At 42.9% G+C, this 1,153,433-nt stretch overlaps 5 protein-coding genes, 2 non-coding genes and 1 pseudogene across 8 annotated transcripts in view; 5 read left to right on the top strand and 3 right to left on the bottom strand.

Moving 5' to 3' along the window:
* Positions 1-132,936, top strand: part of LOC121487539 (S-adenosyl-L-methionine-dependent tRNA 4-demethylwyosine synthase TYW1) — a 203,563-nt gene extending 70,627 nt beyond the window's left edge. The window contains exons 10-16 of the mRNA XM_041749378.1: positions 7,598-7,716; positions 25,345-25,454; positions 36,194-36,371; positions 52,464-52,599; positions 102,611-102,721; positions 111,180-111,347; positions 131,796-132,936. Coding sequence (XP_041605312.1) covers positions 7,598-7,716; positions 25,345-25,454; positions 36,194-36,371; positions 52,464-52,599; positions 102,611-102,721; positions 111,180-111,347; positions 131,796-132,017 — 1,044 coding nt within the window. The 3' untranslated portion in view covers positions 132,018-132,936. The remainder of the gene's footprint in view (positions 1-7,597; positions 7,717-25,344; positions 25,455-36,193; positions 36,372-52,463; positions 52,600-102,610; positions 102,722-111,179; positions 111,348-131,795) is intronic.
* LOC121488443 lies at positions 72,273-72,379 on the bottom strand. The gene has a single exon (XR_005987072.1). It is a non-coding gene; the product is annotated as a U6 spliceosomal RNA (small nuclear RNA).
* On the top strand, positions 98,411-98,517 carry LOC121488440. Its single transcript, XR_005987069.1, has one exon. It is a non-coding gene; the product is annotated as a U6 spliceosomal RNA (small nuclear RNA).
* A 53,810-nt stretch (positions 132,937-186,746) lies between the features above and the next one.
* Positions 186,747-187,216, top strand: LOC121487051 (annotated as a pseudogene).
* Positions 187,217-224,308: 37,092 nt separating this feature from the next.
* CALN1 (calneuron 1) lies at positions 224,309-746,149 on the top strand. Of its 2 annotated transcripts, XM_041750714.1 has the most exons (7): positions 224,309-224,420; positions 258,077-258,266; positions 374,970-375,094; positions 497,658-497,801; positions 558,887-558,999; positions 726,354-726,510; positions 738,856-746,149. In XM_041750714.1, exons 2-7 carry the CDS (start codon positions 258,148-258,150, stop codon positions 738,981-738,983), a joined length of 786 nt encoding a protein of 261 aa, XP_041606648.1. In that variant the 5' UTR covers positions 224,309-224,420; positions 258,077-258,147; the 3' UTR covers positions 738,984-746,149. The 2 variants fall into 2 exon arrangements, with proteins under 2 accessions (XP_041606648.1, XP_041606647.1); XM_041750713.1 differs by lacking the exons at positions 224,309-224,420; positions 258,077-258,266 and adding an exon at positions 331,821-332,141.
* LOC121488266 (nucleoside diphosphate kinase A-like) lies at positions 487,505-487,969 on the top strand. Its single transcript, XM_041750715.1, has one exon. It carries the CDS (start codon positions 487,514-487,516, stop codon positions 487,967-487,969), a length of 456 nt encoding a protein of 151 aa, XP_041606649.1. The 5' UTR covers positions 487,505-487,513.
* A 57,983-nt stretch (positions 746,150-804,132) lies between the features above and the next one.
* GALNT17 (polypeptide N-acetylgalactosaminyltransferase 17) overlaps positions 804,133-1,153,433 on the bottom strand; it is a 433,146-nt gene continuing 83,845 nt past the window's right edge. Inside the window, exons 2-11 of the mRNA XM_041750030.1 lie at positions 1,084,431-1,084,614; positions 1,042,336-1,042,502; positions 1,018,977-1,019,151; positions 1,013,634-1,013,831; positions 915,486-915,603; positions 841,341-841,526; positions 838,781-838,918; positions 832,083-832,178; positions 806,474-806,641; positions 804,133-805,719 (exon numbers count right to left, since the gene is read on the bottom strand). Coding sequence (XP_041605964.1) covers positions 805,591-805,719; positions 806,474-806,641; positions 832,083-832,178; positions 838,781-838,918; positions 841,341-841,526; positions 915,486-915,603; positions 1,013,634-1,013,831; positions 1,018,977-1,019,151; positions 1,042,336-1,042,502; positions 1,084,431-1,084,614 — 1,559 coding nt within the window. The 3' untranslated portion in view covers positions 804,133-805,590. The remainder of the gene's footprint in view (positions 805,720-806,473; positions 806,642-832,082; positions 832,179-838,780; positions 838,919-841,340; positions 841,527-915,485; positions 915,604-1,013,633; positions 1,013,832-1,018,976; positions 1,019,152-1,042,335; positions 1,042,503-1,084,430; positions 1,084,615-1,153,433) is intronic.
* LOC121487913 (uracil-DNA glycosylase) lies at positions 934,270-936,214 on the bottom strand. Its single transcript, XM_041750031.1, has one exon. The coding sequence runs from the start codon at positions 936,169-936,171 to the stop codon at positions 935,230-935,232; it is 942 nt and encodes a 313-aa protein (XP_041605965.1). The 5' UTR covers positions 936,172-936,214; the 3' UTR covers positions 934,270-935,229.

Raw genomic sequence — 1,153,433 nt, forward strand, 5'->3', positions numbered from 1 at the left:
AAAGAAATATCTAGGTCAGGGGTCAGTAGATTTTTTTCTTAAAGGGCTAGTGACTTTTTAACATTTTGTGGGTCATATGATCTATGTTGCAGCTTCTCAACTCTCCCAATGGGGCACAGAAGCAGCCATAGACGATAAGTAAACAAATGGGTGATGGTATTCCAGCAAAAGTTTGCTTATAGAAACAGGCAGCAGACTGGTTTTGTCCCATTGACTTCTGCATTGAATTCTCCATCCTCTGTCAAAAATTGGGGTCTGACATTTTACCCACTTGCAAGTTAGCAGGTTAGCTGGCCACAGCATCATGGATGTTGGCAGAAGTCACGGACAGTTTATTATAATAGCTGTAACCAGAATATCATTATTTAGTCTGGTTCCTGAGCCCCCAGCACCCATGAAGTAGCTCGAGAAGGGCCAGGTAATGTCTGCATATATTTTACAGAAGAGGAACCCCAAGTTTAGGGAATATGAAGCTTCTATAGTTGACACTAATCCTGCCTGACCTTTGCTATAGAGTGACATATCCTTATTATACTGGACAGTAAATACATATTATTTGCTCCAGAGAGAGACACTATATCTTCTAAGGCTATTTACTATACAAACCTTTTTGAAAATATAGTCTAGAATAAAGGCAGCCAGCGCTGCTTGTATGACATTCAGAGAGAAAGAGAGGGAGACTGACTCATGGGGATTGTTCTCCCAACAACCTACCTCCATTCTTCCCCCTGCACTCCCATCCCCAAATTGGTGTGCACAGAGCCTGCCTGGTGATGGTGTCTTGAATTTATTCAGTGTGGCTCTGCTGGGTTGCCGTTGTATTTTCTCAGGCTCTCATTTGCTCTGAGGCCAATAATTTATGGATTCATTAATCTGAGAGTATCTGTAATTCCCCCCCCCCCCAGATTTATAAAATGGATTTAATTCTTTTCTTTTTTTTTCCATGGATTTAATTCTAAGTGTGTATTACTCTCAGGTCTTTTCCTTTTCCACTCTACTTATTTACTAATTTTCAGATGTGAGAGTACTTTTTTTCAAAATGTATTGTCTGAGGATTTGTGTTTTGGACAAGGGGGCATAAACTCCTTTCTCCCTGTTCCTTCCTGCTGTGTACAACTTTGAACCCTGGAAAACATAAGAGGCACCAAATGAGAACTTTGAAAAGTGGTAAGAGGAAGGCTGACTAGTTTGGGGCCCCAGGAGTGGAGGAGCAATAGGACAACAGGATGTTTTACATCTCCCCATCTAAAGAAAGGCAACTCAGACCCCATGTTTCCTAATCCTTAATCTAGCAACAGAAAACCACCTGAGAGGGTTCATTGCTTCCTAGTATGGAATGAGAGTCCCTCCAACAGAATTAGGCAAGCCCAGTACCACTGCCAAGGGGATCAGTTAGGTGCCCCACTAACTGTAAGCATCTAGGACAAGTGGTCTCCTTCCCTGCTGGACCTGAAGTTCCCCTCTCCTGTCAGGAGATATCAGGATGGCCAGGTGAAAGTGGGAAGAGAAAGATCCCTTCCCACCATCTACTTTAACAGTAAGTGACCTGACTTGTGAAATGCTCTCCATCCGTGCTGGGCCTGAGTCTTCCTTTCCCACTGAGAGACACCATATTGGCTGAGTGGCACTGGCAAGAGGGATCAATGGGGAAGTAGTCCAACTGGGGAAGACTCTTTGTCCCTGTGGCCTGCCTTGTCTCACTCAATTACTGGGGCTGTCAGGGGCAATTAGCTAGAGGCACTTTGCCACACAAGCAGCCCAGATATTCTCCTCATCCACTGAGAAACCCTCAGAGAGAAACCCCTTCTACTTCCTCATATGGTAACAACAGAGACCAGTGGGATCCCAAGCAAAATTACATTGCAAAGGTTCTGAAAATTAAATTGCTGTTGAAACCACAGCACACAAAAATGGTCCCGGACCTGCATGCTCAGCCCAAACAAAGTGATTGCCTGCTAGAATAGGAGAATTAAATAGGATCTAGAGTCCCCTAACATAGTAGACAGAATGTCTAGGATGCAATAAAAATCACCTGTCATACCAAGAACCAAGAAAATCACAACTTGAACAAGAAAAGATAATGAGCTGATAACACCAGTGAATCAGATGATGGAATAATCTGACAAGGATTTTGAAGCAGCTGTCGTAAAAATGCTTCAGCAATCAGTTACAGATTCTCTCGAAACAGATGAAAAAATAAAAAAGTCTCAAGAAATGGAAGTTATAAAAAGAACCAAGAGGGGATTATAAAATTGAAAAATATAGCAACAGAAAAAAACAAAACAAAACCTCAACCAAATGGGCTCAATAGTAGAGCGGAGATGATAGAGGGTAGAGTCAATGGCCTTACCACATCAGTAGTATGATCTGTAAACAGGATAGCCCAATAAAATTCACTTGGTCTGAACAACAGAGAGGATACCCCAAACAGGATAAAACCAAAGAAATCCATACCAAGACACCTTAAAATTAATGATCAGAAAAGTAAGAAAAAAAAATCTTGAAAGATGCTAGAGATAAATGATGTATTAACATTAATTTGACATCAGATTTCTCATCTGAAATCTTGGAGGCTAGAGGGAAGTGGTACACATTTTTCAAATGCTGAAAGAAAATACCTGACGACCATTAATTCTGTGTATGGCAAGACTGCCCTTCCAGAATGAAGATTAAATAAAGACATGCATGAACAAGAACAAGGAATTTGTTGTTGGCTGATCTGCCCTTAAAAAATGGCTAAAGGCGGGATCCCTGAGTGGCGCAGCGGTTTGGCGCCTGCCTTTGGCCCAGGGTGCGATCCTGGAGACCCGGGATCGAATCCCACGTCGGGCTCCCGGTGCATGGAGCCTGCTTCTCCCTCTGCCTATGTCTCTGCCTCTCTCTCTCTCTCTGTGACTATCATAAATAAATAAAAAAAATTAAAAAAAATGGCTAAAGGAAATTCTTCTAACTTAATGAAATGATAAAAGGGAGATTATTAGAGCACAGGAAAGTCAGAATAATGGAAAGATCAGACATTTTCCTCATGATTCTTATTAATCATATTTGATGATTGAAACAAAAATTAAAATACCATGTAATATTCAGGGCAATGATATTTGAAAGAGGAAAAGTTAAAAGGATTTAAATGGAAGTGATGTTTCCACACTTAACGTCAAGTATAAAATAATATCAGCAGACTATGAGTCATGTATATATGTAAGCATACATATATATATACACACATTATATACATAAGTCCTGTATATGTGGAAGATTCAGAAAAACCACTATAAAAACTAAACAAAGAGCTACTAACACCTATGGTGAACGTTTACAAAGGGATAACTAGGGAAAAAACCCAACAAGATAAGATGGAATACCAAAAATGTTTTAAGTAACCTGCAGGAAATAAAAAAAAAAAAAAGTAATGGATATGAGAATGGGAGGAAACAAGCAGAAAACAAATAATAAAATAGCAGACCTGAGGACTAATGTATTAGTGATTGCTTCAAATGTAAATATTCTAAATATACCAAACAAATGATAGCTAATCGGCAGAATGGGTAAAAAAAATAGGACTTCAAAATATGATGTTGATAAGAAATTTACTTCAAATTCAGTGACATAGGTGGGTTGAGTAAAATGACAGAAAGATGCATACCATGACAACAATAATCCAAAAGGTAGGATTGCCCATGTCAATATCAGATTAAGAAGGTCTCAGAGCAAAGAAACGTACTTAGAGACAGAGAATGACATTTCATAGTGATGAAAGGATAATCCACACTAAATGAGTATACACCAAACATTGGAGGCTCAAAAATGACATAGTTAAATGGAGAAATCTTAAAAAAATAAAAACTCACAATTATAGTTGGGGACTTTTTTTTTTGACTTTTTTTTTTTTTTTAAAAGTGTACGTGCGAGCTGGGGAGGGGCAGAAGGCCAAGAAGAGAATCTCAAGCAGAGTTTCTGCTGAAAGCAGAGCCCTAAGATCTTATGACTCTAAGATCATGACCTAAGCTGAAACCAAGAGTTGGATGCTTGGCCACCCAGGCACCTCTTTAGTTGGGGACTTTGAAACTCTCTTTTACCTACTTGACTGAAAATCATGAGACTATAGAAAATCTGAGCAACACAGTTAACTAATAGGATCTAGTTGACAAATAGAGAACTTACCACCCAGCAACAGCAGAATACATGTGTTTTCAAGTGCCTATGGAACATTGACCAAGACAGACCAGATCCTAGACCATAGAATAAAGCTCAGTGAATTTACAGGAATTGAAATCCTACTGTTGTTCTCTGACCATAATGGAATCAAACTAGAAACTAATAATGAAAACAAAAGGAAAATCTCTATATAGAAATTAAACAACGCATTTCTAAATAAGCCCTGGGTCAAAGAAGTCTCAGGAAATGAAAAAAATACATACAACTGAATGACAATAAAAATAAAACAAACTGTATATGGGATGTAGCTCAGTGCTCAGAGAGAATTTTTTTTCAAGATTTTACTTATTCATGGGAGACACAGAGAGGAGAGGCAGGCTCCCTGCAGGGAGCCTGATGTGGGACTTGATCACAGGACCCTGTGATCACACCTGAGTCAAAGGCAGACGCTCAATCACTAAGCCACTCAGGTGTCCCTCAGAGGGAAATTTAAAGCAATAAATGCTTATGTTAGAAATGAGGAAAGATAACAAACCAGAAATCAATGAAAATTTAGGTGAGTGTAAATGTAAATGAAAGTCTAAATGTAAATCTAAGTAAATGTTGATGGATTGAAAGACATAATATGGTAAATTGTTAGTTTTCCCCAAATTGATCTGTAGATTTAATGCAGTTACTACTAAAATACTAGTAAGGTTTTTGTAGAAATAGACAAGCTTATTCTGAAATTTATAAGGAATGGCCCTAGCCTTAAAATAGCTTAAATAATATTTAGGGAGAATAAAATGGGAGGAGTCATATACTCTGATACTATAGCTTACTCTAATGCTATAGTAATCAAGACAGCATGGTACTGGTGGAGAGATGGATCAGACCCATAGACCAGTAGAACAGAATAGAGGTCCTAGAAAAAAGCACACAAACATGCCTACCTGATTTTTTTTTTTTTTTACAAAGGTGCAAAAGCAATTCCTTGGAGGACGGGTAACCTTGCCAACAAATGGTGCTGGGGTAATTAGACATCCAGCGGTAGAATATCACTGCTACCACCCACTACCATCATCACCACCATCACCACCACCACCACCAGACTGCACACACTGGAAGTACATTCACACATACAAACACAAAGATTTTTTTTTTTAACTTCACATCTTACATAAAAATTAACTGAAAATCGATCATGAACTAAAGTGAACTAAAGTAAAACTATAAAACTTTCAGGAAAAAAAGCTTTTAAAAGAGAAACATGTCATCCCTCTTCTCCCATCCCTCTCCCTTCTTTTAGCCCTTCAGTATTCAGTTTGGACAGCACATCTCTGGGAAGTTCTCACTGGTCCTGCAAGGCTGGCTGGGTCAGTCACCTATCTCATGGGCTCCCGTAACACCATGGTGGACATTTGTCTTTTCTCTGCTTGCCCAGCATCTGAGCCTTTTTGTGTTTGGGGGAATTCTCTGTTAAATTAGCTTCCTTTAGCACAAGGGTCCACTGCCTGCTACAGAAGCTGAGGAAGAGAGATACTGTTTCTTGGAACCATGTGCTGGCAGCATGGGTATAACAGTATCATTTAGGATGGTTATTGTCTTTGCCCAAGACTTTGAGTATGGAGTGAGTGATGGAAGGACCTGGGACCTGGAGACCTCATTCTTGAGCTCATGGTGGCAGCATCTCCTTTCCAGGAGTGGTGCTGGCGATGGTATCCAGAGTGGTGGCATCTACAGTAGATGGCTTCTGAGAGATTGAGGGGTGGTCCTGCTGCCAGCCTTCCTTCATTCCTGCCTTTCTAAAGATTCTGTGAGCTGTGGAGTCCTTTCAATAAATCCTTTTTCTGTTTAGTCAGAGTCAGTTTCTGTTGCTTGCAAAAGAATCTTTCTTAATTGATTCAAACACCCTATCATAATAGTATTGCACATTTTGCCTGTTTACTTGCAATTTCCTCATACTAGATCATGGTTGGGGGCTCTGTCTTATTCATCATTGTACATTCGGCACACAGTGTGCTTGAGGTATATTACCTTCTCAGTAAACAATGAGATTTTCGGGTTCAACTTTGTTTTTCTATTGCCATGATATTTAGTGGCATTTAGTGAGCTTTTATTTTTTGTTTTTAGTGCGGTTTGCAAGATTTGAATGTTTTATTTGCCTTGTGGATATCTTATTGGGAACTTGGGAGAGAATTTGTAGTTCCCTTGAAGAATATTTTTTCTTCTTATTTTTCTTAACGCAAATATCAAGTGAGATGGACAGGGGAATCCTTTTTATCAGGACAAAAAATAAGACTTTGTGATCAACCAACATAGTAATCAAGCTGGTAAATTTTTTGTAATTTTCCTTTATTATGGATAGCAAAATGTTAGCACACTAAGATATCTTACACACACACACACACACACACACACACACACACAGGCTCCTTGTATCTCCTTGTTTGTTCCTGTTGTTAATCCCCTCATATTTCAGTTGCAGCTGAGATGAGTCAACATGTCAGTTATCTTGGATGACTTTGTTTTGCCCCTCCAGTGGGGAATGCCTTTGAATGTATCTCCTTCTTAGTGCCCTTCCCCTTTCCTCCACTAATATGAGCCAAGTCACCATAACCTTATTTGCCTCCCCTCCCCTCCCCTCCCCCAGATTTCACTTTTACTGAAATCAAGCCTATCTTGCAGAGTTTCTAGATGAATCTTTCAGATGAGATCTCGAAAAGCTTGGTACTGTTTTATGATTCCAACCCTAAGTTGATCTGTACTATTTCTTCAAATTATTTGTTCTTACTACACTCAGCATGGGTAAAACACTCACATATTAAATAGTGTCCTTTTTGGGAAAAATCTGTTTCTTACACTCATGCTGCTTGTCCCATCAGCAAGTCTCAGTATGTTCAAGTTCTGCCATTCAGTTGACATAGAATATGTTCCAGAACACATTCTCTTACCCTTTCTTATTCAAAACAGACATACCCTGTCGATTGAGGGCTGCTCCCCTCTTCCAGGAGCTTGTCTAATCTATCCCTATCTATCCCTATTCCCTACTCTAATCTAATAGTATTATATATTATTGTACTGATATTATTTGAGGCAGTTAAATGGATTTGAAACTAAAAGCAAAAAAATAAAAAATAAAAAAATAAAAAAAAAGCAAAAAAAAAAAGCAAAAAAAAAAAATGAAACTAAAAGCATCAGTGGTCTTCTCTATAGAGCTTTCAGAGTTAATGAATCATAGGTTTATTTTATTTCATTGGATTTTAGAAGACTTAAAGCACCATCAAAACCCAAAGCTGTATCAAAACACTATAATGTTAATTTTCTGTATCATGGAGATATCAGTAGGGGCATTTATGATTATGAAATGCAGATATTTTTTCTTAAAAATGATGCCTTGGTGTTTTGTTTTCTTGCCTTGAGGATTTTATTCAGATTATTATTTGTTTTTTTACTTTCACAGTCAATGCTCCGAGGGAGAGGAGGTTGTTATAAACATACGTTCTATGGCATTGAAAGCCATCGTTGCATGGAAACTACCCCAAGCTTGGCTTGTGCAAATAAATGTGTCTTCTGTTGGCGGTAAGTAAAAATGAATGGCTGTGGTAACCAAATATGTAACCATCTATTATAATCAATTTCTGTTCAGCCTTGCACTCAAATTTATCTAAAGCTCTGCTATTTCTGTAATTAATTCCCCCTTTCATTCCTAATATATTTATGTATTTGGTTGTATTTACTCCACTGATTTTATCAGGGGTTTGCCAATTTTTTGTCTTTTGAAGACATAGATTTTAGTTTCATGAATCCTCTGCATTATATCTTTGCTTCTTTGTTCAATAATCTACTACTATTTTTTTCCCTCTGTTTTTCTTCAACTTAAATTAGACTGTTAACTCTTTACTATTTGGTCTTCTGTAAGTCTTTAATCAGAAATTTTCATCTGAGTAATTCTTTAGCTACATTCCATAGATTTTGAATAATTTTTTTTTAATTATTTTTTTTGTTTGAATATAGTTGACATACATGGTAGTTTCAGCTGTGCAACATAGTGATTCAACAAATTTATGCCTTATGCTGTGCTCACTACAAGTGTAGCTTTCATCTATTACCATACAATGCTACTATAATACACTTACTGTATTCCCTATTATGAACCTTTTATTCTTGTGATGACTTATTCTTTCTGTAAATGGAAGCCAGGGTCTCTCACTCCCCTTCACTCATATTGCCCATTTCCATCCCTCTCCCCTTCTGGTAACCATCAATTCTCTGTATTTATAGTGCTGATTCTTTTTGTTTGTTTCTTTGTTTATTCATTTGTTTTTAGATTACAAAATAAGTGAAATCACATGTATTTGTCTGTCTTTGCCTTATTTCATGTAGCATAACACCCTCTAGGTTCATCTGAGTTGTTGCATATGGCAATGTCTCATTCTTTTATGGCTGAGTAATATTCCATTGTCCTTATGTACCTCATCTTCTTGATCCATTCACCTATTAGTGGACACTTGGGCTGCTTCCATATCATGGTTATTGTAAATAATGCTGCAATAAACAAGGGTACATACATTTTTTTGTTTTCTTTGGGTAAATACCCAGTAGTGGAATTATTGGATCATATGGTAATTCTATTTATAATTTTTTGAGTAGCCTCCGTACTGTTTTCCACAGTGGCTGTACCAATTTATATTCCCATTAACTGTGCACAAGTGGTTCTTTTTCTCCATATCCTTGACCACACTTGTTATTTCTTGTCTTTAGTTTTAACTATTCTGACAGGTATTAGGTGATATCTCATTGTGGTTTTCATTTGCATTTCCTTGATGATTGGTGGTTTTGAACATCTTTTCATGTGTCTATTGGTCGTCTTTATGTCTTCTTTTGAAAAATGTCTATTCAAGTCCTTTGCCCATTTTAAGTCAGATTATTTGCTTTCTAGTGTTGAGTTATGAGGTCTTTATATATTTTGAGTATTAACTCCTTATGAGACATACCAGTCTTTTAGTGTTTTCTTTGAGTCCTTTGACAGTTACTTTTTAACTTCCCCTTTAGCTCCTTGGCTCATTCTTTGCCTGATGAATTCTCTCTGATTTTGTCTTTTGCTTTCTTTTATTGCTCTATGTTATAATGGCAGGAGAAGTAAAGCATCTTTGTGACTTCATTAAATATCTGTAGTTTGACACCTTTATATTCTTTGTTTTGTTTTTTTCAGAGAGAGAACTCAGTTGAGGAGCAGGTATGGGGTGTCGGGGAGGGGCAGAGGGAGAGGGAGAGAGAGAATCTTAAGCAGGCTCCATACTTAGTGCAGACTGGATGCAAAGCTTGGTCTCACAACCCTGAGATCTTGACTTGAGCCAAAATCAGGAGTTGGATGGTTAACCGACTGAGCTGCCCAGGTGCCTCAAACACCTTCATATTCTCATATCTCTGGCCCTAGTGTCCCTTCTGAGTTTTCATCCTCTGTTTGCAATTGCCTGTTGGATATATTCTCTCAGATGATCCACAGGTACTTTAAGCCCAGTTTGTCCACAGTGGGATTTACTATGCTCTCTGTGAACCATTTTTTCCTAATTTGGTAATGGCACCTTTAGCAATCCAGTGACTCAGGCTGAAAAGCTCTTCTTTATCTAACTCACTGTATCGATTTGTATGCCTAATTCCATTTTAGATTCTCAGTATTTCACCCTTCAGCAACCAAAATGATTTAATACTTGGCCATATCTTAATGCTATATCTTAATTTATCCATCATATTGGTACAAGAGCTAGAATTCTTTTTTTAATGGTTTTTTAATCATTGATCATAAAAGCAATTCATGCTTGTTATAGAAAAAGAAACACCAAAACGTATAAAGAGAAACAACTATCTGTAATTCCAGAATCTAGGCAAAGCATTGTTAATGCTTTGGAGTATATGCTTTCTTTTCTTTTTTTTCCCATAGTCTTCTTAGTTTTTTTTCAAAAACATGGTTGAAATCACTCTCTACTTTCTGTTTTTTATCTTACTCTATCATTAAAACCTTATAAGCATAAAATTTTGTTTTGAAATAATTCTGGATATATAAAAGTTACAAAGATAGTAGAGTTTCTGTATACTTTTCACCTAACTTCCCCTAATGTTTTTTTTTTTTTTTGAAGATTTTACTTATTTATTAGAGTCAGAGAGAGAGAGAGAGAGAGAGGCAGAGACACAGGCAGAGGAGAAGTAGGCTTCCCACAGGGAGCCCGATACAGACTCAGTCCCCATACAGGGATCACGCCCAGAGCCAAAGGCAGACGCTCAACCACAGAGCCACCCAGGTGTCCCTTTCCCTAATGTTTTTTTTTTTTTTAAAGATTTTATTTATTTATTCATGATAGAGAGAGAGGGAGAGAGAGAGAGAGAGAGAGAGGTGCAGAGACACAGGCAGAGGGAGAAGCAGCCTCCATGCCGGGAACCTGACACGGGACTCGATCCCGGGACTCCAGGATCACACCCTGGGCCAAAGGCAGGTGCTGAACCGCTGAGCCACCCAGGGATCCCCATCCCTTTCCCTAATGTTAAGTAAGACTTTACTTAACTATGGAACAATTATTAACACAATTATCAGAAATTATTGAAAAGAAATTAACATTGATGCAGTGCTATTAATTAAACTGGAAACTATTTGAATTTCATCAGTTTTCCCACTAATATCCTTTTTTTTTCAGGATGCAGGTATGGCTCCCATATCCCATTTAGTTGTTACATCTCTTTAGTTTTCTCTAGTCTGCCATAGTTCTTCAGTCCTTATTTTTCATGACCTTGACATCTTTGAAGAGTACTCATCAAATATTTTGTCTAATGCTTTCTCATGGTTAGAGTAAAGTTACGGATTTTGGGAAGACTACCATAGAAGTGAGGTGACCTTCCCAGCAGGTCCTATGAGGCAATACATGACATCAGTATATCCAGTTGCTGGTGGTGTTAATCTTACTGTTTGATTTTTTTTTTGTATGCAAATAAAGGAATCAATTTTAATTTCCTTTTTTTAAATAAATTTATTTTTTATTGGTGTTCAATTTACCAACATACAGAATAACACCCAGTGCTCATCCCGTCAAGTGCCCCCCTCAGTGCCCATCACCCATTCACCCCCACCCCCTACCCTCCTCCCCTTCCACCACCCCTAGTTCGTTTCCCAGAGTTAGGAGTCTTTATGTTTTGTCTCCCTTTCTGATATTTCCCACACATTTCTTCTCCCTTCCCTTATATTCCCTTTCACTATTATTTACATTCCCCAAATGAATGAGAACATATACTGTTTGTCCTTCTCCGATTGACTTACTTCACTCAGCATAATACCCTCCAGTTCTATCCACATTGAAGCAAATGGTGGGTATTTGTCATTTCTAATGGCTGAGGAATATTCCATTGTATACATGAACCACATCTTCTTTATCCATTCATCTTTCGATGGACACCGAGGCTCCTTCCACAGTTTGGCTATTGTGGACATTGCTGCTAGAAACATCGGGGTGCAGGTGTCCCGGCGTTTCATTGCATCTGAATCTTTGGGGTAAATCCCCAACAGTGCAATTGCTGTCTTACCGTTTGATTAAGGTAATGTCTGCCAGGCTTTCAAGTGTAAAGTTACACCTTAACATTTTTTTCCCTTTGTAATTAATCAGTATTTTGGGAAGATGCTTCCAGTCTATGCAAATATGCTGTTTCTCTTTAAGCATTTGCCCACTCAATTTTTCATTCATTGGTGAATTTTGCCTGCATCAAATTACTACTTTGTTGTTCCACTGATTTTTTTTTTTTTACAATTAATAATTGGAATTCTTTTGTAAGGAAAAATAATTTGTCTTCATTTTAAATTTATTATTATATTGATTTGGGCTCAAGAATATTTATTCCTGGGCAGCCCCCGTGGCTCAGTGGTTTAGCGCCGCCTGCAGCCCAGGGTGTGATCCTGGAGACCCCGGATTGAGTCCCACATCAGGCTTCCTGCATGGAGCCTGCTTCTCCTTCTGCCTGTGTCTCTGCCCCTCTCTCCTCTCTGTGTATTTCATGAATAAATAAATAAATAAATAAATAAAATCTTAAAAAAAAAGAATATTTATTCCTTTGGTTCTAATCCAATACAATTATTATTTACTTTATTGCTCATATTTTTCTAGCTTTAGCCATTTGGAGCTCTGTTGGGTTGGCTTCTGTGTCTTTTCTTTCATTTGAAACACTTGTGAATTATCTGACTCCAGAAGAGGTTCTGGTTCATCTGTGTTTTCTCTGCCTAGCTTTGGAGTCAACCACTTTCTAAGGAACTTTTGTTCTTCTTATTGAAGAATGATATTTAGGTTCCAAAATTTGGATGTTTGAAATGCTCGTTTCTACTGGGGTGTTAGTGCTTCCAGGCCCTCTCAGCAGATAGAAGTAGAAAATATATGTATATCTGTCTGTATATTAAAATACAAAACCATGAGTTTTTACTGATATTTTCAATTACTGTCAGCATCATAAAGCTCATTCTATTATTCCTTTTGTGCTTATTTATAACCTTTTTCTTGTACAGTAAGAAGCCCAGTCTGGCCCTCATCATCTACAACATAGTAACTTCAACCCTAATTATATGTATTTGGAAAGGACTGTAGAGTTGCAAACTGATGCCTTTGTTAGAATTAAATTTATCTTAGGATGGACTATTCTGGTTTTGGCATCAGGATAATGCTAATCTCCTAGAATTAATTAGGAAGTGTTCTCTTTTTTAATGTTTTGGAAAAGTGTGGGAAGAATTGGTGTTGATTCTTTAAATGATTAGAGGAATTCACCAGGGAAACCTGTTTTTGGGCTTTCCTTTGTAGCAAGGTTTTTGATTACTGATTCAATTACTTATAAGTTAGTTAAGACTTTCCATTTCTACTTGAGTCAGTTTTGGGAATTTGTATGTTTCTAGGAATTTGTTCATTTCATCTAGTTTATCTAATTTGTTAGCATACAGTTGATAGTATTTTCATAATCCTTTATTTCTGTAAGATTGGTAGTAATGTATTATGTTTCATTTCTGAGTTTATTAATTTGAGTTTTCTTTTTTTTTTTTCTTAATCTACATAAAGGTTTGTCAGTGTTGTTGATTTTTGCAAGAACCAACTTTTGGGTTCATTGATTTTTCTCTAATGTTTTTCTATTCTCAAGTTTCAGTTCTTTCTATTCTGATCTTTATTATATCCTTTTTGTTGCCTTAAGCATAGTTTGCTTCTCTTTTTCTTCTATTTTATGGTGTATAGTTAGGTTATTGATTTTTTTTAAAAATGTGTTTACGGCTATAAATTTCTTCCTGAGCACTGTTTTAGCTACATTCCATTCATCTCTAAATATTTTGTGGTTTCTCTGTATTTTCTTCTTTGATCTACTACTGGTTGTTTAGAAGTGTTGTTTATTTTCCACATATTGGTTAGTTTTTCAGTTTTCTTTCTGTTCTTCATTTCTGCTTTTATTCCGTTTTGTTTGAAGAAAATATTTTGTGTAATTTAAATCTTTTAAAATTTATTGACACTTGTTTTCTGGCCTGACATAGGGTACATCCTAGAAAATGTTCTATACACATTTGGAAAAAATGTATATATTGATGTTTTTGGGGTGTATTGTTTTGTATATGTAATAGGTATTATTGGTTTACCATATTGTTCAAATGCATTATTTCTTTATTGTTCTTCTACCTAATTGTTCTGTTATTTAAAAGGTGGTTTTTGAATTTTATAATTATTAATGTAGGACTATATTTTTCTCCTTAGCTTATAGCTTTTTGCTTCATATATTTTGGCACTGTTACTAAGTGTGTATATGCTTGTAATTGTTAACCTCTTGATGGATTGACCTGTTTATATATTGTTTTTGTCTTTTCTAACGGTTTTTCACTTAAAGTCTTATTTTGTGTTACATATTAGTAAGGTACCTCAGCTCTCTATTGGTTACTATTTGTATTAAATATCATTTTTCTTCCTTTCTTCTTTTTGTGTCTTTGGATCTAAAGTGAATCTCTTGTAGGCAGCATATTGTTGGATTTTTTAAAAAATCCATTCTGCCAATCTCTGGCTTTTAATTTAGATAATTTAATCCCTTCACATTTTGTTCTTTGTTTCTATAAGCTTTACATCTTTTATGTTGCACACTTTTTTACTGCCTTCTTTTGTGTTTGTTTTTTTGTTGTGTACAATTTGACTCCATTATTGTTTCCCTTTCTGTACATCTTTTGTTATTTTCTTAGTGGTTATTCCTCTGAGGATTAAAATTAACCTCTTAAATTTACAACATCCTATATTTAATTTTCTTTTTTTAAAAAATTTTATTTATTTATTCATGAGAGACACACAGAGAGAGAGACAGAGACATAGGCAGAGGGAGAAGCAGGCTCCACGCAGGAAGCCTGATGTGGGACATGATCCTGGGACTCGGGGATCATGCCCTGAGCCAAAGGCAGACACTCAACCACTGAGCCACCCAGGCATCCCTACATTTAATTTTCCTAATTTGTGGTAATTAAGTTCTGTGAAGTTGCATGCGGGCTGCATTAGCAAATACTAAACTGTGGCTTTTAGGGGGAAATAAAGGATTAGGTCCTTGCAATCCTCTTGTCACAAGGTATTTGCCATCTGATCAGAACATAACTTTGTTTTTATGTGTGTTCCTGTGTAAAGGTGCCTTAATTTATATATACTGTTGATTCATTAACATTGAACTTATGGAACAGCATTATAATTCATGCTGGAATGAGGCTTATCTGACACACATATTTTCCCTGCAAGGCACATCAGTCTTGTGCTTAAGAGCACTACACAGCAGTTTTAGCCCCAGTGCTTGGGAACTATTTTAAATAGCAATATCACTAACAAAAAAGCACAAAATGCAAAAAACGGGACATTAAATTGACCACTGAAAGAATACTTATTTTCAGTATGAGAGCTTAAACAAGAAGGCAAAGAGAACATTGTCTTGTTTGACTTCATTTGGGAATGTGTGTATTGGACGGCTCAAATTTTTTTGCTGCTCTGAATGCGAATGACAGATAGTAATGTTAAGTATTGATTTTGGGATTACAGATAAATTTTAGCAGTAGGTAATTTTACAGATATGGAATCAGCAAATAATGAGGATTGACTTCATTTTGAACAAATACCACCTTTGGTTCCACAGTATTCAAAAACTTTGCTCATACAAAACTTCATTCCATCTCCTTTGTGGTGGTGTCACAAATTGCAACTTTATGCATTGTTGCACTCATTAATATAGATTTATGATTTTTGTTCTGTACATTTGTCTTTTAAGTTGTATAGGAAAAAAAGGTGCTAGAATCCAAAAAGTTGAGTAATGCAGACTTTTTTTGTATTTGCCTATGTAATAACCTTTATGTGGTTCTGTATTTCTTTGGTGTGAATCTACCTAGTTGTCCTTTCATTTCTGCTTAAAGGACTTCCTTTAGCATTTCTTGTAGTGCGGATCTACTAGTGATGAACTCCTTCAGCTTTGCTTCATCTGGAAATGTCTTAATATTACCTTCAGTTTTGAAGAATAGTTTTGCCAGATATGGAATTCTTGGTTGACATTGTTTTTCCTTTTAGCGTTGTATGCTGTCCCATTGCCTCTTGGTTTCTGCTGAGAAGCTGGCTGTTAATCTTACTGAGGATCCCTTGTATGTGATGAATATCTTCTCTTGCTTCCTTCAAGATTCTCGAATCTCTGGTCTTTCAGCGGTTTAATTATAATGTGTCTTGGTATGGATCTCTTTGAATTTATTCTGCTTGAGTGTATTGAGCTAGTTGGATGTGTAAATTCATGTTTTATCTAGTTTGGGAAGTTTTCAACCATTATTTATTTATGTATTCTTTCTGCCCCTCTCTCCCCCTTTCCTTCTGGGACTTCCATTAAATGTATATTGGTATTCTTGATACTGTCGCACAGGTCCAAAAGGGTATGTGCTCTTCACACTTTTTCTTTTCTTGCTCCTCAGACTGAATGATTGACATATCTTCAAGTTTACTGATTCTTCTCAAAGCCTGCTCAATCTGCTGTTGCAACCCTCTGCTGAACTTTTCATTTCAGTTAGTATACTTTTTAGTTCTAGAACTTGTTTCTGGTTTCTTTTTATCATTTATATCTCATAATTGATATTCTGTATTTGTTGACGCATTTTTCCTGGTTTCCTTCAGGTCTTTGAGAATGTTTAAGGCAGTTACTTAGTATTTTTCTAGTAAGTGTGATGTTTGTGTTTCTTCATGGACAGTTTTCATTAATTTCTCCTATGAATGGGCCATGCTTTTCTTGTTTCTTCATATGCTTTGGAATGTTTTATTGAAAACTGCACATTTTGGATATTATGATGTGCTAACTCTGAAAAACAGATTCTTCCCATTTTTTTTTTTGTTTGTTTTTGTTGCTTGCTCTGAGTTCTAGTTGTTTGTTTGCTCAGTGAGTTTTCTAGACCATTTTTGTAGAGACTATTTCTGTTTTGTGCATTATCTGTGAAGCCTGTGTTTAAGTGGCCAGGGAATGTGTTGACAGAGATTTCCTTGAGCACAAGGAGCCAAAGGAAAAAAGAGGAATAAAAGCCCTCCCTTAGTCTTTGCAGATTGACTCTTTGTTTAGGCATTCCTTCAAAGCTTGGCCAGGATAATGACAACTCTGCCTTTGCTTTTACTTCCTATTTGTGCTGAGCCTGAAAATCAGTTGTAGGTGAAAGTTTAGTGTCTTCTCAGGGTTTTCTTAGCATTCATTCTGTCCTGGGCATGCTTTAGGCTTTTTTTTTTTTATTCCCTGGTGTAATGTGAGTGCTTTCAGTGCTTTGACTCATTCAGAACTCTGTCTCCCAGTGTTTCTTTACAGGCATTCAGCTAACTGTTGTTTTCTTGAACTGTAATTCTTTGCAGCAGTCAGCAGCAGATTGTTTATTTATCTGTTGCAATCTGTGAGGAATTGCTTATTAAAAAACTTTGGTTACAGAGTTTCTTGAATATAGATAAATAGTATAATGAACCTTTGTGTACATTTTATTAACACAAAGCCAGTCATGTTCCATTTATCTACCCCAGTCCTCACTATTTTTATGCAGATCCAGCCAGCGATGATAGTGTTCTGTCTGTACACATACTTCAGTTGACAGGTGATATAAAAAATAAGACCTTTAAAAAATATATAGCCATTATACCATCATCTCATATTGAATTCTCATCATCTCCTCTTAAAGGGAATACACGTATTCCCTTTTCTGGTTATTCAGGGATATAGTTTAAAAAAAAAAAAACCTGAAAAGTAAGTCTTTGGACATCTTGTTAAATCAGTGGTTCTCAACTGAGGCAAAATTGCTGTTTTTCACTCTGTGGGTAAACCTTGGTCGTTTGACAATGTCTGGAAGCATTTTTAATTGTTAAAACTGAGGGAGGTGTTTCTGGCATCTAGTGGGCAGAGGTCAGCAATGCTTTTAAAACTATGTAATGCTCAAGACAAGCCTGTATAACAAAGAATTATCCAGTCCAAAGTGTCAGTTGTGCTGAGGCTAAGTTCTTTGTTCGGTAGTCCATAGGAGCTTTTTCAGTCAAATGGACTGAGGCAATGTGATGGCATTGAAATCAAATGATACAGTACATCTCCTTTTGAGTGATAGAGTATGTGCTTATGAAACTTAAAATATCATAGGATGAAAATTTACCAAACAAAACTGTATGAATATGTAGACTGCAATATTTGGATCATATAATACTTATAGGAGAAAGAATCAAGTGTTTTGTGCCATAGTTCTCATTGCATCACATTTTACAATCTCTTCTAATCTTTCACTAAGATTCTTGATATAAATAGTAGAGTGTGTATGTGTTGGTTTTTTTTTCTTTTTTGGAAGGTCAAGGTTAAAGGGAAGTAACAGGATTTAGTGGGTAATTTACCTGTATCACCTGTTTATAGACAATAATACCATCCTTTAGTTTCTGAGGTGATAAAATTACCCATTTTTTTTATTTTTATTGTTCTGAAGATTTGTTTATTTCAGACAGAGAGAGAATGAGCAGGAGAGGTAGAGGGAGAGGGAGAGAGAATCTCAAGCAGACTCTGCATGACCTGAGCCAAACTTAAGAGTCAGACGCTTAACTGACTGAACCACCCAATTTTTAAAAAAGCAAGCGGTATACTTAATAAATTCATTAATGAGATTTATTTATTTATTTTTAAAGAGTTTATTTACTAATGAGAGACCTAGAAAGGGAGGCAGAGACACAGGCAGAGGGAGAAGCAAGCTCCCTGTGGGGAGCCCAATGTGGGACTCAATCCCAGGACCCTGGGATCATGAGCCAAAGGCAGACGCTCAGCCACTGAACCACTCAGGCATCCCATTAATGAGATTTTAGATGAAAGTAAATGGAGAGGTTTCACTTGCTGTGGCTTCTGATAAAGACGTACTAATACACTCACTTTAAGATTAGAATTCACCATCTGTTTCTATTTTATTTTATTTTAATTTTTTTAAAGGTTTTATTTATTCATGAGAGACACAGAGAGAGAGGCAGAGACATAGGCAGAGGGAGAAGCAGGCTCCACGCAGGGAGCCCGATGTGGGACTCAATCCCAGGACCCTGGGATCACGCCCTGAGCCAAAGGCTCAACCGCTGAGCCACTCAGGCATCCCTCTGTTTCAATTTTAAATAATTTAATACACATGTTAGAAAAGGCCTAGAAAAAATGGGGTTAAATGCTTGTGCGAATGCTTTATTTATCTTTATTTTATTTTACAGATTCTTAAAAATAGCCTTTGAGCCTATTTCCTAACTGTAAAATAAAACAGTAATATCTTCCTTACAGGGTTGCTCTGAGGCTTAATTGCTTGGGCGAGATGGTGCATGTGAAAGTGCTTTAGACTGCAGATGTGAGTTTTCCCAAATGAGTTTATCTAACTTTATTTGGATAATATGGGTAGCAGATGGTTATAGATAGATAAAATATTATTATTCTGTTAATTTTCAGAAGGAGTTATTGAGTGCTAAGTATATAGATAGCCCAGTTTGTCTCCTATTTTCTGTTTATGTAAGTGAAAATTTTATACTTTGAAATTTCAAATTAAGATCATAGGTCTTTTGAACAAATAACCTGATTACAAAAATGGACAAAGGATTTGAACAGAGTTCTCCAGAGAAGATATACAAATTCCAATAAACACATGAAAAGGTAATAATATTCCCAATTTGGGAATAAATGAAATATTCATGAACTAATGGGTGGATAAACAAAATGTGTCCACCCAATGGAATGGAATATTATTCGGAAATGAAAGGAATGAAATAGTGATACATAGTACAACATTGATGAACCTTGAAAATATGATGCTAAGTGGAAGAAGCTAGTCACAAAAAAACGAATAGAATGATCATATTGCTATAAAATGTCTTGAATAGAGAAACCTGTAGAGACAGGAAGTAGATCAGTGGTTGCTTAAGGCCGGGGTGGAAGTGTGGATTGAAGAGGAGCAGGATTTCTTTTTGGGAGTGACAAAAATATTCTAACTTTGATTTATATTAATGGATACACAACTCTGTGAATATACTTCAAAGCTATTGGAATGTTATGGTATGTGATTATATTTCAATAAAGCTGATAAAAAAGTTTTGCTTAAGTAGTAAAGACATTTAAAAATATATTTTAAGTGTATTTCAAAAGGTCTCCCTTGCATATAATGAAAATTCAAAATATATAATAGGTTATACTGTGAAAATTGCCCTTTTTTGTTCTTGTCTTCAGTCACTTAGGTTTTCAGAGATATTCTACATGTGTGTGAATAGATTTGTGTGTCTTTGTATATACACACACAAGTGGCAGGATGCTTTATGGTATTCTTCATCTTGCTTTTTTTTGCTCCTACTTTGTAGAGATCTTTTCATATCAGAGTGCATATAGATTTAGAACCAAATTTTAATCCACTAAATTGAATCATTGTTTGGAAAGCAGGGAAGAAATATGTTTAAAGGGTCTTTGTCTTTAAAGTAATTACTAATATGTGTATTTTCCATTAAAAAATTCTTCATTCTCTGTCTATAGTAGGATTGTAATATAATTTTGCTCCAAAGTAATATGTTACTATTATTATTGCTGTGGTAAGAACGCCTTACATGAGATCTGCTCTCTTAACAAAATTTTAAGTGTACAAATACGGTAGTGTTCATTATAATGTTGTCTAGCAGCTCTCTAGAACTTCTCTAGAACTTACATAACTGAAACTTTATATTTGTTAAATAGCAATTCCCCATTTCTCCCTCCTCTTGCGCCTGGCAACTTAACCATTCTATTTTCTGCCTTTGTGTGTTTGACTGTTTTATAAACCCCATATAAGTGGTATCATGCAGTATTTATTCTTCTATGGCTAGCTTATTTCATTTTAGCATATGTCCCTCAGGTTAATCTATATGGCAATATTTCCTTTTTTTAAGACTGAATAATATGCCATTTTATTTATATACTGCATTTTCCTTATTCACACACACATCTTGGCTAATAATACCATAATAAACATAAGAGTGGATATACCTCTTTGAAATTCTGTTTTTAATTCTTTTGGAAAAATACACAGAAGTAGGATTGCTATATCATATGGTATTCTCTTTTTAATTATTTTTAAAAAACTTCCAGACTGCTTTGCAGAGTGGCTACACCATTTTGCATTTCTTTTTTTTTTTTTTCCATTTTGCATTTCTAATAGTACATAAGAGTTCTAATTTCTTCATATGCTTGCCAACATATTATTTTATTTTGTTAATTTTCTGATAATGGCCATAGGTATAAGGTAATATCTTACCGTGATTCTGCTTTGCATTTCCCTGATGATTAGTGAGGTTGAGCATCTTTTGATATACTTGTTGGTTATTTGTTTGTCTTCTTTGGAGAATGTCCTTTGCCCATTTTAAAATTGAGTTATTATTATTATTATTATTATTATTATTATTATTTGCTATTGAGTTAATGAGGTTCTATATGTATTTTAGATTTTAACCTCTTATCTGACATATAGTTTGTAAATATTTTTGCTCATTTCATAGATTACCTTTTTACTTTGTTGTTTTTTTATTTTTTAATCTTTTGATCTGGAATGCTTTATAGTTTGTTCTAAGGCAAATGAACTTAAACTATTCCCCTAAATTTTTTGATGTATTCTTTTTGTTCTGGTAGAAGATAAGTAGCAAATAAACAAATTTAAAAAGCAAAATCTTAAAGAAATGGTGATTGGGTAGTGTAGTGTAGTGTGTGGCAATATTATCAATCAAATACAATTGAGATTGGTAAAAGTTTTATCTAAAGTTATGTGTCTACAATCAAAAAAGGAGAGAGGGAATAAACAGTATTAACTAATGAAAGAATATAATAATTATAGATGCCTCCAAGAGGTAATCTCTTAATTAATTTAATAAAGATTTGTTAATTTATTAATTAATGAATATTTGAAAAGTTGGAAAACCTCAAAATCCTTGTAAATTTATTTATTTAAAAAACATATGGAGTTTATTCAGATTTCATGTTTTAAATGCACTCATTTGTGTGGTGGCTGTATGTGTGTAGTTCTGTCTGCACATTTTATCATTTGTTTAGAATTGCGGATCTATCACCACACCTTTTCCATCACGGAAAGGTTCCTTCTTGTTAGCACTTGATAGCCACACCTACTCCTTTGCCCTCCCTGTTCCTAATCCCTGGAAATCACTAGCTTATTCCCAGTTTCTAAATTCCTTGCAAATTTAGATCTTTTTTCCTTTTTAAAAAGATTTTATTTATTCATGAAAGAGAGAAAGGCAGAGACATAGGCAGAGGGAGAAGCAGGCTCCCTATGGGGAACCCCAATGCGGGACTCCATCCCAGAACCCCAGGATCATGACCTGAGCCATAGGCAGACGCTCAACCACTGAGCCACCCAGGTGCCCCTAAATTTAGATTTTCAAAAATAATTCAAGAAGAATGTCATTGTGAGTAGTTTTGTAATCACTATAGTAATGGAATCAGTAGTTACAAGCCAGTGTTAGAAACTAGGGATCCCTGGGTGGCTCAGTGCTTAAGCATCTGCCTTTCGGCTCAGGGCGTGACCCTGGAGTCCCACATCGGGCTCCCTGCAGGGAGCCTGCTTCTCCCTCTGCCTGTGTCTCTGCCTCTCTCTGTGTCTCTCTCATGAATAAATAAATAAGACCTTAAAAAAAAAAAAAAAGAAAGCAGACCCAAATAGTTTTATAAGTAAGTTCTAGCAAGCATTCAAGGAAGAGGAATTCTCCAGAAAGCAAAGAACAAGGGAATACTTGTAAACTAATTTTAAGAAACTAGTGTAACCTTGATATCAACCCCAGAGAAGTACAGCATGAAAAACAAATTGTAGTGCACTTTTGCTCAGTAGCATGGGTGTCTCTCAGTAGCATGGGTGTAAAATCCTAAACAATACATTAAAATACAGAGTCTAGGGTTGCCTAAATGGCTCAGTCAGGTAAGCATCTGACTCTTGATTTGGCTCAGGGTGGTGAGATTGAGCCCTGGGTGGGACTCTGTGCTGAGGTGGAGCCTGCTTAAAATTCTGCCTCTCCTTCTCCCTCTGCCACACTACCTACTACCCTCTTCCGCCCCCCTGGTGTGTGTGTGTGTGTGTGTGTGTGTGTGTGTGTGTGTGTGTGTATGTGTTTTTAAGATTTATTTATTTATTGGGGGTGGGGTGGGAGGAGCATAGGGAGAGAATCCCCAAGTAGAGCACAGAGCCTGACATAGGACTTAATCTCACAATGCTGAGTCATGACCTGAGCCAAAAGCAAGAGTAGGACACTTAACTGACAGAACCACTCAGGCATCCCATTTTTTTGTGGGGGGTCTTGTGTGTTAACCTGATAATATCTTTTAGCTTATGTGTTTAAGCCATTTATATTGAAAGTATGGTTTGATTAAAATCTACATCTTGCTGTTTTCTCTGTGGTTTTATTTTTCTGCTTGCTCTCATGTTAATTATTTTAAATGATTTTATTTTATGCTCGGTCTCAGCTTATTCTTTACATATCTTTAAAATATTTTAGAGATTCTCCTAGGGTTTACAGTATACATCTTTCAACCAGAATCTACCTTCAGATAATACATCACTTCATGTATAATATATGTATTTTATGACAGTATATTTCTTATTCCCTTTTACCATTTTTGGGTATTGTTGGCATAAGTTTTAAGTTGGAAATGCACAGTACATCATTAAGCTTTTTCACTTATGCTGTCAGTTATTTTTAAAGAAATTAAAGGTAAAGGCAAGTATTATTACCCCGTTATCCCCCTTTCCAGTGCTCATTATTTCTTTGTATAGATTCAGGTTTCTGTCTATATTTCTTTAGAATGAGCAATTCCCTTTAACTATCTTGTAATGTAAGTTTGCTGAGAAGGAAATCTCAGATTTTGTCTGCAAAAGCCTTTATTTTCCATTTCTGACAGATACTTACACTGGGTATAGAATTTTTGTCAATGAGTTTTGTTTTAAGCATACTTCTCAGGTGTGATTATAGTTTCAGCTGGCTTGTTTTCTAATGAGTTGTCAGATGTAATTTTTAATCTTTGTTCTCATATAATGTGTCTTTTTTTTCTCTAACTTAAAGATTTTCTCATTTTCTTTAGTTTTCATCATTTGGATAAGATTTTTAGGTTGTTTTTCATTTTTAAAATGTCCTGGTGGTTCTCTTAGCTTCTTGGATCTGTGGTGGTTTTTCATTACCTGTGAAAAATTGTTAGCTATCATTTTTCTACTATTTCATCTGCTTTGTTATCTCTGCTTTCCTTCTGAGATTCCAAGTATGTGTATTTTGGGCCTATTCCTGTTGTCCTACAGCTCGTGGATGCTGTGTCCTTTTTTTTCAGTTAAAAAATAAAACTCTTTGTTTTAGTTGGCTTTTTTGCATTGATCGCCAAGTTTTTTTACTCTCCTCAGCTGTTACTAGTTACTGCTGAACCTGTCAAAAGCCTGTTTTTTCATATTTAGCATTTCTCTTTGATTGTATATTATAATTTCTGTCTCTCTGCTGAGTTTACCCATCTGATCTTGCATACTACCCATCTTTTCTGTTGGGGCTTTTAATATACTAATCACTGTTTTTAGGCGCACCTTAGGGGATACCTCAGTCAGTTAAGCCTCTTCAGCTCAGGTCATGATCCTGGGGTCCTGGAATGGAGCCAGACGTTGGGCTCCCTGTTCAGTGGGGAGTCTGCTTCTTTCTCTCTCAAATAAATAAAATAAAATCTTTTAAAGATATCATTGTTTTTAAAATTCTCTGTCGAATACTTTCAAAACTTGTATCAAAAGAGTTTGGTTCAGGTGATTGCTTTGTCTTTTGGAAATTTTTTTTGTTTTTTGTTTTGGTTTTTATATGCCTCATTTTTTTTGTTGTTTAAAGTCAGACTTATTTTTTTTTTTGTGTGTGTGTTTGGAAATCAGTACACCTTTCTGCTTGGCCTTTCTTTTTGGAGTTCAGGTTAATCGAGTTAGGAGTTGTGCTTGAGTTGAGATTTGTTGTTTCTTTTTTTTTTTTTTTTTTAATTTTTATTTATTTATGATAGTCACACAAAGAGAGAGAGAGAGGCAGAGACACAGGCAGAAGGAGAAGCAGGCTCCATGCACCGGGAGCCCGATGTGGGATTCGATCCCGGGTTTCCAGGATTGCGCCCTGGGCCAAAGGCAGGTGCTAAACCGCTGCGCCACCCAGGGATCCCAGATTTGTTGTTTCTTTACTTACCTTCAGTGTACACTGACTTAAAATTCCATGAGAAGATACCTTAAGTGTAGCGCTGGGGCTGGTTTGACAAGGGTTATTTTCTCAATGCCTCATCCTTCCTAGGCTTTAGATATTCCTACTGTGCTGCCTCTCAGGGAGGGTCAATTACTGTGATTTTGCAATTCTTCCAGAAATATTCTATTAGTCATTAACGGATGCTTGTTAGCCTAGTAGTGGGTGACTGGAAGAAAGAGTTGCATATTTCCATTGTTCTAATTAAACCCCAAGCTTAGCCAAGCACTTCTCCATATAACCTTCTCTGCTAGATATCATGAGTTAAACTGGAAAATACTACTATAAATAAGCTCTTAGGGAAACCAACCCTGATTTTATGACTTTATGGTTTTACTACTATGATTTTATAATCTTACTACTACTGCATAGTAGTTAACTAGCTGAGAGATGTTACTATAGAGAGTCTAGAAATTTTACCTCTTGTTCTCAGACACCACACCAATCCGGTGGGCACCGAATGGCGGTGGAAGATGGACCAGCCTGAAATGATCTTAAAGGAAGCCATTGAAAACCATCAGAACATGATTAAGCAGTTTAAAGGTATTTATCTACCCTCTAAAAAGGAATGCTAATTAGCATGAATTAAATTGGCAGAAGAATTGCCCCTTTGACAGGATTTTGTCCCTACTGGCAAATTTTCATATAGGGAAGTGAAAACTTTGTAGAAATATTGTATACATTTTGGTCTTTTTAGTTTTTATTGACAACTATTGTATTCCACATGATGGAAGAACTAAATAAACTTAATTCACACCAAGCAGGTCTTTGGTTCTCAATAGACACTGGCTGGGTGTCCCATGAATATAATTGAGTTCTAACACTATCTGGAGGTAGTGCCAGACCCCACAGGTCCTGTAAGACTGCCCACATCAGACCCCAGTTTCAAGTCTAGGCTGTTACCTGTGCTTCTGACTGTTTATAAATTGGAGGTTCTCACTACCTCCTGTTCGGATTTGAGTAATTTATTAGGGTGGCTCACAGAACTCAGGGAAACATCTGTTTACATTTACCAGTTTACTATAAAGGGTATTACAGAGGATTCAGTGGATGGCCAGGTGAAGAGGTAACTTAGAGCAAAGTCTGCAAGCACAGGAGCTTCTGTCCCAGTGGCCCTGGAGTGCATCACCTTCCTGGCACATGGAGGGACTCACCAACCTAGAAGCTCATCAACTCTTGTTCAAGAGTTTTTATAAAGCCCAATATGTACTCCCTCCTTCCTCTCCCAGGAGGTCCATGGGTATGGTTGAAAAATTCCAACCCTCTAATCACTTGGTTTCTCTGGTGACCAGCCCCATCCTGAGGCTGCTTAGGGCCCTTAATCACCTCATTAGCTCAGGTGTGTTCAACAGGGGTTCCTTATGAATGACCAAAGACACGGCTTTCACTCTGGAGATCCCAAGGATTTTAGGAGCTTTGTGCCAGGAACGAGGGCCAAAGATGAAATATTACTTATTATACTTCAGTCTTTATTACTTTTCTCGATTTCTTATGAGAAATCGAGAAAAGTAATGCAAGTAATGATTAATCAATAGTAATTTATTAAGGATATTCAGTCAATAATTACACCTTTATTTTATTCTTTATAATTTTCTAAGGACGTGGACCTGTGCCTATTCATGTGTATCTCTGTATATGCTAACTTATTTTTGTATATCTGCAAAGATGCTAATATTTAAATTTGTAGATTTGTATCTAGTCTCAAGCACTTTTTTTTTGACAAATTACTTTTTCTCGTATGGATAAAGCAGTGTCTCTTATCAGTGTTTGGAAAATTCAGTGAAACTGGTAAAGAACTAAGTTTCAAGATCTGGTATCTGACTAGCAACACTCATTATTGATTTAGTTAATATTGATTATTGATCTTCAAACAAATCATATGCCTTCTTAAAAAATTTCAAAGCAGAGTCTTGTTTTCTCTTGGATAACGTATTGGTCAGAGTTCTCCAGAGAAACAGTCAACAGGATGGTGTGTGTAAGAAATTGAGAGAGAGCGATTGATTTGGGGAGCCAGCTCACGTGATTGTAATCAGTATAGGCATCTCAAATGGCTTGTTTTCAGGTTCCCATGGGGTAAGAGAAGAGTTTTAAAAAATATCTGTTGTGTTGTTGTAGGGGGAAGCTAGATAAAGGATTGCAGAGAGAAAGAACAGCACATTTGTGGACAAGTGAATCCTGAGTAAGGGCTAAAATGCCTGGGGAGGGGGGAATGACACCCCCCCGCCCCCCATTCAGCAAGGACTGTCTACTTCATTCTTCAAAAAGCTTTCTTTCATAGGGGGATCTCTGGGTGGCTTAGCGGTTTAGCGCCTGCCTTTGGCCCAGGGCGCGATCCTGGAGTCCTGGGATCGAATCCCACGTTGGGCTCCCTACACGGAGCCTGCTTCTCCCTCTGCCTGTGTCTCTGCCTCTCTCTCTCTCTGTCTATCATAAATAAATAAATAAATAAATAAATAAATAAATAATCTTTAAAAAAAAAAAGCTTTCCTAGCCTATTGATTTTGACCTAGTAATTCCCCAAAGCGTTCTTTTTTCACATCCTCATTACTTGACAGTGTTACCACCATGTCAGTAAAACATTGTTTACTGTTTATTGTTGATTCATTTAATCAACAATAAATTTTCTATAAAGGTTTTCAAGTCGGAACTGGTTTTTAGTTGGAACATTTGTACACTGACACTCTTCAAGGTGCCAGAGCAATTTTTCTTTAAAGTAGTAGTAGAAAATGGGCTTATGAAGAGCCAATGGGGCAAAGCTACCGTCCGTGGGATTATGACTGAAGGCCTCTAAGTCAGAATCCCGCCCAGGCAATGATAGGGCAGCGCTGCGGAGCCTCGGTTGGCTTCAGGCTTCGGATAGCCGGTCCCCCGCCGTCCCGCTGGCGGGCCACTGCGCGCGTCCTGTGTGCCCCGCGTGGGGACCGGGGTCCGGTGCCGAGAGCCCCTCGTCCGGGGAAAGGGGGCCGCCCCCTCGCCCGTCACGCAACGCACGTTCATGGGGAACCTGGTGCTAAACCATTCCTAGACGACCTGCGTAGCAGAGGTCGGGGTTTGGTGCGTAGCAGAGCAGCTCCCTCGCTGCGATCTATTGAAAGTCAGCCCTCGACGCAAGGGTTTGTTTAAAAAAAAAAAAAAAAATAAAGAAAATGGGCTTATATTTGAAGGAGTGGTGGGTTGACAGGCTGGCATATGGGCATAAAGGAGCTCTCATATTTTATGTTTTCATGAAGAGTGAGCACTCTTTATTTTCAGGTTTTGGATCATGGTAATAACTATTTGTTAATTTTTTTTTAAAATTTCATAAATTTCATTCCAAGCTTAAATAAGGCATTACTTTTTTGAAAAATCTGTCTTACTGCTGTAATAATTATAGTAAACCTAGCTATGATATTGTAGTATTAAAAGAGAAAAAACCCTAATTATTAAAGGATGAAATACATAATTTGGAAGAATACAGAGCTCTTCTAGAAAACTGGTGGTAGCCTGCAGCCCTCAATAAACATATTGTTTTCTTTTTAAAAATATCATAACAGGCAAAATTATGGAATTTTAGTATTTCAGAATATTGGTTATGTTTTCTGTCTTCTTGACTCTCAGCAGAAAGTAAACCATTCAAATGTATGACTGTTTATTTTATTGTAGACATTCGTCAGGCAGTGAGATTTTGTAACTTCCCTTAGGCTTTATCAATGGTTATAGCCTAAAGTTTTCTTTCTTTCTTTTTTTTTTTTTTTTTTAAGATTTTATTCATTTATTCATGACAGAGAGGGAGAGAAAGAGAAAGAGAGGCAGAGACACAGGCAGAGGGAGAAGCGGACTCCATGCAGGGAGCCCGACGTGGGACTCCATCCCAGGACTCCAGGATCGCGCCCTGGGCCAAAGGCAGGCGCCAAACCGGGTCTCCAGGATCATACCCCAGACTGAAGGCGATACTAAACCGCTGGGCCCCCGGGGCTGCCCAGCCTAAAGTTTTCTTTTTTTATAAACCAGAATTCCTCCTGCAGTCAGTGAAATCTCTATGTTCTAGCTTTTGTTCATTCCTCGAGGATAGAGTTTAAATAAAACAAGTCCTTTTCCTTTCTGAATGGTGAGCCTCAGAGTGAAGATGGTGAGGCTAACTCCTGCTACCTCTTCTGAACTGCATATCCTCACCTGGCTGCAGTCCTAAAACGGATCCTACATGTGGACTCTATAAAGATGCAGATACATAACTCTAGATTTTATTTCAGCCACTGGTGGAGTCTCTCTTCTCTCTCTTCTCCAGATCTGAACTCCTCTGTAGAGACTGGTCTGGAGAGGTGGTTTATATCATGGGATGTAGTTATTCACTCACGGAGACCCTGCTGGAAATCCCCCCTTTCTCCCACAGCAGTAGTAGAGTTTCCCTATTACCCTGTGCCCCCAGTGGCTTGAGAAAAGCAAAACAAAATTAAAAACCAAAGGAATGGGGTATTACCATTTTTCTTAGTTAGAATTTGGGTTACATTTTCCTTAGGAAAAAAAAATGAGTTTGATTAGTGATATTGAAATAGATATATTAGTACTGTAGTTTAAGTATATTGCAGATTAATTTGGTCTTCAGGGGTTTGAGTGGTAACTTAATCTTCATTTTAACAGCATTATATCTGTGGAAATACAAATTTCAGGTTTAAACAAATGCTTTCGGAACATTACAGGCGGTTTTCAAAGAATCTAAGCTATTTCCTTCTTAGTTGGTTATATTCTGGATATCCTGACTTCATCCCCTCTTTAGAGGTTCAATCTTAACTTATTAATAATTTCCCTTATTATGGTTTGGAGTATTTTGTTTTTTAGTGTGCTTTTCTACACCATGATGAATACCTGCTCTCTCTCATGGGTCTGGTTTAGTCATTTTATGATTTTATTTTTGTAGAGGAGGAGACTTGCTGTGGGGCTTTTTGCTTCTTCCCTCTAAACTTCAAGGTTTAGCTAAAAGGCCAGCCTTGAACAGATTTTGAAGATATTTTGATTGTTTTTTTAATGCTTCCCTTTTGTGCTTCTGTTCTCAATTCTGAGGGCAATTATTGTTCTTCAGTTACTTAATTGAATCATTAAAATATCTTTCTCCTCATGACCTTTATTGGCTTTCCCTTTATACACATGCAGAATTAACTTTCTGTTGATTACAAGTGGGTCAGAATTTCAGTGCAGCTCAGCATCTGTTCAAAATGCTGCCTGTCCCCTTCTAGATAACTACACCAGGGAGAAATCGTTCCAGAGATTGGGGTGGAGGCTTCCTTAGGTCAATTCCTATCAGTTCAGCAATCAAGGGAGTGAACTCTGTTTGTCAGGAACATCTTCATTGCTGAAGTTGCAAAGATGAAAAGACATTATTTGTGCTAGATTTTTTTTTAATCTATAGTTTAAGTTAGATGTGAAGTAATGCAAAAAAATAAGTTTCCTACGGATGGTTTTCACAAACAAGGCATGCTAAAGTACATGTCCAAAAGAAACATGGGGGCAGTGAGGAAGAAAGCCCCACCTGCTAATTGTTTTCTGAAGGTTATTTATGAGAAACTTCCCAGTGGAAGTGACCATGTCAAAGATCTATTTGACGTTCAACCAGGAGGGTTCTTAGCAAGATCTTTTTTTTTTTTTTTTTCTTAGCAAGATCTTTAGCGAGGGACTATATTGTTATGAAAAGAAGGAGGGGAATATTTTATGTCTCATTTTATGTCTGACCCACACTTCAGAAATAGGCAAGAATGCCCTTATGCTGGGCAATATATCAAGTTTATTTTTGTGGTACTTGGATTTATTGCTATAACAGAGGATGACACTTCTGGCGTGTCAAGTTTCTGCTTTGGCATCTTTGAGTGAGATAAAGTATGCTTCGTAGTAATCTGATGACTGTAGTGATTGTCCAGGATCAGGAAGCTATTCAGGATAAGGGAAATGTCAGGAATTTACTTAAGGGGAAAAAAAATCAGAATAACAAAGCAGAAGTGAAGAGGGTAAGGTTTAGGGAAATATGGGAATAGAGAGAGAGCGCCTCTGTGTGTGTGAGAGAGAGACAGACAGACACTCCCCATGTGGAAAATATCTCTGTAGATTTGTTACTGAAATGTAGTGTTTGCTGTTCTCTGGACTATCTTCCTGCTCCAGAGCTGCTATTAGAAATTTAGAGGATGTCTTATTTCCTGAACTATCTCCTTGAGGACAGTGAAGGAAGGCCTTGTTTTAGGAAAGGTCACTATTATAATAGCCTCTGGCAGTGAGCATGAAATAGAAATGTGTTATGAAGGACAGAACCATGATTTTACATATTCCTGTCAACACCTTACTTTTGAGAAAATTAGGACAATTTTTAAATCCTAGAATCATGACTCTTTAAGGATTTTTACCATGGGACTTTTTTTGTCTGGATTTTTGTTTTTGTCATTGTCTAAATAGATAGGTTGAGATTTTTAGTTCAGGCTCTCAGAGAGAATGACAGCTGATCCTTTGCTTTTACATCTTCCTCCTTCCCTGGCTGCTTCTTGGGTGTCCTCCCATGACCTCTCTTTCTTTCCCTAGACTTGAGTCCCCTAGCTCCCAGTTCACTCCATGAGTGCCCTAGCTCCCAGTTCACTTCTCCATCTACACTCACTGCCCTGGCAGTCCAACTCAGGCCCAGAACGGAAGTACTATCCATTTGCCAAAATGTTTATTTCCTCCCGGTCTATTCTTGCAGAATCCAAACTTGAACATTGGACACTCATTCACACATATATAAGAGATATCAAACTTTACCATTCTAAAATTGAGCACAGGCTATTCCTTCCCTGTAAGACCTGTGACCCTCAAAAGTTTTGTTTGTCTAAGTTGGTGGCAGCTCTGTTGCTCTGGCCAAAAGCTTTGTAGAAATCATTAATTACCGGGACGCCTGGGTGGCTCAGTGGTTGAGCGTCTGCCTTTGGTTCAGGGCATGATCCCGGTCCCGGGATCCAGTCCCACATCGGGCTCCCTCATCATGGAGCCTGCTTCTGCCTCTGCCTGTGTCTCTGCCTCTCTCTTTGTGTCTCTTCTGAATAAATAAATTGAAAGAAATCTTTAAAGAAATCATTAATTACCTTTCTCTCTCTCTCTTATCTTACATCCAATCCATTAGAAAATCCTATTGATTTTATCTTCAAGATAGATCTCTTCCTGCAACCTCCACTGTCACCACTGCAGTGGAAGCCAACATCATTTCTTGCTTGGATTATACAATAGCCTCTTGCCAGTGTAACCTCTTTGCCCCTATAGTCTCAGTTTAGCATCCAATCTGATCCAAACATTTAGAACGAAATTTAGATTATGCCACCTTTCCAGTGGAAGTGGAAAAACCTTGCTGTGGCTACCCATGTTTCTCAGATTCCGGACATGTCAGTGTGCTCCTGCCTTAGGGCCTTTTCTCTGCCGTCTGCTGCCTAGATTCCTTGGGCTACCACCCGCATCTTCTTCAAGTCAGATCATAGCTTTGTAGCGAGCTTCTCCTGACTGCCCTTTTTTCCAGGCAGCCTGCCTCCTCCTCTTCTTTGGATCCCTAATCTATACCCTACTCTACGTTTTCTGTTCCGTATGCTTATCACCTTCTAAGATACGCATATCCTGTGTGGTAGCCAGTAGCCTCGTGTGGGCTTTTATATTTTGAATAATGAAAATTAAAAAAAAAATTTGGTTTGTCATCAAAGTAACCACACTTTTAAGTGTTCAAGAGTCACACGTGGCTGGTGGCTACTGTATTAGATTGCACAGAGAACATTTGCATCATCTCAGAACATTTTACTGGACTACACTGGTATAGAATTTACAGATTTATTATGTTTGATGTTCTCTGTTTCATAAGAATATAAACACAAAGGCAGAGGTTTTTCTCTAAATAGATAAATTATTTGTAAAGTTATTCACTGTAGAAAAGTTGTCTAGAGGATGCCTGAGTGGCTTAGTTGGCTAAGCATCTGCCTTTGGCTCAGGTCATGATCCCAGGGTCCTGGGATTGAGTTCCCCGTTGGGTTCCCTGCTCAGTGGGGAGCCTGCTTCTTCCTTTCCCTCTGCCATTCCCCCAACTTCTGCTCTCTGGCTCTCTCTCTCTGTCAAATAAATAAAATCTTAAAAAAAAGCTGCCTAGAGCACTATTTGGCACATAGTAAGTGATCTATAAATATATGCTGAATTGAGTGGAATTATTTTATTTTTGAAATAATTAAAAGATTGAATTTTTGTTTCAATTCACAAAATAAATATTATTCAAATAAAAATATTTGCAGCTAACATTTTTGGAATGCTTTTGTGCTAGGCCTGGCACTGCCCTAGGTATTTATTTCATTGAATTTTTATAAAAGCTGTGTATGGGGGCACCTGCGTGGCTCAGTCAGTTGAGCATGTTCTTGATTTCAGCTCAGGTCATGATCTCAGCCTCATGAGATTGAGCGCCATGTTGGGCTCTCTGCTCAGCATGGAATCTGCTTAAGATTTTCTCTCTCCCCTCCCCTTTCCCTTCCCCTGCTTGCACTCTCTTCCCTCAATAAATACATTCTTAAGAAAAAAAAAAGCCGCGTGTGTGTGTGTGTGTGTGTGTGTGTGTGTGTGTGTGTAAAATCCCCATCTGTAGATTAGAGAATGGGCATAGAGAGGTTGAGTGGCTTGACCAAGAAACACAAACCAACTTAGTGGTATAGTCAGAATTTAGACCTGCTACACATGACTTCCAGTGCTTAGGGCCTAGCCAATGCTCAATTATTCTACTTTCTGAGTTTCAGGTTAATTTTGCAGTTCAGGTTAAATCTGCCCTTCTCATATGCTCATTGCGAGGGGGGGGGGAGTGCGGTTAAATTTAATGACATTTTTTATAAAAAGGAAATGAACATGGAAGACTCCTAACTCTGGGAAATGAACTAGGGGTGGTAGAAGGGGAGGAGGGCCGGGGGTGGGGGTGACTGGGTGGCAGGCACTGAGGGGGGGGCACTTGACAGGATGAGCACTGGGTGTTATTCTGTATGTTGGCAAATTGAACACCAATAAAAAATAAATTTATTATTAAAAATAAAAAGGAAATGCTTTCTGCTGAGTTGTTTTGGCAATGTACAGTGAGTTAGGGATCAAGGTTTTTAAAAAACTTGATTCACTTAAGATCGTAGGTTTCAGTCACCTAAAAAAAATCACTCATTTAAAAATACTAATGTGAATTACATTCTCAGAATTGCAATTAGATAGCAATCGTAGCAGGTATCATCTGTCACATTTAGATTGTTCTGGTTTTAGTCTGTATTGTGTTAGTTTGATCTTTTGGATATTTAGTTGCAGTTGCTTGTTTCCACATAAAGTGTGTGTGCATGCTCAGCTGCACATGTATAAAATAAAATCACTTTCTGGTAAATAAGGTACAAATGAGCAGTGAAATTTGACTTTATTTTCTCTGGGTTTGTTATATAGTTAAGGTGATACCGACTGGGATTTAATCATTTTAAGAAACCAGGATAATAGCAGTGATAAATTTTAAACAAATGTTTTTTGTGCGCTAAGCATTCTGCTAAAGCCTTTTACATGCATTATCTTATTTAATGCCAACAAAAATTCTTTGAGGTAGGGACTTTTCACGGTTCAGGAAATTATGTTTCCAGGGTGGCTAAGTGAGAGGGAATATTAACATCCTTCCTCCCACCTCCAGTCTTCACAAGGAATCTGTGAAGAGACTATATGCTTTGAAAAGAACTTAGAGTTAGTTGATAGAAATGCCAGAAATAAAGAAGATATATTTTTATTTCCCTTTTTATACTCTTTCCAAGTCTTCCAAATTCTGTCTTAGATTGAGGGACTGTCATGAGTGCCTTGTACATTTGAATTGAGAGCAGTTCTCAACCCACTCTGCACACTGAAAACGAATGGGAAGTGTTTTAAAAAAATGCCTGAGTCCCGTCCCCAGAGGTTTTTGACTTAATTGGTTTGGGATACCACTTGGATATTGGGATTTTTAAAAGTGCTTTGGGTAGTTCCAAGGTCTGGTGAGGGTCAAGAACCTGTGGTGTGTGCCGGTGGTCCCCAAACTTGTTGGTACATTGGAACCACCTGGGGAGCTTCTGAAACTACTGATTCCTGTGCTTCTCCCCCAGGATTGTGGTTTAATTGGTCTGTGCTGGGGCCTGGAATTTGGAAGAGTTAAGATTTCCCAGGTGATTCCAATGTGCAAACATATTTGGAGACTTCTGATTTATGCAGTGATGTTCCACCTCGGCTGCACGTTAGTGTCACTTGAGTTTTAGAAGGTCCCATCATCCTGGTTTACACTCACTTAAGTAGAATCTTTGGCATTGGACCTAGTTTTCGACACTTAGGTGATTCCAACGTGCAGCCAGTGGTGATAAATTCAGGTTTCTTTTTGTTTCTTATATGGTTTTGAACCAACTCCATTTAGTTTCACAATTCAGAATCCTTGTGGAATGAAGGAGATAAGAAGAGGCTTTTCCTTATACTGAGTTCAGCCTCTTCCCCTCATATTTTTATTGTGGTAAAAAAATGTATAACACAATATTTACCAGTGCAGCCATTTTTAAGGTGTATGATCAGTGTCATTACTGATCAGTGTCACTGATCAGTGTCATTACTGAATGTACTAAGGTACATTCTTAATATTGTGCAACTGTCACCACTACCCATTTTCAGAACTTTGTCATCATCCTAACAGAAGTTCTGTACCCAAGAAAAAACAAATCTTGTTTCTCCCTCTTCCCAGCCTCTGGTAGCTTTCTATTTTCTTTCTGTTTGAATTAGCCAATTCTAGGTACCTCAAATAAGGGAATTCATACATTTGTCCCTATGTGTTGGGCTCTTTTCACTTAGCATAGATTCATCCATTTGTCACCTGATAGCATCACATTCCTTTTACAAAGCTAAATAATATTCCTTTGCCCATTTATACTAAATTTTGTTTATCCACTTATCTGTAGTAAACATTTGAGTTCGTTTTCTTAAACCAACATGAAAGAATACAGAACTAAGCAAATTATGGAAAGTAATATATTCTGCATTCCAGATAATTAGCTAACAAAATTTGGTTTGCCTGCTTATATTCATGTAATTTAATTAGTATTAAAACCAAGGATGAGATTGCAAATTTTTCTGATTTACTAATTCTAGCTTTTTCCTCTTCCTGGCCGTGGTTTTGTATTATTTGAATGGTATAAAAAATGAATTTGCCATCTATAACTAAAGAACCATTAAGAAAAATTAAAAACTTTTAAGAAAAATAAAAGTTTTTCCCATGACTTACTGAGCTTGTTCCTTTTCACTGTGTTCCCCAGGAGTACCAGGTGTCAAAGAAGAACGTTTTGAAGAAGCAATGATGGTAAAGCACTGTGCGTTGTCCCTTGTGGGAGAACCCATCATGTACCCAGAAATCAATAGGTTTTTGAAACTACTCCATGAGTGTAAAATCTCTAGTTTCCTGGTCACAAATGCACAATTCCCTGTGGAAATCAGGTGAGCCATCCAGCTTATTAAGATACTCTACTTGGATCTATGTTTGACCGAAAAGTAAAACAGGCATTAATGTATTAAAAAAGGGCTTATCAGTTACTCACTACATACACATGTTGGCTTTTTGGGGCAAGAGATGGGCCTATTCTTTTTTTTTTTTTTAAATGATTTTATTTATTCATGCATGAGAGACAGAGGGAGAAGCAGGCTCCCTGCAGGACTTAATGCAGGACTCCATCCTGGAACCTGGGATCACCTCCCAAGCCAAAGCAGATGCTCAACCACTGAGCCACCCAGGTGTCCTGAGATGGCCTACTTTTAAAAATGCATTCTATTAGGAAGATAACATTAGTAAAAAGAATAGAGGCACAAATTAATTGCTGGGAGAATTCAAAAGAGAATGCAGTTTTTTTCCAGAAGGGGAGAAACAGGGTAAAACTTCTCAGCAAAGTCACCATTTAATTGGAATCTTAAAGGTTGGAAAGTATAGTTTTTAATAAGAACCTCCTGAGAAAGGTTGGAAGTTAGGGTATTTGTGATACTGTTATGTAAATATAGTTCATCTGGACCACAGAGTGTATGAAAGAGACTGGCAGCTGGAAACCTAAGTTGAAAAGGTAGGGGGTAGATTGTAGAGAATTTCAAGTGCTATTCTTTGGAAAGATCTTGCTTCCTGCAGAGAATTCTGCTAGCATGGTGTAAAACGGGAGAACCAAAAGCAGGCAACTCGCTAGGAGAGGGTTCATTTAGGTAAGAGTAATAAAGATGAAAGTAAGACAGAGAGAGTGAAGAGTCCTAAAAAAAGACATTATTGAGACATAATAGATCAGCTTGGCAAACTGTATGGCTCTTGAGAGTCCAGCATAGAAGAGGACCAGTTAATGACTAGAAGGTTTCCAGCCTGTTGATTGCTAGGATTATGGGGCTCTGGAGCTGTAGAGGATCACATAAGGAAGGAACAGGTTTAACAGGTATGATGAGTTGGTTTGGGTGACTTAGACGGGGAGCTTTCCAGATGGAGATGACCATCTTCTGGGGCCCGGAAATGATACATTTTTGTATTATACTTGAACTATGCACATATTATAACACCAAAAACATTAAATTTTACTTATTTACCTGTGCTTTCCCCATTAGACAGAGTTGCTTGAGACTGGTGACCCCTGTTTGTTTATCTTCATGTCACTAGTGTAGTACCTGTAAGTTCTCAGGAAATGGCTAGTGAAATACTGGGGAAATTTGCACATAGGAATAAAAGACAATGATCTTTTAAAATTCAAAGTTGTTTTGTAAATACCAACCAATAAAATATAACATGAAAAAAGAGAAATTCTTAAATATAAAAAGACACCAATAGAGTGATGTCAGAATCACAGTGGCCTGCCTCATTCCATTTTTTTCTCTTGCCTTCTGTTTACAACTAATCAGACATCCATTACAAAACAAAGCAAAAAAAGCACCTTTGTACAGCACATCAGGACATCTAAGAGATTCATTTGTGTGTGTACCCAAAAGAGAGTGGATTGTATGTTGGAGGAGGCCATGGAGTAAGGGGAATGGCAGCAGAGGCTGCTGGGACAGGTCTGATAGGGAGCCAGCACCACCCTTCTGGCAGAGGAGGTGGAGGGTGAAGGCACCTGCTACAGAGCCAGAGGAGAACCTGTTGCTTTCTCTCAGAAACCACAGTGACTGGGGAAGGAAAGGGAAAGGAAGAAGGCAGGCATGGAACTGAAGGAAAGTATTTCCTGCTATCTGCCCCAGGGGATATTTGTAAAAGGATTGCCCACAGAGCTCTGGGAACCCCCCACTTGAGGATCCTACTACCTGGTCATGGGCCATACCCAAAGTCCCAGGTGCTAAGCACATACCACCTTCCACTGTGGTGCCACCCCGTCTCCCCCCTTTTAAATGCACAGCTTTCAGCAGTGGGGAGTCCGCTCTGGTAAGAAAAACCAAAAACTTGTGCTGCAGCACCACCTTCTGGAAGAGAAAAGGAAGGCTTCCAATTACCGACCTGTTAAAACTATTGGAATCAAAGTAAACAAGACTTTTACATAACAAAGAAAGGTATTTGCTGCTCCAGATACTGTGGCAGAGGCACTTTTTATGAAACCAACCATGAAAAATCATGGTAATATGGTATCACAAAAGGAAAATGCAGCTTGTTTTGAGCTGTACCCCCAAACACAAAATACTGCAATCTGATACATAATTCAAACTAGCTATTATGATGAAATTCAACAAGCTACAAGAAAACTTATAAAGGCAATATAATGATCTTGGGAATAAAATTAATGAATAGAAGGAGTACTTTACCAAAGAGATTGAACTTCTAAAGAATTCTAAAGAAGAACCAGACTCTGGAGCTGAAAAACTCAATACGTGAAATGAAGAATGCATTTACAAAGCATTGAAAATAGAGCAGATCAGATGAAAGAGAGAATTAACAAGCCGGAAGATAGGAATCTAGAAATGGTTCAGGTGGAAGAGGAGAGAGAACTAAGATTTTAGGAAAGTAGAGAAACCCTATGAGAACCATCAGATTCCATTAGGAGAGTCAACATTAGGTGATTGGGTTTACCAGAGGGACAAGAGAGAGAAGGAAGTGGAGCATATTAAAGAAATGATAACTGAGAACTTCGCAAACTTGGGGAAGGAACTGGACAGACAAGTCCACAAAGGTAATAAAACACTTACCTCATTGTAAAAAGACTTTGTTTAAGACACACTATATCTAAACTGTCGAAAGTAAATGGTAAAGAATTTTAAAAGCAGCTGGGGGTGGGGGGAGATAATAACCTACAAAGGAACCTGCATTAGGCTATCAGCAGATTTCTCAGCAGAAACTCTACAACTTGGGAAAAGTAGAATGACTTTTTCAAAATATTAAAAGATGAAAACTGCCTCTCAATATCTGGCAAAGTTATCCTTCAGATATGACGGAAGGATAAAGGCTTTCCCAGGCATACCAAAACAGAGAGTACTTTACCACCACAAGATCTACCTTACAAGATATGTTGCAAAGAGCTCTTCAAGCTGAAATGGGAAGATGAAAGTACACAAAACTCTTATTAAGGTGGTAAATGGACAATCAGAATTAGAACACTGTAACTCTCTTTTAGAATAGTATATTAAATTCTTAATTATAGTATAAAGGTTAAAGGAAAAGCTTTAAAAATAATTATAGCTACTACAACTTGGTAGCAAAATCACAGCATGAAAAGATAATTGTGACATCAAAAATACTGAAGAATAAAAAGGGTGGAATCTTTATGGGCAGATCACAATAAATTGCTATCAGCAGAAAAAAATGACTACTTTAGAAGATGTTTTTTGTAATCCTCCTGGTAACCACTAAGCAAATATGTAGAGCATAGACATGAAACATAAAGAAGAGGGGAAACTGAGCAAATCACTATGGAAAACCACCAACTTACAAAGGTAGAAACAGAAGGAAAAATAAACAGTGGGAAGGCAAAAGATAAAATGGCAGTAGTAAATCCTACATGTCAAGAATCACCTGAAATTTAAATGGATTGAACCCACCAATCACAGGGCACAGAGTGGCTGAATGTATAAAAAACAAAGCATAAAACTCAACCAAATGCTGCATACAGGAGACTTATTTCAGCTCTAAGGACACCTACAGACTCAAAGTAAAAGGATGGAAGATGTACTCCATGCAGGTGGGAGTCAAAGGTGAGCAATAACTATATCAGACAAAATAGACTCCAAGTCAAAAAGGATAACAAGAGACAAGGAGGTCATTATGAAATGATAAATGAATCCATACATCAAGAAGATAGAACATTTGTGAATATATACAGATCCAATACCAAGCACTGAAATCTATTAAGCAAATACTAAGAGCTCGTGAGGTATAAGTTGATAGATAATAGAATAATAGTAAAAGACCTAAATATCCCACTGGAAGCAATAGATAGATAGGAAATCAATAGGGAAACTTTAGAATTGAACCACATTTTAGAACAAATGGACTTAACAGACATACAGAACATTCCAAAATAAATAAGGAACTCAGTCAATTTAGCAACAAAAAAATAATCTGATTAGAATATGGGCAGATTAACTAAATAGGCATTTTTGCAAAGAGGACATCAAAATGGCCAACAGGTAGGTACACGAAAAGATGCTCACATCACTCATCATCAGGGAGATGCAAATCAAAACCACAATGAGATACCACCGCTCACCTGTTATAATGGCTGTCATTGAGAAGACAAGAGACAAAAGATGTGGCGAGGATGTAGTAAAAAGGGAACCTTTATACGTTGTTGGTAGAAATTTAAATCAGTTCAGCCACCATGGAAAATAATATGGAGTTTCTAAAATAATTAAAAATAGATCTACCATATGATCCAGCAACTCCACCTCTGGATATATACCCAGAGGAAATGACAATAGGATTTTGAGGAGATGTATGTACTTCTATGTTTATTACAGCATTATTCACAATGGCCAAGATATGGGATCAACCCAGATGCCTATCAACAGATGAATGGAAAAAAAATGTAGTGCATATACATAATGAAATATTATTCATCCATGAGAAAGCAGGATAGCCTGCCATTTGCAACAGATTGGATGGACCTTGAGCAAGTATGGTATGCAAGTCAGAGAAAGTCAAGTACTATATGATTTAACTTATATGTAGAATCTAAAAAAGTTAAATCTGTTTTTTTTTTTTTAAAGTAAAACAGTGGTTACCAGGGAATGATGTAGGGTGTAAGATTGGTGGTGGTGTTTAAGGGTACAAATTTGTAACGAGTAGTAAATATGCTGTAGAGACCTAAAAAGTATAATGAATATATACTTTTTATGTACTATAATTATGTAATGTGATGTTACATTGGCAATCACATTACACTGTATAAATGTAACATACTGTACACTTTATTTTTTTTTAAATATTTTATTTATTTATTCATGAGAGACACACAGAGAGAGGCAGAACACAGGCAGAGGGAGAAGCTGGCTCCATGTAGGGAGCCTGACGTGGGACTTGATCCCAGGACTCCAGGATCACGCCCTGGGCCGAAGGTGGCGCTAAACTGCTGAGCCATCCAAGCTGCCACATACTGTATACTTTAAACTTACACAGTGTTATGATGTCCAGTTTATTCAGTAAAAAAGACACTATTTTTGTAAAAAAGAATGATCATACACACAGAGGCATGCGCAAAGTCAGTTTAAAATTTATCATCATAGGAAATCAGTGGGTTGGTTAAAATTATTTATTACTGGGCAATAATTAGAAAACCAGTGACATTGTCACAAGGTTAGCTAAAATATTACTTTTTTGAAGTTGTATAAAAGGGTAAAGTTAAAAGGGAAAGGTTTTTAAAATGTCAGTGTTGGGATTTCTGGGTGGTGCAGCGGTTTGGCGCCTGCCTTTGGCCCAGGGCGTGATCCTGGAGACCCGGGATCGAATCCCACGTCGGGCTCCCGGTGCATGGAGCCTGCTTCTCCCTCTGCCTATGTCTCTGCCTCTCTCTCTCTCTCTCTCTCTGTGGGACTATCATAAATAAATAAAAAAAATTAAAAAAAAAGTCAGTGTCTAAATTTTGCTTAGGATTGCCATTCTTTTTAAAAAGCTTTTGTTACATTTAAAACCCTTGGGTTTTCAGATGGCTCATGAGGGAGAAGTTGGGATAGAGAGGTATTGGGATTTATATATACACAACATATACAAAAACAGAGTCCATCCCAAATTTGGGGCATATACATGTAAAACGAATTAAATCTGCCAGAAGTGGGATGTAGGTGATTCTCAGCAAAATGATAACCAGAGAAAATGATTCATTGTTTGCTCATGCACAGTATTCCTTGTGAATGCCATCAGGGACTGAAGAAAATTACAGAGTGGTAAACAAGCTACGTACTTGAAAGTGTCCAGCCAAATGCCTGGCACACAGGGAACATTCAGGAAATGTTCTTGGGTCTCTTTTCCTACTCTTGCTGGTGAGCCTCCTCTTGTCAGCAGGGGGGATCATGATACAACACAAAGTCCATATTGGTCTTGACTGCCATCACTGAACAGATGGGATACAAAGGCATTGATTAAGCTGGCCTTTTAGTGTAGGCACTGGTAAATTGGGAGTGAGGCAAAGAGGAAGAAGTGAGTGGCGGGGGCAGGGATTAGGAAATTAGCAAATTTCTTTGATGTTGAACACAACAGTTTAAAAAATGAAAAGGAACACCCTAGGAGGAATACTCAAGAGAAAGTGCTCAGAAAAGGGAAGTTGCTTTTTTGGATTTCTAAAGCATTCGTTAAGCTCCAATATCAAGGGTGCTATGGTTCAGGGGAGTGCATCTCTTCTTTAGTTATGTCCTCATCTGGGCAAAGGAGAGAATATGTGGGAAGTTGCCATTTTAGATTTGGACATCAAAGAGTTGTCATGTCTTGGTTATGTGTTGAAATACCTATCTAGACAGAGGAAAAACCCTGAAGCTAAGGTCGTCAGTTTATTTCTAGGATCTGAGAAGAATTTCTGATAATTGATACCCTAACAGAGATGGATTGAAGTACGTAATGCATAGGTGTACCTTTCTTTAAGGCAGAGCAGTCCTCCTGGCATGGTAACAATATATGTGTCCAAGTGTTAGGGCTCCTAAATATAAGGTGACTTTCTTAACCCCCACATTTCCTCAAAGAATGATGTCAGTAGCTTAGAAAAAAATTAGAAGAGCACTGAGAGGGGATCCCTGGGTGGCTCAGCGGTTTAGTGCCTGCCTTTGGCCCAGGGCGCGATCTGCGTGATCCTGGAGTCCCGGGATCGAGTCCCATGTCAGGCTCCTGGCATGGAGCCTGCTTCTCCCTCCTCCTGTGTCTCTGCCTCTCTCTCTCTCTCTCTCTCTCTCTCTCATAAATAAATAATTAAATCTTAAAAAAAAAAAAAAAGAAGAGCACTGAGATTTGACATACCGGATACTAAGATGTGTTATAAACTATGAGTTTGAAATACTCCAGACTGCAGAGTAGCGAAACATAATAGTCCTGAGGTACCCCTACTTTTAAACTAATACTTTTCTGACTTGAGGCCTCTTTGAGTGTAGCTAAGGGTTTTCTCGCTTTAACCCATGTGGCCCAAGAGAAAAATGGAAAGAGAACTACTTCCTCTGAGTACAGATGATACTGTTTTATTTCTGTGAATTTAGAGAAATTCAAATACCAGTTATCTCTGGTGTCTTAGTTTCTTTCAGAAAAACAAGCAGTAGATTACGAATATAGCACAGAGGCCATGAATTTTGAAATTACCCCTAACTTTTATAGTGTTTATTCTGTACAGCAAGTTTACTCATTCAGTTGAGCTATCAGGTGACTATCTTGCAACTGTTTTATCTTTGAGTATGCACTAGGAAGTAATAATGTACTCTGGGTGATTGGGAGTGTACTAAATTGTTTGCTTTTAGTTAAAAAAAATTTTCCCCCTAAGTTTCTGTAGTACACCCATTCTGTGGTATCTTCTAAGGAGATCCTGGACTTTGTCAGTTGGCCTTCCCTTGGCCTTCCCTTGACCCACAAGCAAGTGTATATCCTTTCAGGTACTTTAACTTTTCCTTAAGAGAATTTCAGTCTCCCCTCTAGCTCCAAGTATGTGGCTCTTTGCTGACAGTTCTCCCCCTAAGGGGAGTTTTTACAGTGAGTGATCCTAGAGGATCAAGGAGAATAGAAGCTGACACCTTGGGCAAATGAGAAAGCTATCAGACTCTGTGCAGCTTGATGATTTTGTCAGCATAGGGCTAATACAGGCGACCAGAATATGTAAGACACTTAGCATTAATAATACTAATAGGACTGGTAGTGATTGGACCATAAGAGCCTTTTCTCTTGAGGAAAGGCCCTCTGAATTCCATCATAACCAGTGGCATTTTATAGTGGCATTGTGGCACACATAGCACTGAGATATTGCAGCATCTTATCAGTTATCTTTTCTTGTAATCACTCATCTTAAAATGAGTCACTCAAACTAACAGCCATTTATTGAGCTCATAATTCTCGGTCAGCTGGGAGATCTTTTGATCTTGTCTGGCTTGGCTGGTCTCAGTGTTGTGTCATGTGTCAGTTGGCAGATCTGCTGGGCTCGTTGGTTTAGATGCCATGACTGGGACATCTGGGGCCTCTATTCATGTCGCTTCTTTTTTCCAGTAAGCTAGTCTGAACTTCATCACATGGTGGCACGACTTCTGAGAGCAGCAAGAGAGGACAAGCTTCAATGCAAAAGCATCTTTTGAACCTTTGCTTGTGTCATACTTTCTCACTTCCATTGTCCGAAGCAAGTCCCAGCTGAGAGGGCACTTCCAGCTTCAGGGCAAGGAGACGTGGATATAGGGAGAGGAGGAGTTTATGGCCATGTATGTAGTCCACTATATGGGCACAGTGGGCTTTAGTTTTTAAGGAGGATGACCTTGAACCACTGAGACTCACTCTTTTTTAGGAACTCAGTTGAAAAAACAATTATAATTTTATGGGTTGGCTGGAGGGCCATTAAGACCAAAGGTTTTCAGATTGGCAGCTGATCAGAAGTAGGTTTATTTGTCCTGTACCATGTTTCAAAGCTGTTTTGTTTGGTTGGTTTTTGAGCCAAGGGTTAATATCCAGAGATTTTGTATAAAATCTGAACTTTTGGAAAAGACAATCTGGCAAAAATTGTCAAAAGCCAAGTATAAAGTGCTGTCTTTATAATACCAGAACACTTCAGTCTTCTCTGGTTTTATTACTATACTCTGACACCAGATGCATGGGTTTTTCCACACTAAGCAGTTCTCCGGTTCTCTGTGGGAGCCACCTGGTGTCCTATGATTCAGTTCAGTTATGACACTACCTGAAGTTAGTGCAGACCAGACAGCGTAAGGGCTCAGTCTCACAAGACGGCCCCCCTTCAGATACCGGTGGCAGTTCCAGATTGCACCTGCACTTCTGACCAACCAGCTGTGCCCTACTCAAGTTCAGTAATATGCTATAATATCTCGCAGCAAGTCAGGGAAAACAATTTACTTACTATTATTGGTTTATTATAAAGGATACAACTCAGGAATAGCCAAATGGAAGAGATGTATTGGCCAAGGTATGGGGGAAGGGATGCCACACTTCCATACCATCTCTAGGCACACTATCCTCCCAGTACCTCCGTGTGTTCACCAACCTGGAAGCCTTCAGAACTCCATCATTTAGAGGGTTTATGGAGTTACCATTACATAGGCAGGATTGATTCAGTCTTTGTCAGTTGGTGATTAGCTCAATCTCTAGCCTGTCTCCCCTCCCTAGAGGTTGAGGGGTGGGGTCTGAAAGTTGGTTCTTCTGGCAACCAGCCCCTATCCTAAAGCTATCTAGGGGCCCATTGGGAATCATTTCAGTAGTAAAGTAAATCTTTATATTTGAAGGGGGCTATTAGGATAACAAAAGATGCTTCTCTGGAACTTCTGTCACTCAGGAAATGCCAAGGGTTTTAGGAACTTTATGTGAAGAACTAGACATAAGTAAATATATCTTATTATACAATAGCATAGCAAGTAATATTTATCTTTTCAATGAAGCCTGTCATTTTCAGCCTGCCAGACTATTTCCCATTTCGTTGTCTCCTTCACTAGGAGTGTCACCTGCCACTGGTCAGAGGAGTTGTGATGTTCATTCTCTCATAGCAGAGGACTTTCTGTCACCATTTCTAACAATTGTGAAACAGTGAAAGGTTCCACATGGTCTAAGGAAAATGGAAGCATATCGCTTTGAATAAGGAAAGAATATTCTTGCGTGTTTCATTTGCAGTCTGTGTTTTGATGTCCAGAGAACTTTTTCCTTTAAAAGTGGCTTTGCCCCGGGACCCCTGGGTGGCTCAGCAGTTGAGCGTTTGCCTTTGACTCAGGGTGTGATCCTGGATTCCCCAGATCAAGTCCTGCATTCAGGCTCCTTGCATGGAGCCTGCTTCTCCTCTCTGCCTGTGTCTCTGCCTCTCTCTCTGTGTCTCTCATGAATAAATATAATCTTAAAAAAAAAAAGTGGCTTTGCCCTTATAGACATGTGAGTTTAGGATCCTTGTTCTAATTCTGTACAGTCTGTGTTTGCATTCAGCCCTGCAATTAGAAAGGTCCATCACACCATTGTTCTGCTAGAGCACACCATGTTATTCCTTTTTATAAATTACCCTGTGCTGTGAGGCCAGTGACCGACAATAAGACACCTTATTTAAAAGCAGACCTCTGAAAATCATCATATTGTAAGGTAATGAAGTTGTTGAGAGTGGTGTTCTGCAATACTAAATCATTTCTTCTCTCTGAGGACTCGAGGAGAACTAACTGGTTTGTCCCAACTTTGTGGACATTTGAAACCTATGATCATGTCACCCTCTTTATGAGTGTTTTAGGGTTTAGAGGCTCTTTGGAAACTTTGTGTAGCTCTTTGTAGACTGTTACACTCTTAGTATCTTCATCTTGAGTAGTCCCCCTTTACTTTTATCATTTTCTTATCTGTTTTGTTATTTTTAAATTTGCATTTTCAATCTTATTTTTTTTTCTTTTTGGTAAATATTGCTGATGCACAGCTTTCTGTGTGCCAGCAGCTGATCATAAGAAAACAGAACTATGTTCCATATTTAACTGTGGCACGATTCGCACTTAACTTCCCAGGCCTCCCCACCTCCACCAAATTTGTTCCTTTGTTCATTACTTTTGAGCACCTTCTTCTGAAGCTATGTGTGAACTTCATTCTCTTCGTTTTGCTTCTTCTATCAGTATTTCTGTTTTGTTTGCTCTGTGTTATGTTTTCCTTAGTTTTTGCTAAGACATTTACCATATGTATTAGAGAATCTCTATAAATTGGATAGCTCTTCACATATTAGATGATTAGTAAATGTTTGAAGAAATGCATGAGTTTTTTTTTTTAATTTAAAGATTTTATTTATTTATTCATGAGAGACACACAGAGAGAGAGGCAGAGACCCAGGCAGAGGGAGAAGCAGGCTCCACACAGGGAGCCCGATGCGGGACTCGATCCTGGGTCCCCAGGATCACACCCTGGGCTGAAGTTGATGGCGCTAAACCGCTGAGCCACCTGGGTTGCCCAAATGCATGGGTTTTCATAAAAATAGTTTACTTGTATTTGTTAGTTCAAAATGGTTACAGAAAACAGCTTACAATGAAATGAAGATTATAAATATCACCTGATCCTTTTAATAGAAGCTTCCCCCGCCCCAGCCTGGTTTGTTTATTGTAAACCTGTTAAGTTTAAAATATAGTCTTCTTCTGTGTCTATGAAGTGATGTAATACTTTTCAGAAATATGCAGGTCTAGAGGCACCCGGGTGGCTCAGTGGGTTAAGCATCTTCCATCAGCTCAGGTCATGATCTCAGGGTCCTGGGATTGAGCCCCCCATCCAGTTCCCTGCCCAGTGGGGAGCCTGCTTCTCCCTCTCCCTCTGCCCCATCCCTCTGCTCATGCTCGCTCTCTCTCAAATAAATTAATTAATTAAAAAATCTGTAAGTCCAGATAGGCAAAAAAAAAAAAAAAAAAAAAAAGAGGAAATACAGTGAGGTGGTAAGAGCTAGGCCCTGGTCTAGAAGAGATCTGGTTTGAATCCTAAGTCTCTTGCTCTCTTAGTGACACTGGGAAGAGAACTTCTCAGGGCCTAGTTTCCTTACCTGTGAACTGATTTAAAGTAATGACTATCTTATAATGACATTGTGAGTATATGAGATAATACATGAAAATGCGTAGAAGTTTCACTTTTGGAAAGGTACGCTAAGTAATGGTCAAAGTATACTTCAAGACAAGCATCATTACTTGAGATAAGATGGACATTTCTTAATACAATTTTAAACCCATTGGGAACATAAAACAACATAACAATTTAAAACTTGTAAACACTCAATAACATAATCTCAACATTGAAAGAACTATGAGGTTTTTAACATACTTCTCTCAAACTGATAGAACAAGCAATTAAAATCAATAAGAGTAGTGAAGATTTGAATGACTAAATCAGATTTAGCCTATGTTACAGAAATAGAGCATTGGAGCTAGAAACTTTGGAATATAATTTTTTTTTTTAAGAACATTGAACTCGCACAATAATTACCAAATGGCCATATGCTGGGCATTATAGCAAATTTCAACAAAGTATTGAAATCATATAGAGCATGGTATCTGAACATACTGGAATTAAGCTATAAATCAACACAAAAAAGATTACTAGAATATTCCAGTATGTTTGTTAAAATTTTTGTTTGTTTGTTTGTTAAAATTTAAGCAGTGTACTTCTAATTCATTTATGTATTAAAGAGGAAATCACAATGGGCGCAGAAAATTTGTGATGGATAATGATGGAAATAAAAACAAAACTTATGTGATGGATGTCAGCAGGAATAACAGAGTACAGACCTTCAAAACCTGCTCCTCTATAAAAACAATGAGTATACTAGCAAAAATTGTCAGAATCCACTTTTTCTTAACCAAAGGTACACAACAATCTGGGGAGCATTTATTCTTAAAAAAATGGTTGCATCTCAATAGAAACAGTAAGCTTTGTGATATGTTAATATGCCTATGTCATGTCCTAAGCTTCATGGTGTCTTAGTATATCCTATTCCATTCCAACTTCCCCAGTTCTGCAGTAGCCTTAAACCCAATAACTTACAGTCATAGTAAAAACTAACCCTGGCAACCAGGGGAGGAGGCAAAACAGAGTTGGAACTCTCTTTTGAGTCCCTTTTCCAGAAAATTGTCCTCATGTGGGTTATGTGGCAGTTCCCTGGAACCCTTCACACACAGGGGTTGTCTTTATTTGAGATGACTCACGTTTTGTCCAGTGAAAAAGCTTTTTCCTGGGGTGTTTCTTGTAAACAGTTATCAGCAATCATTTAACCTCACAGCTGCCTGAGGCTGCAATAATGGTTGGGGCAAACAAGACGCTGACTAAAGAAATTAAGCAGAAAAGCTGGGGAATGAGATATTCATAGGGAACTTTGGAAAGCTCCAGTGTATTCCTGGGAAGCTAGAAGCTAGCCCAAGGGGCAGGGCTGTGGCATGCTAGGGAAGACTTGACAGGTTTTATGCTTTCATCCCTGCCTCATGTTGATGTCTTGAGTAAGCAGACAGTGAAAACTGAGGCAGAGGTCTACTGCATTCTTTCCCTTAAAAGTTGGGTTAGCTCAAGTCAACAATATCAAGTAAAAAGTAGCTTTAAGTATCTGCCTGTATGGCTGGATAAAAAGAAAAATATGGTTCCTGCCCTTCAAGGTCTTACACTCAAGGATTGATAAGACTGATATTGATAGATAACAAAAAGCATATAAGCCACTTTGATAGTGAATTTTATGATATGTGAATTATATTTCAACTTTTAAAGTTGAAATTAGGCATTGAAGGCATGCCCCAACATACATACAGAACCTTCAGCAAACACCAGGAGCCTTAGATTGGTAGGTCTCATTTTACCTTCCAAGCCAATGGCCTGCTAATCTCTATAGTATATGTGTTGCTGAAGCGAGCACATGCTAATCTCTATAGAAAGGCAAAAAGGAAGAGCGATTTTTACATTCAGTTGTCAGTGCATTTGTATATATGATCATTCTTAACTCAGAGATTTAAAATGAACAGGACGAAGGATTGTCACTATTATTTGAGCAAGATTCATTGGGCATTTCACTGAGGATTGAGTTGAGGATTGTATTTCCTTTTTATTTCATTGTCCTTTTTAATTGTTCTCAGCAGCAATGTGAGATTCTCAGACACCAATCACTATCATGATGTTAAGGTTATAATATTCTCTTGCTTTTTGGGGAACTGAAATGATGCTATCTCTGTATGGAATGGAGACAGATAAATGACCATGCTGAGAACCTCAGTGCTTGTGCTGGGAATAGAGGCCGATAATAGGCAGACATAAGATCCTTGAGGCTCAGAAAATTTCTCCAAGGTACTTGTAATGTTTTAAGTTCCTTAGGAATAAGCTCCCTGATTCCTAGGGACTTTTCTTTCCTTTTCTTCATCCTTGGTAAGAGATGTATAAACTTTCTTTTTTTTTAAATTTTTATTTATTTATGATAGTCACACACACAGAGAGAGAGAGGGAGGCAGAGACACAGGCAGAGGGAGAAGCAGGCTCCATGCACTGGGAGCCCGACGCGGGACTCGATCCCAGGCCTCCAGGATCGCGCCCTGGGCCAAAGGCAGGCGCCAAACCGCTGCGCCACCCAGGGATCCCAAGAGATGTATAAACTTTCTTGATTATAGCGTCTCAGACATTTGGTACTGACTAAAATTTCTTATTGGTACCATTAGTGTCCAGGTCTTCCTTTTTTGCAAATGATAGAGGTTTATGAAATAACTATGGAATTTACTGTTCATAATCTTAAATAGTTCTGAAGGCATAGTGAAAAGGTCAAACCAGTTCCCATCTTGCATTAGGCAACTTTATGACAAGGCCCTGTAAGTATCAGATAACGATAGCCAGCAGCATCCATTAAGACAATCTCTTTTTAAATTTATTTTTTGTAAAACATAAAGTCCAGTTAAGGTAGCATAGCTTGTCTATTATTAAGGAGGCTCCCAGCAAAAGGGATGATGAGACAGAATGGTGCCATTAACCGTGTGCTCCTGTTTTTCATTTTCAGTTAATTGATGTCCTTTGGTCAGTAGTGACACAGGATTAAACTTGTAAAGATTCCCTTTGTATGCAGCGTTGGAGAGGGATTAAAGCAATGAGCCTGCCAGTATTTTAATCACTTCTTTCTTAACTTTGGTCAGAGCTTCTCCACTTTTAATAACTTTGGGTTTAGACTCTTCTGATTTTTCCATATGTCACTAAGCCAGATCATTATAAGCATTTGTTTGGCCTGCATTCTTTCCCTTAAAAGTTGGGTTAGCTCAAGTCAACAATATCAAGTAAAAAGTAGCTTTAAGTATCTGCCTGTATGGCTGGATAAAAAGAAAAATATGGTTCCTGCCCTTCAAGGTCTTACACTCAAGGATTGATAAGACTGATATTGATAGATAACAAAAAGCATATAAGCCACTTTGATAGTGAATTTTATGATATGTGAATTATATTTCAACTTTTAAAAGTACATAGACTTTGAAGCAAAAAATGCATACATAACATTCTAGGGGTGAATACAAATTCTGGAATAGTTACAGAAAGTTAGTAGTGGGAGAATTTGGTCAAAGGATTATTAAAGGGACATTTCTAGTTGTAAATTTATTGAAGAAGATGAATTGTGAGACCCATTTGAAGAGAGAACAGGGAGGTTTTGAAAAGGGTACTATCTGAGCTTCAAGTATACTAGCAAGTAGTGTGTTGGATAAGAATGACTTCAGTGAAAAGAGTCTGTGAATTTGAAAGAAGTGGAGAATGAACGGTATTCATGGAAACTGATCAAGAAGGCAAAAATAATCTGCAGCATATATTTTTCTTGGGGGTTGTGCTCCTTTGTAAGGGCTTGGTTGCTCTTTTAGCTCTGCATTGTTTAAAGGTCCCTGACTAGGTCATTTTTTTTTTGCTCATGCAAAGCTGTACTCTAAACCCACTCTGGCTCTCTGAGGCATAGGTGAAATGTTGATGTGGTTTTGTGCCTTCCAGAGAAGGTTTGAGCTCTTTGGGTTGTTTCTTGTTCCTTAGAAAACTTCTATCAGTGAATTGATGATGGGAGATGGCCTGTCAGCACAGACCCCACGTGTTTGTGACATTTCAGCTCTGTGAGGCTTGAATGGCAGAGTTCACGGGGAAACTAAAGTCAGAGACCTCTTCTAATTGCTTGGGGCTGATGGTGCCTGACCTGAAGCTAGATCTCATTTTGTTTGCTTTTCACTAAAAGCTAGTGTTTGAAGAGGGACCAGTTTTAAGTAATTGAATGTTTTCAGTTTATTAAGGAAGGTATCAGTCCTGGTTAGAAATAATCAACTGACAGCCCATCCTGTTACCTTATGAAAGCCATTACTTCAGCCCTTTGGGAGAGGTAGAAGACTGCAGACCCTGTGAAATGTTTAATTACCACATCTATTATAGACTGTAAATTTCACATCATGAAAAGCCTGACATTGGCATAATTTTTTCCCTATTTTTTTTTTTTTTTAATTATGAAGGAACCTCAAACCAGTTACCCAGCTATATGTCAGTGTGGATGCTAGCACCAAAGATAGCCTGAAGAAAATCGACCGCCCACTCTTCAAGGATTTCTGGCAGAGATTCCTCAACAGCTTAAAAGCCTTGGCAGCAAAGGTAAGAATTATGACATCTTTAAAAGAGAGAAAAAAAAGAAGTGGAGAGAGGTGGGTTTTTTCCTTTTCTTTTTAAAATAATAATAATAATAAAAAAATGAATAAAACCTTCAACCTTTATTTTAGACTTCCATTTTCATTATTCAATAAATATTTATTGAATTCCTGTTAAGTTGTAGTGCTCTGCCTTATATGTGTAATTTGCCCTTTGTGTATTTAGGGAGAGAAATACACACTCCTGAAGTTAATTAATAAAACATGGCAAAGTGGCAGTTCATACCAACTCTAGAAGAAGTGCCAGCAAATAGTTTATGTTTAAATATGAGGTGAATTTTCTTGAATCTCTAAGACCAAATTTCCTACCCAGTGAGGAACTCAGCTTCACAATGTCTAGATTTCATCTTTTTCTGCCAACATTTGCTCTTTCTGGTGTCTTCTCTTACATCGTACTCATTTTCCTATTCTTCTAGACCTCACGTACCTCTGATTCTTCTTTCCCATTAACCCTGTATCTCAGTAGTTGGTATTTTTTGTTAGTTCTGCCTCCCTTCTTTTTCTGTAGCAATTTCCCTTTCCCATTCTCTTTACTTTTGCCCTGCAGTTCTTCACGCTGTACCCAAACATGACAGATAATGAGAATCACTACAGGAGCTTCAAAAATTACAATTTCCTATTCCTAGTGGGATTTGAGAATCTGCATTTTAAACATTCCAAGTGACTTTTGACATGCAGGCCACATCTGGGACTCACTCACCATCCCAGAAAACCTCCCTCCCTCTCCTTTGCTCACACTTTGCCATTCCTAATTCATCACTGACTGGCGCCAGGAAGGCAATACTTCCCTGCTTTTGTTGGCATTTCTGCAGATGTGCCCACCACTTTTTCTAAGTCTTTGGTTACCTCCGCAGAGCCTAATTTGTCCTTTCTTTCCATTTCTTTAACTTGGAGAAGTTCTGGTGTGACCTTCAAGGCTCGGCTTCATTATTACTTCAATTTTGAAGCCTTTTCCAGTGGCAGACTGCTGTTCCTGTCTCCCTTCTTCAGTCTTTAGAGATAACATACATAGTTTCTTCTGGGTTTTTTGTTTGTTTGTTTATTTGATCTTAGATTCTGTCTCCTCAACTGGATTGCTTACTTGTGTCTGAATTCCACACAAAGTCTAGCACAGCACATTTAATGATATTTGGAAGTGTTTCTTAAAAGAACGAATGGGTGGAAACTCAACAGAGCTCTGTAGTGGTAAGATGTACATATACATTTTCTTGATTGTTCAGATAACTCAAACTCCACCTTCCCCTATTTTATGGTTGAGAAGTTAAATCAGTACTTTTTTTTTGGCTGTTTGGCGATTAGCATTGATTATTTAGGTAATGCACAATAGGCATTTGGTTTCTGATATGTCTTGGATAATTTATAAATTTGGAAGCTTGGTGCTTCTTTGGTTCCTAAAATCTCCTTTTCTCTGGACTTCACCCTTAGCTATATCACCTTTACTTGTTGCTGAGACAGGAGATACATGGCTTATAGGTCAGAATGCATGAGATAGAAAGCAAGCAGCAGGGGCTGGCATTACCAGACATATCTGAGACTGTTACCTAAGCTATATTCTAGTCTACATAGTCAGGTGTGGAAGATGAGAAGTGGGCATTAGTAAAATAGCTTAATAACTTCTTTTCTTTTCTTTTGGCCAAAATTTTCCACAAAATGCATTCTTATCTGAAGGTTACAGGCCTTTACATGTCCAATTCAATATTAAGTACTTTGGGTTGACTCATTGAGAGTAATGCTATAACTTGAAGTTCTGCAGTATTTTCTAACCTGTGAGCTTTTTACATATAACATCATTATCATGTCCACGTAACTCTGGTTGGAAAAGTTTCCTTGGGCTATTAAAACTATCTGCTGGCAGATGGGGCACCTGGATAACTCAGTCGGTTAAGCATCCGTGACTCTGGATTTTGGCTCAGGTCCTGATCTCATGGGTTGTGAGTTTGAGCCCTGCATTAGGCTCTGTGCTGGATGTGGGGCCTACTTAAAAAAAATGTTAGGGGCCCCTGGGTGGCTTAGTCACTTAAGTGTCTGCCTTCAGCTCAGGTGATGATCTCAGGGTCCTGCATTCGAGCCCCACATTGGGCTGCCTGCTAAGCTGGGAATCTGGTTCTCTCTCTTCTGCTCTCCTTTTTTGTGCTCTCATTCTCTCTCTGTCAAATAAATTAAAAAAAAAAAAATCTTTGGGATCCCTGGGTGGTTCAGGGGTTTAGCACCTGCCTTTGGCCCAGGGCATGATCCTGGAGTCCCGGAACCGAGTCCCCATCAGGCTCCCTGCATGGAGCCTGCTTCTCCCTCTGCCTGTGTCTCTGCCTCTCTCTCTCTCTCTGTGTGTGTCTCTCGTGAATAAATTAATAAAATCTTTTAAAAAAAATCTTAAAAAAAAAGTTAAACTATCTGCTGGCAGATTAGGGCAACTGCTTTCTAAGCATTTTGTAGTAATTAGAGTTCGTGTTTCTTATTGTATTGTTTACGTTGACGTTTAAGAAAGAAGATCTGTGGCAGGAAGCTACTCTTAAAAGTTCTCTCTCTTTTTTTTTTTTTTAATTTTATTTATTTATTCATGAGAGACACAGGCAGAGACACAGGGAGAGGGAGAAGCAGGCTCCATGCTGGGAGCCTGATGTGGGACTTGATCCTGGGACTCTAGGATCGCGCCCTAGGTGGAAGGCAGGTGGTATACTGACCGCTGAGCTACCCAAGGATCCCAAAAGTTTTCTTTTTTTAAAAAAATTTTTATTTATTTATGATAGTCACAGAGAGAGAGAGAGAGAGAGAGAGAGGCAGAGACACAGGCAGAGGGAGGAGAAGCAGGCTCCATGCACCGGGAGCCCGACGTGGGATTCGATCCCGGGTCTCCAGGATCGCGCCCTGGGCCAAAGGCAGGCGCCAAACCGCTGCGCCACCCAGGGATTCCCCCAAAAGTTTTCTTAAATTAACTCTAGCTGCATTATTTTCTTCTGAACATCTTATATTATTGATACAGTAGATAACTTTAAGAAAGGTCTGCTTTGGTTTAACACTCAAAAATAAAACACTGATGTAACTATACTTACTAGCTAGGGTCAAACAAATTATTTCTGTAATCTGGTATTGTTGAGTTTTTAAATAAAAATGACTTTTCAGATATTTCAACTAGAACATCTCTACTTCTATACTGTGGTCTTTTGTACTTGTTTCAGCTTTTAGTGCTTTAAGTACTTTTTTGTTACTTGTTTTAGGCTTACCGAGGAAAGGCATTAGAAGAGAAAGAATTTCTTGAACTTTATAAACAGAAATTTTTTGTCCCAAGATTTTCAGACTATTTATGAGCTAGTGTAACCCAAAGTAGAAGAAGGTAGGAGGATATTGTTTTTGTTTTTGTTTTACTCTTGGCAAGTATAGTGTTTACGCTCCCAGATCTTTATCCTTTGTCAGAATGTTCCATTTAAAATGTGGGGGAGAAATATATTAGTACTTGAGTATGTGGTGTTAAGAAGCAATTCTATCAAGATAACACAGCCAAAAATTTGTTAGTTTCAATATCTGTCCACAATAGCTACTTGTCAAACAGTCCTTTTTTGAAAAAAGAAATCCATCTTGTACAAGACAGCACTGCCTACCTTTGGCAGTAGCCTTTTATCAGCAATGTGACCAGATGTGTTTCTGCCAGCATGTTACAACACCAGCTTGTAGATCCAATAGTATAAGCGATATATTAATATTCTTGAAACCTCATGTTTGAAAAGAAAGACAAAAATAGTTTTCTGTGTTACACTTTCTTGGATATCGCATGTAAACATTAGCACTCTTTCTACAGATGTGAGCATGCTCTTACCTGATGTTATTGGAGTTAATGTTGTTTCATTGTTAAGGAGGGCTTATTGTATGTTAATGAGATAGCTTTGTACTGAATATTTAGATAAACCAGTGGCCCACAATTTGCAGATTAAAAAAGCATTTAATATTTGACTTCCTTATCTCTGATCATAAAAACATTATGTGTTCACTATGGAACTTTGAGGGAAGTAAAGAGAAATATAAAGAGGCAAGGAAAGAAATTGCCTCAAGACAACTACTGCTAATGTTTAAAGTATTTCTGTTTAATCCTTTTTGGGGGGTGCATTTTTACATACAGCATTCAATTTTATGTGTTGCTTTTTGTTGTTAAAATCAGGTCATAGTATGTTTCCATGCTGCTGATATTTATTCATGTTAAGGACAGCTTAGTCTTTCATCTCAGTGTGAGATAATAGAAAATATTTATGTATTGGCTCCCATACCCAGTTCTGGGCACAGAACTCCTGGGACATTTGTAATTTTCTAAGTGGTAAGAACAGAAGGAGCATCTGTTGTTCTAGTATTTTGTCTTTGACCCCATACTTAACATAGGGCTCCTAAAACCCTTGTAGGTTCCTGAGTAGTAAGACCATGAAGACCCTCGTTGTTCTAATGAGGTGACTCTGGGTGGACTCCTAGGTGACTCCTAGACTGGGGCTGGTCATCAGAAAGACCAAGCTGGTCCCACTCCTGTGTTCCCCCCCACTTCCTAGAGAGGGGCTGGAAGTGGGAGTAAATAATTGATAATACCTATGTGAGGAAGCCTCCATAAAAATCCCAGCAGAAGGTTTGGGGAGCTTCCTGGTTGATGAACATATTCATACCGCAAGAGTAACTTACCCCCATCCGCGGGGACAGAGGCTCCTGGGCTGAGGCCCTCCCAGACCTTATCCTGTCTCTTTGTGTGTCATTGTTTCTGTATCCATTAGTAAACTAGTAAATGTAAGTAAGGTTCCCTGAGTTCTGTAAGCTGCTCTAGCAAATTAACCGAATCTGAGGGAGGAAAGTCATAGGGACCTCTGATATATATATGGTCAGAAGCATAGGTGACAATTTAGATTTGTCATTGACATCTAAAGTGTGCTGCAGTGACAGAAATGAATTAAATTATAAAACACCCCTCTAGTGTCACAGAGAATTGCTTGGTGGGGGAAAGACCTTCACACGTTTGGTGACCAGAAGTGTTCTGTCTGAATTCCTAGTAAGGGAGACACAGGAGAGAACACATTTTTTTCCTAGTCACTAAGTTTCCTGATTTGGGACCCGTACGGGGTGTCTGCAAGAATGTGTTGTGTTCTGGCACACTTGTTTAATTGTGGGGGTCCAATAGTAGTCAGGTTCCTGTCTTTTTATAAAAAATTTTTTTAGAGAGAGAGCCTGTAAGCAGGGGGAAGGGACTGAGGGAAAGGGAGAAAGAATCTTAAGCAGACTCCCTGGAGCCCTGCCCAGGGCTTGATTTCCTGATCCTGAGAAAATCATGACCTGAGGAAATCATCTCAGATCATGACCTGAGCTGAAATCAAGAGTCTGCCATTTAACCAGTTGAGACCCCAAGTATCCCCAGATTCCTGTCTTTATCACACTTGAGAGGGAGCCCTGGTGCCTCTGCTGCTCTTTTTTTTTTTTTTTTTTTTTTTTTAATTTTTTTTTCCTCTGCTGCTCTTGAGTTGCCATGTACACATTTTGTCATTTTTAAGCATTTCTAGCTAGGTGCAGCCAGAGATGGCATATCATGTTTAATTGGTAGCATTGTTATTTCGTAAAGGAGAAAGAGAAAATGATTGTGTCTTACAATCTAGAGTATCTTAGATGAAATGAAATAGCGTATCTTCCTCTTTCCCTCCTTTTTGTGATAAGTGAGCTTCCCTTCCATTGTTCTGACTCATTCTCCTGCTTACTGACCTGATTTCTTTACTTTACTTTTTTTTGTATATATATTTAAATTGTAATTTGATTTGCCAACATATAGCATGACACCCAGTGCTCATCCTGTCAAGTGCCCACCTCAGTGCTCGTCACCCAGTCACCCCAACCCCCCGCTTACCTCCCTTTCCACCACCCCTTGTTCATTTCCCAGAGTTAGGGGTGTCTCATGTTCTGTCTCCCTCACTGATACTTCCCACTCATTTTCTCTCCTTTCCCCTTTATTCCTTTTCACTATTTTTTATATTCCCCAAATGAATGAGACCATATAATGTTTGTCCTTCCCCAATTGACTTACTTCACTCAGCATAATATCCTCCAGTTCCATCCATGTTGAAGCAAATGGTGGGTATTTGTTGTTTTAATGGTTGAGTAATATTCCATTGTATATATATACCACATCTTTATCCATTCATCTTTCGATGGACATCAAGGCTCCTTCCACAGTTTGGCTGTTGTGGACATCACTGCTATAAACATTGGGGTGCAGGTGTCTCTGCATTTCACTGCATCAGTATCTTTGGGGTAAATCCCCAGCAGTGCCATTGCTGGGTCATAGGGCAGTTCTATTTTTAACTCTTTGAGGAACCTCCACACAGTTTTCCAGAGTGGCTGCACCAGTTCACATTCCAACCAGCAGTGCAAGAGGGTTCCTCTTTCTCCACATCCTCTCCAACATTTGTGGTTTCCTGTCTTGTTAATTCTCACTGGTGTAAGGTGGTATCTCATTGTGGTTTTGATTTGTATTTCCCTGATGGCAAGTGATGCAGAGCATTTTCTCATGTGCATGTTGGCCATGTCTATGTCTTCCTCTGTGAGATTTCTCGTCATGTCTTTTGCCCATTTCATGATTGGATTGTTTGTTTCTTTGCTGTTGAGTTGAATAAGTTCTTTATAAATCTTGGAAACTAGCCCTTTATCTGATAGGTCATTTGCAAATATCTTCTCCCATTCAGTAGGTTGTCTTTTAGTTTTGTTGACTGTTTCTTTTGCTGTGCAGAAGCTTTTTATCTTGATTAAGACCCAATAATACATTTTTGCTTTTGTTTCCCTTGCCTTCATAGATGTGTCTTGCAAGAAGTTGCTGTGGCCAAGTTCAAAAAGGGTGTTGCCTGTGTTCTCCTCTAGGATTTTGATGGATTCTTGTCTCACATCTAGATCTTTCATCCATTTAGAGTTTATCTTTGTGTCTGTGTAAGAGAATGGTCTAGTTTCATTCCTCTGCACGTGGCTGTCCAATTTTTCCAGCACCATTTATTGAAGAGACTGTCCTTTTTCCAGTGGATAGTCTTTTCTGCTTTGTTGAATATTAGTTGACCATAGAGTTGAGGGCCCATTTCTGGATTCTCTATTCTGTTCCATTGATCAGTGTGTCTGTTTTTTTTGCCAGTACCACACTGTCTTGATGATCACAGCTTTGTAGTACAACCTGAAATCTGGCATTGTGATGGCCCCGGCTCTGGTTTTCTTTTTTAATATTCCCCTGGCTATTCGGGGTCTTTTCTGATTGCACACAAATCTTAAGAGGATTTGTTCCAACTCTCTGAAGAAAGTCCATGGTATTTTGATAGGGATTGCATTAAATGTGTAAATTGCCCTGGGTAGCATTGACATTTTCACAGTTAATTTTTCCAATCCATGAGCATGTAATATTTTTCCATCTCTTTGTGTTTTCCTCAATTTCTTTCAGAAGTGTTCTGTAGTTTTTAGGGTATAGATCCTTTACCTCTTTGGTTAGGTTTATTTCTAGGTATCTTCTGCTTTTGGGTGCAATTGTAAATGAGGTTGACTCCTTAATTTCTCTTTCTTCAGTCTCATTGTTAGTGTATAGAAATGCCACTGATTTCTGGGCATTGATTTTGTATCCTGCCACACTGCCAAATTGCTGTATGAGTTCTAGCAATCTTGGGGTGGAGTCTTTTGGGTTTTCTATGTACAGTATCATGTCATCTGCAAAGAGGGAGAGTTTGACTTCCTATTTGCCAATTTGAATGCCTTTTATTTCATTTTGTTGCCTGATTGCTGAGGCTAGGACTTCTAGTACTATGTTGAATAGCAGTGGTGAGAGTGGACATCCTTGTCGTGTTTCTGATCTTAGGGGAAAGGCTCCCAGTGTTTCCCTTTGAGAATGATATTTGCTGTAGGCTTTATTTATTTATTTTGTTTTCGTTTTTGTTTTTACTGTGAGCTTTTCGTAGATGTCTTTTTAAGATGCTGAGGAATCTTCCCTCTATCCCTACACTCTGAATTTTGATCAGGCATGGATGCTGTATTTTGTCAAATGCTTTCTCTGCATTTATTGAGAGGATCAAATGCTTCTTGTTTTTTCTCTTGTTGATATGATCTATCATGTTGATAGCTATCATGTTGAAACAGCCTTGCATCCCGGGGGTAAATCCCACTTTGTCATGGTGAATAATCTTCTTAATGTACTGATGGAGTTCCATGTGCACTTGAGAAGAACGTGTATTCAGTTGTGTTTGTATGTAAAGTTCTGTAAATATCTGAAATCCATCTGGTCCAGTGTATCATTTAAAGCTCTTGTTTCTTTGGTGACGTTCTGCTTAGAGGATCTGTTTTACTGAGAGCACTATGGTGAAGGCTACTACTAGTGTGTTATTATCTAAGTGTATCTTTACTTTGGTTATTAATTGATTGATATACTTGGCAGCTCCCATATTTAGGGGCATAAAGATTCATTGTTAGGTATTCTTGTCGGATAGATCCTTTAAGTATAATATAGTATCCCTCTTCATCTCTTACTGTAGTCTTTGGGATAAACTTTAATTTATCTGATATGAGGATTGCTACCCCTGCTTTCTTTTGAGGACCATTTGAATGGTAAATGGTTCTCCAACCTTTCATTTTCAGGCTGTCGGTGTCCTTAGGTCTCAAATGAGTCTCTTGTAGACAGCAAATAGATGGGTCTTGCTCTTTTATCCAGCCTGAAACCCTGCGCCTTTTGATGGGGTCATTAAGCCCATTCACGTTCAGAGTTACTATTGAAAGATATGAATTTAGTGTCCTCATAATACCTATTCAGTCCCTGTTTTTGTGGATTATTTCTTTGGGCTTCCTCTTTTATAGAGTCTCCCTTAATAATTCTTGCAGAGCTGGTTTGGTGGTCACATATTCTTTGAGTTTCTGCCTGTCTTGGAAGCTCTTTATCTCTCCTCCTATTCTGAATGAGAGCCTTGCTGGATAAAGTATTCTTGGCTGCATGTTTTTCTCACTTAGGACCCTTTCTGGCCTGCCAGGTCTCTGTGGAGAGGTGTGCTGTTAATCTAATATTTCTCCCCATGTAAGTTAGGGATCTCTTGTCTCTTGTTGCTTTAAGGATTTTCTCTTTATCTTTGGAATTTGCAAGTTTCACTATTAAATGTTGAGGTGTTGAACAGTTTTTATTGATTTTGGTGGGGGGGAACTCTCGTGGATCTGAATGCCTGTTTCCCTCCCCAAGTTAGGGAAATTCTCAGCTGTGATTTGTTCAAATATGCTTTCCGGTCCTCTGTCCCTTTTGGCACCCTCTGCAACCCCAATTAAAGTAGATTTTTTTCCTTCTAAGGCTGTCATTTATTTCTTTTTACCTTTCCTCATTGTCTGTTATTTCTTTTTCTCTTTTTTCCTTACCTTCCTTCCTTGCCATCAGCTTGTCTTCTATGTCGTTCACACTGTCTTCTACCTCATTAACCCTTGTCATTAGGACCTCCAGTTTGGATTACATCTCATTTAATTGATTTTTAGTTTCGACCTGATTAGATCTAAATTCTGCGCAGTCATGAAGTCTCTTGAGTACTTTGTTTTTTTTTTTTCCAGAGCCACCAGTAGCTTTATAATTGTGCTTCTGAATTGGCTTTCTGACATTGAATTGTCATCCAAATTCTGTAACTCTGTGGCAGAGAGTACTGTTTCTGATTCTTTCTTTTGTGGTGAGTTCTTCTTTCTAGTCATTTTGCTCAGTGCAGAGTGGCTAAAAACGAGTTGTACTAGTTAGAAGCGCAAACTCTTCTCTCTGTAGTGTTCCAGCTGTTCTTTCTTTAAATCTCAGGTTTAATTTGTAGGTTTTCAGGATGATTTGAAAGTTATCTAGGTAGGTTGGTGAGGACAGGTGACTTGGGGACCCTGCTCCTCCGCCATCTTGCCCCACCACCTCTGACCTGTTTTCTTTACTTCTGCCTTCCGTCACTGATGCCAAAGTCTACCCTTAGCCTTAGTCCATCTGACTGCGATCTAGATCTGTTTATTATCATCTTTTTTTTTGAGCTTTATCTTGTTCTTTACCTTCCATCTAATCTGTGAGCCCTCTCCATGGGCACGGGCCTCCTGGGATGTTGATTCTGTCCAGTGGCTTCAGGGCCGCTTTACCCTCTTCTGCTTGACTGAAAGGATGTCCTAGTTTTAGCCACTTTTGAAACCAGACCAAGACTGCTGATCTTGAGCTCTCCAGAGTCAGTGACTACAGGCTGACCAGTTTCCTCCAGGGCCAGGAAGTTTTGTAGCAAATAGGTTTTCTCCAGACTTCTACCTAAGCTTGTTTTAGGGAACAATTTACGTGTTGCATCTTAGGTTCATCTTGAGGCATCAGGTAAACAGGTCAGGTAGATGATTGCTTAGATGGCTTGGGGACTCAGCAGTATGAACAGATAGGTGTGACAGTCATCTCTGCAGTGGTAGGTTGCTGTCAGAAGTAGTGAAGGAGGGATCCCTGGGTGGCGCAGTGGTTTGGCGCCTGCCTTTGGCCCAGGGCGCAATCCTAGAGACCCGGGATCGAATCCCACGTCAGGCTCCCGGTGCATGGAGCCTGCTTCTCCCTCTGCCTGTGTCTCTGCCTCTCTCTCTATCTCTCTGTGACTATCATAAATAAATAAAAATTAAAAAAAAAAAAAAAAGAATTAGTGAAGGGGACAGAATTGCCCAAGAAGGGTATAGAGAGGACCAAAGAAGGAGGCTTAGGGGGCACAAATTTTGACGCTTTCAAAATGAGGAGCATAAAACAACAACAACAACAAAAAATGAGCATAGAAAGAGTGAGTCTGGGAATAATTTGATAAAGGTTCAATTCCATGCAAGTATGGTATGTTCTGTACAATTCAAAGAAATAGTTTCCAGAAAGATAGAAGGGGAAGGTTAAGGTATGAGGATAAAGAAATTTGCTTTCTCAGTTGGTCTCTAACAACGGTATCAAAAAGAAGTAAAGTACAATATTTTATGTAGAAGCCACTGTGCAGTGGGTTGGATGGGAAAAATGAAATGGAAAGAGTGAACAGTAGATACTAATGTAATAAATACTAACCTTTTGAACCAAAAGCAACAATATTATTTAATGAAAAAATGAGAGATATTCCTTTTTATCAGTTAATTGTATAAGCATCTGCTAAAAACCAATTTGAAAATAAGTATTACTATACTGAAGAAAATAAGATGACTTCTATGCCACCAGAATTCAAAAATAAAAAACATTACTGCTGTAATGCTGTGTGTCTTCCAGAGTTTTAGTTCACATGTGTATGTATATGTGTGTGTATTTTACTTACAAGATGAAATCATACCATACATATTTTTACAACTGTACTTCTTATTTATAATACCATTATTTAAAATATTTATTTAAAATATCAACTTCTGTCATCATAGATTAATTTTGCCTATCTTATGGATATAACAGTTTAATTTTGCCTTTGGCAGCCTTCCCTGACTCCCTTCTTCCTCTTCCCTGGTTTATATCCCCCACAGCCTAAATCCAACAGTTAGGAACTTGAAAGGTGCTTGAGAGAAGGCACAGTGTCTTTCATGTCTTTTTGCCTACCATGGTATTCCCAGCTCCCATCACAGTGTGACACACAATTGCCACACAATCAGAATGGATTGATCCATTCCCCTTTTGATGTGTATTTAATTGTTTCCCAGTGATTTGTCTTGGCATGATAGTTCTGAGCTTGGGATTCTGAAACAAGACTAGGTTTGAATCCTATCTCTTACCACTTCTTGGCTGTGCAATATTGGACATGGGGCTCAGTTTTCTCATCTGTAAAATGGGGTTAATAACAGTCCTTACCTCATAAGGTCTGATAGAGACATCCAAAGACATCATGGAGTGCTTGTGTTTAAACTTTAAAATATAATGCCCTCTATCACCAATCTTGTGTTTATGATTGATTTTTAAAATCATTTTAAAAGATATGATGGTAAATACTCATGTAACTACCATGTAGTTTAAGAAATAAAATATAAATTCAGTTATAGTCCCTGTGAATTTCTTTCCTATTATATTTTCTTTCCTTTCCTCTGTTTCAGAGGTAATCAATATCTATTTTGTGTTTATCATTCCATGCTATTTTTATACTTCACTCTATATTTATAACTCCATAAACAGCTGTTTTCCATTTTTTAAAACGGTATGTAGTAGTATCATCCTATAAAAATCATTGTGCAACTTGTCCTTTTTTTTCTGACCATTTAAAAAATAAAGTTTACCATTTTACATGTACAGTTCAGTGACATTATATACATGCACATTGTTGTGTAACCACCACCACCACCACCATCCATCTCCAGAATGTTATCTTCCCAAACTGAAACTATACACCCATTAAACAGTAACTTCTATCCTTCCCCCGCAATTTTGTTGGTTTAATATTATATTTGTGAGATTTACTTGTGTTGCTGCCTTCTGCTTTTGAGATATTGTGACTGTGGCAGTACATCCTGTAAATATCTCACAGTGCATCAGTCATTCTCCTGGGGATGGACATTGAGGGTTTTCTGAAGTTTTCAACTCTGCCGTGAACATTATTGAAACTGTCGCGTATACCTGTGCAGGAATAGTTTCTTTAGGGCCCATACCTAGTAGTGAAAGCTAGCTGGATTGTAAAATATACACATCTTCAACTAGATTTTTTTTTCCCCAAAGTACTCAGAGTGGCTATGCTTCAGAGGCCAGTGTAGGAGACTTTCCATTTTCTGTCCTCACAAGCAGGTGATATTGTCAAATTTTAAATTTTCCAGGCTGATGGATGTGACTTGGTATCTGTTTGTGGTTTTATTTGCATTTCTCTAATTTGTGGGGTGAGCATCTTCTCATTTTGGGGGCCATTTCCTTAGTCACCTTCACATACCTTATTTTTCCACTGGTTGTGTGTGTGTGTGTGTGATTGATTGATTGATTGATTAATTAATTAATTAATTTTAGGATTATTTCTTTCAGTAACGGTCTTTCCCTAACATTGGTAGGATTTGTTTTCTCACTTCCTTCAAGACTCCATTCAAATATCACCTCATCAGAGAGTTATTCACTGGCTGTCCTGCGGAAGAGTTTCCCTCCTTGGGAGCATTCCTGTCCCTCTTCCCTGCTAATTTTTCACATAGCAGAGGTCACTACCCGACTTGTGTGTTATTGTCTATCTCTTCTTAGCAATTTGAACGCGAGCTTGTGAGAGCAGGGATGTTGTCTCGTTCACTGCTGTATCCTCAGTGACTCCAGTTGTACTTTACCTGTAGTACATGTTTAATAAACATTTATAGAATGAATATAAGAACACATGTTTGCTGGTATTCTGGTTCCCAGAAATGATTACCCCTACCTTGGTCTTTGTAGAATAAATACATGCTAAAGGATAATAAAAGGACTCCATTCATCCAGCTGTGAGAGCCTCAGCAGGGTGAGTGCATCTAGTTTGTCAGAGAGTCTGGGGAAAAGCACAGAAGATTTCTGCTGGGCCAGAAATCTCTCAACTCAAGTTCACAAATATGCAGGTAACCACTCATAATTCTGCCGGTCTCCCCTCTGCCTGCAACAGCTGGACAGAAACTCCTCCGAACCAACTGGAATGGAGACACACACGTCCTATGTCCATGTTTCCTTTTTACTTGGGATATATTTACATACCATGAAATACTCCCTTCCAGAGTGTGATCAGTGATTTTTAGTATGTTCATGATGCTGTGCAGCTCATCACTACTGTGTCATTTCTGTATATTTGTATCACCCCTGCCAAGTTTCTTTTTATGTTTCTTTTTTTATGTTTCTTTTAAATGTTAAAACATCTTTTTAAAAAGCTTTTATGGTTTGTGCTTTGGTCTCTAAGTACCTCTATTTCTCTGTAGAGTGAGTGGTGCCTTCCAGGTCTGCTGCTCCTTGGGGTTTGCCCAGCAAACCCACGCAGGCTCGATCTAGCACACACCCAGCAGTTCCCAGGGTGTTCATCCCAGTCAGCCTCACTGGTGAGACTGGAGGCTAGGTTCAGAATTAAGGTATATGTAAGGCAGACATTGGATCTTACAGAGAGCATTATTACTGCAAATTTTTATGTTTAATAATAAAGCTTCAAAAGCTAACATTTATTAAATGATGGCTTACTAGGTTTTAGTTCTACAGGAACTAACATATTTTAGTGAGTGGAAAAGTTGCAAGTTTTCCTGTTTTCTTAGAGGTGTTTTTGGTTGAGAATTGGTTGGTTCAAGTGACCTCCTTCATCTACCAGTTTTAGAAAGAAAGGTGCTACAACTAAAGATGAATGAAGTCCTCAGAATTCCTCCTCTCTTGCAATTCACCCCTTTATTGTTATTTGTTTCTAAGACTAAGACTTTTTCTTCATCCCTTGCTAAGTGTGATGGCCCTACCTAACAGAGAATGGTAAAGTGCTCTTTGCTGTTTCTACTGGGTAGAAACATAAGAGGAATCTGGCTTGGTAGAGTAGAATACTTCAACACCACGTTGCCAGTTGACACAGAGCCCCTGGGAGGCATTACTCCTTAACTTGGTCTGCAGAGCGGAACACTGCAGCTTCCCCATTGGATAGATTTGTATGTCTAGAGGTGGGCACTGAGACCCAGGCATAAAACTAGAAATCTCTAAGGTGACCTGTAGGAGGAATCCGTGAAGCACCCCTTGCATCAGGCATCCTGCCTGGAGGGCCTGTCTCTTCATCACTGTGGTGTTTTTTAGTAAGCGCTTCCCCAGAGAGGCATCACAACCACTGTTGAAAACGACCTTATCTTAGCAGCAGTGTCCCATGCTCCCACCCCATGCCCCTCTTCAGGGCACTGAGATACATGTGGACGGGGAAACCTGGGAGATGGCTATTCATCTGGAATCAGCCTTGTGTTCTTGTTAAATAGTTGAAGTGGCTTTTGAGAAAGCCTCTGGGCAGCTAGTTTACTGAGGCTGAGGGCTTGCTTTGCGGACGCTGCACTGCACAAACAAGAGCAGAGAACTCCACCTCAGCCGGGATGGCTTCTGTATGGATACTCTGTGCTGTGGAGCCTTGGCTTTCCTGGGGCTTGATTTCTAGAACATGTGTAGTTATTTCTAAACACAAAAGGGTGACAAAGTCCTACGTGACCTTCTAGGTCAGGGCATCACCATTTACTTGTCAGTACTCTTCTGTTTTTATTCTGCGGGCCTCCTGGTTTGCATTGCCTTAGACCAGCTAAAGACCTGCCAAAGACCCTCCCTTGTATGAATCCTAGGAAATGTAGTGTTTGGCATCTATATGGTGCCAAACAGGGAATGTGGGGTACTGAATTGGTGACCCCCCTGGCCAATTCAAGGACATAACAGTGGTTTCTGGAAATGTGTGGGTACTCCTGGTGGATCATCCTATATTCATTCACATGCATCACTTTGGTAGACTTTCTAAAGAAAGTCCTGGTGTCTAGCCACTGAATATCAGTTGAAAGTGAAAAAGAAAATTTGACAAGGATAGGGTCAGCTGCTAGTATACAGTTGTCCTTACCCAGACTCAAAAGCCCTGAGAGGACATAAATGGGGACGCCAGCAATCTTGCACCTGGCAGTGCTCTTCAGGTGGTCCAGTGCTGCATCACATGTTCAGGGTGGAGGAGGGCAGGAGAGGTTATGAGTTGGGTAATTGGATGCTAATGTTATAGTGATGCTTTGTTATTAAGATTCAACCCTGATTCTCAACACTCATGGACTAGCAAGATGATGGAGTGGAATAGATGCCTGCATGGCCTTTTGCAGTCTTTTGATGGAGCTTGTGCCCCAGAGCCACGCTATCTGTGTTTTTAAATACTGGCTCCACCTCTGAAAGCTTTGTGATCTTAGGCAGCATCCTTGTGCTTCAATTCTTTTATCTGTAACGTGGGGACAATAGGGCACCCAACTCATCAGGTTATTGTGAGATTGGAGGAGTTATTATAGAAATTGTTTAGTGTAAGTCTTAATAGCTGATAACATACTTATAACTCTCTAAAAGGTTTAATGGAAATTTATAATCTATATTTCATTTTGGGGATTTTATATATCCTGAGTTTTAAAAATATATATTCTTTTAAATAAAAATTACTCAGTAAAAAGACCAACTTAAATTTATATCTATTTTGGATGTGTACATTTTAAAACATTTCAAGTGTACATGGTCTCTCTGTTTTGAATATTTAGACTAGAAATAACCTTTTTTAAAAAAAAAAAACAAAAACCACAACTCTTGTAACTCTATAGAGGTAGGAGAAGTTCAGTTTAGGAGATTCTGAAAAGTTTTGATACAAACATCTTCAGCACATAAACTTCTTTGTTGCTTTACTTCATGTGTATTATCTGTGGATCCTTTTTATCAGGAGTTTTAAAATGGAACAAATATTTGTAACACTTGAAGCAAGTTTATTTAGACAAATACATACATATATTTATATGCATAAATGTGCTTATATTTTTGTGGTATCTCCATGTTTATTTATATATATATATATGTACATGTATATATGTATTTTGCAGTATCTCCCAATAAAAAATAGAAGTCTCGAAACATGAGAAACTGTAATGATCACCATATGAAAAAGTTCTGTTTTTCTCCTAAGGGTTATTTTCTTTGTGAATCATTACATTCCTTCGTAACCTATTAACATAAGAGGGAAAAGATTCCTTGTCTTTTGCCTTTAGAACTTATACTAGTTAAACCTCTTACTTCTTTCCTTGAATTTTTCCATTATATGATGTTGTGTTTTGGTATGGGAATAGTTTTGAAAAAAAGATTTCTAAATCCAAGTTTAAAATAAAGTGAATAAAATACCAAACTATTTTAAACTTAATGAAAATGCTACTACCAATCATTAAGTAAAAGAGTAATAAATCCAATAGAGAAATAAGCCAAAGATACAAACCCTTAATGGAAAATGAAATACAAATGGCCCATAAATATAGATAAAAATGTCAGTGAGGAAACAAGTGCTCTCATACATCTCTGGTGAGAATATAAATTGGTACAACCTCATCTTTGAAGGATGCTTTTATACTGTCTATTAAAATAAAAAATGCATGTGCCCTTTGAGTGAGTGGATTATATCTGGTAATTTACCCTGAGACATAGTTACATCCACATGATTAAAATATATGCAAGATTATTCATTATGACATTATTTATAATAGCAAAAGATTGAAAGCAAACTAAGTATCCATCAGCAGAGAATCAGTTAAGTAAAATATGGTACAGCCTTCTGTATACAAGAAGTCTGACTTCTTTTTGACCTGAATGTCTGAAGTTGGAGGGAGATCTTTGGCTTTTTCCACTTTGTACCTTTTCAGAGTTTTCTTATTGTAGAAAGGATAACCATCAGAAACTGCCCCGAGAAGATAATTTTTCTAGAAAAAAGAATCATAAATACCTTTTTGTATTCCTCCTCTTTCTAGTATTAACAGTCACTACTGAAGCTTGACCAAAGTAGAGAAGATGTTGTAGAAGCTAAAACACCCCCAGCAGAGAGCAGAAATACGGTGGTAAACCAGATGATAGCAGGTTACAGAAAGTAGGACATGTTAATTGTCTCATGTACGAACATTGTCATCTTAAGCACTTTTTCAACATTACATATATTTGTTTTTCCTAAATATTCTAACCAACACTTAAAATAATTGCCAAGACTTACACTCGTGACTGGTCATCTTAAACAGGTTATTTGATTACCATTCGGGACAAGTTTACTGAGAAACAAAGGCTTTTCTTTCAAATTCCATCTCCAGTTATTGTTACTGCCTTTTTGTTTTTTTGCCCTTTTAAGGCTTTCAGGCAGTGATTGTTTCTGCAGTTAGTATTTAGTCAGAGTATTTGGTGGAACTCCATGGGGGCATCTTTCCAGTCTTCAGAAAGTGAGCATAGGGGAGATGTTGGATTCCACCATGGCATATACCAGCTTTGTGACTTTGTCTAAATGACTGGACCTCTGGAAAGCCTTTGCTTCCTCATCAGTTAAGTGGAGTTAAGAGGAGTTCCTCACATGCTGGACTGCGTTTAGGGATTAAGTGACATAACACATGTGAAACTCTTAGTACAGTGCTTGGCACATGAGCTCCATAATGTTAATGCATGAGCTCCATAATGTTAATGCTATTCTTAATGAAATTAGTTCAGACTTATATAGTGATCATTTGCCTCTTAGAATAATTTTTGGTTACAAATGATTGTCAGCATTTTAGAGACTTTTTTACTGTACTCATTTCAGCCAACTCTTACTTTGAGTTTATTACGTTTTAAGTCCTGTGCTAGACCCAGGGATATAATTGGATATGGTCCGGTGCCCTAGAGGAATTGCAGTCTTCTGGGGACAGACAGACAATTTCAGCAGGTGGTGACAAGTGCTGGGAGGATGTACAAGGAGTGCAGGAACATAAGGAGTCACAGGGATCCATGCTTCCTGTAGACAGGAAGTGAGCCTCAGACTTAAGCATCAGTTGTTACTGAAGGCAGAATCTGTAAAGGCCACAGAATGGTCCGGAGTTAAAGTAGGCTTCCTTCCAACCTAGGTCTCCCAGCTTCTCAGTGCTCCTTGGGTGCCCCCACTGCTTACTAAGGTACATTCCCAGTGGGAAAGAAGAGCAGATTGGAGATATATAAAACCTGTGTGGCTTGTTAGCAGGTTCAGTTCTGCAGGAATCCCAGAGCAAGGAGGTGGGTGAGGTGAGGAGTGGAATGACAAGAGATAAAACTAGTGTTAGGAAGGAAGTTCTTTAACTGTGGCTGAAACAACAACAACACAAAAACAAATCTATACTAATTCAAAAAATGGAAAATGGTCTTAGAGATCTCTCCGTCCACACATTTATAGTGCCTAGCACACCCAGTTTTAAAAAAATTGTTAAAATCTGTGGTTCTAAAAATACTCTTAGTCATTTGAAGGTGAAAAAAGCATTTTTAAAATGTTTCTTCCAATTAGATACTTTTTTGACTTAAAATTATGTTGAACAAAAACACAGTAGTTGTATAACTATGGGGTTGTGGGTGATATTTTAACAAGTTTTCTAGTTTTCATTAAAAATAAAATCAATGGGATGCCTGGGTGGCTCAGTGGTTGGTTGTCTGCCTTCGGCTCAGGGTGTGATCCCGGAGTTCTGGGATCCAGCCCCACATCAGGCTCCCTGCATAGAGCCTGCTTCTCCCTCTGCCTGTTTCTCTGCTTCTCTCTCTCTCTCTCTCTCTCTCTCTCTCTGTCTCATGAATAAATAAATAAAATATTTAAAAAATCTATGATAACATTAGAACAATTTATATTTTATCTTTGAAGTTTGCTATAATTTATATAGGTCATTAATGTGGCAGTGGATAATTCAGTAGAAATTTCTAGAACTTGATGGTCTAAATAACCAAACACACAGAGTAGTACCTGTTTTGGACAGAGGACTTTCAGGGCCAAAGCTGTTTTCCATTTGAGAAAGTGTCTTTTTTACATGAAGCCTGATGTATATTAAGGTCAGCCCTGAGTAGATTGTGGCTTGAATGATGGTGAATAGTAGTGACACACTGCAGCTCAAAAAATAATAAATGGTTTTAAAGATCTGGCTAGCCACAAGTTAATAGAATATTATCTACCCTTTGACCTTCAATTCATATCATCAGATTATCCGAAGGATATGGGAAGAGACATTTTTTAAAAAAAAAATACGGAATGCTTCACAAATTTGCATGTCATCCTTGCACGGGGGCCATGCCGATCTTCTCTGTATTGTTCCAATTTTAGTATATGTGCTGCTGAAGTGAGCACAAGAGATACCTTTTCAAATATAGGCACACCATACAGATTGTCTCCCTGCAGGGTATGAGTTTCTCAGTACAACACCTTTTTGTTTTTAATACCCAGACTTCATAGAGCATGGGAGTCTTTCACTACAGTTTTTTAACTGATATTTACAAGGGCAAAATTTATATTTTTTCAAAACATAATGCAGCTTTTAAAACAAAATGATAATGCAAGGAAAGTCCTGAATGACATTCCAGATACAGTAGGTAGATCATCAGAGTCAGGAGTAGGTGATTTGAACAACTCACCAAATGGTTGCTGAGGGGGATTGGCTTCTGGAGGGTGCCATCATTGTGGGAGGCCACTTTGCTTTACTGCACACAGTTGCTGTTAACCTTGTTTGTTTTTACTTAAGTCAGGAAGTAGTGTTTAAACATTATAACAGACTGATACAATAGTTATCAAGGCATTTTACCTTGTTTTAATTTCATTATAAGAAGTCTGAAGGTTTTGAGTTGATGTGTAGCATTTTAATTTTTCTCACTTAAAATAATGGGAAATATGCTTCATTTTGCATTTTTATTGTGATAAGATTCAGGAACAGATTACTGCTATTAGCTGGGAGATGCTTGTATTACTATTGTTTCCTGATATTTAATTAACCAATGATATGATTAAAAAATTTTTTTTTCATTTATTTATTTGAGAGGGAGGGGAAGAGTGAGCAGGAGAGAGAGTAGCATCAGTGTGGGGAGAGGCAGAGGGAAAGGGACAAGTGGACTCTGCTGAGCACGGAGCCTGACGTAGGAATCGATCCCAGTACACCAGGATCATGACCTGAGCTAAAGGAAGACACTTAACTGACTGAACCACCCAGGCACCCCCATGGTATGATGGTTCTTGAGGTGTATTGGGTGTGTTTTCTATGACCTCTGTTATTTTTTTTAAGGTTTTACTTAAATTCCAGTTAAGATAGAGTGTTGTTACATTAATTTCAGGTGTATAATCTAGTGATTCAGCACTCTTAAGTACAACAGCCAGTGGTCATCATGAGGAGTGCACTCCTTAATCCCCATCACTTATTTCACCCCTCTCCCCACCGTGTCCCCTCTGGTAACCATCAGTTTGTTCTGTATAGTTAAGAATCTGTTTCTTGGTTTGTCCTGTAGCCACTTTTCTAGATGTCTTTCATCTTTCTGCTGCCCACTATATTTTAAATTGAAAAATTTAAATTTAAAATTTGAATTTATTTTTGAAATTCATGATATTTAAGGAGGCACTACTTATATGCCCTTTTATTATCTTTGTGGTTCTTACTTAGGCATAAATTTGAGTTTTGGGGTAAATAATAATAATCATAATGCATGTATAACTTCTTATCTCCTTTGCAATATTAATGTTTTTTAGTCCTATGATATAATGTTGCTCTTTTATTTACTGGTAATGATGGATTGCCTTCTTTAATATTTATCAGTTTTCCTTTGTATTTTTATTTCATAAAAATTTATTAATTTTCATTTAAATTTATTTTTAATTTATTTTATTTCATAAAAATTTATTAATTTTCATTTAATTTATTCATTAAAATTTATTATACTAGACCGTAAGCCAATTTTTAAAAGATCTAGACTGCAAAAACTGCATTCATTCACTCATTCATTCAACAGATATTATTAAATGCTTAATATTTAGTCACGATTTTTCTAGCCACTGAGAATCAGTGAATAAAGAACATAAGATCCCTGTTCTTTGGTGGTGGAGATGAAATAAAGATATACCATTTGTAGGCCACTGAACACAATGTGGCAGGACCAAGAAAAGTTTAAAAAAACAAAGCCCAACTATTTGGTGATACAAAAGAGTAACTTTCAATTTTTATTAGGTAAAAGGAAATCAGAACTATAATTACAAATGTTTGTAAAATAGTGTGAATTCGAATACTGTATCAATATCCAGAATTGAACCAAAGGTCATTGTATCCCTCGGGATTCAGAGTAGCTGCGTATAAGAGATCTGCAAAGAGCGAGTGGTTATCAAGTTAGAAATGCTTTTTTTTTTTTTCTAATGTCAACAGAAGCCTCAAAATAGGTGAACCAAACACTAATATGGTATCTGTGAATTAGGAGAAAATATGTATGTTGGTCTCTGTTCCTGGGTCCTGGCACAGAGCTCCTAGAACCTTTGTAATTTCCTAAGTGGTAAGAGTATTGGAGCATCTTTTGTTCTAGTATTTGATTTTTGACCCCAGGGCCTGACACAGCTCCAAAATCCCTTGGAATTTCCTGGTGATATATATCAGTGTCTTTTTCTAATGAGGTTGCCTTTCAGTGGCTTCTAGATGGGGGCTGGTCACCAGAAGACCAAGCTTGGAATCTTCAGCCCCATATGTCCTTCTCTTCAGAAGGAAGGAGGGCTGAATATGGAGTCCGTGATCTCTCATGCCTATGTGAGGAAGCTTGCAAGAACTCCAGGGTTCAAGGAGCTTCTGGGTTACTCAACACACGGAGGTGCTAGGAGAGTACATGGCTAGAGAGGAAATAGTGGCTCCTTGCCGCTTCTCACACACTTTGTACTACACATCTCTTCTACCTAGATGTTCTTCTGTATCCTTTATCATATCCTTTCATAATAAGCTGACATACAGTAAGTAAACTGTTATCTTGAGTTATGTGAGCTGCTATAGCAAATTAATCAAACCTTAAGGAGGTTATGGGAATTACCATTTTATAGCTGATCAGTCAGAAGCACTTGGACTTGAAATTGACATCTGAGGTGGGACAGTTCTGTGGGACTGAGCCCTTAACCTTTGGGATCTGGCTTTGTCTCCAGGTAGATAGGGTCAGAATTGAGATAAATTGTAGGACACCCAGCTGGTGTCACATAATAGCTTTGTATGGGAAAAATTCTCCCACATGGGGTTGGAATGTTATGAATGTGGTATTAGTATGATAGTAAAGGAGAAATAGAGTTTTACTCAGTGGCTTCATAGTATCATCAGAGACCCAGGTTCCTGGCTTTCTCCTCTGACATTCAGCATAGGACTTCCATGCTGAAGTTTATTACTTCATGGTCCAAAATGCTTGCTAGAGCACCAGTCATCATATTGGCATTCCAGCCTTCATTTTGAGCAGGCAGTATAAGGACGGATACAAGAAGGGCACATCTTCTTTTTAAGATGATTTGTAGAACTCTTCCATTTACGTCTTATTGGCCAAAATTTGGTCCCTTAGCACATCCTGCTAAGGGAAGCTGGGAAGTATCATCTTTTAGCTGAGCGTACTGTTGTCCCTAAATAGTTCAGGCATTCTGCTTGATAAGGAAGAGGGGGAGAGTATTAGCAGATGACTAGCAATCTGCATCTGTGGACTAAGTATGAAATATAAATGTTAGACACATGACAGCAAAATAAGTTTATTGAGAGGAAGAAAATATTCAAGATAAAAGAAGTCAATTAATTTGGAGTTTTGAAAAGCCCCTGATGTTTACATATGGAAGATTTTTGATGACCATTACCAAAGTAATCTCAGTGGTTTGGTGGAGATGGAAGGCAGGTTGCATAATGTTTGTAAGGATAGAAAAAATTGGTATCTTGGGAGGAGAAGGGAGACAAAGTTTTGGGATTCATTTGGGGTGAAGTGTGTTTCTTGCTTGATTTGAAGTGGAAGAGGCCTGAAGATGAACATGTAGGAAGAGGGGAAGATGTAGAGATACTTGATCTTTATATATCCCAAATAGAGGTAGGTTTTATTTCAAATTTCTAGATTAATGGTTTCATTGGTGCCTTAGGATTCTTGCATTATTGTATGTGTTAAGACAAATAATATTCATCATACTCATCAGCACATTGTTTTTAGTAAGATTTTTTTCAAAAAAATTAGTGATAGTCCTGGTTATCACATTGGCCTTAAGGTCACTTAACAATGCTTATTTAAGAGGTAGAATTATTTGTCCTAGTGTGCATAAATCATGGATTTTTCACCTGACAGATGGTTGGGGAGGGACATAGCAAGGGCACCCAAGAAGTATTTGAAAAAATTACCGTCACATTCAATTTGTTTTTACTGATATTTACTTTGGATTTTCAGAGTGTATTAAGGGAATATTTACTTGTTAATCAAAAGTGATTTGAGGTTAGAAATGATTGAGATGCATTGCCACAAATGGGTATCTGGGAGCCATCAGCCCTCCATCACTAAGAGGCCAGTGGGCATTCTTTCGTGCCACTTTGTAGACTTCATCCTTTCTAATTTCTTTCAAATGGAATAATTTAAAGCCATTCACCTCAAGGCTCATTTGAAAAATTTTAGCTTAGGTGTTGCCACTTCAAAGATTAGAGTTGAACCTTTTTATGAGAGTCGTTGTGTTTGATTTATGAAAAGAGGAGGAAAGGGAAATTAAAAGAATGGTCAGAAGCTAATTTCTTCTGCTTATTGAAACCAGAAAGAAGGAAGCACTTTATCAAACTGACATTTGAAGACCTTTATTAGTGCATTTGGGAAATGAAGATAGTGGAGACTCTGAGTTCGGTTTGATTTACGGCACTGGGAAGATAACCTGCTCCTGTAATGTGGTCCATAAGAAGCCAGTACATGTGGCAGAAGTTCATTTGCCACCTTCAGAGCAGTAACAAAAATGATGCCATTAGTTCCTTCCTAGTTTGAGATATTGGCTTGAAATAAATACCATACATATTCAGTCATTTGCACCTTCACTTCATCCAGCCACACGGTGGGGAAAAAAGGTGTTTTGCCTGTAACAAGCTAGAAATGTTACAAACCACATAAATAGAATTTGAGCAACCGTTAGAGTTTATTAGCTTCATCTCCACCAGTTTTAAGAATCTTACTGATGAGACAGCTTGGGAGCCTGGCATTGCATCTCAAGATGTCTGGAGACACCAACCTGGTACAGAAAATAAAAATAAAAGGTAGAGCAGTGGAGGTTTTTGGATGATAGGGACAAAAGAACTTTCACTGCATGAAGCCTCATTCTGCATTAGCATAAAGAGCATTTCTGTGTTCTCCTGTGCCCGGCTCAGGATGGAAAATTATCCTCTTTTGACTTTATGTACTTCGAAAATGCCTGGTAGACATTGATGACCCTGGAGAATCCCTCAGTTGTGGGTGCATTTGTGTATTTATAACTCATTACCGTGAAAGTGCATGTCTCTTTTTCCCAGGGGTAAGGCAGTGATCATTTTGAGATTCCCGGTTGCCAGTTTCTGGGGATGTTGGCATGCAGGGGCTGAGGACAAGGATGGAGTAGAGAAGTACACCAACTACCTCCTGCCGTCTTTTTAGATGGTTCCACTTAGAGGAATTGCATTTTGAATGCGTCAATTCTTTGCTGAAAGTAAAGATTATATCCTAAAAAAAATCCATTAGAAAGAGTCACATTTGAAGAATTTAGCATTTAAAGCAAAATTTAGATTGAAGTTGGGAATTATAGTGAATCAGTGAAAAAGCCCTTATAAATACTATGTTCATAGGGAATATTAATAACATTTTATAAATCTTTAATTAGTAATGGGTACTGTTCAGTTAATTTCTACTTCTCTGTTCTTGGCTTGCTTTATTATTTTCAGACTCCCCTACAGTAAACCACATGATAATTGCAAATTTGTTTTGTTCTGTGTTTATACATAGTAAATAAAGCCTTTGCTTTTTTTCTGCCTGTTTGACCCATGGCTAAATTGTTGACTTCAGGTTTCACTGTGGCTCAAGAAACCCAGAGAATAGGGTACTTGAAATGAAAAGCCTGGGGATAAATTTTATCTAATCCATTTAGTTTGTCGTATTTTAAAATGTTCTCCTTAACACAGAGTTAGCTTCCTATGTGACACCTATGGTAACTTTATCCCAGACCTCACCAGAATCTATAGAAATTAGAAATTTCTGTCTCCTAATAGGTTCTAAAGTATATTTTAAAGCCTGGATTTGTTTTGTTCTTTTGTCCCTATCATCCAAAAACCTCCACTGCTCTATTTTTTATTTTCTGTCCTTTTTTCTCTTACTAATAGACCTAGGTCTCTCTTTTTTGGTAACATCTCCCTTAGTAGTGATTCAGAAAATACTGTACAGGACAGCCCTGGTGGCTCAGCGGTTTAGTGCCGCCTTCAGCCCAGGGCCTGATCTGGAGACCCGGGATCAAGTCCCATGTCAGGCTACCCACAGGGAGCCTGCTTCTCCCTCTGCCTGTATCTCTGCTTCTCTGTGTGTCTCTCATGAATAAATAAATAAAATCTTAAAAAAAAAAAAAGAAATTACTGTATATTCTCATTTAAGTGTTCGCAGTTAAGGAAAATATGAATCTACAGGTGGTAGAATTTTATAGACTAAGCACTGGTGATCAAGGAGGATTACTGTGTCTAGAGGTAGCATCTGAAAGCAGTTATTTCCCAGCCAGCATAGTAGAGACTGGTGTGAGGATGGGAAGCTACAGCCCAGGGCTCAACTCTGATTTGCTCCTGCTTTTGTAATAAAGTTTTACTGGAACACAGCCATGCTGCTTGTTTACACACTGTCTGTGGCTGCTTTCCTGTTAGAATGGCAGAGCAGAGTAGTTGCCACAGAGACCATTTAGTTCCCAAAGCCTAACACAGAACAAATTTGCGACCTCTGGATTGGACTCACCATTCAGGTGCAGGGGCCTTGGTGGCTCGCTGCCAAGTCTGCAACTGCCGTTCTTGGTCCTCCTGAAATCCTGATAGGGATTCACTTGACACTACTTGCTTCCTGAAACTCTTTCCTCCCTGGGTGTCTTAGAGCATTTCAGTCTTCTCAGTTTCTTCATTGTTCCTTGCCACCTTCTGCCCCTTTAGGCTTCTCCTTGCCCCCTGTTATTGGACGTATTTCCCAAGCTTCAGTCTTTTTTAAAAAATATTTATTTATTCATTCATGAGTGACAGAGAGAGAGAGAGACAGAGACACAGGCTGAGGGAGAAGCAGGCTCCATGCAGGGAGCCTGACATGGGACTTGATCCTGGGTCTCCAGGATCACGCCTTAGGCTGAAGGCAGGCGCTAAACCACTGAGTCATCCAGGCTGCCCCCAAGCTTCAGTCTTTGTCTCTAGTGATCTTGGTCAAGCACATCCTTCTGTGCTCCCCACACCCCATTCTCAAACCCGTTCCCACTTCTGAGTTCAGTTTCCTAACTAAATGTGCCTCCCAGACATACCTAGCTCCTGAGAATCTGGGTGGGCAAAACCCATCTCATCTGTGTTTTCAAGCCTGCTTTCCTCCTTGTCTCTCCTCTTCCTGTTAAGATGGCTGTTCTGCAATTACTCTTCACCAGAGAGGTCATTTTGACTCCCTAATTTACACTTACCATAGTTGAGATTAGCATCTTAGTTTCTTGGGTTTCCCCCATAACTACCAAAGCAATATGTGTGTAATTTATGACCTTTAGTCTTTTTTTCTTAAAGATTTTATTTATTTATTCAAGAGAAACACATACACAGAGAGGCACAGACATAGGCAGAGGGATAAGCAGGCTCCCTGTGGGGAGCCCAATGTAGGACTTGATCCCAGGACCCTGGGATCACGACCTGAGCCAAAGGCAGACACTAAACCACTGAGCCACCCAGGTGCCCCTCTTCTAGAAGTTTTATAGGTTTGCATTCTGTAGATTTGCATTTAGGGTTTTGTTTGTTTTGTTTTGTTTTGTTTTTTGGGGGGGTTTGTATGAAAGGTATAAAGTTTGCATCTAAATTAATTAATTAATTAATTTATTCACTCACTCACTCTCTCACTCTCTCACTCTCTCACTCAGTGTGGATGTCCAAATATCCTAGCACCATTTTGTTGAAAAGACTGTATTTTCTCAATTGAATTGCCTTTGTTTCTTTGCTAAAGATCAGTTGACTCTGTTTGTCTGGGTTCATTTCTCAGCTATTCTGATGGATCGATGTGTCTTTTTTCACCAATGTTATACTATCTTATTTACTATAGCTTTACAGTAAATATTGAAAATGGATCATGTGAGTTCTCCAGCTTTGTTGTTCTTTAGAATTGTGTAGGTTGTTGTCTTTTATTGTTCCATTTAAACCTACATTGAGTTTGTCAGTATCTGTGAAGTAGTTTGCTGAAGTTATGATTAAAATTGTGTTGAATCTGTAGATCAACTTGGGAAGAAGTGACATCTTAACAATATTCAGTCCTCTAGTTCATGAACACAGAATATTTCTCCTTTTATTTAGATTTTCTTTGATTTCTTTAATCAGATTTTCATAGTTTTCTACACATAGATCTTGTATATAGTTTTGTTAGATTTATATATATCACATATTTTTGGGGCTATTGTAAATTTTTTTTAAAATTTCAAATTCTAGTTGTTCATTGCTGGTATATAGGAAAGCAGTTGAGTTGTACATTAATCCTGTATACTGTGATCTTGCTGTTCTCAATAGTTTTTTTGAGATATTCTACATAGACCGTCATGTCATCTACAAATAAAAAGTTTTATTTCTTCCTTTCCAATTTATATACCTTATATTTCTTTTTCTTGTCTTATTGTACTAGTTGGGTCTGTTACCCTGTTGAATAGGAGAGGCCAGAGGGGGCATCCTTGGCTTACTCCCAGTCTTAGGGGGAAAGTGTCCTATTTCTTACAATTAAGTGTTGTATTAGCTGTGGGTTCTTTGTAGATATTCTTTATTGCTTGGAGGAAATTCCCCTTTATTCCTAGTTTGCTGAACATTATAGAATGATACATGTTGGCTTTTGTCAAATACTTCACTGCATTAATTTATATGATCACATGATTTTTCTACCCTAGCCTGTTATTGTGTGATGTTGAGTGTTTTGAATACTACACCAGCCTTGGATACCTGAAGTAAATCCCAAGTGGTCAGCATGTATATAATTATTTTATACATTGTTGGATTCAATTTGGTAATGTTTTCTTTTTAAATTTATGTTCATGAGAGATATTGACCTCAATTTTCCTTTTTAAATGCCTTTATCTGGTTTTGATATTAGGGTAATGGTGGCCTTAGAATTCTATGAAAAGTGGTGCCTCTGCTTCTGTTTTCTAGAAGAGATTATGGTGGATTGATATCATTTCTGTCTTAAATGTTTGGCAGAATCCATCTGGGCTTGCTGCTTTCTTTTTTGGAAGGTTATTAATTATTCATTCAATTTCTTTAATATATATAGCCCTAATCATGATTTCCTCTTATGTGCATTTGGTCTTCAAGAAGTTTGTCCATTTCATCCATGTTATCAAATTTGTTTGCATAGAGGTATTTATTCCTTTATTATTATTTTATTGTCCATGGGATCAATAGTAATGATCCCACTTATAATTTTTGATCTTGGTAAGTTATGTTTTCTCTCTTTTTTTTCTTGGCTAACCTAAGTAAAGGCTTATCAATTTTAATTGATTTTCTTTTTTTCTTCAGAGAACTGTGTTTTGGTTTTGTTGGTTTTTCTTTATTGGTTTTCCTTTTTCACTGTCATTGATTTCTGCCCTAACTTTTATTCTTTCTTCTACTTGGTCTAGGCTTAAATTGCTCATTATTCTCTACTTTACTAAAGTGAAGGCTTAGGTTATTGATTTTTTTTCACTTAGGACCATGTCATTCATGACCTTTGTATAAATATTCGATTACACTGCATTTAATTGCTGCATACCTGTTCATCAAGTGGATTTGCCGTTAGTTTTTTTTTTTTTAACCTATCTACTATTAAATACCAGTGTGAAAACCTATGTACATCTTTGCTCGTATTTCTGATTACTTAGAATAAATTATAGAAGAGAAATTCCTGGGGTAAGAAATTATAATTATAAAGGTTTTAAATAGATATTGCCAAATTTGCCTTGTAGTAAGTTTGTATTACATGGTCTTGTCATCTTTACACATTTTTTGTACCAACTTCAGATATTAATATTCCATCATTACTCAGCTTTATAAAGCAATAAAGTTGTTTCATTTTATGTGCGTTCTGATCTTAATGTTAATTTTCTTTTTGTTGAATTGTAACATGTATCACTAAAGTACACAAGTCCTAATTAAGAATACAGCTTGATGAATCTTTAAATAAAATTGATCCACGTGTAATACCCTAAAGATCTCTTTCATGTCTCTTCCTCACTAGTACACACATACGTGTGTGTGTGCATATCTAGCTGTTTAAGTATGGTATGAAACAGGGATTCTTTTCCTGTGTGTCGATAAGGGATTGAAGCAGCATCCATTGTTTGAATAATTCATTCTCTGCCCCATGATTTGTGATGGCTGCCTGTTATAATCACATTTTCATATATTCATGGATATTTCTAAGCTTTCCACGTGTTATATCGATTTTTCTTTCTTGTCACATTGCCACATGGTTACTATAGCTTTATACGACTTGATATTTAGCACCAAAGACCCCTCCTCCTTCCTCAAAATTGTTTTTCTTCAAAATTGTCTTGCTGATTCTTGGCACCTTAATACATTTTCATATTTATTTTAGAACCAGTTTGCCAGTGTTCATACACACAACCACATACACACACAACTTTGGGATTACTGATTGAAATTGCATTGAATTTATAGTTTAATTTGAGAAAGTTGCCATCCTTATGAAGTTACATCCTCCTCTGTTTATTACTTATTTTAAAGTTGCTTGTTTTATCACTTTATTATTCTTCTACTGGAATTTTTCTTTTTTTAAATATTTTATTTATTCATGAGAGACACACAGAGAGAGAGAGAGAGAGAGAGAGAGAGAGAGAGAGAGAGAGGCAAAGACACAGGTAGAGGGAGAAGCAGGATCCATGCAGGGATCCTGACGTGGAACTTGATCCCAGGTCTCCAGGATCATGCCCTGGGCTGAAGGTGGCGGTAAACCACTGAGCCACCCAGGCTGCCCTGGAATTTTTTTTTTTTTTTTTTAATTTTATGATAGTCACACACAGAGAGAGAGAGAGAGAGGCAGAGACATAGGTAGAGGAAGAAGCAGGCTCCGTGCACCGGGAGCCCGACGTGGGATTCAATCCGGGGTCTCCAGGATCGCGCCCTGGGCCAAAGGCAGGCATTAAACTGCTGCGCCACCCAGGGATCCTTGGAATTTGTTTTCTAATTGTAAACTCTGGTTGGCTGTCTTTGGAGAATGTCAAATTTCCACACATCTTTTGAAATTGTTTGCAGGTTCTTCTTGAGTAGGAGGTTATTTTTGCTCACACGGGTGCTCTAATAGGCTGCTAGGTCCAATTACTGGTCACAAGGCTGTTTCGTTATATTTTTTCAACTAGCTTTATCTACTTTTCATTTTTCATTTCATATATAAGGCAGTGGGGATGGGGTGGCTCAACAGATGATGTATCCTTTTGACCATATGTCCATTATACATACTATTTGGTAAATAATGTGAATTAGGTAAGTAAGGATTTTGGATGAAAGGCTTAATTTTTGGCATTTTAGTTATTTGTATAGCAGATGCCATCTACCCTTCTTTCAGGCTCATCTTGCTGTTATTCCAGATTCACTTTCTTATGAGTCAGATATGAGCTAGAGTACTGTATACACAGGCACATCTTGTCACTGTTAAGCTTTCCAGGGAGGAAATTTTATAGGTTTACTTCATGGACTTAGTCACCTTCTAATGAGTCATCCCCCCCCCCCCCCCCCCGCCAAGTTTAGGCATAAGGAGGGTAGTTGGTGGGTTAAAACAATCTGAACATTTATAAAATGTTTGCCTTTGGACAGTTAATTCCCCAGGAAGAGAGCCTTTAATATATAACATTTGGGACTTAATTAATTGTTACAAGTAATATTTCTGGAGAAATAGATCTATAGGATTTATTGAATTTAGGGATGTATGCTTTCTGACTTTTCCATATTCCCTTCAGATTTACTTTCTCTCAGTAGTTTTGTGAGATGTGCTGTGGCTATATTGAGATAGCCTCCTCATATCATCTGTATATTTGGATTCAGGTGTTTCTGTTTGTGTCTGCTTCAGGATGATGGATAGACCTTGCCTGTGGGAACATTGCCAGAGATTTTACTTTTTTGTCAATATCCACAGACATCTGAATTGATGTTGTTGCTTTGGTGATTGGAGTCTGTGTATGCACTCTGGTGTAGGCGGTAACATGATCTTCTCCTTATTGAGTTTTATGACATTGTTTATCTGACTTGTATTTACTCTTCTGTAAATAGGCTACCTCTCTTGTTCCCCTTGTGGCAGTGGCTTTAGACTTCTCAGTATAGATGTTCTCTCACATGGAAAGTAGAGAGAGTGGCCCTAAGATTTTGTGCTTATCTCCTTCTTCCTCTAGAAAACTTACCATTTATTCTTTCATTTATTTTTGTCTTTATTCTTTATATTTCTCTCCCTTATTCATCTTTTTTTTCTTAAAAAAATATTTATTTATTCCTGAGAAACACAGAGAGGAGAGAGAGAGAGACAGAGACAGAAGCAGGCTCCATGCAGGGAGCCCGACACGGGACTCTATCCTGGTCTCCAGTACCATGCCCTGGGCCGAAGGTGGCGCTAAACCGCTGAGCCACCTGGGCTGCCCTCTCTTATTCATCTTTTAAAAAGTTATTATTCTCATTCCTTTTCCTTGTATTCCCATGTTGTAAACTTCTGTATTAGTGGTTCTCAGAGCACAGGTCATTTTTTTCAGACAGTGAAAACTCCTGTTAAAATTCCACTGGAGGGATCCCTGGGTGGCGCAGCGGTTTGGCGCCTGCCTTTGGCCCAGGGTGCGATCCTGGAGACCCGGGATCGAATCCCACATCGGGCTCCCGGTGCATGGAGCCTGCTTCTCCCTCCGCCTGTGTCTCTGCCTCTCTCTCTCTCTGTGGCTATCATTAAAAAAAAATAAATAAATAAATAAAAAAAAATAAAATTCCACTGGAGTCACCTCATCCACTTTCTTCCAGTCTCCAAAGGATGGAGAAACACTACTCCATATTTCTCTTAGGCTTTTTAAAAATTAATTAATTAATTAATTAATTAATTAATTTTTCTCTTAGGCTTTTCTGAAGTGTAAATATTGCTGCCTTTTTTTTGTTTAATCCTCTAATGGGAATATTCCCCCCCTGCTTTTGGGTATTTATTTATAATCTGTCCTTGTCTCATTCAGCTGCCAGTGCTCTTAGCCTACTTTGTCCTTTGCATTTGCACTTCTTTCTCTTCTTGTGGCTCCTCAAGAGACGAACCCCTTTGCCCGTATGTCTGTTATATGCATTATAATATGTGGTTGCGTGTGTGTGTGTGTGTGTGTGGTCTATTCTGCATCTATACATGGATCACATACCTTCCTCCTACTCCTTCACATAGGTAACATTTCCTGCATATTAACCATGTTGCCAAGAGAATGTCAAGCCCTTCTTGACATTCAGAAATTTCAAAAAAAGAAATTTTTTGCTGTGTAAGTAACTTGTAGAGGCACATGACTCTTCAAACTCCAGGCACACTCTGTGTCATATTTGTTTATATGCATGGTCTTCTGGGGCTTTGCTGAACCTAAGGCAAATATCCTTTTTTATATCCTTTACTCAGTTTCTGGTTTCTGGGCAGGAGAATTTAGTTTAAGCCATCTGCTATAATGGATAATTGAGATCAGGGATATCAAGAGACTGTTAAGCTGATTCAGTCTCAAGAGTTCATACTACTAAAAAATGTGTGTGTATACATGTTTTCTGATCCCAAAACCTTTGTTATATTTCCTTCCAAGCCTTATTTGTGTCATTAATAATACCATATATATACAGTTTTGTTTTTAGCCTTTTAAAAATTCAGCATTATTACATAAACAATTACCCCTCATCATTAAACATTCTCTTAAAACCAGTTCTTCTCAATAGGAACAAGTACAAAACACACATGCCCCTCCCCATTTCCTACCCCATTCTGAAAATAACATTTCCATTGAGCTCTTTCCTTTTGTTAGGAGAGTTTCTCAGCTATGTTAGGATTCATATCCACTGCTCTGAAATAATCAACTTTAGTGTTAAATAGCTATGTCATAAATCATCTTGTGCTTTCTTGAGATTGAAGCTCTTGAGAGTTAATAATACCTCATTATTATAAATAAAGCCAGAATGAATATTCTTATTCATCAGTATTTGTCCACAGTTTTTATCATTTCAAGGCAAAATTTTTAGAAGTACAATTATTGGGTCAACAGATTTGAGTATTTTTCAGGTTCTTTAATCATGTTGCCATGTTACTTTCCAAAATGTTTTTACTGAATTCTGCTTTTACCATCAGTGAGTGAGTACGCCTGTCTTGATAAACTCTAGGCTGCACTTGGATATTGCTATTTTAAAAAAATCTTTGCCAATTTGATAACCCAAAATGGTACCTCATTACTGCTTCAATTTGCATTTCTTTGATTACTAGTAACTCAGTACCATATTTTAGGAGACCATTTTATCTTGTTTTGACATAGCTTCAACTCGAGTTCATCTTGAATTGCAACTGTCAAGATAAATCGTTGAAATTAAGAGCTGTAGTCCTGGGATATAATAACCTCATCCAGAATATGTAGCACTGAAAGCTGCCTAATTAGAAACAGCAGAATTCTGTGTAACTCACAGTTATATATATTTTAAACTTTTTATTATAGATTTTTAAAACACACAGGAAAAAAGAGAATAATAGAATGAATTCCTCTATGACCGTGATCTTCACTTTGACAACTATTGGCACTCTTCATTTCTTGTTTCATCTGTCTCTTCTCTGTTTTGAGGGTGGAGAAGGCATTGGAATATTTCAAGTCAAATAAATATGTCACTTTATTCATGAATACGTGTGTATATAACATAGAAGGGCTTTAAAAAAATGAATGACTTTTCCCAGCATTTTGCATGTATTTTATCTCTTAAAGGATTTATTACTAGAGTATATCATATGTACAGAAAAGTGCACAGAGCTCAAGCGGACAGCTTGGTGAATTACTACAAAATGATCACACCTCTATATTCAGCAGCAAGCTTAAAAAATACAATATTAAAAGCACCTTCAGAGTCACCTTTTTATACCATTCATCTTCCCTCCTGGTCATAAGCCCCTCTTCTGTCTAAAACTAATCACCATTTGACTTCTAATACTGTAAGACAGTTTACTCTGGTTTTGAGCTTTATAGAAATGGAATCATATGGTACAGAACTGACCCTTGAACAATGCTGGGGTTGGGGTGCTGACCCCTTGTGCAGTTGAAAATCTTTATATAACTTTTGCCCCCCCAAAACGAGCTACTAATAGCTTGCTGTTGACCAAAAGCCTTACCCATTACATAGTTAATTAACACATATTTTGGGCAGCCCCGATAGCCCAGGGATTTGGCGCCGCCTTCAGCTCAGGGTGTGATCCTGGAGACCTGGGACCCACATCAGGCTCCCTGCATGGAGCCTGCTTCTCCCTCTGCCTGTGTCTCTGCCTCTCTCTCTTTCTGTCTGTCATGATTAAATAAATAAAATCTCTTAAAAAAAACTAACACATATTTTGTATATGTAGTATGTACTGTATTCTTACAATAAAGTAAGTAAGAGAAAGACAAATGCTATCAAAGTCATAAGAAAGAGAAAATACATGTCTAGTACTTACTGTAAGAAATTCAGTAAGTCGATGTATGCAGTTCACATGCATGCTGCTCAAGGGTCAGCTGTATTTTGCTTTATGTTATTAGTTTTGTCCGTGTTGTATATAGCTGTAGTCCATTCATTTTCATTTTTCTATTTCATTATATAAATATGCTATAGTTCATCTATTTTACTGTTGAAGAATAGTCATTTGTTCCAGTTTTTGGCTATCCCAAATCATCCTACAAGTAGTATTCCTGTACATGTCTTTTGGTGTATGTATTTGTTCTTTAATGTTGGCTGTATATCTAGGAATGGAATTCCTGGATCATTCGATATGCATGCATTCATATTTAGTAGTTAATGCCAAATAATTTCTAAAGTAATATATGAATTTGCACTCCTAACACAGCGTGTATCAGTTGTTTTTCTTCCTTGCCACCAGTTTCTTTTGTCAGTTTTTGTGGTGGGTTGTGAAATAATATTTTCTTGTAGATTTAATTTGAATTTCTCTTCATTGGTCATTGGGATACCCTCTTTTGAGAAGGATACTTTCTTCAAAGTTAGTGTTCTCTGTCATTAAATCAGAAAAAGCATTCTTATTCAAAGCTATACAGGGACATTCATGGCTTTTGTCAATATTCATTCTGCATTTATCTTTTTTCTTATTGGTTTGTAGAAGTTATTTACATATTATAGGTATGAGTAAATGTCTTTTCTCACTCTATAGTTTATCTCTTTCTTTTTCATATCTTTTGACAAGGAGAAGTTGCTAATTTTAATGTAGTCCAGCTTAATCATGCTTGCTTTTCTGTTGAGTGTGGTTTTAAAGCATTTAAGAAAATCACGAAGAGATTCTTATTTTCTAAATATTTTGTTGTTTTTCTTTCACATTTAAGTCCATAATCCGTTAAAATTTTTTTTTAATTGTGCATGCTTTTAACCCCCTACATGGACATCCATTTCACCCAACACTGTTTATTTAAAATATCTTCTTTTACTACCTTGTTCTATAGTGTCAGTTTTTATAATAAATCATATATCCATACTTGTTACTCATTTCTTTTTTGTTGAGATAAAATTGATCATTGACATGTGACATTTTGTAAGTTTAAGGTGTGTTCATTTGATACATTTATATAATGCAATATGATATATAATCTAATATTTCCATCACATCCAATAATTATCTTTTTTTATGGTGAGAACGTTTAATCTCTTAGCAACTTTGGTATAAGATATAGAATATTGTTAACTATAATCACAATGCTGTGCATTAGATCTCCAGGACTTTATTCATCTTATGCAAGTTCGTACCCTTTGACCAATATCTCTCCAACTCCCCAATGCCCTGGCACTCGTAACCACCATTCTACTCTGTTTCCGTGACTTCAACTACTGTAAATTCCACATATAAATGATATCATACTGTTGACTGTTAAACATCATAGGGGTTCAGGGCACAAAGCCCCTGTGCAGTAGAAAATCTGCATATTAACTTTTGACTCCCCTGACACATATTTTGAATATTCTATGTATTATACTATGTTCTTATAATAAAGTAAACTAGAGAAAAGAAAATGTTACTGAAAACATCAAGAAAGAGAAAATAGATTTATAGTACTGTATGTATATATTTACTGAAAATCTCTATATAAGTAGACTCACATAGTTCAAACCCATGTTGTCCAAGGGTCAGCTATATTTGTATTTCTTTCTTTGATTTACCTCACTTGTTATAATAATGCCTTTGATGCCCATGTTTATCCACTTTGTCTCAAATGGGAGTATTTTCTTCTTTCTCTTGGCTGAGTAATATTCCAACGTAATATTCCACTACATGTTCATTGACTATTTATCTGTTGATAGTCACTTAGATTGTTTCCATATATTGGCTATTTTGAATATCCTGTTTTCATTTCCTTTGGTATATACCCAGAAATAGAGTTGCTGGATCATATGCTAGTTCTACTTTTTATTTTTTGAGAGTCCTTCATACTGCTCACCATAGTGACTGTACCAATTTACATTCCCACTCACAGTTCCCCAAACCCAAAATGGGTTCCCTTTTTTCTACATCCTTGTTAACACTTGTTTTCTTTTGTTGTCTTAAGGATAGCTAGTCTAATATGTGTGAGCAAATATCTCATTGTGGTTTTGATTTACATTTCCCTGATGAAAAGTGACATTGAGCGTCTTTTCATGTACCTGTTGGCCATTTGGATGTCTTCTTTGGGAAAATGTCTATTCAGTTCCTCTGCCCAATTTTTTTTTTAAAGATTTTATTTATTCATGAGAGACAGAGAGAGGCAGAGACACAGGCAGAGGGAGAAGCAGGCTCCCCACAAGGAGCCCAATGTGGGACTTGACTCCATCCGGGACTCTAGGATCATGCCCTGAGCCAAAGGCAGATGCTCAACCGCTGAGCTACCCAGGTATCCTACCTCTGCCCAATTTTAAAATCAGACAGTTTCTGGGTTTTTTGTTTTCGTTTTTTGGGGCTTCTTTTTTTTTTTTGTTTATTGAATTGTAGTTCTTTAGATATTTTAGCCCTTAATCGGAAAATCATTTGTAAGTATTTTCTCTCATTCTGTAGGATGACTTTTCATTTTGTTGAAGATTAGTTTGATGTAGTCTCATTTGTCTGTTTTTGCTTTTGCTCCTTGTACTTTTGGTGTTATATCCAAAAAGTCATTGCTAAGATTAGTGTCAGAGAACTTTTTCCCTGTGTTATTTTCTAGAAATTTTATGGTTTCAGTTCATATAGAAGTCTTTAGTCCACTTCAAGTTAATTTTTGATGAAAGGGCGAATGATGAAAGATAGGGCTCCATTTTCAGTGCTCTGTATGTGATTATGCAGTTTTCTCAGCATTTATTGAAGAGACTATCTTTTCTCCATTGAGTATTCTCAATGGTCAAATATTGGTTCCCTGGTCAAGGATTAGTTCACTGTATATACCGAAGTTTATTTTCAACTCTGTGTTCCACTGGTTTATGTGTCTGTCTTTGTGTCAGTGCCATGCTGGTTTGATTACAATAGCTTTGCAGTAAACTTTGAAAGCAGGATATGTGTGCTCCTGCTTTGTTCATTTTTCTCAGGATTGCTTTGGCTGGCCCTTGAGGGTCTCTTATGGTTTCATATAAATTTTCAGATTGTTTTTCCTAGTTTGGTGAAAAATCCCATTGGAATTCTGATAGGGATTGCATTGAATCTATAGGTAGCTTTGGGTATTACAGACATTTTAACAGTATTGATTTTTCTGATAGCTCACCATATTTTATAGGTATTTCCTTTTTTTCTTTCCTGTATTTAGATTGGCATTCACATTCTGACTTCCTAAGATACTTATGGATATTCAGTCTTATTTTTTAAAATTGAGATATAATTCATACAGCATAAATTTACCTTTTTAAAGTGTATGAATTCACTGGCTTTTAGCTTATTCACAAAATTGTGCAACTGTTAGCATTGTCTCATTCCAGACCATTTTAATAGTGTCTGGCTTTTTTCAGTTAGCATAATTGTTTTCAAGATCCATTCATGTAATTGCTTGAATTAGAACCTCATTCTTTGTTTTTCTAGCTAAATAATACTCCAGTGTATGGATACACGCTACATTTTGTTCATCCATTCTTCAGCTGATGGACATTGGTTGTTTCTACCTTTTGGCTCTTAAGAATAACAAGCTGTGGGACGCCTGGGTGGCTCTGTGGCTGAGTGTGTCTGCCTTTGGCTCAGGGCATGATCCGGGAGTCCTGGGATGGAGTCCTGCATCGGGTTCCTTGCATGGAGCCTGCTTCTCTGTCTATGTCTCTGCCTCTTTCTCTGTGTCTCTCATGAGTAAATAAATAAAGTATTTTTTAAAAAGAGAGAATAACAAGCTGTGAATATTCATGTTCAAGTTTTAGTGTGAACCTATGTTTCTAATTCTTTCAGGTGTATCTGCCTAGGAATGGAAATGTTAGGTCATATGGTAGTTGAGTGTTTAACTTTTTGAGGAACCACCAGACTGAAGCACAAAAATTTTTCATTTTGATGAATTTCAACTTATTTTTTTTTCATTTGTTGCTTGTGCTTTTGGTGTCATATCTAATGGCCTAATCCAAAACTTGTCCTCATGTTTTTTTTTTTTCAAAGAGTTTCATTGTCTTAGCTCTTACATATAGATCTTTGGTCCATTTTGAGTTAATTTGCATGTATAGTATGAAGTAGGAGTTCCACTTCATATATTTGCATGTGAATATTCAGTTATCTCAGGACTATTTGTTGAAGAAACTATTTTTCCTCCATTGAATGGATTTGACATGCTTGTCATATCAGTTGACTATATACATGTGGGTTCACTTCTGGACTCAATTCTATTCCATTGATCCATAGATCTGTTCTTATGCCAGTATCATACAATCTTGGTTAGTGTAGCTTTGTGTAAGTCTTGAAATCAGAAAATGTGAGTTCCACAAATTTGTTCTTTTTCAAAGTTATTTTGGCTCTCTGGGTCCATATGCATTTCTGTATGCATCTTGAAAATCAGCTTTCCTCTCCTCTCTGAAAAATGGGCAGCTGGAATTTTGACAGAGATTTTTTATTTTTTATTGAGCTGAAATTCAAATAACATAAAGTTAACCATTTTGAAATGGAGAATGCACTGGCATTTAGTACCTTCATGATGTTATTTAATTACTGCCTCTACCTAGTTCCTAACCATTTTCATCATTCCTAAATAAACTCTTGTATACAGTGAGTAGGTACTCTCCATCCTCCCTACCCAGTTGCTGACAACCACAAATCTGCTTTCTCTTTCTAAGGATACACCTGTTCTGGATATTTCATAAAGTGAATTCATGCAGTATGTTACTTTTTCATTCCTGGGATAAATACCACTTAGTTATGCTGTGTAATATTTTAATAGCTATTGGATTTGGTTTGATAGGATTTCATTGAGGATTTCTGCATTTATATTCATAAGGGATACTGGATATTTTCTTGTGATATCTTTGGTTTGGTTCAAAGGTAATGGCTGGCCTCAGGGAAGGAATTTAAAAGTGTTCCCTTTTCTTCTGTTAATGGGAAGAGTTTGAGAATTATTCTTGAAATGTTTGACAGAGTTCACCAGTGAAACCATCTGTTTCTGGACTTTTTTTTGGTTGGGAGTTTTTTTTTTTTTTTTTATTACGGATTCAATCTCTTTACTCGTTATAGGTTTGTTCAGATTTTCCATTTTTCTGTGACTCCTTTTTGGCAATTTGTGTGTTTCTAGGAATTTGTCCATTTAATTTAGGTTATATCTAATTTGTTGGCATACACTTGTTCACAGTATTCTCTTATACTCCTTTATATTTCTTTATGCAAGGTTGGCAGTATTGTCTCCACTTTCATTTCTGATTTTAGATGTGTCTTCTCTCTCTTTTTTAGTCTGGTTACAGGTTTGTCAGTTGGGTTAATATTTTCATAGAACCAACTTGGATATTCTTTCTTCTCCAGTGTTTTCTCCATTCTCCCTTTTACTTCTGTTCTGTTCTCATCTTTATTATTTTTTTCTCTTTTCCCTTTTGGCTTAACTACTCTTCTACATTGAGATGTGAACTTAGGTTAATGTTTTGAGATATTTTTTTTTATGTAGGTGTTTACAGCTATTAATTTTTCTCCAAGCAATGCCTTTTCAGTTTTCCATAATTTCTGATATGTTATGGTCTTATTTTTATTTATTGCAAAGTATTTTCCCTTTTTGTTTTTTCTCTGACCTATTGGTGTTGTGTAGTGAAAAATTAACTTTACCTAAAATGTGTATGGCTTTTGCCTTTGGATACTGAGAGATGATCTCTTGATTTTTCAGAATGCCCTCCCTGATAGGAATATCTTTGTTTGCCTAGGGACTTTGGCCACTGGTCTAAAGATACAATTTATGGTGGAGGCTTTGGAACCTTATTAGTTTCATTATTAATTAATTCCATTATTAGTTCTAATCTCCAGGGGAACTAATAACTAAAAGTATGACCCTGAACCTCTAGGAGGGCCTGGAAACCCAAGTTTAGCCATGTGGGCCATATGTGATGGAGCTCCAAATTAAAACTCTGGACACCAAAGGCTCGTGTGGGATTTCCTGGTTTGGCAATACTCCTGATGAGAAATTAGCTGTTAATCTTATTGAAGATACCTTGTATGTACCTGTTGTTTAGAGTGTGTGTGTGTGTGTGTGTGTGTGTTTATAATTGTTATAGCTTAATGAGTTAACCATTTTATCAATATATAAGGACCTTTTTTGGCTCTTGTAACAATATTTTACTTAAAATCTATTTAGTCTGATGTTAGTAGAGCCACCCCAGCTCTCTTTTGGTTACCATTTGCATGGAATGCAATTTTTCCATCCTTTCACTTATCTGTGTCTTTGGACCTAAAGTGAATCTCTCTTGCAGACAGCATAGAAGTGGTTAAGTTTTAAAGAAAAATCCATTCTGTCTTTTAATGGGTTAATTTAATCAACTTTAAAGTGATGTATTGATGAAGACTTGTATGATTTTTATTTCTTTTCTATATGTCTTACATATTTTTTGTTTCTCGTTTCCTCCAGTGCTGCCCTTTTTTTATTTGATTGATTTTTTCCAGTGTACTTTTTGATTCTCTCTTCATTTTGTTTGTATATTTGTTTAGTTATTTTCTTAATAGTTATTATGGGGTTTCAACTACTAAGACAATTAATTAATTTTTAAAAAGATTTTATTTATTTATTCATAAGAGACACAGAGAGAGGCAGAGACACAGGCAGAGAGAGAAGCAGGCTCCCCACAGGGAGCCTGAATCGGGACTCGATCCCAGGACCCCAGGATCATGCCCTGGGCCAAAGGCAGATGCTCAACTGCTGAGCCACCCAGGCAGCCCAAGACTTTTGCTTTAGAACAGTCTAGTTTGAATTCCTGCGAGGTTAACTTTAGTTACATACAAAAACTAATCCTACAAAACTCCATCTTCCTCCTTTTATATTAATTTCACAAATTACATCTTTATACACTGCATGCCTGTTAATATAAATCTGTAGATCTGTAGTTAAACTGCTTTGTGTAGATGTCTTTCAAATCACCTAGGAAACAAAAATAGGAAACTCAAAAATGAGTAATATTGGCTTTTATATTTATTAATGTATTTATTAACTCCTTTATTGGAGTTCTTTATTTCTTCTTTTGGTTTCAAGTTACTGTCTGGTATCATTTCCTGTTCTTCTAAAAGTCTCCCTTTTCTGTTTCTCCAAGGGCAGGTCTGCTCTTAGTGAACTCCCTCAGCTTTTCTTCATTTGGGAATGGCTTAGTTTTTCCTTTATCTTTGAAGGATAGTTTTGACAGGTATTATATTCCTGGTTGACAGTTTTTTTTCCCCCCTCAGCAGTTTAAATGTCATCCCACTGCCTCCTAACTACTATGGTTGTTGATGAGAAATATGAGAAATTGGTTCTTAATCTCATCAAGGATCTCATATCTGATAAAACACTTCTTTCTTGTGGCTTTCAATTCTTTTTGTCTTTTGACAGTTTCATTATAATGTGTCTTAGTATGGGTTTCTGAATTTATCCTTTTTGGAGTTTTTTGAGCTTCTTAGATATGTAGATTTATGTTTTTCATTAATTTTTTGAAGTTTTTTGCCATCCTGTTTTCAAATATTCTTTTTGCCTTTTTTTTTTTTCCCTGAGATTTGTAATGTGTATGTTAGTACACTTCGTGGTGTTTTACAGATCTCTAAGAAGAAACATAAATAATAAACCTATAACCCTTCTCTTTCTTTTTGGGAAATAACATTATTAGTGGCTTGATGTGTTTTCTTTAGTGATTTCCTGTTGAATCAGATTTTTTTTTTTTTTTTTTTGAATCAGATTTTCTTCACTGAGTCTTATAACTTTTTCTTTACCCTCTTTCCTTGATCTGCATCTTCAGTTGTTCATTAAGGTTGAAATTGATTGGCTTCTTAATTTATTTTTTTTTTAAGATTTTATTTATTTGTTAGAGAGAGAGAGCACATGGCAGGGAAGAGCAGAAGGAGAGGGAGAAGCAGACTCCCTACTGAGAAGGGAATCTGATGTGGGGCTGATCCCAGGACTCTCGGATCATGACCTAAGCTGAAGACAGACACTTAACCAACTGAGCCACCAAGGTGCTCTTACTTAATTTTTTTAAGAGTAATTCTACAATAGTTTTCCTGCTTATCTTTGAATGTAAAGAATGTTTCATTTGGTTGCATCATGAGTTATATCTTCGAATTTATTTTCTCATTCTTTATTTAATTTATCAGATTGACACTTTTTTTTTTGTCTCTCACAAATAGTATAAAACTTCTTTAAAGCCATTTCAATAATAGGTGTGGTTTCTAAGGAGTTTGATAGATTGCCCAGTTTCTAGTAGAGGTATTAAATGTTCATTTCTTTTTAGCAACAGTAGTCATTGGTGAGGAATTGTTTTAATTTTGAGGAGATATTTTTGGTCTTTTTTTGTTTTGTTTTTGTTTTGGCTTTAAATCATTCAGAATTAACTTTTTTTTTTTTTTTTTAAAGATTTTATTTACTCAGAGAGAGAGAGAGCGAGAGGGAGAGAGAGAGGCAGAGACACAGGCAGAGGGAGAAGCAGGCTCCGTGCAGGGAGCCTGACATGGGACTCGATTCCGGGTCCCCAGGATCACGCCCTGGACCGAAGGCAGTACTAAACTGCTGAGCCATCTGGGCTGCCCCAGAATTGACTTTTTAACAAGCATGCTATTTGTTCAATACTCACTTTGGTTTTTGTAAATTGAGGAGATAGTGCAAAAAACAGCAGTGGTGGAGTCTTATCTCTACTAGTTTCTTGGCTCCTCTCCTCTTTTGGTATTACTACTGTTGCTAATTTTCTCTGATTCTGGTTTTATTTAGCAGAATAGAATGTAAATTATACAACAGACAGCACTTTGTTTGCTTTGTTCATTGCTGTATCTCCAGCGCCTTATGCCTGGTGTAGAGAGGGACCCAGTGACTGTTGGTTGGGTAACCAGTGGATCTGTGGAGCTGCTACTGGTGGTGCTGGCGATAGTGGCTAAAATTTATTGCTACCCGTATTTGTGCCAGACCATGTTCTAAGACCTTTGTTTTAGTTCTTTTTACGACAGTACTACAAGATGCTGACGCTATTACTGTCCCCATTAAATAAATTAAATCCCCAGTAAATAACACTGATGTTATTTAAGCAGAGGCACAGAGGGCCCACCTGGATTCACACATCTGGCACCAGAGCCAGAACATAATTGTCACTCTGTGGTTCTTTGTTCATCTTACACATTTTCCTCCTTTCTCCCATCCTTCTGACTGCTCAGGCCTTTTGACTTAATCCTTTTCTCCCTCAGTTCTCTTTGATAAGCACTGAACATTTACCTTTGCTAGTTTGACCTCAGTTTTTAGTCCATGTATTTTCAGTTCATGTATTGCTTCCCCTAAGAAACAATGTAAGTTAAAACCCAAATTTGAAATCTGTCACAAAGATCTGGTCTAAATTTTAGAGGTGAACATCTAGGTCTCTTGCTAGAGACCAGCCACATTAGATATGATAGTACTTGCAAATATCTCCCCTTCCCCCCCGATATTACTGTGTCACTGTGCACCACCGGTGCAGGTCAGGGGCATCTTAGATTCTCAGAATCAACAGAAAATACATGAAATTATAACATGCCAACTTTTTGACATTTTTGACAAATCACATTGTGACATTTTACAAATAACACTGTCCACAAACAACAGGTAGCTAAGCTGTTTGCCCCAATTAAATACCTTCATCCTCTTTTTTGTATTCCATGGTATCACACTATATCTGTTCCTACTAGATAACATACCACATTCTGAAAATTCTGTAGTAATAGCCATTCCAGAGCCTATGCAAATTAAAAGTACTAAGTCCCCAAACTGAAAAAACAAAAGTTCAATTCAAATTAAATGAATACAATCTAGCTCACACTCTTCTTTCTTTTCTTTTCTTTTCTTTTCCTTTTCTTTTCTTTTCCTTTTCTTTTCTTTTTTCTTTTCTTTTTTTTAACAAAAAGAAGGATAAAATAACAGTGTTAAGTATTTCCTTTGTAAAGGAAATTCTAGCTTTCACCTTTCAAGCAACATCTGCACCCAGTTTTTGTTTTAATCTAATCTAACTAGAGTCTAACACCCTTTTGTTCTTCTAGAGACCTTAGGAACTGCTTTAACTAATTTTAAACAGACTTTAAATGAAGTATCTGAAATGATTCCATTGAGTAAGCTCCCCACAGACACAGCTAAAACTCAGATGTGAAGCTGATAATTTGAAATAAACTAATGAAGTCCAGTGGTATTCCTTTTCCGGTAGCCCCTAATGCTTCTCTTTGTCTGTAGCAATTTGATTATAAGTATGCTATAGATAAAAAGGTATGAAAATTAGTTACTTTGCTGATGAAAAGATACAAAGAAAGTAAAAAGGAAAACCATAAAGTGTATGAAAAGATTTCCAAGATGTTTATAATAGCCCTCATCTAGCCAGAATATATAAAAATTTAGAAAAATATATCAGTGCTCCCTTTGGCAGCACATATACTAAAGTTAAAACAATACAGAGAAGATTAGCATGGCTCCTGCTCAAGGATGACATGCAAATTCATGAAGTGTTCCATATTTAAAAAAAAATATCAGTAGGGAAAAGACAGCCCAATAGAGAAATATTTAAAACACTTGAACAAGTACTTCATAAAAGCCCACATCCAAATGACCAGAAACATAATCAACTTATTTAGTAATCAGGCCAATACAAAATAAAACAATGCAAGGCTGGCAAATTTTAAACACTAACAACACCAAGTGTTGTTGAAGAAGAGAAATAACTGGAACTGAGACACTGCAGGTGGAAGTAAGGTGGAATGATTCTGGAAGCCGGGTTGGCAGCACCTGCTAGAATTGCAGGAATACACATCCAGTGACCCAGCATTTCTGCTTTCAGATGCTCCACGAAAAATACGTGCTCTTGTGCATCTCAGGAGTTAAGTAAATAACACTGATGGCAACATTATTTTGTAAGAGACCCAAACCGGGGGAAAACAAAGATACAACTTTCACTAGTAGTATATTCATATGATGAAGTACAAAATGGCAATGAATTTGTCTGTACAGCTATGTCCAACAGTATGGATAATCTCATAAAATGTCAAATTCTGTGAAAAAAGCCAGACCTAAAAGAGTATATGTCATAATAGCATTTCAAACAGTTTCCTAAAATTGGCAGAATTAAACGCCAGTGTCAAAAAAGTATAACAGCATTGTTTCATAACAGCTGAAAATGGAAATGATCCAAATGTCTATCAGTAGGGGAATAGTTGAATAAATTGTTATATATGCAAATAATGGAATACTGGATAACAATGAAAATGAGCAAATGTGAACATCCAGTGACATGGATGAATTTTATAAATATGTTGAATGACAGAAGCAAAATACAAAAGGATAATGGTTCCATTTACATAAATTTCAAACATAGGCATAAATCTAAAACTGTAATGTGAGAGTCAGGATATTAGGTGTCTTTGGGACAAAGGGAATGGATAGTGGCCAAGTAATGGGTGTTTTCTTTATGCTAGTAACCCTTTTAGCTACACATACATGTTTTATATACATTTCTCTTTGTGTGTTTCATTTCACAATTTAAAAAGGTTTAGCAGAGTGAGAGAGAGCCATACTACTTGGGTTCATATCCCAGCCTTGCTACTTTCCAGCTATGTAACTTTGAGTAATTTATTCAATAGCTCTAGGCCTCAATTTCGTAACTGTAATGTGAAGATAATAATCAAACCTATTTTGTAAGATTTGTTGTAAAGATTAGACAAATATTGGAGTCTTCGCTATGATATTAAGCACTTACAACAACAGCTGGCATGTGGTAAGTGCTGAGTAATTGCTAATTCCTGCTAGTGTTACTGTTGGTATCGTTGCCAGTTTTTTTGTTCCAAGGAATTTTAAACTCCCACTGGAGTTAACATTATAAATCTGTCCTGGCTCTCCATGTAGGTAAGTTTTTGTTTAGGTCTCAGAAAAGTTTATTTTCTTCACTATCCATGTTATTTCACAAACTAATCACTAGGTATTTTAAAAATGTATTTTATAATTTAAGTAGAATTTTCCTGGCCTTGCATTTCATAATTAGTTGTTGATGGCATCTAGTAACTAATACTGTTTAGGACTTCCTGCTGTCAGTCTGGGTTCTAAGTTCTACGTGAATTCATGCTTTTTATCCTGTGTAGGACCCTCATTTTACACAGGGTAGAAACTATGAACAGTGGCGCCTGGGTGGCTCAGTCATTAAGGTCATTACCTTTGGCTCAGGTCATGATCCTGGGGTCCTGGGATCGAGTCCTATGTCGGGCTGTCTGCTAAGCAGGGAGTTAGCTTCTCCCTCTCTCTCTCTGGTCTCTCTTTCTCTCTCTCAAGTAAATAAATAAAATCTTTTAAAGAAAAAAAAGGAAAGAACCTGAGAACAGAGGGGTAAAGGTAGCTAAGTATGTGGTCTGGGATTCAGTCTGGCCCCAGCATCCAGTTTTCTCCACTAATCTATGCTAGGAAAGCTGTTCCTTTTTGTACTTTAATTTAGTAACTGCCCATCTTCCTTAACATTTTTTAGTTGACTTTTTAAGGTTTCCAAGAAGCCAGTTATATCATTTGCAAGTAATTATTTTTTGTATAGTATCCAATAATTGTTGTTCCCTTGCCTTATTGCTTTGATTTTAACTTTCAGGGGAAGTATTGATAAAAATAACAGAGTGGACATTCTGTTAGTATGACTAAATGAGAATGCCTGTATTTTTTAAATGACTGAGAATGACATTGACTATTAACTGGAGAGTATTCTCTGTATGTTAAAGATGTGTTTTAATTATTTAGTTTGGTAACTAAAATGGCCTTTGATTTGTTTACTCAGTTTTGTTTTAAAATTAAGGATGGCTTTTAAGTTATATCAAATATCTTAGTGTAGCTCTGAAGATGACCATATGAATTTTTTTGTGTGTGTTGAACCATGTGATGAATCTTAGAGTTTTTTTTAAGATTTTGCATTCCTAGAATTTTTTTAAAAGATTTTGTTTATTTTAGAGAGAGAGTATGAGCCGGGGAAGGAGCAGAGGGAGAAGGAGAGAGAGAATCTCCAGTAGACTCTTCGCTAAGCACAGGGCCTGGCTTGGCTCCATCTCACAACCCTGAGATCGTGACCTAAGCCGAAATCAAGAGTTGGACATTCAACCAACTAAGCCACCTAAACATCCCACATTCCTAGAACTTTTAACATAGTGCTAAATCTTATTTGCTAAAATTTCTGTGACATTTTGTGTATATAAGTACAAATGAGAGTGGTCTGCAGTTCTCTACCATTTTTGTTAGGTGAATTCTAGATATGTAAGAGGAATCTGGAAGATTTCTGTCTTTTCATGCATTATATACTATATTTTAAAATAATTTATGGTATGGCTAGTTTTCTGGTATGGCTGCCTCCATTAGTTTTTTTCATTAAAGATCTCAAGTGTTTCTTCTTTTTTACTAATTACAGAAATCTTCAAACTTAGACAAAAGTAGAAAGATTGATATTTTGTTCATTTCTCACCACTTTTTTTCTCAAGTATCTTGAACCTTGCTACTTAAAGCATGCTTTGAGTTTTAGCAGCATGGATATTGCCTGGGAACGTGCTGCAGATGGATGTGTAATCATGCACACATAAGCACGTACTTCATACCACCTTTGCCATACACTATTGGTTATAGGGTAGTCATAGATCCTGCCCCCACCCCCACTCTTGCTTTAGGTTTTATTTTTTAAATTTTTAAAAATTTTTTGCTTTAGGTTTTAAAATGTTGTTAGTAATGTTCTGAGATGTTGAAATAAGCCTTCAAACATTTAAAAATGTGTCTTTGGGTCCTAGAAGGGAGCTACAAAGAAAGTCAAAGGGAAGGGCTGGGGGAAGTGGGGAACAGGGGTGGAACTTCTCCAGATGAATGGACCATAGTTGCATCACTGGCTTTTTGCCTGTAGCTCATTTTATTTTGACCTTCTGTGTGATATAAAGAGGTCTGTGTACTGTACCAACTTCCCAGACTTCCTTATATCTGCTAATTTCTCTGGAATTGTATTTTCTAATAAATGACATTTAAGGGAAAAAAAAAGTCAAAGGGCATAAACTTTTTAAAGCCTTTGATTTGATGTCTATTGTCTAATTGCTTTTCAGAAAAGCAGAAGCTCCTTGGGTAAATGGTAAATAGGTGACAACACTGACAATTCATAAATGTGCTTTTCTACCAACAAGTGATCATTAATGGTGAGAAAGTAGGAAAGAAGACAAGTAATTAGAAATTCTTATCCTAAACACTTGAGTGATTGGTACCTGAAAGCCTGTAGGTTATTTGAATTAATTTTCAACAGTCTTAAACTATTTGGTCAATTTACTGTTCCTTACTAAATCTAACTCAAGTGTGTAGTTGTCAAGAAACATTTGGGTATCTAAAACTATGTTAGAGATTATAAGAAAAGATGTATGTCAGTATCTGTGCCTTTAAAAGTCTTATGGGAATATTATTATATTAGTATACATTTTTTCATCTTTCTACAAAATATAACTTCAGTTTATAAAAGTTCATGCTGAATTTCATCTTACCTGGATTCTTACTGTGGAAATTTGAAAACCTTCCTAGGTGTGACTTTCTACCAAGATAAAAACAGAGTTGGCTTTTCCTTTGTTTTAGCAACAGCGTACCGTGTACAGACTGACTCTAGTGAAAGCATGGAATGTGGATGAACTCCAGGCCTACGCTGAGCTGGTGTCCCTGGGGAATCCTGACTTCATCGAAGTGAAGGTAAGCTCCTGCCGGCTGCGTCATCACATTTCCGGTGGTGCTTTGTTGGCCACAGTGAAATTAGCATCTTTTAAAATTCTACAGGGGGTCCTACATGTTTTATTTATACATTCAGAAATATGAATCAAGAACCTGGCAGTTCTAGGCATTGGGGATCATAACAGTAAAGACTAAGTGTTTGCTCTTATAAAGCTCATATTTATGGAGAGGTAGACCGTCAATACAAAATCAGTAATTAAAAACTACATTGTAATATTAGTATGCTAAGAAATAGTGTTGTAGTGAGGAATTGGTTGGCTTTAAAATAAACTTTTATTGGGGAGAATTTCAAACATAAGCAGAAGTAGAGAAACTGGTCTAATGACCCTCCATCGCCCAGTCATCACCCAGCTTTGAAAATTACCAACTCAGGACCAGTCTTATTTCAGCTCTACCCATACCCATTTTCTCTGCCTTACCCTGTTATTTTGAAGCAAAACCCCACATTATTTGACTCATCCATAACTGTTTAGGATATGTCTCTAAAAGGTATACAGTCACTTTAAACACTTAACCTGAATACCGCTCTCACAACTGAACAGTTTTAACAATAGTCATTCAAGTATCGGAAATAGGCTTTAAACTTGACCAATTATTTCGTCTTATTTAAACGGTATTTGTGAATCTGGATCCAGATAAGGGACATTGACTGTAATTGGCTTGTTGCTCTCGTAAATTTCCTTTAAACTGTTAGTTCCTTTTCCATTTGTTCTCTCTCCTCTGCCTCACCTCCCACATCAGTAATATTGTTGAAGAACATGGGTCATTTATGATGGCTACTTCCAGTTCCCTATATCTATATTCCGATTTTTCTGTAGTTTGGTAGTTAGAACAAGAGAATCCTGATCAGGTGTGTGTGTGTGTGTGTGTGTGTGTGTGTGTGTGTGCATGTGTGTGCGTGCGCGTGTGCACATGCGAGTGTGTGTGCGTGTTTGCATTTCAAGATTATTTGATTAGTGGTATGTAATGTAATGTCTGGTTGTCTCTGGCCTGTTTTTGCCAGTGTTTCTTTGGGATGGATTCCTGTGAGTGGTTTGGTTTGTCAAATGGCAGATACTGTTTTGCTAGATTTTGTAATTGGCTGTTTTAGATTTCATAAGCAGGAAGGCTTTTCTGAGGAGATAACTTTTTATTTTTTACAACTGATTCCTAAATAGTAAGAAGCAACACAGTACACAAAGGCTTGGGGTTAGAGCCTTCGGGGCAGATGGCTCAGGTAGTGTTCAGAGGTCCCATGTGATCTCAGTGGGGCAGCAGAAGTTGGCAGAGACACAAGATGAATCACAGAGGTGGGATGGGGCCAAGTTTTGTTAGAACTTTCAAGCAAGAAAAGAACTAGATTTTATACTAAGTTTAATGGTAAGCTTTTTAAATAGTAGATGTACTGGGCAAGTTTTAAGCTGGGGAGTAATGTGATCTCATTTATGATTTTAAAAGATCACGCCACTGCTGCCATGAATGGATTATAGAGGGTCAGAATAGGAATAGGTAGACTAGTTCTAAAGTAAGAGATGTGTTGGCTTGGGGAAGGTCATTGGCAATATAGTTGGAAAGTAGTGGGTACACTTGGGATAAATTTTTAAAGTAGAACCGATAGACCTTGATGAGATGCAAGGAGTGAAAGAACAAGCGGAATCAAGAATATCACCTGGGTTTTTGGCTTAAGCAATTGTATGGCTGTGGAACAGTTTCCTGAGGTGGAAAAGACCAGTGGAAGAGGGTGACAAATTTGGGGAGTAATTTCACAAGTTCTATTTTGGTCTCAATCATTGGAGAGATCATTTCAATATCCGAAGACAGGTTCAAATAGGCCATAGGTTATATAAGCCTGGAGATCTGGTGATAAGACAGGGCTGTCTGTTAATAATTTGGAAATCACCAGCATGCCATGGTAGTTAAAGCCGTGGAGTGTTAGGAGGCATGTGGTTTTTTGGACACCTAAGAATCCACAAAATGAGAAAAGGTGACTGGAAAATTCATCCAGTCTCCAATAGCTCCACTCGTCAATGTGTATGTGTATGAAGTGTTTGTACTCTGTCATTTCAGAGGATGTTTCAGTTTCACAACTGTCCTTAGTAAGTCCTGCCTTCCATGGTACTGTACCCTGAAGGGGTGGGGAGGTGGGAAGAGATGAAGTGTTGTTGTCTGAGTGTGCAGCATTTACATCTGTAGTCAGGTCAAAGACACTCTTTTATTTTGAAATTGCTCTTAATTTTAAAAGGCTACTCTTGGCAAGAGCTCTAATGATGCAAAGATGCAAACTGCATCTGCAGTGTATGTGTCAGCTTAAGAAAACCTTGCCAGCATCAGGGATTAATGGTGTTTTAATTTATGACTTAGCTATTAAAGAATGCTGCCTCCAATGATGCTGCAATAAAACTTCTATTGTAAAGCAAGTTGGCCAGACCACACAGTCACCTTTTTTCTCCCTCCCTCCCCTCTTTCCTTCCTTCCTTGTTTACAGAAAAGAATCAACCAGTATTATTTTTAAAAGAAAGATGTCTACTTTATAAGTAGTGTCATTCTCTGATTGGTATTTTTTAGTTTGACAAACTATTAATGTAACTCAGAAATAAAGCCTTTTGTCTATAACTGAGATGTTACAATAACATAGTTTCTTTCAAATGAGATTTCCACTTTACTATTTTACTCCTGCATTCAACAGATATTTTTCATCTCTCTCCATGTACCAGGCTTCATCAAAGCACCAGAGATACAAAATTTTATATAGATACATTGTTGGGGAAATGGATGGTCTTACTGAACAAGGCCAAGTCTACGAAGTAAAATGAGCAACTTGGAGAGATCTTATTTAAAAATTCTTGGAGATTTATGTAATCTAACCTATGTTATGTAAATGATTGCATATAACAGATAATAGTTGTATCAAGAGGAAAGCTTGGTAGAGATCAGCTCATTTCTTACCGAAGGCCTAAGGGAGAAATGGCCTGCATTATGTGTTCCTGTGCCATTGAGGGCTGGATAACATACTTTGTTAAATTCAGCTCTTATTTGTCTATCAGATTAATGAAGTATCTTCTTATAAACTGAAGTAGCAAAAGGGATGTTTGCAGAACATAGTATACTTAGGAAACAGAACAAGTTCTAGGATAATATTTATTATTTGTTTACATTTTTAACCATATACATTTGGATATATTTATGTAAGAAAAGTATGGAAGGACATATATCATACTGTTCACAGTGTTGTATTTAGAAGAAAGGCTGAGAAAGGCTTAGTGATTTTATTTTTCACGTCTTTATGTTCTGCAAATTTTTACAGTGAGCATGGATTACTTTTGTAATCCCAGTGATTGAAATGAAATCAGTAAAGGAAAAGGCAGGCTTTTCTATTTAATAGAGTTCAACAGTTTAACATCTGAAAAGGCACTTTAATTGTTGTCTTATTAATTAAAGTGAAAAATTTTCTAAAATGGAGGTGTTGTAAAATTAATAGTAACAAACCCTCTCCGAAAAACATTTGATGAGAGCTAGCAATATGGTGGTCTAAGTAACCTTAGATTCCTCCAAAAGCAAACACTTAGAAGTAACTGTGCTATAATAAACATAACTTTTGAGAGCAGAGCCATCTGTCAGGTCTATAAGGGAGTTCCTTTGGGGCTCGAAAAATAAGAGACCACCCTGGTGGTAGAAATGGGGCTTGGATTTAAAGCAGAAAATCCTATGCCCTTTCACTTTCAATGGAAGCACAAATTAGGACTAAATTCACCCAGTGACACAGATGGTACTTTGAAGTTTGTCTTTCACCCATGCTCTTGATTTAAAAAAAGAGTCTCCCAGGGCCTGACCCTCACAAGGGCTTGGCATTAAAATTTTAATAGTACTACTTCAGGGTCACATAAATGCCCTGAAGATGTGAACTTGATAATACAAATAGACCCTGGGCTAGTGACAGGCCTGGGACTCTCTGCAGAAGCACACACAATACTGTTCATGTCTTTTGTATTGGCATTTGGGAGTGTGCGAGCATGCCTGTTTGCACACACAGGGGTCTCTTCTGGTTGGCACATACTGGAGTTTCTTGGGGGATGGGGAGGAGCACAGCTTTGATATATTTCTAAAAGTACGAATTTAGCCTGGGACAGGTTACTGATTCTCTTTGAATGTAAATGTCCTCAATATTAATATTAGAATAATAGTATCACTGTAATAGGTTTGAGAATTCAGTGAGATAATATATGCCTTGATTCAGTAAATGTTTAGATCACTTTTCTTTAAAAACATTTATTTAAACTGAATCAATAGAAGCTATTTATTATATTGATTCCCTCTTTTCTTTTATTGCTAGTCTAATAAAACATTTTTCTGTTTATTCCCTGTAAATGAACATATATTTTAGCTTCATTAGACTTAAATAGGCCTTTATTTGCTAGCCCAAGAATCTTAGTGATCATTATTTGCTTGCTTGTGTGTGAAAATGTGTCTCATGTTATAAACATCTGCCGTATCGAGAAATTTTCATAGCACAATCCATTTGTAAATGAAATACTGTCTTTATAGTCTCTGCCTTGCATTGCATCTTGAGAATAGTTAAGTGCTCAGTAATTATTTGTTGTGAGATGATTTAAACCACTTTTACACTGTTGGCACTGAACTGTCTACAGTCTGTGGAGTAGTGCAATCCTTGCAAGTGCATTTTGTAAAACAAATGTCTTAACCTGACCTCCCTCCCTTTCTCTGTACAAAGGTAACATTAATGGTAAGATTACCAGTTATTCATGTAGCAGTCCCTAACTGCAGTTCATCAGTTGCTTCATAGTCAATTGTTAAAGAGTAGAAAAATCCTGAATAATATGAATGAAATTTTATATTAGATCAGAAGAGGGTTCTGGAGTTTACTGTCCTATAGAAAAAAGAATATATGATTTGATCTTCAAGTCATTCGGCATTGATTTGTTGGGGGTACAGACGGGAACAAGGTGCAGCCCTTCCCTCTACAAGCTCAAAATTTAGACAGAATTATTCCAATTATCTGGTAAAAGATAATTTACCATCTCTATCATGATGAGATTGGGATCAGATGGAGTAGGGGTTGCTGAATAGAGATCAATATGGTGAGAAGTTCAGCTGGGTAAAGGCTGGATGCTGAGCGGGGCAGTCCTGTAGGAAGGCCTTGTGCCATGCTGAGAAGCTTGGGCTAGTTTTCTGTGGGAAGAGCTATTGAAGCACTTTCAGGATAAAGGAGTGACGTGTTATGGGCATATTGTGCAGAAAGTCATGAAGACATTTTTCATCAGACTATAGGAGACAAAAACAGTATCCGGAGTCTTTTGACAGTTTCATTAGAATATCAGATAGTCCGGCAGCCCAGGTGGCTCAGTGGATTAGCGCCACCTTCGGCCCGGGGCCTGATCCTGGAGTCCCGGGATTGAGTCCCATATCCGACTCCCTGCATGGAGCCTGCTTCTCCTTCTGCCTGTGTCCCTGCCTCTTTCTCTCTCTGTGTGTCTCTCATGAATAGATAAATAAATTTTAAAGAAAAAAAAAAAAGAATATCAGATAGTCAATTGCCAAGATACTGTTCCTCCCAAAGACCTTGGATCCCCAGATAAACTTATCCATGCAGCTAGTAAAAGACCTTATCGCCTCCATATCCTACAGTAGAGTGATCCTATATGAAAGGCACCAGTATAATGGTGTGGGTTATGCTTTTCACTACAAACGCAGAGATGCATAAGCCATCCTGTTCTTCAGGAATTTTCTTTGGATCTGCTTGTCACTCCTCAACCTATAGATTCTGAAATGAGTGCTTTTCAATTGGCTACATTTTACCCATCTGCTTTCTTGAGTTCATTCTTTTTTTCAAAATCATGAGGGGAAAAAGTTGGTGCTGGTGATAGATGGGGCGGGAGAAGGGTAGTGGTAGGATGAGAAGGTGGCAGACACCTGTGATATCATAGAAAATGAAGCATTTTTAGACAATTTAGGTAAAGTGTGATCAGGAATAAAGTCCGGACAAGCCTGGAATACAGGATGAAGTGAAGTAGCCAGAGCAGAGAAGAGGGTACCAATGGAGGGGGGTTGTCAGAAGCCTGACTGAGGGAGGGCTCAGGCTTCCCAGAGGTGACTCCACAGACTAATTCACTGGGACCCATTGTTGCCCAGAGCATTTCTGTCACAGAGAACACTGGGGCTCTGTGGTTGGCTTTGAAAGGTCCTTGCACTGCCTACCCCAAAAGATTTTGTCTGGCTAAAATGAGAACTTCCATGTGAAGGAATTTGGGTAACTATGAAGTATCATACAAATGTATGGGAAAGTGTCATGTGAAGGCGAAATAATATAACAGTGGTATTCATTCTCTCATTGCCTTTCCAAACCAAGTCTGTGCCTAACATTCATGATTTATTGTTGCTGAATAGGAAATAATAAAATATCTTCCAAAGCCCTTGTCATAAATGTAAGATCTCATCTAAAACTTCTGTTTCAGGGAACTTTTTTTTTTTTTTTTTTAATTTTTTTTTTATTATCTATCTATGATAGTCACACAGAGAGAGAGAGAGAGGCAGAGACACAGGCAGAGGGAGAAGCAGGCTCCATGCACCGGGAGCCCGACGCGGGACTCGATCCCGGGTCTCCAGGATCGCGCCCTGGGCCAAAGGCAGGCGCCAAACCGCTGCGCCACCCAGGGATCCCTCAGGGAACTTTTTAAATATGAAAAGTAAATTCCTTTGAATTAGCTACTATGTACATGCTTGTTCATAAATTCACATATTATCAGCAGTATTTAAATTGAAATAAAGCTCATTTTTTATGACTAATTTGACCTACCAACAAATCATTTTTGTGATTTGGGAAAATTTAGCAAAACTTTCCAGCCATACCTAAAGATTTTTAAAACTGTTATATTATTTGCTTTTTTAAATTCACCTAAATCTCAATCTCAGTTTAATGAATCCTGTAAATCATTGGGCTGTTAGAGAAGATGTTCTTGTTTATTACAACTAAGCTGAGTCTCCTCTAGTTTATGTTCAGCAAAGGTCATCTCGGTTTAGCATACCAGTAATCTTTTTGAACAGCCATCTGGTGTAGAGTGTTTTACAGAGCTCATGTGAGTCTTCAGCCGATTCCCGGCTCCACCATCTGCAGGGTCAGGGTCACTCTACAGTGCTCCTCTATGGTATTTTCATAAAGTGGCATCCTCCCCCCTCCAGTCTGTGTGTGTGTGTGTGTGTGTGTGTGTGTACACGCACATCCATACTCATGTATATGTGAGAGAGTGTGAGTGGATGTCTTTTTATTTCAGTTATTCCCTCCTTAGTAGCAGCATATCTAGAATATTCAAAACACTTGTCAAGAAAGTTTGATCCTGGAGTATGTATGTATGTATGTATTTAAAATATTTTATTTACTTATTCATTCATGAGACACAGAGAGAGAGAGAGGCAGAGACACAGGCAGAGGGAGAAGCAAGCTCCATGCAGGGAGCCCAACGCAGGACTCGATCCCGGGACTCCAGGATCACGCCCCAGGCTAAAGCGGCGCTAAACCACTGAGCCACCAGGGCTGCCCGATCCTGGAGTATTGAGAGTCTACAAAGTTAAAATACCCCTTATTTTTTTTTTTTTTTTTAAATACCCCTTATTAATAGAACGTTTATCATTATGTAATTTACTAAATAGATCTTAATTATGAAACTTTGGGGTCTTATAAACTTGAGCTGTCAGAGTTCAAAAGCCTTAGAAGCCACATTACCTTACCACCTTTGCACAGGTCAGGCATTTCTGTAGAGGTAAGGCATGCACGTACGTGTAAGTGTGTGAAAGAGTTGTATGTATAGCCACAAATGTATTTCCTATTTGCCACAAAACTATGTTTATATGTATCTATTTACAAAATGTATTACAAAGTGATCTTCTTAAAGAATAATTTCAAAGGGATCCCTAGCTGGCCCTTTACAATGAATCTTTTTGAACCTTATCAAACCTAAACTGTACTAGAAAATGGGAGCTCATCTTCTTTTCCCAGGGAGTAAATTGTTCACTGAATTTTTGTGGGTGTTATGCCTCCATTATTGGTCTAGGAGATTATAATTCCTTGAGAATTAACCTATTATATAGTGCACAAAAGAATCAGAATTAAAAGATACATTATTGGTTCAGATACATTGCTGTGCCCAGACAGCATAGATTGTGAGTGCATGAAGCAGGGTACCCAAGCACCTGCAGTCCCAGGGTGGGGAGGGCATTGAGCTCCTACCTGTTTGTGTGTGAGCTCCTAAACAGACTTTATCATCTCTAATTCACTATTACTTCCTCACTTTTGCATTGGATTGTATTGGATTTGGTGGGGTGGGGTGGGCTGAATTATCTCTAGAAGCCTTTCTGGCTCTGAAACTCTTGCCCCATGACATTTAAATAGGTCTGTAATTATCTCTAACTGTTGGTAATGCTTCCCCAGGGTGTCACCTACTGTGGAGAAAGTTCAGCAAGCAGTCTCACCATGGCCAACGTGCCCTGGCATGAGGAGGTGATACATTTTGTCCGTGAGTTGGTGGTTCTGATCCCCGATTATGAAATTGCTTGTGAACATGAACATTCCAACTGTCTCCTGATAGCTCACAAACGGGTAAGAAGAGCTCAACTATGCGTTCTTCTTTCTACTCCTTTCTTCTCCTTCTTTTTAGTTTCCCCTCCCTTTATTATAGTCGGTATCTGCTTGTTTGCTACCTTTCCTGAAACAGATTTAAGAAAGCCCTCAAGGGGCATCTGGGTGGCTCAGTTGGTTAAGTGTCTGTCTCTGATTTCTGCTCAGGTCATGGTCTCAGGATCCTGAGATCCAGCCCCGCATAGGGCTGTGGGCTCAGTAGGGAGTTAGCCTGAGATTCTCTTTCCCTCAATTCCTACCACCTGCTCTCACACATGTGCATGCATGAGCTTCTCTCTCAAATAAATATATCAATCTTTATTTAAAAAAAAAAAAAAAAAAACAACAACAGAAGAAAGCCCTCAGTTCTGTCCAATGGGCTCATAAATTCTTTGCTGTGTGATGTTGTTTTGTTCTTAGACTTCACCTAGCTACTTGAAGTGATATCTGGTGTATAACTGGTGCATGCTCAAAAATGAAAGCAAAAAACACCTTTGTCATAGCCTCTAGTCCTTTCTCAGAATGACAAGAGAAAGCTGAAATAGTAAACAACCGCCATATGACTTTCAGAAGAAACACTGAGGTATTTATCAAATTATAGATCACTTTGAATCTCAGCATTTGGAGAAGTTTTTCTGGAGTTTTGATTTCTATCTTTCCCTTTTAGCACTTTTATTAGAACAAGTACCTAAATCTAGTGAATTTCTTACGTAAAGAATCTCTGGCTAAAGAAAAATTAGTTCTTGGTAGAGGTAGGCCTTTAAAATAAAAAGAAAAAACTGCTAATCAGAAGGCCAGTGTGTGTTAGCATAGCTACCACAATATGTCCTTACTGAAGCCTTTACACAGAAATAATGTGGTATCTGGGATTTGATTCAAAATAATGTGAGGTGAGAGGCAGCCCAGGTGGCTCAGCAGTTTAGCACCACCTTTAGCCCAGGGCCTGATCCTGGAGCCCCAGGATCGAGTCCCACGTCAGGCCCCCTGCATGGCTGGCTCCTGCTTCTCCCTCTGCCCACGTCTCTGCCTCTCTCTTTTTCTCTGCGTCTCTCATGAATAAATAAATAAAATGTTTAAAAAAAATAACATGAGGTGAAATTACATGGGTGTGTGGGTAGTAATGTGGAGAACAAAGGCAAAAGAAATATAGAAAAAAACCTAAACTTCCTTACAACTTAGAGCCCATTGACAAGTATTTTGGGACAGGCTTCAGGAGCTCAGCTGCCTCAGTGTGAGTACTTTGCTAGAGGCAAAAGTACCCTTAGCTTGACATTAGCCTGACCTCCAGGATCCTGTAAGTCTTTTTTAACATCGAAAATCCCTTTGGAATCTTCCTTTTTCTTTGCCCGCTCCTGCAGCCCCCACAAAGATATGTTAGCAATCATCCTCCAAACATATGGCCGGCCCCCTAGTATATATCTGAAGAGTCACATGACTAGGGTTTTACCAGACAGTAGCAAATGACCTTATCCTAACAGCACCTAGCCCCTCAAGGTCCTGGAAACCTTGCTTCCAAGTTCCTTAGAGACTTCCGCTCTCCCTAACCCCCTCCCAGCTTGAAAGTGTATAACCAGTCACTCCTCGCAACTCCCAGTGCAGCTCTTTCTGCCCACAGGTCCCATCACCGTGCTTTAATAAAATCATGCTTTTTGCACTGAAAACACCTGAAGAATTCTCTCTTGCATTGGTTCCTGGCCCCCAACATTTCACATCAGATAGGATGACCATCATTGAGACTAGATGATGGCACAGAGGTTTGTTAGACTACTCTACCGGTTTTCTGTTCGAGTTCTCCATTAACAAATGCTTTTAAAAAATGTATAAAAGGGCACATATTGTATGATTCTATTTGCATGAAATGCCCAAACCAGATAAATCTGTAGAGACAGAATAGGTTATTGGTGGCCAGAGACTATGGGAAGAACAGGCTGGGAAGTGACCACTAACAGGTACAGAATTTCTGTTGGTGGTGATGAAAATATTGTAGAATTATAGAGTGGTGTTGGTTGCCCATCTTTGTGACTACCAAAAGTCACTGAATTGTACACTTTAAAAGGCTGAATTTTATGGCATGTGAATTATATTGCAGTAAAGATAAATTAAGGGACACCTGGGTGGTTCAGCTGTTAAGCGTCTGCCTTCGGCTCAGAGCGTGATCCTGGAGTTCCAGGATAAAGTCCCACATCGGACTCCTTGCATGGAGCCTGCTTCTCTCTCTGCCTATGTCTCTACTCTTTCTCGGTGTCATAAATAAATAAATAAATAAATAAATAAATAAATAAATAAATAAATAAATCTTTTTTAAAAAAAGATAAATTAATACCAAAAAGTTAATAAAAGTCAAGAATAGAGTACCTCTTCTTTTTACACAAGTGAAGTCATGCTTAATTTGAGCATGAAAGAACCTTTTATCCTCCCCAAAAACCTTAAATGACTTCCTGAACAGCTTCTCAAGTTAGCGACATTTAATAATACGAGATTCACTCAATTAAAATTTCACATCCTTTAGTTTCAACAAACACCAGGTTAAAAGGCTCTTATGCTTTGGTTGCAGTGAGATTGTATGTAGCTGACCTATGGTCTGCCAGACTCAAATATTTAGACAGAAGAATATGTTCTGGGACACCAAGGAACAAAGAAAGAGGCCACCTGGTATTTGAAATGTTAATTAAATAGCTACAAAGCTAATTAACTTATAAAGCAAATCTTAAAAATTAAAGCCAAAAAACTCGAATTTCATTTTCTAGTTTCTCATTCACTGTTACCTGAGGTAAGGTAGTGCCTTTAAAAAAAATTGAAGACAGAGGCAGTACTCTGAAAATAATCCCGACCAGGCAGTAAAGTTCTCTCTTCCTCCAGAGACTGTTCCTTACATCATAGCCAAAGAAATCTTTCTGGAATATAGATCTCTGCTGCTCAGATGCTTCAGTGATCTCTCATTGCTTTTAACATAAAAATCAAAATCCTAATGTGACCCCAGGGCCCAACATGATTAGTCTGTCTGCCTCTCTAGCTTCTTCTTAAAGTGCTCTTTCCTCTCTTTCTGCACTTTCTTTTTTTTTTTTTTTTTTAAGATTTTATTTATTTATTCATGAAAGACACAGAGAAAGAGAGGCAGAGACACAGGCAGAGGGAGAAGCAGGCTCCCTGCAGGGAGGCCGAAGTGGGACTCGATCCCGGGACTCCAGGATCACGCCCTAGGCCGAAGGCAGGCGCTAAACCACTGAGCCACCCAGGGATTCCCTCTTTCTGCACTTTCTTTATTTTCTCAGCCACAATAGGTCTTACTTTTCCTTTAATTAGATTGGGAATTATGTACTCTTTTCATTTAGTGGTTGCACTAGGATAAGAATGGCTGTATGCATCCTTGACTAATCAAAGTCTCATATTAAAGAATATTTTTATGATCTAACTGCAATGCAAGGACCTGAGAACACCTTATCCACCTCCATTTCCCTTTCCCAACTCACATGCTGTTACTGTTGTGTACATTAATTATAAATATGTAATGAGAATGTTACTAACTGCCTTAGGTAGTCAGGATTCATTTAGATTTACCTGCATCTTTAACACTATTTTGCTCTCTGTTCCTTTCTGCATTTTTGACCCTCCATATGGAGTTGTTTTCCTTCTGCTCAGAAAACACTTTTTAAAATTTACTTTAATGGGAGTCCGCTGATGGAAAATTCTGTTCTTGTTTGTCTGGAAATGTATTTTGGCTGGGGATAAAATTTGAAGTTAACATTTGTTGCCTTTCAACATAATAAAGCTATTCTCTTGTCTTTTCAATTCCATTGATAAAAGGTCAGCTATTGGTTTGTTGCTCCTTTTCAGATAATCTACCGTTTTCACCCTTCTGGCTGCTTTTTTGGTTCTGCCCATATGCACAGGGAGTTCTCAGAAGGGGCCAAATAACTGAAATTCAGTGTGATAAATGCAATAATAGACATGACTACAAGCTACAAGCCAGCATGAGGAGAGAGTCTGAGATTAACCCTCATTATCTGATGTAAAAATAGTCCCTGCCTTCAGGAGTATCTAACAGAAAAAAAGACAACTATCAAAACAAATAAATGCCCCAAAGTTTTATCAAAGCAATGATGGGAGAATAGAATAGAGCCCAAAGGGGGGTGTACTTGAGCCTATATGGTACTGTCAGGAGAGGCTTCATAGAGGAGTTGCTGTTTGATTGGATGTCCAATGACAGCCCAGTTAGGAAGGACATTTAAGCAGAAAACAGTACAAGGAAAAGTCCTTGGAGAAGTGCAGAGGCCGAGCCTGTTGGGAGAATGACGAGTAGTTTGGTGTGTTCAGAGGTCAGAAAGAGGGTTGAAGGGAAAGGAAAGGGAGTGATTGGTCAGGGGCAAAAGCATTGATGGTGCGGAATGGCATCCTAATTGTGCATTTTTCTGTATAGCATGGGCAGGCACTGGAGAGTTTAAGTAGGGGAGTGACACAGTCAGATGTGAGTTTCAGGAAAATTTCTCTAGCAACATTATAGGGGATGAATTGCAAGGCTGTAAGACAGAGAGGCCAGTTAAAAACTGGTGTAATAGTCCAACAGTCTGAGGGTAAAGTGATGAGGGTCTGAAGCAAAGGGTATGAAGGGAGACAGGAGAGTGATAGACTTGGTCAGATATTTTTTTTATATAAATTTATTTTTTATTGGTGTTCAATTTGCCAACATATAGAATAACACCCAGTGCTCATCCTATCAAGTGCCCACCTCAGTGCCCGTCACCCAGTCACCGCCCCCCCCCCGTTTGTTTCCCAGAATTAGGAGTCTTTCATGTTCTGTCTCCCTTTCTGATATTTCCCACTCATTTTTCTCCTTTCCCCTTTATTCCCTTTCACTATTTTTTATATTCCCCAAATGAATGAGACCATATAATGTTTGTCCTTCTCCGATTGACTTATTTCACTCAGCATAATACCCTCCAGTTCCATCCACGTTGAAGCAAATGGTGGGTATTTGTCGTTTCTAATGGCTGAGTAATATTCCATTGTATACATAAAGCACATCTTCTTTATCCATTCATCTTTCGATGGACACCAAGGCTCCTTCCACAGTTGACTTCGTCAGATATTAAATGCAGGCTATTCTCTTTCATCCTAGGTGAGTTGTGGAGTGGTGTCACCTCATCACTCCCAAGTAGATGGAGAAATTCAGGATCTCCCCTCAGCATCCTCTGATACCACTCTGACTGGGAAGGGAGGACCACCTTCTTGCTCTTCCAGTGACAGTGTGGGATGGATGTGGGGGGCCTCATTGCCCCTAGGCAGTGGTGAGAATCTTGGCTCTCTGCTAAGCTTCTTCTGTCCCGACTCTAGTGTGGGTGGGGAGAGCACCCTGCTATGGCCAGGTAGAGGTCAACACTCCTAGCAGGGTCTCTCCTGAGACCACAGAGGGGGATTGACATGGTAGGATCCTCCACTCCACCTTTCTAAAGTTTTCTGTCTTGCTAGCTAGGCTACCCTTTTCCTAGTCCTTTGGCTAAGAAAATCAGATTTTTCATAGGGCTTTAAGGTTTCTTGTTTGTTTAGTTAGTTGGTTTTGGTTTTTTTGTTTTTGTTTTTGTTTGGGGGGGGGGTTGTTTGTTTGTGCTTATTGGTGTTTCTGGATTGCAGGCTTCAATGAGGCTCCTGGGCCCAGCACCCAGTGTAGGATATAAAAGCCAAAAATAAAACCCAGGAAATGTACCATTATTGTTGCTCCTCAGGTCCCAAGATCCCTAGCAGTCTACCTTCTTATACCCACTCTTTAAAGTCTTCTTCTGTTTGTTTTATATGTAACATCCAGGAATATTAGCTATATGGTAGGAGAAATAGGAGGAGTGCGTATCCTTCATCTTGTCCAGGACCGAGAAGTCTGTGACCACAGTTTTGACATGTATAGTTTTTGGTTTAGTATCTCTACAGGGAACAGTAATGCCAGTCCAACTTGGCACACTGTTTATTAGTAGATTATTTAGTAGATTATTTCCATGTAAACTGATTTTATTTATGTTAGAAGTGTCCCCCAGGATGGTTACAAGACTGTCCCTGCAGTGTTACTGGAAAGATTTTCCTGAAACTTACATGGAAACATCCTTGCCTGATCCTAATCAGAGCCTATCGGATCCCATTTAATTTAATAAGTAGGCCAACAGTTTACAAATGGATGTCTTTTTAAGGGTACTAAAAACAGAGATATAGCCAAAAACCAAACAAAGAAACAGAAAAAGACCAAACAAAACCTAAAGACTAGAAGAATCCATTAAAAAAAAAATCAGTTCATAAATAAGAGTGGGCATTGACTGTTTAACAACTTCATTGTTTAGTGAGCTGCTCATTGTTAAATCCAGTTGTTTTCCTGTTCACTATTTCCTCTCTCTTTTTCTGCAGCAGGAATCTGATGCTGATCCATGCTTTTTAGAAGTCTCTCCTATCTATTGTACTGGACTTCTCTGATTTTAGTAAAGTTGGCTAGCAGAAATACAAACATTGCCTCATTGCCATAAAGTACAGCACTGAAAAACCCTCCATTGTGACATTTCATTATCGACTTCAAAAATTTTAAATTCTCTGATCTAGGATACCATGTAGCCCAAAATGTAAGGTGAATTTTTTAAAAGAAAAAAAAATTCTAGAGAAATTTCAGGCATTGGTTGAATATTTACATTTAGATGACCTTTACAGATTCTGCCTTAAATTTGTAAGATTTTTCACAACATGAAACAGCCTCTGGAGAATCCATTATAATCTGTATTACCCTCCGTACCCAGAATACCCTGTGGTCATTTGCAGTACAGTGATCTTGTTATTGCCATAGGTTTTATCACATGCAAAGCACTCTTAATTGTTATTGGGGTATTTTTTTTTTTATTTTTTTTATTTTTTTAAATTTTTATTTATTTATGATAGTCATACAGAGAGAGAGAGAGGGCAGAGACACAGGCAGAGGGAGAAACGGGCTCCATGCACTGGGAGCCCGACGTGGGATTCGATCCCGGGTCTCCAGGATCGCGCCCTGGGCCAAAGGCAGGCGCCAAACCGCTGCGCCACCCAGGGATTATTGGGGTATTTTTTTAATGAACGATTTTTTTTTCACAACAGTTTTGTTATTTAGAAGTGATGTGTAGACTCTAGATAAAGGAGTTTCTGTTCCTGATAAGAAGGAGTTTCTTTAGTGGATAGAAGGTTCAGTGAGTTTCTTTGACTTTGAACAAAGGAAGGATAAAACAGCCTTAAGTAAGTCAGCATATTTTAGTTCCAAGGTTGTGCTAGAGGGACAAAGAGTTAAGTACAGTTACCCACAGGAGACTGTCTACACGAGGAGAGTTGTCTGTGTGCTGTGGAAGGAAGGGCGGAATACAGTCACCCTTCTGCTGCTGTGCTTTCCATTAGCAGCTCAAATGGAACCTTTTTTGAGGTTGTATTCTAGGGTTTAAAGTTCTAATCCTGCTATCCATGTATATTGGAACTGAACAATTAAGTAAATAGATGGCTGATATTAGGCGCTAGGTTTCTCACTGTTGGAGAGGAAATTCACAAATAAGCAAAAGGGAAGACTAGAGTGAGTCATGTTGGCAATGGATTAGAGTCTGAGACATTAGTATGTTTAGCTTAATATAGACACAAACAGATACATGTAGAAATATTTACAGCCTATGTGTATATACAAGGCTAGAATATTAACACAATTTATTTGCTCTGTAACTCCTTTTTAGAGGGCTTAAAGGAAACAACACCCTGGGGCACCTGGGTGGCTCAGTGGTTGAGCGTCTGCCTTCAGTTCAGGTCATGATCCTGGGGTCCTGGGATCGAGTGGCAGAGGGAGAAGCAGGCTCCATGCAGGGAGCCCTATGTGGGACTCGATCTTGGGACTCCAGGATCACACCCTGAGCCAAAGGCAGGCACTAAACTGCCGAGCCACCCAGAGATCCCTGGATTTTTGTTACATACTTTTTATGCAATTATTGATATGATCATATTTTTCTTCTTTAGCCTATTGATGTGATGTGTTACATTAATTGATTTTCAAATGTTGAACCGGCCTTGCTGTACCTGGAATAAATTCCATTTGGTCATGGTGTTTAGTTTTTTAATACATTGTTGGATTTGAATTGCTAATATTTCATTGATTTTTACATATATGTTCATGACAGTTACTGTTTTGAATTTTCCTTTCTTTATAATGTCTTAATCTTGTTTTGGTATTAGGGCAATGCTGCTCTCATAGACTAAGTTAAGAAGTGTTTTCTTCGCTTCTGTTTCCTGGAATAGATAGTGAGAATTGGTGTTCTTTCTGAAATATTTGGTAGAATTCACCAGTGAACCTGTCTGAAATAGAATGTTGTCAAGCCACTGTTTGTATCCACCTCTCAGCCTTTCTGACCAGCTCCTTTCTTTTTCCTTCCTTTCTTTTCTCTTGGCTTCTTTTGCTTCTTCATTTTTCATATCACCTGGTATGACTGCAGTAGCCCCAACTTAACTCAAACATCTACCACTTGGTTCAGTATCAAGTGCCAAATTCTCAAGAAAAGACACATCTAGATATAAGATCATATCATCTGCAAACAGATAATTTTACTTCTTCCTTCCTTATTTGGATGCCTCTTACTTCTTTTTCTTGCCTAATTGCTCTGGCTAGACCTTCCAGTAGTATGATAAATAGAAGTGATTAAGTGAGCATCTTTGTCTTGTTAACTGATCTAAGAGGAAAAGCTTTTTCAGTCTTTCACCATTGAGTATGATGTTTATAGTGGGTTTTTAGATATCGCTTTTATTATGTCAAGATATTTTCTTTCTATTCCTAGTTTGTTGAGTATTTTTATGATCAAAGGATGTTAAAATTTGTCAAATGCTTTTTCTGCATGAGTTGAGATAACCACATGTTTTTTTCCCCTTTCATTCTGTTAATGTGATGTACTTCATTGATTTTCCTATGTTGAACTATCTTTGCATTCCAATAGTAAGTCTCACTTGGTTTGGTGTATAATCCTTTTAATATGCTTCTGAATTTACTTTGATATATATTGTTGAGGATTTTTGCATCAGCGTTCATAAGGGATAATTGGCATCTCTCTCTCTCTCTCTTTCTCTCTCTCTCTCTCTCTTTTGGTAGTATCTTTGGCTTTAGTAGGTAAGCTTCATAAGGCTGAGTAAGAAAGTATTCCCTCCTCTTCAGTTTTTGGAAAAGTTTGGGAAAGATTGGTATTAGTTCTTATTTTAAAGTTTAATAGAGGGGACCCTGGTTGGCACAGTGGTTGAGCGTCTGTCTAGCTCAGAGCATGATCCTGTGGTCCTGGGATTGAGTCCCGCATTGGCCTCCCTGCAGAGAGCTTGCTTCTCCCTCTGCCTATGTCTCTGTCTCTTTCTCTGTGTCTCTTATGAATAAATAAATAAAATCTGTAAAAAAAAAAAAAGTTTAATAGAATGCAACAGTGAAGCCATCAAGTCCAGGGCTTTTTTTTTATTGGGAGATTTTTGGTTACTGATTAGATCTCCTTTCTAATTATTGGTCTGTTTATGTTTTCTGTATCTTTGTGATTTAGTCTTGGTAGGTTTCATGTTTCTAAGAATTTGTCCATTCCATATAGATTATCCAGTTTGTTGGTATACATTCATAATAATCTTTCCTAATCCTTTTTATTTCTATAGAATCAGTAGTAATGTCCCTACTTTCATTTCTGATTTTAGTAATTTGAGTCTTTTCTCTTTCTTTCTTAGGCCAGAGTTTTGTTAATTTTGTTGATCTCTTTGAAGAACCAGCTTTTGGTTTCAGTGCTCCCCCCCCCCCCCCCATTTTCCTATTCTTTATTTCATCTCTGCACTAACCAGTATTTCTATCCTTCTGCCAGCTTTTGGTTTAGTTTCTTCTTTTTTTCTCATTCATTAGGTTGTAAAGTTAGGTATTTGAGATATTACTCCTTTTTTAAAGTAAACATTTATAGCTATAAATTTCCCTTTTAGTACTGCTTTTGCTATGTCCCGTAAGTTTTGGTATGTTATCTTTTCCTTTTCACTTAGTCTCTTAAATATTTGCTAATTTCCCTTATGATTTCTTCTTTGATCCACTGGTTGTTTAAGAGTGTATCGTTTAAGCATCACAGATTTGTGCATTTTTTAGTTTTCTTTCTGTTACTGATGTTTAACTGTATCTCATTATGGTTAGAGAAGATGCTTTATATGATGTCTCTCTTAAACTCTATTTAGATTTTTTGTGGCCTAACATATGATCTCTCCTGGAAAATGTCCCATGAAAACTTGAGAATATGTATTTTTTGTTGTTCGACAGAATGTTCCATTAGTTCTGGCTGATTTACTATGTTTTCCAAGTCCTTTGTTCACGTACTTCTGTCTGGCTGTTTTATCTATTATTGAGAATGGGCTAGTGAACTCTCCAATTCTTATTGTAGAGCTATTTCTCCCTTCAATTCAGGCAATATCTGCTTTATATATTTTGATAATCTATTGCCTACCTTATCTCCCACAGGCTGCATGCAGGCTGTCCCAAGAACAGTTCACAGTTGCCTGCAGTGGGGATGGGCCATGGGAGGTGGGTAGCTACTGCCATCCAGCATGAAATGGACTGAAATCAACTGCCCTTGATGGTCCAAACCTTTCCTTGAAAGTTACAAGCCTTCACTAGACTCCAGAGTTCCAAAATAGTTACATCAGACTGATTCTGCCAGTATAACTTTTGTCTGGGTTGGAGAAGGATTCCTTTTTTTCTGTTTAAAGATTTTAAGTAATCTCTACACCCAATGTGGGGCTCAAACTCACAACCCTGAGATCAAGATCAGCCTCTACCAACTGAGCCTGCTGGGTGCTGCCTAGGTGGGAAGAGGATGCCTGATGCTTCTTCCTACTCCATTATCTTCTCAGAATCTTGTACTCCTCTATTTTGAAATTTGTACTTATAGTTTAACTCTATAAAGTTTAACCACCGTTGCTGTCCTCCTTCAGCACAATACAAGAACTTCCTAGTACTCTTCTATGCAATTAATGCGTGTTTTGATGGATTCATATAAATCCCACTGTCTTGGTTCCCCTTTGCTTCTTACATCCCGGTTGAGTATGCCGGATGCAATTTCCTTCTCACTAGCGTAGTAAACTTAGTCTTTTTCCCCCCTTGAATGTCTTTATTTCACTTTCTTGAATAATCATTTATCAGAGTAGATAATTCTACATCAAAGTGTTTCCTCCTGTCATTCTGCAGATATTATTCTGTTGTCTTCCAGCATAGTCTTCTAGAATCTTTCATCATTGATGAGCTGTCTGGTGTTATTCCTTAGTTTGGTGTCTCCTGATAAACTCAATAGCCAATAACATTTGTTAAGTTCATTTTGATAATGCTATTCATGGATTAATTCATTTGATTCTTACAAAAATCCTGTGAGTCATAAATATTTTTTTTCCCATAGGCTAATAGAGCATAAGCACAATTAGATTCAGTCCCAGGTGTTTCAAAATACAAATGACATGATGACACTATATTGTCTCGCAAGTGCTACAGAGCAGTCAGACAAGATAGGGAAATAGAGGTAGATGTCCATTGAGAACAGTGCAGATCCCCACCCAGCTCACCAAGAAGCAATCTCATGGATCTCCTTCAGGGTCAACTCTGAGAAAATTTTTGCCACCTTTGAGGCCTTATACATAATTCAGTGTTGCTCAAAGATGCCTCCCTCTTGGACATACAAATTTGCAATCTGTAAAAGGAGGGAAGGAAGAGCTATCACTTCCCCGAGCCCTCCTTTCTTGGAGTAGAAAGGGAATTGTGTGGCACCATTTAGGTCTTGTGCAGTGTTCTCCTAACAAAAACTACTGACAGAATATTTTACCTTCTGTGATACATGTAGAAGTCGTGCTTATCAGAGGACTGATTGCTCTCAGTAATTACTTTCAGAAAAATGTCAGAGAAAATTGACATTTTGGTGACATTGCTGAGAGGACTTTATGCCAACAAAATTGTAGATAAAGATTGAAATTCCAGAAATTGAATTTCCAGATGTAAAAACTTTTTAATTGCACTTGGATATATCTAGATTCAGTTACGTTGTTGTAGTTTTGCTTCTCAAAGTGGTTCCTCGGAAGAAGGAAACAACTATGCTCGGTGCTCTGCTCAGTGCTCCACTGTTGTAGGCAGTCAGGTGCATTTTGAAGTCTGTGTGATCTTTGCCTCCTCTTACCCAAAGAACAAACAATGCAGTTGTAGTTAGGAGCAAAATCCATAAATCTAGGAGACTCCAGTACTACCACATCACTCGTTTTTTTGTGTTCCAAACTGCCCTGGGATTTTCTCTACTTCTTCCCAGTTCACATGTACTTCTGCATTATGAGAAGGCTGGCAGTCCCTCCTCAATCCTCTGACCAGTGGATGGTTGGTTTGTCAGTGTTACTGTATGTTTGGTGGACCAAACTTAGGAAATAACTGACGCTAAAATCATAACTTCTTAAGAGTGTGAAAATTCAAATGAAATGTATGAGTCCTTTTTTTGGGGGGGGGGGGGGGGTTAGTGTTCTTTTTTATTTTTGTATTATTCTATGTTGTCCATTGTATGTGGACTTTGAGTTCTGGTGTAATTTTACCCAAAGAAAGGGCTGATCTTTGCCCTCAGCTTCTAGGAGGTGATTTCCAAGCTCTTGGAATGTCCTGCCTGTGAAGAGTGTCTTTGTTTATCTGGGGGCCTTGGGTCACACTTGATTGTTACACTAAGCATGTGATTTGGGGTAGGTACTTGACCTTCAGAGGAGCTGGAAACTAAAGTCAGCCACTCCACAATTAACTATGTCTAGGTGACCAAGTCCCTGTTATAACTCTGGACATTGGGGTGCCTGGGTGGCTTAGTCAGTTAAGTGTCCGATTCTTGATTTTGGCTCAGGTCATGATCTCAGGGTTATGAGATCGAACCCTGTGTAGGGCTCCACTCTGGGTATGGAGCCTGCTTAAGATTCTCTCTCTCTCCTGCTCTGTCCCTTCACACTTCCCTTGAAAAAACAAAAGCAAAAAAACAAGCCTGGACATCAAGGCTCAAGTGAGCTTCCTACATTGGCAGCACTCCATGCCTCTTCTTGGTGAGATTAGCTCTGACCACTACTCCAGTGAAAGAGGACGGCTGGAAACTTCATGCATGGAACCTCTCCTAGAGTCAGTCCCATGTGGGTCTTCCCTTGGCTGATTTTAATCTGTGTCCTTCTGCTGTAATAAGCCATACTATGCATAACAGTGCTCAGTGAATTCTGTGGGTCCTTTTAGTGAATTGTCAAGCTGAAAGTGGTCTTGGGAACCCCTAAATTTACAATTGACAATTGATGACAGAAGTTAGGGTGGTCTTGGGGGACAACTTTGTAGTTATCTATCTGTTTTCAAATCCCAGATTCACCATTTCTCATTTTTCTTATCTAAAAAATAATGATACTCTGTTTTACAGGGTTATTGTGATGGCTAAATAAAGTAACAAATATGAAGCAACTAGGATAGTGCCTTGCCTATAACAGGCTTTTAATAAAGGGTCTTCCAAGACTAAAGGTGCTGATAATTTGACTTTTCAATAAAGAAAATACTACCGTATCACGTGGAGGAATATTTCCACAAAGTATCTCCAATGGTGACTTTAATAAATAGCTCTTAATCTGCTCTTTTTAACTCATATGGAGGATTTCCTCATTTTTTAATTCTTGGGTGTATAAAAATACGATGCCTTTGAATGATTAGAACTTTTCCAGTAGCTACATAGCATTTATAATTTAAAAGCTGGAATAACTTGAGATGCCTGGGTGGCTCAGCAATTGAGCGTCTACCTTTGGCTCACGGTGTGACCCTGGGGTCGTGGAATCGAGTCCCGCATCGGGCTCCCTCTGAGGAGCCTGCTTCTCCATCTGCCTGTGTCTCTGCCTCTCTCTGTGTCTCATGAATAAATAAATAAAAATCTTTAAAGAAAAAAAAGCTGGAATAACTTTAGCCCAGCATAGTTGAGGCATGAGATTGACAGGCTGAATGGTAAGAATTTTTGTTTGTGACATTTTGAGTTTGAAGTAGCTGTGGATATAGACTTGTCTATATGGAAGATACTGTTGAAACTAATAGGAAGTCAGTTATTCATCTACAAAAAAAAAGCAGTGCTCACCTATACTGCCTAAACTATTAGGAACCTGTTAAGATCATGGGAGGAATATTTCTCACTGTGGCAGTTTTATTTTTTTAATTATTATTTTGCCAGACAGGATGAAAGCTGTATAAGCAAAACAGAACCAATCAAAAGCAGAGCAGGCTGACTTTAGAGGTCTGCATATAAACCTTTTGTTCCCCTTGCATTTGCTTTGGAACAGTGTCTGTTGTGCTGTGGTAGAGAAATAATTAATAGACAGCATTCTTCTCCTCCATGTGCTCATTGTTTAGACTTTATGCTGAGGAAAGTTGAAGGACACTGAGAATTTGGAGCATACAAATTATTTTCGGTGACTTTTAGATCAGTTAAACAAAGGGAATTACCTTGAAAATATCATACTTAAATAAATTCAGGGGTGAAAAAATCTTTTTGCACTCCAAGATACTTGAAATACACCATGGTTCTTATTAGTTCTGTCATTTTTCTGGTTTGACAGCTAACTGTGTGATAGTGTAATGACCACAGGCTCTTGAACACCCACAAATTTGAATCTTGGCTCTCCCATTTACAAGAGGATAGGACCTTTGTCATATTTGTTACTTAGCTTTTTTTGGACTTTTGCCCTTGTTTTAAAGATGAGAATCCAACCACATGAGTTTTGTTTAAGTGGATTAGACAAGCCAGAGAACCAAACATAATGCCTAGTGCATAATAGGATGCTTCATAAATATTGGTCACTGCCATTGTCATGCAAATCTTTCCTCCACCCTGTTTGTTGGCTTGGGTTGTTAATAATATGCTCTTCCCTTGCTTTGAGAGATTGGTCATTACTATTTTAAATTTTGTTTTTTAGTTTTATCAGAATTCTACCTAGATAGTTTAAAAAGTGAAAGTTTATTATAAAAATCAGCAATTCCTTATATTTTCCTCAAACATACCTGCTTTTCTTCCTCAAGCAACAACCACTTTCAGCTTTATGTAACTGGTATTTGTCATTACATCTCTAAATAACATGCTTAATATTTCACTTCATGAAATTTTTCCCAAATTATTGCATTGAGGATTTCCTCATTTCTATTTTTTTCTCCTTTCTTTCAAAAACTAGTCTTACTTTAATAAAATTGGGTCTCTTGATCTAATCCTTTAGTTTTTTATTTTTATTTTTTCAGTACCCTCTCTCCTGTTTTCTATCATTTTTACTCTACATTCTAGGAAATTCTCTTAAGTTTTTTTTTCTTAACTGTGAATCTTTCGTCTTATTCCTATAGTTTTAAAACCTAAGATTCTCTTCATTCCTTGAGTGTCTTCTTTTTATAGGGTAAAATTTTTTTATGGATTCAGATTATCTCATTTTTCTGATAGTTGTTTTAGTTTAGTTGTTTGGGTTTTTGTTTTGTTTTGTTTGCTGTTTTCTCCTTGCCTATGCTTTGTTTACTCTGTTACTCTTTTCCTTTGGTTTATTTTTAGTTCTCTTATTAGAAGTTTTCTTTAGATGGTCACTAGTTGCTCATATCTAAATGGGAGACTAAAAAATATATTGAAGGTCCCTAAGTGAGTGGACTGGGCTTAATTTTATCTTAAAGAAATCTAGCAGAATCATTTCCTTAGGAAAACTCAAACTACTTTTCATTCAGTGCTCTTGGACCGGCCAGAAGGTCTCCTGTTTTTCCCCAGGCTGCATGACCATCAGCGATCAGGAAACGGGCAGGGAATAGGGCTGTCCTGAACTCTCATTTTTGGTATGATAGCCCTGTTCTCAGCTCTACTTGCTACCCCATAATCCATGGATTTTTCTCTCTATTGTCTTATGAGAATAAACCTCCTGTCTTCTACTGGGGTGGGGGCTGGGTAGATTGGGCAGCTGCTCAGCTGTGTTTATGTACAGGATGTGGAGGGAACTTGGGATTCTAACCATTATACATAGAATATAAATCTATCTTTGTTTTTTGTTTGTTTGTTTGTTCGTTTTTGTTTTTTTTTTCTGTGGTGTGGGGAGTTGGTGCTTCTACTCCCACTTCCAGAAGTGTCTGGGCCTTTGGGGAATTCTGAGGCAAAAATTGGGTCAAATCTTGAATTTTTCTATTGTTTTTTTAAAAAATATTTTATTTATTCATGAGAGACACACAGAGAGAGGCAAAGACTTAGGCAGAGGGAGAAGCAGGCTCCCTGCCGTGAGCCTGATGTGGGACTCGATCCCAGGACTCCGGGATCATGACCTGAGCCGAAGGCAGATGCTCAACCACTGAGGTACCCAGGTGCCCTGAATCTTGGATTTTTCTATTTGCTAGCTTAAGATGCAGTTCTCTTGGGTCTGCTAAGCCCGTTATTGCTCATCTTTCATCTTTCCATCTTCTAAAACTTTGATGGTGTTTTCTCCTGATCTCTTTGCTTTCATAGGTAATAGATCTTTTAGGTATGCCTTTAGTGTCGCTTTAGTGGGATATCCAGAAGCAAAAGTACATGCATGTGTTTAATCTGCTGTCTTTAATAAAATCTTTTTAAACATCAAAATAATAAAGAATTAATTTGTCATTATTCTTTTCAACGAAATTTTTCCTCTGTGAAAAAGAGAAAATGATGAGAATAAGACCCTTCATGCTGTAGTTCTGGACAACCGGAACACTGGCTTATCTACCCAACAAGGCCACAGATCCTTAGCAGCCTGGCTTTATTTAGCTAGGGCTATACCTTATTGCACTTGTAGTGTGTTTTTGAGATCGTCTGTGACCTTTTGAGTCTCTTTGTAATTCTGCAGAGATTTCCCTCTTTCCTTACTGTTGGATCTGAGGAATTCTTGAACTAGGGTAACCTCAAATTTTGTGATTTGGGCTTTTGTTCTTCTGTTTATGTATCTGTGTCTTTCAGCAGTATTTTTCTGCCAGTCATATCAGATTTTGCCCTTTTAACTTCTGCCTTTTTGCATGAACAGTTTGACTTTGAGTTATTATTTAGTATTCTCAGATTGTCTTGAGGGGGCATGCTCAGGTTCATTTTTGTCTTAGGAGTCTGATGGCTTAGTGTTAATTTAAGAGTAACCCACTGGTCTAGACTGAATGTTTATGTCCCTTCAGAATTCACATGTTGAAGACCTAGCATTTGAGACAAGGCCTCTAAGGAAATAATTAAGGTTAAGTGAAGGTCATAAAATGAGGCCCTGATGTGATAGGATTGGTGTCCTTGTAAGATGAGATACCTCCACACACACTGAGAAAGGAACCTTGAAGCCAGAGTGAGAAGGTGGCCATCTACTGGAAGCTTCTTCTTTGACTTCTAGTCTCCAGAACTGTAGGAAAGTTAACATCCACCGTTTAAGCCATCCAGTCTGTGGTATTTTGTTATGGTAGCCCACATAGCTAATACACCTGTCATGTGTTACATCTGCTTGGGCTTCTAGTTTATTTTCTTAGATGTTGGCAATCAGAGTTGTCAGTTGTCAGATGTTAGCTTACCCTTGTCATATTTGTGCAACTGACTTCCTCTATTTTAAGCCAGAGTTAGGATTCTGTAGTCAGAGGAGACCAGATCTAACTGCATTAGGGATTAGGGAACCTAGCAGCCTGCAGCAGGTGACTTTTTTTTTTTTTTTTTATGAGATCATTGCCTATAGTTTTGTGAAAGTTGTGTTTCCAGAGGATGTGTGCATGTTTGTGTGTACTAGACTAAGAAAATATGTTTCTTATTTTAAGTTGTAGTGGAAAAAGATTTTAAGTCTGTTGGTCTAGTTTAAGCTAATCCTTTAGTCCCTGTTAGAATACCCATGACAAGTGATGATGGTTGGAGTTTGAGGGAAAAGGAAGACCTAGAGATCTAAACCCCAAAGGGAGAGGCATAGGGAAGAGGATAATTCAGTTATCTGCTTCACCCAGCAAGTGAAGCAGAGCACCCCTGGGAGGATTTTTCTAGTGGGACCAAACTCCTGGAGGGCTTGGGAGTGATTTATCACATCTTTCTCTGCACTCCCAAAGTGCCTTGTGCCTACCCTCCCTCACTGCACACCCCAGGTTATATTACCATTATTTCTTCAATGTCTGTGACTAAGCCAAGTCCATAGTTAGCACTCCATAACTGGTATAGGTAGGAATAAAAGGTAGCCATCATTATTGGCTTTATTTTACTGTCATACACGGTAATGACATGTAACTCCTGCATTAGCTAGAGTATTACCCCAATTCCAGTAAGGTGTGAGTATTGCACCTCCTCTAGTGAATACACTGTGAAAACAGCACATTGAAGCCAATAGTAGCAAAAGCCCATTCTCTGTCTCAAGATGTCAGTAGAACAGGTGGAAATGTTCTTCATCGTGTGGCCCTCTAGCTTTGTTAAGAGGTGAGGAGAAAGAGGCTAGGCCTTTGTGTGTCCTAAGTGCCAGCATAACTTATAAGTCAGATATATTTGCAAAGCCAGCAGTTGATATGGGGTAGAATGGGCTAAGGAGGTAACTACAGAAACAATTCTAATATGTCGTGGGCCAAGTTCAGGATAGTGAGGTCATGTGGCAGGTGAACTGTCATCATCTAGAGGGATTCAGGAAGACTTTCCAGAGCAAAGGGGGTTTATGAGGGAACCTGAGGCATGAGTAGGTGTAAATCAGACAGAAGGAGTAGGATAGGAATCACACGAGAGGGGGTTTACCTCAAGAAGAGCCTGCAGATGGAGGTTTGATATTTATACTGTCCGTTCTCCATAATGGGGCTCTATTCTATTGTAGGCATAGTGAGCTCAGAATCTCAGTCTACAGAAGGTAGAAGCAGCCAAAACTGGCATCAAAATCCATCAGCAGGAGGACCATCACAGAGTCTCAGTAGTGAGGACCTGTGTTAAGGTGGTTTCAAGATAATAGAAATACTGCTAAGGAGGAATCCACAGGGCCTGATGTTTTTTGGATAGGAGGAGCCAGGGAGGGGTCGGGGCACTTTTGATTCTGGACTTCTGAGGCTCAGTATCCAGGGATGACTGATGGTTTTCATGGTAGTAAAGAATATTTGAGAGCAGTCTGTCTTGGGAGGGAAAATGATGGGGAGATAGAGATTTTGTATATTGGGTTGTAGAGTTCATAGAAGCCCTTGGGGCACCATTTCAAAGAATAGTCTTATTAGAAGAAAATTTCTCATGATTCATAGATAGACTAAACTTTTCCATTTATTTGGTTTTTTTTCCCCCAATAGAAACCTCTTAGCTGTTGGGTAAAAAAATCACATGTAACTGAAATTTAGCATATTTTAATATTCTGAATCCAGGAAGCTATACATTTTCAGTATTTCGGGTAGAACATGAAATTGTTACTTCACTTGGTTTGTAATCAGGGCTTTTTATAAGACAGCAGCTTAACCGAACGATTTGTCTGTTCATAAATCAGGTATCTATGTGTTATATATTTACACAAATGAGTTCCAAATAGATGCTTTGAGTCAAAAAGCCTTCACAGTTCAATTAGTAATACCTTCAGAGCTTCATCAACTTATTTTGTTTTCTTCATTCCTGGTCATTATTATGCAATGACTTTTGAGAAGCAATTTTCTTAAGAGGACAAATTGGATTATTCCCCTTTAGTCAATTGAAATTCTTAACAAGGCTTTCCACTAATGAGGTACTGTATCCATGTTAGGTTAAACAGGCCAGTTTGAGCCATTTAGTTAGCATTTCAGAATTAGGAGTCATTGATTAAAGCTTCACTAATAACTCAAGGAAAGTTTAATAATAAAATGAATTCTAGGGGATCCCTGGGTGGCTCAGTGGTTTGGCGCCTGCCTTTGGCCCAGGGCACAATCCTGGAGTCCCGGGATCAAGTCCCACGTCAGGCTCCTGGCATGGAGCTTGCTTCTCCCTCCTCCTGTGTCTCTGCCTCTCTCTCTCTCTCTCTCTCAGTCTATCATAAATAAATAAATCTTTAAAAAAATAAATAAAATGAATTCTACTAGGTGCTGCTAACACAACCAAGAAAATTCATACCAAATAAAAAGTGGCAACAACAGGAATTAGAATTAGCTAGTCAATTAACACATGATAATGCCAAAAAATTTTAATTAACCTTCCTTCAGTGATACTGCTGAAGATGAGCTTGACTTGCAATTCCAGGATGAGTTCTTTATTCAGCAGTTGGGTCTTCCACGTCCAGCATGGCAGCAGTCCTAGGGGAAAAGAACCCCCCCCTCCCGCCCTTCGACTGTCGTTCATTCTGCTTTCATATGGAACTATATCTGAAGCATGAAAGAACTTACTTTAACTTGATAGGGAGAAAGTAAATCAGGCTTATTTTTGAATTTTGAAAATATTTATTATTTTATTTTTAATGGATGATTTTTACTTCTGACATGACTGCACTGTTTCTTTCCAGTTTAAGATTGGTAGAGAATGGTGGACATGGATCGATTATAACCGCTTCCAAGAGCTCGTGCAGGGATATGAAGATAGTGGTGGATCAGCAACTTTCAGCGCAGAGGATTATATGGCGAAAACTCCTCACTGGGCATTATTTGGTGCCAGTGAAAGAGGTTTTGATCCCAAGGACACACGATATCAGAGAAAGAACAAATCAAAGGATATTTCTGGATGTTGAGATTATCTGACTGCAGGTTACTGAAGGACAAGAACTGATGGCCCCAGGAGGTTCTCACCCTCCACGGTGATTTTTCTCAAGGACACATTACACAATTATATTTCATGTAGAGGAGATTGTAAGGCTGCACATGGGGACACGAGTCACGTCCCAGGGTTGGGACTCAGCCCCACCATTTCTTTCCACAGCTCAGTCCCTCTCTTGATTGGACTTCTTAGAGGACATTAGTCATTAGAATGGAGCTGATCTGAGTTATAATTTGTCAGACTCGCTAAGATGCTATTCCAGGGGGTGTTGTAAGGAATGAATATGGGTTTCTCTTCCCCCTCCGGGGCTGTTGGCCTCTGGATTGTTCCACCCCAAGGTAAGTGTATCTGCTCCCTCCAGGACCTCCATCTCTTCCTTATATCTTAAGATAACACTTCCCAGGAGTCACTCAAGTTGTCATAATTCTTGATTATTTTTCAATACCATATAGATTACATTAAATTTTTGCTTAGTGCCAGCCCTTTATGAAATTGAATTGTTCTAAATGTACTACTAGATCTCATTCCATTCTCATACAAATTGCCATAGAAGGTATGTGGGGGCTGTATTAATTAATGTCAGAACTCTTCTGTAGGAGGAATGGCCCTGTGATGCCATAGAGTAATTAGTGTCAGACAGACTTTGAAACTCAGTGCAGTTTGCTTTTGGTTTAAAAAGTCAGTGTTTAAGCTCCTAACCTACCCACAGAGCAGGTCCCTACTTTCTTTTCCTTTGTGTAGCCCGAGCTACTTTACACAATCTGTTCTTTTAGGGTTCAAGTTTTTTCTGATTGAAAACATCATTAAATGCTCAATAGGTTTAAAAATATCATAGTTATTTTTTAAAATTCCTATATCCTAAAAATTTAATTAATAAAATCTTTTGTAAAGAGTAAAATTTTCTTTTGAGTGTTTATTTTAAAGATGTTTCTAGTCCTGTGGTTCGAAGCCCTATCAGATAGACCTCCTCCTTATGTAACAGCTATTTTATAAACCCTCTATTTTCTGCTGAAGTAAAATTCCTAGATAATATAACCTGCCTACTTGCTCAGTTGATAACTAGGCTCTGTATTTATTTCTAAGTGATAGAGTCAGAACCCTTCTCTATTGTGACATGGGAGGGGAAGGTGGCAAAGTATCACAGAAATCATCTTCAAACTTCTATTTGGTCTCTTGTTCTGGTGACTTAGGAGACAGACAAGAGACAGGAGTGGTGCAAGCCAGTGAGGCAAGATCACATTGAAACCTGGATGAGTTAGTATTCATTGAACAGAGATGCAAAAACACCCTAAAGTGGAATGAAGGTAAAAAAGCAAGAGCTTATGCCAAGGGTGGGAGGCTGGAGGCAGAACATGCAGGGCTTTGGACGATTGTCAACCTCTTTTTTAACCACAGTAAGGACTTTAGTGAACCCACTTTCCCTGTAAAACAAAGAAAATATAGGCAAAGTGACTAAAAATCAGTGGATTTTAGAATTTTGACACTTAACCAAATCTTCACAATGAATTGAAAATCAACTTTAAGAGATAAATCAATAAAATTAATTGTCAACTTCTCATCACAAACTGTGAAGGCGGGGTACTGGTTGGTTCAGTGGTTAAGTGTCTGTCTGCCTTTGGCTCGGGTCATGATCCTGGAGTCCTGGAATCAAGTCCCCACATCAGACTTCCGGCAGGGAGCCTGCTTCTCCCTCTGCCTGTGTCTCTCTGTGTCTCTCATGAATGAATAAAATCTTTAAAAGAGAAGGAAAGAAACCGCGGAGGCCAAAGTACAGTGGGGTGGTTTATCTTCAGAGGGCTGAAAGAAAAGACTTTCAACCAACAATTCTTTGTCTAAATCCTCTTTCAAAAATAAAGAAGAAATTAAGACATTTTCAGGAAAACAAAAAGTGAGAGAATTCACCTGCAAACCTGCCCCACAAGGACTACTGAAGGGGATCCTTCAGGCTCTGATGAAAAGCACGCTAGGCACTAACTCAAAACCACGTGAGGAAGTAAAGAGCAGTAGTAAAAGCAACTACATAGGTTTTATAAAAGACAGTATAAACGTATTTTGGTAACTCCTATTACAAAAGACAACGGCCTAAAGCAATAATTACAGAACTACATTGATGCACATGTAAAGTTGTAATTTATAGGACAGTAATAGGTCAAAGGGGTATGGAGGGAACACAGGCATATTGGAGCAACTATTGACTACCTACTAGAGAAATTAGGTTAGTATGAAATCAAAGTAGACTGTTTCAAGTTAAGACGCTGATTGTAATCCCAAGAGCAGCCACTATGAGAATAAATTTTTTAATTATGGTAAAAGAATATCATTCTGTCCCCAATTCCTATAAGTGGGCTTTTTCCCCACACCAAGCACATCTCCCACACCAGCTGGGTCTTCTACAATTCAATTAAATCTTGACACTGTCTATCCAGAGATAATGTGAGATTACCACAGGTTAAGGGCTCAGTCTCACAAGGCTGCCCCCCAGGGGCAGCTTTCAGATGCCAGTAGCCAACCTGGGTCATCACCTGGGCTGACCCTCGGCTATAAATTAGAGGTTCTCACAACTATCTCCTTGGGTTTGATTAATTTGGTAGAGCAGCTCACAGAACTCAGAGAAACGTTTTACTAGATTACTGGTTTATTGTAAAAGGATGTAACTCAGGAACTTCCAGATGGAAGAGGAGATGCATAGGGCAAGATCTGGGGAATAGGTGCAGAGCTTCATTTCATGCCTTCTCTGAGCACTCCACTTTACCAGTAGTAGCTTTACCATTAGCTCCATGCATTTACCAACTCTGAAGCTCTCTGAACCCTGACCTTTTGAGTTTTTACAGAGGCTTTATTACGTAGGTATGGTTGATTTAATCATTGGTCATTGGCAATGAACTCAATCTCTAGTCCCTCTCCCCTCCCTAGAGGTTCTGGGGGCTAGACTAAAAGTTCCAATCCTCTAATCACCAGGTTGGTTCCCCTGGCTTCGAACCTCTGTCCTTAGGTTGCCTAAGGGTTTTCCAAAAGTCACTTCATTAACCTAACAAAAGAGATCTTTTCTGCTCTCAGCATTTAGGAAAAAATCCAAGGATTTTAGAGCTCTGTGCCAGGAACAAGGACAAAGACCAAGTAAATATTTATTATAAATCACAATATCACAAACAGCAAGGGAATTTAAAAGGTACCCTAGAGAGTATCTATTTAACACCAGAAAAAGACAGCAAGAGGAATAGAACAACAAAGAGCTAAGACATTCAAAAACAAATAGCAAAAATGTCAGGCATACATTCTACCTATGGGTGAGTATATTATGTAAATGGATTAAATACCCCCATTGGTTGGCAAAATAGATTTATTTATTTATTTTTTAAAGATTTATTTATTCATGAGAGACACAGACTGAGAGAGAGAGAGGCAGAGACATAGGCAGAGGGAGAAGCAGGCTCCTCACAGGGAGCCTGATGTGGGACTCCATCCTGGATCCCAGGATCATGACCTGAGCTGAAGGCAGGCGCCCAACTGCTGAGTCACCCAGGCGTCCTGGCAAAATGGATTTAAATAAAAATCCAGGGATCCCTGGGTGGCGCAGCGGTTTGGCGCCTGCCTTTGGCCCAGGGCGCGATCCTGGAGACCCGGGATCGAATCCCACGTCGGGCTCCCAGTGCATGGAGCCTGCTTATTCCTCTGCCTATGTCTCTGCCTCTCTCTCTCTCTCTCTCTGTGTGACTATCATAAATAAAAAAATTGAAAATAAATAAATAAATAAATAAATATCCAGTTATATATTCTCTGTAAGAAACTCTCTTTAGAGTCAAAGACTGAAAAGGATTTATCATGGAAGCAATAACCAAAAGAGAGCTGGAGTGGCTATACTAGTATCAAAAAACTAGACGTTTAAGGTAAAAAAAAATGTTACTGGGGATGAAAAAGGACATCTTATAATGCTAAATTATAGTTGAGTTATAATTTTATCTTACTAGAAAGATGTAATGATTGTAACATATACGTACCTAACAACAGAGCCCCAAAATATGTGAAGCAAAACCAGACGATTAAAGGGAGTCACAATTCAATAATAACTGAAGACTTAGATGACCACTTTGAATAGTGGGTGGAAGAACTGCATAGAAGATCAACAAGGGGACACAGGAGATCTGAGCAATACTGTAAACCAGTTACACCTATTGGGCCTCTGGAGAGCACTCCACCCAACAACACGTCATTCTTGAAGGCACAGGAAACATTTCCAGTACAGACCATTTGTTAGATCATAGAACAAGATTCAATAAATCTAAAAGGGTTGATATTACACAAATTATGTTCTATGACTAGTGGAATGAAATTAGAAATCAACAGAAGAAAATTTGGGAAATTCGCAAATATGTAGAAATTAACCAAAATCCTAAAGAAGAAATCACAGGGGATATTAGAAAAGACTGAGATAATTGAAAAAACGATCTACCAAAGCCCACTGAATGTTGCTAATAGTGCACTTAGAGGGAAGTGTACTATACATTTACATTTTAAAATGTAAAATATACATTTTTAATGCCTATATTAAAAAGAAAATATATTTTGGGGCACCTGGGTAGCTCAGTTGAGCATCTGACTCTTGATTTTGGCTCAGGTCATGATCTCAGGATCTTGAGATCAAGCCCTGCATCAGTCTCTGTGCTCAGCAGAGAGTCTGCTTGAGTTTCTCTCACTCCCTCTATCCCTACCTCTTACCTGGGCTCACACTCTCTCTCTAAAATAATAATAATTAAAAAAAAAAAGAAGATGATATATCTCAAATCCATAACATAACCTTCCATCTTAAGAAACTAGAAAAAAGAACAAACACAAAGCAAGCAAAAGGAAGAAAAAAATGTTAGAGTAGAAATAATGAAATAAAGGAAAACAAAAGAAAAATTAAAACAAAGTTCTTTAAAAAATGGAAGTAAAAAAAAAAGGAAGTCAATTAACTTTTAGCTAGACTAACCCCCCAAAAGACTGCAAATAACTAAAATCAGCTCTAAATGCACAGCCCGTGAATATACTAGATAATATATTATTATTATACTTAATGTATTATTTAGTATATACTGTGGAGTCGGGACAAACTCATTCTTTTGAGTGTGGATGGCATACAATGTTAGTTTCAGATGTACAACATAGTGCTTCAAGATCTCTATATGCTACACGCTATGCTGTGCTCACTGCAAGTATGGCCGCCACCTCCACATACAGCACTATTACAACACCATTGACTGTATTCCCTGCTCTGTCCCTTTTATTCTGGTGACATTCATTCCATAACCAGAAGCCTGTATCTCTCACTCCCTTCCCTCTGGCAACCAACAGTTTGTTCTCCGTATTTATAGGTCCGCATGCTTTTTATTTGTTTATTCATTTGTTTTTTTCCACATATGAGTGAAATCGTATGGCATTTGTCTTTGATTTATTTCACTTAGCATAATACCCTCTAGGTCTTTCCATATTGTTGCAATGGCAAGATCCCACCCTTTTTAATGGCTGTGCACTATTCCATTGCAGCTATCTACCTATCTGTTTTTCCATCTCACATCTTTATCCATTCTTCTATTGATGGACACTTGGGTTGTTTCCATTATCTTGGCTATTGTAATAATACTGCAATAAACATAGAGGTTTATATATCTTTTCAAATTAGTGTTTTCATTTTCTTTGGGTAAATACTCAGTATTTACTATACATTTTACATGGGTGAATTTTTTGGTATATGAAATGTATCTCGATGGAGCTGTTTAAAGAAAAAAGAAGCAAAGAGCAAACCCTGAATCTTTATTAAAACCAATATATAGCATAAGAGAAGCGTCATAAATCAATGGGAATTTAGGAGAAAAAAATAATTTAATTCTGCTCCTTATACCATATACTAGGAAGACTTAAATGAATCAAAAAGATCCAAAGAAACTTTAGGTGAAAAAGGCCTTTCTTGACCAGGGGCTCCCAAACTTTCTCAGCAGAGAGTCACCTGGAGGGCTTGTTAACAAAACATAGATTCTGGGTCCCGCCACACAGTTTCTGATGCTGTAGGTACATGGTGGAGAACAGTGTGTTTTCTAACAGATTTGTGATCATACAAACAGTAAGAGCATACACTTTCAGAACAACTTGTAGATAGAAAAGCAATGTAAGAACTCATAAAAGAAAGTCAAAACCTTTACAGAATATATTCAAATATTTAATAATATGGAACATCACATAAACTAAAAAGACAAATTGGGGAAAATAGTTTGCATGAAATATGATTGACCAATGCTTATTCTAAAATCTCATCTTTTCATTTACAGAAGACTAGGTAAATAAGTAAGGGCTATAGAACATAAAGTTTCATCAATGAGGAACTAGAGCTACCTACAATGAACAGCTGTTCACTTTCAGCAGAGAAATGCTAATTTTTTATCAACTTAGCAAAATTTCTATATTGTATTAAGGTACAATACAGGTGTTGCAAAAGCAGTTCGGCAAAGTATCCCAAGAGCCTTTATTTTTGAAAAACTGATTTAAAGAGAAAAATAGTTTTATGTTTAAAGATATCTGTTGTAGCATTTTATAATAGCAAAACCCAGGAAACCTAAATGTAAGCTATGCTAGGCATTTAGTATTTCTTGAACGAACAGCGAAGTTGTATTATACCATATTGTCTAGGTAATTCATTTTTCCAACAGATTTTTTTTCTTTTTTACAAATGTTTATTAAACACTGATTGTGTTCTTGTGTTCTGGCCAAGGATTCATTAGTAAGTAAAAGAAAAAGGGGACATCATTCTTAACCGTTATGATGCTGACATTCACCAAAGACAAAGATTCGCACAATCAATGTTAGTCATCAAACCCACGTGGTAAGTGTGCTACAGAGAGGTGGTCTCGATGTGCGTGTGTCAATGGAGAGATTTCTTAGTAGGGAGAGGGGTGCCCGGAGTGTGCTGGGTCCTCCACGAGTCCCCATTCCAGAAGCGGGGTCAGGGAAGAACGCTGCAGGTAGGGAACCGAACGGCAGCAGAGGCTAGGTCGCAGAGGGTCACTGCACATCTGGGTAACCGTAGGATGGCCACAGTGCCTGCACGGTGCTGCGGAAGAAGTGGGAAAGGGCCAGGACACTCAGGGAAACATAATGGGTGATGACTCAGGGAGATGTAGGCCAGGCCAGGCCCTAAGAGCAATTATGCAAAGGAACAAATGATTAAATTTGCATTTTAATAAGCACTCTTGCTTGCGGGGTTGCAAAATGGCTTGGAGAGACCTACAGGGAGATGAGTTGGTAGGTGTTCCCTGGGTGGTGGCAATTGTGCAGTGCCCTATGTGCTGACCCTGGTGGTGGGGATGGAGGGCAGTGGATAGATTGGAAAAAGACCTCAGAAGGTAACACGGATTTAGCCACTAGTTGGTTAGTTTGGGGTGAGGGGGTGGGGAGGAGGGAAGAAATGTCGAGGACGACTCCTGAGTTTCTGGTGTGAGGACAGGATGGATGATGGTGTCATTCTCCAGGCTGCTTAACCCTGGCAGAGGGCCAGGGTCATTTGTGGACATGTAGGCTTGACTTCTCTTCAAAAAAAAAAAAATCACAGGCCCAAGATGGCACTACTTGGGCGAGGTCAAGTCACCAAACCACAGGCTGAATCCTCAACCTAACTGTAGTCTCAACCTCCCCCAGAAATGTGAAGTCTTCACCTCTCCATCCGGAACTTTCTGGTGAGCACCAAGGTGGCTGTCTCCAGGGCCTTCTCTATCCTCCAAAGGAAGATGACATAACCTGCATATAAGAAGCCCCTGGCACTTCCCCCGCCAAGAGAAGGTGATCCTGCCTGAAACAATCCTTTCTCTTGATTTGCTTATGCATCTCTTGCCCCACCCTCCTTTCTATAAAAACCTTCCTGTTCTGCACAGTTCCCCAGAGCTCCGTCTGTCTGCTAGGTGGGGTGCCGCCGGATTCACGGAGCCTTTGACAAGGCCCAGGAGATCTTCAGATTTACTCAGTTGAATTTTGTTTCTAGACCCTTCCCAGGGGATGGTGGAGGCAGTGGTGAGGCACACGGGTCTGGTGCGGAGGAGAAACGTGCCAATCGTCATTTTCAATTATACTCACACAGACCTCAGATCACCCAAGGAGGTAGAATGAAATGATGCTCGTGAAAGTCCAGCAGGTGGTGGTGGGACAAAGGAGGAAGGGTCAGTGCACTGGGGAGTTGGGACAAACCAGCAGGTGCAGTTGCAGAAACCCAGGAGGAGCGTGACTCAGGAAGACACTGATCAACTGTGGAGAGGCCTGTGGGGAGTGACCCAAGACACAGGACAGAAGGATCTTGGGACGGGGGTCACCCATGTCTGGCCAGCACTCCACCCAGGTGGAAGGCTCTGGAGGACTTTTAGTGACAAGAAGTTTATGATCTAATGCTAAGTCTGAAAGACAGAATACAAAATCCTGGTCATCTTAATTATGTAAAAAGCATATGAAGCCGCATACGACTGAATTTGTATTGTTTCAAGAGAATAATACAATAAAATGTATGAGAAAATGTATTTTCTTCTTTTTGTAGAGTAGGCCTCAAAGTTTTTCCTTAAATAAGATCCTGAAATTGAAACCCTCTTATAGTTGGAATTAAATGTATATTCAAAACACATTTTGTTAGCGGAAAGATTATTTATTTAATCTTTTTTTTTGTTCTTTCAGTGTGCTGGGTTGTTTTTCTCACATTTTATTGAAATACAGATTGATGAGCTCTTCCTGGGGCACTATTGATTAAATACAAGTTGGCAGTGACTAATCTTGCTGGCTATTGGCTTGCTTGGCACTTTTTGTCTTTTGCCATTTCTTTTCATTTAAGGTAATAAAGCACAATACTTTCATGCCTAGGTTTTGAAGAGGTTTGGTACAATGTTGTAAATCCACTGCAGTTTCTGGATTAAGAAAATCTTCTCGGGGTCCCTGGGTGGCGCAGCGGTTTGGCGCCCGCCTTTGGCCCAGGGCGCGATCCTGGAGACCCGGGATCGAATCCCACGTCGGGCTCCCGGTGCATGGAGCCTGCTTCTGTCTCTGCCTGTGTCTCTGCCTCTCTCTCTCTGTGTGTGACTATCATAAATAAATAAAAAAATTTAAAAAAATATTAAAAAAAAAATCTTCTCATTTGGAAGGAGCCCTAGTGCATTAGGTTTCTCCTCAAGGATTTCAGGAATCCTGGCCTCCAGGTGAGAGAAAAAGAAAAACCCCTGGTGGCCTCAGACCTCAATAGAAGGAAGGTCTGCAGCGGCTGTGAGGGAAACTCCCTTCTGGGTGGGAAAAGGCGATCTGAACAGGCCATCATTCTCCGGCCCAGGTAATGCCGGCGCCTTTCTCCTAGTGCCCGGAGCTGATGAGATCCGTACTGTGGTACGGGCTAGGGAGAAGCTGGGTAAGCCAAGCTGGTCTGTGGAGAAGCATGTTCTTTTCAACAGCTGGGCCGCCGCCTCCGCCCCCGTCCACGGAGGAGCCTGCGCCCTCGCCGGGCCTCGGAGCGTGGAGGGGGGGGGGGTGGACCTGGACGCGGGGCCCGGCTCAGGAGGGGTCAGGAAGCCCCGGCCTCACCAGCGGAGGGGCCCGCCCGGAGCCAGCCTGCCGAGCCGGGCCGGGCCCACGGGGGGGGGGGGGGGTCTGGACCGTGCACAGGCCGCCTGCGCCCCGTGCTGAGGCCGTCCGGGCGCCCCTGGGCCTCGCGCGGCTCCGGCTGGGCGTCCTGCGCCCACTGGGAGCTGCTGGTTGCGGCCCCTGCGCCCCCCGCCCGAGCTGGGGCTGCAGGCGGAGGCTGGGCAGGCCCCCGGCGGCGGTGTAGCCCCGCGTTGGCGCGGGTGCCGGCGGCGCCCCCCACCGGGAGCGACGGTGCCTGGCGGAGCGCCCTTCCCCGAGGCCGCGGGCACCGCCTGGCTCTGTGCTGCCCCCCCAGCTCCGAGCCCGCCTCCCCGCCGCCAGGGCGAGCGTCCGAGAATGCGCGTCCCTTCCTCCGAGCCTCCCTCCGAGCCTCCCTCCGAGCCTCCCTCCGAGCCTCCCTCCGAGCCTCCCTCCGAGCCTCCCTCCGAGCCTCCCTCCGAACCTTCCTCCGAGCCTTCCTCCGAGCCTCCCTCCGAGCCTTCCTCCGAGCCTCCCTCCGAGCCTCCCTCCGAGCCTCCCTCCGAGCCTCCCTCCGAGCCTCCCTCCGAGCCTTCCTCCGAGCCTCCCTCCGAGCCTCCCTCCGAGCCTTCCTCCGAACCTCCCTCCGAGCCTCCCTCCGAGCCTCCCTCCGAGCCTCCCTCCGAGCCTCCCTCCGAGCCTTCCTCCGAGCCTTCCTCCGAGCCTTCCTCCGAGCCTCCCTCCGAGCCTCCCTCCGAGCCTCCCTCCGAACCTTCCACCGAACCTTCCTCCGAACCTTCCTCCGAGCCTTCCTCCGAGCCTTCCTCCGAGCCTTCCTCCGAGCCTCCCTCCGAGCCTCCCTCCGAGCCTCCCTCCGAACCTTCCACCGAACCTTCCTCCGAACCTTCCTCCGAGCCTTCCTCCGAGCCTTCCTCCGAGCCTTCCTCCGAGCCTTCCTCCGAACCTTCCACCGAACCTTACTCCGAACCTTCCACCGAACCTTCCTCCGAGCCTTCCTCCGAACCTTACTCCGAACCTTCCACCGAACCTCCCTCCGAGCCTTCCTCCGAGCCTTCCTCCGAACCTCCCTCCGAGCCTCCCTCCGAGCCTCCCTCCGAGCCTCCCTCCGAACCTTCCTCCGAACCTTCCTCCGAACCTTCCTCCGAACCTTCCTCCGAGCCTTCCTCCGAGCCTTCCTCCGAGCCTCCCTCCGAGCCTCCCTCCGAGCCTCCCTCCGAACCTTCCACCGAGCCTTCCTCCGAGCCTTCCTCCGAACCTTCCTCCGAGCCTTCCTCCGAGCCTTCCTCCGAGCCTTCCTCCGAGCCTTCCTCCGAGCCTTCCTCCGAACCTTCCTCCGAGCCTTCCTCCGAGCCTTCCTCCGAGCCTTCCTCCGAACCTTCCACCGAACCTTCCTCCGAGCCTTCCTCCGAGCCTCCCTCCGAGCCTCCCTCCGAGCCTCCCTCCGAACCTTCCTCCGAACCTTCCTCCGAGCCTTCCACCGAGCCTTCCTCCGAACCTTCCACCGAACCTTCCTCCGAGCCTCCCTCCGAGCCTCCCTCCGAGCCTCCCTCCGAACCTTCCTCCGAGCCTTCCTCCGAACCTTCCTCCGAACCTTCCACCGAACCTTACTCCGAACCTTCCACCGAACCTTCCTCCGAGCCTTCCTCCGAACCTTCCTCCGAACCTTCCACCGAACCTTACTCCGAACCTTCCACCGAACCTTACTCCGAACCTTCCACCGAACCTTACTCCGAGCCTTCCTCCGAACCTTCCACCGAACCTTACTCTGAACCTTCCACCGAGCCTTCCTCCGAGCCTTCCTCCGAGCCTTCCTCCGAGCCTTCCTCCGAACCTTCCACCGAACCTTCCTCCGAGCCTTCCTCCGAGCCTCCCTCCGAGCCTCCCTTCGAACCTTCCTCCGAACCTTCCTCCGAGCCTTCCACCGAGCCTCCCTCCGAGCCTCCCTCCGAACCTTCCTCCGAGCCTTCCTCCGAGCCTCCTCCGAGCCCTCCCTCGAGCCTCCCTCCGAACCTTCCTCCGAACCTTCCTCGAGCCTCCCTCGAGCCTCCCTCCCGACCTTCCTCCGAACCTCCCTCCGAACCTTCCTCCGAACCTTCCACCGAACCTTCCTCCGAGCCTCCCTCCGAGCCTCCCTCCGAACCTTCCTCCGAACCTTCCTCCGAGCCTTCCACCGAGCCTCCCTCCGAGCCTCCCTCCGAACCTTCCTCCGACCTTCCTCCGAGCCTTCCTCCGAGCCTCCCTCCCCCGAACCTTCCTCCGAGCCTTCCTCCGAGCCTCCCTCCGAACCTTCCTCCGAACCTTCCTCCGAGCCTTCCTCCGAGCCTCCCCTCCGAGCCTCCCTCCGAACCTTCCTCCGAACCTTCCACCGAACCTTCCTCCGAGCCTCCCTCCGAGCCTTCCTCCGAACCTTACTCCGAGCCTCCCTCCGAACCTTCCTCCGAACCTTCCTCCGAGCCTTCCTCCGAACCTCCCTCCGAACCTTCCTCCGAACCTTCCACCGAACCTTCCTCCGAGCCTCCTCCGAGCCTCCCTCCGAACCTTCCTCCGAACCTTCCTCCGAGCCTTCCACCGAGCCTCCCTCCGAGCCTCCCTCCGAACCTTCCTCCGAGCCTTCCTCCGAACCTTCCTCCGAACCTTCCACCGAACCTTCCTCCGAGCCTCCCTCCGAGCCTCCCTCCGAACCTCCCTCCGAACCTTCCTCCGAGCCTTCCACCGAGCCTCCCTCCGAGCCTCCCTCCGAACCTTCCTCCGAGCCTTCCTCCGAACCTTCCTCCGAGCCTTCCTCCGAGCCTTCGGCTTCCTCCGAGCCTTCCTCGAACCTCCCTCCGAACCTTCCTCGAACCTTCCTCGAGCCTTCCTCCGAGCCTTCCTCCGAGCCTCCCTCCGAGCCTCCCTCCGAACCTTCCTCCGAACCTTCCTCCGAGCCTTCCACCGACCTCCCTCCGAGCCTCCTCCGAACTCCTCCGACCTCCCTCCGAGCCTCCTCCGAACCTTCCTCCGAGCCTTCCTCCGAGCCTTCCTCCGAGCCTTCCTCCGAGCCTTCCTCCGAGACCTTCCTCCGAGCCTTCCTCCGAACCTTTCCTCCGAGCCTCCTCCGAACCTTCCTCCGAGCCTCCTCCGACCTTCCTCCGAGCCTTCCTCCGAGCCTTCCTCCGAGCCTTCCTCCGAGCCTTCCTCCGAACCTTCCTCCGAGCCTTCCTCCGAGCCTTCCTCCGAGCCTTCCTCCGAGCCTTCCTCCGAACCTCCCTCCGAACCTCCCTCCGAACCTCCCTCCGAACCTTCCTCCGAACCTTCCTCCGAGCCTTCCACCGAACTTCCCACCGAACCTCCCCGGCTCCTTCAAGGCTCGGCAAGGCCCAAGCCCGCGCCCTGGCTCCGCCCTGGGCACACCGGGCTCGGGGTCCCGGGGCGGCTTCTGGAAGCGTCTCTGCCGCTCCTTCCGCCTGTGCTTCCCACCCGGCCTCCAGCCCCCACCGGCGCCTGCTCAGTGTGTACGCGCCGCGCTCGAGGGTGTCATCTGTGATCACCCGATCCAGGCCGCTCCCCTGCTTGCCCGCCGCAGAGGCCGTTTGCTCGATGGTTTCCCCCGTAGGCGACCAAGCGCACAGCTCCTCGGCGTGTCTGCACGATGCCGAGCGCTCGAGTGGGCCGCGGGCTGAGCCGTCGGGGGCACAGCAGCCTCCCTCCCCCCCGGCCCCCCCACCCCGTCTTCAGGCTCAGAGCTCGGCCCACGGTGCCTCCCAGGGAGCCCAGCCCTGGAGCTCTGACCTCTGGGTCTGTGTTCAAGCCGCACAACATTTTCATTCACTCTGTACTTGAAATGTTGGAAACAAACCATGGACGATAGTTTAATGATTTTTAAGTTTGAGGTGGTTTTGTCTTTTCATTTTTAGAAACGAGCGCTGGTTGGGTAAAGACTAGTTTATTATTATTATTTTTTTAATTTTTATTTATTTATGATAGTCACAGAGAGAGAGAGAGAGGCAGAGACACAGGCAGAGGGAGAAGCAGGCTCCATGCACCGGGAGCCCGACGTGGGATTCGATCCCGGGTCTCCAGGATCGCGCCCTGGGCCAAAGGCAGGCGGCAAACCCCTGCGCCACCCAGGGATCCGGAAAAGACTAGTTTAGACTGTAGAGCCCAGAAGTGCCGTCATGGGCGTGGAGGCATGTATCCGTATGCTCCCTGTGACCAGGAACACAATTACCCATGAAAAGTGGTTTTAAACCATACATATTCTTACTGTCTCATGTGAACAATCTGGAAGTGGCAGTTCTCCTGTTCTGTAAAGATGAAGACTCAGGGCCGTCTGGGTGGCTCTGTCATTGAGCATCCAACTTTGGTTTTGGCTCCAGTCATTACCTTAGGGTTGTGAGATGGTGCCCTGTGTCCAGCTCCCTACTCAGCAGGGAGGCTGCTCGAGAGTCTCTCTCCCTCTTTCTCTGCCCCTCCCCTCACTCCACTCCCATACTCTCACTTTCTCTAAAAATAAGTGAATAAATAAATAAAATCCTTTAAAAAAAAGATGCAGACACACTCCAATGTTTCCACTGCATCGTTCTGAACTTGTTGGATTTCGTCTTCAGGCTGTTTGCTCCATGGTGTCAAGATGGCTGCCATAGCTCCCAGCATCACACGCTCAGTCATGTTCAAAGACAGGAAGGAAAGGGACTAGGAAGAGAGCTTTCTTCTTTCAAGTTGCTCTATAAATCAAGGAGGGAAAAAAAAACTCCCTCTGAGACTTCTCTCCAAGTCTTATTAACCATAAATGGGTCATCTGGCAAACCCCAGTTACCAAAGAAGCTCCCCTGGGGGCTGCCGGAGCCCACCACGGGTCACAAAGCTGCCTCCACCTTCTTGCTCCCTTGGGAGTGCTCACACCTTCCCCGTGCTCCGGGTGCATGGCCCAAGCGAGCCTGTGACCTTGCAGGCACGTGGGTCAGGCCGCAGAGGTGCCGGCAAACTCAGCAATCGCATCACCACAAGAGTATCCTGTGATCAGGGAAGTCTCCGCTCTGCTCCACATTTTCTTCTCCTGAACAAAATGCCCTTCTGAGCTCTACCCCACGGATCCGCCCATGAGCCAAATCTAGCCTGTGACCTATTTCTGTACAGCTGCAAGCTAAGGATGGTTTTTATGTTTTTAAATGGTTGGGGGGGAAAAGGCCCCAGAAGACTATTTCATGACATGTGAAAATGATATGAAATTCAAATTTCTGTGTCCGTAAGTAAGGATTTATTGGACCTCGCAACACCTAACCCCTCGCATATTGTCTGTGGCTGCTTTTCACGGGATGAACCGTTGTGACAGAGACCATATGGCCCTTCAGTGCCTAAATTATTTACCATTACAGAAAAAGTTTGCAGAGCCTGCTCTGCCCTGGCGGTTCAGCTTTCTGGAGACTTCTGCTCCACCCACATCTCCCAGAGGAAGGAACCTTTATTGTGCTGCTGGTACACGGGGCTTGGAGTTCACAAGAGGCATAGAGCAGGCTCACTCTCGCTCACCTCCCTCGGCACTGACATTTCGGCATCCGAGGGGACATGGGTCGCCTGGGCTTCTGCGACCTTCGAAGGACGGCACGGGTCGGCGGACGTTCAGAGGCCGAGGCCCACCCGAGGCCTTGGGCTGCCGTTTCTTCTGCAGAAGCCCCTGCCTGCGCCCTGGCCGAGGGGGCGCCTGTCTGGCTTCATAAAGAAAAGCCCTAATGCTCCCCTCTCCTGGGCCAGCCGTTGTTGGGATTCTTGCTGCTGCGAGGAGTCAGGAAACTATCTGGGACCTTGAAGCAAGATGTCTTTGGGGCCGCCACGGCAACCTCCCACCAGCTTCTCCCCGGGAACCCCAAATTGCCAGAAGATGGGCTGCCATTGGCCACGGTCTCAGTTGGCGTGACCGTGAGGCAGGGTTACCCCCGCTTCCGTCCCGAATGCTGCCACCTGCCGCCACCACCGGCTCTTAGGTCTGGCTGACCCAAGAGGCAGAGGGGGAGCTGTCAGCTGGGTCCCCGGGGAGCGCCTCAACGCCTGCGGCGGGCTCACGTGGTGGGGGAGGCGGCGAAGGTCCGCGGTGTGCCCTGGCCGCAAGGAGCAACCCAGCATCCTCTCACGTGGCAGGTCGCGTGGACCAGGTGCTCTGCAGTTGCTTCAGTGGCTTCACAGTGTCAGAGAGATTCCAGCCACCCTTCCTTTCCCTGGCCTCACAGTGGGGTGGCCGTAGCGCCAGGCGTGACAGCCATGGTCAAAGGCAGGAAGGCCTGGGCAGCAAGGGCTCTCACTTGCCTGGCTCTTGCCTTTGCTCGGCAGGGAAGGCTCCAGATGCTCGTCCTCCGACGTCTCCTTGGCTAGGGCCCCTGTGAACAGGCTTGCGTGGGCCGGCAGGCGGGTCGTGCTGCCCTGCTGGCTGCCTGCTTGGATGCACGGAGGAGAAGGGACACCCGAGCGCGTCGTGGAGCGGCGACAGGAGAGCCCCTTCCATTCCTTCCTGGCCGAGCCTCGCCCGCTAGAAGGTGCGGTGGAGGAGCAGGGCGCACGGGGTGGGCGGTGGCAGTGCGGCTCAGCCTTAGGGCCTGATGCGCACCTCACATCCCCACAGGGGCCGGGGAGGCCACCCGGTGGGCCAGAGAGCTGGGAACCCCGAGTAACTCCTTGGGAGGCCAGAGTGGCAAGGCCACCCGTGGGCCTACACTCAGATTGCCGGGTGCTGAGCAGTCAGCAGGCCTGGGCGGCGGCGGGAAGGTTCCCCACCCTTCCTCCCTCCCCTTTGCATCACCCAAGTAGGAAATGCTGAGCACCCCCTCTCCCCGCCTCACCCCCCCTCCACATCTGGCTGGTGGAGGTGGCTAGTGTCGCCCACCTGCAAGGCTGCCGCTGGGCCAAGCAGCCCACCAGTTTCCAGAGCAGGCGTCTCCCCGCGCCCCTGCCAGTGTCCTCTCCTCCCGGCACCCCCCCTCACCCCCCCATCCCCGACACCTCCTCTGGTGGGCCCTCCTTGCAGGACGTGGGCCTGGTCAGGAGTCGGCTGTTTGCCCGAGCGGTTGGCGCCTGTAGGGCTTCAGGGCCGCCCTGGGTGGCCCCGGCGCTCTCAGGCCGCAGCTCCCCGCGCTCTGTTCTCTCTTCTGTGGTTTCTTAAATAGTGCTTTTGTTATGAAAAATCAAACCCAGTGTCCAACGAATGGTTTGCGTTCCTCAAACTCTAAAATAGTTTAACCAGGAGTACTTTTCTCCCATCAATTATTTGAAGGAAGATTAGCTTGAATAATATCTCAGCTGGAAGGGATTTCACTGAAACTACAGTGACTTGACAGCCTCCACCCGCTCCGGGAGCGCATAAGACGCGTAGGGGTGCCATGGGCTCCTGCGCTTTACAGGACACTGTTTATGGTGAGGACACTGGTGCCTGGAGCTCCTTCCTTGGCCTGTCCCAGGGAGTGATGAGGGGCCTCTGCTCTGCCCAGAGGGGACTGCTGGAGGAGACATTCCAACCTGGCTTCTCTGGGACCGCTTGGCCACAGGTCTGTCTGGGTCTGTCTGCAACTGATGCGTCAAGTGCAAAACAGCAAAACATTAAGGAGAGCCCTACCGGGCTCTTGTTTTAAAAGCCTATTATTTTAATTTCCAAAGCTTTTACAGGGAATGGGCAGCAAATAGAGCAATGGCAACGCACTGTCTGCCTTCTAATTATGACAATTCATGACTCAGAATCTCAAATTGGGTATTTCTTTGGCCACTCTTCCCAGCATCCCCTCTGAAAGTGTCGGCCTGAGGAGGGGATGCCGATGGGGGGGGATGCTGATGTGATGCATCGGATTACAGGCCTTGCTGGGGGGAGTAGTAATGGTGTCTACAGCAGGGCAGGGGCGGGGCGAAGAACTAAAACATATTTCATTAAAAAGCAAGAGAAATCCCATCAACCCTCATCCCTGCACACTCATCGGACTGTGTTCTGTTTACTGAACATCATGAGTGTTTATTTCGTTTTATTGGAAAAAAAGAAAAGACCCCAACGGCATTACCTCACACAAACACATCTAAAAAGAAAATCAAGTTTATGTGTATGATGCTTGTCGACCTTATCTCAAGGAGGCCCACTTCCTGGCCTGATGGGATCCTGACCCATTTCTTGGGGCACCCAGGGCAGGCCAGCCCCCTCTCCCGGGGGTGCCGTGTTCCCCACCACCCTCCCTCTGTTGAAAAAAAGCTGTCAAAGAGATGCTCCATTTCAGGAGCCCGGATCCCACCCCTCCCTGTTTCAGGTTTTCCTCAAATACCAGCTGGACACTGTTCTCTAAAAGTGAATTTGGTCGCTTCCCTTCTGGTGGCAAAGGCGAGGTGAAGAAGCCCGCTGTGTCACCTCCAGTTACCCTCCTGCTGAGTCTGCTCCAGCCTGGCCTCACTCGCGGCCGCGCCTGCCAGGCTCAGCGTGGTCCCCGGGGACACCCACGCGCCCGCATCCCTCCTGCAGGTTGACCCTCTGACCTCCCCTGGCCTGGCCTGGCCTGGGCCCCCGTCCACCTGCTCCTCCGGCCCGCTCGGAGGCTCTGGCCTTCTCTCTCCGTCTCCCCCCCTCCCCGCCGTGGCCTCAGTGGACACCCTGACCCCCCGCCCCCCGGCTCGCTCATCCTGCTTTCTCCTCTGAAGCACAGGCCTGTTTATCCAGCTCCTCAGATGCCCACTGGCTCCTCCCCCGCGGCCAGTCTGCTCTTGAAGGCTTCCCGAGGGGTCTCCGCCCAGCCCGTGACTCAGGACCCGGTCACATCCTCGGTGGCTGCGGTGTCCCTCACAACTACGGCCACTGCCTGTGGTCAGGCCCTTCGCTCTCCATGTTCTCTCCTGCTCCAAGTCTCCCCACTGCCCTCCTGCCTCTGGGCCAGGGGTCTCCACACTTGTGTTGATCGTGCGTCCCTATTAGAAACAATTGTAGCAGGCACTCCCGGGACACGTATGTGAACTTACACACTGTATGCACAAACCATTTGTTAGCAAACTATACAACACTCACAAAAACGGACTATTTATTTATTTATTTATTTATTTATGAGAGACACACAGAGAGAGGCAGAGACACAGGCAGAGGGAGAGCAGACTCCCTGCAGGGAGCCCGACGTGGGACTCGATCCCGGGTCTCCAGGATCATGCCCTGGGCCTAGGGCAGATGCTCAACCACCCAGGTATCCCCAAACGGACGTTTTAAAGGATGCAATACTGGGCAGCTTGGGTGGCTCAACGGTTTGGCGCCTGCCTTCAGCCCAAGGCGTGATCCTGGAGACCTGGGATCAAGTCCCACATCGGGCTCCCTGCATGGAGCCTACTTCTCCCTCTGCCTGTCTCTCTCTCTCTCTCTCTCTCTCTGTGTGTGTGTGTGTGTCTCATGAATAAATAAATAAAATCTCTTTTTAAAAAAAAAAAAAAAAGGATGTAATACAAAGTAGATAAGAATGCAAGTTCTAGTATTTTCTCTGGAAGTGTAGGAATTCTCAGCCTACCTGGAGTCCTCTGGTCCAGGCTCTGGCTGCCCCAAGACCTGCCCTCTGTGACATATGCTGGGGCTGTTGCAATTAATTACCCCAAACCCAGTAGCTTAAAGTAACACACGCTTATCTTCCCACAGTTCTAAAGGTCAGAAATCTGAAGTGGCTCCAGGAGGCCAGAACAGGGGTGGCAGCAGGGCCAAGCTCCTTCTAGAAGCAGGAAGGAAGAACTTGTTTGTATTCCAGTTTCTAGAGCTGCAGCCCTGAGCTCACAGCCCCTTCCTCCATCTTCAAAACCAGCAGTGCAGGGGCTTTGGATCTCTATCTGCGTCCTGCTCATGATGTCGTGGGGGCCCAGACGACCCAGGACCATCTCCCCATCTTAAGATCCTAAACCTAATCACACCTGCTAAGCCCTCTGGCCAAGGAAGGGAACATTCACAGGCTCCAAGGATTAGGACATAGATATTTTGGGGTCCACACTGAGCTTCTTAACCCTCCCTGCAGCCTGGTGAGCTTCTTTTTCTCTGGCCTTCCACTGCCAACCATCAGCAGGCGTACAAGGCCCTTTACAGCCTGGCTCTAGGCACCTTTTAAACCACATCTCCCACTGTGACTTCTTCCTCCGTCACCACCCCCTAACACACAGGGCCCAGCCCCCATGACTATACTTGATGTTCTAGCCATACCACCTGCTTGGAGTCCTGCCAACAAGGCCCTGCATGTACAGGTGTTCAGGTTTCACACTGAATAAGTTGAAAGAGATTTACCTTAGGGACGTATACTAATTTATATAGGACAGAGGCCTTCCCAACAAAGCTTCCCTCCCATACAAACCTTCACAAGTACTTAGGAGAGCTCACAATCAAATCCCTGACTTTTTAAACTGTATAACAGCAGTGGCTTTCCTAGTTTTGTGCATATGCGTTGCATGGCTAGTGGCAGCCCTGCCTCAAATGCAGAGCAGTTTTATCCTTGCCTTTGCACTCTGCTCCTTTCACCTTGAGCACTCTCTCACCTCTCCCCTTTTCTCGTCACCTTTCAGGGCAAGGCCGGGAGATAGGGCACCTCAGAGGCCCTGGCACCACCACCAGAGGGGCCTGCCCCTTTGTGCATACTTCTAGTATCGTCCTTGCACGCGGGCTTGAACTTTATTGGTTTAAACCGAGCGGGGCACTTGGTGGGATGAGCACTGGATGTTATGCTATATGTAGGCAAATTGAACTCCAATAAAACAAAACAAAACGAACACAAAAACAAAAACAAAAACAAAAACAAATAAACCAGAGGTGAGCCCCAAGCAGGGACTGTGCCCTAAGCACCTTCCTCTTACCAGTGCCCCTTGCAAAGCCGTAGAACTCTCTGCCGGAGAAACGACCAAAGGACTGTAGGAATTCTTTCTTTTGGCAAGCTCACAAAGAACAGATTTCTAACTGCCCTAATTGTCTTGCCTTCCCTCCTATTCAACCAGTTCTCAGAGCCTTAATATCTCAGGAATACTTTTTAATGGACTCATTTATAAAATCATTCTCTTTTTTAATAAGTCAAGGGTAACTCGTCACGTCCATTATTAATGCCCTCTTTCAAAATGTCTTCGTGGCACTTCTTTTGATTCTGAAAGGCCCTAACTGGTTTTCTGAGTTTGAACAGGACCAATTTGTCCTTTTAAATTATACCAATCTGCAATGAGAACATTCTAAATGAGTCATAATATCTATATTGCAGTTTTCTTCGAAATATTTTATTTTAAAGACTTTATTTATTTATTCATAAGAGACACACAGAGAGAGGCAGAGACACAGGCAGAGGGAGAAGCAGGCTCCATGCAGGGAGCCTGATGTGGGACTTGATCCCAGGACCCTGGAATCACGCCCTGAGCTGAAGGCAGATTCTCAACCACTGAGCCACCCAGGTGTCTCTCTTCAAAATATTTTAGTATCTGTGGTATTTCTGTCCTGATGTGGTGTCGACAGACCGGGGTCCCCTTATTTTCTGCGGCGTGGCTCCCTGGGGTCTGCAGTACTCTAGGTCATGTATCCTCCTCACATTCACCTCCTCTCCCCAGGCTCATCCTTTCAGCTCCCTCCCCGGGGCAGCCCCTGTTGGGAGGAGCAGACTTCCATCCAGTCCACTGGCTTCCACTTTGGCTCTTGGGCTGACTTTGGCCAACGGTGTGTGAGGCAACAGGACATACAGCCTATCCCAGCAGACACTGTGGGAATGAGTGTTTCTATTAGCTCTTTTCCTTCCCCTGCTTGGCCAAAAGAGTGGCCTATCCCAGACAAGGGCAGCCCCTTTGGCTTGTCTCCCTGGAATGATGAAGGCACTTGGACCAGAGCCACAGCCAAGTCAACATACACCATGAATAAGACACAAAGGCATGTGCTTCGCGGCTCCTGTAGTTTGGGGATTGCTCATTCCTGCAGCATAACGTGGCAAAAGCTGACTAAACACGTGCCTAACGTCATGCCAAGTAGGAGGAGATTCTTGTGTTTGAAAACCCTGCGGAGGTTTCCTTACTAGTCCTGGGGATCATGGACCACCTGCTAGCTTTCTAAAAGAGGTCGCCTTGAAGAAGACTCACGACACCTCCAAAATCCCATTTCCTGTTGGATCATGTCACCATCCCCAGCTTTGGTGTCCTTTCCTTCTGTTACCAGAGAAACACACATTCTGGGACAGGAGCTGGAATAACCTCATAAGGCACAGGGGAAGAATTTCCACTTCCTTCTCTGGCCTCAAAACTTCTCCTTATCTTCTGTAGCTCTATTGCCTACGGTGAAGATGAGGGTAAAATTTCTAAGACATAAGAGAGTGAGACCAGGTGGCCTGCTTATTTACGAGGAAACATCGCCAGGCCTGCCGCTTGCTGGAGGCGAAGGGGAAAAAAAAGTCACTCAGAGAAGGTTCGATTGCAAGGAGGTTGCACCCATGTGGGGCTCCCCCAAATCCACACATGGTAGCAGCTTCTGGATGGCCCTTTGTTGGACATGTGACTTGATGGGGGCTCTGCCCTGCGTGTTACTAGGATCGCTCACATCACAGAAGCAGTAGCCTCAGATGCTCTGATGGATCATGTGTATTTTGAGGTTGTTGAATCTAAACCAGGACGAACTGCTTATATCTCCATCAGGAGGGATCTGGTAAGTGCATCCTTTCCTTCTTGCGCAGGAGCCTTGGCTTCCTTGGAGATTTGTATCACCAAAGAGATATACCTGGATTTTTTAAAGGAGAACTTTCAACCCTGGGCTTCGGAAAGAAATGCCCTGCTGACCGTCCATGCTCACACCTGACTCAGAACAGAACCAGGGCTCATGGGAGCAATGCCTCGTGCTGGGGCCTGTTCCGGAGACCTTGGCTGTGAGGTGCCCCAGGAAGAGCCCAGCATCGCAGGTTTGCAGGGCAGGTGTCCAGGCAAGGTCCTGAAGGGAAAAGGAGCCAAGAGGAGATTATTGATGAAGACGAACTAGCTCTTGAAATTATGGGAACTGACATATCCCATCATCTGCTGTGTGCAAACCGGGGACGCGGGATTGCTGGTGGTGGAATTCAGTCTGAGTCTGAAGGCCTGAGAACCAAGGGGGCTGATGGTGTGACTCCCAGTCCAGGGCCGCAAGATAAAAGAGAGCCCGGCTCAACAGCGAGGCAGAAGAAAAGGGGGAGGGTGCATTCTTCCCTCCTCCACCTTTCGTTCTGTTCAGGGTGTCCAGGACTGGGTGGGGAGGGCCCCTTCTTTACTCAGTCCGCAGATTCAAATGCTCATCTTATCCAGAGACACCCTTACAGACGCACCCCGAAGTACTTAACTGGATCCCCCGAGACCAGTCAGGTTGACACGTAAAATTAGCCATCCCTGGAGGGAAGCCTGAAGCAGATACAAGGCTGGCCCCAAGGGGTGGCCCTGCGAGGGATGCCAGGAGCCCAGGGGCAGGGGGACCTGGCTGCGATCCCATCTGTGGAGGCCCTCTGCAGCCGGCAGTGCGCAGCCCCCAACAGTGTGGTCTCGGGGGCCCCCGGACCTGCCTGGAGTGCTGCCAGCACAGAAAGCAAGGCAGACTTCCTCTCCTTCCGGTAGCCCCAGCTCCCAGGTGTAGCATCCGCCACCCCTCCCAGGCCCGGGCAGCAGCTCTCCCTGCCCACGGTGCTCCCTGCTCCCTGTGCTTTAATAAAACCACCTTTTTGCACAAAGGCATCTCGAGAATTCTTTCTGGGTTGTCGGCTCTGGACCTCACCTACGTGCAAAACTACATCGCCCTGTGACTTGTGAGCCCCGGGGCCCCCACAGCTGTCCCCGGAATGCTGGGAGGCAGGAGCTCCACTGGACCCATCCAGTCCGCCTCCCCTGCTGCCTGCCCTGGTGTCACAGGTCTTTGTGGGCTGTGTGGGGTGCCCCCTCCCGGGCCTCCAGACACACCAGGGAGCCTGCAAGCCCCGCAGCAGCCCCCGACCCTGGCAACTCCACCTGGCAGTTGTGCTCTCCCCGGCTAGTAGGACGTTCATTTCCTTTCAGGTACAAATGGAAATTAGATAGAATAAAATGCCCTAGAATTATTTGATGTTTTTCTAATTTGATTCCCAGCAGCCTTCCGATCATCTCCTCACTGCCATGGAACAAAATGGGAGAACGTTGGTGGGGGATTTGGTCTTTGTCCTCTTAGGCCGCCAAAACCAAGCGCCCCCTTAAGAGAGAATCTTTCTTATTCTCTCACAAATAAATTTTTTTTATTATTTATTTATGATAGTCATATACATAGAGAGAGGCAGAGACAAGGCAGAGATAAAGGCAGAGGGAGAAGCAGGCTCCATGCACCGGGAGCCCGACATGGGAGTTGATCCCGGGTCTCCAGGATCGCGCCCTGAGCCAAAGGCAGGCGCCAAACCGCTGCGCCACCCAGGGATCCCTCTCACAAATAGATGGATTCCATAAACTCACTGAAAAGCATCGAGTTATTTCTGCAGGAATACTAAGAGATTTTTGTTCCTGTGGATGATCAGTTTCTGTCCGTTTCCTTGGGCCTTTTCCCTGCAGGGAGATGCTGCAGGGAGGTAGCTCGAGCTCCGGCCGTCCTGGGATGGGCAGTGGGTTCCAATTTATGAGGCCGAGCGAATGTTCCTGTGTCCCTTCCATGCGGAGCAGGGGGCGCCGTGGGCATCGGATCGCTGGCTTACCGGGCTCTGTCCCAGCTGGAGCAGAGCCCCTGCTGGACCTCCGCCTGGCTTTGGGGTAGCGACGCCTCCCACGTGCTCCGCAGGCTCCCAGTCCAAGGGAGCGGCAGGGCCACCTCTCCCGGAATAGCTTGACCAACTCGGCGGGAGGGCAGTGCCATGGGAGTTGTTTGCAGGTGAGGTACTCAGTGAATTGAATATTTGAAGTGGAGGGGTGTGTGTGTGAGAGACAGACAGACAGACAGACCGAGACAGAGAGACAGAGATAGAAACAGAGAGAGCTAGAGAGAGAGGGAAAGGGAATAAGAGAGAGAGAGGGAGAGGGAGAGGGATTCCCAGTGTAAATGCAATATTGACCTGTCAGGTAGCCACAGCACAAAAAACACATGTGGATTTTAGGTAGAAAATTGTTGAATTTGGAAGTTCTCTATATATTCTGGATGCAACTACTTTGCAAATATACGCTCTGTGAAAAATTTCTTTTAGTCTGTGGAATATTTTTCCTTTTTTTTTTTTTTTTAAGATTTTATTTATTTTTCATGAGAGATGCAGAAAGAAAGGCAGAGACACAGGCAGAAGGAGAAGTAGTCTCCCTGTGGGGAGCCCGATGTGGGACTGGACCCCAGGACCCTGAGATCATGCCCTGAGCCTATGCTCAACCACTGAGCCACCCAGGGGTCCCATATTTTTTTTTCTTTCTCTTTCTTTCTTTCTTTCTTTCTTTCTTTCTTTCTTTCTTTCTTTCTTTCTTTCTTTCTTTCTTTCTTCTTTCTTTCTTTCTTTCTTTCTTTTCTTTCTTCTTTCTTTCTTTCTTTCTTTCTTTTCTTTCTTCTTTCTTTCTTTCTTTCTTTCTCTTTCTTTCTTTCTTTCTTTCTTTCTTTCTTTCTTCTTTCTTTTTCTTTCTTTCTTTCTTCTTTCTTTCTTCTTTTTTGTTAAGTGTCTTCTGAAGAGCAGAGGTTTATTTTCATAATGTAACTTATGGTTCAGCTTTTGGAATGTATTTACAAAATCTCTGCCTAATGTTAGGTCACCAAGAATTTTCTCTTGCTTTCTCCAAGAAGTTTCATAGATGTAGATTTTGTGGTCAGGTCTCCAATCCATTTTGAATTATTTTTTGCACATGGGGCAATGTATGGATGAAAGTTGTTCCCTTCCTCTCTCTTTCGTCTGTCTCTTTTTCTGTCCTTTCACATGTAGCTATCTAGTAGTTCCAGCACCGTTTGTTGAAAAGATTATGTTTTCTTTGAATTAGTTTTCATCTTTTTAAAAAATTAGTCGTCCATATATATGTAGGTCTATTTCTGGACTCATTTCAGTTCCATCGATCTATTTGTGTCTGTCTTTCCTCCAATATCACAATATTTTGGTTACTGCATCTTAATAACAAGTTTTGAAATTGAGATGTGTTAATCCTCCAACTTTCTTTTTCAATATTGTTTTGGCTATTCACGGCCCTTTGCAATTCCACAATGCATTTGAGAATTGGCTTTTCCATTTCTGCAGAAAAGGCTGCTGGAATTCCCATAGGGATTGTACTGAATCTGTAGATCAGTTTGGGGAGAGTTGACCTATTCATGGCATTGAGTCTTTTGACCCATAAACAAGATATGTGTCATATCTTCTATAATTTCTTTCAGCAATGCTTTGTGGTTTTCAGTGGACAGATCTTTCACACATTTTTTCCACATTTTCCCTTAGTTCATATTTATTTACTTATTTTTAAGATATAATTTTTTTTTAAAAATTTTTATTTATTTATGATAGTCACAGAGAGACAGAGAGAGAGGCAGAGACATAGGCAGAGGGAGAAGCAGGCTCCATGCACCGGGAGCCCGACGTGGGATTCGATCCCGGGTCTCCAGGATCGCGCCCTGGGCCAAAGGCAGGCGCCAAACCGCTGCGCCACCCAGGGATCCCTATTTTTAAGATATAATTGACATAACATTATATTAGTTTCAAGTGTCCAACATAATGATTTGATATTTGTGTATGTTGGGAAATGATCACCACAATAATTTTAGCAAATACCCTCTACCATACATAGTTACAAAATTTTTGGGTGTGATTTGAACTTTTAAGATCTATTCTTGGAGCAACTTTCAAATATGTAATACAGTATTAATTACAGTCACCATGCTATATTTTTGCATACTACACCTCCTTCTGCTATATATATCTTCATGATTTGTTTATTTTATTATTGGAAGTTCATATCCTTTGATCCAGTTCACTCATTTTGCCCACTTCCTATCCTCTGTCTCTGGCAACAACCAATCTGTTCTCTGTATCTATGAGCTTTGGTTTTTTGTTTGTGTTTTTACTGTGTGTGCATATGTGTTTTAGTTTTCCACATAGAAGCGAGATTTTATGGTATTTTTCTTTCTCATCTGACTTATTTCACTTAACATAATGCCCTCAAGGTCATTTTATGTTGTCAAAAATGGAAAGAGTTTCTTTTTTCTCATGGATGAATAATAATCCATTACATATGTAAATATGTTATCCATTAATCTATATCCATTTTTATATCCATTCACCAGTCTACAGGTACTTAGATTGTTTCCATGTCTTAGTTATTGTAAATAATTATGTAATGAACATGTGGGTGCAGATCTCTTCAAGATTGTGGTTTCAGTTCCTTCAGATATATACCCAGAAGTGGAATCATTGGATCATATGTGTTCTATTTTTCTTTCTTTCTTTCTTTCTTTCTTTCTTTCTTTCTTTCTTTCTTTCTTTCTTTCTTTCTCTTTCTTTCTTTCTTTTTTTTAAGAAACCTCAATACTATTTTCTATAGTGGCCACACCATTTACATTCCCACCAACAGCACAGAATATTCCCTTTACTCCACAATCTTATCAGCACTAGTAGTAACAAGTAACTACTTGTCTTCAATGACAGCCATCCTAACACATGTGAGGTGACATCTCATTATGGTTTTGATTTGCATTTCCCTGATGATGAGTAGCATTGAGCATCTTCATGCACCTGTTTGCCATCTGTATGTCTTACTTGGAATAAGTTTTTTCCAATTCTCTATTTTCTTCACGTTTCTTAATAGTTTTTTTTTTTAATCAGCATTGTAAATTTTTCAGCTATAATTTCTTCAAATATTTAACATTTTTTCTGTCCTGTCCTCCACTTTGGGCACTATAATTACATGTATTATTAGTCACTTGAATTTGTTCCATAACTTACTGAAGCTCTGTTCATTTAAAAGAAAATTTTTTTTTCTCTGTGTGTTTCATTTTGGATAATTTCTCTTGCTGAGTCTTCAAGGTATATTCTGTTATTCTACTATATTTAATCTGCCATAATGCATCCACTGCATTTTTCATCTTAGACATTATAGTTTTCATATCTAGGATTAAAAAATATATCCCATATCTCTACTTGACTTTTTGAACTTCTATAATACAATTATAATGACAGTTTTAATGTCCCTGTCTGATAATTCTAACATCTTTGTCAGTTCTGGGTCATTTTCTTTTTCATTTAAAAAAATCTGCTTCTTTTTTTTCTAAATTGAAATATAATCAACATGAAATATTATATTAGTTTGCATCATTTTTAATTGATTAGCTTTTCTCATCCTTATGGGTCCCATTTTCCTACGTCTTTTTGTTATCTTTGTTTTGTAATTTTTGATTGGATGCAAGACATCATACATTTTACCTAATTGAGTGCTGGATATTTTTATATTTCTGTATTTTTTACTTTTGTTCTGCTATGCAGTTAAGTAACTTGGAAATGGTTTGATTCTTTAGGGTCTTGCTTTTAAGATTTGTTAAGTGGAACCAGAGCAGTGTTCAGGGTAATAATTCCCACTATTGAGGCAAGACCTCCTTGAATTCCCTGCCTAATGCCCTCTAAATGATGGATTTTTTCCATTCTGACTAGCATGAAAAGGCATCATTCCTGTGCCTTTGTAAGCACCAGACACAGCAGTTCACTCTGATCCTTTTGGATGGTTATTTCCTTGGCTTTAGGTAGTTTTGCTCACACTAATGAGCTTATTAATATTTGATTGAATTCTCTGGGAGAACCTTCTGTGGATCTCTGAGGCTCTCTTCCTGTGTATCTCTCTCCTCTCCTGTCCTGTACTCTGTTCTGCAAACTATGTCTTCATCTCACTACACTCTCAACTTGATGTCTCTTTAAAGCTGCACAATTAGAAAAGTATTAAGTGCAACACACACTTCACATAATCAGAGGCCAGGATAAAATAACCATATGACCTGATAGAATCTTGGGTTTGATCACATCCTACCAGCTCAAGATATGTGTTGGGCCTAATAGGCATCAGCACCTGCCCTGACATGATCAAGAGGCTGGGGATTAGCCTTTGCTGCTGCCAGTGGCAGGATTTACTATGTGAGAGTTCACAGTGTAAGAAGCACTTTCTTTACTGCATTATCAGAAGGTTGAGGTCTAAGCCATATGGTTGAATGGGTTTGATTGCCTTAAGCACTGAGTTGTAGTCAGTTTCTGTGCAGCTTTGTCAGAGGGTGACTTCTTCTTTGCAAGGGTATCCTGCAGGGGATCAGTCTTGGAAATATTAATTTTTAAATTAAATTTAAAAATTTAAATTAAAAAACAACAAAATAAAACCAAATTTGTGCAAAATACACATTAGAGTGAAGTGGTTAAGAAGTAGTACAACTATTAGTTGACATCATATGAGTCAGAGTTGATAGTTGATATGCCTGCAAAAAAAAATAAAAATAAAAATAAAAATAAAAAGGTTGAGTTAAAAGAAATAAGAAATATAATGTCTAGGAAAAAGGAGGTGACATTTGCTCCACTCTGGCAGCCTGCTAAGGGGGCAAGAACCTTGATAATACTACTATTGACCTACTTGCCAAATCCAAAAGCCTTTTCCTTTACACTTTTTGATTTAATAGATAATTAACTATCTATAATTTAAAGCTGCTTTTGGCTGGATATGCTATAGCTTGCATCTGAATACATCTTCATTAATGCAACCTTCACAAGGAAAATTAATTTCTCTCCACTATGGGCAAATATGTTTTTTCTTCCTAGAATGTGATCTCATAGGACTAGACTCATTGCCTGACACATAGTATGGAGTATAAGTATATACTGAATAGTACATGAAAAATGAAACTCTCTACACATATAACTAACATTGCCCATTTTCCTCCATTTATGCATAATAGGATAATATGAACAAAATGATTCTCAGAGTCTAATGTGTATTAGGCTTCTTGGTGTATACTAAAAGCCCAGATTCTCAGGTTTCACTGCCCAGAGATTAACTTTTGGTAGACCTAGGGTGGGGTTCTGGAGTGTTTTGAACCAGCATCCTAGAATATTCTAATGTTGATGATCCACAGGCTACTTTGAGAAACACTGATACAGAGAACCAAGGACTGCTAAAATATATACATGAGGATTTCCCCAAATTTTGAATATAAATTCTGGAGTCTCTGATCAAATTTTCTGTAAAGGCTCTTTATGTGTTTTTTTAAAAAAAGATTTTATTTATTTATTCATAGAGACACAGCTAGAGAGAGAGGCAGAGACACAGGGAGAGGGAGAAGCAGGCTCCATGCAGGGAGCCCGATGTGGGACTCCATCCCGGGGTCTCCAGGATCACGCCCTGGGCTGCAGGCAGCGCTAAACCGCTGCACCACTGGGGCTGCCCTCTTTATGTGTTTTTAAGTGATGTGGAGCAAAATTGTTTTTCCAGGATATTGTAAAGATTTCGACCAGCCCAGCCCAGTCCCATTCTTGGGACAGCAGCTGTCCCTCAGATGGCCCTCTGAAGTCTTGCTCTTTTTCATGGCTCAGAACTTTCTTTCTGGCATTCCCTAGGTCTCTTTAACACTACATATTCTCTTTCCTACCAAACAGGGTTCATCTGCTAGGCTTGGCTTGAATTTTTGCTCCAAGTCTGTACACAAGAGAGAGGGAGAGAAGAAATATAGGAGAGAGAGAAAAATTATCAAACACAGATGGCCCTTTAAGTCTTTTTCTTTAGAGAATTAATACAGTTCTTCTGGATTGATCTCCTAAGAACTTTTGAAAACATTTCCTTTGGTTCAAAAGAAAATCTATGCACTTAATCATTTGCACAGCAGGAAGGCTCCCAACAGAAAAGAACACTGAGACCAAAAATGATATTAGAACAGGAGAAACATGTTTTCAGTCCCATAAGCCACATGGAAGTTATGCAGAAATCAGGACTTTTAAAAAGGAAATAGGTTTTAAAAAATCATATTTATTGCAGAATATTTAGATAAAATGGAAAGACACAAAAATTACAACAAATGTTATTATTTAGAATTCAATAACCCAGCTATAACTGTGCTTAGAGTTTCTAGGCTTATAAAAACATACAGTTTTTTCTTAGAGAGAGAGAGAGCATGTACATGCAAGCAGGGGAAGGGCCAGAGGGAGAGGGGAAGAGAGGATCCTAAGCAGGCTCCATACTGTATGTGGAGCTCCACGTGGGGTTCGATTTCACAACTCTGAGATGATGACCTGAGCCAAAATCAAGAGTCAGACGCTTAACCAACTGAGCCACTCAGGTACCCCCAAACATATACTTTTTAACTCTTAAAGAATTGGAATGATAAATTTGTTTTCCACTTAAATTTATTATGAACACTAGTTGCATGCAATCAAATATTCTTCAAAAACCTGATTGTAATAACTGCTTTATATATATTTATGTTTATATTATATGTAATACATAAATAGCATTCATCTTTTTTGAATTGTCTGTGCATGTTCTTTGCTTATTTTTTATTAGTGGATTATATTTTACATATTTTACATATTGACTTTAAGAACCAATTCATTTTGAAGGCTATTGACCTTTTGTTTCCTTAGAAATCTAGTCCAGTGTATGATGATGACATGGGGGAAAAATGGGTGAGGGGAACTCTTTGGATTATCTTTGTAACTTTTCTGCAAATCTAAAATTATTACAAAATAAAAGTTTATTAAAAACAAAAAAACCCCAATATTTCAACTTTTTAAAAATTTCTACTTCTTTTCATTATTTTAGACTTAGGAAGTTTTTGCTCACATAGAGACCATGAATATATTCATCCATATTTTCCTTTAATGTTTTCATGGTTTGAAATTTAGAATTTTATTTCACTCTTGGGGCACCTAGGTGGCTCAGTTGGTTAAGCATCCAACTCTTGGTTTTGGCTCAGATCATGACTGCAGGGTAGGGACTGGGCCCCCGTTGGTCTCCACACTCAGCACAGAGTCTGCTGGAGTTTCTCTCTCCCTCTCCTTCCCCCGGCTCTCTCCCAGCTCACACATTCTCTCTCTCTGTCTCATATAAATAAATAAATAAATAAATAAATAAATAAATAAATAGATAGATAGATAGATAAATAAATATTTTAAAAAATAATTTTGACTCTTTTGTCTATGTAGTTTATTTTAGTGTTATGTAATAAATCAAGATCTAATTTGATATTTTCTCATATATTTAACTGCTTTTTCTAAAAGCATTCATGTCATAATTGTCCCTTACCATTGAGTTGAAATAGTTCCTTTATGATATATAAAATTTGTATGTATCTGACTTCTAGACTTTTGCTACTGGTCAGGAGGGAGTAGCAGGAATTGGATTTATCCACTCACTTGAAACAGCCAAAAATTTGGCAAAATATCAACAAAATATATGCAATAATAACTCTCAAGACAGTGGATGCAAGGCAATGAAGAGTGGTGATCCCTGAAGGACAAGAAACAATGAAATAAATGCTATGCTTGCCTGAAATAAATGCTATGCTTGCCCCAGCTTGCAGTCTAAGGTGACTTTCCAGGCCATGGTGCATGGAGGGGGAACCCATAGAGAGCCCAACAGTCTCCCTAACCTGATGATGTAGGGCTGGATGTCCAAGGAGACCAAGATGTGCAGAGTTTTCAGGGCAGAGTAATGGAGAGAAGAAAGCTGAATGGATAGAGAATGCTAGAGATTGGCAGAGGGCACTCAGGCTTTACCTGAGTTCTGATCAATGTGTGCATATGAGGAACCACCTTACATTAGGAAAGAATGCTCTGAAAATTTAGCGAGAACAAACTTCAGTTCAGACAGGACCAGGAATGATTTCTGTTCCCAAAAATGCATTGGATAGAATGATAAGAAGAGTTTTGCCTCAGGGATGAGGAAAACAGAATAAAGAACATGTGAGATAAATAGAAAACAAGCAGCAAAATGAATTAAACTCTATTATATCATTAATAATAGTAAATATAAACAGTATAAACACCGATTTAAGTAAAAGTCACGTACAAACACCCTTTTAGTTAAAAGGCAGGATGGTCAGATTGCACAAAAAATCATGACCTACCTAAATGGTGTTTTCAAGAGACCAACTTTAAATATAAAGACACAAATAGGTTAAAAGTAAAAAGAGGGAAAGAAACAGTTCATGCCAACTCCAATTAAAAGAAAAACAGAATAACTATATTGATATCAAATAAATAGATCTCAGAGCAAAGAATATTACCAAAGATAAAAAGGCCATTTCATAATGATTAAGAGCTCAATGAATAAGGACACAATCCCAAACACCATGCACTAGAAAAGAGAGCTTTGAAATTTATGAAGCAAAAACTAATAGCAATGCAGGCAGAAAAAGCTATAACCACAATTATAGTTGGATATTTCAACAATCCTCTCAATAACTGATAGATGAGTAGACAGAAAGTCAGTAAGAATGTATAAGGAGTTAAAAAACGCTATCAACCAACTTGATTTAACTGATATTTATAGAATACTCTACCCAACAACAGGTAGAGAAGAAAAAACTTTCTCCTACCCTCTTAGATTCTGTGGCTGGCCTAAGAATTAAACCAACATAAGAAAGATTAACAGGAAAAAAAGTACACAGATTTGGTTACTGTTTTTTCATGTAGATAGGAGTCTTTGATGGAAAATAAAGACATGAAGAAGCTGTTAGGCCTCAAAGCTTATATACCTTTCTACACAAAGAGTGATAAATTGGCAAGGGGCTTGGGCCAGGGGCAAAACTTGTGGGCAAGTGACCAGGAAATAGATGGAAAACTGGCAGAAACTAAGGGTTATTTTAGTAAACTTACTTGTACAGGTCTCTGGTGATAAGAATACTCTACTGGGGTGCCTGAGTGGCTCAGTCGGTTCAGCATCTGCCTTCAGTTCAGGTCGTAATCCCAGGACCTGAGGGAGCCTGCTTTTCTGTCTGCCTCTGACTCACTCTGTCTCTCATGAATAAAGAAATGAAGCCTTAAGAAAAAAAAAATACTCTTCTCTTCATTGTACAGAGAGGCACCATTCTCATGGGAAATGTTATGACCTGCTTTTATGTAAAAAGGAGAATGTCAGAGAGCCCTTGTCATCTGCTGTTTCTCAAGTGACTTTGGCTCAAAATAATCCATATTTCAGAGTGGCATATTTGGAGATGGCGCCTTCTGAACTCTTGCAATAAGAAAATATACGTTATTTTCTGGATAAACCATATCCTGGACCAGAAGTTTTGATAAATTAAAAAAGATACAAGTCCCACAAAGTAGAGTATCTGATTATAATGGAATTAAATTAGAAATGATTTACAGAAAAATATCTAGAAAACCCCAAATATTTGGAAACTAAATATCATGCTTCTGAATAACCCATGGGTCAAAGAAGAAATCAGAAGATAAATTGGGATTTTTGAACTTACATTTGAACTGAATTTTGAACTTGCATTTGAACTGAATTAAAATGAAAATAAAACATATCAACATTTCACATTCTAAGCAGAGCTTAGAATAAAATTTATGATAATACATGTTATTTCTTCCTTAGAAAGGAAGAAATATCTCAATCCAATTTCATAAAGTTCCACATCAAGATACTGGAAAAAGAAAACCCAAATCAAGCAGGAGGAAGAAAATAATAAAGATATGAGTAGAAATCAATAAAATTGTAAAGAAATGGAAAAAAATCAATGAAACTAATAACATGTTTTCTGAAAAGATGAATAAAATGAACAAACTTTTAGCAAGACTAACAAAGCTAAAAAGAGAAAAGACACAAATGCCAAATATTATAAATGAAAGTGGGGACATCATTACATACCCTAAATAAACTTTAAAAATTAGAAGGAAATACAACCAAAATCTCTACATATATAAATTTTATTGATAAATGGACCAATTATTTAAAAAACTACAAACTACTAAAACTTCTTCAAGATGAAATAGATACATTAAATAGTTCTATAGTTATTAAAAACATTGAATTTGTAGTTCAAAACTTTCCCAAAAATAAATCCTCAGCTATGTTAGTTTGCTAGGGCCACCATAGACCTGGTGGTTTAAACAACAGAAATTCATTTTCCTAAGATTCTGGATGATAGAGATCTAAGATCAAAATGTCAGCAGATTTGGTTTCTTCTGAAGCCTATCACCTTGACTTGCTGGGAGTTGTCTCCTCCCTCTGTATTAATACAGTCTTCCCTCTGTGTATATGTCTGTGTCTTAATCCCTTTTTGTAAGGATACTAATCATATTGGTTTAGGCCCACTCTAATGAGTTCATTTTAACTTAATTATCTCTTTAAATATCCTATTCAAAATAAAATCACATTATGAGATACTGGGGGTTAGGACTTCAACATTTAAACCTTTAGGGGACACAGCCCATAGCACCAGTCCAGATGATTTCGGTTGTGAATTATACCAAACATTTATTTTATTTTATTTTATTTTATTTATTTTTTTTTTTTATACCAAACATTTAAAGACAAAACACCAATTCCACACACTTTTTTCTAGGAAATAGAAATACTTCCCAACTAATTTTATAAGGCCAGGATTATCATAGTACAAAAATCAGATAAGACAGTACAAAGAAAACAAACAAACACAGAGCAATATCCCTCGTAAACATAGACATAAAATACAAACCAAATATTAATGAATCAGCTTCAGCCATATATAAGAACAGTACACCACCACCAAGTGGGCTTTATTCTAGAAATGAAAACCTACTTAAGCATTCAAAAATGAATAAAAAAACCCAAAAAACAAAAAACAAAAATAACAAAAACAAAAACAAAAAAAACAAAAAAGAAAAAGAAAAACAAAACAAAATAAAACAAAACAAAAAAACAAAAACAAACAAAAAACAAAAAACAAAAACAAAAACGAATCAAGCTAATCCATTATTTTAACAGTTCATGGAAGAAAAACCACATGATTATATCAATTGGTATAGAAAAAGCATTTAACTAAATTCAACACCCATTCATGAAAAATCTCAGCAAACTAGAAATAGAAGGCAACTATCTTTTTCAGCTTGATAAAGGGCATCTATAAAAAACCCACAGGTAAATATTATACTTCATTATTATTATTATTTTTTTTTTTTATTTATTTATTTTTTTTACTTCATTATTTTTTGAGAGGGAGTGTAAGTGGGCATGGGGAGGGGCAGAGGGAGGAGGAGGGAGAATCTTTTTCTTTTTTTAAAAGATTTTATTCATTTATTTGAGAGAGAGAGCACAAGTGCAGAGGGGGAGGAAGCACTGAGTGAGAGGGACAACCAGACTCAGTGCTGAGCTCCACCCCAGGACCCTGGGATCATGACCTGAGCTGCAATCAAGAGTTGGATGCTTAACTGACTGAGCCACTCAGGCATCCCATCATAATGCATATTGAAAAAATAAATACTTTCCCTCTGAAATTGAGTAGAAGGCAAGAATATCTACTCTTACTACTCTTATTCAATATACTGAAAATATTAGGCGGTACACTGGCTCAGGCAAGAAAAAGGGTAAAAAAAAAAAAAACCCAAAATAAAAAACAACAACAAAAGAAAACATATAGAAAGGAAGAAATAAAACTGTCCACAAAATTATTAATGCAGAAAATCCCAAGAAATCTACAACAAAATGGCTAGAACTTATAATTGAACTTAGCAAGTTTACAGAATACAAGGCAAACATATAAAAAATAGTTGTATGCCTATATATTAGCAATAAACAATTGAAAACCAAAATTTAAAATAATACCATATGCAATAGCTCCCCCAAATAAATTCTTAAAAAAACATGTGCAACATCTGGATGCTGAAAAATACAAAATAGTGATGAAGAAAATCAAAAAAGAAGAGAAATTTAAATGAAGTGACATATCATGTTCATGAATTGGAAGATGCAACATAGTAAACATGTCGGTTGTCCCCACATTACTCTATAGTACATATAATAAGGAATCACTCAAAGATGCCTGGCCATAGTTGCTTGCTCACTTCTAAACCTTTGGCATTTCAGGGCGCCTGAGTGGCTCAGTGGCTGAGCATCTGCTTTTAGCTTAGGTTGTGGTTCCAGGGTGCTGGGATCAAGTGCTGCATCAGGCTCCCTATAGGGAGCCTGCTTCTCCCTCTGCTGTGTCTCTGCCTCTCTCTGTGTGTCTCTCATGGATAAATAAATAAAATCTTAAAAAACAAAACAAAACCAACCGTTGGCATTTCCCAAGTGTCTTTGTTATTTTTGGTGGTCTCTTCAGTTTGTGCTAATAAGGTTATTCATGGTAGACTCCTTGGAACATGTGATATTGGCCCAATATCCAGAAAGTAGGTTGGGGGAGAGGGCTAGATTTTAAAGGAATAGCATGAGAGAGTTTGGAGTGATAGAACTGTTCTGTATCCTGATTGTGGTGGTGATTACACAAATATATACAAATCATAAAATTCACATAACTAAACATGGAAAAAGGAAAAAAAAGCATCTTAGTGCATAGAAAACTGTTAAAATCCAAACAAGGCCTATAGTTTAGTTGATACTGTTGTGTCAATGCCAGTATCCTGGCTTTGATCATTGTATTAAGGTTATGTAAGATGTTAACATCAGGGCAAGCTGAGTGAAGCCTCCACAAGAACTGTCTACTATTTTAGTAATTTTGACGTAAATCTAAAATTATTTCAACATTAAAAAAAATGCAGTTGCATCCTCAGCTCCCCACCCCTATCTGATTTATGGCCCACAACTTCTACCCCACCCCCACCCCAGACCTGCAGACAACCAGAGGTTTACTACCTGAGAAGTGTGTTGTGGTGGATGGGGGACACTAGTTCAACAAAGGCAGGTGAACTGTACTGAAATAAAATGAATATTTATATTCTGAATGCAGAGACCCATCTCAAGCTTTCTTCTCTTGCTAATATTACTAATAATGTCCCAATATTACAGGCAACCTTCTGCTAAAGATCCTGAGCAGACTTAAGACCCTGATATCAGGGTACCTCTGCTGAATTGGCCCAGTCAGACCCAGTCAGGCAGGAGGGTATCTCTAATGAACAGACCTAGTCAGGCTTCCATGCTTGGCTGCAGCCTTGGGGTTCCCAGGTTCTAGTCAGCTTCTTAGCCCCCAACTTCTAAACATGAGTAGAACACCAAGACCCATTTAATGGCTAAGGAAATGTTCTCATATGAAAAATGATAATACAAACAAACATCCAGTGAGCACCTCAGAGGGAACAAAGACAATTCAGGAAAAAGAAAACTTTAAAAAGAACAATCATTAATAATCTCAGAGAAGTAAGAGAGCATAATACATTCATTAAGCAGGAATAGAACAGGTTGCTATTTAAACAAAAAAGAACACTCAGAACAAAAAGGAACGTTTAGAAATCAAAAGCAAAATAGAAGTCAAGACAAACTCAATAGAATGTTTGGAAGATAAAATTAAGAAACCTTCCATAAAGTAGAGCAAAAGGAGTTTGAAAATAAGAGAGGAAAGATAAGAAAATTCAAGGATTACTTGAAGAAGTCCAACATCCCAATAATGGAACTTCTAGAGGTGGAGAACAGAGAAAAAGAAGGGTGGATATAATGAAAGAAACAGTTCCAGAAAATTTCCCAGAACTGAAGATACAAATGCAAAGAGGCCCATTCCATGGTCATTTGTTTATTCATCTATCAGCAGTTGCTTACCGAGCACCTGCTCTATGGCCCGCATTGGTCTAGCTTTGGGAACACAACAGTGAAGAGACAGACCAAAGTCCTCGCCCTCACCGGGCACAGACTAATCAAGCAGACAAAACCCAACAAGATAAAGAAAGAGGGAGGAAATGGAGCTATAAAACGGCAAGGAGAGGACTGGAATTATAGATGGCATGGCTGGGGGAAAACATCTCACTATGAAATTTCAGAACATTGAAGGTAAAAATAAGATTCTAGAGGTTTTTGGAGGAAAAAAATGGCTATGAATTTCTCCATGTAAAACTGGTTATTGGAAGATAATGGAACAACGCCTTTGAAAAGGGAAAATGTCTTATACAACACAGAGCATGAAGTCCAGTGTAAACCATGGACTGTAGTTAATACTAATGTACCAGTATTTTTTTTTTTAATTTTCATTTATTTATGATAGTCACAGAGAGAGAGAGAGAGAGAGAGGCAGAGACACAGGCAGAGGGAGAAGCAGGCTCCATGCACCGGGAGCCCGACGTGGGATTCGATCCTGGGTCTCCAGGATCGCGCCCTGGGCCAAAGGCAGGCGCTAAACCGCTGCGCCACCCAGGGATCCCTAATGTACCAGTATTAACTCATCAATTGTAACAAACGTACCACAGTAATGCAAGATGTTAATAATATGAGAAATTTTGTGTGTAGGGAGTAGGGGGAGGTGGGAACTCTATAGTTTCCATTCATTTTTTTTTGTAAACTTAAAATTTCTCTAATAAATAAAGTCTATTAATAAAAAGAAGTAAAATGAAAAAAAATCAAGAAATGCGTTAACTGCAGGGGAAACAGAATTTGCTTCTAAGAGGAAAAAGATTCATAACATATGACAGGGAGTATCTGTGTGAATGGAATGGCGTTACCCTCAAGTCTGACAGAAGCACATTGTGATCTTGGGGGATGGGTGGGCTGTGGGCAGCCACGGGGGGGTTTGGGGCATGATGGAGAGCAAATCCTAGTCTTCCGCAGTGGAAAGTCCATAAAAATATGGGAAGCTGAGAAGCCAAGAAGAAGCCACGTGTCAACCAATTGAAGATTGGGGTAGGGTGACCCTTGCAGAACTATGTGACTTTTTAAAGAGTATACATAACACTTTTTAGTAAAAAACCAAACTTTAAATACAATTCAACATCCAAAATACATTCAACCTCAACACTGTTAAATACCTCCCCCCCCCCCCCAGTTTTTTGTTAGGTTTATTTCAGATGTTTTCTTGTTATCATTTTGAATAGATTCTCTTTACCCTCTATTTTTTTTCTAAATGAAAAATTATTAATTTTAGAAGTTCTTCCTCCCTTACTGAATTCTCTTAACTTTCAGTTTGTTTTTTATTTGTTTTTTTTAGGTGTTTGATAACATGTGCTAATACTTACTCCTACTGACAATATGTGATAATTTTACAATTGCTATGCGTTTGTGTCTGTGTAAATACCTTTGCATCAGGCAGGATGTCCACAACACTATAAAATAGTAATCCTGTTTGCCACATCCTGGTATGATTCTTGATTTTATGGAAATGCCCCAGTCAAAAGTGTTCTATGCTGTAAATTGGCTGTTTAAGATATAAAATCTTTAATATGCTCACGGAGAATGCTTTTAATTCTGCTTATTGTGTTTATCAAGAATAAGTATTAAATAACATAGGTCTTTTGAGGCTTCTTTTTTATGTTTATTATTTTTCTCTTTTAGTAATCTTCTACACTGAACATGGGGCTCAACAGCATAACCCTGAGATCTAATTACACCCTCTTCCAACTGAACCAGCCAGGTGCCCCTTGAGGCCTCTTTTGAAAATGTGGTATGATTTTTGTGACATTTCATAATAGTCAACTGTCTCGCATTCTTGGGATAAACTCTAGGTGGCCATGATTTACTGTGTTGTTAGATTTAGTTTGCCACTATTTTTATTCTGCATTTGTTATTGAGTTTTGGGTAGCATTTTCCTTCTTTCTGCTTCTCCCTCCCAACACCCCCACCCCAGATTTGGTATCAGGGTTCTGTTTTTTTTTTTCCTTGTTTTTTTTTTAGATCAGGCTAAACCCACATTTGCCTTTCCTGTCACCTAATTCCCTTTGAAACAGTCATATTGAAGGACAGGGAGATATGTATGTTGAGTGTGGACTTAGAGGTGGAGAGAAACCTGACCAGAGATGTTGAGAAACTTCTAGAGGATTCTGGAGCCTTGGTCCAAGAGATGCTAAAATAGGGAGTCCTTCTTCTCATTGGGATCTCAATCCTTCTTCTCATTGGGATCTCAAGCCTCAAACCCAGAGTGAAGGATGGCAAAACAAGGGGGAGAGATACAGCCTCCTCCTGTGGTGGTGTAGCTGCACCACAGTTGACCAGTCCCCTGACCCACTCCTCTTGCATGTCAATTGCAATAGCTTGCCTACAGATTTCATCTGCCCATGACTTCACTCACTGTCAGATCCACCATCTGTTTAGGTAGTGTTAACCAAATGATGATGCAATGCTTTCTTAAGACTTAGAATTCTTATTTTTATACCTACACAAAAATTTTTAAAAGAAATTTCAGAAATAGATTTTTAAATTCTACCTCTCACACATACATGAAAAGAAAAATATAAATGAGACAATTCAATAAGATATGGATTCTCAAACTTGAGCCTGCATAAGTATCAGTTGGAAGGTTTGTTAAAATACAGATTTCTGGGCTCTACCCTCAGAGTTTCTGACTTGGGACATTTGATTCAATGGAGCTCAAAAATTTGCATTGTTATAAGGTAAAATTCCCAGCAAAGCTGATGCTGTTGTTTCAAGAGCCACACTTTGAGAACCACTGGATTAAGTTATGACTAACACTTCATCATATTGAGAGTCCCCTCTTCTGAGTCACTTTTTAGCTAGAAGTTATTACTGTGAATGATTTTTCCACAGTTTTGGGAAACATTAAGAGTGTAGGTGATGCAGCATTTTAAACAAGAATTCATAAAAGAATAAGGGCCATTGGTGCTGGCTCTTTGGCTTTGCAATTATATAGACTCTGTCTACTTAAAAAAATAGCTTTATTGAAATGTAATTTACATAATATAAAACCCATCAATTTCAAGTGTATAATTAAATGATGTTTAGTATATTTGCAGAATTATGCAACCATTGCCACAATCTAATTTTAGAACATTCCCATCACCCCGAAAGAAATATCATGCTTATTTACATCTATTCCCCATTCTCACAGTTGTAGGCAACCACTGATTTATTTTGTCTTTATTGATTTGTCTTTTCTGACATTCAGTATAAATGGAGTTAAACAATATGTATTCTTTATATGTTTGGATTTTTTTCACTGAGCATAATGTGTTTTTGTGTTTGTTTTTAGCGAGAGAGAACTTGAGTGGAGGAGAGGGAGAGAGAGAGAGAGAGAATCTCAAGCAGGTTCCACACCCAACATGGAGCCTAACTTGGGGTTCAATCTCATGACCCTGAGGTCATGACTTGGGCTGAAATCAAGAGTTAGGCATTTAACCAACTGAGCTGCCCAAGCACCCCTGGGTATAACATTTTTGAGGTTCATTCACATTGTAACATGCATCAGTACTTTGTTGCCTTTTATTACTGAATAGTATTTCATTATGGGAACATGCCATATTTTGTTTATCCATTCACCAGATGAGAGACATTTGGGTTTTTCCCACTTTTTGACAATATAATGATAGAATACTGCTATGAACATTCAAGTACAAATCTGTGTAGACTTTCTCATTTCTCTTTGACATACACTTAGGGGTGGAACTACTGGGTTAAATGGTAACTCTATGTTTAGCATTTTGAGGAACCACCAGACTGTTTGCAAGGTTGTTGTACCATTTTATATTCTCACTAGCAGTTTATGAGGGTTCTGATTTCTCCACATCCAAGTCAATAGTTCTTTTCAGTCCTTTTGATTATAGTCATCCCAATGGGTATGAAGTAATATCTCATTGTGGTTGTGATTTGCATTTCCCTGATAACTAATGACATCAAGTATCTTTTGGGATGCTTATTGGCCATTTTTCCATTTCTTTGGGGAAAGGAGAGATCCCTTGCCCATTTTGAATTGAATTGTTTATCTTTTTATTATTGCGCTGTAAAAGTTCTCAAAATATTCTGAAAACAAGAGTGCCTGGGTGGCTCAGTTGGTTAAGTATCTGACTTTTAGGCTCATCTCAGGTCTTGATCTCAGGGTTGTAAGTTCAAGCCTTGTGTTGGACTCCATGCTGGGCATGGAACCTATTTAAAAAAAATTCTGGACACAGAGGCTTAAGATGGCAGAGTAGGAGGGCCCTATCCTCACCTCATCCCAGAGACACAACTAGATAGCACTCACATCAATGTAAGTAACCCAGAAAGTGATCTGAACAAGCTCCACAACAAAAGGTAGAGAAGAGGCCCTATTGAAATAGGTAGGAAGGGCAAAGACACAGTTTAGGAGCAACATGGGCCATGGCCATCCATGATGGGGAGAGAGCTGGTACGTGGAGAAGGACAAAAAATAGAGCATCACACCAGGGACCCCACACAGGGAAGGTGAATCCCCATAAAATTTGACTTTGAAAACAAGAGGGGCCAAATCTCATGAGTTCTTATAACCAGCAGGACATTTAAAAGTTAAATTGAAAGCCTGAAATTTAAAAAATCATCAGGTTTGGCTCTGGGTGAGGCAGGAGGGCAAGAAGAAGGTTAATCCCCCTCCTTAAAGAGACAGCAGGAAAATAGCAGGTGGAGATACAGCATGGAAGCAGCAGTTTGAAAAACACCAGGAGAAGACAGAAGGGGGAGTTATTTACTCATCTCAGAGTGTATATTGAAGAGGCAGGATCACAGAGAGACCCCTCTAGGAACAAAGTAGCTGCTGGGCACCATTTCCTTCCCTTGCCCCCCAGTATAAATACATGGGCACTTGGAGAAATGAACATGGCGCCAGCACTCACTACCTAATTTGCTTACACCAAGCTCTGCCTCCCTGTGCTTCAGAAATCCACCCTTTTTGGACATGCTTACCTCAGTCTGGGCGCTGCGGGGCCCCTCCACCAGAAGATCAGCACAAACCTCACCAATACCTCATCTCCTGACCTGCACCTTTTGCAGAATCTCAGTTCCAATGGCAGCAGTGATGGGTCTCACTTTGTAAGCAGATCAGTGCACAGCTTGTTAAAATGTGTCCTCTCAACTGGGGACCAAACACTGCCCGCAACAGGCAAAGAGAGCCTCTGCAGATGACAGGACTGAAGGAAATAGTGCTCAGAACTCAACAGCAGGGCATACACAACACAGGTAGGAGACAATCCCTGAACCACCGGGTCCTGGGGAGCAGGGAACACTGCATGTTAGGGCATTACAGGACCTTTTCTTCATAAAGCCATTATTTTCCAGAGGAGGGGACATAGCTGATGTTCCTAACACACAGAAACAGACATAGAATGTTTGACAAAATGAGGAGACAGAGGAATATGTCCTGAGCAGGACACAGCAAGAGACCTAAATGAAATGAATATAAATAATATACCAGGTAGAGAATTTAAAGTAGTGATCTTAAAGATACTCACTGAACTTGAGGAAATAGTGGAGTACATCAGTGTATCTCTTAATACAGAGATAAGGAATAAGATAACAGAGATCAAAGGCCTCAATAAATGATATGAGAAGTATGTTGGATGGAATGAATAGCAGGCTGGAAGAAGCAGAGGAACAGATTAATGACTTAGAAGCCAGAGTAGTGGAAAGTAATGAAGCTGAACAAAAGAGAGAAAAAGAATTATGCAAAATGGGAATACACTTAGGGAAATCATTGACTCCATTAAATGTAGTAATGTTCATATTATAGGAGTTCCAGAAGAAAAGGAAGAGGAAAATAGGGGCAGATAATTTATTTGAAGAAATAATAGCTGAAAACTTTCCTAATCTGAGAAAGGAAACAGATATTGAGATCCAGGAGGCAAAGAGAATCTCCAACAAAATGAACAAAAGCATATCCACACCAAGACACAGTGTAATTAAAGGGACAAAATATAGTGATAAAGAAAAAGCATTAAAAGCAGTAATACAAGGGGTACCTGCATGACTTGGCTGAGTGCTGGCTCTTGATTTCAGCTCAAGTCATGATCTTGAGGTCGTGGGATTGAGCCCTATGTCAGGCTTTATGCTGAGTACAGAGTCTGCTTGGGATTCTCTCTCTCTCCCTCTCCCTCTGCCTCCCTCTTCTCTCTCTAAATTTTTTTAAATCAGCAAGACAAAGGAAGACAGTTACATACAAAGCAATCCCATAAGGATATCACTAGATTTTTCAGCAGAAACTTTCCAACCCAGAAAAGAGTGGCCTGAGATATTCAAAGGGCTGAATAGGAAAAATCTACAGCCAAGAGTACACTACCCAGCAAGGCTATCATTCAGAAGAGAAGGAAACATAAAGAGTTTCCAGGACAAACAAAAGTTAAAGGAATTCATGACCACTAAACCAGCCCTGCAAGAAATATTAAAGGGGACTTTTTGAATGGAAAGGAGAAACCAAAAATGAAAGTATAAAGGTAGAAAACACAAAAGCAGTAAAAATGTATATTTCTGTAAAAAATCAGTCAAAGCACTCACAAAAGTAAAAGGATATAAAATATGACACCATTTACCAAAACATGGAGAGGAGTAAAGAATGGGTTCAAAAAAAAAAAAAAAAAAGAATGGGTTCAAACTTAAACAACCATCAACTTAATATAGACTGCTATAGGGCGCCTTGGGGGCTCAGTCAGTTGTGTCTAACTCTTGATTTTGGCTCAGGTCATGATCTCAGGATTGTGAGATCAAGCCTCACATCAGGCTCCATGCTCAGTGCAGGGTCTGCTTGAGATCCTCTCCCTCTGTCCCTCCTCCAGCTCTTTCTCCTCTCTCTCTCAAATAAGTAAATAAAAGAAATCTTTAAAAAATACAGACTGTTATATGCAGAAGGTGTTATATATCAAACTTAATGGTAACCACAAATCAAAACCCACTAATGAACATGCAAAGAATACAGAGAAAGAAATCCACATATATCACTAACAAAATCAGCAAACCTGCAGATTGAAAGTGAAGGGATGGAAGGATGCTTTGGATGATTCAGTGGTTGAGCATCTGCCTTTGGCTCAGGTCGTGATCCCAGGGTCCTGGGATCAAGTCCCACATCAGGCTCCCCACAAGGAGCCTGCTTCTCCCTTTGCCTGTGTCTCTGGCTCTCTCTCTGTGTCTCTCATGAATAAATAAATAAAATCTTTTTTAAAAAGTGAGAGGGAGGAGAAACAGGTATCATACAGATGTCCAAAGAAATCCAGAGTAGCAGTACTTATATCAGACAAAATAGACTTTAACACAAAGACTAACAAGAGACAAAGAAGATCACTATATAATTAATAATAAAGGGGGTAATCCAACAAGAAGATTTAACATTTGTAAATATTTATGCACCCAACATAGGAGTAACCAAATGACACACTGGAACAGACGGCTTTAACAGATACATACAGAACATTCCATGCAAAAAACAGCAGAATACACATTCTTTTTAAGTGCACATGGAACATTCTCTGGAATAGATAACATATTAGCCCACAAAACAAGCCTCACCAGATTCAAGAATATTGAAATCATACCATGCATTTTTTCTGACCACAATGCTATGAAACCAGAAGTGAACCACAAGAAAAAAATCTGGGAAGACCATAGGTTAAATAACATGCTAATAAACAATGAATGGGTCAATCAGGAAATAAAAGGAGAAGTACAAAATACATGGAAACAAATGGAAATGAAAACACAATCCAAAACCTTTGGGATGCAGCATAAGTGATTCTAAGAGGGAAGTTTATAGCAATACAGACCTACTTTAAGAATCAAGAAAAAAATCTCAAACAACCTAACCTTACACCTTAAAGGAGCAAAGAACAAATAAAACCTAAAATCAGCAGAAGGAAGAAAATAATAAAGATTAGAGCAGAAATACATTATAGAAACTAAAATAACAATAGAATAGATCAGTGAAAACAGAAACTTGTTCTTTGAAAAAAAATCAATAAAATTGATAAGCCTCCAGCCATATTTATCAAGAAAAAAGAGAAAGGACTCAAATAAATAAAATAACAAATTAGAGAGGAGAAGTAACACCTTGCACCACAGAAACACAAACTATTATGAGAGAATACTATGAAAAATTATATACCAACAAGTTGGGTAACCTAGAAAAAATGGACAAAATCCAAACTACCAAAGATGAAACAGGAAGAAATAGAAATTTTAGACAGACTGATTACCTACAATGAAATTGAATCAGTAATCAGAAAACTCCCAACATAAAGTCCAGGAGCAGATAGCTTCCAAGGAGAATACTAATATCTAAGGAAGAGTTCATACTTATTCTTCCCAAACTTCTCCAAAAGATAAAAAAAAAAGGGACCAAAAACTTTCAAGTTCATTCTATGATACCAGCATTAACCTGATACAAAAATCAGGGAAAGACTCCACTAAAAGAGAGAACTACACACCAATATCCCTGATGAACATGGATGCAAAAATCCTCAACAAAATACTAGCAAACTGACTCCAACAATACATTAAAAAATCATTCACCACGATCAAGTGGGATTTATTCTTGTGTTGCAGTACTCACAAATCAATCAACATGACATCACATCAATAAGAGAAAGGATATGGACCATATGATCATTTCGATAGATGCAGAAAAAACATTTCACGATGTATAACAGCCATTCATGATAAGAACCCTCAACAAAGTAGGTTTATAGGGAACGTACCTCAACATAATAAAGGCCATCTATAAAAAACCTACAGCTAACATCATCCTTAATGGGGAAAAACTGAGGTCAGGAACAAGACTTTTACCACTTCCACTCAACATAAAACTGGAAGTCCCTAGCCACAGCAATCTCACAACAAAAAGAAAGAAAAGTCATCCAAATCAGTAAGGAAGAAGTAGAAATTTCACTATTTGCAGATGACATGGTACTCTAAATGGGAAACCTGAAAGACCACCAGAAAATACTAAAACTGATATGCAAATTCAGTAAAGTCGCAGGATACAAAATTAATGCACAGAAATCTGTTACATTTTTATACAGCAATAATGAAGCAGCAGAAGAAGAAATTAAGAAAACAATACCACTTGAAATTGCACTAAAAATTATAAGATACCTAGGAATAAACCTAACCAAGGAAGACCTGTCCTCTGAAAACTGTAAAACACTGATGAAAGAAATTGAAGACGACACAAAAAAATAGAAAAACTTTTCATGCTAATGGACTGGAAGAACAAGTATTGTTAAAATATCTAAACTACTCAAACCAATCTACACATTTAATGCAAATCTTTATCAAAATACCACCAGCATTTTCACAGGGCTAGAACAAACAATCCTAAAATTCGTATGAAACCATACAGCCCCTGAAGAGCCAGAGCAACCCTGAAAAAGAAACCCAAAGCTGGAGGCACCACAATTCTGGACTTCAAGTTATATTACAGAGTTGTGGTAATCAAAACAGTATGGTACTTGCACAAAAACAGACACATAAATCAATGGAACAGAATAGAACACCCAGAAATAAACCTACAACTATATGGTCAATTAATTTTTGACAAAGGGAAAATAATATCCAAAAGATAGCCTCTTCAACAGATGATGTTGGGAAAACTGGACAGCAACATGGAAAAGAAAGACAGTGGATCACGTTTTTTACACTATACACAAAAATGAACTCAAAATGAATTAAAGACCTAAATGTGAGCCCTGAAACTGTAAAAATCTTAGAAGAGAACACAGGCAGAAGCTTCTTTGACATAGGCCATAGCAACTTCTTTCTAGATATAGCTCCTGAAGCAAGGGAGCAGAAATAAAATATTGGGACTGTATCAAAATAAAAAGCTGTTGAACAGTGAAGGAAATAATTTAACAAGATATTTACAAATGATATATCTGATGAAGGGCTAGTTTCTAAAATATGTAAAGAACTTATAAAACTCAACACCCCAAAAGCCAAATAATGCAATTAAAAAGTGGGCAGAAGGGCAGCCCCGGTGGCGCAGCGGTTAAGCGCCGCCTGCAGCCCAGGGCGTGATCCTGGAGACCCTGGAGTCCCGCGTCGGGCTCTCTGTATGATGCCTGCTTCTCCCTCTGCCTCTCTCTCTCTCTCTCTCTCTCTCTCTCTGTGTGTGTGTGTGTGTGTGTCTATGAATCAATAAATAAAATCTTTAAAAAAAAAAGTGGGCATAAGACATGAACAGACATTTCTCCAAAGAAGACATACAGATGAAAACACATGAAAAGCTGTTCAGCATCACTTACCATCAGGGAAATGCAAGTCAAAACCACAATGAGATACCACCTCACAACCTGTCAGAATGGCTAAAATCAACAACACAAGAAACAACATGCATTGGTGAGGATGTGGAGAATGGGGAACCCTCTTGCACTGTTGGTGGGAATGTGAACTGGTGCAGCCACTCTGGAAAACTGTGTGGAGGTTCCTCAAAGAGTTAAAAATCGAACTACCTTATGATTCGGTAATGACACTATTGAGTATTTGCCCGCAGAATACAAAAACACTAATTCAAAGGGATACATGCACTCCTGTGTCTACTGCAGCACTACTTACAAGAGCCAAAACATGGAAGAAGCCTGTCTATCGATCGCTGAATGGATAAAGAAGATGCTGTATATATGCACAATGGAATGTTACTCAGTTATAAAAAAGAATGAGGTCTTGCCATTTGCAATGACACGATGGAGCTAGAGAGTATAATGCTAAGTGAAATAAGTCAGTTATAGAAAGAAAATACCATGTGGTTTCACTCATATGTGGAATTAAATTAAAAATTAAATACAATTATTAAAATTAAATAAAAATTTTATTTATTTGAGAGAGAGAGTGCAAGTGGGAGGAGGGCGAGAGACAGAGGGAGAGGGAGAAGCAGACTCTCCACTGAGTGGGGAGCCCCATGCAGGGCCCATCCCAGGACCCTGGGATCATGACCTGAACCGAAGGCAGATGCTTAACTCACTGAGCCACCCAGGCACCCCAACTAAGAAACAAATGAGTGAAGGAAAAAGAGAGAGAGAGAGAGAGAGAGACAGAGAGACAGAGAGACAGAGAGAGAGAGAAACCGAGAAGCAGAGTCTTAATTGTAGAGAACACACTCTGATTGGTTACCAGAGGGGAGGTGGGTGGGGGGGGAGGGGTCAAATAGGTGATGAGGATTAAAGGGAGCACTTAATGATGATGAGCACCAAGTGATGTGAAGAATTGTTGAACCACTATATTGTACACTGAACCTAATGTAACACGGTATGTTAACTACACCAGAATGAAAATTAAAAACTTAATAATAAATATTCTGGACACAAGTCCCTAATCACTATATGATTTGCAAACATTCTCTGCCATTCCATGGGTTGTTCCTTTACCTTACTGATGGTAGCAGTTGTAGCATAAAAGTTTTTGATTTTGATGAAAGCCAATTTATCTATTTTTTTATTTAGTTATTTATGCTTTTGGTGTCAAACCAAAGAAAACATTGCCTAACTCAAGATCATGGAGATTTTCTCCTATATCTTCTAAGAATTTTAGAGTTTTAGCTCTTATGTTCAGATCTTTGATTCATTTAATTTTTGTATAGAGTTTTAGGAAGGGTTCCAAAATTATCTTTTTTAATGTGATACAAAATTTTCCTAGTGCCATTCATCGAAAAAAAAACTATTCTTTTTTCATTGAATTTTCTTGGCATCTTTGTTGAAAATCAATTGGCTATAAATGTAGAGATTTTAAGGTAGTGGGGTGTATCTCAATCCTCTTCCATTCATCTATCTGTCTCTTCTTAAACCAGTGACACTTACTGGCAAAACTTATGATGCTAACATTGTAATAAGTTTTTAAATCAGGAGATATAGTTCCTCCAACTGTTCTTTTTAAAGATTGTTTTGTCTATTCTGGGTCTTCTGGAATTTTCATATGAATTTTAAGATCAGCTTGTCAATTTCTGCAAAAAATCCAGTTGAGTCAGCCCACTTTTTATTCTTGCTTGAGAATGTTGTTAAGCATCTCTGATTCATCTGATCCACTCCCATTTTCCTCAGCCCTTTGCTTTCTATGGCTTGTGCTGTCAGGTTTTTCTTATAAGCTTTTGACACTTGTTTTGGAAGTATTGACACAGGCACTTTCAATATCTGGGTGTGTTTTGGGAAGGGCAACCATGCACTCTGTACCACTGGCCAGGACAGATTGTGAGTCTTCAACAGAAGACATACATTGATTTGAGAGAAGTTAAAAGTTAGTACATAAAAAAAAAAAACTAACAGTGTAATAAAAAACCATACACCTTATGGGTATGTGTTGAACTTTAACCCTGATAAACAGTTGTACAGGCAATTTAAAATGGAATAAATATGCATATGTTGAAGTTGTGTGCAAATTTTAAAGCTTTTACAATAAGTCTGTGTGATCAAATTAGCCTGGAGTCACAGTCCCGGTGTGAAACTCTTCTTATGGAGCCCTCTCAGAGGGCCCAGCAAGCCTGTCTGAGCCACATGCAAGGACTTAAAGTGAGAAGTGTGGGTTATTCCTTTGTCCACATTTCCAGAGTCATGGGGGAAAGGTAGGCTGGAGATATAAACCAACCAACATCAGAAGAAGTAAGATCAGCTTTCCTTATCAAGCAACACAGTCCCTTTTTCATAAATGAGAGTGACTATTAAGGATATCCAAATATAAGACAAGGATCAAGATGGAACAAGAAAACCCAGAAGAAATAGGTAATTTGGTAAAAAGTGAAATCATGTAATTCTAATGAATATCATAAGAGAGACCAGATATTACACAGAATAAGAACTTAAAACTAGAATAGCCAGCAAGGAATGAAAGAATAAATAACATAAGGTATATTTTAGATATAAAGAAGCAATTCAGGAAAGTCCAATATGTTTCAACAGAATGTTAAGTATTCTACAAAGATAAAAGAGAAATCTAGAGTAAATTTGCCTTTAAATTTTTTCCTAATTATTTGTATGAAGTATAACAATGATACCAAAACTGGATAAAGACAATACAAATTTAAAAAATTATAGGCCTAAATCACTTATGAATACTTATTTGAATGCTCTCTATAAAATATTAGCAAAAATGATTCAACACTACATTAAGAAAAAGATATACCATGGCCAAGCAGGATTTATTTCAGGAGTGCAAGGTTGGTTCAATATTTAAAAATTCATGGCATTGATACACCACACTAAGAAATGTAAATGAAAAGTATCATATAATTATCTCCATATATGTTGAAAAGACCTTCAACAAATTAAACAGGCTCTCCTGATAAAAAGACTCAAGAAAAAGTTCATTTTTGCCCCAGTGATTTGAGATTTCACCTTTATTATACACTGACATTCTGCATGTGCTTATATCTATTTCTGGATATTCTATTCTAGTCCACTAACCTGTTTTTCTATTCATGTACCTTAATATTTGATAGGGCTAGTGACCTCTCATAGTTGTTATTTTGTGGTGGTTTCCTGGATATTATTGAATGCTTATTTTTTCATATGAAGTTTATTATTTTTTGCTGATATTTTCTTTGTTACACAATATGACCTATTCTTGTGAATATTCCTTGTGTGCTTGAGAAAATGGATTTTCTATTATCAGCGTTAAAGTTCAACCCATACCCATAAGGTGTATGGTTTTTTACTACACTGTTAGTTTTTTTTATGTACTAACTTATTTTTGTCCATGTATCCAATACCACTGAGCAGGTGAGATTTATCCAAGGGATACTTCAGTCCTGATGACTTTGGGGCTTTGTCTTTGGTCCCATTAGTGACAGATTTTGATTGGTTCATGTTGCATTTTGTAGAACCTCACCTATGTATACTTTTCATGCAGCTACCTGCTGTCCTTGCAAATTTTCTTAGATTATCAGTAAGTATGATGCTTGGCTTCTCTTTCCTCTCACTCTCCCATAATTTTATTTTTTCTGGAAAAAATTCATGGTGATCCTGAGTAATGGTTTAAAACTATTCTTTTAAAATCATTTTCTGGTATTAGGTCCCCTGGATCTGGAAAAGATGAACTATCTTGGGATGTGCCTGGGACAGTGTAGTGCTGAGGATTCTGAGTATGGTCACGAGAGGACAGTGGGAGAGTATCTCAGAGGTTTTGGGTATAATGGTAGCCTATAAAATGTTGGACAAATCCTAGAGGAGTTTGATAGATGTGAGATTAACTTCATACCAGCCCCTTTCTGCTTCTTTTTCTCTAGGTTTGCCTTAGCATATCTGGCTCCTAGGGAGACCTCTAAAAGGCAATGATAGGATGGGAGTGAGCTCCAACATGGCTATTTGAATGGAATTTCATCCCAATCTACAGACCCTCTAAAATCCCTCCACTCAGTAATCAGCAGAGACTGGCAACTCGTGATAAAAAGACGGATTTTTCTTAATCCCCTAGAGGACAAAAGATAGGCTCTCTTCCCTATTCTCAGTTCCCAATTGCTACCCCTTTATAACCTATTTTCTTCTCCAAGGTCTTTTTACTTGAATCTCCATATTGAGGTGGCCTTAGGGTGAAGGTCTCCCCCCCCACTTTCCTTTCAAGACCTGAGAGCCACGAGGCCAGCCCCTGCACACTCAATGTGTGTGTAGAAAGAGACGGTGGGACAGGGGAGTGCTGTGAGCTGTTCTAGAAGGGATTAGGAAATTGATTCACGGACAGAGGCAAAGCAATCTGAACTACCAAGTGAAGACCTATATTATGGAAGTAAATTATGCTGTTAACCTTGAAACAGGGAGCCTAGATGACATCAATTTTTACAAAGGCTGTGTTTTGATCCACTTCAAAGAACTTACTGGAGTTAGTCTTGTAAGTTTCACAATCCATCAGCCAACTGAGCTTGCGAAATGATACTTCATCATGAAAATAGACTCATCACAGAGAGAGTAAGAAGAATCAAAGATAAATGAGATGTATGTCCCACCATGTCAAGGAGATCGATTAGTTTGCTGTCACAAGTTTTACCTTTGTGTTGTGGAGTTTCAGTCTGTGCCTGAATGGAACACCCAGGGAGTTCATCTTGATGTGGGGCCTACCCACCTGGGACTTGGGGACATGTATGAGGTATGAGGACACTCTAATGGAGACAAGGATGTAGCAGGACAATAGACAGCTTGCCTTGTGTTTCTCTCCCCCATTTCTCCTTTCTCCCCTTTATTCACCTGTCTCTTCTCTTCATACTCCTTTATCCCCTCTATGGGTGACTGGATTTGTTTCTAGAACTCTTGGAAAAAGAAGCAGTAATAAAAAAGATGAAACACTTCTTTTTTTTCTGTGAAATTCTCTGTGGGTCATTAATAAACCAATGCGTTTCTGTCTTGACTGACAGCCCAGATCAAGTACTTGCATTTCCAGCACATCCTCAGCTCTGGCCATAGCCTTCAGAGATTCTCACAGCAAATGGTGGCTGAGGTGATGTGTGAAGGAAAGATGTGGCAGGATTTGCATTTGGGTACTGTAAAGGAGAGCATGACTCTTTCATTTAATAGATTGAGAAACAGAGTCAGAGAAGGTTACTGGTACAAGATTAGTCAGTTTTCAGGAAAAGTCATGATAGAAACAAAATTTAGGAATCTGGAAAGAAGAATGAATGGAAAGGAATTTGGAAAATTAATTGGGGGTGGAAATGAAACTCAAGCTTGCAGAAGGGAAGGGCTAAATGCAACGTAGAGATGCTTGTCTGAACTCTGGAAGGTCATGAATGTCTCTGGAAGTGGAATTCAGCTTGGGTTCAAAATAGGAAGATTGGTGGAAAGTCTACAAGAAGATTGGATCTCCATATTCCCTCCCAGACCCTCCAGCTTTGGTGACTGCTCACCTTTGCAGAACATTGAAGTGTTACTCTTTGGAGGTTGATCTAAATTGAATCAGGGCTCAGGGACACTGAGGGCCAGGGCTGCGATGAAAACAGGGGGTTAAGCACAAATGAATGCACTGAATGGTGCTGGTGTCTCAGTCCCTGCCCTCCATTTGCCACCTAGGATAAACTCATAGTCATGATTATATAATTATATACAATGATTGACAGAGGTAAATAATAAGCAAGTGAAATAATAAGACAATCGTTATCAACTCTCTAGTAGGAAAATGTTGTATAGAGAGAAATTGTTTTTATAGTACACCACTCCGCCATGAATAATATTTATATAAACACTGAATATTGATTTAACCAAAAATTATGACTATATAAGAATGTGAAATCTTCATCTCCCATATTAGGAAGTCTATAGTTAATACCTAAAACTGAAAAACCAAGAAATAGTAGTGTACATTTACCATTCTATAATGTGAATGTAAACACATGTACACATTCAACTACAAAATGGCAAAAGCATTTACTGTGTAGAGTAAGAATCAGGGATGGGAGATTTATTTCAAATTTTTGAATGTATATCTTTTCATGAAGATGGTGTCAAAGGTAATGAAGGAAATCCCTGTCCCTCCCAAAGCTGAAGCCAAAGCAAAGGCTTTGAAGGCCAAGAAAGTCATGCTGAAAGGCTTCCACAATCATAAAGAAAAGAAGATTCATACATCACCTATGTTCTTAGAGTCCAAGATATTGCATCTCCAAAGGCAGCCCAAATATCCTCAAAAGAGCACCCCCAGAGGAAACAAGCTTGACCTCTGTGCCATTATCAAGTTCCTTCTAACTACTGAGTCAACTATGAAGAAAGTAGAAGACAACAACACACTTGTGTTCTTTGTAGATGTCAAGGCCAAAAAGCACCAGCGTAACAGACTATGAAAAAGCCATATGACATTGACATGGCCAAGGTCAATGCCCTAATCAGGCTGGATGGAGAAAAGAAGGTATATGTTGGACTGGCTCCTTACTATGATGCTTTGGATGTTGCTGACAAAGTTGGAATCATTTAAACTGAGTCCAGTTGGATAGATACTAATTATAAAATTTTTCACCATAAAAATATTTTTGAATGTATATAATCATAGTTAACAGAGATATGATTAACTGCATTATAGTTATATATAACATATTAAATATAATACATGTGTATAAGTATGCATGGACATATATATTATATATGTAGTAGGTGGAGAGGATGTCACAGTTTGAAAGATATGTCAAAGTGCTTGGGTGTTTGAGAAATGACACCTTGTATTTTTAGATTTCAATTATAAAATGTTGTGAAGATTCCAAAGCCCATCACTTCTACCATCACTGTATTTATATGATATAATTCCACCCCACCCTCAGCAATTCAGCAATGAGAATATAATATTCTGACCTCCCCTTCCCAGGTCTTTTTCAGGAAACAGCAGGGAAATACATTTCAGGAATTTATGAGCATGTAATTCAAATAAATGTTGAGGCGCTAAATACTGACAAAGAAACAGTAGTCAGCAATTAAAAAGTATTTCGATGTTTACTAACATCATTTAAAAATATTGTAATATATATATTATATAGATCAATAACCCATGGCACAATTCCTAGGATGTTCTTTTCTCTCTGCTGCAGTTCCTTGGTGCCTCTGACTACTTGAAAGTCACCCATTCTTGAAACCCTTAATTCTTCACTCCTTTCCCCAACTAATCTCTGAGCATTTTACCTCTCCAATTCTGGTGTCCTTCTACTGATTCTCCTGGTTTTATATCACCAAAGCTCTTCTTGTAAGATGAAGGCAGAGAGGAAAGACTAAAATTGTCTTCAGCAGGTAAAAAAGAAGAGAGAAGTCCTGATTTATTTTAATATAATATATTTAATATAATGTAATATTCATTTATTAATGAATTTTGTTCTCATCACAAATGTAAAAAATTATTTTAAACTAAATTTCTCATCATGATAAATAAATGAAACGGTAATTTAGGTATTATTCTTTTGAATGTTTTCATATGAACATTCTTATAAATTATTCATGTAAACATTTATTTTGGAAAAATGGTTTAAGACAAATTAAGTCATACATAGTGACTCTGAAATGGAAATAACTGGAAATCTTTAACAGAAAGTTTTTAAATATAGAAATAAATAGAGAATAAATAATAACACCAGTGCCTCACCACTCGGAATTAATAGATACTAATAGGTTTTCATGTTTGCTTTAAGCACATTAAAAAAATTTTTTTTTAAGATTTTATTTATTTATTCATGAGAGAGAGAGAGAGAGAGAGAGAGAGAGAGAGAGAGAGAGAAGAGAGAGAGGCAGAGACACAGGCAGAGGGAGATGCAGGCTCCACGCTGGGAGCCCGATGCGGGACTCGATACGGAGACCCCAGGATTGCGCCCTGGGCCAAAGGCAGGCGCTAAACCGCTGAGCCACCCAGGGATCCCCACATTTTTTTAATTTTAAGAAACAAGATGTTACATGTTGAATAAATAAAATTAAATAAAAATAAATACATAGATAAACAAGGACCAGTGGTCATAGGGTTTGGAGAAGTTATATAACCAGGGCAGGAGAGAGTTGGAAGGGAGGGAAGAAGTGTTCTCTGAGTGGCTCCATGAAGTCTACAAAAGAGAAGTACAAAAAGTTATAGCTGGGAACTTATAGCAAAAATTATAATTAATTGTGAACTGTTAAAAAACATTTCCTTATAGAAACAATTATCCTTGTGTATTTGCCTACCTATAAACCATTTTCAGTATTCCTCATTCCTTTTTGTAGATTCAAATTTCCAGTAGTGTTATTTCTCTTCAGCTTAAAGAACTTTTTCTAACACTTTTTTTGTAATACAGGTCTACTGACAATGAATGATCTCAACTTTAATTTATCCGAAGATATCTTCATTTGCTTTCATTTTTGAAAAATAGTTTTACTGGGTATAGGCTTCTAAGTGGACAGTTTTTTCTTTCCACGTATCAAAGATGTTATTTCATTGTCTCCTGGGCTCCATTTATTGGGTGAAAAGACAGGTGTTTGTATTATTGCTCCCCTCTATTTAATTTGTCCTGTCTGCCTGGCTGCTTTATATTTAACCTTAATTTTTATCTATGATGTGGCTAGGTGTAAGTTGTTTTGTTTGTTTGGTTCTTTTTGGGGCTTGTTAAGCTTCTTACACATAATGTTTGATGTTTAAATTTGGAAGAATTTTGGCTACTATTTCTTTTAAATATTTTTTATTCCCTGCTCTCTTTTCTTCTTCTGACACTCCAATTACACATACATCAGGTTGTTTGATTTTTTTTTAAAGATTTATTATTCATGAGAGAGAGAGAGAGAGGCAGAGACACAGGCAGAGGGAGAAGCAGGCTCCATGCAGGAAGCCTGAGGCGGGACTCCATCCTGGGTCTCCAGGATCACACCCCGGACTAGGCTACCCAGGTTGTTTGATATTATCACACTATTTGGTATTATTAATATTGAGGTTCTATTTATGTCTCTTTTTTATCTTTTTTTATTATCTCTCTTTTTAAATACTCTCTCTGATTCATTTTTTGAGTAATTTCTACTTGTTTGTCTTTAAATCAATAACCTTATTCTTTTTCCTCTCTCCAATTCTCTCTTGATCTCATGATACGAATTTTATACATTTATACATTAAACATTACATTTATATCTTTCAGTCCTAAGGTTTCTACTTGGTACTTTTTTAGAGTTTCCATATCTTTTCTGAGATTCTTCATCTCTTCACTTCCTATATACACTTTTCTGGTAAAATTCTTTAAACATATTTATCAGTTATTTTAAAGTCTTTCCTCCTGAATCCTAAATGTGGATCTTTTTTATTGACTGCTTTTTTTTCTCTTGACTTGCCATCATATTTTCCTATTTCTTCACATGTATAATAGTTTTTTCATTGTACAGGCATGCTTTGTTTTATTGAGCTTTGCTTTATTGCACTTTGCAGATGCTGCATTTTTAAAAATAAAGTGAAGGTTTGTGGCAACCTTGCACGAAGCAAGTCTATTGACACCATTTTTCCAACCGCATTTTCTCACTTCTCACTTCATGTCTCTGCATCACATTTTGGTAATTTTCACAATATTTCAAACTTTTTCATAATTATTATATTTGTTATGGTGGTCTGTGATCAGTAGTTTTGACTCGCTGAAAGCTCAGATGATTAGCATTTTAACAATAAATATTTTTAAATTTTATGTACTTTTTTTAGACATAATGCTTTTGCACACTTAATAGACTTTAGAATAATGTAAACATAACTGGTATATGCACTGGGAAGTCAAGAATTCATTAGACTCACTTTATTATGATATTAGCTTTAAATGGTCTGGGACCAGGCCTGCAATATTTGTGAGGTACGTCTGTTTAGTGACACATTGTAGAGAATCTAGATTCTGTTATCCTTTTCTGAATAATGTTGAGTTTTGTTTTAGGAGTTCTAGCAGATCTGCTGGCAGGTCACCTGGATTTTGCAGAGGCTTGGCTTTGGGCTCTGTTAGGGTGGGTTCATTTTAATTTTGCTCTTAGTCCTGGGATGTGCTTCTTAATCCTAGGGCATGACTCTTTTAGAGTCTTTTTGAGAAGCCTAAAGTGTTTACCACACTCCTCTAATTTGGGGACATTTGAACCCTAACGTCTGTCTTTCTACTGAAATTCCTGCTCAGCATTTTCTACATTCCAGCTATTCTTTTCCTCTGGTCTCAATGTAGTTTTCCCCTGTTGCATATACACTTTCAAAGTCAGCAAGGATCTGAGGGGGTATTTACATAGATATTTTATGGTTCCCTTCTTCCCACCCCCCCACCTCTCAGTTGGAAACTTCTCTCCAGCTCCAAACTCTCATCTTTGACTCTTCAGCCTAGAAACACTGTTCCTTTTTGCTTGAATTCCAGTTCTTATTTTTCAGGCAGATTGGGCAGGGCATTCAGGAGAAAAGCCTGTTAAATGTGAATCTCACAAAGCTTACTTCTATTCTTCTTATCCTCCTAACTTCTTGTAGGCTTATACCCTCCTAACTTCTGCATGTTTTTGGTTACAGTTGTTTGAATATTTTGTTCATAATTTATAATTGTTATGAGAAGGTGGGTTTTGTCTGATACAAGATACTCTGCCATTATTAGAGCTAGAAGAAAAAAGAATTAAGAAATTAAGTAGTGAGTCTACTATCATTACTTCTATCCTACATACTGGAGGTCCTAAAAAGTATAACAAAACAAGAGAAAACAAAAGGTACTTGAACTGGAAAGGAAGAAACAGAACTTGAATTATTTGAAGGTGATTTGAAAATTGAAAATCTATAGAAAAAACTTGAATTATAATAAGAGCTAAGAAAGGATGCCAGAAACCTGTTGCTTTTTACATATTAGTTTCAGGTCTCTTAAATTATATTTTAAGAATAATAAAGATTTGTCTCATTTTCAGGACAAATTTACCATCCTAAGTCTTGTTCTCATTTATCTGGTATCTTGAAGTAACTAGAGTTATGTTATCTCTTATTTATTATCTCTACCAGAAGAGCTTTGACTAAAAGAGAAGAAATTTCTGAGACTGGGTATAGAGAAAACAAGGGACTCCTTGCTAATGGGATATGGCATGTGCCTGCAGAATTGACCAAGGAAGCTAAACCACAATGAGCTCTTTGGAGGCAAAGACTGTATCAAATCTTGTTCACTGCAGTATTCCCAGCAGCTAGCACAATGGGTCTGGAGCAGAATAGATCTCAGTCAATGTTTACTGGAGGAACATGGTTGTTATTTTTAAATATTTGCATCAGGCATGGAGGAGGAAGTGACTCAATTTGCAAAGGAGCTCTCAGAGGGTCAGTATCATCTGAGGAGAGAGTGGTCAAAATTGGAGGGTCTGGAACTCTTGCACACAAGGCAGAGGTTAGATGAACACTTGGCAGAGGTTTAAAGAGGTGATTCAAACAACAGCTAGGAATTTGGATTTTGACCTTCAGGATGGTAAATGGAAGAAAAACTGAAGAGTAATGCAGTACCTAGCCTCCAGGATGGCAGTCAATGATTCCTGCCTCCTGGTATTCCTGTCCTTGTGTAGGTCCCCTCCACATTCAATTGGGGCTGGTTGTGTGACCCATACATTATGTGCAGGTCATGGCAGATGACTGCTAAGACTAAGTCATAGAAAGCCTTGCAGCTTACAGCTGGGTGTCTTGCATTCTTCACTCTGGGATAAGTCAGCCCTCATGTGCTAAGGACTCTCAAACAGTCCTGTGAGCTTGCTAACTATGTGAGTGGGTCACTTGGGGAGCAGATTATCCAGCCCCAGTCAAACCTTCAGATGATGCCAGGCCCAGCAGACATCTGACAACAACCCCACAAGACACTCTGATCCAGAAACATTCAACTGAGCCACTCCTGAATTCCTGACTCATGGAAATTATGAGAGATAAGAAGTTACTATCATTATTTGCAGCCAGTTGGTTTTAGGATGGTTTGCTACACCTAATCTGTGAGATTTGGGACTATGCAATCTCATTCTTTGCTGTAATAATTGATGCAATTTTTTTTTTAAATTTTTTTTAATTTTTATTTATTTATGATAGTCACAGAGAGAGAGAGAGAGGCAGAGACACAAGCGGAGGGAGAAGCAGGCTCCATGCACCGGGAGCCTGATGTGGGATTCGATCCCGGGTCTCCAGGATCGCGCCCTGGGCCAAAGGCAGGCGCCAAACCGCTGCGCCACCCAGGGATCCCAGCAATTTTTATTCTTTATTTATTTTATCATTTATTTACTTATTTATTTTTTATAATTGTATAATTAACATACAGTGTTATATTTGTTTCAGGTGTACAATACAGTAATTCAGCAATTATATATATTACTCAGTGCTCATCTTGGTATGTGTGATCTTCCTCTCCTTTATCTATTTCACTCATACCTCCACCTACCTTCCTCTGGCAACCACCAGTTTAGTCTCTGTATTTAAGACAGCCACTGAAAACAGTATGGAGTATCCTCAAAATAAAATAAAATAAAATAAAATAAAATAAAATAAAATTACCATATGATCTAGTAATTCCACTACTAGGATTTACCCAAAGAAAGCCAAAACACTAATTCAAAAATATATATGTACACCTATGTTTATTGCAGCATTATTTACAACAATTAGGACACAGCATAAATCCAAGTATCCATCCACAGATGAGTGAATAAAGAAGATGTGGTATATACATAATGGAATATTACTCAGACACAAAAAAGGAGATTTTTCCATTTGCAATGACATGGATGGAACTAGAGGGTATTTTGATAAGTAAAATAAGTCACACAGAGAAAGACAAATACTACATGATTTCACTCATATGTGGAATTTTAAAAACAAAACGAAGAAAAATAAGAAAAAGAACCAGAAAAACAGACTCTTAAATACAGAGAACAATCTATGCTATATTTACATTTTAGCACTTGTCTTTGGATTGCCTTTGACGTGGCATAAGAGACAAGTGCTCTGAACATTGTCTAGGTCCAGTGACTCTGAAGTTGGGGAGGTTGTGTTGAGCAGGAGTCCCAGCATGTGAGTGATAGAACTTCTCTAAGAAGGAGTTCTGAAAGACAAGAATCATTGCCCTGTGTTTGTATTCCCACCAGAACAGTGGCTGACACAGTGTTGGTAACCTTTAAATGTCCTTTGAATAGTGAACAAATAAAGGTGAGAAATGGATTCTCATCCATTTCAGAAATGGATTCTCTGGCCCTCTGGTGTCTCGTCACATTCTTGTGATTTTTAATTTTCCTGGCATACTCCTCAGCAGAGGGCAGTGTAGTGCATCCCTGAGATGCATGAAAATTCATCTGTTGAGATAGAGAAGCTTCCCAAGTTTTGTGGCTCTGTTATTTTGGGGGTAATTGCTTCTTGCAATAAGCCCTAGATTTATATATGACCAGAAAACTACAACCACAAAACATAGGCTAACATTTCTGAAGCTGATGTATCCAGTGGCTGTTGACAGAGACATACAAATTGATTTACCTCGTCTTGGTAATAATACAATGCTACTTACATTAGCTCACTAAAAGTTTGGATAAGCAGAATTTATTTTCATTCTAGTTTCAATAGTAACCGAAATGTTTGAGGATAGTCCACCAGGCACTGTAAGATCTAGAAAAGATAGTGCAAAAATATAAAAGAAGAATTAATCTACATCATGGATGTACCTTGAGAACATGATTGCTAAGTGAAAGAGGCCAATCACAAAAGACGGCATGTTATAGGATTCCATTTCTATGTAATATCCAAGTAGGCAAATTTATAGAGACAGAAAATAGATTAGTGGTTGCCCGGGGCTGGGGGAAATGGGGGCAATGAAGGATTACATCTAAGGGATAGGGAGTCTGTTTGGTGGTGGTGATAAAAATACTCTAAAATTGGGTTGAGATGATGATTGCAAAACTCTGAATATACTAAAAACTATTGAATTGCATGCTTTAAATGGGTGAATTGTATGGCACATGGATTATATCTCAAAGCTATAAAAGAGAATGAATAATGTTCAACTAAATTTTTACAATCATCTTGTTATGCTCCAGGTTTAGTCTCCATCTGTGATGGAGATGACTTTCCAAGGATTGCCCATACATCCTGGATGGCATGTGCCAGCAGGGATCCATGTAGAAACATGACTCTTCTGATGCTTGGCAGCTAGTCTGTTTTCTGATCATTGCTATGGTGAGATGAGAGTCCGTGTTCTTATTCTGGTCACCAGTCCCACTGCTAGAGCCATGGAGGCTGACCTGGGGCTGGCATGTGCCGTTGCCCTGCTGGCTTTAACGAGGAGTCTAAAAGAGTTTATGGCCATGAGAAACAGCAACTCCAGGACAATGCAGGCGGCAAGGCTTTGCTTCCAGTTCTCACTCAACTTATATCCAAGAGGCGTGTTCTCCCAATTTGTGTAGCAGCTCCCATAGTAAGCACTTCCAAGAAGGTGGTACTCTCTGGAGGCAGTAATCTCAGCAATTGGGGGAAAAGCAAAACCCATCGTTAGAAGAAGCATCACCAGCTGAGAATTAGGAGGTTTGGCTTCTAGTTCTGGCTCTGTAGTTGAATTGACCAAGATCACTCCCTGAATCCTCTCTGACCTTGGGTATATCAGTAAATTGAACTTCATATGGGAATCAAAGCTTAGAACTGTCAGGTTATCCTTGGTTCTAAATTCCATTAGTTATTGCTTTACACTCTTGGGAAAATGTGCAGTTCAACTGTTGAACACTAACAGAAAAGGTAAATCTTTACTTGTCTCTCTCCTGTCTGATATCTCTGCTTTTTGCAACAGTAATAATGTGAAAATCAGTGGTCACCATGCCTACTGCCCAGTCTAGGTGCCTGACCATTTGCACCTGCCAAGAGGGGTGAGGCTGGGAGCATGATGAGGCACTGGAGAAGCTGCCTTTGACAGCTTGAGCTTATTTTTGGGGGGCTTTAGGGTTTGCCCCATATCTTAGTTAAGGGGAAAATTCTACCCATTATGTGATATTTGCAGAAAGGAAATGTAACTTCTAAGCATCTTAAATGGCATACTGCCTGAAAGAATATCTCGATGTGTTCTACTTGCACAAAAATGATACTTGGTGTTCCTTCAGGGCCTCTGGTCACTTTTCAAGAAGAAAACAGTGCAGCCGTCTTTGGTGGCCTCCCTTCCTTCTCTAGTTCCCAGGATCCCAGTCCGTCCTCACTGCAGCTAAGTCTGCAGAGAGCAGAGGCTCCCCTGGCAGAAGGAGGCATTGTTTACACTCAGCAGACCTGAAGACCCTTGTGAGGAGCCACACTGAATAAGCCTGGATAGAAAGAACTGTTGTCAGGCTGCCAGACTGTGATTCAGCATATGTAATATATATTCATTGTACAAAATGTGGATGATACAAAAAATAGAGAGAAAAAGTTACCCATAGCCTTACCACTTAAAAGCCACATTAGTCAATAGTTTCCAATTTTTGAACATTATTTTAAGCACTAAACATTCTGCTGTGTAGCATACATTATGTAATGTAATTTTCACAATCATTCTTTGATATATGTGCTATTACTTCCTAGTGCAGAGAAAGAAACCATTTCAGAGAAGTTAGGCAACATGCCCAAGGCAGCACAGCCGGTAAGTGGCAGAGCTGAGATTAAAATCCAAGTCTAATTGACTCCAGAGTCATTGTACTATGTAATCTTCCCTCTTAACATTTTGTACTATTTCCTGTCAGTTTTTTTCTTCATTGTTTTTGTTTTGTTCTATCTTTGCATAATTGCAGTCATACTGTGTTTTCTAGAGGTCTCCTACCTGCCAGACTTCCAAGCCCTCAGGCCCTTTGGGTATTAGATCTATGCAAAAATTCACACTATAGACAAGCTCATTTCTTGGACTCCAGTGCTCTACCAATATGGAAGGTCTTTCTTTATTTGGCAGAGAGAAGTCATGATCTCTTTTTCAATCTTTCTTCAGTCCCTAATCTCCTGAAGCTTTACTTGCAATCCTTTGCCTAAAAAAGCAAAGACTCAGAACAGAATTATCTGTATCTGGGATAATCTCCACTGGGCTGTCCAGAGAGTCCTGGCTAGGAGCCAGGAGGCCTGGCTGCATGTGAGTTCCCAGGCATGTGTGGGCTCCCTCATACCTGAGGTGTATATCAAAGACATAGGATTGCATATCTCAGCAGCCCTGGAATGGGGGTGCTGAGGAAGGGTCTGTGTGGGGACCCTGCAGGGAATGCAGCCAGACCATATATGAGGGACCCAGTTAGGGGCTGCAGGTTGGGGCTGCAGCATGGATCTTCCCCTGGGTAGGGCACCTCCCCACTAACCCTTTCCTTCCATCCTCATTGACTCCTAGAGCACACTCTAACCCTCATCCCTTCCCCTCTGTCTTTTTGTTCTTTCCAGTTTTCAGGAACATCAAATAAAGGCTCATTCAAGTGGCTCCCTTGAGGCAAACAGCCAAGAAGCAACATTTAGTTCTGCAGGTGAGCCAGCTTGATGGGTTTCAGCCACTTTAATAGAGAGAGACTCTTCCTCGAGATTCACTGTCCTTGGCCTGATCCCTCACACTTCATAGGACATCAAGCTTAAGCGGTGAGAAAAATCTTATAAAGAAAATGTGAACAAAAATAGAGAGCTCCAAACTCTACTTTCCTATATCTGCTAAGAATATTTACAGATCCGATTGTCAGAAATCAGAGCCCCAGGAGAGCTATGACCATAGGTACTCAGCAAGTGTGTCTTGAATTGAAGTGAGAGAAGCTATGATGATTCTTTTTGATAAGGGGAGAATGATTTTTCTTTTTTTCTGAATGTTTCCAAAAAGGGGCCGCCCTCTGATCTTTATCCTGAAGGAGGAGTATTGGGGTAGAGACCTCCACGCCCACTTCCACCATTTACTTGGTTCTTCACTTGGGCAGGTAGTGGTTGATGTACTTACAGAACCCAACAGTCTTGATTCAGATCATCAGGAGCTGAGCCACTGTACTTCAGAAGCAAAAAAGTGTTCTATCATACCTGTGTAGACCATCTGCCTCAATTTCCAGCTCCCATGAGTAAACGCACCTGGGTCAGAACAGTGGCTAATTTTGAGAAGTAACTGGGTATGTGAGGCAGGCCTGTGGCCCTCCATGAAACTTGGCAAAGTAAGAAGAGACCCACCAGGAATCTGGTCCAAGGCACGGGTACAACAGAGTTTAGCAGAAAGCTCTATTCTAAAAAAAAGAAAAGAAAAGAAAAAAAGCAAGCAAGTAAGCAAGCAAGCAAGCTCTATTCTTTGAGATCACTAGGTACTATCTGGACCATTAATAAGAATAATTCTTTGGTATCCACTTGGCCACCCTTGTGTACATTTTCTTAACTGGAATGTTGGAGAAAAGAGGGAATGATCCTTAAGGCCTATAATCACGAACAATTTCCAAATTACTTGCCATTGAATTCAGGCTCCAACTGCCCTTCACACTGATCTCTACTGTCTCACCCCTCAAGAGAAGGATTTTCTTTCCTGGTCTCAAAGCCCAGAAGAAGCTTCTTCTCCATCTTTGTCATATATGTCAAACCTTTATAACTTCGTATTTTGATCCTCTCCTGGGACCTACTCATCTTTTCGTTTTTCATACTATTCTTTTCAGCTTGTCTACCCCTGCAGGTATTTGTCCATTCCTGACCCACATCAAAGAGCAAATAGAAACACATCCACGTCTATGATGATTATACTTAAGTGTGATACATACATATTGTTTAATGTGTACATGTGTACCACACTACCATGAATGTCCCTGGATTTTGAGCCCTTTAAATATTTTTTATAGAAGCAAAATAAGTTTTGCTCCAGATGTATTTTATAACTTTGTAATTAAAGTAGGTTTAAAATAACTAAATTTGGTGTTTTATAAGAAAATCTACCAGCATAGTACATAGTAGGAAATCAATGAATATTTGTTATGAATGGATGAATGAAGGAAGGACAAGAAGGAAAAATAAATGGTGGTAATAAAAATGTAAAAACATTAAACTGTATTTTTTAAAAATAACTTTTTTTGGATCTCTATATACAATAAAGAAACAGCATAAATAAATATTATCATAGCTTAAAAAAAGGTATAATACAGATGATTTACAGATTTACACATGTTATAACTATAGTATCTTTGTTGAGAATTACATTTGCATTGCTATGATATCTACATTTGGTCCACTAACAATTAAATTTTAAATTAAGCAAAATGACTATGAATCAAATTAGCTTATGCACAATGTATATGTAGATAGCACCACTTAAATTTTCTTTAAATCCTTATTTTTAAATGAGATTTATGTAGAGATTTGAAAAATATTTTAACTAAAATAGTGAAAAATTTCAAAATAAATTCTATGATGATTCATGATCATAACTATTAATGTACATAAAATATGGTGACATGGGTAAGAGAGGCTGTCTTGCAGGTCTATGCCTGTCTTGCAGGTCAAGTGTAAGAGATCATCCTTTTCTCTCTTACTCAAGACACTATAGGACTTTCACTTCTGGTCAAGGTGGAGTAACAGGGATCAGATTTACTATCCAGACATAAACAAACTAAAAACAGATAAACTACATAAAAACATTTCAAAACACTGGACATCAGACAAAAAATGACAGTTATTCCTGAGAGATGAAAAAAATGAGGTGAGCATTACAATTACCGAGCTTACTCCTTTGAGAGAGTACCAAGATAGTGCTGCAGGAAGAGGAAAGCCAAGCAGAGCCTGACAGATTTCCTCAGTTGAGAAGAGATAGTTGACAGTCTCAGGGGATGAAAGAGGCTAGAAGTCAAAGGACTGAGTACCAGGGAAAAGAAGCCATACAGAGGAAGCCTGCAATCTGCAGAGGGCAGCCCCTAAGTATTGAACTGAATACTGATTAGTACTTGCATGTGACAAAATTACTCAAGACTAGTAAAAGAACCATCTGAAAGGATGAGAGGTAACCATGTTTGACACACAGGCTGGGAATAGCGTTTACTTACCCCCACTGGCCAGAATAGAAAAACTCATGATTCGTATGACAATGGGTAGAGTACACAAAGGATTTTTTTTCAGTAAAATAATTAATTCTAATTACTGCTCTGGACCCACCTAACAAGTCTTAAAGTACAGACCCAAATATGTAAAACTGTTACCAAATAGCTGTGTCTTAGGGAAAAAAAACTTAAGAATATTTATAACAATTTAAAAACAGCCATCACCCAACAAGGTAAAATTCACAATGTCTGGTATCTAATAAAAATTACCAGGCATGCAAAGAAGCTGGAAAATATGGCCCATAATGAGCAGAAAAATAAAAAATCAAAACCAACACAGAGTTGACAAAAATGTTAGAATCAGCAGATAGGATAATGAAGCAATTATTGTGAATGGTATTCCATATGTTCACAAGGTTAAGTGGAGACATTGGAGATGCATTAAAAAAAAACAAAAACAAACAAACAAAAAACCCCAAAAACTCTAAATCAAATTTCTGGAAATAAACCCCACAATATCTTGGATAAAGAATACACTGGATGAAATTAATGGCAAATTGACATTTCAAGATAAAAGTGACTTTTTAGTGACTTGAAGTCATAGCAGTAGAAATTGTCCAAAATAAATCAGAGAGAAAAGAGAGAAAAGAGCAGAGCATCAGTGAGTTGTTGGGACAACTTTAAGAAGCCTATTAACATGTTAACAATAACTGAGTCCATGACAAAGGAGTTCAGATTCCTTCACAAAGCAGAAACATATCTCAAAAATAATGGCTGAAAATCTCTCAATTTGATAAAAACTACGAACTGCCAGATGCAAGAAGCACAAGACATCCAGCAAAAACAAAAACAAAAAATACCACCAAGATATATCATAAACAGACTTCTCAAAACCAGTGATAAAGAGAAAAATCTTAAAAGCAGCCAGAATAAAAAGACATGTTATATATAAAAGAACAAGATAAAGATGACAATGGATTTCTTGTTAGGAGCAAAGCAGGTGAGAGGACGATGGAATAACATCTCTAAAATACTAAAGGAATAAAAAACAATCAAAAAAAATAATTTCACACTAGAAGCAAAGTATCTTTCAAAAATGAAAGCAATAGAAAGAATTATTTGGATATAGAAAATGGAAAGAATTAATGCCCAGAAAACTCCCAATGCATGAAATGTTTAAGTAATTCTTTCAGGCAGATGTAAAATGGTACTGGATGGAAATATAAATCTACACAAAGAAATGAAGAACACTAGAAATGCAATTACTGAAGTATGTATGTAATATTTTTTGTTATTTAAATTTATTTAAAATATGTTGACTGTTTAAACAAAAATGTTAATAATGGAGTACTGGCTTTATAATGTGGGAAATTAAAGCATATGACAGCAATAGCACAAAGGTTGGGAGTAGAGAAATGGAAAAATACTTCTATAATATTCTTAAATTTTATGTGAAGTGACATAGTATCACTTGAAGGTAGATTGTAATAAATTAAAAATATATTCTATAAACCTTCAAGCAACTACTAAAATAACAAGACAAAGCCAACAAAAGGGATAAAATGGAATTACACAAAAATTGTTCACTCAACACACGAGAAGATAGGAAAAAAGGGGGAAAGTGACTAAAGAACGAATAGAACAAATAAAAAACAAATACCAAGAAGACAGACTTAATCTAACCATAATGGTAATCATACTAAATATAAATGGTCTAAACATTACAAAAAAAAAAAAAGGCAGAGAAACTGGAGTGGTTATAGTGATATCAGGCAAAATGGATATCAGAGCAAAGAATATTACCAGTGATTTAAAAATTGTGGATTTCATAATAGTAAGCAGATTGCTCTGTCAAGAGAACATAATGATTCTGAGTATTTATGCTCCTGATAACAAAGTTTCAAAATATCTGGAGCAAAGACTGATAGACCTGCAAATAGACAAACCCACAATTATAATGGAAAGTTTTAATACCCATTTATCACTATTTGAAAAAACAGTTAGACAGAAAGTCAGTAGAAATAAGATTTAAAGAAAAGATTTAAACAACACTGTCAGCCAGATTGATATATATGACATTTATAGAACATATAAAGTGTCAATAAATTTCAAATGATTTCTCAATAGAAATATGTTCTATGACTGCAATGGAACTAAATTAGAAATCAGATTAAATTCTAAATCAATAACAGAAAGAGCTCTTAAAAATCTCCAAATATCTAGAAACCAAATAGCACATTTTAATCTTTTTAATTTCTTATGTTTTTTATTTTGTTATATTTTAAGATTTATTTATATATTTATTTGAGAGAGAGAGAGAGAGAGAGGGAGAGAATGGACACGAGGGGAGGGACAGAAGCAGAGGGAGAAGATGAAGCAAACTCCTCACCCCGATGTGGGGCTCAATCCCATGATTCAATGTGGAAATCAAGAGTTTGACACTAAATTTAGTGACTGAGCTGTCCAGGCACCCTGAAGTTATTATTTTAATTTCAGTTAGTTAACATACAATATAATACTATTTTCAAGTGTACATTATAGTGATTCAATACTTCTATACAACACCTGGTGCTCATCACAAGTGCCCTCCTTAACCCCCATCACCTATTTCACCCAATCTCCCACCCCCTTCCCTCTAGTAAGCATTAGATTGTTCTCTATAGGTAAGAGTCTATTTCTTGCTTTGCCCACACCCTCTTATTTTTACTCTTCGTTTTGTTTCTTAAATTCCACTTACAAGTGAAATCATATGGCATTTGTCTTTCTCTGACTTATTTTGCTTAGAATCAAATAATAGGGTTTTAAATGAGCCATGAGTCAAAGAAGAAATAAAAAAATGAAATTAGAGAGCATTTTGAGTGGAATGACAATGAAATACAACATGTTAAAATTTGTGGGATGCTACTCAAGCAGTACTTATAGGAATACGTGTAACACTTGTATTACAGTAGAAGAAAAGTCTTAAATCAGTAACCCCAGCTTCTATCTTTAGACCATAGACCATAGAAAATAAAGAGCAAAATTAACCCAAAGCAACTTAAAAGAAAATAATAAGATCAGATTAAATAAATCAATAAAATAAAGCCCAGAAAATAGAGGAACCTGGATGGCTAAGTCAGTTAAATATCTGCCTTCAGCTCAGGTCATGATCCCAGAGTCCTGAGATTAAGCACTGCATAGGGCTTGCTGTTCAGCAGGGAGTACTCTCCCTCTGCTGTTCCCCCTGCTTGTGCTCTCTGGTTCTCTCTCTGTTAAATGAATAAATAAATAAATAAATAAAATCTTAAAAAAAAAACTACCAGAAAACAATAGAGAATATTAATGAAATAAAAATTTAGTTCTTTAATAAGGTCAATAAATAAAATTGACAGATCTAGCTCAACCAGTCAGGAGTAAAACAAAGAATGCATACATTGTCAATATCAAGAATGAGAGAGTTAACAAAACTAGAGATTCTGCATACAGTAAATGGATGTTAGGAAATATTATTAATAGCATTTTCCCCAACATATTTGACAATATAAATGAAACACAAATTCCTTGAAAGATACAAACTATCTTAGCCTCCTAAAAAGAAATAATCTGAAAAACCCTATGTCTAGTGGAGAAATTGAATTTGCAGATTCAAACATTCACATAAATAATTTTCTGGTTCTAAACCGCTTTATTGGTGAATTCTACTAACATTTTTTTTAAAGATTTTGTTTATTTTTTCATGAGAGACACAGAGGCAGAGACATATGGAGAGGGAGAAACATGCTCCTTGTGGGGAGCCTGATGCAGGACTTGATTTCAGAACCCTGGGATCAAGATCTGAGCCAAAGGCAGACGCTCAACCACTGAGCCACCCAGGTGCCCCTCTACTAAACATTTAAGGACGAAATAATACCAATCCCATATAAATTCTCCTGGATAGTTGAAAGGGAGGAACTATGTCCTAACACATTACCCTGATATTGTTTTAAAACAATCCCATATAAACTAAACAATCCCATATGTACTAAACATTTAAGGACGAAATAATACCAATCCCATATAAATTCTTCTGGATAGTTGAAAGGGAGGAACTATGTCCTAACACATTACCCTGATATTGTTTAAAAGCAACAACACCAATAAAACAACAACACGCTTCAGTCCAATATTTCTTGTGAATATAAATGCAAAAATTCTAAACAATTTTTTGTCAAATCAAATCTAACAATATACAAAAAGGATAAGCAAATGGAAATTTTCCCAAGAATGAAGGTTAGGTTTAATGATTAAAAATCAACCAATGTAAGTCAATCTTAATAGATACAGTAAAAGGTTTCACAAAATTTAACATCCATTCCTGAAAGATAACTTCAGAAAACTGGGAATGGAAGGTAGCATCTTTGATCTGAAAAGGACATTCTATGTTGGAGGTTTGGAGCACAATATGGTAATGAAATGAAATAAAAGGCATCCATATTGGAGAAAAAAAGTTAGAAAACTAATATTACACTAATTATAAAACAACAGTAATTAAGACAGTTGTGTTATTGGCAAAATAGTAGACAAAAGATCAATGAATAGAATGGAAAGTCCAGAAATACACCTGCACATATATAGACAATTATTTTTCACCAAATGTGCAAAGTCAATTCGGTGAAGAAAGGCTAGTCTAGTCCATTCAATAAATCGTGCCATAACAATTGAATATCCATATGCAAAAAAGGGACTTAAATTCATACCCTATGTTATACAGAAAATTAATTCAAAATGAATCAAAGACCTAAATATAGAACTTAAATTATAACATTTCTAGAAGAAAACATATGAGAAAATGTTGTGACCTATATTAAGCAAAAGTTTCTTTTTTTATAGCTTATTGAGATATAATTTATGCACAAAAAACTGCACATGTTTAATATATACAGCTTGATGAGTTTGAACATATGTATTACACCCATGGCACCATCATCATCATTAAAGAAACATACTCATGTCCTCGAAAAATTTCCTTGTATCCTTTTGCTTGTCTTTGGGGGTTGTGTGGTAAGAACACTTAACTTGAATTTTTTTTTTTTAAGTCACAACACTGCCTTAACTGTAGGTGCTGTGTTGCAAAGAAGATTTCTAGAACTTATTCATCTCATATAACTGTTACTTTACCCATAAATCCCCATTTCTCCCTCATTTTATTCCCCAGCAGCCACCAAAGTATGCTCTGCTTCTATAAGTTTGACTATTTCAGGTACCTCATGTAAGTGGAATCAAATGTCTATCAATAGAAAATTGGATAAAGAAACTGTGATATACACATACAATGGAATATCATTCAATCTTAAAAAAGAAGGAAATTCTACTGTTTGCAACAACACGGGTGGATCTGGAAGACATGCTAAATAAAATAAGACACAATGCTAAGTGAAAATGATTTTTCATAGAGGCAAAAATGTATTAAATACCAAAAGCATGATCCATACAAATACAAATTGATAGAGTTCATCAAAATTTTATTTTTAGTTCATAAAAATTTTAAAAATTCATATGTCTGTAAGATATTGGGGGCACCTGGTGGCTCAGTGGTTGAGACTCTGCGTTTGGCTCAGTTTGTGATCTCAGGTTTCTGGGATCGAGTTCCACATCAGGATCCCCGCAGGGAGCCTACTTCTCCCCCTGTCTGTGTCTCTGCCTCCCTCTGTGTGTCTCTCATTAATAAATAAAATCTTAAAAAAAAAGACATTGTTAAGAGAATGAAAAGATAAGGCACAGAAATGTATTTGTGGGAGAAAATGTTTGCAAAGCATATATGTTATACAAGTTTTGTATTCAGAATATATAAAGAACTTTCAAAATTCAATAAAAGGAAACAAACAACCCATTAAAATGGGTAAAATACATGAGCACATACTTCAACAAGATTCATATGGATGGCAAATAAGCTCATGAATGAGATCATACCTTAGTCTTTGGGGGAAAGCAAACTAAAACTATAATACACATCCCATAATTTATTTTAACCAGATTATTTGCAAATGTTGATTTTATTTTTGTTACCCAATTATTTTTGATACACTCATAATTCATCCCCGCATACCAGGATGTCAGGACACTACCCCGATCTGGGGGAGTCAGTGGTGGGGCAGTATTTAAAAACAGGCAGGCAGATACTCTTACTAGGTTTTGAAGTGTTAGGGGCTTCCTCTGGGCTTCCTACTGTCAATGAGGTAAAGCTTGCTCAAAATGGCTGGGCTATTTATGGCTTGTACTGATTACAGCTGTGCCAGTTATGCTCTCATTCATTCAACCATCCATTCATTCATTTATCACTTGCCTATTGTCTTCCAGGCAATGTGCTAGGCCTTGAGGATATAAAGATGAATACTACATGATCCCTGCCTTAACAGAGCTTAGAAATTAATGAATAAGGTTAAGAATGTAAGAAGAACGTTATGTGAATTCAACTGTAATAGGGAGATTGCATAGAGGAGACTTTGGAGAAGAAGGGCACATTGTCCTGGGAGAAACCAGTAGACACAGAGATGACCCTTGGCAAGGTGATAAAAAAGAGGAGCAGGTAATGATCTCTCAGAATATCAGTTAGGTCTCTTCTAACTCTCCTGTGAACTGGTTGCTACACATGTCTCTTCCCTAACTCCCATCCCCAACTTGTTCTTTGCTTCTTTTGATACATTTCTGTCCTTCAGGTCTCAGTTCAATGGATCCTTTCTCTTCCATGGTATCAGGACTGCACTTTTTCTTTGTAGCACTTATTCCAGTGGTAATTGTACACTTCTGCACACACTTCTTTAGTTGCTTTCTGTCTACAATGGAACATAACCTCCTACAGACAACTGTTTCTATTTGCTAACTTTCTCCACTTCTAGCACCTAGTTATGGCTTTTGGCACGTGGTAAGTGTTCAGCACCTTTGGGTACAATGAATGAATGAATGTATAGTTTGCAGGGAAGCTGGAAAAGCAGCTCTGAATGATACAGGTTGGTAGCTTTTGAAGGCTGAGGGGGTGGGTTGTGATAAAAGCCTCCAGGATGTTGACAGGCTCAGGCTGAGATGTGCTGTGAGCATGTCCAGGAGAGTTCTACTATCTCAAGGGACCTGAGGGATCTCATTCAAGAGGTGCCTCACACCAGTACACTTTGTCCAAGGGCCGGGCTTTGCCAGCCAAGGTCTCTCCAGAATTCCCAGGAGTTCTCCACCACACCTGTAGTAGATGCTCTTCTTTCATAGCCTTTGTATTTTTTTTTTTTTTTGTAGGAGCCAGGCTTGTTCAGTTTTCATATAATCTTGGGCATTCTGTGCAGGGGTATGTGACACAAAACTCATTTCCTCAGGGAATTCATGAAGATTGTGAGCAGTGTGGAAAGCAAAGCATTCTAGAGTAGAGGAATAAGATAGTTATGTACCTGAAAGATCTGTGTTTGAGTGTTGCCTCAACCACTTTCCAGCTGTGTGATATTTATTTAGAAAATGGGACAAAGCTATCTTTGTTCAATCTTTTGATGAAAAGGTTTAAATTACATAAGGTCAACAAAATAAATGATTTAGAATGAATACTGGCATATGTTAAGAACCCAGTAATTGGTGATGTCAGAATTACCACTATAGATGCTGTAGTGGGAGGATTTGATCCCCCAGGTTTGAGAGAGTCCAGAAAGGGTACCTGGAGAAAGTACCTTCTGAAGTATGTCATGACATAAGCACAGGAGAAATCCAGATTAAAAAGTAGGGGAAGAGGGTTTCAGGTTGAGGGAATGAAGCTCAGGCAAAGTCAAGGATGGAAGAGGCTGGTGTGTTCAGGGGTCTGCGTGGAGCAGACTACATGGGTGTCATTGTGGGATTTTGAACACTGCAGGTCTGTGTTTGAAGACTTTTATTTCCTTGTGAGCCTAGCTTTCCCAGGTCCTGGGGAGATCTTTACAACCATACACAGAGTTAAGAAAAACATCTAAATCTTGGAAATAAGGCAAAGAAAGAACAACATCTTCTTTCAATGTCACACAGGGGCATTGTTGAACAGGCCCCAAAGCATTATTTAATTATAGGGGAATGTACCTTTGTTTGACTCACTATTCGTCATTGATTAAAAGCCCAGACATTGTGGAGTTACATGTTAACTCGATGATTTTTTATTCTGGTAGAGATTCAATTGATTTCTGTCTGGCAGAAAAGATAACTCCGAATGTCTTACTGCACTATCAGGACATTAACCAGTTTTGTACCTAACCTAACAACTTTATTCTAACATGCTTTTTTCAAAAACCTATCAATACCCAGTTCCTCAAATGCTTTTTGAATCAGGTTTGCCTAACCCTCTGATTCTCTCATCAATAAGTTGAATAAATCTTTGATGTGTGTTCGTTCTATATTTGCATGAAAACTGTGTTATTAACATTTGACCCCAGTGTTTCAGCCAAAAATCTCTATGATGGAGGGAGTGATAAAACTGGAAAGCCTGGAATCATTTTTTCAGTTTTAGCCTTGGGATACTAAGCTGAAAGGAGATTAAGGAGTACCTTTAAATGGTGGGAAAAATGAAAGATTAGTAGGGAGTATTGCCAGTCATGTGGGTATCTGAGGAGCTTGGCAGCTTTGGTCAGTGGGCTGATTCAGCTAAACATAGGTGCATGAGTTTGCTTGGGGCCAGTATGGACCCTGGCCCAGCAGATGGGACCGATGGGAGAGTTCCCTGTAGCAAGTAAGACCAAAGTCAGACCATTAGCAGCATCTCTCCCCGTATGTTGCCAGATGTAAATCTGCTGAAGGTCGGACTTGAGCCAACAGCTGGCCAACATTCAGGGATATAGGCAGCAGGTTCTGCCCCTTTTTGGGAGGGTTATTGAGGGTTTTCAGGATACAGGGGCCTACATTCCAATGAAAAACTGGAAAGAAGGCAAAAAGTCCATCTTTCAGATCTGACCAGTGTGTTGGGGGCAGGTAAGAGTAGGAAGACTGCAGTTTAGCAGCATGTGGGGTCCTGGGGCTTAATTCCAATTATTCCAGATATTGTGCCTGAGATGAATAGAATGAATAAAATGAGACATTGTCCCATTTATCCACTCATCCATTCAACAAGGATGGAGAGCCTAGTAAATGCCAAGCTCGGGTGGCAGGTGGGAAGGCTTTTGTGACTATGGTTGATAGGGCCAGCGAAGGCAGCACTGTCATGTCTTGTTTTGCCTTTCTATTGGCTCATTTCTCTTGCCTTCACTGTGGTAGGATTGGGAGAATAACAGTATTCTGTTTACCAAGACTAAATAGGATCTCATTCTGACATCCCAAGTGGTAGACACTGTCATTCTTGTTAACACCCAGCTCTTTTGACCACTCAGCTTGTGTTGGGAGAATTCCCCACATGATGTGTCAGTGCCTGCCCAACATAAAGCTTGGGAACAAGTTTTCCTGGACATGTTCACAGCTGGAGGCAGGCAGGGGACTGAGCCTTTGCTAGTCACATACTCCCTGGACAAACTGCAGTTTGGAAACAAGTGACCTACAGAGGCAGGGGATCATATGGGCTCCACTTTGGCAAAGGTGATGCAGAGCCACTCAACCTTCAGAAAAAGTACAGGCCTAGCCCAGTGATGAGGGGGCATGTTACCTTGGGGAGGCTGGGGGATAAGCACCTGCTGATTGCTTGGGGTCCCTCTGCAGCACTTGGCTCAAACCAGTCACCCTGCAGTCCTGAAGGTTTCCAGGCTCTTAATGGGCTCCCTCTCCAAAAAAAAGTCCAATTAGACACATCTATCTCTACTTAGGGATTTATCTGAACATCTAGAGATGTTTCATACAAAGGAAATTCTGAGGAGGATTAACCCTATAAGCTCTGTTTTGCATGTTTCTTTATTCAACATATAGGATGATTAATGATATTGGATCCCTTTCATCAGGGAGAGAACAGTGAGTGGTTATCACTGAAATATCCTCACTCTGGATATGAATTTGCCTTCTCTGCTCACTAAGCTTCTGGTAACATTATTTGTGGACTTACAGAAAGATTTACTCACTATTATGGAATTTCACATAACACTTTTTACAAATTAATCAAGAGGCTCATTTACAGAAAAGGAAGTAAGGACATTTAAAAAACTAATGTCTTGGGGCACGTGGGTAGCTCAGTGGTTGAGTGTCTGCCTTCGGCTCAGGGCGTGATCCTGGGGTCCTGGGATCAACTCCTGCATCAGGCTCTCTGCAAGGAGCCTGCTACTCCCTCTGCCTGTGTCTCTGCCTCTCTCTGTGTGTCTCTCATGAATAAATAATAAAAAATAATAAATAAAAAATCTATCCTCATTGCACACCCTTCCAGAGTAGGTATATAAAATCAGATCTTGCAGTAGTCAGGATATGCCATGTTTCCACAGTCATTTCCCAATTCATGTTGTGCTATTTACTGAGCAGAATTTCTGGGCCAAATGCTTTACGTGCATTATGGTACATATGCAGTTCTCATAACAGCCCATTTTCCACATGAAAAAACCAAGGCCCAGAAAGGATAAATTGCTCAACACTACATAACTAGTACTTCAGAGTTGGGCTTGAGACCCACTCATGACCTTATTCTTTTCACTACATTATGTTCCTCCTTTTTATGAGGAACTAAAGGGGGGATTTTATTTGTTTGTCTATTTATTCATTGAAGTATACTTGACATACAATATTACATTAATTTCCAGTGGACAGCACAGTGATTTAACAAGTCTATACGATATACGATGTTTACCACAGGTGTAGCTATCATCTGTGATGATGTAACGCTATTACAATATCATTGAGTATATTCCCTATGTTGTACCTTTCATCCCTGTGAATTATTCATTCCATATTTGAAAGCCTGTGCCTCCCACTCCCCTTCACCCATTTTTCCCATCCTCCCACTGAAGGGGAAAGTTTTTTACACCGTTTGTCATGGCTCTCCCTCTTTTCCATCTCTACTTTCACCGTGACTTCAGAATTAGAGCCATAATCCACAGCTTCAAAGGATATTTGAGAGTAAGGTGTTGCTTATGAGGTATCCAGTTAGGAAAAGGGATACTGATTCGTGTCACCTCCTCTTTACTGAGCTCAGACAAGACTAAGGAGAAAGTTTTTATAGCTTATTATAAAGCTATAGCAATCAAAACAGTGTGGTTTTGGCACAGGATAGATAGCTATAGCAATGGAATAGAATTGAGGATCCAGAAATAAATTCATACATTTATGGCCAATGTATTTTGGAAAAGATGTCAAGATCATTCAATGGAGAAAAATAGTCTTTTTAACAAATGGTGCTGGGAAAACTGGAAATTTACTTGAAAAATAATGAAGCTGGACCTCTGCCTGACACCATACACAAAAACTAACTCAAAATGGATCAAAGACTTGAATATAAGAACTAAAACCAGAGGCACTTGGATGGTGCAGTCAGTTAAGTGTCTGACTCTTGGTTTCAGCTCAGGTCATGATCTCAGACATGAGATTGAACCCCATGTTGGACTTCTTACTCAGCATGGAGTCTGCTTAAGACTCTTTCTCCTTCTCCTCTTCCTCATTGTGTGCTCTCTCTCTCTCTCAAATAAATAAATACATCTTTTAAAAAAAGAATTAAAACCACAAGACTCAAAGAAGAAAACATAGGGGCAAATATCTATGATCTCAGATTTGGCAATGAATTTTTAGATGTGACATAAAAAGTACAAGCAACAAAAGAAAAGCACAGATAAATTGTACTTCATCAAAATTTAAAACTTTTTTACATTAAGAGCATTATTCAGCCATAAAAATAATGAAATCTTGCGACTTGCAACATAGGTGAGGCTACAGAGTATATTGCTAAGTGAAATAAGTCAGAGAAAGAAAAATACCATATGATTTCCACATGTAGAATTTAAGAAACAAGTGAGTAAAGGGGAAAAAATAAGAGAGAGAAAGAGGAACCTAAACAAGAAATAAAATCTTAACCATATAGAAAAAACTGATGGTAACCAGAGGGGAGGAGGATTGGAGGTAAAGGATGAAAAAGGTGATGGGGATTAGAGAGTACTCTGATCTTGATGAGCACTGGGTGGTGTATAGAACTGCATCCCCGGGGATCCCTCGGTGGCGCAGTGGTTTGGCGCCTGCCTTTGGCCCAGGGCGTGATCCTGGAGACCCGGGATCGAATCCCACGTCGGGCTCCCGGTGCATGGAGCCTGCTTCTCCCTCTGCCTGTGTCTCTGCCTCTCTCTCTCTCTCTGTGACTATCATAAAAAAAAAAAAAAAAAAAAAAAAAAAAAAAAAAAAAAAAAAGAACTGCATTCCCGAAACTAGTATAATATTGTATGTTAACTATCCTGGAATAGATAAAAGACTTAATTTAAAAATGTGCTCTGCATCCTCAAAAAAAGAGCATTATTAAGTAAATGAAAAGACAATCTACAGAATGGGAGAAAGTATTTGCAAATCATATGTCTGATCAGGGTTTTATATCTAGAATATATAAAGAATTCTTACAGTTCAACAAGATGACAACCTAATTTAAAAATGGGCAAAAAAGGCAAAAAAAATGGGCAAAAGATCCAAATAGACATTTCTCCAAAGAAGATAAATAAATGGCCAACATACATGAAAAGATGCTCAACTCATTAGTCATTAAAGAAATGCAAGTCAAAAGCCCAATGAGATAGCATTTCACAACTGTAAAAATGGCTATTAAGGAAAAAAAAAAAAAGATGTTTTGGAGAGAATGGGCAGAAATTGGAACTCTATAAATTGCTAGTAGGAATATAAAATGGTTCGACCGCTGTGAAAAACATGATAAACGTGTGTTTAAGTTAAACATATGATTGCCACATGACCCAGCAATTCCACTCTTAGATCCATATCCTAAACTATTGAAAACAAACATTTACAGCAGCACTGTTTACAAGAGCCAAAAGGTAGATACAACTCAAATGTGCATCAACAGGGGATAAATAAATTGTGGTGTATATATACAATGGAATATTATTTGATAATAAAAAGGAATGAAGTCTAATACATGCAACAATGTGAATGAACCTAGAAAACATTATGGTAAGAGAGAGACCGGACACAAAATGTCACATACTGTATGATAACATTTAAATGAAATATCCAGAATAGATAAATCCATAGATATGAAGCACAAATTGTGGTTGTCAGGTGCTGGGGGTAGAAGGGGGATGGAATAGGTATAGGGTTTCCTTTTATGGCAATGAAAGTATTTTGCAACCAGATAGAGGTGATGATTGCACCTGTATGTATTAAATGCCATTGAATTGTTTACTTTAAAATGATTAGTTTTATGTTTTGTGACTTTCACCTCAATAAAAATTACATTTTAAAAAAAGCCTAAAGCAAGAAAACAGTTTCATAGCAAAGGATTCAAGCCAGAGTGTGTTGCTGGGTAGGGGTCAGAGCTCAAATTTAAGCAGCAAGATGAAGCTAAATAGGGCCATATCCAGAGGACTATAAGGGGGGCATGTACCCCTACCAGCCTTGGTGTGGCTCTGCAGTGGACCTCGAGGTGGCAGTCGGCCTGCTGCTTCTACAGCTCCTTGGGAGTTAATTTGATCCTCTGGAGTTTTTACAAGGCTCTCTCCAGCTCCTCCTCCACCTGCCTGCCTCGCCAGAGAGGCCTGGCTGGGCTCCAGGATGCTCACAGCACACTTCTCCCTCTTGCAGTCTGGGGAGGCAGCCTAGCCAGTGTCTGGCGCGACTACAGTGGGCTCCAAGGGGCCAGGCTGGGCTGGCTCTGGGGTGAGGCTCCCCGGCTGTGTGGACACTGCAAATCCATCTTCTCATCCCAGCTAACAGCTTTGGGACCACTTTGGCAGCTCCAGGGAAAGGATTTGGGACCGCCTCCAGGGACATAGGTAAGCAAGAAGGTCTGTGAGGGGTAGGGACACAAAAGGGGGAATAAACAGCCTCTGACACATCCAAGATGTGTGTGACTCCACACTGGTCTCCTTATTTTAGACCCACAGGAAGGCTTGCAGCTGTTCTCCAAGTGTGGGGGTGGGGTGGGTATTTTAGGGACATGCTTCTGTTTAACTTCTACTTGATCTTCAGAGCTCAACATAGATACCACTTTCTCCAGAAAGCCTTCCTAAGCCCTAAGGTGCCCTTTCTCTACGTCCTCAAAGCATGTTGGCACTTATATGTAGCACTTTCTATACTATATTGTAGATGCCTAATGACCTCTCAGTTACCCCACATATTAGACTGTGGACTCCCTTGTGGCTGAGTGCCCTCCTCCAAGTGTCCCCTTACCTTCCTGTCAATGACCCTAGAGGTATCCTAGGTGCCTGCTGTTGACCTGGGGAAGGAGGGATAATATTTTCTTTTACTTTGCCAGGCAAGTACCTGTTCACATGTGCATACACATGTACAACACACGTATGACCTCAAGGAAAGTTCAGTGTGTTCTTCAATACAGTTCCTTGTGATAGAATCTAAACTATACAGAACTGGAATGGTAATGGGTTGAAGGGTGTGGGCATTGTGGCCTTAAACTAATTAGCTCAAACTCCTGCATCATACCAAGAACAGGCCCTCCCTGCCCAGACCTTCAGGGTGTTGGCCCCCACATGGAGGTCTCCCCGGTTGACCAGATCTCTCACTTAGACCTGCTTTTTATGTTCATTCTGCTTCATTTTGGTTTCTTCCTTTCCTGGGCTGGGATATTCCCTTGGTTGGGGTGTCCCAGCTCCTCATTATATTAAAGTCTCCATTCATTTTGCTGATGCTCAGAATGAGGGAGAGGCTTGGAGCCTAGAAGTCAGAGGAGAGAAGGGAGGGGACCCTTCTCTGGGTAGGAAGCTTGCTTTTTTTTTTTTCTTCTTTTCCTCTATGATCTTCCCAAACTACTTTAAACAACAAATCACTTATACTGCAAGTGTTAATCTCCTGCCCACAGACCTCAATGATCTACATACAAGATTCATGTCTTACTGCTAGCATAATTTTTGGACTTTATTATGCTGGAAGAGTGTCTGTCTCTTTCCCGACCTTGACTGTGACACTACAAAACCCTCTTCTATTGGTTTGGCCTTGGAGAGATCTGTTTTCAATTCCCACTTCTCATTTCCCCTAGCTGCAGTAATTAGGGGTGAGGGTGAGTGGAATATGTTAATCTTGGTATAAATAGGCACAAGCCAGGTCTTAAAACTCAAATTTGGGGTTAGGGGTGTTCAGGACACTAGCAAATGCAGGAGGTCACTGCAATAGCCTTGCAGAGGGACCAGTAAGACATAGCCCCTAGGCTCAAAATCACATAGTCCAGTGTGTTTGGGGGAGCAGAAAGGTGTCTGGGAACTTAGAGTGTAAGTCTGGGTGGGAAGTGTATGCTGCTTTGAGGGCACAGAGGATGGGAGCCTAACCTTGTGCATGACAGAAGACTTCCTGGGTGAGGTGATGTCTGATTTCAGCCACAAAGACCAAATGAAAGTTACCCAGGAGCATGTCCATCAGCACCCTGATTCCCCAAATTCTCTCTTCTTTCTCAAGCTATGGGAAGAACAGAGAGAGGCATCTGAGATCCTCTCTGTGGTCCAGGATATTTGAGTTTAGTAGCTTGGACTCTGAAGCACTAGCCGGACTGAGAGTACCTGTGGATATTCTGCTGGGTGTCTGGGCAGATATGGAGACATCAAGAAGCACTGGGAGTTCTCAGAAAGCCTTAGGGGTTGACATATGTGGTACCACTCCTGGTTTCTGTCCAGAAGATTTTCAAGGATGGGTTCCAGTTTGGGATGTAGGACACTGGTGGTTTCCGTCTTTAGCCTTTGCTATGTGATGGCATCTATTTCAAGAACTAGAATTTAGGAATCCAAGGGGATTCATAAGCCAACCTAGCAGTGCCTATTCTTCCTGTGGCTGAAAAAGGGAGCTGGAGATATTGCTCTAAATTTACTTGAGTGGTTTACTTCCCAAAGCTGGCATTGTTCAGGGTACACTATTACCTGGGGGCAGTTTCAATGAGAGAGTCTTGAATGGGTTTGTTCAATGAATAATCTCAGATGGGCTTAGAAAAGCTAAGAGAAGTTTAGCTGCGGAGGTTGGCCACACGAAACAGAGGGCGAGAGGGAAAAGCTAGGAATATGCGGATTAGCATGAATGAGTGAGCTAGCAGTGCGGTGCCCTTCAGGTGGATATGCCTAAGATTGCTGCTTGGCCACCATTGCAAGATGAATTCAAGGAAAGAATTCTACGCACCTCCTCCTCTCCCTCTGCCCTCTCTTCCTTCTCACGTTATTATTATTACTGAGGAGTCTGTGGTCCAGGTGGGCCGGGGGATGATAATATACAAAATAGGAACTGATTTTCTTTTTTTGTAAAGTAGTATTAGTCCTACCTAGCCCTGGCTTTTAGCTGTGCTTCTGAATCCAGCTATATACAGGACCAATAAAGAGATACTTACTTACCTCTGGCTATAGGAAAACCCAACAGAACTTCACATCACTGGTTTTCTGTACTTTGGGTTATTCACACTTCCAGTGTCTCACCCTTCCCTACCCTTCAGGGTGGAAGGGAGACCATATGAACATTTACTCCGTCTGCACAAGCTATGATGAGATGGTGGGAGCTGGGGGACCAGTAAGCTGTAACCAGTAGCTAGAGATGGACCCAGTAAGAGATGAAATCAGTCCTACTCTCAACCAATTCCAATTCTGCCATCACAAATGCCTCCATGTTTTTCCTTTAGGGTTGTGGTGATCTTCCTCCCCTCTTTCTGAGCTGTCCTTGGATTCTTGGAGCTTTCCAAGTCCCTGGAAGAGATGGTGATTGGCTCCATGATGGTCTTTACCTTTTAAAACGTGCAAGTTCTCTAACCTGAGAAGGAAATGAGGGGGGTTGATCTTGGCCTGTAAGGACAACCTGCCCACGTTGAACCCCTGTACCCCAGCCTCTGCCCTAGCGGGGTCCTTCAGGAGAGGCTCAGAGCCCAGTCACCTTAGTGTATAAAGATGCAGGTGGTGGGAGGGAAGCTTTTGCCAGGATCTTTTTGGCAATGAATGGAAATAAAACGGCAGTGACCCCTAGATGACAGCATTTGGGGAAACTACCTCTCTGTGCTTTCTTTCAATGATGAGCATGTATAATCGTGTAGAAGTTGCATAGAAATTAACAAGGACACTAGCCAGGGAAAACATAAATCCAGTCCAACCTCATTGTGGACTATAATTGGCCTGGATGGAGTGAACCACGTAGGATCTTTTGGTTGGTTGGGGGAAGGGAGTGGGTGCTTTGGGTATCCTGGCAGCTCCCATTTCATCTCCTGCTCAAGCCTCCTTGCAAGACTCCCAGTTCTTGGCCAGAAAGGACCCTGGTTGCAGGGCTGGCTGGTGGCTGTTCACACACCCCTGACAAGGCTGCCCTTTGTCCAAACCCCACTGTTTGTAGCCTTCTCTCCACAGTAGGTTTTCTGTGTTTGAATCTAGAACACTGGGACTGTGGACATCACTCGGCTTTGCTTCTTCTGGCCTCAGCTTATGCCTGCATAAGCTGGCATATATACATATGGCCTGTATATACAGGCCTGTCTGACTGGTTTGTCTTCTTATAAGCCAATGGTATATATGCTTATAAGCATATATACATATGGCCTGTATATACAGGCCTGTCTGACTGGTTTGTCTTCTTATAAGCCAATGGTTTTTATTGTTGAGTTTGGCATCTCCCTTGGGTATTAGATAAGGAGAGGAAGTTGGGCCTTTGAGTGTCAGTAGATGGCCTTGACAAGTGACAGTAAGGAAATGACACTGCCGCTCACAAAATGTATTTTCCAGAGCACCCTGCTGGGGCTGCTGTACTCCGAGAGGCTCAGATGGCACGGCCAGCTGTGCTGGTACCCAAGGTCAGGTGAATGGAGCAAGGCTATCCATCAAGCTGTTTGTGAGCTGCTTGTTACCTCCAGGAAATTCACCCAGGGATGGCTCCCTGCTTCCCCAGGCTGCTGCATTAGCCAGTGAGTAGCTGGAGGACCCAATGTCTACCCCAGCTGCACCTCTGTGTCAGGACTTAGAGGGGTCTCCTATGGCCCAGAGCTCCCTGGGCCCTGGGAACAGATTTCACTAATGACACTTATCCTTTAGTCCAGTTCTTGCTTTGAATCCGTCAGGCTCTCTCCTAAGGTATTCCGTGGCACAGGAGTGCCACCCTCTCAGCCTAGGAAGTGGAATAGAGAGAAGGGAGGAGGAAGGCAAGAAGAACTGGGGAGAACGGAATCTGAGATGGTTGGAGAGAATGAATCAGGGAGCACCTGTTTGTTCTAGCCATTTTTGCTATTTGAGAACCCTCTGAACACTTGAACTTTAGGGCTATGGAGCAAAACCCAGACTCACGGGTGATTCAGGGAGGCAAAGCTCTGTGCCCTGCCAGCAGGGCGGAGAGGGGCGTGGAGCAACACCTGAACTGAATCCACACCAGCCAGGTCAATGTGACTATGGGGGCTGCCAGAGGACAGGGCCTAAGAGCTGATCAAGAAGTTTCATCTGGTATCGGGGGGAGACCTCTACCGACACCTTACACTTATGCAATTGAGCCCATGTGTTCACAAAAATCTCATGAGGCAGTAGGTGTGGGGATTTTCATTTCTACCTTAACACCCTCGGAATGGGGTAGACATCTTTTTTATCTGTAAAACTGTGCTGTGACTTTGATGCTTTTGTAAGCGGTAACTCCAAATCTCTGTGCACATATATTCTATATTCCTGGAAATGAATACCTTTTGTTCAAATTGGGACCTATGTCTTTCCTATGATTTAACAGATTGTGGGCAAGACTAGAGAAGTGGTTGCCTCCAGGAAACCTTTTGTTCTTGCATTTGGGTTGTGTAGCCTGATTCTGTGGGCAGGGTCACAATGAGACAACTCTAGACAATTTGACTAATGTGAGAAAAATAATAAAATTAAAAAACGTGTATTTTTCTAACAAATAAGACAACTATTTACTTATTGCTCAGACTTTCCCTTGATAATAGGTCAGATGCTTACCAGATGCCCCAACCGTTGACATTTTTATTGGAACTTCGCAGGTGTGAGTTTTACACATTTTGCATTTTTCACCAAGGAGTTAAGCTCACTTAGCTTGTTAATGTGGAAGTATATCCTCCAGTTCATTTGAACCAGAATTTTTTTTTTATTGGAGTTCAATTTGCCAACATATAGAATTTCAATTTGCCAACATATAGCATTGAACCAGAATTTGTTGTGGGAGCACTCTGTACCAGGCACTAAGGATGTGAGGGCAAAGAATACCTGTTCACTAAGGCAGCAAGGGAGGACATTCGAAGCTGAAGGAACAGCATGTGCCAAGGCCCAGAGATGTGTAAAGATGGCCTCTTATGGGAGTTGCAAGTGCTTTTATGTGTCTGTAGCTGACAGGAATTAGAAGGGGATCTGGAAGGAGATGACAAAAGGTACATTGAGGCCAGCAGCTTATAAAAGACTTTTAATTTTTTAATTTATTTATTTGTTGAGAGGGAGAGGGAGAGAGAGAGAGAATCTCAAGCAGACTCCCCACTGAGTGCAAAGCCTGACTTGGGGCTCGATCTTATCACCCCGAGATCATGACCTAAGCGGAAAGTAAGAGTCAGATGCTCACACGACTGAGCCACCCAGGTGCCCTTACTAAGGACCTTTAAGGTAGATTAAGGAGTTTGATTTTATCCCAAGCACCATGGGGAACAAATGTTTCGTAGTAAGCTTGATTCCATTGTGCTCCTACTGTAAACCCTTGTTCAATTTTCCTTCATTGCTCACTTGTGTCAGAGAACAGATTCCTTAGATATCCCATACTGACGAAGAATCTTTTATAAAGGTGCCTCCCTCACTATGTCACAATCCAGCCTAGCCCTGTGGGAGCTTCCTGTCTCCCTGACCATGAAGTCCCAAGCCTCATGAGTGCCTCCTGCTTACCTCTCCATCTGACCATGAACCAGTCTTACTTCATGAGCAACATTGAACTGGTTTTCTTCCATTCCCTGGCCTTGCCTGGTGCCCAGGGGAACAATTTCTCCCCCATCACATCATCAATACCTACTTAGTTTCCAGGTCCTAGTTTCACCACCAGCCTCAGGAACCTTCTCCAATTCCCCAGAGTAAGTTAGTCCTTTGATGACAACTGGTGGTAGCACTGTGCATGTCTTCTTATTTGCCCTCATTCTCCTTTACGATTGTTTGGTATTTGTCTTTCTGCAACCTCTTAAGCACCCTGAGGGCTGGGCTTTATCTCTGATGCCTAGCAGGACACTAGACAGTATTTATGGATAGGTGGAGGTGGGGGCATTCATTTAGATACATCTTGTAGGAGACCAGATGAGAGAGCAAATGGCTTCCATGAAGCCAGTGGCAGTGGGACAGAGAGGGGGATGGTTTGTGAATGGCCAGATCTCTAGGCTAGTTCACACTGGATCGGACTTGACGTGGATCCTGGAAGAGTAGAAAGAGGTAGAGATGATGTCAGGGAATGCAAAGGCATTTGCTCCCTTGCCTCACACTCTTATCCCTGTCCCCTGTAGAAGAGGGGATAATTTTGCTGTCTGTGATTTTTGCCTTTTTGCCTTTATTACTCTTATGAGAGACTTCCCAAAGGAAGAAGGCTTAATAATCACTGGTCTGAGCCTGGGAACTGCATTAGTGAGCAGTTCTGGTCCCTGTGCTCAGAAAGGCCATGCCACACATGGTCACTCTGTTGCTTTTCTTGTCTTTTTGCAGACAGCCTGCCTGGATAGGACGTTGCTTAGAGCAGGCCTTGCTAGCCCCTCGGGGCTGCTTCTTTCTGCCACCAAGATTTGCTCTCAGGCCTCATCAACATGTGTTCAGTGTGGAGGAGAAGACACCAGATCCTCCCTTGGTCCAAACTAGGACACCTTGTCCGAGCTCTGCCTAGGGCTCTTTTGTTCTCAGTGGGCTGTTCACAGACCCCCAAGAAGATGAAATGAGAGATGAATTAAGATCCTTCAATTCCCTAAAAGTCCACACTGTCCAAGTTCCAAAATATTAGCGAAACATACTACCATTTACCTAACACACCTAACACAGCTAAATAATAAGCGGAATAGAATGTGTGAATTACCCAGAGTCCTTCCCTGCTGGGCTGGTGTTTAATTCCGTTTTCTCGCTGTTGACTTCCTAAGTTGGCCTTAAGATTCTTTTGCTTTGACTTCAGTAGATCTAAAATTAGACCAGGAATATTTTTTCTTTCTGATATGCAAAGATTTGGTGTCATAAGTGACAAATATGTAATATAAGGATGTGCCAATGGGCTCCAACCTGCAGAGGGGTCTTAATATTTTACTCTTTCTTGTAATTTCTTTCAATTCATGAGTGTTAACATTTATATTCTCAAATGCATCATAAGGGCTAGGATGTTCAGATTATGACTTGCTCATGACTATCAAAATGCTCAAATTGGAGATCTCCAAGGAAAATTCTTGTCCAGCAAGGAAAACAAAACCACACTAGATGTTTCAAACAGATGGCATTCAATACACAGGACTAGTTGCGCAGGAATTGGAAAGCTGAAATAACCCCAAGAATTAGTAATTGAAAGAACAGCTACCATCCCTGGGACTGAGGGAATGAGAGAGAAAAGTGGTCTCACTGGACTAGAAGAGCCCCAAGGTGGCTGGTGCTGAGACCCCTGAGGGAGGCGTCAACCCAGCAGGACTGCCATGGCTGAGGAGACCCAGGGTGGGGGTGGTGTGGCACAGCTGGTGGTCTGACCATTGAGCGACATGGCTACTGGCACCCCTCTGAGGTGGGCAAGGCTGGTCTTAGCCATTCCGAAGGGAAGTGGGGATAGGGATCATCCCTCTGTGGTTTTCTCTTCCCTGGCCTCCCCATCTTCCTGGAGTCCTTCTTTGAGCCAACAAGAAAGCCAGTGAGTAGGGGGTGCCTGGGAAGAGTGGTCTGGAGCACTCAGCACCAGCATCACAGAGGGTCCATGGGTGGCCAAAGCTGAGTGGCTGCAGGGAACAGCCAGATTCACAGAAGCAGATCTGCAGACAGGCCAGTTTTGAGGCTCCACAAAGTTATTCCTACCTCATACAGGGACTGGGCCTCCTGGTCGTATTCTGATAAGCTTATCTTGCAGAGGTCTGCTAAAGTCAAGCTCCTGCAGGAGGCATGACAAGTGTGGGCATTCCCATCTGTCAGTCACTGGAGAAGAGGCAGGTCATCATTTGGGCCAGAGGGATGCTAATGGCAGAGCTTACTTAGATAGGAGGGAGCTTCTGCTTCTCTCTGAGTCGTAGTCTCTTCAGTTGGACTTTGAGAGGTCAGGATCATCTTGAGGGCAGATGCTGCCCAGCATTCCTGGTGGTGGATGCTGCCGATGACCTGCCCTCTCCTCCTCAGCTGGGGGCCTCCCCACAGAGCTGAGGGAGCCTTCATGTCTGCCAGGGGACCTAGCTTTCTGTTAAATCTCCAGGTTCACAGCTCTTTGTTCTGAGGAGCTGTGGAGAGTGCTGAGGGAAGATTTGAACTGTGGCATTTGGGGCCTGGAGTCCTGTGAGGCCATCATGGTGGTGATGTGGGCTGAGTACTCTAAGACAACTGCGAGCCAGGGGGTGTTGAGGCCGCTGCCCCTCCCTGCACGTCAGCCCCTCCCCCTACACGAACATTCTCTTTGTTGTCAGTCTGAAAACTGGGGGCTTGATTTTATTACTGAAAACCAGAAAAGAGACCCCAAGGATGTGAGGAATTTCTGGCTGGAATGAATAGACCTTGGAATCCCCCATTCACCTTCAGACATTTCCTTGTCAAGTGGTCCACTGTGCCAGCCTCCTCCGGCCCAGAGGCCACCTCCTTGGGGACACCCATGAGGTGCCAGGGGGCTCTGGGGTGGTGAGGTTGTGGGAACACTATTGGTGCCAGGCTCATATCTCCCACCTCCACCCCCAGCCCTGATCTGACCGGTCCCCTTGCCCAGTGTCTTTAAAAGGCGAGAGAAGATGCCATATGCAAGTCTCCCAGGAAGACGGAGGACCAGACATCACATTGAACAGATGTCTGGATGGCTGACAGCAGAGTCTTTGCTGACAAGGGTTTTATTGCCGGTGGGCATGAGGACTCTGGGCACCTCAGGGTGAGAGGAAAGGCCAGGGTAGGGGTAAAGTGGGCACAGAGATTTTTGTGGAGAGAGACTGTACTGTCCAGTGATTTTGCCCAAGGCTCGGCTGGAATAGACAGTGGCACCTCTTTCTGACCTTTGCCAGCCTGAGCAGGCTGCGTGCAGGCTCTATCCTCAGAGCAGCGCCTGTGATCTAGGAGAGAGTATCCAACCCGCTCCATCTCTCACTGACGCCGGGGCCCTTAGAGATGATTCTGCACAGTGTTTCTCAAGATTTTTTAGCGCATGCCCTCTGCAGTGTGCTGTCCCCGTCAGCCAAGATGTGGTCAAGCTCGGTGTTTGGTTAATGGAATATGTTTTCTAAAAGTGCCTGTGTCCCCCTCTCTGTTAAGGGTGTTGCTGGCTTAGTTCGACACTGACATTTTACAAATGAGAAAATCCAAGCCCAGGAGGGGAAGGGGTCACCCATGTGCTCAGAGCAGAGGCGGAAGGGGTCTGAGGTTCACCCCCTTTCTAAAGCCCGGTGCCCCCTGGGATGCCCGTCGGCACTCACACTCTGAGGCAGAACACTGAGACTGGTGAGCCTCATTGGCCGGATTTATTTGTATGCCTACTAGGAGAAAGTGGCACTAAAATATAAAATAGCACATAAGGTACTACTGTATCGGCTAAAGAGGCATCACCGGAAAGTCAAGTCTATGAATGCCACACATATGACAGACCAGGATGGGCATGAGACGCTGAGGTCCTAGTCAAGCCAAGGCTTCACAGATAGACTGGCAGGAACAAGTAGAAAGAGGCTGTGGGGACAGAGGCTCCCTGGGGGTGACCGTCTTGAATTGAAACTGTCCCTGACTCAAGCCCTGCTCTAGGAAAGGCAGCCAGGGAGCCAGGCAACTCTGCACATGGGTTTGCTCTTGCCCTCCTACCTCCACCACCTTATCCCGGTCTCCCCTCCTGGTCGTGCTCTGGAGAAATAGTCACAACTATTTCTCTTGGTGTATGGGTAAGACATCTGGCTGGCCACAGGCCCTGTGCCTCTGCATCTGGATGTCTAGAAGGGGGGCCATGTGTGTGCACGGTCAGGTATGCATGTACGTGGGCAGGCATGTGTGCATGGGCAGCTGTGCGTGTGCATGGGCAGGCATGTGTGTACATTAGCAGACGCACGCGTGTGTGTTTCTCCAGGTGCTGTCCGCCCAGCTCCACGTCTGGGGAGGGTGGCCGTAGTGCCACCTGCACCCAGGGACCCCAACCCTCCTCCTTGGTCCGGGAGGCTGCACCTGAGATGCTGGCGCTCCATCAGGCGGGCCGTGCCCAGGTCCACAGCCCTGCGGTTTTGATCTCAAACCGTAGCCCGAGCCCCCCGGGGCAGGAGCCGCGCCTTCCCCCCCTCGGCTGGTCCCTCGCTGGAAGGACAGGTCCGCAGGAAGCCTCCCAGCAGCCGGAGCAGTGGCTGGAGCAGCAGCAGCCGCAGCAGGAAGAGCACCACCAGCACCCTCCAAATTGGGACTCTAGCCCTTTAAATCTGCTCAGTTACCAAAAAAGAAGAGGCATCAGACCCTGTTAATTAAAGCTCGCCCTGGTCCATCATTCTGAGGAGCTGCAGTGCTCTGCTCCTTCCCGGTGGCTTAGAGATTCTCCTAAACTCCCAGCCATGGATCTTGGAGAATTTCCCCCGAGATCAGCAGGAGGTATGATCCTTGTCGATGGCACTCTGGGGCTTGTGTGGCTCTAGATCAATGATACCACTGACTGCATGGACACTGCCTGGCCCCCTGTCTTCCCCTCTTCCCCTCTGCCTCCTCTCCAATTTCCCAGTTTGTGTTTAGTTGAGACAAATCAAGTTTTCATACGGTTTGGAGGACGGGGAGGGGGTGAGGGGGGCGGTCCGGAGGTAGCTCCCAGCGTGTTTGTTTTGGCCCTGGCTTCACCTGGCTGCCAACGTGGTTCAGAGGAGCCGGGGGAGCCGGGGAACATGATTCTTGGAGCCCGGGCTCCTGCAGCACCATTTCCTCCTTGCTGGGTCCCCTCCCGCAGGGTGTCATTAAAAGGGCATAAGCCTGGGTTCACTCGCCTCTTAAATCAGTGACCTGCCGCTCGCTCGGGTGGCCTGGAGGGGCCGTGCCGCTGCTCCCCTGTGTTGTTATTGGAGAACTCGGTGCATCCAACTTTCCGCAAACCGTCCCGGCAGGAGAGCAGCGCTGGCACATGTTCCCCCCCCCTGCCCACCCCCCGCCCTCCCCCTGCCCCCCTACCTCCCCAGGCTAGGCGGCTAGACGGGAATGCAATGCTGCTTGTAGGATTTGAGGAATTCCTAATCTCTAGCCCTGTGCCTTTTGAGGAAACTCACTTCTAGCTGAGCCTAAGGTTCTGTTGCAGAGTTGTTTTTATTCAGGAACCTGCTCGGGGCTGGCAGAGAGGGGGAGGAGATTTATCTTCTTTACATTGCATTTTGTAAATTGTACTCGGGCCCAAAGAACATCTATCTGCAAATCCTTCATTGATTTGTTTTCGCCCCCACATCTTCCTTCTGGGTGAAATGTTCTTGAGTCATACCCGAAGGAGAGGTTTCCTTTCAATCAGCTTGACACCACTTCACAGATGTCCCTGAAAGCCAGGCCCAAGCAGAGGGAGCCATTTTCACTGTCCTGAGTTAGAGTCCCGAGGAGCCCGGAGCCCCGTCCGCCTGTGTCGGGGGGCTGCCAGGGGCTTCCACCTGCCCCCACACGGGAAAAGTAGCTCAGGAGGGGAAAAGCACTTTTACTGATTTTTTTCCAGGGGCTTTAAAACACGCTGGATGATTAGTATCACTTCTCAAGTCTTGAGGGGGGTCTGCGCCAAAACACAGCTCCTGGGACTGAGGATTTTCCCCAAAAGTTATGGCCTACAAGTCCTGAAACATTTACATGAACAGTAGTTATGGTGGGTGTAGCTAAACCCGTCCCAGCCCTCCAGCAGGGGGTGGGAACTTCCTCGGGGTACCTGTCGGGTAGGTCAGGATACCTGCCTCCCAGACAACGTGGGTGCAGAGTGATTCCTATTCTTGGAACAATAAAACTCTGAGCCGTGGCAGAAACGCTCTGGTTAGGAGAGGCTATTCAAAGCCTCCAAATGAAGCATTTGATGGAATTCCTAATTGCTGTGCCCGGCAGTGGATCTGTGTAATAATTTGAAGATTCGAAGGGAGGTGCCCAGGGAGAGACGTTTCTTGCAAACAAAAACCCACTGTGGAGGCAGGATGATGGAGGCCCGGTGAAGAAAAGAGGCCCAGGGGAGGTGGCATTGCAGGCTTGGTGTCCGCTTGCAGGCTTTGCTTTTGGCTGGGGCATGGATGGCTTCACTGAGGGTCAGGCTGTCACCCGGAGCTGGGACATAGGTAAGGCTGTGGCCACTGAGACAGGGCTACTGCCCTGAGCTCACAGAGTGTCCAACATGGGAGGTCCTCATACAGCCATGGGTAGGTACCTCTTCTTGCTCTCCTCCCTCTGCCCTCTTAGGGCCTGAACACCACAGGCCCTCTGCCTCTCCAGGCACAGTTGCTTCAGTCAACACTCTTCCTGGGCCACTTCCTAGAGGAAGCCAAGGGAACCCAGGCTTCACAAAATCCCCCAGGGCAGGGAGAGGCCTGGGACAGACGTCACCACTGTGTCCTTGGACGGGTTGGGGCCCATTAGCAATAAGTAAATAAATAGGCTGTTCCTTTGTGTCAATTTTTCTTTTCAACTTCGGTGTGTGTGTGTGTGTGTGTGTGTGTGTTGTATTTTAATTTACTGGATGGCTGCTGGCTTTCAAAAAGCTGTAAATGAGTCCCAGCGGAGTTTGTTTGGACATGGCAACTTTGTGCAGTGGATGTTCTTGGAATGGCCTCAGAGGGTGTTCACATCACCAGGAAGGTGGAGCGGAAGGTCATGGCCTTGGGGGCACGGCAGATCAGCTCGGGCATCTCAACGCCACCACTTACCAAAGCATGGCCCTGGCTGGCTGTGTGATTTCAGTGGGTCTTAGTTTCTTCAATCTGTGATATAGTAGAGTCAGCAGGATTAAACGGAATCACCTAAGCGAAGTCTGTGTACGCAGCCAGGACAAAATAAATCTTTCCTCTTGTCTTTTGATGAAAACATCTGCCTCTAATTAAGAAAAGCTTGACACGAAGGATAAAACCACTTAAGTAACTCCAGGGGCTCCTTTACTAACTGTGGGGCCGAGCCTTTTCCGAGGGCAGGGACCACCCCTCCGGAGTCATGACTCTTCTCCCAGCAGCACTGAAACAACCTAAAAGTTCATTTATGAATACATGATGGTATGCAGACACAAGCTTCACCATAGGTGATTTCTAATGACCAAGTGAAGTCCCTTCTCACTCAGCCTACTTAAGAGATGCAGCTAAGCCAGACAGATCAAAGAACCCCGTGACAGTAATAAATTTGGACTAAAATGTATCCTTTTCTGGGGATATTTGAGTTGTAATGTCCAAAAAATATCTCGTATATGAGGACCGCAGCCGGTGCCCGTGGACTCCAGAAGTGTCCTTGAAACCATTATGATTGCTAAGGGGAAGTCAAGGTGACTTCTGCCTCCCTTGTGATATGCTATACTCCCTCTTCGTACTTTGAAGATGAGGCTCAAGGGGCAAACAGCTCTGGGTGGAAAGAGGCACTCACCCTGTCACTCTGGTGTGTAGAACAAGTCAGTCAATACAGCAATCAATTGGTCAGTCAGTCCAGCTGCATGTGGACACTTAGTACTATTGTGGAGAGTCATTGATTGAATAAATAGTTATCAAAGGTAACAGTAATAGCAATGATAATAATTATGCCACTACCACCACCACCTAACAGAGGGTCTCCTTGACTAGGAGCTGTGGGTACCAACCTCAGAGCGACAGGCACCTCTGCTCTCAAGCACAGAACAGAATGGTACACAAAGGATGTCAGTGTAGACTGGAACAGGCTAGGAGAGGCAAGAGCACAGTGCACGGTGGGGGCTCAGGGGTGGGGCCTACCCTAACTTGACTGACTCCCAAGATGAGTCCCCAAAGAGGTGGTTTTGGAAGAGTGTTCTTGGGAGAGGAGGCCAGCAGTGGATGAGACACTGTAGGGGGTGATGGGTAATTCCCCTGGGCTGTGTTCTGGAGAATGTGAGAGAGGAGGCAGGAGAGGTGGGCAGGGGGCCAGATCCCGAAGGGCCTCAGGTGCCCACAAACAAGAGGACTTTACTCTGAGGGAGATAAGAATCACTGAGGGGTTTTAAGCAAGAGAATCACTTGGGAAAATTAAATTCAACGAATGTTAATGAACACTAGTCGTATACCAAACTGTATTTCTAGGAAGCAGTGAACAACCTAGACAGAAACTTGGTTCTTGTAATTTTCATCCAATGGGGAAGACGAAAAGTGAGGACAGAAAGGTGAATTGTAAATCGCAAATAGCATGTTAGGGGGAGAGGGAAAGCAGAGAAGGAGGGTAGGATGCAGGGATAGCAATAGGGCCTGGGTGGATGCAATCCTAGGAGGAGGGAGGGAGAAGGTGGCCCTGGAACAAGGTGGACACTTGGAGGCGTCATAAGAGCTTTGGCTTTTACTCTGAGGGAGATAGAAGTTAGCACTGGGCTCTGAGTTGAGGGGAAACCTCTAAAAATGATCCTTCTAATTACCTTGCTGAGAAGAGGTGGTAGGTGGGCTGGGGCAGAAGCAGGAAGACTAGCAAAGAGAATACAAAATCCCAGTGATTGGGGATGGTGTTGGACAAGGTTGTAACAGTGGAGATGTGAAAAGTGCTAGGATTCTGGACTTTCTCTCTCTCTCTCTTTTTGAGGATGGAGGCAATGGGATTTGTGGATGGATCGGATAGTTGTTTTAGAGAAAGATGAGTCAAGGATGACTCAAGCTTCGTTGGCCTGCCATGGGGATGACAGTGGGTGGAGGAGGTTTGGGAGAAGATCAGGGGTTCGGTGTTTCTCCTGTTAACTTTGAGGCGTCTGTTGAGCATCCCAGCAGAGATGTTGAGTGGGCAGTCCTGAGTTCACAGCAGAGATCTGGGCCGGATACAGCCTTGGGAGCCATCGGAGGACAGATGGTATTTCAAACTATCTCAGATGAAATCATCAGGAGACAGATTATGATGGAGAGGACTGAATTTTGAGGCATTACAACTATTTACAAGTTGCACAGAGAAAGGAGGAGAAACAAATCAAGGATAATGAAGAAGAGGTTCCACTTCTATTCAAGACAATTCACCCCCTTCCTATGTTCTATCTCCTTTCCTCTCCCGGGAGCAAGATTCATAGATCACCCTCTTCACTGTCAACACATCCTTTTCTCCTGGCTTCTTCCCACCCCCCTGGAGATCTGCTCAGCTCTCTCTCTTCTTACAAAGAACCCTTCTTTTTTTTTTTTTTTTTTTTTTTTTTTTTCAAAGAACCCTTCTTGAACCTTAAGTCCTCCACCAGCTTCTACCTGATTTCTCTCTCTCTCTTTTAACAGATAAACTTTTCTTTCTCTCTTTCAACATTAATTGAATAGCTACTATATGCTCAGCATACAGACAAAAAATAGACTCTATCCTACTAGAAAGACTTTGTACTTCATCTACTTCCATAAAGCATTGTGGATGTGTACATGGAGTGAAATCTATACTATATAATCATAAACTAAGGATACAAATTTTGTACCAAGGAAAATATAATTTAGAGTAGAAGAGCAAGACTGGAAAAAGAATAGAATGCGCACATAAGGTCAAAATGTTGTATACGAACGTAATTGAGCAACTAATCTGATCAGAGTTTCCTGGTGAGGAAGGGGAAATTAGAATTCTTTAAAAACTTTACTAAAATATAATATATATCCGAGAAGTTCTCATACCATAATTATACGGCTCCATACACTTTTACACCCTGAATGCCTTACCTAACCAGCAACCAGATCAAGAAATAAGGCATTATTCACACTCGAAATCTGCTACTGTCATTGTCATCAGATCCAGCCAGTGCTCTGCCGGGACTGACAATACTGATTTGCCTATTTCAAACATTTTGAGGACTACTTTTTGAGTTTCATTGTTTATGAGGTCATATGCTAGGTCCGCAAGGAAAGTGAGAGCTTTCTGGCCCTTAATTCTAAAAGAATATTTTTGTCTGGAGTTTCATTCAAGGGACACTGAAAAAATTAGGTAGACTACACCTTGTCTATTTCCGTAACATATTTTGGGTAGCATTTGCAAAACTGTGCATAGGTAGTGAACTGTCAAATTATAAACTCAGGCTACCGAAGGGTGAAGGTGGCAGTTAATTATTTATTCATTTAAAAGATTTATTTATTTATTTATTTATCCATGATACACACACACACACACACACACACACAGAGGCAGAGACACAGGCAGAGGGAGAAGCAGGCTCCATGCTGGGAGCCCGACGTGGGACTCGATCCTGGGACTCCAGGATTGCGCCCTGGGCCGACAGCAGGTGCCAAACTGCTGAGCCACCCAGGGATCCCCGGTGGCAGTTATTTAGCGTCATTGAAGCCTGAAAAGGGACAGTCAGAAGGTAAAACCTAGAGAGGGCAGGGTGTTAAATGCCAGAGAGATCAAGCAACATAGGGGTCGGGGAATGACCCTTAGATTTGGAAAGTAGGAGGCGGCCTGCACAGTTTCCTGCAATGATGGAGGTCACAGATGGAATTGGAGCTTCGAAGTGATGGTTTGAGTGGAGGCAGCTCTTCCAAGATCGATCGTCATGGCACAGAGAGAGATGGTGGCAGGCCAAGGAGCCTGCCACATCTAAGGAAGGATTTGGTATGTTCCCCAGTAGAACAGGAGAGGCTTAATCATGTTAGTCAAGGGATAGAGGAGACAGATAAAGGGGAGAGAAAAGAAAATTAAAGAAGCAGAGACCTGGACCAGTTCTCATACTGTGCACATGCAGTCACACACACACTCAGCTTGGTTTTTCCCTGTCTTTAACTTTTTCTGGTCATGGACTCCTTTCCTCCCCACTGCTGTCCATGTTAAAGCTAAGATGGCCCTTAGGAACCACCCCCCCTCCACAGGGATTGGGGGTTTCTAGGATGTGGTCCACTTGGTCTCTTCCTAAAGAGAAGGCCATTGTGGGGTCTCTGCTGGACCTTGTTTCAGCCACCCATCAGGTCCAGCCTGTGTCCCTAGTTCTCAGGTGAGGCTCCTGAGGCCTCCTGTCTTCCTGGCCAGGTAGAGACAGCAGAGGCAGAGCTAACGCCCTGATCTCGCTCCTTCTGCTTGATCAGAGGGTCAACAGGCATTTCCAGAGCTCTCCCTCTCCATCTGTCAAACCTGAGTGTTTCTCACATTTCCGCCACCTGGAGGGTTTGCTAAGACACAGATGCCCTGGGCCCACCCTCAGAATTTCAGAGTCAGTGGGACTGAGGTGCGGCTAAGAATGTGCATCTCTAACCACTTCCCAGGTGCTGCAGAGGCTGCTGCTCCATGGCCAGGGAGGCAGAGAGGGCAGGGGAGGCTGGAGGGGCAGCGGGAGGAAGGAGAGGAGGAGGAGGAAGGAAGGAGGAAAGCTAGAGCCGGCTCCCGGGAGCTGCTCCTCGGGGCTGGTCTCACTGGCCTCAGGTCAGGCTTGAATGAGCCGGGGGTGGCCAGGCGCCAGCTGGGGAAGACGAGGCCTGCCACCTTCCAGCCACCAAGGGGATCCAAGGAGTGCAGCGGGGCAGGCAGGCAGAGCTGTGCTGCCGTTCAACTGTGAGCTAGTACTCCCCGGCCCTTCCCTGCCCCTGGGCGGGAGGGGGCCTGGGCCGCAGCCTGGGACTGCGCTTCCCTCCAGGTCGGCGCTCCCGGGGCGCCCAGGGAGGGCGGGGAGCCCAGCTGGGGGTGACCCAAGGGTTTTCTTCCGCATATTCCACGATCTTGGTGCTCAGAGCATATGTCAAGTGAATTCTGCGTTTCTGGCAGGTTATTACGCCCTGAATCAGTGTGGTGAAATAAAAACTATAATAAAGCTGTACCCGACTCTTAAATTGTTAAAATTTATTATAAAATGTGCATAGTTATTAACTGATTTTCGCCCGTGTGCATTTGCCTGCGCCCGAAGCCAAAGAGATGAAAAGCGACTCTGCCACGGGGAGGCCCGAGTTGGCTCCCGGAATGCCCGGAGGCCCCGCGGCAGCAGACTCCAGACTCCGGTTCCCGGAACGGCCCGGCCCGGCCTCTCGGCCTCTCGGCGGCTCCGGGCTGCGCGCGCCCCAGGAGCCCGGGGCGGGCGGCAGGTGCGCAGGGGCCTCGGTCCGGCCTTCCCGCCGCGGCTGCCCTGCGCCCGCGCCCCGACGCTGCCCTCGGGGAGCGGGCGCCGATGCGGGTCGCGCCCCTGGGAGCCCCGCGGGCCGCGGTGGGGGGTGGGGGCGGGGCGGGGCTCCCAGCGCGCGTTTTGAACCCGGCCCCAGGTGCCGCCTGGACCCGGGCCTCCAGCCCCTGAGCCCTGCCCGCCAGCCCACAGCGCCGCCCCCGTCGGTTCCAGCCCCTCCTGCCGCCCCAGGGTCAGCCGCACCGCAGATTCTCCTGAAGCCGCAACCCCCCTGCCCAGAACGGTTTTCTTGCGTCTGGGCCACCATCCTGAGTGTTGCCCTCCGGGGGCTCATCCATCTGCTGGTGGGCAGGGGGCTCCCCCCAGAGGGCTCAGGGACCCGCCCGGGGTGCCAGGGGGCGCCCTGATCTCGGAGCGGGGGGGGGGGGCTCCCAGCCTGGCATCTGTGCGGAGCCAGGCTGGGGTGGGAGAGCTCTCGGGTTTACGTTCCCTCCAGGAGGGATGTTCCTCGGGACTGTCTCTATGTCCCCCCTGTGCACGTGGCCTAGCTGCTACCCAAGCCTCCCGGTTCGGTTCGGCATCGCATCGCGGACTAAGGAGCCCGCTGGGGGGTTGAGCTGCTTTCTGGGGCGTGGCCTGCTCTTGTGGAGACACCTGTTAGCTAACCCAGTTCTCTGACCCTGGGACACCAAGGCTGCCATCCAGGGGGGGAGTTGTGGGCAGCGCCACCTATATCTTGAAGACAACTGGATGCTTCTGATTGCTTTCTCCCTTCCGGGCAGTGACTTGGAGGAAAATGAAACCGTACCAGCAGAAACTGAAGACACTTAAGCTCCAGTGAGACTCTCCCAAGCCCTGAGTCCTCCCTTTCCTTCCCTCTGCCTCACCAAAGTCATAGGATAGTCCAAGGTGGGGCAGAGATAGGGAGAGTAATAAATGCTTGGGTTCAAATATTCGGGTTTGGGTGAGAGATGGGTTTCCTCCTCTCCCACCTCCCCTTGGCACAGTTGTGCCATCATACCCCAGAAGATAGCAAGACTACAAGAATCTGTAATGAAGTGAAATCTAGTTAGTTCATCAGCATCATCTCTTTGGCCAGGCAGTGATTTCCTAGTTTTAAAAGATGGTGAAATTGCCGATATGAGAGCTGGTGCCTGCTAACGTAGATCATAAAGTGGTCAATTTAAGAGAGCCATGGTGCACACTGGAGAAATCCTCCATTTAGGATCCATTTATGTGTTCTCCGCCTAGTTCCGGAAAGGACGCAAGGCAGTTTGCAAAGATGCATATCCAATTGCGAGACATAATCAAATGACAAATAAATGGACAAAGAAAATAAGACAAAAGAAAAACAAGACTGGGAAAGTAAGGCTCGAGCCAGGAGTGAGGTTAGGACACAAAATTCATGACATCAGACCCTGTGCATTTGCTGGAGGTGGAACTCTGGGGCAGCTCTGCACTTTCTCTCAGCCAACATCAGGTCTCTTATTGCAGACCCAGCATCCCTGCGATAAAAGCAAAACCAACTGTTCAGGAGAAGCACAGCTGTTCGTGTTACTGGAGGTAGAGAGAAATGTTTCCCGCAGGTCCCCCCAAACAGGCCATGGTGTAATGCAAGAAGCAGTGTCCTGAACCACTTGACAGTCCATATGGCCAGGAATTTTGCAATATTCCTCTGGGAAGGGGTGGTGGATAGTTAGGGAGATAGAGCTGCCCCCAAACACTCTCTGAAGCTCTGACTCAATCTTAATCAGAGTTTCGATTATCTATGATAGGCTGCTTTTCCTTCAAGCCGTTCTCCATGATTGATTCCATGCTGTAATGTGAGAGGCTGCTAGAGTGTTTAAGGCCTGCGTGTGTGCGTGTGTGTGTGTGTGTGTGTGTGTGTGTGAGCATGCCCGGTGTTTGTATACCCCAGACTGTCAGCTTTGTTCCTTTCATTTTTCATTTTGGGGTTCCTCATCATATTTACTTGAAGAAAGCCCCCCCCCAGCTCATAATAGCTCAAAAATTAGAGTTTAGAAAAATAGATGAACTTAACGAGCAGTGGTTCTCCCAACAGTGTGAGCACTAGAGCAGTGAATTTTGAGGTAATTCTCCTTGACAAGTACGCGGAGGGCAGCTGCCCTGGACTGCTGGTTGGGTACAACTCCATATGCTTTAACAGTTGGTAGAGCTGGAGGAGGTACTGAAATCCTCTTATGAAGACTGAGGAGGTGACCAGGACACCCTCCTGAACAGAACGCTATGCAGGATGCAGCTCCTTCCAGACCAGTTCCTTAGAATTGGCATCTCTTCTCATTAGTTGCTATCTGACTGGCGTCTATTTTGATGGGTCAGTGTCTGCACCTCGTGGGTAATTACAAATTTTGAATATCACCCTGCCTGAGAGTAGGGCTGGGGAACTTTTCAGGGAGAATTTGGGGTCTCCTCTAGAGTCCAATCCAAGGATCTAACACCTTTCTGACCATGACAGAAAAAAGTTTGATACAGAAAAAAAAAAAAAAAGTAGACATCTGCTTCAGTAATTAGCCTCCCCAATAAACATCGATGATATTTAACCTGGGACATCATAATTTCCTCTGATATAAACTAGCCACAAATTAAGCACCCAGGTCCCGGAGCAAGCTAACTTTACATACGTATTCTTAACTCCAAGGCAGTTAAGTGATGAAGAATGTTTTCTGAAAAATGATGACACTGGGTTTCAGAATAGCTGATCTACATGCTTTCTTTTTGGCAGTAATTAGAGGTTAGAGCCTCTTGTCTATAACAGCCACTACTAACCCATGACCGTAAAACTGTGCTCTCTGTTCAAAAGAGAATAATGATTGATCTCTGTCGGTGTTCAGTTCATCCAGGAGGGGCCCCCAGTAATAAAGATAGAAAATAAAGAGGAAAATATACAATTCTGTTTTATACCATGTTCATAGTTTTGGGGAGTTTTCTATGCACCATTTGTCATTCTAAAAGCTGGGGACAGAGCAAGGAACAGAACCGAGTAGGTTCCTGCTCTTATAGAGCTCACATTCTAGTGGTGACATACAGATAATAAAAATTTAGCGAATATTTTCTATTATGTGACTTTGAGCTCATTCCAAAATCTGAATCCACTTGGTGCCCATCAATTGCCTTTCGCTGTTGGGTAAGGATCACGTTTTCCTGACTGTGTGTACATCCAGTAATTTTGAATTGTGCCCTGGACTTTGTAAGTGACATGTGGTAGAGACTCTGGATTCTGTTATGTTCATCTGAAGAGCATTTATTTGTTTGTCGGTGTGTTTGTTTTAGCTGGACAGTGGCTGAAGTGTCCATTCAATTCTCGGAGGCTTAGCTGGGCTGCTTGAGTGTGCCCTGGCTGTGTAGATTTTTGGGGTTGGCCAGAGGTTTGGCAGCGATACTCACAAGATTTGGGGTTCTACTTCTGTGATTCTCTCCTTTCTGGTGCATCTCTCATCCCTTCTAGTGATGCCCTGAACTCTGTCTTCTGATTCCTCAGCAGTAAGACTTCCATGTCTAGCCTCACAGGGCACTGATGGGGGGCTGCCCTTGGGTGAAAGCCATAAAAATGGGAAGTTGCTCAGTGCCTTTCGATCTTTCAAACATCAACTCCCCTTCAGTTTCTTCCTGCTTTGAGTCACCCTCAGTGCCTTTTGAACATTGTCTTTTATGTATTGCCCAGACTTTATGACTGTGATTTGTTATGACTGTATTTAGGACAGAGAGATGGTTTGAAATAAGCTACGTTGTGATTATTAGAAGCAGAACTCCCAAACTTAGCAAATAAATAGATAGGTAGGTAGGTAGGTAGATAAGACCATTTCAGATGGTGATACGTGCTATGACGGCAAAAAATAGAGTCTGGAGTGTATATGTGGAGGCGGTACTTCAGGCGGTACTTCCCCTGAGTGACTGGGAGAGCCTCTTAGGAGGTGACATTGAACCGAGACCTGGATGATAAGGGGAAGCCAGGCGCTCGTGGATCTAGGTGTGAGCCCTCCAGAGGGAGCATCAGGTATACAAATGCTGACATAAGAAGAGGCAGCAGGGGTGAGTGGGCAGTCGGAGAGGTGGATCACAGAGGGCCTCATGGACCACACTAAAGCAATGGCACTTTATTCTACATGTGATGAGAAATCACTGAAGAATTTGAAGCAAGGTATGATGTATCTAGTTTTTGCTTTCCAAAGTTCACCCTGGCTCTGCAGAGAACAGGCAGGTATGGAAAAAGATTGCTTGGTCACCTAGGTAGGGGAGGACAAAGGTTGGGGCAGGAGTGGAAGCCCAGGGCAGCACCCTGCCTTGAGGGATGGGCCCCAGCACTGTAGAGGCAGATGAGCCTGTTAGTGGGGGGTCAGTGCTGCCTATAGCTGGTCACTGTCCCCAAAATAAAGACATAGATGAGGTTGACAGAATGGCTCCTAAGAGACTATTCCTCAGTGGAGACATTCAGCCCAGTGGCCACAGCCCCATCTGTCTCTCTGTGGGGTCGGGCCTAGAGGATCTCCCCGACACAAGTGTCTTCTTAAAATCCCACAAAACAAGGTTTCTAGGTCTGAAATTCAACACATGAGGCAGAGATGAGTGTTGGTCTCTCTCTGCTGCGTTTCCTGGGAGTTGGCCAGTCTTGGGGGCTCCTACTCAGGGGCACAAGCTGGGTCCCTCCTGCCAGCTGGCAGGAAGGCACATATTTAGATGCATGTATTGTCCAGAGCAGCTGGATTATAAACTGTGAGGCCTTCTAGAATACCTGGGGGTGATGTGGGCCCTTTCCAAAGGGTGCCTGTATCCCCCTCTAGGGAGGTAATAATTGCCACCCTGTCCCAGGGGCAGGGTCTCAGGGGTCTCCTGGGGTGAGGTTATCTGGAGACCCAAGCCTTCAAGGACACAGAGAAGGAAGGAGACTCCTCCTTTGACATGTGTGGTTGGCCTGGCACTTTCTGCCCTGGGGCCAGGCTTTCCCTGTGGCTCCTCAGAAAATTGAAGTTTGAGGTTGAAAGAGAACTAAGAGAGAATAAAGAGAAAAGGAAACAAAATAGACGCACAAATTCTGAATAAACATTTGGTAAAAATCAAGATGAGGTGATAAAAATCAGATGACATCAATAAGATGAGTGTCCAAGAGAAAGCCAAGCCAACGGAGCAAGAGGTAAAAAACAGAAAGGTAAAGAAAGAGGAAGAAGATGGTAGAAATTCACACGAAGAGCAAGCATTAAAAATGTAAATGATAAATGTGTATTGAAATTGAGTCTCACCAGAAAGGAATGTTTCGAGAAGTCAGTGGAAAGCACAATGCCAGGCAATGCTTGGCACCAGAGGCTTCTTGGGGCTGACAGTCCCCTTTAGAGAGGGAACCTGGTAGGGCAGAGGAAGGGAGAGGTGGGTCTGTAACCAGCTAGGGTCCCTCTTGAAAGGGTGGAGTCCAACGGCAGCCTGGACCCCTTCCCTTCAGGCTCTTAGACAGCCAGGCCGTTGTGGTCTCTCACCCTCGTAAGTCTGGCTTCAGGACAGCTCCCCAAACTAGCACCTGCTCTGCGAAGGCTGCGGGCTGCAGGGAAGTGAGGCAACAAGGACCCGCCAGGGTTCCTGTGTCCAGCAATCTGGGGGGAATAGAGCAGCCTGTCTCCTTCTGAAGCACTATGGTCTTTGCTGGGTGTTAAGAGGTAAGTCTCTTACCCCCAGGGGCCAGGTGCTCAGGTGGGTGCCAGCTTCTCCCTGCCTCTGCATCCCTCCCCCATAGCATCCAGGGGTAAAGGAGCCCCGAAAATTCAGGTGGCCATATGCAGCGAATGAAGCCTCTCAGGCAGCATCTACCAAATGAAAAGTGACACCTGTTTGGGGTTGCAAGAGGGCGTGCAGCCTGGGGGCTGTAGGGTGAGACCGGGTACTTATTTCATCCTGGCCTGGAGCAAAGCCCACTTGGAGTGTTAAGTCACGTCTGCAACTTATGTGTGTCTGGCTGCATCTTGCCTTATTTTCCCAAGCTTCCTTCTGGTTATATCTTCATACAATGCTTGGCTTAGGGTTAGGATCACAGCGAGCACCTGACCTGCATGCAGATTGCTGGGATGTCCCCAGGGCCAGGGTGGGGAGGAAATACCTGGGACACCTGTATTCCTGCAGCCATGAGCCAGAGCACCACCCAAACCCGGCATCTGAGGGTTACCCTAGAAGACAGAGACACGAGCCCTGACCTAAAAATGGCCAGCAGGGGGCACCTGGATGGCTCAGCGGTTGAGCATCTGCCTTCAGCTCAGGGCATGATCCTGGGGTCCTGGGATGGAGTTCTCCATGGGACTTCTGGCAGGAAGCCTGCTTGTCCCTCTGCCTGTGTCTCTGCCTCTCTCTGTGTCTCTCATGAGTGAATGAATGAATGAATAAATAAATAAATAATCTTTAAAAAAATGTCCAGCTGATGCCCTGCCCGCAGGTACCACTGGGCATCAGTGAGGGAAGAGCAGGTGTTCCTAGGGATCTTCCTTTCTTCCGTGCTTCTCAGTGGATTGAGGTCTGGCCAACCACGAAGCAAAGTTACCATCGAGGATGTAAAGAGTTCAAACCAGTGGAGGCCCAGCGAGATGGGGTTGACCACAAGGGTTGTCCCCTCGGACAACCTGTCCTCTCTGGAGCTCTGGGAGCCCTAGTGGAGCCGGGAGAGGGGCCTTCTGAAGCCTTCTGGAGCACCTCTGTGCAGAAGCGCGGGGAGTGGTGGATGTGCAGGGCAGGTCCCGGGCCAGGGTCCCCTGTGGTGACCGTGGGGACTGCCATCCTCCAGAGCTGGAGGGCGGGGAGCAGGGAGTGGAGCTCTCCCAAAGATAAGGAATGGGGAGGAACAAGCAAGGGCATGAGAGCTCCGGGGGAACTTGAGGATGTGGGAGGGTGGGGCTTAGAGCACAGGGCACACCGTGACCGAGCCTGAAGCCCGTGTGTCCCAGGGCAGCCAGGGTTACCCCAGACCTCTCGGTGAGTCCCCACAACCATCACTAATGAACACAAAGAGCGAGCGGACTCCTCTCCACTCTCCAAGCCTCTGCCAACACTGCCACCAAGAATAATAAGCACTTAGAAACTAATTATACATCTGGACAAATCTGTCTCAGTCTGCTGGGTTGAACATAATCATATTAAAATATAATGAACACATTCAAATACACATGGCCTGATGGGGTGGTCATGAGGAGCCGGTCCGGCAAGGGCGCTGGCCGCCGCCAGAGAGGGATCACGGCTGCCTGGTGGGGTCGGAGCCCCCTCGGGCCCCTAATTGATTTCCTGTCACTTTGGGTTAGGTCCTCAATCTGCTGCCTCCCACCCTGATGTGGGCCTGTCCTCACAAACTGCTGGAGGTTCTGTATGCCGATTGTGTTGGCTTCTCTTCAATCTTTGTCTCCTTCGGATTGGAGAGATGAAATAGGGGTTGCAGGATGCTTTCGGGATGTTGGTGGCCACAGCCTTCAACCGTCTGCGCAGCCAAAGTCCACTGAGCAGAGGGCCTGGCTGATCCCACAGGGGGCTGGGGGAGGCCTCCCCCACGTCCTCTCTCGGATGCTGGGTGGAGGCCGTCAAACAGCACTGGTGTTTCCCAAACCCTGGGCTCCTGATCCTCATCTGGACCTTCCTCAGCTGTCCTTACAGAGCACATCTCCAGGTCCGCAGCTTGGGTGAGGACTCAGGCCTCCCCTGGGAATCCCCAAGCACCTGGGCCTCCTCTGACAGCTGACCTGACACCTGTAGTGTGTTTGGGCCCAACATGCCCTGGATCAAGGCTTTGGGCTCAGCATCCTGTGCCTTCTTGCTGCTGTCCTATGGCCCAGTCTGGTGCAGTCCTCAGCTGGGTGCAACACCTCAGGTGGAGATTGGTAGAGTGGAGGGGCCCAAGCAGGCATGGCGATCCGCTTCTGAAAGAGCATCCCTGTAGGGCAAAGGCAAATGGAGTCTGGGGCTGGGGCTGTCTGTTTTTATGCTGCCTCTGGATGGGAGGTCCTGGACCCTGTGGAGTAGGTCAGAGACTGAGGGGAGGAAGCCACAAGGGAGAGCCTCACTGCACCTCCCACCTAGGTTCCTGAAGTGAGGCCAGTGAACCAAGTCTGCCCCACAGCCACGCGCAGGCCCCTGCCTCCTCCCCGGGGTCCCATCGTCTCAGCCACTGGCCTGGCTTCCAGAACTGTCCCGAGAGGCTCTCTCAAATAAGACTGTGAAATAGTGGTTCACAGGCCACAGCTAGCCCACAAAGAGTTTTGCCACTGCTCTCCTTGTGTTGTTGTGTGTGTTGTTGTTTTAAAACTCTGATGTAGTTGCCAGCATTTAAAAATGAGCTGGTTTATTATTTTCACAACCCGGATTTCCAGTGCTTCTTTAAACACTACAGTATCTGGCCATCCTGGGATATATCCCCTCGTGACAACAGTCAATTGGTGACAAGCTGTGGCTATCCCCTTTGGACAAGGAGAGTCATTGCATCATAGCCTCCTGCCACCTCCTTGCTAGACATTTGGCTTTTTTGCCTCCTTTTGCAATTGCCCAGTCCCTGGAGGCACCGAGTCCCCATGCCCTGCCATCTTATAAGGAGCCGTACTGATGCATCAGCAGTGGATCCCACACTAGTATGAATTAGATTAGCCAAGAGAAGGATGCATACCTTGTCAGCTCTGGCTACATAATGCAATACCATGGACTGGGGAGGCGTTGACAAAAAACATTTATTTTCTCACAGTTCTGGAGACTGGAAGTCTGAGGTCAGGGTCCCAGCATGGTTAGGCTCTGGTGAGAGCTTTTACCCTGATGTGCAGATAGCCACCATCTCACTGTGCCCTCACATGGAGGACAGAGAGAGAAAAAAGAGCAAGAGAAGGAAATGGAAAGAGGGTGGTTGGTTGTTTTTTCTTCTTATAAAGCTACCGTCCTATAGGACTAGGGCTCAACACTTACGACTTCATTTAACTGTAATTGCTTCTTTAAAGAGTATTCCAAATACACTCATGTTGGGAGTGAGAGCTGCAGCCTATGAATTTGGAGGGGACACAGTTCGGTCCACAGCACACCTGGATTTCAGGATGTACATCTGGAGGCAAGAAGACAGCCATCGGGAAGAACAATGAAATGAGCATTGGGGGAGGATAGTGTCTCAGGCCGTCCAGTCATGTCACAAAAATGGGAACAAATACTTGAGAAAGGGAGAGATTTGGCAACTGTGAAGGCTGGGCACATGGGGACACAGAACGAGCAGTCTCTGGGCCATAGCTCCTGCCTCTCAGCAGTCCCGGGACAGAGACTTTAAGGAAAATTCAGGCCATCCTTTCACAAACATTTGCTTGGCCTCTCCGCATCAGCAGTTCACGCCGGACATTTCCAAACCCTGCTCTGCTGCAGTGTTTCTTGGAAGTTCTCTACTCCTGTACAGGGGTGAGGGTGAGAATGGTGGTGCGGTGGGGTCAGGGGAGGTGCTGTGAGGTCCTTGTACACCCCTCACAAGAGCTCCTGGTCTTGCATCAGGAGGGTGTCTGGCCTACGAAAGAAGCTGTGTGACCTTTGGAAGTTACTCAGCCTCTCTGTTTCAGTCTCCCCCATTGTGAACTGGGAAGTGGCTGGTTTAGTCTCTTTTGCAGGTTGTTGTTTTGATTTCAGCGCATATATTTAAGGCCTAATTAAGGACCCGGCCCTGTGTGGGCACACAACACGAGTGATCTGGTCCCAGTCCCACCACAGGCCACCTGGAGCTCCTGCTGAACTTCCTGCTCCTGCGCCCTTCCAGTCTGACCCCAGCATGGGAATCAGCCTCCTGCCCCACTGCTCCCCATCTGGGGACGGAGAAGATGGGACATTAGCTGAGAATTCCTTTATTAGCTGCCTAAGGCTAATCGGCCTCAGGAGTATTTTCTTTTTAACTAGGGACAGCCTCAGAGGCAGTGGGGACCTTATGGAAGCAGAAGGAAAGGGAACTGCGTGTGCGCACAGGCCCGTGCGGGGGGCAGAGGGCGGCCAGCAGCGGGAAGGCAGGCACTAAGGTCTGGCCTGCTGAGGCCGCGCTGGTCCGCTGGCGGGCGGGGCACCAGCCTCTCGGCCTTCGGGCCGTGCTCGGGGGCCACGGCCAGACGCAGGTGGTTCAGTGTGGTCCTGACAGGAAAGCCAGGCCTGGGGCTGCGGCCTCCATGATCTGGGAGCTTCTTTTTAGGGGTGGGGAGAAGGATCCTCCAGGGAGCACTGGGAGCACTTGGGGTTTCTCTGTCTTGTGGTTGACCGGCTCTGGAAACGTTTTCTGAGGCTGAGGACAAAGGACTATGACCAAGGCCCGGGGCTTGATTCAGAGTGTGAGGGTGCTTTTGTTTGTTTGTTTTAGGTTGTTTTTAAATTCCAGTTAGTTGGGACGTCTGGAATTGTCTGGGTGGCTCAGTGGTTGAGCGTCTGCCTTTGGCACAGAGTGTGATCCCGGGGTCCTGGGATCGAGCCCCACATTGGGCTCCCCACAGGGAGCCTGCTTCTCCCTCTGCCTGTGTCTCTGCCTCTCTCTCTATGTCTCTCATGAATAAATAAATAAAATCTTAAAGAATTTCCAGTTAGTTAACACACAGTGTCATATTAGTTTCAGGTGTACAATATAGTGATTCAACAATTCTACATGCTACACGTTACTCAGTGCTCATCATAAGTGTACTCTTTTCTTTTTTAAGAGAAAGAGTGTGTGTGTGTGCAGTGAGGAGGGGCAGGGGGAGAGGGAGAGTGTCTTAAGCAGACTCCCCACTGAGCATGGAGCCTGACATGGGGCTCAGTCTCACAGCCCTGAGATCACGACTTGAGCTGAAATCAAGAGTCAGACAATAATGAACTGAACCACTCAGGCCCTCCTGAGAAGTGTCCTCTTAATCCCCATCACCTATTTCACCCCTCCCTCCATCCACCCCCCTCTGGTGACCATCAGTTTGTTCTCTGTAGTTAAGAGTCTATTTCTTGTTTTTTTTTTTTCTCTCTCTCTCTTTTTCCCCCATGTTCACCTGTTTTGTTTCTTAAATCCTAAATATGTGTGAAATCATATGGTATTTGTCTTTCTCTGGCTGATTCAATGTCGTATGTTTTTCCCAAAACACATTCCATGGGGAAGGATGGGGGGACAGGGGTTGGGGTCGGCTCTTCCAATGGCTGTCCCTGGATAGGCGGAAACCAGAGGGCACGCAGGCTCCTCTGTGCTACAGAGGACAGCTGGGGCCCCAGCGGGCCCGGGTGGGGTCCAAGTGGCAGTCAGCAGTCTGGGCTCATGTCTGAGTAACTTTCATTTTCTGGGGAAGAGTCTCAGCCAGGAGACTGTGTGTCCTGGGGGCAGTGCTTCCCCCAGGAAGAGAGCCTGGTGAGGAGGCAGTGAACCAGGCTCACACCAGGGTTCATAACTGAATCCTGGCCCCCAAACGAAGGTAGCATTCCTGACATGTTTGTGACACATGGTAGGGAGCCATGTTTGCCAACCATGCTTGGACCATGGCACATGTGTGAGTGACATTTGTGTGGCATGCTAGGTAAAGAGAGGCTGCGAGTGGTCAGAGGGGCCTGTCAGGAGGCTCCGGTGGGTCCCCAAGGGCTGGGCAGGAGGGTCACTGGCTGGGCACACCTGCAGCATCTTTGCAGAAAGTTAGTGGGCCCTCGTGGGGAGCTCATGAGAGGAGCCGTGTTGGGGAACACAGTGTGCACAGTCCTACTTCTGTCACCTACCAGCCCTGTGCCTTGTGCCTCAGTTTCTTTATCTCCAAAATGGGCATAATATTAATATTAATACCTGCATCATAGGGTTGTTATCAGGATCAAATGAGTAAATTCAAGTAAAGTGCCTGAAAGTATGCTCCATATGGAGTATTTGATCTGTGTCAACTACTACTAGGTATTTCATCCGATTGAAGATGTCAATGATTGTAAAAGTCACCCTGATTTCCAGACATGTTAAAACAAAAATAGAGTCTTGGAACTCATTAAATGTGGTATTATTTGGTGTGCAGTGAGGAGGGGCAGAGGGAGAGTTGATTAAGAGGGAATCAGAACAAAGGGAAGCCAGGTCCTGCCACCTGTGCCAACACAGCTCATAGGATGTCATCTGACTTACAGGATCGTCATACCATGTTCTTGGGTCAGAGGCTGGATGTGGGTCCAGGATGGCAGGGACTGGGTGAGATTAATGGTGGGGGCAGTCGAGGTCCCAGCAGAGCTAACTGGGTCCTGCAGGCTGGGGCTGGTGAACCCACTGGGACTTTTGAAGACCAAACTGAGGCAGCAGGTATCCCCTCCTTTCTTGCTAATGTTCCATACAGGACTCCCTGCTTATGCTAATATCCCTGTGCTACGAGGTAAGGCTAATGTTACAGGTCTCTTAAATTTGCTTACTATTATTAGTAACAACTTCGTCGTTACTTTACAAAATCCGGACATACCCCTGCATAGAGACGCTACACTTAAGCACAATTCCTTTAACAAGGTCATGGACCAAAGGAGTGTCTGTAATTATGGAAATTCTAGCCATTGTGATGGCTTATGTGAGAGAGACCATTCTGAGCAAAGGCAGTTATTTGGAATGCCTCATAGCACATCCTGTTGACTTAATAGCATCCAACATTCATTCAACAAACATTTACTGCGGTATCTACTAATGCCAAGCCCTGAGCATATTTGCAGGGACAAACCTAGCTACCACATCAATGAACATAGCAAGGGCGGCTGAAACTGTCTTAGGCCATCTTACTCAGCCAAGGAAAGCTAAGAGAAGGTCTGTGTCCTATCCCCTCACTTCTAACTTGGTTTCCCTATCTCCATATGTACTTATCTCAGCAAACGCTAGTGAGTGTCAACCCCTCTTTTTTTTTATTTTTTTAAATTTATTTTATTTTTTTATTTTTATTTTTTTTGAGTGTCAACCCCTCTTAAATGGAAAACTGACCATATGTGTCCAGACCATACTTTTCCCTTTAATTTACACACAAGATATGATGTCAAGATCCATACTCATCACATCTTGTTTCCTACCATTTGGAAAACTTATTATTATGGGAAATTTCAAATATACACAAAAATGGAGACTAGAGTAATGGAACTAGATGTATTAAAACACAAACTTTGATAATGATTGATATTTTTCAATCTTACTTTTATTCTTCCTTATACGATGTATAATTTCACATGTAAATACTTCATCATATATCGTTAGCAGATAAAGATGCTTTTTATTTAATGTAACTCAAATACTATTATCACTGTCAACAGAATTAACAGTAATCCTTCAATAGCATCCCCATGTTCTATTTTCCCTGTTGCCTCAGTTATGTAGTTTATTCAAATCAAGATTCAAATAAGGTCAATATGTCACAATTGACTGATAGTTCTTTTAAGTATCTTTATTTTTTATTTTTATTTATTTTTCAAATATAAGTTCAATTAGCCAACATATAGTACATCATTAGTTTCAGATGTCGTTTTCAATAATTCATCTTTTAATCCATAATAGTTGCTCTCCTTTGATTTCCATACCATTGATTTGTTGTATAGTACCATTTATATGCCATATAATTTGTCCTGTAGGACTTGCCACATTTTGGTTTTGTCTTGCTCTATCCCCATGTATTATTTCTTTATGCTCTTATGACCCTATCTTTATATCTCAGGGCTTGATTAGATGCATATTCTGTTCTTTATATGAAGAACACTTTTAGGTCATGCTGCGTGCATCCTGCATGCATCCTATTGCTCACATCGGAAGGCACTTAATATCTGGTTATCCTAAAAAAAAAAAAAAAAAAAAAAAAAAAAAAATATTTGGTTATCCTACTTTGTTGATGTGAAGATTGAGATTTATCAGCCTGACTCATCCATGACCAAGTTCCCTATCAATATTACACCTAATGATTTTAGTAGTCATTGATGATCATTACCTAGATCTATTATTTCATTATACGTAATGCAATGGTGATAGTCTATGATTCCTTCTTAATTTATTACTTGTGATTTCTCTCTAAAGATTTTTGCCTCATCCATAGTCTATATAGAAAAGACAGGGCAAATTGCTTGATTATTTCCTTTCATTTATCATTTTTTAAAATAAGAAGCAGTTGGTGCCTTGGCAGTAACATTCATATCAGTTTTCAGAATAATGGATTGTCCTTATCTGGTGATTGGACATGTCTTCAAGTTGTCTCCTCTATCACATGACATCATTGGGAGCTTGCCTGTTTCCAGACCCGACCAGAAGTCCCAGACTGACTTACATTTCCTCCCATGGAGCTGACTCCGTAAAGCTGGCCATGGTATTGAGAGTGCTGGTGGTGCTCATTGCTACTGAGATTTATTACTGTGAAACCTTTTCATAGTGGCTGCACCAGTTCACATTCCCACCAACAGCGTAAGAGGGTTCCCTTTTCTCCGCATCCTCTCCAACATTTGTGGCTTCCTGCCTTGTTAATTTTCCCCATTCTCACTGGTGTGAGGTGGTATCTCATTGTGGTTTGGATTTGTATTTCCCTGATGGCAAGTGATGCAGAGCATTTTCTCATGTGCTTGTTGGCCACGTCTATGTCTTCCTCTGTGAGATTTCTCTTCATGTCTTTTGCCCATTTCATGATTGGATTGTTTGTTTCTTTGATGTTGAGTTTAATAAGTTCTTTATAGATCTTGGAAACTAGCCCTTTATCTGATAGGTCATTTGCAAATACCTTCTCCCATTCTGTAGGTTGTCTTTGAGTTTTGTTGACTGTATCCTTTGCTGTGCAAAAGCTTCTTATCTTGATGAAGCCCCAGTAGTTCATTTTTGCTTTTGTTTCTTTTGCCTTTGTGGATGTATCTTGCAAGAAGTTACTGTGGCCACGTTCAAAAAGGGTGTTGCCTGTATTCTCCTCTAGGATTTTGATGGAATCTTGTCTCACATTTAGATCTTTCATCCATTTTGAGTTTATCTTTGTGTATGGTGCAAGAGAGTGGTCTAGTTTCATTCTTCTGCATGTGGATGTCCAATTTTCCCAGCACCATCTATTGAAGAGACTGTCTTTCTTCCAATGGATAGTCTTTCCTCCTTTATCGAATATTAGTTGACATAAAGTTGAGGGCCCACTTCTGGGTTCTCTATTCTGTTCCATTGATCTATGTGTCTGTTTTTGTGCCAGTACCACACTGTCTTGATGACCACAGCTTTGTAGTACAACCTGAAATCTGGCATTGTGATGCCCCCAGATATGGTTTTCTTTTTTAAAATTCCCCTGGCTATTCGGGGTCTTTTCTGATTCCACACAAATCTTAAAATAATTTGTTCTAACTCTCTGAAGAAAGTCCATGGTATTTTGATAGGGATTGCATTAAACGTATAAATTGCCCTGGGTAACATTGACATTTTCACAATATTAATTCTGCCAATCCATGAGCATGGAATATTTTTCCATCTCTTTGTGTCTTCCTCAATTTCTTTCAGAAGTGTTCTATAGTTTTCAGGGTATAGATCCTTTACCTCTTTGGTTAGGTTTATTCCTAGGTATCTTATGCTTTTGGGTGCAATTGTAAATGGGATTGACTCCTTAATTTCTCTTTCTTCAGTCTCATTGTTAGTGTATAGAAATGCCACTGATTCTGGGCATTGATTTTGTATCCTGCCACGCTACCAAATTGCTGTATGAGTTCTAGCAATCTTGGGGTGGAGGCTTTTGGGTTTTCTATGTAGAGTATCATGTCATCGGCGAAGAGGGAGAGTTTGACTTCTTCTTTGCCAATTTGAATGCCTTTAATGTCTTTTTGTTGTCTGATTGCTGAGGCGAGGACTTCCAGTACTATGTTGAATAACAGTGGTGAGAGTGGACATCCCTGTCTTGTTCCTGATCTTAGGGGAAAGGCTCCCAGTGCTTCCCCATTGAGAATGATATTTGCTGTGGGCTTTTCGTAGATGGCTTTTAAGATGTCGAGGAATGTTCCCTCTATCCCTACACTCTGAAGAGTTTTGATCAGGAATAGATGCTGTATTTTGTCAAATGCTTTCTCTGCATCTAATGAGAGGATCATATGGTTCTTGGTTTTTCTCTTGCTGATATGATGAATCACATTGTTTTACGAGTGTTGAACCAGCCTTGTGTCCCAGGGATAAATCCTCCTTGGTCATGGTGAATAATTTTCTTAATGTACTGTTGGATCTGATTGGCTAGTATCTTGTTGAGAATTTTTGCATCCATGTTCATCAGGGATATTGGTCTGTAATTCTCCTTTTTGGTGGGGTCTTTGTCTGGTTTTGGAATTAAGGTGATGCTGGCCTCATAGAACGAATTTGGAAGTACTCCATCTCTTTCTATCTTTCCAAACAGCTTTAGTAGAATAGGTATGATTTCTTCTTTAAACGTTTGATAGAATTCCCCTGGGAAGCCATCTGGCCCTGGACTCTTGTGTCTTGGGAGGTTTTTGGTGACTGCTTCAATTTCCTCTCTGGTTATTGGCCTGTTCAGGTTTTCTATTTCTTCCTGTTCCAGTTTTGGTAGTTTGTGGCTTTCCAGGAATGAGTCCATTTCTTCTAGATTTCCTAATTTATTGGCGTACAGCTGTTCATAATATGTTTTTAAGATAGTTTGTATTTCCTTGGTGTTGGTAGTGATCTCTCCTTTCTCATTCATGATTTTATTAATTTGAGTCTTCTCTCTCTTCTTTTTAATAAGGCTGGCTAATGGTTTATCTATCTTATTAATTCTTTCAAAGAACCAACTCCTGGTTCTGTTGATCTGTTCCACAGTTCTTCTGGTCTCGATTTTGTTGAGTTCTGCTCGAATTTTAATTAACTCTCTTCTGCTGGGTGTAGGATCTATCTGCTGTTTTTTCTCTAGCTCCTTTATGTGTAAGGTTAGCTTTTGTATTTGAGTTCTTTCCAGTTTTTGAATGGATGCTTGTATTGTGATGTGTTTCCCCGTTAGGACTGCTTTTGCTGCATCCCAAAGATTTTGAATGGTTGTATCTTCATTCTCATTAGTTTCCTTGAATCTTTTTAATTCTTCCTTAATTTCCTGGTTGACCCTTTTATCTTTTAGCAGGATGGTCCTTAACCTCCACATGTTTGAGGTCCTTCCAAACTTCTTGTTGTGATTTAGTTCTAATTTCAAGGCATTATGGTCTGAGAATATGCAGGGGACGATCCCAATCTTTTGGTATCGGTTCAGACCTGATTTGTGACCCAGTATGTGGTCGATTCTGGAGAAAGTTCCATGTGCACTTGAGAAGAATGTGTATTCAGTTGAGTTTGGATGTAAAGTTCTGTAGATATCTGTTAAATCCATCTGGTCCAGTGTATCATTTAAAGTTCTCGTTTCTTTGGAGATGTTGTGCTTAGAAGACCTATTGAGGGTGGAAAGAGCTAGATTGAAGTCACCAAGTATAAGTGTATTATTATCTAAGTATTTCTTCACTTTTGTTATTAGTTAGTTTAAATATTTGGCAGCCCCCACATTCGGGGCATATATATTGAGGATTGCTAAGTCCTCTTGTTGGATAGATCCTTTAAGTATGAGATAGTGTCCCTCTTCATCTCTCACCACAGTCTTCGGGGTAAATTTTAGTTTATCTGATATAAGGATGGCAACCCCTGCTTTCTTTTGAGGACCATTTGAATGGTAAATGGTTCTCCAACCTTTTATTTTTAGGTTGTAGGTGTCCTTCTGCCTAAAATGAGTCTCTTGTAGACAGCAAATAGATGGGTTCTGCTTTTTTATCCAGTCTGAAACCCTGCGCCTTTTGATGGGGTCATTAAGCCCGTTCACGTTCAGAGTTACTATTGACAGATACGAGTTTAGTGTCATCATGATATCTATTCAGTCCTTGTTTTTGTGGATTGTTCCACTGAACTTCTTCTTAAAGGGGAATTTTAAGAGGTTCCTCAAAAAGCTAAAAATAGACCTGCCCTACGTCCCAGCAATTGCACTGTTGGGGATTTACCCCAAAGATTCAGATGCAATGAAATGCCGGGACACCTGCACCCCGATGTTTCTAGCAGCAATGTCCACAATAGCCAAACTGTGGAAGGAGCCTTGGTGTCCATTGAAAGATGAATGGATAAAGAAGATGTGGTCTGTGTATACAATGGAATATTACTCAGCCATTAGAAACGACAAATACCCACCATTTGCATCAACGTGGATGGAACTGGAGGGTATTATGCTGAGTGAAGTAAGTCAATCAGAGAAGGACAACAGTGTATGTTCTCATTCATTTGGGGAATATAAATAATAGTGAAAGGGAATATAAGGGAAGGGAGAAGAAATGTTGGGAAATATCAGGAAGGGAGACAGAACATAAAGACTCCTAACTCTGGGAAACGAACTAGGGGTGGTGGAAGGGGAGGAGGGCGGGGGGTGGGGGTGAATGGGTGACGGGCACTGAGGGGGGCACTTGACGGGATGAGCACTGGGTGTTATTCTGTATGTTGGTAAATTGAACACCAATAAAAAATTAATTTATTAAAAAAAAAAAAAAGAAACCTTTTCAGCAACAGGCCTGGGACATGCATATTCTTGAAAGAAAAATAAATCCTGAATTCATACTATTATTCTTATGCAAATTAAATTTTAGGGTTTCTATTTCACTTTAAAATTTTACATTTATATCTCTTTTTTCCAATACAGAAAATCCTGGTTCCTAATGACATTAACTTATTTACGATTTCTTGGTGGTTCTTTTCATTCTAAGGCTCTGTCTCTCGGAATGTGCAAAATATTATGTTTTCAATGATTTGTTTTTGTTCGTTTTTTAAATGTTTAAATTTTATTAATTTTAATTAATTAATTAATTTTAAAATTGGAGTTCAGTTTGCCAACCGTTTGTTTCTTTTTTTAAAGTAGGTTCCACACCCGGTGTTGAGCCCCTTGTGGGGCTTAAACTTAGGACCTTGAACTCAAGACTCTGAGATCAAGAGTCAGATGCTTAGCTGACTAAGCCACCCACATCCCCCTGTTTTAAATAATTTGAAAAACCCCTCTTCTCTTTAAAGTTAAGCCATCAACCTGAAATACAGTTGTGTCCCCATGTAGTTTAATTTTTAGGAATTGCTTTACTTTTCCTTTTGATATAATTTTTAAATATGTGAAACATCTAATTTATTTATTTTTGCCACTGTAAATAGCCTCTGGCTATTATTTATTTCTTCTAACTCAGTATTATTGTTTCTATAAAGGAAGTCTAATAAGTTCTAAATGTTAGCATTACATCCTGCCAGTTTTCTAAATTATCTTATTATTGGTAATAGGCTTTTCATGGGTTCTTTTTGGGTTTCCAGATATGTAATTATATCACCTCTAAGAAGAGATGGTTTTATTTTGTTTCTTCCTTTCCAATCTTATGCCTCTAATTGCTTGTCCAATCATGTTGGTTAATGCCTACAGTATAGTATTAATAGTAGCAGAGACAATAACAATATAATGAATAGTGGTGGTGATAGAGACTTTATCGTGATTTTAGCCATTAAGTCTCTGATGTTTCCTCAAACATATTTTTGTTTCCTCAAAAATAAGAGGCTGAATGCTGACTTTTGAACCAATGTGGATGTATATGTATTTATGTTAAGGAAAGGTCCATCTTCCTATTATACTGTGGTTTTCAACTTTCAGTTTAATTGCTCAGAGTCATTTATAGTTCTTGGTTTTCATTTTGAGGAACGAGGGTTTAGGATATTTTGCTCATGTGACTCTGAACCAGGACATGAAAGGGCATCAGGACTCTTGGGAAGTAGCATTTGCAGAATTATACTCAGGTGCTTTTGAGGAACTAGTGCTAGTTATCAGGCTTGGGTTAGAATCTTGGCTTTCTTTGCCCAAATGAAAGTTATTTTCATGTATCCAAATGATTTTGGACAGAAATAAGAAGAAAATGAATTTTCACTTTTACAGTATATATAAGGGAGCATTTAGCACATGCTTTTGTGCTCTTCAGGAACTCACTGGGCATTTCCTACATGCAAACCAGCAGTTTATTTTTTATCTTCTATTTGTGATTTTGAATACTCCTTGGTATTAAAATATTTTAATTGATGATGAATAATCACTTCTGCAGGAGGATGGTCTCGGAGTCCATAAACACAAGCACAATGGTCAGAATTTGTTGCTCATCAACACTTTGAGCAGTGTTTTCTTCTTTGACAACATCTCCCCTATAGAAGGAGCTCCAGTGCTCACATGATCCAGTAAATGCTACACTTAGCTTTGGGGCTGGCTGGATCTCTCACTATACCTCTGACTTCTTGCTCTCAGCAAGTTCTAGCTCACTAAATACCACATGGCATGACCTGCTCCACTTAATGTTTTGTCCAAAGGTACCTTTCAAACAGAATTATATTAAAGGGAACACTTGTGTACTGTTAGTGAGATTGTAAACTGTTACAACAACTATAGAAAACATGGATGTTCCTCAAACAATTAAAAATAGAGTTTTCATAAGAGCCAGTAATTCCACTTCTGGGTATATATTCAAAAGGAATAAAGTCACTATCAAAGAGCTATCTGTACTCTTGTGTTCATTGCAGCATTATTTGTAGTAGCCAAGATATGGAAACAACCTAAGTGTCCATCAATAGGTGAATCAATAAAGAAAATGTGACATCTATATTAATCACATATAACTCTATGTATAATCTATCTCTCATACACACACACATACATTCACACATTGGTATATTAATCAGCCATAAAAGAAGGAAATCCTACCGTTTACTACAACATGTATGAATCTGGAGGATATTATGCTAAGTGAAATAAACCAGGGCACCTGGTGGCTCAGTCAGTTAAGCATCCAACTCTTGGTTTTGGCTAAGGTCATGACCTTAGGGTTGTGGGATGGATGTCCAAGTTGGGCTCCCCACTCAGCATGGAGTCTGCTTGGGTTTCTCTCTCCCTTTCCCTTTGCCCCTCCCTGCCCCTGTGCACACAAGAACTCTCTTTCTCTATCTCTAAAATTAATAAATACATAATACATACATACATACATAAATCACTCTTAAAATTTTTAAAACTTTTTTTTAAGAAAAAGAAATAAAAAGAAATAAGCCAGGCAGAGAATGGCAAATAATGCATGACCTCACTTATATGTATGTGGAATCTAAAAAAAAAGAAGTTGAGCTCATGGTAACAGATAATAGAATGGTGGTTATTAGAGGCTTGGGGTTGGTCAGAGGATACAATGTTTTAGTTATAAGATGACTACATTCTGGAAACCTAGTGCACAGCAAGATGAATATAATTAATAATAATGTATTACTGTTATACATACATTATTATTTATATATGTATATATTATTATGTATACACATATTATATATGTATTATATAGAATACATTATTATTAAATACCTGAAATGTGCTAAAAAATAGTAAGTGAAAGGCATGATGAACAAAAAGCCAGAATTGTATTCCGTTGTAAAAAAGAACATTTTATTTGTGGATCAATTCGATGACACACGTGTGGAGGGTTTTGAGAGGAAAGACCCACATGCAAAACCCTTGTCAAACATTACAGAGCATGCAGTTATGATTATAATGTGTCTGTCAACAACTGTAAAATGTAACAGGGGCTACAAGACATAAAAGACTCTAAGTTGATGTCCGACATGGTCAGAATGTGGGAACATTCTTGGTGAACATTTGAAGTGTATCTTAGTCTAAATTATCAGCCTGGGAAGTATTTGGGGTTCTTAGAAACTAAATAGAACCATTTACCTCATACTTATGAATTATTTATGCCAAAAAGTGCAGGCTTGTACACTCTAATCATAAACATTAGATTTTCAGCCATACCTTACTCCCACAGTTATTGTAATTTTAGATACTCCAAAAGGGATGAAAATCCATGAAAGACTGAGTTTGCCTGTCACTCATGTACCCAAATAGATACTCAGACACATAGATGCTGGAATGACAAGGTTGCCCAGTTCATGCAGACTGCAGCCCTATTTCTCCCTTCCTCAGAGGCAGTCACAGGGATCCATTATGTTCTTAAATGGTGGAACTGAAGGGAAGAATCAAAACCTCCCCTCCCAGTTTTAGGACAAACTGACTCTTTGAACTGAAGGAGCAAGGGCAGCCTCCTTCTTTGCCTGTATCTGTGGTGCATTCACTTCTGAACCACTCCCACCCCCATCCCACTGTGGGTTCAGCCCAACACCCATCTGAACAGAGTGGGTGTTCAGGCACTGCCTGTTAGGTGCAAAAGGAAGGAATTAATAATGACAGCTAGCATATGTAGTACTTACTCTGTGCCAAGCATTTTACAATAATCCTAAAAAGTAGGTGCTATCATTATGAGGTTTATTCTGCAGATAAGGGAAGTGAAGCAGAGAGAGGTTAAGAAACTTGTCCACAGTAACACAGCCCATAAGTGGCAAAGCCAGGATTTGAACTGCATGATCTGATTCAATTAGCCATGGTTTTTTTTTTTAAGATTTTATTTATTTATTTATTTATTTATTTATTTATTTATTTATTTATTCATGAGAGACACAGAGAGAGGCAGAGACACAGGCAGAGGGAGAAGCAGGCTCCCTGCAAGGAGCCCCATGCAGACTCGATCCCAGGACCTCGGGATCATGACCTGAGCCAAAGGCAGACACTTAACCACTGAGTCACCTAGGTGCCCCCCGGTTAGTCATGTCTTTAAGCACATCACTACTCCCAATCTCTGCATATTATGATTTGGTAAAAGAGATTGTGCAGATGGAGCTCTTGAGTGACCAGAGTGCCTCACAGTGATTGGCCAGTGCTCAAGGAACATTTTAGGGGTTAAAGGAAGTGGTTGGGTCATTTGTCAGCATGAAAAGCTGAAGAAGACACTAATGTGGGTTCAGGAATTAGCCTAAAGCTCTAACTTCAAAACTTGGGCTGAAAAGCCAGCTCCTGGCTGACTTCCTAGATGATAATGAAGACAAGTGGCAAATGGGCATGAAGGAGACATGCTGCAAGTTAATTGCCCTTAGGAGTCTCATTAGGTAAGCAGTTAATTTGGGAACAAAGAGTTATTTTCAGTAGGTATTTACTGTGGGTCCCAAGGTGCATAAGGCCACTGGGACTTGAGAGGTGCATGTACCATGGCTCCCATCTTTGAGAAGCTCCTAGTGAAATGGCAAGATGCAGGTCCATCTTCTGTGCAGATGCCAACTTAGAGTGCCTCATTAGTTGGCCATGGGCTGTCAGTCCCAGCTGGTGGAGGGTCGCTGGGTGTCCCCCGTTGTGTGTCAGGCCAGCTATGACGTAGGGGTGCATTCTGGTGAGATGGCTTCTCCTTGGAAGAGCCAAGTCACTTTCTGGCTGAGGGAGCAGCGCCTGGCTTTGTGTTTCCCTGGCACATCGTGAGTGCCGCAGTGAAGGGCACCAGAGGCCAGCTGGGCAGCAGGAGCAGCCCTTCCTGATGGGGAGCTGCCACCTCCAGTGCTGAGTGCTCCTGCTGTGCTAGGAGCAAGTTCCAAGTAATTAAGTGGATTGGGTTCTAATGCCCTTGTGACCATCAGCGTGGACATCCTTCTCTGCGAGCTCCTGGCAGATCCTATTGCTGTCTTGGCAGCCGGACTAGCGCTGGAGGGTGCCCCTGGTGTCCACTCTGCCTGGAGGGGACTGATGAGGGAGGGGACCCAACACATTCAGAAGTTCTTGTATATGGGGAGCTGATTACTCTCCTTCAAAATTGGTGTTTGCTGCTAATCACAGCTTTTATGGTTAGACCCTTCATGGCAACTAAAAGCCTATCTGGAAATAAAATGTCACTTTTCTTTTGCATTTCTACTGTAAAGACACAGGAAACTTGTTTTTCCTTTTAAACTTAACATAATATCTGGAGATGACTAAGAGTACAGATTTGTGTGTGCAGCATATGTGGGTAAGCAAGTACTCTAGTGTGTGTGAACATGACTTGTGTGTGTATGTGTGTGAGGATGCCTATGGGTGCTCATGTTGACAGGGACAGTGTGTGCAGCTGTGTGGCTGTGGGATGAGTTCTCCTTGTGCAAATGTTTGAGGATAGGGGCCAAATGTGGGTCTGAGATCACACATAGGCTGTGAGTGAAGACCGGTCTGTGAGCGTGTGTATAACAGTATGTGTGTGCATCTGTGTGTGTGTGTGTGTGAGTGTGTGTGTATAGATGTATGCCTGGAGACAAGTGGTGTTGTGAGGACTATGTCTGAAGAAAGTGGTGTTGCATGGATGTATCTCATCTATTTTGTTCAGTGAGACAAGGCTTCTGGCTTTGGGGAGTTTTCTCTTTATAGGGTGATTTGTGGCCCCAACCTTTGGGAATTTCCAGCTCAATCACATGAAATAGAGCTCCAGTTTGAGAGGAGGGTCCAAGTCACATGCCACAACCCTCAGAGAACCAAAGATCTTGTAGTCAGGATCACCCTGAGACTATCTGGCCCAGCCCTGACCTAGATTATAGAGGTTTCTGGTCAAGGTGGAAGTTACAAGCACACAATCAATTTAAAACTGTCATTCATCATTCTAGGAACTGACATACCTTATGCATAGGGCCGAGCCTGTCTCATTTGAGCTGGGATGGGGCTGACATTCAGTGCCTACCATGCAACAGATTTACAACCATAGTTTACAACAGTGATAACATTTGTACACACCTCTTCAAGGCTTTGTGTTTCCTAAAGGCATTTTCTGAGCCTTATCTCTTATGGGCTGGCTTCTGCAGGGGAATTCCCAGACACCTCTCATCAGAATCAGAAGACTGGTTGTAGAGCAGCGAGCTTTTCCCCCGGAGACCATGTGCAGGGGCCAAGAGTGAGGAATGGAGCCTCATCTGTCTGCTGTCAGGAGAGGTCACTATCTGCTACAATGTGTGGACATTCCAATAGACCAGCTCTCTCAGCAAGGACTCGATGCAGGGGGACAGGGCTTGTTTGGTTCATCACCAAGATTCTTCCAGTTGAATTATCTGTACTTCCCATCTCTCTCTCTCTCTCTCTCTCTCTCTCTCTCTCTCTCTCTCTCTCTCTTTTTAAGGTTTTATTTATTTATTCATAGACACAGAGAGAGAGAGAGGCAGAGACACAGGCAGAGGGAGAAGCAGGCTTCATGCAGGGAGCCTGACATAGGACACGATCCCGGGTCTCCAGGATCACACCCCAGGCTGCAGGCGGCGCCAAACTGCTGCGCCACTGGGGCTGCCCCTGTACTTCCCATCTCTTGAGACTCTTTGCTTTATTTTCCTTTTAACTTCAATATGGAACCAAAGAGAACCAACATTGATTAAATGTCAGTTCAATATGTGTTTATTGCACACCAATTATTTTAAGGTTGTCTTTGCATGGGACCATGGGACACAATGTGCATCTGAATTACTCCTGGCCTAGGGCTTTTCTCGATGCAATAGTGCCAGGAAAGAGGGGCAGAGGTTGTGGACAACAGCAAAAGCAGGCACAAATAAGGGCTGCGGCCCTAACCTGAGCCCGGTTGTAAAGGACAAGAAGGGGTTAACCAGGTGTTGGAGAAAGAAGAGAGATGATGACATTAAGGGAACCCAGAGGCTCCGTACACGTGGGAAGCAAGTCTGATGGAGTCTGGTAAAGGGATACTAATCTTGACTGCTCTTTGTTTTGCCCAAGGAAGATAGGATGACGCTGCGCTGGGTTGTGCACAGCGTCACCAGGCTTCGGGGGCTTGGCAAGAGTTCTCTCCCTAAGACGACTATTACTAACTCTGGCCCCACTTTGTTTCTGTGGCTCTGATGTCAACAGCAAGGCAACAAATTATGCTGGCAAGGTGCTGGGCTTTCTTGCAAGTTGCAATCATGTTGGCTCCTCTAGAGCTCTCTCCACACAGCTCAGGCTACCGCAAAGCCCACGGGAGGGTGAACGGAAAAGTACCTGTAAATATTAAGGTTGGTTCCAAAGACACATTATTGGTTTGCTGTGTAATACCCTCTGGTGCCACTGAGGCCTGATTAATAACTAAACATCTGTCACAACTGTAATTGTTTTCCTTGTGCCACGACTGTGCTTCTACCATTGTCCTGTTCAAACACAGAAGGGAGGGTGTAAATTATTTAGGCAACTGACTTTGGGTAAATAACGAACCAGTGCTGTGCAGGCAGTAAGTTTCTGTCAACTCCTTGCAGAGTGTGTGTCTCCGCCGACGTTCCCTTGATGTGCTCACAAATCTCTCTGAGAACATCGCTCTGGACCTCCAATGCGGCTGCCGGAGCAACCTGGAGAGGGAAAGCCTGAGAATGAGGCAAGGGGGTGCAGAGGAGCCCCCGGAGGGGGAGAGGAGCCGCCGAGGAGCCAGGCCCCCGACTTCCCCACTTGGCAAGTCATCTCCCCCCAAACCCCCCGGAGAAAGCGCTTTCTCAAGTGTTTGCTCAGGACTTGATTGTTTTCAGCCCTCAGGTAGGGGGGGGTGCGGGGGCTGGGAGCCTTTGCTGCCGAGTGTCAGAGTGTGGGGGGGAGAGGAGGCCCCAGGGACAGGCCACCTGGGAGGGGTCCTGTGAGGACGGGTGTGCCAGCCGGGTACAGAGACTTTACTGTCCCTCTTGAGCCTGACAGGTTTCCACTGACTGTATCTGAGGATGGGCGGATAGGGCAAGGGGATGGGTTTGAAAACTGACCTTATCAGGGACTGATTAGGGGTGCTTGTTAGGAAAAGCAGCCACAGATGTCACTTACAAGGTGGGTACCATGTGGCAGCGCGGGAGCAGAGCTTGGCAGAGATGATCTCAATGAGTCCTCACGGTAGCTCTGGAGGAGTACTATTAACCCGGCTTTTACAGAAGAAAAATAAGACAGATATTCAACATCTTGCTCCAGGTGGCATAGACAAAGGTAACCCGGGACTCCTACCCAAGTCTCTGTGAATCCAAAACTTATATTTGTAACTACTGGCCTCCCTGGCTCTCCTCACTAACAGGTGAGGACATCAGTTCAAGGGGAGGGGTTTTATGCGCTCCAAGCCACAGGCTTCCTGCTGTTCAATTCTGCTCTCTTTCTTTTCCTTGGAGACATTCCGAGATGTAAAAACTCAAGACGAATTTCATCTCTGGGTGGTTTTGCAAGGAGGGAAGAAATCTTGATCTATGTGATGCTGGTGTCGATGAGTTGGTCTGTGGTGAGTCATATAATCAGATATGTTCTGAAATGGTCCCCCTAAGGCTGTTTGGAATGGGCTCTCCAGCCCTCTCTGCCACCAGCTGCCAGGAGTGACCGAAAGTGTCTGTGGTGGGGGCCAGGAGTTTATGGTTGGGCCACAGGGGATAAAAATGAAGTGGGAATGTTTCTGGTGACTACAGCTGGTTTTCAGTAATTTCTCTTGGGGCCTGGGGACTAGACTACAGGGCTTAGTGCAGAATGCTAGAAGGTGCTAACCAGAACCTTCTCCAACACAGCTCATTGTTTGGGAAATCAAAGCTTGGAGCTGACAAGACCCCTGGCCAGGGGCATGATATGCCGAAGGGCAGGTTTAGAGTGAGGCTCTGCTCAGGGGGGTTGGCCATGGGTGGGACGACGATCTGGGCTGGGCCTTCCCATTCCAGCTCACCCCTTCCAGGAGAGGAGCCCCAAGAGCAGGAATGGACCAGTCCAAGGGTGAATTTTCTGATTGGCCTTTGCTCAGACTGGTATAAGTGATAGAAGGTGCTTGCCCTGAGAAAATGGGGGGTATGTTGGGGGAAAGAGGTCAGGACTGGGCAGAGAAACATTTCTGCATGTCCTGCGTGGGAGTATATGGCAAATGTGACTGATGCTACAGAGAGGGAAAGACAATTGTCTACCCTACTGGATATGAAGATGCCATATAGAAAACAAAGAAGTCTGATGGAGTCAGAAATACCCTTTTTGCTCAACATATTCCCACATTAAAATATATTTCCTCATATCTTCCTGTGGCTTTGGGATATAGAATTTTTTTGGCCAAAAGTGTGATGGGCACGCATTAGACATTTGAGTTTCACCTGTCTCAAGGGGCAGCAGTAGCCCACGTGGAATGAACCTGCTTCTTCCATGCCATCAGCTTCTCCTTTGAGGTTGGCATAAATTCTTTTTGGACCCCAGGCTGAGTGGTTCTGTGGCACCAGGATTATTCCCAACACACATTCACACCCATGCCTACCACAAACATGCATTTGCTTACTCCTTCCTTGGGGATACACCCACATTTCTCAAAGATTTCCTTGTGCAGTGGGCAGAGCGAGACAGCTAAAAAGAAAGATGAGATGGGGCCTTGGGAGTGGATTCCATTGTCAAGGCCTCAGCACAAGGGTCAGGCATGGAGGGGAAGGGAACACAGCCCACCAGGAACATGTTCCCACATCAGTCCCCAGCAGCAATGACTTGCAGAGTACGTTGTCTCCCTGTTCTTTGTTCCTTAGCTAGGAACCTCTTTCAGAAAGAGTATTGGGACTATAGCCTATAGAGTATTAAGGGCCTCCTCAGACCCTGAAGCATGCTGCACGTGGCCCACATGGTTAGGGTTGATACGGGCAGAGTAGGCAAAATCATAAAGTAGGGAGGCATCTCCTTGATGTGTCCCATCTACCTGTCCCAGGTCATTCTCACACTTCCTGGTACCATTTTGGTTGCAAGTAACAAGAAGCAGGCAGAGATACCCTAAACGAAAAGAGGAATGTGTTTGGAAGACTCAGGCAGGGGTTGGGGGTAGGAAGGTTGCCTCATAGAATCCAAGGCCTCAGAGGTGGCTGGAATGAGGGCCTAGGGAGATATAGAAAACCCAAGAAAGCTGCTTCTCTCTGCCTGTCTGCGTTTCTCCAGTTTCTCACGTGAAAATTATTCTTGTCAGATAGCTGCCAATTTGGTAGCCAGCCTCGACTGAGAGTCAGTATTGTCTCAATTCCAAATTCCATAGGAATAGGCTCGTTGCTGTCCACTCCTGATCAAATCAACAGTGTCCAGGGGAGGAAAGTCAGAGGGTATGAACATGGCTGCTTCCACTATAAATACATGGATGGAGGCGCAAGACAATGACCAGAGAAGTAGGTACCTTGTTAACCTAGTTCCTTGAGGTATTGGTTTTTATACCCTATTCTTGAAGTTGGCTGGCTGTCCATTAAGTGCTACTAAGGTGCATGGTATTAATGCTCTAATCTGGAGCACTTAAAAGCAGGTGGTCTGCAGAGGAGAGAAGTATCACTGATGGAACAAAAGCAGTGAGGTAGATAAAGCTGGCTGGGGGCACTAAGTGCAGTGTGAAGAGAGACCCTATGCAGAAGGCAGGGACTGCAAAAGTAGGGTAACCCCCTATGCCTCAGTCTTCCTCTTAAATCTCCTCCTGAGATTTACTAAAGAATTAGACTATCTATTCCTGTCTTTGCCAAGACGTGGGTAGGCTTTCTCTTGATATACCTGAAGGAGATGACCTAGAGATAGGGACCTCCTTCACTGCCACTTCATTTCTTGGAGTCGTGCAAGGGTACACAGCATGAAGACCTGACTTGGCTCTAGCCAAGATACTTACTCCTCAGCCTGGAAGTCTGAGGGGATGTTCTTCCCCCTTTGTCCAGACTATAGGATCTGGGTCTTTGGGCCAGGTCTAGAGCTGACTCATGGATTGTCAGGCAGTCCAGAAGGCCAGCTGGAAGAGAATCCCTAGGAAGTAAAGAGATGCCCAGGTGGCTTCAACAAAGGGCAGCTAAGTAAACAGTCCTACCATTGTCGTGCTGCCCCAACCCAGTCTGAAGGAAGCTTTTCTAATATGGGGAGAAATGGACGTGCACTCTTGATATATAATCTAAAAATAGCCCATGTTCCAAACAAAGTGTTTTTAGTATTTTGAAATGAAAACGTGTAGACAAAGCAAAGATTCAGAATGCATGACTCATTAAATTGCTGACTCTGAAAGCAATGGAAATTCAAAGGGATTTTTTTTCTTCCTCCCACCCCTGCTTTGAATAGCTTATGATAAGAGTCTCTACATAAACAGGACCCATAAACTCCTCCATGACTTAAGGTCCTGCACAGTGAGAGGCAGAAGGAACTCAGCCTCTATTGCCTGGTTACTAAGTTGGCCTCCCTAGCTGAGCTGGAATCAACCAGAGCCACCCTGTCCCTAAGCCTACCCATTCTCATTTACCTCTTCATCCTCTCTGCCCTGTTTCATAACAGGTATTCAGAGAATTCCTTGGCCCCTCTGTGGACACTGCTTTTCCCTCCCCCTGGGTTCCAGGTTCTGCTAGACCTCAACAGCACTCAACTCATCAGCCCTAACAAGGATGCTTCATCACTGAGCAGTAGCTCTAGGGGAGTCTTAGGGAAGAGTGCACATCGTATGATACCCTAGCAGGATGCAGCCGTGGGCAGCTCCATTAACTCACTGGATGGTTTTGGGCTCATTGTTGGGATGGGAGGGGTTTGGCCTCATCAGTGGGGTTCAGTTTTTTTTTTCTCACAAAGACCTTTCTAAAATAATTCTTATGGGGAATCTCAGTGCTTAAAATGGAGAAGAGGACCCATTCTCATTGGAGCAAGGTGTGTATGTGTGCACAATTGGGGGAATGGGGAGGTCCTCCCCAAACAAACCCTTAGAGCTCACCTCCAATCTCTCCTAATTGCCATCACCTTCTTTACTTCTGATTGTCACCATGCTTCTTGAATACCTCAGAAGATTGTTAGCAGCTTGTTGAGTCTTATATCTGTCCAGAGTGCTAGTGTCCTATGAGGAAACTAAGATGACCCTTGATTACCAGCCAACATTTTCACCTCATGTTGCCTCAACTTCAACTCCAGTGGCTTTCTCCCCTCTCAGCCTTCACTACCATGGCCTCAGCTATCATCTTATCACCTTCTAGAATACCTTACCTCTGAGAGCTCACACAGAGTACTCTTCTCTTTGACAACCTACGTTACAGCAGTTTACTATTACTGTTCTTACTTCAGGATGTGGAGCACTCTGAGAGGAAATCCTACATGGATACTGGGCATGGAAAGGCAACCTTACACACGACCTTCAACCCCAGAGGGTCCTTGTGTGGCTCACGCGTTCTTCTAGTGGTCAGGTCCCCTCCCCATTCTCTACCATTCTCTACCAGGGTTTCAACTCCTATCCATTCTTCTGCAAACAACGCCACTTCCTCCTTCACAAATAAAGTTTCCAGGAAGAAGCTTCTTCAACCACCTGCCTACTCTTTTGTCACCTTTTCTGCGTTCATGTTCATTTTTCTTCCCCCTGCCCATCATAGTGGAAGAGGGGTCCCTCTATCAGTCCAAGGACCACCTGCCACATATGGGTGGACATCTATTCCTTTCCACCCTCTCTCAGGGACCTTATTCCATCAATTTTACCTCCTGTATTATTCTTCAATGTCTTTCTTCTTCCCCTAATCATAAACATTTATTCTTTTGTCTTTTAAAAAAGATATAATTATCCTCAAACTTCTTGAAAAAATTGCCTACACTTGTCCTCATTCTCCATCTTTCTTTTCCTTCTCATCCCTCACTCACTGTGATCTGGCCTCTCTCCCTGTAAGTCCTGATCATATTCTGGCCAGAAGAAAGGATAGTGTTAGAGCAGAAGGAGCAATGCCAAGATGTGGGCTAGTTCAAAATTTAGCTCATCAAAATTTGTCAGGGGAGTTTACGAACTCTATGTTTGTGAGCTCTGCCTACTAAATCAAGAACTGTTCAAATAGAACCCAGAAATCTGCTGCCCTCAATTTGCTTTTCTCTGAGATGATCACTGACAGTCATGCCAGGTCTCCAGAGGCCCCTGTTGGGAGGGTCTCTGCTACCATGTTGCCACATCAGTAAGAATACTTTGCTCTCCCTTGTTTAGCTGGCCAAATCTTTTCTCCTCTCTTCTCTCCAGATGCAGCCATCCAGTTGGGATATTGGATTATCTTAGCTGAGAAATGTACAATCACTCATTCTCCAGGAGATTGTCTGACTCTATCTTGGGACCCTTTTTCATCCAGGATCTATTTATTTACTTCTGATGATTCTTCTAATGCAACATGTAACAAATAGATGATCCTCTGAACATCAGTGTAAATAAATATTCCTCTACAAGTGCCTCATCATAAGTAAAATTCAGATGATGATCCATGGTTTATCTACCTCTTGGAGAATATCCATGTATAGTAAAATATTAGAGATGCCCTACAGCAAAGAGAATGGTTTATCTTTGTTTAAGTCAGCTTTTCTAAACACAGTTTAAGCCTGAAACACTAGGTGTGAGTGTGTGTGTGTGTGTGTGTGTGTGTAAAATCACATACTACATGTTTATTTCCTCTCTCTAGGATATGCCAGGTTCTCACATACCCTAGGCCCAGTGAAGGTTCACACCCATAGTCATTCAGACACCGTAAATTGGTGCTCCAGGCTCTGTGCTGTGTGCTAGGCATAAGAGGAATAATATTTTTCCTCATGCAGCTCATAGGCTCATGGAAAAGATGGATTAATGCTCATCATAGAGTTTATGTGTTCAGATAAATTCATGCACAGGGCGTACCTGGGAACATGCCACACACACGCACATGTACACACACACACACACACATGCACACACACACAGGTAGTGATGCAGCTCCAGGGTGTGACATTCACCTCCAAAACAAGAATACGATGTACAATATCATAGAATAAATGAATATATATCCATCCAAATATGCAGTTATTAGTAGTTACATTGCTCCTCTAGTATTTTTTTCACTAAACAATTTATCGCCAACATCCTTTTCTCTTGCTCTGTGATTTATTTAACCACTGCCCTATTGATGGCTGTTTAGGCTGCTCTATTTCTGCTCCCACCAGCAGTGCTGCAATGAGCATCTTTGTATATTTATCCTTATGAACCAGTGCAAGTATATCTAAATATAAATTTTCTAGAAGTGAAATTTCTGGGTCAGAAAGTATACACACTCTTTCTTTTGCTGGATTTGCCAAATGCTCTCCAGAATTATTGTACCAATTTGCCTAATAGAAGGGCCTCAGGGGACAGGGGGCACCGGAGTAGAGAGGATGGCAGCCATAGAGGAGAAAGGCTTAAAGGTGATAATTAATGGAGTAGTGTCCCTTAGACAGTGAGCAGACATAACGTCAAGAGCCCAGTCTCCATGAAGAAAATGTTCAATGTCCACGAAGTGGCCGTTCTGGATGGCACAGAAAATATTATAAATGATCTTAGCTAAGAAGTTTTGATTACTCTTTCACCTAGGTGGAGATTCTCTATGAAATTATCATTTCACCAAGGATCCATTCACTTTCTGTGTGATTCTTCTAATAAAACAGGCCAGAAAATCAATGATTAACATTAGCAGGAATAAGCATCCTCTAAAGGCACTCCATACTCAATAAGCCAATTAGCCCCTAGGATTTTGGTTTCTTTGGAAGGACTTTGGGCATTAGGAGTCTGTATGACCGTCCTGCTGGCCTTTCATAGGGGATGCAGCAGTGGGCCACACATACCGGCATCATGGGATAAACAAGGCACACATGTCCATTCCTCCTGTTGGCCAGTAATTTAAGACAATTCAGTACTAAAACAAAAGTAGATCTGTTAGGGTATGGAATGCTAGTTTTTAAGACAAAAATATTCAAAACACTTTCTTGCTTGCAGGGGGCTGTTTTGGACACTGACCCCATAATTCTCCATCATCAGAAGCCCTTTTAGGAGGTATTTAGGGGCACTTGGGTGCCTCAGTGAGTGAGGCATCTGCCTTTGGCTCAGGTCATGATCCCAGGGTCGTGGGATGGAGCTCCTCATCAGGCTCCCTAGTCAGCTGGAAGTCTGCTTCTACCTCTCCCTCTGCCCCTCACCCTGCTTGTGCTCTCTCTCTCTCTCAAATAAATAAGTAAATAAATATTTTTGTCAAAAAGGAAATATTTAGACCAAATTCATCCACCCTACTCCTAGTGTTTGTGTCACATTCTTATTTGAGCATTTTCTCCTATTGAGAAAGTGGGGCAGAGAAGGGGAGGGACAGGGGAGTGCATGCCTTAATAGTCTTGCTGCCAGCAGAAGAGTGTATAATAACAGAACTTTGCCTCTGGATCAAGGCAGCCTTGCCCATCACAGAGTCCAAAGGGAACTGAACGCTGAGCAGCCCCTCAGGCCTGTCCCATCGCTTGCCTCTCCTCCAGCCTTTCCCACTGGAGCCAACTCCAGCTCTCCACTTGTGGTCCACACACAGCCACTGTTGTAGCCTCTTCCCCTTGGACCTTTTATCTCTCCTTAGTCTGGCTACTATTGCTTTGTAATAAATCCCCCCAAACTCGGAGGGGTCATAAGCCAAAAAATATCTTATGTTCATGGAGTCTGTGGGTCAGGAGTTCAGTGGGGATGGCTCATCCCTACTCCGTGATGTCTATGCTTCAGTTGGAAAGACTTGGATGGCTGGGGCCTGGAATCATTTGGTTATTCTTCATATGTTTGCTGCCTGGGCTGAGAAGGCTAAAGGAGGATTGGTTCAGCTGGGAGCATATGACTCCTCCATGCTACTGTGCTTCTCATAGCCTGGCATCTGGGTTTGAAGACAAGCATCTAGGGACAAGCCTTCTAGGAGGACCTGCTTGGCCTTTTATTACTTTGCCATGTAAAAATCCCTCCTGGCATATTTTAGCGGTCAAAACGGTCCAAACCCTCTTAGATTCAGGAAGTGGAGGCATAGACAGCACATATCAGTGGGAGGAGGCTCAAAGAATTCAGGGACCATGTAGTAAAGCTACCACAGTTTTCCTTCGTGGATCTTGGATCCTTCTGCCACCCACCCCCAGGGATGCACCTCTGCTTCTAGGGAACACAGAAGAACTGGATGCTGGGTGAGTTAAGATAAGGGGCATTCCCAGTGATCTGAGAATCCTGTGCATAATTCTGAACATTGTTTTGTTTTATTTTAAGATTTTATTTATTTATTCATGAGAGACACAGAAAGAGAGGCAGAGACACAGGCAGAGGGAGAAGTAGGCTCCATGCAGGAAGCCTGATGGGGGCCTCTATCCTGAATCCCAGGATCACACCCCGGGCCGGAGGCAGACACTCAACCTCTGAGCCACCCAGGTGCCCCTGAACATTATTTTAGAAGAGTGTTTGTCTCTTTAAGTTATCCCAACCTGGTTTGTGCCATATGAGCAGAGACAGTAACCAAGACAGGTTTTCAGGCAAAGTAGTAAACCAGCGCATTCCAGGAGAGAGAGTAGTGGGGGCTCCCGACCTGCCCTCCACGACTCTAGGGGGTGCTTGAAGTGTATAATTAATTTGTCCCTGTTCACACAGACCTTTGATGAAATGCACTTAAGGGAAAGCTGTAACTGGTTCCACTGTGCTGCAGTTAGTCAAATGTCTGCCTTACTCCCCTTCCAGGGCAATCTTCTCATATTGTACTTGGGGGAAATAGGTGGCCTTCAGGTCTGTTCCTGAGTCAAGCCACCCTGCAACTGATTCTTGTTACTTGCTCCCATCCACCAGCTGACACCATCCCAGCCAGCCCTGTGCAGCTTCACTTGCGGTTCACTCCTGGGACTCTTGGGACAACCAGAGGAGTCACCACCATCCTTTGGGCCAGGGGTGGTGATGCTAGAGGGTGGTTTCCTTCACGTACCCTCTCTCAAATCCCCGCAACTCCACCAACACACAGCAGATGGATATCAATCACAGGTTTTACTGAAGGCTTGGGAGTAACCAGAGAATTTCAATTTAGGGGGAAAATTGCAGTATACAAATAAATCTTCTTAGAATCCCCCCAAAATAAAAAAAATATTGTAAAGGGTCTTTTTTTATGTATGGATACCTTTGGCAGCCTGGTGGAACCTGTGAGTTATGTTTTTAAATGCAGGAGGTAGAATAATTGAGGCAACAACAGAGGAAATCAATTATATTTAAGTACACTATCAAAATACTAAAACAAAACAAATGTGTGATATAATAATACATGTTGTTGATGCATTAAATAATAAGATCTAGCAGTGTGAGTAACAACTATCATAATTTTGAAGTATCGCAGTGGTGAGTGTAAACAACATTATGGAATGGTCACAACTGTAACCTTGTAGGAAAATGAGTGGCAAAGTCACAGTATCGCTAATTCCACTGCACCTTATGGCTTGTGCCTATAGTTGGAGAAAATGCTGGATTCCATTTAGAGGATAATGAAACTAAAGATAAATTATTTCCCATCCAAATCCGTGGACCCTTTGAATTCTATCATCAGAGCCCCCAGGGTGAGAGCCCCCCAGGCTCCCTGTCTGGTGGGTTTCTTAGCCGTGTTGCCAGGCCTCAGGGGGCAGTCCTACCCTCTCATTTCTCAGAGCTACTGCTTCTTTCTTCAGCCCTTCCCAGGGAAGATCTCCATCTCTGTTTAGAAATCCCAACCTTGGGGCACCTGAGTGGCTCAGTTGGTTAAACATCTGCCTCTTGATTTTGGTTCAAGTCATGATCTCAAGGTTGTGAGATCTATCCCCATGTTGGGCTCCACTCTTGATGTGGAGCCTGCTTCAGATTCTCTCTCTGCCCCGCCCCCACCTCTCTCTTTCTCTCCCTCTTAAAATCAAACAAAACCTAACCTCTACTACAGGATGAATCTCCCTCTGATTTCCTCCCCCCCCATAGGGACAATCTATAGAACTCAATGCACCCAGGCAATAGCTAGTAGGAATAATATTTTGGCAAATATTACACTGATGCATGTTAACATTAAGGCTGAACCCAGGTCAAAAGACCTCATCCCAGGGCTTGATGACAGACATTTGGCTTTCTAAGAAGGCATGAGGCTTCAAAGCCAAGCTTCATGGACAGAAAATTTGTACATTCAAAGGCTACAGGAGAGACTCAGATCTTTTGATTCTTCTCCTGGTGTAAAAAAGATACCTCTGACCACTTTTCAGGCTTAACAGTAAGGAAAGGGAGAAGGAACATATGACACCGGAGAGGTAAAGGAAACTTCTCTCCCTTTTCTGGTCACGAGTTGGAGGGAAAAAAGGATGAATGATAAGAAGGTAAGAGAATTAAGGAAGGCTATTCTGCTTCTCTTTCTCTCTCTAAGCACCAGGGTACAGAGGCTCCTGACTTACCCCTCCATGGGGTCTCTGGGAGCCCACCAGACAGGGCACCTGCCCGAAGATGCTGCCGTTGGTCTGAATGTGTGGAGAAGGCAACAAGGTAGCTCTCCCGAGCCTCACTCAGTAGCTGTGGGGCAGAGACACTAAAGGAGAGGCTAACTAGTTTGCCCAAGGTGAATGCCAAGGTGTCCCCAGAACAGAGGCTGTGTGCAGATCCCTGAGTCACATCTGGTTGGAGGGTAAAGCATAGACTCAGGGATGTGCAGCCATGTAGAACTGAAAGGTAGCCAAACAGTAAGGGCAGAGCCCAGGACTCCTGAAAGAGCTGCATAAACTTGAAGGAGCCCCACGCTGCCAGTTCTAAGCTTCAGCTTTGGAGGCCAGTAGGATGCCTGTGTGACAAGACACATCACCTGGGGAGACAATATGAGAGGCTGAGCATTTTTTAAAATAAACTTTGTTATTTGGAACACGTTCAGATTTACAGAAAAATTGAGAAGATAATACAGAGTCCCCATATATCTAACACTCAGTTGTTTCTACTGTCATTTCACCATGAGGATGGTATGTTACATTTACTGTATCAATATTGACACACCACTGTTAACCAAGGTCCATATGTTATTCAGATTTCCTTAGATTTCATCTAATGTCCTTTTTCTGTTCCAGGACCTCATCCAGGATGTGACATTACATTTAGTTGTCACGTCTCCTTAGGATCCTGTTGCTTGCTACAGTTTCTCAGACTCTTCTTATTTTTGATGACCTTGACAATTTTGAGAGGTATTGATCAGGTATTTTGAATATCCCTCCACTGGGATTTGCCTAATGCTTTTCCTATGATTGGACCGGGGTTTTATAGGTTTTGAGGAGGAAGCCCATGGAGGTAAAGTGCCATCTTTATAACATCATGCAAAAGATACATACAATAAACATGACTTATCACAGTCCATGTTGACCTTGACCACCCGGCTAATGGGTTTGTCATGATTCTCCACTGTAAAGTTGCTAATTTTCCCTCTTTCCACACTGTACTCATAAAAATTTTTTTATTATTGAAGTATAGTTGACTTACAATGTTAATATTAGTTTCAGGTATATGACAGTGGTTTGACAATTTTGTACATCACACAACACTCACCAAAATTAATTATAGTTACCATCTGTCACTATATAACATTATCACAAAATTATTAACTATATTCTTCATGCTGTACATTCCCATGACTTATTTCTTTTACAACTGGAAGTTTGTACTTCTTAATCCTTGTCACTTATTTTGCCCATCCCCCACCCATCTACTCTCTGGCAACCACCACTTTCTTCTCTGAGGTTATGAGTCTGTTTCTGGTTTTTGATTGTTCTTCTGCTTTGTTTTTTAGATTCTTCATATAAGTGAAATTACATGGTATTTGTCTCTCTCTGTATGACTTACTTCACTTAGCATAATACCCTTTAGGTCCACCCATGTTGTCACAAATGGTAAGATCTCATTCTTTTTTATGGCTGAGTAATATTTCACTGTGTATATAAATATGTGTGTGGATGTGTGTATCACATTTTTATCCATTCATCTGATGATGGATATTTAGGTTTTTTCCATATCTTAGCTTTTGTAAATAATGCTGCAATAAACATAAGAGTGCATAGGTCTTTTTGAATTCATGTTTTCATTTTCTTTGCATAAATACCCAATAGTGGAATTACTGGATTATAGAATGTATGTTTTGGAAGAAGCAGAAAGTGTGTATAACAGACTACACATAAGAAATGAGAGTTCGGCTCCATCTCTATGAGGGCGGGGTATCTATATAAGTTATCTGGAATTCTGTAGAAGAGATTTTGTATTTGTTCAACAGTGTTTACATACATATCAACTCATGGATATCTATTTTACATTTTGGGTAAAAATTCAATACAACTCTGTTGTTGTTAAGATTTTATTTATTTATTCATGAGAGAGGCAGAGACACAGGCAGAGGGAGAAGCAGGCTTCCCACAAGGAGCCCTATATGGGACTCAATCCCGGGACTCCAGGATCACGCCCTGGGTCGAAGGCAGATGCTCAACACTGAGCCACCCAGGCATCCCCAATACAACTTTGTTTTGTTGATCAAATGGGTCTCAGCCTTGGCCATTGGGAACTCCTGGTTTCTGTGTTTTGAGCACTTCCTTACTTTCTGGCACTATGAGATATTCTCCAGGCTCCTCTTGCATATTTCAAGCCCCAGCATGCTGGCCTGGTTTCTTCTGTTAGAGAATAATATTAGAAACCAGCATCTGAGCCCTCCATATGTTTTTTGCTAGTGAGGTATTGTTGCTTCTAAGCCCTCTCAGTGGACAGGGCAAGGAATATACGTGTGGCATTAACCTATGTATCTATCTGTATTTCTCTGTGTAACCATCTGTGTCCATATTAAGCTAAACAGGGGTTACTCTGATGTCTTCCACTCTAATCCATTATCACAAGCATCATTCTAGCTGCCTGTCCTTACTTACCTGTAAATTCCCACTTCAACAGTGAGAAAGCCAGCTCCTACCATCCACCATCCTTTTACTCAATTGCTTAATTGCAGCACACATTCATAGTTGTATCAGAAGTGCTAACACGTACACCTGTGGGAAACATCAAAGACAATGCTTTTATGTGCAATTCCATTTCCTTTAGTCGTACAGATTCCACTCATTTCCAAAGTTACCTATGTCAGCATGCCCCCCATCTCTTCAGTGAGGTTGTTTCATATATTTGAATACAGATTGATTTGTCACATTCTGCATTCCATCCTGAGATTCTGCTGACCTTCTGAATTATTTTTTTAAATTTGCATACATTAAGGTTCACTCTTCAGGCTGCAGTTCAGTGGATTTTGGCAAATGCATACTGTTGTATAACCACGATTACAGTATCGTGTGGGATAGTTTTGCTGCCCTATAAAAACATCTCATGTTCACCTATTCAGCCTTCCTCTTTTATCCCCAAACACCTGGCCACCAATCTTTTTATGTCTCTATAGTTTTACCTTTCACAGAATGTCACTTAATTGGAACTCTACAGTATGCAAACTTTTTCAGACTGGCTCCTTTCATTTACACATATACACTTAAGATCTGTCTCTTTCTGTGGTTTGATACCTCATTTCTTTTTATGAATAATATTGCACTTTATAAATGCTCCACAGTTTGCTTATGTATTCACCCATTGAAGAACATCTTGGTTGCATTCAATTTTTGGTGACTATGAATAAAGGTGCTATAGATTTATAAATGCTGTAAATCTATATAACTATATGTAGATTTATTAAAAAAATGTAATGCCATAAATCTACTTGCAGATTTTTGTATGGGCATAAGGATTCGATTGGTTGGGTAAATACCAAGGAGCACAATTGCTGGAGAGCATGAGAGGACTATGTTCAGCTTTGTAAGAAACTCCCAAACTGTCTTCCAAAGTGGGTGTACCATTCCTGCATTCCCACCAGCAAGGAAGAAAGTCCTTGTTGCTTCACATCTTTGCTAGTAGTTGATATTCTCCTTTTTGTTTTTGGTGTGTAGTGGTGTCTCATCATTGTTGTAAATTTCACTTCCTGATGACATATGATGTGGAGCATGCTTGTTTGCCATCTGCATGTTTTCTTTGGTGAAGTGTCCAAATCTTTTCTTTGCTTTTTTTTTTTCATTGAGTTACTTGTTTCTTTATTGTTAAATTTTAAGATTTCTTTGTATATTTTGGCTATAAGTACTTTGGCAGATATGTATTTCTTCAAATATTTTCTCTCAATCTGGGTTTGTAGTTTCATTCTCTTGATAATACCCTTTGCAGAGCATAATATTTTAATCTTTTTTAAAAGATTTTATTTATTCATGAGAGACACACAGAGAGAGGCAGAGACACAGGCAGAGGGAGAAGCAGGCTCCATGCAGGGAGCCCAACGTGGGACTCGATTCCGGGACTCCAGGATCATGCCCTGGGCTGAAGGTGGCGCTAAGGCACTGAGCCATCCGGGCTGCCCTATTTTAATCTTAATAAAGTCCAACTTACCATTTTTTTCTCTCATGGATCATGCTTTTGGTGTTTTATCTAAAAATTCATTACCAAACATAAGGCCACCTAGATTTCTCCTGTATTTTATTCTAGAAATTCTGTAGTTTTCTGTCTTACACTTAGGTCTATAACCTATTTTGAATTAATTTTTATGAACCTGTGTGTAGGTTCAGTTTTTTTTTTTTGCATTCAGATGTCCAAATATGCCAGCACCGTGTGTCAGAGTCAACATAGGTTTCCTGTGGTTTCCTGGTCTCTTAAGAGTGGGTCTTGGAGAGAATATGGATGCATGCACACATTTGCAAGTACTCACTTACCTCCCAGTGATAAGCAGTAATTCCCAGAGATAGTTCAGCATAGGTCCATATAAAAGAAGAAAACTATTTTATGAAAGGCAATATAACCTGCAAAATGTTTCTTGCTCATCATAGGAGAAAGCATTTTTCTTCCTTCTTTCGCTAAGTCCTACTCAGGGATGCAGTTGCGTACAAGAAATGGGTATGGTTGTGACAATAATATGACAACAGAGCCAACTGCTTACTTTCACTGTGGATTGGAAATAAGCTGTGAAATCATCACTTTTCCCCCTTGACTGGGCAGGAGCCAATTTTTGGAAAGGGCTTTTTTCTTCTTCAGTGTACAGACTCACCCCCCAGCCTTTCCCAGAACAGCCCCTGGGAGGTGAGAATAAAGTCACGTGCTTGCAGTTACACAGGGACCTTTCATGCCAGCTGCTGGGGACATAAGACGGTATCACATTGGTCCTGCTCTCCACGGTTCACATTCTAACCCAAAATAGACTTGAGTTACAAACGCAGTTATTAACAGTCACCAAGCAGTATTTTTCTGACTGCCTACCACTCAGTCTTTAGGAATGTAAGCTTTCCAAAGTCTTCCAGGCATTTCTTACATGTCTGTGTGCACAGGTTCTGTTGACTCTTGACTCACAGTTGTCATTTTTCTCCTTTCGTCTGTCATCTTTTGTCATCAAGGTATCACCTCCTCTCCCTGAACCTCTGCTGCCTGACAAGAAAGTAATTGCTGACCCTCGTGTATGTGGCCAGTGCTGGCACACAGCTGGACAAGGCCCATGGCTGATCAGCAACACATACGGTTGTGATTCATTTTAGAGTCTTTTCAAAAAGCTTGGGTTTTTTGTTTTGTTTTGTGCTATGTTTTGCCTTTACCTTTCAGTGATTCCCACCCTCTCCATCATCCTTGAAATTTCAAAAAAATTTTCCAGCGCATATTTTACACGTGAGTCTCTTTTTATTAATTTTGTCAGGACAATGTGATCCACTTTGATCTTTATACTTATTCTTTAAACAATTTAGAAAATTTTTTCTTTATTTTTATTATCCCCTCTTTTCTATAGCTTGGGTTCATTCTTAGGCAACACATGTAATTCTTAGGTTGCATCTCTATTTCTTTGCCCTACATACCTACTACACTTTCTTTTTTAACATGTTTAACCTTCATCTTTTCCTTCCGCATTTCAGGATTTTCTAATTTTTCTCCCATGTCAAACCTTTGATTTATTTTTCAGTGAAACATCTATTCTTCTTTGCTTCTAATGAGTGTTTTTATTCTGCTGCCAGATATTTCCTTCCTTTCCCCATTTATATCTCTGCCTTTGCCTTAGTTTGTTCTCTCCCTGTCCAAAGACCACAAGGCTAATACCTTCCTTACCCTTTATCATGACCCCAAGGACATGATTTCTAAAATTTACTTCTGTTTCCTAAGATGACATTTTCAAGAATAGGCTCTTTTCTTGAGCCTTTTGGATAATATTTCCCTTCCCACATGTTACAATGTTGTCTGATAGGTCCACGTTTGGCTTGTTCATTCTTATTGAAGCTTGGCACTTACCAATTTGTGGAATTTAACTAGTACTCATTTGATCTGGGGCTCTGGGGCCTTGCGTGGGATGTTCTATTTTTCTGATTGTTGGACTTCCTGTCTTTTAAAGAATTCACAAAATTAACAGAAATGTGCATTGCTTCTAACTCTCCATCTTTAGTGCTTTTCATATATTGTATTTCAATAACATATATTCTATTTATAATACCTTTAAATATTGAAATAGATAAATATGGAGAGAGATATATAATTATAGTTATGCATCTACATATTTATATCTATCACCCATCTATCCATGTAAACTTTGAGGAACTGTCAGCTGGTGTCTCCCTTAGGAGGTTTCTGTCCACGTGAACCGTGCGGTCTGGGCACGGAAGAGAGACACGACAAAATAACTGACAAATGGTGATGCGCTGCAATCTGCTCTCTGGAAGAGAGGTGCGGGGCGTCGAGCATTTGTCACAGGGACGCCTGGGAGCACTGAGAACTCCCAAAGAAGTAGTGCTCCACTGGGTTTTTTTCTTCTTTTTTTTTTTTTCTGGAGAACTTTTTATTGTTTAAAAATCATAATTGAAGCTTCAAAAAACATACAACCCAACCCATGTCCCAATTCCAGTCCCCAGCTCTCTGGAGAGCACAGGGCTCTCCCCTCCCATCCTGCTGCCCGTATCAGTAGCCAGGACCCTGCCCTGGGGAGGCCACCTGCCCACCTCCTGCCCACCGTGTGCTGTCACCGGCTGGGGAGGGGTCCTGGGGTGAAGGTGGGGGTGGCTGGCTCCCTGCACCCTTCACCCCCTGCACATGCGCAGTCTGTGAGACATGTACAGGAGAGGGGCCGGTTCCCTGGGCAGGGGACCCTGAGGGGGGAGATAAAGAGCCAGTCCCCACTCACCCCCCGCCCCCAGTCCCTGGTTCAAGGGAAGCTGTCGTCATCATCCTCTGCCATCTCCTTGGCAAACTCCAAATCTTGCTGCTCTCGCTCACGCCGTTCCTCTGCAGACTCCAAGTCCTTGTTGTACGATTTGGGAGGAAACCTCATGGCCTTGACAGACATGTTGTGGATATCTAGGCAGAAGGAGATGCGCTGGTGGAAGGCCAGCTGGGGCTCACGGGTAGAATAGATATCAATCATCTCCTTGGACTGGACGTAGCCCTTCTCATGGTTGGTGCTGGCCTCAATGACGCCATCCCGGATGGCCTTGGCAACAATGAACTCTGCGTCTTCTGGGCTATCCAGCTGCAGTTTCTGGGCAATATCGGCCAGGGAGATTCGGGAATAGGAGAGTCATACTTTGATGCTAGGACTTGGTCACCACCTCTCAGGTGCATGAAAATATTTTCTGAGGTTGCCAGCATAGTGTGTTATGCTCTCCCTCATTTGTTCAGCTCTTCTTTCTGCTTCAATTCTCTATAAGTCTTACTATGCAAGTAACTAAGTATACCTCTTGGCATATGGTATAGAAGGAAAAATATTGTAAATAGGACATTTGTTATTGAAATGTAATGTATGAAAATGATTGTATATATATATAATTATAAATAGATAAAAACTTTAACTGTAGCCATTTCTCTATGGAGTGCTAAAAACATTACTGAAATAAATGAGAAATGTGATGGTAGCTAATTTAGATTTCTACACATACCTTATATAACTGATAAAATATTGATTGGTCCTGAGATCCTGGTAATAAGAGTGCCTTCAAATTGTATGAGGAACACTTTTGGTTGGTAGCGTCCTATTTCGGTTGGATACTTTATTTATTTATTTATTTTTATTTTTTATTTTTTTAAAGATTTATTTATTTATTTATGACAGACATAGAGAGAGAGAGGCAGAGACACAGGAGGAGGGAGAAGCAGGCTCCATGCTTGGAGCCTGACGTGGGACTCGATTCCGGGACTCCAGAATCGAGCCCTGGGCCAAAGGCAGGTGCTAAACCGCTGAGCCACCCAGGGATTTCCCTCGGTTAGATACATTAATGAGTGTGTTTGAACAAGTTGCAAGGTGAAACTTGGTCTGTATCATTAATACCATGATCAGAGAAAAAAATCTGATAATTACCTAGAGTTGGCAGTCATAACTCTGAAACAACATGATGAATGGAGTAGTGCTATTTACCAAGTGGAGTAATTTCACCGGTGTAACTGTTGTATTAAATGAGATAATTCATAAAGAGCATTTAGACCTGTGCCTAGCACATGGTATGCATCTCATAACTATTGGCTAGCACCATGGTCATTAATGGGATGTACCTTATCTAAGGTTTAAACTCTTCAATATATCCTTTAAAATCTGCCTTATTATCAGAGAAAATAAGAATAAACTATATTCTTTAAGGTAGACTTTGTTGTAGTAATCTAAAATCTTATGGCTTAATAAATAAAGTTATGTGTCACTCCCATGAAGGCTGATACAAATGGAAACATGCTCCCGGATCTGGGAGCTATACCATGGGGAGTAGAGGGCCTCCAGAGTCACATAGCAAGGGAGGAGAAAAAGAGGAGACACACCAGCTTTTAATTGCTTTTATCTGGAAGTGGTATATATCATTTTATCACACATTTCATTGGCTAGAACTAGTCATCTGGCACCAGTTCAGGTGCAAGAGAAAATGTGAAATAGATCATGAGTCCTAGTAGAGTCTATTACATACCAGAAAGTAGAAAATTCTAGTTTTTAAATATATTTTCAATAAGACCTCAAAACAATTTCATGTAAATTATTCATATTTTTTAGGGAGGTATTATATCTAGCCAACTATATGGGGACAGCAAAACTCACAAATTAGTACTAATTCAAAAGGAAAAAATGTTATAATGTCCCATTCAGCACATATAAGAAATTCCTTATTTTGAAAAAAGAGAGGTATTTCTAAAACAGAAATGTAAGTCCCCAAATTCCCACTAAACATTGACCAATATTGAAAGAAAATCATTTTGAAGAGGAACCAAATTATTAGCTTTCTCAGCTTTTCTTCAGTCTAGAACTGGCTTTCCTGGAGTCAGAAGTAGATAGTAGATCTGAATCAAAACCTGTCCAACATTCTCTGAAATTGCTTGTGCTGTTCAAATACAAGAGGTGAACATATTTAATTTAAAAATGGGGTTTCAAGAGACTTCTGCTTCTGGTCAAGAAACAATAACAGGAATTGGATTTACCCTCCCACCTGAAACAATAATAACAATAGAAACTGGAAAAAACACAAAATATGGTTTTCATAGCAGTACAGTATAAAATGAATGGGAAAACCTGAGAAACAGAAAACAAAGTGAGCCCTACAATTGCCCCAACATACTGCCTGAGGAGTTTCTAGGCCTCTACTCAGGGAGGAGGAATTCAGCAGAGCTTCAAAGTGCAAGCAGTGAAGACTGATAGGACTTCAAGGAGAAATAGACATATCCAAAATTATAGTTGCAGATTTTACACAAAGTTGTCATGAATAACACTACCATTCAACTTGACATAATTAGAATTTGTGGAATATTCCTTCCAATAACAGCAGAATGTACATTCTTTTTATGTGACTATGGAACATCTATCAAAAATAGACCATATTATGAGCTATAAATAAGTAACCTGAAAGAATTCAAGTCACACAAGATATGTTCATGAATTATAATGAGATTAAATTAGAAATCGGACAGGCAGATAGTTTGAAAAAACCCCAAATATTTGGGAAATAAACAATGTACTTCTACCTATGTAACCTATGGGTCAAAGAACTCAAAAGATAAGTTGGAAAGTATATTGAACTGAATGAAAATATAAATGCATCATATGAAAATGTATGGGATTTAGGTAAAGTAGTATTTGAAGGAAAACTTACACCACTAAAATCCATATTGGAAAAGAAGAAAGGCCTCAAACCAGTAATCTAACCTTCCACTTTAAGAAATTAGAAAAAGAAGAGAAAGTAAATCCAAAGCAAGGTAGGAAAGAATAAAGATCAGAAAAAATCAATACAATAGAAAAACAATAGATAAAACCAATGAAACCAAAAGGTAGTTCTTTGAGAAGATCAGTAGAGTTAATAAACCTCTAGCTAGATTGATCAAGAAAAAAAAGATGAGGTCACAAATTACCAATATGAAGAATGAGAGAGATAACATCATTACAGATTTTACAGATTAAAAGAATAAAAATAGAATATTTTGAATGACTTCATACCAGTAAATTTGACAGTGTAGATGAGATGGACTCAAAAGACACAAACTACCAAGCCTGCATAGTGCCATCTCAGTCAAAAAAATATTTGTGGTTAAAAATCTTCCCACAAAACAAACAAAACTCCAGAGCCAAGTGACATCATTGGTGAATTCTACTGAACAAATTTACTAAAGAAATAAACTTCTACATAAACTTCTACAAAAAACTGCAAGGCAGACAATATTTCCCAACTCAGCCAGTATTATCCTGATTTTTAAAAAGCAGACAAAAACATTACAAGAAAACTACAAGGCAATATCCTTTATGACCATAGATGCAAAAATTCTTTACAAAATGTTGGCAAATCAAATCCAACATTATATGTAAAAAATAATACATCATAACCAAGTGGGGCAGCTTATGTCAAAGATATAAGGTTGGTTTGACATTCTATATATGTTGCTGAAGTGAGCACTTGGTTTGACATTCTAAAATTAAATAACATAATCCACTATAACAGACTAAAAGAAAAAATCATATAATCATATCAATAGATGCAGAGAAAGCATTTGACAAAACCCAACATATATTTCTGATTTTTTTTTAAAAGACTTCCAGCAAATTGGGAATAGAAGGGAACATCCTCAACCTGACAAAGAGCCTCTACAAAAAACTTATAGCTACCATCCCCATAATGGTAAAAGACTGAATGCTTGCTTTACCCCTAAGATCAGGAACAAGAAAACTATACCCATTTTCTCCACTTCTATCTAACATTGTACTAAGGTTCTAGCCTGTGTAATTAGAAAAATAAATAAAAGGTATCCAGGTTGAAAAGGAAAAAGTAAACCTTACTTTATTTACAGAAAACATGGTTATTGTATTAATTTGTATTGCTGTATTATAAATTACTACAAATTTAGTGGTTTAAAATATCTATCTATTTATTGTCTCACAGTTTTTGTAGGTCAAGAATCCAGTTAGGTCTAGCTGGGTTCTCCTTTCAGTGTCCTAAAAAGCTAAAATCAAAATGTTCAGAGACTACATTCTAATATACAACCTTGACTAGGGAAGGATCTGCTTCCAAGCTCCTTTAAGTTGTTGGCAAAATTAATTTCCTTGAAGCTATAGAATTCATGGCAGAGAGAGATAGGGAAATGGGAGAGAGAGAGCAGTAGGAGGACAAAGAGAGGGAGAGGGGTGGGAGGGCAGAGAGAGGGGAAGAGAGAGACTTTACTACTGAGTCTCTGACCTATAGATCTTTTAAAGGGATACACTTACTTAATTCAGGCCAGGGATAATCTCCCTTTTGGTTAACCTAGAAGTCAGTTTATTCCATATTTTCATTACTTTTGCAACTTTGAAATTTAAATGTATCCCTTCACCTTTGCCATAGTCTATTCTTTAGAAGCAAGTCACAGTTCTGCCTCTGCTCAGGGGAAATGATTACACAAATGCATGGATACTGGAAAGAGGAAATTCTATGTCATCTTAGAATTTCGCCTACCACACTCACCTATAGAGAAAATCTAACGGCATTGTCAAAAGAAAATTAAGAGTTTTACTTAATATGAATATTTTGTTGAGCAACCTCCACACAGTTTTCCAGAGTGGCTGCACCAGTTCACATTCCCACCAACAGTGTAAGAGGGTCCCCTTTTCTCCGCATCCTCTCCAACATTTGTGGCTTCCTGCCTTGTTAATTTTCCCCATTCTCACTGCTGTGAGGTGGTATCTCATTGTGGGTTTGATTTGTATTTCCCTGATGGCAAGCGATGCGGAGCATTTTCTCATGTGCATGTTGGCCATGTCCATGTCTTCCTCTGTGAGATTTCTCTTCATGTCTTTTGCCCATTTCATGATTGGATTGTTTGTTTCTTTGGTGTTGAGTTTGGTAAGTTCTTTATAGATCTTGGAAACTAGCCCTTTATCTGATAGGTCATTTGCAAATATCTTCTCCCATTCTGTAGGTTGTCTTTTAGTTTTGTTGACTGTATCCTTTGCTGTGCAGAAGCTTCTTATCTTGATGAAGTCCCAATAGTTCATTTTGCTTTTGTTTCTTTTGCCTTCGTGGATGTATCTTGCACTAAGTTACTGTGGCCACGTTCAAAAAGGGTGTTGCCTGTGTTCTCCTCTAGGATTTGATGGACTCTTGTCTCACATTTAGATCTCTCATCCATTTTGAGTTTATCTTTGTGTATGGTGAAAGAGAGTGGTCTAGTTTCATTCTTCTGCATGTGGATGTCCAATTTTCCCAGCACCATCTATTGAAGAGACTGTCTTTCTTCCAGTGGATAGTCTTTCCTCCTTTGTCGAGTATTAGTTGACCATAAAGTTGAGGGTCCACTTCTGGATTCTCTATTCTGTTCCATTGATCTATGTGTCTGTTTTTGTGCCAGTACCACGCTGTCTTGATGATCACAGCTTTGTAGTACAACCTGAAATCTGGCATTGTGATGCCCCCGGCTCTGGTTTTCTTTTTAAATATTTTTTTAAAATTAATTTTTATTGGTGTTCAATTTATCAACATACAGAAAAACACCCAGTGCTCATCCCGTCAAGTGTCTGCCTCAGTGCCCGTCACCTGGCTATTTGGGGTCTTTTCTGATTCCACACAAATCTTAAAATAATTTGTTCCAACTCTCTGGAGAAAGTCCATGGTATTTTGATAGGGATTGCATTAAACGTGTAAATTGCCCTGAGCAAGAAACAAACTGCAGACAGGGAGACTTCAAAATCAAGAGGCAAGAAACTCGGTTCTGTGCACTTGCAGCTCAGTTTATAAAACATGATGAGGAAGTACATTGTTTTGGAAGTTACTAAAATTTCTTTTCAGAGCAATAGCACTACTTAAGCTTACTTCTTAGTAGGTGATTGGCTAGGAAGCTAAAGGTCACTCTGACATGAAGAAAGTTTAAGTTTTAAGATCAGAGTCCGCATTTGGGGAAAATCAAAGCAGTATATGAGGAATAGTGGAAGTGGATATTCTTGCCTGGTTCCTGATTTTAGGGGGAAAGCCTTGAGTCTTTCACCATCAAGTATGCTAGTCTTAGCTTTTTTGTAGACGCCTCTTATCAGGTTGAGGACGGTTTCTTAAATTCCTAGTTTGTTAAGAGTTTTTTAAAATATGGGTGTAGGTTGAATTTTGTCACTTTTTTCCCCTGCATTTATATATGAGATCATTTGGGCTATTAATATGGTGGATTACACTGATTGGTTTTCAAATATTAAAGGCAAACTTGCCTCCCTGAAATAAACAGCACTTGGTTATGTTGCATTGTCCTTTCTGTTTCGCTGGATTTGATTTGCTGATTTTTTTTTTTTAAAGGAATTTTGCATCTACATGCATGAGGGGTATTGGTCTGTAGTTTTCTTTCATTGTATTTTCTTTGTCTAATCTTGTTACCAGGATACTGCTGGCCTCCAAAAATGAGTTGGATAGTTTTTTCTTCTCTTGTGTTTTCTGGCAGAAATTGTGCGGAACTGTTGTATTTGTTTCTTTAAAGGTTTGGTAGAATGGGATAGTGGAACCATCTGGGTTTGGAGAGGAGATTTCACAAATTTGATGACAAATTCAAGTTCTCTTATAGTTATAGGACTATTCATGTTATCTGTGTCTATATACCTATGTCTGTATCCTAGTCATGGGACTACTTGTGTTGTTCATATCTATATCAGGTTTTATCTTGGGTGATTTTTGAGAATTTGTTGGTCCTTTTAATCTAAGTTCTCACATTATGTACCTAGAGTTGCCTAGTATAGGCAACTCTAAAAATAGTACATTTTTTATCTTTTTAAATGTTTACTAGATCTGGAGTGACATCCTTCTTTCATTCCTTTTTTTTCTTTTTTCTTTTTTTATTGAAGTTTGATTTGCCAACATATATTATAACACCCAGTGCTCATCCCATCAAGTGCCCTCCTCCGTGCCCGTCACCCAGTTACCCCAACCCCCACTCCCCAACCTCCCCTTCTGCAACCCTTTGTTCGTTTCCAAGAGTCAGGAGTCTCTCATGGTTTGTCTCCCTCCCTAATTTTTCGCACTCATTTTCCCTCCTTTCCCTTATACTCTTTTTCACTAGTTCTTATATTCCCCGCATGAGTGAAACCATATGATGATTGTCCTCCGATTGACTTACCTCACTCCTTTCATTCCTAATACAAGTAAATTGTGACCTCTCTTTTTGTTCCTTTTTCAGTTTTTCTTATTTTATTGTCAATTTCATTATCTTCAATCAACAATTTTCTGGTTTCACTGATGTTTCCAACTGTTTTTTATTTTCAGTTTCACTGATTCTCGCTTGATTTTTATTTATTCTTTTTTTCCCTCTAGAATGTTAAATAAAGCCCATATTATTGGTTTAAGACTGTTCTATTCTAATGCAAGCATTTCATATTATGACTTTTTCTGTAAACACAGTTCCATCTCACAAATGCATTTTAAATTTTGTCTAGCTTAAACTGTTTCCTAATTTCCCTTAAGAGAGGATCCCTGGGTGGCGCAGCGGTTTGGCGCCTGCCTTTGGCCCAGGGCGCGATCCTGGAGACCTGGGATCGAATCCCACATCGGGCTCCTGGTGCATGGAGCCTGCTTCTCCCTCCGCCTGTGTCTCTGCCTCTCTCTCTCTCTCTCTCTCTGTGACTATCATAAAAAAAAAAAATTGTCTAATTTACCTTAAGACTTTCCTTTTGTTTCATGGATTATTTGGAAGTGTGGTATATAATTTCCAAACCACTTAGAAATTCCCCATGATCTTTTGTTACTGATTTTAAGTCTAATTCTACTACAGTCCTAGATCATGATCTATATGATTTTGATTATTTTAACTTCATGAAGGTATGCTTTATGATGCAGGATATATTATCATTTGGTGACTGTTCCATGTATACCTGAAAAGAATATATATTATGTTCTTGGATTTAGAGCACTGTAAGTGTAAATTAGATCCAACTGGTTGATGGTGTTTTTCAGTCTATATTTTTGCTGGTTTTCTGCTTTCAATTACAGAGAAAGAAATGTTGAAGTCTAATTATAACTGAGGGTTTGTCTACTTTGCTTTTTCAGTTCTTCCAGTTTTTGCTTTCTTTATTTTGAAGATCTTTGTTATGCACACACACACGTTTAGGATAATTATACTTCTTGGTGAATTCACCCATTCATCAATATATAATATACTTTTCTGCCTGCTAGTTTTTTGCTCAGAAGTCTATTTGTAACCTACCTATATCTTATCTATGAATTGAGTTTCTTGTAGCCAATATGTAGTTGGATCATAATCCTTATCCATTCTGGCAATCTCTGTCTTTTAATCTCTTTACATTTAGTACAATTATTAATATATTTACATTTATATTTGTGTGTTTATTTTTTATTTTTTATTTTATTTTATTTTTTTTATTTGTGTGTTTATATCCTCTACTTTTCATTCCTCTGTTATCTTTTCTTCCCTTTTTTGGGTTATTTAAATGCTTTTTTAGTATTTCACTCTACCTTATCTATTATTTTTTACTGAATCTCTTGGTATAATATTTCTATTTTTGCTCTAGGAATTACAATATATGGGACACCTGGGTAGTTCAGTGGTTGAGCATCTGCCTTTGGCTCAGGTCGTGATCCTGGGGTCTTGGGATCAAGTCCCACTTCAGGCTCCCTGCAGGAAACATGCTTCTCCCTCTGCCTGTGTCTCTGCCTCTCCCTCTGTGTGTCTCTGATGAATAAATAAATACAATCTTTAAAAAAAAAACAATTACAATACACATACCTATTTTTTACAATCTAATTAGAATTCATATTTTTAAATTTTGTATACTAAAAGTTGACTTATTGACATAAATATTGCATAGCATAAAGTTCACCAATTTAAAGTATTTAACTCAGTGGTTGATAGTATAGTCAGTGTTGTACAACCATCACAACTATCTAATTCCAGAACATTTCGATCACACCAAACAGAAAGTCCTATGCTTCCCATTTTTCTCTTTTCCTTATCCCATGGCAAACACTAGTCTACATTTTGTCCATATGGATTTGTCTATTCTGGACACTTCTTATAAGTTGGATAACACCATAAGTGGCCTTTTGTGTCTGATTTCTTTCACTTAACATAATGTGTTCAGGTTCAACCACCTTGTAGGATGTATCAGTACTTCATCCCTTTATTTGGCTAAATAATACTCCATGTTATGAGTATACTATACTTTGCTTATCCACTCATCAGTTTATGGATATTAGGATTATTTCCAATTTTTAGCTATTATGAATAAAGCTACTATATATATTTATGTACAAGTTTTTGTGCAAACATATACTTCAGTTCATTTTGTATATCTTAGGAGTGAAATTGCTAGGTTGAGTGTTAATTCAATGTTTAACTTTTGAGGAACTTCCAACTTTTCCAAAGTGATTATATCATTTTACATTCCCATTAGCAATGTACACCCTTGCTAACACTTATTAATTTGATTATTTTTTTAAAAAAAATTTGTATTACTTTGCCATCCTATTGGATTTCGATCTCATTGTGATTTTTGATTTGCATAATCTCTAATGATGTTGACCATCTTTTCATATGCTTATTGATCATTTGTATATCTTCTTTGGAAAAATACCTATTAAAATCCTTTGCCCATTTTAAAGTGAGTTTCTTTTGTTACTGAGTTTAAAGAGTTGTTTATATTCCAGATATTAGACCATTATCAGATACAGGATTTGTAAATATTCTCTCCCATTTTGTTGGTTGCCTTTTCACTTTCTTGACAGCATCCTTTAATTCACAAAAGTTTCTACTTCTGATGAAGTCTAATTGATATATTTATTTTGTTGCTTTTACTCTCTGTGTCATATTTAAGAAGCTATTACCTAAATCAAGTTCATGAAGATTTACACCTATGTTTCCCTCTAGGAGTTTTATACTTCTAGCTCTTACACTTAGATATTTAATACATTTTGAGTTAATTCTTGTATATGGTGTAAGATAGGTGTTCAGATTTGTCCTTTGCATTATGAGTATCCAGTTGTCCCAACATTTGCTGAAAAGACTCTTCTTTTCCCACTGAATGGTCTTGGGTCCCTTGTCAAAAATCTATTGACCATAAATATATGGGTTTTATTTCTGGACTCTCAGTTCTACTCCATTACTGTGTATTTCTATCCTTATGCTCGTATTACCTTGTTCTTTTTTTTTTTTTACATTGTTCTGATAATTGCACAGTAAGCTTTGTAATCAGAAAGAGTGAGTCTTTCAACTTTGTTCTTTTTTTTAAAAGACTATTTATTTATTTATTTATTTATTTATTTATTTATTTATTCATGAGAGAGAGAGAGAGGCAGAGACACAGGCAGAGGGAGAAGCAGTCTCCATGCAGGGGGCCCAACGTGGGACTCAATCCCAGGTCTCCAGGATCACACCCTGGGCTGAGGCGGTGCTAAACCCCTGAGCCACCCAGGCTGCCTTCAACTTTGTTCTCTTGTTCAAGATTGTTTGACAGGAACATTGGATAGCTCAGTTGGTTAAGCATCTGTCTTCAGCACAGATCATGCTCTCAGGGTCCTGGGATTGAGCTCCACATTGGGCTCCCTGCTCAGCAGGGAGTCTGCTTCTCCCTCTCCTTTCCCTCCTGTGCTTGTAGTCTCTATCTTAAATAAATAAATAAATAAATAAATAAATAAATAAATAAATAAAATCTTTAAAAAAATTATTATTTGGTTATTCAGGGTCCTTTGAAAATCCATATGAATTTTGAGATAAGCTTAACCATTTTTGCAAAAAAGAGAGAGATTTTGATATAGATTTAATTGAATATGTAGGTGAATTTAGGGATTATCATCTTTTGGTTCTTTAGATATAGCTTCCTTTTAGCTCTTTAGACATTTTATAAATAGTTTAAAGTCTTTGTGTATTAAGTCCAACATTTGGACTCCCTCAAGGACAGTTTCTATTGATTATCTTTTTCTCTTTTGACCGTATGGGCAATACTTTCTCATTTCTTTGAATAGCTTGTAATTTTTCTTAAATACTGGACATTTTTCTATAATTATGATAATGGGATAACTCTGGAAATTAGATCCCCTTCCTAGCCCCAGGATTTGTTGTTGCTGCTTGTTTTAGCTGTTGCTTTTGTTTGCTTAGTGACTTATCTGAACTAATTTTGTGAAGTCTGTATACTTTGTCATGTGTAACCACTGAAGTCTTTGTTCTGTTAATTTAGTAGTTAGTTAATAATTAGGTAGAGATTTCCTTAAACTCTTGAAACCAAAAAAATCTCCCATTCTTTAGAAAGCAACTCAGTTAGGGCATGTCTTTAACACTTAGTCAAGAAATTGGTGACTACCATAGTCTTCACTTTCTGCTTGCATAGATGCTAGAGTTGAGTGCTTAGGGCCTTTCCAGGGCTTTACCGAGCATACCCACAGCCCTGGGAATGCATATTGTCCTCAAAATTCTCAGAATATGTTAAAGTTTTTCAAAAACCCTTTATCCCAAAGTATCTAATTCCCAGGCTTTCCCCTCATGTGAGGTTGAGCCTAGAAATTTATAAACAACTCACAGTAGTCACTTTAGCAAACTTTTCCCAATTCATGATCTTATCGGCACTTTTCATTTTCCTGATACTCTCTATTTTGGTCCTCCAACTAGAAAGCTACAAATTTTACTACCCCAAATCTACTATACCCTTTGTACAGTTACACTTGTGTCAGAGACAAGCCAAAAGAGAACAGAGGAAGACCAGAAGCAATGGAGGTCCTTCCAACCCATTCAAAGACCACATATTATCTGATCAGAGAAGTTTTCCCTTCCTCTGAGTTGTAGGCTCCTATGGCTCTCATTGTCCCTACTGCTTTTACTTTCATGGATTGGTTGGGGACTGAGATACAAGAGAATAGAGAAAAAATAAAAAAAAATGATGAATTTCATATTCTTTCTTTTAGGAAACCACTTCCCCATACATCAAATCAGAACTTAAGGAATCTTCTGGAGTCTTCTCTGTTGTGCTAATTCTCACAAGTTTCAGGTTTCACTAAATTCAGGCCTGGAAATACCAGAAGAAAGTAATGGTAGACTTGTCACTAGGGGGTAATCCTTTGAATTCTCATGTTCTTCCCCAATCTGCCTGATAGTAGGTGTTTTCAGAGTTCTCAAATAGCTCCATGCATTCTGTCCTGATTTTAGACTGCATTCAGTGGGATATATGTTAGGTCCAGTGTGCTTACTTTACCTATCCCAGGAGTGGAAGCCTGGTCAGTGGACTTTTTAGCAAACGTGCAAAAGCAATTTAATGACAAAAGCATATTTGTCAATAAAACTTGTTGAAATGCCTAGACATCCACATGTACATGTCTACATACATGCACGTGTACATACATACTTTTTTTAAAAAGATTTTATTTATTTATTTATTCATAGAGACAGAGAGAGAGAGAGAGAGAGGCAGAGACACAGGCAGAGGGAGAAGCAGGCATCATACAGAGAGCCTGACGTGGGACTCAATCCAGGGTCTCCAGGATCATGCCCTGGGCTGCAGGCAGTGCTAAACCGCTGCGCCACTGGGGCTGCCCTACATACATACTTTAATCCATGTATCTCACCATAATCAAAACTTATATCATAATGAATCTTAGACCTAAATGTAAAGCACAAAATTGTAAAACTTCTAGGAGAAAACTTTTATGATCTTGGGATAGGTAACTGTTTGAAAAATATGATCCCAAAAGTATGATTCCTAAAAGAATAACTTCATAAGGTAGACTTCATCAAAATTAAGAACTTTCTCTTTGAAAGATACTGTTAAAAGAACGAAAGGAGTCACAGACTGGGTGGAAATATTTGGAAATCAATATCTTATAAAGGAATTGTATTCAAAACATATAAAGAACTCTCTAAATTCAACTAAAACACTCAGTAAAAAATGGGCAAAAGATGTGAATAGATAATTTACCAGAGAAGATATACAGCTGGCAAATAAGAATCTGAGGACATATCCAGCATCATTAACCATTGGAGAAAGAAATGCAAATAAAAAATATAGAGATGCCATCACATACCTATTAAAATGCTTAAAATTAAAATTATTAACCATGCCAAGTGATGGTAGAAAGTAGAGCCACTGGAATGCTCATATCCTGCTAGTGGGAATGTAAAATGGTATAATCACTTTGCATAATTGGCAGTTTTTTAAACAGTAAAACATATATCCTAATACATTAATTGACACATTCTAAATACATCTGTTAAATGACTTGCCATTCCACCTCTAGGTATTTAACCAATATAAATGGAAGCATATGTTCATACAAATATTCAAACATGACTGCTCATTGCAACTTTATAATAGTCAAAACCTGGAAGTAACGTAAATGTCCATCAATGGGTTAGTAGATTAACAAATTATGGTATATTCATACAATGAAATACTATTCAGCAAATTTTTTACATACAAAATTATGGGTGCATTTCAAAATATTATGCTGAAATATCTTGATGAAGTCCCAATAGTTCATTTTTGCTTTTGTTTCTTTTGCCTTTGTGGATGTATCTTGCAAGAAGTTACTGTGGCCAAGTTCAAGAAGGGTGTTGCCTGTGTTCTCCTCTAGGATTTTGATGGAATCTTGTCTCACATTTAGATCTCTCATCCATTTTGAGTTTATCTTTGTGTATGGTGAAAGAGAGTGGTCCAGTTTCATTCTTCTGCATGTGGATGTCCAATTTTCCCAGCACCATATATTGAAGAGACTGTCTTTCTTCCAATGGATAGTCTTTCCTCCTTTATCGAATATTAGATGACCGTACATTTCAGGGTCCACTTCTGGGTTCTCTATTCTGTTCCATTGATCTATGTGTCTGTTTTTGTGCCAGGACCACACTGTCTTGATGACCACAGCTTTGTAGTACAATTAGAAACGACAAATACCCACCATTTGCTTCAACATGGATGGAACTGGAGGGTATTATGCTGAGTGAAATAAGTCAATCGGAGAAGGACAAACAGTGTATGTTCTCATTCATTTGGGGAATATGAATAATAGTGAAAGGGAATATAAAGGAAGGGAAAAGAAATGTTGGGAAATATCAGGAAGGGAGACAGAACATAAAGACTCCTAACTCTGGGAAACGAACTAGGGGTGATGGAAGGGGAGGAGGGCGGGTGTTGGAGGGGAATGGGTGACGGGCACTGAGGTGGACACTTGACGGGATAAGCACTGGGTGTTTTTCTGTATGTTGGTAAATTGAACACCAATAAAAATTAATTTAAAAAAATATTATGCTGAAATAAAGAAGCCAGACAGCCAAAGTGCAATATACTATAATTCTATTTCTATAAAATTCTAGAAAAAGAAACTATAATGATTCCTATGGAAGAGGGGCCAGGAAGAAGAAAGTGTAGGAAGAGATATAAGGAAACTTTTGAGGGCAATGGATATATCTATCATCAGATTGTGACGGCTTCACAGGTTTATACATGTATTAAAAACTTATTAAATTGTATAGTTTATATGCAGTTTAATATACATCAATTACACTTCAATAAGCTTGTTTTTTAATTTTTTAAAGATTTTATTTATTTATTCATGAGAGACACAGAAAGAGAAAGGCAGAGACACAGATAGAGGGAGACACAGGCTCCATGCAGGGAGCCTGATGTGGGACTCAGTTCTGGGTCCCAGGATCGCTTCCTGGGCTGAACATAGTGCTAAGCCACTGAGCCACCCAGGCTGCCCAATAAGCTTGTTTTAAAAACAGGTTTTTACATCATTCACTTTGGTGGTGAAATCAGCAGAAATTCCCCTAGTTCTTTGGTTTATGGTTAAAGTGCTATTTCCCATATTGTCTATTTGTGTAAATTCATGAGTTCATTAATGGTCATTCGGGAAGAAGAATATCTACCACTTATCATCTACCTCCATTGTATCTGATTGTTTTCTAGTCCTTATCCTTATCACTTCATTTTTCCCACTTCCACATTTTGTTTATTGTTCTAACTTTTTGACTTGAATGTTCAGTAAATTTATTTATATTCCTTCAGTTAAATAGTGTTATGTACATAATTGTATCTATTGATACAGACAAATAAAGAGAAGGAAGCCAAAGTTATGCTTGAACCTTCTCTCCAGGTAAGAACACTACTGACATTTTTGCCAATATCCTTCCTGATATCTTCCTGTCCATATGTACCCTTTGTGTGTATGTTCGCGTGTGTGTATGCAGAAAAGTACACAATTCCTAAGTGTACAGATTACCACAAGCTAAACATACCCATGTAACCAGCACTCAGTTATCAGAACATCACCAACATCTCAGAAGACATCTTCATACCCACTGCCAGTCACAACCCACTCCCTACCAACCCAAAGATAGCTACTGTCTTGACATATTTTTTTGATTGATTTATTTATTTTAGAGAGAGGGGAGAGGCAGAGGGAGAGGAAGAGAGAGAATCTCAAGCAGACTTCCCACATGGAGCAAGAAGGATCCCAAGGTGCACGGGGCTTGATTTCATGACCCTGAGATCATGACCTGAGCCAAAATCAAGAGTTGAACGCTTTACTGAGCCACCCAGGTGCCCCTCTACTATCTTGACTTCTAATGACATAGATTACTTTTGCCAGATTTTAAATTTTATTTAAATGCAATCATGAAGCATATATTCTGCTTTGTCTGTCTTTCACTCAGTATTATATTTGTGAGGCTCATCCTTATAGTTTTAGGGAGTTGTAGTTCATTCACTATTGTTGAGCTATATTATCTCTCTCTTATGTGAATATATCATAATTTATTTATCCATTTTATTGTCGATAGGCGTTTGAGTGGTTTCCAGTTTGGGGCTATTATAAATAGTGCTGCTATAAATATTCTAGTGCATGTCTTTTGTGAGCATATGAATACTCTTTTATTGGTTATATACTTAAGAGAGAGATTGCTGGGTCATAGACATGCAGTTTAGATGTATCTAACTTTGAATAAATGGTATCATACTAGACAAACTATTTTGTAACTTGATTTAAGCACTGAACAATAAGTCATAGGCATCTTTTCATGTCAATTAATAGTATTAACTGTGTGAATGTACCATACTTTAATCATTTCATTGTTTATTGATGGGCATTTGCTTTGCTTCCAATTTTTCATTAGTTTGAGCAATAAAATACTCCATATCCCTATAAACATATCTTTGTTCAATTGACTGTCATTTTAGAATAAATGCTTAAAACTGGAATTACTGCATCCAAGGGTATGTCCATGTGCATATAAATTTGATACACATTGCCTTTTTGAAATGAGGTACAATTTACAATCTCATCAACATTGACTAAGAGAGAACATTTTTCTATGTCTTCACTCACACTGGATTTTATGTATATTTTTAACTCTTGTCAGTCTGATAGAATAACCTCACATCTTTGTATTAAATTATATTCCTTTTTTTGAGAGAGAGAGAGAGAGCGTGTGCATATGTTGAGCAAAGTGGGGTGGGGCTTGAGGGGCAGAGGGGAAGAGGGGAAGAGAGAAAGAGAATCGTAAGCAGGCTCCATCCCAGTGTGGAGCCATACTCAGGGCTCGATCTCACTACCCTGAAGTCGTGACCTGAGCCAAAATCAAGAGTCAGAGGCTTGACTGACTGAGTCCTCCAGGCACCCCAAGTTGTATTTCTTTATGGGTGAATAAACATATTTTTATGAATGTATTTCTCATTTTTTGTGCCTTGCAATTGGCACTCTTCTTTTTCTCATTGATTTATATGTATGCTGACAAAATAATTCTTTGACTCTTATCCGTGTTGTAAATAATTATTTTAGGTTTTTGTGTATCTTTTAATTGGGTTCTATGTGTTATAGCTGTTGTTTTTGTATACATTTTTTATGTTTTGTTACTATTTTTACCATTTTCTTTCTTTTCAACTTTATAAGTCTTTGTCTTTGTAGTGTCTGGCTTTTGTTTTGTATTTTAAAGCTTCTCTCACTTGAAGATTATAATACAAATCTCTATTTTCCTTGTAGCGTACTATGGCTTTATTTTTTACCTTTACATCTTTGATATACCTGAAGTCTCTTTAACTATATAGAATGAAGTGGAATTTTATTTTGCTTTCATCATGTTTTGTGCCTTATTATTGTATATAAGAAAGCTATTGATTCTGGTATATATTTTTAAACCATCCACTCAAGTGAATTACTGATTCATCAGTTTTTCTTCTTTTTAAAAGATTTTAGGGCAGCCCAGATGGCTCAGCGGTTTAGCGCTGCCTTCAGTCCAGGGCACGATCCTGGAGACCTGCAATCGAGTCCCATGTCAGGCTCCCTACATGGAGCCTGCTTCTCCCTCTGCCTGTGTCTCTGCTGCTCTCTCTCTGTGTGTGTCTCTCATTAATAAATAAATAAAACTTTAAAAAATAAAGTATTTTATTTATTTATTGAGAGAGAGAGAGAATGTGTGAAAAAGGGAGGAGCAAAAGGAGAGGAAGAAAAGAGAATCTCAAGCAGACTCCATGCTGAGTGAAGATCCTGATGCGGGTCTTGATTTCATAACCCTGAGATCATGACCCGAGCCAAAATCAAGAGTTGAATGCTTAACCAACCCAGCCACTCAGGGCCCCCCTAATAGTTTTTCAATTGATTTGGTCTTAGGTTATTTGTTGCATGATGGTACATTACAAATATTTTCACTGTAGATTACACCTTGTCATTACTAGGTAACTCTCCTTGTCCTATTTAAACATTTTCATATTGAATTCAATTTTATCTGAATTTAAATTGAGAGCTTTCTTTTTTTAAAATTAAAGTATAATTGACATAGAACATTATATGAGTTTCAGGTGTACAACATAGTGATTTGATGTTTGTATACATAGTGAAATAATCACAAGTCTAGTTACCATCTGTCACCATCCAAACATTCTTAACAACTTTCAAATATGTGATACAATATTATTGACTATAGTCACCATGCTGTACATTATACCCCATGGCTTATTTATTTTATAACTGGAAGTTTGTACCTCTTGATTCCTGTATCAACTACTCCTAAATCCCACTCCACTATGCCAATGAGTAATTTGTTCTCTGTATCTATAAGGTATGTTTGTTTTGTTTGTTCATTTGTTTTGCTTTGGGTTCCACATATAAGTGAAATCATACAGTATCTGTCTTTCTTTGACTTATTTCACTTAGCCATCCATGTTGTTGCAAATGGCAACATTTCATTCTTTTTTGTGACTTACTAGTATTCCATTGTAGAATATACCACATCTGTATCCATTCATCTATCAGTGGACACTTAGGTTGCTTCCATATCTTAGTGATTGTAAGTAATTTTGCAGTGAATATAAGGGTGCATATATTTTTCAAATTAGTGTATTTATTTTCTTCATATAAATAGCAGAAGTGGAATTGCTGGATTGTATGGTAATTCTATTTTTATTTTTTTGAGGAACGTCCATGATGTTTTCCACAGTAGTTTCACCAATTTACATTCTCACCAACAGTGCAAAGTGTTCCCTTTTCTCCACATTTTTGCCAACATTTGTTATTTCTTGTCTTTTTAATAATAGCCATTCTGACAGGCATGAGGCAAGATCTCATGGTTTTGATTTGCATTTCCCTGATGATTAGTGATTGAGGATCTTTTCATGTCAGTCATCCATATGTCTTCTTTGGAAAAATGTCTATTCATATCCTCTGACCTTTTTTCAGTCAAATTGTTTGGGGTTTGCTGTTGTTATTACTAAATTGTAGGATCTTTCTTTCTTTCTTTCTTTCTTTCTTTCTTTCTTTCTTTCTTTCTTTCTTCTTTCTTTCTTTTTCTTTCTTCTATTTTTTCTTTCTTTTTCTTTCTTTCTTCTCTTTCCCTTTCTAAAGATTTTATTTATTTATTCATGAGAGACACAGAGAGAGACAGAGAGAGGCAGAGACACAGGCAGAGGGAGAAGCAGGCTCCCTGCAGGGCACCTGACATGGGACTCCATCCTGGGACTCCAGGATCACTACCTGGGCTGAAGGCAGCACTAAACCGCTGAGTCACCGGGGCTGCCCAGGAGTTCTTTATATATTTAAGACACTAACCCCATATCAGATATATGATTTGCAAATATCTTCTGTTTAGGAGATAGCTTTCTGATTGTGCTGATGGTTTCCTTCACTGTTCAGATGCTTTTTAGTTAGATATAAACCCATTTGTTTATTTTTGCTTTTGTTACCCTTGCCTTTGGAGTCAGATTAAAAAAAAACCACTTCCAATACTGATGTCAAAGACTTTTCTTCTAAGAGTTTCAGGTCTTATATTCAAGTCTTTGATCCATTTTGAGATAATTTTTGTGTATGGTGCAGGATAGTGGTCCAGTTTACATTCTTTTCATGCATGTAGCTAACTAGTTTTCACGACATCATTTACTGAAGAGACTGTCCTTTTTCCATATTCTTGCCTCCATTGTCATAAATTAAATGACCATATATGCATGGGTTTATTTCTAGGCTCTCTATTCTGTTCCACTAATTTATGTGTCTGTTTTTTATGCTAATATCAATAATATTTCAATTACTATGGCTTTGTATATACTTTGAAGTAAGAAAGTATGATGGCTCCATATTCCTTCTTTTTTCTCAAGATCAATTTGACTATTTAGCATTTTTTATGGTTCCTTACACATTTGGATTGTTTATTCTATTTCTGTGGAAAATGCCATTGGAATTTTGATAGGAATTGCATTGAATCTGTAGATTGCTTTGGGAATTATGGACTTTTTAAACAATATTAATTATTTTAATCCATGAACATAATATTTTTTCCCACTTATTTGTGTTTTTTCAATTTCTTTCATCAATGTCTTACAGTTTTTAGTGAACAGGTCTTCAACATCCTTAATTAAATTATTCCTAGATATTTTATTCTTTTTGATGCAGTTGTAAATGGGATTGCTTCCTTAATTTCCCTTTCTGATTGTTTGTTGTTAGTGTATAGAAATATAACAAATTTTATATATTGATTTTGTACCCTGCAACTTTATTGTACATTTTTTTTTAATTAATTTTTATTGGTGTTCAATTTACCAACATACAGAAAAACACCCAGTGCTCATCCCATCAAGTGTCCACCTCAGTGCCCGTCACCCCTTCCCCTCCAACACCCGCCCTCCTCCCCTTCCACCACCCCTAGTTCGTTTCCCCGAGTTAGGAGTCTTTATGTTCTGTCTCCCTTCCTGATATTTCCCAACATTTCTTCTCCCTTCCTTTATATTCCCTTTCACCATTATTCATATTCCCCAAATGAATGAGAACATACACTGTTTGTCCCTCTCCGATTGACTTATTTCACTCAGCATAATACCCTCCAGTTCCATCCACGTTGAAGCAAATGGTGGGTATTTGTCGTTTCTAATTGCTGAGTAATATTCCATTGTATACATAAACCACATCTTCTTTATCCATTCATCTTTCGATGGACACCGAGGCTCCTTCCACAGTTTGGCTATTGTGGCCATTGCTGATAGAAACATCGGGGTGCAGGTGTCCTGACGTTTCATTGCATCTGAACCCTGCAACTTTATTGAATTTATTTATTAGTTCTAACAGATTTTTAGGTGGAGTCTTTGGGAATTCCTATATATAAAATCAAGTTTTCTGCGAATAGTAACCATTTTACTTCTTCGTTTTGATTTAGATCACTTTTATTTCTTTTTCCTGTGTAATCACTCTGGTTAGGATTTCCAATATTATGCTGGATGAAAATGGTGAGAGTGAGCATTCTTGTCTTGTTTCTGATCTTGAAGAGTTTTCAGCTTTTTGCTGTTAAGTATGTTTACTGTGGGCTTGTCATATAAGGCTTTCATTATATTGAGTTACATTTCATCTATACCCACATTGTTGAGAGTTTTTAACATATATGGATATTGAATTTCGTCAAATGCTTTTTCTTCATCTATTCAGATGATCATATGGCTTTTATTTTTTATTTTGTTACTGTGGTGTATCATGTTGATTGATTTGCAGATGTTAAATCATCTTTGTATCATTGGAATAAATCCCATTCGATCATGGTGAATGATCTCTTTATTGTTGAATTCAGTTTGCTAATATTTTGTTGAGGATTTTTGCATCTATACCCATCAGGGATATGGGCCTGAATTTTTTGTGTGTGGTGCCCCTGCCTGGTTTCAATATCAGGGTAACGCTGCTCTTGTAAAATTAGTTTGGAAGAATTCCCTCCTCTTGAGTTTTGTGGAAGAGTTGGGGGGGAATTTTTAGATATTTGGTAGAAATCACCCAGTGAAGCCATCTGATCCTGGACTTTTGTTTGTTGGGAGTTTTTTGATTACTGATTAGATTTCTTTACTGGAAATCAGTCTATTCAATTTATTATTTCTTCATGATTTATTCTTAGAAGACTACATGTTTCTAGGAACTAATCCATTTCTTGTAGGTAGTTCAATTTATTGGCATATAATTTTTCAGAGTAGTCTTTAATAATCCTTTGTAGTTCTATTGTGCTGCTTATTACTTCTCCTCCATTTCTGAATTTGAGTCCTCTGTCTTCTTAGTGAATCTAGCTAAATATTTGTCAATTTTGTTTATTTTTTCAAAGAAACAACTCAGTTTCATTGATCTTTTTTACTGTCATTTTAATCTCTATTTTATTTATTTCTGATCTAATTATTTTTCCTTTCTGCTAACTTTGGGCTTTGTTTATTCTTCTTTTCCTAGTTCCCTTAGATATACCTTTAAATTGTTTCTTTAAAATTTCTTTTGTTTCTTGAGGTAGGCCTGTATCTCTAAAAACTTTCCTCTTAGAGCTGCTTTTGTTGCATTCCATAAATTTTGGTATATGGTATTTCCATTTTCACTTTTTTCAAGTTTTAAAAAATTTCTCCTTTGATTTCTTTATTGATCCATTGGTTGTTCAGTAGCATGTTGTTTAATCTGTATATATGTATGATTTTTCCAGTTTTCTTCTTGTGATTGATTTATAGTATCATACCATTGTGATCAGAAAAAATTGTTTTATGATTTCAATCTTCTTAAATTAATTGAGATTTATTTTGTGGACTAACATATGATCTATCCTAAAGAATATTTCACATATTCTTGAGAAGAATATATATTCTTTTGCTTTTATTTTATTTATTTTTTAAAAGATTTTTATTACTTGACAGAGGGAGAGTAAAAGAGCACAAGCAGGGTGAGTGGCAGAGGGAGAGGGAGAAGCAGGTTCCCATTGAGCAAGGGAGCCTGATGTGGGGCTTGATCCTAGGACACTGAGATTATGCTGAGCCAAAGGCAGCCACTCAACCAACTGAGCCACCCAGGCACCCCTGTTCTGCTGCTTTTAGATGGAATGCTCTGTATATATCTATTAAGTCCATATGGTCTCATGTGTTATTTCAGGATGATATTTCCTTATTGAATTTCTGTCCAGATGATTTATTCATTGGTGTGAGTGGGGTATAAAGTTCCCTACTATTATTGTGCTGCTGTCAATTTCTCCCTTTAGACCTGTTAATATTTGCTTTATATATTTAGGTGCTCCTGTGTTGGGTGCATAAATAATTATAAATGATATATCTTCTTGTTGAATAGATTCCTTTATCATTATGTAATGCCCTTTTTGTTACTTTTAGTACAGTCTTTGTTTTATTTTGTTTTATACATATAGTTTAACACCCAGTGCTCATCCCATCAAGTGCCCTCCTCAGTGCCCATCACCCAGTTACCCCAAACCCCCACCCACCTCCCTTTCAGCAACCCATTGTTCGTTTCCCAGAGTTAGAAGTCTCTCAAGGTTTATCTCACTCTCTAATTTTTCCCACTCAGTTCCCCTCCTTTACCTTACAATCTCTTTGACTATTTCTTATATTCCCCATATGAGTTAAACCATATGATGATTGTCTTTCTCCGATCGACTTACTTCACTCAGCATAATACCCTCCAGCTCCATCTACATGGAAACAAATGGTGGGTGTTCATCCTTTCTGATGGCTGAGTAATATTCTGTTGTGTATATATACCACATCTTCTAAAATCCATTCTTCTGCTGAAGGACATTGTGGCTCCTTCCAAAGTTTGGCTATTGTGGACATTGCTGCTATAAGCATTGGGGCGCAGGTGTCCCGGCCCTACAGGTGTCACTACATCTGTATCTTTGGGGTAAATGCCCAGTAGTGCAATTGCTGGGTCATAGGGCAGGTCTATTTTTAACTCTCTGAGGAACCCCCACACTGTTTTCCAGAGTGGCTGCATCAGTTTGAATTCCCAACAGTGCAAGAGGGTTCCCCTTTCTCCGCATCCTCTCCAACATTTGTTGTTTCCTGTCTTGTTAATTTTCACCATTCTCACTAGTATGAGGTGGTATCTCATTGAGGTTTTGATTTGTATTTCCCTGATGGCAATCGATGTGGAGCATTTTCTCATGTGCTTGTTGGCCCCATGTGTATGTCTTCTTTGAAGAAATGTCTGTTTGTGCCTTCTGTCCATTTCATGATTGGATTGTCTGTTTCTTGGGTGTTGAGTTTTTTAAGTTCTTTATAGATCTTGGATACTAGCCCTTTATCTGATATTTTATTTGCAAATATCTTCTCCCATTCTATAGGTTGTCTTTTAGTTTTGTTGACTGTTTCTTTTGCTGTGCAGGAGATTTTTATCTTGATGAAGTCCCAGTAGTTCATTTTTGCTTTTGTTTCCTTTGCCTTCATAGATTTATCTTGCAAAAAGTTGCTGTGGACAAGTTCAAAAAGGTTGTTGCCTGTGTTCTTCTCTAGTTTTTTGATGGATTCTTATCTCACAGTTAGATCTTTCAACCATTTTGATTGTATCTTTGTGTGTGGGGGTAAGAGAATGGTCTAGTTCCATTCTTCTGCATGTGGCTGTCCAATTTTCCCAGCACCATTTATTGAAGAGACTGTCCTTTTTCCAGTGGATAGTCTTTCCTGCTTTGTTGAATTTTAGTTCACCATAGAGTTGAGGGCCCGTTTCTGGATTCTCTATTCTGTTCCATTGATCTATGTGTCTGTTTTTGTGCCAGTACCACACTGTCTTGATGATCACAGCTTTGTAGTACAACCTGAAATCTGGCATTGTGAGGCCCCCAGCTCTGGTTTTCTTTTTTAATATTCCCCTGGCTATTCAGGGTCTTTTCTGTTTCCACACAAATCTTAAGATGATTTGTTCCAACTCTCTGAAGAAAGTCCATGATATTTTGATAGGGGTTGCATTGAATGTGTAAATTGCCCTGGGAAGCACAGACATTTTCACAATATTAATTCTTCCAATCCATGAGCATGGAATATTTTTCCATCTCTTTGTGTCTTCCTCAGTTTCTTTCAGAAGTGTTCTATAGTTTTCAGGGTATAGATCCTTTACCCCTCGGTTAGGTTTATTCCTAGGTATCTTATGCTTTTGGGTGCAATTGTAAATGGGATTGACTCCTTAATTTCTCTTTCTTCAGTCTCATTGTTAGTGTATAGAAATGCCACCTAGCGTATAGATGAGCAGCCCGGGTGACTCAGCGGTTTAGCGCCACCTTCAGCCCAGGGCATGATCCTGGAGACCGGAATCGAGTCCCGAGTCAGGCTTTCTGCATGGAGCCTGTTTCTCCTTCTGCCTGTGTCTCTGCCTCTCTCTTTCTCTCTCTGTCTCTCATTAATAAAAAAATAAAATCTTAAAAAAAAGAAAAAGAAATGCCATAGATTCCTGGGCATTGATTTTGTATCCTGCCACCTTGCTGAATTGCTGTATGAGTTCTTGAGGTGGAGTCCTTTGGGTTCTCTATGTACAGTATCATGTCATCTGTGAAGAAGGAGAGTTTGACGTCTTCTTTGCCAATTTGAATGCCTTTTTGTTGTTGTTGTCTGATTGCTGGGGCTAGGGCTTCTAGTACTCTGTTGAGTAGCAGTGATGAGAGTGGACATCCCTGTCGTGTTCCTGATCCTAGGGGAAAGGCTCTCAGTTTTTCCCCCATGAGAACGATATTTGCTGTGGGCTTTTCCTAGATGGCTTTTAAGATGCTGAGGAATAGGGATCCCTGGGTGGCGCAGCGGTTTGGCGCCTGCCTTTGGCCCAGGGCATGATCCTGGAGACCCGGGATTGAATCCCACGTCGGGCTCCTGGTGCGTGGAGCCTGCTTCTCCCTCTGCCTGTGTCTCTGCCTCTATATCTCTCCCTGTGTGACTATCATAAATTAAAAAAAAAAAGATGCTGATGAATGTTCCCTCTATTCCTACACTCTGAAGAGTTTTGATCAGAAATGGATGCTGTATTTTGTCAAATGCTTTCTCTGCATCTACTGAGAGGATCCTATGGTTCTTGTTTTTTCTCTTATTGATGTGATCTATCCTGTTGATTGTTTTATGAGTGTTGAACCACCCTTGCATCCCAGGGATAAATCCCACTTGATCATGGTGAATAATATTCTCAAAGTGCTGTTGGAGCCTGTTGGCTAGTATCTTGTGAGAATATTTGCATCCATGTTCATCAGGGATATTGGTCTATAATTTTCCTTTTTTGTGGGGTATTTGTCTGGTCTTGGGATCAAGGCAATGCTGGCCTCATAGAACAAGTTAGGAAGTATTCCCTCCCTTTCTATCTTTGAAGCAGCTTTAGTAGAATAGGTATTATTTATTCTTTAAATGTTTGGTAGAATTCCCCTGGGAAGCCATCTGGCCCTGGACTTTTGTGTCTTGGGAGGTTTTTGATGACTGCTTCCATTTCCTCCCTGGTTAATTGGCCTGTTCAGGTTTTCTGTTTCTTCCTGTTCCAGTTTTGGTTATTTGTGGTTTTCCAGAAATGTATCCATTTCTTCTAGATTGCCTAATTTGTTGGCATGTGTTTGCTCTTAATACATTTTTAAAATCGTTTGTATTTCCTTGGTATTGGTTGTGATCTCTCCTCTTTCGATCATGAGTTTATTAATTTGAGTCTTCTTTCTTTTTAATAAGGCTGGCTAATGGTTTATCTATCTTATTAATTCTTTCAAAGAACCAACTCCTGGTTTTGTTGATCTGTTCCACAGTTCTAGTCTCTATTTCATTGAGTTCTGCTCGGATCTTTATTAACTGTCTTCTTCCACTGGGTGTAGGTTTCATTTGCTGTTATTTCTCCAGTTCCTTTAGGTGCAAGGTTAGCTTGTGTATTTGAGTTTTTTCCAGTGTTTTTGAGGGATGCTTGTATTGCAATGTATTTCCCTCTCAGGACTGCTTTTGCTGTATCCCAAAGATTTTGAATGGTTGTATCTTCATTCTCATTAGTTTCCATGAATCTTTTTAATTTTTCTCTAATTTCCTTGTTGATCCTTTCATCTTTTAGCAGGATGGTCTTTAACCTCCATGTGTTTGAATTTCTTCCAAATTTCTTCTTGTGATTGAGTTCTAGTCTCAAAGCATTATGGTCTGAAAATATGCAGGGAACAAACCTGATCTTTTGGTATCAGTTGAGACTGGATTTGTGACCCAGTATGTACTTCATTTTCATTAGTTTCCATCTTTTTAATTCTTCTCTAATTTCCTGGTTGACCCATTTATCATTTAGTGGGATGCTCTTTAACCTCCATGTGTTTGGGTTTCATTCCAAATTTCTTCTTGTGATTGAGTTCTAGTTTGAAAGCATCTTGGTCTGAAAATATGCAGGGGACAATTCCAATCTTTTGGTATCAGTTGAGACCTGATTTGTGACCCAGTACAGTCTATTCTGGAGTAGGTTCCATGTGCACTTGAGAAGAATGTGTATTCAGTTGCATTAGGATGGAATGTTCTGTATATCTCTGTGGAATTGATTTGGTCCAATGTATCATTCAAGGCTCTTGTATACATTAGGGGTATTAGAGGTATACATTAGGGGCATAAATATTCATGAGTGTTAGGTCTTCTTGTTGGATAGATCCTTTAAGTATGATATAGTGTCCCTCATTATTTCTTACTACAGTCTTTGGGATAAATTTTAATTTATCTGATATGAGGATTGCTATCCCAGCTTTCTTTTGAGGACCATTTGAATGGCAAATGGTTCTCCACCCCTCATTTTCAGGCTGGAGGTGTCCTTAGGTCTAAAACGAGTCTCTTATAGACAGCATATAGATGGGTCTTGCTTTTTTACATAGTCCGATACCCTGTGTTTTTTGATGGGATCATTTAGCCCATTCACATTCAGAGTAACTATTGAAAGATAGGAGTTTAGTGTCATCATATTACCTATTCAGTCCCTGTTTCTGTGGATTGTTTCTTTGGGCTTCCTCTTTCTTTTTTTTTTTTTTAATTAACTTTTATTGGTGTTTAATTTACCAACATACAGAAAAACACCCAGTGCTCATCCCGTCAAGTGTCCACCTCAGTGCCCGTCACCCATTCCCCTCCAACACCCGCCCTCCTCCCCTTCCACCACCCCTAGTTCGTTTCCCCGAGTTAGGAGTCTTTATGTTCTGTCTCCCTTCCTGATATTTCCCAACATTTCTTTTCCCTTCCTTTATATTCCCTTTCACTATTATTCATATTCCCCAAATGAACGAGAACATACACTGTTTGTCCTTCTTCGATTGACTTATTTCACTCAGCATAATACCCTCCAGTTCCATCCACGTTGAAGCAAATGGTGGGGCTTCCTCTTTCTTTTACAGGATCCCCCTTAATATTTCTTGCAAAGCCAGTTTGGTGGTCACATATTCTTTCAGTTTCTGTCTATCTTGGAAGCTCTTTATCTCTCCTATTCTGAATGACAGCCTTGCTGGGTAAAGTATTCTTGGCTACATGTTTTTCTCATTTAGGACCCTGTATACATCATGCCAGCCCTTTCTGGCCTGCCAGGTCTCTGTGGAGAGGTCTGCTGTTAATCTGATATTTTTCCCCATATAACTTAAGAATCTCTTGTCTTGAACTTATTTAAGAATTTTCTTTTTATCTTTTAAGTTTGCAAATTTGACTATTAAATGTTGAATGATTTAAATTGATTTTTTGGGGTCCTCTCTATCTCTTGGATCTGAATGCCTATTTCCTTCCCCAGATTAGGGAAGTTCTCAGCTAAGATTTGTTCAAATAAAGTTTGTGGTCCTCTCTGTCTCTCAGCATCTTCTGGAACCCGAATAAAACATATATTCTTTCTTCTCAAGCTATCATTTATTTCCCTAAGCCTTTGCTCATGGGTTCTTAATTGTTTTTCTCCTTTTTCCTCGGCTTCCTTCTTTTCCATCAACTTGTCTTCTATGTCACTCACTCTCTCTTCCACCTCATTAACCCTAGCATTTAGAGCATCCAGTTTGGACTGCATCTCAGTCATAGTATTTTTAATTTTATCCTGATTAGATCTCAATTCTGCAGTAAAAGAGTCTCTAGAGTCCTTTATGCTTTTTTCCAGAGCCACCAGTAACTTTATAATTGCAGTTCTGGTTGAATTTATGACATTGTATTTACATCTACATTCAGTAATGTATGTGGCAGAGACTATTGCTTCTAGTTCTTTCTTTTGTGGTGAATTCTTCCTTCTAGTAATTTTATCTAACGCAGAGTGGTTGTATAAGCATGCAGAGTAAAAAATATCAACCACGACCTAAGTAAAATACACCCTAGACAATTCTGAAGAGGTCAGGGACCAGGAAATAAAAGAAAAAGAACAGAGAAAAATAAAGCAAAAGGACCACTAAAGTGAAAAGCTAATTTAAAAACAAAATAGTAAGAATTAAAAAAAAAAAACAAAGAAGAAGAAGAAAAAAAGGGGTAGTAGTAAGAAAGTGGTGGTAGGGAGAGAATATAGCCTCCCTGAGGGGACATAGAGGGCGATCCTCTTGGTTCTGAGTGTATTTAGTTCTGTATGTTAGATGTTCAATTCCAAATTTATATAAACCAGCAAAACTCATATAAAGACCCAACATCAACCACAAAACATAAACGAGATAAAAGAGGGGGGGCAGAATGGGAAACAAGAGAGAATATAGTCTCACAGAATGAACCAACACATGTTCCATCTGGTTCTGGGCACATTTTCGTCATGTGTTAGAAGGCACTAATTTCTACCATTATAAAACAAAATGAGACAGAAAAAACAAAAACCCATAACTTGTATATCTACTAAAATTAAATTGAATACATTGAAGGGAATCCAAAAATGAAGATTATATCTAAGAGATATAATTGTAGAACTATGAAAGTCAAAAAGGAAAAAGGTTATAAACGAAAAGTTGGTAAAACATTGTAGTTAAGGCAGGAAAAGGGGAAAATATTGGAAATTTAAAGCTGAAATAAAAACGAATTGTAATAAAAAACATCCCAAACCCTTTAGTTCTATATACTATTTTCCCTCAGTCTTGGAGCTTTCCAGTGCTGCTTTATCAAGAACTTGCTCTTCCCCTGTTCTTATAGCAGTTCTTCTGGGGGAGGGGTCTATTGCCCTGATTCTCAGGTGTCTGTGCCCCACTGGAGACGCCCGCCTCCTGCCAGATGTAGGGCTCAGTGTGAGTTGTTTATCCTGTGAGGCCTTTGTTCCTTGACGGTCCCACACCAGGTGAAAGGTGAAAAGAAGAGAGAAAAGAAAAAAAAAATGGCAGTGGCCAGATCTCCAGGTCCCGGGCCAAGAGCTGCCCGCCAGTACTGAACTGCAGTGTCTGTCCACACTGGCCTAGATGCTCCTGGGGCCTAGGCGCGGGTGCACTGCTCTGCACAAATTGCAGGGCACCCAGCGGCAGGAGAGTTCTCGCTGTCCTGGGCGCTCCTGAGGTCCGCCTCTCCCGAAGGACACAGAGGACAGCCAGCTTTGTCTGCTTTGGCGCCCTCGGATCAAGCAGCCTGCTCTGTGCTGGGACCTGTGCTCCCAGGGTCCGCCCTCCCAAAGGGAACCGAGGACAGCCTTCTCATCTACTGCCGGACTCGAGGCTAAAGGGACCTCTGCAGCTGACCCGCGTATCCGGCGGGCTGCTCCCAAATGCCCCAGAGGGTTGCGGCGCTCCAGCCCTTTACTGCGATTGGATCCTGGTTTGCCGGGAGCTTGCTCCCTGGCGCCCCTACTTTTATCGGGAATCTGAAGGCTTCACTGCCCCTCCTGCGAGTCTGCCCTATTTCCCTTCCAAGCATTTTTCATTCAGGGAAAACTCAGGTGCGGACTTTTAAAGTTCCTGCTTATCCAAGGCTCAGTTTTTGTGCCCCTGAGGCTTTCGCGGCTGGGCCTTCGTCGGGCTTTCCCAGGCTGGGCTTTCGGGTGGGCTTGTCGTGGCTCCGCTTTCACCCAGCTTATCGCGGCTCCCCTCCCCCACCTTTTTTCCTTCACCTTCCTATGTTGTCAGAAGTGAAAACTTGTCTCTCTGTAGCATTCCAGCTGCTCTCTCTTTACATATCAGGTCGAATTCGTAGGTGTTCAGGATGTTTTGAAAGTTATCTAGGTAAGTTTGTGGCACCAGGTAGGTTGAGGATCCCTACTCCTCTGACATCTTGCCTCTTCCCTCCGCAGGAGTGCCTGAGGGGCTTAGTCAGTAGAGCATGCGGCTCTTGATTCCAGGGTTGTAAATTTGAGCCCTACATTTGGTGTAGAGATTGCTTGAAAATAAATCTTTAAAAAAACAAAGTCCATTTGGTTTCACATAGGTACAGCCACCCCAGTTTCCTTTTGCTTCCATTTCCATGAAACATCCTTTTCCATCCCTTCATGTGTGTGTCCTTACATGATGTGTGTCCTTACATCTGAAGTGAGTATCTTGTAGGCAGCATATAGATGGGTCTTGTTTCTTTTACCCATACAGCCACTCTATGTTTTTTGACTAGAGAATTTAGTCCATTTACATTTAAAGCAATTATTGATAGGTATGTGCTTATTTTATTCATTGCTTTCTGGTTGTTTTGTAGTTATTCTCTGTTCTTTTCTTTTTCTCTTTCTTCCCTCGTGGTTTGATGACTTTCTATAGTGTTATGTTTATATTTCTTTCTTTCTTACTATGTTTGTGTATCTACTATAGGTTTTTGCTTTGTTGTTATCATGAGGCTCATATATAATAGCCGATATATACATGTGTCTATTCTAAGTTGAAAGCATGATGTAATACATTCTACAATTCTACTTTTTTTTTTTTACCATCCCCACCATGGTTTATATTTTTGATGTCATATTTTACATTTTATTCTGTATATCCTTTAACTAATAATTGTAGTTACAGTATTTTACTACTTTTGTCTCTTAATCATGATACTACCCTTATAAGTGATAAATTCATTATCTTTACCATATGTTTACCTTTACCAGTAAGATGTAGTTTTATGTGTTTTCTTGTTCCTAAATAGTGCCCTTTCTTTTCAGCTTAAATAATTCCCTTTAACATTTCCTATGAAGCCAGTTTAGTGGTGATGAACTTCTTTAGCTTTTGTTTGTCTAGCAATCTCTCTCTCTCTCTCTCTCCTTCAATTATGAATAATAACCTTGCCAGGTAAAGTATTCTTGGTTTGAAATTTTTTCCTTTCAGCACTTTGAATATATAATGCCGCTCATTTCTGGTCTGTAAAGTTTCTGATGAAAAATCTGCTGATAATCTTATGAGGGCTCTCTTGTATGTAACAAGTTGTTTTTCTTATACTGCTTTTAAGATTCTCTCTTTATCTTTACGTTTGGCGTTTTAATTATAATGTGTCTTGGTGTAGGTTGTTTTGAGGTCCTTTTTTTGGAACTTTTTTTGGGATTTCTGTATCTAGATATCTGTTTCCTTCTCCAGGTTAGGGAAGTTTTCAGCCATTATTTTTTCAAATAAGTTTTCTGCCTCTTTCTTTCTCTTCTCCTTCTAGGACCTCTATAATCTTAATGTTATTCTGTTTGATGTTGTCCTCTAGAAGTTCTTTAAGCTATCTTCACTTTTATTTATTTATTCTTAAGATTTTATTTATTTATTCATGACAGACACACACTGAGAGAGGCAGAGACACAGGCAGAGGGAGAAGCAGGCTCCCTGTGGGGAGACTGATCCAAGACACCACCTGAGCCAAAGGCAGATGTTCAACCACTGAACCATCCAGGCAGCCCAAGCTGTCTTCACTTAAAAAAATTATTTTATTGTTGTTGTTGTTACTCCTTTTGGGTGAGTTTCATTAACCTGCCTTCTAGATCCCTGATTCTTCCTTCTGCTTCATCTAGTCTGCTGCTGAAACTCTCTAATGTATTTTTCAATTCAGTTATTGCATTCTTCAGCTCTGTGGCTTCTGTTTAGTACTTTCCTACATTTTCTCTTTGTTCAAGTCTCTACTTTGTTCATCTATTCATCTTCCAAGTATGATGAGCATCTCTACGACCATTACTTTGAACTCTTTAGCAGATAAAGTACTACTCTCCATTTCATTAAGGTTTTTTTAATTAAAGTTTTTATCTGGGGTTTTATTTGGAATTTTTTCCTGTTTCACCATTTTGCTTGACTCTCTCTGTTTGTTTTTATGTATTAGGCAAAATAGCTATCTCTCCCAGTCTCAAAGGAGTGGCCTTGTGTGGGAGATGAACCTTATCACTTAACCTTGCTCTAGCTCTTTGTTGTGTCTCAGATCTTTGTGATTTTTCTAAACAGGCTAACACATTTTTGATAGGATCCAGTTGTTGAGGATATGTCAAGACCTATGAGTGTTCCAGAGGGAGGGATCTCAGCATCTAGTTTCAGACCAATTGATAACTAGACCCTCAGATGGCAACTTTTAAGGTATGCAAATGTATATTGTGGGATCACAATTGTAAGCCTGCTGTCCTCCAGACCAGGTGATTTGGAGATGTTCTCTTAGTGAGAGTTGCAAAAATCATAGGTCCAGATAAGTGTATGAGCTCCTTTCTGGGACCTACTGACAAGCTGTAGTGAGAACATGGGAGAGCACAACAATAATATTCCTAGCCTATGTTCTCTGAGAACATCTCTGTAGTGTTTAGATATGTGGTAGGCCTGAAGCTTACCCCTGAGGCTGACGCTCTGGGACAAGTAAATAGGCCTTTCTCACAGAAGACTGAAGGTGTTTCATTCTGCTGTCTGGGCAGGGTTGGTAGCCTGCCAAGAGCTTTTTTCTCCAATTGTTTCAGACTCATGGGGCCCTGAATACAATTTACTAGAGTTATGTGCTCACTGGGCATCCTCTGTCTGGACTGTGTGCACAGGTTTGACAAATCCAAGGGAGTGGTAAAGGGGCAGGGCACTCTCCCCATCTGGTTTTGGCAGGGCTGGAGGAGCAGTGTGGAGGCAGGATACACCAGCAGATTGGAGGAAAAACACAAAAATGGTGCCTGCCAGTGCCTCCGTCCACAGAGAGAGTTCTAACTGGCTCTTGCCCCTCTGGCAGATGCTTTAAGATTAACAAACAAATCTCCTTCTCCTGTGGTCTAGGTGTTTTCCAAAGTGCTGGTTTTGTGCTGAGTCTGAGGGCAAGTGAATCTACATCTCCATTCCCTATAGCCCTGTGGCTCTTCTGGACCTAAGCTCCACTGATTTTTAAAGCCAGAAATGTTGGGGACTCATCTCTTCCATGAAAGTCCCAGAGGTTGGGTGCCTGATGTGTGACACAAATTCATCACTCTTCAGGGAGAAGCTCCGTATTTGTGAGAGCCCTCCGATTGTGGTTGTCACACCAAGGGTGGGGAGATATAACAGGTGGCCCTGTTAGCCTTTGTTTTAGAGAAGCTATTCAGCTAGTTTTGTCTTTTTCAGAGGGGAATATTGCTTATGTAGCTGTAGATTTTTTGTGTCCTTGGGAGGAGGTGAGTTCAGAATCTCCCTATGCTATCATATTGAACTGCCTACCCTGGGCTTTACTTTATTATTTGAATTGACCTACATTACCCTCATTTTCACTTAAAATTTTGTTGTTTCTGTTTTACAAAAGAAATAAGGCTTTTTATTCAAACATTGATTATCCTGTCCCAATCCTACCTGGTTCTGCAATTCAATTCTGGCACTGGCCACTTGGAGTTGGTGCCAGCCCCATAAAAAGGCTTAGTCTTCCATAAGCATGCCTCCACTTCAGACACCACCCTCAAATTTAAGGGGTTCCCAGATCACACACACTTCTGACCAACTAACTACAAATTTGGAGGTACCTAATACTCAGATTCAATAATTAGAATGATTCAAAGAAGTCAAGAAAGTGCTGTACTTATAAATGATACAACTCAGGCACAGCCAAATGATGAGGCATGGAGGGTGAGGTCTGGAAGGGTTCTGGATGCAGAGCTTCTGTGCCCTCTTCCCAGGAAATCAGGGCACATCATCTGCCCAGGGCACATGTGTGTTTACCAAGAAGCAGCTCCACCAAGCCTCAGTGCTCAGAATTTTCACTGGGGTTTCTCTCCAGAGGTACAGTTGATTAAACCACTGGCAATATGAGACTTGACTGATGAGACATGAGACCACCTCCAGCTTTTTTCTCTCCCTGAAGGTCAGGCTGGTTCCAAGTTTCACTCTAATCACAAACTTGGTCTTTCTGGTGACCAGCCCCCATTCTGAAGCTCTCATGGGTCTCCCTACCAGTCTCCTCCTTGGGTGTGATCCAGGGGCTCATAAATAGCAAAGAAATGTCTATCACTTGAGGGAGTGTCTCTTAGAAGCTCTGGGCTGAAAACCAAGGCCAAAAATGAGACAAATTACTTATACAACACACACATAATAATTTAACAATGCAGAAAATGTTTATATAGAAAACAAAAGTCACTCATAATCCCCAAACCCAGAAATAGTCACTGCTGATGTTGGGTTCTTTCAGAGTTGTTTTCTGTGCACATATCAGTATGTAAATAAAATTGCTTTTATGCAAATGCCACTTTATTTAATGTACTCTTTTGCAATTTGTTATTTTCAGTTATTTTGGGCCTATTTCTATATCATTATGTTTAAACCAAACTTGACCTCATTATTTTAAACTGTTGGACTTAATACACCATTGCTTACTTTCTAAAAACAAACACACAAACAAACCAAAAACTCTTTAGTGGGAATTAGGGTCATTCCTAGGTTCTTTTTCCTTCTTTTGGAAATTACCACAATGTTTCTGGTCTCTGTGAAAATCTTTGTGCACTTGTTCAAACACATGTAAGATGAGTTCTTATAAAAAGGAAAAATATAGATGAAAAGATGCGTGCATTTTAATTTTCACCATGTGTTTTCAAGAGCCCTTTAAACACATTTAACTCATTCCCACCAATGAATGCCTGCTATCAATTCTTTTACTTTCAACTTTTTGTGCCTATTAAATATAAAACATAGTCTACCACTTTTCTTCTTTTAAAAGGTGAGTTTTGTGTGCATTTGTCTTTTGAAAGATAATGTGTTACACAGTTTAAAAATCTTATTTTCTCTTCGATGATTTAGAATGTTTATTATGTGGTTATTTAGTTCCACTAATTTAACTTACATGCTTAAAAATATTTTTCAATTAATCCACTTGAACAGTTTTGGTTTCAATCTTTCCTCTGGAAAATAAAGCAATATTACTTTCTCTCAGCTTTTCCACTTCTTTCCCTTATCCTCCTCATTGTTCTCAGTTGAAACTGATTCTGATACCTGGTAACCTGGCCTGCTTTTGGTAAACTATGCTGTCATGTAAGTGTGATGTCATTTGCTCCAGTGTATGATATCATGGCAAAAATTTTAAAACCATACATATACAATTTAACATGTGGATTTGGGTGAAATCATTTTAATTTAACACTCATTCTACATAGTAATGGATTTTATGGGAAGTGATATTCCAAAGACTTAGCATCCAGCCCTAGGGATCAGGGTTCTAGAAGCTTCCTGTGAAACCTTGGTCAAGCAAGGAAATCCAGGGACTCCAGGATGGGGTGAGGGGCATTGGGGGTATATGGAGAGACTTGATGGTTATTTCTGACTTCTTTTTTTTTTTAATTTTTTTAAAAATTTTTATTTATTTATGATAGTCACAGAGAGAGAGAGAGAGAGAGAGAGAGAGAGAGAGAGAGAGGCAGAGATACAGGCAGAGGGAGAAGCAGGCTCTATGCACCGGGAGCCCGATGTGGGATTCGATCCCGGGTCTCCAGGATCGCGCCCTGGGCCAAAGGCAGGCGCCAAACCGCTGCGCCACCCAGGGATCCCGGTTATTTCTGACTTCTATGTGAATAGGCTATGGAGAGTTTTTTTAATTATAAAAAGTAAGCTTTTTAAAAACACAAAAGATAAAAATACTATTCTTATAGCAAGCACCAACAAGGCAGAACTAAGAAGAATGTGACAGTATTTATCCTGTCACTTAACCTTGCTCTAGCTCTTTGTACCCCTCAGAGGTGACTGGCAACCAATGTTGCCAGTTTGGTTCTTTTTGAGCCCATTTTTTCCTATGCTTATAGAAACATGTCTCATGTTTGTACTCTTCCTCAATTTTCTATTAAAAAAATTTCAAACCGGGGATCCCTGGGTGGCGCAGCGGTTTGGCGCCTGCCTTTGGCCCAGGGCGCGATCCTGGAGACCCTGGATCGAGTCCCGCGTCAGGCTCCCGGCATGGAGCCTGCTTCTCCCTCCTCCTGAATCTCTGCCTCTCTTTCTCTCTATGCCTATCATAAATAAATAAATAAATCTTTAAAAAAAATTTCAAACCTATGGAAAAATTGCAAAAATAGTATAAAAAACCACCTATAAACCTTCTTCCTTCTCTCTCTCTCTCTCTCCCCACTGAGCCATTTGAAAATTATATGAGAATAAATTGAAGACACCATGACAGACTACATTCCTAAATATTTAGCATGTATTTCCTAAGAACAATTACATTCTTCTACATGACCACAATATAATGATCATACCAGGAAATTTAGCATTGATATACTGAAGTAAATACAGACTCCCCCTAAAGATTTCCTTAATTATTGCCATAATTGCCATAATGTCCTTTATAGTAGTATGTTTGTGTTAAACTCAAGACCTAGTCATAACTGAACATTCCATTTAGTTGCTGGGTCAACTCAGAACAATTTTCAAGCCTCTTTTACACATTTTATGACATTGGCATTTTTGCAGAGTCTAGGTCAGATGTTTCCTTGTATTTGGAATCAGATTTTGTGTTTTTGGCATGAATGCTACATATGTGATGTCATCTTCCCCGTGTATCACAGAAGGAGGCACTCAGGGCCAGTATGCCCCACTATTCATTGTGCAAAGTTTGATCATTAGTTTGAGTGGTGTCTGCCAGATTTCTCCATATCCTGTTTTTCAACTATCTTTCACCTAATGCAGACATAGGCAAACTTTTTCTGTGAAGGGCCAGATATATATATATTAAGTTTTGCAGGCAGAATAAGGTCTCTGTCACATATTTTTTCTTTCCCCCCAGCCATTTAAAAACATAAAAACCTTTCTTAGCTGGTAAGCCTTACATAAACAGGTAGATTGACAATTCTTGCTTATAGTAGTCCTTACTTTGTTGGTTGTAAAATGGTGACTTTTAAATTTCCATTATTCCTTCTGCATTATTAGTTGGCATTCCTCTTGCAAAATAATATATACAGTGTGGTACTATTTATATGAAGAAGTAGTATACATCTGTGCAGTATCTCTGGGAAGACACATAAGAAAGTAGTAATAGTGCTTGCTGGATGGAAGGAAAGCAGAATATCTGGAAGACAGAGGTGGGAGGGAGATATTTTACTGAACATTGTTTTGTACTTTGGAATTTTGAACCATGTTAGGGGACTTTGAGATGGATTGGGATGGTTGAGGAGGAGGAAGGTGCTAAAAATGACTCCATTGTGGTCTGGCTTCCAAGACAGAGGGTTATGCCAATTATTGAACTAAAAGCTACAAATAGAATTCATCAGCTCTAGTGCAGAGTTGCTGGGACATTGAGAGGAATGTGATCCAGAGCACAGCAGAGGGACTGGCCAGAGGCAGGAAGGGACCCAGGGCCTTTCAATGGGGGGAAAAAGGAAGACAGTACGTGTCGTGATGGTGGCAGGTTTGTTGAGTGGGTACCAATGAACAGTATTTCATGTTGTCTTTATTGACTTTGCTACTATTGACAAATTGAGAAAACTCAACAAATTGCACTTTTTTTCTCTCTCCAGTTAAAATTTTTTTAAAAAGCTGAGGTTGCACAGATGAGAATCAAAATATCAACTTTGTTATACTGCACTCAGGATTAGATAATTTACCACCTGGCCAGTCACAGGAGGTGATGGACACATGCAAATTCCAGACCAAACAGTGCAAGAGAGGAGGCTGAGCTGCCAGTCCTTTGCATTCTTCCAAATTGACTAACTAGAGAAGTGGGTGAGGAAGCCGAAAGTTAGTTACACTAATTGGTATGGCTCCACGCGGAAACAAGAAATCCAAGAAAAGAGCCTTTCCCTTACTATATGTTTATATCTTTACACTTCTGCCAATATTGGGTGACACAAATACTTTTAATTTTTACCTATTGGTTGGGCTAAAAATGTTATCTCATTATGGAAATATTTTTAACTACACTTGTCTGGGCTTCACTTTTGTAAATTTGGATTCAGTTGGTTTGGCATGATTCTCATTTGTGCATTTAAAAGCATTTACAAATCTCGGGGTGCCTGGCTGGCTCAGTTGGTGAAGTGAGTGACTCTTGATCTTGGGGCTGTGAGTTTGAGCCTCACACTGGGTGTAGAGATTACTTTAAGAACATTCATAAATATCATTCCTGATAATCATGTTATCAAGCTAAGGTTGAGAAAGCCTTGGAATTTTATTGAGGTGGTAAGGGCGTGTCAGAAAATGTCTACTTCTGATTTTCTACTTTCTAATTGATCTTCATTTGCTTTATTTCTAATATAATCTCTCCCTATCCCAATCAAAAGGCTGGGACACATTGAAATGGGCAGTGTGGGGGTCACATGAGGCCCTTTCTCCCCAGCCGCTGGGCTGTAGCTACTCCTCCTCAACCCCACGCACACTTCAGATCTCTGCTCTAGCTTGCAGTGCAGGTTGTATTAGGGAGGTTCCTTGGTCCTACAGCATTGTGCCGGTTCCCAAGCTCAGGAAATGTGGTCCACCCCCAGGACCTATTTCATTTTGGTTCTAGTTGTACCAAGTCTGGCAACTATCCTTCAGCACTTGTAGGGAAAGGTTAAGGTTGTCCAAGTTTCAGCGTAGTTTTCATTTTTTATTTTAGTTCCTTCCCTGATTTTTGTAGGTTTCAGGGAGGATGCTCTAAAAATGTCTACTTACACAGCCATATTTCCTGGAAGTACTTCCTTACTTCCCTGAATTAAAAAAAAAAAAAAGCTCAGGTGTATTTAGGTTGAAGCAGTAATTTCATGCTCCCAGCTTTCCCATCTGCCCTGAGGCAACTATATGTGACCAGATCTGCTTCAACATACACAGACTAAATAATATGCTCCGACTTTTTTCTTATTTTATAGATTTTAGATAATATATTTTTTATTCTTTTTTCTTATATTTTGATTTATGTTCCAATTTTAGATCTTTGATTATTTACTGTATCATTCAGATTGGGCTAGGCTATGTTTCTATCAATTTTGCTTTATATATTTTGAGCATATATTATTAGGTGTATCCAATTTTTTGGATACACTTTTATCATTATTAAATGTCATTCTTTATCTTTAGTAAAACCTCTTTACCTTAAACTTTGCTTTGTTTGGTATTGGTATATCTGTACCAGTTTCTTTCAGTTATTTTTTGCATACCCCATCCTTTCATGTTCAAAAATCCTGTGCCCTCATATTTCTTGTGTGTTTACTGCAAATAAAATGTCCTTGGATATTTTTATATTTGTTAACAGTCTTTGTCTTCTTGAGGTTAGAATACATTTACCCTGGTAATACGGATTGTGACTACTGATTTACTTGGATTTCAATCTATAATCTTACTATTTACTTTCTATTCATCTCATCTGTTCTATGTTCCCTTTCAACTCCTTTCATTTTGGTGGAATTCATTGTGTTTTATTAGTCCATTCCCCCTTAATAATCATACATTCTCTTATTATTCTTTTAGTGTTTATTCTAGAGCTTGCAACGTGTATCCTTGACCCACTGGTACATATCCTAAATTAGTATATTTATCATTTCATTATGATGCAAGGACTGGAGGCCAACTTATTTTCTGTCACTATAGATTTGTTTTACCTGTCCTAGAATTTCCTAAGAATGAAATAATGTTGTACATACTCTTTTGTGTATGGCTTCTTTCACCCAGAATATTGTTTTTGAGATTCAGTCATGTTGTTGTGGGTATCTAGTCTGTTCCTCTAACTGTTGAGTAATATCATTGTATTGATATTCTATAATTTGTTCATCTAGTTACCTATTGATTAATATTTGGATTGTTTCTGGTTTTTAACATTGTAAAGAAAGATGCTATAAACATTCATGTAAAAGTCATGTTGTGGACTTAATTTTTCTAAGAGAAATACCCAGAACTGAAATTGCTGAATCATAGATCATTGTGTGTTTCACTTTATAAGAAAATGCTAAGTAATTTTTCAAAATTATTGAACTATTTGCATTCCCAGTAGCATTGTATGAGAGTTCTAATTGCTGTACATTTTTGTCAACACTTAGTATTGTCAAGTGTTTTAATTTTATCCATTTCACTTGTTGTGTGATAGTATTCCATTGTGGTTTTATTTATTTAATTTTTTAAAAAAGATTTTATTTATTCACTCATGAGAGACACAGAGAGAAAGGCAGAGACATAGACAGAGGGAGAAACAGGCTCCATGAAGGGAGGCCAATGCACAACTCGATCCCAGGACCCCAGGATCATGCCCTGAGCTGAGGTCAGATGCTCAACCACTGAGTCACCCAGGTGTCCCTCTGTCCCTCCATTGTCATTTTAATGTGCATTTCTGATAACTAATGATGCTGAGAATTTTTTCATGTGCTATTGACCATTCATATATCTTGTTATTCTAATCATTTGTCCATATAAAAAATTAAGTTGTATGTTTCATTTTATTGAGTTGCAAGATTTCTTGATATATTCTTGGTAGAAGTTCTTGGCTAGATACATATGGCATTATATATATGTATATAATTTTTATATTTATAGATATTTTATATATATTTTTCCCTGTTCATGACTTGTCTTCATTTTTTTCAAAAGTGTCTTGTAATGAGTACAAGATTTTAATTTTGATGACGTAAAATTATAATATTTTCCTTTTATCGTTTGTGCTTTTTGTGTCCTATATAAGAAATTTCTACTTACCAAAGGTTGCAAAGATTTTTTGCCTATATTTTCTTATGAAATTTTGGTGACTTTGGCTTTTACATTTAAGTCTATGATCTATTTTGAGTTAATTTCTGTGCATAGGATAAAGTAAGTACCAAAGTTCATTCATTTCCACATGGAAAACCAATTGCCTAGCATGATCTGATGAAAAGACTGTCATTTCCACTATTGCAATTAACTTGGCACTTTTGTTAAAAATCAATTGATTACATACGTGTAGGTCTATTCCTGATCTATTATGTTCCTTGGATCTGTATGTCTATTTTTTTGCCAAAACCACACTCTCTTGATTAGCTTTATACAAGTCTTGAAATCAAGTAGTCCTCTTCTACCTTCTTCCTTTTAAATATTGTTTTGGCTATTATCTGTTCTTTGCATTTTTTATATAAATTTTAGAAATCGCTTATCAAATTTTGCAGAGAAATATTTTTAGCACTTTTGTTTGGATTATGTTAAACTTATAGATCAATTTCAGGAGAATCAACATCTTAAAAATGTCAAAACTCCAGTTCAGGTACATGTTAGAGTGCTCCATTTATTTTTTATCTTTAATTTCTTTTGTTAGTGTTTTGTAGTTTTTAGTATACAGATCTTCCACTTATTCTATTAAACTTATCCCTAATACTTCATGTTTTTGATACTATTGTGAATGGCATTATTTTTAAATTTCATTCTCCAATTGCTTCTTTGTGGTTTTGATCTTGTATTCTGTGATCTTGCTAAAGTCACTTACTAGTTCTGATAGCTTTTTTAATAGATTACTTAAGATTTTCTACATATATGCTCATGTTGATTTTGAATAAAAGGTTTTGCTCTTTTCTTATCCATCTGTGTGTATTTTATTTCTTTTACTTAACTTATTTCACTGGCAGGAGCCTCTAACAAATGTTCAAGAGATGCCTTGTTCCTGGTTTTACAGGGACATCAATCAATCTTTGACCTTAGGGAGGATGGTAGCTATACTTTTATTTTATTTTATTTTATTTTATTATTTTATTTTATTAAGGATGTCCTTTATTGAGGAAGTTCCCTTCTATTCCTACTCATATGAGAGTTTTCATCATGAATGGGTGTTGAGTTTTGTCAAGTACTTTTTATGTATGCATTAGGATGATAATAAAATTTTCTTCTCTGAATGAGATAAATCACACTGATTAATTTTTAAAAATTTAAACCAATTTTATATGCCTGGGAAAAACTCCACTTGGTCAAGATGTATTAGTCTTTTTATACATTGCTGAGTTTAGTTTGGTAATATACTACTAAGGGTTTTGAATTTATATCCATTTTATTTTCTTGTAATATCTTTATCTGATTTTGTTAAGAGTATAACCCTGGCTTCATAAAATGACTTGAGATGTATCATCCTTTATTTTATGAAAGATTTTTATAAGATTGATGTTCATTCTTCATTAAATGTTTGTTAGGATTTATCAGAGAGTTTTCTTGGCATAAAGGAATTTGGTTTTGTTTTTGGAATTAGGTTATTAATTATGAATTAAATTTCTTTAAAAGATATAGTACTATTTAGATTTTCTATCTCTTCTTGGATCTGTTTTGTTAATTTGTGGTTTTTCAAAGAATTCTATTTTATTTAGTTGTCGACTTTTTTGGAATAAATTTATTTATAATAGTCCTTTGTTATTCTTACTGTCTTTAGGATCTATGGTAAACTCCCTTCATCATGTCTGATTTGGTAATTTGTATTTTCTCCATACTTTTAAGTCTTACTTAGGGACTCATCAATTTTACTGACATTTTCATTTATTTTTCTCTATTGTTTGTCCAGTTTCTACTTCATTAATTTCTGCTCTTTATTATTTCCTTCTATTTTATTTGGATTTAATTTGATGTTCTTTTTATAGCTTCTTAAAGTAGAATTTTAGAAAGTTGGTTTTTGGGGCACTTGAGTGGCTTAGTTGGTTTAGCATCTGCCTTCAGCTCAGGTCATGATACTAGTACAAGGGTCCTGGGATTAAGCCTCTTGTTGGGCTTCCTGCTCTGCAGGAAGCTTCTCCCTCTCCTTCTACTGCTCCCTCTGCTTGTGATCTCTAATTCTCTGTCAAATAAATAAAAAAAATCTTTAAAAACAAGTTGGTTTTAAACCCTTTCTCTTTTTCTGAAAATGCATTTTAAGCTAAAATTTTTCCTCTAAGCACTGTTCTAGCTGCAGTTCTAGAACAAATTTTAACACATTGTGTTTTCATTACATTTGGTTCAAAATATTTTAAACTTACTTCGTGATTTATGCAATACGTAAAACTGTATTTTACTCATAAAATACTGGAGAATTTTCCAGGTGTATTATTGTTATTGATTTCCAACTTATTTCCATTGTAGTCTGAGAATGTTTTCTGTATTAACTCAGTACTTTTAAATTTTCTGAGAATTTTTCTGTGGCCCAACATATACTCTATCCTTTATGAACATTCCATGTGTGCTTGAAAAGACTATATCCTGCAGTGGTTAATGCAGTGCTCTATAAATTTAATTTGGTCAAGTTATTTGCTAGTGTTTGACAAGTATATATCTTTACACGTCTTATTAATTACTGAAGGAGGTGTGTTAAAATCTTCTACTGTTTGTGGATTTGTTTTCTTCATATATTGTACATCATGTATTTTTAAAGTTTGTTATAGTTACATTTCGATTGTTGTATTTCCTTAATGAATTGATCCTTTACCATTATGAATCAACCCTATTTATCTCTGGCAGTATTTCTTGTCTGACGTTAATATAGCTGTTTCAGCCTTCTTATGATTAATATTTCTATGATATATAGAATAATATTATACTATTTCACGGATAATGTCAGTACCTTTTAACAGTATACTTTTATTCCCTCCTTCCCATCTTTTGTGCTTTTTTGGGTCATATATACTTTACTTTATACATATAAGTTCCATAATACATTGGTATTATTATTTTCTTTAATCAGACAGCTACCTTTAAAGAAACAAAAAAAAAATACAGGAAAAATTGCTTGTATTTACTCACATATTTATCCATTTCTAGCTTTCTTCTCTCCTAAGTTTTGATCTGCTATCATTTTACTTCAGCTTGATAGCTATAAATTATTTTACTTTTTGTTTACCTAAACAACTTTATTTTACCTTCATAGTTGAAGAATGTTGTTGTTGATGCTTATAGTATATTCAGGGTACTTTTTTTCCCATTGTCTTCTGGCTTGCATTATTTCTGAAAAGAAGTTAGTCGATTCTTATCTTTGTTCTCTTGATATGTCTCTTTCCTCTGGTTACTTTAATTTTTCTCTTTGCTACTAGTTTTCAGTAAATGGATTATGATGTACATGATGTAGTTTCCTTTTTTATCTTGCTTAGGGTACTTGAGCCACTGGGGTCTGTGTATTTGTAGCTCTTATCAAATATGGAAAATTTTAGCTATTACTTATTCAGATATTTTTTCTGCCCTACTGACTTTTTCATGCTCACACACTTCAGGTATTAAAATCAAACATATGTTAGACTGCTTGATATGTCATACAAGTCACTGAACTCTATTTTTCCCAGGCATTGTTTTTCCTGCACTTTGGCTTCTATTGCTGTGTTTTTCAGTTCATTTTTCTTTTTCCCTTAGCATCTAATCTTATGTTAAGCCTATCAGTGACTATTTATTAATATATATTTTCCAAATATATATTCTCCAAATATATTTTCAGCTCTAGAATTGCATTAAGTTGTTAAAAATAGTTTCTGTTCTTTTCTTTACTGTGTTCATATTTTTCTTTAAATCCTTGAGCATATTTGCGGTAACTATACAAAAGCCCTGGTCTGCTAATTTCATCATTCTTGGTATTTTTGCTTCTGTTTCTTTGGACACTGAATGTTACATTGTAGAATCTCTGGATTTTGCAGTTCTTTAAGACTTTTGAAGTTTGTTTTTTAGGCAGATAAGTTGCTTGAGAATTAGCTTGATCCTTTTGATCATTTTTAAGTTTTTTTTTTTTAAAGATTATTTATTTATTTATTTATTTATTTATTTATTTATTTATTTATGATAGACAGAGAGAGAGAGAGAGAGCGAGGCAGAGACACAGGCAGAGGAAGAAGCAGGCTCCATGCCGGGAGCCTGACGTGGGACTCGATCCTGGGACTCCAGGGTTGCGCCCTGGGCCAAAGGCAGGCGTTAAACCACTGAGCCACCCAGGGATCCCCAAGTTTTGTTAGAACAATAGAATAGCCTCTACCTTAATACTAGTTTATTTAGACTAGTTTAGTCTAACTACTACAACTACTAAGGTACAATCCACAGAGTGTCTCTAGTGTAATCCCAGATGTTTTCTTCACTTGGGATCATCAAAACTTGAATGCTTTCCAGTTCTTTATTACCTCTAAGAATTATTCAAGTTATGGCTCTCCACCTATGCCTGACCACATGGAATCTTATCCAATATATGCAAATTTTAGTTATTAACCAGGAACTCAAAATAATCTCTATGGAGTTTTTCTCAGCTTTTTATGTGCATAGTTTTCTCTCTTCAGTTCTCTGCTTGACAAATTCCAGCTGCCTAAGCCTCCATGAATTCTGATTTCTATCTACCCAAGTCAATGAGACTACTGTGCTCTGCTTTTGTTTCTTTTTCTTTTACAATGGTACAGAAAAATGCCTCCAGGAAGAAAGCTGGACAATTGTAGGGCTCATCTCATTTGTTTCTCTTCTCATATGGATCATAGTTCTGCACTGGTTGTGGTTCCATTATTTTTTTTTAAAGATTTATTTTTTTAATTTATTCATGATAGACATAGAGAGAGAGAGGCAGAGACACAGGCAGAGGGAGAAGCAGGCTCCATGCAGGTAGCCCGACGCGGGACTCGATCCCGGCACTCGAGGATCGCGCCCTGGGCCAAAGGCAGGCGCTAAACCGCTGAGCCACCCAGGGATCCCCTGGTTCCATTATTGAAAACAGTGAATTAATATATTTTGTCTAGTGTTCCAATTAACAGGAGTGGGACGCCTGGGTGGCTCATGGGTTGAGAATCTGCCTTTGGCTCGGGGCATGATCCTGACGTCCTGGGATCGAGTCCCACACTGGGCTCCTGTGGAGATCCTGCTTCTCCCTCTGCCTATGTCTCTGCCTCTCTCTCTGTGTCTCTCATGAATAAATAAATAAAATCTTAAAAAAAAAAAACAGTTGGGAACAAGTCTGCTACTAGCTCAGAAGCAAAAATTCCTCATCTCTTTTTGTTGAGTATTTTCACTGCACTCAGAATTTTTGGTGTACGGTTATTTTCTTTTAGCATGCCAAAGATTATATCAATAGTTGTGAGATATACTAACTTTTATCATCTCTGATGAAATGTCATTGGCTGTTAAAGTTGAGTACACGTGCATGTGTGTGTCCAGGAGAAAGGAACTGGCTTCTTTTTTCCCCTTTTAAAAAATAATTAAAGTATAATTAACTTTTTTTTTATAATTATAGTTAACATACAATGTCATGTTAGTTTCAGGTGTATAGCATAGTGACTCAACAATTTTGATCACCATAAATGTAGTTATGATCTGTCACCATGCAACATTATTACAATATTATTGACTATATTCCCTTTGCTGTACTTTTTATTCTGTGACTTATTTTTTTTTTAATTTGAATATTGTTGGCACACAATGTTACATTAATTTCAGGTGGATAATATAGTGATTCAACAAGTTTATACATAATGCTATGCCCACCACAAGTGTAGCTACCATCTGTCACTATACAACACTATTACAGCATCATTGACTATATTCCTTATGCTGTGTCTTTTATTCTCATGATTTATTCATTCTAAAACTGTAAACTTGTATCTTTCACTCTCTTTCAACCATTTCCCCCATCCTATCTTCCCTTGTCCCCTATGGCAACCAGCAGTTTGTTCTCCATACTTATAGGTCTGATTCTTCTTTTTGTTTATTTATTCATTTTTAAAAAGATTTATTTTAGAAAGAAAGAGAGCAGAGGGAGAGGCAGAGAGAGAGAGGGAGAGGGAGGAGAGAAGCAGACTCCCTGATGCAGGGCTTGATCTCATGACCCTGAGATTATGACCTTAACTGAAATCAAGAGTCAGACACTTAACTGATTGAGCTACTGAGTCTCCCTTTCTTTTCTTTCTTTCTTTCTTTCTTTCTTTCTTTCTTTCTTTCTTTCTTCTTTCTTTCTTTTCTTTTCTTTTCTTTCTTCTTTCTTCTTTCTTTTTTTTTTAGATTCCACATATGAGTGAAATCATGGCATTTGTCTTTCTCAGTCCAACTTATTTAATTTAGATACAGCCACTGTGGAAAACAGTGTAGAGTTTCCTCAAAAAATTAAAAATAGAAATACCATGTAATTCAATAATTTCACTACTGAGTATTTATTATTTTTAAAAATATTTTTTGTTTATTTGAGAGAGAAAGCATGAAAGAGACTACAAGCAGGGGAGAGGGGTAGAGGAAAAATCAGACTCTCTGTTGATCAGGGATCATGATGTGGAACTCAATTCCAGGACCTTGGGATCATGACCTGAGCCGAAGGCAAACACTTAATTGACTGAGCCACCCAGGTGCCCTTCCACTACTGGGTATTTATCCAAAGAAAATGAAAACACTAATTCCAAAAGATATATGCAACCCTATGTTTATTGTAGTATTATTAACAATAGCCAAGGTATAGAAGGAACCCAAGTGTTCATCATTAGGTGAATGTATAAGGAAGATGTGACACACACACACACACACACATACATACATACACAGAAAGGAATATTATGCAGCCATAAAAAGGATGGTATCCTGTCATTTGTGACAACATGGATGGACCTAGGAGGCATTATGCTTAGCAAGCCAGACTGCGAGAGACTAGCCTCTCTTAATATTTTGTCTTTGGTTTTTGGAAGTCTAATTATGATTGTCTATGTGTGGCTTTCTTTGAACATATCCTGCTTGGAATTTCTAAGATTTCCTAGATCTGTGGCTCAATGTCTTTCTCAGTTTTGGAAAATTCTCAGCCAATACTGCATTTATTCCCTTCTTTCTCTCCTTTTCAAACTTCAATTTATATGTTTGGCTGTTTACCACGTCCTATGTCTTTCTCAAACTCTTTTATCTACTTTCTTTTTAAAATATTTTATTGATTTATTCATGAGAGATCCACAGAAAGAGGCAAAGATATAGGCAGAGGGAGAAGCAGGCTCCCTGCAAGAGCCCAATGCGGGACTTGATCCCAGGACCCTGGGACCACGACCTGAGCCAAAAGTAGATGCTCAACCACCGAGCCACCCAGGCGTCCCTCTTTTCTCTGTTTTCATTCTTTTCTTCAGTACGATATTTTCTACTGACCTAATTAACAGTTCATTATTCTCTTTTGTTAAATCTGCTTTAAGCACATCTATTAAGTTATTATATTTTTGTTTGGTTCCAGAATTGTTATTTAATTCTGTTTTTAAAATACATTCTAGTTCTTCCCTGGTGAATTACTTTGTCTTAGCATTTAATTTCTTGAAAAAAAATTATCTCAATTGTTTTAGTGTTTATTTTACACATCTCCAATAACTGGATTGCCTATGTTTTCCTTGTTTGTTTTTTCACTGCTTTTTTTTCTTTCTTAATTTTCTTAATCCTGTCATCTGCCAGGATGCTTGGCAATTTTTTTTAAAGATTTTATTTATTTATTCATGAGAGACACACAGAGAAAGGCAGAGACATAGGCAGAGGGAGAAGCAGGCTCCCTGCGGGGAGCTAGATGCAGGACTTGATCCCAGGACTCTGGGATCATGACCTGAGCCCAAAGCAGACGCTTAACTACTGAGCCACCCAGGCGTCCCTTGGCAATTTTTGATTAAATGCCAGATATTATATATGAAATATTATAGTGTCTCTATATGTTGTTCTGTCCCTGCATTTTCATTTGACTGGCAGTTAGAACATATGCAAATCACCTTTTGCTGACCAGTAATTGAGGTAATTTGAAAAAGGGAGTTGATTCTCCCAAGGCTTTTGGCTTGCTCTTGTCTTCATGCATACAGTCTTTCAAGAGCTTCACCTGAAACCCTGGGTGTTTAATCAGTGCCCTTCCTCCACAGTAGGTTGTAAACTGTTATTTGTTCTGCAGGTGTTGTGAGACTCCTGCATATCCTCCTTCACTGTGAAACTACTTAGCTCCTGCTGGGTTTCGTTTCTTTACCTTTCACCCCCTACAGCATCAAAGGAGGCATATTTCTTTGGGGAGAAAGTGAAGCTGAAGGTTGCTTTCACTTTTCTGAGGTTTCATTTCCTGAGCATTTTGCTCCCTCTGGTCCCAGCTATCTCAGTAGTGCTGAAACCCAATTATTTTCTCTCCATCAAAAATCTCAAAAATCCTTGCAATGTAACTTTCCTTTTTGGCCTTTTGGCCCAGTGCTACTTGGAATCAGTTGATGTTTCAAAAGTAAAGGTAGCAGAGACTGTCAGGTTCACAAGAATGCCTCTGCCTTCCTTCTGGGTTCTTGATTCCTCTCTTGAGTTCTTAGTTTTGATTCCATTCTTTTTTAAAAAAAATTCTTGATACAAGTCTTTGAAATATTTTTTTCAGAAACAGTAAAAAGCTTTTTCTTTTCCTCATTTGTTTCATTGGGAAAATATTTTGTCTCTTACTTTCATACGTAACCTAACTGAATGAATAAACCCAATGATAACATTTTGCCTTCTGTGTTTCTTGGTTCATTTTTGTTCTGTGGTCTAGTGTTACTCCTGAAGCTAGTCTTCAGGATTTTTTTCCTTTGTTGATAATTTGAATTTGGCTTTATTCTAGATATTAAAAGAATTATCAGCATATGTGTCAACATAATCTCATTTCATTAATAATCCTATAATAGAGTAAATGTACTGTTTTGGTTGTTTTAGGAGCAGAATGTGTTATTCTTTTTGTAGGTATATTCTACATATTTATTACTTTGAAATAAAATAAATGTAGGACATATTTTTCTCATTTAACAAAATTAAGCCAATATTAAAAAATATATTTGTTGTAGGGCATTCATATATGCTCTACTTCTAGATAAACTAATAAGTAGAAGGCCCTCCAATAGTGATTCTTTACAGTTAGTCAGATAATAGACGTTATTACAATTATATTCTGTGCAGATATATTGTATACATATATATATATGGGTACGACATACAAAGTTTTCTTTTTTTTTTCTTTTTTTTATTTTTTATTTTATTTATGATAGTCACAGAGAGAGAGAGCGAGAGAGGCAGAGACACAGGCGGAGGAAGAAGCAGGCTTCATGCACCGGGAGCCTGATGTGGGATTCGATCCGGGGTCTCCAGGATCCCGCCCTGGGCCAAAGGCAGGCGCCAAACCGCTGCGCCACCCAGGGATCCTCAAAGTTTTCTTTTTCAAAAATTGTATCATATATGTTTTATTGCAATTTGCTTTTCTCACTTTATGATATAGCCTGGACTCTTTTCGAGGTAGCAAAATATTCTGGTTATCTGTTGTCAATAACAAATTACTCCCCAAAAGTGGCTTAAAACACCAATTTATTATTACCTCTTCTAGTCTGTGGGTCAGGAATTCAGACAGGTAGAGTGAGGATGGCTTGTCCCTGCCCTACAATATCTTGGGCCTCAGCTGAGAAGAATGTTACAGCAGGGGCCTGAATATCTGGAGGAATATCTGAATATCTGAATATTCTGTATCTGAATATTGTCCAGATCTTCCTTCCTTCCTTATTTCCTGCCTGACTTCCTTCATTCCTTCTTTCCGTCCTTCCTCTATCTCTCCCTCCCACCATCCTTTCTTGTAGCCTTTCCACACAAGAAAGCTTGGGCTGCCTCACAACATGGTACCTGAACTCTGTATAGAGTGATTCTGGGCTTCAGGAAAGTGTTCCAAGGGACAGGAAATGGAAGCTTCTAGTTTCTTAAGTCTGAGGCTTGGAAACCAACACAAAATAATTTGCATATTCTATTAAAGAATTAATAGATCCTGTTCAGATTCAAGGGCAGGGAGACGTAGATCTCAGCTCTTGAAGAGGAATATTAAAGCGTTTGTGGTCATAATTAATTCTTCATAGTAAAAAATTATTTACATTATTCCAACATGAAAAATACACAGAAACATCTAAAAGCTTCAGAGAAATTCACCTCCTTGTGGCCCCAGGCTCAGGCTTGAGGTCCTGGATTTGTTTATCTAGAACAGGTTCAGGTGTGGATGAGGCTCTCTGGAGATCTGTGAAGATCTGTCAACTTCTCTGCCCTTCCCTGAACACTGAACATACACAGGTGAGACAGAGATGTAACACCTGTAATAGACCTCACATCCAATAAAGGGGGACACGGGAGCTGTTTCCTGTAGTGCTCACTGATTATAGCAATACTGAAATCCAGCTTGTCTCCCATAAGAAACAGCAGCCTGTGTGCGTGTTTGCAGCCTGTTCACTACCTTGTGAAGACTGGGGACTCGATGGTCTCCTTTGCTTTTGTACTGTCTCAGTCTCTTTTTGTCCCAAGCTGATATATTCTCTTTAAATCACTAAGTGTTCCTTTGATTCAAATTATAATTTATCCATTGGACAAAAGCCAATCTTACATATTTCTTGAAGAATCGCCCTTCTCTATCATTAACCCCTGGTGAAGCTGCTAAGCGAACATGTTACAGATTCTTAGAAGCTCTTCCAGGCATGCCCTTAAAAATGTGTGAGGTCTTAACAAAGGATCTTCTTGCTCCATCTTCAACTTAATCTTTATCCAGAGACCACATTTTATTGCCCTGGATTTGTTAGCCTTTGCCTGGAGATCTCTAGAATGTACCAGCATGTCCTGGTTCTTTCTATTTCCTCTAAATTCTACAGAAAAAAAACCCCAAAGAATAGTTTTTTCTTTAATGCATCTCTGCTTGTCTTTTATCATCAGCATCTAGGAAAATTCAGTTGGCCCTTTCTGTGGAAAGGGAAGTCTTGGAAGTCTCCCTTGTCAGATCCATGAGTTCATTAGGTACCTTCTTGTTTGTCACATTATGAGAGGCAACAGTTTTGCTCGCTGTCCTACGAGTACATGACTCAGGTACTCTATCGTATAGTCTGCAGGAGCAATTCCCTCAGTGTCCTTCAAGTCCTCTCCAAGAGTCTCCTTGAGGCCTGTGCAGCTTTGGCTAAAACAGTTTTTCAAGGCACTGCTCTTGCCCATTGTTCAATCTGAAAGAAAGCCAGTGTGTTCAGTTTTTATGCAGCAGCAGCAGCCTGCTTCCAGATACCAAAGTTTGTTCTCCTTATCTGTTGCTGCCTAACAAACCACTCTAAAACCTCTAGCCACAAAGTAGAAAATGCGTGTTGTAAAAAATCCAACGCATTCTAAATCCTGTATTTTGATGGAATACATGAAAAGCTTTACCTTCCAGCATGTACACACCCACATGATTCTTCTTTTCCTGCCCATTTCTGTTTGGAACACACCAGACCCCTTCCTTCCCCTCTACCCTGGGGTGTCTTGGGCACTCAAAGTATATGTGTTTCTTGAAAGTAAAGGCAAAGAAGAAAAGGTAGGGGACAGGGATAAGGTAGAGGCAGGAATGACTTTGGCCATGTCAGAAAATGATTACCAGGTGGTGAGGTTGCTGTTGCGCAAGTGTCCTATTTGTCACTTGGAGTCTCAAAGCTAGGGGTAGGTGGTAGAAGGAAGTTACCCTCTATCCCTAGCTTTCTCCTAGAGGGCTGTATTATTCTGGGTTGGAGAGAATACTTATGCTAAATCCAGCTACAAATGCTGGATAAAGGGAAGTCCCTCCCACCTATTTTCTTCTATGTTGCTTTTAGCTTCCTTTCTGATAATTGGTACAAAATTTTCTTTGGCATTTTAACAGGAAGGGGCAGACACAATTTTGACCCTTAATATAGACTGAACACACTTTGACCCTTAATAAACACCTATAGAAGTTGGAGCAAGGGTATTGCAGGCCTTTGAACCTGCAACTCTCTTAACCTTAAAATAGTCGTTGTTGGTAAGACCAAGGAAACTGCATTGCAAATGTTCACGAAAGTCTGTGCCCCTGGCTTCTTTAGTTTTTGAGGTCTGCTGAGAGTAGTATTTCCAGAAGAAAGAACCTTGATCTTTTCCCCAAGCTAACTTTGGTTTGTGTTAACTGCTCACTGACAATGAAAACAGCCAACTTTTGCTGAAAGCCTCTTTGATGTCCAGAAGTGATTTGTGTGACTCCTCTCTAAGGGACTGCTTTTTCACAAGATCACATTTAATCTTTACAACAACCTGATGGAGGAGATACCGTAATTATCCCCATTTTACAGATGAGGAAAGTGAGATTTAGAGAGATCACACAACTGGCCCAAGTCCACACAGGCAGGGAGGGCAGAGACCTCCTGCCAGATGTATCCTAGTCTGGTTAAGTGGTGACCCATACCTTCTACCAGGAAACCCCATCATGTGCATGCTGTGAAAATTCAACCCAGTACATTGGAAGATCTAATTGGCTTTATTAAATGATTCATGAATCAGGCTGCACCCCATCTAGCAAGTAGAGAGGCTGTATGAGGAGTTGTATGTACTGGAAGGGTTTTATGGGGGGGGGGGCAAGACTGTTATTAGCAAAAGAAAAGGATTGTGCCAGTCAGATCTGCTTTCCAGGGCAGAAAGGCTAGGGTCTTAGCATGTAGGGGGCCTCCCCTTCCTTTGGGGGGCTAGTGAGGGCCCAGGTGGTGAACTCATTGGCACGGATTAACAAATTCCTGGCCAACCTGTTAACATTAAATTTCTGAGGGAGGATGAAACTGCACTTAGATTGGGGAATGAAGCCCGAGTTTGGCAATTCCGTCTAGATGACACCATTTTGGGCCTGGGCCTGTGGTTTTCTCCCCCCCCCACCCCTTTTTTTTATTATAATAGACTTGCCTAGGGGTTTTGGGTGACCCTGTTGACACGCAGAAAGTGACAAAACAATTGCTTACAGACACAACAGACTGTTAGAAGATGCAGTTTTCATGCAAATGGAGAGATCACAGGAAAAGATCATACCAAGACCCCACGAACTCTGTTCCTCTGCCTGCAACCCTTCATGGAAATCTCTGAAAATGATTTCAATGCATCTCCAAACTAAGGACAAAAGACTCCGCCGGTGGCTCAAGAAGATAATCTGGGGGAAGCAGGACTGGTTCAAGAAAAGATAGTAATAACACAGGGTAGCAAGTGCTAAATGCCAAAGGAATGGTGCCCGTGTTGAATGTTATGAAGACTCAGAGGAACCATGCCCAGGCTGCAAGCCTGGCAAGGAGGGGACCCTGATTAACTTGTGTGTCTGGCTGGCAGTGCCAATGCCCACATTCCCTTGGCAGCTGCACCAGCCAGCAGAGGGGTGATTGCTGAGCTGTTTGGACCAGAGGCTGATGGCAGTATCGCCTGCTTTGTTCCTGATTGGTGTAAGAATGTTTATATATACCTTATTCTTTGATTCTGAGAACCGGACGCATCTGAGCTGGTGAGCAGTCTTTCTGCCACCTAGAGGGGACAAGAAACTTGGGACCCTGGAAAGGAGGGTGCTGTAAGGAAGGACTAGCTTGCTGCAGCCAGGTGGGTTGTTCCTTCTCCCTTGGCACACCCTGGGGAGGAGCAGAAAGGCACCGGAAGGCATCTGTCTCCTAGGCGGTCTGAGACCCACCTTGGTGTGTGGATTTTTTTTCTTTTGCTTGACAACACCAGCCTCTGTTGCAACGTGCATTCTGTCAGCCGCTGGGCACAGGAGAGGTAGACTGCTGTGGACTGGAAAGTTGACTGGAGACTCTGAGCTAGAATGTTGCCCTTGAGGCGTGGGGCAGAGAGACTAAGGGTCCGGGCACGGACTTGGAGAGGTCAGCACCGGGCGGTGGCAGAGGGCCCCGGCTCACACCTGTGCCCAAGCGCCCTCTCCCCGCTCCTCAGACCCATCCTGTGACCTTGGAAAGCGAAGCGGGGGCCAAAGCAGGTGCTGTCGGGCTGCGGCGAGCGGGGTCAGGGGTGGGCGCGGGGTGGCTGGAGCAGGCGTGGGCCGGCCGGACTCGGCTCCCGCCCCTCCGCTCGCCACCCCCCCCCCCCCCCGGGCGCGGCCGCAGGTGTGACTGTGGCCCGGGGACGAAGCGGTTAAGGTGGGGGGCGCTTGGCGAGTTGTCCAATACGGAGAAGCAGCAGTTTGCCGGAGTTAACGTGGGCAGCTCCTTTGGGGAGGAAAAGGAGGACCGTCTGCCGAGCTGCAGCTCGCCCCCCGCGTGTGTGCCGTGTGTGCGCGCGCGCCGAGGCGTTCCTCAGGTTGCGCTGCCTGGAAACCGAGGGAGCCATTGGAGAGGCGGAGGGGTGGGGGTGGGGTGGGGTGGGGGCTCCCCGTCCCTCGCAGAGGCCCGGGCGCGGGCGGCCGAGGCGAGCCCTGGACCCCGGCTCGCGAGCCGCGGGCGCAGGCTGAGCGCGCACGGCGCTGCGGGCGGCCTCCAGGCCCCGGGGGCCGGCCGGGGAGGAGCCGGGGAGGAGGCCGGAGCTGCATGGAGTTTCTGGGGCGCGCAACTCCGGCGGGGCCTCGGCCACTGGGCTCCGGGGCGCAGCGAGGCAGCCGCGCACATGGGCTGAGCCCGCGCGCCGGGGCTCTGCACGGCCAGCGGGAGCGGGAGCGGGAGCGGGAGGGGTAGAGGAGCGCGCCGCGCGGGGGTGCGGGTGCGGGTGCGGGTGCGGGTGCGGGTGCGGGTGCGGGGCACGCGGCCCCGGACGGGAGCGGAGGACAAGGACAGGGCGGAGCGCGCCCGGATCGCGCTCCGAGCCGACGAGGGGCTCGCGCCGGCCCGGCGCGCGCTTGGGGAGCGGCCCGGGGCGCCGTGGGAGCCGGCGGCGGCGAGGATGCCGGCTCGGGGACGCGGCTGCCGGCCGGGGGTGTGAGCGCCAGGCTGAGCGCTGCCCGCCGGCGCCCGCGGCCGCGCCGCCCCCTCCCTGCGGGCCTCGGAGGAAGCCCCCCGCGCCGCGCGGAGGCGCCTCGGAACCGGGCTTCGGGGCAGCGGGCCCGCGCGGCCGCCCCGGCCCAGCCAGAGGTGAGTGCCTTGGCCGCCCGCGCCCGCGCCCCCGCCCCCGCCCGCGCCCCCGCGCCCCCCGCCCCCGCCCCCGCCCCGGCCCGGCCCCGAGCGGGCCGCCCGCCCGCCTCCCATACCTGTTGGTGCGGGCAGGAGGCCCGGGGCGGGGGCGCCCAGACACCTGGCCCTCCCCTGGGGCGGCGCGGGGCGGGGAAGGGCCGCGGAGGTCCGGCTCGGGCGTCCCGGACCGCGCGGGCTGAGGCTGGGCGCCGGCCGCGGGAAGGACGGGGAGCAGGGGAGCCTCACCGCAGCCAGGTGGGGGAGCAGGGCGGCGTCCAGGTCTCGGGGAGCCGGAGTCATGGCGATCGGAGGGCGGGACGCAGGGTTCCCTCCACCTCCGGCCCCGGCGCGGCCGCTCGCCCTCCTGGGCGCACGCTCCTGGCCGCCACCCGCCGGGGGGGGGGGGGGTCCGCGGGCCCCGGGGAGCGCGGGGTGACCGGGGGGGGCCCCGGAGGCCGCCGCTCGGCGGGTCCCCGGGCCCCGAGCAGCTCCCCGGGCGGGCCCCGGTGGTCCCGGGCAGCCGGGGATTCCGCGGGGCCCCAGCCCCCCCGGACCGGCGCGACGGGGAGCGAACTTCCCGAGACTTGGCCCGAGGGCGCCAGGCAGCAGCAGGTAGTTCTGGGGCGGGCCTCGGGGCACCCCCGACGGGTGCTGGCGCGGCGGGGACCCGGGCTGCGCCCCCCGCCTCCCGGGCCCGGCCGCGTGCGCCCTCGGCCCCCGCCCCCCGCCCCCCGCCGCGGCGCTTCCCGCTGCTCTTTTACGCTTTGCGGAGGCGAGTGAGGAAGGCGCCTCGCGAGCGGTCGGCTGCAAGCCCTGAGCCCAGGTAAAGTGTGCCTGCAGTTCCTCGGGTGCCAAGACTGGGGCGCCATCCCCAGGCCCCAGCCTACGTTTCCGCAGAAAAGGAGACTTTCCCGGGCTCGGAGAGCAGCGAGAGCGCCTGCTGTGCGGGGCCGCGTTGGGTCGTGCCCGCTCAAGCCTGAGGATGCTACTGATGATGGCTTTGGCGCGTGCACGGGAGCCTCCTCGGTGGTCGGGCTGGGTGACCTCTCTGGGAACAGTGGGGAGACTTCTGCCCCCTGGATGTCCAGACACACAGCATTTGTGCAAGTGGGAAACTCCTCTAACTTCAGATTGCTATGTTCTGCTGCTTTAACTGCTGGCTTTCGGTCAAAAAGATAAACTCTTTTTCAATTCGGGGATCAGAGCTTTGGAAAGGGTTTTAAAGCCATTTGGTGTGAAATTGTCTTGAGGCTAGAGCAGGACTTTTTTTTTTTTTTTTTTTTTTTTTTTTTTAGTGGGAGTCGGACTCCAGCTCTTCTCCTCACTTGTTGGTGGTTTTTATTTTGACTTTGTAGGGTGGAAGGGAGTGTTGGTGGCATCCCAAGTGTATTTGATGTTTGTTTATCTGAGGCTCTGACCGAAGTCTGAGGTGGCAACCCAGACCTCTGCTGGGCCTGAGGTCTGTTGTGCCTGAGGTCGGTTTAGGATTCATTCCTAGAGCTGCATAACTTTGCTAGCCCCTTAGGCTGTCCCTGGCGCCCCCACGAATGCCCCATGGATGGCCTGGGCTGTGTGCCCCAGTGGCCTGCCTGGTGGAAGCCCAGCAGCGTCGCACCCCTGGCAAAGTTCACTGCAGACGTGTGGGTTTTTCATGGCAGTGGCTGCCTGAAGAGCAGCTCTGTTTACTGAGAAGCTGGTCTACAGCACTGAAGTTGGTCACTGGATGTATCCAAGTGGAGTAATGAAAACAAAACACTCCGGTAACACAATCCCGAGGATATTTTATTGGAGGAGCGCTAAATCTTCTTAGAATTGTTCATCAGGATCACCTTTCTCTGAACTCTGAACGTTAATATTGCCAGCAATCAGGCCTTTAGTGAGGGTGCAAAATAAGGGCTTTTTAGAAGGAGAGTAATTTAATTCAGCTGGTTCTGTGGAGAAAATGATAGGTGGGACTTGATGAAGACACACAACTCCCTTTTCTCACTAAGGGGTGCTGGGGATGGGATGGGGTGGTGTGAGGTGAGGGCGCCTGTATGTACGACAGCTGCATGGTTGAGTTGAACATTTATCTACAAAGTGGGAGGCCTGTGATCAGGGCTTAAATATTGGGCAGGGTTGGGCTCTAGCCTAGAAATTTATTTTGCGGAGCAAGTGGCCTTGCGAGGACGGGTATGCTCCTGGGGCAGCAGCTGGGGAGAGGTACCTGTGAGCTGGTCCCTGGGCCTGGTGCCCCAGCCCCTCGGCACTGGCAGCCCATGCAGTGCTCACTGGGTGGCAGAAGGGGGCGCTAGTTCTCATATTGGGGGGAATTCTCTGGCTCTAGTAGGACTTGGGGGATTTGAGGTCTTTGGAGACCCTCTTAATTCAGCCTTCTGAGACCCGACTCAGTACCAGCCACTTTTCCACATTTGGGTTCATGTTATCCTTCTTTTTTCTTCTTTGGAAATTGATGCCAAGCGAGGGAGGTCAAATAACTTCCCTGAGACATTGCAGCTTGTGGGTAAGAGGCAGGGTTTGGGGTTTGATTCTCAGAGGCTGGGGTTCTTGATTCTAAGCCCAGGGATCTCGCTACATGGCTACTTATGAGCCAAATAGTGTTTCAGTAACCTCTGACCGTCCGTGCTTGGTTTAGCGTCAGCCCCTGAGTGGGTGCCCTATGTTTGGTGAGTGAATCCAGGTCAGCATCTGGTTGCTCATTACCGATGAGGAAGCTCAGGCACCGGGGGAGATCTGGGGCGGGGGGGGGGGGGTGCTGGGGCTCCCTCCATGTGCGCCCACACTGGAGCTCTGTGAGGTTCCGGGCTAGGTTGATTTGATTATAGGCTGCTGCTGCTTCTTTGCTTGCCTGTTCCCTGTCTGTGCCCACATTGGTATGGGGTAGGTGGAATCTTTGCCCTTTACTCAAGGCTTAAACTGATGTAGTCAGAGTGTCTGAAATGTCTTCTCATGATGGAGAGCCATCAGGTAGTGTCACCAGCAATAGCCTCTGAAACGACGTGCATCCTGACCAGCAAGGAAACCATTCTTCAGGAGGCCAGAGCCTGGACTGATCCCTCGGTCGCCCAGTTTGAGGGTGGTCCTGAGTATGGTTGGAAAGGAGGGAAACAAAAACACATTGTTGCATCCAACATGGGCTTTTCAACGTGAATTACGTTTTTAATCATTTAACATCTTGTTGGATTTTTGTTGTTGTTGTTAAAATGCATTAAGTGCCTCTTATGTGGTTACGGATATAGAGATGAATATGACACAGTGCCTGTCATCAAAACATTCACAGTTTAGTGGGGAAGGCAGACCATGTGTTAGGGATACACATTTGTGAGCAGAGACGGGAGGCACCCAGCCTAGCATGGAAGTGGTGTCTGAGCTCAGCTTACTGATGATTATGGAGTGGTCAGCCTTGAACGGGTGTCTCAATGGAGAAGAAATAGGATGAGCAAGCAGCTTGGAGTTTGCAGTTCCTGGAGCTTAGAGGTGGAGGCAGGGAGTGGCAAGAGAAGAGATTGGAATGATGGAGAGGATGATGGAGGATCAGGGGCTCAGCATTTCTCTACTGGGGGTGGGCAGTGTGGTCAGTTTCAAGTTTTAGGTAAGTCTGGTTGGGGACTTTGTGGAGAATGGGTTTGCCAAGGAGAAGACCAGAGATGTGGACACCAGCAAGGTTGGGGGCAACAGAAACCCACTGTGGCTAAAACCTGAAACACACAAAGAGCTTATACTAGCAGTAGTGATGGGAGCTTGCATCTGAAGAATCAGTTATGGGATGGATGGGAATAAGGTTGGCAGGAGTTACCTTCCCGTTCCTGTCAGGTGATACTATGGAAGTAAATAATCTCTAAACTTACCCATCATCTTCATCATCTTCATCATCCCATTATTCTGCTACCTTCTTAATGCTCAGAGGAAGTGTCCGATTTGCAGAGCTTTGGGCACGGCATTGGGATGGGGAGAGGGAGAGTTTTCTGAAAGGAAGCTGGAATGCTCCTGCTGGAAGACAGTGGCATAGACACTGGTCATCTCCTCCCCAGGAGGGAGAGTTGGCAGGACTTACTGATTAATTGATGTAGGAGTAGGAGAAGGGGAAGGGTAGAGTGTGGCCACTGGGTTTCTGGTTTAGGTGATGGTCTGGATGAACAAAACAAAGGTCGGGCCAAGACCATGTAACTCACTTGTTTTCCCACCGGCAGCGCTGCGGGCAGCTGTCCATAACCAGGCTGCAGGAGAAGGTGGTGACCTATTTTAAAAAGTCTCATTAAGGGCCGGTGCTGCTGTGCGTAAGGCCTATTTAAGTAGGTTACTTTATCTCCTGCCCCACAAATCTGGATACTTGGAAAACATTTTCATTCATTCAACTGATATTTCCTGAGCATCTCTGGTTCAGGTACTGAGGAACATGGTGAATTAGAGATGGTATTCTAGCAGTGTAATCCACAATAAAAAATAAAAATAGGCAATAAAATTTGAAGATATAACTGAGACAGATGCAGGGGCCACTTCAGATTGGGTGGTCAACGAAGTCCTCACTGAAGAGCTATATTTAAGCTGGGTAAGTTGGGAAAGGTCTGGAGAAGAACTTCTGGTGGTGGGAGCAACTAGTGCAAAGGTGCTGAGGTAGGAACAAGCCAGGTGCATTAGAAGAACAGGAAGGAGGGTAGTGTGGCAGGAGATGAGTTCAGAGAATCAGGGGCTAGTTCATGGGGGGCCTGAGAACTTATTTTGTGGAGTGCGGGTTTTATAATGAATTTGATGGGAGCCCCTGGAGGGTTTTAAGTGGGCGAGTCACATAGTTTAATTTATGTTTTCAAAAGATCACTCTGGCAGCTATGCATTCTGTATGGACTACCTTGGTACAATAAAGTGAGTTTTTATCCATCGTACTGTAAAACAAAATGTAGTGTTTAAGAGTAACAGATGGAGAGAACATGCCTTGGTGACCTTAAGTTAGTGGTTTCTACTGTACCAATTAATTGTGGGTACAACCCAAACCACATCTCTGGTATGATTCCAGTTTTGTTTAAAAACATAGTATGGAATAATGGAAAGAAGTGGATTAAATATATGAACTATCCAAAGATCTTGTCATTACAAATTATTTTTATACTCTTGAAAATGAGCATACATTTCTTTTACAATCAGGAAAACATAATTTTAAAATGTAGACGCTGATGACTGTAAGTGTCTTGAATGGAGTGTCGTGAGACTCTTATACACTTCTTCCTTCCCATTTCATTTCTGGAAATATTAATGCCCAAACCCACGGTCCTGGTTGGGACAGAAATTAGGATGTTTATTTTGGACAAGCTGTCCAATTGGTGGCTCTTTGTTTTATGCTTAAAAAACATTTTTTAGTGATGAAAGCAAACATTTTTTTTTAAATAAGAAATTAAAGCAACACAGAAATACAACATAAAAAAATGAAAGCATCTTTCTGCACTCTTGTTCTCCAGACTAACATTTCCATACATATATTGTTAGGGTTTTTTTTTTCTTCCCTTGTGTGTTTCCGATACCTCTGTATTTTGTTGAAGGATTTTGGAATATTGTTATAGCAAATTACCATATCCAAATTACTCTCCAAAATTCTTTCTTCTAGAGCTTGAAACCCAGATGACCTTTTTTCCCCTTTCAACAAAATCATTAGGAAAACTTGAGCACATAACTCCGCTGAAGAGAAACTGAATCTTGCTTCTTTGGTATTCAGAGTGTTCACCGAAAGCACACTTTATACTTATAAAGAATAGAGCAATTAAATATTCATTAAAAGTTCATCTCCGAGCCTTGAAACATTATTGTTCTAATACTGGAGCCCAAGAGTTGGTATCATGATTGCAAACCACTTGCATTTTTTTCCTTAACAAAAGTTAGCCAATATGAAAACTTAGAAGTGCAAATTAGGGAGCTTAGCTAATTATTTTGGTGATGTATTTATTATAGCAGAATATTATCCCTTGAAAACAGGAAAAGAAGAACATTCAATGAAGTGTTACTTGGAGCCATCGAAGATGCATTTGGGAGGAGCTATATGTCTGCATGGTTCTACCGTGAAGACTGGATTTGGGGTCTGATGTGCCAGGAATGAGCAGCCCCAAACTCAGTGTTAACGTAACTGAACAGAGTGGGATTAGAGTCTCATTATGCGATTCAGCAGAATTACTATCTTCCCCATCATTACCATAATTAAACACGTCCTTTCTTGATGAAGAGAAGAGCGACTGTGTGCTCAGAAGAGAATGATTGTAATGTAATGGAGCCATGGCGTTGAAGAGGGAGCAGGGACCTTGATCTCATTTTACAGATGGGGAGGATGAAGCCCAGGGAGAGTAAAGGATTTCCCCACCCCAGCGCCACTCCCCTGCACTCAGCGGTGGCTCCGTGTTGTCAGAAAATGGATTTATTTTGGTAAACCCAAGAATTAGGAAAGCACTCTGAACCTGATGAAAAATGGGAGGGTTTCTGAGCTGTTCATTCATTCTGTAGAATGTAATCTGTTTGTGTACTGATAACAGGCCTAATTACTGTGTAAACATTTTTATAGTCTGGTAAGAAAACTTCAAACATCTGTACTGCACGTTGATGTAGCATTTCAGCCTCCAGCATTCCTACTGCTTGTTCTTAAAACCAGTTGCTCTGTTATTGAATCCGGTCTCTGGTCGATGATTCATTTCATGCACAGACACAGAAACACACATTCCCGAATCCAGCAGGAAGTGACAAGTACCAATGGAGTGCTTACTTGGTGTCATCAGCTCTCTGATAGTTAGCATTTCCCCCATTTTACAGATGAACAAATGAAGATGCATCAGGTTCAGTATCTTGCTTAGGTTCCCAGGACAGGATGTGGAGGAAGGAGCCACCACCATTGCAGTCTTGCTCTGGAGGCCTGGGACTAACCAGCTGAAATCTCCCCCTTCCCTTGCCTGTCAAAGACAAACTTTCTGCTGGAAAGATCAGGATCTGGCTTTGTGAAGTCGCCTTCGTTAGATCATTTTGGGGGGCAAATGCATGGATGTAGATCTGTGAAGAGGAGTCGGTGAGGATTGTGTCTTGAGGTCTGTTTTCCGGTTTGCCCCCGTCACTCCATTTCTTTTCTTTTTTTTTTTTAAAGATTTATTTATTTATTTATTTATTTATTTATTTATTTATTCATAATAGACAGAGAGAGAGGCAGAGATACAGGCAGAGGGAGAAGCAGGCTCCATGCCGGGAGCCCGATGCGGGACTCGATCCCGGGACTCCAGGATTGCGCCCTGGGCCAAAGGCAGGCGCTAAACCGCTGAGCCACCCAGGGATTCCCCCATTTCATGAGACACTTGGCGGAAGCAGGTTGAGGATGGCTGTCTACCCTCAGCTGGGGCTGGTGGTTCCCTGACCCAGCGCTCGAGTTAGGTACGCAGACATAACCTAACTTCCTCTTTTGCTCCAAGTATTGCTACCTTGCACCCCTGGCTCCTGCAGTGTCCTAACAAATACCAAAGTTCTGTGCTTACACCCAGAGATAAATGCTGCTTTCAAAAACCCAGATGCACAGAATCCATGGAGCCCTCAATAGGGAGGGATCAAATGCTTAAAAATGAGGGGAAGATAAATGCTGGCAGACACTGTCAAGGGGTCACACTAAGAGGTCTTTGGTGGCCCTAGATTATGACTCAGGCTCCAGGCCGACTCCGAATCTCTCATGGCAGCAGGCCAGAGGTGCTGGGCTCTTCGGGCCCTTTCAGTTGTAGCCACTGGCCCTGGGAGGCTCATGTGTTTGGAGGTCCCCGTAGGAAGGGTGTTGCCAAAAAAGAAAGTTCTGTCCTCTGATTTGGAACCCTGCAGTTGGCATGAGAGAGAGAGTGAGTGAGAGTGCTGGCTGGTAGCACTATATGGGGTGGCCGCTCCGTGTAGGAGTTTGGAGGCTACAGGGAATAATCTTAGACCCAAAGGCAAATGCAAGAGGCAGGTGCTGATTTGGGATGGGGATGGGGACGCATCATCAGAATTCCAGCGAGTAGGCAACCCTGCTGAGGTCTTGAGGTGATGCTTTCCTGACTGATGTTGGCTAGCCCTGGGTTTGAGTCTTAGACCTGCAGTGGAGGTTTTCGTTCATAGTTTCTTGGTTGTTTGCACATTGGGATATCTAGGGAGACTTCAGACAGTCCCAGGGCCCTGTCATGTCCCAGATCCATGATGTTGGAATCTTGGGGGGATGGGACCCAGTCCCCAAGGTGATTCTACTGTGCAGCCAACTTTGAGAACTATGGTCTGGGACAGCTTTTCTCAAACAGGTGCCCGCCCATCACCTAGGGGGATCTTGTTCAGATGTGAACTCTGATGCCTGGGTCTGGAGCAGCCCTAGAGCCAGCCTTCCTTCCTTCCTTTATTCCTTCCTCTTTGCTTTTTATTGATTTGTAATTGATATACAGTATTAGATTAGTTGCGGGTTGTACACTAATGTAACTAATGGTGATTAGTTGCAGGTGATTCAATGGTTATACATTACAGACCGATCACCTTGATAGGTCTCATTATTGTCTGTCACTATACAAAGTCGTGACAATATTATTGACTATATCCCCTATGTGTACGTTACACCTGTGATTTATTTTATGACTAAGTTTTTTTAAAAAAAGATTTTATTTGTTTATTCATGAGAGACACTGAGAGAGAGGCAGAGGTATAGGCAGAGGGAGAAGCAGGCTCTCCGTGAGGATCCCAGGACCTCAGAATCACAACCTGAGACAAGGGCAGACACTCAACCACTGAGGCACCCAGGCGTCCCTATAGCTGGAAGTTTGGACCTCTTACTCCCCCTCACCTATTTCTCCCATCCCTCTCCTCCCTGCCTGCCTGGTCACCACCATCAAGCCCCAGGTGCTGTTTCTGCTTCTGGGCCCCACTGGGTGGGCCAGACGTAGTAAGAAGAATCAAGTTCTGACTTACTTAGCCTCACATGGAGAGTTTCCAGAATCATTGCTTTTCCATGATATTACAGCATCTTTGGTTCACTCAGGTAGGGGTGGAGAACAGGGGGCCTGGACCCTGCCTCCCATCTTTATACATTTCTATAAAGAATAGAGCAATTAAAGATTCATTAAAGGTCCATCCCTGAACATTTCAGCATTATTGCTCCAGTTTTGGAGACTGAGAGTTGGTATCATGGTTACAAATGACTTGCACTTCCCTGTCCTTCAGGATCCAGTGCATTCTCCTGTCCCTGGCCAGCATTTATAGATTGAGAATCAGAGGCTTGGAGAGCTGGGAGCGACCTCAGGAATCATCTAGTCTAAGCCACTCAGTGTTTGGAGGGGAGGACAACTGAGACCCAGAGTGATTTGTCTGGAGTCCCAGATCATCAGGCCAGGGCTGCTGTGGACTTGAGACGGAGGGAAGTAGCAGGGTGAGGCTTGGAGAGATGACCTCTACCCCCCACAGCCCCCAGCACTGCTCCTGGAGCAGGGGACTCACAGGACAGAGACTTCCAGAAAGACTGCAGGTACAGTCACATTGAAAGCATCTGAGAATCAGGAGACAGTCTATTAATTATACCTGTGACTTTCCATCCCTCCCTCCACCACCCCACCAACTTCAGTTAGCTACGCAGAAGCTTGACGGGGTTCTCTGCGTCTGCGGGTTGGGTTGACACCTTGACAGATGTTCAGCCGCCCGCTCCCAGGTGGGACGCTGATGCAGGCTGCCCTACTTCATGTAAAATAATTGCATTTACCATTTTTACCCCAAATATTTTCCTCCTGTCATTGAAACAAATAAAGAACACTCTCGACATACAGGTTCCTTGATGTCGTGGTGAATATGTTAAACCTGTTGTAAGAAATAGTTCATAATTGATGTTCTTGGCATTTATCACCCAGCCGTGACGTGTTCATATGACTAATAAATTATATTTTGTGGGATCCTTTTTTTCTGTGTTTTCAACTTAAGGCACTTGTTTCAGCATGTCAGTGTTGACGAGGATGGTTTCCTACCCATTGCTTTATGCTTTGGCAGCTGACTTCAGATGAAGACAATGGATGTGAAGCTCTGGGACCAAAATGGACATTACTTTCTCTGGGTCGCGTGTCTTTTGTCCTGGAAGATTGAGCCTTTAAATAGAGTAGAAGACTGAGGGGCACATGGAAATTAGCACAAAGATTGAAGCGGTATAATTATAGCTAATGGTTATATAAGTACTCCTTCCTGAGTACTTCACATATGTTAACTCATTTCATCCTCTCGACAACTTGGGAAGGTAGATACCATTACTGTTTCTGTTTGTGTGGCTGGGGATACAAATCACGGAGAAGTTAAGGACTTTGCTGAAAGTCACACAGCCCTTGAGTCCTGAAGCTTGACTCATGACTCCAGGAGCCATGTGGTTAAGCCGCTGCGCTCTCCTCCCTCTGTAATTCTCATTGTCCAGGATGGGGCAGGGGCTGTGGAAAACTTCTACGGAACATTTTCATACATACTCCGATTCTGACATTTGCCTCTTGGAACGCACTCTTACCTTCACATGGATGGCGTCGCCCTTGTACCACTGGAGCTGCCCTGCTAGGGATGGCCTGTCCTGCTTCCCCATCTTTGCTTTTCTAGCTCTCTGTAGATGCGTCCTTTGATGGGCCCACATGTGGGCAACCCCTAGTTCATCAACAAGAGAACCCACAGCCAACTAGTAGGACAGGAATATCAGTGGAGGCAACTGTGTGTGTATGCTGAGCCTCAGATAACCTGTACTGCCTTTGACTTACAGACTTTACCACCTTCCCCTGTCGGCCACCCACTGAACTCATGGTGAGGTCTCTGCCTCATTCTTGCTACATCGTTCATATTGATTTATCTCCAGCGTGAACCTTTCTCTAGTGGAGGTTCTGCCCCTGGTAGACAGATGGAACTCCCACTTCAGGCCTGCTCTCTGCCCTGGAGTTTCAGGATCCAGTCCTTGCCTGAATTGTGCCACCATTGCTCTGCTCTTGGACATGGGCTGGGGCAGCCTGATGGCTCCTTTTTCCTAAACCCTGGCCTACTGCATTGGTCTTCAGCCTGGCCTGGTTTTGGCTCTCCCTCTCTTCTTGCTTGCGTGGTGTTGCCACCTGATTGTCACACTGCAGTATGCTCCTTTTAGGGATTGGCAAACTTTTTCTGTAAAGGGGAAGGTAGTAACTATTTTAGGCTTTGCAGGTTGTATGGGCCCTGTTCTCCACCCCTGCTGTTGTAGCAGGAAGGCAACCATTGACAAGATGTAATTGAATGAGTGTGGTTGTGTTGTAATAAAACTGTATTTTTTTAAAAGATTTATTTATTTATTTATTCATTCAGAGAGAGCGAAGAGAGAGGCAGAGACACAGGCAGAGGGAGAAGCAGGCTCCATGCAGGAAGCCCGATGTGGGACTCGATCCTGGGTCTCCAGGATCACACCCCGGGCTGTAGGCGGCGCTAAACCGCTGCGCCACCGGGGCTGCCCTAAAACTGTATTTATAAAAACAAAGGGTGACCCATGGCCTATGGTTTGCTGACTCCTTCTTCAGGATGATTGTTGGACTTGCCTCTTTCTGACTTTTAACCTGTGATGACTGTCTCTTTAGAGGCCTCCTGTAGAGCCCTGGGCCACTATTTCTACTCTAAATTCCCAAGAACCCTGTACTCCTTGACCTTTCTGAACTATTACTGTCTTCACTTTGCAACCCTCGACCTTGAACTAAACCAATCCTTCACTTCTTCAAGTTCTCAGCCAGCTAAATTGATTCCATTAAAAATTTATGTTTTTTCAACAACAGCTGGGGCCCAAGTTCTTTTTCCTAATCCTTCTACTGAGCTCAGGCTGATTTCTTGTCCTGTTCACTGTATCTGTGTTCCTATGCTTCTCAATTTCCCACTCTTCTCACTCACCTGCATTATAGTGGATGACCTTGCCTTTTACTTGGGGGGATCGTGGGCATGAACCCCATCACCTCTTCCCTCAATGTCAGCATTCTCCATCTCTATTCAAATTTTCCTTCCTGTTTCAAAGGAACAGATGTCCTGACTCCTTTGTAAGGAAAACTTGGCTTTGCCATTAATCTAATGGGTTTCCACTTCTCACCTCAAATCTTCCTTCCTTTAGCTCATAAGCAGAAGTCAACCCAAGACTTTGCTTGACCTCACTGCCTCCCCATTCTCTCCCCCTCTGTACTGGCAAGCTTCGGAGAAGGAGGGTCTGCCCCTGTTGCTCTCATTTCTTTCACCTTATTCTTGTCAGACCCATTCACCCTTTGCTGTTGGCCAACCCGATGTCACCAGTCACCAGCTAGACTCCAAGACCTGGCCGCTATGGCCTACCTGCTTGTATTCACAGACCTTTGTGTTACATTGTCCCCTAAGCTCTTCTTTCTGGTTTTCTCCCTTAACTCAGACAAAGGGCACCTGAAGCCAACCTCCAGGAGATGGCTACTGCCCTGATGAAATCTCCAGCGGGCCTAGATCGTACCCAGACTCTTTGAATTAAACTTGACTCGCACCTGCGTAGATGGGCCATAGAGTGACCTCTGGAATGACTTACAGTCACGTTTATCCCATTATGATCCTAAAATCTCCACTCAGGGAGGAAGCCTAGCCTCATTTACATTGCATACCATGTATGTAGAGGCCTGTTTCCTTAAGGCACAAGAGCGACTTTCTGGCAGCCTCTATACAAGATGGTAAGGCTTCTCTATCTAAACATTCATCCCAAACCTGAACAAAAGGAACACATTCACCCTCTCTCAGGGAGTCAGGGCTTTGGAAACCATTCCCCATGATGTCCTTATTTGTTGCAAAGAAAATTTTTGTGTGTGTGTGACATCTCGACCTGGTGCCTTTATGCCTCCCCGGGAAGCAGACCCACTTCTGTGGTGTGCACATACCTACCATTGGTCCCCTGCTACAGGAAGTCATATATACTTAATATGTTGTGAACTTGCTTTTCTAAAAGGTCACTGATGTCTTCATTTTAGAGTCTAACTGTGTGGACTCGTTTCTCATGCTGGGAAATGTTTGACACTGTTGACTTTCCCTTTCCTCATGGAACTTCCTCCTGAATGAACTCTCCTGACTTTGTTCCTCAAGCCTTACCTTTACAGAGGTGTTTGCTGGGGCACCTGTACCCAAGCCCCACAGACTGGGTGGATTAAATCAGAGTTTATTTTTTCACAGTTCAGGAGGCTGCAAGTCCAAGCCCCAGCTGTTGGCAGGATGGCTCCTTCCAAGGGCCATGGCGGGGTGGGGGTTGGGGGGCCTGTTCCCAGCTTCTTTCCTTGGCTTGTGGGTGGCTGTCTGTGTCTGCATGATCTTCCTTTGCATGTGGCTGTGTCCCAATGTCCTGTTCTTATAAAGACTCAGTCACATTGGATTATGGCCCACCCTGAATGACCTTATTTGAACCCAATAACCTCTTTAAAGCCCAGCACCCAATGTGGTCCCATCCTTAGGCTTCATCATATACATTTTGGGGGAAACACATTTCAGCCCATAATACTCTCCTGTCTCCATGTGTCCTCTTACCCTCAAGTGTAGGTGTTCTCAAAGTTCCTGCCTTGGCCTTTCTTTTCATGCTCTAGCTTCTATCTTTGAATGGCCATCTCTCCCTCATGCTTTCACCATCTCTTACGGTACCAGGCTTATCAGACGTCAGATGCACATTGTCCCGCAGGCACTGTAGACTGCACAGGCCAAACAGAATGCACTCTTCGCCCCTCAACACACGGTGTGTGCTTCTGCCCACCTGGAAGCCCTAAGTCCCATGGACACATGGAAGAAGCAGCCTTTTGTCATCTCTGGCCCTGCTCCCCACTCACATGTGATTGATTGATTGATGTGTTTCTCGATCCGACCTTCTGACCCTGTTGTCCTTGCCCTTGTCCTGACCTGGCTCAAGCCAGTTCCCACAGGTCCATCCCCTGGTAACATAAGGTCAACAGTGCCGCTCCGGCCCAGTTGCATCTCCTGAAGATGAAAATTTTGGCTCCCTAGTGACTTTCATCTCCCCTCCTTGAGCATCGGCCACAGTGGTCAAGTTCGGCCAGGTGACAGACCTCTGTGTCTTTGCCCTTGTGGCCTCTGCAGCCCACAGGCCAAGTGGGATGGATCAGACCTTCCTCTGAAGCACTGCTCCTTGGTTGAATTTAATTTCTCCTTCCTTGGTGTTTGTGTAACACTTACCTATGCATTTGCTCTTATACATATTGGCTTGTGCGAGGTATCATATGGAGAATTAGAATCCTGGGAAGGTAAAGTGAAAGGGAGGCACCTTTCCATTGAGGAACTAGACTGTCCGTGAGCTAACATACAGTTACTTCTTCCCCTTCTATGTAGAAAGCTCTTTTAAGGGGCTTGGTGGTGTGTATGCATGTGCGTGCATGTGCAGTTCCTCCATAGCTTCTGGCACCGTGCTTTGGCTGTAAGACAAGTGTAGGGATGTTTCTTAGGTTAACTGGAGGGTCCAGCTGGGCATTTGGGACTCGGACAACAGTGTAAGAAGAGCAAGCTTGGGTCAGTTTGCAAGGTGATTCTCACTGCGCTAATCTTTGTCTCCATCACTTGCTGAGTGGTTGTTTGCTCTAGCGTCAAATGGTGGTCATAGTTCACACACCTCTCCCTCTGGGGAGGTGGCTGGTAGGGGAGGAATAGGAGTTAAATGAACCACATCTTTCAGTACCTTGAACTCTTTGGAGAAGCAGGAGAGGCAACAAAGTAAATGTAAAATAAAGGTGTTTCATGAAGGGACTGTGAGTACATCTGAAGAGACGAATAAGGGAGTAATTGTTTGTGTTAAAATCAAATAATTCACTGTAGGGTCCTCTTCAATAGGGACTCCCCTCATATAAGTTTGAGCGAAGTTTCCAGCTCATTAGGTAACTGGCAGAAGGGGGTGACGGCTGAGAAAATCTTCTGGGTGAACAGCAAAGGAAAGCTCAGTCAGAAATAACAGCAAGCAGGTCAGGTATTATAATGCAAATCACCGGGAAATAGAGTTTGAGCTGTTGCACAGCATAGAACGTTTTTTCTGCAAGGGTGTGGTGGGTGCCATTCTTTTTTCTGCCTTCCTAACACATGCGCCAATTGTCATATTTCCTCTGCTCGAGGAAGCCCTTTGGATTCTTGCATTTTTAAAAAAGATTTTATATATTTATTCATGAGAGACACACAGAGGCAGAGATACAGGCAGAGGCAGAAGCAGGCTCTCGGCGGGGAGCCCCATGTGAGACTCCATCCTGGGATCCCAGGATCATGCCCTGGGCGGAAGGGAGGCGCCCAACCACTAAACCGCCCAGGCACCCCTTTTTTTTAACCCACCAATTTAGAAACTGTGAAATGCACCGATCTCAATCCTGGGACCCCGGGCTCAGGCCCTGAACTGATGGCAGACGCTCAATGGCACCCAGGTGCCATTGGATTCCTGCATTTACCAGGACTGGTAAACAGCTGGTGCCTCTGGGGGGTGGCTGCATGAAGCCCTTCACCCTGGGGGGCCCGGACGGGATGCCTCCCACACACCCCTCACCCCTTCCTTTTCCCCAGAACTTCTCCCTGCATCTTGTGGGAAGAGGCTCCCCAGATCAGGCCCTCCTGGGTGCCACGGGGCCTGCCGGGTGGTCCCAGCACTGTCCCTGGCGTCTGCCACCTGGCCATGCCATCCTGCCGGATGCTGGCTGCCGTCAGTACCTGGGTGAGCTGGCTGGGCAGAGCAAACAGCGTGGCCAGTAGTGGTTGTAGCGTCAGATTGCCCTGTTTAGATCCATTCAGCCTTCATTTAGAACCGTTTGGGAATATATCCCACTGTGGGATGATGGGAACAAAGATTCTTCAACCCCACAGGGCTTTTCCAAGGAGAGAACCTCTGCCATCCTGTCACTGCTTTCCCGCATGTAAATGTTAACAACAAAAGCAAAAGATTTGTGGCCAAACATTAAAAAGTAAGCAAATGGAAGGACTTGAAATTTACTCTTTATCCCATGAAACCAGAGATAACACGGATCATAGTTTGGGGCTGAAATCTCCCAGAGTTTGTTTCACGTGTGCACTCGTGTGGGCGCTGTGTGTGCTGAACGAGGTGTTCCTCCCCTTGTTAGTAGGGGTTGTGGTGTCAGTACTGTTGTATAAGCTGTTTGCTAACTTCATCAACGGTGATGTCTGTCCAGACTTCCCTGTGCTCCTCCCTCATCATTTTTTACGAGTGTGTGCTAGTTTTTTACAAGTGGACACAAGTGCTTTTTTTTTTTTTTTACTTTGACTTTACTATTGAAAAATATTATACATTTGGAAGTATTTTTCTTTTTTTTTTCTTTCTTTTTTTTTAGAGAGAGAGTGAGAGTGAGCAGGTGGGGGAAGAGGGAGAAAGAATCCTAAGCAGGCTTCATGGTCAGCATGGAGCCTGGCATGGGGACCCTGAGATTGTGACCTGAGCAGAAACCAAGAGACACTCAACCGACTCACCCACCTAGGTGCCCCTCGGAAGTATTTTTCCGAGGGATAGATTCTTAGAAGTGGCATGACCAGATCAAGGATTTGAGTACCTTTCCTCAAGGGTGTTCCCATCCCATTTCTGGCTACGATGTACGCAGGGGCTTATTTTACACATTACACCAACACATTCTCACCAACATTTGTTAGTGGCATTAATTGGTTTTTGAAATTCGAGATCCAAAATCGTTTCACATTGTTGTTCATCCTGGATTTCTGGGATCATAAGCAAGCATGCACATTTTTTTTCATATGCTTATTAGACATTTGATTCTTTTTTTTTGGCGAATTGTGTATTGATGTTTTATGTCTGTTTTTCTACTGAGGTGTTCTTTAAAAAAATGACTTGTAGGCACCTTCTGGTATAAAGAATAGTACCTTTTGTTATTACATGTTGCAAAATTTTCCACATTTGCTGTTTTACATTATTTTTTAATTTCTTGCTTTAAAAAATAATTAAATATTTTATCCCCCCCTTTAAAAAAAGATTTGTTTGATATAGAGAGCATGTGGGCAAGTTGGGAGGGACAGAGGGAGAGAGAGAGAGAGAGAGAGAGAGAGAGAGAGAATGAATCTTGAGCAGACTCTTCTAAGCATGGAGCCTGACATGGGGCTCTATCCTAAGACCCTGAGATCATGACCTGGGCCCAAACCAAGAGTCCCATGCTTAACAGACTGTGTCATCCAGATGCCTCTCCCCTTTTAAATATTTAAGTTTGGGGTCATGCTTAGAAAACTCTTCCTCATCCTCAAGATTACATGAATATTTACTTCTCAATTTAAAATTTATATTGTAAATTTAAAACCCCCCACTTTTTATTAATGTAGTGTATTGCGCATAGCTTAAAAAGGTGAATGGTATTCAGTGGCTTCCAACACTAAGTTCCTTGTCGTCCTGGGGGTGTACTGTGGAACTGAGGTCCAAGGAGCTTGGGTGCAGGAAGCCTGCCTTGGGGTCAGGGTGGGGGGCAGTTCTGTGCATAGACTGGCCCGTACGTCCCTTCCCTTGCCCTGCAGTGGGCCTGCTGTGCCCTCTCACTCATTTCTGCTGAGGTTGACCTGCTGGCTCCCGGCACACAGGGCAGAGGAGCAGTATGCTGGCTCTTTGTGTGCCCCTGCCCTGGGCCTGCAGGGGTACCAGGTGCTGCCAATGTGTGCCCCTCAGGGTTCTGGCACCAACTGGCTGGCTTCTGCTTTGTACAGACCCAGGATGAGCACAGAATTTGTCCTAACCTTCACTCTGCTAAGGCAATAACCATCCCTGTGCTTTGTGGCTTCCTCTGAAACCTCCTTTCCCTCCTCTTTGTCCTTGTGGCTCGCAGAGGAAGGTCTCCGTGCCTGCCATCCTTCCTTCTTATCTGAGCAGTGTTTTGGAAACCAGAGATGATACCTGAGTGAGATTGATTTGCCAGTTTTTACTGGAAGTCTAATATGATAAATATTTTTATCATTAAATTTTTAAGTCCATCAACTATTAATTTTGGCTGTGGTATGATATGGGATCTACCTTTATTATTATTTTTCCAAATGATTTTCAGTTTTTCTAACACTACTTATTGAATAATCTGTTCACTCACTTAGAGGTGCCAATTTCGTTACTTACCAGATCACTACACTCACCGGGGCTGAACTTCTGATCTGTTAGTTCGGCTCTACTCCTGCATTCATTCTTTTTTCAGTGCTACCCTGGTTTAATTATTAATAACTTAACAAACCTACAAAAAAGCAAATTTCCCCTTATTTCTTATATTTTTACAGTACCATTTTTTATGGGAAGAGAATTATGATCTCTATGGTCGCTACTTATCCAGATGTCCCAGAGCTTTCAACCTGTCAAAAGCCACTTTTTTTTTTTTTAATGATGCCATTGTCATTTTTTTTTCTTTGACCTATTTGTCCTGAAAGTTATATTTCAGAAAGGTTATATTGCCAAAAATAAAAAAGCCAGAATGGGGATCTCTTGGCTCACCTGTAACCTGATTTTCTGTCCTCTCATCTTCGAGGTGGCATGGTGCTGTCTGTTATGGGGAACCTAGTTTGCAGGTCCAGTCTGGGTCAAACAGCAAAAAAACAAAAGAACGAAGGGGACTGACTCATTGGAACCAGAGTCCTCCCTGCCTGAGTGGATCTCATGTGGCTGGAATGGCTGCCTGGTGGCAGGCTGTTTCGTCGTCTTTGGTTCGCTTCTTCCCTGTTTTCTATTTTCCTAGGCACGCCTCTTGGATCTTTCCTATTTCCATGGATCATCCGCATTTCTCTTGAAAGTCTGGGCCTTGCTATGGCATCCAGACCTTTACAGTTCACCCTACTCCTCTCAAAATATATAGACATTCCCTGTTTTTACTCCTTTTGAGACCATCTCCATTTTCCTTGTTGGCCATTTCTAAAACTTGTCGCTCTTGCTATTGCATCTCTGTGCCGATGTCACCTGAAGCATCAGAGCGCCCCATCGCCATCCCAGGTCAAGACTGAGGTCTGGGACTACCCAAGGGACCGTCTAAGGGGGCGCCGGGGGAAGCCACAGTTACAGGGGTCACACTCTGTACCCTGCCCTCCCTGCCCTGCCTGACCTTCCTCACCCACTGACGTTGGCGAGCAGCCATCCTGAGGCCATTGCCGTGGGTCTCCTGACTGTCCCGAGGGCCGGGGTGGGGTGCACTGCTTACCGCATGCCAAGCTCTGTGCTAAGAATTCTCCAGATAATCCCAGGTTATGCTTGTGGCTGCTCCGTGGATCCCATACCTTCTGACCCTCATTTGATGGGTGGGAAAGGGGAGACTCGGAAGGACGGCATGGTCTCGGGCTTTCTGGCTAGAACGTGGCAGGGCCAGGGCCAGGGCCAGGGCCAGGGTCCGCTCAGCGGGAGCACCCCCTGCTCGTGGCTTGTCTTAGTTACGTTGAGACGGTGGGAAAGGCCTCGTCCCGGGCCAGGGGAGCTGGGCGCAGAAGAAGGGCCGCCCCTAGCATCCAGGAATGAGGACACGAAGGGGTGGGGTGTGGGGTGGGTGGGCGCCAGCCGGAGGGCAGCAGGGCACGGAGTGGGGCGGCTGTGACCCGGCCCCGAGCCCCGAAGCAGGCAGCGTGGCGGGGCTGCTCGTTGCCACCCGACCAGCGCCCGGCTGGTGCGCCCCGTCGTCTCAGGGGAGCGCAGAGGGAAGGTGACTAAGTTAGGTTGGCTTTTGTATCCCTTTGGCTTTGAGTGGAGCGCGGGAAGCGATCCAGGGTTGCTTTTCCTGGCTGGCTGGGGGACAGAAGAGGACAGCAAATGGTGGGGGACCTTGCGCTATGCTTGCTTTGCCTGGTGATGCCCTTCCCGGCCTGCGCCTTGTGACCCCTCAGCTTGCCCCCCATGCGCTCCCAAGGGGCGTCCTCAAGGTGGCTTCCTTCACCTCAGTTGGGGCGCCACTCTCGTGTTCCTTGTCCCCTCTGGGGGTGCCCCCACCCCATCTCCTGTAGTGCCTTTTACGCTCCCACCCTACCTTGCGCTGCACCTTTTGCTTTGTCAGAAGAGAGGCTTCCATTCCTCAGTTCCTCGGGCCCTTTTGAAGCCCCTCTGGCCTCCAGGACGTGTCTCTACAGACAGGCAAGTGTGTAAGGTTTGAAGAGCAGAGGCCCGGCCTCATGTTAGGGCTCCAGGAAGATGCAGAGGGCCGGCATCAGTACCTCAGTACCTATTTCTGGGATAAGGAATGCCATTAGCTGTCTGTCCATTCGAGGGACGGCCACTGGAGAGGCTGTCCCTGGAGCCAAGCCACTTGGGTTTGACTCCCGGCTCCACCACTCACTCACTCACTCTGCAGTGTGGGGCCAGTTATTTAATTGGTCTGTGTTTCGTGTTCCTCGTCTGTGAACTGGGAATAATAATCCTACCTCACAAGGTACAGCTGAGATACTACTTAACATTGTCCCATTCCCTGCTACGTAGTGAGCCCTCGGAAGATGTTCGCTGTTTTCATGCAGGACCTATGCTGAGGAATCTTCCTTTGGTATTTTCATGCTGGACGGACATGGTCTCCAGAGAAACTTGTAGCATCATTATGGTTCCATGAGAGGTCTTGCTTCCGAATTTTACCGAAGGTGTGTTTTACTCCAGGTTTTCTATGGAAGGATGGTTCCAGGGGATCTGATTCCCTCTGTGTCATGGTGGTTTGTAGGAGAACAAGATCTTTTTTTTTTTTTTTCTTTTTAAGGCTTTATTTATTTGACTGAGGGAGAGATTGAGAGAGAGAGAGAGAGAGAGAAAGAGGGAGAGAGAGAGAATAAGAATACAAGCAGGGGGAGCAGCAGAGGAAGAGGGAGAAGCAGACTCCCCACTGAGCAGGGAGCCTGACGTGGGACTCGATTCCAGGACCCTGAGATCATGACCTGAGCCAAAGGCAGACACTTCACCCACTGAACCACCCAGGTGCCTCAGAATAAGCTCTTTCATATCACTCATCCATGCAGTCATGCATTCAACAAACACTTTTGAGTCCTCCTTGTCTGCCTGACAAAGGGCTTGATGCTGGGAGAACTTTATGTCCAAGGAGCTCCTAGTCTGGTTGTACTTTGTAGACTTTTGTTGTTGATTTTGTTTGTTTGTTTAGGTCTCTTGAGCATAGAAGAGCTGCTCATTCTTTTAGTAGATTTCTCTCCATCACAGTGTCTTTGTAAAGGTTAGAGACTGACCGGGAGGCCTCACGGGATGTCTTCCTGGTACACTCACCATGGTAGTTTCTGCTTATTTTTGGTCTCTGCCTTTTGCTTTGGTCAACTAGGACCCTCCTCCTGGCAGCAGATGTCCCCGAGGTGACTGCCATGTTGCATTCAGCCTTCTGTCTGGCTGTTGGGAGGACCTTGTGTCCTGTTGGTGACATTCCCAATGTTGTCCCCTGTCTGGGGTGTGGCATTCTGCAGAACACCAGGGTCTGGCCTGCAGGTGATAAGCCTGTGCCAGTTTCACCCACCTCATGTCACCTGGACTAAGCTCAACAAGGTGGCTTGGTCCTGGGAGTCACTCTACTTTGCCTGAGTCGTGCATAATTCTCAGGGGCATGGTCCAGATATTACTTAATCTCTGGGACTCCCGTCCTGGTAGTTGGTGACTTTTTGAAGACATGTGCAGTGACTTCTGTTCTATTATCATGGGGATCCCAGCATAGAGATGCTCTAGGTCCCTACCACCCAAACAACTGAATGACTGAATTGACCTCCCCCATGGCTAGATCAGCTTCAGCCTTCCCCTGGGTGCCCTTAGATTGATGGAGAAATGAGAAGAAAGCTCAGAAAAAAAATGAAGTCCTTGTCCTCAGTGCAGTGTTTTATTTCCAAATATTATGCTGTCAACTCCAAAATAATAGGTGAATTTCAAACTACTTTCCATCTGAATGATGGATTGAATGAATCTAATTTACATGCTTTTCATTTTATGTAAATTGGTCCAAATGAGGCTAAATCTCCAGGGGTGCAGTACCTTTCTCTATGAATCTCTTCATAGTCTCTTCTAGGCAATATAGTGCTAATTCTAGTTCAAACAAATAACAAAAAGCAACAGACTCTTAGACTCCTGCTTGATTTGATCCATCTTCATCCATATTTGCTCTCAACTGAATTGTGTTCCTTCCAGAATTCATGTGTGGAAGCCCTAAATTCCCCCAATGTGTTGGTTTCTGGAGGTGGGGCCTTTGGAAGATAATTAGGTTTAGTAGAGATCATGGATTAGTGCCCTTTTAAGAAGAGACTCCAGAGAGCTTGCTTGCTCTCCCTCTCTCTCTTTCCACCATGTGAGGATACAGGAAGCAGCCATCTACAATCCAGGGAGAGTACCCACTATAAACCAACTGCGATCTTGGGCTTCTGGTTTCTATAACTGAGAAAGTAAATTTCTCAGTTGTTGATTCAGCCACCCAGTCTATGATAGTTTGCTATGGCGATCGGCACACTAAGACAGCTAGTGAGGAATTCAAAGTGCCATCCTGGAGGACTCTGCAGTCACGGTTAGGTGCTGTGTGCAGTTACTTGCTCCAGATCTACAGTCCCTTGCTTCCCACTGTCTTTGGAAGAGGGTTCCCAACTCAGCCAACAAAAGCCCCCACCTTGCAGAAAGTTGTTTGGATGCTTGAGAAGCCAGAAATGTCTGGAAGAGTTAGCAGGAAAACCTTATATGAGGATCTCAAAGGGAGGCACATAAAAACGTATTAAAATTAAACCCTTTCATATTTAACTTATTAATTAAAAAAGGTTATAATAGCCTGAAGGAGGAGCCTGAAAAAAGCAGCAGAACTTTTGTCTAATTGCTTTCAGAAAGAACCACTTAAAATCCTCTGCCAAAAGCATCTCTGTTGGCAGGTGAGCTTCAGTATTCCTATGACACTGGTATGGAATTCCTTCTAGCAGGTGTGTTCCTCTAATTACCTGTAAATCCTTGATCCTTGGAAAATCGCAGGAAGACAGTTCCACTCAAATTCAAAATTGGTAGGAGAGATGCATATCTGTCTGGCCAACACTGCTGGGTAACACTTGCCCTTAATGTTCACCAGGCCAGCCTCCGCCTTCCAAGGCCTGTGGTTGCAGACACACTGTGTGCTCCTGCCTGACGGCTGTGGCTCACTTGAACCCTAGCCCTGAAGCACCCTTTGCCTGCCTTCAGGCCCCTGTGGTCCTACCCCCGTGTGGAGGAAATGCTGGGCAGGCTCTTCAGTTTGTAAAATCATGTTGCTTCCTAACTATAAAAATAAAATGAATCCCTGGTACTAGGTGTGGAAAGTTCACACAAATAAGAATACAATTATAGTGAATCCATCACTTGGCAATAACTAGTATTTACATTTTGCTTTATTTTCTTCCAATAACTTTTCTATGAATATCCATTATGAACACACATATATGAACATCCGTATGATTATATATGAATATGCATACGAATATAGATGTGACGAGGTAATTATATTTATATAGTTGTGATTATGCTGTCTATATTATTTTACGTCCTGACCTTATAAAAGTAATACAGGAACAGGATAATAAAAAACAATGTAAGTGGATACAAATAAAAAATAAGCATCCCCATCAGCCAAAGCAAAGTGTCAACCACTTTTAGCCAGTTGTAATTGTTAGTGCGCTCCATGGGTTGAAATGCCTCCAGATGAAGGGATCCTCTCTCATGAAGGGCAAGGGGACCCCCGCTGCCCTACATCCTCCCTGTCCTTTACTTCCAGGCTCTGCTGGTCACATTTTTATTTCTAAATCCTTGAATTGAATAGCTTCATTGTGTTAGCTCATACACTTAAATCTTTATTTCCTTATTAACTTTAACTATTACCTTTGGACCTCCCACCAGGAGAGATGAAGGACTTCACACCCCGCATTCCTTTCTCCCCCTTCTCTGCCAGTTGTATCACTTGGCTATTGTGGTGTCAAACTCATCTGCTCTCTTCTCTATCTGGAATTGAAATTTCCATGATGCCTCTGTCGATTGCAGACTCGAAAAGAACATAATTAGCGTTTATAATAATAATATTATTATTATAAATATTATTCCATGCAGAAACAAATATTATATCATGAATCTTGTGCTGTTTGTAGAAAAAATATTTAAAAACCCTCACAATCGGAGGGAGAGGGAAGTGGGGAGGGGAGCCCACTCTACTCGTGTTTGACATTTGATATCGACACTTGGCTACTGCTTCTCGGGGCTGATCCAGCTACAGCACCGTGTGGGTGTGCAGATTCCCTTTCTCCCTGCCCTGGGCTTTCTGCATCTATCTGCTCCCACAGTGATCTTCTGAGAGCACCCCTTCTTGTTAGATTTCACCCATGGGCTGGAACCCCTTCTTTAACTCCTTGGATTCCTTGTATGTTTTGCTGACATAATTCATTGAGTGATTCTGTTAGGAAGTGTCTATGAATCGTACACTTTCGAAGTGCTTATCTTGATTGGATATTGACTGGGTATAAATTAATTTTTCCCATGAGACTTCAGCTGCTTGCTCTGCCGTCACCTAGTATCCGATGATGCTGATCTGTGTCTGATGCCAGTATGGTCATCATTCATCAAGAAGCTGTAGGTTCTTTGCTTTAGAGTGCTTTCTCTGTCCTGGTGTTCTGAAACTTTATGAGGTTTTAGGCTATTTATGAGCTCTGAGCTACTTGATGGGCCTTTTCAGTGCAAAGGTTCACATCATCAGAAATGTTCTTCTCTTATTTCCTTTCCTTCAAGTTTTCTGGCCTCTCATCTTGAAATGCTTATTAGGTGGATGGCCCTTCTTCATTAATCCTGTTTATTAATGAATTTTTCTGTTTTTTCCCCCTGTATTCCATGTGGTGTCCATAACTTTCCTCTCTAGTTCTTCTATTGATTTTTTTTTTTTCCCAATCAAAATTTTAACTTCCCTGCATTCTTGATCTCAGACTGCTCATTTTTTGAAAGAGCCTCTTGGGTCTCAAGTGTTATGTTAAAATTCTTCAAAGGTGCCTTCTCTTTCCAGAATCATCCTTGTTATTTCTGGGGTCACCTCTGCTGTCCTGGTCTTGGGGATGCTGATCGTCTTCAGGTCTTGGGCAGTCCTTGTTTGGTCATTGGCATTGCTGGCATTTCTGAATGGAAGTGCCAGTGTGGGTCAGGTTTCCTGTCAATGACACAGGCAGGTGGGGTCCAAGGACCCCAAGGGGGCCTCCCCCACAGAACCAAGTGAAGAATATCACTGGCTTCCCACAGGATAGAAATCAAACGCAAGCCAGGAGGAAGTGAGAGCAGAGTTTACTGAATAGTGTAAGTGATAGAGTGTAGTAGATGGGTTGTCTGGGAGACTCAGAAAAGGAGAGATGAGTCTCCCCGTTGTTTGGGGTTGGGGATTTTTATTGGAAAGGGGCCTGGGGTATGCGTTCCTTCAGGAATCCAGGGTAGGGTCTGATCAAAGGCAAGTGTCAAGTGAATAATAGATGATATTCTATAAATCACCGAAGGCAGGGGTATTTGATGCCAGTGCAACCAAGGTTTGTTTGAAGCTAATGCCCTGGAACTTGGGACCTGATTCTTAGATGCTGGGTGGTATGTGGGGGCCTAGGACGAAACTCCGAGAATGATTCAATTTCTTGTTTCCCCCTTGGGGTGGGAGCATAGCTTCTTTGGTTTACTCAAAAGAAGAAGGCCTTACCCTGGGGTACCCACCCACCCTCAGGAAGTTTATACTCCATTAAGAGAAACTTTTCTTTGGGGTGGGAGACCCCCTCAATTGTTCCAAGTAAAGGGCTTTACTCAGGCCCTGGCTTCACCCTGTGTCCATTCTAGCTCTTGGTACCTGCCACCTTGGGGTGCTCGTGATGTTCCACAATGCCTCTCACTACTTACCACGTTTTCAGCCCAGACTTGCTCTGCTCAAACTCAGTCATCAAGATGGGCAAAATAATCCTGCCAGTTTTTTTGGACTAATGACAATGGTCCCTTTTCTCCATATTCTGTGCTTTTATGAATGCATTACATTTTGTTCTCCTATAGCATGGTTTGAATAGAATTTTAAGAGAGAGAAGTATTGGCATTTTCCTACTTGAGATGCTTTTTAGAGTTAAAACAGCATACTATAAAGACTTCTGATGTCATTAAAATTTTAGTAAGAATCATTGATAACAATATACTGTGTTGTTATCAATTTCTGTGTTTTTAGAGGTTTTCTTCCTTCCTTTTCATTGTTCTTTCATTTTAAATACAATGAGATTTTTTGGTATACAAATCTTTGACCGTATCTTAGGACAGATTTCAAACAACAGAGTTGTTGGATCAAAGACTAAGAACCATTGTTTGGACTCTTTTTTAAAAAAATACTTGATTTAAATTCAATTTGCTAACATATAGTATAACAGTGCTCATCCCATCAACATTGTTTGGACTCTTGATACATAATTGCCAAATTGTTTTCTCCAAGCTGTTGTTCCAGTGGCTACTAAGAACCTAGCGCATTATATTCTCACACAAAAAACAAAAACAAAAACAAAAACAAAACAAAAAACAAAGGTGGCTGGATGGCTCAGTCAGTTAAGCCTTCAGCTCTTGATTTAGGCTCAGGTCATGATCTCAGGGTCCTGGGGGCGGGGTCTGTGCTCAGTGTGGAGTCTGCTTGAGATTCTCCCTCTCCCGTGGCCCCTCCCCCTGTTCATGGGTGCGTGTTCTCTCTAAATAAATAAATAAATAAATAAATAAATAAATAAATAAATAAAATATTTAAAAATAAAACAGACACACAAACAAAACTTTCCCAAACTGTAAGAGCAGATAGCTTAAAAATTGTATTTCTTTGCTTACTTATGTGATCAGTTATTGTTTCCATATATTTTATTAGTTTGTTTTTCCAGGTTTGTGAATTGTCTGTTCATGTCCTTTTTGTGCTCCCTTTTATTTTATTTTTATTTACTCTTATTTTTGCTGTTTATAATGCTCAGAAACTTATATTTTTATATTGGCAAGGCTCTCAATCTTTTCCTTTGTGATTTCTGTAGTTATACTTCCAACTTCAAATGTCCTTTGACCATGAGAGATGGGTTACATATTTATATATATTTCATTTTAGGTTTTAATCACTTGATTTTTTTTTCTTCTTGGTCTTCTCCTTTTAAATATTCTCTTAGTTTTGTTCATGTCTTACTGCATTAAGTAGAATTTCTAGGATAGTGTTACTTAATAGTAGAGGTGATGGGCATGTTGTATTTTTCCTCATTTTAATGGCAGTATCTCTGTAGTGATTTCCAAAGTAGGGTGTGTACGATGTTCCTTTTGATGTAGGAAGAAAAGAGAAGGAAGAAGTTACACTTCACTAACATCCACTCTGGAGAGACATGGACACCCTCAATTGCTCATCTGCCTGCTGGTCTAATGCAATGGGGGTGACATGTTCAGGGCAGGTGGGTGTCCCTACACATGGGGGTTTTACCTTGTTTTCAGTGACTTCTTCATGCCCTTGTTTCCAGTGACTTGTGACACAAGTGCCTGGTTAGAGGGATTTACAGATTCTCTTAATTAGTTTTAATTAGACTAACACTCAAAAAAAAAAAAAAAAAAAGGGCAAGATGTGTGCCAAAAGCTCTAGCTTTTGGATCATGCTGATCATGCAGGCCCAAGTGGACCTCAAGACAATGGCTGAGATGGCATTTCCTGCAGTCTCCAAAGGAGGCCTTCATCAGCACTTTATGAATTAAAACACTGACAAGCCAAATCAGACAAAAGTTGGCCAAAACCACTGAAAAACGTGAAAAAGACTATTTAAAATCTTGATCTATACTCACTCTCATGAATAATGAAACCTGACCCAAATCTTTGGAATGAAATGGGAAATGACTACAGATGGCTTTTGTACCACAGTGAAGTGTGGGGCTTATTTTGGGGCAAAGTTCTTAAAAGAGTTGTCAAACACGGGGAGTCACACACTCTCCATCATAAACAGGCAAATGATCCACATTTGCTGATCTTTTCTGAGATGGCAGGATGTCTGCTACACACACTTAAAGATGACACTTTAACAAAGGTTTGAGGAAATGACTTCTTTTCAAAGGAAGCTCATGCTATGGAAAGAGCATTTTGAAAATCATGGTTTTGGAAATGTTTCAACCATGATGTGATTTTGTTGCAAAAAAAAATGTGAGTGTGCTATCTATAAACTCAAATCTGCAAAGTTAAAAAATCTGGAAACAGAATTTTGTCAACCACTTAGGAATCTTCCAAATGAAGAGATCAAGTGTTTTTTAGACCCATTTGTTAAAAATGTAAAAATGGGACTGCTTGCAGTTTGCAAAATTATCCATTGACATTAGGGAAGATGAAACTTTACCAGCCCATATCGGCAAAATCTTGGTATGCTCATAGGATGGAAATGCAGTGAACACTGTGATTGAGTAAATACTGCCAGTGACATTTTTCTTCAGTTTAGATCTGTGTCTCTTTTTTGAGGTGTATTTTTGGTTATGGCAGATGTTAAAATCAAGTATGGAAATACACCCAACCTAAAACCAGATATTTAAATCACTGCCTAACAAAGTGTTATGCTGAGATTTTCAATAAGCATGAATGATATTAAATCACATTGCTTTCAATAAAAAGAATCTAATTTCTGTGTTTTGAGAGAAAAAATCATTTATTTAAGCAGTGTTTTAAATTTATTAGTCTAGAGTTAGTTGCACATAGAATTCTCATATTTCAGAACGTTTCCTCTTTGTGCTTTCTCTATTTGTTTTAATAAACTTGTCAGAGATTTGTCTAGTTTATTGCTTTTGTTTCAATAACCAGCTCTTTTATCTGTTTTCTAATTCATCTCTTTCATTATTTCTGTGTTCTTAATTTCTTTTGTTGCTGGGAGTTTTCTAAGAAGTTAGCATTTAAGACTTATTTCATGTTTATCCTTTCTCTTTGGAATAATGAAAGCAAATGCCTCACATTTTATCTGAATGTTATTTTGCTATATACCTCATATACTTTTTTCTATGAATTATTTCCATTTTTGTTTTTTTTGAAGATAAGCCTGTAATTTTAATTTAAAAACTTTGACCTAGGAAGTATTTTAGAGTATTTAATATTAACAAATTCAATTTTAATGAGTAAGTTCTAGGGATTGAATGTGCAGCCTGATGATTATAATAGTGAATAATATTGCATGGTGGGGCACGTGGGTGGCACAGTCAGTTGAGTGTCCAACTCTTGGGTCGGCTCAGGTCACAATCTCAGGGTTTTGAGATGGAGCCTGCATTGGGCTCTGTGCTCAGTGTAGAGTCTCCTGGGGATTCTCTACCTCACCCCCCTCTGCCCCTAATCCCTGCTGAAATAAATAAATAAATCTTTAAAAAAATATTGCACTGTGTACTTGAGATTTGTGAAGAGAGTAGATCTTCACTGTTCTCACCATAAAAAAGAAATGGTAATTATGTGACATGATGGAGGTGTGAGCTAACACTAGGGCGATAATTGTTTTGTGGATATATAAATGCATGAAATCGACTACATTGTATACCTTAAACTTACACAGTATTAGATGTCAAGCATATCTCAAGAAAGCTGGACAAAATGTTGCTTTTAGTATTAAAATATTGACTTTTATTCTTGCTTCTATTTATATTCAACTGTGCCAGGCCTGCTTTTGAATACTTTTACTAAAGTTTACTTTGTGGTCTTATATTTGCTAAAATTTTTTAAAAAAGATTTTATTTATTTATTCATGAGAGACACACAGAGAGGCAGAGAGAGAAGCAGGCTCCATGCAGGGAGCCCAATGTGGGACTCGATCCAGGACCCTGGGATCACGCCCTGAGCTGAAGGCAGACATTCAACCACTGAGCCACCCAGGTGCCCCTATGTCTGACAAATTTTTGTAAATATTCATAGAAATCTGGAAAATGGGGGATCCCTGGGTGGCTCAGGGGTTCAGCGCCTGCCTTTGGCCCAGGGCGTGATCCTGGAGTCCCGGGATTGAGTCCTGCAGGCTCCCGGACTGAAGCCTGCTTCTCCCTCTGCCTGTGTCTCTGCCTCTCTCAATCTCTCTCTCTCTCTCTCTCATGAATAAATAAATAAAATCTTAAAAAAAAAGAAATCTGGAAAATGATCTCTGGGGGAGTGGACATGCACACTTGTGCTCACACCACATTAAATCAGCCTTCGTAGGAAAATGTCAATATTATTAATATCCTCTTTAATTTTTGTCCAGGTAATTTGTCAAAGGCTTAGAGGATGTACTTAAGTCTTCACCAATGTTTTTAAATGAGTTTTTCTTTATATTTAAATTATTTTTACTTTCTAACGTATGATGCATAGAGGTTTGTGACTAATATATTAATTTGAATTTTACCCATTTTAAACATATAATGACTTTTTATACTTGCAGTGCTTTTTGTTTTAAATTGTTTTGAAGTTGGAACTTTCTTTTTTTTTACATTTGCCTTAAAGTCATTTCCCATCGTTTGATTTGTAGACTTCTCTACTTCTTCTACTTTTATTTTTTAAAAATATTTTATTTATTTATTTGAGAGAGAAAGAGAGTGAGCATGTGCAGGGGGTAGGGGTGGGGAGGAGGAAGAAGAGGTGGGGGTGGAGGGGTGGGGGTGGCTCCCAGAACCCTGGGACCATGAACTGAGCCGAAGGCAGATGCTTAATGGACTGAGCCATCTAGATTCTCCTCTTTATCTTACTTTAAATTACCTTTAAAGGCAGCAGTTGATGGAGATTGTGTCATTGTTGTGGCTGCTGCTTGTTCTGAAGGAAGCTGAGTCGTCGTCTTCTTCTTCTTCTTCTTCTTCTTCTTCTTCTTCTTCTTCTTCTTCTTCTTCTTTTTGTGAGTAGCCTGTGTTTTCTACGTGGACTTTTCCTTATCTTTGAAATTCAAAATGTCACGAGGATATCTAGTTTTGTAAGTGTGGTCACTAAGCTAATGGTGGATTGTTTTCCTGTTATAAACACAGAACGCTGGATGAAATATAACAAAAAATTTGAATTTGTAGTGCTGCCAGTTGTGCCTGCTTGCTTTATACTTCCCCCTGCCCCTTCCCCTGCTCTGCCCTGCACTGTAGGGACTGAATCCTGCAAACTGCTTTTCTAGACTTCCTGGCCAAAGGGAGGCATCAGCAGGGGAAGAGAAGGTGGAGATAAACACAGAGGCCAGGCTATATCTTCCCACCTCCAGCTTCCTTTGACACATGTCTCTAGCACTGGCTCTCCATCATCTTCCCAGAGCAGAGCCCCTCCCTCCATGACTCCGGCTCCTGCTGAGCAGCCTCTACCATGGTTCTTGCCCTTTCCAGAGCTACCAGCCCAACTTTGAAGTTCTGGTAATCCTACCTTCTCCATACATCCCTCTAGACCAGCAGTGGCAATAAATTTCTATTGTTGTGAATCTCTGCTAACCATGCTCTGTTGGGCTTGTCAGCCTTCTACCCACTTAGCCCACGGTTTGAAATCCTTTAACTGAACTACCTGACTGCTCTGTTTTCCTGACTGTACTCTGACTGGTAAAATAATTTCATGTGAAAGAAAGAGAAGGAAACTCAAAGCCCAGAAAGGAGCGAAGGAGAAGACGTTGCTGCAGAGTAGGAAAACCTAAAAAGGCTCTGGGGTTGGGAGTTTTTATGTCCACGCTGGGATAAAAACTGTGGTCTTGGACCTGCAACAGGCAGCAACAGGAACTGAGACCATGGCTTGGCTGTCCCTCCTTTAAGTGGAGACTAGGCTCAGTCTGCCCACTGCTCAGCAAAGTGGCACAGGTGCTTATCTCTGCCCAGACAAAGGCTGTACAGTCGCCAGTAAATAAATCAGAACTCCAAACCTGGAGTTCAGAGAAGTGCAGTCCAAATTTATACCATGCATTGGTGCAGGCATGCCAAGACAAGAATGAATGTGCAAACTGGTCCTCAGCCGGTGGGATGCCTTTGGCACCTGTGCCATTGCCATGGCTTTCTGAGTACATGCACCTTCAAAGGCAAGGGTAGCACCTGCTGACGATGCTGCTGGAGTTCCTAACCACAGAAACTGGTAGACCACAGCCGGAAACAGGTTACTGCTGGAAAACATCCGAGGACAGAGAGGATTAGTGAGTCCAGAGACTGAGATGATAGAGTGACGTTTCGAAAGAAAGTTGTGAAAAAGTGGAAGAATAAAAGGTAAAAGAATAAAAATTATAATCCCAGATTCATACTCCATGAAAAATGAGGGAAGATTTAGGAAAGAACCAAATCAAACTGCCAGATGTAGAAAACAGTCATTTGGGTGAAAAAGTCAGTGGACAGGTTCAGCCATGAGTCAAAATAGAATTGGGAGTTTAATGTTGAGGAAGTTGTTTATAAATATACAGAGGGATAAAAATATGAAAATTAAAAAAAGAATTCAAGAGACCTGGAAGATATAATAATGTAGCAACAATATAATAATAATGTAGCAATAATGTAATCTTAAGATTTAGTTCAAGGACCAATAACCACTCTGGGTATTTTAAAAAGGAATGAATCTAATACAGGGAATTTGATGCTTACCACTCGTCAAATGGCTGAGGAACTGGAATCTAGGTGGGTCTCCAGAATGACCCCCAGAATAATTTAGAATTGACCTTCTAGGAGAGTTACTACTGCTGAGACTCCCACTGGAAAACCCTTCCTGTTCCTAAAACTTTCTCTTGACCCCCAGAAAGCTGGAGAATTGACCCCTGAAGCTGTGATCCAAGGATTTAAGAGACACTGCTACTCTTGCCATCATCACCACGACCACTTCTTTGCAGCCAGGAAGCTGGAGAGTGGATAGTGGAATATTGCTGCAGGAACATGTCATGTTTCCATGCCTTTTGTTTCCTGTGGAAACAACCAGAAGTGGTCAGGAAAAAGCTTTCATTCAGTGTCATGCTGGAGCCAGCCCATAATAGCTTGTGAAAGGCATTTGTTAAATTTTCAGGAATTTTATGAGCCAGCTATTAAATGTAGCCATTCTAAAATGAATGATAAATGAAGCATAAACTTACATTCTTAAATGAAGTATCAACTTACAGATAATTATATTTAAGAAACGAAGGTAATAAATACTAAAAACTCATCACCTCCTAATTTTGTGACTACATTTTCTTGTTATTTATATAGCTTTGTGGTTGACTTAGTCCATGGCATCTGTGGAAATGGGGTATGTGGAAATATGTGGAGATACTGTATAATGGTGTGCTGGTATACTATAGCACATCACCTCCCAAGTCCATGTTCAGTGACATCATGTTGACAGCGTGGAGTTGGCCTTTTGTTGTAGGAGTATTTACACCATGGAAACAGGAAAAATATTGCAAATCAAGGCTGTTAAATTTTTACTTTAATTCCAGTGTATTCAACACATGGTGTTATATTAATTTCAGGTGTACAATATAGTGATTCAGCAATTCTGTGTACTACTCAGTGCTTATCAAGATAAGTGTACCCTTAATCCCCTTCTCCTAGTTCACCCATCCCCACTTCTGCACAGCAAACAGTCAATAAAACTAAAAGACAACCTATCAAACGGGAGAGGATATTTGCAAATGACATATCTGATTAAGGGTTAGTATCTGAAATATATAAGAAACTTATATATAACTCAACACCTTAAAAAAAAAAGACTTTTTTTGAGACCTAGCTGGTAAACTTTACCAGGTGTACCACTGCTTTCATCTTATTTCTACATTCCAGACTTGCAAGTACTTTTGAATATGGGAACTAATTCTCATCCGGAACTCTAGTAGCAATAGAGTACGGAAAATACATTTACTAGCTTTTTAGCTTCTTCAGTCACATAGAATATGAATGGATGTTGGATGAGCTGATCAAGAGTACCAAACTTGAATAAAGAGGTCCAACATACATCTAATAAAAGTTTACAGAAGAGAATATAGAGATTGGGAGAGAGTCTATATCTGGAAATGTAAACTTAGAATTGTCCAGATTGAGTATTAGCAGGTGAAGAGCAAGTAGATATCTCATCAGCAACAGATGATCTTCAAAGTTCTAAGCTAACAAGTAATTTATAATTCTCTACTGAGTTGAATTATAATTAAAATGAGATTGAAATAAAGTTCTTTTAGACAAAGACTTAAAAGTTTTCCATGTACAGTTCCTCGATGAAAGAATTGCTGAATTCCCTTTACTAAGAAGGGAATTGAACTCAGAGGAAGGAGTGCCCTGCAAGAAGCAACAATGAGAAGAGCAATTGGTGAACTTGTGGAAGAGTCTAGAAAAGCCTTGGCTAGAAGCTGGCACAATAACAGCATCAACAGTGACTAATAACCTGGGGGCTTGAAAGTAAGGTTGACCTGAACTATTGGACAATAATAACATGGAAGAACAAGGCAATCCAAAGATGATAAGCCACTCAAGAGATGAGGATGAAAAGCAGGTTTACAGAAGAAAAGCCCAGAATGCTCAAAAGTCATAAAAAGATGCCTACATTGGCAACCAAGGCAATCCAGTTAAGAAAAATGAAACAGTCTGATAATACCAAATGTTAGTAAGGCTGTGGGGGAAACAAACACGCTCCTTGACAAACCATTGGTCACTAAATTGCCACTACCATGAGGATGGTTTTAAAATATATCCATACATTTTTTGATACTTTGTCTTTCAAAAGGTGGAGACTACTTCCTCCCCCATGAGTGTGGGTTGTACTTAGCCACTTGCTTCTAATGAATTCAATGTGGTGAATGTGATGGCATGTAATTTCCAAGACTGAGTCCTAAAATCTCCCTCATGTCTCTTGGATCACTTGTCTGGGGGAGGCCAGCTATGATGTCATAAGAACACTTGAGCAGCCCTGTGGCAGGGACCACAAGGAAGTGAGGCCTTTCGTGAATAGCCCGATGGGTAAATCATCTTGGAAGTAGATCCTTTAGACTCAGTCACACCTTCTGCTGGTGGTAGCTCTGGTCAGTATCTTGACTGCAAACTCAAGATCTCCTGAGCCAGAACCTCCCAGCCAAGCAACTTCTGATTCCTGCCCCACAGAACATGTGAGATAATATGTATTTGTTGTTCTAAGCCACTAATTTCAGGGGTAGTTTGTTTCGCAGCAATGGAAAACTAACTCAACCATTTTGGAGAGCAACTTGGCAAGATTGTGTAATATTTTATTTAGGTATATAGGCTATAAGAAATGCCTGCAAATATAAACAAAGAGACACATATGAGGATATTCGTTGTAGCACTCTCTTAAAAAAAGAGTTATTTACGGGTACCTGGGTGACTCAGTTGGTTAAGTGTCTGCCTTTGGTTCAGGTCGTGATCCCAGGGGTCCTGCTTCTCCCTCTCCCTCTGCCACTCCCCCTGCTTGTGCTCTCTCTCACTCTCAAATAAATAAATAACATCTTAAAAAAAGTAAAGAAGATTTATTTATTTTAGAGAGGGGAGATGAGTAGAGGGAGAGGAAGAGAGGATCTCAAGCAGACTCTACTCTGAGTGTGGAGTCTGACCCGGGCTCAATCTCAGGACCCTGAGATCACGAACTGAGTGAAACCAAGAGTCCCATGCTAAACTGACTGCACCAACCAGGTGCCCTGTGTACTATTTTTTTTTTTTTAAGTTTTATTTCTTAAGGTAATCTCTAAACCCAATGTAGGACTTGAATTTGATGCTGAGATCAAGAGTTGCACCTCCTTTGAGCCAACCAACACACCCATTACAGCATACTTTAATGTCAGTTGCATAAAGAGTAAATAAATTACAATATATTTATACCGTGGAAAACTATGGAGCAGTTAAAAATACATTAGGTGTTATGTGTATGGATTTGGATAAATCCCTGAAATTTAGTATAGAGTGAAATGTGCAAATTGTAAAAGCATATGCGTGGTGTGATATTATTTATGTAAATTTAAAGATATATACGGCAATACTATAATATATTCTATAGAGATGCTCCCAAATGTAGGAAAATTTAAAACATGGATGGGAAGGATGCATTTCAGTGGAGGGAAGGAGGTGGAGGAATAGAATAAGTGGGCAGGGCATCAATGTAATATTTCTGTTAAAAAAATCTGTACCAAATAAGGTAAAATATTAGCCTTTATTTAACCTAAGTGGTAGGTCCATGCATGCATTGTATTATTTGCTGAGTTTTCTCTTTGTTTGAAATACTCTTTATTGCCATTAATGTAGATTTTCATTCTTTTATTTTTGGGGTTTCTTCTTGGCTTCGGAAGGGTTGCCTCTCAGCATATTGTCTTTTACTTTTGGTGTGTTATCTCCTCCCTTTACTGTGATATTTCCTTATGAATTTGCATTCTTATTTCATACACACCCTGCTTTCCTGTTTGTAAGGACATAGCCAGAAACTGCAAAATTGTCTTCTTTCTTGTATCATAGCACTGTTGACAGTATGTTTTTTGCTCTGCATCTTTGTGAAAGTGCTTCCTCCTCTAATGATGCAGAACTTTTTTATGCAGACCCCCACGTTGGTGTTTTTCTGCTTACTCATTCCTGTCTGATTTGAGCTCTAATCCAAACTCTGTTTGCCAGTTGGCATGCCCCTGCAGGATCTTCACCAGGGAACACGATTGTTTTTTAAGTGCTTTAGTCAAATGCTGGGTGTCTGGCTGGCATTCATGGAGCGTGTCTTTGCTGGAGTAGGATGGGCTTCTGTTGTCTCCCCATCACTTAACTCTTGGACCATGACGAGGAGACACACATTTCTGGGGTGTTTAAGATATTCTGCAGTTCTTCCTTAGTCAAAAGTAAGACACAAAAAGCCGTAATCCTGTAGGTCTTTGCTCCAAAGGTCCTTCTTACTGATTCCCGTGCCAGCAGCAGATTTCACATCTCCACGTGCAAGGCCAAAACCCTTCCATTTCTAGCCCCTTGCATATTGGGAAGGGTGACCTGAGTACCTGGAGGAAGAGGTGCTAAGGACAGTGGGGATTTGATCCTGGCTGCTTTTACTTTTATTTTTAAGATTCTATTTATTTATTCATGAGAGACACAGAGAGGGAGGCAAGAGATACAGGCCGAGGGAGAAGCAGGCTCCATGCAGGGAGCCGGATGTGGGACCTGAGCCAAAGGCAGATGCTCAACCACTGAGCCGCCCAGAAGTCCTGACCCTGGCTCCTTTTAAAAAGAACTTCCCACATAGACTGAACTGAACGTTATGGTTGGCCATTGCTGAGTCCCTGGACTAGGAGAGAATTGGGGTAGATAAAAATCTTTTCTTATCCATTTACCATCTGACTTTGCTATTTAGTCTCTCAATTCAAAATGTGGGTGTGCCACTGATTGTCATTCTGCTCCTGACTATGCTGACATAGTGGAAGCTTTATCCACAACCTAGCATTGGTGCTATTGGGAGTATCATTGTTTTCATGTCTTCATGGGTATTTTTAGAGGGATTTGGCAAAGGCCTTGTCAGGGCTGGCTGGGCTCTCTAACTTTTAGAATGGAAGGTCAACATTGCCCCTTGTATGTCTGGTAATTGGGGGACAGGAGCCTCTGTGAAGTCTGCAGTAGATTCCATGCACACCCCAGGCTCCTGCAGAGAGTGCACTCTTCTACTGATGTCTTGTACCTCCTTTCCAAAGTCCATTGAAGACTTAAAAAACTCTAAGTTATTTGAAAAAGTTTCAGACCCAAGTTAAAATGCATTTCTCTAGATTTCTTTCCCCCATCTCTGTATGGTCCATTACCAGAAATGTGTGTGACCTACAGAAAGTACTTTAGGGCAGTGCCTCTCAAACAATTTGTGGGGAAGGATTAGTTCACACATGAAGTCAACTGGTCACATGCTTAGATGTTGGGACAAAGCTGTAAACTGCTATAAAAATTTCTATGCTTTCTTTCAAATCCTGTCCTTATCTCACTGTAGACCAGCAATAAGCAGTGTTCAGCTGGCAGTGGTCCACAGACCACACTTTGAGGAGCACTGCTTTGAAAGGCCCTGCAGAATTACATTTTGGGACAAGTATTTGTCCTGAATAATAATATCAGCCTACAGCAGTATGCCTGAATCGTTGATCTTGTAGAAAAAAAAAAAAAAGTAAGGTATGTTAGTCTGGGTTCTCCAGAGAAACATAAGCAATAGGATATATAGATAGAGATTTGGTATAAGGAATTGGCTCACACTGTTATGGAGGCTGAGAGGTCCCAGGATCTGCCATTGGCAAGCCAGCGACCCAGGAGAGCCAGTGGTGTAAGCACCAGTCCGCGTCTGCATCCAAAGGCAGGAGACGATGGTGTCTCAGCTTAGCAGTTAGGCGGAGGGAAGAAATTGTCCCTCTGCTTGTTTCGTGCTATTCAGGCCTCCAGCAGATTGGATGAGGCCCACCCAGCTTGAGGGGGGCACTCTGCTTTCCTCGTCTACTGACTCAGATGTTAATCTCATTCAGAAAGACTCTCACAGACACGCCCAGAGTCATGTGTAAGCAAATCACATGAGCCTCCTGTGGCCCATTCAGGTTTCACACATAAAATTAACCATCTCAGAAGGGCATCATCTCAAGTAAATGTGAGTGGGGCTCTTCTGTTTATTACTCTGCCAGGAAACATGCCAGTTCCCTGACCCTAAAAACAGGAACCACCCTTTCATTTGTTATTGGTTTGTCTATTATATTAAGTGTTATTTCTGACATAGTTAACATATAGTGTTATGTTCATTTCCGGTGTACAATATAGTGATTCAACAGTTCTCCACATTACTCAGTGCTCATTAGGGTAAGTGGACTCTTGGGGTGCCTGGGTGGCTCAGTCGGTTGAGTGTCTGACTCTTGATTTTGGCTCAGGTCATGATCTCAGAGTCTTGAGATCGAGCCCCAAGTGGACCTCTGTGCTCAGCATGGAGTCTGCTTAAGAGTCTCTCTCTTCTCTCTCTGCCCCTTCCATCACCACCCCCACCTGCCTTACGCTCTCTCTCTAAAAAAATTAAAATAAAAAAGATAAGTGTACTCTTAATCCCCTTCACTTGTTTCATCCACCCCTCCCCCACCCCTTTTGTTTCAGCGTCCTGATACCATGTCCTTGAGGTGACCATGAAGGCACTCTCCCGGGTGACCAGGAAACAGACTCCTCTAAAGTTCCGGTGCTTTCCATTCAAATAGCTCCTTCCTCCTGATAGAGCCAGCTGCTTGCTGACAGCACGTGGCACTGGGACCTCCTGGTGTTCTGCTCAGACAGCAGGTCACTCACCACCGGGGTGCATGATGCCAGCCAGCTTCTCTCTGAAGCTGACCCTTTGCCAGGTCCTTACTGACCTCTTCCTAATAACCCAGTGTATTTAGGGATGCCTGGGTGGCTCAGTTGGTTAAACATCTGCCTTTGGCTCAGGTTATGATCTCAGGGTCCTGGAATCAAGCCCAGCATTGGGTTCTCTGCTCAGACTCTTTCTTCCTCTCCCTGTGCTTGTACCCCGGCTCATGCTCTCTCTCTCTCTCTGTCTCTGTCTCTCTCTGTCAAAGAAATAAAATCTTAAAAAAGTAACCCAATGTATTTTTTCTTCAACCTAATGAATCCATGGTCTCTTTGTCCTGCATCTTTCTTGCTTCATATAACGTTTAGCAAATAATCACTGATGGTATTATTGAGAGAATGCCTAGCGTTAAATCGAGTGCTTTCTATACTTTATCTTATTTCATATTTACAAAAATGCTATTCAGTGTGTATCAGAATTTTTGAATAGGACAAAAGTGTTGTGGACAGAGGTTAAGGAACTTACCTACATGGCTAATAAGGATAATAGATAGAATTCCAAGTGTAATATCAATTTTGACCTGAAAGTTCTGGTTCTTTACCATGAAACTGCACTGCCTTGCAGAAAACACAAAGAAAAAAAACCCCCACAAACATGTTTACATGCTAAGCAGTCACATAAATAATATCTCTCAATGAATAAAATTGCCATTGAAGAAAAATATTTTTGTTCTTTGTCTTCCCTAGAAGGTTCTATCTTGAATTTTCGGGTCAGGATCATATTTGTCTTTGCTGATGAACTGGTGTGTTTCCTTTCCTTAGCCAAAGAGAGAATCTTAAAGCTTGGGTTTCCCAGGTGGCTTGGAGTGAAATTTAGCCCTTAATTGTGGCGGCTGTTTTCACCTTACTTGGGATACTGTTCTTCCCTTTCTTGAACATACTTCATTTATCTGTACGTGTGCTTTGCTTGCACCTTTCCTTTCCCACTAGATGTGGAGCATTTTGAGTGCAGGCCGAATGCACTGAATGTGTACCTAATTTTGTCAGCTGCCTTTTCTAGAAGCAAATTATGTTAGTATATCAGGGGAGGATTCAGTTGTGAAGTACTTGACATTGGTTCTGTGGCTGACCTAGGTTGTGGCTTGGAAATGTTCCACGGAATGTAACTTTGTTACTGTGGTCGTAAAAATTTGTGTGGCACCTCTGGAGCTTCAGACAACCAAGAGAAGGATGGATAATGGGGAGCTGTTTATGAAATGTGGGGAAACTAGAGTGATGAGCGGTGACAAGGGAAGAGGATGCTCTCTGCACATGTGCTGACCTCGGGGGGAGGGGTGCCCTCTCCAGGTAGTGAAATCTGTGTCTTCCCATGTTTATATGATTTAAACTTTTAAAAGGACAGCTGACGAGGCTGACAGGGTCCTGTGGCCACTGCTGGGAGGGGAACTGAAGCCACACAGGAAGCATTAGCCAGTGTTGTGAAGTAAGTACAGCACATGGCCCCCCAAAATCAGGATCGGCCCTAGGAAAAGTGAGACTGGTCCTGATTCATACACCTGAGTCTCACTTTTAAACATGTTTGGTCTGAAAATTAAGTTGGTGAACAGAGGAGATGGTAATTGAAGTGTTTGTCCAGAGGAAGATTCTTGGATTCTACTCTATGTGTCAAGATAGATTTGGGTGGGAGGGTAAGTCTGGCTTATAATCAGCTGAAGATATCCCCCCTGTAATTGGCCAGTGCAGACAAATTTGGAACTAGCATCCTGCTGTGGGTGATGGGCCGTGGATGTTGTTTTGCTGGCCGGCCAGGGGTGAGGGTGGCTTGGAGCCTGATGGCTGGCTCTGGCCTCGGCCATGTGTCCGTTTGGGGGCCCAGAACATTTGTGGAGATGTCCCAGTTGTTGTGATGACTGAAAAGTACCTTTGATAGAAATAGAGAAATCAGGAAGTGCGGCCTATTTTTCAGGAAGATAATTAATTCATTTTTAGACATCTTGAGTTTGAAATGAGAGTTTGACATCCGGTGAAGATGTCTGGTGCTTAGCTGAGGCTGCTTAGTCGAACAGCACTCAGGAGGCTTGTGTTCTAGAACTGATCGCTCTACTAACTGGCCTTGTGTTCTGGACTGAGCCCCATAACTTTAGGAGTCTCGTTGCTTGGTTCATGAGGCAGCGACTCTCTGCCCCGATAGGGACACACTGCTGTATGCTCCAGACTAGAGAGAGGGCACGTGGCATGTCCTGCAGGCTTGTTGCTCAGAGGTGTCCCAGGGAAAAGAAGGCAGGAGCCCCCGCCCCCTGGCTCCAATGTCCCATGATCAGGACAGTTGTTGTCATGAATGTAGATTGAGGGACACCAAGGTTTGGGTGTCCCGCGTGGTCCTCCTCAGAGACCTGCTGTAATTTACACCTTGTGACTCCGCAGTGCCTGGAGGAGCCACTTGGGCTGCCCCCACTGATTGTACAGATGCAAACTTCAGTAAAGAAATGGGACTGTACACGTGGGAATGAGGATTGGGGAGGGAGCTCAGGGATTATTTCTCTCCCACAGGACCCTGGCAGGGAGGCCCTCGTCTCTGCTTGAATACCCTCAATGATGGGGAGATTACCCCTTCTACTGCTGCCTGGTTCACATTCCTGGAGGTCTGTAAACAGATGTCCTTTACTCACAGCCTAGAATTGACTCCCCGTACTTCCCGCCTATTCCCTAATCCCACCCAAAGTTCCATCAGTCCTTGTAGCCCCCTTTCCAGATGGGAGAAGCAGAACACGGTTCCTGACATGCCCAGCAGCTCACTCAGTGTAACAGTCATGTTCTCTCTGCTGCAGAGGAGCCCACGGTCCTATCTGCCTTGACTTTAGCTCTTCAGTGCTTGCATTTTCCATCTCCTTACCAGCTCTCTTTCCTCCCTCTCTCCTTAGCCTGCACCACACTGGTGGGAACTCCTAAGTTCCAGGGTTGGCATCTGGGCAGAGAAGCTTTGACTAGAGGGTCTGTTGGTCTGGGCCCAGGGATGCTTTAATCCCCTGTGCAATTGCCCGGAGCTGCTTTGTTCGGGGGCACCTGAGGTGCCATTCAATGTTACACCAGGGCAGGTGATGTGAGTGGCGTCTCAGAGGGCTGTGTTCCGAAGCTGCTTTGGCCAACAGGTGTCTGCATCCCAGTCAGCCTTGAGGGCTGCTTCTTCAAGGGACAGAAGGTTGTGTGTATTTATTTAGGGCCTGCTCTTTCCCACCTGGTTCAAGTGCTGTGTGAGTGGATCATCTGCTTTACCCGGGACAAGTGAAACCCTTGGATCTCCACACGGTCACAGTGAAGACACCCAGTCCCTGGAGAGCCCAATGCTTCTGGGACGTGTGTTCCTTATGAGTCCTGAGGAGTACTGAGAAAGAGTTTATCAGGCCAAGGAAAGGAGTGGAGAGCATTCCTGTTTGTAGGGACAGGATTTGTTGATACCATGGTGGCCCACAGTCTGCAAGGTTCGTGATTAAATTGGTAAAATGAAGTAAGGTGTAAAGTGAAGAAAGTGATAGATCTGGAGATCATTTGGGGAGTGATCAGGTCCCCATGGGGACCCTGGCATTTGCTGACCTTCCCTCTAGAAATGTGACTGTTATTTGAAAAATGACACTGGCCATCTGAAAACCAAGGTGGCCCTTTCAGGAAGGAAAGAAGGAATGAATAATGACACCTTTCTCTCCTCGCTCCTGCCTCTGTTGTGAACAGGGGGAAGATGCCTTTCCACCATGTGACCGCCGGCCTGTTGTACAAGGGGAATTACCTCAACCGATCTCTGTCTGCTGGCAGCGACAGCGAGCAGCTTGCTAACATCTCCGTGGAGGAGCTGGACGGTAAGGAGCCCACCCTGTCTGGGAGCTTGGCCGCCCATGGGGGGCACTGGAGGCTATTGTGCATCTGAGGTGAGCGCGCCAGGCTCTGGCCGCCAGTCGTGCAGCCAGGTCTAACCGTGCTGTGATGGGAAAGAGCTCAGAGGTAGTTTCTGCACGAATGGCTTCTTTGTAGGGAACCCACTTTGTGGCCTAAAAAAATCTACAGTGAATGTTCTGGTTTCTGTGTCTGCTGACCGAGGGGATAGCTTGTAACTACCAAAATATCTTTTCCAGTTTAGGGAGTCTTTCCCACCAGTGGCCTTGCCATATTTCCGTATTGGCATTTATGTGGGGCCCAGCTGTCCGGGAGGTGATGGCTGGAAAGCCTTGCTCTTGACTTGGGGCCACGGTGCTTTGAATCCGGCCCAGATCAGAATCATCTGGAAGCCGTGTCTAAGTGGGAACAGACAGCAATTATTTTAATTGCTTCTGTTCTTTTGTAGCACAGTGTAGCCCTGGTGTCTGGGGCAGGCTCAGGGAGGAGAACAAGCCTGGGCACACCATGACTGTATTCATCCTGGGACAGTGCCCTGTTGTATCTCCACTGGTCAACTAGCTCCCTGATTAAACAACAACATTAAACCAAGGAAGAAGGAGTTTATTTCTTCTAGAACTGAGAATTAGGTTGATTCAGCCAGCTATTTGTTTGCCTGGGTGCTGCACCTGCTGAGGCCGAGCCAGAATCCATTTTCCCTAGTGTTTTGGGATGCCATGTTCCTTGTAACACCATTTTAAAGCATGAAGTCGAAATTTGCTTTCTAAAATAGAGAAGTCACAATTACCCGAGATGCCCCATATATTTGCTTTTAAGTGAAATGGTCTGACCAGTGTGCTGTCTGTGTGCACAGATGGAAGCCTCACGGTCGTTACTCACATGAAGAAGGTGGGGAAATTCAGCCCTGGGCCAACAAAGCCACACTTGCTCCTGAGCTGGCAGGAGTGGAGGAAAGTGGAGGATGGGGTCACCGGATAGCTTTTCCTGCTCTTGTGCAGTTTGATTGCTTGCTTAGCTAGAGAACTGGCAGGTGGTAAAGCAGCTGAGGCTGGGCTGGGTCCGTGGGGAGGTGGGGGGTGGGGTGTTGCAGGAAGCAGGGGTGCAGTGGCAGAGCCAGGCTCCTTAGGACCAGCCGTTGCTTACTGTAGTCTGCACAGAGGCTGGTGGGAGGACAGGAGAGCAGGACCCTTGGAGCACCTGGCCTCCAGATGGCCAAGGATCTTCAGACGTGGGACGCAGAAACAGGCAGTTAGAGCCCCTGACGGCCCTCAAAGGGAGGTGACCAGAAAGGAGGCCAAAGCCTGGCCAGGGTGTTTAGTGGCTGGGCCTCCTGGCACCTGCCGAGGCCACTCCCAGTAGAGATTAGGGAAGCATGGGGCCTTGATGGGGGGTGGGTTTGCACTGGTGTTCAGGTGAGTAGGTCCCTGGGCTCAGTCCTCAACAGGAGGGACTGAAGGCCTCACTGAGTGGAGGCCGGGAACACAGGGCAGAAAGTCCCTCATTTGGGGCAACTCTTAAAGGGGCTGACCTTACTCATAAAGGAATTATGGAGATCACCTGTGGCTTTCACAGACCCTGCCTTCCCCTTTCCCTTCCTCCTCCCTCTCAGCTTTGTTGTGAATAATCAAGAGATGGTATCTCCTCAGAGCATCATCGGCTTTTTTCTCTGTTAAATCTGGGCCATGGCCAGGGCGCACAGCCTTTCAAGAGGACAGTGGGCTGGAGTTTGTGGCCCCCTGGGGTGGCTGGCACAACCACCTTCCCGTCTTTGGGCAAGCCGCTGAGGCAGTGCACAGGCCAAAAGGTGCCTTCTCAGCAGGTGAGAAGAGTGGAGAGAGATTCTTTTTTTTTTTTTTTTTTAAGATTTTATTTATTTATCTGACAGAGAGAGATCACAAGCAGGGGGAGCAGCAGGCAGGGGGAGAAGGAGAAGTAGACTCCCCACTGAGCAGGGAGCCAAATGTGGGACTCGATCCCAGCATCCTGGGATCATGACCTGAGTCATAGGCAGGTGCTTACCTGACAGAGCCACCCAGGTGCCCAAGCTGGAGAGATTCTAGCAGCCTGCAAGGCTAGGTGGGTGGGCCTAGTGGTGGGGCCCTGTGGGGTCACCGGTGGAGTCCAGCCAGGCTTTAGGGCCTGAGGCCTGAGGCTGGCGGCTGAAGACACCGTGTTTGTCCTTCAGGAGGATAATCCAGGCTCACAGCTTGGAGAAGGGCCATTTATTTTCTGATGGAAGATTCCTTCTACTTATTTACTCTTGGCCACAGGTGAACCCTGAGTTATGACTGCTCATGGTTTATGATGAGCATCTTGGGGCTCTGGGCAGGGCTGTGCAGATGTGTGCTGAGTTTAGAGCAAGCAGGCAGAGTCTGAACACCAAGTGCAGGTTGATTTTCGTGGAAGGCACGTGTCTGAGGCTTTGCCTGCTGGCTGTTTAGGACAAGCTGAGCCTAGAGTACTGCTACTGCTCGTTTATCCTCAGAGACACGTGGTATGTGCAGGGAGTTGATGTGTTGGACACTGGTGGACATCAAACCATCCTTTGTGATCTGTTCTCTGGGTACCGTCTTCCTCACTTTGCCCCCCTCCCTGCCTCTCTGGCTGCAGCCCCCGCTTAGGTATCGCCAATGGCGGGGACAGGTTCCTCCACCTGGCTAGGGTTTTTCACCAGGGATGAATGCCCCTTTGGTGTAAGGGCCAAACTCTTGCAGTTCAGAGTGGTTACCCTGCCAGAACAGGCATGAAAAGAGCCACTCGCTGTGCAGGCCATCTCCAGCTGACATTTACTCTGGCAAGTTTCTATTTCTTTTTAAACAAAGCTCAGGAGGAAATTATGCAAAGCTGCATCAAGTTGGCCAGATTAGAGTTGAAAATCACCTAACTCAGCAAGGATGAACTGGTCAAGATCCTTCCTTCCTTCTTTCCTTCCTTCCTTCCTTCCTTCCTTCCTTCCTTCCTTCCTTCCTTCCTTCCATTTATCTAATGGTCCATTCCTGTTTATTCATTTATTATAGGAATATTTACCCAAATGCTTTCTGGGTGGAGCAGGAAATAAAATAAGAATATTATTAACTGTTTCCAAGGAATTTGCAACCTATCCAGGGAATGTATGTATATACATTTATTAGCAGTATCTTGTGCTTCTAAGACTGTATTATGTGGAATTTTATTAGACATGAGAATTATAATTTTGTAAAAGCTGTTTTCTTAACACTATTGAGTAAGCTTGTGATGCTATCATAATCGTTCATTTTGTATCCATCTGAAGTTCATTCATTTTCATTCATATATGGTGTGAATATACACTGGATGTCAATATACTCCAGTTTCTATATTCATTCAATCCAGGATGGATATTTGGGTTTCCGGTTTGGGGCTGTTAGGTTATAATCTAGTCGTCCCCCTTCTGTTATGTCTGTGATGTTAGAGTCTGCTGTCCTCATGATTCCCTCATGGCAACTGTGAAATGTCTGAGTGTGGGCATTTCATGCCTTCCATGCTAATCCTAGATCTTCATTCTTTTTGTCCTCCACATTATATGTCTCTTCTCACGTCGTTCTCTGCACCCTGCATTCTTTCTTGAGTTTGTATTCTACATTGATTTACTTGGTCTATGGTCATTTAAACTTTTTTTTTTCTGCATTTAGAGCATATTTTCATTATGGATGAGGTTTCAGTTTCTTTAAAGCCTACTTTTATTTCAGTAGTCCTTGTTCCTTTTTAAAAAACTTTTTTGGAGGCACCTGGCTGGCTTAGTGGTTGAGCATCTGTCTTTGGCTCAGGGCATGATCCTGGGGTCCTGGGATGGAGTCCCACATCAGGTTCCCCGCAGGGAACCTTCTTCTCCCTCTGCCTGTGTTTCTGCCTTTCTCTCTGTGTCTCTCATGAATCAATAAAATCTTGAACAAAAAACCTTTTTTGGTCAAAATAGAATACAGAAAAGTATTAATGCACAGTTCAGTTATTATTGAATGCAAACACTCATGCAATAACCACCCAGGTTAAGGATGGTAGTATTGCCGGTACCCCAAAGCACCCTGAGGTCCGTCCCATGTCTCCCTGGCTTATTCTCATTGTTTCCCTTCAGCCCAGTTTGTGTTTCCCTTCAGCTCAGTGGGGTCATGCCATAGCTGTTCTTTGGTTCCCAGTCTCTCTTCCTTAACATATATGCAAGACTCAGTCATGTTTTGGAGGGTACCTGAAATTGATTCATTTTCATTAATAGATAGTATTCCATCATATATAAATATTTCATACTTTAATTATTTGTTCTATTCTCAATGAGTGTTTGAATTGTTTACAGTTTGTAGCTATTAGGATATAATCTCATTGTCCCCCCATCCTTGTCACTGCAGCAGCTTAAGGTGTGCTTTCCTCATGGTTCTGTCTTCCTGCTTTCCTGGGGCCATATTTCTTTATTTTCTCTCAAATATTTGTCTTATTGAGAACAACTTGGACACAGTTTGTGGAAGTCTCTCCTATTTCTTGTCATAATGTATATAGAGACACATATGCTCATACACATATGTAAAAGCCTTTCCCCCCACATCTTCCAGCTGATAAGACCTTTATTTTGCGTTAGAAGATGTTTTCATATGGTACCTTTGCTTTTTTTCTGTTCTGCTTTGTGACTCAATAAAATTTTTTTGTGGGCCCAGAATCTATGAGCAAACAGGGTTTGTAGAGAATCTATAGCCTTCTTTGTTCTATCTTTGCTTTATCTCGGACCTGGGATATTTTCCCCCTTATCAGCCCCAGCTGGAGAGTCCAGTTCCTAGAAGACACTCATCTAGTCCATGGCTGCTGGGTGGAGGTGGGATCTTGATTGCCCCTACTGTTGGGTTTGTTTCCTATGCCACAGAATTCTGTAACTCCCTTGCTTTTTTCCATTCTCTTGCTCTTCTTCCTGTTTCCAAACTAGCATCCAGCATTCAGTGTTCCCAGGTATGCCATAGTTCTCCTCTTTCTCTGATATGATCCTGAATGGGACATAGCAACCATGGCTCCAGTTGCTCCTCCTAGAGAGTAGTGTTCCCTAAATGAGCTTAGAGAAGGGGTGCTGCTGGGTGGGTTTGCATTGAGTTGGGGAGGAGGTCACTATGGAAAACACTTGCTGTGAAATAGGGAGTGACTGCATGATGGCCTGGTCAGTTAGCCTCTGGGTCCCTGGCAGGGGCAAACGATGGTGGTGAGTTAGTGTCTTCCTGCCACAAGCACCACTGTAGTTCCCAGGATGGGGGGAAATTGTGTCTCTCCAGTTCCATTGGTATTGACAATAGTGAAAATTCTCCTCAACCTTTGGCATGTGTATGCATCTCAAAATGACTATATCTGGTGATATGCTCATACATACATTTTTCGGGGTATTATAATTTGAGCTTTGGGAACAGATGAATCAGCCCACCACCCTTCCATCACGAAGCCCTGTTTCAGTAGTTGGTTTACTTGTATTAGATCATCCCAGATTCACTGTATCAGCACAGCTCAGTTTTCTCAATGACCCTTGGTCGAATAATCCAGTGGACTCTCAGTGTTTATTCTGGATTTTCTGTAGCATCTGGCAGTGTTGCTCACACACTTGGTTTTGAAGTTTGTCACTGCTCTGGCATCCATGTCACTAGCTGATTATCCTCCTACCTCTTTTCTGCCTCTGTGTCATTTCTATGGTTCCTTGTCTGCCCCTCCTCTTCTGCTCACTGCTTACACACTCTTGTCTCCTGGGGTTGTTTTTTGTTGTGGTCTCCATGAACATCTACGTGCTGATCATAGCCTCAAGATATATATCTTCAATCCCTGCTTCCCTTCTGAATTTTTAGGTCTGCTACCTATAGTCCTGTATAGACAGCTACAACAGTAATCTGGGAGTCATCTTTGTTTCCTCTTTTTTCCACTCACTCTCCACATATAATTGGCAAAGTGTTGCAGATCTTGACTTCTCTTGAAACTGTTCCTTCCCCTCTGATCACATTGCTGTTGTCTTGGGCCAGGTCCCCAGCCCCTGGCTGCAGTCATTAGGAGTTAAATCTCCTTGGGCCTCATCTACAACATCACTCATGGATCAGTTCAGTTCCATTAGGTTATCCCACTGCTTATCACTTTTTTCTTCTTGGCCCACAAATATATATGTATATATTTTTAATATTTATTTCACCTTTAAAAATTTTTTAAATTCACAGAGGTTTGAAAAGTACAGTATACCTTCATCTGATTGTTAATATTAAAACATGTGCTTTCTCTTTGTCTCCTTTTTTTCCCCAACACACACACACACACACACACACACACACACACACACATTAACACAGAGGCATGCACTCAATTTTTTTCAGTTCTAGAGTTTTAATTAGGTTCTTTTTTTATAGTTTCCATTTTTTCTATTGAAACACTCAACTGCTTACTCATTGAAATAATATTTTTCTTTAATTATTTGGAAATATTTTCCTATATTTATAATAGCTCTTTAAAGTCTTTATGTATTTGAATTCAACATCTAGGCTCTAGGCCATCTTGGGGTGGGTTTTTATTGTCTTTTTTTTTAGATTATGTTAAGACTTTCTTATTTCTTTGTATGCTTGTTAATATTTGGTTGTACACTGAACATTTTGAATGCTCTGATATAGAGACTCTGTGTTCTGTTATCTTTCTCTGAAGAGTGCTGATTTTTGCTCCAATAGATAGTTTAATTATTAGCTGACTGCTTTCAAGTTGTGTCAGTTTGGTTTTATGCTTCGTTTAGGGTAGAGTTGTGGAAATCCCAAAGCATCTTCCAAGTCACTCGAACTGGGCAGGGACTCAGCCTCCTAACTCCATCTTCCTTGTAGATCTTCTCAGGGCTTAGTTTTAGATTTTGATCATGTGGATCTAAAGAAGGCCTTTAGAGTGTATTCTTAACTCTTTTGATGTGGTCCTTCTAGGGTCTCAGCTGGATGCCTGGGGTATTAATGAGGTGTTTCAGACTCCTAGGGCTGCTTCTAGGACTGCTTCAATTCTAGTATCTGTTTTCTCTTCTCAATCTCAGAGTAACTGCTTCCTGGTAAGTCCGGTTTAATCTCGATTTATACATGGGAGGTCCAGCCTTCCACTAAGTATTCATAGGAAACCCACATGCAGGCTCCTGGGGCTTTCTCTCTGCAGTCTTACCCCACAAGGTTCTAGTTCCTTCAGCTACCCTAAAGCATGAGCTGTGGTTGGGAAATAGTCCACAGGACTCACTGGGTCAGTGTCCTTCTCCTTGCACCTGCAGTCATGGGCCACCTGTTGTCTATGGCCTGAAAATAGTTGCTTTATATATATTTTGTTCAGTTGTACGGTTGTACATGGTGGGAGTATTAGTTTTATACCAGTTACTTTGTTACAGGATGTCTGTTATTAATAATTTTATCTTATTTTTTTTTACCTGAATTGGTTAAAAGTAATTTTCTTTTTCTTTTATTTATTTATTTTTTTATTTATGATAGTCACACAGAGAGAGAGAGAGAGGCAGAGACATAGGCAGAGGGAAAAGCAGGCTCCATGCACCGGGAGCCCGACATGAGATTCGATCCCGGGTCTCCAGGATCGCACCCTGGGCCAAAGGCAGGCACCAGACCGCTGCGCCACCCAGGGATCCCGGTTAAAAGTAATTTTCAACTAAGATAGTACTTGACCCACTATTTCATTTTTGCTTATAATTCTTAGATGACTCTCCACAACCTACAGCTGTTTGAGCCATAGTGAAACTCTGTAACAAAGGAAGTCCCATGTGCCCTGGACCCTTTCTTTTTGTCTGCTTTGACTCCCTGCTTTCCTTCCAGATGGTTCTTTACCACCTCATGATCTCTCCTGCTTCTCTACCTTTGTTCTAGTTGCTTCTGTCTCCTGGGACCCATCTTTTAAATTTCAACATTGTCAATGTCACCATCATCATAATCATCACAGCTGAAGTTTATTGAGTGCTTGAAGTTTATTGAGAGTAATCTGTGCTTAGAACTGTTCAAAATGCTTTCTATGAATTAACACACTTAATCCTTTCAATAATTCTGCAATGGAGGTATTGTTATCAACTCCATTTTTGCAAATGTGGGAAATTGAGATGTAAAATAACCTTGTCCAAAGTTGCTAACTAGTGTGTGTTGGAACTGGGATGCAGATTGTCACCTGGCTTCAGAACCCGTGCTTTTTAACGTTTATGCTATGAATCCTCCTCTCTACCAGATGAGACCCTTTGTGCCTTCCCTGCAACCTCATGTCACTATCATATATATCACTGCCACCACTGTGACACATGGGTGAGAACTTGCCTGATTAATCAAACTTTCAGTGGGTGGAGAGATATTTTTAAAGCTCTCTGTGAGCCCAGCGTGTTTCTTACTGAGAGCAGAGGTGCACTGCAGCCCAAAAAAGGCTGGTGATGGGCATGATTTCATGCTAGAAAGGGGTGGCTCCTGTGTCATGAGCTCTGAAGGACCCCTCCCCACCTCCACCCATTAGTCCATCTTCTTGTAGAGAAGATGCCTGTCCTTCCCTTCCTTTTTTCCTCCCCCCTTTGCTCCTCTAGTTTTGCTGGTTGATTTAAAAATCCAAGAGGCATACCCTAACTTGCCTTTTTGGAGACACTTCCCTCTAAGGCTTTTCAAGAGGGGTTTTAAGGAGGTAGAAACGTTACTGTCATAAAAAGAGAGACTCACCACTCTTATCTGAGAAGGCTGAGGGCTCCGAGTTCTCTCCTCCAGAGGAGGTGATAAAACCTACACAAAGAACCACATCATCCAACAAGAGTGGGAGTGCCAGATATACAGCTCTGCTCCTGAGCTGGGAATTAGTCTTACAACTGAGTCTTTTATCTATCTATGTACCTTCCTCCTGGAGGCTTGACCTGCCTTTGAGCCTTGAGAGGGAAGTCTTTGGTGGAGAGCCATGAAGCTCTGTCAGTAGAGCCAAGGAGGGATTTCTCTGATGGCAGCTGCTTGCTTCCAAGGGCCCACTCTTTAAAGGGACATTTGCTTAAGTCTTCGAGTTTCCTGCCTCTTGTTCTGAAAATGCATTTTGATGGCTGTGTCCAAGAAAGAAACCTGAGTCCCGACCCTGCCACTTTCATTTTATTCATTTGTAATTTATATGCTGCCTGCTTCCAAATGTGATCGAGACATCATATGATAAGTGAAGAAACAAACTGCAAAGGCTGTCAGAACAGAAATAGAAAATAAAAATCCACATACAAAGAGGGAGAAAAAAAATATGACAGCCCCTTAAAGTAATGCAGTTACTGTGAATGAGCATGAAATTTAACTCCCAGCTTTCAACGGGTTGGGACAGGGAGGCAATACTAGTTACCTTATTCCAGTGATAGCCTAAAGTGCCCCATTGGAAGAAAAATTCTCTCATCTCATTTTGAACAGGAGACCTTTGGCCCATAATAAAAATACCCAATATACAAGTATTTTGTATTATTTCAGAGACATTGGTGGCTAATTTCTGAGGATTAAAAAAATTTTTTTAACCTATTTCCACCAGTAATAGTGTCTTATGATGGTGGTGATTCTGAAAGAAGGATGAGGAGCTAATTTTAGTTTGTCCAGATGCAGAGAGATGGGACAAATTGTGGTTTAAAAACTCTTCCACTGGCTGATTCTAAGAACCCCCTATAGAACATGTTTCTCTGGTTCCTACTTCTGAGGATCCTGCTTGAGATATCTTGGTCTAAAAGTTCAAGACCTTGGGCAGCCCTGGTGGCACAGCGGTTTAGCACCGCCTGCAGCCCAGGGTGTGATCCTGGAGACCATGGATCGAGTCCCATGTCAGGCTCTCTGTATGATGCCTGCTTCTTCCTCTGCCTGTGTCTCTTCCTCTCCCTCTCTCTGTCTCTATGAATAAATAAATAAAATCTTTATAAAAAATAAATTATGACCTTGATGAGATGTTTGAGGAATAGGATTTATCAACCATCCATATCTATCATAAAATAACCTTGATACTGTTCCTGCGGAATATTCCACTTTTGACAGAAATGCATCCTAACAGATCTACTGAGATAATTAAGCCCCATAGTGCTTCCCCAGATAACTAAGTAAGTTAACCTGTGGAGTAGAATTGCTCAGCATTATCCATCTGGATGCTGGAGAGAGTTTGCCAAAACTCATGATTTTGATGTTGGCTTCATTGATACCAAGTTCTTTCTCCTGGTGGTAATTGTCTAACAGCAGGTTCAGCTGCTTCCTGGGAATACTCAGGGATGTGATATTAGCAATATGTTCTAGCAGGAATGTCTCCCTGGTCTTTCCTTTTCACAGTGGCATCCAGGGCATCTCATCTAAGCACAGCTCTAAATCATTTAAAATCAGGTGCTGAGCTGGGATCAGCCATTTAAGAAAAAGTTTTTGCTACCAAGATGATCATTTCTACTTTCTCGAATTTTCAAGCCAAAAGAAGACTAAATTTACATTAAGGCCTGAATTATTATATTTTTGTGTAACAAATTACTCCAAAAGCAGATTTATTTATTTTTTTTTTTTTTTGCAATTAGCAAGAGGGTTTATTGGACGTTTGCGCAAACGGGCTCTCCGCCTCCGAAGAGGAAGAGAGCCCCGATTAGCAATTACAGGTATCTTTTAAAGGCAAAAGAAAAAAACTCGCTTAAAGACAAAAGAACCGCGGGAGTCGCATAGCATCCAGGTTGATTTCTCAGAAGGTCAACATGAACCTATTCAGGGACATTCCAATCAGGGTGTGGGGGGAAATGGTTTTCTTATCACAAACAGAATGCTTTTTGTTGCTAAAACTTCAGGAAGGCACCTGGATGGGCTGCCTCTGGATTAGGGCTGGCCCTACTTACAGGGGGGGGGTTTTCTTCATTCCCTCCTCTTTGTTTGGGCTGATTTTAACCTTAAAATCTTAGGGAACATTTATTTTTTTCAGTTTGGAGGGCCCGACATTGTTAATACCAGAGCTTGGGTAATGGACAATTTTTCTCGGATGAACTGGAGCAGCCGGTTAAGGATGCAGGGGCCGAAAGTTAGCAGCAGGAGCAGGATAACTAGAGGGCCCATAATGGTAGAGATTAGGGTGGTCAACCAGGGAGACTGATTAAACCAGCTTTCAAACCAGCCCTGCTGGGCCTCCCGGTCCCTTTGTCTTTTATTTAACCTTTCCCTGAGTTTGGCCATGGAGTCCCTGATGACTCCAGAATGGCCTGCATAGAACAGCATTCCTCTCCCAGGGCCGCACACAGGCCTCCCTCTTTCAGGAGTAGTAAATCCAAGCCTCTCCTGTTTTGAAGTACTACTTCTGAAAGTGAGGTGAGGGACTGTTCTAACTTAGAAATGGACTGCTCTAGTGCCCATAGATCCTCATTTACAGCTGCCTGGAGTTCTATATAACGTCGTGAGCCCAAAAGCAGATTTAAAGTAAACATAGAAAAAAACATTGTTATTTCTAAGTCCCTGTGGATCAGAAATTCAGATATGGTCTGGCCCAGGGGCTTTCACATGGTTGCAGTCAGGACTGTAATCATCTGAAGGCTTGAATGGGATTGGGGAATCCAATTTCAAGCTGATTCACAAGGCTCTTGGCCAGACCCCTCCCTTCCATGAGGGTTTTTCCATAGGACTGCTTGAGAGATTTCAAAGCATGGGAATTTGGCTTTTGCTAGAACAAACGATGCTATAGATGTCACATTATTGTCACTTCTGCCACATATATTCTTTGGAAGTGAGTCATGAAATACAGTCTATGCTTAGGGTAAGTGGAATTAGCCTCCATCTTTTAAAGGGAGGAGTATCAAAGAATTAGCATGTGTATTTTAAAACCACCAAAGAGGGGATCCCTGGGTGGCTCAGCGGTTTGGCGCCTGCCTTTGGCCCGGGGTGCGATCCTGGAGTCCCGGGATTGGGTCCCACGTCGGGCTCCCGGCATGGAGCCTGCTTCTCCCTCCTTCTGTGTCTCTGCCTCTCTCTCTCTCTTTCTCTCTGTGTCTATCATAAATAAATAACTAAATAAATCTTAAAAAAACCCACCAAAGACCATATAAATTAGCTTGGAAATGGCTTCTACCTGTTGAGTTGAAAGCTAATGAAATGTTATAGAAAGTTCTAAGATCATGCTTGGCAGTTTCCTTGGCAGTGAAGAAGAGAGGACCAATGGTCATTGCTATAAAAATAGGAATTAAAGCCTACCTGTTCTTGATGGAGTAGGGTCTCTGAAGTTCCTCAGATCTGGGTGCTTATCCAAATTGTACCACTTAGCAGCTGCAGCACAGATGGTTAGCTCTTCTCCAATATCATTTCTTCCTATTGACAGAAATGTTATCTGGACACATTCCTTAGAATAAAGGTTACATTACTTAGTCTTCTTTGAGAGCTTAGATGTGGCCATATTAGTAAATTCTGGCCAATGAGATGTAAGCAGAAGTGACATTGGGCAACTTTGGGGCATGCTACCTCTTCTTTATTCTTTCTTATTACTGGAATGGAAACGTCATCATCTGACACCATGAAGACATAGAGTTTCCCCCCTGGATGACGGAATGCTGAGTGGAAGAGCCTGGCTGCCTGAGGGTGGTGGAAATCAACTTCTGTCTTGTTTTTCTGTCACTCAGAGCTGAACCCACAGAATCAGCTGCCGTATGACCACAGATGAGTAATCTAGTCTCCGAACACATTTTCTAATTTTTAAATTAGTATCTTACATATAATATTACTTTCAGGAATCTCCTGCTTACTGTTTTTGAGGAGGAAGTATTGTTGGTAAGGATTAAGTTTGCGAGTTTATAATTTCAGAGCATTGGGGGTTTGTCCCTTTCCTAATATATATATTGACTATATTTCAAATTTATCTGTTGAAATTCTAAAAGAAGAGGTTCAGCAGGGCAAACAGGGTTAGAGCTAGCAGGACAGGCTAGATGGCAGAGACCCTAGAGCCGGCTAGCAGGACATTAACTTCAGGTGAGTTTGCCCTCAATGTTGAGGGCAGTGTGCATATACATCAAGTTCATGTCTATGAGCAAACAGTGAAAGTCTAGAAATGTAGTGACTGCTCAGAAATCCTTGTTAAATAAATTAGTGCCAGATCTTCTGATAAGAGAAGTTTGTCCCAAAGTGAGCTAATGGTTCCTGATTATTCATTCTCTAAAAGGAGTGGATTTAGAATGATACATATGGCGGTGAAGCATGGTTGATGATGCATGACATTTAGAGTCTGATGGCTTACTTCAGTGCTGCACAAGTTCTTATTTTCTCACCTGTACCATGTGGATAATAATATATACGTTACAGTGATAATATGGGGTAATACATGCAGAGCTAGTTACTGTTGTGTATTTGACATGTGGTAGGTGCCCAGTAAATAGTAACAATAGTAGCAATTGTTGCTATTGTTGTGATGATGATGGTGGTGGTGGTGGTAGTGATAATGATATTGACAGCTCACCCAAAGGATTATCACTGTCAGGTAGGGGCAGGTTGACTCTTTAGAGGAAAAAGCAAACCACTAGGGCAGAATCTTGTCCAACTGTCCTACCAGGAGAGGCTTAATTCAGGCTGTGATTCCCCCCCAGCTGGAGAGGCCTGTCAATGTGGAAGTCTCTGGACCTCCCATAATGGTTTTCTGTGTTGTAGCTCTAAGCCCATAGGGACACCCTTCCTATTCCTTCTGCCCCAACCTCAGCTCTTTATCTTTCAAAGACCCTGCCCTCATTCGCATAGAGGTAAGAGTCTAAACTGTCAAAGGAAGGAGAGGAAAATGTACCCAATGAGACTAGCTTCAAACCCTTGAGTGGTCCTGAGAGATAGAACCAGGATCCTGTAAGATCTGGGCTTTGGTGTGAGAAACATCTGTGGATGGCTAAAAGTTCAAGCTTTTTAAATTCTCACTGTGATGCTTCAGGAGCAAACATGACATAAATTTCCTTTTAAAGTAGCCTGATGTATCTCACAATACTTATTCAGTGGGTTGGAGCGGAAGTAGTGATAGGAGATGGAGAGCCTGAAATCATAGCCCAGTGACCAGAACTCGCTCCCCTTTTGGAGAAGGGATTGTCAGCGATTTGAATTCAACATACTGGAAAGCAGATTTTCATTCATTCCTATCTGAAGTGGGAAATTGCATAGGACTAGTGATGGTTTCTGAGAATGGAAGAACCCAACCATCAGTTTTGCTGAGTGTTGTATCCCTGTTTCCTGCTATGTTCCTTTTGCCATCTCCTTCTTACTCCCTCAGGGTTCCCCTAACCTTATCTGGTTAAAGTTCAAGGCCATTTTCTGTTTTATTTATTATTTATTTATTATTATTATTTTTCAACAATTTTATTTATTCATTCATGAAAGACACACACAGAGAGAGGCAGAGACACAGGCAGAGAGAGAAGCAGGCTCCATGCAGGGAGCCTGACGTGGGACTCGATCCCCAGACTCCTGGATCACACCCTGAGCTAAAGGCAGACACTCAACCACTGAGCCACCCAGGCGTCCCCCATTTTCTGTTTTAATCTTACTTCCAAATTCAAAACATCAGCTTCAGTAGTTTTTTGTTTTTTGTTTTTGTTTTTTTAAGATTCTATTTATTTAGTCACAGAGAGAGAGGCAGAGACATAGGCAGAGGGAGAAGCAGCTTCTCCCTGCAGGGAGCCTGATGCAGGACTAGATCCCAGGACTCTGGGGTCATGACCTGACTGAGCCACACAGGCATCCCATCAACTTCAGTATTAATGGTTAGTTTGTAATGCTAAAGTTTCATGGTGATTGTGAGAAAAGAATAATTATTTTTCCCTTAACGTTGCTACAATAAATGGCCTAGGACCTAAAGTAATGCTGGTCTAAGGGTTGTGCCACCATTTTCAGGCTCAGGTGTGGAAATAGTTGGCTGGTGCCTAGTGGCTCTGCTTTGCTGGTCGTTACTCTGCTGGTATCCAACGAGATGAGCCACAGGGTATGTAGCTCACTTCAGCCATCTGTGTGGTGATTTAGTGATTCTGCATAGAAGAATTGCAGGGAGGACAAGTCCTAAAGTTCTTGGTCTGGTGCCCCTAAGCAATTTGTAGGTGACTTTAGAGAGCTTAGTCTTTCTGCCATCTGGCACTCAGGTTAGGGAAGGAGGGGAAGGGGAGTCATGCAAACAGACCTGAGAACTCAGTATTTCCTATACCTCAATGGGGCCCTATCCATAGACAACTATGTGCAATTTCTTAGCCAGCACCCATTGAGACCAAGAAAACTTCTGAGAGTTTCAAGTTCATGACTGATCATGATTTTATGCTACTCTCTTTAAGAACTCTTCAGAGGTGCCATCCATTTCTGGGAAAAGTGCCTTGAGCTGACTGCCTGTTTCTCTTGCCAGATTTTGGAGACCCAACATGCACATCAAGAAATGTATTTCAAATTTTGAATCCTTGACGACTGAGGTTAGCCTAGAGGATATACTTATGAAGAGCTCTGAAGTTGCTAACAGCCAGGCCAAAGAATGTTCTTTTTTCTTTTCTTTTTCTTTTTTTTTTTTTAAGATTTCATTTATTTATTCATTCATCAGAGACAGAGAGGCAGAGACACAGGTAGAGTGAGAAGCAGGCTCCATGCAGGAAGCCCAGTGTGCGACTCTATCCCGGGTCTCTAGGATCATGCCCTGGGCTGAAGGTGGCGCAAAACCACTGAGCCACCCAGGCTGCCCAAGAATGTTTGTTCTAATTCAGGGGCTTTGAACCTGAGGTTTATGTATCTTCTGGAGCTTCTAAATATTTTGTGTATTTGTGAGTAGTGCTTTTTTTTTCCCCTTGGGGAGAAGATGTGCAACTTTTGTCATATTCTTAAAGGGAGTCAACAAGGGCAGCCCTGGTGTCACAGCGGTTTAGCGCCGCCTGCAGCCCAGGGTGTGATCCTGGAGACCTGCGATGGAGTCCCACGTCTGGCTCCCTGCATAGAGCCTGCTTCTCCCTCTGCCTGTGTCTCTGCCTCTCTCTCTCTGTGTGTCTCTCATGAATAAATAAATAAAATCTTAAAAAAAAAAGGGAGTCAACAAAAGGGTAGCAGCAATTACTAATCTCCACCTTGTGAACTAGACCTTTCTTATGCCCATCACTTCATCAAGGATTTTGTTTTGTCTTGCTTTCTGTGGGAAGACTGGATGTGGTGTATCAGTGCATGCTAGAGAGCTTCTGTTTGTCATCATAAAGATGGCATGGTTGTGATCTTGAGAATAGACTTGAGGGTAGTGAGTCTAGAGGCTGGAGGACCCCGAGGTGCTCATTCTTAGGGGGGAGACAGTGGGAACCTAAACCCAGAACGTGCAGGAGTTTGGAGGGAAGTGGGCTTGGGAGTTTCACAGTGCAGACATGTGGCCATGTTTATGTGGTCTAGTTTAATGCTTATAATAACTCTGGGAGGCATTCTTGTCTCTGTAATAGATGAGGGAAATGAGAGTGAAAGTGATCTTGTGGTTTGCTCAAGGTCATACAACTAATAATCAGTGGACTGAGATTCATACTCAGTTTTCTCTGACCCCCAAACCCATACTCTTCATTAACTACCATGTTATACAGTCTCCACCATACCAGATCTTGATGTGTGGAGGTAGGGCAGGCGAGAAGGAGAAGAGTTAAGTACCCAGCTACCTAACTCGGGAGTTAGGTACAGGTGCTGCCAGTCACTGCGGCCAAGGATAAAGGAGTTTGAATGGGGTAGGAAGAAGATCACGAGAACTGATAATCATTGTACCGGAGATGGCCAATGGGCCCTTGAATAATGAATTCTGGGGCTTAGAATATTTAGCTGGGAGATAGAGATTTTGGAGTCTTTATTATATTGAAGTGAATAAAGGAAAGTGGGCCAAAGATGGAACCTAGAGGGGTAGCAGCCAGGCATTCCTCTGATTATAGGTCGTTGCTGGTGGCTGGGGGACTGGGAGGCGCCACTGCTTCAGCTGAGCCTCTTATATCCCTTAGCTGTGCTCTGTATGCCATGTTTACTCCCCTAGTTATCCTTCAGATTCTCAAAAGCCAGAGTTCTCTATCAGAGGAAAGGACCCATTGGGTTAAAAAATATGTCTCCTCTTAGTGCTAAACAAATTTGCTTTATTGATTGACAATGCCCCTTTCCAACTGTTAGGTTGAGTCAGAAACTTGCCTTAACCTAACTGTCGTAGATTTTCCAAGAAGTTCATTCTGGCTCTTGGCCACACAAATTGTTTTTTCAGGGTATCATAGAAATACACTGTAGCTTTTTTCTGCCAAATACACCTACAAAGAGACTGTGTTACATCCAAGGTCACCTGCCTATAATTAGGATTGCCCCAGGCAACTGCCAGGCCAAGGATAAAGAACTTGACTTGTTGCCTGAAGTGGCAAATTCCAGGGATTCTGGAGTTAGACTGAACTTGGTTCACGGCCTGGATATGTCATTTGTCATCTCTGTGCCCTTGAGCAAGTTTTAAACACTTACAGCTCTTGGTGTCCCCATCCATAAAATGGGATGATATCAGAACCCCTCCTCGGAGAAGAGCATGTGGCATGATGCCTGGCACTTGGCACGATGCTCTGTGAGGGCTGATGGTAGTATTACTGCTTGGCAGTCTGCGGGGAAGGAGTGAGAGCAGACGGAAATACTGAATTTCTTTTCTCTTTCTCCTGCTTGGCCAATTAAAAAGGAGTCGATGGCACCACTAGAAAGGAAGAAGGATATTTTAAAGAGAAAAAAACACAACTAGATCTGTGAGAATCTGGCATCTGGTCATCTTCCTATCTTTTTCAGGTGTATGTGTGTATTTGTGTTTGAGTAGTTGTGTCTGTGTATGTTTATATGATTGCAGGTATTTGTAGGTTTGTGTGATTGTGTGTTTGTGTTTGTATGATTGTGTGTGTTTGTAGGTTTGTGTGATTGTATGTTTATGTGATTCTTTGTTTATGAGTTTATGATTGATTGTGTTTGTATGTTTGTATAATTGTGTCTGTATGTTTATATAATTATGTGTGTTTGTAAGTTTGCAGGACTGTGTGTAAGTTTATGATTATGTGTGTTTGTATCTTTGTGTAGTTGTGTCTGTGTATATTCATATGACTGTGTGTATGTGTGATTGCATATTTACGTGACTGTACATTTGTGTGATTGTGTGTTTATATGTTTGTGTGTGTGTATGTTTATGTGTTTATATGTGTGGGTGAGTGAGTGTGTGTGTGGACTGGATGGGGGTGCTGAGAGCTTGTCCTGGTTCGAGGCTTGTCCTTGAACCTTCTCTAGAGAAACTCTGGGATTCCTCAGACCACAGCACATGCCACATGATTGTATGAACTTATTCAACATGATGTTGAATCAACTGATGTTACCAGGCTGGACCACTGAGATATCAGGGGAGACGGATGAATATATATTGAGTATCTGTTTTGTGCCAGGTACACACACTAGGATATCTCACTGTCATTCATCATCATCATCCTCATCGTTACTCCATAGAGTTGCTATCTCCTGATCCTACTCTTATCTCATTCTGTTTCTTTGAACCTCAGAAGCACTCAGATCTGCCACAGGAGAGATGTTCTATGGACAGGGGACCCTGGAAATGGGGGCGGTATCCAGGTTCCAAGGGCCTAGGTGTATTTTCTCTGGTAGGCGTGGCCAGGGCCAGGTTTGCCAATGATTAGGATAAGAATTCTTCAAGATTGGGAAGTCTTGTTTGATGTACAGAGGCGATAAAGCTTGCCTGCTAATGCGACACTAATAGTGTCCCCACAAGTTGTTAAATCTTGAAATTTACCCATCTGTTCAGTGTATGTCTCTTTGAAGAATATTTATTTAAGGGAGATAAGACGTCCAGGCAGGTGCTAATGCCTTCAGGTTTACTTGGGACACCTATGATTGCTGTGAACTCAGAAGCAAGGCTCTGTCCCTTAAAAAACAAAACAAAACAAAAAAAACCCCAAACAAAACAAAAACCTATGAAAGGAAAGTGTTTTCCTCTGAGCCTCAGATGATAGTTTTTTATTATAATATGTTTTTCAGTTCTAAAGCATTGCCCACTCACGGCAAAACACATTTGTCTTTATAGAGAAAGTGACTCAGTGTGTGTGTGTGCGAGATCGCTACAAGTCGCTTGGTAGCCTGATGAGTGGGGATAGGAGACAATAGACCAGGGCAGGGGATTTATATATCATGTTGGACCTTCACGGCCTTAACAGATTACCAGGCAGAGACAAAACAAGTACACTCTCGCAATCGTGCTCTTTGCATTCTTCCCAAATTTGATCCATTCTGAGCAAATTCTAAGCAACAAACAAGCACACCCCCAAAAGACAAACACCCCACCTTGCCAAACACAAGGTATTTGTAGAGAAGACAGCTATGAAGTTGTCCAGTGCCGGGCTGAGGAAACCCAGTAATAAAAACCTCCTACTGAGATTCTGCAGGGCACAGTACCCTGGGAGGAAAGAGCATGGCACAGAAGCTCCCTGGGTGCTATGAGCATTGGTCGCTTCAGTCCTCTGTAAGGCGGTGCGGCTCAGTGGGCAGGGCCTCAAAGAGGGGGAAACCTGTTTGTCTGCCAGTAAAATGGGGATTGTTACTTTGGAGTCACACCTTGTCTCACAGAAGCAAGTGGTGAGAGTATAGGTACCAGTTATGTGGAACCAATACATGCGTGTAACATGTAATAACTGAAGTTTTTCATTACATGTTAAAATTCATTCTTTTGGAGTTGGTGGTATCCCTGCAATATCCAGGCACTGTGTCCAGACACTGAAAGTCAAAGTGAGCCATCAGACGTGGACCCTGCCCGTCAGGCCCACCCAGGAGACTAATGACGGGTAGGCAGGGGCCATGGAGGGTGGCTCTCAGAGCACGGGGCAGGGAAAGTCATTCTCTGGCCTTCATCTTGCCAGAGCTCATGACCTTCTCTGAACTTCAGTGTTCCCACGGGTAGAAATGAGACAGAAATGTTGACCTTACAGTTTCCCTTTAATAGTAAAGGTATAACATCATTCATTCATTCAACAAATATTTATTGAATGCCTATAACGTTTCAGGCACTGTTCTAAGCTCCTGGTCACTGCAGTGAACCAAACAGAATTCCTAATCCTCATGGAACCTCTGCTCTCAATGCAGGAGATGTTGTATATTAGATGATGATGAATTATAGAAAATGAAAGAAGCAGGAAAAGACAATAGGAGATGTCAGAGGTGGGATGGAGGCTACTGTATTAATCTAGATGAGCGATGATGGTGGCCAGGGACCAGGGTGGTCTCTGTGAGGTGGGGAGATGTGGTTGGATTCTGTTCTGAGGGTGGATTTATCAAATTTTGCTGATGGGTATAAAAGAGAGGAGGGGCATGCTGGAGGCTGAGTGGGGTAAGCCTCTGACTCTATCTCAGCTTGCGTGTTAAGCTCAAGGTCATGAGTTCAAGCCCTATGTTGGGCTCCACAGTGGGTATGGAGCATACTTGAAAAATAAAGATAAACACATAAAAATAAATAAAAAGAGAGGGGTCTGGCATGACCTCAAGATTTTTGGCCTGATCAACTGAGAGAATAGAGATTCATTTAGAGGGAAAAAAATCCCTGGAGCTCAGTATTGAATGTAATTCTGAGATGCTCCTTAGTCCTTCATGTGGAGGTTTTGAGTAGGCCATCGGATAGTCATATCCGGAGTTCAGGGAAGGAATGAACGAGGCTTATATAGGTAAAATATCATAAGTGGTGTGTGGCGAAGGTGGGTGCTAAATAAATTTTTAACTTAGTGATTTTCTTCTTGTGAGATAGATTTATAGGTGATTGTAACGAATAAAACAGAAAGGTCCTCTGATCTTTGCCCAGGTTCCCTCAGAAGTAACATGTTGCAAACTTATCCTACGATATCACAACCAGGATATTGACGCTGATAGTCAACATGCAGAAAATCTCCACCACCACAGTAAATCCATATGAATTCAATCCAACAAATGCCCCCAAACATCACATAAAATAAACTAAAGGAGTTCAGAGAAGGAGCACTGATATCCTGGGCAGGGATGGTGTGATTGGTCAAAGAACGCTTCCAGCAGAGGAAGGCACTTGAGTTGGCCCTTGCAGGCCGGCAAAGATTGGGATGTGTAATTGAGAGGTCAGTCCCGGGATGTGAAAGCGTGGTGTGCACGGGGCCTGTGGGGCTGTCTGGCTTGCTCAGCGTGGAGGGTGTGGTGGTGGGCACATCGGGAAGCAGAGCCGGAAGATTGGTGAGGTGTGGCTGGGACATCAGTGGGCTGACGGTCACAAGAGCTGGGCTTGGAGGAGGAGCAGCCTGGCCTCCAGGGCAGCTGGTCTGGTCCCTGTGTCTGAGTGTGCTGGAGCTGAAGGAACCTTGCAGGAGGCTGGAGAGCAGAGTCTCCCCAACAACCAAGATGAAAGGGAAGTGAGGTCTTTGTGGTCAAAGGTGAAGGAAAGGGACACCCCAAGGATGACTCCATTTGGTATGTTGGGTGCTTAAGAGCACAGGCTCAGGAGCCCCACCATGAGCCCTGCCTCCCTCTCATTCGGTTCCCACTACTGCATGCCAGGCCCTTGCTGTTTTGATTCTCATTTCCAGATGAGGACACGGAGGTACAGAGAGGTTAAGTCAGTGTCTCAAGGTTGCAGAGCTAGTGAGGAGAAGCTGTGTCAAATACCAGGCTGGCTGACTCCCAAGACCTCAGAGTTAACCTCCAGTAGTTCAGCCTCTCGTGATCGTCTCATTCAGGCAATAGGCTCATTTTTAAGGGGAGAAGTTGGTGGATGGGGAATAAGAAATCGGAGTGTCTTCAGATAGGATTAAATTTTTTTAAATGTAAATTCAATTTAGTTAACATATAGCATATTATTAGTTTCAGGGGTAGAATTTAGTGATTCATCAGTTGCATATAACCCCCAGTTCTCATCACAGCAGGTGTCTTGCTTAATGCCCATCACCCAGTTACCCACCCCCACCTCCCCTCCAGCCACCCTCAGTGTGTTTCCTAGTGTTAAGAGTCTCTTATGGTTTGCCTCCCTCTCTGTTTTCATCTTATTTTATTTTTCCTTCCCTTCTCCTTATGCTCATCTGTTTTGTTTCTTCAATTCCACATGAGTGAAATCACATGGTATCTGTCTTTTTCTGACTGACTTATTTCGCTTAGCATAATACCCCCTAGTTTCATCCACATCATTGCAAATGGCAAGATTTCTTTCTTTTTGATGGCTGAGTAGCATTCCATCATCTACATATATCATATCTTCTTTATTTGTTCATCTGTCAATGGACATCTGGGCTCTTTCCATAGAGAATTTTTAAGTTAAATTTGAGCTGGGAGTGTCTGAGAGAGAGGGATAGAGCAGGAAGGGGATTGGAAAGATTTGGAATGAAGACTGTAGGAAATTGTGGAGACAAGTCTATATAAGTTAAAGGAAGGACTTAGCAGGACCAGCAAGGTTCACTGAAGGTCTTAGTTATTGTTGAAAATCCTGTGGATGGATTTGATGGCTATGGGGTGGGAAGTGCTGGGCTGGTTCTACCTCTACTAGTAATTAAGCATGTGACTTTGGGTAAGGCTCTTGACTTCTTGACCTGTCAAAGAGGGTGGAAGTGCATGGGTAGCCTCTCGGCAGTGTGTTAGGATGATGGTTGTATGAGATGAACAAGGGCAAATGTCTGGGGCTTTGCTCAGGAAGATGGTGCCTCTGTAGCTCACAGCTGGTGTCATGCGGCTGGCGAGGCCATTGGATTTCCAGCAACAGAGAAACTGAGCCACACTGTGGTGGCCTTAGCCTGTCCCCACTCAAGAAGAGGCATGGGGCAAAATGATGAATCCGTGTGTCCATGACTAACCAGGTTGTTTTGGAACCATAGGATCTCTAGCTGCTTTTTAGCACAAGCCATGTGGTTTTTAAATATTTCTTTGATGAGGGAATCTGTCATCCACCACTGCTTATGTGATTTTTCATTATTTTGCTCAGCTTCCCTTTTATGTTCTTGATTAAAAATGCTTTATTTTTACCTTTCTCTTCTATTTTAAAACACCCTAAAACTTAAAACATCCTCTTGAAAATGCTTTCCGCAGCAACAAAAATATAATGTAGTGCAAATTATCCTGATTTTCTTTTTTTTAAAGATTTTATTTATTTATTCATGAGAGACACACAGAGAGAGGCAGAGACACAGGCAGAGGGAGAAGCAGGCTCCTTCTGGGGAACATGATGCGGGATGTGATCCCAGGACCCTTGGATCACACCCTGAGCCGAAGGCAGATGCTCAACTGCTGAGCCACTCAGGCACCCTATCCTGATTTTGAAACTGTGACTGAGATTATGTTTTTGGGAAAAAAAAAAAGTAGAGATTAAAATTTGACAGAAGTTGTGGTTGGCTGAGTAACGTCCCCTCAGATACATCCAGGTCCCTATTCCTGGCACCTGGAAATATGTTACTTTACATGACAAAAGTTACAATGCAGATGGATTGTCTTGAGTATTTTGAAATGAGATTATTTTGGATTATGTGAGTGAGAACAATGAAATCATAAGGGTCCTTTTTTTTTTTTAAGATTTTATTTATTTATTCATGAGAGACACACACACAGACAGAGACATAGGCAGAGGGAGAAGCAGACTCCCTGCAGGGAGCCCGATGTGGGACTCGATCCCAGGACTCCAGCATCATGCCCTGTGCCGAAGGCAGACACTCAACCACTGAGCTACCCAGGCATACCCATAAGGGTCCTTATAAGGGAGGCAGGAGAGTTAAGGTCAGAAAGCAATGTGACATGAAAATAGAGAATGACTGGAAGATTCTATACTGCTGGCTTGGAGGTCAGAGGAAGACACACACACAAGGATGCAGGTAGCCTCTTAGAAGCTGGAAAGGGAAGAGAAATAGATTCTCCCCTCTGGCCTCTAGGAGGAAGGCAGCCTTCCCCATACCTTGACTTTAGGACTTCAGATGTCTGGAACTACACGAGAATAAATTTGTATTTGTGGTCATTTGTTACAGCAGCAATTGGAAACTAATACAGACATCTGTCTCCTGGAGGATGGAGTTGCCACGTTTGGAAAAGGGGCACAATGACCATCATGTATCTTTCATAAGAGAATGTTCTGTTGAAACCTCTGCCAGCTCCAGGACTCAGAAATTCACACCCATGTGTTCATAAAACACTGTATGGCCTCAACCCTGAGCGTGTGCACGGAGGTGGGGAAATGGAGGAGGATGCCCGCTGGGCCCACCCTGGGCTGTCTACCACTGTATAGAATTTATATAATGAGGAATGAGGCCAGTTGGCCTGACAGTGGGGAGGAAGAATAAGACAGTCCTGGGCAGAACAACAAAGTGGCCAAAGGGCCACATCCTTACTTCATGCCTCTTCTTCTTCTGGTCATTTTCAGGTATTTAGTATCCTTTTGTCGTTACCCTCTTATCAAAACATACTCAGAATAATTGGATAATAGTAGTAATGTCCACCTTGCATAAATTCATGACTTCCATGGCCGTGGAGTTGCAGATTCCCTGAATGTTAGCCTGGGGAGTGACATGGAGAAAACTGGAAGCAGCCCCTCTATCTGTTAGGTGGGCACAGGTCTGTTGTCCTCATGGGTCATCACTTACCCCAGGGCCCAGGCCTTCACACCTGGAGTCCGTCCAGAGAGGCTCCCCAGACACCTCAGCCCTTGCTACGTGTCAGCAATTTCAGGCAGTTCCTAGGTTTGAAATGAGAGCTTTTGTCCTCTGCCACAGATAGGAGCTTCATGTAATCTGACAGAGGGAGGCTGGCATTTGGAGGCAGGGCTGTCAGGGTCCAGAGGTCCCATTGCATAAGGACTCGCATTCTTCATCCCAAGACCCAGCAGGAGTGGACCCAGGAAGACCACACCTTAATAAGAAGATATCTGGCATTACTTTCATCGGATAACAGGAAAACTGTGGGATTGGGGAAGGCAGAGTGGCCCTGTGGGGAGGAAAGACATAAGGGGAGTCTAGAAACATCTTATGTCTGAGTTATGTTTTATAGTGACATTTTCTCAATTAAAAACTGTGGAGGAGGCATAATGATATAAGCATTCCTACAAGGACTAGAAGACTCTGTGGGCAGCTGCATTCCTTTGCAGTTTGTTACTGGTGGGACAGAAAAAAAAAATGTAGAGGCAGGGACTCCAGAAGCTACTGTGCACTCCCTCTTGAGAAAGAAAGTGAGGTTTTGTGTTTTGGGAGGCACCAGCGTAACAAAGACCTGGGTTTTGAGTCACATATTTGCGTCTCCTGTGAGGATCCCCGGCTTGCCTCTAGCTGACTGTGTGATGCCTGCCAGGGCACTCCAGCTTTCTGATCTGGGTTTACTGAACTTTACAGTGGGTCACATCCAATACACCAGGCAGAGTGTGGGCGAAGCGTGGCACGCACGTAGCTGGTGCCCAGTAATTGGTGGCTGTCGTGATTGTTCTTTCCTTCCTTTTTTTTTTTTTTTTTTGAAGATTTTATTTATTTATTCTTGAGAAACACACAGAGAGGCAGAGACACAGGCAGAGGGAGAAGCAGGCTCCATGCAGGGAGCCCGGTGCGGGGACTCTGTGCCGAAGGCAGATGCTCAACCACCAAGCCCCCCAGGTGTCCTATGATTGTTCCTTCCACAATTGGATGGGGCTGCCTGACACAGGGCGTGAACAGACTAGAGGCAGCGGGGGAACAGCCCTCATAGCACCTCTGGAGGGCATTGGCTTGGCTGCCTTACCTCCCTGGAGCACCTTCCTTTCAAGAGAACACTTCCCAGATGCTGTTCTGGGGTGGAGGAAGGTGAGGATGATGCCAGTCTGGGTCACGGTTTATTTCCCTCATGTGAGAAGCGGGAGGCTGGTTGAAATGTCTTTTCTGTGGCTCTTATCCTGTGACTAGAATAAAGGCACAAGTAGCTGGAGCTGTAGTGCAAGGCAGGGAGTCAGGTAGTTTGGCATAATTTAATTAATTGGAATTTGCATTTTCTCTGTCTTCAAAGTAAGTGCTGGGTAATGAACGTCACTGGTGCTTGTGGAGTTGAGAAAAGCAGTGATCAGTCTCTCTGTCAATCGATAGTATAGAAGAGCCAATTTTCTCACCTCCAAGCTGCTTATAAATATGTTTTCTGCCTGGGCAGCCCTTTCTGCTCATTCTTTATCTTCATATTCTCCTCCCTTCCTGTGACTTTGGCTGGCCCTCTGTCTCCATATCCTCCATCTTTCCTGAACCTTCCGGGCTCATGTCTGCTCGGTTAGTGCTGCCCTCCTCCTGCCCTCTGCTCCTCCTGCCCTCTGATGGCCACCTCTCCTGTGGAACCTCTAAAAATCACCCCCAGCAAGACAAAATTCATTCTTTGCCCTCTGTTACTTTATCATAGTAACAAATTATAGAGCCTTTCCCCCTCTTTTGTATGTTTTAGTTCCTCTACTCAAGTGTATCCTGGAGGACAGGGACACATGTTTTTTAATCCCTCGTAGTGTTTACAATAGCGTCTTGTACACTGTAGGCACCTAATAAATATTTGTGGACTCATTGAATTGTTTTGAGCTGAAACAATTGAAAGCAATTCCCAGAATTCTGAAATGATCAGACTTGACTGATCTTCACCCTATCCTTTTATTAGAATCTGGTAAAGATTTACGGAGTATCTACTGCACACTGGGCACCGGAGATACACTGATGAAAAAGCCAAGGCCCCATGACTAAGATGACAAGGTATATTCAAATAAGTAACTTTGGGTTCTCTTCTGGCGTTTCGTACAGATTCAGATCTTCCTGACAAGATCATTGTCTAGTACATGGAGCAGAATAGCAGATGCTCATGGTGACCTTTGGCTAGTAAATGAGGGCTAGAGAGAAGAAACAGAAGTATGTCAGATCATCTAGAAATATTTCTATTCAAACCTATTAAATAGAAATCATCTCTGGACCGTAGGTACAAAATTCTCTTAGGTGGAATGGGTCCTTCTCCTTGTGCCAGTCAGGAACCACAGCTCTGTGGCACCCTGCGTTGTCTGTTTACAGCTCTTGTTAGATCATCTGGGAGTCCTGTGGGTTCAAAGGGAGCAGTGGCCTTGTCCAAGGTCACTCATCCTACCCAGCCAGGAGAACCATGAAATGCCGGAAGTGAGTTGGAGGGAATTCATATTCTCCTCTCTTCCTGTGACTTTGGCTGGCCCTCTGTCTCCATGTCCTGCATCTTTCCTGAACCTTCTGGGCTGCTCAGTTAGTGCTGAGTGCTGAACGTATAGCAATTTCAAAAACAAATGGACATTAGTCAGTTGGGAATAGGAAAAAAATTAAGTTTACTTCCTTTTATCTGATTTACTGGTAAGGTTCAGACAGTTGAGGGAAATTGAGTTTGGGGAATGGCTATGGATTTCAAATGTCTTTACTAACCTTGGTAGCATTTTTCTGATAATAATTGAGAGCCAGTTGGTTTTTAAATTTCAAATGTGTTCACCCAGTACTTCCAGAAGTCTCTGAATGTATGATCATTTAATTTCTTTGAATTGTTTACAAATAGATGAAACCTGACATTTCCTCTATGGTGGATTTTATTTTCTCAACAGTGTGTAAAAAGTTATGAATTTTCCCCTCTTGTTCTCAAAGGTTAAACATACATTTAAGATCTTAAACTCACACACAGAATTATCATCTGATGCAGCCTGCTTTCTGGATATATACCTAAAAGAGCTGCAAGTGGAGACTCAGATATTTGTATAGCCATGTCCATGGCACTATAATTCCCAATAGTCAAAATGCAGACATGACCCAAATATCTATCAGAAGGTGAATGGATAAACAGAACATGCAACAGAATGTTATTTGGCCTGAAAAAAAGAAGGAAATTCTAGCACAATTACCATGTGGTTAAACCCTGAAGACATTATACTACATGGAATAAGTCAATCACAAAAGCGCAGATACAGTATGACTCTACTTATATAAGAAGGCATCTGGACTTGCCTGAGGTTGAAGGGAGGGGGAAGGGGGTGTTTTTATTTAATGAGTAAAGAATTGCAGTTTATGATAATAAAAAAGGTTCTTGAGATAGATGGTGGTGATGGTGGCACAACAGTGAGAATGTATTTAATGCCACTGAACTGTACATTTAACAATGGTTAAAATGGCATCAGAGAAATGCAAATCAAAACCACAATGAGATAGCACTTCACACCTGTCAGATTTGCTAAAATCAACAACACAAGAAACAATAAGCATTGGGAAGGATGTGGAGAAAAAGGAACACTTGTGTGCTGTTGGTGGAAATGCACGGATGCAGCCACTGTGGAAGACCATATGGAGGGTCCTCAAAAAAATTAGATAGAAGTACCCTATGATTCAGTAATTTCACTAGTGGGTATTTACCCAAAGAATACAAAAATACTAGTTGGCAAAGATATATGCACCACTGTGCTTATTGCAGCATTATTTACAGTAGCCAAATTATGGAAGCAACCCAAGTGTCCATCAGATAAATGGATGGATAAAGGAGATGTGATTATATACACACATATATGTATGTAATGGGATATTACTCAGCCATAAAAAAGAATGAAATCTTGCCATTTATAGCAACATGGATGGGTCTAGAGAGTATAATGCTAAGTGAAATAAGTCAGGCAGAGGAAGACAAGTACCATGTGATTTCACTCATATGTGGAATTTAAGAGACAAAACAAATGAACAAACAAAAAAGAGAAAACAAAAAAAAAAACCAGGTTTTTAAATTTAGTGAACGAACTGATTATTACCAGAGGGGAGGTAGGGGGGCAGGTAATAGGTGAAATAGGTAAAGGAGATTAAGAATATGTATATCACGGTGAGTCCTGGGAATTGTCAAAGCACTGTATTATACACTTGAAACATTTTTAATTAATTAATTAATTAATTAATGTGTTTATCCAGTACTTAGTTCCTGACAAGATCATTGTCTAGTACATGGAGCTAGAATAGCAGATGCTCACGGTGACCTTTGGCTAGTAAATGAGGGCTAGAGAGAAGAAACAGAAGTATGTCAGATCGTCTAGAAATATTTCCGTTCAAACCTATTAAATAGAAATCATCTCTGGACCGTAGGTACAAAATTCTCTTAGGTGAAATAGGTCCTTCTCCTATGCCATTAATTAATTAATTAATTAGAAGAAGGGTGGAGAGGGAGAGCAAATAGGGGGAGGAGCAGAGGGAGAGGGACAAGCAGATTCCTCCAAGAGTGCAGAACCTGATGCAGGGTCACTCTCACAACACCGAGATCATGACCTGAATGGAAACCAAGAGACAGATGCTTGACTGACTGAGCCACTTAGGCGCCCCTACACCCGAAATGAATATAACACTGTATGTGTTAACTATGTTGGAATTAAAATAGAAAATAGTTAAAATGGCTTGAAAAAAGGAAAGAAGAAAGAAAAAAAGATTTTAACTCCATAACCTGTTATCACAGTGAGCTGTGCTTTTCAGATAGCAAGTATTGCCTTTGTTTGGAGATAAAGTATGGCTGCGTTAGAGTTTCTGTCATTGTAGACATGAGAGTGTTTTGTTGGATGTATTTGAACCTTTGTTTCCGTGTGTGAAGGAAAAGCAGAATGGTGTGCTTGCCTTTTTTGACTTTTTAAAATGATTAAAAACAGAACAAAACGAAAACACCAAAAAACTGCAATGGACAGGTCTGCAAAACATTGCTACCAATTTCCCATAGGCTCGTGCCAGGCATAATCTGGTGCCAGGTCCATGCCTGTTGAGTGGGTGCCAGGCTGGTCCTAAAGCAATGTGAGTGATTCCCCTACTTGAACTGAAATATTCTAGTTCAGTGAATATTAACTGAGAATCTACCAGGTGCCAGAGAGTGTCGTTGATGCTAGGTCTGAGTTGAAGGGGTTAAACGACAGCTTCACCCCATTTTGGTGCATAGAGAGGGGCAATGGTAGACAGTAATGACAACATGTGGCAATGGATTATGAGGGCTGGTCCCTGCAGCAGGAGTACATAGGTACAAGGCCAGAGGAGGGGCATTCATTCTTTCTGAGGAGGCTGGTGGGAGCACTGTTTCCTGGAAAAGTGCCATGACTGAGCTGGGTTTTAAAGGACCTAGTATTTGTCCAGTGTAAGCAGACAAGGAAGTGTATCCCAGGCAGAGGGAGCAGCAGGGCAAAGACTCCAAGGCAGGACGCAGCTGATGGGCACAGGTCACTCTGGAATATAGTTCAGTCCAGTGGGATTGAAGGACCCTGCAAATTAGTTATTCTTTCTCTAAGAAAGCTACCCTTGCTCCAGAAAGGACTAGCTCTGTTTTTGGACACTGTCTTAAGGCCTCGGAAACATTGTCCGGAATATACTCCCTGGTGACAGACTCTCTTTTTGGAGGGCAAGTATAGTTTTGGCATCAGCTAATGGCTGTTTTAGTCAAATTGTGTGAACCAGTTGGCTGGCCAAGCTGGCCATACCTCTTGTGTCATTATGCAGTGGCCAGGTTGGTTTGCACTCCTTGACCCTGGCTTTGAAGGACATGCGGAAGAAGGTGTTGTGAGCAGTGACGTCAGTAGTAGGTCCTGTGAGTCTTCCTTAAGTGACCCCCATGCTCACTAGAGAGTCTCTTAACATCAGTCTCCTGTCATTACAGTTAGAACTTTAGGGGAAGGTGCCCTCCAACATTGGTTAGTTATTTATGCAGCAAAATGAGCTGGTTATAAGAGACTGTCACTCATATTTAGACTTGAAACTTGATTTCAGTAGTAGAGTGACACTCAGGTAAGAGCTTAGATTTGGAATAGACACCAAGTCCTTTGGTGTCCTTTGTCCTGAATTTACATTTTCCCTACCTGTCTTGATGTACGATTTCCAAGGCCAGCCTACTTTTGGTAGGAGAGGCATTTTGAGGGTGGTTCTGTTGGTTTTAATACAGGAAATGGTGGTGTTCTAAGCAGTACAGGCTGCGAGCTCCAAACACTGCTGATAATGAGGGTGCATTTATTCTTAGCTGGTGGGGGCTGGGCATGCTGAATCATTTGACAAACCACGGTTTTGGTTTTTCTGTAGAATCATGTTGGCCTGTTGAGCCAACTGACCTACTAAGCCCACTTAGGATTGGGGATTTAGAAAATTAACATGTTAGAAGAGTGATACTTTGGAGAGTTTAGGAAGATTTTTCTGTCTTCTATAAAATATGTTAGTACATTAAAATTTTATTTCATGTTGATTTTACTACTGGGCATGATTACTGCTCACAGGAAACAACAGAAATAAAAGAATATTATTCCTGCACTTGGGGTGTGCTCAGGTGCTGAGACAGAGCACCATAGAATATTTGAACAAGAAGCACCGGGAAGTGCATTAGAAATCATGGTGTGTTCTCCATCTTACTTGAAAGATAGGCAGTGAAGGCCTACGTTGGGGTAAGTTATGATTGTTGATTGTCAGTGTAGGTCAGGGGTCTGAGGCTCCTCAGATTTACTTGTGTGGTTTGGTAGGAGGGCATCGATGATGTGTTCTGTCTCATTAAAGTGTGTTTTTTCTATTGTGTCCCTTATACCATGAATTCTTAGAGAACAGGTGCTGGCAGCTTGGGCTTTGCACTACTCATTTTCGTAGAAATGCATTTTCCTGCTTAGAGCATGCTCTAGTTAAAATTAAAAAGGCAAGGAAAAAAAGTTGAAATATTGAAGCTCAATTTCAACATGCCTTTATAACCAACATTATTAATTCTGAGTGACAATTTTAACATTTCCCAAGGCCAAAACACAGACCCCAAACAACCAGCCCTCACCTGGAGCTTTGATGAGCCCTCCTGTCTGTCATAGGGCATCCTTCTTCTGTGGGTCATTTCCCTCATAAGCTTCTGGAAGCTGCCTCTGCTCTTGGAGTGCTTCGTGATGCTTAATTATGTACATGTATTTTCCTGGCAAAAGCCTTTTCTTTTATGCATTTGTGGCCAACCATGTCAGGCAGAGAGAGCCATGACATTGGAGGCTCTTCCATTTTTCATGTTGGCATTTCTTGGGCATTCCTTGGTACATGGTGTCCATTCCCATGGTATCTGCAATCTCTCTATTTTTGCAGAGTTCCACGTGAGTGGCCAAAGGAACTCCAGTTTGTGGAGCATCTAGAGAAGGGTCCTTCTCTTTTTTGTTGTGGTGTTTGGCATTTTGGGGAACTTCTAGGAAATGGGGGTTCCAGCTCGAGGACCCTCGAATCAGCTCCAAGCACCCATAAAAGCCAGTCTCAAATGCCCGGCTTCCCACAGGTGATTCTTTAGCCTCTCTCCCCGTGGTGATGCTGGGCCCGATTGTGGCGGCTCATCTCCCTGGTCTGCCCCCTGGTCTTCCAGTGACTTCAGTTCCTGCCTCTGTCCCCCTGGGTCTGCTGCCCTCTCTAGTCCTTTTCTCAGTGGCAGGTGCAGCCTGCCTCTCTGGTCCTGTGCTCTGCCCCTTGTCTCCCTTATTCAGGATAAGGACCACCAACTGCAGCTCCTGGTTGGCAGATGTTTGCCAGATGTTTGTGGGAGCGTGCTTCACGATGATCTCAAGTCCATTCAGTTTCCTCTTACCAGCGTAGTAAGAATTTCCCAACTGACCAAGCTTCATCTTGTCTGCACATCAGCTAAATTGTGTAGAACCCCCAGGTGCTGGAAGGTGTCATAGGACATAAACCTGTTCCTTCAATATAGACCTTGGACATTGCATATGAAATGCTACTAATAACTAACATTTACGGAGGCTTTTCCATGTGACAGGTACTTCCTGGTACCTGCATTGAATCATTGAAGGTGAAAACCAGTGACATCACCATTCTTTCTGCTTCTCCTCCCCACTCTCCTCCACAGCAGAGTTCGCTCTGGGACATTTAGTTCTGCTAGCAGGGATAATCTGACTTTGGGGAAGCTGGCGTTATCCACCTTTATGCAAGAGGGGAACAATGTGTAGCTCTGAATTCCCAGTGAATGCAGATGAATGACAAAACTTCGGTTTCTCATTGCATTGTTGCTACTATTTTGATGGGCAGGTTTTTCTTACTGCCTTCCTGATTTATTCAAAATATTGGAACCTCCACCTATGCGGTAATTGGGTGATGGACATTAAGGAGGGCGCTTGATGTTGTGAGCACTGGGTGTTATATGCAACTGATGAATCACTAAATTCTACCCCTGAAACTAATAATACATCATATGTTAACTAAATTGAATTTAAATAAATTAAAAAAAATATTGGAATATCTGTGTGTCCCTGCAGAACATCCTTAGGGAGAGACCATCCCATTTTGTTGGTTTCTTCTCTTTGAATTGGATGGTGGATGAGCTAGATGGGTAAATCTGAACACTGTTTAAGGAGTTTGACTTTGGGCATTTTGTATGTTCCCTTTTGGCCCTGTCAGCCAATCAAATATTCATTAAGCACTTAATAATACTGAAACCTAATGAGCCCTTACTTTATGTGATAAGCATCATGTGCATGACAATCCTTCAAAGTTGGTATGACTGCTATCTTTTTTTAAAGATTAGATGATTTTTCTGTGATTTTGCAGCTAGTAAGAGGTGAGACAAGGATGCAAAAGCCGGTCTTTTGGACTCCAGGGCTTGATCTGAATTGGGACTACCTGTTTCTCTTCTGCAGGTGGTACAAGAACAGGTGTGTGTATGGGGTAGTCAGCAAGGCTCATAGGGAGAGTTGCCCTTCCAGGATTGTACAGCCAAGCTCGGGAGCTGAGGTAGAGCCTTGATTGACAGATTTCGTAACAACGTAAGACAACAAGATGAGAGATATCCTGGTTAAGTCCAGGGTTCTGGAGGACTAGAGAGCTTTCCACACATTTAGAAATGTGCCAGGTCCCCTGAGTGGGCCCTCCCAGAGCATTTTTTCTAAAAGACTTTATTTATTTATTGAGAAAGAGAGGGGGAGAGAGAGAGAGAACGAGTGGGAGGAGGGGCAGAGGGAAAAGCATGCTCTCTGGCCAGCAGGGAGCTGGGTGTGGGGCTCCATCCCAGGACCTGGGATCATGACCTGAACTGAAGGCAGATGATTAACTTACTGAGCCACCCAGGCACTCTGAGTCCTGAGCACTTTTAAAATCTAGTTAATGAATGCTGCCTTAGCATCCTTTTCTGCTGCACAGCATGGTTTACAGGGCTCCTTCTGTGGGCCTGGGAAGGGTTTCATTTGCAAGCCTGTCTGTATTGGTGTTAAATAATTTTTACACTCTGGAAATATTTCTTTAGGAGTTGCCTCCAAAATGGATTTCTATAGAGCAAATTATTTTAAAAATGCACTAAGGGAGCCCAGTATTTAAAGAAGTTCTATGAAGTATGGTCACACTCTAATTTGTCTGTTCTAGAAGTTTTTATTTATTGTGTTTCTTTAAAGCAAGTTTTCCCCAACAGGTTGGGAACTGCTGAAGTATCGCTTCTCTGCTATTCCTCTCCATCATCCTTGGGTTCTGGCAGGGCATGTGCTGGGATCCAGGAGCATGCAGACTTAAATTAGAGATGGTCTCCTCCCTCGAGAACTGGGGAGGATCAGACAAGAGGACAATGGGAACAACAGTTCAGGATTTGCGACGAGGTCACCCTGGCAGATTGGCTTCAGGTTTATTCCTCCTTTTTGGGGGGAAGGGGGATGCACAGCTGGCTGGAGGCACCCAGGGAGGGTCTTATCTTGGCTGGGCTCCTGGGGAAGTTTCTTTTCTGCCCTCCTCAACATCCAAAGCGGAGCTCTCTCAGCTCTTCCTGGCTCTCTGCAAGACTCTGATGGCCTTTCTGTTTGCTCCTGTCAACATTACCTTTTTTCCTGTGAACGTCCCCATGTCCGTTTTTTTTAATTTTTTTTATTTTTTATTTATTTATTTATGATAGTCATACAGAGAGAAAGAGAGAGAGGCAGAGACACAGGCAGAGGGAGAAGCAGGCTCCATGCACTGGGAGCCCGACGTGGGATTCGATCCCGGGTCTCCAGGATCGCGCCCTGGGCCAAAGGCAGGTGCCAAACCGCTGCGCCACCCAGGGATCCCCCGTTTTTATTATCATGCTCTTGCTCTGCACTTCTGTCTCTTGAAAGGAAACGGCTCTTGTCTTTGTTAAAACCGTGCCCTCCTCTCCCCCCAATTCTTTTTTCTCCCCCCAATTCTTAATTCTCCATCCCTCCCCCCCAATCCTGATATACCATTTACCCCCAGTTCTCCCCCAAGCACACAAGTATGTTCAGAAGCCCTTGACTCTACCAAATGCTTTTCTCCCATCTGCTCCACTCTCTGACCAAGCTACCGTTTATCCCTCTCCTTGCCCTTGCCGTCTTGTTTCTGAGGACGGGTCTGTTCCCTTCTACTTTTCTATTCCCCTTTACCCTTTGCAATCTGCTCTCTCTTACCACAGTGTTGCATTAGCCCCTGGTGAGTCACCAGTGGCCTCCTCAAAACCTCCTTTGGTTTGTCCTGTGTCTTCTGGCTTGCTTCTTCTCCTTCTGCCAGCCCCTAAATGTGTATGTTACTCAGGCTGTCTCCTGCACACTCTTCCCTACTGGGCTGGTGCTCTTGGCTTTCACCTTGGCACGTGGGTGTCCCAAAATGGGATTCTGACTGCTGACTACACTCCCAGGCTTTTGAACCAAGCTTTACATGCCTTGCTCGATGCTTTCACTGAGCTTCCTTGTGTCCCCAACTTCCTCTTGGCACTCCTGCCCTTCCTGCTGCTCCCAGCTCTCATAATTCCCATGGATGGCATCACTGTGCTCCTGTGTGCCAGTCCTTTTTAAATTTTTTAAAAAAGATTTTATTTATTTATTCATAAGAGACATACAGAGAGTGGCAGAGACACAGGCAGAGGGAGAAGCAGGCTCCCTGCGGGGAGTCCGATGTGGGACTCTGATCCCGGGACCCCGGGATCACACCCTGAGCTGAAGGCAGATGCTCAACCGCTGAGCCACCCAGGTGCCCCTCCTGTGTGCCAGTCTTATTTACCCTCTTTGGGTCGTCTCCTTGGTCCTAACCTTTAGGCGACTTCTCCACATACCGTTCCCCACTAGCCTGCCTCCTCATCTGTTCACTTCCCTGTTCCACAGGAATAATGCCCTTCTTTGGAAAAACATCTCTTGAGGTTCTCTGCCCATTTTTAATCAGATTATATGAGGTTTTTTTGGTGTTAAAGAAGTTCTTTTTATATATTGGATATTAAACCCTTATAGGTGGGAGGAAGGGTGAAACAGATGAAGGAGATAGAGTACACTTATCTTGATGAGCACTGAGAAATGTATAGAATTGTTGAATCATGGTATTTACATCTAAAACTAATATAACATCGTATATGTTATATATAAAAAAAAGAGGAATAGCGTCCTGCCTGGCCACCTTCTGCCTCCCTGCTGCTACTCCAGTGCAGCTTACACATGCCAAATATCAATATCCAAAAAATGGAGAGTTTATCACTTTCCCCCTTAGATCTACTCTCACCCTGGCAGTCAAGGCTTTAACATGGTGCCTTGATTGGTTTGGTTTCTTTTTTTTTTTTTTTAAATTTATTTTTATTTTTATTTATTATTTATGATAGTCACAGAGAGAGAGAGAGAGAGGCAGGCAGAGACACAGGCAGAGGGAGAAGCAGGCTCCATGCACCGGGAGCCCGACGTGGGATTCGATCCCGGGTCTCCAGGATCGCGCCCTGGGCCAAAGGCAGGCGCCAAACCACTGCGCCACCCAGGGATCCCGATTGGTTTGGTTTCTTATCACTGCTGCAATCCATTACTACAAACTTAGTGGCATAGTCTAGAAGTCAGAAGTTCAAAATGGATTTTACCAGGCTAAAGTCAAGGTGTCGATAACGCTGTGTGTTTTCCGGAGATGTGGGGGAGAGAATCAGCTTCCTTGCCTCTTCCAGCTTCTAAAGGCTGTGTGTTCTCCTAGGCTCATGGCTCCTTCATCCTTAAAGTCAGCAGTGTAGTTATCTTCCATGATTCCTCTCCCTCTGCCTGGCCTACCTCCTTCTTCTATCTCTTAAGAACCCCTGTGATTACATTTTGCCCACTGGGATAATGCAGAATAATATCCCCCATCTCAAGCTCCTTGATTTAATCCCACCTGCGGATCCTTCTGCTCTGTGAGGTAACATACTCGGAGGTTCTGGGGATCAGGACATGAGCATCCTTGGGGAGATACTTTTCTACCAACCACATCACCCAGGCTTTCTTCCACATTATTATTTCTTTTTCCTCAATTGTGTCTTTTGTGCTGGACAAATAATAAGACCATAAAAATAGCAACCAACACTAATGGAGTGTGTGTGCTGTGCCAAAGTTGCTGTGGGCAACTTTCATGCATACCTTTTTTTTTTTTTAAGATTTTATTTATTTATTCATGAGAATAATACAGAGAGAGAGAGAGAGAGAGAGACAGGGAGAGGGAGAAGCAGGCTCCTCTCAGGGAGCCCGACATGGGACTCTATCCTGGGTTTCCAGGATCATGCCCTGGGCTGAAGGCGGCGCTAAACCACTGAGCCACCCAGGCTGCCCCATGCATACTTTAACTTAAACCACACAGTGATTGGGGCACCCAGCCGGCTTGGTTGGTGGAGCACGGGACTCTTGATCTTGGGGTTGTGAGTTCAAGACCCATGTTGAGAGGAGAGATTACTTAAAGTTTTTTTTAAAAAAAATCTTAAAAACAAACAAATCATGCAACTATTGTATAATACCAGTTATTGTCTCAGTTTACAGATGAGGAAACAGCTTCAGAGAGGTAATTTACTCCAGGCCAAACACTAATGGTTAGTGGAGGTTTTAAGAACTAGTTTGATCAAGATATAATTTATATACTATAGAATTCACCTGTTTTAGGTATACAATTCAATTATTTTTCTTTTTTTTAAGATTTTTTTTTACTTATTTGAGTGAGAGAAAGATCATGAGCATGAGCAGGTGTACCAGAAAGGGAGAAGCAGGCTCTCTGTTGAGTAGAGAACCCAATACAGGGCTTGATCTCAGGTCCCTGGGATCATGACCTGAGTTGAAGAGAGATGCTTAACCCACTGAGCCACCCATTAAGCCACCTCAATGATTTTTTAAAAGATTATTTATTTATTCACAAGAGACACACACACAGAGAGAGAGAGAGAGAGAGAGGCAGAGACACAGGCAGAGGGAGAAGCAGGCTCCCTACAGGGAGCCTACAGGGGCTCCCGGGACCCCAGGACCACACCCCAGGCTGAAGGCAGTACTAAACCGCTGAGCCACCCGGGCTGCCCACCCCTCAGTGATTTTCATAAATATATAGAGATCTGCATACATTACCACAATCCAGTTTTGGGAAAATATCTGTCACTCCCCAAAAAGATTCCTACTTAGTTCAGTGGGCAAATCAGATATTTAAACTAATTATTATATGATGTGCTAGGCTCTGAGATAGTTACTTCTGTGCATGAGAGGAACACGGAATGTCAGGAGGAGGGAAAGCTTTCTAGTCCCTAGAAACCTGACTTTGCCTCTTTGGCCAACCTAACTGGATGAGATAAACAGCCATCGGGACCACAGGCGTTCACTGACACGCGCCCCACCCTCATCAGGCTGCTGTATTGACCGAAGTTCCTGGGACAAGGGAAGGCAAAGCCGCGTTGATAAGCACGCGCTGTGGGGGTTCAGTAGTTCCTAGAGCTTGCTATGCCCTGGGCTGGTTTGCCGCGAACCTGAAATCGCCGTTTGAGGGGTTCAGCAGAAATGAGACCAGGGGTCATAGAGCAGCGAGAGGGTGTGCGTGGCTCCTGGGATGGAGAGCCCGGGTGGTGCACAGGACGGTTTCTAGGGCCTGTGTGTCTCCTCTTTGTGACAGTACAGAGACTTCCCGCCCTCTGTCTTTTCTCCCTGGAAGATGTAGTTGGCCGTGGTAGCTTTCATCCTGTCCCCGTGAACTTGGAAATACTTGGATGGTGGGCTCTGACCTGCCACACCATGTCTGAGGGGGATTCCAGTTAAGCCGAGGGTCGATGCCAGGTCATCTGGTGTAGCTGTCTCTCTTCTGGACCTTTCCTGGCGGTTCTCTAGGTGAGAAAACAGGCCCCAAGGGGAAGGGAGAGCGCCAGCTAAGGTGCCAGCTAATGTGCTAATGTGCTCCGATCTGGGTGCTTCTGTACCTGATGCCTGTGTCACCCCAGGAGACGGGGCATCACCCTCATTTTGTGGAAGAGGGTAGTGTGGCTAGACAAGCGTCCCGGCTTCATGAACAGTTTTCCACTGCTATTTCTTTCCCTGTACCCTTTTGCCGCACAGAAAATATGCACAGTTGAAATTGCATGCCTTAGACGTTGTGGGTGCTGGCAAAGAGTTCAGAGCAGCTCAGTTTGATTTTCTTGCAAAGGGCATGTGGACGTGGGAAACGCGCAAGATGATGTGACATTTTAACGCCCTTTCAGTGTAAACTCTACAAAATCATCAAGGTAACATCGAGGGCTTGGCTTTAAAATAGAATACACACGGAATTATCTGTCTTCAGAGACTGAGCACTCTATGACCTTCCTTGTGGGCTGCTGGTCTTTGGCACAGAAAACCAAAAACAACCCCTTTCATTGTCTCTCTGCTCCTTTTGAAGATGGATAAATCCGCCCGGGATCCCCTGCTCGCTTCTTCGTAATGGCCTTTTTGAGGTGTCCGTTCCCACCCCCCATCCCAGGGACTGGCAATGGGCACTTGGGGGAAAGTTAACTGGAGGGAATGGAGAGGCGGTGGTGAGAGGGTGCGGGGGGCACCCCAGAGGACAGCTTCTGCCCCAGGTTTGCCCTGCTGGCCTGGATTGCGACCCCGGTGCCCAGGGAAGGAACGTCCTTCGGGGGACCCATGGCCCCTGCAGAGAGTCTGTGAAGGACAAGTTCAGGGAGGGCGCTGGGAACATCTTGCTCTTTTTAAGCAGCAGAACTGGTTCTTCTGTTCGCCGGGTTTTATTTGCAGGTGTGCTGTGCAGCAGGAGAAGCCGGTTGCTTCCTCTTACCCCCCTGTAATGTCTATCAAAAAACCGCTCACCTTCTCTCCTCCTTGTGAGCCAAAGGAGCAGCTTCTTTGCGTGGGCTTGTTTCCCGTTTCCGGGGTATGGATGGATGGTGCTTCCTTTGCGTTTCCCCTCCTTCAGGGCTTAGGAGGTGGCTCCTGTCTGCTTCTCATTCTCCTGCTACTTTTGGGGCATGCCAGCTCCAGCTTCAGTTTCAGATCAAGGTCAGCTCTGCTGTCCCCTGAGGCTGGGAGCGCCTCTCCCCCACTCTGCCTGATGACAGCCCAGTGGATACCGGGTGGCAAATCCGTGCCGTTCCCGTTCTGTTTTGCTGTCACCAGTCTGCTGCCTGTTGCTCTCCTGGGACCCATGGCCCATCCTGGGCTGCAGGCCTTTGCCACCCAGGGTCAAGAAAATCCTTCCATGATCGATCCATCCTGTGGCTTGGTGGTGAAGTGTTCTTGTCCGGAGAGACCTGCTGGCTTTTGGGTGGGTGGGCGCTAATGTTTCTGTCCCGTGACGGGCTGGGTGGGGGCATTAGAGAGAGTTTAGTGGGGGTGGCCTTCGCTGGGGCTGCGTGTGTCGTGGTTGCCACCAATGTGCCATGAGCTGTGTTTCCAGCATATGTCCATCTGACTTGAAGGTCGTGGAAATTCTTCCTCCTTAGAACTTTGGTCCTCATTAGGTTCTCCACTGGCATCCAGGGGGAGGTGTAGAGATGCTGTCTCAGAGGTGGGAGCCAGATGCCATTTTAGCCTGAAACCAACATTCCTTGATTGAGGCCAGTACGTGCCTGGCACCGCTGCCTTCACTGTGCTTCTAGAAAAGAGGCATGGTTTACAGATGAGAAGACATAGGCAGAGGAGGTGAACTAAAACCCCTCCTGCTCCCAAGACCACACCGTCCAGCGGTGTGGGATGGAGACACAAGGCGACTGAGAAGGTGCAAAGGTGTGAGTGCTCCTGCCCCAGGAGGCTGGAGGGAGCTTCATACGTTGCAGTTCTGTCTCACTGATATAAAACCATATACAAAAGAAGCATGAAAATCGCTGTTTTATTTCAGTACTTGGTAATAATGAATCTTTCAAATGGAACTCTTCTTCCCTTTTTGTTTTTTTAAATCATAGAATGAGAACTCTATTACCCAAAGTGTTTCCTGTTCTGCTGAAGCTGTCAGGAATCGCAGTGCTAAATTCAGTCCCTGGCTGTAATAATTAAATCACTCTCTGGTGTCTGGTAGCAACTCTTTCTCTGCCCCTTTTCATCCCCTTCCCCTACTTCCATGTTTATTTTTAATCGTTCTCCCTTTTGTGTGTGTGTGTGGGTTTAGTTTTACGGGGATATTAAGTCTTTGGGAAGAACGTTAGGGTTGAAATCCTAAATAAATAAGATTTATTGGCCAGTTCAGTACCCTATGCCCTCGTGTTCTTTCCTCTATTCATTTTCCCCTTACATATTTTGCTCCAGGTTACATAATTCATCTCACAATCAGAAAATGAACTCCTCGTCTTGGTTAGACTCACTGCCGCCCTGGGCAGGACGCACGGAGCTGATCCTGGTGGGGCAGACACAGGTTAATGATGGGTCTGAATTCCGAGGGCTGCCCCGGGAAGTACAGCTCATGAAGAAATGCCTCTGCCTTCAGTTATTTGGTGCTACTCCCTCTTGTCAGCCATTCTGCTGTATTTCTGTTTTTTTTTTTTTTCTGATCCTAAGGAGTGTTCTGATGAGCTACTGTAGGAGGAATCTTTGCCTCTATTTGTGATGGTTTTTAAAAATCCAGACTTGTGCCAGCAAAAGCATTGGTCATCGCGTGTATACATTGAAGGCTCTTAGTACATTTTGTCAGATTATTTCCCTGAATGTTTTCATGACTACTGCAACCAATCGTGCATGAAAATTCCCATTTTACTGCATGTTCACCAATATTGTGTTTTCAGTTTTAAGGTCATTGCCAACTTGGTCATTTTAAATAATGTGGTACTTTTTGCTTTACTTTGATTACGAGTGAGATTGAGTTTTTTTTCTATGCAGAGTCAATCAAAATGTTCTTTTGTGTTCTTTGATACGTGCACTGTTTTGGTGGAACGGTAGTTCCTGCTTGTTCTAGAGTTTTGTTTCTCAAGCTGACCCTATTAACCATCTAGCCATGGCAATTTCTCCCATTCACATAGGACATTCTCTCGTACATATGTAGTTTCCCATTCTATTGCCTGCATGTGTGTGCATATACATGTGGGGGAGTATGTGTGCATGCATGTGCATGTACACATATGTGTGCATGTGTGCACAGGTATGTGTATGTGTGTACACATGCATGCATATGTATATGTGGATGTACATGTACGCTTTTACGTGTGTGTCTTCATGAGTTTTAATGGAAATTTGGGTTGGGGTATTACATATTGCACCTCTGTTCTCAATGTTGACTCAAAAGCTCAGTTGAGTCTTTGGTGAGAGGCACTAGACTCAATCACGGATGGCTGTGTGGCTACCACTAGAGAGGAATTTTTTTGTGTTCTGTGCTGACAGTCGGATTTTAGTGACTGAAGATAATGAAGAAATAAAATGTCTGAGAGCTTATTGAATGCATGCATGTTCGATAAAAGTGCATGTCACTGGACTCAGAGTCAGGATGGGGAAATCCAGGTGGGGCATTTTCTGGTCTTAGTTGTTGCTGCCGCTGGCATCTGCATCCAGCGAGCAAAGTCTGCGGCTCCCTAGCCCTTGTGACTTTTCACCTGCAGACTAGAACAGATTAGGTGAAGTTAGCCAAAGTACCACTGAATGGATAATGAGGCATACTCCCCTAGAGAGGAAGACCATGTGGTGGACACAGTGTCTTTATGGACTGAATATTTGTGTCCTCACCCCCACAGATTCATATGTCAAAGCCCCCCACCCCCATTCCCATTTGCTAGTATTAGGAGGCAGGACTTTCGGGACATGATTAGGTCTAGATGAGGTCATGAAGGCGGGCTCCTCATGATGGGATTAGTCCCCTTAAAAGAAGAGGAAAAGACACCAGGGCTTCCTCTCATCACCATGTGAGGACACGGCAAGAAGGCAGCAGTCTGCCAACCAGGAGGGGGGTTCTCACCAGGATCGAATCTTCTTTGGTCTTGTCTTGGACTTCCAACCTTCCCAACTGTGGGAACTGTTGTTTGAGCCCGCTGGTCTGTGGTCTTTTATTATAGCAGCCTAAGCAGACTAAGATGGTGCCTCAGAGCTACTGTTGTGTGGGGTCAAATCCACTAATGCCCCTAAGAAGGGCTTAGTTACCATGCGGGCCCTGTTCTTGCAGATGTCTCCTTCTGCGTCTTTGAAGGACAATTATGTTTATTTAGACCTTGTGTACTAAAGCAAAGCAATGTTCATTTTTAGAAACTTCTTCCTGGAACGTGCTGTCTTCAACATGGCCAGGCTAGACATTCCCACCCAATCCACCTCCCAGGGAATAGAAACCAATAAATCACAAGAGAGTGGGTGCCGGACACGTGACCATTGCTCCCAGACACCCTAGTTTGGACCCAAAGATACCTGTTATATCTTGCCTTCTCCCCCCAGATCTTCCTTGACCATGACTTGTGAGCTTTTTTGTGGCTTTCTGGCCAATTCAGTTATTTGGCAGAACTTAACACCTTCGGTGTTGATTTTTTTTTTTCTTCACTTTCTCATATTTTGTTCTTCGAAGTGCACTGGTTGCCATAGAAGCAGTGATGTCAGGACCAGGGAGAGAGCTTTATTGGCCTGGACACGTGGTTTATAGAGTCGTTTTCTGTAATAATGTTTGGGGCTGGTAGTCACGCTATAAGCAGCTGGATGCCCAGTCCTGGAGCCCCGAGGCTCCTAAGCTCTGTCACTCCCTGGAGTGCTCTCCTACCCTGAGAAGCTGACTGTGCCACACTCCATCTCCTGAAGCCCCCTTTCAGTTTGGCCATGTCCTGTAGTGGAGCCTTAGGGGGAGCCAGAGGTGGGACAGGCCCACAGCTTCATCAGTGGAGAAGCAGACACCTCCCGAAAGGCATTTATTGCCACCTCTCTGAATCTTTTCTGGTGTTCTCACTATTTCCTTTAACTTTTTGTCACATTCACACATTGCTTAAAAAGTGTGGAAAAGGTACCTCTTTTGGAGAAAGAGCTTAAGAGTGAACACTCAGCTACGATGTCTCTTGCTTTACTCTGGGTTGGGAAGCATACCTGGCCCAACTTGGTGCCCAGTGCCCACCAAAACGAGGACATCCCTGGCCCAGTTCATGTCAGGCCTCAAGAGCAAGAAGACGTGAGGGAAAGAAAGGGACATGGAGGTTAGAGCTATTAGAACAAATCACCCTGTGCCTCCTAGGGGTCCGTGCTGATCCTTTTCCACCTCCTGAGGGTCAGGGTACTTTCACTTGGGATGTGCTCTACGACAGGCAGCATACAAACACACCCACGTCCTAATCCCTGGGATCCGTGAATATATTCAGCGGAAGGGGAATTAAGATTGTGGATGGAGTGAAGGTTGCTGGTCAGTTGACCTCAAGATAAGGAAATTATCCTGGATTATCCAGGCGGGCCCAACAAAAAGCATCCTTAGAAGTGGGAGAGGGAGCAGGAGAATCGGGATCAAAGTGATGCAGGAGAAAGACTCAACCAGCTGTTGCTGGCTTTGAAGGTAGAAGCTCAATCCTGGAGCTGAGGAATACGTGTGGGCAGCCTCTGGCAGTGGGAAAAGTCAAGGAAATAGACTCTCCCCCAGAGTCTCCAGAAGGAACTCAGTTCTGACAACACCTTGCTCTTAGCTCCATGAGACCCACTTCAGACCTCTAGACCTGTAAGACACGAAATTGTTTTTCTGTTGTTTTAAGTCACCAAACTTGTCGCAGTTTGTTACAGCAGCTGTAGGAAATTGATGTACACCCCTAGGCCTTCTCAGAAGATCTGGCCTTCCACTAAGACCCCAGGCCTCTTGCACTGTGTCCCCCACTGACCGTACCTCCTTGGCCTTCATGAGCTCCAGGGGAAGAAACCCTTGCCTCAGAAGTGAGAGCAGAACTGACTGCAGGTGTGGGTTGGGGTGTGCCTAGAGAGGGCTCATTGCGGCAACTGTTCAGGGCACCAGGTGTGTCCGGTGGGTGTCCCTGGAAGCAGATGCTGGGGTGGTGTGCAAGGCTTATCAGGGAGGAGAGGAGGGCATAATGGCTGTGAAACATGAGGGGCCCAAGCAGGACTGCACAGGGGAGCCCCACACCGTGATGAAGACCTGACGAAGGCTTGGCCAGACCGATGGGCAGTTCTGCAGTGTCAGCCTCCGGTAGGGAGGCCTGAGCACCGCTGGCTGGCGCTGCCCTGGGAGGGTGGCCTTGGGCCCCGAGCCGAGGCGATCCGCTGGGCCGCCGCCCCCGCGGGTCCGTCCTGGAGGCCGATCCTGGAGGTGCGGCCCGGCGGTCACGCAGGCAGTAGCTAGCCGTGGGGTTGTGTCCTGGGATGAGCTCTTTCCGAGCGTTAGGGCACAGCAGTGATTTCCAGTGGGGCTTCGCTCCCTTTCCTCCCCTGACTTGCACATTTGGGAGAGGTGCCGGGCAGTCTGTGTTTTTGTCTGGGCCAGTCTCGGGGAGTCACGACGTCATCTGGCAGCGTAGGCCCTGCAGAGGGGATGGGGTTCAGCTTATGCACCGTGCAGATGCACACACCCAGGCCTCGCTGTCGGGGGCCAGGCTCCCTGGCCAGGCCTGAGCTCCTCCAGCCACCTCTGCCTCCCCGCGCCTCCAGACCAGCTCCCGGTGCCAGCTGCTCCCAGGCCCCCAGCGGGCCAGGTGTGTGTCGCGTCCCTCGTCCCTCGCCTCAGTTTCTCTCCCCCTAAGGCGCAAGAAGCTGCTGCGGCCTCTCTGGGCTTGTGTGCATCCCCGTGGTGCAGGGGGCTGGAACCGGTGGGTGCTTTCTTTTCCCTCCCTGCCTGGGACCCATCGTTTGGGAGCAGAGCACCTTCATGAAGGTGTCAGGTGAGGAGACGTGGACATGCTGTCTCTGAGTCACTGTGCCCTGTGCCCCCTTCCCTGCCAAGTTCCCCTTTCCTGGGATTCTGTTCCCCCAATGAAGTCTTAGGCCTTAAGCTTTTTTTTTTTTTTTTTTTTTAACAGCTTTACTAAGGCATAATTTATATTCCATAAAAATTTACAACACTGCTCAACCATTACCAAAATCCAATTTTAGAATATTTCCATAGCCCCCAAACACCCCTCGGGCCATTTGCACCCTGTCCCTCTTCCACTTCTAGCTCCCGGCAGCTGGTAATCTGCTTTGTGCTTCCCCCATTCCTTTTTCCAGGCCCATAAGCTTTTGCCTCTGGCTCTGTTGTTTAGGGAACCCAGGTTAAGACACAAAGGAAATGATCCAGAAAATTCCTTGGCCTTGCAGGACGGGCCGCTGGGCATCTTCTGACCCTGAGGCCAGAGTGACCATCCTGGACAACTTGCTATGACTGCAGAACAAGGATGGTGTGTTAACAGATTTTAGTTATTTTTAATTGGGACATGAGCTACATTAACAATGATCATAACAAAGCGTGATAGAACACGTCTTCATGCTACAAAGATTTCTGCTGAAATAGGCACATTTTCTCATTTTCCTTGGGATTGGAAATTCCTCATCTGATCATAGGCTTGGTGAAATGAGGGTCGGGCAGCCAGGAGGGCCCTGAGGGTGGGGCTTTCTCCAGGGGCCCTGGCAGTCTTGTTTGTATTTTTTGTTTCCCCAGGCAGAAATTCCCCTCAAAAATTTTCTGTGCCAAGGGTGATCCCCACATGGTTTTGTGTTACGGTGTTTTTTGTTTTCTGTTTTTTAAAAGATTTTATTTATTCATGGGAGATGCAGAGAGAGAGGTAGAGATACAGGCAGAGGGAGAAGCAGGCTCCATGCAGGAAGCCTGATGTGGGACTCTATCCCAGGACCCCAGGATCATGACCTGAGCCAAAGGCAGATGCTCAACCACTCAGCCACCCAGGCATCCTGTGTTAAGATGTTTTGTTCTGGAACTATTTACAGGTTTGTATGCTACCCTGTTGAGAAGTGTGTTCATTTCAAGTTAGGTCTTCCACATCTTAGTCCCAAAGCATGAACGAGGTGCGGAAGCTATCTTGGAGGAATTGTGGTGGGGGATGGGGCACTCCTTACTCAGTGGCCCTGAGGCCTGCCTTCCCTCCTCACTTCCAGACTGGGTAGGTTCAGCCCCTCAGTGCTATTTAAGACAAAACAGATGGTTCTGTAGTATGAAACAGTCACGTGTCTGGAAGCTGTGAAAAAGGTTATTTGTCAAACATCTATTATGAGTCAGGTCTTAAATTATCTATAAAGCAATTTATTGTGCCTTTAATGTAGACCGGAAAATGTGCCAAGTGCTTGCTATCATTATCTGTCTTATTCGTCTTCGCAGAACTCCTGTATTTCCATTTTAGAGATGTGGAAACTGGCCCAGCTAATGGGGGGCAGAGTGTTAATTCAAACCCAGGCCTGACCCCCATTGTGGTCTGTCAAGTTATCAGCCCGCAACTCAGATGAATAAGACAGTGTTCAAGGGGCTCACGTTTTAGAAGCATGGGACAGAAATATGAACAAGCACATCCAATTAAATTTTATAATAATAGCTACCATTTGTTGAACATTTGTGATGTGCCAGGTGCTGTTTTTCAAGCTTTGGGTGTGTTATCAAGTCTAATTCTTGAGAAGGTCTGTTGAATCATTTCTGTCCATATCATTGTTTTTTTTGTTTTTTAAGGTTTATTTATTTATTTTTAGAGGGAGAGAGTGACCCCAAGAGGGAGGGGCAGAGGGAGAGGGAGAAAGATTCCCAACATGACTCCACACTGAGCACAGAGCCAGACTTGGGGCTTGATCTCATGACCCTGAGATCATGACCTCAGCCTAAACCATGAGTCATGCATCACTGACTGAGCCACCCAGGTGGCCCTATTCATACCATTATTTTACTGATGGGCATGTTGCAGTTCAGGGGGTTAAAACAATGTGCCCAAAAGCCAGGAGACAGGAGACCTACTGTTCCACATGTCTCTCCTAGGCGGTGGGGTAGGAGACATGGAGTTTCCCATGGCACAGGTGACAAGCTGGTTAGCACTGCTGTAGAGAGGCAGGCGGAGGTGTTTCAGCTGAGCCACAGGGTTAGTAAATGTTTGCTCACCAGGCAAATAGGGAAGGGAATTTCATGCAGCAGGAACAGCTTTGCAAAAGGGAGGGTATACAAAATACTGTACTGATTTGGGGAACAAGGCTCGTCTTGTCTGGAGCATGGACTTGAGGAACATAGCTTCCTGTGTCTGGATCACGGAGAGGACAGGAAAAAGTGGGACAAAGACTTGAGGTCTGGAGGGGTGAGGAGGGACAGGTCAGGGACAGCCTTGAGGGTTAGGCTACTGGGAGCCTGAGTTAATTTTGTTGGCAATGGAGAGCCTTGGGGAAGATTTAATTAGAGGTGTAACAATTAAATTTTCATTTTGGAACGATTACTCTGACAGCTCAAAATATCTTAACACAATATAATTTATTCTTCACATGTAGCAAGACTCCTAGGGGATAGAATACCCATGAGAAGTCTTACTGGGGTGGGGATGGGGTGGGGGTGGGGCAAAAAAAATGGGAATGCACCAAGAGCCTTCTAAGGGAACCCCTACCAGCATGCCAGGAGGTTTGGATGATGGAATTGAAAGAGGAAGAGGGAAGAGGGACTGAGTTTGAGCAAACTTCTATGCCTCTGATTGTCCTTTTTAGTAGGACAGAGGGAAGAACATGGTGAGCAGGCTGGGAAGGGTCCCCCATGGCAGATTGGGGGCCTAGGGGAGGGGAAGCATCTTCAGAACTGAAAGCCTCAGAGGGACATTGCTGGAACACCTTCTTTGGATTGTGTTTTTAAATTTTATTATTTGGAATTTTGTTGTTCTTGTTGTTAAGTGTCTCATACACGCAAGGGGGGCATAATGCACAGCTCAGATAACTTTTACAAAGTGGAGTGACCAGCATTTTCTTCGAGAAAAAGACATGAGCTTTAAAAACATTATGATAAAGGGGAGAATCCAGACATAAATGATTCCATTTAGACGCAATGTCCAGAATAGGGAAATCTACAAAGACGGAAGGCAGATTAGTGGTCACTTAAGAGTGATTTTTATGTATTAATTCGTAATGGGGAAAAAAAAAAACCCTATTCTTTAAAAAGCCAACGCGAATGAATCTCACAAATGGAATGTTGAGCTAAAGAACCCAGATGTGACATAGACCCTTTGGTTCCTTTTATGCAAAATGCAAAAAGAGGAGAAGTAAATACACAGGGTGAGAAGTGAGGCTAGTGGCTGGGGGGTGGGAGGCAGCATCACCAACCAACGGGAGCTCCAAAATTGGTCCTGTTCTCCTCATCCTCCCCTCCCCTCCTTCCTTCTTCCTACATGTCAGTGGTTTTTAGTATATTCACAGATATGCGTGTATCTGGTTACTGTAACAGTCAACTTGAGAACATTTCTATTATCTCAAAAAGAAAGCCCATATAAAAGAGATAGCTTTTCCCCATTATGAATTAATACACATACATTAAAAAAGAAGTCCCTAGAAAAGGCAAAAAGTAAAAAGAAAGGGTAAAGGTCTCCAAGCATTCCATCACTGAGATAGAACCACTGTTACTGTGAACATATTGGTGCATTTCCCACCCCCCAACTCCTTTTGCTCTGCATATTAACTTTTACAAAATTGCCAGTAGGAGGTAAATCCCTGTGGTTTTGACAATATTTTCCATGGTTGTGCTTCAGTGATTGTTTTATTCACATTTAGTATTTGAAATATATTCCAATCTATTTAGAGCTACAATGAAAATAATGCACAGTTGAGTGCATTTTAAATCAAATTTATTAGAAATTACAAATGTGAGATTTTGTGTAGCTTGGTTGATTTGTGATTGTATAAAGTTTAAGAATAACTTAATCTCCTGTAATCCCTGTTTAAGAATATCCTAAGAACAGGTATTTTACTAAAAACTTGCCATTTGAAAATACTTATCTACATGAATCAGGATTTTTCTTAATACTAAGCAGTTAAATTAAAAATAAGTGAATGTCACCTGAGGCTGTCTTTCATCCACACCCCTCAGTTTAATATTTAAGTTTTCATTAAAGAGTCTCTTTGTTAGATTAGTTGATTTTTTATAAGAAGCAGGTGTTATCTGAGCCACAAAATACATTGATAATAATCAAATATTGCTTTTATCTCTTATATGTTGGAAGAATCCTCAAAGATTCTGTGAAAAGGATTTGTTGCTAAAACTTTGTGTATAAACCAACTTTATGTATAATTGCATAGACATTTCTGTTTCAAAGTACACTCTTTAAACTAGCAAAGTAATATCTATTCATTATAAAATACGAAAAATAAAAATGAGAAGAGAAAAAATCAAAATCGCCCAGAATCCTGCCTATCATATTCTATTATTCACTCAACCAACATGTCTTGTGTGTCTGCTATTTAATAGCAGAACTGTTCTTTTCTAGATTCTGGAATCACAGTGATGAAAACACAGAGAAAGTCTCTGCCTTTACAGGTTTATGTTTTTGGCGGCGGGGGGCGGGGAGGGGAACAGAAGATAAATAAATGAGCTTAGCTACTGGCAAATGCTATTGAGAAAAAGAAACAGGTTGTGACATAGGAATGGTATAGTGGGGGTAATGATGATGGCTAGGGAAGGACACTTGGAAGGGGCCCTGAAAACAAGCAGTTGTCTGCTATGGGGAGATCTAAGGGCAGAGCGCTCCTTTCAACTCAGAACTCACGGTGGGAATATGTTTGCACTTGACTGTGGGACCGTAGGCCAGGGTGGCACAGAACGTAAGAACAGAGACAAAACAAGAGGGGGATCAGATGGTGTAGGTCCTTGCCAGCCATGGTACAATGTGCAGGTCATACCAACATTTTTAGTGGTTCCTTAGAGTCTTCCTTTTTGCCATATTTTTAATATTTGATGTTTTATCAGATGTATAGACATCAGATTAAGATGATATAGAATGGCTTCAACAGCTTTTCAATAGACGGTGATATAAAGAGGGGCTCAATGATACATGATGTCTGCATTTGGGTAGATTAGTCTAGTCTTTATTTCTTATAAAAATATAGAAACTTTGGTGATTCACTGTGCTTCCCGCCTTCTGAGTGGCCAGGTTTGAGAAACATAAATCGAGGTTAAGTCTATTCCCAGTGAAGACCTAGTGAGCAGGTATAAGAGAACCTTCAAAATGGGACATACAAAGAAATCAGCATGAATGGAGATAAACATCCTGCAAGAAGTAAAGAAAGGGCATGTTTAAAAGAGATTTTTGCTCAAAAACAAATTTTAGTCAGCATCTGTTTTAGTCATAAGGAAACTTAAGAAACCTTAGACCCTAAAGCAAGAGACAAAATGTAAGAAAGATAAGTTTATATCATCAGGCAACAGACCAAGATGAAAATGAACTTAGCAAAAATTAGAAGAGCAAGTATTTGGAGACAAAGCTGGTGCATAGTCTTAGAAGAACTGAGGAGCAGAATTAATATTACAGGGAACTACTTAGTAATAAAGAAGATGGGTTTGAGAAAAACCCTAGAAGGTAGAGCACAAGGGTATGAAGTTAACTCACGAGGTTGTGAATATAGAGGACAATGAAGACCCAGTATAAGGATATTTTACATTTCTGAGGGAGAGTTCAAAGAAAATTGTATAAAACAGCTGCCGTGTTTCAACAGCAGCAGCATTTCCACTGGACTTTTTGGGGAATGTGATAGAATTACTCTAAAGCTCATTTGAATAATATTACTAGAAGAGCCAATTAAGTCATTAGAAAAGCAAAAACGAGGGGCGCCTGGGTGGCTCAGTTAAACGTCTGCCTTAGACTCAGGTCATGATCCTGAGGTCCTGGGATTGAGCCCTACATCGGACTCCCTGTTCATAGGGGAGTCTGCTTCTCCTTCTCCCTCTGCCCCTCTCCTTGGTTGTGCTCTCTCTCTCTCTCTCAAATAAACAAATAAAACCTTTAAAAAAACAATTAAAAAAACGAAACAGTGAGTGGGTTGCTTGCTTTTCCATATATTAGAATACACTTTATTTATTTATTTATTTATTTATTTCCTTTTAATTAAAAATATCTTTTTACAAACCCTTGTATTAATGGCTGACTTTTTCAATAGAATTCACGTTAAAGCTAGATTTGGTAAATATGATTGGGAAATTGGGTTAATGTTTGGGAAGAAAATTGTTAATTTCTTTACTTACACAGAAGCATAGAATTGTATTTGGATTGAGGAGTTAAATATAAAATATGAAATCATAAAGAGCTGTCAGAGATGGCAGTGTAAGGTGAGATTTGTATAAACTTGGGTTTGAGAATGCTTTTCTAATTATAACCCCAAAGTCATAAATTGTACAGGAAAAATCTGGTGGTTTGGAGGTTATAAATGTAAAGCATTTAAAAAAATAAAAAATAATGAGCAAATCTTTAAAAAAATATATTTTTATTGTTTTTATTCTTCCCAAGTTTTTATTTAAATTTTACTTAGTTATTGGATCCCTGGATGGCTCAGTGGTTTAGCACCTGCCTTTGGCCCAGGGCGCAATCCTGGAGTCCTGAGATCAAGCCCCGCGTCGGGCTCTTGGCATGGAGCCTGCTTCTCCCTCCTCCTGTGTCTCTGCCTCTCTCTCTCTCTCTCTCTCTATCATAAATAAATAAATCTTTAAAAAAATTTTTTTACTTAGTTAACATGTAGTGTAACTACTTAGTTAACATGTAGTGTAATATTAGTTCCAGGTGTAGCATTTAGTGATTCAGCAATTCCATACAACACCTGGTGCTCATCGCAAGTAAAACCTTAATCCCTGTCATCTGTTGCACCCGTTCTGTCTCCTGTCTGTAACCATCAGCTTGTTCTCTTGGTTGCCTCTCTTTTTGTACACCCATGTTCATTTGTTTGTTTTTTAAATTTCTCATGTGGGTGAAATCATATGGTATTTGTCTTTCTCTGATTGACTTATTTCTCTTAGCATAATCTCTAAATCCATCCATGTTGTTGCAGATGTCAAGAGGTCATTATTTTTAATGGCTGAGTAATATTCCATTATACGTAAATATATCACCTCTTCTTTATCCACTCATCAGTCAAGGAACATTTGGACTCTTTCCATAATTTGGAATTGTTGATTATGGTGCTATAAACATCAGGGTGCATTCAAATGAGTATTTTTTATTTATTTATTTATTTATTTATTTATTTATTTATTTATGATAGTCACACACACACAGAGAGAGAGAGAGAGAGAGAGAGAGGCAAAGACATAGGCAGAGGGAGAAACAGGCTCCATGCACCGGGAGCCCGATGTGGGATTCGATCCCGGGTCTCCAGGATCGCGCCCTGGGCCAAGGGCAGGCGCCAAACCGCTGCGCCACCCAGGGATCCCAGTATTTTTGTATCCTTTGGATAAATACCCAGTAGTGCAATTGCTGGGTTGTAGGATAGCCCTAGTTATAACCTTTGGAGGAAACTCCACACAGTTTCACAGTTTTCCAGAGTGGCTGCACCAGTCTGCATTCCCACCAACAGTGCAAGAGGGTTCCCCTTCTCCACATCCTCTCCAACACCTGTTGTTTCTTGTTGATTTCAGCCATTCCCACTGGTGTGAGGTGATCTCTCAGTACAGTTTTGATTTGTATTTCCGTGATGATGAGTGACATTGAGCATGTGAAAATTATGTGAAAAATTATGAACAAATCTGTAATAAGTAATGTTAATGACAAACTGAAGTAAAACATGTCCAACATATAGTAGAAATGTTTATTCTAATACATGAAGTCTTTTGGCAATTGGTAGAAAAATACTCCTAACAAAAACTGGGCAGAGAACGTGAAGAGGTTTTGCATAAAAGAAAAAAAGTCAAAATCCCCAGTAAGCCTTCAGAAAAAATGGACAGCATTCTATTGTAATAGAAATGCAAAATAAGGCAACAGAATGTCAGTTTCATTCATTATCTTACCAAAACCATGGGGAAAAAAGTGTAGATATCTCATGTTGGCAAGGCTGTGGGAAAATAGGCATTTTCATTCTGTTTTCATTCTTTGTTGGTAGGATAAGGTGTATAACCTTGTGGTGTGAAATTAGACAATATGGACACAAATTTAAAAAATGGGAATTGCTTCTGGACCCAGGAATTCCATTTCTAAGATTTTTATCTTAAAAAATAATTGTAGGAGTTAAAAAAATACACGTAGAAGCTCATTTCACGCTGTAGCGAAGAATTGGATAAAGAACAACCTAAACATACACTGTTCACGCTGTTGCTGGCAGTGCCCTAAAGCCTTTACATGTGTTAATTCATTTAATCGATACACTGTTATAATCCCTGTTATGCTTACGAGGAAACAGGCGCAGACTGTTTAATTATTTTGCCCAAATGGCATAGCTAATAAGTAGTGGGATAGGAATTTGATCTCAAGAAAATTAAAAAAAGAAAGAAAGAAAATTTTCTTCAAAACCTAAGCTTTTAGTGATTCCATAGCATAATATAATGTATAATGTTTAGTATAATGCCTGTGATGTCCAAAATAGAAGTTCAATGATCCAGGATTAAGTCAACCATAAGACAGTTATTCATGGGATGGAATGCTGCACAGCCATTCTAAATAATATTTTTTGATATGGGAATTTAAAAAAAATCATATGATTTTGGTGCATAAAGGAAACTACAAACTGTATATAGTTAAATACCATTAATAAGAAAATTAGTACTTTTATAAGAAGGATATGTATGGGAAATGCTGCATGAATAATATGAAATTTACCAGAGTTTTCTTTTTGGTATTGGGATTATCAGTGCTTATTTCACCCTTGCTACTTTTCTGTATTTCCAGCATTGCCCATGTAGTGCTTCTGCATTTATAAAAAAAAAAATATTTAACTAAGGAAAACCCCCAGATTTCACATTTCACATGCAAAAACCTTTTAAATTGTGTATGTAGCCCTGTTTTGGGGGAGGAGAAATAAAGCTCTTTGTGTTAATTCTTGTACAGTGAGCAGCAGTGTAAATAATTTAGTCTTTGCTGATTACAATGGAACACAGAAGCACCTGCTATTATTCGAAGTCATCAAAAAACCTGGTGTGAACGTAGGGTTCAGAATGTGATCTTGGTCCCAGAAAGTAAGCAGAGAAGGGAAGCCACTTAGGAAGGTATCACAGGATACCTGGTCCAGGTTCCCCCAGAAACATCCCAACAATCCTTAACCCACTTGGATACTGGAGTTTGGGGACAAAATAATTAGGGGAAAAGCACAATTCCATTTTGCATGACCTACTCAGTTTTTGGCATAAACTTAAAGCAAATTTTTTTTTAAGGATGGTAACGAGTGGCATATATTTTCAAAGCAGGAATAGCCAAGGATATTATTCTCACAGATGTCAGACTACACAAATGTGTTTTCAGAAGCTTTGGTCATGCTTTTAGTCTCTAATCCTTCCTCTCAACTGTGTAGATGGTGTCCCAGTCTTTTCTAGAACACTTTATCTCTGAGAAGCCAGGGTCAGTCAGATTTTTCTTCCTTTCTAAGTATCTTTCCCCTCAGATCTTTGAATGGTTTTAATTTTTCCAATGTTTTAATATTTTACCAGCATATGTCCATGTGAGGATCTCTTTTCATAGAATATGATTTTTTCTAAAGGTCAAGAAAAAAATGTTTTCTATTCATTTTTGTTCATAAGTTTGTTGTTTTTTGTTCTGTTCTATTCTCCCAAAAGTCAATTATCTTTATATTGGAGTTTTAAATTGATTTTTGATATCTATCATTCTCATTATTTTTACCTCTTTATCCTTTACCTCTACATTCTTGGAGAACCTTTCAAGTGTATTCTTAACATTACCTATTTTATTTTTCTGCAGTATCTGCCTCGCCTGACCTCCATGTGGATTTTTAAATGCATTTTGAGTTCTTATGTTACTTATCCCCTCTTCATCTCCTCCTGTTTTCTTTTTCTCGCAGGCTGTTCTCTTGCTGTAGATTTTTGCTCCTGTTTTGTGAACACTATGTGTCCTTGAATTCTCTTGAGACATGCTCTTCCCCTGAGACTCTGGGATATGGTTCTGGAATAGTTTTATAGACCTCTATGTCAGTTTTTACTCTTTGTTCAAAGCAAGATCTATCCAGATGTAGTTCTTGCCAACACTCAGAGCATATGGATTGTTCCAGGCTGCACTTTGTGACCATTTGGGTGATGGGTGGTCAGCTGTTTTTCTAAAGCTGCATAAGTAGGTATGATGTGTGATGCTCTGAATAAGGTCTTAGGTTCTAATCACCTTTCACCTAATATCACTACTGCTTTGACATGGTGACATCTTGTGTCCCTTATTTTAAACCAATAGAGCCCTTGCAAAACAACCATCATCATCATCATATATTGCTACCCAGGGTGGTGTTTTCCTTGTCACCATGTGTTGTCCTTTACCCATGGAGCCACATCTCTTGGAGAAGTATCATGGTGTTGAGTAAGAGCCTTTGTTTTGATGTCAGATCTCAATTCAAGTCCCAACTCCACCCTACTAGCTCCATCACCTTCAGCTAGTTACATAGCTTCTCTAAGCCTCCATTTGTTCATCGGTACAATGGGACTCAAAGCATGTTGGTGAAGATTAAATGAGATAATATGAGATACTCTTTCTAAAGCGCTTGAAATCTGAGTGCTTGCCAAGCAACATGTTTTGAAAAAGAAGTAGGGGCTGTAATATTTCCAGTTCACAGACAAGAATGAGGCCTGAGAGTTAGGATATTTGCCTGTTTTTGCACAATGTAGTTAGTAGTAATGCCAGGATTTGCCCCAGGTAGTCCAGCTCTGGAACCTGGAATCTTAAGCGTAGGTCCCCATGCATATTGCCTCAAAAATGTGTCACTGTGTCCCTGTCACTCCCTCTCACTCTCCACATTCCATATTCATTTGGCTCTTTTTGAATTGATTTAGCTGAACATCGGAATGCAGGAAGAAAGACAATGAGATATGACAGGCAGGGAAATTGGGGTGCATTGAAGTCCATTTCTTGGCAGCCCAGTTTTCTGTTTTGTGAAGATGAAGAGTGGTTAGTAGAGGTTAGCTGAAGCATCCTGCCAACCTTCCCAGATGCCTGTCTTTGATTTTTTGTTTTTGTTTTTGTTTTTAGGTAGACTCCACACTCAGTGTGGAGCCCAATGCAGGGCTTGAACTCAAAACCCTGAGATCAAGACCAAAGCTGAGGGACACCTACAGGGCTCAGTGGTTAAGCGTCTGCCTTTGGCTCATGTCATGATCCCAGGGTCCTGGGATCTAGTCCTGCATCAGGCTCCCTATGGGGAACCTGCTTCTCCCTTTGCCACTGCCCCTGCCTCTCTCTGTGTGTCTCTCATGAATAAATAAATAAAATCTTTTAAAAAACAAAAAAGATCTGAGCTGAGATCAAGAGTAGGGCGCTGAGCTCACCGAGCCACCCAGGCACCCCCCTGTCTTTGTTTCATGGACAGAGCCAGGCATACTGTGAAGCCAGACCTGGGGAGATTTCATCACACCGGCTTTATGGCTCCGGATGGGGTGAGGAGGCTGCATCTAGACCTGTGCTGTAGTTTGACCATTGGCTTCACCTTTGAGGGTGAGCTGAGCTTCCATCTTTTTGGCTTGTGGACATTCATGGGAAGCTGGGAGAGTAGGCATCAGAGGCCTCTACTGCTTATAAGGAGAGTGGGCATTTAAGCTGCTCCTGATTATTCTTCAGATGGTGCTGGACAGATTCTTCCTTCCACAGGGGTGCCTTTGAAAACATAAAGGTCTCCTTAGGGACTGGAGAGGGCTTGATGACCTGGATGCCCTTCCCTGCCTGCAGCACCTCTTAGACTATCCCTGGTGATACAAAAAATCTGCCCAGTCTGCATAAAAGCAAGCATGGGGTTATAGAGCAGCTATCTGCTTTCAGTATTGACTGTACAGTATCTGGAATGATAAATCTGGTGCCTGAGGACCCTTCTGCTCTTCTCTGGCACAACTTTGATACATTTTTTTGTACTTCCTTGTTCTTTTTTAGGATGCCATGTTATAAATGTAGCAGTTGATGGAAGGAGGAATTGGTGGGAGTGGGTTATTTTAAGGGGAGGGGTGTATAGCAGTCAGGGGAGAGAGGGGAGGGGGTGAGGGAAGGAAGGAGAATGGTTTCTATGTATAAAACACTTGGAAACCCTGTCCTGTAGACTTTGATGTCAGGACAAAGTGATCCTTGCTTGAAAAATTGCACCTTATTTTAGGAAAAAGCCTGGTGTGGTTTGATAACAGTGATGTTTTTATCTAATCTCAGGTAATAAATAAAGCAAGGTACCTGTGATCCTTTGCCAAAATTCAAATGTCAAATTGATTATGTAAAGCAGAGGAAGCCAAGTCTCTTACAAGAAGGTTTCTATCTTTTTATGGCCATTCATCGTGCTGAAGTAAAAAAGCCTTGAAAATATTGGAATATCTGATTACAAGTGGCTGGCTTCTTCTTGGTCTTTTGAATTACTCAGACATGTTCTTCCTCTTAACTTCTGCGTGTGTTGCTTGCATTAAGAATGGATTACTGAGAAGGCCAGTGCTATTTTTAAAGCAATTTAAAAAGAAATTGGAATTTTCTTTCTCGAAAGTCTTTAAACAATCAAATATATTTCCCGTCCCCAGGGAGCATTAGGCATCTCCTCTGTAAAGAGGGAAGGAACCTGCCTTTCTAGAGTCTCTGAGGTTTTTACAAAACTTGATGTTGCACTAGATCACAAAGAAAGACGTATTAGATCCCTCAGTGCAGAAACTGCATGGGTCACGTTCTTCAGGAATAATGAAACAGAAGTAGAAAGAAGCAAGCCGGCCATTCGATAATGAAAAACCAGCAAGAGGCAATCAGACAGAGAAAAGCAGATTATTTAGACAACAAATGAGGTCAGTTACAAAGAACATATGGCCAAAGTTCACTAAAAATTACACACAGGTGTAATCCAAAGCTTTAGGTTGTTTCATTATTGAAGAAAATAAGCAATTCATTCAACTAAGGAATTTTGAAAGATTATCCTCCCTGGCAAAAAATGAGGAGGAAAAACTCCAACGTACCCACAAGTCTATAAACAAAGTCGTGTGGTCAAGGATGTAGATTTCGGAGAAAGTTGGCTTGAGTTCAAATCCTGGCTTTCATTCCCTACTAACTCTGAGCCATTGGGCCAGCGACTAGGATTGTCTTTGCCCCAGTTTTTCCATCTGCAAACAGGAATTAAAGGAGAAAAGGCAAGTAAGGTGCCTAGCCCAGTGAATGTCACATGGTTAGGAGTTTAATATATGTTCATCCTCATTCCCTGTCCTCACTGCCTGCCCGATGCATATCCACTGCCATTTGGATCTGTCTCCCAATGCCTCTCTGATTCTTTCTTTCTTTCTTTCTTTCTTTCCTTCTTTCTTTCTTTCTTTCTTTCTTTCTTTCTTTCTTTCTTCTTTCTTTCTTCCTTCCTTCCTTCCTTCCTTCCTTCCTTCCTTCCTTCCTTCCTTCCTTCTTCCTTCCTTCCTTCCTTCCTTCTTCCTTCCTTTCTTTCTTTCTTTCTTTCTTTCTTTCTTTCTTTCTTTCTTTCTTCTTCTTTCTTTTCTTTCTTTCTTCTTTCTTTCCTTCTTTCTTTCTTTCCTTCCTTCCTTCCTTCCTTCCTTCCTTCCTTCCTTCCTTCCTTCCTTCCTTCCTTCTCAGTGAATCTTACTTGGTTCTAAAATGACATCTTTTCTTTCGGTAACAGTTTTACTGAGATAAAATTCAGGTACCATATTACTCACCTATTTGAAGTATACAGCGCAGTGGCCTTTAGCCTATTCACAGAGCTGTACATCCATCGGCATGATCGATTTTAAAACATTTTTATTACCCCATAAAGAAAGCCTGTACCCATTAGCCTTCACCACCCCACACACTCCTCGTGGTTCCCCTGGCCCTGATCACTAGTCTACTTTCCGTCTCTGTGGATTTGCTTGTAATGGGCATTTCATAGGAATGGAATCATTCAATATGTGGCCTTTGTGACCGGCATCTTTCACTCAGCCTAATGGTTTCGAGATTTGCTCGTGTTGGTACTTCATTCTTTTCATTATACGTATTTCATTATACGGCTGTCCCATATTTGTTATCCATGCATCAGCTGATGGATTAAATAGGACAGCTTACAACTTACGATGACTTCATTTTATTGTTTGCCTTTCTTCATTGATTTGCGTACTCACTCACCACGCACATTTCCTTAGAGGCCATAAAATGTTAGAGGCTATGTTAGCCATCAAGAATAGGATGATGACTAAGAAATTATGCGTGGTTTCAGAATGCTTATTTTCCAGCAGGGGGACAACTATGGATCTAAGTATGTGTCTGTGTCTAAGTGATTGAAGCCCAAGTCTAGTTCACTGATATGGAGAAGGCAGAGGTTATCCTACCTGGAAGGGTCATAAAGGGGTGCACTGAGGAGCAGAGCCCTGAAGAATGAGTCTGTGTGCACAGTCGCAGTAGGGACAGATGGTGCAGGCGGGGGTGGCGGTCTGAACTGATGCATGAGGACACCTGACAATGCACCACACTGCACGATGGGCACTTTGAAGTGCTTTGCCTTGCTGGGGTTGAGGTTGGAATGGAGTGAGTGGCAAGAAATATGGGTGGAGGCCAGACCATGGAGGGCCTTGGCCTTGGGGGTTGATTTTAAGCCAGGCCATGTGGGACCACCAAAAGGTGAGGGGGAATCAAGAAGAGCAGACTGAGGGGGGAGCCACAGAAGGCAAGAGGCCAGTCGGAGAACCTCTTTGCCCACACCTGCTCCCCTTGTAAGAGTTCTGACCTTGCCCTCCTCCTCCCATCAGTCACCAAGTCCTGCCAGTTCTACTTGTTTCAGTGATAAGACACTGCTCACTATCCCCACTGTCCTTGCTTTGCCGGAGTCTTTTTTTTTTTTTTTGTATTTTATTTTTTAAACTTTATTTACTTATGTATTTATTTATTTAATTAGTTGGAGTATGGTTGACACACAATGTCACATTAGTTTCAGGTGTACAGCGCGGTGATTTGACAAGTCTGTGTATGACGCTGTGCTCACCACCAGCGTAGCCACCCCCATCACCCTGTCATGCTATTACAACACCACTGACTACATTCTCTCCGCCATGCCTTTTATTCCCATGACTGACTTATTCCATAATTGGAAGCTGGCATCTCCCACTCCTTCACCCATTTTGCCCAACTTCACTCTCTCCCCTCTGCAGTGCCTTCCTCGGGGGCTTCTGACCTCCAGTGTGCCCCACTCCAGGCTGTCTTTCATGCTGCCACCTGGGTTCCTTAACGTGATCTGATCATGTGACTTTCCTGCTTAAAAAATCTCCCTGGCCCCTCACCATCTGCTGTAGGAAACCCAGGCTCCCGGCAGGTCACGTGAAGGCTCCAAAGATTTCCCTTATGCTACTCCCCAGGACCTGTGGACTTGGTACTTGCGATGTGATCACAAGGCTTCTTTTAAGAGGCAGGCGGGAGGGGTGCCAAGAGAGAGGGGAGGGCGGTCACAAAAGCAGAGGCTCTGAGGTCAGAGAGGAAAGACGATGCTGTGCTGGCTTTAAAGATAAAGGAAGAGGCCACAAGCCAAAGAATGCAGGCAGTATCCAGAAGCTGGAGGAGGTAAGAAGCATCTTGTCCTGGAGCCTCCAGAGGGAGCACCGCCCTCTGGCACCTTGATGTCAGTCCAAACCCAGTTCAGCCCTGACTCCCAGAACTGTTTAGCAACATGTTTGTGTTGTTTTAAGCCAGTGAGTTTGTGTTGATTTGTTACAGGAGCAATAGGAAATTGATACAAGCTCCCACTTGGGGCTCAGAGTTACCCTACCAGCCTCACCTCCTCCCATCCTCTGCCTCTTGTTATGTTAACTCCTGTATTTCTTTCTTTATTCATAGGCCATTTGTGCCTCTTCTCTTGTGTTGATTTGTAGTTTCCACCTAAATTGCTATGTGGTTCTCTATTGGTTTTTTAGGATTCTTTGACAATGGCACCAGTCCCTCCAGGCTGTTAATCCTGTTATTGTCTCCTCTGCCTGTTTGTATGCCTTTATTACCTCCTTTATTATGAGGGGTTGTAATTATTTGTTTATGCTTCTGTCTCTGACACTAGACCATGAGTTTCCTCAAAGTGATAATTTAGTCATTTTTTATGCCTGCTTCTGCCTCTGCAATAGTTACTTCCAGTTCTCTGTTCAGTGAAGGGATGAAAAAGATAGAACAAAATTAGAAATGAGAATATGTAAGGGCACCTGGATGGGCTCAGTGGTTGAGCATCTGCCTTTGGCTCAGGGTCATGATCTTGGGGTCCTGGGATCAAATCCCACATTGGGCTCCCCACAGAGAGCCTGCTTCTCCTTCTGCCTGTGTCTCTGCCTCTCTCTGTGTCTCTCATGAATAAATAAGTAAAATCTTAAAAAAAAGAAAGAAATGAGAATGTGCATATGACAATAGACGTGAAGCATATTTCAACATGAGAACACACAACCGAATGCTAATCAGGTTTTCATCTTAAAGTAAAGGAACATTTTTTTTAACCAAAAAGAATTTTTTTTTTTAAGATTTTATTTATTCATGAGAGACACAGAGAGAGAGAGGCAGAGACACAGGCAGAGAGAGAAGCAGTCTCCATGCAGGGAGCCTGACGTGGGACTCAATCCCGGGTCTCAGGATCAGGCCCTGTGCTGAAAGTGGCGCTAAACTGCGAAGCCACCCGGGTTGCCCACCAAAAAGGAATTTCCATGTGTAAAAGTAGGATATTTGACTAGGGCAAGATAACTCAGGACTGAGGAAGAGTTTATACAATTTGTCAAAATGTTCTTCTTTCCATGAAACAGCTGATAGAAATCACAGGGAATTCTTTTAAATTTTCAATGCATAGATGACTCCTATATTTAAAAAGGCCTTTTGAAACGTGGACAGGTTTGTTGAATTTATTCTATTGGGTAATCATGATCTGGAAAACAACCCTCAATAAACGTTATTTCAGAAACAGATGAAATAAACAAATCTTGCTCTTGAACCGGCCAGCATTTTGAAAACTGGTGATCTGCAGAACTCTGTTCTGGGAAATGTAAATAGATGTGCTGGAAAAAGGTTCCATAGTCAAGTAAGTTTGGGAAATGCAGCACACTCTTCCCTGTCCTTGAGATTGACTGTGCCTGCCAGCCTCTTCCTGCCACTGAATGTGCACGCAGTGGAGATCTGCTAACGTTTTAACCCACCGTTTCTCAAGCTGGCAAATAGGCCCTTCTAAAAAAAAAATCTTTGCATGTTTAACAGCGTCTTGCTGAACAGTTTAGAAAATGCCAATACAGGCACGAAAGTCCAAAAGAATTTATTAGTGGACAGATGTGCCTATATACATTCAAAATATTGCATCCCAAGGTGGGGGGAGGCCTGTTTTAGGAATGCAGGAGTAAATTCTGAGAATTACTCAGAATAAAGTAATTCATTGACATAGTACATCAGATTAATAGTTTTAGAAACAGAACAATAGGGATCTCAATACATACTGAAATGATTTAATTGAGCCCAATACTTATTCTCAACTGAGGAATAATATAATAAAACCTCCGTTGAAGCCAGGAACCAAATGTTTAACTGACAGAGAAACAAAATCATTGTCCAAAAAGCAGGAGTATAGCGAGAATGTCCATTATCCCCATAACATTATGAATGTTTGGAACTTGGGACACATGGCAGAGATGATAACTATGTGGCATCAACCAGACATCAACTCCAAAGTTTGGGACACTAATGCGCATGCTAGTTTCCTAATAATCCGTGAGGCTTCTCACCCAGGACTATGTTCACACCACTTCTGAAGCCAGTTTATGTTCTTAACCTGAACGTTTTGGGGGGTTAAAATTTTCTTACTTTTAGCCCAGATCATATCACTTATTTGTTCTTTCCGATTCCTTTCTTGATCTCTTTTTTATTTTTTATTTTATTTTAAAAAATATTTATTTATTCATGAGAGACACAGAGAGAGGCAGAGACACAGGCAGAGGGAGAAGCAGGCTCCCTGTGGGGATGCCGATGCAGGACTCAATCCCAGGACCCTGGGGTCACGCCCTGAGCCGAAGGCAGATGCTCAACCAGTGAGCCACCCAGGCGCCCCTGGTCTCTCTTTTTAAAAAACTTTTCCTCACTTCAGGATCTGTAGTCCTGGAGGCAAGGAGAGTCTTGTTGGAAAGAATGTTTAGTTGCCCCCCCCCCCAGACCAGGATGGGGGAGCAGTCAAAGACAAAAAAAATGGATGGGGTAGGAGTCTGTGTGTGGTGGGGGACAAAGATGAAGCATCCTGTGGATTGGTGCATCCTGCTGCCCACGGTCATCTCTTAACCCCACACCCGATTCCCATATCCAGCCTTGACCAGTTACAGTCTGGGAAGCAGACCATTACCCTGCTGCGTAAAGTCCTGTGCCCACCCAGATTATTGCCCAGAGAGTCCAGTGTCGGCCTCATTCTTTGGCAGGTACAACACTTTTGAACCTGGTGGTGCCTGGTTCTGTGGCATTGCTTTTTGGTGTCACAAAGTCAGCTCCTGGGAAGGTGGAATGGAGACAGGCATGCACATCTTTGGGCTTATTAGCTATGTGATACTTCTGCCCTCATAAGATATTACAGGATCAGTTTTTGAAAATGTGAAAGTTGGGAATCTCATGCACATATAAAGTAAACACGTGCCAAAGGTTTTATTTAAGTCAGCCACTGAGGGAGCCAGTAAGAGGATACAGCTTGTTCCAAGGACACGTCCAAGAACCACACATATGCAGGCAAATGAGGAATGCTGATGTGAATTTACAGATGGATGCAAAATGGATCCATCCACTGGGCAGGGATCACATTCCACAGGACGCTGCCAATCTGCATCTCTGTGGACGAGAATCTCTTGCATTATTATTGGTTTTCTGTAATTTACAGATTGTATAATAGCTCAAAGTTAAAGAAAGACTGAAAACCTGGAAAAGTGTGTTGGAGAAGATACCCAGGAATCCTCTTCATTTCAAAGCCTTATGGTATCCCCCCACAAAAAGCAGAACAACAATAATAGCAACAATAATAGTTAGTTCCCTCTTGCAATTTCTAATTGGCTGAAACAATCACATCCTTTTGCAAAATTCCATCAGGCTGGTTCCATTTTCATCTACTGAACACCCTACTCGCCCATGCCCGTCACTCTTTAGCAGATGGTGCTCGAATTTCTTTGGTTTGTGAGCTTCTGCTCTGGCTGTCTTCTTGCATATTTGCATATTCAGGAGGTAGGTATGGACTTTGCAGCTAAGCTCCTCCCCTTGTCCCCTGGGTATTCTTTTCCCATTGCTGCTGTCACAATGATCTCAAACATGTAGGTTTCAAACCACACGCTTTTATTGTCTTGTAGTTCTAAGCGTCAGAAATCTAAAGTGGGTCAACCGGGCTGTGCTCCTTCTGGAGACGCTAGTGGAGAATCCATTCCTTACCTTTTCTAGATGCTGCCCTGGTACTGAGCTCACTGCCCTGCATCAGTCTGACCCTACTTCTATGTTTCACATCCCTCTCTGTCCTGTCTTCCTCTTGGAAGGATCCTTGTGATTACAACAGACTTGCCCAGATAGCCCAGGAGAACCCAAGATCCTTCAGCACATCTGCAAAGTCCTTCTTGGCCTGTAAGGTGACATGTTCATAGGACATGGACATCCTTGGAGGGCCACCCTCTGTCTACCAGAACCAGACTTATGGGTCTTGAGAGGGTGAGTTCTGTGCCCCCCTCTGCTCATCTTGGGGGTCTTTCTGGGGAAGCTTCCTGAACAGTCCTGAAAACTCTGGTATTTCCTCACCTGTCTACTTATCAGCTCATCTTCCTGTCTTTTCCTTCTTCTTAAAGCAGATCTAGCATTTCCAGCAAATGCTCCTTCCTTTCATGTGTTGGTAGACCTGCTTGGACTCAGGTGAGCTTGCTGAATGAGGCCCGTTGCCCATGGGCTGCCGATTTCTCACACCCATTTAACAGATGCCTTGAGTGGTTCCTCTTACCTGCTTTATCCTCCTACAAACAGCAGAACTTTCAGACAATTCCTGCATTTTCTTTGGGGCACCGAAGGAATATTTTACTACAAAGTAGAACAGCGGGGTAGGAAGAAACATTGGGGAGAGACCCAGAAAATCATCCAGTGTTTGTATAACTAATTTTATGTTTCTCTCTCCATATATGGCAGAGGACCCATGTAATAAGCAATACTAATCATAGCCAGGGTCACTTGAGCGCTTACTCTGATGGAACTGTGTCAAACACTTTAAGTACATTAATTTCCTTAAATTTTCTCAACACTTGAGGCAAGGTACTATTACTTTCTTCATTTTATAGATAAGGAAACTGAGACACAGAATTGCTTAAGGTCATAGCCCATGTCGTTGAGTATGTGATGTGCAAGATTAGGTCAGTCTGTTCCAGGAAGATGACAGAAAAGTGGACTGCTTTGCCCTTGGGGTTGTACCATTGAGAAGAGATGATCACTTGTTGGGATCAGTCAAGGATGGGAAATGGGCACTAATGGGGCATTGAGGATTTTAGAAAGGTTCCTTAGAAAAGGTGGGATGCCCCCTGCTGGTTGAGCAAATTCAATTTTCTGTAACTGAACTGAAGTCATAAGGTCAGTTTTTAATGATCATTTCCCTCTGCTCCTGTTTTAGATCTGTTGAAGACTTTACTGGGGAAAAAATGTCAGATTTTCTCTGCTCAAGGGGACTCTGGTTGCTAGGCAACCTAGACTTCAAATTTGGGAATCTTCTTCGACTCTAGGGACGGCATCCTGGCAGACTGGACATTCATAATTTACTACGGATGGAACATTAAAATTTAAAAATGGAGAGACTGTAAATGTTAGTTGCCCTGCATGTATTTTCAAAATAGAAATCCCGATGAGTGTATTTCACAGAGATGTTTGTTGCAACTTGCCTATTTGCAAATATACTCAATATTAATTCTTAATCAATTTGCACTCTGATTTGGCTCCTTAGTAAATGCAATTGCATGTCAACTACTTCCTGTTTACACTCAGAGTCCTCCTCTGTTCCCTTTATTCCTGACTTCTCACATTTCCTGTCACCAAATCCTGTATGTTTCACTGTTGAAATGCTTCTGGATTTAATTTCTGCCTCTTTTTCTCTAACTGGCAAATTCAGGCATACCTCTAGGACTTATAATTTTTCATATGGATGATAGTAGGCTCCAAACTCATCTTTTTCTTTCTCCCCTTTTTTTATTCATCTACTCCCTTCCCCTTTCTGCTTCCCTGAGTTATCTTTTTAAAACATGACTCTGACCATATTACTCCTGCTTAGCAACTGTCAGTAGTTCCCTACAGCCTAATAATAATGTCTAGACTCCCTATCGGGGCATTCAGTGCCTTTACCATCTGGCCCCACCCAACCTTTCTGCTGCTTTGTGAATATATTCTCTCTTCTGGCCACACAAAACCTGGAGCTGTTACCCTTTGTTGGGGCACCAGTTGTCACATCACTGTGCCTTTGCAGAAGCTGGATCTCCTTGTCTGGAAAGAAGCGCTTTTCTTCTTTTCATCAACTCTGGTTTTTAGCCATTGTTCAAAGCCCTTCTCACCGAGATTTGTTCAATCATACATTCATCTATATTCTTAGAGCATTGTTAGAACACACCACTTTCTATTCTATTTATCTGGTGATACATTCTTGTACTAGACCAGCATATTTCTTATTAGACCATGACACACTTAAACAATGATGCATATGTATGGGACGCACTGCTGTGTGCAGGTGCCAGTGCTCCAGCCCCATCCACTCGCTGGTCCTCCACATACTGAGATGCGTTGAGACTGGTAGTAGTGTAGGGCTAACATAGAACCTGTTCTCTTTATTTATTTATTTATTTTTTTGAAAGCAAGTCATTTGCAAACATCCCTGCACTTATCTGTAGCGAGCAGTTAATGGTATACAACACACTTCCCACCTGATCTGAGGTGCTAGTGTTCTACAATGCCTTGTCACCAACAGCAGCTTTAACCCATAGGTTCTTAAGAACAGGGACTGTGCTTTATTTGTCTTTGTAATTCCAGCCACCTTATACAGTGCCTGTTACAGAGTAGGGACCTGAAAAATTCTCATGTTATAAGTATATTGAGTAAGCCAAACTCTTGTGTTCTTATTGATCATTTTTCTGTGGGAATAGCTTCCATATAATTACAGATAAAAATTATAGAAGTCCAAAAAAAAAAAATTATAGAAGTCCTTACTTTGGGCTAGGTGGCATGCTAAGTCCAAAGACTAATGGATCATTGTAAGGAGGAGGAGCCACAAAAAGGGGCTCTACTGCCCAAAATAGGGTAATGTAAGCATCAAAAGGAATAATAAATGCAATTGGTAGAAACATATTGGAAAAAATATATAAGTATTCTGGGCAGCCTGGGTGGCTCAGCGGTTTAGTGCCACCTTCAGCCCAGGGCCTGATCCTGGAGACTCGGGATCGAGTCCCTCGTCGGGCTCCCTGAATGGAGCCTGCTTCTCCCTCTGCCTATGTCTCTGCCTCCCTCTGTCTCTGTCTCTCATGAATAAATAAATAAAATCTTAAAAAATATATATATATATAAGTATTCTATATATGTAAGTACTGATATATATATATAGTATGTATATATGTTTTTCATTATGTTTATACCAATAGTACTATATATTTATTAATATAAACATATAAAAATATATATACATGTATATATATGAAATACTTGCATCAAGCAGTGCTCATCCATGGAAGAAACATTACATGAAAGGTGAAAGGGGAACTTTCCAATAGAAATTTCAGGTCTTTGCCACCTGAACCTATTGATCATCACCATAATTGGGAGACCCAGATACTGTGGTGTCTCGATGTGAAGCAACATGAAGCTCAAAGCACCAAATATGAAGTTGCCTTCCCCAAACCCTCCCAAAACTGAATATGAATCTAATCAAGTCTCTAGAGCCAACTTCTGTTTATAGGAAATCTGAGTGACAGAGGACAAGGTAACTAACATCACAACATCTTGGGTGTCCAGGAAAAGCTCAGTGCTCTCCTCTACACAACTACCCACACCACAACACTTCTGACACCAGACACATGGGTTTATTTCCACATCGACCGATTCTCTAATACATACCCAGTATGTCCTACAGTTCAATTCCATTTTGACACTGTCTTTCTGGAGTTAGTGTTAGGTGCCATGTTAAGGGCTCGGACCCACAGATTGCCCTCACTTCAGATGCTACTAGCAAGTCCCATGTTGTCCCCTGTCCTTCTCACTGACTGGCTGTAACTACTTGGGTTCAGTAATTTGCTAGGACAGCTCACAGAACTCAGGCAACACTTACCTTCACCAGTTTGTTAAGTAATCAAAGATATGATAAGAATACAGACAAACAGCCAGATGAAATGATACATAGAGTGAGGTCCAGAATGGTCTCGGGTGCAGAAACTTCTGTTCCCGTGGAGCTGCAGTGTGCCACCCTCCTGGCAAGTGTGTGGATATGTTCACTAGTGGAAGCCTCATGAACCCTTTAGTTTGGGGATTTTTAGGCATGATCCATTTCCAGCTCCTCTCTTCTTTCTGGGGAATGGGGAGTGAGGCTGTATGTTCCAAACGTCTAATCATAGCTTGGTCTTTCTGGGGACCAGGCCCCATCCAGAAGCCCACCCAGAATCGCCTCATTAGAATGAAAGCTACTCCTGTCACTCAGGAAATTCCATGGGATTTAGGAGCTCTGTGTCAGGAAGAGGGTCAAAGGCCAAATCTGGGATCAGAGGCCAAGATATATATATATATTTCTTATTATTTTACAGTGGGACTCTCTACAGGACAGGTGGCCTAGTTTCTGTAACAAAATGCCTTGAAAACAGTGGGGAGCAGGGAAGAGGATGATCGGTTCTAGGTGAAGATGGGTAATATGTTTTGTTTATATCCCGATGTGATCATATAAAATGACACTGTGAGACAATCAGGGAGATGGAATTATGGATGGGAATTAGATGATACTGAGGAATTATTGTTTATTTTGGTAGTGTGATGACAGTATAAGTTGTGTAAGAAAAAGTTTGTTTTCTTATAGATGTGCACCAAAGTATGTAGGGATGAAATGACATGGTATGTGACATGGGCTTTACAGTGTTTCAGCAAAAGGGTTGAAAGGGCAGATGAAGTACACATATATACATATGTGCATAGGATATTTATCTTCCACTTCAGTTTTAATTTCTATGGCGATAAGTTCAATTATCCCCAAGGGTCCAATGAGACAAGACTGTTAAGAACATTTGCCAGTTCCATTTGATGGACACTGGAGTCTGCCTTAAATTGTTTAGCAGTATTTATCTGAACCCTATTGGTTTTCTGGGGCAGATGTGTTCACCCAGCCAGCCATCCCTCTGAATTAGAGTAGGAACATTCAAGAAAATTCTATGTCCTTTGAAAAAGAACTTTTAATCTCAGACATACTAGTCTTCATGCAAATGATATTAATTACCCATGAGATTTATTTGGTCTTCAGAGCTGTTCTGGTTAGACATATAAATAGAATATTTTTCTTATTTACTTCCTTTTGTTATTGAACATCCTTGAAAGTCATAATGAAGAATTTAAAGGGTCTCCAATCCAGATCAACTTTCCCCCTGACGGGTCCAACTGAAGCCAGAGTTCAACTATCATCTTACTTACAGTTGAGAAAGTATCTCCATCTTCACTTTGTTAGGGCTCTTGGGTGGTGCATTTGGATAAGCATCTGATTCTTGGTTTCAGCTCAGGTCTGATCTCAGGGTCATGTTATTGAGCTCAGAGTATGGCTCCATGCTCAGTGCTTGAGTTTCTCTCTTCTCTCTCTGCCCCTACTCCCCACTGTGCACACGCTCTCTCTCTCTCTCTCTCTCAAATCAATCTTTAGAAAAAAGTAAATTGTAACTTTGTTAATTTTAATCTAAAAAAAACTACCAATTTTCATTTAGCATCCTGTTTGTTGCAAAGAAGATGATATTTTGTGTTGAAGCCAATTGTTTAAAGTAAGCCATGATGCCTCAAGACAAAAAAAATTAAATTATGGGTAAGCTCAGACTTCAGATGTATCAAACAAATTTGATATAAAACACAAGATAAAAGCATTTCAGAGTTCACTGTTTATTTTTAATGAACTCTCAATTTGACAAATTGAGTTTTGCAAACCCTGGTTGAAATAGACATCTAAGATGTACACTAACCATGTGAAAAATTAAAATGAGAATATGTCAAAGAACCCATTTTCAAATTAGTAATCACAGTGATTATATGTTGGACATTACTCAGTTTGATCTCTTGCACAGATTTTACTGTGTTCATACTTCCCACTGACTCTTCTTTATCAGGATTTCCCTTTAATATAGAGTTAAATAATCCTTAGTGTTGCCCAGGTCCTGATCTGGATTTGCTGGAAAAGAATCCTTCTTCTTGTGCCTGACCCTGCCTTTGTTTTTGATCCTTTACTTATTCTTCAAGGATTCACGAATATTCCCTCACCCAGTACACATTGGCCCTTATCGTCCCTCTGATTAGCCTACAGATTTTTCCATTGCACCATCAGGATGTTATTTCAAAGAGCTAAATGCAAACACATCTCCCTATTAATGTTTTCAAATTGGGGCCAGTGAGATCAGTGAAATTAAAAATTCACAGATCGCGCTACTGACCAAATGAGCTGTGCCTTCCCTCTCTGAGCGAGGTAGTTGGCTGGAAAACAGGTGGTGGGATTGTAGTGAATTACTTTTTTTGCTCTTGCTGGCACCTGGTGAAGGTGCTAATGAACACTGACCTGTCCACAAAGGAGAGAGTTACAGCAAGAAAAAGCAAACAGCTTGGCTGCTTTAGAGGCTAGAGTCCTTGGGGAATGACTCTGTTTCCTACAATAGGGTCAAATCTCCAGGAAATGTCTTATTTTATTTTTAGATTTATTTATTTATATTTTTTAATTTTTAAAAAGATTTTATTTGATGGAGAGAGAGTGAGAGAGAGAGCAAGAGAGCACATAAGCAGGGGGAGTGGCAGGCAAAGGGGAGAAGAAGCAGTGGGCTCTCCTTTGAGCAAGGAGCCCAATGCAGGGCTCGGCCCAGGACCCTGGGATTTGACCTGAGCTGAAGGCAGACACTAAACCGACTGAGCCACCCAGGTGCCCCATAAATGTCCCATTTTACTATAGACTTAAAAAATAATAATATAGACTTTAGCTTACAGGATACAAACCTCGAACCTATCAAATAAAGTAAGAAATTACCCACAGAAACCCTGACCTATTTATTAGTCTATTATTGACCCTCTGGCCAGGCCTGCCGGGGCAGCCTGTGAGGTCTTATTTCTGTTTACCTTTCTAAAATGTGTCTCCTTCTGTGAGTATGCTCCTCCCTAAGTCAGGTTAATCACTAGAAATAAGAGTGAGAAGAACCCACACAGTCAGATCAAGGAGGACAGTGTCTGGTACATAACAATGCTCACATGTTCATTGAATGAATGAATGAATGAATGAGTGAGTTCTTGTAGTTTTTGTAGTTTTGTCATAATGCTTAAGGATTACACCTGTGCATCCCTCCAACACAGCAGCAGATGAGGGTATGAGTTAGATGTCACGTGAGGATGACATTGACAGTTAGCCACCCCAAATTGCAATAGGTGTTTTCACTTAGCCACTGTGGTTTATGGTGACTTCAGGCATGTTATTCTCGACGCTATGAGCTTTTGGAAAGGAGCAAAACCAAAAACCATCACTCTTCAGGGAGAGCATTTCTGGGCCTAAAGAAAGGAGAGGAGTCAGATACCAAATAGGATAGAAAGTTCCCTGTCAATTCTATCCTGACATTTTAATTTTCTTTGGGGGAAGATCACCTGGTGTAAAACAAGATGGTGTGACCTTGGGCTTTTCTGGACCAACATCCAACAATAGTAAACCTGTAGTCTTGCAGAATTCTAGAATCTTCAAGTTGGAGGAGGTCTTAAGGGTTACCTTTACCTCCCCAAAAATGGTTCCATGAAGTCCTAGTCTCCCCTGCCTCTCCTGAATACCTCCAAGACCAAGACACTCCCTCCTCAGCATGGTGGCCAGTTTTATCTTGGATTTTTATTATTCTTTTTGGTTAGGAAGTTGTTTTTTTATTTGCTGATGAAGTTTGCTGTCTTCAGATTCCACCAGTTTGTCCTGGTTCTTGACTGTTGCAACGGGATAGTGCACTGGACACTTGGTGGCAGGTGGCAAATTAGGTTCCTCAAGAGTCTTCACTTATTTCTCAGATGGAATGCTTTCTTGCCTCCTCATCCTATTCTGAGTTTGCTCTGGTTTATTCTTATTTTTTTTAAAAAAATGTATTGAGATAGAGTTTCCATACGAGAAACTGCACATATTTAAAGTGATTTTAAAAGACTTTTTAAGGTCTGATCAATTGCACACTAATGAGACTACCACAGTAATGAAGACATGAGATTTCCGTCATGACCCAAAACTTCCATATGCGCCCTGCAATCCATTCTTTCCAACATGCTCCCCGTCCCCAGGTGATCTACATTCTGTCACCACAGATTAGTTTTCATTTGATGGAATTTTATATTAATGGGATCATACAGTATATATTCTTGTGTCAGGCCTCTTTTAGAGTAGTTATTCTGAGATTTATCCATGTTATTATGTATCATGGTTTATTTCTTTTTATTGTTGAGTAGTATTCTCTCGTATGGCCATGCCACAACTTACTTATCCATTCACCAGTTGATAGACTTTTTTTAGCCCTATAAGAATGCCAAATACAGCGTTCTTGTACAAGTCCTTTTACTGACATAGGTTTTCATTTATCTTGAGTAAACACCTAAAAATGTAGGTGGTCCTATATAGACTGAATATTTTCATCCCTGCAATATTCACATGTGGAAACCTAATCCCAGGGTGAAGGTATTTGGAGATGAGGCCTTTGGGAAGTGACTGTGTTGTGAGGATGGAGTCTTCCTGAATGGGATTAGTGCCCTTGTAAAAGCACAGGGAGCTTCCTTGCCTCTTCTGCCATATGGGGACACGGCAAGAAGACGGGCATTGATGAACCAGGAAGTGGGGTCGCAGCAGACACTGAATCTGTCAGCACTGCAGCGTTGGACTTCAAATCTCCCAAATTGTGCAAAATACACTTCTGCTGCTTAAGTCACCCAGGCTATTATATTTTCATTCTAGTAGCCCAAATGAACTAAGGCAGGTGGTTATATGGCAGGTGGATATTTAAGCTTTTAAGGAATTACCAGGGTGCCTGACTGGCTCCGTCAGTAGAACATGTGACTCTTGGTCTTGAGGTTGTGAGTTTGAGTCCCATGTTGGGTGGAGAGTTTACTTAAAAAAAGAAAAGAAAAGAAAAGAAAAAAAGAAAAGAAAAGAAAAGAAAAAGAAGTTGCCAAACTGTTTTCCCAAGTGGTTGTGGCATTTTACATTATCATGGTCAGTGTATGAGATTTCCAGTTATTCTACGTCCCTGTTGACACTGATATTATCAGTCTTTTTAATTTTAAGCCATTCTGCTGGGGGTGCAGTGGTATACAATTGTTTTTATTTTCATTTCCCTAATGACTAATGACAGGCATCTTTTCATATATCTGTTGGCTATTTGTATTTATTCATTTGTGAAGCTCTGTTCAGGTTTTTTACTAGGTTTATTTTCTTATTGTTTAACTGTAAATAATAAGAGTTCTTTATATACTCTAGATATAAGTCCTTTGATGTACATGTTGCAATGTTTTCTTCCAGTCTATGGCTTGCCCTCTCATTTTCTCAGCAATGGCCTTTAAAGTCCAAATACTTTATTTTGATCAAGTAAATGTATCATTATTTTCTGGTATGATTTATGCTTTTTGGGTCTGATAAATATTTCTATCTCCAGGACATAAAGATTTCTCCTTTTTTTTTCTAGTATTTTATTGTTTTTAGGTTTTATATTTAGGTCTATAGTCAATTCTGAATTCATTTCTATTTAGGATATGAAATAATGGTTGATATTTATTTTTTTGCCATGTGGATATCCAGGTATTTCAGCACCATTTATTTTATTTTATTTTTCCACCTTTACCAATGTCCTTTATTGATTTTTTTCTCTTTCAGGTTTTTAAAAAATTTTTTAAAGATTTTATTTATTTATTCATGAGAGACACAGATAGAGAGAGAGAGAGAGAGAGAGAGGCAGAGACACAGGCAGAGGGAGAAGCAGGCTCCATGCAGGTAGCCTGACGTGGGACTCGATCCTGGGGCTCCAGGATCCAGCCCTGGGCTGAAGGGTGGTGCTAAACTGCTGAGCCACCCAGGCTGCCCTCAGATTTTTATTTAAATTCCAGTTAGTTAATATACAGTGTAATATTAGGTTCAGGTGTAGAATTTGGCGATACATCACTTACGTACATCACAAGAACATGAAGTGTTCTTTTGATGGTGCTCATCACAACCAGCAGTTTGTTTTCTGGAATTAAGAGTCTGTTTTATGGTTTGGCCCTCTCTCTTTTTTCCCTCTATATCCACCTGCTTTGTTTCTTAAATTCCATATATAAATGAAATCATGTGGTATTTGTGTTTCTCTGACTTATTTCACTTAGCGTAACACTCTCTAGCTCTATCCATGTTATTCCAAATGGCAACATTTCATTCTTTTCAATGGCTGAGTAATATTTCATTGTGTGTGTGTGTGTGTGTGTGTGTGTATCCTTTCATCAGTCAATGGACATTTGGGCTCTTTCCATAATTTGGCTATTGTTGATAATGCTGCTATAAACATTGGAGTGCATGTAATCCCTTCAAATTGGTATTTTTGCATACTTTGAGTAAATACCTAGTGGTGCAATATTATAGACCATTTATTAAATAAACAGTAAAAACAGTCTTTTGTCACTGAATTACCTTAGCACCTTTATAACATATCAAATGACTGCATATATCTATACTTCTATTTCTTGGTTTTTACTCTACTCCAGTGATCTATCATTCTATTGTATATATTTTTTCAGGTTCCCTGCTCATTTTTAATTTTATTTATCTATTTTAAAAAGATTTATTTATTTATTTATTTATTTATTTATTTATTTATTTGAGAGAGAGAGAGAGAGAGAGAGAGAGAGAGAGAACAAGGCACATGAGTGGGGGAAGGAGCAGAAGGAGAGAATCTTCATTACAGTAGCCCGAATGGACTCCCTGCTGAGTATGAAGCCTGACTCAGGGCTCAGTCTTAGGACCCTGAGATCATGATATGAGCTGAAATCAAGAGTCGAATGCTTACCCAGCTGAGCCAACCACGTACCACCTCTGTGTTAAAGATTCTTGCATCTTTGTGCATTAGAGCAATGCTTTTTTTTTTTTTTTTTTTTTTAAACTGTAGTTTGCTTTTCCTGTGATTGTGTTGTCCACTTCCCCACAGTTCTTGCTTGGATGCAAAGTACCAGCGCTATGCGTGTCTGGCGCTGCTGGGCCTCTTCTGCCTGAGTGTTCTCTATCAATGGTGGCTACTGGGAGAAGTAACAAATGGTCTGAATGCAACTGAAAAGATACTGAAGCACTTTCCTGGTAGACATCGCACATATCCTTATGGCATCCTTTGTTGGCAAGGATGACCCTGCTTTCACTCAGGAGAGTCTTAGAAAGGTACACAATAAGCAGCAAGGCTTTGAACAGAGCCTGTGAAAATGTACACTCTTGGATTTAGCCTTTTCACAGGCTTCCTGTCCTCTACCTAGTCACAGTCAGGCTGGGCTCTGTGGGTCTGCTCCCTGGAGGTTGTCCTTTTGCTGATGAGTCTGTGACTGGTGGGAAAAGCAGTGACAGTAAACATGGCCCAGCCATCTCCTGCTCTCATTCTGCTTTGGTTGTGCTGCTCTATAGTTATGCGAACTGTGACAAATATCTTGATCTTTCTGGACCTCAATTTCTGTCTTTCAAGTAGAATAATGGTACCTTCATGGTCAGATTGTAAGAATCAAGGATAAAGTGTGTGTGTCTGAAGGTCTGTGTGTAAGTGGTAGCTTTTATTACTACTTTATTATTTAAACTCTATGAACCATACTTTACTCATATGTAAATATAATAATGTGTAAAAATGAGAATGATCTCAGTATTATTGTGGAACTAAGATGTAGTGATAGTGCCTGCTATGTAGTAAATCCTCAAAAAATTCTTTCTCTCCATTCTGTTCCTGCTTGACTTTTGAGGTCTTGTTGTGGGCATTTTTTTTCCTGCAGGTCAACAAATTTGTACTAAGAACATACCAGGCTAAATAATACAGGTTTTGATATTTTTTTTATTTCTTAATTTGTCCGTCCATTCATTCATTTAGCCATTTATTACAAATCATCTCTATGTCATCACCAGGCATTTTAGGAATGTATTTTATGATCCTTTGAATTATTTGGAGGTCTACGACTCTAGTTAATGGCTCTGAAGTTCTTTTGAGAGTTGAGATGCCAAGTTTAAATCAGCCACTACCTAATCTTGACTATGTGAGGTCCTTGTCAGTGTTGATCATTCTACCTAAAAGTTCCCACAGGTACCAATGATCAGTATTTATTCTTAGCTCAATTATTCAGTTCATCTCAAATTTATGGTTAAGTTTAATAAATATCTTTGGTTTTTCTCTCAGTAGATCAAAGACTGCATATATCCAGGTTTCTCAGTTGTTTTGAATCTTTGATAAAGACATGGCAGTCACAGATGATTAAATTTCAGCTGAGAATCATCCAAGCGCCCCATCTTGGAGCTGAGGCTCTGGGGCTCTTCCTCATGCCTCTTGTTTTCTGATCTCTAGGAGAAAGACAAGGACGATGCCACTGCGGCCCATACTCAGCCTGGCATTCCTGAGACTTTGGGTTACTTAAACATGATCATGAACTTTTAACACCCTTTTAAAGATTCTTTTGCAAGTGGTTGTGGCTGTTGTTCATCTTGTTGGCTTAGAGTGGACCTAGTGATTAAAGACAGAGTGATGGTTGCCAGAAGACCGTGAAATGCTTTCTTAACTAGGTTCAGAGTCATTAATGCCATCAAGGGGCAAGAGAGTGGAACTTGATAGTAGCAAAAGAGAACTTAGAGGGTGAGAGAGGGTATAAACAATAGGCAAGTGGGAGCCATAGAGGGTGAATGGGAAATTTCACTTTTTGGGGAGCATGTTTCTCCTTGAAGTCTTTTTTAAAAGAAGGAGGTAGAGTGTAATGAGAGTTTTGGTCCTTCGTTCAATGATTATGTATTTCTCTCCCACTACATCAAATATATGGAAATGTAGAGGAGGGGGTGATAAAGATGTAGATATTACCATCTGCATCCTTGAAAAATTCATAAATAGGACACAGAATACACTACTATGAACCCGGCAAGTGAAGGGAACTATGGTAATTGTATCGGCCAGTTTATAATGAAGAAAAATATGATAATAGACTGCATTAGATTGGCAGGGAGTCAGAACACCATCCCTTTATTTTTCTAGTTAAAATCCATAAATCTGGTTTTGAAAATATATTGGAAGAGACAGATGGGCACAATGTCTAGTTTCATGCAAACATTATAAATAAAACATTTCTTGTAATCCTTGGAATTTTGTTTGGTGCATTTTAAAAGGTCTATATTTTAAAGCCCTGAGCTGCAGATTCACTAGAAAATGTAATTTTACTACTGATGCTAAACATAAATACATATCCATGTAATTTTCTACAGCTTGAATAACTTGTTTTTTTTCAATGTATTCACAGTCTGCTTCACAAATAATCAACTTTTGCTTCCCCGCCCTGAAGATTATTGAGTTTGTGGGTTGTCAATGTGAATATTTCATTCAAGACCTTTTCTCAGTTCATGATCCAAGTCATTCTTTGTATTTTTTTCTTTTTCTCCCCCCCTTTTTAAAGGGTGTGTTGAGAAAATGTCAACTAATTTTAAGGTTAACTTCAGGGAAGACATAATTTTGCTGTCCAATAAAACCCCACCATACTATCCCCAAATCAAATAAAAATGGTTTCTGGCCATGAAGATGGATTATATAGACAACATACCCCCTTTCACCTGGACAATAATTCTTCCCTTAAGTTCATGGCTGCTGTATTAGCATGTTGAGAGCACTTAGGAACTTATTATTTGTTTTGGCACAATCCTATCTTTATCCTGCCCTGACCATTTGTGCCAAGTGTTTGGAGCTTGGGGTAATCAATTGCTATAGGTCCCTTGACATGACCATGATGTTTCATAAATATTTCATGAACTCTTAAAAATGTAGTCAAATGACTCTAGTCGACTAAATAGTTTGGAAATCAGAGCGTTAGACCTCAAGTGGACCCTGTGGATTATTTTCTCCGACATTTGCCTTGAAGGGAAGAAAAAACCATTTCAGAGATATTAAGTGATTCTCCAAATCCACAGAGCACATGAGTAAGTAGTGTCAAAAACTAGAATTCTCATCTACTTAGTCTAGTATTCTTTTCTTTATTAGGTAATCGTGGTAGCAGCCCTAGATACTTGGTTAACTCTAACATGCTTGCCGGTATCCTTCCTCTCCTTACCCTCTTTCTTTCACTGAGGTGAAATTAATTAACAAACAATCTGATATTACTTTCAGGTGTACAACATAGAGATTTAACATTTATATGTGTTAGGAAGTGATCCCAAGAAGTCTAGTTATTATGTCACCATACAAAGTCGTTACAATATTATTGACTATATTTCCAGACTTGTACATTACATCCCGGTGACTTGTTTATTTTATAACTGCAGGCTGTACCTTTGAATCCTCTTCATCTCTATCACCCATCCTCCTACACACTGTCCCTCCAGCCACCACTGGATTATTTTCTGTTTTTAAGAGGCTGTTTCTGATTTGTTTTGTTTTCTCCATTTGTTTTGTTTTGTTTTTCTTTTTTTGATTCCACATATAAGTAAAATCATATGACATTTATCCTTCTCTCTCTGACTTATTTCACTTAGCTTTATATCCTCTAGGTCCATCCATGGTTTTTCAAATGGCAAGGTTACATTCTTATTTTTTTTTTATAACTGAGTAATATTCCATTATATATATATTCCATTGTATATATAATATTCCATATATATATATATCACATATACTTTAACCATTCATCTATTGATGGATACTTGCTTGGGCTGCTTCCATATCTTAGTTGTTGTAAATAAGGCTGCAATGAATGTAAGGGTGTTGTTCTTGAAATCATTAAGGTACAATAGTTCCCATCTGAGTTGTTAATGCAATGCCTGTAAATTGCTTAGAGTCCAGTAAGCTATCAATAAATGTTAACAATTCTTATTTTTCTTCTCTTCCTCCTTTTATTACTAACTGCTTTACTTTTATTTTGATATTTTCATGCTAGAAGTTACCAACAAGTAGACTTAAATCTACTGATAGCCTTTGAAAAATATTTGGTATATTTATACTTCATTTGCCACTCCCTCTGGCCCATCTTTCCCCTTGTTTGCAGGAACCCTTAGTGAGAAGGGATAAGATTGGTTAGTTTTTATCAGTTAGGAATGCATCTGACAGCAAGTCACAGAAATGGTGATGACCAGTGGCTTAAATCACAAAGTTAATCGTTGTTATTTAATAAGAAATCTGAAAGTAGCAGATGGAGCGATCAGTGCACAATAGCACTAATGCCCTTAAGTCTTTAGGCCTCTTCCAGTTTTCTACCCTATTGCAAATAGCTGTTGGCTTTTTGTCGTCATGTTTGGTGCTTCATGGTCTCAAGATAGCTGCCTAGGTGTAGCACCCCACAAACATCTGAAGCGCCAAGGAAAAGCTAGGGCACAATACTTTCACTTCCCAAGACTCTGTTTTTTGAGAATAGAAGCTTTCTCTTCCTTACTGGCCAGAACAGCAAGACGTGGATGCCCGAACTGCAAGTGAAGCTGGAAAAGTGAATATGTAGCTTTTCACTTAGTGAAGGATGGTAAAGGGAGAAAGGAAGTTAGGAATGGCTGCTAGGTTGGCCAAGTAGAAAGGTCTGTCACGGACTCCAGTGGTAGCTGCCTGGCACGATGTGTGCCCTTCCTCCCTGCATTTTGTCTGGTATGTAATCGACCTTTTATGATGAGACAGCCTCATTGTTGGAATTCTACTTTTTTCCAGACAATTTTAAGTGTGAGTACTACAGCTAAAGATCTTGTTTAGATATCACTTTAAAAAAATCTGATGGGGCGCCTGGGTGGTGTAGTCATTTAAACCTGGAACTCTTGGTTTCGGCTCAGGCTGTGATTGCAGGGTGGTGAGATCGAGCCCTACCATGGGCTCCGAGCTCTGCGCTCAGAGTCTGCTTTAAAGACTCTCTCTGCCCCTCCCCCACTCAAACAAATTAATAAATAAATCTTTAAAAAAAATCTGATGATTCTTATCTGTTTCTGTAACCTTCTGGGTTCTGCCATTCTTCTTAGACCTAAGTTTATGGGCAGTTACCTTGAAGAAGTCCGAAACAATAGATGCTGGGGGTTTGAAACCATGCTGAATCTGTTTTTTCACTGTCAGGCTCTTCTGTCTCAGATCTTGGTAAGGCTTTTGCTTACTTGCTTATACTTTTTTAAAGTTTTTTTAAAATTTTATTTATTTATTCATGAGAGACAGAGAGAGAGAGGCAGAGACACAGAAGAGGGAGAAGCAGGCTCTTTGCAGGGAGCCCGATGCGAGACTCCATCCTGGGATCCCAGGATCATGCTCTGGGCAGAAGGGAGGCGCCCAACCACTAAACCACCCAGGCACCCCCTTTTTTTTTTTTTATTAACTTTTATTGGTGTTTAATTTACCAACATACAGAAAAACACCCAGTGCTCATCCCGTCAAGTGTCCACCTCAGTGCCCGTCACCCATTCCCCTCCAACACCCGCCCTCCTCCCCTTCCACCACCCCTAGCTCGTTTCCCCGAGTTAGGAATCTTTATGTTCTGTCTCCCTTCCTGATATTTCCCAACATTTCTTTTCCCTTCCTTTATATTCCCTTTCACTATTATTCATATTCCCCAAATGAATGAGAACATACACTGTTTGTCCTTCTCCGATTGACTTATTTCACTCAGCATAACACCCTCCAGTTCCATCCACGTTGAAGCAAATGGTGGGTATTTGTCGTTTCTAATTGCTGAGTAATATTCCATTGTATACATAAACCACATCTTCTTTATCCATTCATCTTTCGATGGACACCGAGGCTCCTTCCACAGTTTGGCTATTGTGGCCATTGCTGATAGGAACATCGGGGTGCAGGTGTCCCGACGTTTCATTGCATCTGAATCTTTGGGGTAAATCCCCAACAGTGCAATTGCTGGGTCGTAGGGCAGGTCTATTTTTAACTCTTTGAGGAACCTCCACACAGTTTTCCAGAGTGGCTGCACCAGTTCACATTCCCACCAACAGTGTAAGAGGGTTCCCTTTTCTCCGCATCCTCTCCAACATTTGTTGTTTCCTGCCTTGTTAATTTTCCCCATTCTCACTGGTGTGAGGTGGTATCTCATTGTGGTTTTGATTTGTATTTCCCTGATGGCAAGTGATGCAGAGCATTTTCTCATGTGCATGTTGGCCATGTCCATGTCTTCCTCTGTGAGATTTCTCTTCATGTCTTTTCAGGCACCCCCTTTTATTTAACCCACCAATTTAGAAACTGTGAAATGCACCGATCTTCAGTGCCCAATTTGATGAGTTTTGGTAAATGCATATGCTCCTGTGATCTCATTCATATATATATCCATGTGTCCACATGTATTCATTTCCTAGGGCTGCTCTAACAAAGTACCACAGACTGGGGGCGGGGGCGGGAGTTGAAGCAACAGAAGTTGATTGTCTCACTTTTCTGGAGGCTGGAAGTTTGAGATCAATGTGTCAGCAGGGCCATGCTCCCTCTGAAACCTATGAGGGAGAATCCTTCCTTGCCTCCTTTTGGCTTCTAGTGGTTTCTAGCAGCCTTTGGAATCCTTTGGCCCACAGCTGCATAATTCCAGTCTCTACATTCCTCATCACATGGCCTTGTCCCTGTGAGTCCTTCCCTGTGCACGATTGTCTTCTTATAATCACACCTAGCCCCTTGTCGTAACTAATTATATCTGTAGCGGCCATATTTCCAAATAAGGTCTTATTCCAAGGTTAGGACTTTGATGTATCTTTTCGGGGCACAGAATTCACCCCAGAACTCCATGTGGATATATCCACCTATGTTACAATATTACCCATATAATATGTTATAGGGTCAACAAACTTTTTTCCATAAAGGACCCGATAGCAAATATTTTAGGATGCGGGCCATGTGCTCTATTTCAACTCCTCAACTCCATCTTAATAGTACAAAAGCAGCCACAGACAGTATGCAAACAAGTGCGCATGGTCGTGTTACGATAAAATTTTATTTACAAAAATGGGAGGGGAGGCTAGATTTGGCTCAGGGGCTGTTCCTTTGCTGGCACTTGCATCAAAACATTTGCATCACCCCAGAAAGTTCCATCACTCCTCCTTCCCATTCAGTCCTCACCTCCCAGAGGCAAACACTATGCAGCTTTGTGTCACTGCAGATTAGGATTTTGCCTATCTTTGGACATGATGCAAATGGAATCACACAATAGGTGCTCTTCTGTGTCTGTCTTCATGACATCTGTGAGACCCAATATATTGTTATGTATATCAGAGTTGTCTTCTTCTTTTTCCCGGCTTTATTGAGGTATAACTGACAAAATCGTAGTGTATCTAAAGTGTACAGCATGAAGGCTTGTATACATATACTCTATGAAGGGATCACCACAATCTGGTTAACTGACACATCCATCACCTCACAGTTACCTTCGTGTGCATGTGAGAACTTTTAAGATCTGCTCTCAGCAGAGTTCAGGTATGTAATACAGTATTGTTTGCTGTAGGGACCATGCTGTGCATTGGTTCCTTAGAATTTATTCATCTTACCAGCTGGAAGTTTGTGTTCTTTGACCAACATTTGCCCTAGACAGCAGCCCCCTGACAACTACTTTTCCACTTTGTTTCTCTGCGTTTGACTTTTCTTTTAGATTCCACACATAAGTGATACCACACAGTATTAGTATTTCTCTGTCTGGTGTATTTTACTTAGCACAATGCCCTGAAGTTTTATTTATGTATATATTTACATTTATAAATAAATATATAATTTATATATATTTATGTATTATATAATTTATAAATAATATATAATATATTAATACATATTATATATATGTATATCTCACATCTTCTTTATCCATTTATCCATTGGCGGATATTTAGGTTGTTCCCATATTTTGGCTCTTGTGAATAATGCTACAATGAATGTAGGAGTGCAGATATCTCTTTGAGACAGTGATTCCATTTCCTTCAGATACATACTCAGAGGTGGGATTGCTGGATTATGTGGTAGCTCTATTTTTAATTTTTTAATTTTTTAAAATACCTCCATACTATTTTCCATCGTGGCTGCACCCAATTACATTCTCACCAACAGTGCACAAGAATCCCTTTTTTTTCTCCACATCCTCACCAATACTTGTTATCTTTTCTTTTTGTGAATAAACATCCTAACAGGTGTGAGGTGATATCTCACTGGTTCAGATTTGCATTTTCCCGATGAGTAGTGTCGAGCATCTTTCTATATAATTATTGGCCATGTGTATCTTATTCAGAGAAATGTCGGTTCAAAAATGTTGCCCATTTTTAATGAGTTATTTGCTTGCTTCCATATGTATGTATGTATGTGTTTGCTATTGAGTTTAAGGAGTTCCTTAGATATTCCAGATACTAGCTTCTTACGGCTTGCAAATATTTTCTCCCATTTTGTAGGTTGCCTTTAAATTTTATTGATGGTTTGCTTTTCTGTGCACTTAAAATTTTTTAAAAAAATTTTTAAAAATATTTTACTTATTTATTAGAGAGAGAGAGAGAGAGAGAGAGAGAGAGAGAGAGAGAGGCAGAAGGAGAAGCAGGCTCCACGCAGGGAGCCTGACGTGGGACTTGATCCCGGGTCTCCAGGATCATGCCCCAGGCCAAAGACAGCACTAAACCGCTAAGCCACCGGGGCTGCCCTCTGTGCACTTTTAATATAGTTCTTTAATATAGTTGATTTTTGCATTTGTTACCTGTGTTTTTGGTGTCAGATCCAAAAAGTCATTGCTAAGACCAATGTCAAGGAGGGTTTTTTGCCTGTTTTCTTCTAGGAGTTTTATGATCTCACATCTTATATTCAAGTCTTGAATGAAATTTGAGTTGTTTTTTTGTGTGTATGGTATAAGGGTCCAATTTCATTCTTTTGCACATGGATACCTAGTATTCTCAGCACCATTTACTGAAAAGACTGTCCTTTTCTCATTGTGAGTGTTCGGTGCTTTTGTAAAAAATCCACTGACTGTGTATGTGTGGGTTTCTTTCTAGGTTCTCTATTCTGTTTCATTGATCTGTGTGTGTTTTTTATGCTAGTGCCATGCTATTTTGCTCCCTGACCCTTTGCCATATAGTGTGAAATCAGGAAGGTTTATGCTCCAGCTTTGCTTTTCTTATTCAAGATTGCTTTAGCCATTTGAGGTCTTTTGTGGTTCCAGATGAATTTTAGGAGTGTTTTTTTGTTTCTCTGCAAAATGCCATTAGATTTTTAGAAATCAGTGTATAACATATTAATCTCCGGTGTATAACATAATGATCCAATATTTGTGTATATTGAGAAAGGATCACTTAAGAAGTGCAGTTAATACCTGTCAACATACACAGCTACAGAATTCTTTTTCTTATGATGATAACTTTTAAGATCTAGTCCCTTAGACTAGAAATATTCAAGACTATTGTTCAAAATACTATATTTGGACTATAGTCACCATGGTGTACATTACATCCCTGGAGCTTTTTAATTTTATAGCTAGAAGTCTGTATCTTCTGGACCCTACACCCATTTCACCTCCTCCTCTGCCAACCACCAGTCTGTTTTCTGTATCTATGAGCTTGTTTTTGTTTGTTTGTTTTTATATTCCACATATAAATGAGATCATATGGTATTTGTTTTTCTCTGTTGACTTAATTCACTTAACTTAGTGCCCCCATGGTCCATCTATATTGTCACAAATAGTAGGATTTCCTTCTTTCTTGTGGCTGAATAATATTCCATTGTGTATGATATCCTACAAATCTTTATCAAGTCATCCATCAATGGACACTTGGGTTTTTTTTTTCTCTCTCCGTATCTTGGCTATTGTAAATAATACTGCATTGAACATAGAGGTATATCTTTTCAAATAGATATTTTCTTTTTTCTCAAAAGCAACTTTTTCTGATATTGATATAACTGTACCAACTTTCTCCTTTCTTTTACTGTCCTCCTATCTATGTCTTTAAAGTGCATATATTATATATGGCATATGGTTGAGTCTTGACATTTTATCTTGTCAGGAAATCTATTTTTTTAATTGGAATGTTTAGCTGACTTACATAAAATGTAATTATTGTATAATTGGGTTTCTTTCTACCTTTTTGTTATTTGCCTTCTATTTAATCCATATGTGCTCTTTTCCCTTTGTTTCTCCTTTCCCACCTTCTTTTAGGTTAATTAAATATATGTTTTGGTGTTTAGTTTTAAGTCCTCCATTACATATTTAACTATACTGCTTTGAGTGTGTGTGTGTGTGTGTGTGTGTGTATGCTTTAGGGATTACAATATATATCCTTTATCACAGTTCAGTTAGGTTTAATATGATTCCACTTCATGTAAAATATTAGAAATCCACAATACTGTAATTATATATAAGCAGTATATAACAGATATACAGTATATCACACATCAATGTGTATATCTGTGTATCATAGTCTCCCTGTCCTGTTTGCCGATGTTGTCACGTACTTTGCATCTACATATGCTATGAATTCCTCAATATTATACTTTATAAACCTTTCACTAAATAGCATTTTTTTAATTGAAGGAAAAAAAAGTAAACTTTTTTATTCACCCAATTATTTATCATTGCTAGTGCTCCTCATTTATTACTATAGATGCAGTTTTCATCAGGTGTCACTTCCATTTAGGGCTGCGAGAGACAAATTCTTCTAGCTTTATTGTGTCTGAAAATGTCTCTCTCTTTTTTTTTTTTTAAAGACTGAGGGGCAGAGACACAGGCAGAGAGAGAAGCAAGCTCCCTGTGGGGAGCCCAATGTGGGACTTGACCCCAGGACCCTGGAATCACGCCTTGAGCCAAAGGCAGATGCTCAACCACTGAGCCACCCAGGTGTCCCTGAAAATGTCTTCATTTTGCCTTAATTTTTGAAAGATGGTTTCAGAGGATATAGAATTCTGGGTTGAAAATTCTTTCATTTTTTTCCCCCAGTAGTGTATATATATATATTATAATACTGTGTAATACTTGATGGTACTACTGTGTACCATACAATATGTTACATACATATGACACACACGCTATACTTATGCGTATACACATACACACCAATCTTGGAGCTGAATCTGCATTGCCTGATATATCGTCAAAACAATTTCAACTCCTAGACTTGTCTCCACCACATTACAAGAATCACCACCTTTTTAACCCAGAATAGTTCATCATATCTGCCTAGCAGTCTGCCTCTTCATTCTGCCAATTCCGCATTTTAGGGTCTGTTACCTGAAGCTGGCATTTCAAGTCTCAAATTCTAGATACTTGAAGCTATGTTTAGCTGTAAGTGACCAAAACCATGCCTTAAACAAGTAGGATCTATTTTTTCTTACATGAAAAGTCTGGAGGCAGAAGTTGGTGACGTGGGTTCTGGGAATCCATGACACCCTTCAGGTCTCTTCATCTTTTTTCACCACCCCCTTAGGTCATTTCTTTTCTTTTTTTTTTCTTTTCTTTTCTTTTCTTTTCTTTTCTTTTTTCTTTTCTTTTTTTCTTTTCTTTCTTTTCTTTCTTTTCTTTTCTGTTTCTTTTCTTTTTTCTTTTTCTTCCTTTCTTCTTTCTTTCTTTCTTTCTTTCTTTCTTTCTTTCTTTTCTTTTCTTTATTTCTTCCTTCCTTCCTTTCTCTTTCTTTCTTTCTTCTTTTTTTCTTTTTTCTTTTTCTTTCTTTTTCTTTTTCTTTTTTTTCTTTTTTTTTCCCTTTCCTCTTCACAGTCACAATATGAGCTGTTGAAGCTCCCAGCACGGTGACCTGACTCTGTAGAGAGCGGGGAGGAGGGAGATGCAGGGTGGCCATTTGTCCTTTTGTTAGCAAAGCAAAACCTAGCCCAGAAGCCCTTGCACGTTTCTGCTTCAGTTTCATTGACTGTGACTGGGCTGCATAGTTACCCTACTAGGAAAGGAGGCCAGGAAGGTGAACAAGCCGCTTCTTCTGGCTCTGTGGTGAATGGGTATGGGAGGAGGATGTGGGAATGGGTGTGGAGACAGCCTGGTACTGGTGCTGCCCCAGCAGCGACATGGCTTCCTTTCTCCACGTCACGCTGTAGGGGAGTGAGAAGTACCCCCTTACCATAACAGTGCTTCTGATCCATGAGTTTACTCTATTACTTATGAGGGTGGGGATGGTTCAAAATATGTCCGTATTGAGCAACTAACTATAGCATTGCATAAAAATAGAATATTCTTTAACGTTAGTAATTTTGAATGATGCCGCCTCTTCCCTGTGTCCATCATGAGAACTCATAGGGGAGCTGCTGATTTTAGGGTGGCCGCTTCTCTTGCTAACACCTCAGTGGAAGGACCATGTTTTTTTGATCTGTAGTTATGTAATTTCTAGTGCATACTGTAAGGATGCAGGAATGCCAGTTGGGTTTGTTTGGGTTGGTTGCCCAGACCAGCCCATGCCTCTCTGTTCATTCTTATCTATCCTTCACTCGGACATCTCAAAGGAACCTCCAAATTAGCCACATCTGCTCCTCTCTCTGTGTTCCCTGGCACAGTGAATGACAGTCTACCTGTCAAGCTGCTGGAGGCACAAACTTCGGGAACGTCTGTTTCTCTCACCTGCACTGACAATTAATCACCAAGTCCTGTCACTTCTTCCTCCTAAATATTTGTTGTGCCTACCTCCTTTCAATCTCCACTGCCAGAAGACTAACATTGTACATTGAGTCACTGAAGCTGGTTTTGGGTGCAGTCAATAGAATACCCAACAAAAGGAGCTTAATCCACAGGAGGCTCTTTGTTTCTGTTAAAATCTTACATAGTAAGAAGTAAGAGCTAGGACAGTGCCAGGGCTAATGTAGTGAGTTATAAATGTCATGGAGACTTAGGTGCTTTCAAACCTCCCACACTACCCTTAATGTGATGTTGCAAGATGGCTGTGACAGTTCTTGGAGTCATTTGCAGACACAGCCACCTCAAGCAGAGAAGGACGTGTCTTGCTTTGTCGCTTTTTATGAATGAGGAAAATCTTGCTAAGAGGTTCCTCTACAGCCTTACCCTCAATGGTCACAATCAGGTCATCGTCCACGCTCTAGCTGAAGAAGGCTGGAAAGTTTCTGGCATGTTCTGCTGGTATAGTAGGAGGCCATTTCTGCTGTTAGGAGGAAAGTTGGGATGGAGTAGAGAGGGAGGGAGTGTTATTTCGAGGAGGCATTCCATAGGGCCTGCTGTAGACGCAGTCATCTCCCGCCTGGACATTCTAGTCTTCCCCTTCAAGCCATTTTCCCCACATTCCTGAAGCCAGAGAGGTCTTTACGAAGCCTGTAGTTATCTGGTTAGTTCATCTGCTTACTTGTTTATAGTCCATTTCGCTCATCATTATGTAACCTATGTGAGGGAAGAGAACCTCTGCCTGTTCTGTTCACAGCTTTGTACCCTGGAATGTGGCCTCGCACATCAAAGGTATTGATGTGATATTTAGGTATTTGTTGGCTGTCTGAATGAATGGAATGCAAATGTGATAGTGTCAATCCCCTCTTAAAGCCTCCTATGCTTTCCTTCTATCTCTCAGCTGAAGTCACATCTTTTGGAAATTGTAATGTCTTTCACAAAAAGGTCTGTGCCTACATTTCCATGTCTCCCCACTTTCCCCCACTCCTCCACTCTTCTCCAGCTTTCCGGAACTTTCTTCAGTTTTTCAAATACACCATGTGTTTTCTTCCCTCTGCATACTTTCCTCCAACTGTCTAGAACTGTTTTGGCTTCTCACTTTGACTGACTAAGTCCTTCTCTAGAAGCAAATTTCAGTTTAAATGTCACCTCTTCTGGGAAATCTTCCAGAAGTTTCTCCGACTAGGCATTGTTGGAAGGCCCTGAGTACCTTCCAGAACACCCTGGACTTCTTTGTCTCAGAAGTTGTCACATGATATTGTAACTGCTTATTTGTGTTTCTCTACTACTATGATTTTTTTAAAAAATTAGCTTTATTGAAATAGAAGTCCCATTCCATACATGGACCTATTTAAAGTGTAAGATTTAATTATTTCTAATATAGTCACAGAGTTATACAGCTACTACCCAAAATCAATTTTAGAGCATTTTCATCACTTTCCCTTCCCTTGAATATCCATTAGCAGCCACTCCTTTCACTTCCTTCCAATCCCATTGGCTCTGGGCAACTACTACTCTACTTCTGGTCGCCATGGATGTGCTGATTCTGGACCTTTTGTAGAGTAGAACTTAACTTTCATGTGGTCAGTGATAATCCTGATCTGTTCCCACTGGATTCCCAGTGCTTAGCAGAGAGCATGGTGGTATGTGTTTGGGCCTCAGGAAATACTTGTTGAATGACCAGCTGATTGAATAATTGAAAATGCAGACACTTGCAAACCCAATCACTCCATTTTCTATCTACTACATTTTTACATGTGTTTACTGCTGTTTTTATTGCCCTGCATTGATGTTTTTTATGTTCTTGTTTATCTTCCTAGATCAGGAGTTTCTTGAGGACAAGAGACATGCCTGATTCATCTTTGTGTATCTTGGTTGAGTTCTTGGCACACAATGCACTCAACAAATATTTGCAGAATGAGTAAATGAACGAGTGAATCAGCTAAGGTCACTCATTTCCATACCATCAGTCAGGCTCTTCCACAGGGACAGGTGGGCTCAGGTCATTTGTTTGTTCATGCTGCCAGTGTGTATTAACAAACTCATACATGATTTTATGCTTCTGACCAGCATTCTGTAAATATTCATCTCATCCATGGTAATCAGCCCTCTCTGTTGGAAAGACTGTGTCTTGGGAATCTTGGGGTCCTCTCGAGACCCTGCAGACTCCCTTTAGACAGACTTAGGGCTTCATCAAATACTTGTCATTTAAAGTCTATGCCTTGGAGTCTGAGAGGCTCTGGGTGTCAGGGATGGGGCTGGTATGCCAGGTGGGGTTGTGATGTTTAGTTCAAGGATCCTGAGGCATTTTAGGAGGAATTGGTGATTTTTGAATCTCTGCCAGAGGACTATCTGAGTGGTCTATCTCTCCAAGTGAGGCAGTCATGACACAGAACATTCTGCTCGAGTAGGAACCCCGTGTCTGTATGGTGGTAGCATGTCTTGATGTGTTGGGATACCTGGTGTGAGCTGCACTAAACCCTTTTCCAGAAGGCTGTCACTGTGGTAAAAAAAGAGAACCAGTTGGGCCTGTTCCTACGTCTGGCTAGCCTCCAGTTAAAGAGCTGGTGCCTCCAGTACTATTGGTGTGGGGCATTAGCTAAGCTTCATGGCCTGGGTGCCATGGGACCAACTGCCCATGATGCTGCTGAGGAGTGCCTCCTGCAGAATGGTCAGAGGATATGGGGCTCTTTCCAGTGTCTTGCATACAGGGGTCTTCTCTGAGGAGCCAGACTTGTTCTACCCAAAGTAGTTTGCCTACAGTTACCCTGCTTCTGGTTTCCTGGGAAGTCATCTGCCATTGCCTGGTAAACTGAGGCTGTGCCCTGCACATAAACACAGGGGTCTCTGCTCCCCTGGGCTTTGGCTTTTTCTGGAGAATCCCAGAAAGTACCGGTAGATCAGCTATTGCCTGTGGTAGGTTTCATAATTCCCTCCACCCCCAGGGCCACCAAAATATTCATGTCCTAACTCTGGAAACAGTGAATATGTTACATTATACTTTGTAGATGTGATTAAGAGATTCTTTTGGATGACCTGGGTGGGCCCAATATAATCACAAGGGCCCTTATAAGAGGGAGGCATTTTCTCAGAGAGAAAAGATGCAATACAGCTGGCTCTGAAGGTGGAGGAAGGGCCCATGAGTAGCCTCTAGAAGCTGGAAAAATCAAAATTCTCCCCTAGAGCCTCCAAATGGTGCCATCCTTGCCAATACCCCATAAAACCTGTTTCAAACTCCTGGTCTCCAGAAACTTTAAGAGAATAAATTTGTGTTGTTTTAAGCCATTGAGTTTATAGTAATTTGTTACAGCAGAAGTAGGAAAACTAATAGATTGCCCCCTACCTTGGTTGTAGGTATCCCAAGAGGTTTATGCTGGTCAAATGGGAGCATTCATTTTTGAACTCAAAGTGAGGCTCTATCAGTCAGCATGGGCTGCCATGACAAAGAGCCACAGAATGGGGTGGAGCTTAGACAACAGAAACTTATTTTCTCATGGTTCTGGAGTCTGGAAGCCCAAGTCCTAGGTATCAGCAGGGTCAATTTCCAGCAAGAGCTCTCTTCCTGACTTGCAGATGGCTGTCTTCTCACTGTGTTCTCACATGGCCTTTCCTCTGTGCGCACAGAGAGGGAGAGTCCTCTCTGGTGTCTCTTCCTCTTATCAGGCACCGTTCCTATCAGATTAGGGCCCCACCTTGTGACCTCATTTAATCCTAATGACCTCCTTCCAGCTATCTCCAGATCCAATCACATTTGGGGTTAGGGTTTCAATCTGGGGGGAGGATGCAACACAGGGCCTCTGCAGTTACATCTGCGCAGAAGGGGCAAAGGTTGCTCAGGCCATTTTCACCCCTGAAGCTCAGTGCTCTTTGTAAATGAGAACAGTGTGTGGTCTGGGTGCTAGTGTGACCCTGTCCTGAAACTGATCCCCGTGGAGCTTACCTTGTGCTTCTGTCATTCAGGGCTTCACAGACTAAATTGAGGGTATTTGAGGATTTTTTACTGACTTGTTTGGGCAGTCAGTTGCTCAGTGATGGCAAGAGGAACCCATCTGGGTCAGTCACCAGAAACGTATACTGAGAACATCAAGAGTTAGGGTGCAGAGTTCTTGGGTGAAGGAAATTCCATTTGGCATTCGTCATGATGCTGATCTGATAGTATGCCTTTCTCTCTCTTTCTTTTTTCCCGTTGCTGCCCTCCTTAGTAAAGGAAACAATCTGTCTGGTTCCTAGTCATGATTTCATCTTTCTAGGAGTTAAGACCATTTTGTATGTTACTAAGCCCAGTCTTTTCTGATCCAGCCTGATGCTGTACTGTTTTGATGCTTCTTTTTTTTTTTTTTAAAGATTTTTATTTATTCATGAGAGACCGAGAGAGAGAGAGAGAGAGAGAGAGAGAGAGAGAGAGAAAGAGAGAGAGAGGCAGAGAAGCAGGCTCCACGCAGGGAGCCCAACGTGGGACTTGATCCCAGGACTCCAGGATCAGGCCATGGGCTGAAGGTGGCGCTAAACCGCTGAGCCACCTGGGCTGCCCCAAAGGATGCTTCCAACACCATTCCAGGGACACTTCCTCATGGACCCCTCATCCTACTGACCCCAAACTAGTGTCTAATTCATGAGAAAGTTACTTCTGGCCAAAGTTGACTACTGTAATGGGATAGGAACTGTTAGTGGTTCATGGCTCAGGCTACCTAGGAAACATGAAAGCCTCATGCCAGGAGAGCCAAACTGAATGTGCTTTCTGAATACAAAGCCTGGGTTAGTGAGGACCAGCTCCCAGACTGACACCAGGCAGCGTGCTCGAAAGCAGCAGAAGCTGCTGAATTGATGTCCTGTGGTGGAAGCCACCAGGCCACGGGACTGCAAAGACCTCCTCCTCTGAGAGGGCCAGTTAGCTGACAATGTTCTGGAAATAAGCACTGACAGCAGGCAGACAATTCCTGACCAAGATCCAGCTGCCCCCACTCCCACCCCGGAAGTTCCTGAAGGACAGAGTACAGGCGGGGCTTCTCCTATCAGCACAGGAGCCCATGCTCCATGTGGTAGAGCCACAGTAAAGTCAGCCTGGAAGGTGGGACCACTGTTGCTCAGAGGTGTTAGAGGCAGATCCTGAAATATACTTCTTGGAACAAAATTTGGATCTGCAAGAAAGAGTGTCAGTCTTAACATTCACTATTTTAGACCAATTTATGAGGAAGGGGGCTCAATTCCACTAGCCTTGGAAGTCCAGTGTAAATACTGAGTTTTGATCCTGCTCTGATGGGCGTCTTGATTTATCCTTAGCTAGGAAGGGATGTAGCTTCAGGCACTGAGAAAACAGCTGTGCGCTTGAGTTTATTTGTCCAAGTGGCCAGGGACCATTTGGGGACAAACAATGCCTTTTTTGGAGTTGTTTATTCTTTCTATACCTCTCTTCCACGGGGTGACCTCAGATAACCTCCTCCTGCTTGGAAAACCCTGAATCAGCTTGTGCACAGCCTAGGAGAACTTGTCCATGGCCTGAGGAGAGTTTCCATCCTCTTTGTAACCTTAATAAAAACTGGCAAAGACTCCAAACCTGTCCGGGTCCGTCTCCATTGGCTGGTGACAGGGAGTTGAGTTCCAAGGACCGAGATTTTCCTGAGGACCTCTTGCTTCCCCGAGGGCAACATGTACTTGCCTTGGCACCACTTCAGACTTCTGCTTCTGGGAACATAAACATAGATGTCCCAGAGTTATCCCTACGGCAGGGCTCCTGGACTTCCATGTCCTGGGGTTCCTGAGTGTTTCCTAGAGGGGAGACAGGGTGTGCCAAGCCCTATCATTAGCCACTGGAGGTTGACGAGGTATTGGATGGATTGGAGTGCCCTTGGGAGCTTGGCTTCCATTGGTCACCCTCTTGAGACGTGGAAGGTCCAGCTTCATGAAGATAGTGCCTCAGTGGGGCTCCAGTAGGAAATCAGGCATCTAGAGAAGTGGCAGCAGGCGTGATGGTGTCCACCTCGAAGTCACGGTCATCCTGGCAGAAGCAGAATGTCCAGTTTTCTTCACAGAAAATGCTGGGCATCATAGAGGAGGCAGTGAGACTGATGAATTCCCACCACAGCTTTGGGTTCAGAAGGAAAGTGTAGTACGGGGCAGGAACGTGTGTCCAGGGACTTGGCTGGTCCTCCGGACCCACTCAGAATATTCTCTGGCTGGTCTGAAACACGACTCTGGGAACAGAATGTGGAAGTGGGGCAAGCATGGGACTGGGGACCTGCAAGCATGAGGCAGTGCTGATGGGAGAATCCCAAATATGAGAGGTGTGGGTCTGCTGTGGGCCACACTGCGTCCCCTCGAAAGATATCTTGGTGTCCTCACCCCTGTGTACTACACAACACAACCTTATTTGAAGATAGGGTCTTAACAGAGGTAATCAAGTTAAAATTAGGTATTTAGGGTGGCTTCAAATCCAGTATGACTGGTGTCCTTTTTGAAAAGGAGAAATTTTGTGTGAAGGTGAAGGCAGATGTCTAAAAGCCTACAAGCCAAGAAGCACCAAAGATTACCAGGACTCCACCAGGAGCAAGAGGAGAGGCAGGGAACAGATGCTTCCTTGCTGCTCTCAGAAAGAACCAACCCTGGGGGACCTGGTGGCTCAGCTGGTTAAGTGTTGACTCTTGACTTCGGCTCAGGTCCTGATCTCAGGGTTGTGAGATCCAGTCCTACACTGGGCTCTGCACTGGGTGTGGAGCCTGCTTAAGGTTCTCCCTCACAACCTCCCGCTGCCCCTCCTTGCCCTCTCTCTCCCCGACCCTGTCTAAAATAAAATAAAATAATAAAATAAATAAAATAAAATAAAATAAAATAATAAAATAAAACAACTGTCTCAATACCTTCATCTCAGACTTCTAGCCTCCAGAACTGTCAGACAATAAAATTCTGTTGTTTGAACCCCCTAATCATGGTGCTTTGTCACAGCAGCACCAGCAAAAGGATACAGGGTCTTATAGGTAGGAATGAGCTTGTGAGAGTCCACCTGGAAGATGCCAAGGACTGGAAAGCAGGGTGATGAGGGAGTCTGTTCAATAGATGGTGCCTGGTGTTTCCACCATTGGGGGTGCCAGTCTCAGAACTGTGACAACATCATCATCTTCAGCAGCAGCATCACAGCTGGTCTTTCAGCTTTGATCTTTGAATATCTGCTGTGCCTCGCCTATGTGCTTTACATGTCTTTTATTTTATTTTTTTGAAGTTATCAATATGCCCAACATGGGGCTTGTACTCACCACCCTGAGATCAACAGTCACAGCCTGAATAAGCTGACCAAGCCAGCCAGGCACCCCTGTGATTTACCGTCTTACATCCCTGAGCTTTTACAACCTACAAGGTCGATGTTGGTATTATTTTCATTTTGTAAATGAGGAAACTTAGGCACAGAGAAAGAAGTCACTTGCCCAAGAGCATACGGCTAATAGGTGGAGAAGCCTGAATTCAGCCACTCCCGGCCCTACTCTGGGTGCTCCAGTTCCTGTAGATTCTTTCTGCTCCTTCAGTGTCCCGCTTGCCCCCTCAGGATCTCTATGTCGGCTGCCCCGCTAGCCAGCTCCTTCTTCTCTCTGGGTCTCAGCCTCGATGTTCCATCTGCAGGGAGAACCCCTCGCCCTCCCAGTAATCTCTGCCCACCACATGCTTACTTATTATTTTGTTCAACAGCCCTTGCCACTGTCGGAAACTTTCTTCTTGCTCATCTGTGAGTCATCTGTCTTAGCCCACTGAAACGAAAGTTCTGTGGGAACGAGGACCTCAGCGGGCTTCTTCTATCCTCCATCTCGGAAACTGGATCAGTTCCTAAGGCAGAGAAAGTGTTCAATAACTCGGTTGGTTCCCTTAATTATTCAAATAGTGTGAGCTTGGGCTTTTCAACCACATTGGAGCTTGGGCTCCAGCTAGCACCTGCAACAGATCTGTGAAGGTCTTCCAGGGCAGAAGGCGGCTTCTGTCTTCTATCCCTTCTGCATTGCCTGTGAGCTGGGGGAAGCTTTAGCACTGGGGCCCCCTGCTCCCGCCTCCCACTCCCTCACCTGCCAAGGGTGTGTAAGTGGAAAGCAGAGGCAAATAAGTTGGCTTTGTTATTGGATGTTTTGTTGCCTCCCTTCCCAGGAGGCGGAGGGTCTGGGGCCAGTGACCATGGCCTTGGGTCAGTCAACCAGCACAGCGCCATGTCAGCCTCATCCTTGGGGCAGCTGGCATCCAAGTCCACCTTGCTGTGCCCTACGAGGTAGGAAGGCCCTACTCTTCTTTGTAGGGAGATTCGGAAGGGTGCTACCTGCCTCCTCAGCTGGAGACCAGCTGCCGTGGGGCTGCAGGGCAAGGCTCCAGTGCCTGGGGTGCGCAGCCGCATGCAGCTCTGGAGCACTCTGGACTGTGTGTGGAGAGGCAGAGCCACATTCTAGCCTGGCCTGTGAGCCGATGAGCTCCAGCAGGCTACCACCTGGTACGCTCCTTGTGGTTTCTGGGCCTGGCTAAGGCCTCTCTGCTATTCGTGTTCAGGGCCAGCTCATACATCTCAGGATCTTACCAGCACTGCCTGGGTTCATTCATTTATGCTGCCATTCAGCAGATATTTATTGAGCACCACTGTGTGCTGGGGACAGGTGGTGGGCCAGTTACAGGAGCAGTCATTCAGTTATTAGGGACAGTGTTTCACGGGACGTGTCACGGAGTGGCATCTGGCAGGTGGTTGGCATTAGGTGCCCTTGACCCCAGACGGACCACATCCTGCCCCCCCACCCATGGGGCTTCTTCTTTTGTCCACCCTCCTTTGACAGTTGGGAAAGGGGAAATGCCCTCCCCAAGATTTCCTTCGAGGGGCCTCTAAGTATTGGTACGTGTGCCAAAAGCATTAGGGTGGTTCAGGCAGGAGGCAGAGAGGTCAGGCGGGGCTATGGTCCCAACACTTGTGAGCTCACTTCCCTGGCTACTCCTCCAGGGTTCCAGAGGGAGACTGAGCCTATTCTCTTCTTTCTCAAGGAGAGCTTAGTATGCAACCCGACTTTGGTTGTAAATCTGAACAAAGTAAATTGGTGTCTGTCATTTGCGGAAGATAGATGGAGGAGGGTATTCTGAGTAGCAGAAGAGCCCATTGTCTTGACAGAGAAGGTCTGTTGTTAATTTAGCAAAAGAGCTGGTGTCTAGTGTATAGCCTGGAGTGGGGCTGGGGTGCTGAGTGGTATGAAAATGGTGGGTGTGGCCCAGAGGAAGAGCCCGGCACAGCGAAGAGTGGGTATCACCTTGCCCCCATCACAGTGGGCTCTGGTCAGGCCCTAAAGCACAGCCCCGTAAGTGCTTGCTGAATTAGTGAGAGGGTAGGAGCTAGGGAGGATACTGATGCCGGAGTGAACTATGCTTAGATTTGCTGTGTTAAATCCACAGCTCTGGATGGTGGGGGTCCGGTCACCAAGCAGGGGAGGGTCCAGGGTGAATTTTTGAGGTTGAGGTATATAGTATGACATTGACACCTCTGGAATGTGTTTAGGTAGAAAGAGCAGAATGACTAAGTATTTTGTATTTTTTTTTTTTTTGTTCTGTTTTGCTTTTTAAAGAGAAGGGATGGGCAAAGGGGGAGGGAGAGAGAATCTCAAGCATGTTGCACACCCAGCCCGACATGGGGCTTGATCTCATGACCAGACCTGAAATCAAGAGTTGGCTGCTTAACCAACTGAGCCTTCCAGGTGCCCCTGTTTTTGTTTTTGTTTTTCAAAGAATGTGTGAACAGTCCTGGTTCACTGTTCCAGAGTTTAAAAAAAAAAGTCGCAACTAATTTTTCCATTGAGAGAACCTCGGTTTCTATTTGAGTGACACGAGAGAGGAAGGGTAATGAGTGAGAGGGAGGGCACAATGAGGTGATGGGTCTGCCAGCGGCTCCAGTACGTGCTATTTTTATGAGGCATATTGTTGTGAACCAATTTTCATGTTGAAATAGCTTCCCCTCCCAAACAAATGACTTTTTATGTTGTTGAATGGGATGACAGGTACTTTCTTTGAAGATTAGCTAACTCAGTTCTTAGCCTGTGCTAAAACATATACCTTATAAGCCCTTCTAAGGGAAGAGTCTGTGACTGATTTGCTCCTCACAGAGGTATTGATTAATAGGAGTCGGGAAAAAAAACAGTTTCCAGAAGAATCGGGATTAAGAACAGATGCCTCAAGTTTTGTGAAAGTAGATTTCCACTCAGAGTTCAGATGGCCTGAGAACAATGGACCCCAGAAGGGCATGTCTAGTGAAATTTTCAGTTCATTCTTTGCTTTGTTGTGGGTGTTTTTTTTTTTTAAGATTTTATTTATTTATTTATTTATTTATTTATTTATTTGAGAGAGGAGAGGAGGGGCAGAGGGGCAGAGAGAGAGGATCTGAAACACACTCCACATGAACATGGAGCTGGATGTAGGGTCCAATCCCATGATGGAGAGATCAGGACTTGAGCTGAAACCAAGAGTCAGACACTCAACCAACTGAGCCACCCAGGTGCCCTGTTTTGGCTTTGCTTTTTAAAAATAATATTTGGTTACATTAAAAAAATAGTTGGTTATAAAATATACACTCACAGGACGCCTGGATGGCTCAGGGGTTAAGTGCCTGCCTTCAGATCAGGGCGTGATCCTGGAGCCCCGGGATTGAGTCCCACATAGGGCTCCCTGTATGGGATCTGCTTCTCCCTCTGCCTAAGTCTCTGCCTCTCTCTCTCTCTCTCTGTCTCTCATGAATAAATAAATAAAATCTTAAAATATATATATATATATATATATATATATATATATATACACATAAAATCAGACACATGGATATGTTTGTAAATAAAGTATAAGACCACTACCAACTGCTCAGTTACTTGAAATATCATCATTCTATGATAATTTATGTCTACATTTTGTTGTATTTACTTCCTTTCTTTCCCTAAGCATGTTTTTTATAGTACAAATCATATTGCCTATATACTTTTTATCCTGATATTTAAAGAAAGATTTTCTCGTGTCATTTAGTAAATGGGATTTTTGATTGTGCATTATATTTGACCATGTGGATGTAATTGACTTGACATCACACAGTTTTTTGGTTTTCACCATTTTATTTTCAACAATTTCAAATAGAAAATTCAAGAATAGTACAACGAACTCCCATATATCTCTCACCCAGATTCTCTGATTGCTGACATTTGGCCATATGTGCTTTACCATTCTCTCTCCCTCATTGGGTATGTCCAGTGTTTTCTCATAATTGGATTTAAGTTATGCAGTTTTTGCAGAAATATCACAGAAGTATTGATGATGTGTCTGCCTCACAACATTGGATCAGGTGACATATAATGATGGTCTGTCCCATTACTTGTGATACTAACTTTGATCACTGAATTAAGATGGAGTGTGCCAGACTTCTCAATGTAAAGTGATTCTTTTCCCTTTATACTTAATAAGTACCTAATGGGGCAATACTTTAAAATTGATAAATATCTGATCCTCATCAAACTTTTACTCTAGTTTTGGTACACATTAGGTGTTCTTGACTTAATCAGTTATTGCGATGGTGGTTACCAGATGATTGTTTTTCCAAGCCCAGTGTTCCTTCTGCATTTATTGACATGATGCTGTAAGCAACAGCCTTTTATTATCTACATCCATCCATCCATCCATTGACCTATCGATCAATCGATCGATCGATCCATCCATCCATCCACCTATCCATCCATCCATCCACCTATCCATCCATCCATCCATCCATCCATCCATCCATCCATCCATATAAAATATTGGTTCATCAATTTCCATTTTATTTAATACATCATTATCTCTTCCTGTCATTGTTTATTTTCATATTAGCAGCAGACCCTTCAGGCTGGTTCCTGAATCTTTTCAGCATAATCTCATCTTTGAAAATTGATGGTCACACAACACATAATGTTTAGAAATTTATTTTTTACTTGACAATAAGTAATGAGCATTTTCCACATTATTAAGACTTTACAGTGTTATTTTTCATCAGTGCACAGTGTCCATCAAATGTACATAATGCTTCAGCTCTCCTGGTGGGTGAAGGGGTCTGAGAGAGATTCCTCTCATATGCGAAGACCCTCATTTCATTAGATGGGGGACACATAGTGTTATCAGAAATAGTGCACAGAGCAGGGGCAAGTGCATTGTATTTGGATACAATTATTGCTCGGCCTCCAGCTTGTAACTGGCTATGCAGTTGCTAGGCAGGCACTGTCTACACAGGATGCAGAAACATTCACTGTGGGGATACCTTTCATATAAAAAATTTCCAGCAACCTATGTACCCATCAGCTGGAGATGGGAGTATTATATAGTAGTTTAAACAATCTCAAGTTGTATGGATCAGCGAGTGTGGATAAATATGTGCGTATATGTGTGTTTGTATTCATTATATTATGTATGCATGCCCGGCACTCCCCCACCCCACACACATATACGTTTCTTCAGAATGCAGATGAAAAAGTCAAAGACAGGAATTAGAACTGATGTCATGATAGCGGTTACAGTTGGAGGGAAGGAGAAGAAATGGAAAAGTGATCTATGAGGGGCATCAAGATAGTGCTTGTAAATTATACTTCTATGAAGCCATGAAGACATCTAAAGTAAATATAGTGTCATATATAGACTTGATAAGGGGCCGAATTAGGTAAACACATGCTTACTATAATATTCTCTTCTCTAGGTCCCCATGTTTGAAATCTTCTATGATAAGAGGTAAAGATTTTTTAAAACATGAATGGGAATGATCAGTACTAAATCCAAGAGTATCATTTTATCTGTGGAGTGAGGGAAATAGGATCAGGGAGAGAGATAGAGGGAGTACCATTTGAATGTGTGATCTCTGACTTCTGTTTTCCTAAAAAAAATTTATCAAAATTGCAAAATGTTAGGATCTGACTTAGTTTAGTTGTGGGTTTACAGGGGTTCCCTTACAGCATTCTCTAGACTTTTCTGCATTTTTAAAAACCCGTGCCATAGAAGTGAGAAAATAAGTTTCTAATTCCCTGGACAGGAAGGAAGTAATGGAATTTATAGCATGTATGGCATGTTAACTTTGGAAAGCAGAGCCTGAGGCAAGGCTTAAGTGCTAATGTCTCTGGGGAGGAACAAGCCCAGGGCAACAGAATGAGGATAAAGAAAGGTGAGAGAGGGAAGGATGAGAAGTAAACAAAAAGTGATGCATTGCTATATTGGTCACACCATTTTATGAGGCCTTAGCTATGCAGCATGTGTCCACATAGGCTATACAGAAACACTGTCTGGGGACGGTCCACTGAAGAGAGGAATGGAGAGGGAATCCATTTCCTAACTCTCTCCTTCTCTGTTTTGTCAAAACTGACTTTTCAGGAAGTTAATGTTCATTTTACTTCTGGAGTGTGTCATCTTGCCACCGGCCACTTCTGGAGTGTGTCATCCACTGGCCACCGCTAGGGAGGCAAGATTGCATACAGAGTGTGGTGCTTCATCCAAGTTAGGAACGGTGAGGGAGCAAGAGACCCTGGCAGTGGCCTCAGGCCTTGGGGCCATCTGGCCCTGAAGGAGTCTGTTTGTAGTTCCCATGCTGGCAAGGGCTACAGCACAGCAAGTGGCCAGGCGTATGCAAGACAGATGAGGTTGAGGGAACCGGAGGAGTCCTAGTAAATGAGTCTGAAACAAATGGAATGGGTCACCTCTTTTGACGGAAACACGAGAGAACACAAGGATAAATTTTGTAGTAGGCAAGCTTGTATGGGAGAAGGGCTGAGGAACTGATAAGCTCTTTCTTTTCTGAGGTGCCCGTGGAGGACTACATTATTCACTGAAGTTTTGGGGGTGGATTTGGGAAGTGGGATTGGGAGTTTGGGGAGAATCGGGAGGACTTGAATAGAGGCAAGGGGAAAGGATCGTGTCTGGTTACAGAAGTGCACAGGCTCCTTGGGATGCCACTTCTAGTTGGGTTGAGTGGGAAAAGAAGACTTGGGAAGGCTGGTGGTCTGGAGAAGCGCTGGGGGTGATGGTTTTAGAAGTCTGAAGAGCAGCTGGATGGGAGTGACACTTGGAAAATATGAGGTTGTGGTACAAGAGGGAAATTTTAGAGCTTAAGATTCAGAGTTGGAGCTATGTTGGGCAAGGATGAGGATCAGAATGTGGCCGTGGTTGAATAGAGTGGGGGTAGATGGAGGGAAGCAGTGGTTAAGGATATGGAGGTCACTTAGAATAGCAACAGAAGTCTGGAAATGGAGCAAGATTGTTGTTCTGAGATATGGCAGAAGTATAAAGGCATGAAGAGGAATGATTAGTAAATTTAGCTCAGCTCTGCACTGGAAGACCAATGCGAATGATGAGGAACTGTTTCAATGTTGAGTCACCAAGGGACGCCAATTAACAAACGGGGTCAGCCATTTTGTCATTGACACTAAACTGAATCATCACCATATAATCTTGAATCCAATTACCATCCACGTGTAAAGATCTTATGCACTTTCCTACTGCAAAATTAGTTTCCTCCCATGAGCCCCCTGCACCCTTCCCACCATGCATCCCCCCACTTCATGCATCCCCGCACCCCCCAGCTTTCTTAAGTTGTGGGTATTGGAACTTGGATCATCTAGTACTCTTGTGTCTGTCTGGGTTGGTGTCTCTCTTTCCCCCTGCCCCCTCATGAGTGCTTGCAGGGCAGGGCCACATCTCACCCTGCATCAGATCCCCACCTAGCCTGGTCCCTGATGACCCATGGGTGCTCTGCACATTGTAGGGAGAGGGCTGTAGCAGCAGCAGGCAACTGCGGACCATGGGTCACTTTCTGTTTGATGGTTGAGATGAGCTCTTTGATGAAGTCATTTCCTGGTTTCTGCCTTTTCAAACACTTATTTTTATTTATTTATTCATGAGAGACAGAGGGGCAGAAACACAGGCAGAGGGAGAAGCAGGCTCCATGCAGGAGCCTCGATTTAACCAAATTTCTGTTAATGGGTATTTGAATTGATTCAGATCCCTTTAATTTTTGGTGTTTTATTACGGAAAATTCAAGTGTAATGTACTCCCATGGGGACCCATCACCCAGCTTTAACTTTGGACCAGGTTGTTTTATCTGTACCCCACCTGCCAACCTTCCTCCTCCCTATATGTTTTTAAAGCAAATGCCAGACATTACATCATTTCATCTGTTATTATTTGAGTGTAGATTTCTAGAAGAAAGGACTTAAAAAACATTAATATCACACCTACTGTGATTGACAGTAATTCCTTATTACCATTAGATCTGATCTTTAAACAAATATCTAAGTAACGATGCAACCAATGGCATGGCTCACACTTCGTTTCATATGTGTGTGCATATGTACCAGTAGGGTAGTGTCTAGAGGTAGGACCGTTGTTCTGTTCTGTGTGGTCTGTTTTTAATAGAAGTGAAATTGCCATTCTGCACTTCAAAGAGACTGCTAATTTGAAGTCCTATCCCCAGTGTTTAGAGGGCCAGCTTCCCACAACTTTATCTACACAGTGTCCTTGCAAACTGCTTGAGCTTTACCTGCCTCCCAGGGAAATGTACAGATGCCATTTTGCTCTGCATTTTACTTTGCGTTTACTTTACATATCTCTCATCATGAGCTGGGTTGAACATTATTTTAAGAGCCATTTGTAATTCCTTTCTCAGAAACCATCTGCTCGTATTCTCTGAAGATTTTTGTTTTGGTCTGTTGGCCTTTCTCTTATTGATAGACATAAGAGCTTTTTCAACATACAGGAAATGGGCTCCTTATTTGTAATATGTGTTGTAAGTATTTTCACCTTTTTTTTCTGGTCTTTGACGTAACTTGCTATAGTTTTTTGTTGTGAAGAATCTTTTAATTTCTTAAAAGCTTTTAAAAATCAGGTAGAGTTATCAATCTTTTATTTTATAGCTTTTGGTATTTGTTCCCTACTTAGTACAGCCTTCTATCTGTCCTGAGATCACATAAAAATTCCTGTTTTTTTATTACAAATTATGACTTCATTTTATATATTTAACCTTTGATTCTTCTGGAATTTATTTTTGATGTAAACCTTTTGATTCTCCTGGAATTTGTTTTGGTGTAAAGTGTGGAGTATGGTTTTATTCTTATGTTTTTTTTCAGGTATCTGCTTAGTTGTCCTGACATCATTTATTGAATCCACCTTTTCACAGTATTTGAAATGTCACTCTTGTCTCATACACTGAATTTCTGTAGTAATCCAGACCAATTTCTGATCTTCCTACTCTTTTCAACCGAATGGCTTATTGTCCTATATTTAGTAATTACCTATTGTTTGTGGTTTCTCATTTTTATTATTAAAAATAAGGCTGTATACATCTCTTTGTGGATGAATCTTTGTACACACCTCTTTTAGGATATTTTCCTATAAAGGAAATTGCTGTGCCTAAAGGTATAAATGCCTTAAAATATCTTTATTATGGAAATAGTCAAACATACTGAAAAAGAGAGGATGGTATAGACCTTTGAGTAGCCATCACCGTGCTTCAGTGACTTTTAACATTTTACTTATTCTATTTCATCTATCGCCTCTGCCCCCAAGCATTTTTGTCCTGGAGTATTTTAAAGCAAAGCGCAGACATCGTATCATTTCATCCATAATCACATCGGTGTGTCTCTCGAACTTAAATCAGCATACTTCTCTAGTATGATTATCTCAAAAGTATCCATATCATATTCGATCTCATCAGGATTCAAACAGGTCCAGATTTTTAAGACTTTTGTAATTACTGCCCTGATTGCCCTGCCCAGAGACTATGCCAGTTTATGTGGCTGCCAGCGCACGGGAGACTTGCTCTTTACCTTATATCCTCCACAGCTCTGGGCACATCATCAAACAAATCCTGCTGACCTTCCAGGTGCTGTAGCCAGAAACCTTGCAGCTCTCCTGCCTCCCTTCCTTCTCTCACATCCCATACCTTACTTTTCAGGGTATTCTGCTGGCTTTACCTTTAAAACCATCCATAACCTGATCACTCCTCCCTCATCTCTTGTATCCTTCTCTCACCAGGACCTTGGCACCTGCCTCTGTGCTTCTCTGCGATTCTCTAGAGTGTGTTCATGCAGCAGCTAGAGGCATCTTTTTTTTTTTAATTGAGGTATAATTGACATATAAGATTATATTAGTTTCAGGGATGCCTGGGGGACTCAGTGGTTGAGGCTCTGCCTTTGGCCCAGGGCGTGATCCTGGAGACCACGGATCGAGTCCCACATCAGGCTCCCTGCATGGAGCCTGCTTGTCCCTCTGCCTCTCTATCTCTCTCCCTCTCTAGGTCTCTCTCATGAATGTATAAATAAATTATTTTAAAAAATACTTTAAAAAATTATATTAGCTTCAGATGTATGACATAATGATTCACATTTGTGTATATTGCAAGATGATCACAGTAGTCTAGTTAATATCCATCACAACACATAGTCACAAAATTTATTTTCTTGCTTTAAAGATCTACACTCTAGCAACTTTCAGACGTGAATACAATGTTATTAACTGTGGTCATGCTCTATGTTGCATCCCTATGCCATTTATTTTATAAATGGAAGTTTGCACCATTTTTTAAACATTTTTAAAAAGATTTATTTATTTGAGAGAGAGAGAGTGGAGAGTAGGGGGAGGGTCAGAGGGAGAGAGAAATCCTCAAGCAGCCCCCTCACTGATCTCAAAGCCTGACGTGGGGCTCGATCCCAGGACCCTGAGATCATGACCTGAGCTGAAATCAAGCGTCGCCGCTTACCCGACTGAGCCACCCAGGTGCCGCTGGAAGTTTGTACCTTCGGCCACTGTCACTTATCTTGTTCACCTTGCCACTCTTCCCACCTCTGGCAACCACCAGTCTGTTCTCTGTCACTGTGAGTTCCAGTTTTGTTTTTGAATTCCAAAACAAAGTGAAATTACATGTTATTTGTCTTTATGTGACTTGCTTCACTTAGCATAAGGCCCTCAAGCTCCATCTAAGTCATTGCACATGGCAAGATTCCGTTCTTTTTTATGGCTGCGTAATATTCCATTGCATATGTACACCCCACATCTTTGTTATCCATTCACTCATACATGGGACACTTAGCTTGCTTCTGTGTCTTGGCTGGTGTGCATAACGCTGCAGTGAACATGAGGGGCATATATCTTTTTGAGTCAGTGTTTTCATTTTCTTTGGATAAATACCCAGAAATGGGATTGCTGGATCATATGGTAGTTCTATTTTTAATTTATTGAGGAACCTCCATGCTGTTTTCCACAGTGGCTTCACCAATTTACACTCCCGCCCACAGTGCGCAGGGGCTTCCTTTACTCCACAGCCTCGCCAACACTTGTTATTTTGTGTGTTGGTGATGATAATAGCCATTCTGACAGGTGGGAGGTGACACCTCATTGTGGTTTTGATTTGCATTTTCTTGGTGATTGGTGATGTTAAGCACCTTTTTATGTGCATGTTGGCCATCCGTATGTCTTCCTTGGGCAGAGGCATCCTTTTAACACACAAATGAGACCATGGCATTCATTTGCTCAGCAATCTGCCGTGGCTCCCATCTCAGAGTAAAGCCCAAAGTGCTGACGGTGGCCTACAAAGCCCTACCCCATCTGCCTTCCCACCCTTGTCTCTCCCCTGTCACCACCTCCTTCTTTTCCCCCCTCACTCACTCTACCGCACCCAGGTCACTTGGCCTTCTTTTGTTGTCCAATTTATAATTTTAATTCCCTTCATTTTTAAATTTCAGAACTAGATTTGGATAGATGTGTAATGTACAGTCGTAACTTAATATGTTCCAAGTTCTCAACTGATTAGTGCAGCCCTGTAAATTAAGTCTTCCATCTTTTTCTCCATGGGTAGAAATGTTGCCTTCATCATGCTGTTTACCTCAGTGATCCAGAAGTCCACGTGGACATGTGTGGCACCTCGGCTTCCTCCCAACGGGTTCGCAGGTTCTTCAGGGGTGATCAGGAATGGTGTGTGTGTGTGTGTGTGTGTGTGTGTGCACGTGCGTGCACTTGTATTTCTGGAATAGTTGGCTTACTCTCTTATGACTCACTTAGGATTCAGTTTCTGAATAGAATTCCTCAAGCAATCCCACCCTCCACCCACCCCCCCCACCTCTTCTGAGCTGCCCTTATCTTACTGGAGGGCTGGCTGAGGTCAGTTTGCCTCAGCTGATTTTGGTGTTATTTCTCACACTGGAGCCATTGTGAGGCTTTGAAAATAGTCTTTTCAGAGGTGCAGACTCATTTTGATAGAGAACCAGCATGTTAAAACAAAATGAGAGAGTTGGCAATTTTAAGCAAATAAATTGCTTCCTATCGATAATGGGATATTTATGCAGCCTGCAGTGGAGAGCAATTTCTTTCGTATCCAGGCCCTTTATCAGTGATCAGGACAGCTGAATGCAGTAGGAAGTGATGTGGCCAGGAGCTGATGGGAAGACTGCTGTGTGGGAACTCGGGGAGCTGTGGGAGTGAGCTGCCCTATGGCCCTACCCCGAATGGCTGTGTGTCGGACCACACCTCCTGCACCTGTGCTTTGCCTTCACTAGGGGAGCTTGGGCTCATGTCGTCTCCATTTCACCTGGCTGCTGCTCTTTTTCCTTTCCTTTCCTTTCCCTTTCTCTCTCTCTTTCTCTCTCTCTCTCTCTCTCTCTCTTTCTTTCTTTCTTTCTTTTTCTTTCTTTCTTCTTTTCCTTCCTTCCTTCCTTTTTTTTTTTTTGGTAAAGATTTTATTTATTTATTCATGAGAGACACAGAGAGAGAGAGCTAGAGACATAGGCAGAGGGAGAAGCAGACTCCCTGTGGGGAGCCGGTGGAGGACTCAATCCCCGGACTCTGGGATCATGACCTGAGCTGAAGTCAGATGCTCAACTGCTGAGCCCCCTGGCACCCCACTTGGCTGCCTTTCTTGAAGCAGCAAGCACAGGGATTGCTCGGTGGAGAAGCGGGAAACAAGACAATCCCAATACTGGAGCCGTGCTGGACATGGACATCAATTCAGGGGCAACAGGGAGAGTCTAGGACCAGCTCGGGAGGCTGCTAGGGGGGAGTCTGATGTGGTGATGTGCTTAGTGCCAGAGAATAATAATGAGACAGTGGCTGTCCTGGGGAAGCCAAGACATGGCACAGGTCAGGGCTTCTCCGAATATGGGTCCTGAACCATCTGTGCATAGTGAGATCCATTTAGTGACCTGGGGTGTGCGTCAAAAAGAAGAAAGAAATAGAATAGAAAGCACCAGAGCATGTCCCACACTGAAAGGGTGTGTGCTATTTCAGGAAGTGTGCGTTCAAAGAGGTAGAAAATGAAGCTTTGAGGTGCAGACTCTGGGGCTGGAAGACCTGGGTTCAGATCACTGCCCTGACACAACCACGTGGCCTCGGGTGAAGGATAATGACACAACCTGCCTCGTGAGGTGTCATGAGGAATAAATGAGCTAATATTTCAAGAGTGCTTAGACCAGTGCCTGGTACATACTGAGCAGGTGATCAATGTTAGCTGTGACACAGTGGTTGGAACCAGAAGAGATTGCTGGGAGTTGATCATTTGTTACCTATACAAAAGCAATTTTACATGGTTCAACCTGGTACACACACACACACACACACACACACACACACACACCTTCTGCAAGTACTACAGCGACATTATGCATCTGTCATGATGTGCAGTGCGTCTCATACTGTGGGTTGGAATAAAAAGACTGTGTGCTCTGCTGGCTTTCCCTGGCAAGGGAGTGGATATGAGGCATCAGTTTTCATAACCAAGTGTGATAGTTTTGTAGAGCTTTTGCTCTGGGGGAGCCCATGGCATTCTCTTCCCTTCCTTGTCATTTCAGGCTGGAGAGGTGTGCTGGGCTCCTGAGAGCTCCCCTTTACCGAGTTGTGCATCCAGAAGAGCCCATCTCCTGTTCAACCCTGGCCTCCTTCCTGGCTTTTCTTGAGTCCCGTGTACCGGGCTGTCCAGAGTCTTCTCTCTCTCCGTGAACCGACACAATGAAAACAAAGCTGTACTGCCTTTAAAAATAATCCTTTTCTCATTAAAAAACAACAGCAGTAAGAGTCCCTCACATTTTTTTGGGCTTACTGGTTGGCCTCCTGTTGTAAAGTTATGTTCTGTTTTCCAGCCTAGGAGAGATGACAGAAGTTAGGAGAAGGACTCGGTGTTGAGAATGATAGCCTGCAGGAGTCCAAGAAAGTCCAACTTCCAGCCACTAAGGTGCCCTCCCGCCCCTTCCCTTTGGCTCCATGTGGATGCCTCCTCTTCCCAGTTGGGTGGCCTCTCCACTCTTCTACTTTGGTTTCCCAAGACATGGTCTTCAGCATCTAGGACAGTGCCTGACACACAGAGGGTGCCCAAGAAATATGTGTTGGATTGAAGTGAGCTGAACAGATATTTCCCTTCTCAAGAGAATTCCTGAGACCCTTGGGGAGGGGAGGGGAGGGGAGGGGGCGCGGGGCACTCCTGAGAGGTCGTCTCCTTTTCTCCACTCAGGTTGCTTCTGGTTTATTTCTGGAACTTGGATCTTATTCTTCTGGCTTCCACATTGATGCTAAATCCACAAAATGATTTTGTTTTCTCAGATGTTAATTAGTCTCTGATCTCAGGATATTAACGTTCATGGCACACGAACAGCATGACTTAGTGAAAAATTAATTGTATTAATGATTAGCATGTTGTACACAGATAAATTCCACTCGATTTGCTGCTTGCAATATTGCCTTATGTGCCCAATGATCCGGGGCCTTCTTTCTATTTTAGGCTATTTGCCTCTTTTTCACTGATAAGGTGCTTATTGCTGTGTGAGAAATGTCCCCTTCTGTGCAGAGGCACCAGACTTGTCCCCGTGAAGCTGTTCCATCTGCTGGGCCCTGGAGATGTCCTGGCTCCTCCTGCAACAAACTGCCCGGCACCCTGCCCGAGGCGCCATCCCAGTCTGGAGTGGGGAGCACAGCTCTCCCCGCACCCCCCGCCCTCCTTCTCCTGGCAGGGGAGCCCTCTTCCCCTCTGAGTATAGGCAGTGTGTGTGTGTGTGTGTGTGTGTGTGTGTGTGTGTGTGTACACGCATGCACATGCATGTTCCTGGGCGCCTCCTTTGGGCCAGGCTGAGTGTGAGGTTTACTCAAAGTCTGTGATTACCCTGCAGGTCTTTCTAGACGATATCTGAATTGTCTTCCTCCCCTTGCCACCCTTGTTTATGAACATCTGGATCTTGAACTTGAGGAGTGGATTCCTCTCTAAGTGATAGCTGGATGAAAGGTATATCTCATAGGAGATTGGGATTCTCTGCATAAAAATGGTGTGAAATGGAGGATGGTGATAACTGCCTTTTGGGGAGTGTGATACTGTGATAAAATAGGAAATTATATTTGATCTTCTTGCCTGGTTGTGGGAGCTCCTAAAACCCTGGGAACCTCTGCAGTGGTCAGTGTCTTTTCTCTGCTAATGAGATGACCGGTGGCTGGTGTCCTTGGATAGTTTCAGGGTGGGGGCTGGTTGCCAAAAAGACTAAAGTATTATTAGAGGGTGGAGCTTTTAGCCCCACCCCAACTTCCGGGGAGAGGAGAGGGCTAGAGATTGAGTTCTGTTATCAGTGGCCAGTGATGTACTCAGCCATGCTCATGTCATGGAACCGCCATAAAAACCATAGAGGACAGGGATCCCTGGGTGGCACAGTGGTTTGGCGCTTGCCTTTGGCCCAGGGCGCGATCCTGGAGACCCGGGATCGAATCCCACATCAGGCTCCCGGTGCATGGAGCCTGTTTCTCCCTCTGCCTATGTCTCTGCCTCTCTCTCTGTCTCTCTGTGACTATCATAAATAAATAAAAATTAAAAAAAAAACCATAGAGGACAATGTCCAGAGAGCTCTGGGGCTGGTGAACACATGGAGGTGCTGGGAGGGTTGTGCCCAGAAAGGGTATGGACACTTCACGCCCCCTGCACCCCTTCTGTTCCTTGTCTTGGGCATCTCTTCCATGTGACTGTTCCCGAGTTGGATCCCTTAAAATAAACCAGTAAGTGTAAGGGAAGAGCTTTCCTGAGTTCTGTGAGGCATGCTAGCAAATTATCAAATCCATGGTGGGTTTGGAGGAACCCCAGACTTTATAGCCAGACAGGCAGAGAATGGGCGGATGCACTGGCAGCTGGTGTCTGAGGTGAGGAGAGTTTTGTGGGACCTAACCCATAGGGTCTGCACTGACTGTGAGTAGCTAGTACCAAAAGTGGATGAAATCACTGGACACTGGCTTGGTATCCAAGGAGTTGGAGAATTAGTTGGTGTGGGACCCCCTGCCCCCGGTCCCAACCCAGACCGCCCCCTGCCAGTTGGTGTCACAAGTGTCATGAGTAGAAATGGATACTGGTGGGCAACTTGGCAAAATGTATGAAGGGCCTTAAAAATGTTCCTGCCCGGGCGGCACCAGAAGTAGTTGCGGCGGTAGCAGCTGGAAAGGACCATGACCAGCAGTGAATGCACCTTCATTGCCATCAAGCCTGATGGAGTCCAGCGCAACCTCGTGGGAGAGATCATCAAGCGTTTCGAGCAAAAGGCATCCTGCCTCATTGCCATGAAATTAATCCAGGCTTCTGAAGACCTTCTCAAAGAGCACTATATTGACCTGAAGGACCTTCCATTCTTTGCTGGCCTGATGAAGTACATGCAGTCAGGGCCCGTGGTTGCCATAGTGTGGGAGGGCCTGAATGTGGTGAAGACAGGCCGAGTGATGCTCGGGGAGACCAACCCTGCGGACTCCAAACCTGGGACCATCTGTGGGGACTTTTGCATCCAAGTTGGCAGAAAGATTATCCATGGCAGCGATTCTGTGGAGAGTGCGGAGAAGGAGATTGGCTTGTTCCAGCCTGAAGAGCTGGTGGATTACAAGAGCTGTGCTCAGAACTGGATTTATGAGTGACAAGTGATCAGGGAGCAGACCTCAGTGGTTTGCCCATTCCATTCCCTCTCCCTCCCATGAGGGGCCAGGCTCTTGCAAATTCAGTTATTTTTGAGAACTTCCTTATAACCTGGAGGGGACCTCTTGGAACTGGGAGTGCTCCCTGTACAGTATTATGGGCTGCCATCAGATTAAAATGTTTCATTCCCCCCCCCAAAAAAAAATGTTTCTGCCCTTTGACCTAGGATTTCCATTCTGAGATATTATCTTAAGGGAGGGATCATCAAAACACATGCAAATTTCCCTACAAAGACTACTGTGGCAGTGTTGCTTAAAAGTGGAAGTGATCTAAAAAAAAAAAAAAAAAAAGTGGAAGTGATCTAAAAGTCCCAGACTAGGAGTTTGGGGGACTCAGTTGGGCTATAGGCATATTATGGAACATGATGTAGCCATCAGAAATGATGTTTTATTTTTTATTTTATTTTTATTTATTCATGAGCGACCCAGAGAGAGAGAGGCAGAGACATAAGCAGAGGGAGAAGCAGGCTCCATGTAGGAAGCCCAATGTGGGACTTGATGCCGGGGCTCCAGGACGCCCTGAGCCAAAGGCAGATAGACGCTCAACCACTGAGCCACCCAGGTGCTCCCAGAAATGATTTTTTAAAGACTAATAACACAGAAGATAAAAATGATTGTATGCTAAATGGAAAAAGTATATATAAAGCTTTAGAGAGTGCAGAATCCAAATTTAATTAAGAATATTTGTATCTAAAGAGTTTGGAATAAAATGCCCTAATACGTTTGTTTTTTTTTTTTCTAATATGTTAAACATGGTGATTGCTGACTGGAGAATTATATTATTTCTTTTCTTTATACATTTTGGGGACATTTTTCATAAGCATACGTTAATGTGTAACCTGCAAAATGTTGCCTTCCTGGGCGGGTCCAGCTCTGGTGTTTGGACCCCAGAGGCCAGGTGCAGAACCCCTCGAGACAGAACACTTCCCTCCCTCTCTCTCCACTCAGCCTGTCTTTTTGTCTGAAGACCCTCCAGCCATTCTCACTCTCATACATACTCACATCTAATTTAATGATTTTCCTTCCAACCCTGCCTGGAACATTGTGTCCCACATGGGGTGCCCCTGGCCGGGATGGCCTTTCATTGTTAGCAGCTGGTCTAATCTGCTTTGTTCTTGTACTGTTGGGGAATTACCCATCCACTAAGCAACCGGGCATGCTAACATCAGTTCAGCTTTATGTGCCCAGGTGTAAAATTTGGGGGCTCTGTCCTTGCCCTTAACCCTTAGAAATGCCCCCAACTTTATGGCTGCCTGGTGCTACCCAATTTTAGGAAAGAAATGATTATTTTTCCTGTCCTGGGATCCTAAGTCTTTGTCTAATCTCACCACCTAGTAAGTTAGTTACTAAGATGCTTTTCTTTCTGAATGCTGGAGAGGGAAGCAGTTGGCTTTGCTTTTAAATTCGAGGTGCCTTTGGGCCATGAGGTAATGAAAAAGGCCTGAGATATCCAGTATGAGCAGCCCCTCACTGGCCCACCAGCTTTCAGTGTTGAGTCTTCAAAGTTTTTCAACACTGCCCCTTGTCTGCTCCCAGGGTTACCAGTGACTCAGGGTAGATCTGGCGCCAGGGAACGTACAGGAGCCCTACTCCACTCTGGATGCTAACCTTAAATCACAGAGACAATTATGCTGTCTGGGAGGATGGTGACTTCCGCCAGCCATATCTGTCCTTTTGCAAGTGCCTCCCAACAGGGGCCTTGCCTGTAACCAGGAACCTGGACCCAAAGAATGCATCCCTTATGCCCCCTTGCCCATGCTGTGCCCTTGCTGGAAAACCCTCTTTGTCGCATTGACTACAATTCTCAGCCTCCTTCCAGGTTCTCCTAAGGCTCACCTTGCTTTGTTCGGGACAAGTTATGCTCAAGACTGAGATTGCTTTTGTCAGTAATTTATTTGGGTTCACTGTGGGAATAATAATAATAATAATAATAATATTTTATAAGCTAATAGCACACAGGGTAATGTCTCCTAATAAGCCAATGAAGAGATAGCATACTTCAAGCTAGTAACAGATTGATTATGCTATCGTTCAGGCAAAGGGGGAGATGAAAGAAATAAAGTTCAAATTTAGTTGGAGGTGTACCCTTCTATGAGTTGGTTCTCAGTAGAGTCAGCCTTCTAACTAAGAGCTGGATATCAGGTGCCAGCTTACGTGGTTCACTGCTGGGGCACGTAGCTAGCAGGTGACGGTATGTGTGTTGGCAGGTAAGGCAGGCTGCTCTGAAGCTTATTATTCCAGGGACTGTTACATGGCTTGTACCACTGCCTATGAGGGGAAGACTTGCCAAGGCAGAAACAGATGTCCCTTCTCTTCCTGAGACTGTTACATGGTTTAAATACCACCACCAAGCAAGAGTAGCTTGGCAATGGCAGGAGCAAGTGTCTCAAGATCTTTGGAGAGCCGCTTAGATGCAGCAAAGGGTAGCCTCACCCAGACCAAATCCTCTCAAGGTACTAGTCACACCTCTTGATTTTTAAAATGGAAAAGTCCACCGCGTGATGGACACCATTGCCATTACCATGGTGTCAAGGATGCAACAGTCCTTTCGACTTCAGGTATAAGAGTTGGAGGAAGAAGGTCCCTATATCCAACTTCAAAACAATTTCATCAAAATAAATTACTCAAAACAAATTCAAACAACAAACTTTGCCTAAACAAGCTTGCAAGACATGGATTTGAAATCCTAACAATTCAGTAGGCAACACGTCTCCTTCCTGTATATTTCTAGGTGTTTTCTGTTTCAACTTCTCTCTCCTATCTCCTGGGCATCGTCTTATTTCTCAAGTAAAACTTATATCCTTTACGCCTCCTTTGTGAACCATGATTCCACTTACACAGATAAATGAACAGAGAAATACAGAAATGCCTCTAGGGCTGGGACCCCTCATCCTGGGGCTCTCCTGTGTTCCACTATAGCATTCATTACTGTCTAAGTCTATGGAAGAAGCATAATGAAAGAGCACTTGTTGAGATGGATGCAGTCAGGGTTCACACAGCAAATAACCTGGCCGTGAGGCTCCTTTAGCCCCCTGAAGACAGTACCAAGAAAAATCCAGCTCCATAAAGTGCATTACACAGAGCAGTGCTGAGCCCCACCCTGCCCCATCTAGGTGGCCGTCCCCCAGTCAGTGTTATTCAATGCAGGGACGCTTCTGATCCCTCCTCCCCCCACACAAAGATCCTCCTTGGGGCCCCGTCCCCCTGGCCCTTGGAGCCCTCACCCCTGCGTTCCCTAATTATTGAAACCAATTAGTTGTATTTGCAGACTGATTGAGTAGAATTAAATTGGAGCTCGCTCACACTAAAGCTCACACTGGGATTAAACCAGCATTTTATATGCAATTATGGTCATTCTGTTCCCATTTTCCATTTTGATTGTATACTTAGCATTCCTGTCAGCAATAGGTAGTCCCTTATTTCCAAATGCTCACCACATCTGGCTGCCTGGTGTCTCTCAGTGCCCTGTACGCTGTGTGGTCAGAATGCCCCTTCCCTTTCCTCTCTGAAAGAAAAAGAAAAGTCACATGGCCCCAACCAGCAGCTCCATGTTGCTGAGCTCAGACTCCTCATCTTCTCATAGACTCTCCGGTGAGGCCTCCAGGTGAGGGCTCTGCTTTTCACCTCTTAGCCAACCAGATGCTAGAACCCTCCATTTAAAAAGCAGTCTGATCCGGGGGCACCTGGGTAGCTCAGTCGGTTAAACGTCTAACTCCTGATTTCGTCTGAGGTCATAATCTCAGTGTTATGGGATTGAGCCCAGCGTCACATTCCATGCCCAGTACAGAGTCTGCTTGTCCCTCTCCCTCTGCTCCTCCTCCTGCTTGTGTTCTCTCTCTCTCTCTCAATAAATAAATAAAATCTTAAAAAAAAAAAATCAATCTGGTTTCTTTTTTCTTTCTTTCGTTCTTTCTCTCTTTCTTTCTTTTCTTTTTTCTCTTTTCTTTTCTTTTCTTTCTTTTCTTTTCTTCTTTCTTCTTTCTTCTCTTTCTTTCTTAATTTATAACCACTGAGGGCTCCCTATGGCCTACAGCAAGGGTTTACAAACTAACTATAAAAGGCTGAAGTATGACTATTTCAGGCCTTGTAGGCCAAACCATCGCTGTCAGAACTTCTCAATTTTATTCATGTAGTACCAAAGCAGTAGACAGTAGACAAGAGTCACAGACAGTGCGTAGATGAGTAAGCATGGATGCATTCCAAAAAAACTTTATTTTCAAAGGAGGTGGTGGGCCAGATTTGGCCACTGGCCATCATTTGCCAACCAGTAGTGTGCAGAGTAAAGCTCGGCTCCCAAGGCCCTTTGCAGTCTTGCCCTGGTGCACTTTTTCCCCTCATCTCTTACTGTCAGGAGATTATGGTGTTAACTTTCACAGAGTTGTCTCTCTCATAATGGAAGGACATCCTTGGGGTTTTGTGTAGATTTGTATTATTGCTCTTGTCATTCTCTGGTATGAATATCCTGTCACCTCTCTGTTTGTCAGACTGGAATATAAGTTTCTCATAGCTTGGAAAGTTTCTTTTGCTACCTAACTGTCCTAGCACAGCATATGGCATACAAGAAGTGAACAGCAACTCTTCATTGAATGAATGGCCATATGAATCATCTCGAAAGATTCGTCTTTCACAGAGAAGGCAGAGGTCCTTCTAGATCTCTTTGGTCATTGACTCGGTCCCTGTCCTCTTAATTCTTCTAAATAAAAATCTGGAGGTTCTTATCTTGTATTTTCTGGTGCACTTCTGTTGGTATTCAATAATTGCCTTGCTGAACTGCATGTCTCCAGTTCTGCCATTTCTCAAAGACATGTATCAACAGAACACACCTTGCTCATTAATAGAGCCATTGCTTCTTGTGCTTAGAACCCACATTCTTCCTAAAGACACATCTCTTTAGAGACTAAACAGATTCCGCATCTAATGGGGTTGAGATAGGAAAGGCTGTTGTTCCTCATTACCGATTGGAGTTTGCAAATTAGCACTGTGAGTTTCAGCCTATTCTTTAAGGCCAGAACATTAGGCAAAGAATATTGACTCTGGCTGGTGTCTGGTGTCTGGTTTTCATCTGATGCGCCCTTTACTGAGCGGCCTGCCCGACAAGCCTGTTCTATGTGAGAGCCCTGCCTCTGGCACTGTTCCCGGCCAAACTGACGATATCCCCAGGGAGTGTCATGGAACTTAGGAGGTCCTGTGTTGGGATGCAGGTGGTACCGGTGGTGGCTTTGATAGTTTTAAGAAAACACACTTGCTGGTGTAGTGAGAAGTTGATCTCCTGGGAACCTAGAGCATTTTGATTTCTAGTCCAGGCCTTGCTTGGCTCCAGAACACCAGGGAGGAGAGGTGCAGACCCCTGTGGGAATTCAGACTTTGGTTCTGGGAGATTCCATATGCAGAGTGCGGACTCCTGTTGTCAGAAGGTGTGTCTCACGATGCTTCCTTTCATGCTCCACAAAATGGCAGCTAGGCAGGCTCTCATCACCATCGCCGTTGCCCCTTCTGCAGCCTGCAGAGGAATCTTGGAGGTGACGGAACCGCCTTGCTGGTGCCCGATCTGAGCATGAAATTGACTTAAAGACCAAAAGCACAGCATGCTTATGTAACTCTGAAGCACTGGGGACTGTAGCCCAGAGAGAGAATAAATTCCAGTGAAAAGCACACCACATTACTGGGTTGTTCCTAAAACCTGATCTGTGGTCGCCACTTCCCAAGGACGTGGAGAGGGGCCAGGGCCCCTCCGTCTTGCCAGCAGGCTGCCTATAGCCATAGGCAGGGGGATCCGGCCTGCTTCCGTCTCTCCGCTGGTTTTATGGGCATATTTCTCACACCCTGTTCTATTAAAAATAAAAATAAAATGAGGCACACATCACATGTCTCCGGCTGCAAGACCCATTTCCTTCTAATAAGCTTCTTATTTGCCTGGGCTTCCCTACCCTGGAAAAATTAAATCCCCAGAGGCTCCTATTATGGATTTCTAGTGTTTTTTTCTTTTTTTTTTTTTCTTCCCTCCTATCTGTTATTTTGCCTTTTTTTTTTTTTTTTTTAAGATTTTATTTATTTATTCATGAGAGACACAGAGAAGCAGGGACACAGGCAGAGGAAGAAGCAGGCTTCTTGCAAGAAGCCTGATGTGGGACTTGACCCCCAGGACCCCAGAATCACGCCCTGAGCCAAAGGCGGATGCTCAACCACTGAGCCACCCAGGCACCCCTTCTATCTGTTATTTTGAAAGAAAATGAAATTAGGGGGCTTTGTCTGCTTCTGTTTGCATGTGCATGCGCACACACACGTACACACTCTACCTGGGAGCCAGGAGCAGAAATTCTGGGCAAACAGGGAAGTACAGCTTTGTCCCACTTACCTGGGGCCACAGAAAACAGAACTCTGAGTTGATCTGTACCTGTGCTGTGCTGTCTTGGGCTTGAGCAGGGCCGGCCTGACTACTTACCGCAGACAGCAAACCATGGGAGTTTGAAGCCTTAACGGAGCACGTACCTTCACGGCAGGGCAGTTTCGGGATGGTCTCTGTCTGCTTCCAGCAGCCCAGGGGTGAGGTGACCTCGGAGTAGCCCAGGTAGTGAGGTGGGGGCTGGGGGGCATGCCCATACAGTCCAAGTTCACGAAGATCCTTGATCAGGCCTCTGGAGTATCCACTGTAAGGATACAGGCTTGTTCATTTGTGGATGTAGGGCATGCAGGGGGATCACAGGAATGAGCCTGTCACCAGGTCGACAGAAAGGGATCGCCCAGTCAGAGTGATCGTAACAGCTGGGGAGCTCAGGATTGAGTCAGAGGGATGGGGAGCTGAAATGTGCCTCTGGAAAGGAGACTAAGGGGCGGAGCTCAGCATGCAGCTGACCATCCGGATGGCCCACCTGGGACCCTGGCCTCTTTGACTCCAGGTTGGGCCCCGTCATCAGCTGACATTTTCTCCTGTTGCATGGTATGTGCTGGATCCGAAGTAAACTCCTATTATAGAGGCTAGGAGGAGATCTAACCCCACCCATTTTTCAGATGGGGAGATGGAGGCGGAGGGAGAAGCCTGTCCCGGTTCAGGCAGGGCCAGACTGACTTCCTTATGGGCTGACTCCCACCTGAGGGGACCCTGCATCTGCATCCTCCTGCCCTCGGCATCTGGGTTCCGGTCATGGAGGCTGTGGTCTCCACCCCACTGTCCTCGAGTGCTGTGTGCCCTGACCTCAAGCAGAGCAGTGGCTCTAAGTTCTTTCCGGGCCACCTGGGACTTGGTAGGAAAACATATGGCCGCCTTAGGGAGTGTTGGGCATGTTTCATTGGTGAGAAAAGCCTGAAAGTGCAGACAAACCCCTTGATTCAGAATTTGGACCAGACTGAAATTTTTTTCTTTATCCTCAATGGAAAAAAGAGGGGTGTTTGAACAGTAGATTAATAGGGTATGAAAGAGAACACAGGCTTCCTGTTCTTCTCTTAAACACTTTAACAATGTCCACAGATCCCCAGAAAAAGTCTGGAAGGACTGTAGGGATCCTCGTGGCCAACCCAGCTCATTTTACACATGAACAATCCGAGGCCTCAGGGTTTGGCCGTGGACCTAATTAGCTAATGCGCCTGGCCAGGAGCCTAGGGTCCCGGCTCACAGGCTGGTCTTCTGTCTGCTGGAGCCCACACTTAGTCTCAGAAAGCATGCAGCGTGCAAAATTAGTATTGATAGCAAATTTGCTACTAATATGTGATCCTTACTCAAACCCATCCTTCAGAGTGTGGGTGGGAGTACAAACAGGAACGAAGCCGATGAAGAAAGACTGTGATTCCTGCACCAAATCATCGTTATCTTTAGATGGGACAGGCTGATGTCCTGTGAAAGGAATGAATGACCCACCAAACTGTAGCAGAAAGGGAGAGAACATTGGCCAGGGTGGGCAAAGACATTTTTTGTGGACTGCACAGTCCCTAACTCTCAGCCTTGAAGGATGACAGGATTCAGGCAGGTAAAGGAAGGCAAGGTGTTTTGGGTGGGAGCCCTGGATGGGATACTGCAGCAGTCTGAAAATTGGGCCCCAGAAATATCAGGTCCTCATTCTTGGAAACTGAAAATATTTCCTTGGAAAAAAAGGCTTTTGCAGGTATTATGTTGAGGGTCCTGAGATGGAGAACTTATCTAGGATTATCTGGGTGGGTCCTAAATGCCATCACAAGTGTCCTTATAAGTGGGAGGAAGATCACAGACAAACGAGGAAAAGGCGATGTGGCCACAAAGGCAGAGACTGGCATGACCTGGCCACAAGCCACAAAATGCCGGCAGCCACCAAAGCTGGAAGAGGCAAGGGACAGATTCTTGCCCTAGGAGAGCACAGCTCTGTCCCCACCTTGATTTTGGGCCAGTGACCCTGATTTCGTACTTTTGCTTCCAGATTGTGAGAGAATACATTTCTGTTGTTTTAAGTTACAACGTTTGCAGTGATTTGTCACAGCAGCCCCAGGAAATCAAATGGGAAGGGACAAAGCTTGTTTGGGTCAGGGAGTGGTTTAAGGTGTTTACTGGGACACAGATTATTTCAAGAAGCAGTAGGTAAATGGGTTAGGGCCCGTGTCTTGTATGAGTTTCCAGAGTTCCTGTCCTTCCTTCCCAACTGGAATGTAGGGCTCTGGAGGAGAACTGTGAGGCCCAACGGATTGTTGTTGGTTCTCTGAGGGAATTACTCTTTGCTCCTCAGGTACATACAGTCAATACATGTTGAGTAGCATGATGAATGTTGGCAACCTGAGCTTGCACTGGGTTTATTGATGAAAAGTCAAAGCTAGCCACATCTGGTGCTCAGATAGCATTGATGAACCTGTCATCTTCAGACTCTGATCTCGAATTCCCCACGCCGTGTCTTGCGGCCGTGTGATGTGTTAGGAAATGCTCGGCCAACCTAGAACTGACGGGCCTCGGGGGCTCTGGAGGGAGAATGCAGAACGACCCAGGTTGAGGTCAGAGGATGGGTGATCCCCTGCCGAGTGGAATGGCCTTATTGATAGCAGAGGCAAATCCACTGCAGGCCTGGAATGTGATTAAAGATGCCTTTTGAGCTTTTATGACACTCTTATCGATCTGAGGTTGTTTATAGCCGCAAAACAGCTGTAAATTAGAGGATGAAATAAAAACAGCAGGATACGTAACTCCTATCTTCCTACTAGGTTAAAAAAGCCTTCTGCGCAGCTCCAACAGCAGCAGGGAGCTGAGATACGAGTCTGCGGAGGGGAGCTGTGTTCTCCTTTCTGGCGGACGAAGGGCCCAAGGGGCAGCTCTGTCCTCACAGCTGAAACCTGCTTGCTCCTGCTCAGGAAGTGTCCTCGGCGTACATGGGTCTCCGCTGGGACCACTGTCAAATTGTGCGCTGACCGTGCTGTTTTAGGATGCTCAGGGGTGGTTTTCTTTTTTCCTTTCCCTTCCTTTCCTTATTTCTCATTTCCTTTGCTCTTTGCTCTGCCTTTTTTCCCTTTCCTCCCCCTTTCTTTCCTTTTGTTCCTCTTGTGGCCACTCTTTTATCTGCTTAAAGGGTTTTGACCTATTAGTATTTGTAAAGCAGTGAGGAGCGTTCAATATAGGATCACCAATAAATTCAATGCAAAAGACCAAGCCATGTGACCCCGGACTTTCTTTGCTTTCCCCTAGAGATTCGAGAGGCCTTTCGGGTTCTGGACCGAGACGGGAATGGCTTCATCTCCAAGCAGGAGCTGGGAATGGCCATGCGCTCTTTGGGGTACATGCCGAGCGAGGTGGAGCTGGCCATCATCATGCAGCGCCTGGACATGGACGGTGAGCTCGGGGTACACAGCGTGCCCCCTGAGATGAGCCAGGCTCATCGGCGAGACCTTGGTTTTAAAGGGTCTTGCACTTGGGCCCCAAAAGCTTGGTTTCATGTGTTGGTTTACATATGAGGGCTGGCTCGGGGTTTTTCAAACAACACTCCATGCAGTCCCAGGGGCCTGCAGGGGTGGTTCTGGGGCCGCCGAGGGAGGAGGGTGAGGAAGGAGGGCTGACCGGCGGAACAGCCAGGACAGATCTTTCCATCTGCCCTCCCTCCCTTTTAAAATAGCTTCACAGAGGTAGAATCCACATCCCCTAAAACTCACCCATTTAAACTGTGTGATTCATCGGCTTTTAGTGTATTCACAGATTTGGGGACCCAACACCATAATCAATTTTAGAGCACTGTCACCACTTCAAAAAGAAACTACCTTTGAGCTGCCCCCTCTCATCTCTGTACCCCTCAGCCCTAGACGACCACTAATCTACTATCTGTCTCTCTGGACATTTCATATCAATGGAATCCTACGCTGTGTGGTCCTTTGTGACTGGCTGCTTTTACTCAGCATAATGTTTGCAAGATTTATCCCTATTCTAGCATGGATTTGTACTTTGTTTTTTTTATGGCCAAATCATATGCCATTGTATGTGTATAATAACAGCTTCTCCGCTCTGTGATTTACTTACTGGGTTTCTGTATACAACCTTGCTGGGGAAGAGGGTTTCACTGTGTTTTAAAAATTCTAGAAAGTGACACATTACCTCTTTCAGATTCTTTCCTGCTCCAAAACCTTGAGGCTGCTCCAAATCAGCTGTGACCCTCCTGACATTTAGATTTTGCCCTGGCTGAAGATCCAAGAAAAAACCCCTTATTTTTGTTTTTTTCAACACACCCTCTCTCCCTCCAAAGAGCAGCTTGATCCCAGGCCTAAGGGGTCCAGAGTGGTGGGCATTAGACTTTCAGGTAGAGCATGAAGTATACAAGTGAAAAACAGGAAGCAGGGCATAGGGTCAGGAAGTCCCTTGGAGGAGAGACCATGGTAGGGAGATGTTTGCTTGGCCTGCAGCTGATTGGAAGACACAGCTTTCTCCTGTTATCTTGCTGGAATTGCTGGAAGGATGATAACAAGGGTGACCATATGGTGAATGAACTCCAGCATCAACCACCAAGTGCAGCTGTGGGCATTTATTTTCTGGTTCAGGAAAGAGATGTTTCATCAGGGGTGTTCAGCCCCAGCCTTGTCTTTACCACTGATTGATTGTGACTCACCGGTGTCTTTGCAGGCCTGATTTGACCTTGCTTTATATTTAGCTGCTTGCTTTAGATATTTCTGAAAAGCTGGAGCAAAGCACATATCGTGTAGCAAAATCTGTTTTCCATTGACCCCCATCATCATTTCTGAGACACATTTCCAGAAAAAGTTTCCTCCTTAAAAGAATAGAAATCTTGGGATCCCTGGGTGGCGCAGCGGTTTGGCGCCTGCCTTTGGCCCAGGGCGCGATCCTGGAGACCCGGGATCGAATCCCACATCAGGCTCCCAGTGCATGGAGCCTGCTTCTCCCTCTGCCTGTGTCTCTGCCTCTCTCTCTCTCTCTCTCTCTCTCTCTCTCTCTCTCTGACTATCATAAATAAATAAAAATTTTTTTAAAAAAAATAAATAAATAAAAAATAAAAGAATAGAAATCTTAATCTATACTTCTGTTTATGGGACAAAGATTCTGTGCTTTTGATTCTCTGCCCACAACTCCTATGACAAAATCTAGTCAAATGGACTACAAGCAAATAGAATTAGCAACATTTAATGAAAACGAGTCAGTCCTTTGTGTGTGAGTTATTCCTATGAAATCGAAGGGTCTTCATTAAGGTCAAACCTAGTGCTTTGTGTATTTACTCATTGGACTTCAGCTCACAGGGAGTTTTTATGTTGTTGCACATCTTTCCTGAATCCCTGAGGTCTTGGGGATCTTGTGTGTCCAAGGGACCCAGCAGGACTCAGGCAAAGCTTCATCCATATAGGATTCAGTTTAAGAGCTTCCAAGTTCCACCAACTTATTTACAACTTATCATACCCAGCTACCCATGCCAAAGGCAGAACTTACCAGAACTTAAAAGGACTTGGCAATTTTCTTGTAGACAACTTCTCATAGTTCCTTTAACAAAAACCTCCAGTTTAAAAAAAAAAAAAAAAAAGTTGAGGTCATTGGCTGCTTCACCTGATGGTGATACCATCAGGTGAAAACACATTTCTTTACTTTTGAAGTGCAGCTTCTTTGAGGTTTGGCTTTGTTGTCTACAGAAGATTTAATACCGAACACGTGAAGACAGCTGCGATGTAGGTAGAAGGAATTGCCTATCCGGCTGGTTTATTAATTGCCAAAGTGTAAAAATTGCTAAGTGAGAGACGCCCAGTCTGGGGCTGAAGTGTGTGTCTTTTAAGAATTCTGTCAATGATGCTGGTAAGTGGGATTTCTAGGGTACTGCATCCCAGATATGGATGGACTGTGTCTCAGTGTCTTTCTCTTAATGAATCTTTTGAGCTTCTGTTAAAAAAAAAAAAGTCCTAATTATATCCTTCCTTTCTAGCTTCTGTAGCTGGGAGTTCTCCACAGAGATTTGGCCTTACTGAATTAAGCTATTCTTCGGCATGAAACTTGTGGAATGGCAGAAATTTTAGGGGAGTACTGCCCCTAAAATGGGGTGTTTGGGCTGGAGCTTGGGATTCTTAGCTGTAAGATGACGGTGCCTCCGGGCCCACAGACCCTGGTGTCCAGGGGCAGCGGGAGAGGTGGTGGTGCCTCCATCCATCCCAGCTGGCTGTGATTAGGAGCAGGTCTGGCCCACACACCGATCTGCTCTTTCTGGGGTCCCTATTGGTTTGCCCGACGGTGAGGTCATATCTTCGGCATGAGGCCCAGCTGGAATAGCCTGAGTGTGTCTGTGCAACCGAAGTTGACACATGAGGCTTTCATTAGGTGGTTCCTTGGGAGTGGGGTGCCTGGCCGGCTGAGCATGTAATAGTAACCTCCCTGGATTAGGGAGCTCGGCGGGATTTCCTGGACATGGAGCCCGCAGGAGCCAGACAGTTGCAGTCTGTGTGTAGAGCTGGTTTTCCAGAGGACACAATGGGAGGCAGCTGGAGGGTCTGGGATGGCTCTGTTGGCCTGTGGCCAGTTTGCCTTGAGTGCTGGGACTCTGTGCGTGTGTGTGCACACACGCATGTGCACTCTATGGGCAGATCTGCTTCCAGTTAAATAAACAGAAAACCAGAACGTGTGCCCTATGCCTGCTGCTTCCTCATCATCTCTTGACTGCAAAAGTTCTTTCTTGTAACTTTTAACTCAATTGCACACCCGCTGGTGCTTGGGGTTCTTCTCCCCTTTTCCGGCCTCTGCCGCTCAGGTGAATTTTGCCCTAACAGCAGTTGAGAGTCAGGATTCACCTTTCCTGGGTGCTGTTTGCCAGGATCTCTCCCTCAGCCCAGAATCTGGAAGCCTGCAGCCCTGTCAATCAGGCTTGTGGGGAGTGGACTTTATTCCGGAGCACCTCAGTACTGGTTATGTCCCATCGTGGGAAGAATTAACAAAATAGCCAAAAAAAGTGTCTGTGAAGCTGACATCTTTTGTAGAAGCAGGATGAGAAAGGCTGCTCGCAAAGGACTGTGGCCCCCGTGGCCTCCCTGGGGCCTCCCCTCACCTACGTGTTTCCCATGGCAGCTCTGGGGCGCCCCTCGGAGCGTCCAGCCTCCTTCACCAGGTATCTTCAAGACCCAATGGCTATTTTTGGCTGTTTTCCAACTTTTAATAGTTTCCCCAACCACACCACTGGGCCCATCTGGAATGAATCCAGCTAGCTTTGCAAATAGTTTCCCGAAACAGTGAAACCAGGAGACATTCTCAGCAGCTTGTGGCCTTTGCTAGGGCCCCCCTGGCAAGTGCTATTGCCAGCCTCCCTCCCTGCAAGCTTCCCTCGGGCTCCCACTTACCCACCAGGAGTCCCTCTTTGAAACAAAGGCAGGCCTTGCCTTCTTCCTCCTTGGATTTCTTTCTGCCCCTCAAAGGTGCAGAATCTCGTGAAATTCCAGCAAATGTGCCATTTCCAAAGGACGTCCTGTGTCTTAACAGGTTTGTGGTTTGTTTTTAAGCCCTTCTCTGGGTAGTGAATTTGACTCCGTTTAGTTTGATTTTAAAAGGATTTATTTGGTGGCCACTGTGTGTGAATTTGCTGATTTCCATGGTTGGCAAGATTCACTTTTGGTTTCACTTTGAGACAGGCCCCCGGATCGCAGAGCACAAAATCGTGGCCGGGTCCCCCGGGAGAGCGAGCCGCGGCCCTGCTGTGGGCCTGCACGTCCATGTCTTCCCTGTCCCGGCCTCGTGTTTGTTACAGGCATAGCCTTTGCTGAGTCGTCATGATCGGGACCTCCCTGTTGGCCTTCCTGAGCTCCTAGAACACAGAAAGCACAAGCTTGATTCGGACATGCGCTCATTCGTACCTCACATTCAGACGTGTCCGGGACTGGCGTGGGTCTTTTTGGGGAGCAGGAATGCGCCCTCCTTTTCTGTGTATGGGGAGATGCTTGCCCACAGGCTGCATGAAGTGGTACCTCCTGGTGCGAGGTGGAAGCAGTTGGGGCTTTTTAGGAAAAGCGGAGGGTCTTAAACCTGGTGCACATCAGAAGACACCAGGAGGGCGTGTTTAAATAAACAAATGGAACAGACCGAATCAGAAAGTGCAGGGCGGGCGCAGCAGCCTGCAGCCCCTAACAGTCTCATCAAGTTATGGGCAGAGGTGCGGTCACCGATGTAACCGGGGGACCTCTGGCTAAAAGAAAAATCTAAGGCTCCAGAGAAATCCTCAAGCCTGTGCATATTTGTCTGAGCGAGGAGATCTGAGTAAGAGGTAAATGCCCTAGGTGGTTCAGAGACTCAGGAAGTTTTGCGCAGTGCTCGTCTAGGGCACACTTTGAGACAGAGGAAGCCAACCCAGCCCCAGCCGTGTTCCTGGAGCGCAGCCCCACACTCGTGTCCTCCCAGAAACTCAGCCTGCAGGGATTTGAAATTCACCAAGCCCAAGGCCGCTGGAGGTCGGCTACAGGGGTATGTCCAAACGATTTGCATTTGTGAATAAGCATAAATAAGCATAAAACTATTGTATATTTCACTCCGTTAGTGGATTGTTGTTGCCTTTACTATGATCTGGCTGTGCTAAGTGTTAATGGGGTAATAATAATGACCAACACTTATGCAGTGTTCACCAGGCCCCCAGTAACCCAGAAGAGCAGTAATACTCCCTAACACATGCAGTGTCCTCACCATGGGCCTCACAGTGTTCTAGGCACTTTATTTATTAACTTTTTTGTCCTCATATCAGCTATCACTACTAAGTATATGATTTTCATTTTGTAGGTGAGAAAAATGAACTACAGAGATTTCAAGTTATTTGCCTAGTACACGCTGCTAGTAAGAGCCTTATGAATCCAAGATCTTTTCTCTTTTTTCTTTTTTTTTAAGATTTTATTTATTTATTCATGAGAGGCACAGAGAAGGGCAGAGATGCAGGCAGAGGAAGAAGCAGGCTCCCTGGGGGGAGCCCAATGTAGCACTCCATCCCAGGACCCTGGGATCACGCCCTGAGCCTAGGGCAGATGCTCAACCGCTGAGCCACCCAGGTGCCCTGAATCCAAGATCTTAATCACCTGTCTTGTAGATACATTACTCTTTTTGTGATTTTAGTAGGTATAGGCCTCTTAGGGTGACAAAAGGGCATTGAAGCAGTGACTGAACAGAACACATAGCAACTTGAGTCATGACATCACCTACGCATTGTAAACCTATATGTGAATATTTTGGTTGCCAATTATTGCTCCAAACTGTCACCTTTGGCTGGGTGATAAACTCTAGCCACTCCTCAGGTTACACTTGTATGAGTCACGCCTGACCCTAGAACAGAGTCTGTGATTGAAGATGATATCTTTCGGGTTCTCGTTGCTTTCTGAGGGGAATCCTCTTTAGGTCTTCTTGGGATCTATAGTGGTGGTGGATGTTTGTGAAAAATTGACTGCAATGTTCCTATCTCCCTAAGCAATTCCTTCTTCTATGTTAACCCAGGAGAAGTCTACCATCTTAATTTTACTGACAGCTGGCCACTGAAATCCACGTTTCAGCTAAGACTGAACTGTTGGAATCACTTCTAGGTACTCAAGCCAATGCAATCAAAACAATTTCTGGTGTGAGTACCCATTTCAGTAAGAGCCTCCTCAGCCGACGTTATATTCTCTCTCCCTTGTTTTAACATCCTGGAGTCCATGGCTACACCTGTCCCCTGGGGTTATACTGATAGAAGTCCACAGCATCTCACCTCTCTGTATGCTCCCATAGCAGACTTGAAACTCCTGGAGTGTGCTGATTTGATCATAATCATATATATAAAGGCAGAAAAATGTGGTGGGAGTAGATCTTGAAAATAGGCAACCCCTTTCAAGGAAGCTGCCTCAGCTGTTTCTTCCAGGTCTTCAAGCTGGTCTTGGCTGACCTCAGGGAGATACTAGAGAGGACGAGAGGGAGACTCGGCCATTCTGTTTTCTGAATCCACCCAGAGGTCCCCATTCCAAGTCATAGGTCCCACTCCTTTCCAATCAGTGCCCTGAATCTTACACCAGAGATCTGGGGAGTCTGTGACCTCAGCTTATAAGTCTGCAGACCATATAATTCAACTTGGGGCCCTCCTTACATTGTATGAAGTGAATGATTATTTGGGGGGACCACCCTGGAAGCACCCTTGTTCTCTGACTGTGACCAGAGCTGAGAGTTTCAAGGCCTGAGCTTGTTTGTTTGTTCTTTCTTTCTTTTTCTTTCTGTTTTTAAAAGATTTTATTTATTTATATGAGGAATAGAGAAAGAGAGTGGATAGGGGGAACGCAGAGGGAGAGGGAGAAGCAGACTCCTCCCTCTGAGCAGGGAGCCCACCATGGGGCTTGATCCCAGGACCCCAGGATCATTACCTGAGCTGAGGGTAGACATTTAACTGACTGAGCCACCCAGGCACCCGTTGTTTTTTCTTTCCAGGGCACTAAGAAGCAGCTATCCATCCCACAGCCCTTGTAGTCATCATTGCTACTGCAAAGGTTAAACATAGGAGTTATATGGGTCTTCAGGAACCTTGCTTTCAATAATTGTTTTATCCAAAAGAAACCACAGATAATATTTAATTATGATGCCGGTCATGCCAAGGATACCAGTATCCCATTTTTCACTGGCAAGAAGGTTAGTGCTTCTATACTTAAAGAATAGAGATAAGCAAATCACTTAGGAAGGTTGTTTCCTCCTGGTACCACACATTGTATCATGAAAACAGGAACCAGGCTGGATTCCTAGAACAAGAGTATTATGTGGAGCATAGGAACCTGTGTACAATCCTTCATACCTGAATAACATTTCTCTCAGGCAAGTTTACCAAAGGGAATATGTGAGAGGGCCTGTCTCAGAACACCCTGACCAGTACCCAGTAGTATTTAACAAGTCATTTCTAATATTATTGATGACAAATGGTGGCTCATTTTGCTCTTTTTTACCTCATAAGGGAGATGATGTATTTTCCATATGTTGATTGGATTTTTCCTTTTGTGGATTGCCTGTTTTTTGGGGGGAGGGAGGGCAGAATCTGTTTCAGTAAGGAGAAGCTAATTTATGCTGCCATAATAATGTTTTTAAAAGATTTTGCTTATTTATTCATGAGAGACACACAGAGAGAGGCAGAGACATAGGCAGAAGGAGAAGCAGGTTCCCCACAGGGAGCCTGATGTGGGACTTGATCCCAGGACCCGTGATCAGGACCTGAGCCAAGGGTAGATGCTCAACCACTGAGCCACTCAGGTGCCCCTATGATAAATAATTTCCCCAAATATCAATGACTTCATGTGAGAACAACATAGAAGTTCTCACTAATGGAATATGTCCATTGTGTGGGCTGGGTGTTTCCTCTTTGTCATCTTCACTCAGGAGTCCTGGCAGAGGCTTCTGTCTGTGTTTCCATGGTAGCTGTAGCAAGGGAAAGAAACCCAGTGGACCACATAGTGATGCTTGAAGTTTCTGGTCACTTCGTTCCCCTTCTCATTGGCTAAAGCAACTCCTACAGTGGTGCCTAACATCAAGGGGTGTTGGGAAGTAGAATCCAACTACGTGCCCAGATGGAATGAACTGGAAATACTTGCTGAACAACACTCATGATGATCTAAGGACTTGGGGCTTTTTTTCTTTTCTTTTTTATTAGAATGTTACATTCATTGCAAAATTTTTTATCTCAGGGAAAACTTTTAGAAATTCTAAAAATAGGGGATCCCTGGGTGGCGCAGCGGTTTGGCGCCTGCCTTTGGCCCAGGGCGCGATCCTGGAGACCCAGGATCGAATCCCACGTCGGGCTCCCGGTGCATGGAGCCTGCTTCTCCCTCTGCCTGTGTCTCTGCCTCTCTCTCTCTCTCTGTGACTATCATAAATAAATAAAAATTAAAAAAAAAAAAAAAAGAAATTCTAAAAATAGGGGCAGAAACAATTGTCCTGGAGATTTTACACATTCCTTTCAGACTGATCAAGTAGATAAAACTAAGTAACAATTTGAATGAATTCAATGTGTGTGTATGTGAGTATGTGTAGGTGTGTCTGTGTAATACAAATTTTGTGCTCCAAATAGAAGAATATCCTCCTTTTTTGAGTAGTTCTGGAACATTAACAAAACCTAGTTATGTATTACACCACAGGACAACCTAGCTAGATTCCAGAAGACAAACATTACAGGCACAACCTTTGGCTATAATGCAATAAACCAGAAATTAATAAAAGCTTGAATAAGTATCCCACCCACTTGGAGTCTAAAAATTAAAAACTCACAACTTTTCAACTTAATGAATAATTCCAAGAGTTGACTCTTGGGGAAAAAATGCAATAAATTGACAAATATAGCATATTTAATGAAGAATTAAATAGAGCTGCCATTGGAATAAACTGGGAATGAAAAAATATGGGAGATTTTAAAAAGAATACTTGATATAATTTTGTAAAACTACATTTGAACATCTATATGAAATGGAGATTTTTCTGGAAAATATAAATTACCAAAGTGGATTCGAGCCCAAGTAAGTAGTCTAAATCGGAAGTTGCATACTTGCTGCCTTACCAGCCAAATACAGCTTACAGCTCTGTTTTATTGGGCTCACACATCATTTTATAGAGCAGAAAATCTCATATTAAAAATATGCACTTCTTTCTTCTCTTAAAATCATGGAGAATTTAACAAGACTAGACCTGAAATCCTTCACTGCAAGAATTTGGTGGACTTGAATAGCTGTCCCCTCTGGGCAGGGCAAATGCCACAGTCTCCACCATTCCTTATTGTCTCACACATGCCTACCCCCTTTGGATGGACTAGCTTGGTCCCTCTGGGCTTTGCAGTGTAGCACTCTGCCTGCACGGTGGACCAGAGAATGATGAGGGGGAGCTTTCACTGTCACGGCGACTCATTGTTCCTTTTCTTTAGTTTTAATTCTATGATGTTTGGGGTTTTGTCTTCTTTTTCTGTGTTTTTTCCTTTTTTGCTTACTTGCTGCCATTTCCAGCAACGTCAGTAAATTGCTTGTGTTATCTTAACTTTTTTGTTCTTTAATAATTAAGGCAACTAAGACAGGAAATTTGCCACTGAGAAGACCTTTAGTAACATCTCTGTGTCTTGGTAGTTTCATCGTTTCACTGTTTGCTTTACAATCTTTTATCATATAGTTTCATTCCTACTCCTTCTTGGCAGATTTTTTGGATATTTTATAATACCCAAGTCACTAGAATTTTAAGTTTACATTTAAGTGTTCTCTCTTTATTGCATTGTGGGAAGTAAATATGACCTGCTATTTGGGAGTATTTTCTTTGTAGCTGAGAATATGCACTTTTTGTGAAGGTATTGCTTCTAGGGTATATGCGTAGAGATGTTATCTTTATATTACCTGTATCTCCTGCACCTGTATTTTTGGTTATCTTATCTGAGATAAGTTACTTTGATGTGTTGAAATCTCCCACTGCTGTTACCTTACTTCCTTGGTTTATCTCCCCAATTATTTTTTTCCTTAAAGATTTTATTTATTTGTTCATGAGAGCCACAGAGAGAGGCAGAGACACAGGCGGAGGCTGTGAGCCAAAGGTTGATGCTCAACCACTGAGCCACCCAGGCATCCCTACCTCCAACAATTTGTATTTTAATTTTCAATACTCTGTCTACCCTCATGGTAGATTTTATCTTTTATCAACGTAAATGTTCTTTAAATGCTTTTGAATTATACTTTTGCTTTCTGTTGATTTTTGCCACATAATGTTTTCACTCATGTTTGTGTAACATTTATTGTTAAGTACGGTCACTGGAGGACATTCACTGTTACACAACTTCTTTGAGGAACACAGTCTGATGCACGCCTGCCCTTTCTGTGTGAAACTTTTACACAACACATGCCATGCTGTTTTAATTTTTAATTATTCTGAGAGCTGGCCACATGGGTGGCTCAGTGGTTGAGCGTCCACCTTCAACTCGGGTCATGATCCCGGGGTCCTGGGATCAAGTCCCACATTGGGGTCCCCACAGGGAGCCTGCTTCTCCCTCTGCCTGTGTCTCTGCCTCTCTCTCTCTCTGTGCCTCTAATGAATAAATAAAATAAAATCCATAAAAAAATTATTCGAGAGTCTTTTTATGGACAACCTTAACCTATCGTTTCAGAATTTTTACGTTGAGTCTTAATTCTGTGATTTTGTGTTTTACTCACTTCCATGCATACTATTTCATTTGTCTTTTTAAATTACAATGGGTTTTTAAAATTGAGATATATCTGACATACATTATATGAATTTTGTACGTACAACATAATGACTTAATATTTGTATATGTTGTGAAATGATCACCACAATAGATCTAGTTAACATCCCTTACCATACATAGTTACAATTTTATTTTCTTATGATCAGAACTTTTAAAAGCTACTCTCTTAGAGACTTTGAATTATATAATACAGTATTATTAACTGTAGTCATCATGCTGTACATTATATCCTCATGCCTTAATTATTTTATAACTGAAAGTGTATATCCTTCACCTATTTCACCCAGTTCCCCATCCCCCACTTTTGGCAACTACCAGTCTGTTATCTGGATAGATTGATCAATAGATCAGACAATTTATCTATCTATCTATTTATCTAGCTACCTGTCAATCTGTGCATTCCTCCATCCATCCATCCATCCATCCACACACACACATCACGTTTTCTTTACCCATTCATCCATCTGGATGGACATTTGGGTTGTTTCCATGTCTTGACTGTTGTACATAATGCTTCAGTGAACATGGGGGTGCATATCTCTTCAAGTTAGTGTTTTTATTTTCTTCAGATAAATACCCAGACATGAGATTGCTGAATCATAGGGGAACTCTATTTTAAATTTTTTGAGGAAACTCCATGCTGTTTTCCATAGTGGCTGCACTATTTACAACCCCACTAACTGTGCATCAAGGTTCCTTTGCTTCACATCCTCACCAAGGCTTGTTATTTTGTTGGTAATAGCCATCCTAGCAGGTGTGAAGTGCTGCCTCACTGTGGTTTTGATTTGCATTCCCCTGACAATTAGAGATGTTGAGCACCTTTTCTTGTACTTGTTGGCAATCTGTAGGTCTTGTTTGAAAAAAAAAAAATGTCTATTAAGATCCTTGGCTCAGGGATCCCTGGGTGGCGCAGCGGTTTGGCGCCTGCCTTTGGCCCAGGGCGCGATCCTGGAGATCCGGGATCGAATCCCACGTCAGGCTCCCGGTGCATGGAGCCTGCTTCTCCCTCTGCCTGTGTCTCTGCCTCTTTCTCTCACTGTGTTCCTATCATAAATAAATTTTAAAAAATTAAAAAAAAAAAAAAAGATCCTTGGCTCATTTTTAAATTGGATTGTTTGAGTTTTTGCTGTTGAGTTGCATAAGTTCTTTTTATATTTTGGATATTAATCACTTATCAGATATGTGATTTACAAATATCTTCTCCCATTTGGCTCCTTGTGATGTGATTCACACTCTCCATGTTTTTTTTTTTTTTTCTTTAAATAAAAAAAAAATGGATTCTAAACTCCATGTTTAGATGGAGTTTTTTTTCCTTAGGAAACATTTGTTCTTGACCCTTTTGTTTTCTGTTTTTTGCTCCATAGATGTTAGTCTTTTTTTCTAGCCTTATGTTAGATCCTGGGCTGTGGTCTTCACATTTCCCCCTTTTAGATGTCCCTTCTCGAACTTTTTCTTCCATATTCTGTATTTCATTTGTATATATGTGTTTGTGTATACATATACATATGATATATGGTATATTTATATCAAGAGATATGTACATATATATCCTTTCTTCTTCTCAACTTCGAGGCTTTCCAGTGATCACTGGATTTTATCTCCGTAACCATGCTTTCTCATGTCTGTGTAATCTTTTCCAAGTTGGACGAGGTGACATCCTCTCAGTGTTGTTGGGGAAATAAACCGGATGCTTCCCAAACATTCTTTGGTAAATCTGTTCGACAATGCAGCAGTTGCTGAGTTTTGAGACAATTGCTAGTGACTTTTGAACCACCACGTTCACTCACAGGTCTCTTGGTTTTCAGAGGAGAGGAGGATCCAGCTTGTCCAGGACTGACTTGGTGCCAGCAGAGGTGAGTGCAGGACAGCAGCTGGATCCCCTTCCAGCACAAGCTGAGAATGGGGTCATGTGAGGAAATTATAAGCAGGTTATTATTCAGGAACCCAGGAAAATTGAAGAGAAAGCCGAGTAGGTGACTCTTGTGATCTCAGTATGCTTGGGATCCCTATAAAAACTGCTCCCTGAAATTAATTCCCTGATCACCAAATGGAGGTCCTTGTTTTTGTTTTTGTTTTTGTTTTTTCCCATTTCTGCCTTATTTCAGTGGGTATAGCCATCAGATCAAATAATGCTGGTAATTTCAGACATTTTTTCCTTGTTTCTGTTTTTAATGGAAACGTCCCTTGAGTTTGACTTAAATTTGCCAATGGCCTCGATTGCTGTTTGAGATGATATTACTTACTAAGGCAAGGTGATATCCTATTCTTGGTTTACCTTTTTATCTTTAAATCAGCAATGGCTATTAAGTAAGTCTTTGGCATCACTGAGGTCATCATATAGTTTTTATTATTTTGCCTGTCAATGATATATATTATTTAATTGGATTTACTAAATTACAAAAACTCCTGCAGTTCAGGGATGAGTCCTCTTTACTTAAAATGAGTTTCTCTCTCAATATCCTGTTGTGTTCATCTAGCTGTGTTTTACTTTTTATTGAAGTTTTGCTTGTACATTCATAAAAAATAATTGATCTGTTGCCTTCTCTTTACATTTGGCAGGTTTTTGCATCAGAGTTTTGCTGAACTTAGGAAGGTTCTTGGGAGTTTTCCATCTTTCTTTGCAGTATATAAAATGATCAGTTTTGGATATTTGAACACATTCCTGTAAAATCATGTAAACACAAAACAGTTTGGGGTGGTATTTGGTTTATATCATATTCACTAACCTACTCAAGTGATCCTTTTATTTAGTCAATTTGGTTTTGTTTCTAGAAATTATCCATTTCTTTTGGATTTCAAAAGCATTAATATAAATTTCTGCTTGTCGTTCTTTATATCTTACTGTCAAAAGACATTCTGTGAATTCTGTGAATATATCATCTTTGTGATTTCTAACTTAGCTTATCTTTTTTCTTAATTTGATTTCCAGATGATCCTTCTTGCAAATATATTTTTCCCCAAGAATTGTCTTTTTTATCACTATCTTTCTTTTAAATAATTTTTTTAAGAGAGAGAGGAGAGAACTCGTGTGTATGAGTGCCAGTGGGGAGAGGGGCAGAGGGAGAGAGAGAATCTTAAGCAGACTCTGAGCTGAACGCAGAGCCCCACGCCTGATGTGGGGCTTGATCTCACGACCCTGAGACCATGACCTGAGTCCAAATCAAGAGTCGGTCGTTTCACTGACTGAGCCCCCCGGGTGCTCCTGTATCACTGGTCTTGATTAGCAGTGAGATAATTCAGTTTTTGGCAGAATTTTAGTTCTGCTGGTAGGTTTTAGTTTTATTATATTTTTTCCTCATTTCCCCCAGCTTTCTTTTCATCTTGCCCTGTACTAACAGATTTTTATTTTTTAATTGATTCATAATTCAAACACTGCAATGCACAGTTCTTGAGTGTTCAGGTTGATGAGTTTTGACAGTTATATATATCAGTGTAACTCACACCCCAGCGTAAGATTGAAACAAAAAAATTTTTTGACAAATAATTTTTCCCACTCCTGTGGCTTCTATATTCATTTCTTAACAATGTCTTTTGATTAGCAGACATTTTAAGTTTGATTAAGGCCAATTTATCGCTTTGTTTCCCTTTGTTTAGTTTAGTGCTTTTTGATTTCCAGCTATAAAAATATTTGCCTGTATCAGCATTATAGAAATATTTGCATTTTCTTCTAGAAGATTTATGGTTCTAGCTTTCACATTTAAGTCTGTGGTCCACATAAAATTCGTTTTTGTGGATGGAGCATGGTACAAGTTGAGATTCTATTTGCCTTGCACAAGTTTTCAGTTATTCTAAGGACAGTTTATTAAAAAGACTTTTGTTTCCTCTTTGAATTGACCTGGAACCTTGATTGGATATTGCTTGAGCATCAGTTTGACAGTTTCTGGATCCTCTCTTCTGTTTTATTGATCTGTGTGCTCTGTTCTGTACACCAAAACCATACTGTGCTGATTCCTATAGTTTTATGCTGTCTTGAAATCAGGAAATATAGATATATAATATATTTCCAAAATGTCATAATTATTTTAGATCCTTTGCATTTCCACGCATATTTAAAAATCAGCTTGTCAATTTTATCAACAAAACTATCTGGGGTTTGTATTGCAATTGTGTGAAATCTATGGATACATTTTAACAGAATGGATGTAATAACAACAGTAACACTGCCAATCCACAAAGGGTATGTCTTTTCATTTTTTTTTTAGCTCCCAACAATGTTCTGTATGTTTCCTTGAGCACATCTTTCATTAGATTTATTCCTACATTGTATTATTTTTAATATCACTTTTAGATTGTTTGCTACTATTATGTAGAAAAACAGTTGTTGCTTTTTCCATTAATTTTATATTCTTTAATCTTGCTAGTTCTACTAGTTTTTAATAGCTTCTACAGGATTTTCTACAGACTCAAAGATGTCTGTGACAGTTTTAATTCTTCCCTTTTGAGTTTTATGTCTTTTACATTTCTTTTCTTGCCTTATTGCCCAGCTAGGATTAATTAAAATGATAAGTGCAAACACTTTTATTTCTTTCTTGATCTTAGGGAAAATCTTTCACTATTTAGCCTGTGGTTAGCTGTAGGCTTTTTGTTGATGCTTTCTTTCATCAGATTGAATAGGTTTCCTCTACCTCAGATTGCCAAAAGTTTTCATCTTGAATAGGCATTGAATTCTTTCAAATACTGTTTCTACATCTGTTAAAATGATCATTTTTTTCTTATGTTCTGTCAATGTGGTAAATTATATTGACATATTTTCACACATTAAACAAATCTCATATTCCTAGAGTCACACCATACTTTGTCATTTTGTTTTATCCTTTTCAGACACTGCTGGATTTGATTTGCTAATTGTTTTGTTAAGGATTGTTACATCTGTGTTCATGGGGTATATTGGTCTGTAATTTTCTTATAATGTCCTTGTCAAGGTTTGGCAATAGGTTTGTGCTGGCTTCATAAAATGAATTGGGAAGTGTTTGGGTTTTTTTCCCTCTTCTATATTCTGAAAGAATTTGTATAAGATTGGCATTTGTCTTCCTTAAATGTTTATTTGAAGCCATCTGGACCAGAATTTTCTTTGTTAGAGGGATTTTTTTCTCTAGTATTATATCACAGAAATTTTCAATCATGCAGAAATATTGAATAAGTGAAGATTACACCGATCTTACAGTGCTAAATTTGTTTTATCATATACCTAAAGTACTTTCTTTGAAATCATAGAGCTATTTAGATCTTCTATTTCTTTTTGCATTAGTTTTTGTCAATATTGTATTTTTTTATATTTTAAGAAATTTGTTCATTTTACTAAGTTGTCAAATTTATTGACATAAATTTTTCTTAACATTTCTGAATTATCCTTTTAATGTCCACAGGATCTTTCATTTCTAATATTGTTAATTGCTTTTACTTTGTTTTCTCTTCATCAGCCTTATAAGAGGATTTTCAGTTTTGTTTTTTTTTTTAAAGATTTTATGTATTTATTCATGAGAGACACACAGAAAGAGGCAGAGACACAGGCAGAGGGAGAAGCAGGCTCCCTGTAGGGAGCCCAGTGTGGGACTCCATCCCAGGACCCAGGGATCATACCCTGAGCCACAGGCAGACGCTCAACCACTGAGCCACCCAGGCATCCCTTCAGTTTTCTTAATACATTTTAAAACTAACTTCAACTTTGATAATTCTATTGTTCATTTTTATTTCATTGATTTCTGCTTTTCTTTTTAAATTAGTTTTTTCAAGTTACTTGGATTTAGTTTGCTCTTCCTAACTTGTTAGAGTGGAAGCTCAGATCATTGATTTTAATTCTTTTTTCTAATACAAGTATTCAAAGCCTTAAAGCTTCAGCCACATTCTACAGATTCCTTTAAAAAAAGTATAGTAAACATTATTTCATGTTCAGAGAATTGGGTCTGGTTTGACTAGACAAAAGAAGTGAGACAGACTAACATTTATTGCTGACTTCCTTCATGTGGTAAGGAAGCATCTACCCATTTTACAGATGAGAAAATCAAGAGCATATTAGTTCACATCTTGCTCAAGAAGCCACAGAGCTGGTAAATAGTGAAGAAGGATAGTGAATAGTGAATAGGATTTCACCTCTACGATTTCTGGCTTTCCACTCCACTCTGCTGCCACCCAGAAAAGACAGATCCTAGAATGTTGTAATAATGTGAATGACAACAATGCTAGCAATTACTTGCTTCTACAGAGTATTTTCAAGTTTGTGTCCTCCTGCCTCTTTCCTCTCATCAGTTTTCCCAGCATTTTTGTAATGACTAGTATGGATGGGTGTGTGGCTGCATAGTTGAGTTGTGTCTTTGGAAAAAAGGGGCCTAGAGACAGAGGATACTTAGTGGTCACTGTAGAGATTATAGCATGTAATAACTTACCACATTTTTTCTTCAGAAAATCTTATGCTACTTCATGTAGCATATTATTATTCTTATTCTTCACAATATAATCTTAATCTTCACAATATAATCTTATTCTTCACAATATAAGAACCTTATATAAATGTATGTTGTCATGTGTTTTGATTCTCCATATACTATGTTGTATTTATAACCATTTTACCTTTTCTGGTCCTCTTTCTTCCTTCTTGCATATTTGAGCTTTCTTTCAGCTTCATTTCCTTTCATTTTTTAAAAAAACATTTTATTTATTTATTCATGATAGAGAGAGAGAGAGAGAGAGAGAGAGAGAGAGAGAGAGAGGCAGAGACACAGGCAGAGGGAGAAGCAGGCTCCATGCAGGGAGCCCGACGTGGGGGACTTGATCCTGGAACACCAGGATCACGCCCTGGGCCGAAGGCAGGTGCTTAAACTGCTGAGCCACCCAGGCTGCCCCCTTCATTTCCTTTCAATGTAAAAGTATTTTAGCATTTCTTTTGCTGCAGTTCTATCGGAGAAGAATACTCTCAGCATTTCATTGACAAAAAGTCTTTTTTTTCATTTTTGATATTTTTATGGTGATAAAACACATGTAAAAAAAACCCCCCAAAACACATGTAACATAAAATTCACCATTTTAAGCACTTTTAAGTGTATAATGCACTGGCATTAAGTACATTTATGGCATTGTACAATTACCACCATTGTCTCTTTTCAAAACTTTTCTGTCATCCTAAACAGAAACTCTGTAACTATTAAGCAATAATTTCCCATTACCCTAACCTCTGGTAATCTCGAATTTGCTGTCTATATGAATTTGCTTATTGTAGATCTATGTGGAATCATACAATATTTGCCCTTTTGTGGTCGGCCTGTTTGACCTAGCTGCATGTTTCCAAGGTCCATCTATGTTGTAGCAGGTATAAGAAGTTCATTTTTTTTTTTTTAAGAAGTTCATTTCTTATGATGGCTGAGCAATATTCCATTGTATGTCTGTAGCACATTTTGTTTATCCATTTATTTGTTGAAGGACATTTGGGTTATTTCTACTTTTTTGGTTACTTTGAATATGCTGGAATGAACATTGGCATATTTGCATCTGTTTGAAGAAAATGTCTTTACCTTCATATTTATATGACATGTAAAAGTTGAATCATCCTAGGTTAAAAGTTTAGTGTGTCTTTGGGTGTCTGAACATATCACTTTATTAGCTTCTGGCCTCCATTGTTTCTGGTAAGACAATTATTTTTTATGTTGCTACCTTTTGTTACCTACTGTGTCTTCTCCTTTGGCTGTTTTGAAGAGTTTTTTCAAGTTTTTGGCTATTTGTGCTACACATGGATATGGTTTCCTTTGCACTCAGTAGGCTTGATGTCTGTCAAGCTGCTTCAATCTGTGGGTTGATTTCTTTCATCACTTCTGGTACATCCACAGCCATTATCTCTTAGAGTATTTCTTCTTTTTCATTCCATATCTTTTCTTCTGGCGTTCCCAATGAAACACTTGTTAGGCCATTTGATACTGTTCCTTGGATCTTCAATGTTGTGTTCTGATTTTTTTCTCACTCCCCCTTTTATGTGTGTGTTTCAGTAGATACTTTTTATTAATGGGTGTTTTTATTGGCTGTGTCCATTTTGCTTTTAAGCCCATTGAGTGAGTTCTTCCTTGTATCCTTTTTTAAATTTTTAGCTTTTTTTTTTTGAAGGGGCATATGTGTGCACAGTAGGGGGAAGGGGAGATGATAATGGAGAGGGGGAGAATTTTAAGCAGACTCCATGTCTAGTTTGGAGCCCAACACAGGGCTTGATCCTGCAACACTGAGATGACAACCTGAGCCAAAATCAAGATTTGGTTGCTTAGCCCACTGAGCCACCCAGATGTCCCTATTTTAAGCATTTCATTGGCTTTTTTTTTTTTTGTAGTTCCCATGTTTCTGCTGAAATTCCCCATTTGTTCACATATTTTCTCTTTTATCACTAGATCTCTTCACATATCTGTCACAGCTTTTATAAAAGTCTGATCATGAAAACACCTGGGCCATCTCTTAGGTGTGCGTCTTGAATTTTCCTCTCAGGGCTATCATTCAGACTTTCTTACTTTTTCTCATAGTTTTAATTGAATGTCAGATATTGTACATAAAGGAAAACCCTGCAAGACTGAAATAAAGAAAATGTGCCCTCAGAGAATGGCAGGCCTCTCCTGCCAGGAGAGTGTCATGGTCTTAGACGACCTAACCTACAGTTGAGTTGGATGGACCGGAGCTTCGGTACAGTGTTAGTTAGATTTGGTTCATGGAGGCTTCAAAGATTTTGAGGGAGGTGTCAGGACTTTCTTTTCACCAGGGCTTATGATCTGAGCACTGACAAGATTTCTTTATGCTTCCTAGCTGGGCTGCCAAGCTTTCTGAAGGCTGCCAGCTTTTTGGTCACTGGGGAGTTGTCTCTATGCTCCACTTTCATCCTGAATTTTTTCTGAGTTTTTGGAAGCTCACTCTCCATTCTGCCACTTGTTCCTAGTCCTTGGAGCTGGTGCAGACACTCTATGAAGCCTGGCAGCCACAGGTGGTTTTCTCTCAGCCTGCCCACCCAACTGAACCCCAGTCCTCGCCCTGCTCACTACCTTCGATCAGCAAAAGTCCATGGGATGGGGTTGTGGTGGGGACAGAGTGCTCTGCAGCCTGGCTCCTCAGGAGGCAAGTCTGTCACCACAGCCCACATGCACACGTCACAAGGCTGATTCCTTATGCGTCCCACATCTACCATGAATGAAAGTAGCTATGAGTTTCTTCTCTCCTAGGAAGGGCTCACCACTTTCTGGAATTTAGTTCATTTGGGTGTCTTTGACCCTTTAGCTCTCTGATGGATGAAAGGAAGGGAGGGAGGGAGAGAGGATGGAAGGAAGGTTGGCTTGTCACTTACCCCACTATTCTCATTATTAGGTGAGGAAGATGGTGTCTTGTGCCTTTCTGCATCCCAGCCATAAGGGCAATCTCCTTATTTCATTTCACTTGTCTTTCAGATTTCTTTCTAGTCCTAGATACTTTCTAGGAGTTTCTGAGAACATGAAGTGGATTCTTTCTAAACATTTCTTGTGGTTTCTAGTGTAAAATTTGTTTCCAGAGTATGTAGTCCCTACACATTGTTTTTTCAATGAAAAATCCTCTTTTACATCCTACACATATAACAGCAGCCTTGCCATAGGTTGGTTCTCGAATGAGATATGAGGGATCATATGCCAAATGAGAAGGTTCATGGATTGCCCTTAGTTCACACTAATCACATCTTAGATCTGTTAAGCAAGGCCCTCCTGTCATCCCCAGAACTAGCCAGACCTCATCCAGTGCTGGTCTGAGTGGGCATCTTTCCTGGTCCAGGTACCCCTGCTTTGTTTTTTGTCCCAGTCGAACCCATGATGTGCCCAATGCCTACCTGCTCCAGGGCACCCCTAGCCAGCACTCCCTCACCCCTCTGCTGACCTCTCCTCCTGTGCCAAATGCCCCAGGGACGCTCCCTGTTACGCTCTTCACACCCTCTACCCTACACATTCAGAGTGCAGAGCCAGTTCATTCATCCCACAGATAGCTTTTGAGCACCTCTGCCCAACACTGGACACAGATTTGTGAATGACACAAACAAACAAAATCCCTGCCTGCCTGGAGCTTGCTCAGGTGGGAAAATGCTCATTTGACCTCCCTCAATTCATTTAATCCCCACAACCATCTTCTGAAGTACGTTTTTTGATTGTTCTCATTTTCCAGATGAGAAAAGGGAAGCACGGAGACATTCAGTAAATTGCCCAAAGTCTCCCAAAATGCCAGAACAAGATTTCTTTCTTGCCCCTTGTTGTGGCCACTGGAGTGTTCTTACCCAGAGGATCCGCCTCCAGGCAGCGCAGTTGCTTCTCCACGGATTGGGGCTCTGGTGTTCTCTGTTCCTCTGCATTAGTCACTGTTGCCAGCCTTGGTCTGTTTACGGATTTTCAGGGCATTTTAATGAGGAGTCAGGGGAGGGTGAAGTAGACACTGCTAGTCTGCTCCAGGATAGCTTGGGAGGCTTTGAGGCCTTACTTAGGACACAGACTTCCCACGCAGACCGAAATCTGGGCTCACTGCTCCTGATACAGATGTTTTCTGCCTTTTTTTTCTGAGCGGCTGGAGTGCAGGTGGCCTCTACTCCACGTGTTTTCATTTAACCTCAGGTCCTTTCTCTGGGTGGCTGCAGCTAAAAATCATTTTATGAGGCTACTACCAAAAGGAATCATTTCTTATGGTGAGCTCTGGAAACAAACATTTAACCCAACAAAAGTTTATGGAACATATGTGTTTCTAACACCCTACCCCTCACCCCCCAAGCCTCAGAAAGGGCTTGCACTTAGCAGGGCTGGCAAATGATGAATAGATTCTTCCCTCATTTACATACCTATTCATTAGCAAGGATTGCCATGGCAACCGTGCCTTCCAGACACAGACCTATGGGCCCAGCACAACTTCATTTGGGAAGCCATCTGGAGGCCTCTTACTACTCTCCCAGCCCTTGATGGGTGGAGAGAATTTTAGGGGACAAGAGCCTAGAGGTTTCTGATGGTCTGCAAGTGATATTTACCGACAGTCTACAAGTGGACAGAGGAAGGGTGGCATCGTGCTGGAAATCAGGGTGCGGAACTATGACTTTGGTTCCTTGCCTCCCTGTCCTGGGGTGCAGGATAGCCAAATGTAAACACGGTGGGCGCGCCCTTCAGGGCTTCGCTGTTCCCATCTGTGTGACATCTGGTACACACACACACACACACACACACACACACACACATCTCCACAGATTTTCCGGGGAAGACTTCTCTGGAGGGAAAAGAGAGCTGGGAGTTGGGGAAAAAGTGAGGAGGGCAGGCCTGGAAATCTTGGAAGCGTATCCTAAATCCAGTGGCCTTAGTGCCTCCTTCACTCCATCAGGAAATGGTTCTGCCTCTGCAAATAAGAACTTTGCAAGGTGTAGCAACCATTGAGGTGCAGCTGCCTGAGGCTGGCTTCCTGGTCATCTTGGAGAAGGGGAGTGATGGCTGGAGAGACACAGCTCAGAACCTATGTCTTTGCTTTAGCAGGACACCAAGACTGCTGCAGTTTTGTGCTTCGAAGTGAGGCCCTCAGCCACCTTAAGCTTTCCATCCCTGAGGACTTTACTGAGCTTGATTATATCTGAGCCTGAGCAGAGCCTGGCTCTGTGCATAGGTGCTCAGAAAGGGTAAATAGAATGTATACATTGGCCTTATCCACAGCGGGCATTTCTTTCCTCTCCTCCTGACACCACACCCAGGCATGCTCATCTCCTTTGTCCATAGGTGCTTATGCCCTGTGCTCTGGAGAGACCTCTGCCCTCTGACCGTTGAGTGCTTCTTCGGCCTTCCACATTCTTGCGTTTGTTCTTTCTGCTGAGCTTAGCTTCCTGTCTTCCGCTCTTAGATTTCTCTGCTGAAATCTCATCTCTGATGGAGTGAGGCATCAGTGATGGCTCAGGGGCTTTCAGGGCCATGGCAGGAGAGCCAGGGATATAGGGCAGGAAGACCCAAGAGAACTATTGGATCCAACTGTCTGAGGGAGGAGTATACCCCATAGTGACACTCTGCCCATGTCCTAGGGAGTCTGAATGAATCGGTGCAGACAGAGCTGTCAGGGGCTGGGGGTGGGCCTCTGGCAAGGTCACCTGGGAGAAGCAGGGACCTGCTGTCGGGGAGGAGCACTAATCCTCCACCCAGCATTTATTAAGCTCTTTCTCTGTAGCTATTCTCCTTCAAGGTGCGCTGTAGACGGTTACGGCACAGGTTCCACAAGTAGACACAAAGGTATAATAAAATAGTAAAGCTCCAAGATTTTCTAAAGATAAGGAAACTGCTTCAGCTGAACTGAAGTGTGGCATGTTTCCAGTACATGGTTTTACCTTCTAGGTTGATTGTCTCTATTCCTACTTATCACGGTTAATTTTATGTGTCAACTTGTCTGGGCCATAGGATGACCAGATACTTTGGGATGCATCTGTGAGGGTGTTTTCAGATAAGATTATCATTTGAATCAGTAGACTGAGTAAAGCAAGCTGCTCTTCCTAATGTAGGTGGGCCTTACCCAATCAACTGAAGGCCTGAAGAGAACAAAGAGGCTGATCCTCTTATCAGTGAAGGGGCAGTCTTCCAGCTTGCTGCTGGAGCTGGAACATCAGTATGTTCCTACTTTCAGACTCGAACTGAAATATTAGCTCCTCTTTGGGTCTTGAGCTGTTGGCTCTTGGTCAGGAACTATACCATTGGTTTTTTGGTTCTTGGGCCTTTGGACTTGAGCTGGAGCTATACCATTAGTTCTCTTGGGATTCTAATTGATCAGCTGCAGATCTTGGCACTTCTCAAGCCTCCATAATGGCATGCGCCAATTCCTTATAATAAATCTCTTTGACTCTCTATCTATATCTATAGCTAGGCATCGTCAGGACTCTCCAGATAGCAAAGGTGGTCTTAGAGGAACAGAATTTTAGGGATAAGCTTTCTGAATTGGTTCTGGAGTTTGAATTGGCTCTCTAATCTGATTAGATATAAAGATGCTAATGACAATTTCCAGTGATAAACAGAGCACTGATGTCCATGGTGTGATCTGGCAGTGGAGATATGTAAAATATCACCGTTGCATCCTCCTAATCAACCACTTATAAGAAGCAAGGATCTGGCTGATTGTATATATGAAACTTTCAAACCTTTTTGGCAAACTCATGAATGTAATGAGATTGGCCGTTTATTCCTAATGTTGCTGGACCAAGTGAGGAAAGCAAAGGATGAGCTCTGGGATTCAAATGCTCAACTCAGGTGTCACATAAATGATCTGAAAGCTTCCACATGTGCCCTGAAGGAACCCTTCTCTCTTGTAGCTAAAGGGCTGCAATGGCTGAAAATATAATGCAGAATCTCAGCCTGCAACTGGCTGAATTATAATGCAAGTTGAGTTTCTAGCCTCTTAGAATGCCTACTTATGAAATAAGGGCATTGATTGGGAAGGCATGGGATCCTCAAAGTTCGAATGGGGATATATGGGAAGATCTTAATGAAGCCGGAGACACTGAACCCCTAAATTCTGATGAGTCTTTATTGTTAGTGGAAGAGCCCTCCCCATCCCCTGTGGTAGCAGTAGTTCCCCCTAGGGGATTAATCCTGAGGGAACTAATGCCTTCCCTTGAGCATTTATCATGCAAGATGATGCCGAGCCTTCTCAGGAACTACCCCCTTTCCCCCCTCTTTGCTTCTGGACCTGTAAGTAGACTTGAGTCCTAACACCATCCTAAAGACAAGGTATGAAATGTGACCCATGAGGAAATGTGCTGCAATCCAAAAGAACTTCTTGAGTTTTCTAATTTATAGACAGAAATCTGGGGAACATGAAATGGAATGGAAATTAAGTGTCTGGAAAAATAGTGGAAGGAACATAAAATTGGATTAGATTCACTGAGCAGAGATTCTGCAATTTAATGTTGCAGTTTGGGGAGTTAAAAGGGGCTCTAGCAATTTGTTTTGTTGGCTGGAATATGGACCAGAAGGTGGCCCACAGTGAGTGACATGGAAATGCTGGACCTTCCTTGATTTAGTGTAGAAGCAGGCCCATAGTGGCTTAGGGAAATTGGAATGCTACAGTGGATTTTTCATTTAAGACCTACTCACCAGTACTGAGAGGGTTCAGAAGACACACCTTTCACCCATATTGTGAGGAATATATTTATGAGGGAGATCCCTGGAATCCTTGAAGATCTCTGTGGTCACTCTTCTCTGTGGGCCTTACCTTACAGTGGGAACGGTAGTCAGTGAATTGGGAAATGTAGAATGGCAGGGCCAACTGGTGGCACTCAACTGCCAAGGCAAAGAGGACATGGTTGCTGTAATGGACAATAAAGTCAAAGAAACAATCAGAATAGTCTGACTCTCATAGCTAATTGATCATAAAAGTGAAATAGACGGGAAGCCTGCTAAATTCTTACTTGATCTGTATAAACAGAAAAGTTCTAGATCAAGTGAACAAAAGTCTAACCTCCATAAAAGCAGAGTTATGGTCCCTTTAGCAATCACAAAGATGTGAGCCACTTTACAGACTCAGACCCCTAAATGAAGGAGAGGCCACTAAATGATAGTGATTCCAGGAGAATCAAAACGGCATGTGGTCCCCCAATTAGAGTAGGGATTTAAGGGGATCAGGTCTGTCTCATTGGCTCAGAGGATCTCTGAACCTATCATGCTGTTATTTCCCCAGTTTTGGAATGAATTATAGGAATAGATGTACTTAGCTGGTGGCCAAACCTTGCTTTTTTCCCCTGATTATGGAGTGAAGGTTATTATGGGAAAAAAAAAAAAAAAAAAGCCAAGTGGAAGCCACCAGAACTGCCTCTATCTAGGAAAAGATTGAACCAAAAGTAATGCCACATTCCTGGAAGGATTGCAGTAATCTCTGCAATCCTTTCAAGGTCTTGAAAGATAGAGGGATAATGATTCCTACCCATCACATGCGCATTCAACTCATCTGTTTGGCTTATGAAGAAGACCAATGGGTCTTGGAAAATGATAGTGGATTTTTGTAAGCTTAACCAGGTGGTGGCAACAATCAGCCACTGTACCAAATATGATTTCATTATTTAAGCAACTTAACACACCCCTTGGTACCTGGTATGCAGCTTGTGATCTGGAAAATGTCTTTTTCTCTATCCCTGTCAAGAAGGACCACCAAAAGCACTTTGCTTCCCAGCTGGGAATGCCATCAGTATACCTTCACTGTCCTAGCTCAAGATATACCAGCTCTGCAGCTCTGTGTCATAATTTAGTTTACAGGAATCTTGCTTGTCTTTCACTTCCATAAGGTATCACATTGGTCCATTATATTGATGACACAATGCCATTTGGACCTCAGGAGCAACAAGTAGCTACTGGTCTAGACTTATTGGTTAGGTATTTGCATGTCAGAGTAGAAATATGGGAAACAAATCTGAGAACTTTGGGGGGCCTTCTACCTCAGTGAAATTTCTAGCAGTCTAGGGGTGTGGGATACCTCTTATAAGGTGAAGGATAAGTTGTTACATTTAGCCCCTCCAGTGACACAGTGTTTAGTGGACCTCTTTGGATTTTGAGGCAACATAATCCTAATTTGGTTGTGATACTCCAGCCTCTTTGCTGAGTGATGTGAGAAGCTGCTAGTTTTGAGTAAAGCCCAGAATAAGAAAAGGCTCTATTGTAAGTCCAGACTCCTGTGCAGGCTGCTCTCTTGGGCCAAATGATCCAGCAGATCCAGTGGTTTTTGAAGTGTCTGTGACAGATAGAGAGATTCTATTTGGACCCCTTACTCTGAAAGGTAAATGATGGCATGAGTCCTTAGAATTTTGGAGCAAACCCCTGCCATCCTCTGCAGATAACTACTCTCCCTTTGAGAAACAGCACTTGGCCTGATACTGGGCCAAGTATGGAAAGTATTGGAAAGACTGAATCCTTGACTCTGGGCTACTATATTACCATGCAATGTGAGTTGCCCATCACCAACTGGGTGTTATCTGACACACCAAGCCATAAAGTTGGGAGTGCACAGCAGCATTCCATCACCAAATGGAAGTGGTATGCATGTGTGCCTGGGTCCAACCAATCCCTGAAGACACAAGTAAGTTACGTGAAGAAGTGGCCCAAATGCCCATAGTCCCCACTTCTGCTACACTGACTTCTCTCTCCGTGCCTGCACCCATGGCCTCATGGGGAGCTCTCTGTGATCAATTGACAGAGGATGAGAAGACTTGGTTTGCAGATGGCTCTGCACAATAGGCATACACCACCTGAAAATGGACAGCTACAGCTCCATAGCCCCTCTCTGGGTCATTCCTGAAGGATAGTGGTGAAAGGAAAACCTCCCAGTAGATGGAACTCAAACAGTCCATCTGGTTGTTGACTTTGCTTGGAAAGAGAAATGACCAGACATGTGACCAGTTCATGGGCCTTAGCCAGTGGTTCGGCTAGATGGACTTGGAAGGAACATGAATGGAAAATTGGTGACAGGGAAATTTGGGGAAGAGATATGTGTATAGACCTCTGGGAATGGGCAAAAAACATGAAAATATTTGTGTCTCATATGAATCCTCACCAAAGAGTGACCTTGGCTGAGGAGGATTTTAATGATCAAGTGGATAGGATGACCCATTCTTTGCGTATCAGTCAGACTTTTCCCCAGCCATCCCTGGCATTACCCAATGAGTTTATGAAAAAAGTGGCCACAGTGTCAGAGATGGAGGTTATATATGGGTTCAGCAACATAAACCCACTCACCAGGGCTGACTTGGCCACAGCCACTACTGAGTTGCCAATCTGCCAGTAGCCGAGACCAGCACTAAGTCCTTGATATGTCAGCATTCCCGGGGTGATGAGCCAGCTTCCTGGTGGCAGGTGGATTATACTGGACTGCTTCCATCAGGGAAGGAGCAGTGTTTTGTCTTTACTGTTCAGTAGATACTGGATACATAATTGCCTTCCCTTATATGTAGTGCTTCTGCCCAAACTATCATCTGTGGACTTACAGGATGCCTTATCCACTGTCACAGTATTCCACACAGCATTGCTTCTCACCAAGGAACTCACTTCACAGAGAATGCAGTGTGGCAGTGGGCCCATGCTCAGGGAATTCACCAGTCTTACCTTGTTTCCTGCCATCCTGAAGCAGCTAGTTTAATGGAATGGAAGAACCTTTTGAAGAGTCGGTCACACTGCCAGCTAGATGGCAACACCTTTCAGGGCTAAGGCAAAGTTGTCCAAAGGCAGTAGATACTTGAATCTGTAGGTGTACATTATGTGGCTCTGTTTCTTGTATAACCAGGATTGATGGGTGCAGGAATCAAGGGGGTGAACTTGGGAGTAGTACAATCCACTATTGCTCCTAGTGACTCCGGCAAAATGTTTGCTTCCTGTTCCCATGGTCTGATCCTCTGCTGGCCTGACTGCCACTGGCCACTTTGGGCTCCTCATGTCTCTTCATCTATAGCAAAGAAGGGATTTTTTGTGCTGGCTGGGGTTTTTGGTCATGACTGCCACGGGAGACTTACTGGACTGCTATTCCATAGTAGAGGTAAGGAACAGTATGTTTGGAATACAGGAGATTCCTGAGGGCTCTCTTGGTATTACTATGCCCTGTGATTAAGTCAGTGGAAAACCATAACAGCACACTCCAGGCAGTAGTACTGGCCCCAAACCTTCAGGAATGAAGATTTAGGTCACCACACCATGTAGAGAATCACAGCTGATGAAGATGCTTGCTGAAGGCAAAAGGGGTACAGAATGGGTAGGAGAAGGTTACCAGCTAGGACCATGTGACCAGTCACAAAAATGTCATGAGTACTTCCTCCTTATTTTGTTATGAATATATTCGTGTGTGCATAATGTGTGTGTGTGTGTGTGTGTGTGTGTGTGTGTGTGTGTATGGATATAATTGTTTCTTTCCTTTTTTATTCCCTCATCATGTAACATAAGATTTATTGATTTTATATTATAGTATTTAAGTATTATTAATGTTCTCTTGTAGAATTTAAGTTTACTGGATATCAAGAAGAGTAAGCATCATTCAAGGGCTCACCTCTTCTGGGGAATGGGTTAGGACATTTTTAGTTGCATATATGTCTGATCATCAGATGCCTTTTCTTCTTCATCAGTTTTCCCTGCTTGGCTGGACATAATGTCTTCTTCCTTCAATTTTCATGGCATTTAATTGATAGCTCTCCTGCTTCTGTTTATTCGTAGATTTTTATCTCATGACACTATAACCTTCTTCCAGGTATGATCTCATCCAATTTACATTTGGCTTCCCTTGGCTCCAGCACAGTGCCCTACAGGTGGTAGATGTTTTGTAAATATTTGTTGATTAATGGAATAGATGAATGTCTATGGACTTGGCAAGCATGTTGTCAGGGAGCTGAATCTGATGCCAGGTTTCCCATAAAATGGGCAGCTGTGCTGAATAGGGGAATAGGCCACACAGAGGCAATGATGTGGGGCCTGAGAGGTCCTGCCCCTGTGACTTGGCCACTGCCCTATTTCTGACATTCTGCTGGGACTGCATCTTCTCTCTGGAAACAGTTTTGGTTTGACCTCCAGATGTGATCTCTTTTTCTTTTCTGAGCCTGTGATACAATTTTTGATATCTCCTCTCTGCTTCATCTTCTTAACCAACCAAAGGCTGGTTTTGACTCTCATCTACTGATGTGGTTGGTAGTTGTATTCACATTTTATGCTCCTTGTGGGATAGTCAGTTTCTTTATCTCTGTCTGTCTGTCTATCTATCTACCTACCTACCTACCTACCTATCTATAATTGAGATATAAATGACATATAACACTGTATTAGTTTTAGGTATGGAACATTATATAGATAGTGAAATGATAATTACATTAAGTTTATTAAACATCCAGCATGATAGTTAATTTTTTTCTTTTTTCTTATAATGAGAATATTTAAGGTCTACTCTCTTAGCAACTTTCAAATATCCAAAGCAGTGTTCTTGACTATAGTCACTGTGATGTACATGAAATCCCAGGACTTAATTTATCTTGTAATTGTAAAATTTCACCTTTTGACCACCTTCACCCATTCCCCCACTCCCCAATGTCCCTCACCTTTGGTAATCTCCAGTCTGTTCTGGGTGTCGTTTTTTTGTTTTTTGTTTTTTGTTTTTTTTTTTAAGATTTTTCATTTATAAGATTCCACATAGAAGTGAGATCATAGAGAATTTGTCTTTCTCTGACTTATTTCACTCAGCATAATACCCTCCCATGTTGTCACAAGTGGCAAAATTTCCTTCTTTTTTATGGTTGAATAATAGTTCACTCTGTGTGTATATATACAGCACATATATACACATACAGTTTGTTTATCCACTCAGAATGGCTAGCTTCTTAAGGTCAAGGACCTGCCATATTGAGATTTGACTCCCTTGGTTCTTAGCAGACTCCTTGCACCTAGTAGATGTTCTACAAATATTCATGGAAAGGACTATATGCAACCTGAATCCTACCTCTTATGATCTTAGAGATCTAGGATCTTTGGGGTAAATCCCTAGCAGTGAAATTGCTGGGTCGTAGGGCAGGTCTATTTTTAACTCTTTGAGGAACCTCCACACAGTTTTCACAGTTTTCCAGAGTGGCTGTACCAGTTCACATTCCCACCAACAGTGCAAGAGGGTTCCCCTTTCTCCACATCCTCACCAACATTTGTTGTTTCTGGTCTTGTTATTTTTGCCGTTCTCACTGGTGTGAGGTAGTATCTCATTGTGGTTTGATTTCTATTTCCCGGATGGCAAGTGATGCAGAGCATTTTCTCATGTGCTTGTTGGCCATGTCTATGTCTTCCTCTGTGAAATTTCTGTTCATGTCTTTTTCCCATTTCATGATTGGATTGTTTGTTTCTTTGCTGTTGAGTTTGGTAAGTTCTTTATAGATCTTAGATACTAGCCCTTTATCTGATAGGTCATTTGCAAATATCTTCTCCCATTCTGTAGGTTGTCTTTTAGTTTTGTTGACTGTTTCTTTTGCTGTGCAGAAGCTTTTTATCTTAAGTCGCAATAATTCATTTTTGCTTTTGTTTCCCTTGCCTTCATAGATGTATCTTGCAAGAAGTTGCTGTGGCCATGTTCAAAAAGGGTGTTGCCTGTGTTCTCCTCTAGGATTTTGATGGATTCTTGTGTCACATTTAGATCTTTCATCCATTTTGAGTTTATCTTTGTGTCTGATGAAAGAGAATGGTCTAGTTATTCTTCTGTATACGGGTGCCCAATTTTCCCAGCACCATTTATTAAAGAGACTGTCCTTTTTCCAGTGGATAGTCTTTCCTGCTTTGTTGAATATTAGTTGACCATTGAGTTGAGGGCCCATTTCTGGGTTCTCTATTCTGTTCCATTGATCTATGTGTCTGTTTTTGTGCCAGTACCACACTGTCTTGATGATCACAGCTTTGTAGTACAACCTGAAATCTAGCATTGTGATGCCCCTGGCTCTGGTTTTCTTTTTCAATATTCCCCTGGCTATTCGGGGTCTTTTCTGATTCCACACAAATCCTAAGATGATTTGTTCCAACTCTCTGAAGAAAGTCCATGGTATTTTGATAGGGGTTACATTAAATGTGTGAATTGCCCTTGGTGGCATAGACATTTTCACAATATTAATTCTTCCAAACCATGAGCATGGAATATTTTTCCATCCCTTTGTGTTTTCCTCAATTTCTTTCAGAAGTGTTCTGTAGTTTTTAGGGTATAGATCCTTTACTTCTTTGATTAGGTTTATTCCTAGGTATCTTATGCTTTTGGGTGCAATTGTAAATGGGATTGACTCCTTAATTTCTCTTTCTTCAGTTTCATTGTTCATGTATAGAAATGCCACTGATTTCTGGGCATTGGTTTTGTATCCTGCCATACTGCCTAATTGCTGTATGAGTTCTAGCAATCTTGGGGTGGAGGCTTTTGGGTTTTCTATGTACAGTATCATGTCATCTGCGAAGAGGGAGAGTTTGACTTCTTTGCCAACTTGAATGCTTTTTATTTCATTTTGTTGCCTGATTGCTGAGGCTAGGACTTCTAGTACTATGTTGAATAGCATTGGTGAGAGTGGACATCTCTGTCGTGTTCCTTATCTTAGGGGAAAGGCTCCCAGTGCTTCCCCATTGAGAATGATATTTGCTGTCGGCTTCTTGTAGATGGCTTTTAAGATGCTGAGGGATGTTCCCTCTATCCCTACACTCTGAAGAGTTTTGATGAGGAATGGATGTTGTATTTTGTCAAATGCTTTCTCTGCATCTGTTGAGAGGATCATATGGTTCTTGTTTTTTCTCTTGTTGATATGATCTATCACGTTGATTGCTTTATGAGTCTTGAACCAGCCTTGCATCCCAGGGACAAATCCCACTTGGTCATGGTGAATAATCTTCTTAATGTATTGTTGGATCCTATTGGCTAGTATGTTGTTGAGAATTTTTGCATCTGTGTTCATCAGGAAGATTGGTCTATAATTCTCCTTTTTGGTGGGGTCTTTGTCTGGCTTTGGAATTAAGGTGATGCTGGCCTCATAGAACGAGTTTGGAAGTATTCCATTCCTTTCTATGTTTCGGAACAGCTTCAGTAGAATGGGTATTGTTTCTTCTTTAAACGTTTGATAGAATTCCCCTGGGAAGCCATCTGGCCCTGAGCTTTTGTGTCTTGGGAGGTTTTTGATGACTGCTACCATTTCCTCCCTGGTAATTGGCCTGTTCAGGTTTTCTGTTTCTTCCTGTTCCAGTTTTGGTAGTTTGCGGTTTTCTGGAAATGCGCCCATTTCTTCTAGATTGCCTAATTTATTGGCTTATAGCTGCTCATAATATGTTTTTAAAACCGTTTGTATTTCCTGGATATTGGTGATGATCTCTCCTTTTTTGTTCGTGATTTTATTAATTAGAGTCTTTTCTCTCTTGTTTTTAATAAGGCTGGCTAATGGTTTATCTATCTTATAAATTCTTTCAAAGAACCAACTCCTGGTTTTGTTGATCTGTTCTACAGTTCTTCTGGTCTCTATTTCATTGAGTTCTGCTCGGTTCTTTATTAACTCTCTTCTTCTGCTTGGTGTAGATTTTATTTGCTCTTCTTTCTCCAGTTCCTTTAGGTGCAAGGTTAGCTTGTGTATTTGAGTTTTTTCCAGGTTTTTGAGGGATGCTTGTATTGCGATGTATTTCCCTCTTAGGACCGCTTTTGCTGTATTGCATAGATTTGGGACAGTTGTATCTTCAATGTCATTAATTTCCAGGAATCTTTTTATTTTTTCTCTAATTTCCTGGTTGACCAGGAATATGGAAATATGGAATATGGAAATATTTTAGCAGGATGCTCTTTAACCTCCACCTGTTTGAATTTCTCCCAAATTTCTTCTTGTGATTGAGTTCAAGTTTCAAAGCATTATAGCTGAAAATATGCAGGGGACAATCCCAGCCTTTTGGTATCAGTTAAGACCTGATTTGTGACCCAGTATGTGGTCTATTCTGGAGAAAGTTCCATGTGCACCTGAGAAGAATGTGTATTCAGTTGCATTTGGATGTAAAGTTCTGTAAATATCTGTGAAATCCATCAGGTCCAGTGTATCAATTAAAGCTCTTGTTTCTTTGGAGATGTTGAGCTTAGAATATATATCATTTGCAGAAAGTGCCGTGTTGAAGTCTCCCAGTATTACTGTATTATTATCTAAGTATGTCTTTACTTTGGTTATTAATTGATTGATATACTTGGCAGCTCCCACATTAGGGGCATAAAGATTCATGATTGTTAGGTCCTCTTGTTGGAGAGATCCTTTAAATATGGTATAGTGTCCCTCTTCATCTCTTACTACAGTCTTTGGGATAAACTTTAATTTATCTGATATGAGGATTGCTACCCTTGCTTTCTTTTGAGGACCATTTGAGTGGTAAATGGTTCTCCAACCTTTCATTTTCAGGCTCAAATGAGTCTTTTAGGTATTTTTAGGTTTCAAATGAGTCTCTTGTAGACAGCAAATAGATGGCTCTTGCTTTTTTATCCATTCTGAAACCTTGTGTCTTTTGATGGAATCATTAAGCCCATTCATGTTCAGAGTTACTATTGAAAGATATGAATTTAGTGTCATCATAATACCTATTCAGTCCCTGTTTTTGTGGATTATTTCTTTGGGCTTCCAAAGTGACCCCCTTAATATTTCTTGCCGAGCTGGTTTGGTGATGAACCAAACTCTTAATAGGACTTAAAACACTGACCCATGGGGGTTGGAGGAGGCCTCCCAGGAACATATGACCAAGTTTGGTCCCCTCGGAATGAAAATGCAAACACTAAGGAGAACAAGATTAAAATCCATAATATTGTAATTTTAGATAGCTAACCCAGGATTATACATGAAATTTTGAAATTTTGAAAATAATACTTTGAGGTATTCTTTTTAATTTTTAATTTTTTAAAGATTTTTTAAATTTATTCATGAGAGACACACACACAGAGAGAGGCAGAGACACAGGCAGAGGGAGAAGCAGACTCCATGCAGGGAGCCCGATGCAGGACTCGATCTTGGGTCTCCAGGATCACTCCCTGGGCCGAAGGCAGTGCTAAACCGTGAGCCAATGGGACTGCCCTTTTAAAAAATTTTAAATGAGAAGTTTTGCTTACAGAAAAAGAAGTCCTACTTGAAGGACCCATATTAAACTCTGGGAACTCAGGACTTTGAAGAGGATAGAAGCAGGGGGTATGAACAGCTCCCAAAGGGGTACAGGCTCACTCAAGAATCACAAAGGGCTGGGTAGAGCCGGTGGTATATATTTAGAATTTGAGGGCGCCATCAGTGAGGAAAAGCTGGCTGAGTCTTGAGGTGTCCACAAACCCCAGCATGCCAGGCCAGGTAGAACCTCATGGGTCTGAGGCGGTCAGACACGGTCTCTGTCCCAGAACACACCTCCCCTGTCCTGGCCTGGCACTTCCAGGAGGCCACATACTAACGATTCAAGCCTCCTTCTAACTTTCTAGAAAGGAAATGATGAGAATGTAGTAACTGTTTTGCACTCCTAACAGCTCTTCACCTTCATCTGTCCTCTTCCGTCATATGTGTTGTTGTGCTTGACTGACCAAACTGGTCTTGACAGAGAGGCTGTTTGCTTTGTAGTGACAAGAGTTTTTCCTAAAGCAATTCGAAAATATCAGGTGGAAGAGGGAAGAAAATAGGACAGGCCAACTCCAGGGGAGTTGCCTGGAGACTGTCAGGCACTGGGATTCTCTTCTGTGCTGCGTGTGGTTCGGGGTCTGTGTGCATGGAAGGATGCTCCAGGGGCCTCTGTTTATCCCCAGGAGGCCATGGTTGGGCTCTCCCTCCATCCCTGACTGCATTTGTACTTATGCCAATTATCTAATACCTTACTTTATTTGTGCTGCTTGCATATGCATTGGCCTCTGGATCATAGGATCTCAGGGTACAAGGAAACAGGAGAGGAGTATGGTAGGCTGAAAAGTGGCCCCCCAAAGATATCAGGTTCTGACCCTTGGAACTTAATGTTAATTTATTTGGAAAAAAAGAGTCTCTGTAGATGTGACTAAGTTTGAGATCTTGAGCTGAGGAAATTATTGTGTATTATCGGGGTGGGCCCTAAATGCAATCACATAGAAGTAGAGGGATATTTGACACACAGAGCAGTCCATGTGCTGGCAGAAGCAGAGATTGGAGTGATGTTGCCACCAACCAAGGAACTCAAGCAGACACTGGAAGCTGAAAGAGGCAAGGAATGAGTTTTCCCCTATAGCATCCAGAGGGAGTACTCATGACTTTGACCTCGTGGTACTGATTTGATTTCAGACTCTGGTCTCCGGAATGGTGAGAGAATAAGTTTTCATTGTCTTAAGCCACCAAGTGTATGGTAATTTGTTATAGCTGCCTCAAGAAGCTAATCCAGAGTATCACTTATCAGAGCTACCCACCCAGGAAATGTTCCTCTGGAGAGGCCCTTGATGGATATCTGCCTGAGCAATCTCCTCCTGTACCTAGTACTTTCTATGCCAGCCCATTCCATGATCCAAGAGTTCTCATGGTCAGGATGGTTCTTAGAAAGTCTGTAATTCAACATACATGCCCTCAGTCACTCCTCAGAGTCTTCTGCCCTCCTCATGTGCTTTGACATCTGCTACTCTGGTTGACTAGCCGAATTGTCCTTGATAGGGAAGTGTTATTCACTATACTCAAAAATGGTGCTGAACCCTACTAGAACTTAGAATCAGTCTACTTCTGAGAGTTTTTGTGTGTCTGTCCCTAGCTTTTCCACAATCATCAATACAATTACCATGATGATAAAGATAGCACTGTTTTGTGTCAACATAAGGTTTAACCTTTTGGGAAGTTTTATTACCATCTGTGCAAGGTAGCTCAGTGAGTATTATTTGTCCAGTAGAAAAATAAGGACAATGAGACACAAAGAGGAAGAATGATTTGTAAGATCAGTAAGTAATTAATGTTAAAGTCCATTATTATAACTCAATATCCTTTCAACTTCATCATGGTCTATACCACGGGAATCCAAAGTGGTATAGTCTAGGGGCTATGGAAAAAAATCCATTGAGGCATAGGAAGAAGATATGAGAACTTACTAGTATCTTTTTAAATTTAAAATAAAGAAGAAAGCCAAGCTTTGCTAATATTTGGCAACTAAGTAGTAAATGCATAATACTTAATGAATTAATGAATGTTGTGTATGTTTTAGAATCTTTTACTGATAGAAGTGTATGCTTTTTAAAAAGAAGAGAGATTGCTATTCTCCCCTACTATTGTCCTTTTTATCCAAAATCAGTGATTTGAGATTTGACTCAAAATGGTATTTTTTTGCATGAACATGTATATACATTTTGGCTAGTGATAAAGAGATTACTTTAGTAATCTGGTTTAGTTAGTCTGGTTTAACTCATTGTCTAGTAGGGGAACCAGATATGCAAAAAGTGACTAATATATAGTATAGTGCATGTAGAAGCAAAGAAAGATGGATAAATTTGAAAAACTTTGAAATTTTGAATTGTGAAAAGTTAAAATTACTCCACAGTTTGTGATATGGAATAGAATTAGCTGCTTTTTCTTGCCCTCACCCCTTGATTTATATTTGCCACTTTATGCAGATTAGGGAGGCAGCAGAAGGTGGCCTGAGGTCACCCTTGCTGGACCAGGGCCCATGTAGACAGCATGCTGTCATGGACACATGGCAGAGGCAGGCCATTCAGTATATCATTGGGCACCCATGCTGACTCCATCTTAGGAAAGCAATTTACTAACCAATTCCCCTATAATTTTGGTGGGGGCAGAGAGACTTGAATCAATTTTTTATTTTTCTCTACAAAATTTTGCTCTCCAGAGTGTTCTGGAGGCTCACGAGAGCCATGGAAAAGGGATTGAGGGGACCCATTTTGTCTCTGTAGATGTCAGGCTCAGCTCAAATTTTTGCTTCTCTTTTCCTGTCCCTATCACTAGACCAAAACATAGAAGTAGCCTGTCCTTCCATTTCAGATTATTTATTTATTTGAGAGAGAGAGTGAGATAGAGAGCACAAGTGGGGGAGGTGCAGAGGGAGAAGGAGAAGTAGACTCCTTGCTGAGCAAAGAGCCCGACGCAGAACTCAATCCCAGAACCCCAATATTATGACCTGAGCCGAAGGCAGATGCTTAACCAGTTGAGCCACCCACATGCCCCTGTCCTTCCATTTCAGACCAGTCTCCCTTGGGGGAGTAAGTACTTAAACATTTCCCTCTTCGGGGACTCTTAACTTCTCTCTGCCTCATTTTCTTATCTGTGACGTGAGAGGATAAAGATATTACCTACTTCATAGGGTTGTCATAAGGATTAAGTGAAATGGGTATTTAAATATCTTAGAACAGGTGCCTGTCCCATGGGTGGTCAGAAGGTATAAGCTTATATTATCACTGGTGTTATCAAAGTGACCAATAAAAGTATGAATCTAATGTTGACACGGGTCTGACTCTTTCTGTCCAGTGGGAGCCCTTTTGAAATAGGCTCCTGGAGTTCTCTGAACCTGAGCTCCTCGGATACTGAGATCTCCCACCCCTTTCCATTACTGTGACATCCACAATGGCCCTTATGGTTCCTTAAAAAGTTTCTAGGTGTCAGCAGCTCCCCAGAACAAACTAGTGCCCTAGACAAGATCTTCACAAAAGCCGATCCTTCCTGACTTTTGGCACTTCCTGGCCTTTGCAGAAGTCAAATCATAGAATTCCATCATAATTGTAGTATTGTTTCTATCTAAGATTCAAATCCCTCTTAAAATTCAGAGTGTCACCAGACACAGATCAACTCATATATGGTTATATTTGGTTATACAGTGGTAAGTGGAAAAGAACAGTTGGTCCCTGGAAACCTTTGCTGTTATTAAAAAAAAAAAAAATATATATATATATATATATATACACACATACACTAAAAAGTGGGGAAACTGGCTACCCTAGAGGGAGAGTATCTGGTTTTCACCAAGGCATTTGACCAATTTACCATTAGTATGTAAAAGCACTGAAGGACAAGATGGAAAAGTTGAGGCTGGATGCTACTAAATTAGTTAGATTTATAACTGAGTGAATAACTGCTCCAGTGAAGGCTCCCGGTAACATACCACAGGGCTTTGTCTCCAGCTTTCTCTTGCTTCACAATTTTAGTGGTGATGTGCTGCAGCAAATGCATGATGGAATTAGGATCCAAAAAGATCGTGACAGGCTGGAACAATTAGGCTGAATCCAACAAGCTGAGATTTATCAGAAACAATTGTAAGGTCTTGCCCTGGCATCTAAACAACCAACTCTACAGGAATAGGAGATGAAAAGCATGACAAAAGGTGGAGGACCATCAGCACATGTTCCAGTGCTTGGCACGAGGATTGATGTGGATCCACAGGATGATGGGACTGTCAACAACAGAGTTTGCTTCTAGACTGTGCTGTCATAGATATGGTACCATGACAATGGAAATCATTCTTCCCTCTGTACTTGCTGCTTAGACCACAGAGGGAGTGTGGGGTTTAGTTCTGGGTTCTTGATCCCATGGAATACACGTGGTGGAGAGAACCAGGATCCCAGCCAGACTCCCGGTCATATTCTCTAATGAATCACAGATGGGACTGGGAACCTTTGCTCTATAGAAAACATTCTGTGAAGACATGATGGTTGTCATCAAACATTTTAGGTTGTCACTTAATAATTGAAGGGCTGTCATGCTGAAGAAGAATCAAACGTCCTGGGTGGCCTCAGGGCTAGAACAAGGGCAAGTGGGTGGAAGCCACTGGAGACAGAGTTTGATGTGAAGGAAGAAGTACTGTAACTGCCAACACTTCCAGCAGTCCACAGGTGATTGGACTGTGTGGGAGGGCGCCTCAGAACTAGTAGGTAAGAGCTGAGCTTGATAGTCAAGGTTTAAGGGTATGTTGTGTTGTTGATTTAAAGGTGGTTCATGGTTTTGTTCTGTATTTTTTTTTAAGTCCAAATATATAAATGACAAAGATCATTAAAGTTTAATGGACTGATATCTATTTGTGCCTAAATGTAGTGGTCCCAGAACCACATAAAAGCAGGGTCAGGATTTCATTTTTAACCCAAAAATGAGTTTGGGATTTTAAATGCCTGAGCAGGTACTCACTAGACAGCCAGGAGTCCTGCACTATGGAGCATGAAGCAGATGATCTTATGTCTAACATAAATCTTCTAAAGATTTGATGCCAAGACTTGCAAATAGCCCTCCCTATGTTAAAATAATATAGTTCTTGCAAAATATACAGTTTTCAATGGTATTACATCACCATACCTTGTCAGGATGACCTGGCCACAAGACCCTTCCCCAACCTAACTGGCTGAGTTAGCTAGTGTAATAGAGTTGTTTAGAATTGCCCATCTGGCAAACTAAAGTGCATGCCAAAAATGATTAGTTTTATATTACCTTAATTGGCTCTGAATAGTTTTCTCAGTAAAAGGTTCAATTGCACCTTGACGGTTCATAGAATCTTAATGGAGTAAAACATTTTTTTTTCTTATTTGCTATTTTGAAGGCATGTATCCAATTGTTCTATAAAAGCTGGGCACGGTAATTCAAATGTACATTCAGGTATACTATCCAAGGTAGACTTTTTCAGCTGTATCTATATAAAATGACATAGCTTTCTTGACTCTTGTATTAAGTCTGAAGGGAGGATGAGTTCCTGGCTGGTTAGTTCAGCCACTCAAGATGTCAGAATTTTACTTTACAACTCTTCAGTTCTCTTGGCTTCTCCTCTTGGATGCAAGACGTCTGCCACATATCCCATCTTCGCAGCACAACATACAAAGCAAGGTGTGTCCCCTTTATAAGAGAGAGGACAGCTTTTTCCAAAGATCGCCAACTCTTCCTTTCCAGTGCATCACATGTCACGCCATTTTGAAAGATTATTGCATGGTTTTGCGGATGTGCAAGCCTGCCAGTTCATGCCGTCTAAAAGCTATTGCTCTAGATTTATTTTTTTAATTTTGATTTTTAATTAACATACAGTACAGATTTTTAATTAATATACAGTTCTATGAATTTTAACACACATGTAGATTCATGTAACTACTAGTACATACAGAACAGCTTAATCATGCCAAAACATCTACTCATGCTTTCCCATTGTTTATAAATTCATAACAGATATTAGGCTCTAGTCTTTTTTTTTTTTTTTTTTCAGGGTAATGTGAACCTCATAAAATAAACTGAAAAGTGTTCCTTCCACTTTTATTTTCTGGAAGAGATTGTGTAAATTGGTATTTCTTCTTCAAATGTTTGGTAGAATTTGCCAATGAAGCCATCTGGACCTCAAGATTTCTTTTTCAGAAAGTTTTAAATTATGAATATAATTTCTTCAATAGTACTATTTAGCTTATATCATTATATCTTTCATCTTTGGTGAGTTTTGTGTTGTTTGAGGAACCAGTACATTTCCTTTGTCATTCTTGTTCAGAGTTGATATATCTCTACCTACACTGACAACCCTATCAGACATGTTATAATTTTTGACAGCTGCCAAGCATTTTTAAAGAACAAAATGGGATAAGAATAGGCTATTCTATTCACCCAGATACTTACCATTCCTTCATTCCTGATGTTCTCAGTTTCCCCCAGGATCCTTTTCTCTCTGAGAAAGTTCCTTTAAAAATTGTTAGAGTAAATCTTCTGACAATGACTTTATCTGCTTTTCTTAATCTTAAAATTTCTTCATTATACTTCCATTCCTTAGGGATAAGTTCTCTGCATCTAGAATTGGGTTGACTGTTCTTTTCTTACATGTTAAGTCTGTTCCATTTCCGCCTGGCTGCCATGTTTCATGATGAGAAGTCTGTAGTCATTTGAGTCATTGCTTTAGTATTGATGATGCTTTCTTTTTCTATGGCTGATTTCTGGATTTTTTTCTTTGTCTTTACTCATCATAAATTTGATTGCAGTATGTCTGGGCATGTTCTGTTTTGTTTTGAGATTTGTTCTACCTGGGATTCACTGGTTTTCTTGAACTTGGTTTATTTCTATCAACAAAGTTGGGAGATTTTCAGTCATTATTCCCTTACATATTTTTTCTTCTCTGTAGCCTTTTTTAAAAAAGAGGTTTTATTTATTTATTTATTTATTTATTTATTTATTTATTTATTTATTTATTTATTTATTTGAAAGAGAGAGAGAGAGCATAAGAAGGAGGAGGAGCAGAGGGAGGGGCAAAGAATATCAAGCAGTCTCTGCACTGAGCATGGAACTGCTGCAGGTTTTAATCTCACGACCCTGAGATCATGACCCGAGCTGAAACCAAGAGTTGGACACTTAACTGACTGAGCCACCCAGGTGCCCTCTCTGTAGCCTTTATTATCTCCTTTTGGGACTCTGATAGAATGGACATTAATCATAGTAAAGGAGAGGGGAAAGATTCATAATTTTTATTGATCTACATACAAGTGTAACTCTTCTATCATTCCCATTTTGTAATTGAGCTTATCTCTAGAGATCTTGTTTTCATTGGCTTTTTTTTTTAAGTATCCTTTAGATTCTTGTTTATATTAGCTATTTCTTTGTTGAAACATTCTATATTTACATTGCTTTCAAGAGCATTTGCACTTGCTCGTTGCAGTATCTCTCTGTGGTTTTGTTAAAAAGCACCACCCCCCAGACAATTCTAATACAGGTGTCATGGCTTTTGTAGATTGTGGGGTTTTATTTTCTAAAGGTTTTATTTATTTATTTGAGAGAGAGCAGATTGAGAGAGTCTGAGCAGGGGGGACGGGCAAAGGGAGAGGGAGAAGCAGGCTCCCCATTGAGCAGGAGGCTCGATGCAGGGCTCAATCTCAGGACCCCAGCATCATGACCTGAGCCAAAGGCAGATGCTTAACTGACTGACCATCCAGGCACCCCTAGATTGTGTTTTCTAATGCAGGTTGAGACTTTCCTGGTTCTTCATATGCAGAACGATTTTGTATGATACTCTGAACATTTTGAATATTATGTTGTGAGGCTCTCAGCCTTTTAAAAATCCCATGGGGGACACCTGGGTGCTCGGCAGTTGAGCGTCTGTCTTCAGCCCAGGGCGTAATCCTGGAGTCCCAGGATCCAGTCCCACATTGGGCTCCCTACATGGAGCCTGCTTCTCCCTCTGCCCGTGTCTCTGCCTCTCTCGCTGTGTCTCTCACGAATAAATAAATAAAATCTTTTAAAATAAATAAATAAATAAATATCCCATGGAGAATGTTGATATTCCTGTTTAAGCAGGCAGTTGATTTGGTTGGGCTTAATTCACAAATTCTGACCAGCTGTCTTTCGGTCATGGTGCCAGTGTCTGTACAGTTTTCAAATCCTTTGCATTGTAGTTCGGGTCTATGCTGCTTGTGCCCCACCCAATGGTTATCTTGGGACCTAAGTAGCAGTCAGTCCTGTCTTTCTGTTCAACGTCTGTGGGCTGCTCTTCAGGGTCAGCTGCATGAGCACCTTGTAGGTGAACCAAGGATTTCACAAACAATTTTATGGGGTAGCTTTTCCAAGCTCTTCACTCTCCCAAATCTTTCTGATACTTTCCAGTTCTCATCTTTTTTATCCCTATGGCCAGAAATAGGGGACTTTATTTGTCCCCTTCTGCTATACAGTTTCCGTGGCTGTGCCAACTTCTTGGTTCAAATGACAAGAAAAAAATCATTAGGGGTTTTCCCCATTCCTGAGACAAAAGCTCCTCCGATCAGAGGGGAAGATTCTTTTTCCTCAGAGCCTTTTGGTGTCTACACTATCAGTTAGGGCCTAGGGGACTGAAGAAATGAAAAAAAAATTTAAATATTTTCTTCACTCCCTCTGAGCATTGCCAGACCCCTTTCCCACCCAGAAGTCAGAATTAGAGGGTTTCTTGGAGCTCTGCTGTCCACACCAATGCCCCCTTCCAGGCTGCACACGGCATTACTTCTAGCTTGAGAATGCCAGAGGAAAACCATAGTAAACCCTTTGCTGGCTTGGTGGTCCTTCAAATTCCCATCTTCTTCCCCAATTCCCCCGTGAAAGTTTACTTCTCAGAATCTTTAAGTAAGTAACAGTAAAGCTGTTCCATGCTTTCTGTCTGGGTTTTTGTAGCCACATTCAGTGCAAGAGGTAGGGAGGAATGTTGTTCCATCTACCCATAACTAGAAATTCTCAGAAAATTTTCACAAAAGTTTTCTTCATTCTAAGTGGTTCATTGAATGTTGTGCTGTAAATTAAGTCACTATATCTGAGCTATGGAGGATCGAGTGTCTCTAAAACAGTGAGCAAATGCTACAGGACAACCCCCCTCCCCCCAAAATAGGGATACACTATGAACATGAGGTCCACAATCAACAGCCTTCTCAATCCTGAGAGCTAAGCTCTGAAATCTATTACAACTCATTTTGTTTTCTTAGAATATTGTGCTTATAATGAGATTTCAAAGTCAACTGATTTCCAAATTGTTTCCTTTAAATTGAGCTGAAAGTCTTGATATTCTTGGATTTTCCCCTCAGGAAGCTTCTGTCAATGATGGAATACTCCCTAAGTACTAGCGAGGGCAGGATTTTTGGTTCAGTCTCTACACGTTTACTTGGCAGGTATTATTAAAGAAAACTTCATCCTTATACTCTCACTTGAGTGTTGCTCTTATACATCATCCCTGCAGGGGCACAGCTAAGGAGATAAGGTTAGTGTCAAAAGGAAGTAGTCCCTCCTGACCTCGGGTGGGACGTCTAGTTCTGGGGAAGAAAGGAACAGAGAAAGGCCCTGCAGACCATAGATTGGATGACATTCCTAAGTGGAGCCTTCATGTTCCTTGATAAAGATTTTTTTTAAGAGACCATTGAAAAGAAGGAAATTCTGAATGTCTTGTATATCCTAGATTTATTTAGTTTTCTGCTGTCTCATACCCTCCTAAAGTCTCTGTTTAAAAATATATTTAGAAAACAGGATATTCACAATCCAGGAAGCATAACATTTAGATCTAATGCCACACTTAAAACCTTGAATCTTCAATGAAAGGGAAACATGTAAAACTGATTCTAGTTCACTCTGTCAACAGCCAGGTTTGAAAGCCAGACAGTTCTGGGGGTTGTTTGTTTTTAGGTCCTGTTGTTTCATGCAGTGGCATAGCTTTTGCACATCACTTTTCCTCATGTTGCCGTGTCTTTCAATGTGTGTCCAGTGCCCGTGATCTACATGGGACAATGCATTTTCCCCCCATAGAGAACTTGGCGATTTTCAGCGATATTAGTCATCTTTCAAAGCCCTAACCCCTTGGCCTTCTGCCTAGTATGTAGAAATGGGGTCACAGACATCCCCATGGGTGTGCTCTCAAGATTTCAGGGGGTTGCAGCCTTCATCAGCCCTGGCAGCCAGCACACAGTATTTACTCCTACTTTGCACTCAAGCAAGCTAATAATTACTGGAGGTAGAACCATTGAACTTATTATCATCCAGGGACTCATTGAGATGAGATGGGTAGCATATATAGATATTCAGTGTGTTGTGATTTTTTTCGTGTGTTATAGCGACAGGGCCTCAGAAGGGCAATTTTCTATACAATTCTAATTTTGCGTGAAATGATATGGGTGGTGGTTGTGTAACATTCTATATGAGATGGGTTGGTGCCAAGCAACCTCTTACTTCTGTATGATTTGGAAAGCTGTAGTACATGTTCCAGAGAGGATAGCCTCAAGATTCAGCTATACCGTCGGTCTAGCAGAACCATTAGCCCTCACGAACTGTTTTGTATGGACACTTACCCCATTAGAAAGAACTTACTGTTTTATTACAACCATATGACATGCTGTTATAGAAACAATCAGATCTTCCAAAAATAGGGGACTGATGAGAAAACTATAGCTCTCTGCAGAGTGTTAAGGGGGCAATTATGTTTTAAAGATTTTTTAATAACATGGGAAATGTTCACCATTGAACATCAAGTAGAAAGGACAGGAAAATATTACTTCAATAATTATATTTTATTTGCTTAGAGGAAAATACTGCAATGTTATCTCTGGGTGGTAGGTTGATTTTTAATTGCATATTTACATTCTGGATTCCTTTCCATTTTTCACCATTATAAATAATGCCATGACAAACAACATGGTGCAGGGATTTCGCTCCAAATTTCTGATGAAGTCCTTAGGACAGAGTCCAGAAAAGGAATTACTGAATCAAAGGAAAATAATATTGAAAAGGAACTTTTTATCTCAACGGTATTGCCAAATTAGTATCCAGGAAGGCTGTGCCAAGGCCTGTTCCCATCAATGTGAACGTGAAGTCTCAGCAAACTGTGCACTCAGTCTTCTCACTTAAAAATACAATCTTTGCATCCTAGGGATGTGGGAAATGCTATCTCATTTTTGCTTTAATTTGCATTTATTTTTATGCTATTGAAGTTGAACATTTCCCACATGTTTAACATTTGTGTTTTTCCTTTGTGAATTATCTGTTCACATCCTTTAGCATTTATACTTTAATGAGTTCCTTTGTATTTGAAGAGTATTATCCTGTTCCTATATTCATTGTGTATGGTTTTCCTAGTTTATTGCTAAATATTTAATTTAGTCTCTTATGTCTTTAACACACAGAGTATGTTGGCAACTCTATGGATCTTTACTTTTCTGCTTATCTTTTATTGATTTTCAGCTTAGAAAAGTTTTTCATATTTTACCTATGTATTCTAATTTATGTCTTTAGTGTTTTACAGTAAAATATGAAGTGAGGAACAGGTTGGTTTTTCTTTCCAAATGCTTCTCTTCCCAATACTATTTGAGAAGGAAACCTTTTTTCCACTCAGTTGTTTCTACTTATTATTTGTATTTACTGGGACTTAATTCTGGACATTGTTTTCTCCTGCCTGTTCTTACATCAGTACTTTTTTTCATTATTACAGTTCTGTAATACATTTTATTATTAGATATGGCATTACTGTTCTTAATTATTTTTAAAGCTTTTCTTGGCCTGCTCATTCTTCCAGATGACCTTATGAGTCAGAGGGAAACTTCCAAAAACAATTCCCTGGGATTTTTATTGAAATTGCATTAAATATCTGAATTAATTTGGGAAGAATTAACATCTTTACGTAATCTCTTCATCAAGAAGGATAGTATTATATGCTATTTTCTTTCAAAGCTTTTAAAAATTAGTTAATTTTTAAATATTTTATTTATTTATTCATGAGAGACAAAGAAAGAGGCAAAGACACAGGCAGAGGGAGAAGCAGGTTTCCTGCAGGGAGCCTGATGCAGGACTCGATCCGAGGACCTTAGGATCATGACCTGAACCAAAGGCAGATGCTCAACCACTGAGCCACCCAAGCACCCCAAAAGCTTTTTATTAAAAAAAAACTATTTGTTTTTTTATATTCATTTATTTAAGCAATCTGCATGCCCACTGTAGGACTCGAACCGACAACACCGGGATCAAGAATCATGCTATCTTCCTACTGAGCCCACCAGGTGCCCTGAAAGGCTTTTTAAATATCTTGCTAAAGTTGTATAGGTTTCTTCATATGAGTCCTAAATATCACTTTCAAGTTTACTACTGGTTATTTTGCCCTTTCTATGTGATTATAAAGATTTTTCTCTTTGGATAATGGCCATTTGTTCTATTATGTGTTTGACCACAGCCAGTTAACCATTGCTGGCTTTGTGATTAACACTGGGCCTCAGATTTAGATAGCATGCAGACCCCAGCCAGCTCAGGCCTGGCTGGTGCACCCTCAGTATAACCTCTCCTGGTGTCTGCTTGCTGATTTAGGCCATGAAATAATAAGACCCATCTTGTAAGTGTACCTTGGTGGTTAAGTGAATTAATTCATGTAATTCTGAGCACTCATCTTGTTCTACTCTTTCTTCAGAATTGCTGTCCTTCTCAGGTGAAGTACCTCCTGCTCTAAGCTCTCCTTAGCTCTCCACACTTACCACCCACTATTCCAGTGTGTCTGAGAATTTGTGTCTTTGGAAATCAAGCTTCTTACTTCCTGAGAGGCTTTGTGTTTTCTGATTTCACTCTTTGAGAGCTCATATCTCCTTCCTTTCTGTTTTCTTTCTCCTCTTAAATCTTCCCCCTCCCATTGCAGTTCAGGGGTAGTTAAGTGCCCTGAAGGCTGTTGGGTCCTCTCCCTCTTGTCACCACACCTCCATGAAGTGAACTGCAGTTTCTTTGTCTGCCTATAGTTTTCTGCCCTCCCTCTCTGCCAGAGGCCTCTTGGGCAGTGAGAAATGCACTGGTTAGAGGGGAGGGTCCCATGATTTCTATCTTGTGGCGGAGCAGAGAACAGGTGTCTCTCTTCCACTCATGCTCTAGGTAGAAGCCCCTGCTCCCAGGAGCAGGGAGATCCCAGCCAATAGACCAGATTTTCCCCCCAGTGTTTGGAAGTCAATGAAGTCAGGAACCACCCACCAACCTGCTGGAGTGAACAGGCATGGCCCTTGCCCCAGAGGCCTCACAGGTGAGGCAGGCAGACCTTCTCCAACTTCCCTCCACCTTCCCTCTGCGCTCCCCACCTGCCCAAGCCTGTGCCTACAGCAAAGGGGACTTGCCAGGAGGCTGGCGGGAGAATGACTTAGGAGCTCCTGCTGCTGCCTTCTCCAGAAGCCCTTTGGCTCTTCTTTTCTGTTAAAAGATCTAAATGGTTACTGCTGCCACACAAGAAAACTATTGATTTTCTAAATGTTTGTCTATACCTAGCCACTGTTACTACACTCTCCAGAATGACAGTTGTGTATTTTGTTTTTTCTAGGCAATCATACTGTCCTCCCAATGGTAATCATCTTGTTTTCTCTATTCTCGTGGTCATATTTTTTACTTCTATTTCACACCATATTGTTGGCCAGCATATTGGGAACAATTAGCATACGAATGATAGCAAGCATCCTGGGCCCTTGGTTATCTGAGTGGGGATTCTTCACATGTATGAGGATGTCTGCTATTGTCTTAAGATAGATCACTCTTACTTTTTTCAGTAAGTATTATTCTTTGCCAAGTTTAAAAAGTCCTGAATGAATATTGTATTTTATTCAGATCCATAGAGATTAGCACTTTTAAAATTGTATCTATTGATTTGATTTACATATTCATTGATTTCCCTGATATTAAACTGTACTCAAGTCTTAGAGTAATCTGTACCCAGCTATGATAAGCTGTGCTTTTAGTATATTTTAAATTAGACTTTCTAGTTCAGGCTTTAGGATCTTTACATGTGTCCATAAGTGAAGTTTATCAGTTGTTTTCCTTTTGTGTATTTTGGCATCAAAGTTACATTGACTTTTCCTCTTTTGCTTTATCCTGGAACAGTTTATATGACATGAGCAATATTATTTCTCAACAACATGTAAAAACTAATGAAATTATTCCTATTTGAAAAGCTTTTCAGGTATTTTATTAGGATTGCTTTATAATTTCATAAATTTTATTCCATTTCTTTTCAATCTTTTCTTAAAGCAGTACTGACAAATTACCCTTTTTAATAAAAGCACTAGCTTCACACACAAAAGACTCCACCAAAAAACTGCTAGAACTGATAAATGAATTCAGGAAAGTTGCAGGATATGAATTCAACATACAGAAATCTGTTGCATTTCTTTTTTAAAAAATATTTTTAATTTTTTTTTGAGAGAGAAAATGCATGAATGGGGGTGAGGAGGGGAGGGACAGAGGGAGAGAGACACAAGAAGACTCTTCACTGAACAAGGAGCCTGACACGGGGCTCCATCCCAGGGTATTAAGATCATGACCTGATCTGGAGGTAGAAAACCGACTGAGCCACCCAGGTGCCCCAACATCTGTTGCATTTCTATACGCCAATAATGAAAGAGAAATATAAGGAATCAATCTCACTTACATTTGCACAAAAAATGGTAAGAGACCTAGGAATAAACCAAACCAAAGATATGAAAAACCTGTACTCTAAAAACTATAAAGCACCGATGAAAGAAATTGAAGATGACACAAGAAAGGGAAAGACATCCCATGTCCATGGATTAGAAGAGCAAATATTAAGATGTCTATATTGTCCAAAGCAGTCTACACATCTAATGCAATCCCTATCAAAATACCCACAGCATTTTTCACAGAGCTAGAACATACAGTTCTAAAATCTGTATGGAACCACCAAGACTCTGAATAGCCAAAGTGACTTTGAAAAAGAAAAGCAAAGATGGAGGTACCACAATTCAAGATTCTAAGTTATATTATAAAACCATAGTGATCAAAACAGTGTGGTACTGGTGCAAGAATAGACACAAAAATCAATAGAACAGAATGAAAATCCCAGAAATAAACCCAAAGCTATATGGTCAATTAATCTTCCACAAAGCAGGAAAGACTATCCAATGGAAAAAAGACAGTATCTTCAAAAAATGGTGTTGGAAAAAAAAAATGGTGTTGGGAGGTGCCTGGGTGGCTCAGTTGCTTAAGCCTCTGACTTTGGTTTTGGCTCAGGTCATGATTCAGTGTTGTAAGATCAAGTCCCGAGTCAGACTCTGTGCTCAGAGAAGAGTCTCCTGGAGATTCTCTTCCTCTACCTCCCTTGCCTCTCTCTCTCTCAGATAAATAAAACTTTTTTTTTTTTTTAAACGTTGTTAGGGGACACCTGGGTGGCTCAGTGGTTGAGCATTTGCCTTTGGCTCAGGCCATGATCCTGGGGTCGGGGGATTGAGTCCCAAATCAGGCTTTCCACACAGAGCCTGCTTCTCCCTCTGCCTGTGTCTCTCTCATGAATAAATAAATAAAATCTTTAAAAAGATATTGTTAGGAAAACTGGACAGCAACACAGACATATGAGACTGGATCACTTTCTTACACCATACATAAAAATTCAAGTAAAAACAACAAAATGCTTTAAAAAGCACTAGTTTCAAAAAGTTTCTGTTAAAAATGTATTAACTTTATAAAAAGAATTTCATAATTTTTGTTTCTTCTATATTTTTTGCTAGATATCTTTTCTCGATTGTAATTTTATTTGAATTTTTCTATATTTGATATACCAGTAATTTATATGTTTTATACAGAATTTGCTCTTTTCTTTTTTATATTTTGAGAGGCGTAGTGTTTGTTTGCTGCAGCATTCAGTATATGGATGATGACTTAGTTATTGCAGCTGAATTGCTTAAATTATCATTCTGGAAGCCAACATGGCCTAAGGCAAAAATGTTGTGGAGTCAAGATCGACCAGGGTTCAAGCCTAGGTTTTTGTGACAATCAATGGAACAATCTTGTGTGTTGACATTATCTGGACCTCCTTCATGCCTTCGTGATTGAGGACACCTATCTCTACCTTTCAGTGTTTTAAGAGAGAAATAAATGAGGCCCCTTAGCAATGTGCCTCACCTGCAGTTGGTAACAATTAATAGCAACTATTATTAAGTTTTGTCTACTTGATCTATTTCTTAACTGATGGAATATCAGATAGTCTTATCTCTCTTAGCTCAGGAAAATGTCTTGTTATGATACTGTTGAGTATTCTCATGCTTTTCTTTCTTATGAAATTCAAGTCTCCAATTTCTTTCATTTTTATCATTTTCTCTTTCATCATTTTATTTCTCTCTTATTTTTCTCTTTATTTAGAGTAAGTTAGGGCTGTTAGATTATTCATACAGTTGTCTCTGCAATCGCACCCCCCATAATATATTTTCCAAATATCATGTTTGCCTACATAAAATGAATATACTAATATGCTACTTTTAAATAACACACAGAGGAGTGTACTAAGTGGAAGTGTATTAAGTAAAACATTCATACTATGCAGGTTTTGGCTTTCTCAGTACACAGTGACCTTTCTTTTCTGCCCTTTCCAGTTTATGCACCCTGCTCTTTCTTATTTATCATACTGTATGTAGGCACTACTCCACTAATTTATTTTATTTTATTTGTCCACTAATATATTTTAGACTTTATAACACATACCCCCAAAACCAGAAGTTAAAAAGAAAGAATACAAATATATATGGATGAAGCATGTAATATTTTTTCTGACCCCACAGATGTTCTTGAACATCCTTTGCTTTCCTCTCACATTGGAGACCACTGTCCTAGATCATATCAAATTTCTCTTCTTTTTATTTCTGCAAAATTTCCTTTTTCATAGCAGATGCACATTAGTGGTTCCTTGTCTCTCTTCCCAGCTGAACAAATTTCTAGATGGTGTTGTCTTCCAAGTTCATACACTTGACTTTCTTACTTTGCTATGGTCAATTGATAGTTCCCATTCGAATGTAAAGTGTAAATAAAAGCATCTTTTTCTATTTTCATGTTCCTGTATTATATAGTATATGTAAAAACTTTTTGCTTAGTGTTCAGCTCCCATGGGAAATGGGCTTTCCAGATGCTGAGATGCTGGGTTGCTGGAGGCAGGCACACTGCTCTGGGTTGTCTGGGCCTCAGTTCTGCTTTTACCAATGAAGTGATAATGGGATGGTTCAGGAACTAGGAACCTGGGTGGCTCAGTGGATTAAGCATCCGCCTTCAGCTTAGGTCATGATCTCAGGGTCCTGGGACTGAGCCTGGCATCAGGCTCCCCACTCAGTGGGGAGTCCACTTCTCCCTCTCCGTTTGCTCCTCCCCCGCCTCATTCTCTCTCTCTCTCTCTCTCTCAAATAAATTAAAAAATCTTTTAAAAAAAGGAACTAGGAGAGCTTGATGGATATGAAATTCCATGGATAGAAATAGTGAATCAAGAGACAGTGTAGTCCTGTCAAAATAATGGCTGAGCCATGGTGCTGCACAGAGTTAAAGCATATCAGATTGAGGAAGGCCCTACCTGTGTCACCAGCAGATGTAATATCTATGATAGGAACTCTGAACCATAAGAATCCAGCATCTTTTCCTACTCAAGGTGGAACGTTGAGTTTGATAAATTTCTGTGACTTTGGCTCACTGACTCAAGAACTTAGAATGAAGGTGGAGATGAGTGCAGAAAGGGGCTAACAGCTCCACATCACTTGCCATCAGGGAAATACAAATCAAAACCACAATTAGATACCACCTCACACCAGTGAGAATGGGGAAAATAACAAGACAGGAAACAACAAATGTTGGAGAGGATGTGGAGAAAGAGGAACCCTCTTGCACTGTTGGTGGGAATGCAAACTGATGCAGCCACTCTGGAAAACTGTATGGAGATTCCTCAAAGCGTTAAAAATAGAGCTACCCTATGACCCAGTAATTGCTCTACTGGGAATTTACCCCAAAGATACAGATGCAGTGAAACAGCAGGACACCTGCACCCCAATGTTCATAGCAGCAATGTCCACAACAGCCATACTGTAGAAGGAGCCTCGGTGTCCATCGAAAGATGAATGGGTAAAGAAGATGTGGTCTATGTATACAAGGGAATATTACTCAGCCATTAGAAATGACAAATACCCACCATTTGCTTCAACGTGGATGGGTTGAATGGAGCGTATTAGGCTGAGAGAAGTAAGTCAATCGGAGAAGGACAAACATTATATGGTCTCATTCATATGGGGAATATAAGACATAGTGAAAGAGATTATAGGGGAAAGGAGGGGAACTGAGTGGGAAAAATTAGAGAGGGAGACAAACCATGAGAGGCTTCTGACTGGGAAACAAACAAAGGGTTGCAGAAGGGGAGGTGGGGGGGGGGGGATGGGGTAAGTAGGTGACAGGCACTAAGGAAAGCCCTTGAGAGGATGAGCACTGGGTGTTAATACGATATGTTGTCAAATTGAATTTAAATAAAATATTTAAAAAATAATATGATTTGAAATAAAAAAAAGAATGGGGCTAACACAGTGGGCTATCCTTAAAAAGTCATGCTTGCAAGGTTAACCCTTGGGTAGCATCTGGGAAATTGGATTTGGGAAGGTATTCCTTCATACCTAGAATGGATCAAGAGTGGCTCACTGTGCCCAAACTCTTTGTATATACAATAGAGTTGATGCCAAACATCTGCTTTCCTTCTGGGAATCTTGAATTTTAGTACATGCGAGGCACAGAGCCTACATGACCAGCCCCTGGTAAAAACCCTGAACCTGGGACTCTAAGGAGCTTTCCCTTTAGACAGGATTTCACACATGTTGCCACTACTGAATGCTGGGGGAGTTAATAAGGATGTTCTGTTGACTTCACTGGGAGAGGATTCTGGAAGCTTGTTCCTGGTTTCCTCCAGACCTCACCCCATGCGTCTTTCCTTCCTGATGATTGTGCTTTATATTCTGTTGGCAGTAATAAATCATAGTCAACAGTAGAACTATATGTTGTCCTCAGTGTCCTCTTAGCAAGCCATTGAACTTGGGGGTGGGTCTTGAGATCTCCAGTAATCTCCTCTTCCCAGCAGGTTGCTGCTCCTGAGCCCCTTCTATGTAAGAATTCAGATGCTGTTGTTGGGGTCAGGGCACAGGTTTTTCCACCACCACCCCCAGGTCCAGTAATCAGCCACACGATGTCCCTTTCTCAGCAGTCACCCTAGACGGCCCTCTGTGGCATTTCACGTCACTGGAGACTAACTACCTGCCCATTATTGAACACACCCCTTGATTTCCAGATCCTCCCTCTCTCTTTCTTGGTTCTACTTTCTGGCTCTTCCTTCCCAGTTCCCTTATCCTCCTCCCTCTTATGTAGAGATACAGAAAAGGTACTCTTCTGTTTCTGTTTTAAGTCCCCAAACACAGAAGCAGTACAGTAAGTGCCAAGTTTCCCAGGAGCCCACTGTTCTTCGTGTATTAGCCCAGGCTCCTAGAACAAAATATCACAGACGGGGGGCTTAAAGAACAGAAGCTTATTTCTCTTTCTTCTCAGATGATAGAGATCAAGGTGCCTGGCAGGATGGGTTTCTGGCAGGAACCCTGTCCTCGCCTTATAGATGGCTGCCTTCCTGTTGGGTCTTCACATGGCCCTTCCCCTGTGCATGTTCTCCTGGCACCTCTTCCTCTTCCTCTTCTCTCTCTCTCTCTCTCTCTCTCTTTTTAAGATTTTTTATTTATTCATGAGAGACACAGAGAGAGGCAGAGACACAGGCAGAAGGAGAAGCAGGCTCCCTGCAGGGACCAGGACCCCCATGATCCTGGGCCAAAGGCAGATGTACAACCACTGAGCCACCCAGGTGCCCTCCTCTTCCTCTTCTTGTAAGGATATTAGTCCCATTGGATTAGAGCCCACCTTTATGCCTCATTTAACCTTAGTTACTTCCTTAAAGGCCCTATCTCCTAATTCAGTCCTATTGGGGGTTAGGGTTGCAATGTATGAGTTTTGGGGGGATACAGTTCAGTCCCTAAAACTTTATAAGAGGTTGAGTTTGAAGTGTTAGGCAAAAGAATTTCATTATTTCATTGGAGAGAATTGATGGTGGGCTCTGGGCTTTCTGTAACCTTCTTAGAGTGGGAAGAAGGTTTGATCTAAAGATGTAAAGTTTGATCTAAAGATGTTTCCAAAGAGCCATTTATAGAGCTTGACCTGTGTTACTGGATTTAAAGAATGTAGGGGCTGGCGTTTGCACCACATATGAGGAGTGGACCAAGAAGGCATAAGAGAGCCTATCTCCTCTCTGTATCTCCACCAACACTGGGCAGTATTCTTTCTAGAAGTATTGGCTAATTTGAGAGGCAAAATGGTACCTCAGTGATGCTTGATTAGCTTCTCATGATGGCCAGAGAGGGTGGTATTAATTAATTACTAATTAATTAATATTTCAAAGGTGAAATTGAATTAGTTAATTTCGAGGGTGGAATTTTAGATGCCTCTATCCTGTATTTTTATGAAAATATTAATCCAAATAGGAAAATATACTCTCCTTGATCCCCTTTTTAATTCAGATCATAGCATTCATACTGAACGGTTCTGCACCTTGCTTTTTTTCACTTGAGAATCTATCTTGAAGATCTTAGCAATCTTTCCATAGATCTTGAAGACTTCTATTTAAAAAAAATTTTAAAGATCTATTTATTTACTTTAGAGAAAGATGAGAGCAAGCACGTGTGGAAAGAGCAGAGGGAGAGGGAGAGAGAATTTCAAGCCAACCCTGTCCTGAGTGTGGAGCCTGATGCCGGGCTTGATCTCATGTCCCTGAGGTCACGACCTGAGCCCAAAGCAAGAGTCAGATGCCCAACTGACTGCATCACTCAGATGCCCCAGATCCTGAACACTTTTAGATCTATGTTTGTAGCTTTTAGGCACTCATCTTCCAACCTGCCAGCACCTCAAAATCAGCATTTCCCAAAGACCTGCTCTCCCTGATTTTTTTCATTTTTCCTAATTAGCCCCCCAGTCTGCCCAATATCCCAGACTCAAACTTCAAGGTCACTGTTGCCTCTTCCCTGCCTGTCCTTCCAAATCTTGTTGGTTGCACCAGAAATGTCCTTCCCCTGGATCCAGTGTTCCCCACACCCCCCCTTCTACCCTGGCCCAGCCTTCTTCTACTGTCTTACGGAATGCCCCTTCCTAAGCCACCGCTGCCCCTTCCAGCCAGCTCCATTACTGCTGATTGCCCCTTTCAGCTTCTTAGAATCCTTCTCCCCCTTTTAAGGTTCACTTTAGGCTCACTGCCAAGCCCTTGAGAATTTCTTAACTCGAGCCTTTGCTCCTGCGCTGGTCCTGTCTTGGTACATCACTTTGAAATCAGTCAAAGTCAGTCACTTAATTTTGTCCTGGGGTAACAGACTGCAAGCTCCTGGAAGGTAAGCTGTGCCTTATTGGTCTGTCTGTTGCCCCATAAGACACGGCCCACTCACCTGGTCCTTTACAGGTGTGCTTTTGGAATGTAGTTGATTGATTGGATTTGAGTCTCAGAAGTTTTTGTCCTTCTCCTAACCTGTCTCCTTTTCCTGTATATTCCTTTCCTTCTTCTTGACAGTGATTTTTATTATTGTTTCACGTCATTGTGAATGTTTCAGCTGGCTGCTCCTAATGAATGCTGTGTAGTCCTGGTCTTCCCACAGCTTCCTGCCCTAGTTCAAGTGCTTTAGTGTGATTTACATGGCAGTGGGAGCAACAGGACGGTCCTTAGCAGGTTAGCTTCCTGCACTCCTTCCTAAGTGGATCATGGTATTTGGCAGCTTAAGGAGGGAAGGATAAGGCCTGGTAGGAGTGAATGCCACTCTCACCTGCTACAATCACTTGCTTGCTTGAGATTTGTAAACAACCACATGGAGTTTTGCATTCAGGGTCTGTCACATTCCATGAAATGGGGTGGGTCTGGGAAGCTGCCCACCTTTGTCTCTGGGGCATGAGAATCCAGAATGGCAGTCAGGTACCATGTTAGGCCTGGGCAAGCCTCACTTATTAGAGCAATTCTTTTTAGTGGAAGAGGTTTCAGATGCCTGCAGAGTTGTATGTGAGAGGCTTGGGTCCCCTGGGAATTGACTGTCCAAGGAGAATTACCAAAGACCCTGCCTGCAGGCAGAATGGCAACTTGTGGGAAAAATGGCCTTTAGGCAATGGTCGTTTATATTAAAGCCCCTGAAGACCATCTCACCCAATTTCCCACTAAATTCCTTCCTAAGTGGCAAGATAGGAAGACATATTAAACTCTCAAAGTTTGCAGACACATACAAGCCTGTGCTGGGACTAACGCCAGCATCTTATGCACAAGGGAGCTGGTACACCGGGGAGGCCGGCATCAGAGGTCCGGAGCTGAGTCACACACGAGCTGTGTAGCCATGATCTTGTTACTTTTAACCCCTTCCCACCTCCGTTGTCTCTAGGATACAGTGTGCCAGAGGAGAATCTGTTCCTATTGCTGGGGTAGAATCAGATAAGATGATAAATGAAAGCTCTGAGCTCAGGGTCTGGCATTTAGCATGTGTTAAATAAATCCTTCCGATTACTTATTAAGATTCTTCTAAATGATTAAGAAAGGCCTCTAGTGGTTGACCTGAGGCCCAACAGCTAGACCAGAGGGAGCAATTTATATTTCATTTTGCCTCTATGTCCCAGGCAGCCATTGCACTCCCCTGCCAGGTAATGCTGGCGTCCAGAGAAAGAGTGTTCCAGACAGAGCCCATCTGTGACCCTGCTTCACCAGAGGCCCAGGTGTCTGCCCACAGTTTGTCCAAGTGTAGACACAGTGGAATCCCAGTTCTGTCCCCATGTGAGTTTCTGCAGGCTACTGAACCTCTCTGTGCCACAGTTTTCCCACCTGTAAAATGGGCCACTGGAAGGCTTCCATGAACTGGCGTGTGGTGTGTGCCCACCACAGCGTGAGTGCTCAGTAAAAGGTAGATAGTTTGATCGTCATCAGACTTTCCAGACCTGCTTCTACCTGGAATGGTTTTCGTGTAAGGGACTTAATGTAAAACCTCCCTTTGAGGTTCTGTCTGTCTCACTTCTTCTGGGATGGATGGGGTCAGGGGGTGGGGACATGAAGACACCCTTCTGGGAGCAGTGTAGGTAACTCATGAGATGTTCCCAGTTCTGTTTGGCCATTAAACTAGGATCTGTTGAAGAGAGCTTTTTATTTTTCTAGTCTAAATCTGAATAGAACCTTGTGCTACTGGTTGGACTGGGGTTGAGCTGTGTATTGGGGTAAGGAGTCTTCATTTACAGCAGGTTTGCAGAGAATGTTCTCTGTACACACACACTCAGGAGCTGGAGCTGAGCACATCCTAAGAGAGGTGTGGGGTCCCACCTAGACTATTTCTGCAACTGTGGGCCTGCGGGAATCTATCTCCCTTTGCTCCATAACAGTAAAAAAAAAAGGCAGGGGGCTCATATTTTGATCCCCAAAAATCTGAGGTTCTTTATTAAACATGTCCTTTATTAAATAGCACAAAGCAAATTCTCCCACAAACTGGACCTCCTCTAAGTCACAGAAAGTCTGTTCCAAACCACCTGTCCTCCTGCACTGCAATTGGCATTGCCCATGGGACCCTGAGCTCTCCTTCCCCAGAATTTTCTCTCTGGCCAAGGGTTGGAGTAGTGAATGGGATGCTCCCCTCATGGGGTCCATCATTTCTGCTTGTCAGCTTTGGGCGTGGTGTTCTCAGCCAAGGGCACCATCTGTGAACACTCCCTGGTGACTTTGACAGCAGCTGCACTTAGACCCTTGAAATACACCAGTTCTACACCGCTGCACTCCCATCACTCTAGGGGGAGCTTTCAGAGAGGGGAGTGCTCTCCCTCCTCCTATCTGGAAGGTGGACTGTCCAAAGACAGTAGCCCTGTTCTCCTGGCTCTGAGAATCAGGTGCTCTGCTACCTTATATGGACCACCCCTATTAGACTCCAGGTGAGAGACAGCAGTACTCACTGCACCAGGGCCAAGAGCTTGAGTGACACAGCTTGGTGGATATATTTTAGTTAAGGTCTCATTAGGGCTTCCTAAAAAGTGATCCATGCCCTTGAGCTTCCCAGCCTTTGTGAACTGTTAGATGTTGCCATGGGTGACAGACAATTGGAACGATGCTCACTGCTTACAGAACACCATTCCAGAGGGAGGGCTGGGGAAGGAGATCTATAGTCCTTGGGCCATCTTCTTGTCCAGTGTTTCTGGACCTCTCTCTTCTTCCTCTTCTCCTCCATGTCCCTCTCCTTCTTTTGCAGAGCCACCTCACCACCAGGAGCATTTGTTTCCCTAGTTGCCTTATCCCATGAAATTTTAATAGTGCAGATATGTTGTATATCTGTTTATGTACTGTGGCCCAAGGAGGGCCACAAACCATTGTAATATCGAGATTGTTTGTCTCCTAGGAATCCATTTTCACCTCATCAAGGGTGATAACTATTTCTCTAGAGAATGCATATTCTAGTCTGAGACCTTCGGGCCATCTAGCCCCGAATGAGCGGGGGCGATTTGGGGTGAGCAGAGGGTCAATACAAGTGTTTAACAAGCGTGCTCTATCTGAAACTTGGAGCTACATAGAACTAGCTCAGTGTGAATGCCAGGAACGGTGGGCTTTTCTTTTCCTACAGCTTCCAATTTCCTGCTTTCACAAATACTGGATGACTATTTTGGGGTAAATGTATCAGTCTGCATTTAAGAGAGTTTCCTTGCCTTGTATTTTTGGTAAAAAAAAAAGTAGTTATAGGTCAAAAGGCATCAGAATGTTACAGCATCTTAAATTACTGTCAATCAGTATCCGGGAGGAGTGGACCAAGAAGGCATAAGAGAGCCTATCTCCTCTCTGTATCTCCACCAACACTGGGCAGTATTCTTTCTAGAAGTATTGGCTAATTTGAGAGGCAAAATGGTACCTCAGTGATGCTTGATTAGCTTCTCATGATGGCCAGAGAGGGTGGTATTAATTAATTACTAATTAATTAATATTTCAAAGGTGAAATTGAATTAGTTAATTTCGAGGGTGGAATTTTAGATGCCTCTATCCTGTTGAATAGTGAGAGGAAAACCAGTGTCCTCCAATAGCCCAGTGACTGCCCCATCCATTTGCTGCTAAATTTTCCTTTCCTACTGACTCATCACTCCTCTCCTACCCCTTTGGATTTTTTTTATTTTTAATCTACACTGCAGTGTGTTTCTGGACTTCTTTTTCTGAATTACTGGCATCTTGGTGATGACATCTGCTCAGCTTTTTGAAACAGGTTTTGAATGAGAGCTCTTTGAAGGTAGTTGCACTCTGGGAGTGGATTGATGTGTGCACACTTTGGCAAACTCATGTGTAGACACCTGGGCCATCTGCACCAGTTGGGCTAACATGTGGTGAGCTCTTGGGGGAGACGCCCTCTTGAGCAGTTCTAAGGGTGCAGAATGCCACACTGATGAGTCACCGAGGCTCAGGCAGGACTTTGAAGGTCTGTTTTTATCTAAGTTGGCTCAAGTTCACCTTACTGGTCAATATCATGAAAGATGTGGAACTGGGCAAAGGAAAAACAAGCCAGAGATATCATTCGTTCATTGCATGAGTACGTACAAAGTGCTTGCCATCATGTGGAATATACAAAGAAGTTTCAAACTGGGTCCCTGACCTTGCAGAACTTACAAAGCAGGTGGGAAATAGGTACACAGATCAGTGACTGAGATACAGGCTCATAAGTTCTAGGACTGATGCACATGAAGGTAGATGGAGAACAACTCTGTCTAGTGAGATGAGGGTCAGAAAGAAAAATAAAAAGAGAACATTATATTTAAGTTCCATCTTAGAGAATGAGATGACATTCATTAGGCAGACAAGTCGGGGAAGGCATCCTGGATGGAAGGAACAGCATGTACCAGAGGCATGACGTTCTGAAAAAGCATGGCATTTTGTGCAGAGGTGGGGAGTAAAAGGCAGCGAAAGGCAGCGAACCATCCTGAAGCGATTTCCTTATTTTGATCAAAGATACCATTAAGGTTTATAAAGCACGATCAGTTATGCTTTGGGGGGAATAAACTACTGTATGGGAGACAGAGTGGAGGTGAGAGTGTGAGAGCAGATAGCCACTCCACTGGTAAGGTTGTAATTTTAATTCGGTGCATTGATTCTTGCAGACATTTCCCACCATGATGGTGATTGAATTAACAAGGAAGAAAGAGCAAGCACAGGCTTGGAAGAGGTGAAAGACGTGATGTCTCAGTTTATGTGTGGGTGACAAGGATGAGGAGGTGTGGATGACGCTGCAATCTCTATGAAATTTACAGCTGGGCAAATTGAGGCCGGACGGTACAGCAGGTGTGAGGGTGGCCACTTGAGTGAGCGGTGCTGGTCGGGCACGGAGGTATAGACCTACTGGCAAGTAGTTAGGCATATGTGTTACTGAATGTACCAATATTGCCAGTTTTTTGTTCTCCCCCTTGGTATTTTAAGAATGTTGGACAATTTTCAGTAAAGCTGCCAGCTCTTCATTGGTTGAGGTCACGCCAAGGGGAAAAGCGTGATGATGTTTATTTCATTGGGCGTAGTAGGTCAATTTCAACAACATTTCAACTCACATTTATATTTTCTCTTTCCAGGGGATGGCCAGGTGGACTTTGATGAATTCATGACAATTCTTGGGCCCAAACTGGTGTCTTCAGAAGGTCGCGATGGTTTTCTTGGAAATACAATAGATAGCATATTCTGGCAGGTGAGTATGAATTTTTAAAAAAATCAAATTTGACAGTAAACATGTGCCTGAGACTAACTTTTGACTCTGAATTGTTGAGCTTCTGTTCAGCGTGTGAAGATCTCTTCTGAGCTAGAGTAACATATGTTCCTAGAACTGGATGTGGAAGTAGAGGTCCATACTAGATCCTCTGAACAAAGTGTCAAAACTATACTCATTTAAAGTTAGGCTGAGCTAACTATCTCCTTATATAACCAGAAACAGTTATCCATTTTGGAGGAAATATACTCCACTTCTGATACACAAAAGTTTTTTTCCTGGGGGCACTTAGAAAGTACACTGTTGGGACTGCCTGAGCCCTGTTCTATCCCTGGTTCCAAGATATCCTTGTTGAGAGGAAGGCCAGGTTGCCTCATGTGTTTAGATCCTATCAATATCCTTTTTCTTAATAGGACAGAATAGTTTTATCTAAGAGTTTGTGTTAGATGCTTCTCAATTTGTTCCTATTTCTATCTCGTAAGATCTCTTAAGACATTTCAAATATTTACATTCAAATTGTTAAGGTGCTACAAATCATTTTGATATTCGTTCTTTAGTCTTAATAGGTGACTATCAGTTCATGATTATGGAATTTGGGCAATGGGTTGTGAACCACTATTTTTAAAATTTGAGTGAAATAATTTGTCAAGTTAAATTGAATTGTTGGTTATACATGTAAAGCATCACTCCAGTACAGTGCAGTTTCTTTAATTTTTTGATGTGTTTTTTTTCTTAACCAAAGATAATTCTCTAATCTAGGTAAACATTACAGTTGACATGTATCTCTAGTCTTATTCTGCTACCTATCTTGCATGTAACCAACAAGCACTTGGTAAGAACACATCACATGCCTTATAGTCTGTCACTGGGTGTTTCACAAAAGACATTGAAAACATAATCTTGGCTATTTAAGAGTTTGGCTGGGGAAACACTTTTAAGAGAGAAAAAACAGAAGAGATTCTTGGTGTGATGGTTACTAGACTAATCTCTCGAAGCCTGGGACCTCATGGTTAGCATCCTCAGCACCTCGCACATTATATACACTAGACTCTCAATAACTATTTTTTGAATAGAATGAATAGCAGTTCCAGAAGGGAGACAAATGTGGTCTTGAGGGGTCAGATAAGACTTCAGGAAATGGGAACACTTGCTTCAAACTTTGAGATATGGCAGGGAGTGACGAAGAGATAAAAAAGGAGTTCCAGGCTTGTCGCAATGGGTTTGAATAGAGTGGAGGCCATAAGCACAGGGTAATCATTGACCATGATGAAGGTTTAGTCTGACAGGCTTTGCTGGCAGAAAGGTTTTAGGACATGAGCAAAGAGAAGACTTGAGATGATCCCAAGGTCCCTGAATGGCAGGGGTAGGGTCATGGAAAAAAGAAGTCTTTGTGTGGATTTGAATTCTAAGTTGGCCATGTTGACTGTAAGATGAGGGTCCAAAAACTAAGAGAGGGAGGCAAGTCCATGGCTAGATGCATGCAGGGATGGACCCCAGATGAGAGCCCAGGGCTGGAAATCCAGATTTATTATCCATCAGAGCTGGTGCATGAAATCATAGGCAAGGATGAGCTCACCAAGAAAAGCTGCATAAATGCAGATGAACAGAGAGGCAGGACCTGGCTCTGGAGGACATCCAGGGTCAGGGGAGAGTGACACACAAGAATGTGTCCTGAAACTGCCTCCCCAAACTGTGGTTATGATCGGCCCTGCCCTTCCCCAGAGAAGGACTTCCGTGGTTCTACTTGCCATGTGATGAGAATATTTCACTGCTTATGTAACCCTTCAGGTGTGACTCAATACTTGGAAGGACATACAGGTAGGGGCCTTTGGCAGAAAGGGAAAATGAACCCACAGTTAAGAAGATGGGGAAACATTGTTTCTCACCAACTGTGTTCCAGCCCAAACAGATCCACTCTGGATAAACATTTGGGAGCTCTTTCTCTGCCTGATTTATTTCGTCTCGCTTGTGCTTTATTCCCCACTCTCAGTGCTCTTTCTACCCTTTGCCTCTGCCTTCATGGCCCCCTGTAGTCTGGAATAATGCTACCTGCCTTCTGGGCTCTGAGCATTTTTCCTGGCCCTGGAGGCCAAGGAGCTCTAGGTACTTAACCTCCACCTTAAGTAGAAGCCTCGTATATCTTCCAGATGCTTCATAGTAGAACATCTACACAGCAAGGAGATATTTCTCCCTATATCTTGACTGCCTCTACCATAATTCGGACATGCTATTATGTCCACAAAGTCTCTGTTTTTGCCTTTTTAGAGACCCTCTTTCTCACCTGGGGAGACAAACAGGATGGGGAAAAGCAAATAAAGGGGGAAAATGCCATTCTGAAATATTTAAATGAATGCAGGGACACAAGGCCTCCATGGCAGTGGTTTGTCCTGCTGGTCCTCATGCAGCTCAGAATTTTATGACTAGCAAAGGAGAACAGAGACATCTATCAATTCTCAGTAGTCAGCTGTACCCTCCCACACTGCATCCCCCCCCCCCCCCATCTATTCCAAAACAGCATGAATAAATTGTACTTAAAACGTCCAGAGCATCCAGTTCTTCCTGGAAAAAAAGTTCACATTCCCAGTGCTTGAGTGATTTTTTTCAGGTTTAAAAGAAGGCTCTGTGTGTGTGCGTGAATGTTCGTATATGCATGCATATGTGTGTGTGTTTCCTTTGCTACAGTGGTTGAAGATTTATAGAAGAAAAGTCGCGGAATGAGGTCTTTCTGCCTCTGAACAGACAGGGGCATATTGATATCGGGAGGTTACTGATACTCCAGCGGGAGAAGATAGTTTACTTAAGACACTCTGATGAGGCTGCTCACCAGGGACAAATTCAGTTTCTTGTAGATACAGATAGGATGTTATACTTAGCAGGGCACGTGAGTGACCTATTTGCTGCAAAATATATTCGCTGTAGCTTGTGATGTAGAACAACAATAAAGATGTATGGCATCATGGTTTCTGTGGGTCAGGAATCGGAAAGCAGCCAAGTGAGTGGTCCTTGCTCGGCGTCATGAGGTTGCAGTTAAGATGCTGGCTGGGGCAGTGGTCATTTGAAGGCTTGACTTGGGGCTAGAGGAAGTGCTTCAAGGTAGCTCACCCATGTGGCTGGCAAGGTGATGAGGGCTATTGGCAGGAGGCCTCAGGTCCTTGCCACATGGATCCCCCAGCCCCTGTAGTGTTGCTTGAGTATCTTTATGATGTGGCAGCTGGCTTCCCTCTGAACAAATGATGCAAGAGAGCACAAGACAGAAGCTATGGTGTCATTTCTGGCCTCCCCTTGTAAGTCAAACCCCATCATTTCTGGAATACCCTCTTGGGTACGTAGCCCATCCCCATTTGGTGGGGGAGAGGAACACCTCCTGGTGAATACCCAGAGGCAGCTGTCGTGAGGGCCCATTTTGGAGACTGGCTACCACAAAGGGGGAAGGCTCTATAATCGGCTTCAGCTTCTGGCCCGACGTTGGCCCCACTGCCTTGGCTTTCCCCAGCCTTTGGTTCCTTCTTACCTCAGAGGAAAACTGTGGCTGTTTTCTGTGTTCTCAGAAGTGATCCTAGAAGGCACTAGGCTCTTCTTGCTAATTATTTTTTTTATTTGTAAAGATTTTATTTATTTATTCACAATAGACACAGGGAGAGAGAGACACAGGCAGAGGGAGAAGCAGGCTCCCTGTGGGGGGAGCCCAGTGCGGAACTCGATCCCAGGACCCCGGGATCATGCCCTGAGCCGAAGGCAGAGGCTCCACTGCTGAGCCCCCAGGTGCCCCTCCTCTTGCTAATTAAATCATCCTCCTGTGCTCCCTGCTCACCTGCGTTATAGGCCACAGTGCCAAGAGGAAAATAAAAGCAACTGGGATCTGCAACAACAGCTATTCATCCGTTGGTACTTATCCCGAAAGTCAGGAGCCCCTGGCTCTTTTCAGGAAGTTGGTATCAGTGAAGGTGGGGTGGAATTGGCTACTAACGCAGCCTCCTTCCTGAGGAGGAGGGTCTGAGGGCCATACCCCAGGGTCTCTGCCCTCCCAGGGTACGAAGCCCTCTGGGGTGAGGTTCCCAGATGTCTTGGCAGCCAGTTCAGAGCCTCTCCCTTATGTGGCAGGTAATAACTGCTGGAAATTTTTATTATATTCTTGCCCTTTGTTCATCAGGTTTCTGTGTGTTTGCCACTACTGCAAGTGACATTCTTGGGAAGGAAATGCAAAAGGGTGTTTGAAGTCAGCCTTAGGACTTGCCGTGTGTTGACCATGGAGAGGAGGAAATGGAAGGGCTGAAGGGGGCTAGGGCTCAGGATGGGATGGTTTTCATGTTCAGTGCTTTGGGTTGATTGCACCTGCAGGGAAGTGGGGTCCTCAGAGTCACTACTGTTCTGCCATTCATTGGTGCTCCACACCCTGACTCCACTTGCACCCAAGAAGGGGGGTCCTTAATACAGGAGATGGCCCTGCTGGAAGGGGACAGAGCCCTGTTTCTGCATCACAGGCTTACCTGAGTCACCACAGCAACCCTTTGTCTGTCTTGTCTTCCCCGGAGCCTCCAGCACCGTGCAGCGCTGTTCTGCAGCAAGATTGCAGATAGCAGGCAATAGAGAGGATCATGGTGAGGATCATGGCAGATGGAACAGCTCTTACAGCCCGGGGGTCCAGCCAACATTTCTGTCAGACTCCTCCCTCTGAAGAAAGAGAGATGAGTCCCGTATTGGCTGGGAGAGCTGAGATTTGTCTTACTGGAAGGTGTAGGTAAAACACTTAAGGCTCCTTTGCTACCGATTTTTATCGTATCACAACCAAACCTGATGCATTAAGACCTCATGAGTTTAGACTTTCTGTCTTAAGGAATAAAACACATAAATATCTAAGCAAATGAATCGGTTCACTGGATGCTGCGGGGTGCATGGGAGCGCATCTGAGGCTAGAGGTCAAGATACAGGAAACTCACATGGGCTCCCTGGTTTTTGTGCATGCTCCAGAGTATTGGCTGAATGTCCTGAGCCTTGCTTGCCTATGCATGTGCAAGCTGGTCACCGTCATAGCTCGTTTATCTCACAGCTGTGTGCAATATCCAAGACACTGAATTATCCTCACATAAAAATGTGTGGGACACCCACCCCCGGATTTGGTCCACATCAAGGACTGCCATGCTGACTTCTCCCAACTGCAGGCCTGCTCGGCTTCATTTCCAGCTGTCCACTCCTCCCCATCTGGTGGGAGAATACACAGCAGATGTAGTCAGATCCCTACAGCTGCTCCCCAGGAATCTCTCCAGGCTTGGCCTCTGTCCCTCCATCCCAGACCCTTGCTCTGGTCTCATGTCTTCCATGGCTTTCCATTTCTACTATGGTCCGACTCCTGATTGCTGACCTGTGCTCTGATCCAAAGGCCACTCCTTACTGGCCCGGGGCCCAGAGTTTTTGCTTAGGCCATGTATGTGCTGGTCCCAGGGATACAGCTGAGACGAGCAGGGCACTGTGCTTAAAATTCTTGACTCATGGGCAATTGAAAGCACTTGATGTTCCATGCTCATGACATATGAAAGGAGCACTACACAAAGCTACATTATGATCCGATCTGTTATGCCTAAAAGTACGGGAAAGAAATATATCAAAATGTTAACAGTGATCTGTCATGTGTGGTAGGATGATGAGCGATCCCATCTTTCTGTATTTTCCAAAATCTCGACAGTGGGCATGAGTTAATTCTAACATCAGAGAAAGAAAATTAAAGGAAAGAAAATGAAATTCCTAGCAAGTTAAGACCCTATTAAATATCTATAATTCAGGGGCATCTGGGTGGCTGAGTGAGCATCTGCCTTCAGCTCAGGTCATGACCCTGGGATCCTGGGATCAAGTCCCACATCGAGCTCCCTGCATCGAGCCTGCTTCTCCCTCTGCCTCTGTCTCTGCCTCTCTCTCTGTGTCTCTCATGAATAGATAAATAAAATATTTAAAAAATATATCTATAATTTTTTCATCTGTAAAACTGGAGATTACCTGGCCCATGAGGCTGACTGTTGGTAAAACTTGCAGGGCAAGCAACCAAACAAATAAACAACAATAACAACAACAACAACAACAAAAAAACAGAAGAAATCATAGTCCAACATGTGAGGTATTTGTTGCAGGGGGCCAAGGCCTAGAAAACACTGAGATCTTCACTGTCTTAACATTAAGAATAAATTGCACTGCAGGAGGCTGAGTCTCTCTTCACATCAAATCTGGCACCAACAGGATCTTTCTTCCCCCAGTATTTTGTCAATGTGCCACTCTATCAGAGTTTTGGATCTAAAAACTGCTGCTCCCTAGATCTTAATCATCGAACAGAACCTAAATAGCTTTCAGAAGCGGTGCCCATCACAAGGCCCATTAGATTGACAGCTAGTGCTTGAATTCCCAAAGTGATTTCACTTGTGAAATATGGAGTATGGAAAGCATTAGCATCATCAGCAGAAGTCCTGAAGTGTGGTTCCTGAACCAGCAGCACCAGCATCACCTGGAACCTGTTAGAAACGCAAATGTTAGGGTCCCACCACTCACTGAATTGGAAAGTCGGGGGGGGGGGGTCCAGCAGCCTGGGTTTCAGTGAGCCCTGCAGATGACTCTGACGCTCACTCTGGTTTGAAAGCCACTGAAATTTCAGGGAGCCTGGCATCTGGTCCCACTTACTGGTCTGAGCCAGACCTTTGTAGTTGGTGTTTCTCATATTTATCCATATTCATAAGTGTTAGTCTATAGGTTTTAACTGTTTTTAAAAGGTGGAGAAATCATATGTCAATAGGTAACTAGTTACCTAAGTAGGAAATGCCTTTCTAAGGGTTAACACAATGGAAGGATCATAAATAAAAGTATTAAAGTGGGGCACCTGGGTGGCTCAGTAGCTTAAGCATCCAACTCTTGATTTCAGCTCAGAGCATGATCTCAGGGTCATGAGATCGAGCCCTGCATCAGGCTCTGTGCTCAGTACAAAGTCCTCTTGAGAGTCTCTCTCCCCCTGCCCACTCACTTTCTCTCTCAAATAAAATAAGTAAAATATTTTTAAAAGTATTAAACTATTAAATTGGGGTTTTTTTTTGGTCATTTGTCAGTTTATTTAAAAACTAAGAACAAGACAATAATTTAGTAGAAGTACCACTGGGTGGGGAAGAGAGGGTGAGAAAGGAGATGCTGGAGGCAGGTTCATTCTCTGTACAGAGATGCAGGGAAAATTTCACATAGCTTTCAAGACTGCCTGGTGAAAGAAAAAAAAAAAAAAAAAAGGAAGGGGGAGTTAAATAGGTCCCAATACTTGTTACTGCTCTTTATCAAAATAGTACACATACCTGCACAAATAAAATCGCAAAAACAGTGTTGCCACCTTTTCAAGAAAACAAAACAAAAATTAGTGATTTCTTTTTCCTCTTTGTTTTTAAAAAGTCATCGTCATCTTTTTAAACTACTAATTGAAAGAATTTTCAGGGACGCCTGGGTGGCTCAGCATTTGAGCATCTGCCTTTGGCTCAGGTCATGATCCCACGGTCCCACTCTCCCGTGCAGAGCCTGCTTCTCCCTCTGCCTATGTCTCTGCCTTTCCCTCCCTCTATGTCTTGAATAATAAGTAAACTCTTTTTTAAAAAAAAAAAAATTTCAAAATGGAACAGGAAAAATATGGCAATGGACAAAATAAAGCATATGTGAAGAACATTGCTAAAGCAATCTGAAAACATCTTAATAGACAAATAGAATAAGGAATAACATACAGGGAATCCCCTGGTGGCTCAGCGGTTTGGAGCCTGCCTTCAGCCCAGGGCGTGATCCTAGAGATGGGATGGAGTGGACTCCCGGGATGGAGTCCCACATCAGGCTCCCTGCATGGAGCCTGCTTCTCCCTCTGCCTGTGTCTCTGCCTCCCCGCCTCCTGTGTCTCTCATGAATAAATAAATAAAATATTTAAAAAACAAAACCATACAATTGGTCAATGCAGTAATTCTGACAATGTTAATTGTTATGGATTGGGATAAAGGCTAATGGCATTTTTTTATTTATCCTTATTTCTATTTCCTGAAATTTCTACATTAAGCTATCTGATCTATTCTGTTATTAGTCAGTGAAATTAACAAAACCTCAAGTTAACAGAATCATATTATGAAACAACTATTTTCAGTGGTAAAATAGTGGAGTTCTTAATAGACATGCCCATTGTCTTGGTAAACAAAGTGCAAAGTTGGTAGAAGAGTATAAAAGCATATAATCAAAATTGCAGCCATCAACCACCAGAAGGGAAAACGCATGGAGGCATCTGATTGGGGGCCACCCACCCAAATCTCTGTGTGGCCCTCTGCTGTGGAAGGCACAGGAAGCCCAAGGCCAGCTGTCAGCACTCCCTCCTCCCAGCATGGCAGTCACCTTCCATCAATTAGTATGTTGAAAACTCACACTTTAGGAGAATGTCTAAATTGAACTTGGAATCGGAAAAAAAAAAAAAAACCTGAAAATAATTTTTAAAACCTTTCCTAAATAAACTCATAACTGGTTCTTGAGTCCGTGCCTGGGATGCGCTGACAAGTGACCTCAGCCAGTAAGAGGAGAACATCACTGGTCACATTATCAGGAAAGTGCTGGCACCAGTGGCTTCATTCTTATATCTAAATAGAATCTCCCCAAGTTAGTTAAGCAGGCTCCATGCCCAGCACGGAGCTTGATGTGAGGCTTGAACTCACAACCTTGAGATCAAAACCTGAGTGAGATCTAGAGTCCTACACTCAACTGACTGAGCCACCCAAGACACCCTGAATCTTCCCAAATTTTATATGAAGTTCTTTTCTTTTATTCAATCTACTTACCCTCAGAGGTCTAACACACAGGGCCTGTGTGTAATATGAGCCCTGTAGACTCTCGGGACAGTTACCTCATCTACAGTTACCTAAATGCAGAGGACAGGAGAAAAGGAAAGATGGTGGGCTGATTTTCTCAAGGGTAGAATCTTTCATGAAAGCGCACAGGAAGCAGAGAAAGGAGCTAGGCAGGTGTGAAAGCTGATGGGGACCTCCCCGGGGCCAGGCAGACAGATCCTCAAAAACCCCGCAACAAGCAGCACCCAAAGGCAGGCTTCTGCAGGGGACAGGGGTCCCTGTGCTGCAGTGTCCTGGAGACACTTTCTAAAAATAAAGCACTTTATCGAAATATGATTCACGTGTAAAGCTGTCCATATTTAATATGCACAACTCAGAGTCTGGAGGGAAGTGTACATTCACGAAACCATCACCACCATCAAGGTAGATACGCAAATCTGGCCTCTTCCAGTGTTTCCTCCCCACTCCTTGTTGCTGCTGCTCCTTCTTTGTGTGTGTGAGAAGAACACAGAAGATCTACCCTCTTAGCAAATTTTAAGCACCCCACATTGTTAGCTATAGGCACTAATGCTGGATGGTAGCTGTCCAGACCCCGTTGATCGTGCGCAGCTGAGACTGTGTCCCCTCTGACCATGATCCACCCGGCTCCCCTGCTCCCAGCCCTTGGCACCCACATTCTACTCTGCTTCTGTGGGTTTGACTCGGATGTCTCATGTAAGTGAGATGGCGCAGTTGTTTGCTGGAGACACCTTCTGACCACAGCTCCAGGGATCTTGTTGCCACAGGACAGAGTTTCTGAGGTTCACAGGCTCAGCCGGGGAGGTGAGAGGAAGGAACCCAAGCCGCCTTCCGTGGCGCGTGGGTCCTTCTCACCAAGCTCCCGATCCTCTCTCTGCCAGACTCTGGTTGCACTCCCACACGTTTGTTGAGATGCCACCGTGTAGATCTTTATCTTTTTACCATTATAAATACGATTTGAATTTTGTCATTGTAAGTTTCTAACCACTTTCTGCCATTATCAGGGTTTGGGAATTTTGGCTTGTATCTGACTTCCTTACTGAATTCTCTCTTTAGAGGTCATGTACTTTTCAGTTGGATTTTTTTTTTTTTTTTTTTTTGGTTCTGTAGGTGACTTTGTCTACAGATTGCAGTGATTTTGTTTCCTTCTATCTGACACTATTTCAGTTCCATGTATATTAACGAAACCTGCTTATTAGTTATAAATGAGAAGGGTGAGATTTGATGTTGATATTAGGAAATTAACTTCTTACTTACCAACAGTTTATTTAATATGGATATATGATAACTTTTTGCAAATGTCCTTTGAATATCTCATAAGATCACATGATTATTCATATTTAACTTACTGATATAATGATTAATAAGCTTCATAATATTAAACGATTTTTACATTCCTAAGATTAATGTTAGTTGTCATGATAGGTTGTTTTCTTAGTGTAATTTGAATTTGTAATGCAATTTTAAAATTTGATTTGACACCAATTTTGATTTCTTCATCCATATTTATAAATAAAAGTGGCCTCTAGTTTATACAAAACTGTAAGTGTCATTGTTAGGTTTTTAAATATATTGTTCTACCATGATAAAATTCATTTGTCAAGTTTCTATCATATTTTGTCACCTACAATAAATTATATACTGTATACATTTATTTATGACCTTAAATTTGAGTGGCCTAGTTCATAGAACTGCCTAGATCTAGTGGTACGGTTTTTCTTTTGGTTTTGGGGATCTTTTTTTGAGGTATTTCTTTGACGGTAACTTTTAATTGTTCTTTAGTCTGTTTTGAAATTTTATATTATCTTCAGGAAGTTTCCAATTCTTCAAAATTACTTAATTTACAAACATGTACTTGTACACAAAATCGTTTAAAAATTTATTTGCCAGTATCTTTTTACCATTACTACAGCTTTTTCCCCCTTATTTTCCAGCTTTATTGAGAAATAATTGACATACAGCACTTTGTCAATATAAGGCATACTTCACAGTGATTTGACTTACATATATTGTGAATTGATTACCAAAGTAAGTTTGACATTGGTCATCCCATTTAGATGCAAAAAAAGAAAAATATTTTTTCCCTCTGATGAGAATGCTCAGAATCTTCTCTCTCAGCAACTTCCAATTACACCACACAGCAGAGTTAACTATGGTTATTAGGTTGTACTTTATATCCCTAGTACTTATTTATCTTGTAACTGGAAATTTGTACCTCTTCTTAAAAGTAAAAAAAAAACTTCTTTATCTGAGTATATTTGGCACTCAAATGTTACAGTAGTTTCAGATGTACAAGAGAGTGAGTCCACATCTATAGATATTATGCTGTTCTCACCACAAATGGAGTGTTACAGCTTCTCTCTTATTTATTTATTTGTTTATCTATCTATTTATTTATTTATTTATTCATTCATTCATTCATTCATTCGAGACAGAGAGAGAGAGAGAGAGAGAGAGAGAGGCAGAGACACAGCAGAGGGAGAAGCAGGCTCCATGCAGGGAGCCCCACGTGGGACTCGATCCCCGGTCTCCAGGATCAGGCCCTGGGCTTAAGGCGGGGCTAAACCGCTGAGCCCCCCGGGCTGCCCTATAGCTTCTCTTAATAGTAATTTTTGTTTTTCTTATTTTGAATTAATGTATGCCATAAAGTTATTTATTTTACTGATTTTTTGAAAAAAATTTCCTTTGTTTTTTCCCTGTTTCCTATCTTCATTTCCTTTCTGCTTTCTTTACTGTTATTATTTATAAATTTCTGTGTTAAAGGATTATTTTAGGGGGGCCTGGGAGGCTCAGGTGGTTACGCATCTGCCTTTGGCTCAGGCCATGGTCTCAGGGTCCTGGGATGGAGACCACATTGTTCTCCCTGCTGACGGAGGAGTCTGCTTCTCCCTCTGCCTCTGACCCTCCTTCCCGCTTGTGCTCTCTCTCTTACTGTCTCACATAAATAAATAAAATCTTTAAAAAAAAGGATTATTATATTCAGTTCTTTTTTTTATGAATGAAGGAATTCCGATAGGACTTTCCTATTAGTATAGCTTTAGGAGCAGGCTGGGATTCTGCTGGCTCGTGTTACCGCTTACTCTGCGGTCTGCCACTGCAGTTAGCACCTTTCTTCACTCAACAGTGACCTCAGGGAGTATCACCGAATGCTTTGTTGAATCCTGTGTTGTCAACTCCTCACTTTGTGATTCCCTGGCAGTCATAGGGTGCCACTCCTGTCATCTCTTCTTCGTCGGTCGTGCCCCTCCGTGGGTCTCCGCACGTGCTCGCCTCCCGCTCGGTGGCTCGGCGGCTGCGCGGACCCCTTCACGGGCTCTCCTCCCACTAACAGCCCCATTACAGTCTTGGCTGCCCCGGGATGCTCTGCACCCGCCCGGGCTGTGTCAGATCGACAGTGCGCAGTGTCTCGCTCTGTTCCTTTCGTTTTCTGTGTGTGTCTTTGATGCTGTCATCACTCTCCGGCTGCTCAAGTGGCCCACCCAGCCGTGCTTCCCGAGGCTCTGGTCGGGCCCGTGCGGTCCGAGCCGCGGCCGCGGGCACGTGTCTGGCTCTCGCGCAGTGTCTATTCTAGTGTGCGGGGTGGAGGGCAGACTCCCTCCGCCCAGGTAACATCGGGCCACCACCGCAGGGCGTCAGCGGAGTGTGCGGAGGGGCGCCAAGCGGCACCTGGGCCCCCCGGGCGTGACAGAGCTCCAGTGTGCGAGCTCCCAGCTCCCAGCTCCCAGCTCCGAGCTCCCAGCTCCCAGCTCCCAGCTCCGAGCTCCCAGCGCCGGGCGCCGGGGCAGCTCTGGGGCCCCGAGGTGAGGCCAGCTTGGGTAACGCCTGGCAGGCAGCGGAAGCGTGCTAGGAGATGCGCTGAAGAGGCCAGCGGACCAGCCTCTGTCGGCCCTCGCGGGCTCGTGTAGGGCGCGGGTTCACCGGAGACTGGGCGAGACGCCCCAACGGTGACGCGAACACTCCCGCGGCTCGGCCGCCAGCCCCTGCCCCGCGCCGAGCTCGGCCCGGGCGGCGGCGCACGCGCACGGGGGCGGCCCCAGCTCCAAGCTTGGCCCAAGTGGCGCAGACCACGCCCACTCCTGCCCCATTGGCCGGAGGTTAGTCACGTGGACGGCCAGGCGTCGGTCGCGTTGCCCACCCAGCGGCAAGGGGTGTCGGGAAATGTAGTCTTTCCTCTGGACAGCCGCGTTCCCAGATTTTAAAATTGAGGGCTTCGCTGCTGTTGAGAAGGCGTGGATTGACACTTAGGGCGGGACTCTGTCTCAGGTCCCAGCAAACAAGGAGTCTGGACCTAGTTTTATGTAGAAATAGTGCTCTTTGGAGTGGTTGCAGCCGCGCAGTGGCGTGATGCGATCTCCAGGCCAACAGTGTGCCTGCTGCGGGGTGGGGGGCAGGGGGCGGGAATGGAAGTGGGCGCTCGGCCAGTTCCTTCCGACCTGGGCAGACGCGCTGATGGCTCGCCCGGGGGGGTGGGGGGGAGCCGAGCCGGTGAGGAGGGGCAGGCTCCAGGCTGGTTTTGGAGGTGGAGCTAGTCACTAGATCAAACTGTGGCATTTCCTTAGTACCCAGTATTACCGTTTATACTACAGATGGCCTCTCGGCCCATCCCCCATTTTTGTCTTAAATGCTCCTTTTCTGATATTAATATTAACTTCCTCTCATTTTCATTTTATTGCTGCTACCGGGCATATCCATATCCATCCTTTTCCTTTAAGAAATTCCACTTTTTAAGGACCCTTCTCTTTAAAAGAATCATAGTGTCAGATTGGCTTTCATAAGCCAGTTGGAGAGAATTTGTCTTTTAATAGACAGATTTAATAGAATTTACTTTAATCCCTTGGCAATCCTTTACGACTGGTGTTTGTTCACAGTTCAGTGGTCCTATATTATCATTTTGATTTTAAGCAATGTCCTTTGTTTTCTGTCTTTTGCTAAACTGATTGTTTTATATGCTTTATCTTTTAAATGATGTTATAATCCTTTTTACTTTTATGAAATATGCAGTTAAAATAATATTTGTCTGAATATCAGCCAAAAGAATAAATAGCTTCTGACTTTTCCTTAACACAAAATTCGGCTTATATTTATTCTCTGATTTCTCTCTTCACTGTCTTTTTTAAATTGTTGTTGAAATAGGTATAGATTCACATGCAGTTTTCAGAAATAATTTAGAAATATCGCGAGTGACACTTACTCAATTTTCCCGTAAGCAGTAATATTTTGCAAAGTCATAATACAGTATCGTAAGTGAGGATTTTGATACTGATAAAACTCACCAATATTCTTTGGCTTTCCCCAGTTTTACTGGTACCCATGTTTGTGTGTGTACATGTTTACTGCAATACAGTTTTGTCTTATGTGTAGGTTTGTGTATCTGCCTCCACAATCAAGAGAGTGAACAGTTCCATCTCAGCCCACACCCCCAGCGCTCTCCCTAACTGCTGCCAACCACTAATCTATTTTTCACTTCTCACATTTTGTCAGTCAAATACTTTTTGTAAATGGAATCCTGCAGTATGTGACCTTTTGGGATTGACCTTTTTTCACTCAGCATAATATCCTTGAGATTCATTCAAGTTGTATGTATCAGTAGTTTGCTCCTTTCTGCTTGGAATACTGCATCACGGTATGGATGTACCACAGTTTATTTAACCATTTACATGTGAGGGACATCTGGCTGTTTCAGGTTCTTGTTCTTGGCTCTTATGAAGAAAGCCGCTGTTAACATTTGTGTGAAGGTTTTTGTGTGAGCATAAGTTCTCATTTCTCTAGAATAAATGCCCTCAAGTACAGTTGCTGGAGCATAAAGTAATTGTGTGTTTGTTTTATAGAACACTGCTAAATGGTTCCCCAGCATGACAGCTGTATTTCACATTTTTTACCAGCGATGTGCAAGTGATCCAGTTTCTTCATATCCCTACCAACTTTAGGATTGTTAGCCACGCTCCTAGGTGTGTAGCGATATCCCACTGTATCATTTACATTCCCGTGGTGGCTAATCTTTTCCAGTGCTTATTTACCACCTATATGTCCCCTTCTGTTCATGTCTATTTGTGTCTTTAGCTCATATTCTCATTAGGTAGTTGTTTTGGTTTTGTTCGGTTTTACTGTTGAGATTTGAGAATTCTTTATGTATTCTAGGTGCTACTCCTTTGTGACATAGGTTGCTTGTAAGTATGTTCTCCCAGCATATCTTTCTTTCAGCTTATCTTTCTATCCTCTTGGCTTTTGGTATCAAGTCTAAGATCTCTTGGCCTAGGCCTGGATCACAAAGATTTTCTGTGTTTTTTTTTTTTTTCCTAAAAAGTTATATAGCTTAAAATTTTACATATTAAGTCTGATTTTCTATTGAATAAATCTTTATATACATATAGACTTCTATCTAAGACATGTGTAACGTATTACATATATGTGCCTTTTCTTTCTGTTGTTCACATTGAGTGAACTCATGATCTGTCTTCAAGTTCACTTTTTCTCTGTCATCTCCAGTATCCCAGCAACTTTTTAATTTCTGCAATTGTATTTTTTACTTCTGTAATTTTCATTTGATTCTTTTCAGTAACGTCTATTTCCTCCTTAAATTTTTTTCATTTTTTCACTTGTTTCAAGAGAACATGTGATCGATTATTGAAGGATTTTTATGATGCCTTCTTTAAAATCCTTATCAGATAATTCCAGTGTCTGGTTCATATACATATTGGTGTCCATTAAGTGTCTTTTCTCATTCAAGTTGTGATTTTCTTAGTTCTTCAGTTGATAGGTGATTTCCTATTGTATCCTGGATAATTTGCCTAATATACTAGTGGACGCTGGGTTCTATTTACATCGATTATTTTTAGGGGCAGCCACCCTGTTTAGGATTAGCATGCAGGTCCTGGCTTACTTTCGTGGGCCATGGTTCTAAATGACAGTTTCATTTTACACCCTTTATGGTGATGGTTTAGTCTGCTTGGTTTATCTGGTGCTGCAGGGTCTCCCACTCATCTGTCCTCATGCTGCTTGAGGGGTGGAAAGGGTTTTCTTGGGCCAGGATTATGGGTTTCTCTTTTTGGGGGGTGGAGATCCTTAGGCAAGAGGCTTCCTAAGTCAGGTGCCTCTTGTGATGGGATTCTCCCCTAACAGTGGAAGACAAAAAACGCTTCCCAGGTCAGGTGCTTATCGAAATCCACTTAATCCAATGGATCTACGGTGAAATCCATCTTACCGCTGACCTCAGTGTTTGGGCAGAGGTGGAGAGTCTCAGGCCCACAGGGACGGAGGCTTCTTGGGCTGGGCCACTTGTTTAGGTGGAGGGCCTTCTTGCTGGGGCCACCCTATTATATTACTGTGGGAATTTCAGTCCTTCCAGGAAAGGAGAGCATTTTCCTGAGCTGTTTATCATTAGTGGGGCTCCCAGTAGATCCCCATTGCCCACTGTGGGTTTGCCTAGTTTTGTCTGAGGAGTTCTCATTCAATATGGGGGAGGAATGAGCCTACCCATGCTGCCTTCCATTGCTAGGTTTGAGGGACAGGACACATTGGATCTGGATTGTCTCCTCCCACTGGGTGGGAGAATGTAAATGTTCTGTCACTGTGTTGTTCTCCAATGCTAGCTCCCAAACGGGTGGTTCATCTTCCTCTTAGCACCTTGGAGAGTTCTCCTTTGGTCGTCACCTACTTTCTTTCCAAGGGTTATAGTGGTATTGGCAGGCAAGTGGGGAGAAAGGGGTCTATCCCATGTTGTCCCAGCTACAAGTCCACTATTATTAAATAGCTCTTTTTAATCATTAGGTATTCTTTTTCCAGAATATTTTTAGTGTTTGTGTTTAGTTTTGCATCCGTATTTACAACAGCTCATTTTACTTCTCTCTAAAACGTTTTTGTTTACATTATCATTTCTTTGTACTCTAAATTTATTTTTGTGTAAAGGTTTTGTTTATTTACATATGGGGGAGAGAGAGCACACACGAGCAGGGGGAGGGACAGAGACAGGGAACCTCAAGCACACTCCATGCTGAATGAGAGGCTAACACAAGGCTTGATCCCCTGACCCATAGGGACCATGACCTGAGTGGAAGCCAAGGTCAGTCACTTAACCAACTGAGCCACCCAGGTGCCCCTATACTCGAAATTTCTTTTTTTTTTTTTTTTTTTTAATTTTTTTTTAAATTTTTATTTATTTATGATAGTCACAGAGAGATAGAGAGAGAGGCAGAGACACAGGCAGAGGGAGAAGCAGGCTCCATGCACCGGGAGCCCGACGTGGGATTCGATCCCGGGTCTCCAGGATCGCGCCCTGGGCCAAAGGCAGGCGCCAAACCGCTGCGCCACCCAGGGATCCCTATACTCGAAATTTCTTATATTCAAATTGTGAATTATAGTTCTCTCAGTTTGCTGGAGAACTTTTTTGTAATTTTTCATAGTGGAGATCAAGGGATTACCCAAAAGACCTGTTTTCAAGCCCTTTGCAGATTTGAAGAGATCCTTCTGTAACTTTGTTCACAAAATAAAAATATGGTTGAATATACAGTTCTTGGGACATGAAATGTTCACTGCAGTATCCTGCAATCATTTCTCATAGAATTTTATGTAGTACCTTACTCTTCCAGATGCTCCCTGGAGGGAAAACTAAAATTCCATGATCAAATAAATTGTAGAAATGTTTCATACTTCAGGCATTTCATCTCTTGAAGTTCCAGAAAATATATCAGCTTCATGAAAACTCTGATACAGCCTTCATTTGACAAACTTGTCCAATTTTGTTTGGCCTATTGTTTCTCAAATGATGCAATGATGATGATGCACTTTCTTTCTGTGCTTTGCCTATTAATATTTGTATCCTCAATATTCTCAGAAGTAAAAAACAAACAAACAACTAACCATGAGTTAAATAGAGGGATGTCTGGAGTGGACCATCGGGACAGGAGCAGAGCCTCAGTGATGTCATCCTGAAGCTTGGTCTTTTGTACCCCCATCCTCAGCCTGCTGGAGGCTCACCTTCATCCATGTTGCCTTTTGGCAGAAGGAAGGTTGCTACAACTTTGGGCATCAGAACCGTGTTCGCAGTGGGGTGACATGGCAGCAAGAGGCCTTCTTTGTGCTGATTGTTCTCTTAGTTTATAAAGGAAACCTTTCTCAGAAGGCTCCTGGCAGGTGTTCCCTTTACATGTCATTGGTCCAAGCAGAATCACATGCTTGCTCCCAGCCTCAGCGGGACTTAAGAAGATGGATACCTGGCAAGGGGGGATATGATGGCTTGCCCACCTTGGATCTGTTCTGATCCACCCTTGAGGCTTGACTCATTGGTCTCCCAAATCAAATCAAGTTTTTCTAAGAAAGGAAGATGGGAGAGGAGTGGTTGCTGGGTATGCCACAAGTGGTGCCTGCCACAATCTTCCTCTAAGGAAAGTGGCAGACATGATACACCATCAGAAATTCTTTCTGATGTGTGTTCACCAATTTTTGTGCTTTGTAGAGAAGTTGGAGGACAATTTGTTTTATGTTCCTTGTAGAGAACCTGTTTTGTTCTATCTGACACTTGTAATTTTTATTTATTTAAAATCATATATTGGGCAGAATGGGTCTTTTATTACGTGGCCTGGATCTCAGGAAGCTTTTTCTGTTATGTCGACTTAGTCCTTCTTTCCACTAGACACAACTTTTTAGCATTCTCTATTTAATTATTGCTTTTGCTCTTGTTTTGTTTTTCTCCTGAACAACAGACAAAATCCTTAAGTTGGACTTTTCTTTCTTTCTTTTTTTTTTTTTTTTTGTCTTCCTCGCTATTTGTCAACTTCTCTTTTTCTGTTTCATTCCTTTCCCATCCAAGGTCTGAGAACTAACCCTAGTCTGCTGATTTGTAGAGTGTATGTCCTGCAGGATATGACCTTCAATGTAAATTTAATTTTGCTCCTGGCTTTTGAGCTCCTTAACATTCTCTTTTCTCTTATTGAATTCCTTTTCTGTTTCCTTATTTCAACGTTTATCTCCTCCTGTGGCTTGCTCTTTTTTTAAAAAAATATTTTATTTATTTATTCCTGAAAGACACAGAGAGAGAGGCAGAGATGAGGCAGAGGGAGAGGCAGGCTCCCCGCAGGGAGCCTGATGCAGAACTTGATCCCAGGACCCCGGGATCATGACCTAAGCCAAAGGCAGATGCTCAACCGCTGAGCCACCCAGGAGTCCCTGTGGCTTCCTCCTTCTGTTCCACTGTGACTAAATCCTCTTGGATGTTTCGAAGACTCTAAGATAATTTAAAGCATCATCATTATTTTGTGAACAGTGATTTTTTTCTTCATCAGGGTATTGTTTAATTCCCTTGTTCTTCATTGTCTTTTTGAAAGTACTATGCTAACTTTTGTTTTTTTTTTCCTAATCCACATTACCCCAGTGTCCTGAGATTTGTCAGAGCATGGAGGTAGTTTAGTGTGGCTTTCCAACTTCTCTGGGAGTGTGTTCTTCCTCCTCTGGCTCAAAGGGTATGGCTGGTGATTTCTTTCTACATCTATTCCAGGAACATGGCCCTTCAATGGAAATTTCTCCCAGATTTTGGCCTGTGTTCTTCTCTTATCTTTGTTTCACAGTTGGTACTGACTATCCTTCCTTTTTATTTATTTCTGCATGTATTCTTTGGGGAAATTAGAAAGGAAATCTAGTCTGACTCTGGGCCAGCACTTATATCCAGTTGGTGGGTACTTGCAAAACCCCCTGAGGGGCAATGTTCAGTAATAGGGAAAAGCACAGGGCTTCCTAGTCAGTAGTCTGACTCCCAGCTCTGCCTCCTGCATGCTGTGTGACTGTAAGCCCATCACTGTACCCCTCAGAGCATCGACTCCCTCAGCTAATAGGAATAGCCAAGTGACAAGGTCTCTGAGAAGATAAAATAGGAGGGATACTACATCTGAGGTGCATGACACACTGTCACACTCACTGTGTGTTCAGTCCCCTCCCTCCTGTTCCCAATGCTCTGCAGAGAAATAGCAAGCATCAAGTTGAACTTCTGGTCAACCAACTCTTCTCTGGTGACCCAGGTTCTATCTGTGCCTGGACCCCATTCTTGCAGCCAGGGCATACTTCATATTTAGAGATGCTTTCCATATAGACTGTGGTCTTGGGATGCTCAGTAGTCCCCCACCACCCCTTCTGTGCCTGGCAGGACACTCCCAATGTTCCTTTTTGAGAAGCAGACTATAAAGTTGGGATCCCAGGCTGTCTAATTTCTAGATCTGCTCCTTATAACCTATGGAACCATAGTCCAACTCTCTCTCCTTCTCTCTGATTCCTTTTCCTCATCTTCAAAATGGGGATAATGATTTATCTGCCTCATTGGGTTAACTGAATTGTGTAAACCCTTTAGAATGGTTCCTGACACATGGTAAGTATGGTATCCATGTTTGCTGTGGTAGTGCTAATGGTAATGATGATGGTCATGACAATGGTGATGCTGACCATGATGGTGATGATGACGGCAGCTTTCACCATCATCATTAGACTCTCATGCTGCAGACTCCCACATCAGGGCACACCACGTTCTGCAATGCAGCCTTCCACTGCCACCCCTCCCCTGCCCCGCCGCCTACACTCCTGTGACTGTTGGACCCCAGGGGCTGGTTCTGATTCCCCTCCCAACTTTCCCTCCCTATGGCAGTCACCTTCTCTATGCCCAGGTATATTCACCTAGCACTGTGGCAGATGAGAGGATGGAGACTTAAGAGGCCCTATCCTTGGAGACATCGAATGGGAGACAAGCCCACCATACAAGGAGATTTAGACATTTATCTGCCCAAAGGCAAGAAACTGAACTGGATGATCCTTCAAGGCCGTGATTCTGTTCAAAATCCTTCAAAGACTCCACTTCTCCCTCGGGACAGAGCACAAATTCCAGAACACTGTACCATCTGCCCTGCTTTCCTCTTCAGCATCCCCAGCCATCCCCCTCACAAGCCTCCACAATTACACATGGTCCTGACCACATCATACTTCCCCGCACCTCCACACCTTCCCACTGACACACAGCTTTGCCAGGACAACCCCTCCCTTCCCGCCCCCCTCCCTGGACCCAGGGAACCCTTGTGTCCCCCACCCTGTGGCACAGCCTCTGTATCAGTTGGTCCTTACTAAGGAAGCACACCCTCTGCCCTGCCACTGGCGCCCTGCTCCTGTCCTTAAAGTGTCCTGTGTCAGCTTACCTAACAGCACACAGGCCACCTGCCTGAAACCAGCAGTTTCTTATAGTAAGAGGATGCCCAATAAGCAGCACTTGGGACATCAACAAAGCACAACTTTATTTTTGTCCCCTTTGCCCTTTAAAATGTATCCAGTTATAGCCATGTCACTCTGCTCCTAGATGAAAACTCTGCTGGTCCTGTGACTTTTTTTTTTTTTTTGTCCATGAAAAGAGACTCTTAAGAACTAAATATTTTACTCATACAGGAAAGTACAGAGCAAATATACCAGGGTGTTATATAACAAGTCACCCATATTGAACAAATAGTAACAATATTTGCTTCAGAATTTAGGAAATTAAATATTAGGGACTTGGCTCCTCTTATTATGCTAAAGTTGCCTTTTATCTTCTCATATTTTTGTACATTTGCTGTGTGTGTATGTTCTGTAAACAGTAATTTGTTTTACAGCTTTACATAAAAGGTATCAACAGGAGATGATACCTGGCTGGCTCAGTCGATGGAACATGGGACTCTTCATCTCAGGGTCTGTTGAGTTCCAGCCTCACATTGGGTATTGAGATTTCTAAAACAACAAAAAACCTTAAAAAAAGGTATTAACAGGAGGTGACACCTGGAGCCCCCTTAAGCTGATGTAGCCTTAAAATCAAGACTTTCATTTCTACACAACCAGATTTGCACACACTGTGGGTCTACAAGATCTTGTCTTAAAATTTCCTCTAAATGGAGTAATACTGCAACTAGAATGGGTGTTTATTTTTATTCAAGAGACTTTTTTTTTATTTATCCATGTTGCTGTGTATAAATTTAGATTATTTTAAGTCCTGAAGAGCAGTCCATTGTACTATCATTGATAGCTTCAATGTCATGTTATTGGTCATTTAAGGTTGTCTGTAAGTTTTCAGTATTTTAAGTAGTACTGCTATTGCAATCTTCTCAAGTCCCTCTGCATGAGTATCTCCAGAGCAGATACATGGAATTGGAACTGCCCTGGTGTGGGGAGGCACATCCTCAGTTCCTTAAGAACTGCCAAAATGTTTCCTAAAGAGCTGGCTTCAATTTATAACCCCACCTGTACTTTATGTGTGCTCCTGCTTACTGTATCCTTGAGAACTAAATCTTTGCTGACGTGCAGAATGTGAAATTGTGTTTTGTGGTCATTTAATCTTGTTCTGCCTTTAATACTGGAGAGGGTGACCATTTCCCCCATGTGTATCGGCCATTTGGTTTTTCTCTCTTGTGATTTGCCTGTTCATATTCTTTGCCAAATTTTCAATTTGATGGTGCATCTTCTCTTGATCTGTTGACTCACTGTTCTACTCCTACCTCTGGGTGACTCAGTGCTCTGGGTAATAGCAAAGGTAGAGAAAATAATTTAAGCCTATATTTCTGCAAACTCAAGCCAAATCACCACAATTCCAGGAGAGAAAGAGCTTCCATCTTTCCGCGGTAGAAGTATCTAGATGAAATGAGTAAAATGTAGTGTGGCTGTGTAACTGCAGGATTTGCAGTTCCATGGTTTGTTTTTTAGACTGGCTCTGCCAGTATCACTAGATGCTGAGACCCATTAGCATTACTCAGATTGTCTTCTGGGCTTTCAGGGCCAAGTGAACCCCGTTACACGTAACTCAGCTTATTCCCCTTCATAACATCATTCTTGCTGTTTTGGTTAGGTGACTCTTGAGGGGAGCTCACTAAATCTCTCTTCAGATTACCACTTCATTGGGTGAGGGGGTCGCAGGGTTAGGGCAACCCTGAGGGATTACACACCTTGCAGCCTTATCAAGCATTTACTTCTACTTGGTATGATCCCTACTATTTTCTTGGCCTCCTCATTACATGGCCACACTTCTGCCTGCTTTCTCTTGCTCTCTTCTGCGCCCTCCAGTAGGATCCAACTCTTTCTGCAAGGCCTGACTGACCTAGTTAGTCTCTTCTCCCTGAATCTGCTAACTTTGCTGACTAGGTAACCAGGTCATTTATCTTGACCTCCTTGTAAGAGATTATTTCTTTGATTCACTGTTTATACCTAATAATCTATAGAAAATTTTTTAGATTAGTTAGAGATCCATCTATTTCATTAGTCTTTTCAAACTAATATTTTTTGGTTTGGTTTATTATCTACCTTTTAGATCATAATTGACTCATGTCTGCTCTTTGACATAGTTCCATTCTATTTCTTTTCAACATTTCTGTATTATTTTTTTTCTTGGGCCTGTCTTTATAAGCAGCAGATAGCTAGATTTAAAAAAAATTCAACCAGTAGTCTGTCTTTAAATAGATAAATGTAATACACTTTATGTGTAGGGGTCAGGGAGGAGATTAGAGACACCTTTAGAATCATTTGTTCTATCCTTGTTTTGTGTTGCCTGTTTTTGTGTACTATTGGACAGATTGCATTGTCTTACCTGTTGAACAGATAATCCTCCATGCTGCCACCCACCCACACACCCTTTTTCTTTCCTGATTTGGAAGCTCCAAATTTCTATTATTTTACATTTAAAAATAAATGTTTTAACATTTTGTTTTTTACAAAGTTCAGAATGATTCAGTGTCTCTATGATCCCCATAAGTAAGACAGTGGCAGGGTCCCGTCTCAGGAGGGAGCCCCACCCAGGCTTCCCATTTCATGGGGGGGGAGGGGGCAAGTTCAGTTTTCTGTTCCCAGCAGGACAGGAACCCCCTGCTACCTCTGTCACTATACCTAAAGCAAGCAGGCTCTCACATTTAGTGCAGTTTGGTCTCCATTTATGTGCATTGGGAGGATAAGCTAGTTGGCAAAGGCCTGTCAAGAAGGGGTCTCACAGGACCCCACAACCTCTGCTGCTCATCTCTGGAAGCATAGCTGGTGTTCCCTCCAACTCTCAGTATTTGGGTCATGGTTGCTCCTCTGCCAACCCTATAAAGAACTCTCTAGAATCCCTGGGTTTTTGCAACACTGGCTCAGATTCAGGATCCTGGGTGAATACATCTGGTTGGACATAGAAGTGGGTTCAGATTCCCACTGAGACACTTACGCTGGGGAAGTTTCCAGACACAAGAAGGAAATTCAGATTCTGAGCCTATACTTTGCTTTCACACACATCCTTAGTAGTAGCTAATATATGTATTAGTTGGCTTTGCTGTGGTTCATGAGTGGATAGGCATGAAGACAGACAATTTTGTTCTCTTTGCATTGCGTTTTGTAAGCACTGTGGTACATGCATCTATCCGGTCAGCCCCTGCAAGTGTCCATCACCCTTGTGACAGGCCTGCCAGGCTGAGTGCCATATATCAGCCCCTCTGACTGTAAAATCTGGTGGGAGGAAACAGGTTTACCTGGTTGTAAGTCCTCATCAAATGCACATATTTTCAAATACGATAAGTGTAAAATGCAGGACGTACTTCACCTCCCATTTCTGGGAACACCTCAGCCCTTCCCCTGGCTGGCTCTCCTTCCCCAGCTGATGTGAACCTAGGAATCTGCAGATGCAACCATTGTTCATAGACAAAATCTTCTGATATTTCTGCATTTGGGGAGGGGGCAGCTCTGGGAGAAACAGCAGAGCTCAGTACTGGGAGAATGCAGTCCCAGACTATCCCCTTTCCTTTCCTCTCTAATATAAAGGCTTCCTGGGATGGCCTGTCCAGCTGCCAAATTTGCCTTTTGCTCTGCTTCCTTGTCAACCCTGCTCAGAGACACTGTGTTCTCCATGACCTTTTAGTCCTCGCCATGACCAGATGAGCAGCCTTATTCTTTACTTTTATACATTTCACAGTACTTTATCCCATGCTGTATTTGTTGTTGTTCTTGACTGAAATCATTATCCAAAATCATTGGTTGACCTAGGCCCAAATACTGCACCCCGCCCCCCCGCCCCCCCTGCAAAAGGTTTAGGTTGAGAATCCTCTAAATCAGTTGTGCACAGTTGGAAATTGTCTCTCATGGAGCAACTAAGTCTGGTATAATTGGAATATTCTCAAGATTTCAAATATAGGCACCTTAATGTAACTGATAGTACTGTGTTTCATACTGGAATTGATATCATAAAGAGAAGATGAAGGAGCAAGAGACATAGAGGAGGGACCCAGAGGCACAGAGCCTTCAAGAACACAGTGTTTCTCATGAAGCACATGGTAGACATGGGGTATTGATCATGTCAGAAAAATTAACAAAGGATGATGGATGGGAGAGAGAATATAAATATTGGTTCTGACATTGGACTTAAAATTCATTCTTATTTTGTATTTTTAAAATTGAGATATAACTAACATGATACTTTATGAGTTTCAGGTGTATAATGATTCAATATATGTCTATATTGCAAAATGATCACCACAGTAAGTCTGGTTAACATCCATCACCCATATAGTTACAATTTTATTTTCTTGTGATAAGAACTTTGAAGATCTATTCTCTTAGCAACTTTTAAGTACACAATACAGTATCATTAACTATAGTAACCACACTGCACATTACATCCCCATGACTTGTTTGTCTTACAACTGGAAGTTTGCACCTTTTAAAAAAAAAAAAACAATTTTATTTATTTATTCATGAGAGACACAGAGAGAGGCAGAGACACAGGCAGTGGGAGAAGCAGGCTCCTGGTGGGGAGCCTAATGCAAAACTCGATCCCAGGACCCTGGGATCACACCCTGAGCCAAAGGCGGATGCTTAACAGCTGAGCTTCCAAGTGCCTTTTAAAAAAAATATATTTGCCAGAGAGAGAGCACAAGCAGGAGGAGCAGGAGAGGGAGAAGCAGGCTCCCCACTAAGCAGAGAGCCTGATGTGGGACTCAATTCTAGGACCTTGGGATCATGACCTGAGCTGAAGGCAGACACTCAACCAACTGAGCCACCCAGGTGCCCCAGGTTTGACCTTTTGACCCCCGATCCCCCTCACTTTCCCACCTCTGACAACCATCAATCTGTTTTCTGTATCTACAAGTGTGGAGTTTTGTTTGTTTTTTAGATCCACATTTAAGTGAGATCATGTAGTATTTGTCTTTCTCTAATTCACTTAGTGTAATGCCTTCCAGGTTCATCCATGTTGTTGCAAATGGCAAGATTTCACACACACCACATTTTCCTTATCCCCTCATCCATCAATGGACATTTAGGTTGCTTGCATGTCTTGGCTATTGTAAATAACAGTGCAATGAACATAGGGGTGCAGATGTCTCTTCAAGTAAGTGTTTAAACTTTATTCTTTTTAATGACCTCAAACTCAGATGCCATGGACCAGAGGAATCAATGTCAGATGGGTGGCGTACAAATCCAAAAACATAGCTCAGATTCCCTACTAAGCATGTGCCTCTGCTGTGGTGCTCTCTCTGGGTCTGCTTGTTTCCCATGGGTCTGCCCAGAAATGCACATCTATATATGCACAGCAGCCTTCTTTCTGATGAGAGGAAATTGAGCCAGAGACTGATTGGATTCAGTGGAAGGCCCAGTTGATGTGAAGCCCCACTGTGGGCTCCTAGCTGGAGGGCAGGCCCTTTCTTCCCCAGACAGAAAGAAGGTTAATGGGAACAGAGAACAACAGATTTCAGGGCCTTTCCCTGCTCCTGGAACTGCTGCCCAAACAGCCCCTGTGCTGGCTTCCAAGCTAATTGCTAATCTAAGCAGAAGTGCCCCCATCCAGGCAGGGGCTGCAGAGCCACGAGTAGAGCCAGGACCAAGTTGTGACCTGCTTCTCTCCCCACCACCCCGGTGCTGGGGAACTTCTTTCCAACTGACAGCAGGGCTGGGGAAAGAACATCTGCTCCCACATTTTCCAACTCATAGCTGTCTCTGCTGATGGCTTATTCCTCAGAACTTGCTGGTCTCTGCCCACTTACTCTTGCCAACTCATCCAGGTCACAAGGTATCATGTGTCTCTGTTGTCCACCAAATCCGGTCTGAGAGCCTTCTGGGATGGAATGATCAGTTACAATAGTAGCAGAAGAAAACACCCTAAGAAATCAGTGGAGCAAGTGCCCCCCTGCCCGGGAGAGCTGGCCGGCCATTCATTCCTGCCCAGGAGCCGAGAAAACAGCACCAATTGTTGTGTCCTTACGGCAAGGCTGATCCAATCCATAAAGACGATCAGTGTGTTTACTGCATATTTGGTTGAACGGTATCCATTCAGACTACACAGGCAAGGTCAGCCTGAATTAGAGATATCTCATTACATAAGTATTTTCAAGAAGTGGTGATTTTTTTTTATCACAGTATTTCACCATATTTTTATGTATCTAGGTAATTGGACTTAACTGCTACTTTTAAAAAGTACTTTTAAATGGAAGCTCTGAGACACATTGATAATTAGCATCCTTTTACACCCTCAATTAAACTGCCAAAGTCCCTAACACTTTTCTTTCTTCTTGAGTTACTTAAATATAGCTCTGTAATTTTATTTATCCGATTTGTTTGCTCCGGCAGCTCTTCTTCAATAATGAAGAGGAAGACTTAGGTCATACTCGTATCAAATCATCATAAATTCTAAAAATCTGCCAAGTCCAAATTTCTTAATGAGGGCTTTAGTTTATAAATGCATCTTTGGTTTCAAAAGCCTACATCTCGAACAAGGAAAAAACACATTTTTGTTCAAACCACACAGTAAGTTTGCTGGGTTCTGGCTCACAGACCCGTATCTACTAGTTTATCCATTTTTTCTTTGGTGCAAACATCAGAAACAGGAAACACTCAAGGCAGAACTCAACTTTCAGGAAATGCATCTGGTAAGTAGTACAGGATAATTTTTTCAAAAATGCATCGGGCACCTGCCTGTGCTGGGTGCTATGAGACCACAAGTGTCAGCTCTCAAAGGGCCTACCACCTGGTTTGGGGATGGCGTGAGGGCTTCGAAGGGCAAGCATGGCTGTGACCTGCTGGGCATCTCTTGGGGCTCCGTGCTGGCAGCGTGATCAGTCCTTTCGTGAGCTAGCATGTGATGACTGTTCTGAGCCGCAAAATCTGCGTAACAAACAGATCACAAGAGACTGTGCTCCGGCCATGTGCTCCGCAGGTCCGCAAAATGAGCTTCTCCTGACTGCAGCTGAGACAGCCAATGATGCTTGATTGCTTTACAGGAATCAAATTAGGAGAGTGAAAATGCCTGTCAGTCACCGCTAAGCACACGTGCTAGGGAAGCTCTAAATCAAAGCTGTCCGGTAATCAACGAAGAGTAGCTGATTAAAATCTATTAAATTCCCCAACTTGGAAATTGATGGTTCCCTCCCTGCACACCTTCTAAATCTCATCTGACAGTTATGTCTGACATTATTTATCACATGTGACAAAATACTACCAGAGAAGAGGATGCACCTTTGACCAAATCATCACACTTGGGCTGGTTTTTTCTGCACGTATAGAGGTGCCTCAACTTTCTCCCAGCAGACATAAATAGATGAGAAGGTAAAAATGTTCTTCTTTCAGATAACAACTCAAACAATAAAAAACAAAAAACCCTTCCATAAAATGATTCCCCCAAAGGCCACATAACTCGAAGTCTGTTGGCCAAACCACTTTGAAGTCAGATACACACAAAATTGGTTTTCCTCCAGGCATGCAACAAAATGCAAATACCCGCTACTGAAGCTTCCTATGGGAAGCTCAGAACTAGCTGAAGGTCAGTGTTAAGTGTTGGACCTGTGAATCCACGGAAGGCTGAAGATTTCAGAGATATGAAAATTCTAATTTTCACAGTCCAGATATCTGGAGGTCATTTTGCATCCATTTGTTGGATTCACTTTTGGGTATTAAACCTACATTCACCAATTTTTAGTTAGATCGAACTTGGATAGATCACTTAAATGCTCAGCCTGTTTCTACACCTGTCCTATGGGGATAATGATAGGCCACAGCTTCTTGCAGTCATGTGGATCATGCAACATGCACATAAAATACCTACTTTGGAACTTAGCACATAGTAGGTGCTCAGTAGGTATTTGCTGCTTTGATTTCTGTCCACTTGCTCTAAAATACTAATGCTGCAGTAGAACCTTTTAAGGTCTATGAAATTACTGACATGAACCATCTTTGCCGTGGAGAATTGTCTTTGTGGTTTGGGGAGGATGTTAATACCTGGTGAGGTAGCTAGTGCATTCTGACATCATCTTTTGTCTCCTCTTTTTTTTAAATATTTTATTTATTTCTTTGAGAGAAGGAGAGAATGCATAAGCCAGGGAAGAGGCAGAGGAAGAGGGAGAAGCAGACTCCCGAGTGGGGAGCCCAATGCGGGCCTTGATCCCAGGATCCTGGGATCATGACCTGAGCCAAGGCAGATGCTTATCTGATGGAGCCATCCAGATGCCCCTCCTTTGTCTCCTCTTGTTGGTGACTCCCCCCTCCTCAGCTTTATTGAGATATAATTGACAAATAACATTGTCCAAGTTTCAGGTGTACAGTGTGATTATTTGATATACGTATATATTGCAAAATGATGACCACAATAAGGCTAGTTAACACTCTGTCACCTCACAGAGTTAGCATTTTTTGTTTTTATTGTTGTTGAGAACATTTAAAATCTACCCTCTGGCAACTTTCAGGCATTCAATACAGTATCATGAACCTTGGTGTGTGGAAAGATCCCCAGGACTTATTCATCTTCAAACTGGAAGTTTGTACCTTTTGACCACCTTTACCCATGTCTCTCACCCCTAGGCAACCACCAACACTCTCTGTGAATTCAGCTTTCTTAGATTCCACATATGAGTGAGATCTTAAGTATTTTCTTTCTCAAACTGACTTCTTTCCACCTGGTACCCTTTGGGGTCATCCATGTTTTTGAAAATGGCAAATTTCCTTCTTTTTAATGACTGAAAAATATGCCAATGTATGTCACATTTTCTCCATCCATAGAGATGCTTACATTGTTTCCATGTCTTGGCTGTTGTGGGTAATGCCGCAGTGAAGATGGGGGTGCAGTTATCTCTTCGAGACAGTGATTTTCTTTCCTCTGGGTAGATACTCAGAAGCAGGATTTTTAACGGTATTTCTATTTTTAATCTTTTGAGGAATCTCCATACTGTTTTCTATAGTGGTGGCACTATGGAAATCCTCTCTAGCTCTTGTGATCTCTTGTCTTTTTGGTAATGGCCCTTCTAACACTTGTGTGGTGGTGAGAGCTCACTGTGGTTTTGACTTGCATTTCCTGATGATGAGTGCTTTCGCGAGTACCTTTCCATGTACCCGTTAGCCGTTTGTATGTCTTCTTGGGAAAAAATATCTCTTCAGGTCCTTTGTTTTTCATCTCTCTTCTGTACCTTCCAGTAAACACACTGATTCTTCCCCCACTTCCCTGCCTTCTTCCATATTTATGTGTCTATGATTCCCAGTCATACTACAGGATCATTTTTCCTCCCCTTTGCTCAGTTCCTATCTTGCTTATTAGTAGACCTAAAAGGCCTTCAGGGTGTTTCTCACCAATTACATGTCTATTGGGAATTGTTGTTGAACTGACCCTGCCTTGGAATTTAGGCATTCAAGCCAGCTTGAAATTAGCTCTCAGTTTTGCAGAACCAAGTACCCTCAGGTCCTTCATGCCGAGGGAAGTGAGTTTTTTATTTTTTATTTTTTTAGATTTTATTTTTTGTATTTATTGAGACACACACACACACAGAGAGAGAGAGAGAGAGAGAGAGAGAGAGAGAGAGAGAGAGGCAGAGATACAGGCAAAGGGAGAAGCAGGCTCCAGGCAGGGAGCCCAACATGGGACTCGATCCTGGGTCTCCAGGATCACACCCCTGGCCGCAGGCAGCGCTAAACCACTGCACCATTGGGGCTGCCTGGGAAGTGAGTTTTAAATCGTAGGTCTGGCCTACTTAGCAAAGACTGGGCTTTATCAAATGGGAGAATGCCTGGGTGATGCTGGCTTGAGCTCTTCCATTGACGAAGGAGCACTTCTCCTTCTCTGCTTTTTATTGGAAATGGCATGAGCTTTATTGCCTAAGTGTTAAAGCACAAGGACAAAGTAGGAAATTACTTTAACTTTCATTCAGAGTGCTATATTGCCTGCCTTTTTCCAGCGGGTATGAAGGGCAGTTGGCCATGCAAGAAAAGGGTGTATTTTGCAAATAAGTGTCCCTAAAGTTCTGTGTTTCATTTTTTTAAGGGCTTGATCCCAGAATAGCTGTAAAAGTATTTCCTTGCTACAACTTTTTTACTTGTTCTAATGTATTGGGATTATGATACGACTTAATATAATAAAGCCGATTGATCGGTAAAAAAATAATGGTGTTTGCATAGCCAAAATAAGTTTGTTTCATATTGGAAGGATACTGTTTTCTCACAGAGTTAAATAACTATTAAATCTTGGGATCAGAAGGGAGCAATCATTTATCTAAATGAATCTTTGTATGAGATCCCAACCAAGTGATTACCTAACCTATGTTTGGTTTTATCTACTGCCAGAAGCTCTTTTTCCTTGGATGTAACCATACCTTTGCCATGCTCCATTAGAAATCTGTTGTCTGTATTATGTTCCAGTTGGTCCTGGTATACCCTGTACCCACTGATCCCACTCCTGATCTAATAGAACAAATCAGAATTATTTCACCTCTCTTCTGGCTGACAAGGTATAAAATATTTGAAGGCAGCTTTTACATTTGCCCTGTCTTTTCTCTTGTCCAAGGTAAGCTTCCCTAGTCCTCTCTTTCCTACATACCATCCCTGTTGACTTCATCCTGATAATGCTCTGTTTGATCCTCGTTCCTTTTTTTGTTTTTAGTTTAAATTCTATTAGCCAAAATATAATACATCATTAGTTTCAGATATAGTTCTCAACAATTCATTAGTTGTGTATAACACCCAGTGCTCATCCCATCACATGCCCTCCTTAATGCTTGTCACCCAGTTACCCCATTCCCCAACTACCTCCCCTCCAGCAACCCTCAGTTTGTTTCCAAGAGTTAAGATTTTTCTCATGGTTTGTCTCCCTCTCTGATTTTTACCCCATTCTTTGTAAAGGGAAGTGTCCAAAAATGAATAGAACAAGTTAGATATTAACATGATAGTATGCTTTCATGAGTTAGGATTTTATGGCATGCAATTTTATGGCATGTGTTGGGAGAAAACACTTCTATGATTTATTATATATCCCATGATGTATTTATTTATTTGGTTGTGTATACTGTGCCTTGGTAAAAAAAAAAAAATTTAGTCTTAGAAAAGTTACATAGATCGCATTAAGGTAAAAGAATTTGTTAGGAAGAAATCGGATCAAAAGGCAAATGACAGTAGGAGAAATAAAATTATATCAAAGGTAAGATTAATACCCAATGCCTGTCAGACACCCCGCTCCCTGCTTCCACAGCTGAAGCAAGATGGCTTTCATGAATGAATAAATAAATAAAGTCTTTTAAAAAAAGAGAAGATGATAACTCTAATCAGTTATATGATTCACAGTCTCCAGAAGATAACAGCAACCCCAGTACTCAAGAGAAATACAACCATTTTTGGTATTGAGACATTATTGACTCCATGTGAAAAAGACACTGGATGGAATATTTAGAGATATAATTTCCAAAATGCCTTTTAGATGTACAGATCTATGAATTTTAATAAGTTTATACATGTGTGTAACCACCACCACAATAAAGACAGAAAATACTTCCATCGCCCCCAAAATTTCCTCATGCCCCTTTGGACTCAGTTTCCCCAGCCTCAGTGCCTGGCAACTACTGTCCTAATCTTAGTGTCTACAGTTTGGCCATTTCTGTGTCATATAAATAGTCATATAATTAGTCATATAGTGTGTCAGCTTTTTGCCTTCTTTCATTCAGTATAATGCTCTGAGCTTCATCTGTACTGTGTCTTGTCTGTCTGTCTGTAGTCCATTCCTTTTTATTGTTTTGTAGCACCCCAATGCCCTACTGTAGCTTAACCCAGTTTGTTTATCCCTTTATCAATTAGCGGACATTCACACTGTTCCCAGTTTGGAGTGTGTCTTAGCCCATTTGGACTGCTATAACAAAAACACCACATCCCAGGTGGCCTAAAAACAACAGGAATTTATTGCTCACAGTTCTGGAGTCTGTAAGTCCAAGACCAGGCACCAGCATATCTGGTTCTGGTAGGGCCTGCTTCCTGGTTCATAGACAGCCATATTTTCCATGTGTTCTCACATGGTGGAAGGAACAGGAGAGCACCCTGGGGTCTCTTTTATGAGGGCACTAGTTCCATCCACAAGGGCTCCATCCTTATGACCTAATCACCTCCCAGAGGCCCCGCCTTCAAATGCCACCACCTTGAGGGTTAGGAATTGCAGGGGGACACATTCAGTCTAGTGCAAAATGATTATGAATACAGTTGTTATTAACATTCATGTACGTGTCTTTATGTGGATTATGCTTTTATCATTTCTCTTGAGTAGATATGTAGGTGGAATGCCGGATCCTATGGTAAGTGTATGTTTAACTTGATGAGAAACTGCTAAAATGTTTTCCAAAGTAGCTGTGCCCTTTTTAGTGCCCACTAGTGATGTATGAGCATTCTAGTTGCTCTGCATCCTTGTCAGCACTGGATATTCTCAGCTCTTCTTTCCTTTTAAATTTTAGACACTCTAGTATGTATATAGTGGTATCTATCCCATCATGACTTCTGTTAGCTTTCTTTACATTTGCTTGATGGCCTGTAGTGATACAGATGTTTATATCTGTTGCCCATCTTTTACTGTATTGACTTTTTCCTTAATGAGTTTGAGGGCTCTTGATGTATTCTACATAAAATTTTTTAACATATTCATTTTGCAAATATTTATGCCAGATAATGGCTTGTGTTTTCATCGTCTTAACAGCACTTTTTAAAAAAAGAAGTCTCCAATTTTTGTGAAGCCCTGTTTGTCATATTTTCCTTTTATTATTCATGTTTTATGTTTTATGTGTCCTACCTAACTCAGGCAGGGCCTCCTGTGTTTTCCTCTATGTGTTTTATCATTTTAGGTTTAATATTTGGGCTGTGTTAGTTTTGGACACTCTATCCATTGCATTATTGGAATAGCATGTGAGTCAGTTTCAATGATATTGTTCTTAAACAGTTCTTAAAGTTTATTTATTTATTTATTTGAGAGAGAGAGAGAGAGAGAGCGAATGAGCATGTGTGCCCACACACAGGTGGGGTGAAGGGCAGAGGGAGAAGGAGAGAATCTTAAGCAGATTCTGTGCTGAGTGCAGAGCTGTACACCAGGCTTTCTCTCACATCCTGAGATCATGACCTGAGCTGAAATTAAGAGTCAGATGCTTAACTGACTGAGCCATCCTGGCGTCTCTGTTCTTAAACAGTTCTCAATAAAAGTTAATGACATTGTGTCAAAGAATATACCAGAAATAATGTCTGTTGGGGAAGCTGAATCAAGGACATATCTCTCTGTTGTTCTGACATAATCCAATGGTAGATTATATGCATTTAGTGTTTGTTAGTTAATTGTTATTGTTTCTTTTAAAAATTTTTATTTGTTTTTAAAATTCAAGTATACTTAACATGCAGTGCCACACAAGTTTCTGGTGTGTGATATGCCAATTTAGCAACTCCACACGCCACTCAGTGCTCATGGCAAGTGTAGTTTTAATCTCCATCACCTATGTCACCCATCTCCTCACCCACCTCCTCTCTGGCAACCACCAGTTTATTCTCTGTATTTAAGAGTCTGTTTTTTGTTTGTCACTTTTTTTGGTTAGTTTATTGTTTCTTAATATTAACTCAGAAGCCCTTCTTTCTTGAATGAATTAGGTATATGGTAAATATACTTCTGACTCATGACAAGTAAAATCATGTTGTCTGCAAACAGGAGGAAGTTTTTAGTATTGTTTTATAGAAGGTTGGCGGAAAGAGCACATACAAAGGATTGAGCTTTTCCAAAAGTAGTATCTAAGCAATTAAAAGCACGCTTTTAAAATGTGAGCCAGAAGGCATTTCTGTTTTTCCTGGAATCCTCAAAAACTATTTCTACCAACTTATACCCCAGTGATATTTTTAAGGTGCTGATTTTGTGTTCAACCCAAGTCAATAAAACCATCTTATCCTCTATAGATTACTCCCTAGGTAATAGGGTATTGCACTGGCCAATATTGGAAGAACCAGATCTAAAGATCACCTCATTTAGAATATTGTCTGAGAAGCTCAGACTTCAGATTTATATATAGAGGAAAACAGGCATACGCTTTCAATGAAATGTTCCATAAAATAAATATATCTATATATTGGAAGGGAATAATTTAATGGTCACAGAATAAAACTAGATGGGGTCATAGCCAAGGATTTGATGGAAACACTTTTTTTTTTTAACCAATTGACCACTTTAACCCATTTCACTCACCCACTGCTCCCCACCTGACAACCTCCAAACTGTTCTGTGTATCTATGAGTTCAGGATTTCTTTTTTTGTTTCCACATATCAGTGAGATCATACAGTATTTGTCTTTCTCTGTCTGATGGAAACACTTTTAATAAGTTCACAAGGAGCTAGACCCTAAGCTCAGTGTGAATAGGGTCCACATCTTTCCTATTCATGCTTATATCCTCAGTTTCTAGCTCAGGGCCTGTCACATAGTAAGGAAAGAAAGAAAGAAAGAAAGAAAGAAAGAAAGAAAGAAAGAAAGAAAGAAAGAAAGAAAGAAAGAAAGAAAGAAAGAAAGAAAGAAAGAAAGAAAGAAAGAAAGAAAGGAGGGAGGGAGGGAGGGAGGGAGGGAGGGAGGGAGGGAGGAAGGAAGGAAAGAAAGAAAGAAAGAAAGAAAGAAAGAAAGAAAGAAAGAAAGAAAGAAAGAAAAGAGTATTTTCTGGACCCAGTTCAAAAGCTGCTTGGGCAATCTTAAGTATTTAATGGTATTAAGTAGGCATATAGGGCAGCCCCAGTGGCCCAGTGGTTTAACGCCACCTTCGGCCCGGGTCGTGATCCTGGAGACCCCAGATCGAGTCCATCGGGCTCCCTGCATGGAGCCTGCTTCTCCCTCTGCCTGTCTCTCTCTCATGAATGAATAAACAAATAAAATCTTAAAAAAAAAAAGTAGGCATATACCCAGCATATCCCAGGCTGAGTATTCTTCCTAGAGATATTCTCACTCAGGACTGTAAAAGGGCATGTAGGAGGATGCTGATTATGTATGGTCTGTGGGACTGAGTTGGAGGTAGCCTAGGTGTCCATCCCTAGGGGTAGGTATGAATAACATGAAATACTTTGCAACGATCCAGATGTACATATACAGCAATGAGGATAAAAAAAAAAAAGATTCTTTAGTCAGAAAAGTAAGAAACACAATGAGATTCATAGTATGATACATTTATGTGATTGAAAACACATGGATGTTTGAAACAACATATATTTTGAGGCAGTGTATCAAGGGGGCACAAGAACATGGATTCTGGAGCAGAATTTAGGGACCCAAATCCCATTTCCACTATGTACTGCTTATCTTGGGTGAGCTACTTAGTTGCTTTGTGCCTCAGTTTTCTCATTTGTAAAATGGTGACACCTCATTTTACTGTTATCCAGATTGGGTGAGTTAATGTATGTGAAGCCTTTGGGACATATCATAAGTGCTCCAAGACTATTATCTATTATAAATATTATTACAAAAGGATATGCTTAAAGACATATATCAAACACATTAGAGTGGGTGGCCAAGGGGGTAAAAGAAAAGGAGTAGGATTTGGAGATGAAGAGGAGAGGAGGAAATAAAAGGAAAAAGAAAACTATTTAGAGCTTACTGTTGGGGCAGGGGACCTTAATTTGTGACACTGGGGAGAGTAAATTTTCCAGGTGTCCCTGGTCTCTGAGATTCCAAAACTTCAAAACCACTTTCAAGTCTTAGATACCTATGTCTAGACCTGTCCTTGTTACAGTATTTGAAAGCCAAACTTAGATCCTTGTATAAGAATGGATTGTACCTGAATCTTTCAAGGTTACTAGCATTTTGAGCAAGTGTTGAATTGAGCTCTAATGATCCCTCCTGATTTCACTTTTCCTTATCACTTTATTATTATCATCAGGATTTGCTTTATTTATTTATTTTACCTACTGTATTTTTTTGGCTTGGCAGTCTCTGGCAAATCAGGCACAAGAACGGAGAGGCCCACATCTGCTGTGGCAAGTTATAAATAAAACTGGTTTTAAGTGTTCAGCAATTTGTAGGGAAGATATGGGAGAAAGGTCTTTTCCTCCGGGCAGCCAAGATGGAATTTTAAAAGTCACTGGATAATGAAATATTACTAGTGTAATTTGAAGTCTTTCTAGTGAGTCTCATTGTTTTGAGCCCCCAATCTCACCACTGTAAAGGGTTAAAATGAGGGGACATGCCAGCCTTTATGTAGTCCAGAATGTCCTTCCAAATGCTGGTCACAAGCACAGAGGGACCAAATATAACTTGGTCTTGGTCAGCAGCTCCTTAACATGGAGGCAGTGTTTGTAGTGAGGTTTGTTACAAGTAATTTGCTTCTACTAACATTAGTTTTTTGTGTGTGTGAGTGGATCCAGATTATTCCTATAATAACTTCCCTCTTTGTTATTTGCATTTTGTATCAGAATTTCATGAAGAAACAGTATGCACCCAGATACAAATGAGGAGGTGTTAATGAAGAGGCTGTTTACATAGTGTAGGCAGGTTAAGGAACAAATGAGATGGTGAGGCTCCCTGAGACTCACACAGATGGAAGATATTCCCACTCACCAAGGGCTGGAAGGAAAGGGTTACCAGAAACCCATTAGAGCTGGAAGAGGAGCCACCGAGTGGGAATTGCCACTGCTAGAGCAGCACAGCTCTATCAGAGAGTGAACAGGGGAGATATACTCTGACCTCTCTTATCTCATGCCCTCAGATTTCCTGCCATTCTCTCCCACTGGCTTAACCCAACTGGAAGCCAGTTGTAAGGTTGTCTAGGAGATGCAACCCACAGGTATCAGCTTCCCAGGGCCCAGGACAGAGAGGAGCAAAGAGTGGATTGGGGGATGGCAAATGGAGAACTGTCAGCATACATTTCTTTCTTTCGTTCTCTTTCTTTCTTTCTTTCTTTCTTTCTTTCTTTCTTTCTTTCTTTCTTTCTTTTTCTTCCCTTCCTTCCTTCCTTCCTTCCTTCCTTCCTTCCTTTCTTTCTTTTTTTTTACAAAGAGAGAAGTTTGAGACTCTTCTTTATACCCATGGGAGTGTGGTACAAATGTGAACATAATATGTTAAGTATTTTATGGCAGAAAAGAGACTGCAAATTACTGGTCTATGAGGCCGTCTCCCAGGGTAGAACTTTGGGTAACATTTTCCTCTCTAGTTTGCTATCTTTGAGCACAACTAGGTTCTATTTATAAATGCATTTGGTAGGCAAATTTCTATTAAGATTTAGATATCTGTCTTTAGAAGAAAAGTCCCCAGGGTATGTAAGCTCCATTTCCAATTCATTGTCTTCTTTGCCATTGTATACCCAGCACATGCACCTTATATGGTCTAGGTATAGATTCATTGTCTCCACTCCAGTCCAGAGAATATGATAGCCATTTTGCTGATTATATAAAATTCCGTAAAACCAAATGATTTTCATGGTGGGACCAGATAGCCATGTAGGTGCTTGCACCTTGATGGTAAAATGGAGGATTATAACTAAGATAATCATGTTCAGTTTGCCAAGGAACAGAAAGGAATTAAGACTAGAAAGAGATTCTGGTCCTCTGAGCCATGGAGTTTGACCATGGCCCTCTTATGCTGATGAAGATAAGAGTGGAATGACATTTCTCTCTTATCTTTCCTGCAAGTATTCACTGCACTTAGCCTTCCCCCACAAAAATGAGAAATGTAAAGTCAAAAGCCTAGAATATACAGAGATGTCATAAACTCCAAATCTCTTTTACACATATAACATTAAAGCTTATCAGAAAAACTGGTATGCTCATATTCTTCATGTTTTGGGAGAAGATTCTTGGTCGTTTTGATGGACATTCTGAGGATGCTACTAAACCTGATTAAAAAGGAGGAAAGCAAATCATTCAGGTTACTGTTTGTCCTAGCTTATGAAGATGTCACAGCTTCCTGTAGAATGGGTTGCTTGAGACTGAGAAGCCTATACTCATTTTTTATGACAAGCACTCCAAAGCTTAACACTGTAGGTAACCCAACATAGGGTAAGCCAATATGAGAGGTCAAGCAGTGTGTAGAGAAGTGATCTGAGGATCTAATCTCTCAGTCAAGAAAATGCTATGGGCAATGTCTATTATGAAGTTGAGTGGGAGATAGAACCTGTCAAGGTACATGGTAATGGGTCAGGTCTTATATTGGGGAAGAAGTTGCCCCCTTGCTGAATCTCACAGATAAGCTAACATGAAGTCTAATGAAAGGAATTATGTCATGAGGCCTTTGCCATTATGATGAGTTCTAAAAGCTGAACAAGTTGTCCCAAAGTGCAAGACCACAGACATAGGCTTGGGGAATCCAGACTGTTGTTTTCATGGATCTGGACAACTTTCCTGAGATGGGTGGGAGAGTCAAGTCCTCCTGAGAAGAAGTAAATGGGTCTCCCCTTCTCTCCAGAATTGTATATACCAGGTATCTCTGGGCCAACTGATAAAGCCTCTGATAAATGGGAAGACTATCCACTATCCAAGGAGCCTTGCTGAGTTGTTTTCAGATGGGCCAAGATGAAAGCAGAGTGAGAAGCCCAACTCCCAGCCCATTAATGTCCATCAGAGGGTGTAGGACTCATATCCCATTATCTGCTGCTGGCCAGTGGCCCCTGAGAATGGATTTCCCCCAGTCCAGGGATCCATGCGTTAGAAACCAGATGACAGAATGAGCAACTCTTCAAGGAAGGCCTGATGTGGAAAGCCATACTATTCTGGTGGATTTAAGTGCCATCTACATGGAAAGGATGCTTATTGCCTAGGGGAGAATTAATCTATGTTTCCCAAGTCACGAAAACAAGGTATTTTTAAGTATCCATGGAAGGGATAGTAGAGCTCTACTATGGAAAGGAAGGAATTGGGATGTAGCCCCAGTGGATCTGGGAGTATCTTGTGTATGGTGTGGCTCAATCTTCAGGGAAAGTATAAAACAAAGCATATGACACAGAACAGGAGGTATAAAAACAGGTCCACAAGACATGTATGATTAGTTCATTTATGGCAACAGTGAAACGACAATGCGATGAAGGAAAGATAGCCTTTCCAAAGGTGTCAGTTGTTTAAATCTGGACCCCTCTCTTATACTATGAACAAATATCAATTCCAGGTACATTGTAAATGTCAATGCAAAAACTAAAAATAATATGGGTTCTGCATCTTGGTGCAGTGGCAGTATTGTAACCAATGAAGTTTATCCAACACATAATTATTGCTAATTAAAAAATAATACGGCTTTTAATAAAGAATATGAAAGATATTTTTATGACCTTGGAGAGGCAGAGAGTTTTTAAACAGGATATAAAGAACATTAATCACAAAGGAAAAGACTGACAATTACGACTATATTAAAAATAAACTCAGTTAGGGGCACCTGGGTAGCTCAGTTGGTTAGGTGTCTGGCTCTTGATATCAGCTCAGTCTTAAACTCAGGGTTGTGAGTTCAAGCTCTGTATTGGGCTCCATGCTGGACATGGAGCCTACTTAAAAAATAAAAATAAATGAAGTGAGTTCATGCAAAGACACCATTAAGACAAGCCACAGATTGGGAAAACATAGTTACATATATGTACATATATGTATATATACATGCACACACACATGCATACACATATATATAAAAGGATACCTCCAAAACATATGAAGAATAAACAAGATGCCAGGAAGACAAATATAGGTGGCCTGATAGAAAAATAGGCAAAGACTCAAATAAGCACCTTACAGAGGAGTAGATTCAAATGACCAACAAACTTACAGGAAAATTGTCCGTCATCAGATAAATGCAAGTTAAATTCACAGTAGGAGAGGTTCTAGTCCTAAGTAAGGACTATACACTCACAGAATGTAACAGAACAACGTGCATGGAGCAGCTGTCTGTGAACTCAGAGAAGGAAACACAAGCAGGTGGATTGGCAAGCTCAAAGTCCCACTGACCTGATAGTGACTTGTCATTTTTATTTTCTGATGTCTCCCAGGCCCAGACTCAGAGATAGCCCCAAGCCCCCAGAGTGCACACGAGGTGCATAACTTGAGACCTCTTGAGACTTTAAAAAGAACATTCTTTTGTCTTGGTCCATGGGATGGGAAGCAGGGCCCTACAAGACAGAGAGAGTGGAGGCATCCCCCACTCTTTTTGTTTGTGTATTTTCCATTGTCTTCTGTCCCAGCACCCATACCGTGCCCTGCAGAGAGGAGCTGTGATAGCACCAACATCATGGTGCCTATGCCTTTGTGCCAGGACCCTGGGAGGAACCCTTGTTATTTTTCCTGTTTCCTCTACACCCAGCTGGTTGCATTCTCCCTCTCTGTGTATCTTCTCTGTCCTGCCTTGCTGAACCAGCTGTGGAAAGTGTACAGTAGAGTGTGGAAGCTAAGGCTCCACTTTCTAGCCAGAATGCTAGGAAGGGAAGTGCTGAGTTCACACAGAGAAGGGCCTTGGAAAAGCAACAACATAAAGTTGTATGAACTTCTGGGCTCACTCCCAGGTTGCACATACATGCAACTGATTCTAAACAGCATAATAAAGGCTTTGAGAACTGATTCATGGTGTGACAACCTCCCAGGTTGCAGACTGACCAGTAGATTGCACACCTCCCAGGACGGATGTGAATATCACTGCAAAGGCTTTGTAAACTAAGTTGATTTTGGAACCACAGGGAGTAAATCAGAACTTGTGGACTTGATATTGGGCAAAGACCTTCATGACCTTCAGTTGAGCAAAGAGTTCTTAGATAGGACACCAAAAACACAACCTGTGAAAAGAAAAAAAATGAATTGGACCTCATAAAAAATAAAATTTTTAATGCGAATCCATGAGATATCAACTCACACCAGTCGGATTGGCTATTATCAAAAAGACAGCAATACCAAGTATTGGTAGGGCTCTGGAGAAAAGGAACCTCTGTGCACTCTTGACAGGAACGAAGCAGAAATCAGGATGAAAGTTCCTCAGAAAATTAAAAATAGAACCACTGTATGATGCAGCAGTTCCACTTCTGGGTATTCACCTGAGAAAAACAAAAAACAGCAATTCAAAGAAATGTATGCACCCTGTGTTCATTGCAATATTATTTACAATAGCCAAGATATGGAAGCTGCCTAAGTGTCCAGCAGTAATGAATGGATAAGGATGTGGTGCTTGCACCCATGCTCACACACACATGCACAATGGAATATTAATCAGTCATACATAGAATGAAATCCTGTCATTTATGAAAACATGGATGGACCTACAGAGAATAATGCAAGTGAAATAAGCTAGACACAGAAAGACAAGTACCATATGATCTCACTTATATGTGGAATTTCAAAAGCAAAACGAACAAACTAAACAAAACAGAAATGGACTCATAGGTACAGAGAACAAAGTGGTGGTTACCAGAGAGGAGGGGGTTGGTGGAATATGGATGAAATAGGTAAAGGGGATTGAGAGGTACTAACTTCCAGTTATAAAATGAATAAGTCTCTGGATGTAAAGTACAGCATGGGGAATGTATGTAGGAATGTAAGTGGATCTCAAAGGCCTTTAGGCTGAGTGAGAGAAGCTTGTCTTTAAAAAGATACGTATTGTATGATTCCATTTATAGGGCACTCTGGAAAAGATAGGATTATAGGGACAGCAGACAGAGGAGTGGTTGTCAGGATTTGGGGGTGAGGGATGGGTTTGACCACAAAAGGATACACAAAACTATTTGGGGGGATGAAGGAACTTTACAGTATCAGTATCCCCTGATTATGGGATGGTTATAATAGTCTATCAGGCCTTCAGAAAAGATGATGGGTTGGAACACCCACGTGGCTCAGTTGGTTAAACGCCTGAGTTTAGCTCAGGTCATGATTTCAGGGTCCTGGGATTGACCCCTGCATCAGGTTCCCCACTCAACAAGGAATCTGCTTGTCTCTCTCTGTCTGCCCCTCCCCTTGCTTGTTCTCTCTCTCTCAAATAAAAAATAAAATATTTTAAAAAGATCATGAGTCTATCAGGTTTATAAAATCATACATAACACCAAGAAAAAAACCCCACTGGAACCATGTATGTGTGTGTACATGTGTGTGTGATAGGGTGGTAGTCACACAAGTATATGCATTCATCCAAACTTATTGAACACTTAAAATTGGTGATTTTTTGTGGAATGTCAAGTATACCTCAATAAATGAATAAAAATATTGGTAAATCAAATAAATCATAATGAAATACGACTGCACCTGTATCTGCATGGTTAACATGAAAAAGGATGGCAATACCAAATGTTGGCAAGGACATGGAGCAGCCAGCTTCATTCCCTACAAGGGGGGTATGCATTTTTGGAAAATTCTGGTGCCTGGTCCTAATGCTGTGTATGCCTGTGTCTGAGAACATCTCTCACTGTGTATGTTCCAGAGGAGAGCACACAGAGCACCAAGACCCAGGACTGCCATATTCAAAACAGTACCATCCTAGCTTTAACTGGAGATAACCCAGATAGCCATCAAAAAGACTGAAGAATAAATCATAATGTACTGATTCTCTGGAATACTATATAGCAATGAAAGAAGACACACTGCAGGCACTGGGGGTACAGTGACACGAACAGAAGGCCGAGCACCCTCACCAACTTCACAAACACAGAATGTAGCACATGAAAGCAAAGAAAAATTTCCCAGGCTTTTTTTTTTTAAGGTTTATTTATTTATCATTTGACAGAGAGATTGGGGGGAGAGAGAGAGAGAGATAGAGAGAGAGAGAGAGAGCATGTGAGTGAGGAGAGGGGCAGAGGGAAAGAATTTCAGGGACTCCCCACTAAGCCCAGAGCCCACTGCCGGGCTCGATCTTATGAACCTGAGACCATGACCTGAGCTGAAATCAAGAGTCTGACACTTAACTGACTGAGCCACTCAGGTGCCCCCTACATTTCCCAATCTTAAAATGAAAACGATTCTATGTTCTCTGAATCCAAAGAATCAACCAGCTCATTTCTATTTAAGTCAATGTGTGGAAATTGCATTCATATGTCCGAGGACTGAAGTTAATTCATCAGGGGCTTGTGATTGGTAAGCTGAGGAAAGCATCTGGGGTTTTCTGTGATGAGTATAGGTAAGCTGAGGGCCTTGCCATGGCGGAGGGGGAGTGAGGTTGGAAGTAGTGTCTTTGGAGGAGGGGGGTTTGAGCTTTTGGAGGGTGAAATATTTCACTCTTGAGTTCCCTACTGCAAAAGATTTTTCCTTTTTCAAACCTTTTTGTTTTCACTTTTATGCTTTTATATCAGATTGCCTCATGTTTTCATCATTCCAGAATCAATAATGATAAATTTCTTGCAATCAAGAAAAATTTTAGCTTTAACCACGAATCAGAGTCACAGACCCACTACCTCCTATCAAGTTCACCAAAAAGAATAAATCAAAATTCTTTCACAGAAAATGAAAGAGGACTGTCAATCAGAGATGAGTGGCTGCTAGATTTTTCCAGTGTCCAAACTACAACTTTTACCAAGATAAGAACAAGTTGATTAATTGCAGAGTCTCTTCCAGTGTCACATTTAGCTTTCCTCATCTCCGACCAATTCATAAAGCTCCCTGTGAAGGGAGATGAAGGGACCAACTATTACAAATAAAATATAAATACTCCTGGCTCACTGTATCTGCATTGCTAAGTTCAATCAAGACTTTGCGTTGGAATAACACAGAAGCATACAATTTTCAGACACCCATATCTGCAGCTTTTCTGGCTGCATTTCCTCCCCTGCAGCATCCACATGTGCTCAGTCATCCCATCCATCACAAAAGGAGCTCTTTCCTGCTGTTAAGATTTCGATTTCAGAGATGTGGACCACTCAGTCTGCACTTCCTCGGCAGGGGGCTTTCGGTGAAACCATCTGCTTTGGGCTCACCTGGGACAACCTGGCTGCCAGACTGCATGGAGGATTTCAGTCTTGAGCCCCCAGGCCCACATGAAATATGTTATATTTGTAACCCTCCTCCCAGGGGTGGCCGTCTACGCATTTGGCATCACATACATTATAGTCACGTTATGCTAGAATTTCAAGCCTGGGTAGCTCTCCAGAGTCCCAAAGCATTCTGGGCCCATTGATCCTGGGTACCCTCAAACTCTTAGGTCATTCCTATATACTGACCCAATACTTATTGCTTTTTGAATCTAAATAAACCAGTGTGCCATGTTCCATGTCCCACACAGAACAGTGGGAAAAATGCTTATGTTGAGATCCAACAGACCTGGGTTTGAACCCCAACTGTACCATTTACTATGTAATCTCTAAATTCACTTACAGTCCTCACTTATAAAGTAGGATTATGGCCACTTCATTGGGCATCTTGAGGCTTAAGGAGAGAACATATATCAAAAGTTCATCAACTTTGCTTTCTCCACTATAGCATCTCACTGGGATACAAACCTTTTAAGACAACTCTCACCCTAAAAACAACAAATTAAACTTTTCACACCCCTCCAGCTTATAAATCATTTCTCTTCTCTTATAAATCAATCTCCCCTCCATTGATAGCCCTTCTGAAGAGTAGTCTCTACTCACTCACTGCTGTCAATTCTGTCCTCACATTGACTCGTGAATCCACTCGGATCGGCCAGATTTCCATTCCTGATACTCCATAAAAAGCTCTAGTCAAAGTCACTGATAACTTCCATGTTGTTAAATTCAGCAGTCCATTTTCAATCCATCTCTTCTTGGCCTCCCAGCAGCCCTGGCATGATTTGTCACGCTCTCTTCTTTGAAATACCCCCTCCACTTGGATTTCAGGATGGCAGATACTTCTGTTCTCTGATCTCCTTCTCCAGCCCCTTTACTGAGTCTCCTCAGTAACACTAAACCCCAGAGGAGCCTGACTGTCCTTGAACTCATTTCATAGTAGGCCTCATCCATACCTGTGGATTTAAATACCTCCATATGCTGAAAGTTCCCAAATTCATACATTCGGACATTTCCTCTGAACTCCAGTGTCTATGACATCCTCTCTTGGATATCCCCACTTTGTCACATCTCTCTTAGATACCACCACTTTGTCACATACTGCATATCAGCAAGTAGTATTGAAACGAATCCAGCATCTGGCTGCTTCTCCCTACCTCCGGGTCCAAGCCACCATTGTATTTTGCCTGTATTAGTGCAATAGCCTCTTCACTGATCTTTTTGTTTCTGCCCTTGCCTCCTCCCCCTCTTACTAATGCAACCAGACTTGAGTTACAATGTGAAACAGCTCTGTCACTCTTTTGCTCCCCCTTTGTCTTTTTTAAAAGTTGAAATCCTCCATGGTGTGCCTCTGCTACCTTTGCTTCTGCTCTCACTCTGCTGTAACCACACTGGCTTCTTGGCTGCTTCTCAGACACATCAAGCAGGGCCTTTGCTTTCACAGTTTCTTGTAGTTGGAAACCTGTCCCCCAGAACATCTCAGGGCTCATTTCCTTGTTCTCTTTAGTTCCCTGCGCACGTGTTAGAGAAGTCTGTGGCCACACTGTATAAAGTAACAACCCCTTCCCTCAACCTCTCTTGGCTTTCCTTACCCCTCTTGCCATGCCTTAATTTTCTCCATGACAGTTTCCACAATTCTTTCATAAAATATCACTTTTTATTAGTTTACTGTCTTCCCTCATTTAAAAAATAAGCTCATTCATCAAGTTATGGAACCTCTGTTCCAGTTTCCTCATATAAACAAATGGGTTAAAGAGTCCCATTTTCTGGTCACCCCCCAAGGACATTGTGAGGAACAGACATGTTAACACATATAGAAATGCATTGAAAATATTTAAAAGTGCTACCTGCATGTAAGACATTAATTCTATTGTCATCATTGTCAATAAAGAGAATTCCAAGGGGTTCCTGCTTCTGCCATCCTTGGGTACCTACCTATGGGAAGGCTTTTCTTCTTTTTACAACTAGATAAAAAGCTGAAATGTCTCCTCATATACTAACAGACAGGATAGATGAGGCTGCTGAGGGGGTCATGGAGGCCAGGAAATGGGATGAGTGGCTGTGGGCAAGCAGCAGTGTGTGTCAAAACCTCAATTTCCAAAATATATCAAAAATGAAGTATTTATAATATTTCCAAAATATACCAAAAGTGAAGTATTGTATTTCCTCTGCCTTGACAGAGTTCATAAGATCAGAAAAAAAAAAAAAAAAAAAAAAGATAGGCAAATGCTTAGTCCACATAGAAGATCTGGCAAAGTGATAAGGTGCAGATAGCTGATGTCAGCACCTTCTGTGCATACCCTGTAACCTTAAGTGAGTAATTTTACTCCTCTATGCCTCTGAGGATAAAAAAGGGTGATAAAGAACCCATCCCGGCATCCCTGGGTGGCGCAGCGGTTTAGCGCCTGCCTTTGGCCCAGGGCGCGATCCTGGAGACCCGGGATCGAGTCCCACGTCGGGCTCTCGGTGCATGGAGCCTGCTTCTCCCTCTGCCTGTGTCTCTGCCTCTCTCTCTCTCTTTGTGTGACTATCATAAATAAATTTAAAAAATTTAAAAAAAAATAAAGAACCCATCTCTTGGGGTTGTAGTGTGGTTAATTGCAAATCACTGCCCATTCTAATAAATGTCACCTATCTTTATTATTATTGTGTTATTTGTAGAGTATGAAGCACCATATGAAAAAAAAATTTTTTTTTTGCATTATCGTGTTTTCTTTTTAGCTGGGGCCAATGAGAAATGGTGAAAAGGTTAGGAGCATTTCATTGATACACATTTATTGAACCGTAGCTACCTACTAAAAGCATTTTAAAGAAGTGTTTAACTAATGACCAAAGTCAAACCAATATATATATAAATCCCCTCTCAGTCTTTCAAAATTCTTTTGATGTCCTTTGATAACTCTCTTAGGGAAGAATAAGTGTGGAAATCTGAAGATTCAAGAACCCTCTGATGTAAAGTGAGACATAAAAAAAAGTTGTGTCAGTGTGAGCTTGGTTTGACTGTGATTAGAACTGTAGATTCCACAGGGGTCTTCCCAAAAGGATTTGGGGTGTGCATTAGATCTTTATAAGTGACTTCCCTTCTTTGAGTCTGAGTTTCCACATTGCAAATTTGAGAGTATTAATAACTGCCCTAAAAATAATGGCAGTCACTCTCCATTTCCATCACACCCTGGATTCTCTCACAATGATGAATTAATTGCAGTTGTTCTAATAAGCTAAGTTCTCTCTCACCTCTGAACCTAAGCTGTGGGTTTTTTTTTTCTGCCCTGCCAACCTAAAACCCCAACTTGCCTTTCAAGACTGTCCCTAGCTTTCACTTCTGAAGGGGTTAGGGGGTCCCTTCTCTATGCCCCTGTAGAAACATATGCCCACTGCCATCAAAGTATTTACCACATGAAATGGAAATTGCTGTGTGTCATAAGCTTGCAAGCCCTGCCAAGCATTGGGCCCCTGGTACCCAGCACAATATCTAGCACATAAACAGCACTCAGTATATATTTCTTCCTCAAGAAATCTTATTTACAATTATTCAGTGCACTTTTACACACATTTTGGAAGACTTAGTATGCAGATAAAATGCCATAACACTTAATAAAGCTAAAATCACTATGAAAAGAATGTATATTACAAATGTGAAAGACCTTTCAGAAAAACTTTGGTGATGTATAAAAGACAAAAGAGGTAATGGCATCTTTCCCCTGCCAATGATACAACTATTTTTATTAATCTGGAGTGATCATTTAATATCTTTAAAATAATAAACCTATTCTCTTAACACGAGTGTGTGTTGATAGCATGTATTTAAAAAATGCAGGGCGCAAAGCTGTGTAGAGAACACAGAGATGAACAATGAGGTGCAAGAGGTAAGCCATGGGCACTGACAAGGTAGAAAGTACGGAGGACTAGGCTGCCTGGGTGGCACAGTCGGTTAAGCCTCTGACTCTTGGTTTTGGCTCAGGTCCTAATCTCATGATTTGTGAGGTTGAGTCCTGCATCAGGCTCTGTGCTCAGCATGGAGTCTGCTTGAGATTCTCTCTTCCTCTGCCCCTCCCACTCATGCTCACTCTCTCTGTATCTCTCAAATAAATAAATAAAATACCTTTTAAAAAATACAGAAGATTGAAATACAAAAGAAGTGCACTGGCGTTTATGAAAATTTATAAGGGGAAGCACTTGTACAACTAGAGGAATCAAAGAAGACTTTATAGAGATGACTTGAGGGGTGATTAGAAGCTGGACAGGTTCTCATGGACTTTGCATACGAAGGTGAGAGGGATATATAGGGAACCCACCGTACTGAGCTGAAAAGAGCCTGGTGGAACCTTGGTTTTAGAAAGGATAATCTAGCTGGTTGTGCAAGGTGGACCAGTCCAGAGGCTGGAGTGTAAAAAGGATGCTCCTATAGTCATCCAGGTAAGTGCTGAGGGGTCTCAGGTAGATGGTGGGCAAGGGATGAAAAGCACAGACACTGTAGAGGAGGGAAGGATTTCAGTTACATGTGGGAGGCCACTGGGAGGATGTGGAGGCACCTGGGGTGGAACCAAGAATGTGAGGGCATTGAGCATGAGGATTTCATGGCTCGGGAAAGTGCTGCCAAGTTGCTTCTGATTTCTTCAATTTAGCAATTGCAGTCAGTGTATCCAATTCAACAGATCAGCGACTTGATTGAGACACAGGGAAGAAGCTGTTGGAATGGCTAGGCTGGTTCATTGTTCATGCCTCAGTGAGCAATTGATTCCCTCTGAGATGCCCCAGAAAACAGATTCAGTTCTGGGGTGGTCCTGCTCTGGTTCTCACTCTGCAATCAGCAGCTGCATCTGTTTGTTTGGCCAAGTGATTGATGGGTTGAGTCTGCCTCCTAGCAGGGGACTTTGAGGGGGAGGCTGCAGCAGTTTGAGAAACTAGAACACAGAAAAAGCAGGAGAAGGAAGAAGATCGACAATCGTTCAGGTCCTTGAGTGCATTATAAAGTCAAGTGCTTTGGCTCAGGGTGAGGCTTTTCTGGTTGTTATCTGTGTGGTCTTAGTATGGAATGTGACACCTTCAAGTCCAAAGAATATATTTTGGGATGCTGTAACAAACCAACTGTACATTAAGTTCTTAGGGAATCTGGAAAGCCTTGTTTCTGGTATTCTTCACTGGAAGTGAAGTGTTTTCCTGAGGCTACCTAGTGCCAGGGTGCTTTGATCAAATTCCATTATGGAGGGCAGCCCTGGTGGCTCAGCGGTTTAGTGCCGCCTTCAGCCCAGGGCGTGATCCTGGAGACCCAGGATCAAGTCCCACGTCCGGCTCCCTGCATGGAGCCTGCTTCTCCTTCTGCCTGTGTCTCTGCGTCTCTCTCTCTCTCTGTGTGTCTCTCACGAATAAATAAATAAATAAATAAATAAATAAATAAATAAATAAATAAATAAAATCTTTTTTAAAAATTCCATTATGGATCCAAAAAAGGTGTATGGTTCCCTAGGAGCAACATGGTAGTCATCCTTCACCATAGTAATTCATCTGTAGTTAAGAACCTACTATGTGCCAGGCAGGTTTTGGCATTTGCAGTGAATGGAACAGAGGGAGAGACAGATAATAAGGAAATGTCATTTCCTGATAAGTACTATGATGAAAATAAAGCAGAGTGGTAGGATAGAGACTGGGGGGCTAATTGGGTATGGCTGGTTAGAGCAGGCTTCCTGGAGGAGGTGATGTGGCTTGGAAAGGAATAAGTAGGTGCCTTTATCAAGAATGGCAGGAATGGCTTTCTTTGCAGAAGGAATAGCAAGTTCAGACTCCTAAGGTGGGAAAACTTGGCATATGCCCCGAACAGCAAGATAGCTGGTCTGGCTAGAGTACAGTGAGGCAGGAAGGTGGGCAGGGGTAGACTAGTGGGAGCGTGGAGCCCATGTTAAGGAATTGGGAAGCCATTGTGAGTTTGAATAGGTGTGTCCTGATTGGATTCATGGTTTTAAAAGCTGACTCGGTTGCCTGTGCCTATCAGAGGTGTGAGGGATGGAGAGAGTAGGAAGTAGATTCTTTCAGCAAGAAATAGTCTAGAATATCAAAAAGCATGGTAGTAGGAGTCAGACACCTAGCTCCTATTCTCAATCCTTCTGCCCATCCCGGCGTGACCCTGGACTAGCCCCCCTCTGCCTCAGCTTTCCCATCTATATATAAAATGATAGAGTTAGAGGAGGTCCCATGCATAATCCTTTTCCACTTGCCCAGGCCTGAATGTGGGATGAAACAGATGTGAGCAATTATTCATAAGGAACTTCTCCAGACAGTCAAGGAACAGCATCCTTCTTCTGGCCATCATATCTATGGCCAACCCTTCAGGCCAGACTGCTCTGTATTATGACAACCGGGTAGCCTAGAAAACAAATTCCAGTGGATCCCAGAGTAGCATGAATGAGGCCTTCCTCTCAGATAGTCATGGCTCCCTTGGATCATGGGAGTGACAGAGAGATCAAGCATTTTGAAGACCTGTCAAGTCAGTTCTTACTTGCCAAGTGGCCCACGGAAGAACCTTTGCTACCTGGCCAGTAGAAGAGACCACCAGGCACCCCTTCCACCTACCCAGAGCCAAGTCCGTGTATGAGAACAGCCCCTTGTCTGCAGACATTCACACCTTGCCTAGACCCGCTGCTGACTCACCATCCTGTCTACCATCTCCCTAAGGGGTGCTTAGTCAGTGTACGCCTCCTGTCATCCTCCACTGCCTTATCTTTTGCAACTCTGGCAGACACATGATCACCTGAACAAAATCTGGGAGTCATTCCCCAGTGAATATACCAACCATTACGGATCTACCCTTATCTTTACCTCCCTGGAAAGGAGAGAAGGAAAGCTCACCCATAGCCTCTCTAAGATCTACCTGTGCTATGAAGTTTCTAATTATTGTTCATGACTGCTTTGGCCTTCCTCTTATCAGTCTAGGTGTCTTGCTTTGGGACTAGATATCTCTAATTCATCCATGCCCCTACCCATTTTTGCCTTCCTTCTAAATTAGTCCTAACTAGAGGGGAAGGCAAGAATCCTATGGCTAGCCTGGATGTTTCTCTGGAAGATTTGAGCCCAAACCCGAGGATGGATAGATTCAGAGGAATTAAGGGGATAATGAGGACACACAGTCCATATAGCTACAGCAGTGGGTTTTAGAAACTGCCAGGAATCATTGAGAAAAGCTAGCTTAATATATTCAAATAGTAGTCCTTAGAACAAGTAACATGTTAACAGCAAGAGGTTGGTAATACCAAAAAAGAGGTGAATTTGAATAGTTAGGGGCCATTTACTCCTGTTGATTTTTCTAATCACAACCTCATTATGGGAACAGTATTATAAAGCAGCCCAATTTATGTGGACTATTTTTAGGGAAAAATACCTTCAGTACATTTTTTTTCATTTTTATGTCCAATAGTATTTTCAGAATTTCCAAAACAGACTATGGCACAGGGAAACTGCATGGTGAATTTGGGGCTTAAATTCCTGCTCGAATTTTTATTATACGCACTGTAGCTTAAACAAGTTGCTCAAACTTTCTGATTCATAGCCTATTGTGTAAAATAGCATTAGCTCATGGTATGGTCACATTGACTGAGATCATGAACAGAAAACTTAGCAAGAGCTGGCGCCTACTAGGTACTCAGTGAATGGTGCTTATCATTTGTAACTGCGGCCACTCCCCTCAGGTTTCAGATATTACAAACTTCCTTCCTTGCTATCACACACCTGCCCTGGAGTCAAAAGCAGGAAGCCTGGTTCTAGTCTGTCTCAGGTATTGCCCTATGCCTAGAGCCTATTTTCCATGTCAGGGGAAAAAGAAAAAAAAGGGGGGGGGGGGCTTGCTGTGCTCACCTCGCTAAGACAAGTGTGGAAAAATTATGTGTCATCTAAAAAGTTCTTGGAGCCCTCTGGATGTCAGAGAATACATAAATTCAGACTACCACAACTTTATACGAATTGGATCTCATTACTCAAGGTCTTTGGAAACAGACAAAAATAGAAGTGTGTGAAGATATCCTGACTTCCCTCTCTTGGAGAGACTTTTTCCTTGTAATGTTATGCAGCTAATTAAAAGAAAATAAACCCAGAGCCTGCCGTTTCCCTGAGGTCTACTATTTCCAGAAATGCTTTGGGACCCGAACTGCCTAACTGATCTACAGAGCCAGCACTCAGGCCTCTGCCAGGGGTAACCCGCAAAGCAGCCTTTACCCCTTACTGTCCTCAGCAGAACCCCACTGAGTGGAGAGGTCTTTTAGGTGCCACCCAGAAGCTTCATCCTGTGGCCTCATCTGAACTCCTGGTGCACTTCTGCTCTGCACTTGTTTTCATACAGTGTTCAGTCTTGTCTCAGTACTTAAGTGTATCATTTGTGTCTTGTTCACTTCGCTAGCTTTCAGTGTGGTCACTTTAAAGAGAAGCCACTAATGTGGGTTTTCTTCCCTCCCCTCACGTCCAAGGATGCTGGGAGGCAGGTACTAAATTGGCACCTAGTATCTTCATCAACAGAGATCAGATAGCAGAGGGAGGTTAGCAAGTGTTTGTAAAAATGACAGATTGTTAACTCAGGACATTTTCAGTAATTGACTCGTAATTAGTAATTAATAACTAAGCAGAAATTAGTTGTTATAAAAATAACTTAGGAGTGCCTGGGTGTCTCAGTCGGTTAAGCATCCAATTCTTGGTTGAGGCTCAGGCCATGATCTCAGGGTTGCAGCATGGGGCCCTGTGTCAGGCTTCGAGCTCAGTGTGGAGTCTGCTTGAGGTTTTATCCTTCTCCTTCTAACCCTTCCCACTCACTCTCTCTCTCTTTCTAAAATAAATACATAAAATCTTTTAAAAAAGGAATAACTTGTTCTAACTCTCTGAAGAAAGTCCATGGTATTTTGATAGGGATTGCATTTAACGTGTAAATTGCCCTGGGTAACATTGACATTTTCACAATATTAATTCTGCCAATCCATGAGCATGAAATATTTTTCCATCTCTTTGTGTCTTCCTCAATTTCTTTCAGAAGTGTTCTATAGTTTTTAGGTATAAATCCTTTACCTCTTTGGTTAGGTTTATTCCTAGGTATCTTATGCTTTTGGGTGCAATTGTAAATGGGATTGACTCCTTAATTTCTCTTTCTTCAGTCTCATTGTTAGTGTACAGAAATGCCACTGATTTCTGGGCATTGATTTTGTATCCTGCCACACTGCCAAATTGCTGTATGAGTTCTAGCAATCTTGGGGTGGAGTCTTTTGGATTTTCTATGTAGAGTATCATGTCATCGGCGAAGAGGGAGAGTTTGACTTCTTCTTTGCCAATTTGAATGCCTTTAATGTCTTTTTGTTGTCTGATTGCTGAGGCGAGGACTTCCAGTACTCTGTTGAATAGCAGTGGTGAGAGTGGACATCTCTGTCTTGTTCCTGATCTTAGGGGAAAGGCTCCCAGTGCTTCCCCATTGAGAAAGATATTTGCTGTGGGCTTTTGGTAGATGGCTTTTAAGATGTTGAGGAATGTTCCCTCTATCCCTACACTCTGAAGAGTTTTGATCAGGAATGGATGCTGTATTTTGTCAAATGCTTTCTCTGCATCTAATGAGAGGATCATATGGTTCTTGGTTTTTCTCTTGCTGATATGATGAATCACATTGTTTTACGAGTGTTGAACCAGCCTTGTGTCCTGGGGATAAATCCTACTTGGAACAAATTATTTTAAGATTTGTGTGGAATCAGAAAAGACATCGAATAGCCAGGGGAATTTTAAAAAAGAAAACCATGGCTGGGACCTCACAATGCCAGATTTCAGGTTGTACTACAAAGCTGTGGTCATCAAGACAGTGTGGTACTGGCACAAAAACAGACACATAGATCAATGGAACAAACTAGAGAACCCAGAAGTGGACCCTGAACTTTATGGTCAACTAATATTAGATAAAGGAGGAAAGACTCCCCATTGGAAGAAAGACAGTCTCTTCAATAAATGGTGCTGGGAAAGTTGGACATCCACATGCAGAAGAATGAAACTGGACCACTCTCTTGCACCAGACACAAAGATAAACTCAAAATGGATGAAAGATCTAAATGTGAGACAAGATTCCATCAAAATCCTAGAGGAGAACACAGGCAACACCCTTTTTGAACTCGGCCACAGTAACTTCTTGCAAGATACATCCACGAGGGCAAAAGAAACAAAAGCAAAAATGAACTATTGGGACTTCATCCAGATAAGAAGCTTTTGCACAGCAAAGGATACAGTCAACAAAACTAAAAGACAACCTACAGAATGGGAGAAGATATTTGCAAATGACCTATCAGATAAAGGGCTAGTTTCCAAGATCTATAAAGAACTTATTAAACTCAACAGCAAAGAAACAAACAATCCAATCATGAAATGGGCAAAAGACATGAACAGAAATCTCACAGAGGAAGACATGGACATGGCCAACAAGCACCTGAGAAAATGCTCCGCATCACTTGCCATCAGGGAAATACAAATCAAAACCACAATGAGATACCACCTCACACCAGTGAGAATGGGGAAAATTAACAAGGCAGGAAACAACAAATGTTGGAGAGGATGCGGAGAAAAGGGAACCCTCCTGCACTGTTGGTGGGAATGTGAACTGGTGCAGCCACTCTGGAAAACTGTGTGGAGGTTCCTCAAAGAGTTAAAAATAGATCTGCCCTACGACCCAGCAATTGCACTGCTGGGGATTTACCCCAAAGATACAGATGCAGTGAAACGCCGGGACACCTGCACCCCGATGTTTCTAGCATCAATGTCCACAATAGCCAAACTTTGGAAGGAGCCTCGGTATCCATCAAAAGATGAATGGATAAAGAAGATGTGGTTTATGTATACAATGGAATATTACTCAGCCATTAGAAACGACAAATACCCACCATTTGCTTCAACGTGGATGGAACTGGAGGGTATTATGCTGAGTGAAATAAGTCAATCGGAGAAGGACAAACAGTGTATGTTGTCATTCATTTGGGGAATATAAATAATAGTGAAAGGGAATATAAGGGAAGGGAGAAGAAATGTGTGGGAAATATCAGAAAGGGAGACAGAACTTAAAGACTCCTAACTCTGGGAAAAGAACTAGGGGTGGTGGAAGGGGAGGAGGGCGGGGGGTGGGGGTGAATGGGTGACAGGCACTGAGGGGGCCACTTGACGGGATGAGCACTGCGTGTTATTCTGTATGTTGGTAAATTGAACACCAATAAAAAATAAATTTATTAAAAAAAGGAATAACTTAATCAGACACAATAGGTAAATTATTACATGGATTTATTCAGCAGGCTTGTTCAACACAACAGACATGTTGTGTAAGACATGTAAGACATGTTTTTTTTTGGGGGGGGGGCTGGTAATGTTTATTTATATCACATCAGCCACATTTAAGTCCTGGAGATTTGTATTTACATATAGCATCCAATACATTCCTGGGAGAATTTGCTTTTTCTTTTTTTTTTTCCCAAAAACAAAACAGGAGGCAATCAATATGACAGTTGGATAGCCTAATGAACCTCATGCTTCTTTGGGGGCCTCATCCGGGATTTCAGAGTGAACTGTATCCAAAGGCTGCCAGTGGCAACTCATGAGAGAGTCATAGAGTTCCTCACTTTTCACCATAAACTCCTTGTTTAGTTCCTCAATGTTCAAATGAAGATTTGGATCTTCAAGTGGGTCTTCATCTTGTTTCTCTGCCAGAGCTGTGCTTTCCTTAGGTATGACCAGAGATTGAGCTGGGCATCCAGAGGTCTCCCGCACAGAGAGGTGGCGTCCACTTCCATCTGCTGCACAGCCACAACTGTAGACAGAAAGGGAGTAGCTGCAGTGCTGTTGCTCAAACCAGGTGCCGGAGGGGTAACCCTGGCAAGGCCAGAACACTGGCTTCCCCCTTTGCCAGTGCCAGTAATAATTATTTTGTGGAGCTATGCAAAAACCTGTTTAGGCCACTGAGCTCCTCCTAGGAGGAAGGCAGTATAAGCTAACTACTAAGGAATGATTAGGTCCATGGCCTGAGCTTTGGTCTGTTTATTTTGAGTTTAACTATTTCAGGTTTGGGAATCTCAGGCTCAGAAAGTTGAGTTGATTATTCTTATCAGTTCAGGGCATACCATGACCACTAGCTCATGAAAAAGTCCTAATTTAATAATGTGTATGTGTCCTGGGAAGAAGGGGTTGCCCAAACCATCATTACTTATTTGATTATGTTTTCATCTGCATACTCATTCCCCCATTTTCATACTAACTACATATACCTACTCTGGAAGTTTTATTTTTTATATTTTTAAAGATTTTATTTATTTATTTATTTATTTATTTATTTATTTATTTATTTATTATTTATTTAAGAGATACAGTGGGAGCACAAGCAGGGCAGAGGGACAGAAGACTTCCCACCAAGCAGAGAATGCAGGTCTTGATCCCAGGTTCTTAGGATTGTGACCGGAGCTTGAGGTAGATGCTTAAGCAACTGAGACACCCAGGTGCCCTCCCTACTCTGGAAGTTTTTTTTTTTTTTTAAGATTTTATTTATTTATTCATGAGAGACACAGAGAGGCAGAGACACAGGCAGAGGGAGAAGCAGGCTGCATGCAGGGAGCCCAATGTGGGACTTGATCCTGGGTCTCCAGGATCACGCCCTGGGCTGAAGGCAGACGCTAACTGCTGCGCCACCCAGGGATCCCTACTCTGGAAGTTTTAATCAGTGCCTTTGAAAATAATAATTATTGCCAACTCTAATTGGATTTACTAAGGTCCTGTTGTTCTAAGCACTTGTTTATACTTGATCATTTTTAATCTTACCAACCATACTATGAGATGAGTTCTTTAATTGTTCCCATTTAACATATGAGGAACAGATAACATTCAGTGACTTTCCCAAGATCCCCATTTGATGGCAGATAAAGGACTCACACAGGTAACCTATGTAGAAAGCCTGGTCTGTATACACTCTGCAGGACTATATATCTACCATATATATAAAAATTTAGAGTGTTGTTTTATTTTTTTAAGATTTTATTTATTTATTCATGAGAGAGAGAGAGAGGGAGAGAGAGAGAGAGAGAGAGAGAGAGAGAGAGAGAGAGAGGTGGAGACACAGGCAGAAGGAGAAGCAGGCTCCATGCAGGGAGCCCGATGCGGGACTCAATCCCAGGACTCCAGGATCACACCCCAGGCCAAAGGCAGGCGCTAAACCGCTGAGCCACCCAGGGATCCCCCTTATTTATGTTTTAAAAGTATATTTGAATCTTATCATGGTATTATAAATTTATGTCTATACCTTACTTTTTTTCATCCTATGTTAGGTTTTTAGATTTAAACAATTGCTAAATGTACCCCTAGATCATTGATTGCCACATAGCATTCAATCATACACATCCATTCCGGTTAACTCTAATTTTCTTAGTGATGGACACACACCAGTTCATAATCCCCATTATTGTTCATGTAACCATCCTCAAACTTATCCTTATATAGACCCGTGTGAATTTCCTTAGAATATGTCATTTGGAACAGGATTGCTGAGCTATAAAGTACATACAGCCTAGAAGATTAATTTCTGGTATGGTGAGGCCAACTCCCCCATTGGCAGTGTAAAAGATTCTTTCTTCCCCCAATTCTCATAAAGACTTATCTGACTTTTTGATTTCTACTATTTTGATTATTATAAAGTGGTATAACATTGTTGTTTTTATTTTCATGTCATGAAATTGAACATCTCTTCATAAGCTTATGGTTTGGTTTACGTTTCTGTGAATTAGTTTTTCACAGTGTTTTGCCCATTTTCTATTCTGGGTCTCCTATCTCGTTGTGTCTTAGGTACCAGCTGTTGCTCAGTCTTAGAGTTTGCAAGTATTAGCTCTCTGTCTTCCACCCTTCAGTTAGCTTTGTGGTGTCCTTTGTTAAATAAATTTCTAATATGGGTTCAATTATATCCACTGACATTTTTTTTCTATGATGTGAATTTAGAGTTTTGTTTTCAAAATAACTCCTCTAGGCATCCCCTTCTGGAAAATAATGGAGTGATTTTTGTGTAAAATCACTTACCAAAAATATCTCTTATTCAAAATGAGTAACTTGTTTACCCTGTGGAGGGAGAGATCATGGCTTCCATTTATTCAACCCCTCCAGTGTATTTTTATCAGCCAATAGACTGGTCAAGAAAATTATTTCTATGTACTGTGTATTTTGTACCTATATACACTTCTAGTATTAAAATAACTGATATTTTGAAAAAAACAAATGAAGAGGAAACATCCTATTAAAACCTAAGCGGCACCAAAATAAATAAACAATCAAACACATCCATTTTGGATAAAACTTCTTTCATGAAGAACTGTACAAGCTAAATAAAGAGAAAAAAAAATCAGATGTTTGAAGACATTGGAAAGTAACCAAGGAAACTGAAGCTTTGAGGGTCCAAAAACTCAGAAAAGGAGGGTGGGACACTGACATTTGCCCTAGCATTTTACCTCTAGGGAATTTTCTATAACACTTTAAAGGTAGAATGGAAAGCAATGGCTTTGAGCTTGTGGCATTCCCACAGGAATAAGGATACAAAGTTGGAAATGAGGGACTGCATGATATGTGCTGTCAGGGCATTTGGCAACTTTTAAGTTGCAAATATTCAAGCTGAAGAATCTTCCTTTCTAAGTTCTAAGGGGATAAATGTTAATCAGAGATTTTGTCAGTCTCATAGTTCTGGAGAGAAAAAAAATAGTTCAGGGTCTGCAAAGAAGAAGCAGTCCTGGTGAGCATCCCAGGCTTCCAAATAGACCCTTAAAGGGATCTGCCCTAGAAGTAAGGAAAAACTGGAGAAAAGCATGAAACTCATCTTAAGGGGCTTAAGACATCAGTCTGTGCTCTGTATACTGACAGAATGAAATTGAATCCTCCATGAATCAAGAATTTCTAGACACCGGATGCCTGGGTGGCTCATTGGTTGAGCATCTGCCTTCGGCTCAGGGCGTGATCCTGGGGTCCTGGAATTGAGTCCCACATTGGGCTCCCTGCATGGAGCCTGCTTCTCTCTCTGCCTGTGTCTCTGCTTCTCTCTGTGTCTCTGATGAATAAATAAATAAAATCTAAAAAAAAAAAAGAATAACCAGACATGCCAAGAGATGGGGCCATATGACCCAAATCAGTAGAAAATATAAATGATGGAAACAGACCCAAAAGTCAACTATATCTGAGTTATCAAACATGGCTTCAAGAAAACTATGATTAATTTATTCAAGGAAATAGACAAAAATATACAAAGACTTACCAGAGGCCTAGAATCATTGTTTTTGTTTGTTTTTAAAGAAATGTCCAAATTAAATTCTGGAAATGAGAAACAAAATCACTGAAATTAATAACTCACTAGATTTAATAGCAAACCAGACACAGCAGAGAATAGATTAAATGAACTGGAAGACAAACGAGAGAAAATATCCAGATTAAAGCAAAAGAAAAATGATAATACATATAGAAAGATGTAATTAAAAAGCCCATAACTTATGTGTAATTGAAGTATCCAAAGGAGAATTGAGAAAGGACTGGACAGAAGCAATATCTGAAGAACAATCAACTGAAGATTTTCTGAAAATGATGAAAAAAATATCAAGCCACTTGTGAATTTTACAGCTTAGGAACTGGCCAATGCCTTAAGGTAAAATTCATGTACTCCTTTTTTCTTAGAAGCTCTATGAAACTTGATCAAGATAAATACAAAAACTATCACAAACATTACAGTAAAACTCATGAAAAATAAAGACAAAACATCTTAAAAGCAGAGAAAAAGACATTTTCTCCTAAGAAGTGACACCACTGACAGACGACTTTACCATAGAAATGATAAAAGTCAGAAAATAATAAATGGAATCCATAAAATGCTAAAAGAAAAAACCACTATTGTAAAAATCTACACCCATAAAAAATATCCTTCAGAAATGAAATTGAAATAAAGACATTTACAGACACACAAAAATGGGGAGAATGTGTTGCCAACAGATCTGAACTAAAAGGAACTGCTAGGGAGAATTCTTCAGGCAGAAGGATCCCAGATGGAAATGTGAGGATTCAAGAAAGAATGAAAAGAACTAGAAAAGATAAAAATGTGGTAGATATTTGGGTAAAACTAATGAACATTGAGTGTTTTGAACTACTGATCAAATCATATATGTGGAGTTATAAATATGTATAATTAAAAGCATGATAACAATAGTACAAAAAGGAAAGGAAGTAGATTGGATTATAGTGTTTTAGGGTCCTTACATTTTCTCCAAAGTGCTGAGTATGTTAATTCAAGGTCACACTTTATAGCTCAAGGATGCAATTAACACACTATATTTAAGCCCAAATATATCAGTAATGACATTAGCTTTCAATGGACTGAATATTCTAATAAAAGGCAGATTTTTCAAACTGAAAAATCCAAGAGCATGTAGCTTACATGAGAACACACTGAATATAAAGATACAGAAACATTGTAAATGTAAAGGCAAAAAATCTGTACCCAGCAAACAAGCTAAAACAAAAGCGGCATGGTTATATCAATATCAAAGTGGACTTTAAGACAAGAAGCATTACTAGAGATAAAAAGGTCAGTTCAGCAGGGATATGTGGCAATCCTAAATTTCTGTGCACCTAATAGCATTGTTTCAAAATTTATAAAATAAAAACAGGCTCAACTAAAAGGAGAAACAGACAAATCCACAGTGATATTTCTCAACCTCTATATACTTTTTAATAACTGCTAGAACAAGCAGACAGTTAATCGGTGAGGACGTAGGAGTTTTGAGCATCATGAATAACAAATATGTCTTAATTGATAAATGAAAAACATCCATCCAACAACCGCACATCATATACTGCTTTCAAGTGCATATGGAACATTCACCAATATAGACAATGTAGGGGAGCTTAAAACAAATCTCAACAATTTTCAAAAGTGAAATAGTGACATATGTCTTTGATCACTGGAATTAAGCTAGAAAACAATAGCTGAAAGAGCAATTAAATATCTTCAATACACTCCAAAATAAGTTAAAAAGAAACCACAATAGAATGATTATGTGGAATCCATATATTTAAAAAGCATTTGTATTTCTTGTTCTGTGAACTGTGAGTTTCTCTCTATTGGTCTTTGGTTTTATGGATTTGTAGGAGCTTTTAATATAATAAAAAAGTTAGTGGGGTTTTTGAAAGATTTTTTTGTTGTTAGGGCACCTGGATGGCTCAGTAGTTGAGCATCTGCCTTTGGCTCAGGTAGTGATCCCAGGGTCCTGGAATCAAGTCCCCACATTGGGCTCCCTGAATGGAGCCTGCTTCTCCTGCCTGTGTCTCTGCCTCTCTCTATGTCTCTCATGAATAAATAAATAAAATCTTTTAAAAACCCCAAAAGCTTTTTGAAACAAAGTGGTTGTTTTTTGTTTTTTTTTTAAAGATTTGTTTATTCATTAGAGAGAGAGAAAGAGAGCACAAGCAGGGGGAAAAACAGAAGGAGTGGGAGAAGCAGACTCCCTACTGAGAAGGGAGCCCAATGTGGGGCTCAATCCCAGGACCCTGAGGTCATGACCTGTGCTGAAGGCAGCTATCAGTCATCTGAGTGACCCTGGTGCCCCTAATTAGTGGTTTTTATGTAATTCAAGTCACAATTTCCTTTGGTATGTCAGTTAGCTTTTGTCTTTTTAAGTACACAGTGAAAGTTCCTATTAAAAATTCTTATGTATTCAAATTTGTAAATTTCTTTCATGACTTTGGGATTTTATATCATAGTTAGGAAATCTATCCCCACTCCATGTTTTTCTAGTACTTTTATGTATATTTTTATATTTAAATATGCATCCATTTGGAATTGATGCTAGCATATGCTATGAGATGGGATTCAATATTTTTTCTCTAGATAACCCTTCTATCCCATTACCATTCATCTATTAATGGTCATAAAAATAGTTTCCAGGATTTTGCTATTACAAACCCTTTGAAACAGCCTTGTAGTTTTGACAATTATGTATGTACAGACATAACTGGGAGATATATTTGTTGGGGTGGATTTGCTGGGTGAAAGGATTTAAAACATTTAAATCCAGTGTTTGTCATTTAAATGACAGCATTTAAATCCAGTGTTGCCCTTATGAAGTATGATGCAGTGGGAGACTGCAGTTATGGAGTGAATAAGTCACAAGAATAAAAGACACTGAGTAAGGAGTAAGAGCCAATGATATTGTCATAGTGATGTATCAGGACAGATGGGAGCTACACTAGTGGTGAACATAGCACAGTGTATATGTAAACTTGTTGGATCACTAGGTTGTACACCTGAAACTAGAGTACCATTGTGTGTCAGCTATACTCAGAAAAGAAAGAAGAAGTAGTAATAACAGCAGCAGCAGCAGCAGCAGTAGTAGTAGTAGTAGTAGTAGTGGTAGTAGCAGCAGTAGTAGTAGTAATAGTAGTGTAATGCCAGTGCCATCCTTGCTCCAGGATAGGTTCAGGAGGCAAGCCAACCTTAGCAGCTGGATTTCCACCTTTGCAGCAATCGGAATCCCACCCTTAGATCTCAGTGTATTGTTTTCTAGAGTATGTAGCACACAGAGTGAGATCCTGGACTGTGGATCCAGACAACTTGATGTCAACCCCCATCCCAGCTCCATCACTTCTAAGAGATGTGACTTGGGCAAGTTCCTTCCTGCTCCTGCCTATCTTCCTTATGTATAAGACGGGAAGTCATGACTGTCATATAATTACCATTTGTAAACTTGTGGTCCTTACTATATTGCCAGCACCTTGTACCACATCTGGCCCACTGCAAACACAGAATAAATATCTAGTATCACAAAAGATATTACCTAATTTTATTAATCCCTGACATGATGCACCCTTGTCTGTCATTTGTGTTAGCAAGGAGCTTAACATTTATACCTTCCTTTACTCGGTCCTCTTCTTTTATTAGAACTTCGCTAGGGCACCTGGGTGGCTCAGGCACTTGTCTGACTCTTGATTTCAGCTCAGGTCATGATCTCTCAGGGTCATGAGATCAAGCCCCATGTCAGGCTCCATGCTCAGTGGAGTTTTGCTTGAGATTCTCTACGTCTCCCTCTGCCCCTCCCTCACTCATCCTTTTTCTCTCTCTTTCTCGCTCATATAAACAAAGCAATCTTTTTAAAAAAAGAATTTTACAGAAAATTTTTTCTTTCTTTTGTATTTTTTATTTCCTTCCAGCCTTCCACATTAGGTTTAATCCTTCAATTATTCGTTCATCCCAAAAGCATGGATCAACTGCAAAATTTGGCTCTCTTGCTCCTGTATGCCTTGTGCCTTCCTGATGGGATACCACCAGGCCTCCCTCAATTCTTGATGGATCTGTGTGCCAGCTCATCCTGAGATGTTCCTCTCCCTCACATTCTCCTCTGTCCACCTTTCCTAGACACACACACACACACACACACACACACACACACACGATGACTGTCATACCCCCCAACAGGAAGCTCTTGGAAGCATAAATAAATGAGATCTTGCCCTGATTTCTGCCCTTTCTGTCTATGACCTCATTGCATTCATTTACCAAGTATTTATTGAGCACCTTCGTGGCTCTAGACGCTAGGGATTTAGCACTGAACAAGCAACAACTATTCCAGTCCTTATTATGCTGTGTCTTTCTCAGCAGCATAGAAACAACTACTTATCTCTTTCTCTGGAAATTGTGGACATAGAATGAAGTTCCAGTATTCCTGGTGGAGGGTAAGGAGGAAGCCTGTTTGGCTTGCAGCACCAGGAGAAAATGCCACCCCGACCCCTGTGATACTCTCTGATGTTATTTCTTGGGAACGTTACCCACTTTCTGTCTGCTTAACTATTTCTTATTGTGCAACGCAGATGTTGCCTAAGATATCAAACCTCCTCTGACTACATAAGTCTATGTTAAATAAATACAAACCTGGATAAAACAAGTGTTATTCTGAAAAAGGACAACCAGATTGATGGAAGTATAGGCTATGTCTCACTTGAGTAGAGGTTAATGGGACCTGGATTTTTTTTTTTCCTGAAGAAGAGCAGATAGGAAGACATGGGTACAGCCTTCAAATATTTAAAGAGCTGTCTAGTAGATTTGGGGATTGGGGAACAAAATTGGGAAATGCTATCAGGTGGATGACAGGAGCAGAATACCTTGGGAACAAGAGCAGCTTGGCAAACCAGACCCGGACATCCACGCTGAGTCTTTGTCACAGCCCATATCTGATGTGGAAAGTCCACTGCTCTGAAGTCAAAAATCCATGTTGACCCTCCTACTAGAACTTCCTGAAGACCCAGAGGACTCAAAAGTAGTATCCCTGGCCCTTCTGGCTTGGCGTTCAGTGCCAGGGGAGTGAAGCAAAGCTCTGTGCACATCTATTTTTAAGCAGTCAGATTTATGCAGCCGTGCTAAGAGGCCCTGGATACTGTTTATTGTTAGATTAAAACTGTGGTTTTTGGAAGCCTTTTTCTAACTCAGCAGGCTATGCCATTAGAGGCCTGGCATGGTTTCTGGTCATGCAGAGAAGAACTTCCAGGGTATTATTTTAAGAACATCCCAGTCCTCTGCACAACTTCACCCAGCACACCTGGGAGTCTCTACTACGCTGACAAGTCAACACTCCCCACTTGCCTGCATTGTCAAAATTAGGTTATAGGAACATGTTCTGTGAAGAGCAGAAGCAATAGAAGGTACATGTAACTTTGTAGTCTGCATTTTGTGGCTGAGTGCCCCCAAATGTTCATTATCACTGGGCATATGGGTAGGTTCACTTCACTCACAGCTAAAGGAGGAAGAAGGAAAAAGCAGTGGCCTTGTACTGTGATGGGAGGGGTATGTCTTCATTCATTCCTCGACAGCTGCTGATTCATTCTCCAGACAGCCTTGCTCCTGGCAGACAGGCCTCTCCATTCCTCACTAGGGACATGACTACCTTGTCTCTCTTTCACTCTTATGAGTCATTTCTATTCTGTACCCCACTCTCTTTTCTTCATTACAGTCCTCTCCCATCTAGGAATAGCTGAAACAATTCCTTTGCCAGGTGGATGCAAATCTAGCCCACTAGCAGCTCCCTGCTGGGTTGTTCTCCAGAAGATTCCCCACCATTCCCTTGTCTGGGACCACACAAGCCTTTGCCCCTACAGACCAAGAGACAACAACATCCACACTGGGGACCCCAGCTTCACGTATCCAACGAGTACTGACAACCCTCCCCAGGGTATCCATCTATTCTGGTCAACAGAATCTTCTCAGATATCAGATGCAAACACAGTTCTCACTGAATATGTTCTTTCTTTTGACGGAGATGTCATGAGAACATCTCTATTGGAGATAGAGGTTGCAAACTGTTGACCGACCAGCCAGGTCTATCCTATAGCCCTATTGTGTCTGGCAAATACAAGTTAAAGATTTTGGAATTGGCTGACAACATTTTAAAAGAGGGTCATTCTACATAAAACCTCAGATGAGCTGTTCTGAAAAGGGCAGGCTTGTGTTTCCCCCTGGTAACCCTGGTGAAGCTGAACATAGCTGCTACCTTTGAACAAGGCACACATTTCCTCTGTCCTGTCAGCCCAACCGCTCTTCACCCACCCCTTTTCACCACGTACGTGACCTGCCTGGCCCTAGGGTTGACACTCTTTGATTCCTCCAAGGCCAGTAACTGTCAATACTGTTGTGAGCCTAGCACTGTGACATAGCATATTTTACTTTAAAAAGCCTCTTTCATAAAGGAGCTTATATTCTCACTGGGAAATAAGGTAACATATTTAGCTAGAGGAATAAATTAGAGAACATTAAAAACTCAAAAATGCCTTTGCAACCAGGTTGTGCATTAATTTAAGACTTTTTTCAGTTTTACTGAGATATAATTGACCTACAACACTATCAGTTTAAAGTGTAAGCTTGATGATTTGACTTACATATATTGTGAAATGATGACCACAATAAGCTTTGTTACCATTCATCATCTCATATAGATACCAAAAAAAAGAAACATTTTTTTCCTTGTGATAACAGTTTTTAGTATTTACTATCTTAACAACTTTTAAGTACACTAACAGCAGTGTCAACTGTAGCCATCATGTTGTACATTAAAATCCCTAATACTTATTCCTCTTGTAACTGGAACTTTGTAACCTTTTGACCACATTCCTCCAAAACCCACTCTCCCTATCCCCTATTTCTGGTAACCACAAATCTGCTCTCTGTTTTTATGAGGTTGGTTTTGTCTTATTTTGTTTTGTTTGATTCCACATGCAAGTAAGAAATCTCACTTAAGATCATACAATATTTGGGGCGCCTGAGTGGTTCAGTCAGTTGAGTGTCTGACTCTTGATTTCGGATCAGGTCATGATCTTGGAGGTGTGATCGAGCCCCATGGTCATGCTCTGCACTCAGTGTGGAATCTGTTTGAGGTTTTCTCTCTCCTTCTTCCCCTGCCTGTCCCCCCAGTCACGTGCTTTAGAAATAAATAAATATAAATAAATACATACATACATACATACATAAAATCTTTTTTAAAAATTTGAAGAAAGAAATCATCAATATTTGCCTTTCTCTGACTTATTTCACTTAGTGTAATGCCCTCAAGATCAATCAGTATTGTCACAAATGGCAGGATTTCCTTCTCTTTTTTAATGGTTGAGTGATTTTGCATTTCTTAGATATACAACTTCTCTATTCATTCATCCTCTGATGGACACAGATTCCATGTCTTGGCTATTGTAAATAATGGTGCTGTGAACATGGCAATGCAGATATCTCTTCAACATACTGTTTTTATTTGGGGAGAAATATATTCCCAGAAGTGGAATTACTGAATCAAATAGTAGGAGCACAGCCTGGGTGGCTCAGCGGTTTAGCGCCACTTTCGGCCCAAGGTGTGGTCCTGGAGACCCAGGATTGAGTTCTACATCAGGCTCCTTGTATGGAGCCTGCTTCTCCCTCTGCCTGTGTCTCTGCCTCTCTCTCTCTCTCTCTCTATCATAAATAAATAAATAAATCTTTAAAAAAAAAAAAAAAGAAAGTTCAGCTTCCAAGAACCACTTCCTCTATCACACTATAGACATAGGCCTCCAAAGAACCTACTGCCTTAGGCATGACAGGGAAGCTGGTGATTCAAGAAACCATTTGCTGAATCAAGCGACCACAACCTTTAGCCCCCAGAAGCCTAATTCACCAGGTGCATAATTCACACCAGCAGTTTGCATGCCTCATGCCCTTATCCTCTTCCCATGCATCTGTCTCATTTCTAAATCAACAGATTATGTAAGTATATTAGGTTAGTAGACCTCTGGCTGCAAGACAAGCTGGAAAATAAGTTTTAGCTCTCCAAGCACTATAATCTGTAATACGGGAGGACATAACAGAAGAGCATTGGCAAGGCTTCTGATTAATCTGGTCTATACCACCTGCCACTGCAAACCTCCCCTCATCACCCTCCTCAAGGAGGATACCTGTCTAGTCATCCACAATTACAGCTGGGATTGCACTTCTTCCCTCAGGTATGTCAGGTCTAAAAAGGGGCTGAAACTTTTAACCTCTAACAAAGCCAGGAATTCTGGTCAATTCACCAAATCTAGCACACCACCTGTTTTTGTATGGCCCTAAGCTAATAATGATTTTCACAGATAAACATGTGTCATTAATTTAATGATAGAGAATACTAAATTTGAAACCCAAGTAAGCAAGATGTTATCTCCTCTCAAAATAGAGTTTGACTTTTCTCATTCATAGGTCTGTGTTACCAAAAAATGTTCTCTATTATTATTACATTTCAAATTTATTTATTTATTTATTTATTTATTTATTTATTTATTTATTTATGAGAGACCGAGAGAGAGAGAGAGAGAGATAGGCAGAGGGAGAAGCAGGCTTCCTGTGGGGAGCCTGATCAGGATTTGATCCCAGATCCCAGGATCACGCCCTGAGCCAAAGGCAGATGCTCAGCCACTGAGCCACCCAGACATCCCTATTGTTACATTTTTAATTTCATTATTTTATTTTATTTTTGGTAATTTGTTTTCTCCCTTGCTAGTTAAGTACTTACATAATTTTCTTGATTTTTGCCTCTTTGCACACAAAGCTGAGAATATTTACTAACCTAGGAAGAATGCATGGTGTTATAGAAGCACCAGCAAGGGACGTCTAAATTAGACTGAGAAGTCAAAGAAGTCTCTGGCTTAAACTATGTTCAGTCTGGAATGTAAGGAAGAACTTTAAAAACAGAGAAGAGGGGGATCCCTGGGTGGCGCAGCGGTTTAGCACCTGCCTTTGGCCCAGGGCGCGATCCTGGAGACCCGGGATCGAATCCCACGTCGGGCTCCCAGTGCATGGAGCCTGCTTCTCCCTCTGCCTATGTCTCTGCCTCTCTCTCTCTCTCTCTCTCTCTCTCTCTGTGTGTGTGTGTGTGTGTGTGTGACTATCATAAATAAAAAAATAAAAAAAAAAACAGAGAAGAGAAGGGAAGGAGTTTAGGGGCATAAGAAGCAGCACGTGAGAAGCACAGAAGCGTATGGAGCTGAGACAACAGGATGTTGTCTCATCCAAAGAATGCAGTTGGACTCCTTCATTATACCAAACACAGTGTTGACCTCAAAAGGGATCGTAGATCTAAATATAAGAGCTGAAAATATAAAATGCTTAGAAGAAAATCAAGGAGCTGAAGAGCAAATCTTCATAATCTTGAGTTAGGTAAAGCCTTCTTCAATGTGACATCAAAAGCACAGTGACAAAAGATAGATAATGGGACTTCATTAAAATTAAAAACTTCATTTAAAAAAATTTAAGAAGATGGCACTATCAAGAAAGTGAAAAGACAGGCCTCACAATGAAATAAGTCATGGCTTATAAAGGACTTGTATCTAGAATATGTAAAGAACTCTTTCAACTCGATAATAAAAAGACAAACAACTCAATGGAAAAATGGGGCAGGTATCTGAAAAGACAGTTTTCCAAAAAAAGATGTATAAAAGGCCATTGATCACATGAAAAAATGCTTAACATCATGTCATTAGGGAAATGCATGTCAAAATCACAATGAGACTGCTTCATGCTCACTAGGATGGCTGTGATAACAATTTTAAACAAACAGATAATAATGAGTGCTGGCAAGGACTGGGAGAAATTGGAACTCACAGACATTGCCGCATGAATACAAATCATGCTGCCAGCTTGGAGAACAGTCTGGCAGTTCTCCAAACAGGTAAACATAGTTTGACTATATTACCCAGCAATTCCACTCCTAAGTAATATCCAACAGGAATAAAAACACACATCTACACAAAAACATTTTAAGAGTGGCCATAGCACCATTATTCATAACAGCCAAAAATTAGAAGCAATCCAAATATACACCAATGGATAAATGGATAAACAATATAGAATGTAGTATATCCATACAACAGATATTATTGAGCAATAAAGAGAAATGAAATCCTAATCCATGCTACAATATAAATGAAACTTGACAAGTGAAAGAAGCCAGACAGAAAAAGATTACATATTGCATGATCCCTTTAATGTGAAACATCAAAAATAGACAGATCCATAGAATCCGAAAGAAGACCAGTGGTTGCCTAAGGCAGGGAGGGTGCAGATGGGATTGAGAGGTGATGGCTAAAAGGAGGAGTGTGTCGTCTTGTGGTGGTGAACATATTCTAAAGTTATAAAATTAATATGATTGTACAACCTTGTGAATACACTGAAATCATTGAGTTGTATATTTTAAATTATGTGAGTTGCATGGCATGTGAATTACATCTCAATAAATCTATTTCAAAGAATAAAATGAATTCATAGGAGATTTCTGATGGGAAAAAAAAAACATGATGTAGCAGTAAAACAGCCAGAATAGAGACATAGGTAGTGTCCAGATAACACAGGGCACTGTAGGCTCATCAATGTGATTTCAGTTTTATTTTTGCCCAGTAAGCAAGGCAGTGACCTGATTATATTTGAGTCTTGGGTTACTCTGGCAACAGTATGGAGGATGCATTACAGGTGGAGTGAGTGGAGGTAAAGAGAAGAGGGAGGATACTATAGCCATCTCATCTGGGAGTGATCATGCCAGAGGGAATATAGAACCAAGGGACTAGAGGTTTCGATGTTACCAAAAGGACAATATATTGGGAGTAGCACAGAAGAGCTGTAGGATGTTAGAAAATGGAGTCCAAGAACTATTTTAATTAACAATTTCAGAGGTGGAGAAGTAATAGGTATAACATAGTTCCGTGTGGAGTTATAGGTTTGAATTTCTAAATTGTATTCAGTGGCAGAAAGATTAATGACAATATAATAAGCTAGTTCTAAAATCTTCAATAATTGTTGTGCAAAAGGAGCGTATCAGATTGTTTTTTTTAAATAGATCAGTTAAATGCTAATTAAGTGATACATCTAAAATCTAAAATATATGAACATAGAAAAACAGAATAAGGGGTTAGAAAAAATAACATTCAAAGACTAACCAAAAGAAACCTGAGGTGACTGTATTAATAAAAAAATAGATAAATTAGACTTTAAGAGAAAGAAAAACATTATTGGGACAAAAATAAACATTATTTAATAATAAAATATTTAACCAGCAAGATAGACTTTTTAAAAATTCTCTGCACATAGTATCATAGCTTCAAAATATATAAAGCAAAATATTGATAAGATATGAGCAGGAATTGGCCAATTATAGGAGGGCATTTTAGCACACTTCTCTAAATTATTAATAGTTTGCAAAAATTAGTAAAGATACAAGGATTTACCTAAGACCTAAGAGGCAGATTAAAGGGAGAGAATGAAATATTTTGCATTATAAAGTTGAAATTCCTCCTCTACCTAGGATGTGAGAAATAGGAAAGAGTTTTGCTCCCACTGAAAAATCTGGGAAAGCTACAATTTTTCTTGAACCCCTCAGAGAGCTGAAGCCCCAGAGCAACCACGTATTCTGAAATGTATGGATAGACTGGCCCCTCCAAAGACAGATGGGACACAAGCACTGAGTCACCACTGGGAGGTCACAGAGGAAGAAAGGTCTGGTACCATATTAGTGAGAAAGAAGAATTCAAAAAAAATTTCTAACAAATTTCTACGTTCTGAGTGTGGGCTAACATGAGAACATATGCTTGCACGCACTCCCAGGCCCTTCTCCACACCTCCACTGTGCTCACTCCAAAGTAGAAATGCTCAAAAGAATTCCACTGTTTATCACAGAACACATATTAGAGGGTGCTTTCAGGGCTGAGAGACAGTAGATGGATTATTGGCCCAAACCCCAAGTAGGAAAAATGTACACAGAATAACACCCATATACACACACATCCACCTAAATACATCACCTAAATATAAGAATCACACTACTGAATGGAAGAAGATATTTGCAAATGACATACTTGATAAAGGGCTGGGATACAAAATATATAAAGAACTTATAGAACTCAACAATGAAGAAACCCACAATATAATATCACAAACAATCCAAATAAAAAAGTGAGTGGAAGACATGAACAGACATTTCTCCAAGGCAGACATACAGATGGCCAACAGACACATGAAAAGATGTTCAACATCACTCGTCATCAGGGAAATACAGGTGAAAACCACAATGAAATATCACCTCACACCTGTCAGAATGGCTAAAATAAAAAATACAAGAAACAACAGTGTTGGCAAAGATGTAGAGAAAGAGGAACCCTCATGCACTGTTGGTGAAAATGCAAACTAGTACAGTCACTGTGGAAAATGGTATGGAGATTCCTCAAAAAATTAAAAACAGAATTACCATGTGATCCAGTAATTCCACTAAATGGGGATTTACCTAAGGAATATAAAAGCACTAATTCAAAAAAACATATGCACCCTAATGGTTATTGCAGTGTTATTTATAATAGCCAAGATATGGAAGCAGCCCAAGTGCCCATGATAGATGAATGAATAAAGTAGATGTAGTATAGATGGATACAATGGGATATCATTCAGCCATAAAAAAGAATGAAATCTTGCCATTTGCAACAACATGGATGGGTCTAGAAAGTATTATGCCTAATAAAATACGCCAGTCAGAGAAAGACAAATATCATATGATTTCACTCTTGTGGAATTTAAGAAACAAAAGAAAAAAAGGAGAGGGGGAGAGAGATGAACCAAAGAGCAGAGTCTTAACTAAAAAGAAAATAGATGGATACCACAGGGGAGGCGGGTGGGAAGATAGGTGAACTAGGTGATGGGGGTTAAAGAAGCGCACTTGTCATGAGCACTGAGATAGTATGGAAGTGCTGAATCACGATATTGTACACCTGAAATGAATATGCCACTGTAGGTTACCTACATTGGAATTAAAATTAAATACTTAAAAGTAGTTTTAAAAAGTATTAGAATCACAACAGGCCTCTTATCAGCAACTGTGTAGATCTAAAAAGAAGAAGTGACATCTTTCAATTGCTCATAGAAAATAATGTGTCAACCTAGAATTCTGTCCCCTGTGAAAATAGTTTTTGAAATGAAGGGCAAAATAATGACTTTTTCAGACAAAACGGGCCTTGAGGATTGATTATCAGCAGACCTGTACTATAAAAAATGACAAAGGACAGTCTTAAAGCAGAACAAATAAGAGGGTGAGAGAAATACAGGTTTACATAAAGAAATGAAGATTTCCAGGAATAGTTGATGTGCAGGGCAATATAAATTTAATATTTAATCACTTTAAAAATTGACCTTTTAAGGCAAATATAGTTCTAAGGTATTATGTTTGTAGCACATGTGAAGCTAAATGTATGATGGCAATAGAACAAAAGATATGCAAGAACAGTTGGGAGAATGCTGTCTTCAGGTTGTTATATGTAATGTATCATGGTATTATTTGAAGGTAAATATATCATAGCCAAATTGCTGAAAATCCAAGGAATCACAAAGGCAGACAGGGAAAAAGGAAACAGCATATAGAGAGAAACAAAATAAGGTAGAGCAATTTAAAAGCAAGGAATTAGAAACATAAACTTCACATATCATTTGAGGTAGTATGTAGTGGTTGTGACCATGAAGACCCCATAGATAAATTCATGAGTATTGGTCTTATTCTGGTTCTCCAGATGGATCATGGCTTCATGGGTGTTGGTGTACAGGTGTTTGGTCTACTATGTTCCATAGCTTTGCCAGAAATGTAAGCACATTCTTTTGTATGTATTAAATATTCAAAGTTTTGAAGCCATTTAATGTCATGTCTTCCACCAAGAAAATGTAGTCTGTGTCCAGAAAAGTAGGTTCTGAGGTGAGGAGTGCATTCTATCTGCTGAAAAAAAAAATACCCTGAATTCCCTGTCTTAGGCTGCAAGATTCTGGTTACAGATTCATTAAAGGTAGTCCTAACATTGGTGACTTTTAAAAATCAAGTGTCCTTGGGGCTGGAAGTGACAGTGTCTTTGGTGATGCTCTAAAAAACTATGTGCGGTTTTCAGTAATTTATCAGTTGTGTCTAACACCCAGTGCTCATCACATCATGTGACCCAAAATTAATGATGTACTATATGTTGGCCAATTGAATTTAAATAAAAAAAATAATAGGAAAAAATGTGTGCGTCTCTGTCAGGCTCTCTCTGGGAGGGATGTGAACATCTATATGAGCACTTTTTCACTGAATCTGAAAATTATATGAGAATATTATCCCTGAGCCAGGGCATTGCTCTAAATCTTCTTGGCATCCAGAAAAAAAAGCAATGAGCTAGCTCTTTTTTTAAAATTAGGTAATCACACTGTCTGCCCCACAGAATCACAAGGAAGGCAGGCAAGTGTGGGCTGCAGATGAGACTGGTTTAATGAAGGATTTGGAATAACGGAGTGAATCTTCTCTCTGGTCCTTGCTTGAATGACACGCTGTTGAGGTTAATTGGATGGATCACATTAGCTTCCATCCTGTTTTAATCACAAGTGCGTGGGGAGCCACCATTTCCCAAATAAAATGCATTCTTCCTTCTAGCCAGCTCTAGTTTGAAGCCATTGATTAGGTTTGCAATATTACAGGGCCTGGGAGAACCAAAGAGCCACATAAAACCAAGTATCAATGGAAGACAGAAGTAATTGTTCCGAGGTTGGCTGTGGGCTTTTTTGGCCCTAGAGAACAGGTGTACCTAGAGAGCATCTTTGCATAGTGTGACATGAAGCCCACTGTGAGACTACATGCTCATGTATCTGCAGAAAACAGCAGCCAGAGCTTGGGCCAGAAGTCAAGTAAGGGCTCCCAACAGTTACCTGTTGCTTAGGCCTGGAATTCAAGTGGCAAAAGTTGTTAGTGTGTACTGTCAAAAAAAAAAATATATATATTTATATAATATGTATTTAAATATATAATATTTATATATAATATTTAAATATATATATATATATATATATTTGTTACAAGTGTTCTCCAACTTTAAACAAAGGCAATAGTCAAAATTGTAACTAATTAGTTGTTACCTTAGGTAAATCCTATGTGTCTTAGTTTTAGCTCTTTGAACTCATTCAGTCATACATTCATTCATCAGGTAATTCACACTAAGTTCTCTGTACTATGTCACAGGACTATGCCAAGTTGCGCACATGTGAGCCAGATGTTACATTGAAATACTTCACACCCAGGGGAACAGAGAGCAGATAAATAATTAAAACAGAACCCTTGATACTCTATTATGACTCTTCTATTGCCTCATAGTACTTGCTCTATTTGCAGTGCCTTTCTTATCTGTTCACCTGTTTGGTGTCTGCTGTCCTATCAGACCATAAGCTCCATGAGGGCAGGACCCCTTCTATTTGACCATCAATTATGTCTGAAGTGCCATGGCCATAGCAGTAAATACCACCTAATGGAAGTGTTCATGGGATACTCTAGGAACCAAGGGGGTCCTACCTACCCAGGTTGGGGAGTCAAGGATGATTTTACAAAGGAAATGACACTTGGGTTGAATCTTCAAGGACATGTATCCACAGTGAAAGTTTCCAAGTGGCCAAAGTGAAAAAGAGTTTTCAAGGCCAAGGATAGACATGTGGAAGAGCATTTATTCATCTGCTTTTAAAAACCTGCATATTAAAATTCCTACCAACTCTAATATGCCATCATCATCTTAATCTTAACATGGCAAATATTTCTCTTTTTAGGACAGTATTTTATATAGCTTATTTTTCAGTCATTACAGAGCAATGAGCTTCTCTGAACACTATGGTACCTCCCTTAAGAAAACCAGTCCGTTCCCAAGAATGTGTGTACTCAGTTGTTTTTTTCTTCTTTCTGTTGCAGTTTTTCTATTGCAATATTTCAGAGAATACTTTTGTGCTGAGGTTTGAGTATCAGTAAAATAAGAATCTTTTGTGAGAGTCTATGAAGAAGCTGTGCCAGAATGTTAAGGGAAGAACAAAGCTGTATACCTCAGAAAATTCTTAGAGTTATTTCAGCAGATGTAAAATAGATTCATAATTGTCAACCGATGATAAATGAAAGGAAAAATTTTAAGCACCTATTATGTGTCAGGCAGATGTGCTCTATGAAACCACCCTGTGGAGAAAGTATATTTTATGACCATTTTACAGATGAGGAAATGGTCCATCAAAGATGTTAAGTAACTTGTCCAAGGTCAAAAAGTAAGGAAGTGATGGAAACAAGATTCATAGCCATGGGTAGCCCAGGCCTTCAATTTCGGGGCCAGGACAAGTGTGCCCGATGAGCGGGGTAGAGGTAGAGGCCAGCATTTCCCAAACTGCTGGTGGTCCTTGGATTCCATCCTGCAGGAAACACACAGTGGGTCATTTTCCTTGGATAAATAAATTTGGGATGCTTTAAACCACTTGTTTCGTTGCAAGGCTTAGCAAAACCTTCAATATGCTTATGAACATTTTAACCTTCCAAGGTGGAGGAAAGCATGCATTTACTCTGCAAACTTTTCAACCATGGAACCCTTAGAATTCTTCTGTCCTGGAGTGACCTGCTTGATGTCTTTCAGAGCCAGGGTCAAGAACACAAGTTGAGAAATACCAACAGAGGTAATAAATATCACATCACACACCCTGGGGATCTCTTTTTGTTTGAGGTTATCTTCCTCTAGGTCTTCCTGAGCCACTTTTGAGTTTATACCATGTTCTCATAACATCCTTAATTGTTCTGCATATCCTTTTCTCTCTGTCTCAAATGCCCTCTCTTTACCCGGCGTGTAGGGGTCCTTTTTGGAAAACCACTCTGCCAACCTTCCCCCGATTTCCTCAGGCCATTCTGGGAACTGGCTCCTGTGTACCTCCAGAATGTCTTGGGACTTAGAGTTATAATAGGCAATTTACTTTCAATCCACTGGATGGCAACTGCATTGAGATCAGGGACAATGCATTTGTATATAGATCCCAACCACCTGACACAATGGCTGGCATACAGTAGGCACTTAACCCACGCTTGAATGAATGAATGAAAATGAATGAATGAATGAATGAATGAATGAATGAATGAGTTAGCCTCACTGGTTTGGGAGTGCGTGGGTTAAATGAGTTTAAATAGCTGGATTGGAACCATGTGGTGGAGAGCCTTACCTTCAAGGCTTTAAAGTTTTTACCTTACCATATAAGCAGTGCAAAGCCTTTAAAAAGATTTTGAGTGGGAAATTTGAATAAGATGTTTTAAAATGGCATTTAAAGAAGATAAATTGGTGAGGCCAGCTTGAAGACGAGAGGTCTGGTAAGTGTGGCGGCATCCAAGCCTTAGGTGATGATGGCAAAGACAGCTCTCATTGCTTATTTATAGGATTGGCTTTAGATGGATGATGAGGTAAGAGCTGGAAGTATATTTTATTCAAAAAGCAGATATCATTATGGAGCAGTATAAGGGATACAAAGATGAAAATAACATATTCCTTAGTGTCCAAAATCTCACAGATTGATCAAAATTGATCCAAGATGCACACACGAAAAATAAACTATTGCAAACTCTCAGTATGTTAGTATGTTTTATGTAGTGGAACAACAATAAAACAAGGTCACAGAACTAGAGAAACCATGGAAACTCCAACTGAAGAGGTCTGAGACTGTCTCACAGAGGAGGGAGGACTTCGCCTTGGGAGATGGATGGCATTCCAAGGGGCTGGGGTCTGAGAATCTAGTGGACACCAAGAATGATGAGTGTTGGTGAGTCTCAGCCAGTGTCTGTGATCGAAGCTGGATCTGGTTGACCCGCTTCCTTTGAGGGACATGCATTTTCTGCCTGGGGAGGTGAGGAGGTCTTTCTCCCTGATACCTTCTTCAAAAACTTAAGGCATAGGGCCAACTGTCTATCCCTCCAGGTTTTTCCATTCCCCTGCTAGAATGCAAAACAAAGGAACAAAAGCCTTGACATACCTGAGTTGTCCTGGTGGAGAAAGCAATCTACATCCACCATCTCCACCATCTCCACCATCTCCTGTAATCATGGAAGCCTCGTGAGTGCTGAGTTATTGTTGCCATTATACAGATGAAGAAACCTGAGCTCAGAGATGTTACATATTTGTTCAATTTCAGTCTTGGATCAGCTCAATATTGACAAGTCCTTTGATACAACATGTCAAAGGGAACTGTTGATTAGTAACCTGCCTTACAGTTGGACAGTCTCTAGGAGTCTTCAGTTGGACAAAGTTGTTTAGAGACACCTTTTTCTCAGGTCTTCATAAAAATAATTCCACTCAGGCAGGACACAGGGTGTTTTGATATTGGTGAGGATGGTGGTGAGAGCATATATTTGCATTATGTTACAAAATATTTGTCTGTGGACTGTTTGATTTGATCCTTACGCTATTCCCTCTCTTCTAGGTAAGTCAGAGATTATTATCCACATTGTATAAGGTGAGGTATCTGGAGCAAAATGAGGAACCAATGAGTATTATTTTGCAAATATGTGCCATCAATCTTGAATGCATTGCTTCTAAGTCTGAATTTTCCAATCCTGGGGTATTTAAAGTTCCCCAGCTCTCCATCCCAGTCCATTCCAGTGCTCAGCTGCTCTGAATTGAACAAACTCAATTCTCTCTTATAGGCTGTGATGTCCATTTTCTTTAGAGTAAATGTGTTGGTTTTTGTCTCCTCTGCTGGGTAGAAGGTGGGGAAGAGGACCATTTGGCCCTGACTCCCTGGGTAAGACCCTCATTGTTTGATAAGAACCAGGATGTTACCATTTCAGGAGGCTGCCCACAGCCCAGGAAAAGACCCTCACTGGTTGTTCAGCACCCATGCTGCCATCCCCTCCACGCCTTTCTTTCCTTTTCCACCTGCTCTGTGTCTCACCTCTCTTTTTGATGCTTAAAAAAAAAATACCCATGTGCTTCAGCCATATCCTCTGCTTGGCTGCAGGTGATTTACCATCTCCTCTGGAGAAGGAATCTATACCTCCCAGACCATCTCTCCTTTCCTGGACTGAGAATGTTTGACTGCTTATCAGCTACACTACATCTCTAATACAGACTCAGAATTCTCTCCTTTAGATGGCTGTCCTGTCCAACCTTAGTGAGCATGAGCCTCTGGGCTCCTGAAATCCACATCCAGCCCAGTTGCTTTCATTTGTCCCTAGAATTGGTGGAATTTGGATCATGTCTTTTAAGCTACTAGGTACGTGTTGCTACAGATGTGCAATGACAATGATGCCTGCTGTTGAAAGGGGAGGGGGGTGGGCTGGGTCCGGAAATGGCTACATCCCTGGAAATCTCAAGCATGGTATCTTAAAGGTAATATCTTGGCTTCAGGCCCCTGCTCCTCCCCTTGGTCAGATTGGTGTTTCTTATCTCTATTTTTTTATATATAGCTGCTTCACATCTGCCAGGCTGTGCCCCTATTCCGAGACATTTGGTTTCAAAGCCTTAGGTGATCATTTTGAGAGGAAGAAGTGAACAGGGAGACAGAAACTGTCAGAAACCTAATTGGCTCTCCTCTCTTCAAAAGGCAGTGCTATTGAAGGTGGCTCATTTCTTGTCTCATTTTGAAGGAAGGAAGTGTAAGTGTTGGCTCGCGTTCATCTTTGCTCAATCTCTGGCTCTGAGGAGCTTGAACCTATCAGAGGGTGAGATCTGGGCCCAGAAAGGAGATTTAAAGTTATAAAGCAGAGGGGACAGGCTTTCTTGAAAGTTTTCCTGCAGAGGCCCTAATCCCTTTCTGATTTTGCCTTAAACAGCACACAGAAGTGGTTGTGTGCCCGCGACCCATTGCCACCATGCTTTGTATGTCGAGTGTATATCCTTCAGTAAGAGCTGGAGGCATTTTATAAACTCTAGTTTTAGAGAAGCAGTGGAGCAAATTAAAGAAATCCAGCTGCGCCCCTTACCACCATGTGACCCTGGACCAGGCACCTCCCCTCGGCTCTCCCGTTCTATCATCTGCGACCAGAGACAGCGATTCCTGGCCCTTCTCACAGCTTGTGATGAGGACCTAATGGACAGCATGTGTTGAAACCATTTGCAACTCGCATTGTAGGGAAGGGACAGGAGTGATTCTGCTGCCATCGGTCTCCCAGAGCTCTTGTGAGGACGAGAGGCCAGCCCCTGGCTTCTGTAACTGGGACCTGGGCAGTGGACACAGTTTAACTCCTCAGCTGAACACATTGTCCCCAGAGGGCAATGGGCCCTCCAGTCTTCGGAATAACTCCTTGCCAGAGGAGCTTCCAGAAGCTAGGCTGTAGAATCCTAAGAGTTGCCGTTGTAGGGCTTTGCCTAGCACGGCAGCGAGAGCTCCCTGGTGCACAGTCAAGTGATTAACTGCTGGAATATTTGGAACGGAGAGAAGCCAGCCTCCAAGCGGGGCCTGGCGAACTTCCCATAGCTCTTTCCACCTCCCCCTTTACCTCTCCCTTTTCCTGGGGGGGAGGGCAGCTGTCAGCGGCAGCCACAGGGGATGAGGTAGCCCTGGGGGAGCGTGCACATCTGGTCTCTGCATCAGCTGGTAATGGGAAATATTCTTTAGTTCATCTGCACATGTTTGTGCTGGATGCTGCTCCCAGCATCCACTTTATAGGTGCTGGCTCGCCCCCAGCTCAGCACCCAGAGCCTTCGCCCCAAGGAATTCTGGCCTGGTCACGGCCTTGGCTCAGCTCCTCGGGCTGGTCTGAGCCGAAACTGCTGAGTCTGTGAGAATCCCGTGCGCCCATTGTTTTTATAAGGTGATGTACTGAAACCCAACCCTGAAAAACACAACTCTCGGCTGCCAGATCCGTAGTTAAGGCCCTAACGGAATTGTTGGACACCAGGTTCCCGGATCCAGAGGATAATCCCACCCCAAACCCACCGCGCCCTGGGTCGGACGTGTGGCTTCTCAGGTTGCGCGGACATAGCTTCCGTTCTGCCAAATTCTTGGGTTCGCTGTCTCCTGCCAAGGTCAGCAGGAACTCAGTTAATCTGCTGCGTGAGTCCTAGCTGAGAAATAGCCAGAACTCGGGAATAGGAACTCATTTAAAAAAATAAATAAATAAAAACCTCCCTACTTTGCATTAAGGAGGGAAACATGTCCAGCCGCATTTCCGAGGGCAATTGCAAACAGGCACCTATTTTGCATGACTGGTTTCTCTGCCTTTAGGTTCTTGCAAGTGGAAAAGTTGCAACTGTAGTAAAAAGGCAAACTGCATTTGAAACACTTGAGACCCTAGAGTGAGAGCGAGCATACCCTCAAATTGCCAAGTGCTTTGGTTTGACAGGGCACGCAGTCTGCTATCCTGGGGTGGGACTGGTTATGGGGAGCATTTTTTGGGCGCAATGCGCCCAGCAGAAATCCTCAGATTTCACAAGAAGGGGCCCTGGCTTGTCGGGACCTTCTGGAATCTCTGAGCAACTAATGTCTCTTCTGCTCAACTACTCAAGTCTTTCCCTCCCGCCCCTCTTCTCACCTCATCCAGAAGTTTAACATGCACTGGAGCATATATTCAATCCTGGAGCAGAGAGGCCAAAGTCTTAGATGATTAAGCCCTTTGTACTCAGTCAGCTTGCAGAGAGAGGAAAAAAGGGGTTGCCCTCTGACCACAGCCTATGGGACCAAAGGCCCCCAAGGTTCCCTTGACCGTGGTCTTCTGTGATTTGGGGAAGCCCCTTCCTGTGTGTGTCAAAGGCAGAATGTCATCATAGCCTTCTGGTCTTCAGCCTCACTTTGCTGAGGCAGGGAACCCTAAAAAATGCCTTTTTTCTCTCATGTAAGAGTTCAAGAGAGTCTATGGCTAAAGGCAGGGAGAATAATGTGTACAGAGAAGCCGTTCTGATTTAGTGAGTCATTCATATCTCAATATATTACCCTTTTATTCCAGGCAGAATTTTAATCAGAGGTGAATCTTATTCATAGGGAAAGTCATCTCGTTTTTTCATCCGTGCACCCACCTGCTGAGAAATACTTAGGATTTTCTCCCTGCCCAGCTCCTGGGATTCTTCTAATCAGAGATGGAGAGCTGAAGGGTTTGCAATCATTACTTTTATTTATATTAATATATCACAATGTCATGGAAATGTCAGGTTCTACTGCCTCTTGGGAACTAAGTGACATAAATGAAGGAACCCAGCCCATCTCAAAAAACTAAAGGAGGTAGTACTTGATAAACAGCAATCAGATGAGTAAAAGCCTGATCACCTGTATTGAATTCTAGCCTTACTCCTGAGGTGAAGTCCCCGGTGGATGGCATGTCCTCAGATAGATGCCAGGATTGCTGTGCATTTGAAATGTAAAATATAAGCAATCTGTGATTTCCGAGGCTAATGTGATTCCTAGTGAATGTGTAGAATTGACAGGTTATTTATCAAAGTGTGGGGCCTGGTTTTGGTTCCAATCAGGGAAGAAAATACAGGGTTTGTGCTTGTTTCAGCAATCCCAAAATGACACAGTCATGGTCCACTGGAGTCAGAAAGGACTTTGAAGATAAACTTGTCCCAGACCTTCATTTTACAGATGAGTTTCTGGGTTTGCTCGTGTTCACACAGCAAAACGAGCGACAGAGCTGAGAGTGGAACCTGATTTTCGTGGCTTCATCCAGGTGTTCTCTCCCATCTTCCCCCTGCCAGTCCACACCTGTAGATAAATCTTATTTAGCACCTGGCAAATCACAGCAGCAGAGCATTTTGTTTTCTGTTTGGGAAATTTTGGGGTGTAAGTAACAAAAGCCGACTCTTAGGAAGCAGAGAAGGAGTATATTTGGTAGAGTATGGGTAGCCCTCAAAACTCATAGGAATACTAAAGAAGCAGGCTGAACAAAAAGGGGCAGAAACTAAAGGTAGTTTCAGGGGGACTGGATTTCAGGAAATGATTAGCAGGGGGAAGCTGCTAGAATGAATGGGTCCTTTTTTCTGCTCTTTGATAACTCCACTCAAGAGTGAAGGTCACTAGAGAGACTTTGACCTCCAGCTAGGTCACTGGTATTGCAGGCTAAATATAAATGTTCAAGATTGTCCAGCTCAAGCAGTCGGTGGATTAGAGATCCTAAAGAAGAAGAGGGTCCAGCTTGGCTTACCGGCACCCTTAGGTGTGGATGCTAAACAGCCCAAACTGCCACATGTCCAGACATTCCTAGTGTTGGCCAGCATTTCCTGACCTCCCTTCCCATGGCCTGGAAGTTAGACATAAACATGTAGCTTGATTAAATTATGAAATGAGCAGGAGTGCTGTGGGTCACTTCCAGTATGGAGGCACTTAAGAGCTGGTATGTGCCTCCACCTGTTCCCCCCTCGCCATGTCCAAGCCTTGGGATTCCTATCAACCTGGCAGCATCAGAAGTTAAGCAACCTCTGTCACCTGGGTCTCTGAGGGACGGTCGTCAGCAGGGTCTCTGGGGGTTCTTATAACAACATATCCTAGACTGTCAAAACCAGTGTGCCCACTTACAGAATGCCCTCCAGAGTGTTCACGTCAAGGGCACACAGACATGTTAAATATCCCATCACCTCACCACCACCTAACTTGGTGAGAAATCTGCCTGGAAACTTAAAGCACCATAACTACGTCAAAAACCTGGAGTAGCCTCTCGGTTTACTCCAACCTGTTCAGCTGAGTATCTGACTAATTTCACCCTATCAATCTCACACTCACAGATTTACAGGGCTATTATTGGATAGAAAACCAGTGTGTTTAGGATGTCAGGCACAAAATGCCCCTGTTAGCAGTCAGCTTGGTTGGTTGGTTGGTTGGTTGGTTGGTTGGTTGGTTGGTTGGTTTTAACCAGGGAGTATTTGTATAAAGGAGGACTCAAAGGTGGATCTGTATAAGAGACCTCTGCCTATCCCTGCATACTTGATTTTATCTCAGGGAAATTCAATCTGACAAAAAAAGCTGGTTTGATGCTATGGGAAACTCAAAATCAAACATCATAGAGAAGTCAGAAGATTATGTATGCAGAAATGAAACATGGAGGAGCATAAAAATATACAACTGGAAGTTGCTGGATTCCCTAAAGAAGATATAGATATATAGATAAATGAATTAATTGGATTAATGAACAATGAATTATTGGATTGACTGAATGAATGAATGATTGAATTAGAACTAATTGGTTCATCAGGGGCTTTCCTGGTTACCACATATACTTTCTATATTTAGTTAAAACTCCCTGATTTACCTTCAGTCAAAAGACTCAGTTTATTCACTGGGAGGCGGGATGGGGACAGACACATGTGACTTGGCATCGTGGGCTCAAGCAGTCTGGGCTTGAGGAGCCCTTGGCTAGGTTCCCTTTCAGAAAGCAGAATGAGAAGGCCATTTCTCTGCTTGCCTTTCTCCATTTCATTTTTTTTTTTTTGAAAGACACACAGAAAGAGGCAGACACGGGCAGAAGGAGAAGCAGTCTCCCTGTAGGGAGCCCGATGTGGGACTCGATCCTAGGACCCCAGGATATGCCCTGAGCCGAAGGCAGACGCTCAACCACTGAGCCACCCAGGTGCCTCACCTATCCCCATTACTTGAGGTTGTGGTAAAGGTAGCAAGTTAGGCAGAGGGGAGAGGGGGTTTTGAATAAAATGCAGCAAGTTATGCATCATTATATTTATTTTTCAATATATTTCCCAGTGTTCTTTAAACATGTCTGCTTTTCTCCTAAAACTGAGAACTTTGAAAATTAAGCAAAGTAATTTTTGTTTTCCATTCTGGGCCAAACTTCCCGGGTCACCTTTAGGTTTGGTCTTTCTCCAGGATCCCCAAAAACCTTTCGGTGTTACCTTTTTGATTTATGTTCTGTCTCCCATTCAGTAATGAAAGTGGTTATTCTTGACCAAACTCTATGCTGGGAGATTGGGTCTACATTGGAAGAAAGATAACTCCCAAGTAAAACAGTGTGATCTTTAAAGAAATTATATGATGTAAGCATAGGGGGAAAAAGTCCAGGTTTGCAACACCGAAGCTCAAATTTGTGGGAGACTGGAGCCCAAAATGGGATTAGCTTTGGGTGGAGGTCAGGCTGGGCAAAAGGGGAAGAGAGAGAAAACAGGTTTCAATTTGAATTAACTGCAGGTGTGAAATGATACACCTAGAAAAGTTATGTGTCTGAAGGATCACAGAACCAAGTAAAACTGATTAGGACAATAATCTCAAGCCTGGACCCAAGACCCACAATAATCTAGTATAGGAATAATTTCTGATTCAAAAGAGCAGGTCTTCACACTGCATGCATGCACACCCTCACACACAGACTCGCACACACGCACACACACACCACTTTTGTCAGTCTTTTATCTCGAGGACAGGAGATCATCAGATCTAACACCATGAATGCCAAATATGAACATGAAGAATCATCTCATAGTCTGGTAGAAGCCGTAGCGCTGTGTGTGGCACACGTCACACACACAAGCTCTAACGTGGGAATGGAATTGTCTCCACCTGCTAGGGAGACCGACCTCTGAGAATTCACAGCTCAAGGGCCGAACGTTGTGCCTAGTGGATAATAAGCGCTTACTGTAGGTTCACGAGTCCTGTTATTATTGAGTCCTTCAGTGCTCAGCAAGACCTGGCAGAGTGGGTATTCTCACTAACCAAATGAAAGCGAGGCCTCCAAGTTAAGTGACCTGCCCCGGAGTTACACAGCAGAGCTGCAACTGGAATCTGGGTCTTTTTCGGAGTCCGCACCCAGCTCCTATTCACCTCATCATTTGCTGATGCGGACGCCCTGCGTGGTGTTCTTTGTAATTTATGCACGCAGAGTCACTGACCTTTGCAAGCGAGCAAACAGAATGTTGCCCATTCCCTTTGCCCCCCAGTTGGCCATTTGGGTTTGCCACACAAGAATGCGTGGTAATGGCTTCACAGGGAGGGAAAGGCAGTGTTCTGCAGACCCTTGCTACGAGACACATCAAGCCTTCATTAAGTTGTTTTTTTAAAAAAAACCTCATTTCTGTTTAAAAATAAATTGATTTAGCAATTTGCACAGTGCCTCCCTGGACCATACTTTATGAAGTGGAACAATCACTTAAATGTTCAATTATCCTAAGCAGAAAAGGCCAGAGGAGGCATGCAGGCAAACCACACCCACGGCATGGCTCCCTCTGGCTCGCTCTAGCCGGCAACACCCTGCAGGCGGCCCTGAGACAAGTGCTCAGTGTGAAGCCAGGGCCGCCCCAGCCCAGGCCCTCTGCCTCTGTCACCTGAACCAGGCCAGGACCCCTCCCCATCCCAGATGCACAGAGGCCAGACTTGGGGCGGAGTCGCGGGCCTCAAAACACACACAGCCATTTCTTTCTGCAAAAAGAGGTGCTGTGACCGGTTTGCCACCTGGGCAGCCCAATCATGACTTGGGCTGCTGCAGCCTCACTCCTCGCTTTCTGGTGTACCCCGTAAATCAGGGCCTGCATCCCAACACCATCTCAACGCCTGCTTATATCCTATGTTGTGCATGCTCGTGAGAACTTGCATTATTAGTCTGTTTGCCCATTTGTGTGTTGTTTTTTTAATCTTGTTTCCTAGAATGTTGTTAGCTCCTTGGTGCCAGGTGCACCTGTCTTGTCACCAGCGTGCCTCCCATCCTTCCCGCGCTGCCCCACCTCTAACTCCTGCTCCGTATCATTCGTTGAGTCAACGAATCCATCTTCCATTCTGCTCTGACATGCCATCACTGTGTGCTGTCCTCCTGGCTCCAGACCAAGATTTCCTTTTCTTTTCTTTTCTTTTCTTTTCTTTTTTTTCTTTCTTTTCTTTTCTTTCTTTTCTTTTCTTTTCTTTTCTTTTCTTTTCTTTTCTTTTCTTTTCTTTTCTTTCCTTTCCTTTTCCAGATATTAAAGCGTACAACATGGTTCAGAATAACTGACACAGTATGGTAATGGTGAAATAATCAACATACGTATCCATGGCATTAGAATCTGTCTAAGAACACTTAACATTGTGCTAAGAACACTTAACATGAGATCTACACTCTTCACAAATTTTTAAGTGTACAACGGTATTGTTGGCATCAAGTACAACGCTGTGCAGCTTATTCAGCTTGCTTAAGTGAGTCCTTATGCCCGCTGACCTTAACCCAACCCTCACCCCTGCCTGCGGTCCTGGGCTTGAGAACTCCAGCGATCTTCCCATATCCCTCCTTGAATTCTGAATCCCTTAAACAGCCCCCCACACATTCCAAGCCTCTGGATCAGTGTCTGAGTTCTCCCCCTCACTGCCTGCTGGCTCCTGGCCCCGGAAATACATCGTCTACATCTGAACAGCACTTTCCAAAGCCTGGAAAGCGGAAAGTTACGCTCTCCTGCTGCCAGATTCCACAGCGTAGTGTTTCTGTTAACAGTCGACAGAACATGCCAGAGGGTTTGCACCAAGTACGCTGCCCCCAGCAGTGGCAGAGTGTCCCCCTCACGGCATCATACATTAAAAGTTTCTCACTTAAATTTGCCATTTTAAGAGAGAGCCGTAGCTCCTTGCATTTTCTTTTCGGCGACCTTAACTGTTTTACTTCTCGATCTATAAAAAGTAACTGTTTTACTTACTGATCTATAAAACTCCAGTATTCGGGATGTTAGATGTTTGTCTGTCACAGTCACGGAACATGTTTTGTAAGTTTCCTTTAGTGTTTTAGTTTTGTTTCTCTGGTTTTTGACACGGTAACATTTTAAAAATTTAAAGTTGGTAAGTCTAGAAATGTTTTATTTTGTTGTCTTGCTTTTATGATTTTTAAAAAGGCTTTTCCCCGCCAGTGCTTACTTAAGTACTTAAGCTATCCTTCTCCTTTTTATGGTTTATAGTTTGATTTGGTAAGTGACATTAAATTCTAAAATCCTTCTGGGGCTTACCTTCATTTACATGATGAGAATTTCACTTGATTTTTTCCCCCTGGAGAACCAAATATCCTCATGCGTCTTTCTATGTCTAGACAGATTCTATGCCATGGATACGTATGTTGATTATTTCACCATTACCATACTGTGTCAGTTATTCTGAACCATATTGCACGCTTTAATACCTGGAAATACTGTCCTCCCACCTTATTCTTCCATGTTTATTTTGCACATGAACTTTAGAATGTTCTTTCTAATTCCAAAATAAATATCATTGGGGTGTTTATTACATTAAAGACTGACACCTTTAAGATACAGGCTCTTGCCATTCAGACACGTGGAATGGCTCTCTAAATATTTGTTTTCCCTTTACAAATTTCAGTAGAGTTTTTTTCACTGCTTTCCATCACAGTTCCATACGTTTCTTGTTAGCATTATTCCTTGACATTTTATGAAAAGTGTGGGGGAGGGGAGGGCTGGTCTGGGAGGGAGAGTGGGAGAGGAAATGTGAGTGTCTGTTGTGAGTGGAATTCTTTTTCCTTATGTTTTAGTATTGGCTGCAGATAAGCCATCGAGTTTTGCTGAATTTCACTAATCCAATTGGATCTGAACCTCTTACCTTTTATAGATACATGTGATTATACAGAGTTCAGTATTTATAATTTGGTCTCCTCATTTCTGATAGTTATGCCCCTTATTTCTAGAATAAAATTCTAGGCAGATGGCCCCTTCCCCATCCCCATCGTGCCACCATATTCCAACATCTTGCTACTGTTGCTGAGACGACTACTCTCTGAACATGTCAGAGAGGATAATTTGTCAGTGGTCAGTCTACCTGTTGCTTGCTTGAGGATAACCTCATTTTTTTTTCTGGCTGCTTTGGGGAGTTTGCTTTGTTTTTGCATTTTGCAGCTTTATTATTAACAGGTCTGGTTGTGGATTTCTTTTCATGTATCTTCCTTCGGCTCTGCTGGACTTCTTCAAACCGCGGATTGCATATCTCAGCCTTTAAATGCTCACGTGTTGCCTACTCCCCACTCTCTCCTCTCCTTCTGGAACTCTGGAATTAACCTTTCAGTTAGATCTTTGCCCTGTATGTTTCATATACTCTCCTGCCTCTACCTTCTTCATTCCAGACTACGTCTTCTCACTATATTTCAGTTCATCAATCCTTCCATTAGCTGTGTCTAATCTGCTCTAAAACCCACCATGAGTTCTTCATGGAGGGATATTCTATTATACAGTCCTTTTCTTTCTTTCTTTCTTTCTTTCTTTCTTTCTTTCTTTCTTTCTTTCTTTCTTTCTTTCTTTCTTTCCAATTTGCAGTGTCTGTGTTATTTTTCATAGTTTCCAATTCATTGCCAAAATTATCAGGCTTGGTTTATTTCACCATGAGCATTGTAAAACCCATCGTTTTACTGTCTCTGTCTCTAACCTCAATATTGAAGTCCCTGCTGGTCTATTTCTGTTCTCTCTTGTTCCTGCTGGTTCTGGCTCACAGTCTCTCCATGTGCCACACGATTTTTTTTTTTATTGTTTGCTGGACATTGGATTTGGACACTATGTTTAATGTTGAGGTCTAGAATGACATTATCTCTCTCTGGCCCCTCTTTTTCTTTCCAGAGCAGGGTCTTGCCTCCTATTGATATTGAACAAATGCTCAATTTCCATCCCTGTTTCCTTTAGGAAATAAATTTCAAAGGTATATACTTAGTCTGAATACTCAGTTATATTCCCTTTACCTTGTGTTGGAGTCATCTTCCACAGGTTCAATGTAGAATTCTTCTTTCCAAGTTTTTCACCCTTGAACAGAGGGAAATGTATGCAGAGCAGGTGTTTACCAAAAGACAACTCAAGTGGCAAATCCCCGGTTCTGCTCTTTGGACCTTTTGGTGCTGGTACATCATCCAGATATAGCCATGTCTGAAGGATGCATTTAATTCCAGAGTTGCTTGCAAATTTCCAGAGTTTTGTTTTGTTTTAGCAGATCTTTATCCACTCGAGTTCTGTAGACTGAGATGGGATCTGCTCATGGCTTTATATACTGGTTCCCTGAAACATGCGAAAGGTACCATAGAGGAACCCAGCCCCGGCATGTTCTGTTCTCCTGTCAGACACGTGCTCTGCTAGTGATAACTCTTCTCCCAGGAAGCTGGCCAGTCCTCCTCTGCTTGGAAACAGAGTGTTATCTGGGGGTTGCAGGCTCTGTGTGGACCGAGGAAGAGGCTAAGGTGGAAGTCAAAGGAGGGGAGGCACTAACAGCTCCCCCTACCCAGTCATCGCCCAAAACAAAGGTGTTTGCCCAGCTGTTCTGTTGGTTCGGTCTATGGCTCTCAGGGCTCAAGGATCATGCTGAAGATTTTCCAAAGCCTTTTCCTCCTTCCTTTCATGCTTTAAAGGAGGAGGCTTAATGGACCTACACAATGCATCCTATTATGCTTGTTAATCCAGCACCACCATGGGCCTTCAGTTGTGAATTCCTTCAGGATTCTGGTCCGATTTCAGTTTATTGTTTTTCTGTTCTTTCACAAGTATTTTAGTGAGAATTTGGGAACTGTTGGCATCAGGACTGGTAGGCATATTCCATTTTAACTAGCTCAGCTATTTTTTGGAACCTAATCTTTTATTAAACATTAGGAAGTGCTGAGCTTGCAAGAGAGAAACAAATTCTCTGGGGACATGCCGAATTAATAAAGAGAGATGATAGTTGGTGACAAATCGGCCCTCAATTGCCAAGTTTATACAGTCACAGATTTTCCAATATCTATATTGGCTACGAAGTTCAGTGTCCCTGCAAAGAAATATGACATTACCAATCAAGTCACATCCTTTCTCACTTCTGGGCGATGACTCCAAGTGAACAGATGACTAAAAAAAAAATCAAAGCATATATTATTGAAATTGAAAGACATAGTATGTGTTATTTTCATAATAATTGGTGCCCTTTGTAAAATTCAATTGACTTCTGCGACACAGCAGGCATTATATAGGCGTTCTCCTCCTATTTCAAATAGCTTACAGCGATATTATTTTTAGGAAATAAGCATTTTAAGATATTTCTCTGGCCAGCATGATTCCAAGCTTATTAACTATTGAAATGTGTAGCATCCCTTCAGAAGTTTAGAATCTCAGTTAATAGTGTTGTGGAAACCATTTGAATATAGCCTCATCCTTGGCTGGAATGGTTGTGGAATCATTGGTCTGGACCAAACCCTGGCCTCATTGGGAGCGATTCTGGAAGGCCTAATCCTTCTTTCCAGGTCTCCTTTTAAAGGTAATTTTGTTCCCCATCATACATTATTTGACCACGGCTCTTAGAGGCATGGCCACATGGATGAGTATAACATGTATATCAGAATTCAGTCCCTGTGAGAGAAAATCAGATTTTCACCAGGGAGAATCAAGCCTGCCAATGATGACGCATGGGAAGCATTCCCGCGAATCCCAGAAACAAAACAAGTCATTAGTCGAATGAATAAAAAATCAGGATCATTGTAATTATTTGACGTTCTTCTAAAAGTTCTAGGCAGTTCAATGAAATAAAAACACAGGGAACAATTAAAATGAGATAAAATTGTCAAGGGAATCACTAGGAGTAACACTAGAAGAAAAAATGAGACCCCAACAAGATAGCCAAATACAGCGTAAATATTACAAAGCCAATTTCTCGTGCATAGCGAAGCCAGTCAGAAATATGAGAAAATATTTCATTCCTAGGAAAACAAAAATGTAAAACATGCAGGAATAACCTTAATAAGAAACATATGGAATGACACCAAACTGCTAGGAATTAGAATGAAAGATGTTTGAATGAAGAAGCCTATCATGCCCTCAGAAAGCAAAGTAAATACAGTCAAGGCATGGGTTTGCTTCTTCGAGTTAATGCATATACAGTAATGCAGGCAGAGCAGCACGTGGGCTCTGAAGCCAGCCTAAGCCTAGCACAGCGGTTGAGAGCCAGGGGCTCTGCATCAAAACCCCTCACACCGGACTCCCCCTCTGCCACAGTCGTGTGACCAGGCAAACTTCGTACCCTCTCCATGCCTCGGTTCTCCCATCAGTAAAATGGGAGGATTATGATAATCACTTTTATGTACTGTTTTTAGGAGAAGTGAAAGTGTCAATATTTGTGAAGTGCCTTTCTGGTATGTACTATGTGTTTGTTAAATTCAACTGACTAAGCCGACCAGAAGCCTGTGGGCAGAGACTACATCTTTCTGATCCTGGTATCCAGAAGTCCCATCCCCACTTGGTCCTTGATACAGAGATGCTCAATTGATAAACATTCGGGATCCCTGGGTGGCGCAGTGGTTTAGCGCCTGCCTTTGGCCCAGGGCGCAATCCTGGAGACCTGGGATCGAATCCCACATTGGGCTCCTGGTGCATGGAGCCTGCTTCTCCCTCTGCCTATGTCTCTGCCTCTCTCTCTCTCTCTCTCTCTATCATAAATAAATAAAAATTAAAAAAAAACATTAAAAAATTGATAAACATTCACCAGGAACACCTGGGTGGCTCAGCAGTTGAGCGTCTGCCTTCGGCTCAGGGCGTGATCCCTGGGTCCTGGGATCAAGTCCCACATCGGGCTCCCCACGGAGAGCCTGCTACTCCCTCCTCCTCTGTCTCTGCCTCTCTCTGTGTCTCTCATGAATGAATAAATAAAACCTTTTTAAAAAATTCATCAAAAGGCACAGAGACTGGTCCACACTGGGCTCTTCCATTGCTATTTAATTTTTGCTGATTTGATAGACATTGTATCTTACTTGGATGTCTATTTCTTTGTTAGTGAAGTGGATAGATTTTTTTTTTTCAAAACATCATTTGCTACCAGTTTTTCTGCTTTCTCTCATTTCTGTCCCTGCTTTTTGCCTTTTCTTCATTTAATTATTGAGGTCCCAGTGTTTTTCTCATCAGATAAAGACCCAAAATACTCTGCCGTAAGTGATGCAGATACTTTTCCTGGTTTGTTGTTTGGTATTTAATTTCATCTCTGCTGGTCTTTGATGATGGAGGGTTGACCCGCAGAGACTTAGAAAGCCCTCCTCATGCAGAACTTTGAAAAACGTGGACTTCTGTTTCTTTTTATTCTTTATATGGTCTGCTTTTTAAAACTATCAATTCTCCAATCCATCCGTACTTCTTTTGGTGTGTAAGATGAGGATTACACTTGAGTTTTTGTCCCTAAATACCTAACTTTTAGGAAACTTGAAATGATGATGGGGGTGTGATGTGTCAAGGTGACTCTGACATTGTCTCCAAAAAGCCAACACTCTGCATTTAACAATTTCCTTCTTTTTTTTGTTCAGTTAATTACTTTGGAATACCACTCTTGCAGTCCACATTTCCCCCTGTAAACAATTTTAACCCAGTGATTTTCAGCCAGGGAGATTTTGCACACAGGAGCACACACACACACCTATCCCCCACCCAAGGGACATTGGGTCATGTCTGGAAGCAGTTTTTGATGGTCACAGCTCAGGAGAGGTAGAAGTTGTGCTACTGGCACCTAGTAAGCAGAGGCCAGGAATGCTGCTAAACATCTTTCAAAGTCCAGGACACCCCCCCGCCCCTGCTACAAAGAATTATCTGGCCCTAAATGTCAATAATGTTGAGGTTGAGAAACCCTGCTTTAACTCAAAGAATGAAATCTAGCTAAAATAAGATGTTTCTGGGAATTCTGAGGCTGTGTTTGGAATGTCAAAAAGAAAATACCATGACATGAGCCCTTAGGGTTTCCTCTGAGCCTCTTCTGTTCTTCTCATTTCAGATTTGACCCTTTGTGGTAAGGGAAGGGCAGATCTGAGGAAAAGCTAAAGAAATAATATTGGGCCAGAGGTCATCTTTGAAGGATTTGTGAATATTTCCCTTGCAAATCAGGTTTGGACTACTTCCCAGGTGCTACCCAAGCTAGACATGATGAAGTCAATAAAATCTCCCAGGATTTATCAAGCTTGGAGCAATTGGTCTCGTATACTCTGTCAAGTTTCCCCAGGATTTAACATCCCACAGCTACTGAGAGTGGGTGCTGATACCTGATATCCTAACCAGATTCCCAGGTCCTGTGTGTGGATTTCCCCATACTGACTTAAAGCACCTCCATAGCATAGCCGACATTCTTATTTATGCAGGGGTCTATTTGGGGGCCAACCTCTGCAGATTTTACTGATTAAATATGGCAGCATGGGGCACCTGGGTGGCTCAGTTGCTTAAGTGTCAGATTGGCTCAGGTCATGACCTCAGGGTCCTGCTCAGAGGGGAGCCTGCTGCTCTCTCTCTGCTCCTCCCCTTCCCCTTGCTCTTGTGCATTCTCTTGCTGTCTCTTTCAAAGAAATAAATACAATCTTTCAAAATAAACAGTTTATTTGTTTTAGAAATACGTTTCTAAACATATTTAGAAATACGTTTTAATACCTAGTTGGACAAGTATTAATTATTCCTTCCAAGCATCACTCAACCACATTTTTACTTCATATTCGCAAGTTATAATTTTTCCAAACAGAATTGGAAGACATCTGTCATTGCATTAAAAGTTTCACTGGAATTTTGATGGAGAAAGTGTAACCGAACAGAGGAGGGGGTTCTCTCAGACACTGAGGGTGGGAAGGTAAGTTGGATGAGCCTTCTGGAAAGCCATTGGGCAGTGCCTATTAGGTAAGAAGAGTCTTTAAAATACTTATGGCATCTTGAACATGTGATTCCACTTCTAGGAGACTGGAGCCACAGACAAAAAGTATGCAGTTGTTTGCTTTAGCCTCATTTTTAATAACATAAAAATAGAAGCAACCTAAGAGTGGAAGAACGTTTCTCTATGATTATATAGCCAATCAGTGGAATATTAGGCAGCCATTAAAATTATGTTCGCAGGAAGATTTTTTTTTTTTTAATATTCAAGAAGGACATTTAGAATAGAAATTTGCATTAAGGGCTGGAAGCAAAGTTACACATTTGGTGTTAACCGTGTTAAAACGTGAAGATGCATAGAAAGATGTGGAAAAGAAATATGCCAAGTACTAGTAGTAGATAAGTCTGGGCAAAATATTATGGGGGGTTATTTTTCTTCTTGAGAGTTTTCTATTTTATATAATAAGCATGTGTTGCTGTCATAGTATTTTTTCACAAAATATTGATAGAATCAAGGAGAAACGCAGCATGGAGACAGAGGGTGTCCACAGCCCCAGGACCGTGAAAGAAGGAAAGGAAGTTGAGTCTGGTTAGGGAGCCAGAGCATAGACTGGACCCAGGCCTCACTGGCAGAAAAGACCACAATGCACGGTGCCTGCCCTGGCTCCTCCCATCATAGCAGAGGTACCCATCTTGGAGGTCTGTTCCTAAAAGTTGTGCCCTCATTTTCCCTCCCTCCCCTTGTCCAGGGAGAAGGGAAGAGAAGTCATTCAGATTCCCTCTAGGTCAGGCACTGTAGTATCTTTCCCAGAGTGTAGACCCTAAAGTGATCCAGCTCTTTCCAAGGCATCATAGGTCCCTGTTCTCAGCCTCCCCCCTGACACCCCCAGGTTCCCAGCTCTGTGGTTCATCCTTGGCTTTTGTCCCCTGCCTCTACCTTTTCTGCCCTTGCCATTATGACTGGTCCTTCAAGCTTCTGCTGCTGTTCTGGGTCCCCCAACCACATTCCTTCCTTCCTCCTTCTAAGCAGAGGCCTCCCTCCTACTTCAAGAACAACAGAGAGGCATCAGAGGTCAACATCCTGGACTCCCTTTGCTTATTTTCCCAAACTCAGGGGCATCACTCTGCTCACTTCTGCCCTAGGCCCTCCACCCACAGGGCCCCTAAATCCCGCTCCGCTCTAGGACTGTGCCACATCCGTTCACCCCTCTCTCTGCCACTTCGCAACGTCTTACCTCCAGGCTCCCAATTCTTGGCCCACAAACTTGCCAATAACTGACCGATCATCAGGACAATGAACTTCCTTCTCTTCCAACCCATCACTGTCCGGCTTCTGTCCCCTCCACTTTGGAGGCATCTTGGCCTTCATCCTATCACTAATGGGATATCCCACTAATGGGGAAACTCAAGGATTACCTTATAGCCCTTCTCTTTCTTGACCTTTGTCTATATTTGACACAAATACTCCTTGTCTTCTTTTTTGAAACTCCTTCCTCCTTTTTAAAACTATAGCAGCTCTGTAGGGTTATCATTCATGTACCATACAATTAACCCATTCAGGGTGATGTTCATTGGTTTGACATCTTTCTCTTAGTCTTTTCTTCTTCCAGTGTCTTAAATATTTCTGTTCCCCAGACCACCTTCCATAGCTCTCTTCATATTATATTATTCTTTTTTTTAAACTTATTTAAATTCAGTTAGTTTAACATATAGTGTACCATTCGTTCCAGATGTAAAGTTCAGTTATTCATCCTTTGCCTGTAAGACCTGTAAGACCCAGTGCTCATTACATCATATGCCCTTCTAATGCCCATCCCCCATGACCCCCTCCTCTCTCCCCTCATATTATATTATTTTCACACTTGAGGAGGTTTCACTCAAGCCAAGAATTGTAACCTGGCAATTCTGACTCTTGTAGCTCTGCCTCTAACTAACCCCACACTTCAATCCTATGCTTCAGTCTTCTCGTTGCACTTTCCAAATGCACATATCCACCCCGTTGTCCTCCAGACATTTCAAACTCTGTGGGTCCCAAATTAAATGTGTCTTGCCCTTCCAGCCCACTCACCTATTCTTCCATCAGACGTGCTCTTCCTCTGGTCCTACACATTTCGCACGCACACATCGGTAGCATTGTCTGTCACTCAAGGGAAGCTTCATTATTCCGTGTTCCTCCCTCGCCCTCACCCTCCTTCTCTGGCCTGTCACTAAGCTCTGATGATTCTAAATTCCTAGGCATGTCTTGTCTGCATCCCCCTCCCTCTACCAGCACTGCTGCTTAGTTCACACATTATCACCATGACCTTGCTTTGACTCTTGTCGAGACACCCTCCCTCACCCATCTATCTGGTTTCCCTAACTCCAAATTTGCTACCACCAGGGCTTCTTTCCTAAACTACAGACATAATCATGGTCTTGCTGGCCAAAGAGCCATCAGCGATGTGTGCCTAGTGCACTTCGCATAACAGGTCAAGCCCAGATACCCGAGTACCCCAGATATCCTGTAGGAGCAGCATCTTGTCTGCCTCATACCTCTCTCCTCCTACACACCCATCCCTCCACACCTATCCCACATGGGTGATATATTCTCCATACATGCCATCTTCTAAAGAAGGTTAAAACCTTCATATATTTGAAACTGTTTAGAATGTTCTCTGTTAAGAATTTCCCCTTAGCATCTCTCTCATCCTCTTAAGATATAGGTTGAGAGGTAGATGCTCTCCTCTAAGTTCCTACGGGACCTTGTACCCTAATCCTATTTTGCCATTTCCACATTTTTGTGATCTTGTTACACGTTCCTGTGCCCAGAAGAATATAAATTCTTCAAGAACAAGTACCCCTGGGGTACCTCTTAGTCCTCTGGGATCCTCAGAATCTATTACTACACCCAGGAGAAGAAGGAAGGCAGTAATGCCTGATTAATTGCATGGATGGATGGATGGATGGATGGGCAAATGAACCTTTTCAACAAGGACATGACTTGCTAAAGGAGAAACAGGAGTGGCTGAAATACTGGCTCTGTCAAATCCCTTCTGGGGCACTTGAGGCCAGCATCTTCACTTTGGCTGCCATGACTTTGAGTTGTCATGTGGACCCAGCTGATTTAATAATGAAGCTTTCAAAGGGGACGTTTGCCTCAGGGGGCAAGGACTTTGTAGGTCACCATGAGATGATGAATCACTGCCTTCAAAACAGAGAAAACTTGCTACTGTCTTTGAGATGTGCATTAAAATTGTGTTGGGTTATTTGTTAGGACTCGGAAGCCACCCTGAATTTCTGAGCTAACTCTTTCTCTCAACCCTCAGATTGACTTCTTTGTGTCATTCACATTTTAAAATTGTGGATATGTTTGCTGGAATGAATCAAATCGACTCATTCTACTAGCAGCAGGGATGGTTTTGAGCCTGTTACTATGGAAATGAATTTTTTACTTCTGTGGTTCCTTCCTGATTTTCAGGCTGTACAGCAACATTTGCAATGCTCCTGTGAATTTCTCCCCAAAGAGAGGAAAGGATGAAAATAGAATCATAAGGATAGAGAGCCAGGGATTTGTAATAGTCAAAAACATTTGGCAAATCTCTTTGCTCCAGGTCAGTGCATCCCAGTCTTGTTTATTTGTTTTGTTTATAGTTTATGTGCTAAGCTCAGCACTTCCTTGCTTTGACACAACTCACTTTCTAAGACAAGGACAATGTTATTTATTTATTTTTTTAAAGTCCCACGGTACACTCCATCACCAAGGAGCTGATCTGGCCCAAATTGGGAGCATGTTGACTTCATGACCCCAGTGTTCACCTTCCCCGGCCCCAGGGTCTGTGTCTTTGTCCAGTTTTTTATTCCAATGGTTTTTGTGGCATTCTGTGGCATGACAAGGTAATGCTTCAGCCTTGTCCTGTGCTTTGATGGAGGGAAGAGAAGCAGGGAGTCACACATTAGAGGTGTAGAAAATGCTCACATATCCTCTTGCTCATCATATTCCTAAGAAGAAATAGGAGGAAAGGAAAAATTTACAATTTTGGGACTTAAGATGCTCTGGAGTTCTGAAAACACTAAAGGTAGTGTTTAGTGTCCATCCCTGGAAACTACTGCTTCTCATTCCTGCTGCCATTATATAATGTTGGATAAACAGAGGTTCATTCATTTATTCATACAGTATCAATTACTTTTGAGTGCCTGTTTTGTATCACAAACTTTTCTAGTTATGACAGTAAACAAAGTGTGTGTCTGTGTCTGCGTGTGTACGTACACATACCACTATTCTCATAGAACTTAATGTGGCAGAGGAAAAAGAAAATGATTAATAATAAGTGCATAATAGATCAGTGATAAGTGCTATAAAAAATTGAGTCAGATGAGGGAATAAAATATGGAGGGGGTCCTACTCCAAACTGGATGGGAAAAGAAGACTTCTCTGAAAGGTTAGCAGCAAGTTTAATATATATCAAGATTGGCAAGATAGCCAATATGACTGAGGCCAAAGTGTTGAGATGCGGAGTAGGAGACAGTTGGAATTAAGTGGACATTAGGCTGCATAATGGCACATCAAAAATGTCCCTGTCCATCCCTGGAAACTACTGCTGTTGCCACATGGGAAAAGGGACTTTGCAGATGTCATTGAGTAAAGATCTTGAGATGGGGAGATTATCCTGGATTATCCAGGTAGGCTCAGTGTGATGACAAGGTTCTTTATAAGAAAGAAGCAAGAGAGTTAGATAGACAAGATAGAAAGAAGCAGAAGTCAGAGATGAGAGAAGATTCTAGGCCCCTGTCTTCAGAGTTGGAGGAATGGGCCATGGGCCATGGAATGTGGACAGCCTGGAGAAGCTGGCAATGGCAAGGGAACAGATTCTACCCTTCATCCTCCAGAAAGAACACAGCCCTCGTGACAACCTGAAGTCCGGTTAGACTTCTAATCTCCAAAATTGTAAGGGAATAAATCTGTGTTATTCAAGCACTGAGTACGTGGGCAATTTGTTACAATAGCAACAGGAAACTAATACAGGGGTCAGATGATGTTGGACCTAGTATTCCTATAGGTGAGGATAGGGATCTTTAATCTGAGTGTGAATCAAAACCAGCGAAAGTTCTAAGCAAAGGACAGCGGTGACCCAACTTTTGGGTTTACAGAATCATTTAGGCTTACGAGCAGGAAATATACTCTGAGAGGGAGAAATCGAAGTCTGGGGACTAGAGAGAGAGAGGTGGTGTTGGGGCAGTGGGGGAGGTGGTGAGAAGGAGTCAGGTTGGGGATGTTTCAAAGGCAAAGACAGTAGGACTTGCTAATGAACTGGATTGGAGAAGTAGCGAGGATCAATCCTAGTAAATGGCTAGAGTAGCTGAAGGGATGGAATTACCAATATTGAAATGCAGAAGACTGGGATGGAGAGAGTCTGGGGGTGTTTTATTGTTGCTTATTTAATTAAGTGTTTTTTTCTAATTTTATTTATTCATGATACACACACAAAGAGAGAGAGAGAGAGAGAGAGAGAGAGAGGCAGACACAGGTAGAAGGAGAAGCAGGCTCTATGCAGGGAACCTGACGTGGGACTCGATCCCGGGTCTCCAGGATCACACCCTGGGCTGAAGGCGGGGCTAAACCACTGAGCCACCTGGGCTACCCCAAAGTGGTTTTTGTTATTTTATAGAATGAGAGGGCTTAAGAATTGTTTGGGACTTAATTTTGAGATGGTCATTAGATGCTCAAATGAGGTTAGTAATCAGCTTTACATAGTAGTCTAGAACTCAGGTATGAAATAATAGAATATATATATATGTATATATCTGCCCCAGTTCCTGGCACAGAACCCTAAACTCCTTGTAATTTTCCTAAGTGAAAAGGGAACTAGAAACATCTTTTGTTTTAATATTTAGACTTTGACCCAGCTTCCTGACATGGAGCTCCTAAATCCCTTGGAATCTTCTGGGTGGTGGGAATATCTTTTGTTCTATTGAGCAGCTCTTGGTGAGGTCCCAGATGGTGGCTGGTCACTAGAAAGGCATAGAAGCTTGGAAGTTTCAGCCCCAACACCATCTTCTGGTTGGGGGAGAGGGGCTGAAAATTAAGTTAAATGTTGATCATGGTCATCAATCAGTTAATGATTTTTTTTCAATCAGTTAATGATTGATGAAGCCTTTATAAAAATCCCAAAAGCATGGGGTTTGGGGAATTTCCAAGTTGGTGAATGCATTCACATTTCAGGAAGTCATATCCATGGGGACAGAGGCTTCTATGCTCGGGATCCTTCTAGACTTCACCCTGTGTGTCTCTTCATCTGGCTGTTCCTCCGTATCCTCTATCATATCTTTATTATACAATAACTTGGTAAGCATAAGTAAGTGTTTTCCTGAGTTCTGTAAGCTGTTCTAGCAAATAATCATATTCAACATGGGGGTGCTCATGGGAACCTGCAATTTGTGGCCAAGTTTGACAAAAGTCGTGGGTAACTGAGTATCTATTCCTTAGAATCCAAAGTGGGGGGCAGTCTTGTGGGGCTGAGCCCTTAAGCTGTGGGGTCTACACTACCTCTGGTTAGTATCAGAATTGAACTGAATTATAGGACAACCAGCTGGTGTCGTAGAAAATTCCCTGGCGTGAGAGAAAGTGCACACACCTGGGGTCAGAGTGTTGTGAGTGTAGTAGTAGGTGTAAGTGAGTAAAGGAGAAACATGGGAGGAGTGGGTCTTTCCAACTCTTCAAGGAACGGGTTGGACCAGAAAAATAAATACAGGAGTCCTTAACAGAAAGCCAGATGGGAAGGAAAGGGAAGGAAGAGAACAGGTGGAAAGGAACATGCAGAGGGGGACTGACCCTTGGGACATTCCTGAATTTAGAGGCCAGCCTGAGCCATGCAGCCACTGAAAGGGAGAACAAAATGCACTCTCCAGTAACAATGCAGCAAGTACATTCCTTCGGAGCCAGAATAGAAGCTGGTAGAGGAAATAGAAATCCACCCTAGGAGAGTGCCATAGCATGTGGAATTAGCAGTGCCTGGTGAATTGCTTCCCCAGCCTCACCTTTAGTTGATGAGCTCAATTTAAGGATCAAATTAATCAGCCTTGAGCAATTGTTGGAAAATGTGAAAATCTCTCACCTCTGCTGGTGGCAGCTCCCACTTACAGTCTGTGTTCAGAGCAGAGCTGGGTATAGCCCAAACATGTCCACTTCACCAAGTGGCTGTTAATTCACTTCACCGTCAAATCTAGTGGGGTTCTAAGTCTCTTTCACAGAGTGGCAAGAAATTCAATCTCCATCATATTTCAGGAGTGCCTTCTAATCCCGAGGGGAGCATGAGAACCCGAGTGGTACCTCGAGCCTTTCTGTGGAGGTCACCATAGTCACCCTCCTGCCAGGGACTGTGGGATGATGCTTGAGAGTTTTCTCTCTGCATCTCTTGGGTCAAGTGCTCCTAGAGTATCTTTTCCATTCAGCTGTCACTCTCTAAGCTTGAGAAAAGACTGGCCAGCCTAACAGCCATCCTGGGTTCACCACATCTGCGAAAATAGCTACAGGAGGAGCCAGGTCTCTACAACCTGCAAAGACCCCACAAATCCTGCCCTTTCTCAGCCTCGGAAAGGAAAGCTTCTACCCAGAGGAGACTATTGCCTTTCCACTACTAGCAAGAATTTCTCTCCCATCTACAAGAGCCTTCTCCTCTTCCACATTTCACACAGCGTTGTGGGCGGGGTTATCTTCTGGATGCCAGACCACTCCCATTCTTGGTGTTGAAACTCTATAGCCATTACTGGCCCCCAGGATAAGGTGTCCCCCACTCAGAGCACAGAAAAAAAAAACGTTCTTCTGATGGGGAGACAAAAATGCATCTCAACTTTTTCTATTGCAACTCGTTTCAATATTTTATGATTTTCTTTAACTCAAGTTGAACCAATGCACTCTTGAGAGGAGGCAACTCTGTTTTTGTCTCCCAATGTCCCTGAGCTTGATTCTTCTGTCCTTGGGGAAATACATGGTGGGATTTTCTGGTCACTGGTAGGAAAAACATTCTGTGCTCTGGTTACTTTAAGTTGAAGAACACTCTTAATTCAGTCATTAACGTGTCTGACCAGAACTGTAAATTGGATTTAAAGGCCTCATTTCTGCCAGTGCCCTGACCCTGCCCCAGGTTTGGGTGGCAGGGAATCAGCAGTTCAGGGAGGACCTCTGTCCACACGTGTCTCTTTCCCAGTGGGTTCCCGGCTGCTCTTCCCCCAGCTCCAAGCTGTGGTCTCAGAGCCAGCAGGGACTGGGACTGGGACTGGGCTGCAGCAAAGAAGAGGGGGTCATTCCTAGCAGCTCTCCAGACTTGGCATTTGCTTCGGGCCTCCTCTTCTTCACATGGACATTTTCACGTTTTCAAGAACACCCCCTGCCTTCCATCGCTCAGGACGTCTCCCCTGCCATTCCCATGGCAAGGCAAATCCATTCCCGTTCTGGCTGCCACTTCTTCTGCCTTGGCCCCTAGGGGCCTGGGTGGTCCCTCTAGCTTCTCTGCACTGAGGTCCCTTGTCCCTTCTCGGTGGCCATCTAGGAAAATCTATTTCTCTTTTACTCTCACACAACACTGCCGACATCAGATGTGTGTGGGTTTTCTATGCCAGGCATTTCTGCTACTGACTGTCTGGGTGTAGCATCAGATCTCACAGGTTAGGGCCTCAGTCCCAGACAACTGCCTCCTGCCACCCCCCACTTTCAGATGCCAACCGTAGGTTGTCTGTCACCTGTATTTCTGACCAAGCAGGTATAAATTGATGTTCCCATGACCCCCTCCTCAGGTTCAGTAAACTGCTAGAGTGGCTCATGGGATCCAGGAAAACAGTTTACTGACTATTGCCAGTTTATTAGGAAGGATTCTGTAAAGGATACAAATAAACAGCCAGATGAAGAGATACCGGTGAGAAGGATCCAGAAAGATCCCGAGCACAGGAGCTTCTGTTACCACGGAGTTGGGGTATGCCACCCTCCTGGCACCTAGATGTGTTCACCAACTTGGAAGCTCCCCAAACCCCATATTTTGGGGGATTTTTCTGGAAGCTTCATAGTGTAGGCACGATGGATCATCATTGCAATTTCCAGCCTCTCTTCTCTTCCCAGAGGATGTGGAGCTTGGAACTCCAAGCTTCTAATCATGGCTTGGTTGTTTGTTATTAACATTTTCTTCATCACTGTCTCTTTTTTTCAGCTTTATTGAGATACATAAAATTATACTTAAAGTGTGTTAACACGATGGTTTGCTATATGTGTATGTATACATGGTGAGAGGACTCTCACCATGTGTCAGTTAACACATCCATCACCTCAACGTGTGCCTGTGTGTGAGAGAACACTTAAGGTTTACCCCCTAGCGAATCTCAGTTATACAATACGGATTGTCAACTGGAGTCACTTTGATAGGTATTTGATCTTCAGAAGGTATGCATCTTAGTACTGAAAGTTGTGCCACTTTACCAGATTCTCCAATTTCCCCCAGCCCCTCACCCCCTCACCACCACGACCACAGCCCCTGGCAACCACCAGCTCCCTGTTTCTGTGAATTTGACTTTTTTGTTGCTGCTGTTTTAGATTCCATATATAAGTGATACCCTACAGTTATCCATCTTTCTCTGGTGTAATTCACTCAGCTTCATGCACTCCACGTTCAACTGTGTTGTCACAAATAACAGGATTTCTTTCTTTTTTTCTTTTAAAGAAGACTTATTTATTTTGAGAGAGAGAGAGAGTGCACAGAAGAGGGGAGGAGGGGCACGGGGGAGGGAGAGAAAGAGGGAGAGTCTCAAGCAGACTCCCTGTTGAGCACGGAGCCCAACACAGGGCTTGATCCCAGGACCCTGAGACCAGGAACTGAGCCAAAACCAAGAGGCAGCTGCTCAACTGACTGAGCTACCCAGGCACCCCGGGATTTCCTTCCCTTTAAAGGCCAAATAATATTCCATTTTATATGTATATGCCACGTTTGGGGCATTTAGGCTGTTTCTGTATTTGGCTATTGTGAGTAATGTAGCACTGAACATGAGAAAGCAGCTCTCTCTTCCAGGTAGTGATTGCATTTGCTTCAGATATACACCCAGAAGTGGGATTGCTGGATCACAGAGTAGTTCTATTTTTGGTTTCTTGAGGAGCCTCCTTACTGTTTTCCTTAGGGGCTATTCCAGTTTACATTCCTACCAGCAATGTACAGGGTTTCCTTTTTACCAAAACCTAGCCAATATTTGTTATCTCTTGTCTTCTTCTTCTTCTTTTTTTTTTTTTTTTAAAGATGTTTTATTTATTTACTTGAGAGAGAGAGAGCACAGAGGGAGAGGGAGACACAGACTCCCCACTGAACAGGGAGCCTGACGCGGGACTCAATTCCAGGACCCCGAGATCATGACCTGAGTGGAAGGCAGATGCTTAACCGACTGAGTTACCCAGGTGCCCCTCTCTAATCTTTTTGACAAAACACCCTAACATATGTGGGGTGCTATCTCATTGTGGTTTTGATGGCTGGGTCTAGCCCTTGTTCTGAAGTCATCCAAGAAGTCCCAGGAGTCACCTCATTAGAACAAAAGACACTCCTATCTCCCAGGAAATTCCAAAAGATTTAGAAGCTCTGTCAGCAACCAAGTTGAAAGACGACGAAATACTAGAACAAAAGAACCTCTCCTATTGTTCTTGTCACCTGGGAAATTACAAGGGTTTTAGGAGCTTGGTGCCAGGAACCAGGGGCAGGAATGAACATAAATGTTTTCTGTTATTCTACAGTGGCCTCCTGACAACCCCATACCAGCTCTGTCTCATATGGCTCAACTCCTTTTGGGCCTACAGGGCCAGACTCAGCTTGCCCAGGGCCATCCTGTGTATGCCTGCTTGCCCAGCGTAATGCTTTCATGCTCACGATTCCCATTTGGGATGAAAAAGTGATGTTTCCACAACTTCTGGGAGTGGAGAATAAAATACCCAACACCACCACCCTTCCTTCCTTCTAGTACTTAGCAAGCCTTTTAGATTTCCCAGGCACATGTCAGGCCACAGGCCACTCTGTGCCTGAGCTACAGGAGTCCCACTGGAGACCCTTCTTGAGAGGAGGGGCGGGGGCCCCCGACTTGTGTTTTCCGTGAAGGAGGACCCACAGCCTGCTGTGGCTCTCTCTGAATCGCCTCTTCCCCAAAACAGTGCCAAAGCCTGTGATGTTAGGGAACACTGAGAGCCCAATAACTAGCTTCTCTCATCTTTTTGACAAATTCTTCACAGTGCAAATCCACTCAAATGTGAGTTACATGAGAGAGAGTGCCCTTTATTTCCTTCCCTATCCAGATCTGAGCTTCATACATAGTAGCCAGTTAGTATTTATTTGTGGAGCAAAAGATAAATGGGAGTGTCTGGCATCTCACTTTGCAATGTACTTCCTGTTGTCATTGGGTCAAAGCTCAAACTCCATTTGAGCATACTATTAATCATGGCCATGGGTAATTTTATGTAAATGCATCAGTGTGATAATATCATATATACTGGCAATTTTTTAGTGCTGCTGTATTTTTTTTTTAAGATTTTATTTGTTTATTCATGAGAGACACAGAGAGAGGCAGAGACATAGGCAGAGGGAGAAGCAGGCTCCATGCAGGGAGCCCAATGCAGGACTCAATCCTGGGACCCCAGGATCACAGCCTGAGCCACCAGGTGCCCCTAGTGCTGTTGTATTCTTTTCCTTCTGACTGAACTTCCTATTCCTTCTCTTTCCTCTCATCCTCATTTCCTTCAATCCTTGTTCATCATGTACATATATACAAAATACATATACATTTACACACACACACACTATTGTATTTTATTTGAGACCACATTATACAAACTTTTACACGTCAAATTTTTCTTATTCACACCTTATGGATATCCTTTGTCATTTATTAGGTACTCATATGCATGAGGCTAGTTACTGGCTTCTTGTATATTCCACTGGTTTGTCCTTTTGTCTTGCCAATATTATGTTTGTCACAGTAGTAGCTCTCAAAGAATATTCTGTAACCCAGCAGCATCAGCATCACCTGGGAACTTGTTAGCAATGCAAATTATTGCACCCCAGCCCAGACCTAGTAGATCAGAAACTCTAGGGGGTCCAGTAATCTGTTTTAACTGTTTTAACAAGTACTCCCAGGAGATTCTGATGCATGCTAATGTTTGAGGATGCTTTCAAATGGTTTTCCAGTACATGTTTATGTGTTACACTATGTCATTGAGCAAATTCCCCCTAATTAGCTTTTTTATTCCAGACTTTCTTGGCTCTTCTTGAGCATTTGTTCTTTCAAATGAACATTAAGATAATTTCATCCAATTAAAAAAAAAGCATGTGTTGCCAATGGGAAATTACGATAAATTATATATTCATGTGAGATAATTGGTATTTTTGTGACATTAAGTGTTTATATTTGAGAATATAAAATATCTTCTCATTTGTCAGAAATTAGATTGTATTGATTTCTTTTCATAAAAATCATCTAACTTTATTGTCAAATTTATTTCTAAATAATAATTATTTGTGATCACAATACTGGGTTAAATACTTCTTCCACTTCTATTTCTAGATTGCCATTTCTGGAATTAACAGAGAACTGTAAGATAAGCAAATATATTGCACGCACTTTATTAAATTCTCTTAATTCCAATAATTTGTAATTTTCAACACTGACATTTCCAGCACAAACATAGCAGTATTTCTTTTTTTTCTCCTGCATTTATACACTTTTCCACTTTGTTGTGCTGCACTCACTAGAACTTACAAAGCAATGCTGAAAAAAATGATAGTGAAAGCAAATGCACCTGTCTGGTTCCTGTTCAGTTTGAAATGGCTTTACTATTTCAACGTTTGGAATAATATTTACTGTTGGACTTTGGTGATCTTCAATACATTTAAATGGTTTCCTTCTAGTTTTATTTTAATCAAGATTTCTGTTAGAAATGGCTGCTGATTTTTATCAGATATCTTTGCAGCATCTATTGATATGTTCATATGCTTGTTTTTTTCCTCCAATGCATTGTTCTCATTTTTGGGAGTGTCTTTCTGTAGCAGGAAGGAAACACAAATTAATCTCTCAATCAATTTTTCTGTCATACTAGTTTTATTTTTAAAAAAGAAAAAGAAGAACAAAGATTCTAATTGCTTAGTGGGATAAGTGATCTGTAGCCAAGAGGCTGAGGGGGAAGACATGAGTCTGATAAGCTGCAACACAAATGCAGGCCACCTGACTCTGGGAGCTACTTCATTTTTTACCAGGAAGCCAAACAAAATTACAAGTAAAAATGAATAATCGGAGCAGGTAAATGCATAGGAGTCAGAGCCCAGGTTTCCATGTCAGACAGCTCTGGGTTCAGATCTTGGTTCTGCCACTTGCCAACTGAACAACTTCAGCTATTAAAAATGGCTAGCATGCATTGAATTCTTGCTGTGTTTTTCTAAGCATTTTATGTGGATCCCTTTTGGTTACTTGCTTCACTTCAATCTATCACATCCTTCCCCCTTACTAAACGGAGCATTGTGGCTGCTACACAATATTGTTGTAACATGAATTGCAAGGAATTCCAACAAGTTAGCTCTGTCCTCTCCATTAAGGATTTTTTTCATAAGAAGACTTTTCTTTTTCCTTTTTAACTGTCAGAAATTCACCTACCATGAAGCACAGGGAGTCCCTTATATTCTTGGCCAAACGCCCCAAGTCTCTCATCTGATAGATTCCCATGGAAGTTTCCTTTTTGACTGCTGGCCTTTAGCTGGTACGAATGAGCAGACACCACTTTCCTACTGACCATAGTCTATGAGCACTGCCTTTTCCTCGTCGCAGTGGACTAAGCGGGAAATAACAAAAGCCACAATCTTCTCATGCACTGTCCCAGGAACAGACACTTCTGGGGTTCCTGGAATTTGAGCTTGACCAGTGTGCAGGGTAAGAGCCAGCCTGAGCTCCCTTAACAGGGCCCCCAACCCCTTCTCACCTTCCAAGGTAAGGCTGGCAGGTTTTTTTTTTTTTTAAAGATTTTATTTATTTATAAGAGACACACAGAGACAGAGACACAGGCAGAGGGAGAAGCAGGCTCCCTGCAGGGAGCCCGATGTGGGACTCAATCCCAGGTCTCCAGGATCACACCCTGGGCCGAAGGCGGGCACTAAACCACTGAGCCACCCGGGGATCACCAGGCTGGCAGGTCCTTGCTAACCCTTCTTCACGTGCTCCTGACGGCAGATGCTCACTCAGTGGCTGAGCAGAGAATTCAGGACATGCTATTCCATCTCTCTTCTCGGTTTCAGGGTCCCAGTGTTTGGCTTCCGACCACTACTTTCCCTCATTGGCTTCTGAGGACTATGCCCTGTGACTCAGACAGACCCTAACTAACCGGCTTCATTAGACCACAGCTCAGCACTCCCTCGGTTGGCTTTCCACTGCCTTTCCCAGCCCCTGGAATGATTTACCGCTCTGCACGCGGAGCCTCCATGGACTGCAGTTCCTGTCTGGGAGTCCAGGCTTCCCTGTAAACTGATCCTGAGGCCCACTGGCTGAGTCTATGGGGCCCCCACTTTGGGGTGGTTTGTCCCAGTCCTAGTAGAGCTCCAGACTCCTCCATCATTCCTCGCCGTTTGCACATCTGCTAACACAGCTGTGCTGCCGGCCACTGGGGACCTCATATTACCAGTTCCCCCGCCCCCCTCAAATACACTTAACTCTCCTGACTGTGCACCTGTCTTGATTTGGCTCCTGTGTTCCACTCTGAGCCTGTGTCTACCTGCACTTCCCACTGAACCCTGGTCTCCTCTAGACCTGCCTGTTACTACTCCGAGTCTCAGAAATTACATTAAAACCCAAGAGCTTTGCTATGATCTCTTCTTGCTAGAAATGGCCCAGGGCATCAGAGAGGAAGAGAGTTGTTCTGTTTCCCCGACCTGGTTGCTACGATGACTGGCAGCTGTATACAAATATCAGTAAAACTCAAGGCTGCGCCAGTTCACGTATCAGCTGGGGCTGCCGTCCCAGTCTGCGTGCTCGGGACCACGAGAGCAGGTGAGCGTAGCAGCCGGACACATGCATTTCCTTCAGCTGCGGGTGACCTTGTATACCTCAAGGAATAATCACCTTTCAGGTTCCTGTCATTAATTTTGATGTCAATGATATCCTCCTAGGTCTTCATACTTGACAAATGGATCCCTCTGCTCTCTGGGAGGCAGTGAAAGAATCTGGAAGTATTTCTTGACCTATAATCTGTTACCGAAACACATTTTCTATTGATCACATCTCTACTGACGGTACAGTGTAGTCGGATCAGTTGAACAAATGTATCAGTGCTTAAAATCCTCATTTGGTTTGCAACAGAGCAGTCGCTACAAGCTTATGAGTAGGGAACCTAATAAAAATACCACACCATTCTTTTCCCTGTGGAAAAAAAACTCAAGGTAGCATTATATTTCTCAGCAGAAAGTAAACTTAGCACAGGGAGTCTCACACCCCAGCCCCCAAGATTCTAAGCCAGGAGGTTTAGTCGGGAAGCCCAGAGCAGATGATTTTTAGTAGATGGTTTTGATCCACTTCTTTTTTTAAAAAATTATTTATTTATTTATTTATTACTTAGAGAGAGAGAGAGAGAGAGAGAGAGAGAGAGGTAGCAAGAGAGCCTGAGCCTGACTCAGGACTAGATTCCAGGATCCTGAGATCATGACCCAAGCTGAAGGCACACTTAACTGACTGAGCTACCCAGGTGCCCCTTGATCCACACCTTTGAAAGACCTGGATTAGGTGAGAGAACTTTGGAGTCCAAAAGTTTAATTCCAGCTCAATGGCCTTAGGTTTCAAATCTTGGATTTTAATTTCCAATCTGTAAGAGGGGAATGGCAGTAACAGCTCTCCTGATCACAGATCTTATTTTCATACAGATTGCATTTATAGGCAACCAACCTCTTTGAACAGACTGTGAATGTACCCACAGTAAGAGTCATCAAAAATCCAAAAAAATCTTGAAAAACAAAGGGGGCAGCCCCAGTGGCTCAGCGGTTTAGCGCCACCTTCAGCCCAGGGTGTGATCCTGGAGACCCAGGGTTGAGTCCCCACGTCAGGCTCCCTGCATGGAGCCTGCTTCTCCCTTTGCCTGTGTCTCTGCCTTTCTCTCTCTCTCTCTCTCTCTCTCTCTCTCTCTCTCTAATAAATAAATAAATAAATGAATCTTAAAAAAAAGAGTCTTCAAAAATCCTGAGAAATACCCTCAAACCTTATCCAGTTACCTCTGTTGAAAAGTAAGGCACATATCAGAGACAGCAGTAAGAACGTAATGATAAATAGTCAGTAGACAGTCTATAAAAACATAGCAGTCTGGTATAGATAATGAAGGGATGACATTAATGGTCTTTGAGGACATAATTTATTGCAACATAGCAATTTATGTACAGAATAGTGACATTGAAATTGCAAGGAAACAATATATTCTGGTACTAAATTAAGAAAATGACATATATAGAGCTTTGAAGAATTTTAAAAATGTTTAAAAACAAAACAAAGTTTGGCACTTGAAATTATAAACTTGAGGTAAAGGTTATTTATTCAGCAAATATTTATTGAACATCTATTATTTGCTGAACACAAAGGAAATCTGCCTTCATGGAGCTTATATTCAACAGGAGGATAGGTATTGTCATGAAGATCATATTAGCAGTCAACCAACCTTTGGAAAAATGAGTGGGACAAGAAGTAATAATGGTAAAGCATAATATGGTAGCCACAAGTTCCATGTGTCTATCTAAACTTAATTTAAATTAATTAAATTAACTAGTTACATTTAATAAAATTAAATACCATTAAAAGATCAGTTCTTCAATTGCACCAGCCACTTTTGAGTGTTCAACAGCCACATGTATATTGGGACAGTATAGAATTGATATTTCCATTATCACAGAAAGTTCTAGTGAACAGTGCTGATCTAGAATATGGTAGAAGATAAAATATACTATGGTGGAAAATAAGCAGAACAGGATGACAGATCATGCTGGGAACAAGGGGGTTGCTATTTAAATAGATCTGAGAATATGTCTTAGAAGGTGACATTTGAAGAAGGGCATGAAAGAGAAGAGAGCAAACTATGGGACATCAGAGGGAAGAGCATTGCAGGAGAGGGAACAGAAAGCACAAATGCCCTAAGGAGGAGGCAAGTCTGGGGCAGTCCAAGAATAACAGGGAGATCCATGTGGTGTGGGACAGATGGAGGGGATGAAGTCAAAGACTAAGGTGAAAAGTACCACCTTACCTCCGTTGTGAGAATGTCCCTTCTTGTTTGGAGAGCCACCCCACTGTTGTATGGTGCATAGACAGAGCCAAGGGCTGAAACAGGGACCTGTTAGGGGACTTTAAAACTACAGCTAATACTTGAACAATGTAGAGATTGGGGGTGCGGCCACCCTATACAGTCAAAAATCCATGTGTAATTCTTGACTCTCTAAAAGTTTAACTACCAATAATAGCCTATGGTTGACTGGAAGCCTACTAATAATATAAAAATCAATGAAAACATATTCTGTATGTTATATACAAATATACTGTATACTATGTTCTTAACAGTAAAGTAAGCTAGAGGAAAGAAAATGTTTATTAAGAAAATCTTAAGAGAAAACATATTTATATTACTGTACTGTGTTTATTGAAAAAAATTCTCAGGATGCCTGGGTAGCTCAGTCGGTTAAGCATCTGCCTTCAGCTCAGGTCATGATCCCAGGGTCCTGGGATTGAGCCCCATGTCAGCTCCCTGCTCAGTGGGGAGTCAGTCTGCTTCTCCCTCTCCCTCTGCCCTCACTTGTGCTTACTCTTTCTCTGTAGTGCTCTCTTACTCTCTCTCAAATAAATAAATAAAACATTTAAAAGAAAACAAAGAAAAAAAAATCTCACAAAATGTAGCCCCTTGCGGTTCAAACCTGTGTTGTTCACTGGCCAACTGTAGTCTCAATAAGAGTTCATGGTGATTTGAAGCAACATGGTAGCAATGTGGTGGGAAGAAGTGGTCAGATTCTGGATACTCTATGTAAGTAGAGACAAGAAGATTTTCTGGATGTCAGGTTTAAGGGAGAAGAGTTAGGGATGAGCCCACCAGAGTTAAGGATTTGGGCCTGAGCAGTTGGCACGACTGACTTATTCCCTGAGATGTATAAGATCGTGAAATAAGCACATTTGGTGAGAACAATCAGAAGTCCAAGGTATGATGTGTTAAGACTGAAATGCCTTGTGGACATGAAAGTGTAGAAGTGGAAGAGACAATGCGATACATGGTCTGGAGTCTAGAGGAAAGGTGCAGGCCAGAAATATATCTCCAATAATCACCTGTATCTTGGCCATTAGACTAGATGAGATCATGTGGCAAGTAAGGGTAGGTTGAGAAGAGTTCCTAGCAGCCATCTGAACACTTGAACATTATAAGGTCTCTGTGATGAGGAGGACCCAAAACAGGAGGCAGAGAAGGAGGGATCTGGGGGTTGGTGTCTCAGAAGACAACAGAAGGGATTTCAAGGTGTCAAAAATGTTGACAGGTTGGATAGTCATATCTCCTTCCTGATTTGCTGGATACAGTTCTGGAGTCCTACCTGTTATCCTGTTGCAAGTGTTACTGGTGTCTCTTCATTGTCGACATCCACATTACAGGGGATCCCTGAGTGGCTCAGTGGTTTAGCATCTGCCTTCGACCCACAGTGTGATCCTGGAATCCCCGGATCAAGTCCCACGTCAGGCTCCCTGCATGGAGCCTGCTTCTCCCTCTGCCTGTGTCTCTGCCTCTCTCTTTGTGTGTGTCTCTCATGAATAAATAAAATCTTTTTTAAAAAATCCACACCATAATAAATTATAATAAATTGTCACTCTACTAATTGGTCAAGTGAGAAATGAACCATTGAATTTAGCCACATGGTGGCCATTGGTGACCTGGACAAGAGGACTTGGGTGGTGCGATAGAATGGGTTCATGGGAGTACAGGGGAAGGAGGTTTTGGAGATAGCATCGTCAGCTCTTTGGCGGAGTTTTGCTGTGACAAGAAATAGAGTGGTGGCTGGAAGGGAAATGGGGTCAAGACAGGTTTTAGTTTTAGCTTTTGTTCTTATAATGTAAGAAAAATAACAGCTCATTTGTATGCTGATGGGGAAGATCCAGTAGAGAGGAAAATTGATGATGCAAGATAGAGATAAGACATCTAGAGAAATGAGGGGCTGAACTATGGTGCTCAGGGGGCGCCCTCACAGGGGCACAGAAGGGAAGGACAGGTGTACTGGTTCAGGTGCAGAGCAATGGGAGGGGGTGGTTTGGAATCCTGCGGATGTTCTCTTATATGCAATTTAATGCTTTTCAGTAAAATAGAAAGTTCAGGTCATCCACTGAGAGGAAGGATGGAGGCATAGGCGTGTGAGAAGGGAGTGGGGGCAGAAGAGAATGGCGGACCCCTTGTCTAGAGGAGCAGGAGAGCATGGACAGAGGAATGTGGTGTGGTGACTGGGCTGTAGCATGGGCCCTCTTGAGGATGCAGCTGGTGAATTTCCACTGAGACCAAGGCCACCTGGCAGGTGTTCCGCTCCAGCCACATTTAGCTGTGTGGGTGTAGGCCTGGCAAGGTGGAGAGCTGGATGTGCCCAATATTTGTTTGAAAAAGTCCTGCAGGCTACAGGGACCAGGGAAATGAGGCTTTATGATAATTCACATTAATTGAAAAAAAGGTCAGTCCGTGTTAGCAGATGCATTTTTTAAAAAAGCTCTTTTGCTCATTAAAAATGTATTCTGTGATTGATGTTCAGCTGGATCTGCTAAAATGAATAAATAAAGCTGTTTTTAATTACCTACAATATTTACATTTCAACACTTAATGAGCTAACAGCTATTAAGAGTTTGTTCTCTTAAGTAGATTGAAAATCTTCCTGCAATTTTGCTTACCTTTTTTGCTGAATCATTGCTTCCACGGAGTGGTTTTTCAGCCAGTCAGGGCCCAGAAAGCCCTTGAATGGAGATTCCCTGGAAGGCAAAACCTGATATTCAGGCAACATGTACCCCAACAACATGACAACTGGCGTTGGGCCCCAGGGTATTAGAATTAAGGATGGAGTGCCACCTGGTAGTAATAAGCAAGTCTTTCTTGACCACTTGTGGAAGGTTCAACCAAATTGTCCACTAATTAATTAGACTAAGTAAAGTACAAATTAATGAGGTTTAACCACATTTCATGCTTGTTTCATTTGCCTTTTTATCAGCATCATTCTTGGTCCATTTTTCTTTCTCAGTCCACCCTCATTTATCTCACTTGATTAGTTCTGTGACCTTAAAACGAGATTATTTTTCCTATTAACAAAGACTCCATATAAAAATTTCAGAAAATACACAAAAGTAGAAAGGACAAAGAGCCTGCTATACAAAAACAGCCACTAATAATATTTTGTCTTTCTTTTTAGCCTTGTTCTTCTTAAAAACTAATCTCTAATTATGAATTATTTCAATGTACAGGCAAGCACAGAAAATAATTAACAAGCAATCCAGATTAACAGATGTTAACATTTTGCTGTATTTGCTTTAGAGCACTCTTTGTTTTTTAAGAAATAAAATCTAGATCCAGGTAAAGCCCATGTCCATTTCTCACCCCTCCTTCTCTCTCTAGAGGTAACAGCTGCCCTTAGCTATTGCCTACAGCTCACTAATCAGTGGTCTTCTAGGTCTGGTGTCCCAGTTTTGATAATGTGAGGAAACCCCCGGGGGTTTGCTGGGCAGAGCTTTAGCCCAGCCCCTGGAGATGGCTATATCCACCCACAAGACATTATTGAAGCAGCCAGCTGCCTCACCCATTTACCTTTCTCTGGCATTTTCCAGCTAAATTACAAGACTCCATTTTCTCCTTCAGACAATGTATAATAACCCAAACTGTGGAGTGTAAAATGGACTACCTCATACAAATATTCAAATATGTGCAACACGTTATAAGAATGAAATTATCTCTAGGTTCAAATGATCTGCTCTTGACTTTAGATTCACACTCAGAGAAATACTGAGTGACCATGCATCAGCATTTAAGGAGTATTTTTTCCAGGTCTCAAAAAAAGTCTGATGAACTCCCCTAGTATATGGCACTGCAGTAATGGTAATGTTTAGGTCCTAGGAGCATTTTGTTTCTCCCACTGCAGGAGAGAGGGAGAAGCACTCTGCCCCTCCTGCCATTGTGGGGCTCACTCCCGCTGCGATTGCTGCAAGTGGAAAGAGAGACTCACCCACTTGTCTTTGAAAAGGAGATCCTCTAATCAAAGAGGAAAGGATTCAGAATGACAGTTTGGTCAGCTGAACTGGCATCTCCTGGCCTCCTTTTCCACCAACACCAAATGGCCCCCTGCAAATGCAGGAAGAGGGGCCAGATGCTGGTTCTTGCCTGGCACATGGTTTATTGATCTGAGTAACCAAACCTAATAATGTCAAGGAAGTTTCTCATGGGACTTCTGAAAGCAGTTCCTGCTACACTGGAAACTTGTCCTTCATGTGGCAGTCAGCCCTCTGCGTTTGCCATGGTCATTACCAACATCAAGGAAGTAGGTGGTGATGTTGTGCCTGATGGGACTGGGGCAAAATAGATGATCTTGGCAAAGGGGAAAGGCAGTGCTGTGGAGTAAGTTCAATCTTTTCAATTAATGGTACTGGAATAATTAGATATCCATACACACGCACATAATTTGGATCTGTACCTTCTGCCATGTACAAACTAACTCAAAGTGGATCACCTCTAAGTGTGAAACCAAAAACTATAAGACTCCCAGAAGAAATAATAGGAGAAAATTGCTATCCTCTTGGGTTAGGCAATGATTTCTTAGATTTGACACCAAAAGCCTGATCCAAAAGAGAAAAACAGAAACTTGGTAAATCAGATTTCATTAAAATTAGTAACTTTTGTTCTGCCAAAGATACCGTTAAGAGAATGAAAATGTCAGCTACAGACTTGGAAAAAAATACTCGCATATAATACATTCTACAAGGACTTGTATTTTGTATACAAAATTTATAAAGAACTCTCAAAACTCAATAGTAAGAAAATAATTCAGTTTTTGAAAATCACAAAAGATTTGAACAGACCTTTCACCAAAAAGGAAATATGGACAATATAAATGCAGATTAACACCACAAAGAGATACCACTACACACCTGTGTGAATAGCTGCAGTAAAACGATAACCAATGTGGGCAAGGATGTAGAGGGGTTGAAACCCAGATACTGCAGGTGGGGGAAATAAAATGATATATGACCACTTTGGCAAATAGTTTGGCAGTTTCTTAGAATGTGAAACATACACCTGTCATAGGATCCACCCATTCTGCTCCCAGGTGTCTTCCCAAGAGAAATGAAAAAAAATATATATATATATATGAATGTTCTTTGCAGCTGTATTTGTAATAGCCAAAGATTGGAAACCACCCAAATGTTCATGGACAGGTGAATGAATTAGCAAATTGTGGCCTAGCCCTGCAACAGAGTCCTACACAGCAAGAAACAAAAAGAACCATTGATAATGTAACAACAGAGATGAATCTCAAAATAATTATGCTCAGTGAAAGAAGCCAGACATAAGAAGTTAAACATAATATATGATTCCACTTATATACAATGTTAGAAAATGCTAACTGACTTATAGTGATAGAGAGCAGGTCAGGGACTGCCTGGGGATGGAGAAGAGGCAGGGAAGGAAGGTATGGAGGGATTACTAAGGGACATAAAGGAGACTTTCGGGAGGTGACTGGGATATATTGAAAGTAGTTATGGTTGCATGAGTATATACATATGCTAACACTTACTGAGCTGTGCACTTTAAATGTATATCATTTAGTATATGTTGATTATCCTCAGTAAAACTACTTTTTTAAAAAATGGACTCAAATACAAATAAAACAAAGAAAGAGTGGAAAAGGGAAAAAAGGGATGGATAGATGGAAGGCAGGCAGGCAAGCAGGCAGGCACGCTAACAGGATTGGGGTCATGGCTGCTATTGGGAACTTGGCAAAAGAGCACAGAGGAACATTTTAGATAAAAACACACTAAATAAATGATTAAGCCAACAATTGTCAAGATGCATGAGAATAACCAAGACTGTTGTTCCTAACTGGTAGAGGGATTTTGGGGACTAGGTGTGGAAGAGCAAAAGGAGGATGCTTATGACTTTTAAGACAAAGCATCAATGGAACTTGATGAAAGGCAGAGAGAGAAGTTCAGGGTGGCCTCAGAAACTGTGACTCAGTGTAACCAAAGCCAAAAGGAGCAGGAAATTGGTAGCACTGGTCATTATAGGACCCAGTTACTGTTGCTCAAAATGGGAACCTCTGAGGAGTGAGCTCTGAAAGCCACAGCTATGCCTGACCAGACCCTGACCCTGGCATAATCAATGCTTTCTCTTGATCCCATTAAGCAGGAGCTGGCTCCATGGGTAGGGCTGCAATCCTTCTAAAAGAGAAAGACGACACACCTCCACCATCCTCCTCCCCACTGGTGAAGCAGGAGGAATGGGCTCAGTGAGGAAAACATACAGTTGGTAACATATTTCCAGAAAAAAAATTCAGTTTTATTTAAAGATTTGTTTCTGTGCATTTAAGCATATATTTCTTAGGTATTCCCAAATTAAAACAAAGAAACCGAAAAAAAAAAAAAGAACAAAGAAACTGCTAATTCTAGTTGCTAGAGAGTTTTCTTTTCTTTTTTTTAGTTGCTAGGGATTTTTAAAGGTGGCTCGTTATTTCTATTATTTCAGTATTAGCTTGGTTTTTTCTACTCCTTAAAAGTTCTGGGCATAGCTTCTTTAATTAAGTTTCTGTTTGTATTTTCTGGCCATTTACTTCCTAGAGTCAGTTTATGTTTCAATGATACATATATTCTTGGACCCTGAACACACTGTTTGGAAGGTCATCCCTTTGAATCTTCTTTTGATATTAATACAGCAAATCCTTCTTTCTCCCCTCCCATCAATCATTTTGATTATAGGATGGGGATAGACTTTGTAATCTTTTAAAAATGTTTCTACAATGTTTTCCTTGTGGTAAAATACACATAATGTAATTTACCATCTTCACCATTTTTCAGTGTACAGTTCAGTGCCATTAAATATCCTCATAGTGTTCTGCAACCGTCACCACCATCACCAGCCAGAACTCTTTCATCTTGCCAAATGGATGCTCTATGCCTACGAAACACTAGCTCCCCATTCTCTACCTTCCCTACCTTCCAGCCCCTGGCAACCATCATCCTACTTCCTGTCTCTATGACTTTGACCACACTGACTACCTATAATGCGGAATTCTACTATATTTGTCTTTTTTTGACTAGCTTATGTCACTTAGCATTATGTCCTCAGGTTTATCCACATTGTAGCAGGTGTTGGGAGTTCCTTCCTTTTTAAGGATGGATAATATTCCATTTTATGTATCATAGACCATGTTTGGCTTATCCAATCATCTTTCAGTGGACACTCGGGCAGCTTTCCAGATTTTTGGCTATTATGAGTGATGCTGCTGTGAACATGGGTGGACATCTATCTCTTTGAGTATCTGCTTTCAATTCTCTCAGACAGGCTCAGAAGTGGAATTGCTGGACCATTAGTGATTAAATTTTTAATTCTTTGAGGAACCACCACACTGCTGTTCACCATGGTGGCTGCACCACTTCATGGTCTTATGAGCAGGGCCCAAGGGGTCCAGTTTCTTCACATCCTTGTCAACACTTGTTATTTTCTGGTATTTTTCAATAGCACTCATCCTATAGGTATGATGTGTTATCTCATTGTAGTTTTGGTTTGCATTTACTTCATGATTAGTGATGTTAAGCATGTTTTCACGTGCTTGTTGGCCATTTGTGTACCTTCTTAAGAGAAATGTCTATTCAAGTCCTTTGCCCACTTTTGAATCAGGTTGCCTGTTTTTTTATGTTGTTGCTGAGTCTTAAGAGTTTTCTGTAAATTCTAGATATTAATCTTTTATCAGATACATAATTTGTGAACATTTTCACCCATTCTGTGGGTTGCCTTTTTATTCTATTGATAGTGACTTTTAATGCACAGAATTTAAAATTTTTTATGAAACCCAATTTGCCACTTTTTCCCTTTGTCACGTGGGCCTTTAGTATCCTATTCAAGAAAGCATTGCCAAATCCAAAATTAGGAAAAGTTTGTCCTGTTTTCTTCTAAGAATTATATTATTTTAGGTCTTGCATCCAAGTCATTGATCCAGTCTGGGTTAATTTTTGTAGATAGTGTTAGGTATAGTTCTAACTTTGCTTTTTTACATGTGGATATCCAGTTTTTCCAAGACTATTTGTTGAAAAGACTATCCTTTTCCCATTGAATCATCATGATGCCTTTGTCAAAAATCATTTGACTGTATATGGCAGGGTTTATTTCTGGGCTTTCCATTCTACTGCATTGGTCTGTATGCCTGTCTTACTATAGTGCCACAGTGTTTTGATTACTGTAGCTTTGCCATTAGTTTTGCAATCAATAAGTAGAATCCTCCAGTTTTATTCATTTTCAAGTTTGTTTTGGGCATTCTGGGTCTCTTGAGATTCCATATGAATTTTATGATGAGTTTCTGTTTCTGAGAGAAATGCCATTGGGATTTTGATAGGGATTACACTAAATCTGTAGATCACTGGGTAATACTGACATTTTAACAATATTAAGCCTTCTAATACATGAATATGGGATATATTTACAGTTACTCATGTCTAATTTATTTCAGCAATGTTTTGCGTGTTAACCTTGTATCCTGCTACTTTGCCACATTCACCTATTCTAGCAATCTTTTTGTGGAGTCTTTAGGGTTTTCTATGTATAAGATCATATCATTTGCAAACAAAGAATTTTATTTATTCCTTTTCACTCTGAATGGCTTTTTGTTGTTGGTGGTGGGTTTTTTTTTTTTTTTGTTTGTTTGTTTCTTGTTTTGCCTAATTGCTCTGTCTGGAACTTCTAATATTATGCTAAATAGAAATGGTGAGAGTAGACATCCTTGATTTGTTCCTAATCTTAAAGAAAAAGCATTCAGTCTTTCACCATTGAGTTTGCTGTGTTTTTTTCATATATGGTTTTACTGTGTTGAGATAATTTCCTTCTGTCCCTAGTCTTTAGTTTATTTTTAATGTTTTTATCATGAAAATGTGTTGAATTTTATCAAATGCTTTTTCTGCAGCTTTTTTCTGCATCAACTGAAATGAACATGTGTTTTTTTTTTCCCCTTCATTCTTTTAATGGTGTATTCCATTGGTCCATTTTCATATGTTGAGCTGATCTTGCATTCCAGGAATACATCCCACTTGATCATGCTGCATAATCTTTTAAATATGAAGCTGGATTCAGTTTTCTAGTATTTTCTTGAGGATTTTTGCATCAGTGTTCATAAGGGATATTGGTCTGTAGTTTTCTTATATTGTTTTTGTCTGGTTTGTTATCAGAGTAAGGCTGGACCCATAGAATGAGTTAAGAAGTGCTCACTCTTCAGTTTCATTGAAAAGTGTGAAAAGAATTGGTATTAGTTCTACTTTAAATGTTTGGTAAAATTCTCCAATGAAGCCATCAAGTCCAAGTCTTTTGTTTGTCAGATTTTTTGATTACTGATTCAATCATCTTTCTAGTTTTTGGTCTATTTAGATTTTCTATTTCTGTGTGATTTAATCTTGGTAAGTTTTGTGTTTCTAGGAATTTGTCCATTTCTTCTAGGTTATCCAATCTGTCAGCATGTAGTTGTTCATCGTACTCTTTTAGAAACTTTTTTTTTTTTTTTTTTTTTATAGAATTGGTAGCAGTGCCCTTGCTTTCATTCTGATTTTAGTAACTTGAGTCTTCTCCCTTTGCTGAGTTTATCTGGCTAAAGGTTTGGCACTTTTGCAGATCCTTACGCAGAACTAATTTTTGGCTTTAGTAACTTTCGCTATTGTTTTTCTATTCTCTATTTCATTTATCTCTGCTTTAATCTATATTATTTCCTTCCTTCTGCTAAATTTATTTTTTTAGGGGGGACATAGTGACACACTGTCTTTTATTACTCTCCAATCACATATGTTTTATCTTTTTTTTCCTCTTTTTTTTTGAAGTTTGATTTACCAACATATAGTATAACACTCAGTGCTCATCCCATCAAGTGCCCTCATCTGTGCCCATCACCCAGTTATCCCATTCCCCCTCCCACCTCCCCTTCCACTACCCTTTTTTCATTTCCCAAAGGTAGGAGTCTTTCATGGTTTGTCACCCTCTCTAATTTTTCCCACTCATTTTCCCTCCTTTCCCTTATAATTCCTTTCACTATTATATTCCCTATGAGTGAGATCATATAATGATTGTCTGTCTCCAACTGACTTACTTTACTCAGCATAATACCCTCCAGTTCCATCCATGTCAAAGCAAATGGTGTGTATTCGTCCTTTCTGAAGGCTGAGTAATATTCCATTGTATATGTAGACCACATCTTCTTTATCCATTCATCTGTCAAAGGACATTGAGGCATAGATAATAATACACTAGTAGTAGGGGACTTCAACACAACACTTTCTGCAAATAACAAATATTCTAAACATAACATCAGCAAAGAAACAAGAGCCTTAAATGATACACTGGACCAGATGGATTTCACAGATATATACAGAACTTTCCATCAGAACACAACCGAATACACATTCCTCTCAAGTGCACATGGAACTTTCTCCAGAATAGACCACATACTGGGTCACAAATCAGGTCTCAACAAATACCAAAAGATTGGGATTGTCCCTGCATATTTTCAGACCACAATCCTTCTGCTAACTTTTTTGAATTCCTTAAGTTGTAACATCAGATTGTTGGTTTGGAATCTTACTGTTTAATGTAATGTTTATAGCTCTGAACACCCCATTGACACCACTTATACTGTATCCTGTAAGATTTGTTATGTTGTGTTTTTGTTTTCACTCACCTCTAGGGTTTTTTTCTCACTTTTCTTGTGATTTCTTCTCTTACCCATTGGTAGTTTAAAAGTGTGTTGTTTGCCACAATTTTTTATATTTTTCAGTTTTCCTTATGTTAGTCATTTCTAGCTTCATCCTGTTATGGTCAGAAAAGATACTTTGTACGGTATATATTGACATTTAATTTGTGTCCTAAGATATTGTATATCCTAGAAAATGTCTCATGTGCACTTGAGAAAAATGTATATGCTATTGTTAGGTACAATGTTCTATATAAATTTGTTGGATTTGATTGGTCTGTTGTGTTACATCCTCTATTTCCTTACTTATTTCTGTTTGGTTGTTCTATCCATTATTGTAAGTAGAGTGTTGAAGTCTCCAATGATTATTGTAGAACTGTTTCATTGGAAAGTTTTATAGAGACATTATTGTAAAGTCTGTTTTGTCTAATATTAGTATAGCCAGCTCTATTATTCTTTGGTGACTATTTCCATGGAATATTTTTTCCAGCTTTTCACTTTTAATGTATTTGTGTCCTCAGATCTAAAGGAGTCAGTGGTAACCATGGGCATTATATTTACCATCCTAAATTTATAATGCTCTAATTTGAATTTATACCAGCTTAACTTCAAAATAAACAAAAACTACTCCTTAATAGCTCTGTCCTCATCCCTTCTAGGTATTGATAGCACAAAAATTACATCTGTATACATTGTATGCCTCAAAGCATCAACTAATAATTCTTTCAAATTCATTAGTGTCTTAAATTGTGTAGAAAACAAGATTTGGTGTCACTAACCAAACAATACTAGCTTTTAGACTAACAATTTTTAAATTTTTTTCTTAAATTGTGTAGAAAACAAAAAGTACAGTTACAAACCATTATTAAAATAGTACCTGAGTTTGTAATTGCTCATATATTTACTCTTATTTCAATCTTTATTTGTCCATACAGCTTTCGAGTTAATTACTGTCTAGTATCTTTTTCTTTCATCTTTCAGGGCATTTCTTCCAGGGCAGGTCTAGTGGTTACAAATTCCTTAGGTTTTCTTTTCCTTTTTTTTTTTTTAAGATTTTATTTATTTATTCACGAGAGACACACAGAGAAAGAGGCAGAGACACAGGCAGCGGGAGGAGCAGGTTCCATGCAGGGAGCCCTACGTGGGACTCAATCCCAGGACTCCAGGATCACTCCCTGAGCCAAAGGCAGACGCTTAACTGCTGAGCCAGCCAGGTGTCCTCCTCAGCTTTTCTACACCTGAAAAATGTCATAATTTCTCCCGTACTTTTGAAGGCCAATTTTTCCAGATATAGGGTTCTTGGTTGACAGTTTTTCTTCTTCCACCACTTCAAATATATCAGCACATAGCCTCTGGCCTCAAAATTTCTGTTGTGAAATCTGCTGATAATCTTATAGAGACTTCCTTGCATGTAATGATTCACTTTTCTTTTGCTGCTTTAAAGACTCTATTTTTCTTTTGCTTTCAAAAGTTTGATTATAATGTGTCTGAAGTGTGGATCTCTTGAGTTCATCTTATTGGATGTTTATATTCATGTGTTTCATCCAATTTGGGATATTTTCAGCCATTATTTATCCAAATATCCTTTCTACTACTTTCTCTGTCTTCCTTCTGGGACACCCACAATGCATAGATTGGCCCTTGTGGTGGTGTCTCACAAGTCCAATCAGCTCTGCTCATTTTTTTCTTCAATATTTTTTCTTTCTGTTCTTCAGTCTCAATAATTTCCATTGCCCTATCTACAAGTTCATTGATTCTTCAGCTCAAATCTGCCTTTCACTCTCTCTAGTGAATTTTCAATTCAGTTACTATACCTTTCATAGCTAGAATTTTTTATTGGTTTCTTTCTAGATTTTCAATCTCTTTATTGATATTTTAATTTTGTTAATATTCTGTTTTCTTTACTTTCTCCACATCGTCCTTTAGTTCTTTGAGCATCTTTAAGGTGTTTTTTAAAAATCTTTGTCTAAGATATCTACCATCAGGTCTTATTTCAGGGACAGTTTCTGTTGTTTTAATTTTCCTTTGAATGTTTTACACTTTCCTGTTTCTTTATATATCTTGATTCTTTTATTGTTGAAAACTGGACATTTGAAATGATAATTCAGGTTATTCTGATAACTCTGGAAATGAGTCTTCTCTTTATCCATGTTTTGCTGTTTTGCAGGGGTGGGAGATTATTGCTTTGTTTTGGTTTTGGTTTCGGTTTTGGTTGTTGTAGGCTCTCTCTGTGCCGTGGATCAACCGCAGTTATAAACTTAAGGTTTTCTCAGGTCTTCCCTGAGCCTGGACATGCAAAGTCGTTTTCTAATTTTCCCTGTGTATGTCATTATTATTTTTTTAATGTCCTGCTCTTTAATGTCTGGGTCCCAAAGGAGAAAAAGACTAAATTTAAGGTGGGGGGAAGAGCACCAGGCTGTTTAAATCCCCTGGAAGTTACTTTAGCCAGAGGAGGAGGGTTTTGCAGCAAAAAAGTGATAGAAACAACAATGACCACCTGCCTTTTTGCACCACGATTGGTCTGAAGCAGCAATCAGAGATCAGAATACAGATCCTCAATATTTTAAGGACAGAGTCCTTTTTGCACACCTGGCTCTAGCAATCTGTGTGCAAGCTTCTTCAGAAACATGTGCATCTCTGCCTGCCATGGAGCTGGGGTAGGGGATGGGTAGTTGCTATTGTGCTAAGAATTAAAATTGTCTACAGTTAGTCCCAATTTACCACCTGGTAAACTTCCTCCAAAAGTTGTAAGCCTCTAACATACTTCAGAGTTACATCAGACAGATTTCAGTTGTTGTTTAGGTGGGGAGACAGATTCCTGGTGCTTCCTAGTCCACCACCTTCCCAGAATCCTCACAGTATAAATGTCTTGAAAGCAAAAATAAATTTAAAAATTGGTAATAGATTTGAAAACAAAAATTAAAACTTTTATATATAATATACCATAAATTAAAATAAATAATGAAAAGCAAGAAATGTCTATCATATACTTATAACATGTAAATAGATCTCATAAATTAATAACAGCCGAGTCAGAAAAGAGTTCAGATATCTATAAATCTGTAAGCATGATTTAGCATGGCTATGTTTTTCTTGTAGTCCTGATAGAGCTATCCAAAAATGATGTAGATTCTCGATGGTTAAAAAACACCAAAGAAAAGAAGAAGGGGAAGGAGAGGAAGAGGGAGAAGAAGAGGAAAATAAAAGAAAGGGAAAAAAGCACTAGGCAAGGTGGTCCCTATCTTACCCGCAACCCACCATAAAACAGATTCAAATCCACACACGGTTTAATTCCAGTGGGCTCAAATCCCTTTTATCTCTCTAATGGTATTTTTATCTATTTTGTGATTTTATGTTGTTGTAAGTAGGATTTTTTCCTCATATTTTCTGATAGATTTCTGGTATGTAAGATAGCTATCAATTTTGTATGTTTTCATTCCAGATAACACTCTATTAGTTCACACAATGTTACCTTAAGTGCTCGTAGATTTTTCTAGTAGACAAATTGTCTGCAAATAATGTCACTTTTTTCCTTTTCTTAACATAGTGATTTTTTTCCTATTTTATGCTTATACTATATTTGTTTGAAATTCCAGTGTAATGTAAAACTATTTTGAAGTTGAAAGGCATCTTGTATTATCCCTAATGTTTAACTGCATCATTTCTAGGCTTTAGTGTTCAGTGGAATATTGACTAGTGGTTTCAGTTGGATATTCTCAATCATGTTAAGGATTCTGTTTATCCCATTATTAACTTCCTAAAAGGTTTAAAAAGCTGAACCAAGTATTTCATTTGATCAAATATCTTTAGCACCTATCAATTAAACACATTTTTAACCTATGCCATTTTATATTAATAAATATAAATTAAAATAAATAGCAAAAGAGGGAAATGTCTGCAATATGTTACTTAGATATATTATATATAATACATTAGTATATATTACATATGTATATATTACATATGTATATGTATTACATATGTATATGCATAATATATATATGATAAATATTTTAAAATTTGCCTAACACTAAATAATTTTTGCATTCCTCAGAAAACTTCTATTAATATACTTTTACGTTTTATTTGCTATTCCTTCCAAAACTGGTAATTTTTATTTGAATTTTTTCACTTAAATAAATGAGCATTGTATCATGTCACTAAATATTACTCTATAAAAGTAATTTTAGCTAAACTTTATGTTGAATCTAACATACAGAAATAAAAATGCACAAATCTTAACATATAGCTCAATGAATTTTCATAAACCACATACCTGACCAAACAGCACTCAGGTCAAGGAATGAAATATTACCAGCACTCCAGAACCCTTCTGGTGCCCCTCCTAGTCACTCAACACTGAAGTTAACCATGTGACAAAACTGTGTTTTAATGGCTGCTGAGTGAGTGAGGGGGGAAAAGGAATAGCAGATGAATCCAGTGAGACAAGGAAAAGTCAGATAAGGTAGGGCTCTGAGAACCACAGTGTATTAGCCATGACAGATTGCCAGGTGGCAAATAATACAAACTTGCTGTCTCCCAGTTCCTCTTGGTCAAGAGTCTGGGCATGGCTCAATTGGGTCCTCCGCCCTGGGCTTCACCAGGTGCCAGCTGCACTGTGGTGCTCATTTGGAATTCAAGCTCATCCACACTCACTCCCGTTTGTTGTCAAAATTTAGTTTCTTGTGGGCTACAGGTCTGATCTCCTTGTTTAGTTACTAGCTAGCTGCAGGACAAGGGTCACTCTCAGCTCTTAAAAGGTGCCCACAGTTCCTTGTTATATGGACCACATGTCACAGAGAAGATATTTGCTTTTCTCAGGTCAGCAAGAGCATATCTCATTGGTTTCACCATTTATGTATGTATGTATGTACTCTCTTGCCCAGTGCAGGTCTTGAACTCACAACTCTGAGATCAAGACCTGAGCTGAGATCAAGAGTTGGATGCTTCACCAACTGAACCACCCAGGGGCCCTTGGTTTTACCTTCCTTTAATGGTTCCTGTGATTCAGTCAGGCCGTCCCAGTGTAATTTGCATTTTGATAAACTTAAAGTCCACAGATTAGTAATCTAATCATGGGAGTGATATCCCATACCAAAGGGAAGGGGATCATAGAAGACTGTGAGTCACTGGGGATAATCTTAGAATTCTACCTATCATATTATGCTGAGTGAAATAAGTCAATCGGAGAAGGACAAACAGTGTATGTTCTCATTCATTTGGGGAATATGAATAATAGTGAAAGGGAATATAAAGGAAGGGAAAAGAAATGTTGGGAAATATCAGGAAGGGAGACAGAACATAAAGACTCCTAACTCGGGGAAACGAACTAGGGGTGGTGGAAGGGGAGGAGGGCGGGTGTTGGAGGGGAATGGGTGACGGGCACTGAGGTGGACACTTGACGGGATGAGCACTGGGTGTTTTTCTGTATGTTGGTAAATTAAACACCAATAAAAGTTAATTAAAAAAAAATAAAGCTAAAAAAAAAAAAAAGAATTCTACCTATCAGATAATGAAGAGAATTTTTTTTCTCTTTGCCATGAGGGGCTATTTGAAGGATTCTAATCATGGGATAGCAGATACCATTTACAGTTAAATAAAACTAACATCAATAGAGGATCCATAAAGAACAAAGCTAACTGGGTGCTATGTGGAGGTTTAATTGGATTTTGGCTTCAATAAGCCAAAGTTGGTACCATTTTCTTAGATCAAGAAGAGCAGGGAGGTGAAAATGTAGAGCTCAAGTCGCTACAACTACCTTCTAGATTCCACTCTAGTTAGGTATCCAACAGAGTTCCCAGTTAGATGGACATACATGGAGTTCATGTGAGAGACCAGAGCTGGAAATGGGATTGAGAGATTTTCAGCTGGAGTAGAATGTGAGCTCCAATCACTTGACAAGAGACTAGGAGGGAAGATCTAGACAGGCCACCAGATCACTGCAGATGCTGCTGTTTCTTAAATTATATTTCTTGGCCTTACAATCAGGTACAACAGACTCCTGCCTGGAGTCTTCCCAGAAGTGACCCCATTGTTTTGCAGTGTATTTTCTATGGCATCAACTTAGCAGAGGGTTTTTTTCCTTTATAAATCCTCTATTGAGGCAAGTTCTGTACACATTGAGTTCTTATTGGATGGGGCTTGTTGTCTTTCCATTTGATTAAATCTCCTACCTGGATCTCTAGATTTCATTTTTTATTTTTTTAAAGATTTTATTTATTTATTCATGAGACACACACACACACACAGAGAGAGAGAGAGAGAGAGAGAGAGAGAGAGAGAGAGGCAGAGAGATACTGGCTGAGGGAGAAGCAAGCTCTTCACAGGGAGCCCAATGCGGGACTTGGTCCGGGCCAGGATCATGCCCTGAGCCGAAGGCAGACACTCAACCCCTGAGCCACCCAGGCGTCCCTCTGGTTTTTAATAGTTAAAATACTGGGCAGCTCTGATGTGCTTGCCATAGCTGGATTCTTTGATAAGCTGAACCAATGGAATTATAGGTAACCAGAGTGCCTTACTTAGAAAAACACTGAGTAAAATCTGTCATCTGACACTGTTAAATAATAGCTGAAGAGATTAAAAGGGAGATTTTATAAGGACAAGAAAATTAAGTGAACAGAGCTTCAAACAATCATGCACAGAACAATTATGGGCACCTTGATGGCAGGGAATATTTGGTGCCCACCTCAAGTAGAAACCCAAGAGATGTTTATGGAGTGGCTGAGTCATTCTTGCAAATGCATCACACCAACACACACACACACACACACACACACACACACACACCAATTTGCCTCATACATTCTGGGGTCTAGGGTTAACCCCACACCTCCACACATTAGGGATTAGAGAAGCCTTTGTGGAGATATGAGTAGGGAGTGTCTGTTCTGTTTGTTCTTTCCTTGTTCTCTATGGATCTGATGCAAATTGTCCTCTTTGAAGATCCACAAGGGACCAGGTGTTAATCTTGTAATCTAGGCTGCCTTGAATTAGGTGTTTTCCTTTATCCCTGTTGATGTACCAATCACTTTGGATTCTCGGTGAAGTGTTCCTCTGCTGTAAATGTCCCCTCAGCAAATGCTTCCTATATATTCAGTGAGGGGAGCACTGCAGACAGCTTAGGCACTAAAGGACCTGGACAGAGGGCTTCCTGAAAGTGTCCTTTTATGTGCATCCATTGCTCTGAAGACTTCATCACTGCCTGTATTCTTTCACTTTTGACTCCCTCTCCTGGCAGTGGTAGGTGGCTTTAAAAGCTTGCAGCACAATGTTGACCTGGTGATCAATGTCATTCCACTTTTTATGGCTTATGCCATAACCATGGGTTTGTGTCATCGTGGGCTCACTCAATTAGGGTGAGCTACCAGCAGTGGCTATTCCATCCTACACTCATCCAAATGCACTGATGTTGCCAGGTGGCCAAGAAGGGCAATATTGGATTTGGTTCTGGTTTGATATTCTTCACTAGTGCAGAAACTTTCACGTTTTAAATGGGAAGAGGCATCAGATCAGATGAATTTAGGGCACATCCAGATGTAAGAATCAATGCTCAGTCTTAAATTAAGATAGGTAAGGGTCATGGTGTAAATTGGAAGTCAGAGGTTGAAGTAGAAATCAAAGTTCATAGAAGCCTCTGGAACAATCCACAGCCTTCCTTTCAAAGACAGGCATGAGTGATAGGGAGAGTGGGCTGAGGGTTGATGGAGTGTCATTAGGTAAACAGTCAAAGGAAAAACTGTTCCCTTGGAGAGAAGCCCTGCCACTCAGAGCTCAGGGAGTCTTCTTTATTTTAAATCTTCTGTAACATTTTAATCATTGCCTTATTTCTTATGCACCAGGATTCTGCAACTCTCTGGCCTGCTTTCTTGATAACACGAAGACAGAATGAGCAATGTTCCCATGAACACTGTGTGCTCTTTGGAGCCTCTGAACCATGAGGAACTCAACTACTACTTATTATTTCCTTTTCTAATTATTGTTTTATGTTTTCATCAAATATCTTGGTTAAAAATACCTTGGTCCTTTGCTCTTCTCCCATGGGAGAAGTAATTAAACACTTTGCATTAGAATTAAGGTAATGTGAAAGTGCAGAGCTCTCTCCTGTGTGGTCACTCACTGCCACCTCCAGCCTCCACCACTGGCCTGATTAAGTGAGCGTGGGCAATTCTGTTGGCTGAGAGAGCAAGACAGACAAGGGAAAAGGAGTTGGTGAGACAGCCAGTTGGCTGGAGACGGGAATGAAGGAATGGATGGGTGCAAACCTCCCCCTGATGATTTTCAAGGAGATCAATCCTTTGAAATGCCCTAGACAGCAGCTCCCAGCCAGCATGGGTGAGCAGCCATCTCAGGCAGCACTTCCAGCCCTTGCATTTAACTTTCTTTGATTCACAGGCTGAATTCCCACATCACACATTTCTTACGGGTTCTTTATGTTGAATTCTAAACTCCGAGCAATATGGCATTTGCTTTGATGATGCCAGGGGCATGAAGACACATAATGAACACATCTTCGAAATTTGAATATTTCATAGTCATATAAGATTACAGGGTATGGATATGCCAAAATTTACTTAGCTGTTATTCATTTGTGAGATTCTTTAACTCATTTCCTTTGTGCTAATTGCAAATAACTATAATAGATATCTTTGACATAAATCTTTGTTTGAATTTGTGATTTTTTTAAAGGGGACTGTTCCATTTGGATAACAGGAGTTCTACACTTAAGCCTTGAGAAGTTTAGAGTTTACACTACACACACACACACACACATACACAAACACACACTATGATCCTGTTCAAAAGTGAGATGTTAATAATTTTTTATTTGAAAATTAATGTACTTGGGAAAACAGATTTAAGATTACAGAAAAGTAGAAAATGAAACAGTTAATAGTCTGGTCTGTTTTTTTCATTTTTAAAAAGATTTTATTTATTTGGTTGAGAAACAGAGTGTGTGAGAGAGAGCACAAGTGGGGTCAAGGGGCAGAGGGAGAGAGAGAGAAGTAGTCTCCCCGTTGAGCAGGGAGCCTGATGTTGGACTCGATCTCAGGACCCTGGGATCATGATCTGAGCCAAAGGCAGACACTTAACCAACTGAGCCACCAACGCACCTCTATTTTTTCATTTTAGATTTTTTTACCTCCACATACAGATGTATGTATGTTCATATATGTAGCTATATTTTTTTGTTCTAAAATGCTTTCAACCTAAAATATATCATCCATATGAAAAAAACCCCTTGGTGAGGGGGGGAATAAAACAAATCAATAAGCACTGCATTAAATGCATATGGAGTCAGGATGCTTAATGCCAGCCGCAGAACTCAATTCTGGCTAATGTAAGCTAATATAAATAAAAGAAATTTATGTTAAGATGTGGGTAGCTCACAGAATTGATAGGAAGGCTAGTGAACCAGGCTTGGGAAAGTTTTAGGAAATGAGGCTGTATAGCCAGCACCAGAGTCCAAACCCCAGCACAGAACCCTTCCCTAAGGACTGTTGCTGGCACACCTGGATTCTGAGTGCCACTAGGTGCCATGCAACTGCTGTCCGAGGTCACATGGAACCTCCATAGTGGCTTCCTTGAAGATCTAGCTCCAGACTGAAACCTTAAGGTTGTCTCTGATTGGCCAAGCCTGGGTCACATGCCCACATTACATTTGCATGGGAAGTTGGTGACATTTATGGTTCTTGAGGCTTTTTAGGTGAGGTAGATGTTATGTCCCAAGGCTTATGAGATAGAGGACTCTCCAAACACAGGAAGGAATTTTAGGTATTGTATTAGTCAGAGTTCTCTAGATAAACAAAACCAACAAGAAGTATATATGTGTACACACACATGCATGCATAGATACATTTTTAATGTATGGAGCACAAATATATATACACTGCTAAAATACACATGTGTACATAAAATTAAGAAATATATACTACTAATGATTATTATTAATAATTACAATAAATCTCATATGTGTGTGCGCACACACCTATGAAAGCAGACTTATTGCAGGAATTGGCTCATACAATTACGGAGGCTAGGAAGCCTCGCAGTCTTTCATCTGCAAGCTGGAGACCTAGGAAAACCACTGATGGAATTCATAATTTTGTCTAAGTCCAAAGGCCCAGGAACCAAAAGCATCGATGTCTGTGGGCAGAAGATGGATGTCCCAGTCCAAACATATAGCAATTTGCTCTTTCTCCACCTTTTTGTTCAGTCCTGCCACTCAGCCGATGGCCTGATACCAGCCCCCAACAGTGAGGTGGTTTCCTTTACTCAGTCTACCAATTCAAATGCTTCTGTCTTCCAGAAGCACCCATACGGACACACCCGGAAATAAGGCTGGACTAGCTATCTGGGCATCCCTTAGCCCAATCAAGTTGACACCTGAAATTAATCATCCCAGATACCACACATCTTAAATAATCCAATTTCTACTAGAGCAGTAATTCTCCAACTTTAGCAAAGGAATAGCCTTAAGAGCTTCATAAAGCCTGGGTTCTTCGTAAAGCTGCATCTCTTGAAATTGCAAGGTCTGGTGTGAGACCGCCACACTGCATTTGTGGTAAGTGCTCAGGCGATGGCGATGCTCCTGTGACTGACCACACTTTGAGCACTGCTTTAAAGTACAGGTTTATCATTAACTGCCCATGGCAAATATCAATGCACGCAATTATATAGCACTTTTTTCTTACTGGTACAAATTTTGAGTTTAAACCATATTCACATTTGATATAAAGAATGTTCTAAATCACTTTCAGCCATTAGCAATTCTTTATACAGAACCTCCAAACAACACGCAGCTTTTTACAATATGTACCCCTTGTCATGACAGCTTTAGCATTGTTTAGAATTACAGCATAATGTTGACATGTATCAAAGAATTCTGAGACTTTGTGCTATTCATATTTAGTGAAGCCATAGTTTCTTTTTCTTTCTTAATTAAATTCTGTTTAGCTTCACATGAAATAGTTTCTCTTCAAATCCTGACAGGTATCACCCCCTGAGTGATAGACATTCACAACAAACGAATCAGCCACATAGCATCTCCAAGTTTGGAATTTTCTGTAATCTTTTGAGAGTGATTTGGCAATGTGTGCTGCACTTCATTGTATTGTCTACGTGAAACTGCCAATCTTCATTGTTCAAAGTAACTTTTCGGTTGCTATAGTATGGTGTACTTCTTTCTAATTATGAAAAAAAATTTTAAGATTTTATTTATTCATGAGAGACACAGGCAGAGAGAGAAGCAGGCTCCCTGTGGAGAACCCGATGTGGGACTCGATCCTGGGACCCTGGGATCCCGACTTGAGCCAAAGGCAGACACTCAACTGCTGAGCCACCCAGGTCCCCCTTTGCAGAACTTCTTAATAGACTCTTTATCTGACATGGTCCACAGGTTTTGCCTCCTGTCCCTGATTTGTGCAGGCTCATCAAAGCCATGGCTTAAGGCCATGAGGATTGGCAGACTCTCTTAGGAAGAAAGACAGCCCAGAGCTCTCCTTAATTTTCTGGATTCCTGCCTGCACTTAGAGTTTGGAGAACCCTTACTTTCCTGCCAGTTCAGATACTTTTGTTGGTTTCTGTGCATCGGCCACCGAGTTGAATTAATCATATTTCTCAGTGTATGACACAACATCACCTCAGATCCTTATGAAAAACCTCCCTCTTATTAATTAATTTATTTTTTTTAAATTTTTATTTATTTATGATAGTCACAGAGAGAGAGAGAGAGAGAGGCAGAGACACAGGCAGAGGGAGAAGCAGGCTCCATACACCGGGAGCCCGACGTGGGATTCGATCCTGGGTCTCCAGGATCGTGCCCTGGGCCAAAGGCAGGCGCTAAACTGCTGTGCCGCCCAGGGTTCCCCATAGAATTCTTGTTTTTACTTCACTCAACAATTTGTCAGTATATTGAGCAGTCATATCTTTTAAACTGTTGTGCAGATTCCATATTAAGGAGATCATGTATTTTACTTGGCCATTTTCTTGTTAATAGACACTGAGTTCCAGTGTTTTCTTCCTTTTACAAAAATCCTACAGGAAACCTGCCTGTTCTTGCCTCTATGTGCACACACCTGGGATGGTTTCTCTAGGGAAATACAGGGAAGTCAAATTGGTATGTTATAGGCTTTGCAACATTTTCAACTTTGATAGATACTGTCAAATCACCCTTAACAGTTGCTGTCCCAAAATAGAAGACCTTTTCTCACCACATTTCCTCCAACCAGCAATGCCATCAAATGTTAAATTTTTTTACCAACTGGATAGATTGAAAATAACATATTTTTAATTCTCATTGCTTTGGCTTCTAAAAAGGATAAACAGTTTTTCATATATGTTGTAGCTGCTCATATTTCCTCCTCTGGTACTCACTTTACTCTTGATTTACCCATCCTTTTCTATTCATGCTCCCTTCTCGTAGTCTAGAGGCTAATCCCTTGCTGATTATGTTGCAAAGAGCTTTCAACATGCAGAGGTTTTAAATTTTCAGTCAGTAAAGCTCTTTATCTTTTCCTTCTGGCTATTGTTTTGTCTGGTTTAAGATATTTATCTCAATATATATTTATAATTATATTTATGTTATAAATATGTTACTATATTAATAATACAATAATTATTTTATATAATTATATATGTATTATATTTGTTTTTTTAAAGAATTTATGTATATTTCATCTGCCTGAACTTATTTTTATAAATATTATAAGTATGTAATTTTTTTACATCCTAAATAGATAGGCAGTTGTCCCAACTACACTGAATCCTTAACCTAAATGATTTGAAATGCCACCTTCATGCTAAATCCTTATATATAGTTGGCATATTTCTGAACTCCATAATCTGTTCCACTGATCTAGACTCCATTTTGTTTTTTTATAAAAATTCAATTTGCCAACATATAGTATAACACCCAGGGCTCATCCTATCAAGCGCCCTCCTCCGTGCCCATCACCCAGTCACCCCATCCCCACACCCACCTCCCCTTCCAAAAGCTATTAAGGCTCAAGGCTTCAAGTAGACTCTATTTTTGTTAGCATACAATACCATGCAGGTTTACAGTATATCTGGATATCTGGTAGTGCAAGTCTCTGCTCTTATTTTTTATCTTGGCTCTTCCTGCTTATTTTCCTTGTCATACACACTTTAGGATCAATTTAATATTTCCCCGACAAATCTGGTTTGGGTTTTGATTGGGATTGAATTGAATGGTTCATTAATTTCATAATGGATATATTTAAAATAGAAAGTCTTTTCATGCATGAATACACTGTTTCTCTTGCTTTATTATAGATTTTTATGGCCTTTATAGCTATTTTAATAGTTTCTTCTTAGATTCACTCCTAGGTACTTGAAATTTTTTCTGTAATAAATGGCATCTCTTTTACCACTATGTTTACTAATGAGTTATCATTGATGATGGGAAAGTGTTGAATTTTGTGCAGTGACACTGTATCTGGTCATCTTGGAGTATTTTCTTATTAAAATTTCTATGAGCAAAAAAAATAAAATAAAATAAAATAAAATAAAATAAAATTTCTATGAGCAATAGTTTACTCTGTCAAACCGCTGACATGTATTTTGTTATGTTCTTGATGATGGCTTATCTTCTGGTTTCCTCTTCAGCTATGCTATTTATTGACAAGCAATCTAAGGCCAGGTTATCATAATTTTCACCTCTGTTCTTTCGGTCTGCATTTCTGGCAAGCTTTCCAAGTTTGTTTTCTGTAACCTGAGTTGGAATTTAAACATCATTGGCCCTGTTCTTTATTATCTCTCCTGCTGTTTTTTCTATTATGTTTTAAAATTCCTTGAGTTTCTTTTACTTCTCTTGATGAATTCCCTTTGGTTCTTAACTTAAAAAATTTTTTAGCACGGTCTTAAATCATAACTTTTGCTTCATAGATACAATTTTGTGGTGTGAGTATGTGTGTGTATTTCACTAAGAACACAAAATAAATGCTTTGTGAGCTTTTTTTCCTGTAAGGAAACTTCTCTCTCTCCTTTGCTCTAACCCCAGTGGCTACCTCTCTTTTTACTGTGTAGAAATTTTCTTTGCAATATTCTTTTTTTTTTTTTTTTCCTGTTTATCCTTCCAAGAGGAAAGGTCTAGCCTTGGTTGGTGATTTCAGGGCACAGAGCAAATGGATTCTTCGTCTTCCCCTTTGGCCTTCTGGGTATAAGTAGGTTTCCAAAATTGGTTCTTGTACTGAAGAGGCCACTTAGTTTCAAGATGGCTGCTGGCACCAAATTTGATTAGCAAAGCATAAATTTAGTGTAGTCCTGAGGAGGAGAATCTATCACCCTTTCTTCTGACTATGGGAGTATGCTTCATTTCTGACTTATCTGACACAGTTTGAAGTCCTTTCTTAACAAAAACAATATAGAGGAAGTGGAATTTCTATCCCTCTCCTAGGATGTCTACTCTTACTGTCATACTTAAAACTGACTTCACTTCTGTGATGGTTAATTTTATGCGTCAGCACGACTGGGCCACGGTGAACTCAGATATTTGGTCTAATATTAATTCTGTGCATGCCTATGAAGGTGTTTTTGGACAAGATGAATCTTTGAATCAGTAGACGGAGTCAAGAAGACTGTCCTCCCTAATGTGGGTGGACCTCATCAGTTCACTTGGAAGTCTGAATAGAACATAAAAGGGGAGTAAGAGAGATTTCCTCCTGCCTAACTGTTTTCTAACTGGGATATCATTTTTTGCCTACCCCCAGATGTGAATTGAAATATGAGATCATCCTAAATCTTGAGCCTTCAGACTGGAATTATACCATCAGTTGTGCAGGATCTCCATTTTGCCAGAGCACCTTGCAGATCTTGGGTCATGTCAGCCACCTCCAGAATTGTATGAACCTGTTCCTTACATTGAATTGAATAACCAATTCCTTATAATAAATAAGAGATGTATATGTATCTCCTGTTGGTTCTGTGTGTCTGGAGAACCCTCACTAATACAGCTGCTAAAGGAGCAGTGCTTGGTGCCTTTCCTGATCAGCAAACAACAGAGTGGTGTTGTTACTTTCACAGCCATGGACAGGACCTTGTTCTGGCTATAACCTCAGCCTCACATCTCCCAAGGGTCCTCTAATCTCTGTAAAATAAGAGAATCAGAATTGCAAAAAGTACACCATTTGAGGGGTCTTAAGTTCCCCAGCCCTTGACATTAATATATATCCAGTAAGAAGGCCATTTGTCTTCTCAGGGTGATTCTTTGTTGGTATATCCTAAATGTCCCAGTCAGTACTAGAGATTAGCTCTCTTCCTGTGTAGTCACTCACTGTGGTTACTCACAGTGATCAGAAGCAGATGGGATCCTGGATAGTGCCATCTAAACCCAGCAGGAAAACCCAAGGCAGCACCTGGAGTCATGAGTCAGAATACCCAGTTTCTGGGTGCTGGGCCCCACCCCCTGAGTCCCTCCGTTTCTAACAAGGTCCCCAACTGTGCTGCTGAACCCCTGCATTAGGGTTCAGGACTAGAGAGGAAGGACTAGAACCAAAATATCATTAAGGAAAAAGTCCGGAGTCTTACACAGAGGTCAGGAGGTGGAGGGCAAGGCCGAAGCAAGACCAGGACCTGGGCATGGACAGTGCCAAGATGTCAAGACTTTGTTTTCATTGAATGCCAACTTCTGAAAGTCAAGACGGGGTAGGCTATATAGGCACCCAGGGCTGGACCACACCTCAGGAAAAACTCACGTGTGAGGGAAACCCTGTGCAGACCCTCTCCTCAATCCCTTCTTTCTGGCAGGTCAAGTGTGTGCCGAAGGGGAGGAGTGACAGTCTGTCATTGTGGATGTCCAATATCAAATGCTCGGACTTAGCGTGGAGTTTGGGACTTAGCTTGCTTTATGAGGAGACAGAAGCATTGTGAAACTAAATTAATAAGGCACATTACAGAGCTCAGATGGGGGGTGGGTGTTGTCTCCTGTTTATAATGTGTGATGTTTCCAATAAACCATAGATCCTAACATCAAGGCAGAATTTACTGTATGATACTATTTCATACTTTTTAAAAAAAAGATCTTATCTATTTATTCGTGAGAGACACACAGAGAGAGAGGCAGAGACACAGGCAGAGAGAGAAGCAGATTCTATCCAGGGAGCCTGATGCAGAAGACGCTCAACCGCTGAGCCCCCTAGGTCCCTATCTCATACTTATTGACAATGAACTTATTTCACCACCATTTCTTAGTCCAGATTTTTTTCTTTTTCTTGCCTTGTGCCCTCCCGGTCGGGTGCTGTGGCTCCCTCTCTCACTCTAGTCCATTTCATATTAATCCCTCCCCAGCATATTAAAAACTTTAGCTATTTTGATATATTCCCTAAGAACTCTGGAGTCTGATTCATCAAAGTGATAACAAGAAGATATTTTGGGAGTTTGTTCTGATTTAAATGACTAAATTATTTCTTCTTTTGTTATTTTTCTGCCTATGGATATTCTAATGCTTGATACCAAATTTACACTCGAGAAGCCAGCCATCCATGAGCTAGCTTTTCCAGGGTGAGCAGAGCATTAACTTGGAGCCCAAGTTGTGTCCTACGACATCACATTTTTGGGTTGTTATAAAGGAGTCAGGTAAGACTAAATGAGAAGAAATGGGGCCTGGCTTAAAACCTTTTCCCCGCGAAGAGCAAATATCAGCTGTGGTGAAGGAGGGATACCAGACAGGGGCGAGGTAGATCCTATTGTGAGGAATCCACCCTAAGTGTAGAGCTTCAGAAATCCAGCTTTTCCACCCCAGGAAAACTAGGCATCCTCTCTTTTAACTCGCCTGACAAAGAAAAAAGACAAATCACCATGTGCTCCTTCTGCAAAAGTGGCAGCGCTCTCCCACCGTTAAGGCCCATCCCTGTCAACACCAGGATGCCGAGTGCACCGTCAGCTACAAAGCTACTAAGGTCAAGGCCGGAGGAGCCTCCGTACTAGGGTCTCATCTGCTGCCCTCACCCTGGTTCCTCCCTCCCTTAAATAGCAATCCACGGAATAAAGCACACTGGGCACACTCAGGCCATCTGTCATATAGGCTTCAGTGACAGCACGAGGGAAAAGAGGAGGCAGGGGAAGAAGGTAACATTTATCAAGGGCCTGCTGGTGCAAGGCAGTGTGCCAGGCATTTACCTCACCTCTTGTCGCAGCAGCCCCAGAGGTGAGAGTATGGATTAGCTCCATCGTGTCCCCATTTTACAAATGAGCAAAGCGGGGCTTAGCGTCACCATAAAGAACCTTGCGGAGCCCTCTGTCATAAATGAAAATATTGTACTTACGTCACTTATCACATAGGGGTGCCAGGCACTGTTTACTTAATCCTCATAACCGTCCTGCAGCATTATTTTCATGCCCGCTTTATAGTTGCCAGCACTGAGGAACAGGAGCTTAAGTGACTTGCCCTAAGTCCACAGGGCTGTTAAAAGTCAAGCTAAGATGTGAATCCGGGAAATCTGGCTAAGAGTCTGCGCTCTTTACCACTTAACAACACCGTAGTGTTTCTAGTGACAGAGCTGGGCTGTTACCTGGAACAGATGCTCACACGATAGTATGGGACGGAGTCAGAAACCTACTGCATCAAATCATTAAAATCTGGAAAAAGTCAAAATTCAGGAAGGCCTGGTCACCTGAAAAATGGGCTTTGCATGGACAGGTAGCTTGGTCTGGCTGTCCCCATTGCCAGACTTGCCAGCAGATTTTAGTTGGTGACTATCCCCTTCCCTAATTCTCTCTGAACCTTTGGGGGAGTCAGTTAAAAAAGACTCTTTAGGCGGGGTGCCTGGGTGGCTCAGTCAGTTAAGCGTCTGACTCTTGGTTTCAGCTCAGGTCATGATCTCAGGGTCATGAGACGGAGGCCTGCATCAGGCTCTGCACTCAGCAGGGAATCTGCTTGAGATTCTTTCTCCCTCTCCCTCTGCCCCTCCCGCCAATCGCAGGTGCTCTCTCGCTCTCTTTCTCAAATAAATAAGTAAATCTTTTTTTTTTCTTTTTTTAAGATTCTTTGGATTTAGAGATGCCAGTTTCCCTAGTGATTCCAACAGTGAGTTAATTCTTGCTCCACCCAGAAAAGCCTTGTCAGAATCAGTTTGATGTTTTCTTTCCTTTCCCTGGAAGTTTTTCTGGAGAAAAACTGTGGTCACCACACGCTGGCAACATCATCAACAATAAACAGAGATAGGAATTGCGAGGTTTTGCTCCTGGAGCATGGTTGTGACACCAGAAAGCCCACTTGATCCTGCTGAAGTAAATAGCAACCAGGGCTGGATTCGTCCAACCCTAGTTTTTGGCCTATTATGGAAGACAGAGTGTGCATGAGATGGAAATTGCATTTGCCTGCCTATGAAGGGTGCTAATTACAATGACGTAAGCACATAAGGAACTATTTTTCTCACCTAAGTTGATGGTCAGAGGAAACAATGTTTGCTGTTGGTCCAGCAGTTTAAGGTTGTCAGGACTAGGGGTCTCTGCAATTTGCTTGTTCTTTCCCTCATTGTCTCAAAATGGCTGCTGAAGCTCCAGCCATTAGGACTAAGCAGGAAGGAAAAGTAAGAGGAGGGAGGAACAGAAAAGGATGCCAGATTCCATGACTTCCTATTGAAGAGCTCCCCTCAAATTCTACCCACTGCTTTTACGTATGTCTGTGAAAGTCTTGGCACTCAACCACCCCAACAGTATAGGATGAAGGGGAGAGTAGATAGTAGTTAGGCAGCAAGCAGTCTCTGCTGCAAAGTCCTGTTGGCTTAGAACTAGGTTGTCCTTACCTCCAGCATCTCAGCACTCCAAGTCTCTGCTGTCACTAGAGAAGCCCTGAGCAAGTGGGCTGCTTCAGCATCCTGGCTGCTTAGACCAACCTTCCAGGACTTACAGAGTCCAGCACAATTCCAACTGAAAGAACAAAATGAAGACAATCTATATTTCTAAAACATTTATTTTTTAAATGTAGAAAGGACTGATTTTTTTTTTTTAAATCGTATTCTTACTCATGATTGGTGCATTGGTGTGGCTGGCTGTCTCTCTCTGTATTGCTGAGTCAGAATGGTGGTCCAGTGCACTTGCAAACTGCCCCAACTTCTAAGAGATCTTCAGGAACCACAGAAAAGGATATTTAAAGAGGGAGAAGGTGACTGTCTCCTTGTTAATCAAGAGTGGAGGGGAATAAGAATAAGATGTAGAAATCCCAAAGGATCAGATTACTATAAATCATGTTTTTTTATTCACATTTTGTGCTTGGAACATGCCCATCCTCACATCTCTGTCTTTATTAGTTTGTGCCCAGCGGAGAGCAAATTAAACCCCCTTTCATCACCCTAGACTTCTGGGTGTCCAGGATTTTCCTTCAATGATTTTCCAAGTAACATCGTAAAGCAGATAAAATCTAAATAGATTTCAGTTAGGTTAAAATGCATTATTACCTTCTAATGTATTTATGTTATAACCTAAATGTAATTCCAAGGAGATATAACTGGGATGTTAGGCGATGGTGAGGGTGCAGGGAAGGACCTGTAGGCTGTTTGGGATAATTACTTACAGAAGTACTCATAGTTATAGGGTTCAAAGCCAGGAAAGCTCCAAGAGGCCCTATTATTTATTTTTACCTTGCTAAGTGTATTAGCGTGTTATCAAAGCTCTCCATAACAAGCACAGCTTGCTGGCATTCGGAAAGCCTGCAAATGAAAGCAGAGAAGCTAATGTACCGGTGCATTTCTCTGGCAGGATTCCAGGATGCACTGAGGTTTTCTTAATTTAGAATTGACTGTAAACTTGGACATCTTGCTCTTATGCCACCAACCATGCTGCCAGCATCCCAGGAAGAAATCAGCTAAGCCACAGGGGCAAAATACCAAGAGCTCTGACTCATCCCCTGATTTTCTGAAACAAGTGTTGAGTCCCCTGAGGATGGATTCTGAGTCTCTGGGAACCCACACACAATGGCAGCTGTCAACATCCAAGGAGAACTTTGAAAGGGACACCTAGTGCGTCGGAGTCGGCTAGTGGGACAGTGCAGAGCCCCCACTTGTTGGGAGACACGAGCATCCCCAGCAGGGCGGCATGGCATTTCCTTCTTGAATCATCCGAGTTCCCATGCTCAAGCTGTGATTCTCCAAATGTCACACCCAGTGAATCCTACCCTTCCAAGGCAGACACATGGCCTAGTATGCCCAGCCTACCCCAGTCTCTCCACAGAGGTGTGAGCCAGGCACCTCTCCCTCATGTAACATCCAGAACCCAGAGCGAGCCTTAGACCTGGATGGGCTGGGAGGTGTCAGTCTTGTTGCAGTTGGCCCTCCATGATTATGCTCAGGTTGTTAGCATGAGCTGAGTGGTCATTCAGGCCTCTTCCTGTGAACACAGGGAAACAGAAAGAATTGAAGGTCTATGAGTCCAGGGAGGGACAGGGAATAGGAGCTGCCTTCTGGGGAAAGCCGGTGGTCCATACGTTCTGCTCTTAGTGTCTTTAGGGAGCACGGCAGCCCTTGTTGCCCGTGGGTCCTGCGAACTACCGTCCTATCCCTCACTTCCTCTCCCAGGACTCGGTGTCATCCCCGTCCTTTGTATCCTTCTAAAACAGCCCCTGTTTGTTGCTTAACTTACTTCAGATGGGTTTCTGCTTTTTGCAGAATTCCTCCACTAAGACAATGGAGATCTTTTGGCGGTCATTTTGTGACACAGTCTTCCATGATTTTTTTTTCTTTGACAAGGGCATTCTTTGGGTAGCCGGGGTGGTGGTGGTGGTGGAGATTACTTCAATAAAAACCTAACACACACATCCACTCTATTAGTAGTATTATTTCCCACTTACAGATAAAGACACTGAGGCTCAGCTCTGAGAGGTTCAGTAAATACACAAAAAGACACAGCAATTAAATCACAGGTCTCCCTGCCAAGAATGTCTGTATCCCCTGCCAGTACACTAGCGTTCTCTGGACAATTTTCTTCACGCACTTGGCTCTGCAGGATATTAATATCTGTTTCTGTTAGAAGGCTTTTGTTGCAAGTAGCAAAAACACCAATTTGAACTGGCTTAAAGAGTAAGGAAACATCTCAGTAAACAGAAGTCTGGAATTGAATGAGCTTCAGGGTTGGTTGAGTCAGCAGCTTTGACCCCTCCTCTGCCTCCTCCGTGTTGCTACCTATATAGATGGTATTCTCCAACTATGGCCATAGTACTACATGTTCTGCAATGTGACCTTGGCAATTTCTCCCAAAGATAGGTGGTCCACCTTCTCGCTCCCTTGAGTCTGGTGGGCTTGTGACTTGTTTTAAGCAACAGAATGCAGTGGAAGTGATCTTGTGTGCTCTCCACTGCTAGGTCAGAAGGGCCATGCAGCACCTACCTTGTTTGCTGGAATACTACCACTTGGAGCCTTGAGTTTCCATGTAGCAAGTCCAGCTACCTGCCATGTTGTGGTCACCATGCTGTGAGGAAGCTAAGCCACGCGAAGAGGCAATGCATAGGCTCCATCCTTGACAATCCTAGTCTTGGAATCTTCCTTGGATCTGCCAGACTTGTGAGTGAACAAGCCTTTAAAGGATTCAGCCCCCACTGTCAAGTCACCCCAGCTTTGAAGTCTTTCCAAATAGACCCCAGACATTGTGGAGCAGAGACAAACCATGATAACTAGAACAATGTCATCTTCATACAAGTAACGAGATGACTGGAGCTGTTCCAGACATTACATCTAAACCTGACAATGCCCAGAGCTTAAGGAGGGTCCATCTCTTTCTGTGACCCTCTTTCTCTAGGACAAATGCTTCCCAGGACCCCCATCAGGCATCAGAGCATGTCTCTTTGGTCAAAAGTGAGTCACATGCCCACCAGGGACAGGATGGGGTGGAGACAACCTCAATATCTATAACAATATTACCTAAGAAAAGGTTTCCCTGTTTAACTATTAGCAAACACTAAAATATAAAAAATTAATCTGATCTTTTAACTACAAGACTGCTCAGAAACATTGATACTAATTATATTTGTCATTTTCAGTAGGGGAAATCATATGCCATATTTCTCATTCATGTTTACAATGAAAGTCTATTTATTTATGTAATAATTTTTAGAAGAGTGCTTCACTTCCTGGAACTATCTTCTACAGAACAAAATTTGGAGAAAAAAAATGCAATTAGACACAGCACTTCCATTAAAATAAATATCATGATACATAAGCCTGTTAACACAACTATCATTTAACATTAATCTACTAACCAATGCAATTAAATAAGAACATTTAAATAAAGAAATTAGTACTTTTTTTCAGAATAAAAATACCCAAGGAGATGAAATACCTAGACTCCAAAAGTATAAAACACTGATGAAAAAAAAAAAAAAACACTGATGAGATAAATTGAAGATGAGACAAAAAAAATGGAAGATATCCCATGTTCAGGGATAGCTAATATTGTTAAATATTGGAAGAACCTATATTGTTCTAATGTCCACAATGTTCATGCCATCAAAGCAATCTATAGATTTAATGCAACTGTTACCAAAATACCAACAACACTTTTCACAGAGCTAGAACAAATAATTTTAATCTGTGTGTGGAAGCACAAGAGACCCCAAATAGCCAAAGCAATCTTGAGAAAGAAGAACAAAGCTGGGGGCATCACAACCTCAGATTTCATAGGAAAAAAAATTAGTACTTTTTTTCCTCCTTGCTTATCTCTCCTGTTTTTACTTCTTGATCTTCGTTTATACAAAATGGGATTTAGATCCAATTTATTATTGTTAAATTATTGGCATTTCATATTATGTCTTTCTTTTTAAGAAGTAGCCACCTTACTTGCATTTTGCTTTATAGTCACGTTTGTAATATTTATTTTAAATTAAATTTTAGATTGGATGGTTTCAGTTCTCAGAAAGTTTGTTTATATCCTGCTCTCCTCATTCCCAAACTCCTTATTTTATTCATCTCTTAGTGGGCTGATGTACATTTTAAATCATTTGTTTAGGAAAGGTGGTAGATTTTATGCTTTCTGAGCTGTTATGAGGTCTGTTGTCTTTGAAGATGAATCAAACCTGCTAGGTGTCAAATTCTTAAGTAAAAGCATTTTCCCATAAAATCTTGATGATATCTGTCTAGTGTCTCCTAGAGTTTAGACTTCACAGGACATGTCCGAGAGGGCCTGGTTTTCTTACTTGGAAATTAACCTACTTTTTATGCCTAGATGTTTTGCAGAATTTTTTTCTTTATTTTTGCATTTCAAACGTGTCACCAAGATATGTCCAAGTGTTGGTATCTTTCATGATTCATGATAAGCCCTAAAGATCTAAAGAACTAAACTTTTAGGAAGTATTTTTTATTATTATATATTTTTATTATTATAAATTTTGTTTAAAAGTTTTGGTTATTGCTTCTGTTCTGTGCCTTCTTGGTTCTTCTTCAGAAATAATGGTTTTCGGGGAGCCTGAGTGGCTCAGTCGGTTAAGCCTCTTCCTTCAGCTGAGGTCATGATCTCAGGGTCCTAGGATCAAGCCCTGTGCCAGGCTCCCTGGTCAGTGGGGAGCCTGCTTCTTCCTCTTCCTCTCCTGCCCCCTCTGCTTGTGTTCTCTCTCTCTTTCTGTCAAATAAATAAACAAAATCTTTGAAAAAAAAGAGAAAGAATGGTTTTCTGTATGTCTCTATTCTATGTCCTTTGTATTTATCATCTTCTCTCCTATGCTTTTCATCCTCGAATCCTTATTTCTGTATGTCAGAGCTAATGATATTTATTTTGCTATCTGATTCATGGAGTCTATTTTCTCTTCTATAAATCTTGCTCTTTACTGCTTCTGTTGTCATTTCTGCTATGGTGTTATTAGATTTTTAAAACATTACTTCTCATATATTAACTAATTTCCATCTAATCAACAACTATTTGGATATAAGAGTACCATGAGGAGCACAAAGCAATTTCTGTGTAAAGTTTACTTTTATTCCCTGTGTTTTTCAAAAGTATGTGTTCTTCATTTTCCAAAGTGCTTGGTTCTCCTGCAATTTTTGTAGGATTTTTTTTTCTTGAATTCTTTTTCACAGGTTGCAAATTTTGTGTGTTCATTTTCTCCAGTACACCCGTCCATTGCATAAAGTTAAGATTAATAATGGAATAGAATTTGCAATAAACTGGCGTGAGTCTCTGAGCCAGAAACATTTTTGGGTGGGGGGAGAGCCAAGAACATGGCAGGTGCATTCAGGGAAGTCCCTCTCTTTGGGGCTGCTTCTCTGCAAAGGGTAGAGGCAGAATCTGGGTCAGCGTTTCTTCTCCTGTTTTCTGTTAGACCCGACCTTCACTCAGAGCCACATCCAGCTTTTCCTTTGTTCTGCTTCCTGCTCCCGTGGTGTGGTTACTCGTGCCCTTGGAAATTCCTAGTGTGTCAATTAATGTTGCACAACAATGCTGCACAAGAAACCACCCCCAAAACTCAGTGGCATGTAATCAGAGGACTTACAATAATGTTCTGGGTCTGCGGAGTCAATTGATCCAAGCCGAGGGTCAGCTGGGGGGTTCTCCTTCCAGCACGAGTTGGGTTCCCGTCTGTCCCACTTGTTTTCATTCTGGGCCCAGTCAGCAGAAACTCATGGAAAGAGTTTTGCACTGAGGTGTTATTGGTACGAGAAGGTGTGCCCAGCTGCCTCTGCTTATGCTACTTCTCTACCTTCTTATTGCCCAACGCAAGTCACATGGCCAAGGCCTACACCATTGGAGCCAGGATATACTCCATTCAAAGTAGAGAGTAAGAATTTGATTTGCAATTATTCAAATTATAACACCCAGTTCTCCTCTGATGTGACAGTCCACAGTGGCAAAGAGCTTGTAATGAAATGGCCTTGGTCTATCCCACTGCTCTTCTGATGCCCTCTCATCACCAAATCCAGCAGGGTTGGTGGGTTTGCTCCAGAGTCCTTCATCTCAACTCCCTAACTTTCCTGACATGATCTCAACCTGCCTTTTCAAGTGTTTATATGGAGCTGCTTATTTTATGGCCTCAGTTGTCTTGTTTCTATGAAATGTTTATCTTTAGCTGATTAAAATTTCATAGGCAACAAATAAAATTTTAAAAGATGAGGTCGAGATGTATAATTGAATCCAATAAATGTAGCACTGCACAGCTTTGCTGTGTGCTCAATTTGTGATCTGAGAGGCAAAGCCACCTGCTCCGTGTGTGATCTGAGTATTAAGAGGGAAAGGCTACAGCTTAACCACAGCCTGAGTTTGTCATCTGGTTCCTAAATTGGAAAGTTATACCACTTACCCAAGTGCCATGTTAGTGATCTGGTTACTAAACAGGGGTCTGCACAGCCCAACCAAATGTTGTGTTTGTGATCTGCTACTTAAACAGTGTGCTGTGCCACATTCCCACACACGGCGATTGGGTTCCAGTCACTAAAACAGAGGGACATATGGCTTAACACAGGCTGCATTTGTGATTGGTTCATGAACAGAGAGCCATGGGCTTAACCCCGGACTCCTGTCTGGCTGTTTTTCTGGAGGACGAAGGTCTCTGAACTGCATGGGGTTTCCTCTGGGAACTAAAATTGGGTCAAGGATATTCTAACTAATTAGGGATTCTAAGGGAAGAGTCACTACCTTCATTTCCATTCTCAATCTCAGAACAAAGTACCTTAGGTCTCATCATTTTTAACCGCTAATGCTAACAGTCTACAGCCAGGAAGGGACACACAGTCCTTCATTGCTATTCTTCTCTCTCTTCTACGTACTCGTTTCTTTTCTGCCCTCCATTCAGTCTAGACCCATTTGATTTTGGTCTTTTGATTCTTTTTTGTCCTTTTTTCAAGTTTTTACATAATTTCCAGTTACTTAACATACAGTGTAATATTAGTTTCAGGTGTAGGATTTCATGATTCATCACTTATATACAACATCCAGTGCTCATCATGACAAGTGCCCTGTATATTAATCCATCACCCATCCAGCCCACTCCTCACTCTCCTCCCCTCCAGCATCCCTCAGTGTTCTGTGTAGGTAAGAGTCTGTTTTCTGGTTTGCCTCTCTTTCTTTTTTGCCCCTACATTCATCAGTTTTGTTTCGCTTTCCTCTGACTTATTTCACATAGCTCCATCCATGTTGTTGCAAATGGCAAGATTTCATTTTTTTAATTTTATATGTATATATATATATATACACACACATAATCACATCATTATATATATAATATAATCATTATATATATATATATATATATATATATATATATATATATATATATATAAAACCACATCTTCTTCATCCATTCATCAATTGATGGTCATTTGGGATCTTTTCATAATTTGGCTGTTGTTGATAATGCTGCTATAAACATCAGGGTGCTTGTATCCCTTCAAATCAATATTTTTGTGTCCTTTGAGTAAATACCCAGTAGCACAGTTCCTGGATCATAGAGTAGTTCTTTTTTTAACCTCTTGAGGAACCTCCACACTGTTTTCCAGAGTGACTGCACCAGTTTGCATTCTTTTTTCTTTTTTTAGCAGTTGGCATTCTGACCAATAGTGTAAGAGGATTCTCCTTTGTCCTCATCCTCACCAACACCTGTTGTTTCCTGAGTTGTTAATTTTAGCCATTCTGACAGGTGTGAGGTGATAGCTCATTGTAGTTTTGATTTGTATTTCCCTAGTGATGAGTGATGTTGAGCATCTTTTCATGGCCCGTTGGCCATCTGGATGTCTCCTTTGGAAAAGTGTCTATTCATGTCTTCTGCCCATTTTTAAACTGGATTATTTGGTTTTTGGGTGTTGAGTTTGATCAATTCTTTATAGATTTTGGATACTAAACCTATAGCAGATATGTCATTTGCAAATATCTTCTCCCATTCTGAAGATTGCCTTTTAGTTTTGTTGATTGTTTCCTTCACTGTGCAGAAGCTTTTTATTTTGATGAAATCCCAATAGTTTATTTTTGCTTTCATTTCCTTTGCCTTAGGAGACATATCTAGTAAGAAGTTGCTATGACCAATGTCAAAGAGGTTGCTGCCTGTACTCTCCTCTAGGATTTTGATGATTTCTTATCTCACATTTAGGTCTTTCATCCATTTTGAATTTATTTTTGCGGATGGTGTAAGAAAGTTTCATTCTGCATGTGGATGTCTAATCTTCCCAACACCATTTGTTGAAGAGACTATCTTTTTTCCATTGGATATTCTTTCCGGCTTTGTTGAAGATTAATTGACCATATGGTTGAGGGCCATTTGTGGGTTTTCCATTCCATTCCATTGATCTGTGTGTATTTTGGGAGGTCTTTTGATTCTTTATCCTGTATCTAGTCATGTTTTCTTCATCCATTGTGCATCCTGTGTTTTCCATTCTTTAATTATGATGATTATCCCTGGATTTTATTCAATTGATCCTTTTTTCAACTTTCATATGTAATCATGGCCCATTTTTTTTGAATATTTCCATTTGCCATGCTTCTTTTTGTGCATGGGAACTTTCCTCAGTGCACTGAGTTTTTTTACCCATTTCTCAAGACAGCATGTGTTCATTCTTCCATTCCACCAATACTGAGCTCGGGCCAACTTTTGTTGGGTGCTGTAGAAATAAAACCACCAACAGTATATATCTCCATCCTCAAGGATCTTCTGGTCTATTGGATAAAACAGAAATGCCAGCAGACAATTTTCATATACTCTCATAGGTGCGATGATCAAGTTGGTTATGGAATAACATAGATCACAAGTGAGGGGAAACACATTCAACCCCAGGGGACTCAAGAAGGCTTACCAGAAGAATGTTAGAGAAGTTTAGACCTGAAGAAGGAATTGGTTTAGAGGAGGGCATGGGCCAGAGGATGGTGTTCCAGATACAGCAGCCTCCAAGTGCTCAGGATAGGCAGCTCATGGAGGAATCAGATGGAGGGGTGGGATGAGGCAGGATATGATGGCAAAGCCAGATCATAAAAGTTCATAAGAAGCTGTGTTGAAGAACTTAGACGTAATGATGAAAGAACTAGGGAATAATTGGAGGGTTTTCATAAGGTCACCTTGGCTTCTGGGACCTTATTTCACAACCAGTACATAGATCCAGAAAGGTCCCAGTCCTTGCAGACTGGATGGAAGTAAAGCCAAACCTCACCCATTGTTCCACCTGAGCAGCTCTACATTCCTTATCTACATTTACAGGTGGTTGCCACCTGTCTCTTCTCCCCCCACTCCTAGCCCATCAGAAATGGCTTTCCTCTCTATCCTAAGGTCGTCACTAAGAATTACTTGACTGGGGTCATGGGTGTGGTAAAAGGAACGCTCCAGAACGAGACAAGTAATGCAATGATATTTCATCCTATTGATTTGCGGAATGCCCGATGGAAGCTGTCAAGAGAATCCTAAAAGCCTAAATGACAGTCCGTAAATGAGAAAAAAAAGCAGGTATGCTATAGCCATGAGGAGCTTATATTTCACTATTCTCAGACAGAATTATGTGTTGGTCAACTTCAGTTTCCAGCCTGGAGCAGAGATGGATGCCATGAACCTAAATACAAAGATGAAATTGGATGTCACATCATTAATAGGCATATCAAAATTATGTCTTATATTTGTATTATCTTGCATTTTCATTAAAAAGATTTAACATTCTTATTTTATTTGATACTCCCAAAATCTCTGTGAGGTGGCTTCTTACTATTATTGTTATTATTACCTCATTATTACTATTCTTATTTTATTAGTAGTAGTATTCTTCTATATTAAATGGATAAAGAAACCCATTCCAAGCTGTTAAGTGACCAGCCTATGGACACTCAGCTAGTGAGTGGTACAATCCATCCTCAATTACAATTCTATTAGTCTCTACATACAGGACACTTCCATCAGCCCCTGGCACAAATGCTCTGGACCCCTTTCTGTGTTTATTTGCATGGGGATCCAGAGGTCTCAGCTGATTAATAGCATTTTCCAGAACTGCCACAGTAGACAACCAAGGGGTGGTTAATAGATTCTGGACTTGGAATCAGTTGAATCTTCTCTGTAACACCTGACCAGGTCACACTGGCTCTTGTGTGGGCCACAACAAAACAGAGGCTCAGGCAAGCAAAATGTATGAAGTACAAATTGCTGGGCATTTTAGAATAAAAAGAGTTTTATGCACGTAATGGCCCTATGATATAAATGACACTCTATATTTCATGGGGGAAAACTAAGGAACAGAGAAGTTTATTTATTTATTTATTTATTTATTTTTAAATTTTTATTTATTTATTTATGATAGTCATACAGAGAGAGAGAGAGAGGCAGAGACACAGGCAGAGGGAGAAGCAGGCTCCATGCACTGGGAGCCCGACGTGGGATTCGATCCTGGGTCTCCAGGATCGCGCCCTGGGCCAAAGGCAGGCGCCAAACCAATGCGCCACCCAGGGATCCCGGAACAGAGAAGTTTAGAAACTTTGTCTAGGTCACACAGCCACTACAATGTGACAATGTCTGGGTATAAACCAAGGTCATGAGACTTTTCTCAATGTATTGCTACTGAGGACTTAGACACACACACACACACACACACACACACACACACGTTTTTCATTATGCCTTCCCCTTCAGAGACATCTGTCTTACATGTTCACCTTAACACTCTACATCCTATTAATAACACAAACCACTCGGAGCCTCACCACGTCCCCTTAAATTTGCAAAGGGGAATTGTGTGTGGTTTTTGTTCTTAAGAGTTGCTATGAGGACACATTTTTCCTAGGCCTCCTGCTTGATTCTGATGGTCCCACTTCTTCTTTTTCAGACGTAGCAGACTTCAGACATCTCCCAGGGTTTAAGTAGAGTGGGCTCCTTATTGGGACCCTTGGCCCCTAAACTTGACAGTCCGGTAGTGTGCACCTCCGCCTGACAAACCACAGCATCCCCTGTGTTTGAACTCTCAAAGATGAGATGAGTTCTGGCCAGAGCTGAGTAGGCTTTTAGTAAATTGCCTTTTCAAACAAAAAACAAACATAAACCTTTTTATTGTGGTGCTAACAAATTACAACAAATTTTGTGGCTTAAAGAAACATAAATGTTTTCTCTTAGCATTCTGGAGATCTGAAGTCTGAAATTTGTTTCATTGGGCTAAAATCAAGGTGTCGATGGGGCTGTGTTCTTCCTAGAGGCCCTGGGGGGACACTGTTTCTTTGTCTTTTCTAGCTTCTGATGGCTGCCTGTCTTCCAGGCATGTGGCCTTTCCTGCATCTTTAATGGCACCACCACTTCTTCATATTGCCTTGTCCTCTTGCATCCAACCTCCCTCGGCCTCCATCTTACAAGGACCCTTGTGAATTTTGGGTCCACCCAGAGAATCCAGGATAATCTCCCCATCTCAAGGTCCTTAACTTGGTCATATCTGCAAAGTCCCTTTTACCACATAAAGGGACAGATTTGCAAATCCTGGGATGAGGTTGTAGATGTCTTTCGGCTGTTATTTAGCCTTCCACAAAACCCATGTCTAGGAGGGCCGAGAAACTCTCACAGGTTCACTCCAGTAGGACAGATCAAGCTGGTAGAAAGGTACTGAGATGAGTGATTGTTATTCAGTCTAAGGTCCAATCACCATGGCAATTGAGAGTGGGAGCACAGAGCTGTTAATGTCCTCTCCTTTGACCTATACTCAGACACCATACCTTTAATTTTACTCCAGGGACTGCACTGCAGTGCAGTGATTATATCCATTTTAAGAGGAGAAACATATTCCTGATTCTTACCATGTGACATATGACTTACAGAACAGTGTGCCCCCGCTCCCTGCCCTCCAGCACCCCCAGCCCCGTCCCCAAGCATGTGTCTACCTCGGGGCCTTGGCACTAGCCATTCCCTCTGCCTGGAGTGCAGGCTCCGCAAAGGGCCACACCACCCACCCTCACCCCATTTATGTCTCTGCCCAAATGGCCCCATCTCACGGACATGCCCTTGACATCCTCATTTGAAAGTGACCTTCTGTTCTCTTCTTTGTTTCCACACTTTAGGTGTGTCCCAACTATATTCTAAGCTCCATGAGGACGGGATTTTCTCTGTCCCCTTCCCTGATCTATCCCCAGCACCTAGAATAATGCCTACCACTTAGCAGGTTCTCAACATATATTTGTTGAATAAGTCAAAAAAAGCATACAGAGAAAATAAATATCCCAGCCACAGTCAGAGTGTGAGGTCGACCCATGGCTGTCCCCTGTCACAGGGGAACCTGGCCAGCACGTTTTAACTGCCACACTGGGGAGAACAAGGTGCACACCCCAAATCCAAGTTCAGATTAAAGCAGCAGAGGGTGTGGCCCTGGCAGAGGGAAGCAGAAGGCATGTGCTAAATCTGAAATCACAAATTCCACTCCCTTGCTTCTTATCTTCGGCTACATTATTTAACCTCTCTGAGCTCCAACATCTTCATCTGTGAAGTGGGCATGAGGTAGCCTGCACTTCCTCAGGGCAGTAACCCCTCTGAGGCTCCAGTGAGGCTGGAGCTCCATGTGCCTGGCAGAGAGGAGGCCTGCCCTACATCTGCCCTCTCCTCCTACCTGCTACCAGACCATCAAACTGGAAACTAGGCATGTGACATCCAAACAGTCTGGTCTTATTGGATATCTTGTCTCAGATCTGCAACCAGAGGACCCATTATTGGGCACAGGTCCTAAGCAAGTTCTCTATATTTACAGATTTTTTATCCAGAAAGGCACAGCCAATTAAAATGCAACCCTTTTTGACCCATACAGCGGTGAAACACATCCACTGTGGGCCTGGGTTCTGTGACGAGACAGAAGCCACGTGAAGTCTGTGGCCACGGACCCTGGCCACACCGTGTCAGTACATGCACAGGGACCAGTGTTTCCTCCAGGGCTGGGAGGCCAGTTCATGTGAGCGCGCACTGCTGTGCTGGTCTGTGTTCAGGGCCGTGCTCGAGAAGAAATACGAAGCTGGAGATACTCTGACTGCTTTGGAGGGTGACTGACCTCCCAACGCAGGGGTTCTGGGACAAATGAGGGCGACAAAACCCATCGTGCTGCGTTGCATGCTGGGTGGGAGACGGGCCCCTTTAGGGTGCCTTCTATGCTGCTCATCCAAGATGGCCTTTGAGGAGCAGCAGATGGAGAACCACTAGCCGGGAGAGGCTGGGCCCAGGGTCTGAGCTCCCTCAGGAGCGGGGGTTGGTGGGGGCACCTGCCAGGGTGCCAACCAGGGCAGGTCAAAGCAGCTCCTCGCTTCCATTCAGAATGGGGAGTCTCTTCCAGAGGGCAGAGCTTTCTCCATGCCAGCCATAGATTCTGAGCCACACGCCTGCCTGCTCTGTGAGTCTGGAAGTTAGTAGAAGCTTCCTTCTGGAATGTGCCAATAAATAGGCTCTGGGGTGATGACGGGTCTTCATCTTTTTTCTGAGTCACCACTGCATTCCGGGCAGTGTCTGCAGAGGCTGTGCCATGACTTACAACCCAATCCCCATGCCAACCTGAATAGATTCCTTGTAGGACCACAGAACCCAGTATATCCTTCTCTCTGTCCTCATGTCCCCACATCAAAGGTGGGGAAACCACATGAGTGAGATGGATCCATCATGGCCTAACACCTGCTCTTGCTTTCAGGGACCTCCACCAACCTCCCATTCCTTTGCCCGGCCTGCTCATCTTGTCCAGGATCCAGATGTGTCCACCCCTTTGCTCGTGGTGGGGAGGCATCTCACAGTGAGACGTTCACTTTCCCTTCTTCCTCCATGTGGGAAAATCTCAGAGCCAGAAAGGACTCTGGAAGTCCCCCTGGTGACAAGGGGTCTCCTGCACTTCACATCCGGACACCATTGACAGACTGATGGGAGACAGACCCATCTGGGGGGGGGGGTCTGCTTATTAGATGCGAAGCTCCGTTGTCCATGGTATGGGGCCAGGCATGAAAGAGAGGCCATGGGCAGGAAATGCTGCAGATCTAATGACCTTGAGCAGCCCTGCCACATTGATCTTCGGGACACACTTAGACAATGGTTGTGTATTTATGCTGCACTGCAATAAATGGATGAGAGCATTCAATCATGCATGTAGAACTCTGGCTGCCCAAGATCCTGTTCAGATATTCCAGATGACGGGGGGGGGGGCGGGGGCGGGGACTGCCATGGCAAACTGTAAACAATTGCTCCCCAGGACTGAGAAGCTCTAACCCACAGACTTGGGCAGCTCTCTCTTGGTAGCATGATGCCGTTTGCAGATGGATGGAGAAAAGAATAGAAGTAGGCAGTGTTCCAGAGATTATTCAGCCCATCCTTCTCTCCATGCTTCTCTCTCTGTCCTCAAATTAATTTCATACCTTCTGTGATGAGTAAGTTTGGATCCACCTAAAGTCTGATCAGGGAAGCTGGGGCCTCCAGGCTCGCAGGCTCCTCACAGCACGCCCCGCAGAGGGCGGAGGGCCTGACCTTCCTGCAGCTGAGTATTTCATCTCATCAAGAATTCAGGACTTCACTGAAGACTCAGGCGCCCCCGAGGTTCTCACAGCAGGAAAATACATTCAATTACTCTGCTCCTCCACCTTGAAATGGCAGAGAATCTGAACTTGGGAGGTCCCATTGCACAGGGGCTTATCCTGGTCTGCTGTAGGATTTGGGGTTTAGGGACATTGAGTGGGCAGGGAAGGCAAGCAAGAAAAACTATGCTTGGAGTGAATGGAGGCTTCACGTTTCTTCATTCAGCAAACACCTGTCTTGCATCAGGCTGGGGCCAGGCTCTGTGGTCGGACTGACGGTAGACCCTGCGTAAGGCAGGTGCACGCCTTCACAGCGCTGGGCATCTAGTGGCAGAGGCCCAGGAGTAGCCACAGAAGGCCCGTGGGAAGAGCAGCGATAAAGAGCCCCTGGAAGCCCGAGGCACCAGCCGGTCCCACCAACTCTTCTGTTTGTGCACCTGTTCAGAGATGACAATTCCCAGTGTCCAATGACGCAGAGCGCAGAGCGGGAGGGCCTGGCAGGTTTCCTCACCGCGGTAGACAGCCACGTGGGGGGCAGCACACCCCGGTCTCCCTTCCCTACTAGAATTCCAGGTATCTTTGTACAGACTTGAGTGAGCAGGAGAATCCCTTGGAGGCCTGTTGGATGTAGGTTGCTAGCTCCCACCCCCCAGAATCTCTGACTCAGTAGGCCCGGTGGGCAGTGGGGAGGGCTGGAGAAATTGCATTTCCAACAGTTTCCAGGCGCTGCTAGCACTGCTGGTCCAGGTAACACACTTTAGAACCTCTGTGTTAGACTATAGGAGGATGTGCAACAATCTTCCCACCTTGAGAGAACCATGCTTCCTGAGCAAGAGAGAATTTGCACCCACAAAGTGGCACCCGAGCTATGGCCCCAGGAATCAGGGATGGAGCTCGGGGTACCCACAGCTCCTGATGCTCAGCAAAAATCCCACGACCAACCGGGCAGTGAGCAACCAAGATAGCCCACCTAGTCTCTTCTTCTGCAAGTCCTGCATTTTCTCATTCAAGTATAGATGCACAAAAACAGCAGCAACTGTAACATCAGATTAATGACAATGTAGCTTGCCTAAGGAAAAAGATACAGAGGAGGAGGTGCCTCTGAAAAGTGCATCAGGGAAGAATTGTAGGAGACTCTGTTTGATATTCTTTAATATGTTAATCTTTAAAAGCAATGCAAGAGATTTTGGATCAATTTTTTAAAAAGCAACAATAACAATCTGGGGACAAAGGGAATGGACTAAAAGAATGACAGAAGGAATCAACAACACTGCAGAAATAAAACCTTCACTGGAGAGAGTAGGAGCTGAATTATCAATGAGGAAAAATATCAATGATGTGAAATACAAAGCAAAGAGATGAAAATGATCAGGGAAAAGTTGGAAAATATGTAAACGATGGTAGAGATTTTTAGAATAATGTGTGTTCCAGAGGAAAGGACCTATTCGATGGAACAGGAGCAAGACAATAATCAAAGTGGTTGTCCCAAGACAGCAGGAGGCAGAAAATGACATTAGTGTAAACATTAAAAACCCCCTCACAAAACTCCAGCCGAGATCACTCCAAAAACATATAACAACACAGCATGGAAAACGTTTTTTTAAATTCAGTGGATAATGCACTATTCCTGCTGGTGTCCAGGAAGAAAAAAGAAATGATCATCCAAGTAAAAACTTAGGCCACCATCTGATCTCTTTGCTCCCCCCCCCCATACTAACCAATAGAAGATCCAGAGGAGTTTCAACAGAGTTTGCAGGGGAAGATTTGTGTGATTCTAGAATTTCATACTAAGTTTTCTGTTATAGGAGATGGTGGGAACAACGTATTATCAGATTATAAGAACTCAGAAAATGTGTTCACAAATGCTTCATTATCAAACTATTTTTATTTATTTATTTATTTTTTATTTTATTTTTTTTTAATTTTTTTTTTTAATTTATGATAGTCACAGAGAGAGAGAGAGAGAGGCAGAGACACAGGCAGAGGGAGAAGCAGGCTCCATGCACCGGGAGCCTGACGTGGGATTCGATCCCGGGTCTCCAGGATCGCGCCCTGGGCCAAAGGCAGGCGCTAAACCGCTGTGCCACCCAGAGATCCCTCAAACTATTTTTAAAAGTCCTCTTAGTAGATATTTGGCTGAAAATCAGGTACTCAGGGTTGGGACCATCATAGAAAAATAAATGAAAAATAATAATAAATGAGTATTGAAATCAAATACAATGAAATGGCAGCAGCTGTTATAAATTCTGTTGTAAAATTAAATGTAGAAACCAAACACTATTCTAGAAAATGCACATGGTAGGAAATGTGTCATAATAAATCTCCAATTAAACTTAACCAAGACTGTAAAGTGTTGGATAAGAGGTTAGAAATAAAGGTATTATAAACTTTCTTATCATGTACAAGGGAAGATGAGAAAATGCAATTTAATTTCTTCAATTTGATAATATAAGAAATTATAGCTTAAGTAATGCACTTGATAAATGGAAAGATATCCCCCAGTATAATCAAAACTAGGATAACTGTAGGTTAGGGGTTTTATTTTTTATTTTTTGCAAAAGACAAAAAGCAAGGAAACTATAGATAAAGCTGAAGTCTAGAAAGCAAAGGATGAAATAAGAAGAGTACAGCCAAAAATGTTTATGAAATAGAAAAATGTAATTAGCCTCCACCATGGGAAGGCAAAGAATCTGAAGTTAGATTTTTTTAAAAATCCAACTCGATTCTCTTTATAAGACACATACTTTTTAAAAGAGACATGTATTGGGGGCACCTGGGTTGCTCAGTCAGTTAAAGTATCCACCTCTTGATTTCGGCTCAGGTCATGATCCTAGGGTCCTGGGATGGAGCCCACATTGGGCTCTACACTCAGCATGGAGTCTGCCTAAGATTCTCTCTCAGCTACTCCCTCTGCTCCTCCCCCGTCTAAAAAAATTTAATAATAAAATAAAAATAAAGAGACATGTATTTAATACAACAGAGAAAGTTTAAGAACCAAAAAGAAGACAAGAATTTAGCAGAAAATCCATTCAAAAAGAAAACAAGCATAGCCATATTGATATAAAAACAGATTTTTTTTTCAAATAGAAGGCACTTAAATTTTTAGAAAATTATTTTGGACTATATATGCCTGAGAAATTTAATATCATTTGATAGCACGGGTGATCTGAAAAGTAATTTGATATATCTTGAAACTTAGGGCTTCTAGGTTTTTGTTTTTAAATTTTTATTTATTCTTAACATGCATCGTATTAGGTCCAGGTGTACAATATAGCAATTCAACAATTCTATACAGTACTTGGTGCTCATCATGATAAATGTACTCTTTAATCCCCATCACCTATTTCACCCATCTCCCCACCTGCCTCCCCTCTGGCAACCACCCATTTGTTCCCTATTTAAGAGTATGTGGGGCGGGGGTGTTTACTGGTCCTTTTTTTTTTTTGGCACTTGAATATTTTTTTAATGACTGGTTGTGTATATTGATAAAAGGTATAGTACAATCTTATACCTGACCCCCATGTGTGGGTTTTTTCCCCACACTACCAAGCAATTCTCCAACACTAACTAGCTGAGTGTCCTACAATCCAACTCCATTCCAACCTTATCTACCTGGAGACAATATCAGATTCTAGAAATTGAGGATTCAATCCCACAAGACTGCCCTCCACTTCAGCTGCCAACTGCAAGTCCAGTTTGTTACCTGTACTTCTGACTGGCTGCCTATAAGTCAAAGATTCCCAGGACATCCTTTTTGGGTTCCATTAATTTGCTAGAGTGGCTTACAGAACTCCGGAAACCAGTTTACTCACAGATTACTGGTTTACTGCAAAGGATATTAAAGGACACAGATCAATGGCCAGATAAAGATATACAGGACATGAGGTCCCAAACAAAGGAGCTCTGTCCTCATGGAGTTTGGGGCCTGGCACAGTGACACATGGAAGTGTCCTGGTTCACTAAGCTACAAGCTCTCTAAATCCCCTCCTTTTGGGTTTTTATGGGGGCTTCATAACAATGAAGGCACAATTGATTAAAACGTTGGCCATTGCTGAATGAGTCAACCTCCAACCCCTTTCTCCTCCCTGGAAATCAGGGGATGGGACTAAAAGTTAGGACCCTGTATACATGATTGGTTCCCCCTGACAACCAGCTTTTCATCTTAGGAATTTCCAAAAGTCACCTCACTAACAAACTCAGCTGGGGTTGAAAGGGACTTGTGAATAACAAAATACCCATGTATGGCTGGAAAGCAGTTGCAGGAACTGAAGCCAAGAGACCAAATATTGTAACAAAAGATGCTCCCATTGCTCTTATCACTTCGGAAATTCCAAGGGTTTTGGGAGCTGTGAGCCAGAAGCCAGTAACAATAAATGGAAGATGAAAACTATACATTTACGATAAATCACAGTATACACACTGCCCATTCTGTAACGGAGGGTATAACCTGTTTATCCTGATGTCCGCCCAATGCCTTTTCATACTCCATACCCTCTCCCTTGGTCTTGGCATCCTTTCTGATGACTTTTATTATCATCTGTATGCAAATGACTTCCAAGGCTATATCATTAGCCCATATCTAGATATCCTCCTGGGCTATTCTGTTGGGCTGTCCCTCAGGGGCCTCCAGGGCACGCATCCAGAATTCACCTGGTCTCCTTTCTGTCTAGGCCTGTTCTTTCTCTGTTCCCATCCAGCTGAATATAAAACATAGGGCGTCATCCTGATTGGCTCATTCTCCTTCATGCTCCACACACAATGAATCATTAAGGCTTGCCAATCACAGTCTTTTTTTTTTTTTTTTTTTTTTTTTTTGCCAATCACAGTCTTAACGTGGCTCTCTTGCATGGTTCTTCATTCTCTCAGTCACCATAGCCCAGTGTTAAAAAATGATTGAAGATGACAATTTAGGTGATGAAAGAAAACTTTCACACTTTATGAAGCAGACAGTTTGCATTCGGAGAACTGCAAAATGGGGTGGGAGACAGGAAGGTTTTTTAGGATCACGCATAAAGAGCAAGGAAGAGAAAAACAGAAAATATCTGATTGCCTGGGGACACACAGTCAGCCTTGTTTGGGGTGACAAGGCCCAGCATTAGCCTGGTGTTGGGGAATTGACTGACTGGACACACTGCACTTCTCAAGAGGAACATTTACAAGGACACAAAATTTATCTAAATTCTTATTTGCTGATGTGGCACCTCAGGAGTGGTTTCCTCCTGGGCCTAGAACTGTAGGTTTCTAAACCTATCGCTTCAATGGAGTCCTATCTCATCATCTTGCCCCTTGTATACCGAGGATAATCTTTCTCAAGCTGAAACTCAATGAAATAATTTCTCCAGTAAAACTCCTTTAGGGGCACACCATTCTGCCCAAAAGATAAGACAAAGCTCCATTACTCAAAAAACTTAACCTAGAATTACTGTATAACTCATCAATTCCAGTTCTGGATGGTATCTACCCAAGAAAACAGAGCAAGGACAAGCAAGATCAGATATTTGCACTGATGTTTGTAGTAGCATTATTCACAGTAGCCGCAAGGTGGAAGCAACACAGTCGAACCAAAGTGAAATTAGCCAATCACAAAAGGATAAACACTGTATGATTCCACTTATATGAGGTATCAGATTCATATTAGACTATCTACAGAAAGTAGAATGGTGGTTGCCAGGAGTTAGGGGAGCAGAGAAAGGGATGGGGACATAGTGTTGAATGGATGTGGAGTTTCAGTTTAGGAAGATAAGAAAAGTTCTGGAGTTGGTTGATGGTGACAGTTACACAACAATGTGAATGTACTTCATGTCACAGAATTTACTGATTATCATCCTTCCCACAGATCTCTCCTCATCTCCCACCATCTTCTACTGTTCCCAGCCCTCATAAGAACTCAATCTATGTCCATTCATGGAACATGTCAGCTTTCACACCCTAGGTCTTGGTATAGCCATGAATTGTGGCCATCATGTCCTTCCCCCTTCCCTTCCCCTTGCCGTCCTCCCATTCCCACTCACCTGGCAAATCTTCTTCCTCTAGGTCTCAGGTTGCATGCCTGTCCTACAGGAAGCCGCCTAGAACCTGCTGCCTTTCCCAGGGGTTCCCAGGCCATCCTGTGCTCCTACTTGTCATGGCTCATAACACGTTGAATTAAATCACTTATTGGCTTGTCCTTGGAGAGCAAGATTCAGGTCTTGCTCACCTTCACATCTCCATCAGTGTCTGGCATGGAGTCAGCCTCAGTAACTATTTATTGAGTTAGGAAATCAATCTTTTGTGCACTAAGGACTAGCCTCATTTAAGAAATATTAGGATTGTAGGATATAGTTCTCTTCATAGACTTTAATGTGTTACTAATGGTCTTTGACAAATCAAGCAGTCCCCAGAGAATAAGGTTATAGGAGAGAACAGATTATAATTATAAGGCTGCGTAATATAATTAATGAAGATAAATATGTTTGTGTTATTGACCCTGCAGAGATATCATGATGGAAAACTCCTTATGTTCCTAGAAACTAACAGATGTACAGGCTGCATTCTTTAACCATGATCCACCACAAACAGAATAAAGCAGCAAAAACCAAACCTAGAAGAAAGAAAAACAAGTAGGATTATAAATACAAAATGAGATATAAGAAGTACTGAGGGAAAATCAAAACTGTGGTACTAGTGTGTATAGTTACATGATAATTTTTTGGCTGGTTTTCTGAAAAAAAAAAAAACATAATTCCAAAATTGACTCGAGAAAAATTAAAAAGTTATGGGACTGATAATCATGAAAGGAATACTTTTTGGCATAGTGATGTCTTTCAAACTTGTAAAAGAGATTTATTCTCACAATATAGAAAACTTGGAATCCTACATAATTAATTTTGCTATTAACTATTAGTATCCTGTCATTAAAAGATGACCCAGATGGCTGAATAGAAGAGAGATTTCTGGAATCTGCATCTTGCCTTCACTTTGTAATACTCTGGCTGATTCTTTTAACCTAATTTCTGATTTTCAGTGAATTTTCAGCTGGTTACAGTTTAGGATACAGATATTCAGGTCTTCCAGCCCTTCAGCTGGTCTTCCAGGAAAATGCTTACTCATTTTCTCAGTCTCTTTGATTTTGTCACTTTTTATCTTTGATCATGGCACACTGGGTGGGTGACCAAATTTTCTCATCTGTGACATCTATCACCCTCACCATGCATTTTGCCAGCCTTCTCCCAGCACCCTGGCTAACAACCACATGTTCCTCTATCAGATCTAAGGAGCGATTAGACCATAGGTCAACCCTAAGTATGTGTCATAATTCACTGTATAGTCAGTAAACTCTCAGGCAGAAAACAAAGCCACTTCATACCTCCACTTCAGTTATTCTTACTTACATAAATGGCTTTGAACTTGAGTCATTTAGATTTCCAGCAAACTTTAGTATCACCATTTCATCTGTTAGAATAAAGACATATTTAAAGCAGGTAAGGATTGCTTACAAAGAGAGAGAAAGAAAGATGTCTAGAACTTTCTTTCACTGTGACCAGACTAATTTAAAATATTATCTGTATTCATTCTTGGCCAAGTTACACTGCCGAAATCCCAAAGTCTTTATGACCAACATAAGGGTTTATTTCTCTCAAATCACATGCCCTTTGTGAGTTAGCTCCACATTGTATTCATTCTAGGAGCCAGAATAAAGGAGTAGCCCCTATTTGGTGTAGGTGTTCTTGTAACAGAAGGGAGAAAGAAATGGTAGGAGACAAGATGGCTTTGAGACTTCTCTTTGGACATCCATCACTTTCATATATGACTTTCACTGGCATTTAATTGGCTGAAGCCTAACGTCAGGGGGGCAGGGAAATAGAATCTTCTCATAGGGAGGGGAAAGAAATAATTGGAAATAATAAAACCTATTACAGCCCACACTCTTGCTCACAGATTTTCATTTTCCTTCCTTCAGGCACAAAATATACTCCTCCATCCACAAGGGAAATACAAGCTCCATCCAATTATAACATATAGACTCCAGATCTAGAATCTCATGATATACATTAAATCTGGGTGTGGCTTGGGGCACCTGGGTGGCTCAGTTGGTTAAGCCTCTGCCTTCAGCTCAGGTCATGATCTCAGGGTCCTGGGATCGAGCCCCATGTCGGGCTCCCTGCTCAGCATGGAGTCTGTTTCTCCTTCTGCCCCTCCACCCCAGGCATGCTGTGCGTGTGTGTGTGTGTGTGTGTGTGTCTCAATCTTAAATAAACAAATCTTTTGAAAAATGTGGGTATGGCTCCTCCTGAACTGGAGACATATAAACTGAAAAAACAAATCCCTCTACTCTCCCCTTCCTGCTCCCCACCCCCATCACAATACACACACTCAACATATAAGAAGGGAACAGATTCAGGCTAACCACCCGAAAAAATCCCATCCAGAAAGACAAAAAATGAAGACACATCACAGTCAAAGGCTTGGCGCAATTCTGAAATCTTGTTAAACAGACTTCGGGGTGAGGAATCTTCCTTGACCAGACCCTAAGTTTTGCTTCCTGAAACTGCTCTTGAGTCCATACATGATTTCAAGCATGGCTCCCAGCTTCACCATCTCGGAGATCCATCCTTTGCACTAGTCGACCAGTACTCATCTGATGAGGGTTCTGGAAAATATGCCTTGCTTGGGGCCTGTGTAGCTTATTCTCCTAATGGCTTATGGCCATAAAAGGTTGGAAGCCCAAAGATCATTTTAAGTTTTGAGTAGTCACCGAGTCTTTTAATTCTAGGCTGTTGGCTCTTGCCCAGTACAGCTCTCTCAAAAACTTAGTCATTTTTAAAATCTATTTGATTTCAATTGTCTGTTGCTAATAGCCACATCCACAATTATTTTGAGACATAACTCTCTCTAAACTTAATAACCAGCTTCCTTGGAGAGTCACTTAACATATTCAGAGGTTTTAATAAGCAACGCTTAGATTTGTTTTGTTATTTATAGCATTTCTGGGTTTTATCTCTTTCTAGTTGAAAATGAGAAACAATTGCTTCTTTCCATTCTGTAAGACCAGGAATTTTTTAGTTGTCTCTATTCTTGGCTTGCAAACCAACAAATTCTTTCCTGAACTCATCTCGCTTTTTTTTCTCTTTTTAAAAAATTGCGAGATAATTTACATATAACATTACATTAGCTTTATACGTATAAGAATGATTGTATATATTGCAAAATGACCATCACAAAAAATGTTAATTTACATCCATCCTCACACATAATTACAGATTTTTTGCCTTCTAATGAGAAACTTTACGACCTACTGTCTTAGTTTCAAATATGCAATACAGTGTTATTAACTGTAGTCACCATGCTGTATGTTAGATCCCCAGAACTTATTTATTTTATAACTGAAAATGTCTACCTTTTGACCCCCTTCAGTCATTTCACCCACCATCCACCCCCCACCCAAATCTGGCAACCAGCAATCTTTGAGTTCAGGGTTTTGTTTGTTTGGTTGCTTGTTTTTAGATTCCATATATAAGTGAAATCATATAACATTTGTCTTTCTCCATGTTATTTCTTTCACTCTGAACTCACCTCTTTCTTGTGGCACCTTGTCAGATACAACCAGTTGAAACCATGCTGTTCCCCAAACTTATTACCTAAAGCCACAAGCTCATTCAATATGTACCTGTCCTTTTAGTCTTCATAGGCAATGACTTACCAAATGTTGTGCTTCTGCATAGCATTCATGGGTTTTTATCTTTCCAGCCTCTGATAACATTTTTCTCATTTCTCACCACTTGGTCCTGGACCATCAGATTTTAGAATGTTTGTTTTGGTATCCTCACTTCTGTGTATTAATTTTTGTGCTATTGACTTAAACCAAGTTAGGAAACAAGCCCAAAATCTCTATGGCTGATAACAACAGATGGCATTTCTTATTCACATTACTTATCCTTTATCAGGTATCTGCAGATCTTCTCCACTTTATCCTCACTCTGGGGCCCAGACAGAAGGAACAGCCCCCATGTGAGGCATGCTGTCATCACAGCAGAGGGGAAAAAGCACATGCTGGAATCGCCTAATTCCAGCCCTTAAAGCTTTTATTTTTTTATTTTTTTAAAATTTATTTATGATAGTCACAGAGAGAGAGAGAGAGAAGCAGAGACACAGGCAGAGGGAGAAGCAGGCTCCATGCACCGGGAGCCTGACGTGGGATTCGATCCCAGGTCTCCAGGATCGCACCGTGGGCCAAAGGCAGGCGCTAAACCACTGCGCCACCCAGGGATCCCCCTTAAAGCTTTTATTTGGATGTGGTATATGCGACTTCTACTCACATTCATTGGCCAAGAAAGTGATGGAGTGGGAGAGTATAGTCCTCTTCCTAGGACAAGAGGAACATACCTGGGGATGCTACACCTGCCCTTTAGCTTCTCTTCCTCATAAACATGGCATTGAACTTGCATTTTATCTTGTTAGAACAAGATACATATTTTCTTTAAAGATTTATCTATTTATTTTAGAGAAAGAGTGGAGAGGGGAGCAGAGTGAGAGAGAGAAGCAGACTCTGTGCTAAGCAGGAAGCCCAATGCAGGGCTTGATCTCATGACCCTGAGATCACGACCTGAGCGGAAACCGAGAGTCAGATGCTCAATCGACTGAGCCACCCAGGAGCCCCAAACAAGATACATATTTAAAGCAATATGGGGGAGCACCTGGGTGGCTCAGCAGTTGAGCGTCTGCCTTTTAGCCCAGGGCGTGATCCCAGTCCTGGGATCGAGTCCCACATCGAGCTCTCTGCGGGGAGCTTGCTTCTCCCTCTGCCTATGTCTCTGCCTCTCTCTCTCTCTCTCTTTGTGTCTTGCATGAATAAATTAATAAAATATCTTTAAAAAAATAAAGCAAGATGGGAATGGCTGGCTCCTTGGGAGATATATCATCTTTAGAGACATGTGCATTGTCTGAAGTATGACACAACTCCAAAGGACGTGAGGTGCACAGGGTGTGCAGAGGGGACAGCAGATAGCTGGATGAGTAGGAAGCCAAACTAGCAGGTGGCATTTTTTCCTCCAGGACTCTCAGTTGAAGGGCTATGTTGCACTCACTGTATTCCCGTAAGTCCCTCCAAGTTCACAAGTATGCATGGAGCTGAACATGATAGAAAACCCGCTCACCTGCTACCCAGGAAAGCTGAGAGAAGCTTCGGCAGACCAACTTTGGGGCGTTAGGGCTTGTTGGTCATGCCCCAAGCTGGGTTCTCACCCCTGTGTGCCCGAGACCTTCTCACTCCTCTCTGTCCCCACAGTTCGACATGCAGAGGATAACTTTGGAGGAGTTGAAGCACATTCTCTACCACGCCTTCCGGGACCACTTAACAATGAAGGACATTGAGAACATCATCATCAATGAGGAGGAGAGCCTGCAGGAGACGTCAGAGAACTGTCAAACAGAGTTTGAGGGAGGTAGGTACCCATGCTCCTGCTTCTTACCTGCTTGGGGCTCAGCCCACGCCACCACGTCTATCACTGATGGAAAATGTGTTTACAGTCAGGGCTGCAGTACCTTGGACTGGAGCCAAGAATCCAAGACTGATGTTACCAGATCCTTCTGCAAAGATGCAGCAGGTTATTAATTGTGTTCCTTTTTTTCCCCAAACTCTGCATTTTGGCAGGACCCCTAGTGACCCTGTGTTTCCTCCAGTGATTCTCTGAGGTCTGTGATTAGATGTGCCATTTGTTATGTTTGCTTTTCTTGCTGGGGGCCCCACAGAGTGCTACAAACAGCCTGTTTATGCTGACAGCAAATGTGGATTGAGTCCAGTGGCTGCGTGACCTTGGCCATCAGGGGTGTGTTCTCGGGGGGCGTATCCCTACCCAGAAGCATCAGGATAATTACACTGACTTCTCAGGACCAGAAATGGTTTACCTCTGTGCTCTCCTCCCTGAAGGTGCTGTTCAGAAAGAGTCCCATTCATGAAAGGACTCTCATGACCTTAACATGGAGTTTCAGAAGAAATAAGGTTGCCTTGGGGCCAAAATATAGACCCATGAGAAGCCCTTTTTGGGGGGGCTCAGGAAAGAAAACTTAAGAAGAGAAAACCCTCCTACCTAATTTACTAATTAGTAGAAAGTTCCAGGAAAGCTAACTAATTGAATCCCTCCTTCCAACTTTGAAAACCAGAATCGCTTTAACAACTCTGATGCAAAGAAAAAAAAATTGAAATTACATTAAAGCAGGCTATCAGGCTACCTGCAATTCTTAACTCGTTCGGTGCTGAGATTTCTTTTTTTTTTTTAATTTTTTTTTTAAAATTTATTTATGATAGTCACAGATTGAGAGAGAGAGGCAGAGACACAGGCAGAGGGAGAAGCAGGCTCCATGCACTGGGAGCCCGACATGGGATTCGATCCCGGGTCTCCAGGATCGCGCCCTGGGCCAAAGGCAGGCGCCAAACCGCTGCGCCACCCAGGGATCCCGGTGCTGAGATTTCTTAAAGATAGCAAACTATTATTTCTATTCTTTCTTTCTGAACACTAAACAAACCCATGTACACAGTCGGTAAGCTGTCAAATGGCCACCAGAATGGCATTCGGCTGCCTGGTCTTGGAGTTGCCGCATTGGAGCTGGCTGAGCACTGTGGCCAAGAGTCTTCTCTGGGTGAAGTCAGTCTAGGCAGCCACAGTGGTTCCTTCAGACCTGGCCTCCCATGGGTCCTGCCTGGATGCACCATGTGCAGGATCAAAAGCCATGACAAGAGAAAATAGGAGGAGATGCTTCTACTCAGAGGTGATAAATGAAATTAATCCAAGCCAAGGAAATAGGGAGTGGTGGGCGGGAATGGGGGTAAACCTGACAGCAATGCCCCTTCTAAAGACATCCAAATTTAAATTTTTTGAAAATGCTATGAATGGCAAGCATGAGCCAGTGGTGGTCCAGAGGCCACCTTGGGCAGCCCCCACGAGACACCCAAGCTGCAGCATGAATGGCTGTATTTGGAGTTGGAGCCACACAGGAGCAGAATGGGCACCACCAAGGCCATTTGCAGCAGGGCAGGCCTGGAGACTGGGTGGGTACAGGGGGGCGGGGGGAGGCAGAGATGGGACAAGAATGTGGGTAAGTTCTCCTCGGCCTCCCCAGTCTCCTTCCTCCCTGATGGCAGACTGTGAGTTCAAGCAGTGGAAGCATCTGGGCCTCCAACCCCCCACTGTCAGCGACACTCTTGAAGTGGGTGGGAAGAGTATTTCTGGGCGTTTTGTTTTCCACAAGAGCCTTTGTTTATGGATCACTGTTTTGTGCAGAGAAATGTCACAAGTCTTAGTAATTTGGGAAAGGTCAGACTGCAAGGGGAAATAATCTGAACTCTAAGCAATGCCTTTTTATTATTCAAAAGCTCATACATTAATAAACTAAGTGACTGAGAAAGAGATTTCCAAATAGAAATCTTACCGAGTCTGCTTTAATTGATTCAGATGAATAACATCTAACATCAGCAACAGCTACCATGGGGCGGCGGGGGGTGGGGGGGCCGCTGGGGGGGTAACTGGTAACTTCCAGTCACTCTACTAAATGCTTTAAACTTTGTGGTCTTATTTAGTAAGAGAATCATTGCTTTATGATCAGTAAGTACATTGATCTTTTGAATGATTTCTGCAACTTTGATTACATAATTCATCTTGCTTGTTTTTCACGTCAGAGAGCTGTCTTTTGTGTCTTGTATTTTAAATATTATGTCCGTGCTGTTTGGCTCCAAACACAACCTCATTGCCTTGTGTTCAGGTTTCAGATTTTTCCAATTTTGGATAGGATCGAAGTTACGGGTGGATATATGCCCATAGCCGTCTCCTGTTTAAGGGGATTCCCTGATTGTATTTTTGGACAGAGTTGTCTAGGGAGAGATGCCACACAAGCACTGAGCTCCTCCCTGGTGCCCTTGGACTCGAAGAGTCCATTTGAGACTCAGTGGCTGAGCTTCACCTCTTCCCTTCCCACCCAGGGAGCTCTTCCCTCCTGCTCTTGTTAAAACTTTGCTGCGGCAAAACAAACAAACAAACAAAAGAAAACAACTTTGCTGCAGCAAGCGTGTACCCATGCTGGTTAGATCACCACGAAAGCCGGGAGATCCATGGGGATTGGGAGTCTTGCCCTCCTTATGTCAGAGGAAGGAATCTATGAAAAAGAAAAAAACTAAAAGTGCAGGTCTCTGCCTTAAAAGGTGAAAGGGCACATCGTCTCTAAGCAAGGAAGGAGGAAGTGGTCAATGAAGCTGATGGTGTTTGGCAGGGGGGAATTAACACAGCAATGTTTGGGGAGTGCAGCACAGCTTTGGAAGTGCTGATTTGTGCAAGCTGTGTGACACGAGCCAGTTAGGCATTAGCAGGAGGGCTTCCACATGCCACCAGCATCGTTTTACATGAGTGATTATACTTTTCACTCTTAATGAATCTTGAGTCTGAGACTTGTACGAAGATGCTCTGGTTCTGTCCACGGAGTCAGGACATAAACATCATTCCTTCTAATGAATGGAAACATAAAGGAGAAATAGGCTAGGAGCCCAAGGGGTATGGCCTCGTGATGGGTAATGGAAGAGGTTTGTTTTTCTTTTTCTCCTTGTAATCTTCCTTTTGGCTTGATTTTGTTGTCTTTATTTGTTTGATTTTTAAGTCAACACAAAACACAGATATACACGGGCATGCACACACATACAAACACACACATTATTCACACCTGGCTTCTGGATGAGAAGTTACTCGGATTAAATCAGGCACCTGACCAGGTGTCACCCACCGTGCTGGGTGCTCTGGGCATGAGGACATTGAACCTCACTAAATTCAGGGACTCTCTGACATAACCCACTAGTCTGTCACCTATATGGCCCTGATCCAGTGGGAATACCCAACTAAAAGTATTGGCTTTCAGGGATCCCTGGGTGGCTCAGCGGTTTAGCGCCTGCCTTTGGCCCAGGGTGTGATCCTGGAGTCCTGGGATCGAGTCCCACATCAGGCTCCCTGCGTGGAGCCTGCTTCTCCCTCTGCCTGTGTCTCTGCCTGTCTTTCTCTATGTGTGTGTGTCTCTCATTAATAAATAAATAAAATCTGTAAGAAAATAAAGGAAAAGAAAACCCACACATTATAATTCATTAAAAAAAAAAAAGTATTGACTTTCAGGCACTCCCAATCCTTCTGATGTTTTTTGAATTCCCTTAATCAGATAAATTATGCTCAATGTTCTGAGATGTCAGTTTTCACTATTTGTGTTCTAATAGTTTGGAAAAATAAATACGTCAGCACCTACCAAAATGGTTGGATACAAGACTATGTGACTCCCCTCAATGCCCACTCACTACCCATGCTACATAAGAGTTTTAAGATGTTTTTCTTCAGTTTGACCCCTTATAATCACCAGACTTTTTGCTTTTGTCACCAGATCATAAACTCAGTGACACTGATGAACAAATTCGTATTTCATTATTTGGTTCCAGTTGCTGACATATGTGAAATCAAGTGGTCTTGTGATTGAATCATCTATTTGCTCGTCACTGGCTCCTTATTAAGGGTTCACATAGAACATTATACCATATATTAAGTTTGATTTATTGCTTCCAATATGTTTACTGCTTAATTCATACTGATACAGTCCAGGAGGTAAAAGGACAGGGGAACACTGCCCAGCATGCCAGCCAGGTGCTGGTCTTCTGTTAACATACTCAACTGACCTGTCAGCACATCCCGGGAGATAAGTTCTGTGACCCCACTGGTACAGATGAGGGAAATGAGGCTCAGCAGAGTGCTGTCCCTTGTCCAAAGTCAAGTGCCAGGTAAGGATTTGAACCTGGGGCTCTCTGACAAAGCCCTGTCCTGGCCTCTTCATTTGTCCTTCGGCCAGACGTAGGTGTTTCGGACTCCTTACAGAATGACATCCCATCATTACTCATTTTTCATTTCATCACCAGTGAAATCATATTATATTTGGAAGTTGAGTAGAAGTGCAGCAAGTCTGTGTGTGAGCCCTTTCAAGACACATCCCCCAAATGTTGTCCCTAAATGGAATACCAGCTGTCAGATTTTTCTAGACATTCTGACAACACGCACAGCAGAAGGAAGTAAAGCAAAATCATCAACAGGGGAATAAATAGTTTCTCTGAAAGGCATGGCAAAGCTGCTCTGCACCATTCAGTGATGGGAGGATGGACAAACGAAATAAATGTCCAAGGAGGTGACACAGGCCAGGTAGCCCCAAGGCATCATTGTGTGGATGTGTGGGTTTCGTTCTGAGGCCTGTGTAGACTAGATATGTGACCCTGGGCTAGTTATTATTTTTTTAAAGATTTATTTATTTATTTGAGGGAGAAAAAAACAATAGAGAGAGAGAGAAAGTGAGGGGAGGGGCTGAGGGAGAGGGAGATAATCCCAAGCAGACACCTTGCTGAGTGCAGAGTCCAATGTGGGGCTCAATCTCATGACCCTGAGATCATGACCTGAGTGAAAACGAAGAGTCGGAAGCTCAACCAACTGAGCTACCCAGGTGCCCTGGCCCTGGGTGAGTTATTTAAAAACTCTCTGGGTCTTCTTTTCTTCATCTGTCCAATGCAAAGATTGAACAATGACAGTCACATCCAGATTCAACAATTTCTGGGCTCTCTGGAAGGTCAGGAAGAATTTGCAGCCAAATCCAAGGTCGCCTGCTCAGCCATTCCTGCTGAAGTTGCAGTATTCCTATCAGGATGTCAAATGCACACCCAGATGGGAAGCCTTGCCCCATCACCTGGCCATGCACATTGGGTATTTCAGGCCCATCCAAATGAAAAGGGCATAATATGTCATATCTACCATCTGCTCCTGGTTTGCCTGGTGCTTTGACTTTCCTTAAATAAAACCTGTCCTCCTTGGGTAGAGGTAAGAGGTTAAGGTGTAGCTGAGGTCCATGGCAGGTGGTGAGACAGGAGACAGTTTTCAAAAAGATTTAGGGCTTCAGAAAGGAAGAGATTTGTCTTCTATTTGGGAATCCTTTCCAGCAATCCTGTAGGAAAATTTTCTGGAGCCATGAGTGAGGAGAGATGAGAATCTGAGACACAGGACAGAAGGCTGGAGACTGTTTTTGAGTCTTCACCTGGCGATGAAGAACTCCAGCTCTGCACTCTGGACAGGCCTGGCTCAGAATCCTGCTTCACCATGTATTAGGTCACTTGCCTGAGACACTGAAATAGATATTAGGAGCCTAATGTTCTTCATCCATGAAATAGGGATCATATAATGACCTCATGTGGTTATTAGGAGGGTTAAGTGAGGTAACACATGGGAATATTTTGTGTACTGCTTAATACAATAGTAAGCACTCAACGCAAACAAAGAAACAAACAAATTAGCTGATCCCTAACCCCAGTTCTGTTTTTTATTTTTCCTGGAGACAAGCAAGTACCCACTGCTAGTTAAAATGCCACATCTTTCAAGGATGGACAGGGATCAAATCGGCAGGGTTTGAACATTCTTCCTGACACATTCATGCCTAGAGTACGGTCATCGCCAACACTGGACTTACTAAAAATACTGGTCAAGACTCTTGGTTTCAAGTAAAAGAAACTTGACCCAGACCCCCTTAAACTAAAAAGCACTGCCTCAAATAATATAAGAACTCAAAGGGATGAACTCTGGCTGACCTGGACCTAAGGAGTTCTGGTGAGATTCTCCCCTTCTCACACCACCCCCCCCCAGCCCCGGTCTCGCACAGTCTCATTTCCATCTCTCATCCTTCTTTCTTCTCCATCAGTTTCATTCCCGGGCAAGCTGGCTCTCCCCAAAGTGACAGGATTCCCTCCTCCAAGACTCCTCTCCATTCCAAGAAGGGGCTGCTATCAATCGTGCATGGCCCACGTGCCTAGCCCTGAACCAAACCAAGAGCTTGACACACTCTACTTGGCCAGTCTGGTTTGCTGCAGTGGGAAAGGTGAAGCACTGGATTGAGAGGTCCACCAGGTGGAGAGGGACAGATCCCCAGACCAAAAGATGAATTTTGTTCCAAGAAGAGGAAAGGACAAAACAACACCTGCTCCATAGTGGAAGCCTGAAAGTAAGACACAGCTGTCTGATGGCCAGAAACTGGAGATGATTTTGTGGTAGAGGAGGAGCCAGCTCCCACCCCCAGAATGAGAGGTGGCCCCTCTTCCTCTTAAAGGGCATCATAAAACATACCAGCCTCCCTGCTGTCTCCTCAGAGGCCACCTTGTCCATCTTGTCTTCAGGTCTTAACTGGGGTACCTGAGCATTCCTGATGAATAAAAAATCTCTTTCAGAAGCTCTTAACTAGTTCCACTTCAGGCTATGGAAATAATTCAGTTTCATAAAATCATAAAATGTTAGACCTGGAAGGATCACAGAGCAATAATAGCGCCCACACCTGGTAGTTCTGGCTCATTGTGAGAATCACTTAAAATGGGTTTTATATTGTTTTGTTTTTAAACATTCCTGAGCCCCAAGCTGCCTGCTGCCAGAAATATCAATTACCTAGCTCTGTGTTGGTGCAATTAATCAGAATTGTCATGATTCTGGTTTGCCTCATTGGGGAGCCAGTGCCTGCAGACCTGCAGCCCCATTTCTAAGAGAAGCCAGAGGGATTGTGAACCCCATATATCCAGGGTCATCCAGCTAGTCAGTGGCAAAACTGTACAGACTCCTGTCTCCAGGAGAAAATCCAAGAGTCACTGCCTGTCATTTGCCGAATGGAGCAGTGTGAATCTCTGTTAAAATGAGAAAGCTAAAGGAGGGATCTGCTGCTAGAGCTCACAAACCCAGGTCCTGTCACAGCAGCCAAGAGCCTGCAGGTGCTCAGGACTTGCTAACAAGCTTTCAAGAAGACTCGAGACACCACTTCTGTGTGTCCTCCTGTGTCAGCGTCCCTCAACTCACATTTTATCCCCATGTACTTTCAGGGCTCCTAATCTGTCAACCACTAGCCTAGAAAGGAGTTCAAGGCCTGATGGGAAGGTAGACATAAAAAGGATTGCCAGCAGCATGATGCATTCTTGCCATTTGCAGTGTTCAGTTTCAGGTTCCTCAAAAAGAGTTACCATATGACCCAGAAATTTGACTCCTAGATCTGTACCCAAGAGAGCCAAAAACATGTCCACACAAAAAGTTGAATAAGAGTGTTATAGCAGCATTACCCATAGTAGCCAAAAAATGGACACAACCCCAATGTCCATCTGCTGGTGAGCAGATAAACAAAATGTGACACAAAAAGGAATAAAGTACAAATGCATGCTACAGCATGCATGGGCCTGGCTAAGTGAAAGAAGTAAGGCACAAAAGGCTGCATGCCCTGTAATATATTTGCAATACCCAGGCTAGATATATCCACAGAGACAGAAAGTAGATTAGTGAGTGACAGGAGCTGGGGAGGCGGGAATGAAGCATGACATCTAATGTGAGTGGGATCTCTCTTTTTACAGTGATGAAAACATTCTGGAATTAGGTAGTGGTGATGCTTTCACAACCTTGCAAATGTACTAAATGCCATTGGATTGTACACCCTAGAAGGGTGAATGTCCTGGTATGGGAATGCCATCTCAATTACAATTAAATATATACTGGGAGTTAGAGAATCCAAAAATGTAAAAGGACCAAGCTCTTTGAGAGCAACATGTTCAGGAGAAGCCTCCTAGGAAAGTAAAGTTTGGGGTGGGCCCAAAAGAAATGAGAGGCAGGGTCAGCAGGCACCCATAGCAGAAGGAACTGGCACCAGGTCTTGGGCAGCAACGCAGAGTCTTGTGTGGGGATGAGCTGCTTGCCTGAAACAGAGGTTGATGGCAGAGAGGCACGGTGGTTGAGGAGCAGAGGTAGGAAAGGGTAGGAGGTGGTCTGTGGTCCTCCCTAGTGAGCTCAGGAGCTGGATGGAATGCACTTCTCCAGCAAGATCTTTGCAGAAAGGTTGCAGGCACTAGTGGTGCATACTAAGTGCCACTGTACGAAGATGCGTCTCACTGCAGCCTGGAATGAATTAATGAGGGAAGGAATCACAGCAAAGTCTGGGAGCACTGCTTGGATATGCATTCCCATGCTGGAGGCTACAGGGAACAGGTGAAAAATGAGCAGACCTTTCCTCCAGCCCTGAAGGGAAAGGAGGAAGTCTTGCATTTCTTTAGCAATTCACAGTTGGACATAGCCTTCATTTTTTTTTTATTAGCTCATTCATCTCTGAGATAATTCTTGACATTGGCAGAACAGTTATCACTAGCTCCTTTTACCGAGAGAAAAACTGAGGCTCAGAGTTCACTCACTTGCCCGGAGCTGCTCCTAAGTGTGGTTAATAGAAACCCTAAGCCGGACCCCACAGTTCATCCTAGGCTGACCTGTAGTCTTGCAGGGCAAGCAAAGCCTAGCACAGAAAGTAAATAAAACCCCAAAACTATAACACAGTGCAAATATATGATAGCCAAAGACAGACCTTGAACTATTATCAACAAACACATTAATTCATGCCGGGTTGCACTCTGTTGACCACATCAGGTGTTTGAATGCATTTTCTTTGGATCTTGCAAGTGCTGAGCTTTCTATTGCTGAGCAAAAGATCAAAGAGATAGAAGTTTTGAACCTGGTTATTAGAATCAGACCTGGTTCACGCTCCACCTGTGCCACTTGCCAAATGAACTTGGACTCCAGTTCTCCAAGCTGTGGCCTATTACATGACGGTCACACACCCTGCTCTCCAGGACAGACGCTGTGTAATTTTGCGATAACATATATAAAGCACACAACGCATGCCAGGCCTGCTCTGGCGGTGTTCAATAAGCAAAGGGGAGTTTTTAAAAGGTTTACAAGAGAGAACTGGCATTTACTGGGCACAAATGATACCGCAGTACCTTCGTCTACCCTTAATCTTCACAACAAGATAGATTTTACTAGTCCCATTTCATAGATGAGCGAACTGTTTGAGGCTGGAGGAAATTCGCTGGCCCAAGGTCACACGGTCAAGATGTGTGACATACAGCCATGACTCAGACTTGGCTCTGGCTCTGAGGTCGTTACTTTTGTACCCTGCTGCACAATTGGTGACAACTTGAGAACTGGATGTCAAAGGACTCTCATCAGGGCATGTTGAGTATTACAGACTCAAACAATGACGTGTGTCGGAGCTCCCGAGGAACGAGTTAGAAGCGCCACTCTGCTTGCAGGACTTTGGTCCGGGTTCAGATTTGCATGGCCCCAAGTATAAACTATTAGGTCTCCAGGCCTTTCCTCCTTCCTTATCTCTCCCTTCCTACTGCTTTGAAGGATTTTCAGATCAAAGATGCAGCCACTCTCCTGGGGGATAATCCTGCTGCCCATAACCTTGTTTTCCGAGTGTCCTTCACAAAGAAGAGCTTCAGCCAAAAATTTCTCCCTCAGCGTAATCACACAATTTTTCTTGGCCTTCGCCAGCCCTCAGGACAGAAAGGTAGATGACTGCCTTCAGAAGCATTTTTATGCTGAGGAGCTGCCCAGAATAAATTAGCCAGACCTCAGAAAGTGTTAGATACGCTACTTCCGCATCTTCATTTTATTTTCTGCTAGGGTCCTTATCCTTCTGAAACACCACCTCCCCTTTTCCTTGCTGAGCGTTGGCACGTTTTTACATTTGCTCACTCCTGGGGGCAGGGGAAGGCACAACTCTGCACCAAGGAAATTTTCTTCCTCCAGGTAAGGATTTGTAAGATTCTAAGACTGAGACATGATCAGCAAGTGGAGAACTGAGCCAAAAATACTCCCAATCACCCAAGAGAGGCAAAAGCCCAGAGGATCCAGGATTAAAGATAATAAGACAGCACCTAAGAGATGGTGGCAGAAATAACCAACGAGCATTGGTGACGGAGAGCTGTGCCAGGGGGCCCTGGATCTCTGTGAAATGTGGCTTGCTGGAGAAACCCTCATGGTTGATATAATTTTTAGAGACCCCTTGATGACTCCCTGAGACCCCTTCTCTCAGGGAATGCTCTGTTTGTCCTTGGAACACCCCGGGCCTCCTACTTCTTCCCTATTATTTCCAGGGACTTCAGAGGAGCCACTGATTGTCAAAGGGAAGACATACCTGAAATTGAACCATTTTTAGGTTCTTTAAAGGCATGTGGCCCCTACCTTGACCTTGCTCTTTTGCCAGTCTTCTTTCCTCACAGAGAGAGACTGCAAGTAATATGAAGGGATATTGTATTTCTTTCTCCCCCTGCGATAATCTGGCCTAAAGAAAAACCACTCTCCTCAGCTGGAAGTTTGCAAAGGTAGAAGGACCCCTTTTCAAAATGGAGAGTATTCTGAAAATGTTCTCCTGTCCTGGTACTGGGTTTCTTAACGTCTGAATCTAAAAAACCATCTTTCCCAGTGCCTCCCACCCTGTGTCCCTAACACACACACACACACACACACACACACACACACACACCCCTGTCAGGTCCCCCAGCAACTCAAACTTCATCAGATTCTTTACCCCCCACCGTCCTAATGAATCAAAAACTCTGGAGCTGGGGCCCCACAATTGCCTAATCACTTGGAGAACTTACCAATTCATGAATTCCTGGCCTCTACACCCAGAGATTTTGATTCGGTAATTCTGCAGTGGGACCCAAGATTTTACATTTACATCAAACTCTGAGATGGTGCTGCTGCTGCTGGTCCAGTGAGTAGCTCTGGTGTACACAGCTTCCCACCTGCCTCCAGGGCACAGATTTCTTCCATATGTTAAGTGGCAAATTGTGTGCAAAGATCACGGATGGACAGACAGATGGGAAAGAGGGGAATGTGTAGACTAATAGAAGAAAAAGCGAGAAAAGAAGTTCTGGCATGGGAAGCAATGCCTGGAAAAGAGACCTGTTCATCCTCAGCACACTTTATCAAAGCTTGTCTTTCTGGTGATTTCCATTTCCCTGTATCTGGTCTGTATTACTTTCTTACTGATTCAGATCTACACTAATGGCTCCTCAAGGGCTTTCTAAAAATGATGGTACAAGACCTAGCCTAACATAAAGGATTAAGAGAACACAACCCTAGGATCCAAGGTCAGACCCCAGGTGCAACAGGACACGGGGGCAGGGACACCCTGCCTCTAAAAAGTCTGGCAGGGTTTTGTGCCTCCCTCCATGCTTCACATTGGTCCTGTCCACAGAGCATGTGGTCTCCACTTCTCAGATCTTTCACCAGAATCCCCTAGTAAATGTAGATCACTAGCCTCATCCCTGGAATTCCTGATTCAGAAGATTGGGCATGGGGTCTGGCCTGAGCACCTGCATTTTTATTAAGTCCCAGCGATGCGGATGCTGCTTGCCGAGGGACCCCAGTCCAGAACCACTGGTATGCACAGCCAAAATAATACCAGAAGTCATTTAGTCATTTTCACCAGCAGCCACAAGAACAGATCTGGGAGGGTAAGTTGCTTCCCGCTGGGTGGGGATAAGTAGGGAAGCATCAGAACCTCGCTGTGTCAGCAAGAGCTATCTCAGAAATGGGAGCCCGGTGTTCTGCAGGAAGGGACACAGTGATGCCTGGACGATGCCTTTTGTGAAACCCTGAAATGTTCCATATTTCTCACTCAGAAAGTCACTGTAAGTCTACTGGGCCTGGAAGTTTGTACCTTCCTCTGAACATCCCATCTCTCATGGTTTTTGTTATAGAAGCTTTACTGTTTCGAACCATTTGCCAGAGAGGTGCTGTCCGGCCTCTGAGAATGGTCCCAGAGATGCTTGTCCATGTGACCGCTCTTTGGCCTATGAACTGGGCTGGTGGAGGAGGAGATCAGCCTGTCTCACTGTGTCATTTCTCTCTTCTTCCCCCCCCCTCCCCCAACCCCAGTGCATTCCCAGAAACAGAACAGACAGACCTGCGTCCGCAAGAGCCTCATCTGCGCCTTCGCCATGGCCTTCATCATAAGCGTCATGCTGATCGCGGCCAACCAGATCCTTCGGAGTGGCATGGAGTAGCAGCCTCCCCCCGCCGCACTGCGTCCCGGCTCACCGCGCATGTGCATGCCCTGCGGGCAGACTCTGTTCCTCCACGAAAGCGGGTATGGATGATGCAGACATGGCACAGTTCAGTGAAGCGCCCAAGGCTGCAGGGCAACAGGTGTTGCGAATCCACTTCATCTCCTTGGCAGGGACACAAAAGGGCTGTCTTAAATGCTTTAATGGTTTTGTTTCCTAATGCAATAAAATAGCCAGGAGTTCCCAGTGACTGCGTCATTCACCCCTAGGAACTCTGAAGAGAGACTTCATTTTCATCTCGGAATATTCCAGTGGCCATCCAGGTTGGTGGTGTCAGAGAGCAAGAGAGAGCCATCGACATGCAGTCATCTCCATGCCCCATTCTGTCAACCCAGGGGTCAGCTGAAGACTCCCCGCTGAGGAAACCCTCAGTTCCAAGAAGCTGACTTCTGGGTTGCCATGGAAGAGGGGGCTTTCCATCCCATCCCACCCTGGCTTCCTTCCTCCACCCAGTGGAGCAACCCCCCCCCCCCCAAGGCGTGAGGGGAAAGCCATCGAACGGGGTGCAGTGCCTGGCAGTCTACAGGTTGCACCCCTTGCTTCCGTTCTTACTGCCTTTTCTACAGTACTCTGGGCAGAGTTGGGGAGCTCTCAGTTTCCGTCGGCACTTGGCTTTCTGTTCCTAGAGCCCATCGCGCACCAGCATTTTGGAATCTGCAGAGAGCCTTTCTCCCAGCTTTGCCACCTGGGCTGCCCTTAGTGGAGAAAAAAAAAAAAAAAGAAGCATAATCGTGGGCATCTCTATAACCTAGACAGTAGACAGACGTAGACATTGGGCTTCTTCATGTGTGATGTCATTCTTTCCTAACCGCTTACTCCCGATAGAAGCTTGTCCTCTGACATGCATCCCTGCCTCTCTGGGGTGGGCCAGGTAGTTTTGGGGGGTGGGTGCCGGAAGGCACTGAAACTGGTGGGGAGGGGGTGTTGCAGCCCACACCCCAGCTGCCAGGAGTCCTGGAACCTGAACCCACCTCCATGCCCGAAGACCCCTGTAATTCAGGTCCTTCAGCATCCTCCCTTCTTCTCATCTTAAAATTTGCTTTGTTAGTCTTCCCCAGATGAAAAGAGAAGTACCACCCAGAGTGGAAAGATGGAAAGATCAAACTATTGTATTTTACATAACCTCTTCCAGCACCCAGATTCTACAACTGACTCATATTCATGAGGAAACAAAATATGCGAATCAGCTTAGCCAACACAACAGGTGACTCGCTCCCGCCTGCAGAATACCTGTGCTGGGGAAGGGGCCGGAGTCCAGGGGTCCGTGTTCAACGCCATTTCAAGTCTGTAATTTCCCGTCTTCTCCCAGTTGCCGTATGGGCCACCACTGTTGATTCAAGCTTGCATAGTCTGATTCGCCGATAATGTTTCGATGTGATGTTTTCCTTTGTACTTTTCAAACTCGGGTCTTTATTTCTGTAGTAGGATTGTTCTGCCCCTCTTTCTCCCCATTGCATCCTGAAGCTACATGCTCCCTCTCCCCCTTTCTTCCACTATTGAGATGCCACAATCTTTCTTCTCTAGGTTTTGCAGTGAGGACAGGTATGTGTCCCCTCCCCGTGCCCCAGAGTCCCTCCCGCTGAGTTTTGTCCCTTCCTGCCTTCTCTGACTCGGCCTTTTAGGGTCTTTTTCCCCCTCACCGCTGCAAGCACTTCAGGCAACAGCCAGGGGGCAGCTGTAGAAACTTCCTCACTGTGGGAGACTGCAAATATTCATGATGAGCACAAGTAGAACTAGGGTTTGAGCCATATTACAGAGGATGGAGCAGGTGTGAGCTCCCAGGAGCCTGGGGGTTGAGGGTCCCGCTGGGGAAATGCCTGGAGTCCTGTACATCCAGGCCAAGGAAGGCAGCAGCCTGCCTGTCCCTCTCACCCACCCTGCCCTGCACATCTGCCTCTTCTCTCTCTCCCCCTGCCCAACTCACCATGGTCCTCAGGATTGATTTCCAGAACCAGGACAGGTCCAAACACAGAGCACTAACACTTCAAACAACTTCGTCATTAGTTTTTGCCCAAAGCAGCTTACCTTTCCTCCCCCTCAACTGGACTTGGATAAGAAGGACCGCCTGAGCCACTAGACCATGTCCTCCGGGGCGGGGGGGAGGGTGTACAAAGCGGATTGAATAGAGACCCCAGGGGATGATTCCTAAAGGAGCCTGCCCCATGAGAGGGGATTGCGATGCTTCTTCAAGGCTGGCTCTGCAAGTTCTTCCACTTCTCACCGGAGAGCAGAGAACGGGGTCCCCAAACGATGTGAGGCTTAGAAGAGATTGTAGCCATGAGGCAGGGGTGAGGGTTAAGCGGAGCCCTGGAGAGACAGCAGCAGCCTGCTCAAGTCCTCAGCGTCGTCTCCCTAAAAAGGACCCATCGCCTCTCCCAGTGACCAGCAAGCAAGGCTGTCTCACCCAGGGGGGACTCGAGGAGCGTGTAAGGACGGGAGGAGGAAACAGAAGCTACAGAACTCTCCTGGGCGGCCTAGAGCTGACCTCCCACGTGGTGGCCTCACACACGGCACCCAGGGCCGGAGGTGCGGAGGTGCGGGGAGACAGCCCAGAGCGAATTGCATTCCTGAGACCTTGGGAGCCAGGAGCTTGTCGCTGGGATATGACCCCTGGCTGCCTCGCCTGGACGGTGTGTCAGAGGTGTTGGGGTTCCTTGTACGGCCTACGATGTTGACTTTCCGCAGCCCCACCCTGGTCCCGTCCACATCAGAGCTACTGCGGGGCCCTCGCCATGGCACTTGTGATGCTCGTGGGTAACGCGCGGCTCCTTCTTGCTGTAAGAACGGGTGTCCCAGGCCACACAGTGGTGATCGGGGAGGCATTTGGCTTGGGGGACAAGGAACCTAGACCCTGATCCCCTTGGCTTTACAGAAAGCTGTCTCCTATCACCCCAGAAGCAGACAGGGCCCCCAGACAGGACCTAGCAGGGGAACTATTAGAAGTGGCTTCCAGAATGTGCATGGGTCCCACGTGACCGATCTGTAGAAAAAGGGGGATGGTGTTGCCATGGCAACGCTTGCATTCCACCCTGGATTTGCCCAGGCACACAAAAATAGGGAACATTTTCTTAAAGAACACTTGGGCTCTGCTTGATTGCAACCCAATTCCCTGCACCCACATCCCACCGGTGGAGTAAATTACACTCAAGAAATCTGGCGGTTTCTCCGCCTTTTCTTGTGTTTTGGAACCACCCTTCCATTTGCTCTGGGAACAGGAGCTACCTGAGCGCCGGGTGGTTTCCTCCCCACTCCGCTGCCCCCCACCCCCACTTCCCAGGGCCCAGAGCGAGGACCCCTTCATCTGGGCAAAAAGGCAGAAATGTCATTTGGAAGGCAAAAAGTATTTTAGGCTTCAGTCTTTAAAAGCATCTGTTTGCCTGTTGAGACGCTCTCCCATGAGCCAGAAATGTGAACTGAGGTGAACTGAGGTTTACATGTGGTCTTAGGCAAGCCCAGAGGCTTCAGAACTTTCTAGGTGTTTTATTTGCAGAGAACAAGATGTGTACCACGAGATGTGTTCTTTCTCGATAGCTGTTCCTGTCTCAAATTTCACATGACAAATGGTCTGTCTCGTGGTTAGCCAAAGAACCTAGTGAAAGATGGCAAGCTCATGTTGACAGGAATGCCCCTCCTATCCTCCCGTCTACACAATCACAGAGTGATATATCTAAGAACGCAAAAGAGAAATTTCTCTTTTATTCCAAATGCCTTCTCTAGGCTTAAGTCCAGACTCAGGTTATAAATCAAAGAGAGTTTTGCTCTTAACTCATAGCTGGCAGCCTCCCTGGGACCATGACAAGAAGGGGAAGGGTGTGACGCCAAGCACAGGTCCTTGGGTTGGCTGGCCTGGCCACGTGTGGCTGCATGTCACGAAACCCCGTTCCGTGATGCCATTCCCCTCCATCCCCGCGGAAGCTACTGAGCTCTGCTCTCCCAGCTGGAGGCCCCCAACCCTACTGGGTCATTTTACTGCACTATTTCTCCAAAAGCCCATAGCTATAGTATTCCTCACCCTGCTCCACGGAGATGTAGGGAGATCCGGAACCCCGTTGCAGAGAGGGCCCTGTTGTTCTATCGCGCCATGATGACCCATGGGCCGAGCCTAGGCTTCCAGACTTTGGCACATACTGCTTGTATTCCCAGAATGACTGACTGGAGAACAGCTGTCTGCAGTGACCTGAAATCAGAACCTTGCCGTTGGCCTCGTGATCCTCGCAGGGCTACGCGTCCATGACCTAAAGGCCATAGCCATCTTTCTTCACCACCTCATTACTCAACTGTCCCAGAGGGGGGTGGGGAATCCATCAGAAATAGAAGAGTACATTATTCAACAGCTGGGGTTTTCAACTTGAGTTATTTAAAGCGATGGTGAAGTAGAGGAGGATTCGGGCTGCCCCCTATAAACCTTGTCTCCATGACAATATAAACGTCAGAACTGTTCAGCTTCACTTCATACTTCCTTTGACTAAGTCACTCAGGGGACTGTCCTCGGTTATGTGGCCTTGCCAGAGACGTTTGGTTTCGGGAGGAATAAGGTCAAATGCACAAACCAACCAAACATTTCTTAGTATCCTGTGCTCGCTGCTAATGCACATGGCCATAGCGCATGGCTATGGTTTCTACTTTGTATTGGTTTGGGACCCTCTTAAATGGTCTCAAAGGGCATGATAACAAAACTCGGAAAGTCTTCATGGCAGAATCAATTTGATTTCATTGGCTTGAAATAAAAGCCACAAAGAATCAAGTTTCGCCAGCCCCACAAAAGACAGTGCTCTGAAACTGGAAATGATTAGCCCAGCCTCCTGCCCCCCGCCCTGACCTTGGGTAGCTTATGGGTTGAACACCCATGCTGGGCGTGGCCCTCATCCACCTCTTTTCCTTGAACTTGATGGGCTGGCTTTCAAAACAGTGCTTCTCACTTGGATGTTATCGTCCAAGTGAAAGGGGTGCAGAGGCTGGAGTCTTCCAGGGGAGTAGAAGAGCAGGTTAATTAGGAAGGAATATTCCAGGGAATGAAAAATTCAAGTGTGCTGTTGCTCCATCCCTAGACCTGTGAGAGAAAAAGAAAAAATGTGAAGGGCTGCCGAGGCTGGTCTCTGGACATTTCCTGTGTGTGTCTGTGTGTCTGGCCTACCCTGGTGACATACCAGGGATAGAGTGCCACGGGGCTGCTGCCCATCAACCTGATCCCAGTGACACACATGGCAAACATCAAGGGGAGGCTGGTAGCTCACCTTCCCTTGGGAAATGCTGACATCTGCCAAGCTCAAAGTGCCTCTCCCGGGGCTTTCTGCCTGTTGAGCTGAGGCCAGGAGAGCAGAGTTTAGAGCCAGAAATATGGGAGTGAGGTCACGTGCAGGACCCCATGTACTTCTGCCACCCACCAGTCTGGTAATTTTGAGTGACGTTCCTTCCTGGCCTCAGGTGTCTCATCTCTGAAGAGGAAGGGTAAACCAAGAGAGCCCTCCCATGGTGATCTGTTGGTCTGAAACAAGTCAAAATGACGCCTAGACTTGAGAGGGTCCCTATTCCCCCCAGGGATTGCATTAGGGACTGGCAGTTTCTTCTTGAACACAGGTCCCAAGAGGCAGTTGTAATAAAGTATCTCTTTTGATGTCCATTGTCTGTAGATGAAACAATGCAAATCAGTTTATGTCAAATGTGTGATGCCTTGCAAGTAAGAGGTTTTGTTTACTCCCTAAGTCTTGCTGACTCAAGGGAACATCAAAGATGGGCTCTCTGTCCTTGTCTTAGCCAGTGCGAAAAGTAAGGGGGTTTGATCACTTTATTGCAGATCTTGTGCATCAGAATTCATGAATGAGTGGGCTGAAACAAAGCCAGAGCCCAGGAAAAGATGTGAGTTTCTCCATCTGAGAAAGCCTAACTGGAAGCTACTGACTAAAAAACACAATTTCCTGTTCCTCCCTCCCTCCTTCCCTCCCTCCCTCCCTCCCTCCTTCCTTCCTTCCTTCCTTCCTTCCTTTTTTTCCTGGCCATTCCAGTATATGTGGTAGTGGCTTATAATTATTCGTAACACTGCAGAAGGAAGAGAGTCACTGTCTCATGATTGTCAGGAATAACATTAGCAGTCTGCGGAGACCAGACACTGCGATCGTCTTTTGAAGGCTGAGGGATGCTGAGCACAGACGCCTGGTTTAGATGCACCTCAACCCTGATGAGGGGTGAGGGCAGGACAAGAGTGGCTGCTGGACCCATAAAAGTCCCCAGTCCTTCTGCCCCATGACAATGTAACATCCTGGGTCTCTGTCCCTCTTCCTCTTCCTGAAGTGGCCTGAGGTTTTTATACAAGCCCTACTGATCTTCCCTGGAAAGACCCAGATTGGTCAGGAAAGGGTCCTCTCAGCTTGGTAGAAATTTACACAAGCCAGTGTCTCCCAGCTCTCTTCAAGGAAAATCAACGAATATTCTTCCTTTCTGACCTGGAATTCTGGTTTCAGGGGTCTTTGAATGGTTTCTTAGTGGGGTTTGATTCTCCCCGCCCCCCAATTCTGAATCCAGCAAGAAGCTCTTTCTCCAAGGACTAACCAAAGACAATGCCCTTGGATGGAAATCAGATCCAGAAGTCTGACCAGGCAGTGGGCTGGCAAACTGTCACCTGTTGAGTATGGGGGCGGGGGGCTCAGTGACCCTGGAAGTCATTAGACTTGAGACGTGACTTGTTTCTCAAAGCACAGTATAGTTAGTGGCTGGATGCGGACCAGAGCACAGCTGAGGACTCTTAGGACCAGGACGCCCAGAGCCCGGCAGCTCTCATATCCAGAATGGGCCATTAAGACTGAAATCCTGGGTCACAGTCTTCCCATTTACCTCATTCATGTTCCTTTTTTTTTTTCATTCAGTATTAGGTGATGATTTCTGCTAATAAGTGATGAGAGAGTCAGCAAACTAGTCAAAAGAAAATCTTTATATAAAATGTAAATATTAATATAAATTAACTTGGCATGCAACTTACTAATCCAATGAAGTATATATTATTAATATGTTCTTTTAGTGTATAAAGGAAAACTGACTGCCATATCTACCAGATGTTTTCTGTAACCAAACTTGTCTGTAAATATATAATCTGTATAAAAAAAAAGAGTCTAATTTACCATTATTTATGCAATAGACGAAAAATAAAAGTTTTTTTTTTCTTTTGAGGAGAGATTCAGTTCATTATCTGTGGTATGATTTGCAAACCTGTCATGAAAATTCATGCCTGTGACCCTGAAGGGCAACCAGATCCATTTGGATGACAGTCCGGCATCACTCGCTTCCAAGAAGCAACCAGAAAGGAAGCAGCTGGGGATCTGGTCTCCTGGTGGGGCTTTGGAAGGGGATGATTGACATAAGGGGAAATCAGCTGACTATGGACCATATGGTGAGAAATATGAAACATCTCCTGGCCGGCGGCAGACATTATAATTAAGAAAACTTTGCAGACACCCGAGCTAATGGTGTCATCCTTTTGGGATTCCATTTGCCAAATTCTTCCCTATGTTAGCATTCAGGAATGGCAGAGCTTTCCCTGAATCTGGAATAAGCAATGTTATTCGAGCTTCTTTGGCATAAAAAGAGGTATATGTTCCCTGATATCAATGAGGAGACCTAGAGCACCAAAAAATTAAATGGCTTAAGGGCCTGAGATCCTGCTTGAATTGGGGCCAGAACCTCGGCCTCCTGATCCCAAACGCCATAAGGGCATCCTATATTTACTTTACTTTTCAAAAATATTATCACACATTTTCCCAAATGCCTTGTCCTTAAGCCAAAAAGCTGAGTTTTCATTTGGGTAGAATCTCCCAGGAGACCTTCTGGTTAAGTGTTGCATTTTATACACCTTCTCAGGGGAAACTCACAAGGTAAAATCACTAAGCATTTGTTATTGTTTAAAAACTCTAAAAATAGAGTGTTCTAGGCATAAAACACATGTTTTTCTCTCTGCTGAAGGGGGCCTCTGGCAAATTCCAGTGATAATAACTTGGATTTTATCCTCTCTGATCTGATTTTTGATTTTTTTTATTAGAAAGGAGCATTTAGTCATGAATATTTATTCTCCTGGGGGTAATTACCGCAGCAGGGAGTGTCCTACAGGATAAAAGTCCCACCAGGGGCTGACATAACTCTTTGTCTCTGACCCCTGACCACAGAGATAATGAAGCCTGCACATTGGCCCAAACCTGGTAATATTCAAGGTAAAACAAAGCTCTCCCTCAAGTTATGAACGTACCTTTGAATCCCACTGGGATTTTTCCATAATTTTCATGATAAGAGAATTTCAAAGGCTTTTCTTCATTCATCTGTGATCCAGCCATGGGCACAGTTAAAGCGCTGTTCCCACCGTTTCTCCTGCCAATTCTGGAAGGTCCACCTGTGGTAAGTAGCTCGGCCTTGGGCTGCCGGGCTGACGTGTGGCCCTCAGGCATACCTTACACACCTCGGTATTACCTCAACCCAGCGCACCTAGGCTTCCATCATGAGCAACGGGCAGAGGGAGGAAGCCACTGGGCCCCAGCCTACCCTGCTCCGCGCCCCCAGGTCTCGGAGCATCGCACTTGGGGCCATGCTCCAGCACCCGAGCGTCAGCCGCATGGCCAGGAGGCCCTCGTGGCTTGGGAGATGTTCAGCAATCAGCCCTGCAGCTGTGCTCAGTGCCAGCCGGGACCGCTCTCACGTTCCAATTTCCTAGGTTGAAGACAAGAGATGCAGGTGCCTCGGCGCAGGAGCACTTCGGTGCTGTGCTAGATGACATGCTCGCTCAGACCCTTTGGGGTTCATTGCCTGAAGCGGCAGGCTGGGATCAGGAGCCGTTTCCTCAAGTGCCCCTAATAATGGACCTGAGGATGTGGTCTCCAGGCCGGGAGCTGCAGCTGTGGCCTACAGCCCCTGAGCACAGCAGCAGAGACACGTGTGGGGCTGTGGCGACCTCTGCTCTCCCTCCCAGGGAGGTGCCGCTGGCTTATGAACTGGAAGCTCTCAATGGTCCCCCGTCCTGCCTTCCCAAGGCCAAGGCCATGGCTGCCAGGCTCTCCCTAGGCAGCCAAGGGGCAGCAGTGGTGTACGCTAAATCGATGATGTTCCTCCTCCCCCGTTTACCCTGAGGTTAATCTGGATGACAGCAGGGTAAAACGGAGCAGAGAGAGGGAGGGCACTGTCTGGTATGTGAATTCTATCTAATAAAGCTGTAATTACAAATGAGCACAAAAGAAGCCCCGAACAAGAAAAAGAATCAAGAGGTGGACGCATGGGGCTGGCTCTGAGCCTCTTCAATGTGTGTGGCCCTCAGGTGGGAATCTGGGGCACCTGGCTTCTCCCAGTTGCCTTGCGCAGAAAGTCCTGCAGCTCAGAAGCAATGGCAGGCCAGGCGTGAGCACGTCCCCTGGAACAGGCTCGGCTCTTCCCAGCCTTGCTGAGAATTAGAGGAGCAGACCCGATCTTCACATGTTCGAGCCTCCATGGTCCAGGAGCCACATGGGCCGGTTTCTTCTTGATCAGTGTCTCTCCAGCACCAGCCCTCTGGTCCTTCTACCAGGCTTCTCTTCCAAGGATGAAGAGGGGAGTCTAGAAAAGAGAATTTGGGGGATGGGGAGCGCTGGAGATGTCTGCGGTGCCATCACATAAGGGAGGAATGGGGTTGTTGTGTGCGGGGTGGGGGTCGGGCTCTGCAGACCCCAGGTCATCTGGAACCATTGGTGAACAAATGACCTCAGCTATGTGACTAAAATAAGCTTCTTAGCCACACAACTTATTTTGCTCATCATTTTATTTCTAGCACCTAATGTTGTATCCAGCCCCTAGTAGGTCCTCAATAAATGTCTGCTAAATAAATAAACGAACCAGATCATCTCACATTGCCCAGATATCCAAATCCTCTGGTGGTGCCCTCCCTTCTTGTCATCACCTGCTTTCACCTCCCATCTTTGTACCCTGGTTCCCATGCCTTTGTCAAAATCAGGTAAGCCTATGTTTACATGTTTGTTTGTTTCTTAGTTCATCCAGCCTGTCCAGGAATTCTTCACCCTCCTTAATAAGCTAGATTCAGCCCTCTTCAGCTTCTTGAAAATGCTACCAACTGGCATCTGGTGCCAAAGAACAGGGCTCTCCCACCCTCCCTGAAAGCCACAGCATCCATCCCCTTGGCTTGGTCTCAGCTGGGATCAAGGTTATCACAGGCATTAACACATAGCCTTCCTGGGCTGGGATGGATGCGGTTCTGCCAGCTGCTCTACACAGCTGCCTCCTCTCACCTCCGCTGGTCTCCCTCAACACCTGCCGACTACTAATCCCACCGTGGAGCTCCAGCCTTCACTGTGTGGCCAATGCTTCAGAAACCCATTTGGGTGTCGACCAGGTACTAACAGGATGCACATAGAAACATAAACAAGATACGGGGAGCTTAGAGTCCAGGAGAAAGAACAGATAAGTAAACCTGTGATTACAGCTCCGTGTCAGAAGCCCTATGGAAGGACTCACCATGGAAGATTACAGCAAAACAAAGGAGGATGATCACTCATATTGAGTCATGTTTTTTATTGTAAATTATGAAGTATTTCAAACATACATAAAACAGACAATGGTATACCCATCAACCACATTTAATAGATGTCAATGTTTTGATTGAGATTCCTCCTCACGCTTTCACACTTTCTCTCCCTCCCTCCCCCTCCTCCTATCTCCCCTTCTTCCCTTAAGAAATAAAACCCTGGGACACCTGGATGACTCAGTCCGGTGAGGGGGGTGAGCAGTTGAGCACCTGCCTTTGGCTCAGGTCATGATCTCAGCGGGGAGCCTGCTTCTCCCTCTTTCTCTGCTGCTCTCTCTGCTTGTGCTCTCTCTCTCTCTTCTCAAAAAAAATACAATCTCTTTTTTAAAAAAAGAAATAAAACCTCAAGATGCTGTGGATACTGCAGTTAAATTCTATCAATCTCCCTTCCACTCCCTCTTCTGATATGACCACTTTCTTGAAATTGCTTGTTCCCACTTATATTCTTTGTAGGGGAATTCTTGGAGGTGTAAGACAAATAAGTTAGCCAGGCAGAGGGGGACAGTGCATTTGCAGGCAGAGGGATCAGCATGTGCAAAGCCTGGAGGCACAGCACACCTGGCTGAGGGACTAGTTGGAAGGCCTCATCTTACTCCAGGGGAGACATATGATGGTGGCCTTGGAAGGTGAGAGTGAAGATGGAGACAGAAGGCAGGACGCAGAGAGATTGGGGAAAGAGAGTCCCCGGTGCCTGGTGGTTGATTTGGTATATGGCTTGATGGAAAAGAATGACTAAAGCCCACCCAGGTTTCTGGTTTGAGAAGGGTTAGGGGAGTCACTGAATTTAAGTCATGATTCATTTCAGGGACTTTTAAGGTCTCCTACTGATACCAGAATAGCAGAGAGAGATTTGGGCTAAATAGCTTTTGCTGCAGAAAAACAAGGGGCAGTTTGTTCGGCCTGCCCTGGAGATGCTAGAGAAAAAGGCAGCCCCTTAAACAATTTTGTTTTCAAGCCTTTCCCATCCATTTCTTCCTTCCTCCACCACCTTGTGGCAAGAGAGAAAACTGCAGGCTGTCTGCTTAGTTCCCACCATTCAGGCGTTGGGACATCCCCATATCCAGAGTTCAGGTAAATTGCTCACTTTCCTTTATTTCTTTGACATCATGTAGACCCAGCATCAACCTGCCTCTGCCAGAACTGGGCAAATGAGGGGGTTTCTTGCCAGTGGCAGGCTGGAAGGTCTGACAAAATCAAACCCATTTCTGAGAGGGAACCAGGCTGGTGTCATGGAGACAGACCACGGTGTCTCAGTTTCCACATTACAAGAAATCCTGCTGCTGGTTTTTTGTCCTTGATTTCTTTGTAGCCACCAACTTCCCAGAAAATTTGGGAATAAACTCTGTGTGTGAAGGGGGTTCCTAGAGTCTAAACAGGCAGCGGCAGTGGCTGTGGGATAAGAACACTGTCCTGAGAGCGTCGTTCCGCTCAGCTCAGAGCCTTGTTCTGAACAGCCAGCCGGCACAGCCTCGTTAGAGCCCCTTTACAATATGCCCATGTAAGCAGTTGTTCAATCAAAGTCTCAACTGTGAGCCCACCGTCCCACCACACACATTGCTAATCTTGACCTTAGCTCAATTATTTAACGGATTCATTGCCAAACCTGGGTTTTCACAAATGATTTCCAGGAAATGTGAGGGTTGAAATCAAGTTGAACTCCTGTGGTTTTGCTCTTTAACTTGAGGTTCCTCTGTGATTTCTGAAAGATCTTGCTGCTCTGACTTCAGCAACCTCTGCTGGTTGCTTGTTTTGACTCTGGGAAGCTCCGAGGTAATCTATCCTATTAAACCCAAATAGAATGTTGGCAAGAGGCTCCCCATCAGCCCACACAAAAGAATAGTTTATCTTGCTAAGAAGTATAAAATCAAATATCCATATCATTGGAGTGAATTTTCTTTGCTTGACTTTCTGAAATACTATGCTTTGAACTCCCTTCCCAGAGGTAAAAAAAAAAAAAATTATTTGGTTGACTCATTTTGGCAGGACCACTGCCCCTGCCTTCTCTCAGCGAGTTTGGAGACTTCAGATTTTTTATAAGGGTGTTTGAGCACTGAGCCATTTCTCAAGTGTCCTCACTGCAACCACATGTTACCACATGTCACATATTGAAGCCATGAGAATCAGTTTACACCCACTTGTCAGGATAAAAAGTGTGAGAACTGATGTGAAATAGGAGACCCTCACAACACAATTTGATGACTGGAATGGGGATGTTTCTTAGTTTCCAAATACAGTAGTCCCCCTTATTCATGGAGGATGCATTTCAAGACCCCCAATGAATGCCTGAAATCACAGTACCACATTCTATATATACTGTTTTTTCCTATACATGCATATCGATGATAAAATTTAATTTATAAATTAAGTAAAATAAGAGACTAACAATAATAAAATAGAATGATTATAACAATGTATAAGTATGTGCTTGTCTCTCTCTTTCCCTCTTTCTCTGTCTCAAAATATCTTATTGTACTGCACTCATCCTTCTTCTTGTGGTGATGTAAGATGATAAAATGCCTACATGATGAGATGAAGTGAGGTGAATGATGTAGGCATCATGACATAACATTGGGGTACTATCATCTGCTTTTGGAGCACAACTGATACAAGTAACTGAAGCTACAAAGAGTAGAAACTATAGATAAGGGGAAACTACTATATATCTTAGCTTAACTATAAGAGATTTCTATTCTCAGGCAGATTAGTAATTGCCTGACGAGTTTCTTGTCTACCATTCCATTAAGCAAAGAAAGAGGGACTTCTAGTTTCTTATCATGATATTTTTCCATGATTTCCTTACTTCATTGTTTATCTTAGTGTAAAAGCCACTCAAGAAGCTCTATACATTGCTAAAAGATGATGCTTCCTTATCCTTCTCCTGAGTTACCATTAAAATAATCATGAAGATGTAAAAATAGAGGGGAAACTACAACAATGGAAAGCAAAGATTAGAGTTCAGAGAGAAGTTTCTAACAACTGCAGAACCAATGAGACTAAATGAAGAAATATAATGGATGATCAACTCACTTTCCACCTTCTGAGCCATAAAAACTGACAAACTATAAGTGGTAGGAAGTCTACAGCCAGCTTAAGTAGAACAAGCTATGTCTCATCTCTCTGATTTTTTTAAAAGATTTTATCTATTTATTTGAGAGAGCAAGAATACAAGCATGAGCAGGGAGAAAGGCAAAGGGAGAAGCAGGGAAAGAAGCAAGCCCCCCCTCCCCCTTGAGCAGGGAGTCCAATGCAAGGTTCAATCCCAGGACCCTGGGATCATGACCTGAGCCAAAGGCAGTTGTTTAACCAACTGAGCCACCCAAGCACTCCCATCTCTCTGATTTAAAGAAGGTACCTTTACTTCAGTACTCCCTACTCCAATGGGTCACGGGAGCCAGAAACTCTCCATCATAGGAACATTTGCTATATTCTTGAACTCATCTGGGGAACACAGTCTAAGGCCCAACAGCTGATCTCTCATCAGAAATCTTGAAGGCCAAAAGCTATGGTATATATACTCAAAGTGCTGAAAGAAAAAAAAAACCTCAATTGCAAATTTTATATCTACAGAAACTAGACAGTATAAATGCATTTTTGTTTATAACTGCTTTTTTTCTATCTTACTTGAAAGACAACTGCATAAAGTCAATAATTATAAGTCTGTGTTGATAGACACATAATGCATAAAGATATAATATGCAAAAATGATAGTATGGGGGAACCAAGATATTATAGGAGCAAAGTTTTTGTGTACTACTGAAACTAATAGTTTGTATTAATCTGAACTATTTTATTTTATTTATTTTATTTTTTTTTAAGATTTATTTATTCATTCATTCATGGTAGACACACACACACACAGAGGCAGAGATAGGCAGAGGGAGAAGTAGGCTCCATGCCGGGAGCCAGACATGGGACTCGATCCCAGGACTCCAGGATCGCGCCCTGGGCCAAAGGCAGGTGCTAAACCGCTGAGCCACCCAGGGATCCCCATTTTATTTTATTTTTAAAAAGATTTTATTTATTTATTCATGGGATACACAGAGAGAGAGAGAGAGGCAGAGGCACAGTCAGAGGGAGGAGCAGGCTCCCTGCAGGGAGCCCAATGCAGGGGCGGGGGCTCCATCCCAGGACCCTGGGATCATGCTCTGGGCTACCTAGGCATCCTTGAACTAATTTATTTTAAATTAAGATATTAATTGCCATTTTCAGTGAAACCACTCAAAAAAATAATTCAAGTAACATAGTAAAACAAGTGTTAAGGGAATTAAAATAGTGTACTGGAAAATCCTCTCTAACACAAAAGAAGGCAGGTGGTAATGCAGGATTGAGGAACAAAAAAAGACATAGGAATAAGTATTCAAACGACAGAGATTCTTCCTTGTTGGTAATTACACTAAATGTAAATGTATTAAACTCTCTAAAGGTAGAGATTGGCAGAATGGATTCACAAAAATGATCCAACTATATGCTGTCTACAAGAGACTTGTTAGAGATTCAAAGTCATGGATGATAAGTAAAAGTTACTCCATGTAGGAAATCACAGAACATGGTGAAGTAAGGAGATCCAGAGATCTGTTTTCCACCTGAATGAGTGAGCTGGCAGGAACTGTCTAAATTACTAGTTCGGAACTCCGGCATCTACATAAACACTCACAGTGTCCATGGAAGAGTTTGATAAAGTCGCTAGTAAACTTCAATAAATTCGAGTGAATTATGACCTTTTGCATAGTGGCTACCAGTCCCTAGCCCCACAGTAGGCAGCTGGCGGACAGCAGCCAGCATTCTGAGGGTGACTTCCTGGAGCCAACTTGGGCAGTAAGAATCTTGTCCTCCAAACACCAGGGTTGCCAGTTTTGAACTATGGTAGTTGCTTTGATTGCTGAGGGGCCAGCACAGAGGCTGCCTATTGTTTTCAGACCTCACAGAGGGAGATGGTTTCCAGGGAATTTAAAGAGACAGTACTTGTGAAATTATTTTTCCCTTTTGGAGCCAGAAACTGAAAGAAATTTTTGTCAGGTCACTGGCTCACCAGAGAGATAATGGTCAGTGACCACGTACAACAAAGAAAACACACTTTGGAAATATATTTTGGAAAGGTCACAGATGGAAGTCTGCAGTACTCAACAAGCAAGATTTGGCAATCTCTGAGGATTGGGGGAATTAGATCCCCAGAACTTCAACAACATAATACTGCAAATGTCCAATTCCCACCAAAAGCTACAAAACATACAAAGAAACAGGAAAGTTTGGTACATTTACAGGGAAAAAAAGGAATTGGACAGAAACAATCCCTCAGGAAACGCAGATATTGGAAATATTAGTCCAAGATTGTTAAATCAACTGACTTAAATAGGTTCAATAGCTGAAGAAAACCATGAACAAAAAACTGAAGGAAGTCAAGAAAACAGTGTATGAACAAAAAATAAATTATTAAAAAAAATCAAAATCTGGAGATGAAAAGCCCAATAACTGAAATGAAAACCTCCCTGGAGGAGTTCAACAGCAGATTTGAACTGGCAGATGAAAGAGCTGCCAAACTTGGAGATTAAAGCTTTCAAATTGTCCAGTCTGAGGAACAGAAAGAAAAAACAACAGCAACAACAAATGAACAAAACTAAAGACCTGTAGGACTCTATTAAACATTGACCAACATATGCTCTGCAAGAGTCCCAGATGGAGAAGAGGGAGCGATAAAAGGGAAGGAAAAACATTTGAAGAAAGAATGGTCCAAAATTTCCCAAATCTGAGGAAAAGCATGAACATACATATTCAGGAAGGTGAGCCATCCCCCAAGGAGGATAAAATCAAGGAGATCTACATCAAGAAACATCTTACTCAAACTGTCAAAATTCAAAGATGAGAATTTTGAAAACAGCAAGAGAGAAACAACTCGTCATACACAAGGAATCTCCAATAAGGTTAACTAAGAGCTGATTTCACATTGAAAATCATAGGGGATAGAGGTCAATCAGATGATACGTTTAAAGCCCAAGGAGAAAATGGTTGTCGATCAATAATTCTTTACGTAGGAAAACTAGCTATTAAAAATGAAGAAATTCAGACATTTTCAGATAATCAAAAGCTGAAGAAGCTTATTACTAGTGGGCTTGCCATATAAGAAATATTAAGGGGAATCCTTCATGAGGAACACTAATCATTAACTTGAAGCTATTAATGAAAAAAGGAAAGAATACTAGTAATGTTAACTAGGTAAATATGAAATCCAGTATTACTGTACTTTTGGTATGATTTGCAATTTCTATTTCTTCTATATGGTTTAATAAGCAATACATAATAGGCATAAAATAATAATTATAAGTCTATGTTACTGGACATATAAAAACTTAATTTTTGACAATAAAAATATAAAAGGAGAGGAAAAGAAATGTATAAAAGCAGAATATATACTATTGAAACTAACTTTATTATTCAATCTGGAAGGTTATCAGCTTAAGATATTAATTATAATCCAAGTTAATTATTAAGAAAAGAACTAAAAAAGATAAAGAAAATGAAACAAGGGAGTCAAAGTAATACACTAAAAAAAACCAACTAAGCAACAAAAAAAGGAATAATGGAGGAATTGAACAAAACATATATAAGGGACACACAAAATAAATAGGTACATGACAGAAGTAAGTCCTTTTTTACTAGTAATAATATTAAATGTAAATGAATTAAACTTTCTTGTTATCTAAGCAGATTGGATAATAAAATAGGATCCATCCAAATGCTATCTACAAGAGATTCATTTTAGATATAAGAACAAAAAGAAATCAAAAGCAAAAGAATGATAAAAGATATTCTATGAAAATAGTATCCAAAAAGGAGCTGTCTGGCTATATTAATATCAGGATTTAAATAGGCTTTATGTATTTTAAAAGTTTATAAAGACAAAGAAGATATATAGATATATAGATAGGATAAAATGTTTGATACGTCAAGAAGATATAACAAGTATAAATCTACACAGACCTTATAACAGAGTGCTTAAACATATTAAGCAAAAGAAGAAAGGAAAGAAAGAAAGAAAGAAAGAAAGAAAGAAAGAAAGAAAGAAAGAAAGAAGAAGAAAGAAAGAAAAAGAAAAACAATTGAAGGAAGAAACAGTTCTATAATAATAGTTGGAGAGGGGCACCTGAGTGGCTCAATCTGTTAAGCATCTGCCTTCAGCTCAGGTCATGATCTCAGGTCCTGGGATGGAGCCCCACGTCAGTATCCCTGCTTAGTGGTGTGTCTGCTTCTCCATCTCCCTTTCCCTCCTCCCGTCTGCTCATGTTCTGTCTCTGTCTCTCTCAAATAAATAAATAAATAAATAAATAAATAAATAAAAATTTAAAAATAATAGTTGGAGAATTTCTGAACTTTCAATAATTTATAGAACAATCACACAGATCAACAAGGAAATAGAGGATTTGAACAATACTATACACTGGATAGACCTAAGAGACACATACAGAACACTACACCCAAACAATAGCAGAACGCACTTTGTGCACAGAAAACATTATTCAGGTTTAAACATATGTTAGGATAAAAAACAAGTCTTCAGGATGCCCAGATGGCTCAGTGGTTGAGTGTCTGCCTTTAGCTCATGACATAATCCTGGAGTCCCAGGATATCAAGTCCCACATCAGGCTCCCCGGGGGAAGCCTGCTACTCCTTCTGCCTATGTCTCTGCCTCTCTCTCTCTCTCTCTCTCTCTCTCTCTCTCTCTCTCTCTGTCTCTAATGAATAAATAAATACAATCTTAAAAAAAAGAAAAGTCTTCATAAATTTTTAAAACTTGAAATCATAAAAAGTATATTTTGTAATCACAGTGGAATGAAACTAAATCAATAAAGGAAGGAAAACTTGAACATTCACAATTATGTGTAAATTAAACATCACACTTCTAAACAACCAATTTCAAGAAATGAATCACAAGAGAAATTAGAAAATATATTAAGACAAATGAAAGTGAAGGCAAAACATACCAAAATTTATGGCATGCTGCAAAAGCAGTGCTAAAAGGGAAATTTATAGCTGTAAACACACACAAATTTAAAAAGAGGAAAGATGTGTGGAAAGATAAACAAATAACCAATAAACACATAGAAAGATGCGTAGCATCATTAGTTATGAAGGAAATGCAAGTCAAAACAACAATAAGATACCACTTTACATTCCGTATGATGGACATTACCAATTAAACAGAAAATAGCAAATGCTGCTGAGAATCTAGAGTAATTGGAACCCTCATATAATGCAGCTATGAATGGATAATGGTGTGGCCACTGTGGAAAATAGTTTGGTAATTCCTCAAAAAGTTAAGCATAGAAATACCATATGGTCCACCAATTCCACTCCTAGCTTTATACCCAAAAGAACTGAAAGCAAGGACTCCAACAGATATTTGTACAATAATGTTCACAACACCATTATTCACAAAGTCACAAAGTGGAAATGACCCAAGAGTTCAACAACACATGAATGGATAAACAAAATGTATCATATGAGTACAATGAAATATTATCTACCCATAAAAATGAATAAAATTCTGATACATACTACAACATAATGAACCTTGAGGACATTATGCTAAGCAAAAGAAGCCAGATTCAAAAGGACAAATACTGTATTATTCCACTTTTGTGAGGTATCAAGAATAGGCAAATTCATAGAATCACAAAGTAGAATAGAGGTTACTGTGGACTGGAGGGATAGAGGAATGGAGAGATATTATTTAATGAGTACAAAGCTTCTGCTTGAGATGATGAGAAAATTCTGGAAATACATGACAACGGCCAACACAACATTGTGAATTATTTTCATGCCACTAGTTGTACAGTTAACGCTATGTATTGTTGTACATAGGTACATAGTTGTACATAGGTAAATGCTATGTATCTTTTACAATAACAAAAACGGTCTATCCAACATTAACCAAAAGAGAATTGTAGTGCTATACTAATATCAAACAAAATAGGCATGAAGACATTGATTGTTACTACAGACAAAAGAGGATATATAATGAAAAAAGAATTAATTCCCCCAAAAGATATAAAAATAAACATACATGTAGCTAACAACAGAGCACCAAAATATATGGAAAAGCAAAATTGACAGAATTGAAGGAAAAATATATGTAATTTTATAATGATATTCGGAGACTTCAAAAATCAACTTTCATTAATAGAACAAAAACTAAATAGAAGATCGCAAGGAAAGAGAAAACTTTAAAACACTATAAGTAGACCTGCATCTATAGACTACTCCACTCAACATCGCAATACACCTTCTTATCAAATGCACATGGAATATTTTCCAGGAAAGCCATTTTTAGGTTTTAAAAGAAGCTAAATAAATACTAAAAAATTATAAATTATACCATATGTCCTCTGACCACAATGCAATGAAACTAGAAGTCAGAAGGAAGGCAATTTGGAAAATTTATGTTTGTGAAAATTTAACAATATACTCTTAAATAACTAATGGGTCAAAGAAAAACATCACAAGAGACATTAGAAAATACTTTGAGGTGATGAAAATACAAAGGCAACATACCAAAATGTATGAGATTCAGTGAACACAGTGTTTAGGAAGGAATTTATAGCTGCGAATGCATACGTTTAAAAATACCAGCTTCAAATCAGTTACCTACCCTTCCTTGAAAGTCAGAAAAAGAAGAGGAAACTAAACCCAAATCAGAGGAAGGAAAGAAATATAAAGATGGAGGGCATATATAAAGTAAAAGGACAATAGGAAAACACACAAAAAATCAGTTTAGTTATTTGAAAAGATCCACAAAATATACAATCATTAGTTAGAGTCACCACAAGGAAAAATAGAGAAGGCTCAGATCATTAAACCACGGGTGAAAAGAGGGGACATTTTTACCTGCTTTGTAGAAGCAGAAAAGATTACAGCAGAACACTGGGAACAATTGCCTTCTGTTTAGATGATCTAGATGAAATGAACAAGTTCCTAGAAATATGTAAACTAACAAAACTGACTCAAGAAAAAAACAGAAGTCTTTTCTGAAATTGATATTTTGAATTGAATTTTTCTTTTTTCTTTTTTAATTTAATTATGATAGTCACAGAGAGAGAGAGAGAGGCAGAGACACAGGCAGAGGGAGAAGCAGGCCCCATGCACCGGGAGCCCGACGTGGGATTCGATCCCGGGTCTCCAGGATCGCGCCCTGGGCCAAAGGCAGGCGCCAAACCGCTGGGCCACCCAGGGATCCCGAATTGAATTTTTCTATGACAAGATATCACATCGGTAATCAAAAACCACCCAACAGAAAAAAGCCCAGGACCAAATGGTTTCACTGGTGAATTCCAACAAAGGTTTAAAGAAGAATTAACATAATCTCTCTCAAATTCTTTATAAAATAAATAAGACAGTACTTCACACCTCATTTTATAAGACCAGAATTATTCTGATTCCAAAAACCAGACAAGAACATCACATGAAAAATTATGGATCAATATTCCTTTTGAATATAGACATGCAAACTCTCAGCAAAATTCTAATACATCAAATCCAGTAGCATATAATACAGATTATACACTGTGACTAAGTGAAATGTATTTTAGGAATGCAAGACTGGCTAATGATCCAAAAACATCAATTAATGTAATATTCCATATCAATATAACAAAGAACAAAAACCTCATAATCTTGTCAATACTCTCAGGAAAAGCATTGATAAAATCACTCTTTCATGATTAAAAACAAAAACACTCAAAAATCTAAGAAGACAGCTTTCTCAACTTGGTAAAGGCCATCTAGAGAAAACCCATAACTGAAAATGTACTTAATGGTGGAAAACTGAAAGCTTTCTCTTTAAAATCAGGGACTAGATAATGATGTCCACTCTTTATACTTCTATGTAACATTGCACTGGAGGTTCGGGCCAAGAGAATTGGGTAAGGTGGAAAAAGTCATCTCAGATTGTGAAGGAAGTATACTTACCTCCATTTCCAGATGCAATAACTTTATATGTAGAAAACTTTAAACAATCCATACACACACAAAGTATTAGAGCTAACAAATAAGCTCAGCAGAAATGTGAGATACAATATTAATATATAAAAATGAATTGTATTTATATGATTTATACACTAACAATTAACAGTCCAAATATGAAATCAAGAAAATTCTGTATACAATAATATAAAAAAATAAAATACTTCAAAATAAATTTAGCCAGCAAAGTGCAAGGCATGGGGTACCTGGCTGGCTCAGCCAGGTAGAGCATGTGATTCTTGATCTCAGGGTCATGAGTTCAAGCCCCATGTTGGATATAAAGCTTACTTTAAAAAAATGCAAGGTTTGTAGTTTGAAAATTACAAAATATTAAAAAAATAGAAGTGATCTAAATGGAAATACTATTCTATGTTCATGTATTGGAATATTTAATATTATTAAGTTGGCAAAACTTCCCAAATACATGATCAGTGAAATCCCTAACAAAATTCCACTTCCTTTTTTGCAGAAATTGATAAGCTGGTCCTGAAACTCAGATGGAAATGCAAGGGACCCTAAACAACCAAAACAATCTTAAAAAAGAAGAACCAAGTTAGAAGACTCACATTTCCCAATTTCATAAGTTACCTCAAAATCATGGTAATCAGAAAGGTGTAATATTGCTATAAGGATAAATATATAGACCAATAAAATAAAATTGAGAGCCCATAAGTAAATCTATACATTTATAGCCAAATGAGTTTCGACAAAGGTACCATTCAAGGGGAAAAGAACAGTGTTTTCAATAAATGATGTTGGGACAGCTGGATATCCACATGCAGAAGAATGAAGTTGGTCTCTTTGCACACCATATAGAAAAATTCACTCAAAATGGATCAAAGGTCTAAACTAAAACAATAAAACTATTAGGAGGAAAAAATAGGTTTAGATCTTCATGACCCTGGATTAAGAAACATTATTTTAAATATGACACCAAAAGCACAAGCATCCAAAAGGAAAAACAACAGATAAATTATACTTCATAAAAAAGAAGCTTTTATACATTGAAAAAAAAACTATCAATAAAGTGAAAAGACAACCCAAGGAATGATAGAAAATACTCAGAAATTATATATCTGATAGTGATTTAGTATTCAGAATGTATGAAGAACTACCACCATAGTAATAGTTCTTTCCAAAGAAAAAGAGGAATAATCCAATTTTTAAAATAGGCTAAAGAGTTAAATGTTTACTTCCCAAAAAAGATGTGGTCAATAAACACATGAAAAGACACTCAACATCATTAGTCATTAGAGAAATACACAGTTAATCCACAGAGACATATCATTTCATACACACTAGGATGGCTATAATTTTTTTTTAACAAAAATGACAAGATTTGATGAGGAAATGGAAAATTTGGAATAATTTCAGCAATTCAATTGTCAACAATTTTATACACTCTGGTGGGAACGTAAAGTGATACGGCTGCTGTGGAAAACAGTTTGGCAGAGCATTAAACATAAAGTTGCCTGTGACCCAATAATTCTACTTCTACGTATATATCCAAGAGAATTCAAAACATATGTTCAAACAAAAATTTGCACAAGAATTTTCAGAGTGGCATTATTAATAATTGCAAAAAAAGAGAAATAACACATATCTCCATCACCTTATCAACAAATTTAAAAAATGTGGCATATCAACAAAATAAAATATTATCTAGCTATAAAAAGGAATAAGTACTGATACAAGCTCTCATGTGAATAAACGTTGTATTACTCTAAATGAAATAAGTCACCAAGTAACAAAAGATCACATATCATATTATTCTATTTTTATGACATGTTCAGAAAAGGCAAATCCACAGAGATAGAAAACAGATTAGTGATTGCCAGGAGTGGCCTGAGTGGAGAATTGGGAATGACTGCTTTTAGGTACAGGGTTTCTTTGTGAGGTGATGAAAGTGTTCTGGAACTAGGTAGTGGTGATGGTCATGCATCATTGTGAGTTTACAGAAACAGCACTGAATTACATACTTTTAAAATTGTACATTTTATGTTATATGGATTTTATTTCACCCAAAAAATTATCAAAAAACACATTAAAACAAACAGTAGCAAGAATCAATAAAATTAAAATTAGGTTCTTTGAAAAGATCAACCAAAATTGACAAATCTTAAAATAAATTGAGAGAGGGAGATAAAAAGGAAAAACCTCAAAGCCCTAAAATCAGGAGTGAAAGAGGAGACATCACTACCTACCTTACAGAAATAAAAAGAACTGTAAAAAAATACTATGAACAGCAATATGACAAACACAAAGTACCAAAACAGAATAAAGAAGAAATTGAAGATAAAGTAAACTTATAAAAAGATTCAATTGAAAACTTTAAAACTTCTCAGAAAGAATCCAGGACCAGATGGTCCCACTGGTCAGTTCTATCATACATTTAAAGAAGTGTTAACACCAACCATCCTCAAAATATTCCAGTAGATAAGGAGAAACACTTCACTTCTCATTTTATGAGATCAACATTAACTTGATTCCAAAGGAAACATAAAAAGGGAACTGCCAATCAATATCCATTATAAACATACAGACACAAAAGCCCTCAGCAAACTACTGGTAAACCACTTCTAACAGCATATAAGAAGGATTATACAACATGACCAAGTGAGTTTTATCTTAAGAAAGCAAGGTTGATTTAACACCAAAAAAATCAATTGGTGTAATACATGATATCAATAGCATAAAATACAAAATCCTCATGATCATGCCTATAGTTGCAGAAAAGGCATTTGATAAACTTCAACATCCTATTTTATGTTAAAAACACCCAACAGGGGCACCTGGGTGGTTCAGTGGTGGGTGGCTCTGCCTTCAGCTCAGGGCATGATCCCAGAGTCCCAGAATTGAGTCCCACATCGGGCTCCCGCATGGAGCCTGCTTCTCCCTCTGCCTCTGTCTCTGCCTCTCTCTCTCTCTGTGTGTGTCTCTCATGAATAAATAAATAAATAAACCTTAAAAAAAAAAAACACCCAACAAATTAGGAATAGAAGGGAGCTTTCTCAACCTGAAAAAGGCATCTGTAAAAAACCCGAAGTTAATAGCGTACTTAAGATGAAAGACCAAAAACTTTCCCTCTAACATCAGGAACAAGACAAAGATGTACATTCTTACCACTTCTTATAATCTTTGTATGGGAAGTTTTAGGGTAATTAAGGAAGAAAAAAATTAAAAGTATCCAGGCTTGGAAGGAAGAAGTAAAATTCTTTCAATGTTTAATGATCAGAAGACTTAGTATTGTAAAGATGGCAATTCTCAAATTGTCTACAGATTCAACACAACCCTTATCAGAATCCTCATCTGGATTTCTTGCAGAAATTGACCAGATGATCCTAAAATTTATATGGAAATATAAGGGAGTCCAAAGAGTCAAAACAATCTTGAAAAAAAAGTTAGAAAATTCACACACATTTCAAACTCTTAAATTATAATAAACAATACAGTGATACTAGCACAATGATAGAGATATATATCGATATATCGATGAAATAGAATTCAAAGCCCAGAAATAAACTATGTTTATGGCCAACTAATTTTCAACAAGGATGATAAAATTTGGTAGGAAAGAGAACAGTCTTTCAAATAATGATGCTGGGACAACTAGATATACACATTCAAAATAATAAATTTGCACCCTTACCTCTCACCATCAGAAAAATTAACTCAAAATGGATCAGAGACCATAATATAAGACCTAAAACTATAAAATTCCCAGAAGAGAACATAATAGCAAATCTCGGTGACCTTGGTTTGGGCTAGGCCTGGGGTGCTGGTTATATTCTTTTTCTCTAACTAGGTGAGAGACCACACAATGTTCACTTAGCAGTAATAGAAAACCAGTATATTTATTTTTTTAAATAAACTTCTTGTATGCATATTTAATTTCACTATTTACAAAATTAAAAAGAAAAAAGCATAAGAAATCCTACCTCATACCATTAAAAATATTAATTTGAAATGGATCATATAGGGGCGCCTGGGTGGCTCAGTAGCTGAGCATCTGCCTCTGGCTCAGATCTTGATCCTGGGGTCATGGGACTTGATCCCTGCAGGGAGCCTGCTTCTCCCCCTGCCTGGTCTCTGCCTCTCTTCTATGTGTCCTTCATCAGTAAACAAATAAAATCTTTTAAAAAATGAAATGGATCATACGTAGTCTTTTCTGTGGAAGTTAAATAATTAAACCTCATATATTGATATACTATACTAAGGGAAAGCTTGTTGTCTTTGGTCTTAAATTTATACATACTCCTTAGGGGTGCCTGGCTGGCTCAATTGGTAGAGCATATAATTCATGAACTTGAGGTCATGAACTTGAGCCCTGCAATGAGTGTAGAGATTATTTAAAAATGAAATCTTTTAAAAAATTATACATACCCTTTAACCCAACTGTTTCACTTCTTATTAAAATAATGAAATTATTATTCACCTCAGTGTTATTTCTGATATAAAAATTTGGGAAGCAGTTTATATGTCTCAAGAGTGAGTTTATTAAATAAACTATGAAATATCCACATGATAGATGCAGTGCTCAACGTTGTAGAATATTTAATGCATAAAAATACTTACAAAATAATGTGTAAAAACCATGTTCAAAGTGTGTATATTTTTATTTTCATAAAATGTTGTATCTATGATTTTTTTCCCCTGTATAGACAGGAAACTGGATAACTAATCACAAAAATGGAGGACCCACGTCTCCCTCCACTCCCACCTTCAGAATCTTAGTCAAATGTCATCAAAGGTAGAGAAAGGCCATCAGAGACCTTGTGGTTCTGATAAGTGTCCAGAAGTGGAAGGGAGGTTATATTGTGGGTAAATGGACTCTGGGGCAAGCACCAGAGGCTAGAAAGAGGATGTATGTTGCTGGATGCACATGGAGAGACACTAAGCTTGAATTCCATGTGCAGAGAAGAGAAGTGCATGCTGGGTCAGTATGCAGAGAATGTAAAGGACTATTTACAGAATGACAGAATGACTTTGTAAGTAAGCTGGTCCCACCCAATGAAGACACTATGGGAGTTAATTTTTACCATATAATTTACCAAAAATAAATGTTAAATCATGCTATCCAGTGTTAATGACAGTGTGGAAACGACATCATTGATATATTGTTGGTAGAGCTATCAACTGGAGAGGCTCTTTGGAAGGCACTTTGTCAGTACTTACAAAAAATTTAAATACACAAATTATTCAACCAGCACTTCCACTTCTGGCTTTTAGACATCTGTCCTACTCAGTGGGCATAAGGGTACGTGTGAAAGATGCAAATCATGCATTTTTTAGAAAAGTAAAAAAAAAAAAAATTGAAAAACAAATGTTCACTGAGGGCAATTATTAAAAATAATGGGTTTACTATATGCTTGATAGGATACCCATTCTGTGGCATTTTTCTCAATCTTTAGAAAGAATAATCTATGTACAGACACAAAAAGATTTCTAATAAATATTGTTAAGTGAAAAATGCAAGTTGTAGGACAGTAAATGATATATCAACCAATTAATGGAAAAAGCCTCAATTATACAATTTTAATTTGTGAATATCTACTTATATAAAGCATGCCTAAGGATGTATAGCAAATTATTAACAGTAGTTCCCCCTAGGGAGAGGAGCTGGGATAATGGAGGAGATTTAATTTTTAACTCCATGTACTTCTGTATTTCATGTTTTATTTCAATTAGAAAATATTGACTTTCGTTTAAAATTTTATAAAAGCACACCATGATTGCATTCATATATCACTGGTGTACTTTTATTAAATTAAGCAGTGGGGGAAAATGTGCTGTGCTGAAGAGTCTAACTAGCAAAAGGACTTCTCTTCTTGAATTTCAATGATAGAGTAAAAAATCTTTTTTTAAAGATTTTATTTATTTATTCATGAGAGAGAGAGAGAGAGGGAGAGGGAGAGAGAGAGGCAGAGACACAGGCAGAGGGAGAAGCTGACCCAAGCAGGGAGCCTGATGCTCGGGACTTGATCCCGGGTCTCCAGGATCACGCCCTAGGCTGAAGGCAGGCGCTAAACCGCTGAGCCACCCAGGGATCCCCAAGTAAAAAATATTATATGTCTTCAAATAAATAATTAAAACAAGAGATGGTTTACCTCCAAAGGAAAAAAAATTGGATTGTTCTAAGAACCCCTAGATATCAGAAAATAATATATTATTGTCTATGGCAGTGCTATGTGATAGAATTTTCTACTATGAGAATGTTCTGTATCTGTGCTGTCCAATACAGAAGACACAAGTCACACGTGCCTATCAAGGACTCAAAATGTAGCAATACAAGCATCCCTCCAAAAACGGGAAAGAACTCAAATACAAAAGCTAACCTTACACCTAAAGGAGCTAGAGAAAAAACAGCAAATAGATCCTACACCCAGCAGAAGAAGTTACTAAAGATTCGAGCAGAACTCAATGAAATAGAGACCAGAAGAACTGTGGAACAGATCAACAAAACCAGGAGTTGGTTCTTTGAAAGAATTGATAAGATAGATAAATCATTAGCCAGCCTTATTAAAAAGAAGAGAGAGAAGATTCAAATTAATAAAATCATGAATGAGAAAGGAGAGATCACTACCAACACCAAGGAAATACAAACGATTTTAAAAACATTATGAACAGCTATACGCCAATAAATTAGGCAATCTAGAAGAAATGGACGCATTTCTGGAAAGCCACAAACTACCAAAACTGGAAGTGGAAGAAATAGAAAACCTGAACAGGCCAAAACCAGAGAGAAAATCGAAGCAGTCATCAACAACCTCCCAAGACACAAAAGTCCAGGGCCAGATGGCTTCCCTGGGGAATTCTATCAAACGTTTAAAGAAGAAACCGTACCTATCCCACTAAAGCTGTTCGGAAGGACAGAAAGAGATGGAGTACTTCCAAACTCATTCTATGAGGCCAGCATCACCTTAATTCCAAAACCAGACAAAGACCCCACCAAAAAGGAGAATTATAGGCCAATCTCCCTGATGAACATGGATGCAAAAATTCTCAACAAGATATTAGCCAAAAGGATCCAACAATATATTAAGAAGATTATTCACCATGACCAAGTAGGATTTATCCCCGGGACACAAGGCTGGTTCAACACTTGTAAAACAATCAATGTGATTCATCAGATCAGCAAGAGAAAAACCAAGAACCATATGATCCTCTCAATAGATGCAGAGAAAGCATTTGATAAAATACAGCATCCATTCCTGATCAGAACTCTTCAGAGTGTAGAGATAGAGGGAACATTCCTCAACATCTTAAAAGCCATCTACGAAAAGCCCACAGCAAATATCATTCTCAGTGGGGAAGCACTGGGAGCCTTTCCCCTAAGATCAGGAACAGGGATGTCCACTCTCACCACTGCTATTCAACATAGTACTGGAAGTCCTCGCCTCAGCAATCAGACAACAAAAAGACATAAAAGGCATTCAAATTGGCAAAGAAGAAGTCAAACTCTCCCTCTTCGCCGATGACATGATACTCTACATAGAAAACCCAAAAGCCTCCACCCCAAGATTGCTAGAACTCATACAGCAATTTGGTAGCGTGGCAGGATACAAAATCAATGCCCAGAATCAGTGGCATTTCTATACACTAACAATGAGACTGAAGAAAGAGAAATTAAGGAGTCAATCCCATTTACAACTGCACCCAAAAGCATAAGATACCTAGGAATAAACCTAACCAAAGAGGTAAAGGATCTATACCCTAAAAACTATAGAACACTTCTGAAAAAAAAAATTGAGGAAGACACAAAGAGATGAAAAAATATTCCATGTTCATGGATTGGAACATGACATTGGAAAATGTCAATGTTACCCAGGGCAATTTACACGTTTAATGCAATCCCTATCAAAATACCATGGACTTTCTTCAGAGAGTTGGAACCAATTGTTTTAAGATTTGTGTGGCATCAGAAAAGGCCCCGAATAGCCAGGGGAATTTTAAAAAAGAAAACCATAGCTGGGGGCATCACAATGCCAGATTTCAGGTTGTACTACAAAGCGGTGGTCATCAAGACAGTGTGGTACTGGCACAAAAACAGACACATAGATCAATGGAACAGAATAGAGAATCCAGAAGTGGACCCTCAACTTTATGGTCAACTGATACTCGACAAAGGAGGAAAGACTATCCATTGGAAGAAAGACAGTCTCTTCAATAGATGGTGCTGGGAAAATTGGACATCCACATGCAGAAGAATGAAACTAGACCACTCTCTTGAACCATACACAAAGATAAACTCAAAATGGATGAAAGATCTAAATGTGAGACAAGATTCCATCGAAATCCTAGAGGAGAACACAGACAACACCCTTTTTGAACTTGGGCAAGTAGCTTCTTGCAAGATACATCCACGAAGGCAAAAGAAACAAAAGCAAAAATGAACTATTGGGACTTCATCCAGATAAGAAGCTTTTGCACAGCAAAGGATACAGTCAACAAAACTAAAAGACAACCTACAGAATGGGAGAAGATATTTGCAAATGACCTATCAGATAAAGGGCTAGTTTCCAAGATCTATAAAGAACTTATTAAACTCAACATCAAAGAAACAAACAATCCAATCATGAAATGGGCAAAAGACATGAAGAGAAATCTCACAGAGGAAGACATGGACATGGCCAACACGCACATGAGAAAATGCTCCGCATCGCTTTCCATCAGGGAAATACAAATCAAAACCACAATGAGATACCACTTCACACCAGTGAGAATGGGGAAAATTAACAAAGCAGGAAACCACAAATGTTGGAGAGGATGGGGAGAAAGGGGAACCCTCTTGCACTGTTGGTGGGAATGTGAACTGGTGCAGCCACTCTGGAAAACTGTGTGGAGGTTCCTCAAAGAGTTAAAAATAGACCTGCCCTACGACCCAGCAATTGTACTGCTGGGGATTTACCCCAAAGATACAGATGCAGGGAAATGGCAGGACACCTGCACCCCAATGTTTCTAGCAGCAATGTCCACAATAGCCAAACTGTGGAAGGAGCCTCGGTGTCCATCGAAAGATGAATGGATAAAGAAGATGTGGTTTATGTATACAAGGGAATATTACTCAGCCATTAGAAGCGACAAGTACTCACCATTTGCTTCGACATGGATGGAACTGGAGGGTATTATGCTGAGTGAAATAAGTCCATCGGAGAAGGACAAACATTATATGGTCTCATTCATTTGGGGAATATAAAAAATAGTGAAAGGGAATAAAAGGGAAAGGAGAAAAAATGAGTGGGAAATATCAGAAAGGGAGACAGAACATGAAAGACTCCTAACTGGGAATCGAACTAGGGGTGGTGGAAGGAGAGGTGGGCGGGGGGTGGGTGTGACTGGGTGACAGGCACTGAGGTGGGCACTTGACCGGATGAGCACTGGGTGTTATTCTATATGTTGGCAAATTGAACACCAATAAAAAATAAATTTATAAACAAAAAACAAAACAAAACAAAAGGACTCAAAATGTGGCTAGTGCAAATGAAGGACTGTATGATTTAGTTTATTTAATTTTAATTCTTCTGAAATTTACACAGCCACATGTGGCTACTGGTTACTGTACTAGAAGTAATATACACTTAAAACAATCAGGTTGTATATCAACAACCTGAGAGAGAACTCAAATTTACCTGTTCAAAAAACTAGTCACATACAAAGACCAGTGGTGAAGCCCAGAAGAGTTCAGTAGAGCTAGTGCTAAATAGTTGTGGCAAATATTATATAGTCTGTGCTAGCCCCAAGCCCCCAAATTGAAAGATATATACATACATAAATATAGATATAGATATTAAAATGAGAGCAGTAAAATACAATAACATTAAAAATGATTACTATTGGGGCACCTGGGTGGCTCAGTGTTTGAGCATCTGCCTTCGGCTCAGGTTGTGATCCTGGGGTTCTGGGATGGAGTCCCACATTGGGCTCCCCACAGGGAGCCTGCTTCTCCCTCTGCCTGTGTTTCTACCTCTCTCTCTCTCTCTGTGTGTGTCTCTCATGAATAAATAAATAAAATATTAAAAAAAAATAAAAATGATTACTCTAAGCACTCTGCTGAGTATTTTTTTTCTCATTTAATCCTAAGAATCACCATATGAAACTGATTTTACTATTAACCTTGATATGTCAGCAAAACAATGTGGGTTTAGAGAGTTTAACTACTTCTCTCAAGGTCACACAAATCATGAAAGTAGCAGATTCTTGATTTAAATCTAATTCTGTCTGGTGCTCATATTAAATAAATGAAGACCAGGAAGAGGTGGGAAGGGGGGATGTTCAGAAAAGACACCTTTTCTCCTCACTTCTTATAAAAGGAGAAAAAGCCTACAGATTTTTCTTAACTTGGAATTATAGAAATTAAAAATTTAAGAATGTGTTTTTAAAATTTAGTACTAGTTTCAAAAAAACATAAACTTCTAAAAATACTGCAAGGGATAACAGTAGACCAAAGCTCTGTAATTATTTTTTTAAAAAAGATTTTATTGTAATGATTCTTTTGAAACAAACATGTGAATATGGACTCGTGATTTTTCATTTCAACAAATCCCCTGGCTTTGGGGCACCTGGGTGGTGCAGTCAGTTAAGCATCCAACTCTTGGTTTCAGCTCAGGTCATGATCTTGGGGTTGTGGGATCGAGCCTGATTTGGGCTCGTACTTATTGATGAGTCTGCTTAAGATTCTCTCTTCCTCTTCCCTCTTGCTCTGCCCTTCTCCCCTCAAAGAAATATATAAATCTTTTTTTAAAAAAATGTATCCCCTGGTTTTTTCCACAGAAAAGGTATAGAAAAAAAGATGCTTTTATAGCAATGAGGACACCTGGTGACCAGAGTTTGGCTTCTAAATGCTGCCAGAAGGAACCAGATTGAATGTAGAGTTGGGCTGGGAAAACACAAAGTGAATCTGGGACATATTATTGTGCCAGTTAATTAAGCATATTTCAAAGAATACTGGAGATGCACCAGAGTTCAGCATGAAGGTATGCCACTGGCCACATCTGGAACAATGTGAACACCAGAAAGAGAAAAGAGACCATTATTGCTTTTAACACAATAAAAAATTATGAGTTAGTAGTCACATTGAGAGACAGGTGAAAAGGGGTGATTGGGGAAGAGGGGAGGGAAAGAGGAGAAAAAAGAAAGCAAGGATGGGAAAATGTTAATAATTATTGAATTTAGACCAAGGGTATACATGTGCTCATCTCACTATTTCTTTCAACATTTCTATGTGTCTAAAGCTTTTAAAGATATGGAAGAGAGGACAGCAGTAATTAAAAATTTATATAATAAAAAGCAGATAACAAAATCTTAAAAACAAGTGACAAATAAAATCCCTACTAGAGGGAGGAAAAGCTTAACATCAAGAGCAACAAAAAAATATACAAGACAAAACAGAGTAACTAGGACTGATCATCCTCATAACATAATCATAACAAAATCAAACAAAAGGGAAAAATGTATGAAACCATGGCTTTAAGACACTGGACAGGGGCACCTGAGTGGCTCAGTTGATTAAGCGTCTGCCTTTGACTTGGTCATGATCCCGGGGTGCTGGGATGGAGCCCCGCACTGGGCTCCCTATTCTAGAGGAGCCTGCCTCTCTCTCTCCTCCCCACTTATGCTCTCTCTCACTGTCTCTCTTAAATAAATAAATAAATAGACACGGGACATAAGACAGAGGCTAGTGAGCTTCCTGACTTGAAAAACTGGACCTGGGCATGTGGAGATAGCAAGGTGGCTGCAGGTCACAGGCAGAGGACCAAAGAGGAAACAGCTAAACGGAGAGGACTTTGAGGATCTGCAGAGCATTTCCTGCAGGATCCAGTTGCTGATCATCAGACGTGTGTAAGGACACAATCAGATTCTGGAAGTCAAATTCTCAGATAATGCCTGTTCCCAACATCCAGGGTAGAAACCTCCTAATTCGCCAATTATGAACATAAGTTAAAGTACTGTATTAGTTTTTTAGGGCTACTGTAACAAATTATCACAAACTGGGTGGCTTAACCCAGCAGAAATTTAGTCCCTCACAGCTCTAGAGGCTAGATGTCTTCAGTGAAGATGTTGGTGGGGCCATGCTCCCTCTGAAGGCTCTAGGGGAAAATGCTCCCTTATCTCTTTCTAGCTTCTGCTGCTGCCAGCACTCCATGGTAATCTGTGGCTTGCAGCAGCATGACTACAATTTCTCCCTCTGTCTTCACGTGGCCATCATTCCTGTGTCTGTTCCTCTTCTTATAAAGACACCGGCCATTGGATTCAGGGCCCACCTTAATTCAATATGACCTCGTCTTACCTAATTCTATCTGCCAAGGCTTTATTTCCAAATAATATCATATTCTGAGGTTCCAAGGTTGACATGATTTTTGGGAGAGGGGTTATTCAACCTATTTAGGTTATTCAACCTAATAAAAATACTAAGCAGGGTCTTGCCTCACCAGTGGGGAAAAGTTAACACTAAACTAAAACACTGATTTGGTCCTACCTAAAAAAAAAACGTTAAAATGAGACCGAAATGTTAACTCTTTCTAGGTAACTCAAGCGTACTCCAGAACAAAGTTCAAAAATTTTGCTTAGTAATACAAAAATATCCAACAACTAGCAAGATAAAATTCACAAAATTGGGCATCCAGTAGAAAATTATATTTGAAGACATAACATGTAATACTTTCCCAAATCTGACAAAAACTATAAACCATAGAGCCAATAAGTACAATGAATTCCAAACATAAGAAATAAAGATTATATACTACATTTCAGAAATCTAGTGATAAAGAGATTTAAACATCCGGGGGTGGGGGGGGACGACAATATTATGTACGTATAATTAAAATAAGAATAATTGCAGATATCAGGAATCAGTGTAGAAGTGCTTAAAGAAATATATTTTAAATGCTGAAAAGAAAGATCTCCTTCTCTGGAATTCTTTATGTACCGAAAATATCTTTCAAAGACAAAGGCAAAATAAAGAGGTTACAGATATACCACAGATGAACGAATTTGTCACCAACAGAAACACTCTACAAGATATGTAAAGTAGTCCTTAAAACAGAAGGAAATAGTAAAGATTGAGCAGAAAGATGAATGAAAAAGAAAATAGAAAAATAGTAGAGGAGATAAACCAAAAGCTAGTTTTTGGAGAAGATTAAAACGATTGACAAACCTCCAGTCAGACTGAGAAGGAAAAGAAGACACAAATTGCCCATATCAGGAATAAAAAGGTGATACCACTACAAATTTTAATAGGTACTAAAAGGGAAGGTTTTTAGTTGAAAATCTTCCCACCAAGGAAACTCCAGCCTCAAATAGCGTCAGTAGTAAATTTTAAGAAACACTTAAAGAAGTAAAAATATCCAACCTACACAAACTCTTCCAGAAAATTGGGAAGGATAGAATAATTTCTAACTTTCTCCATGAAGACAGAATTAACCCAATACTAAAACCAGAAGAGGACATTTAAAAAAAAACAAAAACAAAAACTACAAGCCAATACCTCTCATTAACTTACATGCAAAAAATTTAATGAGACTTTAGAAAATAAAATCCGATAACATATAAAAAAATAAGACATCATAACCAACAGGAGTTTATCCTAGAAATGCAAGCTTGATTTATCATTTGAAAATCAATCCACATAAAACTCGTAAGTACAAAGTAAATAAAGAAAAACATGCAGTGATTCCAATAGATGCAGAAAAAGCATGCGACAAAACCCAAAATCCATTCTTGATAAAAGCTTTTAGCAAAGTAGACATACATGGCAACCCCCTCAACCTGATAAAAAGTAGTTACAAAACAGCTCTACAGCTAACATTCAGGCTTAATACTATCAGAATGCTTTCATGCGAAGAGCAGGAACAAGACAAAGGTGCTCATTCTCACCATTTCTATTCAGTCTTGTATGGTAGGCTTCAGCCAGTGCAATTAGGCAAGAAAAGAAATAAAATACAGCCATGTTAGAAAGGAAAAGGAAAAAATGTCTTTCTTTGCAAAAGATGTGATTATCCATATGGAAAATCTGATAAAATCCTCAGAAAAGGCAGCTAGACTTTAGCAAGACTGGAGGATGACATGCTTGGTAGCAGTTTTCTTGATCCACTGCTGGCTTCTGTGCCTGGAAGCTCTTTCTGTAGTTTGGAGCTCCTGCCAGTAGTTGAGTTGCCCCAACCGCTACCTCTGACAGGGCACCTCCCCTGTTTATTCTGGAGGCTCCCCAGAACCCTACTGCTGGGGCCCCTTACGGTGCCTTCCCCTGCCGGGACTTAAAAGGTACACCTGGAGGCCCCCAAACCCAGTGCCAAGGTTCCTTGCACACTGTCAGCTCCACGAGGGAAGGGATTTGTTGAGTTTACTGCTCTATTCCCAGCACTTACAACAGTGTCTCCAACATAGGAGGTTCTTCTGTTTTTTTGTCCTAAGGCCATTTTGCTCTCTGGATCCAGGATGTGCCACCGAGAGTCACAGAAGTCATAGAAAAAAGCATCATCGAAAGGAATAGTTAGTAACATCTCATTTTACAGGCTCAGAAGTGCCAAGCTCCAGGTCACACGCCAAGTAGTTAGTGGCGGACCTGGGACGTAAGCCAGGTCCCCCAAGTCTTGGCCCTGCCTTTCCCCTCACAGCTTCCCCCAGCAATGGTCTGAATCAAGGCAATGGGGATGTTGATGACTTTGCTCAAAATGTAGCCCAGGCAATGTCACTGTAAGAGACCATCCCCTCCCTTGGGTTCTCAGTCCAAGCTCCCGACCCTTCGTTGTAGCATCGGCTGCCGGCTCAGGCTGTGAACCTGTGGAGGGGGCGCGTTCCTTCCCGTGGACGGTGAAGAGAGACGTTGTCCCGAAGGAGCAGGGTCTTCCAGACAACATGGAAGTGGGCGGGAAAGGCTAAAGGGAAAGCCCCTCCAGAGGCAGAAGCTGCTACCGGTCCGTGGAGGCAACCGCCACCCGGTGGGGCGGGGTGGGGGGAGGAGGGAGCGCACGTGCGCAAAGAGGCGGGAGGAGCCAGCGGGGAGGGGGACCGAGGCTGGACGGAGGGAGAAGCCCCTCTGCTTGTCACCTGGTACCCACGCGCGGCTCGACGGGCTCGTAGGTCTTCAAGGGAGGCTGCCCCAGACGTCACCCCACGCCCGCCCCGGTGCCTGTTACCCCACCGTGAGAGGGGGGTGAGCGGGGACCTTGCAGTTTCCAGGGGTCCCCTGTGAGATTGCAAAGATTTCGCGGCAGGAACTAGCAACCAGAGGTTCCCGGCCCCGCCGGCTGCACCTTCTGCCTGGGGAGCTTCGATCAGGGCCGGGCGGGAGGCGGCGAGGAGCGCAGGGCCGGGCGGGGCCGGAGGGCGCCAAGCTGCTCGGCCAGTCGTCACCTGAGCCCGGGAGGTCGAGAGCTGGGACTATCTGCTGCCTGAACGTGGGCGGGAAGGGGCCTTGGGAATCCTGGGAGCCTTCGAGGAGGGACAACTGAGGCCCAGGGAACCCGTGTCAGGGACCCAGGCCGCTGCGGGGCCCGAGGGAGGGAGGGGGGGCGCCGGGCGGGCGGCGGGGGCAGGCATCAGCCTCGGGGCGGGGGGGGGGAGCAGGCATCAGCCCCGGGGCGGGGGGGGGGGCAGGCATCAGCCCCTGGGGGGACGGGGGCAGGCATCAGCCTCCTGGGCGGGGGGGGGGGGGGGGGCAGGCATCAGCCTCGGGGCGGGGGGGGGAGCAGGCATCAGTCCCCTGGGCGGGGGGGGGGCAGGCATCAGCCCCTGGGGGGACGGGGGCAGGCATCAGCCTCCTGGGCGGGGGGGGGGTGGGGGGGCAGGCATCAGCCCCTGGGGGGACGGGGGCAGGCATCAGCCCCGGGGCGGGGCGGGGGGCAGGCATCAGCCTCCTGGGCGGGGGGGGGGGGGCAGGCATCAGCCCCGGGGCGGGCGGGGGCAGGCATCAGCCTCCTGGGCGGGGTGGGGGGGGCAGGCATCAGCCCCGGGGCGGGCGGGGGCAGGCATCAGCCCCTGGGCGGACGGGGGCAGGCATCAGCCCCGGGGCGGGCGGGGGGCAGGCATCAGCCCCGGGGCGGGGGGGGGGGGCAGGCATCAGCCCCGGGGCGGGGGGGGGGCAGGCATCAGCCCCGGGGCGGGGGGGGGCAGGCATCAGCCTCCTGGGCGGGGGGCGGGGCAGGCATCAGCCCCGGGGCGGGCGGGGGCAGGCATCAGCCCCGGGGCGGGGGGGGGGGGGCAGGCATCAGCCCCGGGGCGGGGGCGGGCCTCGAAGCGCCGGGCTGCTGCGGGCCGGCCGAGGAGGGTGCCCCCAGGTCCCGCGAGCCTCGCCGGCGGGCACCGGCTTCTCCCCCTGCCTGGGTCTCTCCTGCCCTCCGCTCCCCGGGACGGAGCTGCCGCCCGGTTGCGCCCCCGCCCGCCACCCGGGAAGGGCGCTGCGTGTCCTGAGCGCGGGCCTCGTGGATGAGGCGTGGAGCGCAGAGGGCCAGGGCCGGCGGGCGGTCACACAGCGGGACCCCTGGGGCGGGGGCGGGGGCGGGGGCGGGGGTCCGGGCTGCCTCTCCCGCCCCCCCCCCCCCCCCCCCGTCCTCGCCGCAGCTCCTCCGGGCCCCCGGGGCTGCTCCTGCCTGCGGGACGCTCGTCCTCCGCGCCGGCCGCGGCCCCCCCCCGCAGCACCGGCGAGCCGGGCCGGGCACACCAGCACGCTGGGGCACGCGCTTCTCTGAGCCACCCTGTGGGACCCAGGTGCCCAGGGTTCGCAGGTCACCCCTAAAGGTGGGAAGGCCACGTGGCCAGAGACCAGGCGGATGGCCAGACCCCAGCGTGGAGCTAGCCGGAGGGCGGCACGGAGGAGGCGTCCGAGCGGAGCGTGCCAGGGGCCACGGAAGGGGCTGGGCTGGGTTGTCGGGGGGGGGGGGGGGCCCAGGGGGCAGGGCAGGGCAGGGCTGGCGGGGCCGGGGCCCAGGGCGGTAAAGGCCCCGGGCGGGGGGCGGCTCTCACCGCGGGGCCGCGGCCCCCCTCCTCCTCGACGGCCGCCGGGCGCCCTCTAGCGTCCCTCAGGGCTCCCCGCCGCCCCCCACCCGGTGACTGAACCCCACTGCCTGCCCCGCGGGGAGACCCCGCCCCCGGCCCGAGGCAGCCCGCGTCTGCACCCCCACCCCGAGGCCCAGCCCGTCACTGAACCTCTGCTGTTGGGTTGCGCCCCTTAGACCCTGTGCTGTGAAGGATTTTGTTTTCATTAAATCACACTTCGCATTTTTCCTAAAAATGATGGGAATTCCAGGTGGAGTGAGGGCAACTGAGGCAGGCAGCGGGTATGACTCCCACAATTTTGCTGCCGAAAACAAACAAAGGTGACATTTGGCTAGCCTGTGCCGCCACCAGCGGGGCAGAGTGAGCCCCCAGCCCCATTCCTGGGTGCAAGGCGGGGACCCCTGGCCTTGCCTCCCCCACGGGGCCTGTCTCAGTGGGTGCACGCGCCTGGGCGCCGGCACCCCCTGAGCACCCCACACATACCCCCTCACCGACTTCTGCTTCGAGCCGGCCTCCTGCTCCCGGACCCCCGCCTGGACCTCTCTCTCCGGCCTTAATTTCCCCATCTGTCACATGGAGCTCACAGGTCCTGCCCTGCTGACCTCACTGAAGTGCCAGGCTGTGAAGTCAGGGCAATCAGGCAGGGGTGTGCTCCAACACTTGGCAGGCTGGCAGGCTGTGCGTGGCTGGTGCTGGTGCCCGCTCCTGAAGTCCTCCTGTCCCTGTGCTTGAGGACCCCACCCCTACTCCCCACTGTCCACAGCGAGCTCAAGGAATCACCTGCCACCCTCCTGCAGGGATTTGCCTACTGGCAGAGGAAGGGCCTCAGTGGCTGACTCAGCGATTCTCAGACTTGAGATCTCTGATTCAGGGCACTTGGGAAGGACCCCAAGAATCTGCATTTCTAGCAAGTTTCATGGAGATTCTGCTGCTGCTGCTCCTGGGGTCACACTGGAGAACTGCTGAGTTAGCTGTAGGATCTTGAGCACCAGTAAGCACTGCCTAAATGATTGAGGGGAAAATTGGAATGGCTTTCTCGAACCTTCTTAATACCCCTGTGCCAGACACAAGGGAATCAAATGAGAACGATGTAAACCACCAACCCCCAGGCTCCAAAAACCCATAAGAGGACTGAGTTTCCTCTAGATCGGTCCACAAAACCCTCTCTTAAAGTCCACTGAAGCATTATCGAGACCCTCACTGGACCCCCAACAGACATGGGACAAGTGGTGGGAGCAGGTAAGGGAGAAAGCACACATGAGTGGCAGCGCCAGGTGCCCTGGGAGGCTGGCCGTGGAAGGCAGGAGCTTGACTGGCGTCTCTGGGTCTTCAGCAGGGTGTGGATCCTGCTGCAGACAGAACCATCGCCAAGACACAGCCCCCCACCCCCAGGGGCTTGAGCAAGGCCAAGGGGTGGAACTTGATGAATGAAGGTGGCAGGTGTGGGTGCCTCATGCAGGGGTATCCTCTGCCCTAACCACCGAGAGGCTCCCAGCATCTGCTTGTTCCTGTAACACGTCTTCGATGCCACGGCCATGCCCTTCCTCACAGAGGCACTACGAGGGCACCGCAGCCAAAGTGCAGGGGAATTCACTGGCCACGATCTTTGCCAACCACTAGGCCTGGCAACCCCCTGGCACTTTGGGGCCACTCTGGTTTATGAAGCTCACACCCTTCTTTTCTTTTCTTTTTTTTTAAGTTGGCTCCATGCCCAGCGTGAGCCTTGAACTCATGACCCAGAGATAAAGACCTGAGCTGAGGTCAAGAGTTGGAGGTTTAACCCACGAGCCACCCAGGTGGTGCCCCAACGCACCCTCCCATCGAACCTTACTCCGCAGCTGCCTTGGGTGTGTCTCCATGTACATCATTTTCCTGAGTTTAGAAATCAGGACCGTACGTTCTCCTCATTTTTACTTAAATGCTGAAGCTATTCATGCTGTGAGTTTCCCGAGCTCGCTCACAGACTAGTGACTAATGAACACATTAGCAGTCCTCTTCCCCCACTGGCTGCAGGTGGAGACTCCCAGTGCCCTAGCCTTGCTCCCCACCACCCAGGAGCATCTCCAACAGCCGCTGCCCATTGCTGGAGTTTTCCACCAGCAAGATCCTCTTGCAACCCCGGCCCCCAGGGGCTTAGCACTGCTCATGCCACTCAATTCCTTTTTCAGACAGTTTCCCTGTCTTGAACTGTACCCTTCTGGGATGCAAGAACACTGCTCTGGCAGCAGGACACCCCACTCCTTGTCTTCCTGTCTATGACACTGTCATATTTCGATCTCAGTCTCCCTGTGTATTGGCTGTTGACAGTAACTCTTGCCTGGCCTGCCTGGCCTGCCTGGCCAGGAGAGAGTTGACTCAAAAGACCAGGTTGTCCCAAACCCTGGATGCTCTGAAGGTCTTCGGGACTGGCTCTTTCCAGTTCCTGGGAGATAACCTCTGAGCCTTGGGAATAGCCTGCCTGATAAGGACAGTCTTTGTGTGCCTCGGGGAACACCGGGATCTCTGGTGAATGCTTGCTTCTGTTTGCCTGGGCTCTATCATTTCGACCTCTGGGGGTGGGGGCGAGGGGCTGGGTATCTAAGGTCAGTGAGGTGTTTCATGCTTACGTGATACCCCCAGTGAAAACCTCGGACAAATTTCACGTGCGCTTTCCTGGTCGGTGGTGCTTCATACATGTTGTCTCACATCCTTGCTGGGAGGATCCAGTGCCGTTTTGCGTGACTCTGCGGGGTGCACCCAGTTGGAAGCTTTGCCTGGTCTCTCCTGGGACTCTTGCCTTTTTCTGTTGTTGATTTCCTTCTGGAAAAGCTGAACCTTTCCATTGAGATAAACCATAATTTTGAGTATAAGAGTTTTTCTAGGGGCACCTGGGTGGCTCAGTGGTTGAGCGCCTGCCTTTGGCTCAGGGCATGATCCTGGGGTCCCGGAATCAAGTCCCGCATTGGGGTCCCTGCATGGAGCCTGCTTCTCCCTCTGCCTGTGTCTCTGCCTCTCTCTCTGTCTGTCATGAAAAAATGAATAAAATCTTTTTTTTTTTTTTTAAAAAGAGTTCTTCTGGATCCTGAGCATCTATCTTGTGAATCGTTAGATTCAAGGGTGATATGGGGGGTCCCAACACACTGCCTTGCAGGGGCAATGATGTTTGGTGATCATGCTTACCCCATATCATGCTCGATTGTGTTACAAATACTTGTAAGAGCTGAAGAGAGAAGAGAGAAGAGCTGTCTTCTCTCCAAGTAAGAAGTAAGTAGAGCCAAGTAAGAGCCAAGTAAGTATGGGGTAGGCTGTGAGGAAAGCATTGAAGACAGTTTGCCTCCAACGAGCCCTAAGAGGAGGAGTTCATATCTGCTGTCAGGATGCCATTTTTTCCTACTGATCAGAGATGAAGTCCCTGAGTGTCCAGGACACACCCTCTTAGGCCCCTCAGTGGTCAGACCCAGTCGTAGTTTAGAGAACCATGCTGAAATCATAGAATGGAGTTTGATTGCCAGAGGGTGGAGTTGGAGGCTGGAAGAGAAATGCGTGCTCCCATCACCCATCCCTCACACTGTGTCCTCACCCCCACACACATACACATGCATTCACAGGCTACCAGAACCATGGCAACCCTTAACTCCTACCAGTTGGTGCTGGATTCTTTGCATAGGAATCACTGGAGAAATTGATAAAATCAGAGCTTCTCAGGCTGCTCTCCAAGGGGTTCAACTCGTAGGGTCGGGGTGGGGCCTAGGAATCTGAATTTTTAAAAGCTCTTTAGATGTAACAATGGGAATTATTGATGGCTCTCTGTCACTAAGCTGGAGGCACAAGCTTTCCTCCACCTGAAGTTTTTTTGTTTGTTTGTTTGTTTGTTTAAAATGCCCATTTAAAAATATATATTTATTCAAGTATAGTTGATACACAATGTAACATTAGTTTCAGGTGTACAACATAGTGATTTGGCAACTCTATATATTATACTATGCTCCCAGCAAGTGTAGCTGCCACCTGTCACCATATAACATTACTACAATTCCCTGGACTGTATTCCCCGCACTGTACCTCTCATCCTCGTGCCTTATGCATTCCATAACTGGAAGCTTGTATCTCCCACTCTGCTTCACCCATTTTGTCCATCCCCTCTGACAACCATCAGTTTGTTCTCTGTATATATAGGTCTGATTCTGCTTTTTGTGTTTTTTTCTCCTTTTTGTTTGTTAATTCATTTGTTTTGTTTTTTAAGAGTCTACATATAAGTGAAGTCATTTGGTATTTGTCTTTCTCTGAATTATTTCAATTAGAAAAATACCCTTTTGGTCTTTCCATGTTGTTGCAGAAGGCAAGATCTTGTCCTATTATCCATCTAGCTATCATCTATCTATCTATCTATCTATCTATCTATCTATCTATCTATCTTACATCTTCTTTACCTATTTGTCTATCAGTGGACCCTTGGGTTGCTTCCATATCTTGGTTACTGGGAATAATGCTTCAAAGGCATTGGAGTGCATGTATCTCTTCAAACAAGTGTTTTCATTTTCTTTGGGCAAATACCCAATAGTGGAATTATTGGATCATGTGATATTCCTAATTTTGATTTCTTGAGGAAACCTCTGTTTCCCACAGTGGCTGCACCAGTTTACATTCCCACCAACAGTGCACGAGGGTTCCTTCTTCTCCACATCCTCACCAACGTCTGTTATTTCTTGTCTTTTGGCTTTAGCCATTCTGACAGGTGTGAGGTGACAGCTCACTGTGGATTTGATTTGTATTTCCCCAATGGTGAGTGATGGTGAGCATCTTTTCATGTGGCTCTTGGCCATCTGTTTGTCTTCTTTCCAACTGATTTTTTAAAAATAATTCAACTTTATGCCTAAACAAAATATTTAGAATCTTTGGTTTTTAAAAACCTGTAACTAAGTTTAGCCTCCATAAACAAAACATTCAAGAGCACGTGTGCTTGCCACCATGTGGTGCTTGCTGGAAGCACTAGGCATCAGCCAGCCAAGCATGCTGTGTTCTGCTGCAAGCTCTGGATCCCAGGCAACAAGGCCAAGCCCAGGGATGGCAATAATTTATGAAAAGGCCTATGGGTTCGCAACACTGAGCAGTGGCCAGTGGAAAAAACACAAAGAAAAGAAAGGAGAAGAAGAAGGAGAAGGAAAGAAGGAAGGAAGGTGGGAGGGAGGGAGGGGGAAGGAAGGAGGGAGAGAGAGAAGGAGGGGAAATAGGAGAAGGCAACTGACAAGCCAGTAAGAACTGTCACAAACACTAAAGGAGGCAAAAAGGGAGGAAAAATCTTTGCTTTGCCTTCCATAGAACAAATAGAAAATTTACCCTAGTAGATCATAGTGCTACTGGCAATTACTGAAGAATTAAAGATGGTGATTTGGGAAAAGGATTATTTATAAGACAGAGTTTTTAATGCCAAGGAACTGGGTTCATTTTGAGAATAGATTCCTTACAGAATTTTCATTATCTGTCTTTTAAAATACATGTTTAATGTCATTTTTAACCCTCCTGCCCCCATCTTCAGCTTTCTATTAAACCTTGGTCTTGCTGATTATGGTTGGCAACAACATTTTTGGATATGGAAACTGTTTCTAGGATGGGTGATCATCTGTTTCTCTGTGCCAGGATCAATCCTGTTGCATTCATGAGGCTGTCAGTCCTTCCAGTCTTGCTCCTGTACCGATGGTGATGTGGTTGGGGGAGGTTAAGCCTCTCATTCACAGCTTCTTTTCCTTCCCTGGAAACCAACGAGACTGGCCAAGATGTTCCCCAAGGTCCTTCTCTGTCTGACATTCTAGAGTCTTCTCTGATATTCTGGAGCCTTCTCTAGAATGAGCCACACTTACTAGCTGCTGGATCAGAATGAGAAAGTTAGTGCTTTGTTTCTCTCACCTGTAAGATTAGGGTAACAATATTGTTGTGTGTGTCAGAAAGAGGTGCTGGCGAACTCCAGTGTGCAGGAACGTAATTACAAAGAGCTTTTATCAATTGAAATGTTAATATGCTTTACAAATGTATGGGGCAAACTACACTGTCAGGACTAGTGAGATAGATGTCTTAAAATAGAAATTCTTAACTTTTTTTGGAATTTGATATTTTGAGAATTTGATGAAAGCTTGGAAAGCTTCCTTCCTCCTAAATGGACATGCATGCAAAATTTTGTTTTGCAAGAGCTCTGGTTTTCTTAGATTATAAACCAAGGTATTTACATTCCCAATAATTTCTGATTCTTGGTTGTGCCAAGAGGTCTCTCCTTCACCTATTAATTGCTTCAAAGAAAAGGTGGCTGTTGCCTGGGACAAAAGGTCCTTGCATAGTTCTGTATTTCAAATTCCACTTTTCCCAGTCAATAGGAATCCCACGGTTGCAGGCTTTATTGATAGAGAAAAGGGTTTCCTAGCATCCAGTAGTCTCCCTTTATAGAGCAAGAGCAAAGCTAGGTGGTTTGAATATAGATTTTCATGTGGCTTTCAGTGCAGGGAGATCCTGTCCCACAGGAAGAAGGGCAACCCTCTTTCCCCTCTCAATTATGGAGGTATGCAGGAGACATTTGGAGAAGGGAAGAAAGATGGAAGGAAGCAAACAGGACAGAGTTTTGGAGCCCATTGGAAGTCCAGAAGTTTCTGCAGGCAACACTGTAGGGACCTGGAATCAGTGAAGGGACCAATGATACAGAAGAAGCCTGGGGACAGGATAAGGTGGCAACAGAATATGGCATCTTTGTGCCCAAAAGATGCCTCAGGTTGTAGTGGGTAGATGCCAATACAATTCAGTTGCTTGCTGAGCCCATCGATGGGACACAAAATGAAGGACATCTCAAGAAAGGTCGGCAGGGACCCCAAGGACTGCATATAGAGACACCTGCCCCATCCCCACCTCCATCGCTGCTGCCAGGAGGATACATGTGGCATATATATGAGGCATGTAATGTCAGGATATGTATGTTTGAAGTGATGAGAGATATGTCAAACTACATTCTTCTCGTGCAGCAAAGGAAACCAACAAAATGAAAAAGCAACTTCACAGGAATGAGAGAGAATACTTGCAAGTCATATTAGGGATAGCATCCAAAATACATAAAGAATACTTAACTCAATAGCAAAAACCAAACAGATTCAAACATAGGCAGAGGACTTGTAATAGACATTTTTCCAAAGAAGATATTTAAGTGGCCAACGGGTATATGAAAGGATGCTCAAAATCACTCATTATCAAGGAGATGCAAATTAAAACCACAATGAGATACCACCTCACACTTGGTAGGATGGCCGTTATCAAAAGGTAAGAGATAACAAGTGTTGGTGAGGATGTAGAGAAAGGGACCCCTTGTGCAATGTTGGTCAGAATGTAAATTGGTGCAGTTACTACGGACAACAGTATGGAGGTCCCTCAAAAAATTAAAAATAGAGCTACCCTACAATCCAGCAATGAAATTTACCTGAGGAAAACAAAAGTCACTGTCTTGAAAAGATATCTGCACTCTCAGTCCACCGCAGCATTATTCACAGTAACCAAGACATGGAAACAACCTAAGTGTCCATAGACAGATGAATGGATGAATAAGACATGGTATGTACACACAATGAAATACTACTCATCCACAACAAAACAGGAAACCCTGCCATTTGCAACAACACAGATGGACCTTGAGAGCATTATGCTAAGTGAAATAAGTCAGACAGAGAAACAGAGATACCATATGATTTCACTTATACGTGGAATCCAAATAAGCTGAAATCATAGATGCAGAGAACAACTGATTGTTGCCAGAAGTGGAAGATGGGATCAGCGGGTGAAGGTGGTCAAAAGGTACAAGCTTCCAGTTATAAGATAAACTAAGTTCTGGAGATGTAATGTATGGCATGGTGACTATAGTTAACAATGCTATATTGCACTTGAAAGTTGCTAAGAGAATAGATCTTAAAAGTTCCCAACATAAGAAAAAAAGTTGTAACTGTGTGTGGTGATGGATATTCACGAGACTTACTGTGATAATCATTTTGCAGTACATACAGGTATCATCATTGTATTACGTAAGTTGGACTAATACAATATCAATTATAGCTCTGTAAAACCAGAATTTAAAAAAATGAGAGGAAGTTTGAATTACCTATGTACCTAGAAAGATTGCTTTGGAATGGAAGGAACTATGTCACCCTGAACTGTTAAATTTATTGTCACCTGCCCACCCGTCCATCATGTTGGGCAGAGGAGCTCCAGAGCAAAAGGAGGTCAAAGAGATGAAATAATATGCATCTTTGCACTTCCGAGACTCTGCATTTCAAGTCTACTCCACTTTTATAAAATTACAGCTCATCTACGGACCCCAGGAGACACATACAAACTATAGGAAGCCTTTAAGTCAGAATATCCTGCTTTGAAAAGAAGATTTGAGGGAAATGTGAAGAGATAAACAGTTTTCCTGACTCAAACTTCCTCCAAGCCAAAGTCACCCACACCGAAACACACTTGTAACTTCACTCCTAAAATTTGAAATGAATAAAGCTCAGGTCTCATGTGGACCTGAGTCAGGCTTGGCCCAGCCAGCACCTCCCCAGCTTCCACCATTGGCCAGGATGGCATCTCTCTCTCTGCTCTGTTTACAAAGGGGGTTGAGATGGCCCATCTTCTTCTAGCTTTGAAGTGAATGCCATACCGTAAATTGACCACCAGGGTAAAGAAACACTCTAGAATATTTGAAGAAATTAGATGGCTCTCCATGCAACTGCCAACAACTTAATTTTTCAGAATTGACACAGTTGACCTTTGAGACTGGTGACCATGAAACCTGAAGACTGTGAGTGATGAATATTTTTTAAGTGAGTCGAGGAGTGGCACCAAAGTACAGATCTCCCAGGAAAAAGAGTCTGAGGGCCCAAGCGCCTGTTTCAGGATCATAGCCAGGTCTGTGAGAAAGACATCCCTGTGTTGGAAAATTGGCAAGAGGCTGGAGGAGATATATACATATTTCCAAAGGGCAGAGAACAATTTTACGTTTTCTAAAGTAGATGCTGTTAGAAAAGGGAAGTCAGAGGCCTAGAGTCAGGAAGAAACCCGTCCAGGCCTAGGGGAGCGTGGTCAGGTTCTGTTCTCAATGGAAAGATCACTTCAGTTAGCTCTCTTGCTCACTAGATGGCACTACCACAATGTTGTTTCTGAAACCTTTGGGAAGGAGGCTCAGACACAGGCAGGAACCAAGAGGCCAGAAGTTTCTACTCAGTGGCACACTCCTGCAGTTCTTTATATGGGTGGTGTTCATGGTGCCTTGAGTTCCATATTTAACCTTAGAGCTTGTCCTGAGCACATGTGTCTGTCCTAATGGCAACTCATGAGGGTCAAGGGTCTTCTACCATGTCCACCTGTGCAGTGTGGGCACAGTCACTGGTCTCTGGCCGGGTGCCCTGATGGGCAGAATTAACCAGTCCTGGATTCCTGGTGACCTTGTGTCCATTATTATAGACACAAGGGTAGGTCCTCGCTCTGTGGCCCAGATACTGAATTGTTTGTTGCATTCAAGGGATATGAGCACAGATGTGGACACTGTTTGCACAGCCAGGTAACCCACCCCTCCCCCATATTTTCTGGATGGTTAGCAATAGCTTTGCCTTGGGGGGACATTATGGCAGGTCATTTGCTGAAGTTCAAAGCCAACTGCTTTTATCCTTTGTAAAATCCTGTACTCGTGGAGGGGCCTTCACTAGCTATCCTGCAGGAAGAATCTAAAAAGAGAAGTGTCTCTGAGAGCATGGAGAAGGAGAGAGATTCTTTTTCCCAGACGTGGAGAAGGTTGAAGTATGGGGAACCCTCTTCCTGCCCCACAGATTCATCCCCACTAACTTCACTGATGAGCACAAACATGAAAGTTTTAGACTCCACCAAAGAACTCCCTACCCCTCACAAAGAGGGCCTTCAGGGCCTGGGCATGGATCCAAGGCTGGATCCAGTTAGCTGCGATTCTTCTCAAACATGAAAGGACTCTAGACCAGCTGTATGCCCTCAGAACACAATTCCTTCCCCCAGAGACAAGACTTCCAGGTGAGGAGGGAGCCTTTGTCTTTTCCTGAGAGAACAGATGCTGAGACAAAGATTCAGGTGTGGGCAGTTAATTTGGGATGAGCAGGAAACCAGTAGGGAAGGGACAGGAAGGCTGCCAACAGAGCCAGCCACCAGCTGGATGACCTGAGCTTCCTCTGTGGGGGAGATTTGGGGAATGGCACGAGCGCCTCCCCAACATTCTGCTGGCTCAGAATTTTCCCACTGGAGCAGTGAGGGAGCTGGATACTTATATGACTCCTGTCAGGCTTTGCTTGGTGGCTGTGGGAGGTCCCCAGGCCAAAAGACACCAGGACGGGTACTTGGAAGTAAGCCAGAGCCCACTGTGGAAGACCTGAGGGCCACCAGCAGCATCTGTTAATAATCCTCTGCTGGCAAGTGGGCCTGATGGGAAAGGCTATCCCAGGCCCCATGGGTCCCAGAGGAGGACCAGAGTGTTTCCTGTCTGTAGTTATGGGGCAAATGCTCAATCTAGGATTGAACCAGAGAGGCGTATTGAAAATAGGTCATCAGAGTAGGTGACACAGGCAAGCATCTTTGGTCCGGGGCAAGGCAGGGGGTGGCACAAAATGGAACTTAGAACCAAGAATGCTGGGAGCAGAGTAGCAGGGAAAGTTTCCAGAACACATTTGAATCTGATGGCCTCGTCCCCAGGGCAGGCTGAAAGGCAGGTTCCCAGACTCCCTCTCCAGGGATCCTGGTGTGGGAGCTGGCTGTATGACCTAGGAAGTCAGCACTGTCCTGGGATACTGTGGGGCTATGTGGGCTGGTTATGGGGGTTGGGGTGGACAGACTGGATGAAATAAAGCCCTTTGCATGGTGTCCACACACGAGACGTTTCGGCCACCATTCTTTTACTGAAGTGTGTGGGTTGCTGTTACCATTATTGTCAGTGTCCAGGGGATCATCCATTGAATTGCTACCTGCCTTGAACTCACATGGGATTTGGTGGCCAGAACCTTGTCTGGCATCAGGCAGTGCTTGGTAAGGTAGGACCCGGCCAAGAACTCTCTGCAGTTTCTTTCTTTTTCTTTTTCTTCTTTTTTTTTAAAGTAGGCTCCACCAAGGGGTAGTGGATAGGGAGGTGGGTGGGGGATGGGGTGACTGGGTGATAGGCAATGAGGGGGCACTTGACGGGATGAGCACTGGGTGTTATGCTATATGTTGGCAAATTGAACTCCAATTAAAAAATATACAAAAAAATAAAAAGTAGGCTCCATGCCCCATGTGGGGCTTGAACTCACAACCCTGAGATCAAGAGTGGAATGCTCTATTGGCTGAGCCAGCCAGGGGCCCCTGTCCCTGCAGAATTCAGAGTCTGTGAACTGGATGGGAAAATGATTATGTCTTTAGTTGAAAATAATTATGCCTTTAGTTTCTTTCTCCTCTAAAGGAAATTCAGCATTTTCCTTTAATCATGAAAGTAGACCATGAACCACGGTAGGTGAAAAGTACCTGCCCCTTTATCACCAACAGAAACCACAGAGAGTTTTGTGTCAAATTAGTTGTTGCAGAAATCTCGTGACGTATACTCATACAACTTTGGTTTTGGTGGGGAGTTTGGGCAAGGGAGAGAAAATCCTAAGCAGGCTCCACACCCAGCACAGAGCCCGACTTGGGCCACTATCTCATGACCACAAGATCATGACCTGAGCCAAAATCAAGAGTCTGCTGCCTAACAGACTGAACCACCCAGGCACCCCCACAGAGAATTTGGAAATTATGGTGATTAGACCCGTCACACTTTCTATTTAACATATTGATAAAAACGTACATGTATTTCTGTATCATAAAATTTGTATGTTTCTATATAACTGGGTTTCCTTGTAGTCCTGTGTACTTTATTTTACACTTTTCTACAATGTTATTCTAAGAAGGGGTCTATAGGCTTCCACAGACTGCCCAAAGGGTTCACAGCATGGAAAGGTCAAAAATGCCAAGCAGGCCTTCAGATGCCAAAAGGCAGGAGAGGTCACCCCCGGGCTGGGACCACGCGTCAGACCGAGGCCCGACGACAAGGGGAAGGTGCCAGAGAGGTCTGGGCTCCTCCTCCTCCTTCCCGCCCCCCAAAAGTCACTCAAGTGCCACAACCTCCTCTCCTTTTAACTCTAGAGAAAGGAGCAGCAGAAATCACTGTCGCCGCCGGCAGGGGGTGCGGCAGCGTCGCTCAGAGCGCGGCGGGGCGGGGAGGCGGGAGCTCCACGGGGCCCAGGCAGCGTGTGGAGACCGTCCGCCCGCCTGCCCGCCCCGTGGCACACCTGCCCACCTGCACACCTGCCCACCTGCCCACCTGCACACCTGCATACCTGCCCACCCGCATGCCCCGCCGCCCGCCTGCTCGCCCCGCGGCACACCTGCCCACCTGCACACCTGCCCACCTGCACACCTGCCCACCTGCACACCTGCCCACCTACACACCTGCCCACCTGCACACCTGCCCACTGCGCCGCACACCTGCACACCTGCTCACCTGCACACCTGCCCACCCGCACGCCCCGCCGCACGCCTGCCCGCCCCGCGGCACACCTGCCCACCTGCACACCTGCCCACCTGCCCACCTGCACACCTGCACACCTGCCCACCCGCACGCCCCGCCGCCCGCCTGCCCGCCCCGCGGCACACGTGCACACCCTGCTGCACACCTGCACGCCCCGCTGCACACCTGCCCACCTGCACACCTGCACACCTGCCCACGCACCCCCGCCGGACCCCGCCGGCGGGCCCCACTTCACGGTCCTCTTAACCCGAAGCCGGGAAGCGGCGTCCACGCTGTTGACGCGTTTCCAGCAGGGGGCGCTGGCATGCAGGTGCGAGGAGCCTTCGGCATTTCTCCCAGAAACGGGTGAGCAGAGACCCTGGGGCCCCCAGGAGGCTCCCCCTGCTGTTTCTCTCCTGCTGGTCTTCCCCACTTTCTGCTTATCTCGCTCTTCTTTCTCTGTTGTTTTTCTCTCTGAATGTCTCTCCATCTGTGCTTCTAGTTCTGTGTATTTCTCCTTTTCCTTCTGAATGTTTCTTTCTCTCTTCATGGATGTTTCTTTCGTCTCTCCCTGTCCCATCCTGCCTCTGCCTCCTTCCTTCCCGGTCTCCCTCCCTCTCTTAAGCACACATGTGCACACACAGCCCCCCCCCCCGGAGTGGGGGGCAGCTCTCTGAGGCTGGGGGCCAGGGTGCAGCTGCTGGAAGCAGGGGCCATGCACAGGCATTGCAGTGGGTGGGCACCCTCTCTTTCAGGCTGCCCCCCGAGGCAGGCAATCCACTGCCCCCCGAGGCTCACTGCCACACACTGTGCCCTTGCATCTGGGAGACAAGCACACGGATGGCTCTCAATCCAGCACCGACGCCCCTGGCCAAACTACCTAACGTCTCTGGGTATCGGTTTCCTCATGTAGAGAGGCCTCACCAATCATGTTAAATCCTGGATTTAAGTAGGGTTCCTCAGTATGGGGGGCCTCGGTGTGTGTGCGAGGCAGCCTTGGAGTGGCTCCTGGTGATTGTGGCGGCCTCTTGACATTCAGACCCTCATGGGTCCCCTCCCGGAGTGTGGGCCAGACCTAGTGATTGCCTCTAGAAGTAGAGAATGGCAAAAGTGATGGGATTTCAGTCTTGCCGACTCCTCTTCTGTCCGGTGTTCTTCCTTGCTCTCATGAAGCTGCCATGTAAAGTGGGCCACAGGGCTGACTGTGGCTTCTGGCCTCTGGCTGACCACCTGCAAAGAACTGAAATCCTCAGCCCAACTGAATCATCCCAACAACCATGGATCTTGGAAGGAGATCTCCACCTAGTCCAGCTTTGAAATGAGTCCATCCAGAGCCAACATCTAAATTAGAGCCTGAGAGAGGCCCTGATGTAGAGGGCCCCGAGAAGCTGCCTTCAGATGCTGACCCAGAGAAACTGTGGGATCATAGATGTTGCCTTAAGTCACTAAGCTTTGGGATCATTTGTTATGCAGCAGTAGATAGCTAAAACAGTGCATAAAAGACCTTGTATTAGCTAGGGTAGCCTAAAGTACAGTAACAAATAGACCCAAACCTATAATGGCTCAGCAAAACAATGAGGGGGTCTCTTTCATGCAGTCATTAAGGGACAGAATCCTTCTGCTTTATGGCTCTACTATCCTTTAAAATCCCACTGTTGTCTGCATCCAACCCAGAAGGGGAAAGAGAGCCTAGTGGAGGCAACCCCACTTCTATAAAAGTCCAGCCCCAAAGAGGCCCCCATCACATCCACTCACAGTGTCCTGGGGAAAACACAGTCACATGATCTCACCTATTTTCAAAAGAGACTAGGAACTGTATCTAGTCATGGTAGCTGTCATCTTGGAGGAAATGGATGTAGGTGGTGTAAGACCAGCCTAAATCCTCAATATATACTGGCCAAAGAGAGCCTGGTGCTGGGATCTTCTCCAGGTCACCTTTCCTGACACTGAAATTTCCAGGGACTTCGTCTTGAGAAGTTCTTGCCTTTCTCATCTCATCCAGGTCCATGTGTCCTAATGTTGCCTAACCAAGGCCTGGGTATGTGTGGGGGTCTCTGCCCTTTTATGGCCTACCACCATTCAGGTCATGGGCTCTACAGAGTGGTTGTCCTGCTTTGGAGAGAGCGGGTTGTATGCTGCAGTGGTTGATTTATTCCTAATTCACCTGCAAAAGTATGAGCTCTAGAAGGTTCCCACCCCACCCCACATCATGTGTGTACCTTCAGGGTTGAACTACCAACCAGACATTTTAGACTGCCCTGAATCAGGTTTGCTGAATCAGAAGAAATTTGGTTTCTGAATCAGTAAAGATGTGGTTCAATGCCATATGTCAAGAATCCCAAATAACTGTTCTGTAAACAAAAGTTCATTTTTCGCTTTATTTTTCTCCCATGTAAAGAAATCATTAAATAGCAACCCAGGGCTAGTACCGTAGATCCTTCAGGAGCCCCAGCTACCTTTATTTGTGGCCACATTGTTCTCAAGGTCACCTTATAAGTACAGTATGGTGCTGCAGTAGCCATCCTGTCCATGTTCTGGGTGGCATAAAAAGGAGGGGTCCAGAGCCAGAGGTATAACTCCAAGCTGAATGGGCCTCTTGGTTTTTGTTTTGTTTTGTTTTTAAGATTTTTGTTGTTGTTGTTGAGAGAGACAGAGCAGGGGAAAGGACAGAGGGAGAAGGAGAGAGAATCCCAAGCAGACTCTGCACTGAGCATGGAGCCTGATAGAGGGCTCCATCCTAGGATCCTGAGATCATGACCTGAGCCAAATCAGGAGTCTGCTGCTTAACTGAAGGAGCCACCCAGGTGCCCCTGAATGGGCCTCTTTAACGGGCCTCTTTAAAGAGCATCCTCAGAGGAATGACTTCTACTTACCTCTCAGTGACCACTCCCATCTCCGAGGGAGGCAGGGAACTGTGCCTTCCTAGCTGGGCACCTTGCTGCACCCAGTAATAGCAAGATTCTCTTACCAAAAAGGGGGAGATTGGATAGGCAGCCAGCAGCTTCTATATATCCTCTTACTCCTTAAGGGAGCGGAAAGATGGATTCCCGCTGATCCAAATCCCAATTGGCTTTTCCATAATAGCCATTAATGGTATTGACTAAACTGTCTTTATCGTTGCACTTTTATGGCTCCTGCTGAAAAATGCCCCCAGGCCATGGCTCCTTTTTGTAGATAATAATGGCCGAGTGTAAGAGAAAGGCAGTGCTATCTCCTGGACAGAGAGATGGACAGCCACTTGCCAGACCGTGGCATCCAGTGCCTGAGATGATTGGAGAGACAATGCCCATGGAGCACTTTTATTTTTAGTAATAGTAGACTTATTTCAGAGTAATTTTAGATTACAGAAAAGTTGAACAGATAATACAGAGTTCTCATAATTCATCCCTCAACCCACCATTTCCCTTATTATCAACACCTTACATTAGTATGATGCACTTGTTATAATTTATGAATCAATATTGCTATTTTTTAATTTTAATTTTTTAAGTTTTTATTTTGATTCCAGGGTAGTTAATATACAGTGTTATAATAGTTTCAGGTGTACGATATAGTGATTCAGTACTTCCATACAACACCCTTGTCATGCTCATCATGACAAGTGTACTTCTTAATCTCTGTCACATACTTAATCATCCACCCCCCCCCCCACCTCCCTGGTAACCATCAGTTTGTTCTCTATAGTTAAGAGTCTGTTTCTTGATTTCTCTCTCTGTCTTGTTTTTTTTCCCCTTTGCTTATTTCGTTTCTTAAAATCCACATATGAGTGAAATCATATGTCATACATCTTTCTCTGATTTTTTCTGCTTAGCAATATACTCTCTAGTTCTATTCATATTGTTGCACATGGTAAGATTTCATTCTTTTTGATGGCTAAATAATATTCCTCCGTGTGTGTGTGTGTGTGTGTGTGTGTGTGTGTGTGTGTATGCCATGTATTCTTTATCTATTCATCAATCAATGGCTACTTGGGCTGTTCCATATCTTGGCTATTGTAAATAATGATGCTATAAATATCAGGATACATGTATCCCTTTGATTTAGCATTTTTGTATTCTTTGAGTAAATACCCAGTAGTATGATTGCTGGATTATAGGGTAGTTCCATTTTTACATTTTTGAGGAACCTCCATACTGTTTTGCACAGTAGCAACAGTGTACCAAGGTTCCTTTTTTTCTGTCCTCACCAACACCTTTTGTTTCCTGTAGTCTTAATTTTAGCCATTCTGACAGGTGTGAGGTGATGTCTCATTGTCGTTTTGATTTGTATTTCCCTGATGATGAGTGATGTTGAGCATCTTTTCGTGTGTTTGTTGGCCATCTGAATGTCTTCTTTGGAGAAATGTCCGCTCATGTCTTCTGCCCATTTTTAAATTGGATTATTTGGGTTTTGAGTGTTGAGCTGTGTAAGTTCCTTATATAGTGTGAATACTAACCCTTAATCAAATATATCATTTGCCAATATCTTCTCCCATTCTGTAGGCTGCCTTTTAGTTTTGTTGATTGTTACCTTTGCTGTGCAGAAGCTTTTTATTTTGATGTAGTCCCAATATTTTATTTTTGTTTTTATCCTCATGATAAATCATTACAAACTACAGTTGGTAATTCATTAAGATTTCCTTTTTTAAAAACAAAAAACAACACTTCAGTGTCCTTTTTATTTTCTCAGGATCTCATCCAGGACACTACGTTGGATTTACTTTTCAGGTGTCCTTAGGCGCCTCTTGACTGTGACATTTCACAGATAATTCATGTTTTTAATACCTTGATGGTTTTGAGGAATCATGTGGCCAGGTATTTTGTAGAATGCCCCTCTATTGGAAGTTATCTGATGTGTTTCTAATGATTAGACTGTGGTTCTGGTTTCTCTTGGAGAAAGACCGCAGAGGAAAGTGCCATTTTATCACATCATATTGGTGGTATACACCATCAGCATGACTTGTGTTGATGTTGACCATTACCTGTCTTAGTGCTTGTTGGGTTCCTCCACTGTCAAGTTGTTCTGTCCCCCTATCCATACTGTACTTTCCTGGAAGGAAGTCATGTGTAAGGAGTGGAGAATTATGCTTTCCCCTCCTCAGGTGAAGTGTGTATATAATTTGTTTGGAATCCTTCCATACCTCATATGCACCTCCTCCCATGGAGATATTTCAAAATGACAAGAGTATATACGATAACTTCTTTTTTTCAGTGCTAGACCTAAAATAAACCTGTTGCATGTGTTTGAAACACTTAGGAATGTACATTTTGACTTTGCCCGTGATTAAAGATTAAGCAGTGTTTGTTTTGTTTTGTTTTTTGGGAAATGATGTGTTTTATTTTTCCTTTCATGAGTCATCCAGTTAAATAAATCCTGAACTGTCAAGTCGGGTCCATCTCTTCACAAGTGACATGTAACAGGTACAGTGTTCATTGCCCAGCTGTCATGCGCATCAACATGAAGAGAAGCACTCTGACACCTACTTCTGACACCCAGCACACACTTCACATTTTTACCAGCACTGGAGACTGGGACAGGAAGCCATCGGGAGGTTCACCTGAGAACAGCGGGGTTGTATAAACCCAGGACTGGCAGTAACAGGGATCCCTGGGTGGCGCAGCGGTTTGGCGCCTGCCTTTGGCCCAGGGCGCGATCCTGGAGACCCGGGATCGAATCCCACATCGGGCTCCCGGTGCATGGAGCCTGCTTCTCCCTCTGCCTGTGTCTCTGCCTCTCTCTCTTTCTCTCTGTATGACTATCATAAATAAATAAAAAAATTTAAAAAAAAACACAAAAAGTAAACATATATTAAAAAAAAAAAAAAAGGACTGGCAGTAACATTAAGGCCACCTAGTCTGCTTGAATCTCATGCCTTCCTGACACCCCTCCAGCCAGCTTGAGTGGATGGCTCTGTTTAGAAAGCAGATTCTTACGCTGAGCTCAAAGCCATAGCCTGACTCCCATCCATTTGGCTGCATTCTGACTCTCTGGGTCATAAAGAAGAAATTCAAACTGTCTCCCATGGATGTTCTCCCGTCCTAATCCTTGGTGGTCCACTGAGTCTTCAAGGCAGTGGTCATTTCTGCCAAGTTCAACACACTTGGTTTTTTCCTTTATAAGATGTGATTTCCAGGCTCATTACCACCCATTCATTGAGTGGGCTTCAAGGTGGCAAGACAATCACTGGATTTTCTGGATTTTCTGCTTCAAGATTCCACGGCTTCTTTTGGACATTGCTGACCCATATTAAGGCATCTATTAAATAAAGCTCATTTCATTTTATACTAGATGCTTGCTAAGCCGTATCTCCCCTAGCATACATTAGTACAGCTGGCTTTTTGGACCAAAGTGCAGGAACTTCAATTTATCTCATTAGAGCTAATCATGTTACAATTCCATTATGTATTATATATATGAAGTTATGAGTATCTACATGCAAGGAAGAAGTAGGAAAGGATGTTCATAAATGCAATGAGCGGCTTCTCAAGGTCTCTCTGGGTGGTGGGATTATTAATGTTATCTTCCTCTTGTTATTACTTGCTTGTGTTATCTAATTTCTCTAATCAACCATCAATTAATTTGTAAATCACATAAAACATTTTTTTTTTTGCTCTTGTTTGAATCAGATTATTTTCCTAGCCTGTGGAGGAGTTTTTGAACCGATTCAGGCAGAATTGGCTACTCCTCCTCTGTGAGTCCTCAGACTATGTGTTTGTTGGAACTTCAAGCTGATAAAAAGGGAGCAGAAGTTTGAGGCAGGAGGCCAGAATCTAGGGCAGCACTGGCTCTTCTAAATCAGCTGCTGCCTCATTGGGACCAAGGTGCTCTTGGGACTTGGGCACATGCTAAATGAAGTCCATGAATCTCTGCTCCTCTGTCAACTAGAGATCTGTGCAGAGAACCTAGACATAGTCTTGGTAACAGCTAGTCCTCTTCCTGTCAGATCTAGGGCTTTTATGCTAGAACAGAGGCTGCAGAGTAAAGCCATCTGCATAGATGGTGTGGCCTAGTGGTTACAAACACGAGCTTTTGAGCAATATAGACTGCGGTCCGAAACCCATGCCTTCCACTTGCACACTCCCTGAGATGGGAACAGGTTCTTGATCTTTCTAAGCCTCGGTGGCTCATCTATAAAGGGAAAGTGTTAGCATGTGCTGAGAGCTGGCTGGGCGCACACACACAGTATGTGCTCAGATGGTGGTGGTGGTTGTGGTTATGGTGATAATCACACTTAGGTACCCCACTCTCCAGATACAACGTGGGCTCCATCCTACCAGAAAACACCCACTAAGTGGCAGCCATTAGCACCAGCCTGGCGAAGAAACCAAGAATAATACAAGGAAAGCACTAAAAGCAAAAAATACCAAAATTGAAACTCAAACCCAAACCAAACCTTCTTGCCTTCAAGAGAAATCCTGGCCTACCTCACCTTCATCAACCTCTGGGCACTGGTGCCCAGCCTCCTCACACCTCTAGGAGATTTTTTAATGGGTAAAAAGATCTTTAAAGAGTACATACCTTAAAATATAAAAACTCAGAACACAAAACAAAAACAACAGCCACAAACTTCCCACCACAACAATCCAGAGCACGACTCTTTCTTCCTCAGAGGTGGCAGCTTTCCTCCGCTAAGTTGTCCTCACTCATTTTGATGCCACAGGTGTCAAGAGCTGGGCCCTGACTGATGTGACAGCTCTAGAAGATTGCCACAAGCACTAGGAGAGCCTCAGATAGCAGAGGCTGTCTGTCAGGGTCAGTGTCAGGGTCAGAGTCAGGCTGTGGATGCCAGAGCACGGGATTGATGGGAGTTTCTGGCCTTTTCTCTCTTCAGGCTCTTGCAGAGAGCCACTTCCTCTGACCTGTCACCTGCTTGGAGCCTAGCACCATGCTGGTTACTCATTAGAACTTCACAAAAAATCCAGAAAGAAACACAAGTTTACTCCAGGGGCCAGAGCAGCACTTCTGCCCTTTCAAAGAATTCTTGGAACAGCCCCCAGGCACATTTAGAACCTCATCCATTTGGGCAAATTCATGGTAGTTTGGATCTGGGTTTTTTGGGGCAAGGGAATGTGTAGCATGAAACAGTGGCCCAGAAAGGTAGTCCCCGTGTACACAGGAATGGGACATTCCTCTGGTCCTTGCAGACACCAGGTGGGGACACTCTTCAAAGAACATGTCAGAATTTGGGGGGGGGTGAATTAACAGTGGTGGAATGCATGTCCAAGGGGTCTTGGAGGCGCTTAGAAACTATGCAGTTAGATAGCTTTCTGTTTACATTCTTCATTTTCTAAGGCTTGTTCGTATGAGCCAACGTATAGGCAGCATTAACTCAAGTATCATGAATTCTGAATTAGAGAGAGGTTGTCGCCTGTCGTGACACCAAGAAATGTGGAGATGTGACTTGGTGTGGTGCACTGGGCCAGCAGGGGAGGTATCATTGTTCTGTGTGTGATTTCTAGGACAAAGAGTCTGGGGGCAAATTTAAAAATTGAGCAGCCGAGGGGCGCCTGGGTGGCTCAGTGGATTAAAGGTGGTGATTCCAGGGTCCTGGGATCAAGCCCCACGTGGGGCTCCTAACTCAGTGGGGAATCTGCTTCTCTCTCTCCCTCTGCCCCCAACCCTGCCCATACTCTCTCATGCATGTGCTGTCTCTCTCAAATAACTACAATCTTTAAAAAAGCAAAAGAAAACAAAACTGAGCAGCATGTATGTTCTTGTTATCCGCATGGCTGCGTTATGAACACCAGCCTTATAACTAACCAGTGACCGTGCCAAAGGCTTTTGCAGAAACCTCAATGTCTGAAGTTCATGCTGATGGCCATTTACCCAGTGCCTATTTCAGCGTGGTCATGGGAAACCCCACTTTTCTGGCCTTTCTGAGCTACATACTGGGTGTGAGCCCAGACTCCTGGGACTGAGGAAAGTTATTTTATAATGTCACCTACCAATGAACTATGTATTTGGTGAAAAGATTAGTCCAGTTCCTACTAATAAAGCCCACTGAATCTCTAAACCTCAGTCTGACCAATGCTTTCCAAAGTCCTATCCCACAAGCTCTTGCTCTACATTGAAATTGGAAAAAAAAAATCCCGTAATATTTCAGTTAGGAGGTTTTGCTCTCAGTTACGTATTGTACCAAATTTGGATGTGACCCAAAGGTGAGAAATTGGAAGAAAAGCAAGAGTTGAAGACAATCCCATAGGATGAGACCTGTCATAGGTCTGTTGGTACCATGTCTTTATCCAACCTTGTGGAATGCAGAGAGCTAACTGTACTTTCCGAACTGGTGCTTTAGAGGCACCTGCAGGTTTTCTGACTCCTGCAGTTGCAAGATGTCCATAGAATTTTCAGAAGTTGTGTCTTCATTTTGTTAATTACCTAAAAATTAATATAAGTGCATCCTGGATTAGCTGGGTGATCACGTGAGCACCCACTGTGAATTTGGAACAGGGCTTTGAGTTGGTGTCATAACCTCACTGGCATTAAATAGTTCTATAGTAATTGTCTCAGGTGAAAAAGAAAAGAGGAATGGAGATTTTAATATAAATGTGTTTGCCCTTCAGGTAAACTGGGGGAATATAGATTCCTAGAAAGCAGGGTTTCTTTGTTTTTCTTCTTTTTTTAAAAAGATTTTATTTATTTATTCATGAGAGACACAGACAGAGAGGCAGAGACACAGGCAGAGGGAGAAGCAGGCTCCTCATGAGGAGCCCAAAGTGGGACTCAATCCTGGGACCCCGGGATCACGACCTGAGCCGAAGGCAGACCTTCAACCACAGAGCCACCCAAGTGCCCCTGGAAAGCAGAGTTTCTATATGCTTTGTTCACTGCTCTATCCTTAGCTACATCCCGGGTGAGCTGGGGAGAATGAATGTTCTGTGTTGAATAAATGAACGGCGAATAAATATTTCAAAAACAGCTGGCATGCAGAACAGAGGTGGAAGATTCAAGTTACCGCAGAAGGACCTCTGCTAGGGCAGTTACTGCCAACACCACATTCAAAGCAGCAGCAACTTTTAAGTGTAAGCAAGCGAGGCCACCACCAGGTTGAATGAATGTTAACTTAAGTTTTATTGACTTTGTAGATTTGTTTGTATCGACTTGTAAATTTATTTTTATTTTATAGCAGTAACGGGTCTATGAGCAAAAGCCATTTTATGTTCATACATATTTGAGAAACACTACAATAGAAGATAAATTAGGTCAACCCTGAGGGGCCGTGAGAATTGTTTTTTTCTCAGAAGGATTCCGTCTATTAATTTTCCTAAGAAATAGTCGATAACATTTTTTCCCACAATATGTGACCAATCCTGTGGCAAGTGGGACACAGCTTCTCTAGCCAAGAAAGTTAACCACCTCACCAGGTGGCAGAAGCGAACTCTGTCCACTGACGAAACTGCTGTCAAAGGGTGTCTTGCTCTCTGTTAAAACCAGTAGCGTTAAAATGTCAAGGTAGAGCATTGACTTTAAGGCACATTTTAGATTCTAATGGCCAGTTAATCTTATTTTTTGAGCTCCAGAGAGTGGGCAGTGGGATGAGGTTACTGAGGTTTGACCTTTGCGTGGCTCGCCAGCAGAAGAGTTTCCTGCCCTGGGACAAGCTGTCTGTAGAGTGTATGAAGTAGACACTAGGTGATTAAGGTAGGTGGCAGCCAATGAAAGAGTGAATGACATGACATTTTGACCCCGTATTAGGTATTAGTATTAGGAAGCCTCTGTTTATTAAGGATGATGGTAATAACTGGCCAGGTCTGACAGCCTCAGGGTCCTGCCACCATCAACAACACCAATGATCACTGTCTGGCTTTCTTCACTCCTTAGCTTGGCTCTTTGTGCTCAGGCAGTGTTGAGAGCCCACACCAACAGACAGCAGATAAAATGAGGCTGGGAGCCGCACTTGTAAGAGCTAACAGCTGGAGCCTCTTTGAGGCAAGAACACCGAAATCTGTAATTACACCAAGATTCCCATTTATGTTGATAGCTCTGTGCTGTGTAGGCCCCATTTGAGGGCTGCCCAGGCTCCAAGGGTGGGGAAACCATATATATTGTATCTATGTTCTTCTTTCAAATAGAAGCTTTCAAGGCTAAAGACCAAAATGCTCATCGTGCACTTGCTCAATGAGTGTTAGCTCCTTCTTCCTTCCTTCCCTGTCTCCCAAGAAGTGGGAGAACAATAAACCAAGGGATAAGTATCCAAATATGATTGTTGAATGGAACAGCAAGGGCCTCTGGAGTTTGGGGCCCAGAATGCATCGCCATACACAGGCTTAGGGAAGTTACCTGATAAGTGAGAAAGCAGAGTGGCCAAGAGACTCAGATTTCATAATTTGGGTGAGAGGAAGGGCAACTGATTCGCTGCTGACGACCTGCCAGCCCAACTGCTGATTTGGAGCTAGGGGAGGTTGGTTGCCTTTTAGCACCAGCACTATTGATAATAGCCATGCTGTGGAAGCAGCTAAGTGTTCATCCACACGTGAATGGCTAAAGGAAATGTGGTACGTATATACGATGGACTATTACTAAGCCGTCAAAAAGATGGAATCCTGTCAGTTGCAATGACCTGGATGGAGCTCAAGAGTATGACGCTGAGCAAAGTTGGTCAGAGGAAGACAAATATCATATGATTTTAGTCATATGTGGAATTTTAGAAACAAATGAGCAAAGACAGAAAAAAGAAAGACAGGCAAACCACGAAACAGACTCTTAACTATGGAGAAGAAACAAGGTTACCGGAGAGGAGGGGAGGGGACCGGGGAAACAGGTGATGGGGATTAAGGAGCGCATCTGTCATGATGAGCACCCGGTGCTGTATGGGAGTGTTGAATCACTACAGTGTACACCTGGCATGAATATAACCCTATTTGTTAACTACACTGGAATTAAAATTAAAACTTAATAAAAAACAAATAAAAACACGAGGACATGCTGGCAATGAGCAGGACCTGGAACCCAAGGCCACGTACCTGGGCATCCTGGTTTCCTGCTGGGGCTCCAGGGCCTTCTCAACACCATTCCCTCAGAGTGGGGTGCGTCATAGGGGAGGTGGCCTGGCTGTCACTCAGCTTTCAGCCCTTTGGGAAACTGGGGTACTATTCAAGAATGGGAGGAAACTATGTCATATGGAGTGTAATGGCTTCGAGAGCCAAGCCAAAGGGCCTAGAGTGGGTTAAGATGGTGGCTTCCGGCCCAAATTGTGCTTTCCCAGTCTTCCCTATTTCTCCTTCTCTGGCCACCTGAACAAGTATAAGGAATGCATGTGAGAAAGAACACATACAGAATCAGACATCGGCAGTGAGGCTTGGACATGTGTCAGGAGTACCATCTGTGATGTTTTCTGCCATAGAAATAGAGAAGGGAATGAGAGAAAAGAAATTGCCGGCAGACAGGGGATTGGGGGTGCAGGGGAGGGGCTGAGCAGACAGAGGGTGCTGAGCTGAGCTTGGGCAGCCTCTCTGCAGGGTCCCCCCTGCAAGGGCTGGGAGTGATATCCCCAGTGACAGATGGTGCCAACTCCCACTGCTTACTGAAGGACTGTGCGATGTCCCCAGAGCCCGTGCCTGGTGCTCTCTCCACTGTGCAGACACTCGGGGCCCCAAGAGCTTCCAAATTCCTCCGAGGAGTGAGATGCAAGGCTCCCCAGGGCCCTGCTTCTCTTTTCTCTCTTCTCCCTTTAACTTTGTTCATTCCTCTTCTCAGCCTTGGCCTCTGGCCCGCAACCCCCACCGCCTTCAGGCCCACGGGGACCCTGTGGGACAAAGAGGGTACTGTCCTGGGATGCTGGCCTCACGCGCTGGCGGCTTTCTCTAGGTGGCCGAGCGTTTGGGAGGTAGCCCAGGTGAGTGCTGACAGCAGGTGCCTGTATGAACACAGAGAGCCTCCCATGGTTCTGAACCAACACCACTAGCCTGCTCCCCACCCCAAACTGGCCAACACGCATCAACAAGCAGACCCGGGCTTCCTATCCTGCTGCACGGGACTCCGAAGAAGAGTATTTCCAGGATACTTGCTGCTCTATGTATTTTAGAGGTGCAGCTTGGAGTACAAAGGAGCCCCAGATGCAGTGAGCGTGCTGGAGCGCTAGAGGGTGTGGGCTCCCGCTGCATTAGAGAACTGAGCAGGCCTTGCTGCTTACTCTGGTTTGAGGCCATCTGATCCATTTCCTGTAGAATGAAGGATCCCACCTGGGGCCCACTAAGTACCTCACCAGGATTTGGGAACAAAACCTCACCAAATGGTAAAACAGGATGATGGCCTCTTTATATTTTTACTTCAAGACCCACACAGAGGCAGAATGTGCAGTCAGGGCAGGACTCCTCCCCAAGGCATTGTGCTATTACATCGTCTCCCTTGAACCCCTGGGAACCTGCAGACCTTAAGCCTTTTCACCTCAAGGTTACCCCAAGGCTCTGATATTAACATCTGACAAGCTCCTTCTTACCAAACAGCAGCATTTTCCATCAGCATGCTCACGGGCCCAGGTTCTCATAGAACCCAAAAGAAAAGCGGAAACGTCCATTGAGATGCATGTCTGCTTGTTGTGTGGCATCAAACAAGATGACCTTCTTGGCCTCCTCAAAGGGAAGAGGGACTGTCATAGCTGAGGGGACCCCTGACCATACCCATGACTGTGACAGGTCTGGCATCCTTAAGGAATTCACATTCCCGTGAGAAAAAGGGGCAGGTACTTCCGCCAGGCTCCGGGGTGTTGAGAGGTGGCAGTGGCAGCGTGGCACCAGAAGCGGGCACATCGGGGTGGCGTTGCCAGCTCACCTCGACCCTCTTCGTCTTTGCAGCTTCCTGCACCAGCCTGACCCTCGTAAGCTGGGGTCCACCAGGGGGTTAGTGAGTGAGTGCCAAATGTCAGATTCTGTCCTGCTTTGGGGGAGGTTGAGTCCAAGTGCAGGTGGGCTTTGTCTCCGCCTCTGCTGAGGGCTTCTGCTTACAGTAAAACCAAACCCTCAAACCAAGGGAGCCCTCTGCCGTGTTCCAGAACTCCCCCCAGGCCCCGGGTTCTGGAGGAACTGAGAAGCAAACAAGGCTGCTTTGGGAAGTGCTCACATGTATTTATTTCACAAGGGAGGATGGGGCGGGGTGGGGGTGGTGGTGGTGATCACCAATAAGATGCCACCAAATGAGACACTGTGAACCCCAAACTGGGCAACTACAGGATTTGGTTCTGGGTGGGACTTGGCTGTTGGGGATAGCACGAGGGACCAAAAGGGAGCTGGAAGAGGGACAGCCTTCCATCTGGGGCTCCCCATGGAGCAAGGCTGGGCCACTGTGCTCCTGGCCAGAGATGCATGGCCCACCCCCCAAGCTTCCAGCAGCCTTGTCCTGATCCAGGTGAACAATGAAGCAACAAGCCCAAGGCCACACTTTTACATCTGCCCTATTGCACACTCATACGCACACACCCAGACACACATATGCACACGCACACACGCTGTCACGCACGCCACACAGGCTCACATATGCATAGGCATGCACACGCGTTCATATATTAACTCTGATTTATAAGTGCACCCTAACCAGAGGGCAATCGAAAAAAATTATTACTCTTCAGAGAGGAATCGACTGCCTTCTCCTCTGTCAGCCAGCAGAGCACGGGGTGAAATGAGATGAACACAGAGCATCCTCCAGGGTCCCAGGCCCCCCTGGTGTGCTGGCTTCAGTTGGAGGTGCCTGTGGCAGCCTCCGTGAGTCAGGGCTCCCGGGGCCCCGGGTGGGCACAGCTGTGCCAGCCTGGCTCCAGCCCGGGGTGGGGGCTCACAGACATGACCTCCCTATGTGCTCAGCCTCTTCCTGTCTCTGGCTCCCCGAGGACACAGACAGAACAGCTGGCCCAGGAACATAGGAGCCGAGGGCCCCAGTGACCATGGAAGCATTAATTCCTTCTAGGCCATCTTAGGGAGGAGGATCCAGAAAAGTCCAGAGCTGTATGTCTGATGGAAAGGTTTGGGATGGAGGCTGCCTTGTAAATGGGCATCTGGGCAGAAGCAACCTTGAGGGAAACAGAGTCTCAGGGCCTCAGGGTGTCCTCCAAGGAGGGGGTAGATGGGATGCACCTGAGCACCCCCCCACACCCTGCTTTGTTGAGGGCTGGGGTGGCATTCAGAAGCTGCTGCTGCTCCAAGAGATGAGAAAGAAGAGGGGCCCCTGCCAGTCCCAGTCCTGAGAGTGGCTGGGAAGAGGACAAGGAGGATGTGGGGGTTTCACTCCATGGTATGTGGTCCACATTCATACTGCAGAAGACACAGCTCCTGGGTTTCCAGAGAAGGGGGATGGGCTTTTCCAGGGAGCACGGGCCTCATGGCAGCTGAATGCCAAAGGTGGACACCGAGTCTCCAGCTGGGGCCCTGTACTGCCCTGGAGAAGCCCCGGGAGGCCCGAGGAGCACCTGCTGTCTTCCTGTAGTCATCTCTCTACCAGCATGGCTGGCCCAGAAGACAGGCGGTCCCGGTCCTGGGGGCCAGGCTCCGGGGGCCCCCCGCTCCTTCTGGCTACTTGATGGAGTTCTTAATTGTCCACCTCTGTCCCGTGCAGCTGCGGAGGATGAGGTCGATGCCAGCCAGGCCCCGATTCTCCACTTCCAGACAGCGGCCTGTGCCTTTATTCATGATGGCTCCATTCTGAGTAAAAGGAGGAGAGAGAGACAGAGACAGAGACAGAGACAGAGACACAGAAAGATGGACAGAGACAGGTGGAGACAGAGATAAAAGAGAATAAGAGATAAAAAGAGGCAGAGACAGAGAGAAAAGAGAGTAAGAGAAAGAAACAGAGAGAGACAGAAAGGCAGAGAAAGATGTGGACAGAGAGAGAAAGAGACAGAGAGGAGGTTTAACCGGTGTAGGGCCTGGCATATGGCCTCTTCTGGGGAACAGTCCCACCAAAATTCTATGCACCTGTGGAGGGATCATCGGAGCCTCCTCCAGAAACCCTGAAGTCAGAAAAGGTATCAGCTTCACCAGTCCGAATGGCTGAACCAGCTGACAAGCACTGGTGAGGGATGGTATCAGAATGGAGACCTTCCAGGGAGATTTGCAGGAGAGGGAGTCCCTGCTGCAGTCCTACAAACTGTAGGTACTTGACAGATTTTAGGGAAATCACCCTATACTCCCCTTCTGAGATCTATGAGAGCCTAGCCTGCCTGGTGCTCCTGGGGGGATGTGGAAGGCTGTCTCACATGGAAGTCCCCCCACCACTCCCACTCGCTGACTCCCTCTGTTATGCCTTGGGTTCATGAGGCTGGTCCAGGGCTGGAGACCTCTGGTGTGCTTTGTTGGGTACTGTTCCTTGGGGTGGGGGGGCAGGGGTCAGATTTCCCTGTGGCCTGTAGCACCCTCACCTGCTCTGGGGTGCCGGCCCTTTCCATGGGCTGCTCACCTGTATGAAATTCCAGCGCTTGTACAGGCTGCTCTTGACTTTGTCACAGTCTAGGAGCTGGGGTAGCCGACTCTTGGAGTTGTCCACCAGACAGCGGGTGTCAGGGAGGAGCGTGGTGGTCCCCAGGGCTCCCAAATGCAGGAAGCCCTCCTTGGTGTAGCGGGCAAGCTGGGGAGAGAGCAGAGAAGAGGCTGGAGGAGGGGACTCAGGAGTGCAGATCTCACCCATGCCTCCAGCACGCCTGCACACTGGCTACCACACACTGCATTCTCGGGGGAGCCCCGCTCAGGGAGCCCCCTGGCTTGCTAAGTCCGGACACGGCTTCCCCAAGCTAAGTCCCGATATGGCTTCCCCAGACCCAGTCTGATTTTTTTTCTAAGCTTGTCCTCAGTCATGTTTCTGGATTTGGGCCTTCTGTTCAGCAACACGGGGGAGCAAAGATAAGTAAAAGAGCAGGACATCTGGTTTCTAAAGCTTGGCTCTGCTCCCAGCTGGCTGGGTCACCCTGAATACAGTCACTTAGCCTCTCTGAGTCTGCATTTTCACCTCATTTGCAAATTGGGATTAATTAATTCCACCCTGCTGTAAGGTACCCAAAGAGGCAGTTCACTGAAGGAGAAACAGACATATTAAAAAGCATTCAACCTTATAGGTATTAAAATAAATAAACTAAAACAGCAATGTGATATACCACATTGAAAAAAAAAGTATTTCCATTTTGTCAAGGTTAGCATAAAATGGGCTGCAGTGGGAGTAAATTACTGCGACCTTTCAAAAAGGGGATTTCAAAACATATACTTGGTGCTTTTAAAAGTATATGTAAAGTAAAGTTGGCTCTTTTGATCCAATAAATCCACTTTTAGAAATCTATCCCAAGGTAACAGTCAAAATTGTGAACACACGTTAATGTATAGGTTATTTGTTGCAACATTATTTATAATGATGAAAAAGCAGAAGTGTCCTAAATGTGCAACACAATCCTGGCACTTGCTTCCACTCCGTGCACACCAACAATGCTGGGAGATTGTGGTAGATTTCAAAAACAGCCGCCTGGGTGGCTCAGTTGGCTAAGAGGCTGACTCTTCATTTTGGCTTGGGTCATGATCTCAGGGTCGTGGGATCGAGCCCCATGTCAGGCTCCACGTTCAGCATGCAGAATGCTTGAGATTCTCTCTCTCCCTCTCTCTTTGCCTCTCCTCCCACTTGTGCTCGCTTTCTCTCTCTCTCTCTCTCTCTCAAATAAATAAAATCTTTTTTTTTTTTTTTTAAAAAGACACACATCCTTCACTTTTCCTTCTATATACCCCGGGCAATATGGCTTCTGCAGCAATGTCCTTCGAAGTGAATGAAGCCTGTTTCTCCATCCCTTGAATATCAGGGACTTACTTTGACCAACAGAATATAATGGAAACAAGGATGTGCCAGTTCCTGGACTCGAACTTTAGCCTTGCATGCTTCCACCCTCTTGCTCTTGGGAGTCCTGCTGGCACCATGGCAGTAAGCTCTGGGTGGCCTGCCAGAGGATGAGAGACAGGTGGGCCAACCAACAGCTAGCCAGACAAGTAGATGAGGTCATCTTAGATTAGGCAGCTCTCAGCTGACTTTGCTGGCTACCAAGAGATGTATGAATGAGTACACCTGAAATTAACTGAGCCTCGTCTGGATCACAGAACCATCTGGTTGACCTATAGACTCATGAGCAATAAAAATGCATATTGCTTTATGCTACTAAGTTTCGGGGGTAGCTGTTATGCAGCAACAGCTAACTGATACGGAGATGGAGCTGCCTACCAACCCTTCCTGCAGCAGGGACTCCCTCTCTTGCCTGTCTGTGTTGTTTAAAATTCCACATTCCAACTTTTAAGCTAGTGCATTCATCTGTCTTTCACACTCTTTTAGGGGCAGGGACTGTGTCTAATTAATTTTATTCCTTGCAAGGAGAAAAATCACAGGCCAAGTGCTCAAAAACATGTTTGTGGATGAACACATTATAAATGTGGTGAACTGCATCATTTAAAAGATGTAGCCCCATCCATTCATTTCAACTCCACAAGCATGTTTGAAGAGTTCTCTGTGTGACCAGCGTGGGAACCGGTCTCTGGGAATATAAGGACGGGGATGGTTCCCACTGATAATTCCAGCACAGCCTGGTGAAGGCAATGAGACAAGAAAGTACATCTCTCATTTTTGCTCTCACATCCTAGGAGGTGGCAGGGGTAGGAGTGAAGATTATTAATATACAGCTGGTGCTGAATAAATTAAAAAATAAAATTACCAGCCTGCATGTGTTAAAGGCATACTCTCCATCATTTCTAAACATTGTGAGGAGAATAAAGGATGTAGGGGCACATGGGTGGCTGAGTGGTTGACTGCCTGCTTTGGCTCGGGTCATGACCCCGGGGTCCTGGGATGGAGTCCCTGTGGGGAGCCTGCTTCTCTCTCTGCTTGTGTCTCTGCCTCTCTCTGTGTGCCTCTCATGAATAAATAAATAAAATCTTTGAAAAAAGAAAAGAATAAAGAATGTAATTTTTACAACTTGATGAAGTAAGTTTCTATTACTCTCTCCATTTTAAAGAAACTGAGGTATGAAGACATCTGGTCCCCTGGCTGGGTCTTGGCCTCTCCTTTTGGGACCCTAGAGGGTCAATGGTTGGCTGCCCTGGCCCTACGACTAAGCAGTAGAGGGGCTACCTCAGGGTCCTGGTCTTCTGAGAGCATGGCCATTTCTGGCCAGGAATGAAGCCAGAAGGTAGCCCTGCTCAGTCAGTACCTCTTCTCCAGGGGGGAATTTTCTGCAGGGGTCCTGACTGTTGATGAAAACCATTCCGAAACCCTCTGCTTCCATCCCCAACGGGGAGCCCACCTGGTCCCCTCTGAAACAAGTGACAGGGAGTTTATTAAGTGCCCTTGAGAGAGATGTGGTTAACATGTGCTTTAAATCCAAATTAGTTCCAAATCAGAGTGATTGTTAGAGGCAAAATGTTAAGAAAATCAAAAGCCCTCCTCTCCCCTCCTAAACAATGTCTCTCTGAATATACTCAAATTCACCAAATGCAAAGTGATGAATGACAGCAAGCTGCCTTTATGTTCAGGGGAAAGATATACACAGCTGCTTATTGAAATTATGAATCAATCTATTATCCAGCAGGCAAATGAACAGCGCTAAGAACATTAATTAACTGAGCATATCTGTGACCCAGATGTTTAAAGAGTGAAGCTAAATGCCACCAGGAGTTAGAGGCTCTCTCTTCTGAGGTCTGTGAGCAAAGGATGAGACCTCAGTTACCAGGACCTGCAAAGCCAAGCAGTAGCCCCAAACCGTGCAGGCATTGGGGTGGGCAAGGAGGGTGAAGAGGGGCCCTGCAGGATTTCTATTCTGGGGGAAGGTGGTTTCTCAAGCCAAAAACACATGCATAGGTTCTGCCGGCCTGGCCAAGGGAACAGGGTCAGGGGAAGGGTGCTGTGGTCTGAAAGGATCATGGGGCTCAAGTTGCCTTAACAGATCTCACGCTGCTTCTCCCCCACAAGGCAGGAGGGTGGTGTGTGCTCGGACTTCATGCCAACCACATCCCCCTTCTCATGCCAGGCCTGGATAGCGAATCTTTGTGATGTCTTTGGACCACTGTCTAGTCCACCTCCCCAGCTCTCCATCCCGGGTGTTCCTTCCTTAAGAACTTCTGCTCCCTGTTCTCTGCATGTACATCAGGCTTTCCTGCCGCCCCCCCCAAGGCTTTGCTCCAGTTGTTTCCCTGCCTAGAAACACTATTTATTGGCCTTCTTCTAGAACATTCTGGCTTCAACTTTCTGAGACCTCAGTGCAATTCTCTCCATTCCAATGTCTTCTGTAACTCTTCCACACCCCCACACCTCAAGTCTTTGGTGCAGCTCTCTGGTGTCTCCCTCCGAGGTGGCGTGGGAGGATCTCATTTCCTCTTGACCACTCTGGGCATCCACTGACTAAGTGATGGATATCTCGGTTTTTCCATTTTTTGACTATTATGAATTATGCCGCTATGAAAATCCAAGTATAACTTTTTTGTGTGACATGTTTTCAATTCTCTTAACTCTCTATCTAGAAGTAGAATTGCTAATTGTTGGGTCATATGGTAAATCTGTACTTAACCTTTAGAGGAGTTGCCAAACTGTCTCAAAGCAGCTGCCCCAGTTCACATGCCCACCAGCAATGAGCCAGGGTTCGAATTCATCCACATCCTGGCAAACTCTTGTTATTGTTGTTTTCTTTTCTTCTTCCCTTCTTAGAAAAATTCTGGTCATCAACTAGGTGTCAAGTGGTATCTCATGTGGTTTTGATTTGCATTTCCTTAATAGCTAATGATGTTGAGGATCTTTTTGTGTGTTTATTGGCCACTTGTAGATCTTCGGAGAAATGTCAATACAGATCTTTTGCACATTTTAAGTTGGGCAAATTGTCTTTTTATTGTTGAGTTATAAGCGTTCTTTATATATTCTGGATGCTGGACCTTTTTCAGATATATATATGAATGGAGATATTTTCTCCCGTTCTGTGGGTTGTTCTTTCACTTTCTTTTTTGTTTTATTTTGTTTATTGTTTTTTCATTTTCTTGAGAGTATCCTTTGAAGCACAAAAGTTTTTGGTTTTGATGAAGTTCAACTTACCAATTTTTTTCTTTAATTACTTACGCTTTTGATGTCATATCTAAGAAACCACTGCCAAATCCAAGGTAATGAAGATGTGCCCCTATGTCTTCTAAGGATTTTGTAGCTTGAGCGCTTACATTTAGATCTTTGATCCATTTGGAGTTAATTTTTATATGATGTAAGGTATGGGTCTGAATTCCTTCTTTTTCACATGGATATTTGTCATACCAAGATTGTTTGTTGAAAAGACTTTTTCCCTTTTGTTTTTTTTTTTTTTTTATTTTTTTTATTAATTAACTTTTATTGGTGTTTAATTTACCAACATACAGAAAAACACCCAGTGCTCATCCCGTCAAGTGTCCACCTCAGTGCCCGTCACCCATTCCCCTCCAACACCCGCCCTCCTCCCCTTCCACCACCCCTAGTTCGTTTCCCCGAGTTAGGAGTCTTTATGTTCTGTCTCCCTTCCTGATACTACACTTTTTCCCTTTTGAACTGTCTTGTCATCTTTGTTAAAAGTTAATTGACTATAAATGTGGGATTTATTTCCAGACTCTCAATGTGCCTATCCTTCTGACAGCACCACAATGTCTTGATTAGTACAGCTTTGTAGTAGGTTTAAGAATTGGAAGTGCGACTCTTCTAACTTTGTTCTTTTATAATTTGTTCTGGCTACTCTGGGCCTCTCGCTTTTTCATATGAATTTTAGGATTATCTTTTCCATTTCTTCAAAGAAGACAGCTGAATTTTGATAGGTACTGCACTGAATCTGTAGGTCAGCTCAGGGGGTACTGCCCTAAGAACAGTAAGTCTTCTGATCAAGGAACACAGGATGTATTTTTTTTATTTAGGTCTTTCGCTTCTTTCAACAGTGTTTTATAGTTGTCAGTGTATAAGTCTTTTAGTGTATACTTCTTCAGTGAAATTTATTCCGAAGTATTTTATCCTTTTTGATTCTACCATAAATGGTATTAATTTCTTAATTTCCTTGTCAGAATGTGCATCGGTAATGCAAGCAGTGTCTTTAAGACATTTCTGTGAACCATGGGCAACCAGCCTGGTACCTCATGGTCACTCAGAACTGCAGGCTCTGTAAATCCCTTTGGTTCCTGCTTCCACAGGGTCAGGGCTGGGTACCGACTGCCCACACCCACTGCAGACCCATTTTCAAGAGTGTCGGGACCTCACCCCAAGTCTCTCATCTTTTCATTCACCTCCTGTGGCTCTGCCAGCCAACACCCTTCCCACTCCCAGCAGGATCTGGATTAAACTATGCCCTTCATTGTGATCCCTAGCTTGGTGTCCTGGGCCCTCATTGCCCTAGGGAATCTTGCCTCCCACGTTGTTGAGAAGTTTATCTTCCCTACCCCTCAAAACCTGTCATCCTTCATGTTTGTTCACTTCTTTCAGCTCTGTCTCATCCTCACTCCATAGGTACCTTAAGTCATTATTTCTCCCTTCTCCTTCATTTCTTCCTAGCTTACAAACATAACCAGATCTTCATGTCCAGAAATCAGCCACAACTCTCATTACCTCCTTATTTTGTCCCTGATTTTCCACTCTTTCCTTCCTTAGTGCTTTGCAGTTTGGCTTCTACCACCACTCTTCATTGACTTTGCTGTCTTGAAGGTCACCAATATCCATTAATTATCAACTTCAATTGTTTTTTCTTAGTCTTTATACGGGGCATTGACTGTGGGCCCGATGCTCTTCAGGGTGCAGGTGAAACCACCCTTTCTCTCTACACCCACTCTCCTGGAGAGCTTGCCATTCTGGGGACTTTCAGTAGCATCTCTATGCTAACTTGGCTAATTGTGCCAATTTTCTATCGCCACACCAAACTTTCTCCTCAATTCCAGATTTGTATATCCAACTCACTACTGGACGTACTACTAGGAGGTCTAATAAGCATTTCTGATTTACATGATAAAAACTGAATTCTACCTTCTCTGTGTACACCTTATCCTCCTCACTACACTCATCCAACATGGGCTCTATCTTGGTAAGGACAATTTTATCCTTTCAGTTGCTTACGCCAAACACTGGCTTCATCCTTTACTTGCCTCTTCCTCTGACCTACCATATTCAACCCATTAGCAAACTACATTCAGATTTCACCTGCAGTGCTCTCTCCTTGTCCCAAAGAGACAGCACTGTGTTCAGCCTTCTCTGTTTTCTTTTTCTCCTTTATTTGCCTTAGTCTGGATTGGTTCCGTTTGATTTGTTTTTTGGAATGTTAACATATTTCATTGTTTTTCTGTACAGATTTAGAAATTCTGTTTCATTTCTATTATTTTACTGTTCACTCTTGAAATTTAACAATTAACAACTTAGCAGATTACTCAATATTCTAGTGTCTACTTCATTCAATAAAATTCAAGGACATTAGGATCTGATCACCTCCTTTTCACGGTTAAGCCGTTGGTTATATTTCCCTGTCCCACATTAGACATTATTCTTCTTATGTAAGAAACATTTCTTTGAGTTTACTTATATGTTTATACATTCCTTTGTTTATAATTCAGTCTTTACTCAAGACATTCCTCTTGAAGTATATTCTGTAGGAGATCCTTTGGTGGTTATGTATTATGGTAAACTCTCCTAGGTTCTGTCTATCTCAAAATGTCCTGGGGTGACTTGTTATGCAGCAAAAGCTAATGGATATTACTGCTTCTTGTGTATCTAGAAAGGGTTTAAAATGGCATTTGCTGTAGTTGATCTGGAATCTAGTTGTGCAACAGGGGGAAGACCCTTCAAAGTATCTAATCTGCTCTATGGTTGGAAGCTGTCTCCTCACCTTCTCTCCAAATGCTCACTCACAAAATTATGGCCAAGCCACTGTCTGTGGAATTTGTCACCTCAGTACAATGTTGCCTAGGCAATCCGGCTAACAGCAGGAGAAGCATGAGTCCACATATTATGTGCTCCACTGAAGAACCAATGGGTGAAGTTCCCTCCTCTGAGCTGCAACTTTTTGACTCTCACTTCTCCAGTTATGGCTAATAGACAACCAGTTCCCTACTAGACACTCATACATACTCCTGATCTCTTCCCAGGCTCTAGGTCTGCAAACTTGGGTCATCTTCCCCCACTTTTCTCCCCCATCCACAAAGCTACAAGGTCTTCCAAGTCCTGCTTCCATACGCCTCTCTCATGTATTTCCTCCTTGTCTCCCAGGTGAACTGCTGCAGGAGCTTTGTAATTGGCTCTCCTACCTCCAGGCCTTCCCAGTTCCCACCTTCCCTTCGCAATCCTGTGGGTTCAGATCATATCATTCCCTGCTTCAAACTTCAATTGCTCCAATACGCCCTGATTTAAGAATAAATTTTTTTTGTACCATGATCTTCTACTCTAGGTCCCCAGTTTACCTTTCCCGTCTTAACTTTTGCTTTCTGACAGATGACTTGAGGTCTCTCAAAAACAGCCAGCAGTCTTCCCTGTGAATAATATATCCCCACCCTACCCCTATCTCCCCTGGTTACACAAAGACCCCAACCAGATGTGATCTTTTTCAACTTACATGTGTATTCTGTGACTTTCCTTGCTATAGGTTATTGCTATTGTTTTAAAATGGTAGCATCCTACTCATTTTTATATAGCATAAAGAGTAAGAAAGTATCTAGCAAAAAGCAAGTACTCTATAAATGCCTTTTGAATTGAATGGGATTATTCTAGGTTTGGCTGCTGGGCCCAAGAGGAGAAATGAATGTCATTATCCACAACCCTAATGCATTAGGAAAACAAAACAAAACAAAAAACAACAACCTCTGAGCTCAAATACAATTAATTCTCATTTAGCAGAAAAGAAGAATTTTCTATTTGAGATGATCTAAGAAGCACACACAACTATTAACCCACATTTGACAGCCTTGAGGGAAAACTAAAACATGCAGGTTATAGCCAAATAAACAAAACTCAGCCAAATGATTGTGGAATGAATCTGGAACACAGAAAAATCCATCAAATTGTCAATAAAAACATAGCTTGCAATTGCTTTCATATTAAGTGTCTTTCTCATCACTTCAGAATCAGGCTTGGTCAGTGTAAAAGCCACTGCTAAATGAAAAAAGTGCATTTTACAGAGCTTCTACTCAGGACCCAGAGAGATGGGGTTCCATTGATTTGAATCTGCTTTGGGGTGAATCTATTTGTTTGCTGCTTGGCTGAAGGAGTGGTTTCTAGTGACAAACAAATAGACTTTGTCTATTGTGCCCATGTCACTGTCCAGGGCATGCCTGGATCCCAGATTGAATACAGGGAAAAAAATGTTTCCAATTGTATCTCAAAGGGGACACATAGTGCCCTTTTTCCATGAAAGGGGCTGCCTGGGACCAGGGGAATCTTCCGGGGAAACAAAAATGTGTATTTTGATTGGGGAGGGAGATCTGTAGGCATGTACTCTGTCAAAACTTATCATATTGTACACCTAAATAGATGCCATTTGTTGTACTGGCCTTATATTTTAATAAAGTTGATTTAAAAATGTATCTCCACTGTCAGTGGAGGTGGGGGGATGGAGGGTCTGGCCCACATAACTTTGTGGAGAGGGCTTGGAGGCCTTTTGGAGAGGGGCCCTTGGAGTGCGGGCAGCACCAGGATGAGGGTCAGAAGAGCCAAGTGGGAGAGAGTGGTGAGCAGGATAGCCTCCTTCCAATTCCTGGGGGTCAGGAGCAAATTCCTAGGTATGCCTCCAAAGCTCATCTTGACTGCCGAGAGGAGCGAAGCTTCTATTTTTTTTAATAAATAGATACATTTCTTTCTCATCTCCACATGTAAAATAGGAAGGTAGGATTGTATCGGGTATAGCATGGAAATGCTGGCAAATATTTGGCTCCCTTTTTAGCTAGATCTTAATTAAATCTGTCTCACCTTCTCATTTTTGCCAGTTAAACAGTGTTCCTGGCTTTGTGCTGTGTCATCAGAGAGGCAGTCTATGATACGATTAAAGACTTGGACTCTGGAGCCAGTTTAAGAAATGCAAGCCCTGCCACTTAATGGTTTTATGACCCTGGGCCAGTTGCTTAAGCCTTATGGGACTCTATTTCCTCACTTTCAAACTGGGGATAATTTTACAATTTACTTCATAGGGTAGTTATGGAATTCAATATATAAGTGAGAAGAGGACATGGCACATAGTGAGCCCTGTGTGTTTGTTATTCCTATTTTCCCTGACCTCATCCACCAGTTGAGAACTGGGCCTTGTTTCTAATTCACCATAGTTCCTTTCTTCCCACCGGGGCTCCCCTGTGGCTGTATGTGGCCAGCAATCCCCGGCCGCAGCTCCTTCCCAGCACTCGGCCACTTCAGGCTTCCCGTTCTCTGCCAGAGCCATTTGTCCAAGGTCAAGCATACTTGAATACTGCCGGGCCCATTGGGTTCTCTTGGGCTGGGTCTGTGGGTAACTTTTATTGGACCCCTGATCCAGGGAAGGCTGGGTGGGCCCCTGCTACACTCCTGCCCTTTCCTCCCCCAACTTTAACTTCATTTCCCTGGTTTGGTCCAGACCTTATGTGCCCTTGCCTGGAGTGGGACTGATTCCTGAGGGAATCGACCTTGGATGGGACTCTTGGGACTCCACTTTGTGTTTCTGAGGCAGCCCTGCATTCCACTGATGCCCCCGCGTCCCAAGGTCTCACGGCCTCTCATCTTGGACTCATTATCCTTCCTTCTCACTTCTGCGGCAGAGGAGAGAAGAACTCTGCCTGTTGTCTGCTTCTGGTCAATCCAAGGCACACCACCGGCCAGAAGCCAGCCTTGATCAGCCTCAACCACTCAGGAGCTCAGAGTCTCAGAGGAGGAGTTAGATGTGAGCCTGGTGTTGGTGTTCGTGTGTAACTGTAGGCGTGAAGATCTTCTGAAATGGCCCCAACCCGTGAGGGTCAGTTCCAGGTTTCTAATATTACGGAAGAGCCATTCTACCCCAAGCCTTATTCTGGGTCTGTTCATTGATGTAATTTATCCAACGATAATGACCCTACTACAAAAGTCAGGGCACTTGCCCTTTGTACCTTCCACTAGAGAGACTAAATTTTCTTCTCTTGATTCTAGAAGCCAAAACTCCTGTTGGCACAGTGGTGGCACCTCCCTCCTCATTTTGTGCACCTCTCCAATTAGATTGGTTCCCGTCATGCTGCCCATCTCCACCCTCTCACCTGAGCACACAAGCATATCCTGAAGTTTGTGCCAGACTGTGCCCATCCTGGACTCAGCCCCTGGCCACAACGTGGGTCTGCTCAAAGCATCCAGTGCCTTCCTTGCCAGGGGCTAGTACTCCATTTGTGCACTCTCCTTTCGACATTAAACATTCATAGATTGCCCCCTGTGCTACAGCCTCCTCAATCAGAGACAGCATTTCCCTGAGATTCCCTGGAAGAACTCTCTTCCCTAGAATTCAGGGCCTTCAGGGAAGCCTGGGTGGCTCAGCGGTTTTGTGCTGCCTTCAGCCCAGGGCCTGATCCTGGAGACCTGGGATCGAGTCCCACGTCGGGCTCCCTGCATGGAGCCTGCTTCTCCCTCTGCCTGTGTCTCTGCCTCTCTGTGTCTCTCATGAATAAATAAATAAAAATCTTAAAAAAAAAAAAAGAATTTAGGGCCTTCAGAATTGCAAGCTGTGCTAGTGTGATTATGATTCTCAGGAGGGTAAACCCTGGCTGGCAGGTCAGTCGATTTCTGTTTGTGATGGATTCACAGATTTCCCGCAGAAAAAAGAAACAAGGTCTAAGTTTCTGCTCCTATATACCATAATTTGACCAGGGGAAAATTTAGTGTTGGTACAGTCATGCTCAAATGAAGACGGTAGGAAATCTACTTCCTGAGCATTAATCCTCAGTGACTTTTAGAATTTCCACTAGTATTTTAGAAATGTAAGTAGCTCCTTTCTGTTTAGTCTTCATTCCCTTTCATTCTGCCCTAAGTGTACTTCCAGCTCAGACCCCTCTGTACCTCCTGACCTGGTCTCACCTTCCCTCAATCCGGAGAGTTCTCTTGATCAGGTCTGCATGTCCTCACCTCCCTTTCTCCCCTGCATCCACTCCCATCTGGCTTCCTCTCCGTGCCCCATAGAGAATCCTTTTGCCTACGTTTGTTATTGTATCTAACCTGCAGTGTAGGCTAGCTTGTTGGACCTCTGGGTGTCACACTGGGGTCTGTCCCTGGTCTCTCCCTTGTCACACACCCCAGAGCTCCATCTGCCTCTGCCACTCAGTCCTCAGCACTTGTTTGGAATGCTCAGCTGTCTGGAGGACATCACCGTGGGGGGTCCCAAGGCCCATCCTTCACCCCGAGCTCGCAATGCCCCAAACTGAACTCCTATCATCCTCCCCCGAAACCTGTGTCTCCAATCTCAGCAATGGCATCACCATCTATCCTTGGTTTAAACAGAGACTTGAGTATCATTTCCACCTCCCTCATCCCTTCCCTTGACCTCTCCAACAATAATTCCAGCCAACTAGCCCTCTTAAAACACTGAAAAAAACCCTTTTTATGTCAGTCATTTTAGATTTACAAAAAGTTACAAATACAATTGAGCGAGTTCCTGTATACGTGGCACCCAGCTTATCCTAAAATTAGTATCATATATCATCATAGTATAATTACCAAATCTAAGGAATTAACATTGATACTAATCTAGCGACCCGACAAATTTTGTGGGTTTTCCAACTATATTTTCTCCTCCAGGATCCCATACTGCATTCTCTCTCTTTTTTTTTTTTTTTAATTTTATTTATTCATGAGAGACACAGAGAGACAGAGAGAGGCAGAGATACAGGCAGAAGGAGAAGCAGGCTCCATGCAGGGAGTTTGATGCAGGACTCGATCCTGGGTCTCCAGGGTCACGCCCTGGGCTGAAGGTTGTGCTAAACCGCTGAGCCAGCCGGGCTGCCCCCATACTGCATTCCATTGTCCTGTCTCCTTAATCTTCTATCTGGGACAGCTCCTGAGTCTTTCATTGTTTTTAATGACCTTGGCACTTTTGGAGAGTACCGGGGAATTATTTTGTAGACCATCCCTCAATTTAGGTTTGTCTGGTGTTTTCTCATGATTAAGATTAAAGTTATAGTTGTACATTCTTAGCAAGAAAAACCACAGAAGTGATGCTGTGGTCTTTTTGGGGCATCAGATCAGGGGCACATGATGTCTCATTACTGGTGATGTTAACCTTGAACATTTGGTTAAGGTGGTGCCTTTGGGCTTCTCAACCGTCAAATTACTGTCTTCACTTTAAAAAGGGAGATACTTGGGGATCCCTGGGTGGCGCAGTGGTTTGGCGCTTGCCTTTGGCCCAGGGCGCGATCCTGGAGACCCGGGATCGAATCCCACATCAGGCTCCCGGTGCATGGAGCCTGCTTCTCCCTCTGCGTATGTCTCTGCCTCTCTCTCTCTCTCTCTCTCTCTGTGACTATCATAAATAAAAATTAAAAAAAAAATAAAATAAAATGCTTAAATTTCTAGAAAGCTGCTTCAACAGAGTTTCATAACATAAAACAAAAATTGATAAGCTACCTGGAATTCCCAGGAGAAATGGGTGAATTCAGCATTAGAGTAGATTTAAAAAAAAAAAATAAAAATAAAAAAAAATAAAAAATAAAAAAAAAAATAAATAAAAAGGGAGATACTTGAAAACCAGGAAAATATATTACTTTTCATCATATTTTCATCAACTAATTTTAGCATCCATTGCTAGTTCTGGACTTCAGCAGCTGCCTAGCAGTGATTTTCATTTCCCACATGCCTTCTACATTTACCAAGTGGACTTCTACTGAGGGAATAGCTGTCCTTCTCTCTCCATTTATTTATTTATGTCAGTATGGACTCATGGAATTGAAAAAAATTATGTGAGTGACAATCCAATAGAATCGCTGTTTATTTTATTGCTCAAATAGTTCCAGTTTTGGACATTAGGAACTCCTTCAGGGTGGCTTCCATGTTCTATTGAGAAGACACCTCTTTTTAAAAGAACTTCTTTTTATTCTGACACTGCAAGGTTTCCCAGGTTTAATCCCTATTTTTCCTACTCCATTGCTGGGATCATCCAAAATCTGGGTGCCAGATGTGTTCAGTGCTACTGGGTTTTATTGCTTCTAGGCTGTCTCAGAGCTAGGAAATATATGTACGTACATGCCAACTCATACACACATTTGTTTTCCTTTCTACATTTTCTACAAATTTATTTCTATACCTTTATTTACATATGTTATATGTATGTATATTTATATATTTTTATATAAACGTATGAAATAAATTCATCCTGTTCCCTCACATTGCAATCCAACTTCCACTCATTCCAGCCATGCCTCTCCTTATTTACAGCCACTCTCCAACAGTAAGAGGCCTGGTTCCCAAAATCCATACTTTATGTACTACTTGCTCAATCCTAGTATATACATACAGTAATTTCAGAATTGTTAATCCAGACTTCTGTGGAAAACAAGCTTACTTACTAGAATGCATTACAGGCAATGGTTCTTTTCTTCTAGAATCCAGTTCAAAATTGTCCAAAGTGTTCCAAAGTTACTAAGATTGGTGCTGTTCTTCCTCCATCAATCAGTGTTGTTATATTTGTTTAGTTAGGTTAACTTTTTTTTTTACTGTTTGCATATGATTGTGGGTCGTCTTTCCCACATTCTAGTTGAATTTATTATTCTTTCTCAGACATTTGAAACACCACCATTCCAAGAGATCAAGCTTGACATAAAGGTGCATTGAGAGACAAGTGTCACTCCCCTTTTATTCCTTTTATCTGCCCCTATTTCCACATTCCATCCATCCCATTCTCACCCACCTCTAGTAGGAACCAATCTCATTAGTTTCTGATTTATCCTTCTTGAATTGCTTGTACGGATGGGCAGATCCAAGTATTTATTATTGAATGACCATTTGTGTTAAATAAAGGTTAGCAGACTATGCATCTTCTTTTGTACTTTGCCTTTTTCACCTAGCAATATGTGAAAATCACTCTGTACCAGTACATAGATTGACCATGTTATTTTGTATAGCTGAATGCTACTCCACCACATGGATATAGCTCAGCTCATTTAGCCACTCTCTTAGGAAGAGGCATTAAACTAGGTTCTAATATTTTGCAATTGCAAATAATGCTGTAATGCATACAATTTTCAGATTGCTGGAAATCGGAGTAGACTTCTGGAGGTGGATCACCGGGTCAAAAAGTAAGCATATTGTAAGCTTTGTTAAGTATTGCCAAACTCCCCTACAAAAAATGATATTAATTTGCATTTCTACCAACAATCTATGAGATTGGCTATTTCTTCAGAACCTTGACAACAGAGTATATTGTCAAATATTTTAATTTTTGCAAATCTGATGGATGAGGAATGGCTTCTCAGTGTTATTCTGCTTTGAATTTCCCCAATTGTAAATGAGTTTGAACTGTTTTGAAATTTATTTAGGAGCCATTTATATCTTTTTTTGGCAACTTGTTTGCTTGTGTCTCTTATTTTTCTATCAGATTTTTAGTCCTTTTTCCCTCAATTTTTGAGAATCCTTTTTTTAAAGATTTTTATTTATTCATGAGAGATGCAGAGAGAGAGGGAGAGACATAGGCAGAGAGAGAAGCAGGCTCCCTGTTGGGACCCCGATGTGGGACTCAATCCCAGGACCCTGGTATCACACCCTGAGTCGAAGGCAGACGCTCAACCACTGAGCCATTGGGTGCCCTTAAGAATCTTTTAAATAGCAGGAAAATCATCCTTTGTGGGATATGTTACAAATATTTTCTCCATGTTTGTCAGTAGTCTTTGACATGCTTATGGTATTATATTGCCATGTAAGTTTTAAAAAATTTTAATGTAGTCAAATACATCAATCTATTATTTATTTTGAGTTAGAAAGCCCTCTCCTAGATCAGAGTTAAAGTAGAATTCACCCAGTATTTTTCTGGTATGTGCATAGTTTCATCTTTCACAGATAGATTCTTAATTCATTTGGAATTTAAGCTCGTGTATAGTGTCAAGTACGGGTCTAATTTGGGACAAATTAGCCCTGGGTGGCTCAGAAGTTGAGTGTTTGCCTTTGACTCACTTGACGGGATAAGCACTGGGTGTTACACTATGTTGGCAAATCAAACTTCAATAAATAAATACATAAATAAATAAATATATAAACAAACAAACAAACATAACATGGCAAAAACAACAACAACAAAAAAGTATGGGTGTATGGGTTTAATTTAATCCCTAATCATATTCAAAATTTGTCTACTTCTTAGTATCCCTCATTGTCACTACTCAAGTTTGGGTGATTGACTTTTGACAAGATAATCATACTAGTGTCATAACTGAAGTTTTTGCCTCTTAGCTTAAAACCCATCTAATCTATTCCCCAAACTGCAATCCCAAGTGATTCCTTCCTAAATTTAAATCAGACTGTATGTACTCCAACTTTATATTTTGAAAGGCTTTCAATATTTCAGGGGCTCCCTGTGGGGGCTGGTGTAAAGTCCAAGCTCCTTAATAGTCTTATAAGGCTATACATTATCTGCCTCCTGCCTATTGATCTGGCCTCACATTTGGTCACTCACCACCTCCTGTTCTGTGTTCCAAACTCCTTAGGCTTGGAGACTTCATTTCCTCGTCTTTAAAATGGGAATGATAGAAGGCTTCTCAGAAACAATGAAATTTTTTTGACAAAATATTGTGGAATTCCAAGGAGAAGATGTCTATGATTCAGATATTTTGATGTTTTATAAAGGAGGCAATTAACAAAAGCATATAAGAATGAAACAATAGCATAAGACTTCAGTAGATTATATATATATCCTAAAATACGGTGATCTGTCCATCAGGAAAATCATAGCTATATTTAGTGTATTGGCTTGGTCTGAAGATTAAATAAATTAGAAAAATTTGGTCACGAGATGCATAATATTCATCATTAAGATGAGGCCTAAAGAAATTTATTTGATGAGTTAAAAAAAATCAGTGGTTGGACTCAACCAATCACCAGCCTATCTTATACAATAACTAATCTTAACTAACTATGAATTCCTAGATGGTAGGAGCCTCCATGTCTCACCTATATTTTCAAGTAACTTATTTTCCAGGTAACATTTCCTTAAAGAACTGAACCAGGCTGGAAGACAAGCTGAATGATGGAAAGTTCATGTGTTCCAGAACCAGAGAACTGGAAGGAACCTTGGATATTACTTGTCCAATAAAGACTGGAAATCCCTTGCAAGTTCTCTGCAGGCTTGAGATGCTCAAATGCCTAGAGGTATTCAAGTTTTCACTGCTATTCATTATTGTCTTTTTTACAGCCTCAAGAAGTAGAATCTTGTAGAAGTAGAACCTAATTGAATCTTTCTTGGAAAACTAAAGCTTTCCCAAGGTCCCACAGTCAGCACCACAGGCATCATTTCTATAGGACATGTGCCACGGACTTTGTTTAAGGACTTTGCATTGATGAGCTTATTTAACTGGCACAGTATCTCTATGAGGTACATACTATCATTCTATTTACATCACAGAGAAGGAAAGTAAAGTACAAGGAGCTCCATTGTTTTGCCCAAGGTCACAGCTAGTGAGTAGGGGAGCTGAGTTGTGTCGCATTTATGAGTCAGCCACACACAGGAAGGTCCCTCTGAATATCAGCATGGAAGAATTAATTCTGGTGCAGGATGTATGTGGCATGTCATTTCCTGATTTCTAGTCTCACTAAGATGCAGGGACCAGAGACCTTCCTTTAGCCATGCATGGCTCTGGTTAGCTCATGGTCCACTTTAGCAGTATATTAGGAACCTCATCCCCAACAGAGAAAGCCATAAGTATCTGGAATGCTAGGATGAGCCTTTAGCTGACCACACATCCTCCTAGGTTGATATCTCCTGTCATGTTCATGGCCAAACCAACTATTTAAGTAGGGAATATGGAACCCAGACTGAGGAGAACCCATGTCTTTGTGCACATGGCCTTCCTGCAAGGCTTCTTATAATTCACCTTCAACATTTGGCTGATTGGCATTTAAATTTCCATAAAAGGGTCATAGATTCAGGCCCCGCAGGCATTTCATGGATGAACCTAGTCTTTTGTGAACAGCATCAAGCAGTCAACATGATTGATAGGAGTTCCTTGAATGCAGGCCCCACCCTGGACACTCAGCCCCTGTAGCTGCAGGAAAATTCTAGGAGGCCATGCAGTGCAGAACTCTCAGGAAGGAGGCTGGCGATGAAAACACCCCATCACAGAGCAATCTGAAGAAGTCCTTCACACCTTTTTGGAACCAATCTCGGGGAGTACATGGCACCCTTGGTGGTCCTCATGTGGGTGGAATTCCAGCAAGTTGTCTTAAACCTGGCACTTTACACAACCCTACCTTCTAGGCCAGGCAGGTGGTACAATGAGAACAGTCTAGGACGTTCTACTACGTTCAGTCTTCCTCTGGCCTTCTCAGATGGGAACCCAGCCCTCTGAGGCCCAGGCCTGAACTCCAATAGCCCTAAACATTTTAGGGCCCCTGCTTTGATCTGCCCTGAATTCTGACTGGCCACGTTCTCAGACCCTCTCCATTTTAAACAAGCAAAGCCTTTGCAAACAACCCCTCTACAGACACAGCTGTGCCAAAGAAACACTGAAATGCTCTGAGCTAAATGGTCAGGGGGTGAGGTGATTCTAATGTTTTTCTCTTGCTCTGCTGTACCTGGTAGTGCTAAGGCACTAAATACCTTTTCACCAACAGGTTTCACTGTCCCTGTCTTGTCCTTCAGAAGCAGCGATGTTATTAATTCAGTGATTTGAAAACAACCTAAGAAATCAAAATACTTCCTTGAAAAAAATAAAGGCTGGAAGCATGCCTCAGAAATGATAATGGTTGTTTTAGGGTGGCAGGATTATGGATGATTTAATTTTTTTCTCAAACTCATCTACAGTGCTGTTGCATCTTTAGTAGAAAAGAGAAAGATTAGCTAGCAGTGACTTTCTTTGAATTTAACAGCTCTGGGTAAGGTAGAAAGGTTCCTTTGATAATGTGGCCACCATCCCACTATTCAGTCTGAGTTCCTTATTTCAAACCTAACACTGACACAAAATCTGCCTGGACCACTTCTCATGTCTAGAGAAAAAAAAATCCACCAAACTTATTTCTAAGGAGACATAAAGTTTCTAAGACTCTCTACTGGAAAACAGTTTATGACTATGATTCTGATTTTCTGGAAAAAATAGTTCATCAACTCCTCCTGGTAAGAGAGCAATAATACAGTAATTCCTCCTTAACCTGGAGTCCTCCTTAAGCATGATCAAATACATGTGCTCTTTACTCCTGAATGCCATTTAGGAAATTGGGCATTCCTATTCCCTGCATGTGGACCATGAGACCTACTTGTTAGAGATAATTAGAAAGAATGAACTGGGGATTGGAAATAAAACAGGGAAGCAAAGCAGATGGCAGAGCAAGAGGCTCGGGGCCCCTGAAGCCTCAGGAAAGTCTCAAGAAGTGGAAAAGCAGTAACCGTGCTCTCCATGCTCTCCACGGAGGTCTGCAGAGAAGGTGAGCACCAGGGACGCTCACAAAAGCTGTGGGGAGGAGGACCCGGGAGGCGGGAACTCACAACCTGGAAATAATTAAATCAGAAGCATTCTGAATGTTTTGAGAGAAGATGAGTCAGAGAAACAAAAAAAGGTGCTTAATATTCCTGCTATCTGCAAGGAGGCAAAATGAATTTATAAGCGTTGCACTGGAATGCAGGGGGAGGGTTTAAAAAAAAACACCCTGCATAGGAGACAGGAGATGGAAATGAGCAGTACAGAGCCTCCGCCGGGTCGCAGAGGTGTCCAACAGCACCAGCGCTTTTTCTCCCGCCTCTCGTCCTCTCTTGTGTCTCTGTAGGTTTCCCTAACATAGAAAGGACCTGCCCTCCCTCCTCCAACCTATTCATCCACAAGGTCTAAAGCTCCCCTGCTTTGACCTCATGCTGCTCTCTAGGAATTGAAAAGGATTCCTAGATCTGCTTCTTACCAAAGGCAGAAGGCCGGTCCCCAGAATCACAGGCCTGTTTTTTGGGGTAAAGCAATCTTTCCTTGGGTGTTAACTCCAACGTGCTCTCAATGGCTCCATCCCTTGAGCCCCTACAGTTGCATGACTTTGTGTGGAAGCCAAGAGGCGGCTGGATGCCATTAACTTCTGCGTTTTCTGAGTGCCTTCCACATGCTAATAGCTATGGGAGCCCTGTCACTCCAGTGGGGCACCAGCACCTTATTGGCACAATGCATCATCGTGACAAGGTATTTGGATGATGTATCACTTAAAAGATGAAGCCATCAAAGAATAAGTCCAAGATCAGATTAAATTTAATTACAGGATAAAAGAATTCTCATCTGTCATGCTGTTGATGAATTAACTGAGGGTAAGGGATGTGAGCTTCTCCAAAGAGAAGGTAGAGGAAGAATAAAATGTCTTGACAGGGACCAACAGAAGAGAGACCTCTGTTATCTCCCTGGAGCCCAGTGAAACACAAAGGTCCTCGGGACAGAGCCTGACACCCCTGTCCATGACATGCACCTCCAGGAACGTCCCACCACAGCTGGGGGCTGTTTCCCACAGCGCTCCTTCAGTTCCCCAGGACCGCCCACCCGACCCTGTGCTGCCAAGGCCAGTCCCCGGCTCGGGCTGCTGAGAAGCTGGGGTCCTTGGCTCAGGACCAACCTACGTCAGGAGTGCTGCTGACTACGAGGTTCCACAACCACTCCCAATTAAGTTGGGCCTCAAATTTGGGGGCAGAGGGAGGGATTAACTATGAAGGGGCTCAAGGGAATTTTGGAGGACAGCAGAACCTCTCAACATCTTGATTGTGGTGGGGGGACTTGATGGTATGTGTTTGATGAAACTTGCAAAACTATATTAACAAGAATGAATTCTCCTTAAAAATGAAAAAAAACCCCTATTATGTAAAAGCTGAAATAATATCATAAATTTAAAAAAGAATTAGACTAGGGGTGTGTAGGTGGCTCAGTTGGTTAATAAGCCTCTGTCTTCAGCTCAGGTCATGATCCCGGGGTCCTAGGATTGAGCCCCATGTTACGCTCCTTGCTCAGTGGAGAGTCTGCTTCTCCCTCCCTCTTCCTTCCCCGCTGGTGTTCTCTCTTGCTCTCAAAAAAGTAAAATCTTAAGAAAAAAAAAAAAAAAAGGAATTAGGTTGGGACAGGAAGCATAGCCTGGGGCAGACACAGAATCTGATCACTACCTGTAAGTCTAACATATAGCCTTGTCCATAAGAGATGCTCAGCAGATGATACTGATTGAAAAAGGAAAATACTTGGAGATAACAGGTAGATCCCAGACCCCATCTTCGGTAGGTCTGGGGTTGGTTGACTCAGGGGTCAATCAGCATTTGTCACACATTACTGGTGGCTCACAGTCCTGTGGACCGCACCTAAGGTGCTGGTTGGAGAGCCCTGGCCCCTCATCCTGGCATCCAGAGCTCTCAACCCTGCACCACTTGCCTTAGCCCACTGTGTCACTGTCCCTTCAATATACCATACACTGCCACCCCCACGACCTCCACGCCTTTTCTGTTACCTCTTGCCTGGCATTGTCTCCATGCTTGCTTCAAATCCTCCCACTGTGCCTTGCTGTGGCCAGCAGACCTGTCGGGGCCCAAAGGAAGAAGACCCAACCCGCTCCCCAGAATGCATCAATGTCACAGCTGAGAATTCACCACCAAGAAGCAGAGGACTTTCAGTTCAAAGGTGTCATGGCCCTATCTGAATCTCAGTTTTCTCATTAACAGTATTAGGAGAGGGCCACTATCCACTTGATAGGATTAAACATGTTACTAAAAACAGAAAGGGGTTTATTTTTGTTCCCTGTTTCAACCCTGCATAGCTCTGGCCCACAGTACTCAGTGCTCACAGTCTGAGGCCTGCTGCACACTGTTGGGACCTTGGCAATAGCTCAGTCACAGAGCCAAGAGAGTTGTTGGGGGTGAGGAGGATACTGCATTCACCCTTGAACCCCTGGGGGCAGCACCGCCCACCCTTGCTCTCATCTTGACCTTTGCCCTCAAAGGCAATCAGCAGCAGTGGCTGGGGAAGGTTGATGGGTTGACCAGGTGGACAGGGAGAGACAGCTGGAAGGGGCTGGAAGACAAGGCCAATCTCATGTTTGATCATCGTTGCAGAGCCACCGTGGCTGCTCTAGCTCGGAGACCCACCTGACCTGGGCCCGGGTCAGTGGCTTGGAGCAGGTGGGGGAGCCGAGGCTCTCCTGAGACCACACCCCCGTTCTACATGGGTTCAAGCTGGCATTAAAGGCTGTTGCTGCATCTTTGACTTCCTATTTTTAAATAAAACTTAGGCTCAAAAAAGAAAAAGGTACTTGTCTAACCCAGATTAGTAACGACATGAGCAAGCCTGGTTGCCAGCCCGCCGATAGACACTTGCGAGACAGCAGGCTCTCCGAGTCGGAACCTCTTCCACTTTGTTGACAAACACATGTTGCAAGATTGGAAATTACCCTCCTTGGTGCTTATTTTATCTCTGTTTAATTGCTGTTTGATAATAAATTACAACACAGAGTCCATTAATTAAGCTAACAATGTCCGCGGAACACCGATTCCTTCTTCTGGGAGTTGCCCTGTTCCAGGAGCTTTGATTCAGAAGCTGTCTGCCCACAGCGCTTTGCGAGGTGGTTTTAAAAGATGCCAAGGCACGTGATCAGCAGGGAACCCACTCGCAGTGCGGAGGGAGCGGCTCTGGAAGGAGGGGGAGGAAAGCTTGGTGAGCCAGGGTTGGGGGCGGCCTGGCAGCAGGAGAGCAGTACGAAGGGTGTCTTCTTAATCCAGAACATGTGGTCAAACAACACTAGACTTATTTCCAAAAACCAGCTGATGGGAAGCAACCATGGGCCACTCATAGGTATTCTTCCGAGATGTGCGGGCAGCGATGAGCAGCCTACTTCGGTTTGCCAGTTCGTAAGCAACTAAATGGCAGGAGCGTTCATTTGGAAAAGCTCTGCATGTGGGTGGAACCGGTGCACGATAAACTCCAGCCATTTCCCACCAGAAGCACCGGTATTATGCTGTGTAAGCCACTGAGGAGAGGGGAGCTCGCTGGCTGGCTCCGGAGTGGGCAGGGGGCTAACCGGTGGCCATCTGCAGCCCGGGAGATGGGCCACCTGGGCGTTCCTGCCGGACCTGTCTAGCAGGTGAATGGTGGGACTCTGAGGCAGGAGACACAAGTGGAAGGGAGGCTCTGGACAGAAGGGTGAGGAAGGAAGTTCACAGGGGTCTGTCCTAGAGCTGGGAGCATCACAAGGGCATTAGATTTGTTCTGAATGGCCAGGGCAGAAGGAGAGGGCCCTGGGGGAGGTGGTCACAGGGCCACAGAAGGCAGATGGAAGCACCTCAATATCCTTGGGTTCAGCTAAGAACTTCCCGGGTGGCTTAGAAAGCCTTCCCTGGACTCATCTAGGTACAAAGCCACTGCTTGAGCCATATGGGGGAAGCCCTCATATATCCAGGAGACGTTTATTAGACCACATTTACTCCTTTTCCCATTCCCAGAGGTGGGCTTCACAGGCCAGTTTCTGATTATGCAGATATCCAAATGCGAGAGAGCCTATCACCCCACAGTTAGGAGGCACTTAGTCCAAATGTAACCTGTTCGGAAGACTGGATGGAGAAACCTGGGAGTGAGTGTTCTTCTAACAGCCACTCCTCACATCTCCCCAAACGGTCACATACGGGAATATGGCTCTGAAGCGGACGTCTCCAAGGTGTAGTATCCAGGCTCCTGCTGCCCTCCTGGCACGATACTACCCTGTCCCCATGTCCCCTCCCAGCCAGCTCCCCCCACACCAGTTGTGCTGGATTGCCAGCTTGTCATCTGGCCTATCCCAAGATGCAGACTTCTAAATGTCTGCCTTGACCACCCCCCGTAAGCCACGGCTCCCCACCTCCATTTCCCAGGTCACCGGGGCTTCCAGGGTCCTTGTCACCCCCAGACTCTGTGATGGAAAAGCTGGAGAGTCAGCAGGGGCACAAGGCCGGGTGTTTCCATCGCATACACCCCTCTCTGAACTCCTCCAGGAGTTTAAGCCCAATCGGAGCATATCATTCCATCCCCGGTGGTATTCTACTGACCCTGAGGCAAGTCCCAAACTTCTCAGGGCAGCATCACTGCATTGTCTGGGAACTTGCTGGAAATGCAACATCTCAGCTCCCACCAGGCCCCCTGACTCAAAAGCTCTGGGGGTGGGGCCCAGAAGCATGCCCTATCAGGCCGTGGGAGATCTACCTCTCCATCCCCTTTGGCTTCCTCTTCCCTCCTTCCCTCCCCACCCCCCTTCTGTGCCCCGGCCCCCTGGGCCACCCCGCTCTTTCCACACTCACTATGCTGTAGCTTTCCCTGTCTCTTTCCTTGTCTCTTCCCTCAAGTGCAAACCATCTGAGAACAGGGGCTATATCTTATCCACTGCCACATACACTTGTGTCTGGCATCTGCAGTAAGTGATCAAGAAATAACTCACTGAGTGAATGAATCCATGAATAGAGACACTCCCTGGATTCGTTAGTCCCTATTGCCTTTAGGGTCAATGCCCCACTTCTCCATGGAGGCCCATCAGGAAGTGAACCAGGTCTAGGCTTCCCAGTCTTTCTCTTGCTCCCCACGGGCACTTTTAGCCAACTGTAGGGCTCAGTAAATCATCTTGAGGTGCATGGGTTGGGCTTGAATTTAAAGCATTTTGGTCATGCTGGAGGGCCTGGATTCTAATCTCCTTTGCTCACAGGCATTTGCTTCTCTGTGCCTCAGTTTCCCTATGCTGCCTGTCTACCTCCCAGAAGGGCTGCAGGGACCAAAGGACTCAGGATTTGACCCTTCCCATTATCTATTTTCAGAAGACCTGTCATACACTGAGGGAGGCTGAGAGTCACTCTCAGAATCATCTGCTGTGATAGGAGAAAGAATACAGTTCTCTTCTTAGGTATTGGCTTAATGGGAAGCAAAAGTACCACAAGTGGGTAAAACCCATAAGCCTTTAGGAGGGCATGTGTGAGTGTATATGCATGACCGGTGAGTGTGAATTTGCAGCTGGATGTGTGTGTTCACAGAAATGAGCAAGACCAAGGGAGCTTACAGGGCATTTTGTCCAATGTCTTCCTATTACAGACGAACAGACTGAGACCCAGAGAGAGAACTGGTGAGTCTGACTTAGCATCACCTGTCTGGTGCTCCTCTGGGATTGAATTACAAATATCTTCCCCATCTGTCACCAGTCTTTTATTACTATTAGTTGACATAAAAAAATGTTTTCAATTTTTTATGAATCTCAAGTCTAATGACATTTTTTGGATATATTTTCTCCCAGTCTGAGAGAATTTCTGCTAAGCTTTTTACGAGTGCACACACATGCACACAAACCTTGGGTTAGCATGAAATTGCCAAAGAAAATTCATTTACTGGGCTGTATTTTTAAAACTTTGTTGGTTGGTCATTTTCCCTTTTTGAATTATCTTGTGTGCTTTTCTGAGATACCGGAGAACACTTGTGTTCTCTGAAATGTTACAGCAATCATACTCCTCCTTCAGAGTCAGCAGTTGGCTCTTGTATCAACGCTTACAGACCTGGTCATACTCACCACCCACCTGCTGGTGGCCTTTCAGGATGAACAAATCAAGCATGTTCTCATGAGGAAATCTGCTATTTCTCTGAAGTTGTAGGCAGGCATATTTGGTTCTAATTACAATGTATGTACATGTAGTATATAGTCACCTATTTGCAAATGACTCCACAATTTATTCACTTTCTCTCTTCAGTGTGAAATGTGCCCACTGCTCCTCTTAACATCTGTGCTGAGGCAAACACTCATGAATATTTCCCTAAGTGCCATGTGGAACAACTGGAAAGCCCCTCACCTTCTCCTTAAAATTTCAGAACACATAATAGCTACAGATAGGAGACAACAGACATTATGGGAAGTCCCACAAATCCTTGGGGGACCTGGTGATTTGACTCCCTTCTGGTCAGAAATGGGCTCCTACCTGGGGTCCCCAGCCATGGCACGGGTACAGTATTGCTGTGTGGTTCTCCAGCGGCCCCTGGTCCAAGCAGACGTCTTTTGCCTTGTTGTTTCGAAGCTGCAGGAATAAGCAAAACATCACCTGTCAGAGCTCACGCGGCAGAATTTCTGCCCAGCCCTTGGCTCCAACTTCTCAAGGTAAAGGCCACATGACCCCTCCCCAAGTAAGGACCAAGGCCCAAATCTGTGAGGTTATCATTTTAGCAAGAAAAACCAAGTCATGGCGTGGGCACCAGCCCTCTGTCTGGGGCACCTCTCGCCCTTGCTTACACACAGCTCCTCCATCTCCAGTGCAAAAGAGGAGCTCAGGGAACGTTGGGACGTAGGAATAATAAGTCACCCACTGGTTATCCAAAGCGGACCTTTTGCTTTTGTGTGACCAGACTGTGTCTGGGTTCAGAAAATGGAGCAGAGTTTTTATGCTGTTTTTTTTTTAAAGATTACAAAAATAATACCATCTTATTGAGATATCTTGACAAATGTAGAAGAAAGTGACACTTGTTCACAATCCTTTCTGACAATCAGTTAATTTTTTCCAATTTTGAGACAATTTAGCTTTGTTCAATTTTGTTATTTTTTAAAAAGATTTTATCTATTTATTCATGAGAGACACAGAGACAGAGGGAGAGAGAGGCAGAGGGAGAAGCAGGCTCCATGCAGGGAGCCCGAGGTGGGACTCAATCCCTGGTCTCCAGGATCAGGCCCTAGGCTGAAGGTGGTGCTAAACTTCTGAGCCACCTGGGCTACCCAGTTTTGTTCAATTTTGACAGTAGTGAGAAACTTTGCACATAAAGCTTTGTTCTCATTACAGGTTTTCTTATGAACATGATCTGAGAACTCATACTACAGGAGCAAAAGGTATGGATCCCTTATTGTCCTTAAAATATGCTATCTGATGCCTTTCTGGAAGCTTTGACCTAGTTTCTATTCTGATCCACAAGATCTGTAAATACTTAAGAGTCTTGAATTTCACCATTCAAAAATATTTTGTTAGTCAAAGTGTACAAACTCCCAAAGCTAGATTCTGGGGAATCTAACATGCAGCATGGTGATTATAGCCAATATTAAGTACATGAAAATTGCTAAGTGGAGAGATCATCTTAAATGTTCTTAGCAGAAAAAAAAAAAAGGTATGGTAATTTTAGGATGTAATGGAGGTATTAGCTAACTCTATAGCAGTGATCATTTTGCAGTATGGAAGTGTATCAAACTAACGCATTAGACACCTTAAGTTTATAGAATGTTATATGTCAGCTATCTCTCAGTAAAGCTGGAGAAGAAAGCAAAAGCACACTGCTCAGAAGAAAAACTCTAACAGAGTTAGAGTGGGGTATTGTTTTAAACCCAAGTTACCAAAAATTTGTACAGAGGAGTAGAAGCAATGAATCAGACGTGTTGCACAAACTGTCCCAAGCAAGTGATCTGCAAAGAATTGCAAAGCCACCTTAGGAGCCCCACACCATATTTTAGTTCTCTCTTAGATACTTTGAGGAACCGCTCATTGTCAATGCTCTCAATTATGCAAAGGATAAATTACATGGAAAAACCTAGACAACTTCTTGGTCAAAAAATAATTCAGAAGAGTTAAAATGTTGAAAACAATTAAATCTTAGAAATACCTCTACCAATGCACTTTTTATGTCTCCACAAGAGCAACATGATAAAATGTGCCTAATGAAGTCTAATGAAGCTTTCAAAAAAAGTATAAGATAAAAATTACAGGTAATAAAAATATTGTGTTGAGAGATGAAGAAAGACATCTTGCTTTTATGAATTTACAATTAATAGTAAATTGGAATGTTTCATGTTTAGCAATTATTTCCCTTTTTGAGAATTATCTGTTTATCTCTCCATTGGGATCTCAAGTGGTTTTATTGTAGATTTATAAAAGCTCTTTATATATTAAGGATATTTTTTATGGCATATTTGTTCCATATAATGATTTCAGAATGTTAGGCATTTAAATTTTGTTTTTAATGTTTATGCAAATAAATCTATTATTCAGGAACTTAATAACTATTTATGAAGGGCCTGCTACGTGCCTGGGACTGTGCTAAGTTTAGTGAATGTAAAGATAAACAAAACCGTCTTTGCCCCGAAACAATCCATAGTCTGGAGAGATAGACAAAGGAAGAGATAGTGCAATACTGAGTTTTGGCAGGCAGCAAAGAGAACATTTTCACTCCATCTGAGGGTTCAGATATGAAGATGAGGCACTTGTGAGCCAAGGGTCAGTGGAAGTATCGCTGGAAATGTTGTAGTTTTTACCCAGGTAGTAGCTACTTAGGTTTTTGTTTTATATTATCATGTTACACCTGTATGCTTAATGCATATCGTATGTGTATTGTCTTCCATATTAATAATGGTAAAAGAAAAAAAGATGACTAAAACCAAACTAGATGCAGAGGCACTTCAGGCCACAAGGACAACAGGAGCCAATCACAGAAGTTTTAGCAGAAGCCTTGGTGGTGAATGTTTTTGTGCAGTTGCTTTTACAGGTAGGAAAGCAATTATCTCACACATGGAAGAGTCAGTACATAAAGTATCCACGGGTCTTTCTTTAAAAATTATTTTAAGACATACTGGCTAATAGAGGTAAATAAACATTTAAAAATCAAGGAAAATGAAAGCCAGATAATCCAGTTAAGAAATGGGTAGAAAACACTAATAGACATTTTTCTAAAGAAGACACCCAAATGCTAATAGACACATGAGAAGATGAGCAACTTCACTTCTCACTCTTCATCAGGAAATTCACCACTCTTCATCAAAACCGCAATGAAATATCACCTTGCACCCATCAGAATGGCTAAAATTAATAACAAAAGAAACAACAAGTGTTAGCAAGGATGTGAAGAAAAGGAAACACTTCTACACTGTTGATGGGAATGCAAACTGGTATAGCCACTGTGAAAAACAGTATGGAGTTTCCTCAAAAAGTTAAAAATAGAGCCACCCTATGACCCAACAATTGCACCATTAGGTATTTACCCAAAGATACAAAAATACAGATTCTAAGGGTTACATGCACCCCCATGTTTATAGCAACATTATAAACAATATCATATCTGGGAATTGGCATCTGGAATAAGTTTTGTTTTACCTTTGTATTTTATATAGAGTGTATGCATTGAATTTATTACTTAAAAGAAATAGAGAGATTTGCAAAAACAAAAGTCTCCCCTTCTCCAAAAATCAGACTGCAATCTCCATGTTGACTCCATGACCACAGCACTGTTCAGCTCCAGAGACATTATTTACACTGTGCTTCATGTGAATGGCAGGCCCCAGAGCTGTGCAGTGTACAGCCTGTGGAACTGTGCCCTTGCCATCTTCTGGAATTTCCCCATTTTTATTATTTGGTTGTTTTTTTGTTTGTTTTTTAAATATTTTATTTATTTATTCATGAGACACACACACACACACACACACAGAGAGAGAGAGAGAGAGAGAGAGAGAGAGAGAAGCAGAGACACAGGCAGAGGGAGAAGCAGGCTCCATGCAGGGAGCCCGATGTGGGACTCAATCCCGGGACTCCAGGATCACGCCCTGGGTTGAAGGCAGGTGCTAAACCACTGAGCCACCCAGGGATCCCCTACTCTTTGTTTTTTAATACTGTTTTTCTCCTAATCATAATATTATCACATAAACATCAGCAAAAAATGGGAAAACATGACAAAGTACCCCTACAAAGACTGCCTGTCTCACTATTTGGAGGTAACTACAGTCATCATCACCATTTCCCCATTGCTATTTTCCCACTTGATTTCAATCTAAAATAGCAGCCAACTCCATTTTATAATTCTGACTCTTTTTTTAAGAGAGGAGAGAGAGAGAGAGAGAATCCATGTGCTCAAGCAGGCAGGGAGGGGGCAGAGGGAGAGGGCGAGTGAGAATCTCAGGCAGATTCCACGCCTAGTGTGGAGCCCAAAGCAGGGCTCGATCTCACAACCCTGAGATGATGAGTGGAAATCAAGAGTCAGACGCTCAACTAACTGAACCCCCCAGGTGTCCCCTTGACCTTTTCTTCTGAAGAATCATATCAACATTTTTTTCATGTCCTTAAATTTTTGTATACACCTTTTAAAATGGCTGCAAGATATTTCAAACCAGTAAAATGGTATATTTAACTAAACTTCAAATTAGATTCAACATTTTTGGTCCAAAAAAAAGTCACTGAGATGAATAATTACTCTCAAATCTTTGTCCTCATTTCAAATTATTTGCTTCGGATAAGAGTGGAGATGAAAGTGTGACTATCATTAAGCCTTTTAATACATGTGGTTCAAATTGCTTTTTACAAAGCTTGTTTCAATTTACACTCTCACCAGAGGATTTGCGGCTTTTCATATAGCCAAGATCTTGCTGGCAGAGGTCCAAAATATGTTCCAAAAATGAATTTTTGTTTATTTGGTAGAAGCAAAGAAGCTACCTCAATGTATTTTAAAATCTATTTTAATTTCTTTGATGATGAAATCCATGAAAATTTTTCATGTGTTTTCTAACCATTTGTATTTTTCTCTTCTACTTGATTTTTCTTTGGGGATGTTTTATTTTCTTATTTAAATTAATTATTAAAATTTAAAACCATTCACAGAGCTCATTATATATTAATTATAGTATCTATTAATCTATACTATTTATGGTATATATACTTCTACTTTGGCATACTGTTTCTCTATTCAGTTGATATATAGGTTATTTTAATATTTATAAGCTCAGATCCATTATCCATTTCCTTTGCATTTTCTTCCAGGGTTTTCATTCTTAGAAAGCTCTAGCCCTTTCAGAGATCAGATGCACATGCATTTCCATATGGTTCTGTTACAGTTTCTTTTCTTGCATTTAACGCTATAGTTCATCCGAAATACACTTCAGGATATGTAAGAATCTAAACTGTTTTCTTTTCCAAAGAGCTAGGCAATTCACCCAATTGTCTTAGGAATAATCCATTCACTGCTTGTTGTTTCTTGAGGACTCCTTTTGTTTGATCTTACTTTGATAATCAAAAAACCCCAAAACCATGCTTTTGTTTGGAAGAAGAAAAGATAAGGCAGTTTGGACCTGTTAGCAGTTACAGCTGGGTGCCAGCTACTGTCCTAAATCTTCCCTATAGCCCTGTGCCATGGATTCAGTCTTAATAGGCCCCTAATCGTTCTATAGACTGCCCCCGCAAGACACATGCTTCCCATCCCAGATTCCAGCTCAGGATGGACACCTCACCCACACCCTGATGGTTTAACCTGGAACTGATTTACTTCCTATAGAAGGCATCAGGCATAAAGTAGGAAAATACACATTTATAGAAAAAGGAAACACTCTAAGTCAAAGAGAGCCTTCTTAGCTTCCGGCTGGTTGTCACAGAGCAGCTGCAAACAGTCGGTGAAGTCCAAATGCTGGAACTAGCGGGGTATCTCCACTGGATCCGGCGCATCTGGCTGCTTGTGCCCTAACCTGACTCTGTGCCATAGATTCCTCGTCCAAACATACAACTCAAGGAAGCAACAAGGCTTATATACAAGCATGTTCTCAGCAGTGGTGCTTGCGATATTTTAAAAATGGAAACAGCATAAATGTCTATATTTTCAAGCAAAATACAGCATACACAAAGGTATCATAATAGTTATTATAATGCTGCAGAAACGACATCATATAGTTATTATTAATGCTGCAGAAATGACATAGGAAAATATTCTTCATATAACATTACTTCAAATTATTACACCTGTGGATACCATGGCTTTAGTAATACATAGATACAGAAGTGTTTATAAAAAGAACATATATGTGTGTATATTAAAATATATTTATTTATATTTGTATTATTATAATACAACTACACAGAGAGTGAAGACCATATATCAAAATGTATGTATTATCTATGAAATTGGAATGCCTACATTCAAGGCTGGCTTCATAGCTTATAGGTTGAGACCTTAGGTAATTTATTTAATTCATCTAAGTTTTAACTTCTTTATCAACAAAATGGAAATAATACTTCTACCTCATAAAGAGAGAGTAGAATGATTTCATACATGAAAAGCACTTAGAATGGTGCCCGGCACATCCTAAGTATTGACTGTTATTATTATTACTTTCAAAATTTTCTAAAATGCATATTTATTTGTAATATAATATAATACAATAATATTTGTAATAAGAGAAAAGTTAATGTGTTCTAATGTTTAGAGAGGCAATGTGTCATCTCATCATAGACAACTTAAGAGCATCTCCCCTTTTGTTGGTGGCAAGTGGCTCTGGCCCCCAGCACTAAGTGATGGACAGCTCCAGTCATTGCCTGTCTTTCTAGCCAACTTCCTGTTCAATGTCTCACTTACAGGTCCCAGGGACCTCAAAATCAAAATGTCCCAAACAGAACTGACCATGCACGCCACATCCCTAGGAAAACAGGCCACCAGAGACTTTGGTCCACGCCTCCACTGTAACATTTATTACGTTGTCCCCCCACCAGTTGGTGACAGTCTTGCAGTCAGGTCCTATATCTCCAAAAACCACTCTTGAATGAATGAATGAATGAATGAATGAATGAATGAATGAGTGAGTGAATGAATGACTCTGTTCTCTATTTTTCCCCGTCAAAGCAGTCACCCGGCTTACTGTAAAGCTATCCAAGCTGAGAGCATGCATAGTCTTAATTACCTCCCCGTATGCAATGGTGTTATTGTATCTTCTCATTTCTGGGTAAACGTGGTCCAGGTACCACTGGAAATTCTTACACTTTAAACTTTTCCTTAAGGCTCTTCTTTCGGAGACATCACCTATGTCAATTCCTGGATTCTGAAAGAGGAGGGAAGCAAGGGGCATTAGTGACTGGGGAGCTCTGGCCAGAGGAGAGGACGAGCAGCCTTTGAAGAAACTATCAGAGAGAAACCCCCAAGTCCTGCATGCTTGCCGGTTTATAGGGACTCACTTGATCAGAGCCCCAGCTAGACCACTATCCCCTCAGAGCAGATCACAGCCCCCAAAGTCAACCATCCTTATCACTGTGCGAAAGGGAGCCCGGGACATACTGATGTTGACAACCTCTGTTCCCAGCTCTGTCTCTCCTGCATATCCTCAGCAACTCTCAGAGCCAATTATTAGAGGAATTATTTGATTAAGACAAGGAAATAAATGCCTATAACCACCTCTCCTGTCTTTCTTCTCCATACATGTATGATTTCTCCCTTTGTTGGCGCTTTGTGGAGTTCATTATACACAGAAGTGAAAATAATTTTCCATCGCAAAGCTTGTAATGATGTTCTAATGAATAATTCACTCTGCTTTTACAGAAATGAACCTGTAATGGGCCGCTGTGTGCTGACAGGGGAAAATAAAGTAGCTGAAATATGACTCCACAGACTCCGCCACAAGATGGCCGCGGCTGGGAGGCACCGGATGCTGTGCCATGGCGGGCAGCCAGGCAGAGTTCACGCTATTTCATCAAGGTTTTTTCTTTCAACAGCCAAACGGTGATTTTAAAGGAAAATCTTCTTCAATGTAAGACTTTAAAATTCAATGGCAAAGCTGGACAGTGACATTTTAACTCCTGGTTCTAACGTGGTTGGCATAATGGAAGCGAACGGTCAATTTTCCAAAAGCACGGAGGGTACCACTGGCATTAGGGACGGGAGGTTGTATGGACAAAGCGCGGGGACAGAGCCAGCAGCCTTGAACTCTTAGGAACGAGTAATACAGCCAGGAGGTCACAACTCCCCGCCCACGAGCAGGAATCAGTACCGATTGCGCTGACGTCCACAGAGCTGTGGGGCGAGTCGAATCCGGGTGTGAGTTCACATCCCTGCCCTGCCATGTGTTATGGGTAGGACCTTAAGCTAGTCACGTTTAACCTCCCAGAGCTTCAGTTTGCCCATCTGTAAAATGGACATCAGAACAGGTCCATGTCAAGCTAGCATTTATTGATCTCTTAATAGTTGCTATGCTCTGTCCTCAGTGTTAACAATCCCAGTTTTACAGATGATGAAACTGAGGCTGAAAGTTCCTATGTCATGAGGTTGTTATGGGGGCTAAATGAGATATTGCAAATAAGGACCTCACCAAGGGTCATGGACATAGTAAGTGTTCAGCAAGTGTTACTTATGTTTATATAAATAATCGTGTGTAAAATCACTTCTGGCTCAAGAGCTATAAAGTGCTATACAGCCATAAGGGCACTATCAATGCTTTAGAACATTATTTCAATAACAACATGATAAAAATTCTTCATTTTATCCTCTTTATCTATAATTTATGCACATATTCAACTGCATTTCTGCTGCTCTGAGCTCCAGCCTCCTGAAACATAGGGGCTGCCAATTCTCAGTGGGAACAACTCCAGGCGACTCAGGGCACGGCTGAGATACCCACAGGTACTCTGACTGAAGAAATAAACCCAACTATGGGTCAGGGTGTTGGTCACCCCACTGTGCTATGTACCTAAGTATATATAATGAGTATTTTAGCACTCAGGACTTAACCTGAGTATGCTAGTACTTAGATTGTGTATTTTAATACTTACTACTGATACAAGTACTTTGGATTTAATTCTCCTGATCATCCTAGGATGGAGGACTTGATATTATTGCTATTTTTAGGTGAGGAACATAAGGGACAGAGGCAATAAGTGGATTTGTTCAAGACTGCAGAACTAGTAAGTGGCTGAGCAGAGGGTCCAACCAAGCTAGTGCACAGCCACCATGTAATGCTCTTACGGGGCTTCAGTAATACAGGAGTTTTCTTAGGTTATACTCTGGACAGAGTATAAAGGAGATTTGAAGAGTCAGATAATAAATAGTAGGGGCATATGTCATGGGGCAGCTGGAGGTCCAGGGGAGGGTAGAAGGTCAGAGCAAATGACGGAGCTTGTACCAAAAACCTTGGTCGAAAAAAAAAAACAAAAACAAAAACCTTGGTCGAGAGTCTCCTGGATACAAGGCTGGCCCAGCAGTAGGGCATCTGGATTATTGTAACATGACTGGGATTAATACAAGATCCTTCTACTCTTTGTAAATGGATTTCAAGATTTCTATTGTACCAGTTCCCACGTGAAGGAGGGGTTATAGCACCTGGACGTCTGTGAATCCCCCTCCAAATGCTCTTATAATTTTGCAGGTGTAAGTATCTGTCTGGGGAGCAACCATCAACTGATTAAAGGGACCAGTGACCCATCACACATAGGATCACTGGTCCAGGGGGACGGGGAAGGGCTGCTGTGCCCTACCTCCAGTGGCAGGTTCCACGCTATGTACACATGAGACTTGTAATCATCCATCCAGACCTCGGCAACCCGGAGAGCATTCCTCTTGGTGTAGAAGCCAATGTTGCTGTTGTAGGGCTTCTTCTTCCGCTCGATGTGGGCCACTCGTGAGCAAGGCAGGACCTCCATGCTGCCCCCGCAGAGCCACACCTGAAGGCACAAGGACTGTATCAGACCAACAGAGAAACTCCTAGAGGCCAGTGTCCCTCCCCAAGGCCCAAAGGCAATATGGTCAGGAAACCTAGCATGAGTGAGAAATACATTTTACTGTATTTCAGGGTTGGTCTGTTACTGCACTGTAGACTAACCTAACCTAACCAAAATGTGTCAAAAAAGGCTTGGGGGTGTTTTTATAGATATAATAGTTTTGCTGTCCTGCCACAAGGATCCTGTCCATAATGAGAGTGCACTGGTGAGCTGACCCAGTCAGCACAGACAATGCTGCATGTTCCACCCTGGGATACTTCAAGCCACTCTACCTTTAGTCTCCCAGACCACCCCCCACCCCAGGATGCTGGGACCCTCTTGCAAGTTTGCATACCACCACTGGGTCTTTACTGATTGAATTTGGTGGCAAAATCCAGAAGTGTGTTATCTTCTGTTTCTATTTCTACACCATAGGGGGGAATGATACAGAAGGAAATTTCTCCCCATAGCCATGCATCCTCACTTTCAAGGAAGAGACCGTGAGCTAAGAGACTGGTAGCCAATGGGAGGTCCAGAGTAGTTTGATTTGGGACCTGACTATTAGGTGCCCCCATGGTTTGGCATGGCCACTGCTGACAGTGGAAGGAAGCCAAGTCAGGGAGGCATATATGGCTAAAGGCCTATGCGGAATAGAGGTAAAGGATCTTGCAGGGCAAAACATGGTGGCTGAATTTCCAAGGGTGGACAATATTCAAAGATATAGAGTTGCACAGGTATGAGCACTGGATAGTTTCAAGATTCAGGGAATGAATGGAAAGACATCCCATGTTCATGGATTCAAGGACCTAATATTGTTAAGATGGCAATATTTCCCAAATTGATTTAAAGACTCAACACAATCCCCATCAGAACTCCAGATGGCGTCTTTGCAGAAATTAACAATCTGATTCTAAAATTCATGTGGAAATATAAAAGACTAAAAAAAAACAAAAACAAAAAAACCCCACAAACCTTGAAAAGAACAAAGCTGGAGGACTTCCACTTCTGACTTCAAAATGTACCACAAAGCCAATATAATCAAGACAGTGTGATGCAGGTATAAGGACAGACAACAAGCTAGAGTTGAGGGTCTAGAATTAAACTCTCACATTTATAACTGACTGACTTTCAACAAGGGTACCAATACAACTCAATGGGGGGAAATAGTCTTTTCAACAAATTGTGCCAGACAACATGCCAGTGAATGAATTCGGATTATCACAACATGTACAAAAGTTACATGGTTGCCTAGGGCGGAGGGGGGGGCGGTGTTGAGGTGCTGCCAGTGGGCATGGGGTTTCCTTTTAGAGTGATAATAATGTTCTAATACTGATTGAGGTGATTGCTGAATGATTCTTTGAATATACTAAAAACCTTTGAGCTGTACACTTTAAATGAGTGAGTCATGATATGTGGTTATCTCAACAAAGCTGTGATAAAAATAAATGGGTAGATAAATAAATAATTCAACAGAGAGATGGGGAAGGATACATTCCACTTTGTTTTTTTTTTGTTTTTTGTTTTTTTTTTTTATACATTCCACTTTGAAGAGCTAAGGAGAGTGATGCAAGCCGCAGCAGAATACACAAGTGCAATGCAGGTGTATGAAGGGCCTCAGCAAAAAACAGAAACCCAGTTACAAGAATGGAAATGCCAGGTTGGAAGGGAACCCACAGGCACGCTGACTTGCTGCCAGTCTTCTGTAAGCTGTCCAGATCAAGGTCTGGATAGACCAAGGTCAGGATTGTCCAAATTGTCCCAGATTGCCCCTGGGGGTGCGATGCGGCTCACAAGGGATGTCAAATGCCCTTCCTTGCCGTGAGTGGGCTGAGAAAATTGAGGGGCCAGGTCAGATCTCAAGCCTCTTAAACAAGAGTAGGAAATGGTGTGGCAGGCTGGGAGGCAAGGACAGCATGTCTGTCCTGTGTGGCAGGGTCACTGGCTTCCTGCCCTGGGCTCTGCTATGTGGATACCAGTTGGCACACTCAGTGGGCACTAACTCAGAGCCACTTAGCCCTTCCTGTATGGTCAGGGGAGAGGCAAGGAGCTCTCAGGCTATTTAGTGTCTTGATGGTACAGCCCTCTGCTGGACCCAGCAAACTTAGAGTGAATCACCAGGTTTGGGCACTGGCCTGGATACCTGTAGCATCATCACAGACCCCTTCTGCCTGGAACACACTCCTGTTATCATCCTGTGCCTGTGTGGCCTTGGTTGACACCTCAGCCTGTCATCTCCAGTGACTCAGGCTGGATTCAGGGTCATAATCATGAGCAACCAGCAGCAGCACATCTTGAATGACACAGAAAATGATGTCACTGAAACACTCAAGCTACAAACTAGTCTGGAAGAGGTGATTCAAAGTGAAAGAGAGAGAGAGAGAGAGAGAAGGAAGGAAGGAGGGAAGGAGGGAAGGAAGGAAGGAAGGAAGGAAGGAAGGAAGGAAGGAAGGAAGGAAGGAAGGAAGGAAGAGGAGGACATGTAAATACCCAGTGAGTGTGGGAGGCAAACTGAGCCCAATCCCTTGGGCCCTGAGGGAGAGCCGCAGTCCTGGAGCAGGTCCTGGGAGCTCCCCTCGGCTCTATCCTTCCCCCATCTTCTACTTCTGCTGACACCCCCCCCACACACACACACACAGGTGAGTGTCTTCACTCGGCCTGCTCCAGAACCTAGGACCAGCCAAATCCTTACTACCAAGCACCAAACACAAAGTTCCTCATGAAATCTTCACAGATGAGGAAAACTGAGAACTCAAGAGGTTGATTAAGTTGTTTACAATCCACAGTCAGTAAGCGGGTGAGCCAGAACCACAACCTAAGCACATGCCATACCAGGCCTGCCCTTAGTTGGTAAGCACTGGAGCTCTGACCCCCCCATGCAGGGGAAGCTGACCTGTGGTCACGGGTCCTCCAGAATTTCCTCAGCCATAGCTTGTGCCTCTGACTTGCACCATAGCCAGGGTGAGTGGGGAGGACATGGTGTGTATACAAGGCCCGGGGAGCTCAGTGGATCCCAAGTGGTACCAATGATACCCTCAAGGTTAGGGGTGTCATTGTTAAGGGAGTCAAGGTTAGCCTCCTGCCACACAAAGCCATCTGATGGTGTGGCACTGCAAGGGGAACTGGAAGGAGCCAGTGAGTTCAGTTTCTCAAGTCTCAGGAGGCTCTGCTCCAGGTTGGCAGGAGTGGTCACAGCAGAGCTTGTGGGCTGGCCCTAAGTGTTGGTAAGTCAATGTGGAGTCTGTCCATGGCCACTGAGTGTAGATGGTAGAAGCGAAGCCATTCAAGAGAGTAAACCGAATACCTTAGAAAAAAACCAACCACAGGTGAACTAAGGCAGCTGCCGAGGGCTATTCCAGAAGACTGGTATTCACCTCGCCTCCTAGTCTACCTGAGAGGTATGCAAGCAAAAGGGCAGCTCCTTAAACAGGGAGAGACCTAGTTTATCCTGCCAGACATAAGCAAGAGCTGCATGCGTCCCACGTACAGCTGATTCCAGGGAGAACTACTACTACTGTTTATCAGCCTAAATGGCAAGGCCCTACAGAGACTGGAAGAAATGATACCAAAGGGAAATGAACAAGAAGGTGGGGTTGAAAGACTACTTCGTACATCTCTGATGCCAAGAAAGAAAAAGAGAGGGAACTGCCACCCTGGAACAGTGCTCCAGGCCTGGAGCTCCTCCCTGGCGGGGGGGTAGGGGGGGAGTAGGCCTTCCTGATGGGCTGAAATGGGCCAGGAAAACAGCACATTCCAAGCTCTGGGAGCAGTCCCAGGGGTTGCAGAGAAGCCATGGCACAGCTCTTGGTGACTGTCGGGAAGTGGGGAGGCAGCCACCAGAAGGTGTGGTGACTCCAGGAACGGTATTAATTCATTGATTCATCCAGGAAATTCCACACAGAGCCTACTTTCTAGCATGGGAATGACATGGGAAGCGTCAACAGGCAAATCACTCGTTCTCATGAAGCTGATGATCTTACAAGGGAAACATTAAATACTCACAGGCAGATGCATGCATGCTCAGAAATGGAGCTAATTCCTATGAAGGAAAGCAATAGAGTGCTGGAAAAACTAGTGTGCAAGCAAGGGATGTGGACCGTAGGCTCAGAGAAAGTATCTCTGATGTGGGGCAGGTACGGTGAGAGTGGACGAGAGCTTAAGTGCAGGGGCAGCCAGCACAGATGCAGTGGCTTTGCGTACAGGGAGCCTGGGGGGCGGGCTGTGTTCAAGGTGGCTGCAATGATCCCCCCTCCACACTCCTTTCTAATGTGGCTTTTTCTGCTCCTCCCACCAAAGGATGGGATCTATCCTCTTGGATCTGGGCTGGGGTTGGACTTGCACTGATGAGTAGAATGCACTAGAAGCGATGTTTTGCCAGGCCTTAGGAGAGTTTCCAGTTTTCACTTTCTCCCTACTGGGATCCTGAGTCTGCCACCGTGAAGAAGCTGTGGACGAAGGGCCATGGGGTGAAGGGGGTCCGGCCTGGCCTCTCTCACACGCCTTGGGCCTCAACTGGATCGGACACCTCCAGCCAAGCCACTGACATGCCACCTCTGTGTGAAGGAGCCCACTAGTGCGGTGAAGAGCAGAAGAACCACCTAGCTGACCCCAGCCCAAACCGCCAGACTCCAGAATCGTGAGCGGAGTCATTTTTCTTACGAGCCGCCGAATGGGAGCACACACAAACAACTGACGTAAGTGGAATATTCAGGGAACTGAAGGAACAGCCATGTGGCTGTCTCTCAGAGCAGGAGTGGAAGGGAGGAGGAGAGCCTGAAATGAAGCTGGGTGGGCAGGCAGGACTCACACCAGCAGGCCCTGCAGACCACATCGAGGAAACTGATCTTCATTCCCAATGAGAAGCCACTGAAAACGAATTTGAAAAAGTCACACTTTAAGCAGCAAGGAGAGGGGAAACAGGAAGCAGGAGGGTCTAATGGTCATCCCAGGGAGAAATGCTGGTGGCTTTGGCTAGGGCACTGGAGTAGAAACAGAAGTTGACAGATTAGAGCTTTTTAAGGGCAAAATCCTGAACAACGGATTGGATGTGGCAAAGACAGAAGGACTGAGAATGACTCCTAGGTTTTTCTGCTTGTGCAGCTGGACATAGAGTGGTAGCAGCACACCCTGGGCCACAAAGCCTGCCGGCCGCTTCCCGGGCCTCTGGAGGCCAAAGAGCATCACAAGACACATCCTTTCTGCTTTGGACAGTGATGCCCTAGAAGAAGAGGGACATGATGTGATGTCAGTGGGTACGAATGATTTCTGATTTCTCCACCATTGTTCCAGTGTGAGAGAGTCTTCAAGGGCACGCTGGCTTAATTCCATCTTTTGATGTACTTCATTCATTCAACTCATGATGTTTCATAAATATTCCAATACCTCATTAGAGTCTTAAAGACTATAGAAAGTATGTCATCAGGCTAGGCAAAAAGTTGGTATTTTCCAGAATTTCGGCTGGATCTCAGCCTGTCTCCTGGTCGCCCTGAATGTCCTCTGTACTTTCCAGAGCCTCAAGTCTTCCCTTCAAGGGCAAGATGAGAAACTGACCCACATCGCTGGTTCCCAAACCTGGCTTTGCCTCCAAATCGCCAATGGGGTACTTTAAAATTACAAATGCCTGGACCCCACCCCAGACCTATGAGTCACATTCTCCATCCAGTTACCACTGAGTGTTTAAAAACATGGGTAGCCAGGTTTGGGAACTATAGGCTTAAAGTCATTTAATATCTATTCTGAGTCTATGGTTTTGGGTTTTATGACTGAGGCCAGGAGAAGTTAGGATGTGCCTGGCCAAAGTTCAGACCACCGAGTAGTGGTTCCAGGGATGTTCGGAAGAGGTGAGGGAATCTAATGTTCCAGATACTGCCTGGACCATGCTCTCCCCAGCGCTTTATCACCAAGGAGCTGGTCGGTCAGGGGGAAAGCAAGAGAGCCAGAAGTCACCACCTTGGCGGAGGTGGGGAGTTGTGGAGGAGGCCAGGAGCTAAAGCCAACATGGTTGGTTCCTTTATATCATCTCTTGTAGGCAGAGGCCTCTAAACAGTTTTGATATACATTCTCATCTGGAAAAAAACAGTTGAAGCCCATCTTCTAATAGGTTTATTTTACCCATTTTAAATTATATGTACGTGTTCTTGTACGAATAAATGTTTACAGATGATAAGTGTATAGAGAGAGACATTTGAAATTCTAGAGAAATGGAAGTGCTAATATATTCCTCTTGGACCCAGGTGGCTTAACTTGTAGGTCTGGCTTTGGAAACCATTACAAGAATTCAAATATTCAAGGTCTAGCCTTATTCTGCCATTTTTAAAGGCCAGCTATTGCTCAAAAGCAGCAGAAAGTTTTGTTCAGGAATTAGTAGGTCTGTAGCCAAAGTAATCTAGTGAGAGTTTTCAGCTGTGTCACTAGAGTGTGAACAGTGAGTGGCATGATAACATGAAAGCCACTTTTCCCGAGATGCTCCAGGCACCATCTGGGGGCAGCTGTCTCTGAAAAGTGCCTTAGATGCCCACAGCTTCTGTACCTCCCTCTACCCTCACACCTCAGTCATTCAGAGTGAACAAGAAGCTGCAGGATCCAGAAGGAAATCCAGGTGCCATCCTCAGCACTCTGCTCCCTAGGCACTAGTCAATCCATCACCAAGTCCTGCAGATGATGTCCTTTTTAAAATTTAAAATCAATTTAACTAACATGTAGTGTATTATTATTTTCAGAGGTAGAATTTAGTGATTCATCAGTTGCATCTAACATCCAGTGCTCATTACATCACATACCCTCCTTAATGCCCATCACCCAGTGACCCCATCCCCTCTTCCCCTCCCCTCCCTTCCCATAATCCTCAGTTTGCTTCCTAGAGTAAGAGTCTCTTATGGTTTCAAATGATGCCTCTTAACTATGGCTCAATTGCAGTCATTTCTCTGCATACCCACCATGACCACCAGGCTACCACCTCCTCCAGCATTACTCCAAGCTCCTACCACTTGGACCACAGCACCCACCTCCCCATGGCTCCATCCATGCGGCCTCCACTTAGAAGCCAGAGTGCCGAGATCCGAGCACGTCATTCCCCTGAACACTGTGTGGGCTCCCACTGGGTCTCAGAATAAGATCCAGGACCTTAAAATGGCTCTGAGGCCTTGCAGGCCTCGCTTGCAGGCCTCACTGCACCACCATCATCTCTGCAGCTCCTGGTGACCCCTCTCTCTCTTCTCCCAGCTTTGGAGCCTTTGCTATGTCCCTGCCTGGGACACTGCTTCCTCCTCTGTCTAGTTACCTCCTTCTGCAACTTCAGCCTTACCTCAACCAATGCCTCCTGAGGGAAGTCCCCATCACGTCAGGGCCAACCTGTTGTATGCTTTTGTAGCACTTGGACACCCTTGTGTAAGCACAATTTACTGTAGTTGTGATTTTGTGAGCGTGCCCCCAAGCACGGTGTGTAGGAGTATTACTTGTTCTTTTCTTTATTGGGCTATTAGCTCGATGGGGACAAGACCCAAGTCATCCTGTGTCCCCACTGCCCAGCACTGGGTCTAGCACATCAGTCAGCATCTGACAAATTCCTGTTTGATGGCTGAATGAACATGTGAATGCATTAATGAGTGCCATGGGGACGAGGGCGCATGTGTGGAACAAGACTGGAGAGAGGACATAAGAGGGATGGAGGGAGGAACGAAATGAAGGAAAAAAAATGGAAATAGTCTAGAGATATGACATGATAGGCACAGAAAGGAAAATCAGATAGGACTTGACACCAGGAAGCTCTGAGTCTCCCCAAGTTCTCTGCCCACAAACCCAAAACCACCCTTGTGCTTCTGGGACTGCTGTTCCTTGGCACCCTGGCTCATTATGCAAATCTACCCTACAGTGGTCATGACCAGTCCAGCTGGGACCCAGCTAGGAGGCATCCTCTAGCACAAGCTGACAGATACCAAGGAGGAATCAACCACTTTATTCTCTAGTAAGGAAAGGCCACAGGCTACATTTCTCCCACAATTTGGGCACACTCACTCTACTCCCCCAAACCTCAGTTTTCTCATCTATAAATGAGGGGAAGGCTATCTCTAAGGCTCCTTTCAGCTCTGGTGTTCAGAGCCTATGATTCCCTACAGCACAGACCACAGTCCCAGGCTGCAGGGCCAGGGACATCACCAGTGGAGGATCTATGCTTCCTTAGGCTACCCACCCCAGGTCTCATTTTTTTGAGGAATAATTTTGAGTCCCCCAACTAATGAATTCAGGCATGTTATCTAGACTACTGGTTTATCTCTGAATTAAATCTCTAGGGTGCTTTGGGGTTCCCATGTGCACCTTCTATCACAGGCAGCCTCCGGGTATGCACCAAAACTGTTTTCTCCTTATGAACCAATCACCACCCCCTGTACCACTTACTGAACAAATTTCTTGAATGGCATTTTCTTGTCTTGGCATAGAGTGTAAAATCGACATCACCAGGTCTCAAATCTAAACTAAGGCTAAGCGTGTCAATCCTTCTAATTTGTCTCAAACTTATTTCTGGTGAGCAACCATCACCATCTTTTATTCTCTTATCAGTTGTATAGTTGACTTTCACTTGAAAGCCATTTTTTTATACTCCACAAAACAAGTACTATCACTTCCTAAGATGTTAAGATGAGTAGAAAGCAAGATGGCTGCTGGTCTTCCTCACTCACTGTGGGGCAGCTCAACACCCTAGTCTTTTCTCCTGTGAGGACACACAGGCCAAGAGGACCCAGGGTGATGTGTGAGTGAGTCTTTGATGTCACTCACATAGTCAAAACTGAGCATGTTGTACCATCAAATATCAGTTTCTTGTGTTTGCTGGACTATTCCTGATCAATAAAGGTTAATTAAGTAAGAAAGAAATTAAGAGAAATTAATTAATTTTGTCCTGAATCCTCACCCAGCCCAGACCAAGGCCAGTGTCCTGTCCAGGTCCTGACCATGTGACCCAGTGGGCCTGCCTAGTATCCTTGGGGTGGGAAATGAGTAGGAGTATTGAGGGCAAAGGCAAGCTGTCAGGGGGGCATCCATGGGCTTCCTTGAGGATGAACTACAGAGAGAAGAAGGGGGTCAAAGTCACTACTAGATGATTATCATCAAGATCCAAGTCTGAAAGAGACTAGGAGATGCTGTAGAATGCCCAGCAAACAGTCCAGCAGAACATGGAAGGGGTGCAAAACAGGGAATGAGTTAACTCACAGGACACAGGCCAGGGCATCACATCAGATCTTGGTGAAGAGGGAATCTTAGTAGGCCAAGGTTATTGTTTTTTGTTTTTTTGTTTTCCTTAATATATAGTAGTTCTATTGAGATATAACCCACATACTATATAATTCACCTGTTTAAAGTGTAAAAATTCATTGGTTTTAGTATGTTCAGAGTTATGCAACCATCATCGCAATCAATTTTAGGACATTTTCACCACCCAACTAGAAATCCCATACTAATGACCAGTCAGCCCCCTCATCACTACAATCACTAATCTACTTTCTGTCAAATAGGATTTGCCTATTCTGGATATATCATATAAGCAGAATTACACAATATATGGCCCATTGTGCTTGACGTCTTTCACTTAGCATAACATCTTCAAGGTTTATCCACATTGAAACATGTATTTGTACACCATTGCTTTTTATACCTGGACACTGATCTACATTTTGTTTATACATTCATTCATTGATGGACATTTGGGCTGTGTCCATTTTGGCTGTTATGAATAATGTTGCTATGAACCTCCATGTACAGGTGTTTATATGAACTTGGACATATTTTCATTTCTCTTGGGTATGTACCTGGGAGCAAACCGCTGAGTCATATGGTCACTCTATGTTTAGTCTCTCAAAGTCCTGCTAAATCTTTTCCAAAGTGGCTGTGTCATTTTATATTCCCACCAGCAATGTAATGAGGGTCCTAATTTCTCCACATTCTCACTAACCCTTGTTAATGTCCATCTTTTTGATTACAGCCATTCTAGTGGGTGTGTAGTAGCATCTTGTTTTGGTTGTGATTTGCATTTCTCTGATGGCTAATTATGTTGAGCATCTTTTCATGGGCTTATTGGCCATTTGTATATCTTCTTTGGAGAAATGTCTATTCAGATCCTTTGCCCAATTTTTAATTGGGTTGTTTGTCTTTTCATTATTAGCAGGGGTTGTATGAAGAAAATGAAGTTGGCTTCCAGTATCATTTCTCTCCCTCTCCTCACTCTTCATCATCCAAAGGCTCCAGTGTTCAGGGCCTCTTAAATCATTCCTTCCCTGGGCTGTGTGTAGAGCTGGCATGGAGATGGCCACAAACTACAGAAAAATGAACTGTGCAGCAGAGGCCAATATTCTTGTTCTACCTCCTCCAAAGTCCAGCTGAATGGTGTTAATCAAGTCACTTTCCTCTTTCCTCCCAGGCTTAAAGCTTCCTCACCTATAAGATGGAGTCCTACTACCAACATGCCTACATCTTAGAGCTGTTATGGAGGCCACTTGAGGTTGTAGGTGTAAAAATGTAGGGACACCACAGATTCTTCCCGCCTTTCAACGGGACACCAGTGATGTGGTTCCTGGGCTTGGACTCAGGTTTCAGACTGCATGCTTCCAGCCCTGGTTCCACTGCTTGTTAGTTGACCTTAGGCAACTTAGCCCTTCTGTGTCCCAATGCTCCCTCCACCAAGTGATGGATAATATCTCGAAGTTGTCATGATGTTTAAATGAGATGGGCTATATATCAAGTGCTTAGAGCAGTGGTGGCCCCAAGTTCTCAATACATGTTTTTTGGGCCATCACAGTTATCATTACTCCAATGATAATGGTAACATTACTCACCACCTGAGAAGAGTATGGGCTGGATTGAGTTTCCAGAAGGTTTTTCCGATTGGGCACTGAATATATTGACAGGACTGGCATGCTGATGAGCTGTGCTGGCTTGTCCACCCTAACAATCTCTCCAAAATGTCCAGGCCTGTGTCCCAAGTGTGTGTGGGGGTTGTGCCCTTCAGTGTTCTTGCCAACACTCTCCCTCAAATACATGTCTTTTGGTATCCCTATCCTCCCCTTCTTGCTCAAGCCCCAGGAATGCCACTGTAGGAGACCAGAATATGCTACCCTGAAATATGCCTCTTTGCCATAAAGATTATTTTGAGCTGATTATCTTGAGAAACAGCAGACACAGAAGCTCTGAAAACAGAGCAGAAGTTCCCCTTTTGTAAGGGAAGATTATGCTTATAAAAAAAAAATCTCTATTTGCAAGGGTGCCTTCCTCCCCCTGCTCTGTACCAGGAAGAGAAGGGTGACTCCAAATCAAAAGACACTCATCCATGGAGACAGCACTGACTTAGATCTGAACAACAAACCTCACCCTTGCTTATAGTACTTTTACTGGTCCCCTTCCAACAACTGGTCTCCTCCACATCAGTCTTCCTTTGTTTTAGCAGAAGATGGTATTCAAGCTCAAGTTCTAAGCCACCTCTTGGAGTTTACCCATCCCTGAGTTTCTCCCAGGTATACGTGAGATGTTAATAGATGTCTGTTTGCTTTTGTCCTGCTAATCTGTCTTTTCATACAGGGCCCTAGTTAAGAACCTAGAAGAGTTGAAGGGAAGATTTTTTTTTTCTCTTCTACACCAACCTTATCCACAGGATCTGTGTCTGCTCCAAAGGTGACCAACCATTGGCCACCTCTCTAGCCTGGTCTGTCCATCCTGGTCTGTCAGCCAAAGAGGCAAGCCAACCAAGGTAGCTCTGCAGCTCCCAGACCACCCAGGAGCCATGCAATATCCTTCTCTGATACCCTACAGGATGCTGCTGTTAACAAGTTACATTTGGCTTTTCTCTAAAGTTTTTTTTTTTTAAGATTTTATTTATTTATTTGACAGAGACAGTGAGCAAGAGAGAGAGAGAGAGAGGGAGGGGGAGAAGCACACTCCTCACTGATCATGGAGCCCAACTTGGGGCTCAATCCTGAGACTCCAGGATCATGGCCTGTTTGAAAGCCAGATGCTCAATCAATAGAGCCACCCAGGGACCCCGCATTTGGCTTTTCCCTAGATGAGAATGACAAATATAAGAATTCTAATGGGAGAATTTTAAGGGAGTTGATGGTCATCCAGCCAGGAAGGGGTATGGGAGATAAAACTCCCCTCTGATCTATCTTCGGTAAAATTTCTCCCCAACTCAGAGGCACATACACATGAAGTTAACAGGAGATTTCACTGACATCTCTTAGGAGGGAAGAAAACATAATTTTGTCTCTATTCTGTCATGTAAACTTGGAATATAAGAGGAAAAAAAACTTACCCTTTAAAAAAAAGGTGGCATGAGAGGAGTCAAAGAGCCTAGAATTCTATAGACATTCTGATGTGTTCCTGTGGTTTGTGACCAGCACCTTGAGATTCTGGATTAAAAAGTATTCTGGGCCCACACAAGCTCTTGCAGTCCCTACGGCTATCTCCCAAGGAGAAGTGGACTTAACGGACCTTTAGCTTCAGGGCCTTCGTTAGCATGGGCCCCTCTCATGGCCTGACCTATGTATTTGACTCCACAGAGCCTGGAGGTCGTGTACTGGGGACCTCTTCCACCTCTTCCTTAGGAACTGAAGCCCTAGCACTTTGGAGCTAGTCTTTCAGAGGGCTCCTTCCCATGGACACAAATTCTTCCTTGTATCAGCCTGAAGTCACTTTGGAAGCCATTAAGCCCATTTACATTGTTAAAATCTACGTTTGAGGAATGTTCAACACAAATTATGTAAATAACTTCATTTGGTAATCCAAGTGCAGACAAGTTTTAGCCTTTTGTCTGCTGGTAAAATCTGTTCAAAACAACACAGGTTTCTAACTAAGAAATTTCTTACTCCCATCCTACCAGTGTTTTCTGGGGTCTACCTGGTAACCCATTTCCCAAAGCACAGGCTCATCATCTTGAGAATCAGGACTCCCAGAGGTGCCCCTGCTCCTCCATGCTCCCCTCTGTCATCCTGGAGACAGTGAGCTGGCTTTTCATGGGTGAAATGTCTGTTCTATCCTCCTAAGTTGGACAGACATGTAATGGCTTTCCTCCTAAAGTCCTTTAACAAAAATTCAATTTCAATCTTCTGCTTTATTTATTACCATTTCTCAGAATAGGATTTACAAATATGGACCTCAAGACATATCTCAATTTAAGCACCACAGTGGCAAGAACCTCTAAATATCTGGATTCTATTGCCAGTGGATGCAAGTCATTTCTCTTAATACAAGATGAGGAATTAAAATGAAGCTTGGTAAAATGACATGTGGTTCAGAGGAGGAAAGAAATGCATACCTACTGAAAGCAGCTTGATTGATTGAGCATGGAAGGTGTTGGGAGGGCCTTCTCCTTTTCTTTTAATTTTTGTGGTTGTTGCTTATGTGTTTGAAAGAATAATATTGGTGGAGGGGACAAGTAAGGTCTATGCCTTTACCAGTTTAAAATTTCGCTCATCCTTGCTACCCAGCTTAATAGTATGTTACTGTCAGAGAGGACTCAGGGGTCTGTGTCAGGAAAAATGCCCAAGGCAACTTCAGTGATGCACTTTTAGGTCATCCTGCCCATGTCCTGCCCCAACTTCTTTGCCTTCCCCTCCTTCTCTACAATTTAGGATTTCCCCGTGTGGGCTTTCCCTCCTTCCTGTTTCTCTCCTCCCATTTCTGATTTCTGCTCTGTTCACAGACTTCCTCCTATGGACGGTCCCTCCTTTTGCAAGAGCAGCTCCAACTAAGTAGGTATTAAGCATTTATCCCTCTATTCCCAGCCTGATGCTTTCAACTTGTAATAATTTACCTTCTTTGGTCATTCAATTCAATACCATCTACATATTTACTAAGACCAGAGCTCAGAGCTAAATGCTACCAGGGATCTAAAGATAATTTAGATGTACATCTAATGCACAGTCTTTGCTCTTTTCTTAGAGCTTAAAATTAGAATTCTAGGAAAGTGTTGAAGATTGCTTTAGAACCTTGGTGTGGAAGTAGCCAGAAGGGGGGTGGGGTGCGAACTCTACATTAATTCCCCTCTCTGTACATCCATGTTCTACTATCATTTAGCCTGCAATTTTGTCTAGGATAAAAGAGGAGCTGGTAAGGTGCAATTAGAGGTAAACTATGCTTCTCCATAGGAGGAGAATGAGTTATATTCAATTGTGTCTTTAATATCAAGAGTGTTAAACCAGAGATTTGAGATCAAGTACAGTGATCTGGAAGGAGATTGAAACGTCCACATGCTTTGGAGAGCATCCTATAACGATGGTTCAAAAGGTCCTTGAAGGGTATCATTGCTCTTTCTAGAGCTCCTTCGCTGAAACCAACCAACCAAAGGCTAAATGAAAGCCCTTGCCAATTACCACTCCCAGAAATCTATAGAAGGGGACAGTGTGTACAGGGTTGCCTACCATTTGGGATCAGGATAAGGAAGAGGTCAGGACTATCCAACCCACCATACCTTCACTAGATGCAACAGCCCATCTACCCATTAGCTGTCATATGATAAGGACCTCCCATTTATTATAACGTAGTCAGGAGGGGTATGTGCTATTGGAGGGATAGGTAGGAAATAATGACCCAATGACCTCAGGGGGAGCAAGGGTCACTGATGCTGCGGCAGGGGACACACCTCACCACTGTAGCACCATGAGTCCCTCTGTGAGCATGTGGCTTTTGCCCAAGGCACAAATCTGTGATTGGATGTGGGCTCTGTGGTGGCTGGCCCTACCCTGCCTGGCTGGACAGACTCCCGTCCTCCTTGTCTTCCCTCAGCTGGTCAGGCCTGAGCATTTACTGGGGTGCACCTGCTATAGGTGGTGTCTGGTGTTCACAGAGGCATGGAGAGTAAGGACAGCCACTTAGGAGAAACTCAGATGAACCCTGAGTGCCATCGGAAGTCCATGGTGACCCGAGGTTGGTGCTCCTGAGATCATGATCACAGACACCTCCTGGAAGGTGCAGATAGGGCAGTGCTGGGGCTGAGAGGCTATGGGGTCCCAGGGCCTGGCAGGAGGCCAGCTTGCTGTCAACAGGATGAAAGAAGCCGTCACTCACATTCTTCCTCTCCATTTCCCATAGGAGCAGGATGAATGGGGCCTGTTCAACTTCTAACCTGTCTCTCCATCCTTGTCACCATTTACAAATAGCAGCTTTGGGTGTTCCTAGAGGGAGAGCATCCCAAACACCTTGACCTTACTGGTAGGGGTTTGTGAAGAAGCGTAGTCTGGGCATAGGAAGGTGTCTATCCTCTCTGCTTCTCCTGCAGTCAAGATGAGGAGTACAACCGACTTCCCTCCCTGTGAACTGGGAGCCATATTAGTAAATGAACACACACTCAAGTTCCCAGGCTTGGCAAAGAAAAAGAGAGAGATACAACTGTAAATTAAATTTAAACGGAAGATGAATCCACCTCCCACTCCACTTGGAAGATAAAGACACTGAGTCCCTTACAGGCAGCCAATTAGTTAGTGAGAGGCTCCTGGCCGAGGCTGCTGGTGTTCTGAGAGCAGCCCTGGTCCTGCCTTCCTGAGCTGGGTCACCCACTGCCTCCTCCAAGGCTGGAGGCTCGCCAGAGTCCTTCCATAGATTCCATACAAGTCTTTTCTTTTTGCACAAACTGCTAGGAGCAACAAATCATTTTGAAAATGCTGGACTAAGGGGATCCCTGGGTGGCTCAGTGGTTCGGCGCCTGCCTTTGGCCCGGGGCGTGATCCTGGAGTCCCAAGATTGAGTCCCGCGTTGGGCTCCGGGCGTGGAGCCTGCTTCTCCCTCTGCCTGTCTCTCTCTCTCTCTCTCTCTCTCTCTCTCTTTGTCTGTCTTTCAAGAATAAATAAATAAAATCTTAAAAAAAATAAAATGAAATGTTGGACTAACAAGTGGGTTAGAAGTCTCAGATGTCAGGGAAAGTGAGGTTTCGGAAGCTGATGATGAGCTGTGAGCCAGGAAAGGATGGAGCATTGGGCCCCAGTAACTCACGGACAAAACAGCTGACCCAGTTGTTACTAATAATCAGTGGGAATGTGGGGAGTGGCCTTAGAGATGAGGAAGCTGCCAGCACAATAGTCTGAAGACCAGAAATTACACATCTTCACACCATCCAGTGCTCTTGAGTATGTTGGGCAATTTATAGCCGAGGAAAGATAAACATGGATCTGGTTCATTTGGGTCTCGGCACAAAATGAAACCCAGTGATTAGATGCTCAGTGCTCCTGGGCCTGTAGCCTGGTGGCTTGCAGCTTGATGAGTTACAACACTGACAGATCACACAATCTTTCCAATTTTTCTACGGAAATGTTAGGACCTGGAACAGGAATGAATCCCAACAACTGGAGGGGACTCTCATATACTGAGAAATTGATGGATCTCAGTCCTCTTTACTCAATCCAACTTCTACTGTGGTCCCTGGCAAGAGCAGGGAGTCATGTGATGCTCTCCTTGAACCCATAACCATCCTCTGACCAACCTCACCCAAACATGACATCACCCAGGGGAAAGATGTGCACCACCCCGACCAGTGTCTGCTCTGGTGCCCGCCCACACTCAGAGACCAAGCAACAAGGGCACCACCATCTCCTGGGCATGCACATGTCTGTCTAGACTCCCCCGAAGCTTGGTGTGCTAGGTTCTCACCAGTGTGTGTGAGCCTGGGGAGGCATGTCACCCAAAGCCTGACATAATTGCTCCTCCCTCTCTCCCACTGCACGGGGGAGCTTGAAGTCACCTGCTGAAGGTACAAGAGCCACATGTGAGCCAAGGTCCCCAAGCAACCATGAGGAAGGCTACCTGCTGACCCTGAAATCTCAAGGAAGCCGCTGAGATTTGGAGGTTTGCTTTGTTTCAGGGGCCAAAGTTACTTGCTCCAGATACTCCCTATCCCCTGTTTTGACTTGTAAGTGTGTAGAATTTTAAAATGTATACAGGAATCCCATGCTTTGAATGGATTAGATGTCCTGAAGCTGGCAGCCTTACAGAGGGCCTTTCCAATCTGGTAATTTTATTTGTTTCTCTCCCAGAAAACAATCTATTCCTCAGCTTTCAAGGATGCTGGATATTGTACATGGATATTGAAAATGTCACTGATTCGCCCTCTTCCATTCTACTCTCTGTTCTGCTTGGGGCCAGTTCACATTCTGGAAATTGCTAGAATAATAGCCAGCAGGGCCGCTGATAAAGGGAAAGGTGCTTTTAAATTTTTAAACAGTTCTTTCTGGTGCTGCTTTGTTCTTGCTCTCCTAACACTGTGTCCGGCATATCTGCTAGGCCTGGGGTCTATTTGAACAATTCTAAAATGTCATCTCCTACCTGCTGACTTCTGCTGCTGCAAGCCACGAGCAGCCCGGCTCCCACAGAGCCTGGGAGGTGGAATGTGTGCGCGCACTACCCATTCACAGAAGGCTCGGTCACAAAGAAAGGTGACCTGACTCAAATATGTCTATCCACCCTCTGGCTCGGAGAAAACACAGGGCTGACGTATTCTCTTGAATGCACATCCCCTCCCACTTTTTCCTTTTGTAAAAATGTGGGGTGGGGGGTGAGGTTGGGTTTTGATACTTTTTAGATAGAGTGCCACTGAATAGCACTGATCTTGAAACCTTAAAGAGACATCAGCTCAGGTGTCCTTAGAGGCCACCCCAGCCCTTTGTCCTGGAGAATTTGAAGCTCGATCCATCCCACAATTGAAGCTCTTCATGTCTGACATTCCCAACTGATGCCATGGGCCTTGCATTTTCTTGGCACCGCTGGGTCCTATGAGGAGTACTCATGGAGCATAAAGAAGTCATGTCTGTTTGGCGCTGAACTTTAATCCACTCCACCTCATTTGTATATTGAGATCCTAACCCCCAGTGCCTTAGAATGTGACTGTACTTGGAGAGAAGGTCTTTAAAGAGGGGATTAAGGTTTAATGACGCCATGAGGGTGGGTCCTAATCCAATATGAGTGGTGCCGGTATAACAGGAGGAGATTAGGACACAGACACATGCCCAGTGAAGGACACAGAGAAAAGACGGTGTCAACAAGCGAAGGAGAGAGGTGTCAGGAGACACCAACTCCGACTTCTAGCCTCCGGAAGTCTGAGGAAACAAGTCTCTGGTGTGAAGCCCACCCTGGCTTTGCTGCTTCTTTACAGCAGCCCGAATTGCACTCAAACAGTATCCCTCCTACACTTTCCCTGGATTTATGAGAGGGCATTGCCCCAGGCATAGACGGGCCCATAGAAGGTTCTGGAGAATCTAGAAGAAAGTCCATAAAAGAAAACTTTGCTTCAAAGCGTTTCATCTCGAAAGACTTGAAGCATTCAGCTGCCTACGAAACTATAGCACCTTGTTATTAGTTTGAAGGCCCACTTTGGGTTTAAATCCTCTCTCAGAAACAGAAGAGATCTGTTCGAAGTCTCTTCATATAGAGGAAAGCTAGCTCTGGCCCGCAGACAGGAGGGGGTTTCTTTGGCAAAATGAGATATTTGGTTTTCATACACCCAGAGACGGGCCTGCCAGGGGTGACACAGGACTCTCACAACCATGCATCAGCAGACAGCCCCGGACTCCTGGGGACATGCCAGCCCCATCCCATAAGGGCAGGGACAGCTGATGCTGGCAGGACCCCATCTAACTCAGCAGCCCCTGTAACTGCCAGGAGAAATGACCCACAAAGCTTCAGAAGCCAGGTCTTGCTGTCATTCTGTAATCACTGCTTCCCTTGGCAGCCTCAGGGTTGCCAGCCTGCAAACAAGAATGTCATCAGCATCACCAAAAACAGACAGCCTATGTGAGACCTGTCAGCCTCCCCGCCAAGTGCTCCATGTTCATGTCATTTTCTTCCTTTCTCACAATGAGTCTGTGCTATAGATGAGGAAACTGAGGCTCAGAGAGGCTGACGACCATGCCCCAGGCACACACTTCTGAAGTAAGGGGCCCAAATGCAAACTGGGGACAAATGTTTTCCCACCACACATACTTCCAGAAGCTTCTTTAAGAAGACCCTGTCTTTCTGTGATTGCACCTCTTGCTAGTGCCAACAACCTCAAATTCTGAGGTGCTGATGATTGGAATTCAGATGCTTTACTAAGTCAGAGGTTTCAGAATAACAGCCCTCTGATCTGGGCTGGCTGTGTCCTCATCATCTGGGAAGCTTCTGAAAGGCACACACGTCCAGGCCCCAGGCTCTGAGCCATGCTGATTTAGCTTTGGGGAGGACCTGGCCTCCACATTTTAATGGGCCTAGAGAATCCACTTGTCTGGAGCTGTGTAGAGATCCTAAAACCTTTGTGCCATGGACACCTGTGCAGTCTGGTAAAGCTTCTCAGAATAAAAATGCCTCAATACAGCAAGATCCACAGAAATACGAAGGAAACCAGTTATGTTGAAATACCATATTCAAGTTTTTAAAAAGCCATGAGATAGTAATCTATATGCTTCTTTAACACATTAAGTAACAAGGTCTAGTGTGGGTTTAACCACTATCACTGAACGCAGACAGGATGACACCTAAGTATTTCAAGACGTCCACAGAAACTGGCAGGCAATATGCACAGGTCTGTGGTTAGCACTAGAGACAAAAGCCCAGGTATGGCTGAGAGTGGATAGAACCATGGCCCCCATTCATCATTGAGAGCGTCACTAGTGCCAGGTGGAGATTAGTGGTACTAATTACAGGTACTTTAGGGGCACCTGGGTGGCTTAGCTGATTGAGCATCCGACTCTTGATTTTGGCTCAGGTCATGATCGAGCCCCACACTGGATTCCACACTCAGCAGGGTCTGCTTGAGATTCTCTCTCTCTCCTCTCCCTTGTTCACACGCTCTGTCTCTCCCTCTCTCAAATAAATACATAAATCTTTATTTTATTTTTTTAAATAAATAAATCTTAAATTTTTATTTATTTATGATAGTCACAGAGAGAGAGAGAGAGACAGAGACAGAGACACAGGCAGAGGGAGAAGCAGGCTCCATGCACTGGGAGCCCGATGTGGGATTCGATCCTGGGTCTCCAGGATCGCGCCCTGGGCCAAAGGCAGGCGCCAAACCACTGCGCCACCCAGGGATCCCAATAAATAAATCTTAAAAAAAAAACAAACCCTATGTGTTTAATATTCCTGACCAAATTTATACACTTGTCCATTTTATCATAAAACTCCTTGGAGATGTGTGGCCCCCCAGGCTAAACACTTTTGTTTTGGGGCTCTGGCCAGCTACAAAATTTGAAATACTTAGAATATGAACATCAAGAGCTGTCTCTCCACAAACACAGGTTTTTTAAGAAGCAAAATGAAGCCGAAGAGGTGCTTGATTTTCATTGGCAATGCGAGGTCTGCATGGATATTCTGATCTTTTCTTCCTTGCCAAGGGACTGTATTAAATGATTGATATAAAAATTAACGATCACTAGTGGAATAGCAACCACAAGAAATCACATTCGTGCAAATCTCACAGGGGAAAATGTTGCATGATTTATCTTGTTGTCAGAGTTCTTGTATTCTAAGATGAAAGTTATTTTTTTCCTCCCACTCTTGCTTTGTTTTGCACTTATCCTAATTTTCTAAATAACATGGTTTCCAGATTGCGAGGAATGATTAGCCTTATTCAGAGCAAATGGTGCCGGAGATATGTTCATGGAAAGGGCTGCGTTCTTCCCGTAATCAGCCACACTCTCCTTCGCCTTGTCAGAGCGCGTCCCCCTCTGATGAGATTACCTGGAGGTTCAACTGGATAAAGCAATAAGGAAGAGCTCCACGTTGCAACCAGGAACAATGCTTTACGAGCACCAGAAAGTTTGCTGCACGTAGCTCTTCGGCAGATACTGGGGATAATAGGATTTTGTGCATGCTCACAAAGCATTTAATAGCTTCAAGCATCTCTCGCTTGCCACTTTCAGTTGTGCACTGCAGTCTAGTATTTCTGGGCTGCTCACAATTACTCATCTCCATGGCAGAGGTAACGGGCAGCTCACTGACACCTGCCACAGCGAGCCGAGCGGCCCCACGGACCTCCCCCTGCGATCACTCTGCGTCAGAGCCTGTGGTGTGGGAGCCAACACCAGGCAGCAGAGGACGGTGGACAGCTGCCGGTGGGGACACCAGAGGGCGTCTCCAGGACACCTGTGGGCACAGCCCGGGTGAGGCGGGTGGAGGAGGAGGGGAGGTGTTCTCCCAGATGTGTGCACGGAGATGGCAGTGCGGTCACCGAGACAGGGCTCCATCCTCACGGTCTCAGCAAACCGTTCTTGTCATTCAGGCCCACCCAGCCGTGTTTTCTGTGGGCTCCTTTGAAAGCAATGTTCTCCTCTCCCACAAGTGTCATGGGCCTTGGTGCCCAGCATCCAGACTTCGGGGCCTCACCATACCCTGACGTCAGGTACCAAACCCAGAATATCAAAAGGTCTGTTTCACCATTTCCATCTCTTCCCGTGGCCTGAGCCTACACTTTCAGAGTCACCTCCTCCACTATCCCCATTAGATGTCACCGCATGTTCTCCTGTCCATCCTAACCTCAGGGACTGCCCACCCTGTGCCCGTACCAGGGCCTCCTTCTCCTGTCCTCTCCGAGCATCCAAACCCCACTCACTTTCCGAGGCCCAAGGACCCTCCCTTAAGGCGCTGTCCTCCCCCTCCAAGGGAGGGACGGCCCCCTTTCTTCATTTGATAACACTCTGCGTTTGTGCCACTATTTCACAGATGGAGCAGATGGTCTAAAATGCAGGCTGTGCACGGGGACACTGTGTGTGATTCCAGTTCGTGAGCTGCATACGGAACCAGTGCTGAGGAATGTCCCAACCTCCCTGTCTCGGTGGCCTTCCCCCTCCGCAGCAATCTGTTCCACAGTTACACCCTGGCTGCATTCAGAGTGACCCACTCTGACCCCAGGCTTTTTTTCTTCTCTTCCGGTTCTCTCACTCACTTTCTCCCACTAAACTTGTTCAGAAAGGAGGGCCTCAGGCCACTCGATGCCTGGAATAATGACATAACAGTAACAAAGTAATGACAGCTAACACTTAACTGTGTTTTAGGCACTTTACATTTACTAACTCATTACTAACCCCATCACATCATAACACTATGAGGTATGTGCTATTATGCTCCTTATTTTAGAAACAAAGAAATCGAGGCAAAGAGAGTTTAAGCGAATTTCCCAAAGACCCCAAGTGTCCTAACTGTGTTTTCTTAGATTCCGTATCTATTTGGTGTCCACTGATCACAGAGCCAAGCCAAAGGCCAGGATTGTTTATATCTCCCCTGCGAACTAGAGCCTTACGCTGAACCTCATCATTCTCTAACTCCCACACCAGGCCCCACCCCCCAGGGCCGGGTTCCAGGCAACTAGAGATAGTCCCCTGCCCCAGGGGGACTGAGTCATTCAGGCTAGGGACTCCTAAGCTGTGTGTCCGGCCTTGTCCTCCAGGGAAACCCAGTCGCCTGCCTCTCTGCCTCCTGAGCAAACCTGGGGCTTCCCCCTGTGGCCTCGGGTGGCGCGGAAAACCTCTCATTTTGGTGGAACTGTGAATAACTTAGACTTTATTTCTCAATGGCATTGACCTCTCCGTGTCACCGTGGGGCCACCTTTATAAATTAAGACCCAGGTACGAATTGCCGCGCTCAGAAATAGCTGGGCTGGGGTCTGAACCCTGGCAGTCTGCATACGCTGTGCCTCCTCCTTGGGCTATCCCTGGCTCTTCCTTTCCTCTTCAGCTCACAGCCCCCTCTCTGCCCCCTCTTTGTCCCCTCTCTGTCTCTCTTGTTCCCCTCTTGTTCTCTCTGCACCACAGCCTTTCTTTTGCATTCTCTTGGCAAAACCACCGTCATAGATTGGACAACACTCTGTGTTTTTTGGACCAACACCCAACCACTAAATACTATTGGAGGAAAATCATATAAGCACTGGTTGTCACCATAAACGGATGTGCCTGACCCTCAAAAGGGACCTGGGATTCTGCTGGAGGAGCCGAGTCTCCCTGGAAGTCTCTTTGGTCCTGACTGCTGCAATTTTGAGCTTCCCTATTTGCTCTAAAACCTCCCCTCACTTTCAGCGATGACATCGCCTGCACTTCCCCAGTAAACAGAAGCTGCCAGGTGGGAAGCCACTCCACCCTCTGTCACCAAATTAGTTCACCTCCCCCCTTCCTCCCGTTGTGGGGGGATGCAGCCTTCGTGTGTACACTGGCCCCTCCAGTCTTGATCACCTGGCCAGGCTTTATTCCGCTGGCTTTATCTGTCACCTACCTGCAGTCTCCTTCCCCCTCTGCTGGCTTTTTTCCAGTCAGCGTGAAATATGACCAAGTCTCTATGTCCCCAAAGATAATACAAAGCAAATACAATACCAAAACCATACAGTCGGACCTGGGGGAGCTATCTACACTTGCTGCCTTTACTCCTCTGTGACCTCACGCCTGAGTGCAGTGCAGTCCAGCCTTTGTCTCAGCTCAACTCCTGAAATCACTGTCTCCATTGTGACAGAGGATGCTCTGGGCTGAATCCAAGGGTAGTCCTAACCCCTTACCTGGCTGCAGTGTCAGCCCCATTTCATTCATTCATCTATTGAGCACCTGCTATGTGTCAGGCACCAGGGGGAAAAGCACACAGGTCCCTGCCCTGTGAAGCTGACATTTCAGCAAGGGCAGAGAGACACTAAATGATACATATGATAAGTCAGAAAATTATGTAGCACGTTGGGAAGTGGTAAGTCTACGGAGAAAGAAGGAAAGCCGGGTGGAGGACTCAGCAGAGCTGGGTTGTGGGCAGGCGGAGGGAGAGGCTGGAGCACAAAGGCGATGAGAGATATCTGTGGGGGGAGCACTGCAGACACTCAGGGGAGAGCTAGAACAGGGGTCCTATGGCAGAAGCTCAAGGAAGAGTGAGGAGGTCAATGAGGCTGAAGGAGAGAAGGTGAACGAGAGCATAGTAGGTGGTAGTCAGTTCCTGGAGGGTCTGGAGGGGATGGAAAGGTCTTCAGCTTGTACTTCGAGTGAAATGGGGAGCCACCGAAGGTTTGGGAGCAGAGGGGTGCCATGAGCTGACTTAAGTACTAAGTGCATCATTCTGACTGTTGTGTTAAGATGGACTGGGGGTGGGCAGGGCAGAGGTAGGGTGCCCAGGGAGGAGGCTCCAGCAGTGATCCCGAAAGGAGGTGTCCTAGCCCAGAAGGGAGCAGGGAGCTGGTAAGAGGTGGCTGGCTTCTCGGAACTGTCTCCTTCCTCAGCTGCTCTGGGACCACTCTCCCTTGGTTCTTTCTGCCATGCTGCCTGTCCTTCTCATCCTCCCTGGAGGGCATCTCCCCTGGACTCTGTGTTGCGGCTCCCTTGGGGCCCTCTCACCAGCTCTCTGTGGTCAGTGGCCGTCTGCACGCTGCTGATGCCAAGTCCCCAGCTCGAATTTCTCTGCTGAGCTTCTGACCTATAGACCTGACGGTCTGCTCATCCCTCTGCCCAGATGGGCCACAAATTTCAGAAATGCATCCCAAAGTCACCATAAATGTGCTCATCCCATCACAGTGAATGGCACCCAGGGACTCACCCAGGGATCCAAAGAAGACACTTATCACCAGGATCTGGTGATCTTCCCTCTGAAACAGCTTCTGAAGCACCTGCTTCTTTCTATCCCTGCCCGCCACTTCCCTGATCCCCCACGTTCCTGGAGGGACAGTGGGGCCTCCTAGGTGGTCTCACTGTGTCTCTGTCACCCCACACCTCTGCCAGGATGCACTTTGTAATGTGCACATCATGCCTCGGCGCCCCCATCTTCCATCTGTTCCGTGGCTCCATATTGCCCTTAGGAGAAGGTCTCAATTGTATCCACAAGGCCTTGGAGAGCGAGTCTCTGTGGGTCTGTTCCAACCCCAGGACAGGTGTGTCGGCACCTGCCACAACCCCCTCTGTCCCACGTGCCCTGCCATCTGCAACCCCATGTGGCCACAACACCCGTCACTCACCCTCCATCTCTCCCACTCATCCCTGGACCCTATCTCAATGTCACTTTCTCTAGAAGCTTCCCTAACCCTCGATCTGGGCTGCCTGCCCCATACATGCATCGTCCACTTCTCTGGCCGCAGCATCTCTATTCTGCTTGCTGTTCACTCGTTTGTGTCTGCATCACACCGTCAAGTCACCGAGGGCTGGCGCCCACCTCTCTGATCCCTTGTCAGAATCCCAGCACAGAGTGATGTCTCAGGCATCACAGCCATTTGCCCATTAACAAAATACTAACTGGTGGGATCCAGATTCTCAGGGAATCTGGTCTCTCAATATAAAAGTGGCTCCTAGAGTCAATGCTATGATCTGTGGGACCAGCACTGACAAGTGCCTTGGGATGTCCTTTATATGACCTGTACAATCATCCGAAACATGATTATCCCACCTCCAAAGTGCAAGGCCCCCAGACTCAGCATTTTATAGGTTATTTCACTTAGTTCCCACAATTCTGTAAGATTAGCTTTATAATTTTTACTTTATAATGAAAAACCAAAGCTGTTAGAAGTTAAGTAACTTTTGCTTCATAGTGAATGACTGGCAGGACTTTGGATCTGGGTGTCCCCATGAGCTTCCATGAGGTAGTCCCCAAACCAGGGGGGAAATAATAATCCCTGTTTTTTCTAATAATGATCTGTTGTCCTCTTACCCCTTGAGTTGCTTAGTCTCCTTCTTGAACACATTTCATCTCTGGCTTGTACAGCTCTAAGTTCCATGGTCTACAAACCGCTACATAAGGAAATACGCTCTCCGATTTGTCTTCTAGCTCCTTAAGTTAATGCCTACAGGAGGGCAGATGCACGGTTTGTGGGCCTTGCGAGGCCTCCTAGGGCCCGGTGCCAACTGTCCCTCCAGCCCTGGTCTCCTGAGGGGGTTCTAAGTGGGAACGGAGGTCTCTATCAGCAGCTCCTTCAGTGGTTTGCCTCTAGGCCTGCCCACCTTTGGCCCATCTCACAGAAAGTGACCCAAACTGGGCTCCAGAAAGAGCCAGGCTGGCCAGTGAGCTTCAGATCCTGGGAGCTGTAGCCTCAGGGCAGAGGGCAGGCTTGCACCTCACCTCACCTCCCACTCCAGGGACGGCAGCTGGGAGGCCACACAGGGCAGGACACAGACCCTGTGGAAACAGCACTGGAGGGAGAAAACAGAATCCAATGAAGCAACGCTACTCATCCACCATATGTGCTGGAGGCCTGAAGAGGACGGAGCGTGGCCACCTTGGCCTAATTCTTTGCTGAGTGTATTCAGAAGGTGCTTCCAGAGAAAGCATGGAGAGGGAATGCCCCAGAATCAAAGACATCTGCAAAGGATCCCATGGCCTAGAAAATGTAAGAAGGTGCCAAGGGGTTTGGTTACAGGACAACCAAAGGGGCCAGGGGTCTGAGGAGGGTGGCAGAAAACGCAGGCGCCAGCGCCTAGGCATTCAGGGAACACCCACCTGTCCTGACTGCCCCGTCCCAGTGCTCACCTGCCCCAGGAAGCTGGTCCTCACTCCAGTCCTCTGTTAAAATGTGCTCCCTGGAGGGGTGGGGGGGTGGTAGGCTACTCCTAAGGACACAACCCCAGGGGAACGAGGGCAGGGTGGTCCCCAGACATGTGTAGGGAGGGAAGCGGGCTCTAGTGTGAGGCTGGTGCCCCCTCTCAGTGGGGACTGGGCCTGACGCACAAGCTTTCCCCTCCTTGGTCTCTGGCTCGCCCAGGGCTGCTGCCCTCACAGTTCCTGACGCAGCTGAGCTTATGCTGCCAAAGGAAAGTAAAGACGGGCTTCTCTTCGGTCCCCACCTGCAAGTGCCAATTGCACCCTGGAGTTGCCATCCGCTGGCTTGTCTCTCGCACGACTCACTTCCTCTATGGTATTTCCAGGCGAGCGATTAATGAGCAACCAGAAACAGGACTTCAAGAACAAATTCATCCAAACAAATGCTGGGAGAAACCTCTCAGGGCCTTCAGCGGGCAATGAGGCATGTTAGATGAAGATTAGCAGAGAGAACAGCCGATCTCCCGAAATAAATAAATAACGAGGCGGCGCCCGCCTGCAGCCTCCGGCCTCTCCCAGCCCATTCCGCACCAACACTCTGCGCTGGTGGGGAGCTCTGCTCCGGCTTCGGAGGGGTTCTGCGGGGGCCCTCCCGGGTCAGCCGACTGGAGGGGCATCCCGGCCCTTAGGACCAACTGTCTGGCCTCAGTCTGCCCCTTTGTAAGGTGTCGGGCTGGGCGGGCCATGATTTTTAAGGCCTCTTCCACGATTTACTGAGGCAAACCTCCCAGCTGGCCCTAGATCCACCCAATCCAGAGCAGAGCTGGGCCCGGGCGCAGGCAGGCCAGGCACTCCATCCACAACATGTAAGGGATGCCTTAAAAACTCAGAAGTCGAGCTAAATAATATTTTGATGCAGCATTTTAAAAATTGAAAACAATGCAAAAAATCCATGTAGAGCTCCTACGTAACGTGCACACGCGTGTGCACAATTCACCTTGCATGCCTACCCCCAGCTCCAGCTCCAGAGAGCTTGTCCATCTACCTGACTGCAGCGCCTTTGGCATCCCTATCGCTCCTCGTGTCCATGCACCCCCCCCCCTTGCTGGATTTCCGCATCCAGCAGGGTGCCAGGTGCTCTCCTCACGCCCGGTACACAGAGACTCACGGACCCACCCAGTGTGGGTAACGGTGCTGTGCTTCCAGCGTTGGCCACAGTGAGCACTGTCTTCGCCCTCAGCCTGCGTGAGGCCTCCTCCTGGCGCACTCCCACCCTCTCAGAACACCTGGCACTATCTCCCCTCCCTGAGGGCTGGGGCTGGATCTCGTTCAATATTCGAACTCCATACATATCAGTGTAATGAATGAACAAGCTTGGGGTGGCTCCCAATGCCCACTGCATCTCTGCAGGGGGGCCCTCAGGGGATCAATTCTTGGGATGGGACCTCACATCCCCCAAGCAGCCTGATTGGGGTGGGGGGAAGCATAGCTGGACAGAGGCCCCTCCTCATCTAAAGTCGTAACAGTCCCCGTTGGAAGGGCATCTGTAAGGTATCTGAAGAAAGGGCTCAGGACCCCTGTTCTACTTCTTTCCATCCTTAAGCTAAACATCTCCAGATCCTTTAATAGATCCCTACATGACACGCCTCCTGGACCCCCACAGATGGTGTCAAAGTCTTAGGCTGGCGGCTGGTTCATTTTCCTCTTCCCTAAAGTCTGCCCTCAGCTTCAAGCATCTGCACACTTGCCCATGTGAGTTGAAGCCACCTGGTGATCTCTCACCTGGATTATTCCCACCTTACCTGCCTAACCAGGCCCTTGATGCTGCTCTTGCCCCACAGTAGTAGAATCCCCATAGAGCAATGAAGGATCCTTTTAGAATGTAAATCGACCTTACTCAGAGTACACAGCAAAACTCTAACGATGGATTATGGGCTTCCTTTTATGACCTGCCATCTCTTGTGGCTCACACCCTTGCTCATGCCACTCCAGCCACACTGACCTCCTACTGCTATTCAACTGGGCCAAGCATGTTCTTGCCACAGGACCTTTACACTTGCTGTTCCTTCAGCATAGAATATTCTTCCCCTAGAAACCCACATGACTTGTCCCTTGACTTTATTCGGGTCTACTATTTAAATACTTCTTATTCCCCATAATTCCCTGTCTACATTATTCAAAACTGTCTCTCCCCCACCCCCCAATCTCTGTCCCTATACTCCATATTATATATGTGCTTATTGTCTGCTCCATGAGGGCAGGAACTATGTCTGTTTTGTTCACTGCTGCATTCCCAGTGCCAGAATGGGGCCTGGCACACAGAAGGTGCTCAATGAGTACCTGTTGTATAGAGAAAGAATCAGAGGACCTATAGTGGAGCCTCTTGTCTCAGCACTCACACCTAGTATTTTGGGTATGAACCCAGCAGTGTGGCCCATAGCAGATTTACTTCCTTTCTTTACATCTAAAATGGCACCTCTCCCCTGAGTCCTCAATCCCAACTTCCATGATTTCTGGATTGCACTGGAAGATCCAAACATTTCATCCTTACCATTTTCAACTCTTGCTGAGTTGAGTCCCTGGCCTGCCTTTTCAGCAATGCCCCAGTATTTTTAGAAGAGTACTGCTTGTGTGTTTGTGAGGGCCAATTATCCCAGCTGCCTCTCTGGGTACATTTCCACTTGCTAGTTCATTTTTTTTTTATCTGTACCAACACTGATGAAATTGCCCACTAAGTGTGTGCCAATCCGAAAACCATAATGACATCCCAGTCCTGAGTGGCCTTTGCTGCCATAGCCTATCCAGGGGAAGCTCACAAGACGTGCACAAAAGGGATCCAAATACAGTTAGTCTGACAGGGAAAGGGTCAGGAAAAGGAAACTCAGATTGCCCTTGAGGGGGGATGCAGAGGGAGCTGCTAGCATGTTGGGAGAACACCAAGCTCTTCGTCCTCACAAGATGCCTTGGGTTTACCCTCTGCTCCTCTGGCCTGGAAGCTCTGCCAAGGGAAGTGTTTGCCTTTAACCCAGGATTTCTGGAACCTAGTCAAATCTCTGGATGGTGACTGTCCCTTGTGAATCTGCCAGGCCTGATAGGACTATGGTCATCACAGAGTTGGGATCTCGACACAGGAACTGGAATGAATGAGCTTACCTCCAAAGGAAGGTTCAGAGGGACAGTTCCACTCACTGGCTGCCTCCGGCTCTGAATCTGGAAACTTTGATGGGCTTATGGGATGGCAAAACCATCCCCCCAGATTGTTCATACTATGTCTTGAGTTTGTTCAGTCTTCGGGGCAGGGGTCCATGGGTACCATCGGAACCTCAGAGTGGCTACCTGGGTAGAGCAGGGTGTTAAATGCAGCCTCCAGAGCTATGGGTCCAGTTCTCACCTGGGACGGTATGCTCTGCCTTCCTGCCTGGCCCCACCTCCTCTTCAGGCCCCCCTCCTGCTAGAGCCATACCTCTAGGGCCCATGAGCTTCCTACGTGGTGCCTTTGTCCAGGCTGTACCTTCTGCTAAAACACTCTTCTTCCTTCCCCACCTGCCCACTCCTGCTGGTGCTTCTAGAACCTTCAGGGATGCCCTCCCTGATGCCTGTCCAGGCATCTGCTTCTCTCCCACCCCAGCATCACCAGATCAGGGCTACCCAAAGTGTGGCCCACACTGCCTGTCCATGAATTGTCTGTAAAACAAGATACGGAAATTGTGAGTAAGCTTCAAAAGCATTCACAAAAAATTCAACTGAGTAATTTTATGTTGGTTGAACCTGATAATACGAAGTTGGGCCTTGTGTTTGCTTCTCTTTTTCTTCATTTTATTTTTGTAGCCATTCATTTTTATTGCATTTTGTGAAAGTATCAGTTTGTGATCCACTGAGAGTGTTTCTCAACATTCTTTTCATTACTGCCCCCCTGTGGAGCAACGGTAGGTCATCTTCCTTCCCTGCCAGCCACCCACTCTGCTCCCACCATGAAATTTTAATACCACAGACATTCTGTAGATCTGTTTGCATGCTGTATATATGTTTGTGATTTATATATAAAAAGAGCAGCACTCTTTTGCATCCTCCTCCAAGAACCAATTTTCACCCTGTTGGGGACCATGTCACTCTCAGCAAGAACACATGCCACAGATGGTTTGAGAAGCACCACTGTGGTCCTGGGTGAAGCAGGTGCCAGCCCCAGGGGGGATCTGGAAATCTGTGTGTGTGTGTGGGGGGGTGGTTCTTGTCAGCTAGTCATTGTGCTGAAGTGTTGAAATATATATATTCTTGCAAATCACCTTTTGTCTCCCTTGTACATTATAGTGAAAGTATCCACAGAGTTGTGTACCTATGGATTTTGGTTAAGTTCCCTTATCTACAAACTACCTGTTGGGTCTTGTGATTCTTTGGCAGATGAGGAAGAAGCCAAGGTCATGGATCTGGTTGGTCATGTTCAATATTCTTGCTCCTGTGTCATTTACCCTGTGATCCTCTTCATCAACTGGACATCTCAGGGCAGCCACAGGGAGCCCTGCAGACCATCTGGAATGTGCAGCAAGTTGCTCTGCGGAAAACACCAGTCTGAGAAATGCTCCTCTCTGATACACATGCAGCACACTCAGCAATGTAAAGAGCTGGGGGCCATGTCCACTTAGTAGCGAAGCCCACTTCCTTCCTTCCTTCTTCTTCTTCTTCTTTTTTTTTAAAGTTCTATTTTTTTAAGTAAGCTCTACACCCAGCATGGGGCTTGAACTCCCAACCCCGACATCAAGAGTTGCATGTTCCACCAACAGAGCCAGCCAGGTACCCCAGAAGCCCACTTACTTATATTTCAGTCAGAATCTTTGAACTCTATTACTCTTACTTACACACAACCACTTTAGTTGCAGGACACCTATGACGAGCCATGGAACTAGCATTCTAAGGAAATATTTTGGAAGAACTAGAGCCCAGGGTTTTATTAATTCATGTTCCTCTTCCCCAAGGCCACAAGTCATTGGAAGTCAGTCAGTAAAAATCAGAACGTCTTCTTCATGTGGGCTAATGCAGAGAGGCTGGAGGTTCCTGGGTGTGTCAGCACCCGTGCCTCGACACCCCATCAGTGAGCTCTGAAACCCTGCCCACAATTGTCCCTGTAGCAAGTCTAAGGACCATCATGGCTCCTGTGGTTATTCTCTCTTTTCAAGGCTTCGTATAAGACTTGGAAGGCACTGCAGACTCAAATTCATTTCCTGATTTCTCTTCAAACAAAGGTAGATTCATTCTACCTTGAAGATACCTATCATTCCTCACCCTCTCTCCACCTGGGAGATAAGCCAAAGTATAGGAGCATCACAGGCATATTTGGGGCCCGGGTCCCCTAAGCACTCTCTGGAGCTGCCCAGATGATGTGTTTCTTCAGAAAAATCTTTACCTTATGTCCTTAAATAGTGGTCATTCATCCTCTCCCACAGGAATTGTTCTGAATGCTGAGAATTCAGTCTGAGTTCAAAACCAGAGTCTGTGGAACAGCTGGACACAGGCTTAGAGTACATCACGGATGGTACATTCGTGTGCGAGGGCTGCCATAATGGAGTACCACACACTGGGCAGTTGGAACAACACAAATTAAGTTTCTCACAGTTCTGGAGGCTGGAAGTCCAAGGTCAAGGTGTCAGCAGGTTGGGTTTCTTCTGAGATCTCTCTTTTTGGCTTGCACATGGGAGGGCCATCTTCCTTCTGTGCATATCTGTATCCTAAGCTCCTCTTCACAGAAGTCCCCTGGTCAGATTGGGTTTGGGCCCACCCTGATGACTGCATTAGGACTTAGTGACTGCTTTAAAGACCCTGTGTCCAAATACAGTCCAAATACAGTTCTGAGGTGCTGGGGGTTAGGGCTTCAACACATGAACGCTGAGGAGAAATTAACTTAGCCCAGAATGGGTGGGAAAGGTGTCTGGTCCCTCTGATGTAAGTCTTAGAGAAATAAACACTGTCAGGCTTTGGAAACTGCTGAATCCATTCATTTCAGAAACTGGAAAAATGAGGCTCAGGAGCAGAAGTAACTGCTTGCAGTAATCCAGCTCGCAGGCCTCAGACTCAAACCTGGGGCTCCCAGGGCCTCTCAGACCCCTTCCTCCCTGCACCACCATTCTCGCCCTACCCCTAGAAAAACCAAATTACAAACACACTAAAAGATTATAAGCAATTAACAAGGGAGGAGGAAAAATAAGTCTTTAAGGCCAAGCAAATCTTTGGACAAATATACTTTGGGGACGCCTGGGTGGCTCAGCGGTTAAGTATCTGCCTTTGGCCCGGGAGTGATTCTGGAGTCCTGGGATTAAGTCTCACATCCGGCTCTGCTTCTCCCTCTGCCTGTGTCTGCATGGAGCCTGCTTCTCCCTCTGCCTGTGTCTCTGCCTCTCTCTCTGTGTGTGTCTTTCATGAATAAAATCTTTAATAAAGTCTTTAAAAAAAAACAAAAACAAAAGCAAAACCAAAAAAAGATACTTTGTTTGACCAAACATGAATCAGGCTCCTGACCCTTCTCCTGGGCCCTTCTGTACACTTCTTTGTACACTCCAGTTTTAGCAGAAGCCTCACTAAGGCAGTTGACCAAGAACTCCTGACATTAATATCAGATCAGGTTCCTTGTCTTCCACCATCACCCAGTTGACGGCTGACACCCCGGCCTGTCTTCAGCAAGAGTCCTGTTCGCCTGGCTTAGCCAGAACCTCTTTAACCCCCGAAATTCCCTCCTAGCAATTTTCCATCCACTCACCTCCTATTCTGCTCCATGGCTATAAACCCCTACCAGCCTGTGCTGGATTCCGAGTGGAGCCCAGGCTCTCTCCCCCTCTGCAAAATCCCATTGCAGTGGTCACTCGCCTGTCGTTGTGGTCCTCACTCAAGTCTGCTTACCAATATATTCTTTCCTTAACCACCTGAAGCCTGGCTTTATAAAGGCTGGAGACCGAAGAAGCAACATTGACTTGGTTACACCCTTTAGCTGCAGTTCTCAAAGTATGCTCCACGGGACCCCTGTGGGTCCCTGAGACCTCTTCAGGGCTTTACGAGGTCTTTTCATTGTTATACCAAGATATCATTCACCCTTTTCACTTTCATTGTCACAAGACATCACAGGGATGATGCCACTGCTCTGACCGAATGAGAATCCACCTGTTGTCTAGTACCCTAGACATCAAGAGATCTGCAACAGGGTGCAACAGTGCCACTTTCCTAACTTTTTTTGTTTGTTTTGGAAGATATACTTACTTTTCATAAACATGTCATGTACATTGTTGTTTTGAATGATTTAATGGATACATTTTTTAAAACACCCACTTTAATCTCTAACACAGTAAAAGTGGAGACATAGGAGATATATAAGCAAAAGCTCTTTGGGGGCCCACCATAATTTTTAAGATTGTGAAGCGGTGCCTAAGCCAAAAAGTTTGAGAATAAGTGCTCTAGACAGTGGATGAAGCTGACTGATGAAATCATCAGTCATTTTCCTTCATTCTTCTTTCATGATCTGGTTGATTTTACCCTAGGCCCTCAGAGAAAGGAGAGACTTCAACTGGTACCTAGCACCCTTTGAATAACCTGACCTAAGTGCTGTTCCGCCCCGCACTGCCCTGCCTGTGCTCCACAGGAACTGCCTCTCCATCTTGATGGGGGCGACCGCGGGATGGCATGTCAGCTGCTGGGGCAGGTTCCTAACTCCCCAGGACACCCCTCACCAACCTCTGATGAACCCTGTACCCTGCAGGTGGTACAAATGTGGGAAATCAGCACTTGCTGCTGACCCAGGTGGTTAAGAAGCACACAGACAGGGATGGTGGCCAACACCACAAAGCCATAAAGAAATGCCCTTGGGGGCCGCGTCCTCCCTCCATCTGTGCCAGGCCCTCACCTTTTTGGGTTGAAGTGACTTAAGTTTTTGTCTTTCTTTTTGGCACTGCCTGGCGGTGGGAGAAGACAGGAGGGAGACAGTGGGAGTGAGGTTGAGAGGTGAGAGGCTTCACACACATGGGCTCGCCCAGTGCATGTTTCCCAAGAACCTCTTTGCCAAGAGTTTCTACTGCTAATCGTAGTGCCAAGAGCAGACACTGACTGAGGGTTTCCACCGTGCCAGACACCGTCTGAGTCATTCGTGTGTATTTATTTACTTAATCCTTACAACCCTGGGAAGAAGGTGCTAATGCTATCTCCATTTTGTTGGTGGGGATAAAGGAAGCACAGAGAGATATAGTAACCCGCCCAAAGTCACCAGCTAGCCAATGGCAGAGGAAGGGTTTACACTCAGGAAGCCTTGTGCCAGACTCTTTATCGTATACACAGAAGATGATGTGATATCCTTTTCCAGGGAGGTGAGGAGCTCACCATCTGATAGGAAGAAGGAGGTCCAGATCCAGGAAGATGGGAAGGGGAAGATGAAAGGTGTAGGTCAAATATCGAACTCAACTCAGAGGGAGACCTTGACCTTGAGGAGGCCTAAAAGCTGACAGGACAAGGAGACGAGGGGGAACTGGCAGGATGTTATGAGAAGATGGGCTGTAAGGAAAGTCTGAGCATGAAGACCCTGGCTCATCTCCCTGTGGACCCCTCAAAGTCTAGCCCAGGGTCTTGGGAGCGACATTCCAACTGCTACCCCTGAGCTGACTGCCACTTTCCTGCTGCTATAGCATCTTGGAACCTGGTTAGAAGAATCCATGTTTGCTAAAGAATCTGCAACTGACTTCAGTCCTTCTACTTCCTTCTTCCTCAAGCCAGACCCAGAGAGCACTCTCTCAGCCTACGGACGGCACCGATGAAGCCCACATTGGTCAGTCAGGTCAGTTTCTGAGAGATGGGTGGGCCACATCCTCAAGGGAGGATAGACAGAAACTTCAAGTTGTACTGGAGCAAGGTGGGAGCTAGGGCGAGGGGATGCACTCAAGAACAAAGCTTAGCAAAGCTAAGAAAGACACGGGTCTGAGTGCAAACAGAGGCCATGCTTTCTGGGGACAAGAGGGCTTCTTCTGAAGACCCATGGCTCCAGGAGCTCTCAGTAAGTCTTAACAGCTACTGAGTCCAGTGTTTGAACTGATGCGTCTACCACTTGGGAAAATATGCTCTCATTTTCTATTTCAATGTATAGTAAAACCATCACTTTGTGCTCAGAGAACCCCAGGAATAGAATGCCTCAACAGTCTGATGAATAGACGGGCAATCTTATAATGTACACTACAAAACAGGACATCTATCTTCCTAACAGCAGAGTTGTCGCACATTCTAGGTGCTCATTCATGTGGATTCTGTGCTGGGTTCCCATTCCCCTGTATGATACACTCCGCAGCTGCGCAGCCTGTGGTCCTGCCCATCAGGCTCTTTGGCTATGGGACCATCACTCCAAAGTACCGAGTGTCAAAAAGTCCCTTTGCGGCAAAGGAGCTGGGCAGACAAGCACTTGGGATCTACTGGTCCCTCATCTCCAAGGAGTGAAAAACAAACAGGTTCTTAGAAGTCATCTCAGAGATAGTCTCTTTTTCTTGTTGACACATTTGAAAAAATAAACCCCAGAGACTATGATCAAGGAAAAGATTTTTAATAAACTTCTTAAGAAACAGGACAAGAGCCCTTTTTGAGGACATGGTATGTCACCAATCTGGAAGAGTAGCCAAGAGAACACTTTAATGCACAATGCAGGTTCTATTTCTATTTTAGGGTGCTATGATCTTATCATGGTTTTCAAAAATAGAAGACAGGAAAAATACATTTTTATCCATGCATCTGTTGATCCATTTATCCGCTGATCCATCCATCCAACCTCTGTCTGTCCATTCATCCATCCATCTGTCTACCCACCCATCCATCCATCCTGCAAATTATTTTTTCTTTTAAATATTTTTTTTTAAAGACCTACAACATACCAGGTACCATCCTAGATTGGTCAGGGGGTACACTGATAAATAAAATACAGACCTTTTTTTAAGGAAGTTTGCAATCTAATAGGTAAGGATGCTGATGAAGCTATTACAAGTATTTCAAGTATGATGGGAAGAAAAGATGTTCAGGGTGCTACAAGAGCACGGATGAAAGGCAAAAGAGAGAGAAAAAAAAAAAAGAAAGCCAGGCATTAAAGTGAAAGTGTGTTCACATGGAGTTATTCACACTGAATTAATACACAGCTTAAACTCTCTTTACCTAAAGATCCAATTAAAATGTGGGAATGTGGTATGTCTCATATCTGCATTTCAATATATGACTTAAGCCTATAATTAAGCTGTATTTTTTTTTAAAAATGCAACCCAGTGAAATCTCAGACCCAAATCCTGTCTCTTGGGCTATTTACTAAATCCCCAATTAGCAATCAGACAAAGGCCATTGTCCCAAAGGCAGTAATTTGGTCTTCAGTGTGATCCGAATTTGCAAGCTTATGTGAATTGAGAATCAGAACAAACCTGATATTTATCCAAAGGGGAAAAAATGCTTTCTGATGCCAGAAAAGAGTGACAACCTTTTCAACTGCTACAAGAGTAGCTTGAAGAGGTCAGCAGAAACTTGACACTGAAAAGGCATTATGCTTCTGACAATTATTCCTTTTCTGTCAAAAAGGTTTGGTGCCTTTTCCTATCAATTCTCTCCACCTTATTTCAAAATTACCCTTTGAGTGAGATGAATGGTCTCAAAAAACTTTCAGAAATTGTGAAAAATGAGCAAGGTATTGATGAAAGGGGGAAGCCAAAAGATTCACATTTCCCCACACAGAACACCAGAAGCAAAGTGAAGGGACCTATGTCATTTCACACTTCCAACTAATTTTCAGAGTAAAGGGCTGATTCAGTCCTTTGGAATCTCATTCATAATGATGAAAGATAAAGAGCATGCCCAGAACCCCACCTCAAGGTGCATTTGGGCATCTCTAGGCAGAAGTGGCTGAAGAGCTAGTGTTTTCTTGGTTTGCAGAGGCAGCCTTCCACACATGCTCTCCAGAGAGGGACTTGTGGCCAAATATAAGCTTTAAGCACCTGACCCATGGACACAGTCTCTACCTACAGTGGAAAGTCCAGGGACAGGGTGTCAGCAATCCCTCCTCTCCTTGGCCACTAAGCATGGACAAACTATGACTCTAGTCTATAGACCATCTGTGACTCTTCCAAGGCTACCCTGAGTCTATGAGTCCAGTGTTCTGCACACAGCAGAGAAGGCACCCCTCCTTCCATTCCTCAATCAGAGGGGTCAAGAGAATGCTGAGGATGGAGGATGTAACTTAGCCAATGTATGATTGGCTACATGACCAGGGGGTGGGGGTGGGGGGGTAGAGATGAGCTCCCATTCTTAAAGGAGGCATATCTTCTTTTCTTCTGTCCCATGGGAAATCTAGGTCTTCTAACATCCTGACCTTATACCACCTATATCACACAAGTTCAAGAATAAGACATCTTCTTTAAATCAATAGAAAATGATAATTAAGCCAAGTTACATTTTGGCTGTTTCGTGAACTGAAAAGCAGATTCCCTCAGGTCAGGAGAGGGAGGAGTGATGGCATAGTGGTGGTAGCAAGGGAGGTCACAAAGGAGAAAGAGGCCAGGGTGGCTCAGTAGGATAAGAGCTCGAAATGTTCACACAAAGTCTCTGGTGACTGGAGGGGAAGCAGTTCCGGACTAGTCACCCAGCAGAGACAGAGAGAGGAACGCTGAAAGAAGGACAGTGTTATAAGGGGATCACCCTTCATTTCCGGGGGATTGGGCAAAAACAGTAGGAGAGAAACCTGTAGCCAGAAGGGGAGGAGACTGGCCAGTGTAAGAGGAGAGGGAACGGTTGAAGAAAGGAGTGCAAGAGAAGCCATCACATTCTAAGGAGATGGGAGGATGAGGAATCTTGGATTTGGACAACTTTAAGCATCTCTTGAAATACCGCTGTGAACTGCCCATCTCAGCCTCTGTATACAGGCCCAGGGCCTAGTCAGAGCACCATTCTCATCTGGTTGAGGCAGAGGCTGGGAGACCACCTTCTGGGCACGTGTGTGCAGACCTTAACAGTTGATATGGTGCCGCCATATATACCACCTCAGGGGCTCCCATCCCATCCCCTGTGAGGATGGCTGGACAGGCACTTGCTCCATTTGACTGAGGCACAGTCCTGACCATCAAAACACAAGCTTCAGAACCAGGACCTAGGTCTCAGATGCCGAGCTCCTGGCTCTTCCTGTGGCGGACCCACACCTGCCCTTATCAGAGGTAGGAGAGATGAGGACGATGCCTCCTTCACCTGGAATCATCAGAGAAAACCTCTTTGCTTCCCTCCTGTCAAGCCAAGTGGAGGCCATGCCTCCTCTTCTCGTGGCCTCATTCATTCAGAGCCCATTGGAGAGAAAAAGAAAAAAGAAAAAAGAGAAAGAAAAAGAAAAGAGTGAGGGAATAACAAAACAGAAACCCTTGGCTTCTGAAATGTAGACAGAAGAGGGAGCCAGAATGCTTTCATCTACCACGGAGGCTGGACAAGCCACACCTGAGGCCAACATCCTAGGTGACCTGGTGGGGGACTGGCCAGAAGATGGAGGGCTGGGAAAGTAAGAGAATCACAGCCCCTGGGACAAGGGGGCAGACCAGGCTAGTGGGTCGGAAGCTAGTCTAGATAGGGTCCTGGCTGAACAATTAAATCTAAAATGAAATATGACAAACTGCCTATTGAGTTACACAAAGCCCTGGCTCACTCAAGAGATGAGTTGACCCTCTGCAAGCTCTCTGCTGATGCTCCTGCTTCACCACACCCCAGGTTTCTCTTCCAGGGCAACGATCCTCCCTCCAGATATCACCTACTGGATACTACTGTGGTGGTACCACAAGATTCTTGCTAGTCATACTGGTCTTGAAACAGGATGTCTCGGCAGCAGGAGCCCATTTCCTCTTTAAGGAAGACTAGCAGTGTGAGGTTGGAAATGACCCTGAAAGTGATCTCTTGGGCCTTCCAGAAGAAAACTTGGGATTGGCTCAACTTAAATATGTACACACACACACACACACACACGATGGGAATTAAGAGACTTTGTTTTGAAATACTACTTTTGATGATGAAGTTGGATGGTTTTATTTGAACATAATGAACTAAGAAGACTAAACTAAAATAAAGTCAGTTACAACTCCCAATAAACACCCAGAGAGGTTCAGGGACCTGGCTCAGGTCCAACAGCAAGCTAGACCTAAAAATAAATCAGGGTTCTTGACTCTCAGTTTCACGATTCTTCTGAAATTATGTGCCCTGGAGCCAAACAAGATAGAAAAGGTTACTAAAAATACCCAGACAGGGCAGCCCAGTGGCTCAGTGGTTTAGCGCCGCCCTTCAACCCAGGGTGTGATCCTGGAGATCCAGGATTGAGTCCCACGTCAAGCTCCCGGCATGGAGCCTGCTTCTCCCTCTGCCTGTGTCTCTGCCTCTCTCTCTCTCTCTGTCTCTCTGTCTCTCTCTCTGTCTCTCTCATGAATAAATAGATAAAATCTTAAAATAAAATAAAAATAAAAATACCCAGACATAACCACTCAACCCGGGGGAGGGCACAGCACGCAATGGTCTGGAATGCCTCTTCAAGCTCTTGGTCCAATAAGAAAGCAGAGACTGTCCAGGAAGGACAGATGCTGATCCGGCTGATGCACCTGCAGAATGGCACAGCTTCCCAGGGCTGGCTGATGTAGACCCTTTGGCATTTTCGCCTTTGATTTCCTTAATGTGATTGCTTTGTTTCCCCACTGTCTGACAAAGGTCAATTTCCATTTGTCCTCTAATAAATGGGCTGCTTGATGCTAGAGGAATAAAAAAAAAAAAAAAAAAAGAGCAACAGAAAACCCTCACTCTACAAATAACTATAAAGTAAATCATTTACTACGGTTTCATCTTTGAACTTAAAAATTTTTATCACATACAAATGTACCATCATTAGCCTTCCCTGGCAGCATCCAGCCCTTTATGGAGAAACTGCCTCTCAAAAATGATCATGCTTTTCCGAACATGCTGTATTTTTGGCTGCAGCCTTGAATTGCTGGGAATGCAATTGCTTTTTAATTGGAACCAACAACCAGTGCTGGCTTGGATTCAGAGCTAAGCCTCCCTGCATCAAAAATGTCTGCTAGAACCTCGAGATCAGCGAGAGGGTGGCCAAGTCATCTACTTTCAGGTTATGACTCCCCAGGAGAGCTCTGTTTAGATCTGGGGACTCTGCTGGCTCAGGAAACAGAATTTCCATTCGCTGACCAGAAAAAAAGAAGTACTTGCCATTCAGGGGAACTGGCAAAGAGAAAATGAGTGGCTCACGCAGGAGTCCTCACCTTGCCTAGTTGATGTCTGCAAAGGTGTAAATCAAGTAGAAGCTCAGAAGAAAGGAAACAAAAGAATCACCCAGGAAATTTTTAGCTTTCTCCATCAATATGCCAGGACAGAATGTCCCTTCCTTCCCAAAGGGAAACAATTGCAGGAATGGGTCCTCTTGTCTTCTGTTAGGGGAATAATCAGCATTCTGGAAAGGAACCCATCACTTCAGGTTCTCATTCTATCAAGCAATTATTTAGAATTTACAGCTTATTAATACAACAGCACATCTCATTGACACAGCATGCTAAAAAGCTTATACTTAATCAGATATCAGCACCATGGCTTGCTAAACACAATCTCTTTTCCACGCATTTCTTTGATTTAACTAATTTTCACAGAACACACGAAGGGCATGCGCTGAAGGCCAGTCGTCCATAATGAAAGGCGGACAGAGTAATTATGCACAATAGAAAGTGGCTAATTCTAAGCGTCTAGAGGGCTATTTGCAGTGTGGGAGAAAACCAACACAGAGAAAAATCCAAACAATTCAGTAAAATTCTCTCTTCTCCCACTCACATGAACTCAGGTCTGACCTCTAATTCCTTCATTCTCTTAGTCAAGTTTGCAAACAGTAGATAAAACCTTCTACATAGGGGGTAGGGGGACATTCCATTGGAGCTTGAGGACATCGCTGAGCCAGCCAAACAAGGTTTCTAAGCCATTAGAAACACTGTCTGAATGATACCAGCTGCTTCGATTACTGATGCTTTCGAGATTCGGGCTTCGGCCCACTTGTCCCACACTGTGGCTGGGTGGTGGCTGTGGGAACCTCCACACGCAAGGCCTCTGCTCCTCGTTGGGGACTGTTCCTCAGCTAGGGCAGCCCCTCCACAGTCACCACACTTACTCCCTCTCTCTGTTTGGGAGAAATTCTACTCCTCTGGCCAGAAATTCCAGGCCATGAGCCCCTTCACTGCTCCAAGGCTTGCTCTCTGCAAAGCCAGCAACATATCAGGGCACCCTGGGTTATTCTACACTGTGATCTTCCTCTTTCTCTGAATTCCTGTAGCACTTTCACGGCACTGGGTGATACACAGATTCACCCCTTTGTCCAAGGGTTTAATATATTAACAGCAATGAGAGGAAATGCCTTTTGAATGCCCACATCTGCTCCAAGACCAGAGAAGTGTTTTTGTTGTTTTCTTGGCCATCTTACAAGCATCTGTCTTATATTTCTATATTGAAAACACTGTGCTGAGGCACAGCGAGGAAGATGAGGGACAAAACAATTCAGGGAAGTAGTAAGACATGGGAAAGAAGCTTATAAGCTACCGGGAAAGAAAGACAAGTCAACAGTGGTGTGTTTCTCTACAATATGCCACTTTCACTCCAAGCACAAGCAAGGTGGGGACTGCTGGCTGGGACAAATGAGTGTTTGTGAGCAGAGGTCAGTTGGCACTTGAGTGGGGATCTTGAGGTCCAGTGCCTCGCACCAGGATCCTCTGAGGAAGAGGGCTTGAGTGTCTGCCCACAGAGGACAGATTCCAATCCGGCAGCAGTAGGGAGATAGTGGTAGGGAGACAGCAAATTTTTCTCGCAGGGGGAAGAGCAGGCCCTTATCTATTTTAGAAAGAGGAGTCTGCTGGAAAATACTACACAGATGGAAATAATGGTCTACAGGAGAGTAGGGGGGCGGCGGGACCTGGGTGGCTCAGTGGTTGAGCGTCTGCCTTTGGCTCAGGGTGTGATCCTGGGGTCCCCGGATCGAGTCCTGCATTGGACTCCCCACAAGGAGCCTGCTTCTCCCTATGCTTATGTCTCTGCCTCTCTCTGTGTCTCTCATGAATAAATAAATAACATTTTTTTAAAAAAATAAAGGAAAGTAGGCAATGGACACGGAGAGGAGGTGTTGCTGGCAGGTGACCTGAGGGTGCTCAGAGGGAACCTCTGGATGAGCTGGATGCAGAGCCAAGTAAAGAGGTAGAGACAGCTTTCCTGGTTCCCCCATCACCACATGTCATTGCCCTGACTACAATAAAAGCTGTCAACTTACCTCTGAGCACTGCTTTAGCAACATTCCTGGGGTTCTGACAACTACTGTTTTCACTTGTGTTGTTTTTTAGCAGCTTTTCAGGATTTTCTTGCTGTTCTCCCTTGACCAGCAAAGCTGTATTTGGGAGCATTTTTAAAAGCCCAAGACTTCTTCCCCCCCTCCTCCCACTGTGGTCTTTTAATTTAATCCTATACCATCAATTTCTGGTTTTATTATATTGTGATCAGAGAATAAGACCTGAAAACGTTTTGCTTTTTTTTTTTTTTAAGATTTTATTTATTTATTCATGAGAGACACACAGAGAGAGGCATAGACATAGGCAGAGGGAGAAGCAGGCTCCCTGCGGGAAGCCCGATGCGGAACTTGATCTCAGGACCCCGGCAGACACTCAATCACTGAGCCACCCAGGCATCCCAACTTTTCCCTTTTAAGGATCTATGACAATTTTGCAGGTTAGGATACAATCCGCTTTTGTGACTGATTCACAGACATTTGCAAAGAAGTTACACTCTCCTTCTGGGAGGTATTCGAGTTCTAAAAATATTTATCTCTATAATTATGTGTGTTCATTCACTTATTAATCATATAATTGATGAATAAGTGTTTGTTAAATACGATTAAGTCTAAGTATTTACATCTTTTATATCAGCTATATAATTTCTTTCTGATGTTTTTCCCCTCGGTTTGCTGTATGTAATGGCATATAATGGTGCTTTCTGCGGTAACCCCAATTCACCTGCTGCTCTGCACCTAGTTCCTTCTTTATCTGCACAGTGGTTAGAGTGGTTTGTCCTCTTTTCCAAAGGCTCTCACTATTCACAAACAGACATCTGTGACCTCGGTCTTCCTACTTCAGGCCTGCTGGTACCTGACCACTCCTCAACCACTCACTCATTCTGCATCCTTAATATCCTCAGGCAAGCCCAGGCAAAAGGTTCAGAACAAAAGAAGCAACAGGAAATGCAAGAAGGCACATCCTTCAGTGTAGACACTGAATTGTGATGAAGGCCCTGGAGGTGAGGAATTAGCTAGGTGGCTTTGATCAAGGAAGAAGCAAGGATGTCCAAGGACTATATTTATAGAGGGGTCAAAAATGAGATGGTGTTTGGTGTGGACCTAGGAAGGGGGTTTAACAATCCAGACAGATTTTGGGTTCCTCCCGCGGTTATAACAGATGAGCTAAAATTACACGACTGCACTTGGAAACTTCATTATTTTGATACTGCCTGTACCTATCTAGCTATTTTCCCTTAATGTTGAATTTTACTAAGGTTACCATGACAGTAATATTTACTGCTCATTGACTATCCATGTGCTCACCTCTGTGTCTCGGCCTCTCCCTAGCCAGATGAAAGATAAATCACTGTGATTCCAATGAGTGGTTGGTGGAAATAATGGGCATCGCACATAGGCCAAAGTATTTAAGAACAAAACTGGCACACGAGTGTCCATTTTCTCTCTTACCTGCTGCAGTGACCTGGAAGCTAGTTCCAGATGGTGGAACAGGATGACCACATAACTTAGGCACTCACGTGCACATTTTGGGGAGCCTAAGGGTCACCTGCCACAATAGTGCCAGGACAGCAGTACTGTGGGTGCCCTACTGGTAAGCAAGGTGGAAGCAGTCTGGGTCCCTGGATAATTGCTCAAGGGCCACTGCCTTGGAGGGTCCCAAACCTCTCACTGGACTTTGTGGGAGACAAAATTTTTGTGGGTAAGCAACAGAAAATTCAGAGTGAAGCTGTTACTACAGCAGAGCTTATCCTGCCCTAACAAGGTTCCTTGGGAAGTATCAGTGTGGTCCCCTACATGTTGATCATCAACAAGGAATGAAGAGGTTTTGTTTTGCATTTGGTCCGCTCTGTTGAGAAAGTGCTGGAGGAAGAGGGAAAATCAACAGATAGGATATTCTCTCCCTCTTTTCCTCTGGGGATTTTTTTTTCTCTTTTTCTTTAGGAACTCTTATTTTTTTCACTGATTATACCTCTGTTTTATCACCAGGTCAGTCATCTTTTCCCACATTCCCTGGGAAATATTTCTTATTTATCTGTTGTGGTTTTTTTTAAAGATTTTGTTTTATTTATTCATGACAGACCCAGAGAAAGAGAGAGTCAGAGACACAGGCAGAGGGAGAAGCAGGCTCCACGCAGGCAGCCTGATGTGGGACTTGATCCTGGGTCTCCAGGATCACGCCCTGGGCTGAAGGCAGCATCAAACCACTGGGCCATTGGGGCTGCCCTCTTATTTATCTGTTTATTTTCTTCAGGGTCAATTTTAATTTTTAGTGCAACCAAAAAAAAAATACTACATAGTTTCTTATGGTTTTAATTTCACTTTCTTTTTTAAAAAAGATTTATTTATTTGAGAAAGAGAGCGAGACTGCATGCACATGAGCTGGAGGGGGTGAAGGCCAGAGGGAGAGGGAGAAGCAGACTCTCTGCACAGCAGGAAGCCCGATGTGGGGCTTCCAAGGAGGACCCCACATCATGACCTGAACTGAAGGCAGATGCTTAACCGACTGAGCCACCTAGCACCCCTAATTCCACTTTCCTATGTGCCACCCTGTTTATAATTAATATATATAAATCCCACCCTCTATCTTATTGAGAGTGTGTAGTAATTTCTTCCTAACTTTTCCATCGGTTTCAAGTAAGAAATATTTCAGGTGCACCTTTAAGTTCTTAATGACTTTATTTTTCTGTGCTACAGAATTTTTCCATGGGCTTTCGATGCTTTTACTGTGTGCTCACATACTTCCTTGAGTTTGGTGAATTGAGGATAAAACTCGTATTCCTTAAGTAGTACCAGAAGAAATTTTTTAAAAAGATTTTACTTATTTATTTATTTGAGAGAGAGAGAGCATGTGTGCGTGTGGACATGTACGCATGTGTGTGCTAGCAGGGGGAGGGGGTAGAGGGAGAAAGAATCTCCAGATTACCTGCTTAGCATGGAGCCTGACACAGGGCTTGATCTTACGACCCTGAGATCATGACTTGAGCCAAAACCAAGAGTCAGATACTTAACCTACTGAGCCACCCAGGTGCCCCGTACAGGAAGCATTTTTATTTTATTTTTTATTTTTTAAAAAATATTTTATTTATTTATTCATGAGAGACAGAGAGAGAGAGAAAGAGGCAGAGACACGGGCAGAGGGAGAAGCAGGCATCATACAAAGAGCCCGATGTGGGACTCGATCCAGGGTCTCCAGGATCACACCCTGGGCTGCAGGCGGCGCTAAACCGCTAAACCGCTGCGCCACCGGGACTGCCCCAGGAAGCATTTTTAATGAGCTTCTTATTCTATCACCATCTTGGATGATAACAACTTGTATTTTAATAAGACCTCCAGTTGAGGAAGATGCCCCAGAAGTACGGGCCATTTATTTCTGACCACCAAGTCATTTTATCACGCTGCCTTCCCCCCACCTCTTTCAGGTTCACCATACTCTCCATTAATACTGTTCATGGCTTCCTGAGTGTATGTCTATCTCGCCCTGTTGTAGAGACCTGTGATCCAAGATTATGAGTAAGATAAATCAAGATGGGATTGGTGTGTGTGTACATGCGAGCATGTGTGTGGGTGTGAATGACGGTCACATTTATGGCTAAGTTAACTCAGGGAAAAGCAAAACCAAGGATCTCTGGAGAAATATTCGCCATTCTCTTACCACTTACATCACGGTGGAGCAGGGGATGATGAGGGTAAGTATCAAGCCAACCGAGAGACAAGACACTATAATCAGACTACCAGGGTACCACAAGCATCCCTTCAGATACTCTATGAAATTAGAGATGTATAGCTGTTGCCATGAGATGAGATCAGAGACTATAAAGATCAGCCAAAGGAGGGCATCCCTAAGGTCAAAAGACACAGGAGAAAAAACGATTTCACAAACAGAAATACTGCCAAGAGCTGTAGAGCCTCCTTTACTCTCTTCATATTATATTCTGGCCACCTGAGCACACCAGCCACATGCAGTGACAGCTTTGGAATGGGGTGAGTGACATCTGAAGGAGTGTATACCATTAGCTGCAGTCCATAACATTTAAATTGAGAAGCCCTTCCAATATGATTTATATTAACATGCCTCCCTTGATCTTGGAATGCTTCCCTTAGGCTGAAGGGATTTCTCCTTCCTCTGCACATGGCCTTTCCTTCTAGAACACAATTACTCATATGTGCCTTCAAGGTACTGTCAGAAGTGCTTCCAGACCCCCCTAGCCCTGGAATCCTCTCCTGTAATCCTAGCATATCCTGGCACATCTGTATTATTGGGCTCCTCAGCATTATTATAACTATGGGTGTCTTCTTTGTTTTCCTTGAAAACAAGGCCTACGACTTCTTCATGTTTATTTTCCCGAAACTCAATGCTGTGCTGGAAACCTTGCAGGCATCCTTCCACTTTGTCAATATTGAGCAGATGAACGGGTAAGAGAATGAATAAGCAGAATGTTGGCACCGAGGCAAGTCTTCCTGAAGTTTACAGGCACAGTGTTGAAGAATGGGTCAAGTGTGAGAGGGAAGCCTGGGGACAGCTTCCTGGGTACCCCTAATTCAGGTCTTGCCAATGTGGCTTCAGTGATCCATTTGGAAGGGAATTCCCCCAAACATTTCTTTGTGGGAAAACAAGTGGGTTTATCCACTCTGTATTCACAGCATAATGTGATCTTAGGTTTTACACATAACTTCTAGAATAAGGAATAAGGCCATGCTCTTTGCGCCCCCCCCCCCACCTGCCATCTTATCTTGGCCACATATGAAGAGTCAGGTCCTCCTCTCTGGGCAATGCAAGAAGAGAAGACCCTGGACAGTAGGAGCTTCATGCATGAGCTTAGACATACCTACAGAAGAAAAGACTAAAGGGAGAAGATGGGAGCAGGGGAGCATACCACGGGGTTGAATTAGCTTGAGGAATTTTCGCAGAAGGGGAATTGAACTTGTGCTCCGGAGCTGCAATGGGTAGAACCAGTAGTGCAGTCTGAGAGCCGCATGGAGACATTGCATTAACACTACACTGCAACAGACTGTCTGGCCATATTGCACAGTGGTTCATTAAACCCTGGAGTCAGACTTCTTGAGGCCAAAACCGGGCTCCGCCATTTGCTCACTCTGTGACTCAGTTTCTCCATCTGTGCAATGGAGATAATGATACCATCTTGCTAGGCAGTTCTAGGAGTTAAGTAAGGTGATGCGCATTTGGCATAGTACCCGGTCAGTGCTCTAAAATACTGGCCAGGAGAAACACTATTTCTGGTGGCCCCAGGAGTTCAGTGGTAAGAGCAGTGTTAGGTGGCAAGCACCTTGTCGCCAGAGGGATTCAAGCAGAGGCTGGAGGACAGCCGACACAGATGGTGTTTACATAATGTAAATGTTTAGGTCCCTCCCAACAGAACTCTACAGTGAATCCAGGAGCCTGACAATGACCTGGTGGGACATCCCCTCCCTGTAATGAGGCTGCAGCTGCTCTGAACCCCAACAGCTGCTGAGGAAGAGGCTGGAGCGGGATGGAATAATCTGTGTGCGAGAACTATTTTGGAGAGAACACGTAGAGCCAATGATCATAATTCCATTCCTAATTTGAAGTGCTCCAATTACTTGACATTACTGCAACTTCTCAAAGTTGAAACATCCAAGATGCAGTTTCGACTGCCTTCCTAGGTCACCACCGATGAGCAAAGGAGGTTCCATCGGTTTGGGGGATACATCCTGGGGGCTCAGAACTGCCTCCCCAGCAATGGGAACTTCAAACTGGAACCTCAAACCCTTTCTCAGCACAGATTGAGGATAAAAGAGCTAAAATTCTAACTCTGAGAAGAAAGCAATATTTGCCAAAAGAAAAAAAAAAAGGCATGAAATAGTGTTATTTCTCTGTGTAGATATATAGCTTGGGTGGAAAAGACTGCATTTTTTTTTTTTTTTTAATCAGGGATGCTCACAAAATTCCTTTCCTGACCACCAGCTTAGGACAAGAAAGGATTCAGTTGAGACAGGCTGCAGAGGGAAGTCAGGAGGCATAGTGATTTACGTGGCACATGTGCGAGGACACGGCAAGGGCCAGCATTGCGTGGGTCTGCTGGGAAGAAACCACTTGCAGCTGCCCCCCAGTCGGCTTCAAACCCATGGTGCAGTGGGGCAGACAGAGAGAAGGCAGGAGCACTGCGAGAAGCCTGTATTAAGGATGTTGCAGAACTCTGACGTTCAGTCCCTGCGTGCTTGTTGGACTCCTCCTGTCTGATCCCCACATCCTCCTGTCTGATCTCTCAATTTCTCATTTTCTTCCTCCTCACTCCCTGCTGTCTTGCCTCCCTCTGCTCCCTATCCAGCCTCCTGCTCTCTAGGTTGGGCCCTTCCACCCACAGGTTGGCTCTGCCCCAAGGAGCGGGGGGGCGGGGGGGGTATGGTCTTTGGCCACTGGTCGTTTACTGTGAATCTATGTCTGCCTCAGTTTCCCATCGGGGTGCTGCTGTGCACATGCCAACACTTGGTCCCATGGCCTGGCACGCAGTCCGGTCAGCAATTATTGTTAGCCAAGACTGTGATGATTCTTTGAGTCTTCCCACTGTGCCCTCTGCTTCCTCATTTAAATTTCCAGGTTCAAAAAAAAAAAAAAAAAAAAGCAAGCTTCTCCCTCTGCCTGTGTCTCTGCCTCTCTGTGTATCTCTCATTAGTAAATAAATAAAATATTTAAATATAGATAAATAAATAAATAGATTAATTAATTAATTAATTTCCAGCTTCCTGTCCTGTAGCCTCCCAGAAAAACTGCCTCTCCCTTTGTCTAGATCAGTGTTTCTCAGCTTCGTTTCTTATTATCACCCTCCCCAGAAGCCTTTTCTAGACATGTTTTCTACTCAGTTGCCTTCCTCCCCTGCAATTTTAATGCCATGCCTCTCTCTATTCAGGTACTGTGTTATAAACCATATAATAGCTAAGATTCTCACTCCTTGAGAACCATTGTTTTTAACCCTGCCCCCAGAGAGCATATGACTCCACTAGGCAGGCAGGCATGATGTAAATCAGTGGTTCTCCTCTGGGGGACAGCTTGACTCCCTTCCTCTGCCCCAGGGACATTTGGTGATACCTGGGGTTTCTGGTCATGGCAACTTGGTGGTGATGTTAGGCTCCACTGGCATCTGGTGGGCAGAGGCCAGGGACACTGCTACACATCCTACAACATAAGGACACCCCTTCTCCCCCACAACAAGGAATGGCCCAGCCTGAAATGCCACTAGTGTCCAGGTAAGAAATTCTGCTCAAATGGATGATCCGAGGATATCACTTAGGCAGAAGAGATAGCCTAGGTTTACATTTCTGCTGGCCTCTAGCTGGCTCTCACACAGGGAAGGGCCTTTCTTAAGGTCCCACACAGTAATGCGGTGACAGGACAGTACTGGGCTCCCTTAAGTGCTGGCTAAGACCACATTTCCACAGCCAAAGAGACTCACAGGCCCTGGTGAGCCCCAAATTCTGGTTGCTCCTGCCCAAACCCTTGTTACCCAGAGATTCACAGAGTTTGACTGTCACAGGGTGGCATCGACCTTTTAAATAAAAGAAAGCAAAACTCCTAAAAACATTTTTGTCAGGGCTTTCCTAATGCGATCAGACCAGCCTGTCTCCTCTCAGCCCAAGTCTCTACCCAAGTCTGTTATGGATCATGTGGTTCTTCCTTCATTGACTTCTCATTAATTCACCATGAAGTCCTCAATGGGCCAGGTGGCCACGTGAAATCTGGCCCCTTCCTGCTTTTCTAAACTCATCACTCTCAGTCTGATGCTCCTGCTCAGCCATATACGCCTTCCCCAGGGCCTAGAACCCAATGAACCCACTTGTCTTTCGAGCTGGAGTCACTTTCTATCCTGCTCTTTGTCTAGAACACTCTAGCTGCTCTCTGCTCTCCTCCTTCCTCTTTAGGTCATGCTTCAATATCACTCCTTATAGAGGTCCTCCCTGACCACAAATGCCCCCAGCCCACCTCCTAACCCCCTGTCCTTTCTCAAGGCACTCAGGCCCTCTTCCTTCACACAATTCACCCCAATGCATTATTGTCTATTTGTATGTGCTTAGTTATTGAACACCTGATCCCCCAACAAGACTGTCAACTCTATGATGTAGGAGACCTCTCAACCTCTTAATACCACAGGCCAGCATACAGTCGACTCTTAGTAAATATTTGTCCACTGACTGAACTCCAGGCATTTCCATAGTATTTTGTTCACCACTAATTGCATGCTAAAATATTTCTAGAAAGTTGGCTGAGACATCTCACTTCTGCAGATATATCTCCCAGGATTTTCTGCCTTAAATCTACTAAATTAAAAAAAAAGAATAAAAAGGCTCCAAACAAACCCCAAAGTCCCACTGGAAATAAAAAATGACCACCACTGCAGATAAATGATACACACAGCTGTTGTGACTTTGCATGTGTGAGATCAACACGTACATTCCATATTATCTGTATCCCTGCCGACCAAGAAAAGCCAGTTGTCAACCACAGTCCATTAAGGACACACTTTGCTGCTTCTGAGGGAATCAGCCAATATTTATCAGAGACAAGCCTCTTCTAGAATGTGGATTTGTTCCTGCCTTCTGAATGACAAAACTACAACTCCCTCAGAGTAAGAAATGGCACCATGGTGCTGTGTATAGGGGGCCGTGAGGAAAGACGAAGTCCAGGACAAGCAGAAAGGGGGGCTGAGGGCAGAAGACCCATAGGCCCCACTTGCTCTGCAAGGCAGTCATGCAGTGCTGGTTGCAGTGGGACCCTACGATGGAGACGATCTTTACTATGTCCATCAAGAAAGCCCTTGCAATCCCTCGTCCCCCAACACTCTGCTTCCACGTGATATACAGTAGTTAAGTCACATCTGGTTCTTAGCGGCACATCTGTCACGGTCCGTCACTGTGACTCCTCTAGGCCAGCAACCTTCTCTGCAGACATAGAGCTTGACACAACACTTAGCTCACTTTCCTGCACACAGGACTTGGGAGTATGCTTACTGGACAGAATTTAATTCCTTCTCTGGTGGGGGACCAGGCCATGGTTCCAAGGACTGAGCATGGCAGCACAGACACCCCAGAGAGGAGATGGTAGAGCTGAAAGGGAGGGAGGGAGAGGGGCGGGGAGGAGATATGGTCCCTGCCCCTGCCCTTGGATGGGGATGTCTACTCTACCCCAGCTGGGGGGAATGTTCTCCAATGTCCAGACTATATTTTCCCAAAATTGCTGTAATTATCTTTCCCATTCCAAATGCACTTTTGTAATGTGACCCTGACGTCCTGCCCAAGGGAGTCTATGTAACCTCTTCCTGAACCCAGGACTTTTCTTGTATTGTGACTATGATAGAAATGACATCGTGTGACTTGGATGGCAAGTTCAAAATGGATACAGTGATACCACTTCCAACCGGCTCTTGGAATACAGCCACCATGACGTCAAGTTCCCCAAATGAACCCACCCAAGAGACCACCTGGAGAGGTCACAGGGAGGTGTTCTACTTGGGAGCCCAGCACAGGTTCCAGCTGACAACCAGCATCAGCTGCCAGACATGTTAGTGAACATTCCAGATGATTCCAACTCCCACCCTTTAAGTCTTTCCGGCTGATGCTCCAAATATCGTGGAACAGACACGAACTATCCTCCCTGTATTAGTTTCCTTGGATTGCCATAACAAGGACCTCATACTTGTGGTTGAAAACAACCAATATGTATTGACTCATAGTTCTGGAGACTGAAAGCCCAAAATCAAGGTGTTGGCAGGGCCACGCTCTCTCTGGAACTTGGAAGGGAGAATCCTTCCTTGCCTCAGGCCAGCTTCTGGTGGTGGCCACCAATTCCTGGTGCTCCTTGGCACTCCTTGGTTTGCAGCTGCACTACTCCAGGACCTGCCTGTGTCGTCACATGGTATTCTCTCTGTGTATCTATGTGTTCCCTTCCTATCAGCATGGCAATTCTACTGGATTGGGACAGGCCCTAATGACCTCATCTCAACCTGATGACATATGCAAAGATCCTACTTCAAAGCAGGATCATATTCACAGGTGCTGGGAGTTAGGACCTCAACAGATCTTTGTGGGGAGGGTGCACACAATTCATCCCCTAACACACTATAGCCTATCTGAATGCCAGATGCACAGAAGAGATAATAAAATGACTGTTGTTATTTTAAGCCATTTGTTTTGGGGCTATTTGTCATATACCTAGGACTTGAATATCCGCCGATTCCCTCAAACCCATCTATCTACCTCTTCTGTCATCTGGTTCTCAAGAAATTGTGCCTCCTACTTTTCCACCTGGTGCAAATCTCCTCCTATCTTAACAGCTTTACTACAGGTTATCATAGCTGTTGGTTTTCAGGAAGCCTGAGCATGTTTGGGGTGCATCCCCACCCTGTACAGCAAGCTTCGAACCTACCCCTGTGCTTTCTGACTCTGGCATGCCACCCTAATTTGCCTCAGACCATGGCATGCCTCTGGGATGACTCTCCCCTGATAACTTCCCCCCAAAAAGAGCTCCAAATTTATCACAACCATTCCAAGCCCAAAGAACTGGCTGATTTTCTGGGAGAGAAAAAAGGGAGAACTTTGGGGAGAAAAAAAGAGAAAATGATAGCTTTTCACTGAATGTGCACATTCCTTTGGCTTCTTTTACATCAACAGAATGGACCTTTATAATTCCCTACATAGTTGTCCTTGTAGGGGGAATGGAATTTCAATGTGCCTCACAAAGGTTTAAAAGAATCTAAATGCAAGTTTTGAAAAATACGTGAGGTCTTAATTATTTCTATTCCTGTCACATAGAGGAAACATGTAGTTGCATTTCTAAGCTTGAGTATTTCAAAATTTATGGAGTTGTCAAATGCACAATATATTTTCCATTTAGAATTTCTAAAGAAGAGAGAACTAATTACAAAATAGTCAAATGGGAAGCCACTTCATACTCTGTGGAGCAGATAGTGGCTACATGTGATTGTCAACTAGAAGAAATGCTCATACATGGCATTCTGCATATGGATGGACAGTAGCTTCAAAGTTGAGGTGACAACTGGCAAATCCATCCACCATATTTCCACTTAGACTTCTTTCCCCCAAACTAAGTCACTTCAATAAGAGCTTCCACAATAATCCAGGCCATTTGCATAAACAGTTTCCTTGCTGAGACAGACTGGTATGTAATACTCAGGCAATGACCTTCCGGGACAAGTGGTTTCAATTAGGGAGAGCCACCAGCACAAACCTTCCAGATTCAGAGTATAATAAAGAGAACTGAGAGTCAAGGTTTCATGCTTGACTGTGGATTCCATAGTGGGAACTAGAGCCAAGGGCTGAGTCCTATAAGTGCAGCCAGCCCACTCAAATACCATGCTGTAGAATGCATGGGAAAGTCAGCCCAGGGCAACAGACCCCACCTGCCTCAGGTCCTCCTCCAGGATGTCTCTCTGCATTGCTTGCCTCATCATCCCTCTGGTCTTCCTGTAACTCCAATTCTCTGGCTATACACTCCAGCTCTGATTCCTTTTCATGCTCCCTACTTCCTCATTTTAGTGATTATTCAAGCTCTCTTCCCACTGCCTGCTTCCCTGGCCAAGGAAGCATCCAGATTTCCAGGCTCAAACAGCCTCAGTTCCACAGGACCCCAAGCAACTGACAAAAGGATAGCCCTCTTGGCATCTTATCACAGGATAAAACACTGATGTTTCCCAGATAAACTCTTCTCCAATAAGCCAAAAGACAGGTGCCAAAGATGGATAGCATGGGTCTGCCCAACAGGCTCTCCACAGGACAGCAAATATCCGGAAGGCCTCAAACATTTGACCACGTTACCATTGAACCTCTGAAGTATAAGCATTTGCACTGATGGTCTCTCAAAGCTGAGCACATGACAGTGTCCAAGGTACATCTGTGGACATCCACCCAACTATGGGGTCCAGAGCTAAATGGAGGGCTCAGGACCCCTGGGGCTGCCCCTTGGGGCATGGCATTCAACAAGCCCACATGGTACAGGGAGCAAAACAGTTAAATCTTAAACACAGTAGGGACAGGTTGATTTCCATCCCCTTTCCTGCAGAAGTAATAGAAAATGCTAACAAACGCACTGGGCCAGGATGCCACTTTAGTCCCCTGCCCCAGAGACACAGAACTATAAATCACCCACATCACTGCAGTCCCAACTGGAGAGGATGGTGTAAATTCAGGTTCACATTTATAGAGAATCAAATTATTGCTTTATTCCCAGGGAGATGAATGAGAGTGACAGACTTTTCAGAGTTGTAAAAATAGATGGATGCTTCCTATAAAATAACTCACAGACGCCTACAATAATTTACAATAGATCTGGCAGGCTGGGAGCAGGCAAGTGGAATTCCAGACAGACTACCACACCATTTTCCAGTGGTAGAGTAAATGGTTTGGCTATTATGATAATACATTTCAACACAGAAAATATATCTCCCCTTAATAGAAATACATTAGACACCATTTATAAAAATATCAACATCGCGGTTCTGTTTCTTGAACTATAACTTAGACATAAATATAACACAATTTATGGATGAGGAAATCCAATTTCATGCTGTTTCAAACACATTTTTGTTTATTACATAACTACACTTCTCTATATATGAGATAGTGTATTACATGAAATAGATGTATGGGCATGGGATCTATCTGTGTGTCTACATAGGAATTATGAACATCGTACCTACTATAAATGAAATTACTCTATGATCTGTGTTATATACTAGCAACATCCTGAGCACCTTCTATATGATGACATCAGTGCATAATCTGCAGTTTTCACAGCCACCCAGAGGGTGGATGACTGAGATGCCCCGGATGAATAAAGACACCAAGCAGTGGGCGAGCAAAGCCACAGGGAGCTTTAGAGTCAGATTGGGGTTGAGTCCTGGTTCTTCTATTTCTTAGCCCCAAGATTTCAGACGAATTACTTGGCTTCTGCCAATCCTAGCATCATCTGTAAAAATGGAATCGACAATGACTAATTCACAGGACTGTCATGAGGACTGAATAATCTGATGTTTATAAAGCACTTAGCACAGCGTCTGGCACAGTGTTAGTGCCAATCAACAGTAGATATTATTTTTAAATGTCTTCCTTTCCTATGTCAATTTAATGACATTTCCGGAACCCATTCTCAAACTTATTACCCACTTGCTTATCTTCTTAAATACTGAATAAAAAACTATGGTGCAAAAAAGTACCACACGATGAAGGATACAGAGAAGGCCTGTGAGCTCTTTTTCCTTTGTTCCACTCACCGATAACAGTGCTGCTCTCTTCCCACTTGCATAGTTCTGGGGGCCCTGTTTTAACCCCTATATGGGCTACCTCTCCTCTCTGGCTTAGCTTTGATATATGAGAATTTAATTTAGCTTTGACAATCAATAACATGCTTTGGGGGAGGGAAGGGTTCAATGTTCTCCTTACGCTTGACAGTTCTAAAATTTTTTCCAATCTTCTAGCAATAATAATAATAATAATAATAATAATAATATAATAATAATAATAATAACTGAGCCCCCACCTAATCAGATCCAGGAGCTTGGCCACAATGAAGGTGGGCTGGGGCAGATTTACACACAAAATGAATCCATGTGAAACAGACGTCCAGATTTGCAGTTCCTCTGGCAGTATGGGTTGCTGGACACTATAGAATCAAAAGACTGAGAGGGTGCTGGATAGAAATTAGCCTAGAAAAGTGTTTGAGGGGGGTGCGTGGGTGGCTCAGTCAGTTGAGTATCCGACTCTTGATTTTGGTTCAGGTCACCATCTCAGAGTTAAGAGACTGAGCCTCACAGAGGGCTCAGTGCTCAGCTGCTTGTTCCTCTCCCTCCCCTCGGTTGTGCTCTCTCTCTCCCTCTCTCTCTCAAATAAATAAAAAAATCTTTTTAAAAACTGTTTGGTGCATGCATATTGCTATAACATACAGTACTGCCAAAATTTCCCATGGATGTTTATAGCAGTTATTCATAAATGTCAAAACTTGGAAGCAACCAAGATGTGTTTCAGTAGGTAAATGAATAAGTAAATTATGGTACATCCAGACAATAGACTATTATTCAGCTGTAAAAATAAATGAGCTATCATGCCATGAAAAGACATGTAGGAAGCCTAAATGCGTATTGCTAAGTGAAAGACATCAATCTGAAAAGGCTACATACTGTACAATTCCAACTATATGACATTCTGAAAAAGGCAAAACTATGGACAAGTAAGTGTATCAGTGGTTGGTAGGGATTGGGGACAAGAGAACAAATAGGCAGAGCACAGAAGATTCTTCTGGCAGTGAGAATAATCTGTATGATGCTAGATGCTAGATGATGGATGTGTGTCATCATGTATTTGTCCAAACCCATAAAATGTACACCAAGAGCAAACAGTAGTATAAACTATGTCATAATAATGACACATCAGTGTAGGTTCATCGAAGGTAATAAACGTACCACTCTGGTCAGGGATAGTGGTAATGGGAGGGGCTACACATGTGTCGGGGCAGTGAGCATATGGAAGATCTCTATACCTTTCTGTCAATATTACTCCAAACCTAAAATTGCTCTAGGAAATTTTTTTAAGGTCAAAGCTTTGGGTCGAATGATTTTAATCAACTGACTTATAAACTCTAAAGGAGAGAAGAAAGTGAAGCTCATTGTCCATTGTCACATAATTCTAACATCCTACATCAAGAATGTGACATAACCACACAGAGCAAATTACTTCAAATAACCTGAAATCATAGAATGTTGACTACATATCCCCAGTGGAACACCTCCTAAGGATAAAAAAAGGTACAAAGAAGTATTAAAATTCATTCAGTTTACTAAGTAGCTGGTATTCTTATTTTGAAACTATGATTTACGTGGTTGTGGAATCATGCAAATAAGAAATTATGCCAATAAGAACCAAGTCTTTCAGCAAAAGTACAAAATCAAAGAAGTAAAAATTCTGTAATCACAAACTTGAATCAGAAATATTTGTATGAAGAAAAAGAAATATTTGTGTGAAACAATGATCTACATCTCTCTGTCTATAAAACTCAATATGATCTAGCTTTGCTCATTGAAAAGGCAACACAGTGACAATCCAATAGCAATGGGCACCTTAATGACAAGACTTGGGTCTCTATACTCTCACTATTTCCCATCAGGAGGAACTAGGGCTTCTTGGAGAAAGGGCTGATTATAGGTCGGGGAATAGGAAACATACAAAATGACACCAAAACCTCTTATGTCAGAAAGCAAGAAGGCTCTGCAAAGTGGGTGTTCAAATATCTTGCTATTTTCTACCCTTGGTTTTTAGGATTTATCATATACAATCTGGATAAAATTCCTTTGTCAGATATATACACTGTGACCATTTCCCCCAGTGTGTCGATTTGCTTATACATCTTTTTAAAAAAATATTTAATTTATTTATTCATGAGAGACACAGAGAAAGAGAGAGAGGCAGAGACACAAGCAGAGGGAGGAGCAGGCTCCATGCAGGAAGCCCGATGTGGGACTTGATCCCAGGACTCCGGGATTATGCCCTGAGCCAAAGGCAGACGCTCACCACTGAGCCACTCAGGTGTCCCTGCTTCTACATCTTTAATGGTACAATCTGATTAGCTGAAATTTTAAATTTTGATTAAGTCTCATTTGTCACTTATGAAGATTGTTAGTATTTTTTGTGCCCAGTCCAAAACAACATTGCCTACCTCAATATACTCTCTTATGTTTTCTTTACAGGCTTTATGGATCAAAGATCTAAATGTAAAAGCTAGAACCATAAAGTTTCAGATGAAAACAGAAAAATATGGATAGAAAAATCACAGACTGGAGAAAAATATTCATAGTACATATATATGAAAGTAGTATCAGAGGCCCCTGGGAGGTTAAGCCTTTGGATCAGGGCATGATCACAGGGTCCTGGGATTGAGTCCTGCATCAGGCTCCCTGCAGGGAGCCTGCTTCTCCCTCTGCCTATGTCTCTGCCTCTCTCTGTGTGTGTCTCTCATGAATAAATAAATAAAATCTTAAAAAAAAGAGAAGAAAATAGTATCCAGTATACATATAATGAACCTTTACAAATCAACAATAAAATAACACAATGTTTAGAAAGTGGGTGAAAGAAGATATTATCCAAAAATATTATCCAAAAGCATAAGAAAAGGTGTTCAGTGCCATTAGCCATGAAGGAAATTAAATTAAAATGACACTGAGGTACTGCTTCAAACTTACAGGATTTGTTAAAAGAAATATTGACAACCCCAATACTGGTAAAAATGTGAAACTCCTCGAACTCTCATACAGTGCTGTGGGAGAGGAGAATGGTACTCTGGAGACCTGTTTGGCAATTTCTTAAAAAGTTAAACATATATCTTTCCTATATGCTAGCTATTGAATCTCTAGGTATTTGCCCCAGAGAAACCAAAACATATGTCCAAAAATGACTTTTCCATGAATACTCCTGACAGTTGCAAATGGGAAAACACCCAACTCTTCCTTCAGCAGGAAAATGAATGAACAAATTTATCATATATTCACACAGTAGAGTACTTCTCAGCAATAAGAGAGGAGGAGCTGCTGACATATACAACAACGAGACAGAATGTAAAAAAAAAAACATTACTTGTGTTGAAAGAGTAAAGTAAGATATGATTCCATTTATGTGAAGTTTTAAAACAGAAATGAGTCATCAGAAATCAGAAAATGGTTGCCTGGAAAGGGTGCTGGGAATGATAGCAACAGGGAGGCTCTTTAAGGCAATGGAAATGCTCAGATCATGTTTTGGGAGGTGATTACAGGGATCTATATTAATGTGAAATCCATCACTCTGAAAACTAAAAATATGTATATTTTATTGTATTAAATAATACCTCAACAAAAACACATACAGAATGGGCAAACAAATCAATAATGATTGTAATGGATTTAGACACATAAAATATATATTTTAAAAAGCTACAAGTCCATTATATTACTGGGGGGAAAAGACCCTACTGGTCACCTTTAGAGGTTGCTATGGCACCGATTCATTATTCTAAAAATGTTTAAATGAAAGGAAAGAATTTAGCATTAATCCTGCCTTTCCTGTTTGAACTGTATTTCAGAGTATCCAAATAGTTGATGAGAAAAATTCCTTTTTGATAGGAGAGTTACAGTTTATAAATGCAGAATTAATGTAAGATTTAAAAATCATCATTTCGTAGGCCCTAATGAAAGAATGGATCTAGGCAATGATCATTAGTGGCTGCCAAAACCCTTAGGTGAAAGGTTGATGAGGAACTTTTGTAAAGGATGAGTCAAGTTAACAACACATGAATCCACTACTGAAACTTAACATCACAAAGTGTGAAGCAACCAGATGATATGTATCTCCTGATGTGATGCAATAGGAAGTTTACAGTATTACCTGAAGTATTCTTGCAGGGGAGGAAAGAGGAGAGGGAGGGAGGAAGGAAGGAAGCCAAATCTCGTAAACTTTCTAAGTCTAATTACAGTGGTTCCCCCTTATCCACAGGGGCTATATTCCAAGATCCCAATGGATGCCTGAAACTGCAGATGTGCTGAACCCGAGATATACTATGGTTTTTTCCTATGCAAATATTCCTGTGATAAAGTTTCATTTATAAATAAGGCACAATGAGAGATTAACAAGAATAACTACTAATAAAATTTAACAATGATAACAATACACTGTAATAAAAGTAATGTGAATGTGGTCTCTCTCTGTCTCTGCCTCTCTGTCTATCTCAATATATCTGATTGCTCTACACTCATCCTTCCTTCTTCTTGTGGTGACATGATATAATAAAATGCCTGTGTGATGAGACGAAGTGAGGTGAGTAATACAAGACATTGTGATGTAGCAGCATTAGGCTACTATGACCTCCTGATGGCAATAAGTCAGGAGGATCACCTGCTTCCGGACCACAGTTGACCATGAGTAATGGAATCCATAGAAAGCAAAACTGCAGATAAGGGGGTGATTACAGCACAGTTTAGAGAACGTGGAGTTTAGAAGGAACATGTTAAAGACCTCAAGTGGAATCAATCTGCCAAATCCAGATTGTGCAAAACTTTACTGGACAAATGTCTTGGGGTGGTCTTCAATAAATGAATGAAAGGGGAATAATAAAGGTGAGGGGAGTATTATAGATTAAAAGACACTTAAGAAGCAACCGTAAATGTATGTGTGTGTGTGTGTGTGTGTGTGTGTGTGTGCACGTGTGCACATGAATGCACACACAAGTATATATAGAGAGATCTCACAGATTTTTGAGAAATGTTTTTGAGAAACGTGGTCTGGGTACTGAATTTTACTAAGTGTAATTTTATGTTGAGCCTATGTTAGCAATGCGCTCTAAAGTTTTTGCAGCTGGAATGATAGGAGTCTAGGGATTTGCTTTCAGAAAGCTGAGGGGCAGTAGCTGAGAGACACATAGCGAAATGTTGACATTTGTTGAAAATGAATGATTAGTACATTTGGATTCATTAGACTGTTCTATTTTGGTGTATGTTTCAAATTTTCCATAATAAAATGTTGAATTAAGATAAAAGAAATTAACATAAAATGTAATGACTGAAAATTCTTCATTCTCCAATTTGTTCTGAGGGAAAAACATAGCCAGAGACAATAATCAAAACCCCTCACCCATTCAGGGTGGAATTCCCAGCCCATGCAAAATTAGCATTAAAGAATTTTAGAAGGTCTATGGAGACCATTTTATTCTACAACTGACATCACATTGCCGTCTGTCCTTTGGAAGGTCTCTTGAGGAAGATTTATTGGGGGGGTGTGTGTGTGTGAGCACATATGTGTGTGTTTTCAGTTCTCCTAGATTCATTAGCTCATTTTTTCTTCTTTAAGGGAATAGCAATACATTTTAATAAAGATAGCAAAATGGCCCTGGTATCTAATGCCAAAAACTGCTAAATTCACTTTCTGTTTCCATGTCCTATAAGGCACTATTCTGCAGCGTGGTGAGAATATCACTTAGCAGTGAGAGCTAGAAGAGCAAGGCAAGGTGTCACTGAGGATTTTAAAACATTGCAGGTAGGTGGCTCATCAGCTGGTGTTCTGATGGGGAGTTTGTGGGGGCCTCACCATCTCCTTTTGGGAATCGTCATAGAAACAAACAGGTGAACACAGTGGGACTGGATGAGCCTCTAGGAAACTCATGTACTTGTATGAAACGGAGGTATGTAGTAGAGATATGAAAATTCTAAACATCTTTAAAAACCAAAATCTTTTCCCAAAAAAATATGCAGAAAAAGAGATGAAGAGTTCTCACTTTAAAAAAATCTTTTTATGTGTCTTTGGCCATCTGTAATGCCTTCTTTGGAAAATGTCTCTTCAGGTCCTCTGCCCATTTTTTAATCAGATTATTTGCTCTTGCTTTTTTGGCATTGAGTTGTATAAATTCTTTATACACTTTGCATATTAGTCTCTTATTGGGTATATTATTTGTAAGTATCTTTCCCCCATTCGGTGGGTTCTTGCCATTTGCAACAACATCGATAACTAGAAGGTAGAATGCTAAGTGAATAAGTCAGTAAGAGAAAGACAAATACCGTATGATTTCATGCATATGTAGAATTTATGAAACAAACAAACAAAATAAAAAAGAGACAAACAGGGCAGCCCGGGTGGTTCACCAGGTTAGTGCCGCCTTCAGCCTAGGGCCTGATCCTGGAGACCCGGGATTGAGTCCTACGTCAGGCTCCCTGCAGGGAGCCTGCTTCTCCCTCTGCCTGTGTCTCTGCCTCTCTCTCTGTGTCTCTCATGAATAAATAAATAAAATCTTAAAAAAAAAAAAAAGATACAAACAAAGAAGACTCTTAAATAGAACAAACCAGTGGTTGCCAGAGGGGAGGGAGGGTGAAATAGACAATAGAGGATGGGTGAAATAGACAAAAGAGATCAAGAGTACATTTATCATGATGAGCAGTGAGTAATGTATAGAATTGCTGAACCATTATATACCTTGAAAGTAATACAGCACTATATGTTAATTATAATAAAACAATAACAACAATAACACTATTTTCCTAACTCTTTAACAGGCCATTGGCTCAAACCATAAAAGGTGTCACCATGCCCTAGCTCCTTTAAGCGGCTCTAAGCCCTAAGTGCCACAGTCCTGCAGATCCCCTAGTGAAATAGTGAACACCCTGCATTTGTACTGGAACCCCTCTACCAAGTCACGCTCTTGACTGGGACTCCATCCTACTCCTACATTCCCTTTGACATCTCTGGTAGGTTACAAAGGACTGCTACTCCTTAAACCCAATGTTTCTGACGGAACTCAAGTCTCCACCTATAGAACTTCCTCTGTGCCCCTGTTCACTAAGTGAATCAATCCAGTTGCTGGGCAAGATGGGAAACATCCTTCACATTCACTTTTCATTCATTCCTCCTATTCAATCACTCACCAGGTGCTGTTAATCATACCTCCTGAATGGTGCTCATCTCCACTCTCTCCTCTCCATGCCTCCCAAAGGACCAACTCTGGGAACCTACACATGCTCTTCTCTCAGCTGCCACAAACTCACTCTCTTGGTTTTTCTTTTATTCTGGCCTACTTCTCAGCCTCATTCCCAGTTATTCCTTTCATGCCTTAAATGTTGCTTTTTTTTTCTGGGCTTCTGTTTTGTCCTTTCTTCTCCTTTCTCTACACAACTTCTCTCTTTCAACTTTGGATATGATTGATGGACCAAGGATACTCAAGCTTACTTCAGACCTAAGCTCTCTCCTTAGCTTAATCTCTACACAGCCAACTACCTGCTGGACAATCTCGAGTGTTTCAGGGACTAAACAGAAAGCATCACCTTTCTGCCTTCTCACAACCCTCCTCCAATAGTGTTCCTTATCTCAGAGTAGCATTTCCATTTCCAGTAGCATTTCCCAGTTGCTAGAGCTAGTAATGTGGGCATCAGCCTTGGCCCCCACTTCCCACTATTACCTTCATACACTCAATCTTCTTATACTATCTCTTCTACTTTCTGAATTTGCCCATGTGTCTCCCACTGCCCCAACCATAGTCCACATTTCCTCACTGAGCCTTGCTTCCTCTGAGTCTACTCAGCTTTATAATTTATAATTTTCCATGTGGTCATCATAATGATCCTTTATTTAAAAAAAAAGAAAAAGTCATACTACCTCACTTCCCTTAAATCCCTTCAAAGAACCTGGGTGATGGTATACATGGTATTACACAGTCACACACACACACACACACACACACACACCACACACATATGTGTATACACACACATATATTTTTTTTCAAAAGACATTTTTCAATATGTTCACAGTGGTCCTTAAAGAAAAGCCACATTCTTGTTTATAAGTCTTCCATAACCCAAGCCCCAACCAGATTGTTATCACCACATGCAATATGTTTACCTCTTTCTTTCTCTACTCCAGACATCTGGAATGCCTGCAGTTTCCAGAATATTTCCCTTTCAGAATCCCAAACCTTTGCACATACTATTCTTTCTTCCTAAAATATTATTTTTCTGTTTAAGACATCTTATTAAAGCATGACTGACACACAAAAAGCTAGCCTTATTTAATGTATACACCTTGGTGAGTTTGAAGATATGTATATACCTATGTAACCATCATCACAATCTATGTTATAACATATCTATAACCTCCAAAAGTTCCCTCACATACTCTTTATTAATTAATTATTACTGTTAGTATCATTATTTTTTGGTAAGAACACTTAAATCATATGATCATCTCGAGATGCAGAAAAAGCATTTGACAAAGGCAGCCCGGGTGGCTCAGCGTTTTAGCATGCCTTCAGCCCAGAGCCTGATCCTGGAGACCCGGGATCCAGTCCCACATTGGGCTTCCCACAAGGAACCTATTTCTCCCTCTGCCTGTGTCTCTGCCTCTCTCTCTCTCTCTCTCTCTCTCTCTCTCTGTCTCTCATGAATAAATAAATAAAATCTTTTAAAAAAAAGCATTTGACAAAATTCAACATCTGTTCATGATAAAAAAAGAACTAAACAAATTAGGTACAAAAGGAATGTACTTCACATGATAAAGCCCATATATGATAAGCCCAGAGCTAATATAAAACTCAGTAGTGAAACTTAAATCTTTGCTTCTAAGATCAGAAACAAGGCCAGTATGTTGCCTTATTTGCCTTATTTCAGAAAAGGCATCAAAACTGAAAAGGAAGTGTAAAATTTTCTCTAGTTACAGATGACATGGTTGTATATATAGAAAATGTAAAGATTCCACCAAAAAACTGTTAAGTCTAATCAATGAATTCAGTAAAATTCCAGGATACAAAATTAACATACAAAAATCAGTAGCATCACTATATAGTAACAATGTATCTGACAACTGTATCTGACAGAAAGAAATAAAGAAAATGATCCCATTTACAATAGCATCAAAATAATAAAATACTTAGGAATAAACTTAACCAAGGTGGTAAAAGATCTCTACTCTCAAAACTGTAGGACATTGATGAAGAAAATTAATGAAGACACAAATAAGTGAAAGTATATCCCATGTTCATGGATTGAAAGAATTAGTATTGTTAAAATGTTCATACTACCAAAAGCCATCTATAGATTCAATGTAATCCCTATCAAGATTCCAATGTCACTTTTTGCAGAAGTAGAAAAAACAATCCTAAAATTTATGTGAAACTATGAAAGACTTCAAATAACTAAAGTCATCCTGAGAAGAAAGTACAAAGTGAGAAGCCTCACATTTCCTGATTTCAAGCTATACTACAAAACTATATCAATCAAAATGTGTGATACAGACATAAAAATGGACATACAGACCTACAGAATAGGTTGAAAGCCCAGAAATAAACCCCAACATATATGGTCAACTAATATATGACAAGGGAGCCAAGAGTACTCAAAAGAGAAAAGACAATCTCTTAAACAGTGCTGGGAAAATAAGATGTTCACATGTAGTAGAAAGAAATTGGACTTCTAAACACCACTCACAAAAACTAACTCAAAATGCATTAAAGACTTAAATGGAAGATGTGGAACCATGAAACTTCTAGAAGAAAACAGAAAAAGAGCTCTTTTGACAAGGGTATTGGCAATGATTTCTTGGATATGACACCTAAAGCATGAGCAACATCATAGATAATAAGCAAATGGCACTATATCAAACTAAAAAGCCTCTGCACAGTAGAATAAGTAATAAACAAAGTGAAGAGACAACTTATGGAATGGGAAAAATATTTGCAAACTTTATATCTGATAAGGGGCTAATATCCAAATTTATAAATAACTCATACAACTCAAAGGAAAAAATCAATAATTGGGAAAAAAGATCTGAATAGATATTTTTTCAAGGAAGATATATGAAAAGTCAACAGGTACATGAAGTGATGATCAACATCACTAGTCATCAGGGAAATGCAAATCAAACCACAATGAGCTATGTCTTCATGCCTATTAGAATGGCCATCATCAAAAAGACAAGAAAAGGACCCCTTCTACAATGCTGATAAGAATGTAAATCAGTGCACTCAGTATGGAAAAGTATGGAAGATCCTCAAAAAAATTAAGAATAGAACTACCATATGATCCAGCAATTCCACTCTGAGGAATGTATCCAAGTGAAATAAGAATGCTACCTTCAAGAGATATATGCACCTCCATGTTTATAGCAGCACTATTTATAATAGTCAAGACATGGAAACAACCTAAGTATTCATTAACAGAAAAATGAATTAAAAATCGTTATAGATGTATATCAATTGATTTGTCAATAATGAAATATTATTCAGCCATAAAAAAACGAGGAAATCTGCCATTTGTGATAATATGGATGGACCTTGACAGTATATGCCAATGACATAAGTCAAAAAGAGATAGACAAATACTGCATGATCTCACTTATATGCAAAATTTAAAAACAAACTCTTAGAAAAAGAGATCAGATCTGTAGTTACCAGAGGCAGGGGATGGAGGAAGGGGAAAAGGTGCAAACTTCCAATTATAAGACAAATATGTACTAGGGATATAACGTACAGCATGATGAGTATAGTCAACACTGTTCTAGGATTTATATGAAAGTTAAAAGCGTAAATCCTAAGAGTTCTCATCATAAGGAATTTTTTTCTGCTTTTTTATTTTTATTGTACCCATATGAGATGCTAACTAACTGCAGTAATCATGTCACAAAATATGTAATTCAAACCAACATGCTGTACCACTTAAACTCATACAGTGATGTATGTCAATTATATATCAATAAAATAAACTAATAAAAAAATACAACACAAAGATCTACCCTCTTAGGGAATGCTGAAGGATGCAGTGCAGTATTAACCACAGGCATCATGCGGTACTGGGGATCTATAGGATTTACTCATCTTGCATAACCAAAACTGCCTGGAACAGTCTTACTCCCACACTCCACACCCACACCTTCTTTGCCTATTTAAATTCACCTTATTTTTAAAGTCTTAATAAACATCATCCCCTTAGGAAGGCTCTTCCCAACTCCCTAGCCTAAGTTATATTCCCTTGCTAGAGATTCCCTTGCTAGCATCCTCCCAGCCTGTCTCTTCATACTGATCACACTGCTAGTTATTAGATGAATGGTTTTCCTGCCTGACCATAAGTTTTATGGAAGTAGAAACCAGGTCAGTCACTGGTGCCCCCAGTGAAATCCGGCTAGACAGGGCAGGCAGTCAACACACCTCCTTTCTGTTCACAAGTGTTCCATTGAACTATTGGCCACCTATAATATATTCATGTAGATTAAAGGCCAGTGTGTGAAACCCCAAGGCCAACCCTATCCCCAGCTGACCAGGAGCTTCACTCTGAATTTTATTACAGATATACTCTAATCCTATACAAGGAAGCGATTCACACAGCCAGGTATGACCAGTGCCAGGGAAGGGAAGGGAGAACCAAAGACTCATACAATCTAAAGAGTGGGAACACCAAACAGAGCTGGTGGTCTGGTCTCCCCCCAGGAGTGACCATTATCCAAATCACAACATTCACTAGATGTAGCAGACTTGGGCCCAAGAGTTCCAAATGGAAGATAAAAGTCACAAGAGGCTTCTGGACATCAAGGGTTCTGAATGTCAAGGGTCTTGGAGAGGGCAGGGGGAATTCTGATGGTTAAGAGGGGTGCTGGATGATGAGTCCCAAATGAATGGAGGAGTGGCTGGGGTGGGGATCATGGCACCAGTCAGAGCCGTGTCATGTTCCTGTTTGAACTAAGACATCCATCTTCTTTTTTTTTTTTTTTTTTAAAAAGATTTATTTATTTATGATAGACAGAGAGAGAGAGAGAGAGAGAGAGAGGCAGAGACACAGGAGGAAGGAGAAGCAGGCTCCATGCAGGGAGCCCAACGTGGGACTCGATCTCGGGACTCCAGGATCGTGCTCCGGGCCAAAGGCAGGCGCTAAACCACTGAGCCACCCAGGGATTCCCCCCTTTTTTAAAAAAAGATTTATTTATTCCTGAGAGACACAGAGAGAGAGAGAGAGAGAGAGAGGCAGAGACACAGGCAGAGACACAGGCAGAGGGAGAAGCAGGCCCCATGCAGGGAGCCCGATGTGGGCCTGGATCCCAACACTCCAGGATCATGCCCTGGGCCAAAGGCAGGCATTAAACTGCTAAGCCACCCAGGGATCTCCAACATCCATCTTCTTCTGCCCTCAGTCATCAGCACTCCCAGGCCTCAGATTTTCAGACTCAAACTGGGACTGTATGTATACCAGGCCCCACCCCCGATACTCAGGCCTTCAGAGTTGGACCAAACTACACCATCAGCTTGAAAGAGATAAGAGACAAGGTGGGAAGCAAAACTGTGAGCAAGAGACCAGTGTGAGTGGAATACCTTTGGGGGTCTGGGGTTTTGGCCACTCCAGACAGCCTATAATTTCCAAATGACCCTTTGAAGGGGGCAGTCCTTCAAATCTGCTGCTGTCGTTACCCTAACTGGCTCAGGAACCATGAATACCAGCACCTGTGGGTAACCCTGCAGGTCTTCAGAGTCTTGAACTCAAGTGGACTGGGCTGGGCCAGATGGCAGGGATGCCACCCTTGGGCCCACTTGGGTCATGAGAATGGCATCCCAATCCCTTAGAAAAATGACATGGCCCCAGAGACACCATGCACCATGCAGCCAGCAGCTGTGGCAGCCAAATCAGACTCTGCTGTTTAAGAACATCACTATCGGGATCCCTGGGTGGCGCAGCGGTTTGGCGCCTGCCTTTGGCCCAGGGCGCGATCCTGGAGACCTGGGATCGAATCCCACATCAGGCTCCCAGTGCATGGAGCCTGCTTCTCCCTCTGCCTGTGTCTCTGCCTCTCTCTCTCTCTCTCTGTGACTATCATAAATAAATAAAAATTAAAAAAAAAAAGAACATCACTATCATTCCGAGCAAACTAAAATACACATATCCTCTGCCCATTGCTCACCATGACGTGAGTCTGATTCTTAGCCACGACTGTTGCTGAGCCTCCTGTAAAGGCTTCACCAGGGGGAAGCCCCTGGGGCTCCATCACCCCTGTGCCTTCCCATACCCTCTAGTTTACTGACCTGAATCATGAATCACTGGTTCACAAATACTTACCAAAATGTGCACACACACACACAGTCCTTGGGGTCCTGATCAAGCAAAGATACTTTCTGAGAGTCTGAGGATCTGGTACAGTCCTTCTCTTGTCCTTCTTTGGGAATGGCTGCCCCACAGGATTCAGTAGACTTGTGTGCCACCCTTTTTTATAAGGCTTCAGAATAAGATAGTGCCTCTTCTTCCCAGAGAAGTCCGATATATTAGAGAAATCTGAGGCCATCTGATTTTACGCCACTTAAAAGTAATCTATCTGGTCTTCTGTCCTTGGAGAATTTTTTCTCTCTTACCATTTAGACATGTTACAATAATATGCCTTGTTAATAGTTTCTGATTAATGTTACTCAGTACAAGATGAAATCTTTCATTTCTAATCTCATTTATTTTCTGGGTCCTAAAAAGATTTTTTTCCCTTTCCTGTATCAATTGCTTTGGTCACAGGCAAGCTGCCTTTCACCTAAACAACAGCCCAAGAATCAACCCTGCTGGTGTTTTTTTCTCCTGAACCACAGTAGGACTTTGTACTTTTATTCTTGTGATACATCTACCCTTCCTGAGGATGGAAATCAAAAGTAATAAAAAATGTCAAAGAAGAGTCAGAAAGATTGCAGATGGACCTATTTCTTGGTGAAAAAATCACAAAGGAAGTGTTCTCATATCAAAACTTTCCTACTTAACTAAAGCATACGATTCTGCGTCATTTCTCTTTTTTTAAAGGATATTTGTTTATTTTTATTTTAAAAATATTTTATTTATTTATTCATGAAAGACGTAAAGAGAGAGGCAGAGACATAGGCAGAGGGAGAGCCCGATGCAGGACTCGACTCCAGGACCCTGTGATCACGCCCTGAGCCAAAGGCAGATGCTTAACTGACTGAGCGACCCTGGCGCCCCGATTTTGTGTCATTTCTTGTAGGTTCGTTTGTATAACTGTATATGTGTGTGTGTCTTTGTGTGTATATCAAACAAAGCTCTGATTTTTTTTTTCAAGCAATAGGAATGGCTTTCTTAACAATGTATTTACTATTCACGTAATTTGTGTTCTGAGCAGCATAACATAGCACAGAATGAAAGATAATGAATATAGTTTGTAAAACAGATTACTTCATGTAATCAGAAACCCCATAGTTGCTTGGTCCAAACACCTGCCTGGTACCTTCACGGGCTGGTACCCAAGAGGGCCCAGGCCGTGGGATGGGGGGAGGAGGAAGGGCTCCCTGTGAGGCTGCGGTGGCTGTGAGGGCCACCAAGAAGGAGGCCTTGAAAGATGTGGATCCTCATCTGAGCTCCTTTCTGAGGAAAGGTAGGTATTTGCCAAGAAGCAGGCTAGGTCATGGTGTGAAACAGAATCACCGGGGAAGCTTGTTAAAATACAGGTTTGCTGAAATGCACCCCAGAGCATCTGATTCATCAGGAATGAAGTGGGGCCCGAGAATCCGCATGTGTAATAAGCTCCCAGATGAAGTCAGTGCTGCTGGTCAGGGACCACACCGTGTGAATCAAAGAACAGTGCGTGTATACGGCAGGCTCAATGCAGGCTGTGGCCTTGACGACCCCACAGCACTCACCTTTTGCTTTAAGCCCTGACAGAAAACCAAGGCTTCTCCAGAGTCGGCTGATAACTCACAGGACCACATGATCAATGGGAAATAAGGCACGAACAGTCCCACGTCTCCAGTGGGACACTGGATATGCCTGAGTATACAGTAAGAGGCAGGTAATCGCACTGGAGGGTGGCATCTGTGCCCTAATCCATGTGAAGCTTTCAAAAGGCGTGTAGAGCAGCCAGGAGCTGGACTGAAGTACAGCTAAGGCTGGGAGCCGGCTCCGTGGACTGTTCACTCCAGCCTGTTCACAAGGAGCAGTGGAGTAGAACTCACCGGCCCCTGAGCTGGTGCGACCCCGGCTTTGGTGTGCTGGCTGTGCTTCAAGATGGAAATGGCCAAGCCCCCTGCCCCCTTCATGGGTGGGGCCAGCCACACAGCACTGTCACCATCATCACCACTGAGCCTGGGGGGCAGAGCACCCCCCACAGACCTTTGCAAGGTCCAAGTTACTGCAAAGCAAATGCTTTTCCAAGTGTGGGTAGTCCAAAAGAGTCTTCCCCAGTCGTAGCACTGAATTCTGCTGTCGCAGCCTGTGTTCCCCAGAATGCAGTGGGCAATGGCAATCAAATCTGGGCATCCCCCCTGTCCCCATAACTCCTCTACCTGTGTCCCTAGCTCCACAGGGGCAGTGCTCCACCCACAATCTGGTTCTCCCTTCTGTTGGCGACATCTTACTCTTCATGGACTTCCTTCTAGCAGCATATAGAGACATCCAAATCTCTCTTATCTCAAAAATAAAAATAAAAAGCTTAACTCTTTCAATGTAGGGCTTCTATCAACTTGTTTCTTTCACAGATAGGTACCTGGAACAAGTCATCACAGACTCCTAACCTTCATCCCGGCCTTAATCTAACAGGCTCCTACTGAGCCACATGCTGAGCATGGTTCTAATGCTTGGGACACAAAGGTGAGCCCAACAAAGATCTGGGTCCCATAAAGCTTTGTAATCTAGTGAGGGCAAGGTAGAGAAAAACAATACTCATAATAAATAAGTTCTAGGGCGTGCCAGAGGTCAGTGAGAACTCAAAAAAAAGGGGAGGGGGGTGCAGCAGAACAGCACAAAGAGAAATGAGAAGGGCCGGAGGAAGGTTAGAGGTCTAAGTTATAGGCCCAGTTCAACATGCTGGGCCCAGATCTTTTTCTTCAGTTAAACTCCAAATGGATGAATGACAAGTATATTCACTATAATCACTTATTCATGGGCTTTTTAATTTCAGGGCTTTACAAAGAAATCCTATACAAATTCCATCGAGGAAAGAACCCAGCCTGACATAGAAAGCACAGGAAGAGCCTGCAATCGTCAAAAGGGAGTGATTTCAGGAGGCAGGGAAAGTCCTCACCATCCCCTTTCAGTCCTGCGGCCCAGAAGGACATGACATCATGAGGGCACGCCGCCTTTCATTCCACCAAGGGTGATGAAGGGTAGATGTGGGGCTGATGGGAGGTACTGAGCAGTTAGGGATAAACAAGAGAGATCAGATGCAAAAAGCAGGCTTTGACTGGGGTGGGCGATCCGTCCCGGTGTCTGCCCAGTAGAACGAAAGTGAGTGTGGTAGAGGGATGCAAAAGAAATTCAGTAAATGGGGGATCCCTGGGTGGCACAGCGGTTTGGCGCCTGCCTTTGGCCCAGGGCGCGATCCTGGAGACCCGGGATCGAATCCCACGTCGGGCTCCCGGTGCATGGAGCCTGCTTCTCCCTCTGCCTGTGCCTCTGCCTCTCTCTCTCTCTCTCTCTGTGACTATCATAAATAAATAAAAATTTAAAAAATAAAAAGAAATTCAGTAAATGTTAAACCTTACAATTGTTTTCTGAGCTGTTTCCAACAAGCCTGCTTCCCAGGGGCTCAGGTATGCAAAGGTTCAGGACAAAGGGCAGTGGACACAGAGGCCCCAGCTGGGGGTGCCTCCACTACCTCCTCTGTGGCATGGATGAAGACATGGAGTTAAGTGGTCACCGTGTCCTCAAGGAGCACCCACCCCAGCTCCTGGCTGGGGTTCGTTTATCTTAACTCTAAAACAAAGAGGTTGGAATGCATCAATGTGGCCAACTTGCATTTTTTCTACACTGGAATTCTTTTTTTTTTTTCAAACAAAATCTTAAGCAAAACACAGTACAACTGACCCCTGAACAACACGGGAGTTTAGGGCACTGACCACCTGTGTGCAGTTAAAACTCCATAAATAAACCCTTGACTCTCCAGAAACTTAACTGCTCATAGCCCACTGCTGACCAAAAGCCTTACTGATACCTTCAACAGCAGATTAACACGTATTTTGTGTGTTATGTGTATTATATCCTGTATTCTCACGATAAAGGAAGCTAGAGGAAAAATTGTAATTAAAAAGACCATAAGGCAGAAAAATACATTTACAATATTATACTGTATTTATCGAAAAAGTCTGCATATAAGGGAACCCGTGCAGTTCAAACTTGTGTTAAACGTCAACTGTATATAACAAGATACCTAACAGTGAGGCTGATCTGGGCTGGGTCCAGCAAGAGGCCCATTCTGCATCTTATCATTCCTCTCCCCCCACCACCCTCCTTAGAAACATTTCTAAGGAAAGGAAAGGTCCCACAGAACATGGTCCCCCTCTCTTCTGGCATCTGATGGTTCTCTGCTGCACATGAATTGTCAAAATGCATGAGATAGAAGTACTCATTGAGGAGATCATCTAATTTTAAGAAAAACTTAAGGGAAGAATTAAAACTGAATGGAAGCGGGAACCAGACTCTCTGGTCATGTCTAAATTGGGTCACCAAAGCATGAAACACATTGTTCAATCTTTGGAGAAAGTAAAGCCCAGGGAACCCCCCCACCACCACCACCAAAGAGGGTACAAGAGCGAGGCACATCCTGCTCTGGCACATCCTCAAGAGCGAGGCTGGGTGAACGCCTCTGCCATTTACCAGCCAAAGAAGCTTTAAATACACATTCAGGGTGACCAACAGCTCTGCTCACAAACATAAATATACCAGGGGGAAAGGATGCCATGCACAAACCTTGATTCCAAGTTCGATATTTTCTCCCCCATACACATCCATTCCAGGGTCGAGAAGACCGATTTCACCAAAAAACTTCCTGTTGACCACAAAGGAGCAGCCAATCATGGCTGGAGTCCTGCGGGAGAGAGAAAGAAGTTACAGTCAGCTGACAGGTGTATTGTTCAGCCGAGAGAAAGAAGGAAATCCTACCATTTGCAACAGGAGAGCCTTGCAGGTGTTGGGCTAAGTGAGATAAGTCAGACAGAGAAAGGAAAATATTCTATGTTCTCACTTATATATGGAATCTAAAAAGGTTGAACTCATAGAAACAGAGTAGAATGGTGGTTAGTTAGAACGGGGAATTGGGGAGATGCTGGTCAAAAGGCTCTACACGTGCAGTTTGAAGATGAATACTTTCTGGAGATTGAGGGCACAGCACTGTGATTATAGTCAAGAATACCTGCACCACGTACTACGAGACTAGATCTCAAATGTTTTCACTACAAAGTGAAAGATAATTATGTGACGTGAAGGAGACACAGGCTAATGCTATGGTGGTGATCATACTGCCATATATCAATGTATCAAGTCAACGTGTTGTACACCTAGCCCAATGTTACATGTCAATTAAATCTTAATTTTTTAAAAAAGGGAGAAGCTGAAGCCACTAAGGTGATAGTACCAGAAGTCCCTCTGCAGGCAATGTCACAACAGGTGTTGGATTTCACTATGGCAAATCAAGAAACTTCCCTGAAGTCCTCAATTCTCATACTCCCTCTCTCCCTAAAGCTCTGTTTTAGCTTCAGACCAATTAGGATACCCAAAGCATCTAGTGGCAACCCGGCTTCTGGGAAGCTTACACAGGATGTTCTCACACACACATGGGGTCTGCAAACATAGCAACGGTTCCTGTGGCAGCTCTGGCAACAGCTGCGTGACAGGATGAGCACCCCTGGGCAATCGCAGAGAAGCTCAGAGGTAAGGACCAAGAGGGAGAAGACTTATCCAGGAGACCATCGGTGCCAGGGGAGACCACCTCAGCCCGCTGAGAAGGGTGCCCAGTAGGAAATATGAAAAGTATCGGCAGGGTGGCCTATGACCATAAAGTCTGGAAACAAAGATTTGCACTTTTTTTTTTTAAAGATTTTATTTATTTATTCATGAGAGACACACACACACACACAGAGAGAGAGAGAGAGAGGCAGAGACACAGGCAGAGGGAGAAGCAGGCTCCATGCAGGGAGCCCGACGTGGGACTCGATCCCGGGTCTCCAGGATCACGTCTTGGGCTAAAGGCGGCGCTATACCGCTGAGCTACCTGGGCTGCCCCTGCAGTTTATTTTTTAATATATTAATCTCCTTGATGATTTCTTCTAGAGTGGGCTGTAGGCATAAGCTGGCTCAATGCAAATCAGAGGCAAAAACCATCTGAAGCAAAGCATCAAGGATATATGTGCAGAAGATGGAAATGTGGTATTAATCCACCAGATTCACTGCAATTCCACAGGAAGCACAAAAGCATGCATTTCTAGTGAGGGACAGCTCACTGTGCTCTCCAGAAAAGACTTTGTGGAGGACCAGGCAAAAGCCAGGCTGCCACAAGCCACAAACACTGTTAATGTTTTCCAGAGGAAAAGAGACAGGAAGGCCAGTGAAACTCCCCTGGGGCCTCCAGGAAGCTGTTCATTAGGTGAAATTTTCTTGAGCTGAACCATAAACCTCAATGTCAGAGGCTCATTTGCTCTTGACTTTGAGCTTGAGTTTCACCTGAAGGTCCAGATTTCTGACTCCATGGAGCACCTCTTGGTACCCAAGTGGTAGGGCAGCAGAGAGGCACACTGGAAAAATCAGTGCTCAGAGTTCATCAGGGTAGTTTGAACGTTGGTGTTGCCACTGAGAACCATACTTGTGTGATGTTAATGGAATGCTCAGGATCCCAGGTAAGTCCCTACAGAGTATTGCTTTGTAAAGAGATGCAACGTGCACAGAGGAGGGACCCGATGAATACCGCTCCTCTGCCCTCTCATCGTGAGGCCCATCTGCAATGATTTCTCCAGAAATCATGTGAGCCCATCCCCCACCCCCAGGCTCAGTTAACTGAGCCAAGAATGAGCACCAAACTCAAACTGGGTCAACCAAATCATGTTTTTCCTAAAACTCAGAGTTGGGATTAGGGGGATGCTGGAAGTAAGAACCACGTGGTCTCATTCATCTTCAGGACTCAGGGCACTATTTTGGGGCACCTGCACTGGTCCCCGTGTACACATGTGTGATTGTGCAGAGGAAGGAAGCAGATGAACAGGGGAGGAGGCCTTGGCGAGAGACTGCCTGGTGGCTTTGGCCTCCCATCAGCTGACAAGCCCAGCTCTGTTCTCTGCCCCTGGGTCATGTGGGAGGTCCCCCGAGTCCTTGGGCTCTATCTCCTTGACTCACACTGTGAATAGCTTCCTGTTTTTCGCCACCCAGCAGTGATGAGAACACCTGTTATCTTCTCCTAGTTATGATCACAGGGGTGAGAAAGGATGTGTTATCACGCAGCCAGGAGAGCAAACTGCAGCGAAGAATCATTCTGGGGGAGCTAAGCACCAAGGTCCACCCAAGTGATAGAGAAATGCCAGCTTCTTGGGCATGGGAGGTGCAGGGATCTGTAGAGGACGGGGAACAGAAGGCAGCACCAGAACACCTCAGTTTCCTTGAGGGCATGCTGAGCGCATCTAGAAATTCTGGTAAGCTAGAACCATCTCCCCAAAGCCTATACTTAGCATCCAGCAATTCCCAACATTACATACGCACATGACTAAAATCCTGCCCCAACATGCTGTACTTTCTAGCGCCTCCAGGGCAAGCAAGGCTGCTGAAATCAGATGGCACTGTCAGGCAACAAGCACTCTCGATGGGCTGGCTTTGGATGAAGGGGTGCTTCTCCTGCACCACCCACCTGCACTACCATCGCCAGGATGGCTTTTAGAAAATGCAGAGCCCTGAGTGTGACCCAAAATCATGGAAACAGGTCTCCAGAGATGGGACACAGGAGCTTGTCTGTTGAAACAGCTCCATCCTGCTGAGCCATCTGTCCCTCCACTGGTCAGAGTGTCCCGGAGGGCAGAGAAGTTATCCCCCTGGCTTCGTGTTGGTTCCCAGGAGCTAGTGCCTCCCTCGCTGGCACAGAGCCGGCAGCCGTCGGCTGCTGCTGAACAAAGGAATAAATAGAACACAGCTGGGTGACTGTCCCTGCGGGGCTGGGCTCTGTGAGGTCTCAGGGACACACCAGCTGAACTGGACCGGAACCCAGGGACAGCAAGGAAGCGTGCTGTCGCTAGGGCTGACCAGGAGGGGTGAGGAATGGAGGAGGAGGGGAGGGAGAATGAGGAGGACATGGAGGAGGGTTGAAGAGGAAGGGGGGATGGGCTTCAAAGCAGGAAACTTGGACTGTTGAGGAGTGTAGACAGGCTGCTTTTACTTCCAGCTCCCTCTTGGTTGGACTGCCCTTCGGGAAACATCTTTCCCTGTCAAGCAGCATGATATTTAGTATAACCGGCTTCATCTGAATACTTTTCACCTGCAGTGGCGAGGAGAGAAGAATTCACAGTAGGATTTGCCCTGGGTCCCCTCTCTGCCAGCCACAGCTCTGGTCAGCATGTTCAACCAGCTGCCCTAGCATGAGCCCTAGGAAGCCTCACGACAGGACTGAGAGGTCCCCAAGGGTCTCCTCATTGAAAGCAGGCCAGCTGGCACCAGGACCCATGGGAGACCCCGTAGAGCAGGCCTCAGGGCACATCCGGGGCAGGCCCTCAGAAGCTGAAGGTGGAGGGTCGGTGGCTGGTCCTGAGGAGATGGAGACGTGGAACAGACACGTGACCCTTACTGTCGGGGCTGGCCTGTGGAAAGGTCCCCTAAAGGCCACGGGGGAAAAAACCTGCCATGGTGTCAAGAGGAGGAACATAGCATTCCACATCTTGGCTCTCTAGTGAGGTGGCACCAGACAGGGACAGTGGAAGAGGGAGGCTGGGGATCAGCCTCCTGGAGATCAGCCCCCAGGACGTGGCCTTGCTGCTGTCACTAGGGAGGCCAAGGCTCCTGCGCTACAGGAGCAGGGCTCTGAGACCTGCCACACCGCGCTGGGAGGGGTTCAGGGCTCCCAGCAGGTGGCTTCTGCGGAACTGGGGAACGTGGAGACTGAAGAATGAAACACGTGTCCCCACCCACGGCTAGGGCCAGCCAGCATTTCTCGTGAGGTCAGTGGGACAACTGCTCTGAATTCTGGAACTCTCCAATGGGACTGCTGATGAGCAGCTGTCTTTCTGCACAGGGAGGAGTGGGTGTCCAGCAGAACACCATCTCCCAGCCCCAACCTGGAAGCCGCCACGCTGCGGGCAGGGCTGGCCAGACACCATCCTTGGCCAAGCTTGCTCCCCCCCCAGTCTCCCTGCCACCCGTGCAGGGGTGCCCGCCCCGGCTGACGGTGCCTCAGGATCCTGGGACGTGCGCCTACTGCCTTGCTCCCCAGACTCAGCTGCAGCTACCACCATCAGTGCAAACATTTCAATTTGAAATCATTCAAAAACGATAATCATATTAAGGGATCTGCCAAAGTCTAATAGCTCTATTACAGAGGAGAAGAACAGAAATTAAAAATAATCACTTTTATTGTTGCTGTTGCGCAGAATATATGCAACATGTGCAACAGTTCCAGCCGGGAGGCAGAGGAGGAAGGGAGGCTCTCCACCCCAGCCGAAACCTTCTTGATGGCCCTGCTTCCTCTTCTTGTAGGTGCTGAAGGGCCCCTCTGGGTTCTAAGTGTCCCCTCCAAGACCCCTCACTGGCTCCCCGTTCTCTCCCCACTTAAGGACAGGATCTTCCTTAGCTTCGCTGTCCTACTCACCACCTGCTCAGCCGTACACCTCCCGGCTTCCACGGCCTGGCCACTCTGTCCATTCGTCATTCAGAAAGCATGACCCAGTTCATGGCTGTACCCCCTCCTTGGAAGCATCCTCCCCAAGACCACCTCCGTCTATGCAAGTCCTACACACCCTTCCGAATGCATTTCTTTCTGAAAAACATTAATCTTCTATGTCACAAAAAAAAGAAAGAAAGAAAGAAAGAAAGAAAGAAAGAAAGAAAGAAAGAAAGAAAGAAAGAAAGAAAAGAAAGAAAGAAAGAAAGAAAGAAATCCCTACCTTAGAGAAAATACACCTTACAAAAATAAGGAAACAAAAATCCTTGCTTTCTGACCAAGCAGCCTCAATTCTAATGACCACCCCCAGCTTTCTGGATCGCCTCCTTGAGCGCTGCTGCCCTACCGTCTTTCTGTCCCACTGGCCCTGCGGACCCCTCTCTAGCCAGCCTAAAGCCACATCAGCTGGCATCATGGTCCCCTGGAACCATCCCCCTTTGCTGAACTCGGCTGGTAAAACCCTAGTGCTGAGGCATGCAATCCTCTCCTGCTACACACCTGAGCACACAGTGGGATGCAGGTGGAGAAGCACACAACCACATGGGCTGGGCTTGTTTTAAAACCAGGCTGTGAGTGTCCAGTGGGGCCCTGTGCTGCCCTGGGTTCCTGCTCCTGGGCTGGAGTTACTTCTCCCTCACCCACCTAGAAGGTTCTGCTACATCTCCTTTCTCACTCTCAACTGACTGCCTTGCTTCCTACTTCTCTAGAAAGGCAGCAAACCAAAGCGAATGTCCCTGCCTCCCACATCTACTCACTGAGGGCTGTCACCTGCTTTCCTTCCCTGTGTTATAATTGAACTCTTGGCTCAATTGAACTCGTGCTCTTAGCCGAGGCCAACCCCTCCACTTGTTCTCTCCTGTTACTCAGGACCTCACTCCAGCAATCCCCCCTCCCCTAATACACCTGTATCAAATGTCTTTTCTTGTTCTCTGTATTCTTGATGCTTTGGCATCTAGGGCCTTGTGCATGGGGGAGAGACTCCCCCTCTTAGGGCCAGCCAATTCTTTTTTTTATTATTAATAATAAATTTATTTTTTATTGGTGTTCAATTTGCCAACATACAGAATAACACCCAGTGCTTATTCCGTCAAGTGCCCCCCGCAGCGCCCGTCACCCATTCACCCCCACCCCCCGCCCTCCTGCCCTTCCACCACCCCTAGTTCGTTTCCCAGAGTTAGGAGTCTTCATGTTCTGTCTCCCCTTCTGATATTTCCTACCCATTTCTTCTCCCTTCCCTTCTATTCCCTTTCACTATTATTTATATTCCCCAAATGAATGAGAACATACAATGTTTGTCCTTCTCCGATTGACTTACTTCACTCAGCATAATACCCTCCAGTTCCATCCACGTTGAAGCAAATGGTGTGAGTACTTGTCGTTTCTAATGGCTGAGGAATATTCCATTGTATACAGAGACCACATCTTCTTTATCCATTCATCTTTCGATGGACACCGAGGCTCCTTCCACAGTTTGGCTATTGTGGACATTGCTGCTAGAAACATTGGGGTGCAGGTGTCCTGCCATTTCCCTGCATCTGTATCTTTGGGGTAAATCCCCAGCAGTGCAATTGCTGGGTCGTAGGGCAGGTCTATTTTTAACTCTTTGAGGAACCTCCACACAGTTTTCCAGAGTGGCTGCACCAGTTCACATTCTCACCAACAGTGCAGGAGGGTTCCCTTTTCTCCGCATCCTCTCCAACATTTGTGGTTTCCTGCCTTGTTAATTTTCCCCATTCTCACTGGTGTGAGGTGGTATCTCATTGTGGTTTGGATTTGTATTTCCCTGATGGCAACTGATGCAGAGCATTTTCTCATGTGCATGTTGGCCATGTCCATGTCTTCCTCTGTGAGATTTCTCTTCATGTCTTTTGCCCATTTCATGATTGGATTGTTTGTTTCTTTGCTGTTGAGTTTAATAAGTTTTTTATAGATCTTGGAAACTAGCCCTTTATCTGATAGGTCATTTGCAAATATCTGCTCCCATTCTGTAGGTTGTCTTTTAGTTTTGTTGACTGTATCCTTTGCTGTGCAAAAGCTTCTTATCTTGATGAAGTCCCAATAGTTCATTTTTGCTTTTGTTTCTTTTGCCTTCATGGATGTATCTTGCAAGAAATTACTGTGGCCAAGTTCAAAAAGGGTATTGCCTGTGTTCTCCTCTAGCATTTTGATGGAATCTTGTCTCACATTTAGATCTTTCATCCATTTTGAGTTTATCTTTGTGTATGGTGCAAGGGAGTGGTCTAGTTTCATTCTTCTGCATGTGGATGTCCAATTTTCCCAGCACCATTTATTGAAGAGACTGTCTTTCTTCCAGTGGATAGTCTTTCCTCCTTTATTGAATATTAGTTGACCATAAAGTTGAGGGTCCACTTCTGGATTCTCTATTCTGTTCCATTGATCTATGTGTTTGTTTTTGTGCCAGTACCACACTGTCTTGATGACCACAGCTTTGTAGTACAACCTGAAATGTGGCATTGTGATGCCCCCAGCTATGGTTTTCTTCTTTAAAATTCCCCTGGATATTCAGGGTATTTTCTGATTCCACACAAATCTTAAAATAATTTGTTCTAACTCTCTGAAGAAAGTCCATGGTATTTTGATAGGGATTGTATTAAACGTGTAAATTGCCCTGGGTAACATTGACATTTTCACAATGTTAATTCTGCCAATCCATGAGCATGGAATATTTTTCCATCTCTTTGTGTCTTCCTCAATTTCTTTCAGAAGTGTTCTATAGTTTTTAGGGTAAGATAGATAAACCATTAGCCAGCCTTATTAAAAAGAAGAGAGAGAAGACTCAAATTAATAAAATGATGAATGAGAAAGGAGAGATCACTACCAACACCAAGGAAATACAAACGATTTTAAAAACATATTATGAACAGCTATATGCCAATAAATTAGGCAATCTAGAAGAAATGGATGCATTCCTGGAAAGCCACAAATTACCAAAACTGGAACAGGAAGAAATAGAAAACCTGAACAGGCCAATAACCAGGGAGGAAATTGAAGCAGTCATCAAAAACCTCCCAAGACACAAAAGTCCAGGGCCAGATGGCTTCCCTGGGGAATTCTATCAAACGTTTAAAGAAGAAATCATACCTATTCTGCTAAAGCTGTTTGGAAAGATAGAAAGAGATGGAGTACTTCCAAATTCGTTCTATGAGGCCAGCATCACCTTAATTCCAAAACCAGACAAAGACCCCACCAGAACGGAGAATTACAGACCAATCTCCCTGATGAACATGGATGCAAAAATTCTCAACAAGATACTAGCCAATAGGATACAACAGTACATTAAGTACATTCACCATGACCAAGGAGGATTTATCCCCGGGACACAAGGCTGGTTCAACACTCGTAAAACAATCAATGTGATTCATCAGATCAGCAAGAGAAAAACCAAGAACCATATGATCCTCTCAATAGATGCAGAGAAAGCATTTGACAAAATACAGCATCCATTCCTGATCAAAACTCTTCAGAGTGTAGGGATAGAGGGAACATTCCTCAACATCTTAAAAGCCATCTATGAAAAGCCCACAGCAAATATCATTCTCAGTGGGGAAGCACTGGTAGCCTTTCCCCTAAGATCAGGAACAAGACAGGGATGTCCACTCTCACCACTGCTGTTCAACATAGTACTGGAAGTCCTCGCCTCAACAATCAGACAACAAAAAGACATTAAAGGCATTCAAATTGGCAAAGAAGTCAAACTCTCCCTCTTCGCCGATGACATGATACTCTACATAGAAAACCCAAAAGACTCCACCCCAAGATTGCTAGAACTCATACAGCAATTTGGCAGCGTGGTAGGATACAAAATCAATGCCCAGAAATCAGTGGCATTTCTATACACTAACAATGAGACTGAAGAAAGAGAAATTAAGGAGTCAATCCCATTTACAATTGCACCCAAAAGCATAAGATACCTAGGAATAAGCCTAACCAAAGAGGTAAAGGATCTATACCCTAAAAACTATAGAACACTTCTGAAAGAAACTGAGGAAGACAGCCAATTCTTAGAGACAGCAGAAGACCCGCTGGGGAGCATGCCTTTCCTATGGAAACTAACCAACCCAAAGCCCACACTTGTAGCCATTATCTGGCTCCTATGCTCCAGGAGGCAATGTCTCCCTACCCCATCATCCCAGGGCCAGGAAACATTTGACTGGAGGCAGCCCTTATAACCCAGAGCTTGCCAAAATTATTCCAACTAGCCGATCCTAAGTCTGATCAGCTGCCTATCCTGCCTTGCCTATTCCTTCTTGAAAAAAAAACACAGTAGCCGGTGCTTTCCCTTCACTCCTCCTGCCTCCTGACTGACCCAAGTGCTTCCTCATATGACCCTGCATGGCATGGCATGCATCCTTCTGGGAGCTGTAACAAACTATCTTTTCAATGGCTTGGACCTCTTGATCTGTTGTCCTCATCGTGCCTCAAAAAGAAAAGATTCTAGATACCTTTAGGAATAATATTGTACATTATTGGCCTGCCTCCTGGGCTGGATTATTCCTAGTAGCTACAAATCCCCTTCTCCACCCATTTCCCTTAGAGCCACCCCTCCTCTCCTCATTTTACATTTCCCCTGACAGCAAAACCCTTTTAAAGCACTTTCTATACCCGTGCCACCGATTCCTCTCTCTGGTTCCCTCTCAAACCCACTTGATCAGGCTTTCACCCTCACCACTCCACTGCAGGTGCATTTGTTAAGGTCAGAAATGACTCTTCCTAAATGAAATCCCCAATGCTCAGACCTCATCATGTGTGTCCTTCCAGCTGCATCTGACCCAGCAGCTCATTCCCTTTCCTTGGAAGCAGGATCTCCACTGGGCATCCAGGGCACCACACATGCCTGGCTGTCTTCCTGGATGCTCCTAACAATCTTCTTCATTGATTCTTCCTTTTCTCTCTGGTGTTCAAGGCCAGAGGACTCCAGGACAGAACCCTTGGATCTCTTCTCCATTTATATTCACTCCTTGGTGATCTTGTTTGCTCTCGGGGCTTTCAACATTTATATTCTAATAGCTTACAAATTTATACTCCAGTCTGAATTGTTCCTCTGGACTCCAGACTTGGCATATCCAATTGTCTATTCAATATCTCCTGTGTCTATGAGATCTTTCTAACGTGGCCAAAAAGAGATTTTTTAACCTTCTTCCCACTCAAATCTGCCCCCCACACAGTCCTTCCTACTTAGATAATGTCAACTCCCATTTTTCCAAAATATTGAGATAAAAACCCTAGTGTTGGCCTCAGTGCCAAACTGTCAGAAAATCCTTAGGCTCTACCTTAAGACACACCTTGGATCTGATGACCTCTTGCCACCTTCGCTGCCACCATCTAGGGCAGGCCATCATCATCATATTACCTGCATAACCACAGTGGCCTTTAACTGGCTTCTGCTTCCACCTTTGCTCACCTTCGGTAAACTCTCAACACAGCATCCAAAATGATCTACTAAAATATAAATCAGATCAGGCTATGCCTCTGCTGGAAACCCTCCAATGATTCCCCATTTCCTTCAAAGCAAAAGCCAGGGCCTCACAATAGCCCACCAGACTCCATCTAGAGAGTCTGTTTTCTTGGGGCTTCTCTGACCTCCCTTCTTGCCCTCTCTGCTCCAGCCACACCCCTAGCTATACACTCAAAATAAAGAAAAGCAGGTGTTCCCATATCAACCTGTACATACACATTCATAGCAACATCACTCACAGTAGCCAAAAGGTGGAAACAACCCAAACATCCATCAATGGATGAATGGATAAACAAAATATAGTGTATATACGCAATGGAATATTATTGAGCCATAGCAAGGAATAAAATACTAATATATACTGTAACACGGATGAACCTCAAAAGCATTATGCTGAGTGACAAATGCCAGACACAAAGAGTCCCAGATTATATGATTCCATTTATGTGAAATATCCAGAATAGGCAAATCCATAGAGATAGAAAGCAGCTTAGTAGTTTTTAGGGACAGTGGGGAAGGGGTAGCAGGGAGTGACTGCTTAGTGGGTACAGGGTTTCCATTTGGAGTGATAAAAATGTTCCGAAAGGAGAAAGGGGTGATGGCTGCACAACACTGTGAATGTGTTTAATGCCACCGAGTTGTACACTTAAGATGGTTAATATCATAAATTTTATATGTATTTTGCCACCATAAAAATATGGAGCTGATAATAGCAATCCTCAAGCTTGCTTTGATTGTTATGTTACATTATATATGAGCCCCAAATTTCCAATTGCCATCAGACCAAAGAGATGGGAGAGCAGAGGGGTGGTTCTATCTCCATTCTTACTCTCTGTTCATGGAGACAGTCTTTTTAGCACTCTGGAAAGAAGGTCCCAAAATATTTAAGTTTTAGGCTAAACACCATATTTTCAATCTGGGATAAATGATAGTATCATGTTGAGCACCACGGTCCTCAATCTAGAATGGGAGGAAACACATGGCCCCTGGGTTCAGGGAAGACATACTCATCTAAACATCCTGCTACGTGGTCATCCAACCATCGGTGACTCAGTCTCTTTATCCATAAACTGGGCATGAAACTGCCCTGATGACCCTAGTAGGATTGTGGTAATATTCTGAGAAGATAATGAAAACAGATGTGCTCTGTGCTTAATACATGTGAATTATTACAGAGAAGTTTAAAAGAACAGTAGAAGGATGATGGACAGACAGGGGGGATTTAGGCAAGGGGGCAGAAGCTGGTAAGGAAGTGTCCCAGCAAATGGTGTCACTCCAGGAAACATTTCAGAGTAGGTGACCTGCATTCCAGGAGGAAAGGGAAATGAGAAAGTCTGGTAGGGCATGGCACAGGAGTATCACGTTTGAGTTAAGTACTAGGGCAGGTGTGTGAAAACACCCCAGGGAAGAGAGTGGAGCAGTCAGAATGGCCCCAAGAGAAATGTCTGCCCAGCCTGCAATGTCCAGCCCGTGCTGAGGCCATCTCTCACCTCCACAACTAAGTGCAAAGTCTATGCCTCTGCATGGAGAGTCCAAGATAATGTGTGTGCAATCCCACCTCCATGGCTCCTAGCACCTTAACCATCATGTGATGGCAGACTTTCCATCCTGAATGCCTTAACAAAAACTGTGGAAAGGGGATCAGAGTAGGGGTCACGTTGTGTTCACTCATTCACTCATTCGTTCATCTGGTCAACAGGCATGATAAGGCAATGGAGGATACCTTTGTTAGGCTTAGTCCCAAGGACTTGAGGAGATAAAAGCACACGTGATTCCGTCTTAGCAAACAAACACTATTTTTTGTTGTTGTTTCTTAGTAAAGATGTTTTCTGGTTGACCCTTGTTATTACTGGTTAGCAAGGCCATTGGAGTGGGAAGAGCAGTGGTAGAGGGGAAGGAAGATGCTAGAAAATGGAGACTCTGCTGATCTGTGGCCTGTGTACTAGGTGGTGTGCTGTCTTCAGAAGGAAATCCTCAGTGGGAGGGGTCTTTCCTCTGCCCCTAATTCTCCTGATTTTCAGTGTCTGCTCCTACCAGGGTGTGTGCATGTCACTATGTGGCTAGTTGTCTTGATCACCACAGAGGGTACTGGGGCTGAGGTGTCTGCCCCTTGCTTTGCCCTGCCTGCCTAATACCTCCTGCTGCTTTCAAAGGTCCCTGCTGTCTCCTGTCCCTGTCTCTGGTGGCCATGTTTCCAAATTCATGTGAGGCTGATGATCCATGAGTCAGGGGTCCAGGGCTCATATTTATTTGAGAGAGGTAAAGAGAGAGAAAGAGAAAGAGAGAGAGCAGGGGGACAGAGTGACAGAGAGAGGGACTGTCATGTAGACTCTCCACAGAGCCCGGAGGCCCAACATGGTGCTCAACCCCACAACCCCAATATCATGACCTGAGCCTGACACAAATCAAGAACCAGACACCTGACTGAGCCACCTAGGCGCCTCTACTGAGCTTTCTAATGCTAAGAACTCATTTGTAGGAAGAGCATATAAAACTCTACACCATTACTGCAGATATCCTTGAGTTTCTACAAATCCCATTCCCAGGGTACAACCTGAACCGGGTATTTTGGTGGTATTGTCAACTTCTTCAGCAATAAGCATCTTGTTTACCCAAAATGTACTTATTTCACTGCATTTGTTACAATAATATATGCAATGAGCATGTTTACACCATTTCCTAATACACAGAAAGGGTGTCTCATGTTGGATGTCACCCTTCTTTAGTCATCCTGTGGCACAGACACTGATGTGCTAAAGTGCCCAAAAGACAGAGCAGGAATGGGAGAGGAGAACTGGGGAGGAGGGGCGCAGGGCAGATGTATCCAGTGCTATGTTAGGACAATTCATAGTTATCCCTAATCCTCAAAGCAGCTCTCCTTGGTAGATACTATAGCCCCATTTTCCAGTGGAAGAATCTGAGGTTAGAGGTGAGGTGAACTGGCCAAGGGCAGACAAATGCAAGTAAGTGCAGACCCAGGAGCAACCTGGTGGTGTCTGACCCCACAGCCTCCCAGGTATCCTGCTGCCTCCTAAACAAGATCATCAAAAACAGGCAGCAACTAAGAGCTCTCACACTGGGTGGAATAAGTGGTCCCGCTTTGAAGATTTCTGGGAACTTGCAGCTGCTAAACACTAAAAATACAATTTGGGGGAAGGAGTTGGCTGGCTTGCATCGAATTCTCAACTGGCACAGTACAGTGATTTAATACTCAGAGTTCCATTTGCCTCTGCTATACATATAAATACCAAAAGGGTAAGTACCGCTGCCTTTTTAAAAATCAAATGTTGTATCCAGCACACAAATATCTCACAAGAAAATAGGACCCAAAGGCCAGTGCTTCGTCTGTTAAATGGAGGTAGCACATTCCCCTTCGTTGCTTAAGAGATAATTCACGCTGAAACAACAACTTCTTCCAGATTGGGAAGTGAACTGTCTGGGTATTAAGAGCCTTTCCTTGTGGAGGATAAAGGAAATGCTCATCTCTCCGGAGTGTGATTTTTCACAGATGCAGAAAATGCGAGTGGGGATTGAAGTTGCCAGTCTCAAACGCATTTCCTTGGCTGGCTGATTTTGCCTGGGCTTGTTTTATTAAAACAAAGACCATATCAAAATTCTCTAGTAAGATGTTCTCTACAAGTAATCTTCTCAGCATAACACTTTTGCTCCTTGCTAATCATATTTTCTGTAGGCTTTGGGAATTGATTTGCAAATAATCCATTGAAGACAATTTTTGTAAAAGCACAAAATTTCTCAAGAAGTGTTAACACATTAAGCCATTATCAGCCATCAACACTTCATATATATGTATATTTAAGCATCTGGTTAGCTGTCTTATGAGATGAAACATAGGTTGGGTGAATGTCTGGGGAAGAGATAAAGAATAAAGGTCTAGAACCGGGGTCAGCAACTCTACAGCCTGTTTTTGTCCAACCCAAGAGCTAAGAATGTTTTCTCATAGGTGAACATATTGATTTGAAGATGAGAACACCAGGAAAATGTTAGCTCTCTCCCAACAAAAATCCAATTATCCTCATCAGTAGACATGAACTCCAAAAAACTGTCTTATTACTAAATTTAGGATTTCATCAGTAAAATATTTGTGGAAATTGGTTTTTATTCTTTTTTGTAGGTAACTACATAATAGCCTTGAATTTGCCTCTTGGATTGTAAAGCCTAAAATATTTACTATTTGGTCCCTTAGAGAAAAATTTTGCCAAACTCTATCCTAGAACACGAGCCCTGGAGGGGAGTACAGACTGCATGTGGAGCGACAAGATACTGGGTGATGGGCAAAAAAGGTAACTTTCAAAAGAACAGATAAGGGACTTGGGGAGAGAAAGACTTAAAAGATGGATGAGTGTCCTTCTCATCTGGAAAAAGGGAATAATAGTACTTCTCTAGCCTCCAGGGTTGATGTGAGAACAAATCTGATAAAGGCTTTGGGGTTGCACACTCAAAAGTGGCATCAGGCTAGCAACACAAGTTGTTCTCTAAAGAGAGGGAAGATGCACAGAATATACCAGCCCAAAATATGCCTCTTTGATATAAGGATTATCTTGAGCTGGCTATTTTTAAGAAACAGCAGACGTAGGAGAAGCTCTGAAAACTTACCCTTTGGAAAGAGAAATTTACATTTATATAGGAAATCTCCATTTGTAAGGGTGCCACCTTCTCTGTACTGGGAAGGGAAGGATGACCCTAAGTCCTTAGAAACTCTCATCAGTAGAGAGGGCATCCACTTAAATCGCTGTAACAAACCTTAAGCATGTTTACTGTGCTTTTCCTGGCCACCCCCATTGACAGTCTCCCTTCTCCCCACCATCTTTCTTTTGTCTTTGGCTGAATTTGGTATTTAGGATGGTGGCTTGAGCCATTTTGGGGAGTTACTCAGTTTTCCTTGGTCTCTCCCATGTATACGAAAGGAATACATGTTATCAAATTTCTGCTTGTTTTTCTCCTATTATTCTTTTTATTACAGGGAGGAATTTTCAGCCAAGAACCTAGAAAGATAAAAGGAAAATTATTTTTCCTACCCTACCAAAGGAAGAGTATTGAGGTGTGTGCATGGTTGAGGATCTTTCTGAGAGGGTTTGAGGACATCCTATATAAATGCAGGCACCATGGGATAAAATACAATTAGAAGTAAATGAGAATAGGCAGGCAAAGGGGAAGTGAGCAGGATAAGATGATGTCAAAGTTGAGCTTAGTGCACATAACGCATACTTAATAAAGGTGTGTCACAAATGCAGCATAGGCTTTCTGGCATTACTGCAAACAGAGTTATTGGAATCAGCTGCAGTGCCTAAAAGATTTTTAATAGAGAAGTACAGATACTTGGCCTTTAAGACCCAAAAGATATTTCTCCACTGAGTAACTTGGTGAACCGTCTCCTCAAAATGCTGCTTCAGTAATACCAACTCCACAAATCTGTTAAAGCATTCCTCAGCATTGGCCCACAGCATTTAGGCAAGTATAATGAGATGAAGACAACTGTTTTCAAGGCCAAAATGAGGTCAAAGTAAGAACATAGCTTTCTGATGGCCTTGCTTATTTATGGGTTAGATTAGTAGTCAAGTAGCTATAAGAAAGTAGTCCAAGAAGATATATATTTTGAAATATATGAGTATGCTTTTCTATTCTGGATTCACTGTTTCATCAAGAGGCAGTCATAGCTTTGAGATGAGTAAAGACTGTCAGAACTAAGATGAAAAGAAGCAAAGAAGTGTTAATTTTCAGTTGTGACTATAAAGCCAACTCTTGAAACTACTGAAACAGTCTTCAAACCAAGATTTCAAGTGCATTAGCCATGCATAGAAGAAAAGTGTTTTCTAAATCTGAAGCTCCTCTGAAATATCAAGCAAAGGCAGAAGATGGAGGTTGAGACATAGCCATGGGTCTCAATGCTGGCTCACTCTGGGATCACCTGGGGAGCTTTGACAAACTACCTGTGCTTGGGCTCACTCCCAGACACTCGGATTCAACTGCTCTACATCCATATTTGATTAAAAAATGCAACCAGAGTTGAGAACTACTGACAGAGGGGATGTTCCCAATCCCCAAAGAAGGCTAATTCTTTGTGGGTTGGGGGCAAAGTCTGTAGAGAGTGAAGACAGAAAGACCTGAGGCCAGATCTCCTCTGAGGGGGTTTTAGTTTAGTTCCACTGCTCAGGTTGGAACTCAGGGTGTGGGGAGAGAAATTCTACAAATAGATTTGAGACTAGGAAGGTAAAGGGATGGATGCTTTACTTGCTGCTGTGGGGGCCAAAGGGAGATCACCCCAAAATGGGCCACTTTAGTATGATGATTATTTTGAGTCAAAAACAATAATAGGATGCCTGGGTAGTTCAGTTGCTTGAGTCCAACTCTTGATTTTGACTTGGGTTGTGATCTCAGGGTCGTGAGATCAAGACCTGCACTGGGTTCCATGCCTGGCACAGAGTCCACTTGAGAGTCTTTCTCCCCCTCTGCCCCTCCCCCCATTCATGTACACACACACACTCTCTCTCAAATAAATAAAATCTTCAAAAAGGAAAAATAAAATAAAAGCAACAAAGCCAAGCAGATTCAGAAAAGAACTTTGTCTCCTCCTCAAATGTCTAAATTTATGCTGGAAAACAGAGCCTGAACTAGGATGAGAGCTATTAAAAAAGATTCCTCTTTACCTTAAAAAAAAAAAAAAAGAAAAAAAAAGCATCTGCATAATAGGGTAACTTTTGTTTTCCAAACATCTCCTCTTACCTTCCTGCTAATGGTCTTCCTCCCTTTGTATCCTCAGGCACCCTATGCCTCTCCTTAGCTCATATAATCCTCATGGGGCTTACTGTCTTTAGAATTTCCTATCTGTGTGGATTCCCCATAAGTACTGTTAATTTGATCTTTAGTCCAGCTAGAAGGATTTTGAAGAACATAGAAAATTTCTTCCTCCCCACCACTGCCTAACACTCTGCAGGAGGGATGATGTCTTGCAGAGTGCCCAGGCCATGGGGCAGAGATGGTTGAGTGATATTTAGGCAGGTAGAAGACTTCTAATAGTGCTCCCAGTGTCATAGCTACCACTTGGCTTGAAGGAAATCCTGATGATCCCTCATTTCCCAGGGGAGGGGTGGCAAAAGGCCAAACAGATTGGATCAAGGGAGCCAGGGTCCTGGGAAGCATAGAATGGGTAAATATTATGCCTAGAGTTCAGAATGAGGACCAAGGACACCAGCAGTGAATACACAGGGGATAAAATTGAAGACAGGAGGTAGAAGACATTAACAGGTGCCAGGAAGGTAATAGAGTACAGCTTGTAGCCCAGACACCTCACCCCATTACCATTGTACAATGCCAACTCCTGCTTGCTCTTAGGAGTTAGGCAAAAGGGGAAGCAGAAGAGGAAGACCATTTGAGGAAAAAGAGGAGCCCTTACAGAGAACTGCCTGTGTAATCATGATTTAGCTGAACAACTGACTTCAGAGAAATAGAGGTTTAAATTGGAAGAAACTGAATTCCCTCGAGATGGCAAGATTAGTTTTCTTTTTCATCATCAGTGAAAATGGGGGCTAGAGATCAAGTTGTATTAAAGTTTGGAAAAACAAGGCCAACATTTTTCCACATCTGACTTGCAGCTATAATTTAAAACCTGCTACAGGTTTTGGAGTACTTAGAAGAATGGACTCTAAGATACCAACAGAAAACTAGGAGGGTAAAAGGACAAAGGAGTCACATAAGAAAACAACTTTTCTAGAAAGTAATTTGGCAAAATGTCTCATAAGTTTTAACAGCATACAAGTCTTAGATGTAGAAATTCCATGCCTATGAATTTATCCTAGAAAATAATAATGATTTCTGACTTTGAGAATGTTGGATTGTGTGATTTGGACAACTTTCCAGCTGAAAACAATGAAAGAAACTGGATTTAATTTTTTTTTAATCTTGCTAAAATCATTAGAGATGAACAAAATGTAAATTATTGAGTTGAGATTTTGCTGAGACTGGAATAAAGGGAGAGAATCTCAGCACTAGGTTTGCTTTTGCCCAGAGCCATTATGGAAAGTGGGGCTCCATTTATGGCAACCTCAAAAGATCAGAAAGGTAAAAAGTTAGACTTCAGGGCCCACCATGATGGGCTACCTGATAAACCACCTTCCATTTTGGCTATAACAATGAAAGGCTGTTCTAAGAGTAACAGTCTATTAGAAATCAACCTGCCCTTCCACAGGCTACAAGTCCACTTCATTTCATTTGAGTTGCCCAACGACCTTCAACTCTTGAATTTTATACAGAAAGATTTAAGTAAGCATAACATTTTGTTTTTTTGTTTGTTTGTTTGTTTGTTTTTTTTTTTTTTTTTTTTTTGAAACTTCAACAATCTTTTATTCCCAAACTCACTGGGGGTTAACCCTTTCCCTGGCTAACAGATCAACAGCATCTCTAAGAGGATCTAGGATGGAAGTGCAGACCTAACAAAGATTGTCTCCCCAACAAAGGATTACAAAATACATATATACATCTGCATAAGTATTCTTAAAACAGCAAAATTCACCAGTGTTGCAGGGGGAAAAAAAATCCCTCCGTGATTTCAGTCAATAAAACAAACAAAAAAAACCCAACAAAAAACAAAACCAAAAACCCAGCATCTGGCAGTCTGTGCAGCCTTAAAAACCCCAACTTAGGACACATCTAGGAGCAAAGCATTTCTTTGCTTAAAAAAATAAAGTTTAAAAATTCCCCCTTCTCTTTCTTCCAGTTCAACTCCCACAGTTGTTCCTAAAAACACGCAGAGAACTATAAAAACAAGCCCCAGGTCACTCCCTTCTGCCGGTCTGTGAGGGCTCTGTGAAGGCTCCCACGGAGGATTAGTCCTCAGGAATTGTCATCCCTAAAGTTCTGAGCACTGGCAAACTCCTCCTGCTTCCTCTAAGGAAGGGCCTGAGGGCCCAGGGAAGAATTGAGGGAACAGTGTTCTTGGCCAAGAACTGGGATCCCAGGTGGGGCAAAGCAGGGGAGGGGAGGCCTTCCTAGATAAACACACTCAGTCACCTTACAATCTAAAGTCTAACCTGCCAGGTAAAAACAAGTCACAGCTGACTGTACCAAAGAGGTGCTTCCATCCTGTCCCCTTTTCCCATACAGGTGACAGAACAAGCCTCAAGTATTTGACCTCTGCTCTCTCCCAGATACTGTGACATCAGGTTTTAGGCTGAAGCCATTTTGCAAAGACAGCCATATGGTCCCAGGGTAGAGCCGTTGCGGCTTCTGTCTGGATAAAGCTGCCACTCCTGGCAAATATTTCGATAGCAGCTTCTAGAAACTGCCCCGGAGACAGCACCTCGCCCCCCAGTTCAGGGTCACAGATCCTTCCAGTTGATGGGCTCCTTGCCAGACTTCTGCAGCAGCTCATTGGTTTTAGAGAAATGTCTACACCCAAAGAACCCTCTGTAGACCGACAACGGGGAGGGGTGCGCAGTCTGCAGCACATGGTGACGTTTCCTATCGATGGCACTGCCTTTCTTCTGAGCGTAAGAGCCCCAGAGCAAGAAGACAAGGCCACTGGAGTTCTGATTTAGCCAGGACACTACCGCATCAGTAAATTGTTCCCATCCTCTCTCCTTATGAGAATTAGCCTGATGTGCCCGGACGGTGAGGACAGCGTTGAGTAAGAGAACACCTTGCTTGGCCCACCCAGATAAATCTCCGTGACCAGGATGAACGAAACCATCAATGTCTGTAGACAGCTCTTTATAAATGTTTTCCAAACTGGGTGGAGGTGGAACAGGTCTTTGAACACTAAAGCAGAGCCCATGGGCTTGGTTGGGTCCATGATATGGATCCTGTCCCAAGATGACAACCTTCACATGTCTTATGTCACACATTTGGGTCCAGGTAAAGACTTGGTGTGGGGGTGGATACACAGTGTAATGTTTTCTTTCTTCCGCAACAAAGCCCATTAGCTTTATGAAGTACGGCTTCCCGAACTCTGCGCTGAGCGGCTTCTTCCAACTCTCACCAAAACCCACAGGCACGTTGCGGGCCGCGAGCCTAAGCAGGGCGGCGGCCTTGTTCCTCTGGATGCGGACCAGCTGCTCGGGGCTCAGCGGCGAGGAGGGCGGCGTGCCGGGGTCCTCCTGCCCGGCCCGGGCCTTCTTGGCGGGGCTGGCCGCTGCATCCCCGCTCTCCTCGGCGGCCGCCGCCACGCCGGTCCCCGGGTCGGCCGGCTCAGGGCTGCGGGCACGTCGCTTCCCGGCGGGGGTCGGGGAGAAGAAGGAGTAGAGTGTCTTCTGGCCGATCATCCCGGAGCCGAAGAGCGCGGACGCGCGCCGCCCGGGGACCCGCGGTGTGTGTCTAAGCATAACATTTTGGAAGGAAACTGGAAACTATATAAAAAGTGAAACAGCAGGTTTTGTAAAAGAAAATAGAGATAATCTAGAATTGAAAAGTTAAGTAACTAAAATTAAAGCTCAATAGATAGTTTAATAGATTAGACACAGATGCAGAGAGCATTTTTAAAGCGGAAGATAGATCAGAAGAAACTTTCAAGAACAAAGCACACAAAGACAAAGCAGATGAAAAATACATAAAAGAGGATAGGTTGGGGTACCTGGGTGGCTCAGTGGTTGAGCATCTGCTTTCAGCTCAGGGCATGATCCCGTTGCCCCAGAAACGAGTCCCACATCAGGCTCCCCGCAGGGAGCCTGATTCTCCCTCTGCCTAAGTCTCTGCCTCTCACTGTGTGTCTCTCATAAATAGATAAATGAAATCTTAAAAAAGAGAGAGAAAGAATAAGTTATAAAGAGAATACAACAAGGTCTGACAAGGGTTTGTGAGATCCTGGAGGATAAAAGAGGTCAGAGGCAATATTTGAAGAGGTAATGGCCGAGAATGTCCCAGAATTGAGGGAAAACATCAATGCACAGGTTAAGGAGCTCAACAAATCTCAAGCAGAATACATAAAAAGAAATCCACAATGAAATAAACACACAACAATGAAATAAAAAAAAAAAAACAGACATAATCTGATAAGCAGTCAGATGGGGAAAGAAAAAGAAATAAAGACTTTTTTTAAAAAAAGTTTTTGTGTAAGAATTTTAATCAAAACATTATTTGTCATAGAGAAAAACTTAAAAGCTTCTGAATTTCCACCAACAGAAATGTAGGTAAATATGTTTTGGTGTATCCTCATGATAAAATATATGGTGCTCTTAAAATATCATTTAAAAAATACTGAATGACGTAGGAAATTTTACTTAAAAATATAACACCAGCAACCACTGTTCTCAATTTCAAATTGGGGCAGGATCCATTTGAGCTAGTGGTGATTTTGTACATATCACCTTCTAATTATTCTATTTTTAAGTATGTTGGATTTTATACGTTCAAACATGGTATTAAGTGAGCAGGGTGAGTATATAGCTGAGAAAGTCACATACTCTTTGCCAGATGCTTATGTGGAGAATCTACCAAGCTTTTCCTCCACACTTCTTTTCGTGTTTTCTCAGAAGAATCAGAGGATTCTTTTTCCTCTGAAATTCTCCCAAGGAGATTGGCATGTCCCCATTTCCTCTTGGGTCTGGCATATAACAAGTTGGGATGACCAAAGGGGACTTTTTTTTCCCCCCTAGCACAATTCAAGGAGAAAAAAAATATTCTTTTGGTTTAGAAAGATATACTAAATCTTATATTATTATCAGATTTACAGTAAGATCTTTTCTCATGGCTTAATAGATACTTGGTCAAGAAGCTCATGAAGGACAATCTCCTTCAATCACCTCAACTCATATGGGTCTAACAGACTCTGGAATTCCACTCTGTAGTTAAATCAACAAAGGATCAGGTGCCCAGAAGGACTGACAAGTCTGGTCAAGTAGACTTGCAGTGTGGGAAATCACTGGGATAACAGCAAGACCACATTATCATTAACTGTACCATCCCTGCCCTCATGGAAACAATGGCATGAAGAAGGGGTTGGATATGGAGGTCACATGGTTTACGAGAGGCCAGAGGCTGCTAAGGGACTTCACCCAGAATTCCCAGGAGCTCAAAAGCTAAGCAATTTCTTACACACCCTCACTCACTCCCTGGCTCAGAGAAAGAAGCTGCAAATGTTGTCAGTTACTTCCTTAGAAGGCTGATTAGTTGATAATTACAAGGAGATGTAACATATGTCATTAAGCAATCCTCTTCAGGAATAGGATGTTGGCTGCCTTTTTCCTTAATGACGTCATTCCTTTCTAACAGTGTCTACTGTGAGGAAGAAGAGACAGGTCAACAATTCTAAGCATGGGCAGACCAGCTGGCTCTGCCTCAGAACACTGGCCAATGCCCCGAATGTTTTCTCTCTTCTGCTTCCAAGTACAGAGACTTTCCAAAGGTCATGACCATGCTCAGTTTCAAGGTATCCCCAACACCTGCCTGATGAATTCCAAACCTGTAGGCAATATTCATTTAAGGCTCACTGAGATCTGGCCCTTTCTTAGCTTTCCAAATTTTTTTTTCTAGAATCCCCTCCTTCTCTGAATCCTCTGCTCCTCACTCAAAGGCCAAGATTATTTGTGCTTTATCCTGTGTGTTTAGACCGTCCCCTGCTATCTCCCATTCAAGTCCTTATATTTAATGGGGTTAGCTTTGGCCCAGCTGCCTCCATGGATCCTCTGACTAGCTCAGCACAAAAGTGCCCTATGTCTAGAGAACCTGTTGTCTGCAGAACTCCTTTAGCAAGTGTATTATTCCATTTTTCATTGTCCTCTGTTTCCCCACCCCTACCTCCAGGCCCCAGACTGGGGAAATGGCCATATTGCTCTTTTCCCAGTCATGGGTATTAGGCAATGGGAGAGTCTGGGCAGCACAAATCTGCAGCAGAGTGTGCTTCCACCTTTAATAGATAGGATGACTGCACTGCCTTTCTGCCATCCACACTCATCAAATTGGGTCCAAAAGAACAGGATAATTCTGTCACTGGGAGATTTGAGAAGATTCCAGGAGGGAATGAGCTACTAAGAACAGCTTTGACTCATGATGCATTGGGAGCAGCTGGGTGGGAGGAGGGAGCTTGGCAGAGAGCAAGCCAGGGAGATCAGGCATGAGGCTAGCCTTTTGTACGGGGCTGGGTTATGCATTGGCAGCCCTGCCAGGTGCAGAGTTTAGAAGACATGGCTCCAAATGGTTGCCAGTGAAGAGATCAGAAAAATCCAAGCTAAGTAAGAGTCAAATCCAGACCCAAAGAGTCACAGAGTGAAAATCAGAGTGGAGGCATGTTTACATAGGATTGACTGGGCAGCTGTGATTTCATCTGGTTTGTGTAAGCCCAGGGGGACCTCTGCCCCTGTACCTACAGTGAGCAGCCTCTGCTGCCTGGCTTGAGGGGCAGGGATTTCTGGGCCATTATATTTATAGTTTTTCCACCAACTCCACCAGAGTTCAGTCTGACTGAGTGCTTGATACATCCTAGACACTGTTCTAAGCACTTACATACATTGTTTCACTTAATCCTTCCAAAGACTTGTGAGGAAGTACTATTAATCTCCCCAACTGAAAGATGGGAAAACTGAGGCACTAGGGAGATAAATCCTTTTCCCAGCAGCAAATCACTAGTAAGTGTGTAGCCAAGACCTGAACCCAGACAAAGCCCATGGAGCCTTCTCTCCCTCCCTATCTTCCCCAGCATGTGTCACCTTTGGGTGGGTCCTACCCCTGGCCTCAGGGAGAACCATTGTATTGGGAATGGTCCACAGTACCTACACGGGTCTGGTCCTTGCCCGGCACATGCAATCCTTCAGGCAGATTCTTTCTGCCCCACCTCAACTTGAGTGCCTCCCTGTTCTTCTAGAATCCAGTCCTTATCTCCAGAGAATGTGGATCTTCCCAGCTCTGGTAGCCTCCATTTCTTCTGCTTCAGCTGGACCCACTGCCTCCTGTTCTTTCTCCAAGACACTAGCCCTGCTGAGAATTACAGCCTGTGCTCTGACTCTGTGCCATCAAGGTGTTGGGAAGTATAAGGTACATAGGGGAGTCCAGCACAATGTATAATTCAAGCCACAGACCTAATTGAGCATCTGCACAAGGGTATCCCTAATACCACCCTCAGGTTTGATTATTTAGTAGGAAGATTTTAGGACTCAGTATATGGTCATACTCATGGCTATGATTTATTTTTTATGGCTATGATTTATTACAGCAAAAGGATAGAAGGAAAAGTCAGCATTGGGAAGGAGCATGGAACACAGTTGGAGAAATCAAGTATAAGCTTTCGAGATCCTCTCCCATTGGAGTCAGATAGGATGTCACCCAGCAAAGAGCTATGCCAACATGTGTGAAATGCTGTCTATGAGGAAAGTTCATCAGAGACTCAGTATCCATCGTTTTTGTTGAATACAGAGTACCTTCTGCCTAGCATGTACCAACATTCCAGTCTCTTAGAAAGAAGGCAGGTGTTCAGCATAAACCACATTGTTTGTACAGTTTGGGTGAAGTCAGCCACTCTTATCAGAAGTCCAAGATGCCAGCCAACAGCCAACCTTCTAAGTGAGCCTTTTAAAGAATAGTTAGGCCTGTTACGTTAACTGTTTTCTGTACATAATCCAAATAGACAATATAACATCCCAACAGAATTACCTTTCCTTTCCATTTGTGCCAGATTCCACACTTCCAAAGCATATCTATTTTATTAGAGTCTCATGATAACCCTGGACAGGAGGCAGGCGGGAATCAATCCCTTCAGAGATGAGCAGATCAAGGCTGAGGGAATTCTTGATTCTAAGTCACTGAGAAAATGATTGGGAAAGCTGAACCCTAAGACCAGCCAGTTTCCTCCTCCCCATGACAAAGGAACGATGGGTGGTACAGCCATATCACAGAGTGGAACCTAGATAAGCCATGTCTTTTCAAAGGTGTAAGAAAGGACTGTTGCTGTTATTGTCATCTGAGGGTAGAGTGAGACAGGGATGTGTCTCTACCACTCAAGAAAACAAAAAGATGAACAGAACTCTGAGTCTCCATGAACTTCTGACTCTTCCACGGTGCTCTCCATTAAATCAATTCACAGGATATTAGCACTAGAAGTGTCCTTAAGAAATCACTTTGTACAACTCATTTCTTTATTTGAAAAAATAGGGAAAACAATTAGCTTCAGCCCCTATTGCATATGGCTAATAACCTATTGTTTAGAAAAGACTGGAGAATGGGTAATGAAAGCCATTATGTGAGATAGCTTTTACTGTGCTTCCTTTATTGTTAGAAAATTGCCTTCATTATCAAGGAAAACAGTGATGGTCTCTCCTTCCTCAGCTTGGGCTTCTCTTCAGCTGCAGCCAAGGGCGCCGTTCTAAGTCTGAGATAGAATTTAAGAAAAAGAAGAAAATGAAAAATAAAACCCTGGGATCCCTGAGTGGCTCAGCGGTTTGGCGCCTGCCTTTGGCCCAAGGCGCGATCCTGGAGTCTCGGGATCGAGTCCCACGTCAGGCTCCCGGCATGGAGCCTGCTTCTCCCTCTCCCTGTGTGTGTCTCTGCCTCTCTCTCTCTCTCTATGATAAATAAATAAATAAATCTTAAAAAAAAAAAAAAGAAAAAGAAAACCCTTAGCTGTTCTATTTTTAAGGGCAGGTAAATTTACCCAAGTGTGGACAAGTACACCCATGAAAGGGTTTCTGAGGGAAGGATAATGGCCTGACCCTGAAGTAGGGAGAATGCCCCATCCAGTAGTGCCATGGCTGATTCTTTCTGGGTCTGAGCTTCTTTACCCCTGCACTGGAGAGATGGAGAGCAGCTACTGTGGATGGACTGCTTCCTTTATTGTGGGTTTGAGGCCATAAGCTTAACATATATTTGTCATTCTATCTGATTCTCATAGCAACGCTTTTAGACGAGTAATAGCACCTGCTTTTGAGAGTTGGGAACACTGAACCTCAGAGAATGTGGGTGCTCATGCTAACACAACGAAGAAGATGCCACCCTGGATCTCCCTCTCAACCCAGTGATTGTGTAGGCTGTCTGCACTCAGAAAAATCTGCTCTGAGCACAAGTTACAAGGAAACTCACCCGTTTCCTCTTGAACTCTGGGCATGAAAACAGTGTGCCCTGAAAATTCGGAATAACTTGCCCCTAAGCCGGTTTGAGATTTTAATTTATACTGGCTACATGGTAAGGAAACACCAAGCCGGGATGCCTGGGTGAGCTGAGCGTCTGCCTTGGGGCTCAGGGCGTCCGGGATCGAGTCCCACATCAGGCTCCCCATGAAGAGCCCGCTACTCCCTCTGTCTGCATCTCTGTCTCTCTGTGTGTCTCTCATGAATAAATAAATAAAATCTAAAAAGAAAGAAAGAAACACCAAGTCTAGAGATTTACATGAAACATAGTCCCCAGGTGATGACACGCAGGAGCGAGTGGCAAAAGCAGATGCAAAACCTACCCGTGTAACATTGTGTGCCAACTATACTTCAATTAAAAAACAAAACGAAACTTCACTGGAGACATCCACATTCACCCCTGAGCCAAGCAACCCAGAAGCTCCACAGAAGGTGAGCTCACAACCTAAAATTACAAACATGAGGAAACAATCCACCATAGGTGAGAGTCAGTGAATACAGTAGAATTAGTATCCTCAAGAACTTGAGATAACAGATCAGAGACCATAAAATAAAAAAAAATGTTAAAAACCTTAAAAAGAGAGATGAAAACCATAAGCATAAGACCCTATGAAAAATAAACAAGCAGATATGAAAAGTAACGAAACAAAACTTCTAGAAATAAAAAATACAGACTTTGAGACTTGAAACGCAGCAGGCAAGTCAAATAATAAATTATGTAGAAATGATGAGTGAAACGGAGTGAACAAGGGGATAGAGTGATGACATCATCCTTAGTACATATAAAGAGATGGAAAACAGGCAAAAGAGATGAAGAGATATTAAAGTTGGATCCTGCCACGCAAACATCGGCCAGCAGGGTTTGGATCCTGTGGTGCAACATCGACCAGTCCTGGAGCCTGGGCGATTTCTCCCTGTTGCCAAGAGTAGAAATTACTAAATGTTTTATATTTGAATAAAGCTTTATAATATATAAATAAAGATTTCAAGATCAATACATATAATCCGTCTGATCCACAAAGAACCCATGTGATGGAGATTCATGGATTTAATCACCCATCTTATAGATGGAGAAATGGAAGCTCAGAGATATTTAAGGGACTTGCCCAAGATCACACAGCTCATCAATGATGAAGCTGAAAGTCAAAGGCAATCTTCCAAATCCAAGAGCCTTCCCTTACTACTATATCCTCCCCCTTGATGAATATTTTCAACAGAAGAGAGACACTGTCTTAGTCTGTTCTGGCTGCTATAACAAAATAGCACAGATGGCTTACAAACAACAGAAATGTATTTTCTCATATTCTGAAGTCTGGACGTCTCAGATCAGAATGCATGGTTGGGTGCAGGCCCTCTTCTGGGTTTCAAACTTCTCTGTATCCTCGCAAGGTGAAAGAGCAAAGGAGGTCTCTCAGACCTCTTTTATAAGATCATTAATCTGAGTTATGAGGGCTCTGTCTTTATACTTAATCACTTCCCAAAGGCTCCACCTCCTAATACCATCACATTGGATGTGATGATTTCAACATATGAGTTTGGGCGGGTGGGGGTTGAGGGGCACACACATTCAGATCATCCTAGATGCCAACTGGGATGCTAATGGAGTCAACTTTGCAAAATTAACTGTCTCTACAGTGTTAACAACAGCCCCCAGCCAGAATCACAAAGCAACTTTCCTTCCTTGGCCATGGAGAGGGCTCTCTTCCTGCTTAAGCAGAGTCAGCCTACAGCTGCAGAGGATATAAGACAGGGGAAGAGGACAAGGCTGGCCTGCAAAAAAGGAACTGCTGGCTACAGCCGGTTCTCCGAATGAACTCTTGCCACTCTGGACTTCATCATTTTTGGTGGGAGGGAGATAATGTATCATTCATTTCCTTCCTATGTCAGGGGAAAATAAACTGGATGGGAACAATGCTAGGGTCCATTTCACACACAGGGCACAAAATGAGAAACATTCTCAATCATGGGCCAAAACCATAAGTCAACGATGGTCACTGAGACTCTTTGACCAAAGGACAAGGAAAAATGAAATTCTTTTGGAGCGTGGGCTCTCTTTTTAAAAGGGCAAGCACCCTCCCCTTGGAGACATTGAAACAAACTGCTCAGACATCTCGTTCCTGAAAAACAGGCTTGATTTCTCTATTCTGATAGCTCAAATTTATAAGTTATTGGGATTCTACACATCTGCCAGGTGGGATCTTAAATCTGATGAGGCTCTGGATTCATTAACCTTGGCAGAAGGAGCCTGGGTAAATCTGCTTGCAAAATGCCTGCTGTATATTTTAATTCTCAAAAGGGCAAGGAAAGTAGAATGCAGATCTATGTACCCTGCTTCCAGCTACATCCTTGACAATCTCAATAACCTTCTCAAGATTATCATTATCTTTTATTAAGCAAGAGTGTCTTCTCCCAGAGATAGAGAGCAATCAACAGTGCAGGGAAGTGACGTCGTGGACTCCAAGTAAAGCTTTGTTCTTCACTTCTCTTAGGCATTCATGGCTTTCCACCTTACACAGCAGTTATTCACCTACATGATCTCGTTCTCCTGCTCTAAAAATGTACCCATGTTTTAGTCCTCTTGTGTATCACCAACAGCAATTAACACAATGTCTTTCATTTAGCAAGTACTCCATAAATTCTTGTTGGGTGGCAAATGAATGCACGGGCCTGATTAGCACATTCTTTCTTCAGTAACTCTTCTGCTTAAAGAAGTCTTCTCTGAAAGGGGCCTCCATGTGTATTCATAAGAGAGCAGCAATAATTCAGAGAGAAATTATGTGCAAGTCACCAAATGGTCTTATTTATAATTGAGTTGCCCTTCCTGTTCATGTTTCAGATTTGCAGCTCCATCACACTGGGTTCTCAGGAAGAATTCATAGAAAGCTGGAGCTGCACCTCATGTATTCTCACATCATTGGGGGTAAGTGAGAGTAAGCACAGGTTCACATTACACAGGTAGAAGAGGGGCTTTTTTGAGTGGGATTTGTGTGGGGCCAGGAGACCCAAAAACTCTCTCGCCATACCACCTGGTGGCAAGTGGCCACTGGTCCCTCAACACAACTCTGTCCTGTGGCTTAAAGAATCCAGGGCAGGCAAGTGCAGAGTAGGGATTCTAAGCAGGAGAAGTGGACCTACCTGAAAGTAATTAGCCTTCAGTTAAGAAAGAAAATGGCCCATTTGATGAACGCTGTCTTGATGGGCAGTTCAAACCTCCTGTTCCAGCTTGTGAATTATAATACTATTAAGTCCACATGAATGAACAGAACACTTGTACTTCTGGGAAACTGGCCTAGAAATACACCTGTGTAACAAAATATACATTTAAGGCTATTAACTACTGCATTTGTTGGAAGAGAAAAAAAGTAGAAATAACTAAGTGCTTATAAATAATAGGTCTTGATTAAAATGCTCCACAGGACAGACACCTATCTGCTGTGTGTATTGCTATGAGCCCAGCCCCTAGAACAGTGCTGGTACACAGTAGGTGCTCAAAAAATATTTGTTTACAAAATGAACAAGACGGCACTCACCTGTCAAAAAGACTGAGATGGAACTAAATTCCAGCTACTAATGTGTCCTTGGTGAATTAAGCAAAAAAGCAAGTTGCGGAATAATATGAATGAGGCAATCCCAGTTCGGCATGTCTTCAGTACCATCAAAATATTTGTTTGAAAAATGTTTGTTGAATGAACTCAATTTTGTAGATATTGTCCTATATGTTCATGAGTACATGCACACTCACACATGCACATATGCACACACACACAAACACATCTTGGTAAATGCATAAAGGGTCCAGAAGTCTATATATCAAACTGTTCAAAGGAAGGGAGTAAAATAAGGGGCTTTTTGACTTATGTAACTCTCAATGAGTTGAATTTTTTTTTTTACAACGCTTTTCTATTTTTATAATTCAAATGACATTAAAAAAAACTCTACCTCTGAGAAAATCTCCAAGAGAAAGGGCAGTCAAGAGCCAGCGCTAGTCCTACACTGCTTCCTACCACCCCTCCGATACAATATGAGGCGAGCAATGAAGGAGAAATGAGTTTCACGGCATGGCTCCCGAGCACTTAGGAGGGAAGAAGAGTGTAGAGACCCTTTACAAAATGAGGGTTAATTTGATAGTGGAGAAGCTATTCCCGCCATCACATTACCAAAAAAGGGAGGTTGATAAGGGCGATTGATCATTTTATCTCATCACTTTAAGGGACTGGGAAGATCTTTCATAGGCACTGAACACACTCTCAAGTTTAAAGGCCCTTAAATCAATTTTATTAGATTAATTGATGATCTTTTGTGTGCACTTGTCCTCCGCAATCTGCCATGTCTTGTCAGGTTGACTGGAGGGCTCAAAGTGGAGTTTAGTCTCTCATCCCTGATGAAAACTGGAAGCAGAGGGGACGGAGTTGCCCTCACTGTGCAGCCTGGCTTATGGGCTGAAGGTGTAAGAGGCCACTTGGTCATTTGTGGAGGAGCTCAATGCTTGAAATACTATCAGTAAAAAAATAAAAAGAAAAAAAGAAAAATAATAAAAAAAGAAATACTATCGGTGAGCTCTGATTTCCAGGGTTGCAACTGGATTCATAAAAATGTGTGCAGAAGACACATTCAGGACTTTCCCTTTACCACTGAAATATCTTTAGCCACTTCAAATGTTCTAAGTACATTATTATCAATGTTTATTCATTCAACAGCTAAGCTCTGACTCTGTACCATCGCTGTGTATACTGGTTTCTTAAGGCTGCCATAACAAATTGCCACAAGCTGGGTGGCTTACACCAGGAATGTATCCTCTCAGAATTCTATAGGCCAGAAGTCCAAAATCAGGATGTAGGCAGGCTGCACCCCCTCCAAAGGCTCCATGGGAGAATCTGCCTTTGCCCTTTCCAACCTCCAGTGGCCCCAGGCATTTCTTGTCCTGGGGTTCCAAAGCTCCAACCCTGGCCCCTTCCTCTGTGACTGTATTTTCTCCTCTTCTGTCTCTTATAAGGACACTTGCCATCCAACCTAGGGCCCACCCAGATAATCTGGCATGGTCTCATCTAGAAATCCTGAACCCAATCACATCTGCAAAGACATCCCCTCCCCCATTGCCACCCTTTCCACACAAGGTCACAGTCACAGGTTCCAGGGGCTGTATCTGCTTTTTGGAGGACCACCATTCAGTCCACCACCTATACTAGACACTGAGGACGCAATGATACCCAAGTCACACTTCTCTCCACTGAAGAGTTCACAGTTTTCCATGTGTAATCAGATAGCTGTGATACAATGCAATCCGAAATACAAAAGGTAGCTGGAAACCACCCTCCTACAGGTGAGACACTGAGGGGAAAGCTGTAAAAAGGAGGAGGTGTTGGGGCGAGCCTTAAAGAATGAATAAGTAATCACTAGGCAGGGATGCAGTGAGATGCAAATGGGCATCCCAGGTGGCAGAAAGATCCAGAACTCATGGAGGAAGCAAAGAGATTTGAATGGGCATGGTGTGTTCAGGGCATGCCCAGTAAGTGAAGGGGTCAGGAGCGTAGAGTCCTTGTGTGGGTGTCTCAGAGGGGGAGGCATGATCAGTGTTTATTCATTGTTCACTCATTCAAGACGGGGTTGACCATGTGGGGTCAGGATGTGAAGGATCTTGTTCTTCCAAGTCCATGTCTTGCCAACCACTTGCCACTACTTAACCTTTTAAGGGTAGACCTAAAATAACTCCAAACTTATCTGTATCCATGTACTCCCCATAATACAAGGAGCTCTTCAAGGCCAAAGACCCATCTTCTTTGCTCCCACTGAGCAGAGAACAGTGTCCAGGCCACGGCTGTGTATAGGGCTTCAGTATCAGTGCAAAGCTGCCTGGGGAAGGCTGAGGCCCAGATGTAGGAGCCTCCCCAAAGCAGAGTATTGGCTGCAACTAGAAACCTGGGTGAACACATCTACTAATGATGGCTAGCCCTCTTAGGTATCTCTGGGAAAAGGAGTTCAGTGAGAAGAGCAGTGACCAAAGCTGATAAACAATCTCTCTTGCTATGCACAGTCACTGATGCTTGGTCTTTAATCTTCAATAGCTAAATGCCCAAATAGACTGATTGTTAAGACAGTCAGTTGAGTCATAAAATGAGCTGTTAAACTGAAATCATTGATTTTTATTACTACACAAGCCCTAATAATGGGCTGGCAGGGGCACAATACAGACACGGCTCCGGAATGTCAGTACAGAGTCAAAAATTCCAACTGCTGGAAATTAAATGTATTTATTCCTACAAATTAAATTGCCTTGGGGAAATCGTCTCAGGTGCAGAAGTACTTAATGTTTACCAACTAATATTCCAATTGCTAAGTAACCCTGTTGGGTCTTGACACTTGGCCCAGAAATGACATCTGTCTTCTTAATAAGCAGGTAAAATGAAATCATGCCCACGTGACCAAGGCCTTCACGCCCACCACTCTTCCTCACACAGATGCTCAATGCAAACTCTAGAGACAAAGCCAGCGTGGTCATTAGCAGGCCATATGTTAGAAGGAAGCACTGCAGAGCGGGTGACTTATTGTTTGTATGATCATCTGTTCACAGTAGAACTTAGTGGGCCCCAAACAGAATTTTGGTCCACTCTTACTTCATAGGTAAAAATACATAGACATAAAAGGAAACGTACTCAATTTTATTCGACTGCCTTTCCCTCCCACACAGATTTGATCTGGTGTTTTCAGCAGTCAGGGATATGATCCTGGGTAACATTTCCGAACAGAGAGACAGCAGAATAAGAATAGCGTGAGCTAGACTCAGATGCCAGTTAGCATCTGGCTGGCACCCCCTCATGCCACCTTCTCATCAGGTGGCAAGATGGATGAAAATGCAGAAGAAAATAAAAATTAGTAATCATTCTACAGCTTGGATTCAGGCAATCTACTCTCAGAATCTGGCAGAAATATCTAGTAAGTGCATGTCAGTAGGGCTGGATAGAGAGACACAACTGTGGCTTCCTTCTGAAATATCATTCTTGCCCTCTCGAAGGATGAGAAGAAAACTATGTGGCCCTTCCCCCATCATCTTCCTGCTGGCCAAAAGGCTCAGAGACAGAGAGAGATAGACAACAGGGCAGGCTAACCTACTCCTTTGAGGAATGAGATAGCGGGTTGTACCATTCTCCCTTAGGAGCCTGAAGTGCCCAGAAAACAAGAGGCTAGAGATACCCCTGGAGGGGCTATGATACAGTATCACGAAAGTATAATTCTCCCAAGAAGGCAGGGAAAGGAAGAGGGAACACCAAGATCCTGAGTCTGAAATTAATGCAAAGAAATCCAAAACCAACAAGGCAAAGCAAATATACAGCACCTGAGAAACTCCCGGGGATGGGGTACAGAGATGATGCCACTTCAGCCCAGCAGAGACGCATGCATAACACTTCCAGAAGTAGCCCTATGATCTGTGCACATCCTTCTCTCTCACTGTAAGAATGAAAAATGATGGGCTCTGATGAGCAACTCAGGCCTAAGGTAATCAATCACCTTGCCCGGCATTTCTCCTGAGGATGAAAGTCTGTGGGAAAACATTGTAGTGCTTGGGAAAGAGAGTACCGTTCTGAAGCTTCCAAGAACAAGTATGGCTCTGAAATTATCTGCTACACCAGAATTTTTTTTAAAAAATTGTCATCATCCACTGTGAAAGGCAACAATATATAGTCTTGTGATCTTCCCTAATTTGTTTTCTAAGATTATACCTCATATTTATTTTATGGATTCTGGAAAGGAAGATGGACACTTTTTTTTTGTTTCCCTACAGCTTCATGAGCTAGTCACTTGTATTGCTAACTTGTGTCAATCTCTGTTATAATTCCTTAGCTTTGCTTCCACGTGAGGACTTTTAAACCATGTGTTGAAGAGAAGTTCCCTAGAAGATTCAAATTTTTTATTGAGAAATTAATCTCACAATGTCTTGGTCTGAGTGTTGGGTAAAAGAGAAATTTAAGCACTGATGACTCTTCTCCCTGGCATGAGGTTATGGGTGGAGGTGGGAGTGCCTGCCATGTCTAATCCAGCTCCTAAGGTAAAGAGCTTAGTGCAACCCGGGCCAAAATGGGGAGACACAGGAGCCTAAGGGAGGAGTCACAGTGACCCTACTAAGGCAATGGAGCTTTTACTGGGAGAAGGAAAGAAACTTTCAACAGGTGTAGCAAGAGACAACTTCTCTTCCATGTATTTTTCACTCCATTCTTTCTCCCCACTCGGGAGTAGCAAACTTTGGAGAACTATGGACACCACTGGACCAGCAGGAAAAGCAAGGAGCAGGTTCTTCAGGGCTGGCTCTAGAGCTTCAAGCTCTGCAGGAGAGAGCCCCAAGGTTCATCAGAGAGGAGACCAATTAGCAAAATAGGAACGGAGATCCCCGTAAAAGGGGCATACATGCCAGTGCATACAATCAAGCTGAAGCGAATGTAGAAATTGATGATTAGTCCAGATTCAGTCCTTTAGATCCAAGCATCCCAGGAGACACTGTCTGACCTGTGCTGTTGAGCTTGCAAAGTGGTGACAGCATCAGCACATTTAGACATATGCACGTTTTAAGAGAAATGCTAATTGAAAACTCTACGCAGGTACCTCGTCTATATGCTCCATCAGAGCTATGCTCACCCCTCCAAGCCCTGCAGTGGGATTCTGGGGGCAGGGAGTCCCCAAATGACATTTTCCAGACCCCTTTGCCTGATTATATTCTGATTAGATTTCTGATTAGGTTCTGGTTAAATTAGGTTCTACAGATTATATGTGCCATAAAATTAGATTCTGCCAATGGGAGGCACTGGCAGGAGGCTTGAAGTCGGGAGAAGGAGACAGGATCCATTCTCCGTCTTCAGCTGGGTCTACATCTCTCAAGAAGCGAAGGAAGACAAAAGCTCCAAACTCCAGTGAAGCCAGTTTTCCTGGCACCACCTGCACTTAGTCCCCAGGTGAAACACGGACTTGCCCTGTTTGAAACTCGCAGCTGGGCTTCTGTGCTCCCGACGGGTCCCTGACCCACCCACTGTCTTCATACCCTAGAGTTTGCAGGGTTTAAAAGAGTTAATGTATGGTAAGTACTCAGAATGGTGTCTGACATGGAACTACTTGAGAAGCCCAAGAGTCAAGTCATACAGAAATAGTGGTTATGGGGGCACTTGGATGTCTTGGTCAGTAAGGCGTCCGACTCTTGACTTCTCAGTTCAGGTTATGATCTCAGGGTCCTAGAACTGAGCCCTGAGTCGGGCTCCACATTCAGCGCAGAGTCGGCTTGAGGATTCTCTCTCTTTCTCCCTCTGCCCCTCCCCTCACTCATACCCTTGTGCTCTCTCTCTTAAATAAATAACTCTTTAAAACAGCAACAAAAACCAAACAGTGGCTATTGTTACTACTACTACTGCTGCCAACCTAGTATCTAGCTCTACATCATCCAATGCAGTAACCACTAGCCACATGTCACTAATTAAATTTCAATATAAATTAGTTAAAATAAAATGAAATAAAGAATTCAGTCACTCAAGTGCACTGGCTTCATCTGAAGGGTCTGCTTGGCCCATGTGCTACCATGTTGGGTGGTGCAGATACAGAACATTTCTATCATCACGGAAAGCCCTGCTGGATGATGCTGGTTTAGACTATTGTGCTTAAGAATCAACTGGAGAGCTGGTTAAAAATATAATTCCTAGAGCAGCCCAGGTGGCTCAGTGGTTTAGCGCTGCCTTCAGCCCAGGGCGTGATCCTGGAGACCCAGGATCGAGTCCCACGTCGGGCTTCCTGCGTGGAGCCTGCTTCTCCCTCTGCCTGTGTCTCTGCCTCTCTCTCTCTCTCTCTCTCTCTCTCTCTCTCTCTCTGTCTCTCATGAATAAATAAATAAAATCTTAAAATAAAATTCCTGTGCTTCTATAAACTATGCTGATTTAGAAGGTTTGTGCAATCGATGTTGATAACAGTGCCCATCAAGTGCTGCTATGTTTCTAGAGAAGACTTTAAGAGTAACTGAGGTAGGGAATGGAGTATTCTCCTAACATTCCTCCTAAAAAAGTCCTCAAGTGCGTGCGTGCGTGCGTGTGTGTGTGTGTGTGTGTGTGTTGCCTCTAGACAAACACAAATGCCATGAATTAATGATTAACCAGAATTCTAGAAATCAAAATTTTAGAGATGACAACATCTCAAAACAAAACCGCAGTCAACCCAGGAGTCTACTAACTGTGCTGAAGGGACAGCAGGGACCCAAGACTTGCCACCTTCTCAGCAGAACTCTGTCATTAGACAACAGATGACCAAGGAAGTAGGAGAAATAAGCAGCCAAGCATCTTTTTGCCTGAGTCGCAAACTAATTAATTATTGTTCCTGTTCACCTTGCTAATCACGAAGTTCATTGTTAAGTAAATGCTACAATGTTCATTATCACTAATTAATCTTTATTTTTAAACAAAAGTTTGTTTACATTACATAGGTAATAATAGTTCAAAAGTTTTCCATAGGAAAACCCAAGTGTCAAACTCAACGCTTTTGTAACAATGAGTTCTTGCATAATTAGCTTTGCAAATGCTAAGGTAAACATAACTAAAATTCACAGATTATTCATTACCTAGCTGTGCTGTAACATGGGCACTCAACTCTCCCTTCTTAGAGAGGAGATGCGCATAACATGCCTAGTCCACTACTTGAGGGTATTATTCCATACACTGCTCCCTCCTGCCTTTATGCAAAGGACCAAGTAATAAAGGCTTCCTGGAGCCCAGAGCTGGGTAAAGGTGTCTCTTTGTGTACACACCTGACTACCACCAGATGAGCTAGGTATTCCACTGTTCTGTCTTTGTCCTGGTGACCAGGTGGGCTATTTCAATCCATTTCCATTTTATAGGTAAGTTTACATTGTATCTTATGCACAATGGTTTTTTTCACATTTAATCTTACCTCATGTGGTAAGATTATACCCTTTATTTTATACCCTTCCTGCAGGTCTTCTATATCCATGCTTTTACTGTGAGTCCCCTCACATTTTTTTCTGTAAATGATTATAAATTCACCCACCCATCCACCTCATCCAGCCAAAACTTTCTTCCTTGCTGTGGGTGACAGCGACCATTTGGTAACTAAGTCCACTAGGATTTCTTTTTTTTTTTTTTTTTTAAGATTGATTTATTTATTTATTTATTTATTTATTTATTTATTTATTTATGAGAGGGAGAGAGACTGAGCATGTGCAGGAGTTGGGGTGGGGGAGCAGAAGGAGAGGGAGAAGTAAGCAGACTCCACTCTGAACAAGGAGCCCAATGCCAGGGCTTGATCCCGGGACCCTGAGATCATGACCTGAGCTGAATGCAGACGCTTAACTAACTGAGCCACCCAGGTACCCCCTTCACTAGGATTTCTAATTCTCCTCTGAACATATTGGAATTATTAAAGGAAATAGATTACATTTATTGAATATAATTGTTCACCTTCTTCTCACCCTGACTATGCTTTCCCGGGAACTTCCCCCGCCTCACTGACCATAAGTTTGGACCCATGGCATGTGAATGGAGGTGATGCAGGCCATGTTCAAACAAGATCTTCAAGTGCCCTTGTGCTATTCAGCTGTCATTGCTACTGTCCCCTCTGTAAGGATAGCATGTGCCACATAGGTATGACCCACTGGTCGGGGTCCCCAAAATGAGAAGACAAAAAATGGATGTTTGGTCAACTCACAGCCTGGACAAGGGTTGCAGGGTTGCCTCGAACCTGCAGAGGACATGTGACATGAGCAACAATGATCTCGTGCTGGCGAGGCCATTATGATTTGGAGGACACAGGTCATGCCACATAACACAACATAAGCACTATTCAACATCACTGTTGCTGATTCAAAGGGCAAGATGGAGGCCTGGCCACAATCAGTGGAGTACTCCCAGCTGGGATTAGCCGACGAGACACCAAACCTGCCACCAGGTCAGAGACATATGCGTGTTACATTTGTCTAGAACCTTCCAGCAAAGAAAACAGAAGTGCATGAATCAGAAAGAATTCCAAGACAATGAAGTGATACCAAAGACTGTAAGAGCGAAATCCCAGGGCCCTCCATAATCCTGTGCCCTACTGCAAGGAGAATTTATGAATAGTTTTGAGGCTCTCTGCTTATTTTATACCCTTCCTGCAGAGACCTTTTGGGTTTGGCACATTCGCCATAATTCCTCAGCCTCCCAAACTGAAGGGAATTTTGGTAAAAACCTCGGTTCAATGATATTTTGAAAGCGAAGAAAAGGAGAATAAATAAGGAAGGGGGGGTTATGGAGGGGAATATGTGTGTGTGCACATGTGTGTGTGTGTGCGTGCACACGCGCGCACTGACGAGCGCCTCCACACACATACGAGTATTTAGGGAGAAAATAAAGGTCTCTTCTTATGAAATGCCAAGTTCCTTATCTCGTGCCTTTTTACTGTAGACATTTTAAGATTTTGCTCCATTTTAAGATTTGCTACAGATGGCAAATATTTATTAACAAACCAACTATAAAATGAGCACAGCAAGAAAAGACAGTCAAAAGTTGACACAAGCCTTGAAGTGAAGACTAAAGTGAGCCTTCAGTGTCAGCCTGGGGAGGACAGGATAATAATCAAGCCAGAAGAGAGGCAAAAAAGGATCTCTGTGCAGTGGCAGCTTTGAAATCTGCAGCCAGAGAGCTCCTTTCAATTACATACCAGGAAATCTAATGGCATTCTCCGAGGGCCACTCTCACATAATCAGGGGCAAAACATCAGTTCTTCACACTTAAACGGTGGTGTTACATGATGATTTTGTTCTAATTTTTCTCTTCTATGGATTTGCACTGCCTAATGACCTATGTGATGGGTTTTTGTAGGATCTTTATATATCGTGCTCTACTATCTTTAGACCTTCCTTCCCTTTTAATATTTTACTGAAGAGATGCTTCCATATATGCTGAATTAACTTCATTCATTCAGAGTTTATTGGATATTCCCGTCAACAACCATAATCATTACAGCAACAGTGGATGGAACCTTTTGTGTACAATGTATTGTGCTCGATATAGGCTGGTCACAAAAATAAACAGAACCAGCTTCTATCTTAAAATTCTAAAAAAATAATCTAATAGGGCTCACGTATTGACAGAAGGGATAGGGATGTGGAACGTGATAGGTAATAAAGCAAAGAAAATGACCATTGCCGTAAGTGAGGGCGGAAGAAGGGGCTGTGGGGAGATTATATGGAGTTTGGAGAGGATAGTGGGCTTCGTGGAGGAGGTGGCTGAGGCATCAGAGGACAAGGAGGGCTTTTTAGCCACCTGCGACTGTGTTAGTAAAGTCACTGAAGCAGGGCAGTGTCTGGAAATGTTAAGAGCATGGTGTGGTCTCAGTTTGCAAAAGGATATATTTTGCATTTCAAAAAGAGAAGTCTTGCCTGGTCCTCTGATGAGGCTCAACCAGTTTGTGAGGAATTGGCTGCAGATTCGGGAAAAGATGGCAGCATTTGAGAGAGAGAAGGAAATTGAAATAACCAAGGTCTTGTTTCTATTTCTGGCACCGCGTGGAAGCAGCAGTCACATAAACTCTTTTTTGAGGGAAAAAAAAATCCAACATCCTAAGTGTCAAAACGAAGGAAAAGTGGGAACATTTTGGACTAAAAGAAGTTGTGGCTGGCCCTAAAATCATCTAAACAGGTCAGTCTGATCACTATTATAGAGGCGGTCACAAAAGTAAGCATGACTGTCAAATTCTATTCTTCAAAGGAAAGTTAGCTAATGGAAAAGTTAGTAAGTTGATAATAATGTGAGCACCCAAAAGCTCATATTTTATTAAAAGAAAGATGAAAATGAGAGAAGTAGGGAGCTGGAAACACTGAATTGAGTCACACACCTTGTATTTAGAGAATTCAACCAACAGAGATTTCCTCTTAACCCGGATCATTTGAATACACAGGCTTCACTACAGCTTCTAAAAACATAAAGTGCTAGAATTAAAAAGGAAATGTGCATTCTCCAAATCACCAGAGAAGACAAAAACAAAGACCTACATCGGAGGAAAAGGCAGAAACTAGAGGTCAAGGAAGTATGCAAAGGGAGCCATAATCCAGGACGCCAAGGGCGTCAGTGCTATTTCTGACAATAATCACAGAGCTCAGGTTGTAATAACAAAATCCGTCCATGTAGTATTGGCAAGCAACAGGCTCAAAAGAAAATGACCCAGAAAGGTTTAAAAGGTGGGCCCAAGAAAGCAAGGACAGTGGTACTGATGTCAGAAGGATGAAAGGTAATGCTTGCTACCCCCATATGAATTCGAAGACCCGCACTGATAAGACTCATCATTCTTTATGAGATTAAAACATAGAAGTTCTACTCTCAGGAACGCAATGACTTTGCTTTCTGGAACATCCTTCTCCAAGGGCAATAACTGAATGTTTGAGAAAATGCATGTGGTACACTGTGCCCATCTGCTTAGCCAGTTGGAGGCTGAGGTCATGTGTGGATTTCGGGTACTGTCAGAGCTCCATGTGCCGGGGACAGCCTAGACATGGTGGGTGGCATCACGGTCACTTGGATTGATTGGGCCCACGCCAGGAATTTCCTAGTTGGTAGGTCTGGGGTGACAGTGGGGGATGGGGAGGTGGGGCTGACACCTGTATTTCTACTAAGTTCCCAGGGGATTCTGGTGCTGCTGGTCTAAGAAGCAAGTCTGAGGCCGTCGGCCTAGATAACGCATTCCTCTCCTCATCCAAACACCCCCAGTGGAGCAGGAACAACCCGAGGTGAAAGCAGATTCCACCAGGTAGGAGGCCTGAGCTGTGTGACCACCTCTCCAGCCTGAAGAACAGGGCTAGGGGGTGTAGTCAGTCCACACCCTCAGAGGCCCCCAAAACTACCTGCATCATCTCAGAAAGGCTGTGGGACTGTTTGAAGCTCTGAGACAGTACTGTGCCAGGAACGTATCAACCCCTAGGCTTCCAGCATTTTCTGCATTTTGTCTCTGAGAGAAGACAAAGCCTAGATCTGGAGGCCCCAAGGTGCTACACAACGAACACTGGACTGAAAGTCCAGGGCCCATATTTTATTCCCAGCTTCATCGCTAACTACCTCAGTGACCCTGGACAAACCCCTTAATGTCACCACACTTTCTTTTCTTAGTTTGTAAGATGAGACATTTGGATGGGAAGCTTTCCAGGGGTCTAATGTTCTATGACTCCTTCTAGAATCAAAACTTCAGGGGGAGAAAATCTCTAGGATTATGGGAATACTCACTCAACAGTTAAGTTTTTAATACAGACCATCTGTTACTGTTTCAGATGTGTCATAAACACAACAATGCCATCAGCTGGTAATCTGCATCCTTTCCTTGCAGTAATGATTGATGAGATTCAACCTGCTACCACATGTATCAGGAAGAAACCATTTTCCAGGCAAGCCAGTGTAATAAAGCATGCTGGGCTCGGAGCCTGGACTCGAGAACCCCAAGACAACAGAGTGGATGGAGCAGCCTATGTCAGCAGCAGGCCCAGAGCTGGTTCAGCCACTGTGATCTGATTGAACTGCCGTCCTCACCCACTGGGGGCAGAGAAGCTGCCGCATTGGCACCAGGGTTCCAGAGATTTCCATGGAGAAGTTATGGGAAGCAGTAGTTAAACAAAGATGGGTTCCTAGGCAGGCCCTGGAAGCCTGTGACCCAGACTCTGGGGAAGGATGAGCAGGGGCTGGAGGAGGTTCTCCGGGCAGATGAGCAGGAATGGAGGAAGAAGGCAGCCTTTATACTGGGCCACCTGGAGACAGGTGTACTAAGCCTGGCCTTCACCCGAATCGCTAGCTACAAATGCACAAGTCCAAAATGCACAGGGGCCCTAGAACCTGCCTTCAGAAAGACACAGCTGGCATCTGATCTGAGCACCCAGAGCCATAGCTCTGTTGTGCTACAAAGAGGTACGTGACAGTCTGGAATCCCAGCACCTATCACACATGCATGTGCAGGCCCACATGCACACACCCCCACCCCCCGAGTCCTCAGTGGCTCCCCACGGCCCTCAGGAATCTCCCTCAGGCAGCTTTGGCTCTCAGCCTAACCTACGTGAAGGTCAGCACTGCACTACAGAGAGTGCCAGCAGATCACACTGAGCCCTCAGCAGATCTCAGTGCAGGCGTCCTGGTGAAACAGGACAGTGACGTCATCCAGCCTTCAGCAAAACTCCATCCAACATCCAAACTCGCTAAGGAGAGAGTCCTTTTGTTAGGTCCCCACATCCCTGTCCGCATCGTCACCTGCCGTGCATGCTCAGACCTCTTGCTCCTATCTCCTGCCCGAGCATTTTTCTGAGAATCACACGGAGAATAAAGTCCCACCATGTCCCTGTCTCTCCCATCATCTACCTCAAGTCTGCGTCTGCAGCCTCCAACCACACCCCACCCTCGCCCTTGGCTACGCGAATCCCTCTGCCTGGATGTCCCTTCCCACCTCCTTTCACAAGGAGTTCCAGCACCGCTTTCTCCAGGAAGGGTCCTCAGAGTCCACAGAGGATTGTAACTCTAGGTCCCCGAGGGACACTGTGCATAGACTGGTCACAGTTTGACCCCACTGTTTATAATCTATATCTAAATATATGTCTCCCCCTCGGACTGTGAACTCTTTGAGGGCCAGGACTGAAATCTTACTGATTTCTCAGAGTCTTATACAAAGCCCAGCACATAGTAAGTGCCCCATAGATGCTCACCAAATGAGGGAGTGCCTATGTCTTCTGCTTGGAGTATGGCCCCATCAGGCCTGCTTCTCTACTCTCCACCCCCACCCCACCCACACCTGCGTTTACACAGTCCTTATGCCTACTCCTTAAACAACTGTTGAACCCACTTCCAGATCACCCTTCTCCATTTGTCATATGTCCTGAATCAACTTGACCAGTCCCCTCCTGGCTTTATCTGTGCTGAAGCCACCCCAACCTGATGTTCACTCTTTAACTTAGAAAACAGAAATATGCTTCCATGATTCTCAACCATGACTTTGAAGAATCTCTGTGATTTCCTGAAGAGAAAAAAAACATCTTTCTCCACTCAGTGCCCTCCAGGACTTCTGGCAGAGGGTATGTTTACAAAATGAATGAATGTGGAAACAAATGAATGAATTGGCCAATGCTCGCTGATTAAACCATTTACCTAATCCAAGCAAGAGACAGGGAAAAATAGGCATGGGACCATTTACTGGAGCACAGAGAATCTTCCAATTTCTTTCCAAGCAAAGGTTTTAATCTTGTCTGGCAGTGGGCTTTTAGAAATACGTGCTGTTCAGAACATCCATCTTCTCTCCCTCCACCCCAGGGGCAGTGTGAGAGTATTTCCAAATCATGTTTAGAGAAAGCTGCAAGTTTTGGGAACCGTACCGCCATTCTGAAGCTTCCTGGTGACTCACTGAGTGAGGAGGCATTCTGGAAATAACAATCTCAAGCCATATTGATCTTAGGGGCATGGGCTGGACTATGTCTCTTGGGTGATTAACGGTATCCTGGTTAAATCTCTGGATCCAGGACTTCCAGAAACACTGTATTCAAAGCAGAGCAGGTTATGATGATTTTATCAGATGGCAAACCACCCAACCAAAGTTCCCTGGAGAAAGCAATTCCTGGAGTTAGAACTTGGATCCCAAAGGAAAGGATGAATCAAAATGATGTGAAGACCCCATAATTGTCTTCTTCAGAAATCAGGGAAATAGGAAACGTGCAGAAACACCAGAAGATAAGAAAGGGAATACATACGGTGGCAACTGCTGATAAGCATCCTTGCACATCACTGCTATTTTTATAAACTAGATCAGATCATGCCATGCTCCTGCTTAAAGCCCTCTCAAGGCTTCTCGTTGAACTAAGAATAAATGCTACCTGCTTGCCCTGGCAGAGAAGGTCCTCATGATCTGGACCTGGATGCCTTCTCTTCTCCTTGACTGGCTCCTGCCCACTGCCCATCCTGGCCGTCTCATTAGGGGCCAAGCACTCTTGTCCCCGAGATCCTTGATGGGCTGCTCCCTCAGTGATGAGAGCTCCTGGTCCCAACCTTTTCCCCACAGCTGGTTCTTCCTTTCTGTCACTGGAGCAGTGCCCATGCCGCACTCCTATTCCCCCTTTCCATGTCCTATATAACATGGATCAGGGGCTTAGGTTTTCTGTTTTTATTTATGTGAGGACTTACTGGTTTTATGTCTCTCCCTACTCTAGTGTGTTAGCGCCATGAAAGGAGGGGCCCTCTCCGTACTGTTTGTCAGTGAAATCCTTGAACCCAGAACAGCCCCTGGCATGTACTTGCAGTTAATAAATATTTTTTATTTAATGATTGATCTTTATTATCTTAAATTAATCTTGATGTCTTATACAGTGTGATGTGTAATCTAATAGGAAAAACAACCACATGGGGCACCTGGGAGACTCCGTCAGTTAAGCCTCTGCCTTTGGTTCAAGTCATGATCTCAGGGTCCTGGGTTCAAGCCCCACATCAGGCTCCCTGCTCAGTGTGGAGTCGGCTTCTCCCTCTCTCTCTGTCCCTGCTTGTGCTCTCTCTCTGTCAAATAAATAAATAAAATCTTTAAGAAAAAAAGAAAGAAAAACAACCACCACAACACTAAAAAGAGAATATAAACCAATGGATTGGCCGGAAGGAGCCCTCAAGGTTGTGTTCTTCCTAAAAGAGCTGCACATGAAAATCAATATGATGGGGAAAAGAGCAGGGAAACAGTGCTCCCGTCCTGAGGTCTCTGACATCCCTACATTGCTGCCAACAGCCCCAGGGGTGTGTTCAGGCTCTGAAGAATGGTGACACAGAGAGAATATAAATCTTGGCTGTGATGACATTCATCCCAGGTGGCCCGAGGAGCCCCACGGATCGCACCGTGTGCTCAGAGCTTGGAGAAGCCAGGCACCGGGCGAAGAGACTGTGGCTGCTGCTAGCTGGGACAGCAGCCTGTGCAAAGCCATCCTCCCAAGCAGAAATCAGGCTGCGACACGGACTCTGCCGTGGGTGACAGAGTGACAAGCCGAAGAGAAGGAAATGCATGCCAGCCGGGGCAGGGGTCCACGGAACCAAGGGGTGGGCAACCTCAGGAAACTCCAGACCAGCTCCCTTTCCCCAAGCAGACCCACATACCCGGGGAGCATGAGGTGTACACTGTACCCCTCTGCTGTCTGCAGGAGGCCCTGGGATCGGGGGCAAGTCACTCAGGAGGCAGCAAGAAGATGAAGATGTCAGTCCAGTCCCTGGGTGGCCAGGGGGAAAGTCAGCGGTTTCAGACTTGATCCCACAGCCTGCGAACACATGCTGAGGACAGCAGCTCCTCGCTCCTCCGAGACACCAAGAGCCAAGCCCTACGCCTCCCCTGCTCCTCATCACTGTGGGTGTTGAGCAAGTGCTCCATTCCTCAACTATCAGGAAGAGGAGTGTAATAGGTCTCCGCCCCCCTGGGGGGGAGCGAGAGAGCGAAAGAGAAGATGAGCCCACGTGAGGGGGGGCTGCACTTATGAATGAGGAGAGAGGGGCACCACCAGAGACCCTTCGGGACGTCAGCGAGGGTTCCCAGGAAGCCCCACCTCAGCAGGCCCTGCTGGCAGCCCTGATGGAGCCCTCCTAGACTACCAAGCCCACAAGTGGCATCTGCCCAGGACTGTCCCCACTCCCACCACCGACCTGGCTGCATTCTGCTGGCTGGGGGCCTCCTGGCTCTAGAAAGCTTTTATTCCATGTCAATTGCTCTTCCAGAACCTTCCTACATGTTTTTCTCCTTAGGAAGAAATATGAACCAAGGGGAGACCACCCATCAGTCGATAATTACGGAAGCTGGGCGATGGGTGCACAGAGGTGTGTTATCCTGTTCTCTCTACTTTTGCATAAGCTTGAAATTGTTCATAATAAAGAAATAAAAAATAAAAATAAACCGAAATTGCCAAGGGAAGAATAAAAGACTTCGAATTCAGGGTTCCTTCCCTCCCAGGGGATGGCTCAGTCCGTAAAAAGGCAGCTCAGCCTTTACTTACAACAATCATCCTTGAAAAACAACACAAACAGCCTAATCAACCCGGGAACATAGAGAAGGCTGTTTGCGAAACTTAATTGCCATTTTAATGTGTTTTAATTGCATAGAAATGCTATTTAATGTAGTGTTTCAGTTTCCATTTGCCATTTTGGGAAATCGCAGTGCTCAAAAAGAGAAGACCAGGTTGTAGCTAAAGGAATCTTGGCCCATTAGACGAGAATGAAATATTTCCCTTGACAGGGAACCTGGGCCTCGGGTCCGTTTCTCCCCCACACCGCCCTACATCGCTCCCACCTCCCCCCCCACACACAGGGAGCCCGGTCCACGCCTGGCGGTCAGAGGCCTGGAGGGAACGATGCCTGAGGCAGCCCCCCCTCACAGCCAGGGGGGCAACAGAGCGGAGAGCCTCAGAAACACACCCAGTCCCCGATGCCTCCCACACCTGTCTCCCAAGGGGCGGGGGTCAGGGAAACCAAGGGAGCCCCAAAGCAAAGTTCCCTCTGGGCGTGTGTGCCAATGTCCTGGGCAGGCATTTCCCCACGGGCATCTCCCTGAGAGGCTGGTGGGGAGCCAGCAGGCTTTCGATAAGGCCCAGGCAGCAAGGCAGGCCCGGATGCCGAAGACAGGGGCTGTCCACACGGAGAGAGCTAGGAAAACCACCAGCCACCAAGTGGCTTCCCCCTGTCACACCAACTCTAACACACTGGGCAAGGAAGGGAGACCTCAGTGACACAGGATAGATCCCTAGTTTTGGAGGATGGATCCCAAATTAGCTGTTCATTAGCAGAGTCAGTGTTGAGACAACAAACTCTAATGAAGAAAAGACAAAGAATGCCTTTCCATCTAGGTAGATGAGACTTGGGTGCTAGAAGTGGCATGTGGCAGCTACTACCAGAGATGCTGAGCAAAGCAGGACTCCAGGATGTCCCACAGGTGAGAGGAACCCTGGCTACTCCAAGCAATAGTATCGGAGAAGTCTGTCGTAGGAGGCGGTCAGGGTTGCTATATACGGTTGTATAGGCTGTACACTGCCCAACTCTAAGAGGCACCATCTTAGATGTGTCCACTAATTAAGATGGTTTTCCAGCAGATGGCAGTAAAGTGTCTTGTGCCTTATAATTAGCCCTTTGGGCTCGCAAGGGTGGTAGTGACAGAGTCCATGTCATGGGACCAGATTTAATGGCCAGATAGAAACAGGTGGGGTTGTTCCAACAGGAACCCAATGCTAAGGGCCGAAGTCTGAGGCACATGGAGTAGGTCTCCACAGGAAATCAGAAGGTCTCATCCCTGCTTAACACTCTTCAAGGGCTCCTCTTGCTTTGGAAGAAAATCCAAACTCCCAAGGTCACCAAGAGCCCCTTGCAGGATCTGTTGCCCCCGCCGTCTCTTCTGACATCCTCTGCTCCCCTCCCTCCCACCATGCTCACTCCCAGCCCCGGAAGCCCAGGGGCTTCCGGTGGGATCCATGCAGATGCCAAGCCCATTCCCACTCACCAGCCCCCCTCCCGCTTTGCACCTGGAGGCTCATCTCCTGGAACTCGACTCAACCACTTCACCTCCCCGTTTAGGCCCCATGCCCTGACCACAGACTCTCAACACCACGTTAGCCTCCCGCCTGAGAAGAGGATAAGTTAAATGGGATGGACTTTGTGAGCAGAGACTTCCTGACAGCCTTCTTGGATCTCAGGATAAAAGAGGTGTGATTTAACAGAGGGAAGCAAAGAAGATTCACGGATGAGCAGGGATCCCCAAGGTGGCACAGGGAAAAAGCATAATGAGCAGATGCTGCCAGAATCATCACACATCCCTGAGTCCCCACACTCCCTGAGGCCATCGGCTCCCGGGCCTCTCTGCCTGGGTGCACTCTGTGTGCTCTGCACAGACGTGGGGTACCTGTGAGCCTGCACTCTGGGCGGCTGGACGTGCCAGGGAATCAGCATCAGGAGTGACCCCACTGATGGAGGACAGGGTTTCGGGGGACAAATGTCCCAGCGTCAGGTAAACCTATAGAGGCAGAAAGTAGACTAGCTGTTGGCTAGGGCCAGGGGATGATGGCAAAGAAGGATAGGGCTTCTTTTGGGATGATGAAAATGTGATAAAATCGATCCTGGTGATGGTCATACACCGCTGTGAGTACACTCAAAGCCAGTGAGCTGTATACTTTGGCAAGCCTCGGGCTGGGCCTGATCCCCCAGGGTGCGGTTCTGGCCCCTGAGTGTGGGGCCAGGCAAAGGAGGTCCTGGGGAGGGCTGGTTACTGAAGTCCACTGTACTGCTGGTGCTGAGGCCAGGAGAAAGGAATGACCCCTCCTGACTGCCAGCCCAGTGCTCTTTCTGTAGCTCAAGGCTGCCATTAAAAAGAAAAGAAAAAAAAGAAAAGAAAAGAAAAGTACACACTTTAAATGGGCACATTGTATAACATGGGATTTAAATCTCAATTAAAAAAAAAAAAAAAAAGACTGGAGTCCTCCCCTCTCCTGGGACAGTGCTGCCCTTGTCCCACACTGGCTCTCAGAGGGCCCCCAGGGCCCAGCAGTGGTTGGCTCATAAAGCCCCTTCCCTCTTTGCCTTCCTTTCACACTGCTTTTGGGGATCATCCCCCCAAGAAAGTGCTCACCCCAGATCCTCGTTGCAGGGTCTCTGGGGGGGCACCCTAAAGACACCAGCTCTGGTTGGAATCTTCACTCTGCCACAAACTTATTAGCTTTGGGCCAGTTTAAGGCTCAGGGAAGCCAAGTGCTTCCTCAGCTACGGAACAGAGATAATTATACCCACTTCATAAACATCCTTGTGAGGATTAAATAAGACAGCAAATGTAAACACCCAGAACGGTGCTGAGCACAGGAACTAACAGAGATCAGACTCAGCGGGGCAGCTGGGCCAAGGCTGGAAGATGACACAGGTGGGGGGCGGTGCACATGCAGGTACACAAGCGTGTGCAGGCGTGCATGCAGGCAAGTGCTCGTGGTCTTCTCCTGGGAGGCCCTGATGCTGGGGGACCAGGTAGCTATTCTCCCCAGCAGAGGAGAGTAAAGTGGGGACCACCATCAAGTGGCAGCCCTTGGACGTGAGGCTGTCGTGGGGGTGGCACTGGTCCTCTGGGGACAGAGACGTGGGGACAGAGGGCCTCCCACAGGTGAATCTGCAAAGCCAGGGTGACAGGCGGGGAGCTGGAGGGGCGGGCTCACGCCCGGGGAAGGCAGCACCACGAGCGATCACCTACACCACCGAGGACAGCCTTCCCCTAAGGCACGCGGGCTCGGCTGAGCTGCCAGGGAAGGGCCCTGTGCGCACACCTCTCTGGTCTTTAACGGGGGTCCTCGCGTCTCGAAGGAGCCAGAAAAGTGGGCCAATGCCTCTACTGCTCAGGGGACGGTGGCCAGGTTTGGAAATGATACAGTATCACAGGTGCCAAGACAGGACCAGCAGTTCTCTCGGGACAGAACCCTGATGCTGAATTGCTCCGATGCTTCCAAGTTGCCATAAGTCAGGCCTAGGATTAGCTGCTTTAACAATTGCAAAAGAGACATAGGTGCCTTTTAAAAATAGGCTGAGGGATGTCATGCCACTGTGGACTTCATTTATGTTCCATTTCTTTCTTTCCCTGCCTGGAAACGAGGTCCCCAGCTTCACAAATCACCCCGCCCCCACCAGCCCGGGGCGGGGGGGGGGGGGGGGGGAAGAAGCAAAGCGGAGCAAAGGTGAAGCTTGCTCCTGACAAGGAGGGGCTGCGCACCCCCACAGACCTGCCGCCTCGTGCCTGCGGCTCGGCCTCTTCTCATTAGGACAAGGAGGCTGGGCATGATTAGAATAGGCGGCTTAATTTATTTGGGGTGGACTAGTGCAGCTTAAAATAGTTAATATTTTGTTTTATCTTCATTGACTTGTCTAATAATGCAGAAAATATCCTCCTCGGGCATTGAACAAAGGAGATTATCCTGTCACACAAGCTTAGCAAAACCTGTGAGCTGAATGCTGATCCCAGGTGTGTGCAACTTGAAATCCCCCTGCTTAAAACAATTAGGCGGATCGGGGAGGGACAGGCTTCCCGTTCCTCCCTCGTCCCTCGTTCAAAGGCTTCCCGGCCACACAGACCCCCAAGCGCCGCTCCGGACTTTTCTCTTTGGGGAAACGTGCCTGTTCCGGATCACTCTTTCATCTGGCAGGTAATAACCAGGTAATCAGGAGATGCAAATTACTGCTGCGTGGAAGGGACACAGCTTAAAGATTAAGCAACACATTGGCTCTCGGCCCGGCCGTGCACACAGACACCAGCAGGTTTAATTTTCTCTCTGTGTCAAGGCCGGCCCACAAAAAATTCAGGCCTCACGGTCACAAAGGTACTGTGAATGAGCGTTTACTTCCAGGAGGGAGTTCTAGCAGAACCATCTTCAAATTATTCTGGGCCTATGACAAGGTTTTCTCCAGAAATCACCCGGGTTTATGCATAAACACCAAGGGTTTGCATCAATTTGACTGAATTTAATTTTCATTGTATGAAAAATAAGTTACCAAATGAGTTCAGGATCCCAACTGTGTCTGGGCAGGGGAGCGAGGGGGGAGCCCTAACCACACACTTCTGGTGCACTGAAGACGCCTTTTAAGGACTTCCTCCACACCCAGTCTGGCGTGTCCTGCTCTTTGGTTTTGAATCTCGGTTTTGTCTTAGCCAAGAAGCAGAGAGAGCCAAACTAGAGCGATGGAAGCTTCCATCTTTCTGGAATATACTATTTTATTAAGGACATAAGACAACTTTCAGGTTGGACAAAGGTAAAAATACTCAACGTCACAAAGTGTAAGTAGTTGCTTCTTTCTCTCTGTCCTCATGTTGTTTGCCCAGTTCTCTGAAGGTAGGCACCTGTAGGGAACCTTCAAGAACCTTGTCTTTAGGAGGAGAAATGGGGCCAAAGATAACTACACAATTCACTGCAGTTGGACATTCAGAAGGAGAGGCACATGCTAACAGCATATAATGGAGGAATCTGATCTAATCAAGAATGCCCTGAAGGTTCTCTAGAAGAGAGATGAGAAGGAATTAACTGGCAGCAGAAGGAAGAAAAGGCATTACAGCAGTGGGATTAGCATGTGCAAAGGCCCTGTGGCAGGAGGTGTTGTAGCAGGAAGAAGAAACAAAGCAAAGCTTAAACTCTTCCACGGGTGCAGGGATGGTACATAAGGCCAAGGAAAGGATTAGACTCCTAGTTCTAAAGGCCAAAGGAAAGTACTGCATTATTTTGTGTGTGAGCACTCAAACATGTGGGCCATGATCCAGTCTGCATTTTTTGAAAGATTTTATTTATTTATTCATGAGAGACACAGGGAGAGAGGCAAAGGGAAAAGCAGGCTCCATGAGGGGAGCCCGATCCCAGGACCCCCGGACCATGCCTGGAGCCGAAGGCAGACGCCCAACCGCTGAGCCACACAAGCATCCCTCCAGTCTGCATTTTGACAAAAAACATAAGATCACAATTTGGGATAGAAATGAGGGAATGTCAGGAGGGGATGGAGGTAACCCAGTGTGAAGGCTCCAGCACAAGTGCACGTGGGAGATGCAACAGCTTGGTCTGGGGTGGCTGCCGTAGAGCACCGGAGAGACCGGGGCAACGTTTGGGACTGAGCATCGACAGAGGCCTGTGACAGAGAGGGTGAGGGATGAGGATGATGCTTCTGGCTGAGTAACCCACTGGGTGGCAAGACCCCTCACTTGCCCTTTTACCCAAAGGTACCTGGGTTTCCTCTTTGCTCAAGGGCTGTTCCTTCTTTATATGTTGGTGTCCTCAGGGCTCTGTGGCCCATCTCCTTTTCTGTGTAACTACCCATTTTTCCTAAGTGACTTCTTCAGCTTCATGGGTTTAAATAACAACACTGAACCCCCAAACCTCAACCTCCAGCCCTAATTCTGCAGGCTCCTCCTACATCCAGCTGCCTACACAGCATTTCCACCTGTATGCCCAACAGCTATCTCAGATTGAGCACAGCCAAACTCTTTGCTTGCCCTTGAGTCTCTGCCATCTAGAAATGGCACCACCATCCTCCACTTCACTGCTCAAACCAAGATCTAGGGATGATCCTCAACTCTTCTCGTGTCCTCGACCCGCACACTTAACGTACTCTCAAATTTTGCAACTGCAGCTCCAAAAACCACATCCCAAATACACCCACATCCCCACCCTAGCCTGATCACTGCCTGGCCTCCTAGAGCAGTAGCCTCCACACTGGTCTCCTTGACTCTACGTGTCTCTTATAGTCCCTTCTCTGGCCAGAAGCTGGAAGGATATTCTTGAGCCAGATCATGCACTTCCCTCCTTTGACCATACTGCAGTTTCTACCCCATTTAGGGATACGCAATTCAAGTCCCAGGCCAAGCTTTACTGTGTGATCCATCCAGTTGGTGCCTACCTCTTTGGTCCACCTCTGATCATCATTCCCTTCACTTTCCAGAGCATGCAATGGAATTCATTGAGCTCCCCACAAGTTCCAAGATTTTCTTTCTACCTCTGCATCTTTTCATCACATGAATGCTCTTACTACCTAATCTGTATGTGCTGGCTCAGTTTTATTTTAACAAAAGCTCTCTTGGGATATAATTCACAAGCCATATGATCCACTTACTTGAAGTATATAAGCCGATAGTTGATAGTATATTCATGGAGCTGTGCAATAATCACCACAATTGGGCTTAAAACATTTTCATCATTCCAAAAAGAAATCCCAGATCCATTGGGCAGCCACTCCCATTTCCCCCCAAACTCCAGCCCTAGGCAATCACAATTGACTTTCTGTCTCTAGAGATTTGTCTCCTTCTGGACATGTCCTATAAATGGAATCATACAATATGTGGTCTTTTGTGACTGGCTTCTTTCACTCAGCATAATGTTTTCAAGGTTCATCTACCTTGTATCCTGTACCTGTATTTCACTTCTGTTCATTGCATGATGGCTCTTTTGGTCGTTCACGTCTTGCTGCTTTCATGTCTTCTCGTCCTGAACCACCCAGACTTGTCTTCAGTGCACTACCTGTGTAAAATGTGCTGTCTGGTATTTGCCACTATCTTTCAGTTTGTTTATTTATTTACATATTTATGTATCTGTCTGCTCCAAGTGTCTCTGGAATAGAAGCTCTATGAGAGCAGGACCTTCATCTGTCTTACTCAAATTCTAGGCACAGTAACATCCATGCAATGACCGAATCTCCCAAACTTCAAGGCAGAGCAAGTGAACGGAGGGGCGGAGCATGAGTACAGTTTTGAAATCTTGGCCATGTTGAATCTGATGTCTCTTTCATTCCCAAGAGGGAACTGCCAGCAGGAAACTGGACATACGGGTCAGGAGTCTGAAGAAGATACAAACTGTGACTTGTGCATGGAATTCACAGCCATGTGAACCTGGAGGCAACTGCCTAAAGTAGGGGCCACAGTATGAGGACAGAAGAAAGACTAGGCTTGGGTCTTGAAGAACTTCTGTATTTAATAGTTAGGGATGGAATGATGTTAAAAAGGGGGAAGAAGCAGCCCAAGAAGTAGGAAGAAAACCAAGAGTCCAGAAGAGGGTTATATGATGCATCACAAGGGAATCCAGCATTCAGGGTTGGGTGGTCAACAGTGTAGAGGTTAACTTTCCAGAGAGAGGAGGTCTGAACAGTGTCTACTGGACTTACCAACATGGTGAGCCTAGGAAGAGCCATTTGTAGTATTTGATGGGGCAAAGATGGCCAAACTACTGCTGTGTAACACACCACTCCAAAACAGTGGCTTGTAACAGTATCTTTGATCACAAATTTTGCTTGTGAATCTACATTTTGGGCAGGGCTGTGTAGGGATGGCTTTGTCTCTGCTCTCCTTGGTGTGAGCTGGGGCAGTTCAAAGGCTGGGGGCCTGGAATCATCCAAATTTTTCCTTGTGCTCATGTTTGGTGGCTGAGATGAGGAAAACTTAAACAGTAGAGCTGGAGCAGTGGGGGCTCCTTGAGCATCTTTCTGTATCCATGTGGCCTTTCTATATGGTCTTCCCAACGTGGAGGCTTTGGAGAATCCAGACTTCTTACATGTTGGCTCAAGGCTCCCAAGATATGTGTGTGGGGCGGGGAGAGAGAGAGATACCCCATGTTGCCTGTTATAACCCAAACTCAGAGGTCGGACTGCAACACTTCATGATATTCTATTGGCTGAGACAGTTCCAGAGGTCCTTCCAGGACCTGACATCTCAATGGAATGTCAGTGTTACATTGTTAGAAGAGCCAGAAGGTTGAGATTTACACTGGTGTTATCTTCAGAAAAGACACACTGCCATGGGAATGAATAGGAGGTGAGGAAAGATGAGCAAAACTTAAAAGAGCGCTGGCCATGAGGAGCAAGAGAGAATAGATGCCAGTAAATATGATATCCATCTGTTTTGTTTTTTATGCAAGTGTCTGGGAACATTTGAAGGCCAGTGAGACAGACCCATTTGAGGGGGATGGCTGAATGTTAAGAGAAAAGAGCTTATCAATAAACAGTGCAGAGAGCCCATGAGGACAGGGGACGGAATCCTGGGTGTAGGTGAAGGAACCAGCTTAGGAGAAGACAGGGTTCCTGAAGGAGGAGAGGGTGGTGATATTCCTATAAGTCTGTGTCTGTATTCCTGAGGACGAGGATGTCTCCTGTTTCCTCTGTGACAGATGTATTCATTTGGTATGTGGGATAAGGGCAGTCAGGGTTTGGATTGGGAGGGTGGCCAAACTGAAACACTAACTATGGAGAGTTGGAATCGCCCCAACGTGACATGGTAAAGGGCCACCTGAGGTTGGTGATCAGGAGCCCATCTGCTCTGTGGTAAGGGTCCCTGACACCACTCAGGGCATGAGTTCATCAGAAAGAGACTCATCCAGGGTTGAGGCTTTGCAGTATGTGTGTGACAAAAGGATGGAGGAACCAGAGCTGTTACTGTGTAGCAATGGCATGACTTAAATAATGAGCCCTGGAATCCAAACTAGGTAAGGAGGAGGTGATGCAAGAGGAGCACTCCAACAGAAACAAGAGGGGGTAGTGTGCTACAGGTACTGCCTTGTAGGTTATGACAAGCTCTGGAGATATGGCCACAAGAGTGGGTGTATGAAACCAAGTGTAGGAGGTGACTAGAGAGGAAAGAGACCAAGAATCAGAGAGGCTGGTGTGTTAGAAGGGGCACCCTGATAGGAGCTGAAGTCACTGGTGATGATGGCAGAGTGGAGGGGCAAGGAGGAGCAAGGAGCACTGCCATCAGAGTCAGCCTCAGACGAGGACAAAACCAATGTGCAGTAAACACCGCTCACCATCAGAGCACTCCTCAAAGCAAACACAGTGTCTTTATTGAGTGCCTACTCTTCTCACAGCACTTTACTTGACACTGTGAGGAGACACAAGCACACAAAAATGTTTTAATAGACATTCAAGAGTGTAATGAGACACAGCACAAAGCAGTGCAATGAGTTGTCAATAATTGCTCTAGGAAATTTATAGGAGAAGGCAATCAATTGGGATGGATGAGTCAGGGCTGGATTTATGGGGGAAAGAATATGAATTTGAAATAGCTTTTGTGGAACAGGTAAAATCTGGAGAAGGAAAAAGACATTAGGAGCGCACTTCAAGCAGATGGAGGCCAGAGCAAATGGTCTTGTTCATGACCTGTCTGAGTTTAAGGATGTTTTTCCTTGGAATCTTTCAAGCACTCATTATGAAGTGATAATGTCATTAATGAAAATGCTCATCTTTGCAGTACCTTGTCTTCCTGGTGATCTGAGCCAGCACTCTGGGACCAGGTTTGAGTTACGGTCAATCTCTCCCACTTACAATACTGGCCTATATAAATCAACATCACCTGAGGTTGGAAATGTTAGTCATCCATGTAAAATACCTATAAATGAGGAGTCCATCTGCACATTCTGCCCAGACTGGGAACCCATTACAGGTTGATGGTATTCAGATACAGGTAATCTGAGAAAGAAATGCTTTTTCATGAAATGGTAGTTAATTTGGACAGGAGATGTAGAGATGAAAACATAATGCCACACTGTCTTTCTGCCTTCGGGTCTCCCTAAAAATATATTTCCGCCGGAAGAGTTGCTATGGAGACTTACAAAGTATTCCAATGTCCTGCAGGTCATCCTTACAGGTAGAGTGGGCCCAGTGTACATTTCAAAGAAAATATCAACAGATGCTCTTAGCATCAAATGTCACCGTGCCCTCAAAGACAGCTCAACTCAGGGGTTTTACATTTCCACAGAAGCACAGACTCTCGGGGTTAGGAGGGACATTAAATGTCATCTTTCAACTCTATTCATCTCTTTGATGAAGTTATCTGCTCTTGCTTGGACATTCATCTGAGGCAGCCTGGCAGCTCATTCACGGCTGCTGCAGAGCTGTACAGATGGGGCCCTAACCTCGGCCAGCTCCCCATCCTTTTCCAGCCATCTCGAGTGTGGGCAAATGTTCATCCCCTCCACGGACACACACCCTCTTGGACCTCAGGCCCGTAACCCTGACAGCTGTTAAAATTAAATACAAAATGGAGACCAGACTTGAAAGTTCCCTGAGCAGACAAAAAAAACAAAAAAACAAACAAAACAAAAAAAACAAAACAAAACAAAAACACTGAAATCACACAAGCAAAACAACCTAGTATTTCATAGGCATAAGTGAAATACTTAAGGTGTTTCTTGTCAAAGCCTCTGATAAGCATAAGAGAGACTCCAGTCACATTCCTCAAGACAATCACTTTTCACCCATCCCCTGCCAGTGTAAGGACCCAAGTATCATAAAGGTTCAATGACTTCCTCGTTTGCACTTTATAAGCCGCGCTGTAACCTCACACCTCTGAGCTTCCTATCAGTTTCGAGCTTGAAAGCTCCCAATTAACAAACTGTTCTTATAGGCACAATAAACTCTTACTGAATGCTATTTCATTGATCTGGTGCTTTTAATTCCGCTGCTTCTGAGTTTTTGGCACCTTTCAAGTCCTGGCTCAGAAATCCACATTTCATTCACCGACTCCCAGGTCCGAGGCTAAGCATGTACTTCTCTGTGTCTCCCTTCTCCTTTGTTATGTATGTAGCCCTTTGTCTTTTATGTTACAAAAGTAATATCAAGTCATCATAGGAAACATGGCAAATACAGGTGAGAATTTCTAGAAATGGTTACCACCGATCCTCCTTCCTGCGAGGACAACCTCTGCCCCACGTGTGCTGTCACCTCAGACTTCTTTGCTTGCACAGATACAGGGCATGGTCACACATGCATGTGGACACAGACATTCTCTTAAAATAGAATCATGCTATCCTGTCTGCTTTGCGAACTGCCTTTGTCACCGAATAAAGCACATTATGGATGTTCTTCTTCCCCCAAAGTCCCAGCCATCTGTAGGATGAATCGCTGCAAAAAGCACCTGCATTCCCAAAGCTAGCTGTTCCTGCTGGAGCCCACAGATGGTGTTCTTGTCACTTCTGGCCTTGCGATTCATTCGTCCGCAGCAATGAGAACAGGCGTGGGCAGCCGTGGTGGACGTCACTAACCCTGGCAGGCTGTTTGCAGCATTTTGAGTATGTGTTCCAGGAAAGTGGCCTACTTCCCACAGGGCCACAGTGGGGCCACATGTACAGAGTATTAGGAGCTAAACTGTGTCCCCTCAAAATTCATGCTGAAACCTTACCCCCAGTACCCCAGAATGGACTGTATTTGGAAATAGGTCTTCAAAGAGGTAATTAAGTTAAAATGAGGTTGTTAGGGTGGGCTCTAATCCAATGCGGCCGTTGTCCTAGTAAGAAGAGGAAATATGGACAAAGACACACGTGGATGACCATCTGAGAACCCGGGGAGAAGATGGCTGTCTACAAGCCAAGGAGAGAGGCCTCAGAGGAAATCAATCCTGCCCACACCTTGATCTCGGACTTTCAGCCTCCAGTACTGTGAGAAAATCAGTATCTGTTGTTTGAGCTCCCCAGCTGGTAATAAGTTGTTATGGCAGCTCCAGGAAGCTAAGACTCAGAGGAAGGTTAGCTCAGTGGGATGAGTTTTTTTATCCAGTCCCTGCTTCCAGTTAAATGATGGAGATCCAAGTTCCCTCCTGGGACAAATTTCCTACCTTTCAAGTCATTTTCAGTTATTGACACCTAGGACAGTTAAGAACACTGATCTCACTCTGCTTTGGCCCTCTTAACTTGCACCAGAGCAGTTGGAAGGGTCTAGAATAAGAAAGAGGGGAGTGTTGGGCTCTGAAATACTTATTCCTCTTCACCCTCTCTCTCAAGAACAGGAGGGTCAGGAAGGTGAGATGGGGCCGGGTTGGGAGGGGAGGTAGAGACAGTCTCATGTCACTGGAGAAGGTCAGTGCGAGGGGGCCATGTACTCACTTTGGCTCCCTTGGTTCAAACTGTGGCTACTGGCCTCACCAGTGCGGTATGTACTAAACAGGCCCTGTGGCATGCAGTTCCTTCCAGGGGAATGTTTGTCTCTAATGCTGAAGGTCTCCTCACCCCTACCAAAGGGAGGCAGCCGTGTCTCCCACCGGCTCCACCCCTGTTTTGTTCCTGCTAATACTCCGGGTAAGGCTCACTGCCATTGGTCCTGCAGCCACCCGCGCATTCCTGTGAGGCCTGCCCCCGCCACCTCAAAGCCCCTCACCCTTAAGCTCCTAGAGCTTCTTTATGTGCTTCCATGAAGACAGGGAACTCCTTTGGAGTTACTTCTTTGTCCCCAAGCATACCACACATGGCTCCCTCAGCTCTAAGGACACCTCCCAGCCACTGGGGTTGCTGTTTTTTTGCTCTAGATCAAAAATTCTAGGAATTCTCCTTTTGCTACCCTGCAACATCCTACACACTTGAAGAGAGGCGGGGCATTATTCTCATTCCCAATTCAAGCAGAGAAATTACCAGCCTCCAGCATGACCATCAAACACCCTCCAATTACGGGGGCTGTGCCAAGACATGGCTCCCTTTCCAAGCCCGGTCAAGACTTGGCGGTTAGAGCCCCATGAGCTGGGGGTCAGACCTTGGCACTACATTTAAATCCAGTCTTGCCACTGCTAGCCATGGGCAAACTACTTAATCTCTTTCTGCCTCGTGTATAACTCTCTTTTGAGTAGTAAGTCATTAATCCGTGGAAAGTGGTTAGCAAAGTCCTGGCTCATAGTAATATGTGCTCAGTAGAGACAGCTATTATTCTCATTGTTCACACAAGATATGGACTATGGTCTTCCGTAGGCTCCTCTCCTCTGCTTTCTAAAAAAGCTGACAGACTCCCTTCTTCCCTGAATGTAAACAACCCGAAACAGCCATCAAGGCCATCAATAGTAAAGGTATTTTTTAATAACTAATACTCTATTATATATAAACCACATGTTTATCCATTCATCTAATGATGGACACTTGCCATATCTTGGCAGTTGTACATAATGTTGCAATAAACGTAGGGGCGCATACATCTTTTCAATTAGTAATTCTGTTTTCTTTGGATAAATACCCAGTAGTGGAATCACTGGAGCATACAGTATTTCTATTTTTCATTTTTGAGGACCCTCCATACTTTTTTCTTGAATCTTGCCATTCGAGACAACACAGGTGGTCTTACAGGGTAGTAGATTAAATAAGTCAAAGAAAGACAAATACCAGATGATTTCACTTATGTATAGAGTCTAAAAAGCAAACAACAACAACAGAAAATAGAACAAAGAACAAAACTGGGGGTTACCAGAAAAGGGAGGAAGGAAGGGATGGTGAAATAGATTAAGGGGGTTAAGGACATTCAAACTTCCAGTTATAAAATAAGTAAGTCATGGGGATAAGAAGCATAGGGAATATAGTCAACAATATTGTAATAATGGTGTCTGGTGGCAGATCGTAACTGCTTACCATGGTGAGAACCGCATAATGTACAGAACTGTTGAATCACTATGTTGTACACCTGAAACTCACATAACATCGTATGTCAACCTCACTTATAATAATAATAATAATAATAATATAATAATAAAAAGAGGGACACCTGGTGGCTCAGTGGTTGAGCATCTGACTTTGGCCCGGTGCAGGATTCCAGAGTCGCAGGATCAAGTCCCACATCCAGCTTCCTGCAAGGAGCCTGCTTCTCTCTCTATGTCTCTGCCTCTCTCTCTCTCTCTCTGTGTGTGTCTCTCATGAATAAATAAAATCTTTCCAAAAATAAATAAAATAAAGTGGAGGTGTGTGTGTGTGTGTGTGTGTGTGTGTGTGTGTGTGTGTGTGAGAGAGAGAGAGAGAGAGAGAGAGAGAGAGAGAAGGAGCACTGGATAGATCTAAATGGAAATATTTGCATTGTTCAGGGAAGATAGGCATAGGGGTGGTGTGATAGGAAGAAGGAAGGAGAAGGGTAGAGAAGGGAGGGATCTAACCAAAGCTACAAGTTCCTTCTTAGCAGGTGCACATAATTCTTCAACGTGAGGGTGAATTGGGGTGTGTCAAGATGCACATGTGTGCTCTGGCAGCGTGGCCGAGGGACCCACCTCTGTGCTCGGTGCCCCTGAGAGAGTCCTGACAAATCCTGGCTGGAGTGAGGCTTAGACAGAGCTCTTCAGAGGCAAGACTATGCTACACTGGACTCTGTGCCTCCAATGCCCAGCTCAGATGCTTGGAACCTGTTCCAGTTCAAGTCACCAGCAGTAGCAGAAATCAAAACTATTTACTCTGGAACTGACCATTCCGACTAAAATATGTATTTGCTCATGCAATTTATTTGAATCCAAGGGGAAACCAGGGGGCTTGGAGGAACCCATACATACATAAGTGTGTGAACTAAGGAATGCTAAAGGGGGTCTCCTGGTCCCCCATCTTCCCACAATTGCTGCTCTGGTCATTGGCATCTCCAAAATCTGTCCTTTTGGGTCATTCCTTCAAGATAAGGCTCTTTTTAGGATGTAATTGGAAGGATAAGGGAAGAATGACAGCATGGTGTCAAATACAGTTGACCTTTCGACAAGATGTGGTTTAGGGGTGCAGAACCTCTGCAGAGTGGAAAATCTGAATATACCTTCTGGCTCCCCCAAAGTGTAACAACTAATATCCTGTTGATCAGCAGCCTTATCGATAACGTATCAATGAGTTCACATTTTGCATGTTATATGTATTATGTGCTATATTCTTAGAAAAAAGGAAACTAGAGAAAACATCATTAAGAACCTCAGAAGATACATCTACTATATTGTATTTATCGAAAAAAATTCATGTCTAAGTGGACCCATGTCTTTCAATTCTATGTTGTTCAAGGGTCAAAACAGGCTTCTGACGGCGGTTCCATGTAACTGTATTTTCTCCAACTTACAGATTAATGACCGAGAGGGTTTAGGGAACTTGCCCAGTTTCACCCCACCTAGCCAGCTTTCTTTATAAAGCCGGGTCCATCTGCCACCAAAGCCCTCCTCTTCTCTCTCCCTCTGCTCTGCCAGGGAAAAGTCACCCATCAGATCATCCGATGTCATAGTGAAAACACAACTGAATGAGGATGCTGGCCCCTGGCAAGGCTCTGAATGTGACACTGGAGAAACGAAGGTTTCCACAGGTGCCAAGGTTGGGAAGTTCTAGCACAAGACACACCTGAGGAAGAAGGGTACGAGAGAGAGGCTCCCAGCAGCTCTGTGGGTGGGGAGAGCATCTAAACCAGTCCCCAGTCATCCCTGGAGCAGGGACATGGTATCCAGCTCATGCTTTTAGACGGAAGATCTCAGCATAAATTTCTCTAGGTCAGTGCTTCTCAAAGCGTGACTTCCCAGACCGGCAGTAACAGCATCATGAGGTAACTTGTTAGAAATGCATATCCTCGGGGCTGCCTTGGACCTAATAAGTCAGAAAATCAGCATGGGGTCCAGCAGTGTGTGCGTGAACAGGCCCTCCATCCAGCTACTCTGGGTTATCTTCTCCGGCCTGCAAGGTGGGGCCGGGGTCTCCTGCTAGGACCACTCGGCCAAACCCACCTGCCTGAGCTGATACCGGGACTCTGTCTCTCCCCACGGGCACTGATAGTGGATTAATTTACTTGGGTGTGCAGCTGCCTTAAATCTTCTGGGAACAAGGCAAGGAACAAACATATAAATAATGCTGGGTGCTTTGTGGCCATGACGGGCCTTACTACAAATCATAAGCTGTAAAATGCAACTGGTGGAGGAAAGCCATCCTGACAGCTTCTTGCATTCCCTGCCTGAGGAAAAACAAAAATCACCTGTGCCACTACTCTTACCCCCTTACCCCCAGCTACTTAATATTACCATGAAGGCCCAGCAGAACAAGCACGATTCAGAGCCCAGGTCACCAGAAGGCCAAAATTGGGGGTGGGGGCAGAGTTGGCTCCCCTTGCCCATGGAACCCCAACCTGGTCATTCAAGATGACATTCCCCTCCACTTATATCCCCCTGATCCCCACACACTCTACAGACATTTATGAAAGTCTAGTTATCACTCCATCGTTCTACCTAATTACTCTATCTGGCCAGCATTCTACCTAGCGAGGGCTTGCTCTGGCCAGACTTTATGCTAGCACCTTCCATACTTGATGTCTGGCAATTCTTAGAAGAACCCTATGTGATAGCGGGTGTTATCCTCTTTTTACAGGTAAAGGACCAGGCTCAGAGGAGTAGAGTCACCTCCCACGGCAAATATCTGACTCTGGTCTATTGATGAGATCAAGTTGTCCCTTCTGTGTGAATCTCTGACCCTCTGTCAGGTTCCTGTCTGCGCCAATAGGAGCTAATTGTGAGTAAGGCATTCTAGAGCTTGTATTCAGGGTTCACATCAGGCTGACCTGCCTTCTGGTCTTATTCTGTGTCAGGGTTCTCAGAGCATGGCCCCAGACCATCAGCAGCAGTATCACCCGGGAGCCTGTTCCAAACCCTTGGGTCCCACCCACCCAACCTACTGAGTGAGAAAATCTGAGGGTGAGGCTGGGAAGAGTTTCAGTGAGCCCTCCAGGTGATCCTAATGCCACTCAAGTTTTAGAACCTGGGCTCCGGCTCGCATCCTGATGAGTGACAGGGTTCTCTGCAATTTGTGTGGAACCTGTCTTCTCAAAGTTTTTTCTCATTCCCCCAGCAAAGACGGTATGCCTCGCCTGGATTCTGGTCTGATGGGATACTGGGTCTTGCTCTCTGCTATTGGGCTTCCTTAGCTTGCCTGCCCAGACACCCTATGTTCTCCACCCTGGCACGTCCCTTTGCTCTTCCTCACCCTACTGCCTAAGGGCTTGCTTCTTGCTTTGACTCTATGGCTACTTGGCCCCCAGGGATTCCCTGGACAGGCTTCAGTACCGTCACCAAACTTCCAACCGACCTGCTCTACTTTCCAGGTTCTGGTTTCCTTCTGGTCAATCCTATTCTACATCAGTTAAGCAGACTCCTGTTGTTCATGCTCCAGCAAACTGAGTAAGAGATGGAAAAATACTTAAGGGGGAGAAACTCTGCCACCCAGATGAAGAGATGCTAACACATCTGTTCCCTGGGAAGCAGTCTCTGGCACAGAGATTAGGGTGCTGGGGTGCAGGAAGCGGGACTGGGCAGAGAAGCTGAACTGGGATGCAGACATGACAAGAACCCCAGATGATCCCTTGGGGAGCAGTGAAGCAGAGCTACCCTCCAGAGATGCCCTGAATCAGGCAAGGAGGCTAGACCTTCATGTCCCACCCTGAATAGTCTGGGTGGGGCCTTACTTGGGGAAGGGGGGGGGAGGAGAGGGAGAAGGTGGGTGGGAGGGGGACCTGGATGGTGAAAGTAGAGCTAGGGACATACATCTAAGCTGACACTACTGTGGGAGCCATTAAGCAGACTCTGGAAGGCTCTTGTCTTCATGTTTGATGCTGGAGCTTGAACTCCATAGGGCAGAGGGTCAGAAAGAGGAGACAATAGATATAAGGAGGGGGAGCGAGAACAAGGTGGAACCCAAAGCCCAGGTGGATGAACAAAGCTGGTCCAGCGGTCTTGCTACCTCTGACCTTGGTGGTTGGGGCATCCTCCAGAAGCCAGGGCCTGTTATGGAGCTAAGTTCACACATGCCAAAGAAGCTAGGGAGGCTCCCAGGAGATGCAGAGCGATGCAGAGTGGCTGACAGCAGAGCCAGCAGATGAGCAGCAGCATGTGTGGTGTGTACCTCCACCTTCCATACTTCGCCCCAGAATCTCGTGGTCTCCCTGCCTGGAAACATACAGGGAGGGGAATTCTGGGAAGTGTAGGTCAGCCAGGACAACTGTCCCATCACCAAGCTGCCACACCCAGCTATCACCTAAACTGCACTTGTCGGTAGGACTTGTCCCATGGGTTTTCAGGAGGGATCCCAGGCTACCTTTGGAGATAGTGCCCTAGTTGGTACGAATCGGGGGGGACCACAGTCAAAGGAGACAGGTGACTGCAAGGCCAGGATGCAGGCTGTGTGTTTTATGATCCTCATAGATGAGCTGCAAAGGCTCCATGCTCTTGAGCTCCGTGCTGACCGGGCCACCGTGAAAGGGCTCACTCGGGAAAATAGTGGGTTTGAAATCTCAGAGCCTCAGCAGGGGGCACACTGGCCCCTTCTGCAATGAGGAGACAAAGTCCTTGACATCAGACACCAATGGCATCACGGCACACATGTTTACCTGTGTCACCAAAACACCCTGGGTGAGTGTGGGCAGCTGTGCCTGTCTCTGGCAGCATGCTGCCCACAGAGTTGGTGTTTGGGGGTTCAGAGCAACAGGAGCCATCACACAGGAGCAGGAGAGAGAAATGGAGGCCCTGTGCTGGTAGCCAAGAGGACTTACTCCAGAGATCCTGCCCAGGAAGACGCACGGCCAGACCAGGACAGGAGCCTTTAAGTCCCAAGAGCCACGGATCTGGGACTATTACCTACATGGACCAAGTTTTAACATCAGCCCAATTGGTGTAGGGTGGCCCAGAAAACCTGCATCAAAGTGGTCAAAGGTTAGAAACACAACAGGTGGCAAAAAGAATCTTCTCAAAGGAGAAACCTGCTTGGTCGAGAAGGGGTTTACTTCAAAGGAGAGAGAATATGGCTCTGCCAGTGTCATGTAAGAAGATGTGACACGTCTCACAAAAGCAGCTCTGCTGCAGTGTTTCCATGTGAACACTTTCCGGAAAAACGGCTGGAGTGGTTACAAAGTGGGCCCTGTAGCCTGCGAACATCAGAGCCATCCTTGACTCAGACACCATTAGCAGCTCCTCAAGCCCCGGCCCATTCAAATACAATTTTATTATTCATCTGAGGGCGAGCCTGATGCCATCTCTGCAAACATAATCTTTGATTTTACAATCTCTGGACACTTCCACAGACATTTAAACATCTTCCTATTTGCAAATGAATGAGTTCCCGCAAGAGGAAGAGAGTCATCCCGAAGGCTGAATTAGGGAGCCTTCTTTCTCACTGACCAGCTGAAGGGAGAAGGCTGGTGCTGTTTATCACTCCCACATCCTCTTGCCTGGATCAATTAGCTCCCTGAGTGTCATCCGAAGCCCTGCTGAACTGTAATCAAGGCAGCTCCCTGAGACTGCCACAGCCACTTCTCTGTGGCTTCTTCCAAGAATCTGTTCAGACAGCCCACCTGAACCAGAGGCGCTGAGCAACCCAGTGAAAGGCTGGGTGGGAAAACAAAACAAAACTATAACTTTTTGTTTTTACTTGACTAGAAACATTTTTAGAAATGTAAGTATAGAGAGTGAATCAGTCATACGTATGTGGTTGCCATGAGCCGGGCGACGCCTCTCTCATAAAGCCAGTGGCCTTGAACTCAACTGTAAAGGATGATTTTTTAGATTAGCCGATACTACTGTGAGTTTTTCCAAAACCTGCCTGATTAGGGTTGGCAAGACAGAGAAGACAGGAATGGGAGAGCTCTGTGTGATGGCTACAGTGGGTGACGTTCACAGAGATGCAGAAATGGAGTGATTTGGTCTCTGAGACAGTTCTATTGTCCCTCTTCTGCATCAGGAGGGGTTCTGAGTTGCGACCTACATACAGATTTAGCTGCACGGGGACTGATTCCTGGAGGCCCTTGGCCGGCTGCCACTTTGTCTAGGTGGCAACAAGATGCCCCAACAACAACAGGCACCAACGTTTGCCTCCCGGTCACGGGAATGGATTGGCTGTGACATGCTCTTCCACCACTGCGTGAGTCTGACTGGAGGAGCTGGTTCTCACCTCTGGACTGAGCTACCAGAAAGGCAAGAAAGCAAGTTTCCACTTTAACAGGAGAAAGGCTGGACTCCTGGTGGAAACTCCCCCTAAACATAAGGAGGGTGGTCGCAGTGGCTAGGCAGCCACCAATGAGGAAGACGGATTGACAGCAGGACATCCAGTGTGTCCTTTTTTTCCCTGGTCCTTACCACTTTCTGTGTAGGAGAGGCCAACATATAAGCTGTAGATTTGTTTAAAACCCCATTTTCTAGAATGTGTACTGGAACTGGATCATTTTGGCTATAAATTTAATACCCTCTAAATGATCAGGGCCAAATACAGGGTGGGTTGGCAAATGCTTCAGTAAAGTCTCAGTAAGATCCTCAATAACCACATGTTACGGTCAGAAACGAATTCAGATCAGGTCTGAAAGAGTTTCCGACAACAGTTTGAAACCCTAGTTTTTCCTGTGGGGTCCAAGGGGACACTTGAGAGGGTCAGCTACGGTACCAGAGAAGCCAGGACGCCGGGTACCCAAGGGTACCATCACTACCTGAGCTCCAGCCACCAGAGTTCCACTTTTTAGCTACACAATAAAAGGATTAAAATACATCCGTTATCTTCAAACTTCTATTGCAGGGCAGTAGCACACAGCTGAAATGCTCCATCTTACACCGACACCGAAGGAAGGGAGGCCAGTGAGGTGGTGGCCCCTGGAGACCACCCTCACATGCCCACTGCACCTGCTGTAGCTCCCAGGGCCTCCTCATCACACCCTGTGGAAACCACTCAACTGCGTGGTCTCTGGGTCCCTTTGGAGGCTCTGATTCTGTGAGTCTGGACCCCTCCTCCCAGAGGCAAGCTCTTGGGCTTGGCGCTACTGACCTTTGGGACTGTGTAATTCTTCTTGAAGGCGATCCTGTGCAGGATGCTTAGCAGCATTCCTGGTTATATTCACCAGAAATGTCACCATACATTGCCAAGTGTCCCCTGGGGGACAAAAGTCCTCCCCTACCTCAACAACCACAATCCTAGATTTATTCAAAATGCTATTAAATGTCACACTCTAGCCTGATCAGCCTATGGTTTTTGCTCGTTCATTAAAGAAAAAAATACAATCTCCCTTTAAGCTAGCAACAAGGCACTTCCTTCTGCTGTTCGGGGGGTTTGTGAGTAAGCCTCTATATCCTATTGGTGCTCCTCACGATTCTGGTCATTGAAAGTGACACATCTTTCCAGCTAATTATCCCTTTTGCTATCTGTATCTCCCCAGAAGCTCAGGACATTGAGCTGCAGAGGCTTAGATCACACAAAGTCCATCACTGCCCACACCTTTATACCTCTGCCCCCTTCATCTAAGAGCTGAGACACAAATCACAACTGGAACGACCACTGTTTTCACATGTGATCCCATCATCGTTCTATTCCATAGGACATGGATCCCAGTTAGTCAAGTGAACCACTGGTCCCTATCTACAAGTGGAAGGGACCAGCTAGGAACACAGAATAAAGTGACTATGGCGGTGAGGATCAAGATAAGTAATCAGTAGTGGTGGTAGTCGGAGGCGGTGTTATAGCTACCCCATAGCACTGCTTACTGTGAATTGGATGCTCTGCATGTATCCTGAGAACTCTGGACTTCACAGAAGCTCCGAGACTGTCAGGAAGAATTGTCCAAAGAAATTCCTGGAGATCCCTTTGGTGGAGTTCTGGGTGCGGCCCAGCAGGCCCTCCAGGGAGTCTGGGTTTTTGATGGACTTGCTGAAGAGGCTATTTCACACCTCCAAAGCCAACTCCCAGGGCTGCTGTTACAAACTGCCACACACTTGCTGGCTTAAAACAACAGAAATTGGGCAGCCCGGGTGGCTCAGCGGTTTAGCGCCACTGTCAGGGCATGATCCTGGAGACCCAGGATCGAGTCCCATGTTGGGCTCCCTGCATGGAGCCTGCTTCTCCTTCTGCCTGTGTCTCTGCCTCTCTCTCTCTCTCTCTCTCTCTCTCTCTCTCTCTCTCTCTCTGTGACTATCATGAATAAATAAATAAAATCTTAAAAAAAAAAACAAAAAACAAACAAACAAACAAACAAAAAGGAAATTTATTCTCTCTCAGTTCTGGAGTCCAGAAGTCTGAAATCAGTTTCACTGGGCATTATGATCATGGCATCTGCAGGGCTGTGCCTCCTCTAGGTGCTGCAGGGGAGAGTCTGTGGTTGCCCACATTCCTTGGTTAGTGGTCACACAGCTCCACTCTGAGTCTGTGGTCACACTGCTTCCTAGGGCATGCGTGTGCGTGCATGTGTGCACAAACGTGTGCGTGTGTGCCTGCTGAATCTCCCTCTGCTTCCCTCCTAAAGGATGCGATTCCATTTAGGGCCCACCAGGATAATCCAGGATAAGATTTTCATCTCAAGATCTTTCATTTAATCACATCTGCAAAGTCATTTTTCACCATATAAAATAACAGTTACACGTTCTAGGTATTAGGACATGAATATCTTTGGGTGGGGTGCGGGGTGTTCACTACAGGGGTAGCTGTTACATTATACACAACTAGGAATAGTGCAAATGCTACTCGTACTGAATTTTTTTCTGGTAAAGAATATAAATCACTATAAATCAAACTTTCATTTGAACTGGACTTAACATCTTACAGATTCTTCTGTGAATTGATAACTTGAATGAAACGTTATATTCTCACTTTACATTTGCATGCAAACCATGATTTTAAATTATGCTTTAGTGATATTAATCCTCAAAACCAGCCCATGAGATAGGTGCTGTTATTTATCTCAATTTTAAAGATGATAAAATTGAATCCCAGAGAGGTTAGGAGAGCTGTCCAAGGCCACGGAGCTAGGAAGGGAGGTCTGGCTTGAGGGCCCACTCTGCCGTACTGTCATAATGTGATGGCTGGACCAAGTGACCAGTCATATCCCAATCTTTAAGCTGGCTTTGCCATGATTCCATAAAAGCTTGTATTATGCTCTGGGAGTCCAGTAAACACCTTTCAAAACAACCCACCCGAAAAATGAAGCACTGATCAGGCTTTCTGAGGGTAGACACAACGATGTGCCCAGTTGAGGAGAGGTGGGTTATTTTCAACTACTTCAGAACACAATCATAAAATGCAAATATTAGGATTGAACCAACATACATATGCAAACTGAAAAACATCTGTGCTAGGAAAGCATTATTTGTTGTTTATAATCCCACTGCAAAGGATGGAGCCAGAAGGGTCCTTTGTTTGCTAAAAAGGATGATGGACTTGAGAAAAGCAGATTGGAAAAGCTGAGAGTTACAGTGCTTAGCATTAAGAGAAGAACTATAGGAAGATTCGGGGAGGAGAAGGAGGTAACTGTCAGCCAATGAGGAAATGAAAGGGTGGAATCCGGTGTTCTAACAGTGAATCTGTTACATTTTACTGTGGCATGTGACATGGTCCTCACTGCTTCCTCTTGCATTAATTGCTTATAAAATCTCTTTTATGCAAAACATGCTTTGGAGAGGTGAATTTTTTAATTAATTAGAATGCATGCATGCAAGCAGGCGGGGGTCGGGGGAGGATTGGGGGAGCAGAGGGAGAGGAAGAGAAGCAGATTCCCCACTGATCATGGAGCCCCACATAGGTTGGATCCCAGGACCCTGAGATCATGACCTGAGCCAAAAATCAAGAGTTGGCCACTTAACCCACTGAATCACCCAGATGCACCATTGAATTTGTTTTTTGAGCAAAGGATGCTGAGCCCTACTTCTAGGAAGAAGGATGTTGAGAGAAGAACAGAGGCTGTACTCACCGGGGCCCAGTCATGTTGGAATCACACAATTATATTTTAAAACTGCATGTATGCTTTTCAAAATGTCCAATGAATTATCTATGGTCTGAGGAGCCAGATGGGCAGGATTTCAGTACACTTAATGCAATTCAAACAACAAATTTGCATGGGAAAAAAAAAAGCTTAAACAATGGGTGGGGAAGCAGGGAAAACCTCTGTATTAAAAAAAATCAACCCAAATATTATTCAATATGCAAAACACACACCCTCACTCTGAAATGTAAGAATCAGACAACTGACTCCGTCTGCGATTCCGAGTCACCTGTTTCCAGCACTCTAGATTCCCTTGGGTGTCTCAGTTAAGCAAGGTCTCCAGTCTGTTCATTTTCTGATCTGCTTTAAATCTCTGTTGTAGATTTTACATTGCCTCCCTCTTTCTGCTTGGATCAGTCTTTTCATTTCTAAAAGGCAGCATTTGAAAAAGAGTTTTTTCCTTTCTAAGTCTGAACAACCAGGGAGACACCTACACATAGACCAGAAGGTCAGCCTTGGGAAGAGACATTTAACTCAAAATGCTCCCTTCAAGTTGACCTCCACTGGTATTTCTCCTCCAGCCTAGAGAGTCAAAACACCAACTAACCAGCTAACCAACCAACCAACTGACCAACATCTCCCTAAAACTTATTTGTATTCACATCTTGTCTTTTATTTTTGGAAATATATCATTGGCACCAATTTTTGAACTACACTACAATATTAAACATAAGGGTACTACACATCTTGAGACCAAAATTTTTTCCAGTGGACATCTTTAATTGCATGATAACGTCCCATTGGTCCTCTGGTCCCTGACTTCAGTCTTCAAAGACAACGGACAAACACTGGCTGGTATTACTAGTGACTGCCCTAGGTGACAGCTACTACTGTTTCTTTATTTTGCCTTGTTTTGTGTGGCTTTCTTGAGATATGATTGACATACAGCACGGTGAAATTTTAAGATATACACAATGATTTGACACACATATATTCTCTTTAAAAATTATTTTAAGATTTTATTTATTTGAGAGAGAAAGTGAACAAGCAGGAGGGAGGGACGAATCTCAAGGGGAAAATCTCAGCAGGAGCTTGACATAGGGCTCAATCCCATGACCCTGAGATCATAACCTGTGCCAAAGCCAAGAGTCAGATGCTTAATTTATTGAGCCCCCCAAGGACCCTGATATTCTTTTTATGGTGAGAATATTTAATATCTACTCAGCAATTTTTAAGCATGTAGCATTGTTAGTCATAACACTGGTACCATTGTTAATTTAGAAATGGTGACTCTGAGGCTTAGAAAGTTTAAATAACTTGTGAAAAGTGACAGAGTGGAACCAACATTTGAACCCAGACCTCTGGGACTCCAGAATCTTCTTTTACACACTTGTTCCATCTCTCCCCACCCCATCTCTTCCCTCCAGCAACAAAGCTCCTAGAGATTCCAGGAACCCAGAACCTTCGCTGTCCATCCCCTGAGCCCAGGACATCCTCCCTGCACTCCTGTTCCTTTGCCTATTGGACTTCTATTATTTGTTATATCTCCACTCCAGTGTCCCCAGGACAACTTTCCTGATTACCTTCTCATAGCACCATGTTCCTTACTGGCAAAGCACTTACCTTAGTTTGTAATGGTGAGTTCATCTGTGTGATGACCCAACCAATCTCCAAGTTCCTCAAGGGGCAGAAATTTCTCTTTTGGATTGTGATTATGACCCTGAACCCAGCAAATAGTAAAAGCTTAACAAATTATTACTAGACCAATAGAAAAATGAACTAGTGACAGATTATAAGACAAAGGAATCAAAGAATGCAAGCAGCCCCAGGTGGAGAAACCAAAGTTCCCTCTGCTGGGACAGACACTGCAAGCTCCCAGGTCAAGATGGGGGGAACACAAGCCAGTTAAGAGTTCGGGGGAGCTCATGTATTTTGTCAAGAATGCCCCTGGGGCAGCTGGGTAGTTCATTTGGTTGAGCATCTGGCTCTTGGTTTTGGATCAGGTCATGATCTCATAGATTGTGAGATGGAGCCCTGTGTCAGGCTCTGTGGTTAGCAGGGAGTCTACGTGAAGATTCTCTCCCTCTGCTCCTCACCCTCCAGTCCCACCAAAGGGCAGTGGAGCCACATTTCCGTGCCATCTCCTGCCCACTCACTGTTGCATGAGCCCTGTCTGCCAATTCATAAAATCTGGATGCAAGGTCCAGCTGGTATAGGTCTCCTCCATGATCCCTGTATAATTTTTCCAGTATGCCTTGGCTCTGAGGCCCCTTGGTCCCCACCATAGCTGTCTCCATGTCTAGTCTTCCCAGTACTTGGGACTTCAGGTTTCTCTGCAGACTTTGAGCTCTTTCTTTTACTATGTTTCCTGCCATCTAGAATGGAACTCTCTATATGAGCCTCAGCCTCCCAGAACTCCAAGCCTTCCTTCTATCACTAAGTGGGTAACTCACCAGGCCAAGTCCTGCCATGGGAGAGAGATAATTAGAGAAGTAGTATTAAAATGCAGAAATTCCTTTAAAGCCCATATTTTTAAGCATACAACTTTTATAGAAAACAAGATGTTTCCGTACTTTACATGAAAAATAGGGCTCCTTGCCTTTGTGTTTCTCTACCACCTTTCAGGCATAACTGTATTCCCCATAACCCCAAATTAACCCAATTGTTTTTAAAGACTAATGTTTATGTAATATAGTCAGCAGTTACTCAATCTCATGTGGGTCTTTTGTTAATCAAAGCATATTTAAAAGATACAGCTGACCCTACTGATCTGGAAACAGTACAGCTGACGTGCAAGTGCCTCTACCACATTACATAATTCCTCCTCAGTTCCTTTCCAACCACACGGTTGACCTCAAACCTCTTCTTTATAGATCCTGGAATCACTACTGCTGTCCTCCCACGAACTGTTTACAGACATATTACTTGAAAGAGTTACTAGACCTAAGGACGAGAGCAAGTAGGTGAGGAATAGGCATAGCAGGAGCAAATGCTTTTACTAAACAGCCTTGATGAAACAAGGAAACTCTTCTGGAATTTCTTTCCCACCAACATGGGGCATGTGTGGCTTAGACACCGTGGGAGGACATGAAGCTGGGTAGGAAATCTCCCTCTCTTCTGTATGTGGTCTTCCATGAAGTCATCTTGGGGAAGGCAGAGGTGATCAAACCTGCTGCATGAGGAAGCACATCTGACATACTCTCCAGAGAGCAAGCTGAGTAGCTAAAGTGAAGTTTCTTTAATGCTTTTCTTCTTCGTGTTACATTATAACTCTGGAACCAAAGTGTGTGTAGGAGGCTGGAAACAACAGTAGTAGGGAAGGGAAACAACCAGAAAAGAAAGCAATCACCTCTCTGTGTCTCTCAAACCCTCCAGCACCAGGGTTCTAGGGACCCTGATGCCATCCACAGACCTGGTGGGAGTCACAGATAAGCAAGATGAAAGGGTCACCAAGGAGGGTTCTAATCCCTGTCTTTTTTATTTGCACAAAGAGATGGGAAAGAATGAAAGACTGTTTTCTAGCAAATCTTTGTGGTTTGAAGGTTATGCTGGTGGTGGGGGGACAGTAAATAGCTTCATCCTGTTTCAGAGGTATCTCCAAAGTCTGCACCCCTTCTTGTTTAGAGGTTATATACATCGAGGGTGTGGAGGGGGCGGGCAGTAGAAGGGGATCCCTTGATGAAGACTCTCTTCTTAACAAACTTCAGTAGGGCTTCTCTGAGCCTTCTTCTCCACCAGGCCTTGACCTCGGCCTTCTCAGTCTGTCCTTGATTAGTCTAGTTTTAGCAAGGATCCCACAAAGTCAGTTTAGGGAGAATCCCCCACCATTGACATATGACCAAGTCTTTCATCCCCCATTCTTAATGCCTAAGTACTTGGCCTGCCTTCAGCAAGAATCCTGTTAGGTTAGTTTAGCAAGAATTCCCCCACTTGTGATGTCCCCTTTTAATATTTTTTTTTAGAGAGAGAAAGAGCCCAAGTGCATATGTGAGTGGGGTGGGGGGAAGAGGCAAGAGAGAGATAATATTAAGGAAGCTCCATACTCAATGTGGAGCCCAAAGCAGGCCTCAATCTCACAACCCTGAGATAATGACCTGAGCTGAAACCAAGAGTAGGATGCTTACCTGACTGAGCCACCCAGTAGTCCCCCACTTAGTAATTTCTATCCACTGACCCCATCACCCTGCTCCTTGGCTATAAACTTGTCCTATATAGAGTTGTCCTATATATGTCCCCACTTGTCCTATATAGAGTTGAACTCTATCTCTCTCTTCTATTACAACAGAGTTAAATCCTGTTATAATCGTCTTGAATAAAGTCTTCCTTATGATTTTAACAAGTGTCATTCATTTCTTTTAAATCCCCTTTGAGTGGAAGGCATGGATGGCTAGGAGTGGAGATAAACATCCTTGAGACTGAAAGGAGAATAAATGGGCTGATATCAGGCTCTCCACCATAGAGGAGTCCTATGCCCAGGTCCCCTCCGTGCTCCAACAAGGTGCAGTTGCAGGGATGCCTTCAGAAGGCTCAACAGCAGAGAGAACCCTCCAGATCTACATACAGGGTATATCTATAAGGCAGAGTGGCTCATGTCCCCCACCATCGCTGAGTGCAAGGCTCTGTTCTGCTTTTCCCAGGATGCCTGCCTCCTTCTTGAAGTAGATGGGAACAGGTGAGCCGAAGGTGGCATTCCTGGACATTTAGCCAACTACATAAATTTTCACTTTATTCAAAAGCTAAAGAAAGACATGTATTATTTCTTGTTCCCTGAGGCCCATGCAACAAGCGTACAGCAATTACATAATAAATAACTCAGACCTGTTGGGACATCTGTGGGAGAAGGCACAGAGATGAGAGAAGTCGCTGAGAAGGACACTCAAGAGCAGGACCTCAAAAGGCAGAGGACCAGGAGGGGATCCGCAGGAGGCCCCACCCTCTGGCCCAGCTCAGGGAAGCAGCAGCAGCAAGCAATCAAACGGAAGCGCTTCTTCCCCACTGAGGATATTTAATGGAGGCCCCATTTCTGACTTTTTGTATTAATTTAAATGATGTATGTTTATGCCCCACTGAGTAAAAAGGACACTGAATTAGACACACATGAAAGAAAACCACAGCCCTCAGCAATCACTCTCCAAATATTCTTCTATGTCCTTTTGGATGAAGGACTCTTTCTTTACTCTGCTTCTAAGAAATCCGTCCATTATCACTTCCCTGTTTTGAATACTCACCAGAGAAGTCATTAAATACTCAGCTTTTTAATGAGAAGAGAGTGCAGTAGGTCAACCATTTATTTCAACGCCTTCTGCTTGAGAAAACTGAAAGGCTCATTCCTACATTCTGTCTCCATTTGTTCCCCTCAAGGTGTGTTTTTTAAGTGTTCATCTAACATCCATGAGGTATCTCCGGTGTTCACACTTGGCTTTCCCTTGACAAGTTGATGGTGTATCTATAAGACCTAGAAAACAGGGGTGGTGATATTCTGGCTAATATATCCTTAAATGGCTGGATTTCATTCAGAGGCATGAGAAACCACCTAAGAATGTGAAGTCTTATGTCTCCCTACTTTCCCTCTACTTATATATTTTAGTTCCAAACCTGATTCCTGTGAGATCTACTTTGCCCCCTTATCCCTTCAAAAGGCCTGGCCATATATACCAATCATAAGTATACATTGACCACGCAAAAAGCAGCTCTGCTCAAAAAAATTTTTTAGGATGGTGGTAAGTTAGCTTTGTAGGAAACTCTAATATGCCGCCCCAAAATAGCACTGTAGAGGACCAGAATACGCCACCTCAAAATATGCCTCTTTGTCATAAAGATTATTCTGAGCTATTTATTTTGAGAAACAGTAGACACAGGAGAAGCTCAGAAAACAGAATAGAAGCTTCCTTTTTGTAAGAGAAATTAACATCTATAAAGGAAATCTCCATTTGCAAGGGTGTCTCTCACTCTGTACCAGGAAGAGAAGGAAGAGACTCCAAATCATGAGAGATTCTTATCCGTGGAGAAGACACTGGTGTAAATCAAAGTAACAAACCTTATCCTTGCCCACAGTACTTCTCCTGGCCCCCTTCCCATAAATGCTCTCCTCCACATCCTTCTTATTCTGTTTTAGTTGAAGATGGCATTTAAGCCCAAATTCTAAGCCACTTCTTGGACTTAACCCATCCCCTAGTTTCTCCCAAGTATATGAGAGATATACAGGTTAATAAGCTTCTTTTTCTCCCAATCTGTCTTTTGTTACTGGAGCTCTAGTTGAGAACCTAGAAGAATAGAGATTTTTTTTCTCCACTACAGTTTCTATTAATTTTATCTGCCACATGGGACCAAAAATTCTACTTTCGAAATAAGAATCTCATGGTGGTTGATACTGCCCCCAGTGCTGTGGCCCAACACTGCCATCCTTGTCTATTTAATGGAAATCTCTAAATCCACCTGTGTATCAGATGTGTCCATCTACTGCTCCATGCAGCTTTTCATTCAATAGGAAAGCTCTCCTTTCTTTGTTTCTGGAGCAACCAGAGATCAATCAGATGTTTGTCTGCTGATACACAGAACAGAGTCCCACTACACCCCTGGTGGAAAGGATTAGCCCGCCATCGAGGGTGGCAGCAGGACTGGGATGACCCCTCATGCTGAGTTTGCGTGCTGTTCCATGGCATGATGGGGGTAGGTGAGAAAATAGGCCCTACCAGGGAACACAGTGTGACTTCACAGAGTTGGGAGGGGATGGCCATGTGCCTGGCCTTCTGTTGCTGCCTGCTGTTGAGATAAAATGTCATTAGCTCTTTTCTACAAAGAGGCGTATTTTCAAATGTAAATGCAACAGCACAAACATCCCTCCCCTCCCAGGCCTTACACTTGATTTTCGAAGTGTAGGAAAGAGCTAATGGTCCGTGGCTCAGGAAAGAGAGTCAGACATGTCATCCACCTTGACCTTCATAGAAGCCACAAGAGGCAACAATTTCTCCCAAGACTTCTCATGGGATCTGAGACCCAATGAAATTAAACAGGACAAAACCTGACAAGTTCTGAGACCAAGGCTTCATGGAGGTCTCCTTGGTTTTGAAGGTCTGACTTGCTCTCTTATGCAGACAGGACTACCCTTTAAAGAGAAGTCATTACCTGCTCACTGTTGTATTTGCCCAGGGGATTTGAGGTTCCAGATGGGAAGCCCTTCCCCGACCCCAGCAAAGGAATGTGGAATGCAAGGATTAGAGACAGCTGTCTTCTCTGGGAGCAGAGCAATCACTGGTCCCACAGGGTCTGGTAAGATGCCTTAATCATAGTGAGGGTCAAGAAATGTTTGCTGAGTGAATAAATGAGAAGATGAATAAAGACTCTTACTAAAATGTAGAAAAACCTCACACCCAAACCTTAAGTAGTAAGGGACATGGGACATATTAAATTGTCATTTGATCTTTTAAAACTGTAGAGTGAATGAGGTTATAGGAGATTAGCAAATCAGTCATGGAGAGGGGACAGGCAGAAAGAGGGACACAGAAAGCTAAGTTAGGAGTTGGGACAGGAGAAGCCAAAGGAGCCAATCAGTGTGTCTGCAGACACTGACAGAAGGAATCTGATGACCATACTCAACATCCTGTGAGGATCTGTGGAACAGGGGAGAAAGTGCTGCTTGAGGAGCTGAAACAGAATCAAGGACAGGAGAGCATCAGCACACACTGCGTGCTTCCCAACCATGCCATCGCCGTATAACGGGCAGACACCAAAGAATGCCAATAGTGTGTATTTGGGATCAAGTGTGCTGATTACCCAGGGTATTATTGTAGACAAAAAAAAAATACCTGGAATATAGTTATGAGCGATGCCTAAAAGGAAATCTGGGTAACACATCCGTCCCCCTACTCCAACCAAGGCAGCCACTCTCAACCTGAATGCATGCAAAAAATATTTACTTACTACATTTCAGGCAGGAGTCTATACTCTAGAGAGATGGCAACGAACAGAGCCAGCATGGCTCTTACCCTTATGGAGTTCCCAATCTGGGACTCACTGAAGCAACCACGAGAATGGGAAACTGATGGCCAGGACACAGAAGAATACTGACAGTGACAAAGAATTGAGGGCCAGGGTCCAGGCAGGCGTGGTAATCATTTTAAAGCAGCTGGAGCAAAATGGAGAAGAAGCCACCCAGGAGTCAGCAGACTGAATACTCTGACTATACTTCATGAGACAGAAACTTGCCAGGGAGAAAAAAAAAGCACAAGATGCTTTATGCTTGTTCCAGAGCCCCAGAGCCTGTGCTCACTGGAGGTCCCCCTTCCCATAAGACACTGCACAGAAAGTACACAGACATCCCCTCTGCTCAGACCAGCTTGTGCAGCTCCTCAGCGACTAACTGAGGAAGCCAATGCCAGTGATGGAAAAATGCCTGCCAGTGTACTCCCCCGTGCACAACACACCTTTTCCAATGACTGTTATAAAAGTTGATCACATGGTAGCCCCTCCTCCAAAAATAACTTTATTACTTAAAAAATAAAAAATATCACCACAACACCATTAAAGCAAGAAATGAAGAATAAAGGTTCACATTTCTAAAATCTAACCACTGGGTTATTTAAAAAAATGCCTCTAAATAACTCTTAGATCAAAGAGAAAATAAAAACTGAAATTACACACTATTTAGAAAATAGTGACAACTCTAACACTACATATAAAAACTTATGAGCTGTGGCGAGATCAGTTCTCAGAGGAAAACACATAACACTAAATGCTTTTGCTATTAAGCAATACAAAAGGAAAATAAATGAACTGAGGTTTTAACTCAAAGGGTAGAAAGCAAGAAACCAAGGGGCAAGGGGACAGGACAAAACAAGTTGTAGAATTCAAATACAAGGAAAGAGAGGAATTGTTACATCAGGAGCTGGTTCTTTGAAGAGGCCAACTAATAGATTATAAAATTAAATCTAATTTTCAAAGGAGAGAAAAAAACCACCTACATGCCATTAGGACTGAGAAAAGGGCTTTGGCCACAAACATAAAGAAGCTTTTACATGTTTTAATGATAAATGAATGGAAGAAATGTCAACCCAGAAAGCTTTCGGAGACAGAGCTGAAAACTGGCAAGAGCCAACCATTCAAAATCCTGGAAAAGTCATCCAGGATTACTATCCAAAAAGGCACTAGTCCCAGATTGTACTACAAGGAAATTCTGTCAGTTTTCTTTTCTTTTCTTTTCTTTCCTCTTTTTTTTTTTTTTTTTAGGAATAGAAAAATACCATACAATCTGAAGTAGCAGGAACAGAGAAGAAAATGGAAAAGTTGGTCCTTTTTCCCCACACAGGTAAAATGCCCATCATAAAAGCAGTAAAGCAAGCACACACGCACCTTGAAAGCATCCGGCTAAGTAGCCGGTCACAAAATACCACTTATCTCATTTGCATGAAATGTCCAGAATAGGCAAATTTATAGAGACAGACAGTAGATTAGTGATTGCCTAGGGCTGTGGGGGTCAGAGGAAATGAGTAAATGATTCTTTTAACGGTGATGAGTATGTACTAAAATCACGGTAATGGTTGCACGACTCTGTGAATACACAAAAAAAATCATCTAATTATACATTTTAAATGGATAAAATGTATGACGCATGAATTTTATTTCGATAAAGCTGTTTAAAAAAAAAACGACAGCATATACACAATAAAAAGGAAAAACTATATACAAGTGTCACTGCTAAAATGAGGATTGAAAATTTTCATAAAAAATTCCTAGCAACTAACACATGACAACCCAGTAGAGTTTACTCCAGGAATAAAAATATGGCCCTATTTTAGATAATCCATTTATACAATTCAAAATATTAATAAATGAAGAGAAAAAATAATCACACTGATAAGTGCCAAAAAGCCACAGGGAAACATGTATTCTCAAGAAAAACCCCTACAAAATTAGAAAGAAAATTTCCTGAACCTGATGTCTTTTTCAAACAAACATCCAATATTAGTTATAATGGTAAAATGCTCAAAGCATTTCATTAAGTCAGAAACGAGATAAAGATCTGCTGTTACCATCAATATTCAATATTGCTCTCTAGATTTCAGTGGAGGCAATAAAAAAGGTAAATATAATTAAGGGAAAGAAAAAGGCAAAGCTATGTTTATTTGTTCATGAGATGCTCTACCTTGAAAATTAAAAAAAAAAAAACAAGAAAGTCAACAAAAATTATTAGAACTTTTAAAGACTCCAGAAATGTGGCCAGTTATCATTTCTAATGAAAACTTTTTTACTGAAGTAGAGCAGACATTTTTTTAAAAAGCAAACAACTCTCAAGTGTTTAGCCTGGTCAGTTAAAAAACTGAACACCCCCACTTAACCATCATCCAAGTCAGAAACAGAAGATGATCAATCTCCCAAAATCTCCCAGTGCACCCTCCTAGGCATTACTCTGTGGTTACCTGCCCAAAGGTAGCTACTATCCTGAGTTCTAACATTGTAGGTTGGTTGTACTTACTTTTAAAACTTATATAAAAAGGATCAAATAGTATAAACTATTTGAGATCTGGATTCTTTGATTCAATATTATGTTTGAGAGATGTACATGCCCTTTGTTTTGAAAAAAAATGGCATTAATATCCTCAGATAATTAGAGAATATACCACATTCATAAAATAAGAACTGGGTGCTGTAGCAAAAGATGAGTTAGAGAACCAATTAGAACCCCTGAAAATGAAAATATAAAAGCAGAAAAAGAAAGTTTAGAAAATAAGGTTAAGAAAATTTCCCAGAGTATATAGTCAAAAGGCAAAAAATGAAAAATAAGAGTGCAAAGATTAAAAACTTAGAGAACTGGTGCAGGAGGTATGACACTCAAATAAAATGAGTTCCAAGAATGAAGAACCAACACACACACACACACATATACACACATAAATAAAGTATATTAACAATAAATACAAGTTTCCATTGGAAAGCTCTACTGAGCATCTAGGACAATGGATAAAAGCAAATCCCCAAGTACATCATCATGAAATTTTAGAATACCTGGGATAAAAGGATTTCTAAAAAGATAATGACAAGTCACCTTCAAAGAACCAAGGTCAAATGGCTCTGAACTTCCCAATAGCTGTATTAAAAGTCAGAAAGCCTTCAAAATCTGAAAGAAAAGTCATTCCAAGTGGGAAGCATGAATCCATATATTTTTAGACATGTAACGACTAAAAACTTTACTTGAGAATATGCATCACTAAATTGAAGGAGTAAGCCAAGAAAATAAAGGCATGAGATCAGAACACAGAGGACCCAACACAGGAAGAGTGGAAGGGAAGCCTAGAATCTATTAAATTGCACAGCCTGTCCCAATGGAAAAGGCCAGGGCACTCTAGAGACATTTCCTCAAAAAGATCATCTGATCAGAATATCTAATGTGGCTGAGAGGACTGAGAGGGAATTCAGACAAGAGGTAGAGGGTCTGAGGTTGAATTAGTGAAAAGTATACAGGAAAAAAAATAAGCAGATAAAGGGCTGCCTGGGTGGCTCACCTCGGTGGCTCAGATGGTTAAGTGTCTGCCTTCAGCTCAGTTCATGGTCTCCAGGTCCTGGAATTGAGCCCCGCATCGGGTTCCCTGCTCTGTGGGGAGTTTGCTTCTCCCTCTCCCTCTGCCTCTCTCCCTGCTTGTGCTTTCTCTATCTCTCTCTCTCTCAAATGAATAAAAAAATATTTTAAAAAAGTAAACAAACAAAGAGAAACACAATGATCAAGTACAGGAAAAACAGAAAGCTGAGCAGGAAAGGGGAAATAACCAAAGTATACCATATGCATCAGGAGTAAGTTAGTATAGTAAAACAAATATTTTTAAATGACCTACACAAAATTACAATATAATTATAATGGAGGATGGGGAAGGGATGAGAAGTACTTGAAAATACCTCTGCCAGGTAGGTATGGGTGAATGATAAGGAGCTATTACCTCAGCTTCCATAGTAGGCAGTCAAGAAATCATGCCCAAATCTCAAAAAAAAAAGCAGGACTGGAAGTTTGTTATTTGGAGAGAGACAGGTAAGCAAAAGGATTATTTTTGAGAGTGGACAGTGATCCCTCTAGAGAGCAAATAGAGCCTTCAAGGCTATGTATTAGGACTTTAAAACACACATAGATATAAATTTCATAAAACTACAAAATAAATTAAAACACAATCACCAGTGGTATGATGATGAGGGATCATCTAATACTTTTTGTATTTTTAAATATTTACAATGAATACATAATTTAAAAAAGTATTTTTACAATGGATTTTCAAATTCCCCACTCGCCTCGCCACTGTCCTTGTTCTTCTCTGCTGGGCTGGAAGACAACATCTGGATTAGAAGCAGAGCAAAAAATGACTCTTATTCCTTCCCCTTCTGAATGCCTATAGACAAATTATAGAGCTCTAATTTCATGGCTGTCAGCCTCTGCTCCTCCCCCCTCATATTCTTTCGGATTTGAAGTCTCTGCAATTTCAAGTTTTTTCCAGCAAAAATTCCAGTTTTCCAGCAATGACTACAAGTATCAAGGATTTTTTTTTTCCTCTAGACATTCTAGGGTTTGGTGGAGGACAGTACAGATGTCCCAGTCACGTGAACATTTACAATCCATCAGACCACCGTTCTTCACCACTTCGAGGTCTGAGACTGTGCACAAAGGGACACACAAAGACAGGGGGTGGAAAGGTCAGGGTGGCCACCTGGAGAGAAGGAATATCTCCCAGCTGCAGAAGCACAGATGTAGACTGGAGAAGTTCAGTCTTTCAGGCAAATTCATTGCATTTAAGGGTTCCAGCAATTTATAATCCGAGCTTAGCTGTCAGGTCACCAGAAATCCAAAGGGAGACATGGGGCTGGGGTGAGAGGTGTGGCTGGCCAGCAGAGAAGTGGGATGAAGAGGTGTGATTCCAGGGCAGGCACAGCAACAATTTCCAGGAGCCTAAGGCTCTGAGTAGATGCATCCATGAGAGAGGGCCTGGCCACACAGCAGCCCGTGGCTGCCGGGAAGCTGGGATTCTAGGACAGAGCGCGCTGGTGGATCAGAGGGTTTCAAAACGGAACCCCTATTCCAGGAGCCTCGTGAATAAAACAGAGGCCTACAGGAACAGTGCTGGCTACCTAGAGGAAGAAGGACACAAGGGATGCCTGGCGGCTCGAGGTGCAAGATGCCAAAGGCCCCATGGGGGCTGGGCCACCATGTCAAAACCAGGGCCCAGGCCCAGAGTGGGACCAAGACTGCAGAAGATAAGGGAGGGTGGGAACCTCAGGGGAGCTGGGGAATGAACAAGCCGGGAGAAGACAGAGGTCTCTGCCCACTGTCCTGTAAAACCTGGAATGCAAGAAGAGCCTCAGGGAAACTATCCTTCACAGACCCTCTTCTCTTTGCTCTGGAAAAGGCAAACCCACGTGCTAGAGGTGGCAGTTTGAAAACCGTCCACGTGCTTTCCTTCCTTTGGGCTACACAACTTCTGCTCACTAAGCTGCAAGGGGGGTGACTGGGGAACTTTCCCAATGCCCTCGCTGCCTCTTTCAGGGCTGAAGCTAAGCTCAGAGTAAGCAGAGCTGGAAGAAACTGGAAGAAAACCCTCTCACTACACCAAAGCTGAGCCCTGGGGTCGGTGCTGAGAAGAACAGAGATGGGCCCTACAGGAAAGCCCACGGCTTCCTGCCTCTGGTCCCATGGGAAGGAGCACAAGGAACAGGAAGGTGGTGAGCAGTGACAGGTGCCCAGTTTCGGCCCAGAAAGAGGGAGCGCTGTGTTCCAAGGAGACATTGGTACAGAAGGCACAGGAGGGCTTTTGTCTCCATTTCCCTTGGGAGCCCACATCCATCTAGGGCTCACCTCATCAAAATGAACCTGATGGTGCGGTGTGGCCATGGGGCAGGAGGCTCTGCTCCCTTGGATGGAAGGGGGAGGCTGAGCTAAAAGCCAGAAGAGCAGCTGAGTATCTCTCCTGAAGCAAGAGGAGCCTGCAGCTGAGGCTAGGATGGGTGGGGGGAAAGATGACCAAACTCAGGTGCCTGCCACTAGGCATTGACAGATGGGCCCTGGCCAAGTCCAGAGGTCAGATCACCATGAGGCTGGCTGTAGTCCTCTGCCAGCAACTGTGGTAGGGCCGGGAGCCACCAGGCAGGCCAGGGACACTGCTCAAGGGAAAGACACACAGAGACATTAAGGCTTCCACTCAGCCACCAGGGCATGAGCCCACGCACCTGTCCCACCTGCTCCCCCCCACACACGCTGTCTGGGCCTGAGCAGTCCTTCTGGAGGCAGCTGAGCATTTCCAAAGGGACAAACCCAGCTGCAGTCCCTAGATTTCTGAGCAGGGTGAGCCTGGCATATAGTAAAGGCTCAATAAATATTTGTTGCTACTACGTCAGTGAAGGATTCGCTATTCTGCGCTTTTCTATCCAAGACAGCAGAAAGAAACTAAAGAAATTTCACAACAACTCAATGCCAGATGTGCTGTTTTATCCTTCGTCTCCAGCTCAGAGCATTTAATTGAGGGGGCTGGAGGCAGGGTGAGAAGGTGCGTGCTCATGGCCTTGCTTTGTCTCCATTGCCTTTTTTGCTTTGCTTCCATTTACTTCCTAACAGCACATGTCACTCACCGCTGGGCGAGGGGTCGGGGATGGAGCGGTCCATACACAAGTAATAGTAGTTCCTGGATTGGGAGTTATGATCAGTTTGATTCTCAGGACAGGTGAGAGCAAACCTGCTATAAACCTTTCTGAGCGAGGGTGAAAAGATACATAAACGCGTTCACCAGCTCTGCTAAGTGGAGTCAGGACTGGAGACGAAGTGGACCTCCCATGGGAGAAGCTGTGACTTGCCCAGAGTGCTTCTCAGACTTGGTTACAGCACGCGAGTGGTTCAACCTGCAGCTGCTTCTGTCTACAAAACCATCTGCAGCCACCACGTACGCCACAGTCGGAAATCCAACACTAATAAAAGACACTCAAGGAACATTTCTCTCATTTTTCCTTTAAGTTAAACTTCTTAGGAACCTGGGAGGCCATTGAACTTCATGCACAGAAGTCAAACTCCAAAATTCTGACTTGAGCATCCTACCAGGTCCATAAAGGACCTCCCGTGCTGGGGAGCTTTCCCAGACCTCAGACGCTGCCCGTTCTCAAAAGGCTTTGAAGGGGCCACTGCTCCATCACACACTACTCGTACTTATGTTGTCCATAACAGTAAAGCAAGCTTGTCACAGCCTCTCGGCTGCTACGAGGATGCTTTACCCGGTGGCTTTATGACGCGGGAGCCTGGACTTCTTGGGGAAGATGAAGCTCATGCCCCTGACCTCAGGTGGGCCTGGTTGCAGAGGCTATTTTTAGAGCCTCTGCATAGTCATAAAAATGACTCAAATTCCAGAGAGATATCTGCACAGTGTCAACCAGACTTTCCTACATTGGGAAAGCCTCCGTCAAAGCTCCTGCAGCTTTAGAAACCGTGCTGGGTCCACAGGGTGCGGAACGCCGGGGTGCCCAATCAGCTGCCAGTGAACGGGCCACTTGCGCATGTGGGATGACTGGCAGCTCACTACTTGGCAGAGCAGCACAGGCGCTGCTGTCAGGGCTCGTCACTCATGTCCTGGGCCCTAGCAAAAAACCCAACTTGCTTTCTCTCCAACCCAAGCGGAATGAAACAGCCACATGCTCCTATGTTTCCATAAAAGGGAGGAGAAAATGGAGAGGGGCAAGGGTTAACAGACACCGCGCACTGGATAAGTCCTGAGCAGAACTGACCTGTCGTGGAGGGGAACTCTGGCCATGCTAAAGGGGAGCCAGACAGATGGCAAAGGCAGAAAAAAAAAAAGAAAAAGAAAAAGAAAAAGAAAAAGAAAAAATAAATTTAAAAAAATGGCAAAGGCGGGGTAGGCATGCGAACAAGTTATGACCTGTGTCTTACCTCGTCCACGGGATGCCCTAAAAAAGACCAGGGAGCGATAACGCACTGTGGACACGCTGGGCCAGAGCCCCAAACTTTGCCGTAAGAGAAAACAATGAGGCGGCGGGGAATAAAGGAACAAAGGGCATTTCCTCCTCTGAACTCAAACCGAGGATCTCCTAATAGCTATTTTTTGGCCTTTGAGGGTGGAGTGGAGAAAAGAAATGGCAGGAAAGAGCAGGAGAAGGAAAATATATGCAAGGCTGGAAGGTGGCACATTCTGGAATCATCTAGAAAAGGAGGATTAAAGCTACCAAAGTCATGGCTGGAGCCTTCCCCTCCCTCCACCCCTTCCCGAATCATACCTATCCAGCTGCCTCCGATAAGGAACCTGAGGCCCAGCCAGATCAATTTGGCAGAATTAATGGTACTTCTGCTCCCCTATTTATGTCCAGCAATAACTCAGGAATTGGGCATTTAACTGAGAGGCAAAGCATCTTCTATTTTTAAAACCCTTAAATTTAAAAGGAAACTTATCTGCTGTTTGGCAGCCCAGCACACTGAGCCTCTTTGTAAGTGAGGAGGAAAGCCTTCCCAGCATTATTCAGATTTACCTACTTGCTGCTACGAGCTGTCACCACACATGTCGGCTGATGGAGGCAGGTCTCTGCTTGTCATCGCAGAGGACGGCTGCCCTGCAAAGCCGTGCTCTAGCTCCAGGGCATTGCCTGGGAATTTTGCTTCCAAAAGAACGGCAGCCAGCAGTGGTATCAGTGTGTCATGCAAAGAGAAAAATTGATCTACCCAGGCTGGTGTTGAAGGTACACAAGGGATGTCAAGAAATACCATTTATTTTGCCCAAAAGCAGTGCGTTCACCAATGTGTGAGCACACTTCGGTTTTACAATGAACAACTTCCCTCAAGGGACTGACTTGAGCACTTGGAACTCGTTTTCTGGGCAAATCCCCTTTCATTAAACTGCCACTTCTGGGGCATCTGGGTGGCTCAGTGGTTGAGCGTCTCTCTTCAGCTCAAGGTGTGATCCCGGGGCCCTATGTTCAAGTCCCACGTCGGGCTCCCCACAGGGAGTGGCTTCTCCCTCTGCCTCTTTCTGTGTCTCTCATGAAGAGATACATAAAATCTTAAAAAAGAAAGAAAGAAAGAAAACAACCCTGCCACTTCCTTGTTAACGCACAGGGTTCTGCTCCACATGCAGGATACAGATTAGGGTGAATCCAATGATCAGGTTCTCTGTCACAATGCACAGTTGTTTGAATGGACCAAATACAAAGAAAAGGGCTCTAGGGCTCCCACAGGGAGGGGCAAGGCTTGCCACTGCAGAACACAGAAGAGCCATAACAACAAAGGCAACAACTAGCATTTTTAAGCATTTTGCACTTATTGTAGTCTTCACAACAATCTTGTAAAATAGATTACTGTTCTCAATGACAGATGAACAATCTGAGGCACAGGCAGGTAAAGTAGCTTGTCTGAGGTCTTGAAGAATGGGTCTGAAAGCACATCTACCCCTTTTACAAAGAAGTAAACTAAGGCTCAAAGCCAACCGTCAAAATCCCAGCCCCAAAACAGGTCATGGCAATGTTCTCTCCCTCCCATCACGCTGCCGACACATGGAGCCATCGAGAAGTGCTTGCTCCCAGCCTTGAGCATCATGAGAAGGCAGCAGTCCGCGGTGCCGGCTCTCCAGAGGGGACGCATGTCGTCCTGTATTTCCATGTGGGCTGGACCTGCTGCTTTCCCAGGAAGTGACAAAGTTGAGGAATGTGCTCTCTCAAGGTCCTGATCAACTGTGATCACTACTTGGCATTCTTTCCAGCTACAACCATCTGACCAAACAGCAAGTGCTGTAAAGAAATGGATATGGCTTCCCTGGACACTCTTACAGGACAGAAAACCAAGAATGCTTCATTGCTTCTCCAGCAGCCATTCTCATTCACGGAGCTCTCTTTTGGGGTCTCAAAAATGTGCAAACATGGAAAAACTTGATAAAGACTGAAACCAGGTTGCATATCCTCTGTCCTGCTTAGAACACAGTTTATACACAATAGGAATAAATGCTCCTGAAGCAAAGGAGTGACAAACACAGTATTGCAGAGCCAAACCCCCTGCCTGATTCTACTCGTAACGATGCTTCCTCCAGAGGGATTTGGAACCCCACAGGTGACCAGTATTGACCAAAATAACACCTCTATCAACGGGGCTTCTTCAGGATTGTTCCCCAAAGGAAGCAAGTAGAGTTTGGTGGAGGGTTGTTATTTTTAACTGTAAGTTGCCTCATGTCTTGCTTCTGTAGTAAAACTCCATTTACGGAAACTGATTATCTACGACATCTCGTGCCCGAACTTCAGAGAGTTCACAGTGAGTACTTTTCATCTGAGGGACCAAAAGCTTTGTTTGGAAATTTTCTACTCTTGGGACAATCCACCTTTACACACTGGGTATGGTTTGTGGATAAGAAAATGAAAAGCTCGTCTACATAGAGGGCAAGTGACCTGCCTAATGTCACAGACTCTTGGTGGCAAAATCAAACGGGTCATTTCTCTGTTACTGGACAACTGCAATGCAGGAAAAGAAGGTGGGGCTTATCCATGGTGTTTGTCTCTTCCTGAACTGGGACAGACTTCAGTTGGCACCTGAGCTAGATTCCTTTTCAGACTCTCCTTCCCTAGATCCAAAGGGAAGTACTAATCACTGTGGTCTTTAATCTGTCCTTCTGCACAACATGCTGTGGCTGGCCAGGATCAGATACACAGCCTAGGTTGGTCAAGACCAGGCTCTGGCCTTGGGTGATGGTCAACTTCTGCCCAGGATGCTCCTTGTTTTCTGATTCCCTGCTTGAGACTCTAACATAGACAGATTCTGTTGCTCTGGGATTTGACCCTACTTTTAGGTAGTTGGCATACTCTGTGTTGCCCTGCCACTTCCCTTCAAAGGGGGACCACACAAGACCAGGAGCCAAGAATTAATACCCAACTGTCTTATTCTCACTGCAAGACTGGCCATTTGCTGATGGCCATCAGCTCCTAAGATAGAATTCACATTCCATTTGATTCATCTATTCAAAGTACACAATTCAACAGCGTTTGGTAGGTTCACAGAGTTGTGCAATTCAACTTTAGAACATTCAAGTTTAGAACACCAAATTCAAGTTTAGAACATTTTTATCACTCTCCCAAAAAGCCCTGTACTCATCAGTAGTCCCTCCTCTCTCTGCACCTTCCCCAGGCCTAGACAACTGCTCTTCTGATTCTTGTCTTTCCCAATTACTGTTTCATCCATCTTCAGTCTACTTCATTGGACTGCTGGATCGATCTGGGCTTCTCTGGTTTTTAGACCTCTCCAGAGAATGGATTTCCTCTCCTTTTCAATGCACATTCCCTACCTTCAGCCTCCTCACCACACCCAACATAACTCAACCCTTTGGTGTAGTAAATGGCTAATTCAGTGGACTTGGGTTGCCCAAACCCTGCACGTTCTAAAGAAAGTACTAGCTCTGACCAGGGTCCGGGAACATAACTGATAAGCCCTTGAGGTATCCTGCCTGATAAGAGTGTCTTTGCATGCCTGAGGCCCTGTACTGTACTAGTTCAAGCTCTGGGTGTGGGGAGCTGGAGCCTGCGTAGCCAAAGGTTAATAACCTTACAGTCCATGCCTACATGACTGACCCCCTCTAAAAACCTTGGATGCCAAGACTCATGTGAACTTTCCTGTTGGCAATGCTTCATACCTGTTGTTACATGTCACTGCTGGGACATGAAGTATTGTCCATGCAACTCCATGGGAGGAGACAACCAGAAGCTCACACTTGGTTTCTCCAGGACTCTGTCCTATGCATCTTTTTCCTTTACTGATTTTAATCTGTACCCTTTTTACCAAAACAAGTCGATGAGCATGAACGCTATTCTGAGTTTTGTGAGTCATTCTAGTAAACCATCAAACCCAAACACACTCATCTTCATTCCTAGCCCTCTAGTCTCCCACATACCATGCCAGCCTGCAAGGCCCAGTTTCTGTCGCACCTTTTCCAGGAGAGACAGCACAATGGGTAAGAGTGCACACCCTGGGCAACTGGATTGGCTTCCCAACTTCATATCCTACTAAGTGTGTCACCTTGTGTAAAGAGCTTGCTCTGCCTGGGAGATGCAGACCATAATAATCCTTACCTCCATGGGCTAGTATCAAACGTAAATGGATTTGCAACATGTAAAGCATAAGACTAATGCCCAGCACCCAGAAAATTCCCACATTAGTTATGGTTTTTATGAGCTCTCCTGACCGTTCCACTCACAGAGTTCCCTCTTGCCAATAAATCCACACTTATCTGTGCTTAACGTACAATCGTGCCCACTTGGGTCCTGTGTCTCCAAACAGCCAGCGACCTCGTTCGGGAGGATCATGTCATTCACCACCACTGTCCCCGCCAAAAGCTCCCACATGGCAGAGCACACACAATTGGCTCCTAAAATATATTTGCTGATGCAGAGGGAAGATATTTCTATTTAAAAGTCTAGGAAAATCTGATTCTTCATGTAAGGATTTCCCCTTGTATAAGCCAGTCCTATTCCTCCAGGGAGGGAAAAACAAAACAAAACAAAACAAAACAAAAAACCTTCTGTCTATACCTTTGTGTGTAGAATCTGAGATACCAGCAACCACACATATCCAGGACAGCCCTTTCAACTAAAGAGAATCTAATAGCCTCTAATGGCTCCTATACCTTATAATTACGATCAAATTATATGTTGGATTTAGGATGGCTAATTATTAATCATCAGCCTGAATTAGTTGTTAATGAGTAATGCCACTAATTACAGGGTCACCTGACACAGAGCAGGCGGGTACCCCTGGCACCTCACAGAAAATGCCTAATTCAACTTTAGACAGTCCCTGGAAGCAGAGTGCTGGGACATGTCCCGTCTCTGGTGACCCCAGACCCCTGGTCTCCTGGTAAGTCACGGGATTTTACAGCCAGAAAGACCCGTAAAGATGCCCACTTGCCGAGCTGTGAGCTACACGCTTCTGAAGGCAGCTGGGCTAGGTTTCCATGAAGCCATGCTACACCCAGCCTAGGTGCCACCAGGCTACACAGATTACATCCCGTCGCTCTCATTTTTGCGGCTAGTTTTCATATATAGGTACATAAGCTTATAAATAATAAAATGTAAGTTTGTACCAAAGTACAAGTGAATTCACAGTTGTTCTTTTGTCAGGGAATTCTCATGGAAAAAAAAGTGTTGAATGTATATTCCCAGGCCCTCAAAACCGCCATCCGTTACTTCTTTGCTCTTGGCCAGCTCAGCCATCCTCGATTCCTTCTGGAAATTATTCCAGACCTTTATCACTTTCCCATAATCTCCCTAGCTCTCACTTTCAAGGCTGATTTCTCCTCCTCTGTCCTGAGGAAAATGTAGGTCATAAAGCATGAACTCTCTCCTCCCACTTTTCAAGACCAAACTACTGTTTGTGTTCTCGACCCGACCTCCTCCTTGCGCTTCAGGGACTTTCATTCCCAACCAGGCCCTCCTTCCTGTGTCCTCAGACCTTTCCTCTCAGTGCTCCGTGCCCTCAGTCGTGTGTACTGTGTGAAAACCCACTCTTCACATCCTCATCTGGGAAGAGGATGTTCAAGCAACAGGTGTCATATTCAAGGAGATCACGCAGAAAGTTCAATGTCAACAGCCAAGAAACAGCCAACAAGGGAGTGGAGTTTAGGAGAGGAATGCTTCCCTGCAGGGGAAGGCAGTGGGCAGTGTTGATGGTTTCACAATAGTGTGAGTATCCTTAATGCCACTGAATTCTATGCCGTAAAATGGTCAAGATGGTAAAACTTACATTGTGTGTACTCTACCACCTTAAACAAAATCATCAACAAAACAGAACAAGAGGGATGCCCAAGACTGTAGCTTACAAACCATGGAAACAACGTTAGTGTCCATCAATGGATGAACTAGATCAAGAAGATGTGATCTATCCATACAGCAGAATGCGATCTAGCCTTAAGAAAGAAGGAAATCTTGCCATTTGCAACAACTTGGATGAACCCAGAGGGCACAATGCTGAGTGGAATAAGCCAGACAGAGAAACACAAATACTGAATGATTGCACATACATATGGAATCTAAAAAAGTCAAACTCACAGGGAAACAGAGATTAGCATTGCAGTTGCCAGAGGCTGGGAGTAGGGGAAATGGGGAGTCACTGGCCCAAGGGTACAAACTTCCAATTATGAGATGCGTAAGTTCTGGAGATATAACATACAGCATGGTGACCATGGTTAATAATAATGCATTATATACTCGAAATTAACTGAGGAAACAGATCTTACGGGTTCTCACCATTTAAAAAAAGTAATTACGTGAAGTGATGGACATACTAAATAGCTTGATTGTGGTCACCATTTTGCAATGTGTACAGATTCCAGAACATCACATCGTGCACACTAAATAGTTTTCATTCGTCAATCATTTCTCAATAAAGCTTGAAAAAAGGTAAATGTTTAAAATGCATATGTAAATTAATTAACTGATTAATTACTTGGAAATACAAAGTGGCTCTGGAGTACAGGAGCCCTAGCAATAAGAGCGTGGGATAGATACCAAGGCAGAGGTGGAGGGAGCCCTGGGGGAGGCCCGAGGTAGGAGGGTCCCTGTCACCTTAATAAAGTAGCTTGGAGGTTCAGATCCCCCACACCCTACACAGAGCAACTGGAAGAACCTTCCTCTTGCCCTCCTGAGGAAGAGGTGAGTGGGTGACAGAAAGAATAAGGACTCCAGCCACTCTTCACTGCAAAGGGCCAGCCAGGGACAGGAGGGGATATTAATTTTTTTTTAAATAGACTCCATGCCCAGCGTGGAACCCAACACAGGGCTTGAACCAACCCCCCTGAGATCAAGAGCTGAGCTGAGACCAAGAGTCAGACGCTTAACAGACTCAACCACCCCGGCTCCCTGAGGAGATCTTAATTTCAAGGGAGTTCAAATTTTTTACAATGACATGAGATGGGATAATTTGTATAACGGACTGAGGTTGGTTTGTGACTTAAAGTGACCATAGGGCTTGTGTTACTGAAGAGTGATAAGAAACATCATGAGATCTACATGGGGTCTTCATGAGATCATCTGGGCTAAGGAAGAGCTCATTTCACTGAGCAAGGAGGAAACCGAGACAGTTGGGGTTTTATCAATTTACTCCATGAGTTCCTTTGTTTTTAAATAATTTTTTAAGTAATCTCTATATCCAATGTGGGGCTTAAACTCATGACCCTGAGATTAAGAGTCACATGCTCTACTGACTAGGCCAGCCAATCTACCCCATGAGTTCTACTTATTGAGTGCACTGGACATACATGCTCAGTCTCCCCCATTCTAAAAAACATATCATTTGATCTTATTTTCCATCCTCCAGTTTCTACCCATCACCTCCCTGAGTTGAGTCTGCCTCAAATACCTCACTCACTTTCCCAGCTTCTTCATGTCCCATCTGTTCCTCCACCCACTGCCAGCTAGCTTCAGACCCAAATACTCCCTTAAAATGGCTTCACCAAGGCCATGATGAACTGACCCTTTAAGCCCAATGGTGCTTTAGGTCTTCCTGTCATTAAATCTCTGACTCTGCTGGTTGTCCTCACATCTCTCCGACTATTCATCATGGCTTGTCAGTCTCCTTTACAAAGGCTCCCTTCATCCCGGGAATATTGGGGCTCTCCTTGTCTTTCTCTAATGGACTTCCAGGCAATCTCTCCTTCTGATTGCTAGCCCTGACCTCTCTTCAGAGCCTCAGATGTCATCCATCCATTCATTCACTGGCTAAAGATTTTCTGCAAACTAACTAAATGCCAGGTGGTAATTAGGCATCGAGACTACCGCTGTGAACTAGCCACAGTCCTGGCTTCATAAAGCAGATGGTCTGGGGGCCATTAAAGAATGGTAAAGAGAGGCTCTCCAGCTGGGAGGGGCAAGTAGAAACACCTAGCAGTGGTTCTTCAAATAAGCTCTGTGGATCATAAAGGCCTCCATAAACTTTGTGAAATTATATGCAAAGTTCTGCCCACTTGTACATGTTCATGGTTGATATAATCTATGCCTTTTGTTAGGTTAGCCAAAAGGTCCTTGACTCAAAAATGTCTAAAACCCACTGGTCTGATGACAGGTTACTAATGTGACACTGGGCATGATGTCACTCTGAAGAAAAATCAGGGCTTAAGTCATAGATGTGAGCCCCTTCTCTGAGAGGTGAGAGCTGGGTCAGGGATCCAAGGATTTCAATGAAGAATCATGGCAGCAGAGGGCAGTGACAGACAATGGGGATGACAGGGGGGCCTCAAGATAGGGGGGCCTCATGGCTTACCTCAAGCTCCAAAAAGTCTAACTGTGCTTCTCCTATAGCTCCAAGTAACACTCCCCAAATCCCCCAGTCCCGCCATGATGCCATATACCACAGGTGCTCCCTGTGCGGGAAACAGCAACCATAGCTGTCCTGGGGATGACAGAGGTCTCTCTCATAGCTTTGAAGAAGAGGGATTTGGGGCCACATTTTGAAGTCAGGAGATTTCATGGAATGATCTAGATTTTTTAAAAGATGTTATCCATTTATTCATAAGAGACACAGCGAAAGAGAGGCAGAGACACAGGCAGAGGGAGGAGCCCAATGCAGGACTCGATCCCAGGATCCCGGGATCACGACCTGAGCTGAAGGCAGATGCTCAACCCTTGAGCCACCCAGGCATCCCAGAATGATCTAGATGTGTGTCTTCTCTTTACAAAGTCTGAGGACCCAACAGCCCTGTGTCCCCACCCTCTACCCATCACAGGGGGCTGGTAGCTGCCTCCTTGGGTGGGGCATGTATATACTTCAGGCTCCATGCCCCAGCCTCATACTTGGACTCTGCTCTCTTTCATGGCACCTGCCCACTCTCCACTCCAGAAGCTCCGGTGGAGACAAGGAAGAGCAGAGGACAAATGGAAAACCGTGGGAAATAAACTATTTACCAGGCAGCAGAAAAAAAAGATCTATATACAGGAAGATAAAGGAAAAAGTAAAACAGAAAGGATATAAATTTTCGTTTTTTAAGGATACAAATTTTCTTAATGCAAAATCTCCTATATTATGTTGTCTACTAGGAAGACTCAGGATCTACAGCCTCATCTAGCTGAACGCTATTTGGATTGTGAAAATGTGCTCCCCATCCCATCCTTCACCAGAATAAAGGCATTACTATTAAAATATTAGGAACACAATGGGGAGTGGAAACCACCATATCCTAACATTTAAGAAATCACAGTGTATCTGCATAATAACATCAGAAGGGCCATAAAAATTCCTTCTTACAATTAAATAGCTCCATCCACTATTAACAAATTAAGCATTTCATAAGTTATGATACATTAAAAAGAGATCATTGATATTTGATTCTGTTTTGTACATCAGAGATACATGTAATATTAATGACTCATGATCACGACTCTATTTTCTTGAGTCTTTTTAAAGTGCATATTAATCATCTGCTAATATTACCGTAACTCATAAAATACACGCTAAATCTCGGCTTAGTGCCTTTCATCTGTAGGAAAAGCTATGTTTTCTGGGTATCTTACAGCATGGCACTGTACCCACTGCTTTCCCTCTGGGGCTAACACCCCTGTTGCACACCCATTCCCTCATCTGTCACAGCTGGAGGTCAGCCACCCTGTGTGTCAGGAAGGAAGTACCGTGTGTGCTCAGTTCAATAGCATTAATTTCATTCATGTTATTGTGCTACCAATCTCTAGAATTCTTTTCATCTTGCAAAACTGAAACTCATACCCATCAAATAACAACTCCCCATTCCTCTCGTCGTTCCGGCGCCTGGCAAGTACCATTCTTCTATCTGTCTCTATGGATTTGGCTATTCTAGGTACCTCACGAGTGGAATTATACGGTATTTGTCTTTGGTAGCTAGTTTATTTCACTTAGCATAATGTCTCCAAGGTTTATCCATGCTGTAGCATATGTCAGAATTCCCTTCCTTTTTTAAGGCTGAATGATGTTCCATTGTGTGTATACACGACGTTTTATCCACCCATCCATCTGCTGGTGGACATTTTGGGTTACTTCCACCCTCTGGCTATTGTGAACAATGCTGCTATGACCATGGGTGTGCAAATATCTCTTTCAACTCTTTTGGGTATGTACCCAGATGTGAAACTGCTGGATTGTGTGGTAATTCTATTTTTAATTTTTTGATGAACCATCACACTGGTTTTCCATAGCAGCTGCATGATTTTATATTTCTACGAGCAATGTTCAAGGATTCCAATTTCTCCACATTATCGCCAACACTTGTTCCTTTCTGCTCTTTCGTTTGTTTGTTTGATAGTAGCCATCCTAATGGATGTGAGGTGGTATCTCACCCGTTAAATTTAAATATCCCCAAAGGTTATGCCTTGCTTCCCAGGTAGCACCTTAGTGATGAGTTTACATTATTATTTGCAAGAAGCCAAGAATGTGTTCATGCAGCATTGCACAACAGCACTGAACATCTAGGTTGGGATGGAAACTGAGTCACGAGACATCTTTGGTGGAGGAAGTTACTGGCCCAAAACATCACCTTCCTTGTTGCACAAATTCACCCAAGGGCAGCTCTATTCTAATGCCATTAGTTCCTCAGGTTTCAATCTGAGCAGGAAAATAAGAGAACATGAGGCATCTTAGTTATTTAAAATGTGACAAGTCTGAACTTCAAAACCACCTGCAGAAACTCCTCATTCTATTCCACAATTGCTTCTTGCCATCCTCCTGTATGCCCACAAACACTGCCCTAAAACCAGGCCAAGGTAGGAAAGCCTCCTCCACCTCTTCTAACTTAAGACAAAACCATGATGATCTTAAGTCTGTATGGCCTTTCAGCAGAATTCCCAGAAAGTACTGAACGAGAAGTCGGATATCATCTTCGTGAGAAATCAGAGCATCTATGCTGGGCTGAACAATGCCCCCTGCCAAAAACAAATCCACATCCTAATCTCTGGAACCTGCAAATGTTATCTAACGTGGGAAAAAGGACTTTGTAGATGTGATTCACCTTGGGCCAGAGGATTATCTTAGATTACCACACGTACCGTAAATGTCATCACAGGGGCCCATCACACTGGAGGCAGGAAAGTCCGAGGGAGAAGAAAGGCATGTGATGAAGGAAGAGGAGGAAGAGGGATGTGATGTAGCCACAATCCAAAGAATGAGGACCTCTATGAGTTGAAAAGGCACAGACATGGATTCTCCCCTACAGCTTCCAGAAGGATCCCCACCCTGTGCACACACTGAGTTTAGTTCTGTAAGAGCTCATTTCGGACCTCTGACCTGTGGAGTGTGAGACAATATGTCTGCATGTTCCCAGCCACCATACTGGGAGTAATCTGTCACAGCAGCCATAGGAATATGGCACCAAAGTTAACCTACGTCATTCAGCATCCCTTACACAGGAGCTCCCCAGCTGGGGTACCACAGGGTATTGATCGCCTTGTCTCTGGGGGCAGCAGGGCAGGACCCAGGCAAGAGTCATCCAGAGCTGCCCCAAGGCCCTCCGGTTGTCCCCGGCTGTCCTGAGCACAGCCCATCGAAGATGGGGATGAATAAAAGGAGGCAAACATTCCTATCGTTTCAATCTCTCAGGATCGCTATCTGATAAGCTGCACTTGAAAACTTGAGCTAAAGAAGCAAACTGTGGTGTCTTTGCTCAGCAAGAAAGCCCCGATGGCAGGACACCGTGAAGGCCCGCAGCAGCTTCTGCACCCTGCCGGTCCTCCCCGGGGGGCCTCTCTGCACCCCTCACTCTGGCTCCCCCCGTCTCCACGATCTGGGGACACCAGGGCTCCCGGAGTCTGCTTGCCACCTACCTGATGGGGAGAGAAGGGTCTCCGGCGTCCCACCAGTCTTTTGGGGGGCTGATGTACATGCACCACAGCTCCCAGCTGTAGCCATGGGCCGAGTTCTCGTACCGCTGCACCTCAAAGGTGTCCTGTTTGATGTTGTCGATGGACGGGAGGATCACTCGCTTCCGGTTCTCTTGGATTCGGGACAGAACTGGCTCGGCCCTGAAACACAGGGAGGTAGAAATAAAATCTCTCTCCTGCGGCACATCTACCCCTCCACCGGCACCGGGCCCCCAACACCACAGAGAAGGAATAGCAGGAATGTAGCTAAAGGGTGGGGAGGGCTCCAGGGCAGGCCGGGGCTCAGATGGAAACTGAGGCACCGGGGTGGATGGTGCAATGTGAGCGCGCTCACTGCAAGGCAGTGCAGTGCAGCTCGTGCCCTGGCCTGGAGGGATCATACAGCGCTGCTGCCCAGGGCCCGAGAGGTCGGGAGCAAGGCTTCAGAACCCGGGGGCCTCTCCCCAGAAAGCCCCAGGCCTCTCTTGTGCTGACGGCCCAAAAGCAGCCAAGGCAAGCCTGTCCTTCCCACTCTGACTGCACACAGCTCGCTCTGCACCACGGATTCCCAGCATTTGCCAGTTCCCCTCAGGCGCTGCTTGATGCTTCTTGTTTCTTCTGCAGGAGCTGAATTTTCTTCCCCAAAATGGGTCACTTCTGCCCTTGGTGGCCTGCTTTTAATAAGCATCTCACCAGCTTCTCGGTGTGTGTGACTATTTCAGTTGTTTCAATTGATTATTTAATTGATTTCCTAAAAGGGATCTAATTGAATTGGTTAGCAATGGCAGGAGGGAACTCACTGAATGCAGAGGCAGGCGGAACCCTGCCTCCCCGCGAGCCTGCCCGCTCAGGGCTGTGGCGGGAGACAGGCAGGGGGACCTGGCTCCAGGTTCAAGGTACCGCCCTGACGGCTTAGGAGGAAGCAGATGGTCAGACTCCCCCACCAGCATGTGTCTCCAAGGCAGACGTAGGAAAAGATTGTTTCCTATATTCGAGAAGGAAAAGATGGCTCTCGTAAGCCAGGGCATTAATCTCCCTGCTTAGAACAGAGCTCAGGCTTTGGAAAAGAGTCAAGTGAAAATCCCATTCCTCTGCATTATTTGGAAGAATAATGAGAACGCTCGGCCTGCCTCCCATCTCTTTTCATTTCCAGCTATTGAATTACCTGTTGGCTCATCTCATCTTTCTATTTAAAACAAGCAATAAAATATACCCTGGGCCATTGACTGCCTCCAATCCTTTTGCACACACCGTACAGGCTGAAGCCAAATGGGACTCACTTGTCAACGGTTTCCAGATACACTTCTGAGTTTCACCCCTCCAAACACCTGCTCATGCTGTTCTCCTCCGGGAATGCTCTTGGCCACTGACAAAAAGTCTAGTTACCTATGGAGTCTCACCAGATCAAGTGCCACATCTCCCAAGAAGCCGTCCTTGATTTCTCTGGAGGAGGGCTCTCTCCTTCCAGCTCTTGGACCATCTTCTCCACCTTATCAAGTCACTCTGGCTACATGTTGTCTTTGCTAATCTTGGAACACACATTATTTTCCCTAATGAGCTAAGGGTAGCTGGTATTTATGGAGCCCTTGCCATGTGCTAGGTGCCATTCTAAATATTCCATATGGGCCAGGCTGACTAACAGATCTCACAATGGTCCTATGAAGTAGACAGTATGACCCGTGTTTGACCAATGAGGTAAAGTCGCTTGCCCCAGGCCACACAGCCAGCTGGTGGCAGAGCCGGGTCTCTAACCTGGATGCTCTGGCTTCATGCCCTACCCATGAGCTCTACTGTGACCTCCACTGGGTCAGGCTCCACCGGTCTGGTGGCCTGCTGTATAGAAGCATTCAGTTCAGCCCGTCGCTGTGATGAACTTCTAAGCGCAGGGCCAGAAGGCCTTCTTTCTGCTAACGCTTCTGATGCTGCAGAGCATGATCTCTGGGTCTGCGATGAAGGTACACCTGTTCCCAGTGATCTGCACCCCTCCCTGGAGACATCCCACCTTTACCACCTGGCCGCCTGTGCTTCCCTGCAGAGGGCACACTCCCTCCCTCACTCCCAGGCCACATGTGCCCCGCTCTGGCCCTTGGGGTGTGAGCCAAAAGGATGACGTCATATCGGAGCAGCTGCTCCACTAGCCACACCCCGGCTCCTCCCCCGAGCCACAAACGTGGGATGTCCTCGACAGAGTCGTGCTTCCTGTCACTTCAGGCCGCAGAACAGGACATGTGTCTCTCACTTCAATACAGATTTGTATTTGATATTTTAAAATGGTCTGCGTTTGGCCATTTGTGCTACTTCAAGCTGGAAGCACATCTTCTGGAGAGCAAATCAGCTAAGAATCGGGTTTATTCAGGGAAGCAGCCTCCGATTCTCTGAGACCCATGAATGTCTCCACGTGACTTGCTACCCCGCCTACCCCTCCCTGGTCACCCCAGGATGGAGCAGCCACGACAGTCACAGGGGCTGCCCACTGCTGGGGTGTTCGTACCTGAGGCGGCACTACGTGCCCTTGCTGAGAAATGCCTACCACCTGATTGTGTTTTTAGATAATAATACCATTATCTTACGATCCCCAGACCCATAGCCCCTAACTAAAATTCCTGGATTTTAGAAACAGGGAGAAGAGTACCATGTCTAGGGGGCCAATATAGCTACACCAAATAAATAAAAACAGCCTCACTTTGGCAATCATCAGATTGCTAATTTACAGACTTTATATTTTTTTAAATTTTTGTTCTCTTTAGGTGGCTGCTTTAACACTGCTTATTAGCACCATAACAAATGTAGACTTAGATAATCCAACGAATCCACCAGGCAACTCTTATTTCACGCCTTCCCATTAACAGCTTAAGGCATTTTACTACAAGTTCCCACAACCTCTAATCTTTTCACAATAAAGTAGGCTGGCATATGAAATAAAATACATGACTATCTCCTATGTGATCTCTTATAGTCGTATTTACACTTTATATATATTACAGTCTAAAAACTGTTAACTATCAAAGTTCCCTTCCAAGAACAGAAAACGAATTCCAGTTTTTTAAACAAAAAGGACACGGTCTTGGAAGGACTTTACATAAGCAGCCAGGTGTGTAACCTGTACAAAATTAAGCTGTTTTAAATTACAGATTATAAGCAACTGACTGCAAATAGTCCTTTCTTCTCTGTACTACATTTTGGCTAATATTGCAAAACTAATGCCAGTCTTAAAAGTTGCTATTACCAATTCCATTGACTTCAGCAAGGTATCTGAAGTTATAACAAAGACCCCTTGGGTCTCAGAATGCAGAGCACATGTGGAGTCAAGCCACAGTCACAGGCAGTTGACCTGCTACATGGACAAGATGAAAATCTTTGTTGTCATGATTCACCGATGTTGGAGATTATTATTGCGGTATAACCTGGTGAAGGTTGAGACACAGTGTAGTGTCTACCTTGTAATGAAGGACCATAGGGACATATGTCACTCTGGTAAACATGTGGAAACTAAGTGTGATGAACATAGAGACCAGTTAGACTCTAGGCTACATGAGGGCAGATACCAAATCCTGCCAGATTCTGAACCCTGGCTGAGTGACCAACTGTCTCAGTTTGTCTAGGACTGTTCTGGTTTTACCAAGGAAAGTCCTGCATTTCAGGAAATCCTTCAGCACTGGGCAGAACAGCTGGTCACCTCACCTCTGGCCTAGGACACTGTATGGGACAATAGTAGGCAACTAGCAAATATTTGTCAAAAGGAGGATGCAGGCAGCCATTGCGTTTAGATGCATGATGATGAGGATGTGAGATGGGTGAGTGGAGGTCGAGGCCAAGGGGGAAGGGCAGACATCCAAAATAAAAGGGAAAATCAGCTAGAGCTAGAGGTGATGATAGCTAGAGGCTGACATGATGGGGAGGGAAGAGTCAAGTGAAAGGGGACATGGAGAGAATCACCAGTTTTGATAGAAAAGAATCAGGAAGGGAAGGATGCAGCAAAAAAGGGAAAAAGCTCCAATAGAGTATTCAAGTGCATCTGTTCAGAAGACTTCCAGTTCAATGATTCTCAAACCTGAGCAAGCATCAGAGTTACCTGGAGCGCTGGTTAAAACAGATTGCTAGACCCACTCCCAGAGCTTCTGATTGCAGAGGTCTTGGGGAACCCAAGAATCTGCATCTCAAACAGGCTCCCAGATGATGCTGCTGATCTGGGGACCACACTTTGAGAACCACTGATGAGAGATAAACAACTCCGAAGCTTAGGGGAGGTCGGGGCTGCAAACATACAGCTGTGTGTCACCAAGTCTGATGGCGGCAGAAAAACCAGGAAAGAACACTAGTGTCTGAGATGACACTAGATACCCAGGTGCACTTGAAGGAGCCAGTGTTAACTGTGACCCCAGCTTCCAAATCTTCACACGCTCACACACACAACCATTCTCCTTTGATCCAGCCATTAAAGAGATTCTAAAGTGTGCTGCAAATGGAGAAGAGCAGATGTTTTAATGTTTCAATGGTAATGGATAGTGGCTCTTCCAATCTGGTACTGCGAACGGCATTTATTTAAGATCGCACCAGTGAATTGACACATGTCCCAAACATGGTTTGTGAAATGAAAGACTCTGCTTCTTAGGAATTAAGCAAACGGAGCACAGGTTATTTAACCTCTGACTTGGTTTACCTAAACTGGGCAGTCAGCAACACCCATGTGACCATGCTTTTCAAATCTACAGCCCTAATCTAAAGTCAGCACGCTCACTGAGTGATTTGGGCATTTTGAGGCTTTACTACTCTTGTATCCTAAGTCTCCTCTCCCATGTGCTCCCCACAATCTCTTCCAGACTGTTCTTTTTACCACCTGGGAAACCATCCGAGGCCACACCTGCAAAGTTATGAACCCCCCCTTCCTACAAACGACGTTAAAGATAATCCCATGTGTTTTCAAGAGTAGGTAGGATTATAATAGATCTCTTTCCTCCAAATATCACTCAACCATCCTCCTCACACAAGGGGACAGACAAGCAGGAAAAGAGAGCAAATAAGGTTCTCTTGACCCCTTGGCAAGGATTATCAAGAGTTCTGTCTAATTAATATGTCATCCTCACTGGAATTTTGATGATGGTGGTGATGACCACAACAATGAGGAGCAGAGGAGACAGCACACTATTCCCTGCTTCCCGGTTTTATCCCAGATTATCAACCCACCCTTCTTCATTGGTCCAGCAGCCCTAGAGGAAACAGGTGAAGTTTCCACCTCCCAGATTCTAACTCCTTCTGACCACACTACTGCAGGTCCTGAATGCCCCTAGGGTCCAGCTTGTGACCTACCAGCCAGCAGTGAATTCCACGTGGGCATCAAAGAAGCCAGTGACCTGGCCAGTGGCCACTTTCCAGCCCTCGATGCGAGCTCGGATTAGGCCCTCTCTTTTTTGGTTGCGCACCACCTTCACCAGCCCAGGGTAGCGCTTGTGAACGTACTCCTCCAAGGGGGCCTTCAGCTCCTCTGCAAATGACAAAATGCAAGAAAGTCCATCAACATGGCGTTTCACATGTGTGTACAACCCACCAGGATGCCAACAGATCTTCAGGAAGTTCGGAGAGGCAAGAGTTGGCATGTTAGTAATTTTTGTAGAAGAGACAACTCAGGCAGCGTGAGGTCAGAAGATATTGCTGACACACCAGCCCAGGACCACAGTGCTCGCCCCGCATCCCAGGTATACAGTTGGGCAGAGTCCACACCTGGCTTTTACTTTCTGACTGCTACAGGCCAGCAGATGTCTTTTGAGGTTTTTCTTTGTGGCCTTTCCTCCTTTCTAGGCCAGCATTCCTGTCCTCCCACTGTCCCCTGGGTCCTGTTATCCCACGTCTAGAGAGGTTTTCCCATCTGTACATACACTGGTTCATACAGTACATGTCCTGGGTGGTCCAGACCCACAGTCATGCACCGATGCAAAGTTATCACGCTTGTTCCTTTGGTCTTCGTTTAACAAAGCAATCTTTGCCTAGGAGTAGAAATGCTGCTCTTGCAGCCAGCCTAATGCTAGCAGAGATGGAACATTCTTCTGCAAGAAGCAAGTGGTATAAAGTGTTATTTATATGATCTAATTTAATCCTTACAACAACCTAGGAAGGAACTAGATCAATTCCATTAATTAACTAGATTAATTCCACTTTGCAAATTAAGAAACTGTCTTGGGGAGGCTAACCTGTCCCGACATCACACACCTACCAATGGAAGAGCTAGAACATGAACCAAATGTGTCTAACTCCATAGGCAAGATGGTTGACACCTTTCTGTACCTGAGAAATCACCAGATGTAGGAGGGCGAGCAGGGAACTCATAGATATGCACACTGCGAGGATCCACCCTTGGAGAGTCTCATGCTGTAGGTCACTCATGGGGCTTGAGAGCATTCTAGGGGATTCTGATATAAGCAGTCCACAGATCATACTTTAAGAGACATTCTTTTCTAACTTCACTTCACTGGGTCAGAAACTTCTACTGAGGCATAGCGTGTGCTTGGGTACTGACACTGGAGTCAGGCTGCCTAGGGTTCAGAACCTAGTGCAGTCAGGCATCACCTGAGTGGCCCTGGGTGATTTAGCCAATCAATCCATGCCTCAATCTATCTCCTCCTTTGCTGAAGGAAGATGATAATCATCATATAGACCTTCTAGGGTGATGGTGAAGACTACGTGAGTTACTATAGACGGAATGCCGAGAACCACTGCTGCCACAATGGAAAGGCTCAACCTTGAGTAGCTGGCACTAGTCATATTTTTCCCTCTTTCCATCCACATAGGTGCAGGACACTCGGACAGAGATTTCAGAGCACCCCAGGGTGCCTGGGGAAGCTGCAACCATGATGGGAGAGGCCTACAGGCTAGATGATGGCTCTCAAACTGGAGGGCATGGCAGGACCACCTAGGGGTGCAGAAACAGAGTGCTGGGCCCCTTCCCCACAGTTCATTTTCAGAAGGTCGGGGGTGAGGCCCTAGTATTTGTGTTTCTAACCAGATCCAGGGAGTGCCTATGCTGGAGTACGGGGAACCACTTTGAGAACCACCTAGCTCACACCACATAGGGCTTGTTGGCACATGCTTGGTGCATCATACACCCTCAAGAAATTATTTATTGTTGGTGTTTTCACCAACTGGTTTCACCGGCACTTGCCATCATCTCAGGGTTGTGAGGGGGCTGGTGGAGAAGCCAGGCTGCAGGGACCCTCTGCTTCTTCACTCACTGTTAACTAAGAGAAGGATAATCGAATATATGGGTTTTCAGCTTCTAGAAACCATCTACTGACTGAATGTTGGCTGGATTTTCCCGTCTATTAATTAAATTTCTTGGAACAAAAATTCTAGCAAGAGTGTTGGGCAGGCCATGCCTGCTTGGCTTTTCACTCAGTGGGTGGGCAGTGGATGAAGGGACATGCCATGGAAGGCAATGGATCATGCATGGGCACTGCACCCACGGAATGGTACAATGAGAAACCTACCCATTCACTAGGATTAGCCCATGGTGATAGTAATTTGGGGAATCTCTGTAGGTACAGGTTATTCTGAGTGCCAAGTGCAAAGCACTATACCAGGGGACCTACAGGCACTGCTACCCTTTAGCTGCTGGGTGACCTGGGGCCTGGTAACTGGATGGCAATCCCTAGACCTGCCAGTCACCATGTCTAAATGCCAAGTGGTTTCTTCATTTGTCCCGTGGTTATGACCGAGACACTCTACTGAGGGTGGAGAGAGTGATAGGCATTTACACTGTTGACAAAAGACAGTGTGGCTCACTACCACTGCTTTCCACATCTCAAGGCCACTGAGATACGGACATCAAAAGGCTTTGAGAAGTGTAAAGGGGAAATGCCTACCCATTTGGTACTAGCCCTATGGCTGTTTTTTTTTTTTTTAAGATTTTATTTATTTATTCATGAGAGACAGAGAGAGAGAGAGAGAAGCAGAAACACAGGCAAAAGGAGAAGCAGGCTCCATGCAGGGAGCCCAGCATGGGATTCGATCCCAGATCCCCAGGATCACACCCTGGGCTGAAGGTGGCGCTAAACCGCTGAGCCACCGGGCTGCCCAGCCCTATGGCTGTTAAGAATAAATGAGAAATTTCTATTACATAGAAAGCCCTTAATAGGCATTCAATAAATGTTATTTCCTATTCATATTAGCAACAGAGATCAATTTTATAACTTCCCATGAATGACAGCTTGTCTTCCTAGCTAGTCAACATCAATATGAAGTCTGGGGCCCACCGTATAGGGCTAGACACCATCCTCACTTACAAGATCTGGGGACACATTGTTCTAAACACAACGGAAGTGATGCTCCATGGGCTTTTAGGGGAACATCAAGGGAGATGCCACCATCTAACTGCACAAAATTCAAGGACAAACGATAATGGTCAGGTTTCTCTTCCCAGTCACTGAATATGGTTCTATACCAGAAAGCAGTGGCTTGTGACCTTGCCTGGATTTAAAGTCAATGGGTGGAACATGGTTTTAACAGTCTGAGAGACTGGGGTGTTGAGATGTGGAATTGCCTTAAAGCAAGAGAGCCTACAAGTTTACCAAGTTAAAATAGGGCCTTTGGGCTCACCAGGGAAGGAAACCCATCCCCATCCTGACAGTGGTAAGAACTGTCACTCCCATCACCTGAGATCCTTTATCATCCTTAACAGATGAAACCATGCTTAGATTTTATAATAACAGTAAGAAAAACATTAGACATATGATTTTTCGCACCAGCAAACTCAGAGAAAAAAACCAAAAACTTGTGTCTGCAAAAATCAGCGTTTACCTTCCAGTGCTCTAAAATCCAATTCTAAATTGGTCCAGAGTCATTTGGGAACCTTTGTGTTTCTTAAGGTTTTGGTAAATAGCATTTGGGGAGGTCAAGAGGGAAGCAGCAAATACCACCTGTAATCAGATGGAGCCAGAAGAGAGATTATCTTCTCCTTACCAATAAAAGAAACACTTGTCATCCAGGCTTAAGGAGTACATATTGGCAACAAGAAAGTTACAAAGACTGAGAACTACAGCGAAAATGTTATTACAGAATTATATCTAAATCCCACCCTTTCAGTGATATTACAGAATAAACCAGGAGTCTGGTCCTGTGACTAAGCCCTGCTCAGAACCAAGTGTTGACCTTACAAACTCATCTCTAGCTGTTCCAGAACCAGTCCATGAACCTTGGTGCCACAAAGATGTGAAATGGGAAGTGGCCACACTGCCTAGGGCAGAGCCACGTCTGTACCTGTCAACCCTCATACAGTAATTATGTCTTGATGATGAGACCTATGGAATGTTCTAATTCTCCCTCAAGGTATGGCGACTCGAGAGAATCAGTATAAGCTCGGTGAGTGTTTCGCAAATGTTGAGCTGCATCTGAATCACTGGTAGGTCTGGTGTGTGGCCCAAGAACTTGCATTTCTAACGAGGTCCAAGGGGCTGTGGCAGCTGCTGCCCAGGTGAATGTGCTTTGAGTAGCTCTGGCTTCGTGGTGACCACCTGTGTGTGATTCTGAGCAGAAGTTCTAGAATCCCAGTGGGGCCCCTGCCCATCTCTGCTTTTCCCACTACCTCAATCTTCTTCTCTTGCCCCCTCTGAAAGATGGAGCTCTTTGAAGGTGATCTCAATCTATGTGATGAGGTTTGTCTTCCCACCTCCAAAACTGGATGCTCATTGCTGGTCACCCCTGCACGAAGCAACCTCACAGTTAAGTCCATCTCCTGCCCAGGGCCTCACATGATCCTAGCTTCTGTTCTCACTCCCATGACTCCTCTGACTCTTGATATCAGTGCTATGATTCTACCAATATTACTTCTGCCACCACAGCCACTTATTACCAACACTTCTCCCTGCCAGCAGCTGCTGAGCTTTGGGCATGCCGCTGGCTGGGAATGCATGGGTTGCGACAGCTGGGATGAGAAAATGGTACACATGGCATGTTCCAATTAAAAGCAAAAAACAAAAAACTCCTGCCTCAAAGCCAGCATCCCTAAGAATGTGGTCCCTACCTAAGACTCATCTGGGAGCTCATGCAAATGATGGTTCCCAGGCACATGCTGAGAGTTTCTAAGTTAGCTGGCATCAGTAGGGTTGACCAGCACTCCAGATGATTCTCACACAAGTACCACCACTCTTTCAGCACTGATGGATTCTTTTTTTTCACTGTTTTTCGTGTGATAAAATACACAGAACATAAAATTGACTATTTTGATTATTTTTAAAAAATATTTTATTTATTTATTCATGAGAGACACACAGAGAGAGGCAGAGGTACAGGCAGAGGGAGAAGCCAGCCTCATGCAGGGAGCCCGACGTGGGACTCGATCCCAGGACCCCAGGGTCACGCCCTGAGCCAAAGGCAGACACTCAACCACTCAGCCACCCAGGTGCCCCTATTTTGATTATTTTTAAGTGAATGATTCAGTGGCATTCCGTGCATTCACAATGTGGTGCAACCATCACCCCTCTCTTGCTCTAGAACTTTCCATCAGACCAAACATAAATCCTGCACCCATCAAGCAGTCACTCTCCACTTTCTATCCCACCTCAGCCTCTGATGACCGCTACTCTGCTTTCCATCTCTATGAATCTGCCTTTCCTGGATATTTCAATAAAATGGAGTCACGTAGCATGCGGCCTTTTGGTCTATAAGCCTGGGTCAGCTTTGAAGTTGGGGAAGGAGAGGTGAAGAGTTGTTTTGAGTGTGATCTTTAACACCTAGACCTCACTGAAAATCTGATTCTATATTTTGCTGCCAGTTTGCTTTTCTACCCTCACTTTGGTCATCTAGCTGACTGGCAGCTGGTTCCCAAAGCAATTCCATGCTCAGTGAAGGGATCTCTGACCTCTCCAAGGAGAGGATTCAGCCCTTGGATCTATGTCATACCCACAGGCTCCTCTGACACCAGTCTTTCCTCTATCCCTGATGAGAACTTCCAGCTCACCACACTTGAGGCCTTTAAGATCACTCAGGGGAAAAACATGGTGTTCAACATCGGGTTTTAGTGGAGTTATTAGTCATGATTACCCATGACTACATTCTGCAGTGTCTTTTTTTATGAGGTAATGTAAAAAAATCAGCAATAATACCATAGAAAGAACACAAAATATGGACTTACGGACTTAAAACACATGACTTTTCAGGTGTGCCTGAGAATATCTTTGTGCCTGAAACAAATAACCAGATAAATGCATAAAAGTGGCCATACAAAAAAATGATACTGCATTTTAAAAAATGATCTTTTAAAATAAAAAAAGGGAGGACAGAAAAACCTGGTTGCATACCCTGGTCATGCAATATATATGGGTTTCACATTGTCAAATGGAGATAGGAAGTTCCAGAAATCAATCCAGGTTTTGTAGAACCCAAAGTTTGTAAAATTTGGAGGATTCTCTTTAAGAAAAAGACAACTCTTGGAGGCGCCTGCGTGGCTCAGTTGGTTAAGCGTCCAATTCTTGATTTCAGTTCAGGTCACGATCTCAGGGTGGTGAGATCACGCCCTGTGTCAGGCTCTGCACTAGGCATGAAATCTGCTTAAGATTCTCTCTCTGCCCCTCCCCATTCCCCACTCATGCTCTCTCTCTCAAAGAAAAAAAACTTTTTCATAAATTTTTCAAAAACATATGGGCTTATGAACATATTGTCAGCAGGGCAGCATACGTGAGAGGTCCAGAGCATGAGTTTCCTTAGCCTCACAGTGAGCACACCCTGGTGAGGCTGATTTCATGGATGCAAAGTTCCTTTTTGCTAATAATCATGACTTCAAATATTTCAAATACGATGCTCGTATGCATCTGTAATGAAGCATCTAGATGCCAAAATCACTAAGCAAGCTAGGACTGTCAGCTAATCATGAAATGCTCCAGAACACTATTCAGGTAAGTTCCCCTTTCACCATCAATGAGAGAATGACCTATCTTGCAAACTTCAAACATCCTACAACTTTTAACAGGTATTTGTTTTGCATTTTTGCTTTAACATTTAGATTTATTGGCACTAACGGAGCACCACATACTTGTTGTAGCCACTTTGACTATATCAACTCTGTTTACCCTAAAAGATGATGCCATGAGATAAGGGGTATTATTATTCCCCGTTTTATGGATGAGCAAACTGAAGCACAGAGAGGGTACGGTCCTTACTGCAGGTCACACAATTTGTAAGTGACACTGCTACATGCCCAGTCACTCTGCCTGACTCCCCATGGATGCACTGCTGTGAAATCCAAAGTCGCTGGTCTGCTCATGCAGGGACTGTACCTTGCAAACAGAAGTAGAGGTCTGACCCAGGTGTGTCCTGGAACTGGCCCCTCTGTAACTCTGAAGCACCCCTACTCTCTTCTGAGCCTGGTGCATGCCTCTACCTCTGCAGGCACCTATCCACGGGTGGTGGTCGGTCCATCTCTGAAGAACAAGCCCATGGGCCACTGGAGAGGCTCAAAAGGGATGGGGGGGGGGACCTGTCTAACTTGGAGTATCTCCAGACAGTCCCACCAGACTCGGAAGGGACAGACGTGATACAAAGGCCATGGTCCCCAGTCCACTGCAGGAGGCTGCCTGTCTGAAACCCTGCCCTTTGCAAACCTCCATGGAGAGGAAGGGAGCATGGTAAAATGTTCGTTGAAATAATACAGAAGCCAGCTATAATGCATATTTTATTCTCTGAGCAGCTCTCAGCTTTGTGACTTAAATAATGCATTTTTTGACTATGGGAGAAAAAAAAAAGAGAGGCAGGAGCAGAAAACTTCAAGAAGAATAGGGGAGATTAAAAAGAGATGTTTTTGCTGTGTGTGAAAGTGTTTTAAAGGCTATTCCATAGCGAGATCAAAGCAAGGACCAAAGAAAGCAAAAGACGAAAAGAAGCAAGAAAAGAGATGTAAGGCACAAAATACCAAAGTGTTAAACTAAATATATCACACAGAGTTGTGCATTCATAGAGGTGCTTTGAAAAGAAAAGCCATCCCTGCTTTCAATTCCTTTGTTAAGAAATTCCTCTCCTCTGCTTCCCCCATTTAAATTTCACCTTTAAAAAAAAAACCCTACAAGTAGCCCAAACTAACAGGGAAACATTATAATACCCATAGGGGGTGCCTCTAAGCTGCTGCCCCAAATTAAAAGAGTATTCCTCTATCTTGCGCCATCAAAAGGCAGTTGAAAGTCTGGTATTTGCAGCTGATTCTAATAATAACATGTGAATTTAAGCGATAAAATTTGTCTACAGGCTGGAGTGTGTTTTTCTTTCATTATGTTTCTTATTTACTGCGATATTGATTCTTGACGCTCTGAAGCCGGCCAAATTTTTCCTTGAAATAGCAAAAGTCACAGTCATTAAGGGCGGGGGGGGGGGGGGGGGTGGAGAGCAAAACAGAACACCAGAAAGGTGAAGCCCCGGAGAGATCGGGGTCACATCTTGGCACTGGGTCGCTGGAGTTTTCTTTAAATGCTGCCGGCAGCCAGGAATGGAGGTCAGCCCACCCTCCTTCAGAGCCCTGGACGCTCCAAGGTCAACGGCAGCGTGGTCCTAGGCAGGGGCAAGGCGTCCCTCGTGCTTAGGCGCGTGGCCCACGCGGAAGCGACCCGCGGCACACAAGGGCTGTGTAAGGGGCGGCTCGGGGAGGCCGCGGAGCCCGCTGCGCTCTGCTGACCAGGAGGCTGCAGGGGCACGACAGACGGGGACGGGGCACCTGCGTGCACGTGCATCAGGCCAGGGACAGCTGCAGGGAGGGGGTCGGTGACACGCCCGGTCGTGAGCTGCCGCATGACACCCGCGCTGCCTTGGCACCAACGCCTCCAAGCATTCCCGGCGGCCTGTAGGGGAAGGACTCCTAGACCCCCTGAGGGCAGCCGCTGACTGTCCTCCCTTGGGCAGAAGGACAGCAGCGAAGTCAGTCGCGACTGGCCCCCAGGCCTCCGGAGGCGGCCCTCCCGCCCTAAGGGCCGCGGCAAGTCGGGGTTTGCTCTAGGTCGCTGCCAGTCTCGGTCCAGACCCTGCAGCACGGCCTGAGGCCCAAGAGCAAGCCGACCAGAGCTCGCAGCCACAGTGATCTATAGACATTCGTGTCAGGTACCCAGCTCATTTTTTTCCCCAATAAAATAAAGTTAAAGCTCCAACACTGTTCTTTGAGGAACCAATGTGCAAATGGCCTTGTGTGGCCTTCCTGATAATGCTTGCAGCCACCCCCAGGGCAGCCCTGCTCCAGGTCTCCATCTGCCCCTCTCTAAGGCTTGCTGATCCCCATGCTGGCCTGGGCTCTTCACGTGGCCCTGGCATCCCTCTCGCTCTGAGGTTGCACAGCACCGCTGGCGGATGTCAAACACTCACCTGCTCACGCTCCCCTTCCTCAATCCTGAGGCCCGGCAAGGCTCCCTGTATCTGACTGAGACCCTCCCCCTCTCTGAAACCCCAATCCACCCATCATTTCTTACACGTGGAGTCCTGGCTGCACACTTCCCTCTGTGTGCCCTGGGCTTCCTTGCCTCTGTTTGCGTACTTCTTCCTCCTGTTGTTTCCTCCCATCTCCCTGTGTCCCAAATCTCTCTCTCATAGGCCCACTCAAGTGCCACAGAGACCTCAATTATTTCCCCACCTTGTGGGAACCCCAAGTACAAATCCTCAAGATACTGTCCACGATGTGCTTGTCCATCCAGCCCCCTTCCTTTCTGGAGCTTTCTTCCATGGTGCATGACCCTGCCCTCCTAGCCACTCCTGGTAGGTCTAAGGAAGGGCACCTGACCCATACTAAAGCACCACTTTCCTTCCCTTGGATTCCACTGGAGAGATGATCCTGACCCTCTCCTAATGGCCAAAGCTGTGATTACAGTAACTTTGGGCCATCTTTCCCTCCATCTCTCCTGGCCCTGCCTCACTCTTGTCCCTGGGTTGGGTCAGACACATCAGCATTCTTGTTTGGCTCACATCGATGCGAACCCAAGTTCTGACCATGGGGCCAAACTTTCAATACTCCCCATGTTGAATCAGGATAACCCCTGGTTCTTGTAGAACGCAACCGTTCCTTTTGGTGCCATAGTCATGGTCACCAAGGTTAAAACTAACTTTTCTTCCACTAGAAGCTGCATTGGAAGACTGAAAGTTAATTGGATTTTTAAAAAAGATTGTACTTATTTATTCATGAGAGACACAGAGAGAGAAGCAGAGACATAGGCAGAGGGAGAAGCAGGCTCTTCGCAGGGAGCCCGGCGTGGGACTCGATCCCAGGACTGCAGAATCACGACCTGAGCCAAAGGCAGATGCTCAACTGCTGAGCCACCCAGGTGTCTCGATCAGATTTTTTAGAGTGGGTGTCACATAACTAGAATGAACGACCAGAAAAGCTTGTTTGAACATGCATGTATTATAAGACCCAACAATTATGTTCCTGGGCATTTATCCCAGGAGATGAACATTTATTCTCACATGAATGTCTGTACACAAATGCCGATAACAACTTTATCTGTAAAAGCCCCAAATGAAACAACTCAAACGTCATTCCAGAGGCCAAGGGGTAAACAAAGTATGAGAAAGCCGTATCATGGACCTAGGCGCGGAAATCAAAAGGAACGAACTCTGTGCACACGGCAACTTGGAGAGATCTCAAGAGACGCATACTGAGCGAAAAAGCCAACCACAAAGATTAGATACTGTATGGGTCAATTTAGAGAACATTCTCGAAATAAAATTATGGAGAACAGATCAGTGGTTGCCAAGAGTTTGGGATGGGGGTGGGAGTGGGTTGTGGGTATTGAAGGATAACGCGGGGAGCTTTGGAGTACTGGCATAGTTCTGTACCTTAATTGTGTTGGTTACAGGGATGCACACCATGTACGTGTACGTGTAATGTGCTGAACTATACAGAAGCACCGCCACACACACCGACACACACATGCATGTTCAACCAGTGAAATCAGAGTAAGGTCTGTGTATGGTACCAAAATCAGTGTCCTGGTCATGATGTCCTGGTCATGATCATGGACTGGAGCCTCGCATGACAGTAGCCATTGGGAGGAACTAAGTAAAGACACGTAAGACTTCTCGCATACTTCTGCAACTTCTTATGAATTGATAATTATTTCAAAATAGCAAGGTGCTTTTGTTGTCATCATTGCATTTTTTTTCATTATTGAATTTCAAAGACAGTTGGCCTACGAAGAAGCTTTCACTGGGGTTCTCCCACTGTCTCCTGTGTAAAAATATACACTCTTTTTCCTAATCTTTCCTCCTCGTGGCTTAAAATCACACAGGAGAAATGTAAACACACAATCTAGTTGTGATTACAGACCTACAACGCAAATACCGTCACCTTACTGTGATCTGGTTGGGGACAAAAGCAAGTATTGTTTCTGGTTAGGAAGGCTCTCTACAGGCAGGGGGAAAGGCAGGTGATGCTCCAAGGAGGAAGCCTGGCCCGGCATGTTGTTGTGTGATAACAAGGTGTCTCCTGGCTACTTGACTGGGAGCCTTGACAACACAGGAAACGTGTTATCTTCCAGAAACACAGGACTTCTCCTATCCCTGCAATTATAAACCAACAAGAAAAGCAAACAAAGCCAGCGTGCTATCTCCAAAACTCTTTTTGGAAGTCCAGAGGGTGTAACCCACTCAAAAAAAGTTTTCTAACTCGAGCCATCCTGCTTCCAACCACTGAATGCATCAACCAAAAGAAGAGCCAGATCTGGTGCACTTGTCCCACAAGGAAACATCAGCAACCAGACAAACACACATCCTGGTCACCAAGACTCAAATGCTGATTACTGGAGCTTGGTGCTTTTTGAGATCTCAACCAAAAGAAGGACAGTGTTGAAGCCCAAATATATACAATGAGGCCAAATACAACAACTCCTGGGATGAAGTAGAAAAAAAAAGATCTTTGCCCACCTGCAATTTAAATGAATGTAGTCAGCAATCACTATAACTCAGCAGTGTGCAGGGCGCTGGGAACGCAGCAAGAAGGAGCTGTGGTTCTTGCCCTAAGGGGTCTTACAGTCCAGAGATGGGCAAATACACAAATGCACCTCAGCAGGCCCAGTGCTATGCCCATCTCCACACTAGGTGCCAGAGCTGGGAAATCCAGGAAGGCTTCCCAGGGGAGGTGACACAGAAGTAGAGTACTAAAGATGGATCTATAGCCAGCAAATCAAATAATACTGTGAGCACACTCAATAGGAACATCCTTTATGATACTGCCAGAATTTGTACTGTGGGCTTTTGCAAATATGACCTCTAAACCTCACAATTTAAACCCTGCATAAAAGTCACCATTACCCCCAATGAACTCAAGATTAGAAAAGGTACGTGCCTTGGCCAACATCACACAGGATATATTTTTAAAGATTTTATTTATAGGAGAGAAAAAGCAAGAGAGAGAGAAAAAGCACAGCAGGGGGAGGGACAGAGAGGGAGGGAGAAGCAGGCCCCCCCCTGAGCAGGGAGCCCGATGCAGGGCTTGATCCCAGGATCCCAGGATCTTGATCTGAGCCCAAGGCAGACGCTTCATGGACTGAGCCACCCAGGCACCCCTCACACTGGATTTGATTCTACTTTTTTCCTCCATATGCTACTGCTTAAGAACAAAGAAGGTAATGAGGGAAGGTTTTAGAAAGTAGTTGAAAACTATTGATAAGACCTATTAAAAAATGTATTAAGGGTTATGAGAGTAGAAATAAAGAAGTCTCTAAGGTCATTTTAATATTATTTTAGTCTAATACTATTTCAAGCCATTAATATTATTTTGATGGCTGCAGTTACCCCTCCCCTGAGTTTTGAAGGCATGCTGAACTTCCACGGGAATTTGGTAGGCATAATTTAAAAAGTGACCTCAGTCCCCTTCCATACCTGCTACTTCTATCATATTTCCCTTCTTAACGAGCAGCACATATACGCATCCTGTCACTGGAGCCAGGACCCCTCTATGACTCCTTACTCTTCTTCACCTTCCTCCAAAAATCAATCAGTCCTCATGTGATTCAGTCTCCATGTTTTCAAATCTAAAGTATTTTCGCATACGAAAATAGGAAATTTCAAATCAGTGGTTAAATAAAGATAGATTATTGAAGAAACTGAGGTGAGCACACTGAGACAGGGATCTTTATAATGAAACTCTTACACCTGAACACAAAAATGTTTAACCCATTTGGAATTTAGTTTGGGGGGAAAACATGATTTACCTGTAAGAAACTGTGAATATTTGTGCCATCTGGGGACGATGACTAACTTTCTTGGGACATCAATCAAAGAAAAACCTAATGGATTTGCCGATACAAAAATGTAAAATTTACGCTTGCCAAAAATACAGTAAACAAATTAAAATCAAAAGCACAAGTTGACAGAAATACCTCTAAGATGAATGTGAAAGGAGTTTATTTAATATATACAAAGTTCTTACAAATCAATAAGGCGAAGATAAACACTCCAGGAAAAAACAGAATAGGGAGGGGTTCATCAACTTGGCAAATCTCTACAAAAATAAAGACAGTTAAATATATAGTGAAATAAGTCAATTGGAGGAGGACAAACATTATATGGTCTCATTCATTTGGGGAATATAAATAATAGTGAAAGGGAATAGAGGGGAAGGGAGAAGAAATGGGTAGGAAATATCAGAAGGGGAGACAGAACATGAAGACTCCTAACTCTGGGAAACGAACTAGGGGTGGTGGAAGGGGAGGAGGGCGGGGGGTGGGTGTGAATGGGCAACGGGCACTAAGGGGGGGCACTTGATGGGATGAGCACTGGGTGTTATTCTGTATGTTGGCAAATTGAACACCAATAAAAAATAAATTTATTATAAAAAAAAAAACATGTAAAAGCTCCCATCATCATTAGGATTAAAAAAAAAAATGTAGATTTAAAAGTATGTCATGAGACGCCTGGGTGGCTCAGGGGTTGAGCATCTGCCTTGGGCTCGGGGTGTGATCCCAGGGTCCTGTTCCAGGCCCAGGATCGAGTTCCACATCGGGATCCCTGCAGGGAGCCTGCTTCTCCCTCTGCCTGTGTCTCTGCCTCTCTCTCTATGGCTCTCATAAATAAGTAAATAAAATATTTTAAAAATATTTTTTATTTTACTTTTTTAATTTTTAGAAATTGTTTTATTTTTTATATTACAGTTCAATTTGCCAACATACAGCGTATCACCCAGTGCTCATCCTATCAAGTGCCCCCCCTCAGTGCCCTTCACCCAGTCACCCCAACCCCCCCCACCCACCTCCCTTTCCACTATCCCTTGTTCGTTTCTCAGAGTTAGGAGTCTCTCATGTTCAGTCACCCTCACTGATATTTTCACTCATTTTCTCTCCTTTCCCTTTTATTCCCTTTTACTATTTTTTATATTCCCCAAATGAATGAGACCATATAATGTTTGTCCTTCTCCGATTGACTTACTTCACTCAGCATAATACCCTCCAGTTCCAACCACCTGGAAGCAAATGGTGGGTATTTGTCGTCTCTAATGGCTGAGGAATATTCCATTGTATACCTAGACCACATCTTCTTTATCCATTCATCTTTCAGTGGACATTGAGGCTCCTTCCACAGTTTGGCTATTGTGGACATTGCTGCTAGAAACATTTGGGTGCTGGTGTTCTGGCATTTCACTGCATCAGTATCTTTGGGGTAAATCCCCTAAAAATATATTTTAAAAAAGTATGCCACTTCTCACTCATCAGAACAGTAAAGATGAAAAGGATAGAGTCCGTAGGATACAGAGAAAAGACACTCTTATGTCCTTCTCATGGAACTGAACCACATATCTGGAGAGCAATTTATCAATTCATATTAAAAGTTCTTAAAAATTAATATGGAATTTTGGGGATAAGAAGATGAATTTAACTCATGAATCTGAACTGCTTCTCTACTCACAGTCACTGAAAACCAGAGTAGAGGGATTTTTAAGAACAAAATAGGATAGACCCACACATACCCTTCTAAGAAAACACAAGAGGAGACACAGAGCACAATATTAGAGAAGCTGTGATTGGTAGAAAGCACACAGACAGTTGTGTGGCAACTGACCCCAAGCTCACCGTGGGAAACAATGAGATTCAACTCAATTTACACCAGAGAATCCTCGAGAGGCAGTGAAGGCAAGAGCACCAGGCCATTTGCAAGGGAACCAATCACTAGACTCCCCATCCCTGCCCCATGCCCCCGCCCTGTGACCCCTCTGCTGTCAAAGCCAGCAGTGATCATGAGCAGACAACAGGTTCACTGGACCTCGGGGGGAGACCTCTGATGTGGGAGACAGAACCCAAACAGTAAAGAGCAAAAAAAAGCAACCGTGTGGGGAGAAAAAACGAAAAACAAAGCACAAGACAAAATATTATTAATATCCTCCAGGGGATAAGAAAACGTATTGCTTCTATTAAATAAGAACAATATGCTATAAAAAGGAACTCTCAGAGAATAAAAATGAGCACTTGGAAGTTAAATCATGATAGCAGAGATAAAAAAAAACTGAATAGAAGAGAAGGAAGATAAAATTGAAGAGAGCAAACAAAGCAAGGCAAAAATATAAGGAAAGATAAGGCGGCAGAGAAAAGATAAGAAAATTAAAGGTTCCACCCAAGAGGCTTAATAATGGAAAAATGGGGGAAAATAGCAGAATAATAGGAGACGCTGAAATAGAGAACTGAGAAAAATGGGGAGGGATTATCGATGAAATATTCCAAGAAATCTTCTGAAAACTAATAGACATTCGATTCCAGATTGAAGCCACTAAATGTAGCTTAAATTAAATTAAATTTAAATTAATTAAATTAAAGCCCAATGGACAAAAACTGACCCACACCAAGGCTCATCATTGTGAATTTCAAAAGTCAGGGGACAAAATGAAGATTCCACTGGCTTCTGGAAAAGAGAAAACACAGAAAGGATCAGAACTCAGAATGCATTTGGTTCTTTTAAAAAACACTGAAAGAAGATAATGAAGCAAAAGCATCCAAATTCTGAAAGAAGGTGATATCTATCTCAACCAGGCCATCAATCACATAGAAAATTAGGATAAAGCTTTCTTCAGACATGGATGATCTCAAAAGAGTTTATCTTCCTTGCAGTCCTTCTTAATGAAGCTGCTAGCTGTTGTGTTTCACCAAAATAAGCACGGAAACCAAGAAAAGCATAGAGTCTAGCATAGGAGAGGGGTCAAAGGAAGTCCCCAGGAGGAAGATAAGGAGGGACCCCTGGTGACAGTGATGTACAGCCACCACGGCCAACTGTCCACCGTCAACTTGAGGCAGACCCATAGACCTGCCATTATGCTCTCTCCTGTAAACATACCCTATTTTTAAACTGAGAATAGATTGTCTGAATGACACAAGAACTTTTAATATGAGTTGATAAATTGTTCTCCAGATATGTGGTTTTGTCCCATGAGAAGTATATGTGTCTTTTTCTCTGTATCCTCAGACACTGACTCTTACTAATCTTTGTCATCTTTGCTGATCTGATGAGTGAAATGATGTCTAAATAAGGACAGATCATCCCCATTCTTCCCTATAACTGGATATCCTGGCCACAGACTGACAAAGTTTGTGCTCTCTCTCTCCACGCCTGCTGCCTGGATCTGCTGAGGCCATTCATTTCATCCCTGAGACGTGGTCTGCTTGGACCTCCTCCTAAGAGTAGGCCGTGTACCTTGATGAGGTCACAGGCAGGAAACAAAGACCAGACATTCCTCTTTCTAGATTTTTGCCTTATATCCAGCACTGGTCCACACAGTAGCCTGCCAGATTATCCCCACTGGGGTAAGCCCTGTGCTTCCGCAAGCTCACTCAGGACTTAGCTGTCATCTCCCAAAGAGCCTTTTGTAAACAATTAGGATTAGCACATGAGTCAACGCTCTTGTTCCAGACATGATAGGATATCAGGCATTTGGTAAAAAGTACATTTCTAGAAATAAAGGAACCAGGAAAACTGAGCAAGAAAAATAAACAAAAGGCATCCAGATTGGAAAGTAAGAATAAAATTATCCTATTTGAAAATGACATGCTATTCTAGATAGAAAGCTTTAAAGAACACACACACACAATCAGAGCTAATAAATGAATTTAGCAAGACAGAAGAACACCAGATCAATACAAAAAAAACCCAGCTGCATTTCCATATATAAGCAATGAGTAGTCCAAAAATGAAATTAAGAAAACAATTCCACTTACAACAGCATCAAAAATAATAAAATATCTAGGAATAAATTTAACCAAAGAAGGCAAGCCTTGTACATTGAAAACTACACAACATTGCTGAAAGATATTAAAGAAGATCTAAAACAGAAAGATTCCATATCATGGATTGGCAGGGTTAGTATTGCTAAGATGATAATAAACCTCAAATTGACCTATGACTTCAATGCAAAACTCAACGAAATTCCAACTGCCTTTTTGCAGAAATTGATACACTGGTCCTAAAATTCAAACATCAACACACAGCTCCCAGAATGGACAAAACAATCTTGTAAAAGAAGAATAAGTTTGGAAGACTTATCTCCTGGTTTTAATACTCACTATAACAGAAGAGTTACCAAGATAGGGTGGTACTAGCCCAAGGATAGACACATAGATGAATGACATGGGATTTAAAGTCCAAAAATAAACCCTCACATTTTCAAGGCAGTTTATTTTTGACAAGGATGCCATGATCATTCAATGGGGGAAAGAACAGTCCCTTCAACAAATGGTACTGGGACAACTGAATATCCTCATGGGGGAAAAAAAATGAATTCAGATCCCTACCTCAAACCATATACAAACCATTCACAATGGATATAGAGCTAAAACTATAGGACACTTAGAAGAGAATACAGATGTAAATATTTGTGACCCTGGATTAGACAATGGTGTCTTAGATATGATACCAAAAGTTAAAATAATCAAGAGGAAAAATAAACAAACCAGACTTCATGAAGATTAAAAATATTTGTGCATCAAAGGACACTATCAAGAAAAAGAAAAGACAACCCACTGAATGGAAGACAACATATGCAAAGACATTTGCAAAAAATACTTACAGAATATATTCACTAAGAGTGTGTACCCAGGAGATATAAGCAATTACAACTTAACGCTAAAAAAAAAAACAAATAACTCACTTTAAAAATAGGCAAAAGATTTGAATAGACATTTCTCCAAATAAGATAGACTAATGGCAAATAAGCACATGAAAAGTTGCTCAAAATAATAAGTCATCAGGGAAATGCAAATAAAACTACAAGCTATCACCTCACATGCACAAGGGTGGCCATAATTATTTTTTTAAAAGGAAAATAACAAATGTTGTTGAGCATGTGGGGAAACTGGGACTTTCATACGTTGCTGGTGGGAATGCAAAATGGTGCAGCCACTGTGAAAAAGTGGGGAAAACAGTCTGATGCTTTCTCAAAAAATGAACCATGGATTTTTCACATGACCTGGCAATTTTACTCCTAGGTATACACCCAAGAGAACTGAAAACATGCCCACACAACAACTTATACATGAACATTATAATGTATAATACTGCTATGAAGCAGTATTATTCCTAATAACGGAAAAGCAAGAACAACCCAAACATCCCTCAACTGATGAATGGATAAATAAAATTTGTTAGATCCACATAACAGACTATTATTGAAACACAAAAAGGAATGAAGTAGGGAGTCCTTGGGTGACTCAATGGTTGAGCACCCGCCTTCAGCCCAGGGCGTGATCCTGGAGCCCCAAGATCAAGTCCCGCATTGGGCTCCCTGCATGGAGCCTGCTTCTCCCTCTGCCTGTGTCCCTGCCCACCCCCCCGTCTCTCATGAATAAATAAATAAAATCTTTTAAAACAAAACAAAACAAAACAAAAAAAGGAATGAAGTAATGACCTATGCTACAACCACATGGATAAACCTGGAAAACATTATGTTAAGCGAAAGAAGCCAGACACAAAAGGCCACATACTGTAGATTCATTGATCTCATATGTCCAGAAAAGGCAAATTTCATAGAGATGGAAAGTATCTTGGTGGTTGCCCGAGGAACTGGGAGAGATAGTTAACAGGTTCAGAATCTCTTTGGGGAGGTGAAAATATTCTGGAATGAGGGAGTGCTTGTAGGTACAAAATACCGTGGATGTAATGAAAGTCACTGAACTATATACTCTTTATAACAATGCATTCTATGGTATGCAAATTATAATCTCAATTAAAAGTAAGGGAAAATGATAAAGGATGGCCATGACTCAGTGAGTCAAGAATCATGATCTATATAATTCCATGCACCTGAATTCCTTCCCCCTCAGCATCTCAAATAAAGATCAAGGCAAAGAATGCTGAGCACCTAAGCAAAGAAGTGGCTTAGGACATGGCCAGGCAGGATCATGTTCAATGCTGAGAAATGGCACAGAGAGAATGAAAAGCCTTCCAGTCTTCGGTGATGAGAAAACTGAGAAGAGGCAAAGCCCTTCGCTGACACAGGAGATAAGAACAAGAAGCAGGTTTCCAAGGCCAAGAGGGGAAGCTGGTCACTGGACAGACCGAGCTTATGGTTCAGAGGGACCCTGAGCCAGCAAGGAGGCAGAGGACACAGGTCTGGGGCTCAGAGGACAGGCCAGGTTGCCCTGTGTAGGAAAGATGGATTTGGATGTCGTTGAGAGCGCGCACACGGGGGGAAGTGCCCGTTGTGTCCTGATGGTCAGAAGCATGAGTGATCAAGCAGGAGTCAGAGGCGGAGGAGACAGTGGTGCTGGGGCCTCAGGAGGAGAGAAGTGCCAGGAAGGAAGCCACCAACTATGCCAGCTGTGGCTGGCTCAGAACAGGAAAGTGCCCACTGGATTGAGTGAGCAGTGATCACTAGCCAATTTCACCCAAGTGACCTCAGTTTAATGTACACGAGCACCAAGAATTGTATCTTACTTTAGCTTAAATTGGGCCAATGTCAACATTCAACCCAAAGAAATCACTTTAAAAAACAAAATCCAGATGTCTCGGGATCTGTGTACACAAGCAAGTCAGTGTCTTTTCCTTATTTATCATATTTATTCACACATTCCCTGAGCTAGGATCTTTTCTTTTTTCTTTTCTTTTCTTTTCTTTTCTTTTCTTTTTTTCTTTCTTTTCTTTTCTTCTTTTCTTTTCTTTCTTTTCTTTCTTTCTTTCTTTCCTTTCTTTTCTTTCTTTCTCTCTCTCTCTCTCTCTCTCTCTCTCTCTCTTCCTTCCTTCCTTTTCGTTTTCCTTTCCTTTCTCTTTTTTCTCTCTAAGGTTTTTTTGAATTTATTTATCAGAGAGTAAGTGAAAGAGAGAGCACAAGCAAGGGCAAGAGCAAAGGGAGAGGGAGAAGCAGACTGCCCTACTGAGCAGGGAGCCCAATGTGAGGCTGGGTCCCAGGACCTTAGGATCATGACCCAAGCTGAAGGCAGACCCTTAACCAACTGAGCCACCCAGGCGCCCTTTTTCTTTTTCTAAAAAAGTATTATTTTTCTTTAATGTATATGATAGCATAGAGATGAGAGATCATAGTTCCCACGTGAGCCAGTCTTGACCAGCCTGAGAACGGGCCCCTCTACCCTCATGAAAATGATGTTTACAGATTTTATTTATTTATTTAGATTTGTTTATTTTAGAGAGAGAAAGAGACAGAGTGTGGGGGAGAGGGGCTAGGGACAGAATCTCAAGCAGACTCCTCGTTGAGCACAGAGCCAGACAAGGGGCTTGATCTCACAACCCATGAGATTGTGACCTGAGCCAAAACCAAGAGTCAGATGCTCAACTGACTGAGCCACCCACGTGCCCCAGATCTTTTTTAATAAAAGGATGAATACTATGTTTCACAGTCCAGGGGGGAGACAGGAAGAACATTAATTTGTTTTTACCATAGGATCTTAACTATGTACACATGCATTTAAAAAAGGGGGTGTGGGGGAATGAGCACTTGTCTCTAGGTAGTCTGTATAGTATTTGTATTTTTCACTCACAAGTACCTTTTGATACATTCAAATGTTCCCGCAAAGGGCATGCATTACTTTGAAGATCAGAAAATATGGTAAGGGCTGGGGGGAAAAATGGCTTAATCACACACAAACAGAAGGTAAGATGGGATAATATTAATGTTAGATGAACAAAATTCAAGGCAAGAAAAAAAAAAGTATGCTTTTAAGATAAAGAGAGCATTACATAATGGTGACAACCACCACTAATAATGAAGCCACGAAGATCCAGATCTACAGTTACCAAAGAAACTGACAACAAGATACAGAAATCAAACATTATTAGGAAGATGGGAAGGACTAGTCATTGTAGGAAGAGATTTTAAAACACTATCATCAAAAAGACTTAAGAAAATAAATTCAGACTCTACCTAAATACACAAAATTGATGTCTGGCAGGAATTCAGTTCCATGATTATAGTGTGTGGGGGTCTTTTCAAGTGTATATAGAACATTTACAAAACTCGATAATACTAGTCACAAAGAAAATCTCAACAAAGAAAAAAATCTGAAGTTCCTGTTCCAATTAAAGAGAAGGCACTTCTGGCCTGGAGAACACAGAGAGGCTAGAGCCAAGGAAAAAAAAGAGGGAACCAGAGTTAATATAGTCCACTGGGTATTTGGGGGGCAGGGGGAGCAGGGACAGAAGAGGGTGAATGGGAATTAGCCTTATGGTCAGACTGGACTGAATACCTGTCCCACCCTGTTTCTCACCCACTAACCAGCTTCATTGAGAGCTGAGATGTGAACCACTGAAATGGCACTTAACTCAGTGGTTCTCAGCGTGAGGTCCCTGCACCACCAGCATCAGTCCCACCTCAGAATTTGGGAGAAATGCAAACTCTCCGCCATACTCCAGACCTCCCGAAAAGGAATTTCCTCCAGGGAGGATGCCTTCCCTTCCTGGTCCTACTTCCCCATGTCCCCAAAGGCGTTCCTCTCCCCATCACACATCAACCAACACACTCAAATCTTTTGTCTCAGGGTCTGCTTCCAGGGGAACCCAAAATAAGACATCTCCCAGGGACCATGGCTTGGGTTCTGGTTGAGACTGGCTTGTACTTCCAGGTCTTCCTCCCTGGCTGGGCCCTGCCAATATTTCCTCAGGGGAGGGAGCCCCACTGGTAGTGAGTCCTCATCCCAATTCAGCCCAGAAGAGACCACTCACTTTCTTTTCTGGATTTGCTGCTCTTCTCTGCACTGCCTCTAGGCACAGCCCCCACTGACCCTTTGCCAGCCCTGTTTTTATTCATCACTCACCCCAGGCTGGACTAGGCTCATTGAAACCAAGTCCCGTCCAGCACTGGGAGGCCAGCTGTGCAAGACACGGGGACACCACCTGCTACGTGCTTCCACAGGGGAATGGCAGCACAGAGCAAGGGCCTTGGGAAAGCGGCAAAGGATCCTCTGAGGAGGGCACACATCGGGGACACCTGGGGAACAAGTGGGTGGACTTAGACCAGCAAATGAAGGGCACAGAATTGGGGGTTCCTGTGCTGCAGCAAGAGATCCACAGTGGGCACACAGGGAGGCTGCAGGGAGGGCTCTGGGAACCACATCAGGGAGACAACATCACGGCTTCAAAGAGCTGAATGAGCCACATTCACACAAGAAGACTATCAGTATCTCACAAGAGACTACATTATCTACAGATAATGAAATGGCCACAGGTAAAAAAAGAAAACTAAGGATGTGAGAAATACAGCAAATGACCCATCAAACCTCAACATCTGGAGGCCCCCAAGAAGGCAGCACCCCGACTGGCAGACTGCCCAGCCCAGGTCCCCTGGAGCCCTTGGTGTGACAGCCAGCCAGCTCGGAAGGGGCAGCGGGACCTCTGGACCTGGGCCGAGGACAGGTGACGGGCTCTGACCAGAGCTCCTGAAGGTAATCAGCCTTCACACAGCGTTGTTCCTCCCCGGGAGTGCACCCGGGGTAATCCTTCTCTCCTCAGCACGCTGAGAGCAAGGGGTTTAGCCTGTCCCTAATCCTAATCCAACAGATAAGCCCCCTTGGCCTGAGCAGGCACACTGGCTGGCTTTCCTTTATGTCCTCAGCTTGTGGGGGTTTCTCCCTGCTATGAGCATAGTGTATTTTGGAGGCTAAGAGCCAAAACAAAGGCACAATTAGAGGACCAGTCTCCCCACCACCCCCTCCACCTCTCGCCTTGACACCACCCTTCCCCTACTTGTCTCTGAGAACCTCAGAGCATTTCTGTTATTGCCACCCAACACGGGCTTGTTTTTGATTTTTTAAATTGAGCCATCATTGCCTACAGGGCTGAACTCCGAGGCGCCTGTGCACACCGCTCATTTCTGAAACCAACGATCATTTTGGGTGCAGCGGCCCAGAGGGGCCTTCGGATGCCAGCTGAATGGCTCCCATTGCAGGACACTTTCACTGTTTATTTTACCTCCTGGCAGTGGGGTTGGGGGGCGGGGAATGTGGGCAAATTCAGCCCTTCAGTGTCAACTTGAGTGTCAACATGTTTAGGTAACATGTAGGGAAGAAATGAGTTTAGACATGAGGCTGGTCATTTATCCTTAAGAGCCACGAGGACGTGCAGCCTAATGGACCAGCGTTGGCCCACATGTCTTCCTCAAAACATCTCCTGCTCCCCTTGCGCAGGGGACAGGATGCAACAACGCAGGCTCGCGTTACAATGCACGTGGCACTTCCCGGCTGCTGACACCGTGCATGGGCATGTCCCTCCCCCAGACAGCTTGGCCGCCCCTTACCTTCGTCACTGTTGTCGTCCACCAGGATGATTTCCTTCAGCAGGTGTGTCGGTGTGTGATTGACAGCACTGTGCACGGACCGCAAGATCACCGACAGGGCCTCGTTCACGAAGATAAATATGATGGAGATCTGGGGCAGCTCCTTGGCGTACTTCAGCTCCTTGCACCTGCGGGCAGAGGCGGCGGGAGTGGAGTCAGAGGAAGGAGGAAGGCAGGGGCACTGTGGATGGACACATGGACATGGCACATGTCCTCACAAGGTGTGAATCCCTGGGTCCCTCTTGGCCCCTCTGGGCTAAAACCTTAAGGGATCCGGTCCCAATTCTCCCAAACTTACCACTCCAAAGGAACCAGAAGCATCTCCCAGGTACATTTACCATATCATGGGCTGCCTATGTGCCCATACACACCACCCGATCCCACCTCAGGGCCCGCCTGCCTGACTCCCCATTGGGCGCCTGCATTTCCTGGCCTGGAGCCTACCTCGCTGCCACCTAAGCAATCTCCCTGCCCCCATCTGCCAGGAGCTGATGCATAAATACCCAGCTGGCTCACCCCTGGAGCAGGTGGACTCAGAGGGTGGTTTACACTGACTTCCAGAGACTTCCCCCCCCACCCAGTGGGATGAAGCTCCATCACGCACAGGGGCAATCTGCACACTGCATCATTTAGGGGTGCCTTCCCTTCCAGGTCTTACTTCCCCATGCTCCTAGTGGTGTTCTCTCCATCTCCCAAATCAACCAGTGCACTCAAATCTTTGTCCCATGGTCTGCTTCTGGGGGAACCCAAACTAAGACATGTACTGGAGATCCTGCCCTGATATGCACATGCCAATAATCCTAATCAAGGGAGCAGGCCTTCTGCCTGCATAGGACCGTGTTGCCTGACACAGCCCGACCTTGCGGGCAGATGGGACCCCCTGCCTATGGGGTCCTCCTTCATGGCAACTCTCCCATCTCTGAAAATAGGGTGAAAGAGAAGAGAGTCCTCTTCACGCAGGCTGGACATGGGGGTGTAGAGCTCTGGCCTCCCTAGAGCTCCCAGCGACACGAGAGGTGGTTTAATGCCCAGGGGACACGCTCTGCAGGCTCAATCACAGAAGCACTGGCACCCTGTCCCAGGGGGACTGGAGAATTTGGTCCTGTGCTCAGGCTGAGCCACGTTGGGAATACCGAGCAGAAACTGTGCAGAATGGAAGGGCAAGCTCGGGCATCTCCATACGTTCTCCTCCTCCTTGCGTGAGACTGAACAATACATAGCACACATGTTAGAGGAGGAAACAAAGGAAACCAGGTGAAGGAATGCAGTGAGAGGGGAACAGCACTGTGGAAGGAGCCAGAAAAAAGGCTGTTTTTTATGCGGAACAGCTTGGGCTGTGTCAGGCCATATTAATCACGCAGGCAATTTTCGGAAGAAAATAAAGTTTTGTTACAATCTACATTTGTGTCTCCTGGAGGAGACTGTCCAGGGATCCATTGATCATGGAGCCTCATTTTTACCACGTCGCTGTAAATTCACTTCTGGGGGCTGCCAGGAAGATTAGAATGGTTATTGACGGGCTTCTGGGCAGTTGGCAGGAATCATCCCATTTGCTGCGTGGTGATCTGAGGGAGGAGGGCACCCCGGAAGGTCCCTCCGAGCCCCCTCGACTGCCCCGAGCCTGGCAGGCCGGCAGCTGCTATGACTCACCAGCCCACCCACGTGAACCACACGCTGTACACACTCACCTATTGTGAGCACTCCTCCCTCGGGCTGGTGTCTTTGGCCCCTTGTTTTTAACACCTTCTGGCTTGGAATTAAGAAGCCAAAAGACCAGATTGCATCGTACCAGCACTGCCTTCAGCCACAGGCAATGGGGTCATGATGCAATCAGGACTCAGGTGTGAGTCAAGCGTCTCCACTGGAGCACGCAACTCCCCCCCACCATCCCCACCGTGAAATGGGAAACATGGGAGCCTCGAGGGAGGAAGGGGGGACCTCCTCCCGCCCCATTCAGTAAATCGTGGAGGAGCAGGTTTCAAAAATGAGAATCACTCTGTCACGCACTGGACATGTCACCTGAGCACACTGTTCATATTTCTTCAGCTCTAAAAGTGTCAAAATAATCCACACCACACCTAGCTGTGGGTGCCAGGCTAAGATCCCCACAAGGATCATTTCACAGCCCCGTAAAAATGCAACGTACCAACTCAAGGAAAGACCTAGTCGGCCTGCCTGCCCCACGCTCCCACTGTCCCCTTCCGGCTCCTCTGTTCCCTTCTGTGTACTCCCTATCACCATGAGCCAGGCTTCCAGAGCTTTCACTCAGCCCAGACCCTTCCTGCAGGACCCACCTGGGATTCTCCTCCCAGGCCTGGCCTATCCAGGCCTCTATCCTTGCCCAGCTTACAATTCATCTCTCCTGTGCCCGATGCCCTCAGGGTTTCACAGTGGGCAGACAAGATGAATGCAGTCATTATTGTGAAAATCAGCATTCTTTCTTTGGTCTTTAATGTCTAGGGAGGTGGACTCCGCCTCAAAAAATAATAATAATAACCTTAGCTGGCTTATTGCCTGCTATGTAGAAAATGTGCAGAATATGCTGGAGAGATGGGCACTGCATGCAGTGTTGTGGGTTTTTTTTTTTTTTAAGATTTTATTTATTCATGAGAGACAAAGAGAGAGGCAGAGACATAGGCAGAGGGAGAAGCAGGCTCCATGCAGGGTGCCTGATGCGGGACTAAATCCCAGGACCCCAGGATCATGCTCTGAGCTGAAGGCAGATGCCTAACCACTGAGCCACCCACTTGCCTCGGGCACTGCAGTTTTGAAGCAGTAGGGAGTAGGTGCTGACAGATCCATAACCATACACCCAGTGCCCAATGGCAGAAGAGGAGTGCGGGAAGGAAGATTAAGTGTGGATGGTGCAAGCAAAGAGAGAGGCTCACAGGCCATAGAAATACAGAGAGAACTCCAGAGAAAGGGAACAGACATGGCTCCTACCTCCTAGCAGTTGATCCTGAATTCCTGCTGTGGCCCGATGCCCCTCAGAGAGGGTACCAAACCACACACACCCGGGTGTCCCACCTTGTACATAGGCTAACATGAAAGAAGCCCTCCCGGTCATTCCCAAGTCCCCACAGAACTGAGTGAGTGGAAGCCACTCTGTGCCTAGTGCCCCGGTGATGTGCATGGTACTCTTGGGGTGGCCCAGTGATGGCTCATGTCAGGCAGCTGGACAAATGTACTTGAGCATCAGCTCACAGCTTGGCTTCTGGCCCCTTCTCTACATAATGGAACATATGAAATCAGACATGTTTCCTGCCCATCCCCCTCACCCGACCGCCTTCCGGGCTACAAAATCCAGGTAAGAGCAACCTGGAAGGCTGTGAGGATAAAGAAGAGCTTCTGGATCTGCAGATACCTGCAAGGTACCCAAGAATGAGCAGAGGATGGCATGCCACAGAAACTGCAAAATACTGCAAAATCCATAGCTGGGTGTTGTGTGCTCCCTCTAGCAACACAGGCTTGGATCTGGGTCTGGGAAATCACACACTTCCTTTCAATCACAGGTCAGCGAGCAATGAACAATCTCTCATCTGAATGGAGATGGCTGGCAGGAAGGCTGTCTCAAAGTCTGGATAATTTTCAGTCCATGTGTAAGGCCCAAGGGGCTACGGGGAACTTCGGGCCCAGCCCTGTCTACAGAGGGCTGATGGGGAAGCAGTCTGAGAGAGAAAGCAGAGACAAGTAACCAACCAAGCGAGACCTCTCAGACACCTTACATCTGTCCTATGTCTGCCTGTCCATATATCTACAGGCCTGGGATACTTCTGTGAACTTGGTAGCTCCCCAAGGGTAATGACTGTCTCCCCCTCTCCCAGAGCCCTTGGCACTGACGTCACCTAACAAGAGTGTCAGCTACCTCCCTTCCTGGATGCTGAGTAAAGGGAGGAGATCTGGGGAGAACAGGCCACCTCAGAACCCATGAGAGAGGATCACAGTTGACACAACAGAAGGTCACAGGCTAGGCCTCCAGGGGAGAAGAAAACCAAGCCCAGAGAGCAGCTGGCCATGCCCTGTCACAGGCAGACCCCTGCCTGTGCACCCCTTTTAAAAAGGAGACGACTCACATGACCCCCGTGCAGTACAGATCAGAGGGACCAAGTCACACTGTGACCCAGTCTGTCAAGCTGGAAACAAAAAGATGATGCCCAAACATCCCCACTGTTGTAAAAGAACTTAGATGCAATGTGGTCCAGAAAGCTTCAGGGAACTTAGAGATGATGGAGATGATGATGATGATGATGGTGTTGGTGATAACCAACATTTACATAGTACAGGCTATATGCCAGAAACTTCTGGAAGCTTCAGTAGACTTTTCTGTCTCATTGAATCTTCACAGCAACCTGCCTATGAAATAGGCAGTATTATCATCCCCACTTCACAGATGAGGAAACTGGAGGTGCACAGTCACTTGCTCTGAGTCACACAACGGGCCTGAAAGGCAGCAAGGGTGCCTGGAAGTGAACTTTATCATCTGATGTTAGACTCTCTCAGATGCCCCTGTCTGACCAAGGCAGGGTGTAGGAGCCCTGAGGTGAGGACTCCCCTTCCAGGGCCAACCCAATCTCTCCCAGTCACTCAGATCACCAGGACGGTCACCATGTGGCCAATCTGCAGGGCATTCCTGGCTGCTCACCATCAGCTCTGGCTCTGGGTGCAGTGATGCCCCTCAGTCTCTGCGCAGTGTCACCCCACCCTAGTGAGGGGACAGATTAGTAAGCACTGCCCAGGCTCTAATTCTGCTGCCGGTACCCAAGACTCCTGGGTTTTGCAGCTAAAACACATTCAACACTTAAAACAAGGCAGCTTGTAACACATTGCAGTAAATGTTAAGTGCCAAACGGCTGTCCCTACACCAGATGCGACTGATGGACTGAGCTGGATCAAGGGGACAGGGAAGAGGAGCCATGAACTAGAAAGGTGGATCAATGGGTCAAACTTACATGGTCAAGAAGAGAGGGCGGGGTGGACAGTAAGAGCACTTCTGAGCACACAGGGGCACTAGGATCCCCCTCTTTTTTCTCTTCCAGGGCCTTCCAGAAGAAATCTATCTAACCTTGTTTAGAGATGGAGCAGTAAAGAATCAGGTCTTGGAATCAGAGACTCACATCAGGCTCAGCAAATTCCTACCAGGCTGATTCATTTTCATTTTCAAAGCACACCAAAAACATGCATAAGGTCACAAAGGTCAAATAATAAAGGTTCTTTGCAGCATGTGCCAGCAGCATGGAGTGAAACAAGAGGGAGGAAGAGTGGGGAGTCAAACAGAATAGGTGGTTTGAGTCAGAAAATACCACCATGACCCCAAGAGCAGCCATGCTCCAACAAGCAAACTCTTGAGGATGTGACAGGCTTGGAGCAGACACATCTTCACATCCACTCCTTCTGCTGCTGTGAGCCGATGTGAGAGGTGAGGACTCCTTCTATGACTGCCCGTCTACCACCATCACATCCACACGATATCAAATCTGCTTCCAAATGGAAGGTCCAGGCCCAGGAGTGTCTCCTTTTCAAATTCTGAACGTGCTTTGTGTTTGAGAGCAAATCTGGGATGCACCCCTGTGCCACCATCCCCTGCACTTTGAGAACTGGCACACCCGTTCCCCCGACCTGGATGGCCACATGTGTCCTTGGCTTGGCCACACCCTCATTGATCCAAAGCAGACACACTTCATGTATACCCGACCGTCGCAAACTGAGAGGCAAAATTCCCAAGAAAGCACTGGTGTGGCCCAGCCACTTAGCAATGGGATTCATTTTCCAAACAGTGGTGTCCAGTTGCCAGAGAGAGGTGATCAGGAAGGAAAGGCAAGTGCGTCAGCCCACCTCTCAGCCGCTGCCCGAATTCCCTGAGTCCACATGCATTAAGCAAATGTTTAACTGAAGATGTGGCTGGTGTGTGCCAACTCAAGCTCTACCAGGCCATGGGTTATGATCAACCAGGAACAGAAATGGGTCTCCTCCTAGGAAGCCCTACTGCAAAAATGCCTACATTCCTGAGCCCAGAGATGGCCATGAACATTGACACTACACATGCCAACTGGCACAAAACTTCAGAGTTCTCCACACGCTTTCTATGGCACACCAGCAACAACTTCACTTATTCTCCAACAAGGAGACAAACTGCTCGCTCCCATCTCCCTCAGGCTCAATGTGGATGTGGGGCCAGATTATGAAGTCAGATCCCAAAAGCAAGTCTAACTGACAGTGATGCTTCATTTTATGTGTCAACTTGTCTAGGCCTTGGTATTTTGGTCAAACAGTATTCTAGATGTTTCTGAAAGTACTTTTGTATTTTATTTTATTATTATTTTTTGCTTTCCCTAAGAAAGCAACTCTTTTTTTATTTAGAAAGGCTAATCTATCCATTTATTATTTTTTAAAGATTGATGTATTTGAGAGAGTGAGAGAGCATGAACAGGGGAAGGGGCAGAGGGAGAGAATATCCAAGTAGACTCCCACAGAGCACGGAACCTGAGGCAGGGCCCCATCTCGCAAGCCATGAGACCAGGACCTGAGCTGAAATCAAGAATCGGATGCTTAACTGACTTAGCCACCCAGGTGCCCCCAAAGTACTTTTTTTTAGATGAGGTTAATATTTAGATCAGAAGGTTTGGGTCAAAGCAGATTACCCTCCAAACTTTGGGTGAGCCTCATCCAATCAGTTGAAGATTTTAAGAGAAAGAAGATCGAGGACCCCCCAAGGAAGAGAGAATTCCACCAGCAGACTATCTTTGGAATCTAGCTGCAACATCAGTTCCTCCCTGGGTCTCCAAGCTGCTGGCGAGCCCTGCAGATTTTGGATATGCCAGCCTCCACAATTATGTATGCAATTCTTTGAAATAAGTTCTCTTCAGCTCTCTCTCTCTCTCTCTCTATGTATCTATCTATTTACATCTATCTATAGACGTAATTATAGACGATAGAGATAGATAAAGAGACAGAGAAAGTCTCACACAGCAACCGATGACAAGACAAAGCCAAAGTTTCCACTATCCACGGATCCCTCTCAGAAGAGGGCCCCCCACCCCCACTCTCTGCTTTTACCACTCCCCGCTGGCCAATCTCCCTGTGACAGGGAAGGGTGCCTCCTACCCCACGGAAGAACTCAAGGCCACCAGCAGAGATTGCCAGAAATGGTCACCGGCCGATAGCATCAGCAGCAGCATCGTCCAGCAAACGTGCCGACTCTCAACCCAGAGACCCTGTGAAGCTCCAGAGCGGGGCCTCTGCAGGTGGCCATGTGAGGCGCTTCCGAGTCCTGCCCTCCACCGCGAGCGTGTGCACGTCCAAACTGAGTGAGCAAGTCAGACGCTCCCGGCCTCTCCCATCTAAATGAACAAAAGCCCCCTCCAGAACAAAAGCCTCACTCCACTCTCACTCGGCTTCAAGTCACCCTATGCCACTACAGCTGCTCCTGGTGGCTTCCAATGACATCCACGTGGCCAGAAACCAGGGAAACTTCCCACTCTGGCCTCGGGTGAGCATTGTTTCTGCAGGATGTAGCACTGTTGCCTCTCTGCTTATATAAACACGATTCACTCTTGGACACTGCACACTCCGGGTTCCCCTGAGCCCCGCCTCTGCTCTTTCTCCCACGCGACCTGCCCTGGCCGCCCGCTCTGTTTCTGGGTGGCCTCTCTGCTAGTCCTCCAAATCCCCAAACTCCTTAAGCTTCTTTCTCCACCCTCCAATGGTCTCACTTTACAGACTCTGACTGGGCTAGAGTCTCTACCCAAATCTGTGGCTCCAATCATCACACTGGCAACTTCCAAACCCGTGTGACTCACCTAGACCTTGGTTCAAGCATCAACTTCCCGTGGGACATCTGCACCTGGACATCTCGTAAGCCCCACAAATTCAGCATGCCTAAAATCGACACCTGCTCCATCTGAGCCTTCCTGTCTTCATTGCAGCGCACCCTACTCTCTCTTTTAGGGGTCAAGCTAGAATCATGACACATTCACCACGTCTAGTCGGTCATCAAATCTGGAAGACTCTGCCATCTTTAGGATCTCTTTATGACACTCATCCCTTCCCCCCGTCCCCCATTTGGACCCTAGCTCCACGTCTCATCATTTCCCTCCAGAATGACACCAAAAGTCACCTACTGGTGCCCTTTGTCCTGCCTGACCCTCTGCAACTCAACCTTGTTCTATCCATTGCACTGATGCCAGCATGACTTATTTCCTTCCTTCCTTCCTTCCTTCTCAATACTATATTTTTAAGTAATCTCAACACCCAACGTGGAACTCGAACTTACAACTCTGAGATCAAGAGTCACATGTTCCACCCACCAAGCCAGCCAGGCACCCCCAAGATGATCTTCCTAAAATGCAAATGAGGGGACACATGGGTGGCTTAGGGGTTGAGCCTCTTACCAAGCCAGCCAGGCACCCCCAAGATGATCTTCCTAAAATGCAAATGGGGGGACACATGGGTGGCTTAGGGGATGAGCCTCAGGGTGTGATCCCGGAGTCCCTGGGATCAAGTCCCACATCGGGCTCCTGGCAGGGAGCCTGCTTCTCCCTCTGCCTGCATCTCTGCCTCTGTGTGTCTCATGAATAAATAAAATCTTTTAAAAAAAATGAAATAAAATGCAAATAGGATCTGGCACTCTTCTACTTCCTTGTCTCTCCACTGCTTTCAGAGTCAGATTCAAGCTCCTTGGCTTGGCACCCAATTCAGCCCCAGCTCATCCCTCTAACGTCATCTTGTCCCTTACTTCCTCCAACTACTGAAAACCATTTGTACTTCCCAGAACCAGGAATGCCCTCTCTCAATTCACACTCTTTCTTCTCTACCTAAAATGCCCTTCCTTCTGCCCCACACACCCATCCCCATCCAGCCCCCAACCCTCCAGCATGTCCCCCCACCATGATCCCCCAGCCGGATGCCAGGTCCCGTCCTCTGTTGTTTTCTCTTTCAGGATGCAAGCTGCCATCCTGAGACCTTTAACTCTCTTCTCTCCTATTTCAAGGCATCCATGACTGGGGGGGGGGGGGGGTGGGGGGGGTGGGCGGGTTCTTCATTTTGTTTCCTCAAAGCCCAGCACAGTCCTTGGCAGATAAATGGTTACCGTACGAACAAATGAAAACCCTCCTACCTTGCCTATTTCTTCTCTCTGCTCTTTTTATGATCAAAGGCCTCCCTTATCTCCTCCCAAATTATAACATGGCACCTCCACACTTAAAAAAGATACCATCCTGAACTCAACTGCCTGCTGTCTACTTTGATTTACTAATCAGAACTCAAATTCCAAAAACCTAAACCATTAACCAGGCCTATATTCTTTTTTTTTTTTTTTTTTTTTCTGCTTGCCTCATCAAGCCTCTCCTGTAATCCAAGGAAAGAGCGGTATCATTTTTAGCAACAGCAGACCTTGCAAAACAAGATGTGGGGCTGAGCCACTCAGATGTACGAGGCCCCTGTGCCGGACCTCTCATTAAAAGGGAGAATGCACACTTTGCTGAGTGGTTTAATTTCCTGAAGTTGAGCTCTGCACTTCATCCAGGAAGGAGCATCACACCTCATTAGCTCAGTTCCAGCACAGAGCAGCCTGTGGGACAATCTGCCTACTTCAGCACCTGAGCTCCGTGTGGCCTGCCCATCAGCCTTACTGGGGCAACTTGCACCCATCAGGAGGCCGCTGGCTCCATGCCTGGCACAGGTTCCTATCTTGGGGTCCAGAGGGCCCTCAGGAAAAGCCCCCCAAACTGAATGCAAGATGTTGGGGTGTAGGAGGATTTGTTTCTTCTGGGGTGAGAATTCATGCCTCCCGTGGGCTTCCCACAGAAGCCTGGCAGGAGGGGGCCAGAGGGCATCTGCAGCCCGTCTGCAGCCCCCCGTCCTGGGCACGGACCTGCGCCAGGCCCGCGCCCTGTTCTCAAACACCGCCCCATCAACAGAGCTCAAGTCCTCCCCTGCCAGCCTACTTCCTACAAACATTTATTTTGGAATATTCCCCAAGTCATTTTTGAGTTTTGAGCTGATTACGTCCTGGCTCCATGGCAAAGGTGCATTCTCCTTCCGTGGCTTCCTGGGAAGTCTTTCGGAGTCACAAAGAGCTGCTTTTGCAAAGACAAGGTCATTGTCTTTAGCTAGAAAATCCATGAGACTCAGCTATCCTTGGCCAGGTGGCAGCGATGCCAGGTTCAAGGTGTAGTGAGAGGTCAAGACACAGGCAAGCCCCTACCTGTGTGTCTCTCTCTGTCTTCAGAAGGGCTTTGTTGTTTGTTTGTTTGTTTGTTTGTTTGTTTTTAAGATTTTATTTATTTATTCAGGAGAGACACAGGGAGAGGCAGAGACACAGGCAGAGGGAGAAGCAGGCTCCCTGAGGGGAGCCCAATGTGGAACTTGATCCCAGGACCCCAGGATCACAACCTGAGCCAATGACAGATGCTCAACCAGTGAGCCGCCCAGTGCCTGGTTTGTTTTTTTCTTTTTTTCTTTTTAATGAAAAGGGTTGATTCCTCTTCTTTAACCCTCAACCCTGACCACAGTCCCCTGCTTTGTGCAGCATGGTTTTTCTAGAAGGGAAGGAAGGAACCATACACAAGAGGCCGGAGGCAGGGGGAGCCAGGGAGGGGCCTCCTTCGGATTCTCAGCTGCAGATGGATCTATCTGGCTCTGAGGAAGCTTATCCTGTTACAGTCAGTGGACAAGAACAGAAAAAGAAAAGAAAAACCCTAGAGTTTCATTAAGCAATGGCTCAGGAACAGAATCTCTAAAAGCAATTAGGGGTAAATGAATGCAGACAGTTTCAGGCCAGAGCTAAGAAAACCTCAGTGCACTGACGACCCAGCAGACGCGGAGTTCTTCACACATGGGATCCAACCCGTAACCTTCCAGAGGGGAGCCCCGTGAAGGGGGACGCCTGATTGCTGCCGGAGGGCCCAGATACACCAGGGAATGATGCAAAGTGGAAATGATAAATAGCCAGGTTCCGAGGCCCCACAGATCCAAACTGCAGGCAATCGGATTCCTCAGAGAAACAGAAGGACCTGAAAAGCTCTGCTCTCAGCCAGAGCGTCACCCCTCCACCCGCAGCCCCTCACAGAGCTCCAACCTGGAGCCGCAGGTCATCTTCTAGAACGTCAGCATGGCACTGAGAAACATCTTACTAAGCTGGCTACTTTTCCTTTCGATGCTCTGGCCAAGCTGGCCCGTCCGGCCCAGGACGCTGACCCTGAAAACACTTCTGTTGATTCCCACATCTGGCCACCCCTGTCCCTGGTACTCTTGTCCTCCACCCAAAAAGTCTTCCCTGGGGCAGGCCCCCCCGGTCAAAGTCACATCACATGCCAGCCGCCCCCCCCCCCCCGGCCGCGCCGAGTGCCAACCTGACCCTGCCATCTCAGTCTGAAAACGCCTTCTCCCTCCCTGGCGGGCCAGAGCAATTGGGCAGATTTTGTCAATCCTGGTGGCAAAATGCATTCATTCCTCCTCACCCCACAGTGTATGCAGGCCCTCAGCCACGTGACTTCGAGGTTCTTCTCACCAATGTGGCAAAGTCGATGTCCCTACACATGGAATCTGGGCGCAGCCACATGATTTGCTTTGACTATCAGGACCAGGTGAAGGGCTCACACATGAACCTTGAGGTGTTCTCCTGCCCTTGGCCATCACCTGAGAAGCCGAGAGCTAGCCCTCTGGCCCGGGGGGGGGGGGCGGGGGGCTGGAAGATTAGTAGTAAAAAGGTGACCCCCACCCCCTGCAGAACACACAGGCCTGTGCGAGTCCAGCCTTTGGGGCCACATGCTGTGCTAAGAACCTTACAGTGTCTGCATTATCTCATCACTTGTCACAGTGAGCCAGGGGTGTACCCACTGCACTGATGAGAAACCTGAGGCTCAGAGTCACCAGCCCAAAGGCAAGCGAGTGTACACAGAGCCAGACTGGAAACCCAAAGCTACCTGACTCCAAAGCCCCACACTGTAGCCTCAGAATAGAGACGATTTCCCAAGGATGATCTGAATTAAACCAGGTCTCCAAACTGGGGCTTCATATCCAACCTCACTGCAGCTTCCACCTCCCCCAGGAATGTTGTTTTGACTTGTCAGTCAGGAATTTTCTGGTTGGCATTGATGAGGTCATTGTCACAGGAACCCTCCTCCATCCCCCAAAGTAAAATGGGTAAATCACCTAGTAAGACCCCAGCCCTTCCCCCTCAGGGAAGGTCACCCTACCTGAAACAATCCTTTCTTTTGCTAATAACTTCTCACTCCACCCTCCTTCCTATAAAAACCTACTGGGACACCTGGGGTGCTCAGCGGTAGAGCATCTGCCTTTGGCTCTGGGCATGATCCTGGGATCTTGGGATGGAGTCCCCCATTCGGCATCCTGCAAGGAGTCTGCTCCTCCTTCTGCCTGTGTCTCCGCCTCTCTGTCTCTCGTGAATAAATAAATAAAATCTTTTTTAAAAATCAAAAAATTAAAAACATACTTTGCACAACTCCCCGGAGAACCCCGCTATTTGCTAGATGAGATGCTGCCTAATTCATGAATTGCCTAATAAAGTCAATTAGATCTTCCAGTTTATTTGGTAGAATTCTCTTTTTAACATGCTCATTCTTTATATTTAGCTGTAGTCCCAGTGCTAGCTATCAAACATGTATTACTTTCGTAAGTTGAATATACTAAAATGTTACTTTTTAAAAGATTTATTTACTCTCTCTCTATGTCTATAATAAATAAATAAATAAATAAATAAATAAATAAATAAATCTTAAAAAAAAAAAAAGGGGATCCTTGGGTGGCTCAGCAGTTTAGCACCCCCCTTTGGCCCAGGGCACAATCCTGGAGTCCCGGGATCGAGTCCTATGTCGGGCTCCCGGCATGGAGCCTGCTTCTCCCTCCTCCTGTGTCTCTGCCTCTCTCTCTCTCTCTTTCTGTCTATCAAATAAATAAATAAATAAATAAACAAATCTTAAAAAAAAGATTTATTTAGGAATAATTTTAGCACTTGCCAAATAATTCCAACGTTGACCAGAAAGTATAAACAGGGAAGAGTAAAGAACAAACTGTAGAGGGGGAAAGGGTATTAAGGAAACCTGGAGACATACATGATGCTCAATCCAACATAAAGTGACTATCTAATCAAGAAGGAGATGCCAGACACGTGAAACAAAGATTCTAGAAACAGATCTGATCTTGCATAAGTTATGCCAAGGTGGTTCCACAAACCAATAAGGCAAGATTCTCACAATAAATGGTGTTAGGACCACTTTATTGGGTGAGACACTCAAAGTCTCTCCTACAAACACACTGAAAGTAAATTTTATCTGTTTTTTTAAGTTTATTTACTTAAGTAAACTCTACATCCAACATGGGGCTCCAACTCACAACCCCAAAATCAATAGCTTCATGTTACTCTAAGCCAGCCAGGTGCCCTTAAAAGTAAATTTTAGATAGACAAAATGGTTGAATGTAGAACTCAAAATATAAGGAAAGCAACATAAATATGTATGGGAATATTCATACAAACTCTGGATATTGAAGAATCTTCAATAGTTTGGTAATATTTGTAAACCCCTGATTACAAAAACAGTAAAATTAAAACCGCAAACTGCACACACACACAAAAAAACAAAAACAAAAACAAAAACAAAAAAACAAAAAAACCCACCAAAAACCTTAGAGTAATTACAAGGGGGAAGATAATAAGAACCCAAAGAACACAGATAAATAAGCAAAAACCATGAACACACAATTCAGAGAACAAAAGAAATAAATAACAAACATGAAAAGAGGTGGACCGTCACTAGTAATAAAAAGGATTCAAACAATAATGAGATGCCATTTCGCCTCTATGTAGTGGAATTATAAATAACTTTCCTTTGCTTCTTTGTACATTTTTTGTTATGTTTTATAGTGAGCAAATATAACGCAGAAAAACACATCAGTTTTGATTAATACATGAATGACAGACTCATATTACAAAATGAAAAGGAACCTTGATGCCTGACTACAAGCTCTCAGAGTTTCATACAGGCCTGACATCAGCTGGCACGAATAAGAATCACCCCATGTCATCCTTACAACATGCCTTCTGACACCCAATCAGAGAGAATTCTGAGTCAAGACCAAAATCACAACTATTTTACCTTTTCAAATGCAGTCAGGGGAGAAGAATGACTGGCCTGATCTCATCGGTTATCCATTCCAGAGAGCAAGCATACCTACCACTGCAGTAGACCTCCACTTCTTTTCTCTACCTAGGAGCCATTCCAAGATGGCCTTCTATAATAAAGGGTTTCTATTCTAAAGGTATAATAAACATAAAACCAATCACTGCAATTGTAGACCTTCTTCTGTTAGTCAACATGTAGCTTTGAAAGGGCACAAGAAACTTAAATATAAAATAACTGTAATTTTGTTTAAATTATGGAGTTAGTTCCAGCTCTATACCAATTTCTTAAGGTTATGGGAACTGCCCATTTACAATGATAATAAATGCTGCACGAGACGTGAGCCCAAGCCTAGGCATCTTACAAAGAAACTGAACCAGCCCACAGAGCCTGCCAGGCATCTAGTCTACCCATTAATAACCACTGATGAAACGACCTGGTGACTTCTGTGCTAGGGTGTATTTCCACTCCGGAGGAGAACGGCATGAAAGCAAACTACAATCCTCTTTAAATGCCATTTCTACTGATTTCTCAATGTCCTGTAGAATGTTCCCTGCCACTCATACCATCACTCAGATATGTTAATCACATACAATTTTTATTCAACCTCCCTCCAGGTAATGCCTTCCCTTCTAAAATCCTACAGGTAAGATCTCACTCTAATTTAGAGACTTGTAGCCTGTTGATTCAACTCCTCATATCTTGGCGTGGTGAGGGAGGTACAGAAATGGTAGCAGACACATGAAGTACGCGGTAATAATAAATCTGTCCACACGACTAAAGGCCCCAACCTTAGCCTTCCCATAACTGGCCAGCAGGTTTAACCACATCTTTTTGGCTGATACATCTCTAGCATACAGGTAAGGGCTCATCCCAGATGCTCAATACATATTTGTAAAATTCATTAACAAGTAAAATAGAGAAAAGACATTCTATTCCCTTGTGGCATAAAGAGGTTGTGTGGAATGCACAGGTCTGGAATCCTAGAGATTTAATGAGGACCCCAGAATCAGAGGAAGACTGAGTCCCCTCCTGGGGTACCAGGAGGTACCACATGCCACATCAGACCCCTGGAGAAGAAGCTCTTCTGGAAGAATATGGTGACTTTATTTAATTCTAAATATCTTATGATGGATGGAAGACAGTGTCTATCCCCCAGTTTTAACATGGATCTTTTGTTCCTCTAAAAGAACCTGTTCTTGGGGTGCCCGGGTAGCTCAGTTGGTTAAGCATCTCACTCTTGAACTTCAGCTTGGGTCTTAACTTCAAGTTGTGAGTTTAGGCCCTGTGTTGGGCTCCATGGAGCCTACTTAAAAAAATAAAATAAAAAATTTAAAAACCTATTCTTTTATTTTTAACACATCCTAGGACAAATATATATGGATCACATGGAAACAATAGCTTAACGGTAACATTTTCACACACTGAACATCAATTACGAACTAACAAAGTGCTGAAGATACAGACATTTTTTAAAAACCTCACTGTTACCCTGGAAAGAGAAAAAAACAGATGATTTGTTTACTACAATTATGGAATGATAAATGTCACAAGGGAGGTTTGTTCAGGAAGGTCTAGGATTTCTGCCTGGAGGGTGCCTGCCCAGGGAAGGTTTCACAGAGGAGATAAAATTTGCCCTGTGCTGTGAAGCACTAGAAGGTGATTTCCAGGTGAGGACAGTGAAGGGAGAGAGGGAAAGAAGAGAAAAATCTTTGAGCAAAACAAAATGAACCGCATGTGCAAACACAGAGGAGAGAAAATGTGTAATGCACCACCCATATCAGAAATAGGTGTTTTGGGGCATGTCCAGGGTGAGGAAAAGAAACCAGTGGTCGACCAGGTGCTCTGAAGGCAGTTTGTAAATTCAGACTCAGTCTTCAGTCCTCCAGCAGTGCGAAGCCATGAGGTCAAGGATTACTGAGCTGGGAAGTGGCATGACAACACATGGCATGTGTCTAAATCAAAGGACAGCATCCCTTCAAGTTAGGCCAAGATGTGACCTCAGAGACTGAGTTCCAAGCTCTCAAAAAGGATGTGGGTGTACAAGTTTCCTGTCCAAGAAGCTCATTCATTTCACATTGCCCAGATCGCAATCCCAGCTCCTCACTGGTCTGTTCACCCGCTCCTCATAAGGCCTGGGGAAGCTGGATTCTATCAAGACATCTTCCAAAGGCACTTACACTTGGCTCAGATACTTCAGTTCCTCTCCTACCCACCAGTTCTCCAAGTGGATCTTTGGCAGGGCCTCTCTACCCCATGCTGAATAAAGACCATAACAAAAACTACTTCCTTGACCAATTACATAAACCTACAGCTCACTGTGTTATTGACAGGAAATGATGTTTTTCAGTTCAAGTCATCAGAACTATGAATGTGGCATTTTATCTTACAGGTCCCAGATGGAATGGGCTGATCTCTGAAACTCAACTCAGGAGGAGGTATGTACTCATCAGTGGCTGGCCACACCAGGCAAAGAAGCCAGCAACTTGCCAGACCTGATTTCTCAATTTTCTGGGGGCCTCAGGCATTAGGAGACCTCACCCAAATCTGGCCCACCCCTTACCAGAAAACCCACAAAGCTCAGAGGTACCCATCCAAAAATCACCAACAAACATGTCCAACAGGGGTGCCACGTCAGTTAAACATTTGACTCTTGACTGTGGCTCAGATCATGAATCTCAGGATCCTATCTGGGAGCCCTGGCTCAGCAGGGAGTCTACTTGGGATTCTCTCTCTCGCTCTCTTTCTCTCTCTCTGCCCCTCCCCCATTCATCCCCCCCTCATAATTAAATAAATATATTTTTTAAAATGTCCAACAGAAAGGCAGCCCTGCCTACGCCCAAGGCCAGCAGCCCACATAGCCAAGCAGGAAATGTCCTCCAGCCCCCATATATGAAGAGAAATCCCTGGCCAGGGGACTGGAATTTGGGGTTTCTACCAATACTCTTTTTGGGCCCATCATTCATCCTATGCTTATAACCAGTAGATATGTTTTAGATAGATATTCCAAAGCAATGAGAAAGAAATTTTGAAAAGGTGGAGCAAGAGAAGCAGGAAATCAATGAAAAGTAGAGAGATTTTGCAAGAAAATGAAGGGATCCAGGGTCAGGTGAATATTTTTTATTGATAAAAGGTATGATTTAGGGCAATTAGATAGTCATGAATGTATGCACCTGACAGCATAGTTTGAAAGCATGCAAAGCAAATGTATCGAAAATCCAAGAAGTAAAAGACAAATTCACAATCACACTGAGATATATTAACACAGCTCTCTCAGAAATCCAAAGAAACAAAATATCCAGTAAGTATATGAAAAGATGATCAATCTCTTTAGTAATCAAAGACATGCATCCAAGAACTATAACAAAGTATTTTTTTTTTATCCTTTGGGTTGCAAAAACAAATTGAAGACAGACCTTATACAGTCTTGTCAAATGTGAGGAATGACACCCTCATATACTGCTGGTTGAAGTACAAATAGGCAAAATCCCTTCAAGAGCAAGTTATCGGCACCCTGCAAAATTAAAAATGAACATGCCCAGCACATTTACGCATTAGCAAATGTCAGAAAGACACACAAAGTAGTCAATGGTGGTTACCTTTGTTAAGAAGAGTGAGGTTTGGGCCTGAGGCTTTAAGAGGAATTATTTGAGTTGTTGTTCTGTATATATCTGTGTAATTTATAAAGAATACATTCAACAGTTACTTGTGTACTTTACTTTAGAAAAAACCTTGAAAAATCTATTGGATGTGGCAGGTAGAGGATCATAGGAAGCATCTGTAAACTTCAACATAGTGCTTTTGTACGATGAGTAGTGGAGGAAGGAATATAGGGGAGTGAATCAAAACTTCCTCCCAGAAGCCCAGCAGTGAAGGGAAGGGAAAGAGGAGAGAAGTAGGTTTAAAAAGAGGAATCTTCACTTGGCATTCAGCCCCAGCAAATGAGTCCCTCTGGTCCTGTGCTCCTACATCCTTAAAAAATCTTGTTCCCTCTTCCACCAGCAGGCCTGATTGCAGGCAGGAAGCACGTTAAGGTCTAGCAGGCAAAGTAATGACTTTTTCAAAATGAGTGTCCTGGCATCTAACTCTTCTTTTCCTAAGACATTTTACTCCCCGACCCTGGGTCTGTGTGTGCCTATGTTTAAAAATTGCCTTCCTGAGTAATTGCAAATGGGTTCTAATAAAAAAACGTGTAGAAAATGTCTGTAATATTCCATAAAATCTTTCACTTTGCATACCGGTCCAAATGAATATTTATAGGATCGCTGTTATTTGGCAAAACAATGTTAAATTGGGGATTCCATTCCCATACAAACACCTCACAGAAGAGGGTCTGGGACTGACCTGGGTGGGATAAGGGTGGAGGGTACCAAGTCGACTCTTTGAGGATGAGGGCTGGGGCAACAGGCTTCATTAAGACACCCCAAGCCTACAAAGGAAAAAAGTGTGTAGGACACCAAGGCCCCAAATGGTAGGACTGGAGGAAGGTGGATCACAACACCTGTGTCCAATGGGTTCGAAATCAGTTACAGAGTTAGCATCCTGTTTCCTCAATACTGAGCTCAGGATCTGGGCCGGCCAGGATGGGAGAATGGGTCTGGCTTAAAAGGTCAGGTGTGAGGCAGACCACAGCCCCCTCTGTCCTGATGACTGGGGAGCCTCTGTGAAGCAGGAGCTGGCTCCAAAGATTCGGATTCCTGATCTGTCTACAGCTCCAGGTACAGGAGCTGGTGGCGGCCTGGGAGCATTTGGTGACTTGTCCACGCACACATGGTCTCTGTGTCCAGGTGGATGCGATATGGACAGTGAGGAATGACAGAGGATGCAAAATACTGGCAACAGTGGGGCTTGCTCGGGTGTAACATCAGAGGGTTTCTGGAGGAACAGACGGCCCCAAGTAGCACCATTAAGTGTCAGCAAGAGAAATTTTTATGTATGTCAAGAAAGGCATTGAAGGGCATCTCCAGCCGGGGCTTCTTGGGCTGCTGTCCAGTAATGTTTAGTAGATATTAGATATTTCACACTGTGCATCGTGGAACTTTCGAGGAGCCTTAGGTACCCCCCCTGGGCAGCCCACGGACCCTTCCCATCCTGGCTAGTTTCAGGGCACCAAGGGGCTTGCTGGTGTGCAGAGAAGCAGGCAGGGGGCACACATGTGTGTTGCAGGTGGAAGAGAGTGCTGAACTGTTACTCATCAGTCCACTTTCTTCCATATCAGTCTGTGCATGATTATTTGACACCTTTGGGAACCCAATTACTGCAGCTCCTTATCTTGGCTGAAAGTCAGTGTATGTACAGCTGTTTCTGCCACCCTCCCCACACTGCCTCAGTCGCTTTGAATGATGCTAGGTGCAGCCAAGTCCTCCAGCCCGGGGAACACGGGGCAGGACAGCCTCTCTGCCCTGAGGTATCTGCTAGGCAGGCCTGGCCACCAGAGAAGCACAGGAGATGCGCAAGTCAAGGCATTTGAAGACCACCGCCTGCCTCGCCCGGCTAGTGGGGCCTTGGCCACAATGCCTCAGGGGTTGCTCCCAAAGGTAAGGGTCTGGGTACCAGTCTAAGATCAGGCTTCTTGGACTTGACCATCTATGTGAACCACCAGAGAATCTTGTTAAACAGGAGATTCTGATTCAGTAGGTTTGGAGCGAGGCCCAAGATCCTGCATTTCTATCAAGTTCCCAGCAAATGAGGAGGCCATGGGCACACGGATCACCTTGGCATCCTAAGGATTCCGAGCAGAACTGCCTTTGCATTCCCAGTCTGCCTGCCACATGCTAGCTGTGGGCAAGTTACCTAACTGATCTGGGTGCAGAGTGAGGAACGGGGAGAAACTGGGAGTGGGCACAGAGGAAGGATAATCTTGAGATGGCAGATGGTGGGGCCCGGGAAGCTGGCGCGTCCCAAGAAGTCGCCTGAAACGGCAGCCAGTGTGGGTCGCTGGTCCCTATGGAGCAACCAGGACATAATGTATGTTTGGAGGTGACTCTGCTCTGAGGGCAAAGATTCCTTTTTTGTTTCTTAAGATTTTATTTATTTATTCATGATAGATGGAGAGAGAGAGGCAGAGACACAGGCAGAGGGAGAGGCAGGCTACATGCAGGAAGCCCGACGTGGGACTCGATCCCAGGATACCGGGATCACGCTCTGGGACAAAGGCAGACGCTCAACCATGGAGCCACTCAGGCAGCACTGTGTTTCCCAGCGCCTGGCGCAATCCAAGGCACACTGTCCAATAGTCCAAAGTTACTGGTTCTTGAACAAATTAACATAATAGAAATGAAGGGAGACTTGAAGGCCTCTTTCACAGTTGGAGCAAAGGAACTGTTCTCGCAGCAGCCCAGAGCGCTTGAGGTTCACCTGGCATCACACAACCAGAGCAGCAGCGACCTGAGTTGCCCTTTCAAAGCCTGGAAACGGGTCATGCCTGCTTCACACCCGCTGAGAAGGCTATTATTGCTGGGGAAGGGCTAGGGTGGGGCGTTTCCTGTAAAAATATACATGAACTGATTTGTTTTCCTGAGACCTCTTTGCCAAGAGAAATGCCTCTAAACCAGCATCTTGGCCATAAAAGCAATAGCAAGTCTTCATCTGAATCGCAGAAGCCACGTGTGATGTACTCCCTGAGGCCCACACGAAAGCTTCGAGGAGGCGAGATGGGATCAATGAATTTCTTTGTTAATCTTGATATTTGCAGGAAGCAAACAAACCAAGCACTCTGCAAATCACTGGCTTTAATCTTCAGAATTACTTATAGTGCCATTTAGGAGAGTTTTGTTTTCTGGGGAGATTTGCACACAGCAGGCGGCAAACATTCTAATTGCCGTTAAGTACATTTGGTGTAATATGTTGGGGGAAATGTAGCCCTTGCATCAGTTAAGCATGAACACACGTGCTCACGGGCAGAGCGCAAGTTTGCACGCAGAGGCACTCACCACAGAGCCAAAAATCTCCCACGGGGAAGAGGCTGCCTCTTCCAGTCATGCACCATACCTGGGCCCAGCCATAGTTCACTCCCAGAAACAAAGGCCCAGACCAACTGTGCTCAACCTTTTATGCCTCTCTCTGCTCACTCTCTCTTTCTCTCTGTCTCTGAGTTCATTTGCAGTCAAGATGCAATGCTATTTATAACATATATTGTGCTGCAGTCACTAGGATTTGCAACCTGAAGCAGAAGGCTTTCAATCTATGCAACAAAAGTAAAGCTCAGTGGGAAGTCAATGTCACAGCTATTTCATGTCGCCAAGTTTACAGCCACAGGTGCCCACTTCTCCGAGCAGATTAAAACCTCCTTGCAGTCAGGGAGGACCTCTTGCCCATTTTCACATTCCTCAAGCTCTATGTTTGCCACACAATAAATATGAAACTGCTATTCGTTGAAATGAATCAGAGAGCCTTCTCAAGGCACAGGAATAGCCCATGAAAAGGAACGCGAAGGCCACCTTAAGGAACGGAGAATGGGGGTGGCAGGCTCGCCAAGAGCAGCGCACCAATCGAGCTTGCTGACTCCCAAATCACAACTAAAATGCCAGACAATTGTTTGAAAAAATGATAATCTGATCCTGGGCCGGTTTCCATTCAAGGTCTTCCAGTCGAGTGTGAAATAATTCATGAAGCCCTTGGCTGCAAAAAAGAAACACTTAAAAAAATCTGACAAGTTATCTACGTAAATAGTTCACCCATAATAAAAAGAAAAGCAGAGAGCGGTTATCCGACTATTCGGCCTGAGGGGAAGCCAGCTCTAGACCGTAACCGGGCCAAGTTTCAAAGCACCAAAGTGGTAGGCTGCACCACAGGAAACTGCCATTTCTGGTCAAACATCAGCAATTTGATGTGGCTGTGAAATACACTGAAATACACTGAATACCAAATACACTGAAAGGACACGCAGCACTAAACTAAATCTACTATAAACAATTTGGTATCTTCACCATCTTCTAAAAACTTTGAGCAAACTCATTTGTTCAAAAATTAGTTCATCTGGGGGATCTCTGGGTGGCTCAGCGGTTTAGTGCCTGCCTTTGGCCCAGGATGTGATCCTGGGGTCCCGAGATCATGTCCCACATCAGGCTTCCTGCATGGAGCCTGCTTCTCCCTCTGCCTGTGTCTCTGCCTCTCTTTCTCCCCGTATCTCTCATGAATAAATAAATATAATCTTTAAAAAAATTAGTTCATCTGATCATCCAGATATTAAGACTACCAATTCAGATGAGATGTGATCTCCCATTATCACAACTTGTAAAGAAAAGGAAGAAATGCGATTTTCAGGTCATGGGAGTCACTGAAGCAAAGAACCTGGAAGGAAGGAGTTTGTGATGGAAAAGTCATTTTGCAAGTTCCCAGGAACATGGCCATGGAACATCAGCCATCGCTCTAAATCCAGCAGATCGACAAGGCAGGGGGAATTGGTGTGAACTCTATATAATGACAGACACTGCAAATGCTTTGGTCTTACTAAATCTCAAATACCAGATTGTCACTTGTTCCTCTCTCCTAATAGCAAGTGATAAAATATAATACATGGAAGGATTCTTTTTTACACTTTCTGATGGTTATAATTTATATCAAGAAACAAATGAACCCCAAATAAGTTACTGGTGACCAATAAGTTCTTGTAGAATGAATATATGAATGCTGATGCAATTAGGCCAAGAAATATTACATGAGTTACCCAAAGTCCCTCAAATTTCAGTCTGCAGTGCTGTGACCAAGAGTAGTTGTTTCTGTATTTGATTTTATCATTTTTCCCGTCTACCTCAGTGACTCTCAAACTTTATTTATTTTTAAAGATTTCATTTATTTATTCATGAGAGACACAAAGAGAGAGGCAGAGACCCGGGCAGAGACACAGGCAGAGGCAGAAGCAGGCTCCCTGTGGGGAGCCCGATGCAGGACTCAATCCCAGGACCCCGGGATCACAACCCGAGCCAAAGGCAGATGCTCAACCACTGAGCCACCCAGGCGTCCCAACTCTCAAACTTTAATGGGTATGAAAACTATCTGAGGTGTCACTTGAAATACAAATTGCTGGGCCCCACTTCCAGAGGTTCTAATCCAGTCTACATAGGGTAGAGTCTAAGAATCTATAGTACAAAAGAACTTAAAAGGGACCTTGATGCAGTTTCTCCACTGATGTAGGTCAATATTCCCATCACTATAAACTTTAAATCCAGTATCTCCCAACTTCAAAATAGCAACAAAAGCTTTGGGGTCCAGAGATCCAAATCTTTCACCACACTCTCCAAAATAACAATAAATAACGGCTAAAAGAACAAATAAAATTACAGCATTACCCTAAGACAGAGAACCCCCAAAACTTCAAATTATCATTAACAGCAGAAAAATGAGAAAGCAGGGTTCGTGATCCTGATACCACTAAAAGTAGATTGAAGACAAAAGCATTAAATGCAGCCAATTAAACGGAACAAAGGTTACTTTTTAATGCTACAAGCCATAATTCAGTGAAGATACAAAAATTTTCATATCTATGTGTCAAATAATACAGCCACCATCTTTATGAATCAATATGGTAGAGGCAAGAAAACATAGGCAAGAATCCACACTAATAAGAAATAGTAACACCCTAAGTTTAGCGCAAACAAATCAAAGAGACAATGAGTAAAAATATAGAATGCTTAAGGGGCTCCTGGGTGGCTCAGCTGGTTAAGTGTCTGCCTTCGGCTCAGGACACGATCCTGAGGTCCTGGGATCAAGCCCCATGACCTCGGTGGGCTCCCTGCTCAGCAAGGAGTCTGCTTCTCCCTCTCCCTCTCCAGTGCTGTGACCTGTGATCAATATATATATATATATATATATATATATATATATATATATATATATATATTAAGTATGCTTAAGTAATACAATCACTACGATAGAATTCATGGCTACCTATCAAATGTTACTCCTGGAAATAAAACACCTTCTCAACCTCAGGGGAAGTTGTAAAAAAAATAATCACTAAGGAAACATCAGTATATATCATAAAGTAGAAATATTACAAATCACAGTATCTGATCACAATGCAATAAAATTAAAAATTATTAATAGTTGTTTTAAAGCCATCCATCTGGATATTTTTTAAAACTGCTACTAAACAAATCTTGAGTCTGGGGTAAGTAGAAACCAAAATTAAAGTACTTCTAGAAAGTAATGATAATGAAAACAGCACATAAAATAGGTAGGCAATAAGAATATTCCAGGTCTTGGGATGCCTGGGTGGCCCAGTGGTTGAGCACCTGCCTTTGGCTCAGGGCGTGATCCCAGGGTCCTGGGATGGAGTCCCATATTGGGGTCCCCGCAGGTAGCCTGCTTCTCCCTCTGCCTATGTCTCTGCCCCACACCCCCCTCTCTGTGTGTGTCTTTCATGAATAAATAAATAAAATCTTTTTTTAAAAAAAGAAATATTCCAGGCCTTAAAAGCTTTTAGCAACAAAAATACTTGAATTTCATTACCAGCTCAGAAAGCTAGAAAAAGAACCATAAAGTAAGCCACAAAGAAATACAAGGAGGGCAATAATAAGTATAAAAGCATAAGTTAATGAGTCAGAGAAAATGTAATATCTAATCAATAAATCAAAATTCTAATTTTAAAAAAGCAATTAACAAAATAGACAAACTTTAGCTACTTTAATCAAAACAGGAGAAAGCAAAAAACAAAATAAGAAACCAAAGGGAAAAATAACTCTTGAAACAATTTTAAGAGAGAATAATTCACAGGTGTATGCAAATAAATTTGAAAGCCTCAATGAAATGGACAATGTCCCAGGAAAAGGCAGTTTGGTAAGATTAACCTCATTAAAGACAGAAGCCTTTAATAGGCCTGTTTCCCCAGGAGAAATAGAAAAGAAAAAGCATCAAGGAATCACCACATAAAGAACTCTCAGGACCAGATGATTTCACAGGTGAATTTTACAAACTTTCAAAGACCACATAGTCATAATACTCCATAAGTTGTTCCACGCATTGAAAATGGAAGAAAACTTCCTACTTCTTCTTATATGTATTGATACCTAAACCTCTTAAGGAAAGTACACACACACACACACAGAGAGAGAGAGAGAGAGAGAGAGAGAGAATTACAAATATTGATGCAAAAGTTCTAAATAAAATATGAGTGAATATCACATTAGGAAAATAATACACCATGGCCTAGTGAAATTTATTCCAGGGATGCAAATTTGATTCAGTTGTAGGAAATCTAATAACATAATATACAATACGGGGAGAAGAAAATCTATGATTATCTGTATAGGCACTGAAAATACTGAGAAGCCTTCAACAAATTGAACTCCTCCTAATAGAAAACTCAAGAAAATCGGAATTGATGGATACTTTCTTAACCAGGAAACAACTATACCAATAGTCATAAAACCAGCATCTCTACTACAGGCATTTCCATTAAGGTCAAAAGCAAGGCACATGAACCCACTTGCTTTTACTAATTCCCTACTGCCCAGGCGGGCCCCAGAGATGCAGCTGACTACCGGGCAGATGTCACCTTCAACCAGGTGATCAACATTAACACCACCAGCAACGAAACAACTAGATCCCACGGGCATCCTCATAAGACGCATTGAAATGACCACAGCACTTTTGTAGTCTTCCTGCACCGTCGCATAACCTGAATCTAATTCTGAAGAAACAGGTATGTCCAAATTGAGAGATGTTTCTGAAAATAACTGGACTGCAATCTTCAGAAATGTCAATGTCACGAACAACAAAGAAATACTGAAGGACCATTTCAAAACAAAAAAATCATGACAAATGAGTGTAATTTGTGATCTAGCAGTTTTTTCCCCAAAAGGATGTTACTAAGACAATTGGTGAAATGTGAATAAGGACTGGAGACATGTAATATTATCCATTTTGTTCTGTGGTTATGTAAGAGAATGTCCTTGTTCTTAGGATTGAGAAGTATTGAGAGGGAAAGGAGCATCTTGTCTGCGGCTTATCCTCAAACAATTCACGAAAAAATAGGTACCCGTGGAGAGATATAAATATTATAAAATGTTAACTTTTAAAGAATCTGGGTAAAGGGTATGCAGAATTTTTTGGCACCATTCTCAAAACTTTTCTGAAGTGTGAATTTATATCATAATGAAAAGTTAAAAATCAGCATAATGATAGTAATAACTTCCTTTGATTCCCCAAACCCTCAGATGCAATCCCATGACTCTTCATACCAAAAATCACCAAGAGGGACGCCTGGGTGGCTCAGTGGTTGAGCTTCTGCCTTCAGTTCAGGGCGTGATCCTGGGGTCCTGGGATAAAGTCCCACTTCGGGCTCCCCGCAGGGAGCCTACTTGTCCCTCTGCCTGTGACTCTGCCTCTCACACTGTGTCTCTCATAAATAAATAAATAAAACCTTTTAAAACTAAAAAAAATTTAAAATCACCAAGAATAGTCCATTTGATCTTCCCAATCCCTCTCTCCCATTCATTCTTTAAACAATTCAAATCAGGGCTGAATACCCTTGTGGAGATCATCAATGAACTTCCTGTTGTCAAACCCACTGAACACCTCTGGCACCTCAGTACCACTCATGGCTAGTGACCACTCCTTCCTTCCGAAAATACTCTCCTCTCTTGGTTTCCAGGTCACTACCTTCTCCTGGATTTCTTCCTTCTTTATTTGCTGTTCTCTCTTCACATCGATTGCTGCATTCCTCTCTTCTTCCGATGCTCTAAGTTTTGGAATGAACTAGCACTCCCTCCTGGGCCCTTGCCTCATCTCCAGCCCTCCTTATGACCTCAGTCTCGATGGGCTGTCTTTGCTGGTACCTCCAAAGGCCTATACCCAACCCTGACCTCTCCCCTGAGCTCCAGAGTCATAAATCTTTCAATCGCCTATTTGATATCTCCAATGACAGGACTAAAAGTCAAATTAAACTTATGCCCAAAGTAGAATTCTTAAATATCTCCCCAAATCTGTTTGGTTTTCAGTGCTCCTCACCTCGGTAAATAGCGCTATCATCCACCCATATGGTAGTCTGTTCCATCTATGATTCGATCTAAAACTCTGCTATCTCCCTTGACCATCTCCAACGTAACTCTATCTTCTCTTCATCTCCTGTGCTCACCTAGCTGAAATCGCTATTATCTCCTACCTTAACTATTCTTCAAATCGGATTCCTGGCTTCTCTCTTGCTCTCTACAGTCCATTCCCCAAAAGCATTCAGATCAGATCATGACACCTCCCCATATCAGATCTCCAGAGGCTTCCATTGCTATCAATACTAGTTTCCTAGAGCTCCCATAACGAAGTGGGTGGCTTAAAACAGCAATAATCTATTATCACATAGTTCTGGAGGCTAGAAGTCTGAAATCAAGGTGTTGGGGCCAGGCTCTGAAGGCTCTAGAAAAAAAATCTACCCTTCCTCATTAGCTTCTGGAGATCGCTGACAATCCTTGGCATTTCTTGGCTTTTGGATGCATCATCACTCCATGCTCTGCCTGTGTCTTCCCACAGCCTTCTTCCCTCTATGTCCGTGTCTCTGTGTCTCCTCTCTTCTCATGAGGACACCAGTCATCTTGGATTTAGGGTCTACCCTGGTCTAGTATGACCTCATCTTAACTTAAGTTTCATTTGCAAAGACCACATTTTCATATAATGTCACCATCAGAGGCTCCAGATGGATTTGAATTTGGGAAGCTATATTATTTAACCTAATAAGTCACTTTTTATTCCCATTGGAATAAATCCCAAATTCTTTATCATTGCCCATATTCCTGCATGATCTGGTTCCTACCTACCTCTCCATCCTCCTCCATTTGCCAAGTATTTCCTATCAGTTTCTAAATAAAGCCAAGCCCACAGATTCGAGGTCTTGCTGGGGACTATTCTTTCCATTAGGAGTGTTTTTCTGCCAGGGTTTGAGCTGCTGGCTCATGCTCATCTCTTCTATTTCCTCAGTGGACCTCTCTCTAAAGTACCTCATTTCCAGTTACTCTGTGTATCAGCACTCTGTATTTACTTCAAAGCACTTACCACAATCTCTAATTTTCTTGTGTTTATTTTTGTTTCTTATCTGTCTCCCATTACAATTTCAGCATCCAACATAGTACCTGGGACATAGGAGTTGATCAATGAGTATTTGCTGAATGATTAAATTCGTGTGTGTACATGTGTGTGTGTGTGTGTGTGCGTGCGCATGTGCATGTGCATGTACAACTCCCATAGAACCTTCCCATGGCTCTCTACAAAGCCCTTAAAATTTTTTTGATATCAATTAACTAATAAATTCCATCAATTTTCTCCATGCCCTAATTTATACTTATTTAAGAATTCTCCTGATCAGACTTTGTAAGACACACAAAAAAAGGCTCTAATTCTGCCACCAGCGTTTCAAGTATTTATTAAGAGCAGTCCAAGACTCATTCAACTTTCCATGATCAGATGCGGGTTAAGCAGACCCATGTGCAAAGTGGGACTAGACTCACCACAATGAAGACGAGACCTTCTTCAAGGTCATGTTATGACAGGGCAATCCCCTAAAAATTGCAAGTGTGTTCACAATGCATTTGAGAGTTAGAGAGAACACGATATTATTATCAAGGGTCAAGTGTACAGCAGGGTGCTGCCCACAGAGGGATATCACATTCCTTCATCATTGCAACACGTACCATTAAAGAAATTTTCAAGGAGTAATAATTCGCAGTACATCATCTTGAAGCAATTTTATATTTATTTATTCAATTGAATTATTTATGTCATTCATAATGAAATGAAACTCAAACAGCATTGGCTGCTTTGTGTCTTGCCTTCGTTCGCTTTGCTGCATATGACTATTTTTATGCAAATGAGGTTATGATGACATTAAACATTTTCTACTGATTTTCCAAGAACAAATATGTTCTCTCCATATGCCACCGTCTTCTTTTTCCTGCATCCATCCTCAGAGCTCTGTTGGCTGATCAGAATTTTTTCTAAATGAACTCCAAGGACGTTCCATCTGTAATACTGATGAGCCTGTCTCCCTCTGCAGTGCATATACAGCACTCCCATTAATACCTGAATTTAGCCCATTTCGCCCATTCCGCCAGAAGCCCTATTTATCCCCCCAGCTCTCACCATGCTGTAAATCTCACCTTGTTACAAGGCACTGTGGCACTCCCCCGCTGCCACTTTGGGGGATGTTTACTCTGCTCACAGAGCAAAAACAACTGAGAATTCCACACATAAAAAAGGTGTTGTGATTGCAGAGATGTTTGCCTCTATTGATTATATTCAGAGCTGGGAAACAAATGTTCTCAGGGAAGTATTTCACCTAACTAGCCACCAGACGAATCAGAGAGGAATTCAGCAGGCTGCTAACACTGGGCTCATGAAGGATGGCTTGGACTTTCTTATAGGGGTGTATGTGTGTGGTGTGTGTGTGTGCGTGTGTGTGTGTGTGTGCATGTGTCTGAGTTTGTTTTAACTCAGAGTGCACTGCTACTATGAGGGGCATTAGGACTAGGCAGGCAGGAAAATCCCCTAGAAACACACAGCTTGCAGGCTGCAAGAGTCCCCGGTGACAGGCATTGTGGGAATTTCTGACTATTACCGGAAGTGAGCTACTCTTATACAGTTCATGCATGCCTACAACCCTTACATAAAATATCAAAGGGTTGCAACTATAAATCCCAACATTGGCTTTTCCTGGAGTCACATCTACATCTGGGAGACATGCACCTGGTAGTCAATAACCCTAGAGGTTGGACACAGGCCACAGAGCAGATCCATCTGCAGGACAGGACAAGGTTCACATTGGGTTTCTATCTGCTGATGTCATGTGCCCCATGCAGGTAACTGGAACCGGTCCAGAAAACTGTCTAGAACAGAAGTGGAGGGGAATCCCTCTGGCAGCCTCACTCTGATGCACTTAGATGAGAACCCTTTCAGGTTTGAATAAAAGATTAAGTTAATTTGCCCATTCATAAACTTTTGGGTGGCCAGGGTGGCATTACCTCTAGAAGTGGAATCCTTTCTTAAACATTAGCTGAATCTTTGACCTCCATGTTTACGATGCCCTTGGTAGTGCAAATAGTATCTTGGCTTCCTGTGGGTCTTTCCAATTCTACGTCTCCACGTTTGAAACACCCCAGAGGGGTTTCAATTGTTTCATGCGATGTAATGAAATTTGAAAAGGAAGCTAATTCAGGGCGCCTGGGTGGCTCAGTGGTTGAGCATCTGACTTCAGCTCAGGGCATGATCCTGGAGTCCTGGGATCAAGTTCCACATCTGGCTCCCCAAAGGGAGCCTGCTTCTCCCTCTGCCCGTGTCTCTGCCTCTCTCTCTGTGTCTCTCATGAATATATAAATAAAATCTAATTAAAAAATTTTTTAAAAATAAAATTAAAAAAATTAATACTGATGCTTAGGCTCCACTCCCAGAGATTCTGAATTGATCACCATGGAGGAGAAGACAGGCAACCCAATGTTAAAAGCTTCCCAGGTGATATAATGCACAGAACCACTGTGTAGCAAGAATGCATGCATTTAGGCAAACAGGGATGCAGGTCCTAGAGCTTCCACATTTCACTTTGGCAATTTCTGACACTCTTACCCAAAGAACACCAATAAAAATTAATTTAAAAAAAAAAAAAAGAACATTCTCGAACATTTATTCCAAGATTCTCATCTTTCCATAACAGGCAGCAAATAATGATGGAAATTGGGCCTTTTGCTTCTTGCCTATAACAGTCGGGGATTTTAAGGCAGGCGCTTGCTTGAGGCAACAATGGGTTCTTTTTGTCCTTGCATGGACCCCAGACCTGCCTGGAAGATGAGGGCTCCCTTGCCCTCCCCCAGCTGCCCCAGGCCAATGGCCAGCCTCAGGAGCTAGGTCCAGCTCCACACTGGAGCAGCTGCACAGAAAGTCTCAAAAATCAAAATTTCATTGAGAACACAGGCATTCTGCAGGCAAGGCCACCACTGAATAACCCCTGATCTTTCAAAACTCTCTTACCATTTCAGAGGTTCTCAGAAGGAATTGAGAAAAAGTGGCCACAACTTCAGACGGGAGACTCTGTAGAGCCCAGCAACCTACATTTTTTTTTTTGCAAGCTCTGAAGAACTCACTTTGAAAAATACTCTAAAATACGCTTTTGAATATTCAGTGCTATTCATGGAAAAATTATTTTAATATGCGGTGGAAAGAAATCATTTTGATTTGTGAAAAAATAAGAACAGCTGATCCTTGAATTGTTTGAAATGGGTTCAAGCACATTTGAACTGTGGGATTCCCTTACATGCAGATTTTTTACAGAACAGTACTGTGATTGTGTTTTCTCTTTTTTGTGATTTTCTTACTAACATCTGCTTTTCTCCAGCTTACTTTATTGTTAAGAATGCAGTGTAAAATACACAGAGCATACAAAATATGTGTTAATCAGCTGTTTATATTACTTGTTAGTTTTCCGGTTGACAGTACGCTATCAGTAGTTAAGATTTTAGGGAGTCAAAAGTTATAGGCAGATTTTCGCCAGCAAGGGATCAGCACCCCTAATCTTCATGGATCCCCCTTCAAAGGCCAACTGTATACTCTTTTTTGTCTGACAGCTATTGATGATTGCAAAGCAGAAGCAGGAGACTGCTGATCTCATCCCACCAGCTTCTGCTTGACCTCCGGGCTCCCCGAACACCCAACTGATCTTCTGTAAGAGGCAGGCTGCTGTGGATCCCGAAGTGGAGCCTACTGATCCAGCTCGGAAGAGCCTGAAGAAGTGACATGCCCTACCCAGGAGCTCATCACATAGCCTGGCATCTGTCTTGAGCTGGGTCCCCTGGATTTCTGTGCCGACTTGCCGGCAAGAGAATACTCATTAGCCTAGATTTGAGTTTTCCATATTAGCGACACACATCTGTGCCCTACCCATCACGTAGATACTTCCCTAAAGATTCCACCGTTATATGCAAGGCGTTTGAAGTATGTACAATGAAGGATCTTTAAGAAATAACTGCAGCTAATATGTATTGATTGGGTATCATTAATGTATGAGAAAGGCTGAGACTACTGCCTGGTACACCAGCCTATGCAGCTCCTAGGAAATAATCGATTTACTCCCGACAACAATTCCCTGAAGTAAATACCAACACATCAGCATTTTGCATATTAGGCCCTGAAAGGTTAAATAGCTTGCCCATGGTTGCAGAGCTAGTAAGAAGCAAAGCTAGGATTGGAACTCAGATTTCCAAGTCCATGCTTTTGACCTATCTGAAAAAACTCTCTCATTAAGGTTTTTAAGTGACGTAGACATGCTCTTCAGACCTAAGGAACCCACAAAGGTGCAATCAACATTCACCCACAGATATGATCAGATATTAAAGTACAGGTACTGCCATCTGCCTACTTCCCATGACTGTGGGTGAGGGCCAGCTCTAGCAGAAGTTCCATCCTCTTGGTAATGCTTCTGGGTGAAATCAATTTGATGGTAAGACATTTCCTGAACTTGTTAGTATTGTACTATTTACTCTTTCCGAGTTTTACAAACAAATACTGTATCCCGCAAGAGTCTTCAACTATATCACTCTACCTATGAGAAGGTCTTAATAGACAATAGTTCATCAAATTCAAAGTAGAGCCCCTTTGGTGATGGAATTCAGTTATAGGAAAGGGTAAAAAGGATGAAGAGAAGCAAACAAAGGAGTGAGTATACACACACACACACACACGCACACACACGCACACGCACACACATGCACACACACACACACAATTCCCCAAAGAAACTGTCTTGTTTCTAAGACTCAGAATTTCTCTTCCGGGCTCCAGCACTTACCAGCTGTGTGACCTCAGGCAGGTTGCTCAACGTCTCCTAACCCCCCTCACCTCATTTATAAAACAGAGATGGGAGCAGTTACTTCAGAGAGCAGTTAAATTTAAACAAGATCAATAAAACATGCAGCACAGTGACAAAACATAAAAGGCAGTCAATAAAAGGGAATAATTATTGTGGTCAGTGATTCAGAGATACTCCTAAGCATGTACCGACTTACAATGTCGACCAACAAGTATTTATGGGACAGTTGCCCTCTGTGCCCACATCTGTGAAAGACAAAGTTTAACACATGCTCCTTGACCTTCTTTTTGAGGTACTTCTGCTCTACTGGAAAACTAACCTATGAGACACAGGATATCAATCATCAGAAGAATGATTCAGAAAAAAAATAAAAGCCCAGTCACAAATTCAATAATCAGATTCCACGGGAGATGGAAAACTTAATCGGGTAATTATAATACCATAACTCACATACACACATGGACTCAACCTAAGATACCCACTGGACTTGGATGATTCTCCAATCTCCATAGTCAGCCTGGAAATCCCTCCTGAGCTCCATACCCAAAGGCGCAGTGATCTGATCCACTGGACATGACACGAAGATGGTCCACAGACGTTGCAAGCAGTGTGTGCCCAATGCAGATGTTATTGGAAGATAACAGGTTAGAATTTGTGGCAACAAAGCAAAAAGGGGACCTTCTGAGTGAAGCAAAATGAATTCCAAAGAAACCTGAGGTCTGGATTTATAAGCAAGAGGCCAAAGGAGAAATTGAAGATAACAGCAGTAGAAACTGCCCATAAATTACTAACACGATCTGGGAGGAGGAAGGCAGCCATAAAAAGGATCTCAGTGGTGGCTTTAAATGAGCACAGATGGATCTGTGTGCTGCTGGACAGTGCCACCCCCATATTACCAGATCACCGGGTGAGCAGATCATTAATGTGCCACAATAGGATGTAGAATGGCGTATCTCTGCAAGGGATGGGAGTGGGTTTTATTTGTTTGTTTTTAAGATTTTATTCATTTATTCATGAGAGACACAAAGAGAGAGGGAGAGACACAGTCAGAGGGAGAAACAGGCTTCCTGCAGGGAATCTGATACAGGGAACTTGATGCGGGGAGCCCAGTGCAGGACTTGATCCTAGGACCCCAGGATCATGACCTGGGCCGAAGGCAGACACTCAATCACTGAGCCACCCAGGCATCTTAGGAGTGGGGTTTCTAAAGCCCTATCTGGCTTCCAGTGTCACCAAATGTCACCTCTTCATTCGCACACACCTCGTCACATAATGAATAAAGCCAGACAGATTCGTCTCATGTGGTTGCCTCAGGAAAATTATAACTAAGGGGAAACCTGGACAAGCAAAACTGCCACCTTCCACACAAAGCCTGGGCCTCTGCAGGACTCTCCCAGTTAATGAAATCACTTCACTCTGTCTCCCAAGCTAGAAACTTCTGATTGCACCCACTTCATCCATATCCAATTATTCGCCTCATCTGGCTGAGTCTCAGAAAGTTTTTCTTGAATCTAGCCCGTCCACTCCAACCCTTAGTCCTTGGTTTGCTACAGAGAAGCCATTTCCATAAAAATGGTACATTAATAATAAAATGCTCACTCTATTATTAGAGTAATAACATCCTCTCCATCAGGCGATGCCTAGCACTCAGTTGGCACTCAACAAACGCTGAGTGGATGGAGAAGAGACTAAATCTGTTTAACCAGCCTGCCGCCAGCCTCCATCTGTTCTGGCCTAGCCTACGCATTCCTCCCACAGTTAATCATTATCTCTTTTGTCAGCAAAGGGATCATACCAATAGTACCATCTTGCCCCAATCCTTCATTGGCGTCCACTGATGATGAGAAAGTCCCCTCCGGAACCCAGGCTGGCGCATGAGGCACCTCCCAACCTGGCCACCTGCTTCCCCTTGGATCTCTCCTTCCATAATTCCCTCTAGAAAGTCTGCTCCCGCTAGAAGCTTGTGTGCTGTTCCCCTCACCCCCAAATCCAAGAACCTGTCCATCCTCTGGCACAGGCTGTTCTCTTTGAAATGCCCTGCCTTCTCCCTGCAGGAGCAATCCCTGCTCCAAGGCTTCCTCCATGCTGCCCCCTGACCCTGGTGAACTCCTCTGCCTCCTGCCCCCCACCACATGCTCCAATTTCCTACATGGCCAAGTGCACCTGGCTCCTCCCCACGCTGCCAGCACACTGCCTGGCCAATTGGAGACTTCGCTCAAAAATCATTTTTTAATAATTTATTTAAAAACAAAGAAAGAAAGGGAAAAAAACCTAATAGAGACCAGGGGAACAGCATACAGCTTAGAAAATAAGCCTAGATATAGAAAACATATAAACTGCATCACAGCCAGGATCTCCAAATGAAAGAGTTATTTACAGATTTTCTTTTGGAAAAAGCTGCTTTGAAAAAAAAATGGAGAGACATTTTAAACAAAAGATACATACCTTGTACCATATGCCAAAATAAACTCTAGATGGATGAAGGAGCAAAAAACAAGAGTCACGGAAAAGCAACATGAACAGAATAGAATATTTATAAGTATTTCTGAGGGACGATATCTTTCTCGGCTTTAAAGCAGTGAAGAAATGAAATTGGCAAGATTGACAGTATGGGATTCATAGAAATTTAAACTATCTGTCCAGTGGAAGAAAAAAGCCTCACACAATTGAAACGGAAAACAACATTTTGGAATCCATTTTCGTGAAATATGACAAGCAAGTGTTAATCCCACTACTATCTAAAAATTCACTCACGTCTATAAGAAAAACAATTTTCTTAAGAGTAGCATGATAATAACGTGGTAAGAATTAAAGCAACATAAGGTTCTGCACAAAATTGTGATGAAACAACTGATTTGAATCCTCTACACTTGGGAAGGCTTTTGGGGAGCTTCCCAAAAAAGGATCAAAAAGGATGGATGATCGGGGATACTTCCTCTTGGGCTTGGACTGCACGGGAGAAAGGAAGCTACCCTGGCCCCAGACAGGTACCTCCCTTCACATCCTCAGGGCTCAAATATCAAAGAAGTAGCTTCCACATGCATGTCCTTTGTCACTCTTCAATGGCAAGGGTTAATCTGCAATTAGCGAAGGTTAATTCAGTAACTTTTGTGGTGGAGCCCAGACTTTACAGTGGTGCCTCTGGTTACCATATCTGGACTGTGGGCAATCTCCCAAATTCATCTCCAATTCCACCTTCCAATGTATCCTCCAGACAGCTGCCAGGATAATCTAAAAAGGCAAATGTGGTCATGTATGTCATCCAACCTACCTGTTCTTTTCTTCTCCACCTCTTTCTGCTACCATACTTCCACCTTTCCTGGGCAGCCTTGATTTTTTTTGTGTAGGTTTATGCTTATTGCTTAGTTAAACTTTTGTGTTGTGAAAACAAAACATGCACTTTCCCATCTCATTTCTGTAATCTCCACATGCCTAAATCACGATGATGCCTCTATTTCTTGACATTTAAATTTGCCACATTTGCAACTGGTTTTTCTGTTTCTAAGGATAAAGATTTAATGGTCTTTTTTTTTTTTTTTAAAGATTTTTATTTATTCATGAGAGACACAGAGAGAGGCAGAGACACAGGCACAAGGAGAAGTAGTTTCCTTAGGAGGAGCCTGATGCGGGAGTCAATCCCAGGATCCGGGGATCACGACCTTAGCCAAAGGCAGAAGCTCAACCACTGAGCCACCCGGGTGCCCAAGATTTAATGGTCTTATACTCCCCATACCTCACACACACATTTTGCCTTCCTCCTTCTTCCAACACAGCCATATCATAATTTGCAGGTAAGTAAATATCCAATATTTACATTTGTGTGACTCTATTGTGCCCAGTTGAGCCAGAGTATAGAAAATTACAATTCCTTTCTTGAGAAACTCTTGGATTTTTCTTGTGGCTAACTATTGCTTTGCTTTGTCAGAAGCTTCTTTTTCCCTTTCTGTTTCTATCACTAATTGAAGTCCCAAACTTTCCTAAAGAATGGTTTTTAAAAATCTTGCGAAGCCAAGGGAAAACAAATAAACAAGTGGAACTACATCAAACTAAAAAGCTTCTCCACAGCCAAAAAAAAAAAAAAAATCACAAAATAAAAAGGCAACCTACTGAATGGAAGAAAATATTTTTAAGTCATATATCTGATAAGGGATTCATATCAAAATTTATCAAGAACTCAGACAACCTGATAAAAAAAAATCAAACGATCCAATTAGAAAGTGGGCAGAAGATCTAAGCAGACATCTTTCCAAAGAAGACATACAGATGGCCAAAAGGTACATGAAAAGATGCTCCCCATCACTAATCACAAAGGAAATGCAAATCAAAATGGCAAGAGACCATCTCACACCTGACTGATATCAAAAACACAAGAAACAAGTGTTAGCAAGGACATGGAGAAAAGGGAATCTTTGTGCACTGTTGGTGGGAATGCAAATTGGTGCAGCCACTGTTGAAGACAGTATGAAAATTCTTCAAAAAAGTAAAAAATAGAACTACCATATGACCCAGCAATCCCATTTTGGGGTATTTATCCAAAACAATTAAAGTACTAATTCAAAAAGATATATGCACCCCCATGCTCATTGCAGTATTATTCACAAAACCCAAGAAATGGAAACAATCTAAGTGTCCATCACTGGATGAGTGAATAAAGAAAATATCACACACACACACACACACACACACACAATGGCTACTATTCCACTATTTAAAAAAAATGAAATCCTGCCATTTGTGACAATGTGGATGGAACCTGAGGGCATTAGGATAAGCGAAATAAGTCAAACAGAGAAAGACAAATACTGTATGACTTCACTTATATGTGGAAGCTAAAAACAAACAAAATAAGTTCAATGCTACTGAGAACAGATTGGTAGTTGCCAGAGGCAGGTGGGGTTGGGAGGAGGCCAAACGGGTGAAAGGGGTCAAAAGGAAGAAACTTCCAGTTATATAAAATAAGTAAGTCCTGGGGCTGTCAAATACAGCATGGTGACTATAGTTAAAAATACTGTATCACCCGTATGAGAGTTACTAAGATAGTAGATTTCAAAAGTTCTCATTATGAGAAAAAACAACCTGCAACTATGTGTACTGACAGACATTAACTAGACTTATGGTGATAACTCAACAGTATTATACAAACATCGAATCATTATGTTGCACACTTGAAACTAATATAAGGTTGTGTGTCAATTATGTGTCAATAATAATAATAATAATAATTCTTAATGTAGTCAAAAACACTAGGTAATAAAATAATTCTATCCCCTGGCCTCCTTTGGAGACATACCTCCAAAGCCCTCCATCCCCCTGTTCCAGTGTGGAATGGTGGTTCTCCTGGCCAGCTACATAGCTGTCACCCTGAAATGTGACCCTGGAACATCCCTTTATTGGCTTTTTGGGATCTGCCTTTTGTACTCTCCTGTTTGGGTCCCCTGTTTCTTCAATACTATTATTCTCTTTCTTACTTTACCCCCTTGTTTTACTGGAGCACTTCCTTGAGTAGCTTCCTGAAAACAGATGCAGGAGAGGTGCACGTGGAGGCCCTGCTTAAATGTATTTACTGATTCTGAATTTTTATATTGACTTTTTTTTTTTAATTTTGAGGATCAGGGGTGCCTGGGTGGCTCAGCTGGTTCAGTGTCTGTCTCTTGATTTCAGCTCAGGTCACAATCTTGGGATCCTGAGATCCAACCCTGTGTTGGGCTCTGTGCTCAGTGGGGAATCTGCTTGAGATGCTCTCTCTCTCTCTCTCTCTCTCTCTTCCTCTGTTCCTCCCTCCACTCACACACTGACTCTCTGTCTTTATCTTTAAAAAATAAATAAATCAGTAAAATCTGAAGACCTAACTGCCTTTATGAAATGATTCACAAATCAGGCGGCATCTCAGCTGGAAAACAGTAGTGTGCTCTGAGGAGTTGCATAAAAAGATTCACATTTCATGTGGGTTTAATTTCTCTTTTCATTCATTCTGTAGACCCAGGGGAGGACCTCCTAATCTGAAAGCTCATGTCCTACGGGCCTGGGAAATTGTGCTCCATCATTGGTCTGTCAATTTTCTTCTTTCCATTTTCTCTGTTCTCTTTCTGATATTCTTATTAGTTAATGTTGAATCTGCTGGACTGACCTCCTGCTTTATTTTTTGTCCTATTTTTCATTTTTTTTCCATCTGTCAGTTCTTCTCAATGCTATCTTCCACTCTTTTATTAATGTATTCCTATCTTATTTTTAACTTGCAAGTCTTCTTTTTTACTTTATTTTTACTTTTCTTTATTACTTTATTTTTATTTAAATTCAACTTGCCAACATATAGTATAATGTCCAGTGCTCATCCCATCAAGTGCCCTCCTCAGTGCCCAACACCCAGTTCCCCCAAGCCCCCGCCCACCTCCTCTCCTGTAACCCTTAGTTTCTTTCCCAGAGTTAGGAGTCTCTCATGGTTTGTCTCCCTCTCTAACTTACTTGGTTCTTATTTGGTGAATAAAATAAGACATTCCATAACCTAACTCACTAATTATAGTTTTAAAGTTCACAGTCCCCTCCTCCCCTACGTACCTTTTCTATTGTTGCTGCTGTTGTTAAGATCTTTTGTAACTGAGACACTTTGAGATGTCCAGGGATCCTGGCTCTTCTGTCTTATTTCAGAGGGAGACAGGTACATGGAGACAAATGGAGCTTTACAACAGGCTTGCCTTACTAAGAGTGAGCAGAACTCAGACATTTGGGAAGGAAGCCAATGATCACATCTATTGGCTTTTTCTGAGGCTGGTTTCTTCAGAAGAGATCCCCTCCACATGCTGATTATAGGGGTGTGAAAGCCTGGGAGGTAATGATGGTGAGGGTGCCCCAGATGTCACGCAGCCTTACCCTCTGTCCTAGGCTACATCTTATGAGCTCTAGCCCGGAATTCACCTTTTCCTGAGAGTGCCTCTCCCAAACTCTGCCAGGTAGGGAAGGGTAGCCCCTGGCTGTGCGCTGCTAGAGAAAGAAAGCGTCTGCAATGCTTCCTTTCAAATCCACTTCCCAGCCATTGGAAATAGCCAGAACCTCCAATGCCCAGGTCCCTGAGGTTCTGAGGTGTGACGAGGCTGCCTGCATTCTTCAGCTCTTCCCACCACTGCCCACCACATGCAGGAGGTTGGGTCCTAGCTTCACCTACTCTGTCATCAGTACCATTCATTCATCCCCTCTCTTTCCATCTGCCCAAATTCTGTGGGTGTTTCTTCCCTGCTATCATTCCCTAACCTGTTCAGTTGTCCGTTGTAGATCACCATCCTCTCCAGCTCTTTCCTGCCATCTTAGTGAAGTTCCAAGAGGGGTCAGATACAAGGGGTCTGTTGAAGAAACCATGCTAATGTACAGAGCACTGGGAGCCATAGCTCCTCACCCCTCTCAGCACACCATGCTTTTGTTTGCTCCCAACTCTGCTCTTGCTGTTCCCCCGTCTGGTCCATTTCTTTGCTTCTTCTTTTGTCCATTTCCCAACCCATGGTGACACTTAAAGCTCAGGTTCAGGCATCATCTCCAGCAGGAAACCTTCCAGATCCTCCCCGCACAGCCTGTATATATCTCTGGCTTGACACACACCACATAGACCACTGTGTTGAATCAATCTGCCTATAAGTCTGCCTCTCTCCCTGGATAACAAGTAAGTAGGCAAGGACTGTGTCTTCTCCCATGTTCTGCCTCTAGTGTGTGAAAAACCATCTGGCATCTTAATAGGTGCTCACTGATATGTGTTCAACTGACCCACTTCCAGTTAAGTTCCATGTTAGAAACATTTTCATTCTCAAAGGAAGGCCAAAAAAAAAAAAAAAAAAAAAAAAAGGCTCTGTTTATTTGCCAACGTCCAAATAAGAAAGGCTAATCAGAGAGCACCAGGAAACGAAAACAGCCAGATGTGTTTGAGAGCAAAAGTCCAAGAACACAAAATAGCTTCCAACAGGGGTGATGTATGTTTTCTGAGCGATTCAAAATGAATATATGTTTATTAGGCAGAGAGAGACTTAACAGGTTTCTCAGCTAATGCTGCAATTTTAAATCCATTTAAGATAATTTTCTTTATCTTGAATCTATTTTTCTCAGTAACCAGGATACTTAACTGATTTATACAAAATCCATTTGAAAAAGAAATAATCTCTTCTAAGCAAGGGCACAGTCTAAATGGGGAAAAAAAGAGACACTACAAATCTAACACAAAACAAAGAATCTGTTAAGCCAACGTGGATGCTTGCCTAGAAACACGCTTTCTTCTAGCATCTTAATTCCATGACCCATCCCTCTTCTCTACTTCCCAAGTAGAAAAAAAAATAATTCTTAAATCTGAGCTCATAGAACAAAGACGTTTCATGAGACAACCAAGACACAAACACAAGTGGTTAAAAGGAAAGGCTGAAACAAAACAGGGAAAGTTGAAACAATCATAGAATGCCCTTTCTCACCCATCAGCTTGGCAGAGCATTTCTGAAACTGAGTGTGGATTGCCATAAACGTTCTGGAGGACAGTATCCCAACATGTGTCTAGAGCTTCCAGAAGTATCCCTATGACGTGGTATAAGGCTTACACTTTTAGAAGTGTGGGTTGAGAAAGTAAATACCAAATCACTACACATGAGGATGTGAGTGGGAAGATATTCATCAAATTGTTATTTATAATGATGACAAACCAACAATAACCTAAATTTCCAACAACGGAAATAATGATCAAAATGGTCATGACAATCATCATCAATCATAATTAATGACATCAGAAAGTGTTCATGAAATAATATTAAATGAAAAGAGGATACAAACAATGCATTGGGGTGCATGCTCATACTCTATAGAAAATCAACTCAAACACAAGATGCTGAGATTTAACTGACTGCTGTCTCTCAGTAATGAGATCATGGGCTTTTTATTTCTTACTTAAAACTTTTATATAGAGAACTTTCCCATGCGTTTCTGGATTACTTTTATGGCAATAAATACAATATTTAGATCATATTTCATAATCCCCGGTACTAGGTTTGTTGACCGTGAAGGAGACTGAGACAGAAGCCCCTGTACTAGTGACAAGATACATGAGAACATGTCACAGACTCGGGGCTGCACCCATCACATGACAGCAAGCCACTCTGAATGACTCAATTAGAACTTACTTGGTGGGACGATAATCCGGAATGGAACGATCCAGTGAAATTTTTTCACTGAGGTAGGAATTGTAGCCATACTTCTCATGGGGGCCCTTGGCTTTCTCCTCTTCAGCCGGGGACAGGGTAGCAGGAAGGCCCCCTTTGCCCCGCCCACCATAACCTTCGATGAGCCCAAGGGATTTGGATAAGCCTAGAAAAAGGAAGGAAAAAGAATAATTTGAAAATCACCACATCAGGATATGGCACTCAAGCTCAGATACAGCTTCAGCGGAAATTCTAACGTTACCTGTCACAGGTAATTGGGTCCTCAATCTGTCATTCCAGGTATAGGCCCTGAACCCATTCATCCTACATAAGGTCAGGGTCACCGAGATTAAGTCTAATTCCCAGTAAGGAGCCTCTCCCTCCTCTGGGGGAACTCAGTGGGCAGGGATTTAGAAACAGGAGAGATTACTGAAACTGGAAGAAATGCAGACCAAGAAGGTCACACAGGATGGGACAAAAGTGGAGCCATCGGCGTGCCTACATGCCTTTCTCCACGGGACACTTCCACAAGCTCCGCACACAACACACAAGAAGGACAGCCGGTACCTGGAACCGCCAAACCACAGGTGTCTTTACTTCATTTGAACAGAGAATGACATACAGATGGATTCTATCACAAGTTTAAAGTAACAACCTGACACCATTCTTTACCTAATGGTTTTACTTAAATTTCATCTAAACGGCAAAAGGAAATACAATATGCTTAAGAATAAATCATAGAGGGAAAAAAAAACCATAAGGGTGATAACCATGCCAAGCAGAGTAGGAGGCCTCTGTAACAAGCCTCCCTGAGCAATTGGGAGTTCCCAGCAAGGTGGCAGCTTTATACCTACTGTTCCATTATACGATAAACAGCTTGATGGGCAATTTTGAAATCCAAGAGTTATGGGAAGTTTTACTTCTTGGCTAGAAAACTTTTGTTGTTAAGGGCTCTCACTCCCTTTTGCCATTTCAAATGCTTAAGCTACTCAGTACACACTCAGACATGTGTGTATACACATACACATGCACACACACACACACACACACACACTTTACATCCACACAAGTCCCATTGCTGCTCCTGGCAGGAAGAACACGGAGCAGAGATGTGAACAGTGCCCTCAGCTTTCATGATGGGCAGCCCACAGAGCTGAGGATGATTCAAACCTCCCAGGAAGGCATCTCCAGACCAGCCAAAGGCCAAAAAATCTGCTCCAGTGGCAGAACAGGGCTCTATCACACAATGGCAAGACTTGACCGCTTCTCTGAAAACAGAAAGCTATTTTCTGTTATGTCAAGATCCAGCAAAGGTCGAGCAAGCATCCCAGAGTTGCTCTCAAGTGAACATCATTTTTCCACCTGAGAATCATTTCCACTGTCCACTGTGAGCTTTAGGAACCCTGACATTTCTGCCTGCCATTATCCCCATCAAGGCACCATCAAGTGAGCATTAGATTATTCCAACATTTCCCACCTGTTTCCTGGGCTTTGAACCCTCATCCCACTTCAACGTGCCACAAACACCCCAATAACCTCACTTTTACAATGCTCAAAAATCTTTAAGAACCCTTCCCATGTCACAAACACCTGTGCTGGGTTTTAAAATCTCTTGTCATAGAACGTTACTGGTACAAATGTAAGATGGTGCAAGGACCTGGGGAAATGGTTTTGGCAGTTCTTCAAATCCTAAGCATCATTTTATCACATGACTCAGCAACTCCATTCCTGCGTATATACCCAAGACAAATGAAAAGATCTGCCCACACAAAAACTGGCACGGAAATGTTCACAGGAGCATTATTCATATTAGCTGAATGTCTATCAACTGACAAATGAATAAACAAAATGTCAAACCATACCATCAGATATTATTTCGCAACAAAAAAGAAGGAATTAGTGATATACACTAGGACATGAACAAACTTTGAAACATGCTAAGTAAACAATGCTGGTCAGGAAAGACCACATATCATATGATTCTATTTATATGAAATGTACAGTATAGACAAATCTCACAGAAAGTAGATCAGTGCCTGTTTCAGGCTGAGGAGATTGGGGAGGGAAATGGGGATGGTGATGATAATGTCTTGGAGTTAGACTGTAGTGTTATGTGCATAACCTTGTGAATACACTAAAAACCACTATATTGCACACTTTTTAGGTGGAAGAATGATATGGTATGTGGAAAATCTCAATAAAGCTACAAAAGAAAACCCACTGGTGATAGACAATTCTGTTTCCAACAAGATGAGAGGTTAAACAACATGAAAAGTTTCCAGTAAACTGAATAAAAAACTTTTACAATATTTTATAATACTTTAGAGACATAGCTGAGCTTACAAGAAAGAAAAGCAAACTCCCAGAGGTAAGCTACAATCAGAGTTGAGACTATATCTGCTGGTTGGAGAGAAGGATGGATTGCTTGTTAACTAAAGGTGACTGTAGGGCAGCCCAGGTGGCTCAGTGGTTTAGTGCTGCCTTCAGCCCAGGGCCTGATCCTGGAGTCCCAGGATCGAGTCCCACATCGGGCTCTTTGCACGGAGCCTGCTTCTCCCTCTGCCTGTATCTCTGCCTCTTTCTCTGTGTCTCTCAGGAATAAATAAATAAAATCTTAAAAAAAAAAGAAAGGACTGTAGCGCTCCACCATGCACAGGATATAAGATATTTTGTATGCCTTAAATGTTTAATAATACTTAATTATGAAGGTACTGGGGTGAGTAGTGGACCCCTGTCTACCCTAAACTTGTGAATACAACTTTATTTGGAAATAGGATCATTGCATATATAATCAAATTAAGATTACTAGTATCATCATAAGAAGAGAGATATAGAGATACAGATACACAGAGGGAAGAAGTCCATCAGACAAAAGAGGCAGATATTGGAGGATACAAATGCAAGCCAAGGAATGCCAAGGACTACTATCAATTCCCAGAAGTTAGAAAGAAGCAAAGAAGGATTCTTCCCTAGAGCCTCCAGAGGGAGAATGGCTTGGCCAACACCTTGATTCCAAACTTTCAGCCTCCAGCAGCGTGAGAGAACAAATTTCTGTTGTGTTAAGCCACCAAGACTGATCATTTGTTACAGCAGCTTTGGGAAACTAATGCAATGAATTTAAAAAAAAAAAAAAAAAAAAAACGAGTGGAAATGGATGGAGAAAATACATACTAGGAAAATACTAACCAAAAAAATTTTAAAAGCTGGGCTGGTTCTATTACTATCAAATAAAACAGACTAAGGCAAACAGTTCTATGGGGATAAATAGTAATAATAAATAAATATATTTAATAACAATAAACATGGAACATAATCACATCACCTAATTATAAAACTAACAATCCATCTAATAACAGGAAGCTATTAAAAATTATGTACTACCATGCACCTAACAACATAGCTTCAAATTATATAAAGCAAAAGCCAGTCGCATCATAAGGAGAAATCAACAAATGCACAACCACCGTGGGAAATATGAACACATCTCTCAGTACAGAACAACTGAACAACAGTATCAACAAACAACTTAATGGACCTTGCACCTGACTTTCTAGTAAGTACATATTTTCTACAGGGGCATATGGAACATATTCACGATTGACAGGCCACAAAGCCTCAACCTATCTTCAGTTCATCTTTAAACATAAAATAATAATAACAAGAAGAATAAACCAGAAACCAGTAATAAAAATACCACAAAGAACCTGCACATGTTGGCAATTTAAAGACTTCTAAAACAAATAATTAATTGCAGTGCCATCAGAAGACACACACAAAGGATAGAATATGAAATAGTACATGTCAAAATGGATAGGAGAGTGCTAAAATGATATTTGGAAGGAGCTATATCACCTTCAGTGCACATACGGGGGAAGGGTAAGCATCTAAACTGATAATTAATGCAGTAAGTATCTAACATAAGCAGTTAGAAAAACAGAGGAAACCCAAAGAAAGCAACAATAAACAAAAGAACAAAAATGAATGACTACACACAGGCACAAAAGAAAGACAGTAAGGAAGGAAGGATAAAGTGAGAGGGAGGGAGAGATGGAGGGAAAGAGGAAGGAAGACAAGAAGGAAGGAAAGGAGGGAAAGAAAAAAAAAGAAAGGAAGGCAGGGTGGGAAGTGGGGAAGGAGGGAGGGAGGGAAGGGAGAGGAGTAAACTTAAAGAAAATAAAAGGTGTGTGGAGGGGGGAGTAACCTCAGCAAGACTAGACCAGGACAGATAATAGGTAGGTAGGTAGATAGGTACGTAGATGGACAGATAGGTAAGTGGGTGGACCAATGGATAGATGGGTGAGTGGGTGGATGGATGGAGAGATGATAGATAGATAGATAGATAGATAGATAGATAGATAGATAGATATGGGATCCCTGGGTGGCGCAGCGGTTTAGCGCCTGCCTTTGGCCCAGGGCACGATCCTGGAGACACGGGATCAAGTCCCACATAGGGCTCCCGGTGCATTGAGCCTGCTTCTCCCTCTGCCTATGTCTCTGCGTCTCAATCTCTCTCTCTCTGTGACTATCATAAATAAATAAAAATTAAAAAAAGATAGATAGAGAGAGCTAGAGAGAGAGAAGGTACTGTACCCTTTATTTATCTGTTCATCACAGCAGACACAGTACCTAGAGCCCACGATACTTTTAGGGGCCCAGGAAAATGTTTAAAGTTCTTTTAAAATCAGAACAACATAGTCATAAAATGTAATTCTTAATACCGTTTTTTAATGGAGGAAGAAACCCACCAAAGCCAAAGTCATTATGCGGCCCTCCTTCCCTTGAGGTTAGACTCTTCTCTGTAAGTGACAGGTGCCTAAAGCATAAAGAAGGAAAGTTACAGATCTGATGAATGACTTATACATTTTACCTAGAAGGTGGATTGCACAGGGACAGACCCCAGGCACTAGCAGTAATGACAGCCACCATTTTTGGAGGAGCTCTACTGCATGCTGGGGACCCTGCTAAGTGCTTTACATGTAGTGTATTATTGTTCTATCAACTCTCTTGACAACCTCATGAGGAAGGTATTATTTCTATCTGTTTGACAGATGAGGACACTGAGTCTGAGAACTTAGTAACTTTGTCAAGGTTCCTTGGCTGGTATAGAAAAACAGACTAGGATTCTGGATATAGTTGGAGACACAAAGCAGGACAAAATCTGGCCTCTGTGACAGTAAGGAGGCCAGTTCCAGGGCTCTTGCAGCAGCTGACAAGAGACGATAGGGGCCTCATTTTAAGACAGTGGTGATAGTGTCCAAAAGGAGAGAAGAGATTAGAGAAGTATTTTAAGAGATAGCATCCCAAGGCAGAGACAGATAAGTGTTAGGGTGGGAGGAAGCAGGAAGAAGTGAGTGAGCCTGGCTTCCAGAGTGATGAGCAGGTGGGAACAGCGCTCCCAAAGATGGGGCATTCAGAAGAGGGTTTGAGAAGATGAGGTCATGTGGTCTACAGGGCACCCCTGGGACGTTCCGATAGAGTCAGATGTCCAGTGGGGAGCTGAAACACACAAGAATGGAAGTTCAGATGGAAGATAAAGCCCAAAATATGAGCCTGGAAGCCACAGCCTGACAGGGGCTATAGCCATGAGAGAGGGCAGGGGTGGCAGGCTCGGGCAGAGGTCAAGCAGCAAGGAGAAAGACAGACAATGCTCAGGGATTTCACTGTATCTAGAGTAGGAACTGCATTCTTCAAGGCTTCTATCTTCTCCACTTTATACTCAGGTTCTCTCACTGAATCTACACATGAAGCTCAAGACTTCAAGGAACCACGACTTAAAGGAACGAATATCTCAGTATGAACCAAGTGGTTACACTTCTGCTTGTCTTTATAGATCCATTCGACCACCTTCTCTCTACCAATTAATGATCACTGTTTAGGCTTTAATTTTCTTAATGGTTTTATATCCATTTATGTATTAAACAGACAAGGCTGACATTACCAGGATCACTTTAGAGATAAAGAAATGGAGACTCAGATGATTAATTATTTGACCTTCCAAAAATAAAGGAAATGGAAGAAAACATTCCTTCCAACCTCCAACACACACACACACACACACACACACACACACACACACACACACACGTTCTATCCAGAAAATTATTTAGGAAGAAAGAATCCAGGGGTGCCTTGCTGGCTCAGTTGGTTAAGCATCTGCCTTCAGCTCAGGTCATGATCCCAGGGGTCCTGGGATGGATCCCCACATCAGATTCCCAGCTCAGGGAGGAGCCTGCTTCTCCCTTTCCTACTCCTGTCACTTGTGCTCACTTGCTCTCTCTCTCTCAAATAAATACATAAAAGCTTTAAAAAAAAAAAAAAGGGAAGAAAGAATCCAGCATGGAAAACATGATGGTGGTAAGCTAACGGTAGCAAACTCATTAAGAAGATACTATACAACAATGAAAACAAATAGCTTGCCAATAAATGGGTGAATCTCAGAGACATGATGCCAAATGAAAAGCAAGCAGTAAACATGCAAATAATTCCATTTATACAAAGTTTTGAAAGCTAATCAAAACAGTTCAGAGGTATAAACTTATGTAGTGAAACCAGAAACAACTGCAGAAAAGAGACACAAAGGACCTCAAATGTCCTGGTAACATTCCATTGGAAAGCTACTAGGATTCATTCATTCATTCATTCAACTCTATAATAATTTTTTAGAGAATTATTACCTGACATGTAGGTGATATATGTGTACGGTATTTTGCATTACAGATAAGATCATGCAAGGAGTACTGACAGTGGGTTTTTTTCTGTTGTTTTGTACACTTTGGCTCCCTGGCTTTTCCCTTTTTATCACTAGTCACAAATTCTTCCTTCCCTGGTTTTCCTGCCAGCCTGGAGCCCACAAGTCAAGGAAGGAGACTACTGGAATGGGACATGATTGACCAGTTTTAGTAGAAAACATCTTATTCTTCCTCTAATTTCATCATTTTGGTTCGTTAACACATCTTTTCCTTCCCTTGGTGACAAAGGACTCCTTTTGTCCGTTAAATGCCATCTTGTAGCCAAAATGCATCTCAGCTGTGTTTGCCCAGCATCTTCCATGGGCAGCCTTTCCAACGCAGGCAGAAGGGCGAGGGACAGAATTCATTTGAAAATGGCCTAGGGGAATGCCTAGGTGTCTCAGCAGTTGTGCGTCTGCCTTCGGCTCAGGGCGTGATCCCAGGATCCAGGGATCGAGTCCCACATCGGGCTCCTTGTAGGGAGTCTGCTTCTCCCTCTGCCTTTGTTTCTGCCTCCCTCTCTGTGTGTCTCTCATGAACACATAAATAAAATCTTTTTTAAAAAAGAAAGAAACAGAATGGCATAGGAATTAAGACTAGGAACGCGTTTCCCACCAACCACACAAAGGAAACAAGAGTTCCCAGGGAGATATGTTTTTTCCTCCTTTTTGTGGCATTATTCCCTCCATTATGAAAGGCACCCACTTAGCAGCCTCAAAAAAGATCATTCTTCACCGTGCATTTTGACAACTACAAATTATATATTTTGTGGTCCATGTGCTCCCATTTTCCCCCCAATTGAATCTGCCAGAAAGGTTCAACAAAGCAGCAAAAATTTTCACTGGCATTTGAATGTGCTGACTTTGCAGGCCCTGGAAACTCCTGGCAAAGATAAATAAGAATTATTCAAGATCACCAATAAGGCTCAAGTTGGTCTTCACTTAGCCAGGAAGAGATGCCCCTGGAGCAAGTCCGGATGACTCCAGGCACCCAGGAACCTCCTCTTCTGACAGTGCCTTTCTCAAACTGGCAAGAAGCAACTGCAGCCACTATAGACAAAATGCACTTGTAGGTATGGAAATCCCAACTGGCAAAGGGGGAGAGGAGGAGGAGGAAGGAAGGGGAGGGGGGGAGAAGAAGAAGAAGAAGAAGAAGAAGAAGAAGAAGAAGAAGAAGAAGAAGAAGAAGAAGAAGAAGAAGGAGGAGGAGGAGGAGGAGGAGGAGGAGGAGGAGGAGGAGGAGGAGGAGGAGGAGGAGGAGGAGGAGGAACAGGAGGAGGGAAGAAGAAGAAGAAGAAGAAGAAGAAGAAGAAGAAGAAGAAGAAGAAGAAGAAGAAGAAGAAGAAGAAGAAGAAGAAGAAAGAGGAGGAGGAGGAGGAGAAGAAAAGAGGGCAAAGAGGGGTGGTTGCTTGGCCCTCAGTCTGGGAAGACGTGTCATTCTCTGCTTCTTCAAGCACTGCCTTACGAGTTATTTCAGCCAAAGGCTGCAGATCCAAGGGGAGCTATGAGGCAAGAAGCTGAAGATGAAGGGAGCAAGAGCAAATTGAGTGTGGTCATCCCATAGCACCTCTACCAAATATTCTTCGTGTTTCTCTCCAGATCCACCATCCACCCTTTTCACTTGTTTCATATCCCATATCTCTACAGAGAAAGCATCAATGCCTTTGGATTGGAGTCAACCAAAAGGAGGCATCTGGAGAGAGTGACAGATGGAAAGAGAGAGAGGTTAGGGTGTGTAACCCCCCAGCTCCCTCCCAACGGGGCAGCAGTTGGGTCACCTCCTCTCTGCCACCACTGCTACCACGCAGCCTTCTCCTAGGGTAAGCTTGGAGTTACAGTTAGCCCCATGAACCACTCCCCCCACTCCTCCTTCAGGCCATGACATGCCAACTGCTTCCTCCTCTGTCGCTAGCCCTAGGCGAGTCACCATCACTTGTCATTCTCTCTATCAACCTTGGTAAATATTTTGCTAAACTCTCTTTAGTCACCTCTCCTGGGTGTGCCATCTGTTTCTTGCTGGGATCCTGACAGATACAGCATCCCACCTCTCCCCGGGGGATGACTTGTCCCACGGTGCCTCGTCTAGCACCACCCTACCCCCATGAAGAACAGGGATGTGGTCACCCTGGTGCCTGACACACAGGAAGGTCTTAAAAAGTGTTGACTACATGGATGAGTAGAGAAAGATCTGGAGATTCAACTTGGAGTCATCCATAATAAAGTTAACGTCGATGGGGCACCTGGGTGCCTCAGTAGTTGAACATCTGCCTTTGGCTCAGTAGAGATCCTAGGGTCCTGGGATCGAGTCCTACATCAGGCTCCCCTTGGGGAGCCTGCCTCTCTCTCTGCCTATGTCTCTGCCTCTCTCTCTGTGTTTTTCATGAATAAATAAGTGAAATCTTAAAAAAATAAAGTTGATGTTGAGAAAGATCACTAGATATCCATGAGGTAAATATCTACTAAGAGAAGAGCAATTAGGGAACCCTGGGTGGCGCAGCAGTTTGGCGCCTGCCTTTGGCCCAGGGCGCGATCCTGGAGACCCGGGATCGAATCCCACATCGGGCTCCCGGTGCATGGAGCCTGCTTCTCCTTTTGCCTATGTCTCTGCCTCTCTCCCTCTCTCTCTTTCTGTGACTATCATAAATAAATTAAAAAAAAATTAAAAAAAAACTACATATGATCATTGTATTCATAGTCATAAAGAAGAGTCTACACTGATGAACTGATTGCAGGGACCTCAAACCTGAAAGAGGCCATCTGGTTTGGCCATGGAAAGGGCCCTGGTGCCCTTGAAGACTGTCATGTCTGTGAAGTAGGTGCCTCCAGGGCAGAAAAGAAAGGAGCAGGAGGCAATTTCACTCCTGAGTCAGGACCCCTAAGCTGGAGCACATCAAAGGTCGTGTGCCATCAGTGTTTTGTATTCCAGGAATAACCCACCAGAATATACAGTGTTAAAAAAAAATCTTATAACAACAACATATATTGCAGTATATCTAGAGATAACTTTAACCAATAGGAAGAAAATTATAAAATTCTACTGAAGGGAATAAAATGAGACGTATCTAGCTTAGCAGAGAGAGATATGTTTTTGAAGTATAAGGTGGAATGCAACGGAGACACATATTTTTCCTCTTTAATGCAGAGGTTAAATGTAACTTCAAATGAGATTTTTTTTTTCAGCAACATAACGAAAATTCTAAAATTACCCCAGAAGAACGCAGAGGCCAGAACATATAGTTGTTTTTTTTTTAAAGAAGAAAAGTGAGAAGGGTTGCCCTATCCAATATTAAGCTAAAAAAAAAGCAATAATAATTCAAGTGGCAAGGTCATCAGGAGGAAATTCTACATATATGCTGGGAAGCAAGGCTTTAAATATTTCTTTTCTCAAATAGTCATCCAATTCTCCAAACATTAAGGCATAAAAATAACTTCCACTTTTGAAATTCTAGAAACTCCCTTCTAGTATAGTCAACACCTAACCCGTGGATAACAAAGAAGCTTATCCACCTTGAACAGGGCCCAGGGACCTTGAGGTGCAGATACTTGATGACCGCTCAGCAAGGCTCAATCACTCGGCCCACGTCTGCCTTCGGCCTGGCCCGAGCTACCAGGACTCCACAGTGGCAGCAAAAATAAAGAGCCATGGCTGTAAATCAAGTCCGAGCTGCCTTCCTACCTCCCTCTGTACAACGAAGGACATAATTTCCTCCAGGGTTACAGTTTAAACTTATGAGTTTACAGATAACCAGCATTATTCTTCCAGAAATAGGGATGGCACTCACAACTGATGTACAAACTCCAGGATAGATAGAGGCTGCGGCGAAATGCAGTCTGGTGCTTTGTCAACTCATGAAGCTCCTCATCATCTGGGCAGCTGAAGCAGGCATGTGTGCGTGCACACACACACACACACACACACACACACACACACACCAGCCCAAGAGCAAGAGGCCGGCATATCCCATGGCCCAGTTGGGTAAGCATGTGTTAGGGGGGGTCTCTGCAGTGGCTTGATGTCTCCTGAAGATCAGAGGGTCTCAGGGAGGTCCTCCACGATGCTAAAGCATTCGGAATTTATCAAACTTACAATTAGAAAGTTGCAGCCATAAACTTAAAAGTCAGTAACAATTCCAGGTATATTCCTGGCCAACTTTTAAATGGGGGGGAGGGGGGTTCCTGAGAAATGTGTGAAGAGGGGCTAGGAAGGGGCTCAACCTCCCAGCTAGTAAAACATACTGAAGAGCTCTGATAATTAAGACAGTGTGAAAACAGAACAAGAAATGGCAGGCCAATCAGTGGAACAGAAAAGCTAGCCCAGAGGTGCCTGGTGGCTCAATCTGCCTTCTGCTCAGGTCATGATCCTGGAGCCCTGAATCAGGCTCCCTGCTCAGCGGGGAGCCTGCTTCTCCCTCTCCCTCTGCCCCTTGCCTGTGCTCTCTCTCACTCCCTCTCTATCTCAAATAAAGAAAGAAAGAAACTCTTAAAAAAAAAAAAAAAAGCTAGCCTGGAAATATTGCCAAAAAAAGGTAGCTCCATTTTGGACATGGTTATTAGCGATAATTAGTTAAACTGACTAATGTTTGTTAGATGCAAAGTACTACACTAAGCACTTTAAGTATTATTACATAATATTTACAGTAAACAAATATGCTAATTATATGTTTTATATATACATAAAATATGTATTATATATAATACACATATATGTATTTAATTCCCTTAATTCACATATACCTATTTTCTCTAATTCATTACTCCAGTGACTCTTGGCGCTCACTCTTATGTATCTCTTGACACTGTTCCTCCTCTGTATCACTTCCACCTCCCGGATTCAAGCTCAAGTCCCCTTCCTTGAGTTACTACAGTCAACGCTACCCAATCCTCAGAGTGAGCCTGAGCCAGGAGAAGACATGCAAGTCTGATCACTGCCTGCTTAAAATTAAAATTTATCAGTGCATTCCTGCCGCTATGGGAAAAAAAAACCACCAAAAATCCAAAATCTTCATGTAATATGAAGCTGCTCATTAGCTGACTTCCTGCCCAGCCTCACCCTCCACCTCTCCCTCCACCACATCCTTTATTTTAGCTACCGCACACTCTTCTGATGCCCCAAAAGAGTCACTGCCCTCTCGTGCCTCTGCAGGTCATCCTTGCTACTCACCACAACCCCGCAGACCCTTTCTGAGCACTGCCCTACCCAGAAAGTCAGAGGTGGCTCCTGGGTGGAAATCTCAACCACAGCACTGCTCCTATCGTATGTGTCCTCGTCCTTATCACTCACACTTCCTGCCAACAGGAAGATCTCTTTGTGTCTTACACATGGCCTGGCACATAGGAAGCTCTTCATACATGTTGCACACAGGAACGAAGAGCTGAATGTGCAAAGCAACTGAATAAATGAAAGAATACATGAATGAGTGCATCACAAGCTGGGTCAGCCAAATATATTACCACAGTATACGGCTGATACAGACATCTCCTGGGCACACATCAGAAACTGGTAAGCACTGCTTCACGAACTCATATTGAATTATTATAAAACCCCCGGCTCATATATTTGTATGATGATCTTGACATTTGTTGACATCTGCATTATAATGATTTTGACATTTTCTGTCCTGTATCCTCGTGGCTTCCTAGATACAATGTCCAAAGGTTACGTGAGTCTTAATATCCTGAATTAACTCCCAGAGTTCAACTGTGTCAGCTGTTTCTTGGTGCAAGAGAACTGACTAAATCTTTGCCTATGTCTAAAGGCAATAGTACACCTGGGATCCAACACAGAATCTCGAATTGGAAGGAAGGAAAATTCAACTGTTTCTCCACCGCCCCACCCAGTGATGGAATTCCAGAGAGATGGCCACCTGGTTTCTATTCAATTCCTCTACGAATAAAGAACTCACCACCTTACATGGCAGGGCATTGCTGGTTTAACCATCAGGCAAATAATTATACTTTCGTATAGTTTTCACCATTGTTTCATTATCATGACCTGTCTTCATATTTTTCCCCCTGGCTAAACATATCCACTCCTTCAGTCCTCTCTGTATGACTGTGTTTTCAAATTTTCAAATTTTCCATGACCTGCTCAGGCAGTTGCATCAAAATACCATAGATTGAGTGGCGTAAACAATAGACATTTATTTTTTAGTTTGGGAGGCTGGGAAGTCCAAAAGTAAGGTGCTGGTATATTTGGTTCTTGGTGAGGGCTCTCTTCTTGGCTTACAGACAACTGCCTTCTTGCTGTGTCCTTACATGATAGAACAAGAGCAAACTCTGGCAACTCCCTCTTCTTGTAAGGGTACCAGTGCCATCATGCGGACACCATTCTCTTAACCTCATCAAAACCCAATTACTTCCCAAAGGCCCCACCTCCTAATACTATCACATTGGAGGTCAGGGCTGTAACATGTGAATTTGGCAGGGGTGATACACACATTCGCTCCATAACACATGGTCATCCGCTGCTGGATTCTGTCCTAGAAGACAAAACGATGACTAATAGGTCTTTGGATGTGTGCTCCCTCCTGGGAGCCCAGGATGCTAGAAGTACATTTTTGCCCATTAACCAAACTGTTCATACAGCATTTGCAATTCCAAGAGATATGAATCATTGTTATGTGCTTGAAGTGCCTTTAGAACAAACCGTCCATAAATTTTCAAACTGCAGTTTTATACAAAATGACATATCGTACATGTATTATGAACTTTATACTTCCTGGAACCTTTCTACAAAGATTATTTAATTTGATCCTCAGAATAGCCCCAACTGCATTCAGCAGATATGAAAAGGAGGCCCAGTGAGGATAAAGAATGATCCTAAGATCACTGAAGATGGTCAGAGGTGAATCTAGAACCCAGGTCAACATATATCAGGTTGCCAAGCACATCTTAAGGAAATACACTCTCTGATTTCATGCTTTGATGAAGAGGACCAAAAGGCCTGTATCTCATTCTTAGTGCCAAACAAACATTGGCACAAACATCCCCCTGTGTTTGGAGGTGATAAACACATGCCTCTGGCCTGGCCCAGGCTCTAGCTGATGCATATGTCTGAGTGTGTAGATGAAGAAAATACATATTTCTAATAAAATAAAGAAAAGAAAAGCTTGGCAATCATCGAGATTGCTTGGAGCAGATGGATGGAAGATGCTGGCTGCACAGGTTAATTGTGTCACTTAGCCTCACATCACTTATAAAACTACAAAAAGGGGGAAAAAAGCTGACCTAGGGCCGGGTAGGAAATATGTTGAATTGGAGAAAGTCTCCTGCTGTGACCTATGAAATTCGCTGGTGTCACATGCGTGCAAGACATTGCAGACCATGCCATTTGCCACATTCATTCAGTACCTGCCTGTCCTGACAGCTTTCAGAGAAAATGCCCACTCCTCCCTTCTCATGCCCTGAACCCTCCTCCTAGGGTTTTATGCCTAATGAGAGGGGTTAAATAGGATAGAGAGAGGGCAGTGAAGGTTAGCAACACTAATCTTCACCAAATTCTGCAAAAGCATGTAAGTTTTAAATAGTATCCATATAGTTTCACAGATTTTGAGTGACAACGCCTATGGTCATGTCACAAAGGGTAAATTATGAAATCAGAAGAGGGATGAGGAAGAAGTAAGACAACACAAAAATGAACCACCTCAGGAAAATGTTGCTATCTCTTTCACCCCTCAAAACCATGAGCATCACCTTCCTTTAATACACACACACACACACACACCACTGCCACCACCATCACCATTAACATCACCATCATCATTATCACCACCACAACCATCAAAATCACTACCACCATGATCATCAGCATCACCAGCACCATCACTATCATCATTACCATCAATATCACCACCACCACCACCAATACCACCATGACCATCTCTAATTATAATTAGAAACTGGAAACAATAAGATACCTATTCTCAAAGAGCTCATCAGAAGCACCACAAGTTTAAAAATTAGTATTCAGTTCCTCATAAAAAGAACCTGTTGACTAAAGATCCCATTAACATACAAGTAAAGTTCCTCCTTGAAATGCTTCTCGAAGGTGCTACATTAGATTTCTGTTCAGCAAATACACATTTTCCACCCTCCACACCCCTGGGAAGAGTACACATCCCCACCCTATTTTGCTGGGCACAGTGTACTTACCACCCCTAATTGTGGGCTTGGCCATGAGACCTGCTTTGGCCAAAAGATACTAGGGAATGTGACATGAGAAGAGGCTTGAAATGTGCTTAGACTGTTGACCTTGGCCTCTTCACCTGCTATCAACATGACAACATGCTTTGAGTGGCCCAATGATCCAAAGAGGATGACAGTCACATGGGACAGTGGGGTCCAATCTGCAACTTAGAAGCCAGCCCAGCTAAACTTAGGCTAGATCAGCTTCTCTGAAGACATGAGATAAAGAGAGGTTCCAAGAACAGCTCACTTACATTTTTTACCTGAGCAATGAAAGATTTTGGACATCAGGACCACTCAGTAAGGCAGAAAATGCAGGGAGGAAAAGGTTTTCTCTGGGTATGAGTGGGTGTGATACAGACTGGAGAGTTTGGTTGGGTGGGACATATTGAATTGCACATGCCCATGAGACATCCAAATGGAGATGTCAAGCATAGGATAGAGAATGAGGTCAGTTTTGGAGATATAAAATTGGCACTGACCAGTGTCCAAAGGGAATTTAAAGGCACATTCCTTGAGGAGTCACCTAGGCAACGGGGATACAGAGAGAAAAAGGAATTGTGAACACTGAGCCCTGGGCATGCCAACAAGCAGAAGACGGAAAGAGAAGAGTCATTACAAGAAAACTGAAAAGAAAGGAATGGAGACAGAATATCTACAAATGGTGGATTTCAGGAACTGCCCCATGGATTTGGTAATGCCAAGGACCAGCAAATCCCATAGGAACAACTTCAGGGAACCAAAAAACCTGGGTCAGGCTCAAGAGAGAACAAGAGTGAACATATGAACGCAGCAGGTACAAGTAACGCTTCCAAGAAGATGCTGGAAGAAAGCGCAGAGAAATGTGAGGCCGCTTCTATTTTAGGGATCTTTATGGAGTTACCCTAATAGAAAAATAGCTAGTTAGCTAGATGGCTAGATACATACATACATACATACATAAGGCATGGCACACACAGGATGTGGTTCTGTAGGTCCTAGGCCCCTCCCTGCCATGGTGAGATGATGGCCTCAAGCAAATTCCTGCCATGAAACTCACACGTGTAAAATGTCCGAAAAGTGTCTGAGACCCCTTGTCGTCCCAGATTCCATGCTTCTCTCTCTGCAGTCCCAGTGGGAAAATATATGTGACAGAATGAGGACACAAGCAAGAAAGCTCATCTATTAGAAAACGAAGAATGTAGACTAACCTAAATCAGGAGATTTCCAAAGGCCTTTGTTTTGGGGGTTCTGTGGTTCCCTGTGACCTGTACAGTGGACAACTGTGATGTCCCACCACCCGACGCAAACCTCAGGGTACTGTGGCATCACAGCAGACCAGAAGGGAAGCAAGAAGCAAAATGCTGTATGTAGGCTGACCCAGATATAGCATCATAGGCACCAGCTTAGGATTCATCACTCTATGTACAGGTGGTAAAATCCAAGAGAGATTCAATAAATTCAGCAGATGAAAAATAGCCCCCCAAACAAATATGAACCCCCAAATCCCATACTGTTAGGCTCATCCAGGGCCACTCCAGCCCTTGACCTAATGCGTTTATCTCCTCCACACTGCTGCCAAGATGGAATCCAGCTTCAGAATAAACCCATTCCAGAGGTTCGAACTCACTTGTGAGCCCCCAACTAGCCTATTGGGTTTATTTTATTTTATTTTTTTAGATTTTATTTATTTATTCATGGGAGACACACAGAGACAGGCAGAGACACAGGCAGAGGGAGAAGCAGGCTCCCAGTGGGGAACCCGATGCGAGACTCGATCCCAGGACCCTGGGATCATGACCTGAGCCGAAGGCAGATACTCAACCACTGAGCCACCCAGGTGCTCCAGCTGTGTTCATTTTAAATGTTCTCTAAATACAGCCAATGTCAGCCTCATCATTCTACCTTCCACATACTGGTCTTAATTCTGGCTGGGAACACACAGAAAAAGCTCATTTCCTTTGAGCTCCGGAGCTATTGATGTCACCACCATCCCCAGAACACAAGGCATCTGTGACCAGGACAGGTTTCCCCATCTTGGCTCCCCCCAGTTCATCTCATGCACAGTCTTCCTTCCACGTGCCTTTGGTTCCTTCCCTTGCTGGAGTTCCCCAAGGAGAAAAACAAAAAGCAGGCATAGTAGAGGTTAAGTATTCCAAGGGGAAACAGACAGCCCTAGCTCCCACCGTGGTGAACAGCCTCTACCTGGAGGCTGCAGGTTTCTGCAGATGGAACAGTCTGGACACTTGACTAAACAGAGACTGAAGTGGATACGATGGACCAAAAGAAAACTCACACACTCCCATGACCCCTTTACTCTCTACCTTCCAGAAAATGACCTTGATGGTAGGAGTTTGTGGAAATGATCTATGAAGAACCCCCTGGTTTTATCGTTCTTGGCTTGAGAAGAATCTGGAAGCGTTTTGGAGGGTAAAGACCTACAGGACACGAGCATCCTAAGAGGACCCAACACAGAAATGCCTGTGTCCATTTCCAAAGCGCTACAGTGAATGTACACACAAAGAGGGTCTCCACTGGTCGTCTTTCTGCCGTCAGGGCCACTCTCCCCAGCATGTGCTGGGTAACCTCGGCCCAGGGCTGGAACAGGCAGGGAGCATGAGGCAAGCACATCTGCCCAGGTGTGCAGGTGTGGGTGGCGCCACCATCCTCCCTCTGCCCAGAGGGTCAGCAGAAGGCACTCGGTTACCTGGTGCTCGTTTCACGTGGTGCTGCAAAGCTCCTTCCCTAGGGGGGCACTTATTCCTACCCCCGCGCATAGCAAAAATAATGACAATCATCGAAGCAAAGATGAGGAGTGGAGAGGACAGGAATGACTGAGAAGCAATATGGATCCATACCAGCCCAGATCTCGAGCTGAGGCGCGTGAGGATGGGGACAGGCAGCTGGGAAGTACTGTGTACAGGTGGCCTCAGGGATCGCCCAGCAGCTCTCACCTGGTGGGGCTCCGGTGACCACAGGCAGGGATCGGCCCATTCGGTCTTTCCTCTGGTTCCAATCCGAGGTGTCCCCCTGAGCCCCAGGTGGCCCATGAAGCTCTTGGCTTCCATGGCTTCCGCTCTGGTTCCAGCTGCAGGCCCAGCAGAGAGGCTGCTTACTCCACAGACTTCCTGCCCCTGGCCTGGACACAGCCTCTCTGCCTTCCAGGCTGTACTTCCACTTTGCCCACCATCCCCTGGGGCAGGATCTCAGGGCTCCGGGCTCAGGGGAGACCCCACACTCAGTCATGTAACAATAACCACAGTGATTGGTTTCTCCTTTCTCTCTGTCTTAAACTGTTGGTGCCTCGGTTTCTCATTCTGAGAAGGAGGAATAATGACTTACAAGCTCATACAACAGAGTGCACACCAAGAGGACAGATACAGCGCAGTGCTGGGCAGACAGAGGGGGCTCAAGTCATAAAAGCTCTCTCATATATTCCTAAAGGATGTAAGGTGGTGTGGCCATTTTAGAGAACAGTTGAGCAGCTCCTCAGAAGGTTCAACACAGAGGGGCCACGAGACCCAGTAATTCCCCTCCTGGATATATCCCTGAGAGAAGCGACACGTGTCCACACAAAGGCTTGGACACGAGTGTCCACAGCAGCACTATTCACAGTGGCCAAAAGGTGGAGACCACCCCTGTGTCCGTCAGCTATAGAACACATAACAAATATGGAGCATAATGGAATACTACGCAGCCACGAAACAGAATGAAGTAGGACTAAAGGCTATGATGTGGATGAAACCTGAAATTATGCTAAGTCAAAGCCAGACAAAATAGCAGAGACACTGTACAGTTACATATGTATGAAATGTCCAGAAGAGGCAACCACACAGAGACAAAAATACATACATTGGTGGTTATCAGGAGCCAGGGTGCGATACATAGTAACTGCTAATGACCATGGGGTTTCTTTTGGAGTGATGAAATGTTCTAGGATTACATACTGGTGATTTGTATTGAGTGAATGTTATGGCAGGTAAATGGTCTCTTAATAAAATAATAATAATAATAATAATAATAATAATAATAATAGTAATAATAAAGATTGAAATACACAGAAGTAGACCATGCAGGGAAAACAACAGTAAAGGTTCTTTAGCCTCCTGTCTTCAAAGTTCTTATTTCCACTTCAAACTCCTAAGACCATTGGGCTCAGAGCAACCCAGGAAAGGCCATCCTCTACCTCTTTGCTGGGTCATATTCTGTATCTATCTATCCATCCGTACTGGTCTACAGATCATCTACTCAAAATTTCATTCTACCTCCTTTTCTCTGCAAAGTTCTCTGTCATATTTATCCTGCCTAATTCAGTTACTATGGCCAACGAATGGAGAAGCAGTTTTGTGTCATGGTTACATGCACACACACACACACACACACAATTTTCTGTTCTTCAGGAATAATTAACTGTAACTTTTCCATTACCATTGTCTGTGGGTAATAAATCACAGGCCCAAACTATATTTCAGCTGTGTTTTCTTCTGTAAAGCCAGAAGAAGTGAACTGTTCCTCTAAGGATGAAGGGCCTCCTCCCTACCCCACCCGTGATGCCCAGGAGCCAAAATTAAATGATCTTTTTAAAAATCCATCAGGTGTGGGGGAGATTTTTTTTTCAAGTGGACAACCTAGTGAGCTCTTCGAGAATTGTCCTGATGTCTCACACAATAACATGTCCCCTTAAATCCCTCCCCACGGCTAACAAAGTGCGGCAACTCAACCCTTCACATTTAATTTCCTTTTAAACCCAGGTTTCCGAGGGGGCTCTGGCATCCAACACAATAGTCACCCTGGAAGGATTCCAGTGAGCAATAAGTGTCTCCAACCCAATATGGGCTCGTTGTTATACAAATTGCCTTCACAGAGAGAAACTCTGAGTCGATATGCATTTTCTCCCCCGACTGGCTTGCTCTCTCCCTAATTAGCTTTTGCTGAGCTACGGCTCACCATTTTTTAAGGTCAAAAAGTCTCCTTTACAAAATATTCACCTGATACACTGAAGATTTTTTTTCTGAGGCGGCTTTCATTCTCAATAATTATTCTCTGCTAAAGAGAAACAAGCCCTATGGCTTGCAAATGTGCTTCTGCCGCACTGGACAGTTGACCACAGCCCAAAAGAAGGGGCTCAACGACTCTCCTTTCTTAGTTACTCTTTGGAATTTCAGCCTACTGAAAGACACTCCTTCCAAGCTCTTGGAGGGATACCGGAAGGGAAGAAGTATCCTGAGGATGCACCCTCGCCTTCCTGGAATCTACAATCTGGACAGGAAGCTGAGATATGCTTGCACTGCTTGAGTGGCAAAAATAAAGACTCCTGAGAATACTTTGGGGGGATGATTCAGAGAATGAGGCGGTCAACACAAGCTTAGAATAATGTATTCATGTTCCTAATACCCAAGGATGGTAAGACACAATGGTCCTAGTCCAGTAAGTGTGAAAGTCTGTCACACTTAGCCTCCTGTCTTCAAAGTATGGATTCTGGGTTGGGATTCTGGGTTGGGATCCCAACATGGATTCTGGGTTGGGATTCCAGCATGGATTCTGGGTTGGGATTCCAGCAATCTCTCTTGGGGAAGCCCTCACCTGCCAAGTCCACCAAGCACAGCCAGTGTGTATTCCACTGTGAGCAGAGCTAGGAAGGGAGTGGCCACCATGAGGCACATCACAGGGGGACAGAAAGGAAGAGATTCATTTCTACCTTCAACCAACATAGACTCATTAGGCACTTATGGTGCTCCACACCTAGGGGGAGATTTAGCCACAAATAAAACAGACACAATTCCTGGTCTCATGCTTCTTACAGCCTAATGGGGAAAACAAACATTAAGCAACTAATAACACACAGAATTGATTCAAATTAGGTCAAATACAACAGGTGAGGTGTACAGCATGGAACATGCGCTGTTACATGCCATTGGATGTTGAATTCCCAACTCCCAGTATCTCAGAAAGTAATCTATTGGAGAAAAGGTCTCTAAAAAGGGATTTATGTTAAAATGAAGCTGTTACTGTGGGCTCTAATCCAACCTGACCAGTATCCTAATAGCAAAAGGAAGACACCACAGGGATGACCACATAGAGGAAGACCATACCCAAGAAAAGGCAGCTGTCTGCAAGCCAAGGAGAGAGGCCTCAAAACAAACCCACCTAGCAGACACCTTCATCGTGGGACTCGCAGCCTCCAGGACTTGAGATTATAAATCTCTGCTGTTAAAGCCCCCAGGTCTGTGAAATGTGTTATGTCAGCCCGGGCAGACCAACATAATCACAGGCAATCTTGCTAAATTTTCTCTTTTTTTAAAAAAATTATTTACTTGAGGGAGGGGCAGGGAGAGACGAGAGAGAAGAAGAGAGAATCTCCAGTAGATTCTCCGTGGAGCACAGAACCCAACACGGGACTCGGTCCCATGACCCTGGGATCATGACCTAAGCCAAAATTAAGAGTTGGATATTTAACTGACTGAGCCACCCAGCGCCCCTCTGTCAAATTTTCAAGGGCTTTTTGGCAGTGGTGGCATGGAGGGAGGAGTCGACATCAAGGTTTTGATCCAAGTAAACAGATACTGATGAAGGTTCCATGGTGGATGCAGACAGAGAGACAGCTGGTGTAAGAAGAGGATTCATACTCTAAACTAATGTCCTCTTCTGTCTCAGAGACCACCAAGGTCCTCTGGGCTCTAGCATCTTCTGCTTCTCCCACGTTGGGACCAGCAGAGCAACTGCACAGTGCAGCCGTCCACATCCTAATGCTCCTACCCCTTCGCCAGCCCATCTCGACAATTTAACGAGTCAACGGAAGATCCTCCCAATTTTGTCCTTGTCAGCACTCTACACACTGATAAGCTGTATAATCCTGCTTAATCTCCCCACTGTCCTGGGAGCCTCCTCACTTACATGATGCAGACGTGGTCCTGGACCGCAGCACTCTACCTGTGCTCTGGAGAAAACAGAAGCGTGAGTTGTGTTCCCTCTCAGCTTTCTCGATCTTTTAGGCTATTCATACTCTAAAAAAAGGTCTCCACCAACCTTTTTTTCATAAACTTAAGCATTCACCTTTTACACTCTATTTTAGGGGCACCTGGATAGCTGTCAGTTAAGCATCTGCCTTCAGCTCAGGTGATGATCCCAGGGTCCTGGGATTGCTCCCCTCATCAGGCTCTCTGCTCAGTAGGGAGTCTGCTTCTCCCTCTCTCTCTGCATCCCAACCCTGCTCATGCTCTCTTGATCTCATGCTCTCTTGATCTCATGCTCTCTCCTCCCTCTCTCTCAAATAAATAAAATCTTTAAAAATAAATAAAATCTTTTAAAAAAAGAAGAAGCATCTTCATCTGGTTGAATCAGCAGTGAACCCCACCCCAGCACGGCTTAGCTAGAAGGCCTGAACCAAGTGAGTGTTTGCCAAGCCTAAAGTATGCCAAACCTAAAGCATCCTCCATCATGATGCTGTGCACCTTTGGGAGCCATTGCCCTCACTGACTTCATCAACTTGGCTGAAAATGTGTGGTCCCTTATTCCCGTGTCTGCTGAGGGACACCATGCAGGGTTAACTGGCCGACAGCAAGCCTTCACTCCAGATATTGTCAGGAAGCTTCGCTTTTAAGCTCCCTGCTGCTCAGGTTACAGACAAGGTCAGTGGAAATAAAATAATATCCACAGAGGATCGCCAAAACGAAATGCAGGGTGGCCACTCTTCTCTCGACTTGAAAGTTATTTGGGGAATAAGTCTAATCAACCCTGAGTCGCACATTGGGTTTGCCTCTTGGAAAAGAGTCTACTGGACTGGTGGTGGGGGGTGGCCTACTGGAGCCATCATTCTGAGTTGTCTTCCCAAACCCTTTCTCCTCTGCCCCTACCTCCTTCCTCACTAAAAGAACATTGACCAGATGGCAATCTGCACAGCCCCATGATGATCAGGCTGGCCTAAGCCAATTATACCCTTCTGAATACTTCTCCAGCTATCTTACTGCTTGGGGAGCCATGTGACTTTGTTCCAAAGAGATTCTGGAAAGGTTGCCCCTCTCTAATATAAAGACAAGCCCTTTTACCCCACTTGGGATGATGGCACCAGGACATGACATTTGGATCAACCATGGAGAAAAGAGTGCAAGTGTTCGGGACGAGAAGCTCACACCTGACACCTTAGAGCCTGGGACCTCAGACCTCTAGAACTCTTGTTAAGTAGATAGTAAACATCTTCATGGTCTCTGCCACTACCAGCCCTTCTGTTATTTGCAAACTTACATGACCAGACACAAAACGTGAGGTGACATTGACCTTATACGCCATGGAAAGCATTGTGATATGGCTCGGGGTGAGGGGTCCTTTATGACAACTTACATAGGGAAAATCTCTTTGGGGTCTTGCACCAGGCTCAGTTGTGTTGCTTCTTACCTGCTTTCTCCTAGAGATGAGGTGAACCACATGGATGACATTTCTTTCCTCATGTGGCTGGTAAAAAGCACTGCTGCAGATTCAGATTCCATTTCTGGCAAATGTGCTGAACTGTACACACACAAACACACACACGTGTGCACACGCACACGTGCGTACACACACACTGTATAAGTTCACATGGCCCCTGACTTCATCCTCACTCCCTCTTTATCATGAATTCCTCTGAACACAACTGCAATTGCTGCAATTGCAACACTCTATATTTATAAGGATAATTCTGTAGTATGTAATTTTTCTTTGGTCTAAATAATTTTTGAAATTAATAAGTGAATAAATGTAAGTAAAAGATACTTTGGGGGGATTTACAGGGTAAGTGACTCAGCGAAGGTCTATGCAAAGGTAATGAGAACCCAACTGAAAGTATGGCTCTCTCTCCTTGAGAGGAACATGACCAGCTTCCCTAACGAGCCAACACTGGATTTTATTCTGGAAAAACAAGCGGGTGTGTGCCAGGCCAAAGAGACTTGGTAAAAGCATGCTCCCAGGGGAAGGGGAAGTATCTACTTCAAATCACAGAAAGGAGAGGCAAATTTCAGGCAAAATGAGATGAGAGAGAGGTGGGATGGGAAGGGTGGCCAGGCCCGGAAAGACAGACAGAAATCAGATTGCAGAGGTTCATGGATTTTGGCCTCTGGGTCCCAATAAACCATGAAACGCTCTGAGTAGGAAAGAGAAAAGACATGACCAGATCTGCGTTCGATGGTGTCAAGATGACCCTGACCAACAAAAGTCAGAAAAATGACACTGAAGGGAGAAAAAGATCATCCGAAAGTGACCTCGGCTGTCCAAGTCAGATGAAAAAGGAGCTAAGAGAAGCGGTGGGTGGAGAGAGCAGAGAGAAAGGAAAGATCCTCCAGGAGGGGAGCTCCGAGAGGGCTGGCCGGCCACCTCTGTACTCCCGATGTCCATTGCATCCATTCATCCAGGGACCTGTTTCTTATTCTGCAAAGTGCCTGACACTCTGCAATGCTCTGGGATACAAGGGGCTCTCGATCTGCAACAAGAGACAGATTTGCGGGGGGCCTTACAGGGATCATATGTTATACATATAAGTGCCAAACCAAACCCCAAGAGGTGGGAAGGATGTTTAATACAGTAGTTCAGCAAACTTATATTCCGCCTCTGTCTGTTTCTCTCCTCCCTGAGAAAAGCATACAGATCTTGTGACATCAGACCTACTGTCTCTTTTGAGAGCAGTTCTATAAAAGGCAGTGCAGAGGCATGAGAATGGAAACCGAGCAGTCTGGGTGTCAGGACAGCCCTCCGAAACACGGGTGAGATCACACACTGCTTCGGTCCCAGGACCGGGAGCCAGACTGCCCACCTCCAAGTGCAATTCAATCCTTCTTTCTTCCTCTGCATATACATCCTCAAAGGCTTGACAAATATGAGTCACCATGACAACAATAGCACCCTTCCTAAATAGCAGGCCTTTATATACTTTGTTTCTCTGTCCACATTTGCTATCTTGTCACTGTGCTTCCCCTCCATGTGACTGCACTCCCCCTAACCCAGAGCCTTCAAGCTTTCCCCTTCAAACACACGTCACCCTGGATCAGGCTCATGCAGCACCTTCCACCTACCTACCTGCTGTGTGCACTTCCTCCCAAAGGCCTCAGTTTGGTCTCTTTCAGATAACCACAAACTGTGAAGTAAGCATCCCCATTAAGTAACCTTATAATCTCTCAGAGTCAGAAAGACAAACTAAAAGGGAAAAAAATGCGTCAAACATTGTTCTATTCCAAAAACACTGCTCTAACCCAAACCCAGCAAACACTTCAAGCTTTATTTTTAGTGTCTCGTGTTCTGGTTTCTTCCACCAAGCAGGCTTTAGAGAGTACTCTAAGTACCCCCACTTTAGGGAAGTCTTCCTTGATTGTATCCACTCTGTGTTCCCTTAGGCCCTGTCTCTATGATGACACTTGTATGATGTATTATAATTTTCTGTTCAGATGCCTCTGGCCTCCAAGAGACCATGACATCCCTCCTTGTGGCATGAGTCTTACTGTTTCTGTGCGCTAGTACCTGAAAACATAATGCACATGCAGCAGAAGTTCACACATGTGCTAGAAACCACAGTGAGATCCTACCTCATACAGATTGCTAAGTTAAAAAAAAAACCCCACACAGAAAATAAGTGTTGGTGAGGATGTGGAGAAACTGGAGCCCTGTACATGGTTCATGGCAACATAATATGGTACAGCTGCTATGGTGGTTCCCCCTCCAAAAATATTAAAAATAGAATTTATCATATGATCCAGCAATCCTCTTCTAGGTATATATACAAAAGAACATATTTGCGTTCACACAGCGGAATGTTCAAAGCAGCATTATTCACGATGGCCAAAAGGAGGAAGCAATCATCATCATCCAGATGAATGGATAAGACAGAATGGTATATGCATGCAATGGAATAGTACGCTGACTTAAAAAGGAAGAAAATTCTGGCATGTGCTCCAATGTGAATGAACCTTGAAGGCATCATGCCAAGTGAAATAACTCAGTCTCCAAAGGATGAACACTGCATGATTCTATTTACGTGAAGTCCCTAGACTAGTTAGAGTCAGAGACAGAATGGAGAAGGGTGATTGCCAGGGGCTGGGGAGAGGCAGCACTGAGGAGTCATTTAATGGGTACAGCATTGCAGTTGGGGAGGATGAAAAAGTTCTGGAAATTGCACAACAATGTAAATGTACTCGAAACTACTACACTGTACACTTAAAAATGGCTAAGATGGGGGGGGCACCTGGGTGGCTCAGTTGGTTAAGCATCTGACTTTTGATTTCAGCTCAGGTCATGATCTCACAGTCATGAGACTGAGCCCCAAGTTGGGCTCCAAGCTGGGCGTGGAACCTGTTTGGGATTCTTTCTCTCCCTCTCTCTGCTTCTCCTACCCTAATACTTTCTCTCTCTCTGACAAACAACAAAAAAATGGTTGATATTAAAAAAATTTTTTAAGTAGACTGAGCCAGCTGAGCAACCAATTAAGCCACCCAGGCCCCCCTTGAGATGATAAGTTTTACATTATGTATATTTCAGTTGGGGAAGATGAAAAAGTTCTGGACATTGCACAACAATGTATAAAAAAAGGTATCAATCAAATCATGACACTCTCCTGTTTACAATATCCAGTGGCTTTCCAGGGAACTTAGAATATTAAAAACAAAAAAGTGGCAAATGGACCATGCTATGTTAGGGGGACAGTCTTCTGCAGCCAGTTAACAACTAGGATCTCTACAAAATCCAAAATGTTAGTTAAAACACAGAAGCTCTCCAGCTCCAGGGCCAAAGGCTGGGACACCAGATAACCCAGTGACATGTCCTTAACCACTGATGCCACTGGGAGCTCTGAGGACTGCATCCCAAAAAGGGCCCTGCCCTGGCCAATTACAGGACATGCACCAAAACTCTGAGCATAACAGGTGACAGATTTCTTCTTTAAACATAAAGGAATGTCAGAGATACAGTCTCCACAAAAGATAGAGCCAGATTTTAGGAAGAACTGCTAACGGGTTCACAGGAGTGGAATCTTCCACAGGGTGGAATCTTGCCACCCGAGGGAAAGAAAAATGTACACTCCCTGTGGGTCAGAGAAAGAGAGAAGAAAACAATCGTGATTCTTTAGCCTGGAGCCAGGATTGATCCACAGTTTAAGGAGAGTCACCAGAGGAAGAAAGAAGCAGGGTAAAGATTTGCCAATATGTACAGTTTTGTCTGAGCATTTACTAATTTACTAGTCTGAGAAGCAGGAGTATGAGAAATAAAGAAAGAAATAAATAAGCCCCTCCCAATTGCAAAATTAAATTGTGTTCAAAGCCTTTTTGCTCCAAATCGGATTACCATTTGATAGAAGAAAAATAATGAAGTCAGGGATTAAGGCAGTTAATTTTAAGAGTCTGTACACCTGCATCTCTATTTACATCTACCTCCATTCCAACCCTGTTCTTTTCATTTCCTCACAAAATCCCAGTCGGCTGGGGCTGCCCTAATAAAAACACCATGAACTGGGTGAAATTTATATTTTTAAAGGTCTAGAAGCTGGAAGTCGAAAATTAAAGCACCAGCAGGGCTGGTTCCTCCAAGGCCTTGCTCCTGGGCTTGCAGATGGGATGGTCGTCTTCTCCCCGTGTCCTCACCTGTCTTCCCTCTGTGTATGTTTATGTCTTAACCTTCTCTTCTTTTAAGGGCATCAGTCAGATCAGATCAGGGCCCGGGGCACCTGAGTGGCTCAGCGGTTGAGCGTCACCTTTGGCTCAGGGAGTGATCCCAGGGTTCTGCATCAGGCTCCCTGCAGGGAGCTGCTTCTCCTTCTGCCTCTCTCTGTGTGTCTCTCATGAATAAATAAAAAAATTAAAAATTAAATTAAATTTTAAAAACTAAATTAAATTAAAAAGATCAGCCCACCCTACTGGCCTCATTTTAATTTCATTACCTTTTAAGGCCCCATCTCCAAATACTATTACATTTGGGGTACTGGGGTTAGGACATTAACATATTAACTTTAGAGTGATGTGACTCAGTCCCTAACACCCACGGAGGAAAAATACTACATCTCTAAGTAAAATACTGAACGTTGTGATAAAACTAGCAATGGATGCTCATCTAACAGATCCTTTTCTAGAAAAAACGAATAAGAAGCATGAAGGGAAGCTATCCAAATTGCAGATACCCCATTGGTACAGGTGGGCAAACATATATAATCTGCACCTTGACACCCCTGTAAACTGAGAGGTCTCCAGGGGAGGGGTTAGGGGAGAGGGAGAGAGAGAGAATCTCAAGGAGGCTCCACATCCAGCACTGAGTCCAATGCGGGGCTCCATCCCAGGACCCTGAGATCATCACCTGAGCCAAAACCAAGAGTCAAGACACTTCACCAACGGAGCCACCCAGGCACCACCAGCCCTCTCCATCTCCAGTGGTTACCCACTGACTGAATGTAACCAGGCATTCAGAACTATGGAGGGTCACGAGGTAATCTTCCCGAGGTCATTCAAGCTGCAAAGGGAGAGAACCAATGCCTGAGCCCACATGGTCATTCCCTCCCCCTCCCCCGTGCCTTCATGGTCGATCTACACAAGGACGAATCCCTAAATCTAGCTCTCCATCCTCGTTCTCCTAATTCAGCTTCAGACCTGTCTATGCAGATATTGGCTCTTCCAATATGGAAGTCAGTTTTGTTTTTTTTTAATCTCTAATTTCTCTTCTTCCTCGGTGCTTTGTCTTTTCCAGCTGAGGGAAGAAATACTAGATTTCTGAGTAAAGATGGGGGATTGAGTATACCTATGTGATTTTGTTCTCTCCCCAAGACCCCAACTAACACTTCAGAAGAGGGATTTATTTCTTAAGGTATAAGCCCTCACAGAGGGAGGCAACAGTAACAGGACTTGGGAGGCTGGCCAGTATGTGGAGGAGTGGCAACAAACCAGACACAATTAACAAAGCCACATCTTAAGCCAACCACAAGGAAAGAGGAGTACTGGCCTGATTCCCTCCACAGGGTCCTGGAAATACACAGGGAACTGCACGCCAGGAATGGAAGCCATGCAGATGTGCCTGACTCTCCCTTCCAGAAAGACCTTGCTGATGGAGAGCCCCCAGCTGTTAGCACATTTACGGGTGGCCTCGTCTTTGGAGCAGTGGCCATGCTCTTCCTGGGCAGCCCCAGCCAAAGGCTGAGCGTGGCCGGGGTACTGGGGGCTAAGTATTTCTGCCCAATCTGTCAAAGACAACAAAGAGTCAACCAAGAGCTGCATTATGGTCTGAGAGCCTCCCTGCCCATCCCTGTAGTTGACAGATCCGCACTGTTCCTTCCTCTGTTTCTGTCCCCCCACCCCCCATTCCTTCTTTCCAGATGTGACTTAAGAGAAGGTCATACTGGATGAGGGCGGGCCCTGAATCCAGCAACTGCTGTCCTTACAAGAAGAGGACACACAGACACACAGGGAATAAGACCCTGCAGACACAGAGCCACACTTTGGAGCGATGCCTCTGCAAGCCGAGGAACATTCAGGATCGCCGGCAGCCACCAGAAGCTTTTAGAAAAGGCAAGGAAGGATTCTTCTCCAGAGCCTCGAGCCTCCACAGGAAGCACAGCCCTGTGGACACCTTGATGTCAGGCCTCCAGGCTCCAGATCTGAGAGAAGAGATAGATGCTCATCCTTGCGGGCCACCCAGCTTGCGGCCATTTGTCACCAATGTCCTGGGAAATGAACACAAGGGTGCAGGTGACCTGGGACGAGTCACTTAACCTCTGTGAACAGGGAGAGATTCCCAGGGTGATTATGAGGATCAAGGAAAAGCAGAGCGTGGTGGTTAATTGTACGTGTCCACCTAGCTGGCCCCGGGGTGCCCAGATTCCACATTCTTTCTGGGGGTGATTCTGGTGAATTGGGTGCCTGGCTACGACAGTAGGCAGAGGGCAGGGGGAATTCATCCCCTTTTTCTTTCTGCCTCACTGCTGAGCTGGGACACCTCACCTCATCTTCTCCTACCCTGGGGCTGGGATTCACACCATTGGCTCTCCCCTGGCCCCCAGATCTTCAGATTGGGACTGAATCATGCTACCTGGATCTTAAACCAATTCCTATAATAGATACCTCTCTCTCTCTCTCTCTCTCTCTCTCTCTCTCTCTCTCTCTTCCTCCCTCCCTCCACTTCCCTGCCCCAGGACACTAACCTCTCCTGGTTTTCTTCCCATCTAATCACTGGCTTCTTTTCATTCTCCTTTGGTGATTCTTTATCATTTTCTGGCTTTGAAAGATGTCCCCAGGCCCATCCTCAGCTCCTTCCTTTCCCGTATCTTCTCTTCTCAGGCTCCCCTCATTGCCTAAGCCTTAGAGCCAGTCTCATGGCTCTAAACAGCCTCTCTATACCAACGACCTCTCCGTCCCAAGCTTCTCCTCCCAACTCCAAACTCTTATACCTTCCTGTGCACAGAGCACCTCACCCTGAATGTCCAAAGGGCATCCCAAGCTTAACACGCCCATAACCAAACTCCCAAGACCCCTCCCCAACTTGCCCCTCACCCATCTCCCCATCTCATCCCAGACCACCTTCAGGTTTTTGACTGCCCTCTGTGGGCTCTACACCTGCCCTCAACCCACCAAAGCCTCAGGAAGCCCTGTCAGCTCTTTCTTTGAAGTATACCCAACTTTGACCACTTCCTCCCAACAAATCACTACCACGTGCTCCCAAAGCCATCTGCTCATCCTTCCTGCCTGTCACCTCTGCTCCTTCTGCACACGCTGCTCCCTCTACTTCAAGTCCTTCTGTGGGTTCTTCCCTTCCTACTCTGAAATCTTTGCACAAATATCACTCTAAATAAGACCACACCTCCTTGCCATTCTTCATCCCCTACCCAGCCTTATTTTCTTTCAAGTTGTCATCAGCACCTTACATAGAATGCAGGTATTTGTCGGTTTGTCAGCCTCTCCAGATAATAAGCTCCAAGAGGTCGAGAGCTCTGTGTACCCAGAGCCTGGGACTTCACCAATGCCAGTGCCTAGCACTTTGCAAATGCTCAAAAACTGCCGAAAAGAGCAAAGAAATCAGTGAGTGTTGCCTGAGTTCCAATGATTATCTCTAAAGCAGGAAAGCTGGCAAAATCAAGGATGTGGCTACCCAAAGAGCAGGAAAATGAGGTGTGTTTTGTTCAAACAAGCAAGGTATGCTTGAGAGATGAGTCAGAGAAAGCAGACAGCTTCGTGTACATTCTTGAGGGACAAGCTCATTTCATATTTTAATGGACTCAAATACACACGTGCTCCCTGACACACGTGTAGAGAAATAAAAGTGGATTCTTGTTTGCTTTCTTCAGAAAACTTTAATTTGGTTGTTTTGAAAACACTTGCCTCACAGCAGCCCCAGGGGAGTTCAGCTATTATTCGGATCCTGGAGAGAAATATGTACCAAGTTCTGTTAGGCTTCCAGAAAGAGAAATTCAAAGGGCTCGTCTCAAATGTTCGAGGTCAAGTCTTGCAAGGAATGTGGCTCTCCATCAAACCTAAGAACATCTTCTTTAGAGGGGAGGCCAACCTACTCTGAGTCATGAAGAAATAGAGAGTAATCCCCCAATACCAGAGAATCTGCACATCGTTTCCAAGGAACAGATCAATGTACTAAGTATCCGTAATGACTCTATTAACAAGACAGTTTAGAATCAGCCCTCTTTCCAGCACAAGTGAGAGAAACCACTGCATCTGTATTTGATCGTGCTCTCTTTCCCCCTGGGCATCCCAAAGTATATTCGAGCAGCCCGACCAATGTGGACTCAGGAATCATTCACTCCGAATGGGCTGGCTAATTTCACTTTTGGTGCAATTTATGAAGAAAATAAAAAGAAAGGAATTAAGTGGTATGGATAAGCCTGGCATACCTAACCTACAGAAGCCACCCTATTTCTAAGGACCTTGGTACACTAATTACATGCATGAAAATTGCTGCTCCTGATCACATATAGTACCCCGTGTTGAATAAGGCAAGTTCCACAGAGTTGCAATGGAGACAGTTTTGGGTTTTCTGTTTTTAAAACAGCAGAGTCGTGCTCTGTTTCTGAAAATAATGAATTTTGGTAAAACTAATAAAATCCAGTAAAACAGTACTTCTGGATTTTCACCAACTCCACTTGGCTACCTCTCTCCACTTGCAGTTAACATTCTGTGCAGTGGCAGTATCTGAGCTTGGAAGCAGGAGACAAAAAGACTTCGTGCCCAGAACAATTGAAAGAGGCATGTGGGCACACAGCCTCACACTTGTATGTTTGTGTCTTTAAGCCCTGAAATTACTGTGTAGAATTCCAAGGTGATCATTTAAAGTGAGAGGATGCTCATTTTGAAAACACAAAGTCTAGTATACGTTTAAGAAACCATCATTATTGTCTGTCCTCATACTTTGTACCTACTTTGTACCTAACTATTAAAAGTTACCACCTATCACAGGTCTTTCACCTTCCTCCCTTGAGTAAAGAGCAGAAGCTACCCAGGAAAGGTTAATTCAAATGATAGCTAAATTCTTTTCTCCCTGAAGCAGATTCCTTAATTTATCTATCATTTACATTATTCTTTTTTCTGTTTTATATTACTGTGATAAGAACACTTAGCATGAGCTCATAGCCTCCTAACAAATTTGTAAGTGTCCAATATTGCACTCCTAACTATGAGTACGACGTTGTACAGCAGACCTCTACGATGGATCCATCTGGCTTAACTGAAACTTTATGCCTGTGGAAAGACCGTCAAAAGAACTACAAGACTAACGGGAAACAATTAACAAAATGGCAAGAGTAAATCCTTCCCTATCAATAACTACTTTAAATGTAAATTGATTCAACATTATTTGTTTCAAAAATAAACTTCTGCTTAATTGAAATAAGTAGCTGCTGGTAAATTATGAGAAAAGACCAATTCCAGGTACCGACCCCCCCTCGGCAGCATCCAGCTCCTCAGTCTTGGCCAGAGTGGGGAGGGAGAGCCCAGAAGCTCAAGGTCAGTGTCGGGTCCACCGCAGGAACACGCTCTGCACGCACAGGACTGCAGCACAGCATCCGCACCAGGAGGACACGCGGGGATGTCAAGCATGTGTGGATCTCTGGAAATCCCTTTTCTCTTCTCCCACTTTTGGAAATAGCATGTACAGGGTGCCTGGTGGCTCAGTGGTTGAGAGTCTGCCATCAGCTCAGGGCGTGATCCCGGGGTCCTTATCCCCCGCAGGGAGCCCGCTTCTCCCTTTGCCTACATCTCTGCCTCTCATGAATAAATACATAAAATCTTAAAAAAATAAAAACAAAGAAACAACCGTGTGCAACTTTTAACTTTGCCTAACACCACATTGATAACCATGTGTGTATAGGTGTGTGTAGAAAACAAATGACTAGCCTTCCAAGCTAGGAAGAACAGCTGTTTCTCACTTATTAGTATCAGAAAATACCTTCTTCCATTTGCTCTCCTGTCCAAGTCCATGAGCATCCAATAGCCAGTGATTCGGAACGGCTCAGCCACGTTAGCTGTGGCAGAGGGGGGACACCCGAGACAAGACAGCCCGACCTCTCCCTGCCTGCCAGCACTCCGAGCCTCCAGGTCATTCTGAGTTTTAAACTCAACAAGCCTTCTTGTAGAAAGAAAAACTTCAAATCCACTTCCTGCCTTTAATGAAAGCACACATTCCTTCACCTTAAATTATTAAAAGGGGCCCCAAGTCCCAAGTGTGTTATCAAAAAAATTTAAATCACCTCTTTCGAACGTCTGATTGAAAAAAAATTAAAAAAAAGAAAGTTTGATTGAACATAACAGGGATTTTTCCTCCATCAAGGCCAGGCACCAAGGAAGAGCAGGCTCCATGACGCTGTGATTATGAGGGTGCATCGCTCCCCCGGGAACTTTTAAAAGCACAGACACGTGAAGGACACACAGCTCTCTACCTAACCACCGCCCTTCTCTCACCACATGTCCTCTCTGCTGAACCCCACCGATTGGGCCCCCGTGGGGGTGACCATAGGGCTGCCCGCACCCCCCACGGGGGCACATAGCAGACACCCAGCCAGCGTGTACGTGCAAGCAGCTGCAGGAAATCACGGTGGTGCAAATTCTATGGCTGCCTAAGCCTCAGCTTCCTTGTCTGTTCAATGGGGCATAAACCCTCATCTCATAGGTCTGCTGCGGGGAATTCAGGAGGTGACGTATGCTGAGCACCTGGCACATTGGAGGTAACTTCACGTGATGAAGACCAAGATGAATCCAAAAGGCATCCCAGAGAAAAGATAATCAGCCAAGAGCACTAGTCTTCCACATGGGCCCAGATCCCCACAGGGGCTTCCCTGTCACGTATCTCTGGGGTTCAGGTGTGCTCACCTGTAAGAGGACCTAAGGTCCTGGGAGCAGGTGTAAGGATCCAGCCTGTGAGGCTGGAAGGCTCCGCCTCTGGCACTCACACTCTGCTCATCAGCGCAGGGGTGGGGACTTGGTGTCTGCAAGTCGCTGGGGTGAAAACTCTCGTGAGCCTACTCAGGGAGTTGTGACAGACCCACAATCACACCATCAGCCTTGTTTCCCTGCCAAGTTCCCTCAGGCAGCTACTGTTTTTTAAACCATATTCCGTATCTTGGAGTTAAAACTGCATTAGTCTGGCACCTCTGAATCAGGTGTCTCCACACCCAAAATAACTTTCTATCAATACCCCATAGAAGGCACAGGCCCATGCACACACGGTGGACACAGACACACACACACGGACACACACACACACACACACACACACACACAGGAATTACGGAAATAAGAATGATGTAGAAATCTGATGAAGCTAAGGTCTAAACACACCTTTACTTTGGGAAATTGAAAACCCAGCCACTCGGAACAGAGACAGGAGAGCCGGGCTGTGGCTGTGCTCCGCGGTCAGCTCAGAGGAAAACACGGGCTTGAACTGGAAAGATAGAGGAGCAGCCTGCATGTGGGACCGACCCCAGCAGGGGCCAAGACTCAGCCGCACCCCCGGGCCAGCTCTCGACTTCAACTTCAGTCTCTTTTTTCATTAATCACATTTAATTTAGGTTCACACGTTATTTTATTCTCCTGATTTTTTTGTTTTACGTTATATTCATATTTTAAAATTGAGGTGAAATTCGCATACCATAAAATTAACCATTTCAAAGTGTACAATTCAGTGGCATTTAGTACATTCACAATACTGTGCAACCACCACTTCTGTCTTATTCCAAAAACATTTCCATCGCCCCGTAAGGGAACTCCATATGCAGTACACACTCTTCTTTCCCTGCCCCGCCACTAACAACCACTTTCTGGATATTTCTATAAGTGGAATCATGCAACATGTGACCTTGGGGTGGCTTCTTCCATTTCACATAATGTTTCCGAGCTTCACCACAGTGTAGCAGACATCCAAACTCCATTCCCTTTTGTGGCCAAATAGCACTGCATTGCATGGATGTACCACATTTCGTTCATCCCTTTGTCTGCTGATGGACACTTGGGTTGTTTCCACATTCTGGCTACTTTGTAAACAGTGCTGCCATAAATGTTCCTATCCAAGTATTTGCTCCAAGATCCATCTTCAATTCTTTAGAGCATATACTGAGGATCGGAATTGCTGGGTCATAGAGCAATTCTATGGCTGCCTTTTGGGGGAACCCCCAAACTCTTTCCCACATGACTGTAGCCTTTTACATTCCCACCAGTAAGGTACAAGGCTTCCAGTTTCTTCACATTCTCAAATACTTGTCCTTTTCTGCTTGTTTCACCATAGCCTAATGATTGTGAAGTGGTACCTCAGTCCCTTATTTTTTTTTTGCAAAAAGCATGGCCGTGTAGTTTATCGATCTATATCTATAATAAAACACACAGATCTGAAGTTCAATGCACTGTGACAACTGTCAAGACCTGGTGCGCAACCCTGACCCAAGGCAAGACCTAGAACATTTCCAGCACCTGAGGAGATGCACTGATACTCCCTTCCAGTCTACTGTCCCCTCTGCCAACCACAAACGATACATTGTCACTTATCACCAGAGAATACGTTTGCCATTCTAGAACTTCCTATAAATGGAATCCTATGGTGGGGGCTTCCTTTGTACAACACGATATTTTTTATGTTCATCCACTGTATTGCTCATTCATTTGTATTGCTGGATGGATGGTATGCCACAGTATGAGCACACCAGTCTGTTCATTCACCTATGGTTGACATTTGGGTTGTCTCTCATTTGGGCTACTATGAGTTAGGCCACTTTGAGCATGTTGATCCAGATCTTTTTTATTTTTATTTTTTTAAGATTTTATTTACTCATTCATGAGAGACACACACAGAGAGAGAGAGGAAGAGATAAGCAGAGGAAGAAGCAGACTCCATGCAGGGAGCCCGATGCAGGACTCCATCCCAGGACCCTGGAGTCACAACCTGAGCTAAAGGCAGATGCTCAACCACTGAGCATCTGTGTCCCTCTTTTTTATTTTACAAGATCAGTTTTGAGACTCTGGACCTAGGGAAGAGCATGGCCTAGAGCAGAGGCTATCGCAGCACCACGTGTGACATATGCCCTCCCCAGGGCAGGGGAAGAAGAGCCCTGACTGTTTCCACTTAATTTACTGGAATGTGATGGAAGAACAGGCAATGGGGTAAGGGAAGGCTTCGCCTTAGTCCACTAAAGCAACAGTGGCAGAAATTCAATTAAAGAACTAGGTTCTTGTCTTTCCTGATACCTGCAGCCTCAAGAGAAGGAATTTACCAATCTACCAGCATGGCAAGCTCATGTGCCATGATGGGGCCCAAATTCAATCCATATGGTGGGAATAAATAAATAAATGAATAAATACATAAATACGTAAGTGTGAATGTATATGTGTGTCTGTTGTGTACACACATATATACACATCCATATACATATGCCATATTTTAATATATTGCATATATTATTAAGTTATATTTATATATGCATTTGTACTATGTTTAAAAATTGCTATACATGAGTTGGGTCAATATATTATAATATACACACATAGACACACACACACACACCCTGAGTCCTGAGGGTGAAGGATTCATGTATCTGCGAGGTGAGAGGGTTAAGAAATACTAGAATATCTCATACACAATGAGGAATCAAAAGAAACTACTCCATTCGTGCCTCAGATAAACGGAGATCTATAGGCTCAAGAGCTGCTTTCTAACTTCAAAAAGAATTACTAATGGGAGACAAGAAAGATAAACAAAATACTGCCCGTAGAGTCAAAGACCGAGAGCAAAGGAGCAGCACAAAGTGTGAGGAAGAGCACAAAAGTTAAGACGTCAAACGGCAACACATATGGCTTACCACTTATATACTGATAAAAGAGAAAATTCGTAATTCACATGGACTATCACAGCACAGGGCAGGGGATAGCAGATAACGGAACACCAGAACTGTTAGACAAAAGGAAGAAAACGAACAAAACAACTCTTCTCAGTGACGTCTTTAAATACTTGACGCATCAAGTTCAAAAACACATAAGTAATAACATAAAGCATGTGGATGTTTAACATTAAATTAACGGATGTACAGGTAAATATGTATGTCCTATGAACAGACACTATGCCTCTATCCCAAGCATCCATGGAACATCTATAAAAATAGATCACCTATTAGGCCACAAGAAATAACCTAAAACATTTTTTAAAAGACATTACTGGCTGGCCCACATGCAGTCCACAACACAATGAAACAAAAAAATAATTATAATAATCTTTCAAAGAAAAAGAACCCAAACCACATGAAAATTTGAAAACAATCCTTTCATTGACAATCATTGTCTATTCAGACTTGACACCTCAATAGGCTTTTGCAGCCCAGCACCTAGAGCACCCCAGGGCATCTGTTGTCCGGACGCCCAAGAAGTCTCAGCATTCTGTGGCCCCTACAGAGTGACACTTTCGAAGTGACACTTTTATTAGGCTGTCGATCTCACCCTTCCAGAAGGAGAATTGGAAGAACTGGGAGTTCAAAATGAAAATCCAATCTACGATGATAAACTCGTTTGAAAATATCCAAAATGGAAATAATCCACGTCAGGGTTATGTGTATGCAGACCCACTCAGAGTAAAATTCCTGGCCTTAAGTACATGTATTATGAGAAAAAAAATGAAATGAACACCCAAGCATTCTACTCAAGAAGTTAGAAAAACAAAGAAAGAAAATGGGAAGTGAAAAAGAGGAATAAAATTGTACAGATACTAATGAATCAGAAACCAGGGAAAAAATTGCATAGTTGGGTAAATACAAAATGATGTAAAATAATCAGAGACAGGGGGCCTTTGTGGTTCAGTCAGTCGGGCATCAGACTCTTGATCTCAGTTCAGTTCTTAATCTCAGGGTCGTGAGTTCAAGTCCTGTGTTAATTAAAGAGAATTAATCAAAGAGACAACCTTCTGACAAATCAAACTTATAAAGGAGGTAAAGTTATCATTTTTTGCACATCCAATGGTTATATGTAGAAATCAAGAGATAATCAAAATAGTAATTCTGAAAATTAGTGTGTAGGTCAGAGTCATAAGGCAAATATGATAGAAAATATTAAAAGCCAACCCCTTTCCTAAAGCAAAAGCCAATTAGAACACAAGATGGGGAAAATACTGGTCAAAATAGTACCAAATCATTGCCTGTCTCGGAAGAATCCTGGCAATACATGTTTAGAAAGACATATAATATATAAACCAATGAAGAGGTCCATCCTTGTCCCAGATGGGAAGACCAAAAAATCACTAGGTAGCCAGTTTTCACAAACCAAGATGTAAGTGTAATGGAACTGGACTCTGATCACAACCCCAGGAGGATCTGGTTGTCTGGGGCAACCCGACAAATATAACCCGACATATATATATATATATATCACGCAAAGTCATAGAAATTACACAGAAGAACAGGAAGGCAAGAAAAACTGAAATTCTTCTTGGTAAAATGATAAGAGGGGTTGCCCCCAGATGTTAAAAAGTTCAATAAAGCCACAATAATTAAAATAAGTCATAATTAAAGCTTATTCTAATCAATAAATTTAATATATGATAAAGAAGGTGTTACAGGGATGCCTGCATGGCTCAGCGGTTGAGCATCTGCCTTCAGCTCAGGGCCTGATCCTGGGGACCCGGAATCGAGTCCCACGTGGGGCTCCCTGCATGGAGCCTGGCTCTCCCTCTGCCTGTGTCTCTGCCTCTCTCTCTGTGTCTCATGAATAAATAAATAAATAATTTTTTTAAAAGGTGTTACAAATTAAGGACTCTGCTATTTATCAAATGTTGTCGGAGACGATGGTTACTTAGGAGTTAATTCTGGATAGATGAGCCAGTTTATTATGGTTACTATATTAATAAGGTTTAGTATATTTATATTAACAGCCTTTGGGGGCACTTAAGCCGTGTGCCAGGCATTATGCCAAAGGATTTACATACATTATCTCATTTAATCCTGACGACTCCTAGAAAGTAGGTATTATTACTTTTAGATCATCTATTCCAACCAACTCACTTAAAAACAAGCAAACTGAGGCCCACAGAAGCTAAGTGACCTCGTCAGGGTCCCCCACTAGGCACAGAGCCAAGGTGAGCGCCGTGGCCGGCATCACGCCTGCCTAACCATACTGTTTCCAATTATCGCCTTTTATAACCGAACACAGCTCTCTGGAGCCGGGACACACGAGTCTGTAGAACAAGAGTAATCCACAGCAGACAGGCTCGGGGAGAATGGAAGCACACATGCAAATGGAACATCAAGGAGGGTTTTCAGAGGCAGAAGCTAAAGATCCGAATCAGGATGTGACCAGCCAACACTGGGGCTTTTGTCAAAAGTGTCGAGGGAGCTTTTAATAGAGCAGACACTGTCTCTGGACAGACAGCCCCTCCGCAGCTCAACTCGTCTCTGCTGCACTGGCTCTGACCCACCAGGGCTCGGAGAGCTCAGGGGTCCCCATGGGCATCTCTTCTCCCTCCCTGACATGCCTGCAGCCTCTGGCCGGGGGGCCCCCCAATCCCACACACCTTCCCCAATGTGTCTTACAGCACTGGCCTTGAGAAAGAAGGCTTTGCAATCCAGGGCACGTTCAACAAAGGAACATATTCCTGACCATCCCGCCTGGGCAGAAACCTTACCAAAGGTACACCTGCTGGAAGGGGACATGTCCACTTGTAAGCATACCCTTGGCACCATGATTTAGCACATCTGTAAAATGAAATATTCAATGGCTAATAGCCTCGAGGTTTCTTTTGGGAGTGATGAAAGAATTCTGGAATTAAGATTATGGTGATCGTTGTACAACATGGAAATATATTAAAGTCCACTTCAGTTAACATGATGAATTTTACATTCTGTCACTTTTATAATAAAAACATTAAAATTTGGAAAAGGAAAGATGAAAACTGAAAGAAGAAAAGAACATATTTAAATATGAAGCTACCTATAAAAGTATCTCTGTATTTATATATACAATTATTTTTTTAAAGATTTTATTTATTTATTCATGAGAGACACAGAGAGAGAGAGGCAGAGACACAGGCAGAGGGAGAAGCAGGCTCCATGCAGGGAGCCCGATGTGGGACTCGATCCCGGGTCTCCAGGATCAGGCCCTGAGCTGAAGGCGGCGCTAAATCACTGAGCCACCCAGGCTGCTCTTGCATGTACAATTAAATGCATGTAAAGGCCAAAACCAAACACAGAATATTCTAATTCAATCACTTCCTTACTAAAGATGCCCAAGAATGATTCTGATAACAAAGCACAAAATAAGATTTTAAGGAAAAAGACATGTGGTCCAATGATGGACGACACACAGTGAGGAGGGGGCCTGCACACAGGTCCAGGTTTCCACTGACCTCTCTGCTCCAAGACTCCCAACCACTCATCACTGGACCTCAGTGTCCTTGTAGGGTAAAATGGGCACACTGAATTACGTAGTAGTCTTTCTCAATTATATGAACCAAAGAATGCTTTTGCGCTATTTAGAGACATAATTTAAAGAAAAATCTGATGAGAAGTTAGTCTCATTGAAAGAAATATATCCATAGGGGCACCTGGGTAGCTTAGTGGTTGAGCATCTACCTTTAGCTCAGGGCGTGATCCTGGGGTCCTGGGATTGGGTCCCCCACCGGGTTCTCCCTGCAGGGAACCTGCTTCTCCCTCTGCCTGTGTCTCTGCCTGTGTCTCTGTGTCTCTCATGAATAAATCAATAAAATCTTTAAAAATATACATGAAAAAAGAAAGAAAGAAAGAAAGAAAGAAAGAAAGAAAGAAAGAAAGAAAGAAAGAAAGAAAGAAAGAAAGAAAGAAATATATGCAGAGCCAGAATGTTCCTGGGGTCGACAATGGACTCCCATCTCCTGCACCCTCCAGCTGCATGTCTGCCAGCATTGTGTGTTGCTCTAAGCCGGGTCTGAAACTGCGGAAACCACTGAATGCCCAGATGCGTGTGCATCAAAGGGGGGGTGGTGCAAGGCGCCAGAGCACAGCCAGGGAATCCGTCCAACGGGCAGGGCCCCTGCGCCGCCCCTGGGCCCAGGAGAGCCCACAGTAGCAGCAGCCTGTGAGTCTGGGATGTGCTTCCGAAATCTGAGAATCAGGAAAATAATTTCCACCTCGATCCAGCCGGCTCAGGTCTTCCATTCCGGAAAAGATGCAGTGAGAGGATTTCAGACTGATGCCAGGAAATAAAAGGATATCAAAGAGCAGAGAAATAAGGGAAGGAAAAGCCCCCACTACCGCTGATCTGAATGTAATGCAAGATCCTGGAACTCTGCTCTGGATCAAGTAGAGGATGGTACAGGCAAAGGACCCCAAGGGTCACCTCGAGGAGGCCATCCCTCCTTGACAAACGAGGGAACAGCTGGCTGGAGCGGCCCGGCGGGCCCTGCGCGCACCTAGGTGCCTCCTGCCCCAAGTACCCTTCCTGTGAGGCAGATGGTAAAACCCCGGCAGGCTCAGAGAGCGGCTCCGTATTTGCAAACAGGAATAATGCGGGCTCTGTCTAGCTCGCAGGGCTGGAGTGGAGACGCAAGAAGAGAAAGACTGTGAACCCTTGCAAACTGTAAACCACCACACAGATGCTAGGAAATGTAATTATCATTTGGGCAAGTATTCTTAAGGCCTATTTCAAGGAGAATTTTTTATTTTATTTTAAAGGTCCATTAGAGAAGAGAACATGCCAGGGTATGCTCCCCAGTTCCTTCACCCAGAGGATTCAGTAAATATTCACGTTCAGAACTTATTAATGAATGCAGAGCTGGATGTACCATGAAGTATTGTAGATTGAGCTTTAGGGTCCCTCACTCACACGGGCCCCTTTCAGGGCCTGGAAAGGGCCCTAGCAGTGTGCACGCAGGGTCAGATGTTTCCAAAACATTTGCAAAAGCAAAATACTTTTATTGCAATCAGCTAAGCTCTTTCCTCTCTAGTTCTGTGACAGAGTCCCCCATATGGTGGGGAGGAGTGGCAGAAAGATAGTTATTTGGGATTTGATTTGGGACATCTGAGCTGGGAATACATTTATTTTAGTGCCAGTGGAATATGCTGATGATGGTTATCAGTCTCGCATATATTGTTGAAATTCCCGGGTAGCAACAGCTTCCAAGAATGCTTATAATGGAGGCACCTGGATGGCATCTGCTTTCAGCTCAGGACGTGATCCCAGGATCCTGGGATTGAGTCCCGCATTGGGCTCCCTACAGGGAGCCTTCTTCTCCCTCTGCCTCTCTCTTTCCCTCTCTCTCTCATGAATAAAATATTTTAAAAAATAAAAGAGTGCTCATAATGTCATCAATTCAAAGTATATTTAAGACAAGTGACCACAAAAAAAAAAAAAAAAAGAAAAGAAAGCCTTGAAATTTTACAGCTCATGTAAAAAATGGATAGGAGTCACACCCCAAACTTGACAATAATCCTATAAATTTACAGGACATTGCCGATATGGAGTTGTGAAGCTAAAACCAAAATCAACCATACTGGAAAAAAAGACTGAATTCTCTTTGTATTCCCTCAACAGTAAAGGATGCCCAAATTGTTGTCATATACAAAAAGCAAGTCTAATAATATGCAGTCAAAAATGTAACAAAAGGGATTATAAAGGTGTCTGGGAGCTAACAAAAATACACTATTTTCTCAAACTTTGGGATGTTTATATTTCTCAGCTTTTTTAACTTATTGATTTTTTTTTTACAATTTTTTCTCATTCTAGATATTTACTTTGCACGTAATTCTGTATTACTAAATTTGCATTCTTCTTCTCTTAAAAGAGGAAGGCAAAATTGTATAAGCTTAAGTCCCAGTAAACTTCAAATCCCACGTCCCGAGTGCTCCAATGTGTGTTCCTTCAAATAGTTGACTTAGTTATGAAGAAAAGCTCAGCATTTCATTTAGTAAAAATAAATGCTCTAATTTTAAAGCATCTCCACCAACGACCAAAAGAAAATGGATTTGAACTGCAGAGGGTAGAACAGTTCTATAGAAGGCAAAGAACCTCCTAACCATGAAAGCTCACAGAACCCTTTATCAAGAACCCTGTAAGGAAAGACTTTGTCTGGAAGCAATGGAAAAGTACTCTTCCCTGAATGTACACTGATGCTGCGTCCCAGAGAGGAGAGCCTGACTTTTCTTTAACTGATATATATGTACACACCTGTACATGAGGATAATTTGAAGGTGGCTTGTGGTACAACCAGTTAAAATAATTAACTGGAGACAAAATTGGAACCACGGATTCTCAAGAGGAAGAGGGAGGAGCAATGTGTCCTGGGACCACACAGGCAAGGGACACCGCACCTGCTGTTCCCACCTCGGCCCTGGGAGGACTCATCCAGCCCCTGCCATTGCCCCGGCCGCATCTCTCAGGGCCCCTCCTGCCTCAGTCCCTCCCTGGACCCCAGCCACGCACTGCCCAGGGCCCTTCCCTCCCTGACGCTCCTCTCTCCTGCTGCCAAACCCTTCCCAAGTGGCCTCGAAGACCCCAAGCCCTGGTATGTAACTCCACGGGGCTTCGGCCTCTTCCCGGTAAACTAACCTCCCCTTTTTTGCTTCCCTGAAACCTGGCCCATCTCCAAATACCTGTGTCTGGCCCATCTCCTCCCCAAAGATGCAGACACTCCTCTTCCCCAAGGTGGACGCATCACCCAAGCCCGGAGTCCATGCGAGACAATCCCCCAATGCCACCCGATTTGCACTTCATTCCTCCCTCTTTTGCCCTCGTGCTTGGCTTTGCCTTGGCTGAGGTCTTTCTGTCCGTCCATCCATTCATTCCCTTCACCGGCCATGCAGGGAGCATCTGCCACGCAGATGCCACGCCTGACACGATGCTAAATGTCTTTCCCTTCTCCCTGGCACTGCTCTTCCCAGCTCTGCTGATCCCGGGATCCAATCTCGGCCTCTCCTGCTGGGCTCAGAGGTCCTCATGTGGCTGCATCTCAAACCCCAAAGGTTTGTAACCTGAACTGAGAATAAGGCCTCAGTCTCACTGTTGGGGTCACAGGTATGCCAGTTATCATTAGGATGAGCCAGGTTTATCTAAGCTTTAGCTCACAAAAGAAAACATCGCACTGAATGAGTTTAGGATTCCACATAGCCGACTTCACTGTGGGGATGCTTCTCGGGTCTGTGCTCCTGAACACAAAGAAACAGGAGCCCAAGGAAAGTAGAGTTCTCATTTACCACCAAAGGGAAGCTGGGAGAATCTTGTGAAAGAAACACGTAAGGGGCGCCTGAGTGGCTCAGTGGTTGAGCGTCTGCCTTCGGCTCAGAGCATCTGCCTTCGTCCCGTGATCTCAGGGTCCCGGGATCGAGTCCTGCATCAGGCTCCTTGCAGGGAGCCTGCTTCTCCCTCTGCCTGTGTCTCTGCCTCTCTCTCTCTCTGTCTCTCATGAATAAACAAATCTTTCAAAAAAGAAAAAAAAATAAAAGAAAGAAACAGTTAACAGGCCAGGGACAACTGGTACTACCCCTGGACCCTAGTAGGGATGAGAAGCAATCAGGTTCATTCTAGAATAGAATTGGATCCTGCAGGTAGCTCATCCTCATTCCAGAAGGCTAACCTGCTAGCTCTGGGTCACTTTTTTTTTTTTAAATTCCAAATGAATTTTCAAAACATCAAGTAGAAGATTGTTCCCACCCGAGGAGGTGGTTAGGTCAAAATTGATTTTTCTTGATATCAGAAAATATATATCATTTTCTCTCAAATTCCAAACTACTGACACAATTTCCAGCATAAGGAAACGGTGGCACCCTGACACCACAGTTAACTTCAGAAAGGGCTTAATCCAGTGATATGATCAAAAGGAAAAAGTAACGAGAAGGCAGGCGATCACAAATAAAAAAGACAACGCATCTCTATGGATGTTCATTAGCTCAGCCAAGAAGCTGCCTCACGGACCCTATCATCCTCTGGGCACCAGAGCACACAGGAGCCAAATCCAATCAAAGCCACAGTGGCGGGTCTGAAATACCTGTGTCTGGCCCATGCATCTGCATCTGGACATTTGCAGGTTCCAGGAAATGGACCATTTTCTGGTCCGCCCTGAGCAGGAGCACAGGTGGACCGATTGTGAGCTGAATGCACTCTGTCTCCCTCCCTCCGAGCGGCAGCCAGGTGCTAGGGCCCTGACGTGGCCGCCTCTTTTCCAACAGCAGTGGAAGGCCATCAGGGTGGCCTCCACCTGTGCAGTCACCAGCTGCACATTCTAGGGTTGATGGCAGGACAGGGGATCACCCAGAGCCCAGGGTGGGGGAGGGTGGTGGGTTTGTCCTGAAGTTAACTCGCAAGGAAGCCCCTAGAAATCAGTCAGTTTGCACATGTGTCAAGGCTGAGATGTCCGACTGGCCCATCTAAGAACACTCTCCTTTTCTGGCCTGGCTGTTGCCCGCCCTCCTACTATTTGTGTCCACCCCTCCCCCCAAGGAGACTCACAGGGGGAAGCCCTAAGGTGATTTATTTAGAGGTGGGGCCTCTGAGAGGTAACTGGGTCATGAGGGTGGAGCCCATGGTGGGATGAATGGTCCTCTCCCCCTCCCCCTCCCCCTCTCTGCTGTCTGCCTGATGAGGATCCTGGGAGAGGACAGACAGGCACACACTGGCAATCGGGACCTCCCCAGAACCCAGCCGCGCCAGTCTCAGACTTCTCAGCCTCCAGACTGTGAGAAATGAATGTTTGTTGTCTGAGCTCGAGTCTGGGGGATTTTTTTGTTATGGCAGCCAGAGCTAGACAGCCTGCATGTGGATCCGCAGTCAGTTCAGACAGGGCCAGCATGGTAATTGGTGGAAGGGCCTGGTGTTGATCTCAGCCCCGCCTCCCTTTTTGTTTCTCTACCTCTGGCTGTTCCTCAAACTTGGAGTCTCAGGCTATCCTAACAGCTGGTCCTGTGCTTTTGCATTCACCGGCTAAAGCCATCGGCTCTCACAGCAAGACCACCACCACCACCACCTCCAGGCACCTGTGGCTCTTACCTGGGCAGCGTCCTGACCCCCTTGCAGTGGGAGCAGAACTCCTCTGTGGGAAGCCCACCCCACGCAGACCAATGTGGCCCCACTCTTCTAAAGCACAAGTGGGTGGGTGATGCAGACCAGACCTATCTCAAACCCTAGGACCCCAGCCCCTAGGCGGGGCTCAGAGACAGACATGTGCCTCAAACCAGACCAGAGACTTTCCTAAGACTTCTCTGATACAACTTTGCTGGAAGTTCCCAGCTCCCTCCTTAGCTATCACACGGAGAAAGCGTTTCTACGAGATAGGAAGGAAGCAGAGTCTTGAAGACATCACTTGATCCCCTGGACCTGGCCTTTCTCAAGCCAGAGACTATCCTAGATTTCCCAGTTATAGGAGCTAATAAATCTCCGCCTCCTCCTTTTCATGTTGAATCGAAGATAAAGTGGTTTCTTGTCACTTGGAACCAAGAGAGTCTTTTTTAAGATTTTATTTATTTATTCCTGAGAGACACAGAGAGAAAGAGAGGCAGAGACACAGGCAGAGGGAGAAGCAGGCTCCCTGTGGGGAGCCTGATGTGGGACTCGACCTAGGACCCCGGGATCACAACCTGAGCCAAAGGCAGATGCTTGACCACTGAGCCACCCAGGTGGCTCCAAGAAGGTCTTGATAACTAGACAAGGGTCTTGATAACTTCTAAAGGTGTCCTAACCCTGATCTTTCTCACTTCCACCTTCATCTGCTGCCTTCCTGGTTCAATGGAAGTGGACAGCAGAGGCAGGCTGACATGGTGACCTAGTCTGCTACACCACCAATGAGCCAGGTGACCAGGAGGAGGCTGCTTCACACCTCAGCTTTCAAGGGATTATCACACCAACCTCTCAGGACAACCATGAAGACCAGAGGAGAGATGGAAGTACGGACAGTGCCATCGCACCCTCCTGGGCTCTGGCCCCCATCTCTGCCCTACAGGGATGCCCCTCCCTCTGTGACCTCTCTCTCTCATCCCAAGGTAAAAAGCTTCCAGCAGGATAGAAAATGCTACTCTCTCTCTCCTCTTGTACAAAACATGCTTGGAACAAGATAATGCAGACCAATTAAAAGCATGCCCCAAGATATACTGGGCAAACACAAACAGAAAGAATTTCAGGTTAATGTCAAAGAGGACTGAGAAACACAAATCATTAAATGAGCCCCAAAACTCTTTAATTTTGACAAATGGTAAAATTTCCAGTGAAGACATGACGGGCAAACAAGTTGACATGCCAAATAGCATAAAAAACCTCAACAAAGTCCATGTCACCCACTGATAGAACTTCCTCTCCACCCCCCAACCAGTTTTTCCCACCTTTCTCTGCTCCCCCAGGCCTGGGCACACCTCCAGGGAAGCCTCACTCTCTAGCCCATACAGGGCATCAGACACGGCTCTGAAGTCAGACAGACACACAGGGTTGTAGTGGTTGCAGTGCTCCCCCACCTCCCCCCAATTCCTATCCACCTGGAATTTTAGAATGTGACCTTATCTGGAAATAAGATCTTTGCAGATGTAATTAAGATGGAAGTCATGATGGATTAGGGCGGGCCCTGACTCCAGCAATTGCTGTCCTTACAAGAAGAGGACACACAGACACACAGGGAAGAGGACCCTGCAGACACGGAGCCACACTTTGGAGCGATGCCCTTGCAAGCTGAGGAACATTCAGGATCGCCGGCAGCCACCAGAAGCTTTTAGAAAAGGCAAGGAAGGATTCTTCTCCAGAGCCTCGAGCCTCCACAGGAAGCACAGCCCTGTGGACACCTTGATGTCAGGCCTCCAGGCTCCAGATCTGAGAGAAGAGATAGATGCTCATCATTGCGGGCCACTCAGCTTGTGGCCATTTGTCACCAATGTCCTGGGAAATGAACACAAGGGTGCAGGTGACCTGGGACGAGTCACTTAACCTCTGTGAACAGGGAGCGATTCCCAGGGTGGTTATGAGGATCAAGGAAAAGCAGAGCGTGGTGGTTAATTGTACGTGTCCACCTAGCTGGCCCCGGGGTGCCCAGATTCCACATTCTTTCTGAGGGTGATTCTGGTGAATTGGGTGCCTGGCTACGACAGTAGGCAGAGGCAGGGGGAATTCATCCCCTTTTTCTTTCTGCCTCACTGCTGAGCTGGGACACCTCACCTCATCTTCTCCTACCCTGGGGCTGGGATTCACACCATTGGCTCTCCCCTGGCCCCCAGATCTTCACACTCAGACTGAAGTACACCACTGGCTTCCTGAGTCTCAAACTAATTCTTAAATAAATCTCTCTCTTTCAACATATATATATACAAGTAAAAATAACAATAATAAATGTTATTAAGTAATAACGATACAATTTTATATACACAATATATTCTATATTATAATTGTAATAACATATTTATAAGTTAATGTTTTGTATTATATATAATATGATGTAGTATGTTACATAACACAATACACAATAGTAATATAAATACAATATGTGATCATTATTATATATTGTTATTACTTGTTACATATACAATGTTATTTGTTTGCTTATTATACATTATATTATTATGATGGCTTGTTACTGTATCCCTCATCCCTCCCTCCCCTGGGCATTACCTCCAAAGGGAAAATAAATTGCCTCCCTTGACCTTCTCTTAAGTATCATCAGACAGAACTTTAAAAAAAAAATGCCCAATTATCTTGGGATCCAAATACCAGGTCTATTCTCAAATTAATTTCTCAAACTAATTCCTCAGAAAAAAATTTCGAGTTTCTTTCCCCTTTGTGTGACTTGAAATGTTTTCCTTCAGGGGCGACCACACCAGGCACGACAGCAGCACGCAAATACATGAAGCCCGGGGCCGTAAGTGTGGACTGTGAGGAGACAAACTGCAATCCTCCTGATTCCTACAAGGGAAAATTGCTCCCCTCCCCCGGACAGTCATCCACTCTCTTCCTTTGTTTTGTTACAGAGTTACAGAAGCGTAACTGATAAACGAAAAAACTCCTTGTAAGTACTTACTGTAAACCATTTGGGAGTTTAAACACATGCATACACCCATGAGGCCATCGCCACAACCCATGTAGTGACCATATCCGGCACCTCCCAAAGTTTCCCTGTGCCGCTTCGCTCTTTGGGTATGGACCTATGTTTAGGTCCATTTAAGCTGAGATCTATTCTCAAATTTTTTAAGTGCACAGTACAGTATTGTTAACTACAGGCCCTATGCTGTACAGCATGTCTAGAACTTACTCGTCTTGCCTATTTGAAACTCTATACCCATTGAACAGCAAGCTCTCCTCTCCCCAAGCCCTAGGCAACCAGCATTCTACTCTGCTCCCATGAGTTTGGTTATTTTAAATATTTCATATAAATGGAATCATGCAGTATCTGTCCTTCCACGCCGGGCTTACTTCACTTAGTATAATAATGATGTTCTCCTGGGCAGCCCGGGTGGCTCAGCGGTTTAGCGCCGCCTTCAGCCCAGGAGTGATCCTGGAGACTCAGGATCGAGTCCCACGTCGGGCTCCCTGCATGGAGCCTGCTTCTCCCTCTGCCTGTGTCTCTGCCTCTCTCTCTCTCTCTCTCTTTCTCTCTCTCTCTCTCCCCCTCTCTCCCTGTTTCTCATGAATAAATAAATAAAATCTTAAAAAAAATAATAATGATGTTCTCCAGGTTCTTCCTGTTGTAGAATATAGCAGGATGTCAGGCTAACATCCCATAGTATGCATATACCATACTTTCCTCACTCATTCATTTGCTGATGGCCATTTAGGTGTTCCCACCTTTTGAGTAGCCAAAAGTGTGAATCCTGCTACAAGGAACACAGGAGTGCAGACATATCTCTGATACCATTTCCGTTCTTTTGGGTACACACCCAGAAGTGGATTGCTGGATCATGTATAGTTCTAGTCTATTCCCTCTACTCTATTTTTAATTTTTTTGAAGAGCCTCCCTACTGTTTTCCATAGAGACTTCACCAATTGCACTTTCACAGCAGCAGTACATAAGGGTTCCAATTCCTCTATATCTTCACCAACACTTAGCTTTGGGTTGGTTGGTTGGTTGGTTGGTTGGTTGGTTGGAGGGTGGGTGGCTTTTTATAATCACCATCCAAATGTGCGTGTGATAGCATCTTATTTGAATCGAATTTTCCTGATATTTAGTGAGGTGGAGCAATGTTCCATGTATCTGCTGGCCGCTTACATGTCTTCCTTAGACAAATGTCTATTTACATCTTTGCTAGTATTTTAATTGGATTATTTGGGGTTTTACGCTATTGAGTGGTAGGAGTTCTGACGTATGTTAAATATTAAGCCCTTATCAGATAGATGGCTTGCAAATATATTCTCGCATTCTGTAGGCTGCCTTTTTATCCTGCTGATTGTTTCCTTTGCTGCGCAGATGCTTTTAGCTTTGATGTAGTCCCATTTGTCTAATTTTGTTTTTGTTGCTTGTGCTTTTCGTGTCATATCCAAGAAATCACTGCCAAGACCAATGTCAAGAAGCTTTTTAAAAATATTTTCTTCTAGGAGTTTTACATTTTCAGGCCTTATGTTCGAGTCTTTAATCCATTTTGAGTTGACTCTTGAGTATGGTGTAAGAAAAAGGTCCGGTTTCATTCTTTTTGCCTGTGAGTATCCAGTTCTCCCAGCACCATTTGTTGAGGAGCCTGTCCTTTCCCCACTCTGCATTCTTGGTGCCCCTGTCAAAGACCAGTTTACTGTACATTTGAGAGTTTATTTTAGAGCTCTCTATTCTGTCCCACTGGTCTATAGGTGTCTTTTTTTTTTTTTTTTCTTTTTGCCAGGACCATACTATTTTAAATCTTTTTTTTTTTTTTTTTTTTTTAAGAGAGAGAGAGCATACGAGCAGTGGGGAGGAAGGCAGAGGGAGAAAGAATCTTAAACAGACTCCATGCTCAGCACAGAGCCCCATCCAGGGCTCACTCTCACAACCCTGAGATCATGATCTAAGCCCAAATCAAGAGTTGGATGCTTAACTGGCAGAGCCACCCAGATGCCCCGCCAAGACCAGACTATTTTAATTCCCTTAGCTTTGTAATCCATTTTAAAGTCAGGAAGAGGGATGCTTCCACCTTGTTTTGCTCTCTACTTTTTTTTTTTTTTTTAAGTAAGCTCCAGGCCCAATGTGGGGCCCGAACTCACAACCCTGAGCTCAAGAGTCATACGGTCCTCTGAGCCAGCCAGGAGCCCCTGTCCTCTACTTTCTGATGGCCTCTTTTAGTGCTTCCAGATCACCAAAGACACTTCAGACATACTGTGATGTAAACCATGTCTCCTTCATCCATGAAGCACTGCAGTTGCACTCGGCACTGAAATTCTCCCTGTCTTCTCACCACGCATCCCACAGACCTTTACAGGCATGCCCACCACTGCGCTACGGTGCTGGGGAGACAAAGGCAAACTAAATATCACGTCCCTGCCTCTACGGTACTTATATTCTGCTAGGCAAGGGAAACAAGAGACAAATAGACACTCTAATCACAAATGATGGACTTAAGTGCAGTGAGTATTAAATGTTAGGGAGAAAAGAAAGCCGGCAAGAGCACGGGTAGTGACAGGAGCTGATAGCTTGGCTACAGGAAAAGTGGGCCATTGTGCCCTTGTTTCCACCTCTCAGCAGCAAGACCACGTTCTCCTAGGACTCCACAAGTCAGAACCAAGCACTGGGCCCCAACTTAGAAAGGGGGCTCCAGGGATCCCTGGGTGGTGCAGCAGTTTGGCGCCTGCCTTTGGCCTAGGGCGCGATCCTGGAGACCCGGGATCGAGTCCCACATCGGGCTCCCGGTGCATGGAGCCTGCTTCTCCCTCTGCCTGTGTCTCTGCCTCTCTCTCTCTCTCTCTCTCTGTGACTATCATAAATAAATAAAAATTAATTTAAAAAAAAAAGAAAGGGGGCTCTTTGTAAGCTGGGCAACAGCAGGCAGGGGCTAACCCACACTTAAGAGAGGGGTGATTCTATTGCCTGACCCTGCAAAAGCAGCCCTTCTTCCTTCCTCCTGCTGGCCACGCCTGTCCACAAAGTCACCACCGTAGCACCGGCAGCGTTATCTGTCCCTCTTTCTGAACTGCAGACCACCGAGTGTTGTCTCCCTCGGAGGGCCCTCCGTGGAGCTGCCGTACAGCTCATACACATGTCAGGCTCTGGGCTGCATGTTCACATAAGCAGCCCCATGACTCAGCAGGTCTCACAGCTGAGCAGGCACTGGTGTCACCTGCAGAGCTCAGTAAGCACTGACCCATCCCTGGACCCACCCCCAGAGCTTCTGGTGTCGGGATCTGGAGGAGGCCCAGGAATCTACATTTATAACAGGTCGGCAGCACTGCTGCCATTGCCCATCTGGGAATCCCCACTCTGACAACCCTGCTGTAACGGAGGGGTTATAGTGACTTGATCAAGGGGGGAAGCTGGGGTTCTGGAGACTAAACCATCCGCCAGGCCAGCAGGAGGCAAACACAAACCCTTCAGGTCATTTCTGCGTTCATTTTATGGGGCCTCCTGCTGCTGAAATCACTCTGTAGTTTGCTTGGGGACCTGACTCCTGAGACAGAACCCTCACAGGCTGCATCAGCCGCTCTAGAGACCAGGGACCAAGGGCAGGAGCTGTGGCCCCCCAAAGGCAGGTTGGAGGCTGGTCCCCCACTACCTTAATAGCCATGTCCCTGGCTGGAAAACTAACTTTTCTTACAGGAGTTATCACCCTCACTTTGAAATGCAAACCAGAAAGCCCTGAACTTTCGCATCCACCCAGTCTCTGGAGCATCCACAGGCCTGCGGCACCCACAGAAACACACAAAGACACAGAGATGAGGGTTTGCAGTCAAAGCAAAATCAGCCAGCTGACATCTGCCAACGCATTTTAACCTATCACTGTGGGCACTGATGTGAAGTGCAATGCGCTTGACAAATATCTTCTAAGGGGAATCTGTGGGAAAATTAAACACGTGAAAGTGGATCACTGACAAAGGCAGAACGCTCCTTGAAATGAATGGTGTGCTGGAGCCAGCTCTGCCAGAGCCGCCTGCTAGATATTCAGGAACTCTGCAAGCCAGCTGTCAATTACTGGTAGCTTGAAATGACCGTGGCAGGAGCCTTGCACCAAGGCCCCCCACCCGCCTCCACACTCCTGCGCCCCCGCTCCCCACGCAAGGGCTCGTTTCCCAGCGCAGCACCGCTAGACATGAACAGGAGTGTTTCTGCGTGCGGTGCCAGCAGCCGGGCATTTTTCTGTGGGTTTACATCTCTAAAGTAAGACTCTGAAATTAAAATAGAGGTCAGGGGAGACCTATGACTCACTCCTTCTCTCCCTCACATACCCACAGTATCTCGTTTGAGAAAATTTTTTAGAAATGCCACTATTGTACTTGGCCATCAGTAACAATCAAACTTTTCATAGCTCATCAGAGAATGCTCGGCCAAAGGCTCCTTCGCCTGCTCCCGCCTTCACTTCCCCAAAAGAAATATTTGTTGTCTCCAACGTACAAATGAGAAGTGAGCTCCTCATAAATTCTGCTCCATACAAACTTTGAACAAAACCTTCTGGTGTATGTAAGATAGAAACCATAGACCACAAACAGGAATAGCTCATTGTCCACCTTCATTCAACTGTTTGCTGACTTTGCTAACAGAGGAAGGGGGTATAGCATGAATAATTCAAATCCCCAGAGAACCCAAAACACTACATTTTAGCCAAACTTTCAACAACAGCCATAACCAGGGAAAAAATAATCCAGCCTACATTTCATTACCTTCCATTCCTCCTGTCTGAACCAACTGAGAATGGCATTGAGCAGTAAAACAAATGGTCCAAGGGGGAAAAGGCATAATCCACAAACTATATAAACAGCTCCTTTTATGAGCAAGAGTTGACAGTGTTTGAAATTGGAGCAAGGTCTCCAAAAACATTGCAGAGGATTGGTATCTGGGAAGTAAGGTGAGTGATTACAAGAGGTCGTGATGCCTAAAGAGAATTTTGTATTAAAAATCACAGCAGAACATGCAGTTTCTATTCCAAGCAGTTTCCCTGGCATTTTCATGGGATTATATGTACATAAAATGGTTAAAAATAACAAAGCGGATGAAAAACAGTCCTCTTGACCTTCACTGCTAATAACAGTAATGCTCTACTTCAGTCCTGGGGTTTCAGGCAGCAGCAATTCGATAGCAATAAAAATAATCATGCCCTCCTTTCTTCTCTGGATGGCACTGTTCCTTTTTCAAGGCCCTTCTTCACTCTCCAGGAGGGTGGGCAAGCAGGCATGATTATCTCCATTTCACAGAAGGGGACAGGCAGGCCCAGGCTTTAAATGATTTGCTAGATGTCTAGGGCACGATAAATGGCAAAAAGGGAATTCAGTCCCAGGCTGTCAAGTGGATATTCTTCCCATCGTGCCACATGGTTCCATTACAATGCCCACCTTGCCAAGAGCTACGCTGCAGAGTGTCCCATTCACTTTGGTGGCACAACGTTCACCCGTATCCAGGGAATCCTACAGTCAACTTCTTGAAGAAAGAGGCTCACGGGAGCAATTCACTGCAGCTGGATTTTAAATACTGCATTCCTAGGAATCTGCACATATAAGAGAATGGCTAAAAAGATACCTGACAACACCAAGTGTTGGCAAGGATGTGGAACAACTAGAATCTTATATGCTGTTGCCAACAATGCACACACTGATCACCAGATGGTCCAGCAATCCCGCTCCTAGGTATCTATCCAAAAGACATGAAAAAATATGTTCACACAATGGCCATATATGAATGTTTAACAGCAGCTTTATTCATGATTGCTCCAAATTGGAAACAACCCAAATGTCCATCCGTACACTGGACAACCACCTGGCAATAAGGCATGAACTCTTCCTGACAGACGCAACCACACCGATGAACCTCAGAAGCATTATATACTGAGTGGAAGAAGCCACACCCAAAAGGCTACAGGGTGTAGGATTCTCATTTTCATGGCATCCTACACTAGCAAAATCCCAGAAGCAGGGAGCAGATGGGCTTTCACAAGGGAAGCTTTTACGAGATGGAACAGCTCTGTATCCTGACTGTGAGAGATACACGGCTGCATACATTGCCAACTCATGAAACTACCACCACGAAGGTCAGTTTTATTATAAGAAAATTAGCCTTTAATCAGTTCACTTAAAGGAAAAATCTGAATGAAGGCCAGAGGTTTTTCCTTTTTTATTCACTCCTGTAAGATCAGATTCTTTCAAAAAACACTTTTGGAGCTTTGAGCCAGAGGACATGAGGTATGTGAGAGGGTCTGCGGTTGAACGCGGGCTGGGTTCAAAGGGTGGCCAACTCCTACATTACAGCACCCGGAACAGGGACCTGGGATCAAGGTGGAGGGCTTTTCTGTACCTGTGGATTTTTTTTTTTTTTAAGGAAAAGTGCAGCACCCTAAGGCAGAAAATATTGAAAAGTAAATGAATTGGCAGCACATTGTTATTCTCAGCTTCTCTAACACATTTGAATGAGTGAGTCTTTAAAAGCTTTTGTCAGCTTGCTTTAGAAATGAAACTGGATATTATTAAGACTAACCAATATGAAACAATTATATAAGTGTAAATGGGAAAATCATTTAAAGAGTCATGATGAAATCCCTAGAAAATGCCTTCCTGATGTTTTGTTTTGTTTTTTTGTTTTTGTTTTTTGTCTAACTAAATAAGGTCAGATAAGATGAGGACGAAACTAAGTCAGCATGCAGAATTTAAATTGCTTGCCTTTTTTTTTTTCTTCCTGCAGCTGATTCAGAATGTGGGAGGGGGGATGAACAGCTTCAACCAGAGCTAAGCTCTTCTGCTCTGTATCAAATGGCAATTACTCCTTGCTTTTCCTTTTTTTTATCCATGGGCTCAGCAAACATCCACCACCTCAAACAAATTTGCTAAAACAGGGAGAAGAGCATGGGGTTCAGAGCACAGCTTATAAATTGAGAAGGGCTGGAGATGTGTGTTTATCGGGTACGTGATATCATTCTCTTTAGTTTGTGTTTTAGGAAATTCTGTAATAAAAAATTGTGACAGATGGTAGGGAGAGGAGGGCAGACAGAGAGGGAGAGAGAGAGCGCAGGCACCAGAAGGCCTGGGTCGGCAGAGGAATCCCTGCTCCTCCACACTTGCTGTGCGCCCTTAGGTGAGTTTCTTAACCTCTCTGTGCTTTCTTTTTCCTCTGCAAAATGGCACTGAGAGCACCCACTCACAAGACTGCTGTGAGGATTCCCTGACTTTAAAGCACGCTTGTTAAGTGTGTGGGGCAGCAGGGAGACACACGTGTGAGCACCCACTGGGTGCTGGCCCTGATGTGAGGCGACGCGTGCACACCTACCTCCCAGGGCCACTACCTCCTACAGAGGGGTTCGCTCAATACACTGGGCCTCAGATCCCGAGTGATACTCCTCTCCGGGGATCCTGGCAGGTTTTTTTTTTTAACAAATGTACGGAATGGGCTGAACCCGGGGGGGGATCAAAAGGCACTGGCCTCCGTCTCTCTGGGTCGGGGGCTGCGCTGGGCCGCCCGCTCCTCCGGCGATCACCCCACGGCGACTCCTCCGCCTTCCCTTCCCTCGCACTTGCGGCCACTGCGCCCGGGTTGGGCTCTCCCAGGTGCGGGCGGCCCGGGGCGCAGGTGCCCTCGCCCGCCCATGCCCGCCCCCGTGGAGGTCACCCCGCACAGGCAGGTGCGCCCCGCCGACCCGCCGCTCCTCCTCCAGCCCCACCTCCTGACTCCTCCAGGGCCTGGGACGAGGGATCAGACTCAGCCAGGGCAGCAGAGCCCCCCCCCCCACCCCGCCTTTCACAGACTCTGCAGCCGAGGTCTCGGGTACCTCCTGGCGGGCGATCAAAGGTGGGCTTTCCCGCAGGGCACATTCAAGGGGCTCCCCAGGCCTGCTGTGAAGACCCCCTCACCTGTTGCTCCCGGATGTGGCCATTAGCTCTTCTGGGACTCACCGGGCCCGACCTGGGCAGCCCCAGCACCCAGCAGAGCCCCCTGTGCAGCCTGCCCCTCACCCACAGCCCCTCAGGCCTCCAGGGGGCCACAGGAGACTCGCACCTGCCTGCCCCGGGGGGAGGGGACACGGTGCAGGCCGCCCCCTGCCTGCTGCTGGCCTCCTGCCTTCAGGACCCCATGTCCACACAGGTGCCCCCGGCCCTGAGGACTCGTGTCAATGTCTTCCACATTCCAGGGCTCCCAGAAACAGTCTCATCAGACTCTGCTCCCCGCTCCCCCCCATCTGAAGACCGACCTAGGAGAGCTGGGGCTCAGCAAGCTTCCAGCCAGCCAAGGAGAAGCCAGACTCCTCTTCTGGAAGCCGCCCCCCAATCTCTCTGTGGGGTCTGCTTATATTGGGGGGACTCAGGCCCGCGGAGGAAAGAGCAAGCACCCCATCTCTCCCACAAGTCTCCTCTATGAACACATCTTGTCCACACAGAGGAGACGTCACGAGCGCGTGGACCAATCACACCATCTTTGGTTGGGTCCTCCCGTGAGGGCTCCACCTTCTCCCTAAATAATGGGAAACCCTCTCTTATTGCTTTCTGCTTTGGGACAGGAAACCAGAATTTCCAAGCAAAAGGTAAAGTCCCTTCCCATCCCGTTTCCTGTTTTTAAACAAAGGAGCCTACTATTCTCTGTGGCTTTAAGGAACAAGCAGGATAAAAGAGGCTAAGGACGAGCCAGGAGACAGAACGCCCCCAAACCCATCAGCAAATGAACAGAACAGATATTTACTGAAACGGATGCAAGAAATATTATCTCAAGGGAGAGCACATTTCTGGAAATACACAGGCAAGTAGCCTTGAAAATTGCTTTCTAATATTTCCAAATGAATTATTCCTCCTTGCTAAATGATTTCCAAGTCATTTTCAGCTATTAGGTTTATTTATGCCCATTTTAAAGACTACATGACATCCTGGAAGATACATGACTTCCTGAAGGGGACAAAACGAAGAAATCCCTAACCAGAGGGATCAAGGTTACCGGCTCAGCCCCTGTCATCATTCCAGGAAGGCGTGGAGAGTGAGCAGGTGTCCTAGCAACCGCAGATCTCATGATTCCCGGCATCGGCTGCTGCCCAGGTGCCACCCAACATCGACATACAAATATGACACTGACAGACAAAAGCCAGAGCCTACTACGCAGCTGATGCCTTGCAAGGTGCTCGAGAAACTCGCAGCCTAACAAATGAGTCGGGCGACTAAATACCGATGCACCAGGCAGAGTGTCGTCTGCCAATAGGAAGCAGATGTGCTGGGGACCTCACCACGCAGGCCCAGGAGGAATCCTGAGGGACCTGACGACCAGAGGAGTAAGCCAGGCAGATCACGGAAGGATCTGTATTCTTTCCTTTTTTCTTTTTATAATTTAAATACAATTAGCCAACATCTAGTACATCATTAGTCTCAGAGGTAGAGTTCAGTAATTCATCAGGACCTGGATTCTTTTTGATTAATGACCCCATTTGAGGGTCCCACGGCCTCGGGGACCAGCAGAGCTGATCTTCCACATTGGATTTCTCGCTCATCTTGTTGAGGTGACTTCAAAACTCTTCAGTGGCCCTGTGGCAGGCTAAATAATGACCTCCAATAATAAAGGTCCAGTCCTCATCCCCAGAACCTATGAATGTTACCTTATCTGACAGAAAAGGGGGTTCTACAGGTGTAAGTTAGGGATCTTGATCCAGGATCTAATTCTGGGTCATCTGGGCAATCCCCATGAAATAAACAGAGACAATAATGAATAAATAAATAATAAAGACAAGGATTTTTATAAGAGAGACACGAAAGAATCAGTCAGAGGAGCCACGTGGCCATAAAAGCAAAGAATCCAACCCTGCGGCTGCAGCCAAGGAACAGGGGCAGCCTCTAGACACTGGCAGAGGCAAGGGACAAATCCAATTCTCCCATGCAGCCTCCAGAAGGAACACAGCCCTCCTGACACATGGGTCTTAGTGCATAAGTCTCCTTTAAGACTTCTGACCCTGATAACTTAAAAGAGCATAAAAGTGTTGTGTTAAGCCACAAAGTCTGTAGTCATTTGTTACAGAGGCGGCATAAGATACATAGCCTCATTCCTAAGATACGTACTAAACACCCAGTAGGTGGGGATGGCATCCACCTTTCTCTCCTGCCTCGGCTCCCACCACACTCCACCCACAGAACTTATGCTTCAAGCCACCCTTCATTACCTCAAGAGGCTGAATTGTTGCCAACCCCCATGGCTTGGCACATGCCACTGTCTCTGACGGGAGCCCCGCATGCCCTCCTCTCTGCCAGGAAAATCTCTGCTCTCAGGCACACCCCAGTTGTGATGCCCGGCCTCTGCTGAGCTGTCTTTTCTCTCTCTGTGCAAAGGTAAGCCACCTGGCACTCTGTCATCATGGTAGCCGACTCAAAGGTCTTCGGCATTAATTACTTTTTTATAGTAACTTTATTAACACGACTGCTTGCGTTCATCATCTCTGTAACCCCAGGGATATACCTGTGTATGGGAGAGTGGAACCCCAACCACATGGGGAGAGGGACTCCAAATAGATAAAGGTGTTGCCCTTCTGTTTGTCCAACAAAAAGGCCTATGAGAAAGGAGGGGTTTGCTGCACTCAGATGCTTCCAGATCCAAGAAAAGAAGGTGAGAGAGAGGAAAGGAGGTAGGACTTGAAACACCAGCCACTTCAGGCACATGAACCCAGAAGGACTCCCATCAATCCCGAAGTGTTCAAAAGGCTTGAAGGGCCTGCTGAGAACCACCTACAGGCCTGTTAAGACAGCATCCCCAAACCAGCAGCATCCACATCACCTAGTGTTACACACTGAATGTCTGTGTCCCCCAGAATTCCTGTGTTGAAGCCCTAATTCCCAGGCGGATAGGATCTGGAGGTAATCTGGGGCCTCTGAGAGGTAATTAGGTCATGACGGTGGAGCCTTCTTGAATGGGAGTTGTGACCTGAGAAGAAGCCAGAGAGCCAGCCCCTCTCCTTCTACCAGATGAGGACACAACCCGAAAGCAGGAATTCATAACCCAGAAGAGGGCTCCCATGAGACCTCAATCATGCCAGCATCCTAATCTTGGATCTCCAGCTCCAGAAGTGGCAGCTTGTTGCACTGAGCCAAACTAAGACACCTGGAACATTCTAAAGATGTAAATTTCCAGGTCCCCCCTGATTTCACACACTGACATATCGGAAACTCTAGGGGTAAAGCCCAAAAATCTGCTTTAATAAGACCTCTGGGTATTCTGACACCTGCTAACGTTTGAGAACCACTCTTTTAGAGGCAGGAGAAACCCAGTGAAGTTCTAAAGGCAGATGCCAGAAAGTGGTAAAGAAGCCTCTGTGTCTGTATTAGTCTGCATGGGCTGCCATAACAAAGCACCACAGGCTGGGTGGCTCAAATACCAGAAATCTGTGTTCTCATGGTTTCTGGAAGTCAAAGTCTCAGATCAAGATGTGGGCAGCACTGGCTTCCTCTGAGGCCTCTTTCCTTGGCTTGTAGATGGCTACTTTCTTGCTGTGTGTTCACATGGTCTTCCCTCTCTACATGTCCTAATTTCTTCTTCTTCTTTTTTTTAAAGACTTTATTTATTTATTCATGAGAAACACAGAGAGAGAGAGACAGAGACATAGGCAGAGGGAGGAGAAGCAGGCTCCCTACAGGAGCCCGATGCGGGACTCCATCCCGGAACCCCAGGATCACCACCTGAGCCAAAGGCTAACACTCAACTGCTTGAGCCACCCAGGGATCCCTAATTTCTTCTTATAAGGATCCTAGTCACATTAGATTAGTGTCCACTCTAAAGACCTCATTTTAACTCACCTGCCTCCTTTAAATACCTTATCTCCAAATACAGTTATATTCTGAGTATTGGGAGGGGGGTAGAACTTCAACATATGAATTTGGAGGAACACAACTTAGTCCATAAAATTCCCTAAGAATGAAAAATATGCCATGTGAACACTTGTAATTTGCCTGCCAATGAGAAGTGACATGATGTGCATATGGGACCAAGACAGCAATAGTCCTCATACTCTTCTTTCCCATCAACAACATCATGTAGAAAAGGCAGAGCTTTCTGGCTATAAGGTGGGATTCTGGGAGGTGCCCAAGATATTGATCCCCACCATGCTCATGGCTCTTGGCACCGGGACCAGGCTCATCACCTCCAGCCCCCGCAGCTGTCACATCTTTAGTGCAGTGTGCTCTACAAATGTCATCATTCTCCATGGAGGTGGTGATGTGGAAATGGCAAGATATTAATAGTAACCACCACCGAGGACTACTGAGAGGAACACAGGAAGTTCATGTGCAAAACACCTGGCACAAAGGCCACAGCCATACAGGAGAGTGCCCAGCCAGTGTGTATTATGGTTGTCATCATCATTATCATCATCACCATCATGTTACCAACACTGTCATCCTCATCTTCGTCACCATCATCACTGTTATCATGAACCTTGTCATCTTCATCCTCATCATCTTCATCCTCGTGATCATCTTCATCAGTGGCATCATCATTAACAGTGTCATTGAGATCATCATGAACACTGTCACCAACATTGTCATCCTCTTCCTCATCATCATCACTGTCGTCATGAATATTTTCATCTTCATCCTTGCCGTCATTATTATCAACATGGTCATTGTCATCATTATGAACACAGTCATCATCAACGCTCTCATCATTGCCATCACCAACATCAACATCATCGTTGTCATTATCACTCCCCTCAACAATATTATCATCATCAACATCATTGTTGTCATCATAGCTAACAGCTCCAGAGTGAGATCCTCACCAGGAACCATGTCAAGGACATGACATTCATAACTGACCTTCCAGGGGCTCCATACTGAGGCTCCAAGAACTCAACTAACTTCCCCAAAATATACAGGTGGCAGGTGTGAGAACTGCAAGCTGTTTTTCTCCATCCCTTTAAAGTCTAAATTGGAACAGAGGCCAAGAGGTCCTACAAGGGGAATCCAGAATGCATCTTAAACCATGATTCTCAGACTTGACTGAAGGGGGAACCACCAGAGAGCTTCATAAAACTCTGGTACCTGGCCCCACCCAGACCTGATCTAACCGGTCTGTATGCAGCCTGGGTATTGGGATGTTTCAAACCTAAGTGATTTCAGAGTTTGGGCAAAGCTGAGAACCCCACTCTAAAGTCAGCCACTGACTCAGGAGTGGGTATTTTCTGTAGTAATCAATAGGAGGCTGTCTCTCTTGGGTGAAATTTAACACCTGGGTTTTAATCCTTCTGGAATCAAACTGGTTTAAGAGATGAAAAAGAAAACAATCTAAATAGCACCCCAAGGAGTAAAAATCCTGGGGACTGATAAGGTGCAGCATAAAAGAGGAGGAACAGAGTTTTTCTAGGAAATTGGGTCCCGTGAAAGTAAATGCCGCAGCTAAAAATACTTTCCCCAATTTGTCTTGGCAAATGGATCCCACACACTGAAATAATGAAGACAGAGGCTAGGTGTCAGTCAGCTACCCTCCCAGCTTCTGATGTCTCCACACAGCCTGGCCTATGCTCGCAGCCAGGATAGAATGGCAGCATTAGAGAAGCATCAAGAGATTTATGGAATCCTCAAATTGGAAGCGACATTACAAATCATTTGGTGGGATCCCCTACCCAGAAAAGGAAGCTCCCTGAAAATATCCCTGCTGTTTCTGCCTCTCATCCAGGGAGGCTTATTCTTTCTAAACAGCCTGTTGTGCTTTTAAGCAGCATCAGTGGTTAGGGAGAGATCTGCCTCAATGCAACCTCTATGTCCGTCCCCTGAGGCCACACAGGCCAAAATGAATCCTTCTTCCACAAGAAATTCCTGCAGATATTTAATGACCATGATTCCCACCCACCCAGCCAACACACATAGGCCTCTCTGGCAACTTTTCTGCTCCCTTAATTTTTGTTCATAGGACAAGACAAAGGATAGCAGGTCTCCATCCTCTGCATGCAGTTTAATTTATCAATGTCCATTCTTATCTGTCCGCTGAGTACATTCCCTGAATTAGATCTGACCCACTGGACAGGGGCTACCACCTCCGTTCACCTGGAAGCCTCTGTCTTAGTCCACTCAGGCTGCCGTTACAGAATATCATAAACTGGGTGGCTTCAACAGGATATGTTCATTTCTCATAGTTCTGGAGTCCGGCAAGTCCAAGATCAAGGCACCAACAGATTCCATGTCTGGTGAGGACTCACTTTCTGGTTCGCAAACAGCCATCTTCTTGCTGAGTCCTCATATGGTGGAAGGGACAAGGGAGCTTTTAGACTAATCCCATTCATGGGGGCTCCACCCTCGTGACTTCACAAAGCCCCATCTCCAACATCACCACACTGGGGAATTAATTAATTCTCCATATCTGGATTTGGGGGGCAGGGGAGGTGAGGACAAAGCTCTCCGTCTCTAGGAGCCATCTAGGGCTGAGGTCAACACAGAGGCTCCAGAGGCACACTAATCCTGCCTCTAATCCTGCCACCCTGCAGACTGTAACTGGCAGCAAGTGGCAGGACTTCTCACATGCTTTGACAATACTTTAGTAGATCTTGGTGCTTAGGACTTAAAAAAGAAATAGAAAGCCATCCCCCCTTGCCTTCAAATGTCATCTATTTGAGGAGTTAAAGACATGCCTGTATGAAACTGCTTGAGATCCTCTGTCTCCCTCTCCCCTGCTCCCCCGCCTTGCTCGTGCATGCGCTCACTCTCTCTAAAAATAAATAAACCTTTAAAAAAAAAAAAAAAAGGAAAGAAACACCATGCCCCACCCCACAGTCTTTCAAGCCATGCCTCTGTACATATCCTTTCTGCTTCAACTGCTTTCAACTTGGCAAACTCCTAGGAACACATCAAGGCCCAGCATAAATATAATCCTCTCTGTGCAGGTTTTCCCAAGCCTCCAAAGTAGATGGGGAGGCTTTTCTCTGGGCTCCTGTGGCATATTCCTGAGACCTCTCTTCATGGTACTTGCCATATTTATCTGTAACTTTTCTGTATGTTCATCGATCAGCAAAGTCAGAGCTCCTTGGGAACAGATCCATGCTTCATTCACCCCTGTATCCTCAGCGCGCAGCACGGGGCTTGGCATACAAAAGGTAGTGGTGTATAAATATTTGTTGAATAGAATCGACTTGTAAACTAGCATTATCAAAGCTTCATGAAGGACAATGTACTTAAGCTAAGCCTTATCAGCCTAATACAAAACTAGAAAAGTTCATGGAGCATGAAGAGTTCACTCTTGGCCATGAATCAGCATGGCACCTTGAGAATTCTGAGTGCCGCGAACGGCTTCAGATCTGGTGAAAAGCAAACGGTTCCTGTTGACACAGCTGATGGGGAGCCAGCCTTGCAGCCCACGGGAGCCTGGCCCCATGTTCTGTGTGGAGGAAGAAGCACCAAGGACAGAGGCACCTCCCCAAGGAGGGACTCTCGGGCTCTGAGCCTATGTCAGCTCAAGGGCAGCCTGGAATCTGGAGGGAACGCTGAGTGATGACAAATCCTAGCTCAATTCCTGGGTATTAGCCATTGTGGGACACCAGGGAAGTAGCGGAGGGAAGCGAATGTCTGGGGTTCTATGTACAAAGAGCCGGTATGGCAGTCCGGCACAGATGCGCCCCCAGTCATGAGGGTCTTCCAGGAACCAATCGGCCTATCCGTGCCCAGGTGGGAGGGAGGGATTCATGGAACCCAGGCATGACCCAGAGCTTACCCACCACCACATAACATAATTCCTCCTCTCGGCAAATTCCAAGTACCCCTAATATTCACAGCAGGACTCACACATGACAAGCTGAACCTCCAACATTTTCTTGGTGCTTTCCTGCTACAGAGCCATCTCCATCTTCCTGGTCATGGATTGGAAGGGCCAGGGCAGTTTCCCAGGGACCCTGAAAGGAGCACTGGCTGAATGAGCTGATGTTAAAAGCCACAGTAAAAATAAATAGTAGTAGGAAAGTACAGTGCAGAAGCCCTACAAAAACCCTATCAAATCTACAGCCTTAACACAGTAAATTATATTGATAAGTTGTTTCCATTTTCACTTCTACTTTTCCCCCCTTTGATAAATGGGTAGTGAAGCACTGGCTGTGCTGGGAAAATACACCCGCCTTTAGAGAAGAAAAATTCATTAGCTAATCCACCTACTTGGAGAATTTATTTCCAAGGCTGAACTTTGGGGAGGTTTTATAATGGATGCCCTGACTAATGGGAAGCATGAATCTGTTCCAGATGGTTAATTACTTTTTATCATTCCTTTTAATAATAGTTAAGAATAATAAGGCAATGGGTGTGAAAAATGAGAAACGCAAAAGGAATTAAATTGAAGTATCCTGCACCCAATTCCCAGAAAAGAACATGCTGAAGTTGTGCAGAGCACCCTAAAAAACCAGGCTTTAAAACGAGCTGAAGTTACAAATGACGAGCCAAGTAAAAGAAACCAATTTCTATGTTAACCAAATAATGTCAAAGAAGTAGTCAAGGAGAGGCCACCCAACCATCCACGCAAGATGCCGCAGAAGGAACTGCTGTGGGGGCCAGGGTTAGGAAGCATTTCTCGACAAACCCGTCCCTCCCCGTTCAAACTAGCTCCACGCTGGGCATCTACACCCCTCGGCCCAGGCCTGGGATGACAGGAGGCGGCCTCCCAGGCTGGGTTCTCTCCCACCGCGCTCATGGCGGGCAACGCCGAGCTGAGACAGACAAAGACGCAGTGGGACAGAGCAAGGCCCCAGCCAGCCGCCACGCCTGTACCCACGCTGCTCCCTCACCTGAAGCACCTTCTCCAGGCTCCTGCACCTGAGCAAGTCCCAGTCAACCTTCACGTCTCCACTGAGGAGCTCCTTTCCCTACGAACCTGTCCTCAGTCCGTCTGCAGAGTCGGAGTGGCCTCCCCCTGAGTCCCGAGCACGCAGCCTGCTGCACTGGAGCTGCAAGCATGCCATCTGCAGACACCACGTCTGTCCACAGCGACCCGTGGGCGCTTCAGGGCAGGCGGTAATTAACACACATTTGATCTTGGCCTCCCCGGCCTTAGCTTGATTCTTAGCACAGGATCAATAAATATTGTGTTGAATGGGAGAGTGAAATAGAAAGGAATCCATTGACAAAATGTTCTAACTTGAACATTCTGTGATTCTAGATTCATCCCACTTGCTGACGTTGCCTCTCACAGCTGATGCTGGCAATGAATGAAACCCTTTCCTGGCAGGAGGCCACCGATAGACATGTTCTCTTGGGGAAGCTCTGGTTTTAAACCAGACCCAGAATCTTCTCCTCAGATGGGCAACAGGATGTGACTTGGTGAAAGCAGCACTAGACCTGTCTCATTTCGTGTTTCCAGCTTGCTGGGTGGCTTGGAGCAACAAACAACTCCCCTGGGCTTTGGCTTCACCCTCCGTATGCTCAAAAGTGGGGTGCATGCACACCAGGGAGAGGCAGTACCATCCACAGGGCCAGGGGAAGAGCATCCAGGGTTACAGCCCCCTATCCAAAACTTTGGGCCCAGCTCAGTTTCAAAATCAGAATTTGGGGTTGGGGGTTTATGTGACCTAGTACTCTTTGATGGGCTCAAGCCAGCACCCCAAATGAACACATGAATATTCCTGTGGTATACACTGTAAATGTAGTCACACTAATGGAACACATACATACCATCAATAGCCTTATATTCATAGGGGGTTCGACTTTAATCATAATATTTTAAAAGGTGGTAAAGATTTTATTTTTCTTAGAGCAGGTTCACAACAGAACTGAGAGGAAGGCACAGCGGTTTCCCACATATCCACTGCCCGCACACATGCACAGCCACCCCCACGCTCAGCACCTCCCATGTCTGCTATAATCGAGGAACCTATATTGAATATCATTATCACCCAACGTCCATAGCTTACATCACGGTTCACTCTTGGTGTTGTACATTCTGTGGGCTGGGAAACATTTTTTTTTTTTTTGAGTTTAAGAACTGCAGATAAAAGATTATAAGCCTGATGGCTCAGTCAGTTGAGCATCTTCTGACTCTTGGATTTGGCTCTGGTCACGATCTCAAGGTCCTGAGATGGAGCCCTGCATCCGGCTCTGCCCAGCGCAGAGTCTGCTTGAGATTCTCCTCTCCCTCCCCACTTCCCTCCCTCTGTTCACATGCTCCCTCTCATATAAGTAAATAAGTCTTTTAGAAAAACAAGATTACAAGCCTATGCTACAACTTCCATTATCATAATGCTTATTGATCTGAAAACAAGACAGGATATTGACTCTGACCACATGTGATACACACCCTAACAGTGGCATCCCCACTGGGGGAGCTGTCACATGTGGTTAAGAAAAAAATGCCCGAGTGAGCCCAGCACCTCCACAGCCCGGAGGATGCAACACCTGCTGGGGCCTGATCACAGCCCAGCACTGAGCATGCAGTTTACACATGCCCACGCACCACTGCACAGATTCTAGGGCACGGCTTTAACAAAACCAGCCTCTGTAAAACAGGAGAGCGGCTTAAAGGTTCCTTGCAAAGCGCATGTGCACAGAGGATGATGGTGCTAAGGCAAACACAGGCTAACAACCCAACAGGGCAAAGCTGACATCTGCCCACCTGATGGGAGTTTGTCTTCAGCCATGATAGGAAGTAAAAACAGTGCCAATCTGACACAGACCCAGTAAGAAGAAAGAGGATGATCGGAGGAGAACTGGATTATGTACATGCAGATCCACTACCATAACAGTGATCCTGGGGGCACCTGGGTGGCTCAGTGGTTGAGCGTCTACCTTCAGCTCAGGGCGTGATCCCCGGGTCACAGGATCGAGTCCTACATCGGGATCCCCACAGGGAGCCTGCTTATTCCTCTGCCTGTGACTCTGCCTCTCTGTGTCTCTCATGAATGAATAAATAAAATCTTAAAAAAAAAATAACAGTGATCCTCACCTTAAGAATAGACTGTGCCTTGAGCAATTAGCTAAGAACAGCAAGAGACCATCAAACACAGAAAATGAACAAGAATCGCCATCCTGTACTCAGTGATGTTTAACATCCTATGAGGCACAATCCAAGTGCCTTCCAAACTTTCCCCAAACTACATGATTAACAGTTTGATTCTCAGGTTGCCTGGGTGGCTCCATTGGTTAGGTCTGCCTTCGGCTCAGGTCATGATCTCGGGGTCCTGGGATTGAGCCCCATATAGAGCTCCCTGCTCAGTGGGGAGTCTCCCTATCCCTCCCACTTGTGCACTCTCTCACACTCTCTCGCTTTGTTTCTCTCTCAAATAAGTAAAAATATATATATATATATATATATATATTTATTTATAATTTTTTAAGGTTTCGTGCTCTATAGCCAAAGGTAAGAAAGAAATCCTGTTGGAGAGACACTTGTGCTTTTGACCATTGCAAAACTAGATGAACTATCACCCCAAAACAATCTGTCCCCCAATTAAATGCACTTCTTGGTCATTAAAGACCTCTGGTAAACGTCCTGAAAACAGTGGTGACAATCTGAAGAAAGAAAGCTGGGGAAGATGCGTGCAGGGGAGGTGTGCTGTGCTCTGGGGTGAGGGTTCCTCTGCTTGTCCTAGTCCCTAGGTTCTGTCTCCATAATGACATGCCTAAGGGCTGTGGGTTTGTCTTTGGTTTGTTATCATTTTTGTTGTTTTTTGTGAGTCAATGAACAAAAGATTTACAGTA

This window comes from Vulpes lagopus, chromosome 3 (assembly GCF_018345385.1).
Source record: "Vulpes lagopus strain Blue_001 chromosome 3, ASM1834538v1, whole genome shotgun sequence".
NCBI lineage: Eukaryota > Metazoa > Chordata > Mammalia > Carnivora > Canidae > Vulpes > Vulpes lagopus.

What these genes read in the sequence shown, in the direction of transcription:
- CALN1 (XM_041750714.1), top strand. Translation starts at nt 258,148, where the DNA reads ATGCGGCTGCCGGAGCAACCTGGAGAGGGAAAGCCTGAGAATGAGGCA. An exon ending in CTCCGTGGAGGAGCTGGACG is followed by an intron (nt 375,095 to 497,657) that starts GTAAGGAGCCCA and finishes GCTTTCCCCTAG; the next exon opens with AGATTCGAGAGGCCTTTCGG. An exon ending in TCAAACAGAGTTTGAGGGAG is followed by an intron (nt 726,511 to 738,855) that starts GTAGGTACCCAT and finishes CCCCAACCCCAG; the next exon opens with TGCATTCCCAGAAACAGAAC.
- LOC121488266 (XM_041750715.1), top strand. Translation starts at nt 487,514, where the DNA reads ATGACCAGCAGTGAATGCACCTTCATTGCCATCAAGCCTGATGGAGTC.
- LOC121487913 (XM_041750031.1), bottom strand. Translation starts at nt 936,171, where the DNA reads ATGATCGGCCAGAAGACACTCTACTCCTTCTTCTCCCCGACCCCCGCC.